This window comes from Camponotus floridanus, unplaced genomic scaffold (genome assembly GCF_003227725.1).
Source record: "Camponotus floridanus strain SB8 unplaced genomic scaffold, Cflo_v7.5 scaffold7, whole genome shotgun sequence".
Classification (NCBI taxonomy): domain Eukaryota; kingdom Metazoa; phylum Arthropoda; class Insecta; order Hymenoptera; family Formicidae; genus Camponotus; species Camponotus floridanus.
The window spans coordinates 920,167-2,073,599 of NW_020229838.1; the positions used below are offsets into that span (position 1 = coordinate 920,167).

Below are 1,153,433 nucleotides of genomic sequence, written 5' to 3' on the forward strand. Positions count from 1 at the left end.
TAACTAGTCGGGCTGTAGGAAGAGAGGCGCATTGAAACATCGCGGCTCCGCGGAGGCAGTCGATCCCCCAGGATCGAGTCAGGGTACCGCTAGATCCACGGGCCAATCCGCGTCAGCCTTTAACCGGCGTTCTCCAATCGTTCTCCAGTTATAAGCGGCAAGCAGCCGCGACCACCACTCGGCCAGCTTGGTTTATAAAGTCAGGCGGATGCGCTGCCTCGAAGACAGAGCCGTGCCGACAGTCCAGTCAACAGGAGCGTCTTTTTTTTCTTTCTTATATCAAAGGCTCGAGGGATCGGACATCGAGTGTTTAAGTCGCGTGTGATCGGCCCGGTATCTTGGCGGAGAGATCTCTTATCGACGCGTCGTCGATATCTCTGCCAACGAAAGACACTTTGCGGGTTCGACAAAGTTTGAGGAAATCAGTACCAGTGATTAGAACTATCGAGTGATTAGAGAACGAAGCGTGAACTTGGATCTGGGATCGTGGTGTCTGTGGATAGCCGGTCAAGGTACGTGAGAATTTTCGTGCTGCTAATTCTGGTGCGAAAAGTGTTACGGAAGGCACAGCCGGCGAGGTACCTCGACGTGATAAAAAGTGTCGATGACTAAATGGGTTTGTTGGATGAGAGAGGTCTGCGGATGAGGGATCGCTCAACGATCCCGAGTCGGGTCGCGAGATATGGAGAAGTGATTGCGCTTGGAGAACGTGCGAAAGTTCACGGCGAAGGTCCTCCTCGGCGGTGCCTTATGTGGGACGTTCGTCCAGTCGATTGACCTCGAATTGCTCGCTACTGAATAGCAATATATTTTGTAGCAGTGAGGATATTATATCATATATAGTGCTCCGAAAGATGGTGGAATAAGCAAAACGTATCATTTACAGAGAGTAGAGAATTACATTGTTTACACAAATATACGGATAATAAATTCACGAATAACGACACGGGAGAGAATCGCGCCTGATCGTGTAAAATATGAGTTTCACGCCGACACTTCTCGCGGCCGCCATTCCCACGGTGAGAGCACGGTTCAAAGTCAGGGCCGTAGCTGTTGAACAACCGCGGTAATAGCACGCGGATGTTACAAGAGCATACATAAGAAGCACTTCCCTCGAGAGAGAAAAATCTCTTTTAAGAATGAGATGATTAATGCCCTTGTAGTTTGCCTTGGTGCAAGGTACATGTTAATATACTCTTAAACATCGATAACTAACGCAAGCTTCCTTTCATCATATCTTTAGTTGTATACTTATATATCTTAATGAAGAAACGCATATTATTTCAATTCCTTCATTAGTATCCCGCATAAGCGTATCAAATACAGTTGTGCGCAAGCATAACACTTTGGAGGATTATTGTTGCATATCATGAGCCTACTGAGAGGTAGGATTTCTTTAAAATGCAAGACACAAGTGCGCACGTAAGCTGCACCTGAGGGCGCGAAAACGAAACTCATTTCTTCTCTTAAGGGGCATGTGACGCATACGCACTGCTTGATTCTCGATCTCGTTCACGGCGTTGATTCGCCTCGCGTTCATGGATTAACCTTGCGCTCGCGTAACGAATGAAAGAGAGAGAGAGAGAGAGAGAGAGAGAGAGAGATGGAGAAAAAGAGAGAGAGGAAGAGCGATGCCGCGAATGGAATAGCCCTTCAAGGTCGAAGAGATTATTCTTTCTATAGTTGAATGCGAGAAAATGAATGCCCGAAGACTTTAACGTCGTGATACAACTGATTTGTACGCTGAATTTTTTCCCTCCTAATGATATCCATTGACGATTGTTCTAATTTTATAATTAAAACTCTATAATTTATAAGAATATTATAAAGAAACGTCCATAGTTTTTTTTTGAATAAGAAACGTACGCGTTCAAGATAAGCAATTTCGTGTATATTCGAAGTGTACGTGTGCCGAATATTCATGCTGGTACCTCTGTTCGTTCGTTCGTATCTCGCAAGTCCATCGACCCTCAGTTTATGAGTCAAGAAACAACGTAATTGTGCACTCTTTTATGAAATAACCAATGTTAATAGAACATGAATCCAAAATTACGCTAAAGAGAAATGTATTTAATGCACAGAAAAAAAATTAATTCAAGGGCTCGATATATATTGCGATTAATAAAAATGTAATTATATAATTATATAATTTTATTCACAGATATATATATATAGATAAATTATAGTAAATTAAATCTATTTGTGAAGTTTTTATGAAATTATTTGCTGAGCAATTGTGAGAATTTCATTGTTAGTTGTACCTCGACGTCGGAGTTAGTTCACTCGATTCAGAGAGTTCAATGCCAGAGAAGCGTAACGTCTCTTTTAATATCTTCCGCACTACAAAGTTACTTTTTTGCGACATTTCCAATCATTTATTTCTGAGAAATAATACACTATTTTTAAACTAGAGAACGCCATTTATATATTTTTTAGTGAAAAATTTATTCTTATTTATTATTATTCTCTATATTTACTGAAAAAATGTGAAAACGGAGAATAAAATTTGTCACAATATACTGATTTATAACTTTTACAGAAACACTTTTAAAAGAATTATTATAAAGAAATTATTATTGATATAAAAGTTATTAAAAATGTTGATCCACAAAGAATATTGTATATTATACTCAGAGTGAGAGTTCGATTAATTATGTTACGTGTGCAAGCGACGTGACGAGAGTATGGTAAAATTTTACTGGTTTGCACCGTTTGAACACACACTTAATGCAAAGAAAGAAACCGTAAAATTGCCTGTTGTTGTGCGTAAAACTTCAGTTAATAGCAGTTAACAAGATGTTACAAGGCTTACATTCATCTTTATTTCATTACATTACTTAATTGAAGATATAATGAATAAGATATGCAAAGCAAAAAAAAACAAGTCAATTAGAATATTCTAAAATTAATTTTATCACCACAATAAATAAATGATATATAATTATAAATTTGTACTTATTATTGAGCGGCTTTATATCCAACTTTATTGCACCTACTTGTATGAAATGTGTTTTAATTATATTTACGAAATGCGTTTTAATTATCTACATGTAACATGTGCTATATATAGACTACTGCATAATTCTGATTAATCCTCGACAAGAAGATGAAAATTGCTGCTGAACACATTTTCTGACGATTTTTATAACGCACATTAATTTTGATTGTATATTACATTTGTATACTACATTTAATTGTGTATTACATTTTCCCCTCATATTTTGCTGCCACGTTATTATCAAATATTGTGTGTGAATAGATTACTGATTTGAAATTATTATTACGTTGATAATTACTGGTCTACTAATGAGTAGACCTTCTCCTACAGCACGTGCTTTTCTTATGTAATTTAGACTCTGCCAACCGTAAATTTGAGTAATGCTCAACTATACATTCAACGCAGAATCATATTTCCGAAATAAAAAACGAGCAATTCAAATTATATTCGCCAATCTAATTTTGTTTAACAATATGTCTACTAATCAATGCATCCTTCGAACGTTCATCCCTAGCTCTTCTGAAAGATAATGTCTTTATTAGCGCACATTATATATGAGTTTTTCGCATTTTTATTACCACACTTTATTCAACTGCTTCCTCTCGTGATATATCTCAGCTTCCTTCACATGATATTTATAGCGTAGCCGTCTCTTTCGCGTTTTTTACCATGTAACTTTTCTCGCTACCGTGTACGCTTATTAGTACGCTTCAATTTACTCTGGTTATTACTTTTGCCCGACAGTCTCGTATAAAACTCCATCTGCACGATCGCCGGATGGCGCTCGGTTTTATTGGCCGACTGCCCCGAATGATTCCATGCAATCCCATCGTGTTGCGCCGAGCGACCTTCGCGTAGCGTGTGCTCGAGTGATGCACCTCGGCCCGATCATTGGCACGGTATCCTGATTTCTCGGAATCGCCCTTCTACGAGGACAGAGAAAACCCGATATCAAAATCCCATTAGCGTACGCGAGATCGCGACAATAGACAATTTAAACGAGGAAAGGGAGGGCCCTCGGACGAAGTACTTCATTTCTCAGGTGCAAAGTCATTGCGGCGTGACCATCTCGCTTCTCTTCATCGTTGTTGTTGACGTCATTCCGATCTTCGCCGACTGCGAGATGGGTTTTTGCTTTATCGTATGCAAGTATTCGCGCTAGCTAAAGTAAAACTCAACAAGAAGAGAAAGAGATTTAATGAATGCGATTAATATTCCTTCGCGTTTTATTTACGAGCGCGTACATTTCGCATTTAATATAAATTATTCATTTAACAAAGCTCTTAATATTATTGTGACGTTGGAGGAGACATTATTTTTGCCAGGATTAAAATCAAAAGCAATTCTTAACTGCAATGGGGGAAATCAATATTGCGAATCCCCCAGGAATATCGCTTGCAATGTTATTCATTTTAGCTTTTAAATATAACACAGTAGTATCTGGAAAACGGAAACTAATATATTCTCAGAGTTCAAACTCTATAACAAATATATTCAAACTAATATCTCATAGTTTGGGACAAATGGGACAACAATAATTCAGAAATCTCCGCATCAGGATGCAGCTGTTCAGAGACGCGCATCATTAATGATGCATTTGCACAGCTACGTCCGAGACTTTACGCGATTAATTTCAGACATATGCGAGATTAATTCGAGGATTTGTGCGGCTGTCGCGCGATTAAACTTTGCTCACAAATCACGTTTATTCCCTCGCGAAACGTTTTCCACGGGGTCGCTAAAAAACTTTCGAGACGCGCAAGAGCGATTTTTTCGCGATCTTTGACGACGTATTTTTCATTATATTCCTTATCGTTCGTTTTCCTCTTTCCTCGACGTCGTTGCAAGCACGACCTGCCCCACTATCTCTCGTTCGACCGATGAAGAATCTCGCAGGCAGGCGCCGCCTGGCCATTGACCCCGAGCTGCCAACGGCCCTGACCAAGACTCCGTTTAACTCTCGCGCGCGCTCCTTCCATCTCCATCCACCGCTCTCGTGTAGACGCGATGCATGGGATCGCCGTATGTGAATTCGCATTATCTTTCTCCGAGCTCTCCGGGAGTAGAAGTCAAATTATGCGCCCCAACTCCGTAGCGTGATCCTAGCGATTTATTAATTTCGCTTAAAGGAACGACCGATACTATATCAACGGAAGGAAATGGCTTTTCGTTTACCTTTTACATCTTGTTAGATCTCGAAGACGATATTCAATCTTATTAAAGAAATTATAGGTGCGTCTCTCTTTTTTTTTACCTTTCGCGATGAAATTTCGCGATGCCTTTGCATTTTTGCAACGCAAAAGGAACGAGAGAAAATCGCTTTCACAGACGTCTTCCCATGTGTCATCCCAGGCGCTCTTACGCTCTTAGCGCAGATAGAGGAATAGGACCAATAACTGTGGAAGGAATCGTCCAGAAGTTACGGCGTGCTCGAACAGGTTGTATCTCGGTTGACTACTCGTTTCTATGCAGGTGCTCGTCCATCTGGCTCCGCAGGAAGTATCACATGGACGGAACGAAGCTTAAAATTAACTCTCTGCAGCGACACGCGAAACGTATTGAGAATAATAAAGTATCGAAGATTAGATCGTCGCGCGTTTCCGGATGTGTAATGTCGCAAGAAGCACAATATATGAACTGAATTTCCAATTCGCGACCAATTTATACTTTCATCGACGCACAATACGCGAGATTTTGCGGCAAGAGTGTATTTCGTAGATTATATCGGGGATTGAAACCGGTATGAAAGGTACCCGTTACAAATGATATGTGCTTCGATTTTAAAATAATCGAAATAAAAGTCAAGGCATAAATACCGGTATTATTGGCATTTATACATACATAGCTTTTTCACTGGTATTACTACTGAATAATATGTACATAATATTCTCGTCTTACGTTTACTAGATTTTATCTATTACACGACAATACGTTGTTTTAAATTTTATATTAAAAATAAATTTTATATTAAAAATACACCATTTTTATATCATACGTCGCGATTCTTGGATTTTCTCAAAATGACGATATAAATATTAATTAATATATCATAAATAAATTCGATATATTTATAAATACATGGACCTCCATCCAGTAAACAATACAACGATCCCGTGTTCGCAAACTGACACGTGAACGCTTTATTCGAGGCAAGACACTCCGATGTCGGGTCAAGGCTCTCTCGCACGCGCGTGAGGTAGTGGTGCGTAAAGGCGATGTGCGTAAAGGGTGAACGAATCTCGCGAGGGAAATAGCGACACGAAACTGTGGCCAGGCGTTTATTACTAAACGCTCGGCACGTTTTAAAGCCACTTCCTGACGGTCTCACTTCCACGCATCGCGACGCATCGTAACGCAACGCAACGCAACGCATTGCATTGCATCGTGCGCGAACGAAATACGCGTATCTCTCGTCGAGTTAAGTCGGAACGTATAATGATTTTGTTTTATCTCTCGGGGGCATTCCTCCACTACGCTTTTGCGCTTAAACGCTAATTGCTTTCGTGCGTTTAAAAATAACGCACGGCTGCCCCGCGTTTAATGTCGGTGCTTAAACGTCGGAAAACGGAAGTGGTGATATACAAGAGCGTCGGCTAATATTGGTTTTTTGCGACAATCGCCGTGTTATTATCTTGAAAACCCTTGAACAGATGCTTTATCCAATTACGTTAGAGGAAAAGTATCAAAATTGACTTTCTGAAACCGATATTTCTACTTCTATGCGATTAAGTGAATTTGCTGAATTTAATTAATTGTGCAAAAATCAAAACTGACATGAATTTGATCTATTTAATTTCAGATATTCGCTCGAAATAGATTTATATCGAATTTTTTTAAGAACATTTTTCCTGTATGAAAAACAACATATTGATCGACTTTTTCTTGTTATTTTTGAACGAATGATTTTAGTATTTTTGAACTCCTTCATGTCCATTGTCCATATCTCCGGTGTGTTACGGTGCTTCATCGCAGGCTACGAAACATTCAGTCTCACACACACACACGCACACATGTCTAAAGATGCATATGGCATCTAGCCGATGGAAACGTCGTTTGGCCGAAGGAACTAATCGCAGCTTCGCTTTGTAAGCGGATAATAAACCGTGCTAGTGGGTCATCAATATCGAAGCCCAAGCTCGCTCGGAGCCATTAGGCGGACACGTAATAATCAGTGTGGGGCCCTGTACGCCGCGCCGGGATCGGGTCGTGCAATCTTGGAAAACCGGCAACGTGCCCAGTTACACGACGTGATCGAAGCGTGCGCTTTGCAAATTGATCGATTAACGGTACGGAGGAATGAGCCGCGGCGCGAAAGGGGGTCATCGACGTCGGTGAAGATGTATGATGGAGAGACGCGAAACACGACGGTCGTGCGAAAGGAATAGGTTTCTTTTGTTCTAAGTAGATGAAACAAACGATTTCGAATGTGAAGTCAATTTTGTATCTAAAGATACAGACGTTATTCGAGAGATAAACGCTGGAAGCGTATCCCAGCATATCCAGGAATGCCATTAAATCGATCCGTAGCCGCGACAGGGGGAATAAATTATAAGCGCAAACTCGTTCATCGCGAGTCCTCGTATCTGCTGGAATGATTCGCGACGCGACTTGTGCAGGGTAATCGATTCCAGCAACCGTGGACATTTGCGAATCACATTATGTGAGCTAAATTACAGGTCGGCATGATAGGGATAACTGGAAAAGTGGAGTGCCCCGCTTGCTTGGCGGTAATATTACACACGCGGGAATCGGCATTATTTATATTACACGCCTTTGACCTGGTTATATGGACGACAATCTCTCCGAGAAGTACCGCGTTTCTCTCCAGCCGCATTCAACGACACATTCACCCGCCTGTGCTTAGCGGTCCTCGACCGCAGAATCATTTTTTCATCTCGAATCGCTCGTACGGCGGAACTAGTCGTCCCCGCGGAGGTAGTTCTTATTGATACCTCCGCCATTCTTCTTCCCGAGGCGACGATAACGAATGCGGAAGATGGTGGACAACTGAGCTCAACGTGAATAAATTATGGCCGAGTCGCTCGGTGACAAAGACAGTTCGCGATCGACCGCAAATATCGGTCCAGCCTGCCATTGATGATCGCCATCCTGGCCGTTGGTATTCGGGCAACTTTGCGGAAGCTCTTCTTAAGTTGCCCGAAGCACCTGGTGTTTCGCAAGTGGGGCACTGCGTTTATTTTGCACACGTAAATCGCGAATGCAGATGAGGTCTGCGATATTCGCGGCGAGGTGTATTTACGTTGACAGACACGGCGCGTTCAAGTATAATAAGTTGTGACATAATTGAGCTTTATGAGCGGAATTAAAATTAAAATTTATTGAAATGCATTTCGGAAAAATTCCACGCAAAAAATTACATTATTTATTACGTAAAAATTCACACAAAAGCGTGAACAGGTAAACGTGTTTTTCTCAATAATAAATCTCGTCCGACCAGGAAATCGTTTCGATCTCGTCAAACACGCACATCCCGTCACGCGTCTATCATTTCATCGGAATAGTGAGACTCATCGTCATTTCATTTTGTAACTCCGAGCTTGACAAGCGGTTTAATTTAAAGCATCGATTCGCGTCAAGCATCTGCGGCTGCGAAATGAGTACTTTGTGTTATCTAATAAATTTGCGGTTTTAATCGGTATCGGAATGATATTTATAGTCGAATAACAAAGAAAGTGGACCGTTGGGAGGAAAAATCTTAAATAATACGATTCGCGAGATTTGTGACGTCAAGAGTAACTTCGAGACAAACTTGCACGCGATCAGAATATTTTAATTTACATATTTCAATTTATTTAACGACCCTGCACAAGCAGCGTTATCGAGTAAATGTCGATGTCATGAGAGAGATAACACTCATGCATCGCATGCAGTGGCTGAGAAATATCGCTTTCCTGGCATTTGTGGCGCGACCAACGGTATCCGCCAACGTCGTGAAAGAGAGAGAGAGAGAGAGAATATCCGAATCGACTTAAAGGCGGTGTATTCGGTTTACACCTCCTATCTCGTAACCAACGAGTTACATACCGTTGGTATCGGCCGTTGAATCCAGACAAATTCGCGCGATTCGGCATACATAATGAAACACCACGGCGCGAAAGAGGATGCTGAGCCACGTAAGCGTGAACAAAACGCGTCACGTGCGTGCATGGTATCTCGCAATTTATAGCTTGTGAAACGATTACTGTATTTTCACGAATGAAACTACCTACATAGTAGATGGATATCAAAATCGACATGGATCTCGAACTTAGAAACCAATTTATTTCTTCAAAATATTACGCTTCATCAAAGCTAATTAATATAATTTTGAATTTGACGATTTATTTATCAGAAGCTCATACACGTGCATTTTAAATTTTTATTTTTATTTTCGTTTTCTTTTTTTTTAATTTTAAATGGATGTATTAATTTTGGAAACCAATTTCTCATTTTTTCTTTATTTCCAAAAAAGATCTGGTCAATTAAAAAAAAAAGTTTAAAATATCATTATCAAAAGATAGAGAGTAGTCTCTGATAAATATCTATAAAGTTTTATTTCACGCTTCAAGAAGCTAAAATTTAAAAATGATATCGATTTTGATATTTTTGTTCTGATATACAAATCGATAATTTTTTATTTTATTAATTGAATCGAAGAGGTACTTCTTTTTTTCGTACCTTTATGGTTGAGTTAACCCGTTAACCTAATTAAGACGCATACATCTCGAGTTATGCGGTCTCTTATTATAGAAATTCTGTTACGTGACCCGGCCGTGTCTTTATTATCCCGACTAATGAAGCTTTACTGTATTTCTCGTGCGATGAGCATCGCGTCGCACGAGCCATATTCAGATCGTGCATTCGTGTGCGGTCACAGGACGACCCCACCGGTTGTACATAGCCAAGGTGTACGAACAAAGGAGCGAAAATAGCGACGGGCAATGGAAAGCAAACAGCGGCACACGACTCCTCCGCCGGTCGGGGCTTGGTAAGTGCATCGCATGGTGGAGAGATATCTGTCGGGTCCCGAGTTTGTGGTCCGCGCAACGGTAACCGCTCGTCTTCGATTCTTCGGAGCCAAGCCGCGAAGCCTTCGAAGACCGTTACACTCTCCAAGTCAGTCATCGCCGTTGGAGGTCCGCCGTTTCCAACGTATCGGGCCCCGATCGGGCCCCGATCGGGCGCTTTACTTTACCGAACAAATCGCACTGCTTGGTGCAGGGAGCATTGTTGCTCCGCGTTCGGTCTCTTTGTCGGAAACGTTGCACGTTGCTGTGTCGGATTAAGACGAAGTGGTCGAGTATGGATACTCGTGTAAGGAACATCGCGATTAACGGGATGTCGCGTCTTTAACGATCGCGTCTAATGCCCCGAACAGGTTTCAGCTCCGACAGAGGCCAGCGTTTCATCGCGAAGCGATAACCGTTTGCTCTTAATCCCTTATCTGCTCTTAATGCGGTTGAAATTAAAATCGCCGGGGTATCGAGCTCTCGCGAGGAGACCGTGCACCGTTACTGCTATTGCAATATCCGCTTCTTCATCCGGGAATCAGCGTAATTCTGTATCTTGGACGCAATTATAAACGGACAGCTGACGAATGAGAGATGGTCCAAGCTGCTCGCGATAATGCCAATTGCACATGCGGCCGTCACTTTCAATTAAATCGCTGATAAAAAGAATATCCAGAATCATACGCGCGAACTCATCGAGGGTCAGCGTGCAAAAAGCATTTCGCGAAGTAATTCAATCGAATTGGCTCGTTTTTTTCAGCCGGAGACGGTTTTATGTCCGCGGGGAGTTGCTTCCTGAATCGGAATTGCCTCGCAGGCAAAAACTGTCCGCTTCAATACACTCCAATTAGCAGCAGCATCATCGATACGACGGCGGCGCCCATTTTAGACCTCGTCGAAGAAGCTGAAATCGCTAGTCACGATTTTAATAGTAATGTCCGAGTCTCGTTATTCTACCGACTAGCACACAATCGGAGAGGGGAAAGAGGAGAGGGAGCTTCTAGCAGAGACTTGCGTACGCGAACATTCTCTTATCCAGCGTGATATCATCGCAACTGGACGCCGACCTTAACGAGACACCCGAGATCGCATTGAAATGACGTCGAAACCCACGACGCGGGATGAGACGCGGATGAGTTGACACCGGTATCGATCCTGAATATCGATACACGGATTTTATCCGCTTCTAGAGCACGATCTCGGTTAAGATTGACCGCATCATCGCGCGATAATGAACGTGAGAATGGATCATTATCGCTTCCTCGAGCCGCCATTGAATCGTCGAACATGCTCAGTGATGGTTTGCGCCGATTATCGTCTGAGAGATACGTTTAGTAGCTACAACACACGGCTTCCTGCTTCGCGTGGCCAACCATCAGCCTTCGATGTAACCGTACGACCTTGTTTTTTGTACCTCTTTAGGGAGATCGTTACACGCCGTTACAACTTGCATTTTAGACCTCGCTAAAACGGAACTTTGCAAGATTTATAAGCGAATGTCGATTAGCGAAAGATATTAATACCATTTGATTTATAATTCATGAGTGAAAAAAAATAAAAACACATACGTTTCAAATCGAAAACTGTAATAACATTTTCTTTTATTAATCACATTCTTTTATTAATTGTTTAATTAATTATTTTTCAGAATACATATGTACATTTTTATATTTATTTTATATTTTGTATTATTATATTTATTTTTCATTTTTATATTTATTTTTTATTATCGTTAGGCGTTATGACATTTTTGCATAATTATATATCTTTATTATTCAGCTATCTATTATATATTATATTGCATATGATAAGAATTATTATTACAGTTTTGTAATATTATTAGTAAACTGTCCTCCTCATCAATTCGACGCGGAATCCAGATCGATTAATCACCTTTAATCTGTAAGGACTAGTTATAATCTCAGAAAAAATGATGCTATACAAGACTTCCTAGATAGCCCAGAGTTATTTGCATAATGCACGTATCAAGAGATATGATTAAGCAATTAATTTGAATGACAGATTGCTGAACGAATGGCAAGATTAAAGGATACTTGCGATCGAAATACTAGTTGAAGTACTGATAGACCAGTCGATGACATTCAACGTCGCAAGAAACATTCCGTCATTTTGCAGCATCGACTGCCCGCCCAGAGTTTATGCCTGTTTTTAATGGCGATTCTCTCGGGGCATTGCTGACTTCCTGGACGTTCCGCGTAAACTTCCTGGTCTGGATTCCAGCGCGATGGAACGTGGAAATATAAATAAAATAGGCGTGGTATCTCTCAAGCTTTTCCTTCTGATACGTGATAATCCGACGTGAAATTACCGGTGAAGAGGCAGATACGACTTAAACGTGTTCTTGCGTTACGCGTGAGCGGACTGATATCACACACTCAAGCAAGTGCAGTTGGTTTCCATGCGGCACGACCAGGCTCTTATTAAATTAATTAACCGGCACTGATGCGCGATTCTCATTATCCCTTATTTATGAGCAAACGTGCATATATTCCGACAAATGTTTCAACTAATTATATATATAAATTTTATTAAAAATTCTAGTGAATATATGGGATATTCTTTTGCTAAAATTGACGCACTATTTTCCGTTTAATCTCATTTAATATAACATCTTAAGAAATATAATTTTTTTTAAACTTTTTATAATTTTTTTTTAATTTAATAAAGTATTTGCATCGAATAAATTCACACAATATTACGTGGTTGTCAGAAAAATGTTAGAGTGCACTGTCGATGTGTAGAAATTACAGATGTCTTGGATTCAATATCACGATCATTGCCGGAAGCATTTCGTAATTTACGTTTGTGCGAGACCCGTTACCGTCATTTCCGCGGTCAAGTTTTACATCGAGATCGGCGATTTAAAACTCAGCAGGCGGGCCAAGGTGAGAATCGAGGATCTGGATTCCGCGCAACGTATTTGTAGGTAACTGTAAGTCGTAGCTGTGGAAAGCGAACAATCGGTGCTAACTTTAACGCGACTTTAACGACGACGCCCCGTTAATAAACAGCGGTTGAGGTTTCCTGCGTGAATCGCGCTCGCAGAATTCATTGTTCTCCGGCAACACTCCGTATCGGTGATGACGCATTTAATGAGAATGAGGAATTTTGTCTAATTATTCGCTCCTAATTCTCAAAAATTGTAACTGTATTCGCGTTACAACACAATAGAATATAATATTCTGAATAGAATATTAAATTTCGATATCTATTATTCGATTTTTGATAATTATATTTCTTGAAATAAATTAAATATCTGTAATGAGTTATATTCGAGTAGATAAGTATGTAAACGTTAATTTAAGGAAAAAATAAGAAAATATCATTAAACTGTTAAAATAAATATCATAAAACTGTTAAAATAAATATTTAATAAATATTTAAAATATTTAATAAATGTTTAAAATACATATTAAATATATATAAAATACATACATCATTTTTCTAACTTTTAGCATGTATAAAACGTAATATATATCACCAGTACTACGTTGTATTATATATATTGTCGTGAAAAATTCATGATCTTTATAAAATTCCTACAGATTTCTCTTCTGTATTATGTTCTGATTTATTTTATTATTGGTCGGTACATTGAGAGTCTATCTTATACCTCGCCGAGGGGCTTCTTTCGTTTAGACGTTTTTTTAATTTCCTTTTTTTTCACCTGTATGCTTGTACGGGTCCGCTCTTCGGAGCTCTTCGGAGCTCTTCAGCCTCTTTATTTTCTGCCTCATTACTTATAATTCTTATTTTCATTAGCTACGAGGAACAACGGACCCTCGACAACGAAGGGTATAATTTAAGGACGATTGAATTTGTAGAACATAGGCCGTTGCGTGTTTTAAAAATCCTCTTGTCGTGCGTTCATTATTAAATTTTAATTTTCAACTGTTGTTTATAGAAAAAAAGAGACATATGTTTTTAGCAACATAATTTATTTATAACAACATAATTAATCTTATTAACATCCGAGAATTACATCTAATTGTATATAATTATCATTGTTAAATATTGAATCTGTTAGAGTCATTTCAATATAAATGCTTAAATATTCATCAACTTGAGTACGTATTTACAATTATTTTTCTTCTTCTCATTTTAATAATTAAATCAAGTATCCACTTATTCAGACAGCTATTAATTTACGGATAAGAAAAATATGTATCCCAGATGCCAGAGTTTACAATGAAACAATTATATTACATAATTTTATCTTACGTTACAATATTTTGAATAGAATATTAAATTCTGATAACTCTTATTTGATTTTTTAATTATATATCTTGAAATAATCAAATATCTAAATAAATTATATCCAAAATAGATAAATATATAAACATTAATTGAGACAAAAACCAGAAAAAATACCATTTCGATAAAACTATTTTGGAATAAATATTAAATATATGTAAAACATGTATATTATTTTTCTTACAACTTGAAGCAAGTATAAAATGTAATATATCTCACCGGTAAATTTTTTCATCTCTAGTAATTTCAGTTCTTCGAAAGCGAATTGATTCAATCAATCAAATTGTTACATTCAACCCTTCAATTGCATTTGAAATAACGATCATTTGAATTCGGCAGGAACTTCCTCGATAGTTATATTCGTTACACATTCCACCATTGCATGTTATCGAATTCACGCATGAATTTCATAACAAGCACTGACCATAAAAGCGCCGATAGCGCGATGCACGAAACTATCGTAAATGCTGTAGGTGAACTATATGACGGCAGTCTACAAAAATCACATAATCCCGTTAAATCCGAACAGAAAGCACGTGTCCCCGATTCTCGCGTTCTCTTTCTTCAATTCTACAGAGAATGATTTTCACGTGGAAATCAAAATTTATTTCCAATATTTCCCTTACATCTAAACAATGGGTGCAACAAATGCAAAATACCCTCACCTTATTCCCATTATTACATTTTTTATTTTTTGCATCTTGAAAGAACTTAAAATGATGTGCAAAAAATTTAATTGGCCTCGTATCTACACGCGAGTGTCTCGGGAAGAATTGATCGAGGACGAGGCTCGGACCGATCTTGTTCCGTCTCCTCGTATCTGCTCTCGGCCACCGAGCACGTCTGCGATTAAATAAGCATAGCGACGTAATAGCTACCTTCGCGAGTCACGATATATACTCGCGCGTGACGGCGCGTCAGCCGCGTCGGAATTCACGTCGCAGAACGATTCATTAACCGCGGCTTCGCGTGGATTATTTCCCATTCAGGCGATATACAGCGGGATCGACGAGCGCCGTCGATCGTCTCTCGCAGATGTTACCTTTCGCAGACTCCACTTGGTATTGATCGTAAGATCGGCATTCGCGCCTACCTCCAGGAATTTTTATCACTAACTCGATGACCGAGTACGCATAGCAGGTATTTTACGGTTGAATAAAGCGAGGATGATCACCTCGTGGAATTATTCGAATTACCAGTATGAATGAAATATTAGTTATTGATACGTACTTCAGAATGAAGCAAACGCGGTCTTTGATATTTTAATCTTGTAAATGTGGGTAATTTCATGTGCCATTTTTTTAGATTGAGCTGTTTCGAGTGTCATCATATATTATTGCTAATTTTCGCAAAAACAAGCAATATTCCGCGAAGTGCAATTCAACATAATCTGACGATTCGCTACGGATAGAAAAAGAGACATCTCGCGCAGCAGGTATCTGGGTGACGGTTCCGGAATCGGATCTTTTTCCGCGTCGAAAGCCGCAGAAAGTGCGACTGCGAGAGAAGCCTCATCGCGATGGAACCATTTCCCGTAACCATCGATAAGAACGGATAAAGCGTAGGAGGAAAAGGAGGACTGAATAAGGCAAAAAGAGATCAGAGGAGAAAGAGGGACGCGAGTCTACCGTTTTTTCCTCCTCCTTTTCGTCGCCGTCCCTCTGTAACGGTACCTTCGTCGTCAAGAGGCGAGAGCACGAAATCTAACGTTCGAAAACTCGCGATTGTGCAACCGCACTTTGGTAATCGGTGATTAATTGTCTCGTGCTGCGTTATAAGGGAGCACTTAAGATCGCTGATTCAGCTCTTGGCGTACATCACCGTTATGATCTCGCGGGATTCGTCTCGATCTTCTTGTTTCGAAGCTCACGAATAAGGGACGTGCCTCCTATCTCTCATCTTCATTCAACTCTCTGAGAAAAAAACGGCAATTGTACGAATCATTTGTATGACACATATATATTGTATATCGGCTGTATACAATTGGCGATTATTCGTAGGTAATTATTTATAGAGAACGCGAGTGGCGTTAAGTCAATTAGCGAGCAGAAAAATGAGTGCTCTCGATGAAACGCGGCGCTCTTACGATGAACCGCTAACTAGGAAAGCGTTATTAGGCGTGTCGTTAGTCGTGCAAGGCTGGCAACAAGCACGCCGACATCTCGCGAATTGATTGCACGCTATTGCGAGCGTATATCTGTCTTAGGAAATTTATAGCTCTGGGTTGCTTTTAATCCGCATTTCTTTTTTCTTGCGGTCTACATCGCCTCTTGGCGATGTAATGTTTATACACGGTGTGCGAGATGTACATACCGTAAGAGCATCCGGCACGGACAGAAGATAGTATGTAACAGGCGTCGTTCTCACGAATGTACAAGGGTCTCTCTCTCTCGCTTGCCTACTTTAATCCACCGTAGGTAGTTATTAGCCCCGACAAGGCGGTCGCCCATTAAAATAATTATAATAACCTCATAATGTAATTGGATAATTGCATAATTGAAATGATACAGTAATGATAATTTGAAATTAAGAAACTGCGACATATATGGGAAGAATCGATGGAGTGTAAGGCGTGATAATTTGTTAAAATAATTATTGCGAGAAAGCTCGTTGCCCGAGGATGACAGATGTGGACGTACATTATCTTTTTTTTATCTACTTAAGACACTATAAATTCCTGTCCCGAATCGGACAATGAAATAACTGCAATAGTACCCGCCGGTTATTCTTACAAGAAGTCCAACCTTTTCCTTCCTCATTTCTTCGCGTCATTAAATCCCGTTGGCATTCCGGAAATCACGTCTTACAGAGCTCGAAATTAATCTTAAATTGTTTATTTCTTCTAATCTAAAATTGTTTAATCTAATTTTATTTCTTGTAATTTTTGTCTCGATATTTTAACAAGATTATCACACCAAAAGCAATTGCGTGTAATCTCGATAGAATAGTATTATATATTATACTATACAATGAACTATGGAATGCTTGATAATGTGATTTAAACGTAATTCACATTAACATTCGATGAATTTTAAAAATTTAATAGCAACAAATCAATAAATGACTTCCATTTCTGACATATATATTATATCATGTGTGTGTGTGTGTGTGTGTGTGTGTGTGTGTGTGTGTTTAATTACTACGAATAGGTAAAAATCTTTCTGAAATTATACGATAATAAATATATATATTAAATGAAAATAAAATAAAATAAAATATTAAATATTAAATTAATAAAATAATAATTAATGATAATAAGATATGCGTCGAATGAATGTTTTTATTGATCGAATAGATAGAGCGCATAGACACTTCTTCTCCCTCACATCCCTCCCTATCTTTATTTAGAGATTATTATTGAAAGATTATTATTCTAGGCTTCGACAAGGATGATTTATGGGAGCAAGCGAATATCCCATTTTTCGCAGCGCTGTAAATAGCTGCGAATATCCCATAAACTATCCTTACCGCTAGAATAATAATCTTTTGTGCAGAATCGCGTTCTCGAAAAATCTATTGTTAATGAGAATCGCTGCTAAATGCATTATCATACGTATAATGCATGACACAGATAACAGAATCACATAATTCTTCTCACATAATCTTTTCTTTCTATTAATAATATAATATATTTTAACTGAAATATAATACACTTTAACTATAATAGACTTTAATGTTTTATCATAATTGTTAAATATCGCGAAATAGAAATTTTTTAGATATTTAAATTAATCGTAATATATATTTATTTTAATATTTATTTTAAATATATATTTGAAAATTAAATATACTTTATGATATTAATATACATAAATGCCATTCATTAAAATCAGATTGTTTTTTTTTTCAATTATTTGTTCCGAAACGCGACTTTACAAAGTTATAATTAAATAAACAATATTAAATACACAATGTAAATGAAAGAAATGATATTTGGTTAGTTCATTAATTAAAAAGCATATACTTATCTACAATGTACCGACAATATTTGCATTATACATATATAATTGTATAATATATACGTTCGCCACTTTAAAATTCCAAATAGATAAAGCTTTAACTAATATAAAAGCTGCACTGTGATATATTAAATCTTCAATCTTTCTAGATCTGTCAACAAGGAAAGAAAATATATAAAATTTTTTCGCGATTAGAATATCTATATCTATTCCGCGAAAAGAAGCAAAATAAAACGCCGATCATATCAAAATAGATTTTTGTAGGTCGCAAAATATGATTATTAAGATATAACTCGGCGGAGAGAAGATATTTTGTTAATTTTAGCTGGTTATATCACGTCGTGAAGTGACTCGAAAATATATTTTTATTTAATGTATTTATTTATTTATTTGTAATTTATTTAATGTATATATATATATTCATTATCGTATAATTTTATAAATATTTTTATCTATTCGTAGTAATTAAACACATATACAAACGATATATGTCAGAAATGGAAGATTATTTATTAAATGAGTCATTTATTGGTTTACTGATTTGTCGATATTAAATTTTTAAAATTCATCACACACAAATGTTAATGCGAATTATGACATTTCAAGCACATTGTCGAGCATAACATTCCATGGTGCATTTGCTATACATCTAACAATAAGTCACGCCTGTGGATTGATTGCTCGACGTGCATCTCTGTAACCGGTGCTTTTAGCGCGCTAAATGCAACGGGAGGATTGAATGCAACGCAACAATTGTGTCGACTGCAAGATGAATCGCACAAAGAGAGGCGGATCATTCGTTGATGAAAGAAATTTTTTCTATACCGCTCGATGATTAAGATGATGTTTCGCGGATCGTCTATAATTTCGTTTGCTGATACAGGGTATTACGAATGCTTAGGCGAGGCGTTAATGCGTCGGCCGTAAAAATCAAGATTAGAATCATTGAAAAAAATTAACGCCATCATCCGTAGGTCGGTTAAATTGATTCGACGCTACGATGTAGTCTCCAGCGTTTCTGATTGAATGTAATACAGCTGATTCGCCGGCGAAGGATTTCCTCGATGCGTTGAACGACCGTGTAATCTCCCTAACTCCCCTGGATTCATTCTATATCATTATCTTATCTCTATACTTATGAAAAACGTCCGCGATGCTTTTTATCGCAAATTAAATTGCGTTGATTGTACATCGCGATTGTTTCGATATATCAATAGTGCAAGGAAGACGCGAAATAAAATACACCTGCTCATAATTACGACGTAATTTGATTACCGTAAGATGCAATTACATCCCGCTAAGGATGTAAGAAAGATATATCTCATTTTAATTTATATAATAATCTTTTACTTAAATCTTAATTTATAGCGGAAGAACCTGCTCAGAAAATACATTAGATTCCATGTTGCGCAGTTTTATCGCAGCCACTCGAAACAAACATAAAACGTGTTCCACGAGGATGCCTTCATCCACTGCTGGAATTAATAAGGCCGTATAAAAGGCTCGCGCATCCAATTATCCCGCGATAGAAGGAAGACCTCCCGCCGATTTCGACGGAGATCGAGTCCAAGGTCGTCGCTTCCAGTGCATTTTGTTCTTCCTTCCTCACGATACGCGCCGCACGCAAGTATTCGCTTCCACTTCGCATCTGCGTTCGCACCTCGACGACCCTGCGTTCGTTGCGTGCGTATCCACCCTACCCGGTAACCGGTCGCGCGTTCGTCAACCTGAAGAGCTGCTCATTAACTCGAGATCATTTCTCATTACGCGCCGCGGGCAGCTCGCATAATCGACTTCCCGATTACACCCGCGCAGTTTCTCCGATTTCCCCCCTGCCTCCTGCTTCTTGCGTAGGTCGAGGTGTCCCCGTCGATGCTCGAGTGTGTTGAACCCTTACGTGACAAGCATCGAACGCACCAGCGAGCGTCGATTCACATGCTGATGTACTTGCGCCATTGTTCTCGCGGCTGTCGCATTATATAAGCGGGATAATCAAGATTACCTGAAACTCTCGGGCAAGCATAGTGAAAGTGTCTCATCCGACACTGACCCGAATTTTAAACGACCGTGAGACCCTTTATTACGCGACGCGTCGGAATTATTAAATGTGACTTTTTCATTGTTGCTTTCTTGGCTGGAACCTTAATTACAAGGTACATAGAGTGGAGTAAGAAGGTGGCATCGCGATATCAGTGCGCTCGCTCGGAGCACGCGTGATTATTATTCGTTCCATTAACATGCAAATTACGTGTACGCGAGTGCAGTCGAGTCGTGGTCCGCAATCGTCCGGCACTTAAATCGCAGTCGCAATTGCACTCCTAGTAATTAGATTCATCGCGTAATCCTCGGATAATATATTACTTAGCGCACGGTCGCCGGCAGGCGCGGCGTGCCCGTGATAGAAAAGTGTCTTAACCAGACGATCGCCGGGAAGAGCGTTGGATCCCGGCCGTTTCGCCCCTCACCAGGCACGAGTCTTATTAACTCGGGGCCTGTTAGCGCTGGTGCTCCGCCGCGATGCAAATCGCGAGTTACGAAAAGTACGCGCCGCGGGTAGGGCAAGTCGAGCGCGACGTTAAATCACGCCTGGTCCGTTCTAAATAGCCATTAGCCGGCCGGGCGAATCCGTAATTACCGGGTATGAAAGACTCGCGCGCGCGGAGAATCGTAGACGCGCAATTTATCGACCGGTTCATTGAACCCCCCCTCGAGCCGAGCTGAGGCCGATCGGCGAAAGCGACCGGGGCATTCAGAAGAAGCGGAGCTCATCCCTCGCGCTGTCGAACGATACCACCGCGCTTCAGCGAATCATCGTCGTAAGTTGAAAGAGAGAAAAAGGATCCAGTTGTGCGAGCAATAATATTGAGAGAAGGAGAGAGAAAGGGAGGACTTGGAAAAATCTCTGTAGATGGTAGAGTAGATTAATGGCCGCGGTGCACGTAGCGGAGATTCCTGGCGAGGTGATTAACCCGAATTAAGCGAAACCACCGATTCTCAGATACGTATTGCGCGGATATTCATTATGGTTTCCGAGCATTTGAAAATCGCCAGCATTTCGCGGCGAGCGTACTCGAGCCGACGATACCAGATCCAGAAGGACACGGGATGGAAATTATCTTAAGTGCTCCCGTCGGCGAAGCCGCCCTCGAGAGAGAGCATTAATTTATAGCGTCCGCGCGGCGATCCCCAGAGACGATAGAGAAGAAACGAATCCTCCCTCGTCGCTCTCCTCTGCGGCCGTTCACGGCTTCGTCGTCGGGTCGCATCCTGTCCCATTGGATCGCTAGACCTCCGAGCTTCTCCGGTGGCTGCGACTAATCGGGAAAAATCCTACCAACAAGCGGTATCCGTGTAACGTGGCTGGCACATCCGTGAATATTCCCTTCCTCGGCCTCCCTAGTCGTAGACTTCTTCTTTTTCTTCCTCTTCCTCTTCTCCTGCCGCTTCTTCTATCTCTTGTCACGGAGCCTGCTTTCGAGTTGGATCGTGTCCTTGAACGGTACAGCGGGTTCCTCCTGGAGATCGTTTTGTCTCGCCATCCTGCCTCGCTGATTTCGCTCCGAGCTTCTATTCCCGGTCGTTCCATTTGCATCGACCGGCCAAAGGAGCCGGATGAGCGTGGACGATAGAAGGAGGAGGGAGAAAGATAGGACGAAGGATCCGGCTTAGAGGGTTGGTTGCAAAAAATCGCGGAACACGCCGGCCCGAACGACGAGGAGACAAAGTGTCCTCGTAGCTACGGCTTTGCATGATCACGACCGGGTGATGTCCTCGGCATCGAGCCCTCTCGATAGCGCGTGTTGTTTGCCATGCTCTCGGCAGCTTCCAAACCGGTGTTTCCAGCATAATTAAACTTATAGGATGTCGCGACACGCGCGGCACCGAGGTCTTTACGTTACGAGGTCCGTTAGAAGTTCACCGAATTTTTAAAATTCCGCGAACGGCGGTAAGAACTTGACGCAAAGTTGCTTGAAATACCTATTGAACAACGGACACGTGCATTGCACATTCTCCGAGTCGCGTTTCTCGAGAATGTTTGCTCATGCACATGATGCTGCACCCACTCTCGCCCATCAGCGAATCATCTCAAGACGGTTTCAAGATGCGACTCACGTTCGCAAGTTACGTTACATCACTGCCGCACATCGTACGCTATCGTTGATGTAACGGGTCGACGCGATACTACCTTGGTCGTCCTGTATTGTTCCCTTTCCTCCTTCCTCGAGACAGATTTCACGCAAATGGAATGAGCACATCACAGGAAAGCATCGGGCAGAAAAAATCTTAACTGTAAACCCGAGGATGCAATATTTCTAGCATTTTTTAATCCTGTCCTCCAAGTTTTGCATTTCCTTTCAATATGAAATAACGACATGGTAATCATCATTTTGATTGGTTAATTATCAATCTTGTTCCCGCGAAAATAAAATTATTAATAAAAGTTGTTAATATTCATTGCTTTCCGTAGACTTGGATAATAAATTGGTTTTTTCATACAAAGGAATGCAAAACGAAAAGTAAAATAGATAAACTATTTAACAAACATTAGATTATCAAAGATTACTCTCTCCTTCTCTTAGTATTTAAGATTCTATATTATTATTATCCTTTTGTTTATTTGCATTTATTAATTGCTGAAAAGAAATGTGTTTGTAAAGCATGCCTAAATAAAATATCAATCTGCCACTTTGTCTTATAATCTTTAAACATACATTTAATATTGATCGATGTAACCGGTTCGTTGTCAGCTCAAACCTTCACGAACATTAGGATCGTTAAGTGTTAAGTTAACGCTAAGATTGTCCATTTCTGCATCCAGGAAGCGGTAGTCTCTTCAAGGTCGTTTTTTTCAAGACTCGTAAAGCAACTTGTTACGCAATTTTTTTTTTGCCGTAGAACTGAGATACAAGTAACGGTGGTACGCATCAATGAGCGTCGTCGTTTAATTACCAGTCCGATCTCCAGTTGTGAGGATTTCCTCATCAGGGTTTCTGCTCTTCATGCGTTAGATATTCTCAAGGTCATTGCTTCTACTTGTAAAACAACTTCTCGAAGAAATTCTATCCTCGTAAAATGAAAAATGACGTAACGGAACATTCTTGGCGCAAAGCAACCGGTTAATTAACTGAATGCTTAATTATCAATGACGAAAGGAAATGAGGAAAACGAGGATGTCGATAAGACAATCGCAGGGAGTCTGAAAACTTGCAGTGTATTTCTTTCTTTTTTTTTTTTTTTACAAAATCTGGTCTTTTCAATGTGTTCGAGTTACGTTATATCGTTCCATCATTGCTGCTTCCTTTTCTCTACAGACATTAAGATTATCTCGTGCAAATGGAGCGAGGAGTAGCCGCGGGCCACTTTGTTTTATCCGAAGAAGATAAGTACAGCTTCGCTGCGGAAGAATTCCTCGTTTTCTTTTATCCTTCCCTGTCAGTTTTTTTTACATAACTTCTTCTGTTCCTTTCTACTCTATTTTACCTTTATTTCTTCTTGCAAACTTAAATACAGTTATCGAGGATGCGATAACTCATACATATTCGTCGAGCTAACATTAACTGAAATTGATATATGGGTGCTTTTTAAAAAATTCACTCGCTCGATTTTGTTTTTAATATATCGGAGATCACCTCGTGGATTTGATATTTCCTCTCGAGTTGATGAATCGAGTAATTGAAATATGTTAATTATACCTCGTATCTTATTTTAACATCTTCAATTTTGATTAATCGCCAGACCGCTTATTCTTTATTTTAATTTGTATTTTAATTTTATCTTGCAAATTCTATTCAACCGTCGGTGGCTTAACGTATAATTATCTCTCTCTTTATCCCGGCGTACATTTCCCCGATGACTTGAGCATTTAGCAGTAGCCAGTTGTCCACTGTCGGAGTGATTTACGTGCGCAATCCAATTCGTGACTGCGGAAAAGTAATTTCTCTCCATTAAGGCGCCGCAAATGTTACCCCGTATCGCTATCTCAACGCGAGTCGACGTTTACTTATTCCGGTTTACCTATCTACAAACTCCCATTATCGTCCGCGAGATATTTCCGTGTTTCATCTCTCTTTGTCCTGCAATTCACCGCGAGGATAATTTCCGTTCCAGGATAGAGAAGTCCCGATGTCGCGCCTGGTGCGAGATGATGAAGCTGCTTCTTTAACTCCGCGGAATAAAATCCCAATCGCAGATAAAACATAGATGTTCTCCCTTCAATATTTTATCTTGCCGCACGTATTCTTCGGCGATTAATTCATCTTGCATAAATATAGTACTAGCATCGCGCTACAATACTGTCCATTTGGTCGTCGGAGGACGAGTAACCTCGTTTAATATGCGAGATCGTCAATCATCTTGTCTGGGTAATATGAAATGTTGGAGGAGCAAGAAGCGTCAATTCGAAAGCTACAGGTGGCACGGCTTCAAGATCATCGTCTTTTACTTCTCCATTTCCATTCTGTAAAGAACTTTCAAGCAACGTTAACGACTGCATTCTGAGGTGAAGTCTGAGAGATGTTGAAGTTTTTTTTATTTAAAAAACGCACGATTGCTTCTTGATTACATGCCGATTACATGAAGACAGACCGCTTATTAATGCGCAAGTACACATGAGAAACGCAATTTATCTCGTTTACCAATATCTCCTAAAGACAAGTTTCCCCGATGACTCGCTTCGCGCGATAAAACTTGGAACGATCTTCGTGAAAAATGAAGACGCGAATGAAGATGAAGATGCGAGCTGAAAGATCGTTTATGAGCTTCGTATGATTACTGCTTGCCTGATATGAAACCATAAAGCGAGGCCGTAGATTTCTGTATGCGCGTTTACCTTCGGTCTTCGCTTCGAACGTTTCTTCCCATCATTGAGCGTCAAAGTTTTCCAACGATAACGTACTTCTCTACGAGAATATTCCCCGTAAAAGTTTTCCCATCTCTCCTCTCGAGTATCAGCTCGGGATGATCTCCTCTCACACCATTTCAAGAATCAACCAAGGCGCAATACTTGTGCACGATCATGCGAATACGCGCTTAGGGTTAGGTAAAAAGCAATTTTTACCAATCCTCAGCCGTGCGAGGAAGAAAAACGACTTCGGCAAAGGCCATTCGGGGCCACTGATTTATAGAACTCGTTACAACGACGATACATCATTTTAATATTCGCCGTTGTGGGACAAGTCTCGTCGCTGGAATAGTACGTTTACGGCATTTACCTGGATAATATCCTGGATGGATGGAGATGAGAGCCGAAAGGTCGTCCTTCCCCCTCGCTTGCCTGATTATTATTCTCGTGCTGTGATAGCGCGAAGAAAGCAAGGGCTCCTACGCCGCACCAGGTCGTTGCACCAGGACGAAGTCTTCCGCCATCAGCGGAAAACATACGAATGTATTCAGATTTTTTTTTATTTTACGTTCTGTTCTCGATTTGCCTGTCTTCACGTCCTCCGAATAATATATTTTGATCTAGCTGTTAATTTCTCGAAGGATTTATTGAGATCATCCGGTGCGCCTCCCGATGCACATCTCGCCAGATCGATCAATCGATCGATCTTAAACAGATCATTTCGCCTTGATCGCTGAGAGGCAACGGAACTTTTGATTTTTTCATCCCACATCTTACAAAATATCAAACTACGATTGTGAAATCCGCATTTCTTCATATTTCAGATAAACATAAGCTTCTAATAACAATAAAAAAATTTGTTTTTCTTTAGGAATTTCGAGTTCTAATGTTTGAAACATGAATTTATCATGTTTTTCTCAAGGAAGAGTTGAATAAATTCCGCGTCAATTTCACGATCCATACGACCGTAAAATATCTATCGGAAGAGAGATCAATGCGCCAACGTCCGTGAAAACCTTCTGGAGGATTTGAATAGTGAGCAGCTTTAGCGCGATTTACGTACCTTCATTATTTATGAATTCGCTGTTCCACGCCAGCTTTCGTCTCGCCTTTTCTTTTTCTTTATTCTCTGGCTCTCTTCTATTCTCGCGTTCCTGCAAACTCATTGTTTATGAATCCACGCTACTGGTCTGAGGTCGTGAGGATAGTCGTAGTTCGTCGAGTTCGTAATCCGACATTGTGCGAAAACGGTTTGAAAATTCCAAAGACACATAACGAGGAATCATTCCCAGAAAATTACTAGTTTTCGGTCGATTTATTTTCCATTCTTCTCTATTTTTTAAAATTTAAATGGTTAAATTAAAAAAAAAATTGTGCTTGATTAATGCCGTAGAAAATTAATACTGCCCAAGAACTTTTGCGATCTTTAACTTCGGAATCGAACGGATAATACATACGCGAACGGGTTATTTATTTAATTATAGGCGCCGTGTGTATCGCATATTCCGCTGGCACCTCATCGCTATTCACTGAGACGAGCATCACATTTCTCGGGTACTATGCACGCACACGAGGGTCTGCTTTTCGCTTTCATGTAAATCCCAACTGTGAGCAGTCGGATTCATCACGAAAGCGGATGCAGTATCGTGACGGGAAGCGCTTCGCCGAGAGGGTGTGAAGCGACCCCAGACGAAGAAATGATAATTTCTCTCCTCGCTGGCTCTTCCTATCGCAGCATCATTCGCGGGAGAGAAGGAGCGATGACGTGCGCTTGGCAGAAATAACAATCCTGCCTTTCCGTAAAACTTTTCCCCTTTCCCTTTCGCGGACGCTGGGGATGTGACCCAGCGAGGAACAATTTTCCTCACCGTCTAATCAGTTCCGCCTAGGTAACCATCAAAATTGACGCTCGCGAACATTGAAAATTGATGCATCCTGAGTTGATATGTTCATCGAGATATAATTGTTCGCAATGTTGTTTTACCAATTATAATTTTGATTTGTAAACGTACGAATTGGAAATTATACGCGCAGGAAGTACTAACGCCATCCAGCGAATGCTCGTCCCTATTGCCATCCTCTAGGAAAACGTGGGAAATAATAAAGAGAAACAAATCGCCGCCAAAGGAAATTCTCTCTAGAGAAGCTATTAATTCAAATGGCATTGATGTCACAAGAAGAAAATAAATCTACGTGTTTCAATAGCCGAGCTGCCGTGTTCCAACCTTCCTGATTCACACGCAACAATTCACGATTACGATCTTCTGCAGCTTATCTTGCGTTATCAATCGATTGCGATTTTTTTTTCGTAAAAGTAGCCGTTCGTAAAAGTACGTATCTATGAGAGACGCGAGTTATTTGAGAAGAATAATAAAATAACATAAGTGTACAGTTCGTCATGGTAATATATTCCTTTGCAACAGATGATGTACATGGAACGGATCTGCGAGAACCGTAAACGACCCTATAAACGCCCGATTCGTTCTCGAAAGGATCGCTTAACTCGTGACGTCGTAATTGAATCTTCATGGTCTCTCGAGAGTCTACCATAATTACGTAGCTGGGCTGTCATGAGACCTCTATGACGCTGCATTATCCGAAGATGACGATCATGAGGCGGTAATTAACCGTCCAGAGGAATTTGCTTGGATTCTAGTAAACGCTACGCGTTTAATTGTAATAATCATCGATAAAATTACTTAATAGTTAAATTGACGTTACATAAATATCGGAATGATTTTTCAACAACATCTTCTTCCCTTTCTCTTGCTTGCTTTAATCTCAAACATTCATGCCATTTCAAGGTATCATAAGCAAACGAAAGTGCCACGCGACCGTGATATCCTCATCAATACAACCCATAAGAGTATTCCCATTTCCTTTCTTCGCTGGATTACCTCAACAATCTTCCGTAATTTGCCTAATTGCACCCTGCATCGCAACGATTTCCATCGGAGTGGGATGCGTAATCAGGATCTTCGCTATCGAGGAACACATTTCTAGCAAAAAAGCGACTGAAATCCGGTAGGCGTGCGGTTCGCACAGACGCATCGCAGGATTACCGGAAGTGTCGATCTTCGCGTAGCAAACGCGCCTCGGGCATCAGCAGCGGCCTGCGAACCCGTCGGCCAGGTTTCTTTGGTGCTATAGACGAGACCGGTTGTGACGTAAAGGTCAGGGACTTTCGTTCGGGATAACTTTTCCTGGCCGGAGATGATGACGCGACGTGCACACGTGTGCGATCGTTAAGATCGTTCGGGCTACCGTATTGCATATCTCGATCACTGTCGACATCAATTGAAACACGATGAAAATATGTTCGGATCGTAGATAGTAATAAATAGAAAAATTTATTCCTATCTACGTTTGTTTTTTTCTTGTTCTAACAATCAGCGATAAAAAGAGAAAAAAAATTAATTCAAATATAATTATGCAGATCATTATCGATTATTTTGACAATTTCTTTATTTGTAGAATTTAGTTTGTAATTTTAATTCTACCGTTAATTCGCTTCTGTTTAGTATTATTAATATTCTGTCATGTGTATATATTTGTCACGTATAATATTATTTTATCGAGTATATCCAATTGCTCTTTTTAAGGTATCAATATTTGTTATTGCTTTTGATAAATATTATTTGCAAAATATGCACCATTTTATATATAATATATTTTTGTATATTTTAACATATTTATTTTCTGAAAGGAAGATATGATAATAAAATTAAAAAATAATATAATTGTGACGATAATAAAAATTTAAAAAAAATCTTGTCTTTTCTTTCGACAGTCTCAGTAGAAATTGTGCCTCTAAATTTGCAATTTTTAACAAAACACATTTAGGCGATTTCAGTCTTCTAAATCTAGAACTCGCAGGTATAAAGGTGCCGTTAAACCCCGGAAATCCGAGTTTCTCAGGTAACTCATGACCTCGAAGAAGAAATCCGCGCTTCCTCCGCGCGCGTGTTTCTTTCACCCCGGTAGGTGCATTAATCTTCGTAACAGTGCATCAACCTGCCTACCGAGCGCGCCTAAGCGCATTCCTCATTGTTAGCGCGCGACTTTGCCACGACGTGCAACTCGTGGGTGCCGGGTCGCGAGGAGAGGCCATGGGGACGCGGATGAAGAGGGGAGGATGAACCTTTGGCCTCGGTACAGGCCACGACGTGGCTCTCCTTCCCTCTGGCAATCTCCAATAGAGCGCTATTATGCTCGGTGACCTCGAACTCTATGAGTCTACGTGCCTAGTCTTCTAGTATGATAATATCTAGTATCCTTGTTATCGTAATGTGCCGATTGGCCGATCGAACGTGCACGAGAGGGCGAGGTAAGTTGGTCAACAAAGCCACCAACTCGTGAAATCCAGTGATGGCCGATTGCGCGTGGATTTACATAAGAACATAACAATGGCTTGGATTTTGGTATCCGAAAACTAAATGCGCTTCTAAAAAAGCAATCTATAATGAATTATAAAAAGATTTCCTAACATCTCTCTTACAAATCTATCTTTTTCGTTATGAAATAACAGATTTTAATAATAATTACTAAATAAGTTCTGTTTATTAACCATCTTAACATTTTTTTTTAATTTAGAAGATTTGTAATTAATGAACATTATTGTTGTTTATATTAATTTTGATGGATTATTCGAATCTTTGTGATGAATATATAATTTATATCACATTTACTTGCAGCGACATAGACGAAATAGAGTACAATAATTTTAATCATTATGATCCTAGCATTATGGATATTTTTTCGCATATAGAGAAATTAAGGATAATGAAAACAATTTCAGTAATTACCGATTCAGTAATTAGCGCGAACGTTATTATTTGCACGTGCAAGAAGAAGATCAATTGCAAAATAACGGGAAGATGCGCGATCTATTTTCGTGGCTCACGTTCTCGACGTTTGAATTAATTCTTACGCGACACCGCTGTTATTACCGCGAAAGATGATAGATAAACATATTAAGAGAGAAATATATACGAAGCGAGAAATAATCTTGCGGAACTCTCGTCCTGCTTCGGTGAGATCGAGATGCGCGAGGGACGAGGTAGAACGGGAGTCTCCGACATACCAGGTGCGGCAGAAGAAACGGGACAAAAATGACGACAGGAGGAAACTAGGAAGCGGCTTCGCGAAACACGAGCAAAACACGTGCGGGAAATTGACATCTCGCGTGTTCCCGGCCAACGCGAGCGAATCGCTGCCGGTGCTATTTCCACCGATCGAACCTGGCAAGATCGCCTTCTCGAACCCTAATAAATGTTAAATTCGTTCGGAACCTCAATTTCCCGCTCCTTCGATTATCGAGATATCGAGATTTGATCGAGAATCATGCCGGATTAACGCGTGTCGAATCGCTCGAAAGTGGAACTTCCGCGTTCAACCATATGCATATTACTCGAGTACTGACTTGCATATTGCATGTCTTCGTGGAATGATGTTTCTCTCCGAGGAACATGCTTCATTTCCCTCGCGTATGTTCAGTACTATTTAAAGTAAGTTATTTAGCGCATTTAACACGCGGAAATTATTCTCTCCCGTCACACGCGCGCGTGGGAATTGAGCTCGAGGAACAATCCTCGGTTCATTCAGCTCAGCTGATTCTAATTACGACTGTGTAACTGAGATTCCTCATTCTCATTGTAGATGGGCTCGTTCGGGATCGGAACGATAGCAGCTACAACCGCGAGCCTGATATTCACGGTACTATTGGCAACCGGCGACGCTGCGTTGGGTAAGTTTCTCTTAAGATTCATGGGAGTCCGCGACACGGGGCTCGGAAGAAGTCTCGGTGAACCTGGGGCTTGCGTCCAACGAAATCCTAGAGAATCTCTCCCGCATAAACGCAAACGTTGCTTTCACATTTCCAGCCAGGACGGCGTTCGAGAAGCTCACCGATTACGATTATCGCGGCACCACCTATTACAGCGTGAGGAATCTGTCGTTGTACGAGTGCCAGGGATGGTGCAGAGAGGAGACGGAATGTCAGGCCGCCGCGTTCTCGTTTGTCGTGAATCCGTTGGCGCCGATGCAGGATACTCTCTGCCAACTGCAGAACGAAACGGCCGCCTCGAATCCGGCCGCCCAGCCCCAAAGAGCCGTCAATATGTACTACATGACGAAACTGCAAATAAGATCCGGTGAGTTAAGACACCGGTGCTTGTTTCTACTCGCATTGTTTTTTTCTATTCTGTTCTCCTTAAATTAAAGTGCACATCAATCTTGTTAATCGCCCTGAAAGGCGTGGGAAAAAGTAGCGCATAAAAAAATGACTTGCGACGAGGAAAATCACACGGTTTTGCCACATGTACGTAAAATAATACGGAAAAGGGATCGTGAAATGCGATAACCTGAATTCTAAACTTGAAGAAGGTTTGTCGGTAAAACTTCAAGAGAAACGCTAACTCTTCAAGAGGAATGCTAACTGGCGGGATTTCATTGAACGAGGCAAAGGTGTTCGGCAAACAATACTAACTTATGCGCGGACAATGCAAGGGCTTAATAATGCGATTCGATTTGCTTAGAATACAGTAGGGTGTTTCCATTTGTACGGTTGAAGAACATATTTAGCATGCTGCAATTTTTATGAAGAATCTAAAATCGCGTTAAATAATAGCGTAATATTCTCTAAAACGTAAAAGTTACGTTACTAATAATATAAATGACTAATAATTTTGCTCTAAAAGATAGTCGTTGTAGTAATAATTATAAAATCAGGGTAAGATTATATGTTGATTTAGGTGATTTTCCTTCGTAAGAAAATATAAAGCACTTCTTGCACATGGTCAGGTAAAGATCCCCTTTGCCCGTTTCTCATTCTTTGTACGCGCAAAATAGCTTTCACTTTTCACCGGGGAAAATCTAGTGAGAACGGAACTGGACAAACACATCTGCTGATACCTGCAAGATTATACGGAATGCCTTTAAAGAGAACGACCGTCATAAACAGCTACCTGCAGGAGAGATGAGCCCGAGTGTTAAAAAGGGCTTCTGGGAATTCTAAGGATTCTTTAATATTAGTTTAACGAATCCACCAATGTTTTAGATGCTTTTAAATATCTGCAAAATTATTGCTAATCTCCTGTGCAAAACTTTATCAAATTGGAACATGAATGAAAGGAAGGCTCTTAAGAGTTCTTAAAGAAGAATGACTGTTTTCGTGAAAGGATAAACTTTATCCGGATTTTTTCGATGTTTTGTGATTTCAAGAGAGAAGAGCGAAAAGCGGAAGTGGTTTCCGTTATTTCTATTCAGTTTTTCAAAAAAAAAAATTTGTACCATAAATAGTAGCAGTAATAGTAGTAGTAGTAGTGACAGAAGTGAGTAAGGCCAGGCCAGCCTCCCCCTATTGTCACCTAGATCTAAAACTTCTTTTAAAAACCCCTGTTGTATCGTAAATATTATATATGCAAGGAAAAAATGTTAATTCTTTTGCGATAAAAGAGGGTATTTTAATATTGACAGAAAAAATTTTATATTCTGTATTTTATACCTATATTTTATACTTTATTATATTACATTTATTTTATATTTTATTATTATATTCTATATTTTATATTTTATATCCTTTTATATGTTTCTATATATTTTGCATATTGTCATTATAATTAAATGATCAAATATAAATTATATAAATCTCCGTAAAATTTTCGATATTTCAAAAATTGACAATGTCAGATTTAATATCTTTGCACATCTTTATAAATCTTTTATAGAATAGAAATTTCCGGGACTTTCATGTGTTAGGAGAAGTCACATGTTGCCTATTTAACTAGTAAGGCGATTTTCTTGTCGAGTTGTTTTGAATCGTAAAGCGCTTAACTCTCCGTCATAAATCCATTCATCTCGATAAGATATATATTCATAGAAATATTTGTTTTTATGCATTTCCAGTTAAGTATACTAATGAAAAGAAGAATTGAAATTTAAAAGGACGGACTTCCTAACATGATCGTTATGGTCCAGCTCGTTACAAAATGCGCAGAACCTCACTTTAATGGTAGCTGTAAGATTAACCAATCATGCATTTCATAAATTCATCTTAAACCTGACACACCAAAAAACTAAGCATTGCTTTAAACGCAAGATAAATCGAAATTTATATAAAAAAATTATATGATCTTATTAAAAAAATATAATGAATGATCTCTCGATATTACGCGTCTCCACAAAAATTATTTCGATTAAATCACTTGCTTCTCGAAAATAAAATACTATGAAAAGAAAATAATGTAATACTACGAAAAGATAATATAATAGTATGAAAAAATAATACTACGAAAAGAAAAAAATCAAATTATATAATAAAAAAGATCAAATTATATAATCAGACACCTTATATATTTCCATTATTCATCGTCCGTTGTGAATCGCACTGAAATACTTAATTGCGGATATGTGGTGCCAGAAAATTATATATAAAAGATCTGCTGAATTTTACATTGCTGATCGAAAAATAATTATCATTTTATTAGCGATTCTTCGTTCAGGATGAGCGAACGCCAGTAATTCGCGGTTGGCGGTGATTCATGCGTGAAGGAGTCACGCAGCGGTTCGTTGGCACCGACTTTCGTCGTCGGCTGCGACTTTAGCGCCGGTTTCGAGGGCGGAACAAAAGAAATTGGAACGCTCAACAGGCTCGGCCGAAATATATTCCGGACTCGAGTGCCAAAAAGTGCGGCTACGTGCGTCACCGTCGACATCAACGTCGATGCCAAGTCACATGCCAGCGTCTTATGATGTTTCAGCACAAAAGATCTTTCGTATGACTCGATAATTTCGTTGCGGCATAATCCGGAAGTATCGATAAGCTTGTCGAAACATCTTATTAAATTCAAAGGGAAAGATAAAAACCGGAGTTTTAAAAACTGTTTAACGACTTTACTTTCGGTTTACTTAATGGTTTAATATTTTATCCGACCTGATGCCTTCTTCAATTTCGAAAACTAACTATAAATTGATTTAAATCTTGTCACGATTTTTGTGCAGAAGTGTAAAAACTAGTTTTTCTAGCGTCGTAAGAGAAAGATTAAAGAAAAAAATTTGAAAACTAAATGTCATTAATCAGCGAGTTATGAAAATGTCAAAAATCACAGAAAATTACCTAGCGCACATTTTTAAGATCTGCAATTTCATTATCATATCATAGATATTACGAGAATGTATAATACTGGAAAATAGAGAAATTAAATCATCTAATTTTATTATATTATTTTAGAGAACGTTTGTTTGCGACCGTGGTCCTTCGAACGCATTCCAAATAAAATGATACGAGGATTGGACAACGCATTAATTTACACGTCCACGAAAGAAGCCTGTCTCGCTGCTTGCTTAAACGAGCATCGTTTTACCTGTCGTTCCACAGAATATAATTACGTGACACTTCAGTGTCATTTAAGCGACTCGGATCGTCGAACGACAGGTCAATACGTTCAATTCGTGGACGCGCAAGGAGTGGATTACTTTGAGAATTTATGTTTGAAAGGTAAATGCTGCATTATTGAGAAAAATGAAAATTAAAATATAATTTCTAGAAGAATAAATGTATCTAAAAAATAATTATGGACACTCACAGGAAAAGAGGCCTGCAAGTATCAAAGGATTTTCCAAATGCCCAGAATCGGCGTAGCGGACGATAAAGTTGCACAATACGCAGGCCTACACTATTACACCGACAAGGAGCTGCAGGTTCAGAGCGAGTCTGCTTGCAGATTAGCCTGCGAAATCGAAAACGAGTTCCTTTGTAGATCTTTTCTCTATCGTGGCGCTCCTCAAGGATCGGCTTATAATTGTCACCTCTTCCATCTGGATCATTGGACTCTTCCGGATGGACCTTCGACGTATCTTAATGCAGAGAGGCCGTTGATCGATAATGGAGAACGAGTGGGCACCTACTTTGAAAATTTCTGCGAAAGTAAGCGAACTGAAAAATCATCGATTAAAATAATTTAAATTTGTGTGTGCATATATTAATCATAAATATGTTATTGTACAAATTTTAGAGGGTACTGGACCATTAGCGGATCCACTTCCGGTAGTTTTTGAAACCACAGAAGATCCTACGATAAATAATCTCACTAGAAACGATATTAATTGTGATAAGACTGGCACTTGTTACGATGGTATAGATTTTTTTTAATATTTCAATAATACATGTGTGGTATTGTAACATTTTCTTAATGATCGATTTGTTACAGTATCGGTTGATTGTAAAGACACTCGTATCGCTGTCCAAGTTCGTACGAATAAACCCTTCAATGGACGAATTTACGCTCTTGGACGATCCGAAACTTGCAATATTGATGTTATCAATAGCGATCTCTTCAGGTTGGACCTCACAATGAGTGGACAAGATTGTAACACACAGAGCGTGGTAAGTAATATATGATAAGATGGTGATAGTGATATTGAACTTAATCATTTTCAGAGATAATTTAAAGTATGAAAAATATGGTAATTGTATTTATATGTATTTTTTAATTATAATTATAATTATAGTTTTTCAATGCTATTTATCCTTTTCGAATACTTATTATAGTACATCATATATGTCATAGTGTGTCATGTAATTTATAATATACAAAATTTTCAAAGTTTATATCCATGATTTTGCAACTCAAAGATCATCACAGATATACATTTTTCCTTTTTCTTTTCTAAAAGAATTATAATTTTGCAGTTACAATGCTTTTCATTATTCATGTTATTGAAATACGCATGCTGTTAAAAATAAATTAAGTAAATAGCACTTGTTATTAAGTTACACAAACACTTTATCGATATTGTATCGATATTATATGTGTCTAATATTATTATATTTTCATACTAATGTATCACATTTATTTGATGAGCACTGCACTTTTGTAATGTATATATATCTTTATATGTGTATAATGCATAATTTAAAAAAAAAAACAATTTTTACACATCTATCTTACACATTCTTTTATAAAAAGTCGATAAAGAGTTTATGATAAATAATGCACAACCCTCTCTCTTTGAGTACTTAATCTCTGTTCAAACTTTCTTTTCACCATGGCAGCGTGACGGTTTTCAGACTGGAATTTATTCAAACACGGTTGTACTACAACACCATTCCGTGGTAATGACAAAGGCTGACAAGATTTACAAAGTTAAGTGTACATACGATATGTCCTCGAAGAATATAACATTCGGCATGATGCCGATCAGAGATCCGGAAATGATCAGTATCACCAGCGCACCGGAAGCGCCTCCACCCAGAATTCGCATCCTCGATAGTCGATCGCGAGAGGTTGAAACTGTACGCATTGGCGACAAGTTGACGTTCAGAATCGAAATCCCGGAAGACAGTAAGTTTATGTTCTCTTTTGGAAATTTATTTTTTTTAAGAGAAGCATACTAATTATACTTGAACAATAATATAATCAATTTTTGACAATTTGATAACAATTAATATTAATATTCTATATAGCTCCTTACGGCATTTTCGCTCGCAGTTGCGTAGCTATGGCAAAGGATTCGAAAAGCACGTTCCAAATTATCGACGACGAAGGGTGAGTTGATTTTATATAATACATTCAACTGAAACAGACTAAAATTTTTATATAAAACAATCTTGATCCACGTTTCAGTTGAATATATTAATATTTTGTTTAATATTTTCCGATTATATTGAGCGTGAATGAAACATACAGAACGAATGTTTAAATTTTCAGATGCCCCGTCGATCCTTCCATTTTCCCCAGTTTCACTCCCGACGGTAATGCTCTGCAATCTATATACGAAGCTTTTAGATTCACCGAATCTTACGGTGTAATTTTCCAATGTAACGTAAAGTACTGTCTGGGACCCTGCGAACCGGTAATTGATTAATTTTATTATACCTCTTGTTAATTACAATAACGATACTACCAAAAATTTTTTTCACTTTCAGGCTGTTTGCGAGTGGGGACGCGAATCCGTAGAATCGTGGGGTAAGAGACGTAGAAGAAGTCTTGCGAACTCGACAGAGGAAAAAGGCGAAGATATGACTCTGTCCCAAGAGATTTTAGTGCTCGATTTTGGCGATGACAAAGAATCCGGTTTCTTAAAGAGCGATGCCAGCATAGACTTCAATGAAGCAGGTAAGATAAGACAGACAAAGACGCATTGAAGTGATAGCAAAAATTTGCATGATACTGATTATACGGAATATTTATTTCCAGACAAAACAGTGACCATCGTAGAGCCGTGTCCAACAAAAACTTCGGTGTTGGCGCTCGGGGTGACGTGTGCTCTTTTGGTGCTCATCTACATCTCCACGATCTTCTGTTACTACATGAAGAAGTGGCTAACACCTCGCAAAATGATGCCTTAAGAAAAAAGGTTTATTCGAGCATTCGTAAACATGTACGAAGAAAACAGAGTGCGAGAGTTCACACATACATTTCACACATAGGCATATTCATATCGTAAGTTATCAAAAAATCCATACTTAGCAATTGTCATTCGCCCTCTCATTTCTATTATATGTTCATTTTCATTATATTCACGACGGGTAAATAATGTGTAATAAAAAGTTAAAAGATTTTTATATTATTATTCACACACACACACAAAGGGGGCACAATTGTATTATTATCATGTGCATCTGAATTACGTATAATCCATTTAATATTATGTGCAACATTAACGATAATTGCAAAAAATAATTATATAAGAAATATCCAATATACTACATATATCGGATATTATATAATTAATTCCGTAATCGCATTATTAATGTTGCACATTCAATATTGATACTTATTGTATTGATGCACATAACATTTAAAAGAACAGTTACGTTCGTTAAAATAGATCGGCATTTTCGAGACAGTTACTCGACAGACATTAATACTACACGTATATCGTTTCACGCGCGAAAATAAGTTTACACACACATTGAAACTACTATGACTGACGAGTGCGACGAAGATTACGGATCTCTTGTACCATATGTTGAAAGCAAACACCTACACATATTCGAGGTCTATAACGAGGAGGATGACTCGACATCTCTTAACCGAGGTAATATTTAGCAAGGAACAGCTCATGAATATCGTAATTTTCATGAAGATTGCGTCTTTTTTTTATGATGATCGCAGATTATATAACCAATGCGTCAATTATAACAAAGCAACATTTACATTTTCATTGAATGCTAAACATATTAGGTGTCTGCAAGACTTTAATATATACAACCACTTTGTGGCTGCGTGTATTTAACAACTTCATACTCTGGCTTGTCAGATTGTACTGGGATGTCATTGAGATAGCAATCGATAGGGATCGAATTTTAGTGATACGATTTATCTCGAACGTATGAGAAAAGTGTTGCTACGTTAGCGACTGTGATTGAAATTTGAATGATAGTTTGCGCATGTTGGAGATGTTTATGCAAAGTTGGCGACCGACTCTTTTGCATACATAGATACATACACATACATACGTACGTACACATATACGAGCATTTCGCGGAGCTCACTCGCGACTAAGACCATCATGAAAATGCAATGAGTAAATCTTATTTAAGAATATTCTTAGAATCAAGCTAACTGTCTTCTAGTAGCTACTTCTGATCGGGTTGCAAGGAGAACAAGAACGAGCGAACGAATTTATTTTTCGCGTTGCTCGAAGCGAAATTCCTCTGATGCTTTTTAAATGGTTGAGAGATACGGCTCTGATTACTGTTTTCAGTCAATGGAGATCGATTTGTAACCCGTATCAAGACTAGCGATATTTAAAGGTTCACGCTTCACTAACGTCTTTAACGATACAAGTAGTATTAAGATAGTAATTAAGCATGTAAGCATAGACGAAAGGAGGGAAAAAGAGTGGACGAGGAGATACTTTTACAGATTTAGCGGGTTCTCGAAGCGATTCGTACTTTGTTCGTTACCTATTACGAATAAATTTTTCAAAAAGAAAAGAATAAACAACGCTCTTTATTTACAATACAATTTCCATTCCCAATAATCGTATTAATCTTATATGCGTAATGATTAATTAAATATAATGATTAATAATTTTCGAAATGAACTTGAGATATAATAGTAGTTTAATAAAAACATATTTTAATATTTCAAAGTATCAACCTCTTGCGAGAAACCGCTCAAGAAACTGCTTTTTTAAGACTTAGAAGCAAGAGTACCTCTATTCGTAAAACTCGTACTGGTATTGGACCTGATGAGAGAAACCCTTGAACATTCGGTCACTTAAGTGTAGATAGTCTTCTGCGCGTTTATAGCTGAAGTGTCTTCTAGGACTCTTAAAATTTTAGTTGTACGCGTTCAGAATATTAAACAAGAAATAATCAACGAGGTACAACGTGCTGTCAGCGACCTAAGTAGCCGAATATAATTTTATAAGGACAATTATATATATTTTCTCAGTTTATCAGCTCCATTCAATTAATAAACTTGCGCTACAAATATTTCCTGAATATTTTTTCTCGCTTCGAATATTAATGAAGAATTAAATTATGCAAGTATGTTTTGAAAATAAAACTTTTATGCACATTATGTAAATAAATATAGACTTCAAAAAATTTTATTAGCATTTTATTAATTTATGATTGTGAGAACTAACATTCGTGAGAACAGATGTAAAAGTATTCGGTTCGAGAAAATTTATTCTACAAGAGTAAACTTTATATAATTGCTTTGTTTTCTTCATAATTAATCAAGTAATTTATAAAATAAATATGTTGTATCTATTCGATCGGAATATTATTACAACATATTAATTTTGATATTTACTGAGACGCGCAGATATTTACTGAGACAGTGTATAATGATTCATGAACAAGAGGAATTGGGTGGAGTAAATTAAAAACTTCCGGTTAAGGTGCTTGCTAAAGAGGTCACATTCTCAATATTATTGAATATTATTTAAATCAAAATAATAATAAAGGATTAAAACTCGAACGAATATCACTAGCTTCATTAAAAAATCTGTTTTCATAAAAATTTATCTCCCTAAATTTATAATACTTTTAATGAAGCTATCAACTGATACAATACGATATTTTTGCTGCATTAAACCATTGCTAATCTATTCGAAAAATGCTTGCTGAATGTATACGATCTCTTATGAAACAATTTACAAAATGTATATATTATTAAGACAAGTTATACAATAGATATTCAGAAATGTGAACACACATACGCATTAATATGCATCAATCACGTATATTTGTACTCTATTTATATACACGAATGTTTTAGTAAACTCAGATCAGTTTTGACAGAATCTTTCTTTTTTCTTTGGAATCATTTATTGCATATAAAAGTGGTACAATGTGTACAATTAATTTACACATTATATAATGAATAAAAAAATATAATATCAAAATTGTTCTATCCATATAGAAGAATTGATACATACGTCAGTTATTTATGTAAAAATTTTAAAGCTGTGAAAAAAAAGATATCAAGCATTTCCTCTCTGTTCAATGGAAATTTTAAAGAATCGGATTGTCCATCAAATAATCATGGTATATCAATATTTACAATTCCCCTCATGCAAATAAATCGTTGGCCTGGTCAAACGCCAACCAATCATCGTCGAACTTGTGACTAATTGACTCGAAAATATCGGCACGTGTAAAAGTTTATTATGACAAGTAATTATAGATACGCTTGATACGTAAGGCGACTTCAATTTTATCATTAAAACTTAATCATTGATTATCATTCATGATTAAATCATGATTAATGATATATATCTAATGATTTAATAAAATTTTAAACCATGTGATTCTTTCTTGTTAATATATCAATAAAAAATGAATAACTCGATGTTAACGAAATATTACACGTAAAGACAATAGAAGCGCGTGAATATACATTTCAAAAGATATCAAAAATATTGGCAATAGAAGCGCGTGAATATACATTTCAAAAGATATAAAAAAATTGCTTTGCATTCTTTCCGTTCATATTGTTCGAGCAACAAGCTAATCTGCATACAAAAGTATCGATCGACCAATCCGCTTTGAAGATAACGCGTTCCACGGATAAAACAGCGCCTTTTATTGCGCGTATTGTTCTATTATAATTGCTCGGCCGATAAAGCGAATTCCAGAGGAATCTACGTCGCGGTCGAAAACGCGGGGTGCAACGTTGTGCTTCGTCCTCGTGATCCTGGTAGTATTCCCGGTAAAGAATGGCAGAGGATGAACGAGATACGGAGCGAGATACAGAGTCAGCTGACCAACACATGCATACGCCGTATTGAGCCGTCGTCGAGTCTCTCGGTGCCAAAGGCAAATGTTGCAGCAGTCAACCTCGATACGTCTTCGCCAATGATAAGATAAAGGTTAGCGCGTGTGGGTGCGTGCGTGAGACTTGCCGTAGAAACCGATCTCGTGGGCGTTGCATCGTGTCACGCTTCTCTCTTTCTTTCTCTCTTTATGCCTACGTGTTTTTTTCCGTATCCATTGATCATCCGTCTGTCCGTCCGTCCGTCCGTCCATGTCGTTCGTTCATTTGTTCCTTTCTCTCCAAGACTAATATTACATTCGTCAAACTCATACGACAAACTTTTTAAGCACATTGATTGGCTGCGTTTTTAAAGATTCAACAAATTATTGTCCCGCAGCCAATCAATGTGCTTAAAAAATTTATCGTACGACAAGTGTAATATGAGCCTAATATTCATTTCGCGCGTCTGCGATAAGCAGGGACGTAGCGAGCGTGATATTAGTATATCTCTCGTGACGCACGATCGGAGGAATCTCGCTGAAACGAAAGTTTCGAAAAGCCGCTGCAGCGGCTCCGCCTGCGAGATTAAGCCTCTTGGGGACCGCAGGTAGATAGGTAGGTATGCGCGCGAGTAGGCGCCATCGTGCGCGACCGCCTACGGAGAAGTTTTTTTTTGTTTGCATGGCCAGCAAACGCGCGAATCTGTCATACGTTTTTAGCCCACGTGCACGTGTATGTATGCGTGCACATATCGGGTGATTGAGAATTCGTGTTTCGATCTGATAACGCGCGATGAAATGACGATTATGATAACAGAATCGATCATTTCTCTCCTCCCAGCGACGAGCCAGGGAGCCCAGGGATGAGCGAGAATCAATTTCAATTATATGCTGGAACTAATAAGCCCACATTGTACATTATCCTTATCGCAGTGTAAAACAGGCTATAAAAAGTTCTGCGAGCTGTCAATCTTTTGAGTCGTTACAAATATAGCGCACAAAAGCTGATTAAGTTATCAAATAATCGACCAGCATACTCTGTTAATTTCTTTAAACACTTACTGCAAATTATAGTGAACAATGAACTCGGGGTATTTTCACCTCGAGATAACATTTGTTGAATTTAAATCTTACAGTCAGTTCATTAAATAAGCTTTCATCAAGCGACTTTTTATAAGGATTCCATAAAGAGAGAGCTACACTTTTATTACATTTAGATTATCGAAAATAGAAATTATTCAATTGATAATATTTAAAAATATATAAGCATACACTTCCAACGCACATAATCGATCCGTCCCTGTTTATATGTATGATTAGATTCGATGCTATGCACGCATACATGACACGTAAATATATGCTGTATGTATGTATGCTTACTAATGTAAATGTATTTGTATTGTGCACGTGTAGCGTTCTCCCAGTTAAAGCATGCGCATAAATAAGTTTAGATTATAAGCTGTAGACTGCGATTTCAACGAGTGGCGCTCTTTATTCCGGATAGAAGATGAATGTTCACGCATATATATATATATATATATATATATATATATATATATATATAAGGCGACTTCAATTTTATCATTAAAACTTAATCATTGATTATCATTCATGATTAAATCATGATTAATGATATATATCTAATGATTTAATAAAATTTTAAACCATGTGATTCTTTCTTGTTAATATATCAATAAAAAATGAATAACTCGATGTTAACGAAATATTACACGTAAAGACAATAGAAGCGCGTGAATATACATTTCAAAAGATATCAAAAATATTGGCAATAGAAGCGCGTGAATATACATTTCAAAAGATATAAAAAAATTGCTTTGCATTCTTTCCGTTCATATTGTTCGAGCAACAAGCTAATCTGCATACAAAAGTATCGATCGACCAATCCGTATACATATATATATATATATATGTGTGTGTGTGTAGTTATTCCCCAAGTATTATGGTTGTTTATCACGTTTCTACTCGTAACGTGTCATAGTTCACAAAATTTTTCTTCAGTCGCTATTATCGAGCGACGATACTCTTCTACGCCGAATACGTTGCAATGCTTCAATTCAAAATGCAAATATTTCAACAATAATATAAAAATACAACGCATAATATACCTGGAAAATCATATCTGACTAAAATATGATATAGTGTGCCAAAAACGCAGCTTGTCTATTTTACGACCTGTGTATATAGCTTGAACAAGTAATACAAACAGCCGAGGAAGTGAGAAATTAATAACGCAATTATAATAAGAAAATAAAATACGACTAGGAGAGCAGTAAAAACTAGACGCATGAAACAAGTTTTGGCAACAGACGTCGAAATACGAAACATGCATTGCAAAATAATGCGAATTTTTGAACGACAGCCAACTTGACCAAAACTTAACAGGATTCTAAGATCAGATTCAATCGTCACAAAGTGAACGTTTGTAGGTGACCGTTGGTCTCGCCTTTGCCAAGATATTTGAGCCTTTCTTTCACGCATCAAAAGGAGAAGATTATCTGATGAAAAGGAAAAATTATCTGATGTAATTTTTTGCGTCACGTACTGACCCTCGTGTATTTCTTTTTCTTTAACGCTGGCGATTATATTTAATAGTAGTAGAATTTCCGTATTGTGAATAAGATAGGTAAAGGTCATGAATATTGAGTTGAAAACGAGATGTCGTACGTCGAGGCATCGGTAAATAGACTCGACGTTTTCCTTTTTCTTGTCGTTGTTCTTTATCATTCCTATAGAATCTCTTTTCCGCCAGTCATGCCTGTGCATAAGTATGTACGTGGAAGAAAGCGAAGGCTACAACAGCCATGTGAGCGAACGCAAAGGACGAAGAGAGACGGAGGACGGTCGACGTACATCATTTGGGCGCCGAGAAGTCTGGCGCGACCAAAGCCAGGCCAGAGGCGCGTCTCTGGTTACGCGACTATTTGGGGCGCCAAGCTGGTGGCTTCGGCGGTGCGGCGGGTGAACGGGGGATCATGAAAGAACGGCGGGGAGGGGAGGGTGGTAGGTAGGCGTCCGAGTAACGTCCACTGCGCTCAAGAGAGGCTCGCAGGGCCGGAGAACGAGGAGAAAAGAGGGAGATGCGACCGCCGAAGGGGCCTCCGCAGGCCACATTCCAGGAGAACGCGAGTTTTCAAACATGCCTGGCCTGCGTGAATATAGGTCCATGACCGATCCTTTAATACGCACACTACGATCTCTCGGCGAGCTACGAGCTGCATTCGTCCCTCGTCACGTCTCTTCTATGCCCACCGCTCCAACGATTCCCCCTATGGCGCGTCCCTTCCCCCCTGGTGCTGTTGTATCGCACACAGACGTGCATACATATATATCAACCTTCCCTTCCCTCCTCTCCGTCGTACTCTCCCTTTCCTCGTCCCTCGTGCTAACCCGGACGACCAGGCCGACCGAGCTGGCGACACCCTGTCTGGCAAGACCGGCCGGCGGACAAAAGAGGGGGCGCCCGGGTGCTGCGTTGCCACTTACTCGGTCTTCGTGCTGCGCCTACCTTCGGCCCCAAGGACAAATCCGACGAGCCGTGCCAGCCGTGCCGCACTAGGCGACTGCCGGTCTGCTGCTGCCTCGATGTTTTCCTTACGATGCTCGCTGCCGATATTATTTTCAGCGAACACTCTCGTTTACTCTCGAGAGAACGCGCGAGATAAGAGATGGAGAGTAAATAGATGAGAAAAGGTAAAAAGAAAAATGCAAGGAGATAAAAGTCACGTAATTACTAATGACTAAACATAATCTCAAATCTGAGCCAATAAACGAATTTATAAATCGTTTAATAAAATGTTAACATTATTACGTAATGGCAATTGTCAATTGTTCACGCGGGAAATTAACAGGAAGACATTCCGTTTCAAGGACACATAGGTGGAATACCTGAACGATGAATCGCGCCTATATAACTACGCGAAGGCCGATCCTCGCAGGTGCCTTCTTGCTGCACGATGTTCAAAAGAGAGCCTCATCGTGATCAGCAAGCGCAAGAATAGCCGCCGTGATTCTTGGAAATAGAATAGGGTGCCTCTTCAGAGAACTGCGAGAGGATTCGTCGGCATCCTTGGTTTCTGCCGGTGGCGCGAATCGTGGAAATTTACGAGGCCTCGTCCGTTTCTTTTTATCAGTCTATCTTGCTCGCGCGTTCGTTCATCGAAGTATATGCGAGCGTGCGGCTTGCGTCATTGCCTCGCGGGTCTCTCCGCGCGTTCGTATGCGTTGCAGCCTACGTGTAGCTAAGAAGAGACATGGCAACGGCGCGTGAAGCTAAACATATTAACTGTCGGCTCACGCCACAAAAACAACATGATCTCATTCCATGGCGCATATGCAAGAGGTTATCGTATACCTCAAAATCTCATTCAAAACTTTAACGACATCGAACAAGAAAAAAAGGAAGCGTAGAATAATATAAGTGCGAAAGCATTGAATGTACGGCAACGGTAAATTTGTATGGATTACTAATGGATTACTAATTTCAACTAACGAAATATGATGTATAAGTCACTTTAATTATAATACAGATAATTTTAAGTTCAATAAGCCTAGCATTAGCTATAAGCTAGCATGACCATAAGCACTTTTCTTAGAAGATAAAATTGCCTCATCTACTAACCGTCTTTGCCGACTATGAAATTTTCTATACTACCGTTCAAATGAAATTATTGTATTTAATGCTCGTGCTCGTAGAGACATACATCTACGACCTAATCTAAATTATACGTCTACTTTTTCGTAGAATAAACTCTTCATGACTGATTACGATCCATTTCTCAATTCCTCGTTATTATGTTTGCTCTTTAATTTTATATAAATTTTATGTATCGTATATATGTAACATGTAACGAATTATAGAAAAACCCGGAATGCTACACATTCTACGCGTATTCGACCTCGTGTATAGAGAAGTCGAACGGAGAGGCGCGATCGGCTGGAGGAGAAAGGCGAGCAAAAATCGAGGCTCCATGCTGGCTGCTACGGCAAGCTGCTAAGCGGCGCGGCAGGCAGGCACGCAGTCAGACATTCACAGCAGACAACATGGCGCCGAGAGCGTCGTCGTCACGCCGGCGTGACGTTTCCCGCGCGCGTCATTAACGGAAGTGAGCCCACAAAATGGCGGAGTTTTACAGAGCCGAGGTGTGAAAGGGAAGAGAGAAAGGAGAGGACAGAGGAGGGTGTCTACGCCTGCGGGCAGTTAGACAGGCGAGCGAGGTAGGATGACGAGATCCGTAGAAAGAGAGGAGGTTAGGTCGGTGGCACAGAGAAAGAAGAATGACTAGTAGCCGCCTTCGGCGGTAAACTAGCGCCCGTACCGCACGAATGGGGGCAACGGGGTGTCGAGGGGACGACCATTAGATAGAAAGAGGAAAAACGGCAAAGGCGATAAGTTGAACGCAGATAGCGATAAACGCCGACCGAGTGGGGATACATGGAAGGAGAGGCCGAGAGTGCGAGAAGAGAGGCTCGAGGGAACGAGAGAGCGAGAGACGGCGTTAGAGCGGAGGGGAAAGACCAGTGGGAAGCAGCGGCAGTTCTCGCTGGTGGTGGGGATGAAAATTAGTTACGGCATCCAAGACCTAAAAGGAACTCCGGCGCCGCCAGATCGCATCGTGCAATGTTAAGCGTTAAGGTATCCTCGTGTATCGTTGACAGTGCCGGTCTTAAACTTTGTGGTAGTTGTTATCCGCATCGTCATTATACTGTCGGACTTGTTTTTACGGTCGTAGTGACGACTATTATAGGTGCGAATAAGTTACGTATGTGTGTAATATTTTAAATAAAATCCATGACCTATTTATATATATGACGTGAGTGAGGTGCTCAGTGAGAATAGCTCACAATCAGTGAAAATGATTCATTCGAAGCATCAACAATCGACGCATCAACAGCATCAGCAGCAGAACATGCGAAAATCTGTGGGCGTTATGGGTACTAGACGCATTTTCACAACAGCTTTTAAAATCAAGGTCCTGGATTCTTATAGACACGACAAGGATTGCCGTCAGAATCAACGTGCCACTGCGAGGAAATATGGTATTCATCGTCGTCAAATACAAAAATGGCTACAGTGTGAGGAACAGCTCAGGAGTAGCGTTGAAAATGGAAATGCTGGAACTGCCTCGACCATTTCTCCTGCGGGTCCTCAATCGGATGGTACTATGACGGAAGTTACAGGGAATACCGTGACTCCAGCAACGCCGGCCTTGAACCTCAACCTCGCCAGACAGCACGGCGACGAGCTGACTACACAGCAAGGGCCCCCACCTCCTCATCCTCCGCATGGCAGTGCACCCTCCTCGCCCCAATATAGTCGTCAGACTACTACCATCGGCACGACTTTGCCCCTATGCGTCGCATCCGTAGGTTATCAAGAATATTCATCGGAACAACGTCTTCATTTAGAGCTCGAGGACAAAGTTCATATGCCAGAGATTCACGGATATCCAGGCACGCAAGTAGATCAAGATCGTAATTATTACGTATTAAATGGAGATGGACAGCGAGATGTGGAAGCAGCTTCGGTATTTAGCAGTAGGAATGAGGTGAAGGTATATCAAACTTTGACAAGTTACCATTCGCCATCTCAAGAGCACAGATATGACGTGAACGATATCAACAATAGCATGCATAATCATTCGCCGAATCATCATCCGCAGCAACGGGAACAAAGTTATGGAAATGTCGATTCATTCGACGGGAGATCATACGGCTTGCTACTAGCGCCGTCGATGATAAAGACAGAGCCAGCGAGCCCAGACATAGCGGCGACGTCAGGACCGTACAAATCGACAGATTCCCCCGGTGGTTCACGGGCCCCACTCTCGCCGATATCGCATCGAGCCACCGATAGCAGCGATTCGTCCGTTCACTTTGTTGATTCCTCACGAGCCCCTGCGAGTCCGTACTTGCACGTGCACGTGCATGAACACGCACACCCATGCTCACCGCTCAATTCCGAGAAGTCGATCCCATCGCTTCTACACCAGCGGGAGAGAGAGTCAGACGAGACGCAGCATATCGACGAGAAGAAGGAGGAAGAGACGTTGGAAAAAACAGAATACTGTACGGCGATGGTCAAGGAAGAAGTACACTTGGATGAGGAAGAAATATATGATGAAGGAGAAGAGGCTATCGCATCCTCGTGCATTGATTATCGACGACCACCTACCGGTGAATCATTAGCAGGTAGTTTAGGACCGGTAAGTCCTATGTACGATCGTAACGGTTATTCTTTGCCGTCAAGCCCTCGTGATTCTGTTAGCATCGGAAGATACAGGAGTAGCTGCTCGGACAGCGAAATGGATCCTCTCATTTCGGTTGGCAGCTTGAATTCATCCAGCAATTTCACTCGCAGACGATCTTTCCCATTGCGTTTTAAACTTGACGTTCTCGATGCTTTCCATCGAGATAAGGAAGTAAAGGAGAATCAACGAGCTACTGCTAGAAAATTCGGTATAAATCGTCGGCAAGTACAGAAGTGGTTAGAACAAGAAACGGAACTCAGAGATGAAATCGCTCTTCGAGGAGATTCACGTCAACGACTGGGTCCTGTCCAGGATGTCGCTTCCGGTGATTCACCATTGGATTTGACGACGACAAATTACGTTCCGAACTGCGTTTCGCTACGTGATCGGTTTGAGATAGAACATGAACGATCGTCTTCGCATTTTTATCGCTGCGATGTTAGTTCCGCTTCTCCTCAACATTCTTATCAACACGTTACTAAGGTGGAATCAATCTCCGAAATAGAAGCTGTAGGGCCTTGCAATCTTTCTTGCTCCGTAGATAGCCATACGACGACTTCGACGACATCTTCTTATCAAGAATTGTCTTTTAGAGAATTCTGCTCTATGGAGTCTTCAGTTAAAGCACATTGTTATTCACCCAGAGCAAATTCCGAAGTTTCTAATCTTTCTGAAGGATGCGAACAAAGATTTTCGCCGCTGAAAAGACAGCATTGTCTGCTTCCTTGCTGTTATGATGCAGTGTCATCACCAAAAAGATATTGCGAAAGGTCTTTGGATATAGACGATTGTTACGATGTACCTCCTCAAGATACACCTCTTTGTCTCGTGAAACCGAGGTCGACCCGGGAATCTTCACCCTCCCGAACAGAATTGATTCTGAAATCAAGTACTGTATCAACTTCGAATAATCCGGACGCTATCACTTTCAAGCCTTACTTAGACAATCCCGTGAGCAAGCCTGCGAAAAAATGTGCCGATCAACGCGATCTATCTCCTATCAGCGGCCACAATGTTAATAACAACAACAATAATAATAATAGTTACAACAACAATTGCCAAATAATTTGTAACTTCAACGAGAATCAAAGTCGCAACTATGATTACGAGCTTAATTTGCGAGTACCGGTTTCCTGGAGACCTGATATAGGTTTGTATACAGGGTTTCCGCAAGGGAGTGCGTTTGTCAGCGTATCTTCACTCTATATGTAACTTCCTCTTTCGCACCCTTCCCCATCCTTCTATTCTAATCATACGCAGAGAACGGAAACTAGCAGATTCATATAATGATAAATAATCATGTCTATATTTTTTTTCTTTCATTTAATTTTAAACGCACTTGTTTTAAAGCTTAAAGAAGAGGGGACAACGATTGGATCATGCGTTATATTTAATTAACTTGTGGATATAAAAATCGAGCGCGCAAGTTTCTCGGGTGAAAATTTGTCAGCGAAAGATCGATCGGTACGTGATCTACCACACGTAGCAGCCTACATAAGCATTTATCGTTTTCGCGGATCGTCGGTGCCGCGTTATACATCGCGATAAAGTCTTAATCGGACGAGCCGAGGCGTGGAAGGAGATTATACATGGTCGCGTCCTCGGCTGGTGTCTTCTTCCAACATCATCAGACTTTCTCGACCCTCTCTCCCTCCATCGTCCCACCTCGCTCCACGAAAAAAAGTACATACAGATATCCTGGCGAATCTTTTTCTCACCGCTTTATCATCGAGATTAGAACCTGGTGGTTATCGCACGGCTAGGCCGTTTAGAGGTCGAATGCGTTTGCTATAATTATACAATTATGTCAGCGCAGCCATTGCATCGAAAGTTCGCGGAAAGAAATGCCGAAGCATTCTCGCGTGAAACATGATGGATCATTGTGCAGCATGATATATGTAATAACTAGAAATGAACATTATATATAACGAACTTTTATTAAGGAAATTGAAAAACTTTAATTTACATTTCTCCTTGTAAAGTAGTTTTGATAACGTTTTTTATAGCACATTTAGTTTAGCAAATTTTCAATTTTGTTCATTTTTTCTTCATATTTTTAATATTGCATATCATGCTAATATTGCATAGATAATATTGCATTACGTCAGACAAAAAACAGAGCTTTCAAATTATAAGTTTCTTACATTTTCCTTGTTCACATAGAAAACTATCTGCTGGTGGCAGGTAGATTGCACGATTTCTTGGTAGTATACATGACGTGCCATTCATGTTTTCTGCGAACTCGTGTGATTGTATTAATTACCGATAGCGAATATGCAGCCGATCTGCGAAAATCATTTAATTGCTCAAACAATTTCTTCCATATGCGTATATGCGTCACGCGCATAGCATTAGTATAATATTACAACAGTACTTGTCATTGCTCTTCTATCCCCCTTTTCTCACTGTTTGGCAATTGTTGTCTACTTCTCGTACTCACTTTTTGTTGTTTTCTGTTAAATGGTCTTATGTAAATATGTAAATATGTAAATATTGAGAGAAGACCGGGAGAAAACGTGACTATCGTATTCCGTCGCATCAGAGATTTCTGGGATGTATACTTGGTAGCGTATATCATAGTGTTATTTTAAAAAAAGTTTAAATAATCGATATCTCCATTGGGAGAAATAAGCTATTTTTATACGATCCCGTCAGAAAAAAAGAAAAAAAAAAAAAGAAAAAAAGTATCATGAAGAAAGAGACGGAAATCCGAGACAAAATAAACCACTTCCGCAGAGACCACATCTTGTGCCTTTTTTATCGATATAAGACAAGATATAAAACATTTTTGACGCATAACAAAGACGCATAGATCGATCATGCGCTAATAACAATATATATATTAATATTTTTAAGAAATAATAGATTCGATATATAAAAATGTAAATGAGTTCGTTCGTTATGCACTTCGCTTTCGATGAATTAATTTACTGAATAATGATAATTTACAAAGATGTTCCGCGAACAATTTATCTGTCGTTAGAATATTTAAAACGATAATAATGTTACAATATTAAAATGATAGAGACAAGCACGCGGGATGTTGCATAAAATATAATTCACTGACTGATGGAAAAATCGAAAGTTGGAGATGAAAAATTAAAAAGACATATAAGAACAATTTTAAAAGAGAAAAATCACACGTGCCTTATATAATATGTATTCATATTAAAGTTGTATATATCGCTCGCACGAAATTTAGTGCGAGATAAGACAAATCACAGGGACACATAAATTGTATAATATTAATTATTGTAGAGTGATAATGTATAGATTTTAATTAGTATTTATAAGATCAACTTAGAAGTGATATAATTATGCCTATATTTTCTATATACAATTCCATGTTCAAATTATGAAAATTTTCTTTGCCTTTAATATCGATCAGTGATCACAGTCGAATAATTTAAATAAGAAGGAGATTATACATTGAACTAAGTCGGTAGTTAATTATTGTAAACATAAAAAATAGTATTTGTATTTAAATAACGAATAAGAAACAAAACTTAAAAAACAATTAGTTTAAAGAATTAGAAATTATTTATTAACTTTCAAATTTTGCGAATTAAAATTGAATTTATCGCAACAAAAAAAAACTTATAAAAGAAACATCAAAGCTTAATCATAGAATTGGAAAGACTATTAGAATACCATATTTATGAACTTTGAATTTAATATATTAATAATGAATTAATAATATTAAAATATTATAATGATGTAATGTATATTATATTACATATAATTATATTATATTAATATGTAATATATAATATAATGTTATATTATATAACACATATTATATAACACATATTATATTAAATATTATTATATTAATATTATATAATAATGTTATAATATTAATATAATTATAATATTTTTTGAGTTTCATTTCCTATTTCTAAAATGATTTCTAATTTTAATCTAAAGAGAAATATCAAAAAAGTAAAAACATTTTCATTTTTAATATACAGCTATTTATATTAATAAATTCTTTTTTAAAATATGTATTCTAACTTTCTCTAACACAACATTTTTAACTTGCAAAACGCACAAATAATTTCTAATTCTGAACATTATTTCTTTATTTCCACGTAGTGAACGGGGACAATTGAAGGCATAACAATTCTATAAATAAATGTTTTTCATAATATGAATGCACTCTGTTCTCAGTGCACTAAGATTGACGCGATTCAACGAGATGAATTACGATCCTCGAAAAGATAAGCGATCTTTCGCGTTTGACTTTGCTGGCGAATTATCAGAGGAAAACTTTTTGTGAATCATTGTTAGATGATGTTAAAGGAAATAATATTAGATTGCAAGATATACGCCTGAATCAGAAAAATATTGCTACATATCAACATTTTCTCAACTTCCTCGATCAATCAGCTGATCAATTTTGAAATCATAAATATTGTAAAATGGTCATATCATAAATTTCTAAAATAAATTTTGTATTTTATGTATATAAATATAAATATCAAGCGCTGAAATGTGATTGTAGTTTTATAAAGATCTGTAAAGATTATAAATGATAATTTTATAAAGAATTAATATTTTAACTAACTTAACTTTATTTTATCGAATTTTGGAATCAAAAATTGATTTTTATAGTAGATTTCTAAACAATCAAGCGGTTGCCAAGCGATCAGCAAGAAAGGCAATTCTGTAAATCACTGCTGCAGACAGGGCAGTTACGTTAATGTTTCAATATTCACGCTTAATCGAGCCCATTCGTGATGCGACATTAGCCAACATGGTTGTCTGTGCGATCGCCTCGTACCGAGCTCTAATTTATCATCTCACAAGTAATAAAATCAAGATATGACAGATGATAATAATTATTTTATTTCACGGAGAACTCATCAGAGTATATATTTTTCCTTTCTTTATATATTTTTTTAAATAAATATTTTTGTCAGAATCTTTCAATTTTGTTTTAAAAATTAGATAAATGTGAATATTTTTAATTATTTAATTATGTACACAAAAAATACATATCTTTTTATCACAGAATGATTCGCCAATCAAGTCCGAGGATCGAGAGATCGAACAAAAAAAAATATGTTCGCGCTTTGCCCACAATTGTTAATAGTGTTCAAGGCGACAATGTACAATAAAAAACGCGCGTGCGTAATTATAAGCCATAATAAATTACATAATGCCATAATACATTTTACGTAAAGAAAGGCTGTATGACTGACGAAAAAATTCTCGAAAATCACGCGAAAAATGAATTCGCCGTTGGAGTGCCTTGTATGCGTATGTGAGTGTGTTTGTTGCGTGTCCGCCTGTATTCGTATATATGTAGTCACGTATACACCACAGCCTACAAGAGTCTGTTTAACAAGAGGCATAAGGCGTATATATAAGCAATATTTTTTAAGTGCATAAGAAGGGAGAAGGTTTGTCCCTTTTGTGGGCAAAAACCCCCCGCGTTTTATTGTCCGTACGACACACAAATATATATATAAGCATAATGTTCGTATTGTACATGTACAAAAAATTTATATAAAAAAGCGATAAAGAGCTAGAACGTGAAAATATCAAAGAAAGTACATAAAAATTTATTTATCTATATATACATATATATATATATATATATATATATATACATGTATATATATATATATATATATATATATATATATATCGAAAATTATATTTTGATATGAACAACTTACATGACGAACGCGCCTCTGAAAGAACTCGCCCGGTGCCTTCAAATAGCTCATGCCTTACAGTTTCTCGCGCGAGGAGGAATCAAGAATTGTGAATCCCTTGCTGATAATAATATTTGTCGCATTGTATTTTGACGAAATTGCGATTGCGAATAATTTAAAAACTGAAGAAATGTATAGATATACCAGTGACCTCCTCTCGCGCACAAGCATATAATATCAGTATTTCAACTATTCCTTATTTATTGTTTCGCGTGACACGTAAAGAACCTCCAAAGTCCCGCAAAGAAACTCGTCATCTCTATGCCTTCCCGATCGCATACTTCGCAGAAATGTTAAATTTTTCGTAAACACAACCTGCGTGCAGTCGTCAATTTAATTCGGCCGAAGATTATCCAGCAATTTATTGTTCATCAACATTTTATCTTGCTGTTATTGTTACATAATCGATAAACATTAAAAGAAAAAGACGCACGTGGTTTCGCTAAAGCTCAAGAACACGATATCTAATTAAAAATAATAGAATAATCAGCATTTTCATCTTGTAAACAATTGTAACATTTTTAATTTCGCATCTTTTATTGTTTATTTTTGTGCGCCTTTTTTCTCATTGCCGACTTTTGTTCGAAACAACCGCTTATGATTTATCAATTTATGAACGGAAGCGAGAAAGAAATGAAACTGTCAAAGAATAAGAGTGAAAATGTATGAGTTTAATGTTCGAAGAGTGCAAGAGAGAAAGGCATCGAGATATAAATTCTTTTTTTGTGCGTCGCAGAGACGTGAAATTATTGTATTAAATATTGTATCATATACACGCGCGTATAGATTATATGTATGAAGCGTGCCAAACAACAACAAGAACACCCATTTGTTATTTATAGCGTCTTTAAGCATGACACGCTTCATATGACATAGAATTTAACCGAATTTGAGAGAAAATATAAAAGATTATTTTAAAAGAATCCACCTGTGTTTTGCTCTTCCTGCCTCAAATTTATCTTTTAATATCGCTTATGCATCTTGTGATCGATGATGAAGCTTGTACAAGATGCTGTCTGTCGCAGATGTACTTTGAAACAATATTATTATCTTGATAATTCGATCACAATTCGAGCAGTCGAAATATCGAAATAATTTTTATGAGAGATGAGATATGTTTCTAAATTTCATCTGGAAAAGTAAACCGTAAATTGTCTTTCGAAAGATTATTTTCAAATTAGCGTGCAAGTAATAATTAATTAATAAAAAATTAATAAGAATTTGAAAAAAAATAAATTTCGATAAATTTAATTATAAATAAATTTTTGAATTTTCATGAATGTGCTTTGCTTCCCATAATTCTAACAATAATTATAGTTATTATATTTTGTACAAAATTATTGTATTATTAACTGTTCGTTATTTATTTATCATACTTATGGAAGATTTATTATATTTTCTAAGAGAAAAAAATTAAAAAATTATACGGTATAAATTTATTATCTGAAAAAGCACGATATTTGAATAGCTTGAAGAAAGCTTGTTGCATTAGCGCATTTGATGCAATAGGTCTTTCTTCTACTGATATGATTCATAAAGTCTTTCTCACGCATATCTGCAAACCGTATAAGCGCTTATCTTGTTGGCGAGTATTTCAACAGTTACTCGATAGTAGGGGAGAGAAAAAGTTTTATTCCCTGGTTACATCGATTCAAGCATTTCCGCTTGAATTATGGAACAAGCGCAGTATTTAAAGTCGGAAATTTCGTAATATTTCGAATTAAATCTTACTGTTATCGCTGATTTATTTAACCTTTTGCACTCGAAATTACTTTTATTATAATATCGATAAACATTACGTCAATTTCTATCTCGCGGTCTCAAGGTCTCGTCTGTGAATAGTTAAATCAAACTCTTAGTTAAATCAATTTTAAATGCCTCGCAGTCTATGTAATAATATTTACCTCATTTGTGTACATTTATTTCATTGTTGAAACTGTTATTCGTGATAAAGAAAAGATCATAAAAGTCTTTATCTCATTCAGTTACATTTCAATTAAAAGATATATACATATACATATATATATATATATATATATATATATATATATGTACATATTTATATGCATATCTGTAACATTTTTTATAAATCTGTATTGCATTTTTATATCGCATTTGTTGTTTCTCACGAAGACTATGGCTCTTAGAATTAATGAGGAAGTGGAGTTTTATTACAAGATCAAACGGTACTCGCTCCTTTCTCGCAATTAAAGATTTACGTAATTTCGCGCACACAAGTGACGAGTGCGGCCTCTCGAAGAGACTCCGATATCTCGCTCCGATTCGCCCCACTTCACGCGATAAAGATAAGCGCGCGAACCCAAGTCGTAGAGATTCATGCGCATCGTCTGCCTTTCGTCCCTCGACTTCCTCCCCCTTCCCTCTCCCCCTCGCCCCTTTCTCCACGCATACCGATACCGATGCACCGATGCATTGTTTCCCATATCGCGCTCGATTGGCAGCTCGCGCCTAAGGTTCCCCAGGCACGCAACACATACTCAAGTCCGCGTAACGCAGAAGCGCACGCATACAACGTAGACGACAATACATTGATGAATAAGCGGCTATGTGTGTGTGTGTAGCGTGTGTGTGTGTGTGTGCGTGTGGGTGTGAACGCGCTCTTCGTGCGATCGCTCACGTTTGCCTTGTTGTTAGTTGCTTCGAATTCTGATCTTTAGAATTGCACTACGTTCTCCTATAAATCTGTCTCCAATGGATTTCCTTTTAATTGTTCGAAAAATGTGAAAAATCTCGATCTCGTTTTTATGCAACGACACGTATATAGATTGTATAATTTTACATTACGCGCTTTCAAACCTTTCGTGAGCAATGATGTAGAATGCACGGTAAATTCCTGCTATGCAAATGCATGATTTATTGTCGATGTTTATCGTTGCACGAGTCCGGTAACGGGGAATAAAATGCTCTCGTCATTAAAAATAAAAGAGATTATAAAATGAGAATTTTTATGCCGAGACAGAAAGAGAGAAAGGAGAGAAAGAGAGATGCTTTAAAGTGATAATAAAGATTAATTAGTAAATGTCAGCGTTGGAGAAAAATGGGAAAAACGGAAATTTACATAGAAGAATAGCAATATAGCATTAATGATACACGCTATTTTTTAATTACTAACAAAGTATTGCAAAGTACTTTCATTTATCGTACACATCAAGCGTTCTTATTGATTTTAAAATATATATTTTAAAAAATATATTTCTTATAATAAATCTTAGTATTTACGAATAATAGAATTTGCACGGGAATAGTTATTATATAATAGTAGAGATATTATATTAATATTAGAAATAGTTTATATATATATATATATATATATATATATATATATATATATAATATATATACATAAAAGAACTTTTACTTTGTTACAAGTGAAATGTTTTTTTAAGTGAATTTTATTAACTCTTTATTTCTAAATTTGCGAAATATAAAACTTTTTTTATATTTTTTGTTTATTATATAATAATAAAAATTATTATTTTCTTTAAAATATAATTTCGTTTATTATATTTTGTTATATAATTAATATAACGTCTATTGTATAATATATCTTTTTTATATTTTTTGTTTATTTTTGTTTAGTAGAAAATTCGGTCTTAAACACATTCAACTTATACATACCTGTGTTAGTATTGCAACATAAGTGAAATGATTGCCAATGCACCTGAACAGATTGAGTAATCGTTATCTCATGCGGTAGTTGAGCGTACAAAAGATGAAATTCAGTTTCAATTTTCCATATTTCTTTCTTAATTATACCAAAATAAATAAATAAAATGCGCAGATCTCTATGTATGTTTAGTTTTTGCGTATATGCGTTTTGCTAGCATATTAAACACCGTCTTTTAATAGTGGAACAATTAACTTTTCGATATATCAAATCAATCTAGTTTTAACTTTTTTAACAAAAAATCAGAACTTTAACAAATAAACTTTTTTTAAAAATATCAGCGTGTATTTATTATCCAATTTAAAAATTTTTTCGTATAATAAAATAGAGAAAACATCATTTTTTTTCATGAACATGTTTATAATTACATAAAAATCGTTCTTTATTTGTAAACTAAATTAGGCGTACAGAAAATACATCGTTGTTATTTATGAATAACATACGTAAGAGTTTATTTAAAGAATGACAATGCATTCTTCGAGAAAGAATGTAAATCGTTAGGCGACATCGTGCGAAACCTCGCCTCGTTAAATCGTGATAATAACAACACTTGGCATTTTTATTAAGGTCACCGTATGCGCACTAAGCAGACCTTGAATCGGAACATGACTGTTGCAACGTGTCAATCAACGCCAATAAATGTCACCGGCTGGTGCAATGCAATTAGGAAGGGTGCAGTGGCACGGTCAAAAAAAAAAAAAGAAATTCACGCGATGACTTCGACGGAATGCAACGTATTTCGATCGTACAATATTAGAAGGGACATCAATTGCATCGATGTCACGATTTAACAGTCGCGTTCGGATCGAGTTGTGAGCGATTGATATTTAAATCGATGTACCTGACGCGGAGATGACATTACGTGTGTTTCGAGAAGCGTTAAGAATACTAATTAGACCAACACCTAGGTACTTAAAAAAAGTCTCGCCCGGAATATCTCTCTCTCTCTTTTTCTCTTTCTCTGTCTTGATCTATTCTCCGACCGGAAACGCAAAAGTGTATCGAAAAGACTAAAAGATTTTGGCGTTGCTCCAACTGTGAGCGACCGATTCTGTTTGCAGAACGTGCAAATAGTACAGTGGACATAATAGTCTGAGATTTCAGTGATTGTTCTTGCCGAGTGTGTGCCTCGTTGATTTTACTTCAACGCTGGGATTTACTTGCAACTTTTGGTCGAATTTCCTAGCTCACATCCACTCTTATCTTAAATGTTATAAAAAAACTTTTATGATATTTAATTTGTTAAATGTTACATTTTTTTGTTACAGAACATATAAATAATAATAACACTAATAACAGCAATTAATAATAACACTAATAACAGCATTAATAATAGAATACATATTAATGCAATTTAATTATTAGTACAATATTAAAATTTAAAAATATGAAAATTTTGACCAAAACTTTCACGGTGCTATTAGATGAGTATTATCTTATCACATTTGTCATACGGTCTTAAGACTGCATCCATAGAAAAGATTTCCGGATCTAATGCTCTATCATAAAATAGGATCGATAGTGATAAGTCTATTTTTTTTATTAAAAAAGAAATATTTTAATCTTAATTAAATGGAAAATTCTTAAATCTAGGATGAAATGATTCCTTTCGAAGAATTAGTATCGCGTATCCTTAATTAACATTCACTTATTGAGTATTCGCAGTTGCTACATGCGAGTGATAAGAGGGATGCGTGGGTGTAAGCTAAGAAATTCGGCCAAAAATTGCAAGTAAATCGCATTGTTTTACTCGCAAGTCGCTTCTCGAAGTGCGTAAGGAATCGGGAGAGAACACGAGGAAGTGTGTCGCGAAACGAGAAATCGGCGGATCCTCGTGGAATAACGTGCAGCCCGAGCTTGGTAAATAACGCGCTATTTGCCAAATACTATTATTACTCATGAATTTTCATCAATCGCGCGATACCCTATAATCCACCAAGTTTCCATGTCCCACATAAAGCGTGCGTTCTCCCTCCCCTCCCGCTATTATAGATTAAAGATATAAAACTTGACGGACGAGATATTATTAGAACTTTCCTTTAATCCTGCTCCGATAGATTTGCTCTCTTATCGGCGATCTATGTAAAACAGATTCCTGATAGATGTTTCGAGATATTTTAAATGCGTAAGCAATACCCTCTCTCTCTTTCTATTATTTTCCAGAAAGCAAATTCTTGTAAATTAATTATATAATATCGAAGAAACTTGCGTTGTATCTTGGCGACATAAACGTAATAAAATTTTTTTTCTCGGGGTCGGGATTGACGCCATATGTTAATCAGTCTGAACTATGACTGAACTATGATGATCGAGTATGAGGTATAATCGTAACAAATTGATACGCGCGAGAAGATGTATAAATCGAGAACGATGACATGGAGTATATATTGGAGAGACAAGAATAATTTATAACGTGACGTTAAGAGAACGGGCGTTACATTTAAATGGTAATTCGGTTCGTGAGACCCTCAGGCAAATAAGATTCGAGCAGGAGAGATGCTCATTTTCGCGACGCTTGCTAATTATAAAACGGACGTTTACACTCTGAAAGCCTGTCTCTTCGGTACACGTGTTCTCGATGTCGCAGGAAAGAAAAAAGAAAGGAAAAAAAGGAAAGAGAGAGAGTCTCGGTCGTAATTCCCGCAATGGCGAGAAAATCAACGTTTGCGAAAGGCCTATTCAGTGAATATTTTTATCTCGGCTCGAGACGTCTTCTCGTTTCTTTGCTGTCTCTTCTTTTCATTCTGTTTTCATCGCTTTTATGTTACCGCGATATCAAACATTGGAACTGTCTTTTTAACTGACTTGACACTTTCTTATCTCTCTATTAAAATTATCTAGATTTAGAAAACATATTAAATACATGAATTCGCGTGCGAGAAAATTGTCGCTAAATTAAAAATTATATTACAGATTTAAAAAAGATGGAAGAAATGTGTGGAGAAAAAATATATACTAAATGTTGATGCAAAAATATACAAAATACATAAATGTCTATGCATGAATCTCTTGAATCTTATGAATCTCCTGAAGTAATCATTGACTTGAGCAAGGAAGAGATTCACAAGAGATATCAAGATGCTGCAAAAGTTATATTCAATGTAAGAAAATATGAAAAAGAAATATAATTAATTTAATTCAAATAAATTTTTAACCCCGTGAAATCTTTAAATTACAGGAGCAACAAAATAAAAAGAAGAAAGTTGGCAGTTATCTCAGTTTTGGGAGCAGTCGCAGAACAATAGAATATAGTAATAATGGAAATCATCCTGTCATCATACGAAAACCTGAAGGTTCTATGATTAAGCAGAATACTCATTCATATTGGCCGATATCGAAAGAATATCGTAAGCCAAACGAAAAGTGCGCAATAACTTAATGAGTAGAAAATGTTATAATAATTTGTTCAATAAATTTAATTGTTTGCACTAACATTAGTATCAATTCTGAGGAAATCTTTATATACACATATATTATTATACTATTATAAGGTTTAAACATTTCTCAATACGTTCATTACCACATAAAACTATTTTTCACAATCGCTTTATAAAATATACTTTGTAACAAAAACAAGCATAATATAATACATCTCAGTTAACATCTAAGGATGTGCAAATACTCACAAAATTTAAGATGGGTCCAAGCATGTTCATAGTCTCTCTCTCTCTTTCTCTCTTAACTTGACTTAGAGAAATTCTTAGAGAAATTAAAAATGGAAAATATTTTGAGTACTTACATATATACTCCTATTGCTTATTGTAAAATAAATACAATATAAAATAATATAAGCAATGGACATAATTTTTCCCACAAAAATGATAAAAAAGTTTTTTATCATTTAATCATGAAATTATTTGTTCCTCGATATGCGTTACGATGTAATTACGATTAAATGCAAAAAATTATCTGGATAACTTAAATGCTCTGACATCCACTGAAGCGGTGTTTCTAAAGGTGGCACAATGCCATGGGTGCGCACTGTAACTGTAGAAATTTATAATTAATCTTATTTTTTTCTAAATAAATACAGATGTGTATATATATTTGTTCCTATATATATATAAAATTCGTTTCTATATAAAAAAAAACAGATTACAAACCATTTTCTTGATCTGGGAATACTTCATTTAATAAATGCTTCAAAGTCTTTCTTTGACCTTCTTCATTCATTGGTTTTACAAGTTTTTGTATATATTTGTCTTCATTCGTATAGCATCGGAAAGGTATATATTTGAATCCCTCTTCGGTACTGGTTTCCATAAGTCTACCATTCACAGACCAAAACTGATCAAATTTATCATTCATAATACCATTCCACAGCTGTGTATGGTCTTTCTTTTGCATACTAGAAACAATTTGTCCTCTATGCTTTAGAACATCAGCTTCTTTTATGCAAGAAAGAAAATGGGCTTCTACAACTTCTCTAAAAATTACATATTATATTTATATTGTCGATGTAAACCAATAAACAGTAAGTAAATAAACAGTATATACTCTGTCATAGAACAAAATACATTACATACTTGTTTTGACAATGCATTAGAACATTCTCTGGAAATTTATCAAAGTGGACAACAATATTCCAAGGTAATTGAATGTCATTGAAATAAATATCCAATAAAACACCAATTGGATAATGCCACTTTAATGGTATTCCATTAAATTCCAACCACATCTCATGCTCTTGTTTGTCACTTTGTATGTGCCGTATAAAGTGTTTGCGTACCTAAGACGGAGAGAAACAATACGCATATTTAATCAACACATTGTTCGAACACATAATGTTAATAAAATAAAATAAAATAAAATAATAAATAAAGTAGCAAATTCCAATAAGATATGTTGCAAACACACTTCTTACCTTCTCAGTACATAATGGAAAGTAACTTAACCTAGGTACCATTAGGTAAAACGGATCTGGCCCTTGTAAATCGCAGATTTCCTCGGAGTTGAGTGTAAAACAGACTGGAATTTTTCCATCCCAAATTTCCCGAAGTACCTCTCTATCGTTCGCCATTGAATCAATACGAATGTATTCACTCCCACACTTGTTGTTGTGTAAAACAATTCGATAACAAACAGTCGGGAAACAATAAGGTTATACTAGGTTACAATTAGTTGTTCTCGCGCAGAAGAATGAGAGAACGTCCTCTGTGGGCATGAACTACGAAGCCAATGTCCACGAAAGTTCTCAGAGGATAACATATAATATGCACAATTTCTGGTTTTGTTCCGTGCACGAAATGCCAGTGCTGTATAACAAGACGTTTAATAAATTTTTAATATAAATGAATTTTGTGGCCCTGCCTCCCTCCCTCCCTCCCTCCCTCTCTCTCTCTCCCCCCTCCTCCTCCCTTCCTCTCTCTCTCTATACATATATATTTAATTAATATGTTATATGTAATTAATTAAGCAGTATTTATAAAGTCTCGATTTTTAATTACAAAATTGTTAAGGATTACATAATACAAACCGCGATATGCAAAAAATCATCAATATATTTATCAATTATTTTTATTGTAAAAAAATAATTGATAAATGTATATAATTAAATATTTAAATTATATATAAGTAAATATTTAAATTATATTAATTTATTTTTTATGCGGATTTTCTAAGAAAGAAAATTCGCATAAAAAGATAAATTGAAGTGAAATTTTGATGTAAGCCAATGATAAAATAAAAAAAATAATAATTGCGATTAAATAAAATATCTTAATTCATAAATAATTTGAAGCTAATTTGAGGAGAGATCAAAATCAAATGATCGGATGGCATAAGGGTTAGCATTCGATAAATAGAAAAACGATATATTAAACGCAATACATAGAACGATCGCAACGTATTTTACTTTACATCGGATCCTATGGAATTGATTTGCGAAGGAAAATTAAACTCGTCAACTAAAATATCAAGAATCCCGCTACAGGATGAAACGAATCCTGGATTTTCCGAATTGTTCCCAATAGCAATGATTCATGTATATATACATATATATGCATATTGTATATGTATATCATTTATCTGTCCGTCATCTAAACCTTCTTTTCTTTTCTACTCTGCTATTTCTTATGGCATTTGCACTTACTCGAATTTCTTGTGGCACTTGCTTTAATTCACAAAAATATTTAATTTATAAAATTGTGATCAAAAATGCGTTTAGAAAAAAAATTCGATAATATATAAAGAGTTTCATTTATCATATCGTTATTTTACTGTTTGAATGTCGCCGTGCAAATGATAATAAAATGACACCTAAACAATATCCTGCTGTTTATATCAACAAGGGTAAACACAGTGTTGTCAATTCATTGTCTAAATATTTTAGATAGATTAATTCTTTTAGATTATAGATTAATTATTTATTAAACGATTGATATATCTCTCTCACGAAGCCTATCGTTATGTTAATTACTCTATTCTATAATTCGGTCGTTTTATTGCGCATCCTCAATCCGAAATATTGTATTTAGTTCATCAAAGAGCCAAACGACATAAAACATCGAACAAGATATATTTAATTTTAAACATCATTAAAGAAATAATTGTTTGTAAAGATTGCAGTGAAATATTATTAATTTAATAACTTATTCTTTGTGTCATTACGGTTCTTTGATTCTGTCATTTTATTATAAACATATCATAGAAAATACGCTAAAATAAACATATCATAGAAAATACGCTCTTCGAGATCTCGCGATATATTGATTATTGTTTAACGTATATAAAAGATAATTTTAGAAAAGGGATACCATGAGTTACATGTTGCAAAGATTGAATATAAAATATTACGAATATAAATTACTTACTGCGCATATCCGTTGTTTGTAGCTCGATGTTTTTTCAAATCTTCTTTTCTTTTCCTTTGTTGTTCCCTCATGGCACTTACACTCGCGAAAAAATACGTTAAATTAATATTTTAAGTACGTGGAACATTTTGCACAACACTTCCGATCACAAATAATCATACGAGATATATACGATATTTTCTTATATCTAATAGATATAATAAAATATCAAAAAACAATTCAAAAAGCAATTCAAAAAGCAATTCAAAAAACATGATTCGCTAGATGTTTACATGAGATTAAAATCATACGTCACTTGTAATAAAAATGCTATCAGTTGTTGATACATATATATCATATACGCATAATAATAGGAATTATAAACAAAAGTATAAATCAATAAAAGTGATAATGTAGTAATGTAATTATAAGTTAATTAAGTATAATAATCATAGCGAATTATGTTTCGATATTAAACGCAATCGCATTATGAAAGAAAATTCCATAATATACGGAGCGTTTCGCATCGCTACTTTATGCTCGAATGTCGCCGTACGAATGATAATAAGACCGTAGGCATGTAAACAGTAGCGCGGTATACGTACGCCGCCAAGGCTGAACATGTTATTGATGACGTCACCGCCGTTTTTTAGATACTTTGGCACACATTTTATTAATATATTACGCGGAATATTACATTACATTATAGAAGTATTAATATTACATTATAGAAGTATTTTAATATCAATTAAATATTTATTAATATGCAGTTAATCTTCATTCTCTAAAAGTTTGATTTCTTTTAAAGTTTAGATAATTATATTTTGTTGTAAACATTACATTTCAAAGTGCACGATTTTTTTACATATAACTTGAATCTTGTTCTTTAAAACAAGCTATGGTAAAATTCGACAGGATTACTTGTTTAAAAGTTATGATTTTTTTCCTAGGTGAGATATATATGTCCCGGAGGTACGAAAGAGTTAAATAATTGATATTATATCACGGAGTCTTTCATTATACTTATTCGATTTTACAATTCGATTGTTTTATTGTGCGGTTTGAATTCGAATTATATATAGTTGATAAGATATTATGAATGAAATATATTTAACTCTAAGTATCGTTAGAAATTAATTATTCGTTAGAAATTAATTAATCGTTAGAAATTAATATAATTATTGCTTAAGTCTTATTATTTATTTCCGTTTCTACATGCGAAGTTTAAAGAGAAAGTGCTCGAAACTACACCACTATAAACGAGCGTGTAAGTAACTGAAATATATGAAATAAATTTGTGTGAGTAAATTAAGACATAAATCTTGCACGCGATAAGAAAGTCGATGACAGGTGGACACGTAAATCGGTACATATTTTGGTTTAGTTTTTATCTGCGTATCAAATTACAGTAAGTGAAGCCGAGCCGATGCTCGCTCGAGCTCGTCCTTTAAAAGCAATTAGAGATAAGGCGAGAGAGAGAAGGATGCGACGAGGACGCGACAAGGATGCGAGAAGAAACGCGAATAAGACGCGAGTACTTTGCGAGTTGACGAAATCCGAGTTTTCTATTGGTTTTAAAGATCGAGGAACTATGATTATTGGCTATCGAGTCCGCGTGGAGTATTATCTTCGCAGTTCGCGCGGATTATTTAGGTCAGAAAAAATTCGGGATGCTACTGATATATCGAACATCTGACGCGAATATTAATCGTTACGCAAGATCAAATTTAGCGCAAATACATTGAGTTTTAATATATTTATAGATCTATTTTGTATAAAATACAATATCTAAATTAATTGATTGCAATATTAATAATTATTAATATATTGATTTTAATTATAATGTTTTATGTTTATAGAAGATCGCTTTTAGGAATCACCTAAAAGCAGACCATAACATCTCTCGTTCTTCTCTCTGCACCTGCTGATTTTTAAAATTACCATCTGTCAACAGTTATTTTATTATTATTATGATAGACATATTATTATAGACATATTCAATTTTCTTGCAAATCATATACAATAAAAAGGAAATGAGAAATATTTTTAAATATTGTAGATCGAAATCTTTGAAAGAAATGAAATTACAACTCTCAATATTCTTTTTTATATAAAATTTTTTTTATCCAAAATCCATTAATTAATCTATTATCAATTGAGCAAATTCCTCTATAATTTTCTAAATTTTATGAATAAAACAATATATATAAAACAATATATATCATTGTTTTATATGATAGAATTTCTCTTCTTTACAAACATATTTTATTTTAATCTTGCAATTAGCAAATTTATATAAAAAAATTTTTTCAGTCTTATAAAATAAAAAACTTTATAAATACATTTTTTCAATCTTATAAAATAAAAAATGTTATAAATAAATTTTTTCAATCTTATAAAATAAAAAAATTTTATCAATAAATTTCTTTAATCTCTTATAAAACAGAAAAATTTTATATCTTTTTATTACAATTATTACAAATATCTTTATGCAATGCAGCATGTGTGTATGTATTACAATAACAATATGTATTACAATAATTAATACATTGATGAAAACAATTATAATCAATTATGCAAACAATTAGTCACGTGGGAAGACAACGAACACACAACATATGCGAATACATAAATAATGTACTTTTTTTTTATTGAAATAATTCACATCATAAACATGTACTTGTTATAACAGGAAGGTATTCTCCTACCAGTTTCACTTCACATTTTAATTATATGTATGTGTGTATGTGTGTATGTGCGTGTGCGAGAGTGTGTGTGTGTGTGTGTGTGTGTGTGTGTGTGTGTGTGTGTGTGTGTGTGTGTGTGTGTGTGATATTCCATACACATATATATAAATTTCTATATACATATGATACACATACATTTTGTTTACATAAAATATGGAAATATAATTTGTTTTATATAGGGAGGCCTTATTATATAAAAAAGAACATAATTTTTGAACTCCAATTCTAACGAACGAATTATCGAGGCGAATGAGAGCGAATTATTTCTGTGCGCGTGTCTTTCATATATGTATTTACAGCAACGTAACAAGTTTTCAATTTATCTTTCATTATTATATCAGCTATCTATCCGATTTTAATGTACTGTCGATTCGACAAATCGGAAACGTCACTTTCAAGGTATCGATTAAAATGATTAAAATTGTTACGCGAGCGAATATCAAGATCTGATTATCTCTGATTAACATTTCGATTGATACAATCGCTTCTAGACAGTTGCTTAAAAGACTTGAGCAAATTCTTATTCGATCTTTGACTGCTTTCATCTTGTCAACTCTCGTTATAGAATACTAAATGCTAATTGTAAGTATTAAACACAAGTATTAAACACGAAGAGTATTATATATTTGGTTTCGCAGTCTGATCGAAACAATTTCCGTTTCCGAGTTAAATTAATCTCGTTTCTTTCCGATTAATTATTTATTATCGACATCCGTTTCGTGTCTGGGAAATTTACGACGTTTCAATTAATTCGTGTTCTGTCATTATAATGAAGATAATTCGTACTGACGACTATGAGCTTTTTGGTATGTTGCCAATCGATCCTTTATTACTTATTGATCGTCAAGTCTAGCGGCAAATCCTGCTCCATCTCGGTGACGTTCTCGTTCTTCACTCTGAGGTCCTGGCCACACGTGTTGGCGGTGTCCATAATGTTGCCCCACACGTTCTCCAACCCGTATCGCAGCTCCATCGAATCCAGCAGGTGTCGGAAGACCGGGTTCTGCGTCTTGAGAATAAAATCCGAGAGGATCTTCGTTTTCCGTAGCATGCTATCGTTGCTGTGTACGCAGCACTTGTGTCGACAGCAACAGTCACCGCCGACGTCCTTGAGCTCCTCCTTGAAAGGTGTCTGCTCTATCTCCATCTTCAGATCCTCCGCCCGCTTGATCACCGAGTGTCTGACTGGATCAGAGCTCATTGTATTTTCCTTTTTGCAGGGTGTGCTGTTGACGATTGACTCAATGTTCCTGTAGTCAACCGTAGAAGTCTTGGTGACGCTGCACTCCATGGGTTCCTCGGTCTTGATGGGCGTCGATTGCATCCCGATGCGTGGTATCGGGTCGGATACTCGACCGGGACTTGTGTGAGGTGACGACACCACGGAACAGTCCTTGATGATGGTGCTACCGGAAGCGTACATGGGATTCACTTGGATTCTATCCGGTATGATGTAATTGTCATCGTACATCCTTGGATAGATCTTCACGTCCTGCTCGTACGGCTTCGGCGGAGTGACCTGCTCTTGCTCTTTCCGTTGCTCCTGGAGATTGTACATGTTGTTCCACTCGACGAAACTCTTCTGTTCTTCGAAGCTGTTACTAGCCTTGGGACTGGAACCAGATATGCTGCTCTCGATGCTCGAATTCTTCTTGTCCGACTCGGAATACGTGCTGCTGCTCTGTTTATCTGGCGAATTCACGTCGAACCTGGTTTTCTCCTGAACGTTGCTGTCGTCGAAACTCTTCTCTTGAACTTTGTCGTTATTATTTACGTAATGACGATAAGTTTTGACGTGTTTTCTCAAAGACGACGGATCGGTGTACCTCTTCGAACATCCCGGTACCTTGCAGCAGTAAGGCTTGTCCACGGCATGGGTCCTGGTATGCTTGAACCTGTCCGAGGAATTCGAATAGGCCTTGTTGCAACCCTCGACGGGACAGACGTAGGGACGCTCGCCGGTATGAGAACGTGCGTGGATCTTCAGGTTCTCGGCTCTGCTGAAGCTCTTATCGCACTGGAAGCAATGGTGAGGCTTCTCGTTCGTATGCGTGCGTACGTGGACCAGCATCTTGTACCTGCGAAAGGGAGGTATGAGTGTTGGTCGAAAATGCATTTATATATATATATATATATATATAGGTGTTTTAATGCATTTGAAGGAATTTTACCTCGCGTTAAACCCACGTTCGCCTCTCGCGCATCCTTCCCAGCCACAGTAAAACAGACCCCGCGGTCCAGGCGCAGCGTGCAACCTTGCAACGTGCCCTGCAAGTTGTTCCAGGGATGTGAACCATCGGCCACAGTCATGCCATCTGTAAAAGAGAAAAATATTAATAATTTCTATCTTTTAATGTATATTTAATTTTTTTTAATTGCCAATTAATCTCTGCGAAATCGCGAATCGTGACTAATCGAAAGTGATGCAATGAGAATGCAGCCTTCCGACGTGCTGAAATATCGAAATATGATTTGCGTCACAAATGTGCTCGCTTACTCGACCAATTGATACCAATTGCGGCCATTTTGCAATTGCCGCCGTTTGACACCAGTTTATCGTAACGGAGACCACGATGTTCGGTACTATTCCAGACAACGACAACGAATTCCGCCAATTAAGTGGCACGGATATATCCACGGGAGGTCGTAGATCAAGGCAATTTCGAGAGAGATTTGATTGGCCGGAGCGGCTCTCGTCTTTTCATTTTTTTATTCACAAACAGCTATAATATATATCTTGTATAATGGATGTTATAAATTCACTTTGCGTTTTTTATTTAATATAATTTGAAAATAATGCATAGCATAGATAGGATGTTCAATCGAACTTTTCTTTAACAAATCGCATATATTAATAAGTGTTATGTGTGGAAAATATGATAAATTTAGATAAGAAAAAATGTATAATATTAATAAAATTTATAGAAATAAATTTTTGAGAGATAATTTCGAGTGAAATTTAATATAATGATGACGACTTCAAATAATGAAACTTATTTATGGTGTACTTTATGATACGTTACGATTGTCATGCATTCGTCACGTGAAAAAAATAATGTTTTCACGATAATCTTTAAGAAACCATGATAATAAAGTTGCTTTTTACTAGTGATAACATTAAGTCAATAGAGAGTTGGAACTTGATAGATCATTCATACACATTATTATCAGACGACAGAGGATGAAAAGTCGAAGTTGTAATGAAAAATATTTAAACAATATATATCATTCTGTGGCTCCCTGCAACTTCAACAAAATTTCCCGCTTTCTCTCGTTATCTGAAAGTAATTGTTATCGTTTCGCCTTATATCGAGTCAAAATTTTATTGATGATAACTTTAAATACAAACCAAGACGGTTATAAATCTGCTTATCATTAAAAATACATATTCTCCTCCCGAGAGTGTAAATTGAATTAAATCGAGCTAATTATGAGGAATCTAAATTCAAAAACACGCGAGCTTTCAATCACGCAATATACGACGTTATAAAGTAAAAGGGGTCGAGATGTATTTCAGAATTTCCTCGACGAATAGAAAAATTTCCGACTATCAGTCGAGATACAGAAAACTGGTTGCAACCGGTATGCGCGTAAAGATACTCGCGTCTACATTGACTCGAGACAGAGATTAACGTCATTTAACGAGGAGAGACAAACGTCTGCGACAACATAGTGCAAACCGAGGCATTTGATTATCTCTGAGGTGTGGGTTTAAACGATAATTTCGTGATAACAAAGACAAGAAGCACATTGTTTTTAATTTACAATATAAATTTTTTAAATTATTTATTATGGATAAAAATTTCATGTATGTAACTTCTTATAGATATAAAGAAATCTCATATTAAATATTGTACAATGTGCTTTAATACATTTTTAATAATCTTGTCTCTGTTATCACGAAATTATCAGCATAGACTAGTACTTCAAAGATAATCAAATGCGTCGTTTATATTGTATATAATGTATACTCGGTCACTTTTGACTCTCTCTCTTCTCTTTTTTCGGAAATACTTTAGATAATTCATACAATTATTATAAATCTTATCTATAAATATAATGAATGATTAAATATTATAAATCTTGTTTATAAATATAATGAATGATTAAATATTATAAATCCTGTCTATAAATATAATATATGAATGATTAAATATTATAAATTCTGTCTATAAATAATGAATGATTAAATTATATGATAAAAATTTAACCTTTCCCTCCTGTTTTTCTTTTTCTCACCTGCACTTTAATTGGGCGTTTTCGCCGGTCCTGATGGTACCTAGTTCCAAGCTCGAGCTGGACGCGTCCGAGTCGCTGTGCGCCGGACTCGGGGGTCCACCGGTGCCAAGGGTGCCCGGTGGCACCCCTGTGGCCGGCGAGGCCCCAAGTTCCTCCTCGGCCGGCATCCTTCGCGGCCAAATCGGAAGATCCAGCGGCCCTGGTTGATGCTGGACGCTGAGGCTCCCGTAATAGCTCGGGCCCGGGCTGGTGGTGTAGCCGGAAACCGAGCTGTAAAAACCCGGGGCAGTTCCTAGCAGGGTGCCCGGGTAACGAGCGGCGCCGTAGGGACCAACGTGAGTTGGCATTCTGCCCGGGACGTAAACGATCATCTTTTTAATCATTTCTTTTTTTGCTTCTTTATTCCGCAATTTTATTCCGATTCGCCAAAGACCTGCAGATTTCGCTCCGATCGCTTTAATTAGCGATTCCCTTTAATTCGCGTTTTATGTAGGCTCGATTGTATTGAGTGTGTATTTACATAAGAATGTGTATGTGTACGTGTGTGTAACTGCCGTGAAAAATTAGTGTCTATGCCTCTCGAAGGAATCTCGCTCTTCCCGCTTACTTTGATCTTTCACGAGCCGCTCTAATGATCTTTCACGAGCTGACGTATCAGCGCATCGAGCAATGTCGTTACTCTAGATAAACTCGCTCCGAGACTCCGCAATTTCCCGTATATTCAACAATGTACCGCTAATGACTATTCTCTCGATACCTGTGACTTATTATCCTGCGTGAAAATTATCTTAACAAGAAAATCATTAGTTACTACGGCTACTCTTTCATATATGTGAAGCCGGTTTGGCAAACTTGTAATCTTGATTGCCAATTTTAATAAGCTTTCTCAAGATTTTCGAAATAGATTTGCTATCAATTGGATTTTTTTTCTGCTTCTGTGCTTCCTGCGCACACGTTTATTTTTCAAATTTTAATTCCCTCTATTCCTAATTAAAATCTCCTTGGTAATGAAATCATACGTCGTTACCAATTCAATTCAATTTTTCATTCAAGCTCGTATCACCTGTTGCCCTCGAAATATTCGCTTCACTAGCGATTTTCGATGGCACCGGGTCGATTATGTCGTCGTCGACGTACTTCCTCAAGCTCGCGCCGTAAAAAACGATCCAGCCATTGGACTTATACAAGACTTTCCAGGTCTTGTTGAGACACTCCCTTGCCTTTCTGAGCACCGTAAATACGACAAGCCGCCCGCGGTACAATACACACACACCACCTTGCGCGCACCCTCTATGTAGTCCGAGTCTGTATCGTCAGATATACTTGAACCGGTTGGACTTGAGTATACGATAGCTCAGAAATTGCTTGCTGTACTTGATCGAGAACATAACTGGGCTGGACAACCGTAGTGAACGAGTCATGAAACACTGCTGTCGCACTTCTGTAGACAATCTTCGCGCGTGTTATTTTGACGGATTCGCTTAATAACGCTGACCGCAGATGAAAAGTTTTGAATCGATATGCGCGTTTATCCAATAAACGACGAACGATTCAATCGATGCTAAGAGAATCCCATTTTTCCTGCTTGCTGGCCGTTGCTTATTGGACGGTGATCTCTTACAGATGACGCGTCGTAGAAGAAGAAGAGTGAAAAAAACAGCGGTCAGAGCTCGAAGATGAAGCTCGATGAACTTCTGCCGATTGAGTTGTAGTTAGGCTTGATTGCCCTCTTTATAACACGTTAAAAGCTACCAGTATCAATATAGCTCTTTATTTATCGCACTTTTTTCCGATTAATTTTTGCTCGAACGTTCAAGATAAGAGCTTGCTTGAAGTATCGTAAAGACTCTACTAGCAAAACGAAACATGAGGAATATCCAACTGATGGCGATGACGGATGCGCAGGCTTATATATACTCGCGCTATCATCTTTATTATGCCCCTCCACGAGTATCACCAACACAGACAAATCGAGTGATAACACTTTGTCGCGCACTCGGTGGCCTTCTCGATACAGTCATCTTAGTAAACGAGAGCTAATATCAAGTCGACTCAACGATTAATAGCGACTAATTATAAAATAACTTAAAACACACATATATAGACATATATAGACTTACAAAATTCTGTTTTGAAAGTTATTTTAGTATTGTTGAAATAATTTTGATCTAATACAGCGATGACTCCGATTTAGATAATCGTTAGAAATAATTTGATAGTTCTAAGAAAAATATAATAGCAGAATAATGAGAACGAATCACGTGCGGAGATAAATTTCATCGAAATCAAGATGAAAATTATATACAAGCGGAAAATTATCATTTATTCTGTAGACATTTTGTTGACGAGACGAAGATTGACCCCTGTTGACCTATAAGAAAGAGAAGGATACATCTACTGCGAAAAGCGAGACATCAAATCGCTCGGTCACCTCCCGCGGTGCAATCGCGATACCCCCGAATTTGTTGACTTTGTCCCACACGGCTGCCGCTGATCGGCAATGTACGCGGGTGGGAACAAAGTCCGCGCGTATCTCTCTCTGTCCTTTTCCCTCTCACAACTGGCGACGCGTTATCTAGCATATTAGCACGTCGGTGTGAATTGGTGGACTGCAAGCTGAATCAACAAGACCGAGCCGACGTGGTCTGGTAATTTCTTCCTTGCGGCGAAATCACGCGCTCTCTCGCGAAAATGACGCCAGCGTCCCTGGACGATGGTCGCCGGCTACCACGGCCGTCCGTGGGAGGGGATCCTCGTCATCAGGAAGCGAGCAACCGTTTCGAAAGACGATCCGGTGAAGGTCACTGTCACGTGGTTTCAAACACGTTCCTGGCGCGATGACGCAATTGATAAGACGATGGAAGGAGGTGATTTGTGATCGCGCGCGCGAGACGCTTAAAAGGAACGACGATTAAAAAAAAAAAGGAGTCGACAACGATCGGCGAAGATATCGAGGCAGATAAAGAGCAACAATGCGTGACCGTGAAGATGCGAGTTTCATAATTGGACGAGCGCGCGCGCTTGATGATCATCGATGATCATCGCGATGATCTCGTTCGAGTGTGCGACGTGACCTCCGAGATCAGCAGAATTGTTAGGCAACCCGAGATGCCATCCGATAGATATAGCCAACCTGCGGTACTCTCGAATCTACATTCTTGATGTATAGAACGGAGTTCACGAACGTAGATTCACGATAAATGAAAAAAAAAGAGATTGATATGCTTTCATTGATCCGCGATATTTCATGATGCGAAATTAGTTCAGGCTAAACTTTCGTAAACACGATTGAATTTTTCACATCTTATCTAAATGTTTGAAACTAATAAGCTTAATCGTCGACGACTTTGGCTGACATTAAATCTTTCGAAGTCACATATCGCCATCAGTTACTAAGGCAATCGGTCAAGGCGATATTATTTTTATTCTCGGCATGTGGGATCATTATATCCACAGCGTAATAAAATACTATTAAAATCTTCGATTTGAAAAAATGTATTTATTTGCAATTCATGCTTCTTCATACAATTTATATCTTCATACAATGAAGATTCTACTTATGTTTAGAGAACGAAGAACGTTTAATTCTCGTTTGTCATTTCGTTTATTGCCGCGTTATATCACACGAGGCTGTAAACGTGTGCAACGTTATTAACGACGCCATTAATTGAGGTATTTAATTCCCCGTTGTAAATCGTAATGTCAAAAGACGATTTATAAAGACCACTTTGTTCCACCAGAGGAGTGGAAAATACGTTTCTCGTAGACACAACAGATGTCGTAAACGCACACCACGCACGAGATAATAATCCATTCTCCACGGATGAAAAGTCAGACGCGAGCCTCGTTTCATTTTCCATCCCATGGAAACATGATCACGATCGCGGCTGACGCTTCGTGAACAAAAATCGAGAAAATCCGTTCACTTTCTTCGATCGGAAAAGGAAGATGGAGTCAATGATCCGTGAGAAATCTCCCTTGTATCGAAGCTTTGTTCGGGAAATCGATATAAATCGATATAAATCATATGATTTATAATTTACGGAAGAATTATATCCTAATGATATCTTCTCACGTTTTCTTTCTTATTTATCTATTTACTTTTTTAATAGATTATTAATTGAAAAAAAATGTCCGTAACAAAGCAATCTTTTTCCTCGGTAAGTTATCTGAAAACATTGCGAATTAAATATTGTTTAAAAGCGTCGCTTCATCGTCGGGATGTTAATTGAACGGCAATCTAATCTTGTCGCGACTTGGAATCCGCACGTCTGGCGGTTTCAAGTAAACAAGTTATTCGACTTATCGGTATCAAGATCCACCTGTTGCTATCCACGCGAATGGTTCTCACCTGTTGCAGAAAAATGATCGCGTTTTAGCGTAACACGATTAAAAAAGATGCTATAATAGATATAGGGACATTCAATTATTGATGTTTTTCATTAAATTAAATGTATTATAATATGTCAGATCACAAGCGAATCGATTTTAGCGCGTCTTCCTTTTTTTTCTTCGAAAAAGAAAAAAATATGAAAAAGAATAAATTCTCAAAAGTGCCAAGATACATGAAAGGACGTCCCGTTCTGACATTATCAGTATTGACTTTGCGATAACACTATTAAGGGGGTCCTCTTACATTAATTACTTGATAACTGATTAAACACGAATTTAATGACGTCCGTTCATTACTTTAATACAGTTTAATATCGCATATTTACGCGATATCACATTATTTTTTTATTGCTGCTCCATCATATCCTGCACAAATATTCTCTTATCGCTTAACACACTGCAATATTTCACAAAAAATAATAGATTAGATGAAATAATTTAATAAAAAAAATTAATAAGAAAATATAATAATTTAATAAGAAGATAATAATTTAATAAGAAAATTATGACAATAGATATAAATGTATATAAAATAATCTTTTTTATAAACTTTTTTTTATAAATTCTTTAAAGAAATTATCGTTAATAATAAATTATCGTTAATATAAATAATTTGCATAAATAATTGAATAATTCGTGTGACAAGGTAAAGAATGAAGGTTGACGTCGTATAATCTTCTTTGACGACAGGCCAGATGTTGAACAATCGATAGCAATTAGCGAAAAATGCAAGATCGACTAAAGAACACGACCGCTATTGTCCCACGCGATCTTAACTTGGAGAATAATTTTAGCATTATGCTCGTTCTAAACGATCGTATCGTAGGCGTTTTGTAAATTTTATAATGTGTCGTTTACAGTCTCAGTCGTCGTTGAAACGAGAAAGAGATATGATGCGTATACAAAAATGTATTATTTTAAACAGTATCGCGCATGATAATTTTATGTAAAGTCATTCATACGCAACACATACTCACATGTGAAATTCATCGTTTGCTTTCATAAGACGTTCGAGAATCGGTCTCACTTCCCGAAGCACTTTCAGCTCTTTTACGTAAAGTCATTATACGGCCGGGCCCTCGATCGATCTCACAGGCGCGCTATAATTTATACCGCTACGCACCAGACGATACTCAATTCTTGATTCAACCTCCGAGAAAAGTACCCCCAGCGACCTTACCTTAAGGCTAATGAATATTGTATAGCCACCTTTCCTGCCCCATCTCGCCTTTTCTCTCCTTCCCCCCTGACCTTTCCTGCAACCGCCGGTTCCCACCCTTCATCTCGGATGACACCCCACGGACCGGGCTGCTGGCGTCGGCGTGCTTTGATCTCGGGGAACGCGGCGAACAGGTAGAAGAAATCGAGAAGAGGACCGGGAGAGCAAAAGAAAGAGAAAGAAAGAGAGCGAGTGCGTATATGTACGCGTATGAGAGAGAAAGACGGAAGAAAGGGACGAGAGGGAAAGAAGGAAGATCACGGCTCGAGACGGAGATTCCACGACGGCCAATGGAAGAGCCGGGCCCGACGCTAAACTCGAGAAAATATGTTTGGAGTCTTTAGATTGAGATCCGGGAGAGAGATAGAATCCTACTCCCCCTCTTCCCTCTTCCCTCTGCTTCCCACCACCTTCCTCTTCCCTGCTGCTTATGATGCGTCCGTGGAACGCCGAAAGAGATTTTATTTCCCTTCGCCGCGCTCCTCCCCCCCTACCCTCCCCCTATTCTTCCCCCTCCCGCAGATCTTTCATTTAGATTTGATTCCCGGTGCTTTCCCTTGGGGATACCATCGGGCCCCGGAATCTTTCGATGGGCCCCGACTCCACCAACCGTGGCGACCATTTCGGTAGCTGTTACGTCCTTTGGGCCCTGTTTACGATGATTGTGAAAAATTGAATCGCTTCTCGCGGATACAAGAGAACTACTCGGCGACGGTTTCGGGTTTAACGTCGCCGCGACTAATAATTTGCTTTCGACATTCCGAATATCTCCTTAATTAAAATTACGTTAAGTTACGTTCTTCTGCCGGCTGGGCGGTAGTAAAATTTGGCGGTACATAAGCGTAACGTTATTTAGCATCGAACTTTCTTAAGGGGATACTTCCAAGCGTTCCTCGAGTGAATTTAATTAATAAAAATTAAAAAAATATATCGTCTCCTCTCTCTCTCTCTCACTCTTTCCTTCTCTTTTTTTCTATCAAATTTAATGGAACGTTGAATAGACGGAATGATTCGCTAACGAACGCGAGTACAATTCCTCTGTCAAACATTCATTAACCTTTTCATCCCGATGGGAAGAAAGCTTCCCTACGGGAAGCCCGTTTCGAGGGAAACCTTGAGAAGAAAATTGGATCGCCCCATGCTCAGCGAGAGACCACTTTCAGCCGCGGCGAGGTGGGAAACCGAATATATAGATCGCGTGGCGCTTTGCGTGTGGTTCGCGTCACAAAAATACGTCAGAACGAATGGAGAGAGGAGGAAAAGGGGGCAACGAGGGAGGAAAGAGGGAAGGAGGTGCTCGATCTCCCCTGCGTGTTGCTCAGCCACTCCGTAGCTCACAGCGGGGGTTGAAATTCCCGCGATGCTTCTCGTCGTACTTTTTATTTCGTCGCGCTGTCGGCGGGGAGGGGTTGCGTCGAGAGAGGAGAGTTTGCCCTTTTTTTTTTATCTTCCACTCTTTCGAAGTCCTACCAGCCGATAGTGGGTCTCGAGTGCCGTGAGAGAAACATATGGAAGAGCCATAGACTCCTTTGTGGACTTCTTCAGGAATTTTGAAACGACTGAGCTTTACTTTATTCCTCTAGACGTCATCAGGTACCTCTTCATCCCCCCATAAGAATGAGATCTCGGAACGTGGAGCTTCCTTCCGGAAGCTTGAAAAAGCCCCGAAGTAATCGAAGCTACGAACAAAGATCGACGTCGGAGGCAAGGATGAATGTGTGTCCTCCGTTGATTTACCGTGCTTAAAGACGGAATATTAATATCGCAATGGCGTGCGCCGGCTCCGGTCTGGTACACGCGTGTGCTCCCCACGGATGCGAGTCGTGCCACGCACTCACACACGTAATGCGTATTACGTACGGGACAGGAGGATGGCTACCGGTCGCAGCGGGAGAGCACGACGGGGGTCCTCTACCTCCGCGCCGACTCGAAACCTTGCTACCGAGAGGAAGAAGCGAACTTTCATCCCGCTCCGACTTCGTTTCTTCTTCCTTCTTCCCCCTTCGTCTGCCGCTCTGTCTCTCTCTCTCTCTCTCTCTCTCTTTCTCTCTCTCTTTCCTGTAACGCGTATTATTCATCTCGTCTCTCCCTCGCTTCCTCCCGCGGTTTCTCTTGGTAATCTTCCGATCCCTCGTGGCGCTACCACACGTTGATTCGTCGATCTTGCTCGGTCACGTGACCGGTTTATAAGGCTGGCGGCGGCAGACGGTGCACCACTTGTTCGCCGCGCCTCGTCTTGCGAGTTGGGCCGTACTTCCGTTTTTTTTTTTTTTTTGTAGGCGTCCCAGACATACGAAATTCGGGGCACTGGCGAGGTACAATGCGGACGTAATGCGGTTACCAATTGGGCCACGATCGGTGTCCATTACGGTTAAAGAATAGAAACAATAGGCAGCATCTGGGCGGTATACAAATGATAAAAAAAGCGGAGCGAAAAGAATGCGATTCTTTTGAGAAAGATTTCAGGAAATTACTACGCTGTCTATCTAGAAGCTGTAATCATTACGAAACATTATCGAACAATACTGTGTTTCCAATCCAAAAAGAAATTCTTCAATGTGACTTCTTTCTTTACAATAAGACTCGATCTTTTTACGACGAATCGTTTGATGAACAAAAAGAACCACAAGACTTCCACACTGAGAAAAAATCTGGTTGCATTAATTAGAAATCTAATAGATTCAATTAGTATGTCTGTTGGAAAATAGACAAATCAGAATTCCTTTAGGAATTATCAGATGAGTATGATTAATTTCCTCCTGTTAAGTTTACCAAATTTTCTTGTTAATAATACTAAATTTACTCAAAAAATAACATCACTGTGTCCACGTTTAATATAACAAGAAGTTTTATAGATCCAACTAGAAACTAGCCAAATCCTTGTAGTAAAATCAATTAACCGTTCTAGTTAAAAAAAACGAGTCTTATAGTGATAACTAGAGATTCTGCTTGGTTTAACTAAAATATCTTCTATCAGATACGTCTTGTTGATACAATCAAACGATTTTTCTCGGTGCAGGAATTTGACGGTTCATACTCACAGGAATATATGAAGACATTACCGCGACGCGAACGACGGCGAAGGACGACAGAAGTCTGACCGATGTCGTGTAAACATTACGACGAAGATCCCCCGTGAGGGTCTACGAAGAGCCCCCCGGGCCCGACGGCGACGAAGCGCCGCACGGTCCGCTCGCACGGCGCCAGGGGCCTATTAAAAATGATGCTTAAAGAACGAATTATGGAAATGAGCCGTTATACCAGCTCCGGGCTCCCATATTACCGACGACTTAGCCCGTTCGCGTTGAAATTACAGGTTGCGATCACCCTGCCCTCCCCCCCCATCCTCTTACTCTACTCGTCCACTCCTAAGCCGGGTAAGAGGGATCGCCACCCTCCTTCACCCCCCTCGGGGTGGAATACATTACGTTGATTTTCGGAATTGAAGATTAAATCCTCCCGCCGTGGGGTCTATCGTTCTTCCTGTATTCTCTTCGAGGACGATATGCGTATGTGTGCGTGCGCGTGATACGCAATGTTCTTCTATCGCCGAGAGAACGAGATGCCAATTAAATAATTCTGCCATTACGCCGCTATCTTACAATCGCCGGTGTCATTATTGCAGTGATACCAGTTTTCTAACCAGTCTGCTAATATACAGTGGCATCAGATTCGTGAAGATTTTAACGTCCCGATAAGATTCCTAAGATAAAAATAATAAATTTGAGAATTCTAAAGTCTAATGTCTTGAGATGTATCAATTGTATAGTCTGTCATCAAACTAAAAACCCGTTTTCTCATTTAAAGAAATTGATCGGAAACCGATAGAAATAGATATTATGTTTATAGACTTTCACTTGTGCAATAGTATTGTAGCAATATTGTTGCAATATGTAAAATGATATTGTAATCAAACACGCATTTTTTAAGATATATATCGATTAGATCAATTTTGTGATTTCTATCGCGGAAAAATATAATTTAAATAGAATTATGACATGTAATGATATATTAATAATAAATTAAAATAATAGAGTCATCTCTTTTCTTTAAAATTAAAAGAGAAAAAAAATGTCGGCAATAAAACGAAGGTAAATTCGTACTTGCCTTTTTTGCCCTTTTAAGCGACTTTAATTGCTAAAGCAATTTTCTTTAACATTCTTAAAAGACTCGTACTTGTGTGGTTCATAAATAATCCCTTTTTGACAGAATTTTTTTTGTAAAGCATTGATTTTTACAGGAGATTGTTCAACGATTCATAGTGTAATCTATGTGCGTTCTTACCTTGTTCGAAAACTTAACCTGACAAAGTTCCACGGAGAGTTCACGAGGTCAAAAATAAATAGAATAGCGTCCAGGATTCCTGGTATACCAACAAAAACGTCCCTGCGATCCCGCCGCGTTGTATAAGTGCTCGACCATCGGGACACGCGATCGGAAATCTCACCTTTGCGCGTTTCTCAGTTTCTGAAAAGAGCGCGCGGCGTGCGGTAACATAGGAAGGAAAATATTTGCCAACTCCCTTCCCCCTTTTCCTCTGTTTGTACGACGTACAGGAATGTCTCGGCGAATGGCTACACGGGAGGTTAGAGGAATATTTTCGCAAACACGAACGCGTCAGGTCTAAAGTCGCGCATTCTTCTCCGGAGAATGCATTACCTTCAAAGAAATCGATACATAGTTAGTTATTATTTTTATACAATAAAAAATAAAACAGAAAATATTCCAATAACGTTTAATATAATATTGTGTAAATGCTTATGATAAAAAAAAGGGGACATATATTATTTGTCGTATAAATTATCAAGTTTTATACGCGACAGATGGATAGTCTATAGGTAATCATGTAGGACCAGTATCTTTCATGTAGACCTACAGAATCACGGTTCTCAACCCGCCTTCGAAAAATCGATAATTAATCACGAATTTCACACTTTCGGTAGACCGCAAGAAAGAAAGCCGTTCCACAAGGGACGCGGAAGGATCTCATTCCGCACCCTAGCCTGACTGCTGCGTAGGATCCGGAATGAAAGAAGTCGAAGGATAGGGAGTGTCTGTATAGACTATGCCAACACCCCATAGCATCGCGCTATGGAATTTTTGTGTTGGTGAGACGAATCGCTAAACTGGACCGCATTGACAAATGATTCCAACATTTTGTGCCATGGAAACCGTCGGGGAGGACCTCCCACATCGAATAAATGCCGCCGTCGCGTATGTTTTCGTAGGCTCCTTTCTTCCTTCCTTCGTTTTTTACATTTTCTGCCATTCCAAGGTTAAGGCCGTGCCCGGATGACACGATCTGCGAGATCAAAAATAGACACGGTCCTCTCTCCCGCGAATTTTACATTTCTATTATTATTTTGCAATTGATTATTAGTACTATTATATGCATGTATAACATATTTTATTTATTTTATATATTTTATTTATTTTATTATCGTTATGTAGCGTTATCAATAAAAAGTCATTGAATTTATTGCTTGAAGTTTCATGAATCGATGAATTTTTTTTTATGAAAAATGCACATAAGCAACTTTAAACTTTGATGTTGTAATAATCTGATAATGCACACTAGTATATTAATATCGTCTACAAAGAGCATTAATTTTAGTATGTTAATTGGACGGTAAAATATAAACTTGTTAAAAATAAAGTTATTCGGCTAATTATTTGAAGGCTTAGAAAAATATTTTCAAACTTTTTACCGTATCGGACTTAATTATTATGCTTGCATTTGTATATGCACATTGCATTAATTAGTAAATTAATGAATTACATTGAATTATTAATTTATATTGTTCATAAAAAACCAAACAAATTTAATAACAGACAAAAATGTATTATTGATAAAATTTTAATAAATTAATTAATCGCTCAGCTAAGTATAAATATATTTTTGAAAACAGTTATTTAAAAAAACTTTTCGCGTTTCAAAACTAAGTTTAACAATTATAATTGTGATACAAATAGGATAAAGAAAATCATTTGAGATGTGACGACATTGTATTGCATAATACCTCTTCAGTATCTCTCAACGAGTCTATTACCCTTCTAATAATAGCACAAATACAGCGCCCGCATTATGCTCGTACTTGAGCAATATATAATGGAGTTGTCACCTGTTAGAAAGCAAATGGATTCATAAAAGCAATTAAATGGACGAATTAAAAGACCAATATAAAAGCTTAAGAAAGATATGTAGATATATATGTGGTAGAGATATTTCAATGTGAAAAAAGATCTCGATATTTTCATAGGGTGACATTTTAAAAATATTATATAAATTATATAAAATTGCATATAAATATTAATTAATTAATATCTAGAATTATTTTTATATTAGCATATTGAGATTCTACATTTTATACCTGATATAAAGATTCATAAAAATGCATAGGTTTGTTTTCTAATTATCGATAAAGATACAAGAAAAACTATTTCTGGAATCTAAAAATATAGTCGTCGTTAAATTTACAAATGAAAGAGTTTGTGGAATTGAACAAGGCATTCGAAGAATCCTTAAGAAGAAATTTTTAATTTCGTAGAAAGTTCATATTATCAACGTGACTTAGTCTTCTTCCATAAATGTAAGAATGCTTTATATAAAGGGGTCCATTGTAACTTGAGACCGGTTCACATATTCACTCCTTTAGGCTACCAGTATACCGATGAAGCGTACTAAATTCCAGATGTGAACATAACGAAAGTGACAACGACGTTTAGATACCTACGAATGAGTGAAAAAGGCCGAAAACGCAATTCACGAAAGCTTTTAGAAACTCTCTAGGGGGTTTGCATAAAACGTGCGCACGAAGAGTCGCCGTTCCTCTACATGTGTTACAGAGTCCTGGAGCCTCCTCGTAGTTATGGTGGTTCGCATGGTATGTCTCGTCGCGACGTAAGACACCGTAGCATACCACACACAACGCGACACCTCGGCCATACGAGTTGACCGAGAACTCCGGCAGGACCACACACGAAGGATCTCGCCCCTCCCCTTGTCTTTTTCCTCTTTCTCCTCGCCACTTGCCTCCGCGAGTCCTTCCTTGTTCCTCAGAAAAATAAAAAGAGCGGCCTTCTTGGTGGAAGGACGCTCGCGGTCGCGGAGAAGAAAACCGAGAAGAGTCACTTAACCGTCATGCCATTAACCACGCACACGAAAAGGAGCCTTAAAAAACACGCGGCCCCCCTCTTGGTGACGCCTCGTTACGGAATCGACACGAAAAGTCACGAGTCGCATGTTATATTGAGATTGTAATTACGGCTTTAAAATTAATAAGGATAATGAGCGATTATCAGCCGTTCCAGAAAAATCAAGCAACACGAAAGGAGACTTACTTCATGGTTCCTTGGAGACAAAGTATTTCAAGTTAATTATTCACTTATTTATTCGTTTACAAGATTACTGCTGTGTAGAATATTTTCCTGAAATCTCGCTTCAATTACAATCATCGATGAGGACAAAATAGACTGCGAATCTGTCGCATAAGAGGACAAAGGCCAAGTACGATCGATTACTCGTCTAGGATTCATGCGGGCTAGAAAAATCGTCTGACGGGGGGTCTTCCCGCATTGTTACTTGCATATTTCTAAACGTTATTCTGGTGGTCTATTGTTCTCTTTAAATTCAAAACTAACCACTGACAACGATATCTTTGTCGTCAACCACCTACGAACGAAAGGTATAAACCGAAGGTTACTCACAATAGAGCTTCCTCGTCCATGACCGGAGGCTGTTTTTGCGGCTTGGGAAAAGAGAATCGACCGACGGACCAAAACATCTCATTGTTCCATTTATGGCATGTTTTGAGTATCCTTCGCGCTTACGTCGGTGTCCGTTTACGAAAAGCGGCATGTTCACCGATCGTGCGCAGCTATGACCGAAACGAGGTGCAGACAGTTCGCAAAAACTCGCTGCAATGCAGGATGCAACGGGCGCAATCGGAATTTCCTATCGAATGTATTTGGTCGAAATAGGGCGATTCCGGCGGTTGTGGGCATCATTAATGCGCCGCGACTCGGAACGTCAGAGAACGGAACAAAATTATCCGATTGTCGCGCTCGTTCCGATACGCCAAGGATAATCGAGAGAATTAAATACATGTCCGACACTATTTTCTAGCGTGCTTTTAATTTTCAATTTTTTCTTATTAAATTCTGGCAACGCGCAATCATAGATATCAATCATAGATATGTCAATTCATGACTTGGAGCTTGAGTCTCGGAAGCGAAATCTCCAATTCCAGACGACAAAAGAAACCGTTAAGAGTTCAGAGTCATTCTGCGAACGACTCGGAGCGGTTGCCCAGAAGCCCGTGGATTCCCACGTGGGCCGAGCGAAGGATGCGGGCCGAAAATATGCAAATTTATATGCGTATCCCCGATGCGCGATTCCTCATCCTGCCGGGCCGCCTGACTGCCCGGTTTACCCACTTGCACCCGAGGGCCCCAAGACCTATGGGAGCCTGTCACTCTTTCTCTCTCTCTCTCTCTCTCTGCTTCTTCTTCACGTTGGAGTCGAGTTGGAATCATTACCATACGTGACCATAAATGAAACCTGTCTCTCCGCGTAACAATAGAACAATCTCCTCGCGCGAGACACAAAGGCGTCGTACATGTCCCTACGTGAGCATACATATGCACCCTCTCTCATAGATCCTACCAACTTTTCTCGAACTCCCTCCGCGTGCCCCCGTTATCCCTCTTTCTCCCCGAGAGACCCGCGAGATGTCCCGAGCAACGGTATCCTGCGACAGGATACCGGTTCCGACGCGCATCCTGAAGCGGGACGTTTCGTCCTGCTTCCAGGCGCGCGTAGCCGCGCCATTGTCTAGCTGAGATTAGGCGAATTCGAAAAATGACTCGGTCGAAGCTGGAAACCGTGTAACGGTCGCCGGTGGGTTCATAGGTGATCGTCTTTCTGGATTCTTTTTCAACGAACCTCGGTCAACGGCCGCGCGAGGCGGAGATTTCTAGGGACTGGACCCGATCGGGGATCTTTCTACCAGCACGTCGGATGATTCGTTACGAGACTCGGAATTTTTTTTTAACGAGACTCGCTCGACCAACGACCGCCTTGCTTCCTTTAACGAGATGTGACTGTTTCGAATAATACGTTAAAGAATTGATACGGTAGGGTGGTTGAATCAGTCTCAAATTTTCATTTTATGGATGACGAATTTTCTAATATAGGATAAAATAATATATAATAATAAGAAAAATGCATAATTGCTTGAACACAATAAGCTTACTAATAAATATTATTATGAAACGGCAGTCGACAGACAATAATACATAATCAATTGGGAAACTGCTTAAAATTCCGAATGTGATTTTATATTTAAAAAAATTACAAAATCAATAATTTTTAAGAAGAAAGTTGTAAAATATACTAATAAATATCTTTAATGATTTTTTACTCTATAAAAATAATTATGTTTATATTTGCGTTCTTATTGTATTTCTGAAAGTATAAGTATAACCGGAAACAACCGTATTTTTTCTATTCAATATATGTACTATATGTAAAGATATACTTTTTTTTTAAACACACAAAAATCACATAGGGATAATATATCCTAGCTTTATTATATTTTCATCATTTTTTCTTACTTCAAACTATGAGCCAATAAACGCATAAATGTATAAACGCATAAAAGAAAAACTATAAAAGTACAATAGTAAACAATGGCAAAGGTCGAGGTATTATAAATACGTGTCAACGTTTTTTTTAGAAGATTATCTGAAACGTTTTTCACCAAAGTTCGGGGAAAAACATCCTTTACAATATTTTCAATAAGTTGATCTTATAATTTAAATATTTTAATTAATCAAAAATTAACGTAATTATTAATTGTAATATTAGTAAATCTTTATAAATTTCAATTATCAATTTCAATAAAATCTATCCACTGTGTGTTTTATATCGATTTAAGCAAAATGTGAAACGTGTTAAATCATTTTATTCTATATCAGTTCTGTTTTTATCAATAAATTTTCATAGAAGGCATTCTATTAAATTAGTTAAACAGGAAAGTAACCGAAAAGTACGTTGGCGCACCTCGCTTTTCACGTCAGGCTCTTTTTATATTTTCATACCAGTAAGAGGATTCCTCTGCGCAGACTCCCACACTTTGAATGAACCGCACAGATTTTTACGCAATCTCATTGAACCCGCTGTGGATCAACAGTGATCCACAGGGGGAGCATTGTTGTCGAGGTACGATGTGCTGGATCCCGATTCCGGAACCTCTTCTCGTACCTGACCTGAGATAATCCCATCCTGGTACCATGTGCGCTTTATCCCAGGGGATCTGGTACACCGTGCCCTCCCCTCCTTCCCCTCTCCCGCAGATTCAAAAATGCTTGTGCTACAGGGGTCCTGCTCGAGAAGGTATTCCATCCTCGCTTTACTTTTACTTTCTTCTTTTATCTATCGTTTTTTCCCCTCGGGTTGTCAAGCTATAGCGAATCGGGTGACAGCGACGACGTTTGTCACCCCCTATTTTTGTCGTCCGAAGCGGGAAAATTTCTGCGTTTTCCTTTAGATTTGAAAGAGCGTCCGATTTAAAATCGATTTTTACTCCAATTGCGTAAAAAAAATATCAGGACATTTATCTGTCGAATAAAATAATATTTTAAAGGGCAAAATGATGTGAATCTTGGGCACGTATTTTGTACACTGTTAAAATGCTTGTCGGCAATGCTTATCGCATTTAATGATATGTTATGTTTTTAACGCGGATATTGCAAAACAACCGGTAATACGAATAACATCGGAAGGTAAACGAGTATTATAATCTGCAAGTCTTTGATCAGTTTTCGCAAAATTGTAAAGGCGATTCGTCCTTCGTAACCTTTCTCACGTCCGCAAGTTTAGGAAACTGGTTTGAAAGGTCTTCCGGTGCTGTCGTTTCGTGGAATCTCGGGGAGATCGATAGTTCTCCTCGAAAATTTGATCGCGATAAATCGTGGATCGTTTTGGGTACGTCGAGCGAAAAGTAAAAAAAGAGCAAAACAATCTCTCTTATAGTTGGCGCGAGATGACAGCCTCGAAAACCTCGTTCAACCAGTCTTCTAAGAGATGTGTCTTCTTCATAATATAAATTAAATTTTCAACTTTGGCTCAGATTTCGGATGTGATTCGTAATATCAAGATTTTTGTAAACTTTATGCCACATCTTTTTATATATTTTTAGGCTTTTTATATAAATTGCTTATAGTTTTACGATTTTATGATTGATTTAAAATCCTACATTTATGATTTACTTTATGCTATATCCTTTATAATTCATTGATAAGAACCTGTTGTTTTTTAATATAATAACGTATATATAAGAATTCGGAATATAATTTGAATATTTAATTTAAGTCACTTAAATTTGGCAGATTAAATATCGATTCGTTTAAATTCTGGCTTATAATATATATTGAAAAGATATATATTATTGTTTCAATAATAATTCTCATTGTCGGAAAATTAAAAGAAACTGAAACAGTATAAGAAAGAAAATCCCTGTTTGATGAGCAATCAATACAATGGAATAAAAACAATTTCATATGATTCAGAAAAAAAACTTGCGAAAGAAATTCGAGATAAATATGTAACTTTCGTGAATCGATATGAAAAATAAAAATTGCCATCAAATATCTAAGTTTTAAATTAATTTATAATATATATAATAATAATATCCTGAACTTTCTTTCTTTCTCTTCGAAAAATATATGTAAAAAGAAATAAAAAATTTTTTTTCAATATTAAACTATTTCCTCTCAATCACATGATACGAAAATTTACATTAGATTATTATCACGAGAAAAATCGTGAGAGTTTAAGTTTCCATTAAAGTAGAAATTTGTAAATAAAACTTATATGAAGAAGTCACATTGGTTTTCGTTGGAGAAAGAACGCGCAAAATAATTGCAAAATAATTTGTAACTCACCAATAGCGAATTAGCCGGATTCTTCGGATGTTTTTTTCGATCATCGGAATCCAAGAGATCCGCGGAAAAAATCCGTCGAGACACAGTGTCCTCACCTCACAGGGAAGAGAAAAACTGACGATTTGCGCACTATTTACCAGTGTTTGATTGTAGAGAGATCGGTGAGAATCTCTTCCACGTGGTCGCGTCGCGGCTCTTCGGCGACACAAATAAGATATTTACGTCATGTGGCGTTAAACCTCCCCGTGGATGTTTCGCGGTTGCAATTTTACGCTTTTCTCCAAGACACGTGCGAGCACCGAGAAGTAGGAGAAGAAGATGAGAAAGACGAAGAATAGGTAGAAAAGAAAAAGAAGAAGAGAGAGAACCTAAAGTGTGAGTCACGATGGTAAAGCCAAAAGTCTGGAATCGAACCGCTGGTTTCCAAGGATGCTCGATTCAAACTGAGACCACGAAGAGGTCCCTCACGAGTCCCCGGCTCGGGTGTGGGTTTTCGGTTCGTTTTTCCCTTTTTTTTCCTCCCCATCACTCTGCCTTTCTCTCTCTTTCACGATCGGTTCTTTCTTTCTCCCTCCCATCCTGCACCTTGTTCTCTCTCCGTCTCGCTACCAGATTCGATCTTCTGGTCTCCGTTCACTTGCTCGCTCGTTTGCTCTCATCCTTCGTAGTTGATCGTCTCTCTCGTTCTTTCATCAGGGCCGACGTTTGTGGGCCCCCCGGGCCCCTGGGAAGCGGTCGTCCCATCGCTAAGAGAGGGGACCCTAGCCTAACTTAACCCGGCCGAAACATCTCCCACCACGTGTTACTCTCAACCCCTACCTCTATCGCGGATCTCAACGAAAGAACGAAGGTGTTTGCCGGCTCACCGGTGGTAGATACATGACAGGCCACGTGCTTTGTGTAAAGATGCAATATTTAAAATTATAGATAACGTTTAATTACAATTGACACAATCTTTGTCACATAAACGCCTATCATCTAACAACAGTTACCAGATTATTTTCTGGATCAAAATCGATAATGAAGATACGAAACGAGTACAAGGTGAACGAGTACAAGACTGGAGCATTTTAATCATAAATAGACTTCACGACTGTCAAATCCAGAATATAGCCGCTATTAATACAAGGTAGTCACTGAAAATATTCCAAGACTGTTACAAATATCTCAACAGCAAATATCAATATAAATATTTCTCGCAAAATATTTAGTTTATCTCCTCTCTCTCGTATATATATATCCACTTATATATATTTATTTATTCCATTCTTAGATCAAAAATCGTTTGTGCATGCATATATACGCAGCCGGTCTTGGCGGATGATGGGCACGGAAGGAATAAGAAAGCTGCGGAGACTCCCACAGGGCGACTCACACGCAGATACGCATTCACATACACATGTGCGCACATATACATACACGCTCTCAAAGGGACATCGGCTTCCCGCGCTCGTACACGTAAGATACAACACACACACACACACACACACACACACATATAGGCATCGAGCAAGCAAGAAGAATCATCCTAATATACCCCGAGAGGACATAAGCAGACCTGCCCCCTGCCTCGAATACGTTTCACTTGCGGTGCGTGTAATGCGCCCGCTGCTGGGCGCGTGCATTCACGATGCGTTCTTCGTGAGATCCATGAGTCGGAGCGAAGATTTAAGGTAGCCCGAAAGATTTGCCGCACGGGTTAAAATTAAATCGCCACTCATGGAGAGAAATCGTGCCCGCCCTTTGTACGCGACACAGCTTGGTGATATTTTACGGAAAATGTATGAGAATTGTTTAAACATGACATTTTTATGGGTGAAAAAATTTATTAATTTTTCTTTGCCCCCCAAAAAACACAAATTTCTAAAATTTCTAAAATTGATAACGATTCGAAACTAAATCTCGAGATCTTTCTTTCTCCCAAAACAAATAATTTTGATGAGAATTAAATGATATTTTGAGCATATCGAATATGTTTGCCAAATATCAAAGGACCCACCGCAGTAAATCTGGTTAATTACGCGGGCGGTGGCATGCTGCGATTGGTCAATGAATAGCCACGATCACGGTGGTCCCAATTAGGTCACCAGGGATGGCGAAAAAGAACTCGTATTACTGTCCTTTGGGACTTGTGATGAACCAGCTGACAATCAATGACAATCTCAGACAGTTAGATTTCTCGTCAGTTATATGTATGAACAACTTACGAGTCGATTACTTCTTGCAAGAATCTCCCCGAGATCACTTTAGAAAAAAAGATAATAAGCTCGCAATTAATTTTACGATTTGGACCGTAGAGACTAAAATATTATCGGAACCCATCATCTAAATCGTTTCTATGGAATCTTTTTCAGATAAAAATCCGTTTCGATAAATTCTGGACTTTAAAATTTTAAACGTTAAATTTTTCAAACTCTTGATAATATCATTTGACATCGACATAAAGATGCATTCAATTAGTTTTATCACCGTAAATCTTGTCATCAATGCATCTTCGTAAATCATCGAAATTCACACACAGATACAAGATGAGATGTCTATAACAGTTTAAATCAATATATACTATAATCTTGTATATATGACATTTTTTCAATAAGGTTTTTCATCATCTGAAAATTAAATATCAATATTTGAAACTATATCAAATACACATATGTCTCGACTTAAACAATGTGTCGCAATTCTAAGACTAATATATATATATATATATGTGTGTGTGTGTGTGTGTGTGTGTGTGTGTGTGTGTGTGTGTGTGTGTGTGTGTGTGTGTACAAAAATTTATAGAATTTAATTCGAGATATATGTAATCATGCATAAATTTAATTAATTACGGAATTTAATTAGTTATTGAAAGACTTTTGCACTACGGAAAGCAATATCTTTTAATCATGATTACAAAATGACTTATTAGTTAAGAGAGATTACACAATTCGGACTCTTTCTTACACTTTAATGGAAATTCACATTTCGATAATCAGTACAGCATTGATACCGTATGAGTTTAAACTTGACCTATGATGTTATTCATACGAATGGTCAAATACATATTCATACGATCGTATTTATATCTTAATACGAAAAAATATTGATTATTATTTATAATTACTAATCATTTTCTTTAATTTTAACATTGCAAAAAAGTTATGTTAACAAATTTCTCCAAATTTATGTGAAAAAAATTCAAGATATGTTGCATTTATTGAATAATATATTATTTATAATTATATATAATGTATTATTTATACAACATTATATGTACATTTTATATTAATTTTGAAAAAGCAATCCGTGGATCTTTCATTGAGTAGACTATATATTTCAATGTAGGAGAAAAAGAAACACGTGGGTTGTGAGCTCTGTTGTGGTTTTTTAATTTTATTTAAACATAGATTCGTATTATTAACGATATTAACAAAATTAAAAGAAAAAGAAATCAGAGACTTGCTCATTATATTATTAGATACTCTTGAAAATTGGTCTCTTTGTTACGACACAAAGTCTTTCTTGAAGCAATATTAATGTAAGCAATGAATAATCGTCGAGTTATTACGCGAAATTATAGTACAATTTGCGGATGTATACGATACATTTATATTTTTCATTCGTAACCGGCTCCTCGGGAGAAGAGAAAACTTTGAAAGAAAGAACTTTGACGGAGCAAACCGTGTCCTGGCGTGGGACAGGATGAGGCTACGGAGGCTGCGTTCTCTGCTGGGGGCGGCTCGGTCCCTATCCTTCTTTATCCCTCTCTCTTTCTTGGCTTCTCTCCGCATCTATATCTTCGTCAATCTTTTTTGTTCATCCCATCTCTCTTTCTCTCTCCTTTTCCTCTCTCTTCTCTCGTAGCTCTTTCTTCTCGTACGAGGTTCCTCATTCTACGTTCTTCTCTTCCCTCTTCCTTCCACTCTTTCTTCGTCATCCACTTGAGCTAGGACTCATCGTGCCTCCAGGAAACGGCTGTCCCACGTACATGCAGGCGTGTGCATCAAGCGTACGCGTGTGCGTGCGCCTTTAATGCGTGCGGTAGGAGGTAAGGAGGGGCAACAGGTGGATGCGTGCATACGCGCCTCGAATAATACGGGCCTATGAATGTGTGTACACATATATGTATATATGTGCCATCCGTCTTTTTTTTTGTGGAAGATAAATAAAGATGGGCTATTTTATCTTAATTATTATTATTCGCGCCGAGTCTTCTGATCTGCATGTCATTAATTCGTCGCTAATGATCGTGCGAGTGCATCGGAATACGCAAGTATCAATATATCGATACTTATACAGCGTGCAAATAATGCCAACGGAGAAAAAACATTCTTGGATATTATTACAAAATCTATGGGATCTTCTTCTCTCATTTTGCTGTTATATTTTTTTCTTTCTTTTCTTTTCTACGGACACTTTTCCTTCGATCTGTATGGGTGAAAAAAATGTGAATATACGCGATCGCACACAGACCAGGCACTTATCCTTTCCGAGATTCTATTCAAGGAGGCTGATCCTGAATAGGGGATCCCAAGGGCGCCTACGTAATCCCGCCTGCCATTGTGAGAGGACGCCAACCAGTTTTCTTCCCGAAGCTCTTTTTCACGCTTTTTCCACCGAGCTGGCACAAAATGTAGAAAGGAAAGAGGGGAAGAAAAGGGACAAGCCCACGTGCAACGTGCGTACGCATCGAGCACATGTGCACTCAAATATGCCAACATTGTCGCTTGTACGGATGATATTCCCCTCTCCTTTCCTTCTTTTATATCTCTTCGCGATTGTCTTCCCGATTTATACCTCTTTCATCGGCGACATTGAAAAAAAGAAAGCTGCTTTTCATAAGAATAAGTTTAATACGAGAGAAAAATTGTTCTGCTTTTTAAATAAATAAGTTAAGTAAAAATATCTTATTTTTCAGCGATTTCTTGTGGAATCTAATTTAGAGTTCGCGACCCAACTCTAATTTGCCATATCACTGTCAGCAAAAGAGCCACGATAACCTGAGATTTCGGAGTCGCCGCTTCGCGATAATTCGAACTGCTCCGATTTTTTAGTCTATTTCATTCATGATATCGTTGTGAAATATCTTGTTTTTCTTACAACATTCACTATTACTATTTTAAGGCTCTAATTATTAAATTATCAATCTTTTTACAACCATCATCCTCAGATAAAGTTTTAAATAAATCACATTGGGGATTGGATCGCACATCAGAAAGCTATCGAAAAAATTGTTTACTTTGCTGTATTTTATAATTAACGCGCGCCAGAGATATTCTTTACAAAATCGTTACTTTAAAGTGGCGTTAATAATTCCGACTTTAATCCGAAAGAGAGTAATTGAACGTCAAAACAACACCTTTCAGAATACCTTCGTATACTTTGAGACGCGGCTGGATCGCAGTCGGCAATTATCAAAGGGTAGTATCCGAAAATCCTGAGCCCTTTACGAGTCACGCTGAAAACAGGAGCCATCGTAGATCGTATCTCGTGGGTCCTTCTCTCTTTATCTTTCCCTTTCTTCCTTGTTTATTTCGGCAGCTCTTCTCCGTTCATTCTCTCTCTACATCTCTCCCCATTTCGTTTGACCGCATTTATCTCGTTCGACATCGCGGATTCGTCTCGTTCTCATGTTAGATCAAGGACTTCCATTTCGAAAGAATCCTTTCACCCATTATCGCGGAGACTCCGACGCCAGGGAGCTTACGGCCGTTTTGTCTTAAAATAGAAATAATTGAAAAAATTATCTATTTATTATTTTATTTATTCCAGATATCGTTTAAGACGATAAGTTGTAAATATTCTCTATCTGTCCAGAAAGTTTAAATAAATAAAACGCGTTACTTATCGAGTTACTTATCGCATATAAATAGATGCATTAATTTACTTATTTAATTTATCTTGTGATGACGTTTCGGAGATAAGAAATGCAGAAATTTTGTGGTCACTGAAAATGAATAACTTGTCTTGTAGATTGTATCTCTTGTACAATGATCGAGGTTTTCGTATGTAGGTATTTCGTACGTACATTTATAATTTGCGAGCACGAAATATTTAATGTTCTAATTTTTTCTCTTGTTGTAGCTCTCAGTTAATAGCATACATTTACATCCAACATATTTATTATTGTTTGTGTAATTTAATAAATTTATAGTCATATAAATGATCGATTATATGTAACTCTAATAAGTAACGTCAATAAATACTCATAACCTGTGAATAATATGAGAGCGAGGGGATATTCGCAAAATGCAACAATTTAAAGTGTACTCGAATAAGTGAATGCGCAATTCGAGTGGAAGTTGAACTGCGAACTTGAATGTTCATTATCGCATCATTGCGTTATTTATTTGCGTATAGATATCTATAGAAATTAATTGCATAATATTCAATCAGAAAATGTCTTGTATAAGTGCGCAACACCATTTCGATTTCTGTAAGATTTTTTTAATTCCACATATAAATTATGAGAAATTTTCCCTTTTTTCGTTTTTCTAAAAAAAATTATTACGATTGCTTGTAATTTTCCAGTCGATTTATTTGAGGAAGGAACGCGAAAAATGTGTTATGTTTATAAACTGATTCACAGATCATTAATGATAATACATTTTTTAAATTATGAATTATAAAATATAAATTTTAATTAATGATACGGAAAATAATTTTATATTATTAAAGATACTTTAGTTAGGTATATATAATTGTGCTAAACGTACGTTTTATATTTTAATAAACGAACGTAATAAATATTTAAATAGTCGGATAAGCTATTGCTATTCGTATATATTTATTGCGATAATATCTTCGATATTTCGTTTTTATAAGCGCAAGTAGAAAATTGTCTTTATCGTTTTAATTTAGATTCTCGTGAGCGATATTTATACAATCATTTGTCAGAAATTGTCGCCTCCGTCTGGTTGCTGTTATTAATGTTATCTTTCATATACAGGCGAATTACGAGGAGCAAAGTGCAACGTCAGATCTCTTATTATTGTCGATCGATCGGCCGAGATACGAGATAAAACAGACTCTCGATTCGCCGATACATATTGCTTATTCTGTCTTTCGAAAGAAAGACTGCATGATTCAGTGATTATCCGTTGCTGATTGGATTCTTAAGAGACATTCAAAATTTTTGCCCCCCTCGGTGGAATATTCCGTCATTAACAGCATGCAAATTGCTTATCTCTGATAAGCCTGCCATTATAAGCCTTTTACATCGTTACAGTTGTTAAATGATACTGAGCTAATCGTCAGGATAATAGCAGCAGAGAATCATATGTAATTGTTACACTACTTATCCATGATTAAAATAATAATTAAAATAATAATCGTCAATTTACAATTATCTTACGAACATTAATTTTATCCTTATAGAGGACTTACGATCAATTACCGATTAAAGTTTTGCGAATGCAAACTTGCTTTCCTTGCTTTCCCACTACATCCTTACCATTGTTGAGGTCACTGGGGAATTCGACAAATTTAACGGTTGAAAACGGGCGTGACAAGTGCGTGCACTGCGCCTGGGAAGGGCGTCTCGCGAGGTTTCGTTTCGTTCATGTACGTCGCAAGGTGTCTGGCATCGATGATGATGGTGATGGTAGTGGTGGCGGCGGCGGTTCCTTCGCGGCCATCGAATTAATAGGCCATCTGCTCTTCCCTGCCTTCTTTAAGGAAGTCAATGTTTAGGAAGTCCATGGGAAGCGGCGACAACGGAAAGACCCATAAAGCGAGAACCAGGAGAGGACATGGGAACGGACCCTCGCAAGGAAGTCGAACGGTCCTACGGTGCACGTCCCCCTTCACCTTCTGTCCGCAAAGTGAACGCGGGGGCGTGAGTGTGAGCTCGTCCTTGTACTCGGACGATTGCGCGATTGAGAATTGCATAAGAGTAATAATGAACATTACGTCTTGGAACAATGCATTTGAATTTTTTTTTGTGAAAAGTAAAATAATATTTAATTTATATATTTTTTAAATTGCTACCAGTTCGCTGATTAATTTAAGTTTACATTAAATTCTTATATTAATTTCTTTATTTATATAAAATTCTTGTCGATATCAATATATAATGCTTGGTATTTTTCTTTCTTTTATAAGTTTGTTTCCTTTTTTGTAAAATATGATCTAATTTGTAAGATTTGGCAGGAAATAAACATGGATATTTTTCATATGTGTACATAACTGCAACCAAGAGAATACATGGACTGGCGACTTTGTTTGTATTTTTTGATCTTATGACTTTTTTATCGGTATTTTTCGCAAAACATTCATCGTCGATTGGATGTATATACGCAATGATGGAACATGGACGGACAGATGGAAATGCTTCTTGTTGGGGTGAAAAATTAATCATAAATTTCTGTGACACCTATTATTGTCGGACCAGGAAAATTTTTTTTTTCGATCAAACATTGTTATATAACGTTATCGAGAAAAGATTAATCAGTCATGTCTTTGTACAACTTATTTTAATTTATTCAAGTAACATGTTGCAAGTTTATGAAATATTTGAGTTTAGCGTACCTTCTGATTTATTTTTAAATCCAAATATGATAAAAACACCTAGTATTGACTTTTATTATCGATGTGTTATTACATTGACTTGTTGTTGTTTTGCTGAATTTTTTGTGACGATATATATTGCAATTGTGAAAATATTTACCGAGAATTTGCCGTAATCACCTATCAAGATTATGGCCTATCATATTTTCAATAAATAGAAATATCAAGAAAGTCACTTGTGTTCCTCATTCCAGTTTACATTTCTCAAGATTATAAGACTTATTATAGTAAAAATCCCCTATATAAATTGACTTATCATTTCAAATAGTACGAAAACAATAAGATACCAATATAGTGGTATCAAAATATTGCTCGTCTAGTTATCGTTGAAGACTCCAAGTGTCCTCTATAGTTGATAATTTCGAGATTAAATCTACTGAAAAATTCGAACATGCGCACGAAGGAATTTATATCGCGGTGAACGGAAGGCGTCGTCTCTCTCTCTCTCTCTCTCTCTCTCGCTCTCTCTCTCTCTCTCTCTCTCTCTCTCTCTTTTTTTTTTAATCTATCAGTCGCGCAGCGACGACGAGACCATGTTGCCGGCAGAACAAGATTAATAAATCCGAAGGGCTGCCGCTCGCCTGGTAACAATAACGAAACACCTTTTATGCACGCGTGGATTCCACCTTTTCCTCCTCCACGGCCGCCACCACAACCGCCATCTCCTCCCGTCTCGCTTCATCCACGTGAGCTTCTTCACATTCACCTGCTGCTATTCGAAGATCAGCTGCCCTAACCGCCACCTTGGCAGCACCTTGCCCGCCTCACTGTCCTCGTTCAACTCCGCCGCCACAGACAGACTTTTCCCTCGAATCCTCTTATCCTTCTTCGCTGCTACGTCTTCTTGATTCTTCTTCCACCTCTTCCTTCTCTCGACGTCTCTTCGTTCTTTCGCGGGCGCGCGCGGCCGTCTTCCTTCGTCTCTTCTCGTTTGCTTCATTCTACTCCCCGTCTTCGCGGCCTTTATCTCGCCAGCACTTCGGCTTCTTCTTCGTGGCTGTCTCCTCGGGGCAACCGCATGTTCGCGCAGACACACACACACACACACACACACACACACACATGCCCAGGATTTTTTCAAAAAAATCCAGCTGCGCCGATCTTTTATGGGGGTCCATTCGCTCGCTATTCCCGGAGTGCCGAGTGCGCGCTGCCGCAGCTTGCGCACTTGTGACACGCATATTCCATTTCCGAGGCGAGACGAGTGTGGTCGGTGGCTGGCCTTGCTTATAATTAATCGCTTTACAGTATTCCCTAGGTATATAACGAGGCTTTATTATATTTACGTAGCGTAATCGGCCGCTCGATTACCGTCGATTTATCATCCGTCTCTGCAACAGGTGGTTATATTCCACTGGCATTATGCACCCACTGAATTTCCCATTCATCCGCGCTCTTTATGTTTGTTTTATGCCTCTCGCGCCGCAGTCTTTTAGTGAACAGTTATCGAGAGAAAGTAAGTGTCAATTCAGGAGCGTTGGTGCGCGAACCTTCCCTTTTTTTTTTTCTTCAATCGATATCGGGCGCGAATTGCGTAAATGATGATGTCAACGCGCCACGGGCGATAAAATGTTTTAACAAAATTTATTCGTTGTGCAGCAGGTGAGGCGAGAACCGATCGAGAGTTTCATACGAGGAAATTATTCATCTGTGGCTTCACGTGTATGCTCAAATGTGCGTGTTTCACGTAATTTTAGATAATACAAGATTGGATATGTGAGAATACGTGTTACTTTCTTCATCGCAGCTTATTTTGTAACACGCGCGATGTCTCCATCGCTGATAAGGAGAATCACCTGACACACCTCCTGTAATCGTTATTATTTTTAAAATACGTTCTTTGAAATCATTTGACAAATGCTAAGTAATAAGTATCATTTGTTACAGCAATTTTATTAAATTTGACTCGATTCTCTGATGACGTTAACTTATTAACAAAGTCATAATTTCATCACATCAAAAGTATTTTTTTGATAAAAAGTAATAATTTTTTAAATTTTTAATAAAGAAGTATTAATGTTTAATTAAAAAATAATATGCGAAAGTTTCTCTTTTTGATAAAATAAAAATATAAATAGTATTCTTTATTTGCTTCAGAAACGTAAGAGCTAAATACAATATATGCGTCACTTGATGAATAAGCCATGTGTTATAAATAATGCGATATTATGATAAAAAAAAAACGCAAATGAGAATATAAATTTTATGATGACGTAAGAGCGACAAATCAGCTGAGGCAACGCACAGAATTTCTAAAAATCTACTCGAGATGTTTAATGTGACTTTAAAATGCGCTTATCCTTATTCTCGGCATTTAAAGCCACCGTTTATGGAATGCACGCAAGAAATCCAGTTTGGCATTCCTCGGTCGCTCCGATGGACACGCCAAGTCAAGCAGAACGAATCCCGACGTGGCGTCGGGTCGCTTAATGAAATTCAAACAGGGTCCTGCGGAGCGTATCGGTTACGTTTCCACCCCCAACGTCTTGTTCGGCGTCTCGGAAAAAGGGTTGGCGCCCCATTTCTTTCCCACGCATCAACGAGGATCTCGATTACGGACGTGGACCACAACCGGCATTGGTTTAGGACCAGAAGAGTCCTCGTAGATTTATGAGACCAGAAGCCCGACAGAATAAAAATAACGCAAACACAGAAACATATCAAGCTTCATTTCATAAACAATATATATCAAATTTCATTTTATAAACAATATATATATATATATATATATATATATATATATATCAATAATATGTATCAAGCTTTCGTTTCATAAACAATATATACGTAACTTTAAAGATGTTTCGATAGTTGAATCTTTTATTCTATTCGCAATTTACGTTATCATTTTTTACAGTGAAATAGGCAGATCTCGATTTAAAATTCAATCCAAGACAAATCGATAACCATTAGAATCATTAGGCAAGCAGGCGCATTTGGTGCAACTATTACCGATCGATCTTTTCTTTTCGAACGCGGCAAAAAGCCTCACTTCTGTTCCTCTCCGCGTAAAAGAAGAAGAAGAAGAAAGAGTAGTCCACACACTGTGGGAGATCGCGTACGCAGGGTGCAGAGCCGTCCGAGGAAGAGAGGAGAGCCTGAGCGCGGCGAGCGAGAAGGACGAGGAGAATCACCTGCGGTGCACCTGCTGTGCAGGGGGCTCCTCCGGTCCCGTATTAAAAGTGTATCAGGCGCGCTCCCCTTTTCCTCCGCGTCCTCCACGTCCTCATCCTTGCTCCACCGCGTCCTCCTCCGCGCGCCTATATATATGTATATACTCCTCCACACGCCACGCGGAATACCTGATGGCCCTTTGCACGATAATTGCCCTTCAACCGTCCCTCGTCTTTCGCCTTTGGTGGAAACGATTCGGCCGCGCGTGCGCGCGCGCCTGTTCCTGCAAATTGTAAGCCATTATCGATCTCCCGAGAGAGATTTTTAAAGCATAAAATATACATAATTATATCCGTAATTATAATCCCATAGAAAAATAAAAATGTAATTACAAAAATATATGCATCGGTCAATGTTAATAGATTTCCTCAAGACAAAATGTTTGTAAACCTGTATTTTCAGATGCGAAAAAATCCTACAGCGATAAAGACTGCGAAAAATTATTGTAAAAATAATTCCCAAGCATCAAAAATTAATAAAATAATGAATATATCATATATAAGATTAAAAATAATGAATATATAATACGAATGGCTTAGTTTTAAGTGACACGTGCTTCTTCGATCACCCTTTTCTTCGTCCACTTTAATGCTGCCGCTACGAGATAGCCATTGGCCCGTTTGAAAATTGCCTTCGCAACCGACGTTGCCTGAGCGCGTGCTGGATCAGGCTGTGGAGGAGGCTAATAGCGTATGATTGCCAAGCTTTTGGCCGCTGAAAGAAACAATTTCGCCGCATCGTCTCTTTGAATGACTTTGACGGCTGAACATTCTCGTTTGTGATGGCGTTCATGCAGAATACGATTGAAGTTTGCGCACGAAAGAACGTTTTCGAGGAAGGAAGATTCTCGGGAGAGAATCTTCTTCGTGTGAAAAAAATCGTCCTTGTCTGAAAAACAATATAACACTTTAAATATAAAAATCTCTAAACACGTGTTTCGTGCGTACGTGAAAAGCTCGATGATTACTTCTTGATTCGATCTTCATCCGTAACTTTATTCGCTTAACAGCGTACTTCTTCTTCGATTCTACCTTATTACTTCCTGTTGTCATTCGTCTCCTAAGATCGCATCAATTTTGCTTTTCCTTCTAACGGTCTCGAAGACGTTCCCGCGCGCTCGCATTCGTTCGCGACGGACAGCAGGAGTAGCGACCAACGGCCAACAGGTGTATAGCAGGTGCACACCCCGAGCGCCTTGAGGAGCGCGCTGCGGATGACTAAAAAGTTTCACGTCTACCTGAAGGTCCCATGCGAGAAGCCGGCGCGACTTTCAACCGTCGTTTTCGGCGGAGCGCCACCACCCTCCGGCGTTTCCCACCCCACGAAGGTGCATTTACTAAACAACAACGGTTGCACGGGCTTTCCTCGACTCGATCTCCCGATCTTCAGCAATAAAGAAGCGCGATGTGCCGTAAACTTCGATAACCGATTATTGCAAAATCTCTCTCAATCATATATAACAGATAAGGTCATCATTTTAATCAGTAGTGACTATCAGAAGTGACTTTTAATCAGTAATGACTATATGCGATATAAAACTATCAACTTTAGAGTCAATACTTTGTCTTTCAAAATATAGAGCTTGATGATCATAATGTTACATTCAAACAAACCGTTTGCATCATGAGAGATGTGCGATGTAATGAATGTTGCATGGAATAAAAAAGAAAAAGTTAACGAGCCTACGGTGATGAACGAAGAGATGGAGACAGTAATGAAAATACAGATAGGAATCGAAAGAAAAAAAAATCGAAGGAACATAGAAAGAAGAAGAAGAAAAAGAAGAAGTTGAAAGAGATCGCGAGTAGAAGAGTGTTACAATGCAACGGAGGCGATGCAATAGAAACAAGTAAAGCGAAGTAAAAAACATCGAAGCGAATAAGAGAAGCGGAACAAGAACATAAAGAGCGGAACAAGAGAAAGGAGAAGAAAAAGACAATGAAGTAGTAGAAGAAGAAGAGAATGGAAACGGAGCGGGGTGAGAAGAACGAGCGGGAACAATACAAGTGCACGGAGGAAGCACCTGCGTCTTATTATCGATCATCTATCGATCGTTCCCTCTCTATATCCTCGGTGCCTACCCTTCGGAATCACTATTCGGCGGTATGTTCTCGACCGTTAAAAACCCACCCTGCGTCGTGGTGGAACCGTCAGGTGCTTCTTCCTGGACGGCAAGTGCAGGCGGCACAAGTGCCTTTTCGATTTAATGACACGTTGTCCCACACGAGCACGGACAGGCACGTATACACTCACATAAGCGAGCACCTTTTACCTTCCTTGAGGTCCTTCCGAGTTTCCGTTGCCCATGCCATCATGCCACACGTGGCACTTCTAAGTCCCTTGAAGAAAGAACGAGCTCTCTCGAAAGAGTCGCGACTTTCTACGTGTGAAATTATACGTCGTAATAAGTAATTTCGATCTTTCATCATGACCTGTCCTGTAAGTATCGATAAAAATTACGAGATAAAAGATTATCGGTTTCGTCCGGGCACATGTGGCCGTCGTTGTCGAGAGGAAAGAACGATAGAGACAGTTTCATTTCGAAACAAAGTTGTTTGCACATTTTTTACTTATCGAAATTCAATTGAATTAATGATCGCACCTGTACGTATCTTTCCACCACCCCCCCCTCTCTCTCTCTGTCTTTCTGTCGGAACACCGTCGACATTCTGGCAGCTGTAGCGTACATAAGGGACCAACGTGTATCATCTCTTCTAGCGCGTTGGTGCTGGTAAGTATGCGTGTACGCGTACAGGTGCGGAATGCACGATCACACGAGACACCCGCTCCATCTTCTCCTCCTCTTCTCGCGCGAGCCTCTGCCTTTGTCGCGGTTTTTTATCCGCCCCTTAGCGACACGAGCGCAGATTCTATAATTATTCCGATTGCTACCCGTATAGATTGCAAGTTGCATCATTTTGCGATCCCCTACCAAAATTATAATTCGGAGATGCTAAAGAGGCAATTTTGCTCGATCGTCGCAGCGCACATCGTTAACGAATTCATCCGCCATTATTAGACGATTATTAGAGGCAAACGCGAGGACTCTTTAAATCGCCCGGTGTCTCACAATGTAGGCTAACTTAACACTTTTAACCATCTGCTTTGTATCAGGCATATGCTACAAGGATAACATCGAAAATGATCCGAGAGAAAAGATGAGAGAGAAAGAGAGAGAGAGAGAGAGAGAGAGAGAGAGAGAGAGAGAGAAAGGAAGAAAGAGAGAAAGAGGGGAAGGAAGAGAGGGCAAAACGGGTCCTCTAAATTCCCGGCACTCGCTACCCGGCTGTTAGCAATCACCTGTTGATTTCCTTCAAAATCAAAATAATATCACAGTCTCGTGTCACATTTCCACGATGTTCCTCTGTCTCTCTCTAAATTGTTTTTCCAAGGAAACATAAATACCGCGGCAGCGGAAACCGCGATCGCAAGATAGTCTTCGTCATTATCATATTTTACGGAAAGATGTTTCCTGTTTTTTTTTTCTCGTAATTATTTTGTCTTTTATCGCGATATTTTTATAGTACAAGGAATTTATTTATCGATTAATCTTTTTGGAAATCATTATGCGGAAATCATGATAAAGTAATTTATATTAAATTTATATTTATTTTCATGCTCACAAAAATAAAAGAATTGTTCCAGAATTATTTCGCAACTGACAGCGAAAATTGATTGAATAAAATTACTTTTTTCCATAGTAATTTTATTCATAATATTTTATCTCTCATCGAAAGCACTGATTTCCGCAGCAAACTCGCTTTCGTAAACGTACTCAGGGGATTCCATTGTAAATATTAAGCGGAACCCCACTGGGGTTCGCAATATTTACAATGAAATCGTGACGGATGCAGTATGGGGGTGCGAGGGTGAGAAGGGGGAAAGCAGAGGAGGGGGAGGAAGGTGTTGCTCGGCAGGACACTCTCAGGCAGGTCCTGATTTATGAACGAAATCTCGAATAAACGCTCGTTTCCGCGCTCTGCTGGGCGTGAAATGGCTTTGGGCGAGTTCTCGCTGCAACTGAGGAAGGGAAAGGGGCATGCGCGACAGCCGAGCTGACTATGCGCGCAATTCCGGTCCCCGTGGACCGGAAATAGCGACTCATACCGATGACGTTCATAATTTCACCTGACAATCGTCTGAAAATTTTGCCGACATTTTTTGTTCTAATATGTTAAAACATTATATATAACAGCAAATTATATTATTTCTTTAGTAATACTAATAATATTTTGAAGAAGATTTTCGAGTAAGATTAAAAATTAAAAGAGAATACAAACTATCCCTCTTTATTTCTCTCTTTCTAATTAATCGCGATTATTAATATAATTAAAATGTTGCACAATTAATAAATATTAATACTTTTATAAACTTAAGAATTGCTGTGGCAAGTGTAATATAATTATTGGGAAAAATTATCCTCTAGTATATATACGATATTAAAGATAATATTGGTAAAATATTTTAATTACCGATATAATTGCAAGAAAATTAATAGCGTTCTTCATTTTAGGATCGGCATATTTACGCCTATGTTAAACAATATAATTCTTGTGACTGGTATAAAAGATTACGTATCGTTTGAATTTTGGCTTCGGCAATGAAACCGGAAGCTCGTTCCCCCGCCACAATCAACGACATTCACATTCTCTCAGGGCCATAGGCGCGGCCGATGACTCCGAAAACATCGGAATTAAAGGTTCACGCCGGCTTTCCAACTTGAAAACAAAAATCCGAAATTACGGTCGTGCGTGTTATTCCGAGAACAGGTGAACCTCTAATGATTTCCTGCCATTTTACTTTCGATTAGATAGCGCATTCTTCTTTATATGAATAGAGGAAAAATAAAATCGATGTATCATTCTGTGTGTGTGCGTGTTGTTTTTGGATTCTAGAATTTACTTTGAAATAACTTTGACTTAAAATAAATACGTCGGATATTTACTGTTCCTAATTTTGTTATATTGCTGTTTTAATAATATTATTTAAATTTTCTTTACAATTTTTTTGAAATTTAAGACAAAAGAGATCTCAAAGTGAATTTCTAAAACTAACATTCAAGAAAATTAGAAATTCACAGAATATAAAATAATATAAAATTTATAATAATTAAAAAATAATTTTAGATTTTTTTAGAGTTTAAAAATTTAAATACAAGTATATATTTAGTCTATAAATAAACAACAAATGATAAACAAATTGATAAATAATAATTCTGATAATTCTGGTAAATATCAATAAATTGATATTAATTTTTTTAAACATAGCATTAAATTGCTAAGAAATACAGGTATGTCAGCTTATTGTTAAAAAGATTATTATTAAAAGATCCATAATGCTGCCTGTCGGTTTTGTCTCAAATTTTTCTCCATACAAAATGCGCTTAAAAACTAATTTAGACACTTGTGTTACGCTTATTAGTTATTTAATAATTATTGATGAAATAATTATTGTGAGATGTGCTATTATTTTCGAAGAAAAAATGAATTTGTCATTTTATTCGCGTTCTGCCTTCCTTTTCTCCGAACGGCTGTTTTCAACATTATAGTCCATGCTTATGTAAAGATAGCAGCAAACCATTTACCAAGGCGAGAGGTCGAAGATCGCCTTATAAATTAAGCTTTTATTACAGTTGCCGCTGCAGACGGCAAAGTCTTTTATTCATTCGATAAGGATTCCCTTTCTGCATTCGATTTAACGAAAACGTTAGGAAGGAGGGGAAGAGGAAGAGAATGATGACTTACAGCAGAAAGAAGATCCAAACAGGGGTTCCAACGGAAGAAAAAAAAAGGGAAAGAAAGAGAGAGTGTGAGAAGGAAACCATTTTATCTTCTTCCCCATGATTTTTGCTAATTAACCTCGCCGCAGGCACCGCCTGATTTTTGTTGCACGAGGAAAGATTAGCTCGTTGCTCCCGAAAGATACCGGCAAGGCTCGTCGAGATAGCGCTCGTATTTTTTTGTCCTTATCTAACGGGATCGGCGTCTCATCGATTATTTATCGCGATTAATTCACTGAATCATCTCTATATATGGTTTATAAATATATATTTCATACTTCTAATTTTTTATTTTCCCTCTCTTTCTTTTAGAATTTTATTCGCTACGCCCAGACGCATCACAATGTAATTTTATAGACTAGGAATATAGAATCTTCGAATCTCATTTCGTTCAGGATTGGCGAACGAAAGTTACATCCCTGATCTACGCGTTTCCTCGTCTCGGCGAGAGTTGCACATGCCACATGTTTATAATTCGGATTTATCATTCCCCTCGATATCGGACGTAGACAGTCGTCGGGTCAGCTCCTCTTCTCTTCTCTTCCTCTGAGAGGAGGAGACGGCGTTATGTCTCGGCGACGCGAGTACGAGTACACGCAGCTGTGCGTACGCAAATTAATGGCGTATCTCTCTCGTACGGTTTATTTACAGCCCAATAATGCGGCACCGGTAATTAGTGGACGATGCGATAAGCACCGAAAAGGAAAAGAAGCAATGCGTTATAAATAACGCGCAATATAATGTATTTAAAAGAGTCTCCTAGGCAAAGATGCATACGACGGAAGTGCATTCACGTAATCTAGTTCTTTCGTTCCTTCGATGCGTTTATTTTCAGTACAATTAGTCGAATAAATTGTTTCCGAGAACGTGCGTTTTACAAACAAGTCCTCGTCGCACAGATAAAAAAGTATTATTAAAATGATTTTATAATTGTTTGTGAAAAAAATACATCGTAAATTATTATTATGACGTAATTAAATAGCAATGCTTGCTACGAATACATTAAAAAGTGACAAAAGTAAGTAAGAGCCGATGCATGATATAATAGAGGGTTAAAAAAATATATATTTTAACAAAATTGAATATTTTGGAATTACATTAATAAAATACATACATAAAAAAAGTTTTTCTCCTTGCACTCTAATCACCACGTCTTGGTTTTTATTTGACAATTTTATCACCTAATAATTGTTATTACTGTAAGGCTATTTTCATTTTTATTTTTGAATTTATTATATTTTACTATAGAAACTTGTACATGCGTGCTTGCAAGACTTACAATTAGTGCATTAATTTCTCGCGCTCCGATATAGAGATAAAGTCGATTTTATCGCTATTGTTCATTTAGATCTCATTGTCATTGTATTTTGCAGGTCGTAATCGCGTCGCTCTTGCTTCCGCGATCATCTTCTTTCGATTAGCGGCCGCATCAGGTGTGTCGGCCCGACCCGATGCGGTTTCTAGTCGCATCGGGATTTAATGACCGGTATAATTGACGTCACGGTGTACGGCACGGGTGTCTAAGTGCTCGGAACGACGATGGGGTGGGTTTTATCGCGACAGGAAAGAGGCGAGGGTGATTTTTCCCCGACAATTTCTCCCGAGGTTCAAAGGTTCGGCTCGATAATACAGCTAACATCTATATTTAAAGAGATAACAAACGCCTCATTTATTTATACGCGAAATAGCGTGTCTTGTACTCCCGCGTGTTATCGTATTTTCATTTACGAAAGGAAGAAAAGGACACTCAACGCCACTCGGTACAGACATGATCGATATGTAATCGTGTTTTATATAATATGACTACTAATAGTGTTTAAAAGAGAAATACATCACAATGTTGCGATTTATCATCCATCCTAAAGATACGAATCATATACAATAGAGAGAAAGCTTTCTGTTTTAAATAATTTATTTAATATCTGTGCGAATGTGTGGATAGCTTTAATATATATAATTTGTAATATTTTTTAATATAATATCTTTTGTGTGACTCAACTTTTATTACGTTAGATATTTTTACGCATATTTGTTAATGTATGGAAAATTTTATTTAATAATAAATAAATGTCTGGGGGAAAAGTATTTCATTATTTGTTCATTAAATATATTTTTTAATATATTTTGTTTAATCTGTATTAAATTTATGATTTAAGTTTGAGATACATACAAATATGCATGTTACTAGTCTAAAAGCCTCCTTAAACAATCTCGACAAAAATTAAAATAGAATTTTAAAAGATTTTTCTAAAAAAATATAAGCCAAGTATATATTTAAATGGTACAAATATAAATTTAAAAAATCTGTAAATACTGTTAAAAAATTAATTATATAAACGTATGGGATCAATACAATTAATAAAGTAGACATTAAAGCATATATGACGCATAAAATTATAAATGGAATTCTGTTTTAAACTTTATCGTAAATTATCATAGATTATCTAAAGAAGCCCTTTTAGAGGAATTATTTAAGCTACAATGTAACTTAAATTGGACTTTGAATTGTAACTTATCGATAACTGGTAAGTTGCTGTTAAGCTTATTAACATATCATTCAAGCGAGTGTGAGCACAGAAAGAAGACTGAGAGATGTCATGGCCCGCTTTTAGATGATCCCTGGAAGCGATACTTCCTCTGTGGACATTAAAAATGTGGACATGAATTACAAAACCAATCTCCACGAATGTTCTCAGAGGGTAACACATATGTTCCTCTGATAATATAAATAATATAAATAAAAATATAATAAATATAATAAATAATTTAATTAATAATAATTTATTATATAAAAATGTTAGTTCTCTCTTTTCACTCTATTATTTATTTATTTATTTATGTGTCTTCTTTTTCTTTTTCTCAACATCATTTATTTATTTATTTATTTATTTTTAGTTTGCTCTAAATCAATCTTTTAAAATGCAAAACTAAATATCATAAAATTTGACTTCGAAAAAGCGCGGTAACAATCGAATAAAGTCAAATCATTAGTATAACGAAAGGTTCCGTGATACATCAATCGTTTAATAATTAATTTAAAATAAAATATATATACCTCTATAATTTGAAATTCCGCGTGTATATGTAGTACGTAAAATATTTCGGCAGAGAATTATCAATAATATGATGTTTGGCCTTGGCGATATATATTTATTGAATCGTAATCATTTATTACTGCGAATAAAAATTGAAACATGGGATACATGAAAGGGGACAAAATACCCTCTGAGAGGGTAATATATTCATGAACATTGGCTTTGTAGTTCATGTCCACGTTTTCAATGTTCATAGAAAGAGTATCACTTTCACTTAAAAGCAAGCCATGACATCTCTCAGTCTTCTCTCTGGTGAGCAACTTTAATTTAATTCAATACAATTCTCATATAATAAATGAAAAAATTTTTTATCTATAAATAAAATCTGATATTGGCGAAATATATGTTTCGAAATAATAGATAAATATTTGCAGATAAATAATAGTATCTAATTTATAAATCTGATTCCCGAATTATAATTACAGAGCATCAGCATGAACGATTGTCGATGATTAAGTTTACCATGTTGTAGGAAATAGGTAATCTGAGATTTATAAGAAGGAAAACGTAAATAAAACATACATAAACCTTGTTAATATGATTGTAATGTATGTTACAAATCAACGTCTGTTTAAATATCATTCTCTTTTCTCGAATGTCAAATATGTAAATACATATTATATTGTCAAATTTTGATTTTAATAATTCGTTATATAGATGTTGTGAAAAACACTTGTCATATTGTAATTTTAATTTTACGTACATAATTAGAAACTATCTTGTTTTATTTGCTTTGTGAAAATTTATTTCTTTTTCTTAATAAATAAGTTTTTAAATAAAAGCATTGCAAAAGTTTATCTATTTTAGACATGTACAAAATTTAATTCAAACCAAGTGGAAAATAGATAATATTACTTTTTATATATCTTTATTAAATGGCAAAGACAAAAGAAAACATATGTTCATTAGACATGGAAAAAGACAATGATAATTCCATCAGTGCAGGTATATTCTTCTTTTAATTATTATATAAAGTATAATTTTAAAATAAATTTTATGTTTATCTAGAATTTATAATTATATACGATAATGTATTTATATGTATTTAATCACAAATTTATCATTAAATTTAATCAAACATTAAATTTAATTTGTAAATATGAAGATTTTTGTTGTATCATATTATAAAATTTTATATTATGACGGGATCTCTCTCTTATAACCAGCAAAAATGTTCATATATTAATACATTGAAATATACATACAGCGTTAATTATGCGAATAAAAAATTTTATTTAAAATATTTTTGATCATTTAGAGTTATCTAATCAAGAGGAAAGAGATAAACTGTTGGACGAGATCGCTATACTAAAAGCGCATGTCTCTCTGTTAGAAACCATGATTGAAACACCCAAATTCGGTCAATTGCAATTTGCAAAAATGTCATTGATGCATAGGAATGAAGTTGCAAGATTTCATGTACCGGACGTGCAAACGGAATTATGCGATGAACTTTATCGATTTGCGGGATTGCGATGTCGAGAATTCAATCGAAACTCGAGATACGTTTTTGAAATCACTGGCACCGAGCAAAACGGAAACGACACGAAGAACAATTTATATGCAATAGAAATAATGATAGACGAAAGCGGTTGCGGAAAATTAGGAAAGTGGGTGTTGCCTATGTCCGTCGATGTGCAAGAAATACTATCACAATATCCTATCGATAATTTAAATAATGTAAAACACTTTTTGAAAAGCTGCAAGCATCACGTTGATAGTTATCTTTGTCGTTTGAAGCAACTTAAAGAATTGCAGGTAATAAGAACTGTTAACATAGCAGAGATCAATTATTCTATTTATTAAATACTCATTTAATTCTTATTTGATATTTTTTAAATTTTTAAATTAATTTTTTAAAAATTTTATAACAATACCTTAAATATTATTTTTGTTATAATGACTATATCAGAATAGAAATGTTTCATGTTGTGCTTAATTATTGAGAAGTTATTTACAATTTCTTTTCTTAGGGTTTAATCTCAGATATTAAAAATATTCGCATATCTCACACTTTGGGCATTACTTTAATTGAATTGATAATATCAGGAATAAAATATGTTGATACTGATGAATTTTATAACGTTATGGTATATCTGTACTATAAATCTACTGCAGCAAGACCTTACAAATTATCCTCGGATACGGATAATGATGAAAGACAGTCGTCGATTCTAATTAAAAAATTGAACAAATATTTTAAACCTTTCTTGAAGAAAGATTTGAGCTTAGCTTTCCTGCAGATCTACGAATCGCAAACTATATTTGTATGGCAAAAAGTTATGGCAAACGATAATGAAGATATCACGGAAGTCTCCGATACATCAGATGACGGATTTTTAACGAAATTTCTATACCGAGGAGATAAGAAGAAAAGCAAAAATAAAGTACAAAATGAAGATTTTACTTTAGATGGAAATAAAACGGAAACTTCGCTTTACGTTGAAAAAGAGAAATATGAAGATATTGATGTCACAGATAATACAGCGAGAGATGATTCTTTGAGAAAAGATGGAAAAATTAAGTCACGTAAACGCAAAAGATTAGCGAAAACAGTAGCGAAGTCACGTGGCACGAAAAAATCACAGGCAGATTCAGAAAAGCTCAAAAAGAGAATATCTAGCACGAAAAAAGAAAATGATCAAAATAAAGCGGATATCGATTATCCTATTTCGAATGTTGCAAGTGGAATAAATTCTACTCTAGCGAGTACTGAAAACGTACAGATGGAAGATAATTATAATCGCAAGAATGGTTCGTTAAATAAAGCGACTAATAAAAACAAAGGAAACCGTAAAAGATCATTAAATGAATCAAATGATACAAATAATTCAGTAAACTTTCAAACAGTAAAGAAGAGGAAGCCTACTACTAATCAAGTTAAAGAGAAAAAGAAGTATATTTCAAAACTGAAGAATAATAAACGAGCCAAAGTAAAAACTAGTACTCCTTTTTCGAAAAAAGTACCCAAGTCCTATAGCTTTCACGAGATTTCTCCTATAAAGAAGGAAGACTAAAGATAACATTACTAAGAATTATTAAGAGTTACAAAAAATGATTAAAATTTTATTACATTAAAGGATATATATTTGTAGCTATAATTATGCATAAATTTGTATTAATATAATTTGGTAAGTGTGAGAAAATGTTTCATAATAAAAAATATATTTGAAAAATTATAGACTTTCTAATAAAATAAAAAATTATGTTTATAAAGAAATATTTCAATAATATTTTTAAATTTTATTGGCATTTTTTATTAATAAAATGGATTATAAAAATGGAAATAAAGTAAAGATAAAATAAAAATAAAATAAAGATTTAAAACTTAAAATATTTCAAATGTTCCTTCTTTTTTATATAAAATATAAATAATTCAAATGTTCAATAATTAGTGAATATTTTTATAGATTTTATAACAGCATTATACTTTGATATTTGATTTTGTTTTGATATTGATGCTCTATACATAATATAATGTACTAAATTATAAAGTAAAACATAATTATTAAATATTATTATTAGCAGGTTTTATGCAACTGCCAGCTGTTTTTTAATTTCTAAATTTCTAATCATTATACATTTCTAAATTTCTAATCACTCTGCATTCCTATCCGATATATTTTCTTCTTCGACCTCAGTGATTTGGCATGGAATGCTCCATATATATATATATATATATATATATATATATATATATGAGATATGTAAATAATATAAAATAAAAGGCGGAAAACTTTCACCTTAATAAGAGGTGTTTATTTATTTATTTATTTGTAAAGAAATATATATACTGTGAGATAAACACATTTTGGAGGACGTTACTGTTATATATTATTATATTAATTTAATTATTATATTATTATATTATATTAATTTATTATAATATTATATTAATTTAATATATTAATTTAAAACTATTATTACAATTATAATACTTCTAATTATGGATTAGACTATTTTCTAAACATGAACAATAGAAAGTAATATGCATTTTTTATCATGTCTATGATAAGAAATTATATAATATTCTACACGCGCTTATATTGTATTACAAGCTCAAGATATAAAAATAATACGTTCTGGTAATGTAAAGGAAAATTTTAAAACTTATCTTAAGAACATATATTTTCTTATTATAATAATGCAGATATTTTCTAATAGCTTAAGAACAACACATATGTAATCATTTATTAGCAATATTTTCATTATTGATATAATATTAGTAATCTGCAACGTTATAGAAAGTCCTCTTTTTTTAATTGACAAAATATAGTGGCCATAATTTTAGCCTGATCTATTTCAAATGACTCAAGTACAAAAAGAATGCCGCGTTCTAGTGATGTAGGAAAGAAAAAATTGTAAAACTTACGAAAGTTGATGAGAATATAATGATGATCTCATATCAGGTGTGTTCTGCGGGGGAGATTTTGCTGATATTGCTCAAACGACTATGGAATCCGTGAGCGACGGAAAGACAGACGCATTATACACAAATACATATAGCTGCGTCATCGGCTAGCGTATAATATCTCTTTTTATCAATTATTAATCTAAATTCTTCAGAAAATATCCAGGCAAAAATAAAATTTTTTTTCGTTAAGTTCTGAATAAATATAGCTTCATTATTATTATTAATATAACTATTAAAGTAATTATTATTAATATAACAATAATTAATATAACACAATAATTTATAACAATAATTAATATAACAATAATTTAAAATAATGAAAACAAATTTTTTCACAATTTTCTTATTTCCTATAATTTATAAAAAAATACACTAAATAAGATTATATTTGATTATATTTGTTTAAATTTTTATTTTTTGAAAAATCGACAGTGATTTATTTTCTTGATTACTTTTCAGTATTTCATTCAAATAATATGAAATGAAAAATAATATGAAATTAATAAATAAATTAATTAGATTCTATAATGTAACGATAAAATTTATAATTTAAAATAGATTAATTATAATAGCGTGCACTTTTTTATTATTTATTTTAAGCATATCTTACAATACTTTTATCTCGTATCTAAATCTTTTTATAGAACGCACCGCATTTTGATGAATATCAAAAATTGTGCGAACTAAAGATAGCCGAGTTGAAAATTAATTCAAATCCTTTGGATGAAGTCGTATCGATAACGAGATCAAAGACATATCGCATCGATACCTACTGTTAAGGACGTAATCAGCAAAGTATTAATACATATTAGCAGCTACAGAGAATTGAATAATAAAAAATAAGTAATTGCTTTGATCGATGATATACGTGAAATGAGAAATTATAATTATTCATCTAATGTTAAAATCTATCTCATGCACAATATATTGCTCTTCTTTTTACAATATATGCATAAATTGCGACAAATGTTACATGACTTGCTCAGATTCCGGATATCAGCCGATCGCTTTCGATGAGACGCACCAGATATACACTTTATCTGTCCATGTACACGATTATCGACTGCATCAAGTAAGTTTCAAATAATAAATAATAAAATGTTTTAATTTGTTTTTATTTTCTAAATTTTTATATATATATATATATATATATATATATATTCTTTAATTTTTTTAGTATGATTCCAAACACGATTCTACATATAATTAAAAGAAACGTACTGCGGTCGAAATTTGTTTATCACAATAACAATAGTTATAATATAACAATAGTTATAATATAACAATAGGTATAATATAACAATAGTTTACTCAATATTATTATCCAACGATTTTTATATTAACATAATTTGTTTATATAAAAGTTCTCGATTATTCAATAATTATTAACATGCTAACATCAACTTTTTAAAATTTATATCGTGTAATAATAGAATAAAATGATATGTAGTAACCATGTAATGTCATTATGCAATTATTGTTAGTAAACCATCTTGAATTAAATATATGATTAGCGTCATTAATAAAGGATTTAATCTAAACAATAGAATGTAAAAAAATGACTAATTCATTGCATTCAATAATATAATTCTGTTTTATTTAATTTACATACTTGTATGTATTACGATATACTATATATGGTGCTATATTGTTTTAGAATAAAATTTGTACAATATTGAAATGTTAACTGTGTATCAAGACTAACAAATTGCAAAAATGAGAAGATTAAAATTCTTATGTGCATGATTAAATATCCCCAAGAATCTTCCATTGATTTAATCAAATTCCAATCTTCTGTATTATAAGTAACTAAAACTTTAAACTGTCAACCCATTTGTACTTCGTGCAACAATTATTGCTATTGTTTATCCTAAAAAATTGATGTTTTGTGAAACTTAGTTTAGAATTTTTATATTATATTTTAAGATTCTAGTGCAAACATAGAAAAAAAATTAAAATAAGCTTTGTTCTAAAGATATTATTTTCATTATTATTGTTATTATTATTTATCTTTTTAATCTGTCTTACTGGCAATTTTTTGTTGGGCATGTACATTCGAAGCACTGCGGTTGCAATATATTGAAATACGTTTTTCCGATACTTTCAGAAGTTAGGGTAGAAACATTCTTCAAACAGTTGTAGAAATCATGATGGCAATGGCAAGCTGATCTGTTATAAAAAAAAATTACAAAAGTTTGACAAAAAAGAAATTAATAAGAAATTATTATTAAAGCTAACATGAACCAAACAAATCTATTATTTCGCAAAAAGGATGGTATATAAAATATATGATTTGATAACAGAACTTGTATGTGCATATGACTTGTACTTGCAATATGAATAAATATACATGTCATACATGAACTAAATTATTTAACATTTTTTTCAGATGTTAAATATGAATATTCAACACAACGAGTGTTTGTGAGAAATTATCTTGTTCATTCATTTACCTCGTAAAAATACCATTATTCTTGAGATTAGCCTTCGTTTATACTCAAGATAGTGTTATTGCAATGATCATGCATTCTGCAACAGGCATCCGTCTTGTTGAAAGAGCCAAGATCTGTATCGTTTTCGGCGATATTTCCACCACCGCACCAGAGGGTTCCTAAAACGAGCATCATCATTGCAAAATAAGAAAAGACACGCTGTATATATATATATATATATATATATATATATATATATATATATATATATATTATGGATTCGATAATCCTAAATATTTAACATATAGAGACTTAAGATATTCTATACTTTTGTATGTGTAAAGATTTAATAAAACATTCTTTATTTTTAATATTATAAAATGTGTTCTATATGGAATACGAGTTTCCATAAAGTCCTTTCCTCTAAAATGTTCGCTTTTAACATTTGCATTTTTTTCTGTAAATTGTCTTGAATTATGAAATGATTGAATTACCTGGAAAAATAACATTGATATCTAAATAATTACTAATTTTTTTGAAGACATTGCTGAAGAATCCTTCCATATCATTTTTCTCAAAGTTCTCAATGCCGTTAATAGCATCTGCCAGATTTTTTTCACCTATAGTTAAATGAGTTTCATTGAAACCAGGTGCACTTTCTGTGCAATCTATATTATTTTCTCTATTTTCACAATCACTGAATCGAACAGCAATGCCCAGAAAAAGTACGAATAGACAAACGTGACATTGTACTATAATTATAAATCTATTTATCTAAGACAAATAGTATTAGTGTCAGGATAATAAGAATGTTCTCTCAATAACGCGATGCACATAACTGATAAAATTTTTCCATATATATTTATGCAGAATTGAATATAATTATACAAAATTATACATAATTGTACAACAATTTATGTAATAATTATGTGCAATAATTTATGTATAATTATAAATACCAAAGTATAGGACATTATATATACATTTATATGAAAGTACAATAACTATTACATACAAGGTGTTTCAAAACACAAAATGAATCTTTCAAAGACAAATTCCTGGGATCATCTGAAGACGATTTTTCTTTAACGAAAATGTCGAGGCACTAATAATTTTCGAATTATAAGTGATTGGAAATAAGGAGTTTTTCGTAAACTAAGCTTTGTAGAAATAAAATATTAACAAAACCATTCTTCGATTAATTTTAAATAGAGTTTATTTTAGTTGAGTTTTAATTTAAGGCTTAATTGCAAAGATATATAATGACAAAAATCGGGAACATGCAAAAAATGATAGCCTTATCGACATTTTCGCTGAGGAAAAATCGTCTCCAAATGATCCCAGGAATCTGTCTTTGAAAGATTCATTATGAGTTTTGAGACACTCTGTATAATTATAATTCTCTGTATAATTATATTATGTAAATAGGCACTTTGCATTATTATATATAATGTTCACAATATTTTATGTATAATTATCTCCAGTTCAATGATCCGACGTACTTTTGAAACTGGCTGGACCTTTGCTGTCATAAAAATCTTCTCCTTGAATAAAGTACTTCAAATGATATATATTTTAATTTTAACTCTATTTTCTAATATTTCTTCTCAGTATCTCATCAGCAATGTGTCGCCGCGTATCACACAACGTCCCGTCATCAATAAGGACTTAAATAGAGTAGCTTCTTGAATATCGAATTGATATCCGAAAAAACTGCCGATTATTAGCGCTACAGTATTACGAAACTGGAGCAAGATTTTCCTTCAAAGATATTTATTTCTAATGTTGATAATTTATCGAGAGAATATATTTTGGTATAAAAAAAAGTATCCGAAAAAAATCCAATACAAATTTCAAACTAAATTGAAATTATAAATTTAAATATTGAGAGAACACTCTTGATAATTAAACATCATTCGCCAAAAATAAATAGCATTAAAATATAACGTTTTTGCTTTAAAGAAAGTGTTTTGTAATTAAATATTTAATAGATTTGCGGTATTATTCAGAATCAAGACGTCTGATAGACTCTGATAGATGATTATGTGATCGGCTTAAAAACTTTATTATTCTTGAAGAATTTAAAACAGATGAAGGACTGGGGTGATCAGAGATGATTACTTTAATAAATTTGAAACAGGTTTGCTCAATAATAAAATTACAAAACCACTCTACCACTCGCTCTATCGTGAATTTAAATTTTTCCTAATATAACCTTTCTCGAATGACATGTATATAAATATACGAACTGCTTTGTCACTCGCAATTTAGTTCGTCAAAATACATTGGCTGTATTATAAGTTTGTTTTTCACACATAAAAGATATCTATTATAGAGATTCATTTACATTGTGTAAATTGTGTTTAGTGAACAAAAGCACTGTAAATTCAATTTATTTTAAATGTTGGTTACATTACATTAAAAAATAACGTGGAAACTATATAGATACCACCTTCTTTACATATCTTTATTCAAAAAAGTCAAAAGGAACGAAAATCATGTCACTAAACATGGAGAAAAATAATGATAATCCTACTAAGAAAGGTATTTCTCTTTTATTTTTTTACTTAATTATATTAAATATAAACTTACGATAAAATCAATTTACGTATAATATAAAATTTAAATATAAAAAGTTAACTTATTATTTATTTTATCGTGTTAATATAAAATTAGTTGCTTAACAAAGTAGTTTGCAAAATTTTTAATTAACTATGACAACAATCAATAAATTTATGGACAAACATTTAGTTTAAATACTTTTCATAACATATAATGTGAATTGCGTCATTCTATTAAAAAATTTTATCTTTTTGTTATATATTTTTATATATTTTATTATATATTTTATTATATATTTAATATTTTTGATTATTTAGAATCTAACCGTGGGACAGATTTGTTAGACAATTTTGCATTGTTGAAAACATATGTTTCTCTATTAGAAAACATGATTCAAACTCCAAAACACAGTCAGTTACAATCTGTAGACAAGTCATTGAGCCAATTGTACAATAGCGAAATTGCAACTTTTCACGATAAATCAGATGTGGATATGGATTTCTTCCACGATTTCTACAAACTCACAGGAATACGATGTGTAAAATTGGAACGAAAATCGAGTTTTGTCTTTGAAATGTGTAGCAACAAAACCGACAAGAAGGAGAATTACATGGTTGAGATATTGATCGATGATCACGGTCGTGCACTGTTAGGAGATAGTAAATTGCCTGCACCCGTTAATGTGGAGGAAATATTATCAAAATATCCTATCGATGTGAGCAATATAACACGCTTTTTGAACTCCTGCAAGCACTACGTTGAGACTTACGTTTGCCGCAAGAAACAATTTACAGATTTGGAGGTGATAAAACTATCAATTTAAGAAAAATTTTTTTAATTTGCATTATTTTTTACAGTGTATATGTAATGCAAGTGCATATATTATATATACTTGTAAATAATAAATAATATGCAAAAATATTTACTTTTTAAAAACGCGATATTTTAAATTTATATTTCTATGATAGTTATAGTCTGCTTATTTATTAATAAATTTTATTGATCAAGTTATTAATCAAGTTATTTAAAAAAAATGTTTATTTTTCAGAATTTGCTTTTAGAGATTGCAGATGCTGAAGTGTATCACGACTATGAATTTACTTTAATTACTATAACAATACCAGGTATAATGTACATAAACACTGAACAAATTTATAAGATTGAGCTTGACTTATATTATAAACCTGATGAAATAAGACCTTACAAATTATCTTCCGCATGTAAAGAAGCATCATCACGTTTCCTTAAAAAATTGAACAAGTTCTTCAAACCTTTCCTTAGAGAAAATTTATGTTCGGCTTTGCTGCAAATCAATATATCAAATGCTGAAACAAATTTATTTTGGCAAAAGATTATGATAAATGATGATAGCGTCGAATCTTACGAAGTCGAATCGTCAATTGAACTTTTAAGAGGAATTTTCAAACCGTATCTTTATCGAAAAAATAAGGAATGAAGCAAAAGACAAGATTATAAGAGTTTTCATCCAAAAATGAGATAAAATAAAACAAAACTTTGCATCAAAGAAAAGAAGCACGATACTCATCATAGAAGATTCAAAAATTGATATATTTTAGAAGAGAATGCAAAAATAATATCATGCATGCAAATAAATAATAAAATCAATAGAAGACCAATAACACGAGTAAAAGTCACAAATTAATTTAAAAGGAGTCTGACGTGAAAAATATGTAAATAAAAGAGATAAAAATATATAGTAAAGATAAAAATATATAATATAGATAAAAAACGGATATCAAGAATAAAAATAAAGAAAAATTGCTGAATGAGTCAAATAATAAAAATGGCGAGCTTTTAGCAAAAATTCTTTTCTTAGTTAAAAGAAAAAAGAATAAATTATATAAATTGAAGAAAGAGAAACACATGCACAGAAGAAAAATTAAATTGAATAAGTTAAAATTTAAATAAAAAAAAACGCAAGTAAATAAAAAGTATATTGTATACAGAATATCTCTTATAATTCGAAAAATTTAATTTTCGTCTCCATTTGAATTAAAAAAAATATTATTTAAATTATGTTTGCAAATTGTGATATATTTTATGCAGTTCTTTTACGACTAGATTATCTAATAAGCGAGATTTTATTTGTAATAAAATAGTATAACCAAATATGTGATTATAAAAATTATAATTACGAAATTGTGTAATATTATATTTCTTGTTTAATTAATATTTTTAATTCTATTAAATCTATCTTATGCCATAAATATAAATTGTATCAGAAGAGTAATAAAGTTTTATCAATGCAATCCTATATAATTAGTTTCTCTACATATTTGGCTATTAATACTACGTATTTAAAAAAGTAACATATTTAAAAGAAAATTATATTAAATATATTAAATACATGGAAATTTGTTTGGTAACAAAAAAGTATAAGTAATTTACATTGATCGTTAAATTTTATTTTTATATGTAGTATACTTAATTTAGAAATGTAAATATTCATAGTTAATTTCTCTCACAAGGTTTCTCACTAAAGCAATGAAATGCTTCATCAACAATTGATAACAAATAAATGTATAATCTATATATATATATATACATATATATATATATATATATATATATATAGAGAGAGAGAGAGAGAGAGAGAGAGAGAGTAAATCTCATTTTATGTAAAAAGGAGATTTATCGTATTTTATTGTAAATTTGTTTAAAGTCTTACCGTAATTGTTGAATCAGACATTTAATTCCAAATGAATATTCAATAGCAATCTTACCGCTTCGAAAGACTATTATAAACTGATGGTACTGTGTGTCGGCATACCTAGTAAATATAATACAAGATACATTGTGTGTCTGTTTGTGTGTGTTATGTAAATATTTTGCACATTTCTTGATCTCATATATGTATATAAGATAGAAATAATTTATTCATCGATAAAAATCATCGTATATACTATATATATGTATAAGAAAATTATTCTGTATTTTATATTATATCTTTTTTAGAGAATTCAAGAATTTAATACAAAGATTAAGAGTAAAATAAAGAAGAATTGTCCATATCATATTATAAGAGTTGTCATTAAAATATCCGTATCATTAAAATATTTTACATTATATTTCCTATTTGGCACTAATTTGTATGCAAATTAATATATTTGATTATTTAATTGCTATAGAAGTTGAAGATCAATTTTTTTACATAAAACATTATACACACACACACACATACACACACACACACACAAACTTAATTTTTCAATTTTTTCATTTTTATCAAAATATATAACATTTATATTAACCTAAATATACAAAATTTTACTTTTCAATTTATATTTAAGGATAAATTTTATATATATCAGATAAAAATTAATTTATTTATGATAAATCATCCATTTAAAATAAGCTTGAAATGACAAAAAAATAAAAACCAAATTTCAATTGTTGTTTGAATTATTAGTATTAATGTAAGTTAATTGCAGGAATGTATTATAATACGTAAAACATCTTTATTTCTTATTTTTATTACGTCGCGTATTTTCTAATATCACCTCTTTGTGACATGTACATAAATACAAACTTCTATATACATAAATACAACTTTATCGAATCTAGAACATTTCTCATATTCGCAGTTTAATATCTGTTAAGATACGTGCAAACACACGCTGATATTAATTTATTTTTCTTACATGTATATAATAAAAAGATAATTACCACAGAGATTCATTTACATTATATAGATTGTGTTTAGTAAAAGAGCATTGTTAATTCAAGTTGTTTATTTTAGACATTCAAATTGCAAATTACTATCATTACATATGGAGAAGGACAATGATAATTCTATTAAAGGTATTACTTTTTTCCTCTCTCTTTTTTTTCTCTCTTTCTCTCTCACATTGATTATTATATATAAATTTACGATAAGTTTAATGTTTTAATAAAACTTTTATGTAATTAAAAATTAATATAATTATTATGTTTGCGTTTGTATAAAATTATTTGTTTAATATTACGAAATGTTACAAAAAATATTTAATCAATTACGACAATAATCAACAATTTATGTAATTCGACATTCGATTTAATTTATTTATTTTCTATGTAGCTAAAAACGTTTTTGTTTCATTATTATTATTAGAGAATTTTATTGCATATTAAAATAAGATTTTAAAATGTTTGGTTGTTGTACTTAATATATTATAATGTACAATTTCATCTAAACAAAAAATTTATCAATATAATATTATCAAATATTTCTGTTTATTTAGAGTTGTCTGATGGCGAAGAGAACAATCTCGTTAAAAAGATCGCAATGTTAAAAGGATCTATTTCTTTGCTAGAGAATATAATTCAAAATCCAAGTTTGGCAAAAAAATCATCGTCGCACAATTGTGAGACATTTCACAACATTCCGAATATGCAGATGGAATTGTTATGTGACTTTCATCTCACAGGAATGCGCTGCACGAAGTTTGAACGAAAATCAAGTTTCGTTTTTGATATGTGTAGCAAAGAAAACACGGAAAATGATTCGTATATGGTAGAAATATTGATAAACAATAACGGCCATGCAAACTTAAGAGAGTCAGTGTTGCCTACATCTGTCGATGTACAAGAAATATTATCACAATATCCCATCGATAATATGAATAACGTGAAACACTTTTTGAATAAATGCAAGCACCATGTAGATTGCTATAATTCCCGTGTAAAACAATTTAAAAATTTGCAGGTTATTAGAAAATAATCATCAGCATAAGAAATGAAATGTTTATAATTTTGAATATTATTTTTAAAATATAATGTAAAATATAATATAAAATATTAAAATAGTTATGAATATTTATGAATTGATACTAAATAATAAATATATAATAACAGTAATAATAAATTAATAATAATATAAAATTATTAATTTATTATATTATTATATTATATATATTTATTATTCATCATTTACAAGTATTATAAACATTATTAAAAATAATATTTAAAATAATAAATATTTCGTCTCTAAATGAATAAATAAGAAATATAATAAATAATAATAATAATAATATAACAAATTAAATACTTTTATTGTTTCAGAAGTACAATATTTTAAAAATATTATATTTATTAGAATAGTTATATATTAGAGTATAATTGCTTTACGATCCGCTTATTTATTATAAATTAATATAATCTAACTATTAATAAACTTTTTTTCAGAATTTAGTTTCAGGAAATGCGAACATTAAGCTGGACAACACCAATGATTATAATATGATTTATATAAGGATGTCATGTATAAAAAATCTGTACAATAACCAATCTAATGTAGTAATGTTATGCTTGGAATATAAATCGGATGATATAAGACCTTATAAATTATCTTCTCATACGGAAGAAGAACAAATTCCATCACCACGTCTACTTAGAAGATTGAACAAGTTTTTCGAACCCTTTTTGAAGCTAAATCTATGTTCAGCATTGCTGCATATTAATACATTTACTAGTGAATATGGTTTAGCTTGGATAAATACTATGACAAAAGAATATGATGATATAGAAACTTACGAGGAAGAGTCAAAAGAAGTAATTGACGGAGCTTTTAGGTCTTATCTTTTTCGATGTAATAAGCAGGAAATAAGCAAAAATGAAAAAGAAGTTCAGACGGATATTTTACATAAAAATGCAACACATACAGAAACTTCGGTTTGCATTCAAAAAAAGGAGTTTAATAATGTTAGTATCATGCAGGATGAGAATGAGATAATATAAAGAAAATAAGAAGAAATAGTATTTCGAAAGGAGACAAAGAAGAAATGTATTGTGAAAATGTAAAGAGTCAGCGAAATAACAATAAATTATCGCATAATGCGAAAAAATAGCAAGTTAACTTAAATAAATCTGAAAGGAAAATTATATTATCAAATATAAAAGCATATTAACAATTTTAAATGATGCAATTACGTAACAAATATTATTGTAATAAAATGTCAAAAAGATAAATTATATGAGAATATTATTAATAGAAATCAAAAATAATTAATAAATAAGAAAAAAATAATTCTCAAAAAATCTAATAAAAATGATGCGATACAAAAACAAAGTTATTTAATAAATCCAATAATAAAATGGCAAGGTTTAAATAATTTAAAAAATATATATTGTTTCTGTAAAATAATTATTAGTTTTATATTATTTTTAATGTATTATTATATTTTTAATGTATTAGTTTTATATTATTTTTAATGTATTATATGTATATAATTCATATTTTAATTCATGCTTTTTTCTTCCATAAATCTCGAGAGATCTGTTGGCGATGTTTATCGTGTTTGAGTTAAATTACCAAGCGCATTTGCTATTTTTTCCGTTGATCTATCATGTTGATCTATTATTCTCTTTCTATCTCTTCTCTTATTTATTTCTATTTGTATTTTATTTGTTTTATTTAATACCAAATGTATGTATTTACATATAATATACAAAAAACTAATAAGCTAAATCATAAAATTGTCAACAGATAAATAGTGTTTTCTATTTTATCCATTCTTTGTTATCCATTAATTATCCTCTTTTGTTTCATATAAAACTCGAAAAATAACGATTTTTATAAAGAAATTTCATTTATTTTTCTTGTTACCAAAATAAATTGCAAGATATCGGAGACATCAATGAATAAACAAATAATCAGTTTATTCTCGCGATCTAATAGAATTGTGCTACAATATTTATAATATTCGGTAATTGATTTTCATATTATGCACTTATTCACATACATTTCTTCCACATAATGCTTCAGAAAAAGATACGACAAAGTTTTAATGAATAATATATCTGAAGTATTACAATATCTTTTACGAATCATTTATATATGTATGAGTATAAATACTAAAATTTTTTTTTGTTCACGTTAAGTATTTAATTCAATAGTCCACGCAAATTGTTGAGAACTACAGAATTTGGGATATACCGTCAGACATGTGTCAAATATTATTCATTACAAATGCAAAAGCATAAACACAAGTGCAAATATAATTAAATAATATTTTTGCAGACCTATTCTGTATAAAGCAAAATATCCAAAATAATTGATTGTAAAATTAATTATTGTGCGCAATCAATTTTTTATTGGTTTTTCAAACAGTTATTTAAGATTGATAAAAATTGCATATATAATTGCCGAAATTAATTATATAAAATTTCAAAATTATTCTTTCGAATAGTGAAAAAATAAAAACATAATACGATATACTTTGAGGGTAAATATATTTTTTAATGAGATTGCAGTGAAGCAAGATGCGTTCTGTTTAATACGAACTTTTTAAAAAATAAAGACATTTTCTCACTTACCATCTTTTATGTTTCTTGATATCCTTACATCATATTTGACGATGTATTATCATCTCAGAAAATAGATAGGAAAAAAATACAAAATAAAGAAAGAAGAATAATACGTTATATATATATATATATATATATATATATATATATATATATATATATATGTTGTTATATCAAAGTAATTATAAATTTGACTCAATTCGACATATAATAGTTTATATTTATTCACTAAATTAAAAAAGAATTCAACGAAGAAATTTAAAATTTTATGTGTCTAATAATATAAATATTTATAATATATATAAAATATATATATATATTTAATTTATATTATAAAATATTTATAATATAAAATATATATATTTGTAAAAGTATGCATAACATATATATATATATATATATATATATATATATATATATATATAAAAGTATGCATAACATTCTTTGCGAGATAATTTGGCAAGGACTAAAAATATCGTAATCACGTATGAATAAATCTTTGTGTGTGTACGTGTATGTATGTATGTATGTATGCGTGCAAATCGTGAAAATCAACGATCGTACGATTAAAATCGAGCATTTCGTACAAGCGTTTTTTAAAAACGCGCACAAACAAAACATTTTCAAAACGCAGAGTGTTATAATTTTATATTAATTTCATTTTTTTTCATATATATATAATATAATATAATAAAAATAATATAATAATATTACAATAATATAATTACAAATAATTATTTGTATCCATTAAATTCTATTTTATTTCACTAGATTTTTTTTTAATAATGTCCTTCGCGTGTCCTTCAGCTTTCAATAGCAACTGTTAAAAAAAAGCACGGACAACGGTCATAATGCTCAATCTACTCGATTTTATCACAGGAGCCCGTCTCCGACTGCCATTCTCTCGCATCACTTTGACACTTTGTTGGAAATTAATATATAATATGCTACGCGAACGATACGACAAAATGGCAAATAACGAACGAACTATCAAAAAACACAATGATATAAGTCATATTTTTAGAAAAGAAAACCCAAGAATATTTGAAATGTAAAATATGATATAAAATCACAATTAGAAGATTTTCTTTTATACATATATGCAAAAAAAGAATTACGTTTTACATTGTTATATCAAAGTAATTATAAATTTGATTCAATTCGACACATAATGATTTACATTTATTCACTAAATTAAAAAAGAATTCAACGAAGAAATTTAAAATTTTATGTATCTAATAATATAAATATTTATAATATATATAAAATATTATATATATATATATATATATATATATATATATATTTAATTTATAATAATATAAAATATTTATAAACAATGATTACATTCTGTGTTATCATTCTCTGTGTGTATTGATTTGTATCATTATTTCTTTCGACAGTTCGTACAAAGTTCGACAAACGCACATTCGACAAATATCCAATATAACATAATTTTGGAAAGAAAAGTTTTTCTTTTTTTATAACTATACTTTCTATATCTTTCTACACAATTTTCTTCCTTTTTTTCTATAAAGTTCGACGCATGTACATATATTTCATTTCGAACGCATAAAGTATAAGCGTCGCATTCTTATCACACTCTTCTTATCGCCACTTTCTTTATTTACATCTTATACCGCAACGACCTTTTATTTTTCTTCCATACTATTAATTATTACGTAAATTAATATTAAATTAATATTATAGTGTTACGGCTCGGTTTCGCACATTGACATCTAAATAGATAAACGAAGCATTAGCTATTGATGAAGACGAGGGGGGCTTTAATATTCGCGATAAGGAGGAACTCCATGAACTTCGATTGAATTCGGTTCCCGATAATGATCGATTAATAATTTGACTCCAATTATTGACATCAAAATTTAGCTCACATGTATTGTGTGTTGTGTTGTGATTAATATCATATTATTTTTATATTTATATTATTTTTAAATTTATATATATTATTTAATATTATTTAATATATTATATATATATATATAAAATATATTATTTAATATTATTTTTATATTACTTTTATATTTAGCGGCATTAGCGATTTTCTCTAAATAAACACTCTTCAAGCATTTCTGTGAAAATCTAGTTGAAAATCGATAATGTCAATGGAATTGTCATGTAATGTCAAATTGTGCCGAATATAGTCGAACATTAATGGAAATAACCGAAGTTCATGCACTCCCCTCTTACTGCATTTATCAATTACCCCTCTCAAAAGGCTCCGTCTATTTAGATGTCAATGGTTTCGCAATAACTTCAGATGTATTTTCTTCGGAATCCTCTCAGGCCGTTATTTTCGTCATTTGTTATTTCCATTTGATTGCATGTTATTCCACAGTAAAAGGATCATGTTCATCGTCGACGAAATCGAGTGCCGAGAACACTGTTAATAAATCTCCTGTACAACGTGAGCCAAGTTGAATCCTCATTTGGATTTATGGAATCGCCGCAATTCTCTTATTTCTCCTTTTTTATAACTTTTAAGCTAATAAAATAATATATTAATAGATTGCATTTCGACACTAACGTAAAATGAAAGTTAAATTATCGCACTTAGCGTTAAAATTTTCTGTTTTAAATAACAAATCGCAGCTTTTTCTAAAAATCCATTCGTGACAGCAAGCCATCGCAAGAAAGGATTCTGATGTTTCAGGCTTCCTGTCACATATCCAGAATACGCGCATATTCGAGATCCTGAATGGATTGTATAACGAACACTATTAAATATTCAGTTCCGCTCGTATACATATTTCGCTCGGATCGTCTTACGTATATCGGGTGTATTTAATCAAACATCTCTGCCGCACTATTGTATACAGCGAAATCGTCGCGATTGTCAGTGCACGAGTTTACATTGCTTCTGGATTATGCTCGTCTAGAGATTATCGATGCAATGATTGATAAGCAATCGCATTCTGATCGACAATCTCATCTTTGACTTTACGATTTGGTTAGTAGTACTTGTCACGTCTCTCAAGCCTAAAACAGACAAACGGGAATAATATCACGGTATTATGAGACGAGTAAAAAGGATGAGAAAAGTGAAAAAGGTCCAAAGCTGGCAGTAATATTCTTGATAAGGTCAAGAGATAGTATATATCTAAGGACTTTTGAAAGATCTGATACAATCGGGAATTATGTCTCCGTCGTGATAATTTGTCTATTCACGAGTCTTTGTCGTGATAATTTGTCTATTTGCATTATTGATAATATATTTGTGTTTAAAACTTGCATTATTGATAATATATTTGTGTTTAAAACTTTCTTCAGTTGGCAGTAGAATTCTGATCAAAACAGTAGAGATTTAAAAAGATTCAGTCTTAGACTGAGACGTTATTCTATCGCCAATCATTATTTATTTATTCAAAAAGCTCAAATTTTGGAGCAATTCTGGCAATAAAAGTCTAATATAATGTATATCTAAAAATCGAAAAAGATGCATAATGACGGAACGCCATTTTTACAATAAACATATTATATATATAATATCTTATTATACAATAAAAAATTGTATTATACAATATCATCACTTGTATTTTACGCTTGCATAAAAGAAATTTCTTTCTAAAAAAAATCCCACAGAAATAAAAATCCTTTTGCATTGAAATATTATCATTCAAGATACAAGTTCGGAAGTACATTCCTATTTCAAGTTTCGCAACACGCTATAAAAAAACATCTATTTTCCTCAGACGAGAAAGAGATTGATGAAAAGAGATAAAATTATGAAGTGTTGTTGATTGAATCGTTCAGTTCGCGGGCCGTACAATCGTTATCGTGGTTCTAAACATTTGGACCACTATCAGTTTTATTTATCATCGTCATGATGGGATAAAAGCTGTTGTAAGAATTTAGTAAAATCCATTATCTCATTAAATGTACATACAATGTCTTTCATCCAAACAACAAGTAGCTGATCTTTTTTATTTTTGCCCGTATAAAACGAGCGAAAAGCTATGGCCACGCAAATTCGTATACTCCGTGCTAGGTCGATTGACTAACGATTTCGATACTCGCTGAATCGATACACATATTCGGTCATATTTAGCAAATATTGAAATTGATGGTCCAGAAATGGACCAAAGGATGCTCTGTTCGCAAAATATCCTCGACTTCTAAGAACAAGAAGATTCAGAGGACATCACTATGCGCGATTCAAGTCTATCGAGAGTACTTTTCCATCTCTATCAATCTCGCGATCGAGATTGCAGTTCGCAATCGGGCAATATTTACACTGGGCTAGGCTCAGAATCGTAAAGTCCACACGATCACAGAAAGTCATTGAGGCAACCGCCGAACCACATCACTACTATCGGTACCAGGTACGTCGTCAGTGCCCTGGACAACGACATCTTTTGCCTACTGGCACCGCTACTATTGTCCACAACGGTGGTCTGATTGTTATCCGCGCCCGTGCTGCTCGTACCCGTACCCTTGTGCAGCTCAATATCCACTCCCGGCGGCGTCTCGACCTCGTGAACAACCGGTGGAGACGGCTGTTTTGGAGACGGCGATTCCGGCTCCGATTCCACATGTGACGGCTCGTAACCAGAACCTTCTTTGAAACCATCTTCGTCATCGGTGAACGCACCGTCGCCAGAACCGCTGCCAGAACCGTACCACGTTTCCTCTGTCAAATCAAGTTAATAGAAATTATCATTAATATAAATAAAAAAATGAGATTAATATAAATAAAAAATATTATTTTTTAAGACACACAGATAGCTTTGCGATATCTAAGATTCGTTGATATATTATCATTGCCATATAGTCACCTGTGTCGATCCAATTGACGTCTTGCCCGTTGAACGCTGATCTCAATCTATTTGTGATAGTAGTAAGCGCGAAAATTTGATCTTTTACGATAGTCGATCTTGACGCTATAGTGCGCACTTCTGGGTTCGTCGCTTGAATTTCGCCATCCGAGGACACTGGATATTTATATCTGGAAGAATCATAATCTTGTAAAAATAGAAAATATTATGCAATCATTCAAATTATACATATATACATACATACACACACATATATAATATTTATTTATCATATATATACAGTACATATTTAAAATATATATGTAAAATGTAGAAAACTAAATCATATAAATTGTTTATAATATTACGAAATCTGCTATAATCGTGCATTGCTAAATTTATTATACATGTATAATTTTGTTCAAGCATACTTGTCTACGTGTGTGCCGTTCCAACAATTGTTTGTGTTACTAGGCGATACAATCAGACCATCGTTACACAACCGATAGGGCAAATAAACCCAAAATTGTTTGAGATCGCGCACTCGCTGGCGTATCTCCTTCACCAATTTGTCTAGGACTCCCCCAGTAGAAGGATTGTGATGTTCCGTTGTCTCCTGTTCAAAGTTCAAAGATTCCAGCTCCAGCTCGCGATTGTCTCTACGTCTACGTCTACCTAGCATCGGTCGGCCACAACCAGTGAACACACGTTGCGACACGTCGTGGCTGTTCTCTTGGAAGTTCATGATTGCCTCAGAGATCTTCAGATTGATCGGACTGACCAATACCTCGATGTTGAATGGGCCCAGCAATCGATCAGCGACCTTGTCCACAGCCTCTGGAATTTTGGAATGACAATAAACAATTAGAATTTGATATTGCTTCGTTCGCGAAGTACAAGAAAAAACGAAAAAAATAGGATCGCGCGCGTGATGCTTCTTTTGAAAAAAAGTTTCTTCTATTTCCTTAGCTTTCATAACATAGTTTAAGATGTAAAACGTGTTATTAATATTTTTATCGTGTCACCTTTACAAATAATATTTTCTAAATAAAAGTCTCAAGAGACGTGAACACGACGTACTCGTCTACAGAAAAAGAGATCTCGAGGATACGCAAACACGTTGCGCATACACACATTGCGATAATCCGTATCCTCTCGAGATATAATAGCCGATAGTTTGAGAGAAAAGAGAGGAGGAGATCGAGGCTAAATTGCTCACCGACGAAGTGATTCCATTCAGTGTCGAGTGCCGCGTGTTGCGCCAAGCAACCCTTCATCGCATTCGTGCACATGTCGCCGCATGCCAGCACGTTGTCCGATATACCGCTACAGGATGGACAGACTGTCATCCTGGTCAGGGCAGCTGCGCAATCCGGCGATGGTTTCAGCTGCAAATGAAGAATCCGTTTTAGAATTTGCAGTTGCGATTACGTGAGGTAATGACGTAAGAGCCGCAAGAAGCATTCAGAGAAATTTAAAGTAGGACAGAATAAAAAAGGACGAATAAAACAGATAAATATTTATTAAACTATTTAATTGGCTTATATAATTATATATTTTTTATTTAATTTTGATTATATAATGAATTCAAGATTTTTAATCACATGTAAAGTAAGTGAAACATTATATCAAATAAATCTACATCAATTTTCTTGAAAAGGGTCTTGGTGATTTACATTTCTTTTTATTAGATTATGGACTTAAATATCTACTAGATAATAAATATTATTTGAAAATTACTTGAATACTGCAAATTCGAATTAAATAGACTCGTCATTTTGACATTAATGTTTCGGCGAATCTCTTACCGTTTGCATATTTTTTAGCACGTTTGCAGCGACCGTTAGAGCTTGGCTGAAGGCTCTAGTGGCCACGAAGGATCGTTTGAGCTGCACGCCTAATTTCTGCGGCACATCTCCGAACGGTCGCATCTCTTTCATGTGGTCGCCTACGCACTCTAGATATTTATTGTCAAAGTTGTATTGGCTGTTGAGTACAGTGAACATTTTCTGATAGAGAGTGTTGAAGAAATTATCCATGGCATCATCGAGGTCCACCTGGAACATAAGATAATAATTTTAATCTTACATACATATACATTTTATTCTGAGAGAAATATTTAATAAGGATATTAAATCGTAATTAATCTGCTTTTAATTTAATTTAATTTTTTTAATTTAATTTAATTATAAAATTAACTCTAAGATTTAAATGCCATAAAATAAAACCATATTTTTTTCAAAAAAGAAAATACACATACAACTCTGAGAAGTACTAAATACATCAAATAAATGACGTATAAGTAGAATTGTAAATTGTTTCCCAATTTACAATTAAAATTTGATTCCGATATATGTAACTGCTATCATCAAATCACATCCCAATCGTTATTAATAATTTGATAATTCGATTATTCAGGGAGCGATTCGCGCTTTTTCCGTTTACTATTTATTCGGTCCTCGTAGCCTCAAATAAATTGGGCTGGACCCGATCATAATTCAGATTAATCGAAAGTCGACAACCGGAGACGCCAAGCCCGGTGGCTCAATGGAATATTAATGATTCCCAGCAATTATTCGCGCAATTAAAATACAAGAGTGTCTACTAAGAATTCGATTTCGCCGCCGTGATTTCGTATATCGAGAATAAGAGGAGAAAAAGAAAAAGGCAGAACAAATCGACTCAATATAATTTAATTTGCGGGTGTTCCCGTTCCAAACATACTTTTAACATTAGCATAGCACTTAATCTGATTACCTACATGTATTGCAATGAAATATAAATATTAAATTCATTCAAAATATTTAATATCGAAAGCAACCTACATAATAATTTCTTTTCTATAGAATATTATTCAACTACACAGTTTAACGAAAAAATACGAATAAGAATATTAGTCATTTCTCTTTTTTATATGTTTAAAAAAATTAATTTTATTCAATTAATTTTTTTCAATTGTAAAGTATGTGTTATGCAAAATTTTGAGAATATAAACATGCATGTGGTATGAAAAAAAATCGATTAGATAAATTATAATTAATTTTTACAGGGAAATCCGTAGAAATATTAATTTTGGAAAATCTCTTTCGACGATTTGTAAAATAAAAACAAGGCGATCCGTAACAGATTAATATTCGCGATAAATTTATTAGGGATATGCTGTGACAATAATGCAATCTATCTACGACCGACACTTGGTTCCATCGTGTTCCCAACGCGAAACAGGTATGAGTGAACGGCGCCAGTAGGTAATTTGAATGACAATCGACAAGGCAATTCGTCCTGATCGTCATCCTCCTCCAGTCTCTCTCCCTTTCAACGTCGCGCATTGATGAATAATAAATATAGACTACGTGTATCCTGTCTTAATCGACGCGTATAGTACTTATTAATTAAAAAGAAAGCAATGTTTCAAGGGTATATTTATTTCTCTTTATAACAGTCTCTCTTTATGTTTACGACTCCCTGTATTTGTATGTTTGAAAAAGAAAAAATATTCATAAAGACTCTATTTTCTCTTTCAAAGTTCCATGCGGTTTATGATGATACTTCAAATATATTTATGATGCCATGTGATGAATTGTACGTCTTTGTCACGTATAAATCATCAAATAACAATAAACTATTAATGAGAAACTTTCTTTCATTTCTTTTATGTTTTCTTTATCTCTTAAACCAGCGATACAATAGCGCGATTTTTCATGTCAAATGGAATGCGAAAATTTTTGCAAGCAACATGCTACAAATAAATGTCGATGCGTTGTACTGCTTATGTGTTAACGTATTGGTTCTCAATAAATACTTTATATTTTTATACCTTATTAATTATTTGCTATCCGGTGTTGTTATTTTCATTGCTTAACCTGGTATTCTGCTTCCTAATCAGGACTTTATATCTCGCGTTTGCTCCGGATTCTTCGTTCCTTTAATAACGCGCTTCCTGGTGCAACAACACGCAATCGTGTTTCCAAGTAAAATTATGTAAATTCCATCTCGATAGAGGAAGCATCCGCGTGTATGAGTCAAAAGAGAGCAGCGAGCTTATAAAATTCAATAAATTGTAGTGTAATTGTGGGAAATCTTCGACAAGTAGGTAGTAAATAGGTATATATATATATATATATATATATATATATATATATATATATATAACAATATCTATATCTACAAGAAGGTGTAATGGGACTCAAAGTCCAACGGTAGAATACTTTCACTTGGCTGATGGTCCCTTTAGAGACAACGGCTATGGTGGACAAAGACTTTGATTAAACCCGTCTTCGTATGCGAGTCCACCTCAATTTTCGGTAACGCAAGCCAAACGTTGTGGGACATGGAATTGCTTGTGCAGCGATTCTAATAGAAACTTTCGAGTTCGAAAAGGATGAAATAAAGGTGCATATCCAATGCAAATTGTTACAGTTATTCTCGATTGCTCGAAACGATGTTTCACGAAAAATTCAATTCTACCATAAAAATAGTCATTTCAAAAGAGAAAAGTTGGGACCTTCAAATTTTCTTCATGCTTACAGCCAGAACGAAACTAACGTCCTATGCATCTCGAAGATGACCTTCTTCTAACTAGATCTTTTTCTATTATTTAAAATAGCAGAGAGAGATTTCGAAATAAAATAAGGGGAAACTTATTTTATATATATAATTATATTATTTTAGAAGATTAACTTTTTTCTTTGCAAATTTTTTTCATATTTTAAATAATTTCGAAATTATAATTTGTTTGAAATTCTTAAATTAGAAAATAATTAAAAGATATCAAAGAATACATAACAGATTGCTTACATTAAAAATATTTTTTTGCGTAAATGCTACATAATGCTACTTTACACAGATATATATTTTATAAATATATATCTTCGAAAAATATATTGAGTTCCTATACACTTCACGTTTCCCAACATCTTATGTTTCTTACTTAATACCCCGAGAAGGTGTCGTCGAGCGTAATTGCCCGGAACGGCTTGTAATAAACTTTAGATCCCAGAACACGCCTTGGTAGCTCTAGAAATTTTCTTCATGGCCCGGCATCTTATTTATTCGCGCTTAATACACCAGACGAAGACGAAGGGTAAAGAAGGGTGGAAGATGGCGAGGAAATTAACGCGCGATTGCAATTTTCACCGGTGTTGTACGGCGGCACTATGCGACATCAAACGAGAAGTAAATGAATTGCTTAACGTTAGAAAGACGTGACTCCGCGAAACCAAATTTTCGAAAAATAAAAGGGGCTCCGTTTAGAAATGCGAAACTTGTTTTGAACAGCAAAACGCAGACGAAATATATTGCAAATACCGTTTTAATATAAATTAAATAAAATTACAATTAAAGTACAATTAAAATAAAATTTTGTATTGAATTATGTTCTTTTGTTTAACTTTGTAAAATTCAAATTTTTTTAAAAAAGAAAAAAGAAAGAGGGATGCTCACCGTTCCTCTTGCATAGTAATTTTCCAGCTCGTTGAAGAAGTCTGTGAAGACATACGCGTTCTGTTCGTAAAGGATGCCGTAGGTCTTCTTGAACATTTCATGAAAGCCTCGTTTGCTGCCTGTCACTAGATCCTTGAAAAAACCTGCAAAAAAGAACATATGTAACATAATTCTGCTTATGTATATATATTCTCGCCAAATTTTTTTGAATATTTCGATAATATTCTTCTAAAGTCACTATTAATATTATTTATAATATATATATAATTTTATATATTTATTATCTCTTAAATTAGATCATTTTTTTATTACATTTTTAATAACGTTTTATTAGTAATATAATTCGTATATTAAGAAGCAAAAGGATCTCCGTGAAAACCTTGAAATGGTTTATCACGACGGAAGTTTCCCGGCGCTTTGACGCCTTTCTCGATAGAAAATCACGACTGAGCGCGAAATGGGAAATTAGTCGAGATTTCAGGGTGCGAATGAGGGTGAGACGGAGATAAGGTGGTCGTATCGCGAATTAAAAGCTTGACGAACGGCAACTACTCGTTTTTCTCTTTCTCTCTTTCTCGACGTCGATTGCGTCTGTGCTTTTTACAACACTCTTCCGACACGATGGCGGGTACAGGCGTCGCGGGGACTCGTGACAGAGAGAGAGCCGGGGGCTCGTCGCTAAAAGGAATTTTAATCACATTCCCCGCGGCTGAAGTGACGATAAGGAGATTCGTCGGTGGGCGAAGGAGACGATGGAATGAGGTGGATATAGGGTGGAAAAACGCTGTTTATCTTGCTCTCGATGTACTTACACGCACTTTATTTCTGAAGAGTTTATGACTTTTTTCAGTCGCGAGACCGAATCGATAATGCTACCTCGTTGACGTGACATTTCGATAGCAATATGCAAATGTGACATTTAAATATCGATGGAATTTTATTATTAGATCATTGACACAGTTGTAGCTTGCAGAAATAATTTTTCAGCACAATAATATTTAGAGACAGATGAGGCAATAAATCGAAAAATATTAAATTACATCGCGACTTAAGATATGTATGTGTATTCTTATACAATTAGAAAATTAAATTAAAATAAAACCTCGATATGAATGTAAATTAAAAGTATCATTTCCAAATAAAATATAATTTAAACGAAACATGCAACAATAAATTTAAAAATGATAAGAATTTTCATCTATATGTACGATCTCTAAGAATATATGTTAATTAAATATTTAATTCAAGGATCAAGATAAATTATGCGTGAATAAGGTCGATTTATTCCGATAAATTAACATTTTCTAACGACGACTTGATTAAAATCTTTATCACATTCTTTTAAAAATCTTTCTAAATCAATTTCCGTCAACATAAAGACGGCCATATAATGCCAGCAATTATAGCGTGAAAATTAGGACACGTTCTGGCTTTCAAGCATCTCCGGGTGTCTAATGATCCCGCTTAACAAAATTACCCGAAGGCTTCTCACCGGTCTTTCATCTTTTCCATTGGACATTGCTTTCAAGGCCGGAAAGCTCTTTGAGGTGCCATTACCTAAAACCAATACCTGAGTACGTTACTCACTTTAGAGGAGATCTTTACTTTACACATTACAAGCTATGCACTGTAACAAAATGTTTCATACGTATATTTGAATCTTATGATTCGAAAATTTCATTTAATCAAAAAAATTGATGCGATTCTTAATAATAATATTAATAAATTTTTCTAGATTTTAACTATCAATAAAATCTGCTCGTATAAAGTGTATTTTATATTAATTGGTCACATATTGCATCCTTTTACTCTATATAATAATTCATTAATTTTATCGGAGAGTATTGTATTATTTTTCTATTATTTCTTCATTAATTTTATGTACCATTTATTATGTATGCATAAAAAGAAAATTTTAACACAAATTTATTTAGAGTGTTAATGCTTTTTTATAGGTAGATTTACAATTTGCGAGTCTGTATGAACCTCTGAGACACGCGAATTCTTTATTTTCACGTCCAATATTAATTTTATAAATTATCTCATCACAAATAATGATTTTGACGGACAATAGCATTCCTAAATATCTTATTGCGCGAGACATTCTGCAAGGGAGAGAATGGTATGTTGAAGACAATGCGATTTTCTCCGTTCGCCGATATTCTAGACGTTGAACCGACGATAGGGAGGATTTCGCGGAAACTCCGTTAACTTATGCACCCAAGTTTCCACACAACGTCGCGATATGCCTTTCGTGACCGAAGCTAACAGTCCCGGCAATCGTCTCCCTCGGTTCTTATTTATTGTGTAGCCGGCGCCAGATACAGTCAAGATATTTTTTTTACAGTAATCTTACTTCTAACAATTTTACCTCTCTAAAGATTTATTAAATTTTATATTTTATTATTTTCTTATATTTTATTATTTTATATTTTATTATTTTCTTATATTTTATTATTTTATTACTTTTATGCTAAGATGTAGCATCATCAAAATGACTTAAACAAGAGATTGCGTTTTTTTAATAAAATATGACGTACACAAAAATAAGAAAAATTAAAATTAAATATTAATTATTTAAACGCACGAAGAAATTGCACATTTCGTTATACGTGATTGACGTCTCCGAAGAAATTCTCTCTGTTTCTCAAAGTTGTTTTGTACGCAGCTGACGCCTACGGCAATGGATAGTATTCGAAACGGCTTCAGAAGCAGAGGGGGAGAAAAGGGAAGGCTCGAATAATTACCGTTCTCAACACACACAGGCACTCCGAGGACATTCAAGTATTGCGTGAATTGTTAAAGCTACCTGTCGCACCGATGCTAATTACAACGGAGCACTAGCGTTCAACATCTGACTATTAATTGCACCGGAGCAAACGGTGGATTAGATGCAATCGTGTTTGTTTGCGGCTCACAAAGTTACAGATACATCCCAGATACGACCGTTCTTATCGTTATCGTGACATTTGAGAGTTACACGTGTCGATGGAAGAAAACCGCGTGAAATAAATAAAACGCAATTGATTTATGTATATAATGATATCTTAAATAAAAGAGGAAGAAACGCGCTATTAAAAGCAAACCGTAAATGAAATTAAGAGAAAAAATAAATAGTGACTTAGATGATATGAAAATGCGAATATCACGTGTATTTATTATTACTGTATTATTATGTGTATTCGTCATGCAAAGTCGGGCGAATCAAATATGTGAGGCTGGTGTTTATCTAAAAAAAATGTATGCAAATGCGAATATGCAGAAATACTTTGGAGATATCGTCGGAAGCAGAGAAAAAATAACGGATATTTTGATGAATCTCTCGCATTATTTTGCGCGATGGAAGACGCGTGACAGATTCCTCCAATAAATCGCCAAGTAACAAATCAATAAAGATTTTATTTGCGCGAGCTTTTATCCTCGGCTCTGATGGATTATCGGTAAAAAATATATACGAGATATTTCTCACATTTTTCTTCCTATCCGTGTACGTGGATTTTTTTGACGGATTTGTAATCGATATACCTTCGCAAAGAAAAAGTTGTTTTCAATTTTTAATATTTGTTTTGCAATTCTCAAATTTCTCTTCAATAGATTCTTTTAAAATAAATCTCGCGCTAAATAATGCACGTGTGTGTGTCATTATTTTCTCTTTTCGTATGACACAATCGAGTCGATACGCTCGCCCAACACAATGTGCATGAAGATGCCTCCTCGAGCGCGCACACAAGACAGCATCTGCATTAAGAGTCCGAGTATGGTCCTCGTGAGCCTCTCATCGATGCGGCCTGCGGTTCCTCTTTAATTAGAAAAAAACCTTGCGAGCTCACTTGGAACTCTCGGCCTGGAGAAACCCGCAAGCTCCAGCAAGAGGTCGTCAACATCCCGAGTGTCGAGCCATGAGCTGCCGTTATCCCTGAAATCTTTTTCCATCCCTCTGTTCATTGCTTCCGGCCCAATAAGCCCACTGTGAGAGATGTAAGACGGACGAAAGTTCGATCGAGTATTGTAGATTCGAGCACGTGGATTAAAAAGACACTGAATCCCCGGATGTTCACCAAGGATGATTCTTATCCTGTCGTTTAAACTTTGTAAGGGTGGCCGACAAGGATGGAAAGACACTCTCTGCAGCAATCGTACTTATTGTCACGCTTACCAAAAAATAAGATTGTAGTTTTGATAATTTTTATATTTTTTAAATATATTTATATATTTTGCATGAGCATAATAAACAATGTTTGTACTTTTTTTCTACAAAAGAAAAATATTCCGTTTCTTTCTCGCGATTTTAACTTCTTTCTCTCCTTTTCTGTGTATTCAAAACTCCATTTCGTAATCTTACATTGTTCTCGCGAAAGAGAAGCATTGCAATCTTTCGAAAGATTTCTCCGAATATACAAAACGAAGAATTCCTTCCTTTCCTTTCGTTCTTTCAGCTGATAGAAACTCGAATCTTTTACTACGAAATATTGACTTTACTTCCGGATCCTCAATGTACGAGCACAACGCGTTACTTTCGAATAAGTGGATTAAAGGGATTTGAATAAGGCGATTAAAAAGTTTCGTCCGTGTAACGCGAATAAAACTGGCGAGATGGAAAGTGGAAGAATAGTTTATACGTTGAAGTTTTCATCGGGGACACGAAGGAAGCTTGTTATCGCGAATATTAAATGTAAAATTTAATTTTCATCTCCATTATCCTAAAGATTTCTAAAGTCAAGGCAATAAATCACATATCTCATCGAATATCAACAATAATAATATTTTCCAGAATGATAATGTTCTTTCGTTCAACTCTGACTATTTTACAGTTCTTTAAATTCCTTTGACATTAACAGAGGATAGCTTCTTCCCTCTCTCTGCCTATTGATTTAGAATAAAGAAAAGAGGAAGAGAGAGAAAAGCTGTATTAATCGCATGAATCAATGTCACTGATATTGACGTGAATTATGATATTTTTATCGGGCATGACACTGTTGCATCGTGAATATCAACAATAATAACATTTTCCAGAATGATAATATTCTTTTGTTCAGCTCTGACTATTTTACAGTTCTTTAAATTCCTTTGACATTAACAGAGGATAGCTTTTTCCCTCTCTCTGTCTATTGATTTAGATTTAAAAAGAGAGGGAGAAAGAGAAAAGCATTAATCGCATGGATCAATGTCACTGATATTGACGTGAATCATGATATTTTCATTGGGCATGGCACTGCTGCATCGCGAGTTTCCCTTATCAACGAAATCGGAAAAAGACGATGTTACTCACTATGAAACCTGGTTCCCCGTGTTGCCAGCACCTGATGCATTCTCTTGAGAGTCTCCTTGGTCGCCTTCTCGTGCTTGTCACGTGCTCGTGCTTGCAATCTCAATTCCATGTCGGCAGAGCAGCACACTTCGCCACCGCTTCTCACGCTGCCGCATACTTTTAGCTCTTTCGCTATAAGCAGAAGAGACATGGATTAATTCAAAGTATTCTGAGATAGTATATCAAATGACGACATATTTGATAATATTATATATATTTCTATCTTTTACTTTGTCCAAATTTTATCAAATTCAGAAAATGACAATTGATGTATCTGTTGTAGCGTAATAAATATAAAGGAATAAGTAAATAATAAATAAATATTGTATGAATGAAACATTATAAATGACATATTTCTTAAAGATATGTAAATCACTCAGTTTCTTGTCTATGATTTAGAATTTAAAAAATAGTATTAATCGAATATTGAAAAAAGAAATACTTTATAAATTGCACGTGAAATTTTTATTTTTGTATCCATGAAATCATTGATTTCTCAATTATTAATTGAAATATTTTGAAAATATATACAATGACATGTATTAAAAGAAAAATATTTGCAAGTTGTTGATCGAGAATTTCAGATAAAAATGATTTGGGTCAGAGTATTCATGGTATGTATAATGCAAGGTACATACAATCTGTCCATTGAAAAAGAAAATAGGAAAAAAACTCGTTTTCGCATAAAAGCGAAACGTATTTTTAAAAATTTTTTCTTTCGTATTTAATAGTCCTTTTATAAAAGGACACATATTAAAAGTAATAAAACTATATAATAAAATTAGTAATTTCTTTCAATTCACCCTCTTATTTTTAAAAAATTGCTATTACAAAGTGTGAAAGTATAACTAAAATAAGATACTATAATTTAAAATAGTCTTGATATACAAGATGAATAAAAAAATGGTATCAATTCGATTGATTTATTGACGATAAATCACAAATAAATCGGCACGTTTATTACAAAGAGAAAGCAATTACGAGAGAAGAATTAATAAAGATATTGAGACATCTAAAAATTTTATCATTATTCGAGTCTATGGATAGATGAGAATCATCCTTGCAAAAATTTTACCCTGACAAAAAATTCCACGAAATATAGAAAATATCTAACGAGTTTGTCGTCTCTTTGTTTCGCGCGATTATCTCTCTCTCTTTTCGTAATTACAGTTTTCGGAACAGTCGGCACGAATAAACGCGCGTTCTTGCCGTTAAAATGAACCGCTCGATGAAAGAGAGGGTATTCGAAAACACTCTTGGCAAGATAAATTCGAAGGTGTCGCAGAGTTGTTTATTAAAGCGTGTGAATACAGCTCACGCGCTTTGGTTCGTAATCCCTCACATCTCGTGAAATAATTACCGATTTCATCGTCGCTTTAATCCTCTTAACCAAAAGGTACTGATGGCTCAAAAATCCGAACGAGAGCAATAATTGAATAATAATGATATTAAATCGTTATTATTCAATTATTCAATTTTATTACTATCTTTATTGCTATCATTTCCAAAATAATTTTCAATATATCATATAAATAGTTACACTGAGGAAAAAATTATCTTGAAATAAAAAAATTTTAGTTAACTCAAGAAAGCTATTTATTCGGTGGGTACTAACCACGTATTTACTTGTATTCAACACGTCTGTTTGTTTAAGTTAAGTATTTATTTACATATGTTTAAAAAAATATATATGCTTCAAAAAATATAATTTTTAATTAAATATTTTTATTTTAATTTTACAAAATATTTATTAAAATGCATTTTTATTCCCAAAAATTTTAAATTTTTTAATTTTAAAAAATAATATATTTAATTTAATAAATTATAGTATATATTTTACGAAAATAGTATTTAAATATAAAAAATATATAAATGAAAATAATGTACTTAATATAACATGCATATTTAATTAAAATTAAATGATTTTGCTTAAATGAAATAAACAATTTCTTCCATTTAAAGTAAAAGTTTCAAGAAAACAAATTTATTTGATTTAAAAAAAATTTTCCTTCAGTGTACGAAAAGCAATATTGATGTAATTTTACAGAACACCTAGTTCGACCGAAATCGCGGCTTTAAACGGCAACAATCGATGACGTCAAAGACGGCTGATCGGATCACTAAGAATCGTGTTTCAAGACGCACATAATTGAGTTAAATTCTGTAGTGAGACCAAACTTGAAATCACATATACGCGATACGGATTATTCGCGTGGTGGGTGAATTTCCCACGAGTCGCGGATAAACCAGTAAGACGCAGGAATCGACAAACTCCTTATGGGACTTGACTTTCCGCGAGAATGCCTTGCCTTGATAAAGTTCAATCCGTTCTAGAATAGCATACAATAAATACTTGTGCATGCATAAATGGAAGAATATTGTATTCGTGAAAAATATAATTTCAGAAAGTATAAATTAATTTTTTAAGAAAAAATATATTTTTTAAGAAATTATTTATATATATTTAATATTAATTATTAGATATATATTTTTATGAAAAAATATATAATTAATTAATTGCGTAGGCTTATATATAGGTAAAAGATTTTTAGCAAGCAAAATATTTAAATATAATAAAAACATTTAATATAATTTATACGAGTGACAAGTGAATCACGCATAATTGATGTAATGCGGCGTCTACAATGAGATTTTAAGAAAACTTAAAGCATAAGACTTAAGTCTCCTTAAAATCTAATTGTAGACGATGTATAACACGGATTATCTTTTTACGTGATTTAATCTTTTATTCGTATTCTGTTCTCGGAATAAATACCAATTAATTAATTAAGCGCAATGTAATTCGAAGCATAATTGACTGTAACATCCTTCGAGATTTTACCTTCAACGACAGAAAAGCAATACGAGACAACCGCATGTCCCGATCGGGTTACTCCGTTGCTGGATCAAAATTGGATTACTTTTCTCGTTAACTCTTCGCATAGATGGAGAGACGGAGAGGAGAGGAGGAGAAGGGAAGGAAGAGAGAAAAGAACGACACCGGGCAATCCCGCGGAAATGAATCGGGATTACTTTTACAACGTGTCTCAAAGTTCCCAATGAGCAAGGTATGGGGGGTTTGTCGGGATCGCGGAGGGAAGATGGCGGGTATAAAATTAGCTTAGACCGCGCGGTATTGGCGGATAAGCGATGTAGCTATAAAGACTGATAAAGACGATCGAGGGTAACGGCTGGTATTGAGTTTCGACGAAATCGTCTGAATCGATAGGTACGCGGTTTGTGTTCCGAACGATACCAAAAAGACCGACGATATTGGAAGGGGAGAGGGATAAGGAAGAGGGATTTACGTTACTCAGTCTTCTTTCTTCTTTATCGCAGCGAGAAGATAGGTGCGTGATTTCATCGATATTCCTCGAATAAATATCAAATTAATTTTTAAAAAATCGCAAGATAATAATTTACAATTGTCAGTTTTATCATTAAAGTGATAACTATATTTTGATTTAAAAAAAATGTAGGGCGAATCTTGAAACGCGCCTCCATCTCGGCCGCGAATATCCCAACCCGAGGAATCTAATATCCTTAATATCTCGTAATATCCTTAATTTCAGGGATCATGGCACCGAATAAAGCTACGAGAGTCGGGGAAGCTTCGTGAGAGTTCACGCGCCGCGGCTTTTACGTGCGCGATTAAGAGGCCTTGCAATATACAGACGCGATAAATCTCTCGTCGCGTCGAGCGGGGGCGTTAAAAGGGCAGGGTTGAAGACAGGGTGACGAGGGGGGCCGCCGGTTCGAAGGCTGTTAAAAGCGATCCCGAAGAGCTCGCGTAAAAGCTCCAGGCTGAGACGTAACAGGGCGCCGTTTGTTAGCGGCGTCGCGACGCCGGGATTACTGTCGCGACGTCCTCTTCGAGACGAGTGATCGCGAATTGGCGATCGCGTTTTTTCAGTTAGAAATTATTTATTAAAATATTTCCGAATATTTTAATCTCTATTGTTCCCGCATATCCGATTATAATTGATTATATTAATATCTGATTAGATCTAATTAAATTTCACTTGCTATTTTATAAGTTTATAAATAAAAAAGTGGAGCAATATATGCAAGACAGTTTTCTGCTACGTGAGATATCTTGTTGAAAGACCAATTTGCCAGTAAATACATATTTAGATCATACGCGAAAATTTTGACGTCCTGACCCAGATTTTTAGCCCAAATTCCGTTACTTTCATGTGCTGCATTGACAGCTGTTCGTTCGTATACGCTCTCCTTTTATCTTTGGCGAGCGAGAAGGCTCGCTAAACTTAGGTCAGTTTCAGGATCGATTCGTCCTGAGAACGGGCACACGTGTCGTTGCATCGCCATCGTTTCATCGGACAGTCGGCTTAACGGCCGATTAACTACGGATTAATTCGAGCGAGCGATCTCGCTCTCTCTTGCTTTATTTATTCAGTTTTTATAAACGAAAGGTCAGCCTTTCTCTGTTCCTTTGCTTGTCTCCGTTCCCGTTATCGATTATATTTTACAATCCATGCAATAATGTTTGATAGACAAAGAGGGAAGAACATCATGTATGACGATGGAAGGTCGAGAGGGCAATAGGTATTGGGGAAAAATTTTATGAAGGAAACTGTCAAGAGAGGAAGCGCAAAGCTCTGAGAGTTTGTTAAATAGAGTCAACAAGAGAAATCTTGCTTTCAAAGACGGAGATTCAAATCAATAAAGAAAGAAAGAAGGAAAGAAAGAGAGAGAGAGAGAGAGAGAGAGAGCAGATTTAATTAATGTTACAGCTTATTAAAAAATAAAAATAAATACGATAAAAATAGTTAAAAGTAGAACTTAATAATTAATAATACATGTGTTTTATCTTTCGATCTTATGAAATTGATAGCTTCATTGCATATACAAGTATAGACTAGTACTATCATGAGAAGTATTTTTTACTTGATCTTTTACCTTTGACATAATTTCCGCAAAAATGCATCTTTTCCGAAATATTCCGTTTTTTAATACGTCAATATAGTGTCATTTCCTATAAATCTTTGCATAAAAGTTTATAATAATATTGTCACAATTTATAATATTTACATTATATATGTGCATAGGCATATTTACATTATATATACATATGCACGTTTATTTTGTTTATAGAAAGTACTTTACCGTAAAAAAATTTTATTTCATATGTTAATTGAAATAAAATGTTTCCTCAAGATTTATTTCATTATAAAAATATAAATATTAAACATAATTGGATAATTATAATAGAATTATCCAAATTTTTACATAAAGAATTAAAAATACATTGTATATTTGGCGTATCAAGAAATAAAATATCTCAGAAACAATCAACTAGAAATCTTGCTAAAAAAAAGATACTTATTTTTTGAAAAAAAATTATAACACAATATCGATTTATATTCTATCTAAAACTTTACATTAAAGAATATGAAAGGCAAATCTTAGTAATAATCTTAGTAATAATCTAAATAATCGTTTAAAATCTTAAAGCGATGACTCTCGAAAGACTTCTCACGATTGTTTAAAATAATTAATTTTTTTTCATTGAAACTTTCAATTAATAACATATACATTTTGTACGCAAGACTAAAATTTTTTTCATTAAATGCTATTATTTAACAATATTAATTATTTCTTGAATTCCTCGCTTTCTCGCTATTCTTGATAATTTCTCTTATTTTTATTTTTAACAGTAAATACATTTTTTAATCTTTGAATTTCATTTTCATGCGCCGTTTTTGTAGCGTTTGCAGAAGGAATTATCGTCGGCGCAAATTTCGCATTGCAACACGAAATCAATCCGCATATACGCATATATTCAAAACAATTACTCTCATCCCGTTTGAAGAGCGCATCGACTCTCGTGGACAAATCGTTAAATTCGTTCGTTCTCGTTAAATACCTCATTCGTTGTTTTATACTCAAGAGCCGAGATTGCGCTCATAAACACCTGCAAAAACCTACTCAAATCATTGTCGTTTTAAATATTTGTAGCGATTGCCACCTCATTAAAAATATTTACATGTTGAAACGAAAAAATTTAGAAATCTCCTGTGCAACTTATGCAACAAATATATTCAACGATTTTCGCGATTTATACTTTTATAAAGATACATTTGCAGATGTCGATGGATCAAAACGACAATGCATATATTTGTTTTACGATCAGGCAAATACGTGCCAACTCAAGGTATTCCCGCTAATGGAACCGGAATATTGGCATGCTAATAAATATTTATAGACAGAAAAGAGAGACAGAGAAAGAGAAAGGGAGAGCGGCTGCATGTTTGCCATACGATAATTGTCAATATCGAGATATCGGGCCTTGCGTGCTTTCCTGGTGCATACAAAATGTCATGTCGGGAAATGGAGAAATTTCCATTGTAAGCGGATTCGCCCAAATACGCACCCGCGAAATCCGATCTTGCGATCCATCGGTATCCATCTCGCGTATTATCGTACGGCATTCACGATCATCGTGTCACGTGAAAAGCGAAACAAAATATGTCATTGATATTCGTAAGTACTCGAGAGATATCTGATTCTAAATCTAATTTTAAAAATAAAATTAGTAAAAAGCTCTGTGTGAAATCTGATTAAAAAACAAATCTCACTAAAGAACAGAAAATAAAAATAAAACGTGCGTAGATCTCGTATAACAAATAAATATCTCTGTAAGGCTCAATTTTCCGCACATGTGTATACATTTTTTATATTATTCTTTATCTATTTATTATTATATTTATTATATTTTTATTATTCTTTATTATTATTTTTTATATCATTTTTCCCTCAAATTTGCTATTTTTATATGATTTTTTATATTATTTTTTTTATTGATTTCGTGTTATTAATAAATAAATGCAATTTAATTCAAACATCAGTTATTTTACCGAGAAAAATACATTTTGTGACTCATTTCAATTAAATTAAATTTTACAACTGTTTTAATTCATGATCAAAAAGAAACGAGAGCTTGTATTTTACAAGAAAGGAAAGGCATCAATTTATCTCGATATTGCGAAGAAAACTAAAGTGATTTCTCGCTTTTAATGTCATAATTTCAATAATAACTACAATGACTGGTTAGCGTTACCCGTGCCATTCGTTTTCCGAATATCTTCCCGAGATAAAGAGAAAGAGAAAAATGTAGACGTTAGGTGCATCGATAAGGGTGACTAATTGCGAACAAATTCCGTAGTGCGTAGGTAAATTATGCCGCGTGCATACGTGGTTCATGCACGAGAGTCTCGAGACATGTTTAATGTCCTTGCGACGCGTTATCCTCGCTTAATAAAAAAAAATAAAACTCGCGCACGGAGAAAGAGAGAGACAGAAAGAAAGGGAGAGGATCACGCAAATGCAAATTAATTGCGGCGACCGAAACAATATACGTATCCTGAGATTAATTTCGCGACGTCCGAACGGATGTGTGGAAGCTCGAGGATTAATGTCGAGTGTTCTCGCATACGTTTGGATAGGGACGCAATACGTTTGTGTGGAACGAAAAATGCCAGCGATAAGGATGACGAATCGGGTGGAGAGGCGGCGTATCGTGAATTTACACCACGCTCCGTGTATATCTAATGATGTGGGTATGTAGTGAATTTTTCCCAGTAATTTGCTTACTAATTCAATTAACTTGCGCCAGTAAATACTGAAACTATGGATAAAGTGTTTCAGAAATTTCGCGAATAAGGAAAATAAATTTTAAAGGTATTTTTATTAAAAAATGACTACGAGTGATAAAAGGAGATTCGCTTTCTCTCGAGGTTGAAAAAAAATATGTCATGAATATTCCTGCTTCAATTATTTCTCCCCACAAGTTTAATGAAATTTTCAATTTTAATCGAGAAAAGTAATAATCGCGAATAAATGGGAAAAATGTATTATATTACTTACAATGCGTTTCTCTCTCATAAATATTTCTCTCGTTGATAGCGGTCAAGAGCCGACACATGTAGTCGCGTACACGGTTATGAGTCCCTCGAATATTTTAACTAACGCGGCTAACCGTTGTGAAATATTTTTTCGCGTATTATATTCGCGACAATTGCATTTTAAATTTAAATTATGCACATGTAATATTTTCACCGATACAATGCACATACATTTTTAAAAAATATCAACTATAACGTGATAATTTTTATCGTCGCAGAGGCATAATTGGGGAGGAGTAAAAAACGATATGTCTAACAGCTCAATTTCTTTTTTTTCCCCAAAGAAACATGTGACAGCTTATTTCGAGGATGACGAGAATAAAGAATCTGTCTTGTGCTATTTTCTTGCTCATTAATTATTCGGTGAACCAAGAAGACGCTTAAGAATAACAGGCATAAAGAATTTAGAGCGATTCTCACCTCGCGCAAAGTTGCTAACTAGATCAATTTTTATGATAAAGTTACATATTTTATAAACTCGATAATTAAAAAATCGATTGCATCATTAACATAATTTATTCTTTCGACACTCTGTTTCCTCTTTCAAAGTTTAATTTATCGAGACTCTCTTGCAAGCATTCCTGAAACCATTGATGTCTCGACGTTTTTGTGCAAAGAGAAACTCACTCGAAATCGCACAAAGAATCTCGTATCGACAAAAAAGGCACCCTGTATACGAACGTCGCCGCGGAATACAAACGGCAACAACATTGAGCGAATGGAGGGCTCCCCCGAAGTTTGCAACCCCCTAAATATTTGCGGATTCCAAAGAGCGAGAGAGACGCAACGCGAGAACGACGAGATTGACGGTGGCGGCGGCCTGTTTCGCGTGGCAAAGTAAAGCGTCTTGGGTGAAATTGAAAATAGGGCGGAAATTAATGGAGGCTCGGTCTCTCTCTCTTTCGCGGAAATGCCAAATATTTGCGTGGCAACCGACACGACAGGAATTTCCATGGAGCCTGCGAGAGTCTCCTCGTCCCTTTACCCTCGTCACTCGTCTATTCTCGATTTCGAGGGGAATAAAAAAAAAGAGGGGGAGGGACTCCTAAATCACTTCCTTCGGCAAAACTGGAATTTCCGACAGGAAGTCGGAGATGCGATTGGACAGCCATCGTAGATGTTAAGCGATTACGTTTGAACGCCTGCGGGCTTTTTATTTCTTTCTTTGGGGTTCGCATGAGAGCATTTGTTTGCTGATAAAAATGAAAGAAATTGGTTGTGCGGTGCGATCGCAGTTACTGAGATAAGTATGTAATTTCGAAGGAGATGGGAAAGAGAAAGCGTACTTCAAAGAAAAAAATTGCGATCTATTATCTTAAAGTAAGAAAGAGTCACAAAATCCACTGAAAGTCCTCGTACAAAAAAACCATACAGTTTTCTCATTTTCGAATAATCGTTTTCGATTTTAGTTACAAATCACATGACGTAACGTAATATATTTTCGTCTATTACCCTGCGAGATTGACTGTCAGCGACAAACATTGTCCATCGTTTAGCTCGCCGACTAACAAGACGAAACAATGCATCCAGGGGATTCCTCCTCCGCTTATGCCATTATGAGAGCGATGACTATAATCGCATTCGGTGGGGCGTATGACGCTTCCGAGCATTATATATCTTTTTCTGTGAATTTCCGTTAAATATTTACTAGCAGCCGTCAAATCCACCCCGCTCTTCCGCTTCGCACAAAGAGGGAATAACGCCTCCCCCATCCTTTCCCTTCTTCCAACACACCCAGCGAATTTCGCACGAAGCAGTCGTTCGCGAACGATGCGTTTTGCGATTCACAAACGAAAGTATATGGCCGACAAACGCGACTAACGATCTCTCTCTTTCTCTCCCTCGCAATAATTGCGAGAGCGCGTGGGTAAACGTGGGGAGAGCCTTTTGCTCGTCTCAATCCCCTCGCAGGCACGCGCTACTCAATAGCGATACTGTGTACACGGCCGTGCGAAAGAAAGAGGCGCGTCTGCAAAGTTTCACGCGGCACCCTACACGACCGCTGAAAATCGAAACTCGTTTGCGCTCGATAATCGAGGGCGAGTCGCCGCCCGGTGCGTGCGAACCGAACAGCGTGGACAACAACGCGTGTACGCACACGCGTACAAACACACGCCCTAGAACCCTTCAGGGTCGATGCCATCAACGGGGTGGTGCTTCGTGCGTGAGGGTCACTTCGATTCGGTCGACGGGAAAATGTTCCCGAGTTGATTCTATTTCGCGGGGAATTGCTGTTTTATACTGTTATAAATCTATGCAACGAGAATTTTCAGCGAGCTTTCGCGCGGTTCAAGATGAGGCCTCGCGAAATATATATGCTAAGCAGTCCGCATAGAAGATGGCCATTTTATCGTAAAATCTGTCTATCACGAAATTTGTTTTATATTAAAATTGTTAGAAACAAGGATCACATTTTCTTTTCAATTTTATTTTGGTCCTTTGCTTTTTTAAATTTCTATCTTCTTCATTTTTATTTGTTATTAAAGAAGCCAATTGATCATAACTTATAATTAGAAACACAGAAAATATAAATACAATTTCTTTAAATTTTTTTAAATCAATTATTATTTTCAAAAAAGATAAAAGTGAATTTTTGTAAATTTTCTTTAATAATGTTCTTCAATATTCAGTATATTGTTCTTTAATATTAAATTAAAAATATTAAATATTAAATATAATATTAAATATTTAGTTTAAAATAAATATTTCATTAATTTAATTAATAAACTAAATATTTAATTTTTAATTTAAGCTATATTAATATATTATATAATTTATATATATATATATATATATATATATATATTTCACTATTACTTTATTATATTATTTTATATATAATTCTTATAAAATTTTATAAAGTTCAATAATCTATTTTCCAGAGCAACTGTATAATCCCATCTTAGAGAAGCCAGAAATCTTCATCTTTACTGCATTCATAAGCGTGACTGCACGTGAATTAAAATATTCAAACCATCCGGATAGTCATCGATCCATAGTATTCGGATAGCGGCTACCGGGTGCACCAACACAAACCGACGTCTATGTTTCCTACAAACGAATGCAAAGGGATACAAACGAACGATGAAAATTACACATATTGTGCATTTGAGATCGCGACAGGAATCGTTATACAGTTATTGCTGATAATCTAATTTGTAATCTTTGATTCGGAGAAAAGTGCATCGACAAAAAACATAAAAGTAAATGTATTACTATGATTAAATAATAACGAGATTTTCGCAATTTTCTCCCTGTAATTCAATTTTAATTGGGGATTCTCAATTCACTCATTTTACTTTAATTCACAACGTGATGAATTATAGTTGATAAAAAAATTAAAAATGATAAAAATTAAAAACGATCTCACACGCGAATGTTCACTTAAGAATTTTTTTTATCGATAATCAATCTTGAAAGTTAAGAACCACTAGACGTATCTCTAAATCATTAAAGTTGCATGTCTACGAGAAACATTATTCAAAATAGAAGTGATAATAGACTTCTCGATTATTCGCTTTCTAAAGATGATTTAAATGATATATAAATATAATATATATTACTATTATTAAGTATATATAATAAAAATTTAATTTTTTAAATTAGTTGTAATATATATCTCTCCAATCGAGATCGTAATAAAACATGTTTAAGGAACCAGCGATTCTTGTAATAATACTACTTTGCGTTGTCAGACTTTTCAATGCGCGTAAAAGTTCGGAAACTGCGAAAGTCTGACGAAATCAAATCGTCGATAAATACGCACCTGCGACAACACGACAAGCGAAACTTTCCTGTGCGTCCTATCGCGGCGTGCACAGGATTTAAGGTATTTTAGGACGAACCTCAGGGAACGCGCGGAGGGGAATAGCTGTCTCGGATATGGAACGAGGAAGAGAGAGAGAGAGAGAGAGAGAGAAAGAAAAAGAGAGGGACGTAGAAACGGGGGGTGAGAAGACACAGGGTTGCTAGGAAACACCCTCTTCCACGTGTTATATTGCATTACCCTATGCGACTTGTAGGGGGACACGTCGAATTGGTTGCACGAGCAGGAGATGGTCGCAGGAGTTGTCGTCTAGACGGAGGAAAATGACGCGGTGGTCAGGACGCGTATACAGAACGAGCTTCCTGACCTTTTCCACCTGGAAGATAAGCAGCGGGCCCGACATGTATGAGTATCGCCCGATGTCCACTCGTATGCGGACGTCGTTAATCTTCGCTGCCGGAAGACGTGACCTCTCCGAGAGAGACCTTGTGACGCATAGACCGCGACGGGTAAGAAAAGGATCTTAAAGGATCATTGTTTGTCTACCGGGTGTCTCGGAACTATTAGTCCGATGGCTCAACGTGCTCCTTTAACCGTTTAACAAGTTTAAGCTTCTTCGGGCAGTTCAAAGATTTTTTTCTCGTGAAAACTTTGCATCTCTGTAACTAAAACATTTTATGTTTTTAAAAATCTCTAGTTAATTCAGTTAATATTATATATATATAATATATTTATTATAAACGATAAATAATTATATGGAATATAATTTATTTTTAATCAAATTACTTGGAGAATAAACACAATTATGCTGAATATCTTTTTTGAAATAGAATCGAAAAATCGATTGAATAATCTATAGCGAAAAAACATTCGATGATCTTGAAATATTTTGTATTTTCGTAGGAGTTTTAAGGATCTATTACAGCGATACGTACGATTCGATATCTTTCTCAATTTCGTGTACACGCGTCTCGAAAGTTTATTTAAGCTTTCGGTTGAATGATTCTTGAAACGAGGATCGTCAAGACGAAACGGTAAAGAGCGTTCGTTCTAACAGGTGGCCCATAAAATAACTAAACCATCGAATAAGTTTCGCGTGAGTGAAACCCATTCGCGGCAACAAGGAGAAAATTTTCGGGCTGTACCAATTAATCGATCGAGTTTCTTTTCTCATTAGCGAACTCATTCTGTCAGGATACTGTTTTTCTGATAAAAAGTAATATTTATTTGCAGTTGAAATATTACGAAATATATATACATATATATAAGATTATTATAATATAAGATTATTATAATAAAAAATAACGTTAACAAATAATAAAATATATTTGATAAAATATATTTAATCCATTGCATTTTATTACATGCGATGTGTTCTCTGCTTGTTAAGCGGATTAAAAAGCGAATATTCATTATTTATGAGAGATTCATCTACCCGAAACTTAAAATAGATAAAAAAGAAATGTGTACATTGTTCATTTGTATTCGTTACACGTAAGGTTTACTAGAAACTGCCCAGAGAGTCTAGACTTCGTGTTCGAGATACAAATCGGTCTGCTTAGACAAACGAACATTATAATTTAGATACACACGAGCGTGTACATTGTCAGATTTTATATTTCTTGACGGACTATTTCTAGAAAGTCTGTTCATGAATTTATTATACACTCATGTACAACGTGAGGCAGATGTACAGGTTTATTTCATGCAGAGACGATAATTCACGTTTAGATATCTTGATTTTTCTCAAGATTAGATAATCTGAATTAAAAAAGGTAAGGCAATCTCGAGTCAACGTTAAGTCATCAGTAAATGTCATGTACAGATTTTTATTTATAATGGTTTATTAGTTTTCACGAAGCTACAAAAAAGAATATTTTTATTGAAACCATTTGTTGTGCCAATCAAAAGGAAGATCTGCGTTTCTTTTCAGAGATAATTAAATATTAAATTATTAAATTATTAAATTAATTTGATAAACTACATTTTGTGCAAAAATGAAAATTAGATTCCCGTTTAAATTCGAATAATATAAGGATTTGACAATCTAAAGAAACTCCAATTTTAGAAACGAGCTAAAAAAGTTATTTTTGATACGTGATAAGATTATTGTTATGTTAAGATTATATGTTTGTATAAGGTTATTGTGTAAGCAGCGGAAGCGCAGTTCATATAATAATTTATATATAAATTGGAATTTTGTATAAATTTGTCCCTATTTTCTGTCAGCAGATATGAAGGCGAGTGATATCGAGTGAAAAATGTTTAATTATTTATTTTCACTTTATCAGGGAAATTCCACTTTACCGCCCTTAATTCCTTCAGCCAAACCTTGTATCTTCTCACCTGCCACGTCGCATACGAATGCATGTCGTTGACTGATTTTGGAGACCGACGATGCTTGGACGAAGAAGGAAAACGGAAATAAAGAGGGATCGGATTATGTCATATCTAATATAAGTTCATGGTTAACTCGCAGTGACGTGACAGTAAGGAAAAATAAATATTCTTTATAAGAAATGTACACAAACTCAATTGTGCATAAATTTTTAATATTATATTTCTTACATGTTATTAAAAACAAGATGCATTCTTTTTCAATTTATTAAAAATAAATTTAAAAAAAATAAGAACATTTTATACAGACAGTCGCGCATATATATATAACATAAAAACAAATAAGTAGATATATTATTTCGTGAGAAAAATAAAGAAAAATTTTCAGAAAAATTCACTTAATGTCAGCAACCTTTATTTCTTTTTTTGATGATTCTCCTCAAAAAAAGGCAATTTTTTCTTACAAAAAAGGGGATTCGCGCGATCGTCGAGGAATCGAAATGCTAATGCGAGAGGTGCTACGGTTTCAAGAGTGATTCTCATGTGGCGACAATGGGACGCGTCGCGAGATGCACCTATACGTTCATTCGCATTTCGCGCACGCACCCGGCGCCGCATCGGCTTCGTTTGTCTCTCATTATCGCGGATAAACGGCGCTCTTTTGGATAATTGATTGCACGCCGGTGTAACGAGATGGACCGTGACGCCGAATTATTTTGCATCCAGCGCCAGCGGTTTCGGGAACGCGACCGATGTTTGTACATTATTCATAGATGCGCGCGGGATTTTATCATCCCGCCGATTATTATTATTATTATTATTATCGTTGTTCGGCATGATTACGCGTGAAATGAGATTTCGGTTGTCATCGCGAATCATGACAACGGTAGATGCGAAGTGACACGTGTAGGATTTCCATACGCGTGTCTACGCATCAGTATCGCGAAGGTGAATCTGGAATGGAATTTTTTTATCATATGTATAAAAGATTCGATAGGGAGGAATCAATCGCGTTAAATAAATACACAGATAAATGTGCGATAAAGGTGCGAGATTTTTCGAATATCTAGCGCTAATAATAAATATTTTCTATTTATAAACCTCGAATGAAGACGAGCGCGTTTCTTAAGATCGCTCTATAAATTAGTTTGATGAATAGTCTCAGATGCAATTTAAAGGCGGAATGCAAATGCACAGTGCGAGATCTAAAGATGTTAGAATATTTCGTGTAATTATATTAGTGGAATTTAATGAACAAATTGCGACAAATCTATGCAGACGAATGAGGTCGCTTCTGATTGAAAATACGAATTCAATGTTGTCATTCGCGGTTATTCCGGTTACACTGACGCAATTAGAGAGAACTAATCCGGCATCACCGACAAGACGGCGAGAGCGACACCGACACAACGACATGAGCTGGCGTGAACTTTGCGACCTCTCGAAACAATGGTCCAGCCTCCAGGATCGCGATCAGCATCTTCGCCCACGCTGAAATAAAGGCTCTCTCTCTTGCTCCTCCTTCTCTCTCTCTCTCTTTCTCTCTCTATTAGTCGACGGCGTGGGCTGCCGGTGAGTTTATAAAGCGGAAGGTACGCGAGATCCGTTGTTTATCGTTCCGAGTTTAGATCGGCGCCTGTTCGACGTGGGTGCACTGGCCACAAGGAACAACAACGTCCGGCACGTTTTCTAAACATAGGCGAAACACACGTGGTCGACGAGCCGTCTCGTGCCCACGGGAAACCTCGGCGAAACCGTACATCTTCGACGTGAATTTCGATATACACACGTATCTCTGTTTCTTTGTCCTGTCGAATGCGGAGATACAACAGCAGCCCCGCCCGATACCTATGATCCGCGATTATTTCAGTCAAAGCTTCTCGACTTTGTGAGTTTACAAGACCATCGAGATTCTTAAATAAAAATAACAATGTCGATAAGGCATTTGGATGTCTCATGAGAAAAGATTAATTAAATGTACTTCATAAAAATATCAATTAATAAACGAATAATCGCATACTCGAATCATTATTAAAAATTCCTCTGCTAATTCGTTCGAATTGAATATTTAGAAATATTTAGAAATAATATTTAAAAATTATATTTGTGATTGAACCTGAAATTAGACAGCCCTTCATTGTGATTTGCGAATTTAATTGATCGTCGACCACAATAGAAATGTCGGCGTTATCGGCTCCATTATGTGTTTCCATGTTTCCTATGTTCAAACAATCGTGTACATAGTATTATGCCAGTCTAATGACAATTGCCAGTAAAGGGTTGATCGTATAATCCAGAGGTCGTAACCGCGTAGTCCGTCAGTTCGTTTGCGAAGCTTTGCCATTGATAGCATCCTAATTATAGAACGCGAATCGGCTCGCTTAATTTAACGCGTTTAATTTAAATAGATCGCTTTAGCGGAAACGCTACTGGAAAATTCTCTCTGCAAACGTACACATATATATATATTTTATTTTTTTTCTTTAGAAACCACTCGACAAGATTTTATTAAACGTTGCGCGAATATCCTGAATGATGAATAATGCAATGTCCATTGAAACTGCCCGTTGAGATCCGCCAGAATCGTGATTTCCGGTCGAACGATTCCGAACGGATAAGGATGATGCGAGATCGCGACTTCTCGTTACGTCGATCTCGCCCCAAAGCCATAGAGATTCAGCGAGAGCGAGCCTTCGCGCGAACATTGTGCAAGGTTGTGGACGCAAACGCGTTAAATCGCGCGTGAAATGATGCTGGAAACGGCTCCTGCCACCCAGGAGATCGTATCTATTCCGCTCGTCGCATTCGCGAGTCATAACACACATACGGGATTTGTCCGACAGCACTTGTGAAGAGCTTATGACACGTAGGATGTCTCGCGGACATGTATCAGATCGCATAATGCGACGTTTTCTTTTGGCTTGCATGTCGATAATGATACACCGGATATCCTTTTGTGCCATAAATAGCAACAATTTTCAATGATTCGCGTTTTACTTTATGTCTTTTTCCTCATCGTGTCATTTACTGCGATTTTCCAATTTTACAATCTTTCGTTAATTCAGCCCCAAATTATAAATAACATATGTGTGTTCCTGGGATACTATTATAAAATTATAATACGGCAGGAAATCATATGAATACTCGATATTTAATATTTACACGCGTATTAATATTAATCATTATGAATAAAAGTGTGTAACACGCGTGGTAATATTAAATATTTTAACGAGATTAAATATTAGCGCGCGGAAAATGAGAGAGAAAATTATTAATTTTTAATGAAGATTTATATACCCATAAATGGCCTTTCATATGGAAACAAGGTTACATTTAAAAAGAGCTTGCTATATTAGATTGTGATTTTGAAATTATCTAACAATTTTATCTCATTATTGCATCTACAATAAACGAAATGTTCGACGCCGAAATTCGATTGCTGAAATAATGATTATTTTCATCGACATTAGAATGTTCACAGAGTCTATTTTGAAAATGGAGGCTCGTGAAATATTTACGGTAAAAAGCTCCGCTTCAAAATCAGATCTATCTCACGTCTGTATTTTCTCTCTCCTCGATATTTAACTTTTCGCGAAAAGGAATTTTCTGCCACGGTTACTTCGGCACTCTCGGAGTTTAATTAAAAGTTAATATCCTTGCCAACGGAACTAATTATTGTGCTCAGATAAGACGAAGGTTAATTACATAAAAGTGTTCACGTCGCCGGAAATGTAGCGGAAAGCAATACGCGCCAGTCGTTTTCTTTAATCAGATAATAACGTATCTTTTTGCGAATAAAAAGCACCAGAAATTCTTATATATCAATTACATATATTTTATACTTCGCGTGAAAATTTTATAAAAATATTAATCTTTGAATTAAAATTAATTTCTTAAAAAATTTCTAAAAAATCAATTTCTAAAAAGGATTTCATTATCTTCTTTGGAAACACTCGTGTCTCTGGGCAATGTTCTTTAAATACTTCCGTTCCAGAAGAGGATTTATGAAGATTAAACGCGTAAATCACTGTCTCATTTTGCGTAACACGCATGTGTCAGCGCAAAGTTCGAGAGTGAGTTTTAGCGGATCAATAGGATCGCTCGGGGTGTTAATATTTCATCCCCTATCTTGGACCCGGCAACTCGAGCCTGGAGTATACACGTGTGCGAGCAGAAGAGGTCATACTTATTTTATTCGATCAACCACGAATATGTACGTAAGTGTAAATATATAGATACGAATTTCCGAAGGACATTTAGCGTCTCTCGGTTTCGCGTTAGGCAACGTCCTCGTGTTGCCGTAGATAAGGGAAAAACGCGGCCATCAATATTAAGACTGCGTTTTTCACGTTTCGCTATTTGCCCTTATCGTTTTCGAAAAAGCGCACGAGGGTACCGCGAGAGATAGATGGAAATGTCGATTTTAAAGTTCCATTTTTAAAAATGGTCGTACAGAGTCATATTTTAAAACGTCATTTTGAAATGTCACTTTTTAAATGACACACATGCATTTTACTGCATGATAAATTTACAATTATTATACGACATTTTCGAAATTTAATCTATTCGCAATTTCAATGATTAACTAGCTTCTTTTTGTTTGAAAAATATAACAAGAAATTCTTTAAAAAATGGGATTTTTTTACTAGAGAGAAATATTCGCACTTGCTTTCATAAACAGAATGAGAGAGGGAAAGATGCTTCCGGTGAAAAAAATAAAATGAATTTCACATAAATAGACGCAAAAATAGAACGATATTATCTCGTTATTATTGGCTGACAATCAAGCGAAACGAGACGTCGTTCGTTCGATATTTTTTCGCGTTATCGGTTCGGAAACGATAATAAATTCACGAGATAAACACGAGGATGCACTTTATCATTTGGGACATATCGAGAGACGTCGAGATCGTTGGTTTAGAACGCGAGATGCTGCGACGATCAATCGATTAAGTGGAACGAGAATAAACTGCGGAAGTGCGGTGCAACGAGATTAGATTCGTTCGAATTAAAGTTCGTCCAGACGTTTCCGTCCGAGGTCATTAATCAAACGATAACTCGTAACGGACCCCTATCGTCGTCTTCTCCGGAGAAATAACACCGGGTATTTAATAAAAATGACGGTCAGGGATCATTCGCCGCCGTCAGCCGATAATTAAAACCGTTGCTGCTCGGACGGAGTAATTAAGATTGAATGGTTATCGAGCAGTAATAAATAAAAATGATATGTAATTGTGTGAGTCGTCAGCAAGAGAGCTGCGTGCACTCGCATCTGCGGGCGTACTTTAACGTTAACGCAATTGATTTCGTCTGTAATTGATGCGGGTAGCTCTTCTCATGTGTAATTTTGATTGAAAGGATTGCAGAAAAATAGAATTATCTATGATAAAAGATACTATATATAATAAAATTTATAATAGATTCTATAATAAGTATATATAATATATAAAAATTTATAATGGATTCTATAATAAATATATATAATAAATTTTCGATAAAATGAGTGCTGGAAAATTGCAATTTTTTTCGCAACAGTCTCATTAACAAGATCATTTGTATCTCAGCCCCATGTATCATACAATTATAATTTTAATTTTCTCTCTCTCTCTCTTTCTCGAATTAACTCTAATTGTAAGTTCTTTGTACTTTGCTGTTATACGAATTAACAAAGTCGTAGAATTTTTGTAGCGGAGTTTGATGCAATTACGCGGTCGGAAAGGTGGCGAAATTAATGTTGACAGGAACGTTTACGGGGGCGTCAGATGATATCGTATGCACATTTCGCGAACTCGCTGAGTAAGAAATCCCGAGTGTGCTCGACGCGAGTGACGGAGTGCGACTTGATTGCTCAAGGACTCGTATTATGCAAATGACGCGTCACTCGACCATGCTTTAATTGGCTAAATACAATTCCAGCTATTCCACAAATGCGACTTCACTTCGTCATATGTGTCTCTCCGAACGTGAACGCTATCGTGAAAGAAAAGCCCGTTTACGAGAGCCATATATTTTCCAAGTCTCTCTGCTGTAAACGTATCATATATCTTACGCTATCGCTTCGTTCTTGGAGAAAAAAATTTCCTTTAAAATATCCGATATTAAGAGAAACCTTTTACGTTTGGTCGTAATGTTTTGGCCTTCTCTTTTCATCCAGCTCAAGAGTACCATTTATTTGATATATGGCTAAATTTTTGATGTCTTTATGCTTTTGCGGAGCAGAACTTTGCCAACTGGACAAGATGAAGAGATTTTACGTCTGCGTATTATTGAATAATTCGTTTATATTCTACCAAAGAATTCATTCGCATCCATCGCATAAGATGATGGTCTTTATTTCCTTTTATTGGCCATAAATTTGTGATAAAAATGCGTGTATGTACAAATGTACGGGGGCTGCCAAAAAAATTCGGGTCTCGCCTGCGATGAATTCAAGTGGACCAAAGCTCTTTGTGCGTACTTTGCATTATTAATGTTAATGGTCGAAAAACGTAGCCGGCTGCAGGCCGGTGAGTAGTAACCCTCGAGGGTTTTACAGCGATATTATCATCAGCTTTTAAAATATGAATGCCACAATCTCGACGGGGAAAGTTACGAGGATCGAAACGGAAGTTTTTCTTTCTCAGAAAACATTTTGCGATAATCGTCGATGGCAAGCAAGAGATTGTATCCAAATAAAAATAAAAAATTTATCGAATGTTGACATGAATTTACTTGAAAATTCCCTGATTAAACTCGAAAGCGAAATAATGTCGTTTTTACTTATGACGATCGATTTCTCACTGAGAGAAGGAAACTTTGACGCAAAGATACAAAAATGATGCTCCTTTTCGTTTTTCTCTCTCTTTCTCGAAAGAGAGAGAGAAAGAGAGAGACGATAAAAGAGACGGAATCGTTAGAAAGTTGGACAAACTCTTGCCGGGGAGCTTCAAGCTCGAAATGTTTGAGCTCGCGTTCGATCGAGGGAGAAGGATATCTCATTCTCTCATTCACCGATGATTCAGTCAAGCTCGAGATAAATACAGTTATATTCGGACAAAGAAGGGGCTGGGAGAGACTCACTTTCGCCTCGTCGTGAGGGTAACCAGAGTTCAATTCCCGGGGGCGATGGTCTCTCGTATCGCCTCGATGTCTTTCTCCGCTCCTCTCCCTTTCTTTCTTTCTCGCTTTCTTTCTATCTCTTCCTCCGCACGAGTCTTGTATTTGCGGTATTTTCAAGGATGTCGCAAGAAAGCAAAGAAAGAGCGAGACGATAACGTGCAACGGAAAGCGCTTTCGCTACCGAGATCCTCGAATGGATAAAATCGTCGGGGGAAGTTTTGCGTTAATACTCTGTGCGATACAGTCGTTTCCGAGCGACAAATATTTGTCTTATCTCAAGTTTCCAACTTGTGTTGTTACAAGAGAATGAAACGAGTGAATGAAAACGATAATGATCTATTATTGGAAACGAGTTCCTCATGAATAACTTCGTTATGCAGCGTCAGCGGCTTGGATATAACGCGTGAATAATAATATACGGGGATAATATGCATATCAGTATTTTTACAACATTTTTAAGGGCCAATCAGAATTTGACCGCGTTTTAAAAATTCATGAAAAAAGATTAATTATTATGTTGAATAATTTACTAGATTCTTAGGACTTGAAAAACAGACTTTCAAAGTCCACTTCAGAAATCTCCACATATCTCGAATATCTTTTTAAAAAACGTAATATTCATATTTGCATAAATTTGCTCGTAATCAAATAAATTAATCGAGCCAGTAGCCAATCACCTCAATCTCTCAAGCAAAAGATAGAACTTGCTTGTCTATTTGCACAGAATGAGGGACTTCTGAGGGAATCAATGTCTTTTCTCAAATAAAAGCGTGATATAAAGTATCCCTGAAGGATTCGGATAAATTTCAGGAAAGCAAAGCAAAGAGGAAAGTTGCCATATCATTCATAAACAGCCATCACGCGGCGCAAAACTTGGCACAAAGCCTTGCTTATTTGTATTTTCTTTTTTGAGTATGGACAAAAATCATTCCGAAAATTTCAAATATTTCACTGGGCATTTTCAGTTCAAGGTTCTGCAGAAGAGTCGAAGAATTCGATCTGTCGGGCAGCCTTCTTGCCATATCCCTCTTCCGCCCTCGGGGCCGCAAAACGAGGGCCGAATCAAAGTGCAATTTATATTTATGAATATTTTCAGGAGCGTGTTCGCCCGGAAGCCGGAGTTTTGGTAAACTTTCCGGCGCACATATCGCGCATTGTTGATCGAGCCTTCGTCTCTTTCTGCAGTCGCAGAAGGTATGACGAAAACGGTGAGATCACTGGCGTTTACTTTCGTGAATCATCCAGATTCTCCTGCCGTGACCTTCTCTCTGCCGCGCCCTCTTATCCGTCTGCGTCTCTACAACAATCGCGAATGAAAGGAGGAACGAAGCTCTAGGGATAAGAAATCGGGGGCTTCGGACGAACATCGTTACATTAAATTATTATATTTCGATTGTATTATATTTTCAAAAATACATTTAGAAAAAGAATTTTTTTCTTTTTTTTTATATAAATAAATAAAAGATCCTTTATTATATATCCTTTTCATTCTTTTCAATATTATAAGCTCTTATGATTTTATGTTATGTTGAAATTACAAATGAAATAAATTAATAATTTGTACATAATTGAAATTTGTAAATGCAATTTTTTTATCATGTTCACGTTTTCTAATGTTTTCCATTCATATGATCAAGGAGGAAAAGAAAAGAGCCATTTAAATATTAAATTAGATTTAAAAAAATATTTCAAAAATTAATTTTTATACGACAAGTATTTTTTACTCGAATAATATTTCTCATTTTTGTTGTCAATCTTTATAAATATATTTTAAAATAAATATTTACCAATTTATTAATCTTAAATTAATCTTAAATTAATTTGAACAATATATGACAGAGAATATCATTATCCAAACGAGATTAAGAGATAAAAAATGATAACCATCACATAATTTTGATCAAACAAGATTTATTCATCCGAGAGTCGACTGTCAACGTTAAGGTCAACGATGATTTTGTCACTGCTGCGAGCAATTTTCCTTGATAAGCAAGGTACTTTAAAAGTACCGTAGTGACCCCCTTAGCAAGAAAACTCTCGTGTTAAAGTGGATCGTAAATGTAAATGCGAAAGCACCGTCGGCGCAACAATTCTTGCACAATATGCATCGCTGGCGGAAGTTCGCTTACTAGGGACGCGAACTGCATCGCCGAGATATCGGTTATTTTTGCACGGTACACTGATAATCGCATATCGTTCGGTCGCTAACGCGCTTCCTAGCAAACCAGTTTTGCGCTTGACTCGATTCTAATAGATTGCACTGTGCAAATCTCCGCTACGAACGTTTAACGTAATCAATTGCGTACATCACAGAGTATCTATTAAATTCTTGTAAAAAAATTTCCTGATTTTTAAGATTCTCTGTTCAAAATTGATAAAATTGGAATTTGCAGATGCAATTTTTTTATTGTGATCGTTTTCTAATGCTTTCATATGATCAAGGAGGAGAAGAAAAGAGCCATTTAAATATTAAATTAGATCTACAAAAATATTTAAAAAATTGACTTTTATAAGACAAGCAATAATTTTTTAATCGAGTAATATTTCTCATTTTTGTTGTCAATCTTTATAAATATATTTTAAAATAAATATTTAATACCAATTTATTAATCTTAAATTAATTTGAACAATATATGACAGAGAATATCGTTATCCAAACATTAAGAGATAAAGAAATTATAACAGTCGCGCGAGAATAGATACTTTGTCTACCTCGTATATAAAAATTTGCTTTACTATCGATTTTAACTAACACGTCGCAAGAATAACACGAAATAAAAACAACTTTTCTAACACCAATGTGCAAAATGGACACATTGTTTTTCTGATTCGTTTTCGGTACACATGATTAATAGTTAGTCGTACTTTGTAGCTTGTCGTTCCTCGATAATTCTATGTTATTTCGACACTCGGAGAATGGGAGCCGCCTTGGGGCCACGAGTCTCGCGTTTAATTTAAATGTAGCACCGTGGGCGTTCGCCACGCATGTTCGAACGCAGTGCGTGTGTATGATTGGCCTCGTCGGCTCATGGTCCGGGCTCATTGGGAAATTCCGGATATACGATTTCGTGGATTGAGTATAATAAGGCGAGATAATAAGATAGCCGGAGCAAGCACGATGAGCAGTCAAGGCAATCTTTCAATTTTGCCGAGAAACACAATTGGCAACGAGATCTCTGTATCTCCGTCTCGCTTTATCCGTCTAATGTCGCGTCATTACGATTCCGGAAAGGCGGTCGATTATTATGCGTCCTTAGCGCGAATTACGCGAGATATAAAAGCCTAGTTAACGCGTATACTTATCTTGTGCGTTCATCGTCGCAAGAATTATCGCGACATTAGCCGAGTTTGCTCATCTGCGCAGTTTATGATCGAGAGGTCGAGATAAATTTGAAGATGAATTACACAATTATTTTCAAATGTTAATCATTTCAAATTTTATTAAATAATATTTTATTAAATAATGCCGCTAATAAAGAAATAAGTATAACTATAAATAGTGCGATTAAGATAGTTGTGGTCTGATTGTGAGAGACCACAATTGATTATATTTAGATAGAAAAAATAAAAAATTATATTTAAAAAAATTGCACCTCTTGAAAAATTCCATGACAGTGGGAATGTAAAATTTATGCGTTACATTCCCTGTTCCGTTATCAACACTCGTAAAGAAGCTATACCAGAGGAAAACTGAAGAGAAACAGAGAGAGAGAGAACCTGTCGTTTCTACATAAGCGTGAATCCTGCGAGTCCTGCCGATAATTCCGAGCGTTCAATTGTCTTCCTTATATCTCGTGTCCGGTAGAAAGACATTTTACTGCTCGCGAGAGATGCATATCGATCGGTACATGTAACGGATGCGATTGCAGCCGTCGAGAAAGGTGCAAATCATAAACTATTCAACTGCATCGCCGGAATCGCGAAAAAGTTCATGATTTTTTCATTCCCTAAAATTCTACGGGAAAAACGCAGCTTTACTTTATCCAAGATTTGCTTCTTCTCGTTATTTCCGCACAAATCCCGTCTCTAGAAAAAATATACGCGAACAAAAGATCGGTTCGCTTTATCTCTTCCATTTCGAGAATATAAAATATTCGAGGTCACACACGAGATGATCCTACGTCACGATATTAAAATTACCTATTAAAAACGATTTCATTGGCAATCAAAATTAATTAGCAACGAGCCGATATACGGCATCGTAGAAAAATAATATAGCTTACGCGAGCCCCGAACGATATCGCTCCGAAACAACCCTTCGGACGTACACACGCATTATGCGATTGTATCGATTATCATATAATCCTATCGGATGGCGAGAGGGAGAGACGTCGGTTCTACGACGAGCAGAAAGAGGAGAGAACGAGTAGCATAATTCGAAGTCTCTCGGAATTTCATGTGGTCGGTGTCGAGGGTTAAATGAAAAGGGCGACGCGGGAAGAGGGAGGAGGGGGAGGGGAGAACAAAAAGGGATGGACAAGCTATCAGAGTTTGGCAGAGGATACCGCGACTCGAGGGGATGAGAGATGCACAAGTAGAGAAAACAACCGCCGTCGAGTTCCTATACTTTTTCGCGACCGCGATTATCGAACGCGCTATCTCGGAGCTGAAGATAAAAATAAAAATGCGATGCCGCGCGGCTAAAACGATAATGGCGGACGTTAATAAAGCCTGGAGATTCCCGCGTGGCCGATGGAGCGAGGAAAACGAGGGGGAGAAGAGAGCAAGGGAGAAAGAGGGAAAGGGGGAGGCAGACATGTATGCATTTATGCAACAATGGAGAAAGAGAGAAAAGTGAACTGTAAAAAAACTTCTCTTCGGTGCTTATCTCGCTAATGAGGCCTGACCATCTGACCGGTGACTTCTCTTTTTTTCCTTCCTCCTCGAGCACATGTGCAATTGCACGTATGCGCCTGCATTGAGTGTTTTCTCTCCTGCTGTGCCTGATGCGATTCTTATGCGAAAATATATAAAAGAAATAAATGGATTGTGTGTACTTGTGTGTGTATGTGTATCTGCGTGTACGATATCGATGGACATACTTTATACTTATATTTATATTTGCTTTTCCGATATTCAATTTGAGACAATAAATTACCTCTGAATTATTTCAGGATTCTATAAATTTGAATTGGAAATTATAATTAGATTTAATCAAAATAAATAACTGAATAAATGACTTTTTAATATTAATTTAATTCAATTTAAATTTAATTCCATTTAATTTGAAAAAATTATTAATTGTATTAAAAGTATTAAAACATTAGCAAAGTTTGTGATAATAATGAAAATGCTCGTCATATAAGACTCATATTGTTCGAATGCGTAGCATTGGAATTGGAAGGAAATACTAAAAAAAAGAAAGAAAATGATTATACAAAATGTGCACAATAGTTTTATCGAGGTTTAATCAACTAGAAGGAGAAGGGAGGACCTGTTGCAGAATCGAAAGTAGCAGTCAACTTCCGAATCGTTGTAATTTACACAATAAATCAAAATTTTCGCGGAAACACTAGATATTTATTGGTTTTCTGAATAAAAAAAATTAACGAAACATCGTTATATGAAATAAAATTATTAAGAATGTATCTTTTAATAAAATAACGATTCAGAATTAATTAAAGCTTCCTTCCTTAGGAAAAATGTTTAAAAGCCTTTTATACTGCTTACATAGACCTCGTTGCTAGGTGATTATTTTTTAAGAAGTTATTAAAGTCTTCTTTTGCTGTAAAATACAAGGCTTGCTCTATCATGCGATTTTATCAGATAATTTCATCTTAAACTTTTCTACGACTTCCTCTCATGGTACTTATCCACTGTATAAGAACCTAGATTGATTCCCGCAGTTACTGTGCCCCCTGTCTGCACTATTCTATGATAGCCGAGATTAATGGCGACTTAAAGGTTCTTGTACTTATCCCGTATTGCACCGTACTGCTATGTAACGATAGCTTCAAACCAGAAATTATCACGAGATTATATATATGTATATATATACATGATGTTAAGCAAACGCATTCATTAGAAACGACTCTATGTTATTTCGCTGTTTCCGGCTCGAGAAGAGATGGGCATGCCATTAAACATTCCCGGTAAAGATGAGTTTCAAGTTTATAATGGAAATTATATTTCCTTTCTTTCAAAGAAAATTTATATCAAATTATACGATATAAAGTTAAAAGAAACTCTATATATTTTTCTTTTTTACATCAAATCCAGAAATGCCTTTCGCAAATTATTTCCTTAATTATATTTTAAAATAAGGGGTTAACTTTTTTCTCAACGTATTACATATATAAAAAACACTATTGCTCCAGTTAAGACTTGTGTTTGGTCAAGCGAGCGTCTTCATCGAGACTCGCCTCTGTCAAGTAAGAGGAATGCGTTTGCCCAGCGTGGTCCATGCAGCATGTGTTTCTATCACCTGCCGGTTACGTTGCAGCTGCGCAAATGTACGAGGCACAAAGAAGCGGGAGAAATCGAGGATGAATATTTTCGTCGAAATTTACGGCAGAGAAAAAAGACGAAGCGAAAAATATATAAATACATGTAAAAGAGAAGGGATTCAGAAAGATAAGTAAAAAATTCTTGTATAATTTTTTAAACGTCTTGTTAATCTCTTTTTTTCCGAAATATTTATTTCACATTTTAATTTTAAATCTTGAAAAATTGCGAATGAGATATGTAAATGAATGAAAAAACCAGAATTGATTTATCAGTAATTAAAATCGAAATCATAAACATTCTCATTCACGATTCACGATTTTATCTTCGCTTCGCTCTGTCTGCGATCGCGTCGATTTAACGCGTCATTGTTTGAGTCTCCAACAACAAACTTTGCTTCGCGATGGATGACACTTGAACAAATACGCTTCGATTTGCCTCGAATGAAAGCGAGTTCTCGAGAACGGAGTTCCAAGTCCTCGCGAACTCTCGACTCGTCCTCGCTTTCTCGGCCATCGAGAATTCCCGACTTTCTCGCCGGAGGGAGAAAAAAAAGCGGAGAAAAGTATGCGATATTATTCGTTCGTCGGCGAACCGAATTGCGCGAGATTGCCATTCAAGCCGATGCACTTTGTTAGGTCCGAGAAGGGACGTTCGACGAGGCGAGCGAAAGCCAATTTTCGTTCGCGTTTTACGTCGTCAGCGAGGATGGACGGCGCCAGATTTCCGGAGAAAGAGATGGCTTTCTACCGACGACGGCAGCGGCGGCGGCCGCGTTGCGTCGTGGCGCCTTGAAAAATGCCGGCCCCAGGGAAGGCTACCTCCTGGTGAGGTGCGTTCTTCGTCAATGTCACTTTTTCCATTGTCTGAAGCCGGCGGCACGCAACACGCGGCCTTTCTACAAAAGTGCCGCGGCTTTGAACATTCGCAAATTGTATTGCGCCGAGCGCTTTTTCGGGTACAAAGAACACACAATAGACACATATTTTAATCATTATCACATGATCTCTGGGAAATTGGTTTAGCAATAACGCGGGCGCACATGTATTAAGATATATTTTTAAGAATTATTATTAGTCTTTGAGAGATGCTTTAGAAATTTTAATTTTTTATCAACGCTTTAATCTTGCGTGGACGGGCCAAAGTCGACGGCATCGAATGAAAATTTAATCGTGAGATAGAAGGGGAGTTCCTCTTTGCATAAAAGCAAAATGCACCCATGCGAAGGAGTACATCCGGCAAAAATGCACAGGGTGAAATTAATCCAAAACCCAGCGAGACACGAAATATTCCATGCGATTTTATTACATATGCATATCAAGACTTTATATCAGTTTATTTTATATAATAATTATAGAATTTCAAATTTCTTTTAATATAGAAGAGAAAAATTTAAGATATAGCTTCTCAAAAATCCTATCTAAGAGCTCGTATTAAATTTCGTATTAATTTTTGTTTTAATTTAATAATTAACTTAATAATTAATTTAAAAATAGTTTTACTTAATAATTAATTTAATAATAGAAATATATAATCATTCTCCCCTTTTGTCTTCTTCCGATTAAACGATTATTCTTCCTGCTTAAGTTTCCTCCCGTTCTGAGGAAACAATCCTCATACAAAAGGGTCTAAAGGATTTTCGCCGGTCTCGATCGGACGAATTTCACCACCCTGCGGAGCGTTCAAAAGGGCTCGTCCGCAAAAGAGGAAGAGGAGGAGATTCTACCACCACACACGCGCTACCGAGAAGAGAGGAGGACGCGAGGAGGTGCATTCTTTTCGGCGCAGCGTCACTTTTCCCCTCGCTGCTGGACGACGCACACGCGCGCGCCGCGTGCAGCCGCATCAAAGGCGCCGACGACGCACACAAACGAACGCGTCGCATCTCGACGAGCGCCGACACCGACACCGTTTCGTCGGACCTGTCTGCACACAGGAACGCGTGTCGTTTCGGGTATCTCGCCGGTGGCATCTACGCGCGTGTCGTGTCGTCCCAGCCGCAACCGCGAGCGTTGTTTGACTTTGAGAGAATCGCGAGTTCATGGAGAATTTACAATGCATACTAAGTTGATACAGTCGACAATACCCGGAATTGGCAGTGGCGAGGCAATTAATGCAGCTTATATCGAGCAACTGACAGTGCAAATACTCGACAGAATTTATTTCAACAAGTTGCTTGATAATGAAATTGACATTTGAATTACACCGACAATGAGAAGAAAGAGTTGTTAACTTGATCAAACCGCTCAACTAAATTATTATTTTTTTAATTGAAATACTTTAAATTAAATCATACATATTAAATTTAACATGGCATCTATTTAACCGAAATATTTAAATATTTCAATTAAAAAAATAATAATTTAGTTGAACAACTTTTTTTTCAGTGCAACAAGTGTGCAGGTGATTAAATGATAATTAATAAAATATTGCGAGCTTTGCGAGGTGAATGATCGATATTTTCAAGATACCATTTTAAAGCGTCGACGGATACGACGGAATTTTTTTAATTTTTCGGTATGGCAGATGGTTGGAATGCATGCTTTTAGTATATAAAGATCGTTTAAGTTCGGAAATAAAGGCTCGAGGCGAAGAAAACAGACGGGAAATAGGGAAGGATACGGTGCATCGTAACAGCTGGTCCAACAATTCGAAGCGATGCGCGCAAGAAACTGTCTTTTGTAACTTTAAGGCTTTCAATGCTTGTCTCAAATAGCTTCTTCGTACCAGGATAATAGACAGCAGCGGTCTCTTTAATGAAATCCTTTCTAAGGTGTATAGCCTTGCTATGACTGTTCAATAGAATCCGTTGGAGTTTCATTTGTAGCCCAAAATTATTTTCTACGCTAATAATACGCGTTAATAATTCCGTATTTCTTATACATACATATTACTAACTGTGTATACAGTTCACATAAATTTCCAATTAAAATTATGACAAGCAATAAAGAAGCTTCATCGAGCCGAGGCTACTGCTGGCGTGTCAGCCTCGTAATTGAATAAATGGGTGAGCCGTCAAAAAATCCGTCACAGGGCTTGTAATGCTGTTTAAATTCTGACAGCTCGATTAAGATTCAGATCGCTTAATCGGCATTTAATCTCTTTAGCAACGAGACATTATTCCGTCACTCGTTTGTTAAATGTACACTCCATTTATTGTATCATATCATAATTCACTGACCGAAATTGTATATTTATAAAACTGCGAATAATATCAGCCATTATGCACGATAATAATAATATTTCTCGAATGCCCTGAATTTATTATATTCTCGAAAAAACGAAAAACGAGTCAATTTTGAAGCATTAGAAGAAGTTATGATATATCGTCGCTTTTTTCTCTGATATAAGATACGGTAAATTAACGGTATATCGTAACGGGTGCGTGTGCCATCAATCATTCTCCCACGCGAGGAATATTCATGAAACGGAGTCGTCCTTGCTCGTTAGGCGTCAATCGCGGTAGACGAAGGAAGCCCGATAATTTTCGGATAATTGAGAATTTTCTCTACGCATATGGAGAGCTCTCTCTCACCCCTCGCAAGATGCAATTAGCTTTTAACCCGTCGTAATTGCCCCGGTCGTTAGCGTGTCGGATATCGGACGTACATGCGTGCACGCACGGAAATTATCTTACATCAGTATAGCACACGATTATTATAAAGCGAAAACTTTCCAGTTCCTCGGAAAGGGAAAATCAAAAACGCGTAAAATACAGAGGGAGGACAGAAAGGCGTTAATAATAATTACATTGACACAATCGCGTGTGTCTTTCCCGTAGGATAAATCTATATACTTATAAAATTATTTAAATTCAGATAATTCGAGAAAAGGAATATCAATTATGTGAGAAAAAAGAAAAGGTTTCTTGCTTCTATAATAATTTTGCAAAATTAATACGCAACATGAAGAATCTTTTGCATTATATTCTTTTCATTTTTTATAATTCTCAATCTTGAAATTCTTTTTAGATCTCTTGTATAGATTGTACAGATTACACATTATATTATTTTAAAATAATTATGAAAATATATTTCACGTATTAATTTTCGAGAGATATATTGTTAATGTTTATCGCTTTAAATTAAATATGTTATTCGAGAATCTCAATATTTATAATATTGACATTACATTTATAAAATTATATCTACTCTATTTTCAAAAATAATCAATATTTCTAAAAATATGCATTATTTTTGAAAATAAAAATGTACAAAACAGATGTAGGATAATTTCCATGAATATTATACAATCTTTCGCATGACAGTTTCAATTTACCCATATCTATTGATTTTTCCCGTTTTGACATTTCCGATATCTGACGTTACAGATGACGCGAACTCCGAGAGATTATCGCGCGATAGTAAAGATGCACCGTCGTACGTGGACGATTAGTATGCATTACGTCGATACTTTATAGCGCGAATTATAATGCCACCCGGAATGCGATAATGATCGCGTTCCACGTTCCGCCGTTTGGTTCATTAATATTGATTAGATCAATTTCCATCGATCAAACTGCCGCGTCGCGGCTACGTCTCCATCGTGTGATCAAAGAGTTCCGCGACAAGTATAACTATAATTTCTTCTTTCTCGCGAGAGAAAGACAGGGCGCGTCGTACGTTGTATGTACATCGCGTGTATAATAGATCGCTCAAGTTTTACTCTTTCGTTTTCCCTCGATTCGCTTCCCGAAATAAATACAACCGGCACCGCCCCGATGTGATTTATCCGAGAGATTTATGAAATTCGCCAGCGATTTCTCGAAAGAGAGAATTTTCTGTCTGGATCGTAAACTGAAAAATTACCGACATATATTCTTTCTTCATACAGTTGTATAATTGTAATAAATGGTTGCATTTATATTAATTAAAATTCGTACATTTTTTCCTCCTAAGATTGACAGTTGGCTGTAGAAGAGTAGCAAGATCTTTAAATTTTTAACAGCAAACCGAGTATTCAAATATTCTCGACCATAACGTGTCAAGGAAACGAAGTTGTGCGAATCGATTTACCTTCTTCCTGCAAAGTAAAATACTCCGAAAACGGAGTAGAAGGGAAAAAAACGCACGCGAGCGCGCGTTATCTACGTAGATTATGCGCTCTGTCAATGTAAATTACACGGAGGGAGATAGTCCACGTAGATTATTCGTAGACATAGACCCTTTGCTATTTGCACGTAGCGTCTCTAGGACCGCATTGTACACACCCGACGAGTTTCAGATGGGAAAGGGGGAAAAGGAGGAAGGTGTAATCGCGTGTCAGCCGCAGGCGGCGGCGGTTTAGATTTGGATCTTGCCCCTCGCGGTACTCGGTCCGCAACAATGGAAGAAATAAATTATGTATCATTTTGCACTTTCGCTCTTTTTCTCGTAGTGGATTTAATCGATTTTGCGGCTCACCCGTAATTTTGACAGCGCCTCGAGCGAACGAATTAAGAGAACGCATGAGTCAACATTTCGCGCGATATGATATGATGTTGTATAATATTTCGATTATCGAGAATCGGGAATCGTTAAAATTTTTTTATTAATCAGAATTACTTGTCGCAAAATGGCCTTTTGTGTCAACTTTATCGCACGCACGTGTCGCGTGGCGTATGCGAGATTTTTTCGCAGAGGAAAAATGAGGATTTAAATTTATAAATACCTGCGCAGAGAATAATCTTTTTCGAAAAATATAATAGAATGTATGTAGAAGAAATTAAATTTTCGATAGTAATTCTCGCTTTTCATTTTGAAATTTTTGTATGGAAAAACTTTATATATTATGCAGCTGTAATAAAATATTATATTAGAAAGTTGTATGAATTATTGATACACAGTGCTGTGCACATTGTTCCTCTATTCCATTATGCTGATCAAATATCGTCGCAGTTACGTAATTTACGTAAACATAATTTCCTCCAATTAATTGTTTGTCATACGATGGCAATAAATTATAAGCGCGATACCTCCACTTCTGCATCTGAATATTAACATGCGCATCACGTATCGCATAATAATCGGTTGCTTGCTATTGGTAATTGCCAATTAATTCATAATCCTGCCGTAATTGACGAAAGTAAACGCTATACTTGATTGAAATACACTTTACAACATCCGATTTGTAATCAAAGATTACTTTGTTGTATGCATTAGAGACGTGCTCTCAGTTACTTCCAACAAGACTGTATACTGTATATATCTTAATTTACACTACAGAAAAATAAAATTATCACATATAATTAAAAATATATTCAATAATGTCGATAACAGCCCTATCAATTTTTCATGATTCGACTCTTTTGAAAAATATATGTTATATTCTTGATATAAAAGCAATTAATCAGCAATCAAGTCAACTTCTTCGGAGATAGCTGTATACATTTTTTTCTTTCCTTCAGATTTATCTTTCAGACTTATCTTTCAGATTGCCCGTTATAGAAGTGTTTTAAAATTATACGAGCGTCGTCCGATCGTTTCTCAATCCAGACAACGGCTATAAAATTGTCAGCTGTCGACGGAGATGGAGAAGAGTTGAGAAACCCTGACGCGCACCGGCGCCAAACCTGTTTCAACTTCTGGATCTTGAATCCGCCGTATAGTGTCTTACGTATTTCGTTCTAACATCTTCACTAATGAGCAATTGAAACCTGAATCCGACCGGACCTTGCGTGTATGTGTGTGAACGCGTACGTGCGTGGGACGATGTCGATGCCGAGTGAAACGCTTATCAGCCCGAAGCTTTCGCGACGATGACATAAATTTCTTGCATAAATTTGTACGGCTACCAGATTGAGTTAATCTCTCGTTGAGAGTAGGAGAGAGAGCAAAAGATATTCTCACATACGCTGCGCGATAAATTATGATTACTCGATCGGGGCCTTGTGTTGCTTCATTAAAAGATACGTAGCTTGTTTTTAGTTGCTTTAATCAACGGAATTTGTGAGAGCAACCGTGAGATGACATAAGCAAGAAGAAAAAAAACCGATGCATACATCTTAGTATCACAAATTAAGGAATTTTAATAAACGAAGTAAAAATGACAAAATTATGCTTTTTCTAAAATAAGAAAAAAATATATGTTCTTTCAAATGTCTAAAATTGATAAATTTTTAAATATTTTTTTATAAGAGAAAGAGAGAATAATAAAATGTGATAAGATTGTACGAAGGACTTTCGTAATTTTCGCACCTCGGCTTTACAATCTTTCTATATCCGGTCACATCGTAATCACTGGTTGCGAGGGAAACTTGACTTGCAATCGCGCTTTCGCTTTTCTCTTTTTTCTTTCTTTTTAATAAAATTTCCGTTTTTTTCGCGAGATATTTTGCAAAATAAATCAGTTAAATAACATGTTTGTCGACCGGTTGGACGCTATCTACATTGATATATCGGGTGAGTTTGTTTAGTCGTTACAATTTTATTAGATACAGTGGACTTCATCGCACGTATACATCTCTCCCTGATATAATTTTGAATATTATTTACATCTCATTAATTTTTCTCTATTAATTTTTATAACAAAGAAAAGTAGATACATTTACATAATAGTATACATTTTTTCTGACATATATAAAAAATTTCTTAAATAAAGTATTCTTACTCGAAAGAAAACAACAAGAAATTATGACTAATTATACGAAAATGTTTATGAATTAGATTTAAAATTGAAATTACGTAAGCAAGTATAGTTTAACGTATCTTTTCAAAAATACGTGGAATATATTAAAATATATTTTTGAAGAAAGATTTTACTGGTGATTCTAAAAAAGTCCAATTTAATGTCGATATTCATATAAAGTATGTAATCTCATTAATATAATATTTTATACTTTTTATGCTTTCAGATAATATTTTATACTTTTTTCTCTATGTACACATATCGTGCACATTTTATCTCTTCTTCAAGAAATAATCTCCCATATTTCTCGAATATTTCACAATCTGCGAAATTTCTCGAGTTCGTGCCCGTATCAAAGAATAAAATTCAATGAGCCAAGCCGAGACAAGGCGAGAAGAAGAAAGAGAAAAGGAGAGAAAAGAGAAACCGAGAGAGAAGACACGCGAATAAGTCGAGCATGATCGACGGAAGAAAAAGATATCAGAGAAACAGAGAGGGGGGGGACAAGAGGGAGAAGAAAAAAAGAAAGAAAAAAACGCTAGCGTGTTGCAAAACGTAAGAAAAAAAGGTTGTGTTAGTTGGCGCCGTTTGGCCAGCGATTCACGCCATACATTCCTTTTTGTTCCTCTTTCTCCCTTTTCTTTATCTCTTTCTTCCTCTACTTCTTCCTCGCGAGTGCCAGCAGTGTCGGTCGACGTTTTCGTCTAAAATTCTGGCCAGTCTCGTTTTCCGCTACAATGAATTTCGCGATATTTTTCTATCTACGATTACCGAAGATTTAACAGGAATGTTACAACGGCGTAAATATCTTCCAATAAATAAAATATACAAAGAAGAAGAGATTTACTGCAATTTTATAATGGCAAAAAATTTATTAATCAATTTTAATTTTAATTAATTAATTAATTAATCAATGTTATTATTAATAATTTTCATAATCAATTCTCATGTCAACGAAACTGAAGAATTAATAAAATTCCTATTATTAATAAAATTAAATAGGACTTTAATCAATAGAACTATTATTATAGAAGTCAATTTAGAATAGAATTTATATAGACTAAATACAATGAGATTTTAATAAAAAAATAACGAGAAAGAAAAAGAGAAAGAGAAAGAGAGAGACACCGTCAGCGAATTTATTTCATTATTAGCATTCATTCGCGTTACGCATAAATCTGTTTCTGCATTCAATCGACATCCACTAGCACTAGTTTGTTCTCATTCGTTTTGAGAAGAATCGTACGTTCCACTTATTCAACCGTAATCGCTAAAACCTGATCGCGTTTGACAGTTCATTGATTAAGCCGTCACCAGTATAATATTCCCTCGAGCTAACTTGTACTACTTTCGTAATTCTATGCTTTATATCGCCGACGCGTTTCTCCTCTCGGATTATTTATGTAACTCCCTGCGTAATACAAATAAAACGCATGTACTATGTCACCGCAGGCATTGCACTTGCTCACTTTGCATCGTTTACCCTCATGATACGCTAGCACGATTCAAATGAAAATTGGTACAGGAAATTGATACTGAATTTTTCTCAGTTTATCAGAATCGAAACTTTTGAAAACGAAGACGAAGCCATAATTTACGCGTCAATCACAAACATAACGTTACGGAACGATTCATTCGTTATATAATATTTAAAAAAACACTAACTAAAATAAATATATTAATAAATAAAATATATATCGATAAGAAAATGCACTTCGCATGATCGTAACCTTGACATATGTCTTGATGTGTCAAGTGATTTTGAATATGTAATCTCGAAGAGATTTTAGCGTAAATATGAAAAAATATCGTTTAAAATTTTTTTCATAAATTTATCTCTTAACTTCAGTATCTTTGCATCCATACTTGCATAACTGTATCATTCTCTTCGTTATATGTTTTATATTAAAATTGCTCGTATTAAAATCCCGAAGAATTTGAAAGAAAAGGTGATATTTTTCTCTGAAAACATGCAAATCTTTTTAGCGAGAAATTCAAGATGATTTCTCGCGTAGATGAGTTCCTTCTTACCAGAGATAATTCGATATCCTTGAGGAGAATTGTATAATATACTTCTGAATGCTTACGCAAGACCATTTATATCATTCTGAGGTCCAATTCGGCAATTTAAGCTGTATTTTGCAGCAGACGCATAATCAGTCTGTCGATACGATGGAATTTTTTTCTAATTGGACGCCCTCAACAGCATCAGCATCGTAATGACAGATAATAGCGCGCGCAATCCGTAGCGCGTAATAATTCGCGATAACCTTCGGGGCGTCGGCGTGACGTTGTAAATTACACGACAAAAAAGAACTCCGTTTCTCCTAATTGATTCAATTTCGGCGGCGGACGGTCTTGAGACTCGCGGCGGGCCTTTACCGGCGCGGTAATTTTGCCGGGGTCGAAAGTTGCCAACGCGTGTTTCGTCCGAGAAATTTCGGCGGAAATTAGAGAACGCGAAAGGGAACGAACGAGTTCCGGCGGGAGCAAAGTACTTTTGAAATAATAAAGTCCCCAGAATTTCAAAACTTGCCTCTGTAAACGATCCCTTTTTTATTACTTCCTTAAACAAGTTAGACTTTTGCAATCTTGATTTTAAATGCTGATTCTTCGCAAGTTTCAGCGTAATATTTTATGTCTGAAAAAATAAAACTCTGTAATTATATGTCTCAATCTTCACAGATCTTTGTAAAAGTTTGATTTTATTTCGAAGGATTGTTCCTAGTGTTTACTGCAAAAAATGGAATTTAATTTATGATTTCGTAATAAAATACTCTCGGCAGAGAATGCGCGATATTTTATTTAAAACTTCTATTAAAAACTTTTATTTAAAACTTCTATTTAACTCTTCGGTCGATTTATTATGTCTATTTATGTATCATTTATATTCTACAGGTCGAGAATATTTTTTCCATAAAACGCACGTAGTGTCTCGTTACATTATACATTAATTATCATATTATCGTCGTACCGCGTATAATAGATCGACGATATACGATCGATTCGAGTGTACGATCCACCGAGTCACGACTGTCATATCCCGCCGAACCAACTTTATCCGACACATCGATCAACCCGACGATCCTCAAACTCTCTCATCAACACGACGAGCCACTCGAACGGTCTCTGTTCTCGGTCCAGCGTCGAGAAGAACGCGCGTACTATATTATTAAAAAAAAATCTAAGAAACCTCTATCGAGAGAAGCGGCGGCGCATTCCAGAATCAACATTGTCGGCGATCGACAAGCATCGCGAGGAGATCGAATTTCCCACGAGCTAATGGAGCTCTCGGGAGAACGAACTCGAGGATGGTCCGAGTCCGAGCTCTCGACTTCCGTTCACCTGTACCAGGTTGAGCACCATCCCGACAGAGCCGAACTCTCCCACGCGTCTGCTCTCTCCTTTTGTGACCTTCCATCTCTCTCTCTTTCTCCTTTCCGTCTGCATCCTTGTCCCTTCTCTCTCGGGTCCGTTCCCCTCTCCTTCTCTCTCTCTTGCCCTGTCCTCGCTCATTCTTTCCGTCGCTCTCTACGGTATGCTTTGAAATTCGCCGCCCGAGGTGCGCCTTTCCCTTTCCGCTCTCCTCCCCGCCCCCGCCCGCCGGCCCCGATGAGCTCGAACAGCTGATTCGCAAAGGGGGTCAGCCACCCTTGACTCCGTTGCGTTCGGGAATCTTCGCTGCGACTCGCCGATAAGGGAACAGCCGGAATCAAATTCGCGCGTATCTCGAAGAGAGAATCGCGCGAGGTTTTACGATGAGCGATGAGATACGCGCGGATCGGAGGGTGTAAAGTCTACGCTGATTAACGTTCGATCGCTAATGAATTCCGTCGATATAAAAACAAGAAAGCCCGCCTACCCCGTGGTGTGCAAGAATAAAAATATACTGGCTCCGTGTCATTAATCACGAAATATTCGCAAGTTTTTCCATATTCATGTTGTATCGACGCGTTACCACCGGCGTCCATACATCACGCATGATGTACGACGCATTCCCGCGTGACGTTTACGGGAGGGAAACGCTTGTGTAAACGCTCTCGGTGCCGCGGCTGGGTCAGCTGCGTATCTGACGCTATTATGCTAATCGCACGCGCGCTCACTTCACTTTCGCGCCCTCGCACACATGTATATGAATCAGAGGGACGATCTTATCTTCTTCGGAGCGCGCGGGAAGAGAACGAAGGACTTCCTGATCTCCGCTGAACAAAGGGCTGTGACGTGCCCCGGTCGTCGACGATGGAATCATGACACGTAACGCCGCCAATTAAATGAATTCAAGCCGCGGTGAAACAAAGCCGGTACTTGGCCAGGAGGATGCGTTTGTTTGAATGTCTGATGGTGCATTAAGAAGATTAGCGTGCTCTAAAGTGCCGCAAGTGTCCATTGACGTCGCTGGAATTTTCGAGTCCTTCGTGCGTGGAATTTACCCGAGCGATCTGTAAAGGATATTCTTCGGAAAATTGAATCATTTTTATATTTTTATCTCGACATTATTTTCGCGCCTAGAAAAAGATACCAGAGATTTTTGCTTTATTAAAATTTATATATAAGCGTCCTCGGTCCAAGCTTCACTTTCCATCTATTCTACTAATTGTGACAAGCGTACAATAAAATCATTATTCGATGTATTGTCGGATTATTTCGCGTAATGCCAGCTAACAAAAATGGTAATTTCGTCGACGCGGACACAAAGCGATTCTTTTTTAATTCATCTCGCGCGGACCATCCATCATAATCCATGCCATGAATCACGTCGCTTTAATAAAACATCCTTGTACGCCGCGAAGAGCGTCAACGACACGACGCAAAACAAACCTTCGTGATCGAGCCGCGATTTCCAATCGAGTAGTCATGCCAGCCGACCCATCAGCCCGGACATAGAAGGCTTCTCGTCTGGTTCCAACCCCCCCGCAAACTACTCACCCTATTCGCGAGTGCATCGATGCACCGGACACGATTTCACGAATCGACAGAGCTATCAGCGCGCTCGTCGAGCCGCGATAATCGGTCGCTTGGTCGGCGTTTTCCCCGCCTTATTTAAGGGAGATTCCCTGCGTTTTGTTTGTCGACCAGTCTCCGGTGAACGATAATTTCCTGCGCGAAAAATAAAAGAGAATGCATTCATTGTGCGCGATAGACGGAGTCGCAAATTTCGACGTAACTGTGAAATTCCGGCTCTTCCGGAAATGAGAGAAATGTAATTTTTTTATTAACAAATTGAAAAATATTAGCACGAGTTATATTTTTAATATCGAATTTCTTTATATTTATATACGCGAATTTTAATTCTCATAAAAGATTTGATGTAATTATGTCTATAAAAAAAATTATTGTTCTTAATACGTGAAGAAAATATTTTTCCGGAGACTCAAATCATTACATATTTCTGTTATATGTTGAAAAAAAATAAATATTTATTTATACTAACAATTCTCTGTTATTATACAAGAAGAAAAAAAAGACTAAATACATTAAATTAATTATTATTTATTTAATTGAGAAATGTTTAAGTATTTAAATTAAACACGACATATTAATAAATTTAACAGCTATCTATTTAAATATTTCAATTAAAAAAATAATAGTTAGTTGAACATATTTAATCAAATTTACAATTTTTTTCTCAGTGTATTACTATGTGTATAAATATACATAAAGTTTGTACTACTTGCTACATAATTTTTTCATTGATCGAGAAGCCTAAGGAAAATAAAATATCATAAAAAATTCACATTTTTTTGGACATCGGAAATATTACGTGCACAATCGAATGTAAATTTCTTGCGTTTTGACAAAATATCACATATTGTGTATTTTCTATTTGATGTAATTCCATGAATTGCTCACTTAAAACTTCGATCGCGAAGGTGTGAATCCCCGTGTGTCATGTTGCTCCAGTTCTTTTTTACGTGCGCGCGTAATCGCAACGGAAAACATTGCACACGCAGTGCATCATCGCGCATATACCACTAATTGTAAGCAGTCAGATTTACACGGGGCGATGTAAACATCAACGGGGGTAGTTTAATTTGGGGTTAAACGCGACGGGCGGTCGCACGGGACCGCTTGAAACTCGCTGGAAAACCGCAGGTTTCGTCCTGCGAACAATCGGAATCCTGCGAAATTCTGGTTTTCCATGAACGGAAACGTGGCTTTTCCGCGCATATCGTATGCGAGGATATTTACCGCACGTTTATGTAAACATAATTAATGAATTATTGCGTCAATAAATTAATAATTAATTGAATTAATTAAATAAAATTAATTTGTTACTATCCTGTGTCTGTAATTAATATACAAAATATATATATATATATATATATTGATCAATTATACAATTTGGCCAATCGGCGGATTATCAACTACTTGCAACATAAAAAAATCATGAGTCAAAAAAAATATTAGAAATTAAAAATTCCTGAGTCTTAATAAAATTTTACCAACATTCTCTGATTTTTCTATACTAAGAAAAAAATTATTAACTTGACGAAACCATTCCTATTCCATTATTCCATTATTCCATTATTCCATTTTTATTTTTTCCATTATTATTTTTTTAATTGAAATATTTAAATATTTAAGTTAAATAGATGTCATGTTAAATATGTATTATTTAATTTAAATATTTAAATATTCCAATTAAAAAAATAATTTAGTTGAACCGGTTTAGTCAAGCTAACAACTTTTTTTTCTTAGTGTAGGTAGAGCAAAATCCTTGAAAATTTCAAATTTTCTAGGTTCTTATAGAGAATGTAAACACTCCTATATTGATTTTTATTTAGATTTTTTTACTATTGGGGGGAAATATCACAAATGTATTAGCAATGTCCAAAATAAAGATTGGTTTTAATATAATATTGTCTTAAAGAATATTATATTTTATTTAATATTAAAATAATATTAAAATAATTTATTTAATATAATATTGTCTTAAAGAATTATATATTTTAATAATTATAATTAAAACATTATATTATATTAAAAAACCAGTATTATATTATATTATAAACATATTATATTATAAAATAATTATGTTATTAAAATCCTATCGTTATTTTCTTACATTTCATAATCCTTTCGCAAGGTATTGTGACCCTTTCAACTCTACGCGCTTAAGGCGATTGCATTTTTTTCTTTGAGCGTCGAAAGCGTATTCGCCTCGCGATACAAAATCACAGCGTTAAATGCAACGACGCTGGATATATGGCGGCGTAATGAAAGCGCGAGAGAGTTCGGGGTAATATGATTACGTAGGAGATTCAATTTTTACTTGCGATAAAGCCGTTCTGCAAAATGTTAAATGTACGTAGAAGCGGAGTTAAAAGGATTTTGCGATTAAAAGTGGGAAGCATAACGCGCTCGTAAAAGGGTCAGCTGAATAATCACTGCTTTGAAATCAAATATGACGATTTCATCATCCCAATGTAATTGTACTGTCGCATACAATTTTAGGCAATTAAATAAAATAAATAAAATTGTTATCCCGAATGTACAATATTTGTATCACGAGGCTATTAAAAAGCTTAAAATTAATAATTATTATATAAAAACTTTATCTTTTAACAGTCTCATGTAATCAATGCATCAATTTAATATCTACTCTTTAATTGCTTGTATTAAGAAATGTTTCAAGTTATACTCGATTTCTCTGCAAGTCAAATTGTGCAAAAAGTGAGAATATTAATTGAATTCAAGTTATATCATCGTTATTACGAGTGAGATTTATTTATCTCGGAACAAGACACTTTATAAAAGCTAATGCTTTTGTACTCGCGCGTGTGTTAATGTGATGAGCTTGTCGATAATCCTACGGCTTTAATTGGGAAGCGATACACCGTTGTCTGTGGCACGTAATGCAAATTAAATTCAAGACTCGGTATCGCGTCGCAAAGACTTAAAAGCGAGTACTTCGACCTGGACAAATGAATCTTCCTGGTTATTTATTTAGATTAGAACATTAATAAAATTCATTTCCTAATAATGATAGAACATGTGTTGAAGTGAAAATCACATGTACAGTTTTATGTTTAATATTTTTTATTATTTTTATATACTATAATGTGTTTAATAAAATTGAATTTTTTAATTATTTTTAGAAAGAATAAGAGAAAGAAAATATTTTTATATAAACTGTACGAATAAAAGTTGTGTGTGTAAGAAATAAATCTTTTTCTTACTCAATATACGCCATTATTTCATTTTACAACATTCGATAAAGTTTCGTCGAACTTTACAAAATTTAGCACTTTGCGGGACCTGAAAGGAAACGATATCGTGATAATCCAATAATCCGCTTGTATCGAACAAAGGCGGAAACGATATATTAAAAATTAATCAAGCGTCGAATATAGCTTGGAATTTTATCTTATCCATTTAGTCTCGTATATATCTATATCCGTATATATATTTCATCGTTATCCATTTGAATTTTATGAAGAGAGCTCCTCTCGCCTATTCAGAGAGTGCGGATGTAAAAAAACGGACACGTAAAAATGTGTTCACGGGAGCTAATGATATTTCGAAGACCGATCGGCTCGATTGTTTAGAGACCGGGTTGTCCAAGTCAGGCTACTTTCGTCCCGATTCCTTCCCTCTCGCTCTTTTGTGATTCGCTCGTCTCTCTTTTCTCTCTCTTTCTCTTTCCCTCTTCTTCGATTGCAACCTGCATTCGCTGCACCTTTCGTTCCTTTTGCGTTTTTCTTTCTTCTTCCTCCCAATATCCTCCTCGACTCTCCTACCTTCCCACTCAATGTCTATCTGTTTTTTTTGTCTTTCTACATTTCTTCTACGTTTATTTTTTTCGTCTGCAAGCCTGGCATACCTGACCGCCGTGAATGCAGCCGGTCCTTAGCAAGGGAGACCGAGTGCGCGAACAGAATGAGAGAGAAAGCAAGAGAGAAGAGCTTGGAGGGGAATGTATTCGAACATTGAAGGTTCATACGCATGAGAACTTCATGCAACGCGAATGCAATTGCTGCTGATTATGCTGGTCACTGGTAAATGAAAATCGATAAATTTCTCTAGAATTAAACCGAATTCAACCAATCTTTTTAAAAATTATGATGAGAGGATAAGTGTTATTTTATGTGTTGGTAGTGATTTATTGTAAATGTATATTTTCAAAAAAAATAGGCTTTTTTTTAAAATATACATTTTTTTAAAATATACATTTTTTTTAAATATACATTTTTTTTAAAAATATAGATTTACAATAAATCATTACCAACACATAAAATAACACTTATCCTCTCATCATAATTTTTAATATTTTGTTAATATTCTTTTTTTCTATAATGACATATTTTAGAAAAAGAGAAAATATATTTATATATTAATATATTAAAAACGATAATTTTCCACATATGTAATACAGAAACGTACGAACTCTTCGATACAAAATAATATCTTTTAGACAACGTCAATTGCGCATTCATTTATTTAATATATTCATTTATTTAAACATTTCTGAGCATCAGATAAATATGCATTAACCATAATATTTTATGTACTTACTATTGTAATTAAAAAACACAAGAGAGCTTCCAGAATTGGAATCTTTTCCAAATCTGAATCTTTTCGATATTATGTTATATTCATTTTATGTTATTATTCAGAATAAATAATTATGTAAAGCTTTATTATTTTTTATTTCAATATTTTAATAAAGGAAAAATAGAGAAGTATTTATTTTCTAATTAAAAAGATATAATTTAAAAAAAAAGATTTTAATTTTTTTTATACGAGAAGTATGAAATCTTTTATAATAACGAGAAAATCATCCCAAAATGTATTCCATGTTGCAATATGATATTACAAGTTGATTTAAAACAAAAGACATCAAGAGAGCAAAGGGCTCGGACATTTAACGCCTTCGCTATTTCCTAATACGTAATAATAGATAAGGATACGCTGCAAGCAATAGCGGACAGTGCTATCGTAGCAACTAATCACGATTTATAGGCTCTTGGCTGGTCTATCGGGAAAAGAAATTTCCATTGTAATGGTGAATCGAGTATACGAGGGGGAGAGATAAAGTGACGTACATATCGAGAGCGGAATGAGAAAGTTTTAATAGAATTTTATGTGTTTTTGGGGTGTGCGGCTTCCGGACGCGAAGAGGTCTCAAGAGGTTATCAAGAGAGGTTTTCGAGTATGGATCACCAGTAAAATACACGAAGAAGTTTGGACACACGTCGGGATACACATGATAGACGGTCGAAAGACCGGGACGATGAAACTCGAAGAAAGCCAGCGATCGTTCTCGGTTTGATTTACACGCCTGCAAGAGGACGATAAATCCCCGATAACTTTATACGGGGTGTTAAAATTCAATCGGGCTGCGACAACAGCGATCCTTGGTGCGCCTCGATTCTTTTTTTTCTCGACACAGGAAACGTGCTTCTGCACTAAATCAAAACGCGACAAATCACCGAATCAAATCTCCGATAAAAAGGATTTAGTAAATAACGCGTTTAAAATTTTCCTCTTGTGAATTCGAGCGAAGTAAAATTTCGTAAAATTCAAATATGAAGAATGTCGATCCAAAATTGATATCAATCAATTTCTCATTAAGATTTATATTAGAACGTAAAATACGTATCATTATTCACACGAACCACTAGAACCACTTACTGAACGTAATTACCTCGTTTTGGTAAGTATTCTCGAATTTATCATAGCACAATCTCCCAAGAGAGCGATTTGAATTTGAAGATCTTCTCAGAACTAAACTTTAATTCAAGTTCTACCATCTGCGCAGAATGCGCTGCACTGAATCATTATCTAAACTGAGATACGATCCTCAAGTATCTTGAAATTTCCCTTGTAAATTTGCGTGAATTGTAATTTCACAAAGTGCATATATTTCAAGAGATTTTTCGCATGTGTTGTGGAAAAATGTCAATCGCAAAGCGCGAATTGGATTGGAAATGCCACAGCAACGGCATAACGTAGCATCGTGCCGACCAATCTGTTTGTATCAAAGGTAAAAATAATAACCAAGCGACGAGACAAAGACATACAACGATGTGGCACCATTTCTCCCGCGAGACAATCGCGGCTGAAATAGCGGCGAGCCGCAAAAAGAATTGCCATCTCTCCTCTCTTCCTCACTTTTTCTCGCTTTGTTTTTTTCTCTGCACGCTATAACATCCGCGAAGCGAAGATATCCATCAGCCAAATCGCATTAAAAAGCAAAACTTCTAAATAAATAAAATGTTACTTTTGAAAGGATGGTATTTTCCTGAATGTAAATTTTTGCACTTTATTTTATTTTATTTTTTTTTTATGTCGAGAGTTGTTATTATCCCCTAAAAAGCATCTGTTGTGAGAGTTTTTACTTCTAATTTTCGAGAAATTTAAATAACTAGCATAAGAATTATATTCATGAAAATCATGTAAATAAATATATTAATAAAAAATTATAAATATAAATAAGAATAAAATATTGTTAAACATTAACGAGAAAAAATGTGTGTTCTTAGAAAGATTATTTGACGTGCAGCAAACGTTTCGTTATTAATTACGCGGTCGAATCAATATTTTCTTGGCTGCATTTCCGATTCTCTCGATTTTATCGACGACGATAGCTGCGTCTCGATAAAATATCTAAATTACTGATCCTCGGAGATGTCTAGCGTCACAATTAAAAGCCGGATAAAGTCATATCTCCTGTTTTATTTGTACGTTTTTGACGAGGGTACACCCGAGGTCCGAAAAAGAAAGGCCGTTATCTCGAGCGCTGACATCGTGTTACGAGGCATCGGGGAGCCATCCCAATTTCGCGGCGCAATCTGTTCATTTGCATTTTTGCACCGGAATGTCCGACATTCCGCTGTACGTCTCGCTCGTCGAACTTGTTTTCGCTTGCAACAAGTATATAGGGAGGATTCCGCGACACCATTCCATACATGTACACAAACGCTCACACTGGAGAACGAGGCGAAATCGAAACGAAGAAATTCAAATCCTCCACCCACACCCACTCACAACTAAATTACCTCTCCTCGAGTAGGTTCGAGCGAATGGGAAAACGCGTTTCAAAATTGCCAGTATGATCTTCAGTAAAAATCTCATTTAAAATTTCTGTCTCATACCTGTTCACCTGCGGTTACAATATCCATCGTTTCGAAAGCGCCTTATCGATGTACAAATAATAAAGAATGCAAATATCTCCGGGGGGGGTCAATGCACCTGGTACTTACCTGAAACAGAAATATATACATAATGAGTTAAATATCGTATAAATATCGTATAAATATTGTTTTCGAAAATGTGTATAAAATTTTACATTATATTTATATAAATTTTTTACATTATATTTATATAAAAATATGAACAGCATTTTTGAAAATAAATAGATGCATATGGCGAATATTTCACATCATACATAAAACATCAGAAATTTTATGCGCTATTTGCCATTATTAAATAATTCTAACAGAAATTTCATAACTAAATTTTCAACAAAATTAATATTTGTACTTGTCGAAATATACAAAATTTATTTAACATGTAATTTATATGAGAGAGTAATAATAGAGATGTATACGAAGCAAGCATCATTTTTCATTGGTCTTTAATTGTTTCGATTAAACGCTTCCAAAATTCCTTATCAGCTGACATTATTATCAGCATGTTTTGGCATCGGTGTCTGTCATAATTGATCGAGAAAAATAATCGTGATCGTATTTATTAAATGTTTATGGCGTTAAGATTTTTTGAACGTGTAGACTTGTAAGAATGTAAATAAATCTGTCAACGTACGTACATTTATTGTCAAAAATAAATGTCAACATATAATATGTATGTCATTAGTCAAGAGTCGTGAATCTGAACAAGCATGTTATAATGTCGGGCTCTCGGCTCTTCTATAGAAAACCGGGAGAGAAACGAGAATATTACGCATGCATACAAGAGCAGGATTATAATTCTGAATGCAATGTTTGCATATTTTATGTCTTAAGTAATATCACCGTACAAATCTCTGTCCGTTGTTTCGTTCATTTCTTCCACAGTTCTCTCTTCTCTCCTTTCTGCAAATTGATTATTCTCTCTTCATCATTTTTTCTAAGTGTCAAATTTTTAATAGTTTTCAAATTATAATATCGCGATCTTGTATTTCATTCTATTCATCCTTAATCGAGTAATTTTGTTATAAATATATTTTCATCAATATTTATTAGATAGGTATATAATTAATATGTTATTTTAAAGACATTTTTCACAAGAAATGTTTATAAAAATCTTATGTGGCCTAAACTGCATTACATAATTAGACAATTTAAAAAATAAGTCCTTTTTTAGTGAAAATAATGTATTAAAGAATTTTATTTTTATACTTCTTACTTTTTTTCAAATATATATATAAAATATGTAGCTATTATTTAAAGCGCAATATTATATATTGCATGGATATACATTTTTCAAAGACGAAAGATTCGAATGTTCATGGCTAAAAATAAATTTTATGAAATCATTACATACAGATACACGCAGGTACAAAAATCCTAAAAGAAGAATAAGAGTGAGTCGTAAAATCGGCATGCAAATGATAGGACGAATTAAGATATTCTTTTTGGGGCCGCATATCGATTCAGTGGTTTTTGCGATTAGCTTCCGAAAAAAGTTATACAAGTAGTCGAAGAATCGCGGAGAAAGAGTGACTCGAAAGTCACAAATACCGCAGAATCTTGTCTCATTCACAATATCCTATCAGTCGCACAATGAAAATAATTTACATATTATTTTAATTTATACGAAACTTTTTCATAATGTATATAATGTCTTCAGCATTAAAAGTGAAATTTCTAAAAATCTGCATACTGTTTCAATTTATACGAAATTTGCTTATAATGTGTATTTGCATAAAATTTTAATTTATATGAAATTTTCTTATAATATGCAACTTTTTATATAAAATATCTCATGACCTCAGCTATTAATAAACCGAGACTCTCAGAAATTAATTTTCTCAGTTTTTATGCTTAAACCACGTATGCAAATATGCAACTGGGCAAGTATGCAAAACATTTGCATTATGTGACTAGCAGGATATTGTGGATGTTTCTCATTGCAATCAATAGTGGTAGAAGTGAATCATTGATGTGAAAAAAATACAAATGCAAAGTATATGTTGCGTACATTAACGAAGCTCGCAATACCTGTCGTTAGACAACACATTCCTATTGATTGCAATGAGAATGCACTTGCAGAGGGAAGTTTCCGAGGTTGCTAAATGAGAAAACGAATAACAGAGACGGCTCCTGTTAATGACTCGGCACTTGGCTAGAAACGCTCCGACTGGACGACGCGCCAATAAAGCGGAAAAGCGGGTTAATGGTAAGATCGTAAAACCGGTGTCAGTTCCGCGAACAATCCGTCTTCTCGTGCGAGCTCGCGAGCTCGTAGCCGGCGTCCTCTTTTTACGCCGGTTTCTCGCCCTCACGCGCAACTAAAGAATAGCCCTCGTCCCCTATCCATCTTTCCGCTGCCCGCCGCTGGCTAAAGAGCATCTCTCTTTAACAGAAGCGCCTCAGCCGCGAAATCAGTTAAGCACAGGCCTCGGCAAACGTTCTCTCGTGCCTGCGAAAAAAGCGTACATTCTCGCCGCCGGCGACGTTTGCCCGAAAAGAATTTCGCAATGAAATTGAAAAGAAATATATCGATGTAAAATTAAAAGAATGATACTACAAAAAATTTCGAAAAGCGCCATTAAAAAGAGAAAAATTTCAGAGCGAAGGGGGACCAATTAATTAATCTTTTTGATAGAGAAATATCCAATAAAAAAAGCCAATATCCAATAAAATAAGCTCTTGAACTTAATGTCAAATGCCATTAAATTTGGAATAACCAGCGTCATTTTGTAGTTTGAAGATGAAGAAAAAAACAATGCAAATGCACTCTCTACATAACTACATAATGTAACCGCTAGCATTTTTCTCCGACATAAAAATAACGCCGCAAACCTGCATTAGCGCATGTGACTTTCACATTTTCAGCGAGCATAAATCTCTTTCCTCTTTATAAAGCCGCTTCCGACTGATGCATCTAAAATGTTGAATCGTCGTGGCGATCATCAGCGCTTTTCGGTCGAACGCCTTCTCTACATCCTCGGCTCAGGAAACTGGGTGGCGCAGATAGAATCGCGCAAAGAAGAAAATATAAACGACGGTGCAAAACCAAGAGAAGAAAATGAGGAGAAGGAAAGGAGAAGAGAAGAGGCGAGAGAAGAAGGAACAGAGAAGAAAGAGAGACGAAAAAACTGAAAGGTCGTGAAAGGGCTCTACATTGAATCGTTTGGCACTCGAGAAACCCGCCGGTACTCGTAACCACCCTCTTGACCTTATGTACTCTCCTTTACTGCATTTTTAAGGCCCGAGCCACCTGTATCCGTATACCCCGTGTGCATACGATACTTCAGGAAAATATATACGCTCTCGTGTGTACCAACACAAGACAAGAAGGTGGTGACTCTGAATCGGGACCCCGGGGGACGGCTCCCGGCAAAGAGCTCCCTTTGAAAGGAACCGTATTTGCAATCGTCGTACATGTGCACACGCGGCCGTTCTCTGTTTTATTTACTTTTCGTGAGGAACCGGTGTGTACCAAAGCTGCCCGTTCCGTTCGAAGACTATGTGAACGGAGTAACGAGAGAGCTCTTCTTCGAGGAGGGAAAGAATTCCACTTGAGATGTACACGTGAACTTATTTCTGATTTGGATATTCTGTAAGTTTCAAGATAATCCAATATCGAATATAAATTTTTCCATTATTAAAACCGAGGAGAGACATGTGGAATCATCATCGTCGCAAAGTGCTCGACCCCCGTTTTGGCTATCAAGAATTTTACTAGAGAGCATTTTTATAGCATCGAAGCTCTCGGTGTGAAAAATCCGAGCGATTGAGTAAAAGGGAAAATCCAGCTGTTGCTCGTTTTTCGTGAATGAAGCGGTCGGGTTACGTGCGCGATGTCGGCGATGCAGTAGCAGTCGCGGTGCAGCGGTGCACCGCAAGCATTCCCGGAGCGGAAGAGAGAACGAGGGAGCTCCTGATGTACCGTGGAAAAAGAAGAGAATCGACGGGTTTGTGCGACCGGACTCCCTTTCGTCCCCCCTCCCCTTCCTCTTCCCGGAGGTGGATCGGTATCCGGGGGGCCCCCGACTGCGGCGGCGACTGCGGGGGCCCCTGCCTCGAATCCTTACGTTGGCGAGATTTCGATGCAACTGCGCGCAGCTGCATCGCGCCGATGCATTATTTCTTCCTCGACTTCGATTAACCGGTCGGGATGACATTTTACGAGAGAATGTGTGCGTGTGCGTATGTGCGTGTGTGCCATTGAGCTTTAAGCGTACCGTGTAAACCGAAGGAATACGGCGAGATCATACGAAAAAATATTAATCATGGAAATGGAGTCGAATAAAGATTTAAAATCGAAAATGGAAATCATGGAAATGAAGTCGAATAAAGATTTAAAATCGAGATTTAAAGTCGGAATTAAATTGGTCTAAAGAATTAAATGTATGTATATTTAAACAAATTAATTTGCAGCATAGAAACAAATGATAAAAAACGATGCAATTAATTAACTCCCTAATCGAATGTGCTACAAGTGAATTAATTCATTTATCGCCGAATAATAGTTATACAAATCCATAAAATGTCAATACTTCAATATTGCATGTTTATTATTTAATTAGTTATTCGAGGAAATCGCGTTAATTCCTCTTCCACTCAATGAGATTTATATGGAATTGTAAAGTATATGTATCCGGCAAAACCCGCGTAACACACAGACCCACTCAATAATCGCACTAATAATGGTATTATCTTTGCAATCCATATTCTCGCAAATATTCCTTAATTAATAAATTATTAAATAATTACCAACAAAAAACGCTTACTGCATTATTTAATATAAATTTTATTTTAATAATAAATAAATAAATAATTAGTATTATAATAGAGATTTATATTTTTGTGTCATTATTTACAATCGTCTATTTATCCTGCGCATTAATAAACAAATAAATAGCGCTTAATTTTCCAATCACAAATAAAATTTACTCTAAAGGTTTGAAAATAATACACGACTCTGGCCCCTTTCAATCAATATTAAATCTCCTCTCGATGATTGTCCTTTTTAATATTCACTGAACGTCATCATCATCTTGACAATCAAGCCACAAGGAATTAATCAATCACAGAAGCTAAACAGGCAAGAACGAGAAGAATGACACGAGAGAATGTCAACTACTTCATTCATAAATTCACAGCAGTTTACACTTTTAATAAAAATTTCCAAGGCCGTTTCCATATTTTGCCGCTTCAAATGAGCGGAACGCGATGAAATCCATTTCGCCATCGTACCGAAATGGTGCGATTCTTTCGTCGCGATCTGTCAAGCATAATAATGACTTAGGTAAGGCACACGTAAAGCGATGAACGTGAATTGAAAGACGATAATCACAGAAATCAGCTACAATGCCGAGCCAATAAATCGCGTTTCGTTCTTGCGATATAATATTTAATATTTTTATTTAAATATTATTATAATATTTTATTTATAATATTTTACATTTTATTTAAATATTATTATAATATTTTTACTTAATTATTATTACAATATTTTTCATGATGAAAAAAAGAACGATACGAAAACTACAAATTTAACGTCAGCTCCAAAAAGTCTACATTCGATCCGAATATAAATATAACATTTGTACTCGAAGCGCGAATGTGATCAAGGAAAGAAAGACGCATATATTTAAATATATTTGATGACTGAATCCGAACTCGTTCTTACCGCTATATTTTCGAAGACTCGTCGGTCATATTAGAAAACTTTGTCATCGGAGCACGTGCTCGACGCAAGAGAGAGGGCATTAAATTGAACACGCTTCGAGTAAATTCACGGGTCTTTAGACATGTTCGAGAAATAACGAGCCCACACACCCACAAACCGCGCGTGTAAATCGCGGTGGAATTTCAGACGGTGAAATTACGCTCTCTCGATCGTCTCCCGTTCGATGATATTCAAAGAAAGTACGAGCACGCGCGACGGGGGGGTTTTTCTCCATCAGAGGGGAAGGGAGGTTTTATCCACATCATCGAACGCCCCGTTCCCGCAATTTCGCGGTGAGAAAATCGCGCGAGCAACGAGACATTTCGCGTCGCGCAATCTGCGCCCGCGAGTCGTATTAACCACTGGGAATAAGAGAGCAAAGAGAGAGAGAGAGAGAGAGAGATCGCGCACAGCAGTCTCAATGAAGGTCTTTCCCTCCGACAATTGGTCGTGCCCGCGGCAAAGCCGCTCGTATTTTGCAATTTGTGCTCATATACGTGCGATGCACAAAGGCAAATATCTCCGGTCGCGCGAACGAAGATCGCGGGATCGCGATAGTTCAAGAGTTGTTAACGCACACTAATTATTCCTCCCTTTGACATTCATGTGTCACTCACCCAGTTCTTGACATCGATGTAATTAAAGGAGAATCGACGTCGGAAAATACGCGCTTTTAATACCGCGATGATTGCATACGAGTGACAGTAGTCTGTTATTTCAACTCCAGTTGGATTTCGCTTTGCAAAAGTATTACCTTGTACAGTGTCATTTGAAACCGAATTCGAAAATTTGACATGGAAGCCGTATCTTATAGAAATTAAAAGTTTATGACAAGAGAAATATAATTATTTATTAATACATATATTAATAATGGAATATTAATAATATTGAGTGTTCTCGGAATAGAAATATATATTTAAATATAATATTAGCATTAAATATGCAAGCTTATTTTACAAAATTAAATGTGGATTTCAATTAATATAATTAAAAAAATATACTAGTATATGTACAAAATTATATAAAATTGTATATAAAATTGATAATTTTAAATAATGTATAGTACGATAAAAATAGTATAACAATCTGAAAATCAATTAAAAATACATATTAAATCACAAAACGTATTTTTATAATACAATCATAATTTCTTCTTTTGATATAATTATAATTAATAATAATTATATTATCGAATTACACATACATTTATTAGAATTAAATCGATTCTTCGATAATAATAACATTATTCAAATAGCAATTCGAATTTAATTAACGGTAACAGGATCTTGTCCGAGTCTAAATCTATACTTCATACAACTTCAAATATACAATCCCTCCCTTGGAAACGACGTCAAGCGACGACGTCGTGTCTCGCATCGTCGGGATTTTCCTGGAGGCAGTGACGTTCGCCGCAACACAAAAGCCTAGTCGGCATAGAGAGGAAACGCAAAACTCCTCGTGAAAAGTTGGCCGATAAGAGAGCGTCGGCGGTTGTAGCCGCGGTTGCCTCGTCGGCGGGCACCCGACATTGTTACATAAATAAACGCGGCTCGTCTAGACATCGCGGGTTTATCGGTTTTCAGTTTGCCCTAAACCGCACTCTACCGTTTCTCCATCCCCCGTCCCGCTCTCTCTTTCTTCAACCCGTTTCCCATCCCCCTCGGAGAGTTTTCGTTTCCTGCCTCCTTTCCCGTCTCCGAATCCGAAAGGCAATCCTTAATAGGCTTTCTAACTAAATTGGTTTCTTATTTCGCGGAAAAAATTGTAAAATATGCTCTTTACCATTAGTATTATTCATTTAATTTTATATTAAAAAGATTGGAAAGTTTAATTTAATCAACGTTTTCCAACTTCGTTAAGTTTTGTTGGCCCTGGCGAAGATATTTTAAAGCTCCGACAATCGCGCCGAAGCCCTTCAACCAATTCTGCGGAGCGAAGAAAAAGACGAGCGGAGAATTGGGGGAGAGATCGAGTAAGGATAACGCGGACGCGATAGAAATATAAATTCGGCGGAAGTGAACTCTTCGTCCTATCTTCCGGGCGCTCTCGGACGCCGAAGGAGGGAGAGACGGGATAATAGGATACGAGGAAGGATACTCGTGAACGCATGCAAAGCGCGAATTTAGGTGGGCGTGGAGATTGCGAAAGGATAGCGAAAGGAGATGGGGATCCTTGAATGCTGAGAGATTTGACGCGATCGTTCTTAATGATAGGATCATAAGCGGCGCGATGATCTTAATTCGAACTAGATCAAATGTTTCATCTCTGAAACGAGTCAATTATTATCTAATCATCACAGAAAATATTTCAGTTTAATTATAGAATGATTTAGAAGAAGTGAATATATTATATTTATCCCTCAATGAGATGATAAGAAATGATGATATAATAAATATTAATGAAAATTAATGAAAAAGCGGATTAAAATTTCGAATGAATAAATTTGCAGGATTACATAATACTAATTATAATACCGCAAGCGATCGATTTCTCAGATTAAAATTACGTATCGACATACATATTATACATTTATACATTTATACATTCGTTCGTAAATCAGAGTAACGAATAATTTAAAGTGACATAATTTAATTAAGTCTCGTGGATATAAATTTGGAGTTGTTGGAATAAGTCACACGAGTTGAATGACATGTTCTGTAACTGAAGATTTTACCAATTTGCTTCATGATTTATTCTGGACTATCATTTAATAAATTTCAAATTATACATAATGGAACAAAATCTATTTAAACCTATCTATTTAATTTACATGCATATTACAATATTTCAGAAATACGATAATCAGGAATTATGTAATACTGTGAAATATGTGAGATATCCATTATAAAATTTTATTATTTTTGAAAGATTGTTTTAATTGTCAGAAATCAAAGATTGACAACTTTTCAAAATATTTTTAAGATATCTTAATATTCTTTATTTTTATGACATGTAAACAAATATTATTATCAGAATATTTAATATATGAATTATTTTCTAAATTTGATATATAATTCAATAGCGCATTGAACGTTCTCGAAATGAATGACATGATCGAATTGGAATACTATTAATGCAGGTAATATTTTCGAGGTAACGCTTAATTTGAAACATACACTGAAAAAAAAAGTTGGTTGAAAAAGTCAAAATTTGTTTTGCTCAACTAAATATATTGTCCGATACGTTCAAATAAATATAACTAAAATATTCCGAAATAATTTGTTGATGTAAAAAAAGCTTATTCAAATCATCAAAACAGAGAGTTCAGTATAATGATGTACAGTTACTACAGCAGAATATTTTTTTGGCAATATTCAACAAAATTTTTTTTCAGTGTAGCTATATAAAATATTCTGACAGTGAAATATGAATACTGTATTAAATATTGCAATAGATTATTATATTACATCATATTCTGCTTATCTACTATATTTTGAATTTTATTAAAATATTTATTTTATATATATATTTATTAAAATATTTATTTTAAAATATTTATATTTATTATTTATATTTATTATTTATTTTTCATATCTTATGTATGTAGTTATTTTATCTGCTTTAAAAAGAGCAGGAAATCTAAATTTAATATTCACATATAAAAATTTTTCAATATTTTTCAATTGGTAAATTTTCTAAAGATCTAAAGAGATTGCAAAATCCCTTCCTTCTTTGAATGTGCATCTGCTTGTCTTTCGCCTCATAACATTCATGTAATATAAAAAAACATCGTTTCTATTACATCGATTCCAAGAATAAAGTAGCAATTGCTCAGATCTTCGAAACGAGCTTCTTCGCAAATCTATAAAAAAGAGAAAAGAGATATTTGCGAAGACTTTTGTCACACGTCAATTGTACATATTAATTTTTCAATTCTCTCTCAATATACTATACATTTTTCCACCACATATGTATTTAAAAATTTATACTTTACAGATATTTATAATAGATTTTTCCTAAGTAGCGACAAGCAAGATTTATCCAAATTTATCCGCATCCATCTTCCTTTTTTTCTGCATCTATTTACTGTCGTGTCAAATTTATACTTGAGATAAGTGATAAATCGAGGTAAAAACAGAAACTCATTGTGCGAAAGGGTTAAAGACCCTCGGATATTCTCGCGAAAACATTAACTTTGTGCAATCGACCGGTATTTTGTATCGTTTCCGAACGTGACTGGTACTATAAACATTTTAATATGTAATCACGCTTGCTGAAAGTATCAAAGTGCAATAAAGAGCAAACAATCAGCAAGAAATTGCGGTGCAAATATCACGGTGAGAACGGGGAGGAAATAAAATGAGCTTACGTAGTGAAAGGCCGTTCGAGCCGCACATGTATTGCACACGTGTATCAGTCATTAATTCTCATCGTCACGAGAAAAATGCGCCATTCGTGTCACCTCGAGTCCACCCTCTCGTTTAACAGCCTCTCACATCTCTGCGCTTTTTTTCTCTCTTCCCATTCTCTTCCGTTTTCATCCGCGGATAATCTCGTTAACTCCATTAATATCTCCGCTCTGGATTAAAAAATGCTACACGCTAGAGCGAGTTGATAAAAGAGCGAAATAAGATAAGTTTTAAGAATCAATATCAATCGATATCAAGTATTCTGCCTTCTTCTCAAATCTGTTTTGATTTTATCATTTTATAATTTTATCATGTATTATCTAAAATAATATACAACTTTCATCTCATTCATGTTTTATAAAAAAAAAATTCAATTCCACAAATAATTTACGAATTAAATTTATTCACCGTTTAACAACAACGCTTCGTAAATCACTCGAGCCAAATTTATCTCAACAAAACTGAAACTAGTCATTCGTAAAAAAACTGGCAAAAGATTACAGAAACAACCCGCTTAAAAAAAAATCACGATCTATCATCAACTCGTCCCATAAACTTCGCAAATTTTTCTTTCATAAAAAAATATTTTCTCTCATAAAATTTTCTCCCGATTTACATTTGCAAAGCACCGTAACATATTCTTGTTCCGAGGCAGCGAAAAGTTTTGCGAAAAATTCTCGCCCCCTAAAGTTTGATGCGCACGGAATTGATTTTGACGAGAGGGAAAGAGAGAAGAGAGGAAAGAGAAAGAGACCATTTTTCAATGCGACATTTGTTATTAGGTTATCGACGAGGCAGGGGATGTTTTATCCAGATGCGTCGAGTGCCATTCACTCTCGTCCGTTCTTTAAACGTTTTGATAGCCATGTAATGGTTATGAGTTGCCAGATGTGGCGTTCACATGGTTGAAAACGCACAATCACGTTATTCTATCGAAAATAATTGAATATCAGAGGGAGGTAACGCATTTTTTGTCTACTTCTATTTTATTCTCGCGAAATTTTTTTTTGTCTCTGACACAATCAAATACGTCGGAAAAATTTTACATCGCCTAATAAAGTAATCACGCTCGCAACACGTAGTTGTGAGAAAAAATCGCCTCGTCAACTCTATCTGCATGATCGATCGAGGTCAATAGCACTGACAAATAGACGTCTAGGGTGTCGTCGTCGGATTCCTGACGAAGGAGGAGACGGTAATAAAACGACCGCGGCGGGAAACCACGCAGAAAACCACGGGGAATCGCTTGACCGAGAGCGAAAAGGGGCAGCAGCGGGAGCCATGGTCTGGTGGCGATCAGTCAAAACAAAGGGACACATGAGTTCTCGGTTAGATGGTGACGCGGTCAACCGTCAGTCCGTGACTAAAGCCGGAATACGTGTGCGATCACGTGTGCACAGCCCCCTTTAGGAACGCTCGATGCGACCTGAAAGTGGCGTCTCTCTCCTCGCGAACGCAATAAATCGCGAGCCTCGCAAAAATACGCACGTAAATCCTCCATAATTCAAAACTGCAATCTTAAAATTCTTGCCAAACCTCGATCGTTGACTCCTAACTTTCAAAACTCTTGGCGATAATACTTGATTAATTAAAAGTAACTCCGATCTTTAAATTTTCATTTTATAATTTGTACCAGGGAAATTATAAAAGTCTAAATCAATCAAGAGTTTGTCGTCATCGTGTGTGAAATTAATGAACCTTTGAGAAGCGCTTGATTATATCGTAAGGCCATCTGAAAATTCCTAGATAGAGATTAGCATATTTAACGCGATGGCGGTTCACGAATTTTGCCAGACCACGAGAATTAATTTCCCTTTGTCCCGAATTCCTTTTGTTCGCGTTGCATCCCCGTCTTTGTCTCAAGTTTGGTCAAGCAAGGGCCGGGAGTCGAGAGAAGGATACGAATACGAGAGCCAGCCGTTAATCTCGTTGAATCATGTTTATTCTGCGCGCTTACGTTACCGCGAAGCGCCACTTCAGCGTCTGTTAAAATCGACGCTTATGCAAGCACGTATAATCATAACTGTCGCACAGCATCCATACACACGTGCACACGTACACGAGATTTAATTACGCACATCGAAACGGACCGACCACTATCCGCTGATCTCTGATCCGCGACCGACGGAGTTGACAAAGTTTAACATCCGCAACAGGAATTTCATAGCTATCATATTTGAATAAACTCGACGCGAGCAAAGCTGTTTTAGATGTAAATTTAATATTCCTCATATTTGACGCAAGCAAATAAAAAGGTCGATATAATATCGAAAATTAAAAACGCGACAGATGCCAAGAATAAATCTTGAAGATATTCATAAGATGCTTAAAGTGATATCAAAACAAATATTTTGATAAAGATTTAGAAATTTGTGATGTATATATTTTAATAAATATTTTATGATTTGAAATGTGATATTTTTTCTCCTATTTAATTCTGTAATTTTCAATTTTTCAATTGTATCGGCGATTAATCAACATCAAGGCGACACGACGCGACGCGATGATCGATACAGATGTAGTCACCCCTCGTTGGCGTACCCTGATGACTGTTAATTAGTAACCATGTACGACATGCTTCGAATCAATATACGTCAAAGCAAAGGTGTGTATGTGTATCGCACAGATCCATTACGATGAACGGTTAACGAGTATGATACTTGCTTACAATAATTAATTCCCCTGCAATTAAAAGTCCTGTTATACATATAAGGGAAAGGCTTTTCGCTCCAAGTAAAAAATGTCGATTAAAACTTTGCCAAAAGGCAAAAAGATATTTTTAAGACATTTTTAGTTTCCCTCTTTTATGCAAATTTTTATTTTATTTTTTATTTTACCTCTATCATTGTGTACGAATCTGTCATGCGTAAGGAATATTTTATTCATTTATAAGAAATATTCTATTAGTCACTTCGCGATTCCTCTAAAAAATGTAACATAAAAAGAATCCCTCATTAAAGTTATCGATCTTGATCGAGTGTAAACGTCGCTCTTTTACGCGGCGCTCGCAAATTTTTATAACGCAATCGACGCGAAATTTCCTCGAGTGAAATTTAAGCGATTATAAAATCGTGCGAATTACAAACTCGGCGTGTTCGCTCCGAGGGAACTAACTTTTGCCAAGAGTTTTTCCGAGAGTGTCGGGGTTGTAAAAAAGAAGCGAAAGCGACGTGCAACACGACGACGACGATGGCAACGAGATGAAGATAGTCGAGACCAGTTTATTACTGTTACCGCGAACACCATTTTCTCGTTTCACGACAATCGCGGAAACGATCCGGCGAGGGTAAAAGATCCTGAAAAATCCTGCGAATTAGAAGACGCATCGTAAAAGTACAGAATATTTTATTATTAACGCTATGAAATTTTTAACAATTACATAGAATAAGAATACAATAATATGGTTGAATTATTATTAATTAAATTTATTTTAGATTATTAATTAAATCATCACTAATCATTAATATTAATACTGTAAGATTTTTAATAATTACATATAAAAAAATAACATTACAATTATATAGAGGGACTATTAATAATTAAATTTATTTTAGGTTATTATTAATTAAATCATCATTAATCATTAATATCAATGCTGTGAGATTTTTAATAATTATATATAATAAAACCAGGTTATAAACAGTTGAACTAAATTAATTTTAGATTACTATTAATTAAATTATCATCAATCTGAATTTATATAAGTAGAAAATTATAGTACAAGAGTTGTACGATCTCTAGATTAAATAAATCCGATACTCGTGCGAATCCTTGCGAAAAACTTGGACAACGCCCGTATCCCTTCTGAGACGAATTGATAGAGAACCGATGCTCGGGGATTACAAGAATCTTCGGAAAGGGCGAGCGAGATAGCCCGCGGCTACCCCTCATCCCTCATCCCACGTAGCAGTTACAATCGGAAGGCCGCCGTTAATCTTGAGAGTCGCGAGAGAGGAAGAAGGTTCGAGGAGAGTAATTAAAGCGCAGACGAGTCTAATACCAGGTTCGTGTGCGAAAGGATGACGAAGGCGAGGGCGGAAGGAACAAGAAACGAGAGCGAGAAAGAGAAGAGAGGCCGATGTACAAGAGAACCGATCTCCTCTCGTCGTCTCTTTTCGTTCCCGTGGATATTTCGCCCGGCAAAGACTGACCTCTTCTCGACGAGGATCTCCCGTCGAATCCGATCTCCTGTCGTTGATCGAGAGGGTTAAGAGCGCGAATCTCTCGTATCGTGACATGCTCGAGTGGCCTCTTGTCCGCTCGAAAAAGAGCGACGCGACAAACGGCTCGAAACTTTCTTCCACCCGACGTGGAGTCGCTCTTTTGCGAGCTATCCAAGTATCTCGCACGAAACTTTCGCACACCCGATACATCGATTAATTATGATCTCACGAATAGATGAGATTTCTCGATACAGTTGTCACGCATAAATTAACCTTAATTTGTGTGGAGATTTTTTGAATTTTTTAATTAAAGATTTCAAATTAGAATAAAGAAAAAAAAGAAAAAATATACATATTATATTCTCTATCTAAAAAATCACATTAAGTTATATTTTTGTCTTGAAAAATGAAAGAATTTTCTTTTTTTAAAATCCATTTTTAAATTCGTAACGCATTTGACATACGAATATGTTAGAAGTTATTTATATTATTAATTATATTAGTTATTTGTAGTGATTATTTTAAATTCAACTGATATTTTCGAAATGTTCAGATTTGTTAAATTTTTATATATCCCTGCTAGAATAAAATTCTAAATCTAACTATATAACAACTTTATATATATAAAACCTTGTATAAAACTATTTCAATATATGTAAAATCAAATTTAGCAAATAAATTTTAACTATTAAAACAAAAATGGCATAAAAGAGTCATTTTTGTTTTAATTTAATTATTTGAGCCAAAATTTAATATTCAATTTTAGCTGTTACAATATAAAGTATCATGACCTATTTTTTTTCTTATGTGAATATTTAATAGATCTAAATTATTTATTTATTTAATAGAAGATAGAATTATTTATTTATTTACTTAATAAATTATAAATTGTGCACAGGTATAATTTGCATTTTCCGTAAGTAAAACAAGATTCGAGTATTTGTTTTACTCCTTCGTAATTTGCATGATGGAGGCCGATGCGTGAAATTGTTTTACTCTCTCATCTCGTCCTAGACTCGCTTTTCGACAGGGCCCTAAAAACGTTCTCATTACGTCCCGACGTCGGTCGGTCGCTCGTGTTTGCTCAACGTCGGCGCCAATAACGTGTACGGAGCGTGTACTGAGAGAACCGCAAGTCACAAAAGGCGCTCGCCATTAAAAAAAAACGCACGGAACATGCGTGTGCGAGAAAATTGCCGAGTAATTCGAGGCGCTCGATCTCGCCGATATAAACCGGCGCACCGTATATATTCAATTATTCGCTCTTCTCTCTCTCTCTCTCTCTCTCTCTCTCTCTCTCTCTCTCTCTCTCTCTCTCTCTCTCTCTTTCTCTTTCTCGCTCTCATCTTGTATTCATTATCGCCACGGTGAGACGCCAAAACGCATCGTGTAAACGATTCACGCACAGCAATGTTCGCTCATGCGTACACGCTACGACATTGACGTTAATTGCGTCGATGATGAATGAAAAGAATGTCGATTGTGCTCGAGTCTGGCACGTCGCTCTTTCAGAAATCGCTTTTGGAAAATTCGAATATAATAAGGATGACCTGCAATGACCGCGTTTGTACAAAAAGTTATTTAATCTTCTTTCGCTTTAATTTTTTTCTCTTTAAAAATAAATCACTTTGCAAAGAATATTATTCTAAAATTGCAAGAAAAATCTTTTAAATAAGAACGACTTTTTGAAGCATGCATTTTTCACTTGGAAAAAAATTAAAATTTAATCTTATAAGAAAATTTTACATATAATTTACATAGCGTGGACCGTTGACAATGCGATTAGATTAATCTCCTTGGAGGATAATAGATATATAACTTTATTATACATTGAGAAAAAAATTGCAAGTTTGATAAAATATTTTCAACTAATTCTTATTTTTGTAATTAAACATTTGAGTATTTAAATTAAATACAACATATTAACATCTATTTGATTTAAATAATTAAATATTTCAATTAAAAAAATAATAAAAAAATAATAATTAAACTATTTAATCAATTTCTTTTCTCAGAGTGTAATAATAAATACATATGTCTTTTCCACAAGATACGAAATTGGTGGAAATGCATGCCGCTTTGAAAGTCGAAGATCGATATTTCAGAACGTATGTTTAACGTACTGCTTCTCTTAAGTATGCCAGCGTACGCGGATATTCCGCGAGAGATGCCGGCGAGAGATTTTTTTGCGAGCGAGCCAGACTGCGAAGGCAAAGCGAAGCTAATTGATTCCTCGCATTAATGGTTGGCGAAACGCACGTGAGAATACGCGCGATTCTGTGCATACGCACACATATGCGTACACGCGCAACAACGACGTACAATGGTGTATGACGAATGCAATCGCCGTTATTGCACGCGCAGATACTTAAGCGCGTTGCATTTTGCAAATATCCTTAATTTACTTCGATATATAACGTATTATTAAAATTATTTAAAATATTCGTTCGAAACTATTTCTATCAAAATCGCAATCAAAATTTTGTGAACAATTATTCTATAAAATTCTGCAATGTCTAATCTTTTCAAAGACTTCATCTTCGAATCTCGGATTTAATACCGTGAAGAGGTAGAGGCCAATGTCTTACTCGCTCGCCAAAATGGCGGAAAGTTTTTCCATACTTTCCCCAAGTATTCAATTATTAATCATTCTTACGATTTAATTTCATTCCTTAGCTTATTTCAACGTATTTTCAATAACAGCGATAAAGGCAATCGGCAACGATAAGCCATCGAAGAATCGCGTCACAGTCCTGCGCTCATGTAGCTGGTCGCGAACAGGTATTCCGAGGTTGCCGCAGGTATGTGTGTACAATAACGCGGCGCAGGCTCTTGATGTGCGTAAGAACGAACGCGCGCACGCACCTTAACGTACGTACACATTACACGAGTTAATGCACGCACGGGGCGATTCGCAAACTATAGGCACCCTTGGACTGAAGGAATGCCCAACCAACCGGTGGTATAGTTTATGCATTGACCACATTCCTCTCCCGTGCGCCTCGAACGCTCCTCTTCCTTCATCCCTTTCATTTAACGCACACCTACGTCCGGTCCCCGCCGGCCGTGTACACACTCGGGATCCGCCTGTTCCTATAGTTTCGATTTAGGCACGGCTTTCCCCCTTTCTCTTCCCCTCTCACTCACTCTCTCTCTCTCTTTCTGTTTCTTCTTATTGCGCGGACAAAGGCGCGTATATAAGTCTCCTTGCACCACACCACGTCGGACTTAATCGCTCCCTCCTTCTCTCTCTCTTTCTCTCTTTCTCTTTCTCTTTGTGAGAACCCGAACCCGAGATGGTTAGCAAACCCAGGCAAACTCTGTTGCGCTGCTAATCGCACCGCACGGTCACGCTGCGCGTGCAGATTATGCAATTAGTAGGCTATTCAGGAGAACGATTACGCGCCTAAGCAACGTCTGTTACACGCGCGTAGCGTGGACCGTCGACGATGCGATTAGATTAATCTCCTTGGAGGACTATCTCTGGTCGTCGATCGATCGATTGATCGATCGGTAAAAACAAGTTCTCGCGATATGCATGTTTGTATTTTATTTCAGATTTTTTGCAAATATCGGATATAGCGTCACACTTTTAAGGATGTTTTGTATGTATAATCCCAGCAAAAAGTAGCAGAAAATGAATATTGACGAATATATCCACTTTTGGATTTTGAGTAAGAAATTGTGTGGAATATTACAATTTGATCTTAGCTGCAGTACAGAGATGTATTTTTTAATATTTATTACGTTTCTACTAAAATATTCCGAATTTTGTGAATCGTAATGATTAACTTTTGGCAGAGAATTTCGCCTTGTGACAGATACATGGCTAACGTCATTGAATTATATTTAATATCTTTTTAACCAGTTAGTACTTGTATAATATTATTTGACCAAATATTTCCTCTGTATCTAAACTTTTGCAAATTTTAAACAAATTCTGAATATTATTTCCATGTGTTTTTGTCATTTGAATCGACGTGGTTATACGTTTCCCATAAGAACACATGTTAATTCGATGCAAATTAAAATCCTTATAACTTGTGAACGCTTTAGTGAATCGATTTAAAAATTGTGCTGAAGATTCTAAACATATGTAAGGACATTCTGTACAATTTTCATTAAATTCTCAATATTTTGAAAATAGGTACAAAACATCCTTCATTCTCCATCTTGATAATTTTTTCATGAGAAAGGAGAATATTTTTGACAAATGGAAAAGAGACAAGAGGATCAATTAATAATGCGTATTAGTAGTAGATTAGAATCTCTATTAATTTCGCTGCATCCTAAGCGTCCCAGATTTAAATAAACTTGTTTTCGATTGAACCTGAATAAGCTTCGCACACGTGCAAACACGAATTCCTTCCTTTGGTGTATCGCACCAGCCTGTTGCTGCAACTGCACTTGTAAAATTAAGGACACTCGAGCAGACGAACCGAAAATGTTAAAGGGAAACGTCCAATCGTGAGTAAAGAGCGCGTACAGAAAACCCGTTATATACACGACTTGTTGAAGTACTTTTACTCATTCTTTTATCAGATCAAGAAATTCAACAAGTTTAACTATTCAACAAAAAATAAAATTCATATCCTATCAAAATACATATAATTCCCATTATGCAAATAAAATAAAATACAAAACTGCATTTTAAATAATAATAATAATTTCGAATAATAATCAAAATATATAATCCTTCTCTGATAAAAATCGTAAAGGATCTTTTGTTATTTGATGTGCAAAACAATTATAAAATGTATAAAAATTTATATTCCAAAAGCGCTGAGTCAATTCATAAGAATATCGAAAGATCCTTCGATGGTGACGACAAGTGCAAGAGAGACGGAAAGGCCAGAGAGACTATTCCGAGCAGAGCAAAGACGGTAGACCCATTGACTCGAAGTCATTGTCGGCAGTCCCATCGGTCGACCACACACACATACACATATCTACATATATATATACGTGCACGACATCGGATCGAGCGTATAGTTAAATGTGGGAGCGCCTTAGGTCAGACATAATAGTGTGTTGGGCTGCAGGTTAAACTGGCGGCGAGCAGGCAGGTTGGAGCGAGCAAAGGAATGCCGCGGGATTAAAAGAGAGCAAAAGAGGGCCTCGGCCGTCGTTCTCTCTCTTTCCTCCTCTTTCCTTCTCGCTCTTACCCTCGCGACCCTCTCTTCGCCTTCATCCTCGCGTGCGCGAAACACGAGGCCGACGTGCTCGTCCTCTCTCAGCTGTTCGCTCTCAGCATCCACCTCTCCCTCTCTGTCTCTCTCTCCCCCCCGCGGCAAAAGCTCCGGACTTTCGTCACACGCGTATCCTGTCCTCCTTGTTCCCAAATGCATCGCCGAGCATTCGGTCGCTACTCTTTCGCTCTCACGCTCGCGAAGATGGTGAGAAGAAGAGACGGTGAGCGAGAGGAGGATGGAAAAGAAGAGGCGCAAATATTTTCGGAATGCGACCTGCGCCGAGGATCCGTTTCTCTCATTCGTTACTTGTGTTTTATTACTTTTAATTAAACAGACATTTCGGAACATTCAAATACCCGTACTTCGGGTATTCCGCTCTTGACTTTTCGTCGTTTTGTCTCTTGAAGAAAACTTTCTAATTCTTTCAACGTTAAACGTATCGTTTCCATCAAATTCGAAATTCAGAAGTAAATATTTTTTGAAATGTATGCCGTAAATATTCTTTGAAATGTATGCCGTAGAAAATTCTTTTTTTCTATAGAATTTTCCCTTTTCACCCCTTTCAGCTTTCTCCTCCTCTCTTTCTCGCTCTTTGTCATGCATTGCGTCGGTTACTTTTTCCTTCTTTTGGCATCCCCGGCCGTTGCACTCTTACTCTCATATTTGAGACGAAGGGAGAACAGAAGGGAGAAGAGAAACACGAAAAATTTCTTGGGATATTAGTCATTCGAGCTAGCGTCTCGAATTACATTGTGTTTCAAATGCACTACGAAAAATGTACTTTTACAACTGAATATTTCGAAATATGTATCTATGAAAGCGAATAGAGAAGAATAACATTAGCACAAAAGTCGGATACTTTTATAACAATGATATTTCGAATTTGTATCGATCAACGTACAAAGGAATACCCTAAAATACAACGGAAGTCCGTCCGAGTTCTTTCGCGGAAGGACAAGAGATGCACCTCTTCCTCTTCCCTTTGATTTCTCCTGAAAATTCTAACGGTTCTTTTGTCAGTCGATGGTTCCTTGTGCGTGGAACAAGGAAGAAAGAGAAAGAATGAGAAAGAGAGAAGACGAAACGAATGCGAGGGAAGACAGAGACATTTTTCGGAGCATTAGTCATCCGAGACACACCGCATACATCTCCCTTCATTCGACTTTCTTTCTCATATTATTTACATTGGAATTCTGATTAATTCCTAGCTAGTGTATCCCTTCTCAGGAAACTGCTCCCGCCTGCGGTTCTCCATCGAGATTCTGACGAATCCTCCGATTATGTGATTCCGCGAGGATCTCGAGGGGACTCGGAGACAGATGTCCAACGACTCGTTATACATATTCATACGCATAATTGCGATATGTACGACGACAGCACGGAGTATCATGTTTTTTTTTATTTTTTTATAAGCTACTTTTATCCTAATAAATGACACGATAAATCTTAAATATTTGAAAAATTTGCGCATATTGAAATCCTTGCTCTGCAATTTAAAATTTCATTGATAAAAAACATTTTAATCCTTTCTCCTTTTAATATGCTTCCTGTCTCTAATTTATATATGCGTATTCCGTTGAAAATGCATATATTAATTCATTTAATTTATTCTCTAATTTTTTCAATTTATTTAAACAATTTAATATATATATTAAATTCAATGGAATAAATAAATAAATAAATATATATATATATATATATATATATATATATATATATGTATATACACACACACATAAATTAGAGAAATAAAAAGTATTATTGGAAAAATATATATATCTACAGAGTGGCCCCGAACATTCCAGCCAGACTTTGAGATCTTATAGGAAATTTAATTCTGAACAAAAGATTTCCTATAAACATGGGTCGAAAAATGCTTCCTTAAGAAATTATCGCTAAAAAACTTCTGATGAAGGAAGAACAAAGGGTGAAAAGAAAATGAAATAAAAAGAAAATAAAACTAAATAAATTTCTTGAAAAAACGATAAAAATAAAAAATAAAAATCTTTTTCTTTTTTATTTTTATCGTTTTTTTTCGAAATTTATTTAGTTTCATTTTCTTTTTATTTCATTTTCTTTTCACCTTTTATTCTTCCTTCATCAAAGGTTTTTGAGCGATAATTTTTTAAGGAAGCATTTTTCGATTCATATTTATAGTAAATTTTTTGTTCAGAATTAAATTTCCTATAAGCTCTCAAAGTCTGGCTGGAACGTTCAGGGCCACCTTGTATATAAAATATATACATAATAAAAAATATATTCATACACGTACAAATATCTCTCTCTTGCGTTATACAGGACTGCTTTCTGGCGCACGTCGATACATTCGCAATATGCGATACAACCAGGGGCTCGAGAGATGTGTCATACGTGACGTTATGAGGCGGCGAGATATCCTTTATGAGGGAGCCGACATATTCCGACGATACCCTGGACGTTGCAGCCTTTGCGCGATACGCTTACGCGATCCGTTATCACGTATGATGTCGGACAGCGAACCATTGATCTCGTATAATTAGTTCAAGATGCATTCACGTTCGATATCGCGAATACAAAATGATAACCATTGGGAAGCGTCGAGAGATGATTCATCGCGACGTCGAAATAATATGAACGTTATTTGCTCTTATTAAAAGAAAATGCTGTTGTTATGTCACTCTCGTTCATTATAGATTTCCAGAGCTAATAAATGAATCCTCAATAGATTACAGGTTCATGAATTATTTCACTCAATTATATATTCCTCAAACATTTATACATCTCTATATAAACCTTCGAATGTTCATTATTAAAATCCTTTCTTACATATGTAAAATCCATTATCGTAGTTATCTCAACAAGTAAAATTTCAGATTAAATTTAAAATGTATTATTCGCATCGACCTGATTCTGAATTTACCGCGAGAATGATATAATTGATTATTGAACACATGATCACTATTAAATAGTCTATGCTATTCTATGCGCAATTGTTTATAAATGCCACGGACACTAAAATAATCGATAATCTCCCACCTACCGATCTGTCAACGCCGATGTAGGCGGGGTAATTTATAATACGGACGGAGAACAAGAACTCTCTTCTTTCCTCTCGCCGCGCAAAAAGCGTATTTAACGTTGTCGGGAAGCAGAAGAGTGTCGATATATCTCGCGCAGCTTCCCGGCACGAGCGACTCGCGAAGCGAGAAGAAGACTATGGAGTGAATTAGTTGGCGAACTTGGACGCGGGACTTGTTACGCGGTTGTTAAAGCGTGCAAAACGGCGCCTCTCCAACTTCGCCGACACAATGTATATACCACACACTTAAGCCAAGTCTCTCGCTCCTTCCTGAGCTCTCGCGAACGCTGGCCCTTCGTCGCATCATCGTTCGAATGCATTGCTTTCAATTTAGCCAAACGTAATAAAGCGATAACGAGTCTAATTTAAGGCAGATTCGCCAATCAAATCGTCTCCCTGTGCATATTATTCTATAATAAATTATGTAGGAAGTTAAGTGAGTCGCGTGATAACCGAATATCGTATAAACTGAAAGTTTGTCGACATTGAAATATTTCCGCGAAATAAAAGAACGTAACTCGCGGGGTCGCGAGTTCACATCCATATTTCACTCCGACTAAAGTTGGCTTACGGCGAGAGCCATGGTAGGTAATAAACACGCGGATTTTGCCGGTCACAGTCGAGCGAGCGTTCGCAATCGTATAAAATTAAAGCCTCTCGATGAGCGAACGATAAACACTCGCAATCGCTACGAGCGATTGGCAAGAATTACGGGCGAACGCGCTTCTCTATCTCATCTCGTATCCGACATACCCGGGCTGTCAGAGCCGCTTCCGCTCTCGCGTGCCTGTAGCTAGGCTCACGTCGAGAATACCGAGGGAGTTACCATTCTAGTTGTATCGCAAACTGCATTACGGTCGTTGCGTGCGCCAGGGGAGGCCTCGAAGCCGCTTCATCGCGATACGATTCCCTATTCAGAGCGTTTACTCCGACCGACTTTCCGCGGCCGCGACTCGCAAAGTTCGCTCGTTTGCGACAATTTCATCCGCGCGAAAATTTCTATTAGCGCCAAGGCACGCTTTCATTTCCGCGAAAGCGTCGAATTAATTCGGCGACGCTAATTAGTTTTCCGCGCGCGTGTACAAAATACGCCGACATTTCCGCAGGGGTGATAATCATAAGGGTGGAATCGCGATCGAGAGGACCGGCGCGGTTTCCTCTTAATTTGACGTGCACTCGCTCGCCAAATTGCGGAAACTGATTATCGCGAAAAATAAAATTAACATACAAAATTGTATCTCTCTTTTTTCCATTCTCGGAAAATCATCGTATTTGCATTATTATTAAAAATCGCTCGACAGACTTCCGGCGACAGACACTCGGAATTTCTTATCGCGAGAGCGCGTTAAGACCCCGCAGCGTGGCCTTAATTACCTGACCACGTGGCGGTGCTTCCTCCTTCTCGGGCGCAGGTGGAACAACGGTACTTTAATACCAGTGAATTTCGGGAGGTCGGGTGTAATTAGAGCTTCCAGCGTTCCGCGGCGAGTTAAAAGCGAAGCAACCGCGGCGCGTAAATTCGCTCTCTCTCTCTCAAATATTTGAGCCCTGTCTTGTGAAAAGGCTGCAGGCGTCTTCTCTCTCTCTCTCTTCCTCCTTCTATCTCCGCTCCTATCTTTTCTCTCCGTCGTTGCGCGGCTACTTCAAGCCGCCATAAACGCACCGCGGAATGAAGTGCTCCTGGCGTTAATGAACGCGCGTAAATTACGCACCCACGCCTCGCACACCTCCTCTCCTTATTTCGCATACGTCCACCTACCACTCGTGTCATGATGTCTCTTTCTTTCCTTCTCTCTTTGTCTGAATTAAATGCTTTTCTCTCCTTCTCTCTTTGTCGGAATTAAATGCTTTAGAGTACAAGAATCTTGCTAGTGAAATGATCAAGCCAAGTCGCGATTAACATCTTAATAGCAGCCGCGCTGGTGATATGACAGACGATTAACGCAAGAGAGAGGAATTTTCCGAGCTCGAGAACTTTATTGGAAGAAAGAAGATTTCAGGAGAGATTAACTTCTTTTGAGGTCAGATGATTTTGAGACTATCCATTTGTTGCGTGCGATTCAATCTTCAAATTTTCAAGCATTGAATTTAGATAATTATATGTTTGTTACAAAGAGGGAGTTTGCGAAAGATAAGTTCGGAAAATATTGACAGAAGCTCTTATCAAGTTGTAAACTGCGTACTTTAACCTTTAATTTTCACTCGGAAGCCGACAGACACGAATCTCCGTCGAGAAGCGATTCTCCATAAAACTATTCGACAAGAGCCGCGATTATAGGTGGCCGCAGTTTTTACATGGCAAGATAAGTAGATATCTCTATGATAAGCAGGTATCTAACAATAAGATATATACGTGCGAAGAACAAACATCTTCTGTCGGCGCGACTAAAGAGGACCATAGACATTTGTAAATACAACTAGATTTATGACGATAAAAGACGGCTGTAATAAAGGTTATAATAAAGCTTTTTCGTCATTAAATGCCGAGACGGTGTCGCTATCGATCATCATAAACTTTATATAAAGGAAATAAAATTTTCTTCATTATTCAAAAAAGAATTAAGTTATTTAAATTAATTATATTTAAATAAATTAATTATATTTAAATAAATTAATTAATTTAAATATAATTTAAATATAATTGAATTATAATTAAGTATATTTAAATTAATTATAATTTTCTTAATTTGAATCAATCACAAAAACAATAATTGTAATCCAAATAAAATTTAGATTATAATTATTATTTAATTAAATTTAATTAAATATTACTATTAAATCTTATTAAATTTAATTAAATATTATTTAATTTTGTGACTGATTTAAATTAAAATAATTTCCTCATTTTTATCGCGTACATGCTTATTTTTCGTTAATAGATTCTTTACGAAAACCGAATAAAAATATTATCGCTTAAAAAAATTTCCAAGAGTTATTTATCTTTATCAAGATAAGAGTTCATTGCCTTATTCGTCACGAATGTATTTTAGGCTCTGGTTTAGTGCGCTTCTTGTTACACGAGTCGGAGCACCGAGGGCAAGGTTTTATACTGTGCTTCGTTTCAACAAGAATTTTTGCTCTCGATGCATTGTTTTTATAGCTTCCATTCAGCGGCGAGATTAGCGCCGGAATTTGCATTCCGCGTTCAAATAAATCACGGTGTTAAGCGTCGAGGCGCGAGAGAAGGGAAGAGAGAGAGGACGAACTCTCTCCTTCTCTGTCTCCCTTTCTGTCTCGACGCAATTTGCAGAAATTACATTTATATCAGATTTCTTTTTCACGCGGCGCATTCGCTATTAACGATCGTTATCGCTGTGCACGCGATACACCATACAAAATAGTCAGATTACACGTAAGAAATAATAAGCACGCGAGAACGATACTAATAGTGCATTTAATCAGCGTGAAAAATGCACAAACGATGAAAATTATAGTTCGGAGATATCAAATTAAAGTATTTTCCACGATAGGCAACTAGAAATGCACATGAATTTTCGCAAGTTGCATTCCTCCTTGCAAACTAAACAGGTTTCCATAAGATTCAATTAAAGATCGCCTCGCGGCGGTCGTGTTTTCACTGTTTGATAATATGGAAATCGATGTCGATTATCGATAGATTTTCTTGTTGATACAACAAGAAAAGAGTGTGAGAATTTTTCTAACGCCGCATGTAAATGTCGTTAGTTGATCGGTTGATTTTACTATCGCGAATGCAACGTATAATCATCTAACATGCAACTTCGAGAAAGGTTTCAATAAACGGTGCCGCAATATAAATCTATAGAATCTTGTAAAGCAATTATAAAAATTGACACAATTAACACTTGATCGAATCGCGTAAATAGATGGTGATTTTTTTTAAATCTTCCTCACTCCTTTTTATTTACGACTGATATCTTGATACTTTGCACTAAATAATCATTGTTGCAGATAAAGTTGTCTCTAATTTTTTGTTGATTTCACATATTTGAGGAATAAAAGAAACGATCGTGCGATTGCGAAAAGAAAATAAAAAAATCAACTGCTACTACCTGTTAATTAAGACCTGCCACGCGTGATACATACGATATGCTTCGAATGTAAACTGTTCTCTTGCGTGTTTATTCCGGCACATTATGCACCAGACGAAGATGGATTTACATGTAAGAGCGCAAAATGATGCAGGAAAAAATCAACATTCCACGGAACATGAGAACAAATCGAATTTATATCTCGTAGAAAAACATGCATATGTGATTAACGCAATTAATTAATACATTGCTCAATATCTCCTGCAAATTATAAAATCTTCGTGCCTACTTCATCATGATTATTTTTTTATCTCTCAGCTTCTCCATAATTATACTTTAAATTTATTGACAGTGACTTGTAAGATAAATTGCTAAAAAAAAAAGAATTTGATGATTTTTTTAGAATAAAATCAATTATCATGTAAATGTTCGCAAACTATAGGAGGATAATAAAATTGCGACGCGTTGTTCACCTCTCGCGAACAACGAAAAAGATCGCTTTCAAAATAACGTAATGCCTCTCTCGGGACGCAAACAGAGCGAGAGTTTGTCAGGTGGACGCGATACCAATCTCGTAACAAACGAATTAGCATGTGACGTACGCAATATGCAAGCGAATCTCTGTCGAGGTCTTTTTTTTCTTTTAACGAATATTACACAAACTCACTCTCTCTCTCTCTCTCTCTGCAATTTCCACGCAGATTGCGACTCGCATGACGGTTGCGTGCACGCGCGACGTACATATGAGAGGTGCACACATACGGGCTAATTGAGAACGATTCGAGCGCTAAACGAATGCGCGTCCAGCAGCCCGGGGAAAATGCGTCGTGTGCGTCGGCCGGAAGAAATTCCGAATCGGATCAGACTGTCGGATTTTCCAACTCTCTCTCTTTTTTTTTATCGTCACGAGCGAATCTTGTCGCCGATACAGTCGACGGCTTTTGGCGCGGAAAATAATGAAGCGATGCGGCGTGACGTGAATTTTCCGTCACTCCTGCCATCCGGGAATCGAGCGCCGATTTGATATCCGATATCGGAAATTATTGATTCTGATTATATATAATTATATAATTGAAGAAAATTCCGGAATAATAAGAGAGCGCAATTATGGATACAATGTTTCGATGAAAATTAAAAATTTTTAATAAAACTTCTTTTTACAGTCTGTGAATTATAGGAATATTTTTCTTCAAGTTGGCCGAGAGTCATAATTTTAAGCGGGAAAAAGGAACTGACGCGATCTGTCAAGATGCCTACAAATTTAAAAAGGAAGCAGAAAAACAGGAGGAAGGCAAGAAGATCCTTGTGAAAAGGGATGAGCTCTCGTCGTTTACCGCGACGTGAATGAATCTCAATCATAATAAGAACACGGAATGAATCATTAAGCGGAGGAAAATCTCTTTCAGAAAAAAGTTACAAACGAGAGAATAACTTTAACACTTGCAGTATTTAATACTTCTGGTATTTAAATGAGGTATCTTGCGAAGTAAATTGAATTCCGTGCGGAAACGCGCTGGTGAAACAATCTGTTACTCATCATCTTTCCAGCTAATTAATAAAGGAAAGCGACACATAAATATTGCCTCGATATAAAGGAAAAATGAAGAGAATGCGATACGATATAAAATTGATTTATATATGTATAAAGCACACATGATTTATTTTATAGGAAAAATACTTTTCACCCAATTAAATCGAAATAAGCGGTTTATTAGCCTTAAAAAAGCAGTCGCATTGGACACCTTTAATGACATGGTGTTTGTCAAAACGCGACACGCCTTACTGATCCAATTAGCGATTATTATAGCGCATACATTGGATGCGCTGTTCCCTTCCGCGTGTAAATATATCGCGGCGTGAATTAATTTCACTAGGCTGCCTCTCTCTCTTTCTCTCTCGTCTATCGCCTGGACCAATTTAAATAGCTATTCAGTACGGTAGAATTACATTAATTGCTGGCGTCGGAGGAAGTCCATTCATTAGTTTCATTGTCATTTTAGGTCGCGGGGCGTTCAATGAAAAACAAACAGCACTTCCGTCACGGGCCCGTCGAGGGAAAGAGAAATGAGTCCCTTTGAATTCCTCAATTTCACAAAAGCCTCCTCCCATGTCGCGTCACGCGATAATGTGATTGCATTCTTCAGTCACTGTATGTAATTATACGCGAGAGGTGAGAAGACCCGCATTCTCCACCTGCATTAGGACATCTATATCCGTTTAGAACTAATTGGAAGTGCGACTACATATCCGAATCTGATGTGTATTCGATTCTGAAGTGGATATTCATCTACGTACGCTGACATAGGTAAATTTTAGTCGAAGACATCGAGCACATTCAATCAAGTATGATAATCAAATTCTTTATAATTTATTAGACTTTGCCTTGTATGATCAAGTCTATAAAATTTCTCAGTTTTAATAAAAATCAACTTAAACCAACATATTTTTTTCTTTTGTGTAGCTTGTTCTCTTACTAAATTAGCTTTTAAATATCGAAATTGAACGAAATTATTTACAAATTACTTTACAATGATAAAAAGTTGTGGATGCTTTTTACACAATTAAGAATGATCGAAGATTAGGAGATCTTCCGAAAAGATAGGAATGATGCAAATGCTCATTCTCATAGGTAAAGATTATCTAAAAATGATGAAAGGACGTTGACAGTAAAATCAGAGATAGAACAGGAGGAATGCAAATGTGACAAGGAGGACGAAGAAGACGAAGAACGGAAAAGCAGCAAGAAACTTAGCGGATACAACAATGGCCGAAAATTGCTCTAAAATTATAAAATCGACGAGGGACAAGAAGGAGGACTAAGATAGCGAATTTACATAAGACTCAGCCATTGTTCCCTTCATCTTGCACGAATAGGACATTCAGAGTTGCCGTGAATCACCGAAAAAAAGCGCGTGGCACATAATCGGTCAAAAGTGCCAGCATAAAAGTGTAAATAGTCGCCATATTTAATGATAACCCCTGTTTGAGATTCGGAGAAGCTAATACATTTTTAATACCTCAATTTTCAAAATCTCTATAACGTGTTATATATCATTTGAAAAAATTACATATTAAAAAGAAAAAAGATTTAGAGTCACGTATGTATTGTAAAGATATTTTTTGCGAAGTTATGTATTGTAAAGATATTTTTTGCGAATTTTTTTTTCTTAGAATAAATTCAAATTATCATTAAAGTGAGATTAAAAAGTACCATTCATGAAATATTTTTCGCTATATCATTAAAATTCTTAACGAGATGTATAACATAGCAAATTGGAGATTCATGTTACTACAAAATTATATAAACTCGACAAAATTCTCACTTCAACCATTCGCTACCCTTTAACACCTACAACTCATTTTTCATGTGTCACTTTTTATTACTTTTCATTATTTTTCATTTTGATTTATATTTCAAGAGTATGTATGTGTATATACGTACATATATTATATTTGTGCATATTACAGTTAGGATTATATAAAATAAATGTATATTTACTACATGTCACAGAAAAAAATCAACTTTTTCATTAAAAAATCTAGGTATTTCACACACACAAATCTCCTATACAGACCTATATTTCATAAATTCTATAAATGCTTTATTAAAAAACTGAGCTATTTTATAAAAAATTTGATTTTACAAAAAAACCTGCGATGTAAATATATTTTTATATATAACATTTTTCGAAATAAATGCCTGAGCTACGATTGCACTACACATCCTGTATATATACTCTTCAAATATGTTTATAAATCAGAATGACAACCAAAGTAAAAAGTCACACATAAGAAATAAGTTGTAGATATTAAAGGAATTAAAGGAATTATGCTGAGAATTTTGTCGAGTTTATATAATTTTAGTAACATGAATCTTCAATTCCACACACACATTATAGCTTGTTAAAAATTTTAATAGCGAAAAATATTTCACAAATAACACTTTTCAGAAACAAATAGTAAAAATAACTTTAGAAACTTCGTATATCCTACGATATTTAATTTGTTTGCCTAAGTGTTGTTATTTAATTACATGTCACAGATAAAAATCAACCTTTTCACACAATCTAGATATTTCATAAATCTCATCCTATAAACGTTTTTTAAAAAAAACTGAGCTTTTTTTGTAAAAAGTCTAATTTCTAACTTTTATCAATTTTATATATAAAGAATGATATGCGCTAATGAATAATTTTCAAAGGAAAAAAGACACTTTTCGATCTACTGGTTTTGATAATTACAGTTTTGGCGATAATGATGCGAAGCGACCCTCCCCCGTCTTTATCTCGGTTCGGTGTCAGATTAAACCTTAATTATAAACGGAATTCGACGCGCTTTAATTAGGTCGTAACGCACGCATCGACCTAAGCTCCCGCGAACGCAATACGTCGTCGCCACCGCGAAACGAGACATTTTCTCACCTACGAAATAGCCGAATCGCCGCCCCCGCACTAATTATCACTCGAGTATGTATTGGCTTGTCTTTTCCGGGCTAATCAAAATGAATTGCGCAGCGTTAATGGCGATCGCGTTACTGTTAAGATAATAGCTCGTTATCGCACCGGCTCTTTAATTTATGTCCTGATGTTAATATAAAAATCTGATTTTTTATTTATATACATGGAACTGGGTCATTCTTCACATTATTGCGAGATTATTATAAGAAAAGATATGTGCGATATTATAAAAGAGATTGTAATTGGTGATATTTTGATTGTCTCAGATAGAATGATAATCTTTCAATCAAAATAACAATTGATTAAAATCTTTCTGCTTCTCTCTATTTTTTTAATTATGTATATGTCTAGAATATTGTATTAAAAATCAAATCTGTTCCATATTACGGTTGTATTTCGAGATTGCAGGTATTACACACATAGAGGTGTATCATATTTATCATATCAATTTATCTTTTTTTTAGCAGTGCAATTTTAATTAATTTAAGAGAAAAGCATTGTGATTCTTTTATAAATTTCAGACTGAATCATACAGCATATTTTTTCACTGACATATTTCAATTGCCGAGATCAGACAGGCAAATTAAATAGGACACACGAAGTTTTTAAAGTTATTTTTACAATTACATTTATTGATCTTGGAAAGTGTCATTTGCGATATTTTTCGTTATATCATTAAAATTCCTCATGAAATATATAACATGCGAAATTGGAGATTCATGTTACTGAAATTATAGAAATTCGACAAAATTCTCGCTTCAGCACAATTCGTTATCCTTTAATATTTACTCATTTCTCATGTGTCAGTTTTTATTACTTCGGTTTTCATTTTGATTTATAATATAATGTATAATGTTAATTTAATCAAATATGCTTTTTCGCGTACTATAATTATCGTGTTATTATAATTTAGAAAAAAAATCACGGAATTTTTTGAACAGCAATGATAAGGTTAACGTATGCAAATTAAAACAATATAATCTGCTCGTATCTGTTTACACAAGTTTGAATTGCAGAAAGAAAGAGCATTTAAGAGCTATGCCTAGCCTTCTATCGCATCGGATTTCTCGCAAACATTTTGACGCGATGGTGTTTCCTCGAAGGATATCCTATGACCGTCGAGAACCCCACTTCCCGAGGCTATCGGACACATCGACTCGCATAGTTTAAACAAGTCTTCGTCGGTCTCGATAAACATTGACGACGAATACGATCCTCGCGTTCCGAGGCTTCTTATCAGATTTTCTACTCGCCACATATAAAGACCGATCAATTAAAGAGAAATGATGCCTATTTGGGCAGGATTAATGATTCGATACGATATATAATGTGAAATTTGCGTTTCAATCTGCGAGATTATAATTCGAATATTTCATTTCAGATTGCATTTAAATATAAACAGACGTAATATTCAATCGAAATTATACACTTCCTTTATATAACAAAAAATGATTTAGTTTTATTTTTTTGTGCTCTGTATTTTTTTTTGATACAACTACATTCTTTGCTTTCATCAAAAATATTTTTATTTTTGAGGAAGACGTATGTTTACATAAACTAAATAATTTTAATAAATTAGCAATTATTATTTGTTCAATCTGCGAGATTATAATTCGAATATTTCATTTCAGATTGCATTTAAATATAAACAGACGTAATATTCAATCGAAATTATATACTTCCTTTATGTAACAGAAAATGATTTAGTTTTATTTTTTTGTGCTGTATTTTTTTGATACAATTGCATTCCTTGCTTTCATCAAAAATATATTTATTTTTGAGGAAGACGTATGTTTACATAAACTAAATAATTTTAATAAATTAACAATTATTACACTGTGGAATAATTTGAATGCTGTATTTCTTATGCCTCATGTCGCAAATATTATGAATAAATAATGCAAAATAGGAGGAATGAGAGAACACATGTATTAATCATTAACATAATAAAATAGGCTTGCATAGAATAGGATAATATGAAGAAAAAAATATGTCTGTAAAACTACTAAAGTATTCGTTGAAAGAGAAAGAGAAAAAAGATGCAGAATACTTTTCAAACGATTGCATTTATCGTTAATAAATTACAAAATGTGATGCAATATAAGATCCTATCATAATCCGAGGCACTCGATTCGTTTCGAAACGACCAGTAAAATATCAAAGTATGTCTTCCACTCTTATTTAGAACAGACAATCAGCTAAACGTAGCAACTATCGACATAGAATACAACGTCCATTTGCGCATTATCTCAAAGTACAACTATCGTTATTATTATCTCAACGTGCAATGAGCCGAACGTGATATATCTTTCGCGATAAGACGGCGACAATCGTTACGTAATATGTCGCTGTAAAAAAATACACAGTATATAATAAGTTCTGCTTATAACTCTCTTCTCGTTCAGATTTCAAAAATATATTATTATAGTAAATCCTCATTATTTTAAGATCATGCATCACTCACCACCATAATGTCCAATCTCCAGTCAACACAAGATACTCACCTAAAACAGAAAAAATAAAATATATTAAATAAATGTTCTCTTGAATAACGATAAATTTCATAAAAGTTCTTTCGTAAAATCTTATCTTTAGGAATTATATTTTAGGAATTATATTAATAATTTTTAATAAAATATGTTAGAGTCTGTAAAGTGATTATATTATTCTCAAGAATAAAATTAATTTTAATAGAATTAATGAAATTTAATTCTAATAGAATATAAATTAATTTCACAAATTTCATTAATGAAATTTAATTCTAATAGAATATAAATTAATTTCATAAATTTCATTCTTCACTTATTCTTGTACTTATTACAATTATGTTTTTTTACAATGTGGAAAATGATGATTGGAACACGTGTTTCAAATCGGAGCACATTCTAGATGCAATTTTGATCGATTCGATTTCCGCGGCAAGTATATTCTTGCAGAACGATTTTAAAAGTCACGTTACGTGCTCCCTTTTCTCTTCGCATTCTCTGTGCCTTATAAAATATTTAGTGGGAGGCTAATGTAACTTTGCTGTAAGGCGCGTAGATGTGTAATGAAACACGAGGATGATGGACGACGTCTTCGGCTTACACGAGTCCACCGGTAGCACATGCAAAGAAGGGGCGAGAGGGAGAGGCAAAGATACCGCGGTTCTTTTATTGAAACTTCCGGCGTAATCTTTGGATTGTCTATCGATCATTCATGTTTTACGTCTGTTACACTAAATTGCCTCTCTTATCCGCCCATCTACCTAACCGGAAGATGTAGAACATTCGTTGAACCTTCGTGTTTTTCTTCGCTCTAGGGCAGTTATTCACATTCGTTTTGCAGAAATAATGCGCAGTAAATGAAAATAATATGTGTTTGCCCTCTCCATACATTTCAGCGTAATTTTGCACGAAGAGAAATCATATTGATCAAAATATACAAGTATATATGATAAAGTATTCCGTGATAGAAACTTTTTACACATCTATTTATAAAATTATTCTAAATGACAGATGCAAGTATTTTTTTTTTAAATTGACATTGGTCGTTCGATTTATAAATGTTTCTTGAAATTCAGTAAGTTTAAGATCTATTTAAAACTAATTAAATAATATTATACCGTATATTTGCATCCTTAATTAATCCTTAAATTCGATCTTGCGACGTTCTTTATGTCTCCGCCAGAAAAATGTACAAGTTAAAGACCTGTACTTGTAAGTTCAGATAGAATCTCGAACAGCCAATTAACAGTTAATTACGTCTACAAGTAATCTTGCTTGGTCAGGGCACTTCCGGGGCTGGGAGACGTTCGACGGAGGAAACGAACGGATAGGGGGGATCGAATGCGAGGGGAGAGGAGGGGGGACGAATGCAGCTTCGACCTTAAGATTCTCGAATCAAAAGCATCGACATCGTCATCGCCATCGCCGCGAAGAGGCATTCGCCACGGCCGCCATTCTTCAATCGGGTCCTGCAGAGAGGAGAAAGATCGCGAAAGGCGAGAGCCCTTCGAGAAGAAGGTCCCTGAGACGGCTATAAATTACCGACTAATATCTCATAATTATCGGCCAAGCCAGACTTCAGGAATGCCTGAACGATTCAACATGCAGGTATGCGAACAAGTCTCTCTCTTTCTCTCTCTTTCTCTCTCGGGACTTGAGAGATCGCGCATGAGAGATCCTGGCTGCCCGGATAAAAAATCATCTCCTCTCTCAATTATAATTCTCTTCGAGGTATTTTTAGCGATAGAATTTTCACTTTGTTTTTTCTCCGCGTTCGGATATTTTTACTTCTCCTTCCGCTCGCTCCTTCGATTCTTTCATTTGCATTTAATTCGTGGGAGAAAGAGGCGGAAAAAAAAATTGTTAACATTTTCCCGACGTGGACGACTGCCTTCGAACTTTTCAGGCTCGAGATCGACATTCGTCTCGAAAGCGCAAACGAGCGTTTAATAACTTGTCGCGTAATTTGACGGCAAGAGATTGCGAGGAAACTTCGCTCGCGACGCTCATTACTATGTGTAACGAGATCTCGAGACATCAATTTGATCGTTCGAGCATACGCGGGATATACTTTACCCCGACATGGAGAGAAGATCCTCTCCTTAAAACGAACGCTCTTGACAGAAACGCTCAACTCCGGCAGACAGATATTAAGTGCGCTACCGTGCAATGTGTCGAACTAAAGTTTACCATCGTCGGGGATTATAAGCGCCAAGTATCGTCGATGCCTCGCTTGTTCGCGCGAAACGGCTCGGGAGAGAGAACCAATTCGCCCTGCGATTACCAAGCATGAAGAAATAATGGCAGATGCGATCGATCATTTTAACGTCATTGATCATTTTCGTCTGAAAAGCGCCGTTTATATCGTCATACCGGTAATGATGTTATATTCATGATAATGCTACGCTAATAATAACATATTATTAAGTACCATCAGTCATTGTACTATAGCTTTTGTAGCAGATTTATTTCGAAAATCAGCGAGAAACTTTGAATTTACTTAGCATGAAGAAAAATCCGACTTCTTATTATTTTTACACAGAGATAATAGATATACGTATATAAAAGTTTTATTTTGATAATCCTTGAAATATTATATTACCCGAAAAGAGAATAAAAGTGTCAAATAATTAAAGAGAGAATAAATACATATATTATAATAATAATAAATATATAAAATAATTATATAATATTTATTTTCTCTAATATAATAAATAATAAATATTATATAATAATATTAATTACATATTATATAAATTAATTATATAAATATGTATATAGTAAATATTATATAATGTTGTATAATAAATTATACATAATGTTAATTAATTATCAAAACATCATGTAATAAATTATATGTGTGAATTATATAAGAAATATAAATATCTAACAAATTCTTCAAAGCCGTATACAATGTACGATTGTGATTCTCTCAACGTGGATACATGTTCGTGCAACGTCGAAATTCGAATCGCGAAAGATATTCAAGGAGGCTTTTTGCAAATCCGCGCATCGACGTGTCCAGAATGCGTGTTGAGAGCGAAATCGAAGGCGAGCGTACCGATTTCACGCTCGCGAGAGTCGCTTCTCGCGAGCGTTTTGTTCCCACACGGTTTTGTTCCGTGTCGATGATCGATCTCGGGGATTTCGTTCGTCCGGCGCTCATTTCGCCGCGAAAAGGGAACAAAAAGATCGGGCAACGAAGCTCATCGAGAGAGAGAGACAGAGAGAGAGAGAGAGAGAGAGAGACAGAGAGAGAGAGAGAGAGAGAGAGAGACCGGATCCCCGGATCGCGTTTTAAAACCCATTCGTTTTTCTTTCTCCCCTTACTATCTCTCCCTCTCCCCCCCCTTCTCTCTCTCTCTCTCTCTCTCAATCGTTCTCTTTCTTCAGTACGCGTATGTTGTATGTTGATCCGTAAATGCCTCAGAACTCTCTAACACGGGGCTAAAATTCAACATCAAACACCGCGCAAAAAATCAATCCGTCGAAATATGTAAACTTTCATCGCGCTAATGCGAAACTTTTAAAGATGTGTATTTTTTAATTAATTTTTTGTTAGTTAGAAATTCTAAAACTATCTTTGACATTACATCAATTACGTATATATATTATTATTATATTTATTATTATATACATTATAATTAATACAAATAATTAATTATTATATTAATTATATACAACATATATAATAATAAATATAATAATATTTAAATAATAATTTAATCAAAAAACGCACATTTAATTTATTATTATACATTATAGTCGCGCGCTAGTCTCATGGATATTAATTAAAAAACAAAGTAATTAAAAAATACACATTTAATTTATTATTATACATTATACTCGCGCGCTCCAGTTTCGCGCTAAAATTAACTTATTAAAATCATGCCACGTCAGTTTAACTCGATTAAGTTAAGAGAGTCCTTTCATTCCGCGATATCTCCGACTCTTGCAAACTCTGCTTCTACGGGACACTCTCGCCTTCTCATTATCATAAACGCATGTCGGCTATCGCGAGACGGACACGCCACGCGTGCACACGAAGGGCAGAACACGCTACTCTTGAAATCGATGTAATTGCACGGCTCGCGAAGGAGGGACGAGGTATTGTACGCCACGTCGGTGAGTTATACGCATCCTATCCTGAGAGAAGGGCCGCGGAGCCACACGACGAGTTATCGTTCGCTTCAAGTGTAGCACGAAGATGGTAAACGCGGATGGCTCGGAACGCGAAGAAGATCGACGATAAAAGCGGCACGAGGTCAAAGCTCGGCCGCGCGAACACAGAGTCGATATTTGTCAGCGACCGGAGGTCTGTCCGTGCTCTCGTAAAATGTAAATTTTTCAATGTCTGTATTATACGTCAGATGCAAATGAATGAATGGTTGTCGTGTAAGTGACTCGGAGAACCTCTCGTTTTTTTAAGCCTTTTGCCTTCTTTTATCTCCCACAAAGCGCCTAACCACGCGTGTATACATAAGGTGTGTCGGAAAAATAACTCTTCAAGATACCAGACGATTGTTGGTCTAACCATTTTTTTTCTTTGAAGCGCAGTTTAAATTTACTCCGTGAAAAATTGCTCTACATATTTTTCATGTATACTGTATATGTATAGTTGTCATTATAATCAGTTTCATCTGTCTATGTGTGTGTGATCGAGTTTTTTTCTTAAAACTTTACCTTAGATGACCTGAATTTGCCACAGATTCTGGTCAGAAGAGTTTATTTATAATTTTATATATCAGTATAGAATATTCCATGCTCGTTACATTTTATAGAACGTACAATTATAATACAATAGAATTTCATTCTGAATTCTGTTGAATTATAAATCTAACATAAATTTTAATCAATTCATGCTGCGAAGTAGAAATTTTAAACATTATATATATCATTTATAATTCGATTTATAATTCGATAGAATTCAGGATGAAATATCATATATATATATATATATATATATATGTTTGGTATCACTCAGATTCTCTTTTTCGAATCGACGATTATGAATTTACGACTCAGTGAGTGCATGCTATAGATTACTAATGATGCTAATGATCGCGTTATAAAATGTAAATTCTCCTCTTTTACACTTATAATCTCGTGAACCTAGTGAAAGACTTCTTCGCCAAGAGTCTGTTTGAATAATTCTATGCATATTCAAGACGCGATCTATTAAGTCTTGTGCTCCATGGATTATCCCGCAACAAAGACAGATTATGAAGGGTGAGATTAATATAGGTATCCCGCAAGATAACAGCCTCATGATGACGGAAGAGATTTCGCGAAGGCGGAAAATCAGCCGCTGTATCGACGTAGTTCGCAACGCGAACGAGGAGGGGTTTCATAAATAAAGACCGTGGAACCGAAACACCCTTCTGTTTACCTAAAGCGCGGGTAAGTCATCTCGAACGATGTGCCTCAAAGTGTTTCCATTCCCCGAGATCCGCAGACTGGGAGAGAAACATGTGGACGAGAGATGAAGCGGAGCTTTTCCAAAAGTTTACTTGTGCATCGCAAAAGAGAGAAAAAGAAAGAGATAAATTCTGCAGCCGATTGTCCTGTGTATTTTGTGTCTTCAAGTACTCCGATAAATAAACAGAATATTACATAGTTTATCGGAACTGTAAAAATATTGCTTCTCTTACGTTATTTTTGAGAAAACAAGAAAGAGTTTCCAAAAATATTGTTAAAAATTAATATTGTTAAAAATACAATACTAAATATTTTATAATTCAACAGATCAAATATCTTGAAATACTCGTACAGTGTTTTTGGAAATCAATTTAATATTTCCAGCGTAAAAAGAACATTGTATATTTTTAATGTTAAATTATAAAATATAATATATTTATTTAATAATTTAAATTATAATATATAATATATTATAAATTATAATATATTTATTTAATTTATTTATTTAATAAATATTAATAATGCATACAAAATTATCACGCAATGTTTTTTTAAAACTTATCTTATTCTCGCAAAAGTAACGCGAGAGAAGTGATATTTTCAATACAGATAAATTATACAATATTCTGTTTATTTATCGGTTTTGCTGGAAATATAAAATTTTTATTTCTAGTAAAAAGCATCGAATGATATTCCAACAAACGTGTATCGCATTTACGATATTCTAGCAGCCGTCCCTATCTCTGCAGCGACGTTTTAAGGATCTTGTCAGACACCTGTGTGCTGAGCGATTTTTTTCGTTGTTGGCGCACGCCTCGAAAGACACCGGTGTCGTATCGCAAAGAGCGAAAGAGGGTGCGCGGAATCCGCGGAAAGTAAATCCCCGACGAAATGTTTATCCGCGTAAACCGACATCAAACGGAATCGCGGCTTCTCCGTCGCGGATAATGAACCGCGACGAGAACGTTTACGTGCTTTCTCCATTCGCTTTGTCGGAGCGACTATCTCGGACGGCCATTATTCTCGTATAGAAAAGACACGCGAAGGGAGCAAAGAACGTGCGACGAAGGGAACGATGGGCATCTATGCGTCGACCGGGATTAAAGTGATTTCGTAATAAGATGGAAAATTGCCATTTCGGTAACGAAAAAATTTCCAATGCTCCGGAAAAATCATTGATTTCGAATAACAATGAAAATGATCTACACAAAATACAAATATTCGTTTCATAAATATATCTATAACTAACTTGCAATTGAAAGATTGAAAATGAATAAAATATCATAATTTTTTTAAATCCTCGCGTTTCAATTTTATTTGTCAAAAACAGAATAAAATGGAAAATATAAAATATAACTGAATGGAAAATATAAAATATAACTGAATATATTATTGATGCTTACTTTAGATGCAACTTGTGACGTTTTGTGATGTTAGTGCATAAGCTTGGTTTCTTTGGTTGCCGATATTTTCGCAAAATCTAGTTTTCAACCCTCTATTGAATGCTCGCATCCACCCCTATGTCTCGTCTCTCTTCAGCGTGTGCGCAGATGTTATATTTTCGAAACGTTTGCAGATGTGTCAAAGCTTCCGTGTAATGACCTTTCGTTTGGTTTGCAAATGAGTCGAACGGCGAGGAAGCGGGGGTCCAAGGAGAGAGAGAGAGAGAGAGGAGAAGGAGGATGTTTGACGGGCGTCATATGTACATATGTCACCCTAGGCCGTGGAACATTATTCATCCCCCGACCCTTTCTTCCCGACTGTCAGCGCGGGACGTGCACCCCCCCCCCATCGACGAGCTTTCCGTCAAGTTCGTTGCACTCTCTGTCATCGATTTCTATCTAGATACGATTACGCGTTAATAGAATTTATCGTAAAATCCATGCAGCTCGCGATAGAATACATTCGATTCCCTTTTTTCCTTTTTCGTTTTTCAACCGGAATGTTGGAATCGATTCGCGAACCGAATAGCTTTTTGTCTTGCAACGACTTGGAAACGACATTTGTCACATCGGTGATGTTTTTCATTCATAGTGTCGGTCCATTGACACGTTTGACAATTCAAAAAATCCTGATCAATGTTTTTCTGCCATAAAATCTCGCATTCCTAATTTATAGCTGCTTGTAAATATTTTATTTGAACGTTGCGATTCATTCCTGAAACCAATTTGTAACGTGAAAAATGTTTGCAAATTATGTCTATTAAGGAAAAATGAATTAAAAGTCATCGGAACTAATTCTCACATTACCCGACCACATTTTAAGCTCCAACGTTTTTTTTTTATCTCGTGATGAAATCGAGTTATAAACACGTTAGATAAATATAAACCGCGTTACAAATATTCGTGCTACAAAAGAATAAATAAACACGAAGAAAACATGCTTATCGAAATAAACATGAACGGTGCTTTGTGGGAGGAAACTCCCTTTATCAAGATATACGTCCGCGAGATAAGAAACCTTAAGAAAAACACACGATACGTCATGTCTATTTAACAAGCAGCAATGCATGCCAGAACACCAGAGCCCTATGTCGAAAGACTCTTGTTATCATTATTGATGTAGCCGTTAATCCCGAGATTTTAAACGAATGCTCGAACACGAACAAGTTATGTAACTCTGTCCCTTTAAGTTAACCAATTTTTTTTACGAAAATAATGAATGAAAAATCAAAATGGACGTCATTACGATCGATGTTTCAATTGTGGTGGACATAATACAATCAAAACATTTAACCACTGTTCCGTCTGTGTGGTGGACATATAATACTATACAATCAAAACATTATTTAACCACTGTTTTCATGTATATGCTTTTTCAATGTTTCTCTGGAAGGGTTCTTTGCAGTTTCGCATCGCACGGCTATTTTTGAATAAACATAGCCTCGAAATGAAAAAAAAACGATGGGGAAAGAGCTACACGCGGACCACGTGCACTTCCTGTATACTGTATACACTATTTCCTGCATCTATATACGTTGATATCGTGAAATGAAAACGGCATCGGTAGGGCGTAAACTGGTTATGGGAACAGAAACCATGAAAGTTCCTTGTGGCTATAACGTCATGTTGCTTCGCATAGGGCTTATATTGTGCCATAGAGAGAGAATCCTTCGATACTATATATATATCGGCCTTTGATCCACCAACATCTATGAATCGCAAATGAAGCGCGTTGTCTTCGGTCGCATAAATTCTACCTGAAGGGTATTAATTATATTAATATTAAAATGCTCCTTCACATTGGTTGTAAATTCTTAATTCTAATAATTCTCACGTGAATGTGAGTAGATGTGAATGCAATAACTCTTTTAATCTGTTAATTTATATCGATATTATTTAATAATAAATTATTTTTTTTGCGATACATGATATTTTCTGATATTATAATTTGAATTATATTATATAATAATATATAACAATAATATATAATTTGAATTACATAACAAGTATCTCAAAAATAAATAAATAAATAAAAATAAATATATAAATTATTTTACTAGTAAAACAGTTTGAAAATTTCTCAAGCTTGCCCTTCGTTCCTCACGACTCATTCTGTACACCACTGCGACATAAGCGCAGAGACACGCACGAGTATGAATGCTTTTTCGCAGAATGCAGCACCACATCCCCCGTCTCGCACGAAACCGGATATTCTTGCGGCTCCGCTGTTCGTACTTTTCGAAGCGTGCATTGTCCTTGAGGAATTTCCTTCTATCGCGTGGCTCCTCTGTGACATCAATGAAAGAGCGCGCATCTACGCTGAATCGTCCGAGCAGCGAATAAGCGCGCGCGAAATCCTGAGTCACGCGTGCCTGAGGTTACGATGCGAAAGCGACAATTATTCACGGTCAAGGGAGATCGCGATCCCTCGATATAAAGAGACCAACGCGATGGAGGGATGATACCGTCGCGCTTGGCTCGCATTCTTGTCGCGCTTTTAACAATAAACGTGTGTCAGTATCATTTATAGATAAATAAAATTCATAATTTAATCGTACGATTTAAAAAATATATATATATCAAATTTATCGAATAAACTATCTCGTTAAGTTTTCAAAGCAATATTTAAACAGGAAAATCTATCAAAATAATTGATGGAACATATAAAGAACATTTTTATGATTATTTCGAATTATTTTAGTCTGGAGTTTACAATTTATAAAATTTTAAATGTCAAATATTTGATACATTTGTGACTCAAAATGATAATAAAAACGTGATTTTATGAGAGGAACTACGTGCATTTTTTCCGTCCATTCTCTCACATACAGACACGACTCTATACATTTCCACATTGCTATTGTTACGGATGCGAGTGTCGTTAGCTGGCAGATGTTCTAACAACTATGGAGACGTTCGACTCAATGTCTCCAACTAAAAAGCTTCTTTCGACACCGGTTTCTAATCCGGTAATAACTTACAAGCCATCGAACATTGAACTTCTAAACGTCCAATCTTCAAGAGAGTCTGCCAAGAGATACTGCAAAGTGATCTCGAATATCTTAATCCACAGATTTAACCGTAGGCGTGCTCTCTAATCGAGTTAAAATTGCACTACAAATAAACGCATTTAATCCTCTCAGATCCGTAAAATTATTTTTATTCCCAAAATACACATAATTTTAATTATTATTTTAATTAATAAAATTTTACATTAAAATAAGATAAATATATCATACAATTCTGTAATACAGCCTTTTCATTTGAGATACATTTCTTAATCAGTATTATAGTTGTATATTAAACGCGATATTATATTTACTGAATATTGCGAGTATTAAATTATTTTAAATTTATATTAAAATTATATTTAATTTTATTTGAAAATTATATTTAATTTTATTTGAAAATTATATTTAATGTGAAAGAAGTAAAAACATATAATCTGCTTAAAAAATATGAAAGAAACATGAAGGTTAAAGACATTGGAGCAAAGACGATACTATGAAAGTTTCTCTACAGGATAATAGACGCATCAATGTCGTCGGTGATAGTGTTCGAAGGTTGCTACGATACCAAAGGTACAAGAGTGCATCCTCTCGTGTCTGAAGACGCTTCTCACGCGCCAATATACTGCGACGTCATTTTCTAAGGAATGAATATCCTAAGAGCACTAAACATTGTAAAGGATGCCATGAAGGATGCGCATATATCCTTCATCTCGAACATAAAGGATGAAATATCGAAGTCGCATGATTCAGGTTCTATCTTCGCGTTCGTGTTTCTTCACGTCGTGATTTCATTGGATATAAGAACAGAATGGAATCTATAATGAAATTTAATCCTATATTTGTATTTTCAATCGCGAGACTGAAAGACTGATTTATCCTCGAAAAAGAGTCTCCCAAAAATAGCGAGAGATAGATTTTAAAATTGCAGACGTTAAATTTTTACACGCGATGGAAGAATAAAATTTTAACGCAAAATGCAATTACATCTTCCAATCAAGTATTTTTTTTAACGAACTTTCACAAATTCCTGCCGCTATGAATTTCTTCAGCTACCATTCTCCAATTTAATTAAAAAACTTCCAAATAATGCAATCCGCGACGAGCCATAAGATCATATTTTCTGAATTCTATTTGCCGCTAATGGCTAATTTCAACTCCTCGGGAGATTCGAATTAATCACGTTGACAGGTTAGATTATTTCTCGCTTTTTTCGCGCGCGTGAAAATCCAACAATTTTACACATTAAACTAGTCGCGTTAAACGAATGCTCATTGCAATTTACGGCGGCAATCTCGAGCGTGGCATAGTTTTCTTTTCAAGAACGGATGGAACTCTCAGCGTGCAACTCTCCTCGTGTTTTCTGTTTTATTATTAGCCAAGTGCAAAAAAGTGTCGGTATAAGATGTCCCACCGGAACCACGTAAACGAAAAGTTATGCGGTCCTAAGAACGGATCAGCGTTGCAGGGCGAGGTTTAACCGACATTCATTTTCCACGGGAAAAATTCTGCACAATATATGTCTGTAGCTTTCGATAATTATCTCGAAGAAATTCCGCAAGGATTTCCGCCAGAATGACTTTCTGCTTGACTTATTAATATTCCGTAAATCTTTTTCCTCTGAAATAATCGATGTTTTTTTAATATTTACAGAATTTAAATTTATTAAAAATGCAAGGAATTTTCATGCTTTTTGACGATAAAAATATTTTTGTCACTTTACACTCGTAAACATAAAATTTGTTAATTTGTTAAAAAATATATGAAAAAAGGATCACACAAATGCAAATAGACTAATGAAAGAGATATTTTGCAGCCTCTCGCCTCGAATAAATTCCAAAGATTAGGAAAATATGAATACGCGGTGTTCTGTTTCAGTTATAAATACGTTGATGTTGAAAATATCTTGCTCCTACGGCCATTTTATTGACTGACACGTAGCAGCTAATTAGGATATTTCTACAGCTCCATAAAAGAAAGCAAATAGAAGGCATTCCGGAATAACGTACGCTCGTTGAAGTTAAACAAACAGCGAAAACTATAAGAATATCTCAAGGTTTTCTTGTAATAGCGTATGGAAAAGGAAGAAGGCTGGAACTGTTACTTTTCTGCGTCAAAAAAGTTAATTTTACTCAGAAAGATATAATTTTAGTTCCAAAAGTATAATATTTGTATATTCGAGTGTGGCTAATATATTATCGCACAAAATAAAATTACAAACGTTTCTTATATGTCTCGTTTGCAAATTTAAGCAATAATATTATAGTAAAGCTTAAAGAATTTATATCATTTCGTTCCTTTAGATTTTAGATTTTACATCCATCAAAACGAAGATTAATTCTAAAAAAACACACATATCTAACTCTTGAGCATCTGCATAAAAAACAACTCGTTAAAGTAAGACGAATTAAACAAAGACAAACGAAATGAGGAAAAATTAAGACAAGATATTTTTTAATCTGCGTAATAAACTGATTTGTCAATAAATGTAATGAAGTTTATCTTTTCTTCCATGAAGGCAACTCTCCCTGTATTCTTGACAAATAATTACTATTATTATTTATTATTTAATTTATTATAATTTAATGAATAAAATCTCGCTATAAAATGACCGCCGGAGAATCTCGGGTAGAGCAATTTTCATTAAAAGGCGCGGGAAGACATCGTGACTTGAGCGATCCAAGTCGCGCGCGCAAAATGCGGATGGACAGACGGTCGGGTGGGCCATACTAACCTAACCCGCTTTCACGTGCACGGTATAATCGCGGAGTGCACGGGATCATGCACAGAGAGAGCGAGATAGAGAGGGAGAGAAGGATAGAAGGAGAAAGGTTTCGCTGTGAGCGTTGATTAAAAGCTTCGCGAAGCGTATGCATGCGCCCCCGGAGGGCGACTGACATTTGCCCGGTTTCCTTTGCAGCCCGAGATCCCTTGCACAGGTCGGCCGATTGTCGACCTGCTGGTCGAGAGCGGAGAGAACAGGAAAACCGCAGTAAAGGGGGAAAAAAAAAGAACCCGAGTCGACTTCGCGAATTTTCATTCCCCGCGATATGTTCGCGCAATTCCATCAATCTACTTTTTTTCTTCTTTCTATTAATATATTTCGGCTCGAAAATTCAAAGATTTCATCTTCGACAATTGATTCGCACGGATTAAAATGATTTAGATGATTAAGTCAGCGAGAAGATCATCTATCAGATCGAAAGAACTATTATTATTTTTCAGGAAACAAGAAAATAAAATTCTGCGAAAATAATAACAGATATCCCAAAGAACACATTTTTTTCTATCATTTAGCACAGCTAGACTCTCCAATATAATTATCGAATACTAATTTATAGAGATCACATTCGAAATATCGATATAAATCGCTATTCATCTAAATTGAAGGTGAATAGCTTATAAATTATACATCAATTTTATGTTTCCCTCTTTGGCGATTGCAATATCGATGATTAATAAATAAAATCTCATTAGTTGATAAGCAACAACATGACGGGGTCGAATTATTTTTTAGTGAACATAAATGCGTATACGAGACGCTTTACGTCGCCGCCGGTGATATCGCGTAGCTTTACAACCTTATTTCCTCCTCGTAAAAGCGAATGCACGTCGAGTTTAACGACCTGTTTATTCGGTGCTACAGGATTTTGGAGAAGACCGACGTCCGAAAAAGCCATCGCGACGATACGCGTTGTTAATCGAGGATACGCTCGCGAAAAATGGTAGTTTAATTATCATTTTTCCGAAATATATCGCGAAGCAACAAGGGAGAAAATGTATATTTTTTTTTCATTTTGAAGGATTAGATCGGTTTCTCTTTATATACATATTTTCATATATTTTTGTTTCATTTTGAAGGATTTAGATCGTTTTTTATATCCGTGGCTTTGGTTTTTCGGCACGAAATTGTATCATTTCGCGGTCGATATCGTACGGAATATTTATATTTTATACGCGACTTTATATGTTATTTTACTGTAGATATAGATGTATATTTATTTGTATATGTTTTATAGGTAATCATTTCCACACAAATTATTCTCTTCTTCACGAGTCAATCGTCTGTTTCTCGACATTCTTAACAAAATATATCGTTTGATGTTGGCGATTTCGAGTATTTCTGTAAATAAAGATTTCTTTGAAAAATTTGAAAACTTTCAATTTTTATACTTTAATTTAAAAAATAGAAGATTCTTTCATATCGATCCTAAAATTTATATGATAATTAAACAAAGATATTTCAAGATGTAAAATTATCGAATATTTCTGGCTGATGGGACATTGGGATAAAAATTACGATTTCTATAGGACAAAAAATATCGCACAAGATAAAAATATAATTTTCTCGCATTTTTCGCGCCTGATTAAGATTGTGGGAGAAAACGATGCGTAATATAAGATCTTCTCTTTTTATCTTTACTACCTTCGATGCTCCAGAAAACGATCTGGAAAATTCAAGTCGGAAACGGTCTGGAAACGATTTTTTCGCAAGCAGACATTTTTCCTGTTTGCTCGCATATTCGCACGAATGTAACGAGACTCTCTCGGGTCGCTATCAAATTGGTGGAGCAATTTTCCAGGGAAAGTACCCAGCCGCCCGTGATAAAACTCTCTGTTTACCAACGCCGTCGACTTGAGCCCTCCCGTGTAATCCCGAGCACGTTTTTTTTTTTTGCCCGATACCGTTTATACGTGCACCGTGTGTAAAGCAAGTTCCGCCGGGCGTCATTTCGATAGTAAGGTAGGTAGGTTCAATGATACGGCGAATGCAAACGGGCAAAAGGGACGCGAACGGTTATGTGCGAAAGGGATGAAGGTCAATAAACTTGGAGGCGCGTTTTCTCGCCCTTCCCGACGTCGTTTTGCGCGCCATAAAGCAAGTGTGTCGCGCGCTCGTCGTAAAGCTTCGGTCTAGATTAACGTCGCGAAACTTATGACATCGGGATAGAAGCGATCGTCCGATCGTAATTGCGTACAATTCCAAATATATTCGCGTGTCAATTTTTTTTATCTTCCTTCCGGCTTCGTATGAAATTTTTACCTGGGAAGGTAAAATTAGAGAGAAGGAAATATTTTTTCTCTTTTCGGTTCTAAAGTGACGAGGGAATTTAAATTAGAATATCTTATAAAATGTATAAAGTTGGGATCGTTTCGGGCTTACGATCCGCCTTTGCCTTTTTTCAAAAGTATCGATATCAACTTGGAATTTCATGCTCTCTCGGCGAGATTCTTTCGCGAATTTTTCGAGTCTCGGGGGACTACATAGACTACACAGACGACCCATCATATCGAATATTTACACGCGCCTGAGGTGTCATCTCTCTTCGTTTATGTACGCACGGCAGCCGGCATAATTTTAACTTTTACGACATTCTTCTCATATTTCTTCTCCATGAACAACTCCTTGCTTTGCGTGTAACGAGCAGAAAAAGACATTTCTTTGAGATACACATTCTCGCTGCATCACTGCGTAAGAATCTCTGTTTTCCTAAATTCTTTCTATATTTGTAGCTAATTATATCTTCTTTGTGCTATCATTTTACAAGAAATAATAAGAAATTTAATAATGTTACACAATAAAATAAAATTAATATTTAGAAAATTAAATTGTGTAAAATATTATTTAATATTTTTATTTTCTTTTATTATTTAATATTATTTAATATTTTCATTTTATTTTATTATTTAATATTATTTAATATTAATCTATGAATAATTCATACAAAATGTATAGCAAATTTTCTGCGCGATATATGCACTTCGTGTAATCATCTCACTAAATAAGACAGCTCCGGCTGTCAAGCTAGAAGAGAATAATTCGCTGGATCACGACGAGCCAGCTAATCCCCGACCCGGATCGGGCATCGCTTTCGTATTATGTGAATATACCCGCTTTGTATAAGAGAACCTGGGCATTCATGCTTGCCTGCCTTTCTACCGGAGGCTTAGAAGGCTTAGAACCGTATAGCGCTCAATTTCCACTCTAGGAGCACTCTAGGTGCTGTTTCTACTGAAGGAAACCGTGCGATGTCATCCATGCAAACTCGTTTCGGCCCGACTTAATTGAGATGTTTACTAGAATGCATATAAGATGTGAATTCAAAATCCTGGAGCATCAAGCTTTATAATTTCATAAACGTTTGTATGTCGTCAAGCAACTATATCTCACATATCTTTTGTCGAGGAATATTAAATCGCGGAGAGAGGGAGTCGGTTTCATTTCAAGAATTCATCTGGAGAAGCATTTCATCAAATTAAAATTTTAAGCAAACTAATTACTCAACATTTTAAAAATAGATAATTGGAAAAGAAAATACCCGTTCGAGGGCTTTCTTTCGCGATAACGTTATCTGCTCATTTTGTCGTCCAAACGAATGACAGTCGGCCCTGGCGCGTAACGTCGGAAAGTCGGCGAAATCTCGTTTCCAGGTATTCTCGTCGCGACAATGAGCCCTCATTTCACGGCAGCTTTTAGCAAGTTTCCGCGGCAGAAAAGAGGGCGGTGAACAGGAACGTTATCCTTACATCTCTGACGAGTACTGATTCGCATAGTGAAACATTATGAAAGAGAGAGAGAGAGAGAGAGGGAGGAAAGGCCGACGACGAAGTCGTCGACGAGTGCAGATGCCGCTGTCAGAAAGACCGCGATAACAACGTAATGTTAACGAAACGAGAGAGGGGGAGGAAGAGATCCGGGTTTCCCCTTCAGATACCCGGGCAACTCTCTTACGGTAGTGTCAGGTAACGGAAGACGGGTGGCTTTGTGTATGGCGAGGTACAAACCGTCTCAAAACCCTCGTCGTAAAGCGGCGCGGATAGTAACTTGAAGAGCGACTTCAACGCACGGACAAAATGAGATCTCGACATATAGTTACACGTGGGGAGAAAGAGTCCTTCTCTCTCTCTTTCTCATGACAAGGATTTGCAGCACCGTGAAATATGAAATGTCCGCTCACCCTGTCGCTTTCCGTCTTTTAGGTAGGCAATTGTGCGACGTTTGCGCCCCAAGAAGACTGACAGATTGTACTTTGCAACAAAATTTTGTATATAAAATTCCAACTTGTAAAAAGGAATAAAAAAATATTTATTTGAAATATTTATTTAAAAATATTTATTTTCCCAATGTGTAATAAATTTATTTATCCACGTCCTTTTATGCGTGTGTACGCTTATAAAATTATAAAAATTATATTACTAACTGATTCAGTGATTCTGTTAATTAACCGCTTCGATGAGTGAAAACTCGTCTGATTTGCAAAATTTTTACGCCACATCTCAATAATAATTCTATAATAATATATTATTGTGAAAAAGCGTATTTATAAAATACAAAACTTTGTGCGTGAAAATGTACAATTTTTCATTCGTGGAGACATTAAATATTTAGCAGACGGGAAAGAGAGAAGGAAAGCAGATACGAGACGGCTATATAAAAGAATTCAGAGTATTGAAGTAAATATGAAGCCGGAAGAGACGGAAGTGGAGTTGCATTGTGAGTGCAACAGCTTGCCGGCAGCTCTTTTTCAGCTTCCTGTTTCTATAATTTATCTCTATTCTCTGCGGACACTTACTTATATATTCTAACCGAGCGTTTCAATGTCTCTTTTTGTTAACGTTATGACAGACGAGAGATTTTCGTTATTACTTTGTATTTAACATTAAAAGCGTATAACCAGGAAAATTAGTATCAATTAATGTAAAACATTTTTCTTTGTTAATATAATATATCGAGTAAACAGAGATTATTCCTTATGTTTCTTTTTTATTTATCAATATATTATATAACGATAAAGCTTTACAAATGCAATAATATTTCGCTATTTTTAATAATATCATAAAAATGAGAAGCCTAACTTGTAGTAGCAATTTATTTCCCCAGCAAGCTTTGAAGACGCATTTAAATAATGCAGTATAATTATGCTCAATCGAAGGTGCATTAAGCGATCGATAAAAAACTTTTACCGCTAATTATTCAGACTCATTACTGTTCGAGACACAAATAATTGTCCAGCAAAAAATCTATTCCGAGATATAGCGAAGCGGTTTCGTGGATTTTACATGCTATCAATGTAAAAAAAGTATCATCGTGTGACAAATTGAATTCGCGATCGCGAGATAATTGTTTCGACATGTTTTCGTGTAAAAAAAAGCTTCGCTGCGAGAGATCAAAATTGGAACCCGCTCAAATTGGAACGTGCTCGAATTGACAAAGCGTTGGCTTGTCGACGAAAAATTCAATTAAGTCGTTGACGTTTATCAATCGTCGCAGATCACTGATGCTATTATCCACTCGAATTTCTTTTTCCGCGAATTTCGCGAGTTGTTACGTCATCGGCATATAAAACATATGCGCACGAGAGGATCCGATTAAATTTGATTTCGTGGCAGTCTCAGAGCGAATCGGTTCTGTCGGAATATCGACGGTGGTGTCTCTTGTGTATTGTCATCAAACCTCTCTCCCGTGTCATACAGACCGCAAAAACTAGAATAAACGCGTCAGGTAACGCGATTTCTCGTATCGAACTAGCATCACGAGGACGCCTCGAAGAAAAATCGATAAATTGTCACCTTCGCGTGGCCGGCTACAATAAAAATCGAGATAAATATCTCGGAAGTTTCGTCCTCTCGCATTGCTCGAATTATGGGCGCCTTGCGGCCAGCTGAACCGACATCTTCTCTTCGTTTCTTACCCCCAGTTTTTTTCTCCCTCCTTTTCACGATACGTGGCACACACACCGAGTAAAAATAGCGTGTCCCATCAATCACAGGGTCGACAAACCCTACCCGGACCCGCCATATTTATGTACGTCCGGATAAATAGATAAATAAAGACGAGTAGACTCGTATAATTCCCCCTGAAATTTTATTTATGTCCGTCCCGCGCGTAAGCACGCGATGAAAAATCCGTGTGTGTTTGTAATTCTAGCGAGTGTTATTGCAAGATTGATGTACGATCTATTTGTCTCGGAAGTGAAATGTCAAATATCCAAATCGTATCTTGAAACATGTTAATATTTTCAGTTGTTTGTCAGTTATTGATATACAAGTTACTTTTCCAAAAAAAAAACATAAGCAATATCTGTCTAAAAAATTGTGAACAAGAAATATTTATCTCTAAATTAATTAGATACTTTTTCTTTCTTCCCATAAAAAGTAATTTTTTATTCATATAATTCATTGATTCGAAGAAATCAATATCTAAATATATTACTATAAATAATAAATATATAGTTGTTAATTTTATACATGAAATTTTTAATTTATTATTATTGAACAAAGAAAGAAAATTGAAAAAAAAAGAATTATTTTTAAAGATCTATTTTCAAAAAAATAAGTGAAATGATTAAAAAATTACAAATTTATAAATAATTATGATTATATAAATAATCTTTGCAAAATTTATTATTAAACATTCTGTCAGTTATATACATAACGCATATGATGTAGATTTTAAAATATTTAAAATTAATATTTAAAATTAATATAATATTTTAAATTATTTATATTTAACTTGTAAGATTAAAATAAATATAATCACTGCAAGATTCTAATTATTCGCGGAATTTTTTTTTCAGCGAAATAATTTTGTATATTAAAATAAAATCTGTGTGAAAAATCTGTAATTAAAAATTTGGCTCTCGAATTATAAATTTTGCTTCCATGTATAAGCATCAAAGAAAATTACAAATTTCATTGTACATGACACAGTAAAAGCGATGCGATTATTCAGCGCAACGCAACCTGTCGTCAGATTGTTACCAGGCTCTAGAGATGAATCTTATTAAAAGATCTTATCTCTGTCTCTCTTTCTTTTGTAATCAGGTTTACGTGCAGTTATATCGCAAATCAAATTCCTTCGGAAAATGTAACTATAAATCAACTATATAACCATGAGATTACCATGTATATCGATGTTCAAGAAACCATTCCAATCTATATATTACACATACGAGGATTATACTAATTAAACATCTTATTATTGGGAACAGTATCGTATCTCGATCGGTATTTGTAAATTGCACCTAAAAGAAATAAAATAATATAATAAACTTCTCGAATATTATACATCTATTATAAGCGGATGACCTTGTTTTATGCATTGTTTGCATGGATCATATTCTTCTTCTTTCTCTCTCTCTCTCTCTCTCTCTCTCTCTCTCTCTCTCTCTCTTTTTCTAGATAATATATAAAATTATATTTAAATTTGTTTCTACACAATTTTCATTAATTTTCAAAGAATCTATTACTAATATTTCTGATATATAAAATAATGCTAAACTTTAAAAATCAATAACAGTTCTAATAAAAAAAAAAACAATTTCTTATTTGCTCTTTTCCCTTTTCTTAAGAAGAACTGTATTTTAAAGTACACAATTGATTTTTTTTAATACTTATAAAAGGAATTATTGTCTCTTCACAAATTTCACTTATAAAATAATGCATTGCATTATTTTATAAGTGAAATTTGTGAAGAGACAATAATTCCTTTTATAAGTATTAAAAAAAATCAATTGTGTACTTTAAAATACAGTTCTTCTTAAGAAAAGGGAAAAGAGCAAATAAGAAATTGTTTTTTTTTTTATTAGAACTGTTATTGATTTTTAAAGTTTAATTTGTGAAGAGACAATAATTCCTTTTATAAGTATTAAAAAAAATCAATTGTGTACTTTAAAATACAGTTCTTCTTAAGAAAAGGGAAAAGAGCAAATAAGAAATTGTTTTTTTTTTTATTAGAACTGTTATTGATTTTTAAAGTTTAGCATTTGTGAAGAGACAATAATTCCTTTACACATATCTGTCATTATTTAATTTAAGCTTACTGAGATTTCATAGATTTATATAATGAGGCTGTAATTTCAAGTACAGCCTAATTAATCCTTAGAAAGAGAAGCAGAGAGCCACTCTTGAATTTGCATTCGCAGCATCACGGCAAACGTCAACGTCATATAATGAAACTTCATCATCCAAGTACGATGATTAATCCGGTAGTAGGAATTACATGGTCCGAAAGGGACCAGGGCTAGCAAGCAACCAGAGACCCAAGAGCAGTAGCATGTACGTCGGTTTGCGAAATCTCACAAATGTTACACCGTCGTTACGCATCGAGATACACGGGTATCACGTGTATGTATACGTATGAGCATTCAACGTATGGGACTGCCACGGAGGCAAAACTCATCGGGTGAAGCAAGGTGAGCTGGTTTCCAGTGCCGACCAGCCAGGAGAGAGAATCCCTCCTCGTCGGTTATTAAAAAGTTATAACTTATAACAGCGACCATTAAGTCTCTCCATTGCGCCTCGACCGACTGCATTCTGTGCCTAGATTATTCTCGTGAAAAGGCCGTATTCTGCATTCCTCGCCGTATCGTTCTCGTCGTTCTGTCGGCATTTCAGAAAATACGTTTCTCCATAACTTCCCGTCCGCGACAATCGCGCGCGCTTTAATCTCCTTCCACTCGAGCTTCCTTTGCCTTCGTCCTTTCCCTTTCCGGATTCGCGCGAGAAAAGGAGCAGCGCCATTTTTTCCGACGCAAATCATAAGAAATGACAGTAATTGTGTGTAACAAAAATTTTCTTCGCGAATTTATAATTCTATTGATTCAAGAAAAAAAAAACCAGAATTTTTCGTCAAAGATATTTACGTCATTTAAAATTCCACGGTTACATGATAAATTAAATTTTTCAAAACATACGCTTTTGTATAAAATAAACCGTGCATATAATTATTGCATTCCACTATACTCATACTTTCAAATTTTACATTCTCTACAGATTCGAAAACGTCTCACTGTGAAGGCACCTATTTAATTCAAACTATCACTAAGAATACCTGAGACCTTCGTCAGATTGTCAACGCTTGACAGCAATTTGTCGCTTTTTGCCTGACGGATAGAAACGCGTGCTATGAATAGCATTATTAAGAGCACAATCTGTCAAATTTTATGTGTGCCTTCAACGATGCGCAAGCAGCGATATTAATTATGTCAATAATGGTTTGTTTGCAGGAAAACAGATTGTGTAGCGTACCGCAGAGAATGCTACATATTGCTTAGTAATATAAAAAAATAATGTGTCTGTCTTTCTTAACGCGAATTATTAATCTGATGTAACGTTTATTTTAAATTATGTAACTGAAACTATTTCACCAAAAATAAAAATATATTTAACAGAAAGAGAGAGAAAGAGCATTGCTGTTTAATCAATTCACGTTCAAGCAATTCATCGATACACATTATTTAAATCTCAAAATAAAATATTGCTATTCATAAATCAATATTCATAAATCAGAACTTTAATTAACTCTGTTAATGTATTACATTTAACTGTATTAATGTATTACGTATTTTTCTTTTGAAAGCGATAGCGTTATATCTATTCTTGATAACCGGTCTTTATTATGACTTCATTTATCATGCACTAATACGCATTATCATATGATATTATAATTATAAAAGTTTGATAATTTAATTATTTTTAATTACTTGTGTACTTTAGAATTAATTTGAAAAAAGAAAATCTAAGATCAAATGTGAATGTATAAGTTTTGATTTATCTCATATTAAAAAAATAATTATTCACTGTTAGCTGTCAATTAACTGATATTAATTGATATGTATAATTTCAGGAAGGCTTCTTCAATGTCATTCCCATAATTATTATAACAATATGTTCAATCATATCGTAGAGTATATGTGGGTCCTTCAGATCTTGCAGATAACAATGCAATTCGCACGTAAAAGGAAACGTGAAGAATGTTCGTATTTTACGTTTCCTTTGCACTACTTTGAACAAAATATTCAAGGATTATTCTGTCTAAGAAGAAAAAATTTCAAAAAATATAGAAAATCTGTTTAAAAATCTAAGATATAAACTATATGATAGCATTTTTTGTTGACAGGCAACAGAAAATGACTGCAACACCGACGCGATTTCATGAAATTCAAACAGGTCGATGAATATTTTAATCCAAGAACATCCTCAAGAAAGTTCAAAGAAATCCGGAGGATGATTAAGGGAGGAAAGATTCGAACAGCATCCTTAACGCTTCCAGATAGATAAAGAAAGAGAGACAGAGAGAAAGACGTATAACGTAAAAGCCTGTTTCATTATACTACCGTTCGTATAACACGAAAAAACTTGCAAAGGAAGAGAAAAAGTAGGAGAGAACAGATGGTCTCGAGGATGGTCGAGGGTAGAAATATCGTAGATCCTCCGACCGGAAAGGTGGTGTACCTGATCAAGACACGAAGAAAAAAAAGAATGGAAAGAAGAATGTCACAATAGCCGTGGATGATCTTATTTGCCATCTTGAAAAGCGTCTCTGCCGAGCGAAAAAGCGATACGAAAAAGACAGAAAGAAGATAGAAAATCGAGCCCGATATTCATACTTATTTTGCGGGTAAATAGCATTTCTCTCTCTCTCTTTCTCTCTCTCTTCTTCCTCTTTTCCGTCTTCTCACGCATCTACCTGTTCTCTATTGTAGGTTAATTTTTTTTTTCAATTATAGGTTAATTGTTTTTTTTTTCCCCAAAAAAACGAAAGACAGAAGAAAGACAGAATCGTTACGTTCGACATGCATGAAAAATGAATGAATGAATAATAAATAGTGAATGTTCTAAAGGCTAACAGAAGGTCCTATCCGATGGTCCTACCTTTTTAAATAATGTTCATAGACGATGGAATAAATTGAATAGCGCGTCGAATGCAAACGGAACGATCGAGCAAGAATAGCACTATCCTTTTAGAAAATTCTAAGTGCATACACATGATATATATTGTCGGAATGGAATTCTAGAAACGGAAGGAAAAATAGAAAACAAGCAAAAAATTATACAAGTATGTATAAATAATTAAAAGTACGTTTATAAAAAGTCGTAATATTTTTAATCCTTGAATGTGCAAATAATTAGATACATAAAATAATATAATTAGCTTTTGATTTTATTCATTGATTAATTATCGTGTAGAAGACATAACGAGATATAATCAATTAGGTCTTTATTTCCTTACAATGTAGTCTTTGTCGATTATTCCCAACCATTCACATCGATTATGCTAATTAAACTTGTTAAACTTTATACGCTTATTTGAGCAAAAAAAATTGAATTTTACATCCTCCCGAAAGCGGGATCTTGAGAAAGAATCTACCAGGTAAAACCGTTGTGTAAAGGCTTTCCGACACGCTCGTTCGCTTCTGTGGATCACCGGACGTTCGACGTATTAACTGCACGTCAAACATAGTTTTTACGATCGCGTTAATGCTGCTCTTCGCATTTAACACGGGGGTATGAATACTGTTGGACTAGAATTTCAAGAATAAAGAACAAGTCAAATAGAAAATATACCGGTTGATCCGGATTAATTTCAATCATTATACGAGATACACAATCAACTGTTAGAGTTTTTTTGTCAAATATTACTGAAAGCCGGAAGTTTCATTATTCTCATTGCAAAATCAAAAATATATAACACAATCAGTAAATATAAAGTTAATAACAGCAGTAAAAGCATATTAAATATATTGAATAAATAAATAAATAATTCAAGTACCGAGTATCATGTTGCATAACGCAAATTATAAAATATCAATTAGAATTTATGACCCATATAAGTCTCGGTATTATTTTTAATTAATTTCAAATAAATCAAAATATTTCAAAATATACATGCCTTTGTACCGGTGTTAAAACGATTGAGAGAAATAAAATTCGAGAAAATTATGCGATTTCGTTGAAAAAAAAACCTATTCGTTACTTTATATTCGAAATTCTTTCAACTTCTTTATGCAGAATTTCTAATAATAATTTATGTCAAACGCGACAGGAATAAACCATGAGCTTGTCGATAAAAAAAATAAAATATAACGTTAACAGAATACTAATTGCCAAGCGAGCTTGCCACTAACTAAAGTATTAATTACCAACTACTAGCGGGTAGTTTGCGAATAATAAGCTATAGAACGAGAGGAAAGGAGATAAAACGAGAGGGAAACAAGCGCATTAATTATCTTGTATCGCGTTGCTATATTTCAGTATGCCAAACCATGCGAATATGCGCACAAACAGTCGTAAGTGAATTTTTTATGACACGAACGCTACGTGCAAAATATATATGTACATATAAAATATGCTACATACATACATTTCTCATAAAATATAATATTGATTTAATTATTATTGATATTTCGTTAAAAGTATTATAAATGCAGCGATTTTATTTAAAACAATTTAAATTCATTTAAATTTCATTTAAATTAAAATTTATTCATTCAGTTCTTTCAGTTATTTTTTAATTTAATTATTTGAATTTGATAGACGTCTAAGATTTGTTGTAAAACCTGTTTTATGCTGCTCGTTGCATAACGCGAATTGCGATTATTATTATTTATTTATTTTGTTATTACATAAAAAAATACAATTTTAATTATTTTGTTTTTAATTATTATTAATAATTAAAAACAAAATAATTTCCTTGCTTGTTGGAGACAGCAGGATTACGCTCCTGAAATTAGCAGCGTGATATAAGGACGTGCGCACCCGCACGTGTGGTGCAGTTGTCGCGATAAAACGGACGCCTCGGCGCTTTTTTCCCTCGGCCAGATTGTCTCCGCGTCTCGTCGGCGCTGTTTTTTTTTTCTGCCTCGCGAATCCGCCAGGACCCACACGCGGCTCTCGCTTTCATCTCGCCGATAAATGCGCCCATATCTGTATAACGCAGTCACCGATGATAACGAAGATAAATCGCTCGGATCTCGCGCGGATCCTCACGGTAGCGAATTTGAGAAGGACGCGGACGCGGTGTGATAAATTCACCGCGTATATACTTACAAGTATATTAATAACGTAGATTAAGTGCGCGCGCCGGACATACTTAATCGTACCATAAATGATCTTAATATACGTAGATATGATAAACACATTTCGCATTTTAATGACATATCTCGTTCAGAAAATAATACACATCATGTGACTGATATTATTAAAAAATATATTTTTTAATTTATTTTTTCGAACACAATTTATGTACGTAATAATCGCCTACTTAACATTCTCAGAATATATCGGCCGTCGTATAAAATATTCTTGCCTTGCTCGGACTAATTTCGCGCTGCGCAACGATGCTGGCGAGGCGTAAAACGCCACTTATCTGCTCGCTCGAGCTACGTTTCCTCGAGCTGACAAGCGTGTTTGATTGCAGCGCAGATAGCGAGTCGCGGATTTCGCGAAATATATGCGCGCCTTCGCAAATACGGAGATTTTCCAGCGGTGCACGAGGCAGCGGACGAGCGTCGACATAAAAGCCATTAACACCTATCCGCGAGTTCCGAAGGATCCATAAATTAAAGCGTATTCGCGGTACACAAAACGTGCTAACGAAGTCGCGAGAGGGATGAATGGTGTTAACATTCTTGCTTCTATTGCCCGCCGCAGTCGATCGACACGCGTTAAACACACCGGAAAACGATCTTACGATTCACGCTCATGTTGAATGTAGGCGGAAGGAGGTTTGATTTACTATCAACGCGGTCTAACAAGATTCGTATCGAGCTTTGAAAGTGAATTCTTTGACACGTAATTCTTTGCCTACGTCGACATATTTATACGTCAACACTTTAATGAACAATACATTTATATTAGCGTTTTATTGAAAATTAATTCTCTTGTTGCGAAATATTTATGCCAACATTTTAATCGCAAAGTTTAATTTAATTTTTTTTATTAATCGAGTTACTTTGATCTTTTTATAGTAAAGTTATTTTTATCGTTAAAGAGATGAATTCCAAGTGAACTTTATATACAGTGGATTTTTATAGAACCTTAATAATTACAGATTAATAAGCAATTTACATGCCATTGTTACACGAGAGAGAAAGAGAGAAATTCCGAGATATATAAAAAAAATTATACATCACACAAGGAGAGATTTGATTTAGTATCAACGCGGTCTAACAAGATATCGAGCTTTGAAAGTGGATTCTTTGACACGTAAATTCTTTGCCTACATCGACATATTTATACACTGAGAAAAACGTTAGGTTAGGTCCGATGAAAAGGTAACAAACGGATATTATACCGATCACTTTAATCGGATATCTGATCGGAAAGTTCCGAATTTTCTGATCAGATATCCGATCGATCGATATTTTCTGATTGGATATCTTTCTTTTTTTTCCGATTAAAATGATCGGTATAATATCCGTTCGTTATCTTTTCACACGATATTTTCTCAGTGTACGTCAACATTTTAATGAACAATACATTTATATTAGCGTTTTATTGAAAGTGAATTCTCTTTTTGCGAAATATTTATGCCAACATTTTAATCGCAAAGTTTAATTTAATTTTTTTTATTAATCGAGTTACTTTGATCTTTTTATAATAAAGTTATTTTTATCGTTAAAGAGATGAATTCCAAGTAAACTTTATATACAGTGGATTTTTATAGAACCTTAATAATTACAGATTAATAAGCAATTTACATGCCATTGTTACACGAGAGAGAAAGAGAAAAATTCCGAGATATATTTAAAAAAATTATACATCACTCAAGAAGAAATATGATTTAGTAACAACGCGGTCTAACAAGATTCGTATCGAGCTTTGAAAGTGAATTCTTTGACAAGTAAATTCTTTGCCTACATTGACATATTTATACGTCAACACTTTAATGAACAATACATTTATATTAGAAACACAATTACGGTAACGTCGTCGATTTTTAGCACAAGAATGTCCTCTGGAATTTTATTCGTTTCTCCTGACCGTCTCAACTCCATTAGAGGACTTCTCCATCCCTAAACGAACAAAGCGCGTAATTCATCGGCTATAAATTTACTGGCGGTCACGTCGCGTCGCAATCCTCGCAAATCAGCTCACCCAAGTTTCGCGAAATAAATTGTGATTCCACGCGGATTTAAATTTATGATTATGACACTCTATATATAGCATTGCATCTTTTAATTTTCAACTAAAATATTACAAAGTGCACGCTTTATGTGTACCATTTAATTCCATTTATTATATAATTTAATAAAAAAAGAGAAAAAGATTTCACGCTATAAGTAATATTCTTCCTGTTTCGTGCAAAAAGATACGGGATTTCAATAATAAGAACGCCAAAAATAGCGTTCAAATTTTATAGACCGGAAAAGAAATTGCAATTTACAGGCGAATTTAGAAATGCAGGTAATCTAGAAAAGTTCAGTCTCATTACGTGGTAAAATGTAAATTGAAAGCGGTAACCTTTGAGGTGGTTATTGAAAGTAACCTCGAAAATGTAGACGAGAGTGAGGTGAGCAAAAGAGAGAGCTTCGTGTTAATGGTGCACCACTCCGGGAATCTCCCGCAGTCGCTATTCGACTTCTACTTGATTTTGCCGCAGCTTTTATGTCCGACCCAGCTTCGACCGCTACAATACATTTTCTTCCCTTTAAAGTAATTTGTTCTCCCTCCCCCCCCCCGCCTCTCTCTCTCTCTCTCTCTCTCTCGTTCTCTCTTTATTCCTCTATCTCTTTAAAAGCGGTGCATTTTAAATCGTATCGGGAATTCGTCACGATTTCCGAATATCGATGAAACGAGAGAAGAGATTAAACAAATGGAATAAAAGCCGAAAATTGAGCCGATTTCTCCGAAATGATCGTAATATTTTGCAATTAAGAAGTAAATCTTTTAAATTATGTCATAATCTTTGAAAAGTATAATAGTATTATTCTTGAATTATTTCCTAACATTTATCACATTTAATAATATTCAAGTTTAATGCTTTATTTTTTCTTTATTTTAAATAATTCGATAATTATTATTTATAATATTATGATAATTTTAGGGAAATTTGCTGGATTTCAGGCTTTTATTTGCCATTTATTTATAATAATTTAATATTTGTTTCTCGTGTCATAATATAATAATTTGATTTGATATTTGTCTAGTGATTCGGCAAACATTCGAAAAGATTTCACACAGTCGCACTGAAATGCCCCAAGCCCATTTGATACGCGACCGACTGTTCGAAAAGCTCTCACGTATTTCAATGAATAAATTCAACTTTGATGTCGCAATCAATACGCACCCGACTTCGTAATTAAAATTGAATTTTCAGGACAAATTGAGGAGAATCGATCGACCTCGTCAGTCACCGAGTGCTTCGTCAAAAATCCCGTTTGGTTATCGTCGCGCACATTGGATTCTAGAACGTTTTAAAAGTTTTAGTTGCCGATATTTTCTCCTTCGTAAATTGCATGTCTAATGGTACCTACCACTATAATTATTTTTACACAAGCGATCAAACGAATCGCAAGGACAGGGTCATATATTGCATTACGAATAGTTCTCGATTCTAAGAGATTAATATTCCTGACAAATTCCGTGTCACTGATGTGACCCACATCTTGAAGATAATTTATTATATTGATACTTATCCTAAGACTATAATGAAAAAATATATATTTCATGCGTGCGTTTTACAGAAACATCAATATAATTTTTATTAAAATTTTTTTTCTTTTAATTATCATGTTACTTAGAAAATATTTTTTAAAAGACATTTTATTTGGAATATTGATTTTAATTATACATATATATATATATATATATATATATATATATGTATGTATATAATTAAAATCAATTGTAAAATGTTATTTTGCAAATATATTTAAAAAATTTTTTGCTATAAATAAAATTCACCTAGTAAACGGCAATTCATCTAATCAAATTGCATGCAGCTGTTATATTATGTATTCTATGCTAATAAAATTAATACATTCCCGATATTCATTACCACTACATATACACAATGCAATTTACATGTAAAAAAAGCTTGCCTGAAATTTACAAAAGTAATTGCAGAAATAATTTTTTCGCGTGCATTTGACTTTTCATAGAAAGCATATATTTCTAGAGAAAAATTTATTTACTATCGCAGAAATATTCAATCTTTTCAGTGATTTAATCAATTCAATTTTTAAAATTGATTTATATTATATGTGACCTGATACGTTATAACATGATAAGATATTTTTCTATAATATTTAAACATAACAGAAAAAAATTTTCATATAAAATTTGTAAAATATAAAGAAAAAAAGAGAACACGATATATATTGCGAAAATTTTAATAGGAAAAAATTTTTTATTCGCGTTAATTGCAGTTGTTTTGTCTACATAATCATATGTATATATATATATATATATATATATATATATATATATATATATATATATATATATACGTATGTATCGTATGTAATATAGAGAATGTATCAATCTTCAATTTATTTTTAAAATTTAAATTTCAAGCAGAATTAAATCATCAAGAAAAGATAAAACATATCTCCAATAAAAAAACTATATTTTTGTAGGAAAATATTTAAAGCGCAGTCTATATTGTGTCATTGTATTTAAACAAAAATTCTATCGTTCGTATCATCGAACAATAACCTGTAATAACTTGGAAGTAACCTCTAACCTCTAACTTGGAAGTGACCTCCAACAGCCGACTAAATACATTTTTGTTTTATTATGTCTTATATGTTTGGCGCCGAATATAGCCGTATAATTCTCAGGTAACGCACATTTATGATAAAAATGGCGATTTTTACATACCTGAAAGCTTTGTCTTTTTTTATCAGAACCGCTGAACCATTTTATCTCTCTTTCTCTCTCTCTCTTTGGCGAAATGTAAACGCATATCTATCTCTAAATGTGTATATAAGATAGCTAAGTCTTAAACGAGATTCAAGTTACATTTGCATTTCGCAAAGCGCTGAATACGAATACGATCTATCTTCGCGCCAAGCATGATAAGCGTGTCAAGAGTCTAACTCACATGAAATTGCCTCCTTTGGAATGTCGCTGAGCGGAAAGCCCTGCGCCTCGAAGATCGGCTTGACGTTGTCGCATTTGAGACCGGCGGCGTTTATCGTCGTCGCGACTCCGATAATCGCCGTAACAATCCACAGTATCATGGCACTCATTTTCGCAGTCGGCTTCCTCGTGCAGGAACTCAAACAAGGGACGAAGGCGAAGGATATATGCGAGCAGCGAAGGACGAAAAAACACACGCGCGACGAGAGATCTCGACACAAATTCACCAAGTACCTTTTTCGGCAACCAAACAGACGCGATGACGTCTTTCACGACGCTCGTACATTCGCGATGACGATAATGAGTATATATTATCGGCGCAACCGACCGACCGACCGGCGTTGCCCGCGAATTATCGTTGATTAAAACGACAAAACAATCGCGGACGCGAATTTCGTCGAATGAAACTGGGAATAACGAGACCTTCTCCCTCACGACACGACACGCACTGACCGGCGCTGACTGAAGTGAGCGATGAAATGTGCGCCGCGAGCCGCCAACCGGCAACGGCGCGCCTGCGCCGGACGATAACTGGTTTGAAATCAGTGCCACCACACAGCTCCTGCGCCATTCGAGTGACGCAGAAAACCCCACGTCGAAATGCGCCAAAATCGTTTTTATATATCTATTCTTTTTCTCTACACTTTTACTACACTGTGCGTATAACAAGACAAATATGCGTAATATAAATTTATTACACAAATGAATATAATAATAGATTGTATCGCTTTTATTTAATGATTTAAAAAGATGAAGTGGAATTTGTGGATAGTTTAATGTTAACTTTTAATTTTTTTTAATTGTATCGCCATAAAAAAAATATAATAACGCTTAAACGCAAACAATTGGAGACTTCTTTATATTATGAATGATACTATGATCTTTTCAATAATTCGCCATTTAAATAATGTCTCTCTTGTAAATATATGTACATATATATATGTACGACACATTATAACTTAACATTATATAAAATATCTTTCAATTATTCCTCGCTATTTTCTGATATTATTTAAAGAAAAGTAATTATGAGGCATATTCACTTAACATCTGCTGATAATTATATGTTATTATCGATTCTTGGTAAAATCTAATTTTATATTTTATAAGATTGTATTTCAAAATTACGTTTATATGAATTGCTTATGTATTGCATCTTAAATTTATATATGGATTTTTTTTCATGTAAACGCGTGAATTTAAACCTTATAAATTAAATGTCAGAATGCAAAAAAATTATATTGCCAAATAATTATATTATTATATAAAATATAGAGTTAATATATAAAATTTTAATATATATAATATAATATTAATTTTCTTTTTTGTATAGTATAAAATCCAGTTTGTCAAGTTCTTTGTTTGAATTGTCGAGGCATCATAAAATATTAAAATTGTACCGTTATGTTTAAACCATAAACAACATAAACGAAACGTTTTCGATAAGCTGTATTTCATAAATTATTCATTGTTAATATAAATGACATATTAAACATTACAAAATACACATTTAAATTGTTTATGCGTAGATGTAAACTATATTATAATTGATGGATAAATGCCAATCCTGTTAAATATACAATAATGTTTTTGTGTTGCAATGTGTTTTCAAGAATGGAAACATAAATTGAATTTAAAATGAAAAAACATATTTACACATTCGATTAGATAAATTTATATCTTATTATTATCAAAATAGCAACGAGTTATTGTTATTAAAGATGACTAGTTATGGTTAAATATTTGTACTATCAAGTAAGTTTGATAAGTCCGAAGATAATACAAAAAAATACTTTATTATAGATATCTAACTATTTTAAATTAAAACTCGAAATATATTTTATGCATTGTACGATAATTTAGAATATAGATCACTATCGAGAAAATGAAAACAGAACTAATATGTACAATAATGTATATTTCAGGAATAATATAAATAATAAATATATACGAATATAAATTATTGCATACCATTATTTGATGCTTCCTGGACCCTTTTCTTCTTTCTTGTTTCTTCTTCCTATCTTTTTTGCTGCTTCTTGTTACTTATATTCACTCGCGAAAACGCGATAATTGAATACGTGACGAAAATAATAATTTACACGGCACTCCCAATCACAGAACAATCACACGAGATACTTTATTATATTGTCAGAAAGCAAAAAATGCGATTCACTTGATATTTACATATATGAGACCAAAAATCATGTATGATTCATTCAATGCTATTATTTATTATTGATACATGTATGGTATATATACAATACGAATCGTAAGATCAAAAGATTAAAAAGTGATAAAAAATCGTGATACAGTAATTATTTAATTAATAACTCATACAGTACTGGACAAAATAAATCATACACTTTTCAACAAATTGAATTTGTTAGTATAATTATTCTTTTAACAAGCAAATAGATACAGGAAAGTCAAAGCATTTCAAAGTATTTAAATAAAGAAAATTGTAAAATAATAAAAATTATGCTCAATTCTTTTGTAAAAAATTTATTATTCAATATTGTTACATTTTGCCCTGGACAAAATAAATCATACACTTTTAGAAGTATTTTAATAGTTAGCAAATAAATAAAGTTAATTCTAATTGTGATTAGTACTTGGTATTGCCACCATTGGCTTTCAATACCGCTTCCAGTCGACGAGGCATACTTTGGACTAATTTCTTTAAGTATTCAGGATCAATTTCCTTCCAAGCCTTCTGGAGTATTGCATAAGACGAAGTCTTGTCACACACGTTCGTTTTATTCACGTTCACGTTCAAATAAGTAGTCCACGTAGTTTCAATTGGATTAAATCTGATGATTGTGGCGGCCATTCGACCAGTTTTACCTTATTAGATTTGAAAAATACAGTGGTTTTCTTCGCCTTATTCTTCGGGTCATTATCTTACTGGAAGATAAAGTTGTTTTCCTTATTTATTTGTGAACTATTACTTCTAAAAGTGTATGATTTATTTTGTCCAGGGCAAAATGTAACAATATTGAATAATAAATTTTTTACAAAATAATTGAGCATAATTTTTATTATTTCCTATTTTCTTTATTTAAATACTTTGAAATGCTTCGACTTTCCTGTATCTAATAATCTATTTGCTTGTTAAAAGAATAGTTATACTAACAAATTCAATTTGTTGAAAGGTGTATGATTTATTTTGTCTAGTACTGTATATGTGCTCGTATTTTAGAAAAATTTAAAACATTTAACGGAATTCATTCTTAGCATTGATAAAGAAATAATTATTATTCATAAGAATCAATCGCAAAAGATTATAAAATATGTAATTTTTATCCTTCGCTTCAATTTCTATTTTTATTTAATAATGAAGGATCCCGAATTGATAAAGATTTATTGTCGCGATAGTTTTATCACTACAGTCATTTAGCAAAGATTACTTAATTGTTAAATATGATAATCGCATTATATTTCCATACTTATCACGCATTTAAGAAAGAATACAATAATACTCAAAAGGAGCTTCTATGAGAATAGATAATGAAAATAAATACAATAATATTCGAAAGAAGTTTCTCTCGTACTCTTACGTTATGAGTATTGCCGTATGAATGATAACAGACCGCGACATAAATAGCGCGCTATTGTTATGTCATTTTTTATGTCGTTAAGGCCAAACACCATGTTATTGATAATTCGCTGCCAAAATAGTTTACATATTATAATGTATGTAAGTGTATATATGTATATATGCTCAATATATTAAATTATGCAAGTATTTTAAATTATAAATTAATTATATTGTTACGCCCAGGGCGAGGACTTCGATATATATCGAAGACACGCACCTAGAAAACGGCCGTTCGTGAGACGCGTGAAATAACCACTTTTAGGGAACAAAGACACTTTAATGAAGAACACAGAACACACACAATAGCGGATAATAATAAGAAACACGGAGACGATTCATAAACGCGTCCGCTCAGCTTGACAGCTAGCCCAGACTCAGCTGACTGTCGTTGTTGATAAATAATAACGGGTGGCGAATATATCCGCAGGGACGGGACGCGGGGGCGCAACAATATATTAAACCATGTATCTTTTACAGATCCTTTCGTTATATAAGTCTATGGTTATAACTACCTGGATCTGTGATTCAATTGTTTTATATATCGCATGTTTTTCAAATTGTATTTAAATTAAAAAATGGAAAGAATCGCGATGAAATGTACCAAATAGTATAAACATCATTAAAAAAATAATTATTACTCGTAAATATCGTGACGAAATGCATAATTTTAATTTCTGCCACATTTCGATCCTTGATTCAATGTACACATCATGCAAAATATGCGAAATGTATTATTTAACGTACATACACATATATTTAATCATTTTAATTATATTAATCATACAAATTATTTCTCGATATTAATCGCAATCGCATTTTGGATTTAATAGACGACCGTTTCGTATCACTATCTTCTCGCTCGAATCGCGTCGCTTGAATGACAACAATAAGCTCCTATATCTTAAATATATACTGACAATGAGAAAAACAATAACTAAATTACATGACAATTGATTTGTTACCGCCTCGAAATATTTAAGATTTTATGTCATAAGCTGAGAAATATTTTCTATATTTTTTTGTATTTCAAATTTTAATTTCGGTATAATTGGAGCATTTCATACAAAATCTAACATTCATTTAATAATAGAATTTATCTTATTTAAGAAACTATTTGTGTAAATTAATTTAATGTTATCATCTTATGTTATCATATGTTATTTTTATATTTCAAAAAAATATTCTTTTTTAATTTGGGATTCTTTAATTGCAGTTCATTAAACAATACATGGTGTAAGTAAATAAATGGCGCGATTGTAAAGCGCGTTTTTGTATGTAATTGTATGATAATATTTTAATTTAAAAAATCCTGTAAGCGCAAATATTCTATACATAATAATCAAAATATTAAAAAAAATGTCTATAAAACAATAATTATATTTCAATCTTTAGAATATCAATGAAAAAGATAATTCTTTATTTTTTTAAATTAGAGATAATCTATAAAAAATATCTATTATATTTATGTATTTATATAAAAAAATAAATCTATATTTTTTGAGATTTGAAAACGGTGTATTAAATGTTTAACCTGATTTTTATATACATAATATTCGACATATTTATTATTTATATATTAACTTTTTTCAATAAAAATACAACTCGTAAATATGTAAGAAAGACCACACAAACGCTTCAATATATCTATATTTATTTTCGAGAGAATAGAATAAATATATTCCTACCTTAAAAATTTATTTAAAAAGAATATTTTATTTTATCTTTTCTTTATATGGTGAAATGTGTGTTTTCACCATATAAAGAATCAGCTAATTTCAGCTATTGATTAAATATACCGGAAATAAGGGATTCCAATAACATATGTTGTCAAGGTCATTGTCCTTCCGCACCATGAAGAAGAAAAGGGCCCGGAAGGAGCGATTCAGTTCGTTAGTTCGAATCGTCTCTTTCGCCCCCCTCCCCTTGGAGAGTAGATCGGGGAGAGAGCCGATGGACGGCCCATTGACTCTTTCCCCGATGAGAGGACCTTAAGTGGCCCGGGCCAGGCTCGACCCCGGGATTATGCACGAACAGGTACTCGAGGTCAATAGAGTGGTGGAGGCAGCAAAGATGGCTGCGGAACAAGGGTTTTTAGTTGGATTTTTAGTTATAAAAATCGCATTGCACTCCTTGGGAGAGGAACTAACCTTCTCTCAAGGGCCGGAGAGTCCGACACTACCCCCGATGCGCCGAATGCAGGTGTGCGTAATGCATTTTCTCCTGTTTAAAAAACAAAGGTCACTGTCCTAAGTAACGTGCAGGAGGTTTTAGCCGTCGCTCGTTGTTTATTAAAAAGTTATTAACAAAAGAAGTTTTATAAATGGATTTTATAAAACTTAATTTTCGGACATCATGTACAATAACAGACCTCTTGTCGCGTTGAAAGTTATAAACGTGAATAAACGTAAAGAAAAACGCAAAAAAAGGCAAATTAAAGATAAATAAAAAAAAGGTAAACAATTTAAGTTTACATAGAATTTAATACAATTTAATATAATTAAAAAATATCAAAAACGTATGTGTACACACACACACACACACACACACACGCGGGGGGTGCAAGGGCCTTCGGCCCCTCTCCCGCAACGATTCCGCCGGTAGACAAGGTGGACCTCCTTTACAACTTACAGCATATATTCATTGTGATTGAACTCTTCGCAATGCGTCCCCTGGGTGGTTGCGGGAGGGGGGCTGAAGGTCCCTTGCACCCCCCGCGCGCGCGTGTGTGTGTACACATACATTTGTGATATTTTTTAATTGTATTAAATGTATTTAAAATAATTATTTTTTTATATAACAGCTAAGTTATTGTACATTTCTATTATAATCAATATACTTACTAATGAACGTATATTATTGACCTATACGTTTCATCTAACAAAGTATATCATCAAAATTGTATGTTATGTTAATAAATTCATACAAATGCATTATTAAATTTTGTGTTTCGATGTTTGTCTCGAGAAGTAACTGTGAAAACTGAGTAGCTGTGCGAGACAGTAATAATACATACCTATTCCGAATCTTATGTTTATAAAATTGGAGAAAAGAAATCAAAATAGAAACATTATGTCACATATATCAATGCAAATATTTCTATGTAGAATATATATGTACAACATACGTCTTAATTTCCACTCAAGAAGTACAGATTTAACGTACATGGTGTTCGAAAATTAAGTTCCATTTATAAAACTTCTTTTGTTAATAACTTTTTAATAAACAACGAGCGACGGCTAAAACCTCCTGCACGTTACTCAGGATAGTGACCTTGACAACATATGTCAAGGTCAAGGTTATTGCCCAGGTAACGAAACAGGTACCGGCCTTCTGGTTCAACCGAATCGAGAAAAGACGCGATAGAGAGGAATTTTTAGCGGATAGGGGCCGAGTTTCGCTACCCCTTCCGCAATGCCGGGGTGGAGGGAGTGTGAGTAACAGCATTTTCTCCTTTCTCGTTAAAAAAAAAAATTGTTGGGTTATTGGAATTGAGTCCTCTATTCGGTATATTTGCCCAGGAATTTTCTCAAAAGAAAGCAAGGATTTAACTTAAGGATATGACTTCTTATAACAATAGTCAAAATTCTTAAAATAATTACGCAGCTTTCACATCGTATCCCGCTGTGCCATGTGTGTTCACTACCTGTCTATTGAATTTACAACCTTTTCCCCTTTTTCTTTATATTTATATACATACAAAAAATTTTGCAAAAGTGGGAGGAGAAAAGCTTTATTGGTAATGCCTTTCCAATCACTCTTCAACCAGGAAGTAAGGAACGGTAGTCGTTTTCGAACCTTGAGCAGTACAGTATCGTTTCTGGTTTAGTTTGTGGTCTAGTAAGAACCCATCGGAATCACACAAGTATTATAGTGTATACGAAGAAAGTATGTACAGATTTGATTTTCATATTTAGTGTTCTCACCTTCTTGCGATTTTAAAAATATATTAGAGATGAATCGGAAAATTTCAAAAAATGCATCTCGAATCTCGAATTAATATTTTCGTTTTCGTAATATTAATATAATCGTGATGTTACTTGGATGCGCAGTAGCAATGCAAAAAATAATAGTGTTTTAATAGTGATTATCCAATAGCACATTCGAAGATTGCATTTATGGTTAAAGTTTAATCAATCATGGCATTATGTTGCAATCATCGTGCTACATTATACTTTGAATGTGTTATTTGCTTATAGTTAATATTCACGTAGTTTGATTCGAGAGATTTAATTAATATTATACATATATATTATGACGTGTATATTTAATTATCATATTAATATTTAATCATTCTAATATATTTTATCATATTTTATCATTCTAATATATTTTTTATCATATTTTATTATTCTAATATATTTTTTATTATATGAATAGTACCATAAAAAAATGTGCGATTCCGATTCCGATCCAACATGGCGACCTTATTATATCGCAAAGAAAGGAGGAAAAAGAAGAAAAAAGAAAGTGAGATCTCCCATATTGAGAATTAAAAAAATTTTGAAGGAAAATGGAGAATCGACTTGGACCATTGTTCCAAGGACGAGACGTCACATGGCTTCAAGAAATTCTTTTAATTCTGAAAATGAGAAATCTCCACAATCTTCCATTTTGGAATCTTTCACGTGTCCAATCGACGCAAAGCTGCTAGCGTCGATCAGGGATCCAAATATTGATATCTCGCCATTTGAGGTAAGTGATACTTTATCACACTTAATGCATTTAATATTGGCCATATCTTGCAAATAACTTTCAAAAGGATTGTTTTATTACAAATAAAAATTCTATCAAATTTTTTAATTAGAGGAATTGCAATAAATCTATGTATTGCTGATTATTATTAGCTTTAGCATTTAAAACCGATTAATACTCATATTTTGTAAGAATGTAAATGTGAATGTCTTATAAAAATTAAATATAAATACATTATTATATTACATTTTTTTATACACGCAACATTGGCTACAATTTTATTTTAATTGACATTTTCGAAAATATATGTAAATTTCTTATCAAAATTAATATCTTTGTATAATTTGAATATTAGCATTAAATTAAAAAAATAATAATTATTTTTATTTTTTAGTCTGGTGAGTTTATCATGGAGAAACCAAATTTGGAAGAGAAGTATCCTCCTCTGATTTGGAGAATAGATGGAAAGACTGTTCTCCAAAAATTCGAGCCATTTGAATTGGACGGAAAAATATTCTACAGAAATAAAGCCACGGTAAATTTAACTATAAATATAAAATATATATTTTATTTAAGTATAAATAAATATTGCATATATACAATATATAAATACAATATTTATTTTCATTATTTTTTTTATAGTACACTGGATTTTGCACCAAAAATCGTCACTTAGCTCAACGAGCATCCGTGAAAATCTGCGAAGAGAACAATTCCGATATAATAGTGGAATTCTCTAATGAAACGAGATGATCGTTGATAAGGTAAATAGAAATATATTTAAAAATTTTTTAAATGTTGCAACTTGCTTGAATAATGAAAAATTTTTAAACGATAATTTTTTTTTCAGCTAATTAAGGATATGGATTGCAAAACTAGCGTGATGATAGGCTGTGATATTGTACTGTGATATTTTATTTACACATAGACAACACATATACACAACACACACACACACACACACACACACACACACACACACACAGCCCAGCAAACATAGACTATTGTAACAATATTGCTGCAATGTTGTAATATTGTCGCAATATTCTGTGTTTGCTGGCAGAGATGTAAATCCGACCGTGCAACCTCCACGTGGTACATCTTGGGTAATGCTAATGCCGGCGGTACTATAACTTTTAATAATTTCACAATTAACTATAATTTCATCTTTAATAAAATCTTAATAATAATAATAAAACTCATCTTTAATAATAAAACGACAACGAAAATGTTAATCGTTCACGACTTTTATTGTTCCACACATAGTATTCATGTCTCTTGAATTTTCTCGTCTTTTTCTCAAATCTTAATATTCCAACTTATTTTAATCTTAAATCTCTTTTTCTCTTTTATTCATCTCTCGAAAAAGATGGCTGCGTATTTCTTTGTGTATACAAGCGGATAAAATTAAAATTTAATTAAAATATTGAGACGCTTTTTTTAGATGGTTATCAAAATGATTTCTAGTCATACCTAGATTTGCTAAATTAATATGTGGTATTCAAATTTGTTCAAAGATTTATCTTCTAAAAAATATATATATATATATATATATATATATATATATATATATAGAAGAAATTGTACACAAAATCAAAATAAGCTCATAAATAATTATAAAATAAATATTAAAGTTAGAAAAAATATTTTATATTTTATTCTAATATAATAAATAATGAATAATATTGACCATAATAAATAATATTAAAACATTAAAGTAAAATTAAAAGACATCACATTACATAACAGGATATTCTATAAATAAACAACACATATTTATTTATTATAGAATCCGAGTGATCAAAGATTTTATCTTTCTCTGGAAGATCTCTATAGACTTGCCATCATTAGAGACTTTTGTTATATTGTAGAATTATAGACGATCAATATTAATAAATATACTTGTGTAAAAATATTAATAAATATACTTGTGTAAAAAATAAATTTTAACGTTTTTCTCTTTTTATTAAAAATTGAAGATAGGAAGGAAATGTAAGACTGAAAGATAGAATGTTTTGTGAATTACAATTTACAGAAATCATCATGTATTTTTACTTTTGATAATAACACCTGTCAATAATATTATACATCTGATGCGCAATAATTTACTAGCACTATGTAAATAATAACACAAGAATCATTCTTACGATTCTATACAATTCAATTACATAAACGTGATCAAATATCAAAGTATAAGGTTTTCACGATGTTTATTCTTGACTGCGGAATTTACGCAAAACGGAAAATACAACAGAATCACGTGCCTTTATTCATTCTTGAATCCCGATTAAGTTACTAGTAAAAATGATTGGTTTATACTTATATTTATAGATATTTTCGAAGGAAAAGGGATTCGTCATAAAAAAGAATAAAGTAAACTGCTGTAACGTCAATATAAGAGTTCCCATTTTACAATGTGCCGTTTTATGTAGCTTTCTATGCGAAATATTATTATAGATCTGTCTTTACTAACTGCATTCTTTTATATTTTTCTCGTTTATTTAAAGAATGCATTCACTTTAACTGATTTCGAATAGAAGCGAAAGAAAGAACACATCCAATTTTCATTTTCTTGACTGTTTAACTATGCATATATATATATATATATATATATATATATATATATATATGTATGTATATGTATGTATGTATGTATGTATGTATGTATGCATGTGTGTGCATTATTTATATTTATACATAATTATATATAATATAAATATATATATATATATATATATATATTATATTATATTATTCATCTATAAAGTAAATGTATTTGTATATGTATATCTTTCATAGATATATATATAAACAAAAACATTCATATAGTTTCCTTATAGGAACTGCAAAGTTATCATATTGATAGAGAAATTGTGCAACAAGAGACATCTTTGAGTATGCTCCTTTCGTTTCAATCAATAGTAATTACTTTTAAACTGAAATTACTGTTTAAAGAAGAAGAGAGGAATACTCAAAAATGATTCTATTTAACAGTTTTCTCATCAACTAATTATCTTTATTCTAGAGATCGAATGTTTGATTTAGATATATATTTATGATCTGTATATATATATATATATATATATAATATATAGTGTATATATGTGTGTATAAAATACAATTTGAAGATATGAGGTATGTGAGAAAAACATAGTGTTAGCGAACTGTCGAGCATAAGATCTAAATGTATCATTATCAGAAGCAAATACTCGATTATTTTCGTAAATTATAGTTTTGTTCCTAAAACATTGTGTATCTTTCCCACATTTTCTATCTTCAGATTTTATTGTGGTACATGTGTGTATACATACTGACAATATACTTAGAAGCGCACAATTGGCGACACATTCTCGAGCATATTCACGTAATGTTGCGTTGTTCGCTATATGATACATGTAATAAATGAGATTATTGCGGCGAGATGCCACTTATCTATTATAAGAGAAGTCTTAGAATCATCCCAAGGCTAATAGAATCGACATCGCACGGCTAACCGTGTTTAAAACTAATCTACATCCTTCTTTTCGCGCATACATAAAACTATAATCTAAAAATGGCAGCAGATCGTCCAGCACGGATTGACAATGCACGCGCGAGCTTATTAAATAAATAAACAAGAGAGAAGTCAACGACTTAATGTATCATATTACATTACAAATTAAAGCTTTAACATTTTAATCTGGTTCAATTCAAATTAAACGATTTATTTTATTTAAAGATTTAAGATTCTTCTCTAGTGCACTAAATACAATTATTAGAAGAAAGCAAGAACTATGATCCGATGTAATAAATCATGACTAAAGCTTCATTTTTTTTTCAGATATATTCTTCAATAGCAAAGTCAATTTTGCTGTGATAATCTCACATTAGCATTATTTGAAATTTGCGTGAGGTACGTTTTATCATCGATCTGTACAAAGTAATCTTTTGCAGTCTGAAACTCGATTGTTTCCCAAAGAATGACGTACTCATGAGAAGCTTGTATATCCACGACAATTCGCTCAATCTCGCCGCCGCCAAGTAAATTTTGCCCGCTGATTCGTCGCTTCTGTTACCGGAATGGAAACAACTGGATGAGAGTATGGGCACGCTGGTTTCGTGCAAAACGGATGGTACTTGCACTGTTGCGAGGGATGAGAAAACATGCAGCCCAACTTTGTGCAAGATAAACCAAACTTGCACTTAGGATGCTTGTAGGCGCACTTGTCTCCAAACTTGCATGCCGGAAAGACACTGTGGAGGAAAAATTAGTCATAAAAATTGAAATATCGCAAAGCTTCTAGGCACACATATATATTTGTAAAAATAAAATATTGCTTATATAATTTAAGATAAATGAAACTATATATTTCAATGATATTACAATCCCAAATATAGACATATATATCTAAAATTGCGCTATCAAATAATGACGTAGTCCCAAATATATATATATATATATATATATATATATATATATATATATAATGAATATATAAATAATGAAAGTTTATATCAAATATAACTAACCTGCACATAACAGGAGGATGAAAGTATGCGCATTTGTTTCCTAATGTACAATTGGGCCAGTATCTACAATTTTCTCTAGATTTATCTGATACAGTTATACCTATACTTTCCGGTCTCTTATCCGTAACTAAAAGACAAAAAGAATACACCAATATAACGATACGTATTACGCTTAAGACAAGTATAAGTAAGAAGAGAATTTAATTCATACGTTTGGGGACTAGCGTTGGCAATAATGACGCGGTAGATTTCAATCGTGTGGGACTCGGCGAATGAGATCTGTTGTATATTATAGGACTCAATTTTCTCCGTTTTCGCGGCGCTTCGTCAGTCTTATCCATGTTCTCCGTATTGCAATTTTCATTGTTCTCTTCTCCGCTCGCCTCTTTCGGACTGATGTCTTCCGTGTCGTCTTCCGTTCCATCCGTTGTTATTCTGAACGCACCTGCTTCCAAGTCAACTGGCGTCGATGATGGCGCCGATGTCGTCGTCGTTGCCGCATATGTCTCACTATGCGTTGTCAACAGCGCGAACTCGTCGTCCTCGTTCACCTGCGAGCATGAGGAGGAACATCGGGCGTCTAGAATGCGCGCGAGGATTAAAATTCCGAGGGACGGCACTTTACAGACGGAAGAAAATTACCTCCATTTCTAGTCGCTCCTCGTCATCCTCTGAGCCCACCTTCTCTTTCATGAGATTGTTGTTATATCCATTCAGAGTGACCAAGAACTTTTGATTATCGTCGCTTCTTTGAAACAATGACATCACAACTCCCATATGCTCGTCCGTTACCGCTTGAGGTACGTCTATGGAATATGTGCCACAATATATGAACGAATCCCGATAATAAAAGTAATATTGAAATTAGTCAGATGAAAGAGTTAATCTTTGTATCACGAAGAGATTCTTATTGGAAGCTTTATTTTAAGAGATTTTGACTACGTTTGTGAAATATTTATGGAAGTTATATATTAAGGATTATATTAAGGGAAGATTAATAAAAATTAAGATTCCAATGAAATTGATGGTAGTTGGACACGGAAAGGTTCCGTAACTCTTTCAAATTCTGATACAAAAACTCTCTATTTTCGCAGAAGTAAAACTTACAAGGTTCGACGTCTTCCGTATCCAGATTATCTACCGTGTTTAATTCGACTTGAATCTTTTCCATGACCAGTCTCTTATTAGAATTAAAATGTACCGACAAGTTTTGACTTACATCACGAGCTGGAGTAGGCTTAAGACGCTTTAAGACCGGCTTCTTGTCCTAAAAAAATGGAACCCTTGATAAAAGCAAAACTTTATCTTATTTTCGATATTTGAAATTTATTGAAAAACGCATCGCAGATATTAAAAACTTTGATAATGAAAATATGGCGTAGATATTAAGAAAAATATGGCGTAGAGACTTTCTTTATCACAATATATATTTATTCAATTACAAAGATATATTGTTCCAGATTTAAATAATTTACACGCATTTACAATTTATCAATAAAACTCACCAACAGGGACGGTTCTGGATTTTTTTGCGTGACGACCGATTGATTCGCTTCCGCGACTGCTCTCAACAAAAGTGACTGCGTAGCGCGTTTTTGCGTCGGTTGTAGTGGCTTCAAAGGCCTCGGTGTAACAATCACTTTACTTGGCAGCCTTGTGTCTTCGATGTTTATGTCATCTACATCACTGGACGCTTCTTTTCCAATCTTATCCGACTGTGATTTCGCGCTTCCATAACCGGAATGTTGAGTCGCATTGAACGGAGCTTGGTTTGTGGTTTTGGAGCGTTTTCTCTCGGTTTTTGCGACGACGGAGGATGCAGATCTGTTCACAGCGACTATGCGCGACTTGACGGGACCGCTCAGAGAATGATTATCATTATCTAGTTCATCATCTTCCTCCTGTTCTTGCTCTTTTTCTTTGGCACCAAGATTTACAGGCATCATGGGTCCATCGTCTTCATTATCGCGAGACTGTCTTTTCATTGGTCTGAAATTATTTCTCACCGGACCTAATCTGTCCTTGATATTCTTAGTACTGTTGCTAAGTTGATCTAAACTCCTCGAGTTGTTTCGGTAATCCATCGTCTCTTGTGATTTTATGGGCTGCTTCTGCGTTTTGTTATTGATACCCGCGATGCCTAAGCGATCTTTAACGGTACACATGGACTTTTTAGTAGATATGTCCGTTTTGGAACCGGAATTTAGGATTCTCTCCCTAGACTCTGCCGCGTTTTTATTCAGTCTCTCACTCTTATTACTCTCTATTCGACTTCTCACATCATTGAGTCTGTTTACCTGGTCATGATGACGCGAGGACTCGCCATCGCGATTACGTCTCGAATTTCGATCATCTGTATCAAAGGTTCTGCTCTTGCTACGATCGTTGTCGTAACGATGTGACTTGTCAAATCGCTTCTCCAATGGTCGAGAGCGACCGATACCTTCCTTTTCTCTGTAGACTTCAAACTTCTTCCGCGGCGATGCTATACCGAGCCGATTCTTCACCGATACGACCGATGTGATCTTTGGTTTGTTCACGCAGGACTTGAGCTTCTTCGAAACTGTGTCAGGCGATGTGGTCGCGTCCACCTTCTCCTCTTCCTCGGAAGGTTTCGATCGTTTCACTTCGTTATCTCTTTTTTCGACGCTGTCATAATGACTACTTGACGTCTCCAGTGATCTCTTCAAGCTTTTACTACTCTGCACCACTTCGTTCGATTTCTGATCACGAATCGTATCCGCAGTCTTTGCGGCAGAATTTTCCGACGTAATATTATCTCTTGTCGCGTTTTCATCACGCGTGAAATTCTGTGACGCAGATTCCTGACAGGACTCGCTACTATGTGTCGACCCCTCATCTGTTCTGCTTTTGTTACTTTGCACATTCTTTGTGTTTTTCTCCGCGCTTTTACTATAACTCTGTTCCGAGTTTTGATTAGATACACAAGGCTTTATCGTTTGTTGCTTTTGCACAGGTTGTTGTTTATCATTCTTTGTATTTTTATCCAAAGACTTGTCGACAACCGATTGTTCTGCCGTCTGATCTTCCAGAAACGAAGTTGCGGATATCTTTCGTTTCTTCCTTTCCTCCTCCTGCTTCACTACTACCGTGGGTACAAACTCGCGGGATGATTTCTTTTTTGCCACAGTGACTTTCTGCAATTTCTTCAGCACTTGATCGTGCAGCCAGTCTACAAATATAGTTGTGCAGTCTTCTAGAAACAAATTTAGATCATCATGCATTTGTTGACGGGATTTTTTATTGACAACCATCACCAATATGTAATCTGGTAGTTCCTCATCGTATCGTACACCTAATTCGTTAAGCTTCGCACGAATGGCACTCTGAAAAGACAGAATAAATTTATTTAGCAAAAATAAAAAATGATAGAATACATCTGCATATTTTTCATATAGTTGATCATTAAAATCTAATTCGATATTTCATTAAATAATACAATTTATTACAGATATCACATATTATTTAAAAAATATAATCAATTCTTTAAAAAACATTTTTTCTTTCTTTGGAAAAGATAAATTCTCAATCATTTTTATACTCTTAGATTTATATGCTATACAAATAAATAAATTTTAGAATGCTTAGATTGTAGATCTGATGAATGAAAGGCAAGAATTGTCTTGTATCACATGAAACTTTTACATCCTTCCCTAAAGAATTTAATATAATTGTACAGTCTTCTAGATAATTAGGCAATAATGAAGACATCAAATTAAATGTTATGCTTGCATTAAATGTATACAATAGAATGAGATATATCTATTCGTTTAGATCGTGCAAATTTCATACTGTGCATGCTAGTCCCCGAATACTTACTCGAAGTTGATTCGTGACCTCAATGCCACGCGTATCCATGATTATGGGATGTGATTACTCTGAATTTTCACCGGATCAAATGAGACTCAGCGTTGTCAAGTCAGCGATCAGCCGAGTCGATAAACCGATGTAATCGCGGCTCAGTGCCTATCATAGAACGAAAACATTTTCCGCCATAACTGGATGAAACGTCCTCGCCAGTCCCCACTTTCGGGGCATAAAATAAATCTAACCTAGGTGCACGAATAGGGGCGTTTCGTCAGTTCGATGGTTCGATCCAGTTCGATCTTTCAGCACGATTCTCCAACTGTACGCGGAAAATGATTCGTCGTTTCGTCCTATCCTAGATAAAATAAATAAAGCCTAAAAATAGGCTTTTCGTAGTAATCAAAATGAAAAAATTGCATAAAACAATCATATAAATAAATACAAATTTCACAAAAATTATTTATATTTAGTTTATATTTTATTCATTTATATTTATGTTTAGTTTCGAATGACAAAAAAGAAATTTTACAAAATCTCTCATTATAAAAATATATCTTGAAAATCAGAAATAAAAATTCAAACAAAATTGATCAAAAGAACTTTTTGATAGCTATCAAATCTGAATTCTGATATCGGATTTGTATTCTTAGAACTCCGGAACTATGTATTCTGATTTATATAGAAGTTGACACTATTGACATACATAGCTATCAACTGTCAAATCTGAATTCTAATATCAAATGAGTATTCAGTGATCTTAAAAAGCTTAGAGCGTATTTTTACTAAAAAAGTACATTTTTCCTAAGTTGACAATATATTAACAGCTGTCAACTGTAAAAAAAAAATCTTTATATCTTAACACATAAACAACTTGATGTTTAAAAATAGACTTCTCATCTTCTAAAGATTAATATTTGATATTATTATTAATAAAAACTTCTGTTCCAGATTTTATTAACATTATTTTCTGTTTTATTAACATAGAAATTGATATTTTCAGTAGAATTTTACTATTTAAAAATTATATACATATGTATATAATTTTTGTGTAAATATAAGATTTATAGAAAAATTAAACAATTGTCTCAATGCACTACTGCTCTTAATTGTAAGAGATCAGTATTTTGGTCAGTTTTTTGGTTCATAGCAACAAGTCAAATACACCTTTGTATCATTGACAAGATTTGTTGATTGAACAGAATTTAAAGAAAAAAAATAAAATAAGAATTACAATAAATAAAAAAAAAATATATTTATTTGCAACGTATATCATATTTATCTCTCTTTCTCTCTCTACGTAGATATAGAATAACTTATATTTTTATACATATATGACAATGCAATCTTAACAAAATTAAAATAAATTTTTTCATGTAATTCACAAAGATAAATCTGCTATTTTACTGATTTAAAATTTTGACTTAATTATACCTTATATACATTTCACCGTAGTTATAAATTTTACAAATAATCATTTAAATTTCAAAACTGTCCACAATATAAAAAATACTGCTATAGAAAAAAGAAATAAGTATAGGATATAATAATTGTGACCTGCTTTTGCTAGACGCAAAACACGTGCAACGGAACCTGATAAGGACCCACTTGTTTTTTCAAAATCATCATCCTAAAATAAACTTTATTTTTTAGATAAAATTAAAACGAAATTATATATTTGTCTTTAAAAGAACTAATCAACTAACCATGTTTCTCAAGAATTTATCTTGATATTTTACTTCTGTACCAATGTCAATAGACAAAGATTTTAAAGCATGAATTTTGTGCTTTAATTCTTCTGTCATTTTTTCATTTTCGTCTTCCATAGCATTGTGGGTAGATGTACTTGGTAATGGTTCATAGTTATTACCTCCTGAAAATATAACAATTATATGTAAATTAAGAATTTATCCACATATTTTACATTAAAAAATACATAATTAAAACCAGACAGAACCTGAGAGCGGCCACCTTGCTTTAACGGGCATATTGTCCTGATGCGCCGCCTAAGAAAGTGGATGAGAAAGTGGAAACTATGCCCGTTATGCTCGGTAACGATACATGGTTCGTGTCTGTGCTACAATTCATATGTAACAATAAACTAAAAAAAAGAATATATTATAATTATATATTTTATTTAAAATTAAAAAAATTAAACATATTTATCTTTTTCATTCTTGAGAAATTTTTACACATATTTCACTAATAAAAGAAAATTCTGAAGAAAAATAGTAAGTAAATTGTCAATACAAGATATTTGCCAAGGTTTTCATTAGATTTATAATTCAAGGATATGAATATAATTAAAGATATTGAAAGAGAGATACAAGACGCATCTTTTCCAACATCTCTAAAATCGCCAAAATTATTAAGAATAAGACTTTTACAAGTGATTTATTTTTATCTAAATTCACATTCGTATTTCTTTCAGAAAATATCGGAGGGTTTTAAAAGTTGTGTACATACATGAAATAGTATTATATAGAATATATGTATTTGCTTCTTTTTATGTAAAATAGTCTTTGATCTGCATCATTCATACTTTCGTAAAATTGTGTCTTCGAAAATGATATACAGCAATGTAGCATTGCTATTTTTGTGTTTTTATACAGTTTAATAGTATTGTTTTCATAGCCGCAATTAAAAAGTGATAAACGTATAATTGTAAGTAGTCAAACTGAATGTTAAATGCGACAATCAAATATCAATTTATTCTCATAATTATAATTAATTCAAATATTATAATTATAATTAACTCGAAATTATTATAATTAGAATATTATCTTCTCGTTTTCGACATAACTCATTCATTATTGAATATATAAAATTAAAAATACATTTTACATTTTTAATATTTATATTATTCAATCTTTATGAGAAAAATCAATTGAGATGGTCACATTTAGTCTTTTTTTTTAAAAACGATATAGTTGTAGAATTCAAAAAATGTGCGTATATGATTGGTGTGAACGCTCTCTATACTTAATTCTTCGCATGTTCTTAATATTTCGCATGTTTTATAATGATAAATGTTCGCTATAGAAAAAATTAAAAATAAATCAAAATAGATAAAAAAATTTTTCTTAATAAATGTGCTTTAAGTACAATGTATAAACATTGCACAAAAAGTGCAGTAACAATGCAAAATTTCTTTTAGCAGCTATATACAAATATATCTTTTTCTCTATTAAAGTTATATGATTCGCATTTTACATATATATGTTACACCCATTTTTAGAGCATTGATAAATTGTGTGCATTCTATTTGCAAATCATAATTTCTCATCTCTCTAAAAAATTATGATGTTTTATCAAATACCATTGCATGCCTTTTTTGATATTGCTACAAAATATACCGTTTACAGTAATTCTTCTAAATGCAACTATATTACTAAGATTTCGAAATTACTCTTAGTTAAAACAAGCATTAAATACACCTAAATTGTTATTTTTGCAGCATTACTATCTTGTCTTAATACATTTACGATTATTTCTGTAACTTCTTTTAAAGAAGAAAAAGATTCTAAAAATAAATTGCTATAAAAAGAAAGAATAAAAGAATGTTTTAGAGATTTCTATTTCTATTGGCGATGTTTTAAAAAAATCTACTGAAGAATCCCTTCTTTTTAGTGGATCTCAGAAAGATTTGGTCGATATCTTTGAAGACTCTTTCGGCAGATTGGGCAGCATTAATGTAATAATGAATTCCTTGTAGAGCGTAATAGTCGACGAGTGGTAAAGTTTGTGTGTGATATGTCGCTAATCGTTTTTTCAGAGCCTCCTCATTGTCATCAGATCTCTTAATTAAAGGTTCCCCAGTGATCTATCAAAAGAGATTAAGCATTTTAAACTTTTCATCTCAAGTTTTATTTGAACTTATGTCATTATATAACATTTTTATGTCTATATATAATTGTTTGTAAAAATAAATGTTATTATATATAATCTTCAGCGAAAACATATTACATAAGTCAAATCAGAATTAGCATGTCATTGAATTTAACTGCACTTTGCAAATACAACTAGGTGTATTGTGAACAATTCTCTAGTGTAAAATTCTCTTTTTCTCCAAATTATATGAAAAATTTGAAATTTTTTGCTATAATTATTTTATTACTTACATCATCTTTCATAGAGACTTTAGGAGGAGCAAGTGTCTCATGGTAAGATCTACCACTAGCTGGATGTATTAATCTACCTGTAATTCTACTGATCAATAATTTGTCATCGATTCCAAACTCAATCACAGCATCAAGCTTTGTTTTCCTCTTCTTGAGCATTTCATCGAGCTATATAGAAAAGAATTGTGAAATACAGAGATTCAAGTGTTTCATTATGAGATGTATAAAATTTCTTTTAAACATTTCTTACTTTTTCTGCTTGAGGTACACTTCTTGGGAATCCATCCAGTAAAAAGCCACGCTTGCATTCAGGTTTGTTTAAATTGTTCTCAATCATGTTAACTACCAAATCATCACTGACCAATTTACCTTCGTCCATTATCTTTTTGAATTGAATTCCCAGAGTAGAACCGGAATCGACTTCAGCTCTTAGCATATCACCTGTAGATAAATGACATACGCAGTACCTCTCTTTGAATAACACCGCCTGAAACAAATGCATTCAACTAATCTTTGCAGTTAGAATTAATCATTGTCATGATTAATGAAAAATCTTCAATTAAATATTTCAAGGTTTATAAAGTCAAAACATTTTAATCGCATAAAATCTAAAGATGAATCTATCTTTTACAGTTCTAATCTATTTATACAGTTTAATTACTCATTAGAAATACAGGAAAGGTCAATTTACTAATGTATGTAAAACAGGTTTATATTGTGCTACAAAATAATTTAATAATTTTATCATTTAAAACCGCCTCATTTAATCAATCAAAATTAACTTATGTATGAAAAACATGATAGGTCAAAACGAATAGCTAGCTCAGCTTTCAAGAATAACAGTCAAGTATATACGTGCGATAAGAAAATACCTGAGTGCCTTTGCCGCTACCAGGTGGACCCAATAGAACGGCATTGACTCCGCTCGACGGTGTCTCGAGCTTCGGGGCTGGGTCCGTTTGCGGCGGCATGTTTTCTTAACGAGTCGAAAAGGAAAAATTCGTCGAGCTCCGCGAAAAACGGCTTGTTTCTCAGTCACTATTATTATCAAGGTCGCGAAACACCGTGTGTCACGGATAATAAACGCGCGCGACGTGCTGTTGGAACATCCTCGCGTTGTGAGTCGCACGAATGTGTTCGTCAGCACGTCATCAGCAATCGGTGAAAATTTGATCTTTGACCGAACCGCGCTTTGCCTCATCTGTCGACCGCCTCGTGAAGCAATTCAATTCACGTCGATTTAAATTATCTCGCGGGAAATGTTATGTATACACATACATATGAGTACGAACAGATGTATCATCATGTTATAATTTTATACATACACACACTATTATAGCAAAATTTACACACACACACACACACACACACACACATGAACATTTAAAGACAACAATATGTATCAATAAAGTTGATTAGAAGAGTATTGGAATAGATAGACTTCCAAATCACAAGGTTCAGAATGAGTACATGCTACAAAAATAGAAAAAAAGATACATATGAGATATTGTCCATGTGTCACATATAAATATATAATATTAAAGCATTATTCATATTTATGTGATTAAAAATTATATACGATTATACAATCGAGATAATAATATAAAAAAATTGATTAAATAATAAAGTAATTCTTTTCAGTGGTCTACATTTCAAACTATAAACTATAATTTTAAACTATAAAGTACTAATTAAATAAATAATAATATAGGAATATGATTATGTCGAATCGATTAAAATACAATATAAAATATAGTTATAACGATACTTAGACGTTCTTTTGTATATATTGCTTTAACATACTCTGTTAAAAATTGTTCAATATTTCTTCGCAAAATTTTTCGCGAGAAAAATCAATTCTAAATTTGGAGAAAAAATCTATAGCAAGACTAATAAAATCAAATAAGAAATTTAATAATAAGGTATTAATATAATAAGGTATGTATGAACAATTATTAAAAATGCAATCATATGATTATGGGTTTGTTAATCGCGATAAGAACAAGAACTGACTTTTTGCTGCTCTGTTGTTTCTCGCGTTTAATGTTCCCGTTTAATATTGCAGATCTCTCATATACAAGATTTGACAACTGATTGTACGCAAGATTCGGACAAGTTAACAAAATTCTTGTACGCGCTTGAGTATACATTGCACATACAAATTACAGTAATCCATTCCCTTCATGAAGTCGATAAGATGATGTAACAATTAAAAATGATCATTTCTCGTTATTCAATACTCGCATCACATCTATCTTTTCGTGTAAATGTACACACACACACGAAAAGCAATCGAAACATGATCAAAACGCATTCATTCTAATGCATTTCATTTTATCTAACGTAATTAGAAAAAATTTATAATACATGTTTCAAAGATCGTTTAATAACATAATTAACTTAAGCTTGAGCAATTTTTTGCATCCTATATAAAAATATTATTTTTGAGATCCGAGTAGAGTTTTTTTCTCCTCTATGAAGATTAAAATAATTTACAATTTATAATTACAAATTATACTGAAAGAGAAGCTCAAAGAATTTCATGCTCCGAATGTAACAGAGCATATGTCAATTAAATAAAGAAAGAGCGCCAATGATTCTTATTGATGAGAAATGATCGCGCTAATACATATGCAAATAGAAGAGATTTCGGCAGCCTCTTTATCACGTTATATGCAAAAATAGACTTTACTATCTCTCTTTTGCCGACGAGGAACGACGAAAGGAACCATCCGTAAAAAGATTGCGGTCGTTGAACGTCGAATTCCTCTCTCACATGAGTGCTTGTTTTTTTTTTTTAGAGATTGCGTACGCAAAAGTGCGTTTATACACAATAAAATTCCTATTAATATTATTATAATTCCATATCTACGGGGTGAGAGAGATTCACACTCGCAGAAACCTGCTTCTATTTGCTCCGTTAATCACGGAGGGAAGTATCGCTTCGGGAATTATATATTTATCGTGAATTGTTATCTTCGAATGAACGCGTTGTCATATATCCTTCAACAGCGGGTATAATTATTGTCTATGTATATGTATATATATTTGTAATTTCTACAAAAACGCGCCCTGCATGTTTATAGGTATCACTTATACTTGGTCGCTTAATCGCGATTTTACACGGATGAGGAGTCGCTCGATCGACAATACGAACGATAAAATAATCATATAATTATTTGTGAAAATCTTCGTAAAGAGAGTATATGATGTGAGCAGCGTTATTAATATATTTTCTCTCTTTTTTTGCATAGAATTTACTATGAAATAAATCGCGGAAAGGCCAACGTTTCGCATTCACGTTTCCAACTTTTACACAACTTTAATAATATTATCGCAACATAAAGAAATGCGCCGAGAAAACGATCTTTTAAACTAATATTGCTCATGTATTTGATTGAAATCTTACGGTTAATATAAGGACGGCATATAAATGGATTAATACACGAGAATATATTACAACTCCAAGTGTGAGTCTGTGCACACTATATGAAATGCAATATTACCATCCTGTTAATTATCTTAATAATTAACAGTGACAGTTACCGGCCTCTATCTCGATTAGTTCTAATCTAAATGTGATTGCATTCTTACTTTTAACTGCATTCTCACTAAAATGTTTTCGAAATAAAATTTAAATGAATTTTATAGTAACTGCAGTCTGGACGAAAAGAAGCAAAATTGCTTAGAATGTTATAAAGAAAATAAATATTGTAATGTTTCAAAAATTTTCACATTACGTTGATGATGATAATGTTACGTATAATGTGCATAGACCTTAAAGAGGTGTAGAAAGTAAAAGTTACAACACAAAAAAAATATAAATGTATCTGTACATAATTGGAGTGTATAAAAACGCAGCATCCCGGTAAGAAACGAATTCGTGTATATTTGTTTCTAACTCGTTTATAATTATAAAATTGCCGGGATCATACAGCTCTTAATGCGTTATATTGCATTTACTGTAAATCAGTCTGGACCAGCATGGACCAATCTGATTGCTGCAACTTATATATATATATATATAATATATATGCATCGCAATATTAAATAATTCTCTATATTTTATAAATATATCTAATAAATCTATCTAATAAATATCTAATAAAAAATCATGTAAAACCGTGCTCTCTTTATAATAAATAAAATAATACTCGAATTATAAATAACAAAAGCAAGACTCATGTAGGCTATATCAAAAATTGCGACGAATGTATGTCCTTGTGTGTATAGGAGCAGACATAATTATAACGCATATACGACGTTGGCAAAAAAAAATCATAACAATCGAGATTATCCCTTAAAAATTATGTTATCCATACAAATGTTTCGGTACAAATGATGCTATCATACATTGCTATATATCATAGTAGACTTATGAAATTGGTGGGTTACGAAATCTGCTAGAGAGAACTGAGATAGCTTATTATAGTCCTAAAGTATTAGATGTATTAAGATTTATTGGTATCAGATATTGCATATTACTGTTGGTGTTAACCGTTTAGCTTCCTAGAAAATTTTACACGTTGTATATGATTCTTTAATTCCCTTTCTCCACTTATCTCCCTCCTACTCTTCTATCACCGCGTTATTCTTTCAAAACGAATGGTTCACCTCATAATCAAATTCATAATATCTCAAGCTTATTTGGTCGTAATGACTCATCAACAATATATATCTAACTTTCTAAGAATGGCGATATATTAATTAAACATTTGTTTCTTTCTGCATCTGTTTACAATTATTAATCTGCAGAAGCATCGATTTCTAACGTTTTATCACACATTTCTCATTTTTGAAGGCTCGAGGGGATCTATATATTTTCGATAGTCTTTGCAAATATTTTAAATTCAACCGGGAAAGCAAAAACACCTCAAACTTCGCAAACAGAACATCTAAAATACTCTCAAAAGCCCGCGAAACGCTAAATTGTACTATTTTCGATTGTGATGACAATGCATCTAGACTCTACCCTACTCTAAGCCAACGTATGATAATACATAAATGACGCGATCGACTTAGTCGCGACACCGCAAGGTTACACCAAGCAAGGATAAGATTATTTCTCGGATCGTCAATAAAACGTTATGGACGAAAATATGTCGCGGGTCTCTTATAATGATCTTACGATATTAAACTTTGGAATAATCGCGTACATAGCCAATATTTGATTACCCGGATCGTAAGTAAAAACTACATCTCATTCATAGATTAGGTACTTCTTCATGTTTAACGAAGTAATCGAACGATACGTTTTTTTCAACGCAGCATTCTTTTTCTTGTTGATTACAGTGTATGCACTATTGTTACAGAAATTGTGATCGATGCAAAATCACAATTATGCCTTCATGGTGCGCGCATGCACATATATATCCCGACTTAATTCAAAATGCTACGTTTTGTACAATTCAATAAATTCCATTCTATACTCGCGAACGGCTTCATCTGACGTTACAACGCGAACAAAGTTCTTGACTGTTTACAATCGTTGTGGAACGATGAAGTTTATCATTCCATTCCATCTTTTCTTCTTAATATGCATTAGTATAAAATTCTCGTAAACGTAAAAATCTTATCACCCGTTTAACTCAACGTTCTTCGTATTGCGAATACAAAGGCGTCACTCAACATCAAGCATTGCATACTTGTATTGTACAAGAAAAATGATGCAACTCATCATCATGTTTAAATGCTGTAAAAGATTTCCAAAAACCGATCTTGTCGCCATTTAGAAAATGTTTACCGTTTTCAACAGTAAATGTTTTTCAATAACTAGCGATCTCAAGCTTGAGATAAGCAAAGATCTAACACACTAGTAGGCTCTCTAGTGTGTTAATCGCCTATTTCATATAGCCTCTTGACTGTTGACCGACTGCGAACTGCGTGACGTTTTGCGACTAATTGGTTCTAAGTACGCTGCGGGCGCCCAGCCTTCCATGCCAGTGCCAATCAGTTTGACAAACCACCAGCCAGCACAACCGACTTTGAGAAGCTCCAAGGTATCACCCTCACGCATCGTGACTTCCGACTGACCTACCGCGCAATAATCTGCCAATGCTACGTATCTTCCTCCCTATAAATAAGTGTCTTTATTATTGTAAAATATACACAATTATACATATCATAATCAATTTAGAAACTAAAAATATAAGAAATGCAATAATAACCTTATTGTCAGATAGAAGGAAAATGATGGGTGTGCATCGAATTTGTAAACTTAAAATTGATTAAATGCATTAAAATCGACAAAAATAAAATTATAGATTTTTTAAATCTATCTCTTAATTATTCTCTAAAATTGCTATTTTATCTACAACTTATTCTCAATGCTTAAATTCGAGAACGTAAAAAAGAATTTACCGGTGCCGGTCCTGGATTGTCGCCAAAAGCGTCTTCCTCATCTGTATTGCTATTTTCTGAACTCCATGCTGCGTCTTCCTCCGTTGATTGTGAGACATCGGTCATATGCGAGATGACGCTGTTACCGTCGACAGATAGTGTTCGCAAAGATCCCGATATACTTTGTGCTTCCCATGAGATTGTTTGTCGCAACGGCCTTTCGGGATAAAAGAAGTAATGAAATATATCAAAAAGATTGATGAAATACGCGCATCATTCTTTAACAACGATTCTTCACGTACTTATGATTGGATTTTCCAAGAGCCGAATTTTGTTTTCCTTTGAGTTCGGCTAACTGAGACATCAAAACACCCTTGATCTGACGCACCCAAGATTGTTTAACATCGATACTGGGCGCTTGTATTGTATGCACCTCAGCTCTGCCCTGTAACCATATCTCGAACCGTTTAGCGTCACCTTTCACCGACTCCGTCAAACCAATCTGAGACATCTGCGATATATTACACAAGATCACACATGAATCATAAAACTTAAATTGGAAAAAAGACTTATTCTTACAGATATGAATATTGAAGTATACCTTCAAATATCTTTTAAAATGGTACGTGGCCTTGTTGTGAGCTTGAGGCTTGCTATGCTTACAAAATATCAAAGCCTTTTCATATAAAAAGATATGCCGTTGTGATGGTTTTAATCGTAATAATCGCTCCCGTTTACTGCTACTCCAAACACTAAACGAGCCTTGTAACAATAATTCACCCTGTGCGCTTAGATCGCCCTGTAAGTAAAGAGAGAAAGACAAAAAAATAATATAGTAAAAGATAAGATGTAATAATTTAGATAGAAAGATAGAAAGAAAATCGATGAAGATACTTACTCCAAAACCTGTTATTGCAGTTTGATGCATGCTGTCATTGACACATTTTAATACGACTAGCATGCAATCAAGCGCCTCTTGTAATTCAGTGCAGCATGAAGGTTCGTCACTATATTTTAATAAATCTTTTAATAACAACTGATATTTGGTAATCCGCTGAACGGGTTTAAGAAGGTAGGCAGCGAGCGGCAGCTTGTGACCAAGTTTTTGCTGGCAGGCTGCGAGAAATTGCGGTTCGGCCTGTATTTGTTCACGCAATTTCTCGGATCGCGGAATATTTTGACAATAATAACTATACAATCTAAAGAATATCTCGCGCTAAAAATGTACATTAAATTAGCGTTTTCAAACAAATATGTGATATGTATTCGGAAATAATATATAATAATAATATAAACGCTTACTCTTTGAACAAAGCACAAAGCTACCAGTTCAGTATTCGAAATGCAGTTCTCCAGATCTCTTAGAAATGTTTCACCATGAAAAATATAAATATCTTCTAAATTTCCAAACAATACATCCGCTTTGCCCACCAGTGCAGTTGGTATCAAATGAACCATCGCTTCGTTCGTCATTTCCATCTTGTAACCTTTAACAATCGAACCAAGTTCGGTAACGTAAATTCGCTCAGTTTCCACAAGTTCCGCCAAGACATGACCGCGTTTTAAACGTAAAGCTTCGATGTCTCGAGGTTCGCTTTCTGGTGATGAGGACTCTCCCTCTATAGGACTCATTTCCATCTTAAATTAAAAAAATTTGTCTAGAAAATTTATTCATTTATATTTTCATTAAAGTAGTTAAAGACATCATGCATCATTTTGAAATTTCTTTCAAAAATACCGCTTAATATATAGCATTACCTTTGGCATAGTGTTGGCTTTTTTGAGAACTCTGCTGGGCTTTACAGTTTGAGGCAGTGATTGCAAGGGTTTGACTGGTTCTGGAGTGACAGTTTGTACTGGTCTAGTTGGTTTGATCAATTGCTGCTTTAGTGCCATTATTCTCTTGTCGCACATCAAGGATACATCTTCTATCCTTTGCAAGACCTACAAATTTATATTTCGTTATATTTCGGATTAAAATGTTTCATGGATTAATATGTTTCAAAAATACACACTTGCGTAATAAGCGCTTTAGTCTCCGGCATTACGGAATCTTGAAAGATACATCGGGGATGATGGAATTCCTCCGCGGCTTCGATCAATTGCTGCAGCTCTTGAAGCGCTTGATCCGGCGGCGTGGTACTGTTTTGCGACGCCAACAATTCTATCCCTCGTGTGCACCAAGTATTGGCCTGATTAATTATTAATAAAATAAAAAATTAACTTTCTAATCAGTGGAAGAAGAATAGAGATAAATTTGAGAGACACAACGAGTGTACCTTATCTATACGCTCCATAAGTTCCCGGCATTTAGTCAACATATGCAATCGTCTCTCCAATCTCTGACTGAGGATGGTACAGATTCTTTGTAGCTCCACGCATTTAGGTTCCACAACGTCTGTCGGACACTGATGCCTGCCGGACAATAGTTGTTGACCAGCGGATATCACCTCTTCCGCGCGATCTATGTCTCCCTATAAACATACGCAATTATATTTATGCACAATAACGCGATCAAATAGGTATATAAATGAATGAAGATGCTACAAACAATCATGACATTTTTTGTTCTCATAGTCTTATTAAATCATCTAGAAAGAAAACCTCGTAAAGAAATACACTATTATGCGTGCAATGCAGAGAGAGAGAGCGAAAAATCATAATGATAATCATTCGCAAAAATTCACCATGCCATTATCGGATATGAATCAATCTCCAGCAATTTTCCGATGACATGTGCGTGCATTTCAATTAAAAGAAGTAAAGAAAAAAGAAAAATAGCATATTAGCTTAAATAGTATAACAATGTATAAAAGAGAATTTTAATTTAAATATAGCGCCTACAAAAACTTGTTGAAACGTAATGTTTTCTATTTGCCTCCAAGACGATAAATATAAGATTGAGATATGTACATGTAAATGCTAAAATAATATCTCAAAATTATTGTGTCTTAAAATTGTAAATTCTATCACAGAATATATATATGTATTTTGTTAAGTGGATTGCTTACCAAGACCCAAATCCACATGGTATGCAACAAATAGGACTATCGACAAAATGAGGAAAGCGGTGCAAAGTAACATTTGTGCATGATGTGCATTATATATGTTATTGCTTGTGATCACATTCAAAAACCAGATTTTATATATATATGAACATGATAGAATATTTAAGTTGCATTTATACATATTCTTAATATGATCAATAATAGTACGTTTATTTTATTGCAAAGTTTATATAGTTTCTTGAATAAAATTATACTGATTTAAATAATATATTTTGACACTTTTTTAGTGCAACCCGTACATTCTCAAACTCAAAATTAATAATGTTATCAAGTTATTTTCACTAATTGATCATATAAAAAAATGATTTTTATACAACGGGTCTATAATTTTACGTTTCAGGAATAATTCTTCTCTGTATATAATCTATCACAATTAATAATTTTCACCTGTGTAATTTTACATGTTATCTGTAAACTACTCCCGATCAACTTTGGCTAGATAATTTATCAGAAAAATAATCGAATATCTTAAGGTACGAATACATAATGTCATATTTTGTCAAATTTATTATTTAAAAGTGCCACATACTCTGCATATTCGTTGAAACGCCGATGTGTCGTGCAGCAATTGTTCCACTCGTGCTTGCGTCTCGCCAACCTCTGTCATTTCTTCCACTGTCTTTAAATGTTGATCTAATGTCGCTTGTAATTCCCGGAAATCTTGCTCGAATTGCCTCAGAGCCAAACAATGTCTCAAACGTGAGCTATGATGTGACCAAAACAAGTCAAAGGTTCGTTCGGTTTCCTCCAACTGAACAAGTAGCCTAAAATTGAATTAAAGCATTAAAAATTATATGAAGCAAATATATGACAAATTTCTTATATCTAATATCTTACATTAATGAATTGTGAATAATTTTGACCAGAGTATGATAAGATGACGTGTATAATAAGATTAATTTTATTATTATACACGTTTATATGATCAATTATAAAATTCTTGTGTTACCTTTCTACTGCTGCAACATTTCCCAATCTATCAGCTGTTCCTTTTCCAGTTAGTTGCCGTACGCTATCTAAAAGAGCTTCTCCATGTCTGGCAGCACTAAGTATCTCTTCTTTTAATTCGTTATATTCAGCTTGTTGCTGTGACAATAGTGTAGTTGTAGCAATAGTATTGTTAGGAAATTCCACTTCAGCCAAACGTCGCGTGAAAGAATCCAACGCGAGGGACACGTCCTGTGTCATTGATGAAAATTTTTCCAGACTCTGCATAGAAAGGTAAAAAACATTTATTAAAGAATAGAAAAGTTAATGTCATGTATTGACTAATATTATTAAATTATATTTTGATATATTTACAATTCTATTTTGTATCCAAGTATGATGACAATACGGTAAATTGCCGCTGAGCGGCTCAGTGAGTTGATCTTTTTCTATAAATTCGTGAAGCTCAATAATGTTAGCCAAGAATATAACCCTAAACTTGAAATCCTCTCGAAACAACTTATTCGATACTTCTGAAATGGCTTTTTGAAAAAATCCGGCGGGTCGCAACACATATACTACATGCACTAGACCAGGGAAAAATGCCTAAAATAAAAAATATAGAATTTATGGTAACAATTATTTTTTATATATTAACTAATTATTATATATATATATATATATATATATATATATACATACATACATACATACATACATATATATATATATATGTGTGTGTGTTATATATAGATTAAATTATATATATAAAAATATATATAATTAGGTATAGATTTATAAAATGATAATAGTGACTGTAATTATTACACATGTATTAAATTCACTTACAGAAATTTTCAAAAGCACTGTTTTCACCGAGTTCCACTTATCATTCCTTCGATCAATTATCAAATGAAATCCAAGATCAGCTTCTTGCAACCTAAACATCAATATAATATATAATTTAATACAAAAAAAAATATATATATATTATATTGCATAAAAAGAGATATATTAAGTGATAATTATATTGGGATTACTTATATACTTACGTTGGCACAGAAGTAAGATATAACATAAGACGTTGATAGTCCAAGTCTGTCAAATTATGAAAATTGCCATTATCTGGAAATATAATTATAGGACATCCTTCTTGCGTTTTTCCTCCTACAAAAAATGTATAAAGAAAACAATTTAAAAATTTATATTTTATTAAAAATAAATCCAAATATAATTTGCAAGATTAAATATTTACCTGCAATAATAGCATATTGTGCCTGGAGAAGATCTGCAACGTCTCGAACTGCCAGGTCTCCATTTTCTATCTCCCCTGTCATACTCTCTACATCTTCTGTAATGCAAAATATTATTTTTTATCATTATATATACATCAATATTTCTTAAAATAATTTTTGTTTACATATTGCTTAAAAAATTATAACATAACTTATTAATATTAAAATTAAATCAATAATATATATTTTAATATTAAAATAGACACTTGCACAATTAGACATTAATCAAGAATCTCTATTTATTGTTATCATTATTCTATTTAAATGTTTACACAACACAATACATACAGACATTATATGCATATATACATACAATTATAATATATTAAAAAAATTCTTTGGTATACTTTTAATTTAATTAATAGTACAATTTTATTTATCATATATTTCATTTTTGGAGATTAAAATACTACAGATTGCACTGCTTGAATTATTTAGAAAAATAATAATTAAGATATATATATCACAATATTATTTAATTTAAAAATTTTAATGATCTAACGATTTTATTTGACAACCTCTTATGCAATATTTGCTGTGAACGTACAGTTCAAGTTTCACTGGTGTACTAAATGCAAGTACCTGATCAGAGGTTGCACTCACATGACCTTGCTGATGCCACCGACTGAAACAGTTCCCTGCAGTACCCACAATATTGCTGATATAACTGTAAATCAAGAGGCTCTCAAACGGGAAAATATGATTTTAATTAATACCAAGAATCTTGTACAAGATTATTAATTACTAATGGTCGATATATTCTAAAAAGCTTCCAATCTCTTACAATACATATTTCTCTTTAACATATTTCTCTCTCATGCTTGTTACATTAGAAATAAAATTTTTTATAGATATTATTATAGAAGAAAACATAAGAGAGAGAAAGATAAATTCATCATATATTATTTTTTAGTATTAATATTTTTGAACAAATAAATGATTTATATTTAATGAAATTTTGTATAAGTTATTCCCAACATTAAATTTTAAATTTTATCTTAATTTTATAATAATTATTTTATAATAGACTTCTCCGATGTGAAATTTATTTTATTTTTTTATAAGAATAAGGATTAAACATATATATATACTCTCTCTCTTATTTACATATACATGCTACAAATAAAAGATATATAATATTTATGCATTACAATCATATAGAAAGCGTTTGTATTGAGAAGCACTGTTGCTGCTACTATAGTTACTTGTGATTTCCGTGTCTGGAATTCAAGGAAGATAAGAAATATTGAAATTCTTTGGTTTCTGACATCAAGTTATTGAATTCTGCTTAAAAAAAGTACGGGATGTAAAAAAATATGTAGTTTTTTTGTGTACATGCCTTATTATATTAAAAAAATATTTTTTTATTATATAAAACAGCTAATCAACAGCTGTAGAATTTCTACGTTCCATTTTTAAATATTTAAAATTAATTTTAGAAAAATATAACAAAATATTTTGTAATTTCAGTTGCAAAATTTTTCTTTTTATTTTATAAATATATATGTAATTTAATACATTTTCCCATTGTTACTGTGAATCTTTTACAAGTTTTAATAAAAAAAAAAGAATTAAAGAGTTAAAATGTAAAGAAATAAAATTTCCAGAGAATTTGTTATTATTTAAAATAAAATCAAAATTATTTTTTCGATAAATATAATTTGTACAATATTAATTTTCTCTCGTTACTTTTACAAGAATCTATGTCTATTTGACTAAATACTTTTTATTAATTAATATAAGAAATTTATAAATTTATTTTGCAATTATTATTATAACAAAACTTTAAAGGCATTATAACTTTACTCAATTCACTGTGTAATTGAGCAACATAAGATATACTTCAATAAGCGTATATCTACTAATCTAAGATTTTATATAATAATTTTGTTTCTTTCTGTATTTTTGGAAATTATCGTGTATATATTATTCTTATACAGATTTATAAAATATTCTTATTGAGATTTTTCCGAATAATAACAATTATCTAACGTGTGTGCAATATATTACTGTACTCTCTCTTTCGGTTAAGGCGCGAGATATTGGAAAAAATTACTAAAGAATTAGAGCCTTACAGCATAGGCGCATATGTCACATTCACACATATACATACATATATACGTACAATTTGCTATCATATAATATATATATCTATTATATTTTCTCACATGCAATCTTCTAGTTTATACCGCGTTCGTTTTCGACAATGTGATAGTGGGACTGTTAACTACCAACCCGCGCGTAGTAACTTGATAACTCACGCCGTCCTGTAATTTACTGATAGGCGTTAGCACATAGGTCTCGTTCTGCCCTAAATCATGAGTTATCACAAGCGGCAATAACGTGCCACTTTCCGTCTGTAACTCTGGTTTGGATGACTTTTGCTGACCCGTATCATCTTTCGCATCGGGTTCCGTCTGACAGTGACTTTGGGTGGTTTGATTTCTCACAATAAACTCCAACTTGGCGAACTTCACCTGCGGGAACTGCACCTTCATGAATCGCCGAAACGTCGAATAGCCCATGCTCTTAATGTCAGGTGATATTTTTTTGCAATATTGCGTGTATAGATCGTGCACTGTTTTTCGCGTGATGTCCGGTGACAGATGCAGCGGCGCGTTCTTAGCGAGTTTGGTTTTCTGCTTGGCCTCCTGCACCTCAACAAAGTTCTTCAGAAATTCCGTCGCAATCTTATATATATCCAGCGAGAATGTGTTGTGCGGGATCTTGCCGTGATTGCCATGTACGCGTGGCGTTACGCCGTGTGTCATTAGATGCTTTCGGATCCGTTTGATCTGATAATGCGTGCAATTCTCCAGGTATAAAAATGCATCTAAACACACTCTTCGACCCTGATAAACGTATTGTGCGCGTAATCTACGTCGTTCTGTATGTCGGGCAGTTTGATAAGGATCCGTCAAGCATGCCATAGTTACGCCCATTAAATACATGTCATGCTCAGCCTTGGTCAACTCTGCGATATTCAGTCTATGCCGATAAACCACCTCAGTATTTAAATCCTTGAAGCACTGATCGTCGACACACTCGCAGCCTCTCTTGAAGCGTTCCAATACCTGTGCTGGACTATCCTCTAGTTTTGTGGGATCATAACTCGACTGACCTACATTTCGAGCTTTTTTCGATTTGACTTTTGCGACAGGTCTTTTTGACTTGACATTGGACACATTCTTGCGTTCTTCATGTTTCTGTAATAAAAACAATCCAATGAATTGTTAAAATCATAGAAAATTATTTAATGTAATATAAAGTGTACATTTGCATTTTCACAAATACATAAATAAATATATAAAAGTTGTATAGATTGTTAAAGCTAATAGTTAAAAAGTTGTATAGAATTGTAAAAGATATATTATTGATATCAATAATAAATCAATAAAATATTAATATCATATATAAATATTTCATATAATTTTTATTTAAAAAAATAAATAAAATATTTGTAAAAATGTAAATACACATATATGTATACAACATATACATAATGTAAAATTTGTAAGAAATACATGACAGAATTTTACCTTTTTTTCTGCATTTGTTGCTTCTGATTCCTTTATTATTTTATTTTTATCAGCAATAACAGTTTGCGTATTAGATATTGCTAATACTTTCATTTCACATTTTTCTTCTAATATTGGCTCCATGTTGTGTCTCAATTCATACAGCACATAGCTTTTCTGTCATCCTGTTAGAACAAGATATAGTTCTTATAATATTTCAAAATATAATTATCTTACAATAATTATTCAACACACAATTACAATAGCAATAAATTTTAAAAATTAAGTAGATTCAAAAGATGCGGGTGTAAAATTTAAATGTATCTTTGCAGATGCACTTTTCTTTTTTTTTAAGTTCAGTTCTTTTTCAATTGTACCGCGTTTTACTTGCACTTTCTGCACTTTGCTTCCGTTTCTTTTCTCTCTCCAAGAAACAAGAACATACATTCGCTTCTTTTGAATAAAGAAGGCGTGTAAATAAACGTAGTTATTGGTAGCAAACATATGTTTAATCCTTTACTTTTACATCTGTTTCTTTCGTATCCAGGACGAGAAATAAGTGTAACATTCGAGAGGCAGAAGAAGAGGAGGAAAGAGAAACATCGTACAGAAAGTGCAGCCGAGAGGAATCCGAGGACCTAAGGTCGAAAATCGCTGATCGCGCCCCTCGGTCACCAACTTTCGTCTCTAAGAGCCATAGTGTTAACGATCCTACTCACTGTTGTTTGATCGACTAACGCCAGCTTCCCAGCCTGGGCTAGTCGCCTCGTGGTTCGACGGACGTCACGTCGACAAGACGACACCCTCGTAGGCCCGATCTTGTCGCTGGTCGCGATAAATCGCACTCTATTCACCAGCCAACACTCCCGATGATATGGCGAACGACTAGTTCGTGTTATTGTATGTAGAGGGGCCGCCAAACTCTTCCAGGGACGTAGCGCAAAAGGGCGCCCTGCCTTTCCGAAGAGGACACGGCTCTCTTCGGATTTGTCTCGATAAATATGTCTAGTTATGTCTATTTGCATTTAGAAATTTCGTGAATCGTATAATGAAACCCTTCGTTTTTTATCATATAAAAATGCGCCGAAGAATTTTATCCATGACAGTTAAATGACAGTTGTCAAAATGGAAAATTTAATCAATATAATCAACAATAAAATTAATTTTCAATTCTTTTATCTTATAAACAGTTTTATATTTATATAAGAAAATTTAATACAGACGAATAAAATCCATATGCATATTTTATTTACTCGATAAACGCGAGAGAATGAGAAATTACGCTTTATCATTAATTGGAAAATTTTAAATTTTAGAAGGATGTACGCGAGAAAATTAATAAAATAAAAGATGCATTAACATTGCATATAAAATACGTATGTAACATCGATATTCATTCAACGAGAATTATTAATGCAAAATACACGATTTACTCGTCGAAAAAAAAATTCGACAACTTCGGCGTATCGGGAAAAAAAGAACTTCCGGATTCTCCCTCTCCGCTCGTGTCCGATGCGGATTATTGATTGATGGGAAGGGCGCGGATACAGCCCTGGCGCTCTCCCCCCCGAGGTGAACGAGGAGCGAGCGAGGGGAGAAACCTCGTACAAGTACAAAGCACACACGTCGATGCCGCGACGACGAATACGCTCCAAATAACACAACATCGCGCACTGCACGCGAGGAGCGCCGCTGGTGAAGGCGTTTAAGTCAACCGGAGAGAGATTAAAATCTCCTGTAATTTTTTAATTAGATGATTTAGACAGAGAATCTTCTATCTAAAGTTTTGCGCGGATCAGATCGGGGATGGGGAAATTTCGCGTCGAAATAAACGTGATTAATGCTGAGGGAAGCAAACCCCAAGGCCGCTCTATAGACGGCTTTATCGTAAATCTCCTTATTCGTTAAGATCATAAAAATGTAGCGGGAACGAATCCGTGACTCCGTTATACCGTAACTTATCGCAAACGTCGTATAAAACGTGTAATGTTCCGCACTTGCGATCGTTTCTTTTACGTCACGAGACACAATTCGCCTTAAATTAAAAACGGCGAATGTGTGTGTGCGGACGTTTTTTCAAATACGTACTTGTACTTTTTAAATGAGAATAACTAAAGCTGTTTTTCTAGGACGATATTTCGACGCAGTCATTATGTTTAACATCGAAAATATTTGTGTTCCTGAATAATTATAATCAATATTACAATATAAACATAATACATACTTTTCTCTCTTCATTACCACATATTCTATTAACTATGAAAAATAATATATTGGTTAGAAAAGAAATAATAAATGATCAATGTGTTAAAAACGATATTTCGATAATTAAAAAAAATATTAAAAATTTAAAAACTATTAAACATTATTTAATAAGTTTAAAATGTAAATGATATTCAGTTGTGATAGACGCGTAGAAAAAAATAATAAAAAATGATCAATGTGCTAAAGACGATATTTCGATCATTAAAAAAAATATTAAAAATTTTTTAAATATTAAAAATTATTTAATAAGTTTAAAATGTAAACGATATTTAGTTGCGATACAGTATTATGTTAAAAAAACAACAACAATATGAAAATTGTATGTATGATGAATGCATGTCAAACCTGTGCACTTGGTGGAGCAATGTTGATGGCAGGGACAATTGCAGCTATGCAGCGACTTTCGACGGAGAATCATCTTGGTTTGCCTGCCGCCTCGGTTGGTCCGACACTTATCGTATTATCACGGAACGTTGCAACTTGTTACAATAGAACGCTGTACAATCAACACACGAATAGGCTCGTCGCTCAGGCTACAGCTCACTCCACAAGCCGACTTAAATCATTGTCCATCTCGTCCGTTTAAACTTTCCTCCTTGTGTCTTTAACGCGTTACACGCCACATTGTAACACACAAGTTAAATTGTAAGAGTATTTGCTTTATTTTCATGAAATTATTTGATGGAATATCCAATTTCTCTTCAATGTAATTAGCTAATTTAGTTTTTGCCCTGGATTTCAAATAATTTGACAAGAACTATGCATTAATAATAATTTTGCAATCCTACTTCAATTTGATTTTGATAATTATTCGATAGAAATTATATAAATTATTAAACCATTATATAAAAAAAGTTATAGAAATAATATAAAAATAAAATTTTTAAAAAATATTAAAAATGATTTAATAAAAAACATAATTACATAATTAAAATTTACACTTTATATTTCAATTTATCGTAAAATCTTTGCATTTCAAGTTTTCGAAAAGTTGTTGTTTGAACTATTCTGTACATTATTGCAACGTTATGCAATGAAAATTGGTACACGATATTGCAAGTAACTAACGATCGATACGACGAACAAATTTGCTAGTAGCAAAAGTTCGTTCGTGGAATTATTGCCGCGTCGTAATTAAACGTTGCACGATAATATCAGTTATTCCGACCGATGCAAGCTATGCAAGTGGATTGAGAACTTCTCTTAAGAGGCATTTTCAATTCTGACCGAACGCAAAAATTCTTCTTGGAAATGTAAACTCTCTCGGATTAAACGCGTTCTTTGTTTTTGAGATAAAGTCTCGAGCTTCACCTTGCATACCGGTAAGAATAATTAATTTGCTATATCATCAATTAGCATTTGCGACACACGCTTTTTATCTTCTATTTAAATGTGTCATTATGACAATTCATTGTCAGCAATGTCCTCGAAATGTATTATTCGAACATAGCGTACATGAACAAAAAAATGCGCGATTAATATTTAATGTTTTATCTTCTAAAACAATAAAAAATATTATAAGATAATATTTTTCTTCCAATAAATAATTATTTAATAGAATAATACTAAACTTAAAAATATGCAAAGAAGATTTAAATTTTATATATTCTCTTTTAATGAAATTTTAATAAGATAAAAAATATTTCTTTAAAATATTGATTTAATAGATATAGACACAATATATTATATCAATTATAATTTATATACTGAGAAAAAAATTAAATAAACTTGACTAAAAATATTTTCAACTAAATATATTATTTTTTACTTGAATTATTTAAGTATTTAAATTAACGACATATTAAATCTAACATGACATCTATTTACTTTAAATACTTAAATATCTCAATTAAAAAAATAATTAGTTGACAATATTTAGTCAAGTTTTTGCAATGTAGAATCGCTATTTCTTCAAATTTTATATATAAGTCTAATTATATACATATAACATGTTATATAATATATTATAATTGTATAATATATTATATAATTATATATCTTATCATATGTGCTATTATTTAGCGATATTAATATATCGTTGGCGTAGTATATTCGAAATTTCTGGCGCCGATGAGACAATAGGGCACTTTATCGTCGCTCTCTATTTACAGTCAATTACGTCTCTATCTCGACAACACAAGACGAACTCACGTCGCTTCACGCTCGGGGATATATCAGCCACGTTGCACACGGTTGCACGCGGTTGCTATATGCGCTGTAGGAGAGCTTTATCAAAGTTGCACGAGGGTCTTTTTGATCGATACCAATGTACTCGCGTCCAGCAACCCTTTCGCGAAGGGACGCCTACGCATCAATAACCCTTTGTTGTTTAGAGAGCAGTTATATCAAATAACTTTAGACTAATAATTAAATAATATTATTGAATTAATTAAACAAATCAATTTAATCATTGAATTAATTATTGACAAATCAATTTAATGAACATTCGTAAGAAAAAATAAAAAAATCAAAATACTTAAAAACACTCTAATTGTATTATTTTGGGGGATTTATTACAGAAGAACAATCGGTTTTTCAGATAGAGACTCGAAATATAGAATATTACAAACATACGTCGCGTTTACCGCGATATTTCCGGCCATCCCTTTGCCCTGCTCGTGATATTTCGCTCTTATCACACCCAGGAGACTTCGCCGGTTAACTTTTATCACGCTTGAGAGATTTGACGGTCGATTTACTTCACGAGAATTATTAGTCCGCTGAATAATTCGCCACGGCCTGTAATAATCACGCAAATTTAGCACAACCGTTCATTTGCACGATATACATACCACTCGCGTCACGCGGGACATTTTGCTCTCATGTTATGTGTATGTGTGTGTGTATGTATATATAGGGTTGGTCTTTGTGTTCCTGTCTCATGTTCCATATATATATATATATATATATATATATATATATATATATGCATATATATATGCATATACTTGATAAGTCGTCGTGCTATCAACCTAAACTCGTTTCTAGGTATTGACTACAAAACGATGTTTGGTAGTCAATACCTAGAAACGAGTTTACCGACAATGGTATAGTTCGTTTCACAATTGACGAATTGATAAAGTTATCACGTAGATATGCATGTTTAAAAAATTTCGATAAGAAATATAATGAATAAATATTATTTGCTTGAAATTTTATGTAGCTAATCTAAATTTTAATGTTTTAATTATAATTATTATAATTTCAATTATAATTTTTTATTTATAATTTTCCTTTAAATCTCAATATTTATTAGCTGAAAAATATACCAATTTATCCTTCTATCCTTTGATACCGGTTACATTATACGTATTACTCGACACAAAAATCGAAATCTAGTATTATACATACAATTATATTTCTATATGCATGATTTTTTAATTAATTAATTAATAACTTATTACATACATGATATAAAATTAAAATCTCAAAAATTTTTTAATAGTATTTTTTCTCTAAAACCTGTACCACAGAGTGTTAATCCGAAAACTGTTACAATTCCACATATTATCCGATGGTTTCTTTCCCCAGATGATTATTATATAAAAAAAATTCGCAAATATAATACGGCAAATATATGACGTGAGAATGATTCTTTCGCGTATGATTTCCATTGATTACGATCTTTTCTTGTACCTAATACCAATTACGCAGGTTTGCTTCCGTGACACCTTCCCACGAAATCCCGCGTGCTGTCAGATTACACCACACGCTCCCATTAAATCCGATACGGTCACACATGCCACGCACACGTCGCCTCCCGACAGAATTTTTTTTGCAAAATCCGCGCCGCGACCTTACTATAGTAAATCGCAACAATGCCCGCGATCCACTTGACTCGCACTTGACGCTACCCGCGCGTCTATTTTCGTCGACTATAACCTCGGGCTTCTAAGCCAATAACTCCATCGTCGCGCGAATATTATCATCGTATATATACGCACACGTACACATACACCGTTCGTTTGCGGGTGGAACCAGCGGAATTAAAAGAGCGGAAGCACCGCGTTCGCGCGCGCTTTTCGAGGGCGAAAATTTTCGATGGCGACACGCGGACGAAGAGGAGACGCACACACCCGTTGACGCTCCGCGTATGATCGATAGAATCGCACAACACGCCGCAGCCGCCACAGGAGTCGCCGGCAACCCCCCTCCCGCCCTCGATGCACCCACGCCGCGCGTTTCACGCGAGAAGAAACGGTGTTAATCTACGATCGGTCGTATCTTTTCCAGGCGTATTCGCTCGAGACGATTCCTGCGAGTCGGAGAAACGTACGAAACGAGAGGAACTATGCACGACGTCGTCGTCGCAACTCGCCGGCGATGCGTCGCGACGGAGCTGCTGGCGGGCGGCGTCGTTGCAGGGACGAATTGGATCCTCCTTGGATCCTGGGAATGATTGACTCACGAGGGGGATGATGAAAAAAACGGAGAAAAATTTTCATTCATTAGGGTCATCATCGATATCACGATGTCATCTCGCGTCGTTAAATTGGATTTTGATAATTTTGTATCGTTTCCTGACGTGCCGAGAGTTAAAAGTTATTCTAGTTACGATCCTGAGAGGCGGTGGAGGGTCGGGAGGCAGAGGGTAAGGGAGAGCCACCAATGGCGAGCGAGCCGAGTCGACGGGGAGGGGACGAGCGCACGTGACTAGCGGCGTGTCGCGCTGTCAAAATCGGACAGTCTTATTCCTTGCGAATTATTATTATTCCCGATGGTTTCTTTCCGTTGAAATTTGAATGTAGATAAATAAATTTTGTATAATAAATTCTTTATATTGAAATAGTGCGTAACAAGAAATTGTTACGCGATACAAACAAATTAATTCCAGCAATGTATAATAGGCAATGAATAAAGGAGAATATAGCTTCGCGTGGCAACCATAAACTCGTTCATGTCACGAAACATACATTAAATTACAAATTTAATTATATATGAGCCTATTCAAATTGATCAGTTCTACTTTTCGCAAATTTCTTGAATATCAGATTCTTTAATATCAGAACATATGATTAGTGCTTTACGTGTGTAGTATTAAAATTAAGAAATTTATGAAAAGTGAAATTGAGATTACTTTGACTTTTCAAAAGTTCATAGAATACTTTGTTAGACTTTCTCTCTCAAATTATAGTATTAATATTTATATAATATAAAAATTTATAGATTGATTTATGAATAAAAAAAATATATATGTATAAAATATAAATAATAAATAAAAAAATATATATACATATGTACTGAATAAAGCTATTTCTAAAATATATCTCTAAAATAGAAAGCAAAGAATAATCGACGCGTCCTAGAAATAAAATATGTAAGGTAAGATACATTCAAATGAGGAAAGAGCGCTCTAAATAAAATAGAGTCCACGTATATAACAATCAGTTCATTAAACGTGCACAAATTGGAAATCTAAATAAACTTGCATGAAAGAATTAAGAAACGTGCGTTGATTGACGTCATCATCAAATAAGACGCTGTTCTGCAAGTAATTACAAAGCAAATGCAGAATGTGGAAGCGTTTACGATGGAGAGTATTTTACGGGATGACGTTACTCAATTATTCACTCCATCAGGTGAGAAATTGATTTATCGTCATCGTCAAACGGCTGCTATAATTCGCACGCCAGAGAAAAAATTGACAAACGACACTTTATAATTTGATCAAGACTTGACTACTGATCACTATCATTTTTCGAGAACGCGAAGATTAGCTTCAATGAGAATTTCAATATTTTATGAAAGAAAACTTGAATGAGATGTCGATGAAACATTACGGATTAATGGATCATTAAATAGAATATATCGTTGATTTAATTGGTGATATGGGAACAAAAGAATCGTGAGTTCGATTGTTTACGAATCAATAATGACTATGCATGTGAATTCCGCCGATCCATTATATGTCAGTCGTATCTTGATTGAAGATAAAAAGCAGAAAAAATGTAGGAATCACTCGAATCAGCAGAGAGATTGACGAGTGAACGAAAATTAATTATTCACCTTAAATGAAGCGAATAACGTGCGTCATTTTCCTCTTACGTCATAATTATTTATATAAAATGTCAAAAAAATTTGTAAATAAAAGTAAATGATATATATATGTATGATATGAAAAAGAGGAAAAATTCATAGAAAAATTTTGATTTAGATATATTATTAAATATATTTATTGTGTGCGTTTATTAAATTGAAATTTTCTCAAAACAATTAATTTTAATATATGGTTTTTTATATCAAGAAGTATCAATGTTTTCGAAATTATTTTGTTTTTCCTAAAGCAACATTTTTTATCTCTTGCGTTCTGTTTCGGTCGTGAAACTCTGGAGCAATAATACGTAAAAATCGATAAACGTCACACACGATTTGGAAAATAAAATACGAAGACCTGGTCGAGCGATCATTCCAATAAATATATATCGAGTTTCTAATCAGTCGAAAACACCTCTACGTCTCGTATACACAATAAGTAAATAATAAAGCACCTCAGCTGGGCAATGTATTGCCGGTCTTAGAGCGGAATTAAATCGAAATCCACACATACACTTCTACTCACGTCAATGGAAGAGGAAAATGTATAGGAGTAACTTATACTCCGTGCAGGATACGCTTTACAGGAAATGACGTAAATTCAAACTGCGCATTTAGACTGTGCAGATCTCGAAACTCTTGGAATCTCTTTCGATGCGCCTGGCAGTGCATTACTAATCGAGTGCAACCGAGTAAAGCGCGTCTCTCTCGGAACCGGTCGCGGTAACCTCGCGCTTCCGGACTGACAAATTAATCCGGGTAAATTCTCCTCCTCCGTAGCACGGATATAAAATTCTCGAAACCCCCCCTCCCGCGCCCCGGACGATCGAATCGAACAAACTTACCCGCCTCGAGCAGCTCCAGGTCCAGGTTACCGCTACGACTGCGGCTGATGCTGCTGCTGCAGGCGTTGTAGCTGCTGGAACGGTGAGCCCCGGTCTCCTCCATCGCCCGCGAGGCGCTACGCTTGAACTGCTCCAGGAAGCTGTCGATCTGGTTCTCGATGCTGGTGGGCGAGCTGGCCATCTTTCCGGCGCGCGTTAAACAATCGGTCGCGCGACGATAACACGCGCGATCCCGACGCACGTGCGAGATCGATTTTACCGGACTAATACGCGTATGCGACACCGGCCCGGACGGCGACGTCGGCGAGAGAGAGAGAAAGAGAGGAAGAGAGAGAAAGAGAGAGAGAGGGAGAGATAAGTAGACAGATAAACGGATGGAACCGCGCGGTTAGGATGACAGGACTACATCGTAGAGCGTCCCCGGTCCGGTCCAACGCACTCGATCGGTCCCGGACACGCGTTACGTCAATTGCTCCCCGGGTTAACCGCGCGACCGCTGCCCGGCCCCTGACGCACCTCGTCTCGCAGTAAGCCGCATGTCTCTCCGTCGCCTCGCCGCAACGTTCCGCTATCGCCGCGTTTACGGGAGACGCGAGACGCGTAGCTCGGGAAACGCCAAAACTGAAATGACATACCGCGCGCGCGCTGCCGCAGCGTTTTCGCGGCAGGTGTCGCATAAGCTGCGCCGCTCGACCAGCGCGGTGTCACTTGACCCCTCCCCACCCCCTTCTTCCACCGCCGCTTCATCACTCGGTGTGAGCGAAAGGTATGAGAGCGGGAGGGAGGGGGAAAGAGTCAGACCGCAAGGGCGTTGATCAGCCCGGTAATAATACTTATCGTTATTGCCAGGGTTGAAAGATATAGGAAGATTGCAGGTTTCTGAAATAATGAGAAAAAAAGGTTGAAAATTCAATAAAAGAGCGATATATTCCGATTCTTTCGCAATTTACATTATGTGTATATTTCACGCGTGTACCTCGAACAGATTTTTGCGCCGCATTCATGAGAGAAATCGAGGAAGGAATTTTTTGAAAATAATAAGTTTCGAAAATGAATTTTGTTATATTGATACGATGCTCGACGTACGATGCTTTTTTCTTTTAAGTCACGTGACGTTTATTTGACGGAATTGTTTTCAAAATATTGACACGATATATACCACATTTTCGCGTAAAAAACGATATTTTTCTCGATATTACACACCTGCTTACGGACGATATTTTTTGCGATAATTTTATCATGTAATACACTCGATAATATTCGAAACAAAGTTTGATAAATATATTCCACACATTTAAATATTATCGACGCATATTTTTGCATATTTATGATAATATTCTGATATTTTGTTCAACATTCTGAACACTACTTATTGCAAACAATATTTACTCCCAAGTAAAACTTTAAAATCGTCTGATTTAAATAATATCGATTAAAATTACGATTAAATTTGCATACCTACTTTAACACCGTTAAATCTCTCAGATTCCAATTTCACATGATATAGTCGAGACTCCAAGATTTTAAGTGTGTTCTTTGTACATCAAATATATAGTAAAGCGACCACAATAATATTAGTGCTGCTACCTTTTGGCATTCGACCGCATCTTGATCAACCTTTCGATAATAACATTTTTCTTCTTTTACAAATATCTGGATTATTATTTAAAATCTGTATCATTATAGAAAGAATATTATTTTCTGAGTGACCTTTTTCTTTCCTTTAACTTTCACTTCAATTTCGGCAAAAGAAATTCCCATATTTGACAATATCCTAACACGAAAGGCGGACAAAGTCGGTTTAAATTCGGAGCAGCTCGTCGATAAAATGGAGTGCTGTTCGTTCCTTCAACGGTCGCGGGAGAGGAGGAAGGAGTCCGGAGAGGGGGAAGATCTCGAAGCAGCAGCCGCGGTCGAGCGGGTCGAGTCAAGTCGTGTCACTCGTGTTGTGGCGCTGGCAGAGTGAAGACGGTCGTTCCTGTTGTCCATTAGTCAGTGCCGGCAAGTAGTGGGTGTGTACATACGGATCTCGTTGGACCTCCCGACGCGCAAATAGACGCACGAGCTCTCTAATTAAGTAAACACCAGTCATGGGAGGTAAGCCTCGCTTATGTTAGACATGCCCGGTTGCGATCGCGTGATTAAGATAGCGGATATATTTTAACGCCGGCGCCGAGTTAGTCGGCCGATAACGTTGCTCGCCGGTCTTGACCCAATGACCTTCGTGTCGTTCGGATTTGCATGGTGTCGACGTGCATTAACCTCTCCTTCTGGCTCGATTAGCGATCACGCGCGATCGATTTTTCGAATAACGGACCGTAAGCTCGCGAGAACTTATCATTCGTCCGTGTAAACCGGTAACGTGTATCGCGCTTTTTTTTTACACGGCTGTTTTCATTTTTTTCGTCGACGAGATTCGCGCCCGGTTTCGAGAGTTGACGCGCCTGCGCCGAAGAATTATGGCGGCAATTTAAAAATTCATTCCGAACAAGACAGGAAGATCTAAAAACATTCGATGCATTTAAAAAGAAAATAAGTAATCTCGAATTTGGAGAAAAAGAAAGAGGAAGTTTATTTTCGAAAGAAATAAATTGTCTATTGAATTTATTTATTATTATAAATTTATTTTTAGATAAAAATGTGTCATGTTAAATTTGTTTATTATTATAAATTTATTTTTATTTAAAAATGTGTCATGTTTATTTTTACAAATAATTTTGGGGATATTAATATTTTAAAATGCATATTATCGTTTAAAGAAAAAGCCAATTCTTGTAGAATTGTCACTTTCTCATATACTATCATGCTAATTGATCATACAATCGGCATTTAAGAAAGAGGGAAGATCTCTCGAGACGTAAAAGTTCGTCGAGGCAGCGAGGAAAATTTAACTGCGCTCCGCATCCTTTTCTTTTTACCGAGAGACGTTGGATTCCTTACGCACAAAATAAGATAAGTTACCGTCGTCGGCGGTATCTCTAAAGTTTATTTCTGGCCGTTGTCGAGAGGGAGAGAAATTCGGCGGCTTCTTGCCAAACGTTCGGAGAGCGCGGCCACTTATTTTTATTCTTTGACAGCGATTCGTTTCTGCGTACTCTAGACAAAAAAAATGATTTTGTTGCTGTTGCATGTAATAATCTGTCGTCGTTGTCCGATTGTTCGCGCAGGTGGCGATTAATTTGAATATCTGCCAGAAGGAATTCATCAGAGCGACTTACGACGCTTGTCGATGTATTTGGGATGTCGTCCAAATTAAACACACATTTATTCAATTACATACACACACATGCATACATATGCGATTTTCTCACATCGTGATGACAACTTTGTTTAGAATACAGATTCATTAATATATTCTCGTGGAAGGAAAATAAAACATCGATTAAAAGTAAATTTCATATAAATATAATTGTTTGTAATTCGACTTGAATTACAAGCAACTGAAAATAAGAATTTTGATTTTTGATTTTCATATAAAAAATACTATCCGATTAATTCTTGCATTTCATGTAATTGCATTTGTCATCTTGAAATATTTGGCTGTATCGAAAATTAAATAATTTATGTGGAATATTTCATTATGTGTGAGAAATCTCGATTGTTCTCATTACAATTGTTAGCACGTTACTGGTGTCGAGTGTCTCGAGAGATGCCATTATAACATATCTAATTGAGAATTTATGATAAGAACACTACGCTTATCGATTGCCGCAAACTACCTTGATAATAAAAAAAATATTTATTTTTGCAAGAAATTAAATATCAATAATTAAGAAATTATTAATACCAAGAAAAATGCGATTTATAATTTTTTCACTTTAAGCAAATTCTTGTTAAATATTGGATTGGAACATTTTTATAGAAATATGTTTAATATAAATAATATATTTCACGATTTTGAAACAAAAAATTTCAATTTCGATACTTTTCTATTATAGAATATATTAAGATATTTATACAATTATTAACATTTTTCAAAATACATGAATAGATTTTAATTAAAAGAATTTTATAGAAAAACAATTCTAATTGATCTATTTACTTATTAAAATTTTATTTTAAGTGAATATAAAACTGATTTTAAACGAACATTTTTCTTGGAAAATTGTTACATTTAAACGTCTTCAAGTTTACGAAACGTATTACAAATAAAGTACTCGATATAATTATCATCATATATTTAAAAAATCAATGTGTAAGAAATTTGGCACAAGTAACTTAGACAGGTTCATTGGACCTTTATTGATAGCTATACTATTTTTATACGATCTCAATCTTGACCTCGTCTGCTTTGGATCAAGAATTTGGGCTTCGGTATTGCAAGTCTGGCGAGATTGGCGTTCTTGTGAGAACAATGTGTGCAAAGAGAATCGCAATCATGTCTAAATTAGTAAAAAAGAAAATGATTAGCATCTAAATTAGAAAAAATACTAGATTGCGATGCAATTATATTATGAATTTTATTATTGTTAACATTTTTCACAACTGATAATTTTATATTTGTCTTTTCTTTTACTTCTCGAATGAAGAAATTTTAACTTGGAAATTAACTTGGAAATAATAATAATAAAAGTAAAATAATATTATAATAAACTATAATAATAAAGTAATTTTATTAATTTGCAGAAATTTTCGAGTATCAATAGTTTGACTTTGTCTGCAATTAATATTTTTTCAATATATGAAAAAATCGAATATCCGCATCACTATTGCTTGAATAATGATTTCTGTACATGCACAAATTTTATAAGGAAATAGAGATGTATGTGATTCAGTTCCTCGAGACACATAAGCGCTTGACCTAAGACAAGATGTATGAATGCATTTCACCGCGAATGTGAGCGCCGTCTCGCTATTATAAGAGCTGGAAAGCGGTTTGTATAAATATAAACCTATGTCGGTATTCTGCCTCCTCGGGTTTCGGATACTCTCGCGCCATAATGTTATACGTAGAAGACTTCACCTCTGCGTTTCTCAAAGAGAAGATTAACTCTCGCCAGAGCGCGACATTAAATATAGCGGGGGTCCTAAAATCGTCTCTCATCTCCCGTAATTTATGCACGAAAGATATTTCCCACTTCCGAGTAGACGAATTATTCCTCTTCAAAATTAGATAGAAGAATTAACACAGAATTTTTTGTTTTGCCACGTAATTTTTTTACAATCTATTACGAAAATATCACATTTATTTTTAATTTTAAATATTTCACTAACTAATATATTCTTTAATTTTAAATATCTGTCTCTCTCTCTCTCTCTCTTTCTAGATTAATTAAATTATAAAAACTAATTATTTTTATATTTTTTTATTCTGATATTATTTCTATTCTATTATTTTTTTATTTTAATACATTCTTTCATGTTCCATGTTAGTTTGATTCGTACACAAACAAATTTAATTTCTGGCAAATGGGAGAGGTAGGTGGACAACCAAATATATTTTGTGCGATAAATCTGGTTAGACACGACACATACTTCTCAGAAATATGTAAAATTAAATACAAACAGTAGAAAGAACAACAAGGCTTTAAATGTTATTGAGAACACCGGTAGCCAGAAATCCGATCCTCATTCTCGAGTCCTCCGGTTCTCTTTCTCTCGTCGCTCTTTTTCCGGTGTGCTCTCTTTCTCTCTCTATCTCTCGTGACTCATTATTATTCGTCTTCAACATTTATCCGCTCTACATTCTAACATACACCCCCATACTTCGCGCGAGCATAACGTCATGACAACGTCTCGTCAAGTGATCTCATTACGAATCAAGAACCGTAACGTATTGAGGAACTAAGGAGAATTAAAGAATCATGTAATTTATCATGTACAATGTATGGTGCGATCGATAGATGTCTTCAATCACGTGTACACATGATGACATTCTTTCTCGTCCAAGGTTATCTTGTAACGCTTCGCGTTATTTGGCAAGTCCCTAATTCGCATCATACGTAACAGTTTCGAGCATAAGTAGATTTTGACGCAAAAAAAGATTCCAAAATACGCTGAAATATCGTAACAATGACAATTTTATCAAGAAATAAAGCAATTGATATGTTCTCTCTCTTTCTTTTCAACATGTTTGTCAAAAACCTCTTCCTAAGATATTGTATAAATTAATTTAAAATTAATTTAAAAATTAATTTAAAATATCCAATTAATATCCAATTTGAAATATTCAATTAATTTGAAATATCCAATATAGATTATTCACTATCTTTCAATATATTTCACATTTTATATAACAATTTCATCATCAGTTTCTTAATATTTTAATAAATATTGTCCACACTTACTGGTAAATATTGTCTAATAATCCTCTCGGATAAATGAACTTTGCACTTGCAGTAACATGCGTTATACGTTATTTGTCCATGTCGCGTCATGCAATGTTTTTTTATTTATTATTATCTATTATTGAATTATAAGAGAGAGAGAAAGAGAATTGATAATAATATGTTAAATTTAGTATGCTTGGAGAGTATAATTATGTAATATAATTATGTATATAATTACTATGTATAATCAGCAAGATATTTCATCTCTTTTCAAACATGATAAGTGAATTTAAAGATTATGCAGCAAAATTCTAAGTTGCAGCATCGGCGTATTTCATGTGATTTTGGAAACTCCTCTTTTCCCGTCTCTTTAGAAGACGATTGTGCAGCGTGCGTTCGAGTAGATCCGTCTAAGAATAGATGACGCGTGTTTTATCCAGGGGAAAAATAGACCGCAGCCAAAATTTGATACCTACGCGCGGAGCGATATCACGCGAAATAGAAATAGTATCCATTATAAATAAATATGCGATGAATTTTGCACTTGCAAGAAAGTAACGCGCAATATTCGCGATCTGCACCTCTCCAAGCTGCCAAGTTTCCATTGCGTAGGTAAAAATTTTTGCACGTGCTAGATTTTGCGCGTCTTAACACCAGTTGGTTGTCGCGTATCAAATGAGGATTTGCATAATACGTCATACTATAAAATGCGTTTGAGTTTATTTGAATTATCACTTTGTCACAGATTCGTGCCAAACAGAGATTTGAAAGATTTAGAATTTATTTTAAAATATCTCTATGAAAATTTTATGAAAATTACATACTTTTATTATTATTATTTTATTTCATATAATTTCTTACCAAAAATATATATGTATGATCTAGTAATCATTGGAAATTTTGTTTCTTTAAAGATATGCATGATCGGTCTATCTACTATGTGTTGTATAACACAGCAATGAACATATAAACGCATCGTGAAAGATAATTACGTACAATTGGAGCCTTCTACCGAGTCGAGAGGAAGTGAGGTCAATACGAGAGAGATCTAATTATACATCCGGAGTTGGCAGATTGCCAACGTCACTTTCGTTTTGCAGCTTTTCTTTTCGTTTAGTGCTCTGTTTTTATTGCTCTGCGTTTTCGTGAAAGAACACGAATCGATGCACCAAAGAGCGAATGCACGAGTAGTTTTTACAAATATTCAATCGATAACTTTAATTTATATTCTATATTCTTCGCACGAGACAAAAATCATTTTTATTTGTTCTTTGTAAAAAACTGTAGGTACATTTCTTAAATCGGCCGAATACTTACAATTTTAACGACATATCAAATTTTTTTCGAGTTGGAGATAGCGATATTCGTAGAAGTGCACATTTGCGTTCGGAATGATCGATAACATTTGAACTTCATGGAGTTCGTTGGCATAATTCAAACGCCTATCTTTATTGCGCTTACGTAAGATCACAGTTAATTTAAGAATCGTTGAAATCTGCTTAACATTGCATTAGCTGAGCTTATCAGCGCGCGAAATTATAATTGTTTTTACACATAGTCTTCCTCGTATTGTTGCGGAATTGAGTCGTGAAAAACGTCCGGTAAAAACAAAGTATTTACATACTAATTATACTATTTATGTATTTCGAAAACCTATTTTAAAATCTATTTTTTCATGACTTATTAGAATAGATATTAGCATATCTTTACACTTCCATTGAAATCAGCATCTCCGCATTTCATTAAAATTTAATTACTTCGAAACTTAATTCTGTTTTAATTATTTTCTTATATCTTACATGTTTTTCTTAGAATATGAATAAAAATGTTAAAATTGAATTTTCAAGTTAAATGTCTATATAAACTTTTGGACGTGAAATTGAAATGGTGATGAATATATTGGAATGAAATTGAAACGGTGGCGAATTTGGATGATGATATTGCCATCAATTCTATCGCATGCGTTTTATGCACGCGTTCTGGACATATCCACTGGATGCAATAATATGCGTGGATTTTGCCAGGAGTCGAAAATAGACTCGACTTGGATACCGTCTAATAAAAGCGAACATACCAAGCGTTCTATTGTACGTTTTCTTTCATTTTTTAGGGTATGCATGGGTTACACTGGCTACAAACGATGCCTATTCTTTGGGAGCATTGGTCTTGGCGCACTCCCTACGTCGAGTTGGCACCAAATATGAGCTGGCTTGTCTCGTCACTCCTGGAGTTACAGCAGCGATGAGGTATCGTTCTTATCCAAGTTCAAGTGCATTATCAGAATGTAATTTAACGACATATCAAATCATGTCGAGAAAAATGTCAACAAATTTCTCATTTCGCAGTTATTTGCAGTTGATTGCAATTGAAACGAAAGATTCTTATTCTTTTCTTAACAGAATTAATTTATTACAAATTTCTGTCTCTTAGATAATGTATTATTATTGTGAGTCACATAAAATTATAAAAATATAAAGAATAATGAATCTATCAATACATACTATATTAGTTTATGGTTGATTATATAAATTATTTCGTCTATATAATAACATTGATCAGGTTTTAATTATATAAAATGCTGTGACACAACTCAATTAACCAGCATTCTCCTTGTCTTAGAGAAAAATTGGCGGCTGTATTCTCCTTGGTGCAGGAAGTTAATGTCCTCGATTCGAAGGACGAGGCAAATTTGGCTTTACTGGCTAGACCAGAATTGGGCATCACTTTTACTAAATTACATTGTTGGAGACTAACTCAATACGAGAAATGTGTATTCGTCGATGCAGATGCGCTTGTGAGTAATGCAATTTTTTTAAATTTACTATATATTTTACATTATATTCTTATATTATATTATATTTCTTTAAAATTAAAATTAAAGCTGAACTATAAAACTAGAGAATTAAAGTTAAAAAACAATTTTATACTATTCATTTTCTGTTATATAACTTTATTTTTCTGTTATGTATGAAAAGCGAATTATATATATTAATTATTATATATATTAATTATATATATTAATTATTATATATATTAATTATTAATTTATAAAAATTAATCGTACAATTAAAAAATGAAATAGAATTAGAGTTTTGATATTTATAATGATACAGCCATTAATATATTTATTTCTAGGTGGTACGAAATTGCGATGAGCTATTCGAGCGCGAGGAATTATCAGCTGCGCCCGATGTTGGTTGGCCCGATTGCTTCAATTCCGGAGTATTTGTGTTCAGACCATCTCAACAAACATTTGCGTCAATCACCGCATTTGCTGCAGCCAAAGGATCGTTCGACGGCGGCGATCAAGGCTTATTAAACATGTACTTCAGTGATTGGGCTTCTAAGGATATCTCCAAACATCTACCATTTATTTACAACATGTGTTCCACGGCGACGTACTCGTATCTGCCCGCATTTAAGCAGTAAGCAATCGCGATTTTTTACTCACCATAATTAAATTTTTTAGTTGCTAATTTATTTATTTATATGTATATGTATATTTTTTTTAGATTCGGCGACGATGTGCGAATAATACACTTTATTGGCATAACGAAACCCTGGCTACAGTATTTCGATACCTTAACCGGTGTCGTTCAACCACCGTCAGGATCTATGCATTTGCAACCGCTGTTGCAATTGTGGTGGAACATATTTTGCGAGCAAGTGCATCCACAGTTATCGCCCTCTATGGTAAGCTCTATTAATCTATTTGAGAATAGTGTGTGTTTAATACGCTAAAATAATGAGTAATATTTCTAAGTCACGCTCCAAACATATTTTTATATTTTTATTTTTAAATTTAATTTTTAATAAAAAGATTCCTCTTGCATACATTAATGATATAAATAATATTTCTAATAATATAAATGTAATATAAATATTTTTTATTATATTATTTAATTAGAGCGTTTTTTGATTAAATTTTCGGAAAAATAAAAAATTGCAACATTTTTCTTATACTTACGCATTTATTTTACAAGCAAAACAGTGAGCAATTATATTCAATTATAAAAATGATAGGGGTAAGATTTTCTATTATGTCTCTTAATGCTCATATAGTTGTTTTGTAATAAATTAATTTCTGTGTGCGAATTTTGCTTTAGAAACTTTTACTTTAGCATTTCAAACAAATATGATTTATAATATATGATGTTTTAATGTATCGCGCGCATATTTTACAAATAAGACGTAGCATCACGATGTAATTCTGAAATTATTTTTATCGATTGATTGATTTCATTACAAAATTTTCACTTGTGTATATCAGAGTTACATCGAGTTGCATTTACGGGTTTTTTTTTTACAAATATGGCCAGGCAAATCTGAAATCTTTTCAAATTGCTTGCATTATTTAATGATTTTTTTAATGCTGTATGAAAGCTTGCATAATAAGTGGTAGCATTTGAGAATTTTAATCATAACTAGGTCTTTTTTGCTGCGTCTTTATATGATATAAAAGTGCACACATTTTTTTCTGCACTTTGAATATATTTTGAACCCTATATTCTTTAGATAGACAAAATTACTTAATTATTGTATTTAAGTCATGAGGTTCAAGGTATATTTTTAATTTGCCTTTTCTTTGTATATATTGTAAATAATGTATATTAATAGCTACATTTTTTTCAATATAATTTTATATCGGAAACATACTTTTGTAATTAAATAATATAATTTAAAAAGCTAATATTTATGTATACTATTTTATTTAATAGAAATTCCATTATTAATGCAGCTATTAATATAACGGATTTTTCTATGATTCTATCAGTGTCTATTTTTTTTCTTTGATTTTTCTCTTTGTTTTTTCTAGCTCATTCACTTGTAATTCGTATAAAAATTTAAATCGGTTATTATGTATTAATGCTTAATTACATTATTCGTAATGTTTGTAATAAATGGATCGAGCATGAATGTTATGCATATTGCATTTTGAGAAACTATTGATACAATACCAACGCATTCTTATCGTAAAAAATAACGTTTTACATAATCAAAATTGTATAATATCAAATATGTATATAAAATTGTATAATATCAAATATGTATATAATATAAAAAACATGGCCTTATATATAAGAAAAATGGACACTGCCAATACTTAGTTCATTACTAACCCATCGAGTGTGCATTTTTCTGTTTTGGCATGATGCTTGCATAGGCCACCAGCACATTGGCTCCAATTTGGCACGTATTTGCTCCCTCGTTTTACGTACCTTCCGTTTCCAATATTTCCACTTACTCCGATGCAATAGACGATGGTAACGTTTATTCTCGAGCACCAGATTTCTCGGAATTTAAAGATCCTTGGGAAGAATATTCTCCGCAGAACGATTCGTTTCCAACCGATAACAGTAGTGCACTGAATGACAAGAATGATAATTATTATGGTGGAGCAGGATATGAGAAAGAGGCTGCGGATGTTGGTCAAAATGATCACAATACATCTCAATTTGAACGCAATCAACAATTTCATTGCGAGCAATATTTTTGTGTGCCTATACAAACACAACATAATTCTTCTACAAATAATGAACATAATCAACAATTTCATTGCGAGCAATATTCTTGTGTGCCTATACAAACACAACATAATCTTTCTACAAATAATGAACATAATCAACACCGAGAACATGCAACTTTTCATTCTGAAGAAAATCATAGTCAAAGACAACCCGTACAACACACTGAGTATCATTGGCAACAATATAGTGATCAAAGACATCAATTTCAGCCGAGTGAACAGAGACACTATCCTGAGCATTGGCACGAAGAGCAAAAACAGCATAATGAACAATATCAGCAACATCATTATGAAGAAAGACATCATGTGCCACGCCATTATAACGAACAGAAACAACATAGCGAGCATCATCAGCATTCTGAACAATCTCAACAACATGATTATTATAAAATGGATCCTCATCATGTCCACCATCAATCGGTTCACGAACAACATTCTACCGAAACGTGGCACGAAAATCATACGCAACATACTAGTGATCAAACTAGCCATCGAGATTATCGAGATCATACTGTTTCTCATAATGATTCTCATCCGCAGCATCATATCCAAAATAATGCTCAAGATAATTTTACATCTCATTATCGTCAAAGTAACGAGAAAAATAGCGAACAATTCTCGGAAACTGCGAATAAGCAGATAGAAACGCGGAGAATCGATTTCCATCCTTCCTCTCCTGCACCTTATACAGATCTCCGCAATGTAGCCATGCGATCTGACCCGAATATAACGGAACATCTAGACAATGCAAATGTAAGTAATTGTTCCCGCATCTTTTTTTCTAAATTCGCGTTAAATACATTTTTGTAATTGTACACTTATGTACACATTTTAAAATATATTTGCTTTACTAAAAACGAAAGTTTACAAATATAATAGAATTGTCATCTTACTATTATAAAAGAATTTTTTGCGATTAAATGTGTGTATTGTATCATATATATTCATTATTTGTTTCGATAATGCTTGGGACATTACTTGCACTTTTATTGGGAATATTCATTTGATGTATGTAGTAATACAGAGTATGCCTGAAATCATTTTGTTTGTCATTTACTTATTATTATTATTACATACACATTTTCATCAGAAATAAGATAGATAATTACGTTATCCTTTGAAAAAAAAAAGATTTTTCAATTCGTCTTTATGTGCACTAACCCATATTATTTCCACATTGTATATTTGATACTCTCGTGCGTCGTGTGCTTTAAAGTGTAAGTAGCCAGTTTTGTATTATAAACGTGGTTTGTCCTGAGGAATACAGAAGAGATGAAAGCATTACTGTCCGTGTGTTTATCATAGTCTATACGCTGTCATTTTTGCATTAGCTGACCTTCCTTGATATCGCAAATAGTTTAAAATGAAGGAATACTTGTATTAATTATACAGACGGGCATCGCTGGTGCCTTGGCTCAGTTGACATTGGGCGAAGCGAGAAGCGTCGAGCAAATAGCCTTTGAGGAGCATATGAGGAAGCAGAGCTGGGAACAAGGCCAGATCGACTATATGGGTCGCGATAGCTTTGACAATATATGGAAGAAGATCTGTGAGACACTTTCTCTTGCGCCGCAACGTCAGTCATCTCCACCTAAAGAGGTAGTTTAATATTAAATGACATATTTATATATGCAAATTAGCAAAACTTAATTATCATAGCTGAATTGTAATAGTTGAAATCGATAAGTAATAGTCAGATTCTTCAATAGTTGTGTAAGTCAGGATAAAGATCGAGTTCTAATAATGAATAATTCATATGATGAATACTTGTAGGATGCTGCTGAGCCAAAGGAAAGCGCTGCTACTGTTGAATCCGTTGAGCTAAAGACTGTTACACCTATAGATGTCGAAGTGAAAGAACCAGTTGGTACGTTTCTCTCTTATATACATAATTGAGAAAACATATATTCTAAATAAAATCGTAACAAATATTTCAAGCGCATTCATGAAATGAACCGAACTACAGGTAATCTCATGTATTTTAAATTAAAAAAATATCTTGTGTACATACCAGAAACTGAGATAACGACACTATATCTAGCTCGACGAGCATTATTTATGAGTTAAAATAATAAGAGATCTGCGAGATATTTAAGATAATTCAATGTGCTCTCACAATGCAAAAAGCCATTAACTGTTTCCTCGAGTATGCTTTGCGTTTTTGTTTGTTTTTTTCGTTTCACTTAATACAGCATGCGGTATTCACTTCCATAGTTTCGAATTGAAGATGTATAAGTGAGGAAACGATTGAAAATCAAGATGCTTATATTGGTACGCGATGTTTGATTTGTTGCGATATTCCGAAGAATAAAAATAAAATAATATCTCTTGTTGATACAATTGATCTATTGATTTGAGTGTTTGAAACAGGAACAGAGGACAGCAACTAACAGATCCTGGCGCCATAGCATTGCTGCGTCTTGTATTGTCGTTTTGCTTTAATGGGGTAAATATTTTATGCGCTCACACAAAACATCATTTTATCAGTCCTTTATCCATCCTTTTTTTTATTATCCTTACTTCAGATGATAAAGTTATGTAAGATCGTGACACCTTTCAAAATTATATCATTTTTATCACATTGTTTATTAATCTTAGATTAGATATTTTTTTTAAATTTAGTTATTTGTATTTTTCACAAAATATATAAATGCAATCATATCTTTATTTCTATATATTGAATTTTATCTCGCTTTTTGCACAATATGAAATACTTTAGAAATATCATATCGTTAAATCAACTGTTTGCACTTGCAACGCAATTTAAATTTTTTTATAAACATGTATATAAAATTAAATGTATATATGAACAAGACGTGTGAAATACAATTTAATTCGAATATTTAGAAAATACTTTATGCTTTTACATATATAAACATAATTGAAAAATATAATAGCATGTCTTTTTTATAGATTATTTATTTCAGTTATTCACTAATTAAACAGTTTGTGGAATATTGCTTTTTTAACTTGCTGCAAAATAATCTTCATTATATGCTTTGAAGTTACCATGCATTAGTTACAAAATGTTAAGCTTCATCGATAATGCTTTATATGCTTTACTTTACATAACGAGCACATGAACATTATTTATGTTTCACATGTATATTAAAATCGTATATATTGTCAATTCATTCATTTATTCGTAGTGAATTCGTAGTATTCATGATCTCATTTGAGCACATTGCACTGTTTAAACTCGCATTTTAATGTGGGAATAGAATCACGATTATCATTGCCTATCTTGCCTAAAATTATAAAATGCAACATCTGTAAATATGTCGTTTCTCGCATTAATCGATATTTTTGTTTCTATTCAAATTAATTAAAAAAAACAATATTTATCGTGTAGACTTTGCACGATTTTTTTGCATAATGCAATTTTTTATTAGAATAGTTTTCTCTGTATAAATAATATTTGTTTGATTGTATTTATATATCTGTCATGTTGTCTTTTCCCTTCATCCAGTTGAGGCGGACAAAGATTTAACGCAATCTCTAGTATGCGAAGCTTCTGAGGAGAAGCTTTCGGCGGCACAAACTACATGTGAGATCAGTGACGAAAGCGTTACTATCGCGCCATCCTCTGAGCAGGAAGCACCTGCGTTATCTTCCGAAGACAGTATCACGGTACAATCTGCTGCAATAAAGGTATCAAGTGAGCTGTCACAACCAGACGCAATAGAAAGCGCGAAACCAACAGATACAAAATTATCCGAAACAAGTACTGAACAATCTTCTCAAGAATTGACGCCTCAAAGCAAAAGCGAAAGTCTTCCTGTTGAAGCGCAGCAAACTGATTCAGAAGCATCAACGTGTCTTTTGGCAGATGCCGTCTGTAAGAAGGAAGTAATTACGCCTGTTACGCAGATTGAGAGCGAGCCAACGCCTACTGAAACGAAATTAGAAACACCAGTTTCCGCTACTCAAGACGCAACGGAGCTTACAACCACTCTTAGCGTAGATAGTCCACAAAGCATCACTGCTCCTTCTGAAACGAGTGAAGCATCACTGAAAGAAACCGCGAAAGATGTTATCCAGTCCGATGTAATGCAGCCTCTTACGATAGATCCGAGTGAGCAGCACGCAGATGTATTGTTGGCAGCTTCTGAAATTTCTACTATAAGTCCCGTTCCTATCCAAGTAGCAGAATCGGTTCTCCAGGCGGAACCCAAAGAGTCTGTATCAGATGCGACTGCAGCCGATCAAGCAATCGCTACGACGGTCACGGCTGTACACGAATCCACGGATATCGCTTCCGCATCGATCGCAGTGGAACCGGTACAATTGAACGGATCGGTTTGTGAGAAACCCGATGACATCATCGCAACTGCAGTTGCCGAATCATCGGAAAGTTCTGACATTTCTATTCAGAAGGTAACAGAACCTGCGAGTGACTTAGTTATCACAACAGATGTTTTAGAAGCACCATCGGCTACTATAGAAAATGTAGAATCCGTAAGCAGCGAGACATCTCCAGAAACACCATCAAAGGTGGAAGAATTAACGGAATCCGCGGAACAGATTGTAAAGACGGAAACGACAGAACCTGCCGAGCAAGCTAACGAAGCCGAGATAACGGAAGTGGCAGCGAAATCGTCTAGTGAAATTTCAGAAACGTCAGAGATTGTCGAGCCAAGTTCGGCAGAAGAATCTACTGAAGCGAAAGAGCTTAATATCCCATCGACGCCGACGGTGATCGAGGCTACACCGCCAACCAGTCCGTCTGTAGAAAGCACGCAAGAAGCGGAAGAGAAGCAAGCTGGGAAGAAGAGCCTAAAGAAGTCCGATTCGGCGGACGTGGAGGGAGGAGGTGCGGATGGAGAAAGTGCGGACAAGAAAGCGAAAAAAACGGTGAAGAAAGTGACGAAGAAACCGAAGACGAAATCTGAGGAGGCAACTCCGTCGACCACAGCGGACGGCGCAACCGTCGGGGACGGTTCTCAGAGCAAGGTGAAGAAAACCGTAAAAATCACGAAGAAGACGGGCGCAAAGACTCTAGAAACCGACACGAGTGTACCGGAGACACCGCCACCGCCGTCATCTCCACCAGCTGCTGTCACCTCTGACGTACCTGTTCCTCCCAAGCGAAAGACGAAGAGTACCAATGCGAAAGGAACGACCGGCAAGAAGTCCGAAACAGAAGAGTGATCCCAATCGACAATGATGATACCTAATCATGCGGAAGTCCGAGAGACCGGAGAGAGATCCTTTAAACGTTAATGGACGAAGATATATCAAAGTCCAGAACCTTTAACCCTTTCAAGATTTCGCGTTCCTGAAAGACTAAACATTTTGCGCTTAAATTTTTTTTCTAAGTTTTTTTAAGATTTGAAATTTCGCTGAGTAACGGCTCGATTAGCAATTGAGACTCAATAATATATAAAAAAAGATAGTGATAAAAATTGTCGCAACACACAGTCGAACATCGTCTCGGAAGGGTTAAAGAACATTTGGCAATAGAAGATTATACTTGCTAGTCTGTTACAGTTTTTTGATATTTTTAATATATCTCGCGAGAGAATGTTTCTATATCACCGTTGAGCTTGATACCGCCGAAGATATCCGCCGAAAGTATCGAGCGATACCGAGAGTTTAATCGATGCTGCAATAATTCGTATTTATAGCCCCTGCGTTACTCCATATTTGTCTTTATATTTTTTCTTTTTTTTTATTAATGATACTCTCGTTTTTTCTTTATATACATTGTCCTTTATCTTTTTATATATCGCACTTGTGTAATGTAACAGTTTTTCAAGTTTGACGTTACTCAAGCGGGCATATGATATACTCCGAATATGTACGAATTACGATGCAATTGCTGTGCCTTGCCCAACGCGAGCAACGCGAGCTTGAATATCTTATCGTGAGCGAGCATTTTATATCTGCTTATTTGCTTTAGTACATCTGATAGATCGCGAAAAGAAGAGAAAACTAGCTGTGATTGATCAGTCCTGTTGAATCATGTTTCAAATTTACGCGAATCGAACAATGTCAGCCTTGTATAACATCGTGACCTAGCAATCTGTTCGCGTCACTCATCATTTGTAAAATTATCGCAAAAGAACTTACGTTTTATATTATGCAATTTATACAGGGTGTTTCGGAGCGAAAGCGATAAGTTTTGTTAACGTGCTCGGAAACACGTTAATAAAGTGTCTCGGTTTTATTCCAGTACACTTGTGCATGCACATGCATTGTAATAGCATGAGTTTTATCATCGCTTATTTATGTTAATCGAGTGAAAATTAAAGAAAAATCCTCCAATTAATGAATTATGATTTCATTGAGAAACGAGAAGAGAGGAAAAGCACGCTAACTTATGTTATACTTATGAAAATAATACAACGCGTTGCGAAAATGACAACAATGAGATATTAGGCGAGAAATCTTAACCGTTCATTTTTTTATATACTTATATATATTAAATTATATATTTCAGTGTGTATTTTTACTCTGTTTTGTTGATATTTGGAAGAAATATCCATCTATTTTCGCGATATATATATATATATATACATAGATATATATCTGTACAAATTTCTTACTTTAATTTAGATTTAAGCAAGCAAATAATTTTTTTTAAATGCGCACATCACTATTTCCTCAAGAGAATTCTCTGCAATATAGTAATACAAGATAATACTGCAAGCTTTTTAATGATAATTAAAAAAAGAGAAGACTTATATATATATATGTAATAATGTAATTTTGTTATCGATCTAAATGTTTGATAAGAAATCCAAAGAGCTATATAGTGCAAGATTTGTAACAAGACTTATCATTAATAAAATGTGTATCGTCAATGAGAAATTTATTATCATCCCAGACAACGAATCTGTTCGCGAGGGCAGATTTTGCCAGCAAAATGCTAGCAAGAGAAATTTACTATGATCCGTTAATAGAAATATGATGAGCACAGATTAGCAGCAGAGCAGTTAAAAACCACCATTGGCATTTTGCCGACACTTTTACAAGATCTGTTCTCGACAGACTTGTTTGTCTGAAATTATAGTCTCGCTTTCCCATAAAAATCCGAACATGTATATATATATATATATATATATATATCGATTAAATGTTTAATTCTCGTTTAATTAAAAGAATTTAATTTTTTAGATAAAAATTGAAGATTTTTATCGGCATGTGAAATAAAGCAAAGGCGCCCGGTCTCGCGGCACCGCTCCTGCCGTGGAACGTCTGCGCATGCGCGCAGGTGTAGACTCGCGGTGCAGCAGCAGCAGCACCGCGGGGGCAGTATGGCCGGCGGTGGCGTAGTAGTGCGCCGCAAGTGACAGATACACGATCGTCCGCTTGACCGCCGCATCCATCTCCGGGGTGTCCGCGCGCGCCGCGCGAAACTCCGAGTGGTAGAATGATCGTTTCTATCTGAGTGAACGAACGAGAGGGAGAAGAAAGAGCAAGAGAGTGCGTGAGAGAAAGTGAACGGAAGAAGGAGAGAGAGAGAGAAAGAGAGTAAGTGAGAGAGGTAAAGATAGGGAGAGAGCGAACCCGTGCAGCAACCCGCCACTATCCCCGGCACCGGTGTGATGATCAAGGATATGGCGGACGATGAGGCCATACAGGCCACCAACGACGACGCCAGCGAGTGCAAGCGTTACGCGGTGCAGCTCGGCTACTGGTGCGACCCGTTCATCAGCCTGTTCGTCAAGCAGACCGCCCGGAAGGCGCCCGAGATCAATCGCGGATATTACGCCAGAGTCAAGGGCATCGAGCTCTTCGTCGACAAATTCCTCAAGGTGAGCATCAATGCGTTTCGATATACACAGCCGTCTACACTTTTTTTCCACGTCGCTCTTTACCAGACTTGTTTATTTATCTCGTCTCGAGCGCTGAAGTGGCAGACGTAGATGGTCCATTTGAAAAGAACGGTTTCTCGAACGCGATACCGAGTTCGTTTCCTGCAATTGCACCTTCTGCACTTTTTGCGGTTCTTCCCTTCCGAGAGACTTTATCCGTTTGTTTCTGCGCCGCGTATCTCGGATATATCGTTTCGTTGTCGAAGATAAAAAGTTCATGCCAAGATAAGCGCGATCTTTTATCGCGGACGTGGATGATGTAGGACGACGGGAGTCTCGGCGAAATATAACCTAGAACCTAGAAACGTGAATAGAAAACAATCGGGATGAGCGGGGACGGGGGAGCGGAATGAAAAGGCACGAGCGGGGCGGGGCGGGACGACGGGAGGGGCGAGATACAGCTGATCCGGGCGGCAGGGACGTGCAGCGGCGGAAACCTTGACCCGCTGACGGCCGAGGCCCTGTCCCAATTCCCGTGAGGTTCCCCGCTTTTCTCGCGACCGTCAGCCGATATATAGGTCAATGAAAAACGCGCTGCAGCGCGTGCAGCAGTTCCTCGTGTCTCATTTCCGACTTGGCACCGGCGAACCGGCGGTAGACGCAAATGTATACATATATATAGCGGAATAAAAATTTTCCATCATTGTATATAAACAAATATTTGTTTTCGACTTCGAAGTTATTTTACCCCAAATATCCGTTAATCCGAAATTCAAATATACGGAGAGTATCGGATATGTACACACACACACACACTCAAGCGCGCGCGTGCGTGCACACTTATTTATAAAGAATTATGAGGATAAAAACGAAAAATCAATCGTTTTTTATAATGCGAATAAAAAGTCCTTTTAATCTGTCCTAAGGCAGTATAATGGCAGTTTAATATTAAATAAAATTAACTTTTTTATGAAATTCATAATTTATGTTAACCTTTTTAATATGAAAATGTTGCCACGAATTGGAAAATTCTGTTTTAAAGTTGATAGTCTCGTTTCATAAATACCTAAGAAAAGCAAAGAGTTTTTCGATATATTGATTATAATTAATAAAATAATTAAAAAACCAGCATTAACAAATAATTCAAAATTAAAATAATGGTTTTTATTTTTTGTTAATTAAAACAATTAATCAATAATAAGACGAATAATTTTGTAATTTCAGGAAAGATTAATTTATACAATTATTAATATAAATATTAGTGATTAATATTATTGAAATATAGATATCTTGTGCTTATTACACACATAAAGTATGTGTAATAAGAAATTGAAAGAGAAAGAAAATATATATAATAATAATATATAAGAAAATGTATACCATAATATATAATATATAATTAAACTATAATTCATATCATTAGTCTTAATGGAATGTGATTCTTTTCACGTCTGTGCAGTTGTCTGGCGGTAAGGGGCAGATCATAAACTTGGGTTGTGGTTTTGACACACTCTACTGGAGGCTCAGGGAGGCGGGGAATAGCTCTGCGAACTTTGTAGAGCTCGACTTTCCCAGCATAACTGCGAAGAAATGTTATCACATCAAGAAACACAAGCAATTAATCGATATGCTAAACACCGAAGGTATCGGAACACGCGTTATTATACTCTCTCGTTATCTAAAAGTTGCTTATACTTTCTGTATACACGTTCCACATAATTGTTTTCAGACGGAGAGATCCGATTTTCGACCACAGAGCTGCACGCCGCGAATTATCATCTAGTCGGTACAGATCTGCGACACATAGCGGAGTTGAATAATAAGTTGACCCAAGCCGAAGTCAATTTTAATTTACCCACCATGTTCCTCGCAGAATGTGTTCTAGTGTATGTAGATGCTAGCGCGACCTCATCGTTGTTGAAATGGCTAGCGGGCAAGTTTTCCAATAGCCTCTTCGTCAGCTACGAACAGGTGAACATGAAGGACAAATTTGGCCAAGTTATGCTGTCAAATCTCCGTAGTCGCGGATGCTTATTGGCAGGCGTGGAAGACTGCGAATCGTTGGAGACTCAACAAAGGCGGTAACTACATCCTTTACACTTTTTATCTCTGTTCAACGATGGTCGACGAGGCGATAATTTATTTTTCTAATTTTGTTGCAGCTTTACCATAAATAATTGGGAAGGCACGAGCGCATGGACGATGGTGGAGGTTTATGATTCACTGCCTGTAATGGATCGTAATCGAATCGAGCATATAGAGCTGTTGGACGAACGAGAACTCCTCATTCAGCTACTTCAGCATTATTGTATCGCCATCGCTTGGAACGGACAAACATTCAAAAATCTGTCTATAGCACAGGGTTAGATCATCATCTAACTCTTCCTCTCTGTGTCTATCTTGCGAGTTACTCCAGGTAATGACATCATATAATCCCTAACTCGGCAAGTTCTTATGAATTACTTGTAATACCCCAACTGACAGCAGGAGATTAATGATTTTTAAATTACGCTTATATTCTGATTATTCGATAAGATTCGAATTGAAACTTTTATCTTTTCCATCTTTCAAACAGTTTGCTATAATAATTTTTGTATATTCTTCGAGTATATTCCTTGTCCTCCACTAAAAGCGTCATGAATATAATATTTTTTAATGACTGCTGTAAAACGAGACTGCTTGTAAAGCGATTCTCGATGTTGCGTGAGATATGACTAGCTAATACGCCAACAATGACCGGATAAAGTCGTTTTGATGTCCTTTCGCAGATTTCCAGTCATCTTAATTTACATTCGACGTACCTTCGAATTTTGTGTATGATGAATAACGACCTTATCTCTGCAAAAGATCGATCATGTCTCGCTTCAGATTTTTCTGATATGTAAAGGTACGGTCGATATTATATAATTAATGTAGATTGCTGTTGTGTTATATAATTGTGTGTGTGCGGCCAAATAGCGCGTTAATACTGCGCAGAGTAATTTATTATATTATGAGATATACCATCGCGAGGAGATCAATCATTCAACGCTCATTACATTTTTCTGTCACTATTTCGCTTATTATCCGACTATAATCTCATTTTAATATGAAAGTTTTAGATTTTGTTAGTTGCAAAGGATAATATTATAGAAGCTAAATCTGTTTCTTTTATCTGCACAGTTTTACATATTTCGCATAAAAACGATAAATGTATTCTTATTGTGCAAGGAGAAAAAATGTAAAGAAAAAGGAAAATATCTAGAAAGTATAATGATTTTTTATCTAGATTCTATATTTTGAATATATCTTTCATTGCAAATATAAAACTGTATTTTTCTGAAACATTCGTACATAAAACTCCAACCCTTTGAAAGTTTTAATACACGAGAATTCAAAGGAGAAGTGATGTAACATTATTTCGTATGCGCGATACGATCTTTGAGTATATTAAGTATATTAGAGATTACGAATCACATTGAGTCGTGAGAAATAAATCGCGATTAATATTACGATATATAAACGTGTTATGAGCGATTAGTTTCGTACAGATGCGTGGCCTGTGAAACGCGCGATGTGATTGATTATTTAAGATAATAAAAACAAAAGTGTGCACAACGAAAGTAAGATTTTAAGCAATCGAGCAAGTACTTAATTACTCTTGCGAGTGGATCGCATCGCGAACATCAGCCTTAATTAAAAAATCGGCAATGTATCTTTTTAATTATTTTCATTTCTACACTCGTAGATGTCGAATTTTATTTTCTGTATTAATTACCTTTATTGCGAATATAAAAACTGCGTGCCGATGTTCTTCGATAAAAATCCGACCAATTGATTTTATGATACGGAAATCGCATATGCTGGCACAATATAGCTGCTCCGCTTCTTTTCTCAACACCAATACCAAGTATGTACGTTACATTTAAGCAAGTCATAGAACGATAGTGTGAAGGATCAAAGGTCACAAAGATTTATTTTCATATTGAGGAATATCAGGGTTACGCATGTGTATTCAATCTAAGGATAATACGAGGAGATATTATAAGCTCTTACGAGACACATTCAAATCATCTTTTTTATATAGATATCAAGTGCTCTAACAAGCAGAGCTCGAATTTTATCGTCGTTTACGCGATGAAGTGAAGCGTTATTGCCGAGATCGTTTGTCGAGCATTAATAAAGGACTTGATTGTTTTCCTGGAGTTTGACGGCCTACTGGATTGGAATAATTGCATTATAGTGATATTGTATAGCGTGTAATAGTGCGCACATGTGATTTTGGCGATCACGCCTCACAGACATAAACGACGGTGACTTTCCAGTTTTGTCCAGGGATTATAGGAATCTAGCGAATTGAGAAATAGGATATTTTTTAACATCTAAATTTTTATTTCAACAAATGTTTTCTTTTAAAAAAATATTTTTAATAATAAAATAAAAATAAAAAATTATAAAAAATATTGAACAAAATTTTTTTTCAAATTTTTCGACGAATAAATAAATTTTTTGTAAACTTAATTCCCAAGTTCAAATAAATTTAATCTCGCAAAAAAATTTTGCATAAATTAAAAAAAAATCCTCAAATCGAAAATGATAAATTTTATGAAGATAAAATATCTAAAATATCTTTTTATTTTAGATATCAATATTTAATCTTGATCAGGTGCGCACAATATTCCAGATGCTTATTCTTTTGTTTCAATTTTCTTTACATCTTTTTATTTGGATTTTTTTATTAAAACATTAAATAAATATTAAAAAAATATTTAAAAAAAATATTATTAAATAAAAATACTATTAAATAAAAATATAATTAAATAAAAATTTTATATTATGTTAAAAAATATCCTATATTTCGATTAGCTAAATTATTATAACAAATATATTTCTATAATCATCTCTTACCCTGTTTCGAGCATTTTTTTCCTATACTTTTAATGTTATGTAAACAACGGTAATTTATTAGATTTAAGATATGAACGCAAACGCGCATTCTGCCGAATAACTACGTAGATTCATAGAGACTGTATGGGTGATTTTTCATCCCTTCAACGAGTAAATTAACATACCTGGAGTAACGAACATATATGTATAAAGAGAATAATTTCTCAGATGTTCTATTTTTCTCAGAGGTTACAAAAATTGCAGCCATTGTTATGATGTCTATCAACGTTCGTAGGTAAATCCCCGGCTCCCTCACCCGACATGTTGCCTTCTTTGCATGTAAAAAAATAATCCTCACCTTTCGCATTAGTTTCATATTATGTATAAGTCAGTTTGAAGTAAAATTGACTAATTTATTCGAACACTTATCATGTGTTAAAATTGACTTTAAGTTTGAGAATCAAAAACTTTTCGAATCTAAAGCTTTTATAGCGGATGTCGTCGCGAAAATTTGAGCAAAGCACTGCCACTATGAAAATTGAGCGAGATTTCAAACCTTATTGAAACTCGACGAATTCGCAATTTTCACTTGTTGGCTCTTTAATGGAAAAAAAATTGGAAAAAAATTATTGACTCTACATTATTTTATTTTATTTTGTCTAATAATAAAGAATTTTATTTTGTTAAGTTACGGCTAAAGAAACATCACATTCAAAAAATTTGTTTTACATAATATATTTCTCATAGACTGTGAGAAATCGAAAATAACAACATTAATTTGATTCTCAAACTTTAAGTGATATGCGATCGTATTGTGCGGATTGTGCGTGCAGCTTCATGTCTTTTCGCCTCACTTTCGTTTTACGTAAAGTATTAATCTCATGTACACGGATGTTACACATCTTGAAAAAAAAAAAAGATACAAGATCTATATATATAAGTATATATATAGATACACACATATACACACACATACACAGTGTGCTTCCACTTATTACGGATAAAGTACGATGGGAAAATTGTGCATCTTAATATTCGCATAATTGTGATATTGTTAAATTATGCATTTAACGATTAAAGAAAAACGAGCGATTGATTATAATTAATAATTCTTGTAGCTTCCTGTTCGATACATTTCTTTCATATGTCTTATGCGATAAAGAATTTCTTTGAGTGGGAAAAGAGAGCAGCTACGATATAATATTAAATTATATATATTTTTAAATTTATAAAATATACATATATATAGTATACATGTATATATAATATGTATATATATACATGTATGTATATGTATATACTGTAACACGACACACTTCTCCCATTTAAAGTCTTTCATTTAATTTATTATGTAAAAGACGACTTAATACATCGTGTGATCTATATTAAATGATTATTTTTATTATTTTACAAAAGTAATGGATATATATAAATAAACAGCATCTAAAAAAGGAAACGTGAAATAGATGTTTGTATGAGTATTTATTTAAAATCATTATTTCGTGTAAAGGTATAAAGAGAATATTAAAAATACATAATTTTATATGTACATGATATACCTTATACTTTACACCTTATAAGATTACTAGTTGCATTATTCATTGCTACAAAATTATATATGCATAAACAATTTTTAAACAGAGTTTGTTAATCACAATTTTTTTATATTTTTTGACTTTTACTTAATTTTAATTCAAAAAATTTAAAAAAATATATTTATTTCCTGTCCTATTTAAAATTTACGATGCATATTAATTAAATACAAATTTTTGAGACTTATAAATTAACTTATTTTACTTAATCAACTAAATTCATGTAAAAATTGAATTATGAATTATGAAGAAACAGTATGAAATAGATATTTTTTTCTCATCACACAAAGGGCAAATCTTATTCTTTTATATGGAGCATAGAAAAATCAGATAAGTCGTTTCTTACAGAAAAAAAAATTTACAATATTAAATTTACAATAAAACCTTAAAAGCCCAGAGGATTGAATTGTACGCACCCGCCGACGTCGCATACATTTCTCGAAATTTTATTTAATTTACTAAAAATGTCCAAGTGCTTACCAGTATTGACCTGCTGCAGATTATATGCAATGCGGCTGGATGCCTACACCAAGTAATGCAATTAATGTAATATATTAAAGTGTTTGATAATTATAAAATAAATCGTTATTTGCATAACCACTAGTAGGATCAAATAACATTCAAAACATAAGATGAAAAAATATTCAATCAATTGTTACTATTCAACTGAAAAAAATATTTTTTTAACATTAGACTCTCTAAATGATCCTTATATTAATAATAAAATTTACTCACTAAATTAGAAAAAAAAATTATAATGAAATATTATAAGCAAATAGTTTAGATAACAGTTTTTGATCCTGTTACAGTAAAGAGAATAAATATATTCATACCTCCATACACCAAGTTTCCGTCATTAACAATTCATGTTCTGCACTAGGAAGATTCTTATTCAGCGACGTAGTCGCCCTGCTCAGCACAATCGCCATTGTACATGCATCAAAAGCAGCTTGTGCAATCCTGTTGAGGATAAACTGTTCCTCTACAACTCCTCGTCCATATTTAATAAGAGTATTTTCTATCACTTGACCAAAGGTTTCTACACTCTGCAATTGCAATATTCTTTTTATACAAACTTATGTTACATAAGATTTTAATTTATTGTTTATTTTTACCTTTGAACAAAGTGCAGCACTTTCAGCCAATCTCGGATGAACTGAATCCCCAAAGGTAGGCAGCGATCTTAAACCGATCGCTCTGGTCGCCCGTTTAGTAGCTTCCTCGAAGATTAGCCCTAAATTCGCCGTGGGATTTTTAAAAGCTTTCTGCAGTTCCTTCAAATGGCTACCGGCATACTGAATCCCGGTGAGCGCCACAAATAAACGCAAAATGTCGTTTGTCCCTTCAAAGATTCTGAATATGCGTAGATCGCGCATCACACGCTCCAAACCAGTTTCAGACATGAAGCCCATACCTCCTAAGATTTGAATACTTTCATCGCAAACCAACCACGCAGATTCGGATGCGAAACACTACAATATAAAGAGACTATGTAATATATAATATGAACGACGAATATAGTAAATTTGCGATTTGTTAACATTAGAATTAGATTTTCGTTTCTATGTAGATATCTATGTATATCGTTTCTACATAGTACAAGTTTTCGTATCATAAAATAAATAACTATTGTATGAGAAAAAAACTGGCTAGATAAGATAATAAAGAGACAGGTACAAACTTTTTATTCTTCTAACAAGCTTTTTCTCACTATCAAATGAAGATACTATCAAAATTACTTTATAAAACTTTATAGAATCCTGATTACTGTTAGTGTATCTTTCTCTATAAAGTTACTGTAATTTTATAAATCTTTGTGATTTTTCTTTATGATATATTGATTTGATAAATTAAATTAATCGAATGACAGGAAAATTACTTTTGAAATAGCTGCTTCTAGATGATAATCTTGGCTTCCAAGGTCCATGTTTCCAGAAAGTGCGTATGCGAGAGACTCGGTGATATAATGTAGCATAACCATGCGCGCCAACTTTTCTTGTATAGTACCATAATTGTTTAACGTACGACCAAATTGCTTGCGTTGCGTTGCATGACTTACAGCCTTGTTGATGCAATAACGCATGGTACCGGAAAGGCACGCGGACATACCAAATCTTCCATTGTTTAGGATATTCATTGCAACCTGGAATTAAAGCTAATATTGCAATCGTTGTGCAGCATTTAAATTTACAAATAAAAATAATTCACAAAGCATCAAAAACAAGCTCAAAAATAAAAGAAAATTTTAGAAATTATATTAAATATATATTTTATAATTTTATTTATATATATATTGTAAAAATATAATATAGATTACTTATATATATATATATATATATATATATATATATATATATAACACACACACACACACGTGTGTGTGTGTATAAAAATATAATATAAATATAATATAAATAAGTTGTAAATGTTTTTTAATTTTCTTTTTAACAATTTATAATGTCACGAATATGAAAAGTTCGATTTACGAATTGTTACCTTAAAACCTTCACCCTCCTTGCCGAGAACATTTTCCGCCGGAATTTTGACGTCCTCAAAGAAAACTTCTGCCGTATTGCTACATTTAATGCCCATTTTTTTCTCAGGCGGTCCGCTGGTAACACCACCGAATTCCCTCTCGACGACGAAAGCGGTGATTTTCTCTTTCGTTTCGCCCGTTTTTGGATCCTTGAAAGGCACTTGCGCGAAGACGGTCATGATACTGGCGATACCACCGTTCGATATCCAAATTTTGCTGCCATTGAGAACATAGTGCGATCCGTCCGCAGACTTGATCGCGCGTGAACGTATCGAACTGGCATCAGAACCGGCACCTGGTTCCGTCAAGCAAAAAGCGGCGTACTCACCGTTACTAACCCGAGGTAGATATTTGGCTTTTTGTTCCGGAGTGCCATATAAAAGTATGCCCTAAAATAGACGTGCGCACAAAGTTTATTAAACAGAAAGACAGAGGAAAAAGGAAACATTATACTCAGATTATTGAGAAATATGTTAGAAGTGAAATAAATATGAAGAAAAATAAAGGAAAACACCATATCAAGAAAGAAGATTTTACCTTGAAACCTATGCTTTGATGTGCACCAAGCATGATACCAAGACCCAAATCATGATAGCCACATATTTCAACAACTCGACTGTACTGAGTATTTGTCAATCCTAATCCGCCAAATTCTTGAGGCACTTGCAGAGCAAACCCTCCCAATTCCCAGAGAGCAGCTGCCGTTTTCTCGTCTACACACGCGTTTTGATCATTTTTAACTGGATCATTTATTTCCTAATAGAAGAGAAAAACAAGCATATATCTTATACATAGATAGTTTTACATTTTGCTTATTTTACTGTTTGAAAAGATAGTTACCTCATAAAACTTCTCTATAGGATCAATAAGCATTTTTAACGTATCAGTTTGATCCTCATCCATAGGTTCTGGAAATGGGAACACTTGATTCAATTGTAATTGACCACGGAAGAGATTCATGGTGAAGGATTGAGATTCTTTTGTAGCAAGCTTTTCCTGCGGTTTTTCTTCGCTGGATGGTTTTACTGCAGCTTGCGTAGCCAAACATCTAAACATATATGTGTCGCATATAATTTTAATATCATTATGCAGTTATTATTTCAATTATTATTTTTTAAAAATTATTATTTAAGCAATTATATTTGTCTTAAGTATAAAATAACTTGATAATAAGTACATATAAAGACTATTTCATTTTAGAACGTATAATAAACTTTAACCTATTCTATTTTATTCTATTTATAAAATGCAACGATCATAGATCAAATGACACAATAATTGCTGTAAACAGTTTACAAATTCCAAACTATCAATATGTGACGTATGCATGCTCGACAATCCCGCGCACATGTACGTATACGTATTGCGAGAAGTACAGTCCAAAGTTCACATATGTGACACATATACTTGCGACTAAAAATATCATCGATACAAAATTTCGGGTCGAAGTGCAAACTTATGATTTATAAATTTCGCAAATTATGCGAATTGATTCGTTAAAAATCATACAAATATTTATATTCCACGTAATAATAAACAAATATAATATACCATGTATAAATTACATTAAAATCATTTTTATGGTTCAAATTCGATGAAATACGATCATATTAATTGAAAATAGTCAAATAGCAAGTATTAATAACATAATTTTTAAAGTTTGCTCGAGATTAGCAACAGGTTGAGCCAATCGAATGAGAAATAATCGTGTCACCTTGATGCGTTCCAAAGTCCTAAGGGCGCTTCGAGAGCCTTATTAAAGTTCCTGGGAGCTGACGAGAGCGTTTTGGTGATGCGAAACATTGTCTGAATATTTTATTTATTCTGATAATAATAATAATAATATAAAATTGTTATATCGATAATAATTCTTATTTCACTCTGCAGGAGACAACTACGACACCTGCACGTCACAATGATACGAAGAATACTGTCATATCGTAAATCGTAATCAACTGGTCGACTCAGTCGTTGTGGCGTAGAATGATTCCAAAGGAAGTTTACACCATTGAGCTCTGTAACATAGAGCCTTCAATGGTGCAGGAATAATCCAATTCATAGAAAAAAATATATAGACACTAGGTAAATCGCTATTTTGATCACGGATAGGTTGATTAGTATCATAATTAAAAACATTGATCAAAAGCATCTTTATGTGTAGAGATACTTAACGAATAAAAGAAGTAAAATTTATCTTCCAATGTCACTGTTTACATTCGCAAATAAAACCGAAAAATTATCTGGAAGCTCCATATTTATTTCACTGTGTTATCTGATGACAAATGTTTTTAGTTTAAATGATATAATATAAAAAGAGACAGAGATCCAACCAAAAATATATCTGTCTCTTTCTAATCTTGGTCTTGATTTTCTTTAGGGAAAGCTCCCTCTCCAGTGCCGCGATCGAACATTGATCAGCTGTAGATGATATGTCAGACCCAACATGGCGGCACTTGACATACGCACGTCATCGATAATGATACATGCGTGATAACGAGTGCCACGGTCCTCGGCACCGTTAATACCTAAAGTTTTTTAGATGTCTTTGAAACTATGGGTTGAATGGCACGGAAGGAAACTTTAAACACGTAAGTCGAAAATTGATGTCTTGGGAATTTGTCAACACGTGATACGATTAGGTTAGGTTACATAATGTATTCGCGCGAAGACTTTTCACGCTTTCCAAATATGAAATTTACTTTTCAGTCTTACTTCAAGTTAGATTGCAAATGACTGAGTATAATTGTAAATTTATGTACGTTGAAATTACATTTCCTTGTATAAGAAAATATAATTAGATAAATGCAAAAGATTCATTTAGATATGATAATGCATAATTCATTGATACAAATTCATCCATATCAGAGATGAGAGATTTAGAAGTAAGCGGCTTGGATATTAATAATTAATTAATCTTTGTTTTTATTTTTCAGATAAAAAGATGCCTAATTCAATATGCAATTTGTCACAAATATCTTTGGAAAAAAAGTTTCTAGAGTACATTTAATATTAAGACAATCGAATATTTTTCCTTCTGAATATTTTTTGTGTTCTTAAAAATTATACTAACATGAATAACGTCACGTCGCAAAAGCTATCATTGTATTCAGTTCTCAAAATCAGAAGAGATGATTTCAATGAATTTATTTGTGGCTGGGGCGCTGCTGTTATTAACGTCACTGTCACTTTTCCAATTAATAAAATCATTTTCAGACAGGTTCGTAATATAAATAACACTAATAAATATTTTTTTGTACATCATGACAACATAGAATATTTAAGAAAAAGAGATTTTTCAGAGATTTCTTTTTTTATCAAGAAAAAAACCAAGACAAAGAATTCTGAAATTGTACTGATACTCAATTTTTTAAAAAATTCTCTCTTTGATAATTTTGCTTTTATATTACGAGCATTCAGCAACATATAATCAATCAATTGGCCAAATTATGAATTTTATACATGTTTAAAAAAAATTATATATATATATATATATTTATTTATATATTTAACATTCTAACATAACATACGGAATATATAGTGAATTCTTTTTTGTAATTTTTAGTAATAATGCTATGCAAATAAAAAAATGTTTATCTTTTGAAAGCTAGTTTTTTCCATTATATTTTTAAGTTTAACATTTAAAATTTAAGTAACTCTTTATTTTTCTTATGAAAAATACTTATATAAATAAAATACATAGTGAAAAAACTTATTTTCAAGAATTGCATATAAAAATTCTTTAATTTTATTGGAAATTTTGAATAAAAATATCTGAAAAATTGAAGAAATTCTTTTATAAAATTTAAATAGAAATACATTTGATTATGTTACGATACAGATTTTGGAGGGAGTACCAATGAGAGCTGCGATCGGGCAAATATCGCAAGAGGGAATACAATTGTTATATCGTGGAATTTTACCACCTCTGTGCCAAAAAACTCTATCCCTCAGTTTAATGTTTAGCACATACGAAGGATGTAAACAGAGATTATGCTTGCTCACCAAAAACGACGTGCTGGCTAAGGTACTGGCGGCGAATATAGCCGGCACGATAGAGGCTGTGCTCATGCCGCTCGAGAGAGTACAAACGCTACTTCAAGATTGGCGATATCATGACAAATTCAAAAACACATCCCATACATTTAGGTATCTGTTGACGAATTACGGTATTTCTGAATGTTATCGCGGTATGGTTCCTATCATATATAGAAATGGCTTGTCCAATCTGATGTTCTTCACTCTGCGAGATCAATCGAAAGTGTTGATAGGTGAACAAGATTCATTATTGACTAATTTTATCAGCGGTGCGTTCATTGGTGGCTTTACTAGTACAGTGTTTTATCCGATGAATGTAATTAAAATACATATGCAGACAAAGATCGGTGGTGACTTCGAGAAATTCCACGTTGTGATTCGCGAGCTATATGTCTCCAGAGATCGAAGTTTATCTTCTTTTTACAAAGGCGTACACCTGAATTACATGAGGTCTTTCATTAGTTGGGGTGTGATAAATGCATCATATGATTTCTTGAAGAGCATTATTTTCTAAATTATTTAATGGAGAAAAAAGTGTTTTTATTTGTATTTAAGAAATTTATTTCACCTCCTGCTGTATATATTTTAGATAATAGTAGGACATTGTGTCTTATGCAGAAAGATACAAGATGTGAATATCGCACATTCTTCCTGCTATAAATATGCAGGATTGCACATAGGAAAGAAATCTATTATATATATATGTGTAAAAACTTTATCTAGTTTAATATCTACCTTTAATAACTGTTTGGAAACATTGTCACAGATTGACTTGTTTCCTTTTTAATAAGAATAATCCAGAATGGATTTTATAAAACATATTCTTTTTGTTTACAAAAATATTGTATGATTTGTATGTACAAATCACATATAGATAGATAATTTTATAAAGAGATCTTTGATAATTTAATCTTTACTTTATAAATTTTACAAACTTTATCATGTGAATTTTTAAATGCATATAATTGAAACATACATCACTAATGATGGAAAATAATTACAATCCAATTAATAAGATAAGCAAATTGCTCCAAATCATGAGCAAAATGCTATTTCTCATCTTATGGTTGATAAAACTATAATTATAGCATCCCTGTTTGTGTTTAGTCCACAAATTATATATAATTACTATATAATTATATGTATATTGATATACTTTATACAAAAATTCTTTAATTACAATTATACAGAAATACTCTATGGAAAATCTCTGAATTTTGAAACGCTTATAATTATATCTAGAACGCAGTGACACGATTTGTAATGTGTGATATGACATTGTGTGTCAATAATCCAAAAAATAGAATAAAGAGAAATATTCGAATATTTATTATTACAGTAACACATATGTAAAATAGTATAGAGAAGGAACAAAATACAAAATGCTTATTATTTAAATACAACGTAATTCTTCATATGATATTAATTTTATATGTTATAATGTCATATGTATGTCAATATATATTTATTTTGTGATATACATGATAGAAATTTAGCGAGATATAACAATTCAATCAACGAGATGTGACATGATATAATGTTATAATTGTATGGTTAAATAATTCAAAGACACAAAGAATCGAACAATGATATACATTTAGATATCAAACAATATTTATATGACTAATTAAATATTCATGTTATGTACTCGTACCGAGATATGAAAAGTAGTTCAAAATACAATATAATTTCGATATCGATTACAGTATTTTATTTCATTACAATTATGTATAGATATATTCAATGTACATCCTTAAAATTCCCGCCAAATTAAATATAGCTGTATTCCGATGTTTCTTGCCAGTACTGAAGATCTATAGTTTACGTCACGTATACTATAGATTTTCAGCACTGGCAGTTTATATCAAAACGCTCTCCTTTTCTATAAATTTACTTCTATATTAAAAAAAAACTCGCAGTAGAATATTTTCGGACACGAGTGTATGAATAAAAACATCAGTGCAAGAGAAGTATAGATAAAATTATGTCCATAATTAAGATTCGAGTTATCGCGAGAGATGAAATTATCCCGATGTATCTTGAATTTTTGCAGCGCGAGTCGAAGGAAGGAGGTCGATAGGAGGAGGCAGATTGGCCTGGTCAATGCAAGGACAACGCTTGCTTTGATCCGCGCCTGAAGGAGCCAGAACGAGACGCCGCTTATGCGCGGCGCCCCGCATAAATCGATGCGCCGAGGCTCTCGGCCGCGCGACATATGTGTCCGCGCACGCACGCGCGCGCACATGTCGCCGCACTGACAGACACAGACGCGTGCGGCCAGTTCGCGCTCGCCGCCAGGCTCACGCTCGTCATCTGGAGGCATTTTCCGATCGCATCGACATCGTCGCCGACGACCGGTTCGACACCAATTTTCCACTCGATCACATAGGTAGGGCTGCATAATCGCTGACCCCCGGGATCGAGGACTCTCGTCGAGCCTCGACGTGACTCTTCCCCTCGATCGTTCCCTATCAGGGATTCGAATCGGAGTTGTCGATTTCGGTCGAGGGGGTAGATTTTTCGAGGAAAGACGAACTTTCTTCAGGAAACGTCCTCGCGATAATCGAATTCGTAAATTAGTTCAATTTCCGAGAGACAGTCCAACGATTCGAGGTCATGAATTTTAATTTCGGGGAGTCAAGGGATTTTTTTTTTTTTTATATACGAGAGTCGTAAGGATCATTTTCGCGCTTCTTGGGAATTGAAAACGCACCGGTATATCAATCCTCGCGCGCGCGGTAGCTTCTCTCCCCCCCCTCTCGTCCCCTCCCTCTCTGATATACATTCTCTCGCGCAGGGAGAGCCGCTACGATGAAGGGCCGTCGCGGTCGTCGCGCTGCCGTCGCGAGGAACAGCCCGTCACCGGGACAGTGAGAGTCGCGATAGTGCGGTAGCCGCCGATGTCGCCAGCGGTGACCACGACGAGTCCCGTCGCCGAGGCTGACAGCAGCAGCGGTACGAGCCTCGGACGAAACGCCAGGGTGCCGTCACCTCACTAATCACGCCCGAGAATAATGAGAATCAACGCGACGAAGATGAGCACTCCGATCGAGGAGAAGATTGACCAGAAGCTCAAGGTACGTCTCCCGAGGAAGAGGGGCCAAGGCGATCTCGCACGCTGCCCGTCGATCTTCGATGATCAATAATAAAGCGCATCCGCGGCTCCTACTCGCATACTTAGTCGCATAATCCTGGCCGCGATGCCTGGTCTCCGGGAGGCTCGTTTCGAGCAGATGTGCGCTGGATATTCCTGGATATCCGGATACAATTGCGTTCGACGTATTAAACCGAGTCACTTTCCATTAGAGACCGAATCGGGGCTTAAAGGGGATTAAAGTCCGTCTTAAAATTATCTCCAAGACTATTCCCGGAAATTAATTCGGAGATATTTAACGTATCTGGCGTTTAATTTGTCTTGATTAATGATGAGATCGATTGTAATTTCGTTGGGAAACGTATCGTTAACATAATACTTATATAACGATTGGATATTTAGATCATTGAATCCAATTATTTAATGTATTCGAGAGCTTTATTCCCTTGAAATATATGTAAAAAAAAATGCAACTCTCTCGACATAATTATCTCTCTCTGATACGCGCAAATAATACGATCTTATTTTCTGCATCCGAAGTCAGTCCGAGTCTCAATTCGAGTCAGTTCATAGTCATATATGAATGTTTCGTTAAACGTTAATCATAGATTGCAGTCACGGCAGCATTTACCGCTAGATACGGTATGTGAGCGTGGCCTCGTGTTTTTGCATACGATAAGAGCGAATGAAAGGTCAAAAGAGTCGTATATGCGACTGCGGTGCATTTTAGTCGGGTCGCGTTGCACACGTAATTCTACTCGTTACCGTCCGCTCCGAGCAGATACACGCTTACATACTGATGAAGTAATATCATCTGGATACCCCATAATTAGTAGACGCATTCACAGAGTGTATCTTCCCCGAGGTTTATCATTCGTGCAAAAAAAGCATTTAGAACGAAAACTGTGCGACTCTCTTAATCGTCTCTAAAATAGAAATATTAAATCTCTTTTAATATATATTTAATTATCTTATAATTTTTATTTAATTATCAAATCTATAATTTAATTTAATATAATTAATTATTTTATTTTTTAATTATTTTTTAATTATCTTATTAATTACTTTATTTAATTATCAGACATATAAATAATTCACTTCGTACGTGATGATTCTTGCTTCGTATAAGAAAAAATTGTCTCTCAAGGTGTACATCTAAGTATTTTTTTACGTTTTTAGAAGTCGAAGATGCGGTTACATCTGAGAGTTATGTTTTGGACTTGGAATTTTCTGGACCAGCGCTCGTACATCTTCAACTCATCTTCTCGCGTCAATTATTCTCTTTACGCGCTCAATCGACACGTTTCATCATCCCGATGAAATTCACGGTGCGACAGGTGCATAAAATGTTTCTCGATCGAAACGTCATTAATCTCCCGTAAACGAGCCCTCGACGATTCGCCCCGATTACTGCAAAATGGTGAGAAAAGTTTCGCCGGGCGCGCGAAAAGTTTGGTCGTTTTTATTAACGAAAATCTTCCCTAAACTCGATTCGTTGTTTCACCGAGATTTCCCGTTTTCTTCCAGGTCGTAATAGCTACATACTAGCTACATACTAGCTACAACATACGATAGCGATAGACTATAGGATATCGATCGATATTGGTAGAATCGATCCGTTTCCATAAACGTTAGTTAAATATGATTAAAGTTTTAACGTGATTCCATGTCCTACTTTCTAAATGCAGAAAGAAGAGTCGGGGGATGACAGTTAAATCTTAGTTAATTTTAACGAATGCTTACAGCAACAATTCTGCGATGAAATTGGCTATTTGGTGGTTTTTAGTATCGCATGAAGGATTCTAGACTTTATAGCCTAAGGAACCCCCAACACAGCGCTTAATTGATGCTTTCCGAGAAACGAGCCTTATCGTTCGCTTTGATAGATGCTCCTGCGTATGTACTCCAAATTGGCAGTTTGATGTTTGCCATTAAACACAACTCTGTGGAAGAGAAGATCGATATTCGTGCCGCGAATACCAATTAATTTAATTACTTTGTCTATGTTAATAATGTTTTATGTTAATGATACCTTGATAAAGTGTAATATCACATTTTGCTGGATTACGTAAAAATTGTTACATTCAATAATCTGGCGCACCAATAACGTATCACTCGTTTTAGAGTTCATTTTTATTTTTTCGGAGAAATCGCGACTTCTTTTTATATCACGATGTTTTTACGAGAACAACGATAGTTTGTTACGTGTTTTGCGATAAAATTCTCGTTCTGCAACCGTGTAACGAGTGTTTCACGTTGGTTTTTTTTGAATCAGAAAGGAGATAAAAAAGCTTATACGAACGACATCGATCATTTTCGCGTTGCCCTCTTCTCGGATATTGAGGATTATTACGAATAAGGTCGCGGCAATGAGAAAACCGCGAAACTCTGTTAAATATTTCACACGTTGAATTTATAGAGAAAGGTATACAATAATAAATGCGCGAAACAGCATGATATATTTGGAAATTATGGAGTCGGTCTTTTCTATTTTTATTGTGTTTTATCGTTAATATATATTAATATATATATATAATAATATATTAATATATATATATATATATATATATATATATAATACTTTAAAAATATATGAGTAATATACATAATTATAATTTATATCGAGAAACATCATTTTATTGTTAATATATAATACTTTATAAAAATATATGAAACGCATAATCGTAATGTTGTATCAGGAAACATCATGAAAATAGAATTCATTAGGTGAATTTCACGCAAACTGATATCGTTATCGAGAATTCGTTCTGCACGTTTCAATGGATCATATTTCGAGGATAGTTTAGCGTTCCTGGTAATAATTAATGTCGAATTAATTGGAACGGACGAATTGTTAACGGGGACAAATAACGAACGCTCTGTATTCGTTTACTAAAAATATATATATATATATGTGTAAGGAGGGCATTCAGACGGGGAAAAGTGTTAAAATATAAAATGTCGTCCCGTTTTATCTGATTTTAATGACCCCGAAGAATTTCATTTATCAGCCGCGTTTTCGATTGTCACATTTAATACATATATATAAAGAATGGATCAATTTAGAAACTCTTCGGAACTTTCGCGACCAATTGAGTATGATTTTCTTTGACGAGATCGATTCGTTCGCTACGTAAAAAAAATATGGATTTTTTTTTTATAAATTCATATTGATAAACCATTCTGACATTTCAATCTTTGTATTTTATTCTTCGTTTAATTCGCTTTTTTTACATTTAATAAAATGTACTTTTTTTAAGTGCATTTTGTATAGAAGTTTAATGTGTAGAATATCACTAACTTTTATCGCAAACGATTGATTCCTATCGATCATATCTTGAGACAAATTGATTCAAAATTCAAGAACAGTCAAGAACCTCATAAATGAAAGATAGCTCGCGCTGAGTTACATCCCACTCTATATACGTTATGACGTCTATAAATGTTAACTGATTCTCTAAATCATTTAACTGTTTTTCTCTTCCTCATCATCGAGGAAAAAAAAGAGAGTCAACATCGAATCGTGATTGATTGATTAATTCAGGGAGTGTTTGTTCATAAAAAAAACGAAAGGAGAGGGAGCTTGATTAATAAAACGAAGCTGTTATTATATTGGAAAAAAAATAATGGACATTTGTAGATCGTACGAACTACGATGCGGTTAATTTCCTGCGAACCGCACGCGGCAAATTAACAAATATGAATTAATTTAAGCCGATTGCGGTCTCACGCGGGTCAAATGTAACGGCCGGATCACACGGTTCGTTCCACCGGCCAACGAACGGGAAATAACGTAATAACGATAATTCCGTCCGGAATAATTGAAAACGATCGCTGTAACCCAATAAAACAGTGACATCCAATTAAGAATTTATCGGAACCTTTCTCAAGTTCTCATGCATAAATGCATGTTTGGCCGCGTGCAGTGACTTTGTTAATCAATCAATATGCATAGAAATCCATTAATATCGGTATCGCACATCACGACGTGCCTCTTCTTTTTTAATCTTGGAACTATGTCCGTATGTACCCTGCACCCCTTTCTCTCTCCCGAGAGCATCTCTAAAATAGCTTCTATTTTCTCTCTTTAATTCAGCGAGTCTTTATCTTGCTTTTCCTATTTCGACTCAGCGTTGTTGAATGCAAATTACTTCGTTCTGAATAAAAGCAGAGAAAATAATAGAACGCTGTATATTGTTATTTTTAAATCTGAAGCCGCAACTCATAAAAATGGAGTATTTTCAACAAACTGTGAAGAGATAAATTCGATTTTATACTTAGTTTAAGAACAATCAATTTATATGATTTTTCAGGTCACTAAATCTGCTCCGTATTTTCTCGAAGTTCCATTTAGATACGAGCGCGTATTTTCTCATATTTTTCGAGCGAATAAAATGACAGTCCTCGATGACAGGGAATGGTTTTTGACCATTTGAATTTATTATCGATAGGTACGAACGGGAATGGTGACGGTTAGCGATGGAAAGAGTAAACCTATCCCGATGCGTTTGCACCTGTCGATGGAGGTATTGAAGCTTCAACGAGAGGATTTGGAGGTAAAGTGCCTTTCGATAGTGTGTATTAACTATTTAGAAGAACGAATAACCATCGCGTCGATATAAATGTGATATTTTATCGATCACGGATCACTGTATTATATGTGCCAAAGACGAGACTAAATTTTAGCAGGCAGCGAATCACAATAAGCCACCTCTGGACGCCAAGGAGCGCATGGTGCAAATTACCAGGCAGAAGGTCGGTGGTCTGGGACTGAGCATAAAGGGTGGAGCGGAACATAAACTTCCAGTGCTGATATCGAGGATTTATAAAGGTCAGGCCGCCGATCAGTGCGGTCAACTCTTTGTAGGAGATGCAATTATTAAAGGTATCGATAAAATTGTACGCACGTGTTCGCTTATGTAATATTACATAATGTATGTTCCGTTATCAGTACGAGACACGTTTCATAAATTATACATGTTACATTTATCTGATACATGCGCATAAAATATCTATCCTTCTCTAATTTAGATTGACGTTAAATGTTTAAGATAAGTCGAAAATTCGATATTGGCATTATATTATCCTCGTTTATCTCTCCTTGCTTCCCGCGCTAATTTAATTCTATTTAGATTATTCCAGTCTATATGAAAGCTATGATATCTTCTATTAATATTTGCTCCGTATTATTTGCCCCGACGCTGTGATACGACATTGACAGTTTGACGATAGTTGAATAGCACCCTGTACAGTTAATGAGTATCGATTTCAATTTTCCTACTTGTGTCAATGTGCTCGCTCCTATTGAAAGAAAAGTTGACATCGATGCTATTTTGTATTATATTCGAAACAATCAGGATCTCTCTCTCTCTCCCTCCCTCTCTCTCTCTCTCTCTCTCCCTCCCTCCCTCCCTCTCTCTCCCCCCTCCCCCTCTCCCCTCTCTCCCTCCCTCTCTCTCTCTCTATTTATTACGTGCTACTCTTTGTTTATGACAATATTGAGAATTTATTAAATTATATAATCCATGCTCTATGATTCTACAGTGAATGGAGAGTATATTACGGCGTGTAATCACGACGATGCTGTCAATATTTTAAGGAATGCCGGTGATATAGTAGTTTTAACGGTCAAACATTATCGAGCGGCCAAGCCATTTCTACAAAAGAATGGTACTATAATATTATAAATTATTACAAAAATAATTGACTGATAAATTGTGATGTATTTATCTGTTGATATCTTAATGCTTATTAACAGAGAAGGAAGAAAAGTTGGATAATGTTGCCAATGGTACGGCGGAAGACGGATGGATATCGCCCAACAGGCAAGGAGGCAGTCCCAGATGCAGTCACAGTCGACAAAGTTCGAACGCATCTTCGAGCTCGATGCAATATAAAAGATGGGTGGATGTCATTACGGGTAATTATATTTTCATTCTAAAATAAATAGATAAATTTAAGATTCGAGTCGCATTTATTCCTTTATATTTGACGCTAATTGTAATACTTTTTGAACTTTATATATATTATAAAAGCGATTGTATGTATTGCTAAAAATGTTATTTTAAAACACTTTATATATGTATGATATGTATTTTCGGGTTAAAAATATCGAGCAGCAATTTAAATATATAGTACGCATATTTACAGTACGTAAATGATTAATGGTGGCATTTTCAGTTCCATTAATGATGGCGTATGTCACAAGATATATATTTGGAACCGACAAATTAAGAAGAAACGCATTCGAAGTGAGAGGTCTTAACGGAGCGCGTACAGGAGTAATACACTGCGATGATAGCGCTATTCTGAGCCAATGGTTAAAATATATAACTGATAACATTACAGGATTAACGCACTTGCAGGTGATATAAATAATGCGATTGAACGCATCATATTTTCCATATAATAGTCCAAATAATTAATGACTAATACTTCGCTATCTGTATCATTTCGAGTGGATTGAGCTTAAATTTCATTTTAGATGAAACTGTACAATCGCAATTTTGGAGTCGGTGAACGCATAGAATACATGGGCTGGGTGAATGAGGCAGTTAGCAATAGTAATCAACCGTGGCAGAGTTACAGACCGCGGTTTCTGGCTCTAAAGGGACCGGATTTATTGCTGTTTGAAACACCTCCTGTATGTATTATATATAATTTGCATATTTTTTATTTCGTTTATTTTGGATTAATTAAAAAAAATTATTAGGCGCAAAAAGCGAGGTCAACGATATTATTTTTAAATCTAAATCTATGTTAATCTATAATTAAAACAATACAAAATCATGAGAATTAGTATGCATATCATAAAATTATGTGTGTTAAATCGAAGAAATATTCTCATATTATTGTCGTTTTTCAGTGCAATATCGGCGATTGGTCACGCTGCGCGTTAACTTTCAAGGTGTATCAGACAATGTTTCGCGTGATGCGCGAATCGGAGAATGTGGACGAGCGGCAGCATTGCTTCTTGGCGCAAAGTCCAGGAAAACCGCCACGTTACTTGAGCGTCGAGACTAGACAAGAACTCCTGCGAGTCGAGGCAGCGTGGCACACCGCCATATGTTCAGCTGTTACATATTTAAAGGTGCGTCGTGATCCGCATCTAGAACAATTTCAACATCGTCATCCTTTTCTCATGTATTTTCTCTCTTTTTCCTTTCAGAGCAAAACTTTCCCAGTGACTTTTAATAGCAGAAGCGCAGGTTTAACGTTGGAATGGACTCAAGGATTCACGTTGTCGTACGAAGGGATCGGCGAAATTGCGTGGCGTTACAAATTCTCTCAATTGAGAGGGTCCAGCGACGACGGTAAAAGCAGGCTCAAATTACACTTCCAAGAACCAGATAGTATTGCTATCGAAACGAAGGTAAAACTGAATTTTGTGGCAAATTAAAAGGTTCAATATAGAGAAATGTATATTTACGTCTTGCATACATTTCAACAGGAATTGGAGTGTTCCCAGTTGCAAAACTTGTTATTCTGTATGCATGCGTTTCTTACCGCAAAGGTAGCCGCGGTAGATCCTACATTTTTAACGTCGACCACTCCGTAAAGAGCTGTAATATAGATGTAATATGATATAAACATTATTGCCGACGAATCACCAAGTGGATCACTTTTGTGTTCTGTTGACGTTATATGGATTAGATAGAGAGCTTGAAGTGCGCTAAAAGTTCGCTGAAGGGAGAAGCAGCAGAAGAGGAGTGACAGAAACTAGTCAATATATCCAAAAAGTATTTTTATCGTTTACATAAATATACAGATCACAAAGCGGTACTACTCTATTCATCCTACCAAGCCAATTTCACTAGTATACATATGAACCTAACGGCTATTATAGTATTATACGCATCTAAGTATAAGAATTCTTTAGTTTCTAGGAGCGGCAGTGCGCATTTATGTATAATTGTCCTATGACGCGATTATGTTTTATATATTATCTGCTTTTGTTGTGTATATTCTTTTTTGAATTTTTGACATAATATCATGTTTTGTGTGTATACGTGATTATATTTAATATATATTATATGCTTATATATTTTAATTATATATTAATAAATTTTTTTGTTTTCTGTTTTGGATATTTGATTATAATTTCGTTAATATGGAATATTTAAAAAATTATTATTTAATATTATAAAATAATAATATTGAATTAGAATTTACAAAAATCAATACAGATACGGTCGGGATAGGGGTCCGATCTTTAAGTTACAATAATGGCGCGAATAATATTTTTAGTTATAAAACATTTTATTTGTATATAAATATATATTGCATTGCGTACCATACATATATCAGGTGCCTTAAAAAAACCATGAACAAGAAGTAGCTAAATTAAAGGAGGCATCAAATTTCTGTTTCTCATCAATAAAGAAAATCATTACATACATTCATATATTTAAAATATTGATAAAAAAAATTGAACAACTTGCATTTTAGTAGAGAAATTCTAATTTGCAATCTTAAAGGGATACTTTACAGAGTGTAATTACATTGAAAATAAAACAATATTGATTCGTCCATACGATAAAACGTCAAAATAACAATTACACTCCTATAGCAATAAATTATAATCTACAATTAGAGATGGTTCACATTCATAATGGATGGAATAGTTTTTTTTTATGCAATATTATCGATGGGGGCAAAGTTCTGTAAATTAAACGTGAATTATTAATATCGAGCTACAGTCATTGAAACACTTGTAATTGTTAACTTCCCTATACTAGGCTATAATAGCTATGTTCTATGGATGGTTTGGAACTTGCGCGATTCGCGGAAATTCATCTGTATTAATAATTCTAATGTGCGAAAATGTCATATATATTGAAAGCTTATTTGATACATAATGAATATACGAATGTCATGTTTCGATAGCTCGATAAAAAATATCTTTAAATATATAAATTATCTCTTTCCAATCACTATCTAGCGATATAGAGTTAATATTGTATATTATGTGAGTATCTTATCAGTTTGCAATTATATTTAAAGCAATAAATCTATAATGAACGAACAACTAGAAGAAATGATAAGCAACTAAGATATAAACATATAAAATACAATATACAATATGAAAAAACTGCATACATTAATAATTATATGACTGGAAAAGAAATAGTATCATTATCAATAGGATCCGCGGGAATGTTGCACGTTTTCCAATGTACGCCTAATCGTTCTTAATTTTCTTATACGTAGGACAAATAATCATCATGTCATATAGAGATGTACAATTAATTTTAATGTTGAAGATACCGTCACGGGTTTTGTTTTCTATCGTATTTTGAGAGTCTCCGGTTACTCGTAGAAAGTGCCTACAAAGTAACATAGAGAAAAATGTTCACTTTTCTGTTGCATCATAATGTATCAATTGTACTTTTCTAGTCTGTAAAATATCGGAATAATTTATGCGATATCTATGATCAAAATATTTAATATCATTCTTTATTTTTTCTTGGTTGATAATCTGAAAGAATTCGGAAAAAGAACGCTGTTTTTTTTGTAAATTCACTGCACAGATGTTTATCATATAAGAAAAAAAGTATTCTCCTGCCCATTTTTCCGAATATTATTCGTATAATAGATATATCGTAGTACTGTAAGAATAAATTGATATTCTTGAATTTAAGCACAGCTATGTGACGACGATTTATAATATAACGTTATTTTAAGTGAAAAAAAATTTGTCTATTTGTTATAAATCTTTTTCGATATAAGTATTTTTACATATCTCATTTATATAAGTTAACTTAAATTTCGATTAAGATTTAAAGAATAATTAGGGCTAATATAAAAGTGATTAGGCATAATGGTACTAGTTTCGACTTTTATCTAGATTTTTCTTAACTATAATAAACATTTTTTGTTTGCGATTTATTGATACGAGATTACACATACTACTGAAGTGGAGATTATACTACTCATTATATGAAAAAAATCTAAAGTTTCATTCAATCACTACCGATTTTTAGTTTAAGAGGACTGGAGTAAGAATTTTACAAATTAAAAATTGATCGGAGTAAAAGTTGAAACTAGTATTACAATCTACATTTAGATAATATTGCAAAAATGATTTCTATATGTATTTTATTGTATAGCAAATATCTAAGACTAACGGCTCTAATGTCATCATTTAAATTTTGTTTGAATTAACAAGAATTTCTTAGAACATTTCTTAGAATTTTAATTTTTTATTCTATTAAGATAATGTTTAATTAATTAGAATTTAATTTACGTATAATCTCAATGTTTAATTTGATAAAATTTGAGATATTAAATATTAATTTTTTTATTTAACGATACATTATGTTCATCATGTATTTTCTGCGCTTAAAATCGAGAGAGTTATCGAGAACTGCACAATTATAGTACATAAGTTAGATAAGAAAGAATGGAATGAAGCTGGAAAGAAAATCTTAAGCTATTAGACCTAAATTATTTATAGTTACTTATTGAAAAACTACAGGTTGTTCTACATAGCGGATTGTTGACAAATTTCTAACATATTGTATACTCTGTTATACTCTTTATGAGTTTACTAAATTTCTTATATATTTGTTAGACTAAAAATTATATTTAAAATTAAATCAAGAATTTTTCAATTTGAATCAGAGTGTTTAAGTATAATCCTAGTGAATTAATTTATTTTATATCCATACGAGATGGACAGTATAATTTTTCATTTCGAATTTACTCATATGTGTATATGATTTTTTTTCAAAATTCAGCTCATTCCATAAGTTATACAATAGTATAACTTATATGTATATATAAAGCGTACTTAGATTCCCTAAATATTCAACTGATTAGCGAGCATTCGAGCTAGAATCCAGATCTTATTATTTTGTTCGTTAGATTTATCCTCCCTTTTCCTTTACCTTTCTTCTCATACATATTTTACCAGATAAGGAACGAAATGGAACAGTGAACTCGCCGGCTTTACACTAATCTTACATTTCGAAATATAGTTTATCTATCATAATGTTTATCCCCCCATTGACAATATGTTTCAAAATATATCATTGTTAGAAGTTACAGATTAGATGCATTCTTAATTGCCTATCGATTTTCTATCGTTTTCTCTCTCTTTTTATTGCATTTCGTAAATTATTAACGTAGTAAGATGTATATTTGTATAATTTAAGAAATGAAAACATGACTCTCTCTTTCTCCTTTTATTAAATTCATATTTATATTTATATTATAATTATTATTTTTATTATTATTTTACTCATTGTTTTTATTGAGAGATTGTAGACAAAGCTTAAGAGATTGTGTGTAGATGTAGAAAAAATCGATATGCGTTGAGAATTCTTTCTAATTCATTTTTTATGCGAATTACAGTAAAATAAAATTTACATGATTTTTTTATTTGAATTGCAGTAAAATTTTTCTAATTTGAAATTATTGAATTTTTTAACTGTTTGGAAAGTTTGCAAAGTTTCTTTGAGATTTAAGAAATTCAATTATGTTTTCAAAAAATCGTCAAAGTTATCAAGAAAATGACGAAAAATAAATCGATTTAATATCAATATAAATTGTATACTTTTTAAAAAAGTATAATGAAAAAGATAAATCAAACTATAATAAATTGGAAATTTTACTTTTGGAAATTTTGGCGTGGCACAATTTCTAGTTTTGTGCTATGCATAGACATATAGAATAGACCAGCCCCTACCGTAGGAGGCAGTCTGAAAGATCTAAAGGATACAGATGATTCCGGGTATCTCTGTCCTTCTCTTTTGTCTCGTGGTGGGGACACTGATGGGATGAGTGAAAATGAAACGAGTATGCACACTGCTTTCCCCTCAACTCCTACAGTGTCCCCACCATGAGACAAAAGAGAAGGACAGAGATACCCGGAATCCTTTAGATCTCTCTATCCTTTAGATCTTTCAAGACTGCCTCCTACGGTAGAGGTCGGTCAATTCTATATGTCTATGATGCTATGTCACCGACGAGATACTATTAAAGACCGATGATCTTATGGGATTTAGCGTGATCAGAAAAAAACGTGCAAAGTGCTGCTGTAGGTAACAAAATCTTTACATTGTCGATAATAAAATAATGATTTTTGATACATAATTTATCATTTTTGAAAAAGGTACATAAAAGATTTATACATTTTCGATAATAAAACAATAGCTGAATGACCTAAAATACTAGTATGATTGAAATAACTCTTGTAATTGTCTTCAATATAATCAAAACGGTCGGTAATATCATCAATCTTCTATTATCTCCGAGCTCACCGGGCCGACTTGGTGAGTTCATGAAAATTTATCCAGGGGTCGGTCTTTAACAATACAGTTCCTTGCACAATACTAGTCAATAGACAATGGAAATAAGAAATAAAAACTATTCACCAATAAATACGCGGAACAGAAAATATTCGCCAATAGGAGCAGAGAATAGATACTATTTCTGTTCTTATTGCCTAGCATTGTGCAAGAGGCTTAGGCCGGATCTACAATAGGCAATTTAAGCTTTAAGCCTTAGGAGATTGACCAATCACAGTCAAGTATGAAGAGAATACTCGACTGTAATTGGTCAATTTCTTAAGGCTTAGAGCTTAAATTACCTATTGTAGATCGGGACTTATCTCGTCGGTTCTTAAGGCCCAGTTACATCAATTATTTTACCTTTAAGCGAGACTTAAATATATGTCTATCTTTATCTTTCTTTCTAAATAAATAAAAACAGAAATATATTTAAGTTTCTTTTAAAACTAAAATAATGTTAGTGCAACTGGGCCTAAAAGATGATCTTAAATATAAGAACGGACTATGAATACCGGCCTTAATCTCAAGTATTTAGTTCGTGAAAGAGACGCGAGCCGCCATGATAATCATTAATCGTGGCGTTCCGGCCATTTTGATTCATTCTCCACCGTGCTTCGGACATGACATTTCGAGTGTAACGTCTCGCGTCGTTGAACGCGGGGAAAGCGACGATAGAAAGCCCGAAGGCAAGGATAGGAGTGACGAATTTTATCCAAAGTGCATATTATTGTCTCGTTTCCTTTTTTTCTTTTTTTTTCCTTTTTAAATACATCACGACGGCTCCACTCGCGGTAATCCGACAGCGTGAAATCGCGATAGCGACGCGCAAGTAGGGGGGGACGGCCGTCTCTAAGCGATTCTGATATTTTTTCTTCCACGATATGTCAGAGAGCGAGGCGTTGTCGCAGAAGAAGCAAGCGCAGCAGCAGCCGTTTCATCCGCAGCAACAGCATCACATCGGAGCAGGCCCGATGGCGAACATGGCGTGGCAGTATCCGCCTAATAATATGCACAACATGTTTCCTCCGTATCCGGGGTAAGTCGTTAAAACGGCAGCGATTAAAGAGCGTCGACGATTTCGCCATCGTGTCGGCCATTACGCCACTCGAATATTGCATTCGTCGCACACTCATTTGTGCACCGAATCTTTCAACAAGCGTAATGAACGAAATTTTATCACCTTTTAAAATACAGATGTTTCCGAGAATATTCATATTCGCGAGACGAATGTAATATGTGTGAGAAGCCTCGGATATGCGTACATATAAGGATGCCTCACGTCGAGCGTGAAGGTCATGTATGTCATGTGTTGTAATGCGAAATTTAGTTTTGTGCTTTTGACTTTGAAATAAGATTTAAAAAAAACAAGCGTTTATGATATACATAATTTTCCAATATGAAATATGCCATAAATTGATAGAAAGGAGATATATGATTACAGCTTGAGATGAATCATACATACTCCAATTGCTCCAAAGATTTTTGTAGTGACCTTCTCGAACCAAGTTTTGTTTTAATCGTGTATTATTGTATCGACGATATTATTTATAATGATTCTGAATTGCAAATGTTGCGGAATTGTTATAAATCTCAGAGTTATATATTTGCAAATATTTAATTTTGCAAAATGTAATTTCTTTGCAGGCAAATATACAGTTCAGGGTATCAAGGCGTGCAGCACCAAGGGCAGGTGTTCAATTATTATCATACAATGATGCCAGGATATGGTCAAACTTTTAATCCACAGCAGCTACAGCAGCAGCAACACCACCAGCAGCAGCAGCAGCAGCAACAACACCAACAGCAGCAGCAGCAGCAGCAACAACAGCAGCAGCAGCAACAGCAGCAGCAAGGAAATAATCAAACAAAACAGCAGTTACATCAACAACCTCCCATACCTGGTACTCCCATGGCTTTAGATGATGATTCTGATCTTCCTCCATTGCCTCCTGGTCCACCACCAGCGGTACAATCAACTCAACAGCATAACAATCATATGCAACAACAATCGATGACTTATCCATCAGGATTGATGTATTCATTTCCTTATGGTAACTGGAATGGAATACACAATGATACTCCTCGTTAGTACCATTCATAACTTTTTTCATAATAAACAGAGATTGGCAAGCAAGTTCAAATTTATTAGCTCTAGTTTAACATACTTATAATATAAATAACTTAGATTATACATAGAATTTTCAAAAAAAAAAAAAAAACTTGAAGAATATCGGTATATGTATATAAACAAAACGCGGAGGAATCAATGAATGACTTTCACTTTGTTTATATGATCTATCATACATAAGTCATGATATGACTCATCGACGTTTGTTGTTGTCGTTGGGAAACATTTCCAAATGTGTTTATTTTGCCAATCTCTATATTTGTCTATTTCTGTGGCATATTTCTTTAAATATGTGTTACATATTAATATGCTACAGAATACTCGAGCGGGCAAATTCGTTTTAATTTGCCAAACAAGAAAACTGGTCTCGGATACACGCCATCCGGCAATAGTGGCGCTGCGAAGAAAAAACGTAAGCGGAACAAAAATTTAGCAGCTCAATTCAACAATAGCTTTCAGGGAAATGCTTCGACGAACAGCCCTAATTTCATACCTAACGGACCTAACGCAAAGCCGACGGAACTGCCGCCGCTGCCTCCCACGCAGTGCGAAGTGGCGGCTCCTCCGCCGCCTAGCGAAGAGCCACCTGGTCCTGTTGCATCCGTTACCACGACAGCTAGTAACGCGGTTTCCAGCGCCGGCGCTGCTACTTCCATCGGGGTCATCCCCAGTCCGGTTGGGGATTGGCCCGATAGTCTGAAAAATTACGTGAACCGATGCTACGAAAAATGTAAGACGGCAGTCGACAAGGATCAGGTTGAAATTATATTGAAAGGAAAAATCACACGCGCTGCAAATGACGGTTCGCTCTGGGTAAAGGACTGGGATAAAGAGCCTCTGCCCAGCATCCACAGCGAACGCATGACTATGACGATCAAGCCTCAGAAACCGGCGTTAAAGCTGGCGAATCCTCTGGCGAGCCCACTGGTCAATGGTCAACAGGGAGGCTTGCGCAAGCCTGGTCTCTCCAGCTCACTCGGGGCTCGGCTTGGCGCGCGTCTCTCTGTGACACACAGCAGGCGGTCGAGGACTAGGTCCAAGTCGAGATCTAGATCGAGGTCAAGATCAAGATCTAAGTCAAGGTCGCGGTCCCATTCGCGATCGCGCTCGAGATCGAGGTCAAGGTCAACGCGTTCGCGCACACGTAGCCCACCGTCACGCAGATACAACAGACGTAGCACATCCTCGTCGTCGAATATTAGCGATCGAGAGCACGATTACAAGGCGCTCAAAATAAAAAAGTCCGCGCGCAGCAACAATAAGGCAAATCACAGCAATAAGAAGAGCAAGAAGACTAAGCAGGCTAAGTCACATTTCTATTCCGAATTTGGTTTAGCTACAGGCAATACAGACGAGCTAGGCACCAAGGAGAAACTACAACAGCGTGCTGCCAGATTCAACGATGGCATTTCCAGGACAGTGGTCAGCAGCAATATTATTAGAGACGACCCAAATACGGACTTTGATTTTACTGGGCTCCATATCGTTGGCACATGCAAGGATCTAGAAAAGCCCTATTTACGTCTCACATCGGTATGTCAATATTTATTTATATTATTTTCATGATTAATGGAACATAAATGGAACATATTGTTTTGAATATTTAGATAAAATTAGTTATGCTATATTTATACTATACATTAAATTTTAATGGAATTTATTATTACATATTTTTATGACAAAATTATAATATTGTTACAGGCTCCTGCCCCTTCTGCAGTTCGACCGGTAAGTGTACTTCAAAATTCTTTGGCCCATGTCAAGAAACGTTGGCTAGCCGAGCAGGACTATAGATATGCTTGCGATCAACTGAAATCCATCCGACAAGATCTTACCGTACAAGGTATCAGGGACTCGTTTACAGTTCATGTATACGAAACTCACGCCCGTGTAGCTTTAGAACGTGGCGATCACGAAGAATTTAATCAGTGTCAGACACAGCTGAAAATGCTGTATCAGGATCTCGGTGGCGAAAACCGATGTGAATTTATTGCTTATCGGATATTATATTACATCTTTACGAAGAATACTCAAGGTTGGTAATGAGACTAATAATCTCAATAATTTTTAAAATTAAATCGCACGCTACATTAAAGTATTTCTTATAATAATATTACGCGTTAACATTTTTGTGATTTCAGATTTAACAACAATTTTAGCATCTCTTTCGGAAGAAGATAAAAACGATGAATGTATAAAACATGCTTTGAAAATACGCTCAGCATGGTGGTTGGGTAATTTTCATGCTTTCTTCAAGCTGTATAGAACGGCACCGCGAATGTCTGCCTTTTTGATGGATTGGTTTGTCGCAAGAGAACGAAAGAAAGCATTGAAATTTATGATAAAGTCGTACGTATTCCACATATTTATTATTACAATTTTCTGAATGTTTCTGCAACTATTATTTTTATGAAATTGTCGTTTTTAAGGAAGTATAAAATTTATTATTTTATTTGTTTAAAATTTATCGAGATAGTATTATTTTAATTATTGAGTTTAATTTTGCTATCAAATTTTGTTTCAATTTTCAATTTTATTTTTTCGCAAATTTCGAAGTTTTAAAAATTAAAATTTCTTCAATTAAAAACTAATACGCGGAATAATAAGATGGTATTTCCAATTATGCAACAAAAATTTAGAAGAATAAGATTATAATATATGATTTTATCATTTTATAAAATAATTTCGTTAAAAAATGTACATTCGATTTTCAGGATAAAAGCTTGGTTGTTTTCACATATATTTTTGAAAAATATAGTTTATTTTTTTCAGCAAATGAAGATATATTATTTTTTTTATATTTGCATTTGCTTTTGAAAAAAAATTCTTTTTCGCATTTTATTATAATTTATCGAAACATACATAGTTGAAAAAGTATAACGAAATTTAATCGATATACTTTTTATGATTTTAAATTAAGGTTGACTTTTTTTTTTAAACATTTCATTAAATGCAATTCTAGTGCCACGCTTTAACCAATGATACCTACCTAGAATTGTGGATCATGAATTATAATTGCAGATTTCTGTTACAGGACGTCGTAGCCCAAAGTTAAAAATTGCATATTTAATTGTCTTTTTATGTATTCACTGCAACACTACCATCTATGGCTATTGTCTAACGTTTGCATTTCTTCTGCTGTTTAGCTACCGGCAAAATTTGGCGGTTCGTTTCGTCGTAGCGGAATTGGCCTTTGAGTCTTTGGACAAGTTTTATGAATTTGTCAGTGAGTTCGGCTTGGTTTACGCCGATCTCGTTCGACAACAAATCGACTGCAAGGCAAGCAGTGGTAGTCTAGGTAGTTGGTAGAAGCCGAAATCTACTCTCCTACCTTTATCTCTCATGGCGGAAGATAATTAAAACGCGAAAGAAAAGGGCCACACATACATACACACACCACACACACATACACACCACACACGTGCATCTATAATAAATCTCACGTGTGTGTTGCATTATGTGTATATGCATATGTTTCGGACATGCGTACATTTGTGTGACGCATATGCATATATATATACATACATATTTACATAAGTATCTTCCATTTCGCTGGTACGCGTATCTCAATTTGTAAATTTTCCTCGCTCTTGGAAGCCCTACATGTGTTGGCTCTGTCTTTCGCAAACGTATCTTCAAATCGTCGTCCCACATCAATTTCATCACCGTCGGGCACAAAATCGAAAGCTTGGAACTTCGACTACAGCTCCGACTGTGAATTTGTACATATGTATACGCTCCTTCGTTCGCGGTTTCCCCTTCTCCACGTGCACGTGTACATAATTACAAGAGGACATATATGTGGATCGCTTTGCCGGGGGCCCGTGGAAATTGTACAAAATCCGGATGGATCGCGTGTTTCCATTAATCCGGCGCTACCTCACTAAAAAAAAGATTAAATGAAAAAAATCTCTTTATATAATACATGTCGAGAATCATATTTACAACGTAATAGGATTTACGGTCTTCGCAAAAGAAAAAAAGCCCATTTTTTCTCGTTTGTTCTTGGCTTGGAACGATTCGTTGATGAGAAACACGAATCGCTCTCTCCTTTCCAATCGTTTATTAACGTGATACGCACGCACACACGCTTCACTGCCACAGTGCTCGATCGATTTTCCAAGTATTCTTTTAAGTATTACTGCACGAACAAAAGCTGTAGCTGCCCCGAGCAGCCGAGCAACACAAGCATTTTTTCCCTTGAAGAGAAGAGAGCTTTGAAGAGAATGTGGATGAGGATTCCATTTCACAAATCCGGAGACTCGAATCGCGTCTGAGGAGAAGACTCCACGGTGACTATGTTCGTGCCACTTGTGTTCGTGAAAAACATTCGTTTCGGTCAATGAAACAACGTTCCCAATCTCGCTAAGTGCTACTTTTCAAACAAGATCGAAGAAGAGGTCGTCGATAGTCAGAGAGGAGAAGGAGAAGGAGAAAAAGGGCAGGATCGTTTGTCAATACATTTTTCAACATCGTCTTTGTTTCGTCAATTCTCCCGAACATGATTATTTGTGGATGAACAATATGTCGATTCGAGAAGACGACATCCGAGTGAAGAATGAAAATGGAAGACCAAGAAGAGCATCGTCCCTATTGCATGCAAGCGGGATTATTGATTCTCCAATCGAGTGTAGGTAGTTTTGTAATTAATTTCATTTGCATAATTAATTTTAATTAGTGCGCGTTCCCGTGTCGTGCGCGAAACGACGATGGACTCGTTTTTACGTTAGAGTCATCTCTTTTTTTTTTGCTGGACTCAAGTGATCGAGATGCTTCTTATCGTTTTTGCGCGCGTATAGAAGATGCATCAGCTGCATTATAATTACGGATTCGGAAAGGGGATGATTCATTGTACAATATTTTACTTTGGATATACTATGTTGTGCATAATAAATTATTTAATTTTATGACTTTATACCCTCCTCACTTTTGTCGCATGATACTGTAGACCTAGCGCACTTTTAGAGAAGATATAAATTGCGACTCGGTTTTTTCACATCGTCTTTGTTTCGTCTTTCAATAATAAAATTTCAATAATAAATATCTTGTTCCTTCATATTGCGTCAAAGCAACTGCATGTCGCGACCGACATTCACATTCGTTGCTAATTATAATCTCTAAAATCGGTCAACAAAATAATTTAAATGTTAAATAATGTAACAATTCACACGAAAAGAGAGAGAGAACATAGAACATTTAAAGTATATAAATATAAAACGAGAAAACATCATTTTTTTTTTCAATATCTATCTTCTAATCATTACAATATTTAAGGCTCCCCGCTGCAGCTATATCATTACAATACTAGAAGCGAACGTATGATTCATAGATATGATGCGTCGCAATATATTATTCTCGATATTTGTATTCAATAGAATGGACATGTAAAATCTATCTAAACTTTTTAGACCATAAAATTAAAAACTGAATTTAAATCAATTGCCATAAATTCGTTCTCGCTTAAGATTCTAAATTTACAGAAAGAAACTACTTATAAGTATAGAATTTTAGAAGGAAAGAAACTGATATATTTTTACTAGTTCATTCTATTGATTACATGCAAATGGGGCCAATTTGTACAATTGTTCGCTTCTGACGTAATAGAAATCGTAAATATCTTTTAAATAATTTAACTTTGATACATGATTTTATTCTATTCGTGTAATGACGTGAATGTAAACCACGTCTGCATCTTTGACGCAAATTGTTGTAGCCTCGTATTGGGAGTTACGGTTATAAACCACGTCTCTACATTTTATCAACTTTGTTCAAAGATCTCTACAATACATTCAAAACGCATACACAACGTGCCATTAACCGTAGATTAATCTGTTAACGCTCGGTACCCTCTGATAAGAAGAGACATTCTGACAAATTTGAGTATATTTTTTCAATTCAAACAATCTAATTACGAAGCATACCATTATTATCGGATAAGATATTGATAATGTAAAGCTTATTTTATCAAGATTCAGTATTGTGAATTTTCTTTCGAAAATCAAATTTCCTAAACCACATAAAAAAAATCCCGGACGTTAACGGATTAATAATTTTTCGTGCACGTAACAATTAGGAACAGATCGCGCGGAAGAGATCAACGCCAATATAAATTCACGTGCGCGTCGGCGTCGAGTCGCGAGTTACACGGTGCGTAAATAGCCTTACGGTGTAAATATATTAATAGTATCTCTCTCTAACGATACCGTCTTTGTATACACATCTGATTGATAGCTGATCGTAATAACACATTAATTCACTTAAATATTAATCAAATAAAAAAAAGTGTTAACTATACGGTACGGCGAAATAATGCAGCCCTTGGTAGAGATGAAAGGTTGGTGATTATCGGTAGCGCGAACCGATCGACTGCGATGATGGGATCGGACGGGGAAGAGGAGGGAAAGAATGCGAGGGAGAGACGGAGGATCCGTTTACACGGAAAGAGACACGAAGCTGTTATACTGGGTGATGTTGCGTTTCAGAATGTCGGCGCACGGGCCTAAGACCCGCTCGAACCGTGCCCGATCCAGTTTCACGCATTTCAACGGACCCCTGGCCACTACGGTCGCCGCTCGTGGCCTGTCCAGCAGCAGCGCTATTTCCCCTGTGTCAAGAAGAAAAGCTTCCGTCATTGAACGAATCGAGTTTCGCTTTTTTGTGTAAAATTGATTAGACATAGATGCATAGATTATTAACATTCTGTTTATATATTTTGACAATTGATCTAAAAGAGATATTTAAGTACTAAGATATTTCTGTGAGAAATATCGCAATATATATGCAAGATTTTTTATTCTGTAACCAATTCTCGATGTTATCTCAGATGTTTGCTCCGATTCTTATCTCACCGAAATAGTCGGATGGTCCTAAACGGCCGACCTCCGCGGGTTCATCTCCTTCCGAGCGTTGCTGAAGAACCACCGCAGTTCCCTCGACGATTATATAAAAGTCTTCTCCCGGCTCACCCTGTCGGACTATCGTTTCGCCGTCATCGAATGCTACCGGCTCCAAAGCGTCTGCTACCGTGAGCCTTTCCCATTTATCCAAGGACTCTGTGCGACGAGAAATACATCGTAAATATCAATAATAGTTCTTTCTTTCACAAGAAAATTTTGTATTTCCATTTCATATAATTTCATATCCCTTACAAATAGAATAAAAATAATCTTTGCTATTTTAACGAAATGGAGAATCCTGTAAAATCAAGAAATTTAATCATCTTTAGAATTCTGATAGAAATACATTCTAATCATATCAAATTTTGACATGTAATAAGGAATAATAATTTGAAGGCCAACATGTTGAGAGAAATAATTTGGAGTCAAAATGCTGAGAGAATAAACTCACCTAAAATTGAGACTCTGGAGAGAAACTCCTCGTACATTTTCCGTTTTCTTATAGTGGAACCCATGAGAATTCTGCGGTAAGAGTCTCTGTCGATGCCCCAAAGTTTCACATCGGTCTTCGCTCTGACGGTGGCGGCGCGGGGAGTTCCATAGATTAACGCGAGCTCGCCAAAGCTACCACCCTCGCCGATCGTCGTCGCCAGCTCGCCATTAACGAATATCTCGACCTCCCCTTGATCGATCACGTAGAAGTTGTCACCTTCGTCGCCTTGAAAGACACACACCGCTCATTCATTCTATAAGTCAACGATAAGCCGACACAAGATAGAAGTGCACGCAAGCAGGATGCTCGATCAGCACATACCTTGACGAATGATCGCCTCCCCGGGCAGGAAGGTTACGGGGAACATCGCGTCGAATATATCGGAGCGTTCGTTTTCGTCCAGGTGCGCGAACAGCACGTTCTTGGCGATGGCCTTACTTAAAGCAGCCATGGTTTTATAGTCCTTAGGTACGACCTTCTTGACGTAACTGGTAGCGTCCTCCTCGGAGACCGGCTCCGCCGAGATTCCGCCCCTTCGTCGCGGCACCTGCGGGCCCTGTTGACCCGCGGGCATGTCCTCTGTATCCTCCGGACTCGTCGCGATCTGTTGCTTTGCATCGTGAGCTTGTTCCTGCGCACAAACGAGATAAAACCTCAGATAAGAGGTATCTAACAAGATAAATAAAGAGTGAAAATCGTTATTATTTTATGAAATATAGGTACGGTTCATTCAGTAAACTTATTTATATGATTTTTATGCGCATTATGACAACTTTCGTTAACGCGTTAGCATGTTCAAATCAATTATAACCTACGTCAATATGTATGCGTGTATATTATTATTACTTAATCTAAATTTAGTATTATTACGCTGCATGGAAATCATCACGAGTACTAATTTATAATAGATATTGTATAAAAGATTACGGTCGTTTGGCATATTAATTTAATTAATTCAATTCATTCTAATCTAATTAGCTTAAGGTTCTTCGGTTTCTTGAAACATTAATTATGCATGAAAGCAGAGAAATTTCTCAATCCTAATTAAAATAGAGCTAATTAATTCACAAAAGCAATACATGTAAACTCCCACGAGAATTGGTTATCGATCGGCGTGATAAATAATATAAAAATTCATCTTGGCTGCATCGAGTGCGCAATAAAATCACAGCTTCGGTACCATTGCAGACTCTTAAAATCTACGCAGCATTTCAAGCATCTCCGTATTTTTTTCTACAATATATGTATGTACTATACAATTAGATTACAAAAAAATTAATTGCAGAAGATTGCCGATTCGTCGCAATAACCGGAGCAACGCGTGAAAACAGCCTCCTCGTGTTAAGGTCACTGCAGATAAACGCACACTCGAGTTTCGTCGGTGTATCGATGTGGGGTGTTAAAAAAAAAAAGCGGAGCGCAAATTAATAATTCATTAACCACGACCGCGCGGCTCCAGCCATTCCCGACATTCGAGAGGCCTCGTGTTTACGTGTGTTTACCCCGCACAAAATTACCGTAAAATTATAAATTATATAGGTCTTTAGATATTGTACCGTTGCGTTGATACGAGCACCATCGAGGGGTGAGAGAGAGGAATAATGCCATAGGTCAATTGGCGTTTTCACGCACCAACGCGTCGTCTCTGTTGATGGTTCTCTCGACGCTGAGCGTCGTGCGTCGTTTGAACGGGAATATTCAAATCAGCGAGATTCGTATTTCTCCCTTCGATTATCGTAATAATGCACAGCGCATGCTAACGTATACGAGACGACCCGCGTCTCGGAAGTTCCCGCGAACGTGATTATTATTACTCCTTCTCTCAATTCTGCAATTTTTTAGACGTCAAATTATTAATATAATTGTGTTAAGAAGAAGTATTACGTTACGTCGATTCAACTTGCAATTATGTATATAAAAAATTATTAATTATGCAAATTATATACAAATTAAATCGAGTTCTTTCCCTGTTTTTCCCTTATTTTTAAGACATCAATCATCGGAATTTTTTATTGTTACAGATTACGTGCATGTAATAGCTATGTGCATATAATAGTTAACTATATTTGTTATATTTTGCATATATAATAATGATATTTAATTGCAACTATATATATATATATATATATATATATATATATATATATATATAGCTGGATTAAAAGAAAAGATCGACAAGACTTTATTTTTTAAACCTGAGCTAGTAATATATCTCTCGGATATTATTCGTTTAATATTAATCGAATGCTTAAATTAAATGCACACGAAATTTTCCATTTTTTTGAAACATATTTGTTATCTAAGCTTATGAAAAATGAAGAATAACATTGAATCTTGAAATTAGATAACACTGCTTGATGATAAACATGTTTTTGGTAAAATAATCAAAGGAATGAGTGTAGTACGTAAAATTGAGCAAACAAGCACAGATCCAAGACATATTGAATCTTGAAATCAGAAGAAAATACAGAATGATTGTAAAAGACTCGATCATAAAATTTCCTTCCATGTCTTTTAATCCATCTATTCTTTGTAAAAAAAGGAGTTTCATTAAAGTATTATTATTTAAATGTCAGTAATGGAATTATATTTTTCTTCTTTAAAAGGAAAGAAATTCGATCGACCTTTGATAAATAAGTTATCATCACCAATATCGTTCAATTATTGATACGAGAAACGCGATTCGCTAATAATTGTTCAACGTAATGTGAACGTCGTTTTTAATGAGACCATAAAACTTAACGATCCGATAAATCTTCATCGCTCGTTTCCGCCTCCAAAGACGTGTGCAAGTGACATGCGTCTGTTACGTAATTCAAAATAGAAGGCCGAAATTTCTGAAATGATCCAACAGATACATCAAACAAATTGTCATATCTTTTGAAATCGTTATCGATCATTTATGTTATCATGTATTACATGTAATGAAATTTTAGAAAACCTATATAAATCGATAGAATCCTAGAACCTCTTGCTCTCGTTCTCTCTCTCTCTCTCTCTCTGTAATTTTTTATGCATCAAATTATTAATATAATTGCATTAAGAAAAAATATTGCGTTACTCGATTCAACTTGTAATTATGCATAAAAAATTATTAACTATGCAAATTATACACAAAATTAAATTGATTTTTTTCTTGTTTTTAAAACATCAATCTTTAAATCGAAACGTTAAATCATCGTGGCTTTTTATTATTACACATTACATGCATAATTACAATTTAATAAAGGCGTGTTATATCATCGCTATCGCAAACAGCGTATATACAACTGAAATTTTAAACCGTGGATCGCGATCTTATTAAATCTGTCAGTTTACTACGCATACCTGGAGCGCGTTCGGTTCGTACGAAAATAGAACACGGTCTAATTTTACAGACGTAATTCTGCAAATGTATTTCGTGCATTACACGAGATATCAAATAATACATTAGAATCTTGCGCCGGAGCTATCATGAATTATCGGTTGTCGAAAATGGACTTTAGAATTCAAGGCAATTGAATATAATCGGAGCAAGAGAGAGAGAGAGAGAGAGAGAGAAATGCATCCAAGTGTACATAACTGTAAATAACTATGTAAGCTCTATGTGCGATTCAATCATATATATATAACACGTCGTATATTAGATTCTACTGAAACTTGACGGAATCAACAAAGACGTATGCTCTTATACAATCTCTCCGGTCTATGATGATCTATAGCCATCGGTTGCACTCCCAAGTGTTACACGCACACATATACGCACGCATACATGTACACATGCATCCTTGAACACACTCGTGACACGAAAGAATCTTGTTCTTCTCATCTTCGCGCAAGTGTTTTTCAGACTCGGATCTTTTCCGTACATGGAATACGATATACATAAGTTGGTATATCAAATGTAGTACATCAAGAATACGTAGAATGCGTATAAATGCATTCTAAATACTTAAGAGATAAATGTAAATAAATATAAGTAAAAAGAGATATATAAATAAATATAAATGTAAGTAAAAATATTCTGGAAAATTTCTAATTCGAAATATAAGATATGTGATACAAAGATTTATGTATTAATTTCCGAGATAAATATATATCTGTATCGATAATAATTCTTAAATAACACGCGTGACCAGTAGACGAGAGAGTTTCTCATATCGATTTTCTTCTCTCTTAAAAGTACTCTGCAATTTATTTCTTTCTTTTTCCGGTCTCCATTTGAAAACGACTGTAAAAAGACTGTAAAAAATATCACGCTTTTATTTTTCGTTGCAAAAGACTAGCTGCTGCAAACAGCACGGTAAAAGACTTTAGATGACGTTTACAAAGTTCAACGATTGTTAGAAGAGTTTATCAAAAAAGTGTAAGTCGCATAAAACTTGTTGGCACGAAACGACGAGATATTTCTGTGAAATTCACGTCAAGAATTGAAACGTACGTAAGAAAGTTCACCCAACAATTGTACGATCGACTTCTCGAAGCTGAGATCGGAGGATCAATCACGTAATCCTCACAAACTAGACAAAATGACAAATTTTTCTTTACGAAAGTTTACGACTTTACGAAAATGACACGTTTAGCGAGAAATTTCATAGATTTTCACTTGCGTGAAAATTTGTTTTCTTTCACATACACACTTTAAAACCGCGATTTTTTACGGGGAAGATGATCGCAAGATAATCTTTTCTGAGACGGAACGGAATAAATCTCATTGTTGTTTGTTAAGGGAACTTGAAAAACAAGACTTCACCGACGATCGACGTGATCTATCATACGCGAGATCAATCATACGCGCGTAACTCGAGCGATTATGGCGGTCTCTCGCATACCTCGTTGTTCATCGTTGCTCTCGATCCACGTCCTCGTTTACCTTCCCTCGTCGATCTCGTTCGCGTCTTCTGCCGCTCGCAAAATCGCGGTAACACTTATCACGAAGACGTGCCGTCTTTCGCGGCAGCGCGCGTCGCAGTCGACGCTCCCGCGGGTCCTGGAGAGTAAAAGGGGATCGAACCGTCGTCGCCGCCGCGATCTCGCGTCTTCCTCGTCCTCGTCCTCCACCTCCGCGATTTTATAAGGCCTCGGACGGAATCCAATTAGAGGTCGGAGGCGATCTAGCACGCGCGCGCGCGCGAAGCTCCGTCCGTCCGTCCGTCCGCGCGACAGCGTCGGTTACTGCTGGCGACCGCGGCCGTTGGCTGCCTCGGCGCCAGGACAGGACGGATGGTGCCGCCGAGATGCCGTCTTGTGCCTGATGGTCGGTAAGTAAGGTCCTCTCCTACGCGTTAGCGAATCGATCTGCGCCGGCGGCATTTTTCCAAGACCGCGGCTCCCAAAATCGCTTGTATCTAATACTTGAAGCATGTTTCGCAATCACATCAATTTTGTATCAATACTTGTCTGAGTTTTCCGATAGTTGGAATATCGCTTCAGATAAGAAGATATTTAATATTATATTTAATATTATATTTAATATTATATATAATATTATATTTAATATTATATTATTATTATATGAACTTATTATATTTATAATTAAATATAAATAAATTTTTTTCCCTGAATATTTCTTTAATATTTTATCTTTTTTTTTTTTTACGTCATATTGTATTACTCATATTGTTGGATGTTGTTAAGGCCGTCTTTGTTTCTTTTATTTGCTATAGAGCTTTATTCTTATCAACGTGTGGAATGTCAATTTCTTATTCCTAGTCGTCACGTGAATGAACAGAACGCGCCTAGTAATGTTATCATAATTTCAGAGGCGCCGAGACGTCACCGCCGAGACGTTCCTGGCGACGATATCGGGGAGAAAACAGACGTCGAGACGCGCAAAAGAGGAAGAACAATAGCAGAGACTAGATCGACCAGATCGCCGTCTTCCACATTTTTGTGAATTCCTGCGCATCATTTTTTTCTCCATTTCTCTTTCTCTCTCACTCTCTCGGCTATAAGGTTGCGTCTTGTTATATTTCGAGCGTGTTCTATGTTTAGATCAGATGCCCCTTACATTGCAATCTCTCTCTCTGTCTCTCTCCCTCTCTCCTTTTGCATACATCTCTCATCTCTCTTTGACATTTTTCTCTTTTTTTTCTCTTATAGTAGACTTACATTCACTCTTTCTAAGACTGAAAGTAAAGAATTGCTTTTCTAATATGCAGATCTCGGCAAAAAATGTATAATTGTTTAAGGTAAATGACATTAACATAGCTAGAAAAATGCATCGTATTTATAATTTTATACAATGATAAGATTTAAAAAATTTGTATAAAATTAAAATCTCTTTTTTTACCGAGAAATAATTTTTAATTATATAAGCGATTGAAAAAGAATGACTTTTACGAGTGGATAGCAAAATTCGAATTTTTCTCCAATTTTATTTCATTCTATTTTATACCGGAGCATTATTTTTACGATATCTGAAGAAGCTCCTATCCTAATATTTGCGCGCATCTGTTTATTTCTCCATTTTACGTCTCTCATCTTTTACATTTCGCTCTTATACGTCAATTTATGTGTTTCTCAATTCCTTTTCCCGTCGAACTCTCGCGATTATTATTCTTGCCCATATTTTCCGTTTGTATTCCGACGAGATTTCTATTCCGGAATAGATTTCATTCTTTCATCCTCTCCATCCAGTGCCTTTTATCTCTGTCTTTCTTTTCCACCTACGCGCAGTTTTTATCGCGTATACCGCATAAGCACGGAAGGCAAACACGCGACGACGATGATCCCCGCGTCTTCGCCTTTCGCTTGACAGCATCGACGCTGCACCACGTTGCACCACCAGTAGCTGTCACAATGACACTGATTGATATGCGATAACGGAGACACTAGATCGAAGATAGACCCTTGCGTGATCCATATTATACGAACAGAAAATTTAGAACAACTTTTGAAAGATAAAATGTTATTTTCTTTCAGGGAAAGGATACATTTATATATTCCTTTTTTCAAAAGCGGATCGATAAATTTGTAATTTCTTATCACGAAGGAGAGGTAAATGAAGATTTATGTCGCCTCCGCAAAAGATTTAATATTGAAACATAAATTAAACACATAAATAAAAACACAAACACACATAAATTTTCTCACAGAACGACATATATTTAGTATCGATAAAGGTAATATTTTAAAGGAGATTTAAAAAATATGATAGCTCGTAGCGAAACTGCTCATTCTCTTATTGATTCTTTTCGCAACAGCAATATTTCACGTGCTATTTTTCTTCCTGCCTCCGAAATGGCCTTCACAGCCTACGCATAATCATACAGCTTGATAAACATAACTTTGCAAAGAGCAAATTATACTGTATTATATTTGATGAATTGTTGAAAGAAAAAAATAAAGTAATAATAGTAATGAGAGAGAGAAATAATAATAATTCATAGTAAAACTATAAAAACTCAGCGGCTAACAAATGTAAACGCGAGAGAATAATATCGTTAATTTTGGGATTTATAATTTTCACAAATTTCGATATCCATTTTTTTGCGACAAGAACTTTTTCTTCTCGCAAGTAGAGAAATCTTAGGTAATTTTAGTGCGGATTCAATCTACAAACACGCGGTAGGATTTGCGCGTTTTTACGAAATATCGACGATAGTTTCTACGTCAGTGGCTATCGCTTATTTTTGGCGGCCGTTTCTTTCTTGCGTCGGTTTTGGACGAGCCTTCAATTTTCGCGAGCACATGCGTCGCATCCGTCACGCGTGGGTGGCCGCGGTACAAACACCGAGGGTAATTGCTATCGCCATATAACGTTAAATGGGAAAGGTAACTAAAGGGGGTAGTGAAAGGTCTCGAGAAACCTTAATCAAGGATCAAGGCACTATTCACACTGGAATCAGGTACAATTCGGGGAGATTATGCTACCCGGAAGGCAGCTTGATTGATGTAAGATATAATGTTCGTCCCTCGACAATTTCCTCAAAGTTTTAATTGCTTCTATCTGATCACGAATCGCCTGATCGTGAGCTCGAAGAGTTTCGCGAAGGATAGTCACGTGCATTTATCATGAATAAAAAAGGTTAAATTTATATAAAATAGATTATATTAAAAAATTATTTTAAATTATATATATAAAATTTTATATAAATTATAAGTTAGTATATATAATTTTATATATAATTTTTTTAAATATAATATACATCTATAATTTTATATAAAATTAGAGATAATAATAGAGAATAATAAATTATATATAAAATTACATACATACTAATTTTTAATTTATATTAAATTTATAAATATAATTTTTGAAACCTCTAGAATTTCCTCTGTTTACTTTGTTTCTCCAAGAGTGCCGAGATAAACAGATATGTTATTTTATTTATTGTCTAAGAATGTTTTTACAGAAGAATGTTTGAAGAAATTTTCAAGTGTCAATATTTCGTTTACTCTGAGTTGTTTTTGTGTTGAAAGTTGCATTTAGAAAAATGCTTTGGAAAATCAAGAGAGAGAGAATATAAATCGAAAGTGCAGTGACACAACTCAACACCCAATACATTCATATCCATGTAAACATGATTACATAATTAATAGTGAATCAAAAAAGGCACTTGTTCCTTAATAATTACCGTATATCGATATAATAGGCAATCTGCTCTTTCATAATAATTGAACAAAATAATTATATGCAATTGGCAGAGATGGCAGCACTTGCTACATGCACTTTCGCAGGCCATAACATTATCGATAATCGATAAACCAACATTGTTTAATGTGTCAATGTTGCTCAGAGCGATAAGAGAAATTGTTTAGAGAACACATATAAATGACTCGCTAAAATCTTTTTAAAGAACCCAAAATCCGATTGCGCAAATGATTGTTATGGTACGACATTCAGATAACGTAATAATGGTCTACACAAACAGACAAATCCCGCGGATTACAATGTGTTTACACATGTGAGAAAGATACAGTTTCGATAAAAATTACGAGATATATTTATCGTTTATATTACGCTAAATAAATTTTTACGATGCAATTATTCGCAGAATTGAATAACGAGCAAGAGACAAATTATAGTATCTTCTGTTTGTACATCTCTATTGTACAAACACAGCTTGTTATTTCTACAAATGTCATTTTATCCTCGGGAAAATACTACTCGGCCGATCCTACTTCAAAGATCACGAATTGATAACAATGTAAACGTCAAATTCACACACTTTAGAGAACATTGTCAGAAGAGACGTGTCCTCGAGGAACACACCAGGTCCGAGATCACCCTGATCCCAATCGCGCGTGTCACGTCACTGTCACGTCATATTGACACGAACGTTCGTCTCGCTGTCATTGACAGCGTTAACCCTCTCGATGTTCCCTCGGGATCGCGACGTTTCCCAGGCGAGGGGGACAGGCGAGAAGCATTCCCAGGAGGGAAGACGTATCTCTCTGTCTCTCGAGACGGGGTCGAGGTTAATCCGCGACGCACGTCGACGAGATCGGTCGCGGGTCGCCGAGGAAATAGTGTCATGTACGTACCCTTTCCAGCTTTTGGAAGTACTCCCGCAGGAAGGAGATCGGGTTCTCGGGCCGGCCGACGCACAGTTGCACTATACAGTCTTTCAGGACTTGTTGGATATTGTGTCGCTGAACGTATTCCTCGCACTCGCGTAAACTCTGCTCCTCCTCGAGATTCGCCGCCATATTGATGATGCACGCCGCGCCGCTTTATCGGCGATACCTACCTACCTACGTGCGAGTCGTCGTCGTCTTCTCTCGGACGACGATGAGGACGCGCGGAGGATGAGATAACGCGATGAGACAGGGAGTGACAGACACCGGCGAGAATTATGTTTTGACATTTACTCGCGCCGATGGATTTACGCGAATCGCAAGGAGAGAGAGACCATCGCGAGATTGCTCTTGACGTTCGAGAGAAAAGGAACTGTCAACGAGATTCTGCTCCGATGTAATTCTGAGTAACTCGAATTCCGATGTTATTTATATATCCGGTGGCCTCTATGCCTTTATTTGCGACGAGCGTGTAATGACCGCGAATTTTCACCGAAAAATGATATTACAAATCATTTATCGTAGAATATTTGATTAATTAAAATTAGCCCCAAGTGACATGAATTAAGCGCAGCCGACTTCAAAATTCATACATTCATAATTCAGATTGGACTCTTAAAATTTACAAACAAAAAATCGAAAAAAAAAACATATACATAAGCATAAAACACAAAAATCTTCACTTATAAATAAATTTATAAATAACGAAAAGTAAAATCGATGGAGGAGATTAATCAGGCTTTAAGGGAGCCACGAATATTCGCTGAGAAATCAAAAGCCCCGCCCCGCGCGGTCACGAACGCGGCGTTCGAAAAGCGCGCGCAGCGTCGACGCGCATGCGCGCGGCTCGACTCCCTAGTTCGATGTATCGCGCGCTCTCGTTGGCCCGGCCTATCGTCGCGCGCGTCTCGATTAGTCGTCTCGCGGCCTCTCGACCCTCTCGTTCTCGCACGTCTCTCGCGATGGACGGCAAAGTGCTGCGTGCGGCGTACTGCTGCCTGCGAACGGACGTATCTCCGCGCTGAGAGGGAGAGGTTGTTGCGTGGTGTTTCGCGGCGAAGCTCGTGTGGATCTGTCGGCGTTCCTCGCCTCGCCTCTCCTCGCCTCACGAGGGACTTTGACGGCGGAAGCGGAGTGAAGTCGGGCGCGATCGCTCCGCGACGGACGGTTCGGAGGTCGAGTGAAAGAGAGAGAGAGAGAGGGAGAGAGAGAGGACGGTAGAGCGTGCCGAATAATCGGGCGATCCTGGCTCGCGTGTGCTCTCGTAGCGCTGGGTGAGACCCTCGGCGGGTACCTCGTGTGTCTAGTGTTCGCGTCTAGTGCCGGGACCTGAAGGCGGACTTGTCAACGGACGCGACGCACGACCGGATACACTCGAGGAGCTTCGCTTGTCGCGAGACCTCGGAGGTCTCTCGAGCTAGAGAGAGAGAGAGAGAAAGAGAGAGAGACGGAGGACGGAGTCAATCTCGAGAGTGGATCTGCGGAGAAGCAAGAGGTACGCCTCCTCGACGACGGGATTAGGGATCGTTTTCACGTACACGCGTTCTCGGATTCCTCCACTTTAGTCCTCCTTATTCGCGCACACGCGCATACGTATATAGATGTAAAATCCTCGTCGCGCGCACATGTAGAGAGATCCCTGTTCTCTGTAGCAATCGTGCGAATCAGCTAACGACGACGACGGTCATCGGCAACTTCGCTTCCTGCCGCTCCCGTCGTGTGTCCGGGTGTTCCTCGAGGATCGATACTCGTCGTGGCTCTTTCGAGAAAGGGAGAGAGAGAGAGAGAGAGAAAGAGAGAAGAAAGAAAGAGAGAACAAGAGAGAACAAGCTTGCCGACCAAAATAGCGAGAACAAGTTCCCTCTCTCTCTCTCTCTCTTTCTCTCTCTCTCTTTCTCGCGGCGGTGTCCTTTGGCCGCGTTTCGCCCGGTATTATTTCGCGCTGACAAGTCGCGGGACGGAATAGCAGGGGGAGGGGGGGGGGGCATGTTCGATCGAGGACGTTTCGCGTCGCCGGTAGCATCGACGGCTTTCCTGGAACGTATTCTCGTCGTTCGCGACGATCGCGAGATCGGACGAGTGCGTTCACGTCGAGTGGGCTTGCGATACGTACACCGAGAAATTTGACACATTCTACTTGGTTAGGCTCGGCATATCTCGAGATCTCCCGTGCGTTTTCTTCGGTGCTTTGAGGTTATCTAATTTAAGTACGTTATTTTTTGAGGTTATTTGACTGCTAAAAGTTAGAAATTTCTATAGCTGGAAGGCAAACTTTCGTGTATGAGGAGAATTAATTATTGTAAACTGTAACATTATTTGAAACGTCGCTTTATAATTATTTTAAGTACATTCTAAATTGCATATTCAAAATATCGCAAATTTAGATTTTATTTTATTTATAGTTTTATTTTCTAGTTAAAATACATATTCATAATATATTTGCGTAAATTATTAATTGAGAGAGGGAAAATTATAATTAACAGTAGCTGGCACTGTTAACGTATAATCAATTCCTTATATTCATATAAGAGCTTTCTAGGAAATAGATATGTATATTTATTGATAGTGATCACTTTGATGCCTCGACGTATAACCGTATTGGAAAAATATTTTTCTTTGAGTTAGATATCGTTAGAATTAAGCTAAGAATTTATATACAAAGAAAATATTTTCCCAAAAGTTTAACAGCAATATTAATAAATGACACATGACACATATCTATCTGTCAATGTAAAAACCAAATATAATTATCAATACAAATTTGTTAATGAGTCATCAGTATTCTGAAATCTAATAATATTTACATTTGCTATACATCTTGAGACGAATATTTTAGATGAATATTAGCTCTCGTTCTCTTCCAAGCTATTAAAATAAATCTGACTTTACCGCGAGAATCTCGTCCTGCCTCGCAACCATATCGGTATTTCGTGCGTCATACTTGTCGAAAAATAACAAGGTTACTCGTGTGTTTTCGTCTTTTAAACTTATAATCAATAGCGTATTAATTATATAAAGATTAAAGGGACATTTATCGATTAATGATGTCTGATTTTAAGGGCTAAGATCGTCGGAAATCGTCGACAGAGACACCAGTGCACGTGGGAAACGAAAGACCGCTCGCGATTGCGAATACAAGCTCCTCGGTGTATCCTCCTCTCCATCGTGTCTCGTTACAGAAGGCAACAGCAAGGATTACGTGTCGGTACCACGTGTATGTGCGTGTGTGCGCGAGGATAAACCGACGAGGGAGAGAGAGAGAGAGAGAGAGACAGAGAGAGAAAAAGAGGTGAAACATTCTGCAAGAGATAAAATAAGAAACAGCGAGTGTGAAACGAGTGTCGAAAAAAAGTGCGGAGGAGAAAGAAGATCCTCGAAGAGAAGAATCCTCCCAAGAAAGGCAACGAACAAGAGGATTCTCTCGCGAGGTCGTCTCGGCTATGACGAGGACAGGGAGTCGCTTCGATCGGTCGTCGTTGATTAAAGCCGCGGATGCCAGTGTCATCGCCGCCATCCCGTTGAATGTGGAACACGATCTCACGGTTCTTCGCTAAGGGCAGCAAGACCGCGGTGGTGCAGGAGGTGACCTCGCCGCCGCTGTCACCATTATCAACGACGACGACAACGACAACGGGGACGAGAGACGACGACGAGCGGCAACAAGACAGGCCCGCGTGCAACGGCGTCGCCGACGACGACGCCTCCGTCGACGGTACGAGCGTCCATGTGTTCTACGGCGCGACGATGGATCGCGGCGCGAGTGCAGACGATCGACGCAGGCCTCCTGCTGCAGCCTCCGCCGCTGCAACCGGTGCCGCGACGGCGGCGGCACCAACGGCCGACCAGCAGTCCAGCGGGGGCGACTCCGACTCCTACGACTCCCGTCAGGTGAGTCTTTGTCTTTGCCCTTCCTCGAAATCGAAACAACTCCGAGCGATCGAGGATTGAAATGAAATAGCGACCTGGACAAATCTGTCGTACCCCGAGGTCGAGAAGACCTCATTTGTAGCTTATGAATAGAAAGAAGTATAAAATTTAATGAGTATACAAAGCGTTTTATATATATTTGGATGTTAATGGTATTATTGTATTTTATCCTTGTTAAGAGCATTTTTTTCTTCTGGCAAAATTTTCGGCGATGGCTTTTGAGATTGTTTAACACGCTAATACACAGTGTATTTACTGTTTTTTAATTTTCCATGTAAAAGTTTTGGTAATTTTGTTATATTTAATACACTTGGAATTTTATTTGCATTGATATGAAAACATTCTTTTATGGCAAAGTATGCTGTTTAGCCTTAAAGTACAGAGACAAATGTTAATATTTATTTTTTTTTAAATAATTTCTTTTCTTTGACAAAATTTCTAATTCGGAAATATATCGAGATATGTCGCATTTCTTAAATATATCAATATAGTGCATTCACTGTCTTTTGATTTTTTTGTATAAAAATTTTGTTATAATTAAGTTTAACATATTTATTTTGTTTAATTTAGAGCTTTGAACATACTTTGTTGTCATAAAGAAATACTTTATATCAATGCAAATAAAATTTCAAATCTTTTATTAAAAATATATCAATAAAATTATCAAAATTATTACATGAAAAATCAAAAATAAATATTAATCTACATCCTACTTATATATATAAAACTGTACACTGGGAGATTAGGATTAAATGTCACATAAGAAGGGAATTTAAGATCTGTAGTAAAAAAGAATTCTATAGAGAAAGTGAGACTTTTAGGATTAAGTATCGTATAAGAATTAAGGAATCGTATTAGGATTAAGTATAAGAAGGGAAAGGGGGAGGGAATTTAAGCTCTATAATAGGAAACGATTCTTAGAGAGAGAAAGCGAGACATTTTTATTCACGTCGGTCGTAACGAACGTCAAAGGAATTCTCGTTGCGTGTATTTGCGAGACGTATTGTAGAGGGCTTGTGTGCCTGTCCGGCAGTAAAACTATTCCCGAGCTGCGAGACGCTGCGACGAATATGGCGTTCGTTTCCTGTGCACGGGCTTTATTTATTGCACGATGAAACGCACGGTTACGGATGCGGACCATCGAACGCGCGGATGGCGAGTGACTTCTCCTCCTCCTTCCCTCCTCCTCTCCTTCTTCTCTTTCTCTATCCGATGACCTGCCCCGAGGAATCGCACCTTAAACTTCCCTTTAATCGCTCCGCTAATCTCGAGCGAAGCCGGTCGACTCGAGAGTTACTCTCGTGAAGCAGAGATTTTACAAGCGATCGTATCAGCTTTCAGAGAATTCTATCGATCCTCTATTAACATGGCTTCGTTTATTAACCCGCGCGTCATACGAGGCAGGTTTCTTGTGTTTCGCGATCCATAATTTTCTTTCACTCGGTGATTTTTAAACCGTCGAATGTGTATTAGTCATCTTCTCGTCTCTTTATGCTTTTCTCTGAAGAAAAAAATTCCGCTTTTATATTATCTTATCGTTCTTTAAAAATACTTTATTTTTATCGAATATTATTAGGAGAAATTATATTTTTCTCGCTCTTTCTGTCGCGGATTTAATTCTATCGTTCATTAAACATTTTTCAATCAATATTATATAAGGTATTGGCAAATTTAATCGACTTTTTTTATTCGAATATTCTTGCGAATGTATTTATATGTGGGTGTTTACGACAATTAATCGGACTTTGATCGGACTGAACAGTGGTATTCAGCGATAGACTTTCTAAATTTCCCTAGACTAATCCGGATCAATGATGTGTCTCTGAAGTAATCGAATTAGATTAACAACTTATTCGTATTTTATAGAAAACATCTTATTCCAGTAAAATACGTTCGTTTATTAATATATATTTGATAAATAAAGATATATTAATTAAAAGAATAATAAAGTATCTTCTATAATTTCTTATCGTTTTTCACAATTTTTTCGATCAGCTCGGCCGCAATTTCTTTCGATGACTGTTAATCTAATTCGATTACTTCAGAGACACATCATTGATCCGGATTAGTCTAGGGAAATTGGAAGTCTATCGCTGAGTACCACTGCTCAGTCCGATCAGAGATCCGATTAATTGTCGTAAACACCCTGTATTAATATTTGCAAATGTTTGATTTTTACATGATTTGTAAAACGTAATTCTCCTTTGTACCGTTAATCTTGAAAGTGTCTACGGAAATCCGTGCTAATGAACAACTGATATGTGACTATGCTACTGACCTTCTTACCAACGATCACGTTTGGCACTTGTCCAAAAAGAGTCTCGTTAGTTCGGCCCAGCTTGTTAAAGAAAAGTGTTTCTGCGATAGAGACTCGCAAAAAGATTGCCGAAGAAAAGCTGCACATTTATTAGACGAACGTATCAAATTGGCATGAAAAGAACTTCTGTCAATTAGATTTCATAAAGATAAAAATATATCAACCCGTAAAATTTGGGGGAAAACACATTTATAATGCAAATTTATATCGCTGCGGAATTTAAATTTCCGGAAGCAGGTGTCTTTACGGGTATTCATTACGTATTTATTTTCAATGTCACAGCCTAAAGATCCCGTAGAATGATTCGCGAACGATCATTCCGAAAGTAAATGCACCGATGGTGTTTATTAGCGTTGCCGGATAAGAAAAGCGATCTTATCTCGCGCGCGCGCGATCTCGTCTCGATCGTTTCCGTCGATTAATGTACTGGAAACTAAGCGCCTAATTTAAGGCGTGTCGTTGCAACTCCTCCTTTTCTAACGTCCAGGAGCGGACGAGCGCGTGCAACATGTAACGAGCGCTGTAAATGTGCATTAAGATCCTATGCAACGCGCGTGCAAGCTGTGCAATTAGCCGCCGTGAATCTCTCGCGCATTACACGTCCCGATTTCTACGTCTTCGTATCTCTGAAGTGTTCACGAAAATGTAGATCGTTCAATTTCTTGCATAAATATCGCGATTCCTTTCGTCCTAAAGCCTCTGCAAAGCATGTAATGTTTCTGTATATTATAAATTTTTGAGACGAATATTTTAATATTTGTATTAAATAGAATTATTTAGAGTGCATAGTTCTAGAGAAAACTTGGAAGATCTGGAATTCTTAGAGATTTTTGTTTTACTCTGAAAAATCACGGAATTCTCATTTTTATGGAATTTTATGATTTTATATTTGAGACTCGGAAAATTTTTTTAAAATTGCTCCTTTGATAATTTTTTTTATATTATAAATGATCAGCAATCTATTAGTATTATTATTAAAACTCTCACCAGTATCAGGATATTATTCAATATATAAATATTTATTTTAAAAGATGTATTTAATAAAAAATTTGAAATTCTGAGTTTAAAATTTATTAAAATATTTCATATTTATATTAGAGTGCATAAAGTTTACGTATAATAAATAAACTTATTTTAAAATTATATTTATATACAAATACTTTAATAATTTTATCTGGAATTATGAACATAAATACCTGGAAAATCATGGAGTGTTCTCAGGAAATACATTTATAATATTTAAGTATATACTCTGTTATTGATTTATATGCAGAGTTACGATAAAGAAACAGTTTTAATAAAGTAAAAAATAATTTCTACTTTTAAAGAATTTAAAATAAAAATATTAATTTATTAAAAACTATTTAATAAACTAATAATTTAAAGAATATAAAACGCGAAATAGATTAACAAATAATATTTAACGATATGAAAATAAATTATGTTATTTTAACTTAAAATGATTATCAATAAACTTGTGATATCCTATGATCTTGAGATCGACCGATTCAGATGTTTAGTCACGACGATTTGCTCGAGGATTTTCCGGGATATTTTCATTATAATATTGAATGAGACGAAGAAAGAGACATCTTGAAACGAGAACTCGGTTCTCCCTACGCGCCTTAACGGACTCCTTTTAGAGTAATTACGACGACCGTGACACATACTCAGAAAACGATTAATGTTGCGAATAAGGTGAGTAGAGTCTCACTTGTAGTGACTTTTGCGTGCGTAAAAAAAATAAGTAGGATGCTTTTACTATGCACATATATTATCGTTGTTATTAGATAATATGTCGTTCTGTGCGTTCTATTTTATTAACTCGAAAACACTGTTGAGTCTTCCTCAAAAGGAAAAGTGCCACGATGGCATTTTACGTAATCATAACATATGCGATGTTCCGTACTCTGTGGGACTCGTATTTTTAAAAAATATTAATCGGTGAAAGCGACGCGCGTATCTGACTTGGCGAGGCAGATAATCGAAACCGTTTTAAGTTTCGAAACCGCAAACTGCAAATAGGGAAATGTGCCCACGTGGGCGTCGAGACGAAAGCGAAACACGAAGCCTCGTGCGAACGGAAACATTTTTAGACGTATTTATGTTACTTAATTATTACAACACGTATATTTAAATATTCTTCAACTTATCAATTTTGCCGTGTGAAATATTTATTAAAATTTTTTCCCCTAATATTTTCAGATATTTCAGTTTTCTAAATATTGTCGAAAGTCCTAGATACATTGTACTTTGGTAAAGTACTTAAAGAATGCCTTTATAAGGCATTTGTCGTCCGTAAAAGACGGAGGCGTCTCCGGAGCATGAGATAGGTTGCGTTATATGCGTCTCTGCCTTTATACAACACTTACAACTCGTGTCCTTCGTTAGAGAACGAGTAACCCAATGCCTCGTGAGAAAATGAATCCGCGTTATGCGACAGTCGTGTATTGTTTCGTACTCATTGTCAGATGCTTTTCACGAAAGAAAACGCTCTCGAGCGCTTTCCATGATCAAAACTCCTCATTCTTAGCCGCTGTAGCTCTTACCGTATCGTTTTTAGGAAAGTTTCTGGAAAGCATGGAAAGTTTCCCGACTCATACAAACGTTTACTCGTTTATGAAATTTTCCATAAATTTTCGTCAAAAGGTATTATTTTGGCGTATCTCGTTGGGAGAATTATTTCGTTAAACTTTACGTTTATTTCTTTAAAGAGACCAAGATATTTTATGTTTTGCGCGTATTTATTCTCTCTGTATTTATAATATGTTTAAGCTGTTGAAGCTATGAATGTTCCTAATTACCGCAGTTATTATCTTGCCGAGGTCATAATTCTCAGGGCAAAGAGAAAATTATTCACCGTAACGTCACGCATCTGTCGCTACTTTCGTTAATAAAAATGTTTTAATGATATTAAAATTGATTTTCAAGCTTCATCAGAATTAATAGATAATAATATCAGAAATCAATAAAAACGACACAAATAATTTTTACTTTAACGGTATATTCGATTTATTATTCAAAGAGCCGAATATAAAATTAATATATTATATATACGTGAAATTAGAAAAGATTACAATTTATCGTATTTCTAAATTTTTTTAAAAATATCAAAAAATAATTATTGAGAAAAGAGAGAAAGTATATGTATTTTAATTCCTTCCCACGCGCGGGTTACAAGTAACGTGACATTTGAGGGTGAGAATTAATTATCACGTTTAGACTTAGGGGTTTCGCTGTCTCTTGATTCGCCACTGCGTGCGTGTGTGCGTGCGTGCGTGTTTATTTGTGCGTGTGTTTGTGTGTGCGTCCATGGATATGAAACGCAGCAGCTGACTCAGTCGTGCGATTACAGAGTGCCGTCTACGTCCGCGCTCGGCGGAATCAAAAGCCGCGCACGATTCGCTCGCTAGTGCGGTTTTGTGCTCGGAACCGACCGAGTGTTGGTCCCTGCGATTGTGTGCTCTCCCCGGAGAGCGGACATCGTCAATCGATTACCGCAATTACACTTGACGCGCCGCGACCTGCACTTCGCTCGTACCCCAGTGAATTTCGAGCGCGTAGCAGGATGATTGACGAGGATGTCACTAAAGGGAAAGCTTGGACACGAGTTCGGGGTGAAGTTTGAAAAAGGAAAACAATTTTGTTGAAGCAGTAAGACGCTGAAGGATGACACGGAAAATAGATCGAATGGAGATATAATGGATTATATAGTGGAAGGAATTGTCTTTATTTTTCTCGAGGATTTTCTTACGGAAAGTAAACACGAAAATAAATTAACCGGTGAATTTTGCACGCATCGTAAAATGATTTGTTCGACAATTTTACAAACTATCTAGCGAGTAAATTTTTCTCCAGTAGAGCAATTGCGTGGGTCTCGCGCAGAGTGATTCATCATCCTGGGAGTGCGTATTGATCGCGATTCTCGCGTTGCCTCTATTTTAGGGATCTATAGTCGCGGTATAATGCAAGTCATAGAATGTCTCATGATTCCGCCATTATCTGTCCGTGACGTAAAAAAAAATCTCACTGGATCGCGCGAAGACAAAAGGACCTCTCGTCAGCTTCCCACGAAAGCGTCAGAATTCCATCGCCGACGATCGAAGACAGATGTTGGCCCCGTGCCACGCGAGGGAATCGTCCGGATTCGTTCTTATCAGAAAGAAGAAGAAGGGAAACGATGCAGCTGCATCTGAGTATTCGCCGATCGTTACTTCTCCCGCGTTCTAGATTATCAACGAGGAGAATATCGAGGAGCGGAGCGTAAAACGTAACGAAATCCGACGAAACGAGGAGAGTATCGTGTAAGCGCTCTCCGCAAAGTCGGTCGCCGAAATTAAACTCATTCGCCGCGCTCTTCTCTCTCGGACGCCTCTCTCCCGGAAGCGGATGCCGCGCATATCGAAGTTTCACGAAAAGGGACCGAGAGCACCGAGCACTGTTACAAAGCTGTGACAATTAAGCGAGCGAAATGGTGTCGAGAAACGTGCCGACACAAAGCGTCGTGATCGACGTATCACTTGTCCGCGACATAATTTCATTGACGCGGGATCAGATTTGACGTTTGTCGGCGAATCTGAATAAATCGGAAAAAAATCTTTTTCCGCTAAAAAATTGTAATTGGAATCTTCGACGTTAATTTGAAACGCGAGGAATTTTTCTCGCGAGGACCTTGTTGCCTGAGGAAAGGCGAGGATGGCAAGCGAGGTGATGCTGGCACCCACGCTGACATCCATATGGGAGATGGACGACGTCAGGGATATGGTTAGAAGCGCGACCGTCACCACGATTTACGTAAGTCGTGTTCTCTCCATGCAATCGTACTCGTATACTGCGTCGTACAGGATGTGGGACTGCGTTCTTTGATTTGTCTCAATTTATGTTACGTAAAAAGTTCTCAATCCGACTAATAGAACGAATGTGCGTATTATATCTGCGGATACGAAACTGTCGTACATTTTGATTTAATATTATCGTAGCATAATTGTATCGTATATTTATTTCCGAAGATGATTCAAACCGCGGTTCAAGAATCCTTAAACACGTGCCGCCTTATCTGCGGTTTTGGAGAGATCCACGTGCATGAAATGTCAAAGCTCGCGCTTCGAATCGATCGGCGATAATTCTCGATTCGATAACGCGCGTTTATTATACTTGCTCTCGGCGTAACAGAGGACAATAGTGTCAAGGACAAGATTTCACTCTCGGACCATCAAATGGTCGTCACGGTCGATGAACAGCGACAGAGAGAAAAGTTCCTCGGAAAGGAGTCCCAAGTTTGCGATCCTAAGAACGAGACACGATCTTGGTCTTTCTCTTTCTTGCATGTCAATTAAATTCTTATCGCAGGAAAACAACGCGGAATGAGGCATCGCGAATAGAATAGAAGCCGCTTCTTTATTAATTACATGCCGATATCTTTTCGATCGAATCACGGAAGAACGAGAACATTATAATGCGGCTTCCGCGGATTGCAATTTTGCGACACGCTCTGGCGGCTTCCCGCCACGCTGGAAATGTTGTCGACTCGTTGCACAACTAATTAATAGGTCGATCGCGTATGCGAAGCCATTCGCTCGCGCGTGATTTTATAGTTGCGCGTGAATCAATCGCTAACAATAATTTATGCCAAGTATTTTAAAGTTAGGCATCCATTAAAGCTACTTAATAATTTGCATTATAATATTATCATAATACTTGGGGAAATTTGAAATAATTCGTCATCATTTGCGTATAATGTGAATGAACAATTTTTTTTCCTTTTTTAAATTCAATTTTCTTTTTAAGTTTTTAAATTTAAATTTAATTTCAATTTTTCTGTATCGATTAGAAATTTCTAAAGCAAGTTGGCACATAGCTTTGTCCTTCTTTTCCGTTCGCGCTTTCGAGTTCAGTCGATTAATGTCGGGCGTGGATTGTCAAAGTCGCGTAGGTTGCCACGGAATGACACCCGACTGCCCACTTGACGTATAATTCACTTTTGCAATCGCAATGTTTCGATAAATTGGTCTCTGGACGTGAAATTGTAGTAAATTCTTCGTTCGCGTAAATTAAATAACATGCGTTATATATGGATATTTCAGTACTTTTTTGCTTGACGAATTTTCCTATTTACCTAGAATAAAGATACGTTTTGTTTCTCTTTATATTTAAAAAATTTTGAATCTTATTTCATAGACTTGTAATTCCGCATTTATTAGAATTCGTTTATAATGTGAATGTAATAAAATGTGGTGATGTCATATATAATCTAAGTGGGGCAATTTTTTAAAGTGCGTTTGCCAATTACCTTGTCTCGCACGAAATTAGGTCGTTGAAATAAATATCAAAGATATAGTTCATCAAGTTCAAAGTATGTCCAAGTAAGTTCTAGCGGCGAAGTCATTTTCCGTGTTTTACGCCATGCTAAGATGAACTATTAATTCCATTTCCAAGTTTTGACATTTTATCGCAGTTTAAGATTTCCACTTATTGTTGGAAGAAACTTGATGCAAAAATTATAATTAAAAAATTATTCAAATTTGTTGGACAAATTGCAATATACGTAGTCATGTTTTTAATGTATTTTATTCGATAATAAGAAAACTGAAAATACTAATAATTATATACACTAAGAAAAAAAATTGTAAACTTGACTAAATATTTTCAACGAATTATTATCTTTTAATTGAAATATTTAAATATTTAAATTAAAAAGATATGTTAGATTTAATTAAAATACATATTTAATTACATATTTTAGATTTAATTTAAACACATATTAAATACATATTCAATATTTAATTTAGATACTTAAATATTTCAATCAACAAAATAATTAGTTGAAAACCTATTTAGTTAAGTTTACAATTTTTTTTCTCAGTGTAATAATAAAATAATAAAAAAAAGAATTAGAAAATAAAAATCTTTACAATAGTTTATCGCGTCAAATGTGGGATTAAAGACATGTAAAAAAAAATGGACCGTGTAAGAGGTGTCTTTCTTTCCTCCTCTTATTCTCTCCGCCGGCTTTATGACGTTCGTGGGCGGACTGAAACGTGAAAAGCAAACGATTCCGTATTTGGTGGTGTTGTCGTTGTGCGTGATTCTGAGAGCCGCAAAAAAAAAACAGAACAATGACGTGAACAATAATTCATAGCGTTTCGATCAACGGATCAAAAAAGAGCGTGCTATTGAAAATCGCGGCAAAAGAATGAAAAAAATAATGAATCAAGCGCGATTTTTCGACGGTCTTTTTCCGACCGACTCTTTCGAGTTTTCTCTCGAGTCACATATATTCTTCCATTCCCCTTCGAATCATGGAATCTTTGCGGAATCTTGACGACGGCGAACGAGAGGCAGTAGGTGATTCACTCGAAAAGTAATTAGTAATTCAGCAGCGCGTTAAATCATTTCCCGGGTACACGTTGGGACCGTTAAAGTCTGCAACTCGAGCGCACGAAAACTGTTAAGATACCGCAGATGGTGCAGTGTGATGTATTGTCAGCATTATTACTTACTGAAAAAGACCTCGACAGTCTTTTAATCTCTATCGTTTGGTACTATTACGTTTGACGCAGTGGACCATGTGCTTGTTACCCTGTATTGTACTAAATTGCTGCAAAATTGTGCTACATTATAACGAACGAAGGAGTAAATATTTTTTTTATTGTCCTCTCGTTAGCTTTTTATTCGAAACAGCGAGGAATAACTATAATTGATACCATTATCGAGTTGCTCGTATCATCGGTTACACCCCACTTTATCGCTCCAACCAATCGATGGAACGCATTTCCCCTCTGATATCCAACCAGAAAATAACGCCATCAGGAATAAACATGCTGATTCTTCGCCGGTTGATAAATTGCAGGAAAATTTCTATCATGATACGGCAAATTGCATAATTCCGAATAAAACCTAGTTCACTGTAGATACACATTTTCTCTCTACGTAGAGAGATGTAAAGCGTGCTGCAATTTAATTTAGACATATTAAATTACCCTCTGAACTTTGCTCCGAAATCCTGTCTCCTGTCGCGCATTACGTAAATTTGAGATGAGCTTATAAAACGACGCCTGTTTTCTCTGCGGTTTTATCGGATGACTGCAACTGGCTGGATTTTAAATTCTTGCCTTCGGCTTTTACCTGTACGCTGTGCATATTTGCGTGGGTGCGAGTGGGTGTGCAACACCGGTTCCCGATCGACTCGACGCGTTTTTTCTTCATGCTCGCGAGAGCGATAAATTTTCTGAGGGGGCGGATTGATTCCGAGGCGCTCTACTCTTTCGAATAATATTATTGCGATATTATTTAACTTTAATCGCTGAATTTAAATGGAACAAGAAATCAGAGAGACCTTTTTACGGAAAAATCTTGTCGCAGGGCTTTGAATTATTTCAGGTGATTTTGGGGAAGGATCATCATTTAAATGTCTTGATACATGATGAACAAAGTGTCGCACGAAGCGCGTAGTTTCAGAAGTTACCTCGACCGTATGCGAGATAATCTTATCTAGAGCCCTTGTCTTATCTGGAAAGACCATAATCGGCTCAGGATCCATCGCTTATGTATCTACCCCACTGTTTGCGCGGGTTTATCGCTGTCATCCGTAGCGAATATCCAAAGCGAACCGCATGTCACGCCATATTTGCATATCCATTCAAGGGGCGGCGTGATTATAGCACCGACCGCGCTATTGTTTGACCACGAAATGCATCCGCAACATTTTTTTTTTTTTATCGCGTGCTTTACCTTTGTTCGACGATGGCTGTCTCAAATGTAGGTAACCTTCGAGATAACTTTGTTCCGTTTTTTACAGACGCAGCAAAATGTACCCGTGCAATTATATAAATTCGCAATTTTTATATATTTACTATTGTACTTATACTTTAGTATAAACAGTCGAACAAAAACGCAAGTAATGCAGCTGCGCTGCAGCAGGAAGACTCTGCGGAAAACGTGATGCAAATGTAAATAGGCGCACCGCGATGACGACGGAAATACAGGGTGTGCCGTGACTGACGTTGCTCGTTGAAACGCTACCATTCGGTAAATTTTCAAGACGTCTTTGGACACGCCTGCTTTTACCTATATTTAAGTAATGCTTAAGTATACGTGTACATTATAAGGATATTTAAAAAGGAAGAGTAAAGTAAAGTATGTAATTTTTTTTTAAATAATCGCAATATGTATTTTAGAAGCATGCTTATTATTATTTCATGTGATAAATTTATTCATTCGGTGTCTTTGATTTTCTTTAGAAACATTTTATCTACAGGAGCATAATTATATAATTATATAATTACGTTAATCTAATTTGCTTGTTGGCTTGTATATTGCATTTTACATTCGCAAATATTTTACGTCGCATTGTACATTTTTGTATGAGAGTTAATTAAACTCGGTCGCAAGATTGATTAAAATTGAATTTTTAGATTAATCGCCGGTTAGGGAGATGACTCGACAAATTTCGGTTACTACGCCATAATTAATTTGCGAGGATTACCTATGAATGTTGCGAGCGCGAAAGTGGCAGAGATCTCACATAAATCATGAAGAGCTCGGGATTATAATTTGCAAAGTCGTAAGTGTATCTAATTCGTTTGTGAAATTCGCCAATTATAATAGCGATACTTGGCGTGCAAATGTACGAGGAACAATCGATTCATTTTTTTTTCGCGATTTCTCCTTTCTTATCCTTATCAAGAGGGGCAATTATTTTAATTAAAAGACCATTTTTAATATCATTTGTTTAATAACACATACGCAATTATTTGTTTTAAATATACGTTAGAGAATTACTCTTGGAAATGACTGGATTAAAATTTCAAAGAGGAATACTCTTTTTAATTTAACAAAATCTGGCTTCATTAATTATATTAATTATATTAATATTAATTATATTATCATCTCGAGTCATCAATCGTGTGTATAACTTGAAATGTAAAGTAAATGAATATGATTTTAATTAATAATTGATTTTTTTTTAAATGTATATGATGTAAACTAATTAAAATATCATTCTTGCCTTCTGAGACACCGTGTATATGCGGTGTTCGGAGGGTTAACTAGGTAATCGCCGTATTTTCCAGTATCTTTATGGCAGTCCCGGGATAGCAAGGAAGCAGCCTAAACAAACCTTCGAATATATACTCGCGAAGTCTACTTTACACGAAGCGAATAAGTTCTCTCTTCGAGGTAGGACCCACCGGCTCTTTGAAGCGTAAATATAGCGCACAAAACTGCGCGCCCCGAGACTTTACCGTGAAGTGAATGGCGAATGTTCTTCTGTCTTCCGGCTTCCCGATCGTCGATTCATATGATTTTTATTATAGCACACGCGCCATTTTTTTTACTTTCCCCGCAATCTATTTTCATACAGATCGAGTTCAAAAGTACAATTAAAATTCTCCACTATTACGCTTAAGTTTTTCAAGTGGGACAATTTTAGAGAGATGATAGCTTAATATGAAGTCTTTAGAAAAATGCAATTTATTCGGAGGATACACGTATGGTTGAGGAAGTTAGTTCGCTTATTAGCAAATTGGGGTACCACAATATACGTAGCTATATAACATTATGCCACTGGGTGCTCAAGCGGGATAAACAGAAAATTAACTCGAGAGAGGAATTAAAATAAAATTCAAATAAAATATCGTGTGACTGAAAAACACTGAATCGAGGGCACGTCTGAATTTATGATGAGAATACCGTTTACCGTATACCCTGCGACAAAATCATTTTTAGCGTTCCAACATTATCATTGTCGAGCGAACGAGCGGCGCTAATTATGGTCCTGCGAGGAAAGGAAGTCGTGCGCTGGGCGTAACAAATCTTTATAGCGCACAATAGAAGTAGCAGAAACATACGTGCGGTATGTGTATAATGATATGCGCGAGGCGTATATGCCGTTTATCGTAAGCGCGCACGCACGTACGCATGCACGCATGCACGGGAAGAACTGCAAGTTTCATTTCGCCAGGCGGTAATTCAGGTCATTGACTCATCGACGAGAATATTTGTTTGGACGTCGTTGAGAGGAGGGAGATGGAGGGGAAAAAAATAGACTTTTATGTTGCGTTGTTTTTTGGAAAGATGGGTCGACTCAAGGATGTATCATTTAATCTACCGGGTGTCCAAGAATAACCCGATATTCGGAGAAATAAATTGGCTACATTTCAAGAAGATGCGACAAACAATGCTGCATGTTTGTTGTGCATGCACATCTGTATACGTAGTGATAATAAAGCGATATTCTCTTGAAGTGGAGAAACTATTTGGCCGTGTTTCAGAAAGGTAAATGATAGCACGAGTATCTCAGAACCTACATGGTAGATGGATAATTAAAGACAAAGGTTAATTACAAAGTTATATTTAATACTGAGAATTAGGAAGATAAATGAATAATTAAAGAACTCTACAATTTATTTTTTTCAATTATTTAAATTGCAGTTTTTAATTTATTCAATTGATTAATCAATAAATTTGACGATAATGAAACTTAATGATTTATTGATAACGATTAGTCATCGTTTGTGTTGACGAGAAACATGAAAGAAAGCGGCACAATTTACGAGAAATCGCGGAAGGAGAAAAAAATTGCAAAAGGCGACACTCTGCATTCGAGATTTTTATCGGAATCGCGCACAGTCTTCGGGTCGTTAACCCCCCTCCGCAATTAACGAAGAAGTGGACATGCTCAGACGGTCCTGGCTTTAAACGATCATTGCGTTCAACGAAGAAGAAGAGAAACGAGAATATCGTAGATAAGATCGACTGGAATTTCCGGTCGCGCGATCGCCTACCGTTCTTTCTTTCCTTCTGGTATTCTTTCCGGAATTATCGAATCGTCGAGTAACACCTTGAATTCTCTCCTCCTGCGACGATTGGATCTTTTTGAAAGTGATCTCTTTTAATTTTTCGATATCGTGTTTGCTTTCTCATGTGGATATAAAAAAATGTAATCAAAACGTTCTATCTCTCGCGTGGAATCTTGAAAATTATTATATTATATTAAATTATTATATTATTATATTAATTAATATATTATTATATTTATGAATTTTTTACAACATTTTTATGTTTATCATTTCGACGTACAAGCTGTACTTTGACAGCGCAATTTTTGACAGGCGTCCTCTCGTGTATCTTTGCATATCATAGTTACACAATAGACGTCATTTTACTGCCTTTATTGCGATTTATATGCGTCTTCATAATCGGCATCGAGATTGAGAGGATTAATCGAGGGCATCGACTAATCACTTTTGCGCGGCTTAACGAGCCGTCTCGTTCCTCCTTGGCTTGGTTTCGTATCATATCGTATCGTTGCATCGAAAGTCGCTACGACGTATATGCACCGTGGAATCTGGGATACATGCCGGTTCGACAATCCTGCCGGCGGAGAAAAGTAGAAAGTCGCACATGTTTACGGGTTTTACACGTTAATCGGACGTGAAACGCATGGCCACACACGCGGCTCGCACGCGAGAAGCCGATCATTCCAAAAGAGGGCCTCGTTAACGCGGGCCACCCATTAACGTTTTTTTATTTCGCAGAAAAATTAGTATGCATGGAATGCTATAGGTTCTCAAAATCTGAAAAGTCTGATATTAATTTATTCTGAATTTTTCAAATTTGTAATACTCGTAATCTGACAACTGTCATAAATTTCTTCTTATTTTATCTTATAATAAATTGCATGATTAAATAAAAATTAATTAATTTTATCTTGTAATAAATCGCATAATTAGATTTAAAATTTGAAAAAAATCATAAGTAAATGTTAAATAAAAATTAGTGAATTTTAATCTTGTAATAAATCGTACACTCAGGAAAAAATTTGGTTACATTAATAAGAAATTTGGTAGATTCAATCAATATATCTGTTGAAAAATGGACAAATTAGAATTCCTTTAGAAATTATCAGATGAGTATGATTATATTCCTTCCTGTTAAATTTACCAAATTTTCTTGTTAATAATACTAAATTTACTTAAAAAATGACATCACTGTGTGTCCATGTTTAGTTAATATAACAAAGAAGTTTTATAGATCCAACTAGAAAATACTAATTAAATTCTTGCACTAAAATCAATTAAACGTTCTAGTTATAAAAAATCGAGTCTTATTGTGATAACTAGAAATTCTGCTTGGTTTAATCAAAATACCTTCTATCAGATATGTCTTGTTGATACAATGAAATGATTTTTCTCAGTGCATAATTAGATTAAAAATTTAAAAAATCATAAGTAAATAAAAATTAATTAATTTTATTTTGTAATAAATCACATAAGTAGATTAAAAATTTTAAAAATCATAGATAAATATTAAATAAAAATTAATTAATTTTATCTTGTATTAAATCGCATAATTAGATTAAAAATTTGAAAAATCATAAGTAAATATTAAATAAAAATTAATTAATCTCGAATAAAATTTTCTCTTACATCGTAAAAGACGCATACATAATTTTCTTTATATAATTATATATCGTAATATTATACGCAATTAAAGATGGGAGGACGGGGGTGGAGAAATTGATAACTTTGCCAAACAAAATGAAAGGGAGAAGAGAATGCAACTATCAACCAGCAGCGTTGCTTTCTGGTTGAAATTTCATCATCTCTAATTTGCTGATGCGCGGAACGCAAATTTCGATTGGAATTTCTATTAATACATTTTACGCGCGCTTATCAGAGAAGATTATACACCTAGAGATTGCAGTAAACTTATCACGGTAGCTTTGTAATCGCGGTCACACCGTGGTCGTATTTCTTCTCGGTTTCGAGTGTCAAGGAATTCGCCTCAGACAATTGTAAGGGTCTTTTATCGATCGCGATTAGATAGCGTTTTACACGATCTCGTCGCGGGATTTAAAAAGTTACTCTAGTGATTGTTGACACGTATCTTTACGACCGGGATTTTTCAGGTCGTGACAATTTATGGATGTACAAGTGCAATGCGATTGGGTCAAATAGGTCAACTTGGTCTTTGAATTTGCTCGCGAAAAGATATTAAATTCTATTCGCGCTTTATTTAAATTCTATTTAATATATATAAATTTGGAATATATTAGAATAATTATTCAGAAAACAATATATGTTCCAACAATGTCGAAACTAATGTTCAGTTATTAAAAAATGTCGATTATTCATTTAACGGTGATCATGAAAATACAGGAAAATAGCTATTAAATTTTATCGCAAGAAAATACAATCCCTTTATTGCATTCTGCTACCAATGTAAATGCCAGTGCAAATTACGTTCGTTAATAAATTGTCGAGCTTTGTTACTCGACTGTTATTGGTTAAATCGTAGTTTTAGTGATGCTGTATTCTAGTGATTTAATTACCAAGTTAGAGCACATATTTTCTGTTTTCATTACGAATGAGAGTTTTCGAATAATTTTCATGTCCATTGCTTTTACACAGAACAGCTTTCGTTAAACTTTACTTATTCGGATTAATAAATTCGCTTATTTAGATTAATTTAATTACACAAATAATAAAATAAATAAAACTATAATAAAATAAAATTATTGATTAAGAGGCTGCTCGCACGAAATCAGTAATTTTTTGCGAAGTAAAATATAATTTTTCTGCTTATTTTGTCGCAATTTGATTGTGAGTTAATCAAGATGTATCGTTAAATTACGACTTGCTCATGTTAAATTAAAACATTTTACGACTAATTCCAGCTTTCTTGTTAAGCGGTTATGAGAAAAGTTATGATAGATCATAACGTGTTACATTCAGTAGATAAAACTTTTTTACTTATGTACAAAAATAGAAGTCGCGTGTCTTTCGTACAAGTGGGCGTGCCTTTGTAAAACTCCGTCACGGATCTATTTTGCACGAACATTTGTAATTGATCTCGATGGTCGCGTCTTCATCCATCTAATGAATACGATGGAAAAATGAGGCGAGAATCGATCCTGCATCGTCGACGGACGTGAATAATCACTTTCACATTTAACGGAAGGGAAAGGGATCTCTTGCCTCGATCGCGAAAGGACTTTAACGAGTTCCGTGGGATGAGACGGGTCGGGATTTTTATTATACGAATTTACCGTGTCGAGATGATATTCACGACAACGCGGAATGACTTTTGCTTATTGCGCGTAGGCGTTCTCAGGAGAATTACCGCTTGTAATTAGCCGCATGAATCAAACAGGCTACTCTTACGAGGAAAGGTGACTTCCTTGCTGTCGCTGTTCATTAATCGATTCCTAATTACCATGCGTAAGGTGAAATTTATGCATGGAACTAATATTAATCTCATATATGATATTAATCTCATATAGACGATATTTAATCCTCCGTATCAAGCGTGATACACATTATTTTATTTTAAATTATTTCTTTTAATTAAATCAAGGATTAAAGTGAATGTAAATAAAACTAATATTAAGTCGAATATCATTCATTTTTACTGAAATTTATATTTTTATATTAATAATGTATATAATTTCACTGATAAGACTTCCAAGATTTCTTATTCAGGTTGCGTCAAGTAATTTTTCTTGAAAAATTGGATCTATAAAATTAACATAATTTATCATATCTTACAATATCTTTCGCAATTCAAAGGAACATGAAACAACACTGTTTTTTAAGCAAAATTTTTGCCTGATGAGAAAAGTTTTTCCGGAGTAGTTGGTTATGTAATGCCGTTAATTACTTATTGCTCGTTAATTATTTCCACGCATGGAATCGACGAGTGCACGAGCCAAGGTAAAAACTTGCAATACCGTAGTCTTGATAGGATGATCATGACCGTGGCGACTCGTAGCTCGTCTTTTTTATGCCGAAGAATGATCGATCGACGGTAGCTTCCCCGTTGCTCAACCTTCTTCGTTCAAATCGGCCATCGCGAGGATTCAGGTCCCAATCCATCAGCATCCTCGATTTACGATGCGCGACTCGTACAGTAGTCGATCGTCGATTTTTCATCGTCATCTTCTTCCGCGAGCGAGACTAAAATAAAGAAAAACGGACTGTCGATGCGCGGAAATCATCAGCTGGAAATTTTTAATACAAACGCGCCCGCGCGCGTTTAACGAAGTCCATCATAATTTGCTGCGTTAATTACGGACGAAAATGATGATTACGTAAGTACGTCGCGGTACAGTTAATCTAAGCGGAATAGCAACTGGTATACACACGCAGCCGGAATATCACGATGCGGTAATATATAGTTGAATTAAAACAAATGACTCATTCATCTCGGTAACTTTTTAATATTGATATCCCCCCTCTTTTCTCGATGCACATCGAGGTCGAGATTTTATTAAATAGTGTAATAATAATTTCTCTCTCTCAGCAGTTTGCAAACTTTTTTCTTCTATACTTTTTCTATATTTTTTATTCTCATGCAAAATTATAATTATTTTAATATTTATTAATATAATTTAAATTTAATTAAATAATTATTATTTTTAAATAATTATATTATATATTTTTTAAATAATTATAATAATATGTATATATAATTTTTATATAATTTTTTCTACATGTATATTGCATGTATATTGCATGTGACACACATTATCTGCTGATAAAAAATTTTTTTTTTTATTTTGTCCGACTTTTCTTATATCAGTGAATGGCTAGAATACCGTAATCCATCCTCTTGGCGCCGTCACTGGCCTCTCGCGTCGTGTAAAAAGCGCATTCCACATCGAAGTATCGACATCCTAGTGCAAATCGCGATTGGTGTTTGCCATCTTCGGGTGCGTTTCCTTTGACGCATATGTGCAATCGTCGGCGATTGCGTTGGTCGGGTTCGAAACGGTTAACGTGGCCATCGACGCGTGGATCGCGGCGATCCACATATGAAACAGTGTGCGAAGTTCTTTCCTTCGGTTTCCTTAGAACGTTGGACGAAGTCGGCGAGCAGTCCTCCCGGAGGTCTCTCCTCGCGACGTTCGCGCGCGTTTCTCTCCAAACCGATAACGAGAAGCGAAAAAGGTACCGATCGCGCGGAGCTAATGAGCGCGGAAGTAAGGCTTTTTTGTGCGCGAGAAGATCCTCGATCTGAATGATCTGGATACCGCGGCTGTTTGCGGTAAGTTAATTTTGGGATTGATAAGCCCCAAATTGAGATATATTGAAGTGGTATATTTTTGTAGTTTATTTTATTTATGAGCAAAATTACAGAAACCATTAATTATTATTTCTTGCATCAGCAATTTTTGCTGATTTTTATTAATGGAACGATACGAATATATATTCAACATTAATAAAGTCAGCCAAAATTCCTAAGAAAATAATAATAATGGTTTCTATAATTTTGCTCGTGAAATCTGAAAAATTGATGAGTTCCGTAAATCTAGTGTTAAATATGATTATGAAAAAATCTCAATGAATTATCATCTGATAATTGTTATTAATTTTAATTTTATTTTCTCTTTCTTTGAATATATATTAAATATATAACTAAATATATATTTATAATATATCTATAAATAATTGATTTAAAGTTTGTTAAACTTGAAATGATTCTAAATAAGAATAAAATTGCTCTTAAGCATATTTACAGTTTATTCTCTAACATATTGATTATAAAAAGATTCATTTTTTAATCATCCTCAAAATTGTTATCTTTTCTCATAACGATTTTTCTTTTGGACCTATATGAAGGAGCTTTACAAAATTTTTGACATTGCTCATCATTGCTGAATCATATACATCAAAAAAACAATAAGCGTTAAATCGTATTACGCGATACAATTGGTCACGACGATTGTCGACCATGTTTCAGTTTGCCTTGCTACTGTCGACGATTAGGTATCTGATACAATGCTTCCCTCGAGAATAATTAATATTCAACAATCGTGTTGTTCTCGCCCATACCGTTATTTTCTCTCTCTCTCTCTCTTTCTTTTTCTCTCTCTCTCCCCCACCCCTCTCTCTCTGTCTGCCTTTCTCTCTTTTCAATGACGTGTTGTCCATGTTACGTTAAAAGTAGCAATAACGTGACTCGTGGAACAATTTTTCGGCAGAGCTATCGATCTCGGTAGTAATATCTGGTCAATATGTAAATTGCAATCGCGCTATATTTCACTCATGTCGATATTAAATCGAAATGCAGCTCATTCGATAATAAAAAATGTTCAATTTCCGTCGATTCACCTGTCTTTGTATGTTTCCCGATTAAAGTTCGGCTCACGCGTTTCCTTGTCACGGACAATCTTATCGCCGTTGCTATAAAACTGAGCTGATAAACTGATGTCTTCTCCTGTCGTAAAAAACGAGGAAATCGGGGATATAATTGTGTAAATTTAGAGCTATAAATATATGCTTATAATTTTTAAACATATATGAAATTGAATTGAAATATCTGATACATGATATTATCTGTGAATATTTATCTGTGAAAGATTCATGTAATTATATAATTAATTTCGAACACTTATTTAAACATTCATTTACGAAAGATATCGCAGTAATATATTTAATCGTAAGTGCAAGATCTTATCGAGAACACGAATAAAAGCTATTTCATGTAATAACGTGTAAATGTAATAAGATCGAGAATGGAAATTAATCTTAACTCTCCAAATTATGCAATGAGAGCAGGAATGTCATCGGGATGGATCGATACATGGTTGCGAGGACAGGTTTGCGTTACACGATGCTGCGTCGCATCAGCTGACATATATTTGGAGAGCAGATGCGACTAATCTATCTAAATATCATAAGGTTATGCATCAGCAACAATATATACTCACGATTTTCTTATTCCAAGAGAATTACGATCATTTGTCCGGATCGATTGACAAATGATCGATTTCTAAATTCGTAACATTTATCTTCAATCATTTATTGCGAAGTGAATTTTTTTCCTTTAGTGTTGCGATTGTTTGAGATATACTTGGTATACATTTAAGGCATATTTCAACACACATTTATACACCATTTCTGGCAGATTGCCTTAAGAGGATTTTAAGAAAGATTTTCACCGACGTTTTTGACCTATCCCATATCTAGATAATTTACATAAAGCGATTTGTACCGCGTTTAAGGCGCACTTTCATGATGTCAGTTGAAGAATGGAGAGAAAAAAGATGCTCTTTTACGATGCTCAATTTTTTAAAATATTTTCTCGATATTTTCAAATTCTTTTTAATCTATATTATTCGCCAAAATTCGATTAACAGGAGTGTACATAATAGATAAAATTAATATCTGCCACTAAATTGAAATTTTAGATTGGCTATTGGTGATAATTCTCTCCGCTTATTCGGATCATGGAACATTTTCTTGAATCTGCAGTTTGGAAATCAATGCTGCAGTTGACCTCTCTCGCCAACTGTTTTATATTTGGTCTATATATATACATTCTGCCTTCTGCTCCCGACATCGATCTGTCTAGAGTTGCTACTGCTGCTATAAGTTCGAATGCGATCTCTTGTTCCGATCGTTTGCCGCGTTTATTTCTTATTTGTCGGAAATCTAAAATGTATTTTCTCGACAAATATTTACAAGTTTCTTCTCGATATTTGCGAAACGATAAGAGTGAAAGCGAGGACATTATATTTTATATCCGTATTTTTATTAATTTTTTGTAATTGAAGTCACATTTTTAATCCTGCCATAAAGATTTTAAATATCATTATGTTTGTAAACTTAATTTATCGGAATATTATTTCTACAAATTACTAAATTGTAAAATTAAATTATTCCACTATTTGTAAAGTCGAATTTACAAAATAGATCTGTTTTTTATTGCGAGATATAAATAAACATTACATTTTAAATATGTTATTTAAATATTATTTGATCGCGAAAAAATAGATCGAGATCACTGGATTTGATTGAACCGCAGAAATGGTTCGGACAGCATAGGCCGGTGGGAATTTATTGGCATGATTATTGAAGCTTGGCATGAAATCACGTTTTCATAATAATAGAGAGACGCAGGTGGAAATGGGTCACACCACAAGATTAAGTTTATCACCTAATCTACACGGGCAATTATACCGTGTCATTGAATAGTCGATGGCTTGTTGAATGGCGGTACGGGAAGTGAAAGCGCATTCTCTCAAATTGATTAATTTGCCGGTTAATTATCGCAATAATATCGATTATAGTGAAGGACATAAACTGTAAGACATTTAAAAAAAATGCAAAACAGCTGTTTTCATTTTCCAAAATTGAATTATAAAATAAATTATAAAATTGAATTATAAAATAAATATAAAATTGCATTATAAAATAAACATAAAATTGAATTATAAAATAAATATAATTGCGAGGTTTTTTTTCTTAATTTTATATCGTTCTTGTATATCTTACTATTAGTATCTTCTCTCTTGGAAACTCTCAGAGTTTTCCCCCTGTCGCTCAAACTTTGTTCCGTTGAGTTAACGTTATCAGCTTTCGCAGGATTGTTTGCCGTGTTCGATTTCTCACCGAGAACCCTCACCGTTTCGATGCGCCGATAAACTCATCCCAGCATACGAGAAGAGCTGAAAAATCGCATCGTTGGAAACAAAGAGCCACTGTTTTTTTCCATCAATAGAAACAGCGCGAATTTTCAATATTCAGATACTAGCTAGCAGAATAGCTTCACATCTGTTTTTCTTCAAACGTAATTTTATTAAACATTTATGACTTGATAGCTTTTATTATCTCTTTAAATTATGAAAGATAAAAATGGTTTTTACAAACATAATCGTATAATTCTATAATTAATATTATTTTAATTGGAAATAATGCGAGATAATATTTAAAATATGACATACTTTTTAATTAGTGTGATAAAAATAATTTTATATAATTAAAATTTAATATAAAAATAATTTGATGTAACTATAATTTAACTTTAATTATATAACTATAATTTTGTTTCTTTTTATGATTATATAGAGCTATGGTACTCTTTCTACATTTAATGATACACTGCGTCACAATGACGTGTTCACCTCGAGTAGCATCTGCTCCATTCTTGGCGGTAAGAAGCAAATACGAGCGAATTCTCGACGATGTTATTGAAAAATCGATAACGCTTCTCCGATTCAATATCGTATAGAACCTGGTCAAACTGACACAATTTCATAAAACTTTATTGTGTCAAGATGTGGCGGATGAAACTGTCATTGGGACACGGAATATGTATATAATGGTTTTAAACCATTCAGCGAGAAAATAAACGCACGTTTTACGCGTGAATTATTGTTATCGTCGAGCCATTTCGTGCGGGATGATACGAGCGAGAAACAAGTTCGTCTTAAAAGTCAACGAATGGACTATGTTATTTTACTAAGGAATTATATTGAAGCATAATTGTTGGCTATGACCTAATAAAATATTGTTACTGCATTTTTTTTATAAATACAGTGCAGTTGTTTATTAAAATAACAGAACAGTTTTAATATAAAATTAAGACAATGTTAGATATATAAAAAAATATATCAATTTATATCATATATAAAAATATTTTATTATCTATTAAAGCTCGACACAAAATCACATTTCATAAACTTTTAATTCTGGATATTAAATAATATATTGGATATTAAATAGTAATATATTGAATAATATTTTTTGTAAACAAGCAACGATTTCACTTTTTGTTTCGAGAAAAGATAACTTCAACAATGATGAGACATTTGTTCATTTTTTGCATATTTTTGCGAACGATCCAAAGCCAATGCAGGATTTATTCTGGTTCAAAGTTTCACGCGGAAAAAGTGCAGACGTCGTCCAAGACAGGAAGCCGGAAACGGTTTGTTTGATTGCACGGCGAGCACTTCGCGTAGAGTATCCGATTCAATTCTCGCATCTTTCTTTCCTTTCTTTCTGACGCTTGTGTCGACAAATTCGAGACTGTGAAAGTCTAAAACGCGTCTACAAACAATTCGCAAATCTCTTTTTGTCGCGACGTCAGGCGACGCCAATTTTTACAAACGTCTTTTTCACTGTATACTTGATTCAATAAACGTATTTAAAATTATTATAAATTCACGATATCAATTTATGAAACATTTTGATATTTTTTGTTATTTTTTTCACAGTTTTTAGGTAATATTATTTTTTAATAATTTTGTTTTTTATTGTGGAATTTCACAAAATAATCTAATTTCTATATCTAAATATATTATTTTTTTAAATATATTAATTTTAATCTATCTGTATAATATCTGTATAATATATTAACAAGATTATTTATTTATTAACGATAATTAATGATATTTTTATAACTATCATTTATTAAAGAAATTAAAGGATTTTTTAAATATGTAGATTCATTACAAATGAAAATAAAGTTAAAATTTTTTATTTTTATAATAAAATTTTCTTTTGTTCGATTGATGGCTAACACAATAAAATTTCATTTTACAGAATCTCATGGAAGCATATTTTGCAATATTCAATTTTACGCGAATCGCAATTTATTTAATGCTTTGTTCGACAGACATTTCCTGAAAGAGTTGCGCGTCAGCAAAAAAATATCTTGCCTCTCGAGTGCACTGTATATATTCCCGATAGGATTTCAAAGAATGCCGGAAATAAGTTACGGGTTGGATAAAGAGAAAAGAGGAATCAAGCAGAAGTAGAATTGGTCTCAATCTTCTGCTAATTTGTTATTATCCTTTTATTCGCAATTGAATATTTGAAGAAACAAAATTATCATCATCGTTGAAAAACATTCGGTGAATTTTTCAATTGTAATTTGAATCTTCTTTTACTGCTCCTTATATTTTTATGATAAATATTTCAATTTCTTGAATTCGCTTATTTTTAAAGAACTGCAAATATCGAATCAATCTTTTCTTCGTGAAAAAGAAAACAGACGAGAAGTCATAACAGATGAAATAACTAATTTAAATCATCAGTTTGCTGCGTAAAATATTTATTTTTCCTGGATGCTGCGAGGAATTCGAAGTGCATCTTCGGGGAATTGCCAATAAAATTGAAGAAATCATATTCGTCTCGAACAGACAGTTCTCTAAACATGGAGTCTGAGAGAGATCCATAGATTCTCGTAATAGCTCTCACAAGTGTTCATCTGGTTGCGTAAATACTACCTTATTCTATTATTGACGAACCTATCGATCTACTCACAACTGTAGACTAGATAAAATTCATTTTTCAAGTTAGAGAAAGCATGTGACATTCTTCATGCAAACAAAAATTCTTCTATTATAAATATATTTAAATTACGATATATTTTTATATCATAATACAATTAATTTTTTTCCAGAATTGGATTAAATTTTTTATTTCTGGATTTTCGATAAATTCGAAAACAAGATTTTTAAAATATAATATATAAAAGATACTTTTATAAAAAGAACATTATACATATGTCAGCTAAATATGTGTAAGATAATTTGACAACAATTGAAGAACATTAAATATTATTGTTTTTCTAATGATTTAATAACGAACGTTAAATTATTAGATACCGTTCCTTTACGATTTTACGGCAATTGACGAGAAAAATGCTTGGCGATGCAGTTGGCAAACGAATGTTGTTTTAGACGGAGGAGAGCTCGTTCTACGGGAACTTATTTCATCGCCATGGCAGCTCGTTTCTCGAAACGACCCGGTATTACTAGTACACGACACATTCCGTTTGTACGCAATTACGATGTATATTTATCGCATGTTTTCATTCACACCTTTGCAAAGTGTCACATATCCGCGAGAACTTTCTTCATGGTGAAACTAGGTAGGACGCATGCTAATTAAATAAACCAATGGCCTCGCCAATTGATAATAATTTAATCGTAATAGAGTGCGGGATAGAGAATTTTGGCATTTTAATTATTATATAATTATTATAGTAATCATTGACGCCAGAAAAAAATTTGATAACTGAAGATCTTTATTCCTTCACGGTAAAAAACATTTTGTATTTCTGTTAAAATTTTCTCGTGTAAAAATTTTCGTGTTAAATTTTTAACATTCTCTTATGTTAATGTAACATATTATCGTTGCGTTATTTTGACATTTCTGCATTGAGTTAGTATTCACCGTTTCTAAGAGTTCAAACAACACAATTAATATGTAAATGCACGAATTTTTGATGAAATATGTTATATGTTAAAATTAACAGATAAATTGTGTTATTTTTCTCTCTATAACAATTTCCATATGTTAAATCGACAACATCTCTTCTGTTATTTATCATAAAAATGTAAAAATAACATTTTCTTTTAATTAAATTTAACATTATAAATATGTTAATTAAACATAAATTTTATTTCCAGATAAAGTTTAAATGTTACACTTTTGTGTTAATTTTTAAACATATTACTTGTATTATTTATTTACATACTTGCCTTTTGTTAAAATATCATTAAAATTAGAGTGGATAAATTGGGACATGTGAAATATGTTAAATTTAACACAAAATTTTTTACTGTGTTTATGTGTAAACTGCATTTTTCTTGTAACACAATTTTCGCTTTATCTACAAACTTGTCATATATTATCAATGTATTACTCGTCATATATTGATAATCTAATTATTCTAATTATTATAATAATCATTGACGCCAGAAAATTTGAAAACTGAAGATCTTTACCTTTATATGTCAACTGCATTTTTCTTGTAACACACAATTTTTCGTTTTATCTACAAAACTTTTCATACATTACCGTATATTTCTAACGTCATATACTGTATTATTATTAAGAAAATTATCATTTATTTTATACTGTTTGAGAAAATTTTTTTATTGAACTGTATAATAATACATTGTCACTTTACACCTGTAAATTTTTCTTTGGATGTTCATATGTCTATAATATTAATATTATATGTCTATAATATTAATATAGTATAATATAGTATAATATATCTATAATATTATATCTATTTTCTTTGGCGTGAATGTGTTGACTACGCCATTGGTTCTAATCGCGAAATGGGAAACGTCGCGGATAATCCGGGCTGCATCGTCTTTCACCACGTTCGCTTTGCGGATGGGATTATATCTGCCGCGGCCTTATATTACCCGACCTAAACCGCGCCTATAAACGTACGTTCACGTGCCACGCAAGTAGCCCGATAAATTCCACGGGATACACGCAGCCGAGAAAACACACCGAATGAAAGGCCGCGAATGCAGGTGTTTGCAGCGGCCAATGCACGAGATGACTGAGCGTACTCGATCAGGAATTTTATGTACGTCTTAATGTACTTTTCTCTCCAAAAATAACGAGAACGAGAAAGTTTCTGTCAGTTTTTCAATACTTTTTGCGCGGATCTTTCGGAATGCTTGAAAAAAAAAAAATAAAAATTAATTATTAAAATCGATAGGCGTTTTAATGTTTAAAAAAATGAATTAAAAATATAAAGGAGAAAGCGCACGTTACGACGTTTTCATAGTTATTAGCTTGACATTCTGAATAAATTTAAATTCTGCTTTTGGGAAGTATTTTTGCTGAAAAATCAGGAATTATGGATATTATTAAGAAGCATATGTTATACATATATTACACAATTTATTAAGCAAGTAGGACCTACTGTTATACGTGCTACATTTTGCGATTATATTATATTTATATCATTTCCTATTTTATACTCAGGTACTTATCATACACTACTGTATTTCTTACATTTCTCGATCGTGGCGAAATAACGTATTTTTCTTCAGACATTTTTCTTACATCGCGTGGGCAATGCCCATGGCCGGAATCCATATTAAAGAACTTCCAGCCACGGAATTTCAGATTATGTTTCTCTGGCATTAATTCAAATAACAGATTTATCTGGTAGAGATTTTGTATTCGGTGCATATACACTGCATACTAATTTAATTTATTCACTGTATTTATATTCTCGGTATTCGAGATTGGTCAATATTATATTTTAGACATATTATAATTAATATGTAAATATAATTAAACTTTGCAATGCTTAAAAACGAGGAAAACCATATTATTCCATGACCTGAAGCAGGAAAAAATATTATTTCTACGCAAGTATGAATAATTTGTTTAAATTTAAAATAATATTAATTGTTGAGGCAAAATATATTTATACAGATTGTAGAAATAATTCTCTTTTTATAAAATATATGTAGGTGGTCTATAAATTGCATTAACATTTAATTTGCGTGTCACGTTCAAGCAATTAATTCCAAAAAGGAAGATGGCTAAAGCGGTAAAATGATTTAAGAGTAATTCGAGTCGTTAACGAGAGGATACATATGACTGAAATACTTGGCTAACAAAGCTTAAACTTCCTGCTGTCTGATTATTAGACTGTATTATCTCTGTATGACACGATTATTATCTTCTCGATCAACGTTATCGCGTCTCTATTTCTATAATTTTTGCTCGTTTACGATAAATAAAATTCTGCTCTGCATTTTTTATTTATTTCTTTATATATTATTTGAGATATAAAAGCACATTATATTCTGACAAATGAAAAATAATTACTATTAATAATTTTATTTACGTCAGAAATGAAATCTCGCAATTGAAAAATAATATCCTCATTTTTGCCAAGATAATAGAATTATATATGGTGAAAATTTAATATCAGAGCTTAAATATGTCACACAAAGCTTTATAATACATTATTTTGGGATTCATTTACATAAATGAAAGCTAAAATCTTTGCAAAATTGTGTCGCTTCTGTGTTTTCATTGCGAAACATAGATCTGAATCTTAATGCCGACGATGGCAGATTTCGAGCTAATAAAACTCGATGACGTGACTGACGGTCGTGGATCATCGAGCTGAGACCGTCTCCTCACGATTGATCGGATCAATCGAATCTAAATCGCCTTCCGTAGCACAGCATTCCGTGTTGTATCATCACAGTTAGTTGTTAACGTGATGACACGGCTTCTTTTTATAGACGAACGTAAACGTCTTACGTGCACATGTGTGCGTGCATATGTGCGTATGCGCATTGCTTCGATGAGTCGGCTCCTGCCAGACATGTGTGCCAGTTTACATATGCAAAGCGTATACAAGGTAGCTCGAAGAGATGGCACTTCAGCTTCGGAATTTTTCGATCAATCTGAAATTGAGTTTTTGTAAGCTGCATCCGAGATATTAGATTAAGTTTTCTAGTTGTGAGGAATTTGTAAGTAAATTTTTTCCGCAAATTAAGTCTCGAAATTATAAACACGGATACATGGATAAGAAAATTTTAATCTTTATTTAAAAAAAAATTTTAGTAAATTTCAACAGAATATTTTAGTTTATTACAAAAATATAGCACAAACAACAAAAACATGGACATATCAACATTTTTGTCAAATAAATAGAAAAATTTATAACCGATAGAAAGAATGGTAGCTTTCGGGCACTCTGTATACTTGCATTACAAGCAACATTTTCAATTACGTTGCACATGTAACACTGTTGTCAGAAAAATACAACGCAAATAAACGCGATAGAAATGTCAAAGTGTTTCTAGTTTGCTGGATTATAGGTCAATTTCGAGATCGATTTCGAGTTGATTTCTCTGTTTCTTCACAATTTCTGCTAATGATGCTATATAAAAACCGGAGGCATGTTAATAGCATAATTATGCTTCAATCGATCGAATGATCATAGATCGATAGAGAACGGAATAATCTATTCGCGACGTTGATCCAGAAATGATTACGCGAATCGTTCTTCCAATCGACAATCAACTCAACTACTCGACAAAATTATGTAATGAAAAATACTATGTTTAAGTAACATTTTATATTACTATTCGGAAATATTACAAATGAAAAAATTTTACTTACAAAGATCCATATTATATTTATTTTTTATTTGTACTAATAAAAACAAAGCTTATTTTTTATTCCATTATTCTTGTGCAAACGAGCAGCCATCTATTTAAAATTTAAATACATTTTTTGGAAAGTACATTTTTTACATGAATTTTTTAATCCATGATGGGTTAGATCACATTCATATATTTTGTAAATATTCATATATAATAAATATTTTATATTTTATATCTTCCTAGCATTTTTTATTTGTAAGCGGCATTTTTTTCACTTATTATATTTTATTATGCACTAAAATTAATTCTAAATTTTATGTATTTTGACATGCAAAAATCATATTATCGTAATTAATTAAACGGTAAACAAAATTGTGGAAAAAAGCTCTTTATGACGATAAAACTCAAATAAAATCCTCATCGATTGCCGTCATCAATATTATCAATCTGGTCTAGGTGAATCATTTAACCGAACTGTACCGAAATGTTTTTACAGGAGCATCGGAAACTTCTTCGAGCCACTTTAATCTTCATAGCGCACTGCGGGGTGATCTCATACGACAGCCACTCCCATCCTCCCTAGCCCCTCCGGGACTACCCTTGACGCTCTTCTCCTTCCTCTTCCTCGTTCTCGTTCTCGTTCGGAATCACTCGACAAATTGATTAGACGTGCAATTTTTCGTACCATCTTGAAAAATTTTCGGCGAAAACCTTAGGAGCTCGTACAGAACGAAACTCATGACCCATGACCCGTAACACGAGCGTAACAATTTTACCCCACATTTGCGATACTTGAATTTATGTAGAAAATATTATGTAGAAAATATATTTCTTTTCACGGAAAATTTCACGACAAGATAGAAATCGCCGATTAGATAACGTATGATAGCAAAAACATTACATTTAAAAACATTACATTATACGTACTTCTTTTCAATTTAATATAAATTATGATTAATAAATGTGTTGAGGATAAAAATATAAATATATTCTTTAATATGCTTTTAGTAAATGATGTGATAATATATGAAAAAAGTATAATAATTAAAATACTACTAACTTAGTAACTTTCATGATGACTAAAAATAATTTCATTAATGATATAATAAGATTAATTTCATAATTTTCACTTAAGTTTAATTCTTGCTAAATATTTGATGAAAAATAAATATTAATAGATTTGTTATTTGAATTGAGTTTTAAAATTAACTCTGTATTAGTATATTTTAATTTATGGATATATATAATATGTAATATTAAAATAAATAAATATATTTTCCTGTTCTGACAAACATAAATTAAAAAAAATTAAACTTGCGAAACAAAATCAATATTTTAATCAATTTTCCTGAATATTATTAAGTGTTTTAATATTTTTATTCTTTTTGTGTTTCAGGCCAAACAACGTGCCTCCGTAAAATGGCTTTTGTCAAAGGCATACAACAATCGAGTACCAGAAAAGCTTCGCGAGCCGTATTATCGTGATCATGAAGTAAGTTATTAAAGTTGGCTCAATGATCCTTGAACGACTTTAAATCTCACGTTTAATATTTTCAGAAATTTTATAAAAATCTTATTATACTAATTTCAAAATTTCGCTGCATAAAATTCTGCTGTATCGCCAATTAAAAATAATGTTTGAATCAATAAATTCGTGCGCGACTGAATTAATTATATTTTATAATTTTTATGTATAATCTTTTTCAGAATTTTCTTTAGTACCTCTTTGATTTTTCAATAATATTGTCTGTGAAAAGATATGAATATTTTTCAAAGAATATTTATTATAATCCTTTGTATATGTTTACTGATTTTTTGACATTATTGGGACCATGTGACTTATAACTATTCTTTATTTTATGATAAATTTGGAGGCGGATGAATTTTTCTTCACGAAAAATCGTCAGTTTCTCAGGTTTTGTAGCTGTCTTGAAAATCTCTCTTTTATGGCGCACGTTATTATTACAAAGGAAATGGGTTCCTCGTAAAAGACGGCGCTGCAAAGTTACCGAAATATCTATGCCAGAGATGCCAGTAATACTTTGCATACAATATTGAACTGAACTCTGATGAAAAGGAACGAATGTCACGATACAAATTATGTTATTTATAAACTTTACATTAAGAGTTTACTTCGAAAACTGACGAGCAAATAATGAGACTTTGACAAAATCCCGAGAAACTTTGCGGCAACTGAACTTCGTATTTTTCTCAACAAAGAAAATAATAGTAAAATCTTTTTACGAGAACATGCAGGCAATTTACTCAAAAGAGTTTTACCTATAACATGTAAATTTTCTTTGTCGCATAATTTATTATAAAGTTTATAAGCTATTTTTATTTAAATCATACGTTGCTCATAAATGATAAACTAATATATAACACATTCTTTATTATATGCATCTAGATTATCTAGAGAGCTTGTGTAATTAAAGTTGAATAAATTTATTTTCGTATTCTTTACCTTATCGTCATCTCGTCATCGCCATCGATTCAATTAAAATAATCATATTACTTTTGGATATGAATTTCTCTTCCGAGTTATTAGTAAATCGCGAAATCGAACGTTTGTTTTATTTTTTTCTTAACAGATCGATTCGAGATTCTGGATAAGATTTTAGAAAATATAGATCAATATGTATAAAAAAATATGGATCATAAATCATAAAAAATATTATTTTTTTAAATGAAATACACAGAATGAGAATTACATCAGAATACTTTCTACTAATAATATATTCTTTTGATAGATGCGAAAGTTGGATTATTCTAGCTCTGGAAATTCTTTGTTTTTCATTAATGTATTAATATTATTATTATATAAGAGTTATATTTTTATTTCAAGCTATATTTTATACTCTTTCTCTTTTGTATTCTAACTAAAGTACTTTCGCCACGTGAGAAAACTTAAATATTCTTATAACATGATGATTTAATATCCGAGGAAGTTTTCTTTCTTGAAAAATCAGAGCTCCAAAAATATTTTCACTTCAAAGATGTGGTATCTACATATAACGATATATATAAATGAATTTTATTAATAATAATTGACGACTTCTTTCTGCGAAAATATAAATGTTCTTAAAATGATAAAATTTACATTCTCTCTCGTGAGAAATAAAGGCACTTATATTCTTGCATTATACAGGTCATAAATATTAAGCTAAAAAAAGTAATGAAATTAAAAAATTATACGGATAATGCGTTTATTCTCGAGATGTATTTTATTTTACATGGAGATGATTAACGATCATCACTGAATATTTTTTCCTTTGCATTGTTTCTCTTTTTCACGCATAAATTCGCACATGATTGTATTTATATTAGATTATTATTCTGTAATCAGACATTTACTATTTCTCAATTATCTCTGGTTCTGCTTTCTATCATTTGCTCAGGAAAACTTGCTACAAAAACTTTTAAAGATCCTACTTTCGATAATTCGTCCATATTATAGCGTGAAACTGCAAAGAGAATATTCTTTGCTTTAAAATTACTGAATGGTTCGTCTATTATGCAAACGATAGTCACTGCTGACTAGTATTTTACGTAATAATTAGACGATTTAAATAAAAATTTAATTTTGTGTGATTAAAAAATTCATTTCAATAAAAAAAATTTAGAAGAGAAAGTAAATTACAGAATCTTATTTTTTTTTCTTTTCAATATATATAAAATAGAAAAGAAACTCACATTTAAGTATGCATTATTTACGAATTATTTTACATGGTATATCGGCTTATTTTAGACCTAGGCTTAGTTGTAGATCCATCGATACGTTAGTGAAGTTTATCCTTTTGTCGATCCATTCTTCTCGAGAAGCTTTACAGGAAGTGTTACGCATAATATGCACGGTAGAGCAGTTCGTAAATGGTTTCCGTGGTGATTCGAGCTGTTCGACTTTGTCGGCAACTATTAGATACTAGATATTAATTGAGATAAAATTCATCTTCGATGCGATTAATCGTAAGGTGATCGCGAAAAAGTGAATAAAAAACGTCGTTGTGAAGGCAAGATCATTCCTTCGTGTTCTCCGAACTCGATCATCTATTGCACTTTCCCTGCTCGGTTTTTTTAGAGAGAAGCATTTTTACGTCATTCATAATTATTGGAAGCACTAATTGCTAAAAGCAAGACAATTATTAGGGCGTAAAGATGAAAAACTTGAATAAAGATTCTTCCCCTTTTGCATGTTAAAAATATTGAAACATTTTGCACAAAAAAAATAAAGGATATCCTCCAAAGTACGTACATATTGAGGTAGGATTATCCCAATTAATTAATAGGATCTGTAGTAATTAAATATATAATTGTTCAGCCGCAAAATATAATGATTATAATGAATCGCTCGCCGCCTTTATTTCAGAGAGGAACTTTTTATCGTTTGCAGGAGCAGGAACATCTGAAACCACAGATCGTTCACGCGCTTTCCAATGCGGAGCTCTACTGTCTCGCACTGGCCAACATATACTCGGATCCCAACTATCACAATCAGAATCACTACGGGATCCTGCAGGCCTTGGCCAGGAAAGGCGTCTACGTCACGGAACAAAACAATACTCAGCTCACCGAAACGATTCTCATTCAAAATTCACCACTCAAGATGGTAAGCTCTCTCACTTGCCAGGCAATGTAATAATAATGCTTACTGAATATCCTCAAATGTACCGAGTATTGCTAATATGATGATTCATCCTATGATATCTTTGGATTTATAGACTCACTTTAACCAATTAAAATAAAATAAATCTTGTCTTTGCTTAATTGCAGTCTGCGCATATGGCTGTGATAGAAGGCCTGATGGTCTTATACGCGAAGGAGGTGGTAACGGGAGACCGAGTCGTCTCGGCGATACGACGATTTGATCCCCAGGCTGAGGTGGACGTACCATCGGATCATGAAAAGGGTCTCCTGCTCTGGATCAACCACGCATCGCACGCGTTAATTGCTAAGATCCAGAGCGAGGATGGTGCCGGCGACAAGACGCGGCTACCCGAGTTGCCCGCCGCCAAGGACTTCCAATCTTTATGCGATGGCGTCGGCTTGGCAGCTGTCGTCGCGTTCTATTGTCCTGGTGAACTCAACTGGATGGAGATTAGAGTGTCGAAGAGACCTTCGGTGGCGGACGCGTTACACAATCTTTCCCTGGTGCACGCGTTCTGCGTCAAATGCCTGCCCTACTCGATTTTCCACATGCAACCCGAGGACGTTACATACATGAGAGGGTGCGTTAATTATTAATTAAAATTGAAAATCTCGTTGCATTGCTCAAAAGAATACGTTTTAAAAATTTTCTATATTACTTTTTTTAAAAAATGAAATAATCCCTTTTCCTTTTCTTATTATTTTAATATTCAGGTCAATGAAGCAGAATCTGGTGGTTTTTCTGGCCGACATGTACAATGTTCTGGAGATTCATCCGGCAAAATGTGTTCGTTATCCTGGAGAAGAACGCGCGATGCAATACTTAGATGGTACGTAGATGTTTTTCGACCGAGACTGAGACTATTGATTAAAAGCAGATCTGCGCGACGAGATGTCGACTCGAGTTATATTTCGATGAGAAAGAGAGGAAGAGGGGAAGAAAGAGGATTCGTGACAATTGGTGGTGGATAAATGTGATTGGTGAAGGCTGCCGTATTACACTGTATTGGACCTATATATATACATATCTATATATATATATATAACCGTTCTATTATTTATTTTATTATATTCCATGAAAAATTCCATTACTATTGCAAGCAATGAAGACATTGAGCCACTTATCTCTTTAATTGTATCAGTTAAATTAATTAAATTAATTAATTATAAAAATACATCGTAATATAATTAATTAAATAAATTAACAAACCAGTTGGCTGCAATCGTAATGGTATCACGCTTTTTATCAGTGTCAATACACACATACTCGATATCCCAGCCTGTCGATCCGGGTCCTCTTCCCTGAGAGAGCAGCGATTAATTTCCATTTGATACGAATTGGTCTTTCTGCGAATCGAACGAAATCGCTGCTGCTAAAAGATATACCACCAGCCAAACTACGAACTTACTACCTCCACACGCAGCACTTAATCTATTACAACTGTAATATTTCCATATATTTCTATGGCGTAACCTCTTCTTGATGCTTGACACGACAACGCTATCCTCCGCCTTCTTCTTTCGCCAACTTCCGGTCGAACTACATGATACGGCGACGGCGGGTGCAGCCTGCCCGCGCAATAGTCATGGCGTAGCTCATAAGAGAAGCCTGCCACAGTCTATAGCTCCGATACCCGATCTGAGAAGCAACCTCTCCATATCCGCGCCAGGCTTCACAGGTATCCATACGTTACCGCACAACGAATCAATCTCATGAACTCTACTAGGTGGTCATCTATCTTCCCTTGCGAGTCGCGTTTCTCGCAGACTGACATTTTCGGTGTTTTGAAGGGATCAGGGAGTTCCCGATCGCCTTATCGCGTTATCCTCTTGTGTCTGTAGATGCGCTAAATCACCCACGTTCAAATTCGACGCATACTCGTCGCAATTATAGTCGATGTAATCGAATAAAATGCAATATCATAGCTTTTCACTGTTGCTTATATACAGCTTAATTAAATTCTGAGTCTAGTATTTAGCATAAGCGTAGTATTTTATCAATTATCCGATGTTCCAGATCTAAATTGATTAATATTACTTTATCAGTTAAATATAAAGATATATAATAGAGAGAAAAATACATTTGTCATATTATTTTGTGAAAAAAAACATTATTATTGAAATTGAGACATTAAGCTAATGTATGATTAAAGTATTTTAATGTTATAAAATTCTTTTTGAAACAAAAGAGAAAGATGACGTGTTTTATCGACGTGTTTAATTTGCGTTTTGAATTACCAAAAGAGAAATGCTTATCCTGCTGGATTAATCTTTTAGTGAAGTTCGTGAATGAAGGAGCACTGCTTGTTACTAATCACGTAATTGCTTGCATTTCATCCGATTATTATCGTGGGAGCACAGAATTACATATATATATCCGAGACCTGCATGCGAGTGTCACATATTTGCGACACTCGGTCATTGGCTGCTTGCCGCTTGCATATTGGACATTGGCTTCGTTGCATCATGTTTCTTTTTTGCATGAGATTTTAGTGCGCTGCTATCAGTCACGAAGAAAGATGAGAATTTCGTCGAGGTTCATTAAGGTCCACTCCATATTTAGTTGGTACGATTACGTTGCATTCGCATCGTTTATGGTGTCGTTTCGGTTTATGGTTTATCATACATTGAGCTTTATTCGTTTCATGTTACGTTCATTTTCAAAATTTTTGTCCGACGTCCCACGATGAAAATTAGAAGTGCTAGACATTTTGTAGCGACTCGATGTGTATTTTTATATGATATTTTCTCTGAAAATATATCACATAGGCTTTTAATATTTCGATTTTTGAAATTTGCACGAGTTGAAATTTCCGTGCGTTATTGAGAGTTATCAACTTTAATTATTGAATATTTTCATACACTTCGCCGATGTATTGCACGAAGTGATGCACAGGAATTTCACACCGTGCCCTTAAATGATCTGTTGTAAGCTTTATTTAATGTAACAAAAGGTGTAAATTTATTATCTGTTAAATATCTTCCTGTTTCTTCTTGAATATAGTTTGAGTGACAAATGAACTTTCTCATCTAATTAAATATAAATATACGTATGATTGATTCATCGTTGATTGATTTTTTCCAGTTGCAAAATCGGCTTCGAGCACTACTGTGAAAAAGTCGCAATCTTTGCAACAAACTGCCGAAAATCATCCGTATGATGACAGGTATGTTATCATATTTAACGATTCACGAACTATGCGATTATTTTATTGTCAATAAAACTTGAAAATTAAATCAAATAAATAAAAAATAAATTACTATAAAAAAGTATTACTATTATAGAAATTAATAGCATTATAGAAATTCAATTGAATATATAATTTAAAATAATGTTTAATAAAGTCTCTCTCGCTCATGTCTTACATGGAATATTATTGTACATTCGATTATGATTATGTACATTCGATTTATTTTATCTTTCGCAGACGCGCAGGTAGTGAGGAAAGTTTCGTGGTGCATCGTGGCAAAGGCATTCCCACATTGAGCTCCGTGGCGGACGACAAGTCCGTAGCCAGAACTGAAGCCGCGGGTCGGCCGAGCAACTGGGAAGACCAACGACGGAGCTCTTATGCCGGCCGTCGATCCAGACGAAACAGCATCACGGATGATTCTCAGCTGACCATCGAGAACTTTGGCGGATCTCAGGTACGTAGGCAAAAAGGAGCGGCTTATCTCGTCGCGTGAGGAAAAGAGGAGAGGTGTGAGAGAGGATGTCTCAAGGGGACAAACGGTATGATCATTGTGATTTCTTTTATCCAGGATAATTTACACAATTTTGGTAGAAATCCGGATAAAGAGGTAGGCGTGCACATTGGCAAGCGCAGCACGACCGAACCGACGTTGCCCGCGCGATCCAGCGTCCAGGATGTGTACGGCAGCGGCGTGCAACATATAATCGCGGACAACGGTTACAACGGCAGTAACGGCGGCGAAGAGCCTCCGCGACTGCGACGACAGGCGTCCAACAGCAGTCTGGATAACGTCGCTCTCCGACAAATCTTACATTCCAGCGCAGAAAATGACGGCGGTGGCACGGACAACGGCGATGGCGGCGACGCCGTCACGAAACTTGCCAGTTTCGCGAATCTGAACAGGCAGAGCTCTGAGAAAGGGATCAATTTCACGTACATGGAACAGGAGCGGCAAGACGACGTTAAGCAATTGAACAAGAGGCATGGTCAGAGCAACGGCAACGGCGAGAAAAAAACTACTTTCGCCACTCTGCCAAACACAACTACGTGGCAACAACAGAGCAATCAGCAGTCGCAACAAATGGAGCAACATTCTGTCGGTAAGTTTCAAATACACAAAATAGAAATTTCATTTAGACTTTGTGTACTTTGAAAATGGATATACTTTCTTTGAGGTCAAGTATAAATATATTTAATTTCTCAAACACTTATCAGATTATGATATAGCGTAATTCATATATATATAATTAATTTAAAACTAAATAAAAAGTTTGCAATATTTAAAAATATTGCTAATAATTATATTCATATCATTTGTTATATCATTTGTTATATCTTTGAAATCATTGAAAATATTCCATGATAGATGAGAACGGCGGTAACACCATAATGGCCTCGCAGTTGAATAACATACGGCTGAAGCTTGAAGAAAAGCGACGACATATAGAGAATGAGAAGCGAAAGATGGAAGTTGTTATGTCGAAGCAACGGCAGAAAGTGGGCAAGGCGGCGTTCTTGCAAGCGGTTACTAAGGTAAAACATGCGATTACTTTAGACGTAATTTAGGAAGACTGTGTAATACACATTAATCTACTTCAACTTCATCAGTATCACAATCAATTCTATTGTATCAGTTCTTCATGAATCATTCTTATAGATAGTGGTTCGATGTTTTTCTTTTCTTTATTTTTTATTTTCTTGATGAAAAGAAAGATGCAAGCTAATAATGAATGAAATCGAAAATAAATCGAGATACGGTAATTATGGAATGCTGAGTGTTTCATCGAAACACCAGATCTGCCATGTTGCCAGAAAGCTACTTTTCGAATCTAGGAACGGGTGTTTAGTATAAAAAGCAATGTGAATACGAAAAGTATAAAGTTTTCTTTTCTTCCGCTTTTTGTTCTCCGTGTCATATATTTTCAATTTTGCGAAATTGCAAGCCAGATTATATAGTATTGCTTGTACAAATGTATAAAAGTATTATTTGAAATTGTTGTAATGTCATTCGTAAAGTAGATGTAAAATATATTGTTTAATTTCAGTTAATGACCGAATTTTATTCATAACTTATTTGTTTATCTGATTATATTTAAATAGAGATTCTTCATCTAGATTGGTAATTGTCATGTAATTGCTTTTGTTGTAGAAGGACATAATCTCTTTTTTGTTTGCTCCATAAATAATCTCGGTTGTTAGCCTAACACAAGATGTTGTCCTAACACAATTCTCTTTCTGATATTTCAGCTGTACTTAATGGTAAGCGCATGCTAATGCACTGAATCTGTGTCTTATAACAAGATTGAATTTCTATTCAAATCACATTTCTGTTTAGGCAGAAATTGTGTACCAGTTTGTCAAATTTAGTGTTTTTCTAGCACTTGACAGATTTTTCTTTGTAAATATAGCATCAATATCTTGGAACTAGAGCAATCAATGTGTTGTTTACTATTTCGTTTGCAACAAAACATACATACATATTCTTATGTCTTTTTCATCTTTTCTTCATGTAATCTTGCAATTTTATTTTTTATATCTTATCTTATCTCAATGTTCGTTCCAAAGTATTGATAGAATCGTGAATGCGTTGAATGTTAAAGAGTAATAAAGAAAAGTAGATAGGTTCATCTTGTTTAAAGCACTGCATGCTGTTTTACAAAGAAATAATTTGTACATATATATATAATTTCTTAAAGTTTATTCATATAAAATACGAGAAAAAATTTTAAATTGAAAAAAATCTGAATATAATAATTAACATAATTAATTAAAGTACTCTAGTCGCATATAATTATAACATTATCTTTTATAATATTAGTTGGAGAAACGTGAAATATATGTATATATATATAATTTAATTTTATTTCTACGAGATAAATTTTCTTATAAAATTCTGAATTAGAAATAACGTAAATATTGCGTATTATCGTAGTCCAAGTCAATTGTTGTTGAATTAAGCGATATGATTTGCGTGCCATTTTCTGGATGAGCTTTGGCACTCGATGCGCTTGAGCGTAATTTGAACTTTGGCCATGGGGGAAACGCACTCGACACCATGGTGTTTGGTGGTGATGATTTGGTGGCGGACTCTGAGTACTCTTAACAAGGCACGCTGGTTGGGCTGGTTGCAGGGTAAGGTTAAATCTCCCTCTTCGTCAACGTCCGGGGGGGACAGTCCGGCCGAGACAGTCGGTCCCCCCACTCCTGTAACCTCCGGATCTTCCGGGGCGACCCCGACGAGCGTTTCCGAGGCGTCCTCTGTACCTCAACAACTCCCTCAAGAAAAACCACAGAGACCTTTCTCGCTCAAGGTACGATATTATCGGCAAGTGCAAGTTAGTTCCACGTAGACGAGAAGCAGTTCATTACCTTTAATACTCCTAATAGACGGTTATTATACGCGCTTATGCGAATGGCTTTTAAATGCCAATTAAATTTTTTTCTTTTTTTTTCATCTTTAATATAATGACAGTAAAAAAGTGTTTTTCGGTCATTTTCCCCTCTTGATGTTTAGATGATTCCAAAATAGATGTAATAATGCTACAAAGTGTACTTTTTGCCGCTTCGTATATTTATATACCCTGTTGGTAGAAATTATTGTAAAATATTTTTTACAATGGACGATTATTATGCTTCTCGACGCTTTTTTATATTATATACGAAAACGAAACCTCCACCGAGATGATTCGCTAATTTTTCTAATTTGCTAATATGATGCCCATGCATGATAAAATACTAAACACTCCCTGGAAAAGAGTAGCGATGTAATTGCTTGCATTTACATCAATGTCGGGTGACGGTTATTCAAATAATACAATGTACAGAATGTATCGGAAATCATGATACAAGCGGAATAAAGATGAGCACTTCAATTTTGTTGTTATCATGATTTCCAATACCATGTATGTGTGTGATAACTTCTCTTTTCTATCAATAAAACTTTTCTACTAATAAAAGTTTTACATTTTGATACATGTATATATGCATTTCTTTCTAATGAGTATCTAATTAGCTTTATTCTCTTCAAACATTTAAATTTCCATTTCTGATTACATTGTGGCTTCGACAGTGAATCATTTAAATTCAACAGGCGTAATTAATGTTTACCTCGAATTAAAACTTACACCGAAAACTCGAAGAAATTCGAGAGGTCTTGACATTATGCGGAGTTATATAAGATATTGATCAAACAGACGGATAATGTCGCGTCTACGAATTGTGTCACCAAGTTTCCAGACTGTAACTAGATCAATCTATTGTTGTCTGTGGACTGTCAATTACTTTGGACGTGCGAGGAATTAGGCGAACTTGAATCATGTTTTACTCGTGTTTATCTCGGGTAAATATTCGTGTAGCTTTAGGAATAACGAAATGCCACATAAAAACACACAAGTGCAAATCAGTGACAAATAATTTAAATATATACATATTTTTTTAAGCATTTAATTTTATCCATTACCTTGCAATAATTTTTAATTCGTGTTAGATATATCACGAATCAACAAGTGTTGTATATTTTTAAAAAAATATGCAATTATATATATAAATCCTAAACTTTTAATTATTTTATTATAAATATTATTTGTTATGTGAACATTCCTAGGTTTTTATTTAAAGACACAACATTCTTATATCGCAATATTACATGTACATTTGTAGCATCGTGTAATATATTTCTGAAACATTTCATTTCTCTGATAACGAATGTAGGAAATTAGTGAGGATGTACGAGACGTCGAACACAAGTGGTTGGAACACGACGGTAACGCGCCATTCATCGAAACCAGACGCACTCCGGATATCGAGAACATGGATCCCGAACAATATCGTCAATCTATAACACAGTTAGTATCTGCTCTTTCATATTTAGATAAATATAAAGAAGATAAGATACGATAAATTATTACTTTACGTATTTCACGATGCATTAGTATTGAAATCTAAATTATAGAGCATACATAAAAAAATGTTTATCGCAGAATGAATACCAGCCTGAGCGAAATTCAAGCGGACATACAACGTTTAGCGAGCCAGCAGAATCAAATACAGCAGCAACATCTGATGACGCAACATCAGAAGCAGATGCAACAACAGCTTCAACAACTGCAGAGTCTTAGTCAACAACATATGCAAGTGAGTGCTTTTCGTCGAAAGTACATCTCACTTCGCGTTCACATCATCAACCGTTTCTCAAAACTTTTGTTTCTTTCACAGACTTATGGAATGCCGCCGATGAATCCGTTAACGTCCAGACTGCAGGATCCGCAGCAATCGCAGTTCTATTTGCACGATCAACCGCAAGTGCAGAGAAGAATGTGGGGTCAGCCGGCACCCGCCCAGAGCCTGGCCAATGAAATGGCTGCAGTGGGCTATCAACAGTCTATAGATTCTCGATTTAGCCCTCAACCTGCCGGTACATCATCTTTATTTTTAATAGGCCAAACAATTTATACGAATAAATTCGTCAATTAATAAAATAGCTATTAAATTATTATAATTTATTTTAATTATTAAATTATAATTATAATATATTAATTCTATTAATGATAATTTCTGATAAATGTATAAATTAATGATATTTTATATAAGATATTTTATATAACTGTGGAAATGACATAAAATTTTTTTGGATACGCATATATGTTAAAATAACTTTCTTGTCGTTTAAAGAGTTTACAAAAATAATTTTTAGATGTAACGATTGTACTTTCCTTTTTAAATTTTAGTGTATATGACTTTAGTAAATTTTTGAATGTTTTTCTTCAGCTTATCAACAGGATATGCGCATATACGCGGATCCCACGAGGACTTGGGCCGCGCCGCACCCGGCGCAAAAGGGATTCGTTCTGCACGATACTCAAGAACCAAGGTACCTCAACGGCGGGGATCATAGTCTGTGTAATAATCAAATGAGCCATCCCGGTCCCGCCGGGTATCCGGCGTCTTCATCGCTTTTCAACCAAACACAAGCCACATCTGCTAGTCCGCAACATCGTAACGCTGTGAGTATTCCCAGAAGTAATTATCTTTCCTTCGTGTTCTTTTTTTTTCCGCGCTTCCACAAGTGCAACACGTAAAAACTCGGCATAAAAATTCCATTATATCTTTATAGCGCTATATTATATCTTTATATCATCTCTCTCGTCACACATATACACACATTTCTATTTATACTTGTACCAAGAGCTTCTCTGCATACATACACACATACACGCATCATTTTATTATAAAAGATAAAAAGACGAAGCAAGACTGATCGCTGCACCTAGCAGCGATTACGCAGCGTGAATGAAAAGTTATTGCCCAGCGTTCACGATGTATATGCTGATTATCAACTCGATTTAGTCACCTCAATACGAAGACTCGGTCCGAGTCGCGTATATGCGTATGCGAACCAGTCGGTGATGTAATGTACATTTATAGACACTTGTTCTTGATACCCAACATGGCAGACACTACCCACACCGGCAGGTATATGCGGTCACGCTGCGGCTCGGATTTACAGCCTTCTCTCTCGAAGTGATTTGTAAATTTAAATAACATGTATTTCTTTTGCTCGTCGTCGAGCGTTGCAACTTCACGCGAATGCTTTCATGAGGTTCGTCTCGACTTGTTTCTGCCTCCAGTTTGACAGATACTTATAAACAAAAGGAAACGATTATTGTGTTATACAAGAAAATAGTGTTGCGATGATATATTGCTGTGTTAGTGTTTTCAGTGTGCATCTATATTTTTTGTTATTTTAGATTCATCGAATAAGTCAGTTAATTAGTGAAAGTCCCGAGCCTAAGAGATCAACTGTACACCACATCCCGATCTCATGCGAAAGTCCGACGGAAAAGAGGCAGGTTACCGCTTTGCATACTCCAGTACCAGCTCCACCTGCCGATGATATGAAGCCACAAAATATATCTTTCATTGGTAATTAAATTTTATATTAATTTAATATTCTGCGTAATGTTCACCCACATTTTGCAACTGTATTTTTCTTTATCCTCTCTTGCTTTATATTTATTCAGAAGAAGAGATGCATAAAGATCTCTCATTTTAAATCTTCTTTTTTGCTTTGAAGGCAATGATGACGACATTGCGCAAGGTATTCGAGGCTTGAACATCACGTCAGGTAGTCGTACGTATAGAATACCGTCACCAACCAGACCCACGATATCGCAGAATTCCTTCCAACCTCATCCATCATTAAGAGAAACGTCACGTTCGGCCACTCCGGACGTTACGCCTCTTGATTCCACGGACGCGGGTGAGAAAGGATTCTATATTTCTTTCGACAATGATGCTCCCAAGAAACCGAAGCCGACTCTCAGGGTGAAAAGAATGTCCCCGAAGAAGGTGAGAGCGCACTTTTACTAATGAGCGCTAATTAATTATTTTTTGTTACAATCAAACCTCCATATTCTTAGCTTTTCTTTTATTTATCTTCTACCTTTTACCTTATTCTTTTATTTTATACTCTACTTGATCGTTTGCATCTTTGAAAAATCGCCGAATTTATTAGAAGAATGTATTTAAAGCAAGAAATATATTGCTAAATAACGATTCCAATTTCGTGCTTTCCAAGGAGATATAATATATATTTCAGAAATAATAAATTGCAAATTCAAATTTTGCAGCTAGATTCTCGATTAATAGAACATAATTTAATAGAACATAATTTAATAGAACATAATTTAATAGAAATAATGTGAATTATTGCATTATGTATATAATATGTAATAAATAGTTCTAGAAAATAATTATTTCTTTAGGAACGAAGTGTATCGTCTTACATCGAGCATGAAGACTTTATGCGTTCTGAATCGCCTCCTGTTAGCGCAGTTGAAAGGCACAAGCAAGCGGAAGCTCAGCGAGAATTAGAACGAGAAAGATTGCGGCAAGCTGAAGAAAGGGAACAGCAGAGGCAAGAAATGAGGGACAGAGAGCTTAAGAGAGAAATTGAAAGAGAACGGCAAAGAGAGAAACAGCGCGACAGCAACACGGATGGTCGACACGCTTCCGGAGTTGGTCTGGTGATTGGGAATCAACTTACGAATCCCGATCCAGTATGTGAATTGCAATAATATTGATTATACTCAAACAATAATAATAAATCTTCACGTAATAAAGATCACAAATATCACAAGATATAACTATGCTTATAAAATTTTCTTAATTACGCTTGTAAAATTTTCGGATATAAGATACTTTTTGAATGAAATTTTTTTATAGAATTCTATGGACGAAATGGAGAAGAAGAAAGAGAGGATAATGTTAATGTCGCTACAGAGAAGGCAAAGACAGGAAGAAATGAAGGAAAGAAAGGAAGTCGAGGCCCAAGCGCGTCGGGAACAAGACAAACTAAAGGCAGAAGAGAGAGCTCGTAAAAAGGAGGAAGAACGACAGAGACGAGCTGCTATTTTGGAGCATCATAAAGTGAAAAAGGCGATAGAAGAAGCGGAGAGAGAAGTGAGTGTGTGCGAATTATGTAAGCAATTGACAAATACATGAAGAGATTTGACATTGAAAGCTTTTATCAGGAAATTATATATCATTTTATCATCTTTAATATTATATTAAACTTAATATATATTGTTTTGTATGATTATTTTGATCGTTTCCTTTAGGGTAAAGTAATTGATAAGGAACTCCTCAATGCAATAAATCCAGCAAAATTACGTAACAAAACTACACCTGCTCGACCACGACCCAAAACGATTCACGGAGATGCTGGTGCAGTGTTGGACTCTGGGGCTCTTACGCCTAGTCGCGGAAAGAAGGGTTCCTCTTCTAACTTGAGCACAGGTGAGATTGCTCTTACAAATTATATTCGCAGAACAATCTGTTGAATAATCTATTGCAACGATCAATACTTCTTGGGGATTAGATATGTAAGCGAAAAAGAAATTTAGATTTATTGTATTAATAGAATTGTCGAAAAGTAGAAAAAGTAAAATAGAAAGGAAACATATTTCTTATAAATACTATCAATTGTGAAAAATTGAAATTTCTATCTCTGCATTAATCACCAAGAAGATAGATCTCTTTTCAAGTTGGTTGTGTCACAAATGCATTCCCTTGTTATAATATTCTAATAGCAACAGTCTCCTCGATGTTGTACTGTAATTTGCATTTATTCGTTGCATGGCGAAGATTTGTACAATCAGAGCCGTTTTCTTCTTCCGTAATCTTAGTGATGTCACTCTTGCTATATTAATTGTTTTTTTTCTGTTGCAATTGGTTTTTTTTTCTTTTACGAATTTCCACCCAATCACATATTCACAAGCTCCGAATTTTCTCGTCTATGCTAGTTCATTGCCGCATCAACGGTTAATAGATTGCTAGCATCGTTCAATGAGCTAACTCGAGAACATGTGCCGATTGTGCGGTCATGATCTAAGTGCCAAACTAGAATAGTACAGAAAATACCGAGCCGATTTTTGTTTTGCACTAACACACTTACTATAGCGTCGCTGACCTCCCCGACGATGAGGCGAGACTACTACCGGGGTTCGCAGGATAGTCTCACTGCTGCTCATCTCGATGACCGACGTTGTTCCGGCCCTCTTTATCGGGGCGGCAGTCTCAGGGGTATGCACTACACACACTCTCTCTTTCTCTCTGTTTGTCACAACATTTATATCTGATACAGAACACAACCCGTAAATTTTTCTATTGTTTTCCTTTTTTTTTCCAAAAATTTTAGATGCGAAAATATCTGCGAAATAAATTAAAATCTAATTAACTGCTTTATATATATATATATGGAATTAATATAAATACATAGAATAAAATATATCATATTAATTATTATAATATTATTTGTAGTATGTGCAAAGAAAGATGTTTAAATTTAAATTTAATGATGAAAGTGTAGCGATTTTTATTTTTTACAAATAATTTTTGTTTTACTGAAAAGCAATCAATTTTAAGCAGTAAATTATATAATTTCACAGTGTTTTCTCATAAGACATTTATTTTAATACACTTGATTTTTAATTTAGCATGTCACGTATTTTGTTTTTCGATATCTGTAATTTGATGTATACACAATGTATAGTAAATGTATATGAATTATTCGATATAGTACATCTATAGATTTATAAGTAGCATAAAAAACCCCGCAATGAGTTGAAATCAATTGTAATAGAAATATCCCGTTTTTTTAGTATCTTCCGTAGATTCACCCGATGATGGTAGAGGCTCCTCGCCTTGTCGCAGCGTGAATCAGCTCGGTCGACGTGGCTCCTACAAGACCTCCAGAGGTGGGTTCGATGTTGCTTACATGATTTAATCGCGGGAATGCCGCAGGCTCTTTGTACGATTGTTCTCGTTTTTTAAACGTTGTTTGGCTTGACGAAAGTAGACTCATTACAGGATGTATCACACACATTGGTATGGGCAGAGCTATCAGAATCTTACGATGAATGCGTGTTCGAACATTTGATTAGCCTTTGATTATACTTCTACGAGCGATCGAGTAAGATCGCGACACTTTACGGGTATGACTGTGTTTCTCTTTCCGGTTTTTTTTCATTGTTTTTTTTTATTTTTATTTTTAATTTAACAAGTAGCGCGCCTTCGTAGTGAACATCTCTTTCAGTTGGAACGCAACCAGTTGTTCTGCACCAAAAACTGCACCGGCCACCTCAGTTCTCTCGATGTATCCCCGCGGAAATAGTTCGTAGTTAGACTCGGCTCCCTTCTTTTCCCTTTCTCCCCCGCTCGCTTGCCTTTTCCCCTTCCCCCCGATGCGTACGATTGAAGCATCACTCTTTCCCAATTTATTTAATCTCTCTCTTTCTGATCGTACATGGCGTTTTGAGTGTAACAAGGCAAACATTGCGTTATTGCAGATGCGCAGGAGTCTCAACAACAGATTAGAGGCAGGCCTAAATACCAGACTTACCAAAACTTTAAGGGGAGAAAGTCTAATTCCCTGATGAATTTGTGCGGTAAGAAGCACCACAGTGACTTGGAAATACGTTCGATCTCTCCCTTCTATATCGTGCAACAGTCTCAATGTGTCCCATGTATATATTATAATATGTATATTATCACCGTCCCTCCGTTTCTCGTAGGCAAAATAGCACACGCGCACTCACACGCACACACGTATACGTAGTGGCATGTTGGCGACAGGTTGGAGAGCACAGGTGACAGCGCCTAAGTGATTCATACACGCACGTCGATCATACGCATTTTTCTTTTTTTTTTCCTTTTTAGTGTACAAAGTTAACGCAAAGTTCCCCCGACCTGGCTTTACGACGAACGGAATTTTGTTTCTTTTTTTTTTCATTCAAGAGCGATATACGATTTATTATTATTGATTTGCGCAAAACGCTTCTCCATTTCTTGGCAGCTTCGTCGAGGAGGAACTTTGTCATTTTTTTAGGACGACTCATTTTCGCTGCTGTTGCTGCTGTTATCGCGTAGAGAAGGTTCGATTGAAAGCTTGTTTTGGGCTTGTTGTACAGTTGGTTGTGGGTATATCTTGTCAATCGGTGTTTCTTTCAGATTTATTCTGTCAATGGTTATGGTATCCATCTATACAATAACCTTCCCGATTCATCTAAGTGTCCTGGTTTATCCCATCATCTCTTGGATACTCCACTTTGTATCCCTTCGCTGTTTTTATTTCCAGGTATCATAGTGACGAGGTATAGCAAATTCATTGCAAACACAATGCTTAATCTGTGTGATTGAGATTCACCTTGGGTCAGAATGCGGATGAATTTGCTGTATGTCCATTATTCAAAGTTAATAATCGATCGAACGTTTTTTCGCATAGCTCACGGATTAAATTTAGAATGAATAGCACTTGGCTAAATCATCACATTAGCATCAATCAAAAGATTCATAGTTTCTCTATAATTAGTACACGTTAAAAATGTAATTCTCATATACATTAGAATCATTCTAGTATAATTAACGAGCTAATAGATAACATAATGTTTTCAATCCTCTCATCAAACTATAAAATATATTTAAATATGTTGGAAATAATTTTTTTCATAACGAAATAAAGTTGCGAAAAAATAGACATTCTTCAGGTAAGGTGCTCCTACGCCTGTAACAAATGACTAATATGTTCTTTGGGGCGGTGGCTAGCTATTGTTATTAATAAATTGAAAGTCTTTCTTCTGATTGCTTGTGGCTGACAAAAGGAAAAAAATATGCAATCGCAGAAAGATTGTAATTAATATCGTCTTCTATTCGTCTTCGTGAAAAATATTATATGTTCGCCTCGCCTCGTTGAGATCTCTATTCTTATATAAGGAGCATGCGTTTGCAGGCGTGAATAATAATCAAGATGCTATGATGTGTCGACATATAGATTCGGACAGCGGCTTGGGCAGATCGACGCCACCGAGACGCGCCGCAAGTCCAGGTATAGGCAGCATGAGGCATTTGACATCACCATCAGGCCCTGGTTCGCTACCACCCGCCCTGATGACATCGAAGAAAAGGATCTATGACGATGGCAGTAGCGATATCAGCAGTACACCCAGTTCTATGATGGACTACAATGGTAAATCAATAAGTATATTATTATAAAATGTCGTTTAACACACTCGCATTATTTTGATATTTTATAATTAAGTCGCCAAATTATATAATATATGTATAAGAGCTAAAGAATTAACTGGTAAATATCTGCCACAATAGGCCCGAGACTGTACAAACTGCCGATAGCCAAGTCAAATCGCAACATAATGCTGAACGCCGTGGAATATTGTGTCTTCCCCGGTACAGTGAACAGAGAAGCCAAATCGAGAGTTTTGGAAGAGATCAGTCGGTCCGAGAGCAAACACTTCCTCATCCTGTTTCGGGACGCCGGCTGCCAATTCCGCGCTCTCTACTCGTATTGTCCCGAACGGGAAGAAGTAGCCAAGCTGTACGGTACTGGGCCCAAACAAGTCATCGATAATATGTTCGACAAGTTTTTCAAGTAAGCTTGACACAACGATTTTTGATTCTTCGAATTTCTGTTGGTTAATTTTTTCTCAATTCTATGTTTTAACTCTACACATTCTACAAATTTCCTTTAATATCATCTCAATGTTAATTCTCTATTCTTTTTTTTTTTTTTAGATATAATTCCAGCGGAAAATGTTTTTCGCAAGTTCACACGAAGCATCTGACAGTGACCATAGATGCCTTTACGATACACAACAGTCTTTGGCAAGGAAAAAAGGTGAACTTACCGAACAAGAAGGACATACCGCTCGTCATATAGTTTTACATACACAAGTGTCACACACTTAACATTACGCTACCGTGCCCTCTGTTGTTCATATAGTTACTATTTTAATACAGCCCATATTAAATTAATGCGAATACATTGCGTTTCTTAGTCAATTTTATAAAGACAATTGATTGGTGCTGACCCCGATAAAGAAATTATCACATCGGCGCGCAATCCGTCCTCTCGTGACGATTGCACGCTTCCGAAAAAGGGAAGGAAGGGAAAGAGCGTTGTTATTAAGAAAACTGTTTCGTTTTTTTTCCTGCGTTTTCTATCTTACATGTTTCTAAAGCGTCAGCATCAATCACTGTGTCATAAAGATTTATCAGTATCTACTTATATAAGAATGATTTGTGTTGTATACAATATACCCCTTTAAATATCCCTTCTTCCGATTTTGCGAACTAACTTGACATGTATAACCGTCTTGTAATCGTGTAAATCGCCGTGTTGCGACTGCGTGGACGTGCGACTGTACTGAATATTTGTGTAGAAGTTTTTTTTTTTAAGCGATTTCTCCTAAATTTATTCTGTGAAGTAAAGCGAGAGAGAGGATGGCATCTATTCTTGCGTGCATGTGTGTATGTGTGTAATGTATGTATGTGCATAATGTGATTGATCCGTACAGGTTTTTTTTTCATTATTCATCTAAACTAGGAATCTAAATTATTGAACGATTATTCTCTAAAGCGTTTGAAACTTTTTAAAGAGTATAAGGTAAAATTGAAACGTAATATGAGGAATCATTAATTTTACGCAAATATTATCATTAAATTGTTGACTTCGTTTTTACTTTTTCACGCTCTCTACAACAGTCCATCGCGATGTATTTCTACCTGAAAAATTTCATTTCTTTTTTTTATATTTATATATGTGTAATATCTTTTTTTAATCGGGAAATATTGTTTTTTTGATATTCGTTTGTTATATTTTACTAATTAAGATACACATCGACATTTCAGACGAATGGAAGATGATTGAATTAATGATTTCTCATGTTGTGTATTTCTCTATGCGATTTTCTCGCGACTGTTGACAATTGTAATACGTAGCGCGATTCTTATGGCATCTCTTCTCTTGCCTTTTTTTTGCGAGAAAGGATACTTTGCGATGAAACAAACGATAGCTCGTGTAAGTTTGTTGCTTAATTAGCGAGAAGCAAAATATAAAACCAGCTTTCAACAATCAACCGCGAACGCATGTTGCACATGAATCTGTTTCTTTGTAAAGATCTTTGCGACATTATCGTTTCTGCGAGACACAAACGTTATGCAAGGCATGTATTAATTTACGCCAAAGCGAATGATGCGTTTCGTCGGAAGATTAGGTAGTTATCATTGTGTATAAAAGATGGATGTTTTTGCATAAATATATCGTTGCCTCGCGAAAGGGCTGCGGGGGGAAGAAACGTTTGTTTTCCCAAGTTGCGCTTCGATCGTGTTCTTTATCGTCTTGTAAGAGGAAGGTGGAAGATGTGGCTCGTCGTGTTAAGACTACGAATTTTATCGATAGAACTGTACTTTTTCGAACGGAGCCTCACGATCCCCGCGAAAGTTTATTATCTAATGAGTCAATATTCTGCTTTCCTCTAAAGTAAAAAAAAAAAAAAACATTATGAAGCCTTATGTTATGAACATTGTAACATTGGACTAAGTGCGTAAAGACATTTAACGAATTGACAGCCTCAAACTTGTATTGAATTTTCTCATGGGTATCCCGCCATTTCTCAGCGAAACTTTAGTCAGTCCGAGCGAACAGAATTGCGTGTATGTGGAGAATGTTAATTTATCGGAAGAACTCTACTATATTTATTGTGCCATATAAATTCGACGTTCGCCTTTCGCATAGGACTGGCATCGGCTTCCTATTCTCGCTGAATGGAATTTTTCGAATCGGATATCTGTTTCTTTTATTGTCACGTTGTTGTAGAAACATGAGAGGAGAGGGAATTAGGAATAGGTAGACTTAAAGTAGACATTTTATACGACAATATTGGGGGTCTATCTCGTTTTTGTACGATTATTTTCCCTCCGGTTCTCCGTCCATCTTGGACGGGGTCTATCCAAATATTGTTCTCTGATCATTTTGTACGATAAGTCTTCGACTTGGCCGAACAGGTCCGAGTATAGGTAGACCCTCCATATTCTGCGATGGCGTAACACAAAACGTATACAGGATTATTAAGGACACAAATACGCGACATATCGAATTCCGATGTTGAAAAATATGTATTTTCAATTCGTATGGGATGTCAGTCAATCTGGCTTTACTCGTCCCGCCTTTTAACGTGTATAACGAGGGATTTATGAGATTAAAACTCCGTCGAGATTACAGTAATCCGAAAGAGAAGTTCACTGCTCTTATATTCCTGTCTATTGTAAATCTACCCGAATATTATGAAGAGAGAAAGAGAAAGTTATCAGATAGAGAATCTTAGATTCAGAAACAGTCCGACCTGACAATATCGAACGTGAGGTACGCGCCATAAAAGAAGAAAAAGAATGAGATCTTTTTGAGATGGAGTGTAAATTGCGGTAAGTCTATAATAATGATGCGTTTGAGGAGGGAAAATAGAAAAGAAGGGATAGAGGAACAGATTGCGATAAATATATATATAAATAGTCATTAATCTTTAAGAGCCAACGAGAATAATGGTTTATGGAGATGGGATTGATTACAAAGTTATACGACGTTATACGAGGAATTTCTCGATGATGGTCGCTTATGCTTGATATTTATATTTTTCGAAAAATAGATGTTATTAGTGAGCTGATGGGGGAAAAAACGTGGCGGTAGAGACAGATGTGATAACTAAAAGATTAAAAGGAAATGAACGATAGATGAAAGAAAGACGGAAAGGAAGGCACAGACAATTGCGAAAATTGCGGCACGAAAATTGTGCGCCGCGGTTTAATTCGCGCTTACTAATAATAATAACAATTATCGTTACGTAATATACATATATATATATATATATATATATATATATATATATATATATATATATATATATATATAATTGCCGATTTTTATTGTCGCAAAAATTTCAACACGTCAAGGCGAATTAGTTCTCTATATCCGCGTCACACACGCGCGTGTCTGTAAATATATTATGTTTTTATATACATATAAAAAAAACGAACGTATACCTACCTACTCGACGATATGTATATTTATTCAGTATATCATGTAAGATTTGGGTCATAATTTACTGTTAGTATCTCTTCGCAGCGAATGTCATCAATAAAATTTAATAACCCATTTGTGTGTATGTGCGTGTGTCGTGTAAAAGACTTTTTACTCTTCCGCGAAGGCAAAGCTGATCTTAATTATAATTTAAACATAAACAGCATGTTTTGAGAAATTTCGATTTTCTTTTACATTAAATATCTGTAAATACAAATTCAGTATAACAAAAAGTACTCGTCAACGACTATAAAACATAACGTTTTATCATCTTTCTCTCTATCTTTTTAAGCTCAATTCTTTTAGTACTTAATTTTGAATTTAATCTTTGTTTTGAAAGAAAGATGAAATTGTTCTAAGATTTTCTATAAGGCTGCGTCATGATTTCCCGAAAAGTCTATAGAGATTTTTTTAGAATAAAAGTGCGGATAAATCAAAATGACACAGCCGTAGTTCTCTTGTGTATATATATTTTATACATAACAGCAGATGCGCCATTTGTTAATTTTATTTTTTGCATATGTATAATATATTACAGTTTAATGAGAGAATCTGTGGGTGTATCGAGAGAGAATGTCATTAAATATTAAAAATATCCTTCGAAGATTATCTCTCGCTCTGTGTGCGTGTGATTAAAGGACACTTATCTTTTTACAGGGCACTTGTACGTTTTCCTTTCTCTTCGAAATCTTTAGATCTAAAATCGATCTCCCACAATGTACATGCATATCGAGCTCCATAGTCTATTATTCGCTATAAAAGTATAAAACGTGTATAACTCGCGTTTTGCTTTATCGTTGACGCTACGATCACGAGATCACGAGATTGGATCTACGTTAATAATAATAAATAATAGCATTTAAATACTGATGTACACAAGTTGTTTGCGACGAGTAATTAAACTATATGGCAGTGGTTTTTCTTGCTATTTGCGCGTAAATGTCCATGCGTTTCGCACGCGCACGTATTTGCGACGAAATTGCTCATTCGTGCCATCATTTATATTTATCGCGAGACCGATCCGTACGGTCTCTTTATTTTCCTTTCTAGCCTTTAAGTTACGATCTTTAGCCTAACGAAACGATTAGCATCTTTTGGCTTTGTTAAAGTCTAAGGTCTTACAGAAATCGTCGTCTGCGAATATATGGCACGTTAATTCCGGTGCGACCGCGAATTCCTCGAACAGTCTTTGGAATTGTAAAAAAAAATGCTGATCGTCGAAGCAATTGTCTCTCTCTTCGCGTTTCGCTATCATTGAACTGGGCACGAGCTCAGATGAATGTTGTGCAGCTCGGCCATGTCCGTCCAGTCTCGTCTCTCCCCTCCTATCATCACATTCCTGATGCACCCGTTGAAGTGGTCCCGCGTTATCAACGAGCCTTTCTCAGCTGATGCTGGAAGCAACGAATCCATATTCGTTTATCATACAGGTCTATTGGATAGGTATGTATTAAATGTGTGATTGAGTGCTATACGCGGTCGATAATTATTTACCTGGTATACCGCCTATATATAATGGACCGGAGGCGGTGGAACCCATGAAATGATAATTGACGTTCGTAGGCAGACCATATTTCTGATCCAACTCATCCACCTTGAGCGCCAACTCTTCATCGTTGTACACGGCTTGGATTCTGTGCCATCGATTGTCGCAGATCGCGTATGGGCTGGCGAATCGTTGTTCTACGTACAACGGATTGTGGTCACCCAGATCACCCGACATGATCACTCGGCCATTGTTAAGTTCCAAGGACAGAGAGGGCGAGCCACCGGGCGCGCTAATGGACAGCAACACCCCGGACAGTTCCGACGTTCTGAATTCCAGTTGAAGTTCGAGTACGGCGCCCAGCTCGAAGTTGTTCTCTAAAAGAATATGCAATCAGTTTTACAAAGACTCAAGAAGAGGATTCGTATTTTTCAACATTTCTCGATATAGGAGAATACAATTTCAATTTATATATTCATGTGAGCTATTAATTCACATGTTATATTCAATTTTTTGTGTAGCAATTAAGATGTCACATTCTAAAAATCAAATTTAACATAATAGCAAAATGATATGTCCGGATTTAGACTGTCTTTTTCCTTCCACAGCCAAGATATGTATATTCGTTCTTTAATAATTTTCATCGTTACATTCTATTATATTTATCAATGATTTTACGACTCACGATAAACGGCGTACGCCTCGTCCTGGAAATATGCCCCGCTTTCAACGCTCGGGAAGCACTGGCCGACATTGAAGGCTCTACTGTTGGAGCCTACCATGTCGTAGACGGTTCCGTTGATTTTCAAGCCTCTGATACAACCCTTTAGAGTTTCCAGTTTGACGACTACTTGCTCTGGAATGGGCGTTCCGCTTTCCGGAAGACCACCGATATACATCATGGGTGTTAAAGCTATCTTCTTCGGTATTTTGAGGACACGCGGTGTTTGGGTGTCCACCAGCAGAGTGAGTCTTCTCTCATCGTGATTGATAACGACGTGATGCCAATTGCCATCATTAAATGGCGTCTTGAGCAACATCTCCTTTCTTTGTTTGGTCTTTAGCAACAAAAGAAGCTGCCCGTCTCGGATGACCATCATTAAATAATGTCTTAACTTCACACCCTATAAGATGTATATTATAATGACTATAAAGAATAAGTTAACAAAAAATAGTCTCTAAAAAGAAGTACTCTCATAAATTGTGTACTTTGATCAAATTTATTAAATATAAATTCAGTTTTAAATAAAATTAATTAATGATTACATATAATTTGACTTTCTTACCGGAGTGATAAAGAGCAACCCGTTGGGGTAGTATGTCCTGAAGTCAAATTCTAGCCTGTATTTTGTCTGCCAAAATTGTTTGAAGGTGAGATAAAGCTGCGTGTGACTGTGCGACTTGTCGCCAAATTTCAGAGCGCCTGGTTCAAGCGAGTAATAAGGCACCTTCTGACATCCTTCCGGTTGCGTGGACATTCCTCGGGACAACGATGCCGAGGGCGCGTAACTCGGCGTATCTTTTCCTATGTTCGGTCCCGAACGACCGATTAAGGCGTGATCGAAATTAATGGCATCATCGAATCGAATGATTCTAAATCAAACAATTAAAAATCAATCAATTATAATACATATTATTTTTAAAACACTACAATAAAGTAAAGTAATAATTTTATGATCAAACGTAATAGTCAAGAAAAATCTTGTTTATCATAATCGCATCGAGATTTCAACGATTTTTTGATTAGCTTCCAAATAATTGCACAAATTTAATTGAATTTAATTTTCTGACTTACTCGTCGTTAAAAATCGCATCTCTGATAGCACCGTACAGAGGTGTATTTGTAGCGACCATTTTAGTGTTATTAATGAGAGCTGGTAGTCCACCAAAGAAAAGTCCTCCGTTTGAATCGGGAGATTTGATTGCGATGCTGCTAGGTAATTTTCCTGCAGTCTGATACGCATCATCGATTCTCAATTCTATCTCTTTTCTCTTCTTTATGATGGTGATTGAATGATACTTTCCATCGTTGAAAGTGTTGTTCGATTGGAGAACCATCTCACCTTTGCCGGCATTCAAGCGAACTTGTACTTGTCCATTGAGTATGCAAACAGAGTAATAACTATCTCTCTGAAAAAAATCAGAAACGTTTCCTTGTATGTAAATTCTGTAATGTACGAAATTTTGTTGCAAATAGAATTTTACTCTAAATTTTAATTTACTATTCGAAATTTAATTTTCATTATAATAAAAAACCAAATGGTATTACATAATAAAGCCTTACTTTTGCTTCTTCATTGAGATTGTCGCTCAATTTGTCTTCGCGACCTTCAAACGTGGAGAGAAGCAACATAGCTGCTTCCTGCATGGTCCTGAAGGAGAAGCTCAGTACGGAGTGAATTTTTCGAAAAGTGAATGAGTCATGCTCGAGGTATCCATCTCCGTAAAATCCAACGATCCTTAATGGCTGCGTTAGAGAAATATATAGAAATATAAATTCGTTAACAAAATAAAATCAGTTTACATTTAATTATATAATGAAAATATCTTTTAAAGAAGTACAAATAAAAATTAATTCATTTTATGTATCTTGGACGAAAATTTGGCTTGATTATCACGCAGGATGAAAGATAACTCACCTTATTACTACAACTAGGCTCTACTCCATAATACTGCTCGGCCATCGGGTCGTAGCCCTCTTGAACTATGATATTAGACATGCATCCGAGGAATGATACCTGCGAAGGCAACATCAGCTTCTCGGCGCGGAAGCTCGGCGGTAGCCCGCCAATATAATATTTGGCTTGTGCCAAGTCCGGAATGTCTTCCTTCTTGGGTTGCGGTGTGGGTGCACCAATTCGCTTGTCGTTATCGCCACCGATACTCAAACTGCACTTTTCAATGTTCTTGCGAACCTGATATTGTCGGAAAGCATCCACTTTTGTCCAATTACCGGTGTTATACTTGTACGTCGAGGACATTTCCATACTGACGTTTCCACCATAGCCGACATGGAGGATCACTCTACCTTCTCGCAGGAAGATCATGATGTGCTGATTCTGCTTATAATAAATATAAATAAAACATTGGATTATATATTGCGTTATGTATATATAAATTGACAAATTTAAATACATTCATACATTATCTTTGTTGATGGCTAGAAATAGCAATGCATTTTCATCGTATGTCCGAAAATTGATTGAGACCCCAAACATATATTTATTATACGGACCAGATGAGACTCTGTTTCTCACGGCGTATCCTTCGCCGTTGAAACTGTAAGCCACATCATCTCTGGCATCTTCCACTCTATAAAACAGACAATACATATTTTACATATATAAGTAAATTACTGCTATAATAACTAAATTATAAATAATTTATCTTTGCGTGTGTAAAAGAAAATATCGATAATATAAAATTTATTAAATTAGATATATACGAAAATATCAAAGAGGAAATTAAATCAATAGCTTTCATAGCGAATTACCCTTCCACGCAAGCTTTGCAAGCCTTATCTGGCGCGGTTGTAATGAAATTCCAGAGACCGATATGTCTTCCGTCGAGGATCACCTGATGAATGCAGCCCGGAAGTCCGTTGCTAGCCATCAATTCTATGGGTCTTCTCTGCGATTTAGGAATACCTCCTATCCACACTCGATCTGTAGGTAGAACGTCGAAACGACCGTACTCGGAGTTGGTCGAATTAATGACGGGGAGATACTTTCCGGATGTCGACGTTTGTTTATGTACGCTCAGCTTGCCTGTGTGTCGAGTTCTGAGATTGTCAAACATTTGATTATTCGAATTTGATTATTTTATTATTTATTATACTTTATATACTTTATATTTTATATACTTTGATTATTTGATTATTCGAAATTAATATTGTAAGGTACCACGATCCGTAAATTTAATCCTTACAATGCCAAATAATTGTAACTTGCCTTTCAGCCTCGATCCGATACCAAAATTTGTCATTCTGCAAATCGCCGCTTTCGAGAATTTCAGGATGCGTCAGGATACCAGTACCGCCACCGACATTCCACAGGAATCGCACTCTTCTGTCAACTATTTCTAGAGCGATGAAATCGTCCTGTAGAAAATAAAAATAAAATCTTCGAAATTTTACATTATATTATACATTATATTATAATATTCATTTGTATTTCATCTTATTTGAATTAACAGATCAATTGTGTTACTATGACACGTACATTAATTCCACTGGGCAAGTAAAACAGAGAACCTTCCTTACGCGCGGTTGGAAGCGCAAACGTCATCACGATCGATGTCGTTGCCGAAGGTTGCAGTATCGCCGGTCTGTACGAACGAATGCATTCCTTACCCTCCACCGACCTCAGAGAAACGCGAATCTAAAAGCGAACCATTATTCTAATATTTTTTTTTTATTAATTAAAAATTAGCAAAATCTAATTCGTGCAAGCATCTGGCAATCAATATTAATATATAAATATAATTTACATATAATTTATAAATATAATTTACAAAATCGATCTTATTTTAATTTGTATCAAGATATTCAAACAAGTGAATTATGATTACCCCATCGGCGGTGTTTCGGGCCTCTGCGATTTTATCTTTAAGATTCTGCAGTTTTGTGGCTAAGGTGTCGTTCCACTTATCGAAAACGGCTTTTCGCTTCATCGCAGCGTTGGACAGACTTATCAGTTTTGCGTCAGTTGTCTTAATACTGCCCATCGCTTCTGACACTAAAATTCATATATTTCCATGATTCGATCTTTATCAAATCTTTATACAAGTATCCGGAATTATTTAATTAGCCAAGTATTAAATAAGTCGAACAAAACATTACATTTTTCACTGGCGAAGCTAATCTTTGAATCGCCTTCGCGTTTTAAATCCTGCAACTTCGGCTTTAGTCTATCGGCAATGCCTTGTGTGTAATCATCGATCAGTCGTTGCGTATCACTTACAGACTTCGTTACTTTATTATTCTCTTCCAAGATATCCAATAGATTCTCATGCACTAATAAAACAATATTTATTAATACAATATTATTATCTAAAATTTTCTTTATTCGATAAATAGCTTGTAATTTTTAATATTATTAAACAGATTGCAAAATGCAGACTTACATTTCTTGCTATTGCTTTGCAGCTCTCGCAATTTCACATTTATTTCATTATCGTTTATGCCAGTGTTGTTCAATGTATCCTTCAGTATCAGCACAGCTTGCTTGTGAGTCTCCAAGTCAACGTTTGCGTTCTTGATGAGTTTACTATGCTCTTTTGCTGTTTTCCACTGCTGCGAAGATTTAGCTAATACTTCCTTGGCATCGTTCAGTAACGATTTCTGTCCCAAAGGGGGAAAAGCCTTGAGAAAACATCTATATTACATTTATAGCCAACCCTCAAGATTTTATTATCATGTGATCAGAAATAGAAAATTAAAATTTAAAAGAAGAAAAATATAACATTAATAAAATTATCATTCTTTAGCACAATTTAAGTTCTTCTAAAATAAAAATTTTTATTCTACGGTATCTAAAATTTAATTAGTTATAAGTTTAATTTTATTTGTTTTTTAATAAAACCTAATGTTTCCATTATTGCAAATCTAGCAATTGTATTTCCTCGAATTTTGTTTCACGATAAGAAGTGATGCGATAATTAATTAATAAAATACTAAACATCATTCCAATCATCAAAATATAATATAAATTTAATTTTATTATATAATTCTATAAAAAAAAAATAAAAAGAGATTTCTTAATATTGCATATTAGCTTAAATCGAGAAAATATGACTTGATCGATAAAAATGAAAGAAATACCTGATAAAACCTTAGATTTAAAAAATCAGACTATCATTTTTTACCTCGTTATACACTTCCTCGATGATTTCCTTGGCTGTCATCGCGGTAATTTTTGCCGTTTGCAGACCGTCAACGATGTTCTTGTAAGCCTGACTGGCTTTTAGAGGGCTCGCCGCGATGTTTCGTGTCTCGGCAAAGAGGCTGCTCGACAGAAAGTTGGACTTAATCGAATCGTTGATGCGTTGCTTTATTCGCTATCGCCGCAATAATGATATTTTGAGTTTAATGCGACGCAATTATCGATCAAATAATGATACTACACGATCTTACCTGACATACTGGTCGACGTAATTTGACAGATTCTTTGCATGCTGCACCGCCGGCGCTACATATTTATTAGCATACTCGTAATTCAGTTGATACTGATGTTCCTCTTTCATAGTGAGTTCCTCCGTCGAGTTCGCCAATTTGTCTCGCCAATCCGATTGATCCTAGAAATCGCATAACAAAACATATCGATGGATTAAAAATACAAATGCTTATTATCATATACGCTTCTTTCGGTGCATTAATTTTTCCCTTTTATAATTATATCGTTTTGTTATTAATTATTTTTAAAATCATGAAAATATCTACGTACTTGAATGTTGTTCCCCGCGTCGACGAGTAAACCGATGGCTTCGCCAATGAGTTTCTTCCCATCAGATATCGATTCGTTCGTTCCGTCGTGCAATGTCTCGATACGAGCGCATTGATTTTTAGTCTCGACGAATGTCTTATTGATATGGTTATACAAGCCGTCGTAGCTAAACAGCGTTTCCATAGTACTTTCTACAACTGTTCTCATGTCATTCAACTTTATCTCGTAATCTTTAGCGTCGTCCTGAGCGACTGACAAAGGTTCAGTCGTGTCGTAAAGAGAGTTCAACCATGCCACGTACTTGGTGACATCACTAATTAAAATATAAAAAGATTTAAATCAATATCAACTTATGAGAAAATTGATTATAAAAAAGTTTTTTCTCTCTTTATTAATAATTTCCGTTTCATATTTATTAAAATTTTCTATTTAATTAAAAAAGATAATACACTCACTCGAGAAAATTTTCCACCTCCATGGTTCTCTGGGCTATATTGACAGATTTCAGATAATTTAAGATCATCTTCCCTGCTTTTAAAGCTTTCTTGATTTCTATTCTCCTATTATCATTACTGTATTGGTTGAGTTCCGAAATCGTATCTGAAAAATCGAAAGGAATGTCATTAAAAGTAGTATTTATGTTACGACGCAATTTTTCAGTAATTAAAACAAATTGTAATACCTTCTAGGTCTTTTTTTAAATTATTAAGCATAATTTTTCCGGTGAAAATATTATTTTTCAAGTCTCCACTCTTAAGCTTCAAGGTATCGGCATATTTCGCACACTTGCTCATCTGCAAAATGAAAGCAAAAAGATATGTAACAATTTATAAGAAAAAATCACATAATTCGTTCTTCTTGAATCACATCATTACAATATTACACATTTAATAATATTATAATTACATACGTTTCTTAATATAATTTCAACATCTTCAGCAAGTTTCTTATATCCATGCCAAGGTACAGTCTTCATTCTTTGCTGTAGACGAGTTCGTAGTTCCAATTCTTTGAAATGTCCGGTAACAATGGAATCGATATATGTCAATTCTTTCCACGGAGGTGGGATATATCCGTCTGCTATGTGACTCGTTCCCGTAGCCAATACATTGGATAGCGTTGCGACGGTATCCAGCAAAATTCCCGTGCAATTGTCATCGCATGCTAAAAGCGATACACACACACATTCAATATAGCATAATATAATAAAACGATAAACATAATTTACAGCATTTACATCACAATCAAAAATTAATAAAATAAACAACACGTCAACAAAAATTTTATATAACTTTCACATTTCGCTTCTAGATTTATAAAGCTTATTTATTTAACGTGGTAAGATCTTCTATCAGAATAGACTTACAAGTGCAAACGTCATTTATATAAACGTGACGATACGCCGTGCACTGGGAACAATCTCTGCCCGTAGAGCCGGGCTTGCATTTGCACTGCCCTGTCTCGCTGTCGCAGGTGTCGCTCAAACTTCCTGCTAAGTTGCAATCACACGGAACGCACTTGCCTTCCGGAAGATCAGGAGAGCCATAATAGCCATAGGCGCAACGTTCGCATTTTCTACCGATGTAACCTGCGGCGAATAATGTATAGAAAAAATAGAAAAATAGTAAACTCGCAAGAAACTAAGATCGAAAATCTTAAAATTGAAAGTATATCTATCAAACATTTTCGATAGATTTGCCCTTTTAAAATTTAAGATAAATTAATATTTTTCTTTCTATTATTTTTTATTTATTATTTTTATTCTTGCTCACATACCTGGCTTGCAGTGACAAATGGGTTCATTGTTCCCACGAATTACGCAGGTACTCGAAAATCTTTTGTCAATCTGTGGGCACGGACATGGTTTGCAGCCTCCGAATTCCGGATGACCATAGAAACTATCAGCGCAAACGTTGCAATATGCGCCAACCGTATTTTCCTGGCAATTCTACAATGCAATAAAGTTTTGAATATTAATATTAATATATTTCATGATTTTTTTTTATTATATAAAAAATTATTCAAAGCTTATCTATGTAGAATTTATAATATTCATATTAGTTTATATTTATTTTAGTCATATATTTTCACATATATTAACTACGAAAAAATCATTTACAGTATTAAATAATATCGATTTCTTTTAAATTTTATTATAAAAATAGAGAAGAGATCTAGCTATATAAAAACATGTAAAATGTGAACTAAAAGTAATTTAATTATATTAATTACACGTAAATAACGTTTACGCAATTATTCTGAAAAGAGTATAAGCCTACAGATGATGCAGATTCAAAGACACCTCAGTAAGAAATTTATCTTGTACGTGCAACTCATATCCTTGTACACTTGTCTCTTAGCACACTTCCTGTCGCGCTATCATCTCCATGAATAACGTACACTTGTTGGAAAATATTAAAGTAATGCTTACCAAGCAATATCCCGTCTCCCTGTCGCACACGTTGGATCTTCCGTTGCACTGGCAGCGCCTGGCTTGTCCGACAAGATCAATCACGATGGTGGACGTGGCAGTGGTGTTCTTGTACCATCTGTAAAAGCCGATGCTGGGATCCTGGCAGGATGTGCCGTTGTATTCCGTCGGGCACTGGCAAATCTCTACGCCAATCGCCAACGGTGGCGAGTGTGTGGGCGTCAAAACGGCGGCGTCGAGAGATGCTTCCAAGAGTCTGCACAACACAGAAGTAAAGTGAATGAAACGTTATCGCAAAAATCTTTATATTTTCATTGTATACTAGTATATGTATACTAGAACTTTTATTTTCATATTTCTATTAGCGAAATTTATTAAATGATATTGGAAAAAAAACATATTGTAATTTATTTTATTTCTGATATATTTATTTCTTTAATTACATACGTGGTTTTTGTAAATTCGCCGTTGTCCGAAGCTTTTACAAGGATGTACTGAAGATTTTGTAATGCAACCATTAGTAACTCCCTGGAAACTTTGTAATCCGGCCTGTTTTGTAATTGCCACAATGACTCGTGGAATCTAAAATAATATTAGGTATAAATGTGCTCATTATATTTTGCAACAAAAGAAATTAAGAATCGAAAGATTCATAGAATTTAAGAGTTAGTTAGAAATCTTGTAAAAGAAGTTAATTTGCATTCGATAATGTATATTTCTGTTTTCAGAATTAATTATATTATATAATAATTTCACAAATGCTAAATACCTGACTGCATAACGATTATCGTTTACTGGTAGATGTAGATAATATTCCAAGATAATCTTGTTATTGCCTTGCAACTGCACAATAGGATATCGAAGATTCGATCTCAGAGGTATTCCACCTTCCGTTGAGGTCTTAAAGCGTAGGAATCCTCCATAAGAGACAACCTTGAAGCATGCGAATACATCGTCTAACGTTTTAAATAGTTCAGTAAAACAAGAACTCACATACTTTTTCATAATATTTATAAAAAGTCTGATTTAAAAAAAAACCAGCAAAAAAATGTGAAGCGTATTTCGTAAATTTCTTTACGAAGACACAATGTTTAGAAGAGAAAAAAAAATTACCTTATCGCCTAGGAAAGAATCCGGCAATCTCCAATATAAGGGATAATTATAATAAAGATGTGGAGGCAATATAACGTCACCATCGGATCCAGGAATTACAGAGAGACCGTTTGTCACGTTCAAGCCTCCGTTCACCGATGGCAGTACGGTTGTGGAGCCAAAGCCCATTATCTATTTATTAATCACACGATAAATGAATATACATTAAATATTATTTAATAATGTTTAACAATTTTTATACTTTTAATATTTAAATATTTTTATATTTTATAATTTTTAAACTTTTAACAATTAAAACCTACTGTTACATCGCTGGCTGTCTCATTGATGTAAAGAACGCGAGGATGTGTCAATCTGCGTTGACCCCAACTGAGTCCAGCTTGCTGACACAGTGTGCTTCTTCCGAAGCAAAAGCACTCGGTACATCCTCTGGCATTGTCCATCGCAAGACCGAACGTGCCTTCTTTGCATTGATTGCACTGTCTTCCAACGACCAGTTCCTTGAAAATTATATATTTCGGCTAATGAATATTTCTTTTCTAATCCCTAGTCTAAATAATTAATTTTTATTAAAGCAAAAATATCAGGAATGATATGTCAATTTCAAACATATTTCATATTCTGGGGGCAATTATTCAAAATTTTCTTATTCTATCACTCTTTTTAAAATTTGCTTTCTCTCTTAATTTCACGAGTTTTTATAATATACTTCTCGATAAAATTAACGCATCATTTTTTTTTCACTTTTTCTTTAAAATTTTTCATTAAAACTTAAATATCTTTTTAATAAATTTAAATAGTTTTTAAAGAAAAAGTGAAAAAAATTATAAATTATAAATTTTGTCCAGGAGTATAATGTACTGATGAAATCTCTCTCGGTCTCACCTTGCAAGGACACTGTCCCTTGTCGTCGCACTCGCAGATACCATCCTGACACTGCGTCGTGCCGGCGATGTTGCAGCCGCAAGGACGACACCTCGGGTAACCGTAGTAACCTCTGGCACATCTCTCGCACCTGAGGCCGTCGTAACCGATTCTGCAGGGACACTGACCCTGATGATCGCATTGGGATCGCGTGGCGCCCAATGTGCACGCGCAGGGTCTGCAGCCGACCTGTGGCACTAGGTCCCAAGCGCCGGGTCTACACCGGTCGCAGTGTTCGCCATAGGTCAGACGGGGACACACGCAGCGACCGGTGTCGGGGTCGCACACATGACCGGGTCGCACGCACGAGTCGCACACTGTAAAGGAATCGAGACTCTTTCGTTTGATCCTCTCGTAATACGTCGAGATTTTACGGAAGAAGGAAAACAGCCTTAGGTCTCAGAATCAGGAAAGTGTGAGATGTTTTATTTGTCAAATTTCTAGTTGATCTAATTTGTGCTGATATATTTTATATTAAATATAAAAAAATAAAAGAAAGATTATATCCTTGTCAATTCTGCGAATTGTATCTCAGGAACACGTGAAAATAATCAACTTATTTACTGTAAAATTTAAGATTTAAAAAAATATATTATTTACATGTTAAATTTGTGTGTAATTTAAAGGAGAAACTGAATAAAAGATTTTTATATAGTAATTAAATGAATATTACTTTGAGAAAATGATGCGACTTACATTGACAGCCGTTCGATGAAAATCCATAATATCCAGGAAGACAATTGTCACAGCGCGAACCACTTACACCCGGCTTACAATAACATTGTCCTGTATTGCTGTGACAGGAGGCGTTGTAGGATCCCATGGAATCGCAGTCGCAAGCCGTGCAACCCACCCCCGTTGCCAAACCCCAATAACCAATCTAAATGAATCATTATTCGGTATATTGATTAAGAATAGATCCTTCCGAGTCGCAAGGATCGTCACAAATAATTAATTTATTATAAAAGCTGCGTTTTTTTATTTATAAAATGTAATCAACTTAAAGAAAATGTAATCAACTTAAAGAAGAGAATTATTTTTGATTATAATTATAAGTTAAAATCTAATCAATGTCATATATTGTCGCATAATTGTTGCAAAGGATCTATCGATTTGACTTGTTCACTGATTCCGATAATGATACGAATAATACCATCTACATATCATGTACGATTGTATCTGGCGATACTCCATCATAGATCAATGAATTTTTTCCGATACTCGATACCCACAGTTGCATTATGAAAAGCGATGCATTTGTCTTCGCTACTAGTCTAGATACCTGTCTAGATAATGTAAGCTATGTTACAGATCACCGAGTTTATCTTAATCGGCCTCCAATATTATTAATTTAATTTTCTCTCTCTTCTTTCTTTGACCTAAATCTTATAACATTACACATAGTTTATTTAAACGCGCAAAGCGATCCGCAAATCGAAAATTACCTTGCATTCGTCGCACTGCCTGCCAATAACTTGCGGTTTGCACTGACATTGCCCGGACACGATGTCGCAGGCTGAACTTGCGGAGCCCAAGTTATTGCAGCCACATCCTGCAATCATAAAAAAAATATTACCTGTTAAAAATAATAATCAATCCTCTCTGTTTCTTCTTCTTTAGAAAACAATCCATTCATTTCATAAATACATGTTTCTAATTAATAACTATTTAAAAAATCTGATTATAGTATATCAAAATCCAGAATCTTCATCCATGTGAAGAATGATTCCTCTCCGGAAACTAATAATATCATCTTCAAAATACTTAATATAATTATTTAATTTTGCAATTATTCAATATAATTACTTCCATTCAAATGTTGACGAATTATTTAATTTTGCAATTATTCAATATAATTATTTCCATTCAAATGTTGACGAATTATTTAATTTTGCAATTATGCAATATAATTATTTACATTCAAATGTTGACGATTATTGCGAATAATTTGTATAATTTGTATCCATTCCAACAAATTTTAATATTCAACGAAAAGGAAATGTTAAATAAAAAAGAAGCAATTTCCGAAACGACCAGAGCCGTAATTAAAGACATCGTCGAGACAGGCGCCGACAAGCGCCGACAGCGGTCTCATTAATAATTCACACAAGCACCCCATTCCTCGCTTTCGCGTTAATTGCGCTTTTACGAACGTCTGTGTCTATCGTCCCTAATCGATTCGCGCGGCGCAAAATTCTTTCGGGGCATTGCTTTGCGTCGCGATGGGTTCGCGGTCGCACGTGGACGCCGACTCTCTGTCATCAGGCTCACGTGCGAGCGGCGACATTTGCCGCGGCATCGAGCGGATTTTGCAATTAGCGATGCTGAGCGTCGTCGGCTGCGAGCGCCGGCATTGTATTCAAATGCCGCAGACGACGACAGTCGGAAATTATAAATTATGCATGATCTCGCATCGAGAGAGTATCACGGTCGTCGTCGCGCAGTCGATTCCCCGATTAACGACAGCCCTTACAAAGGGATTACGCGAGAATTGATTCGGTGACGCAATCGCGTGTTTACACGCGATTCGACTGAATGAGTGACATTTGTGCGCGATTATCGTTATATTAATGCAAAATCGAGATAGCCGATGCGAGGAGTACAATTATCGGAGTTATTTGTACGTATTTTTATTTTAAAATTCATTTTTCACTTGCATTCTCGTCCAGATGTCCTTAAAAAAACAATTACTTTGAGAAATGTCCTTAAAAAAACAAGTGCTATTAATCTTCATACGTTTGATTAAGGATTATGTCAATCTTATTGCGCAAGTCAATTGCACAACGTATGACATATAACGTAAACATCCGAGGCAAATGAATAATATTGTCCCGCGATGTGTGTGTTCCTCTAGTGCACGTCAATTCGATTCATTTCGATCAATCATGTCACGCGGGATATTATGAGAGATTATGTATATAATAGCTCTTACATCATCGAAACAATTGCATTATGCAAAGAATATATAATGCGATATAGCTTTACGAATTAATAGTACGTCAATCATCAGATCCGATTCAATCAAAAGTTTCAATTGTTAAGTGTTAAATTAAATTTTAAACGAAAGAAGAATTCATTGTGCAAGTGTATGAAAGATAAAATTACATATGAGCTCTTCAATTCTTTTATAGAGTAGTTTATACAAGTTATTCTTTATATTTTTGAAAGTCGTAAAATGATTAGTGGATCATTATGATTAATGATAGAAATGTGAGATACAAAAATTTGTCAAAATGGATGTATCAAGAATTGTTAATTGCTGTCGGCATCATAAGGAACTTATAAGTGTAAACGCCTCATGTTGCAATAATTTTCATAGCGTATGATACTTCATTGATTCACGTTTCCTCGTAAGAAATAATTAGCCAAGAATTTCAACAATTTTAAGGATCAATTAACAAACCGATAATTAGGAAATATACACAGCGATCCAGCATATTATGCTGCATAACGTAAGTTGCGAATTACGACCGTCTTATCAATTAATCTTTACGACAAAAGAGGCACCAAGCACTCTGTCGACGACGTCTAGAATGCATTTCGAGATGCAAACAGGAATAATATAATAACACACGATGTTATCCATAAAGAGCTTAAAAATCGAACGGTATCTGATTAAATTTTAGTGTTGCCTCTGTTAATACTTGTATAATTATTTGCGTGTAATACACATACGAAAGAGGTATTTCGTATTTCTTCGCATAAGTCGCATATATGTATAATATAAAAATTTAAATCAGCTACATTATATGACATCGGTCGCTCGGTTATCTGATATGAAAATTTCAGCATTCCTGGATGCGAAAACGAGGCGCGACAGTGCCAATCTAATTATAATGCATCTCTTCGCATCGTGGGCTCGCTTTAACATGTTAGTTTAATGAGCACCGACGTTATTATCCGCGCAAAATTATCTCCGCCAACGTACCGATTCTCACTTCGAGAATAGCGACCAGGATGCCACTTGAATAATTATCATGCGCCGGAGATTTATGTCATTTAATGATGTGTTAAGTATTTTCCGCGAACGTGCAATCGGAGCTGTCACATACATGGCACGTATTAATTTTGCACGAGTTATATTACACATGTGTCATCCAAGAGACTCTCGTAAATTTGGAAAAAAAAAAGAATGGTAACTAACGAGCCGCTTTAATCAAGCACATCGACTATACAAATTATTCTTTGCGTTTATCTCGTTTGCTTAATTATCTTGATTTACCTTTTAATTTAATTATCTTATAATTTAATAGCCCTCCAAAAAAATTTCGCGAGTGACGTTTCTCATAGATATTTCTTATATCATGACAATAACATTCTGTCATCATATATTAAATATTGTACGACGTATGAAAAATTATTTTCTCGCTACTTTATCAATTTCCTATCTTGTCTCCCGTTAAAAAAATCTAAAAAAAAATCTTTTAGCGACGAACCGGGACGCGAAGATGTGATCTCCGCGTGATATGGGACGGAAGTGAGATTTCCGCGTATAATGGAAACAGAATCGCACTCATGTCGAGAGGGGGGAGAGGATTAAAGGCTCGTTAGGGCAAATATAGCGGCGGCGCGACATATGATTAATTCAGGCAACGTGGTTATCGCGCGCATAAATAATGATCCCGCGACTCTAATCCAGCCAGGCATTCTGAGAATCGCATATGAATTCGCGGATGAATAAGCGTTCGCGTTCTCGTTGCACAAAAGCGGCGTTGCATAAAATCGTACCTGCGTGCGATCGCTAATCGTGACAAATACGCGTCGTTCTTTAAGTCGTGCGCACCGAGGTTTATTAATTATAACGAACCGATCCGAGAGTCTTAACGTCGGCTCGATCCTGCTCGCGATTCAAGAATGAAATCACGGGAAGGAGATCGGAGAGTAAATTTATTCGGGTCTTAAGGTTCACAATTGGAGAATTATATTTAGTACACGTGTCTGGCGATGCAAACATATTAGCGTTGTTAATTCGATGCATTGACGATGTGACAGCAGTAATCAAATTATATATGCAAATTTATCAGAAATTATATATGCCAATTTTTATACAAATCAAATTATATAATTTATGCTTAATATATTTATGCTTAATATATTTAAATTATTTGAATCGTTATCGAATAAATTTTTTCTTTTCCTTATTAAAAAGAGATATCACAATTTTAACACAAAGAATTTCTACAGCGTGTCTAATTTTGTAAAATCGAATATAAACAAAAATCTGAAAGATAGAATGCAAAGTTTTCTTTTCTTTTATAAAAAAAAAAACTAATCTTTATGTAAAACTTTTATAGCTCTTTAAAGGAAACAATTCGCATACTTTCTGTATCTCGTAAAGTGCGCAACGAGAGGCAGAAGGCACGAGTATGATTGCACAGAAATTAATAATGAGCGATGCGATCGGGTCTCTAATCTCGTCATTTGTAAACAAATCGTTCGAGCGCTCTTTCTTTGAGCTACGACCGCTTCTCGTCAGGCAATTTTAAAGGTAGCAATAAACGGTACTTGATCGGAGTTGCCGATTTATTGGCCGATAAATTGCACGCCATCATCGTCCGCTTGTCGGAGACGCGTTTGTTAAAGGTCGCTTTGCCGATTCGCGAACGCGAGAAACGTGTTTTTAAATTATCGCGAAATCCCACGCGAATGGAAAAATCTCACGCATAGAATACGAATAATTGATTGATTGAAATCCTGAGATTGATGGGCAAAGCTGAAATCATAAATTCTAAATAAAGTTCAAGAAATTTAAAGCCAATATCTCATCGGACGAGAAGATTGTGGAAAAATCGAGTCCACTTCAATTTGAAGCAATAAAAAGCAATAATTTATTTTTTAATTAAAATAAGAATTTATATAAACATATAATTTATTTTTTAATCAAAATTTAATTTATATAATTTTTAAACACACTATCAACTTATATATTACGTGAAATGAGTTTTAAAAGCACACAGGAGAAAACAAAATATAATATTTATTATTTCCAAAGCTCCAATTTTATAACGGAGTATTCAATCGTGCGTGATTAAAAATAAATTCTTATGGCTTAATTAAATAGAAGCGGAATCGATTTTTCCATAATTTTCTCGCTCGATGATATTGACCACAATCAATAGGAGCATCCTCCTTTAATTGCAGTTATATCTTAATTATTAAATACGCTCTGTTTTTTTCAATAAGGATATAAATGTCCTCGTTTGACGCGAAACAAAATCTTAGCGATTCTTATTTTATACGTTCAAGACGCAGCTTGCTGTAATTTTGCCGCGAACAAATACGATAATGTCATAGCGAACAAGTCTCGCTTGTCAACTTGCCGCGTTTGGTTCGCGTGTCGATGTTGCTCTTATTGGGATACTTGTCATGCAAATCGGAGAAGTTTATGCGGTGATCCATAATAAACGCCATTTTAGTACCTGTTTGTATTTATCTCGCGAGATTTTTTTTTCGTGATCGATATCCAATTAAGTTGATTGTCGCGAGTTTGAATAGCAAGATTTTAAAAAGACGAGAGGGTTGCAATCTCGAAGAAACGTTACTATTTTATTTTATAATGGACCAACTTTTTATCCAGGTTGCGAATCTGTATCAAAACTATCTAAGAGAAAATTATGTAATAGAAATATTACAATGACGGCTTTTTTATATAGTAATAAATATAATATTAATTTATTCGAAAGTTGTACGAATTTATTAAATTAAGAGAGTGCAATGCCAAATTATTCTATGCAGTCTCTGCATCTGTAAATTTATGCAGTGATGTTTAAAGGTTGCCAAAAGTTTCTTCTCTCTTCGAAATAAAACATAACTTACATGAATATACATGAAATATCACGTATTATTAAATGTTTACACGTCAAGAGTCAAAATTTACATTCATCTTTAGAAATATTTAACGTAATTACAGTCTAGAGTGCTACGTAAGTGAAATGCAATTTTATAGTGAAGACGATAAGAATCGCAATAATATTGCGCGTCTAAAAGCATACGTGCATCAAGAATCATGTTTTATACTTGTATATTGTGGACAGGCGCAATTACGTTCGGCCAGAAATGCCAGGCAACAGAGCGCGCCCGTTTTAAACATCACTTCTTATGCAAATCGGGGCAATCTTTACGGTGATCGACGGTAAATCTGCTTTAGAATTTAAGTAGCTGTTTGTACATTGCTCACGGCGATTTTACTGCATTTGCTGAAAGCGTGTCTTGACGTCGACGATGTTGTAAAAGGCGTTTTTTACTGCAGAATTGGCCGCCTTTTTTAACCGATTCGCGTAAGAAAATACGCTAAGTACATAAATAAAATAATATATGAAGCCAAAAACGAAAAATCTCGAACTTTGACCGATTTTCTCAAATCGTACAGAGGGATCTTTACCTGCAGCAAAGTAAAATACGTTTCGCGCCAGCATCAGCATACAGAAAAAAATAAGTGTCAAATCAAAACTTATATTTAAACTAACGCATTCATTGTTTCATGTATACACAATAATTTATAAATTATTTATTATAAATTATTTATTATATAAATTTATAAATATTTCTTCTTGGAAGTGGAATAATTTTAAATTTTAAATAACAATATTATAGTCTTATTTTAATATTGTAATTGTCACCTCAAGAATATATAATTATTTAATTCTACTTTAAGAAAATTATAGTCTTTGATTTAAAAATGTTATTTTCTATTTAACATTGTTTCTTTTCCACTCAAGAAAATTAAATCTTAAATCATAAGAATATATTTCTCTTGATTGAACTATGTAAAATGGCTTCATTCAAGTAAGCAATTATTCAAGCAATTATATTTTTCTTTAATAACGCAATATAATCTCATTTCAAGATTTCCATGTTGAAACTAAATATATTTTCAAAACAAGAATGTCCTTTTTTTCTGTGCAGTCTGTGACAAATCTGGCATTCACTTTTTGTACAGAATTTTCTTCATAGCACCTTATCGCCATTCTTAGACTCTTAGAAATTAATCACAATTTTAACATCATCATATTTAATAAGGATACAACGCGATAGAAATATTTTCTAGATTTAAATTAAAGTCACTGTGGCGTGGAAATGTCATGGATTCGGTGAAAAATGCTGTTTATCGTTCTCGATGATCGTTGTAGGATGTAATTACACAATTATCATCGCGATTGCGACACGTTGCCAAGATGTATTCATAAAATTCCTTCCATCGCAGTCATTATTGATATTAATCATTAACTGCATCTAACATTATGAGCTTCGTTATGTCTTCGTTGTGACGATAATAAGCAAGTTTGCGTAAAAATATTCTGTTGCAAGAGAATTTCCGCAGATGAATATTAATCCATCGTAAAGCGGCGCTTAAACTTTGACGTTTTCTCTAAAGTCCAGCCGGCTTTATTTGGTAAGCTTATCCGGAATCTATTTCATGCTCGCTATGCAAATTTTATTCATGAATTTATGTGGCGCAATCTTCTAACTCATGCAATATATTGTTCGATATGATAAATCAAGAGAAATCTTCTCAATATTTTAAAATGCTCCCTTTATATTTTATCGTATTCAAAACTCTTAAGTTATTATAAAAATAAGTACAATACTTCGCTTTTATAATAATTTAAAGAGATCTCTCACAAATTTTATATTCATCCCGGAAAGAGAAACAAAAAAATATTGCATTTTATTTTTTTCGCGAATACTTTTGGCAAGCATTTATAATTCGTACGATTGTATAACACAATCGAATTGATTATGTTGCAAAATATGACCGATGTGTGAGGCAAATGAAACGTCATCGTGCGAAAAAGGCGAAGCGACCTTTAAGCATTGCACTTTATGAATGCGTTCATTGTCGAAAGCGCGAAAAAGGGAAGAGGGAAAAAAACGCAGAACGTTGTCATTTGAATATTTCCGTCAGCGTCGAGAGAGAGAGAGAGAGAATGAAACGTCTCGTTTCGAGCATCTTCGCGAGAGTCGCTTGCCGAGAAACGAGCGCAAGGGTTCGATCACGCAGGGACCTCTTTTCTGACTGTCGTTACGTTGCCTCGCGACTCGTAAAGATATCTCACTGCGCGAAATTACCGTCCCGATTGGGCAAAATTACGCGCGTTCGACTCCGTAAACGCGCGGTGCGCGTTTAAAATGCCTGAAAACGCGCACCGCAGGGCGACGTTTAAGACGCGTATAATACCGACTGCCGTATATATGGCGAGATCTTGGAACGCCAGAGATCTCGAGGCTCTTCGTGGGGTTCGTACGTTGCACGATTCTTGCGGAAATCGATAGGAACCACGGGCTCTACACGAAGGAATTCGCGAGAATGATGTAATCATAGCCGAGAGAAAAAATTGTACCAACGCGCTTATGAAAGCAACATGATTGAAAGACTCGGTTAAATCGTCCGTAATAAATGTATACAGAGAAAAAATAATGATGGCACGCTTTAGATGCCGAGGGACATGATGAAGACACGGCGGAATAATCAGTCTGATAGCGTAGCAATGTGGCTGAATGATTTATGAGGCATCGTATACTGATGATTGGCACGGTTTTTCGTGTCACATCAGCATGGTTGTATATTTATGCGCTTTACAGATTGATCGATTACAACGCGAGGAGATCGTATAATTAATGATGTATCTTGGATTACGTCAGCTGATCATCGGCAATTATTTCATTCAATATCTCACCTCATCTCGTCGATTAGATAGTCTACGACACATAACAGTATATTCCAGTTCCGTCATATTTTAGCCCCAAAATATTACGTATTGTATACATTCCCACGTCTAAAATTAAAATATAATGCGCGATTATTATGCGGATTTAGATATAATAATCAAGTGTCAGGATATATATATTCGCGAGATTATATTCATCTTGAAATATCACAAGCGTATTCTTTGTGTGCCGCACCAATGTTTATTCCTCGATGGAGAAGATATCTTCTCGACCTAAATCCATCCACTTGAACTCCTTTGGCGCCGCCGATCGTTTTGGAGTGTCATTTATTTACCCAAGCGATCCTCCTCGTGATTTACCACCTTTCAAGGTTCTTCCTCGTGAAAACTCCGGTACTTGTTTAGTCAAATTGTTTACTTCTGCATCCCTCCAAGAGCTTTATTCATAGTTTTTATAAATGTTAGAAATTTTTATTTTTTTTTTCAAGATAGATATAGAATATTTTATTTGGTGTTCCTTACATCAAGGATGCTTCTTGAGTAAATTGAAGTAAGAATTATCGATCATACAGCTTGCGATCAAAATTCTATCCTTTTGCCATCATCCTCGAATCGTCGACTCGCGCGATCGACGTTAAGAAAATGTATCGCATTCCTGGAATGGGCTCGCAATTTGCTAGTTACGTAAAGGAAACGTCGACATGGATCTCGCGTGCATTACATGCTGAAACCCGAGAGGCTCGAGAAGCGTGTATCGGCCTCTCATCGAGAGGATATCGGCTCGTAAAACGAGCCCGCGGTTAACTGGCAGATAATTTCATGGCAATTTCAACGCTTATGCTCCCCTGTCTTTATTCTCCTTCTTCTCGAGCCAGCCAGCCACCCACTAATCGATCTCCTCACGGCAGGACTCCTCTCTTCTTTTGCCAATTCGCGCTACCGGTGTACATCGCCGCTAAAAGCGTTAATTATTGACAAGCAATCCGTCGCGAACCGACTCTATCTCGATGTCAAAAGCACTTCTCGGATACGCTAATAAAAGCGAAACATCGATTGCTGGGCGCGATTCTTTCTTGCTGCTGGATATCTTGGAGTTTCTCGAATCAGTGCCTCACGTGTCGCAATCTTTCATCTGCATAGCATGATCGGCGATCTGGAAGATTTGCGGAAGCTGTCACAAAGGTAAAAGCAACAAGCATGTCGGATATATGTCTTCGTTAGAGTAAGCAAATACGATTCTTTCGCAAAAACACGTTCACAGGATGCACGGTCGGTGAAATTATATACATTCGACATGAGGAATACAGTGATTACAACCAATGATATGACGGACAAAGTGTGCAATTCTTGGATTGCACGTGAATGTGGCAATAGAAATAAAGAGAAGCCTTTCAATAATTTTATTACCCACGTTTAAATTATACGTCTAAATTTTATTACACCTATAAATTTTATAAATATTTGTCGCTCAATTAAAATTATAATTTTTAATAACAGAACGTAATAAACAATGCCTGGAATGTGTTGATGCAATGAATGTAAAGAAAATGTTCTAAATTTAATGGTCAAAATATTTAATTAAACATGATTTGAAAAAAATCTCGAGAGAAACAAATGTAAATAATATCTAATCATATATATGGAAATAAAAAATAAGTGAAAGTGTTATAATTTATTTGTGTTGTTATATAAAACACATTTTTAGCGTTTAATAACCGACTGATCATTCGAGAGCTATATTTCAAAAATCGCTACAAACGTTGAGTGATTTTTTATCGCGTCGATGAATTAATTTATATACGATTTATATACGCCTTCTATCTGCGAGAGTTCCATCGCCACTTCACCTCGAGTGAATACTGGCAGATGTTTACGCGTGTTCGATGATCAAACAGAGAATTCTTCTATTTTGGTTCAGCTCGGCGGGCGAGGGTGCCGAAAATTTGTTTTTGATAGCGCGTCTTTCGACGCGAGAGACGTTTGTGACGCAAACACGAGTTCCGAGTGGAAGAGAAAAAAAAAATCAACTCACTCGATGGGCCATCTCGAATCGGTGATCTCGATGGTCCAGACTCGCTCTCTCGAGTCTCTTCAGAGCGCGCGCCTTGAAAAAATATACTACGAATAACTTTCAAATAGTCGGTTTACATAATGCGATTGCGCAAATGTTTGTGTGTAATGTTACGCGATGGAAGCCGGGAACGGCCCAGTATCATTTGACCACGGTATATTGACGATATACCGGGAGTTGATAGCTAATAAAATAGATAAGCGAGCGATTTTGTAGCGAGACGGAGATGATTAAAAATAAAAAAAAAAATATTGCCCTGTGGAAGTAAAAAAAAATCACATAAATGTGTAGAAACATTTCCCCTCATCGGAATAAATTTGACATTAAAATTTCAAACGAGACATTCGAGGCAAATACATGGAAACGTTGTCAGAAATCTCGGGACGCTATTATTATTTTCGACGACACGACTAGGAAGCCATGTTTCCGATTCGTCTACCACTCTCGCGGAGATTTCTTATCGATCCGATCGCCGCGTGGGTGGATCGCCGTGATTTACGAGCCATCGTAGCGACAGCATTAAGGTGATGTATGGATCCTCGGTGATTCCGACCCGGGCCGAAGTAACGTACGCTGCATAAGTTATTGCGCGCGATCTACGCGTGCAACATGCGAGATATCGCGTGGTAAATTCGATCCATCGATCCTACCAGCACGTACGAGGCTAATTCTCTCGGTATGATGATAAACTGCTGGATAATGTAAAAAATACACGAAACCATTTGTGCAAAGATATATACGCATCTCTCAGATATGTACACATTTTCGATTGAAAACTTGGCACGAATAATGCTGTAAACAACGCATATAGACTCAAAGAATTATTTTAAATCATCAAAATTGATTTTTCATACTACCAATATTGGAAGTCACCTTATAAAAGTAATTTTACTATTTCTTATCGATTTAAAAAAATAACCGTAATAAAAAAATTATCATTAGTCTTTTTAACGTTATTACAAGTTATATAAAACACACATTTTGAAAAATGTATCGAATATTATTTTGTCTGTTAAAAATATTAAAAATATTAAGATACATTTCGAAATCATTATTATAAATATTACTGCGTAAATATTATACATACATTTTACATTTAATCCCGGTAATAAACGCGAAATATAAGCGATACATTGCAAGAAACGCTATGGCCATTTTTTTAGTATTATGTAATGAAATAAGCAATGTTAATTATCACGCGAAAAAAAAAAACACCAAAAAATATGACAATATTCTTCCAGGTACCTCGCGCCAATCTTAATGGAGCAAGCTGAAGATCTCGGTGAAGAAAGACTCCTTTTCTCGCACGCCCATGTGTGACGCCTACGCACGCGTGTGGTATCGCGAAGGTGTCGTTAAAATCGCGCAAAATCGTTCGTTTTGCCCTGAGAAGCTTTGTTGCGTTACTTTCGATCGAGCAATCCATTGTGTTAAATATGGTTTCAATTCAGAAGCGTCTCTGTTAAATTTCAGTTCGAATTAGTTAGCATTCTCAAAAAGAATAGCGCATTTATCTTGAAAAATATATATTTTCGATTATTAATTTGTTATTAATTCATTATTAAAATTAATATTAATGTTATTCAATAATATTAAATAAAAATTAATGTTACTCAATAATATTACAATATTATATTTTTATATGTACATAAAATATTCTATTAAATAAATCATATTAAATATATTATGATATGATATAAGAAATATATATTATTAAATATGGCTATTAAAATTAAAAATTTAGTAAATATTAATTATTTAGATTTTTTTAAATAATAAAATTAAATATTAATAATAATTCTTTAGAATACATATTAAATATACTGCAATATTTTTTTATTAATAACCTAGCTATAGTTCACACGTAGACTACTATATTATTTCTTAGCTAAAAAGCATGGTGCGCAGTCAGGGTATCTTGAGGAACATACTTCTTATCTTAGACTGAGAAGAGTTCTCGCGGAGGAAGACTTCCGGTACGCCCACGCGCTCGAAGCAGAAAATACCGCGAAGTACCGCGCCGTTAAAGCCTGTGGTCGAACTTTGAGCTCTCTAACCATCACGTCGTCGCGGCCATTCTCTATTTGCTCGCATCGGGGCGTCGGGGAGGCTGGGTGCCCCCCGTGGAAATACGACCATCGGTGGGAACATAAATCTCTCCCTTCCCTCCTTTCTATTCTATCGACGATAGCGATTCGAAGCGCCTGTTGATTCATTCGTTTCAACGATTGAGGCACGTGTTTCCTTCAGTAAATAATTTTTTTTTCACGGATTTATCCTCACACACGTTGAAAATAATGTGCGCATCAAAATATTCCTTCCAGCAAATGGATTAATTAATGATATTAAATAATTGTTCTCTCATTTATCCTTCCTGCTATAGATTTTTCTGTTTTTTTTATTTTCGATTATTTGGATATGTGTTCCTTTTTTTGCTATTTAAAATTTGTTGAACAAAAAACTGCAGTTTACAGCTGCTCTTCCTCTGTTGAGATTGAAGATTGTAAACAAAATAAACGGGATAATAAATACAAAAGGAGGGACACTTTCAACACCTTCTGATTCATTCGCATTAATATTCAGATGGCAAATGAGGGGGATGTCGGTGGATTTACTGCATCCGGCAAAACACGCGTTAATTGCGAACGTGCGTTTATGACTAAATTAGCGATGTCTCTCTCTCTCTCTCTATTTTGTATCTTAACGCGCGCGCAAAATTAGCAGTCATACCCGAATGTATTTACGAGCGGGCGTTAACTAATATGACTTTTTCGCGCTCCTTTTGTTTTCGCGGACCCCCGAGCGGAAGTGTCGAATCTCCCCTCGGGGTAGATCGTTAGTCTTCATCCGAATGTTTCGTAATTATAACGTCGTTACAAGAGCGTCCCGCCGATCCCTTCGCACGTGGCTCACCTAATTTATTAGACCGCTTTGTCCGATCACGCTTCGATTGCGTCATCGCGTGTCTGCGAAGTGTCGAGAACCACACTGTGACGTGATAATAAATTCCGAGGTCGATTTGGGCCGGCCATGGCGAAAGAGATTGAATAACAATCCACGAATGCCAGAATTTCCAATCTGCTTCTCCCTCATTAAACGCGTGGGTGACGAGAATAAATTTAAGAGAAAGAGAGAGATAGAAACAGGCGCGTATTCATTAAATATCATTAAATGGTAAACGTTACGAAATAATGAATGGATACGTGCATTTTCATACAAAAGTCATGCAAAAATTAAAGGAACGATTTTATAGCGCTCCGATTATAATTAGACGAGATGATTATTCTCGGAACGTCTGTGCGAACAGCAAAGAAACGCTATATCGCAGAAGGCAATTACGCAATAAACGAAGTACCGCGATGTTTTCCAGGAAGAGATCGCGGTTAATAAGGGCGTGTCATAATCGACAGGATCGCCGGCCTCGCTCGGCTCGTACGTGATTATCCTCATCATCATTATCGGTGGGATCCGTTGTCGTTGCATCGCGCGATTACCGTGCCTGCCAAATTGTATTAGGTCCCCGCGAGAGATGAAGTTCTTTAATCGACAATCAAGAATGTACAAAACTGCAAGATCCGATGCATCCATCGGAACGTTACGTCGAAGAAAAATCAGACCTGTCAGAACCCGAAATCCGATAATAGCGAATATGAATGAAATGTATTTCTAAAATGAAGAGAAATCGGCACGATTTCGAAACAATTTCCTCGTGTTTACAGGACCGATTTGTCTGAATTTCCAGCAGGCACGTTCGTGCATTACAAATAGAGACGTGCGTGCTTAAGGCGTGTCCTACACGACGCAACAAAGTGAACACTTGTGCCTTCTGCGAATTTATCTCTGCTGACAGCTCATTATACGATAACGATAGGCATGTCTCAGACTAGCAGTTATTACGATCGACTTATCGAAAGACCAATTCGTTTCGCGCTGCACGACTCATTTTCATTTTCCTCTTCTCGAAACGAGCGCTCTTCTAGCTCCCGCTTTAAACGCAAATTAAACTAAGAATTATATCGCAAAAAAATATCAATCCTTTATTATCACAAAAATAGGAAATTATTAAATAGTTCGAGAAAAAGCGTGCGGATAATAATTAAGGATTTAAAAGCTTTAATTATGTAAACGACACATTTTCTTATAATTTAGAAATAAAGAATAAATTACGTAAAATATTTTGCGATTGCGAAATATATAAATTTCAAATAAAGCAAGATGCGTGGCGAGAGCGATAATCTCGAGGGAGGGGGAGGGTTGAAATTATGCGAGGGAAGATGTGCATAAAGATCTGGATCGATTAAGATGATATCATCGTTGATGATCGATCCTTATCTGAGGAGAAGCGCATCTAGGTGGCCCGGCTATGTTCCGATTAAGTCACGATCGATCCATCGATCTTCCGTCGACTCTTCGACCAAGATCGCTTCTCTCTCTCTCTCTCTCTTTCTCTCGCCCGTAATTACGCTTTAATTAATTTTTCCCGGCCAATATATTAATGATGTAATTGTCGTACGCTAAAAACGCGCCATCCGGCCCGGAAAATTTAACGGCGATTTGTTATCCCTGCGGATAAAAATCCCCTTCAAGTTTTTCAGGTCCGAAGATTTATCGTTTAAGCGCAATAATTACGCTCGTTTATACATGCACGGCGATTAATTTGCGCGCGTTACATAAAGTCGTAAATTAATATCAACTGATTTATATCCGTACCGTGGATATAATTAAGAATATTATCCGCTCTCGATCGTGAACATTATTATGTTTTTCCACATCTTGCACAATCGCACGTATAAATTTACAAAGAGACAAGGAGAAAAATATTTTTAAAAAAACTTTTGACGTTTATAAAATCGCGAGAGACTCGAGCTGAAAATTTCGGGGTCTTCGTCTCCCAACATCTCGACCGACTATCGAAGTTGCAACAACGTGCGGCGACTACCGTAGCAATTTTTTCGAGCCCCTCGTTTTCGGTGCGTATCTCTTTTTTTCTCTCTTTCGTACGTCCGCGCCTCTCCGCCTGTTCTGCGGGCAAAATAATATTCTCGCGAGGTACACGACGAGCGGAAGAGGCGACGCCGAGGAATTATACGCTCGTAATTCGAGTTTGGCGATGCCAGGAGAAGGCAAGGGTCTCGAAGAGACTCTAAGTAAGCCTCGCAACCGTCTTGCTTTAGGCGCGACTCTCTGTCGATGATAATGAATGTCCTACCTGGCGGAACACAACGACACGAGTCCAATAAACCGGCTGTCGCTATTATTCCAATCTTATTAGTCAGTAATAATTGCATAGAACCGGCGGGCGAATGAGATTGGACGGTGGACATTGCATTAACGTTAACGATTTACGTTTCGGAGTAAGGTATAGGTGACAGAATGTTTTCCACGAGGAGAGGAAAAGCGAAGCGATTTTTAAAATCCGATTCAAAGCCGGCAATTTTATTCACCCGATATTGTAAGAATTTATACACTTTTGTGACTTTATTTTGTTTCTCGAAAGAGAAATTCTCTGTCCTTTAGTATATTTTTAGTTAACTTATGTAATCAAAGTGTATATTTCTTGATGGATCAATTCCTTTAAACATTTCTTTGATAATACCGTAGATAATAGAAATCCATTCCCGAGAAAGTATTACTGTTGCTGCCAACAACAAGTGCTGATATGCATTAACCACTTGTCACTTTGACATATCAATTAAAATTTCTCTCGGCGATAAGAAATCTTAGTAATATTATCATACCAGTATGTGAGATGCCGTTCGATTATCATGTACGCGTCTCATCTCGTTATCTAAATCACGTTGAATACATTCCCGTGGATAATCGCGAATTCCTGACATCCGAAAGAGATCTAAGGTATACGAGATATACCGCCATCAGATCAATACTTGAGATTGTAGCGTAAAAAAAAACATTCTTCAAAGATTGTCAAAGAATTAATCGACAATTAAAAGTGAAAAAATCATTCAAATTTGAGATAAAATTTCGTCAAAGCCATCAGGTAAGATTTCTTCCCGAGATATGGGGCACCCCGTAGATTCGCAGGGGGATGCGATCGCGAAAGATCTGAAGATCTGCATTTCACATGCAGATTTAAACGCTCATTCGTTCGTCGGGAGTCGCGTCCGTCTGCGGTTGACGGTAAATTGACGGGCGCGATTAATCACGGATCACCGCGTGCCTCGCAAGCGAGCGTTGATCCCTCAACCTTAATGAGTCCGTTCTATGCACTCGCGGATATCTCCGCGGACTGATCTATTTACTGCAGTGCACTTCGGTTTGCGCCTCTCTCGCTATTTTTTTCATCTCCGCGCGCTCATATATCGCGGGTATACGCTCCGATAACTGCACGATGATCGTAAGGCGATAGCAATGCAGTTTTGTTATGAAATACGTCGGCAGATAAAGCTGCAGGGAGCGTAGTGAATTTGTTTATCTCGCTAAGAGCGAGCGTTTCTCATCTTTTAAGAGGGATGAGAAATGCTTCCTATATTTAATCTGTCATCGTATTACATAAAATTATTTATGTAGGTATTTTGCAATTATTAATTAGTAATTTCCTTATCTATCCTAAGATTAAAAAATTTTTAGAAAATTTTCTAATTATACTTCCTGTGTCGAATAAACGACAAACAATAGATTTAAATATCAATTATGAGAATATAATGAATGTTTTAATTGATAATAATGAAAACATTCGAATCGTCAGAAACATGTATTTATCGATGCAAGAGGATATTTCCAATCGATATTTTACAGAATTAAATTCTAACTGATAGATTCCAATATGTACTTAATGAATCGAATTTTCGCCTCGTCATTCTCGACATGTTAATTAAAACGGATATCAGTTAATAACTGAAATCCCTTCGCAAGTGTGTTTGTCATGTTTTGCGGATGTTTAATAACAATTTATCATGTAAATGAAAATGGCCTACGCACAATTCCAAGAACAGAATATATCGTAACATGGATAATTCACTTTAAAAATAAATTCCTCGATTTATTCTTGCAAAAAATATCGGAAAACCGATTTCGCAATTACAAATAAGTTATTGAACAAGTGAATTTAAATTTGAATTATAAAATAATTAACTTTTCGCAAATTAAATATCAGCGATATAAATAGATATCAAAATAGTATTTTTGGTTTTTTAAAGTTTATTTTAACTCGAAATAAAATTTTAATGGAATCGTGGTTGCTCTTGTTAGAGATATGAATTATAAAAATAATTTTAATAAATAAAACTTGAGAAATATATGTCCAAAACAAAATTAATATTCAATGAAATTTTTATCAACGAAAAAATCAATTCTTCCAAAAAATCCATATTCTTATAATAACAAATTTTATATTGTACTTCAAAATATATATACATGTATATATAATATACACATATATACGTTTTTGCGTGTTGCGGTATCGGAGCCCTTTTTTCCCATCAATTCCCAGGTAACTTAACACCCGATGCGATTTCACTAGTGGATTGCATATCGCACTTTCAAACTCGTATTTACGCCTCGTGCCGACCATTAAATCTCGACCTTTTGTTCAGACACTCACGGTTTATGTGTATTTTGGTTCAGTAACAATCAAGCCGGAGAACACGCGGTCGCGTTCAGCTGACGATTGAGAAAGGCGAATGATCGAATACTGTTGATTTTGTTTCTAGATTATTCGCTAAACCGAAAGAGGTAATTAATTTTCACGAGATATTTATACGAATTGATTAAAATTAATTAATCTGGTTTTCATTTATACATCTATATATAATATTATATCATTTATTTATTTTTATACTTATGTATATATTTATTTTTAAAATAAATAATCATTTATTTTAAAAATATATATATTAAGTGCGATATTAATATGTGATATATTTAATTAACGAACTATCTCTTTATATCTATTTTACATTCATAATTTCTCATTTTTTCATTCTTTACCGAGATTTCTACAATTTTATTTCATAGATTGAATCGGTATGGAAAGAATATCTTCTATGAAGATAGAAAACACAATTTATTCTGAAAATAAACAATCGTGTTATTGCAATTTTGTTGCTGAAACATATATGATTTTCAGTCCAATCTTCAAACAATAAAAATATAATACATTTTGATTATTTCGCAATAATTATTTTAAAAAGAAAGAATGATATAAGAATAATTCCAATTGGCTTTTATGAGACAAATTAATAATGATCGAATGGGAATCTCAGATAATTACAGCGTTATTAAAGGCATACAAGAACAAGAAAGAACTGTATAATGTACTAGTTCTGATCGCGGTTATACGAGAATCATCATCCATGCGCGATTTAAAGCTCATTCATCCGTCGTCGGATACGATAGTACCTCGTGCACATTTTATAGGCTCGTAACGTAGAAAATGCCGTAAACAAGCAATATGGTATAGATCGTTGCCGATGAGCTTCTTCGAATCTGTGCGCGACCAAGTATTTACGACAAGTGCAACTTGCCCGGTTACGAGCTGCAACGCTCGATTGTCAGCAGCTGACATTTCGCAGCGCGAAGCAAGGTGCAGCGAACTCTGTGGGTGCCTGAGATCCCTGGTAATTTAATACCTGGAAACGATTTCACCCCTCGCGATATGTGATATCGATCGCTTTCCTTTCATTCGTCACCTACGCAAGAATCGATTAAGTAACAGTATTATGTAATTCTTAGGATTTTAATTTGCAACGGCAACTGATTAAGATTATAGTTCATGGTTTATAAATATTAAATAATTTATAAATATAATGTTAGATAATTTACGCGTTTTCCTGTGTCTTAATGATAATTTAACACAATTTATTTTTTTTTATTTATTTGATAGAAAAATAAGATTCTATCGATTTTAGAATCATTGGATGCACCATAAAAGAGATTAAATTCGAACGCAGCTGGTGAGATCCATGGCATTCTAGGCTATTCGATAAGGCAAGAGCTCGATTGTAACCATTAATCGAGAACGATTGACTTAATCCATGTCATTCGTGCTCGTGAATGTCAAATCGACTAAGCTCAAAATCTCGGAATTGATGACAATTATTCCTATCGATTGTCATCGAGAGACATGCGTCATGTGATTGACCGTTATCGTTCCCGTTCGATCTGGTGACATTCTTTGACTCGCATATTACAACCCGAATCGAGATTCGAGTACCTCGGAGTAGGGGTTTTTCAAACGTAATGTAAATTCGATGCAAGTATGTCGATTCGATGGTATTCGGATGCAGATTGGAGTCTCCGGAATGAGACTAAAGTGGAAAATGCAAATATACGGAAAGCATAAATCGGGAGTAATCTCAAAATAAGAGAGACACTAATCTCTCCATAATTTATTTAAAATATTTTTTAAATATGTAAATAATATTTTATACACGCTCGCATCTCCTTCTCTTCTCTTCTTTCTCTTGTAAAGTATTTGATATCTCATATAAGTAGCATTATTTAGCTTTCAATTATTTTCTTCTTTATCTTATTTTTTATTTTTATTACATTTATGATAATTGTTTATTTTAAGGAGTTCCTTATAGCGGTGTATGAATTATATATCTATTTTTATTAATTATTTGTCAATAATGTATTAAGAACAAAATTTTGCTCCCATCTTCGATTTCAATTTTCAATCTAATATTTATTTTAATAGTTTAAAGAATCACTCTCTGTTAAATTTATTTAATTCATAGCTTTGTTGGAAGCTCCTCCCTTAAATCTCTAACTAGAAAACTATTTACTATTTAAAATATAAAGTAAAAGAGAGCTCAATTTTCACACATATACCTCTCGAAATCCATAAGCCTGAGAAAATTAAGACTCAAAGTAGGAGCAAAATTTCAACTTGGGTACGCAATTCCAAAACTATGCGACCCAGAATATCTGAAATGCTATTACTCGAAACGTTGTGCGGCCTTGAAGAAATAGCTTCACGTAGAGGTTGCTTCGTGGGCGCGTTAAATATACGAGGCGTCTATGAAAGAGAGCGCGCTCAATATGATTGAATTAAAACGAATCGCTGTAATTATCGGAGCGTGCCGCGATACGTCATTCCTAATTGGCCAATTCCCGCGTATTCGTCCTGCGGGAATTTCACCCTGCGGTCGGAATCGTATCGTTACATCATCCTCATGCGATACGGTCTTGATGGCGGCAATAGAAACTCTCGGCGCGCGCGCGCCGCACTTTTATCCCTTCCACTAATCTTAATTAATTTCAGCCGTTTATTAGCCGCAGGCCGTGACCTCGCTCCGCGGAGTCTTACGTCAGGATAATCGCCGCGCCAAGGATGGCCGGCCGTGAATCAGCCATTCAGCCGGAGTGCGATTAAAAAAGATAGCGGTCGCTATTTTGCGTTCGCGCAAAAGGACGCCGCGTGCTTCTAATTAAAGCACACTTGAAATATCGCTGATTTCTCGAGCACTAGCGCATCTTCCATCGCACTTGACGCAAAAATATAAAAGCAAGAAAATTATATTTGTTTATTTTCATCTCTTTTTTCCATCTTTTATACGTCTACGGATTAATTCGAGGGCCTTCTTCAAGTTGAAGTATCCATCGATAAATTCAAAGAAAGTTTCATTCAATGACCGACAGAATAATCCGCGTCGTTTATGAAAGAGACGATTAAGCGAGAAAGTTTGAACGTCCCGATGGCGTAATCCTCGGGTCTAGAATAACTAGTCGAAGATTAAGTTTACCGTTTATTTGCTATCTCCTGTTTTATGAGTAAATATTTTTTTGGTTTCGAAGGGAAGATATTTATTTCTTTTAATAAATATCCGTCTTATATTACATGTAAAAATAAAATCGAAATGATTTATTTCACATATATCTCAGATTTTTATTCGAGAATTTAGAAAACTTATTAATTGATTCGTCTCGCACATCGATAAATTACTCGCCTCATTCGGGATAAAAGTATTTTCATAATCCAAAGCGTTTATACGTCGAGACGCAATTTGCTACCAGCCATGTTTCATCTTATTAGTCAACTGTCGGCGTCGATACTCGTTAGAAAACGCGGCGCTTACGACGCGCCATGAATAATTGCATCTTGAATAGACAGAGAGAAGGGGAGGTGGAGAAGGAGGGAAAAAGAGAGATATATCTTTTGCGGGCATCTGGTGACCTAATTGCGGGAAATCGGATCTCCTCGCGTCGTTTGAGCTCCTCTCATGACTCATAAGTTGATTTGATGCGTCGCGATCGCGGGACGTGTGCCGACCCCTCCTAATTAATTTAAAGCGCGACGGTCTCGAGCCGCGGGTCGCTCGCAAGAGTCGGCTGCATTTCGCGAAAAAGTCACGTAACCGCCGATAAGCCTCGCCGGCGCGTCAGCGTAAATTTGCACGCGTAATTTTATAGCGCGCGCTCTGGAATGAGAGCCGGATATTCCTGTCGCAGACTCGGCTCTCGGAATCTGAATTAGCAGTTTACCTCTTCGTTTCACCTCCTTTTCAAATGTACTCTGCGACAAGAAAATTAATCCATTCTATTGTATTAAGTTCGAGACGTAAAAATTTGAAAATTTAATTATTTTATAACGGAATCAACGGGTCGAATTGTTCGAAGGATCTAAAGCAATTCGATCGATTTTCTTTGCATAATTCGGAATAATTTCGATTCGCATCCGGAAAGACGCGCGATGATTATTCGCGGTTCAAATTCGTAAATCGAGGGAACCGTCCGCCCTGCAAATCCCGGAAATCCCCGAAATTCATGCAACGAAAGAGAGAGATTTAATGAGAGGTACTGCTCTCCCCCCCCGATCTCCTTCCTCCCTCTCGTCCGATCGGCAGCGATTATGCATGCGCATGCTGCATGTAGGTATTTTAACCGCAACGAGGTTGCCTGTAATTTCGGATTACGGCAATCGACGTAAGGTGTACATCGCAAAGATCGCGGATAAGAGTCCCGGAAAAAAGAAAAAAAAAAAACACGGATGGTACGTAAACGTTGCACACGCGTTACGAATATTCGTAATGTGCGAAAACAAGAGATAATCGCGTTGCCGTAATCTCCCAAGTGTTAAAACATTCTCACGGATTATATCGCGTTAAGGAAACGTGGAGATAATTTTACCCTTGTGTATAAATTGTACGTGTTAACAATAAATCGACAAATATTTCTCGAAATATGCATTCTATATAGTGTGTCTAAAAAAGAAATAAACTGTGAAAATCATTATGATTGATAAAAGAAAAATCCATCGGTTGCTGCAAAGAATTAAAAATGCGAATAAAAATAATCGAGGCTGAATAATCGAATATCGATAATGAATTTTCGCGCATTGTCATGCATAATCAAAGCAAATTATGTCCGATAATCGTATTTATGCCTAGAATTAGCATGCAAATATATTTGTGTTTACATGGTGCATATAATTAAGGAGACTTTAATGCACGACTCTAATATTTCTTCTAAGGAGTTATGCTCCTTAAGAATATTCCATGCGATTTAATCATTAATCGTCAAATATGATAAACAGCATCACCTTTAAAAGCATTTTAGATTATGCATACTCTTGAGTAAACCAATTAAAGTAGCACAAGATACTGAATTAAGGTATTAAATTATACATTATACAAGAAAACGATACTAAAATTTCTTGAAAATTATAGACCTGCAGGTCATTCCCACGTCAGTTTGTTCAAAATTCCACCGATGGATGCGCGTGAACGGTAATTTCATAGAGAGAATTACACATTCGCCCAAATTAAACACAAACTTAGTTAAGGGAAAGAAACATTACAGAGATGTCGATTATAGAGAACCTGCTTATTACAGTCAATTAGAGAGGCAGAGATGTCCGCGCGTTTATCGCGATAGTATTCCCTCGAATAATTACAAGAGCGATACGTGTCCCGTCACCGGGGTGATCACAAATGTAATCTCTCGTAATCCCATAACGTGCCGGCACCTGTTTCAGCGCCGTGTTATTATTACCGGAGTCACCGTTTCGCATTATCTCTCCCTCGGGAGACGTGGGCGTTTTCGCGAGGGAAAGCACCGCTGTCTAAATTGCGATTTACCGGAAAACTACTTCGACCGCCGCCGCCGTCTCGGTAGTCTAATGAACCCCACAGAGACCGTTTGCCGTTCCCATCACGAAGCCGGCCTTTTCTCTCCGCGCTCTCCCCGCAGCAGAGGCACTTCTCTCCTCCGGCTCTCCGCATTGTGAAGGGTCAAGGTTCGTTGAATCGCTCGGGAGACTCGGCCGATTAAATACCGCAAGGCAATCGCGCAATTCGTTTGTCCGCGCCGCGGTTGCACGAGCGAATGTACAGGACGAGCGAACGAGATTTCAAGCTTTCTAAGGAGGTTTAAATAATCGCGTACAAAGTCGCTGATATAAAGTAAGTCTGTAAAATAATGAGAAACTATAATTCTTGAATTAATATTACAATAGAAATCATTTCCATTTTTCACAGCGTGCTGGCATCTTCCTGTCTCTCTGTCTTGTATAATAAATTTGAAAGAAAACAAAGATAAATAAATAAAATAAAATAAAATAAAAATAAAAAAAGATAAATAATAAATTCAACAATAAATAATAATAAAGAGAAATAATAAATTCAATAAAGAAAGATAAATAATAAATTAAAAAGAAAGATTACCAAAAAAAATAATCATTAATTTTTTAATGCTAAATATGATTTCCACAAATTGTCCCATTATATTACGATTTTAAAAAACGCTACGAAAACTTGATGATTCCCTTGTTTCCATTTAAAAAAATTATTAATTAATGAATCGTATAATATCAGATTAAAATCAACATTGATGATTGGCGATAGGATGAGCTTCCGTTATGATGATCGTACTTGCGATTTAACTGCGCTACAAAGTTCGCTTAATTAAATATATGCTGGGATGCATTTTACTTTTCTCGGCGGTTGAGCCGAGAAAAATCACGGCGGACGAGCAAACGAATGGAGCCGGTGCGATTTTCTCGTAAATGAGACCCGCCATTTTTACGCAGCAACAGTTGTCGCGATCAGATATCGTCGAGCGAATCGACTCGATTTTCCATCAACGTGCGAATCTCTGATAAGGTAATTAATTGGCGAGCGACTGTTCGCTGCCCATTTACGTCAAATCGAAATTACCTTAACGCACTCACGCTGTGTGCTCGCGTACGCAATGGTATATTTAATTGCCTATGCTTAATTACACTTATAAACGCCGCGGTTTGGTCGTAGACGCGGTAGGAAACATACGGAAATTACGATCTTACATCTGTAAGATAGTCCGCGGGCATTATTAATGTACGTGAAATGGCGCTTTTTAAAGTATATAATTAAATCGTCCGGCTTAGCTACAATTTACTCGGACAAAATTGGAGAAATTTAATTATAAATAAGAAAATTTATCAAAAAAATAAATAATTGTAATTAAGTAGCTAAAAGAAAAATAACGCCAATTTAAAATTTAATAAAATACATAATTATGTGCGATTTATTTTATGTCAGAATTAATTTTTATAAGTTATCGAAAACGAGTCAACACTTTTTTCTTACTTTCGATCTCATTTTTTCATTTAACATTTACTTACTTGATTATTTTAATCCGATCAGATTATCTTTTTTTGAAACCGTTTAACTTATATTTTCGAAAATACCTCTTTTAAATTTTTAAATAAAAAATCGTTCGTTTATTTAAAGAACAAAAAGTAGAGAAGAGCCTAATTCTTACACAAACTGGACTTGTCGATACCTTTCAGAAGTCATAAATAAGCGTGAGAAAATTGAAGTTGAAAATAAGAGAAACAACCTCGGTATTTATCATTGCGCGTAATTATTCTTCGACAAGGCATGTTCGGCATCGCCTTATCACAAGCACGATGATGTAGGAAGAGTTCGCGCGCGTCTCATACCGTACTTTTGTTATCGCACCCTGTACGATCGCGATCGCTCGCCCACGCACGGCATGTGCCTCTCCCAAGAGCGAGTACCACTCGATACTCCACACTGCATAACGAGACGTAGTTATGTACTCACGTATGCCTCACCCGGTGTAATACCTGGCCGCGGTATCCTGCTGTTGGCATCTATCTACCCGTTTTGTTTGCTTCGCACGCAAACGGATTAGAGGTCCCGTGATGCTGGGTTCTCGCTCTCATGCTCTCTCTTTCTCCCTCTCTCTCTCTTTCTCTACACCTGTTATTGAATAATAACCACCATATATAGCCGATTCTCCAGTCGAGGCTCGACTGACCAGGCACGAACCTACCCCGATCGCTCGTTATGTGTACATTACATCCCGACAGATCATCGTGGAAAATCGCCGAGTTCGCGAGCGGAATCCACGAAGCGAAAAAGCTCCTCGCTATCCTCGTCGAGGTAAAATTGCTGCGAGCCTCCGACTTTGATAAGATTAGAATGAAAAATGCACATGCGATATTAATAATTCCGGAAATGCGGCAATAAATCGAAATGCAGCACCTAATTTGGCGCGGACGTTAAACACGCGTTATCGCCGCAGGACACGCTACTGTCGGCAATTTTACGCTCGTCTCCACGTTAAACAGTTGCATTCCGCGACGATCGGAAAAATGCGCGACAGCGTATATTTATTAGATCCCGCCTCATCAATTATTACAAGCACCAAGTTGAGCCGTAATTTACTTGTCAACCGCAGCATCATCGAGCATAATAAGATGCGACAAGAATAAATACCGTTACTGATACCCGCGAGACTCGCCGCAGAAATACATAGATTAGACATAATTTACGAGATAATGTAATTTTCTTTCATAAATTATCAGAAATATAAAAATTTATACTTTATTTTAAAAAAAAATGCTTCTATTCGTGCAGATAATTTTACTCCCACTTCGATTATAAATTTTTAATATTCTCTTTTTGTGTAATTTTATTAATTTATATATTTAGAATTTCATATTATATTAATAATTTAAGATTTTTACGAATATTCAATAATAGTTACGTCCGTTATATTAAATTCTTAATTTTATAAATTTTCATCTCTTTTCGGAAATATACGTATAATTACAAAATGAATGTTTTACACATCTAATTTATGGCATATGCACGCGAGAGATTTTATTTCGTACGTAGATTAGATTTATATGAAGATATAAACTCTCCGCGTGAAATGAGAAACGGAGAATATTATTCACATGCACTCCAATAAATTGCAAAATACTCTCCTTTACTTCCATGGCGCATATCGCATTATTTCTCGATCTCGCGCAATCATAATGGCCTAAATCTTGCCGCGATATCGATTAAAAATCTCTTTCACCTACGCTAATAAAGTATGCTTAGAGCAACGATAACTAACGGAAACCGTTATTTACGATTACGGTCGCGACGTCGCGATCTGATAAGCACTTGGGGAGAGGGGCATACGATGCAAATCGCGCAGACCTACGATTCCCGATATATGAGATCGTTGGAAAAAAATCACGTAACGTAAACGAGCACGACCGCGCTGCTTGTCAGAATTAAATGCGTCTGGACCGGCAGGAAGGAAGTTCGCCTTCTCTCGTCCGGACACGAGAACCGCCGGGGCGAGATATCGCGAGATATATATGCCTACACGCTCCCCCGATCGGCGGGGTGCAGCCCCGCTCAAAGCCGCCGCTCGTGCATCGCATCGCCCCGGGCACGTTGCATCTCGCGATGCACTGTATCTCGCGTTCCTTCGCCGGCGAAGAGGGAGAGAGATAAATATATGCATTCAGGCTGTATCTCGTCTTCTCCCTCCCTCATTTCGTTGCACGCGATTCTCCTTCCTCGCCACGAATCTATCGAATATTGGCTAATTAATGTCGTATTATACAGTTTAGGATCTTCTTTATTTTAGAAGCATAAAAATTTTCACTTTTTTTAATTTTTAATTTTTGTTGTATATTTCGTTTATTTCTTTTCTTTCTTATATTTTTATTTTTGTTCTACCGTAATGTTATTATTAGATAATTCCAGAGGGAATTTCTTTCATGAATAAATTATCCTTGTAAAAATAAATTTATCTCTCTTCATCTTTAAAAAAATAATAAATTCTCGGCCTCCCTCCTTCGAAATCTCATTAATGTTAATCTCGATAGAACGATTTTTTTACGCAGCATCACTCATGTAATATAAGTGTAATTTGAAGCGTGGAGCGGTTGTTAATTAGATTCGATCAAATATCGTAATCGACATCGTAATCGCGATTATCAACATGTTACGCCTGCTCGCCTTAAAGTAATTTAATGACGCTGATCTTAATTCGCTTTATGCCTACCTCATGCTCGGCACGAAGGACCAGAGGATGCTATAACGAGTTAGAAACGAATCGAGAACTTACGAGCAGCGATGGGCATATCTTGATACGATAATAAACGATTAACCCGAGGTAGATGCGGTTTATCGCGTTACTACCGAGTTTAGAATTTCCAAATATAAATCGTGACATCTTTTTATAAAGTTTGCATCTTATTTTTAAAATTTTCATGGAGACTTTTCGCTTTTTCCCAAAGAAATTTGTAGTTCTTAACATCCTTTAAGAGAAGAATTCTATCGATTAACTCGACATTGTTGAATCCAATTTATATGAAACGTCCGTCAAGAGTGAATCATCGTCACATCTATAACATGCAAATTTGATGCATCACCAATTTATTATATAATTATATGGATATGTGAATTTCTCGCGGATACTTCATAAACTACCCGTTTAGTCATGCCATTGCAATCGCGGTATTTCAGATTCATAAATATTTTACCCATTTATCAATTTGCAGAATTTCAATTATTCAGAATGTCGGACGCCGATTTATATCTTACTTTCATGGATCTGTCGTTTCATAGATCTTTTTATCGATTCACCATTCCATAGATTTCAGACTGTAAATCTTCCATTTTATCGATTAACAAATCGGACCACCCGTTCGAACATACCGTTGAATTTTTTCCAATAATTCCGGTTCGCATAAGAGCACCTAATCGCAAATTCTTCGCTAATCCTTGCGTGAAATTCCACGGGATCGATGAACAGTTGATGATCATTTCGTTAAAAATATTAAAGTATTTATCAAATAATAATTTAAAAAAGTATTATAAATAAAGTTATAGTAATCTGTATCTACTATTTAATAATTTTATATAAAATGTGATTTTTTCTTCTCAATAAAATTTATTTCTATTTTTAATTTTTTCATTTTATGAATTTTAGAGAATTTCAATATAAGTTTACTTTATAAGAATTAAGAGAGTTCCTATTTCGTACCAAAAATAGGCAGTGAACGATTTATAAAAATTTCAAAAAAAGCAAAAATATATAAATAAAAAAATCATAAATAAAAAATTAATAAAAAAAAATCAAATAAAAAAATTAAAAAGTTATAAATAATTTTAAAAGACATTGCTCTGACTTGAAGTATCGAAATATATGTTACATTAAAAATTGAAAGCGAAGGAAAATAAAAATTTTGTGATTCACAATCAGGTGACTAAAATCATTCATAAAACTACTTCGACGATTACCGAATACCTTCCCCAACACAATGTCGTTGTTACATGCTATTTTCCCGAGTGTATATCACCCGAAGCGCACTATGTTCGAAAAATGTTATCTCGATTGGGAAGAAGACTCGCTGGTATCGTGTGCGCGAGTCGTTTCGCTCAAAAGGGCACAAAGGCAATCCTCGCTTAGGCGAGGAATCGCATCGCGAGGGATCATCGCGGACTAAGACGCGTCTCTTCAGACCTTTGATCCGCGTGCGTGCTCGCGAGCAACGAAAATAAGAGCAAATATAACGGGGCGAGCGATAACTACTCGACGAGGAGTCAAAGGGGGTTGCTGCGCGTTATATCCCCGCTGTAAATTACTCTTATCGCCCGCGTCTCTCGCGTGTTTGATGTCCTGACGGCTGGCCAAGGAGACGAGATGATAGGAAGGCGGTGTCGCCGGATTGAAACGTGACTTTACGATAAAGAAAGTTTAAAAAATACCTTACGATACTTTAAGTATTTTAACACATGCATATATACATACATTATTTTTTACGTTAAACTCGCATGTATGATAATTGCCTAGTTTTGCATTCGGAAAGATGCAGTGTAACCACCGTTAATTAAATATAATCCCCGTAACGAAGGAGATTAAAATCGAGAAAACGCCTTCGCGATTGTCGTATTTAAAATCGTCTTATTTTTCTTCTCGAAGGCGAACGAGAGTCGTTGGCACATTGCGAGTGACAGTAATCTGCTTGAGCGACGCTGATATGTTACTAGCTAAGCTTAATATTCCTTCGATGTTACGTAATCATTCTTACGGATTCTTATACCATGAGAAAACGTTCTCTCTGTCTCTATCGAACGGATTAAGACATATATGAAATATTTTCGAGTATTATATAAAATGAGAAAATCACGCTATATAATTTTATAACATATTTAAGAAATAAAGTATAATGTACTAGAAAAATTGAGGTGCAAAATAATCTGGAATTCTTATCGATAATATATGATATTATATTAATACAGAAATACTCGATATACAGACGAAAAGTATAATTAAACTCTTTCATTCCAGGGAAAAAATTTCAATTCCGAATGTCGACAAAGTGCACGTAAAGATAGCGTGCATTTATAATACCTCTCAAAGGCCGACTGCGCTTTCGCGCCCACCTTGACGCACTTTTCCACGCACGATTACCGATCTTCACGCACACACACCCTACATTCGCGCAGACGTACTGCGAGCAAAATCGCTAATCTAAGGTGGACGACAGAGCGAAATTGAAATTTCATGCCGCGATGAGAATTTCGCAATTATCTTTGAACGCATAACTGTACAACAAAGTCTTCTTTTATCTCAGAGTCGGCTTACGATGCAGCGATTAATGCGAAGTAAAACGGTCTTAATGAATTCATCATTAATCTTTCAATAAGCGTGAGCTAATTCTTATAACCTTCCTATTTTTTATCAATCGAAACATTATTCACTGTTTCTAATTTTAATCCTTGAAGTTGGAGGAGGTTCTAATTTTCGCGGAATGAAGTGCCGTGTTTTTAAATTCTCCAGAAATTTGTATTAAAAAAAAGGAAAATACTAAATCATATCAGGCCTGTTAAAAATGTATAAATATGTAGATTTAATGACTCTGATATGTTAAAATCGCGAGAAAAATCGTGAAACATTCGCGCAGGAGCGATCGTCCGCGGAATCCGACCGGGAAATTTAATGGATATTGAACGACGCCGGGAGGATGACGGTGATTAAAACGCGTGATCCGGCGCGCGTCAACGGGCCGAGATCTACGCCCAGGCCACCCTGCGAGCGTTTCCACGAGCGATTACGGAGGATCACGCGGCGCAAGAGCACCGGGGGCCGGTTTAAGCACCGTCGTTTTTGCGGCGTCCCTCGTCGTCGGGATGCTCCCGACCTCCGAGTGGCTCGTAACTTTGTAAACGATCGGCCGGCGTTGGTGAATCGCGGATTCATGCCTCCCGTATTAAAATTGATTGATCTCACGCGCTCGTATAATCGAGCTTGATTATCGAACGTCTCCCGCGAATGTTTATTCATGCGACTGTACAAAGTAATTTATCGTGTCAGTTTGGAGTCAACTAGTTTGTATGTTTTAGGGAAAAATGCGTGAATGAGTTAATTAAAAATATCTTGAAACGATCGGGAAATTTTTTGCGTGCGTGAGAAGATGTCTAAGTGACTGGTTGAAGTTTGACAGCAGCGCGCATGAATTAGTATTTTTAAATAAAAATTGCCTGAATTCTTTAAGTGAAGAAATATTATGTAGAAAGAAAATAAAGAGACGATATAAAATTTGTTCAAATGTAAATCTGATTTGCAAACGATTCAATTTTTCACTTTTTTCTTTAGGGAAAAATGCGTGTATGCGTTAATTAAAAATATCTTGAAGCAATCGGGAAATTTTTCTCATGCGTGAGAAGATGTCTAAGTGACTGATTGAAGTTTGACAGCAGCGCGCATGAATTAGTATTTTTATATAAAAATTGCTTGAATTCTTTAAGTAAAGAAATATTTTATACAAAGAAAATAAAGAGACGATATAAAATTCGTCCAAATGTAAATTTGATTTGCAAACGTTTCAGTTTTTCGTATTTTTCTTTAAGGAAAAATGCGTGAATGCGTTAATTAAAAATATCTTGAAACGATCAGGAAATTTTTTGCGTGCATGAGAAGAGATGTCTAAGTGACTGGTTAAAGTTTGACAGCAGCGCGCATGAATTAGTATTCTTAAATAAAAATTTTTTAAGTGAAGAAATATTATGTACAAAGAAAATAAAGAGACGATATAAAATTTGTTTAAATATAAATTTAATTTACAAACGTTTCAATTCTTCGCATTTTTCTCTTAAAAGGGAAAATATTACGAATCGCAGTTTTGAATTTCTCGTAAAATTGTTTAAACGTAAAATATGCACATGTAAGACGCACAATGTCAGCAGATATGCTCTCAACAGGTATGGAAGTGTCTCTCTACGTGATTAAATATTTGCGGTATTTATCAGGGTAAATGTTGACACGAAACGTTAGCGTAGACTCTAAAATGCCTTTCTTATGAGATACCTCTCTCGATTAGGTAAGTTTCTAAACATGCAAGATCCTCTCTCGCGCTCAAGAATTTTCGTATCGCCTTTCGTTGCACATTTCTCTACGTGTAGGCGAATCTTAATATACTTGAAATGCACATATGCAGATTCCAGGTTCCGGGAATATTTTTTTTTCAAATTTTATATTCATCGAAGTGTGAATTTTGGTTTCATTTGCGATCATGAATAGAGAACAGGACGTTTCCGCAAGACAAGTATCACTGTATCTTGCTCGGTCTATCCTTCCTCTAACATTGATTACGATTTATCGCGTCGCTGTTTATATCGCGCGAAACTTGGAGCGATGCGCGGTTAATGAGCCACATCCGTGCTCTTCGAGTTCCTCTCCTCGTCGAAGGTCGAGGGTCGGGCCTCTGATCGACGCGAGGTGGCAACAGCCAAGGATGAAACCGCGCTCGGCGACTCGGAAATTGTAACCGCTAACTAATGTGGTTGCCAACAGGCTCGCGCTGCGAATCACACGACTGAATAATTCAAAAGAATTGTAATGTTGTAATGTTTCTTTTATGTATCCTCTGCGTTTCGATCGATCGATCGATCGATCTCAGTTCGAGCCTGTTAACTTTGGCGATCTCGTCGCGAGATAGTCCGTGCTGGATGACGAATCAGGGGCGTGGAAACGCTTAACGATATTGCATTACGACGATGCAAATGATTAATGCATTCCATCAGGAAATTAGTCAGAGGATCTCTATATGCGGCGCGTTCTCGGTTATTTACGATCGACTATTACGAAAGAGATTTTTCTCCCGAAAAAAAGCCAGCTAATTCGCTTCCTTCAAAATATCGATTAAATCGCGACAGAAAGATCGATACTTTTTTATAAGATAATTGATATATTTAATTATAAAAATTCTATTAATATATATAAATGAATAAATCAGGACATATTGCATTTTATGCCGATCGAGATGCCTTTAGCAGGAGCATTAATCAATCGAAGCAATCGCGACTCTTTAACGAGGCATCTACTCACCATACTTGAGTCCTCGCCATTTGCTGGCCGGCTCGTGATACCTGTAACTAGGAAGCACGATCCTGGGCGGCGGTCGCGGTTTTGGAGGACACGGCTTGTAGACAACCATGCACCGTACGCACTTCCGGCTCGTGGGCGGCGCCGCCGGATACGCCGGTTGAATGTGCACGTAGGCCATCGGAGTAGCCGATTGAGCGGAATAATAATTCGCGCGTCGCTTTCGTCGATCGCCCATCGCCGTCTCGTGTCCATCAGCTTTCTGAATCGCGCTCGATTCCGCGTTATCGCTGCTTTCTGCGAACGTCCAGGCGTTTCTTCGTCGATCGATCGACCGTATCATTTTTTTAATGAAATTGTTGCGCGTCATTTTGCGCTTGTTCCTCGCAAAAATCGGTCGATATTCCGAAACGAGCGCTCCGGGGTTAATTTTAGGATCTCGAGTCGTCAACACGAAATTATTCGCGACCATCAGCTCCTTTGAGTCCTCGCCGCGTGTCACTTTGCCTCTTTTATTATCCGTTGGAATGGAATCCAGAATTTGAAAGGCACTTGTATTGCTCGAAGATTCCTCGTCGTCACTTTCATCTCGAGATTCACTATCGACACTGCTATTTAAATCCTCGAAGGAAGCATCCTGCGACCTGTCTTCTTTATTAATCGAAAGATCAGATTCACGAACATCGTTCTCGTCATTATTTTCGAATTCTTCAAATTCTCGGATGAGATTTCCTTCGCTCGTTTCGTCCTTTCTCTCCCGTTCATACGATAGATCTTTGTGATCTTGGATCGTGAGCCTCATCACGGAAGATTCAGCTCGTTGGCGATTCTCGTGAAAAAGAAGCAGCTCCTCCAGCATTTCTGCAGCAGATCGCTGTATATTTCTTTCATTTCTTTCCAAGGATTTTGGAATCGACGCTCGTCCTCCAGGTGAATTTTCTTCGATTTTATCGCGTTGCCTTTTCACGCTTTTATCCGCGATAATCGGGCGGGAAAGTGCAAAAATTCCTTCTTCATTTCCCGCGCCTGCGTTTTGCAGAATATGCGGATCTCGATCCAAGGATTCATGTCGATCGCTCGATCGCGCACTCTTTTCAATCGAGCCCTGAATAGGACTCAGCGTCGATGAGCGAAGATCATTATCTGCATTAATACTCGTCTCTCGCAATCTGAAAACATCGAGCCTTGATCTGGGATCGTCTGCCTTTGATCTTGATCTCGATTCTGTCTCTTCCACTTCGGATCTATCGTTACGTAACGTCGCAATGTCTATCGCTTGATCATCGTTTTTTTCGTTACGCGATCCTTCTTGCTCGATGAGTCTTCTCTTCGCTTTAGCCTCGCTCGATATCCGAGCTACGCTGTTAATATCGATCGATCGCATATCGTCGGTTTGCATAATTACATGGCGCCGATCCCGTTTCGAGGATTCACCTAACGTCCTGTCGGCTTCGTCCGCGCGGAAATTCCGTCGTAGTAGCAATCCATCACCATCGATTTCCCAGTCGTTGATATCAATCGATGGCGACGCGCGTCGCTTCTCATGAATCGCGTCCGTTTCCGAGTCCTGGAATATCGATCCTTCCTCCTTTCGTCGATCGGATCGCGCGCTCCGCTTCCATCGCCTGTCATCTTCGATCTGCCACGACCCGGGCAAGATGTTGTCGACATCCCTCGCACTTTCCTTCGATTGCTCGAAGATGGACGGATTGTCGTTTTCTGACCCGTCGACTCGAATTGATCTCGCATCGTCACTGCCTTTCGTCCGAACCGTTGCCTCGCTCCACCGTTGCAGGCCTGATAGCAAAAGGATCCCTGCTCCGAGGGCCAGCACGCCCCGGGTCCAGATTGATTTTCTGGGGTACATTTCTACCCCATAGTCAGAAAGAAGATCGTCTCGTCCCGCAGGACACCTGTCATGTTGATCGCATGTCCTCTTGAGTGACTCGTTGAAAAAATGCCTTCGTCCTTCGATCGATGGTAAATTTGTTTTCAAAGGATTTCCACTGAATCTTCAAATATATGATTCGAATAAAGTCGACGATTAGCAAATTTTAATATTATTTATAACGTTTATGAAACGTGACAGTCTAATTTTTATATCGTTTTGTAAGTTGACCGTTATGTAATTTTGCAGCTTCAATTTTGAAAGCCAAAGGTACAGCGAGGAAGAACTGGAACATTGGAACCGCCCAGGATGATTCTTGAATATCCTTCGGGCCGATAATAAGAATGTAACTTTTTAACGCGATGACTTGCGCGGATTCTTTCCGTTTTTTTTTAAATTTTAAATTAAGTTTTAAAACACATAAAATATTATAATTTTATGCTATCATTGTTTCCTTGGACATGTTATTGTTATCTCGGACAGAAAATAAATTTACGATAAGCTCTAATTGCATCCGCAATGTTGTTGCTTTACATTTTGCGGTCAGAACAATAGTAGATAGTAAATTATTTTCACGTTACAACAATCACTCTTCAGCAAACTGTCCGAGTTTGCTGTTCGACTTTAGAGAAAGCGGCGACAAGCTCGCGAAACATTCGATGAATCACTCACACTATCGACAGGCACTCGTTCTTGTCGACATAATTCTTCGGTGTCTCCAAAAAAAAAAATTCTCTCAGATTCCTCAAAAATCTCTCAATACCTTCATCGTATTCTCTTCTCGTATCGAGCTAACGAAGCGAATGTTCATTCAAATGTTTCATCTTGCAAAATTTGCAAACAATTTTCAAATCTAAAAAAAATCCACACTATAATCCACTAAGTAATTTATTTAGCAATAACCAGAGAGAGAGAGAGAGAGAAAATGGCGAAAAATCGGAGCACGAAGGAATCATTTGAAATTTTTCGCAATCATGGAAGATTTTCTGGTAGAGGATCTCTCAGAAGCTGCCTAGTTTTGTGATTTTCGATATCAAAAAAAAAAAAAAAAAGAGTGAAGAATGTGCACGTGGACCGCAATGAGGTGAACGTGGACCGGCCTCGAGCGCGGCTCGCGAGACACTGACTTGATACCATTGCCATTAGCTGGCTGCGGTTCTCTCTCTCTCTCTCTCTCTCTCTTCTCCGCGTTCCTCTCCGCTGCCTCTTCTTCTTCTTCTTCTTCCACGCCGGCATTCATGTCCACCTCCTCTTCGGGAGGAAGCCGAATCTCTCTGTTTACTATGCCGCGCACGTGGGTGTTTCGATTCGAAGCGTCGATACCGGATGAGCAATTCTCATCGCATTCTTGACTCTTTAGATACGGACGTGTATCGGTGACGTTGCGATTTCGCGTCGTTCGACGCCTCCTCGATGACGTAAAATTCTATGGCGCGTAGAGCGTCAGGGAGAATCGCTCTCGGGCTCTTCGACATGTTTCTGAATGAAACATAAATAATTTTCCACGAATCTAGCGTACTTTATTCGATACTGAGCATTATTCGAAAAGTTTCGCACAAAACTGCCGAGTGTAGACTAGCGATAACAATTTTTTTTTCAAGACACATCAGTGTCGTATACGTTATCTAGACCCACATCGATAAGAGTATCTCGCTATAGTTATCTCCCGCTTTCTTTGCCGTTCGAATTTTTCTCTCGATTATTACTCGTATAATTTTGTGACGGTGGCATGTGACAGAAAACGTTCGATTAATTTTGTGAGAGAAAAAAAAATGAACACGTAATTAAAAGCCAGCAATTTTTGGAATGTCCATATGCACGTGCGGAATGATTTAAATGAGAGAAGTCGCATTCATTGCTACAAGAAAGCTGACAATGTATGCATTGTCACCTGAACAGACAATACCATAATGTAACGAAAGAAAAAATAAAATGTAAAATTCCCGACGTGGTTGATGCGAATGCCGGAAACTTACAAAGCATTCGACATGCATACTCCCGCAGGGTTTAAAAGACAACTCTAAAGATCAAGCTTTTCTTTATATTAATAAAAAAAAGGTCGTTAACAAGTGTCGGAGAGAGAAACAAAAACTTTTACGAACGCACGCTCTCGCGCTCGATGACCCATAAAGATCGCATATGTTTCAATCGTACGTCATTTTCCGCGTTATGCAATTTCGCTACGCTCGTAAGCTTGAGAAACATGACGTCTATTAGCCTTATCCTTTTAGCAACCAGCAGCAGACGGTTTACGTGCAGACAGTAATCGAAGACATCGCCCTGAGGAGCGTTGTCTTCTAAATCTTTCATTTCTTTTACGAAACCAAGTAAGTCTTGGGATATATTTGCACTTTACTTGCTTTAAGCAGAGGGGAAAAAATAAGTTAAGTCGATAAAAATTAGGCTCGAATCATCTTTGTACAAATTCCAACGATTAATAAAAGTAAAAGGTAAAAGATTCATGATTTTTTGTATTGGCTGCGATTAATTCTAGCGAGATATTTAACTTGATTGCAACACAGAAGAACAGTTTATGCAGAGGCACTGTACGTGATACACGGGACCTTTCCCGATCGCACGTGCCACGCACCTGTCATTTTCCTGCGCACCGTGGATGATACAAAGCGACCGCTCTCCCTGTTAATTAAATATGGAAAGCCACGTGAGGCGCATGCAACAAATACCCACCAGTGGGTGTTTAATCGCGGACTTAATAAACTTATCATGCGATAAGTTTATAGCCCTTCAGCTGCGCATTTCCGCCGCAAATTCACTTACAGATACTTATACGAGCCAAGCGCGTGCCTTAAAAAGTGAGCTTGATTGATTAAAGCCACGTTAAACATATATTGCAAATAAAAATGTAAACAAATCTTAAGATCTTAAAATTGAATAATCTGAATATAGGTCGGACATATTCAAGAATTTATGATATAGTATTATTAATCATTAGTTAGATAATTTGAAAGATGGAATAATTAAGAAAATGTATGTAATTTAAATCTGTATAGTGTGTGTAAATATAATTGGTACATTTCCACGTGTGGATTGTTGCTCGCATAAATGAAAGTTTGCGTTTTATCTTAAAATCTACACTTAATTTAAAGTTAAGAAAGTAAATGTGAAAATTCCCGTCTAATATCTCTTTACGTATCTAACATCTCTCTTCCAAATTATATCTAGCATTTCTTGCACAACTATTAATAACTAACGCGCTACCGCACCCAATGTTTCTCTCTCTTCTTTTTTTCATTGCTCGAACAAACACAAACCGTTCAGACCACCTACGGTTCGCCGAACGTACGCATTCTCTCGCGTAGCTTCGTTTTATGCTCGCTATCACATGTTCGACGTTACGTAATAATGTCGCGTTGTTATGAGAAAGCTATTTTTAAGGTAGATTAGAGAGAGAGAAAGGTATGCGATCGCACAAGGAGCCTGCACACGAGATCGTGAGTCGTGAATTCACGGCGTCTTACGAGAGACGGACTCTTTTCAGAGTCTCCTACAACGTGTCGTGAGCCCTTCGGAGTACAATGTCATCGATCTCGGTTTGCTCACGACAAACTCTCCTCGTGTTAACCAGCCTCGTGTTTCGACACGTGTAAACAATGGGCGAGCGATTCGCCAAATCATTCACCGGGATCAAACACGATGCGCTTCTTTCGATGAGAAGAGAATTCGTCGATCCTAAAATAAGTAGGCGACGCCTCAGAAAAATTCCAACACGAGACAAATTGTATCTTTGTTACATCAAGATACTAAATTCGTACAATCATTGCTCGTCAAACGTCAGTGGACATTGTAAAGCGAGTACTAGGAGAAAAATATGTTCGGCATGATTGTGTAATTATACATTATAGATTCGACTTTGAAAGCGGCATTTATCTATGAAATATCGCTGTGTCACATGTTCTTTCGTAATAATTTCCGACGGGAAAAGTTCTCGACTCATCTCGCCGCGCGCCGTCGTCATGATTAATAATCTTCGCCATCAACGGGACGGGAGCGTTCCTCCTCATAATCATAAGTATAATGACAAGTTCAGCGATCGCGTCGACTGTTCGAAAAAGATAACTCACTTGATATCTCGCTTCTTCATTTGCACTCGCGGGTTAAGATTAATCTCACGCGATCCGGAGATCAGCGATCCGAAGCACGGTACGGTGACTTCATTTAAGCGACGTGTAACGATTAATAATAAAATAATAATCGTCCACTGATGGCGCTCATTCTCGTGTAAAACATCGTGTTTTTCATGCACTCACGCGATGCTCGCAATCAGTCCTGGACATTCATATGTACGTGTGTGAGCCCAAGGGATGTTTCTCTTAAACTATAATCTTTCTATAGATATTTAGACAAGAATTGCCGTGGACATCTTCTTCGTTTTTAAAATGAGGAAATTTAATTTAATTTCTAACTACTGATTTTTCACACAGCAAATAACATATTGACATGTGTAAAATTATTTATTTATTTTAAAATATGTAATATTATTTATTACATATTTTAAAGTATGTATATATGTGTCTATTATATATTTTTTATATATGATATTTTTATAATACTTAAAATATGTTAGTATTATTTAAATTTATTTTAAAATATTTACTTTCAAATTGGATATTATAAATTAATTTAATTTATAATCGACAATTTTATCTTCTCTCATTTTATTCGGGATATTTATTTTGTCATTAATTCAACACGTGTTTTCTCGCGTATAAAATGATAAATTACGGAAACAAAAAATAATTTATCTCGTTTCAATTCAGCGGTTTGCGTAATTTTTGTACGAGACTATCGGGGACGCGTCGCGTTCGACAGCCGTGGCATACAAAGTCTATCAGGTGACGATTCGCGAATCCTCCATGATAAATGGCATCCGTGACATATGCATGCATCGTGTCGCTTCACCGACGATGCCAGGTGCGGCCTGTTCGTGTATCGGACGCGCCCACCGAAAGCATCGCTGATATAAATATAAAAATCCGGCTCGTAAAATGTACAATGAGAGGCGATGATTGAGAATCGGGTGCAACGGAGGCCCTCCAACGAGTTCTGCACCGACGAGGGCGATACCCGACGCGACTTCCGGAATGCTCTTTCGACAAAAGAGACGCGTAGCGCATTCGAATGCACTATTCGAGCGGCTCCTCCTCGAGCGACACACCGATTATAGTAATACGAGGTTGCGCAACATTTCTGCTTAGTCTTCTTGTATCCGGTTTCTGAGATATTTTACCTGGGAACGGCGGAAGTCCGTTTAGATACCACAAGTCGCGGTTGACGCGACAATTTTGCCTCGCCTCTCTTTTCAAACTTTTATTTTACACAATATTCCTTTAATAAATATATCTTTATTTTTTTTATTTATATTACAAACTTTTCTTTTGTTTGTGTGCAATAATTTAAAAAAAATAATAATTTATATCAGATAATTTTTAATAATTTATAATTTATGATAATTTATAATTTATATTTCGTATAATTTATAATTCAGATTTTTTTTAAATGCAATATACATTAACTCGTGTAAAAGCAAAAGTGGTTAAAGTCAAAGTATGAATGTTCATTCACGAATTGATGTCGCGATTACGCGACAATCTTGTAAACGCAAGATACCTTGTAAGACGACAATCAAGAAACGATCAATTTTACCTCGTGATTACCGAGAAGCAGACATTCGCGAGGATCGCCGATTGATTCAGCGATGGGATTATCGGAATGGCACAAACAGCGGGGATACATCGCGCGTAACTTTCGCTTTCGCGTCCGCGAATTTACTTCGCGGCTGCTCTTCAGAGATCGATAATGAGGATCCGGGGGAGAAGATTTACGATCGAATTTCATTGGCATCGACCTCTCTAACGGGTCTCTCTCTTAGAGTCGTAACGGTCTTGGCTTCTTCTTTCCTACTGCAAGTCCGAGACTCGTATTGTGGAGTACGATGTATATACATATATACATACGTTGTCATGACTAATATCCTTATCTTTCTAGTCGATGTCACGAAAGATGTATCGCCAACGTGTGACTTTTCAGAACGAGCGAGTGGCAAAAATTATGCAGAAAATTATTTTGCCTCGAGGGAAGCCGACAAATTCGCACTATTAATTTTATGAATGATCTGAAGAGAATGCTATACAAATATTTCATCTGAGGATTAAAACATCACCGAAATTTATTATTAAAATTAAGATGATTTATAATAAATAATTATCAAAATTAGAGAATACAAAATTTCTTTCAGAAATAATCCGAGATAAAATTTTGCTTTTCAGGGAGGAATTTCAGGAAATCAGGACAATGGGGTCGAGATCTCAAAGAGCGGCGTTTTCAAGAGAAGAGACCGTCCGATTGTATAGAGTATTCACGGTGGCACAGGTGGAATATGTAGGTACGTGACGACGATGCGTAGATACCATAGAACCGAGCACTACTAGATCGACGGAACCGGGCATGCCGCGTGGGCACGGCTGCTTTTATAAGGCCCACTCGTCCTGCATACGAGACGTATACCTTACTTCCGCGATCGCGTCGCTCGCCCTTTTTTCCGCGAGCTTTCCCGAGCGCGCGATCTTCCTCGTCCTCGAATCGCGAATCAGCGACGTTCATTCGATCGTAACGTTTCTCTCAGATGCCCACGAGCATCGAAGATCGAGGCCACAAATGTAGAAAGTTGGCCGCGAGTCTGTTCATTGTGCCCCTCCGGCTTCCTCCCTCCTCCTCTCTCTTCTTCCGCGTCTCCATGCATGGGATTCACACGCCTGGGAGGACAAGCTATGGAAGCCCCACGGCGTTCTGAGAGGGCATTCATGAGCGCTAGACGATTCATGTACTCGGACTCACATTCATACATTCACACATATGCATATGAATGAAGGTACGCACACCGAGAGATTAGCCACATGACGAAGAGAGACCTAATCGCGCAGGTAGCAGAGGGCATAAGATGTTGCAAAGCGTCATGATGTTTCCGTGAATATTGCAACTTCTCATACTTTTCCACTGGATTCTCACGTAGATGCTTAACTTCCTGCTGGCTTGACTATAAGTACGAAACTAAGCCGCGTGTTTGTTGTGGGTTTATTTCGAGATGTCAGAATTTTTTTGAGCAAAATTACACAATCGTAAAATTAATGTAATTTAGTTATATATTCTCTAATTTTGATAAATTATAAATAATTTTAATTTTAGAATCTAATTTTACTTTGTAGCTTGTAAAGGCCTAATCGAGAGAATAAAAATATATCAACTCTTATCAGATACATTTGATCAACATTTACCTTTAAGAATGAAATTTTCTCATTTTCTTGCGAAATTTTTACGCAATGATTTATTTACTTAAACTACTAGAAATGAAATCTTGGACCAATCTTTATATATATTTATGGTACAAGAATATTCCCTATATTATGATAATCTCCATAATATCCTCATATTACTCATCGTAAAGGAGAGTATCAGTTTAACAATAAACAAGAAACGCTACTTGCGATTCGCTAACAAAAGAAACCGTTATATGTTTTGCAATAAAAACTCTAATTTAATAATATACACGACTCGCAGTCGATTTTATAAAATTGGATCGAATGATAAATTCGTGCTCTCGACTATTAATAAAAAATCATTAATAAAAACTTATTGATAAATACGTCATCAGTCTTGTTCTTTTTCCCTCCTATCCCTTCGTTCAATTCCAATCCATCTCGTTTTCTCGCTTCGTTTATACACCTACGTGCATTTATATTTCTGCCGCGTATAATCAAGCGAGCAAGTATTAATTATCCCCGACCATATGTCACCACTATTAACGACGTTTGCATAATCGATTATCATTCTCAACTGCGTCTTTTTTATCTCTAAGAGTCGAGATATTTTCGGTCGCAATTATTATGTTTTTTATAGACAATAAAAATGTATCTTTGCAACACGCTAAATTTTTTTATTTCCGCTGCCAACAATTATTTTCTAAATGCGCTGATAAAAATTTAAAGATAATTTATCAAGTGATAAGTTTAATAGAATAACAAGAATTTTGGGTTTTCACGTCTCTAGACTATTTATTTAGGCATTTTGTCGCATCTATTTTAGAATTGATATATTCCGAGAGGCTCTGGATGCGTTTATCAAGAGATCAAGCGCGATTGAATGCTTCGGGACGCGTTATTTCTCGAAAATTGATCGTCTCTCCCGCGGGACGATCTTGAAGTAATGGCGATTCTAAGATACTACTTTTCGGGGCTACCTCCTTTTTCTGGCCGTCACGCCGCGTTACGTTTCCCTCTCCTTAACAAGCCGTCGATGATCCCGAACACTAGAGTCGGTATTAAATCAGTTCCGCTTTTTCATCAGGTAGGCTCTAAAAGCACGCATTTGACTCCATTACGTGGACGCCTGACACCCCTATGCCCCGCGGTAGTTCGCTAAATCATAACTCGGCGTAGTCCGGCACCGGTCTAATATCTCGTAAACACTGTCCATCCGATATCGAAAAACACCACTCGCTCGGATTTATCCGCGCCGAGCGTGCTCGAGATAAAATACAGCCTGTTAGCGAATACATAAGCTGACGCACGTGTATATGACTCTATTAGAGCTCATGCTTCTGCACTTTTCGCGCGAAGAAACGGCAAGTCTCCGCATCTAAAAATATTTTCCTGCAAAGAATCATTTTTTCGCTATGAAAAAAAAGCGTATAAAAAATCCTAAAGAATAAAATTGCTCGAAATAATCTCGCATTTTTGCGTGAAAATCGAGTATCGAATACATTTCAGGGTTAATATACAATTATAAAAAAAATCGGAGTGATTGATATAATTAATAAAACTTCAAGCATCAGTAAAGATGACATGAAGATAAGGTGATTAAAATTTTAATCAATTCCCGTCTTGCTAATAAGATGAGAACCGACCTGGACACCTGCCGGTCAAATTGCTCGTTTTGCTGCCTCCAGTTCGCAGTAACTATCTCTCGCTATCTCGCCGCTCTCTTTTCAACAGCCGCGATCTTGCGATGCTATCTCTCGCATTATTATCCAGTTATCAGAAAGACATGCGGTTATCTTCATGCCGCTAACTCGACGACCGGCTCTCCTCGTCACCTGCCACAGCCGGCAGGTCGTTCGTGTTTGCTCACGCCTGCCTTCACGAACGAGCGGAAGTAGAATCCACGAATATGTCGACACGTACCTAGTGTCCACCGATGACAGGACACCGTTGATAGGACGGGCTCCACCCTCGGGGACTCATTGACGCAGCCGAAGGTTAACGCGAGGGTGGGCTGGAGGGGAATGACTCGAGCGCGCGGGGAAATGACTTAATATGAAGTTACAAGGATGCTGCACGGACGATAGCCCGTAGCGATCGCGGGACCACCCAGGAGGTGATTGCCATGGAGTGGATCTATCTGAAGGCCACGCCGTGCGCCTCTTTTCCTCGTGCTACGGGCTTAATAGTGCCGGCCGGCTTCGCATTCCTAGATCGTCCTGCGCCAGCAGGAAACTCTCGCTGGATCTCGCCCCGGGCGTCACGGAGTTGTCTTTCAGACACTGACGGGAAGAAGGGGAAGAAAGGAGGGAAACCGGTGTCGTCTTGTAGCCTCATCGAAAATAAACGGGATTTCTCATTTAACGAACTAATGCGGAATCATTAACCGGGTTTATGACGGGTTTCCCTTAACGGAGTTCGTTCCTATGTTTTCGCATTGTTGATAAACATGTACGACTCACTCTTTGTAAAGAGAACAGAATTAATGGAATTATTTCTTATTGATAAGAAGAGAAAAAAATATTGAATCTCACCAAAATCTTAAAACGTTATAATTAAAAAATTAGAAATCAATTATTAATATCAATATTAATTAAAAATGTACAAGACAGGATCTTTATGCAAATCTAATAAAGAATTTCCTGATTTTTCAGATATTATTATTCAAAATTTCAAATAAAATTAAAGAATTTTAGATGCAATTTTCTGAAATAAACTTCTTCGTGCTTTCTTTAAGATAATATAAATATCCTTCAATCTTGAAAAAAAGCCACGTTAAATTCGTGCAATTTAGACACTATCTGGAAATTAATTACACAAAAAATTATAATTTTGCAATATTTTTTTCTTGTATTTCTCATGGAAACGCGACGTCGATACGTTTATTCTGGATTCGCTACTTCGTTTATTTCGCTAGCACGTCAAACTCCTTATATACACATACGTATGTATTAAATCCCGTTCCATAAATTTATGAAGGGGGTGTGCGTTCATTAGCTCCCCCTCGACGACAAGCTGCGCGCACCTCGGTCGATCGTCGCGTTGCGGACGCCGCGAAATACCGCCAACTCAGTCTCGCCGATAAGTCAAAGAGGGGCAGGGCAACATAATGCCGCTCTTCATGTTTTATGTATGAGAACGAGATTACTTCGGTACCACCCACTTGCCGAGTGCTACCACGAGCCCGAAAGCCGAGCTCGATAAAACCACCGACAAGAGGGACAATGGCGATTGATTTGCGAATCGATCGAACACGATCAAACTCCGATATACTCGGGAGAAGCACGATCAGGAATCTACGGCTTTTAAATAGCGTTTCACGTATTGCATTTATAATAAAACGACTATTTTGTTTTATCAGATCACGATTAACATTTAATATATTATTACTAATAATAATCATTAATAAAATCGATAGCATAAAATATATCTAATCTGACAAGATTTAATTTAATTTATCCATTCGCATAATTATTATTGATATTTTAAATATAATAAAACTGTGAGGACCATCTGTAAATGAGTACATTATTTCTCCTGCGTTTTTCATCTTATTTTATTAATAATACATATTTTTAATATTATGTTATTTATTCGAATTTGTTAATTTCTTTTTGAGTTACCTCGAAAAAATATGTTCTATATCTTTAAAGAATTTAAAAATTGCTGCAAAATTAAAGCACTTACAGCATTAATTAATATTCCTATCCATTGAGCTGTCATAATTTCATCTACTTTGCATTTATACTTATTTCAGCTGATGAATAATGACTGAATAACGCTATGGTGTTATAATTCGTTGTCGATAAATTACGCGCGCCGCGTTATAAGGCCTCATCAACAATAGACCGAGGGCGCGGATGGTTACGCATACGGTGGCAATGATTACGAGACGACGCGCGGATTTGCATATTATCGCCATATTTCTGGCGTTACTCTAAATCTCGCGTCGTATCCCATTAAGGTGTCGACAGTGCAATGGGAGCAAAAAAAAGGAAAGAGAGAGAGAGAGAGAGAGAAAAAGGGGAAGCGAAAAACGCGAAAGGCGATCGAAGTCAAAGGGTTCGACCGGCCGGAAGAGAAAAATGAAAAAATCAGCCGGGCCTCAACCGAGGTGTTTTATCAACATTCCCACGTGAGGGTCCCGTGCGTGTGATTAATGAGAATCACCGTCGAGAAAATCGGCATTCCTCGGTTTTGCACCGCAAAAGCTGCTGCCGCGAGATGTGCGTGCATCGCGCTGACTCGACTTGAATGCTTAAGCCGCATCCATATTTGACCATAAGATTATCAAAATTGAGGAATTAATTAGGATTCGGTTGAAAGGAGTATCAGCATTTATTTTCTCTTCATTCTTATTTTTTAATCTCCGCGCTAATAATTGTGGATTGGAATGCGACTTTATATATTAATATAAGATGTGAAAAAATGTGTTTTAAAATCGTATTAATTTACCCTACAACTATCACCGGATTATGCTCGTACATCTCTGGTGCCTTCAATTTATGAACAAGCATCTCGCGTAAAAGCGGTAATAAATTTCAGATTCGGTGTGAAGCTCGATTAAGCCGGATACGACGGAGGTAACCGATTCCTACCGCACGAATATAATTTGCATATCAAATTATCGATCGGAGTAAATCATTGTCAGCTCGACTGACCGGACGTTCCGGAAGCGCAAAGTCGGTAACCCTCGATAATGTTAATTTCCGATTGTGTCTCGCGGAAATTTAATTTTCAACACTAAAATTACACCGATCCTTGACTTCGTGCTTTCACCAGCAGTCGCGCTACCGGTAGATAAAAGAAAGAGAAATCGGCGACATTTCACGGCTATTTGATATACACCTTTTCGCCCGAAGCCGGAGTTTCACATTACGCGGTCGTCGCGATGCGGGATTATTTTCTAGGAGATAATAGAGAGAGAGAATGCACGTTACCACCCTGTAAATTAGCTATCACTCGTCCCGGACCGCGTGGGTGCAACGTGACCGCTCGCGTTATTATATTCCGCGGCTGCAAATCAACGTACCGTTAACGTTGTTTGGAATCTGCATTACTCTCGGTCGGAGTCAGTTCCGGTCGACCTGCGTCGCTCGTCATATTCCAATCCCGAGGGAATTCCGGGAGAGAGCTCGTTGGCAATTATAGTCGAACAAAATACGATTATCTTCAGGCTTTTTTAAACACAGCATCTTTTAAAATAAACAACTACATGAGATTGTGATTTATATGAATGAATAAAATCACATGGCTTTTATTCGCAAATTAAAATGTTAAGTATATACTTAACTGTCTATACTTAACTGTATATACTTAACTAAAGTATATACTTTCTGCAGTTGTGATATACATACATAATAGGAAGATTATAAAATTACAGTTAAAAGAAATTTCAATTATTATTACAATTTTAAGAGATTTACGTCATTTGTCATTCTTGAATTTTTGTAAAAAATGAGTTAATAATATTTCTTTTTGAGGTAGAGATATGAAATTATCACAATGCGACTGTGCGAATATGTATTCTTAATAAAATAGAAATAAAAATTCGACGAGTAATGTACTCATTATTTCTAGATTTTTATAAATCATATGATTACATGTATAGGCCTACAGATTCTCTCTCACGCCGCTGTTTTATAATGATACTTGTTATTATCTTGATTGAGCGCTCCAACAGATTGCCGACACTTGCGGCGTATAAACCAATTATATTTAATTAGGTAAGGTCCACTTAAAACACTCGCAGGCCGCGTTGACTGAAATTAAGTAAATTGCTTTTAATTCAAATACACAGATCAATTTAATGAATCTCATCTTTTTACTTCAAAAAAGCATCACGCTTTTCATCTAATCGCATTTCGAGAAAATAAAAAAAGTTGCGTCAAAATGTTCTTTTACGTATTAATTTAAAATAATTTATTAAATTAAAAAATTGCTAAAATTATTCATTTGAAATAAATGTAAATCAAAAACAATTTTGAATAATCCCTGCTAAAAAAATGTATTACGAATGACCAGACCGGAAATTGAATTTTTCTATATGGATGATTATTCTATATGATATATTTCTTAGTCTTATTTCTCTTAGATTTACAAAATTGTGATTTATAATTAAGATATGTTTTATTAGCTAGATTGACTTTTGCGAACAACATACATTAAAGTAGTTATATATCAAATATCCGGCGCGCGTAAAATATACAACATATGATAATGACATGCGGATCTATATGATATTTATGAATCGAATGACATTAAATCAGGCGAATTGGCGTTCCGGTACATTCATCGTTGTTCGATTTACGGTACTGGTTTCGATCGACGCGTTCTATTTCCGTAGGTTTTATTTTCCGCTCTGGCGTACGTGTACCTTTTGATTTATCACTTTTATCGTATTATTGATCGATTTAATTATCGAACGAGCAGCACGAAATTTTATAATTTGCATTTTTAGACCATAAATCTGGTTAGAGTACTACATTTTGCGGTAGTAAAACAGCCAAAACGATGAGCCTAAAAGATGATACTGAGAAACGATATATTATAAAAACGTTTCGCATCTAAAAATTAAAAGTAAATTAAATTAAAACTGTGTGAAAATAATAAAAAAGGGTACTGTCATATATTTACTCTATTAAATATTTAATCAAATTAACACTTTAGAATATAAATTCAAGAATTTCTGCCGATATAAAATACACACAAAAATTACACATGTAATGTAAGAAATGGAAAATCCGAGAGCTCTTTAACAATTTAAATTATATAAATATATGTAACAAATTAAACATTTTTTTAAATTAATTTATTTTTCACATTCACGAATTTTCTCAAGTTTAATTTAATAACTGTATTTTTTGTCTAGCAAAAATTTTGCTAAGTTGCATTAAGTTTACTAAGTTTTCTAATTCTTGAAGTTCAATATGTCATTTTTTATTATTTATATGTGAAATAAGTACTCTTATATATAATATTATATCTATTGTATTTTATATGTGTATACATTTATTTTAAATGATAGTTATTCATAGATGAATAGCTTCGCTTTTCCACCTGATACGATACGGAGAAGTATTTTTCCCTTCAAACTCACATAATCAGTTTCAACCGAAATGATCCCAATTACTATACTCGCGTGATTTTCTTGTTAAGAAATCATTGCAAGCTATGTATTCATGAAGATAGTAAAATTACCGTAATGAGAATAACAAGCGCGCCGATGGAATTACATTAACGCCGTCGAGCCTATCACGAGACGGATTGAAATCACCTTAACGCGAAAGCAATAGTCGCTCAATAAAGCTATTTTAATATTACGTGTAATACTACCTATTGGAAAAATGAAATTACTTTAGCTTATGATTTTGACTTAAACGATTTTGATTTAAACTTGTCTTGAATATTCCATAAAGTAATGAAATTTGAGTATCGAAATATAACAATTGTGTAAATTAATATTGTTATAAAAAAAAGAAAATTAAAAACAAAAACTGTAAAGAAATTTAAAAACATTTACATTGACATTTTTCCAATGTAAATATTTCATTATCGAAAAAATTTGATCGAAAGATGCTTATTTATATATTTTATTGACAAGTCAATATTAATTTATATTCATACTCGAGTGTATTATTCCGTTTATTGTAAAGTCAAACCATAGTGAGTGCATAGACGGCACTTGCGCTAATCTTTGAAAAGAAATTGGTCGATCTTGCTAGGATTATCGAAACGCAACTCGTCGTCGATCGATAATGTTGGATAATATTACCGCGAAAAGCGATCGACGTGCTCGTTGAATTATTAACCTCGCTACTCCTCTATTACTCACGCTATCAAACTTATCTCTCATTAGCCACACCACAGTGTGCCTCTTATACGATAAACCGGCCCAATCAAAGTAACAGATCGCGTGGTATCTTTCGCGAGGATGGTATCGATTTAGAAGCCAATACACCATCTCCTCGTATCGTATCGATGCACAGTGAGTCGTCGTTCGTTTCATCGATGAATCGGCTATTTTTCCATTAACAGACACGAGAAGGCGATCTCATGCTTGACATGTACAATAAATTGGATATCTTGTGTCGATTTATAATCGATCGTTTGCTGGCAGTGGGAAGCTTCTATCCTGACATGGATAAAATTCGCGAGGCGATTCCATTCTACCTACGATTCTCAGAATAGGTAATAAAAGTTTGTCACGAGGGCGAAATTATCTCCCTTTGCAAATAATCTTGAAATATTTCTCTTTGCATATTTCATCGCAAGATAATTATTGTATTAATTGCTTCAAGTTTCCAACATGCATTTCTTCTCCTTTTGCACGCATCAAGTGTGTCGAGTAAGATTTCGCTTCACCGTTCAAAGACTCTATCGCGCGATTACGATCATTCAATTCTGCAGAGTATATAAACAAATCTGCTGGAACGTAAGATCGGCTTTATACAAGTGTCAAGTGGATAATCGGCATGCGAAGGAGATTATCGGGCTAAGCTGTAGGTAGGTGGATAGCTAGGTAAACCGATACTCTCTCTCACGGCAGGTAGATACTATTTTATTCGGATAATCCTCGGAGCTGATAGAAACCGCCGTTGGGGGTTTAAATCCTTCTACGCGATTATAAATGCGATGTGGCGCGTAACCGAGTACTCGATGCAGTACATAATTCGCGAAATACGCAGCGGAGATTTCACTTCGCCGATTCGCGACTTTACGCCCGTCTCTCCTCTCGCTGTCAGAGTCGAGACGGAAAAAGGCTCTCGTATTTATTTATTGCACGCTTGCGATATTTGCTCGTTTACGACCCCACTCGGGGCGTAGAATATAAATTTTCTCGATTGATATACTCTGTTTGCAAAAAAAACCCGTATTTACGATCTGGCATATGATAAAACTGCGGGTGTAATGCTGGAAATATGCACGTACGTATTAATCATAACTCTGCGTCAATATATTTAACAAACAATTAATATTTAATATAAGAATTATATATTTTTATTTATTTACATATTTGTTTATTTATATATTTTTTTATTTATACATTTATTTATTTATTTATATTTATATATATATATATATATATATATATATATATATATATATACATATTTATCTTTTTATATATTTATATATTTACAAACTTTAATTAATAGCGATTTAAATATATCCAGATATAGATTCTGAAACAACAGTCATTCTACATTCATTATGAATACTCTATTCTACTTTCAATAAATAACAGAATTATTATTCTCAATATTTTTCGCAATTGATTGGAGTTTTGCCAAGAAGCGTAAGATTTAAATCTGTTTCTTTCTACATCATTAAACATACATTTCTAGCAAAGCAGTTAAGACAGTCTGTTAAATCGCCTTCGGCGGAGATATGAAAATTAATCCGATGCACGGAAATTAATTGCCTACAAGTTCGCAGCACACGTGGAGGACCTCCCGCAGAAATCGTCAGAGCGTAGCTTCGATGCACGACGAAGGACGTCCGTTCGACCTCGCGAATTATTTCTCGGGGGATGATTTATCCCCGGGGAGGAGGCTATTTTAATTACGCGCGTCGGCCGAGTAATTGCGATATTAGAGCGAGTTACACGTCGGTAGCGGAGGCAGCTGAGAAATTGCGTGCGATGGTGGTCCAGCGCGTGTTTCGCGGTGACACATGTTTCGAGTTTCGAGTCGTCCACTGCAAGCTATATAATCTGTCCATAATTTAATTCGGAGAGCTGCGGAGAGACGCGAAATAATGAACCTGTTAAGTTTCCGTCAGGGAATAAACTAATTGAAAAATCTCCAACGTTTAACGAGATTAAAATAGAAGATTATTACTAGCGAACTGAGAGGTATTTCTCATAATTTCAACAATTTAATCACTTAGCTACGAGAGAGAGAGAGAAAGAGTACAGATCGATGCATATATCGTAAAGTACATATTTTCCGATTTCATATTATGCAAATGATTTAGGGCCGTCTGCGAGGGATTGAACATGTGTGCGGAAACTTGCCCGCGAGCAACAGCGTAAATGGAGATACGACTAATGTAAGAGTAAATAGATATATTACACTGTTATCGGTATAATCTCCGTATGCGACGGAATACACGAGCTTTGCGTAATTTTGCGCCGTTAAGCCATATTTAAATTACAAGCCTTCTCCCGTAAGTTCGAGATTTTCATAATTCGTTTAATGTTATCAGTACAAAAATGTATCATTATAATTACAACTATTTTTTTTATAATTGCTAAATAATACGTCATTGAGTGCGTGCGCTCATAATAGCGGATTAATCGAAAAAGCGAAGACGTAGCTGCAAAGGGTTGAACTCAATTGAACCTCAATTGAACGCACGCACGCACGCATGGGTGGCGAGCCACCGGGACGATCCCGGACAGATAACACGCTAATGGAGTTTTAATCCGCAGGTAAGTAATTGCTAATGGGACGGCGTTTTCATAGAGGAACAAATTATGTCGGAGATGCATCGCCGACCTCGCGACGATATCTTCCAGGAAAACGATGGAAAAGCGTCCGTCCTTGAACGTAATCGTCCTTGAATATAATTGGGAAGCTAATGGATGCATTGGAGGATTTGAAGATTCTACCCTGATTTCCCTCTCTCTCCCTTTCTCTGTCTCTCTCTCTCTCTCTCAAGAATCATACAACTTTTTGAAACTTCGTTGCTTTTGAAATTTAAATAGAATTTTAAGAGGAGTATAATTTATTACATTATTTTTTATGTTAATTTTAAGAATTCTTTTCTTTATAATTTTTCACTCTCCAATCAATATTATATTCGATTCTTATTTATATTTCTTATTTTATTTATTTATTTATTTCTTGTTTTATTTCTTATTTTATTTATTTCTTCTATTTATTCTTATTTATATTCGAAAGAGACATACTTTTCACTTTCGTGGTTCCTTATGAGCGGCAATAAAATCAATTTATCGAGAGAAAGAAGGTGGAGAGGAGGGAAATAAATCAATAAACCACGCGCGAAAGCCGGAGATGAACGAGCGAGGGAGTTAATTATCGCAATTCGTCGTGATTTATTTTCATCCCGCGCCGGGATACGAAATTGATTATATTCCGCAGCTCGTCGAGATATCTCAACCACTCCCCCCGAGGTCTCGAAGGGTTAACTGCAGGATGTACGATGCATACGGCGTTTTCAATGTACACCTGCGCGATGCATCTCGGAATGCTCTGTAATAACATTACGTTTATTTGATCGCATTAAGTTCCATAGTTTTGTATAATATCTCGGAAAGAGATTTAACGGGTGTCTCTTCAAAATTGTACAAGAAACTATCATTCTCTTACATTCTTGGAAAATTAATAAAATATTAAATTATTTTCTAGAGATATCGTAAAAGATAATTATTGAATATATCTCGCGATCATGTTTTTATTATTTTTATTTTATTCTTATTTATATTTAAATGTCGATGTGTGTCTGGGAGTAATAAAAATATTATCAATTGTACTAGTATTTTAATTAATACGTATTGAAACGTAAATTTGAGTCGAGAAAAATAAACATACATAATTTGCACGATTATCGCAATGATACGCATGGAAAGATGAATGACGGAGCGAATATGTTTGGTAAACGGTTCACTTATCGATACGCAAACAAAATCACATAGCAAACGCGGTGTGTTTGCGGATGTCGAGAAACGACATAGCGTTCCACGACGAAGGCCTCAATTGAAGTTTCACGGATGAAAAGCATCTCGGTTGCCCCGGCTAGAACCCTAGACGAGGGGCTGCAGAGTATACGTTGTCCCGATCGAGATAGAAGAGATATATGGAGTTGCCGGGCAAAGCTCTCTCGTGATCTTAGCCCTTGGCGCAATCGCAATTGCCCGGCTATCGTCGAGTGCAATCGAGACCGGTATTCCTCGATTCCTCGCAATGCATTCCCTTCTTGCCCTCCGCGAAATTCGAAAAAACGATTAACGATTTTTTCTGCCAATTAAATGGTGAAATTGGACACATCAATTAATGAATTGACAATATTTATGACCGCACGATAATTATTTTTGTATAATTTTAAAAAGTACTTGTTTTAAAGAAAGTGCATTAAAATAATTTCGTTATTTATCGTAATATATAAAAAAAATAGAAAATATTGCTTCAAGATTTGATTCAATTTTTTCAAAAATATGTTAAACTTACAATAACGAAATTATTCAAAATATTAGAGGATGGTAAAATTTTAATTTTAATTACGTAAAAACGAAAGAAATGACTGAAGATATAAATTTAAATTATAATGTTTGTTAGCACGACGCGTATAAATATTTATATGCGTGTTATTTATAGGTAGTAAAAATCGGTGTAAAAAAAGATAAATTATTCAGTGTTCAACTTGATTCTTAATTGCTCCTTATTATTCATAATATTAAGAAATCACTCGTCGAGAAACGAAAATTCGCAGAGGTTTCCTGCTTCTGATATTTCATCGGCGAAACAAACGAACGTTCCAGCGACATGCGGGAGCCTCGAAGGTTTCATGAATGAAATCTCGAGATCGTCCGATGTGAGGCGATACACTAACGTTACCGACCAGAGTCGAGTTCTTTACCAGGAATCCTGAACATGTTGCAGCCAGGTGTTGAGACACTGCTCCTCTAACGGGTGAATAAAATACACATTGAACTCTTTCGTCGTCCAACATTGCTTCAACATTGCTCTTTCACATTATTAAGATATACTTCCATATAAAATATCATGTTGTTAAATAATTCAATACATTGCTTGCATTTTTATATATAAAAAAAATTACTTAGAGTACTTATTTAGAGTACAATGTTTAATTATTGTACTCTAAATAATTATAATTTAATAAATTCTTTATGATACATTGCGCTCATAACGTGCATTGTACTCCAAATAATTATAATTTAACAAATTCTTTTAAAAAAAATTGTGTTAAAAAAATTATGAAGAAATATATTCTTACTTATAGTTATATTTATACAGTCAGAACATTCGCCAATATTTATCACGATTACGAATAGCATCATGAATGCAGCGATATTCGCGCTGTTTAGCGCGCGACGAGGAAATTCCGAGCTTTAAATGGTCAATCGTATCGCTAATTAGAGACACTTTGATCCAGCGATACGGCAAATGCAGGCGCACTTCAGCCCATGATAATTAAAATCGACGAGGGGTATCCGAGAGGAGAAGCAAATGATCACCCGTTATAGAAGCGGCCCACGCGCTCCTGAACGAGACGTGCAGACTCGTTGTACGGTCAGGTGGGTATATAAGGAGGTAAGGACCAATCGCGGGAGAGAGAAAGAGAGAGAGACGGAATAAGGAGCTGAAGAGGAAAAGGAAGAGACAGAAGCCAGACCGGCAGGAGTATCTGATAGGCCGATTGCATCATTAGCTCGCTAGCGAATCCGCCGGGGAGAAGAGCTAGTTGGCAGCCGATCGGCGAGCCCCAATTAAATCTGATAGCGACGACTTTTCGACATTCGACGGAAATGATGTAGAACTTCGATTCCGTGGGAGGAAATGTGGCAAGGATCCGCGGGGTGTCGACTGCGCGCCTCGATAATGAGCCACGTAGGCGGATACGCAAGTGTCGATAGGTAACACTTGGCGGTTTCCATAACGCGAATATGTATTTATTATGTATTTATGCTGAGAACAGTAAAGATTAGTTCTGCTAATCTTGTCTTCTCTTCTTCTGCTCGCTTCTTGAAATTTTTTGGATGCCGAGGCGGATGTCGAGTACGATCCTCTACGATTTTTATTGAAACGACTGCGAGCCTTTTACGGGGTCCTGAGACAATTATAACGCCGATGGAAAATGATAGGGTTTCGTTCGAAAACTAACTCGCTATCGAAAATCCGCGTTGCCCGCGATGGGCATCATGGGACGACATTCCGCGGTTTCTTGCGAGCTCGACGAGAGAAACCGCGGGGAAAGAAACTGCGCGAGGCAGAGGAAGACAGGAGACTGGAAAGAACCCGCGAAATGTTTCAGCTCGTGTCACACGGTGGCGAGCCTACGTACGATTATCAGGCCTACGGATCGCCCGCACTTCGTATCCGAAGCGGCGATTTAAAAAGGAAACCATGTTTTATCGCGCCGCATAATCGATAAGACATTATTCCGGAGCGGAGGCTCCGCTCTTCATGGTTTGCCGCATAAGAAATGGAGTTTAACAAGATATTAAGCGTCACTCATACCTGAATAGTTCAGGTATAAACAAGTAGCCCAAGTATGTGTCGTGTACAATTTAATAACGTATACATCGCGATCTGTAGCGATGGCGCCTGATAAACGATGCCGTTGCATCGAGCGGATTTAGAAGACGGAGTTTCAATCATTTTGTTTATATAGTTCGTGATGGATCGCTCGGTTAATATGAAAGACTCGAGTGATTTTAATTGAGCATTATCCACGATCGAAAATCGGATAAGCAAAGAAGCCGAAGCTTTAAAAATATTTTTATGCATCTCTGATTTTTTTCAATTCGCCGAGAAATCGATCACTGAGATGGACACTCGCAATATATCGATAAAATATAAAATGAAATATAACGTTAAATAAAATATACATCAGTAAAATATAAAAATTGTAAAACTTTTTGCGCTATAAAAAATAATTTTTATATATCTTTGATTTATCATTCGCCCAAAATCGATCATTGAATACATATCGATAAAATACAAAACTGTGGAATGCAATAAAATAAGATTTACACTTTCTCAAAAGCAGTATCGCGAAATTCTAGGTTCGTAAAACTTGTATCGTCGAGCAACGCTCGAATTTATGGGCTTGCGAGATAAAATATAAATTTTTGCGACACATACCACGAGATCGTTCACGTGAAGATAGGCTTTGTCTTATCGATTTGAATCATGTTTGTCTCGAATCGACATGTCGCTCGATCGCTCGATGGTCTCTCAAATCTGTATTTTTGTCAAAGATAAAGAGCAATTTCTATTCGCCAAAGAATCCATAAAAATATTTTATTATAAGAAAATAATAAAATAATTTTTATTATACGTGTAAATTATTTCTTTGCATTTATTTGGATCTATTTTATTTTATCAGAAATTTCCAATAGGTATAAAAATCAAACTTACACATGCAATAAAAATATATTTTCTCATAAATTATTGTCTCTTTGAAGAGCTTTGACGAATAGCGCAGTTTATTTAAAATAATCAATTAAATCCTACGCAGGATTGGGACAGCTTCCGAGAAATCGATACGAGACGCGAAAGGATTCTAACGAGCCCTCGATTCCTCAAGTTCGCTCCGGCTTCGGCTGTAAAATTGCACTCTTTACTTTCCAGCGCTGTATTCGCGCCAATGTGCATCTACATCTGCTTATGCAGATCCGCGGCCACGATATCGCGTACACGTGGGCGGACTTGCGAGTCTCTCGCCCTGGGAGATCGACTTATCCGGACGGAAACTCGAGAACCGCGAGCAACGCATATATCGTCGAGGATCGCTTCTGATAGTCGAGGAAAAATGCCGAATTAGAGCGGCAAAATAATCATTATCATTAGATGAGGTTGAATCTGTTGCTCGAAAAATAAAATCTGAAGAATCTTTATCGTTTATAATTCCATCTTAAATAAAACACAAAAATGTAAAAAAAAAAAATGAAAAAAAAAGTAAAATATAACAATTTATTTATATTTACATTATTATAATAAAATATTTAATAGAATATTTTATTTTAATAAATATTTAATAAAATATTTAATAAATATATTTTAAATTAAATACTTAATAAAATATTTAATATTGTTTAAAATTAAATATTTAATAAAAGAAGAAGTATTCGATTTCCTTAAAATACAAGAAAGATTTGACCCTTCCTCTACTAACTCTCACCATTATATCAATTTCACTGATATCTGATTGCAAATTTCTAAATCAAAGATAATCAAAGAGGCAATCGAGGGGAGAATTACATCATTCGAAAGATCGATCAGCTGGGAAAATAACGTCCGCCTCAACAACGCGTCTCTTTCTTCTAAACTAGGCCGTTCCTTTAAACGAACGATCGCGAGTTAAAATATCGGCGACCTGAAAAGGAAGTTGACAATAGCAGGACTGGCGCAATTCATCTATCTATGCAAAGCGTGTAGATTGCGCACGCTGAAACTCGTTTTCCATTTGTAAAAGCGCACATGCCCTCGGGGGGGGGGGGGGGGTAATAGCGCTTTGTGAAAACGGCCGTCCGATATCTCATAGGTGCATACGCACGCATCGCGTATATCGCGGCGGCGCCATTTCCCGATGCGATCTGCGAATAATTCCGGTGCGAGGCCAAGACGACGTCGATCCCGCTCATTCGCGCGAATACTAATGCGTGAGCTAAGAACCCGAGAGTTTCTTCTCCGCGGTTACGTGCCTTACAATGTTATGCCGCGTTACGTCGCCGTAATATTCGCGAGCGACGCATTGTGCGCTTATCGTTACCACCTTAAACGGGCAAACCGTTTTACGTGAAACGCGAGAACACGTGCGCGATAAAGCTCCGCGATTTAGCCTCCTCTTCGGGTTTCTACGAGAATAAAGAGTTGGCGTAAAAAAATTTGCAGTAAATTGAATAAATCTGAAATGAAAAATTTATGATAAACCGAATAAATTGAAAGCGCAAAGATAATTTGACTGATTAAACTTGATGTGCTTCTAATGAATGGAAATTTACACTGGCTTTTATATAAAATATGAAGACTTGATGTAAAATCTGTACAATATTTAATTATTATTAATAAATTTAATAAATTTAAATAAATAAATTTGATTTAATAAATTTATTTATTTAAATATCAAGTTTATTTATTTAAGTATCAAGTTTAATCAACCAAATTATCTTCGGTTATCTCGAGAAAAATGGAAAGTATAGGGATAAAAATTGCAAAATTGTAGAATCAAATGTTGAAAAATGAAAAATTTGAACACGCGATCAATTAATTAAAATTAAAGTAATTAAAACCGTATATATTTAAATCGTAATACAATTAAATATTTGCATAGATTTTACATTGAATAAAGAGATTCTAATAAAGTAAATTTTCACATTAGAAGTATCAAGTTTAATTAAAATCCTAATAAATTTTCTCGAGAGAATGAAATAAAAAAATAGGGACAATGTCGTGAAAATTTGAGGATCCCCGAATCTTTTTCACAATTATGCGGACGCAGGCACAAGTTATCGTTGTACTACACCCGCCGACTTCCGTCGACGATCATTATTCACGCCTAATGCGTGTACATTATCTGGCCTGCGTATGCGTGTTACGTCGCCATTGTTGCGCATTGTGAGCAGGTGGAGGCGCAACCTCTTTCTCTCTCCCTTAGAGAGTCCACCGATAGCGAGAGAGGCATTTGACGTTTTACGAGGCGAAGCCTTCGATAATGACCGAAACGCACGGATCCTATTGTCGAACGCGTGCGCAACAATGAACGACGAAAATGTCCGTTTGTTATTACAAACAGCCGGATGTTCTACGATGCGCGAGTAAAACTTCCTCAAAATAGTCTATAATTCGTCGAGTAACGAAAAGATGATCGCTGCGAGAGTGCGCGTTACATTTTCATTATCAATCATCATTATCAATTACTTAAGAGATATTAGATAGACTCGCATTTTTGCAAGAAACTCGAATATTTACAGCATTTCTTATGTATGTGAAATGTATGTAAAAAAATTTTCTCAAAATATTCTGCATCCGCGAAAATTCATAAGCTTAAATTTTACACCCAAATATTTATTATCCTCCTCGAGTGTCTTCACGAAAATTTTTTATTTAAAAATTTTATTCATAATATAAATTAATATTGAAAATAAAATTAAAAAATTTAAAAAAAAGATGCTGGGGTATATTTTTGCACATCGAAGACTAACATAAAATAAATCTCGTTTTGAAAAGCGATCTCGAGCTTTCAACGCAAACGATGACTCGCCCAAACGGTATCCTCGATCTTTCCTTTTCGCCGATCTTCTCGTTTGCTCAAATAAAGATGGGAACTCGTTTTGGCATGTGTCCCGATTAAGATTGTGCTAATTGCGTCCCGGCCGCATCAGCAGCCTGCGTGGCAGCGGTTATTCTGGTACGTCCGGATAATGTACAGTAGGACTCTATTTATCTAAATTTCATGTTACAATCCTATCGAAGTAGAGTGTCGATATAAAATAAACTTGAAATAAAATTATAATATTGAGCCTCTCTCTCGATACGCCCATTTTTCCCAACATCCATAAATTTTCCATAAATTCTCGCTCTCCAGTTATTATAGATAAATATTTTAGTGTCATATAAATCCTTTACGGATTCCGTGAAATATACAATTTCTGATCCTTAATTCTGCGAATTTTCGATGAGATTGACCCTTTCGATGAGATTGTACCTTGCTTGCGTTTTGAATCCGAAACCACAGAATTTTTTTTCACTCGAATCTATAATTATTTGCGATCTTGTATGTAGTTTCACAAACCCGTCTATTCCATAGAATCCCACAGAATTCTAGACATTGAGAGTATTCATATAAGATATGATTTCAAAGATTCGTAGAATTGCGTATATTTTTTATTAAAGAATCTTACGATAAACATTTTTTGCCCCATAATCTCGTGGTGCTTTTCCATACAAATTCTTCCAGTTTATAAACAGTCTTATCTTTTGGCGCTTATCCCGATAAGAGCGAGATTTCGCTGCATCGCGAGATAAGAACGAGGAGATTCCGAGAGGCACGTTATTAGCCGCAATTCCGGTCTTTGGCGACGGATAAATACGACCTTATTAAGGTGCTCCATCGTGGAGTATCGCGCGCCGCGCTTTACGAACGTCGACTAGGTTAATTATGCCGCTTAAGTTAGGATAAGGCTGGCATCCGATCGAACGAATTCGCTAAGCAAAAGCAAGCATATTCTCTTTCTCTACCGGTTGCTTAATTTACTTAACTGCGCCGCTTAATATTCGCATTCTCCGTTGAATTTGATTATATAAGCTGTATTAATGTACATGGCTGACACTAACAAGTTAGATTCGAAGAAGTCTTCAGAGAATCGCATATATTGCTATATTAGGAAAATCGAAAATCTAGAAATGCACTTATAAACAAGAGATATAGTCATTACCGTCAAGGTAACAGTGACTTAATTTTTTATATGTATTATGTAAAAATATTTTCTCAAATTATTCTACATCCACGATAAAATTCATAAGCTTAACTTTTACATCCAAATATTTATTATCTTCTTCGAATCTTTACTCGAAAATATTTTTTTATCCGATAATACTGATAATACAAATTACTATCAATTAAATTTTAAATTTATCTAATTTTATTATTAAGAAAAAGAATTAAAATTTTGTGACTCCAATTTCAGAGAATTTTTAAATTAGTGATGTGAGTGTGAACGATTTAAATTATCTTCAAAATATATAATTTTTGTAGTTAATAATTATTTGTGTAAATTATTAATGGCACAATGACAATATCCTTCTCTATATATTTTTCTCAATTTTCTAAGCGTCTAAAATCACAGATAGAACTTCTTCGACACTATCGTAATTTATTCCGGGTCGCTGCAAGTTGACATTCGCCCGCTTCTCTCGCTCAACAATACAATCGAGATGATTTTGCAAGTATCGCAGAATCGTAGAGATATTACCCGGAGAACCTTTGAGACGTACAAGCGATGCCGGTGCGATTTAAAATTTAGAATTCTCGATCGCGGCCCGCCTACGTTATTCACGCATGAGTAGTCCCTTTCGCATAACTAAGGATAGGAGAGCAAACGAAAAAAAAATTACGGCGGTGGAAGATATATTTAACTTGCAGAACAAGATTCCGAGGTTATTAACAGCGAGTTCCGATTGGTAACTATAATCAATATCATTACAAATCGGAAAAGGGAGTGTACACTCGGCTCTATAGAAAAGAATATTTAATTAAAGCAACCAGAGATTTGTGAAACAATGATTGATTAATGCTTCCTTGTGCGAGCTGTCATCTCGTGATTAGCATTCAATGCGACGCATATCTCGTACTTGACAGTCTCTCTGACAGTCTCGCGTCGATTTGCATGTTTCTAAACTTTCGCCGGTCAATCACGAGCGAGCATCCGCGACGTGACTTTTACGGTCCATTATCGATAGTCTCGTGCACATCGAATTAATTTCTCGAGGAAAAACACATTCCGTTTACTTCGCAATATCTCGATATCAAAATCGCGAATACGTAATGCTGTCTCTCGCCGTTAATGTTATTCACTAAGATGTGCGCGAGGTAATTTTCTTCGATGCAAATGTCTCGGAAATGATTTGCAATTAATAAAAAAATGAAGGAAAAAGTTCAGGAATTAATATGTCATTAATCTCATTAATAATTTATCATAAATAACTGTGCGACTAAAATACAAAACAAAATGGAAAATCTCGTACTTTTCACACAAATTAAATTTCAAAAGGCGATTATAAATGTAAATGAAACTGTCTCCAAAAATTAAAATTCTTTACGTTTTATTTAAAAGGATACGCATGATTGAATTCGTGCGTAAGTGCGGCATGCGCGTTGGAAATGGCTGTGTTTCCGCGATTGATAGTAATAATCTGACTGATGCATCAACTGTCGTTTACGCCACCAGTGCACGTTAAACGGAGCGTATCACTCGCGAACGAGAGAAAGAAGTAGGTGGCATCCCATCGCAGGAAGTTAATTAGCATCACGGACAGCTCTGTCGAGAGAGAGAAGAGCCTCGGGATAAAGAAACGAGCTAGATCTAAGTAAACCAGAAACTCACGTGAACGTCATATCTCTCGCAAAGTATCTACCTGCACTTATCTCAAGGCACTTATGACGTATGCTCGAACGAACCTTTATTGCTTATAAATAATCGATTTTCCAATCAATCCTCATTACCGATGAAATTCATCATCCCTCTCCGCGATTTTTTCTTTTGCAGAAAAAAAGAGATAAAATAACGTTCGATTTTTAAAATTTTTCTCGCGTCACAAGAATAACCCCACGCAAAATTACATTGTAAAAAAAATAATCAGAATTTATTTTTGATATACTAATATATATAGTATTTTTTAGTTTACGAAATTACTTATTCAAATTATGAATTTTCTTCTTTGCTTGTTTGTGGAAATCCAAATGTAAATATTATAATGAAAACGATGATTCTAATTATATCGAAATATGTCATATAATTTTCGCTAATTTTCTATCGAGCAAACTATAAAAAAATAATCAGAAAGTTAAAAGAATAATAATAATTAAATTTAAAAAATAATAAATACAAATTCAAAAATACAAATTAAAAAAATAATAGTCAGAAAACTACAAAAATAATAATTCAATTACAAAAATTAAAAAAATAAAAAAATAATAAATACAAATTAAAAAATGCAAATTGAAAAATAATAAAGTAATATATAAAAATTAGGCTCTGTAATGTATTAAACAACAATTCGAGAAAAGAGCAATTAAGAGCCACCGCGGATGGTAGTGCGTAAAATTTTTTAAAGATGAGTGATTCGCGAAAATTAAAACGAGTGAAAAACTTATGCCTATATTTTTACTTGGTGCATTAACCAAGATATAAATTCTCAATACCGAGAATACTATAAGACCCCTCTTTACCCCCCTGAAGAGACGTAGGCGAGAAAAATATCGGGGAGAAGTCGCTGAATCGGGAATTGTTTAATACATTACAGAGCCTAATTTATATATATTACTTTGTTAAATTTACGCGGAGCTAATCGCGTTCTCATTATCTCAACAATTGGGCAAGATAGGTATCGGTGTGGGGCTGAATAGCTCAGTGGTAAGAGCAGTCGTCCGGCAAGCGAAAGACTTGGGTTCGTTTCCCGATTCAGCGACTTAATTGCTCTTAATTGCTCTTTTCTCGAATTGTTGTTTAATACATTACAGAGCCTAATTTATATATATTACAAAATACAAAATTAAAAATTATTAAAAAAATTAAAAATTAAAAATTAGAAATTAATAAAAAAAATACTTTAACCAACCTCATACTTTAACTGACCTTCGATATGATGAACTCAACTTCAATATGTGACATTTGTGAAAAAGAAGAGAATTAAAATAAACCCTGCGGATAGAAATAATATAAAAACGCATTTATTTACTATACGAATGTATATAATTTGTGAATGAAAATTATATACGTTGGAACTCGCACTTTGAAAGGCACTTTGCGATGCTCAACTGAACAATATCGTTATTACATGCAAATTATGATCAAGCTGCTGACCCATATAGTATAACAAAAGGCCTATGCATATATTTTACTTGGTGCATTTACCAAGATATAGATTCTCATTTTTGAGAATTCTATAAAACCCTGAAGAGACGTAGACGAGAATCGGGGCGAAGTCGCTGAATCGGGAATCGAATCCGAGTCTTTCGCTTGCCGGGCAACTGCTCTTATCACTGAGCTATTCAGCCCCACACCGACATCACATATAATATCTTAATTTTAAACTATAAAATATCTAGTAAAATATTTATTTTTCGATTATTTTACCTTAATACTTTTATGTACAAAATAATGAGAGGAATCATTTGGTGTAAAAAAACACATAATTGTTCCGAAGAAAAAATATGTAATTTGCAATTAACAATTACATATTTTTTCTTAAAAATAACTGTGTGTTGTCTTTACACCAATTGATTCCTCTCATTATTTTGTACATAAAAGTATTAAGGTGATAATAAAAAAATGAATATTTTACTAGATATTAAGAACTCGATCCGTTCAGCGATTATTTCAATATGAAAATAATTGCTCTTTTCTCGAATTGTTGTTGAAAAATAATAATCAGAAAATTAAATAAAATAAATAATAAGAAAATTAGCTAATAAAATAAAAATAATAATAATCGCGGAGAAACGCGTCGTACTTTTAGCACTTTAAGGAGAGACGATATCACGCTCCATTGAGTTCGTACGATTCTTTCACTATAACGGGCGGTCGTACATTATGTGAGCGATAGGAACCCTGGTTATCAGCACAGTGACGAGAAAGAGAGAAAGACGATGCGCTGAATGATTGCGATTTATGGGATTGTTCGTGGTAGCCTGGTGGCGATCTCGAGCGGAATTTGTTGCCCGGATTGTAAAAGCGCCGCCACGACGAGGCGTATTCGGATTTTACAAGATCGTTCGTCTCGCTCGTCGAGGACGTTAAATTCTGATGTCCGTCCGATATCCGAGTTTTCTCGGCACCTCGTACCGCGCTTGTAAATGTCTTCATAACGTTTTATGTAAATGCGACCGGACTATTACGCCGCGACACGCTCGAGTTATCCAGCGCGGTGAGCTTTTGCTTTTGGTGCTTTTCGCGACGTCTCTCTGTCTGTTGATTCTAATTTACACGGTAGCGTTCAGCTTTTTGCATCGCCTTTGAGGTCGACACGGAGTTGAAGTTGTCCGACACTTCGTTTAATCGTCTTCATCCATCTACGTGTACTCAATTTCGTCGTTGATTTAAATCGTTTACGTGTAGTTCAAGATGTTCAAGATAAATTTCTGGAGAGTCAACGTCAATGACATCAATTATTAAGAGTTTTTAAGTCTCTTATGAAACTTTTTCTTGTATATTCTTTTCAGAAAAAATATATAAAATTAATAAAATTTAATAAAAAAATAAATAAAATTATACATATATGATTGACATATATGATATAAATAAATATATTTAGAAAAATAACAAAATTTCAATTCTTTCCTAAAATTTTGATTTTTTTCCGAAATCTTAAATCTTTATTTGTTTCTGGATGATTTAAGATGAGGGGGGACATATGCAAAGGTCGATAAAACGTTTAACGATCCAAAAAACGTACAATAGATATGACCGTAAATTAAATTCCGCGAGCGGTAGAAAGAATATTTCAGCTCCGTAAATCTCAGGCAACGTTCTGAAATCATGGCTGCTGTCAGGTCGGATAAGTGCAGCGTACTTAGAGCACGGCCGGGATAAATATCTCGGGTTTTGCGTTAGAGTAAGATGAAGGGCCGCGCATTACTCTTCATGTTCGCGTCTCGACTAAGGCTGGCAGGTACAGGGCTGCCTTCATACTGGCACATTTCTTGGTCTAGGGCCCTCTTTCTTGGTGAGACCATCAATATCGTAATCAATCTTTGTAGACACGTATAACAAATATATGCATATAAGTTGTCAATTCTTACTATCATTTTAAATTATTTATGAAAAATCAATTATATTAATTACAGTTCCCCCATAATCTGATAAAATGCAGTTAAATCTTCGTTCGTTTTATATTTTTTAAATATATTATATTAAAGTACACTCTCTTAAATTGGCGATTTCATTATTTTATGAGACAAGAGAAAGTGGGATTATTTAATTTATGCGCAGTATATTGTGGTCTCACACTAAATACAGCCCTGAGAACGAGATACTTCGAGTAACTTACGAAAAACTTTGCAGCTATCAAAACTAGCGAGCGCATAAGCCGCGTAACGATGCGATTTTCTCTTGAAAGTAATTAGACTTGTTAATGATCGTTACACGCGGCTCGGCTTGTCGGCCATTATTTATCGAAAAATATGCGGAAGCTTACAGGTTCCTTCATCAAGCTTTCGCGTGATTTTTTAGATTCATCTTAATAAAGGTCTATACTAAAATTAAACGTACAAATGAAAAAAATATTAGTTCTTTAATTTTTCCAAGATGATGCTACTAAATTTGTTTCTTAATTTTACTAAATAAAATTATGTCCGGAAATATTTGACGTTTTTTCGCTTCCAAATTTTTTTCGAGGAGATTTAAAAAATTACAATAAATTCCTAAATAAATTCCTCGGAACTAGACGTCTTTCTACGCGATGGCTTATTGCATTCCAGCAAAAGAGAAGCTAAGGTAAAAAGAGCATGCAATGGGCAGCACTTACCCTTGCAACCTTCCGCCGATAGGCCATAGTGGTCCACGTCGCAACGATCGCACCGGAAGCCGATGACTCCTGGCGCGCACCTGCACACACCGCTTACGGGATCGCAGAGTCCGTCGTTCATGGCACCCACGTCGCAGTCGCATTCCCGGCAACCTGCAGTCACGTTCCCATAGCCTTCGATGCAGGAGGAACAGTCACGACCGATGAACAAAAGTCCACAGAGACACTGACCAGTCTTCTGGTCGCATTGGACGGAATTGCTACCGAAGGGAGAGCAGTTGCACGCTAAAGTGCAAACAAATTATACGTATAATTATACGTTTCATTAACGTATTTTAATTTATTTTGTACTGGCTAATATCTAACTATCAATTGCAGCAGAAATTTCCGATTATGTATAAATTTTCATATAATTTTCATACGATTTTCATTGTACAATATTTAAGTCGCATTGCTGCAAGATACAATATAAAAGGTGTGAAACTGATTATACTCACGCATGCAATTCTGTTCCGAAGGATTCCCGAAATGTGCCTCCTTGCATCTGTCGCATTTCCAGCCTTCGGTATTGCCGCGACACTCTAAACAGCGACCTGTTTCCTGATCGCAGGCACCACCGTTGCAAGGACACCGTTGACAAGTGCCACCGGGAGTCACAGGATTACCGTAAAATCCTACATCACAACTTTTAACCAAGATCGAAATTAAAGCTTCTTAATAATAGCATTTTAATCATAAAATGATTGTTTGCAAAATTGATTGTTGCTTCAAAATTGATTGTTGCAAAAAAAATGATTGAATAATTATTATTTACAATCATTATAAAAAGTCATGGTAAAATAAGATACTTATTTCTTACGTTATAGTACTCATTTTCTGATATAAATTATAAATTTGTAATAGATCTATAGATATAACTTCTTAAATATAAAAAAATTTCATAAAAAATCATAATAAATGAATAATTTGCTTTGAGTGATTTGATAAAGTTAAATTAACTATTAAATTAACTATTAATTATATTTTGAAAAATCAGTTATATTTTAAGAAAAATCTTTCGGCGTATATAAATAATTTAGGTTAGATTCTTTACCTTTCGCAATGATCTCCGGTGTAGCCTTCGGGGCATTGCGTGCACACATATCCACTGTTAATATCAGTCGGTTCATCTAGCTGACAACTCGGGCTGAAATTGTTGGATTCGATGGAAAGTGGGCAAGCGCATTTCTTACAATCTTCACTGGTGCCTCTCGTTGCGATACCGTAATATCCTATAGCGCAACGATCGCATTTTGGACCCACAGTATGGTGTTCGCATATCTTCATGAAATTATGCAGAAAATATAAATTAACAGTGATTGATACGAGTTTAAATTAATTTATGTTCAAAAGATTTGATTTCTTTAAGAAATCCCCAAATGTTAAAAGAAATCTATTGAATCTATTGAAAGCAATTTGAATAGAAAAATTCTAATAAATATAATTTAATTATTTATATTTAAATAAGTAAGAGAAAAAATGAAAAAGCCTAACTTTAATTTTTTATTATTAAATCTTTAATTTTTAAGAAATAGAAAATCTTTCTAGGAGATAAGTAACATTACTTGTGTATTGTTACCTGTGTAATGCGAATATTTTTTACAGTAAATTAAAAATTGAAATCGATAAATTAGTTCGCGCGATCGATCGATCTTGTGATCTATAGACGCAGTTCGCAAGATCAATGCAAGAAATATCTAAAGTAATCTACTATACCGATTGAAGAATATAACCGCAACGTTCAAATCTTTCAGGGTTCATGTCTACGTTAAGTCAGTTGCACACTGGAGAACTTTTCTCATATTATCATGTGTGCAGTTATCATCTATTTTCAAGAAGAAGAAAGCGTTTAATCACTTGATTTAATATAAATTGACGTTCAATATTTTACAATTAGTTACCCAGACAGCACAAAAAGGCCAAAAGATGTCTTAAAGATATCTAGAGGACTTTAAGACGTCTTTAAGATGTCTTTTGGACATGTGTGCCGTCTGGGTAAATATTAACGCTAGGAAATAATTTATATTTATTGCATTGATTTCGTCATTTATTTTAATTATGGACAATAAAATAATATTCTTTATATATTTATTTCTCTCCACGATATACTTTTTACTTGTGTTTTTCAATTTTATATATATATTAAAGTAAACTCATCAAAACTTACCCCACATTCACCCATCACGAGATCGCAGGAGCCCGAGTGATTATTGCAGTCGCACTTCACGCATATATGATGATCCTGATGATTGGAACTATTGATCGGCACGCTGACATATCCCCAAGCGCATCTCTCACAGGATATTCCCGCATATCCTTCGGGACACTCGCACATTTCGACTAAACTGTCGGTTTCGCCATCTGACGATAATTCGCCCACCGCCAATATGGCAGATTGGAGACTGGACAAAAAAATAATAACAGTAATATTTAGTATAAGTTTATTAAGAAAAAATCGTTAACTAAATGCTTAGTTAGTTATCACTTTTTTGGCTGGAGTATTTAAATCAAATAAATATTTATATATTTCAATTAAAGAAATGATAACTAACTTTAAAATTTAGTTTAATTAAATACGTTTAGTTAAATTAACGACTTTTTTCTCAGTGTACACAATAGAATTGAAACAAAACATTGTCGATTCACACCTTCCTTCGATTTGCTCCGAATGATAACGCGCTCTTATCATCAGATACTTTAGATCAGCGAGAACGTGCATCATCTGCGTCCTCGTAACAGGATCGCCGCGAAACTCGGTCCTCCTCAACCTCGGTTTCGTCGAAATGTCCTGAACTTCGCTTCGCACGTGATACCAGCCCTGTTCTCGCAAAGGCACAGTGATTTCAGCCTCTTGACCATTGTACTGTTCCTCGCCGTACGCTATGCGCATCCCATTGTTACCCTGAAGAGAAAGAAATTGCGCGTCATTATATATTTATTTTCCCCTGGAACTTTGAATTACATCACGTGGGATACGCGATAACCGGATATTTACCACTAGGATGACGCTGGGCTCCGTAGTGGGTTTGCCGCTGGTGTCGCCTCGCATGACGACCCACGTAACCGAGTACGTGAGATTGCTGCCATAGGAGGATACGCGATTTCCCGTGTAGATCTGTGGCGCCAGCCAGAAGGGGCTGTCGTATTCGACCTCGAACGCTGCTATGGTCAGCCATCCGTTGTCCGCGTCCAAGGTGGGAACGACTGGCCGAGATGCGTTCATGTCGGTCACCAACCAGTTTTCTAACGTAGAAACCTAAGAAAAGTGTAAATTAGTTTTTCACGTTTATTACATCGTAGTAATCCATGTGGATTGAGACGTCAACTATAATTAAAGATTAATTATATGGAATTAAAAATAAAAATCTAATCCGTCTTTCAAAGCTACAGTTAATAAGAGGAAGAAAAATAATAATCGAATAAATATAAAGTTATTTAATTATATTTTTAATTAATTTATACATGTCACGATTAATATCATATTCAGATTCTCAGTAAAAGATTTTTGAAAATAAATTTTGCTTCGATCAATTATATGCGTCGAGAAGTTTTATGCCTATTGCTTGTTACAGTATAGTTTGCGTTTTTTGTTCGCTCCAATCCGATGCTATTATATCGTCAACGTAATTGCGGGTCTGCAATTTATCGGCGGGACCGATAACTGTCCCTTTATCCAATTTATCGCGCGAGATGAGAACGTCGCCAAACATAAACGTCTTAAAATAAGCAACATGCCCGAAGGAGAATGTCAACTAATCGTTCTGGATTTTACACCTGTCAACCTCGACACTCGACAAACGAGATTTTCCTTGATAAATATGAATAAATCTTTATTTAATATATATATATATATATATAAGATATAAGATACATATAAAATTATTCAAGAATAACGATTTTCGCTAACAGGATGTCTTAATAAACACGAATCATCAAATATATCTCAACTTTATCTGAAAAAATAATTTTATTGCATTTTCTCTCTCTCTTCTTCGCGATTGTCATTCAATTATCATTTTAAATAATTAATTAATTCATTTTTTAATTTAAATATGTGACAAAAAATGCAAAAAAATAACAAAAAGTACAAATAAATAACACATAAAATTAATATAGGAAAAAATTAATAGGGAAAAGAAAACCCAGAGAACAACATCATTTCAAATTTTCCAAATCTGTTGATTTGGAAAATTTGAAATGATAAGAATATCAGAATTTTTATCACTCTTTTTCTCGATTCGAGAAGAATATCTTTAAAAAAAAAAGAAGACTCACCATGCTGTACGATAATCTGGCAGTGGTGCAGCGATTTGTCGCGTCGAAGCAGTAACAGGGCAAGCAGCCGTCGAGATTGTCCTTCGTGAGTGCAAAGTATCCCGGTTTGCATCGATCGCAAAAGTTTCCGGCGACGTTGGCCTTGCACAAGCAATCGCCCTCGCAATCGTGAGACGGCAGAATCCCGCGGGAGTCGCAGGGACACGGCATGCAATCGGGAAACTGTCGATAGCCGGCCGCACACTGATCGCACTTGTACCCCGAATATCCTGGCTTGCACTCGCAGGCGCCCGCTACCTGTTTAGATCACGAAAGCTGATACATTCTCTCTTTGCATCGATTAGGATCGATCGTGAAAGCAGAAATTATCTCGGGATAAATGATCGATGATGATATTTTTTCCGCGAAAATAGTTATAATAATTTATACCATGTGTGACGAAAGAAAGATGCGTGAATAAATCCTTTATTCCAAAAAAGTTTTTTTTTTATTTGTTAAAAGGATGTCAGAGTTCACACGCAAAGAAGAAATTATAAATTGAAATAGATTTTTGAAATTTTTAATGATATTAATAAGTTTATTTAAATTTATTTTAAATACTTTTCTTTCTTTTTTATGGGAGATTGATAGAGAAATTACCTTTCCCATACGCGTATAGGAATCATCGGGAGTGCAGTAGCCTGTACTACCATGTATATTGCAGTCGCAGGGCAGGCATGGTTCTGGTGCATCAGGCGTAATACCATTCGGTCTGTAATAGCCGATCTCGCAGTTTTCGCAATTGATGCCAGTCGTGTAATCCTAATTCAAATTTTACAAATAATTATTATCGATGCGAATAATATATTACGAAAGATATATTTTTATTCTTAAAAAATCCCTCGTCATTTTTTTTTAATTTAACACTTTCATTATTGAACATTGAATTGTAGAAATACTTGACATATTGCAGAAATATTGTAATATTTATAATATTTAGTTAGAAATACAATTTTTTTAAAAAATGCAAAAATTTAGTATTTTGTGTTAGTGTAATTTTTTATATAAATATTTTACACAAGTATTTATACAAGTATTTATACAAGTATTTCTCCAACATATTTTGTAGAGCAGATCTTCTTTCAAGAAAATATCAAAACATTTAAAAAATGTGCAAGAATAAGCAAGTTATCTCTCTCTGTCTCTATAATTAATTATTCTCGTAAATAGAAAACCATTCGTCTTCGGGATATACGTGCGATAAATCGCGAGAGTTCTGCGTTATTTTTTATCGTCTCACCGTGCAATTGACGCACACGCCACCGCCTCGGTATTTCCCACGGATATCCATGGACATTCTCTTGTCGGCCACTTCCTGGTCGTATACGCAGGACGTTGCGTGGCCGTTGCAGTTGCACATCTCGCAGTGAAAGCCCTTGCCAGCTGTGCCCGGCCTCCAAGGAATCTGATTGTACATGGGGCAGCATTTTTCGCACCTTTCGCCGCACGTGTGGCGCTCGCATTGGCATTCTTGATGCTGAAAGATAACGCGAAACGCGCTTATCAGATGCCGCGAAACGTTCACGTTCTTAGATTATGTGTATCTCCGAGTCGTACCGCGAATGCGGGCGATCTATTGCTCTTGATAGAGCAATGTAAGGAGGCATTTACCGGTCGTGTTATACACGATTTTTTCCTAATTTTCTCTAAAAAATGTCTGAATCACGTCGCGATAAACAGAGATATTTATGGACGTCCTTGTTTATCGCGGAGTGACTCAGGATTTATCTCATCCGTTTTATTTCTCCGATTTGTCACATTTTAATCATTAAATATTTTTTTAATTATTAATAAATTTTTATTTATATATAAATTAATATATAATTTTTTATTATTAACGTAAGATTGTGAATAAAAAATTAAATTATTTTATACATTTGATTTTTTTGCCATTTCATATATTTTATGATATGTAATAAAATATAATAGCATCGAGACGTAAGATTGGGAGTGATTGAATTATCGATTATGTAATCACGTGAATTGATGCATTGAATAATAATATTACAACAAGCTGTCCGGATGCTTACACCACGATTATTATTACAAAGTCATAAAGATGGGACTTCATAGTCGCGGTTACACTTATCCGAGTGTGAGTCAACGATATGCGTATAATCGTGGATAACTATATCACCGCACATAAAGCGAAGTTTTCATTGCTCTGGACTTTATACTCGGTTTACGTGTTTGTCTCTCTTTGTTTTCGACTCAAGGATCCAACAATCGTCATAACGTTGCAAAAATAGCGTTTGCGACCAGAAAATCGTTCACATAACCATAACAGTGGTGAAAACAAGTTTTATTTAATTACGAATATTACAAACAATTGAAATATTTGAATAAATTTTGTAAATTTTATTCTTCGATTTTCCTTCGATAAATGAAAAATAACTTCTTTTATCCAATTAAAAATATAAATCACGCATATATCGGGATACTTGAATTATAATGTATAATAGATTAAAAATTTTCTAATTAATTGTAATACCAAGCTTTCCAACGATAAAATTAATAATTATCGCAAAATCATAAATGTCGACTGTTAATATCGTCAAATAAATATTTCCCTTTCTGTCAGAATTACTTCGATTGACTCTGCAATTATCGTGACGTACGTTGAATTGGGCCGAAAAAATCGCACGAAAAATTAGCGCCGAAAATAAATTGCGAGATTAGCGAGCCCCGATTTTACCGTATTTCATGTCACGTGAACGAAAAGGTTAACACGTGTGTGGTCTTATCATTGATGTGAAAAGCGAACAAACTACTTTGGTCAATCGAGATATTTTCCCCTTCCCTCTTTCCCCACCGTTAACACGTGCTCGATATTATTTATTGCCGGCGATAATGGCCACCCAGTTCGCGATCGGCGATCGCAAGTCTCGGTTTCTGCAATTACTCCTTGCCCCGATTTAACGAACCCGAATTATATTTCATCGGGAATTATAATGTTTCGGAACCGTTATTTTCGAATTAAGATGAAAAATTAAAAGATAGAATTCTGTCAGGTGAGTCCTATCGAATGAGCTGGCCTTAATTTTCATGACATAATATTTTGACCAATCTTCCCCTCATTAAAAGAAGAAGATCGATAATATTCGAATTGTGAAGCGATTAAAGAGAAATCACGCTCATAGAAAAATCGATTGTTTAAATATTAATAAATTATAAAATATGTTTACATATTTCTGGTTATAAGTCTTAAATTATATACTGCTCGAAAATTGCACAAACATGCCCGATTAAATCTCATCTCGTGGAAATTGCTCCTCTAATTCATATGCAGCGGGATACGTTTAAGAAAATAGAAATCATTAGTCGAAGAGAGATATATATTGATGTTGTAGTAAAATAAATGACTGCATAAATGCAGGGCTGGGATAATGTGTTTTTTGTGGGAAGGCCAATGTTTCCAGACAAAAGCTTTAATGAAGCTAGAGAAGATTTATGTCGCATAAATGAACCGCAAGATAACGTAAAGCGTTTAAATCTTTTGCAAAAAAAGCATTAAAATCTTCTAATAAGAAGAAACATTTTTTCATATTTCTTTAACAAAGAAATAAAACTGAGAGTCTAATTCCTCTCTATCTTTTTCTCTAGTTTCTGAACATAATTTAATTTAAGGAATTTTTTAAATAAAGTTGATGTGAAAGGTTCTTGAAATTTTAACAAGATTAACAAAAAAAAATGAATTAAATATAATTGTCCGGAACGTATTCGAGATGATAAGACATTAACGCTAAAATGACTTTAATAATTATGTACAGAATTGATAACGACACAATGCTCTGCAATGTTCCCAGTTATTGATAGACAAAAAATCGTGAATATCCGTAGACTCTCGATCGTTGCACGCGTTTTTTTTCTTGCATCTAGCTGTATCTGCCATTGCACTTTCACGATGCAATAATTCGATTCAACAACCAGCTGAATGAACTTGTACTCGTGACTCATATCGGATGAGGGAATATCGTGAAAATTCCGCGAGCAAAATACTACATGGAGTTCAATGGCCATTCTGTAGTTGCAGTGATACGATATGTGACGGAAACGTAGCGTTGCATGAATGACATGATAGCTGTTCTATCGTATATTGTATTTGCACGTCCACAGTTTCGCGAAAAGCTTGTTCGATTTTCGGAATATCAAAGTATATTGGCAAACGACACAAAAGGCAGGATATATGCAACATATTCTGTTATCATTTTACAAAAGTGAATAAAATTTCTTATGAATAAAAAAATCTTGTCAATCGAAATTTTAATGTATTTTTTAAAATTTTGTTTTTAATTAACAATATTAAATAAAATTCTACAATTATAAAAAAATTTAATTTATTAAAATTTAATATTACCATACATTTTCTTAAATTATATATTATAATAATTTTATTAATAAATAAATATTTTTTAATTAGATTAAATCTTAAATTTTTTTTATATTAGATTTTAATATTAAATTTATAAATGTTTTTAATTTTTTAATATTTTTTAATATTATCCGAAATTTCAATAAATACAGGTAATATTTTATAATAAATTTTATATTGTATTAATTTTTAATTTTTTTAATGACAATAATAATGACAATTTAATGGAATGTAAGAGATAAACGTCGCTTCAAGAATTTTGTGCGGAGGCTATTTTTTTTATTTTGCACTTTGAAGAATAAAACAATCGCATTGAAGAGGAGTTTCGCAATTCCAAGACAACGTCGGTAATTGTTAGAGGACACGATGAACTATTATTGTGTGTTAAAGCCGACTGTAAAGAGCACACGACTCGGCGAATGTCCATTCTCGGATTGTAACGAGCGAGGAGATTCGTGTTCCTGCAGCTGCGAGAAGGAAATAGAGAGGAAGAGGGAGGCTAGCTTCGTGAAGAAATATGCCGCTGACGAGAGTAATTAATCACTCGCGTTGACTATTGTCTTCCCGCTCTCGTATGTATCGTGCCGCGCACTATCTGAGAAGCTGCAGCACCCGTGTCCGTAATTAAACGTGAATCACCTCTTGGGATAAAACATAGCGTTTGCATTTTCATTCCGTCTCGTGACTGCCGTAAATTTAGTCCGCGCTGCTTGCACGTTATTGACCCGCATTCGCGTCGCAGCTTTAGTGCTAAATGTACACGATATTCACAGTTCAACTGTTGTATTATTTACAATTTAATAGAAATTAGATTTCTATATAAATATCATTAATACAATATAAATAGATAGAAATATTAAGAAAAATTTCTATATTTTATTATATTTTTATATTTATATTATATTAAATTATTATATTTATATTATACTAAATTACTATATTTATATTATATTAAATTATTATATTTTTAAATTATTAATTTATTTTAATTTTATTTTTATATTTATATTAAATTATATTATATTTCTCTATATAAATTTTTTTATTATATAAAATAGGTTTCTTTATAAAATATCATTAATATAAATAGATAAATATTAAAAAAGAACTTTTTTAAACGATTTTCAAATAAGATTGTCATTACATATCTGAATAAATTTTTACGTAATATTTAAAAATATTGTTTAAAAAAAGAGACATTTTTGATAGATAGTTTTTGATTGGAAGCAACTTTGAAAAATGTATTGTTACGAATATAATAAAGTTGTTTTTCATAACAATAGGCGGCATGAATAGACATAAATAATAGCTGTAACGGCGTCCGTAACAATCAGGTGACGAGCGCACAATCCGGGTCATCCTTTGTTACGTGAATGAACAATTCTCACGGTTCTAATCGTGATTCATCGCTCTACCCTCAATCCCCGAGATTCCCGCAAGGCACTTAAAACGCGTATCCTAGAAACCGCAACATTGATAGTGACGAAAAAAGAGCTAATGGCGCTTCTGAAAGCACTCATTCCGCGCGATCGCGAAGGGACCTCAATTCCTGGCGGCGTGTCTACGTCTTTGCAACGGGTAACGATTCGAGAAGAAGGGATCCCGCCATTAGAGCGGTGTCGGCGGACAAAGGCCTGACAAGTTTATGGCACTTTCGACGGATTTATCTGTCGGGCAGCCGAATCTCTCCCTAGGTGTTCGCTTCCGAGAGCGCGACCCACCTCGGAGAGGCAAAAGTTCTAAATCTCCCTCCCATCTTTCGAGAAATGAGAAGCAAAAATTTGTTCAAATCACGTTGACCAATTTATATTGTTTCATTTTGCAAATTAACGACATATATATATATATATATATATATATATATATATATATTATACGTTGAAGAAATATTTGTTGGCACTTACCCCGTGATGAACGCTGTACAGACAACGAGACGCGTGTCCTGAGCATAGACACTGTCCCCCGATGTTAATTTCCTTTATCGAGTAGAAGGCACGTCTTTTGTCGGCGAAAGCCTCGCCGCTACGTCGAAGACCCTGAAGACGCAGTCGCACGTATCTGGCCTGGGTGAATTCCTGTAGAGTCGCAGTGTGGTTCACGGCTCCGGGTCGACCGCTCACCAGGTACGTATGGATCTTTCAAACAAACAATTAAAATTCCTGTTAGAATCACAACACGATCTCCCACCGGCTTATTTATTATAATAGACGTATCCACTTCACCAAATGTCTATTTACAAAGAATTAGAATTCGGAGGACGTCAATTTTTTTTTATTCTGTCAATTTGCATCTGTGAAAAATATAATTCTTTTTAAAAATATCTTTTAGAATTTAAAAATATTGTAATTTTATTATAAATATTATTATAATAATTATAATAAATATTAAATACAAGAGAAATAGAGAGAATAGTTTTAAAAAGAAATTTCATAAAAATGTTAATCGGATAAAATTAGATGTGATATCCATAACTTTGTGGTTGTTGAACAATCAGCGACGGTCAATTAGCGTTGGCGGGCAAAGCTATTAAATTCCGGAGACGTGGGCAAAGAAGTAAATCATCCGTGAATGGCGCCGCGCGCTGAGAAGGGAACGGCAGGTTCCGTAAATGGAGGACACGCGGTACCTAATAAGGAACAATCGCTTGTGTATTTAGGATACTCCGATCTCTCGCTGATTGCCAAATTTCGCTTTTCATTATTTATCTGTGCTTTCAACGATTCAGCAAAGTTACTTGCGACGTAACCATCCCTTTCCTTGATCTAATCTTTCGTGTTTTTCTTCATCTTCCCATCTTTTCATTTTTACGTAAGACAACAAATATTTCTCAAAAAATGCGCAATTCGCGAAAAAATAATATTTGAGAAAGACTGTCAGGTCGAAGGGAGACGCAGGTATTCGATTCATATAAACTTGCCCCACATTGTCCGTAGCTCGGCTGATAATTAAAGCTCGTGCCTCGAGATCACGCGCGATCGGTTTCGTGCGAGCGGCGAATTGCGACGAGGGGGAAAAAGAGACGAGGAGGAAGAGGAAAAAAAGCGGAGAGAGAGAGGAGAGAATCGATGATACAAAAACGGCGATCCCTACATTCCGGCCATGTACGGAGCTACCTGGCCGTATAAGGGAGTATCGCGTACGCACCTACCATAGGAGGGAGGAATCTTGGCAGTTTTGCACGCGAGCTGGACACGCGAGGAGGAGGAAGGGATCGACGGATTGGAATGTATCTCTCGATATGCAGCAGACTCTAGTTGCATCCGCAAGAAGGGATGTCGCCGCGAGAGAAGGTTCCCCTCCTCCCCGAGGATCGATCCTCGCGATAATCACCTCTTACTCCCTGCTTTGGTATCGTGCAAGTAGTCTTTTAAGGATTCGCGCGGATGGTTCGAATAACGAGGAGATCATATCGGAAATTTCTGCGTCTCTCTTAAAGTACGAATGCTCTTTCGTAAAATAATGCCGATGCTATTGGCAGTAAAGTTACGTGTTTATGGATGTCGAGGATACTAAAGATGACAAGTTTCCGCTAAATAGGAGAAAATGCTCAGTTTATTACGAGAGAAAAAAAATTATTCAGGAAAAATACACTCTTTCGTGAATAATTTACAGAATCGGGTAAAATGTGTGTTAATAAGTACTTATATCATTAAATTTTTATAAAGGGGCTTTAATTTCCGATAATTAAAAAAAAAACAAGTTTACTTCGAATCGACTTTAGCAACGAATAGATTATTTATCAGAGTCCATCCATTTAATAACTCACGTCATGTACAGCGCTAAGTATAAAATATAGCGTTAATGGGATTACATATCATTATGTCTCGCGCAGATATAATTATCTCCCGCTTCCTGGATAACTTTATGACGGAAGATTAAAAATGCAGCTCGATGAATGAAACAAATCGAAAGATGATGAAGGAAGTGACTTACAAATTTCCAACGTGAAGAAACGCATTACTCGCGGGCAAGCTTTGTACGAGAACGTTGCCCGACGATAACGAGGCGAATGCTAAATTATAGTCGCGCCAATTATACGTGACGCAAATCCAAAGTTATCGCCGCAAAACAGTGCCAATCGCGCATTAATGTTCCGAGATACACCGCTATAACAGCATAAGCGATAGCAAAAAACTTTTGTCTCGCTCTTAATGCATTGCTTCCGATATCGTTACGTGTCGCGATTTACTGTAACGGTTCACCAAAAGAAATTAATTGAGAAATAACGGTCGAGAAGTTACGTATACATCTGAGTCCCGGCAATTATATAGGATGTCTCGGAGCTTTTATCTCAGATTACTTTCGATTTTTCATAAATAATGTACCCGAGAATGAAGATTAAGAAATTAGATTTAAAGTATATTATAACGCGCGAAAAAGTTCTGGATAATTTCGTTTCGAAATAAATTTTGAAGGAATTTTAATTTCAAAGAAAGAAGAGAGAAAGAGAAGAATAGTTTTGTGATGAAAAGTTGACGAGACATCAAAGTTGGAATGTGAAAATAATTTTGGGACACCCATTATATAGTTTTGCATCGAGGAAGCGGTGCGCCTGGTCTCCGTCCGTTTATTAATGATCCGAAGGCGCCTCCGCATCGCGAGAAAAAAGAGCGAGGACGTGGGAGCGAGCGAGAGGAGGACAGAAAAACGGGATCTACCGGAAGCGAGCGGGTCGGCAGGCAACCCCGTTGCCTGCAAAATCCGCGCCCGCTAATCATCCGATCGCGGCGTAATTATTACACACGCGCGGCCGCATAAAACCGACGATAATTAACGACGCCAAGGATTTTCGCAAGGATTATTGATAATGACACGGTTAGACGGCGTTCGTAAGCGGAACGGGAGCCGCGAAAAATCACGTCGGCGAGCATAAACGCAGCTCCTCATTGCATCACACGACTCGTTAGCATAACGTCCATGTGTTTAATCGGTAGTTTAAGCAGATTGAATTTTTCTTGAAAAACGCAAAATAAAAACGGAAACGAAAAATGTTTCGATATCTCTTATCTTGTATAAAACAATTGTTCCACTTAATTTTACCGAAAAAAACACGCAATAATAATAATATAAGTCATAAAAATTAATAAATAAAAAAATAAATAAAAATTATTTTATTAAAGATAATATAGCACGGCGTGTGTTAAAAATAATATTGTGGTCAATATCTGTTCCATTTAAATATTGAATCATCGAATGAGCGAAAATGAAGATTTTTTTTGACCAATTAAAGCAACGAGATGTGTCGATCGGTAGCCCGACATTTGTACGCAAGGGATTATTGGAGATAGGTCGTTATGTCGGTTTATGGTCGGCAGTTAAAAGGCTCGCGTGAAAAATGCGCTTCGAAGGCGTTTTTGTTACGGGTTAATTATCAGCGTTTGCAACACTCGACGTTGCGATGAATGCGTTGCGCTATTTGTAGCTAGCAACATAATTGGATCGTATAATGGCAGTCTTTTACGTATCGATTGCACAATATCTTTCTCGCATTTCCCGATTTCGTGACGTTAACAGACTTTATGCGAAAAGTAAAAACGAGCTAGCAAGCATGATGTAAGCGCGGTCTGACAGCTTTATTTGTACGTGAAAGCCTATTCGATTGGTTTTTTAATTGCATGCCTTATTATTAGAATACACAATAAAGTATCTAAAATTAAAATAAAAATATTATTAATATCAGGGAATTATATTACTAAGAGATGTTAAATATGCACGAGATATTAAGATTAGTCTTGATATTCAAGACAAGATTAGAAGTAATTTAATTAATCAATAATTTAATTAATTATTAAGAAATCAATAATTATAAAGAAATAATAAATAATTAAGAAATTGTCAAGATATTGTGATCTTGTCAAAGTTATTGATGCAAAAAAAAGTGTAAAATATGAATATTTGTAAATTAGATGAAAAAAGATCACATTAAAAACACATTTATAATAAATTTATTATAAATTTGTTTTTAAATTTATTAATAAATTTAGAAACAATTATTACAATAAATAAAATAGACAATATAAAATTTTATGTAGTTATTAACTACACAAAATTTTGTGTACATACTCGTATATATGTACATTTGAGAAGTAAACGAATGATATTGTATAAATAATAACTTTATCTTAAATTATAAATGTAAAAATTATATTAAATATATTATTTTAAATTATTTAACATTATAAATAAAATTGTAAATAAAATCAAAACAAAACGAGATTTTTGCTAGAAAGATTCACTCAAGATCAAGGTAACATTTAAGTTTTCGAAAAATTTTCAATACCAATATAATACTTTTATAAATATTGTCTTGAATCTCATGTAACTCTATCAAAATCGTGCGTCATAAAAGAAAGAGTATATCAATCAATCATATTTTTCAAGCTTTACGAGACATTCTCACCTCGCCGTTCTCCATGGGGGTTGCTCTGGAGTACTGACTGGCGCATATGACCTCGTCGTCGTAAACGGGTTTGCCCGCGACAGGCGGTGCCGAATATCTCGTCCAACATTCTTCGTCGCTCGGCGCGTAATATTGCCACGGTTGGAAGCTCTCGCCGTCCAAGGATCTCTCCAGAATCCAGGCCGCGGGTCTCGGCGAATTCGCGGCCTTCACGATCACGTACTCGACTTGATAGATCTAAAAATTGAATCAATAAAATCATCGAGATTAAGTAATCATTCAACTTCGTATGTGCGAGTATTAAGATCGTGTCAACAACAAATGTCATTACAAGTGTCAACACGATACACTAAGATTTCTCATTAAAAAAAAAATTGCAATAATTGATAATTCGTGATTAAGATTTTTCCAAGTTCAGAGAGAAAGTGAGTGAAATTCGCAGTTTTTTGCGATAGGCCGAGGTAAAAATCGTGAGGTCAATGGCGGGGTCCGGATTTGCGGGTCTCCCGCGGCCTCTCGTCGGGAACCCCGCCGAGGTCCGTCCAATCTCGCGACGGATAATTAATTTCGAGCAGCCGCAGATTGCGCACAGGACTACCTGGTGTCAGTATCCTCGCGCCCCGTCGCGCCGACGAGACAACTAAGAGGATACAATATCGCCATAATACGCCACTGTCTCTCTGTCTCTCTCTTTTCTTTCTTCTCGATCAATCGTCCCATAAGAGAGATAAGATCGCGCTCCGTTCGGAGGCGGATGTTGAAACCTCTGTTAAATGTCTAAGCGTAGAGAACTCGTGAACTGCGATTCCATACTCGGTTCTGAGTAGATGAGCGATGAAAATCAGCTGTTGCTTCCTGCTTTCTTTTATCTGTCTTTCCGAGTCAAAATTTTGCTCCTATTTTCCATTATTTGTTTACATTTATGAATTCTGCAGGATTTTGATAGATTTCATTTATATAGGAATTGTGTATTATATTAAGACTCTACTTTTTATATTTACACAATAAATAAACAATTTTCCATTTATTAGAGATTTGAAAAAGAAGCTTTTGCGATATTATAGATTAAATAATTTTAAAATAAAATAATCTGATTGTACTTAAAATATCAAAGTAGATGTTCGATTGTAGGAGGAAAATTTCGCCTCGAATTATTATCTCATTGTTCATTGTTAAAATTGCGTATCGATAATAATATATCAAATATCTCAATGATGAAAATCTCCCGACAAGCCGCAAATGACGTAAAAATATCAATTTCAAAGTGCATTCCGGCGTAGCCAATCGTAATGCATTGGCGAATTATATTTCATTCTCATAGGTGAACATGACATTACAGAAGGCTTCATCGAATGCCAGATACATGAGTGATACAGCATGTATCTCCTATATTATTATCTTTAACATGATATTACATGGTACTTTAGATAAGCACTTTCACAGATAAATGCTTTGCATAACTTTAGATAACGTCTTCGTATAATGTGCAATAATCATATCTTAATTAAAATACCGAAATACTCTAAATCAGACATTTATTCAAATCAATCGTTGATTTAAATTAGATTAAATTGATTTAAGATGATTAGATTTAAGTTGATTAAATTTTATCGGTCTTCCTTTCTCTCATTTTTCGTTAAATATGTATTCTTTCGTTCGTTAATCAAGATTTCAGGCTCTCGGAAGGTTTCCCAAGTCGCAGACGACGGGGGATGCTCAGTCGCATGCATCTCCGGACGCAGTCGCGATTTAACAAGACAGGAGTCCTTCATCCTGCGCCGCCGGTCCGTGTCTTTGTCGCTGTCGTTGTGTTCGTTGTGTCGTTACGCCCGCATTGTGAGACCGAGACCGACGCCCACTTTCGGACCATAAAGACAGATCGCACGTCCACGATACCGGCTCCGTTTCCTTCTAAGGACTTCGTCCGGAACGGCCGATTCGAGCCGACTTCAATTATCCAGCCCTTTTACCTCGTAGACGAGGACATGTGCGCGAATGCGAGAGTCCCAATCTGCCCTCTTGGCATCGGAGAGAATCGACGATGACGTACCGATAAGTAATCTTCGATTCACCGGTGCCTCTTTATAAATCATATGACACATCGTGACGTGACGAGGCAGCGTTAACGAGGGTAACTCGAGGATCTCGATCGACTGGCTTAGCAAGCGTACACAAGCGGCGGCAGCGTATACATTCCACAGGCTGCCGAGGGATATATATTTGCGCGTCAACGTTGCTATGACAGGAGAGCAAAAGAAAAGGGAAAGCGCCGCGTTACGAGGCTGTCTCTTTTCTCGCCCGAGGCTGCTCGCCTTTTACCAGCTAAATATTTACGTTGGCCGCACATGCTCCTCCGGCCTTTCAGTCACTCTATCGCGTGCCTCGTCGTATGGGGTAGGTCGTAAGCAAACCGCAAACGCATTATTGGCTCAAGGTTGTCCCTTCCCCCTTCTCCTACTCGAGAGTGTTGGATATCCATGGTGGATACGGTATATATGCGAGAGAAATTCAGAGTTTATCGCTGGCGTGCACGACAGAATTATCGACAAAGGATGAGGCGTGTTTAAACGGACTGCGTGTACGTCTGACTTGTACGGAACAAACATCGTCGGGCTACCATTAAAGGGAAGTAAATGGGAACCAGAAGTTAGATCTTGATAGTAGTCATACTACTCTGGATGAGTTCATGTTCTCGCTTTTGTTTTCTCTTGATTCTTTTCGCATTTCTCATAAAATATGACAATCGATACTGGTGAAAAATTATTGAAAAGAGCGATCTATTTTTAAAAGTATAAAATTTATATAAAAATTGTAATAAAAATTTTAATAAAAATTGAATTTTAATTTTAATAAAAATTCAATTATTTCTTCCCCCCTTACATTCGAGAATGATCGAGAAAAATAAAAAAATTATTTTTTAAAATTAGCTTTAATATTCTTCCTAAAAATTAAAAATTTTTTATTAAAAAAGATAGTAATTTTTTTCATCACTTTAATATTTTTTTCCTTATTTCTATTTCTGGAACGATAATATTGCATGTCGTGGGATAGCTCACGTTATCGCCAATGGATGATGTTAAGAATTTAAAGAATGTGTTTCAGAGAGGATCACTTAGTTCTTGGAATTACATTGTTGTAAAAATATTTTCAATTATATATCTCACACTTGATATCTATATCTAATTAACACGGGAGAAAGTTACGTCAAAATTAATTGCAACGTGATGATCACAATTTCTTATCGCGCACACCGTGTGTTTTATTCAATATTAAGTCGAATCACGTGGCATCGTTTATTCCTCTCCTTTCATGTCCTTTCTCTTCATAGAGACTGATAGTGTCTAGCTTGCCATTTTAGGTACAGCGGCATCATTTCTTCCGCGAAAATGAAAAGCAGTTTCGCTGAATCTCGCGCTCGATATCCGAGAAACACGATTATGTTTTGCCTCGGTAACCTCCTCGCGGGAATTCTCGAAGCACCGGCCACGTGACACGAGGACGCGGACGGCTCCCACGATCACGAACGACGACGGGTTCTGGCCGCCTTCTTCCGAGGTTAAACGCGTCCGCAGCCTTGTAAGGATACGTCTGGTATTAGCATCGGACAAAAATGGTTTTATAGCTGACGCGTAGATGAAGAAAGTCGATAATGGATCCTTAAAGGATCCTTTTTTTCCCCTCAACGACGCGATCCAGCGAAGATCAAGGCCGATCAAAGATGGTCAAACTAGATATCAGCTTTATCACATATGTATCAGATAATATTTGTAAATTATTCTATAGTGGAATTTTTTAAATTTAATTTTAATTTAATTTAATTTAATTTTAATTTTTTAAAAATTACTCAAGTGGATAAATGTCAACGCGTTTTGTCATGAACTTTATTTTTAAAGTATTTGCATCTTTTATTATATAACTCTTGCTTTAATTGTCAAAAAATACACATCAATAATAGTACCTTTAATTTTAACTAGTCAAGGAAAGTCTACTGAAATTACTAACCGATCCAGTTAATCCAAACGAGGCGGAGCAGATACCATCGAACGAGAGGCAACTCATCGAGATCTGGAAACAGTAGGAGGAAGGCGGCAAAGAGGAACGGAGGTCGGTATCGAACGATCCGGACGGATAGAGGGAAGACATTCGAGATGCTACGTCCGGCCGTTGCAGTTTCACGCCATAACGACGGCCAACGGATGAATGCGAGGTGCGGATCGTCGAAGACGATCGGTATCGCATTCGATCCGACGTGTTAATCCGCGACGGGATCGATCGCAGGAACGACACCTTCGCCAGTAATGCTCACGGTTCCGGCGCGTTTTGCAGTTTCACGCTCATCGGCAACAATAAGCGACGCGCGCCAAACGTCGATCCGCAATAATGAACGGAGTGTGCGAAGATCGTCGGAAGAACGACTCGAGATATCGCATTCGATCGAGTGTTAATGGAACAGGGCGAGCGACAATGAGATGTGAAAGTCTGCGATCCCGACTTTGCCGCTGATTTATCGATGGTTTTATCTAAACCGCCAATCGATGTTCCGCCTCGTTATCGTCCAAGAAATCGTAAGTCGGACATGTATACGACTCTTGTGCGATGCCGGCAGATAAAATAGTCGGACTTGAACTTTATTATTAGCGCGGTTAAAAATAATGATATCGAATGACATATAACGGTAAGTTAGAATATATGTTGCATCAAGAAGATTAATTAAGAGCCAACGAAATCTTCAACAGGTTGTAAATTTAGCGTAGACGAACAAAGAGCTGCCATATAATGTAAAAGTCGCCATCGTCGCCAAGATTCTCACGAAGTGAGAAGAGTCCCGGCCACCCCTTTATGGACGCAACGCTGGACCCCCTTCTTCTCGACCGAGGCTAAGGGGCACCGCTAATAAATTGGCATCGCACGCTATCTCGTCGGGTCCGTAAATGGGGTGCACTAGCAAGAAAGTTTACCGGACGGCCGGTTCCCGAAGCCGTTATGGCTCGAAGTAAATATCTCGAGTCGTCTCCTTCTTCAGAGCCGGCAAAAGCAGCGTCGAAGAAGTGCTCGTTGTTGTTAGAAATAATCCCTCGACTCCGTTTCTCTTACCCTTGATCCTTCAAGCATCACGCGCCACAGTAATAATGATTTACGCACGCGATTGTCATCCGCACCTCGCCTCGTTCAACGAGTTAAGTGAGATGATGGAGGAACGAAAGTGCTTGTCGCGCGCGTTTAGCGCAAGTATAATGGATGGCGTGTTAAACATGATGCTTGCAAAGTAACATGCGATGCATCCTGGCGAGAATGGTAAAATTTCGCGACAGAAATTTACAAAATATAAATTTTACATAATTATTTTTGTAATTTTTATGCATAATTATTTTTAAAATTTTTACATATCGCGACTATAGAGATGAAATTAAATTCTAGCGATTGTATTTCTATCAAGTCAAGACATTACGTCATCGCGCGGTGAATCCGCAAAAATTTCTTTTCTCTAGATATAGAGAGACTGGCTGCGGAAGCTATATTATTAGGCGATTTTTCGCGTCGACGCGCCACGTATCTCTTCATTGTCGACCCACGGGAGAAGCCCACATCGATCGAAGGGTGAAATAGCGGGGTAAAATATGGATGTGAAACAAAAGCGATTCTCTCGTAAGACTGACGCCTTTCCACTCCCACATGAGTAGACTTGAAAATCCGCGCCTATCGCGAATTATCGCGATTGATTCAACAGCGTTTTTATTAGATATCCGTTATTGGTATTCGAATTTATAATTAATTTTGGGGGCCCATATAATTTCAGCAAGTTATTCGAAAAATATTTTTTATATACGAAAGATAAAAAGCATCAAATTAAAATTGTTATATAATTTAGATAATGAAATATATAATAATAAAATACATAAAATAAAGTATATAATATATATAATATTAAAATATAGAAAAAATATATAATAATAAAATATATAAAATATTATAAATTATTAATTTTATATTGTAATTATAAAAATGTTATGATATCATCAATATTATTTATAAGTTTTGTTTCATATCTATGATCATAATTAAAAAATATAAACTAAATTAAATTAAAATGTTTGAATGATTTATCAGATATACGATATAAGTGTATGCTGCTCTCATTTCTCTTACAACAGTCTTATATGTTTATAGATGAATATTTTTTTATTTTGCGCATTTATAAACATGATGCATGATTAATTATTCTAACCTGTCGCATTGAAACTGCACATTCTAATCGTAAAACATGAGATCCTAGAAAACCGATGCGCGTGACGTGTAATTAAGTGACTAGCGCCTGGTATTATTCATTCAAGGATTAGAATAATTGGATAAACGAGTCAATTAAATGTCGCCATGGATAAGTCGACGTAACGTGTTATCATCGATTGCACAGGAAAACATGCGTGGCGAATACGCGTGCGAAATATATCATTAAATCAACCACTTATTGCTACCTTTCTTAGGAGCGCGGTCGTAAAAATGTACGGGGAATGTCCGACAAATAAGATTCTTTCACCATTTAAATATATTCGCGAGTATGACGTTCAACACGCTTTCCTGAAATCGAACGGAAAGTCGTGCGAATGTAGGCAAATTTTTCTAAAAACATTAATTAGTTGTTCTCGCGATTGACTTAATAGGAAATCGCTGACATGAATAGAGCTAATGAATTCTAGCTTCAGGATATTTTCGCGCTCTAGAGTACAGTATTATTACACATTATCTCCGACATAGTTTTACAATGATTAATGAAACGTTTGAGAAGTCAACTTGTCAAACTTCTCCTTGAAAGATAACATGCAAATTTCATAATTTTATAATAGTATAATTTCATGGTTAAAAATATAATTATATGATAAAATCTTGAAAAAAAGTGCTACAGAAAATGAGATTAAAAATATTTATTAAAAGCGTAACTATTTTTCATTCTAGAATTTCCTGTTAATATCCTCCATGCGACCGCATGTGACAATTTATTTAAGCCAATTATGTACGTGTGCAAAATTCTTAAAGTTAAACACACATGTTTTCGCTCGTTTTCGCAACAAGTAGTGTACAATTTATTTTTCGTCATTTCTCTCCTTTTCTCTCAGCAGCTTATTCAACTTATTTTGATGACACGTCATGTCCCTGCTACCTCGGTCTGATGCACCGGCAATATATGCATGAAACGGTCGAATTTATCAGGAAAGTATCGCGTTACCATCAATAGAATGTGGACGTATTAATTGCGGATGGATTTAAGGTAACGCGAGACGATATAATCCGATTACCGGGACTCGTGTCAATGAGAAGCGAGATTCGTCGGCGATCTGAAATTTCTCTGCTGAATATAAGATTAAAAGCTTTTAAGGCCGCGACGGATTTCGCGTCTCTTTTCTTTTGCGATTGCGTACATGTAAACTGATATTTTTCAGCCGAGAAGGTTCATCGCGAATGGATTATCGTTTGCGCAACCATATGATCCGCATAAAATTATTAATTAAAGGCAAATAAATGAAGAATAATTTATATAATGATTTGTAAATTTATAAATAATAAATAATAAATAAAAATTTATATAAATTTATATGTTTGCATGCATTTTGTTGACAATATTGGTCTTGTTTCACCAATAAAATATTTATTTATGAAATTATTTATGAAATTTTTACATTTATTTTCCAAGAAAGAAATCTATGGAGCTTACCCTCGTACTTCTTCATTTATTTCTGATTGCTAATAATCAAGACAAATTAAGATTGATATGGCAAGGGAGGATACGATTTTCGCAGACGACTATGTCTGGAAATGGAATTCTTACGTCGGTCGATGCGAGTGGAATCGAATTATGGGAAACGTCGCCGAGGGAAATGATTATTTGATAAAGAGCGAAATTCGATTGCATTCGTATGTCGGAGCTTGTGTAAGGAGGGAAGAAGCTCGGCAAAATTGGATTTAGACACGCATGTAAGTGTAAGTTGGCGCAACGATCCCGCGCGACATTACGATGGAGCAATTTATATCGTTACCAAAGCAGCAATTTAACGATGTATTTTGCCTCATCGTGTATTACCTCGAAAAAAAATTGCGTTAAGTGAAAATAAAAATTTATAAAAATACTTTAACCAAAAAAAGTTATACAAAATAGTTGTTTTAATTTTCTACATTATATCCTAGAAAAATAATGATATTCAAAAATTACGCTAATTGAAAATAAAAACTTACAATATTTTAACTAAAAAAAATTGTACAAAATAATTGTTTTAATTTCCTACAAATAATATTAAAAAGTTGCGTCAACTGAATAAAAATTTTCACTATAAAATATACATATTTCTTTTTTATTTTCAATATTAAAACAAAATGAATTGTAATATATCTATTATAAAAAATCGTTGAAAATATGAACAATCATATACATTGCAATAATCATATGCATATATCCTGAAAAGTTTAATTAAAAAAAAAAAAAAAGAAAATGATAATACAAAATACAAACAACAATTCGAGAAAAGAGCAATTAAGAGCCACCGCGGATGGTAGTGCGTAAAATTTTTTAAAGATGAGTGATTCGCGAAAATTAAAACGAGTGAAAAACTTATGCCTATATTTACTTGGTGCATTAACCAAGATATAAATTCTCAATACCGAGAATACTATAAGACCCTCTTTACCCCCTGAAGAGACGTAGGCGAGAAAAATATCGGGGCGAAGTCGCTGAATCGGAATTGTTTAATACATTACAGAGCCTAATTTATATATATTACTTTGTTAAATTTACGCGGAGCTAATCGCGTTCTCATTATCTCAACAATTGGGCAAGATAGGTATCGGTGTGAGGCTGAATAGCTCAGTGGTAAGAGCAGTCGCCCGGCAAGCGAAAGACTTGGGTTCGTTTCCCGATTCAGCGACTTAATTACTCTTAATTGCTCTTTTCTCGAATTGTTGTTTAATACATTACAAAGCCTAATTTATATATATTACAAAATACAAAATTAAAAATTATTAAAAAAATTAAAAATTAGAAATTAATAAAAAAAATACTTTAACCAACCTCATACTTTAACTCACCTTCGATATGAAAACGCATTTATTCGTACTTCAGTATGTAACATTTGTGAAAAAAAGAAGAGAATTAAAATAAACCCTGCGGATAGAAATAATATAAAAACGCATTTATTTACTATACGAATGTATATAATTTGTGAATGAAAATTATATACGTTGGAACTCGCACTTTGAAAGGCACTTTGCGATGCTCAACTGAACATACATACTGAACAACAATATCGTTATTACATGCAAATTATGATCAAGCTGCTGACCCATATAGTATAACAAAAGGCCTATGCATATATTTTACTTGGTGCATTTACCAAGATATAGATTCTCATTTTTGAGAATTCTATAAAACCCTGAAGAGACGTAGACGAGAATCGGGGCGAAGTCGCTGAATCGGGAATCGAACCCGAGTCTTTCGCTTGCCGGGCGACTGCTCTTATCACTGAGCTATTCAGCCCCACACCGACATCACATAATATTAATTTATAACACATAATATTTATCACATAATATTTATCACATAATATTAATTTATAATAATATTAATTTTAACTATAAAATATCTAGTACAAATTATGTACAAAATAATGAGAGGAATCATTTGGTGTAAAAAAACACATAATTGTTCCGAAGAAAAAATATGTAATTTGCAAGAAAAAATTTGCAATTAACAATTACATATTTTTTCTTAAAAATAACTGTGTGTTTTCTTTACACCAATTGATTCCTCTCATTATTTTGTACATAAAAGTATTAAGGTAATAATAAAAAAATGAATATTTTACTAGATATTAAGAACTCGATCCGTTCAGCGATTATTTCAATATGATAATCTCGAATATCTCAAACTATCCGACTCGCGTAAAGATACACGGAGCGTCTTGTTGCTTACGCGGGACTTAGCACAAGACACTACCGTGTCTCTTGATACTAGGTAACAATCAGAAAAATATAACTGCAATTTCATTCGCCATCTAAAATAAAATACAATTATATTACCAATACAATTATATGGATTTTTAATTATCGAAGAGTAATCTAGAGGAAACTGATGGAAACTGACATACATGAGATAAAAATTATATCATGGATATTGTCTAAGTGAACAAATTATTGTCACGTTCTATAAAAGTCCTAAAGTAAAGATCTTGTATTAATTTCCGAGATGAAAATTCATATACGATATTTTTAATGCAACAATATATCCTTGCCTCGTTAATTTTAATTGGATATTTCACTCGGTCCGAGAGAGATATACATAACATAATATCCAGCATATTTACCTCTCTCAAAGCAACGGAGAGCGCACTCGCCGCATTATTTATGCGACGAATTATTTGCGGGTTACGACCATCTCTCGACGCTCTTCCTCGTCGCGGTTCTCGAGGTGAGGATCTGAGAATTCTCGCGGAAGCATCATCTTCGGACTTGACCGACGCGCCGGACACCGCGCGGTCTGCCGCGAAGGATCCCACGTCCTGGTCTCTTGCCAATCCGATCTTTCAGGCTTGGCCCGCGTCCCGCCAACAGTTGCCAAAAGTCACTCGACCGTGTTGCATCGGGAGAACCGCTTTCATCGCGCATTATTTAAAAATCGTGATCGGTGAAGTTAATCCGAAAAAAACGCAAGAACCAGAAAACGAAATGAAGCGATCTGTCATAGCAAAATTTCGCAAAGGAAATTCATCAATTTTGCATTCGTCACAATTACATAATATTTTAAAGATTTTATTTCATATAAATTTATATTAGTTTATATTAAATTAAATTAATTAATAAATTAAAATTAATTATATTAATTATTAAATTTATATTAAAATGAAAAAAAATTATTTAATATAGATTTATATTAATTAGAAGCGAAATATGTATAAATAAATTTTTCTCCCTCCTAAAATATATAATATAAATTTTAATATATAATTTTTAATATATAATTTTAATATATAATTTTTATGCGATATTTATTTTATTTCATATAAATTTATATTAGTTTATATTATTAATTATTTAAATTAATTAAATTAATATTAATTAAATAAATAAAATAAAAAAATTATTTAATATAGATCTATATTAATTAGAAACTAAAAGTGTATAAATAAATTCTTCTCTCTCCCAAAATATAATTTTTATGCGATATTTATATGCAAGCATATCAAATTTAATCTGTCCGTCACGAGAATTAACGAGGATGCGGGTATAAAAGATGCGGCCAAAAAATGAGATGCGTCATACTCGGCGGTTGAATTGCAAAGTGGGCCGTCGTTAAAGGGAAAAGCGTGATTGTAAGAGTGACGTGAGAGGGGTCCGGCGTCCTTTAACTTCAACACGATGCGCGATGCGCGGACGTAACGCGCGTCTTTCGAGGCGGTTTGTTACGAGCAGAATCGCCTTCATTACTCGAGAAAGTTCGGGGAAACGTATTATCGCGAGCCTTGGGTGGTCCAAGGCCGTCGATTTTACGACTCGATTCGGTTTCTCAAAGGGAATTGCTCAGGCTCCTTTAAAAGAGGGTCAAAGAGTCGTGAGATGAGAGAAAGACCCTTCACGTTACATAAATTCTTTATCGAATATACTTCGTGTTGCTGGAGATGTATTTCTTTAAACAATCTTCATTTTCTAGATTTAATAGATCCAGATTCATTTGCAACAGAATCCACTTCCAAAAGAATCCGCAACAAGCGCAATTGATTAAAGCCGAGATAAAATTTTGAGTCTTTTGTCCCAAGATAAAGATCATTCAAGTTCACTTCTGTCTGAGAACTATGCAAAATCTTATTCTAATATCTTTTTAATGTATTAATAATTTTTGTAAAGCTAATTTTAAATCCAAAAAACCGCTAAAAAAATTTTAGAATTATGTAACAAATGTTATTTAAATTTTGACAAGAGAGAATACTTAATAAAAAATATTCAAAACGAGTAAGGAACAAAGAGGTGAACTGATCGATAAGTATTGCGCCAGAGAATCGTGTCGCCCTCCCTCTCCTCTTTACAAACACCGTCGGTTAATCGGATCGAATAATTCGATTTCGGATACGAGGCGAAAGCCCATCGAGTCGCGACCCTTCTCGGGATCTCCTTCCTTTCTTTTTTCCTCTTCTTTTACCGTGCTCTTCCCTCGGTTAAGGAACCGCATTTAGGACGCGAATACGTTCGCATCGATGCCGGTAGAGCTGAAGGTATGGAGGCACCGTGTATAAGTTTCGCGAGGTAAATACCTGCTCCCATAAACCTGCATCGGACGTAAGGTCGATCCGAATTTATATCCGCTCGGCCGTGAGAGACTCCTCTCGAAGGGAACGAAAGGAAGAGACCAACGAAAAATCTCCCCCGAGCTTCCGATCGTTAACCCTTCACTACATTATGGATTCAAGCGCATCCGTCTATATCCGTTTTCCCTCTTTCTCCTTCGCGGAGTCCGCGTCCGGGCTTAAAAATAACCCGAAAGCGCGCATCGTGTGGTACAAGCTTAATTGCCGTAAAGTTGTCAGACTGTAACGACGTGGCGGATCGTTCTAAATACAGGATGGATCTCCGTCGTTATTTCTAAATGTGAAATTATTACTGATGATGCGTGAGAGATGATTTGTTTATTTCGAATCGGCGTCATCCAGACACACTCAACATCTCAGCGTTTCTCAATAATTGCTTGCAGGTGTGAATTATTTCGATAAGTTTATTCGATTGTCGAGATGAAATTCTGCGATCGCAATTTAAGAGAATGAATGAGACTAAAGCGCGAATGCAAATGATGATATATATTTCGCTCGGATGTGTGTTGCGTTTCAATATAATTCAGAATAATTAAATTTCACCAGGTAATTGACACGCTTTCGATACGAGGTGCAGAAGTAAGAAATACATTCGGATTTATCATCGTTATTCTCGTTCTCCATTTGCAAAGTGCTCTGAATGGCAAATTATGACTCTCGATAATCTTTATAACGCGATTTACTACATTTTTTTTCCAAATATGATGCTGCATCACGCGAGGGTCAAATAATTTAAATGTAATAATAATCAATTTAATAAAGGAATATCTTGCTTTAAAGAATATGATTGTAGTGTAATTTTTATTTGTTGTGTTAAAATTCCGAACATGATATAATTTCTCCTCAAATAAAAATTTAATATTTTTTTTTAAATCATGCTTTTTCTTTTATGACGATTTTGTAACCTTTCGTCCAACTTTCAAGGAATGAGAATTCGATTTATTGTCGATTTTTTCACATTTTGGCATAATTGGCCGACAAGCCATCATCGCCTTTGAATATTTACTCAGTCACGAGTCTTAAAATATTTCACACATTTGTAAGGATGTAATAAGTGAATTTTCCCCTTTGACTCGACCATCTTTGACAGAGCAATCGTCAATCTTCTGTATGTGTCTAAACTAAGATTAAACTTTATAAACGTTACGTGATAAAAATTCATATATTACCGATAGCATCTCAAAGAAACCACAAACGCATAAGTAATTTACTTTCAATGATAAACAAATCGAGATTTAATTAAGTTATGTTCTCGATTAGCTCGCCTGCGAAAGGCGCGCACGTCTCTTCGCAGCCGCTCGGCCGCAAATCTTTCGGAGCAACCTAACGCGATAACATCGCGCAAAGTAAAATTCTCGGCGCGATAAATAAAATGTCGCTTTAAATTTCGTTCCGCTTCTTAACTTAACGAAAGCCAATCTCCGATACGAGCGAATATCTCGCGCTTGCGTGTCTCTTCGTCTCGTGATTTTCTTATTGCGTGCGAGGAGCCGCCGAGATAACGTCCCGTGAAACTTTCGTCTCGTCATAAATAAAACGACGTTTTAATTATCGGCCGGTTCCACGAATCAAAGAAAACCAATTTACGCGCGTGAAGCGCCGCAAACGACGTCGTGTGCCGCGTTCCTGTTGCCAGGGAAGCTTCAATGAGGCCGGTGCAAGCAATATCGGGCCCTGAAATATCTTAATAATCGAGTCCCTGTCGGTTCTCGAACGAGAACCTAGATAATAATTCACGCCATTCACTCGGCAGGAAAAAGTGGACGCGAGGAAAGAAGCAAGGGAACGATCTCGTACACGGTTGATCGATCGTACAATACATGAACCTTTATGTTATCGAATTACTGATATATAGAGGAAATTTAAATGAAAATAAATAAAAATAAAAACATGAAAAAAATCTTGAATGATTTTCAATTCTACCCGAGTCGACATTTTTTCTACTTTAATATCTTCATTTTTAATTAATTTAATTTAACATTACGTTATATATATTTTAAATATACATAATCAAATCATTTCCTCTCTTTTAAAACTATTTAGTTTTGCTAAAAACACTCAACTTTTTAAACTCTTGTAAATAGAAAATTTGTTGCCTATTTAAGATCGAAAGTAGAAGTTCAACTATAAAATAAACCTATGAAAAATCTCTTGGAATTTATGAACGTGAGAAAATTGATATTGAAAACAGAAGCAAAATTTCAACTAGAAAAACATTCAATCAAAATGATATATATTTAATTAGTCGATAATTATCTTGATAGTATAAATATTTTCCTCAATATGTAATTTTACCTGAATTGTGTAACATGCTTAATAACAATTTCGATTACGATCTGCTTATAACTTTGATTCATCTCTTTTAATCGACGACCGTAAATTCATGACGCGATTATCGCTTAGAGTTCCATCACACCGGAGAATCTCGTTTAATCGCCTCGCCCTGCATCCTGCAGCGACGATCAACGGTAAGCATAAGGCAAAAAGATGGCCGGTCGCGGCTCGGTTGTACTTGTAAGGGCCGCGTGCCGTAGTCTGTAATTATCGCCACTGGCCGTGGGAATTGAATTACGAGGTAAATTCGTGACGTGCCGCAACGGTGGCCGTCCCGATAAAAGCAACGAAGCCGCCCAGCAATCACCTTAAGCAGGTTCAACGGTCTCGATCGAGACACTATCATGATTTATGATGATTTTTATGCATCTTTATTATAGGCATAATATTACATAAAAAATAAACTAATTATTCGTCTCGCTTTCCTTCTCACAGATTTTAGTCGAAAGAAAGAGACAATTCTGTCAGGATCTCCATCGGAAATTATGTATCCGACAGAGATTATTATTAATTAATTCATAATCATTTTTAGATTGATTAAAAATTTATTTTTGTTGCTCCAAATTTTTATGAAAGAATTTCATATGATACAAAGAGAGAGAGAGAGAGAGATCATATCATGTTCGATTTAATTCATAAACGCCTCACGATGCATAACAATCCAATAACGTCCAACATTAGACGGCCATAAAATTCGGATGAAAAGTCACGATTACGTCGTCGTGTAACATATGTATACATCATCCGCACAAGAGGCTCACGGCCCATGAATAGGAAAAAAAAACAAATCCCCTCGTCGGACGTGAAACGATCTTCCACCCCACGAGGTATTATTTTCGTGACTTCGTCCGCCTCGTCCCACCTCTCCCACCCCTCCCGGTTCCAGTCCAGCCCGCCCAGAGAAGATGATTCATTCACCCGGTCGACGAAGAAGACGGTGCGCGCGCCCAGGTTCGAGGACCTCGAACAGGCAGGCTTTCGAGGGACGACGGCAACTCGACTCGCTAATCCGTGAACAATGAAGGATTCGGCTGCCTTCAATCGTTGCTCTCGAGTACCATTCCTTGCTCCTTTTCGCTCTCGTTCCATTTCTCGCCGCGGGGTTAGATGTGCCGTCGATCCACAAGAGCCAATAACTCGCCCGTTCCGTTTCAACGCTATTCGAGGGAGGCGGTTTGACGTGCGCTTCGATCCTTCGACAGGATCGTTTCTCTTTTTGGCGATCCACGCGAGTGATACCACGCGCGGTATCATGGTGTCGGTTGATACTCTTGATATTTATATTTTTACGAGTACGATATAATATTTCGAGAAGATTTAAAAAATATTTTAATGTATAATGAATTTTTGTATTATTAATAATTTGTAATTATTTAAATTGATGTAAAAGAAGCTTAATTAATGATCACAGCTTTTTCTCCATTATTTCTTTGTAAAATATATATCAATTGAATTTCTTCTTTAACAATGTGCTGAGAATATTAATGAATTTCCTAACGATAATCTAAGATTAATCATTGCAACTCCTCTTCTTCTATTCAATTTTTAAAAATTATTTTATATTCGTGTTCAAGAGATAGATACTTTGTTAACAATATATAATAAATTCTTTATTTTCGCTTGCAAAATATATTAAATGCACTTTCCAAGCTTTATTAGAAGTACTAATAAATTTTCTGCAATAAAAAAAATGATCACTCCTCTTTCATTAAATCGAGAAGCGGTAAGTCGAGAGTTACGGTGGCGATAGCTCCTTTCTTAATGTTTGCCGATCATTTGTAGCCGTCTGTTAATTATTGCGCAACGTGGTCTCGGCCTCCTCGCCATATATATCGAGATAAAGGCTGTCCATCAAGCGGTCTCTTTTCGGCACGAACAAATTAATTTATTTCACTGGACGCCTTCGCGTGGGAGGCGGGACCGATCTTGCCGCTTGGTCATGTCAATCAGTAGCGCAAACAGAAGTTATACACGAAACGAGATAACGGCACCGATCAACGCGTGGGAATTTTTTTCTCGAAAATCAGGAAATAAATTTCAACTCTATTCCACATATCGATATGTAATCAATATTATTTTTATTATCATTATGTTCATCTTTTTGTATAAAAAAAAGACAACTAGTAAATGCTGATTTTACAGCTTTGTTATTGTAACAAAATTAATAATAATAAAAAATGTTAAATCTTCCGAAATTATTTTTAGGAATTTAAAAAATTATTTATATTTCTTCGCTCAATTTGAGGAGAAATTATTCGAGTATTGTTACAAATTAACACTAATATTAATCTTAGATAACCATTTATAACTATAAAAGCAACATAACGACAATAACAATAACTAATATTGATGCATCATATTAATTTAACGCTGATTTGTGGGATTAAAAAAACAATAACGAGTAACTGGACGGCTGTAAAATTAATAAGCGCAATGAACGTTAACGAGGATCATAAATATGCCCTCCCGCGTATCGCTTATTCGCCGATTAGCATAATCATTCCCGATATCCACAAGTCGTAATTTAAAAATGTCGCGATAAATCATCGCCAATCTTTTCTTTATAAAGCGCAACGAGAAATTCACAGCATCATTATTTGAAAAGAAATACTTTCTTATGAGCTATAGATTTTAAGTTTCTTACGTTTAAAAAAAACATTATATATACTATTTTTTTCTCTTTCAAGATAGCTTATAATAATATCTTCCTTCATATACCATATCGTGATTAATTTTATTATTACATATTACAAAGTTATAAAATTGATAACATGATAAAATAAAAAACCAATTTCATTATTTTCAACATTAACCTTATGATTTTCTCGTTGGCCATGTCTCTCTACTTAATTAAATACTGAAAGCACACTGTCAACATTAAACTATGTATTTAATAATATAGTTTATGGTGATCGTGTGATACTAACTCTCGTAGAAAATGCCTATAGTATAATTACATACTCGTAAAGTGAAATTATAATTATGAGACCATCGTGAATGATCATTAAAAAAATCGATCATCGTTTTCGTTACGCCAGAAGTATAAGTTCATTTTTTTAAGACTCGAAAATTTTCTATTGCGCACGTAGTATTAATTCGTTCAATCAGGTCTCCTAATTATGGATCGTTAGAGGAGAATCGGCTTTCGTAAAACGACACACCCACGACACGATCACACGCGGAAGATAGTCTGAACGGGGGGAACGGATTAGGTTCGTAATCAGAATCCAATTAAGGGCCAATGAGGTTGCGGTCCTCCAACTTCTAATTACACAACGAGACTTCGCCTATCTTAACGTGTTCATTATTGTGATACGGTGCGGGTTTTACGAGCACATTAACGTATCAATTATACTCAGGACTTCTTCCCCCGGCTATCATATTGCATGGGAGGATCAATTAGCAAATTGCGCGTGCGCGCTCGTCGAACGATCAGCGTTTAATTAGCATCCGGTGTATTTCTAAGATTCAAACTGCAACGTACAACTTTTGAATAATTTAAATATGTGAATGTAATATTAATGTTATATTAATTTTCATATATTGTATATAATTCATCATAAAGATAAAAACGAAATTCTAACAGATATTAATTTTTCATTCTAATTGAACAAGGCCATACAAAATTATTTTTTCTTTTATAATATATTTTTAAACAAAAAATATTTCTATTTTTCTATTATAACTTTTATTTTTATTTTTTTACAAAATTTCGCATAATATTTAAACGTTTAATTTTGATTCAAAAAAATCACATATAAAATTTCAGAATAAAATTAACGATTTATTTCGAGGCTCTTTAAAGACCTTCCCACGCTTTGGAATGAAATACCCTCTCGTTAAAATTTAGCTCACCCTTGCCTGTCATATCGACACTTCTACACCTCCCGCAGATTCATTTCGCGATACTCTCGAAGTTCTCATTATTGACGGTCTTAAAAAAGAGGGCCGCCTATGCTTGTTAAAATGTCGTTTTCTTCTTTATATTCCGCCATTCGCAATTTGTTAAAGGACAAAGGGCCACATGCACATGGGACATACCTGCGAGCCGCCACGTAAATTTCCGGAAAGGAATCCTCTAAAGAGATTCAGCTTCCCTATCCCTCTTGTTTCTCTCCCTGTCCCCCCTGCTATCGGCATCTTTCTCTTTTTCATCTTACGCGAGTTTGTCGATTTTCTTATTCTATTCTCTCTCTCGTTTCTCGTATCTATCCCTTTCTCAGTTTGGTTCGGCTCTGTCGGCATCAAGTGGATGACATAAATTGGAACCAAAAGATATAATGCAAGAACCGAGTCAAACGAGAGAAAAAAGATTCCACGATTTTTCGGGGACAAGAGCCTTTTAATACGAACCCGAAGGAATTTTGAGAATAGGTCTATTCGGAAAAAAGTAAAATGTAGATACAAAAATAAAATGTAGATATAAATGTAGATATTATGAATGTTCTCTTAAAGAACTCTTAAAAAAAACGTATCTCCATTTCTCTTTTGAATACTAAAAATCGTAAAATCTCACACATCTCATGTTTATTAAATAAAATTTCTATAAACAATTTGCTGAAAAATTTCTAGCATTTGTTGAAAAATGATTACAAACATTTACCTGTTTCAAATCCAGAAGAATCGTCACGTATTCGTACTGATCGCCTTTGGCCAACGTGGGACTCTGCCACCATTTGCTAGGATTCGGATCGAGCACGTTGCTGATGTTGTGCCTCTTGCCAGGATCGGGACTCCTAGAATCGCAAACGGCGCATCTCGACAACTCCGAAGGCTTGCAAAAAGTTTCCGGACCCTCTTTGCCGCATGTCGCGTTTACGAATATGTCAGCTTTCGCAGCGACGTTGAACGTGGACGGAAAGAGACCGCCATTTTTCAAATTCTTATTAAGAGCTGAACGATGACTGTACGATCCTCTCGAAGCTAAAATTAAAAGGAAAAATTTTCATCAAAGATTCATCGAGATTGATAATAAAAGAAAAAAAATCTCATAATTATACATGACAGCTTGTTTGAAAAATTTTTATATTTTAAATATCATAATTATTATCATGATATTATCATAATTATATGATGACAGCTTGTTTGAAAAATTTCTATATTTTAAATATCATAATTATTATCACGATATTATCATAATTATATTGAGTTATAAAATTTTATTATTAGTGTTATGGCTTGATATAATTGACTGCGATATAAAATTGGGGCAATGTGCATTTTTAAAGGCTTTATGTTACCATCGAAACTTTCGTCAGATTCCGAAATAGAATCGCGCGTCGTCAAAACTTTGTTTTTAAATCTCTTTTTATTTTCATTTCACGAGGTTTTACTGGTGCCTTTTATTGACGAATCGGTGTATTGGTACGTGGCGCCGATAAATCATCGCGAGTGTCAGTCCCCAGCCGTTTCGTATGTTTACTCGGCAAACATCTGCTGTGAGGTCGAAGATGTATATTAGTGTCTCATAAATTCATTTGATGTAGAAAATTCATGTAGGAAAAGCTAATTTTACATCAGTCTTTCAAGATGTTGCTCCTCCTGACATTTTTATTAGACAGGTTTATAAACTTATAACTGATAAAAACTAATCGCTTTTCATTTCTAAATAAAACAAATTAAACAATTCATGATATAAATGAATAATAATGAATAATGAATAATTTTCTCTTTAAATCGTAAACGAAAAAGAAAGAGAGAGCGAATGATAGATCTGTATCTCTTTCTTAATAAATTATAACTTTACGCGTAACAAACTTCTGACAACTGACAGCTTTACAAGAAATATATATGATATATTTGTTGTGCGTGGCATTCGAGGTTTCGGAACGTAAACTTCAATCGATCAGAGCCGTCAATTATACAAATGTGCGCGTGTAATTATTCCGGCCAATCGTCAGTTATAATTACTATACATCAAAAAGTCGCAATTTTTCGCGTCGGACCGGGCATAACATCTCCGAGACGAGGGAAACTGACAAACAAAACAAATGAAAAAAAGGGACTGTGTAATCGAAGCGACGCGGCTGATCCCGTCATTTTCTGCTGGACGACGCATCCATCAACAGGTTTTGACAGAGCGCAACGCAAAACCAGTCGTGCGCGCGCGAACAGGCCGCAGATGCAGCAACGAGATGCAGCGAACAGGTTCCGCCAGCTTCTCCAACGGCTTACACGAGTGCACAGCGATGTAAGAAACGTGACGAATTATCCGCGAGAGATAAGACACTTTGCGACACGCCGCGCCGGTGATATAATGAATTGATCATCGCGGAAATTGCAGCGGAAAGAAGCGATCGATCGAGACTTCCCTGGACTCGTTTGTGTTGATTGACAAAAACTTTAATAAAACATTGTATCCCTTGTTTAAATTACACATAAGTCATTTTTAAACTTTAATAAAACATTGTATCCCTTGTCTAAATTACACATAAGTCATTTTTAATCTTCAAGTTATTATTATTTAAAAAATATTATATCTTCGTGGTTTCATTCATGTATCATTTTATTGAATTTTTAAATAAAAAGCAAATATCGAGATTTTTCTTGTATTGTAATACATATTGATCTTGAATTTAGATTCAAGATATACGTTATGGGATGTATAAGATGTATTTACTAGAGGGATCTTGAGGGATGTGGTCACTTATGACGTGCTCACCGCTTCTTACGGAAAACCAATGTTCATACACGCGAATATCTCTATCGGCACTTGTTTGGAATGTAAATATAAAAGTTTATTCATAAATTAGAGTAAAAAATTCAGATTTAAATTTGTTTTTTCATTATAATAAATTATGAGAGCACGAGAAAATACATTGATTACATTCGTTATCGTTTCAGATGCCTTAGATTCTTTAATTGAGCTGTTGAAGGAAAGGGCTGTAATATTTCACCAAAAAAATTTTAAATAGTAGTTTTAGATGTGACTCAAGGTATGAGGTCTGGATAGCTCAGTGGTTTGAAGCAGTTGCCCGGAAAGCGAAAGATTCGGGTTTGATTCTCCATCCAGCCACTTGTATCTCACATATTTCTCGTGAATAAAATTTTATATAATATTCGCGTTTTATTTTTTTTTGTAAAAAATGTTTTTTCTACTATTTGACTTTCATATAATTGCATTTTGAATGCATTGTGAGCATTAATAATTTTGATAGGATATATTGTGACGAATAATTTTGTTAATTGTTTATCTTCATTGTTGACTCTATTCAATAATTAATCTATTTTTATATATATATATATATATATATATATATATATATATATATATACGATTTTAATAAATTTATTTATTCTGAACCTGTTGTCAAATTCGCTATTTTGTCAGTATTATCTGCGAAGATGACTCGTGATCCATCACTCTTTTGATTAATGCTCGCGCCTCGCGCGGATTTATACAACATCACGCGAGCGGAAAATAATGATCCTTTGGTATCGCTCGCTTAAATAATATTTAATAACAGCCCTGTTAACGCTCGTGTACAGGTGCTATCGTAAAAAAGATCGTTAACCGAGCGTTATGCAAAACGCGCTAATCAGACTACACTAATCGCTTCGCAATATTTCACATCGTTAACGAACCTTCTGTCATTTTTTCGTTTAGCCTGTTTTCTTCAACTGTCAATTTTAATAAATCTATATTAATCAGAATTATTTTGTAGCCAAATTGACGCTGACATAAACAAAACTGTCAAAATATCATTTAGTAATAATTATTCAATAGTTTTTAATTTTGAAATTTTGTTTAATCAATGTTCTAAAAAAAGAAGATCTATGATGTTCATTTATTACTTGTAAAGTAGAAAAAAATTGAAAATTTGCACAACCTATCGAGAAATTTTAATCGAATATACACAGAAAAAAAATAAGTGTCAAATCAAAACTTGTACAAGTTCTTAAGTCATAAGAATATATTTCTCTCGATTGAACTGTATAAAATGACTTCATTCAAGTAAGCAATTATTCAAGCGAGTATATTTTTTCTTTAATTAACGCAATATAACCTCATTTCAAGATTTCCATGTTAAAACTAAATATATTTCGAAACAAGAATGTCCTTTTTTCTGTGTATCTACGTTAATTTATCAGGTTAAAGCAATTTTTTTCCTGCTTTATATGTCGCGTTTTAACTTATTATCAAGATTAATCATCCTTTCCGTGCATAAAAGCGACGTACGTACGCGAATAATGCGCGGAAGCAACCCACGCCCCTCACAACCCTAGAAGATCCCTAACAAAACAAACGTCGGCTACGTAAAAGGCGAAGGCTTCGCTCGCTTTGCTCATACGTTCTGAGTCCGATGACGAATCTGTACGAGTCCTGGTAAGCCCCGATGCATAAGCGCACATAAGTAGCTCCCTATTTCAAGAACAACGTGGCAGAAATCTCCCGGACGTGCTGCTTGCGCCAAACTGCGCGCATTATGCGCGCGTAAGAAAGAAAGCAACTGGGCGCGCGTTCGTCGAAAAACGAGCAGACACGCATTGTGCGCGTGTCTACCGAACCGCTCCTATTCCTCTCGCGATTAGGATGTTGTTTCAATGGCAAGCAAAAACACAATGGCATCTCGTTCTAAAAGCGTCTAATAATGTCCAAATATTTCTCCTATTGCCATGAAAAAAGAATCAATTCCATGATATAAGTAAATGAAAATATTTCCAAAGATTCTTGCATATTATATTATTTATTATTTATTATATATATAATATATAATAAATATAAATATATATATATATATATATATTTGTATATATTATTTATTTTATTATAAACTGCATATATTATGTATGTAAAATAGATGGTGCGCAGAAAGGGCTAACATGTGGGCTAATAAAAGTGTTTACATTTTGAAAAAATATTATTATTGTTTTATAACCTGACGATTTTAGTGTAATTTTTTTTGTCGTCTCGAAAAACATTTATCACCGTTGCATTCCTTACGCCAAGAATAGCTTTCATCGCGACGCATCCCACACATTTTACCTTCGCTTTTCGTTTCTCCTGGAAATTCAACGAACGATTTAAATTCTAACGATCGAGTTCGAGGTAACGCGTCCTATTTCTCCTGTCTTCGAAACAACCGTTGATTATCGTTAATCATGATCGTTTCTCCCGATGCACCTTGCAACGATCGCTTCGCGAATTTCAAGAAGGCGCGTCCAATGTGCTCTAATGTCGGATACATGTCCGATGAATAGCATAGCAAACATGTAAAGTGCTGAACACAGGCGTGGTCCGTTTCTGTTGACATGGCAGAGGAGAGACATGAGTGATCAGGAAATTGGCCGAGGCTTGGTTCGAGAACCTTTACTACCGAGTCATTTGTTATGTGTGATGTATTCTTCCGTTCTCGATTTGACCTGCCAAGACGCACTCGGGTTTCATGAATGGATTGCACAACTCGAGCGAAACGTTACTATGAATACAATCTTTTTTTTTTCATAGAGATAATCGCAATTGTTAAAGGAAATTGTGAAATCAGAACGAAAATTACGAAAAAATATTATGAAAAAACATTCTAATAAATGTATCCACTGTATCAGTTTGAAAATTGCTAACTGAAAACTTATACAACTTATAAATTATATTTTATTTTTAGAATTTACTCGAAATTAATTACACAATTTAAGTAGTTCTATAATTAGTCATCCACCTAAGTGTTTGCTGAGAAAACACTCTCAAATTTAAAAGAGTTCTCCTTTTGCCACTACCGCCTCCCAAGCTTGACGAACAACTCTGCGTTTAGTACACGACTTTCCCTCCCTTGCATCTCTCTCGTTCCCATATACTTCGACTCTCTCTTAAATATACGTACATACAGTCTTCCTATAATAGTCGCAACACGGCGAGAGGGAGGATCGCGGCGATTCCAGAAAAGGAGCAGAGACCGCGGCATTGTATCATGTCCACGCAAACGAAATCGGAGTCTCCTTTCCCGCTCTCCGCGCCTTTCGCTTCCTCTTCGCCTCTAGCGCTCGCCGCTGCGAGGACTTTAAGTCCGCTAAGAGTGACTGATGACGACGGAAATAACTCCTGTCTCGTCTTCCCGCACGTGTCCACGTGCGTCTGCGAGCCTACGCAACGCGTACGAGAGGTAAGACCGCGCAACCGACACATACCGCGTGATTTGCATGAGACAGAATGCGCCGAGGAACGGAGGACGACGCGACCCCGCCATCGGTTTACGCTCGATGAAGTTTACGCCGTCGCGGTAGTAAAAGCTTCTGAAGTAATTATCACCCAGGAGGATGCCGTTATTAGAATTACGTCGCCATATCTAATCCTAACTATTCGACGCCGTTTTGCAATTTGTCGCCGTCCAAATCGATTATTTCCACATTAACATTACGAGAGAAATGTTAGAAAGCGTAATCAGGATGTATACTCGAATCTTGTAAATAAATTGCGTGAGAATTTTATGATTTTCTAGGTATTTTTCTTCAAAATTAAAGAATTTTTTTGTATAAATACAATTTTAAAATTTATTTATTCTAAACTTTATAATATAACATAAATAATTTGTTTATATAATAATATAATATAAGTAAATAAATGACTCGATAAATTATAAAATTTTGAATAAAAATAAAATTGTCAACACTTATAGTATATTGTTTTTTAATTGAATGTGATCTAATAAATGTAATTTTAATATAATTTAAACCTAAAAAATTTCATATCTTTTATTAAATATAATTTTTTAAATAAATATTTATGTATAGGATAAATTAATATATGCTGATGAGGATGTAAAAAAATGATTAAAGAAGTAATTTTAAAAATTCCATGAAAATTCCCTGATTTTTCAAAAAAAAAATTTCCGAGAATTTCAAGTTTTTTCGGAAATATATATATATATATATATATATATATATATATATACTCTGATAATAAAAATTACAAACAAAGAAAGTTGAAAAAAAAGATTGTCATATTTGAATTTATTTTTATGCTACATCTCAATATTATCTCTCACTCGATTATAAAATATAAAATCTGTGATGTCATATTTTTCGGTGATCATTATACAATTAATATATTTTTCTAAGCAGAATTGTCAATATTTCGTGAGTAATATGCGTGTATTTATCCAAGCTTATCGAAAGCTAATTATATGAAAATATAGGGCAAGTTTATTATCATATCAAAAAACAATGACGACCTACCATCATTTGTTCGTTTCGGTTCGTTACACGCGTAACAAGCTTATTGTCCGGCAAAGAGTTCTTTCCTCTCGAGAATCGAACGAGACTCTCACTTGAGCCATTCCCTCTCTGAAGCAACGTTCTGTTCCGCTAATAGATACAGCGTATCCTCTCGGAGGATTCGACGAGCTACACTTAAGAGTCCCATTTCTCCTCGTGTTCACGATAACGTGTTTACAAAATATCCCAGTGTGGTTTGGCCTACATGCACCTGGACCGCGCTTGGTGGTCCTTATGACTAATAGTTCAACCAGCCATGGCTTGTTTCATCCGTGTTTCGAGGATCGTATCCTCCGGTGAGCACAAAAAAAATATGTATGTATACAACAAAGCAAACCACTGACCGGATTTAAGCCTCGCTCTCGCTTAACGATGTAAAATATGGTAACCCCTGAGTTCTCAAAGTGACTTTTAAAAAATTTTTTTGACGATTCTGATAATTAATTGTGGATTGTTCCATGTAATTTTTAAGGACCGGATTAAAAAATAATTTATTTTTGATAAATTATTAGATTTTGAATAAAAATAAAATAGTCACCAGTTGTAGTATATTGATGTTTAACTAAATAACTAATAAATGTAATCATTTTTATTTATGTATCTTTAAATTAAATCTTTCTTATATTCTTTAATTAAATATTTTAATTAAATATTTTATTTTTTATACATTGATACTTTATAAAAAACATACATGTATATTAACAATATTATGTTTTCACAATCATTAAATAAATCGCGACAAAATAGTGTGCGAGGTAGCAAATATTTTGTCGGTAGGCTACAAATCAAAGACGAGATACCGGTATCGGAACGAGTATAATAATAAAATATTGGTTCGGGAATGGACTCTCAGTGAGTTCACATTTTATTGTACGTGTGTATGTGTGTGTGTGTGTTGCGTCATTTGTCGTGAAACCTACTCGCTTTTGAGAATCGGCGTCAAGTCTATTCATGCGTGTGCGTAAGATATGAATAGAAATCGCGGAGGTCCCGTTGGCGATACATGCAATAAATTAGCACTTGACGTGGCAGAGACCCGATACCCGACAATAATTATAATAAATTATCGAGCATGATATCTCGTCCAAGATCGCTTTACATCTCCATTAACATATTGGCGAATAAAACGAGGACTCGTTTCCGGCGAAAAGTGAAAAAAAATATTTGTCGAGAAGTGTCGGAATGCTAGTTTACCTGTTCCTCTTTAGATCTAAAGTGACATTTGTATTCAGGTGTGTCGACAAAGGAAAAAGGATGTCTTCCCAAGAAATCGAAATCGATGTAAAATACAAAACCTGCGGCTATAATAAAAATTTTTTTAACGGACCTTTCTCTTTATTTAGTCGAGAACTACGATCTCGAATATAGTACGTGCCACATTGTGCGAATTTCAGGATTCTTAGCACTTCATTGCCGGATCTACGACCTTTGACTACCCGCAGAGAGGAAGCATCGTGCTTTCCAGACGGTTGGTGATATTTTTACCCTATTGAGACAGCGAAAAGAAATGTTCTGACCGCCACTTCAAACTGTCAAAGTTAATTTTCTTCATTTGGAGTACCAATCTCGGGGCTGGATACCGTCATTGGATTGAAGTGCGTTTACACACATGTTAGTACGTTCACTTTGACATTGCACTTCCGACATAGCTCTCTCTTCATGCCGATTACGACGAGCTCTTGCATTTATAAGTTACTTCGCACATTCAATTATTTGTATTCATGTATTTGTGAAATAATCTTCACAAATTTTATTAACTGTTTCAATTTAAAATTAACTATCTCAATCTAAAATTTCTAACTGTGAAAATTTATGTGTTTCTATAATTATTATTATAATTAATTTTAAATCTCGCAAGAGAGCTAATAAATATAAAAATATATAAAAAAATATAAAAATAAATATAAAGATATATAAATAAATATAAATATAAATAAAAATATAAAGAAACTAAATATAAAATAATACAATTCGTCTGTTTTTAAAATTTAATCTGCTATTAATAAAATTATGGAAAGAATCTCATACATAAATCACGTTATTTACATCATGTATCGACACGACGTTTTGTTCACCTGATTTACACGGATGCTCAGGATTACAGGTGCGTTTGCACGCTGCGAGAAATCGATTATCGATCCGGCAAGTTTCGTACACAAGTCCGGAGGCGAATATCGGGTCGAAAACGAAAACCCGTCCGATGCGATAATTGATGTCAGCTGATCGCCGGTGCGGCTCGATCGATTAATCAGACTCGCTCTCCGTGGGATTAACGAGCCGTAATATTAATGGTCACGCGCCGCATTCGAACGTGCCAGTCAAAGAATTCGACGCGATACGTCATCGAGATAAGAGCGGGATTAATAGAAATGCCGATTGGCACTCGTTCGCGCCCAAGTCACTGCAATTAAGCGCGATCTAATCTGCCTCGACGCGTATCGAGTTCATTGTAATTGCTGCATCACGTTTCGCGATTGTGCAGAATATATATATTTTAATCCTTATTTCATTAAAAAAATAAAAGGCCTCCTCCCACATACATCCCTATTTTTCACCGGCCTCTAAAACTTCGAGATTCGCAATTTCAAAATCTTCAGCTATCGAGTATAAATATTTGTAATTAAATATTATTTGTAATTAAATTAAACTGTTAAAAATATACAATATCAGATTAAGAAAAATTATACGATCGTGTGACGGAAATGTCAAGTTCATACGAATATTTTTTCATGAACTCTCTCACGCGAGGCGAGTGTTCAGCATCAAGAGTGTTCCATCGCGAGGAACAAGTACGAATGCAGGAGGGAATGCAAATAGTACAATGAAAGGATACAAGTAGCGACTACTGTAATACGCGCGCGCACATACACATGCAATAACCATTCTTTGTTTACACGTCCGGCGCACCTGGCGCGGTAAACGTCAAAGCGATCGCGGGTGCGGTAAACGCGAGCCGCTCTCTTGCGCGGCGCTTGCAATTTAAATCGTCTGACGTGAGTGACGTGCTACCACGTGGTTGCACCACGCCCGACGTGATAAATTTGAATAGTGACTGTCACGCGTTTAGTATTCCCACAATAGGTCGTCGATAACAACAATAGTGATTGTGAGTCGTTTTCTATACGATAATCGCGCTTCCTGCCGCTGCCGCCTATCCTTCTCCATTTGGCGCAAATGGGCACGATATCCTCCAATTGATAACAATAGAGAAAACAATAGCGTAGAGATGATGCGCAATTGTTTGCGAAACTAGAATTTTTCACACTATTTACAATGAAAATTAGGCGACGCGTCATTAACTTTGTGACATGAGATCGAGATATAATTGACAGTTTTTAATCGCCGCATAAAATTATAAAGCATGGTTTCGAATAAATCGTACATTTATTTACTTATTAATAGCGTCTATTGAATTAATATATTTTATTAATTCAATATATAATATATATTATTGAATTATTATATAATTATTTAGCGTCGAAATTATACGAGTGTTTGAAAAATTGCGCAATAATTGTGATGCTAATGTGCTAAGCGCATCGCGGCGAAAAAAATGAGGAGAAATAGACAGAGTGCGATGCGATGCGAGAAAAGGAGCGCGACAAAAGGGTAATTCACGGTAATTGCATTCCTGAGATAATCGAGTACGTGCATTGTACGACAATCACGATGTATATATATTTTATGTATGCGTGCACGTTTGAGGGTAAGAGCTTACGAGAGAGAGATTTGTGGTCTTGGAAAGAACTTATGGGTTTCGCTCTCTTACTATAACAAGTGCTTTCTCGATAAGGTGCCCGAGAACCTATGACCCATGAAAGAGTTTTCCATGCAAGAGTTAGGAAGGCGATAATTTGTGACGCGTGAGTCTCTCCATCTACATCGAAACATTACACGCTACTTAAGGAGAGGTATATTCCCGACACATTATTGGAGCAGTTTTCCTAGTGCTCGTAAGTTACGGTTTTTTAGATTTGATTTTTTAGGTTTTTTAGGTATTGTTTTTTATCCAATGATTGTGTACAAAGTATGAGATAAAAAAGATAGCGTAATCTCAGAACTCTAAAAAAAAAAGGTAAATGGTAAAGGTTTATGGGATTTATTGACTTATATCAAGTAGTAAAAAAAAGTTAACAAGTCAGATAACGCGATGTTAAAAATACATGATAAACCCCTTAAAATATAACTATAACATTTATTTATAACTCTTATTATGGTTATTTATAGAGCTTGATAAATATGAATAACTAATTTCGATGCTATACGGGGTGATTCGAGAAAACAATAACAACGTACGATCACAATCTATTAATTAATCACGGAGGATTAACTAGCGTGAGCAAAAAGCGTATTAAATCCGATCTCTATTAGATCGTTAGATTCAGCTCTGAGATTCAATCTCTCACTCGTAAAACGTATATAGCAACGGATTAATGAACATAATGCCTACGATGGCCGACTTACAGTGGCCCATTTGTATGCTCGCATTCTCCTTCGAAGGATCGAATCGTGACAGCTGCGCCCACACGATATTCGTACACATTTCGATTATTAATCATCCTGTCATTCGATCCAGGCCTTTTAATTCAGTCATGACACGCTAATAGATTATTGATAACCACCGCGACGTATCGAAAGCGTAGCCTAAACGAGATACAACGCACACGCAGTAGGATTAACGCGATTTATGACAACCTACGTGAGTTAAGTGCTTCTTAACTTTTACTATTCATCCTCGACACTTGTGAATAATCATATATGCGGTAGTCGTTAGAATTTAACGCTTACCGCTTTTTTATTCGTGCGTGCTCGACGCTAAAACTTTCAGAAAAATTGGGCAATATTATGTAATAAACGCGTGGATTATTTTTATATATTTTTAAAAATAATTTTTTCATCTTAAATAGATACAGAATATTTTTTAACAAATACTTGTAATTTTAATTTATGATCGATTAAAATAAAAAAAATAGTATTTTACCAAAAATTCTTTTCGTACGTAGATCTCGCAAACTCGCTAGCTCCGGAAGTTTTCGCGATTACTCGAATGAATTTATTATTATGCTGAATCATTTCGCTCGGGATTTTACATCGACAATAACCGTACTCGGACCTCCCAGACCGCAATTTAGAATGATAGCTATGCAAATTGAACACAGCCAAGCTTCGGCCAATCAACCCCTTTCTTGGAAGTGTCGACTTCTTACGAAGCGTCTCGCGGCTCTCGCGACATCGCCGCCCCGTGACAGGAAACGTCCTCTCCTCCTGCGAGTCCTTATCTTAATTGCACGGCCGACAAAGGATCTGATCTGGGAGCGTGACTGGCTCGTCCCTTTCAAGTGTCTGGCGCGCTGTCAGCTCGCTGACATCTTTACAACAAAGTATATAAAGCGCGCCCATGGAAGACACGTTGCAAATCGTTGAATTAAACTCCCCGTCGACCGCGTATTTTCCTGTCCGGCTACTTCCGCGTCGATGGCTTTCGTCACGGCATAACGTTTCAGAGCTAACTGTATTAATAAATAAAATTTGCTGTCTGCAAATTAATATCCAACAGTGTCTAAGTATGCAAGGACGATAATTGGATAATGCCCCAGTTATTACAAAATATGATATATTTTTGAAATATTTGATAAATGTAATAAACATTGGTAAATTCACTTTTATAATTAACAATATAAAGTTAGACCCGAGTTATTTGACCCGAGTTATTATTAGCAAGAAAAAATAATTGCTAAAAAGTATTTATTTATTTATGTCTGGATATTGTCATAAAAGATTATAAAAAATCAATTTAATGTTGATTAACATTAAATTATCAATCATATTACAAATGTTTTTTCCGTGTGTAAAAAAATTATGCAATACGAATATGATTTTACATAAAAACGAAGTTTATTTAAGCCACTGTCCGAGTCAAGTGATTACTATCACTTTCTAAAGATATTCATAAGGATATTCATAATTTACATCGGTAAAAAAAACCGATTCTCTACCAAAAGTGCACCGCTGACTTTCTAAGCGACATAAATCTTATCCCGCGATAATTTATTGCGATTTCGTACAATGCAATCATTGCGATTAGGTGATTTAAAGGGTCAAGAGAATCAATATCTGCTTCATTCTATCCCATTAATATCAATTAATATCGATTGGTTTGGTTATTGCAGTTATCCTTTCTAAATAATTTTTATTCATTATAATAAAACTTTTACGAAATTATATAATTATAGAAATCAATATTATACTAACGTTTATGATCAAGATAAATAAAGGTTAACGAGAAAATGCCAAATAATATATTTGACATTTTTATATGACATTTCTTAATGTATTCTTATATTTTATTGTATTCTTATCTCAGAAACCTGATCATATCAGAGCTGAAGAAAATGTTATGTTCGAATAGTTAAGAAATTTATTTTTGAAATATTATTTATCGCACAAAGATGATATATATATTTTGTATCCAATATAGTGGTTAATGGAACAAACAGATTTATGAGTTAAAAAATCGGATAAATTTTATCCGAAATATCACCTATTATGAAGGAAATACGACCTGTAACTCCATTTATCAATGAGATATTATGAGTTACGAATCATTAAACAAGCTTTACAAAATATGTATTGAATAAGTAGAATATTAACTAATTCAAAATGCATCTTATATACATATGACGAACATTTTCTTGTCACAATCGTTTAAAATATTCTATCCTGCATTTCGATCGTTTTATTTATACGCAAATATATTAAATGATATAAATTACTGCTTGTTTAACATGTCGAATTAGCAAGAATTCAGCACTACATAATAATTGGCCATCATCGATAATCTTATTAAAAGATAAAAATAAGCGAATTAAAAAGACAAATTTATTTTATGGTGTTCTAGATTTTTGTCCAATTTTTTTGTATATATTCTTCCTATATTCTTATTCTCGCACTTTTATAAAAATAAATATTCAATGTATTTTAATTTTTCAATGCTTTACAAAAGAGGAATGTTTTTTCGATCCGCGAAGCCAAAAAAAGAAATTAAAATAGAAGATAAGCCTCTGATTGTACAGTCATCAACACAAGGGACGAATACAAAAAAAGGAAAAAAAATGTGGACTTTATCTGTGTCCAGAGATTTTGCCTTAAACCTTGGCCTTAGCCTTAGAACAGCTACTATCACACTTAACGCAGACTTTCACGTAAGTACATCTGGCGAATCGGCAAAAAGCGACTTCCAAGCAACGAAGCGGGATGAAACGAGTGCACGTGGTGGCGCTAATAAGAGAGTACCGGATTAATCGCAGTACGCAAGAATGCATTCGCGCGAAATCCTCCCGAGATTCCTCTGAGACAGTGAAAAACGATGCCGACATCGTTTCAGTTAAACCAATTTGTATGTTTCGGAAATTAAATTAATTACACGTGGATTCAAGATTTCTAGTAAGAGTCTAAATTAATCAAGCATTTTGTATCTCAGTAGCATCTTTATATCACGCAATAGACGAAAAAAAAATTTACCTAAAAAGAATTTATTTTGAAAATCTGTCTGATTATTTGAAGTGTGTTTTACAATTTTTTTCCTAAAAAAATTTTAGATTTTTAAATCCTTTTGCTCCACATTCATGAACGAGGTTTCGTGGAGAATAAAATTATGGCCAAACATCAGGTCACGCACGATACTTTAGATCCACCGCAATGTTCTCCCAGATATTGTGCAAGCAAGCTCTTATTATAGCTATCTTTCGACGGCGTGTTTCCGGTTCTTAGTGGCGCCCCGAGGCAGCGAAAAAAAACAGGGTGATAAAGGCGAGCGCGAGCGAGCGAGTAGGCGCCTCCTCGATTTGAAAGGTGCAATTTTCGGACGAGTGGGCGGTCGTGAAGCCGCGACGAGGCGAAACCGAGGAGCAGGTTGAACGACCGAGAGACGAGAGATCGAAACGCGCACCGAATGGACATTTTTATTCCTCTGCCGTCGACTCCTCATTCGAGGATCGTGCGAACGAACAAACGAGCGAGCGAGTCACGCGAAAAGGTGCTTCGCGACAATACTTTGTTGACCACATTTGACTTTACGATCGCTGATAGGTCGCGTTTCTTTGTGAACTCTTTCCGGTCGCGAAAATAGCAAAATGTCAATTGTTTTATGCAGAAAACGTTATATTCATTTCTTGAAATATCAAAAAAATCTTTTAGATTTTTATATTATTAAAATCATTTTTTAAGTCGAAATTATAAATGTATTTTTTACGTTAAAAAACTAGTTAAGATAAATATATTTTTGAGAATATATATAATTTCTCTGAAATTTAAATGTTATTAATTAATTAGAATCATTTTTAATTAATATTTGCAAATTTATTATTCAATAATAATATAAGAAATTATTTATTGAGCATATATTTTTAATTTTTCAGTCAATTGATTGTTTTAAATTCTTGAAGAATTTAAAATAATCGAGAAGTTGGAATAAATAAAAATGTGAGAAAATATTTATAATTTTATTAAGAGAAAAAAATATATATAAATTAGAGGAATTAATTTCAATATCAAAGATTTAAAAAAGCTATCAATAATATCAGTAAGAAAAACAAGAAAATTATCCTAGTTTTTCATATTACATCTTCAATTTCTCAACTCCAATAATAGGGAAAAAAATGAAGAAGCGAATATTTTTTTCTCTCTCCTAATAATTACAGGCAATTCATTCGCGTTACATCACGACATCGCTCGAAACATAATTCCAGCTTAGAAGCTTAGAAGTACGTGATCGCTCGGTAAATGTTTTAACATCTACTTAAGTATTCAATATGAGTATAAAATACACGGAGCAAAAGTCGTACATCTCCGCGTAAAGAACGACGTGCAATTATGTTCTTTGCCGGGCGCGCTTTGTGATCATCACGCGTCGAGAATTCGGGAGAAACGATTACACGCCGCACGCGGAAGTTAACATTTATACGCACGGAACGCTCAAGGCGTGTGAAATACCGAATACCTCAACGCACACGTACATACACAAGGGTGGACTCGAGCGCGTTGCAGACGCAAGGAAGCTTTCGTAGCGAAAGCTACGGGAGGAACGGGACGCCGATCGCCAGTCGTTTTCCTGTAATTCGACGATCATTATCGTCCTAACGTCCAATTTGGCATCTCGGATTATCGATTTTACGCATCCTCGCACGTGAACCCCGGCGGAATTTCGCGTGTTCGTTCTCGATTCAATGCTCGTTTTGATACCGAAAACGGATCATCGAGAAATTCATCGATGCGTGAAAAAGGATAAAGACCGTCGACGAATAATCGGGAATAATTTTCATAAAAAAAATTTTAAATAACGAACACTATAATTCTTATAATAAATGAAGATAAATGAAAATAAATAAAAATTTTCCAAGCAACATTCCTTAAAAACAAATTTCGAGTCGTGTGAAAAATTGGTACTCCATTTCTTTGCCGGGAACAAGAAATGAGATATCTTTTTTCCTCTTAAATTAATATTCTTATTAAAAAAAAGACCGACTATTATCGTTAATGCTAAATTTATATTCCGAGCGATTCGCGTGGTATCCTTTTACGGCGATTCTCGAACGATTACTCGCCCAGTTATCTGCATCTTGTCGATCGCTATCGACGCCTCGTCGATGCGTTCACCGCGTTTCCTCGGGACGATTTGTAATCGGTTAAAGCTCGGCTGCCGTTTTACGAGGGATACGAGCGAATAACCCATTTCACATCATCATTCGGCTATCGTTGTTCGGCAAAATTGCGTGAGTCGTCTGCTCTGAAATTCCGCGATTTAAAAAAATAACGAGCGACAAATTATGAAGTCCTTTCGACCGAATATGCCTCGATTAATTTGAAAATCGTTGGTTGTGTTGTGGAATAATTTGAGCGTCAAGGAGTTCCGGATGCTCGAGGAAGTTCGCAGCATCCGCGGCATCTGGCAAGACTTCCTGCCGACTATTTACGAGAAACGAATCCAACACGCAGGTTTTACACGCAAGAATCCCGCCATCCCTTTTCTCGCGCTACCTTTCACTTCCCGTTTGGAATGAATAAAAGGATCTCGAATAATCATTGCAACATATCTTTCTATGACTGACACGCCAAGAGCTTCAGAAACAGATATTGGTGTGCAAAATTTACAGATGTTATCATGTAAAATCTTTGATACAAGATATTTCTTTTACGTCCTTTTTTATATCGAAATAAATTATTGAGATTTTTATCATGACGCGTTCAAAGTATCAAGTATTTTCATACGTTTTGTGGCAAAATAATATAGCATATGAATTGAATTAATTTTTTAGACATTAAATATTAAATAATAAATATATGATATATTTTTGAGGAGAGAGATTGTCGCTTTGATCTTTTTTAGAGATCTTCAAAGATGCTACCGGAGTTAGATAAGATAGCGTTTGGAAGTAAATAAGAATACGGTACTGTGTCGTGAATCGCGGTATAAATAGCCTCTCTTTACCGGACCCGGATTTTGCCAGTTTAATGCGACATTGCAATCGGAGGCACCGGACGAAGCTGTCAAGTCCCACCGCCATGAATCATGCCTATTACTATTCCGGCTTTAAGATACTTCTAGTTATGAATTTCTGAATATCTCAAGTCCGCAAATTTAACTCAAGAGTCTCTTTAAAACCGTCTCTTTAAATTTAACATATCTCACTCAAATATCTTTTCTGAAATATTTTCATTATTGTTTATATTAATTTAATAAATACGATAAATATATAATTATTAATAAATATTAATAATTAATATATAATTAATTAATTAATATTAATAAATATTGTAATTATTTTTCTCTTCTATCTTTTGCGAATCAAAGTTGACAAAACTAAAAATTAAAAAATTCATTGCTTAAATCAGGTAAATTTCTTGTACGGGGTAATCTTGGGTAGTAAAAACTCTCAAGTTATATCCTGAGTGGAGTATAAAAATTCTGATTAAAAATTCATGTGGTAGAAACGATGGAGATGAAGATATTATGGTTATTCACATAAACAAAGATCACGCTCTTCCCGTTAAACGATACGGGGCATAATATAAATGTCAACAAAATCGAGATCAATCCTCGAGCTTCCAAATCGATTCGTTCTCGAGATGAAATCCATTAAGCGACTGGTTGTGGATCAGGAAAAAAAATAAGATAGTACCCTGGCCGCCATAAAAAGGGATTACACGATTCATAAACTCGCCTGGAGGTGGAAAACGCCATGTATTATCCGAACTGTGAGGATACGAGCATGCAAACATCGACTGGACTCGATATGTACAATTTTACATCTTTTTGCTTCGTGTTGTATCAGTAAGAGGTTCTTATTTACATCTTTCTTGTAAGTGTGTTCACCGATTAAATCAACTATTTTTATCTTCCATCTGCATGTGTATTCTATATGTATGTTGGTGATTTAAAATGATGGTGAAGAGTTTTGAAATTTTGTTGAAATAAACAAATCTTATTGAAATTTTATCAATCGAGAAATCTAGCAATTTAACATTCTATATATAAAATATAAAATATGTATTAAAATATATATACAGGATGTCCCAGACCACCCGTACACCCCTTTTAAAATGAAAATAAATGGCTTTTATCAAAAATCGCGAACAATTTTTAAGTAAATCCGGTACGCTCTATCAAATGTAAGGTGATATTTTCTTGATATTTTCTTAACTTTGATTCCGACCAAAAATACGCCATCCGGATCGGAAGTTGAATTTTTTTAGAAGAACATGTACTTTTTATTACAGATTCCAATTGTACGTGAAAAAATAAGAAACTTTTGTAACTTTTCAAACGTTTGTTCTGAAAGTGTCAATTTTAAAATTAATCTTGAAGTAACCGCGATGAAATAATGAATTTCAAATGTTAAGATCGACAGAGACACTTTCAGAAAAAACGTTTGATACAAAAGTTCCGGATGGCATATTTTTGGTCGGAATCAAAAGTTGAAAATATCACCATTTGATAGAGCGTACCTGATTTACTTAAAAATTGTTTGCGATTTTTGATAAAAGCCATTTATTTTCATTTTAAAAGGGGTGTACGAGTGGTCTGGGACACCCTATATACAATAGTTCCATTAAATTTTCATAAAACTGATATATATATATATATATATATATATATATATAATTCATGTATATCGAATGATTTATAAACAAAGATTAGAGCGATAAACAATTTTTATTTTGCACAAAATATTCCACAACGCTTTTAACGCGGAAATTAAACGAGAGCCGAATCATATGAAAGGCAAAACAAACAGCTGTTTGAGTTACATTATATGTCTATGAATGGAAAAGCGTATCACGAATGATGACAGCTTCATCTTCCCTTTGTTTCCAAAGGACGAGAAAGAAAAAGGGAGAGAAGAATGCATCGTAAGCTCTTCGTACCAAGGAAACTTTTATATTCATTCACGTCGACGTGAACATTAATGTTCATTCATATATATAAGCGCTTTGTCTTATGACGTATTGTGTTACTTAATCATTCATTCAGTGACGCGAACACAAACTACCCTAGTGTTTCCTCTCTTTCTTTCTAGTTCGCCGCTTTTAATGTTTTTCATTAATCACGTTTATTCATGACTACGTCGCCTCCGCAATTTGATTAAGCGACGTAATGCACGTCGTAAAACTTGATTGAAATACAACCGTGGATACATGAACGCAATTGACGTAGGTGGAAATGTCGATATTCTCGAGACCTGTTGAGTACACGATGCCTATATCTATCATTCATTCTCCGATTAAATATTTCGAAATTAAAGATAATATGTATCATTAAATATTACATTAAACTAAAGTTAATATTACGTGTTAAATTATCTCTCATGCTACAATTTATTAATATAATTAAAATAATATTCACAGAATTATTGATAAAAAATTTTATATATTGCTATCAAATTTTAAAAGTTATTAAAATAAATTAATGTCATAATGTAAAAATAATCTTTTTTTTTTACTGCATATATGCATTAAGCATTTATTTTTTGTATAAATATTATGACTAAATAATCGACTCGTTGAATGCAAAGTTAGAAATAGAACGGCGTCTTTCATGAGTTAGCGGCTTCCTTAGATACATTACTGTACATTACTGTGTATTTCAAGTCATACTATATCAACGCGGACGTCCATTCATTTTACGATCACGTTGTACTAGTAATAATCGCACGATTTCCGCTCTATAATTTTGACCGCAAAAATATACCGGCTATTCATGATTTATTTATTAAGCTGACAACTTAATTCAATAGTGATGATGGGCTTTTAATTGCAAATTTGCTGTTATTATACAAACATCATTGCTACCTATTTTGCTTCAGTTTTTAAACAAATTTTTACAAGCTTTGATTTATTACAAACTGAGATTAAATCACAAATTTCATTTAATCAAATAAATAATTGAAAGTTCTTTTTATGTCTTTTAGATTATTGATACGACGCTGCATCAAATTGAAATATTAAACTCTATGTTTTAGAATGTTTTTATAGAATTATTATATTAATATATATGTATGAAGCTTCCAATAAAGACTTGGTTTACTCAATTCTGAAAATCGATGATCGTGCCATTAACAGTATCTTTTTATTAATTCGCGATATAATTTTGTTGTGAAGGTATTAAAACACCAATACATAAAGAAATAATAATGAATGAACCTCGTTGTCTTGAAACAAAAATGATCGCCGTTCGATCGATCGAGCGATCCGATCGAAAGAGGATTGTCAACGGACACGTTTGTATTAATTTTGTTTGCACCAATTAAAAATTGTGTCGATAATTGATATCTTTCTCGAACAAACATGTCCAACGCGAAGCCGGAAGTGTCTTAATATTCCAGGTAATATATGATTCATATCCAAAACAAGATTCTTGTAAAAGAAGATGACATTATTTAGATCAAATTGGTTTCAATCGGTCATTTAATTAATCATTAATATATTAATTTCTTTAATCTATATAGAATAATTTTTTCTTTGTGTATATTTTCATTTTTTACTTTCAAATTTTGTGTATTTTCCTTTGTAAACAAGAAAATAACCGTACTTCAAACTTAATCCAAATATGAATTCAAAATAGATTGAAACGCGTCTGATCTCGAGAACTTTTAAAATAGAGAAATTCTTCTTTATCGAGAAAAATAGCAATTAATATCTAGCAATTAATAGCGATGGATGTTGATAGTCTCACGAATTATAGTTCAAGGGAATCGCTCTTGTCACGTTGAGAAACCTGCATTCTTCGGGCTTCTAAAACCCAATCTGCGCGCGTCCACGTGGTTTCACAGAAGCCCAATACTCTGAGCACGTATACGTCGGCAATGTTACTTTGCATGCCCCGTCCAATCTGGCATTTAAACAGGAACAAAAGGAGAACCGCGCGCGGAACGAGAATGAGATTATTTCGAGAGCGGCACGCTGCGTGATTTCAGACCTCGCGTCGGCTCCGAAAAGCGCCAGGTGCGCTACGTAACGTCGACCGCGAATTGTTTATGTTGTTACCGCCGTATTTCGATATCAAAGTGATTGACATTTGCTGTTGCGAACCGATTTTCGAAATCGATACAAAACGAAACAAAAATCAATATTTTTGGTCAAAGTATTAATAGATTCTATTAAATGAAAAAAATATATATATATTGTATATTAATCGGTAACTTGTAATATTTTAATTAATAAATTTATATAATTATATTAATTATTTGATTATTATAATAATTAATTATACATTTAATTAATATATTACATATTTAATCACTTATAGTTAAGGTGTTATTTGATTAATGTTTTGATTAATTGTTTAAGAAATTAAGACATTTATTTAATTAATTAATGTGTTTCATATATTTCGACACGAAAAATTAATTATATTTGAATTGAATAAAGAAAATTGTTTTCCGTATAAAAAAAATATACCGACACTCTCGGAGAGATGAATCAAGAGACAGGATGCTGTCGCATCATCAGTTGCCCTTTAAATTTCTCCGTCAAATGCTCTTTGAGATAAACGTCGATCGTAGCGGCTGTTAAAGCAGAAACACCCGCCTCTTCGGGTCTCGCGAACAACGAGCATTCACGTCGATCCATCGGAGCGAACGATTAAACCCGCCCTTTCTCCGAAACTAATTAAATTAATGATCCTCCCTCGAGCGAATCTTCGCCGTTTAGATAAAGTCCGTTTACCGCCTCCCATCGCCTCGGCAGCAACTCGAGTACCGCAATCGGTGATCTTTATCCCTTTATCTTCATTCGATTCAGCTAGTCGCTTCATTATCGTCCCTCTCGCATGACATTAACCCGAAAATCGCTCGTAAAATAACTGCATCATTTTTGGATCATCGTCTATTTTGACATCGCCAAACAAGGTCATTAATCAGAGAATAATTTTATAAAATAACGTAAAAAATTGATAAGTTGCACAAAAAATACCATTTCCGATGTTTGTAAGCATAAAAAAGATTTAAAATTTTGTGTAAAATGTATAAAAATTTTGTCCCAGAGATATTTCAAAAAAGTTGTAAAACTATGAAAGTTTGTAGGATATAAACGCTTTATGTGTTTAAAATAAAGCTATAACGTTTTATAGAATATTCTGAATGACCCAAACACGCGAGCAAAGTTTGATATTAATGCGATGCATAGAACTGCATTTCGTAACGATTGCGTATGCAATATTGCTTTAGGTCGTTTAATCGTTACGCACAAACAGGAAACGAGATCCATGACATGATATAGCGAGCATTAATTTTCACGGTAAAAATTACGTCTTTATGACAGGTATTACCTATTGTTAGTTATATAAATATATGTAACTAGAATTCTGCACAACCATTCATTGTGATGAAATGAGTTTACGCGGGTCTTTAGCTTAACAATTTACTAAATTGCACGTTGTGTTATACATAATTTAACCTTATCGATACTAGAATTTCCGATTTTATTACAGCTTCTGTAAGATGATAAGAAATAGAATATTAAAAGTTACAGCGATCTCTCTCTTATAACTTATAATCTTCCGTAACGTAGGAAAATTCTCTCTGTATTTTTTCTGCCAGATATCTTTCGTACGCCTCAAATTTCATTTTCTACCTACAGAAACGAATATTTGAATAAGACAGAAATGGCCACTTTCATAAAACAACCGCAACCCCGAGAGACGAGTGTAAATATGCAACGAGCGTGAGATGCAACGCGATAGCCTAAGCATTATGCAATACATTGTACGCTACATATATGGTAGGGCAGAGGAATAGCATTTCGTAATATTCCGGAATGGAATTTCGCTTTTGCCGCTCGGCGTACGAGTCGATCGACCGGATTGCAGAAACAGGAAGCGGGCTGGTGCGAACGCGCCGCTCGATCTCAATATCTCGAAGATCCGATCGGAGGCGGCTCGCCCGCTCGACTACATAACTCGATCGATCGATCCATCTTATATCGGAGAGGCAGCCAACGGCAAACGCTAATTATCGCCCGTTATTTTTATTTATCGGCAGCAAAGCGATCGCTTTAAAAATCGTCATTAAAAATGCGTTTTTCGCGCAATTTTGCCCTTTGAAAAGAGAAAATTGAAAAGAGAAGAAAAGAAAAAAATTCGAGAGAGAGAGAGAGAAAGAGAGAGAGAGAAAGTGTAAACGATATAAAGGATGCGAGCATCCAGTAAAGTTTATTATTCTCGGTGGCCGACCTATGACAGTTAACTGGCTGTTAATTACCTCGTAAATGAACCATTGGACATATTTCGAGGGAATATCATTAGAACTCAACTCGAATTTAGAACAACATGATACATTGTTAGTGTCTAGGATCCTCAGATATATCCCTTTTAAATCTTCGGGTTAATGATACGATCAAAATGACAGCGAGAAGTTAAATATAATTCATGTTCCTGGAAACACGTGAAAGCTTTTCCTGTTTATTTTAAGAGACATGTCAAAATCTTAATAGCAAATTGTAAAATGATATTATGGAAGGTCACATTAATCGCATAATTTTTCGATCTTAAGGAAAATTTTGATCGTTGTATCATTTTTCATCTAATTTATATTTAAATTATAATTTATATTATAATCGTAAAATACCTTATTCATTAATGCGAGAGTTTTGAAACAATTCCAAATTCTTGTAAAAATTAGAAAAAATTATTGTTATATTAAATTAATTAATATTAAAAGTAAGTAAAAATTATACTTAAAAAAATCGTCGTTACGGCTTTAAAAATCTTCAATTAATTGACGCTATTAAAAACTTAAATAAATTCCTTCAGTGATATATATTTTATCACATTTTTATTTATATACGTCTACAAATAAATTCTCCACGTGCGAGAAAGTGCGCTAATAAATTACATTAAATTATACCAACCGGAAACGTTCAAAATATACTCTTCGCATTTTCCCTCCTCCCCCTTCTCTCTCACTATTTCTCCGCACATTTCTCCTGTCCCTCAATATTTCTGTTGCTCATCGTTTGTGAACATGCGTTCCACGCGATATCGTCGTATGAAAGAATCGATATCCCCGGGAGAATGCCTTTGATCGCTCTCGAGAGTAACGAGTAAAAGGGTTGCGTTTACACTCGCGACGCGTCCTATGTGCGTCGGATTCAACGCGGCCGCCGCTAAATATAAAGCAAAGAGTCACCCCATCTTTCGAGGAGGGGAGAAGGAAGCTGCGGAATGTCCTGACATTTAATATTCTCGCAGCAGACGCGCGTTTTACGAGGTCACGCGGGATCTGTCGGAATTTTCGGCAATATTTTAAAAGACCACACACGCGCTTTTTCATTTTCGCGTCGCGTCGGAAATCAGCTGAGATTTACGGAAACGAGACTCGGCCGTAAAATCGCGAAAAACACATCGCGTCGCGCGAGAATTAATCTCGTCGAAAAATATCATCGAAGTGTAAGCATCACGTAAAAATCGTAAAGGGTATTATATATAAGTGTATATATCAAGAATGCGAGATAATGTCGCATTAATATCGATAATTAAATTCTCTGTCATTCTCGCAAAAAAATGTTCCGTGGACATTAATTTGTTTCGGTTATAACAAAGTATAATTATAATTATTTAAACCTCGTCGACATTGGAAAGATAATTACTTGTATATTTAAATTATCACAAATTATGTTGGAGATGCTCTGATGCTTTTTTTCATGGCTGAAAGTTTCGAATCTCGAATGATATCTTTACAAAGATATTTCTTTACAAAGATATTTCTTTACAAAGAATTTCGAGTGACGTAAAACGATATGTATCGATGACACATGGCACTATGTAAAGTAGGATCAAGCCCTTGATAATTATATCTCCAGTAAAAAATTTAAATTGTAAGAGTTTAGAAAACTTTCTTTCGATTCATTTACATAATATTCAACACGGATAAAAAGTGATAATTTACGCGTGTAAGGTTTCTATGTTACACAAATTCAAGCATCGTAACATCAATGTCGACGAAGATATCATATAATCTGAATAAGAAAAAAGATCTCTCGCAAAGTGTGTCAAATTCAAAACACTTGACACATAGAAGTACATTGAGATATTGTCTTGTGATTTGCAATATATAGCATATTCCACTTGATTTTTTACATAGATAAAAAATTAAGTGGAATATACTATATTGCAAATCACAAGGCAATATATCAATGTACTTCTATTGTGTCAAGTCTCTTAAAATTTAATCATATTTATATAATATCATAATATATTATATTTTAATACTTCGTATATATGTATGTATATATATATATATATATATATATATATATATATATACACGATAATATATTACGATATTATACAAATATGATTAAATTTTAAGAGACATTATCATGTTTAGAACAAGTATTGAAATATAATATATTCCTATTTTAATAAAAATATAAATGTAATTTTAATTATGGAGCTGGGATATACAATAATTTTAAAATGATATCAAACATTATAAAAGTATATAATAAATAAATAATAAATAAATAAACAAAATAAATAATAATTTAATTATAATATATTTTATAAAATATTGTAGCTCCAGAATTTAAATTTCGAATTTTTACATTGGATCAAGAGTCTTTAAATTATTTCCGAAAAAAAAATCTTTTTTTGAAACATGGTAAAAATAAATCATACAATGTAATTTATAAAATAATAATAAAGTTATATATTTATATAAACTATAGAGAGACATAATTTTCAAATAAAATTTAAATTCGTAAATAAATTAATTAGAAAAATTGGATTCTACAAAAATTTATAAGAATCTGTAATCGATATGCAAACTTTTAGATCCTTATTCAATGGAATCCCTGAACAATAGGGATTGATTTAAAGACTCCGAATCGCACATAATAGAAAGCAGGTAGAGACTTACCTTGTTTGAAGTTGTGCCGAAATCCGTGCGCTGCTTGAACGACGTTCACATTGCACAGGACCATCGAAAAAGCGACAGCGAGAAGGCGCCATAACGTCACGTTACGCACGAGGCCCTTCTTCATGGCAGTGGTCATGGTCCACGAGAATTCCCGCAGTTCCTCGATACGATCCGAATAAAGGCGATCATTAACAAGAACACTCACATAGTCCCGCGAATTCCTCAATGAGCGAAGGGCAGCAAAATCACTCCGAACTTCACTTCGCGCGCGCGCTATCGCCTCTCTTCTCTCCGTCATTCACGGAAACGCGTCGCGTCGAGCGTCATGTCGATCGTTTTGCGATATATATAAAACGCGTAACACGAAAATTGAACATGCACTCAACACGATAATCTCGAGCAGGACGATTCGTGTCTCTCACGTGGCGAATCGACACGTCGCGCTTCTCCTCTCTTGCGTCAAAATTCTCGAAACGACCGTCGCACTCATCCCGCCGCCATTAATATCATATATCATATATCTTCGGGGAGCGATGTCACGTATCTCACAGCACTTTCACCGAGCAACGCGCGAGCCCTTTGTACGATTCCGACGAGCGGCAACGATTATCAACGCGCACTTATTTCTCCGCGAAATGTACCGGCGAAGATCTCGCGACGTGAAGCGTCGTCTCGTTTTCCCCAATCGCGTGAACTTGGCGCCGAACTTGTAGTGCGTTCCAAATCAGATCGTCTGACCTTCCGCGAATTCGCGCGAGATTCAAGTGGCGCGAATTTTCCACGTGTTCACTTGTTGCTCTTTTCACGAGACGAGGGATTTTTTTCATCGACGCACGTGCGTTTATCACTTGCTTTTTCCGCGTATACGACGAGAAACACTGCACTTCGCGGTTTGGCACTCTGAAGTTTCGCGCTTATAATAAAGTGAAATTGTCGATATAAGGCGTCGAATTCGCACGCAAGAGGGAGAGAATCACACCGAGCAACGCTGCGACACGAACGGCACGAGCGTCGCGAGCGAACTGAACTGAGCGAAAGAAGCGCCAAAGTCACCACCGAAGCATTTCCCCCACCCCTTTCTTTGCCTAGCGCGCGATGTTGTGTAGGTACGTAGGTAGATAAAAACACTATACTACGCGCGACAAAACTTTCTCGGCGCTGCTTTTCCAAGAATAAGCCTAAAACAATTTCTGCGCGCACCGGGATCTTCTTTTCAGAGAAAGCTTTTCGTACAGATTAGATTCAGATGGTAAATTATATCATTATCATTCTTTTTTTTCTCAAAGATTTCGAGCGTTCCATGTGTTTGTTATTTTACTGTTGACTTTCTAGGATTATGAAATTACCCTTTTTAAAACTGTTAATCTTTTATAGTATCTTAAAGAATATTCTTTATATTTTGTTTAATCTAATCTGTTGTATTTATAAGATTTAATAATTTATTTAATCTTGTATTCCTCGTTTATTTTCTACATTCTATTTTGAAAATTTGTTTATGATATATAATATATATATGGATTTTCTTAAATATTATTATCACTTAATGGTCATTAAATATGGTAATTAAATATGGTTATCATAAACTTCAAATATTTACGTAATATTTAATTATAATTATAATACAATTTAATTATAATTATAATACATTATATTATGTTTATATTATATGTCAAATCATGATATAAATACAAACTTTTGAAACTGAGTTTTGAGTTGATTAAACAATATATTTACTATGATTTATGATATTTTTCTATTCAATTTTAATTTAACGAAATATGTAATTTATAGAAATCTTTCAACACACGATGTTGCCATACATTAAAAAGAAACATATTAAAGGTCACGTTATATTTAGATATCCCTATATTTATAACTATCTAGAATCATATATATTATAGAGTTTATCAAAATTGTACCTGTTATAATTTAGCACTTGTAAATATTTTACAAGTGCTAAATTATAACAGGTACAATTTTGATAAACTCTATAATATATATGATTCTAGATGCGCACGAATTAATTACGATATTAATAGTATCATTTTGTCTTTTTCTCTGCTCATAATCACGTAATCTTCGGCCATAGACATAGAATATATAGACTGCTTCTATTATCTTCACTGATTACATCATCCTTAAGTATCATTCTTAATTGGGTTTAATAAAATCCGAAATATTAAGATTGACCAATCACAGTTAATCCATTCTTCAGAAGAATAACTGTAATTTATGCGTCTAGTTTTTTAAATGTTATTAAATCCAATGAAAGATGACATATAAATGTAGTCGTCGTGGAAAATATCTGCATGAAAAGAATAGTATTATTTAAGATGTTATCTTTTTCTCATGAACGTACGTATATACACATATGTACAAATATGTACATGTTCCTGTTTGGAAAGAGAAATATTAATAATAATAGTAATTGTTATATTTCGTTATCTTTATAAGTAATTTATATATTCTATGTTACGTGTTTTCACTCGCCTCATTTCTCTTCGATTCTCACTCCTGGTTTACCTTATTTATTTTTACGAAGAGTCCGTCAAAGTTTTCCGTGCTTTTTACTTTTTATAATCGAATCATAAATACAAATACGATCATTGAAGCGTCGAATATGAAATCAACCGATCATAACAATGTATTAACATAGTATGACATGTAAAAATAACCGCGTTCGTGTCGTATACTTGTTATATGATGAAAAAAAATGTGCGTGTGCATGCTACAAATATTAGTCGCACGATAAAATATTGGGAATAAAGTATTGGCCAATTATTATAAGGAATTAAGTGATTTTCGGAAAGAGTATAAAGTTTCAACGCGAACAATATCGACTTTGTTTTCATCTCTTGTATTCCCAAATCATAACATCATAAAATCCAAGCGTTCTCTCCCTGCTACGTCACTCACGTAGCGCCGCTTGCTCGGCTCGCCTCGTAACTTTTCGGCTCTCTTCGGGTCGCCATATTTATTTTCGTGCCGAGTCCGACCGTGAAGTTTTCCGTATTTCTCGCATTTTTCGTAGTCGAATCGTACAGAAATACGATCACAGGAGTGTTGAACGTGAAATCAAACGGTCGTAATAATGTGTTAATTGCAATACGATACGTAAAAATAATCGCATACGTGTATTTGTTGAGTATTCGCGAAGAATTAAACGCGTGAAGGATACAAATATTTCATCGTGCGATAAAATCTCGAGAATAAAATAGTAGGCAGTAATCGTACGATATCAATTGATTTTCGAAGAAAACAAAATTTCGAGGTAAACGATATCGATTTTCTTATTTCTTTCTGCGTTTTTATTTCTCGCGAAACGTTATATGTTATAACTTATAATATTCAAGCGTCCTCTCCCTGCTACGTCACTCACGTAGCGCCGCTTGCTCGGCTCGCCTCGTAACTTTTCGGCTCTCTTCGGGTCGCCATATTTATTTTCGTGCCGAGTCCGACCGTCAAGTTTTCCGTATTTCTCGCATTTTTCGTAGTCGAATCGTACAGAAATACGATCACAGGAGTGTTGAACGTGAAATCAAACGGTCGTAATAATGTGTTAATTGCAATACGATACGTAAAAATAATCGCGTACGTGTATTTGTTGAGTATTCGCGAAGAATTAAACGCGTGAAGGATACAAATATTTCATCGTGCGATAAAATCTCGAGAATAAAATAGTAGGCAGTAATCGTACGATATCAATTGATTTTCGAAGAAAACAAAATTTCGAGGTAAACGATATCGATTTTCTTATTTCTTTCTGCGTTTTTATTTCTCGCGAAACGTCATATGTTATAACTTATAATATTCAAGCGTCCTCTCCCTGCTACGTCACTCACGTAGCGCCGCTTGCTCGGCTCGCCTCGTAACTTTTCGGCTCTCTTCGGGTCGCCATATTTATTTTCGTGCCGAGTCCGACCGTCAAGTTTTCCGTATTTCTCGCATTTTTCGTAGTCGAATCGTACAGAAATACGATCACAGGAGTGTTGAACGTGAAATCAAACGGTCGTAATAATGTGTTAATTGCAATACGATACGTAAAAATAATCGCGTACATGTATTTGTTGAGTATTCGCGAAGAATTAAACGCGTGAAGGATACAAATATTTCATCGTGCGATAAAATCTCGAGAATAAAATAGTAGGCAGTAATCGTACGATATCAATTGATTTTCGGAGAAAACAAAATTTCGAGGTAAACGATATCGATTTTCTTATTTCTTTCTGCGTTTTTATTTCTCGCGAAACGTCATAACATTCAAGCGTCCTCTCTCTGCTACGTCATTCACGTAGCGCCGCTTGCTCAGCTCGTCTCGTAACTTTTCGGCTCTCTTCGGGCCACCATATTTATTTTCGTGCCGTGTCCGACCGTCAAGTTTTCCGTATTTCTCGCATTTTTCGTAGTCGAATCGTACACAAATACGATCACAGGAGTGTTGAACGTAAAATCAAACGGTTGTAATAATGTGTTAATTGCAATACGATACGTAAAAATAATCGCGTACGTGTATTTGTTGAGTATTCGCGAAGAATTAAACGCGTGAAGGATACAAATATTTCATCGTGTGATAAAATCTCGAGAATAAAATAGCAGGCAGTAATCGTACGATATCAGTTGATTTTCGGAGAAAACAAAATTTCGAGGTAAACGATTTTCTTATTTCTTTCTGCGTTTTTATTTCTCGCGTCATAACATTCAAGCGTCCTCTCCCTGCTACGTCACTCACGTAGCGCCGCTTGCTCGGCTCGCCTCGTAACTTTTCGGCTCTCTTCGGGCCGCCATATTTATTTTCGCGTCGAGTACGACGTACTTCGCGCTTTTCGTCATTTGTGAAATCGGTCGTGCGGTAAAGTGTCCAGCAATCGTCCTACGATATTAATTGGCTCTCGACGAAGGTACGAAACTCCGACGTGATTTTCATTCACGACATTCCTCGCGTTTGCGTCGTCAATTCATACATCCTTTATCACAACCTTCGTAGTCACTCGGCTATTCATATTCGCATCGCGTCTATTTTAAACATCTCCGAGACGTGCTTCTCGCATTCTTTCCGATGGAATCTTCGATTTCGAAAGTGTCGAAAGTGTCGAATGTGACATGATGGTGTTAATTACGGTGTGATGTGTGAAAACGATCGCGTTCCTTCGTAAAGTGCGATACCGCGTACCTGTTGCGTCGCGACAGATTAAAATGTCGGGAATGTCGATTTAAATTTTCGTTATTCATCGTTATCAAGTGTGTGTTATTATCCTTGAGGATGAATCGGCAGCAGAAACAGCTCGGTGAGTATATCAATCCATTACATGAATTAATTATATGAATTTGACATAATTACGCCTTTAAACATGCTTAAAAACGTGTATAAATATCTTTTTTCGTTTACACGATTTATAAATAAAAAAAATTAGTGCGTTCACGCACGAGTACGTACACAACGAACTGATATCCGTTCATTATATTCGAGATGTACGCCGTCATCTTAATCGGAGCAGGGATTCGATTACTTCTAAGAATTGTCCCATAAATCTTGCTGATGCTAGTTTGACCGGGAGCGAGCGAGATTTTCTATGAAGTCAATTATCTTGATTTTCGACACGGATAAAGTTTTGAGATTTGTTCGTTCGAAAAATCAATTTTATAATCGAGATAAAAATCGATCTTATAATCCCGAGGATATTTTGACATCTATTTGACAAGATTTATGAAACAATATTTAATATCAATAAAAAATATTTTTTATATGATAAATAAAATATATATCATATATAAATATATATCATATATTATATATTTTTGTTTTTGTTTTGTTTTTAATTTTCTTTCACTAAATATTTTCTTTTATTTGAATTTTTTTTATACGTTTTAAGTAAAAAAATAGGAATGAGATTAATTGGAAGATTAAAAATAAATTATTTAATTAATTTTATATATTTATATATATATATATATATATATATATATATAAATTATTTTATTAATTTTATACATGAAAATGTTGTTCAAATAATGAATAATTGTTATTTATTATATTTCTAGAATCAGTTGGTGATACCACAGCACTGCAGTAAATATAGTGATTCAGGACAATAATAAAGCAGATACAACAAGCAGATCCAGAACAGCAGCGATTGAGCATCATTTGGTGAGTGAAAAAACATGTGCACTTGCACGATTAATTATTTATCTGGTAATGGCGTCGTTGCATCATATTCGTCAAATTAAATAGTTGTGAAAAATAGTCTGAAACTTTTCTTCTTTTGTAACAATATATTTTAATTTTATGAATCAAATTATATAATTTTTCAAAGTAAGGAACTCAAATATATATTAGATATATTGTAAGAGTTGGATTTAATATATTTAAATAATTAACATATTTAAATAAGAGGAACAACATGATGCAAAATTTAATAATAAATATGATATGAAATTTATATAACAATAATTAAATAATAAAATGTGATGCAACTTGTGCCATTCATTTTTATCTTATAAAGTCGCAAGAAGGAATGAGGAACATTAAATATAGAGGAAAGTCACAAACATACACGAGAGTGTAAATTTTTAAATTTTTTTTACTAAAGAAACATATTTCAATAACGAACACACACGGACAAATCAGTGGTCGAACTAAATCATACAAGATTAGGTACTTCTCTATTTCTTCCTTGCCTCTAGAAGGTTACAATGCTTTGGTTATCTTTTTTTTTTGTTTTGAATATATTATAGGATATTTTTACGGAGATATAATTAGTGTTCCTCTCTTTCGGCTTTTTAAGCGCTGAATTATTTTATACCAAGCAGCTCGAGGTTGTTTTCTCTCATTGTCATTTCACTCAACCGCTCGATCGCGCGATCGATCGAAGGTGCATGATCGAGGCCGCTCGTGCTATCGCTAATCGTTATACAATAGTTCGCTATCGCTATCGGAGTCCACCTGCCAGGATACGTCTCGATCGCGATCGCGCGATTCTCGAGCGGTCTATCTATTGCTTCATCGCTCAAGTTAACATATGTATTAATGTGCTCGCGCGAATTTCCACGTTTCACGCGTTCCCCATGTGATAGCATGTTTTTTTAAGAAATCCTCGCTAGTAAGTTTCTAAAAAACATCAGATATATTTTAATGTTCGTATTATTTATGAGATTGTAAATTTACCGAATGATAAAAGAGAGTTCTCTGCATACATCATGAAATGTTGCATAAATTCTTTTTGTGCTTAGAAATATACACCATGTATATATTTCGATAGAAAATAAATTTAAAAAATAATCAAGAATACCGGGTAAATGAAATATCCCGAGACTTGAAGTCGAAGCGTAGGGAGAAGCAGAAAGATGGAAAATCGCGAATAAGCACTCGAGTACTCGGACGAAGTCGTTGAAAAATTGTTGGCAATGTCGACCCGTCCAGCTGGGGGACGGACAGTCGAGTTTGCGGATGAGTACTACTCGTTCGTTTTACGCAATTGCAAAATCGTTCGATAATACGTAATCTGGCGGACGTTAAAAACCGTACGAAAGTGGTACTGTGTATATACGATGTACGTGGGTTTTTGCGAGACTAGTCCTTCGACAGTTCTCTTCCCTCTTTTTCCCCATTTCTCGTCACACACGTCACGTGATATGCGCGATCAGGTATCGATACGGCGAATAAATAACGTTAACGGTAACGCATACTTATTATTAGACGTCGCTCAGTCAACTCTAACTTCTCTTCCGGCACTTTTCATCGGTTTCTCGTTCCATTAACGGCGATCTGTGTAAGAGCGCTTGTACTTTATATGTGATTTCACTCCGTGCAACGACAAATGAAAGGTTCGTTAGACAATCTTTGCGATATCGCATATCTGCTACGATCCTGCGCGCAATAAGCTCTCATGAATTCATCTGTCACCCAGATTTACAAAAGAAATATAAATAGAAAATAAATATAAGGAAAATAATTTTTTCGCACATTTGTATTGCATGATAGATACATATAAATTAATCGCGATTCACGAAAGAGATTGAGATCAATGAATGCGCGGAGAAGGTAAAAATTACCATAAAATGAAAATTAAAAATGAATTTAAAATAAGTATTAATCAAATAAAAATTCTTTTGCGCGGCACACAAATAAGAAACGACATATTATTAATGTTAAATAATAAAATGAAAATTCGACGTTTGTCTACAGATTTGTACTTTATCAAGTTTTGCTTCGTGATCAATCTCATGTGTAATATTGAGAACGCGCAGTGATCGCAGCGCGACTATTCGTCTTCCTTCATTGTCCTTTATTCAATCGTACGCTCTTTTCTGCATCGAAATCTAGCTTACGAATGGTTCACATTGAAAGCATGTAAGCCATACAGAGTGGCGAACCTTAGCCATGAAGACGGTATTCTTCTTGTTCGCATCTGTAGCTCGGGATCTCGCGAGACTCTCGTAAAATCCGCAAAGCTTATCGCCGTTTCTCTTCATAGTATCAGGAAATAATATTTCTCTCTCGTATTATACTCGATTGCGAATCGCTTTTGAGATAAACACACAAGCGAGTCCTCGTTCTCTCCCTTTCTCCCTCCCTCTCTCTCTCTCTCTCTCTTTCTCTCTCTCTCTCTCTCTCTCTCTCTCATTCTCTTGAATTGCATACGTAGATGCACACGTAACATACGCACAACAGACACGCGGGCTTACTTATTTCGTGCTAATATTATAATCGAGAATCCTCGGCAACTGCTAGAGATACAAACTATAGAGCGTAGTATATACGCGTGTAGAGTACAGATTGCCGCAAAAACTGGAGCCCAACAGGACTCACATGTGAACAATTAATTTTATTTAAGTAAAAATGTTTAATAGTCAATGTGCAAGTCATATCTTTTCTTCGGACATTGCTGAGAATTTTCAAATAAATCGACGTTATGGGAAAACTTTTTTCGATTCTTCGATTTTTGATGAATATTTGAATTCTCTTGATTTTTTGCAATTCCAAGATGCGAATCTTTTTTCACCTTGAATAGCCGGATTCTATATATCTCGGGGGTTTGAATATATACGCATCTTTAGATTCTCGTTTCTATGATTTATTAAATTGCTTAGTGAATCCGTGATTGCGCGAAATAAATTTCTAAGAATTTGCATATTTGTGGAATAAATTTTATCGTTGATATAAAATTTACTGTGAATCCTGTGGAATTGATTTGCAATTTTTGCGACATTGTTAATACGTGTCGGAGAATGCATCGTTTGATACGTGTCGCGGTTAAATATACAGTATACGGTAAGAATAAGATTATACAGATACGTAATCATAGTAGTAAAAAGTAAAAATTGTATGAAAAATTATTGTATTGTTTCCCATTACTTATTGTTACGTCGTGCTCCATACTTTCGAAGTCGCGGACGCAAGTTTTGATCCCATATCTTTTTTTTTCCTTGCATCTCTAATAAAATAATCGTACTTTGAAGCATTTTTTACGAAAATATATTACTGCAAAATATATATTATATATTAATATATATTACTGCAAAATGGTAAAGTTTAAGCAGCAACATCTAACATGTAACACTTTACAGCTAAATGCAAAATATCATAAATCTTCTAAAAGCCACATTATTCAATATGTAATATATATGCAATTTTATTAATTTTTATCCGAGTAAATTACATACTATTAAGAATTATTCCGATGATTATTTAACGGTAAGAGCTTTTATTAATAAATAAGGAATACTATTTCCCGATCAATCTAGCGTTCGATCAACTTCGAAAGTGGAACGTCCAGTTATAAATACGAACACTATGATATCGTATTACATGTACGATGATCTCGATGGTCGATGTTCTCGGTGATGAAGATACGATGACGTGCACGACTATTATAATGAATAGCGAACGATATGCTATGTCCAAAAACAACCTCTCTCAAATGGAGCTGAGATTTTTTCCATTTGCATTTGTTCCATTTGTTTATTATTGTTTAAGTTTAATTTACATCAGGTATATAAAGCGAATAAAATATTTAGCAATAACGTTAGCAATTTAAATTATCCTTATATAGCCAGATTTATTTATCAAGTCTTTAAAGAATTTCTTCATACTTTCTTCATGTCAATCATTTCGCGATCTCAAGAAATATATTACTTACAGTGCGTTTTTATATTCCTGTCACGCCCTCAATTTTTTTTGTAATTTATAGTCAATTATATTTAGTATAAAATAATGAAAAGTTAATCTACGAATCTTATTATTATTTAACTTAAAGTTTGTGAGTATCGAGAGATTTAAACAAGAGAGAGTCGAAATTTTATTTAAGACTGATAAGCCCTTAATGCGGCAAAGAATATAGGAGTGCTATGCTGAAGATTCTTTTGATGGGAGCATTTCCATGTTTTTAATGGCGATCGTAATGACCGTAATGATGCTGAGATGAATTCTGTTCGATGGTTCTATTTTTGCAAGCGTTCGCCTGTCATTGACATAAATCGTGTCTAAAGTGGTTTATTATTGTCGGCTTACATTTTTCTTGCCTTAGGACATAAACATTTTACCGCGCTCGTGAAAATACTCCCTTCGTACTAACTACTCATTACTAGCTTGGATCATTTTTTTATCACGCATGATTTCATCGCGCCAGCTCGATCGTCTCGATCGTTCTATGTCAAATACAACATTCGAAAGATTTTATTGAAGAGTGAAATCGAGTCATCTATTTCTCGAAAGGATCTGGCGATGCATAAATTGAATTTTTCACGAAATATTAGGCTGTAAAGTTATATTTATTAATTAATAAATATAATTTATAATATTAATAAATATAATTTAATAAATATAATAATAAATATAAATTTAATTTTGATATTATTATAGCAGCCTTAACAGTCCAAAATAACTCATATTTTTATATTAAATGTCATCTATTAACAACGATACTTTTTTTTTAATTTTTCATGTAATCGAAATAAAGATACATCGTGTAAAACTGGCTTTCACGCGTGTGGAACAGATTACTTGTTTACCAGATTGCGATTAACAGAAACCTTCTTTATCGTCATTTTACACGCGTGTGTTCCGTATCGTTGGATAATTGTATTTTGCAAAGTTACTCCAAAGTAGTTTCTCTTTGATCGATAACAGAATTAAAAGAAAAACTATATTATTTAGAATATTTAAAAAAATTGCAAAACACAAGTAAAATAAATTTAACTGAATATTATATAAATTTATAATATTTAGTTAAATTTATTTTAATTGTTTTTTTTTTAATATTCTAAATAATATAATTTTTTTTGAAATAGTTGAAATAATTAATAACCGTGAAAACTTGTAGAAATAAAAATGCATTGCCTGATCCTACCTGAGAGATTTTCATCTTGTTTCTCGTTATTCCCTACCCCACTATCGCTATTATTATCGCTAATTCCTAAGGGCACAATCACACCAAACTCTCGTTCGTAAATTCCTCTGTCTTTTCAACATCTGCCTATATTGTATAGATCTATCTAAGTTTTCTAAACTTTCAAGAAATACAAGCGCACTGCGACATATTCTATATTCTCATTTTATGAATTTTTAATTAATAAATTTTTGCGCTAAAACGAGCTTGGAGATCTAATAAACGAAGAACTCGTTTAGTACATGCGATAAATTTTTTTTTAGTATGAACAAGTCCTAATGCAGGGTGCTCTCAAGTCTCTTCAAAGTCATAATTAGAAACAAGAGAAAGGTTACAAATGATTTTTTACTATCTATAATATGGCATGTATATAAAAATTTGGAAATTAATTAAAAAAATCATGTCTCTATCTGCATTATATATTATACATAGTATATATGTTTTCTCTGACACACCCTGCATTAATAGAAATATATATATTTATTAAAGAAGATTCTATTCCATTTCGTAGAATGTTTCATGAAATATCGCACGACGAATGTAACAAGTTACATATAATATAGTCACTTTATCCTATACATATTTTTTACGCGAAATTTCACTACTAGATTTCCCTCATATTTTCTAAATTGTTAGAAGATGAGTATTATGCGTGTGGACACTCCCAAAATTGCTCCGCTTTTAGCTTAACTCTTTAATTGCCTCTATCAGGTATACGTACATTGAGTTTGAAAGTACACACGGTATAAACGCGTCCCAACGAATCGACGCAGCTTGACTAAGCCGTTGAGTTATAAGTCGTTTAAAAGGTTTTGACATATGATATATAATGAATAAATTAAAATTGACAATCCAAACACAATTTATACATTTCTTAGATATGCAGCTTACGATATGGTATTAATTTGATATGCATACAAGTATTAAATTATTGTTTTCTGAAGTCGACATTTGCCGTTGCATTGATAATTTGAAATTAGATACATCTAAAATTTTTCATGATAATCCCAGGATCATTATATCCTGATGTGATATAAAGATATGTTTCACAAAAACATTTTACATAAGAAATAAAAAGATATGTTTGTTGGACAGAGAATTTCAGATATTTTGATTGTTTGATCATAGTCCGACCATTAATTCATTTCTTAGGCATCTCGTTTCATATCTCGCGATCGGAGAATGCTGTGCAGTATGTTATCAGAGATGTATTAAAGTGTAATCATTTATACTAATCGCATATGTATGAACGTTACGTATGAGACGCAAGATGAGACATTTCGATGCGATAATACGCCGATTTTTTTTGCTTTGTTGCAAATACGATGACTTGATACATTTATAATTTCTTGAAGAAATATTTTGGTCAAAGAAACATCTTCACAAAGTTGTCAAATTTCGCTAAATACATGTGTTAAGAATTTCTGCTGCTTTTGTTCATTGAAAAGTACATTTCCATTGATGTCGCGTGCAGCGTAATTAAATAAAAGATTAGTAGAAGATTTAAAAAAATGTTATTGACTTTAATTGATATATTGAAAACACACAAAAAAGAAAAAAGTGAATCCAAAGATCTGAAAATCTTGAATTATTCTAGAGACTTTAATCGTCGTTAATAAATGTTGACGAATATCTAACAACTCTCAGGGTGAGCTGTTAAATTAAGACTATAGCACGTGCTCTCCTCCAGACTTAAATTCCGCTAACATCTCATACATTTCCTCTTTCACTGTCCTGATCATGGCAGTTTAGCTAGCTTCCGTGTGTCCGAATCCGACAATCGGAATTTTTTACCTACTCGTTTATCCTAATTATGGCGCTTGAACCACAAAGGATCGCGAAATTCGTCTATTCGCGTTCGCAGAGTTTCACACGATCTCGGAAAAATCAATCTTTTCATCAATCGACATTTTGTTTTGCTGTTTATATTTCAAATATAGATAGAGAAACAGCTATCTATATGAAAGTATCATTAAGAAAAAACCGCGAAGAAAATAGTATACTCAGGGTAAGAGTATTTACTCAGAGTAAGAGTATATTCACAGTAGTACTAATCGTGTGAATCCCTTTCCGTTCTTCGCATTCTCTCTCTTTTTTTCTTTCTCTCTGATTTTTCACTCGCACGTGTACTATCATTCGTTCGTTCTCTATTTTAGATCACACTTAAATCAACTCCACATGATCTAACATACACACAGGCACACTCTTCTACTCTTTAGCCTCAAACAAGCTACATTTTCCTCAACCCATTTCAGCTCAATCGTTACAAGATACGTTTTATACTATTGTGGTTTATTAAAAAATTTGCATATATATCAATCATTTATCATTATTATTTAATAACTTGAAACTAATAACTTGACTGCGCTAACGTCATTATTGATATTATTGATTGCATTCACTCTATTATTTGACGAATATTAATAATTTTAAAATTGTTTAATAATGCCATCCGATCAACGATAGCACCCGGTTTGAGCTGAAAAGGGCGAATATGTGGAAAATATGTCGCGATCTACGGAATGATGTTGGTAACGAGGAACGTTGACCAATCGCACTCTTCTGATTTACAATCCATCGATTCGATCCGTGAAAGTCTCAATCGAATAGCGCGTGCCGATCGAGTATATTATATTGCGCGCGATTCACAGAAGCTATACAAAGGCTACTTGGCGATTCAGTGAAAATGAAGATATCTTCGATGTCTCATCATAGTGTGAAATCGGTGACACGTGTTTTGGATATGTCTGTCGAAGTATGAAACGGTACTGGCGGTACTATCTAATTTCTCTCTTGCACGCAGATATTGGTCGTGATCAAGCTCGAATAAATATTGCCAAGTGACTTGGAAATGATAAATTTGCGCTTTAACTTCGAGGAGCGTAATTTTTCGAGACATTCTGCAGACGCCTTTTAATTGCTATCCTGAGAATGTCTCCAGATCACAACCAAAACTATCCTGCTTTAACGCGAAGGTTCGAGGTCATTATTTGACAATCGCAATTGTTGCTCGAACGAAGCTTATCATCTTATTTTTATGCTCGAGCGTGGTAAATCGACTGGTTATCCTGTCGTTTCACTGTCACTTTTACGCTGGAGTCGCGAGAAACTAAAACTTTTTAATATATATAATATATTAATGATAAATTATCTCTCTCTCTCTCTCTTCCTCCTTCACTTCGCTTTCACCATTATAACTTCTACATATGTATATGCTCTTCCTTTTTCGCATTCGTAATCTATGGAGACGGCACAAAGCTGAACGGCTAATGGTAGATACAAGTATATTACAGATACACGCCCGCGAAGTATCCTTTCGCTCGCGCTTTGCCGACGCGGAAGCGAGGAGAATAATTGTCCTCGTAAAAAAAACCACACGAGGCACCGGTATAGTCGCCGTAAGAAGATAGGATCTCTCTTGGTTTATGATATCTATAAAGATATTCACGGCGCGAATGCAACATCAGAGTGCTCTCAAACATACGGCGCCTCGTAAAACCCTCTATTGAATTAAGCAGGACACTGACCCCCCAGAAAATAACAGTTTAAAGTGCTTTTTGTCAAGAGCAATTTTGTTAAAATTGTTTTATTTGATTAATAATTTTTTGTTGCTTTAAATATTTAAAGAATCTTAAAAAGATGTATTCAGTAGTCGTGTCTATTGAACATTTAAATTTGGCTGTTTTGTTAATTTTGAAAAGAAGAGCGAAAAGAAGTTCTCCTTTTTTTCTTCTCGCAAACAGTTTCAAGACGAATTGCAATTTCTTGTTACAGTTCTGTCGGTCAATGCACACGCACTAACGCATCTCAAGTATGCTTTTGCCTCAGATACTCGCGCGCATGTACATAATGATCTCACGGTAACGATTTTCCATGCATCATTTCAGTAGTAACCCTTCATGTATTTTTAATCACGCAATATTCAATATTTTAAAATGAAAATCGCTAGATCACTTTACATATTGCATTACCGGTCTAAAATATTGTGCGTATATAATTTAATATATAATTTTCCTTGAAAAATCCATATTTTTCCCAACATAATTCGGTCAAGTTAAATATTATATTATTTTATTTTTATTTTATTTATATTATTTTCTTGCGATAAAACTTACACAAACATAAGTGTCGAGCTACTAACAATAAGATTCGCTTCACGTCAATTTATCTGCGTATTTGATGAATCGATCGAACGGCGATACGTTATCAGTTGCAATAGAAGTCGAGTCGGTAGGAGATATAAAGACGCCCCCGCGCGAAAATCGTTACCGTGAACAACGGATATGCTTTTCGTACGACTAAAACGGCGTTCTTCTCTCTCTACTGCTTCACAGAGTACACACCGAGAAACACCTAGCTTACGTGACTAGGCTACGTAACGAAAACTCATTGCGCACACGTGCACCACGAGATCGAATCCCGTCTCTCTCTCTTTCTCTCTCTCACGTTTTTGCTCCATACATGTATTTGTTGACTCCGGTTCTGTCGCATTCGCACACTCACGCACACTCACGCTGCTTGCAATTAATTTTTGTCCAATGATCTCGGATCCCGTGTTCGGATCTCGCATTACGTCGACGCCACCCCCCCCCTGCCGTCCCGCTCTTCCCCTCGTAAACATTTGCATGTATCGTCCCGAGCGAATTTCGGAAATAGCGCTCGTTGGAACGTCGTTTCGTTAATAGCTCGATTAGCGATGCAAACAAATCTCGCGAATCTCGACTTGCAATTCTGCTTTCGCTTCAGCCATTTCCGTTTATTTCTGTAATCGCACGTCTATCGCGTTTAAGAATTCGCGTTTTGCATTTTTGTTACGGAATTATTTCTTTCGGGAAAAAATATAAAATTTCGTGAAGATTCAGACGGTTGTCGCCCGTGGTAAAATTCATATTTATCCGCATCTTCCGCTGCTCTTGTCTTTTACTTCCGATGCGAGTCTACGACGATTTAAGGGAAGACGGAAGGTGGTTGGGAATTGCGTTGTTTGCGGGTCGATGTACGCCGATAACACACGACCGATATCTCAGAAAGGGACGATTCGACGTCTGGCGTCGCCCCGTCCAAGGGCGGTGAGGGCACCACCGCTCCGATCCACCCTGCGGGCTCTGGTCCAGGCCTGCCTCTATCAACACACAAAAGCGAATTCAATTATGCGAATTGCTCGACTATTGTGATTTTGTCGACGTCTCGGTAAAAATTTAAAAATAATTAATTTATCCGAAATTTTTCTTTATTTTTCTCCATCTAAATTTTTCATAAATAAAAGAATTGAAAAATTTAAAAAAAATTACGAGAGTAAAGTTGATGAAACTGATTTTAATATATCGCATTGTTCTCGTTGATCCATTTGAAAATTTTAACGAAATAATATTATATATTTACTTTGAGAGTTTGCATAGAAACTTAAAATTAAATTTAGCGGTAAACGCGTGATACCAGAGTGTATTTTATAAGCGCTTCTGACGTTACCCACTTTCAAAAGGAAATATTGAAACGGATAATATTTAAACGCGTGTAATATTTGAACGTGCATGCTATTGGACTTGTTTGCAACGATTGATAAAAATTAAGCGACTGCAAAATGAACGTTATTTTCTTACGCAAATATAAAGCATTTCATTTTGCAATATTCCAGCTCTACGAATATTATTACATTTTTTGTATATTAGAATTTACGTTCATAATTGTTACGTTTGCATAAAAGCAGGATAGTAACTTTTATGCTTTTATGTATAATAATTATAATACGCACAATATTTAACGTTGCTGGAATATTTCAAAACAATCTTTGGAAATCTGTAACTTGAATCTCGCGATTATTTTGTGCGTTTGTACGTATGATGGAATTTACTTTATTAAAGAGTAAGCTTTAGAAGCTGATAAACTTTAGTTCTCCCCCAAGTATCGCGCATCCGTGACGAGATGTTTTCATTTCCCTATTATGCAAAGTTTAGCTTTTCATAATCGCTTTCATAAACAGCGAAGCACAATCGCCATGCTGTAATAATAATGTGGAATGAAATTATTCAGAGTAGCCGCGTAGCGGCATAATGTGGCATGATAAATGTGGTAAAATAAAGGCTAAATAAACAGTCAATATATCGATATCGTTCGCAAACATCATTTTTTGAATGTTGACATTCACAAAATTTTCAAGCTTGATTGCCTCGTAATTGTAATTGTGCTTTGAAAAGCGAAGCATCTTTGATATTCGAATAAAATAAAAATGTTCTCAGCCCGAGGCGGACGACCTTGTCGGAACAATGGTTGGTAATGTCCACGCTCTTTATAATTGAAATTTTCAAAGTTTCAAGCACCGAGCACAAGTTACGTTTACGTTTCAAAGAGAAAGCAATGACAGAATCGCGATGTGATCGTCGGATGCAATTTTTAACTCACCTACACAAACCACTCGTCTTTCTGGCTGGAGGAGATGTCACTGAAAGATAAAAGAAAGATGCGTTTCAATTAACAGCGTATTCAAATCGCAGATGACGATTAAATAATGTGCGCCTCTGCGTAACTTTTTATCCAAAAATATATGTATCGCAGTGCAAACATAATATTGATAAATTTCATAAAAATTAAAGTAAAATTTTTCTCTCGGTCTTAAATCAAATAATTGCATGTTGCTTAATTTTTTTATTCGAAAGAAGCAAAAGAACATTTTATGAGCGTCTCGTATTCAACATCTGACAGATTTTTTTTACATCAAATAATTCTCGCGAGGGTCTTTCTTGATAATAAAAGAACATATTAAATTTATAATAGATTCGTCTGCGTGATTAACATTTATAACTAAAAATTCTGTATATCTCTTGAGTTTTGCGCGATGATCTTTTCATAATTTAAATTTATGACGAAAGAGTAACAGCTCTCCTGGGTCTAATAATAATATATAAAGCGAAAATGAATAGATTCTTTTTTTCGAGGTTAACTTATCGTTTTTTGCAGGAAAAGCGTATGCATTCTTCGACATCTCTCGATCCTAAACGTTATAAAAACAGTCTATGATTATGATCGAACATCTCGTGGCATTCGACATTTTTTATCTACATCTATATATATAATATAGAACAGATAAAATCGAAAGTCTTTTTACTGCTCTATAAAAGAAATTACGACCTGCTCTTTTCTACACGATATAATAAGTAGATACGCAGAGTCATTTTATTACGATTACAAATTGTCGTCGACATATATTGTTAATATTTTAAGAGACTACATATGTATATACTTTAAGAACCTTTATATTTAAAAGAAACTGTCAGGATTTCTTTTTTAAAGATATATAAAATATTAGAAGTTTAATAATATATTTAAAATATATTTTTTGAGTATTATATTTAATAAAATATTTTAAATTGTATTTTCTTGACATCTTTTTATAATTATATTATCATCCTTTACTTTAAAATTTCGTACGTCAAACAAGATATTATTTTTTGCTCTAAATATTCCAGAGAATATGCGGATGCAATTTAAAAAATTACAACAGTTAATTACATTTTTTTTGAAAAAAAAAAGAACAGTTAACTACATTTACAGTATAACAGTTAATTACATTTTTTTTAAAGAAAAAAAAAACAAAAAATAAGAAAGGTATCTTCGAAAAAAATGACACGGAAAATGTCTTACCTGTCAGAACCATGGCTCCTCACTTTGCCTGGCAGTAGAGGCGGACCCGGGCCGCGCTGTGCCCGAGCCTGAGGCCCGCAGGGCGCAGCCAGTTTCCCGGCCGTGGCAGGGTCGTGGCCCCCATTACTCCGGGCGCAATCCCCGAGCCGTAATTCCCCAGGGGTCCCAGAGTGCCGGTTGTGCCCTTCAGCGTGGTCATGCCCATTGGTAGACCGGCGCTTGCTCCGTTCGATCCGTACATCTGTTGCACTAAAATGCCGTAAGACACATCAGTCCAGCAACACCACCTGCATCCCTCTCGACGATAAGGTCGACTGTCTTATTAGATACTTCGCGCAGTTAATTTAGAGAGAGAGAGAGAGAGAGATTCGAACATAATTTATCCTCTTCTTACACAATATTTTCTCAAAAACAGAATTGCAAAAATGAGAAAAAAGAGGGAATAGAAGGGGGAAAGAATTTTGAGATTCCGGAATCGCTTATGCAATCATACTTGTAGCAGTTGTGCTGTTTTAAAATGTCATTGAGAATAGCTGTATTTGGATATTTATTATATTATTATTATCATTTAGCGTTGTAAACGGAGATTTTGATTCAGTGTTCATTACTCTTGAAAATTATTCCGAGCGTGTAAACAGGATTCTTAAAATGATTACGTTTCATATCACAAGTCGAGATTTTAAATGGATCCTGCAAGCTTAAGAGGACGACGTAGCTGTGAGAACGAGATTAAAAATTCTCGAGCGCAACATTTTTGACATTCGCATTCGTGCAATCTATTTTCCCGTCGACGTGACAGGGACACGCATTGCGCTTTTCCGTGATTACGCGGTGAATTTTCCGGCGCTCTTTCAGCCGTCACTTATCCGCGAACGGACGAACGGGATAAACTTTGCTTTATGCGCGGATCCGGAATCCGGGTCAGGCGGATTTTGCGAGCTACGAGCCGAGGAAACGAGCGGTTAACGCTCCCGGCGATTTTTCGGCGCGTGATGTCGCGAGAGCGTGAAATCTACGCGCGGAACGTGACGGGGATAAGAGGCGTCCGGGCGATCTTTGGGAGGCGCTCGGCGAAGTTGCTCGTATTTACGGTTAACTATGCAAAAGTTTGGACGATTCCGAGCGGCCGTACGTCACAGCGCGGCTCTGACGAATTACGTCGGAGCGAAAACCGAGAATGTGAATGGCGTAAAGTCCGTCTTCCTCGTCATGGAAATGCAATTCCCAGTAAGTCTCGAGCAAATTCCAGGCAAACGCCAACTCGTTACGCATGTGATTTTTTACGCTGTATTCCTGATGAACAATTTTTTTCCTCTCATTAGCGTTATACATAAATATATTTCGCAAATGACAAGTGATAAATCTTATGCAATGATTGGCTTATTCGTAAATAAGCATCGCAGCGTTAAATATATGCTTGGAATGTGAGAGATAAAATGATGCGCGACTTTAAAAATTAGGTATAGGAGATATGGATATAGATATTCGAGGTTTTAATCGAATACTATTATTCACTGTAAAATAATCGCGTAATAATTTATCGTTTTAACAAATGCAAAAATAACATACCTTTGCTAATAGGAGCGATTTAAATCAATAATTTCCTTGCCTAGTTGGAAAACAATCTGTTGCATAATCCAACGATTAATTGCTCTCTATCGTATTACAAATTCGATGGTGCAGTTTGGCTCATGTGACAGAACACGGTAATAGTGTTACGTTACATTATGCCGGAGGATATAGCATGCGTTTCTCATATTTTTGTGAAAACGTTGCGCCGCTTATGATATATTACTCTATTATACGTTTTCGCTGCATAGCTTGAATTTTAAACGGCTGTAATGACGATCAATACGGTGCGATATAAAGAGGGGGATTTATTACACCGTATCGCGTTTAAAGCGAATGAATTTTTGTGATTCTCGTAACTTTGCGTTCATGTAACGTTAATGTCATAAATAAAAGAAACGAGTTCGTGTCGCGAGCGATATTCTTATATCGGTGACGGTAACCTCGATTATTTTACGCAAAAAGTACAAATTTATGGTGATAATCATGGTCTGATATTCTCTACCCGGCGAATAATTGCGCGAATAATTCGCGCTATCTCTCTTAATTCAAAATGTCACTCACAGGGAAGAGTGTGTGCATTCCGCGACGAAATTCCCATCTCACCCATAAAGGAAGCGACCCATTTTTTGGCCTCTTCGACGACGTCGGCGTTTTCCGTAAATTCGCTGTTCGCGGTCGACATTTTTCAAGATATCGAAAAAAACGGTCGGCGCAGCTCTAAAGAATGCCATTTGGTCAAAAATTTATGATCGCCGCCGAAACTGTGGAAGAGACGCGAAAATGGCTTCGAGAAATTGGAGGAAGGAAGGGATTATTTTACGAATCGATGAATTTGTGTTCTCGTCGTTGAAATATTATTTGGCGAATTTAAACAAATATATATACATACGATACGATAATCTAAAGCGAATGTGCCGTGATAAGTTTTATCATGACAACGATTAAAACTATTTAATTAAGTTATCGTTCGTATTAAATTCCGTGTTTAACTTTTGCGATAAGTCGTTACGTAACAAAGCCACATATAGACTTATGTGAATTCAAATTTCAATTTAACAGTCTAAAATGGGAGGGAAGTCAAATTTAAATTTTAAAGTTTAGGAAAGGAGTGTATTTAAAAACATTAAAATTACATATTTCTCTCAATGCAATATGTTGGGAAATAATTAATTGTCATGTGTCGCATAAGAGATCTCATAATATTTACATTAATTTCTCTATGCATAGTTGCACTAGTATCAAAATTTATCGTTTACTGGCGGTACTTTAGATTTCCGAATGGCGTTCTATTCTCTTAAGCAGCCATCCGAGACTGCATATCCAGAGCGCAATCACGTGATGCAAGTTACGTGGCAGTCGGAATACAACAGTGCCAAAAGTGAGCTCTCCAAGCTGACGGACGAGTGCAGTTTGCAATATGCATGAGACTGTAGTCGGTGGATGATCACGTTTTCCGGGATCTGATCTTCTTGCAATCTCCATATGCGCTATAAAGGGCTTTTAGCGAAATCGCCAACAAAACCGACGGCGTCTAGTAATAATAACGGTGTACTCGTACAGCGGATCATTGCGAAAATGGCGAGAGAATGTTACGTTTATTCCGGGGGAATAACTGGCGTATTGATTTCTTGGCAATTGGGGTCACGTAATAGCCATAATTCTCAGATTTTGTCGCATAGACGTCACTTTGATAAAAATAATTCTCGTGGCATGGCTCGAAAGAGAAACAAAAAAGGGTAGTTATTTTAACCCTGAAACTATGACATAAATTCTTTTTATATATTTTATGCAGATGTGTAAGTGGAAATATCACGTTTCGAGATAAAATCGAATCGATGTGTAATAACGAGCTATTTTGAGCTACATCAAATGTAAATATGAAAAGATTTTTTTTTATATTAATTCAGTATATTTCAAATTAAAATAATAATAAATGGACAATTTTTGTTAGTTGTAATTTTATAAATGAATAAATATATGAATTTTATGAATGTAAACTATTTATAATTTTAAATATTTAATACATTAAAAAATTGGAAAGATTGTTTCCAATTATTTTAGTTTGAGAATTAATTAAAAAAAAGATAGAGAAAGAGAAAGTTCATTTTTAAGTTGCGCTTATATTATCAGTAATCGGATAGCGATTACTGATGAAAGAACAGAATATGTGATAGGCACACAGATAATGATTTTCATCGATAATAAGCTTATGCCGCGATATGATTATTACGTCGCATAATTATTATTCATTGAACGTGCATATGTAGGCACAATATTCGCAATAATGATAATTGATCACCCAAAGGCGATTACTTGGCACAACATTTACTTGTGCTTTGGTTAATTTACGTGTTGTCATCTTAATATGTGCAATTATTATTGCATCATTATCATTATTTAGTGCGGCAATATATGCACGGTTTGTAAAAATTGTTATCAAAATGCTCCGAGTGACGTATAATCGATATAAATTATTGAGATGATTTCAAACAATTTTGAAATTTTATATGGGTATTATATTAAATTGTTCCTTTGTGTAGAATGTCATCGATACATATTCATTTTCATTGTACTAAAATTAATAGAGAACCGTATTTCATATGACACATATGGGGAGATGAAAGCTTCATGCGTTTGAATGGCAGCAATAAATTTTTTAATGGCAATGTAATTGGCAAATATTTCAAGTATTTTTGTCAATAATTGTTACTTGATTGTTGGAAATATAAGAAATATGGAAAAAACATTTAACAATTTTCTAACATAACAATTAATATCTTTTGCGATGTAGAGATTTATATGAATTTGCGCGTGTTGGTCTGTCAATTCTAGAGATACATACATTCTGCATCTTATAATTAGCAGTTGTTTACGCAGAGCATCGTGCAGACATAGTCGATAAGGTCGAGAGGAAATTATTCTGAAGTTGCTGAAATACTGTCAGACGCGTAACATCGTGACTCTCGCAAATCTTACGAAAGAAATTTGCCCGCTCATGAAAATAACCCCGGGGTAAAGTAAACAACCGAGGCGGAGAGCCAAGGTAATGCGTGGCTAATGCGAATTCCGCGGTAAAGTTTTATTAAATTATATTCCACTCGGCGAATTCAAATTATCTCGAATACGCTGCGCCTGCGAAGGTATATTCGACCAGAAGAGAAACATATTTGTCTGTACGTGTACGTGCGCGCGTGTGCGTGGGCAGGATACCAGAGTAAATCATGGAAAGTGGACTACATAGGATTTTTCTCCTACATTTTTATTTTTTTTTTTTTGCGCTCAACGTCGAGTATATCGCTGGACACAGTATCGTGTGATATACCTCCGCTTAAAATGTGGATCGAAAAAAAAAGAAAAATTGTTTCGAATAAAGCTGTTAGCTTTGTAAAATTTTTAAAAACAAATTTCTTTTTCCAAAAAATAATTTAAGAAAGATATTCTTGTTATCTCTCATTCCTTCTTATTCATGTCAAGGGGATTTGAAGATTTTAAAAAAATTATTTTCTTCTATATTTTCTACAAATTAAAAAAATCTCTGTAAAGCTCTCCAGGGAATAAGTTTTTCTCATCTAATCTCCATTTTACGCTGCGCCGAGATAACAAAATAGCATCCGCTCATTGTGATTCAGCTTCTGCGAGTATTGCACGTGCATTCGGCGCATTTTCGACAAGTTTTCCCCTCCCTTTTCTCTCTCACCACCATTTCTTCCCGCTTCTCGTTCTTCCCTACATTTTTCCCCGAAGACTTCTCGCGTTCTATCGCCGAGATTGGCATTCTTGCGCATTTCACGGACACCAGCGTGAACCAGCAGCACCCTTTCCATCAACCCTTTCTTCGACGATCCGATGCGATGGTGAGAATGCGGGATTGCGGCCGGTAAAGATGCGCATTTCTCCGCCTAAGTTTAAATTGTGTACTCGAGGAAACGGTTCGCCCAACTATTCAAGCAACTTTTAATACAACCGCCGTTGCCTTCTCGCAAAGTATGATAATCAGCCAGCTCTTCCGTTCGCGAATGGCAAGAAAGCGACGAGACAGACAATTTCGTTCAATCTCAATTTTTTTTAGGATTGACGTGCGCCTCTTATGCATCCGATGAGGATAAAATTCAATTCGTCGATGAAAATGTCCTAATATTTTGGAAGGCATTTAAATGCGTAAAATTCAGATGAAGAAAATTCTATGCGTAGTCCTTGTATGTGTCATAAAAAAATGCATTTTTAACATTTTTTATTAATCATTTTAAGAAATACTGTTAGTAATGTTACAATCTTGTATTCCGAAAATTGTGTGATGATTTATGACAGATTTGTCATCTGGTCACGTCAATCTCGCATTCGGAAGAAATTCGTCCAAAGTCAATTTAAGAGTCTTAATTGGGCGGACGCGCGGGGAGACAATCTCGCGGCTTAATCGCAAATTAGTGTCGGGCGCAACCTGTTGCTGGGACGTGGGATTTGTCGTTCAGTTTTAAGCTATGACGATTGAGCTTTCTCGGAAAAGGGAGAAGAAGAGAGGGAGAGACAGAAAATGAGAGAGAGAGAGAGAGAGGGGAATTATTCGCTGTCTCGTGCTTTTTACTCCAATCATTCTTGCCGTCACGTAGTCAGTAACGAGGGTCTCGTTAGTTGCTAACGAATTGTTTGGATACAATCGCGCGAATTCCCCTTTCCCTTCACCTAGGACGTGTTCCTCGCATTCATTAACATTCGAATCAGACCGGCTTGGATTTCGCAATGCTTTGATACTGTGGATTAAGTTGATTGGATCACATTATATGAGGGATTCTACGGAAACGAGGTTAACTAATGGCCGCACGGATACACAAACAGAAAGAGAAAGAAAGAGGAAAAGATCACAGTGATATCATTCCGTAATTTATAACGAGTAGCTTTTCCTGGAAATTAAAAGCACTTTAGGATCGTTCAAACTGTTGTAATTAAAATGATAAAAAATTAATTCGCTGAGAATTTAAAAAAAAATAGTTTATCTTCAAATGCAGAAGAATTATTATATATCGAGAGAATAAAGATATAATGATATTTAATCCTATTTAAAATATTATAATTATAAATATTATAACTATAATTATAAAAAAATATATTTTAAATAATCATTATATTGTGAGAAACAAAACTAATATAAACTTGATAAATGCATGCACAAAAATTTAATGAGATTTTTTAAATGAGATTTAAATTCAAATAGGTCAATGACCAAAGCAAATAACGTTTGAGAAAATACGTTAAATTCAAATCTGACGAGATTTTATTTATTTTTTATTATTTATAACATTTGTTTATAATTGAATATGTATATACATGTATGTATATACATATAATGCTTATAATTAGATTTATATGCTTATTATTAAAAGCGTACAATTAATATATAATGGATATCTTATAATGGATTTACATATTGTGATGCTTTAACTTAAAGATTTGTACTTACAAAGGATATTTGTTTATAGAACATAAACAAAATATAAAACGTCAAAATCAGAGAACGTTTAATTCAATTTTTTTTTCATTTAATATACATATAGTATTTAACTTTACAAGATATATTTAAAATATAATAAAATATCTGAAAGTAAAATTATTTGAATCATCTTCAAAAATAATGCAATAATTAAACTAGTGAGATTATAATTTATAGAATTTTCTTCATCTGAATTATTTTCGTCAAAATATGAATGATATTAATTATGGCATAATTATCGTCGTAGAAGTATTCTAAATAAAGTAGATATCTTATAAATAATGCATCAACTGGCCAAAAATAATAAAATATTGATTTATATATTAATATTATAGAAAATTTAATTATAAAATTATGACAAAACTAACTCTGAAAAATTAAATTAAGATAAAAATAATCGAGAAGCTATTTGTATAATGTCTTCAACTCAGGAATTGTCTTTCATAGCGTACACAGAATAAGTCTCATTCTCCTGAGATCGATCCTCGAGAATTAGTTTATAAGGTTTCCGTCTTTCCTTATTAGCACTATTTCCTGATATCGGATACATTCTCAAGGAGTACAAGTAAAAAGATAAAATCACGAAAGGTTTGGACAAAATATCCTACGCAACATACCGCATTATTATCCATCGATCCACATTTAATTTCAAAATATGTATTTTTTATATAATAATATCAGATGTGATACATATGTATCTTATGATGTAAAAGGTAAGCATCTTCCTATCATCTCCAATAATTATGGAATAAATATAATTATGGAATAAATATAAGAAGAGGCAAGATTGATTAGGAAAGCCTGCATTTGGCAATATTGAAGCTCGGCAATATCGTGAAAATATTATGTATCAGAAAAGAGAAACGGTTTAACTAGATGGATAAATGGATAGATAGACGGATATATAGATAGATAGACTGACAGATAAATTGATACAGATACGATTATAAATACTTTTCATTCGGACGTCGCACATTGGATCGATAAGAAATTCTCTAGTTAGCGAGTATGTCGCAATTGTATCCGCCCCACTTCTCCGGTTTGGCGAGATATCGATTAGCAGGTCCCAGCAGTTGTCTAACCTTGACATGTTAGACCTTCTCGCGTAGCATCAGATTCGCGAGACCACGTAACATATTCCTAGATTGACAAATCTCGTAAGACTTTGCACAATACCGATCGTCCATTTCATTCACCTAATCTATAGGGATAATACCATAATAAAGCAGCAAAAAAATCCGTAAGCGTCTTCAGCGTCACATTCCTTTCGGATATATTATAGTTGCTTTTTTATTTTTGATATAGAAAGAAAATTTTGATATAGAAAGGAAATATAGCAATCTATTGTAAAATACGATATATAAATATACTTTCTATTTCCGTTTTGGTAACGAACAAAATAATTAGGCAGAATATCAAAGTCTATTTATAAAAGTAAAATAATCGAAAAAAAAAATTACGTGTATCTCTTGAAACTCTCTTTAGACATATATATAATATATAAATTAATTCAAACGTTTTTTCCAAATAAATTCGGACATATTCTATTCAGAGTTCGTTTCTCAAAATTGTGTTGAATGACTTACAATATTCATTCGACAAAGCTTGGCATCACCGAGATATCTCAATCTTCCTGAAACGCGACGTCGTCTTCGTTAATACGAAGAGTCTTACATTTTCGCATCCCTTTCCTCGCGTTTCGTCCACAGGATCTCTCGCGATCTCGTCATAACATTTTCTCCGGGAAGAACCATCGACATTGCTCGCATGCAATCACTGATAAAGATCCTGCTGGTAAAGATCCTCTACCGTGAACATCCCCTCCGCGAACGGACTCTGCGCCTTCGTCTTCACCAGATGAAAGCCCCGATATCTCTTGTTGACATCCTCGCCCATCAGCACCGCGGGATGTCTGGGCGGGCATAGACCCAGCAGATAAGCCACGAATCCGTAACAGGGCCAGCCCCAGAAACCGATCTTCGAATTGATCGACTCGGCAAAGTATTCCGCTGCCCTGTGATGATTACATCCGAATGGATTTCCATGCTCCCAGCATCCGGGCTGGTTGACCCCGCCGTTCATGTAAAAGTCGATATGGCCGCTCGGTTCGATCTTGCCCTGAATAAAGGCGTTCGTGTGCAACACGTCGACAAATTCGGCATCACTCTCATCGAGCTTCTCGTCCTTATTAACAGTGATGAAGAGCGGCATCGCCGGGTCGAGACCGGTAATTCTCGATAGCTGATATGGACGCAGCACATTGGCGGCAAACGCCGGCACGTGTGCACCCAAACTGAAACCGATTACGTGAATATCCGCGGCACCGTAGTCTCTGAGACGATCGATCAGCTGCGCCAGACAATCGCCCACGTGAGGCACGTTGTGGACGGCCATGGGATAACATGGCGCCGTCGCCAGACGATGCCAATCGACCGCTATGAGATTATATTTGCCTCTCTTCAAATACTCGTTTCTGATATCCACCAAATATCCCAGTTGCATGTCCGAATTGTAACCGTGCACGATAATCTTCGTAGGTATCGCCGCCACGAAGTTGGTGTCGGCAAGATTCGAACTCGTATCGTTGACTAGAAGTTGTTGCCCTTCTTCCGGATTGTATTGCGTGTAGAGGAAGAACGTCACTTCTTCGTCGGGACAGGTTTGATTAGTGTTCACTAGACACGGTCCCACGAAGTAGTCCTTACCGAGCTCATCGTCTAGCGTATTGCTTACGACAAAGGTCTGCGTATTCGTAGCTACGGTGAATTCGCAGACCACGAGGAGAATCATAAGAATTCTCCAAATTGGCAGATAACCACTCCGGTTGGCGATCGTCATCTCGTATCCGTTAGGAGCGTCACCTTGACCACGGTAGCGCGCGAAGAAACGTCTGCGTATGATTCCAGGCGACTGTCTGGTGGGAACTGGTCGCTGCAACGATTGGTTGATCGTTGCAGGCGAAATGCCGCAACGATTCAGCGACGTCACGTACTCGACGAACCTCGACAAGCTCGGAATCCCTAAAGAGCATCGGCACATGCGATTTTTTTTCTTCCTTTTTTTTTGTTTATCAAGAGTGTTTGATCTAATGCGGTGGATGCGGGAGGGAATTGTGGAAAGAGAACATCGTGATATTTAGCGACAAGGTTCAAAAAATGAAAGTTTGAAAGAATCAGCACATCGAAAAGTCAAACTTTAAGCAGTGTAAACATTGCCGATTACAAGTCTCTCGAATTTTTATCGCGGTGAAAATATGATCCTTATCGATCCGATATTGTTCATAAATACTTTACACACATTTATTATTTTTTATTTCGACGATAAGACACATATGTGATAATTTGACACGAAATAGTTCATTTTAAGATATACCGATTTTATGCAATATAACAATAGTATAACAAGAATAGAAATATCAAAAGATAATTGGAAAGATAACTTATATGACATTTTTTTAAATGAACACACTTACATTGTCAATCCAAGAAATTGCGTTTTATTTATTATTCTCGGATAATCACGACATTCTTTTCACCACTCACTATTCTATGCGGAAAACGCAATTCCATGTTAGGTCGAGCCGATGACGAAGTAGAGCGCACTGCAAGAATAGAGGTTTTTCTGTGCACTTGCGTCCATTAATCATGACACACTTCTCGGAATACATGATCGATTAAAAATATCATTGATATCGCTAGGTATGATAGTATAACAGCAGATAAAATAGTAGCGGTCTAATCAATAGCGATTGTGCGCTGAGCGAAGGCGACAAACTATCGACTCGAGGAGTGATTATGACAATAGTGATGGCGATCGATGAAAGCTTGCATGCACGATTGGCGAATTAAAATTAATCACATGGACGAATATAGGAGATGATGGTACGTGAACTGTAATAGCACTCGTGTTTTGCACGACAAATTGGATATTTCCGAGATACGAGTATTTCCTTAACCATCGCTTGTCGGAATTTTACACGATATATCGACAGCAAAATTTATGAGAAGGAAGCTTTTCAATATTGTTACGTTCCTGATGTCCGTGTTCATCGGGATGGCGCCGATTAATATCTATCGAAGTCCTCGCCGAGGGTGTAACAATAAATGTATCCTTTCGAATCCTATCTATTAATAGAACTCATGATTGAAAATATGATAGAATAATTAAATCGACATCTTCAGCTTTCGTATATTAAATTTGTACTTTAATTTATATAAATCGGTCTCTAAGATCTCTTTGGTAATCGACTAAAGAATGTGTCAACACATTTGTGCATTTATTTTCAAGCGTGAAAAATGAATTTGAAGGATTCTATCGTCACGATAGCATTTTTAACAATGAAAGAAAGCCGGGAGCTTTCATTGCGGGATTCTAGCAATTAGAAGTTGATATCGTTGATTTACGTTGCGGACGCGCTCCGATAACACGTGCTATGCATCGCGTGACTAACTCCAATGGCATCGAAGGCTGCTTTGAATAATGCGGCAACTTCCTGTTATAGCTCGAGTCTCGTTCGCAATAATTGCCGCGATTGTACTACCAAATATCGCAAAGCTCGAAATAAATGCCATTTTCTTACCCCGAATAAAGTATAATATTATCGGTCGTTTCGGTACGAAATGTGGGATTCGTTCGCGTTTCAGAATAAGAGCTCGTGAAAGTATTTGTTTGTTACTTCCGTTCTCCGACGATGCGCGCGAGAAGGTGAAATTTCGTTCGAGTTGGCATGCAGCCTACAAACATATCAATAAACTTTCGCGAGCGGTGCGGATATGAATGCTAATTGTGGTCAAAAACATTTTTACATTCGTTGTCACGATCTCGACTGCGAGCTGTCCCAATTATATGCATGATCACGTAATTATCAGTATTATCGATCATCAGCTAAGTAAACCGCTCCGTGTTTAAACAGTTCTCAAGTATATTTGTCGTAGTAAATATCAAGCTGCAAATTAAAGGATATATTATTAAATTTTAAACGGTATAAAAAGTTAAGAGCAAAAAAGAGCAGATCCAAAAAAATCCAAAAAAGACAATCGTATATAAGTAATTCTATCTTTTATTACAACATGTACATCAATAGTAAAATTGTTTCAAAAAATAAAAACTAAAAATAAAAACTAAAAAAATAAAACATTTTTAAAACATATAAATAAATAAAAGATAGAATCATAATATTAAAAAATATTTTTAAAATATATATAAGTTAAAAATATATATGTGTACAATTTTCTCAAAATTGAAATTTAAACGTCTAAATAATAAATAAAAGCGACTAATCTCATTTCGTTGGCTTATCATACATTATAATTTAAGATTTTCATGAATGATTTAGATATCCCCCTTAAACGTAAAGTCCTACTTTTCGTCGACAGTTTCTTTCGAGCCAAGCCCGAAACGAGCTTATTTGCATAAGCTGTAAGAGACTAAGAGAGGAGGAAGAGAGACGAGTATGCTCTCTCATTCGTGTTCCTCCTACATAATCCGCATATACTCGACCACTCGTAAAAATTCTCCAAATGTAGATCGGCAGTCTTGTTTCGTACTGAAAAATATGCATCTGTATGGAGGCAACAGTATGCATTTCAATATGTCTCGAAGATACGAATATCTTGCGGAAAGGAAGGATACTATATTCGACTTATCAACTTATCCGCTTATAACACAATTGGGGAAAAATTATTAATAATTTTAAGTTTATAACAATTTGCGCATATTATGTAATTTACGTATTTATAACAGAATTTTAATAATATCAGAATTATTAGAATTTTGATTTTTTTATTTATTTGTACGTTATTATTATATCTTGCATGTAAAATAATTAATAATTTAGATACAAACAGATTTATTGTTTTTTTCTCGCTCTCTTTCTCTCTTTCCATATTTCCATATCATAAAATATAAAAAGATTTATAAATACATAATAATAATGAATAATTCCGTGCAATAAAAATTCAATAAAACATTCATTTAGTTGAAATAATAATTTCAATATTATCAAAAATATTTATTTTTGCATGGCAATTTAATTTTCATCATGCACGTGGACCGCTTAATAACGGTTAAAATTATTATTACCGAGTGTCTCCCGTTAATCATATTATATTTCAAAGCAAATCGATATCGAGCACAAGCTTGCTTCAATTTGTGGTGCTTGCGGCTTATCAGCCAATCATATCATAATCTCTATTTTAAAACTAATCCGTGTTACGTGGACTAATGATGAAATCGACGGCATAAGCGAAAATACCTGAATTAATTTATGTATCAGTGATCGAATTTGACTCGTCCTAAAGTGTATACCTCGAAATAGACGTAGTTATGCGTATGATTGCATTAATTGCCGCAAGCGCTGTGCTTCATTACTGAAGGAATTAATTTGATTAACTCCAAGAGAGAGAATGCCACGAATGCTAATGTCATTGTATCGTTTCGAATTATTTCGGGGCGTGCACAATCGCTCTTTGACTATAAATTGATAATTCTTCATAGTATTTCGATTGTTTATCTTTTCTTGTTTTTCATTTCAATTTAAAATTCTGTTTACAAATTGCTGCGGAATATCGCCTAGTTCTATTCTCGTTGGCCTCGTTTCATGTGTATATTCAATTGCGGGAACTCTGCTGAAACTATTTATTATTAAAACATACACATAAGCGAAAACATGATGAGCGAGGAGAGCGCATTTTTCTATTTTCTCGACCGCTTGGATCAACGAAGTCTTCTCTTTTTTAGGTCGAAGCCAAAGCATGATGTACCTTTTGCCTCCATTTATTCTGCATTCCCTTCTATATTCCCAGGATAGTGGAATATTGTAACAAAAGTGCATATGCAAAACTTTTAGTTAAGATAAACTATAGATATTTATTTTGCAAAACCACATACGGTGTGTTGGTAAACTTTATATAAGCTTCTGTTTCACTATTACTTCGATATTTTCTCCAATTTCCGGAGTACGATGTAATTTCTTCTTCGAAATGTATTTTATAGTTGATATCCTTGGTTTTCTTGATACAAATATGAAGAAAATTTTGAATAATTTTTTATTTAGTTTTATTAAAAATTATTCTAAATATATAGCGAGAATCATTCTCAGCTTCGAGTTTTTCCGCAGAAAATATTTGCCATCGCAAATAGCCAAAAATAAATGAAATCATGTAGATCGTTTAATATATGCCAATTATATTCTTATTTTATCTGAACGTACGTAATTTTTTTATACACATGTGAAACGCGTATACGTAAAAGTTTTACGATAAATATTTGACGAAACCCGGCCCGTTTTACTGCAGTGCAGTTTGACATTTGCTTCGACCCATGATACAAAGCTCGCTGCATTGCTACAATTTATTGCTATTCCGCCAAACTCGGACATGTCGCACTCGGATATATCTGCAATCTAGCATTGCGTCTGGACCGACACCACCATAGAATCGTATTACACATTCTGAATATCTCCGCTCTTGGAGATATATGGGATGCATTACCAGGGCATGCACAGAGTTTTAATCGGATCGCTTTATATGAACTTAGATCTTTAATCGAATTTGTATTTATATTTATTTTTCAATCCGCCGTAGTTTGTAAAGTCGCTTGATTTTTATTTCCGAGCACTTTTGGTACAGGCTCGAATAAATATCGTTCGAATGAAACTCGACAAAAGAGCGACAGACAGGTGAGACTGTCTACCGCATTGATGCACAAATTTCTGCGGTGGTGCAAACCCGTGCAAACTGTACGAACCAACGCGGCCATGTAAACACGTTTTTCGGAAACAAGAGGTGAATACGTTCGTCGAAAATGTGTCATAAAAAAAGCATCTTGTAGCGTTCCCATGATTTAATATTCGATTACGTAATAATCTCGCTATATGTACACTCGTTACAACATTATATCAAGGCAGTATAATAAATTAATAAAAGATAAAAGAGATATACCTCAATTCTTCTCCAGTAGTACAATTAAAATGAAAATCATGAAAATTAAATAAGTAGATTAAAAAAAGCAATTAAATATCCTGCCATTTTACGTATTTATAACTTTGATCTTAAATAAGAAGCTTAATATATATGTATAAGCTGAGATATATAAGAGAAAACCCCGAGCGACGTTATATCTCAAAGAAATTGAAAAATGTAGCACAGAGAGAAAAAGAAGTTGGTCGTAGATTAAAAGACACAATGTCTTAGTTTTTATCTCGCAAATAATTCAGACGTAGCTGAAAGAAAGTGTTAGCGTACGAATTAGGAAATTCTTATGCAACACAATATTATTATCTTCTCTAACATAATAAATACTTTAAGATACAAAGCCATGAAGTGCAATAGTAATTTTCATGTTAGAGTTATCGCGACACTAGCGTTTACCTTATTAGAAATACGCTTTTGCGAAAAGTCCCTGTTACTTGTGTCGTTAATAAATCTTGCAACGTGATGCGAGAAACGGCCGTTATCAAGTCAACGCGCTCCATTAAATCGGATGGTAACAGCAGTTCTTTATTCCCAGCCTCATCTGTAATCTCCGATTTTCGGCGAAGTCGCCAAGCCGTTTTTATGTGATTTGATAAGATTTTGAGAGTCCTTTTCAAAGAGTTTTAAAATTCTTCTTCAAAATAATCGAAAAAAATCTAATGATTAAATGTAAAAAATAAGAATTTGAGGATATGGAATATCAATATCGTTTTCATTATACGAAAATTAATAATTCTTTTCATTTCAATCAAAATTGATTTGAATTATATGTTATTATATGTCTTTGACTGGAGAAGAATTGAACATTTTATTTTTTCTTTAATTTTCAAAAAAATAGTTGAGTCATAAGAAAAAAAATTCTTACTGAGGATTAAAATATTAGTAAAACAGCTTTTCAATTTCTATATTTGTCGACATTTTTTCCGGATTATCGATTCGCGAGAAAGCGGATGACGTTATTGATAATGCAGTAAAATTTGATGAACTGTCCAAAATTAAAGCAAAAGATTGTATTTATAAAAGAAACTAACGATGTGTAAATTTGTGTTCGACTTCCTGGGATATAAACTTGTTAACTAATTTTAACCAATTGCTTCCAATCAGATCTTAAATAGTTCCCTTGACATCTCATATTTTAGATTAATGTTAATTGCTCATGTTATGATATAATATTGATATATATTCGTAATATACAGAACAATAATAATTCTTTAATAAATAATTTTTGTGTGCAATAAATAGAAATTACACGTTTTACCGTCCGAATAATTAAAATCGCATTGAGTTTTATTTATTATCTATCTAAAGAATATATATTATTTTTAAAACTCAGTTGACGTTAAGTTATATGATATTTTATGAAATGTGATGGGGAAGCAATTTTAATGGAGTGAATTTAATCAGCAATAAAATTCTAGATTGATAGAATCTTAAAATATGAATTTCACATTTCTTTCTCAAAATATTTATAAAGCCTCGTGGAGATTAAGTTTTAGTAGACAATGAAACGTTTTGATTTAAATCGTAAAAATATGGCACCAGTTTTTCCAGCGCTAATCTTTGCATTACACAGCCTGGATATGTCATCGTCATAAATTATCATTCGCATTAATACGAGCCGCAGGCGATATAAATCTCGATATATCACTTAATGCACCTACGCAAGTTCGGCTACGCTTATTTAGACACAGACGCTGTTCAATTTCATTAATCAACCGAAAACGCGCGTTTCTCCGCCGAATTAATTATCCGCCATGCCGTTTATTTCGAATAATCGAATTTTCAGCGCGCGACGTCGCAGAGAGACAGAGAAGATTTCGACTCTTGTATATTAAACTAATTTCAACTCTCTCCCTCTACCCTTCTCACCCCCTTTTACCGCAGTTAGTAATAGCAATAAATAAACGGGACGAGAAACAAGCCGCGGGGCACGCGCTATTTGTTATCGATTACTGCCGGGTTAAAAAAAAACAACAACGATACATCGGCAGAATTGTGGGAAACATCGTGATACCGTTTGCCGATTGAAATCGCGAAAAGCCAAACGACATTATAAAACGAGCGCGCCGGCGATCGACCGTTTAATGAAAACACCGACGCGCGTTTTGTTCAGGTTTTTCTCGTATCATTTTTTCTTTTTTTTTTTTCCATCCGTTATATCTCCGCTCTCTAATTTCGCTTGTGTTGCTGCCGCAACCGCCTGCGGTAACAGTTACGCGTAAATAAATAACGGATACCATTGTAAGAGAGCAACGGGATATTGCGCGGTCTATCGATCTATCATCTCGTTGCTTAATTATAGCGGGGCGAGCGGGATTCGATTCAACCGATGGTTACTGATTAATTCAGCACTAACCGCAGATATTTAGGTCGGCTCCGTTGAAAGGTCGCGAGTTCGCCATAACGACCTCACCAATTCGCGTCGCGAGACATTTGTCCTAGTTACGAGGTGCTACAGAGATATTTTATTTATGCATTCGATAGCGAGCGGGATTGCGAAGATGAAGGAAGGGATATCCCTTGTCCCGAGGAAAAGGCATTATGAACAAGATCTTAAAGACATTATCGAGCACGGCGAAATGTCGATGACATAAAAATGAGACGAAAATAAATTTAATCTCGTATAAAAAGATCATTGTATATAGATCACAAAGAAATGCATCTGATTAAATTTTACATAAAAATATTCTTCTCTATATTTTTTTTCGTACGAGATTCAACAATTATTCTCAGAAGAAAAATTCAAACATTGTAATATAAAGAGAAAAAGTTTAAAGATAAGTTTCAAATAACTTAAAATATTCAGAAATCGATTTTTCACATTTAGTTTGTATATAATAGTTTTATACAAATATGGCTGTACAGTAAGCTGTGGTAACTTTTAATCGGCTTGTATGCTTTATTAAAAAGAGATATTTTATTCAAAGAGTTTGCAATAGGAACGACATAAATGATAAAGTCGGAAAGCAATTGAAATAACCGCAAATGTTCTCCCACGCGACAAATAAATTGTAATGGCTAACCACGAATATACGCGGGATGATTGACGGACGCGGATCGCCGAATGCCTCTGTCAAATCTGCAGGTTAAATTAATTAATTAGAATCGTTGTCATGGTACGAAATGACGTGCAGAAGTGCGAGGTAAACCGCTATGCAATCAGATGAAAAGCAAACATAGGGTATATACGGGGTGTTCGAATGAGATCAGCATAATCGAGTAACAGCACGCGACGCGAAATGGCAGCGCCTGGTAATGTAACATTTTGTAAATGTAATCCTAATGTAATAATTCTAAATCCGGGACAATCCTTGATTATTGTACCTAATCTGCATTCATCTATAACTCCATGTGCCGATAATCACGTATCCTATATTAATTGGCGCATAATGAATTAAGTGTTACACTCTTTACATTTGAAATCATATGAACTCGTGAAACTAATGTATTTTTAAATTCGATGTGAATATATATTTGAAATTTAAAAATATTTCACAAATTTATTGGAAAAATATTTAATTATTTAAGCCAAGTTTCAAATTACTAAATAGAAAAATATCATACATCTATATTCAAGATAAAACATACTTCAAAAAAGTCTGTAGATAAATAATTTATCGAAAGAAGAAATTATTTTAGGAATATGTCAACTCTAGAACTCTGAATTATATACGTGCTAAATGCAATACTCTATTTTTTTATAATATTCGATTATTGATCAACTACGCGCTGTTTTATATATATATATATAACTCATTTTCTCATGAAATATAATATCGATTTTCAATTCGGTACGCAAAGTGATTTTTTAAAATGTTTGTTCGGAAGGCGAATGTACAACAGATATATGCGCTTCATATTGAAAATCAGAAAGAATTTCATTATTTTACCGATATGACTTGTATTCTACATAAAGATGCATACATGAAATATAATAATAGTATGCACACGTATGATAAAAGCATAAATAAATGAATATTTTATGTCGTAATCGCGAGCGCGTGCGTCCTTTGATCATTAGCTCGACCCGTGCAGAACTCAAATCGACTAAATGCATTTATTACCATATTCACGATGAAATTAATTTTCATAATTATTAATACACAGTTTGCTTTATGGGAGCAAATTATCTTTAAATGTATATCGGATACAAAAGGAAAATATATAATGGAAAGTCAAAATATGTTTTTTAAATTTACTACGTACACGATGTTTCAAGAAATTAAATTTTGAAGCTCTCTTTTAATTATGTTTTTATTAAAAATATTTATCAAGTTTGTTTCACATTAAAGAAAATGATATTTATTTTTTTTAAATATACATCATAACATATTTTTCATTTACGCGATTATAATATTTTTGGAAAATATTTCAGTCGACTCAGTCAACTATATTCGTCAAAATATTTATTCCTTGTAGTTATCCGATTATACATCTAGTTTTTATTTATAAGTACTAAAATTGTGTAAGATTAAATTTGTACAACTTATAACTCAATCTTTTCAATTTTCGAGAAATTGTCGAGATCAGGCGTGCAAACTTTTAAAGTGTTTTGCAAAAGAAAAAAAATTGTTATCGTAGTCTTTGTTTTAACAAGTTTAGCCAACATTGATAATTCAATTTACGAAAATTTATTTTTATTCTTTCTCGCGCATGCATATCGCGCGGAAATGTAATCGTTTGGAGCAACGGCATTACGCGAACTCATAGTGAGAGCGAAAAAGTTTTACTCGGTGTTTTGAGTTGACAGTACGCGAAGTAAAACCACAAAGAACGAACTGGCTGACAGCAACGCGGTTGCACCGACTACGGGCGTCGGTTGCAACGACACCGACGCGAATCGATCGTGTACATGTAAGGGAGGTTTTTTGTGACTCACATGGGAAGCTGACTGGGGGATGAGACTGAGCGTTGTGCGCGTTATGGGGGTGCCTCGGGGTAGGAACGCGCTGCTTGCAAAAGCAGAGAACCGCCGCCGTTACCAGACCGCCCATGCTGAGTATCAGAAAAACAAGAGCGATGGCGAACCAAGTAGTCTGCATGCCTAGGATCGTCGATGCCTCGGAGTCTGAAATTACAAGGAAAGATTGTTAATCAGATCGGCAAAGTCCGTTCTTTCTTTAAAACGAGACATGCTTTAACTCAAGTATGCAATACACAGTATTTATAAGCATGATAACATTATGATAAAATCTGCACAAGAGAGTGCAATTATTTTATAATTAATTTCGTGAAATAATGAGATATCTGTAGAATTTCGATCATTCTTGAAAATTTTACTTTTGCCAAAAATTTCTTTCAAGAAGAATATTTACATGTTCAAATAATGGATATTGCGGAAAAATAATTGAAGAGTAATTTTTCACTGAGGAAGAGAATATTAGGCGTTATAAGAAATAACATTATTTATAGTACGTTTCATAGAAGACTGTTCACGACACGCGTATATTTTCGACGAATCGAGAAATCGATATAGCGACATATACCTCATGTTTTACCGTTATAGGACACGATACTCGTAAGTAACGCGAGTAATAAAGAAAACCTTTTATGAAAGACATTAAATTTTTAATAAATCGATCGTACACTATGGTGGTTGCGTGCAACGTGTGCGAAAACAATAGCGGGCACGATACACGTGAACTATTGCCGTTTCCGCATTTTGGACAATAAATTCTGCGTAAGTTATTACAATTATTGTCGCAGGATTACATAAAATGAAAAGTCATGTAGCGCAAAAAATCGAAATATTTGTCTATTGATTAAATATGTATTGTTTGCTTTATTATCATGAAATAGCGCGATTAATCGTTTCAAAGTCGAAAGGAGCACGGTATTAATAAAATATTAGTAGGAATTGTTAAATTTCTGCAGCAGCGAGTATTATGCGAGTTTGTAATTTACTCTACCACTATTGCCCATGGATACATAATGAATACACGGCAATTAACCTCAGATATGTCGACGTTCGCGTACTTTTGGCCATTAACATAAATGTTATGTAAATTCGGTTCGCGTTTACAAGCGAAATTGTAATAGTTCCACGCAAACATAAAAATCGAGAAAACCATTACGCTTTGTCATTACGAACAGACGATAAATCGTTGTGGTATATAACTATGATTATCCATCGGGCAGAAAATGAAAAGTCAGAGTCTATTTAAATCCCTGAGAGAAATGAAATTTGCATTTTTTTCAAAATGAATTATGTGAGAATTAATTTTTATGTGAGAATTAATTTTTACATAAATGTGTAATTTGCGACTTGTAAAAATTGAATTCCTTTTAACCGCTTCATTGCGAATTAAATTTGTTTGCATAGCGTGATAGCAGTTTTTGATATGGTATAGAGAATTATTTTTTGAGAAAAAAAAATTCGCGTTCTCTGTTTATTATCTCTTTGATACTTGAAACTAACAGCATGTTTAACTGCACTAAATCATGCAAGATTATATCTCCGCGATCTAAATCGCTTTGCTCATTAAATATAGCGTGTCTCAAAAGATATGTGCACAAAGTTGCTTGATATACGATACAACTTGATGGCGAATATATTGATTTCATGTTAACTAGCACATTATTACCGTCTATATTACTAATTATCAGTATTCATAAAATCATTCTAGCAAGATATGGAGATTGTTAAGTATTTTTTTACGTAATTTTTACGTAATTTATCTAGAGTATTTTAATTCTAGCATCTAATATTACATAACTTTCAAGTCGTCGCTATCGTTTCTCAAACATTTAAAATTTTTAATGAATAGAAGAAAGTTAAATTTTTCAAAAGAGTCGACAGTCAATAATGAAGCAGTAATTAGTAGAACGTACTGGCACAGAGGGTAGAGGTGGCCTCGTCAGATCCGTCACCACAGTGATTCACGCCGTCACAAAGCAGATCCGTCTCGATGCAAAATTCATTCTGAGTGCATCGGAAATCCTTGCAGGTGTGCTCTGCGAAAATGATAGAATCTTTCTTTAATGCATTCCTCTATGATTTATGACATTTTTAATATAAACATATTTCGTTTCTATTTTATTTTATTAAAATGCGCTAATCATATTTCCTGTTTGCATCTTTTTTATCTACATCTTTATTTAATAAAAATGCGGAGTTTAATTAATACGAAACTCATTAAAGGCCGCAGCAAAAAAATTATACATTTTCTTCAACCTGCCCTCTGTGTATCGCACGAATGACCTCATCGAAGGGTTGTACCCCTCGTGCCATATTCTCCGATAGGCGAAACTTCAATGATGGGCTATTTTAAGAACACTCGAGAAGCTTTTCGCGTACAGTCTTTCACGAAGTAGAAATATTCGTAACGTTTTATACATATGAGTATTTTTGAAAAATAACATTTTCGTTATATACAATGAAAAGTTTAAAAAGAAGAAAATAATTTCGTTAATTGAGAGGAAATAAAATATCATAGCAGAATAATGTAATTACTTTTAAAGGAAATCAATTTCTCTCTCTAATAAATTAATTAAATCGACAATTAATCAGGAAATAACGTATACAAGTTATACGAAACATATTGAGAGAATATATTTTGAAAAACTAAAAATAACAGAAACAATATTTTATTCAATGAAAATGTTATTTTCTCTTATTGATTTTAATGTATAGAAATATTTTTAGAAGAAAAAACCGATTACAACATTTACAGTTTTAAAATGAAATCTAAGCAAAAATATATTTTTGCTTAGATATCACTCGTAAAAAATACACATGTTTTATTTCTATTGAATTTCATTCGAATGTCTTTTGCGAACGATATATAAGTTACGCTTAATACATACAATTTAAATATAACGTAACAAATTTAGATCGTACTACGACTCGCTGATATGTTATTGATGGCTTAATGAACAAATGTCGGTGTACTCTCATAAAGAACAAATTTAATGAGATGTCTGATGAGATTGTAGGGTGATACGATTAATTACCTGGTGTGCAATTTGAATATCGGCCCATCTGCCGGGTTACAGTTCATCGTGCTATTTAATATGAAATTACTCGCGATCGAGAGCAGTAGATAAATTCGTCCATTTCGTTTCGCGGGGAAATTAGTTACATCCAGCGAGTATAAAAGCAACTGTCTGAATTAATTACAACGATGAGCCCAGGCAAACGGAGACGTACTCGATATAAAGGCATTCGCGCGCGCGATTTAATTACAACGATCGCGCTTGAAACTCGAGTTCGGCATTAAGCTAATGGCTTCGATAAGTTTACCCTTTTACTAATGAAATCTTGAGTTCCCGTAAATGCTTTGCATACCGCATACGACAAATTAAATTGTTCTTTATTAACATTTAATTTGCAGAAGAGAGAGATAGATAAAGAGCAATGTTTAATATTTGTTTTCTCAAGTGCTTGTGAAAATATTTATTATTTCTCGCAAATTGATTTGCACCGAAAATTTCTCTCGTTAATTATTATTATTAATTTAACGGAATTTGTATTTCTGCTTTGTTGTAATATTATGACAACAAAGTCGATGATCAAATGTGAATCTGTATCATGTTTTATGATAAAATACCTCAAATTTTCGATATTTATGTCTTCTTTTTTTTTTAAACAACTTTCAATCGCGCGAAAAGCGTATTTCTGTCGCATTCTTGGGCATCGAACCGTCGTAATTCTTGAGACATCTGGTCTAATTACGGTCCAACTCGTGGAATGCGAGTAATAACGAACGATAACTTTCACCGCTCCGTGAAAAAGCGCACATTGGACGGCGAAGACAGCGATTCTCCGTGTTCTCTCGCTGGCAATTATAACTCTTCGGGGTCTTCTGGAATCGTAGGGTGGGTGATAAAAGGATCGACGACGATTTTCGAAAAGATAGAGTGCGATAGCGCGAAAAAACCCGCAGACGGTCGTAATTTTATGTAATTTAATAGTTGAGATTCTCCTCTTTTTCCTTCCATATTCCGAACTTTCATGATTCGTCGTGATTTCGTAGTTTTTGCGGAAGTTCAGACAAAAAAGAACCGGAGAATAATGTTTAATAGCGATTAGACGATGGAGAGAATTTTATTCCGATAGCAGGATATGTCAAATGCAGATTCTCTTTCGCGTGAGATTAATAAGATTAATTAATTAATCTTTTTCAGAGATTATAAATAATCTAGCTCTTATCTCAATATTGAAAAAAAAATCGCGCATGATTGTAAATCGCTTAACGTTAATGAGAAGAGAGTGAGAAAGACGGGAAAATGGCGGCATCACAAGCATATATGTACATCTACATCCGCGATAGAGTCAATGTTTAACCCTCTCGGATTGGCCAATCATTTAACATCGGACGGTAGACGCCGTATACACGCTCAAATATGCTCGATACACCGATGAAATTAACAGTCGTGGCTGAGCAAACAGATGCGCAGTCACGCCGTGTCGCTGATGTGCTGTAATACCAAGTGTTATGCGCGCCCTGACACGCGCGTGTACACGCATTTGCACAGGCTTATAGGCTTGGCGGATTCGCACGTGCACATACTGAAAACTAAGGGAATGCTTAAGTGCGGAAGTTGGGAAATTTGCTCGTACTATGCAGGAGCAGACGGAATTTTCGGTGGCGGCATATGAACCGTCTTATCGGGACATCTTGATAATTTTCAGCCCCTTCGACGTGTTGCGCTTAATTATTGACGCGCACTCTGCTTGAATTTGCATTTAACGTCAAATTATAAAATATTAATAATTACCGAACATTTAATATAACATTAAAATTCATGCAAATCCACGATGTGTTTTTGTATTTTTATAGTAGTACATAAATATTCGATGAGCGATGGTAAGAGAAAGATAATGTGCAAGAATAAAAGAAATCGAATTAATTATGTTATTAAACAAAGAGATAAAGCTTGAAAGGTAGTTTCCAAAATTCACTTCTCGCTTTCGAAAAGGATTTCATTAAATTCTGTCCCGAGATGTACTTACACGAGAACATGTAATAATAGCATGCCAACGTTGCATAAATAATGTTTTTGTAATCTATTGAGGAACATGCAATTTTACAACTTGTGGCATATGCTTACGATTTTGTTACACGTAGATTATTAAAAAAAAATGCATTGAACATGATTTTTATCTGAGTACGAATGTTTTTTTAGGAATTTTATTGTAATGTTTTAAGTAGATTAAGGGAGAATTTCTTTTTTAATCTGAAAAATCTAATGTCTTAGGAGTTTAAAAACACACATTTAGAAAATAAAAATTGTAGCTGTACAGGATGTTTCTAAATAAATGTTAAAAGTTTTAGAAAATTTTAGGATTATAACTCTTTGTCGAAAATTTAGGAGTTCTTTTATATAAACCCTTCTATCTCTCTCTGAGAAATGACTTCTTCAAAGGGAGAAATGAAAATTAAGTTTTCTTAATTTTGGTTTTTATTTCATTTTTTAAATATTTATAATTTTGTTTTATTCGCTTTTATTTTATTCTAGAATTCAACTTCTCGTAACTCGAAACTTATGTCATTTAGCACAGTGTTGCATAATCATATATAATATATTTTATTCTTGAAAACCATTGATTTTACAAAAAAAATAAAAGAGATAAAAAAGCTTTTAAAAGAATTAACCTTTCTAACATATATTTTTAAATGATCACATTCCGGTCTATTAAAAAGTTCCAACAGAAAATTGAATAGGAGTTGTTAGTTTCATCCTCTTATAACGTACAAGAAAATAAAAATAATCATAAATCCTATTACGAGTGGAAAATATCTACCAAATTTTATTTTTTTAACTTGTTCAAAATTTGAGAAGAAGAAAAAACTAAAAATTTAATTTTCACTTCCCTCTTTGGAAGAGTATATATTCTCCTTAGGGAGAAATATAAGACTATATGAAAAACTTTCCTTCATTTGCGACAAAGAATTATCTTCTAAAATTTTTCGCACTTATTTAGAAACATCCTGTACATTTTGTAATAGAAGGAATGTCTCCCACGTGTTTCGAATGCAAGCGATTCAAGCGAGCGATACTGTACTGTCCAGTTTTCAATTCTAATTCCTTTTCTTTTCCCATCTTTTTCTCGATGATTACGTTCTACTCGCTGTTAAGCTTTTTATAGAGAAATGCATTACGAGCATGTTCGCGTTCTATCAATACTATTAGTAAGAATGACGCGCTCTGCGCGTGGTCCGATATTGCAACACGCAAGCCGATTCTTTTTGCCCTTTACGCACGCAAACCGCGTATATATCTGTCGTTGGCAGGATGTTGCTCGACGATGCTAAAAGTGCGAAACTAATGGACTCATGCATTTCCATTAGCCATCAGAGATTCATTATACATTGATCGCGTTCGATATCGGCCATTAAATCGCGACCACTTGTAGAAGATTCAATTTTCGAAAACAATCTATATGACATTTTATTCATAAGTTAAGTGATTTATTTCCTTTGCATCTATTCTCTAATATTATTCATTAACATCTCTATCCTCTAATATTTATATATATTTTTTATCGAAGAAAAATTGTTACTTTTTTTTTATCATGGATTGCGAAGAGAAATATTATTGCATATAAATCCATCTGGAAACGAATAGAGTTTTATCTTCCCAAAGGCCCGCTCAATCACGTATCTTTATCACTGACAAACTGTTCTTATATCGTAGAAAGCGCACTTGCTCAGAGCGTCAAAATTTGATAAATTATTTTATTGCACGAGAATTGAAACGGGAGGAAACGTCATCTTCGTTTTTACTTACGCTTTCATATTTAGTCTTATCCGCGTGACAATCCGCTCGTAAGAGCGAAGTCGGTGATCGCGTGAGGAGGTTGCATGTTGCTGTTAAACCACAATTGGCGCACGTTTACGATAATGACGCCGATGACGACGGTAATGACGATAATCCCGCGATTCTGTTGCGTCCTATCGTACGAATGACGACCCGATTTTATTGCGACCGATGAATACACGATGAATGCATATTGCTAATTCAATTTTGAAATGATTCGCGAAATGTTGACGAGGATATAAGAGGCAATTTCTTTGACCTTAAAATTTCTAACACGTTGATTGCGGATATTGTATAAATAATTGATTACATAATTGAACAAAAATAATTTTTTAACAAAAAGAATTATTATTTCCCGTAGTTTTTTTTATGAATACGATTCCGGCTTCCAAATTGCTGCATTGCGTCATAATTTTGAGAAATTTCTAGTTGAATTTGCAAAACAATGGGCTATTACGTTTTATTATGTAGGCTATGGCTATAACATGATCAAGTATAAAAAAGCCGAAATTATATTTAACATCGAAAAATAACGAGAAATTTATTCTCTTATTTTAATTCTTTATTTGTTGAATAGTTGCATTCAGGATTATTGAAACTGATAAAAAAAGAATGTTATATTATGCAATGTATGGTAAAAGTATACCTAAAAGTACTTATATCACTGTATGATGATTTATTATCTTTCAATCATTTTATTATATATATTAATGATTAATGCATGATGCTTTTAAAGCTCTATAGTGGTTTCTAAGCCCGATGACTTTGCGACATCACTTTTCCACCTGCATACATAATATATTAGCTTCTTAACATAGAAATTATTTAAAAGCAAAAAGTCTTCAATAAATCACTTTCCACTCATCAGCAAGAAAATAAATGGCCAGAAACTTATTCACACAAACACACACACAAATAGCAAACGAACGCGTCGAAAACGAATTAAATGTCACGAATGTCGTGCACCCGATATAATAACAGTATTCTCGATAATATATCAAATATAGCAGAAGGAATCTTCCATCGTTTAATTAACTTTTTAATGACATTTCCTTGATATATCTTTGGAGAGTTTCATTATATATATATATATATATATATATATATATATATATATTTAATTTCTTCTATCCATTTGTATTAAAAATAGTTATTCAGCTTTCATTTCTTTCCTAGTTAGAAATTTTTCCTTATATGTGCTCACGAGACGCAAAGCTGGAAAAAAAATTATCAGGGGCAATGGGAGGGTGCGGCGCGTTCGCTTTTGAATGCACGCCTATTAATTTCGCAACGACGTTCGCAATCGCGCGTTCCACGGACGTAAAATCTATTCGGAGGGCACGGAGGGAGGGAAAGGGATCGGCGGTTTCGGGTTACAAATACGCCTCGTCTCGTGCCTCGCTCTGGTGGAGGAGAAAGCGAGAGGGTTCGCGTTACGGAAACGTCATGCAAATGCATAAACACATTATTTGCTTATACGACTGGGTGAAATTCTGGCTTGCGGAGGTACGTGGGGACGGTAAACGACGAGGAACAATAAACGCGAGAGCAGAAAGGACACGGTAGTGACGTAGTTCCAGCAGGGAACGGCTTAGGTAATTAGAGTGCTTAAACTTCATCCTCTCGTTTAGAGATGACGTCAAACAAAGGGAAACTTTTGGGAATGTTTCTTCCTCATTTAAATGTCACAATAAACCATCTCTATTCAAATCAAATTAAGATACCACAAATTTTGAGAAAAAAAAGTGTTTTATTATTACGACGAATTTTTTATTAAAATTATGATTTTTTATGAAAATTATTATGAGAAATTATCTAATTTAATGAAGGAAACGTAAGCGTGGGGAGTCCCCTCGAAATAAAGCTGCTAAAATTAGCGTCTGAAATTAAGCTGCGTCCCTGGGCGGAAGGAACCGCGAGACAAAGAAGGGCGCAAAGGGTGTGTTCGTGAGTGCGCAAGAACCATCCATATGGAAATCAGTCCCCTCTCGCCCCCTCACATCTTAATTCGCCGCTCTATCTCGAATGCACGATCACCTCGAGCAACACGCTCACGCGAGCGTGAACCGTTGAACAGGGGGATGAGCGCCTTTGGTACACGCGTGGTTGCATCGCGTACGCGCCCCGCGGTGTTTATTTCGCCATCGTTCCTCCTCGCTTCGCATCCCTAATTTCTCTCGCGCTTCACCCTATTACCGGCATAAGGAGCGCGCGTAAACTTGGCGTTGTCAAAACGCGCTCTCCCTTTCACGAGCGTTAATACGCGTCGCGAATCCTCGATCGGGAACATCCCGCAGGGCTCGTATAATAGCATTACGCGAACTTGAACGGCAAGGTCGAGGCGAGATCGGGGCTCTTTAAGGCTCTTGAGAAGCCTCGCGCGAGCTCGAGGAAAGCTCGGCTTTGAAGGCACGAGCGTGCGAGCGAGCTAATGAATTTCCTTTCCGCGCCGATTGCTTCGAAATTGCTCGTTGCGTCGCCTATTACCGGGCGCTTCGTTAGAGCCCGCTAACCAATCTCAAGACTACGGTAACTGAGTTTCGCCGTGACAGAACTGATTTTCGCACGGTAACTTTGTCGAAAATTTCCCCCCGCGGTTTTACAATTTTATCTTTACACCGGATAAAAATTAAACAGTGCATTAGAGAGAATCCTGCGCTATTTGTCAGATTTTTTTCTAATGTTTCTCACATGATATCTAATTATTAATTGATATCTAAATATTATGATTGTCTAATTAAATTAAAAAGATTAAAAATTATATGAAAAATATTCAGAAAATATATTAAATTATGTTAAAAAGGGAAAATATATTTAAAAAATTAAAAAATGAAATTATACAAAAAAAAAATAAAATAAAAAAGCTACAAGCGCCAATAATAATATTCTAATAAACTAATTATATTATATTCTAATAAACTAATTGCTTGATTAATTTTACGCATTTTTACGTAGCGAGAAACTATGTGAAAAATAGAATCGCACTCTATTTTTACCATTTACTGTGACGATTCAACTTGACACGATTCTCAATTTACGCACTTTGCGCGTAAACTCTCGTTCGTCAGATAGTACCTGTGTCAGGTATGTCGTTGTACCCGTACAGTAAATCGCGCCATAAAACTCTCAAGTTTAAAAGCCACCTCTCGCAATGTAAAATGTTTCTCCGAGTCCATTCATTTTCTCGGCTGTTGCTTCGAGAATGACGCTTAAAAGTGTTACGCGCGAAGCGAAGGTGTCGTTGCGGAGAAACGTAAATATTACAAGAATCGCACTAGCAGAAACACCCGAGAAAACAATGCGGAGTGACTCTCATAAGGGCCAGGCGAAAGTCAATAGTCGTAGCCCGGTAGTGCGGTCGTAAAAGCGGAAAAGAACCGTCTTTTCGAGTGAATCGCGATCGTACTTTTCTTCGCGAAGGCCATCCGATCAGAGAATCCTGTACGAGTCCTTCATTCATAAAATGCATCGCGTGTCTGTAACGTTACATGTGATAGGGGTATCATGTTATCGAGGTGCAACAACCGTGAACCGGCAGTCCGGGGGTTAATGTCCGCGGCTGATCGAACGTGTCTGACATCTTGCGCTTCCACGCTTGCGTCTGAAATAAAGGGAGTGTCAAACGGGTCTTATCGCTACTGTTTAAGATCGTTTATAGGCATTTAAAGATGAAAATATTAGTTCGCGATAAAGTGATCGTTAATGCGTGAATTTAAATTTATTTAGTCGTTTAAAAAAAATTAAATTCTTTCTTTTGAAAAATGATACAAATGTCAAACAAATATTATTAATACTTTATCCTTTTGATTATAATTTATGTTTTTGTGTAAAGTATAAATATCATCTTTGAATAAAGTAGCTGATTTTATGTGAATTTCAAGTGCTTCCTCGAAAATTTATGGTCGACATGGAACATTGAAATTGATAGAATCACTCGTGCTAATTTGATAATGTAGAATAGCTTCAAACAGATGGATTAAGCTACGAGACAATCAGCTAGCACTATAATGATTGTCTCCGTATTGTCAATCCGTTCTATCCGTAATGGAAATGTCTTACAAGTCGCAACTTCGTGTACATTTTATGTCAGTGTCGCGGAAGACGGAACCGGATTGACTTTAATGTGCGGATTAAAGGGGGCGAATCGAAACCCCGTGGATAATCCTGCCGGGACATAGTCAATTAAATCGAAGTGAAGACCAGAAGAGCTAAAGATCCCCATCGGAATCCTTGGAATCGCTCTTCAGGATTCAATGTTATCCCTGACCGACCGAATTTCGTTTCATTTTATCGCTCTCTCTCTCTCTTTTGTTCGTGCATTCCGACAATATTTATTGTTAAAACAAAAAGAAATTACCTTTTTCCATTGGATTGATTCGTTTTGTACGAATCCTTGAGCGCACGGTTCTTTTTAAAGTCATCGAATCGAAAGCTTTTGCTTTACCCATGAAAATAAACACAAGCGGTTTTTCGTTGAGATTACGCCGACTTTAAAGGTATTAACGGTTTTAGGCGCAATTCATACAGACTGCGGGTCCAATTTAGTCGATACATTTTTGCGAAATGAAACGTAAGCAGGAAAGTATATATTTTTGTTCTATATTTTATTGATTCGGATCGCGCGCCAAAGATACAGGTTGAAATAATTAATTTAAATTCTTTTATACAAAAACATACGAGAACATTTTTTTTTTGTAAAATTACAAATACGAAATATCAGAATCGATACTACGGTATCAATTTTATACATTTCGTACTAAAATAATAGAAAAATATTTCTGTACAAAAACTAACGATGTACAGGTATTGATTTGCAGATTTGCGCAGATTCTTTTAAATGAAATATAAAAAAATGTCCAGAATATAAAATGTTCTTTAATTTTTAAATATTCTTTGCTTTAAACTCTAACAGTCTGTATTTATTTTATATTGGTTTTATATTTTTTCTGCAGAATTTTATCCGTTTTACTTCAATTTAATCTATGCATTTCATTACTAAAAATACAATTTATTTTATTCGAAGTAAATTTTACTAAAGTCAACAACAGAGAAATGCCGAGATAATGAAATAACCGCTAATTAATCATATTTAACGAAATAATCATATTTTTTATAATTAAATAATAATTCAACTTTGGTAAAATCGTTTAATTAAAAATGTAATTAAATAACATGTTATATATGAGATTATCAGGACTAAGCATAAATTGAATTATTTATTTATTCATGTTACGATAGGTGCTGTAATTTATAAACATAAATGCTAAGATGTCACTTCAGTACGTTTGTAAATTGCGAACGCGAAATGTAGTAGAGTGTGTCGCTGATTAAATGTCATCGGTGCACCACCTTGCATCGTCCATTTCGGCAAAGTTACATCGAAACTTTTCGTGCACATGTACTCGACATATTACTGTACATTTATTCCACGTCGAAAATTAAGCTTCCGTTATTACGTTTATCCCGCTGATTACTGTGCGATTTACTAGAATATATCCGGAAAAGTTAAATAAATATATATCCCGATGTGTCCTTCCTGATTGAGATTAGAAGACGGATAATTGCTTTTTTTAAGAGCAAAAGATTTATTTTATTTTGTCTCAAAGATGCAAATTGTATAATAATATTGTACAATTCAAGAATGCAAAGTGTACAATAATATTTATAAGTTTTAAAGGACGAAACATGCATTTTTATGATGAACAATATGGAAAGAATTCCAAACGGAAGACTTTTGTTTGATAACGACTAACTTTTAAAAATGATTTTCTTTTACTTTGAAGCAACTTTGTAGTGACTTTGCGCACGTTCCTTTTACGACTCTCGAGGAAAATCGAACGTTATGCCGAAGCTGTGCGTGCTTACGAAAGCTCTTTCGAAATTAGTATTTCTTCGAGTTGGTCACGCTCGCGCCAGCTACTAACAAAAATTCCATAAATCGAAGGAGAAACACGAAAGTCTCAAATTTTTAAAGAAACGCCGGCATCGTGAGGAAAAATTAAGTTAATATTATAAAAATAATATACGTTATATATAAACAACATGCTTTTAACAGGCCATGTTTTTTCTTTTTTTTCATTTTTATGCATATAGTGATTACTTTTTGTGAAAATTACACGAAAGAATATTAGGATAATTAAGAAATAAGTAAAGGTACAGATTTGATATTGAAGTTTTAGTTTAATTATAATTCAATTGTACGGTTATGTCTCTCCAAATAATCGTTGAATTCTACTATAATTCTGTACCGAAGACAACACATGGAAGTCGATGATATCGACACGTCCATTCCGTGAAAGGGGAAGATTGCCGGGTAAAGTGAAACTACCGGTGATTGTATGGAATTATCGTACGAGCGTGCGTGAATAAAACTGCGGAAAATAAGGCACCCTCGGCACAAAAGGGTTACATAAATAGTAATGTCTTTATTCTAATATATCTTTTAATATTATCATTCATTGATGTTAAAAGAACATTTTAAACGAAAAAAGTATGTTGCTCCTCTATTTTTAAAATACAAAAACTATATGCAAAAATATATCCTTTAATTTTACAAATTTTAAGATTAATAATCGCTAGTTTTGGGTCTCGACAAAATTTTAGGAGGGATACGTATTAAATGAGAAAAAAGTCTAAAATAATTATAAGATTATTCTCGGAAAATTTTATCATCGCTCGACGAGCTGATATATTTATAGCATCGTGAATGAAATATTCATTATTTCGTCACACATAATGTCGCGGGAGAGGCTAAAAGAGAAACGGTGGAATTATCGATTTTAGACCTCGTCGTTAGCCTCGCCGCTGTCTCCGTGTTCCGACGATAATTCTCGACTTCCGGCCGCAGCACGTACGGTCGAGCGGAAGAGATTGATACGACGACGCTTCTCCATCCGCGGTTCGAATGACACGTAGGGACATATCCGGCGGGCGCGCGAGCGCGTGATATTGAAAGGCGGTAAACGAATGCTTTTGGGAGTGGCGCGCATCGAAATCGATATGCGAGCGCTACGTCCTAGACGTCCTAGACAGGACGGAGGGGGAAGATTGAGAGTGCGTCCCTCGCTACGACGGCAAGAATTGAATTCGTCGGGCAAAAAAAAGCTGGCGATGCGACGCGTAAGATGGGGATGAGAGGGCGACGAGAAAGAGAGAGAGAGAGGGAGGAACGGATGAGATGGAAGGAAATGGAGGCACTCGGAGGAAGTCGAGCGTGATAGCGCATGAATCATCCTTCCGATCGAGATCACGAAGAGAAAGAAATAACTCTCATCGGACGACAGGAACTGTAACGTCGCGAGATGAAGATATTAATTTTCCTTGTTGCACTCTTTCTCTCTCGTTCCGCTCGCATTATTCGCGTGTCGCTGGATGCACGGCAAGGATGCGTGCGAAATAAAAAATCTCGAATTTATTCTCTGTTGCTAAATATTGCGAGATTTTAAAAACAATAATAGAAAAATTATATATTTAAAAAATAAAATACATATTTATTAAAATACACATTTTATATAAAAAATTAAATACACAAAAAATAAAATAAAATACACATTTATTAAAATACACATTTTATATATTAAAGAAAAATTATACATTTAAAAATATACATTTTATATATTAAAGAAAAATTATAAAAAATACACATAATTTGTATATTAAAATTACATATTTATTTACTTTTTGTATGAAACTTGTCTTCCTCCGTACTTGCACAGTTAACATCGCATGTCTTATTTATTGAGGAGGGCGACATAGCGTCGACAGACACGTGTAGTTGCCGCTCTTCGAATCCCCTGTGATGAAAGTTAAGGGTGGGAACGCTAAGGACGCACGGCTAACTATTCGAGCGAGATTGAGAGACTTGGCGGCACTTAAGTGTCTCGCTGGGTTACACGCTCGGTGCTGACAGTAATGCCTCGCGCGCTCCAGGACACGTTCCGAAGTGTTTGAGAGCGAGGCGTCGTCGCGCACGATTCCGCACGGTTTGGAGTTTCTCGCGTTGCACGTAGGACGCGTCGTGTTATCCCAGTGTCGCGTTCAGATATTTATACGCGACCGCGACGCGATGCCGAATGCATGTCGTACAGGCGTGCCTTCTTGGAGAGGCTTACCATCGTTGCCTCGTCTTCGAGGTATTCCGTCTTCTCGATCTTTGATACCTTGATATTTGATGGGAGAATCTTCGTTATGGAAAAAAAATTAATTCCTCTTTGATAATATCGATAATTTATCATTTTTGTAGAAATTTGGCTCAAATAATCAAAAAATTAAAAATTTGGCTCTTGTGCCATTTTCTTTTTAATTTTTGTAGAAGCATTTATACATGAATATTAAAATTTTAGTCCAATATTTCCTTTGCATATGTACAGACACGATTTACATTCACCCCATTAATCGTTGGGAATAATTAATCTTGAAAAATACCGACATTTTTTCTATTTCAGATATCGCGTGAAAATACGCGTGAAATCTCAATTAATCTAAAACTCCGCCGCCGCTAAATAAACGCGAATCGCCAGCTTTTTTTTTCCGAATGACTATAATTCACCGGACTAAACAGAAGGCGGAATGGCCGATCGTGAGAGAACAGGACGGGCATGAAAATCTGTCGCCCAGACAATGCCCGTGGGGATTTCCTCGGTTGCGGTTGGCACTTTTCGACCGCAACGAACGGAATCCATACACGTGATCGTTCGCGTTCCAATTTATCAGGGCGCGTGATGGCCCTCGGCAGGGATTCCGCCGCTCGATCGGAAGAAATTCTCGGACCGGCGCGTGAGCCGCCAATTAATTACTCGGCGATCATGAAATTCCGGCTATTGTGAGATTCGAGTCATCGGACGGCTGTGTAATTGACATGTCAGGTATTCGGCTACACGGCCCTTTATCCGCTTATCGGAACGTGCCACTTGACCCGTATCCTTTGCGCGATTATCATCTTAAAGAGAAATATCCTCTGAAATTTGCATGCGTAAATTTTTATCGAGTTTTTAAATATTTTTCTCGAACACAGAGGGAAATATTGTCACAAACGTTGTCTATTCAAATAACTGTACTTGCAAAAAATGTTACATTCGCACCTAGTCGCGTGAAAATATAATTAACCTAATTAGGAATTTTGACGCGGATTTTTGGTATTTTGCGTGCAATACTTGTGGAAAAGAGGCGGCACATTGGAAATTCTACGCCACCGCGTCGATGATAGAATATGTCGGGACGCGAGAGAAGTAATTCTGCGAAAAAATTGAGATAAACGGGGACGCATCGCGCGTCTGAACGAGACATAAATCCGCGGGAATAAAAGCGCCGTGTAACGTCACGTCGAAATGTCGCGTTTTTTATATCGCGAAGCCGAGGAAAGCGCGCCTATAAAATGTATTTTTCTGTCAGTTCGCATCCGAAGGCCCTCTCTTTCCTCTCGACGAGCGACGAAGGAGAAGGCAACACCCCTCCCCCCGCGCGCCCCTTTGAGCCAGCATCAGCCCCCGTCGCCTATCAATTAATCACGCGAGGTAATTAGCGTCGCGCAAAAAGGCAAGAGCACATCGCGACCGTGCAATAATTACCGTTGTCGGCTGCGAACGTCCTCGCGCGTCGGCGGATCGCTTCTGTGGCGGGGTGGAGGGGGAGGAGGGGGATGCGTCGGTGCGTTAAAAGGGACGAGGCGCGTAAGGACGAGGGAGAAAGGACGCGATAGCGCGGTTCGCATTCTGCATAATTACCGTAAATTGGTGTAACCGTTAGCTACCGAGCGCGTGATGTCGCCGAACCGAATTTGCGCTCGATAATGAGCACCTGTTTAGCTATGCGAGATTCCTGCGACAACGGCTGTCGAGATCGATTGATTTGACGTTGATGCCAATTGCGACAGCTATTTCGATTCGATCCGATGATTCTCGATGGGATTTTCTCCAGAGAATTTCTCGTCGAAAACGCGTTTATTCACGATCTCGTTATTTAGGGGACGGTCCATAAATTCCGCGATGCGATCGTTTATTTGTTAAAAATTCCGACGATGCGATCGAGATGATGTCCCCGGGTCATTCGGTGCATTCGCAAAGATGAAAAGTACGGGACAACAAGAGTCGTTTGCATTTTGTACAAGGTGACTGTTCTCGCTTCTCATGGGAGGAAGACACCTGGCTGCTTTCGCGAAAGCATTTACCGCTATAACTCGTCGAGGGAAAAAAATTGCAAGACAGTGCGCGTTACGGAAATTGCGAAAGTTGCTTCGGCAAACACAGTAAAGACAGTTGGCAAACAATCCTTTCGGGGATGGATACATCGTCCCGCGCGATGCCGATAGAATAACCGTCGAGGAACAACAATGATCGAGCACGCGACTGAGATTTCGTCCTGCGCATTCAGTTCCCGAACTAACTTATATTAACTCTCTCGGATTATCCTTCAAGTGCTCCTTATAACCGGCGGAAGATTACAACTTGAGGAAATTGTTTGGCAGAGGAGAGCTAAAGTTCGACACCTGTCGAGTCCCGGGACTGGATAGCTACTTTGCCGAGACTCTCAAGTCGTCTTGAATGTGGATCTCGAATGTGAGTCGGCAAAGTCATAGTACTTAAGATTAATGCTCGCTCTGTTATTCGCTATTACATTATCGCACGCGCGTTGTTTCATGATATTTGCGCGAAAATATTATATTGTAAAAAATATCATCCTTTATTATCTCACTTAATCGAACTTAATTAGTCGACAAAAATAGCTCTTATTTAATAATTATTAAATTAAATAATCATAACATTATGAAGCAAAATTCAACGAATATACTGCCATCAGCAGTGTACGCCAAATATGAAAGAATAAATTTTTTAACAAAAATCTACAGGGAGCACAAAAATGTGCCCATATTCATAATATCTTGTTTGCATTTATACGTAATACATGTAGCAACCAAGAATGTAACGATAACGATAAAATGAATGTCGTAACATGCAAGTAGCGCATACGTATGATGCGATACAATATCTGTGTATTAAAGTCGTATTTCAGCGCGAAATATTTTTTTTCTGTAATTAGGAAAGCGTAAGATAGCACTTTGACATTTATGCGTATTCTCAAAATATTCCGGTGTGATATAAAAAAAGATATAAAAATATGTATATAACGGTTGCATTTGTCGCCGACGCTCATTTCTCAGGCACCTTATTACGTGGAAATATTACGCTCGCGGACGGGGTAGGGGCGGGGGCAAGAGCGGAGCAGGAGGGGAGATAAAGATTCGCGATGGAGAGCGATGCGGTGCGCTTTTTCCTCCGGTATTAGATGTCGGAGCACCTCATTTCAATGTTCCCCGTATTATTAACGGTCTTTTGTCGGCTTCGAGAAGGTCCTCCGTTTGACAAAATCGTCGACGAGAACGGCGCATTTATCGCCGAGTTGCGAGCCGACGCGATTTTCGCGCCTTGTGTCTCTCTCTTCGTAAAATGAAAAATTGTTGGACGTGCAAACGACCGAGAGACCGCGCTTTATTAACACGCCGGATGCCATGGATGCTTGAATCGTGATCGGCATCTATGATTCTCGCGTGTCGCACCGATGTAAATATGAAATCTAATATAAAAGCAGCAGTATTTATACAGGCAGTGCTGCACATGTTGTTGATATAGTAAATCGATTAAACGCAATAATACGAATATATGTCGTTGTATTATTAAACGGAATGTCTATTTCATGAAAAATATGGATAATCTGGATTTTTCAGGAATTTCCTTTGTACCTGGAGAGATCAAGGAATTTTATTAGAATTCTCGTGGAATTTTATTAGAATTCGAAGAATTTTTTTTGTAATTTTCCCTGTAATAATTTTGCTCTCATGTTGCAAACAGTTGGCAAAGCAAAATAAATTATGTGTTTAAAATATGTTATAAATATATATTTATCTCTGTGTTTATATATTTAATATCTTAAAAAAAATATCGATATTATACATGCAATATTTTTTTATTGTAATTTTTTAGTGATAAAAAAATTAAAATGTAAAAAATATTTATCATTATGAAAGCTATTCAGTTTTTTCATATATATTTATAAATCTAGTTTGAAGCTTGAATGGTTTTGTATGCTTTGTATGAATGAAAAATATTAGATTGCATATAACGAGAAAATTTATTTTAGAAAGTTGCATTACACATAAAAATGTTTTTAAATATTTTAAAATATTTTAAAATATTAAATTAAAAATCTTGAAATATTCTCTTATCTGGAATTTTTTGAACAAAAATACCTGCAAAATCAGGAAATTTTCAGAGAATTTTTTTCGGAGATTTTTTTACATGATATATGAATAGACATTTTGTTAAAATATCCTCATTTCTCGCTCTCTCTTTCTCTTTTTCTCCTTCTCTTTTTTTCAGCGATATCTTGGATATATATTGTCCTTAGCTTATCTTTCAGAACTAATCGAGATTCTTTTTTAAAGCGCTGTTTTCATTGTTGTCGCAGAAAATCTCGCCAACAATGATCGGTGAATCGACCCGCGAGCGTTCGCTCGCTAAATTAAAAATTCGAATCAACGTCGACACGTCAATAACGACGTCACTTACCGCATCGCCACCTATTTCAATTACAAATTTTGTTCAATATTTACCCGTCAACTTTTTACTCGTGTCCCGAAGCCACGTTGCAAAATGTAAAACGGTCTCGGAACGCGCGTGTTTCGCCGAGTTCGCATAAAACCTAAAAATAGCTCGTTAAACTAGCCAATTAACGCACGTTGTTTGTCTTGCGCGGATTTTACAAAGCTGACTCTGTGACAAAGCCACAGAGATTATTTTTTTTCGCGATTTTTTGTACGTATAATAAACTTTCAATCGAATTGGCTTGCAAAATCGCATTAGTGACAGATGGTCAGATTTGAGAGAAACAGAAAAGGATTTTTTCTCTCTTCTTTTTTTTTTAAGTAAAAAATATGTTATTGTTTTTGTTACTGGAAAAAGTGAGCAAATATATCTTTATTATAACATAATTTTCTTGTTATTCTCGAGCATATGATTGAAAAATAACTATCCAAACAATTTTAATATTCGATAATTACAATTTGCAAAATGCTTATATTTTGGAAAATTAATACATCAAAGAGAAAACAAAGCTATATATTATAGCTTGTGAATGTTTGAGATAAATGCTCTCGGTATTTTGGTAAAATACGTGCGTAGTCGTAATGTTTTACAGATGACTAATTCAATTGTAATTTCGGATTCGGTGGTACGAATAACATCGCGCGAATAGAATATTACAATGTTAACTGGGGTTCATCGTGCGGTTAAGCGACTGCACTTTTGAAATCGTGCAATAAACGTCACCGGAGAGAATACGATTGCGAACACGAGGAGGAATTGACATGGCGCTTTAAAGAAGCTGGATTTGAAAGGCAAATTTAATAGCTTGAGGGCTAATGAATAAAAGCGATTGAACGATAAACTTAGATCTCGAGTCGATCGTGACAACCGTGATACAATTTGAAAGGCGGATTTTAAAGAATCGCTGAAACAAAAGCGACCGCGAGGAAAAATAATGGGAGTAGCGAAAAGACCTCGACGTTTCTATTTTCGAGGACGAATACGATTTCTACCACGGAAATATGTTTTTCAAATATCAAGAACGTATTCCTCCTGTGGATAAATCTCACAGTGATTAGTTTCAACTGCGTTGAAAATGAAAAAGAAAGAATTACTTTATCAGATTGAACATTGGAACTTTTATATTTCCCTTTATTCCCTTATATATTTCGCCATGAAAAATGTAATCGCAATTTTTTGGAGTTGATATATCGATTTTCATACAGATTAATAATTTCGAGTGGGTTAATGTTTGATATTACAGTGTCAGAGAATGCACATTATTAAAACAGTATAAAGCAGAAATCCAATAGAATTTCTCGTATTCTCAGAATCATGAAAAATTGCTTGATGCGTCGCATATTAATCTGCATGTCTAGGTGTCAGCAGGTCAATTGATTTAGAAATAAGTTAACGGCTCACATCGACAAATACTCACTCGGATCCTTGACGGCCGTGATGACGAGGCGGAAGCCATTCGCGTTGGTGCCCCAGGCGTCGGTGACGTATTTCAACGTCACGAAGTTGGTGCGCGTGTAAATCGCGCCCACGGTCTGCTTCGTGTTTCTGCAGGATAAGTCTGCCTGGAAACAAAAGAAAATTGCGTTCGTCGAGTACGTGCCACTTGAGGGGAGGAATTCTTTTTTTTCCTTTTTTATTCTCTTTTTCTTTTTTTTTTTTTGCCCGCTCGTGCTAACGATGCAAATGTCGCGAGCGTGATATCGAGCGAACTCGTGGGAGGGTTGGACGACGCGCGCTTGATTTACGGAGATAGTTTTATATTGCGACGGACTAAAAGGCCCAATCGATGCTGTTCGAGAAACGTCATGGGGAATGTGATTTATACTGTTGCACATCTGCGGTAGGAAAGTACATTTAATGTGAAAATGCATTTTTCCTATTATCTCGCGTACTTGCCAGTACGTATCTTGATTCTCAATTTATCGGGAGCGCTATCTGCATCCACTGCCATATTTCTCTTGCCTGTTTTTTTCTCCTTTTTTTATTAAACTTTGTAATACCGTATAATATAACGTTAATGTAACTTTCGCAAAATTTTAAATTTTACTCCGAACGTTACTGAAAAGAGAAAATCTATCCTTAGATTCCTTGTGACGCACCTTTAAAGGTGCGAGAAAAATGAAGAGTCTGGAATCACATTATCCGTAATATTACACATGTTACCAAGAATGAAAATGTTCTCTTTTAAATGTCATTAACTCCGTTCTCTCGCAATTTATGAATCGGGGTAGCAATGATAAAGGGACCGTAATTTAACCGCGGCGAAAGTCAAATGGCAGCTTATAAAAGCTCGGGTAAATGTCAAATAACGTCGTTTCCCGAGATGGCGGGTACTTTTAATAAAGCGGTTATCCACGCGGTGTACGTGTATGTGTGTGTGTGTTTGTGCGCGAGCGTTTCTCTTTTCCTTTTTTTTTTTAAATTTTATGTCGAATCATTTGTAAACCGGCTTAAGCGTAGCTTGACGCAAAACAAAAATGACGCAGCCAAGTGGTTAATCCTGAAATACACACCGTAGATATCAATTCGAGCAGCAGCAACGCGGTCGGCAGGAAATTTATTCGTAGATTTGCGACGCGGTATCTCGCTCGTTTGCCTCGAGACACGAGCAACGTAACACTTGTTGCACCCCCGCGATCAACGCGAAAGAAACCCAAAACAAACAGTCGCATTCTGGTGCGCCGAGATAATAAAAAAGACGGGAATGGAGCGTATCGATTGTTTCATCCGGCGTTAACTTTTTTAGAAAAGTTGTAGAAAAAGTAGAAGAGTCGTATATAGTTGACCCGAAAATTTTCGCCGAAATTTTAGATTGAAATTGACTATCACATGATATTTCGTTTGCCACTATTTATTCGACGAACAGACTTAATATAAATTAATTTTTTCGATTGTTACATAGCGATTAATAGTCTTTTTATTTTATTTATATTTGCGAGATAAAATATCATGTATGAAAAATTGGCGCTGATTAACAAAATTGGATAAATGAATGCAAGACGTTATTGTATTGTTGAAAGAGCAATTTGTTATACAAACCTATAGCGTTTTCCAATATCCGCGTTTTATTTGGAAACTAAATAAATACGAATGTTTTATTTGTGTGTTAACAAGCATAGCGTGAAACATGCAGCTTGCATCGGTTTATATGCTTACCTAGTAGCGAAAATCGTAATTTTGTATACCGTGGAAAATTTAGAATGGAAGAGTGAGAGAAAAAAAGTTTTACCGTTAAATTACATTCCGCGTATAAACAACTTTTATTGAGATTTGTATTGTGTGATGGGTTGAACGTTACGTGATACTCTTATATTTTTGATTCGCAGATCCAGTATTTTCTTCTTCTTTTTTTCACTTTAAAATTTGTAACGAATTGTCAAATTTATCGTAGATCATTTAATAATTGTATTTTTCTATATTTTTCTATATTTTTCTATATTTTTCTATATTTTTCTCTATTTTTCCTATTAATTACTGCAAGTAATATGATCCACATTTAATTATCTTTTCTCGTTAACTTTTCTATCATTTTTTTCCTCGTTTTTTATATATATAAAAGGATATATATTCATTTATATATGAATATAGAGTATATCCAATAAATATAAGACAAAAATAATACAATTTCTGCGAATCAAATAGACGGAAATAATTAGAACTCTCTATATACGTGTGTTGCGTCTGATTATGAATGTTCGAGTTTTGGAAATATGAGCTTTCTCCTCATATTCTCATTTCACTTGCAATTATGTTAATATTAGAATATTAGATAATATTAGAATATATAATATTCTCTACATTTATGAAATCTATAAGAGATCTAAGATGAAATCTAAGAGATATAATAAGAGAGATATTTATAAGAGATATCTATAAAAGATATAAAATCTATAAGAGATATTAATGACTGATGATATTTTTTACATTATGTATATTTATAAATTTTTATAAAAAGTTAATTTATAATAACGATTTTGAAAAATAATCTTAAAATAATCGCTAGCAATTTTCAAAAATAATCTTATGTAACAGACAGTAGAATAATTGCAATTATTGTCGCTTTCGTCTACAATCTACATTGACAACATTGTCAACCGATGCAGTGAATAAATAGGAATATGTGAATTATGGATGAATTATTGCATAGCATAAAGATATCAGAAATCGGTATGAAAATTATGAAATTATTAAAATTGTAATTATAAATTTTTAAATTGTCCTCTTGTGCTTTGTATTATAAATTTTAAAGATAGATTCTGAAGATAAATAATATTCTTTTACAAATTGAATGGATTAAATGGAAAATGAATTTTTCTAAATTGTGGAACAAATGTGGATTTCTTAAAACTGTAGTTTAATTTTGCTAATTTTGCGGTTTGATATAATCAATGATATTGATTATTTAGTAATACATTATTTAATGATATTTTTATTAAATAATGTGTATGATTATATAGCAACATGACACATACACATTCGCACATAAATAAATAAAATATGAATTATTATATAATTTGAAATTTTTGCGCAAATATTACAGATTTTAAATCTTTTATTTATTTACAATATGAATCGCAAATTGTAACAAAGCAATTTCCGCGCAATAATTAAAATAATTTATGATAAGGTAACCATTGGATTTGTTAGTAGTTATTAAATTACAAGATTTAAGTGTTGCATAGATAACGTAGAAAAAATAATGTTTGCAGATAATTTAGAATAGAGTAATTTTATGAAAAACTAAATTGCCGAAAATAAATTACAGAATAAAGTCAACAATTAAAGATGTGAATTTTTCTGAAGTGTCTATTCTGCTGATAAATTCAAATTAAATTAATAAAATCACCAGAATCTAACAATATAATATCGTACTCATTGTAAACACGCTCATTTATGAATGTCTCGTAATTATCACTAGTCATATGAATTATTATCCCTCGCATTCTGCATTTAAAAGCTTGTACGTTTCATGTCGAAGAGAATATCCTGTACAAGAAACTATGGGTATATTTGACATGCGAACACAAATAATGTTTGCAATATACGCCAATTTATTTCACACTCGCCATTCACTGTTATTATCACTAACCGAGTGCAATTATTTATAATTATTACATGCCGACAATCAAACTGCTAGTTTTTTAATTGATATATCTCTTTTTCGAATTTAAATGATATCGTCGTTACTTAATGTTTGTATCAGTCATATAATCGAATTTTCGATGCTAAATTATGAAATAAAAATTTGGTTCTCTCAATTTGACAATGCTAATCCGCATTGTTACTATGGGTCGCAATAAATTGTAGTAATTCGAGGATGTTTGAAATTCGACTTTGCAACACAACCTCGGTGTGTTATTCCACGCTCTACATTTATCGGGGAAATATTTTTGCGCGACACAAATAGCAGATAAATGTACGTTTATTACCGATTACATTAATGAACGTGCCACGAATCGGATATAATTGCCGGATCCAGAGCCGCTGAATGAAAGTCAGCTTAATTTGCGATCGCATTATTATCGGCAATATAGTCGGTGATTCACTAGACTGATCTATAGGGTCTATTTGCGCGCGGCAAATTGTGTACTCTGCCGGTATTAGGATTGCGTCCGTGGTTTAATAACGTGCTCGCCGATCGGCCGTGTGTCAACCGGACGAGCACTTGTCAATTCCGATGGCGAGAGTCATCGATCACGCGCGAAACATAGGGTTAAGTAATCTGCAGCGAGGGGAATGGGAGGGAGGGGAGGACACACAGCGGGAGTTGTAGACTTAAGCCGGTAGAAAGGGTTACTCTTGCGATGAGGATTGTACAGAGCGCTTGTAAAATTACCCTTTCGCATGCCATTGGCATACGCTCGGGGTGAAACGAACCGGTACAGTCGCACATAGATTTCAGTCGCATCGATTATCTAATCTCATATTTTCTTTAATTATTGAGTCTACGCTCGTTTTACGTCTGAATAAAACATGGAAAGTTTTAGACAGTGATCTACAAAAATAGATCTATTATTTTCTTACGCCATCTTCTCGGTCAATTAATGTTAAATTACTGCCATTTGAAGTGAAATATCAGAAACAGAAAAAGAGGAATCTCTCGAAGAAGGTTTCCTTTGTACGGCTTGCGATCATTATAAAGGTCGGAAAACCGAAATAGGGTGGATGGAGAAGAAGAGCGGAGGAAAAGTTCAGAGATTAAATACATCTTGGGGGAAGCCTCGACTGAATGGGCAATAGAGCGTGACGAAAAGGGAGGGGAGGGGGGAGAGGGAACTGCGCCCATGAGGAGACCACCTAATTTACATTTACATAGCTTTCAACGCATCTCGCGAGAATGGAAAGTCTGGCGGAGCCTCGAAGGTACAATCTCTCTTTCGGTTTTCTCGTCGAAAGAAGAAGGCCTCGAGCGAGCTTACGGCAAACTCGCCGCTCCAAGTCGGTGCCGAGGATCCAAAAGGGGGGGCGTCGAGTGGCGACCGAGAGGCAGGCCATTGTCGTGCGTGCAAACAACGGAATCCTCCCTTCGGGGATATGCAGCTCGGCCTCTGAAATCTCGACCGGAAAAACAGCCTCGAGCTGCGCTTTCCGAAACCTCACCGTCGCCATCGTCGATCATAATAAAGACACGCCCGTATATCGAGACATGTCGCAAAATATTTGGGAAGGTGCATCGATGCAAACAAAAATTTCTAGCGGTGAATCTAAAGTTATTGCACATGTGTCCATTGCACTTTCTTCCCTCTGCAAACACAATGAATATTAAAGAGGGAAATAGTTTTCTGACACACACACAAAACACGTCTCACAAATTATATATTATTTTTGATAATATTATTGATATTATTATAGGTAATATTATAAGGAATTATAAGGAAAAGTACGAACGACGAGGTCTGTATGAGCTATATAATATTATATGGTTTTTAGAAACATATGTGAAAGCTCGAATGTTCACGAGGTAATAAACATTGCATCGACGGTTGGGAAGAAAACTCATATTTCTATATTATATTTTCCATATAAAATTTGCCAAGTGTATATATATATATATATATATATATATATACATACATACATATACACACACACACACACACACTTCCGACGTAGAATTGCACTCGCGTCGTTATAAATTGCATAAGGCCTTTATGCTTCGGATGTGGTAACCGAACGCACGCGTTTTATGACATACGAAAAGTCGTTTCTGACAGAAATGTTGTCGTATTATTTATCTCATTCGCTGCGAAAGACGCAACAGCTATATCACATTTAAAAAGAAAATAACAAAGTGAAATAAAAATATTTTATGCTTTATGAAACAATATTACGACACCAAGTACATAAAAAGGCATTACGATTATGTTCACGACATATTGTCGAGACGCTGTTAATATATATATATATTTTTACATTTATAACTTATAATCAACATATTTATATCAATTTTATTTATAATTGGAATGATATATTCTATAATTCTCTCTAAAGAATTAATCAGAAAAATCTCATTTATTATTGTACACATTGAATATTATATTCATAATATGTATAATAATATGTACAATAATAGGAATATTTAATTCATATGTACATAATTTTTTTAAACATTTATTTTGCACACCGCTATAATTTAAATATTATATTTATATATATTTACATATCAGCATATCTTGTTGCTAACCCCACTATTACGTATCGATTGATGAGTGAAAAACTTTTATTTTAAAAAAGTGCCAATATAATAATGCATATATAATAGTAACATATATATGCTTCAATTTTTTGTTTATTTAAATATTTATTTGCTGCATACATTTTTTAAATACTTGATTTGTATTTTTGAAAAAATATAATTATTTATAATTAAAAATATAATTTATTCACGAGATTCTATTCTAACGAAAAATATTTATATGCCTTGAATCGAATCGTCTCGCTAAAAGCTCCATAAAAGCTGGCAAAGATGCATTCCGTCGATCCGAGAAGCGGAACAAAAATAGCACCGTGCTTTTCGATTGAGATTTTTAGAGACGCGAAATAACGATAAACAAGAAAACAATTTGTTTTTCGTAATACATATTTTCAAGGAATTTTTTATAAATACCCAAAAATCTTTTAAGTTCTATTTCTAAATTTATCATAACAGTTTGATGAGAAATTCTCAAGAAATAATAATTCTAGAGAATATGTATCATGAAACATTATTTTCTCACTCGTGTCGTTTAAATCAAAAGCATCTGAGATAATTTATAGAATATGAGAAATATCAACTCGTGTGCACCGAGTTATTAAATTGAATTGCCGAAGGCGGGCGTATCTGTGCGAACGTTTCGCGCCGGTAAAAGCTTGCGAAAGCCATTACTGACGGCGAGACAGACGCTTTTCTTCGTGCGATCACAAATTCCGCCCCCCGCCGACCGCTTTGGCGAACTTTGAAAGCGATGAGATCCAGATGGCTGCTAGTTTCGCAAACTTTGCTGACCAATCTCTCGCGTGCGAAAGCGCAGAAGCAGGTACGGGACATTACGCGATGCTATGTGGTGGTGACGCCCATAATTAATGATCCCATAAACCGGCATTATCGTAACGACGCACCGCGTTGTGATATCGATCTCCGCCTAGATTCTAGAGAACCGTGAAACACTTCCCGATGACTCTCGTCCCTTTCCCGCAAGTCATAATTAATAGATAGTAATCAAATATTATAGTCCATCGCGCGCGGGACCCTCGACGATAAATTATTATAACGATCGACGCGTTATGATTTACAGTTGTATGAGCGCACCTTATAGATAGCTCGATTACGACACAATCTTGTGCAAAAACGCTCGTCATTTAATATTCCTTGCGATATATCCTTCGCATTTGCATTACAACTTTGGCCAATTTTGCACGCGCGATCGAATTTAATTCCTATTTATAATCTATTCATGAGGGAGAATTCATTTAAGATTTTAATTAATATATATATATATATATATATATATATATATATGTTGTTTATTTCAATTGAGAATTTTATTTCGGTGCTGCATTATTAAAAATATTGCGCGACGAATTTTCGCGGATAAGCGCGGCAATTCATGAATAACGCATACGTTGAAAAATCTTTTATATGCAAATATTGCATCGCATATTATTCGCTAATCGAATATTAATTCGCACGCTCTATTATCAGTCAATTTCTCGACCAAATAAAATTTTCAAACACATTTCCATAACGAATAAATAGAGACCTCATAATTTCACATAGAGAATTTTCGACATAACTTTACTCATTAGAATCGTCGATGTAACTTGAAAGGTCACTAATTAAAATAATAATTGAACTGTGCAAAAGATGAATTTTGTATATATATAAATATATACAAAGATATATATAAAGATTAAAATGTTGCAAAATAATTTTACATTTGTTCGAAGAGCATTCATTCTAGAAGATATTCGTACATGGTAACAAGTGCTACAAATCTCGGCGAACTCTACTGACAATGAGAAAAAACTGCTCGACGCCCCTTCCGGAATGTATTTTTGCGTCGCTTTTCCGTACACAGGGAAGAACGGACGAGGTCAGGGCGAAAACGTAAAAGTAATTTGTCGGATGAAAGCGCCAAAGTACCAGGTAGGGAGCTAGAACTTTTATTTCAACTTTTAATCCGTCAAAGCGTTCATCAGGGAAAATTTGCGCACGAAGAAGAATTAATCTGATAAAATAGCTCGCGAGTGGACGATAGGCAGCTCTTAATAACGGAATGAAATACTGCCATTTTAAAAGGCCGTTGGGCGAAAATAAATACGGAGACGTATGGGTAATGCGTTTATTATTCCGAATGATGTTTCGTCAAGTTTCCATTACAACGTAGAACGTTATGGCGAGACGGGAAGCGATGTCGTAATGCAGTTATGATATCCTCTTTCTCTCTTTCCCTCGATGCTTTTATCGCGATGCTTTTATAATTTTCTAACGCACAGATAAGAAGTGACGTTTTTTCCTGGCGTTGATAATTAACCGAGGAAAGCTTGTAAATTCGAGCAAAACGGATATTCGAAAAAAACACAGGCAAAAGAGGACCACCGCCCTGTTATTATATCGCGACGCAAATCGTCCGTCGTTTGCGAAATTTATCAGACCGACGCGGGCGAGAAAAATATTTGCAATCACAATATTATCGTAAACTCTCTCGGTTCTTAACCGTATACATTGGGCTGTTCGAAAAAGTTTCTCGGTACAGCGGCAAGCAAAACAGTTATTAAAGTTATGTTATAATCACTTCGCTAAGCTCTTCGTTCATTAATTTTGCAAATTTTATGAACGCTCTTGTCCATGGCATGTCATTGATTTCAAGGTGAAAATTACGGTCTCGCAATTTATAAGCCCCAGCTTTTTCCCAGGTTTAATTTATGCAGGGGAGTTTTTTTGACGGCGGTTATATTTGAATATTATCTTTTATTATTTACTGTTTTATAGATTAAAATTCTCGATTATCAAGACGAAAAACATTTACATTCAGTGAAAAAAAAATGAGAAAAGAAAAAAATTGCATGGTGTCTGCATCTTAAAAAAATTATAATATATATTTCATGTAATTAAAAATTATAATATATATTTCATGTAATTAAAACTATATATGAATAATAAATACGACTAATCCGAGAGTTGGCGCTTTGATAGGAAGATTTCAATTACAATTGAGGGTGAGCGTAAGCCCTCAGCATTTACCCGGCTGAGATTATTCGTATCAATTCATTAACCACGAGACATCGCTCTCCAACCTATCGACATTAACGATCGACCATAAATATGAGCGTCGCGACCCAAACAGCGCTTCGAGATCTTAATCAAACGAATCGGGAATTACGGCGGAGTAAATTAATAACACAGGCAACGCCAACATCGTCTCTCGCCATGCCCGATTGGCCCAACAAGCTTAACAGCCCGCCATTCGTCTCGCGGGATCGATCGCAACCCCTTGCACGAATCCGCTCCCGAGCTCTCGAAGCTTATCGGAGGGCAGCGGAATCACGGAGCACCTACCGTATACATATACACAGAACACAGGAAACCGGAAGCGGGATAGATGAACGCGAGTCGGTCGGGTTGTACGCGCTCCTGGTTTATTCTCGCCGAATTTGCAGACCGTGCCCTGAAAAGCTCTCGGAAGAGGGGCTTCCCCGGTTTATCATAATTGCATCTCGCGGCATCCAAGCTCGCTCTTTCTCCCTCTATCTCTCTGTTTTAACGAGCGCGCAGCGCGACGCGAGCAACGTAGCAGCTCGGGAAAATTAGTATCCGGGTTAGTTTATGCTAGAGACCGCCGTTGCTACATGAATTATGGATGCATCGGCTACCCCGCAGCTCTGGTGGATGCGCGAGTTTTTCCGCGCTTTCCAGATTTCCAGACTCAACGGACTTGTTTTTACACGTGGCTCGAAAAAGAGCTGTTTCAAGCGCGAAAAACGTTAGATAATATTCGCGATTTTTGGCAATGATTGCGGAATAGATTGAATAAATAGACTGAATAGACCTTTTTATGAGGAAAAGAAAATTGACTTTATAGGACTTCTTTTGCTATAGAGCTTTTAATTAACAAATGTTATATTTATGATTAATACGGGAAAAAAGATTCCACCGAATTGCATCATGTTGCACTAGTGGGATTTTTAATTTTAATGACAGGTTTCTTCCCGAAGTATTAATTCGACGCATGAATCAGGCCGCGCTTCTTCTAACTTACACGTGTTTTTTTTCCCGCATAGTCGATATTTTTCTACCGTGCGCTGCAATATTTTTTCGTTACGCCAGAAAAACACCTGTCTTTCTTTACTTTCGGTATTAAAAACTTGCAGTCGCGATACGGGAGAGAAACTCTTTTCTTATGGGATTAATTGAATTTCGATGTGCGGTCACCAGGCTGATCTCTGATCGTATGCTTCCTTAAATTCTCCTTCCCTCGATGTCTCTTCCGCGCGATTAATTCCACTTCGAGAGACCTGCCAGGGATGATTAGAATAGATAAGCTTAACTACATCGTGCTAATACATTGAAAATTTCGAACTGAAATTTTTTTCCTGCTCACGCCATCCTGTTGAATTATTCCAAGATACTTTGGCCGCGTCTTCGTTAAACAGAAAAAACTGAATAGTGTACGATGTAAAATACGCTAAAGACCCTAAAATATGCTAAAGACCAAACTGAGATATTCTCGTAGATACGCGTTTGATCGTATGTAGGATCTTTTAATAACGATTATGATTCTTAAAGGAGAAATTAAACATCAATATTATGTTATCTAAGATACACGATACGGTTCATATACATACATGACAATCAGCCAAGTATAGCGAACTACGTCAAACTGCATCTCGTACAGAAATTTAGCACGACAATGGCGGGATTAGTTCCAGCACATTGTAGGACTTCCATTGTCCGGATTCAGTCGAACCTGTCTCTCTACGTCGGTACATTCCCGATTGTCCTGATAGGGTCGGACGATCCATCAGCTAATCAGTTCGCTCGACATGTTTCTTCAAAGTGTACCGTTTTACATGCGGGCCACGTTCATACGGGCACGAAGGTTGCCTTCAAATGATACTAGTTTGTTTAACTACTTTAGACATTTACACTTCTCAGAAAGTTATCCATTGATAGAATCAACGTTTGGACAATTAATTTTTTGACCATTTTGTGTTGATATTGCTCAAAAGTTATTAAGTTGAAATTGATCTTTACAAAGTAATGACTGTTGCTTCAGCAGTAAAATATATTCAATGCAGAACTTTTCTGTGATTTCTAATAATAAATATCTTGATAATTACATTTTAAATTAAGTTTCTCTTAGGATAAAGTTTCTTGCAATTTAATTAAAAAGTTTTTTTTATTTATTTATACTTTTATAGACTTAGATTTCTATCAATTTCCAATTTCAAATTTTATTAATGCCAGTATTAAGTAATTCACGCTAATGAGATCGATTAAACTTTTATTAGAAAAGAATCGATTGTAGGTTTTACGCGTATAATAAAAATTTATCGTACGTCTCTTCTTTTTTTCAAGAAGTTCTCCTAAATGAAATATTCTTACTAATCCACTTGATATTAGCAAAATGATGCAAAGCTTGATTAGGCGATGTTTTAGAGATCAGAAAAATACGTATCGTCCTAACATTTCTAGTCATTTTTTAACGTAAGCTCGTAATTTTTACGTTCGAATCTTAAAATCGAAAGGCAAAATTTGCACGTCGAGAATTTGTATGTCGCAAAAATCGATGTCAATCAGGCATTTCTATATTTCAGTCTAATGTAAAAAAGTATTTTTTTATATAAGCATTTTTTCATTTATATAAATAATAAGAAAAATTTATTATATTTCGCATAGAAAAGAGAACTGTCAAAAATATGAAATTTTTGAGCGAATTATTTTTGAACATATTATATATTATTCCATTTTTTAACATTATTATTTGAAAATGAAATATTCATACAATAATATGAAATATAATAAGAAATATACGAAAACGCTGAAAATCCGATGCATTCATATTTTAAGCGAAAAATAATTAATAGATTTACAACTTATTGTTGGAGAACTTTATTTCTCTCTTTCTTTCCACCCACTCAACTTTCACCTTTCTTTCTTCAAGAAAGCTTTAAATTTTATATCTTTTAATTGCTCAGCTTGTAAATTCTTTATTAATTATATCGCAGAATTGTCACGACGCACTTGTTAGTACATCGAAGTTCACAGAGACAGTTGTCTCGTGATTTTCCAACAGATCTATTGAGCAACCTGACGGTACACAACTTCCGGAAACCCCGACGCTTCTTTCATACTACCCTTCATATTTCACCGATGCCCTCAAGATCGTCGCCGCCTACTTCCGGTAAACTCCGACGATCGTGCCGGGCTGTACCTTAAGCGGAACTTAATATAGCCGATTTATTGTCATCCCGAGAGGTCGTTTACAGCAAGTTTGCAGCGCGTGCTTGGCGTGCGATTCACGTTTTGTCTTTTGACCAATGGGAATCACGTCTATCGAGTTGCGAAGATATTTCTCCTATTGTTTGGATCGTTGTTGGAATCAAAATTTTCAGTCTACTAGATTGGTTTTGATACGTATAGGTTTCAAAGTTATTTGGAAAATACAATATTAATCACACTCGCACATATTAATAATAATTAAAAATTCTTATATCTATTTCAAGTATTTATTTTATAATATAATATTAAATTGTATAAAAAATTTATTAATCAAAAACTTCGTAATAATACAATCGTTAAATAGACACTCTGAATAAAAAAATAAGTGACAACGTGATATTATCGAAAATTGCAAAAACTTCGTAATAATATAAACGCTAAATAGACACTCTGAATAAAAGAATAAATGCCAACGCGATATAATCGAAAATCGTAAAAATTAGTCTTCTTCATTTGCGATATTTATATTATCAAAAACGATAACGAAAAAAATAATTTGAAAATGAAGAAGAGAAAATAAAGGAGATATTTGTGTATGTGTTATGTAGAGAAAAGGAAAAAGGAAAAGAGTTTATAAAATGCTAAAATATATGACTAAAAAAATAATAAGTAGCGAGAAAGAAATATAGTTCGTGTAAGAAAAAAAACAGCAGAAGTCTTCTTTCCATTAAAATTGAAGAATACAGAGGAATAAAACAGAAAAAGACAGAAAGAAAGAGATAGGAAAAAGAAATACATATAGAAGAAATTTTTTAAGCGTAAGATGTTTGTAATGAGAAAATTAATTTATTTCATCAATTATATTTTTGTATTCGTGCAACAAAAAGATACCAACATAAAAGAGAAACAAAGTAAACAAAAGTAAATAAGGGAAAAAGAAATTAATAATACTTAATCATATAGAAAACCTAAAATTATTATTATATCGACTTATTTGATAAATTAGATGACAATTAATCATAATCAAAGCACTTTTATTATGTATTTAAAGATATAATCATTAATCGATATTCTTTAATATCTAAAAACTAATCAAATATGAAAATAATAAGGCCAAAGGCTTTTTATTATTTTTATATTTGATTTTTATCGTTGAGCCTAAAAACTAATATTAAGAAATATAAAAAAGAGAAAAGAATTATCTGAATAATTTTTCATAATTATTTGTAGTAAATGTCTTTCATATTGTGGAGTCAAAGTAATAATTATGAATAGAATAGACGTAATATTTTTCAATCTAACAGTTAATGGTCTTTTACTATACAATCATTAGAAGGAAAGACCAGCTGTTTAATAATCATAATGAAAAACCTTGAGATAATGATTGATCTTGTCATTGGAAGTATTAGATAATTTCAATTTTTAATCGACCATCATGATTTTGAATCTTTTCATATGTATTATTTTCATACGTGGACTTTTAATTTTTTCCTGCCATTGTTGCTGTCAATTTACAAACTAACAAGTCTATAATCGGTAAATTATAAAGTTCGTCGTTTGATTTCCACTGATTCATGTGCCTGTGAAGTTGGCACAACAATTTACGAATTTCAAAGAAGTACTAAGAGTTCTGATAGCACTTCTCATAGTTTTGCAGTTCTTGATAAAAATTAAAAAGACTTCCGCATTTCTTATATTAAAAAATCGAAATCGAAAAAATGTCGTGCTAACTTTGCGAATCTAGCATGACAATCTTCCCTTTAAAGTATCAAAATTGAATATCATTATTTTCAGCAAGAATTCTCGAGTTCTGTTCAAATTCAGCCTATATATGCAATTTCATATTGATATTCCAACACTTAATAATTTTTAATTAATTTTTAATGTTCTCGACCCGCACGACTTACAATTAGTGAAAATGTGCCGTGTGGATAATTTTTGTTCTAACGGTAATTGTCGACAGTTCTGTAAAAATTCTAGCCTTTGTTAGAAACATTTTTACGCAAAATTCCGTTTATTATCTTTTAAACAACTTTTTCATAATTAGCCAGCACGACACTCTACCTCTAAAGTACGAAAACGCGTTGAAAATTATTATTTTTGATAATATTTCTTGATAGTTCAGTTCAAGTTCAGCATATGCAATTTGAAGTCGATATTTTAAAAATTGTTTAAAAATTTTTGAACTTGAACATAATTATTGAGAATTGTTATCAAAAATAATAAATTTCAATACGATTTAGTACTTTAGAGGCAGAATGTCGTGCTGTGTAATTATAAAAAATTGTTTAAAAGATAATAAATGATCCGAATTCTGCGTAAAAATATTTCTAAACATTAGAACTTTTATTAGAGGGAGAGTGTTTTAAGTAATTATAAAATTTCTTTAGAAAATAGTAAACGGTCGGAATTTTCCGTAAAAATGTACTTAAATGATAGAACTTTTATAGAAGTCGACATTAGAACTGTGAAAAATCATCCGCATGTCACATTTTCAAGTGTCGAGACATTAAAAATTGACTAAAAATTTTGAATTTTTGAAATATCGATCTGAAATTGCATATGTAGGTTTAACTTGAGCAGAACTCGGGAATTCTTGCTAAAAATAATGATATTCAATTTTGGTACTTTAGAGGGAAGATTGTCGTGTTAGATTCGCAAAGTTAGCACGACATTTGTTCGATTTCCATTTTTTAATATAAGAAATGCAGAACACTTTTTAATTTGCATCAGGACCTGCAAAACTATGAGAAGTGCTATCAGAACTCTTGATATTTTTTTGAAATTCGTAGATTATTGTGTCAGCTTCACAGAAATCTGATTCGTGTTAAAAACCTATTTGAGCGAATTGAACCGCATTCATTCTCTCGACGAGGCGCGGGGACACTTGGACCACATTGCGATAAATCGCGAATCGCGCAAAGTAAACCCATAATGTCGATGTGAGAGAGCTTGCGAAGTGTCGACGGTAAAACCACTTAGGAGTTCAAATGAGAAATTGCTGAACGTTCGGCGGAGTGTGTAAACGACTTTGTCGCTAGTTTATTCTCGCGCCCAGATGCGTGCTACCAGGGACGATATCTAAAATGAGAATTGGTTCTTCGAGCGCGCAAAACCATTATTACACCGAAAGCATTCACATTTGTGATAATCGCGAAATTACGATCGTGAAAATTATCGGTTGAATAATTCTGATGAACGCAATAATATTGCATTGGTAAAAAAAGATAGCGTAATATCATACTATAATAACGCTTCTTCAACAATATTTTTATTTTTATAAACAAGAGTTTATCTAATAAATATATTAATCATAGGATTACGTCAACGAAAGCATTGACATCATTAAGTGCTAATGTATGCTTAATTAGATGTGATTTAATAATATTTTATTTTATGAATAATGAGATTGATAGTTGTAAGTAATTAGTATAATATAATAAAGTAGATGAAAGATTAGAGACTTTATTGTAATTTATTAATTCGTTTTAAAAAATACAGTTTACTAATAATATAATAAATAAGAGGTATATATTTTGAAAAATTCAGAAATATTTTTGATTTTGTTCATTTTAAATTGATCCTTGGTATTGCTTATAATTATGAAAAAAAGTGGAGAAAAATTTGATTTACATTTTCAAAAATATACAGTAAATAAAAATATACTTATATATATATTTTTATTTAGTTCGTATTCTAAAAAAAATATAAATTAAGCCTTTTTTTCTTTTTATATATATATATATATATGTATAAAAGCAAAATGTATTAATTAAATTTTTGATATAAGAAAGATTTATTATATCTTTTATGCATTAATTTAGTAGGCAAGTCTAAGTTTAATTACGCAAGTAATCTTATTATCACAGATTTTGAAAGGATTAAAAACTATGGAATGGCGGATGCTTTGTGACATCGCATTCATTATCCGGCAAACGCTGACAGGTGGGTACAGGCGGTACTTCGCAAACGCACTTAACACATACGGAGCTATAATCTGTAGCTTGATTCAGCTCATCACCGAGATGCATAGTCATGTTACCGAAATCGCAAACGTGGTCATCTGAAAGAAACAGAACCTGAGTTATTTAATTATATAATTATATAATTATATATTATATATTATTATATATAATTGTGCCCTATATATGAGAAAACACATTCTAAGAAAGTACAATTTTTTTCGAGCTTTGTCATATTATAAAGTTACAGCTGGCTCATCCAAATTGGGCAGTATTTAAAAAAAATGCATGTGAATAAATAAAATAAATTTATGAATTTGCTACAAAGTCAAAAGCGTTACGAAAGTACTAATACATGTGCAACATAATTCCCTACGCTTTGTAAACTCATAATGATTAAATTAATGATCATTTTATGGCAACGGAAATTGATTCGCGCTTCTCACTGCTCACATGCAACATTCTCGCAATTAACTCTCATTTCATGCCATTTAAAGCACAGTCGTAATTAGCGTCGCTTGAGTGTTCAAATGCGTATCAATGCATCATTTATATTTTATACAATGTGTTCACTTGTATGCAAATTAAAGTTATGCCAATTCAATAAATGAATTAACACATATGAGATATAAATCTCTACACTTTTGTCGAGTCGATGTATAATAAATAATGAAATGAACGAAAAGAATTAACGAGAGAAGATTGAACGATTTGAATCATTCAAGAATCATTTTATATCTCTTTTATAATAAATGAAGATAAACATACCATTAGAAGTTTTGTTAGCAGATTTTCCATTATCCTCGTTGTGAATGATAGTATCATTAGCATTTTCTAAAAAATAAAAGATAAATTCGAAAAATATCATGTTGCGTAGAAAGCAAAATTGCGTATTGCGAACTTACGACATCTCGAAAATACGCTACAACTGGTCTGTGGTGGTTGACTGGAATAATAAACTGGAGCGCATTTATTAAAAATGTTGCTTGCATCACGAAAATCAGGACTGCAATATGGACGTTTATGTTTCGCGCAGAAAGGTTCGACATTTTCCCCTAAAAAATTTTGGTTCATAATATTTAGATTTTATTACGATTTTAAATTTCAATTAGAAATACATTTGAAGATTATGAATAATTATTGCGATCTATTATGGATATATGAGAATTTAATCATAACTATGACAAGTATGCACGTTTTGTAAATATTTAATTATTATTAAATATTAATAATATAAATATTAAGGTAGTATTTATTATATATATATAAAATCAATATCATATTATATTATATTAATAAATATTTGATTATTACATTATTTTGTAATTAACAAAGTATACGACACAAGTCCTTATAAGTATCATAATATCGATTATATCACGATATCAATTTTATTGAAAATTAGTTATCTGTGCATATTCGTTATAAAGCTTTTTTTATTTACTTTGTATATGAAGTTAATTTATATCGACAATAAAAAAAATAAGAGAATCACTTCTATATATTATAATAAGTGAGCATGATTATGCTCATTGTATGCCTGTGTTAATATGTGTGTGCGCGAATATATTTTATATATAAAATAATTAAAATAGTTAATATATTGAAAAATTTTAACTGAAAATAGTATTTGAAATCATCTTTACCCTTATATCCTTCTTGACATATGCAATTTAAATCTGGATCACTTTCTACATTGAAGTATTCTCCGTCTTTGTATATCTTTCCGTTTACGTTACAGGTAGGCCTTTCTTCAGGACTCTCTGTTATGACGTAAATATTATTTAAATATGTGTTAAGTAAATTTTACGATAGAAGTACTCGCGACAAATGCATTAGTATATGTATTTGTAAATCTAAAACTTAATTATACTGACAAACAATTTTATTTTATAATTTTTAAATAATAAAATTTAAACATATTTAAATAATATAATATTTATACATATATATTAAAATTATATTCGTGATTATAAATGCTAATGAAAAAGTTTATTTTTAATGTTAAAATCGTCAAAAATTTTATAAACAAAAGCAATAGTAAAAAATATTTTACACTTTAAGATACACTAGAAAACATATATATATCTATATTAATCTAATAAAGTGAATCTATATTAGTTATTATTACAATCGCATAAGAGCACAGTTGAGGAAGAATAATTGGTTCGGTGAAATTCAATTCGTGATCTTTTAATATTAATATTTTAATATGCATAATAATTTTAATGTCTTTTAATATTTTAATATATTTCAAGTAGTAATTACGTAAATAGTTAATACAATCGCGGATATATAGAAAATGTATAGCTTTTAAAAAATCACACTTACGACAAATTTGCTCCAGGGGACAACAACTTAACGGAGAACGTTTTCTATAGCAACCAGGGTGTACGAGTCCAAACCAACAATCGACTACGGCGCAATTAAATGCGGCACTGTTAAAAAAATAGCGTAGTTTAAATAAGTAAAAATTTAAAATGTTCTCTCTAAGCGAAACAACTAAGAAAAATATTAAGTCATACTTACATTCCGTCATATCCGCTTGTGCAAGTGCAGGCGATGTCACAAGGATTTGCATCCTCCTCTTTGAGAGATTCTCCGATTTCGTATTCTTTACCGTTGACGTAACACTTGGTCTTGGATCTCTCTTTCAGATGATTACAATTGTATTTCGTCGCGCAACAATCATTCTCTTTTTCGTACACGGGTTTGCAACCGAGAGCTTCGTAATACGCCAATGGGCCCGGACATTTCGTTTTATCGCATTCGTCTTTTCGAAAAAAAGGATCGAAAGAGTTTGATACCAAAAAATGATCATCCCAGATGAAAACAAACTTGCTCTGCGTGCTTCAAATTGCATCACAAAACAATTTCGTGTAGGAATAGGTTGATTTTAAGTGAGGCAGAATTATAGAATAGATTGAATTATTCATGAAATCAAAATGTTAAAGTTAGCATAATTGTAAGATTAGATTGACATTTCGGAAGTACGCTTCGAAAGAAGCATCTCTTCAAATTTCACAAAAAAATTGATAAAAATAAGTTCTTTATTGACAGATTACGGTAAAACCTGAGCATATCAGATATATTTTAATGTATGACTCATTGTATTGTGAAATAAGAATGTTTTGATGATGTAATAAAATGAGTCTTACAAATATAACATATATCTATAGATTTAGTAATTTTGTACATGTTTTTATAATTATGAAGAAACTCACTATTTATTTTATATTTACATTATATTATTCTAATTCGATTTTATTATAAATTCGCAATTTTCAGCTGTATCCTAGGGTCACATTGAAATAGCAAATCGAAAAAAATGATTTCTTAATTGTTACTTCTCACGATTACGCGGTGAATACAATAGTAAAAAAAAAACACTCTCATAATAATCAATCGCATGAGCATCGTCTTCTCCGGTTTATGACTCACCTTGGCCGATTGTGACCGTGACGACGAACGCGAGATAGGCGCATATCTGAATGAAAGAACCACGACGTGTCATGATCGAGAGCGTAAAAACTTTGGTGATATATGTTCGCGCTGCGTCATTTATACTTGGAGTGACCAGTCCATCTGGAAGGGATTGAAAGTGGCCCCGAGAGAGCTGATATATGTAAAACTGACAAAGATGCGATGATGTATTGTGGAAGGAGGAGAAATAATACGCGTATACGTATCGTATGTACGCTGAAGCGAAATGAAACACATGTATGAGAGTCGGGAAATGTCTAAGAGGAGGAAGTGAAGCGAATATGCGCACTAGAGGAGAATGAAAATGAATGCGAAAGAGAATCTGCACAGAGAGAGAAAGAGATGGAAAAAATTTGATGAACAATAAGAAGGAAATGCAGGAAGTACAAAAGATAGAATACTATAAATGAACAAAGGAAAAAAAAAGAAGAATAATTTGTTTTATCAGCCATCACATTGTATATCTATTTAAATTATGTAACTACCATGATGATCAAACAAATTAGCTCTCTTACCTTGAATCTTGTTTTGTGTGTGAATTTCTATTATATAAAATATTTCGTATTTTAATCAATTACAATATTTCCCACTTTGTTAAATCATTCCAAAATTCTCATTTTATCGATAATTCGAATTTTGAAAATTATCAATATAATTATTTATTAATATAGCAGAGCAAATTGCTGCAACTGAAACATTTTCAGTGAATTGAAAATATAGAACTAATGAAAAATTTTTAACGTTATTTAGATGCTATATACGGTACTACAGTTTCTTTTTTAGAAAGTTTTTTTGCCATATATGACATTAAGCAATTCGATATAATTAGTTAATAATTATATGTTTTGTTTTTTTTTCTTAAAAATATTAATTTTTATTACAACTTTAATAATTCTTAGAGATATTAAATAGTTTTATAATATAATTTTGAATCGTCTAAAAAAATAGTATTTTTATTTATGTCAATTAAGAAAATAAAATATGTTTCGTGACATCACATTGGTTATCCAATAGACAATAGCACGTTGCTACAGATCATGAATTAACACAAACTAGCTATATAATTCGTTCACTTTCCGCCAATCTTCATTTTCAAATTATCAAATAAACATACGTCAAATAAACATACGTTCTTTTTTATAAAAAGAAAATGCAATAAATTTTCATATTTTATTGATATATCGGATATTGACATTAAAGATATTAATAAAACATCAATTAATTTATTTAAACAAAATTATCTGTATTTTCTATTTATTAAATTTAGAGTAATAATAAAATTAATAATTATAAAATTAATAATTAATAATTAATCATAAATATTTTTAAATTTGTTATCTTATTTTATGGGATTATAATATATTATTAACGTGCCACAGAAATTAATTTAGCGCGTTGTTCGTTATCCACGTGCAATATTTGTCGCAATTACTTCCTATTTACCGCGATTCATAGCACAGTCGTAATTAGTATCGCTTGAGCGTTCAAACGCATGTGAATACCTCATTTATCTCATACTATATTCGTAATTGCCGAATTGATTCGTATATCGCGTAAATCTCTATTTTAAATATCATTATTTCCTGTTCATAAAATTAGAGAAGAAAAAAAATAAAATCGGATTTTTAAATGCAAATTTGTCTTTCAATTTATGCTAAAATACACAGATATAAATTGTATTTTTCACACATGTATATGAGAAATATTTCAACTACGAACATTTATTTGTGTGATTTAAGATTTAAACACTAACACTCGCTTGCTTAATAAATGATTTAGTATTCGGAAACAGAATAATAGAGATCAATTAATAAAGGAATTAACGTATTACTTTTTGGAAGAATCGTCGTTGAATACGCAGCGAATTAAATCCTATCAATATATTAAACATGCGCTGCAGATATTTTTTAACGGATTGTGATAATACTTTTTTTTTGTTAAGTCGGTATACAATTATGTCACGGATATTACGATATACAATTTTCTCATGGCATTATGCATTTATCGCAAAATAAATAACTTATATGTATAAATAAATTTATAAAATGTAACCATCCTAACCATCCGAATCTTTATATTTCAAATACTTTACTTTTATTTCAAATAGGATTATGAATAATGATAGTGTTCCCTAAAAAATTCGAAACTCGGTATAGTGGGAATAACGCGGCGATGATATGTTTACAACGTTCAAAATTGCTGTCACAAGCATATGGCATCTTGTATTCATGTGATAATGAATAAAATAGTTGCATGTTATACTGGAGCACAGTATTATACCGCACGAAAATAATATTATCTCTCGTTTCTGCTTCACATATTCCTATTAGCAGATGCAATTCGAATATCATGCATTGTACAAAAAATATTCACTATTTTTAATTATATCTATTAATTATAATATCTACTTACATAAATAAATTTGTGTGTCGATTTATCAGGTAGAGCAGAATATTATTTAAATTTATATTATGCGATTTATATATCAATATTAAGTTTATATACTAACAATAAGCAATTGTGTATTTTATTAGTAAATATTTACATTGAATTTTATTCAGAAAAATTTTATCCATTATTCAGCTTTTTACTAAACAATATTAATGTAATAATTGCTTCTATCATCATGAATAATTTATGGCAATCGATTGAGAATGTATATATTAATGACAAACTTCTTGTTTGGGATTTCGTTGAATTTCTCGATCTGTAGCATTTAGATTTTGCTGGAAGTTGTCATTGAACCAATCAATACATTCGCATAAACTACTCCGCATTATTCAACAAGATATTACAGAGTTTAAGTAAAAAGAACCTAATAATTTTGTACTTATGTTCTCTGTAATTATCTATATAATTGATGGGATAAATTTATTATATATTCATTTTTATTTAACTTCATTTTTATTTAACTTTAAATAATATTTAATAAAATGGATTTTCCATTAATTTTGCGTTCAAAATTACGATTATTTATGAGAAACCTCTATGAAGTAAATAAATTTTCCGGTAAATGACGCGCGTGTAAAATAATTTGACAAATAAAATATATTAAAGCAAACGTTAAGCAGCTTTCAAGAAACGACAATAAATCGCACTAAGCGATATTTTATGCTAATATATATATATAAATTCCATGCAAAAGATGAATTATACCTGCATATCTGACACGTGCTATTATGACAGAATAATCCCGAACTGTCGACATGTACGAGAAAATGTGATGTAATTTGAATAATGTGATGCCGTATATGAATCTTTTACTATATCGTACATCATAATATTGAAAGAAAATATACTGCACGACGATTGTCGTATTAAATATTCACAATTGTCACGGCATTTGCAGAAAAATATTGAAGAATCTTGGAGTAAAATGTGAAACGATATGTGAAATTAATAACGCATTTTTGCGCCATGTCTAAAATTGTGCAACAAATAAAATGCTAAACTAAAATAATTTGTTAAAAATAATATGTTCAATTGATAATAAAGATTTCAGAGAATGAATATTATATATTATATGATGAACATTTTAATAGAGGATTTATATATTAAAATAATTTAATTTACTCACGTTTTAAAGTCGTACTTATATTCCGTCGTTAATTCATCCGCGTTTGCAACTAATGTTATGAGGATTCGCGTCTTCAGCCACAAGATTTTTGTCGATATTCATTACCGTTGATGTAACACTTGCTCACTTTCAAATGATCACAGATGTAACTTGTCACGCAAGAGAGTCACCTTGGTTTTCGTATATAAACTTACTACCCAAAAGTCTCATAATATATCGATAGATTCAACATTTCATATTGCATTCCTTTTCACGAAAAAGAAAGAATTGTAAAATCGTGAATTAGAACGATTTTAAGTCCGTCGATATAACAAAACATTAAATTTAGATTAGCTTTAGAATAGCTTAAAAATTTTAAACTTATTTTTCTTCTCACAAGAAAATGAGATATTTTTCTTACAGCTTATTTTGGACAGCCATGATAACGACAATGAAAGCCACGTAGGCATATATCTGACTAACATAAGAGAAAAACACAACGCGACATGATTGAGCACCACGCAAAAGTTTTATCGACTCTAGTGTCCACACTGCATTATTTATACTTCTATTCGCGCCTGCCAGTTGGAAGAGAGATCGGAAATGATTCTAAAAGAAATGATCAACGCACCAATAGGAAAAAGAGAGTGATATGTACAAACATGAGAGATAAAAAAGAAATATCCATGTGAACGAAAAGAAGCATGAATAAAAAAAGAATGAGGAAAAAGTAAAAATAATGCAACAATAATACAATGTAAAATTGATAATGACTATATGAACAACAAGAAAATATAATCATTAAAAATTTCAAATAAAACATGATTAATTTACATTAACGGCTACATTCCCAATTATTATATAAAGTAAAGGATTAATATCTGTTGAGATGTCTTAATTCGAGATCTCTCATATTATTTTTGTATATTTTTTAAAATATTTATGTAAATGTTAAAAATATGTGAATAAAAAGAAAAAAATTATATATGAATTTACAATTTTTCACGTGAAACAAAATTTATTTCATATCAGCTGATACTTTTGTTATGAAACGCTCTAATTCCTCCTCTGCTTTATAACGAATTTTAAAAAATTAAACAAAGTTTGTCCAATTATGCAAGTCATATAATTAAGTAAATCACTCTAACTAAAGCTTTATTAGATAATATTTCGTGTAAATTTCGTATATTTCGGATAAAGTGGATTATCTAGATGGAATATATCATGATATCCAAAATACTACATTACCATCCTGCAAGCAAGCATCAACTAAGCCAAATATTAATACTGTAAACATGATCTCTCTCCTATGTCAAGATTATAATTAATTCTAATAAAGAAATGTGCGAAATTAAATAAACGTGTTAAATGGATAAAAAAGATAAAATAATTTTCTAATAAAATTAATTTATATTTTTATATTTTTCTTACAATTGGTAAAATATCTCTCAAATCGACTATCGTTCAACTATATTCATTGTATCGCTCAAATAGCTATTTGAATACAAATTGATAAGAATAATAGAAGTTTTCTGCACAACTGTTTTTTAAGAATATTTTATCGTATATGGCAATAATTAATTATATCCTATAAGTAATTAATAAGTTTTTTGTATGTTCATAAGATGTTCGTTTTTATTATTATTAAAAGCTGACACAGTGTTTTACAAAGATCTTAAATCGCAAAAAACAAAAATGATTAGAATATTTTAGACATAACGATTAAAAAGCTGGATAATACTTTGTGACATCGCATTCATTATTCGGCAAATGTTGACAAGTTGGTACAGGCGGCACTTCGCAAATACATTTAACACAAATAGAAGTATAATCCGTATCCCTATTTAGCTCGTCGCCAATATGCATTTTCATGTTACCGAACAGACATACATTCTCATCTAAAAAAAGAAATATTGATAATCAATATAGATAATCATATTTTGTAAATTAAAAATATATGAAAATATTTAGATTTTTTATAAATATTTAATTTTAAGTTGAATATCTAATGTTAGAGATTCTTCTAATAGCGTGTCAATTAAACTGATCTAACAAAATTTTCTTACATTTACTAAATTGAAAGTACAGTGATAAAGTTAATTATATTTTAAAATTGCCTCATTTTAGAAGAATTGTAATATTAACATGCTATGGAAATTGATTTAGCGCGTTGTTCGTTACCCGCATGCAATGTTTGTCACAATTACTTCCTATTTGCCATGATTCATAGTGTAGGTGTAATCAGTATCGCTTGAATGTTCAAACGCGTATCAATATCTCATATTTGTCCCACTTTGTCTATATTCGCAATTACCGAATTAATTTGCCGCAAAATAAAAATATCGCGATTAAAGTGAAAAAGACAAAACCAGATTTTTAGTACGAAACAGTGCAAAAGATTAGCCACTCCAGTTAAACTAAAATATACTTTGAATTTGAATTTTATATAAAATATTCCAATTGGATAAAGAATTATTTATTTGAAAATTGTAGCTTTACGAATAAGTTTCAAAAAACAAAGTAATCGAAATTAATTGATAAAAAAATTAATTTACACGTTCTGAAAAAATAATTATAAATTATATTATTATTTGCGTTCCTTGAAAAATATGACAAAGATGCAAATAACACAGCGTAATAAAGTGCTTATTAGCATTTAAAATTGTTCTCGGAAGCATTTTGTGTTGAAATAATAGTTAGCCTGAAGTCATTAAAATCGAACAAATTAAACGCATCGAGGATTAAATCATATTTTGCAACAAATTGCACAAAAAATTTTGTTGTCAAACTGATGTATAGTGCAATATTTCCCGGATATATTTACGTCACAAGATATATTGATAATTAATAACATAATGATAAGTATGAAACGTACCGTCCAAATCTTCGCCAGATTTCAAATCATCATGATTATGAATTACAGTGTCATTAGAATTCTCTGAAAAATACGACAAAATAGATAAGATATGAATAACACGGAAGTAAATACACGAATAAATTGTATGCACTTCTTAAAAATGCGGAAACTTACGGCATCTTGAGCTTAAATGACAATCGATCTGAGGCAATTGATCGTTATAAAACACTGGAGCGCAATTTTGATAAACGTCGTTTGGATTACGGAATTCAGGACTGCAAAATGGACGTTTGGATTTGACACAGAAAGGCTCAATGTTTTTACCTGAAAGTATTAAAGTCCAAATTAAAATCGATACAGATGTATGCAATTTAAAAAAATTTTGATTGACAATTATCTGTGAATTGTAAAAATGTATAAGTTATTAATTAAGTTTATTTAAAAATAATTAAAATATTATATTATACATTTTTACCTTCGTATCCCGGTTGACAGATACAATTCAACTCTGGTTCATTCTTCACTTCGAAATACTCGCCATCTTGATATGTCTTTCCGTCTACAACGCAAGTGGCTCTGTCTTCCGGTTTCTCAGCTGAAATATATAAAGAGTTTTATTTATATATTCATATTATGCGAATATACATATTATTATGAATTATTATTTGCTTAATTCGTATTAAAAAATAATGCATGACTTGTGGAATAAATAATTTACATTCGAGTTTTAATAATAATAAATAAGAAAAAAAAAAATATATATATATATATATATATATATATATATATATATAATATATATATATATAATAATAATAATAAAATATATTAGAATAAGTTTTCTAATTTTGATACAGATAATTTCCATACAATTCATAAATTTCGATTCATAAAATTCAATATATAAATAGACATAAATAATTTATGACATTTAATGAAGAGAATATACTTACGACAAATTTCCTTTCCCTCGTCGCAACATCTTGACAGGTTTGCTCGTTTATAACAACCAGGTTTTATTGGTCCGAAGGCACAATCAACGCCAGCACATATAAATGCAGGACTACTTAAAAAGATTGTGCAATTTGAATAAACAAAATCTTATAATTTTATATTGCCTATAATCTGATTATAATTGATGCGACTTGATATCTTTGCGTTTAAATAAATTTTGTCGAAATAATTTCCATAAATTTCATTAAAGGTACAACCATTTTTAAATATAAACCAAAAATCTAGAAGTATGTAAAAAATCTAGAGTAATGAATGACATGTGAAATTATTTGCAAAAATGCATTAAATGGTTATAAAAAACGAGCGGAAACTAAACGCGATCTTATTAATGTAAAGAAATCCTGTACAAGATGTGAATTATGTCCATATATCTGACACGTGTTGCTATGGTAGAATAATTTTGAACTGTTGAGATGAATGTGATTTAAATAATGTGACATGAATCTTTTATAATATCGAATAAAGATGCGCTGGCTCATTGATATTCGTATTAAATACTTGTTCGTATTAAATGATTGTCACGCGGAATTTATAGAAAGATGGGAAAAGGACTTTTCAGTTAAAATATGAAATGGCTGGAGACAGTGCATTTTTATGATTATTTAATACGTTGTACATTGCATTGTATGACAAATGTTTGTTACATGCATATATATATATATATGCAAGAGCAAAAGAGTAGTTAGAGAATAATTTATAATAGTAATTATATTAATATAACTATTTGTAAATATCGTGTGAAAGTATTATTCTCACTTTTTTCTTACTTTGGTGACCGAATTATATTTCATTGATTTTCGCTGATAAACAATATATATATGTTCCGTTCATGTGTAAGTTATTTACGAGTGCAATGCGTTAAAATGATAATTATGTTAAAAAATCATACTTACACTCCATCATCCCATCCACGTCTACAAGTACACTCGATGTCGCATGGATTCGCATCTTCAGCCTTCAGATCTTCATCGATCTCGTACTCTTTCCCATTAACGTAACACTTGTTCTTAGATCTCTCCTTTAGATGGTCACAATTATATCTTTTCGCGCAACAATCACCTTCTTTTTCGTACACAGGTTTGCAGCGGAGAGACTCGTAATACCTCAATGGTCCCGGACATTTCGTTTTATCGCATTTCTCTTTATAAAAAAAAAAAGAATGGAAAAGATTTGATAAAAAATAATATTGAAAAATAATATTAAAATAATAATTTGATAAAAAATAATGCTGTAGATGGATGATTTACATCACAAATAAATAATTTACTATGTAGAGAATTTTTATTATTAATAGTTCCATCTCAGCGATTTTAAATCTACCGATATAACGACAGATTATTTTGAGATGAAATGAGATAATTATTCCGAAAATAATTAAAAGATTAAATTAAAAGTGGCAGGACAATAAAGTATCGCTTTTTTCTTAGGACTCACCCTGGTCAGCCGTAGCGACGGCGACGAAGAATATCACGCAGACACATATCTGAACAAGAAAAACATAACGCGACATTATCGAGCACGGCGTAAGAACTTCATTGCTCTTTGCCATCCGTGTTGCAGTATTTATTACTTCTGTTCGTTCGCGCTTGCTATTCGGAGAGGGATCGAGATGCGAGAAATGATGATCAATGCACGAATGAAAGACGGAGAGCGGGAAAATAAATACATGTATATGTATGAGAAATAGGAAATATATAAATGAAAAAATAATAAGGAAAGAATAAGGAAAAATAATAAGGAAAGAATAAGAGAAATAGGTAAAATTTAGAAAATAATAAAAAAGCTACAAGTCTATATAAATAAAAAACCAAGTATATAAGTCTATATAAGTGATTTCATTTATATTCGCTTATATAAGTCTATATAAGTGAAAAACCAATATACGCGAAAGTGATAATGCTTTTATTAATGCAGTACATCTACACTCATGTAGAGATTTTACGACGTGCAAAATTTATAAATACTTTCCATATTTTTGCACCAAATATAGCAATTTAACTATATTATTAATTGTTTAAATGATATGTTTCTTAAATATTATTACAGAGAAATTTAATCATGAAATGTAAAGTACCTCGGAAGACATTAAAGCTTCCGATTATGCAATCCACACATTATAAGTATATGAAGGTCCTCATAAAAATTTGCAAAAATTTTTTTAAGGATGCTGAGAAAGATGAATAATTTTTATACGAAATGTTGTTAAGAAAGAAAAATACTCTAAAATATAGATATTTCAATGCATTTATTATTAGATGCTTTAATTAATATACGTTAATATATGTGTGAAAAGAAGTGCCAACATACTGTCATTATCTAAATTTGTTGATAATAGAAAGTAGTTTTCACAGCATACAGCTCGATCAAAATTTTCTTTGTGTTTAAATGTAATACAGAGACTTCAAGAAATTTCTCGTTCTATTAAATATGCAATCAAATTAGGTCTGGTTAATATATTTTTACTTAATATTCTCATAATTGACTATTCAAAACACTTATTCCTCGAATTATTGCACGTTAAAAATCACTACTCAATGCAACAGTATTTTTTCTATTTTTTATTTAATAACTTTTTATTTTTTTAATTATATCTAATTTTTCTAATTTTTTTATTTATATCTTCGAATTATCTAAAGCAAAATTCCATTCAATTTATCGCAGATTTGTACGAATTGTTTAAATTTAATTCTCCAAGAATAAATATTTCTGTTTATAATTTTGTACGCTTTGTACTTGGATAAATGTGGCTATTTCTGTAAGAAAAAAATGGAAAAATTATCTTAATTAAAGGCGATGGAAAACTTTACTTCAAGATTACTCAAAGACAATGTTCCGTAGTGTTAGACGGTGTTCCGCGTAATCAATTTGCGAATAATGATATTAATCAAGCATATAATTCGAGAGAATGAATAATTTATTCTTCATCGTGGAGTCGAGCAAAGTTTGTATATCCGGTTACATAAGTTACATAATTAAGAAGATTGAAATTAATGCTCTCCGTCGAGGAATGTACACTTTAGATGAATTATGGAATTATCTGGATCGAATATCGCGATGTGTCCGAAACATGCATCATCATTTTGCAAACAAACAGCGACTACAAAACAAGTATTAATACCGCGAACGTGATCTCCCATGCGGCAGAATAATAATTATTCGGACGAAGAAACGTGCGAAATCGAGTGAACGTGTCAAATAAACTTAAAGATGGCATGATATTGTAATAACATATTGTCAATTTATATAGGATGTCAGGACAATCTCTTCCCCAAAAAAGCTCTTGTAGCTTACCTCGAGAGCTTTTCAAAACACAATAATAAAGCATTTTTTCACCGAGTACTTTTTGAGTTCTGAGGCTTGAAATAATCTCTTAAATTTACATAAACCATAAAATATCTAGTAAAATATTCATTTTATCTTACCTTAATATTTTTATGTACAAAATAATGAGAGGAATCAATTGGTATAAAGAAAACACATAATTGTTTCGAAAAAAAATGTAATTGTTAATTGCAAATTACATATTTTTTCTTCGAAACAATTATGTGTTTTCTTTACACCGATCGATTCCTCTCATTATTTTGTACATAAAAGTATTAAGGTAAGATAATCGAATAATGAATATTTTACTAGATATATATTTTATGGTTTATGTAAAAATTAAGAAATTATTTCAAGCCTCATAACTCGAAAAGTACTCGATGAAAAAACACTTTATTATAGTATATCGTTTCAATAAAGTGTGTCGAGCTGCAATGACAAATCAACAATTGACACGTGATGCTCTCTCGGATGATGAGAGATGAATTCTTCATTCGGACGTTCAAGATGCAACACCATTAAACGCGTTACTGCGTAAATCACCCGGGCGGTACTAGGGCACAGAATTGGCTCATAACTACGAATTTACTACATTTTGGCCGACAGTACGTTACACGTACCCGGGTCCCGAATGTTCGCCATTACACTCGGTTATAGCGGCTCGACCGATGTAAGCCGAATAAGTTCGTCCGCTCGGGAAACTGATTTATCGCGTTCGAGGGATTGGATCGTTAGTCTTATCCCTGTAAAACTAATGACTCAATCTCGATCGTTCCCCTGCCGACTGCCGGATTTATCGACCTGCGGATCGCGTACGATCGTGCGGAATATTTCCGCGGCTGGGGCGAATGCAAATTCGCCTCGAAAATCGCGAGATTTCTCGAATCAGCGAGAATCTTATCGCGAACGCGCAGCACTCTTGCTCGGTGATCCGAAAGAAAATGGTCTGCATAAATATCGGATTAATAACGTCGCTCTTTTTTACACGAGGACGATTGACACAGAAATTTCGGGTTTCAGCTAAAAAACAATTAACAATAATGAAGTGATGTCGTCGATTAATAAAACATGAGCTGAACATTTAAGTAACTTTGTCAAATTTATACATATGTACTTTATATTTTTTATTATTAATTCTTCATCCTTGATTAATTATTATAATTAAACATTCTTAATTCTAGTAAATTTTAAAAAATATATATAATACAATTTTTTTTAATTTACTAGAATTAAGAATATTTAATTATAATAATTAATCAACGATGAAAAATTATATAAAGCAACGATATAAACTTAATATAAAATCATATTTACTCAATTAATCTTTGGTATAAACTAAAAATTTATCTTTCTCTAAGCATAACATTTATTCAAAAAATGATGAGCATATCACTCTGAGATAACAAGAACCTTGAACTAAGGTCAATTATATGTCGCCTTCATTATCTATTGCGATATTTTTCACAGTTTCAAGTGTAAGACGCTAAAACATAAATTTCGAATGAAGTTTATCGTTGCTCAATGCATATGCGTTATTTATAATACACATGTATTATTTGTACTGAGAAAATAAAGCGAAGTGCATTCTAATGTTCTTCATTACTTTAATATATTTTACAAACATGAAGTAGCCGGAGTTTAATCTTTAATTTAATCTTTATTAACACGAGACGGGAGTCATGAATTTACACTTTTTTAATAATTCAATACATCTTGTTTTCGGCGTAGAATTAATTAATTATTAATCAAAGAACATATTTTATAATTAATAACGTAATATCTCAAGAGACAAACAAATGTTGGGGATATATTAATTAAAAGTTGCGAAAAATATTTGAAAAATTTTATTATTCACAATTCAAACATAATTATTTCACAATCAACAAAGAAAGAAAATTCATAATAAATAACTAAAGAACAAAATAGCTAATATAACATATATGATAAATCCAAATTGTTGAATGAATAATAATAATATCTTTATAGAACAAATTAAATATTAAGAATATGAGAGACATGTCTATAAAAGAAGCTTATAAAGGATAACAAATCAAATATATTATAGATTTCTAGAGATAGAAAGATTTACGGATAGTCAATGTGATGAGAGAAGAAGTTGCGAGTAATATTAGATTCAACATCGATATAAAAGAGGCAAAATACACTGGCAAAAGCTATACTTCTCCCATAAAAATAAGGTAAATCGAAAACAGCTCAAATATGCACAAGGTGATGAAACTTGAAAACGGCTGTCAGCAACTTGAAGTTCTCGATGCAAAGAGTTTTTGCAAACGGCGTACGATCTCATTTCCGAGTGAACGCTTTCGAATCATCGTCAAGTATCACAGTTTTCTTTAGTTGTAAACGATTTATTGCGCGCATACAACAAAATATCTAAAGAGTAAAAAGCACGAGTCCGAGTTGAAACTACCAGCTTCTCGCTGTAAATATTCGTGAATATACGCAAAAAATATGTTAAATGCTGCATTAAAAAAAATTTAGTTATGACCGTAAAAACGTACCGTAATTATAACCGTATTACGGCATATTTTGTAACCATAATTAAAGCTCGTGGATAAAAACTGTGATAAATAAGTGAGAAGACTGTTGCATACAGATTTATATTTATATTGAAGTTCTCTCAACTCCAAATGTATGCATTATTGATAGAGATGGAATTCGATAATTTGAGAAATAGCGTGAGTGAAAAAGAAATATAAATATGACTTAAATTTTCAAATTACTCGGAATTTACCGAAGTGTACGACACACAGCCAACGTCATGTCTCGATAAAAGTTAACTATAAATACGAGTCTCTCGCTCATAAATATAAGAGCTCGCATACTCTTATGTTTATCGATATTGCGAGCGCTTGCATTTAAATATTTAAAAAATAAGGAGACGAGAAAAAAGTTTGCGTAGAATATTACAAGAAAGCCGTGACGTCTTACGTGACGAAAATTGTGCGAGAGAATTTAAAGCCTCGCTCCTCGTTACCACGCGCTCTTCAAGATATCATGTCGTCATATTTTAGAATATTGTATAATGCAACCGGTTGAGAGGCTGAAGAACGCGACGGCCAAAACGACGACGACTAACATAAATTCGGTCAACTTAACGTTGCAACACTTTACTCTCTTAGTACCATCTCTCTCTCTCTCCTCCCTTCTCCCTTTTCCTCGGTCGTTCTTCCCTCCAGCACCTCGACGAGACCCGCTTCCTAGGAACTTGCGAAATTCCACGGTAAGCGCTGCACAAATTCTCGGGGGCGATATCGCGTCGTAAGAAAGTTCAAGTCGACGTTATCATTACTCGCACAATCGCGGACGTGAGAAAGTTGGCAGAAAGGAACGACGCAGGAACAATCCTTCAGCCGCCATTCGCTTCGAGCCTCGTCCTTGCTCCGACGAACCCTTATTAACGAGCACGTTCGTTTTATTTCACACTTATGCCCTTATGCGGAACAATTACTCTTCGTATGTAATGCAATCGAAAGTTTGCACTCGGAATAATAATCGCACGTCGTTATTTCCAAGTTAAATAAAATAAACGATGAACGATATTATATATTTATAATTATAAATTAAAATAGAAAAAAATACGATTAATTGATAATGGATGGAATTGCAAATGTATAGATTTTGACTTCTCAAATAACTTGAATTAATAAAATTTTCTCTATACATTTCAGTTTTTAAAACCTCTCGGAATAATATTAATCGTTAATTATATTTTTGTTTAATTGTATCAATAAAACTTTTTTTAAAAAGCACTGAAATATGAATTTAATTCTCGCACAAGCGGCAGTTTGCGAATTTTTGTGCGATGTAAGGATACGCAGATTTCCCGAGCTACTGTGTTTGCGTCTGACAACTAAATGGAAAATCGCATGTATGTTGAAGACACTCTCTAAAAGTTAGTGTGGAGTCGACGTAACTACAAGCTTAAAGCTTTGTCTGGACCAGCAGCCGTCAGGTTAGAGCGAGAAGAAAAACGTGGCTTATCCGTGAAAGCAAATGCGAAAACTAAAAGCCTCGCAAAGCCACGAGGGCACGAAGTAGAACAAATTTGTCTTCGGCGAGACGCTATCTTTTTTTTCCGTCCGTTAGATACGCGTATGTGTTTGTGTAACGTTGATTCCATAATACGTAGTGCGATTACGTTAAAAAATAGCGATATATTTTCCAGTCTCTAAGAATCAGCGGGAAAATTTGCATCTATGCTTGTCGGACAAGACAATCAGCTTTAAAGAATAACGCGAAAACAAAATACTTTTTTACATTTACTACATAACAAATAAAACGCAGCTTCATGCGATACAATCGGCCTAGATTCTAATATTTTTAAACGAGCAATTAGTTTAATGAAAATTGTATCGCATTTATTACATAACAAATAAGACATAGCTGAATGTGATATAATAGACTGATTTCCTTAGATTCTTATATTTTTAAAGCAAATTTGATAAAAATTATATCAACGTATCAAAATTGCATCAACAAATTTTGATCGAGATAGCAAGATTTTTATTCTTGTCTACCCATCTCATTAAATAAACGGAGAAAGTAGATACTACGATTGTTTTCACGGAAAATCTTGTGATTCAGTTATCCCATTATTCCATTATCCAACTATTCTGATAGCGATTGACTTGTAAGAGAGCGATTCCTTTACAAGAATCGTGAAAAGAAACTCTGAAAATATGTTTCAATTCTCTGTCGCTATTTTATTAATCTAATATTTTATTATAAACTGTGCCGCAAAAATATTATTATTTATCTCGACATTATTTTTTTAAACGAAAAACTCTTCTGCGCTTTTTCGCGATCTCGCACATCCGTTGGAATAATTTATTTGCCGCTTTTTCTCGCTTCATTGGAATCAAACGAAATTGATTCGCATCAATAACGGGGGATTTCTATTTTGCCGGATTAGAGACTCGAGCCTTGAATATACCCAACATAGATCGACATGAATCTATACGAGGGAAGGAGAGGGGCATTCCGTAATATCCACCAGGAGGTATTTAGCGGTGCGTCAATGCTGAAATGTGGAAGATGCCGCGGATCATCTCCCACTTCCATTATCAATATCTCGAGATATTCGCGGGAGTTGTGTGCAAGGGAGGTAGAGGCGGCGGCGGTAGAGGCTTTGGCGGATTTACGGGGCCGCGCTTCCAAAGTTCATCCGTTAATGACCGAGCCTTAGGCGGCCTAGGGTTGTAACTTTAGTCGCGAATATCCCACTATTCGAGCTGGCGTTTAACTAATGACACGTTGAGACGATATTGTCGTAACTTTCGATGTCACGAGAGCTCTGTCGCGATCTTCCAGCCACTGATGTACCTTAGCAAGTTCGACGAAAGGTGAGGCGATGATAACGGATGCTGCCTGCTCTGGAGAAGCTGCTGGGTAACTCATTCGATAAGCAAGAATTCAAAGTTACTTTTGTTGTCATAAAACTCTTTTGCTTCTTAATTATATATATGAATGCACTTTTATAAGAATATAATCTTTTAACCATGTATTTTTTCTTACACCCAAAATTTATCAAATTCATTTTCTAGGAATTTTTTTGATACCTGAATCTCAATCTGAATCAAAATTTTCAATATTAAAAAATTCAAGATGACGATCCAATATGATATAAAATTATAAATTTTTTCCTCAGATTCGGATTCTGTGAACCAAAAAATTCTCAAGAGGTTTTAAAAAAACGCAATTATTAGTTTAGACTTAGTACAGAACATAGTGTATTTTTATATAGAATTAATAAAAAAAACATGATGGAAAATTCTGAAAAATACTTTAAAGTGTACTAAGTTCATTAAGAAAAATGCCTTTTTGATTTTTATAATAGATTAGTAAAAAATGCATTTTTCCATGACAAAATACTAATTTTGAATATTTATTTTTATATGTGATATTTTTGCAATTAACAATTAATAATCTTATATTTTTTATACTTATTGATGTTTTAGGGATCTTGTAGAAACAAACTCCCTAATATTTGTTGTTAAAAAAGTAATTGAAAAAAATGTAAAAAAGTGAATTGTTGAGCGACTCATCATGACGCAAAGAGTTACAAAAATATAACTTTCGGTATATCATCGTGAATATAACTTACAAAGCACGATTCGAATTGCAAAGTGAATTACAAAACAGCTCGCTTATTATAGCTTTGCGAGTGTATTTTCCGAGATCTTTCTAAGAATTCTCTAAAATACTTGATTTACCTTGAATTATGTAAACTCCTTCGCGCTGCTCTTGTCAAAGACAAAGAGGAAAATCCGGAATCTAACAATAAGTGCACTCCTCGCGTCTCGATAAGGAGTTAATTACGTTATTTGACTTAGCAATTAAAGAACAGATTTTTCCGCCAACTCCGCAGCTCTACCGCCACTTCCTTTTTTTTACGAACAAAGTTAGTTTCGCGCGGGCCAAGTTAATTACAAGTTACGAAATTAGAACTTTACCGCCTGTTCCCGGACTTCAGAACGCAAATTAATCCAGCTGGACGAGAATACCAGCAGAAAAAAATATATAAGCGGATTCCGTTAAAAATGTCGTCCTCTTAACATCATGGCTGTTGCATCGAGACAACGAAATTTAAAAATTAAAATTGCAAGCATGTCTCACGCGACAAGAATTTTTCTTCCTTCTATGCATGTGTATTCACTGATATATGCAAAATATATATATTTTATTCATAGCTGAAATAAGGTAAAAATTGAATATTCAAGGCATTAAGATTAATTGGCAGATCTTTCCAATTGAAATACTTTTGTAATATCTTCTTTTTGCGCGAGAAGCTTCCCTCGCTTCCCCGCTGTGTGCCAGGGGATTAAAAGAAGAATTACCATATATCCACATAAGAGTGCAGAGAATTCTGAAATTAAAACCAACTTTTTCAACAATGTGACGGAGAAAATAATAAAGTTAGCTCGGTGCTTTTCAAGTCAACTCTTCATTCACACTTACTGAACTTACTACACATTTATGACTTCCGCTAAAAGTTGCTGCATAAAGGATGAATAATGCATTTCGTATTTTGCGAACGGCAATATATACTATATTTGATTTTTCGAGCCACAGTACTTTACTAGAAATAGCGCATCGAGAACGCTCAGGATGGAAAATGGCGTTTCGCAAAAAAAAGAACCTAAGTACTAGAAGAAGAGACTCGGAAAGATAGACTTTTGCAGATGGCATATTTGGAATATAAAGAGAAAGCAACGTAATAAAAAGACACGTCTAACGGTCCATGACGAAAGTCGTAAAAAAGATAAAAGTTAAAGTTCGATATTATGCAAAATCGCGATTACTCCATGGCTTTCTGTTATTCGTTGCACGTGTGTATCGATGCGGTCGCACAGACACGCATCGGTAATTTCGCGTTTGCGTATCGTGAATAATATGCGGCGAAAAGTACCCGAGGTAATTTAAATTAGGAAGACATTTCGCTGACTATAACACGGTTGCTATGTCGTTTATTTTTCGTAAATTATGCCGAGATCGTACCTCTCTGCGCTTCGAGAGCCATATATATTGCGGCGCACATACATAGGGTGACCAAAATGTATCGTAATCGATATTTAGATAGTAAAATCTCTGTAATAATTTCCAGCGAATAATTTATCATTGCTTATCAGTATAACTTATTAAAATACAAGCAGCAAGTTTTTAAATTATATTATAAAAATGATGCGATTCGGAGGAAAGGGCACATCAAAGTTTTTTTATTATTGATGATATTTAATAATTAATATTGGAGTCATTGCATAGATCAATTTAGACAAAAGTCCATAGTGATTATAATAAATCAATTATTCCTTAATCAATCGATTAAAAAAAGAGTTTAAGATCTTTTGAAGTTAAAAGATCTTCTTTTCAAATTGAGCGGAAAAATATTACATTTTCAAAAAGTAATATTTTTTATCGCCAGTAATCATATAAGTGTCATATATGTTAGCCACATATGTTATTTCTGTCAATTTCACGCAGATCCAAGGTCGCATAATTTTCGCCACCCTGTATTGCAACCGAGCTGCGAACGAGGGCGTTGTTTACGACCGGTGTGGAAGCGTAATTGAGTGCGCTTAATAAATAAACATGCTCGCGCTCGAATACGCATCCACGAGATGCATATGGGGATGAACTGTAAAAAATGAATTCATTTTTCAGAGAATGTTGGTCGACTCAGAAAATATGCGTTGCGACATTCCATTCAAATTACACAGGTTCGTGTGAAACATTAAAGAGTCATTTTAATCGTCGATTTTGCGATTAGATTTTTTCCGATCGATGAGAGGGAGAGAAAAATTAATATTCGCCAGCAGGCACACACATGCATTAGTAGAGATAAAAAAATGTATTATATTTTAAAAATAATATGAAAAGTAAGGATATTAATATTATAAAGATATTAAAATATATATTAAGGTATTAAAATATAATTTGCTATGTAATTTAAAAAGTGTAGTAGAAAATTTTTAATGAAGAGATGCTTCCGGAAGCGTATCTCGGTTCGATTGCGAAAAATCGAAGAAGGAAACTTGGGACAAGAGAAGAACTGAATCCGCTCGCATCCCTCTTTCAAGAAACGAATCTTGATTAATGGCGCAAGTTTGCGTTACCCTGTCCCGCACCGGCCATGCTCGGAATGCATAATGGGCGGAATATAATTAAAATTGAACCTGGCAGACGAAGCGGAAAGAAAGAGAGCCATCTTTCTTTCTTTCCCTCTCTCTCTCTCTTTCTCTCTTTCTTTCTCCCTTTTTCTTCTCTGCAATGGCGTTAGTAACCACGGAAAAATAACGTCGTTGGCCTCGCAATTAGCGGCGCCGTCTTTGAACAATGACGGCAATTAGATCGGTCCACGTCGAATGCACGCGAAAAGTGCATCGGCCGCGCGCACCAATCGTTAGAGAAACCTAAGAAAAATCGTCCTACTGTAAACGTTGCGCGAGAGAACAACGCCAGTGTTTCGTTAATGGCCAATTCGCTGAATGAAGTCGTTCGCTGTTCAGACCTTTCTTCAGCCGTGATGTCATCGTCTCGTGAGACGGGTTTAATCCAAGAGAGGTCTGGGATGGAAGTCCCTAAATTTCCCATTTTTCACACCTTTCTAGTGAAAAAGATGATAAAATTTCTCTTAAATGAAGTTATAAATTATATTAAGATGTATTTGGTATGAATAATAAAATATATCGGTATAAAATGTAAATGATAATCATTTACTAAGGCACAATTTAAAGAGTATTAATAATAATAATTCAATTTTCTTTCACCAAGCTTCCAATAGGGGCACGCAATTTTACGAAAATGAATTTTAACAAGGTCGATGCTCTCAATAGCTTGGAATAGCCTTTAAATGACCCCGTTCTTTTCGAGACAATAAAATTCGGTCGCGCATTTGGCCGACTAAGTTCACACAAAGGTAGGAATTTTTACGGACGCGAATAAAAGCCAGATTCGCTCCTAGCATCCATTCCTCAGATTCTTTTCTGTGTTACAGCGTGAATAAGTGTAATACGTAAAACGCAAGTTTCCGATAAACACTTAAAAATAATGGCCAAAAAAAGCGATACGATGCGATCTTTTTTAACACGCCTGACAGACCCAGTAACGGAGATGGTGATTAATAAATATTATGGTGATTAATTAATATTATCTCTGGACGAGATATCGCATTTTCGTTTACGAGTCTTCTTAATGACGAGACCCCGTTCATATCAGCACCGTGTATCAGCATGTTTAACACCGTAGTTTCTAGTTGAAACACGAACCACGCGGCAATTTCAGCGGAAATTGCCGTGTTTTAATGGCTCCCAACTGATCCTTTAAACTTCCATGCTGCATTACGCTAAGTAGCTTAATAATTAACTCCCACATGGAACTCGCGTCGCAATAAAATTTATCGCAAATTAATTGAAAAATAATATTCCCGCACGCCTCTGCCATTTATACGCGTCGCTCAATCCGCGCATTTAATTTTCGCATTGTTAAGCAATTCACTAATTAATATGTTCACACATCGGATCCTCGTTAGGCGAAACTTGAACGCAAGTTAATTTAACGGAGTTAACTTTCTCTGTCGTCATCATTTGACAGGCATTTTGCAATACGTATGTCTATTTAAATTTCCTAGAACCGCGGGCTAAACAGAAGGATAAATAGGTTCTCCAAACAGTTTGATATTAAACATATATTGATGATGTATATCAATTTCGCGTTGAAAAATTTCAAGGTAGCGCCTAATCTGGAAGCCAAATCGACAGGGCGACCATGCCTTTAATGAATTTCTCTGTTTTACATAAGAATACACTTTATATATGCAGATATCTGAATGTCATCTGAATCTCACCTTGACCCGATTACTTCATCAGATGGATCTGAATACGAGACTTTTGCAATTTTTGTCGCTTATAATAAATCATATAGATTGACTGTTTATTGTTTAATCTGTCAGATTAATCGTTGCGCGATCAGAGATATATTTGTTCGCGCATTAATGGATAATATTTTGTTATTGAAAATATTTCCAGCTTTATAAAATTGCTTACCTAGAGATCATTAATTAGAGATAGGATTCATTTCTTTTATACAAATAATACCGGCAAGTTTCGTAAATTGACGCGTTTCGCCTCCTTTGAACGATTGGCGACGTTTGATCGGATAACAATGGTAATAATGCAAATCAAATTTAATTCAATGTTTACCATTACATTGAACATACAGTGGCAGTTTTCGCGTGCATGTAAAACATCGAAATCCGTCCGGGCGAAATTATGCCGATTCCAATCGTCGAGTTTAACTTCTCTTTTCTCCATTAATTTTTTTTCTGAATATTTCTCTTGTACCGTGCCGGTTATCTCCTCGATCGAAATCCATTAAGGAAACGTGAGATGTCTTATCGAGGCTGCCTCTAGCGAGGCGATCATTTGCCGCGACGAAGGCCGTCGTTCTCGATAATATCGTTTAGCACACACGTGTAGATTTCACGGACGACTTACCTTGTAACTGCCGACCGCGTGTGCGCCATCGTAGATGTAGAGATGGTCGTTGCAGTCTAGCTGCAGCTGATCGAATCGGAGCATGAAACGTTGGAGGATGCTGTGAGTCTGGAAAGTAATGGCGCAATCGAGCTCCCTCTCATTTTGCGACGTAAGAACGGCGCCGTCTATCTTCCTGTAAAGGTCCCGCAGGAAGTACTTCTTGCAGATGTCGCTCATCTGGTCTGCAATGAGAACGGAAATGGACGAACGTGAAAGTTAATCGATTCGACTCGCTTGGGTCTCGATATAAACGTATCGCGTGAAAATAGGATTTATTGAAAGCTTTATTTTAAAGATACTTCGGGAATGTGTAATATTTACGAATCAGAAACTGAGGTGTTCCTGCCAAATTTAAACGCATCCATTTTCTGTTTACGTACAGTACGAGTTAACGATCCTGTCCTAGGGAGGGGCAAGTAGCTGATTGACCAGTTCTACGCTTCCCTTGCCCCGTCTAGAATAGAATTCATTGACGCGTACTGAACATTCGAAAATAAGATAGGAAAAGCGTCGGGAAATTGGCGCAATTTGATATTTTCCAAAATAACTTTTACGATATATTTGTTTCGATTGGCTGCGATATTTCAGATTTTGCATTCTCGTGGAACATGACACCGAACACGTGACACACAATCGCACTTTTCCTCCATTATGGGCGCGTTTTCAATCACACTTTTCCTCCATTATGGTCGCGTTTTCAAAAGCCGCCGAACAAAGAGGGTGAAATTCACATTTTCAGGGCGAAAAAAAATTTCCACTTTTGCGCGCGGATGACACGGCCGTGTTGTCCGTACATCGTACAAATAACCACAATGCTAGAATGCGCGATTGCAGCCGGCGGATTTGCATTTAAAACGAATGATAACGAATGCGCGACGACAGTCGGCAGTCAACGCGTCGAGGAAATAAGTTACAGACGCACTTCGGCCCGGGGCGTTATTGCGATATCGTTGCAGCTTCCTCCTCCTCTCCCCCTGCCCCCCCGACATTATGCCATAACGTATTTTGGAGCGGGCAACAGAGGTTGCAGTTCTAGAACTTTGTGCACGTCTTCGTTTCTCTCTCTCTCTCTCTCGCAGAAAGAGCATCCTTCCTGTCTCACCCTCTATCCCATCTGTTTCTCTTCCCCATTATCATCCCTTTGCAGCTCTTCGCTCCAGCTGTAACGTCGAGAAATTACTTACTCCCAAGACTGGGGGTTTGTGACGTACGCGTTTGTGCCAGCTAAAGTGTAATTGCGTCGAGTTTTCGATCGTCTGGAGCGAGTTACGTATATGATATTTAAATGAAAGACATCTGAGAGAGATTTGTGCCTAGAATATGTTTCCTTGAACTTAAAAAATTCACTCTAGGCGCAGGAGATTTGGATGAAATACACCGATCGTCGACGGAACTCTCGGTGCGAATTTGATTAAAACGACGCAAAATTGCGTGTTTCGACACGCGCGAATAAATTCGTTATATCCAACTGCGAAGTTGGCCGAGTCGAGAAGAACTTTTACTGCCATCGGTAAGAAATTTTACGAGTCTTCTTTGCACCTCGACGCCGCCACCCGCTTGTCGAACACGTACGGTGCGTTGCACATCTGGATGTGACAGGTGAGCAGGAAAAACGTGACTCGTCGTTAAGTAATGTATTATGGCACGCGCAGGTGGCATTCCCCGGATCGACATAGAGGTCGATATAGAGGTCATCCCGAGTCCGATGCCTCCTTCTCCCTCCCCCCTCCTTCAATCAGATATGAATAGAAAAGAATCGATATGCGCTATTTTTTTATCTAGAGACAGACATTGCTATTCTTGTACGATAAATTGAGGATATATTTATGACGCATTAATCCTATAATATTTGGCTAACCCGAATATGTCGTCGGAAAGAACACGAATGCGCCATTACCCGCTGAAATTAGAGCAAATTGAAGTTTTCATTGCCTCAGATATTCCGAATAAATAGCGCGGAGAAAATTTTGACGTATTTCAAACTACGAAGATCCACAGACGTCTTTGTGCAGGGGCGCTAAACTAAATACGAAGTCTTAAGGAGACTAAATTCAGAATCCGGAAACTTAGAGACTGGAAGAAAAAAGAAGAATCAAAGGCAGAAATCTTCGTCGAGTTTTGGAGAATACAATTTCGCAGGAGCAGAGATCGGGGATATTCCGAGAGAGAAAACTATTTTCTCAGACAACTATAAGTTGGCGAATTTAACGAATAAGTAACTCCATTATACCGGGAAGTTTCGATTTGCAAATTTCTCATACACGAAATGATTTACTAAAGAGATATAACGTATAAATCTCTCCCTTATCTCCCATTTTCACGATAAAATATTTCGATTATGATATACTCGAAATGTATAGGATTTTCCCAAATTTACCAAGAGATATGGATATAGTCTTTTAAAGTAAACGCGCGCATTTAATAATATAAAATAAAATATTAATTTTTAACATTTTATATTAAAAACTAATGTCTTTTTAATATGAAATTAATATTTTATATTAGAAATTAATATCTTTTTAATATTAAATTAATATTTAATTAAATTTATATTAGTATAAATTATTTTATTATTAATCATTTACATTAATAGAGATGACTTGTTTTAATTTTTATATTGACGTTTAATATTTAATTAAAATCAGAGATTCTAAACGAATATTAATTTTTAATATTTTTTATATTAAAAGTTAATATTCCTTTATTAATGTCCAAATCTCCGATTTACATGATACATCGCGTGTATAAATTTTAATCGCGTTTCTATCGAGGTATTCTATATTCCCGGTGGACCCATTGAGAGCGTTTACATGAACGCTTGACCAACGTTTCCCTCGACTCAAAAACGATTACGTTTCTCAATGGGAAGCGCGCTTATTCAAATGGACATCGATCGAGGACGCCGCACTTAATCATTTACAGTTCCTCGGCGAAGAACCAAACCGCCGATTCGTACGTTTAAACGCGCCGGTCCACGATGCTTAATATCCATTCGGATCGGTCAAACGGATCAGAATCGAATTATCGGTTCGACCGATCGGCGAGCGATTGATTCGCGTGCACCGTCGAGATAAAACGGAGTCGACTCAATACAAGCCGCGATTTATTAACTTCGCTCTGTTGCACGCGACGTGATAAGGAGAGAAGGCACGTTAAATTCATCGGATTATAATCCTGAGAGAAGGAATTTCACGCTCCCATCCTCTCCGCGCGATTCGCGATGTAAATAATAAATTTTTCTGATATGTCGCGATATATCAGCGCTAATGGATTCATCTGCCGCTTCGACCGTCGACTGCTTTAGATAGGGAAGTCTCGATTCTCTCGGGACCGTAGTGTCAGGATTGCTTCGGCGATAATTCTACTTCGTTTTCTACCTTTGCGATATATATATATTTAATTTTTATCCGCTCTGTAACTCTGTTTACAGAGAGCTCGCGAAGTAATATCATTTTCGCTTTGTTTTATTTATCGCTTATCAAGCGGAAGAGGATATGAATCGCTGTAATATAATGCTGCATTGTTAATTCTTGCAATTGCATTACCTTTGTAATGTATCTAATTGGTACTACGGTAGCTACATTTCGCAAGAAAGCTTGTTTGGGGAGTGTAATCAATTAATCGTAATTATATAATATTATATTTCAAGTCTGGAACAACATCACTTTGATTATTTTCAGCAAATTTATTTTCAGTTGTATAATTCAATAAAACGTCATGATATTCAATGTCATAATCTTCGTCTTTTATCTCGTCCGAATAAAATTTTACATCATCATAGAAATCTTCCAAATAAACGTGTGATATAAATCAATCTGATTATGACACCATTCTGTCAAAATTAATTTTTCGAGTAAGCATAATTTCCATCTTTTTAAAAAAAATGCTCTTTTTAGTTTTTATTTATATTTCCATCAAAATATACATGTGCCATATCAATTTCTTTATCATTGCCGTGTAAGATGCATAAAAAATGGTGATTAAAACGATAACATTAAAAAAACGACATTAAAAAATTAACTGTATCTCAATAAAATTTCAATTCTTCCAAAAACTAATAAAAGTATAAGGATTGAGATTTGTGCTCCTCTTCTTATGGCTGAGATTTAAGATTCTCTTAAGATTGCTAAGGCAGAAATGGCGGTCGGAAAAGCGCGAAGAGATCAAACCACTCGAGCTTCCCCCCGCGACAATCTCGGGATCGAGATTTCTTCGACGTTGCCGATTCGTTCTGGGTGAAGGAGTTACGAGAATGAAAGGACAAAAAATAAAAAGCCCGTAACGAGGCCGCTGCGCGAGGCAGGGAGAGGGGGGAGGGGGAGAGAGAGAGAGAGAGAGAGAGACGGGACTACCGCCCCGAACAAGAAACTCGATTGAAAAGTTTCCGCTCGCGGCTAGGGATAGTTTTCCGCATGGTGCAGCTGCCGATGGACCAGTTCGAGGGCGAGAACATTCTCTCGAGGAGGCGAGAGGAGATTCCCGTAAAGATAAGAGCGCGCTATTTCCGCCGGCGGTCACGACTCCGGCGTAAATAAGGTACACGTACGCGAGGCGACGATCGGCGCCGTCAAAGTGCCACGTGCGCCATGTCGCCCATCGCAATCGTCGCACTGACTTCCTTCCGGTGGTTACACCCGGCTGCGGATGCCCGTCATTCGTGAAGATGAACCACCGATGCCGTATTACTTGGTCTTCGCGAACCGAAACCTTGTCGTATAAAACGAAATAAAGCTGGTCGTCTTCCTAAGTCTTAGACTTAATAAATAAAAGATCGAAATGAGAGATGAGAAATTAATTTTTTTTATTTGTTCTTTGACGTTTTGGAAAATGTATAGGATAGATTATTTATTCCTTACGTTTAAGAGCTCATAATAAATGTAATTACTCTGTCCGTTGAAGATAAGTAAAGAGCAGATGCAAAAATTTAATTTCGACTTGAAATTGACAGAAGAAGGAGAGAGAGATTATGTACATTCTTAAAACTTAATTCATTGAAATCTTAAGCTTCTTCTCTTTAAGCTTTAACGTTAAATATTTTCAGATTTATATATAATATTTACATTTCCCTTCAAATATTTGCGAGCAAGATCCGCGCGATTCGAAATTCGTCGAAAAATCTTATAGATGATAAAATATGCGATTACGTGATCGTAGAGGTAAATTTGCGCGAGATTAAAAACTGTTTCAAAAATATCGCGCGCAAAAAAAATTAATCAACAAGTAGCAAGAGTTTCCTGAAACTGGCGAAACTAAAACCAACGATTAACTTTCTCGGATATTAAACGATACCGTAATTTTTATCCATTTTACAGCAAAGTTATCCCGTAATCTAACTCTATCCAATATAACGGTTGATGCACTGTAAGAAACTTTAATACACAGTATTTCGTTCCTAATAATTTCACTTGTAATCGTCTATTACTGAATTTATACATCGGTAAACTCGTTAAATTTGTCGCGCACGCGAGACTAATCATTATCCACGTTTTGCGTGAACTGTAGAGATCTCTTTCTTTTTAACATTACTGCACACCCTCGTGTATATCGTATCATGAGCTACTATTTGATCGTGGCGCATCGATCCTTGCTCTTCGATCCCTCGTTTGTCGTAGATCCGTGTCGTGTAATGTCACCGCAAAGTTTCGAATTTCACGTAAAGTCGCGTGCTAGACGAGCCGAACAGCGGGCGAGGAAAATAAAAGGCGGGAAAGGAAGAGGAAGGGAGCACTAGAAAGAGAGAGAGAATGAGAGAGAGAGAGAGAGAGAGAGAGAGAGAATGAGAGGGAAAGACGAGGGAGAGAGAGAAAGAGAGAGAAAGACGAGGGAGAGAGAAAGAGAGAGAAACGATGAGAGGGAAAGAGACCCTTTGGTTACGATGGTGCGCGTCGGCCCTACGTCGACCCTCCGGCAACCACCCCCTTCTCGTACGCCATCATCCAATGCGACCCTCCCTCTTGTACCCGGCCTCGCCCTCCACCACCTCGTCCTTGATCCTCTCTCTCTCTCTCTCTCTCTCTCTCTCTCTCTCTCTCTCTCTCTTACTCCCTCTCCCTCTCCCCCTCCCCGTGTCTCTTTCGGTCTCTCTCCCTCTCACCTCTGGCACGATGTAAGCCCGTTCCGTCGATCAATATTACTCTCTTCGAGCGCACCACGGCTCGTCTGAACGCCAACCGAGCGCTATCATATTAAGTTCCGAGCACTTTGCTCCGAACACTTGAAGAAGCTCCGGCACATCGCGAAAGTTTTCTCGCGCGAATACTCGGCGTGGGTGGGCGATATTATCTGTATCTCTCCCCCACGACGGAGATCGCGTCGCGAGCGTTTTTACGCTCATACGTGGCTTTTATCCATTTTCTTCCGGAGCCGAGGTGAATGTAAATTTTTATTCGACGCATTCTCGCTCTCGTCGCCGGGGAAATCTTGCCTCCCCTGAAAATCGGCGGAAGAGAATTTTTGTCTCGCACAAGTTCACGAATTAGATCAATTAAAATAAATTCTGAAAGAAGCGTGTCATCGAATATACTCGTTTGAAACAAGAAAGATGTAAGAAAAATAGAGAATCAATTTTAAACGATTCTTGTAATTAACGAGTCCAAAAATTGCGCTCGAATCCGTGCTGAGTAAAATTACTAACATACATCATGTTTCTGACAGTTAAGTTTCCACCGAACAGCAGCGTACAAGGTCTGCGTTCCAGGCCCGCAAAGTTATTTTCTCTGCTCTAATAAATCTAAACCCATCTTGCACGACAAGGGAGTACATTTTTCTTCGACTCTTGTCCGCGTTGGCGCCAAAGAAAAGCGTGTCGCGCGCGCGCTTTGTCGGGAGCACTCCTCGAAAGTTTTCCTCGACGATATGATTTTATCCAGCGGGAAATAAAGAGTCGACCCCAGGAACAATATTATCGGCGCACATAACGCAGATACTCTCGAAAGTTTACCTGACGGGCGCACGTTCCATATGGCTTCCGTCGCGCCTTCGAGTCATCGATCTAATCCGCCATACATGAAAGAAAGTTTAGTGATACGGGTGAAATAGTACGCGGACGTTCGTGGACAAGTTTCCTCTTCCCTCTCCTGTGTCTTTAATACCACTTTCCGAATAACTTTGTCACGCGCGTTCAGATAACGATACAATTTATCATTCTTCAAAAAGATACTTCAACTTTTTTGCGGATTAAATCTTCCATTACTGACAATAATAATAGTCTCCTGAAAAAAAATTGCTAGCTAAAATTGATCGAAACGACGCATAGAGACTTTTGTGCAGTTTTAGAGAAAGGAGACATTCATCCGCGGATTCATCCGCGTTAAAATAATCGTGCTTCACAAATATTTCGGCGATATTCGCGAGGCCCATTCAATCGCGTCCGTAAATCCGTCGCGAATTGGTCCCCGCACAGTTGGATCGAACTATCGTTTTTTTATCGACTATAAAATGCTAAAATCTCGACGATCCCGCGATGCGACGCCGGAATTCGCGTTTAATGAAATGGTGGGAAGATCACAGGAGAGAGGACCGCGATCATAAAAATTCCTCATCGCCGTGGGCGGCTACCGGACGGAATTATGCCCGGCAAAATGGCGTCCGTTAAAAAAGGGGAACCGATACCGCCCGTGTTTTGAATACCCGAGGCCGAGGAACTCGTAAAAATCCACGACACACACAGCAACCCGCTGTAGAAATGACACTTAATCCATGCTCGGAGTATCGACGTTTCCGAAAGTGTTCTCGACCCCAGTCGTCAAGTATAAACTTACGAAAGGCGAACGCGACGCATTTTAATTCAACGGCGCTTCAATTTTCAATTTATATCGCTCAAGTAGTAGGAATTAAGGCCAATTAAAATAACGTTAAATCATATGTTACACGTTTCACATGCATATGTCTTAAGAAAGAGAATTTAATTCTTCATAAGTTGATTCATTTTAAAAGACAATATTTGATAGAGTATTAATTTTACTTATTTTATTTTAATAGTATGTCTTGATATATAGACTTAATAATTATTAATATTATTAACTTCGCATATTTTGCAAATATTAAATTAACAATTACAAAAAGGAAAAAGTATTCCATGTGAGATAAATAATTACATAACATTCAGATATTCTCGCACGCGATTGTTGATAAAAATAGACACGTTTAACACAGATTCATCCAAATTTATTCGTATCTCGGACAAACGTTCGGGTGTTTCGCGTATATTCTGTATAAAAGGTGACACGAGGAGAACTATTTATGCATGTGTACAACGGACGTTCGTGCTGGCTGGTGTACCGTTGCGATAGGATCGATTCTCGCCACGGTATCATAAACCCTCACCTTACCTATCCCAAGTAAGATCCTAGGTGCGCCTCACGCACACCTAACGCAAGACACATGCATCCCTAATGCATTAAGACAACTTTTCTTCTCCCCGAGGCGGCGAATGTGGGCGCAACCCACTTTTTACCGTGCATAAAGTCGCGAATGGAGTTTCATGCGTGGAGACGAAGCGCCGGGAGCCCTTACACGCAAGCCGTAAAGAATAAGTTTACGGTCGACTCCTGTCAGATCCCTTATTCCTGTCGGAAATGAACATAAATATCTATTCGCGCGGTTATCGATTATCGAGAGAAAAATAAATTTGTCAAAAGTGGATTTAACAAAGTGAGCTTTATAATGATCCATCACGAACTATTCGATTCTCTGAGGTTGGCCGAAGAACTATTGCGGTATAACTCAATCCTCGTCCCTTGCAAATTGAATTCTCTCTCGCCTATAAACGGCGGTGAAATTCGAGGGTAATAATTCGGGCAATTTGACGCGGTGTCGCGTACAATTGTGTTTTTAGCATATGTCGATGATGAGAAGCATCCAGCACGAGGCGGGGATATCTCTATAACCATCGTTGCGAAACGACGATAATCCGTGATGCGAATTCTCGTTCGATTTTATGGCACGAGACGATTTTATTGCGAGCCATGCGGTTATCGAGAGCAACGGTGAATTTTCAGGTACCTCCGCGAATTCTTGCCTCGATATCGCGACGTCGATGGACGGGTGGGTACCCCGCGGGGGATACTCCGCTTTTGTGTCGCTTTCGAAGAGGCTGATGAGATACTCTGAGAACGGGGCTTATGGTCTATAATTTACAGATCGACTTACATTCGAGTCGAAATATAACTTTATCGAACGAGAAATGAAGATAAAGGTTCAAATCGAATGAATGTTCTTAAATGTAAGAGCATTTTGAGATAATACGATATATTGCGTTGCACAACTACTGAATAGGCAAGTTTAGCATATTTATAGTATAGATAAGTGACTTTTTTATATCATTATATTTTTATAATTATTCAACTACAGTAGTGTTACATTTACATGATATTTTTATTTTTAATATTATAAGAAATATTACAAGAAAATGAAATAATTTATTAAATATAAAAACTCAGGTAGGAAAAGTTACTAATAAGAGTCAAAAGTATTAAATAGACGTAAATAGATTAAATGGAAATCTTTTTAAAGAGAAGATTCTTATTCGCGCTTGGCTCTAATTAGCCCACTTATTACTATTTTAATATTACAGCATCACATAGTATCTATAATTGCATCAATTCATTTTAAATGGCATTTAATTAAAATTATTATACATATGATTCGTATTTATTTCATTATATTGGTTTTCGTTCATAAATGCATTGCAGAATCAATTGTATCGTAAGGATGATTGTTTCGATATCAATATTTGATACTTGCCACATATGATTGACAAGGAACATCTAAATGACTCCAAATTGTCTGGACATTATGTTTTCGTCAGATATACACCGAGAAAAAAATAATTGTAAACTTACTAAATATTTTCAACTAATTATTATTTTTAAATTGAAATATTTAAGAATCTAAGTTTTAAATAAATGTCATGTTAGACATTAATATGTTGTATAATTGAATTTAACTACTTAAATATTTCAATTAAAAGAATAATAATTAAGTTGAAAATATTTAATCAAGTCTTTTTGTCAGCGTATAAAGTTTCAACAAGCTTTCCAATTAACAAAAGATCCAAATCGATCGTAAGATATCCCATGAAGAGTTTTAATAAAATATGCGAAAGAGACATCAGATAAACATCCTCAATGACTAGGAAAAAAGGGACACCCTTTGCGTCGAAAATCTCGTCTAAGCAACCGAGCCAGCCCCGTCCAGGATTACGATCTCCCCCGATACATTACACCAATACACCAACGCGCGAGATGTGTACTTACAGTTATCATTCTTGCCATCGACGCGGCCGGCACTTTGGCACAGCACGAGCGCCAGGAGCAGGAGGGCCCGGGTGCCCCCCGCTAGGCACATCCCTGCGGCCTTATCGTTATCGGCACGCGCGCATCGTCCACATCATCCCCGCGCAAAAGGCACCGAGAGAAAGACGTCGTCTATCTCTCCCCTCGTTCTCTCTATTTTCCTCTCTTTCTCTTCCCCTCTACACGCACGCACGCACGCACGCACGCACCATCGCGACTGACGGACACCACGACGGACCAACCGCACCCCGCGACGTGTCCCGCGCGACTGAGCGCTGCTCGCCACGATTTTACGCGCGAACCGCCCCCGCACGCATCGTTCCCCCATCGTTGTAGTAGTAGTAGTAGTCGTCGTAGTCGTCGTCGTCGTCGTCGTCGTCGTCGTCGTCGTCGTCGTCGTCGTCGTCGTCGTCGTCGTCATCGTCGTCGTCATCGTTATCGTTGAAGAGAGAAAGAGAGAGAGGAAGAGGGGGAGAGAGAGAGACTCGCGCGTGCGCCCTGAGACTATCAGTCTCTCGAGAAGGGTGTGGATGCGAACGGGGTTGAAAGGACTCCGCGACGTACTATGCCGACACCCACGCTCATTGTTGAAGCGAGTTAATGAGGACGAGCCGTAACCGGCTTTCCGGCCGGATTACGTGTCGCGGCGCAGACACGCGAAAATGCGCGAACCACAGAAATTGCGGGGAACATCGTTCGAGAAATGCGATGAAGAAGCGAAGATAATCTTGTATGACCTGAGAATACAAGGAAGAATTCTAAATGAGATCGCTTGACTCGACTTTGGCAGCGTATCTTGGAGGAAATGCCTTGGAGAAGGTTGCACTTGCGATTACAAATTAAGTCTGCGTATGTTGTTTTTTTATGAACGACGAATATAAATCACTTTAAGGAGCAGTAAAATATATAGGTAAAATCAGACTTTTAAAAACTTATAAAAAAATAAGAAAGGTTTAAAATAAAAAAAACTTCATTGACAAATTAGGAAGATAAGGAAAGTTTAAAATAAAAACATCTGAAAATGGAAAATTGAAAAATCATCTCGATTATATTTGAAAAAATTCGGCGCTAAAAGATTATATATAATTACGACTCCATTTTCTGCATCTTCATATGTAGGATTAGGCGAATAATTGTTACAGTTGTGAAAAGAATAAAAGAATAAAATTACACGAGACACAATCGCGTATTTTGAGATTTAAGCGAATTCATTTCACGAAGAATAAATATCAACAATCTCGTATCAAACTTTGAGTTTAAGGTTTAACCTATGTGTGTTCTGACATTCTAAATATCCTCGCGCAACCATAACTGAGAACACAGTATGTTCTCCAACACGGAGCAGATGGTGCCGGAAGTTACAGCCGCGCCTGGTTACAATGTTCCCAGTCGCGGAAGCTCCGAATCGCGGGGAACTTTCTCGTTGCATTCAATTTCGCGAAAATTTAGTATTCCTCATGGACCGCGGGACATCTCGCATCGGTAGGATGGATCGGTGAAAAAGTGCAGGAATTGCACATCTTGACCGCTTGACTCGCGAAATCGACACCCGAGGAAGTTTCGCGCGGACCCGAACGAGGATTCATATCGGTGGATACGAAGTTATAATATTTGAGCCCCGAAGTCGAAGCGCGCGCTGCGCTTTATGCTGCCTGAAAAGGGATGTCGAAGTGCCAGATGCACTTTGACAGCGTTCTCCAGCTGACGAGAGAAGTTTCGAATTGCGAATATGAGAAAATTGAATATTTATATGTGTCTGTGTGTGTATTACAACGTTGCTGGTCTCCTTACATACACTGTAAAAATATGTAAAAGGTAAGTAAAATCGAGTTCTTGAAGAAAGGGGAGAGAAATGTGAATTTCTTCCAAATCTGTGATATCGTGAAAATACTTTTATGAAGATGTCAGTCACGGAGACTAAATTTTTGACAAATTAACTTTGATATGAAAAATAACTTTAACTTTATTATTTTTGCATTTATTTACAAATTATGTATAATAGTTGTTAAAAACATAATTTTTCATATAGGGATAAAATAATACTTTGGACAAGAAAGATGGCAAAATATTTTATTTATCATGCATAATAATTAATTAAGATAAGTTAGTAATTAGGTTACGTAATTAAGACGAAACGCGTACATTAACAAATTATGACCAATAAGAAGAAAAGACTATTTAAACACCTTTTGGTTAAAGGGATGTCAGAGACAAGCGGATTCAGGCGAGGAGCGATTAAAACCCTTTCCTTTTAGGCGGAAAATTAGATTGCCGTCAGTGGTCGAAGTAACGGCCGAGGTGAAGAGATTAAGAAGTCGTCTGCGGGAAACTAAGGAGGTGCGAAAAGTCATCGTGGTAAATTTCATTTTATAAGAGATGCGAATGAGTTATTGTCCAGCGAACCTCTTCCATTTGAAAAGTATTCTCGTCGAGAAAAAAAAATATTCCTCGAGAAAATGATATTCCCTGATGATCATCGGAGATCCATCGCGTAAATCTTAGATTATAAGAGAGATAGAATTTCCCAGATTATAAGAGAGATAGAATTTCTTTCACACAAATTTTCCAATTCGTAATTAGGTAGCGACGAGAATTAATCGGATGACAGCTTGATGCGAGATTTAATGTCAAAAGTATAAAATTTCATTGATAATTACGTGATCGATCTGCTCTTTTCTGATAACATAATAATATAAAAATCATTAGACGTGATGAAAATGTTAATATTTCATATTATGATTGACAACTGAGGAAGAAAGTGATGCACATTTTAATACCGCTGATGTATGCATCATTGTGATATAATTGATATAAAATTGAAAAATTTTACAGTGTGCATCTTTCTTATTCTTTTATAATATACTGATAAAAAATCAATAACAGTATGTTTTTATTATTAAAAGATGACTGAAGAATTTTTTCATTTATTTAAAAGACTAATGAATTTTTAAATTATTAATACAATTTACGTAATTTATAACAAATTCACAAAGTATGCAAAAAAGTTATCATGTACATTTATTTTAATAAATTTTGAGAATCCTGTATTACGACTTATATTAAGAGCTAAATTAATTTATAAAAAATGAATTTTCCGAAAAGAAAAAAGTTCAACTCTATTAATTTTTTTATTTATAAACACAAATTTTAATAATTACACAATTGTTCGGCAATGTGGAAAAGAATTATCGCTATATAAATATAATGATTAATCAAATAATGGCGTTATCGTGACGTTGCGATCCCTTAAATCGACGCAAGGCATACATTTAGTCCATAAAAAAATCTCACCAACTATTACAACGCCACAATTTCCAACTTCGCCGGTCATCATATCGCGGCGTCATACAAGCGAGAAAAATCGATAACGTACGACGTGTCTGTCATATCCATCGCAATGTCGTGAAGCGATGACACGATGGTGTATCGTAGCTCGTAGCCAGCCAAAGGGTTAAATCGATACTACGATTTCAAGCTATATCGGGAAATATTCGAGTGGCCAAAGTGATAAGATACATATATAAAACGTTGCATTCATAAAATTTTTCATATTTTATAAAGTCTGTTATATTAAGAGAACCCGCGAGAGAGAAAGAGAGAACATTTTTGCTCTCTTATGTTTGAACAAATAAAAAAATTTAATTATTATAAAATAATTTATTATGAAATTTGAATTGCGCATTTTAGCCAACAAAATATTATTTACTCATTTCGTATGATTTAATACGCTGGTTTTGTTAACAATATTTGCTATTGTTCACATTGATAGCGCAAAGTGAAATATAAAAAAATTTATGAGAAGCATTTTTTAATAATCGTTATTAAGACTTTATAAACATTGCTTAAACAATTCTACAAATTTGTATATTCTTTACTTATCTTTGTTGCGTCGTTTCGCTTCTCTCTTTCGCTCTTTGCTTTTGTCTCGTACCGCTTTACGTATCAACGACCGTAAAAATCTCTTTTACATAATCCACACACAAACGTTTTATTACGCTTTTGAAGCGCCACTTATTAACAGGCTCTTTCGCTCTTTTATCTTTCCTCAATCTAGTTTTCATCGCGACGGCTTTTCGCATACGCTGAAAGAAAGCGTACAATGTTGCTTATTTTAATAGCAGTGATTTAAATTAATATCTCAGTATTAAAGCGAATTCTCTCCATCACCTCGGGCAGTGTCGCAATGAGGCATTAAATCGGACGTTGCAACGCGAAATCCCATTTTGCAGAATTAAACAAGGATGCGAAAGAATGCGGCAGCCGGCCGCGAACTGTCACACATTCCGCGCGGAGATTCCGCGCGTTTACCTATTAATTAATCTTAATCTCGATTAAACCCGAACACAAAAGCAACAGCGAACCTTCGTGCTTCGCTAAGCAGCTTTCGAGGTAAATTACGGCTTGGCGACACGGCAAAGCGTCGAGGCTAGGATCGTAGCCAGAGAAATGTCCCAAGATGCACTTTTAGGGTAGATTTATCTCGAGAATATATTTGGATTCCACGACGAAAAAAAAACTCCGCCTCAAACACGAAGCAATTCTTGAAAATTTTTATTCCTATTCCAATAAGAACTGATAGAATTTTCGTGTAATTTCTATTTTTAACAATTAAAATTGACTTAGTAATTAAATATATTGCTATTTATTATTATTATTATTATTATTATTATTATTATTATTATTATTGTTATTATGATGTATAATAATTCGTTGGACGAATCGGATTATTTTTATATTTGCGAGTATTGAAAAGTTTGGCTCAATTAAAGATAGAGTCGATTATCGGTTCTGAAGGAGACATACGACCAGGAGAAAATTAATTAAAATGGAAATCGTGGGAAGAAAGCCGCGATGATGTGGATAACATCTCCGACATGTATGATCCTGGAATCTTGCACTCTCCTCTCTCTCTCTCTCTCTTTCTTCTGTAAAGAATACACGTCCTTAATGGTACGCTATTTAAATAATTGCGCGTTTACGAAATAGCCGGACATTTTCCTCGTGCTTCCTTACGCTTTTTCCTTCGCTCTCTTTCTCTCTCTTTTCTTCGAGTTTTCTTTGTCCTTCTCCGGGACTATCACGAACGATTAAGCTCGCGTGGGAAAAATCGCGACATAAGTACCGAGCATAAGAATCGCATCATTTCGCGAAATGCGGAGAATTCTTTCATTCCAATGCTCTGTAAAAATCTTTAGGACGGTATTGAAATTTTATATAAAGAAAAATAACGAAAACTCGATTCCTTTAAATTAAAATATATGCATAATATTTGCCTTACATGATATATATTTTTCATAATCATATGAATATATCTGATGTATATTTCTTCATAATCATATTACAAATATAAAACGCGCATGAATCATAGTGAAAATTATTTTTATAATTATAATTATAATTTACGAACGCGAATCTTTAGCGCCGAAAGATAAAAGCGTTATTTAAATCGCGCAATCATGAACTATCTGTGTTTCAAGTCTGTATTAATTGCGCCAACGAACGATGCATCGTCGTCGAATCGGCGACCCTCGATACCACCGAAGCAACTCGATAAGATATTCCATATCTTTGAATAAATTTCTGCGAATGTAATCCCCTCTTCCTCTCCGTAGAAGCGATCGGCTTTTAAGTGCTCCGCACGGACTCGTCGTCCGCGAAATCGTTACCGCCCAGTATTGTTAACGCAGTAGATTCACACGTAGATCGCGAAATGAATTTGCACTCCGACTACGAGGATTTGTCTCGACGGAATCGTTATCGACGCAGCTGCATCGCCGAAGCGGATCGCCAGATTGTCTTCCAAAATCGATTACAGGTCCATTTCTATAGCGCTTCGAGGAACAAAATCAACGGCTTAATATTGCGATAATCTAAAAAATACTATAAAAGGCAGTAAGTAATATTAAATGATGTTATAAAATATTTTTTCGTAATATTAAATGATGTTATAAAATATTGTTAAAATATTAAATAATGTTATAAAATATTTTTTCGTAATATTAAATGATGTTTTAAAATATTATTAAAATATTAAATGATGTTATAAAATATTTTTTCGTAACAATAATTTAGATTTCATAAAGTATTTCACTATTAAGATTGCGTACTTTCAGCGATTCGAAAAAATGCGTATTCGCGATACATAAGTTAATTTCACAGGGAATGTTGGTAATTTTATTTCGATGTACTCTAGGTGTATAGTCTTCGCGCCATTTGCTAATTCGCGGTGGAAAATAATAACGCGACTGACGGCATCGCGCGATGTTTTTTACTCGTCCTCTTCAACATGCGCAGGGGTTACCGCAGAATTGGATCACGCGTGCGTTTTTTTTTTTTACTTTTTATTTCTGTATCCGTGGGACGCGCGCTCTCTCGTAAATGCCGAGCACGTGTCGCCGCTGAAAATCTCGTTTCGGAATCGATTAGAGCCCCGTCGCGGAGGGTGACTCTCGCCCGGGGGTTTTTTCTGCGCTGCCGCTAAAAATGTCGGCGAGAATTAATCGTACGCGACAAAGCCGAGGCAATAATCGTAAGCGCCGTTGTTATTTTTCCGTAACGTCGACCGTTATTGGCCTTCGTCGTCGTCCCGATTTTCCATAGGGAAAGAGAGAAGTCGATGAAACGTTAGAAGGTAACTTATGGCGTTAATCAAGCCTCTAAAATTGTTTAGTGTGTCGAAGTAGGGCGCAGCTGATAATGGAAGCGATAAACCCGAACTAATCGCGATTACGCGATCGTGGAAAATTTTACGATTCGCTGAGATGTAGATGAATTTTTTAAAAAATTATCGCGAATCTTTCAAGGTGTAACATTGTAACAAATCTTGATAGATTTCGAGCGTACCTCAGAATTAATTTTTACTCGACTGTTATTTCTGGGTATGATGCACGTTTAAAAGTTTGAACTGACTTATACCTTTAATATATATGAGATCTCGCTCAAGTTTACACTAAAATAATACGGCACTTTAATGTTTCCGTTGTTAAAGCTCCTCCAAGTTGAAACAGAAAATTGCACGAAATTTATATAAAACGAAAAACTGTGTCGGTACAAACCATTCGAATTAAAGTCGAAATGTCCTGGTTTCTTCAAGGTCAATGACGCGTTTTAACATAGGACGTGGCTTCGCCACGACGAGGATTTTTCCAACCGGGAGGAATTTCATTTAATTAAAGGGCTCCTCCGTAATTCGGATAATACCGGCAAACATTCTGCCGATGGACGAGAGTAATTGAGGCTTGTCCTAATGCGAGCCTTAATCCCGGGATAATCTCACGGACGGACTATACGTACTATCTTCGAGGATAACTGTCGCGTAATTCCGTCAGAGATCTAGACAGAAAGATTAAAAACTTTCTGCTCGCCTGATTCGCGGAATTCGTCAGACATGATTAACCCGAGAGGAAGTGGATCGTCGAAAACGAGAAAAGACGATCCGTCGAGCCGCAAATTGATCCAATAGCGAGCAAAGTCGCGCGGTCTATTGAAAGTAGCGAGAAAAAGTCGTCAAGCTGGCCTCCACGAAGGAAGAAAAATTATTCGCTTCGCGTTTACTGAAACGGCAATATTACGGCAAATTTATGGGTCATTTTGTACCGCACGAGGCAGTAAGATACCAATTGTATCTTGGAACAAATTCTAATTTAAACTTCTACGGAAATAAATCCATAGCGAACGTTGCACAAAAACTTTCGTTATCTGATAAAACAATGCGAGTGTATCTACCCCGAGACTGTTTCTGGATTAAAAAGATTTTTTAATTACATTGGCATTTGTCTCAAAGATTTATTACAAGCGTTGAAGATTTATTTAAAAAGATTGTATCATTATAGATATTATACGTCAAATTTGTATTTTAATATAATACCATAATACACTCTATACACTTATACTACAAACTTTAGTAATTTGTAACATTTCAAAGCTGTCTTTAATAATAAATTAAAAATATTTTTTAATTACATTAGTATTTATACTAATATTTAATATCAATAATTGAAATTGTTTTTAAAAATTTAGTTTTAATGGAAAAACATTGATTTGGTCAAATTAAATTGTTATCACAAACGCTGAAAATTTATTTAAAAAGATTATATTATTTTATAGTTTTTAATCCAATTTTTGTATCTTGATATGATACTGCACTCTATCATATTACGCGAACTTTAGTACTTTATAACATTTGAAAGATATCTTTAATAATTTCGCTACTCTCGTTTTAATCCTCATTCCGCATCGATTCGCCGAAGTCACCCCAGAAAAGAATTTGCCCTGGAATTTATTAAAAAAAAAAGAAAGAAAAAAGTAACTGCATCTCGCACGAAGTCCAACATTTTGCTCGTAAAAACACATGAAAATCTGGGGCACGCTTTTATATACGAAATATCGATTCGGCGAGAGCGCGGACGTAGACCGGATGTAACTATTCGTGTTGCAATCTGGAGCGCGAACCGCGGCTCGGCCTCCGAGAACGGAAGTCGTTCATTTCGTTTTTATTACGTCGATATCGGGAGCGGAAAAAGGGGATAAACGAGCTCAGAACGAGAGAGTGTCTTATGGACGAGGGCTGTTTATCCTCTCTCGGACGGGATGAATTAATTTAACTTTATTCCGCGTCCGCGTGTCTGCCCTTGGAATGCGTAGAGTGTCTTGCCCACCCCCTTCTCTCCTTCGCCCCCCCCCCCCCGCCAAAGTGCAACGAAAGAATGCCTCGGAATCAGAGCGCAAACAACAAATTAACCGGCTGACTCAAAGTTGTAACGAGTTTCAAGAACGTCCCCGCCATTTGTCCCGTCCAGTGACTATTCTCAACTCAACCCCCCATTCCCCTTTTCTCCTCCACCGTCTACTGCCTTTCTTGCTGCGGAGTAATGTCGAGAATAATTAAACGACCTGCAGACAGGTGCATTAACCGGCGACCGAATGCTCTGTCAGGGAAAAAAATAGTTCGTTCTCCCCGAACAAAAAATCTGAGTGCGCCGAGTGATTTAAAAATTGTTTTACGTAATTTATTTCTACATAAAAAAAACATTAAATTAAATAAGAGAAGGAAAAAGCTGTCGGTTAATTATCAAATTGCTCCAAATATTGCACGGTATAATTACGTTTCTTCGTAAAAGTGAAATACAATAAATGAAATACAATGAAATACAATACAGGAGGCTCGAAGCGCGATTTAAACAGGATTTGCTTAACGAACATCGCCACGTGTGTCAAGCGAATGTCATAAATTGTGGACACGCTCGACTTGCGCTGCGAGAAACCCTCAATTAATATTCGGGTTTGGCATAACCGCGATCGTTAACGGCAATTTCATTCGCGTAACGACGGCAATTTTACGGCGAAATTTCTGTACGCGAGGGAAGGAGAGGGAGGGGAATAGCAAAAGTGGCCTCCCTATTTTCTTCGCATGGTCAAAGTTGAGAAATAACTCGGGCCATCAAACGAAACAGCCATAAATCTTGCGAAATTGACCGCATACCACGATAATGCAAACACGATCGATCACGAGTACGACACGAAAAGTCGCGTAACCGTCTCTCCTCGACGAAATGCTTCTCCTTTTTTTTCTTCTCTTTGTTTCGTCGTCGAATCGACGGCTTTCAGAAGTCCTGAATTTTATATGGACCCCTCGGCGAAGGAGCGACGCGATCGAGTTTCATCTTGCCAGTGGCGTAGCAAAGCGTGGCGATATTAGACGATCGTGAACAGACCTAATGAGAGTTTGCGAGTTTTATAAATATGAAATATCGTCCGAAATAGAGAGTAGATTCGTGTCTCTCCATTTTTCTGATCTCCAACATCCCTGCACGAGAAAAAAATTCGCTGTCATTTCGATTCTGCAATCAGCTGTATCACGCTCCTGTCCCTCGGCGAATTTATTTCGGCGAGAAAATATTCGACAATGACATATCGCGTTAAAGCAGACTCTGCGGAAAGCGACGTGTAACGACGGGGCGAGAAGGGGGCGAAGCTAACCGACGAAATTCGTATTAGTACCTGTCAAAGGCAGGCAGCGAGGTAGAAGCGCGAGAGATCGGGAAACATTTCTCCGGTTATGTCGAGCGGACGAGTCGCATTTTCTTGGCGTTTTTCTTCGCAGCTTTTCTCAGAGCATCCCTCACCTCCGCCGTGAGTTCCCCTTGCCCACTCTCCTCCGCCCTGATTCTCACCACCCCCGCGATCCACCTGTGCATAAAGAGATGAAAGAGGTGTATAAGCTAAGAGAAACGTTTCTGCGCAGATGCACCGACCGCTTTTTCCATGTAACTACCGTTACATCGGTCGTTCTCGTCCTCGTGTTCCTCCTCGTGAAGTTGAAGTCGAGCAAGAGGCGTCTTTTTGCGCCTTTTAGCTTCTCCGTGTGCATCACTCGATGCACCAGAGATAGACGAGAGGTAAACGGAGAAAATGAGGGTGTTGACCGTCGCAAGTGTCTCCTTTTACTTATCATGTCAGAGCAGTTGTATGAGTTTGCAAAATAAGATTTATATAGTACACATATATTTCTTTTTCTTTTCAGCAAAATCATAAATCAATACGCATACATTTTAAATGATCAAACTTTGCTACTATATTCTACGAGTAGAAACAAGATCGGAATGTTACTCAACAAGGTTTTATTGTTACATTAAAATTATACTTAAAACAGAAAAAAAAGAAAAACTATATATACGTTTAATTTCAATTTTAAAATACTATCCCTCGAGTGCAGTACAAATTTGACATCGTTGATAGATTTAATTTAATTCACTTTCGAATTTCGTGTTTATCTTGTTTTAGTTCACGAGTGCTAGCGAGTGTCAAACTAATTTTCTCAATGAGCTCTTGTCGCAAATTAACTTTTATATGACATATATTTTTTTTCTACAATAAAATTACGATAAAAAAATTACAATAAAAAACATGAACTAAACTTGATTAGATAAATATCGCCGACTTACTCTTGTTAGCTACATCAGTAGCAACTGTTGTCATATTTAATATTTTTATTATAACTTTTTAATAACTTTTTAAATAATTTTTCGGTAATATTTTTTTCTTGTTTCTATTCACAGAACATGACTGAAGTTTGATTTAATTTTGAATTCCCCTGTATGTACGTATAAATTTAAATTATGTATGTGTAACTTTAAATTACAATCTCTTTATGATACGAGATTAGTTATGTTTCCGGAAACCCTCGCTATAGATGATGGTCATAACTCGTGCGGTTCGCCGCTTCCTTCTCGATAACTAACACGACCGATACATCATACCCGCCAGCTCTCGATGCGAATTAACCAACTTCAGCGCTAGTTACAGCGATGTTATCGTTGGTCAAGGTAACGCTGGCTTTTCACCGCGAGACTCTTCGAGGCACCGAGAAACCTTGCTTAAGGGTTGAGAAACTTTATCGGCGCGGAAGGATTGATTTAGAATTAATGGCAGATGACTGGCAGGATGGAAAGCGAGACGTCGGAGGAAGAAGAAAGGTGAGAGCCTTCGTCGGCTCTTTCCCGAAACTCCATCAGCTTCCTGTTCCGGAATGTATCTTACGGCGGAATCCAATTACCCACTTTCGGGCGACATTATCGAGCGGAGGAGTGGTCGCGCGAGAGAATTTACTCTTTCGGTAAAAGTGCCATGAAACTACAAGACTGGATTCTGTCTGGATCTTGTCCGGATCCTGCCCGGATGGTTTACAGAAGGAGAGTAAACTAGTAGTTTTCCTGCTTCCTCGCAGATTTCCTCGCCCGATCTAATTGCTTTCACCGCCCTCCATCGTAATGTCAAATGTCGTGAGCGTTGCAATTATCGGATGCACTTCAATTGCATTACTTGATATTTTTGTATATTTTAGTATCTTCAATCTGCAAAGAACAATAGTCCAACTTTGACAATAGTCAACTTCATTATTCACGTTTATTCGTAATTATTTACTACGTAATTGTGTCAGTTGTTGAATTTTTCTAAAAAATCTTTGATAAAATTTATAAAATTCATATTAATTTCTAAATCCGGGAATTAACTTTAAACTGTAAAAAAATTCACTAACATTCGTTTTTCCAAAAAACGCTAAATCAAACAGACAACCTAAAGATCTTGCAATATTCATATTCACTTATTCGAAGAAGAAATAACGGAGGGAGATAGAATTTTGTGTTAATTTTAAAATTTGATCATTTCGTCGCTTCGAAAATTTTATTCTCGATTAATCGCGCTACGAAAGATCATGCGAGCGTAAAATGGCCGAATCTACAACAGCGGGAGAAGGATGCAGATCGCTTATATATTGAGGACAAAATACCTTTGGGACAGTTACGTATGCGAGGAGAGACCGCAATGCCGGTCGACCACCTGCTCCAATTACGCTCTTGTTAAGTGTAGGTGATCCTTTGCGAGTGTGACTTACCCCTTGCTTCGTTGCTCTTGCGAGTCGTGCATATTACAAATTACAGAGAGAGAGAGAGAGAGTTCCTTAAAATTTAATATCATTAAATCTTGAAACTGGTTATGCTTGCTTTATCAAGTAATATAGGAAGGGGGGGGGCGACATATTTCTTCTTTTTTTCCTTTTAACAATATTTTATTATATTTGGAAGCGGCATTAATTAACATTAATTAATATTGTTAAAATATCCATATCCTGTTATTCGTGCATCTCATTACGATGATGTAATAATTGCTTGCTTAATAATTGTTTCTACGCACAGGGTATTCCTCTTATTATTTTAATATTATTAAAATAAACTGGCGGCGGCCACACACAGAGATATTTAATTATAAATTTTAGGTAAATGTGTATATAATTGCGGTATGCAAAGCATCGCGACTCGCGTGAGCGCGCAATGATGAAAGCAAATGCTTTATTAGATAATAAAATGGAATGCCGGAGAATACACACGATGTGAATACAGATAACAGAGGGATGCCGCTTATGCGAGGAACATAGTGTTACGCTTTATTATTGTTCGATTTATATGGAGTTTCGTTGACTACTAATAGATAGAGAGAGTCCCCGTATACACTTACACGAGGTATCTGAAAGCGTGTAGCCATTTATGTATGACTATCGAGTGGTTGCTAAGGCGACGCCTTTTCCGGCAAAACTTTGGGCAACTCTCCGCCGAGCGATTCAAGTCAACTCACGTTCTTCAATAGCTTCAACAGCAATAACTTTTTCGTGGATACCGCAAAACGACGAAGCGAACATCCTGCAGATCAATGACTCCTCCAAGATCGTCTCGGAATTTCTCCCTCGCGCTCTTCGATTGCAATTAAATTTTAATTATTCATCACTCGATCGCGTCATGCGTTTCGTAAACGCAGAATTCGATATCTATAATCCATTTCGCGATGCGAAAAATAAAGTTATTTCATATTCGCGATTTTACAATAATGATAGAATAAAGAGGCGAGATTCGCGCAAATTTTATTATCATAAAAATGTTTTTAACGAAATTCAAAATAAATTTTGAAATTATATCAAAATCTATATATTTCTAATACATATCAATTTTATTATTTCTTATTCATTATCAGTTCGCTATATATTCGACATTATTTATTATTTTGTCATTTTTCTTCATTATTATAATCCATCCTAAAAGGTTCTCATATTTAACAAGATAATTTTTCTAAGTAATGTGAGAAATATGAGTATCTCCTTCTCGTGCAAAATATACTTACAACGTGCTCTTTTCTCGGAAGAGATATTTTTGGCGTAAAATATCACGACTTGAATTACTCGAGCTACAAAATTATTTGCAGTCTGCGCAAACAGTATTATCGATATTATGGCATTTTATTTTGGGTTAATGGACCGTCGAGTAATGGGCTGGTCGTTCGAGAGGCTGGCCCGTAACATCCACGTCGAGATTCTGAGGCTTCCCTTAATCTCCTGCCTTCAATCCCGATTAACGGCAACGCAATCTTTTACCGGACAAATCCAGGGATACGATGAAAAGGTCCCCGAGATATCTATTACATAATTCTTATCTTCTATTGACTTTTAATAATTACGCCGAGACTGCAACTCGCCAGATAAGGCAAAATTGTCGAGCTTTTCAATTATTAGTGATGAATATTATCACTGTATTTTAAATTACGTCGCATTTTAATTTTTTCCCTCTAATTTTATATTTTAATACAAAATATATAAAATACTTTCAACGAATATATTTAAATATTTCGCCACGTACGAAGTTATCAGTCGTTTTATTTCTCATATAAAACATAAATATCATTAAATTATATAATAAAAATAATATATACTAAATTATATATTATATTAATAATAAAACATTTTTAAATCACTCGTTTATTGTTTAGTTTTATATATTTCCTCATTATCTCTCCTCGTGACTAATTATTTACGATTAATAATTTACGATTATTAATATCGCGATAATTAATTTAATTAATTAGCTATGTTACTCCTTTAAACGCGTTCTCTCTTTTTGTTATATTTTCAAAATTATCCCGGCTCTCACGGCCGAGTTACGCGAGCAAACAGAGCGAAATCCGCATCAGATTTTTCAATCCGATTCGCACGAACAGGTAAAACGGCGCCCGTTTCCCTACCGCCATATTTTTCCAATTACAGCCGGTTGCATAAAGCGCATATTGTTTGCCGTGCGCTCACGTCGAACGACGTATGTACATACAATACATACGTATGCACATCGCGATAACCACGTCGCGATGCGATTGCAACTGCCGATAACTCAGACTCTGTATATGTAATCGCGCCAATTTCGATCGGCACACATACGATATTCTGCCGTTATCCTCGCCGGTTTAATCCTAAACTTGCCAATGTACGTCTCTATCTTTTGTTATCTGGATATGAAATTTCGTAATTGCTTGTCATATTTCCCATAATGGATAGTTATCGTCATTCGTACATATTATCGCGATTAGCTTTTCTTTTATAATCTACGTTAGAAGAAGAATTCAAAAGAAAATGAAGTTGTACTTTTTAAAATATTTATAAAAATAGCACATGTGTATATGTTAAATCATTTTAAATATTTTTTCCTCGGTTAGAGATTTCAGATCTTGAGGGAGATTTATTTCCACTTCGAGCTTTACTTCGTTCTGCACGCGATCTTTTAACGCTAGACATTAAAAGTCGCACAGTCACTGAGTACTTTCGCCGAGGGTTGATTTACAGCTCGCACTTTCCATTCGCAATTGAAAAAAATGACAGAAGCTATCGGAGATTAAATTCACGAAGCGTTTCAAGGCGGAAGAGATGCGCGCGTGTTTAATCGGAATTGTCGAAGGGAATAATAATTTTTCCTTGACAGAAGATATATCGTCAAGAACGATTCCATTGAAATTGATGAAGACTGAAAATAATATGTATGAGCGAATGGAACTCTTTTTATTTATCACACTTAATAGAAGTCGACGAGATCTGGTTAGGTAACAATGAGTAAACGCAGTAAGAGATGTTCGCAACTACACGTGTGAATGTTACACATGTGAATGTTAATGCAGTTGTCGGGCCAAGATGTTATTCACGCGTTAATTTTAGTTTCTATAGTTCCATGTGTTCTATCACCCTTATTCATAGCACTCGGTACAATCTGCAACCTTCTCCTTTCTCATCTCCTTCCTTTTCACGCTATCTTTCTTTATCTATTATAAATGTTATCGCATTAATTAATGAAATATCCTTTTACCAGAATATTTCGCGATTATCTTTAATATTAATCGAGATAACGCGAATATATAATTAACTATATAAGATTAATGATCGATAAATGACTTGCAATTCTCAACTTTTTGTGCAACTCTGTTTTATACATTTTTATATTATTATAAAAAATCTACTAATTTTTATTATTTTATATTGTTATAAAAAATTTACTAATCTCATGATGTAGGAAAAAATATAATGCAATTTTTATTATTTTTAAAATTTTTATTATATAGTCTTATTGATTAAAAAATTTCATAAAATGCTATTTATTTGCGCAACTAGTCAATCATAAGATATAAATTACACGCCAAGTTTTCATCCTGGCATATAAATTGGTTGTCGAATACGCAACTTCATTCTATCTATCTCGGGATTTAAAGTACTCTTCGACTTTAAAATCAACGAGTGTAAGAGGCCAATTTGTTAGGACGGCGGCCTCTGCGCGTCATCGATAATTCAATCAAGTATCATATAAATCTGTCGGATCGTGCGAGATATATTGCTGCATAGAATTTGTGGATGTGCAGTCATATTCGCGTTTCTCTAAACGTATTCGATAATATAATTAAAAGAGGCTTCAGCATTGGAGGTTTTTGAGATGCGAAATAAAAAGTTAGTCAGTATTAACCATGTGATATTTATTAATCTGTAAAAAAAAATTTTATTCATCTGCACTTTTTCGTACTTTTTATTTTTCTATTTATTGAACTTTTTATTTTTCTATTTATTGAACTTTTTATTTTTCTATTTATTGAAGTGGAGTAAAACAAATTTTCCCGCGATGATAAATAAACATTTCGAGAGATTGGAGGTGTTTCATATCGGAGGGGGTGCGTTGAAAGCCCAGGGTGCACGCTCAGCTGATTACATCGTTGCAGATGCATCGGGGCTCGCTTGTAAATCGACCTCCATCATGAATCTCATCTACCTGTTCTGCCCTACCCTCGTGGATCTCTCTTTCTCTTTCCTTGCTCTTCCCCTCTGTTTGTCTCTCTCAAGGTAGATATTTGCAATTTAACTCTCCCTGTTGTAGCCCTCGGCACATCCGGTGGTGCGCGTAGCCCTCAGCCATTCAACTCGCGGAGATTTCCGGCAAAACGGTTCGCCTTACCTGGCGAAATCAATTACCTCGTAACTCGACTAAATTGTATCTGCGATGTATAAAGGGGGATACGACGGTAATCGATGTTATTCTTCGTGATGTAAAAAAAATAAGCTGTATTTAAATTGTGAAATTGTGCTTCTCTTTGAGGACTACAAAAGAGACGAGAGCGATTCACTTTAATATCTCTCGTGTATCTAAAAAAAATATCATTTCAGGAGAATTTTATCTCGTGCGACAGTAAGCACACATTTCGACGATTTTTATGCGTTTTCCATATCAAGCTGGCGTTTGCAATGAACAAAAAAAAAAAGAACTCGGACACGCAAACAACATATCATCGCACTGATTTTGGATTTGAAAATAAATACACGTGCGATGTTTGTTCGAAAATAATTCAATTAATCGCTTATCGGTACCGTGTCGTTTCGCATGAAATGTATCTTTATATCGCGCGATAAATTTTATTTGACATTTTTTTCCATATCTCTGCACGAGCTGCAATACGATTTTTAAACGGTATACACAATTGTCGTCGATGGACGGCGTTTAATTCGCGAAATAACAGTCGTGAATGGATTCGTAATTATTCCGAAGGAAATGTAATCTCCAGCAGAAGCTCTTCCTCGCGCGATATCTTCCACCATTCGGCAAGCGTGACGTTTTAATTAAAATCGTGACACGTATTACCCTGTGGGACGTTTAATTGCCTCCCCTGATTAAATCTGAACGCCAAAACACTTTCCATGAGAATGATAATTTTTAATTACAGTCGTTCCGACGTGGCGGCCGCAAATAAAATGCCCTAAACGTGCTAAAGTGGAACATCGAGACATTATTACAGCATTACAAATCATTGAATGAGGAAAAGCGGCACGAAAAATGCCGGAACGTCACGGAATCGCATAATTTGAACGATTGATAGATTTTCCAATTGGATGACATCTGAAAAAAATAACGCTGGCATTGAACACTTGCGTTGAAAAAGAGGAACGGATCATTAATGATCGCACATCTCCGAAAGTCAACGTTCGCGTTAATAAAGGCCAAAAAAAAAAAGGAATCGGAAGATATTCGAGCAGTAGAATTTAATCCATGCATTAATCCTACGTTGTGTATAGATTCGAACGAACACGGTCGCTTCTCGTATTTTCCGGTTCTATCTCCATATTTCAGCGAAGTGCACTTAACGTCAAGTGTATTCGCGGATTCGGCGGGACAAAAGTGATGCATCGGCCGATGACATATTTTCGATTGCGAATATATCGCGCCTTTATCGTGCACGCTTGGGTATCATGTATATTTAAGCGTCCATCAATTAAACTCGACACACCGAGGTTTTGAGGTAGTCTCGTAATTGCAAATCGATTGCGAATTACATTTATTACGAATAGTATCAGTAAATGAAAAACAAGAAAAGGAAAAAAAGAAGATCGATTTATCTATCAAGATAATGCTTGGCATAGTTAATTTCAGTTTTCATTTAAATTTAAAATAATATTTCTAGTGTTTTATGTAAGAGAACTACGCGAAATCTGTCCAACTAGGCAATATATTGATTTGCGTCTTTTTAACGAAGCTTTACGTAACAAACTATTATTCTCACTAATATTGTAAAGTATTAATATATTAAATGCAAGCAGCATCGTTGTCTATGGGGATCACATTGTAGCATTAGATTCAATGATACGCATCATTCTTTCGACCTTATAAATCATATCATCGTAAGTTACACGGTGATTTAGATAATCACCAATATATTCTCGTTACTTGCCTCGAGAAAGCAGGACACGGTATATCTTTCTACTGATTGTAAGAGACAAGAGATAACCCAGATAGGACGAGGCGATGAAATATCGTTACTTACGAAACTGTACGGAGAGAATCAGAAACGCTTCCTCCGGCGAGAAACCAATAAGACAAAAAGCTTCCCAGACATCTTCATCGGTTTCGATGGCGAGTCCTATCGGTCCTCGGAGAGGCGCCGAAAATGCAGCAAGAGGAAATTTCCTCGACGTCTCTTTGGAACGACGCATTAACCCTCCCTCGCGAATTCGAATGCACCGTCATTAATGAAACACGAATCTCATCTCTTTCTTGAATTTAGCAAATTAAAAAAAGCCCCGTCCTCCGAGTACGAGATTTTCCATATTAATCAATTCTTCTGCACGATTTCTCCAGAGGTAACTTAGATGAGAGATAAAAGAATAAACGAATTATTATGCAATATCGTATCTTACAAAAGTAGGAATATTATAAATTATTATAATTATTATAATCTATTAAATATACATAATTTCAATGTTGATTCTAAAATTTATACGTTAAATTTATATGACAATAAAATTTATTATTTGATTGAGATACTGTGTATTTAGAAAAATTATATTTATTTCAATTCGTGATTTTATTACTCTATTAATTACTTTATTCGTATTTTTAAAACCTATTCGATTATTCGTCGTTCCATTATTGCAATTGTAAAGTTATGTAATATATATTGCGCGCAATTTACCGAAGCACGAGAGACTTTTAATTTAATCCTTCCGCGACTAAGAAATTAAAAACGCGTATAATACGCGTAACGCGCGTATATACGAGGACCGTAATATTCTTTATTAATTTCCACGCCCGACACCTTACGACGCGATTATCGTCAAAATTCCAACTTGGGGGAGAAAGCGAGTGAGAATCGTCGAATTTTTTTCTTTTTTAAGCGCCGTTTACATCGGAGCCGCGGATATACAAGCGGAGATATGCGCGCGACACATGTTGAATGGCGAGGAAAATTAAAAGTCGGGCGAATTGTCGCGCATATTCGCGCTCGTCGGCGGTCTTGGAAGACGCGCGTGCAATTTTCGACGGTTAAATCCACGTGACGCCGGCGTCGCGGCCCGACCGGAAGTCGACGTCGGCCACTTTGGCGAAAATTCAGCATATTTTTGCATAAAATGCACCGGCCCCGTTTCCCTCCCCTTCCCTTCCCCCCCTCCTCCTTTACCCCGTCGCGCGGCTTTATTATACGATAAAGCCGCGTCAGTTGCGCGGCTGCTGCGGGATTCAACGCGAAAACGATGCGCGATTTCGCCCTTCATCCCTTCACCCCCTCCCCCTCCCCCTCCCCCTCCCCCCAATCGACCGACCGACCGACCGACCGCGCTTCGTCGTTGCTGTTGCTTTTTGCGGTAATTAAAAGCAGACACGAGCCCTCCCCTTCCCGCTCTCCCTTTCCGAAACATTGCGAGGGAGAAAGAAGGATAAAAAGCCATCGTTAGTCGTAATCTCCGGTCGAGAGACAGATATCAACGCGAAAAGAGGAGTCGAATCGTGATTTATCATTGTCGAATGCATAATTTTTATCAGTCGAAATAATTGAAAAAAACACGTCGCCTAAGGATTTTCCCTCGAAGAACAGCGAGGGGATCGTGGTTCGGATTATTAAGACGAGGATGAGGGAAGGAACGACGAGGGGTAAGTTTCGTACGGTCGTAGGGACTTATTACACCCGGATTTCTGGCTGGTACATACATAGCTCCGCTGGAAATGTCGATTTCGAGAGTCCGGGCTCTCCGCGGAGCCCCGATTAGGGCGCCGTTTACATCGGGTTTCGTACAAAGCACTGCGATTCAAACCCGATTCGGCGATCCCGGACGCTAAGCGGTGGTATAGGACCGAGAGGGATTTAACTGCGGATTTGCTCGGAATTTCTACAAGACCTGGCGTCCATGGATATAACTAGCAGATGTATGTACATACCCATATGTGTGTATGTGTGTGTGTGTACAGGGTATTTGATAAAAATTTGTCAGTCCTTTTTAATTAATATTTTAATAATTGTTGTAAAAATTGTAAAATAGTGAAGAATTTTTCTGTTCAATTTATCGTGCTCTATCCTCTCACAAGCGTTGGTTAAATCTTTATCAAACACTCTGTATATACAGGGTGTCAGGGCAATCTCTTTCCAAAAAAAACTCTCGTAGTTACGAGGCTTGAAATAATTTCTTAATTTTTACATAAACCATAAAATATCTAATAAAATATTCATTTTTTGATCTAAAATGTTGATTTTTCGATTATCTTACCTTAATACTTTATGTACAAAATAATGAGAGGAATAAATTGGTGTAAAGAAAACACATAATTGTTTCGAAAAAAAAATGTAATTGTTAAATTAAAAGATTGTAAAATTAAGAGATTATTTCAAGTCTCATAATTCGAAAAGTACTCGTTAAAAGAAATACTTTATTATAGTGTTTTGAAAAGCTCTCGAGATAAGCTACAAGAGCTCTTTTTTTGGGAAGAGATTGCCCTGACACTCACATACGAATAGGCTGATGTTGATCAAGGCTAAAATTTTTGGAGTTTCATGATCGCGTCATGTCCATATATGAAGAAAAATCATCGATTTCGTGCTTGTTGACATGGAAACTGGAGCTGTGTGTTTGTCGCGAAAATAGCACTTCTTAAAGATGAAAATTCTCGATCTAATATTCAGATATTCCGTTTGATGTCGTATTTATCTTTGAGTAGTAATATCTGTATCTCTCGAGTTTCGCATTCGTTCCAAGACCCAGATATTTTCATTTCCCATACATATTCATCGCAAAAATTAAAATTAGATCTTCAAACACAGTGCGCTTCAATAGCTCGAATCGCTTTGATATTTTAACGGGAAATTCATATTAAATAAATATTATCAAACGATGCAGCAAGAAACTCGAAACTATTAAATGCAGTATTATTTTTGTCAATCCTCGCCGAATAAAATCACGACGTTAAATGAATGAAGATAAAGTAAAGCGTTTCGCTTTACGGAAACGTGAAAAGCGCCGAAAGAATCTGAAGGCGAAGGAATCTGCGTCGAGAGAGTCTGACAGAGAAAAGCTCCGGAATTAAACTATGTAATCCGTTCACAATTATCTTGCTGTTGCAGCACTTTTGGCGAGCGTCTCGCGCGTCTGACGCTCGTCAAATTCGCGTCTCGCGAAATCCTCGTTAACGCGACTGCGAACATAATCTGCGGAACGCACGTGATCGGGGACCGATCGAGAAGAATCCCGAGAAAGGATAAATCAGATGAGTAACTTGCGGCCGCGAAATTTGCATTGATATGCAACAGAGGACGAGGGAGCTTTGCAACTCGAGTGGCGGAAAATACCCTCGGTGCAACGACGTTGTTAAGAAATCTTTATATACACTGTGTACTCGCGTAAAAGAGACAGTCTAATTTCGAACTAATCGAGAATTCGCCGATAGTAAATTAAATAAAATTTTTATATATTAATAATTATAAAATTTTCTTATATATTAATATTTCTAAAATTTTTATATATTAATAATTAAAATAAAATTTATTAGCGACAGTGATGGTTTGTTTTGCGATATTCGTAAGAAAAAGAAAAGAATAAGACACTCTTAATTTCTCGCGGAAAATGAAGTCTGCGTGTCTGCCTACACCGTGCGTTATTCTTTAAGACACTCTGTGTTTATGACTGTGAATATAAGTGTAACGGAGGAATAACTCGCTGTCGCGTCGCCTCGGGGTGTCATACTTCCATTTTCGCGACTACATCGAATTAGTTCGCTCCAGTAACGCGACGTAAGGAGAAGGCCGATGTGTGTAGGTATATGTATATATGTATATATGTACGCAACCTCGGCGTCTCTCTCGTGACTTATCGTGGCACGTCACGTGTTATCCGATATCAGGGGAGTTACGAGGATTATCAGCGCTAGTTTCCATCGCGCGCCGGTACTTTGCGGTAACGCGAACATTTCGCTTTTGATCTCGACGTTCCTAAGACTTAATCCCTTCAATGGGAGTTTAACGCTATTTTATCGCCGGATATGGAAGATTTGTAGAAACGCCGGGAGAGAGAGAGAATCGCGCGCCAAAAATACATTCGAAGCTTCAAATTTATGGGGGAGACTGTAATTTTATGCAAGACTGTCAAATTTTCGCGAGCTTTTTTTTACGAATACAAATCCCCAAGTTTAAACGCGACCAAGATGCAAGTTTCTCCCGAAATTAAAAGATCCTAAATTAGAAGCTAAAGCTTTTAAGAAGTTTCGCGGTTTTAGACGCGGAAATTATGCGGGATAGCGAGATTTCTAAACTTCGTAGATGGCACGATCCCGAAGTTCGCGGGTTAAAAATCGAAGAAACTTTCTTAAATTCTCATCTTAGGCGCTCATCTCCGGCAGCTGGCGCGTCTAAAAAGAGAACGCGAGAGAGAGAGAGAGAGATTTCCCGAAAATCTAGACCGAAGCTACCGACAGCACCAACGATGTTCCAAATCGGTGCTCATGTAACATCAATACAAGCCGGAAACCCACGTCGACACGAGAATCTTGACGCTTCGGAATCTTGAGGGAGCAATCTTCAATGTTTAACGGGGAGGAACAGCCGCCCGAGATTACGAGAAAAAGGAAATATTTGACGCGCCCGATAATACATATACCGCGCGTGTTATTTTCGCGCGAAGAGAGACGGAGAAAATCACGCCCTCATGTATTTTCAATACCTCGCACGACGATATCTCGGCTTCCGCCGATTTTATATGCGAAAAATATACGGAAAATATACGCGGGGAACGAACTTGACCACTCGCGAGTCCAATATGTTTGAAGGCAGCTGCGAGAGAAGCCGACGTATATGGGTCGCCAATGACATTTCTTTTCGTAAGCCCGGGAGCCAGCTTCGGCGAAACAGACGAGATTTGTTTCGCGTTATATTTTTTTTTTATGCGGAGAGAAACTTTAGAAAAATATCCAATTATTGGAGTCTCTCCCGAGAATTTCGGGACGAATTTAATTCTTCATTTTTAATAATACAATTGGATTTTAATTTAATTTACATCGAGTTGTCACATTTATAGAAGTTGTCAAATTGCAAATGAACTTTTTTTTACCTTTTATCGAGTTCAAATTGCAATTCCCAGCGGCATTATCTCGGATATTAGATTTCCCGATGGAATCTTGTATCGAATTGCGAGTGTACCAGGGAATATGCGTAATAAATCTCGCGCGTATCGGAGGCGAACGGCCATTGCAGCGTTCCTAGGACGGGAACGAAACAAAGGGGGCATTGTCGGGGATCCGTCGCGTCGCCGGACGCGGTACCGATTTAGTGCCGCGTTTCAGTTTAGCTTCTGAATCGGGCTGACAAATGGAAAAGTGCGCGCGCGCAACGACTCTTAAATCGTTGCGCTCTGGCAGCGAGCGATCGATTAATCGATCGATCGCGTTGCGCGCGTAAACCTCGTAAATATCCTTAACCATTGAGAGGAAAACAGCACCGTAAATCTGGCTCTTAAGATTCCTAACCAGCCGATAATCGCGTTGCCATCGGTCAGTCTTTATTAATCTCGTTAACGGAAAATGTACTTTCCCATGAAATGAAATCTCTTATGTATCTCTGATGTATCCTCGATGATCCGTGTGTTAAAAGTAATTTCATTTTTCTCTTCATGTATATTTTTATTATTTGTGTCATATTACGATGACGCATGGAATAAATATTTGTCGAAAATGTCAGATGTTGAAGGGGAATAATGAAACACAATGCCGCTTATATTTCGCAATTACAGTTGTGCAATTCGTAGCTTGATTATTTAACGGTAACGAAATTTAAATTGGCAAATTTCGTAATATTAAACTCCCCGATCAATAATTCTCGAATCGTTGATTGTGTAAACGGACGTACTAAAATTTAAAATTTAATATCCACGCGGGCAAAATTTTTTGCACGAGAAAAATCAGTTGATGAAATTTTTACAGAAAAAGACTTTAGTTTTCTCGCGCATCTAGTTGCAATCCGAAATAATCCCGAGTTCCTCTAAAGACGATCGCATTTAAAGATTGAGAGAATCTTCTCGTCCTCCATTTCCGGGCTTTGTCGTAAGAAATTTTTTCCGAACCATTCGACTGGCGGACCGGAAACGAGGAAAATCGCTTTCGATCCCGCGATAAACAACGGTCGATCAAGCTTAATAGAAGAAAGAGAGAACTGTTCATTTCCCTCGCTTCTACGAATCTCGAAGAGATATCCCTTCCGGTAATTGCGTGATAAATAAATTAGAGGGGACGTTATCAAATTTTATTATGTCCCGTTCTCCCGAATACAAGTCGTCCCGCCGTTTGCGTTCGCCATCAGAAAGTCTTAATAGCCACTGTGACAATCCAAATCGCGTGGCAAGCGTAACGATCCAGGACGATTACCTTAAAAGATCCAATTAAAAATCTCGACTCGAAATCGCAAAATTTTATATCGATAAAGGAAACTAAAAATAATTGTCAAAAAATTGATTTATTAAATTATTACAAAATTATTTAGAAATGATAAAAGAAAAGTCATGTGTCGTACGTGCTAAAATATTTTCTGCTAAACACTGTAAAATTATAAAGAAAACAAGAGAGAGAGATTATTTTATCGAATTATCACAGAAAAAACATTAACTTTAGATTAAAAAAGAAATGTATAGTGATTAAAAAATGTATAGTGATTACGAGCAAAATACAACCAATAGAGTAAGCATTACAGAATACGTATACAACGATATTTCGCGCATAAATTCAGGACAAAACGTCGCTTTTATTTTTTTGGTCTCTCGAATTGTTCGCATTCTCGAAAATAATGTTTCGTGCGCACGTCGAAAAAGAAGCAGGTAGAGAAAAACGACGCACACAAACTGGAGGGATGGGGGAACTGTCGGCAGGTGTGTATGTGTTGGGTGTCGGCGTATTTACCTGTCTGTATGTTACACACACGCACACGTGCGAAAGCGACGCGAACGGAGTTCCGGAGGAGAGCCGAGATTTTTCCAAAGAGATTTTCCCCGGATCGCATTTTCCAGGCGGACTAGTTCGCCCGGATAGCGCAGCCTCTCGTGTTTCGCCGGGTTTTATCGCCTGCGAGATCCGCCTTCGAGAGGGACAGACGGCGGCGCAACTGGAAGCTGTCGTCTACGAACGCGCGTGCAAGGTATATGGGGATAAATACGCGCATACACGGGCGTTTCACGTGTACGAAACATCTCGCTATCTTTCCTTTTTTTTCGCGCAAAGGGGCATGCATCGAAGCGTAAAGCGTCGTCTCGCTTGTGACGATCCGAAACGACTATCCGTATGATCGAAATCTGCAATAACATCGCGTTTTTGCGAAGTCGTGCTGAAAGAACGTGAGAAAGGAGACTGAAGATCTTTTTCCAATTTTCGCGATCGATTATATAAAGATTATATAAAGATAAAGAACGAAATTGCGAAAGAATCGAGGAAAAATTTGAATATTGAATAAATTCGAATGTAATATGTGTCATTTTTTAAGTACGTATTCTTATATTCGTAATGATATTAACTTCATAACTCATTCGCTCCTAATTCTTATTTTTTTTTTATATACTATTATTAAATTATATAATATTATTATTTTTATTATTATATTTCTTTATTATATTTTTATTACTATTTTATTATGTTATTTATTATTATTATTTTTTTTTATTATATAAAGCGAGGTTTATGTAACAATAGAACTAGTATCCGAAATCGCGCGGGCCACTTTTGCTTCAGGCAAATTTTTTGCGCTTGGTAATTAGAATGAAAGAGATTGTAGAATTGTAGCGAGCGTTTCACCCTCGCGCGACCATTTCCGGTAATCACGTTGGCGCTGAAAAAGCTTTTTAAAGTATATAAGCGAAAAACTTGGCAGTTACGATTAAGACAATTATCGTAAATGTTAGGTCGGAAACACCGTTACCATCGAAAAAGCACTTGGTGAATTTGCAAACATTTCCTCAGGAATATTACCATTGCGAATTTTTGGGTGAAATTTTATTAAATTGCCTATCCACCAACACTTTGTCATTTCGTAACGTTATAAATTAATTCATATTTGTTAAATTATTTGCTTTTTCATTATTTATTTTATTGTTAATATTGTAGTTTCAATTACATAATGCTTGTTAAAAAAAAACTATTTAAATGTTATTTTCGCTATAATATATAATATTGAGTTGAACTTTCTCTTCAAATATTTATTTATTTATTAATCTCAATTATATAATGCTTAATTAAAAAAATACTTTATTTTTAATATTATTCTTACTATTATATTATATAATATTGAATTAACCTCCACAATTTTCTCAAATATTTCCCACATGTTATATGGTACACACATTTTAACACGTTCACGGATATCTACCTTCACATTTTATGTGCCTTGTGTAAATCAGAGAATAAAATTTCGCGGGGAATATGCGCTTCCGTACGAATCTATCAATGCGAAATGATACGCGGTATTATCGTCTGTCCAACTTTATAAACAGCAGAAGCGGTAAAGCTCACAGAAAATTATGAATATTCATAAAAAACATCGTGTTGGCCGGGACGGAAGAACGATAACGTCGGGAATGTAAAGGCGGGATGTTTCCGTAATATCGTGGAACATCGCGAAAAGTACGTTCGTGTTATCGTAAAAACTCCGCGTTTAAATATAACGAGGGGGAAAAAAGTATCGAGTCAACCTATATCCGTGCTTTCGTCCAACGAAACGAAAAATTAAAAATTCTCAGTCAGTCGTAACTTAAGATTTTGCGGGAAGTAACGGAGAATCGTGTAAAATAATTTAAGATAGAAATCGAAATTTTCTTTTTAATTATAATTATAATTTTTATAAATAACCTTTTATTATAAATAAATAAATATCATTTTGAGGAGAAGCTTTTTTTGAGATTTCTATTCTCTGCAGCAGTTTCACTTACATGAGATTTTCAATTCCATCAGTGCTATCGCATGATAGACGTGCAAAAAATTTGATCGGCAAGCTTTATGCGGCAACTTTAATCTCGCGTTGAATGGGGGAGAGAATCCGCGAATGTATAGCGTCGCGTGATATTTTTGACGAAAATTTACGTGCCAACAATCGCACGTAACGCAATTCGGAAGCTTCCTACGGAGCATTCATTAGCATCCTGGTATAGTTGCCGTCCTGTGCATGATGACAGCGATAATGACATTCGATCGGACCGCGGCCGGAATATTTCAGCCACCCTCTCTCCTCCGTACTCGGGACTACGTCGACATTTCCGCCTTCTCGTCTGCTCTCGAGATGCGACGCGATGCGCAATCGTGCCTTCGCATAATTTGGAGATTTCGCACTGCGCGTGATTTATCGCCGCGCGATGAATTGACACGAATCGCGAACGAATTATAGCCGACCGTTAATCAGTTTCGAAAGTTAATTCTTTCTATAGAAATTAAGAAGGTTTAAATAATTGCATATTAGAAGAAATCCTAAGACTTATTATAATAAAAAGAGAAAAGAAAAGAATAGCCATTTCTCGTAGTCTTTTGGACTGAATATAATTTCAAATTTCAAGAACTTTGCAATTAAAATTGCAAAAGAAGAGTATTTTATCCTGTTATAATTACTATTGATTGGCACGTGATGTTGGAAATTTGTTATAAAAGAAAAATTTTTATTTTACTAAATTGAACAAATGAAAAAACTCTTTTCTGTTTTTTCCGAATAGATGGCTGAAACAATATTGATTTCTCTGTAATTTATCATAACTTCAAAGTGTATTTGTGTTTGAAATGGTCATTTATATTGTCTTTGTGGTGTCTCTCTTTTATTGCGATTTTATGTCAATTGAAAAGTGTTCAGCTGTCCAATTGTATCAAAGAAGAAATACGAGCGTTTCCTTCATTCAAAGTGGGTGAAAGAGAGGTAACCTACAAAGATTATTCGCAAACTGTAGTAATAGTACAATGAAAGTTGTCTAAATAAGTACAGCAAGATCTATGAATGGATAGATTGTTTAAAAAATGTTTGCATTTCTGTTTTGACATTCTTCGCATATGAAAATTTAATCATTTTTAAAACGATCTATCCACTCGTACATGCTTACTGCGATTTAGACAATTTTCATACTGCTGCTTCATTCTGTTAATAATTTTTGCAGGTTTCACTTTTTGAGCGAAGAAAACGTATTACTGCTCGTATTTCTTCTTCGCTGCGATTGGACGCATTCTTTTTAAGTTGATATAAAATTACAATGAAAGAAAACTACATAATAAACCACTACTTTGAACACACAAATACTCTTTAATAAATTATAATATAATATAATAATAAATTAAAGTATCTGCCATTTATTGGAGAAACGAAAAAAACCTTTTAATTTTTAACTTGCCTTATTAGTACAATATAATAAAAATTATACAACTATTATATACTATTTGAAAAGAAAATTTAGTATCTTGAATAAAATTACATCATGCAGTAACTTAATTTTGCTTTAAAATTGCAATTTACAACAAATAAATACAGAATTTAATCGTGAAAATAATTTAAATTTAAAAAAAGATGCAAGATTTTATCTTGGAAATAATTTAGATTTCAAAAAGTAATTTATCATGATTGTGAATAATTCCTCACGTAATCATTGAATGTTTTTAAAGCGGATAATTATAAGTTATTCAATAACTATTGAAAAATTTAGTATCTTGAATGAAATTACATCATGCATTAATTTAATTTTACTTTAAAATTGAATATTTCAAAGAGGGTAATTATTTGTCGTTACAAAGTTATTCAATGACTATCAAATTTATTACACGTTATTATATTATGATTGGATAGAAAACATACGATTGTTACCAGACTTTCTTTGAGATTGAATCGAATAGAAAGAAACTGTACAAAGACCTTCCTCTATGTAAGCTATAAGTGACGCGAAGAAGACGAGTGAGTGGAGCGCAAGTTTTCGAGAGTACAAGCGTTCACGAGCGCACCCCAGTTTCCGAGTATCGGGGTCGGAGCTAAAGAAACTATGTCTCGTACTCTGGGATTTCAAAGCCGGAGATTGTTGGAAATGACGCAAGGTCATGGACGGGGAAGAGATGAACGGCATATCAAGGAAAACTTACGCCCTGCCTGCATTCTCTCACTAACAAGTCGAAATCCGTGAGATTATTTTATCGCCATTAACTCTGAGTCGCACTCTGTACGTGCATCATTAATAATTATTTTCGTTGCGTCATAAATTTTATGATTATATTACGAAAAAGCTGTTGCGCGCGTGCAAGGATCGTTTTATCATATAATTTATAGCATGAAGCGCCTTGTACCTCGAATAAGTAATTCATCTCGGGATGAAAATTAATTCCATGAAAATAGAAAATTCGCAAATTTCTCCTTAGCGCGTTCTTTTCCGGTGTAGTCAGATATTCTTACACGATATTGGCATAATACAGATCTAAATTATAAGCATAATTCCAAGCTAATCCAAAGATGAAAAGCATATTATGCGCATCTTTCTCGTATTCTTTTCACAAGTCCACTTTGCAACGATGCAAAGTCGGTCATTAAACTTCCACACAGCAGTCTCATTAATTAGCTGACTAGCACAGCAACGTTTACTGAAGCTGAATTGCGGTCATGTTTCTACGATATAACTCTATGCAATTCAATGAATGCGTTTCATTCCGCGTCGTTGATGGGAAAAGTAAAATTAGTCAAACGCGAGATGTACCATCGTCAGATAGCCATCTTCCACGGCGGGAGCAGGATACAAGGGCGATGGCTGTTGTTAGAGACCTTAATTAAGGAGCTTCAACCGATATTCCTCTGCTTTCCTTCCTTTCCTCTTGCCATCCTGTACTAAAGCCGTCTGATCCTGGGAAGACGAGATTGTCGAGCCTGCCACAGGTCAAGAGTGGCTCTCTCGACACGGGACGAGCGCGGAAACGAGACGCATACAATGTACATCGTTACACAATGTATACACCCTATAGTACCGCGATATTGGAAACGTCGTTTCGGACAAAAAGCGCCTTTCATGAGAGCTTCCTGTCACGTCGTTGACTGCATATTTGGAAAGACGAGCGTTGAATCACCGTGATAGCATCGTGACTATCTTGTTTAAATCGCATCTATTAATCCGTTTACTCGCGCGAAGTCGAGCAAAATTTGTCTCGTTTATCAAAGACAGCATTTTTTATTTAATACATTTAATATATTTTTATTTAATATATTTAATATATTTAATATATTTTGTCAAAATTACAAGTAAAATGACGTAGAATGTATATCAAGTAAGAGTAATAAAATCTCTCGAAATTTATATTTAACAATTGTGAAAAATTATTCTTGAATTTAATTAATAGGCCAATGAGAAAATTAAATACGAAGTATAAAATGAAATCTGAAATTAGAAACCCATTAAACTTGTATAATAGTTTGTGTATAATAGATAATTATTTAAAAAAACTACATTATTTTCAAATTCATTCATTCATTTCTTTCAAATTCCTATTATGCAAGAATCAGCTGACTGCTGACACGCGACACTGACAGCAAGTGCCCTAAATAATATCACGAATTAGGTCGCGTTGCGGGCTTTGAAACGCACTGAAATTTCCGCAGAATGTCAAGGTCGAGCGTTGTCCACGCGAAAAGAATTCCTGAGCACGATGTCGAATACGGAGATATTCTAACTATGCAATGGGAATAGATTGTAGCATCCCGAGAAGTCGAGGTATTCAAGAAGTCGTTGCGCCGAGTGGTCCACGTAAAGTTTCGCTCTTTCGTTTACCGAAAGCTTCCCTTCGAATTTACATTTTTGACCATCAAAATCATGGCAACGGCGAGAAACACCTGACTTGACGCTTTATCTCCTCGTATCTTGAGCAGGATATTCTGCCCTCGCAAGATAAATACAAGCGAAAAACTAAGTTCACTTTCGCATGAAACGCCATTTTATAACGAAATAATCTATCTTTTTTCGACGGAGATATTTATCGGTTTTCGGACAATGTGAGATCGAAAAATTTTTCTAAATAAAGTTCAGAAAGAATGCGAATTAATGGAGAATGGGAATTAATTTCTGTTTCGTTGAATTTCGCAGAATTTTTTCATTTGAGACTTAATTATTGAAATATATATTTGATTGAGAAAATATGACGATTTTCATCCATCTATCGTTGCGATGGAGAGAAAATATCTTGTAACAACATGCAATGTAATATAAGAAAAAAATAATATAGTAATATTATCCATAATTTAATAATATTCATACGTATGAAACTTGAGGAAGACAATATCGGACGTAAGCATATAAATTAAACAATCTCTGCACTCAGGTAGATGACGAAGTCACAAATTAGCTTATATATATATTGACATATATCATAATGCAAATTTGATAATGTCAATTTTATATCCCAGATATGTCCCAGATATATTCAAAAAGACGAATCCGTCTATTGGAATGACAACATTTCCTGCAAATCAACTCTTAGACGAGACATATTTCTGATATGCATTAAGGTTTTCAAGAAAATAAGTCAAAACAGCGTCTGATCAAATTATCGGAAAAATATTTGATTTTAAAATGTATGCAGTAATATTATCAGTTGTATTATCAGTGAGAAAATGCTTTGTTCACAAAACAGTTAATATCTTTTAAAATCAATCGTTTAACGGCAAAAAAATGTGGCTGCGATACACGTTAAAATTTTGAAAGGGCTTTGTTTCAACATTAAAGAATATAAGAAAGACAATGAAATGAGAATAAAAGCAGCAGAAAATGCGAACGAATAAGACGCTAAGCGTGGAACAATGAGCCACTGATATCGTCGCGGCCTCCATTACAATCAGCCGCGTTATTGTTCCAGTTGGGTTGCGAACCGAATCTGGAAAAGGCGGCGGAGAGATTAAGGAACAGACGAGTGAGTGAGAGAGAGAGATCGCGCCGAGAAATTAGCAAACACGCGAATCACCCCCTCGACGACGTCATCATCCTTCTTGCGCGAACGCGCGAACAAAACGTCGAAAGTCTTTGTCCGAATTCTGACTTAGTCTTGAAACTTCGTGGAAAGCGCAGTCGGTGAATCAAGACGGACTCTCGAATTGACCGAGGCGCTGTTTGTTTCCGAGACAAAGATTCTCAAAGTCTGCCAGGAAGGAGAAGATTCTACAAAGGGCCCTTGACTCCCAGTACTGAATCGTTGGATCGTTTAAGGAACAACTGACTATTAGCAACTGTAGTGCAACTGCCATCAGCAACTTGGTGCCGGGAGCGTTTCGCAATTATTAATTGTCAAACTAAGTTTCAAGATACTCTCTGTAAATGAAACCGAGACCAAAGATTTAAATGGAAAACTCACAAACATTATTTTACTCTGTTTTTTGCTGTAAATATATACGGATTCCACACGATGTGTATCATATTTGATTTAATCGTTTAATTTTTTCGACGCTTTTTATAGCGTTTCTCGATTGTTTAATCGAGGCGCATTAGACAGTTCTGATTTTCTTCAACGTACATGTTATTCTTTCAAAGTTTCTCTTTTTTTTTGACTAGACTAGATATGTGTTTGGCCAAAAAGAGCCAAATCTCGTCCAGGGCGATCCAAGACTCTTCTGTGACACCCAAGGCACGGTCATTTCCACCGGAGGACATTTCGCGCCAATACAAGTGCCGTGTAAAGCCGGGCGCAGCTCCTGCCTCTGCTAAGTGCACCTTCGCAGCAATTACCATCCATTAAGCAGATAATTCGATCCCGTAAGGCCGGAGAGCAGAGAGAGGACGTTCTCAAGGATCGCGACCCGACCCAATCATATCAACTGAGTAATTATACTAGCAAGTCGGAAAGAGCGAAAAATCGTGTCTTCGCGGTGTTAAGAAAATGTCGAAGACCTTGCGAAAACTCACGTTCATCTGAAAACTCGGAGCAAAATTATTTAAGAAAATAATCAGACAAGCGACGAAACGGGTCAAGATAATAATGGAACGTCTCTGATGAAAGTCAGATAGCTAGAATGAGAGTTGGAATAATGATAACTGGAGTGAATAATAAACGGTAATGCCGTTGAATGATTAATCTAATTTAAAAAAATAAACAACGAGGAAAATTCTCAATGAAATTTATGGAAAAGTAACAAGAAATTGTATTCGACTTCTGAGAAAAATTAAAGTATTAAAGAATAATTAATTGTTGCATTAAGTGAAAATTTCTGGAGTAATAAATATCACGCGTATATTTAATAAACTCTTACATCCATCACACTATGAAAATATATAATATAATAAAAAAACATGGTATATAAAAAGTAATACATATCAATTTGCGTGAAATTAATGAAATTAATAATAACGCTACATGCTCGCTCTAGGTCGTCTCGCGATTGAAATTCTCGTATCGATTCGTTTAATCAGCTTTTATGCACTCGCCAACGCATCGTCAGGGGAAATATCATTTTGTCTTAAGCCGATTCACGAGCAATGAAACAAACCTTACTACAGCGAGAAATCCAATATAACGCGAGAGGAGGAAGACAGAACTAGTGCAGGGATGCGTTGTATATACGCGAATAAATATGCGCGTGGGTGTAAACTTTTCCTTTAGGGGTGCGGAGATAGTTGTATCGGTTGCCGGAATAATTCCCATCTCCCGCTAACTGTGAGATGTGCGCGCAATTCCTCGTGATAAGCAAAACCTCATCACGGAATTTTCATTGCTATTCGCGTCCCGATATTCCTCGCTCGCATCGATCGGCATATTTCGGATGCGCCGCGATAAATGGCTTTAAGATCTCAGCAATGCAAATTTAATAAGTAACGAAAATAACCATTGATTAGTCGGGGTAAGACTATACATGCTAAATTGAACAATTACTAATGACGTGAATTCGCGAAAGTGCGAAAGACACTAATTTAATCCCAAGATAATCGAAGAATATCTCATTTCGCAGACATTCGCTAATTGAAAATTTCACTGTGTAATGATTATAATATATTTTACGTAATTTTTCTACTTAAATTTTATCAGAGTTGTCAACTTTGAGAGATGTAAGATACGAATTCGGAATATTATTATTAGCATGTTCTTTACCAAATTAGAATCGATTTTTTTCAGCGAAAATATCGAAAGAAGGTCATCATTCTTTCTTGCAAATTTTCAATTTTTTTCATATCTAACTAAATTGGAAATTAAAATTTTATTATACTCCACCTTGAATTAATTGAAGTGTGTAATTTTATTAAGAGCTTTTAACTCTACAAAATTTAATTCGCAAAAAGCTCTTCTTTTTGGCGTTCCTCGGAATCCCCTTTATAATTACCTAAAAAATTACTTAACATTTGAAATCATTAACGCATCGACATTTTCGCCATCAAAAAAAATGATCTTCAAATTGATTAGAAAGAATCTACTATTAAAAAACATTGGGTGATTTTGAGACACTCTATATATGCTCTTTTATGGAATATATCACGGTATTAAATTATCCCTTAAAATTTGAAATCATTGATGCATTCGACGCTTTCGCTGTGAAAAAACCTAAATTGATTAGAAAGAATCTATTATTAAAAACATTGGGTGATTTTGAGACACTCTATGCTCTTTTATGGAATATATCACGGTATTAAATTATCTTTTAAAATTTGAAATCAATTTGAAAATTTGAAATATTGCGGTATTATCTCTAAAAGGTTTTTCGGTGGATATAGCTTGCACTGGACGTTTGTCGAATGATTGCAAACGACCATGCGAATCGCTCATGCGAGCAGAGACGCTTTTAACGGCGGTTTTCGACGGCGGATGCGAGAGTGTCGGTTGTAAAATATAGTTTTAATTCGCGCCACGGCCAGCGCTTTAATATGCACCGGTACGCGTCGCATACCGGTAGCTCCCCGCGTTTCTCCAGGATGCGGTGGCGATGGTGGCGGAGAGATCGCGGCGAGTTAGTTAAATTACAGAAATAAATCACACGAGAGAGCACATTGTCGTTCCCGGCACCGTTTTACGATTTGACGGAGAATACTGTCGCGCGCATGGCTGCATCAGATGCGTTTAGTGCGCGGTGCAAGGGGATGCAATTAACGTGGCGAAGATTACGTTTATGGCGTTGCACAATGGTCGATGGACCATACACATGTCGCACGCGGGACCTGATTGTCGGAGAGAGAGACGCGATTATTAGCACAATTATATATGCGAAGGATGCGTTATATATTTATGCGATCAGATAGAGGCTGTACAAACAGAAGTGCAACCTTTAAATTATTATAAAAAAATTGGAAACTGGAATATAGAGGTTTTCGATGACTTGGATTTTTAATTTAATTAACGAAAAAATTCGAAAATTTTCGATAAATATATTCTAATATCTCTTTAATCGCGCGTTTGTTATATCCATAATTTAATATTAGAACGTTGAAGGTATTATATATCTAGTTTTGCCACACTGTTAATTTGATGGGAATTTGCAAAAAATATTTTACTAATTATTATTTTTAATTTCTTTTAATAATTTTTAGTTACAAAGATTTTTAATTTTTCAAATTTATTTTTTCCTTGTTAAGAAAACTATTCAAATACTCTTATATATTATATATTATAATAATATATTATATTATTATATTATATTATTTGTAGTAAAATTTAGTGTTTCTCGAAACCCATTTAGCTCGAAAAGACAACTCGTTCGCGCGCAACTTAATCACGCTTAAAGGCACCGACTTAAACAAGTCTTGAGCAATTTATGCGCGGACAGAGCGCTTCGCATTGATTTAGAATGTACACAGATCGACGCTAATCTCGCTATTTGCCAATGGTTTTCCGATGCACGTGTTCGCGTTTTCGGCGCTTAAACGCTGGGGATGCGTAATGTACCGGGTGGCCGATCGCCGCCGCGTTTGCCGACGACGATCCGTGCATGCCAGCTGCACACGTGTAAATGTGTAACACGCTCGATTAATCCACTCCGTGCCGGGTTCACTGTTAACAACGTTGCTACTGCGGTTTCGGTTCGATTCGGCGATTGAGTGGCTCGAGCATAGTTTTCAGTTAAATGTCGAAAAAACACATAATCCGAAATGTAACATATTTTTCGAATCTGATCTATTTGACAACTTATTATATCCTCCTCGAACGCTTTGTTCTATTTAATGCTAAATTCTATTTGATTTTTTTATTGCAACTTATTCATTTTCACGTGGGAAACAACTCTTTCGCTTTGAAGGATATTAAAAAAATATATTCATATCATATTAAAAATATATTATATATTTTTTATATTATTATATATTATTCTGTATATTGTATTATATTAATAATATATTTATATTATATTATATTTATATTAATAATAATATATTTATATTATAATATATTTATATTTATAATATAATTAATTATATATACATATATGAAATTCTTCGATTCGCGAGTTAGGATCGCGTGTTGGGAAAAAGCAACTTATTCGAAAGATGGATTTGCTGACGCGACGAGACTCTCCCCTCTGTCCTCGCTGTATCGCGGCGATTCAATTTTAGATTGTGTTCTTACGATGGGGATAAAACTGACCGGAAGTCACTATTCGTGTGCGCCAAAACATGTAGATCGCCCTTGCGCGAGAAAATAATGAAGACAAATGCTTCGCGAGAGTGCTAAAAGATAGATACGCATTACGGTAATAAAGTCGTCCACGCTCGTCCGCTGTCAACATCGTTATTTCCCCGATTGATGCATACACGCAATTACGCGAACGATACAGTTGACTCACGTTAATTCGAGCTCAGATAATTAGCTGTTACCAATTACCAAATTTTTGATGAATCAAAAAAAAATTCTGCTGAGTAAATTGATAATGATAAATGAAAATTTCTTCATTATTTTTGAAAATCTTTGGCTGCGAGTTTTTTTTATGCAAGTCGAATAAATTTGAAATGAAAAAATTTTTACAGCGTGGATTAATAAAATAACGTTGTTGTTTGGCACGCAAGTGAGAGTATATGGTATACAAATCACGCGATCAGTACAAAGTTACGGATAATGTAAATGCGAGTATGGAACTAACTTTCGCGCGAGATTGGAGGAAGGAAAATAAAAATAGTAGCCGTGCGTATCGTTAACAATATGAGTATCCCATTCTGGTCAGCAAACACACATTAAACAGAATATTTCTTTCAATCTGGTCTTCCTAAAAAATACATTCACAGATCTTTCTTTCTCTTCATTTTAATAATTCCATCTTTCATTAAAAAAATAATGTAATGTTTAATTTATACATAATATATGTCTTTCTATTAAAAGCATATATTTCGGCTAAATTAAGAATTACTCATTCGAGAAAAAATGGATTATTATTTCTGCATCAATTTTTCGCTGAAATGAACATAATTGATTATATTAATAAATAATAATTTAAAAAATTAATTATATTAATAAAATATGATTAATAAACAATTGATTACAAAAAGAAAGTGGTTCAAAGTAATTATTTTAGTATCATATTGCGAAAAAGAATAAATTAAAGAAGAATATGAGCTAATTTTCAAACCATGTTATTGTTACTCAAAATAGAATGATTAAATAAAATGTTTTCCTTCATATTTCTGCGCGAAAAAAAACACATTATTCTGTTGCATTACGCGTCGCCAAGAATTTACAAAACAACGCATTGCGAATAAAGAGAAATTAATTCAAGCTGCTTGCTGTTTTCAGAATTTTTGCCTGTATTCATATTTATGCGCATATTTAGAATGCCGGCCCTCCTCGCGTGCGACTCTCATATGAAGAAACGTTGTGCGTTCCATTTTTAAAAAGCGACTGGTGGCAGCAAAACGTGTCAATGTGTCGCCTCGTTGTAAAAAACGCTCGTGTCCTAAATTTTCGGGAGACTCGCTGAACCGCGAAGGGACACGCTATCGCGCAACATTCGGTTACATTTTATATCAATCCGCAAACAATTGCGAATCACCATTCTTTTTATCTTAGTCGACGAAAACAGCTGTAGCTAAAATCGCGTCGCGCGATTGCCTTTCGATATCCGATTTTCAAGTTTGTGATTGCAAATGTGTAATCGAGTGAAAATATCAGTGAACAATACTGAAAAATATATCGAAGAATGCCGTACAGATGCGATTATGGCATAAAAGAGTTGCTGATAGAAAAATTTAGATTGAAAAATGTGATTTGTTGCAACTAAAAATATGCAGGAAAATAATTATATATTTATTCATTTATCTTTTTAATGATAATTTATTCATAATTTCGACAAATCTTCTTAAACTTGAACATTATGCAGGTATATCTGTCAATATTGTGAGTAAAATCAAGAATTAAAATTATCCGGAAAATATTTAACTTGCTAACAGTAGGGAATTTTTCCTATAAAAAACTTTTACTGATTATTATTCGAAGTTTTCACTTCACTAGAATTGAATTGAATCATGATAGGAGATTTAAAAACAGGAAGAAGGAAAACCTGGGGAATCCGGTTTGATAAAAACGAGATGCTTTATTGATAAAATTCCACCAATGTCAGCAAATAACACCAGCTTTTGATTCGGTAACGATGGAAGAAAAGTGAAAGATGTCAAGAACAGAGATCACCATTTTCAAGTTTGAAGCAGTTTCTTTAGATCACTTACGAATTTTTCTTCCAGTAGTTTTGGGACAATTTAAGTACCGTCCATCCAAGAGTTCTTTGACTGTCGAATCTGAGTGCAAATAGACATTTCGGAAAGTCTCGTCTGTGAATATTGACTCTCGGTTTAAGCGATCTCGAGAGGCAAAATTTCGAAAAATAAGTTTACTTTATGTGTGTATCGCCATATTTAATAAATTTCATTGCGAGTAATTTAGATTAATATCTGATATGAAAAATTAATAATAATATTTTTCACGAATAGACTAAAGCAAAACTTCTGTTGAAAAATTCGTATATTTTTTAGAAACATTCGGAATCTATAATACTCGGAAATCAACAATCAATTTATCGTAGATGATATAATTATTTAAATAAAATTTCGTACGAAATGTCAGAAAAATTGCCCAGAGAGAAATAAACATCTTCACGAACAGTTATCGATAATCGCACTTCATCTTCACTTTGCTACGAATCGATATTTAAGCAAATTAGCGGAATAATTATGCGATAGAAAGGGCCAGGTCAATCCTCAAATGCGAATTAATATTTCGTTCCCGGCTTCGATACTTGGTTTCCATCGATCTGTCAGGGATCTGGGATTAAGTGGACCCGAGCCACGTGTTTCGAATCACAATGCGTTTTTGCGGAGACACGAGACACGGTTTGCATCCGAAATAGCATCTCTTTCTCGTCGAGCAACATGATTTTCGAGTCATCGTTACTCGATTTGCTTGCGAACGATATTGAATGCCAGGCTTATGATATCCGGGATGAGTAAATAATGGCATCCTGAGAAATTGTCAACACAATCAAATACATCGTGAGTCTGCTATATAATCATCATTCGTTTCTTAGATTTTCAAATAAATAAATTGACTCTTTATAAATTGATCTGAATCTTTATATCTTAATATATTTGAGAAAGAGAGAGGGAGATGATTTTTTAAAACATTTTTTTTATTTATTTTTTTATTTATATTTATTTAAAATTATAAAATTAAATAGAGTATTTAATTACAATCGATTTTAAAGAATTTTGCTAATAGCATATTTGCAATTTAATCGAATTCCCGTAAATCCCGATAATGGCTGAAGCGGATCTCTTCGATGTAGCCGTCAAAGAGAGAGAGAGAATCTGGGAACATATCGATCGTTACCTCTTTTTTTAATGCTTACACAAAAGGGGCTGGCAATGCTGACCGCCTCTTCGTGATGCGAGTCTTTTTCTTCGAATCCTTTAAATCCGTCTTGTCGAATGATTCCATTTGCGCGGCTATAGCTTCGGACGTAACCGTGAATTCCAAACGAGGGGTTCTCGTTCGTCTGGACTCGTTTGCATAATTATGGCTTTAGTGCACTCCGTCGACTCGAGGCTTTGCGATATTAACGCAATTGCGTGATGGGGATTGTTTTGCTAATTAATCTACACAAGTACTCTTCTAGTACTTAAAAGTCTCTTTCGAAAAATAATAAAGTCTCCTTCGAAAAATAATAAAGCTGATTTTTTTCTTTTTATTGCACTCTTTCTCTCTCTCTCTCTCCCCCTGATTTTTCTAAATTAAAGAAATTATAAATTAATAAAAAAATTATGAATTAATAAAAAATTACGAATAGAAATTGTGATATGGATAAGAATAAAAGGAATATAAAATGTCGAAAAATCGAGGAGAAATTATCGGATTAATAAGAATGAGACTTTAATTATATCAAGATTCTATGAATTATCGAATTTCGATAAACGTGATTAACATGACATTTTCAAATAATTTCTGTGAGCTAATTAGTGTCAATTAAAAAATGATCATACATATTCTTCTCCATTTTTCATTGATCAAAGTGATATCCGACGCGATACATAATTCTCTCCCGGAAAATATAAATTTTCACCTGAACAATCTCTTTGCAGTTTATAAAAATATCGGATAAGACGTCGGGCGGGGAGGGTGTTTTCCATGGAAAAGAATTACACCTCCGTGTATATCGCTCTCGCAACAGCCAATATCCCCGATGATCTCGTCGCGACTCACCCCCGCGACGGATCGCCGGCAAATCTTGTTTGTCGGGAGGAGGGGAATGAGTAAGTAGTAGTATAATATAAGCGCGGCGGCGCATACCGCGATGCGTACGATCGATGCCACCCTGTAGACGACAGTGAAACATCGAGGGAAGGAGCTTCTAACGACCGAGTTCCGCTGTTTTGCTAATTATCCAAGGCTCGCCCGGTCTCGTTGCTCGAATACAGATCCCCTTATCTACCTCCACCTCCGTCTATCCATCTCCTCCTTTCTCTCTTACCCTCCCCCCTAGGACGGCAGGACCTGTCGCTTCCACGTTATCCTGCTCGAACTCCTGCTCGCCGGCGTCTCCTCGTCCACCTCTTTCGCGCGCATCGCTGTATCGCGCCTCGTCACGAGAAACGATCATTAGTCAAGGACCTCTCGCGAACAGTCACCCCGCTCTCAGGATACTATCGATCAGCGCGCTGAAACAGGTGTGACTCGTGTATCTCTCGATCGCGTCGCTCCCGCTTCTCCGATTCGCCTCTTCCGGCAAAAAATGAGAAATGGTGATTAACGGGCTCGCGAGCCGGAACGACGACCGGCTCTTTAAAGTACTTGCTCCGCCGTTTTTCCTTTTTTTTTTGCTGTCCCCCGAGAGGATTTAATTGCGTCGAGCGGGAAGTTATAAGGATAATTCTGTTTCGGTAAGTTTCCGAGATGAGAGAGAGAGAGAGAGAGAGAGAGAGGGAGAGAGAGAGAATCCGCGACAGCGTCAACTTTATCTCGACTTCCACTCGACCGTTTAAATAAAACATCTCGCAAGAGGGAAAGAGCGATCGGGGGAGAAAAAAATGATGGAAAAACCGGAAAAACCCCGGACATGCACCTTCCACGTAAACCGTATACATGTCGTACAACAGAGTTCAATTGAACATCTCTCGTCGTCTTCGACGCCAGAGAAGGGGGCGGTTCCAGCCGGATCGTCGATGCGAAACCAACGGAAATTATTCACAAGCCCGATTCGCGCCGGAAATTCGACGGAGGTCGAGGCGAGGGTCGGATGGAATTTTCGGGGTAGCGCGTGTTCTCCGCCTTTCCTCCCGCGTCAGCTATCCCTACCTGGAGGGGGGAGGGGGCGCGAGGGAGGGAGGCAGGGGACGAGGGACGAGGGGAGGAGGCGTCCTTTTTGTCTCCCCCGTCGTCGCCGTCGCGAGTTTCGCCGGCGGCGGGTCGCAAACTTTATCGGGGTCCAATGATGCATCGCCCGGAAATGGCGAGGGTAGTTCCCGGCCGGAAGTGCGGCACATACGTGCGCGCGCATACGTGCATACACGGGTGAATCGCCGCGTGTAAGTGTGACCGACGTGGGCTCTCGCGTATCTCTGAGCGCTAGGACGCCCGGCCACCCTCTCCCCCTCCCCCCCGCTCCCCTCCCGCCGTCGCGCATAAATAGTCCGGCTACGACATTAGCGAAATCTCGCCCTCCCGGTAACTATTTTATATCGCGCGTTATCTCGGCGAGGCTCGAGGCTCGCTTTTATTTCGAATTTTGGCAGAATGATGCATTATCTGGGCATCACGTTAAGCGATATCGTGTTAAATCATTCGCTTCGAAGAGACGACGGATTGAGCCGAAAAATATATGGTAAATGTTCGCATTAACGCGACACGGGTCATCTGCCTTTTGATGTATATTACATTCCTGAGTAATACACGCTTCGAATTTTATGGCGGTCTCTTGTGGTTTCTGAGATATGCAGTTTGGAAGTATCGTAATTTTCGTACCTACTTGTATCGTCTCTCTTTCCAACTAAAAAAATATAAAGTTTGGAACTTCTCGCGTAAAAGAAAATTTGAAATAAAAATGAAATCGATATACTTGCATATTTATATCTCTAAGGGAATATTTAATAATAATACTCATGAATAATGATGAAGTGAAAGTTATAGAGGACCGTAATCTTTGAAAAAAACTTAAAATGTTATTTTTGCAATATTTCAAAATTGTATATCTCACGAACAAAAGAAGGCGCCATGAAAAGTATATATTACTTTTAGAATCCTCTCAATATCAAAATAATATATCAAAAAAATTAATGCATGGCATTACGTGATATTAATATCTATTTTACGCATTAAATAAAACTAACATTCCAAATTTTTTACTTTATAAACAAGGAAATTTTGATAAATGAAATTTTTTTTCTTATAAAATTAGATGTATATTATTTTTAATTTTAATTAACGAATATCTCTGTATATTATTTTATCAGTTTACATAGAGTTCTATCCCTTCAGAATCAAATTCCGCATTTGCATCTTGTTTCTGCTCAATAATAGACGCGTTGAAATCACCCTCGAATTCTACCGAATTCATTGAATGAAATGGCAGCTTGCCGATCGGTGCAGTATCCATATATGATAAGTAAACATGGCACAAATAACGCTCGCCTGCGTAAACAGTGCGGAGTTGAACTAGCTGGTTCAGCAGGCGGTTCTCGATTCAATTACCCGAGATCAGTTAAAACCGAATAGAAATAGAATCATTTTATTGGCAATCTCATACGGGACACCGTAGCGTGTATGATATCGGGTGACTGATTTTAACAATGAAATAAAATAATCAAATTCCATCAATTTTGCTTTTCTGAATAAAATTACTACTGTCGAACAATTTGAAGATAAATATTTTCTTAACAAATATCGATACATACATAGTCGGAAAATTGGAGAAAGTAATAAATGAATTTTCCCTGAGCATTTCTCGCGATGGAAAAATCGGCTCGAAATTCATCGAGAAATTTCCGATTAAAATTAAAGGTGCAGAGATATCTTGTGGATCTCGATTTGTCAAATTCTCCTATAATTGCACGCGAGTAAATTAAGATCCCCGTTCCTCCCAGTCTAATCTTTCCGCTGTCTTTACGATAAATCGCGAGCAATTTGATACATTGATATTCTTTAACGACGGAGCGCATCATTGATTTTCCCGATGCTGTAAATGATCTCTCGTCTCAAAGGGTATCCGGGATATGGGGTGAGAAGAAAAAGAAGGCTGTTAAAAGGGAGGATGCGGGGGAGGCAGACGCATCGCGTGATCCGCGTAAAACGTACGAGCAAAATCGCTCGGCGCGGGATTTAATGGTGCGGCCACGTAAACGCGTTCCGGAAACGTAGCTACTGACTCGTGGAAACGAGCCCGGGTTAGCAGGAAAAGCGAGGCACCGTCTGCCCCTACCTGACTTCTCCTAATCGATCGTACCTTCGACGATCTCTCGAGCTAATTGAAAACCGGGAGTGCACGGAAGCCAAGATTGTTGCAACCAAGCGGCTCGTTCAATTTACTCGATTTCTTGCTGGTTGTGCATTTTTCTCAAGCCACCTCGTAAACTTAGAGTGCGTTCCATATTTCAGAAATTACATACTTTCGAGATACTTGTACATATGAAAAATTGAAGGTGGATTAATACGAAGAACTTTGTTTTCATTTTCATATCCATGAAACAGGATATTTAATTATTTTATTTTTATTATTATCACACATTTATTATTTCTTATTTATATATATATATTATTTATTATTTTTTTATTCATATTATTATTTATTATTTTTATGATTATTGCTGAGAGAAAACCAACCCCCAAACTTTTCATTCGAGTACGAAGGATGCAGCTATCGTCGAGAAGCAACCGGTCCTGGAAAATCGAGTGATTCTGGCTTTCCTCGCGCGATTAATTAACCAGACTACGTAATTCCAAGAGCGTAATTCCAAGTCGACGTTTGCGAGTGATGTTATTTACTGCGTAGCAACCACGGGCGACCTCAGTCGCGATACCGCGGCTTCGCCGCAATTTATGATCGCGACAGAGCGAATGCGCGAGTTCACGACGCTTGGTGCGATGACGGTGTCGCCGGGTATATCTGCCAGACTGCGATAGCAGACATCCTTCCCCCTTTCCCCTATTCCCCCCAGGGCGATACCTCATCGTCTGGAACACATGCTTCTCAATGACGTAATCGCCCCGTCCACGTGCGGCGATTATGCACTTTACGATACGTGTCTATCTCGATCGTTGTCATTCGAGAGAGAAAGAGAGAGAGAGGGGGGGGGAGATGATGCAGCGAAATGATTGTTATTTAATAATTAATTTATAATTTAATAATTTATATAATTAATAATTTATTAAAGATGGACTGTCAGAAATCTTCCGTATCTCGTAAATAATTTTCGCATGCAACGTAATTCACGTGGTCGCTTCAGCCTGCATGAATCCAGTATTCAAGGGGTCTCTTATATGAGGAATTATTGATATTACATTATTACACGCGACGCGTTCACAACCATAGACAGTGTTCACGATACGCGCCATCAATCGAGAGACGACGGCCGGCTCGGCACGGAAATTGCCGGGAATCGCATCGATATCTAAACCGAAGGAATCACCGACGAACTTTCTAATCACTTTTCTTCGTCCGCCTTCCGGTTCATCTCCGCGGCAATATTATCTGAAATTGCTTCGAGAGACGGTGAGTTTCTCTCGGGGCGATTTTATTGTTGCCGAGACTAGACTGCGCGCGCGTGGATGATTGAATCGCTGGGAATTTCATGTCTTATCGCGACAGAAATGGTAATCGCCGTGGCATCCTGCCCGATTGAGATTCCTCGACCTTTGAAATACGGCAAAGGATCCGTTCGTATTACAAAATCGCAAGCATAAGCAGGATTTTTTTTATATCAAAGATGCTCTATAGAAAAGAAAGAACCGTTAAGCTGGAGAAATTTCATGAATCGTAATATGAAATTTAAAATATACGAGTTGCTTCAGGGAGAAATTAGAAATTGTTTTGTGAAAAATGAAGTTTTACACAGAAAAAAAAGAATATTCTTGTTTTGAAAATATCTTTAATTTCAACCTGGAAATCTTGAAATGATGAAAGATTTTATTGCGTTAATTAAAAAAAAACTTACTTGAATGAAGCCATTTTATATAGTTGAATCAAGAAAAATATATTTTTATGATTTAAGATTTCATTTTCTTGAATGAAAAGGAAACAATGTTAGATAGAAAATATTTTTAAATCAAAAATTATAATTTTCTTAAAGTAAAATTAAATGATTATATATTCTTGAGGTGATAATTACAATAAGATTATAATATTAAAATAAGACAACAATATTGTTGAAATTTAAGATTATTAAATTCTTTTAAGATTTATTATATTCTTAAGATTTATTATATTCTTAAGATTCTTATTATATTCTTAAGATTCTTATTATATTCTTAAGATTCTTATTATATTCTTAAGATTATTATATTCTTTTAAGATTACAGATTGTTGCGTATATACGAAACAATAAATGTGTTAATTCAAGTATGTAAGTTTTGATTTAATTTAACACTTATATTTTTTGTGTATGAATCATACATCGCGGGAAAAAAGTTTATATCTAATTATATATAATTGTATAGATATAATTTTAGATCTAATTAGATATAATATCTAATTACGTACAATAAAATTTATTTATTATTATTTATATATAATTATATTATATTATTTATATTATTTATATTATTTATATTATATTTATTTATATTATATTTATTTATAATTATTATATTTATTATTATTATTATTATTTATATATAATTATATCAAAATATTCCCAACTCCATATCGAATTATACAAAAATATTGAATATAATATTCGAAAAAGAAAATTTAATATATAATAATTCTGTATAATTCGATATAAAATTATAAATATGTTGATAGAACATACAAATAAGAACATACAAATGAAAATATAAATAGACTTTATTAAACATAATATAAATACGTAAACTTTTCCTCCAGCAGAAATTGAGCTTTTTCCGGAATCGCGCTTGTTCGTAAAAGGTGTAGCTTCATTAATAAGCTAAAGCATCGCAAAAGCCTCGAATGCGGTTTGCTAATTACGCGTTTTCTTAAAACGTGCGCATCTGCTATTCGCGCGGTCAACTATATCCTCATAGAAGTGCACGCGGCTTCTGCGGAATTCCGTCTGACCTTTGTAGTGGCACATGATGGCGCACAACGTTATTATTACTAAGCTCCCTACAACGGGGGAGGTTGAACGAGAATACCGACTGTACTAACGTCGGTCTCATTTGCTTTGTGGTTCTTGTTAACCGTAGCTTGCACTCGACGGCACGAAAGCCCCACCACGAGTCGTTTCGGATATTTCTCTTGATAGAAAAGCCCTTCGGGTAATCAGGAAGTCGGGATACGCGGCCCCCGAGTCTCAAAGAAGCTAAATATTTCGAGCTATCCGCTTTGAGCTTTGACTTCCCTCGCAGATGATTTCCCCGCGAAATATGGTATAGGAAATATTAATATCGACGTCGCAGCGATTCGCGCCGAGTTACTCAATCATCGCGAGAGCACGCGAGGGAAGTTCCCCGGGACTCTCCTCGCATCAATAACTCGTCAATAAGTCACGACGTATATCACCGAATTATTTCACCATCGATAACTGGGAATTTCCGAATATGTCCGAGTGGAAATCGATAATCTACGAATAAAGCAAACTAATCACAGGAGCAGAAGAAGCTGGAGGTCTCTCGTACGCAATAATATTCGCGTGGGATATAGGATATAGGATATGCACATTCGGGAGATTCATTTTGAAGAATCTCTCACAAAGTTGAATAACGTCGCATCCCTCTCGCATGCGTGTGGCATAACATCCTTTAGAAATCCAATATACATACGCACCTCAAAGAATATCTCTTCTCGAAATTGTAAACATCCCCGATCAGATTCCATGTGTGTAATCCGCCTACGAAATATTTAGGATTCCCGAGGACGCGTCAAAGCCTTCGAAAGGAAGGGAGTAAATCGGAAACGCGAGTCGAGTTATCCCATTATATATGTACCGAGGCGCGGCGGCGATCAAAGGAGGAGCGAAAATCGAGAACGGGCGGAGAAGATCTCGACGTTAGTCTCCTACGTTTCTCCCCGTGTCAGAAATCCTGAATGCGCAGGGTAACGTCCCTCCACCGTCGCGAAAAATATCATAACACGTACGCGGGGCATGCATTATGCACACGTTGCACCGGGATTCGCGCGGCGAATCGGAAGACTCCCGCGAGAGAGAAGAGATCCTGTCGCGCTGATCTACAGTCGGTCCAACATGCATCCGTTTCCGCGCGTGATCCTCCCGAACGGGACGTACGTACGCAAATCAAGGAGCGGATTTGGGATTTATATAATAAATGCGGATCGTGATAAGCCGTTTATTCACGTAAAATTTTCATAAAAATGAATCCTTAATGGAGGATAATTATTAACAATTCTAAGGACACGACGTGAAAATTAAAAATATTCATGTTTACGTATATTTATAATTTTCATTTTCTAGGCTTCTATTTTATTTCGTACACTTTCCATTTTTAAACGCTGATGCGACATCCGCGAGTTTAATGTCGGACAGATTTGTGAAGCGAGAATCAACTTTATAATTCGTCGACGGACAACGTTAATCTCTAGATGCGGCTTACGGTCGGATATGTGACCTTAAAATCGAAATTTTTCCTGGCAACGAAAATGTGCATGTCGCGCTGAAATATCTCCCCCGTTGAAATATAACCCGAGGAAAACGCTTTCCGCAGGAATCGTGAGATTCGTGAAGGATTATGCTGCAGTTGCAGCGGAGGGTACTTCGCGACGTAATCTTCAAAGATGCAGCAGAATTAAAGGACGGATAGGATAAAGAAAATAAGAGAGAGTTATAAAATACTCGAAATATGCAAATATCTCGTAAAGTCGTCTCAATAGCTTTCAACATAAAAACCATCGAATATCTAAGAATTGAAAGAAATTGATTTTATTCTTAATAATCCCGTAAGATAGAAATAATAACAATCATCGTAGATAACTTTCTGGCAAATTTCAAGCCAACAATCGCCCTCGACGAGTTTCACTGTTGAACGCAATTATTGTTACGCTTCCTCAAAGTTGGTCAAGCGACCAACATTTTATACTCGCTGCTCGTATGATTAATACATGAAGCTACCTGTCCGAAACACACCACGGTGAGTGGAAACAGGTCCGTGTGTTTCTGCGACACGCTCGCCAAAGAGGCGGGATCGAGGCCGGAATGGACCGGCTTGCGCGAGGGTGTAAAGCTCGGGCGGGGGTGGGAACCTCGCGCATAATCGCGCGTAGATATGACAGGTCGCAACGACGTATAGCGTAATCCCGTCTCGGGAGATTCGGAGATCAGAGACGTTATCCTCATGTCAGTTGCACACGGCGCGGTTAACGAAGGAACTCTGATTAATCATGTCGACCGGTTGACGCGATGAAAACGAATTCCCCCTTGGTTTTCCGGTATCGTAAAACGGGAGAGAGAGAGAGAGAGAGAGAGAGAGAGAGAGAGAAAGTTCCCTGGTCGCGACAAGAGTGAGAAAATAATTTACAGTTTCGAAACATTAAATGAACGGCTTTCGCGTATAAAATCAAATGTTGCTTTCAACCGCTCTGGATTTACAACCTTCCTGTCTGTTTGCAAATTACATAGTTGGACGGCTCGTTTCATCGAGCACATTATGGCTCACACGTTAATGTATCGTAAATAATTATTGTCGTGGCACGAGACAAGCATGTTTTCTGCTTGAAGGTAAACTTTTGGATGTTTGTTAGTAACAAGTTTTTCTTTTTACAGGTAATCCTGGTCAACAGTAGCCAGGCTCGAGTACTCGGTGAATACGCACAATGCATTCCAATTACGACTATTATGTCGTGATAATTATTGCGGCATCTTCAAAGTTTCAAGTAAGTACGATTCTCGTTGGTTGAACAAGTAACATTACTTGCTTATATTTAAGAAAGATAGACGAGTTTAAAGCAACCGAGCTACTGGGAAAAAGAGTCTCGTGGAATGTTTACGAACGCAAATAGTGCGGATTACGAAGCTAGGGGTGACTCGCACGTTGTGTACTCAGTACTATATATATACTATATATATATATATATATATATATATATATACACTCAGTACTATAGATAATATTTTTGAAGCTGAATGAAAAAACCGGGAGAAAGATATTTCTGAAGGGTTGAGAAAAATCTCGGGAGGCTCTTGGTAGGGCATTTTGCGATCTGATAACGAATTGACGAAAATAATAGTTTTCGGATAAGAGATTATAGCAGATTTATGTAGGATTTATTACGATTCATTTTCTCGAAATGGAAGTGAGTTAAGTTAAGTTAAAAGTGAATTAGAATTTTTCAGATTATAGAATTTTTTTAATATATTATAAAATATATATTACAAAAATATAAAAGAGGATTAATTCGAAAAGAATTAATGCTCGAAATTCGAGGATATGATAGTAAACTAAAGAATATTTCAAAAATTGTTTAAATACTAATAAATTAATTATAAATATTAATAAATTAATTTTAAATATTAACGAAATAAGAATTTATAAAATGATTGATTTTTTTACGATACAAATTATTAATAAAAGAGATGACATTCTCTAATTTATTCCAATTATTAAAATGATTTTTTTACAGAAAATGAAATATATTTTCTATAAAAAATAATTTTAATAATTATCTTAATATACTTGTTATTAATATTTATTATTATTTATTATTTTAATAATTATCTTGATATATTATTATTATTTTATCTTGATATATTTATTCAGACTTTTCTCTAATTTGTTTTTATTTAGTCACTGGAAAAAAATAATAAAATGCATGATAATCATATTTATATTATTCATACATGTATAGCAAAAGTTATCAAGTTAATGTATTAGGCTAGGTAAATACAGGCTGTTCAGTTACATTAGTTCTTAAGAAAATAATTTGTCGGCAATATCGAGAGCGAGATTACAGCGAGTAAAGTACGATGGATATCGACGAAAAAATACCGCGTATTCTCCATTTATTGAGGTTTACGTTCGTTCTTGCTTCTAACGGCAGTGCCCTACTTTGATAACAATAGTAACACGCTCGTATTGATAATCCTGCAACCGCTAAATCGTGTTCGTGAACTGTGTTATGCGCTAAAAAACTCATTCATTATAGACGAAATTAAGGACAAAATTAACATCGTTGTGCATCGTGTTATTTTTATCTGCTCGACGTGCTCATTTATTAATACCGAGAAGACATTTTGAGCAAAGTTATCGATTCATACAGCTGATCATTACGTTGATCGTATTATTTATGCCATTGCGAAAAGAGAATTCACAATTTGTCGGGATATTATTCTTGTTCTCTTGATAAAAGGGAGAAAAAGAAGCGAAAAAAATATCTTTCCGCGTTAACTAAATGCAAATAAAATTTGTATTTATTTTCTACAATTTACAATTCCCTTTAGAAGGGAATAAAGCTACTCCATTTCCTTTTCGAGACTACCCTGGAGTCTACAAAAATCGAACTCAGACACGTATTCTGCATTAGAGCTTTAAAAAGCGGTCGACAACGGGAATTTTATCAGAAACTTCGCTCCAAAGTACGGTTGAAAAAAAGCACACGATGCACGACAAGCTCCCTATTATGACAACCATCGCGAGGGAACAAAGTGGCGACTTTTTTATGACGGGGGAAAGAGGAAGAGGAACGGATCAACGACGAAATAGAGTGCGACCTGACTCTGCTACAGGGTGATATTAAATCCTCGATGAAAAGAAACTCGCGGACCAGTCCTCGCGCGAGTCCTCAAACGTCCTCTTCACCGACCGGTTATATGAGAGGCGGTGGCCTCCGTGATTGCCTGCCGCTGAAAGGGATCATGACGATTTTTTGTTTAATTTTCCGCTGAAGATCGAGAGAGAAAGAGGGAGACGAAGTCAAATGTCTATCTCCCTCCTACACCGGCGAGGAAAAAAAAAAGGAAAAGGAGCGAAGAGCTCAAGGATTGATACGCGACGCGCGTGACCAGGTTGCAAGATACACTGGCGGAAACGACGAGTGGCGTTCACCGATTCTGAGGATATCCGGGAGATTCTTGTTTCTCGAGACATCGAGAGAGAATGGCTCGATGCTGCAATTAGGACAGCCGGCGTCTCTCATCGCGAGCTAACCTATGTAAACAAGTACGAGTAAGTTAGCTGGTTGTAACGTTGTCGACTGCTGTAAATTGCTGCTTTAATTGTCAAGCAGAACACTGCAAATTACGCTCTTGTATAATCGCAAGACGAGAAACAGATCGAAAACATGGTCGTAGGACACTTGCAACGATATGCAAAACTACCCCCTTCCCCCTGTTCAAGTTCTCGAGTAAAAGAAAAAAAGAGAAGGAGGAACGAGACAAGTCTCGAGTCGCAGCGAACGTGCAATGGATGCTAAAAACTTGACAGAGGGTGTCAGGATGGAGGATGAAGAGCCACATCGGCGAAAGACGAGGAAGGGAAAAGAGTGGCCGAGAAAGTTGCGAGTATCCAATCATAGGAGGATATTGTGGGATCATAACTCCGCTTGCCGCCGGTCTGTCGAAGTCCTGAAGGACTCTCTCCGCTTCGTTTCTAGCTTCTTCCCGCAGACGTAGTCTGCTGCCAACGCTGACTCGACTCGACAGCGAGCAGCGATAGCGATTCGCGGCCTCTCAACAGCTTCGTATCGCGAGAGGGACTACCCTCTTTAACTCAACGCAAGCTTCTCTCTTTTTAGTTCTGCGGTTCTGCACTCTTTTCGGTTACAGTCTCATGCTTTTTTCCCCACTCTGGAGTTTTCTAACCAGAAGGTTGAAATTTCTGCCTTTCGTCTACGGATTTTTCGATTAATTTATAGTTTAGCGCGATCAAATAATTAATTAATTAGCTTCGCGAGGGATAATTTTAAGAGCGCAAAATGGTAATATTATTTTTGTGGAAAAATAGTATCGCGCTTGTGCATAATGTCTAAATGAAAATGTTACTCTTAACATTTGTAGAAGACTTTAACGCAAGTCGTGGCGTATTTTAACAAACTGAAACAGACCAGTCGACAAATTATGTTGCGTTAAAATGCGAAAACGTAAAATATTATAACATAAGGAGCGGCATTTTAATACTCGACTCGTCCCCGTGATAGCGGACCGAGATGAATTACAAATTATAATATCGCGGGCGCGGCCACAAAGATAAAGCCGACTGTCGGCCGGCAAACAACGAGAAAAATGTAGGCGAATTAACACGATAATGCAGCCGCGTGTCCGCGCCGTTTGCGCTGCCGTGTACCGCGGTCGCATAAAATGAATTAACGGATCAACGAGACGAAAGGGAAGAGAGAGAGAGAGAGACGCGCGTTGTGAAAATACGGCCGTTCGTCGACGCGGCTCGGCTGGGCGACGAAACGCGGCTCTCTCGCGTATAATAAAGGATGAAATATGCACCTCGAGTTACCCTCCGAGATGATACAATGCCCCGGACGAGGAGGAGCCCTTCGTGCAGCTCTTCGCCGGAAGGGGAACCCCTTTCTTCGCGATCTTCGCCGCATCCAATTAATCATAACTCCTTCTCACGACGAAGAAAAATTTCAAGAGATTGTAAAAGTCGTCCACGTTATTGATTTTAAACATTCGTGATGCGTGAATTCTTCGAAACAATTTTTGCAAATTAATTTTTGCAAGATAAATCGGACATCAAAGAAGGATGAAAACGTTTAAATTATATCGTGTAATTAACAGAAGATGCTTCGTTCAGCGTTTTATTTCAATGCTAAGAGTGAATTTCGCTGAATTCTCTTAATGGAAAAACATGAAACTCGTATTTTGAAAATAGCAGCGTATAAGTAACTCATTTTTCAAACGTTAGCTCCTGAAAATCGCGACGTCGACATGGAAACATGTTTCGCTGCCTGGAGCAAGAGGCGAGTAAGCGGCCGTAATTAAAATTCGTCTGAGAGAGATCGTCTCGGCTCTCTCGGAGGCCGCGAGTGGAGAGAAAACACGGATCGGGGAGGGGTAGACGAGAGAAACACCTGAGGATGGCAGCGACTTCCACAGGATTTCCTACGGCGACGCCCGGTTCTCGTCTGGTATCAACAATCATCCCGCTTATCATCTTAATGCAGCATCGTGCTCACGAGTTGCGCCTTGATCTCGTTAAACTGTCGCAACTTTTTGAAGTTAACTAAACTGCCGAGAAACGGCGGAAGAAATTCGCGACGCGAAATTTTCGCGAGGGCGATTTATCTGCGCGCGAATCGACAAGGGATCGCTGATAAGTAACGAAGACAGATTCCTGAGAAAGTTTCTATTGAGATCGAAGAGGAATCAAATGATTCCTTCAGCTCGTACGTCGCGATAGCCAAAGTAGAAAGGTTTTTTATTTTCTTGAGATAATTTTAATATGAAGCTTCAAAGTATTCAGAAGATCGAGGATTGAAGAATCTTCCAAGAACCATATCTCTTTTTTTTATATAATCTAAATTATAAATTAATCGAAACGATTTTATAAAAGATGAGCAAAATTTCGAGGAAATTCCCACAAAAAAAATTCCCACAAAAATTAAAATATATTTATATTCTAATTCGAGTTGGAGAAGATATGTCTGTTTTTTTTTCTCAATAAACCGCTTTGACAATCGCTTCCTTACGCGAGATTTTCTCGTTTCGCCATCCGTATCAGAGAAGCAGAGAGAGACTTTATTTCCTGGCGAAGCGTATGAGATACGTATCCGCAGGGATCGCGCCAAGTTACCGCCCATAAATCTCTCGTCTCGGGATATTACTTAATGCACCGACGTTTCGACGTGCAATAAATCCCACCGTCAAAAATCGACGATGCGCTCTCTCCGCATCCGCGAGACGAGTGTGTCGATGCGAATCGTACGTCGTATCGATCATTCCGAGAGCGAAACGAAAGACCGTCCGTTGTTCTTCGCGTCTCGTCGGGGATTTTTCCCCGGGCGGATGCCGAGAGTGCTTCTCCTTCGATCGACCCCCCCAAACACGTAAACTGACAGATGTTGAAACAAACCATGCGCGCTCGGGAAGTCAAAGTCTACGAGCAGGAAATTGTCTTTAAATTTATTTTACTATCTAAAAAATACTGGCGGCGTAAGAAGATGAAAGACACAGAGATCTCACTCATATTACGTTATATTTATAAATTCATCCCCTACGCTACTTTAAGATACATTCTTCTCGCGTATCTCTCGCGTAAATCCCATTATGGAGTATGCTCTTCGCGCTGTAACGAGAAAGTAAAGCTACCGCTCATCTTCCTCTCGAGGTCTTATCGTAAATGCGCGCGAAAATCCTCAGGCTTGCAATTTAACGCGACGAGTCAAGAGAATACGAATTCCGAAGAAATATTACCTTTCAGAAATATTATCTTCGGGACGACGTGTGCGTTATATGCAGGTTGAGATGGAGGTGTGCGAGGGAGAGCCCAAAGTGTGCGGCACCATTGCGTCTGCGGACGGGACACATACGTCGACTGACCCCGATTCTCCCACAGGTGCAATATACCGATCGCCACTGCACCCTTCCACCCTCCGCCGATATATTCCCACAATAATCGACCGTAAGCCACCCCAAAATCCCGCAGCCCGCGGCGCGCTCCAAATAAAGAGGAACAAACCGCGCCAACCTACCCTAATTCCGTCGGATGCCGCTGCGGAAAGTCGGTCATCGGACGGGGAAGGCGAGAGGGAAGGAGGGAGCGGAATTTTCGCCCGCTGGAACGCTCTGTATTTCGGTCCAACGGCGAATTATCCACCGGACACGCGAGAGAACTTCAAAGCGAGGACCTGGCAGCGGATTATATAATCTGGACGATGCCCGATCGTAGGGCAAGCGGATCGATTGGCTGTGAAATGAAAATGCGAGATAAATAAAATCGCGAAATCGAGATCGCGTAAATTAAAAATACGGGTAGAGTGAGAAAAAGACGATAAACAAGTAAATGAAATTTTTCATTAAAAGAGATAATGTGAAAGAACAGAATAATGTATATATGTGAATTGAAAAATAATTTCTTAATTAAACGCAAAATATGTCGAAATGTCACGATGCGAAGAGATTAAAGTGTAATTATGCCAGAGGTGAGGATCGTTATTTTTTTTCATCCCATCTCGTTGATAGCGATCATTAGCCGATGGGATCTAATTTCCATTCGTGCCGAAAATTCCGACCTCGAGCGGGAACTTTTATTTCGTCGGATCGGAGCAATGGAAATTGAATCCGCCCGAACGCTGCTGACGAGCACGGGATCTTCTGTTAATTTCGCTCGCACGACGGATAATCGAAGTTCAAGAAGGCTCGTGAGATGTGATGTCAATGGGACGGAAAAATACGAAGGGTTCGTGATAGCGGTGGGTGTTATGATTGGCTTTCTACGAGATACGTGGCTTTCACCTAGATTAGGAGACGACGTGTTCCTTCAAAAATTTCTAGAATACTTTGTGCCACGATCGACAAACTTTTGGTTCGCCTTTCATGTTTCTGAAAAAAATCTGATCGAAGGCGTAACATTAATAATGTAGAAATAATAACATTAATAGCATAAATAATGTAGATTAATATATTCTGAAAATATCTTTCAAAGATAATAAATTATTTCCGACGACATAAATCGAACATTATAAATCGATCACCGTAATCGATCATGGAATTCCCTCCATGGATCTTAATTATCATGATTAAACTTTCGAATTAGCTTTCTCGTGGCAAATACGCACTTGGGATGAAACATGGTAAATTATTCGATAAAAGTGTCGTTCAAACTCTGCCAACAACCAACAAGACAATATTTGAGTAGCGAATTCATCGCTCACTTGATTGATGCATCTGACAATTTACGAATCGTATAGAAATTTGTTCACCTTCCTCCCCCCCTCTGTTTTTATTCGGGATTAATGTACCGATTCAAAATGATCCACTGATATCTTTTCATACAGGAGTGTATTATTAGAGTCATTAAGTTTTCATGCGATTACCATTATTTCATGTGTTGCATTTATAAATTTTTAATAAATTTTTAATTTTTAATTTTTATAAATTTTTCTGATCCCTTATTGTCATTAGCGAAAAATTATAAAAGTTTTTTCTCTATCAGATTCATCGAAATAAATAAATTTTTTTGGATGTGACCATTCGTATTCGATAATATGGATTATTAAAATATACCGAAAACTCTTTTTTTCATTAATTAATAAATAGCTGTAAATCTTAGTCAATTATTGTAAAATCCAATTTCACTGAAAATGCAAAACAAATGCAAATGAGTCGGAATCATTTATTAGTGACAAATAACGAGGAGATTTATTAATTCATATGTATAAGGAATTTACTAATTCATATGTATTATCGGACATGAGTAATCGTATTTAGAAAAACTTATCTATTTTAATATATTTATAAAAGAAAAAATATTATTAAAAATATTTATATAAGGAAAGTATATTTATAAAAGAAATTAATATTCTCGTTTCTGATGTCACAATTCGATATGATTACAACAATAAGTTTTGAAATCGTAATGAAAAGTAACTCCGATTATTTAATCTCGTATTCGATTGAGAAATTATTCTTGGCAAATTATGAAAAATTGTGTAATCTCCGCGATAAAAATTGTGTAAATTGTGAGATTATTATCGAAGCAATCAAACTAAAAAAAAGAGAAGGAAAAATTAAGCAGGCTGACAGATATACGATAGACACATTTATATATTCTCAAAGGGGAGAAATATCGATCTTTAATCTTCAACTTTTCAATAAGCTTACTCATCCTTTTATTCGAAGGAATTCATCTTAAGCGATAGTAAAATGCGGCAATTTGCCGAGCGACAAATTACTCGGGTTTACGCGATGCCCTGCCGTCATGTCATCGGGATGCTCGTGTCTCGACCTCACTTACTTTCATTATTTCGCTAAAAGCATGATGAAAGTAAGATGTGTTCATCCATCTTAATTTATGTACCCCAACATTTCTCCGTTACATCGTGCAATATCCGCCGGTCTCTCGATATTTATACGCATCATCAGCTTTCGGTCTTTTACGTAATTGGAATCGAGTTTCGCACTTTTGCGTCGTTTGATTGGGAAGGAAAAGAGAAACGTTAATTCGACGACATCTCGCGTAAAAGCTATCCAATCTCGACGAAATTTCAACTAATACCCCGTATTATTCACGCCTTATTCCTTATTAATGTACGCGCACATGTCGCGAAGCGATCGGAGAACATACGCGCGAGCGCGATAAAAGTTCCATTTCCCGCGCATTAATTCCGGTAAGAGGAGGCCCTTTATGACGGCACACAGCCGGAGTTCAGAATTCAATGGAACTTTTCAGACAATGGCAGCCGCCGACTTGTTCGAGGGGTGGTTCGGTGATGCGGAAGCAAAGCGGATGAAAAAGAGGAGGATCGGAGAAGAGGCGAGAAAACGACGACGGTGTCGCCGAATCTAAGACAGTGGTTCTTAAACCCAGTCATCTCTCTCGGATTCTCAAATTATCTGCTCGCATATATTTGTACGTAAAAATATAATACGAAAGCTATTTTCATGGAAATGTACACTTTTTACTTGATCGATCGATGATGAAAGGTCACGTGTGCGCTTTCAAAAATTCAACGCATTCCTGACTGATGCGTGACAACCTGTATCAAGAACCACTGACTGAAGGAGCAGGGAGAAAAACGGAAGGAAGCTGAATGAGTGCGGTTAAAGTCTTTGTGTCTCCTCGTTCTTGACATTTCAAAGATTATTCCTTCAGTCTCTTATATAATTCATTTATCTCCCGATACTCTGTATCCCTCTTACGCTTTGAACACTTCGCGCAACGGCAATTCCATAACAAACTAAAACGAACGATAATAAATTAAACAAGAGTCCCGAATTATTATTCCAACGGGACGAGTTATTTCGCGAACCGAGAAGAGGCGCGAATAATTATTCCGGTCCGCTCTCGATAGAGTTGACACCGTATTGTAAGATACAGTTCGATCATTTTTAGATACTTGATTCTCTTTAGAGATTAAATTCGTTTGCAGTTAAAGAAGTAAAATTTTGTGTTCATATATCTTCACTATTATAATGTCGATTTCTCACTTTTGTTTTAATAAAAAAAAAATTTTTTTTGTATGCTCCAATTACTACGCCTTGGCTCTTGCTTGCCAATTCTGTCAATTGATAATTATTATTAATTTTTAATTATTAATCATTATTATTTCTTATTAATTAGAATTAATTTTGTAACTTTTATTTTTCTATTTGCATTTAAATTTTAAAATTTTTTTTTTTCGTTACAAATTAAAAAAATTATATTTAACAATTTAAGTATATGTGACTGAAATGTGCTACATTTAAACTAAAAATATTCTGCATCTATAAGTGAGGCACATACAGTTTTTGTTCTTTTTATAATTAATATATTTTTTAATAAATTATAAAAAGATAAAATTATATCCTATGTTAAATCGATCGATATTATACAAAAGTTTAACTCCAAATTTACTTAAAACGCTCCGCATTATGATGCCCTTACTCATTGCTATCTTTATCGCATTCTAGTAAACTTTTATGTCTTTGAACATTACAATTTCCGGAATATTCTCTCTGATAAAATATTACGTCGAATAAGCTATTAAAACCGAGCGATTTTTAAAAAGATTTAGGTTGCTGCGAAATCTATCGGACTTGCCTAAAATACACGCGCGTCTCGGAAGGATTGAAAGTTCCAGGGCAAGAGGTTGTAGGCCTAGCGGATAGAGAAAAGCAGGATAAAAAGCTTCGGACGAAACCACCCCCGAGCATCCAATATGTCTGTCCTCGGCTTCGATTTTCCTCCCACTATCTGGGCCACAAGGTTATTACACCGTGTTCTTGTATTATCGATCTGTGTTCTCCTGAGAGAACGTCATTATTACTGTCGGCCATTTTTTCGGCACTTCGATCAGACCGTCAATCGTTCTGCTTAGATTGGATGATAGAGTTTTTATCGCACAATTTTGAAAAAAAACTGTCGCCCTTCACGAAAATATTTGATGAAAACTGATTTTCAACTCTGTTTTTTTTCAATCATTTTTATCTTATAAAATCTCCTCGTGACAATCAATATTGTTGATCAACTCTACGCATAAAAACTGTATAATATCGTTTCGATTATTTTCTCGCGCGAATTTCGATTTTGCCCAGAGAAATATCCTTACGTGCACACGTAAACATTCGTTACAATTACAACCACCGTTATTAATTAGGGAATACTGCGATTGAGATGGGAAACGAAGTTGACTCCGCGGGATCGCGAGATCGCGAGCGAGGCGGAAAATAAACGCAAGTAACAACGCGCAACGAAAGCGTCGATTGGGAGGCAAAAGGAGAGAGAGAGAGGGATTGGAGGGATAAAAAAGGGAATATATTGCGTTCTCCCGTATAGTTCGGCTCGGATTTGTGTATCGATTGCGAAGCGTTCCGATAGCCTACCCTCGCCCGCATCCTACCCTCGACCACATGTATGTACAACCCGCTCCGATACTCCGCTCGTCCGGATACACGTGTATTGCGGAAAAGTAGCAGCGTCGTTTTGTTCCATCGTGTGCGCGATTAGCCGATGCCCGGAGCGCCATAGTCTACAAACTGCATTTATTGGGTTTATCGGATCGGTAAGCTCGCTTGTTTGCTCGTCGTAGGCGAGCCCAAGAAAAATGTTACCGATACGACCGACCGGTTTTCATTACGTTACGTTACGTTATGTTGCATGCGGTCGTTTCTTTTCTCCTCGTCGAGTTTTTAGTTGTTTCCCTTTCATTGCTTCCCTCCAGAGCACTTTATTGAGTATCCATTTGCGAACGCTATTCTCCTCTCAACGTCTTCTCCTATATACATCTCGAGGATTTTTCAATTACTGTAGAATTAATAAATATTTAAAAATTAATTATTCAAGAATTAATTAATAAATTTAAAAATGTTATTTTTCGCAAGAGTTCCAGATATTTTTGACGCAATTATACCGCAGCGATCGAAAATCCTTATGTAGCGTTCGCGCACTTCCGCGCAAAATTCGAGGTGGTGCGATCGTTCGAGTATCTTAATTATGCAGATTTTCGAGGTTCGCGAAACAGAATAACGAGAGGAGAGAAAGGCGGAAGAGAGTGTTAGTTCGTATCAGCGGGTCGCTTGTAATTGCGAGGTAATCCTATTTCATTCCGAGTCACTTCAGCCGGTTCGAGCATGAAACGCCAATATTTCCCCGCAACTGCCGGAACGAAGAAGGGAAACGCTATGGCCTCGAAAATTGCGACGGCGGCCGCGAGATTACCGGGTAGCTGCAACCAGTGGCGGATCTGACGAGGGCAAGTGCATATAACGAAAATATTATTTTTAACTAGCGAAATCATAATATAGGTATCGCCGACTTTTAAAAACGCGCGACACGTCTTTATAACGTATTATGGAATATTAAAATACATCTTTTCTTCTTCCGATTCTTTATATTTAATAAAATTTATAATTTTTTGTATTTAATTTATATTTAATATCGGTATTTTACATTATATTTAATTTATATTATATTTAAAATGTATATATTATATATATATATATATATATATATATATATGTATATATTTTATATATATAATCTAATTTATATCTAATTTATATCCAATTTATATTTAACAGTATTTTGAGCATGGCATAAATTATAAAAAAATTATAATGAAATAATATAAATATAAAATATTATAAATATTATAAATATTATAAAAAAAATTTGGAAAATTTTTTTTGTTGCTGGTACTTGTAATCTAAAACAATGGCATATATTCTAGATTATAGCGCCCAGACGTTTATCTCCACAGTTAGGAAACGCCTATGTACACCATTGAGAAGTGAACAAGGAGCTGGACTGTGGTAAAGTCTTTTTCATTCTAACTTATTGCTCACTATTCGTGTCTCGTATGAAAGTCGGTGGGGTCTCGAACCACGGACGTGCGTTTCTTTCTCTTCGAGAGCCATTCATAAGGTTTGAACACTAAACATGCGCGACCAACACGAGCGTCTCAATAGCTTATATTTCTTTACTTTATAGAATCGATTTTTTTTTAAAGAAAATTTGATGGAATTATTAGTCAAATTGTGTTTTCTCATACTTTTTAATTTTAAATTTATCAAATATTTCTTTTCTTTCTTCCTTCGAATTAAAATTTAATCAAAATAAAATTTATTATTTAATTGAGGATATAATTAATTTGCAAAAAAACTATTATAGAAATGTCTGACAAAATTTCAGAATTATTAATAATTATAAAAGAAAAAGATGCATTTATTTATTTATAAATAACAAAATAGATTTATTCTAAAAACACGTGAACAAAACATATCCAAGATTTTCTTATTCTTTTTCTGTTATGGGAAATGTCAAAATGACAGCTCGGCATCTTTTTTTCATCCCGTATTCGTTTGTGTGTATTATGATAAATTGTGATAAAATCGAACGTATCGTATATGATAATCACCTACTGAATAAAGATACGTCTCACACATACTATGATTATTATATATCTCCCTATATGTTTGAATAGACAGCATCGATACAATTGCATACAGATGCACAACCGTTGATGTACGATATCGGGAATGCATCTTGCGGATATGTCATTAGTAGCGTATCCTTCGCAAAACCCTTCGAAGGCAACTCTCGCGAGGGAGCGGGGGGGAAGAGGATCGTGGAAAGATATATCGAATTTATTATTCAGGCAAGACGCAAGGGAGGAAAGAACTGTTGTATGGCGCAGCTACCATTTCGCGAGAGTGAATTTTTCCTACGTCTGCCTCTTTGTCCTTCCCTTCTTCTTTCCCTCCCCCTCCTCGCCTTCTCTGTCGCCGGAAAATGGCATTACCGTTATTCGATTTGTTTCTTCGCACATACACATACACACATCTTGATCACTCTCCGGACCGGAAACGCGGCGAGATATTTCGTAGCGCGAACGCTATGAATACAGACAAGAATCGATCGAAATGCGTCTCTCGAATCGGCCGATGTCTCGTTTATTATTCCTTCGCCGTTAAAATTACGCCGGAGACATAGACGTGATAGTCATTGCTCATTTATGATTGAGGTGATTCGAGATTTGGATTTATCAAAAATCGAATCCTTTGAAGATCCTTATTCCTGTTTGTATATATATACAAGATTATTTTAAATCTTTCCAAATTATTCATACACTACGAATCTTTAAATCTTTATGGTTAAACTTGTTGTAAACATCTAATTTTTTAAATAATTATTAAGAAAAAAAATCTATAAAATTATTTTAAATTATCAATAGCATTATTAATAGTAAACAGTAAATCTTGAAAGCTTTTATGCAATAATCCGTTATTCGTCATATCGAACAATTAGATTTGTTTACAATATCATCTTTAAATAAAAGAAAAAATGGTTAAAAATCGAATAGTTACTAGACTTAAGACTCAATATAAAATTGAGTTTGTTCTTGATTAATAGCCAGTCACTAATAATGGACCAACGACGCCAAGTGCTGCAACGGGATCACTTTAGAGGTACAATGTTATTAATAACGCTATCCTCATTATGGTTGGCCGCAACTGTAAATTCGAGTCCGTCTCCTTATCCATTAATTAAGTACAAAGAAACTTGCGAGAGAATAAGAGAAATGGGAAAACAAATGAGAAAGGTTAGTCGATAAGCGATGGCCTTAGACCGGCCCTGGGCATTTCGAGCCCTCAGAAACTGCGAATCGAATGGAATGCCGTGATAAATCTCGCGGCGATCGGTGCGAAAGCGAACCGCAAGCGTTACAGCTTTAAGCTCGCCTTGATCGCCGAGCTTTCGACCCTTGTCGGGGTGAGAAACATTGGGCCGAACCTATGGAAGACTTCGTAGGGCTTGACAAACGATCGAAAACAGCTGATTTCTATGAAGAAGGGTTCCTACCTCCTAAGGATGTAAATCTTCACTAAGGGTTGTAGGCATAAGTATATTTTTCAAGCTAAAGTACATGATTCAGAATAAAAAATTGCAAGTTTGCTCCATTTATTTTAAATAATTATTTTATTTTATTGCACTATTTTTTTATTTTTTTATTTAGTTATATTATATTATTTATTTATATTATTTATTTATATTATTTAATTAAATTATTTATTTATATTATTTAATTATATTATTTTAGAGTTGTATCTTTTTAATTCGAGAGTTAGTTTCCATGAGCAAAGTGCAATTTATTATAAAAGAATTCTCAGTCATTAACTTTTTATAATTTTTTCTTAATGGAATTACATCTTTATTATTTGCCTCTAAAAATAATTGTTGATACCTACGTTGAAAATAAGAATGATAAATTTTGAGAAACATATAATCCTGTATGAAGTGAAGTAAATTGAGCTTTCTATAAATGGCACGCTTTCTCACCAAGCCAGATCTAATTCGCGAAGGTTTAATCTAACCGTCGTAGACACGAAAGACCATAGTCGCATTGTCTCTTCGCGTGTGTGCCAGTCCATTATTTATCAAGAAACGTATTCTCGCGAGAACGAAGCCGAGGCGAATAGGTAGGTAGGTAGGTAAATCTCCCGCGACGAAGCGCATCAGCGAGAGCGCCATTCTCTTCTCGGTGAAATGAATGTTTCAGGAATGTAGAGTCGGAGGCACGGGGGTTTAAGTAAACTGTGGCGTTTACTCCCGTCAGAAATGGATGACCGCGTCTGCGTAATCGAGGCCGTTAGACGAAAAAGCAATCGCCGTCCGGATTGTCTCGTCAGAAAAACGCGAAATGGACTCGCGTCCACTGGACATTGAAAAGCCATTTCTGCCTTCCATCAGGCCGTCATTTGTTGGCGTTCGTCCCTCCTCCTCCTTCTCTTCTTGTCCCTCCGAGATCCGGGGATGCTTAACCCTTGCGACTCGTTCGTCCATGAAGGAAACGCTTGAGAAATATATGAGCCGCTGGATAGACAGACTATATACAGAGTCTCAGATGCGATTCTAGCAATCCTCCCCCTAGTATTGGGAAGATAAGATCGAATCTCTTATACGAAATAGCTCAAGTGGCCGTTCTTCAGGCCTCGTTTGTTCTCGACAAAAGTCTGTTTCTTCCATGACTATCTAGCTTTATTTAATCAGCTGATTTCATCATCCGCTGATAATCTACATCTATTTTATATCAATATTTGATAAAGTATAATATATGAAGAAATTGAAAATAAGCAGTATTATATTCGTAACAAGATAAAAACGACTTTGTGAGATTTTTTTATTCAGAATTTGTAGAAGCGCAAATTTCTGTTAAGTTCCTTAAAGGATATTCGATTTCGTGAAATAGAGCGTATTTGATAGATTTTTCATCATAATTATGATCGCGTTATCGCGTTGATCTGATTCATCGACTGCTAAAGCGATCTGAATTCAACTATTTTCGGTTAGTAATTTCCTATATTCCTTTCCAAATTACAGACCTATTTGTGGCATAGACGAGTAGACAAAGATTTAGTCAATTTCAGTCACTACTAACGAACGTTAGTGCAATCAACTCCTAGAAAGCATCCTTAATTAACTAGGACTGACACTCCAAATGCTTAACTGTCTCAAGTTCGCAGGACTCACAATTGGATATAGCGGTACATGAAATCCTTATAAAGCTACATTTATATTTATTCCAGTCACTGATAAAATATTAAAATCATACAAAAGTTAGTTATGAATAAAATCTATGTACCACATTATTATATATTTATATTAACTTTAATAAGATATGTTTTAACAAAATATACATAAATATATATTAATAATTAAATATTTTTTTAAATTTTACATAAATACCGAGAGAAAACGCGTTCGACTTTCGTGTAGGAAGTCACGAAGAAGACATTTCGATAAAGTCGTTTGTATCTTGACAGAATGAAACGCAATATGCCGAAGACGTGATTCTCTCGATGGACACAAGTAAGTGTCACGCGCGTGCGGAAGAAATCCGTCCCGGTCGCGAATAGAGGCGTTTCTAGAGAGTAGAAAAGACTTCTTTGAAGTCGATCGATCCCCCGCTCGCTCTCGAGGAACGTGCGTATCGAGGGAGCTGTTCGGGCGGAACATCAAAGGCCAAAGGGGAATGTAAAAAAGTCTTTAATCAACGACTCGTTTTTTCGTCGCTCGTTGATTCGTTGGAACTTCGCAGCCATTTCATCTCGAGTCCCGGCCTCGATTCTGCGAATTTTTGAATTTTAGATTTCCTCGTGGAAGAGAGATAGAGGGAAAGAGAGATACGCGCCTCGAGAACGATATTAAATGGCTTTTTCGAAAATAAAATCGCTTAAAGCACGCGCACTTTTATCGAAAACTTTTCCCGTTGTCTGGAATATTTAAGCTATTTCAAATTAATACTTTCCACTTTTCTCTTACGTTTTAAGCTTTAATATCTGATGAAATGTTATTCTGTAAGCGATGTACAACAAACATTTTCGTAGAAATGCATGATCAAGCATATGTTGCAGGAATAAGAACAAAATTTGTCTGCAAAACTGCCCTTAGGTGACATTTTTGGAAAGTCTTTGCGGCTTGGCAGCGTGCCAATGAAAAAGAAAAAAAATAAAACAATGAAATATTGAAAATTTCGAAGAAAACACTCTACGCGAAGTCAACAACAGGTCCGAATGTAAAAAGCAGAAGAAAGAAATGGAACAAGAAGTGCAGAAATATGCCCAGCAACAATACCGACTAATAGCAAATTCGATTGGATGCACTAGTGCGCACTGGTGCACATTAAAGGCTGTCGTATACAAATTTACAATGGCATAAGTAATTAAAACAGTAAGATAATTAATGCTACGAGTTATTATTATCAAGTTATTATTATTATTCAATGCGAATAATGATAATAATAACTCGTAGAATTATCTTACTGCTTTCATTATTTACGCTACTGTAGATTTTGTATAACAGTTTTTAACAGTCTTTTCTTTATAAAAAACTGGAAATATAAAAGAAATATATATATATATATATATATATATCTTTATATTTATATATATTATATTTATATTTATATATATTATATTTTATATATATATATATATATATATATATATTTCTTTTATATTTCTATTATATATATATATATATATATATATATATATATATATACGTATATTGGGTAATATACAGGGTATCCCATTTTAAAGTTCCAAGAGAATATTTCTTTAGGAAAGCATTTAAGAAAAAAATGTTTCAGGCAAAAGTTGAAGGATTGGGGAAACACTCGATGATACCCTTGACCCTGATTTGAGAATCATTCGAAGATCATTTAAAGATCAACTCAAAAATTTTTAATGGAAATTCCCCTATTAATACATTACGTGAAAGAATATAAAAAAAAGAAAATTTTTGGCGCAACGATAGACACGTTTATCCGTTTGAAAATTATTTGGGATCAAAGTTGGAAAAAGGACAATTTTCGAAAAATCGTTTCTCCTATTTGAAAAATCCTGAAAAAATGTTCAAAGTATGAAAAATTTCGTCTTTATATTCTTTTCATAGAAGAATTCAGATTTGACCTTGGCATTTTCTTTAAAATCGAACAGAGCACTCAGAAACCTGTTAAATTGAAAATGGCATCATATTTGATGGAGAACAAATTTTGGAAAATTGTGAAACTAGTTTTTTATTATGGCCATGTTGTCCTCTTTGCAATCTTACAATTCGTTAGTTTAGTCGCATACAGTGGAAACTTTAAAACGGGACACTCTGTATATAAAATATATAATAGAGAGAGGAAGAAGGACGAGTATTTTACGAATAGCCGGATGATCTTTTCGCTCTCGCACTTTCGAGCATGTGCGACGAGATCGAGATAAATCAAGATTAATCTCGCCATTAATATGTCACTCGCGAAATAACACATTGCCGTAGATGTATATATATGTACATATATGTACGATGCTGGCCGAGCTTTAATATCGGGAAAAGTCGCGAGGGGAAAGTCTCTTTGCCGTTTCCTAGACAGGTGTGTTCTCGTGCTCTAGTGAGACTACTCGCTTTCACAGGCGCGGTGTCGAGGAAACGTTAAATATGACCGGAAGAGGATCTGTTGACACTGTCCTCCGTGCTCTCAGCGAGGCAGGTTAGACAACATTTACCTTAGTCGGCGAAACGGACCCGTCATCTCGGCTACACAGGATCGTGAAGCGAACCCCCTCCCCCTCTACCTCCTGGTTTCTTTTAAGACGGCGGCTGCAGGATGATGGATGCACAGTCTCAATTTCCCACTCCACCGAGAAAAGAATACGTTCGGATCACGACGCGAATCTCGATGATATCGATTAATGGCCGGCAAAAAGAAGCCGACGAATTTCAGCCGACACGTCGGCGAAAATCGTCGCTAGGATTCTCCGTATTTTTTCGCGCGAGAGATCGTACCATCGGGCAACACCATCGTCGGTCAAGAACGTCGAATGGATCGCGCGAATGGCGGTGATACGTCAAACTCCTTGACTCCGGAACGGGAGGATCTCGGCTCGGGACTCGTATTTCTCGCAATTTTCTTGCCGAAGTGCTATAGATCAATCTCGGGAGTTATAAAAATAGAGGGGAAAGAAAGCTATTGACCACACATTTCGTTAAATATCGATCTTACGTTTTTTATTCTCAAATATGTGTGTTATTTTAATGCGCATTCCAATAATTCCAAGCGGAATTTTAAAAAATTGAAAATCTATGCACATCGAAAAGCAAAATATTTTCGCTTTGATTGACAATGATTAAATCGATGTTTAAGTAAGAAACAGATTAAATTTCTGCTTTCCTCTCGATCGCTTTGTTCTATCAGATAAAAGAGAAGGATAAATTTCATGAGATCTCTGTACCTTTCGCGCTCTCGTTACACAGCGGCTACACTTCTGCCTGGAGCTAATTAATTAACTGCGAAAGCTGCGGGCTATATACGCGCTCTTTAACAAAAACCTACACTTTCCGCGCGCGAAGAGGACAAAGGCTGCGTGGCGGTTTGACCGAGAAACCGCCGGCCGCAAAATTTATTCGCTGCCGGCAAAGTGCATAGAAAGCGCATTCCTGGCGAAACCCACCAAGTGTACGTAACGTAACGTTGCACAATTAGCATCAAAGTCTCTCTCTCTCTCCCTCCTCTCTCTCTCTCTGTCTCTGTCTGACGTACGTTCCGATCGGCAACGAGACGAAAATTTGCGCTCTTCAAAGGACTGTCTTTACGATGCGAAAACACTTTAATGGCGAAATTTGCATACATAGGAGTCACACGAGGGAAACGCATTGATTGTCGTCGGCGATAATTAAAAGGTAATTGAAATATTCAGAGCCAAAAATTAGCGTGATTTCGGCAGGTATACTAGACAATCTCTCAAAGTCAATTTTATTTTATATTGCCTTTTTCTCTCCTAATAAAAATTAACCTAAGATTTAAGAAGAGGAGTATTTAACAATGTGAAGATATTTTCATTGATTCGGTTAAAGTTCGCTTTTCCTCTCTTTTCTGAACGTAATATTTAATTAATACAAAATTAATTAATACTTAAATTAATTAATAATTCTTATTTTAATAAAAATTTAAAATTCAAGATTCAGCTAAAAAGAAACTTTTGCAAAATATTAACTCGGAATATCGGGAAATTTTCGTTTTACTATTATTAAATATTTTAAATTAGATTTTAGCCATATTCGCGGAGTTCAACGAGCGTCGGCTCGTATACTTGGATTATTCAAGATCGCGGTGAAATGTACATTTTGACGGCGCGAACGTACGGATTTTGCGCAAAGAGGCACTGCTTGATGCAAATTTTGGCGTGCAAAACATGACGTTGGAGGCGGAGCCGACAGGCGCATTTAAAAGATGCGCCGACATCGAGATGCACGATCGTCGTTGCTCGTGTCTGACACGTGTACAGTGCATTTCGCGTCGTCGCGTAGACAAACGATGGCAGGTGAATTCCACGGGCACCTTGCACGTCAGAAAAATTCCAAAGCGCGCGAGGAAGATAAATCATGGCAGCGGGAACAACATAATGAAAGTGCACGCGCGTGACAAATTTTAATGTTCCCTCGCAGGGGTTGGGTTTTATCGTGGATGTCATTGGCTTCGTAAATTCACCGTTTGACGCATACACGCTCGGTAAGGCTGAAAAATGTCAGGTAACATTTATTTATTCACTTCTAGGGGTGGCTATTCATTCGAATTCGCAACGACAATTTGGAAACGTAAATGCGCGCTGCAAAGTGCAATTTCATATTTATTATATTATTATATACGTTCGGCGAACGTGTTAAAATTCAACAAGTGTCTTCGACGGTCGTTTAAAGTTCCCGGTTACCATCGCGTTACCATAAAACGAGACTCGCAGAACAGCAATTTTCCATTTTAACGTCAAGCGACTAAAAGAGAGTTACATCCCTCTTCCGATATCGCGCGGTGGGATTAAAATCGCGTCAAAAATTCATGAGATTCGATCACGGGGAACGGCCTCAGCCCCCCCAAGTCCCACAACCGCATTCCGACGTTACGGCTTTCTCGGGCGGAAGAACACGCGACTGACTTTTCATGCTTCGGTTTCTCGCTCTTGCCTAGGTTCTCGATCTGATCTTAGCACGAAACCGAGGATAGAGAGAGGTGGGAAGAAGGGATCCTCGCGAATGTTCAGAAAATCGTGGAGAAAGAGTGAGACATGGAAACGGGGGAGGAGGGAAACATCCTTATACATTAAACCGTGCTCGATTCTTGCCTCCTCGCCTTTTCTCCTACTCCTTTATATGCAACTCTCGTAGCTGCGCATTGTGAGCTTCGGCTCGGTTATTCCTCCCCAGGGAGCAATATACCTCGAAGGAAAATATACTTAGACGCTTTATGTAATATTTCTCTCGTCCCGTCGCATCCGAAGATCGCGCGTGTATCTCTCTCGACATGCCGTCTTTCGATTCGCGTATTATATCGCGCGTGAAACGGCACGTCGAGCATTTCACGCGACCAATGTCAGTGGATTAAAAGCGATGAATTGACGAGAAAATATTGCAAGGAAAAGAAATTCGGTCTTCGCGAACTTCATCTGTACAGATTTCTTCTTGTACATCTGTCCCTGAAGAAATTACGTGTAAAAAGAAGGGGGAGAGACAGATGAATCTCAAGATCTATTTAAATTTCACATATTTACTTTCAATTTTAACGGACAATTTTCATATAATAAAGTGTGGTCTACATTAAAACAATAGATGCATTATTTTAATCTTCTTCCAGATGAATTATTATTAAAAGATTAGCTCTGCTCGAATGCTCGTCCATTCACGTAATCAATTTTCAGGGATTGTCAGTCGATGGAATTCTTACCGAAAGTTTATCAAAAAAAACTTTGTATAATAAAATATTCGAAATATATATTTTTATTTTTTCACTCGTATAAAAAGCTACGAAAAACATATGTGTTATATAAACAAAAAAATCATTTATTATAACAAGCGAAGTGCTAGAAAAAAGCCTCTCTCTTACTTTCGTGAGTCTCGCGCGTCGTTTCACCCTCAATTCTGTCCTTGTTTACGAGGCTATAGAATCCTGAATCGGGTCTCTTCTTATTCTATCGAGGACGCGTCAACGAGGAATACCTTTCTTCTCTTTTCTTTTACGAATTTCTTTCTTCGGCGCGTGATTCAATATGGAAAGAGCTTGTCCGTTCTCCATGTGAGCGTTTCGGTTCGTCGACGTTCAGCTCTATAGTAATGCACGTTTTATCATCCTCGTCCATTCTTGCCAAACCAGAATGCACAACAAAACAACGTCCGTCTTTCTCCATCTCTCTTTTTTGCATACCCGATACATTTTTTTTAATCCTCTTCCAGGTGAATTATTATTAAAGGATTAGTTCTGCTCGATTGCTCGTCTATACACATCTCAATTATTATTGTGATATTTTGTCGGTCGTTTTATACATTTTTTTATACATCATTATATAATACCCTTTTGTTGTGTTTTATTGTTTTTTGTATCTTGTTGAATTTTACTACATTTAAAAGTATCGTTATTCAATATTACCGAATTAATAATTAATCACGATAGTAAACCGCGTGGAGAGATTGGGAAATTATTATATCAGCGCATTACAACTCTATTAAATTGCTCATTCATTCATACATTCATACAATAATAACTATTACAACTATTACAACTATTACAATCTACAATTTGATAATAATTAATCAAAATAAATAAGAGAAAGTGCAATTAAAAAATAAAATAAAAAGGTTTTATATTTATATCAAAATAAAGAGTAAAATTAAATTATAATGCAAAATTTGTGTTTGTGTTTTATCGTAAAGGATTTATTGATAAAAAATAAATATATTATACAGCGTAAAGATCATGTACGCGAGTCTCTTCAATTATTGTATGCATAAGTGACATTTATTCGATATTCTAATATCATTTTCGTATTCTCGAGAATTAGAATTCGAAGTTTGACAAATTTCGATAATAGGAATGAACGTCGACGAAGGTGGAGCGATTTGTCAGGAAATTCCAATTTAAAGTAACTTTACTCTTTACGCGAAATCGATGTTTATCCCTTATCGACACTTTGAAAGGTCCCGGATAGACTGCAAACACCCTAAGTCAGCAGAGTGCGCGAGAAAAGTGGGGGGGGGAGGGAGGAAATAGGGATGGCGTGAACAAAAGCTGGAGGAGCGAGATCGAGGACGAAGCGGAAGATCCCGCGAAGGAGGATAATGGACGAACTGGCGAACTGCAACAAAATTCCAATTTGAAGAAAGTTTACTCTCCGCGCGCGGGGGAGGGGACCGCTTCGCGGTCGTTGCACTATTGTAAAATGGCGGGGTTGCGATGCGCTCGGTCCGCGCTATAAAAGGACTGGTTATGGCCGGATACAAGAGACTCTGACGTTGCAATTTGAAAACAACAATGAGAAACGTGTGGGCGCGAGAAAGAGAACAGGGGAAAAAAAACGAGAAGAGGAGGAAGATGTATCGTCGCGATGTGATAAAAGCGGAACATGTGACATTTTCTGCTTCTCGAGACAAATCGTATGGATAAGTAAATACCTTAAGAACTGTTCTTTATGCTCGAAACGGGAGGATTTATTTAAAAAGTGTTACGAAGGTGTTTCACTTTTTCACGAATTTCCGAGTAATTTCGAATAAAAGTAATTATACTCGCGCCTCATTTGTTTAATAATTTAAAAACCAGTACATTATCATATTTTTAAATAACATTTTTAAATGTTATTTTGCATTAAAAATTATGGAAATTAGTCTTTCATTCAAAATTTGATTTTTAAAATAAAAAAAAATAAAATTTATAGAGAGAGAGAAAGAGAAAGAGAGTGGTGTGTATGTGAGTGTTCTGGGACATTAATTTTCAATGTCGCGATCTCGCTATCGAGTGTTCAACCGGTTCAAACATCATGACGCGAAAATGGGGCCCCTCATAACGCCATCGGGCGAGAAATTCCAATAGGGCGCAACTTTGGCAACTCCAACTTGGGCGACGTGACGGGTGGATCGATGCCCCGATGGTTCGTTATCGACATTTTAAAACGCCCGGCGAGAGATACAGCCCGGGTGCCGATCAATCTACGACGCCGGAAGGAGAAAAAGAGGGGGAGGTGGGAGGTGAAACATGTACGCGGGAGATTGGGGTTGCGGGGGAGGAAGCGGGATGGCGCCGGGAGAATGAACTTCGCGGGGAACGAGGATAATGGACGGGCGGTCAACTGCGACGAAATTCCCAGGCAGGTTCGAGGCGGCCTGAGGAAACCGGCGAGTTCGAAAACCCGAGATGATACTCGAGGCCGATCGAGGGGTGCCCGGAAGTACGATTGATTCGTCGACGCCGATTGGCCGTCTCGGGGTTACCGATACCGAGGATCCGTAATTGAGCACCCCACCGTCCCCGCAAAGAGGCGCCAAAGGGAGAGGGAGAAACGACAGGTGAGAGAGATTGTATGCCATCGGCAATCGCCGCTTCCCGCATCCACGAAACTCGGATAATTCTCGCACGACGTTCCGACACGACGCTCCAAAGCCGCCAGCACAAAGTTACGAGCTTGCGGCTTCTCTCGTTCTCTCTCTCGTTCTCTTTCTCTCTCTCCCTCTCTCTCTCTCTCTCTCTTCCCTCTCTCTGTCTGTCTCGGTTTTCCTCTGACTTGCCGAACTGAGAAAACCCGCTTCTCTCGATAGTTGTCTCTCAACCCGTCGATACGAAAGTAAGTCCCATGGGAAGTTGGCCCGTGTACCGCCTTGTTACTAATTTTGTTCCGACGACGCCGATCGGCGCTTGTCAATCGTGAAAGAAGGATTCAAGAAGCAAATGCTATACTTCTTAGTGTCATCGCAAACGCGAATTCTTTATTCTCTCCAGTATCTTAGCCAATCGGGTATCTATTGCAGATAATCTTATGGAATTTAATCTTATTGCATTTTTATATAAAAGTAATGATACATGCAAACATAATGAAATAAGAAAGTTAGACTATTATTTATATACAATTTTACACGATTAATGTTTATAAATTTTTAAGTGTTTTTTTTTTAAATTAAAATTTTCACAATTAAAAATAAAAAATTTATCCTTTGTAAAATATTCTCTTTTCTTCTAACTAACCGTATGTTAGTTACTCTGTCCAATTACTAGACGCGATTCGTCTCTCATGAAGAATTCCGCTATGCATTTCGTGGGAATTAAGTGGGAATTCTGCTCGCCAAAGAGGGAGATCTCTTCGTAGCGGATAGTCTCGCGGGATAAGTGAATGGGGAAAGAGCGAGTCTCCATCCCGACAGTGAAGTTTCTTGCCGAAGGAGTTCAGCAAGAAATCAAGCCGCCAGACAGTGACAAGGGAAAGGGTTGCTGGTTCTTGGAGCGGCAAGAAGGGGAAAAGGTAGACATGGAGCAAAAATGAGGATGGAACGAAAAAAAAAAACGGAGATCTTACGTGATCAGTAATCGTTGATTAAATTAGTAAGCTTCTGTATTATAATTATTTTCAAACATATATATAATCGATAATATTTTCACATGATATTTTTACATCAATAGATTTTTACTGGATTATAATTATTTTTGAAACATTATATTTTTATTTTTATTTAATTAACGAATACGAGAGTGCTTTCAGTATATGTATTATATTATAATCTATCAATCTCTTATATTAACAATTTATTCTATGCTATAATTATTTATAAAAAAAAATTCAGAAAGATTTATATTATAATTTTATTGTGTTATTTTTTTTGTTTTTGTAATATACTAGATAGATTTGTTGTTGTTTTATAATATAGGAATACTAGAATTAAAGATTGATAGCTACGATTGTACAAAATACATAGCCTTTTACGATCGATCGATCAAGCGCTTGGTGAAAACCGATTGATTTATTACTTAAATAGTAACACGTGCAAGCATATTGACAGTTCAGCATGCTGTCAATAGCGACTGCTTTCACAATTAATTGAGCAATGCCAATGTTAATCGAGTGAAATATGTGCGGTTCAATGATTAAGCTAGTCCGTAAATTGAGTATCCGTGACTATAAGCATCATAATTGTGCACTGATTTGACACACACTGTTATAAATTGCTTTAAAAATTAAATATGATCAAAATTGTTCTTTTTCTCTCTTCTTAATTTATATAATAGATGTAACATAAACGCACACGCTTTGTGTAATGAAAGAAATGAAGAAAAAGGTTGCGAAAAAAATTGCGAAATTAAAAAAATAAGTGAAAAATCCAAGAGATAACATACATAAATAATTCTCACATCAGTTATTAATAATAAATCATAGCATTTGTTTCTAAACTTTTTTGAAAAAATTTTTTTTTCAAAGAAGAAAAAGAGAGAAAGAAAGAAGAGAGGAAAAAAGCAAAAAATGATTGTTGCCAACATCTTAAATACCTTGGGCGAATGGAAAATGAATTCAACGACATTCCACGGACGAGAACGTATGGGCCCTGCTGTCATAAATCCAGTACTTCCGGTCCGTAACGGAGAGTAATATCGAAGTTTGTGTCGCGCTATCTTTGCGCGCGAAAACTAGCAGCGCGAGCTTCGTTTTCTCTCCTTTTCCCGTAAATTCCTTCGAGCCAACCCTCCTACCGCCCGTCTCGTCGCCGTCACTCTTTTTCACGTATGATACGCGATATATCGGCGCAAAAATGGCGTCCAAAGCACCGCAAATTTATTTATGCGGGCGCATCCGACGCGTCTCGGATGCAGGCGCATCGCATTTCACGTCGAGATATATAAGCGATGCGAGGACACATATTTGTGCGAGTCATCAAATTCATTGAAAAATCTGCTGAATGGATTGCAGGGTAATGAAAAAATGTAAAGAACACGATGCGAGGAAATTTAATACACAGTGATGCGATAAAATTAATATGACAAGAAACTCAAAAAATTCCCTTAAATATAATTTTTCCGAAAAATATTTGTTACAAAACTGGAGATAATTATGCTAATAAAGAAAAAAATGTAAATAAATTTATTGCGGATTTATATAAAATTATTATTAATAACATTTTTTACAAATTACGTATTTATGATATAATGAGAAATAATAAAAAATATTTTATATCAAGATATAGGATAATTTATATGACACGATTAAATGGGGAAATATTTTTAAGGTACTTTTTAACCTTGTTATCATTTTTGAAAATAAATATCAAAGACCTGGATAGAAGAGCTTTGATCGACACGACAAAATCTATCAAAATCCGATCAGAACTATTTATCCAAAGCTTGACCACGACAGCTTAAAGTGTAAGTCCGGCTTAATCGCTGAAGAGCAGCTTTCTAATCGCATTTCAATCTCCAGGATTTAACCCCCGAGTTTGACTCGGAAACACAAGATCCAACGATGATTTCCCTTAAGCCGCTTTTTGCAGGCGAGAACCGCGAATGCAAATATATCGGGTGTTAATTAAAAGCACGTGGCAGATATATGTATGCGCGCGATATCGTTTAAGATATAAAATTATCATCCTGTGGTAAACGCGACACTCAGTCCTGAAGTAATAAATGTACCTACACTAAGCTCACCAAGTAATTACAGTGTACTTCCTGCTCCGTAATATACCTATGCTAATACAGTGCTGTGGCAATTAAACAACCATCTCAGCAAGAGCATCCATTAAAATTGAACGAGATACTTGGCTCCCAAATAAATTATATGAAGCATCTCGGACGACACTTGCCATTTAAAGCTTAATATGATTAAAATATTAATAATTAAGTTTTTTTTTAATTCAATAATCAATTTATTAAATTTAGAGACGGAAAGGAAAAGACTCCTATTGTGTATTTTATATTATTTTTAGGAAATAAATAATATGTCACACTTTTTTAGCTATCAAACTTTAAAATAGTTCTTTATAGATCGATATTTTTATTCTTATACGGCATGTTTTTATTCTTTATATTTAAAAAAAATTAAATTTTCGATAAAAATATATTACTAATAATTATTTTTATATTGCTAATAATTATTATTAATATAAATATATTACTTAATTATAAATATATTACTTATGTTAATTATATTAATAATTATATATATATTATTTATATTAATAATTATTATTAATATAAAACTCTTCTTTCAAGTTGCGATATATGTATGGGGGGGCTTCGACTTTTGAAAACCATTTTTTTTAGAATGTCGTTTGTGTCGCATCGATAGCAATTCATCCAATTTCATCCAGTTTGCTAGATTTGTTTCCACATGTAAGAAGCGAATGATAAAAAGTCGTTGCACGTTTCTATCACATTCGAGGAGACATGGATTTAGAGATAGCAGGACCGATGCAAGAGCAACTCGGACCCTTGAAAGCTCGTTGCAGATATATAAAGCAAGTGTACTCGGTCGGGGAACGTTAAAGCACGACTCTATCTAACAGAGATACAGGAGACGAAATCAATCTCGTACGAAAAGTATTAGGTTAAATTCAGGCAGCAGCTAAGAACGGAAAGGATATGTATATCCTAGATGCAATTTCATGAATTATTTACTTTAGAAAATTAAGCACTTAATCGCCAAAAATATAAGCAATTTTAAGGATCGATTCTATTATTAATTGAATGCATTATTAATTGAAAAAATATGAATTCAAAAAATGATGTCATTTATTTCATTTATTTTTTTTTAATATTTTAATTATCTTTCTAATCGAATAAAAAATATTCACGAAAAAGTGACGATATAGAAAAAGAACATTAATTTACTGTTTTAAAAATATTGCGTCCGAAATCGTAAAATTTATTATTTCAAATAAATGTCCACATATACATGTATATTTTAAATGCAAATATAATACAGTTGAATAAAAAAATCTGGCAGATAAATATATATATATAATACTCTAAATATCCGCCAAATATCACAAAACAATGGAGAAGAAGAAGCTATTCCCTTGAAATTGCCCATGATGAAAAATAAAATCGATATGGCAACACACAGTGGCAATGGATGGAGAATTTGCCTACGGAGGGCAACATTCGCGTCGAAATATCGTTATATATTTCACAATATATTCGGGAGTATATATGGATTTTTAGATGCAGAGAGCAATATTCCCGAAAAAATAAAAAAAATAAAAAAAATTACGCGTACAAAGCTCCGTGAATATGAAGTTTTCACATCTGCATCGCATATTGTGTCAAACAGCAAAACAGAATCACCATCATAAAAGAAAATAACGTTAGTTGCTCTCGTTTTGCGAAATACGATCCGATGATGCCCTCCGTGATTTATTAATTCAATCTTGTTACAACGAATTGTGGCTTTCTATTTTTTTCTAAACTCGCGCGTCAAAAGAACCGTCACCGAACGACGGTTGTGCTAAAAAAAAAAAAAGAATAAGGTATGAGAAGAAAAGAAAGAGAGAGAGAGAGAGAGAGAAAAACGTACATTTTGATCGCGTCCACGGCATTCATCCGGCTTATGGATGACTTTTATAAGCGAGGCAATCAGGCGCAAATGATCGCGCGAAGGACGGTGGAACGTGACGCGCTCGAATCAGTCGTCCACCCGCGAACCGACCGATCGATCGATCGATCGATCGGCCGATCGATCATGCGCGTCGCCCGAGCTAATTCGACTGTCGTAATTAGCTTCGTTTATCGAACGCCGCCGCGTTCGGTTCCCGGGCGATGTCACGATGAAGCGCGGGCGTAATCCCGCCGCCGGTGCAAACAATTAACGTTGCTCTCGTTGTAACTTGGCCGGTGATTACCGCAATTTTCGCGTGCCGATACTTCGTCAAGCTGCCTCGCGGCGTCACTACGGTAATCTTGTCGCGCGAACGCGCGCCAAAGGCGCCGATTTATTTCGCGCGATAACAAGGACAATCGATACGCTTGAACGTCGCGTGTCACCGCGTTCCACAAAAGATCCGTCGAGTGTCGATTTGTCAAAGCCAAACGTGCCGCTAATGTACGCGAGGCGTCGTAAGGGTGAGCGGAATTGGAGCTTCGAGGTAGAATTTCGAGGGGACGACAAAAATTTACGAGGATGAAAAAAATTCATCAAGATCACGGAGCGAGTAGTAAAAGACAGAGAGAGGGAGAAAGAGAGAGGCGCCGATATTTTGGGACGCGGTACCGAAATCTAACGTCCGGGATATAATGGAAAGAACCTTTTACTACTTTCGTTTATTACTTCATCCGCGCAGACGGACGTGAATGGTAATTTTCGCGAGAAATTTTGTGTAACGAAGAGGAGCATTGTGCGAATCGCGAAGTGAAACGCGTATAAAAGCGAAGCGGATGGTGGAAAAAAGAGAAAGTTTATTGTGTCTCGGGAAAAAGGGAGTCAGACATTCCCCCTGAAGCGGAGATTAACAAAAACAATCCTCCCGAGAAAAATGGGATGCTAAGGGGCGACAGGAACATCCGACGGTCGATTGGGGTTCATTAAGAAAAACGTACAAGTTACTCGGGAATATATGCGTTATATGAAACGCGATATGGATAATGCATATAAATTGCTGCGAGAGAGAGAATTCGCAATTGCAATTGTTAATGATTTATTTCGCAATCGTAATAATTTTTAAAAATGATTAAAAATATTAGGCTTCCGATTTCAATAAAGCACACTGCGAAAAAAAATCAGTATCATAAAATTACATTCATTGTTCGTGTAATCCTGTAATAATTTCTTACAGTGTAATTCCGAAGTAAATATCGAAATCCCATGAATCACGCACAATGAAATTCAAAGTGTGCTAATTTAACTTATGCATGGAAACTTCACCGCAGCCTTAATATTCCCTAAACTTCATCGCAATATTATTCCAGGTCTTGGAAAATAGACGCGCGTAATAAAATTTTTAGTACACGTGATCTGGCTTCGGTTGGTGCATTTTACATATAAGTAATTGCGGATATGAATATGAATATACGAGAGGACGGAGATGAAATTTTTTAAATTTCCACGAGTTGAAAGTTTCTTCTCCTTTTTTCCCCTTTTTCGAAATTCCCCGCTATTTCTTGCGAAAATATTTTACGTCGGGCAGATGAGGCTCGATGGTGGTTAATGGCAAAAATGCGATTCGTGAGTTATGTTAACGAGCGTGTCTAGCGGAGGTTAACGACGTACTGTTCTCTTTAACCGTATCCGCAGAGGCCCAGCCCTTCCACTCACGAACTTCGGATAACGAGGCAATTTCATCAAAAAGATAGGATTTTACGTGCGCCGTCGATTATACCGCTTCGATTAAAGTTGGGGTTAATTTAACTTTTTTCCTGGGACCTTTCCGGATCGAGTATTCCTAAGTTTTTCGCTCAGGCTTCGGCAGACGATAAACGTACGTTTAATCACCATGTTTTATTTCTCGAGCACTTAACAGGTGATCTCTGATGAATTTCAAAGGAGAGAAGCTACGTTACGTAAGCTGCTTATGAAGCAAAACCGATTATTATTGGATTATTGAAAGAATCGTATTTCAATTTATCAGATTTGAAAGAATAATTAATGCCTTTTCTTGAACAGGAACAACGTGAGAAAATGTAGAAAGAAAATTAGGTTTAAATGATAATATTGCTTTTCCTTTCTCCAAGGAGTACAAATTCCATTTTATATATTTTTGAAATTTTTCATATATTTATAACACTCGTGGATCGTAATAAATTCTTGTAAGATTGTAAAATCAAAATGCGCAACAAAAATGAGCTGCTTACATCCTTGGCAAACATAATAAATCATCATTTCTTCACAAGTGAAAAATGTTCCCTCTTCAATTTGTCTCAATTTTTTAGTCTACAAGAGATAACGTAACTTTTGATTACAGACATTTTCAGCTCGAGGGAAGCATGATTTTTCGAAAATATTCGAAATATAAATTAAAAAATTAAAAAGAAAATGGCATAAGAGCCAATGCGCGGTAGTTGGAGCGCAGAGAACCAACAACACTTCTTTCTTTTTTCAATATTAGTTTATTAAAAAACACATTATAATAACAAAAAGCGAATTGCATCCCGCGGAGGTCTAGTAAGCGCTCTGCTTCCAACAGTTAATTAAACATGTACTATAGTTATGCTGCATCATAGATCTAACAAATCGAATAAAATTTTACTATAGTATAGTAGTATAGATACTATAGTATTTAATTGAGACTGTTGGAAGCAGAGCGCTTGCTAAACCTCCGCGGGATGCAATTTAGCGTCGCCTACGCGTCGAGAATAAATTCGTTTAATGTAACGCGTCACTATCTGTAATATATATTGTTAACATCGCGCTGAAAAAGAATCAAAAGATCCGAAACGTTCGCTTTTTATTATTATAATGTGTTTTTTAATAAACTAATATTGAAAAAAGAAAGAAGTGTTGTTGCTTCTCTGCGCTCCAACTACCGCGCGTTGGCATTTTCTTTTTAATTTTTTGACTATCTTTCACACATAGATGTCGAAGATCATATTGATCGGCGATGAGATTGTCGCGTTCATTCTTTTTTAGTCGAGCGCACGCGTTGCGCAAGAAGAGCGAGGAGGGGGCGGGAGGCAGGAGGGAGTACGCACAGCGTAGTAAACATACTACTACGCGCGTACTACGCTCAGTCGTATTATGAATGAGGCGCGCGTCACAAAACCCGGAAAGATCGATATACGAGTGTGAAATAAAAATTATTCTCGACTCGCCGAAAGATCGATTTACGGGTGTGAAATAAAAATCATTCTCTCATGAGCGTCTCTAGTCCATCTATTCTGGTACTGTGTTCTTAGACAATTCTACCATTCTACAATGAATCGTAAGTCATAAGTCGTAGGCAAATTGACCAATCATGGTTGATTATTTTTAAAATAATCAACCATTTTATTTTTAAAATAATCAACCATTTTATTTTATTTTTTAAATAATCAACCATGATTATTTTTGAAATAATCAACCACGATTGATCAATTTGCCTACGATTTACGACTTACGACTCATTGTAGAACGGGCCTTACAAAGTACATATATAACGCATTGCATAATATTGTCGTGTATCAAGTAAAAGAAGTAAAAGATATTAGAAAGAAACAAGTATCTTTAAATTCGAAGATTCTTTGTATGTACAAGGTAACTTATCACCAGATTCCGTTTACACAACATTGTAATTCCGAGATTTTTAATATTACACTTTTCGAGTTTAATATTTTTGTCCATGTTAATAACAAATATAAAATACACGTTTTATTTTTATACCGCGAATATTATAAATCAAAATACTATTTCTGGAGCAAACAATAATTGAAATTATGCAGAATTCGAATCAAGTAAATATATTTAATTATTATAAATATATATATATATATAAAATATTGAGAATAATAAACTACAATAATAAAATATTTAGAATCCTTAAAATCGTCGCACGTGACATACGCTGAATCCCGAGTGTACCCGAGTGTAAATCGTCAAACGGGGCGCAAGATCGATGACATTTAAAGACACCTGATCGCCACGTGACAGAGAGTAGCTGTCAAAAATTCAGGACGCGCGGACACTTTTCCATCGCGAAAAAGCGCCCCGATGACTCTCTAGGAGAGAAGAAGAAGAAAAGAAGAAGAAAGAGCAGGAAAGAAGAAGCAAATTACTCACACTTCTTGCTCCTCTCGGCGACGACGGGGTCCGACAGCAGGCCCAGGACGACCAGCGGCAGCAGCAACAAGAGCAGCGGCAGGGGAGCGCGCGTTTTTCTACGCCACGGGCCGGCCGCGGCCGTGCCCCACGACATCGCCGACATGTCCGCGCGCCTCAGCGCGTCGCCTCGTCGTCACTCGCGGCTCCGCGGACCGCGGACCCCGGCTTCCTCCGCGTACTCGGCGCCGCAGGGGACGCGCCGCCGCGACACATAACCTCCGCGCGGACGCGCGCGGCTCGCGCGTCCGCTCGCGTCGGCACCTTACGTTTCCTGGCCCGCTCCTTGGCGCACCTGGGGACCGGCGTACGATATTGCTATCGTAGAACCTACGCTACTACTCGATACGTGTATATATATGTGTATATACGGTATTCTGTGATAATCGCGCACACGGAGACTACCGCGAACGACGCTCGACTACCGGCGAACGCGCTCGCGTAATCGGCATCCGGTCGACTGGATGGAGGATTCTGGACTGGGGGCTCCGGTTGACGCTCGACTCCGACACTTGGACGACGACGACGACGACGACGACGACGATGACGGCGTCGACGACGACGAGCGTCGCTCACGATGTTCGCGCACTATCCGCCGCGCCGCTATCGATTTTACCGCCGCCGACGAACACCCATCGCCACCCCCGCGTCCGAGAACTCGCCGACCCGCGACGCGCGCCAGCGCCATCTCGCTGCGCATGCGCCGCTCGCGTTCGAATTTTGACATTTCGAACGCGAGAGCGTCGGGCGCGAACTTTTGGGGCGCGAGGGAGGAAAGTGGGTGGATCGGGGGACGCTCGCGATAGAGGGAAAATTAGAAACACGCACGTACATATGTACACGTCGATTGACGAGGAATCCGAGGGGATTCTTTTCGAGATTTGAACACATGACGCGGGGAATCTGATGTATTCCGGCTTCCGTGTTCCTTGCTCGCTCGATGAGAACGGGACTTTCGTAGATTTACTTGGAAATAAGCTCGGTTTTCGAATTTACACCCTCGAGTCTTTGTCTTGGAATTATTACGTAACCTCGAGTACCGATGGGAACATGTGCATCCTCTTTCACTTCGTTAATTGCTGCTTAAAGTAAGTCGACAGTCGAATATATTTGCTTTTTCGCACGTTTAATGTACTTAATGTCATTTCCATGAGTGCGCCGAGCGAATTCACCATGGAAATTTTATCTCCGCGAAAATCTATTTATCGCGCGCGCCGAAAGGATTCGATGCATCGGACGTATAAAGTCGAAATGTCACGCAGGACGCGGAATCTGGCACAATAGAAAAATGTGAATCTGTCTAATAGAATGGCACGAGGAATTTCTCGTTTCCGGCGATGCAATTGCTATTGAAATCGGGGTCTCGCACAAGAGCGACAGACAATACGAATCCTTTCAGAGAGAGAATGAAAGATAATTTGCATATTATTCAATATAAAAAAAGAGAATGCGCGATCGAACGATAACACGAATGTATCTCATCAGCACAATTTTAGCTCAAATAAGTTTTTTACACTTCTTATACCAGGGAGAAAATATAGTAAAAATTATAACAATTTTTGCAATCATACTAACATATAAGAGAAATCAGATTGAGATATTTTTATTCAATAATATTATATATTCAATTCATATTATATATTCATAATAATATTATATATTCAATATATATTTATATATCATATATTATCTACTTATATATTTAATATTTATATATTATATTTAATAATATATTATTATATTCAATAGTATTATATTTTATAAAAAATATTATAATTATTTAAATTTATATCTTTTTGATGCTTAAAAAAATGTATAATCGTTAAGCAATAAAACAAATGCATAATTTTTATAATATAATATAAATATTCTAATGTCTTTGTTCCAGTTTTTATTGTAAAAGAGAATACATTTTTTAAAATCAATTGTGACAATTAAATTAATTTTTATTTTAATTATTAATTTTTAATTTAATTTCATATCATTTATATTGCATAAAACTTTTTCCATCTACGTTTTTTTTATTTTTTTTTATTTTTATATATTTATTTTAATGTCAAAAATGGTGTTCGTAATAGCATGCTGATTCTATCTAAACTACGTTTGATAAATAAACGTAACCAGTTTTATTTATATCAAATATCCATTGCGTGATCGTATCGGAACGACTATATGTAATAAGTTATCGAGTGACTGATTAATCAAGAAAAGTAATTCGTGATCTCAAACATTGTATCGAGAGGTGGTCGATGATATTATCTAACAACATCGATGTAATTTCAGAATTCTTTGCCGTGTAATTTAATAATACTCGATTTTTTTCTTTCTCATTTCCGTTTTAATCGCGTTTAAATGCGCATTCGCGATTTTTGCTCCCGCAAAGATGCACGAATCGTATCCGATTCATCTTATCGCTGCAAGAAAAATCGAGCTTTCTTTGATAAGACAATGTTAGCCGATCAGGATTACAAGGTGACTGTGATTAGAAACTGTATACCGGGTGACGTTGCACATCAATTCGAATCATCGTAATAGATTCAGATGTGTTTCATGTGATTAATTTAGGATATACTACTGCAACAAGCTTGAGTTGGATAGAGTATATTTGTCTCTCTCTTGTCAGTAAAGAACGTAATTAAATAGTAAATTAAAAGTTCAACGTCCGAAAATAGTCGCAAATTCAAGCATTTTTTCTCGTTATTATTTTAGAATCATAAAATTTAAATTCTCACTTTTATTTTAAATTCATCATAATTTTAAAAATTGATATAAATATTTCTCTCAATAATCTCTAATTCTCTAATTTAACTTTTCATGCTTTTATAATGTACAAATAAATTTGTTGTTTAAATATTTAAATCATTTTTACATAATTTAATATTGTTGTCGTTATTAAATTTTTAATGACGTTTTACACACAAGATGTCTGAAAAATTTGCAGACCATCAGAATGAGATTTTGCAGACTTTTCTTGGTAATGACACTCGATCTCAGCTGCTCAAGCCACGCGAAGATGCATCGTTACACCTGATAGCGAGTGCAGCGACGTTCGCCAACATCGATAACGTTATCGCCGATGCGCGATCATTTTTTTTCCCTCGATCAAGGCCTGTCGACGTCACTCTGATTAATATTCGTCCCGAAACATGGCCGAAAATCCGCCTCTTTTGCCGGTCGCTCGCTGTCGCGTCGGTTGAACTTTGACCGTAAAAATCTCCCGGAAAAAAATGAAAATCAGCATGTAGTCTCGAATACCCACGCGTACACATCTGTAGATTAGTACCCTTTTAATCGTACCCCTAGACTACAAGCTGATTGATCGGAAGACAGTTTATTCTGCAAGGCAATCTGCTTCGCGATGGTAAAGCCGTATCAGCGCGTTTCTCGTTCAAACACGAGCGGTATACTTTTTTGACATACGACCTGTCAGCTTATCTAAATTTGATTTCTTCAGCACGGTAAATAAACGATAAACGAATTAAATTTAATTTTGCAGAAATTTACATATTAATGTGAATTAAAAATTCAAATGGGTGCTTTGGAGCAGCTATTTATTCGAATTAAGAATTTTCAGATAAAGCAATAAATCATACGTCAAATTTTATAATGTCAAAAAATTTATTGAACATCTATTTGAATTTTTAATTCACATTAATATATAATTTATTTCTACAAAATTAAATTTAATTTGTTTATACAAGTCGATGCATCCATATTGTAACCTCATCTACTTTTCAGAATTAATTGTTTTAATGTAACAATTATTTGAAACGATTTTATGTATTGATTTACATCTTACTACAAACTCGAATTACCGATTTTTTTCGAGGATGAATTGTCAACGATTAACAACCTCGTTGCGTTTCCCATAAACACGATCGTAATATCTTACGATGAAAAAAAATAGAGATAGCGAAATAGAGATGTTGAGAAATTTTGTCGATCGATCAATTGAAATCAATGAAGGAGAAAATGATGATGAAATCGCTTATTGTCTCGTTTCAAATAGGAGAAATGATAAGATAATCAGATAGTGCATTAATAGTGATTGAACGGTCGCGACTTTTCTCGTGTCGATGGAATTAATACTCGGTGAATTAGAATAATCGAATATTTACATTGCACGCTGTCCACGTCATTAATCAATGCAACCAAACCGTGATGTAACGGTATGTATGTACCTCGTATTTAATCGCGAGTCCCTTGCAAGCCTCGTGTTTGGCGCGAATGACATGTGCGTTTGTGTGATGGCAATCTAAACTAATTGAGTTTAATCTCTCAAAGATCTTCTAAATTTTTGCACGTTATTCGAATAGATATCAAGGGAACTTGAGGCATGTTGTATTTAGAATATTATTGGGAGAGATAAATCTCTTTGCGCTTTTAGGGAAAGTTATCGTGATGAGTAATTATATTTCTGCTTTCTTAATAATTGCACCTTTGAGTAACAAATTATAAGTAATTTTATAAGTATGTTTTTTTAAATTATAAGTAATTTTAACAAATTATAAGTAATTTATCTTTTGCACATAAATCACCGAAGTTTCATTCTCGTCTTGATGGAAATAAATTTAAGCAGAAGCAACTATTTTTTACCATTTTTGAAAAAAGGGACATGCTCTTTTATATTATTACAAATTAAATTAAGTCATTAAATGATTCTGAGTTCGCAAAAGCTCATGCATATTCTCCCCCAAAAAAAAGGAAAATATAACAATTGCGAATTTTTAAAAATGTTTCTGTTATAAATATTCTGTCTACAATATAATTTCTGCGAGAATTAATTCGTGCGTTTTGATAGCAGCACTTATCTGTATATATACGAGTCTCTCACCGCTTCTATCTGTTTAGCAACATCGTGGCAATGTACGATTATACGTCGAACAGTCGATACTCGACACGGTTGAAATTATCATGGTACACACACGGGTCAACGAGTTATCGTGAGTACAGAGCCTGTAGACACGTCATTTTGTGTCAGTCGGCGAGAATCGTCGGGATCGCATACACACTCGTCGCGTATTTGCCAAATGGCACTCGATCCCAATAAATAACAACGTGTAAGATCGATAAAAGCGCGATATTCCGAGATAAGTGTAGAGGCGAAAGCACCTAGTTAAACTTAAATCAACATAAAAAAAATTCCTCAAAGAGCGACCCTGGTTTTGATTAAGGTTTGCTGCAGTGCATGTGCCAGCTCAATAATATTGTGTTTTCCGCAAAATAATGCTTGTTTTTAAAGTGAGTAAGAAATTGATAGAAACTATATAAACTGAGTTAGTTATATAACAAATTTTATTTTATTAAAATTTTATCAAGAGAATTTTAAATTAATTAAAATTAAACTTGTTGCTTCTATATCGTGCACATAGTTCAAAAGAGAAAGTCGAATCCCTAAGTTTATCCTCATTTAATCCCGACTGTTTATGCAACCAGATCATTTTACACACTCGAAATGCAAATGCCTTTCGCACAATTTGTTGAAAATACGTTATCCATTCTTTTTCATCGCGTTCGCGTGAGTTTTAGCCGAGTTTGACGAGAATTACTTCAGCGAGCATCAAGCGCTGATTTTCAAAATGTATACACAACATTTTTTTCTACGAGCGCGATAAAAAGGGACAGGGAGGAGGAAGAGGGATTTTTTTTCACGAGGATTTGTATCGAATCGCAGTTGTGCGCGATCAGATTTTGCGATTGACGTGCAATTTCGTCCCGAATAAAATCGAAAATGGAGAAACGAAGAGATTCACGAACCTCGATCTTTGAAATACGACGGGAAAAAAAGTGAAGGAGAGGGAAAAAGGGCCCGCAGAAATCGCAATCCGCAACGAATCGCAACACATATCGACGTGGTATAAGTGCGACACGGAGCGGCAAATGACGGATTATTAAATTAGTCACCATGACAACCCGGTGGTCAAGGAAATGGATGACCATATGGGTCGCCGGACAGCCCAACTAGTCGAAGTCCAGCTTACTGAGCGGTGCATTGAGCGGTCAATTGGCACGGGCCGATTCCGATTGCGACGATCGTTGCAGCAGAATGTGACACGCAACGATTCTCGAGTGCGGTTCGAAAATCACGCTCTTATTTCTGTCGAGAGATGTCAATCGGATTGCATGTACATCCACGTGCGATTTGATAACAATTTGGTGATTTTAATCAGGTTTAATCTCAAAAATCGCAGCTCAATTTGTCAATCGACCAGCCAGTCGCGAGTTTAGTGATTTGACAAACACCGATCATTATGTCGGATATTATGCTCGTCGAATAATTTGGTCAGATTTTATGAGTAATTATCATGATGGATGAAACTAATAAAGAGAGCGATATCGATAATATTTCTCTCATAATGATTATTTCGTATATTTTTATGCATTTTTTGTTAGACTAGAATAATGAAAAAATATGTGTGTGTGTGTGTGAAAAAAGTGCAAGAAACTAAGTAGCTTTAATAAGCTTTGGCAAAACAAAAGGATTTTGTAGTCGATAAAAATATAAAATATAGTTAGATAGATATATGTTGTAGATAATGAAAAGAAAGTAAAAACATTTATTCATAGCATACATTCATGCGACAAATATTTTTCAAATAAAAATTTATCTTATCAGATTCTCTGACAAGAAATAATGTTTTTAATGTGTATTTTTGGATATATATGTATTTAGATAAAAATTATAATATATAAAAATTAATGAAAAGGACTGAACAATTTTCAAATAATAACTCTTGCTTTTCATTATTCTTGTAAAGGTATAATAATTATTAATTAATAATTAGACTATTATTAAATATATTATTATTAATTAATAATTGCACTATAACATTATAATTATACTAATATAATTAATAATTATGCTATTAATTAAACATAATTATACTATTAATTAAACACATAAATTAGCATTATTGAATGTTAGAATGTTAGAATTTTGTAAAATTGCATTACGCGAAACTTGAGAGGGACCGAAATTTGTTTGTTCAGCGGAACATATTCAACATTAAGCGCATATTTAACGTAGTTGAAGGATAAGCAAAGATAGTTGAAGCGCTTGTATGACTTTAGAACTGTAAAGAGACGTACTTTTCGCTGGTTTCCACGATATAATTTAATATTTAATGTATTATGATAATATACTTTACTGACTTTGTACAGACACATTCATGCCACGTTTTGTATTTTGACTCGCCGGCTTTATAAATACAGTTTGTCAAATCAAAACGATCACAAATAGGTAGGTCAAGAAAATAAAATCGTAAAATTAATTATAAAGCTCGTAAAATTAATCATAAAGCAAGAAAATAAGTACACTTATTCATGGCTACGTATTTCATGAGAGACAAACATTTTTCAAATAAAAATTTACCACATCAGATTCTGACAAGAAATAATATTTTCTAAATGTATATTTTTTTATTATGAATTGCATTATTTACTCGTAATTATTTATTTACTTGTTTCTTCGTGCAACGAAATAAGGTACTTCGATACCCGAAAACTTGTCAGGAGGCGCATTTATCATCGAAGAATCGCGAGAAGAAGAGAAAGAGAGAGATTTGTTATTGACAAATCGAGGCGTGTAAAATTTATTCCGACAAATCTCTGTGAAATTTCGTATAGAATTCATCGAAATTCGCGCAAATCGAAATACGGGCGTGCGTCAGGTGTTTGCGGGAATTACGCGAAACTCGATTTCATCCGCACGTCAATCGGTCGTTCCTCTTGCAGACGTGATAAAATCTGCACGCGCCCTCCACGTCGATTGGAAAACGTCGCGACGAGGATTGCCGAGTGATGTTTCATCTGGATGGAAGAAGAAACACCACCGCCGCCGCAAAGTACGACTCGTCCTCGTCCGAGGAGGAGGAGAGTTTCGGCTGGTGGCTGAATCCTGAAATCGCGGTACTGCAATACGGCAAGGATCATCGATCATCCGGACCGATGTCTTGCTACGTCGATTCGGACGATTCGGCGGACAACCGTAGCTTCGTACAGGATGTGGCGAGACAGGAGCAGGAGAGCGGAAGCTCCTCGGAGAAAATCGAGCTCGGCTCGTTCACGCGGGACGATCTCGATCCCGATCTCGAGAAAGACGTCGAGGAAATGGTAAGAGTCATATTTGTTCAAAAAATTTAACGATATGATGTAAATAATTTAAACAAAAATGATAAAACACAATATTATATAAAAAAAATATGGCATTTATTAAAATATAATATCTATTGGAATATTTTAAATTTTGTACGTGATGCACACATTCGCGGAGGCATAATTACTGCTATTCTCGTACCTGCAATTGTACTATTAATATTGTTAAATGTCAGATGTGTCTGTGTATGTGAAATACCAGTGTGTATTAATGTGTCGCACTTGTCGAGTTTCTTGTCCATGTGTCCTCTCCCTGTGATGAGGATTAGTTTATTTGCAGTACACACAATCTCTGCTGCACACGTGGTTGCACTTCTACGATTTTCTTCATCTAGCAAATGTGATTTTTAATGATTTTTACATCTTTTTGCATCTTCTATTTTGCCCGTCAACATATTAGGCTTATTATGCGAGATTACATCCAATCCAATTATTGGACCGCAAGATTATTCATTTAATTAGAACTAAACATGTAGTGATCGATATTACTTGCAAGGAATGATATATTATGATATTATTTAATTACAAGCTAATTGTTTTATTACATATAAATTAGTTTATATATGATTTTTTATATATATAAAAAACTAAGCATTACAGTAAGTATTATATAAAATTTTGTCATTTGTTTATATCTGTACCAATCATGTTTAATACAATAAAAAAAGTAGAGGTGTGTAAATCTGCTCTCACTCCCGCTCGTTCCCGACAGCGAGACTGGATTCTCGAGATTCAGATTATCGGGAGCGCTGTTATCGAGAATAGAGGCTCGGGAACGAGCGAGTCCCGAGTCCCGAGTCCCGTATCTCGATGCTCTATTCTCGATAACAGCGCCGATACTCCCGATAATCTGAGTCTCGAGAATCCAGTCTCGCTGTCGGGAACGAGCGGGAGTGAGAGCAGATTTGCACACCTCTAAAAAAAAGGTACAAAGAGCCTCAACGACACGCTAGCAAAACCCGAATGACAGAAAAATTAACAGAATAATTTTTGACGACGCAGAATAGTTGGTCCATGATTGAAGACGACAATCAGGACAACCTAAGGGAAGAATTCAAAGCCATTTGTTACACACCGGAAAGACTGATCCGATCTCAAGAATACCGGATACTCGTGCCGTCTCCTCGACCCTTTATCTTCTCCCAAGCGAGAATCAGGTCGGAAAACGAGAGCAGAGAACGGAAGTTTCACCGTTGCCAAAAACAGTCAGACCGTTACATCGATTCCGGGCAAATTGGTACGTGTCTAAAATCTAACAATTCTCTTTGTATTTCTCTCATTCTCTTTTTGTCGCGAACTGTCTGAAGGAAGTGCCGGTAGAAATACGCTTGCTTGTCCCTTGAACCGGTGTCCCAAGCGAAGCCGGCACCTGACCTGACCTAATAAAGTTTCGCGGTTTACCAATGCGCGGAATCGAGTTGCTTGGCGTATCAGATTTACTTTGTTTCCAACGTCCCCGTGGTAGCTTTGTACGCCTATGAAAGATGCCGAGTAGCGTGAGACTGCAAAACTCCGTTGCCTGGCATTGTTGCGGTCGAGCTTCGATCCTAGGTGAGACTCAATTGAGTTTATCAAGGCAGTAACTGAAGAACATTAATGGAAGTGGCTCTCCAAGATTTGAACAATCGTGTGAATTCAAGCTCGATCGATGTTCTTCCTGTCAAATGTGAACACAAAATTATTAGGATATAATATTTATTTTATTAAATTATTATTAAAATAAATTATTTAATATTTCAAATAATATTATGTGTAATAAAATATTAAGACTAATAAAGCCTCTACGAAAATAAGATAAAAAAACTTGGATACATTCATAAAAATATTAAAATATAAATAAAGAGCATTAATTGAAATCAGTTCATTTTGCTAAATTTCTTTATTGTATAACTAGACTTCTAGGCTCTTGTAAAGAAATCAATACTTTATTTATCAATACTTTATCAATACTTTTTCTGATATTGTCTCAATTTTTTTTATTTAATCTTCTTTATTAGAATTTAGTAAATGCAATCAGAGAGAAATAGACGTGCGTAAAATACACTCAAAATTACAAACGCAGGTACAATGCTCCTGAGTTTACCGATCACGGATGTAAGGACGCACGCAATTTCCTCATCCACTTTTGAAAATGGGCGATGGGTTAACAAGGATTTTAACGCATCGGTGAGATCGGACGATAATCATTCAGCCGATCGAGATCGCAGTGCACGAAGTACTGGAACGATCAGCAGCAGCAGGTCGAGCTACGACAGATTGAATTCTATCGGGGACAACTACAAGGACCTGATCAGCCGGCCACTCTCCCTCGAGGACACTTCCGGTATACAGAGCAACGATTGGAGCTTGGAGACGCAGAGCGACGCAAGAAGCACGCCGATGTGTCTCTGCGACGAGTTGGCGATCGCGTCGAGAAATTCTATCGTCAGTTTTGGAAACGTACGTTCTTTATATTAAACTCGGAATTGTACTAAAATTGAAAATCGTTAACTCTTCAATGGGCAAAAGATGTCATCAATTTCTGAAGATAATTGATGAATTACTGAAATAATGTAAAAGAGGAATTTCGAAGACTATTTCTTTGAATCTTCCAATTAGAATAAGTTGATTTGCTAGATTAAAACAAAACAAATTATCATAGGATCGAGATGTCACCATCAATGAAATAACAGCTATCCTCGAGAACCTTCAAAGCGATCCCGAAAAGGCAAGGCTCCTCCTGGAGGAAGAGGATTCCTTCTGCGACGACACGTCCTCTCACGACCGGTTAACCAGATTGGCTCTGACTATAGAAACGGACACTGAAGTACCGTCGACAGTTTCCGATTCGAATAATTGGATACACCATCTTCGCGATAAAATAGAACGGCTACAGCTCGGCAATAAAGAGATACACCGAGACATGTACGGTTTACGTACAAACTTTGAAGTAAGTATCTCGTATCATCTCTTTCTTATTTCTCTTTCGCATGAAATTATTCATTAGAATTGAATAATCTTAGACTTTTAATGAATATGAATTTTTAATCATCAAACATTTTTGAAGACATTATTCAATATTAAATTACAATTTTTCGAGAGTACATATGTATTTCTATAATTAATGAATTAAAATTCTACACACACACAAGACTAGGCACTCGAATTTAAATAGAAAAAAATAATGTATCTCATCTCTCGCTTTTGCATTTCGAGATTTCTTTATTTCTATGACTGATTAAAGCCTAATGGCTTATATATAATTATAGCCTCTACATCTCTGTGAATTTTATATTAACAGTGCGATGAGAAGAAGGCGGTTGATTTGTCGAATGATGCAACGAAGCTAATAGAAGACATTTATGAGTTGCGATATTTCGATGATTTATTGAAGCTCCTAGAGGGAGAACTCGAAAGGATCTCTCAGAGAAATTGGCCATTTGTTTTAGGGCACAATCGGCCTCGCGAAGAAATGAATTTAATTATCTAATTATGATTTCAAAAACCACTGTGGATCTGAGGATCTGGAGGATCCTTAATATATTACAAATTCAAAGATCATTGTGAGTGCTTGAGATAAAAGGATTTTCTTTGGAAAGAAAATGCAAATGATAGATTCTTACTTTCACTTTTTTTCCTTGATTTTCCTGAAATTAAGATTCATAAATGAAAAACCACTCTTTTTTGGCTCAGTAACTCAAGTATCTGATAGAAAAATCTAATGATCCAAAATAATTGAAATATATGAGTAATTTTTTAAAATAAAGTATGCCTGAGCACAAAAAGTCGAATTGTAAGAATCTTGAATTCTGTTCTAAAGCGAACAAGCTGGTCTTTTTTCCTTGGCAGAAGCCAATTTCGTGAGATTTTATCGAGGACGAAATGAATCTCGTAAATAATTATCAAGTTCTCAAGCAATAAATATTGTAATTTGATATGTTAAATGAATCTCTTTTTACATATTTAAAATTCGTCTTCATAAAATTTCAATAAAATGTCCAAATCTTAAATCAAGTCTTTATATTCATATATCTCTGTTCTAAAAAAAGAGAATACATTTCATTACTAAACGATTTATTATATTTATAGATTGTGTATATATTTGAATTCACATACACATAGCACCGAGTAAAAAATTTCTAATGTAACACATTGTTACTACATTCATCGTTACACATTCATCACATTAATTTTATCACTATATCACCGCAACCAGCGGCATTTTCAATATACACACATTCACGACTGCTATTATCGCCCTTAAATATTCATGTCTTTATAAGCTAATTCGTAAGTACTCTATTTACTTCGTACATACTACTTAGTACTCTGTTCTAATGCTGTCTTCGATTCGTCTATAACACAAAGCTACACGCTCGTGCTTCTTCTGTGACGCGATTGTGACACCGGGAACCATCAAGTTAGGTGACATCGGTGCGCTGCATGTGCCTGGCGTGTTGTCGAGAAGAATCGTGGTAAGCGATTCCCGCACGTAGCATCTCGCCGTGTCGAAATACATCGTGAGACGCGGAGAAGGGCGGCAAGGTAGGCAACGATGGTAGCAGACAACTCAACATGCTGGCACCGCTGTCCGAGGAATAGATCCCGTTGGTCGGTGGTACCATGGACGCGTTGCACGTGACAGGAGTGGATCCTGGCAGCGGATGTCCATTTTGATCGTTGGAACCTAACAGGCTTGAATTCGGGCCTATCAAGTTTCCTATGGACATTGAAAAGATCTAGATTTGCTGATGCTGTACAAGGTAACAGTAAGTTTTGATATCATGGTGTATTAATAATAGACACATATGTGTATATGAAGCAATTTACATTATAAAAATTATAAATTATATTTTTGATAATGAAAAAATGTAATTTATAAGAAATATTAATCTGAATATTTATTAGTTATGTCATTATTAATTTCAAGAGATAATTTAAATTACTTAAAAATACTTATCATAATGTTAGTTAACAAAAGTGATATAATATTAGTGATTAATTAATGATGTATTACTCTTTATATTTTAGGATCAAAACTAACAATACAATTATACAAATGTACGATAAAATAACGATAAAAAATACTATTAAATCAGGATTTTATGAAAATAAATGCAAATAATATCATAGAATAGATGTTTGCAATTTGTTTTTAAATAAACATGAAACTTACTAATGCAAGGATTTAATCCATGATAATATAATAAATGACTAAATCCCAAACGAATATATCTCGATTGCAATCGCGTTCTCGCAAAATACTGATAATTATCAGCATTTGTAATCGCACAAATACAAAGTTTATATGTAAAGACGAGACTTGTAAATTCACGCGAATGTAAATTCGCGCGTAATCGCTTTAGCGAAAACGATAACGCATCCGCTAATCCTTTAATACAATATCGCGTGCATTGCGTATAAAGCATGACAGTAAAATTTTAAAATCCCTTATTGTATCATATTTTTCCGTCAAATCAATGATTTACAACAATTCATTAGCAATAATTATTTCATTAACGTCCATATAATAATGGATAATCTCTTTTACTCTACATTTCTTGTACAATATATTCTGTATTCTCTTTTTTTCCCCAAAAAATTTATTCGTTCCTGTATGATTCCTTTCTATATCTTAAGTGGCTTGAGATGCGATTCACCTGAAAGACTGACGCTCGACGCGGAACTGACGGACGAGGCGATCGATAAAGGCGTCATCATGGAAAAGTCTGAGGCCTCGGAGGACCTCACGGCGAGGTGGGAGTCTATCCTGGCAGTGGGACGAACGCACGCTAGCGAAGACAGACCGAAATCGTTGGTTCTGTCCGTTCGCCGATGCCTCGCGTGTATGCCGGACTTGCTGCTATTACCCAGACCAAAGTGCAGAAGCTCCAAATGTCTTCTGAGATTTCTCGATTGGCGTAGAATCGCGCCGCATAACGGACACGACGCCGGCTGATCGGACAGACTGCGCGCCTTCGACAATCCGTCTCCTGAAACGTCAAATTCCTCGTCAAAGCTAGATTGACCTCAACATATATAAAGAAGACATCATGAACATCTCACCTCGATTCTTGTCACCAGATATCGTGTCTCTGGTATGATAAAATAGATGGGATAGCAATGCATATATAGCATACGCCAAAGTTGTTTCGCTTTCGCGAAAAATAACGCAACGTAAAGTATCACATACTTTATTTGCAAAAGAAAAGAAACTGGTTAATACATTATTATACCCGTTATTTTATACTTCTTCTTTCAATCGAAATGCTAATTGTTTCGTATATGCACATACTATTGTCAACGGTCCACGCGTACACAGCAAAGTCCGTCATTACAAAATAGGAATGTGCACCGATTTCATCTTGTGGCTGTTGTGGAAGATCTTCGGTTTCGTTAAAAAATGATACTCATAAATTACAGTTAGCTAATATATATTTAAATTTATATTGCTATTAGACCATTCCGTGGCGAGGGAATTAAAGAGGCAGTAAAATGAATTGTAAACTCGAATTGCACGATTATAGGAAATTTCGATTACCGTATAAGTCATATAGTAAAAGAATAAGAATCTTTTATGTCACAATAGAACTTTTCCCGCTTAAAACTGCATCGATTAATCCTATGGTATCCTTACACACTAACGCGTGGAAGATTCGTGTATAAACTTAATCGCATAAATATATTCTGAATTGATCTAGTTAAATAATGAGTAATTACAAATAAATGTTCTCATAAATGGATACTAATATACTATACAAATAACGCAAGGTTTTCATTTTTTCATCCTCACGTAACATCATAGCACTCTCGAATTCAATCACCATAACACAATCGAACAAAATCTGTAAGACTACGAAACGAATAATCAATAACGATCCTCGTGCTTGTCTCGACGAGTCTCCTTCATTTATCTAGCGATCGTCGGCGACGGGATACTGCTTGGTGGCGAAACCGCGTTTTCAGGCCCATGCAACGTCGGCGAAGGTAGGCTGGGCTTACAAACTATCTGTTCGCAACTATTACTGCCGCTGTCGGTCCCATAAGTTACCGACGACTGATCGTTATAACTGGACAATTCAACTTCAGGCTTGATCTCCATCATCGTTGTATCAGAATTCTGCGTTGTCGTAGTCATCGTCGAGTTGTTACTGAACCGATACTTGCACGAGGACAACAGGTGCCTGCGCAGATTCCTCGCCTGGCGCAACGTTGCGCCGCAAAGCGGACAGACACCTGGACAATCGGAAGCACCGCGCGTCTTCGACTGATTCGCGCTTCCTGCTTGAGTGGCCGCTAAACTAGACAACGACAAAGCGGATGGAAAACCCAGAGAGCTGTGGAACTGTGGTATGTGCAGCGGCGAGAATTGCATTGGCATCAATGACTGCAGATGCGATTCGCCATCCGAGATGTGATCCTGATACGCCGTCTGATGATTATCCGCGATGGATGATTCTTGAAGTCGCGGTGAATGACTGCCGCCCTGATGGTTGTTCGCGTAGTTTCCAACCAGGCAGTTGGTGCCCGCTGTTAACAGACACAAACACAATGTTACCATACGGGGCTGAACTGACGTTGTTTTGGCTTGCTTGCTTTAAATTTGTTTCTCTCGCTCTCGCTTTCTCTCCCTTTCTCTCTCTCTCTCTCTTTCTTTCTCCCCCTCCCTCCCTCTCTCACTCTCTCTCTCTCTCTCTTTCGGTCGAACGAATTGAAGGACGACCAATCAGAATTGCAGTTCAACCCGATCGATGGTTGTGCTTGTGTCCGTTTTAATTAAAGCGAAAAATAAGGCCTACATATAATACAGAGCCTCTCATAAGCGATATTTGGTATGGTTTTATGATGATCATTACTAAATATAATGCATCGGACACAAAACACAAGTGAAATTGTTATTACACTTTTGCTATCTTACATTCTGCTTAATTATAATCTTAATTATAATTATTGAAATTAATTCAAAGATTGCAATGACGTATGAATGTCTAATAATGAAGTAAAGAAAATTTGTCTAAGATAAATCATACAATATTTAAAATATAAAACAAGTATTTTTATTGTATATTTTATTATACAAAAACTATTTCAAAAAACTAAGAAAATTTACAAAATCTGTCGCGTAGCTTATATCTTATACTTTGTTTCTCGCTTAAGATATAAAATTAATTTATCAAAATAAAATATTTATAAATTGCTTACCTGCATCATCAGTCTGATCTGTAGCATCATCATCCTTGTTTTCGTAAGGCATTGTTCTGTTGTTATCATCCACTCTGTTTTCGCTAGTCTCAGTAGTGTTACTGGTGCAGGGCCATTTTCCAGAAGATGTGGACGATTTCCTCCTCTTTTTTCTCCGCTTCAGTGGATTATATGAGTTGAGTGTCGCCTTCGACAAAGCATCATTTGGTGTTGGTATCGCTGATGCAGGAACTTCTTCTCCACTCTAGATATAGATATGTACAATACATTAATCATATATTACATCAAAAACATATAGCTTATTTCTTATTTAAAGCTAATGAGCTTAAATTATATTAGAAATATACCTCTGTTACTACAGTTGGTGGAGTTAATCCATGGATGCACAAGCAATGGGCGGCCTGAAGTAAGGAAGGCAACTGCGATGGCTCGACGCTTACCTCTCCCCGATATACAAATTCTAATAAAGACTCCAAATCATCTGCTCCAATTCCTGCCAGCATAACTACTGGATGTTGGCACGGTGTGCTCTGGACAAAGCATTTTATTGTATTCAAATTTTACATTTTCAAATTTCACATTCTTATTAGTCTCATTGGAATAATGACACAACCTTGAGCAGATCCAACAGAAACGGACTGGCTGCGCAGAGAACAATTTTATGCGCAGGAAAGCTACGTCCACCAGCAGCCAAGGTAACATCCACCAAATCGCCATGTCCTCTCAATAGCTGTACCGCAGAGACCAGAGAGGAACTGAATTCTCCCCAGGAGAGACTGTAAAGCTGGCTGCTGCTACCCATTTTGTATCGAAAAGCTCAACTGCAAGAGGATACATCGATATAATTATTTATTTAATTTTTCAGAAACAACTTCTCACACTTGAAGCTAAAATATATCATGTGTAAAGTGTTTAGATTCCACAGAGCAAACATCATGAATTGTTTACACAATTTTTGCATATTCTATCTAAAATCCTAGAAACAGCTGATAAGGTACAATGCATGAGATAAACACGGTTGAAAAGTTAATCCAATCGGGTAATACCTCAGATAAAAAGAACGAACATTTAGATTTAAGATCCCAAAGGGACGCTGATACGAAGCAACACATGCACCGATAATCCGCTAGCTAACGGTAACAATGCGTGTGTGCTCGCCGTCTCCCCCATCCAACGTTCCTTAATTAGTGCCCCCACCCGATTAAGCGTCGCGGCGTCGTGCCGCGAGTTAACCTAACAAACGCAACGGTTACCTGCGTAGGCCTCCTGTGATTCCTGGCAATGACGACGACGACGACGATGATCGCGATCCTGTCCAGTTGACGGTTGCGCGAAACGAAACGAGGTTGGAGAAAGTCGTACTCACGCACGGGGGTCACATAAGTCGACAGCCCGAACGGCTGCGAGATTCAAACCGCACGCGGAGTGTCAGGCGACGCGACGTCCCCGGATCGGGAGCATCGCACGGGCGGGAATGCGACGTCGCGACAGTAGTCGAGGAATTGATCTCGCGAGCTGCGGCGCGGCTTTCGAGGCGAGAGATTCAAACTGATTCAAACCCTGTCCCCTGTCAGAAGCGGACAGATCGCGGACGCGTGTCACACGCACACGTACAGAGGCGTCATTACTGCCTGAAGTTAGCCTCTTCCGAGTCGAACGATAGCTAGACGTGTCGCGTCTAGTTATTTGTGCATCGTGACTGTTGACTCGAGAAAAATATCTCTTATTTTTATAATTAATATATGCATTGATATATTCATAATTAATATATTTATTTTATTAATTAATATATTCATGTATGTATTACATATATATAATATAAATCCATATACCTATAAAAATACATACTGCTGATACTGCCTAAAAAGTGATGCAAACATTAAGGCGCGTTTACATTTTGGCAGTAAAGCAGAAAGTAGAAAGCCAATCAGAACTCACGCTGATAATAAAGAGTATTTTCGACATTTTATTAATTCACATTATTGGATATAATAGTCAAAAAAATTATTCAATTATTTGATATATTTTGCAGGAAAATTTCTTATGTGATTTTTCGTTTTTGGCATAATTCAACATGGTTGCAGAGGACACATACACAAGAGCCTTAAGTTTTAATAAATTTAATTTTTATAGTTATATAATATATATATATATATATATATATATATATATATATAAAATTATTATATATTAGATATTTATAAAAAATAGCGCAATTTTTAATAATAATTTTTAATAACAATTTTTAATAATAATATTTAATAACGATTTTTAATTTTTAATAATAGATAAATACATTAGATATTTATTTTGAAAGAAAATTAAATCGTAGTCATTGAAAACATAATTGAATAAAATTACAATATGTTAATGTAATGCATAGATTAAAATCCAAATATATAGATAGATGAATTCAAGCTGCGAAAAAAGTGAAGAACAAAATTCTTACTTGATATTCTATTAGTATTTAATCTCAGAACACATCTTGGAAAGGGAAATGTGCTTTATCTGGTTCGATAAGATCAGCAAGAAAACAGGCAGTGCCGGCAATACCTTCGTAAAGGGAATACGGTGAATCAGGTACACGTGCATCTGACTGAAACTGTGACGAGTTCATAAAGTCCGCAAATTTGGCGGCTCGATAGAGGTAAATTTCATTGCCAGTAAGTCTGTATAGAAGAAGAAAGACGTAACCGTTGCCGGCTACACCGTGACAAATCCCAGGTCCTTTACGCAGGAGTCCTTTGCGCCAGACAAGATCACCAGCGAGTACGCATGAGTTCAGATAACGCTGATCCTTCCAGCGCAGGTATGCCGCCGCCATCATGTAAATGACGCCAGGAGCACCGTGACACCAATGCACTAACTCATCGTCACTATTTCTGCGACTTCGTCCAGAACGATCTATTTCATCCATCGCGCATGGAAAATTACCAGTAGGTGTTTGTAAACTCAAGAAATAATCTACACAAGTTCGTGTAGTGCTATCAATGTCGGCATTGTTATCTAAGAATGATGGCACCTGGACAAAGAGAATAAAATTAAGTAATGCGTATAATTAATGATAATGATCATGCTTTAATTAAAAAATTATATTTGAAGCAAGTATAGATAAATAGATAATATTAATAATATTAAATTTAATAATGTTAATAAATATGTATAATAAAATATGTTTAAATGATTCTTATTATTAAATTGGAATTTTAAACAACATTATTTTAAACATATTATTAACACAAAATATATTATTTTAAAATTTATATATATATATATATATATATATATATATATATATATGTGTGTGTAAATTTTAAAACAATATCCTTTTTAAAATGTCTCTAATTATAAATAATTATTTAATTTTTTTTTAGAAAATATTAATCATTAACTATATCAATGATAATTAATTTCCCTTTCACATATTTTTATGTGTTCTTTTGATAATTATTCTCATCGTGAATACTTATTACCTGTATAAGAACTTGTAAAATTGCACAGAGTCCATGTGCTGCACCTAGATATTCCGTGCCATAATATGCATACATTAATGGACATGGACTGTTATGCACTCGCGCATACATCTTCCCTGAGACGACGATCGTTCGCGCAATTTCATGCATTGCGTCGAATGGCACGACAACTTTTTGCATCGTGCGGTTCAGCCATAATGCTCCATACAAAAAGCCAGCGCGACCAACAAAGAACTCATCCGATCCGCATTTCAGAAAGTTTACTTCCTTACAGCGTTCTGCCGATTCTGCGTAGCGTGTCACAAATTCATTAGCAGTCTTTTCATCTCCTCGAACAGTTGCAAGGACTGCACCTACTGCTAGGATGCCCCAATCTCCTGTAATAATCGAATACAATTAGTTTAATTAAGATTGTTATATATTTTCAAATTTTATTCTATCTTAGCTGTATATAAAGAAATATTTACAAATATTTAATATTAATACAAATATTTAATAATAAGAAAAAATTATGTTATCATTTTATTATATTAAATTAATATTTTAAGCCACAAAAGCTTTACTTTTTTATCACATAAATAAAAAAATATGAAAAAATAAAATTATATTAAAATAATTAAGAGAAACAAATATATTTTTTGAAATATTTTCTTCTATTTAGAAAAACAGTTTTTTACAAATCTTTTGCAAATCACACGCACATTTTTTTAAAAATATTTAAGTAGTCAATTTGAATACACATAAAATTGACCTTCTTATATAATTGATGTTATTCTTATTTTATTATGAATATTTTATATTAATTAAATTTTATAATAAATTTCATATTATTAAATTATTATCTCATCTCGTATTGAATAATTATGTCATTGTTTTCGTGATAAGGATAAATGATAAAAAAATTCAAAGGTAGCGGTCTAATCATTAATTTCAATTTATCTATTTTTAATATTAATTTCTCTCTCCATTATTATTTCACTCCATTTGTTCCCTAAATATACATACATACAAACCCAAAAGAAAGCCAGGGCTGGAGCGTCCCCCACGACGTTGCACCATCGCCAGAGACGAACGCAGATAACGCTCGGCCGATGACAGATACTTGTCAGCCTCGGCTTCCAATAGAGCATGTTTAGCAAGTCGCAGAAACGCGTAAGAGATGCCGGATGCGCCAACGTACAGACCACCATCCGTTTCCGCACGTTCGGGCGGCTCCTTGTCAACGATACGCTGCAGAATCTTATGTAGATTTTTCTTAGCGGCATTCTGACTGTGATTGATTTCACGCCGCATTGATGTCGCGCAGTTGGCGATCTCCTCCTCACGCGCACAATACTCATTCACAAAGTACCTGGATCGCTGCGACATCGTGTCAGGAAAATTCTCAAGGTTTACTCACCAAAGTAGTATCAATTATTATATTGATAAGCGCAGCATACTGCGTTTAATGGTTTAATCAGAGAGAAGCTTGAAAGCGATCATCTCGAGCCTCGAGCTCCTTCATAGAATCAGAGAGAAGACTGAGGACCAAACTCCAATTAAGGCCGGGTCTACAATAGGTAATTTAAGCCTTAAGAGATTGACCAATCATAATCAAGTATGAAGAGAATACTCGGCTGTGATTGGTCAATTTCTTAAGGCTTAGGGCTTAAATTACCTATTGTAGATCGGGAGACTTTGCGCACATAGCACGAACAGAGAGAAAACAGAGAGAAAACTGAGATGTGGGCCATGACACCTCTCAGTCTTCTCTCTGGCACGGAACAGAATCACAATTTATGGCTATAGGAGGTGATAAACATTATAAAGTGACATCTAGGAAACTTGCCAGGAAATTTAACTTATTTATAAATCACGAACATTTTCTGTCACGTTTTTCGAAGTATCAAGACATCCTGAATCCTTCAAAAGGACGCTTATTGCACGTTTTGCTGTATCAATTGGTGAGAATCAATGGTTATAAATCGATGGAATATGTTGTCCACGATATAACAATATAATTTAGTATAATGATTCAAGTTTTCAGTCAACTATTAAGGAACACGTGTTCCGATAAATTTTCTAATCTTCATTGGAGGAGAACGTGTGCATTCGAGCTCAGGAGGATGTTGGAAAAATCAGCTGTAAAAATCGGCACGCACGACGGCACTTTTCATTGCGACGAAGTGCTCGCCTGTGCGCTCTTAAAGCTGTTACCGCAGTACAAGGATGCTTCTATTGTGAGGTAATTATTTAAAACTCCTGGAAATGAAAATTGTGTTTACAAAATTAAAAGAGAAAATTTTACAATTAAAATATGATGGAAACAAAATTTAGTAAAACTACATTAGATTATAGATTCCAAGTATATATCATATTGTATTTTTAGATCTCGAACTCAGAGTGTCTTAGAAACCTGTGATATTGTAGTGGACGTTGGTGGAGAATATGATCCTTCCAATCATCGATACGATCATCATATGAGGTATAATAATACATTATGCATTAGGAAATGCTGTTCTATTCCGATACACTAATATCTTCTATTTTTTTATATCAGGGAATTTCAGGAAACAGTAAGTAGTGTTATGAAGAAATCAGAGTACAAATGGACAGTAAAATTAAGCAGTGCAGGGTTGATCTATTGTCATTTTGGTCATGAAATATTGAGGAGTGTACTTCCGGAAGTTACAGAGGATAGAGTCATTGAAGAGATCTTCAAAAAAATTTATGATACTCTAATCAAAGAGATTGATGCTATAGATAACGGTATACCGATGTATGATGCAGAACCATTGTAAGCGTTTGTAACACTAACCATGTTATATATTGTTTTTTTCGATGTATTGCACTTTGCTTGCTGTTTCAGATATCGAATAGTTACTGATTTAAGCGCGCGAGTGGGCAGACTTAATCCTCAATGGAATAGCAAAGATGTGAATATTGAGGAACGATTCGAAAAAGCCATGGCTTTGGTTTTGGAAGAATTTTTGGAATTTGTACATTATACAAAAAACGTTTGGCTACCGGCGAGGGATATCGTGCGACATGCTGTAGAAGATCGATTTAAGGTGAATGAACTTTTTTAAATATATATCTCATAAATTTCTCTAGCTATAATATGTTTAAATGTAATGTAAAATATTTTTAAAAGGTCGATTCGAGCGGCGAGATAATAATGTTGTCGCAAACTGTACCATGGAAGGAGCATTTGTTTCAATTGGAAAAAGAAATGAATGTTTCGCCGTCAATAAAATATGCCGTTTTCGAAGCTGAGGACGGCTATCGGGTTCAGTGCATGCCGGTTTCGCAGGGCAGTTTCATATGCAGAATGTTTTTACCGGAAGCGTGGGGCGGTTTACGTAACGATGCGCTTGTGGAAGCCTGCGAGATCGAAGATGCCATGTTTGTACATTCCGTACGATTTATTGGTGGCCATAAAACCAAAGACGGTGCATTAGCTATGGCGCGAAAGGCACTCGAAATTGGACACGCCGCGCGATGTATAAATTGACAATATTTAGGTCGATAATATTTGTTTTATTTAGAATTTTTGTCCGATTATTATGTGATTTTTTAAAATGTGTAGTTTAAATTAAACATGTAAATATCATATATTTATATACATTTCGGCTATTTAAATACTCTGACCATGTTTTATAATCTGAAATTTTGTGCGCAATAGGGAATCAAATTTTATCTTAAATTGTCATAGGACAAATGTGACTGAATAAGGAATATAAATCGCATAATATGACTTAAAGATTATTTGTTTATTGTCAAAGATTTAGATCCAAGGAAAACATGATATACGAATATCTTTGATTAGATCAAGAGTCACAATTTGATCAATATGCATGGTGTATCGCAGTTTTCATATAATTACACTTATTAAACGGCGTTTCGGGCAGCCTCATGTGCAGCAAAATGTACGGCCTTAGCTTGCGCCACTTCGGGGGTATCTATTACTCTGCCATCGGGTCCAAGTGGAGCGTAACCGTAGAATGCAGGCGAAGCGTATGTTAGAGCCCCATATGGAGCAAATCCGACTGTTTTGGCTGCCTCCTGTATGAATAAAAATGAAAAAAGTGAAGAATCAACGACATAAATATCTAATCTAGGCGTTTCACAATTGTTATCTAAACACACAATATTTCTACAAGTCTGTTTCTGCGCAATTCGCTAATATAATACAATTCAAATTATTTGCGCAACCATCTTTAAACGCGAATGTCTCATACTTGGGCGTGAGCGGCGAGATGGGCAGCCTTGGCCTGAGCGACCTCAGGTGTGTCTATCACCCGACCGTCCGCGCCGATGGGCGCGCCGTACGTAATTGCAGGTGCATAAATGGCCAGGGCGGGCGCATAGCCGAGCGTATTTCTAGCGGCCTCGTAAGCCTGAGTAGCGAGATGCGCCGCCTTTGCTTGCGCCACCTCCGGAGTGTCCAGGATCTTACCATCGGGTCCGAGTGGTATGCCGGTGTAAGCTAGATAAGTCGGCTTTGCGGTCGCGATAGCGCAGAGCGCGGAGAGAACAATCTATGAATCAGAGATAATTTCCATGAGTAATTATATATCTTTTTTTTTTAATTTGCCGAAATACAATTCGAAAAATGTGAAAAAAGTCGAAGAATACTGATTAATTAAGTTAGTAAACAAACATTATTATTATTGTTGTGATTAAATTAATCCAATTAAATTTTTATTTGTAAGATACTAGTTGTAAGGGACACTTTGCCGAATCTGTCGCCAGCAGATGTAGTATACTTACGAGGACCTTCATGCCTTATCAGTGCGCTGCTGGATTACCAGTACTCGCCCTAAGGTATGCGATTGCTATGTATCGTAGCATGTCGAGATCTCCTTTTATATATGTGAATCCTGGTAGGGAGTCGTCGACCCGTAGGAGGGGACCACGCCCTACAGCAAATATTACATCTCAAAGTGTTGACATTGACATTACGTTAATGAGACGCTACTACATCGTAGCCGTCTGGACAGAGGAGAGGGATGCTCTCCTCGCACCTGCGAATGCATCGTCGAGGTCAGTTTCGCACTGTCGACTGCTTCTTTAACTGAGACACGCTCACGTTCATCATCGTCAAGAGCGACCACTAACGCCAAGGGCTCGACCCAGGAAATTCAACGTGGTTCGCAACGAAGAATCGATCAGTTTTTAATGATGGGATTGCGTGTGAAAGGTAATTCGGCTCGTAAATTCTTTATTATGGCGAAAATGATAGTTAATAACTGTTTTCGCGAAGAATTTGTAATTATAATAAATATAAGAGTAACTTTTTTTCGTACAGATATACATGCATATTTATGTGTACTAAAGAGTTTGAGGACGTTATTTTCGTGTAATTATTGGCAATAATTTTGTATAATGATAATTGAATGGCGTGAAAGTATATAAGTTTTTCTTGTTTTGTATTCTTGTCGCGTATTTTAATTAATGTTTAATTAATATTATTTAATCTTGTTGTATCAATGAAAGATCTCAGAAAGATCTCTTTTTCGCCACAGGTAGGATAAAAAAATTCATTTAGATTGCACTGAATTTTTTACTACAAAGTTTACGCATTTATTTATGCTCTACATAATATAATTATAATAATACTAGTATCAAATAATTCTTCCTGGATAGATTCCTATCTTAACATGCAAAGATTTAAATAGTTTCATAAAAAAATGGCAAGGTTGTATCACATATTTGACAGAGGAGGGTGTCTCTCATTCTTGTTACCATAAATTACCGATATACTGAGAAATCGAATAACATCCGTCCTTGCCAATATTAAAGCGAAACTGCCGAAAGATGAAAGAGAAAGGGAGAAAAGAGGCATGCATGATTAAAATATGAAGTGCGACGTAGAAAAGGAGAGCGCCTGTCCGGTAAGAATGAAGGTCGGCCACGCGTCCTCGAGGTCGAAAGATTTTTCCTGGATGATCGGAACAGACAGAACGGATTGCTCTTTGACGTATGTAGCCGATATGTATCAGGTGTGCGATCTTTTTACTCGCTGTCGGAAATTCCTTACGGATCACTTCCAAGGTCCCATTTCCTGACGAAACTCTCTTTGTGCAAATCTCACGCATATTATTTGAATCGCTTAATAACATATGTATAAACAAAAAAATTCGAAAACGATTGAAGAAATATTACTTTACTAAAAATGAAGTTTTTCTTATAAAAATAAAAAAATACATATAAATTTTTTACATACATTAATTTTTTTGAAAATTTTATTTAAAAAGAGCTTTTTTAGTAGGAAAAACTTAAAGCTTATAGAGTTATGTTTCGTTAATGTTATGTTGTGTTAATTAAGCGATTAATTTTTATTTTATTATTCATTAAAGACAAGTTAAATTATAACTCCCTTTTAATTTATTAAATTATAACAGTTTTGCAAATATTATATTAGTATATTCTATACCAATCGTCGTCTATCGTTGAGCAATGCTTGAGTTAAGATGCATTTGCACTTAATGCATCATTATAATTCATTATGATTTACGTACATATAAATGGAGCGAGCGTTCATAATTAGTTGAAAATTGAAATCTTGAACACATTTAAATAATTGATAAAAAATTATAAAAGTTATAAAAAGAAGAATTAAAAAAGTTGGACAAGATATCAATCAAAAAATGAATTATTCTGAAAAATCAATAATTTATTGATACATAGAGTGTCTGTATTACTGAGAAATATTCAAAAAAATGTTGATATTAATATATAGATAGAAGATATATTTAATAAATATATATACGTATCTATTAAATATGTACACATTATACATGTAATTTTGCTAAAAGTCATGTGACATTATTACTTAAAATATTTTAACAATCTTTATATGTGAAAAAAATACGAATAATTTTCATTCATCTTCAGCATTTCAAATTTAAATGCAGAATTTTTCTTGTGTTTGTATGGGCGTTTTAATAACGCATAGATTATGCAACGATTGAGGGGAACAAAAGCCCTTTTCCTTGGAATTCGAGATAATCTCGGCACGCCCGATGACCCTATTGTCTATTAGTAATATAAGTGCACGCGCACAATCGAGGTCGGTACTTTATAAATGCCCATTAAACGATATTTACAATTAGCTGGTTAACTTGGCAATTCTTTCGAGCAGACATAACCCGTGGGCCGAGAAGCATCGATCTCATAATGATCCATACATGCCGATTAGAAAGATCGAATAATTATATATCGTTAGGCGAATTCTTCGCATTAAGCAAGATAATTACAAAATTATTAGATAAGATGCTGCAAGATTCACTTAGATGGAAAATTGCTTCATTGTAAGAAAATCCATTCAAAATTGATGAACAAATAAAAGAAAAAAATGTGATACCATATTTAATTAAATATGAATAGATTGATTAAAATAAAATGATAAATGTAAAATTAACTATTTATTTTTAAAGTGTAAAAATTAACTATTTATTATTACTGTGTACAATTGATTGCAGTATAATCATTTATCATTCATAAATTGCAAAATATTTGCAATTTATTTTTTGCAAAATATTTGCAATTTATTTTTTGTTGTAGATTGAAAAAACTTATTATAATTGTAAGTAACGTTTTAAAATATAGAATTCAATCTCGGAATTATCTGTTTGAAAGAAACATGAAATGTTGCGAACCTTGAATTAAATTTGGATGTGACATATTCAGAATGGTAGTTCGGAATGTAGTTGTAAGTCATGTAAATGATGACTCTCCGGACTCGTTAGATAGAATATGGGGAATTCATAGGAAGGAAGAGCCGAAAGGAAGAAGGGCGCCAAATAGGCGCGTCCCAGTTTGCCCTCCTGGAAATATGTGAAAACGGTTCTGGGGGGTTGACGTAAGAAAGGGTAAGAATGAGTACACAAGGGGTTTTCTTAGCAGATAGACCTCGATGTACGCAGCATGGCGATCAAGAGAATTCCACACTACCCCGTCAACTAATGGCGGAATGTGTACAAAGCATTTTTCTCCTTAAAAAAAAAGTCATATAATTGATAAGATCAATCATCAATCATTTCTCATTCATTTGCGACTACAAAAAGACGATGACGATTTATTATGCGAAATCGCAGGCGTATGTCGACAACTATACCAGTTGCATACATTAATTCTTGACAATCGCATGGTTATTTATAACATACCGAGCTGACAGATATCTCTTAAATCACACCTCTCCTTCTATTTGCAAACTATACATACAAGTGATATTTTATTATTTTTAAAAATTTACATTCTATATTCTATTTAAATTTTTACGATGTAAATTATAATGTAAATCATATTTTACAATTAAAAATAATATTTGTAAGCAAGCAAATAATATTACCATAATATCAATTAAGATTCAATTGTGTGACATATACACAAAATAAGAATGCATCAAAGTAAAATACTTTTAAAATATATATGCGATGTATTTTTTTATATAATTCAGCTTGACTTTTTTTTTCTTTTAAAGGATATATTTTTAGAAGTTTTCAGAAATATTTCTAATATGTTAGTAATGTTATATAATGAAATAAGAGAAGTCAAATAAGAACAAAAAGATGCTTTATATTTCTTATAATCTAAAACACATCTAAAATAATAATAATTATGAGTCTTGTAGTTCAGTCTAAAAGTAATGATTGAAGTAAAATACGAAATAATTTATGATGTATCGCAAAACTCACAGAGATTACACCATAAAATGAACTACATAATAACACTAAGAAACGAAAATTCTTTACAAAACATCAATTTTATAATTAAATTTTATCAGAGCGTGTCATATATATATCATCGATTAAATGCAAGATAATTAGCGGTTACAGTATTGGCTAATGTGTTTCCTTGATTAACAAAATCAGTAAACGTCGTCGTAATTATGAAGAGCATTAGCATAGGCGGTAGGATGAGTGTATCTGGTGTGATCTCCTTCGGGACTATTGATTCTGTTGTCATGATACAAAGGGATGTGCGAAGTGCCATAATAATGATGATCATAAATCTGGGAATGATCCACGCCGACAGGTGCCGAGGAAGCTATGTGATTGTAAGCCGCCAAGTGCGCGGCTTTCGCACGGGCCACTTCCGGCGTATCTACTACGCGACCCTGAAGAATGAAAAGAATATTAGAAAAACGGCAGTGACACATAGAGTTTTATCTATTAACGTATTGCCAAATTAATTACTATAAATTCCGTTATTCAAGAAATGCAAATTAATGTAAATTTAATAAAGATAAAAATCTTTATCTATAATTAATAATATTTATAATTAATAATAATGATGCAAGACTTTTATAATTTAATTTTCGAAGACTCGTGAAAATTGATCTAAACTTAATGCAAGGTTTCTTTGAGATTATTTTTCGTTGCTTCTTAGAAAATTTTAATAAAATATAAAAAATAATATTGAAAAGATACATTTTCGACTAGACATCATAACATAAACGTTTATTTCAATATTCTTTTTTATATCAATTTTATGTCAACTTTAACTTTGAATTTATTATTGCAACTTTTCCATTATAAAGGAATATCATTAATTGAGTTTATATGACAGAACATTACTTCGTGATTTAACGGAGCGAGTGGTCCATGATATCCATGTCCGCTGTGATACATCTGGTGACTGACCGATGCCGGTTTTGAATATCCGTGATAGTCTGGATTTCCTGCGTAGGAAGCCAAACCGTAAGGAACTTTCGCGGCAGCTTCCGCCACGGCGGCAAGATGCGCCGCTTTAGCATGGGCTACTTCCGGTGTATCTATGACTCTGCCATCGTGACCTATGGGTGCGGGTGGTCCATGATATTGGTAATGCGTCGGTGTACCCGAAGTTATGGCAATGACGGCCATCAAGATAATCTACGAATGTAAAGACAATAAAGAGAGAAAGAGAGAGAGAAAGGAGTTTAAAAACAAATAAAGATAAGATCTTATAAATCTTAACATAATGTACAATTGATGATTTTGACATATTGTTTTAATTTAAAAAATTGTAGTACAAGAAGGTTACTTACCAGGGATTCCATTTCTAGTTCTGTTCAATCTTAAATGGAATGCCTCTGTTTTGTAAGTATCGAGCGCGAAATGTTCGGTTTATATACAATCGACGATTTAATCTTACCTAATAGCATCACTCCCTCTTAGTGCAAATACCGTTCAACCAACATTCGTACAAGGTGATAGTTTGGTTTTTGCAAGATGCACATTTCTCGATATTTCTGCATTGCATCAGCGACGCGAAACTGTCTCACAGCGATGAAATTTCTCAATCTAATATAACAATTAACTATTTACATAGATTACACACCTGTCTAATCGTTGATCATTTATTAGATCTTGCAACAATAGAGAATCAGGCTAAATATATTTAATTACTCTTTATTGTGTTGTTTTCAAAGTAAATCGCGCAATAGCTCATTAAACAATTAGACGCAGTATCTACGTGATGGAATTTTCGATAGCCTTCAATTCAATATAATAACCGCAGAGATCATTGTTATGGTCATTAGTGCAAAGAAACTTATGATTTTTGTCATACAATTATTTGATTATGGTAAAAAAATATTTAATTTTAATTCTGAGGAAATATATTCAGATATTTTTGTCTCAAAAACATTTTTAAATTTTTAAAAAATAGATACTAAAAATAGTATAAAAATATACTACTAGTAGTAAACAATTAGTAGTCTAGTAGTAAACAATTCTATTAGAAAAAGTATTCAAATTTATCTATTTATTAAATATTATAATTAAACATTTGTCTCACACAATATTCCTTATGTTTTATCGATTTTAATTTTGAATCTTTCTTCAAAGCATTTTCCATATCACGATAATCACGAATTAAAAAATCGACAGATATTCGATCGATCTCGATCGAATGTTTCTACCTCTGATACTTTTTGCCGAATCAATTGTACAACATCGTTCGTTGCTCGCGTTTTCGTTGACGCAATCGTAATTTCGCTCTTACTGGCATTCCAGCCTCCCTCTCTTTCTCTCTTTTTCACACTCTTTCTTCTTCTCTTTCTTTCTTTCTAGCTCTCTTTCTCACTATAATATTTTAGTTTCTTTTCTAATCCAGCCAAGATAGCCTCTTCGATCTCCATCTCGCTTCTTAGAATCGAAACCAACCCCTCTCCCTCGCGTTCCTATTATGTGAAAATCAAGCAAGGCCTGCGTTTCGTTTACGCTATTTAATACCAACGTACAGAGATAGCGATAGCTTGTAGTATTCGTCGACTATATAAGGTCTACATGATCCAATAGAATGGACAGAGAGTCGCTTCATCTCGGATAGATGCGCGCAAACATGAAGTCCTTCGTGAGTACATAGATACTCTTTCTTCTCTCGCACATTACAAGTCTCACTAGTAATTTTTTATTTCACCTACAAAAGGAGACCGCTTTTTCGGAAAGCAATAAAATTTAAATCAAAAATTTTATCTGAAATTCTCCTATCATTAAATATAATTTCTCGCATAAAATTTACACGTGTGAATTACAAGTGCAAGTGATTCTTCAACAGTATCTTCTTGCACTTATTGAATATTAATAAAATTTCTATTTTCTTCTGCTTTAAAATAAAACTCGTGCCACAATTTCAATCTTTCGTCAGTATTTTCTATCATTTCACTTGCCGTCCGTTTATTATCATTATCTATACCGCCATCTCTATGCTCTCTCATTGATATATCAACGGACTTGCAACTATAAACCAACTATAATTAAATCTCTCTATAATCTCTGCCGTCCTTTCACAGATCATCTTATCGTGCCTTTCATTGTCGGCGCTGGCCTTGCCCGCGTATGCGCCTTATCAGACATACGGGGCACAAGCCGGACATTATCACGGTCCTCCGGCTCCACTGGCCCACGACGGTCGAGTGATCGACACACCGGAAGTGGCGCACGCCAAGCAAGCGCATCTGGCGGCATACGCCGCTGAAGCCGCCAGAGCGGCGCATCACGGCGGATATCCCGCGGACGGAAGTTACGTTGACAATTACGTCGGATATCACGGCGCCGGATATCACGGACCGCCGGCCCCGCTTGCCCATGACGGACGAGTCGTGGATACACCGGAAGTCGCCCACGCCAAGGCCGCGCATTTGGCCGCCCATGCCGCGGAGGTATCCAAGATCGCTCATCTGTCATATCTCAATCCTTATACGCGCGCCTGATGAATTCTCCGTTAATGAGATGCGGAGTAGAGATACAAATGGAATCAGTGTATTGTCTCTCTTAAATGGAATCAGTGTATCGTCACTTAATAGGTAACTTTAATTTGGCAAACGATAAAATCTCACTGAGCAAAATCAGTTGATAATAACAGATGATTTTTCAATGAAATCTTACTGTTATATTCAATGAAACATAAAGGAGAGAAGGAAAGTGCGAATGTTTTCACTGAAGATCAATGAAATACTCGTAATCTTCGGTGAAAATCTTTTAATCAGTGACATTTGCATTGATTTAATTTAAGAGAGTAAAGCTTATTTGCATTCGTAGTATGAAGGAGAGTAGTGACTTCGAGCGTATCTCCACGATGAATGTAAAAAATGTCACGTGTGCTTATACACACCATAAATGTAATAATATTACAATTGCAAATAAAATATAATATGTGAGAAGAAAATATAATGCGCAAGCATTTCTCCTTTACATTATATAGATAAAAAGAATATCATAAATTATATTTTATTAATGTAACAGAATATGTAGAAAGAATCTCTTCTTTTTTTGCCGTTTTTATTCTTTGAATAATTTTTACAGAAAGAACGCGAGTAATTATTTATTATTATATATTTATTATTATATATTTATTTTAGCAAATAACGTAAAGAGTTTCAGTTTCGCGATCAAGAATGCTAACGATGTGCTAAGATCTCAATTGCAATAGAGGTACACGAGTTCAGTTGTCGACCACGAGTGATCGACACGTGACTAGCCACTTTGTTAGACCCGACTAAACGCCTAAACACTCGCGTCTTGTGGAGATTGCGTTGGTGACAAATGCGCAATTCCTTTCAAATCAGCCATAGGAATAGGGCTCGATCGATGAACGAGGTGGTCAATTGCGACACCGTGTGCGTTCTATCTCAACAACTATTGTTATTGCCACCCCGTGACACACTATTGTGATTGATTCGATACGTGTGGATAAATAATAATTCCGTAATGAATAATAATAATTCCATAAATTACGTTGGACATAACTCGTGATAGTACCTCGAAAATAATGTAATATCGTAATCATAAATTATTATAGACTCGTAAAAGATACTATTTTATGTAAAATAGATCAATATATTTCTTTACTTAATATGTTAAAATAGATTATTTATTATTTTTTGAATAATAAAATGATATAAATATTATATAAATATTAATAAAAAAGTAATAAATGATTTATTTTAAGATTAAGAGAATCCATCGAGCTATTTTATATTAACCAATCTTTTTTTAAATTATAAATTATATATAAAACATATCTTTAAAATTATAAATTAAATACACGATTACTACGAGATTTGTTATGTTAGTTATATTAAATATTTCTGATGATAAAAATATCTTTGAATTCTCAGAGAGAGAGAGAGACAAAACATTTAAGCAAGACACTATTAAATTTTTAAACGATAAGAATTAAATGTTTATGTAACAATAATGTAATGATAAGAATATTTATGTCATTATTGTACATAATTATGTAATGTGTAAATTATTTTTGTTATATATATAAAATTTCTTTATGTAAATTACATTATAAAAGCCACATATATAATTGTTTCGTCGCGCGGATGCATCAAATTTTCCGGTATATACAAAAAATTTCTAATTTTCTCTCTAGCATCTGTGAAGAAACAATGCACTCTTGCACTATGTTAAAAAGATTCTTATTATGCCTTGTTACTCCTTGGCCCCGAAATCATTTTGGCGAGAGCCAGCGTCGCCGGTGATTGCAATTTGCATTCGCGGACAACTTACCACGTATAGAACTCGCATAGCTCGCATAGTATTTTTATGCGCGACTCGAGGTTACAGGACAACATACATCGAACGTCATTGTTAACTCGCGTAAATGTTACAGGGCAGGGCACGTGTCATACTTAAGGAGAGCATTTCTCTGGGTGTGGTTGTACCCCGCGTCGAGGCCAGGTGGGGCGCAGCGTATGCGATCGTACCCCCTATAAATTGCACATGCACGTTGATGGCAGCATAATGCGGATCTAAACGCACATGTCGATAGTCGAGTAGTGTCGAGGATCTAGGCAATATCTTTTCGGTGCAGCAGGACTCGCCACGATGATCGGATATCTTGTAAGTACCTTTAAAGCTCGAAGGAGATATAGTGAAGTAGTATATATTTAGAGATTTCTTTATGTCAAATTTATTTTATATTTTTTACTTATTTTATTTCTCAATATTTCGAATTTCTCAGCATTAATTTTTCTAATATCTTATTTTCACTTGTCATCCTGGTATTGATATTAATATTAAATTGTCGCAAAATTAATTTTACCATCAATTTTATCAATGTTCATATTTAATAAATATGTTCACCAATCGCTTCTTTTTTTCTAATATTTTATTAATATTATATAATATATATAATATTTTATTTTATTAATAATTTTATAGTTTATTAATTGATTAATTGATATTAATTATTATACTTATTAATGTTATTTTTAATTCCTATATTTGGAAATGTATTATATATAATTAAAAATAGATATGAATATGTAAAATAATGAGATTTAAAAAATATAATAATTATAATTGTAGATTCTCTTCTTCGCAACGTTGAGCGTTATTCTAGCGGCTCCGCAATGGTACGGGCCTCATGCTTCTCCAGCTCCATTAGGTCCAGATGGTCGCGTGGTGGACACGCCGGAAGTTGCGCAACTGAAAGTTGCTCATTTAAATGCCCTAGCGGAAGCTAATGCACGTGCACCGAAGGGACTGGGACCGAGTGGTTATGCTGGACCTAGCGGGCCCTATGCTTCCGGAAATTATATTCCGCATTACAGGTTCGTTTCCGACAGATATTTCAATATCTGACAGTGAATTGAGTTTTTTAAAACGTGGATTTTTATATTTAAACGCAATCAAATTACACAGAACTTTATCTTCTGACTCAGTGTTAGTTATCCTTCAACATTCTACTCTTTTCTTATCATTTACTTCATGTAACAGGGAATTAATTCAGCTATGTTTGTTTATGAATTATCTGAATGTCGTTTCGTGTAACAATTTCCTTCTGTCGCGCAGCGGACCACCGGCCCCATTGGGCCCAGACGGTCGCGTAATCGACACACCCGAGGTCCAACAAGCCAAGGCCGTACATTTCTCTCTTTACAATGCGGAAGCGCAACGCGTGCCGGCCGGTCCAGCTGATCCAGTCGCCGCCGGCGCCTACGATCCGTCCTGGAACAATGGCGGCTATAATCCCGCTTGGGACGGTCCGGCTCACAACTACTATTAATTCGCAAACAAAAATCGGATCAAGACGACCCGAAACACGCACTCCCGCTTGTTTGACGGACATCGATATGGCCAGCGTAATCGATCGATCGGTCGCCCTGGACCGCTCGAGGTCCTCGCTCTCCTTTTTAGCTACCTCAGAGAATTGGAAACAAGACTAAGATATCATTATCTACCTCCCATGCGACGCTGATGCATCTCCTTGCTTTTTCACGTCGTTTTTCATGCATTTCCCATTTATTATGCGCGAGTATTTGTATTTGGTACGTATATATACGATGGAAAAAATACACGATATATATGAGATCGAGCGGCGTAGAAATGATTGCTCTTCCTACTTTTATCCATCCTTTAATCCGTTTGACTTTAATGAGAATGATATTATATTTAATTTTTAACTTTTATATAAATTTAAAAGCTCGAAAATAAAATATCCAGAAATTCTGTCGCATAAATTTATGTAAAAATGTTTACGTCGAGAATGTTTCTCATTATAAGTTCTATTATTTTCGTTTATAATTACTTAATTTAATATTATAATTTACTTAATTTAATATTATCATATGTACCATTATTTAGATCTGCTTCCGCGAGAACATGCGACATGAGAGATCGTTATTTACTGAAGTTCGTTGTTGCATATTGACTTCGTCAGGCACGATTAATCGCGTCCTTGCTAGTGGCACGAGTTATGCTAGGATAACTGCATTAAAAAACACAGGACAACTGCCTCGCATTATTTTGTATTGTCAGATAAATGAAACCGGTTTTTCCTCTCGTTATTTTCGTTGATCATTCAAAAATTCTATAATATTATTATTAATTCTTTATAAAATTTGTCATTAAGCGTTCACTTTTACTTTCTTATTACTAATCAGAATCAGTTAAGTAAAATTTATTTCTATTCTTTTTAGTTTTCTTTAGTTTTCTTTAAAGTTTTCGCCTCTTATTATCTTTTATATTAATTATTAAATTAATCATTACATATTAATTAGTTGCAGAAAAAATATTGATAAATTTAATGAAAGATTTAATTAATAATAGCGCGCTATCATCACTTCTGACGATTTAGTCGACATGTTTAGGTTTTAGCGATAGTCTCCGATAAGCGATCGACAACAAGAAGCTGGTTACTATAGATGTTAAATTCGTGCGCTGTAAGATGCTTGACCTTGCCTATGGCAATCTTAGAAATTGATTAATTCAGTATACAACTAGTCTCTTTCTCTTTCAGAGGCTACTAATTCAGATCTTTGCACTGGTCCCGTTTTGATTCCACTAAGCGTATAACATTTTCTTTTCTTTCTATTGAAAATTCAATATATTAATTCGAAAAATGAAAAACTTTTAATTTTTTCTGTTGAAAATTCAATATATTAATTTAAAAAATGAAAAACTTTTAATTTTGATATTTTTTTTAACTTAGAATTTCTTTGATCGACTTGGCAATGTCGAAGGATTATAATATTTAATTTAACATATTTGATTAATTTTTTTAAGATTGAGATTTTCTGATGTTAAATACATAATCTCATTTCAAAGCGTATCAACGATGTGTTCATCCTGTCCAAGTGCCATCGACCTTTGATTTGCATTACAAATGTACTTGTCATTGTTTTCGATAGAATTTCCGTCGATCTGATCCCGTTATAAATGACAGTTCAATTTGAGTCTTCGTGAGTCTGCCCATGACAGCATATGCAGATGCAAATGTACAGTCCTGCGACCGTATTTACCATCGCTGCAAAGTGTCTATAATCCACAATATTCATCAATAATCAGTGACGTCACAATTTGTGTGAGCGTTAGTTGTAGTCAAAATTATTTGAAAGAGAATATTAAAAAAATATTGTGGAATGTCTACATCTTAATTATAATTTGTATATTTTATTCGCTTATGTTAAAAAATGCCACAAAGGTTTAATCTCTCAATTCTAAAATAGATTATAAATTATACATTATATTAAAAAAAATTAATAAATAAATCCTTCCATGGACAACATTTTGACATTGGTGAAAGGGCTTAGTATCCGGAAGGTTTATCTTGAAGGGGAAACTAAATACTTTTGCAATATCGTCACGAATCGCAAATAGCTTATAGCAAAATATTTAAGCGTATATTAATCGATTTTTGATATATTGCAAATAATTAGTCACGTTGTTTAGTTTCATCTAATTTATATGATAAATTTCTCTTTTTCAAAAATAAAAATATATTCAATAATTATTTATAACTCTTTAACTCTTACTAGTAAAATTTTTTTCTACGTTTCTTTAAAATGGTAGAATATTTTGTTACTGTAAACATTTACATACACGCGTCTATTGCATTTAATAATTTGCTTATTTTGTTATTTAATTATTATTAGTCTTGCGTATTCAATTGAGATGCATTGGTGTCTTATTGATTCGTCTCGGTGTTTTTTGCAATCACCTTTCTCACCGCAACGCACCAATGCGACGTGCATTGGACCGAATTTTTCTGCGGTTGCAAAACGCTCGCCGATTCATGGACGACCGGCCAGAATCATAGATTAACCGACGAGCCCTTACTATCCTTACTTATGAGTGTAAGTAAGGATAGCAAGCTGCTATCCGATCGTTCGAAGAGTGAATCTTGGCTAGAAAAATAATTCAATTTGGAAATATTTACTATTTTTTTAAATTATAATTTATAACTTAAATCGTACATATTGTATTCAATCTCCAAGAATATTGCAAATTATTTTATGCTACAAATTTTTCCTGGCGATAAAACGACATCAAATTAGATTAGTGTCATTTGCAGGTCGATTGAGCAGGTCAGTACGAGAGGATTATATGATCTTGCCCTCATTATAATGCGAATCGACGCTGATCCGCGCTCGTAAGATGAGATTAGAGGAGCTCAGTCGATTGTTCACGCCGACCGATTGTTGCGCAAATCCTCGCACAAAACGGGGGTCTCGTAATACATAATCCCCCGGTAACACGTAACAAGTTAAACCACGGCTCCGACACGGCTATTCTGCGCCGATCCTAGCTTAGCGGAATTTTTAGTTCTTCTCAAGTAGGCGTATTATATCGTTCAATTCTAGTCTTTATATCGAGGCCAATTTATAGCGTATAATCGTTCGCCCAAATGTGGGCGAGGTTGCATTCGTGAATAAAAGGAAATTCATCTCGATGGGAGATAATTTTTCGCGCGTACAAGATAACTTAGAGATATATGTGTATAGTTCAGTGTGTGATTTCGCGATTAATCCCGTTTTAAATCTCTAATTCTCTAGAACTCGCGTCAATCTAACGCTCCTTCACGAGCATTTCATCTCTCTTGCATTTATGAATATTCCGCATCATAGACGAGTTACGATTCCTGACCTTTTCATCGCACAGTATGCCGAATCACGATGCTCGAGTCCGCACTCGAGGAACGCCAAGCTATTATTCCGCTCTCTCATTCGTTTCTTCTCACGTCTTTCGTACACTGGTGACCTATGTGGCAACATCCACAACTGTAACGTTAGATGACGATGTTTCTATACGATTTACATGATATTTCTCGGTTCCCAGATTTAAATAATGATTAGAATGCAGTGTTGTAAATATTACGTGTTTCCTGGAAAGTACAAAAACGCATCTCACAATGCATTCTTTCACAAATATAAATATATATATTTGTAGTTGCAAATTTCAATATAAAAAATATATATATTTGTTGTGAAAAAATATTCTCTTATAATCTCGTTATTTTTATCAAGATTATGAAAGATATCCACATATAAATTGCGTAAATTTGGAAATAACGATAAATCGATTAGCCATATATTACATTGAACATTGAACTATTTTTTATTCGATGATCGATTTTTCGCTTACGTAAAATTGCGTGCACGCAGTCGTACGGGACGGAATTGTTACGATATTGTCCCGCAGCGGCGCAAAACATAAAGCTTTCCTAATCGGTATCCCACGATGATCCGGTCGCTCCCTTCTTCCGATTTCTATCTTAGATTAAGACATAAGAATTGCATCACGAGAGCCGCCGCGATTTCTTTTGCGAAAGATCTCGCAAGTTCTTTTCTCCGCGCGTGTCGATGAGAAAAGAATCTCAAGTTGATTTAATTTATTTACATCTTAATCTGTCGGTACTAATCTCTTTCTCCATCTCTATCAATGTCACAATTAATTACAAACGAAACTAATAAAACTACTTTTTAAATTTTAGAAATTAGCTCATTAAATATTTGTATGCACTCGACGCATTTTCACAGTTCTGGATTAATATTCCAATTGAATATGATGAGAAATTTTAGTCTTACATTTAAATTATATAGACGCAATGTGTAGAAAATTGAGAAACTAGCGCGTGAATAAAACTTTACTTTCTGCTTAGTAGATTATTTGAATAAGAAACATTAGTTATTGTATTACCGTATAATTATTGTAAATTGTGAAATATTTTGTGTTAATTCATGATAAAAATAATTACGATTTATGCCGCTTATTAATTTATAAAAAACAGATATAAAACTTAATATAATTTAATTATATTTCAAATCTCTTCAAATAAAAATAATTTTATACTAAAAAGAAAGATAAGGGAAGACGAGGAGTTCAAAAGTTCATCCTTCAAATCTTTATTCAGCAGTCTTTATGTATCACAATTAATCGGGTGTTTAAAGAAAACGCATAATACAAGTGTTTGCGATGAATATATGATAAAAAGAACGTGATTAAAAAGGTGAATCTAAAATAAAAGTCTTTAGAAAAGAGGAAACAATTTATTAATTTAGAATTATGTACAGTGTCCGGAGTGTTGTCAATTGACCGATTCGCCAGGATCAATAGGTTCCTGTCAAATGCTGGGACTGATAATGATGAGGCTGATAACCCGATGGATTGTACGCTTGTTGGGTGGCATAAGACTGAGTTCCAGGGTACGAGGATCCTGGAAATGCTCGCGAAGCACCGTAATGTCCTAAATTAGGATTGTAGTTGACGGGAGCGGGGCCGGTCGGTGATCCGGAATAAGCTGAAATTACACATAATGAAATCGTATAGAAAATACGACTTAGAGGATCAAGACAAAACGCATGGGTATGTAACAACATTAATTATATTTTTATAGAATAGCATTAATTTTTGAAGGGTTTTATAAGGGTCTATTACTTTATTTCGACTGATTTATTATATTTTCACATTAAGGCAATGGTCTGAAATTTTTCGATCTGATCCACTTTTGCCGAGAGATTCTCTGCCAAGCTTGAACTTCGCGAGATCTCACCGCTGCGAAAGAGGATTTTATCCCTACGTTCAGTTTTACACCCACGCAGCAAGTCATCGGTTCTTCCTCGGCTCACCTTGACCCTGCTCTTCATTCGGATGAGCGCTCGCGTGTTTGTAAGCCCGAGCCTCGGCCTCGGCTAGCTCGGCCAGTCTGGCAGCCTTCAGGGCCGCCACTTCCGGCGTGTCTAAGACGGTTCCGTCCTCGGCCAATGGCGCCGGTACAAAGGTAGCGGTCTTGGCGGGTAGCGCGTAATCCTTCTGGTTCACGAAGTTTGCCCGAGCTGGATATTGCTGGAGTTGCTGATAACCGAGCGGTGCGTAGTTGCTGATAACGGGCGGCGCCGGCACGTGATTCGCCGTCTGATAGATCGGAGTAGGCCGCTGATAATCGCCAGCCTGTCTTTGATAGGGCACCGCGGTAGGTTGGACGGCCGTCGGGTAGCTGTAAATCGGCGACGAGATGTGCGGGTTGTAACCGGACGGCTGTTGCTGATCCTTCTCCTGGGCTGCGCGAGCGGCGGCTCTCGCGAATTCGGCAAAGTGCGCGGCCTTCGCCTGCGCCACTTCCGGTGTGTCGATGACGTTGCCGTCATCGCCGACCGGAGCCGGTGGCGCGTAGCTCGGAGCGATTTGTTGGGGTTGGGGGTGGACCAGGGAACTTCCGTACGGGGATGAACCGACGTACGCGGCTTTGCAGGTCCACACCGTGGCGAGTAGGAAAATCTAGAAGAGGGAAGATTGAGAAAAGTGCGGTACTTGCTTCATGTAAAAAAATTGTATACTTTTACTTTTTGTATTTTATGTATAGTTATCTTTCTAGTTGTATTTTTTAATCTAAAATTTTCTTTAATCTTTTATTTTCAAGCAGTAATTTTCAAGGCAGAGATTGACATTTCTCGATTATTTTCGATCAACCTTTCACTTTTCTTTATCCCGGAATCACTTACCAGGCGTTTCATGATGATTCGAGGGCGTGTCTTTCGCTGGGCTCCTACACCTTCTTCCTGATAAAAAAGAGCGCTGCTGTATTATCAGTATTCGCTCCCAGGATTGAGGGACCCGGGTCGGACGTTGGTTCGGCGTTTTATGTTTCTGGAGAACAGCCAGCCGGTACCATTTATAGTCGCGTTCGTCCGTCCCCTCCTACGTGGACCGATTACCGGCGACCTGGAGGGAGCCAAAGAGGTGATCGGGCTAACCCGGGATGTTTGCTTGCGGATCGGAAAAGGGAAGGCTATCTCCTTCTCTTATTTCTTTCTCTTTCTCTCTCTTTCTTTCACCATCGGTAACCTTGACATTTGAACGTGGTTCCTGCACTTGTGATCGGAAATGTATCGTGGCAGCTAATAATGCACTCGATTGCATCTTGATTGACAGTCTTAAATTACAACCACTCTCTCCCTCTCTCTCTCTCGACAAACCGTTTCATTCACCAAATTAAGGTCGAAAAATACCTCGATTACACGAGTTTCCTTTTACGATGTTTCTTCTTTTTTCGTAGATTAAATTTCTGCGAAGGAATTTAATAATGCATATTAATTCAACGTTTCATTGTCTTTATCGCGATATTGAACTAAGGAACGTCTATTTTTTCACTCCGCTTCGAAAAAAGCCTGATTAAATCGCGCCCACTGATAGAATGGATCTCGATGTTGAGAAACAACAAAGGCGTGAACGCTAAACGACTTACCAGCCCTGAACAAACTCGAAGGACTGAAAGTCGAAGGACAAAGTGAATTGAGAATGCATTTCAATGATACAAAACGCATTGCTATAGTACATTTATAGCATATACGGATCTTACGGCAATTTATAAATTTATACATATGTCTTCAAACATATTCGTCATATAAATATTTCGCATATAAATGATTCGCTATTTTTATTAATTACAATCTTTCAAGTTGAAGTGTTTTAATTTCATTTTTGTTTTCATTTCAGTTTAAATACTTCAATAGATTTTCAAAGGTGTATCCAGAGATAATTTTAATATTTTTTATAATGCCATATGCGTATATCGATGCTTCGATATATATCGAATATGTATTGAATAGATCAGAGCACGACGTATGCAAGAGGTGTGTCGTGTAAACACCTTTGACATCGCCCCACATAATAACTTGCGTTACAAAGTGCACCAAGTAAATGCGAGCAAGTAAGGTGACATGTTACTGTCATCGTACGAGAAAGGCCGCGCCTTTCCTCGTCGTTTCGCTCATTAACACCCGCCGTTACTTCACTATCACTCGGCTTATCAATCTGCATCATCGCGCTCGATCGGATCGACCAGTGATCTGTTGCGACCACCCCTGACGAGGGAGAAATATCAATGTTACGAAAGTGACAGTGCGACTATTACGCGGGATAGTCACCGATATCAGCGCAAATCTTGTCGCAAAGCGAATAGGATATTTTTGCTGTCTTCGATTGGGCAAATTTCGCATTGTACGATTCACAATCAGTGAAACGCGAGTGTCGCGTAATCGTTAAGTAAGAAAAGGAAAAGGAAGCCATGTGTAATAACGTACGTGTAATAACATATATAATACCGAGAAAATCGAGCGGCGGTACTTTTTTCGATAATTCCCGCGAAAAATTCATTGATTGCACACGAAAAGGATACCAGCCAATGTTATATGTAGCATTTGTATAAGGACCTAAGAAATCAATCATTAGAAAAATGGCCGAAAAATGCTCAATAAGTCTATTATCGTTGTCATCATCGTTTCTCTGATATGTCATTATTGTTAACGAGATTACATGTACTTGATAACATAATGACAACATAAGTGATTACAAGAACCGCTGTAATATTAATTCGATGGTTAATGTGATAGATACAGATATGAAAGATCGATGAGACTAAATAAAAAGCTTGTAAAAATGAGGAGCGCATTAATAATAATTTTTCACGCACAACGACTTCTCTTGTTAAGTCTGTAAAAGACACATTTCGAAATGATTGCATTTCGTGAATGGATTATTACGACGCTTTATGGTGCAAACAATCGATCTTTTCTGAGATTAAGAAGTCATTTCTTTAATGGCGTTACTTTATCATTTTGACAGCTTTGCATAAGTTATTCGCAAACGATTACAAGATCCGTGGGGTATAAAAAAATTCTGCACTTTATTTGTAATAAATATTTAAATGTCTAATCAGGTATGCATTCCTCGTGTGTGGGCACCAAATTATTATATACAGTTTCATTATATAATTCGATAAAGAGAAAATGAATGTTTGTTTGCGAAATAAATGCGTAGAAAGTTTTAAATTTTAGAAACATATATTTATCATAATAATTTTGCAATTTATACATATAATTATATGTTCAATAAAAAAGAATAAGGATTATTTTTAATAATATTTCTTTAAAAATTAAATTATAATAATTTTCTTCAAACATTCTGAAGTATAATTGTAATAAAATGTTCTTTAATAATCTTTCATCATTCTCTGTATAAGATACTGCATATGTTACAATACAGATTCGCACTTCTCTATATAACTACATCGCATCTTTGCAAATTTCGATGTAAACATTGAAAGCGAAATATATTTGCTTTATAATTAGCGATATTATAAGAAATAAATTAGAATATTTTGTAGCAAAGTATATATTAGTTCCGATATGTTCTTCCTGAATGTTAAAGCAAATTCCAAGGACGTCTTTAAAAAATCTAATTTTTCAACGTATAAAAGGATTGAAAATAAGAACTTTTATTTTAACCACTAACACATAAAAGGATAACGATAATTGAAATAAAAAGATCAATTATGCCATGCCAAGATTGCCCAACTTTATTTGCATTCCAAGGTTATTGTGCATTATTATAAGGAGATTAATTTAATTAATATAGAGATGAGCGAGCGGCGCACTGTGCAGGATTACGAGTGGTTGTTCGTGAGCGACCGATCTCGCGGTCTCGTGGCCGAGTTTCGCGTTGATGTGCGCCGCTGCGTGTTCCGCCTTGGCGAGGGCCACTTCCGGCGTGTCCACGACACGCCCGTCGAGTCCGATCGGCGCCCCGGCCACCGGTTTCGTCGCCACCGCGACCGGTTCCACCACCTGGGCTCTGCCGATCACGGCCACGTTCGCCGGCGCGACGTAAGCGAGCACGTCGGCCGATTTGGCGGCTTCCTGAGCCAGATTGATTCTCTCGTTGATGTGAGCGGCTGCGTGCTCGGCCTTGGCCAACGATACTTCCGCGGTGTCCACTACCCGGCCATCTAGGCCGATCGGTGCCCCGGGTATCAGCTTGGCGTAAATCAGTGACGAACTAGCGAGGGCGCAAGCCAAAACGGCGGAAAGAACGATCTGAAAAATGTGTGTGAGAGATAGAGAGATTTTTTTAAATATTAATGTACAATTTTAATATGTAATTAATATACAATTTTTTATAGTAAGCTTTTCTTTTTAGATCTTTTGTATTTATTTAGTAAAGTTCTGAGAAAGAATTATTTAATCACTGTTTAACACAAATATACTGTACATATTAAAAAATTAATTAATAAATAAATTTAATTTAATTTATAGTTGATTAATGTGTGTTTGATTTATCGCAAGAAGAATACAATCTAGTCACGTAATAATTAATTATTTTAGATAAAAGAAAATAGAAGAAAAGAGAGAGAGAGAGAGAAAGACATTAAAAAAATATTAATCTTCTATCAATCGTCTCTTTATTTTTATCATATATATAAGCACGACGATATACAATTTTAAGAAAATATATCACAATGTTTTCAAAATTTGAATCTTCGATTAATACTTACGAGAACCTTCATCTTGAACGAAATCGCTTAGCTCCTTTTTAACGCTACCGATGATCAGTACTCGCCAAGGTGCTCGGATAATATGCCCTGCACCCTGTCCAATGCCGCTTTATATACCTCGTCGGAAAAAGAGACTTTGTGCCGAACGCGTGTAACCAGGATACGTCCATCGGCAATACATATGCCAATCGGTGTAATACACATCTGACATTGACGTCGATGTCTCGCTCTGGTTCGTGTAATCGCGATTAGCGTCCACCTTTGTCGGCACTCGCGACCCTCAAGACGTTCACCTAAATTGGTCCCCCTCCTTTCAACTAGATCGATCGAATCTGCGTAGAAACGATCGATTTGGCATGCTCGCTTTTTTTGACGTCGCTTATTTGTCAATTCCTTTATACGTTTCGAATTTAATCATTGACGTAAATATATAATTCTTTTATTTTTGAGGTCTACTACGTAACCATTTACTGAAGAGAGAATTTCTTATTTAAGAGATTTATATCGTGAAATAAAATATCAGTGATAAACAATTAAAAGTTCCATGACAATTCAATTTGGAACCGAAACTTGGAAAAATGTTCAATTATCATATAATCATTTTCAGCACTAAAGATATTATTATAAAATATGTTATACGCATATAAGTATCAATTATTTTAAAAATTTGTTTTTTTCAAAAGAAAGAAATTATTTAAATATTAATTATCAATAAATTATGAAATGACTTAATTTTTCACATATAAAAGATAAATTTTAACTTTATAAAAAATACTCTAAATTATTATTATTTGAACGCTTCACAATTTTACTTTTTATATTTATCCAAAAAAATGTGAATTTTATAAATATAGATTAATTCTAGATAAATATAGATTAATACTAGATTAATTAACAAGTTTTCATAAAATACAAAAAATGTAAAAAGATTGACGAATTTGTCTTCATATCGAGCTAATTAAGAATTGAATAATACGGTAAACAGATAAGTAGACAGGTAGAAAGGCATCCTTACCTAATCGAGCAAAAACAACACTAAACCTGCTTCTAACATTGATTACGCGATCGATTTTACGTAGCAAACACGACCTTGTCGATCGTGGCCGATCTGGCGGAGAAATGAAAACGGGATCGTGTGTCTTCCCGACCTCGTAAGAAAGAAAATCCCTCTCTGTTTCATCCCGTCGTCGTCTCCCGCCATCCCGCTGTTGTAAAGCTCTCGCTTTACAAACAGGCTTACCTTGCTCCAGCGAAACGGAAGTGGCTGATACCACATATAACCTTCCGTTTCTCCGGCGATTCTAGGTCTTCTCCCTTCGCGCCGATCCGCAATCGTTCCTATTACATGATCTAAGAGGGCTATAAAAGCAATCGCAGCAACATGCATCGAGTGCATCTTGCGTCACATTGCACTGTCTTCATCATCAATTGCGTTAAATAAGATCGTCACAATTCCAGTGTTTTGGATACCGCGAGAGATGAGATGCTTCGCGATCGCGATGCTGGGCCTGATCAGCCTGGTCTCGGCCAAGCCCGCGCTTCTACCCGTACCGCTGACATACGCAACACCTTTGACACCTGGTATCAGTCCTGGACAGGTGTTGGACAGGCTGAAGGATTCGGCTGCCGCGCATTTCGACGAGAGAAGGACAAATTTGGCAAACGAGGCTGAGGAATCGATTGGACCGCGTGAACGAGAATCGTCCCAAGTCGTCAACGCGCCACTCGGCGTCGACGGCAGGGTCGTGGACACGCCGGAAGTCGCGGTAGCCAAAGCAGCCCACGCGGCTGCGCACGCCAACGAGAAGATCAACCTGGCGAACGAAGCTGCGAGATCCGGTAGCGCGTTAGATTCGTCGGAAACCAGGGATAAGATCCTTACCGAAGAGGCGATCAGTCCCGACAGCAAAGTTCTAAGTACATCGAAAGTTGCGCGCGTCAACCAGAAGATCAACCTGGAAGCTGGCGACGTTCTCGCGCGACTTGTGGAAGGTTCCGCGGTACCATTAGTGCTCAGCAACGGCGTCGTCGCCGCTCTAGTACCCGTTGGTCTCGATGGCAAGCCTCTGGATGTATCAAAAACGGTGGTGACTCACAACGATCAGAGTCCGGTGAACGACGTGAGGTCTCTGGATGCTCTGGCGATCGCAGGCCCAGGTCTCGCTTATGGCAGATTGATTTATTAAGAGGAGGGATTTATCCGAAGCCTTTTGGAGAAGATATATCTTATAGCTTATTATATGTCGAATAATAGCATGTCAAATAGTAGTGGATTATGCAGTTACTCTCTTCTATCTCTTTCTTGTTGCATTATTTTTTATGAAACGATCTATCGTAGCATCTTATTTGATATATGTATGTTTATTAATAAGAAAAAAGTTTATTAAAAAATTTACTTTTTTGTTAAAAAGAAAAAGAGATATGATTACAGCAAGATTTTGTCTTCATAATTTAATTTAAAAATGAATTAATATTATTATGCACATAATTAAAGATGAATTAATATATCAATATAAATTCTGCTGAGTTATTTTAGCATAGAAGTTTTATATAATAATAACAAATTACATAATAAAATTTAAAATGTAAAAAAATGCTTCTATTCGACAAAAAGAATGAGAGATGCGATAGAGAGAATAAGAATAGACTATTTATCTATCCCTTATTCATAGAACAATTATTTTCTAGTTAAGTTAGATTTACAAAAACAGAAAGTATATTTACACAAAACTATTATATCGCGTAAAAAATTGTAAAAGAATTGTTACTTATAATGAATATAAAATAAATTTTATCTCCTGCATGTATTTTACAGCTGAACTATTCGACTCGTCTCGACAAAACTCAAATAGCAATACGATAATAAAATATTCCGCATCTCATTTCGCAGTCTCTGTAAGATCTCCGCAGACTTAACCGATTCTCGCGAACCAGTCGAGAGACTCTGCACCCCTAAGCGACCGATCGAGAGGACGTAAACGGGCGATAAATTAGCATCCCTAATAATCCTCCTTTTCACGATTCAACTCAATATCTGCCCTTTCCCGGCGATAACGATCGCAAGATTACGCGCGACCTTGACGGTAGCGAGACGTAGAGCGAGGCGGATCCTGGCTCGGAAAAAAGGCGTCTGATGGACACCAGGCATCTCTCTGTCGCGAAGCCGGATTCCGGCGATCGCGACCTCGAAGACACTCGCGCGACCAGTTTTCGCCACGTTCGTGGTCTTCGTCGGCTTCACAAATTTTTCTTCGCGAGGGAAGGAAGAGGATTATGCGTCGCCTCAGGGCGTGGTTGGTCGCACGCTATCGCGTATATAAAGGTGTCCTGGCTGCATGTCGGAATCGAGGATACACAATCGACGTGTCGTCCGTGAAACCGCCATGAAGACCGCGTCCGTAAGTGCTCGTCTCCTGCCGATTTTGTGTGTGGGAAGACCGATCGTTTTTGAGATCCGCATTGCGTTGGTGGTCTTACGTGGGTTGTACGATTGCAGGATTATCTCTAACACAAAAATCGTTCGTGGTATAAATTACTTGGCGGAGGAGATTCGCTTTTCTTCTCTTGTGTCGTGCAAGTTTCATCTCAATAGAAAAGCCTGTTTAACAAGAGCATGTTTAATACGGAGCTTTTTATATCGGGATATTTTATATTTTATTTATATTACTAGATTGTTATATAATTAATACAGTGATGATCTAATACGTACGAGAGGAATTAAAATTGCACAAAAACATTTTTATTTTAAAGACCTAAGCATAAATGTTGGAATTTGACATAACAAATTTATGTCAGACAAGGATTCGATTTATGCCATTGTTGAAGTAAATCGCTGATATTCATCGATAATGTTAATCTATAATTCTACACAATCTCCCACAAGTCAGCGATAAAGAAGGGAACCTACAAACTACAATAGGATTAGTCATGCAAATCTCTATAAATTATAATCATAAACTAATCTGACGTACGTTTTCAGCTTTTTCTTGTCCACTGCTTAATCGCCGCCGGCTTTGCCAAGCCGACGGTGTTCCTTGGCTATCAGGACAGCCTGGGCCAGTACAGTTTCGGCTATAGCGCACCAGGATCGGCCAGGTCGGAGGTCAGGACATCCAACGGCGCGACCAGAGGCACTTACAGCTACGTCGACGAAACCGGTGTGATCCAGACCGCGCAATATGTCGCCGACAGCGAGAACGGGTTCCGGGTGTTCGCCACGAATCTTCCGCAGGCACCGCTTCCGGTTCAGGACACGCCGGAAGTGATGGCCGCACGCACGGCGCACCTTCAAGCCCTGGAACTGGCGACGCGAAGGAATGAACAGGCTCAGAGTCAGGAGAATGCGCAGGAAAGAAAGTCCGAGGGCAATCAAGGTGACGCGAGTGTCAGCAAAACGCAAGAACAATTGGAAGCCAAGAAAGTTCAAGACAACGCGAAGAAGATCGAGGAAAAGAATAACGAGGAGAGTTTGCAAGCGGTTGCTTCCAGAAGCGGAATCGATAAAGCGAGCGACAAGAACTCGCAGGAGATCCGTGAGGTATATTAATGATAAAAAAATAATTCTTACTAATTTCTAAAAAATTGTTTTTGTAAAAGCGATAATATTGTTACGCGAATTACATCCTAATATTAATTATTTATTCGAATTTCTAAAATCTCTCATAATTCTTCTTTTAAAATACTTATTTAACTATATTTGAACATTGAATTAGAAAAAAGTTCAAATCCTTATTTTTCTATAAATTTTTGGATAATATTTAATAGAAAAAAATCAGTTTATTTATATAAAATTTGTAAATTCTTGAACGAGATAACTAATGGAATAACTCTGTCAGCGTTTCGAAATTTCACGAAATATTTCCGTCTCGAAATTCCTCATCGGGTTTTTTTTTAAATGGTCAACAGGAATCCTCCGGAAGAGTGACGGAGGAAATTGTCAATGGTGCAAACATCCCAGCGATTCCATTAATTTCCTCTCGCGTGTTACCTCAAATATCGGGCGGAAATGCAGTGCCGATATTCCGCATCTCTCATGGAAGCCATGAGATCGAGCCTTCCTCCATACCAGAGACACCGATTCAAGGTCTAGGATTATAATTTACTTATTTAATTTTCCCTTTGCTGCTTGTACTAGATGTTAGATTATCGTGAATTATATTTTTTGATAAACATTCAGATTCTCACGTAATCGTTTGACTCGATTTGCTGTATAACTATTTTGATTATCCCGTGATCAGAATAATTAGGATTAGATTAATTTGAAGATTGAACACGACGAGACTTTCTATATATATATATATATATATATATATATATATATATATATATATATATATATATACATATGTAGAGAATATCTTTAATTAAGATTCTTTCCTTTTTATCAAAAGATTTTTTCTTTCGAAGGTCGTCGTATTTCCGGAATAGAGAATTCGATCTGAGGTCGTCCTTACCGGATCGCAACCGGTTCGCAAACTCGCTCGTTGATAATCTTATAAATTGATCTTGCCAATCAACAAGATCGAGCTGGCAAATTGTAGTAAATTATAAGCGTGATGCTAGATTGTTATTGAATTATCGTGAATCGAAAATAATTGTCGGCTTTTCCCCGCAGGCACTTCCGGCGCGATCACGCCAGCGGCGACGATTTTGAAGAGCACGGCAATTTCTGGCAATCAAGTAGCAGTAACGCCAGAGAAGGAACAACAGAAGCAACGAGCGAATGAACCAGTTGTCAATGCGATTGCGCCATCGAGTGTAATTCCGCTGAGTTCGTCGCATTCGAGTTTCATCAGATACGAATCACCGTTCCTTCATTATGTCGTTTACAACATTCTGTGAATACGATAGAATACATACCTTGGGAGAGATGCGGCGATTTTCATGGAATGAAAAATCTGGAATAAAATCTCAGACGAAATAAACAGATTAAATCGTTTTCTTTTTCTTACATTTTTTTATGTGTCAAGATATTTTTATTCTTCTTTACAAAATAATGCGGGATGTTGTCGGACAATACACAACGGAGTATGATATACGCGTATATAATAATCGATACTAAAGATAAAGATAATTAAAATCAGCATCATCGTCGCCGTCGCCGCCATCGTCACCTGTCACACTAGTGGAAATACTTATAATACTTAAACTGGCGCGTAAAGTAATACTAAGTTATATATGTAAATGAGATAAAAAAATACTAAACAGTAAAATCCTTAAAAAAATCGCAGCTTCTTACAGTCGCGAATGATGAAAACCTATCAGGGAGAATTGACAGTTAATATAAGATTCGATGATAAAATCATCAAATACGTAACTCTAGATTGTGCATACACGATATGTGTCAGTCAGAACAAATCATACTCCCAACATCTCAATTACATTCAGAAAATTTCACAGACAAGACAATATCGAAAAATAAAATTTCACTTCAAAGTTTACCTCGAATTCTGAATCACTTTGACTGAAATTAATCTGAGTAAAGCAGATGCTCGAAGGATATTTATTTGAAAACGCAATGCACCGGCAACTGGCTTGCTAGATGTCAGATGACTAATGCGTTAATCAGAAGATTTTATTTTTTTGACTGATCCGATTTATTCGATAATTGTATCGAGAAGAACTGTTGTAGTCATACAATTATGCAGCCACGCGACTGCCATTGTATGGACGATTTAAGCTCGAAGTGGATGTAATAATTCATCATCACGACAGGACAAATCTCAAGGAATTCTGCGCACACTCGAAATTAATTACAGCTGATCGATATTGCAACTATATCCGCGTTTCGCGCATGTTAACCACTTGTCACGCTTGTCGTGATGGTGGCGTAATCGCAATGTTCATCCGGACAACGAAAGTGACAGGCAGCTATAAGATTGTCGATTCTACTTGATCTCGCTCGAGAGAATAATAAAGTTATAATGACAGTAATAATATAACGATAATAATACAATAAAAGTATATTAATAGCAACGTTCGTGTCAAGAAAGAGTTGTAATAATATAATCGATATCTCTCTCTCCCTCTTTCTGTGCCTTTACAGGCCTCGTCCTGTTGCCGTTTCTCTCTATACATAACATTCTCTTTTACATATATATATTTATATATATATAAATCTAAATTTTAATATATATATTTATAATGTTCATATTTATATATAACACACTTGTTCTAGACGTCAAACGCATTGACTTTGAGAAGTGCGGATGATCAATACCATCCGATCCTCGTCGCGCGCATACTTTTCTTTTTTTTTTTTACTTACTACCTGTTCACAATCTCCTCGGTTTCTATCTATTTTCCTTGCCCCCTTTTCTCTCTTCCGATATGCTACATCAGTGAATGTAATGTTCAATACATATTTAAATTAGAAGTGTATGTCAAAGTATATTTAGTTCATTATTTTTGACGGATACATATTTGTACCTGTGGACGCTGCTTATGCTGTATTTCCGTCGATATTCGTAAACTTTGAAAGTTGCACAGGTCAATAAAATTTGCAATCTAGCTAATTTTATTAATCAGTGCAGCTTTCAAAGTGATTCTTTTATACTTCTTGATTTATATGTCAATTGGAGCAAAAATTGTACCGAAAACGAAATAGACATAAATTACTATTGAATATTTTATCGTGATTCATTTCACACATTTTTTTCATCACTGTACATAGCAATAATCGGAATATTTTTCTTTTTGTTTGCAATAGATAAAATATTTACTTAAAGTTATGCGTGAGCAGTATTGAAACAATTACAATTTCTCTAATTGAGATTTGAAACAATCACCTGTGCCATTTCCCTTAATCATTTTAATATATTGATCCTCAACTTCTTGATGACTCCCAACAGTGGAAGTATCCTTAGAAAGTCATTTCGTTCACTTGTTCCATTTAGAATCTCGTGAACGAACAAATTCGAGGAGAAAAAAATTTCTTCTTTAATTTATAGTTATCCATTCCACTACAATTTAAATTTGTATTAAATTCTCTCGACATCCATTGCGAGGTGTCACATATTTCTTATTTTATTTGTATACGGAACTGTTGTATGTTAAAGAAAGAAAATGTCCGCGACATAGTCTCTCATTAATGATCGGATGAACCACGCTCGTCTGCATTGTTCGCTTTCTCTCGATTTAACGGCGTGTCTTGGAAAATTCACGTATGTGGGCGGTATACTCTTAAGTATCAACGAAAAATCAAATGCACGGACCGCGACGTGCGCGTCGAATCCGGATTATGAGAATTAAATCCGTCATCATAATAAGATCGCAATCGGTTTTCGCAAAAATCGACTGCATGAATTGAATCCTACATGTATTTTCTCATTTTATAAAAAATGCAGCAATTTGATTTGTGATACTTTCCGTTTCTCGAGAATTCTCAGTTAACGATCTCTCGAGGCTGGTCCTGCGGAATTTTCCGGATGGAAGAAAGCGACGCGCAATGCACGGCCCGTCGAGGATATATATCCACATAAGTCTCTCTTTTTTTTCTTAATTATTATACTTTTCTTGCTATACATCTCGCGAAACTACCGACTTACCTGGGCGACGATAAAATTTATTATTCTTAATGTTTTCTCTATATAATTTCTGCTATTTATTATAATCTCCCTCTCTTCGCATATATGTGTATTACGAGTATGACCTGTACGTGTGTGTGTATATATATGTATATATGTTTATACATATACATATATATATACATATACATATATATACATATACATATATATACATATATATATATATATATATATATATATATTTATTTATTTATTTAAGTGTCCACATCGCTGCTTACGCGTGTGAATGAAATTAGCTCGAGTGATTTTCTCGCCCTGACTTAATTACAACGTATCGACGATTTCGATTGACTATGGTCGAAAGGCGCGATCGTTTTTTTTTTTTGTTGCACGTTAATCATATGAACAATTGACTTCGTACTCGTTTCTAAAAAACTTTTAATCATCCTACAGGCGATTCGAAAAAAACTCTCTCTCTCTTTCTCTCTCTCACACACACACACTCCCTCAAATAATGTTGTCGTAAATCTTCGCGCCCGTATTTTAATTCTTCATCGTCAATTACACAGTACGATCACGCCGGAAAAAGGTGAATCGTTATCACTGCGTGTGATTCACTCGCCAAGCGACGAGCTTGATAAATAAAAAAAAAGAAAACAAGAATTTTCAAGAGAAAAATTTCTTGTCGCACGAAGAAACATTGAATCCAATTTAGAAAGATAAATATGAATCACAATAAATAATGACGATAATTAAGAGCTACGACCGCGTTATTGTTGTCGGCGATATTCCATGAAAATAGCTGTTGTATTTCACTTTGGAAAAATATTATTGTTGCATATTGCGAATATTTTTTTTAATATCGTTCCATATCTGCAGGAATGTCTGCATGAAGTTTCTAAAATACTAATAATTGAGAGAGAAAATATCAAGTTTGATTTGTCATTTTATCGTCGTTAATAAACGGTTCTTATAATACTTCTAGAGCCTACAGAAAATCGAAGAAAGTCGATGCTTTTCGAATCTTCTTTGCGACTTTTCTCATCGTGCAGAATTATTTGCGGCGTATCGCTAAATCCTTAATCGATACTCAAAAAATAAAATTTATAATTATCTTTTGCATTTGATTTTTATCACAGTCGAAGTTTAAATATTAAGTACAAAAGCGTGCGATTATTATTTATTTTCGTAAAACATTAATTATTATTAATTATTTTTCTTCTATTAATATCGAGAAATATAAATAAGGAATGTATGCTTATTATTCTTGTCTCTCTCTCTTTGTTATTTTTTTTCTTGAAGTATTTAGTTTTTACAACTTATAACACTATTCTCTTTATTTAGGCGTAACTGTATGATATAATAAAATGGAATGTTGTAAAATATTCTTAAACTGTCACATATCTTAACAGTCAGTTTCTTCTTCTTGAATGAATTAGAAATGAATTTATCGATACGCCACAAGAGACTCGATTCGAGATACACTGTTCCTCACGAAAGAATGAGATCTTCGACTTTCCCCATCAAACGTGAAACAAAGAACAGATTAGTTTTCTTATATTTATATATTTTAGAAACTACGTTAATTTGACCTAATCATTAATGTCCATCATTGCTCTCTTTCTCTACTAATTTCGGAACACTGAAATATAGGGGACTTTATACACACATTATATATGTATATGTATATATATATATATATATCTCGCGATAAATCGCGCACTATCGTGCTCTATATAATTTATCTTCTATTAACGTACTGTATGACCAATGCTTCCCCGGTGCGAATTTTAAACGTCGACTAATGACATTGCCGAAAAACGCTCGGATATCTCGCGAATTTCCCCGAGCTTGTTTTCCGTTTGTCACGTTCGTTTCCCGTCGTGGATAAAGCGCATAATCTGAAAATCCGTTCGCCTACGCTTAACTCTACACGAAGCCTTCGCATACGTATACGATGATTTTGAGGAGGCAATCGATTGATCAACTATAGACCGTCATATTTATACTTTCGTCTCAATAAAATCGAAGATGCTGCGGACGTTGAGCTTATACGTTTCGGAAATGCATTCCAAATGTACTACTTGTGTGAATGTCTGTGTATCTTGTGTAGCACAATGATGTACAGAGAACAGCATCATGCAGAAGAAAGATTTCGTCCAGCAGTTGAAAACTACAGCGGCACTCTTTACATGTCGTTCTTGATTCGACGTACATGATGTTGATTTATTTTCCATTTTAAACCGTTCGATAAAAATATATTTATACAATATAAAAAGACTTGGAGAAAATATATCATAAATAAAAAAAATATATAATACAGATTAAGTTTATATAATAAAAGATCAAATTATCACAGAGAAAATTATAAATTGCATTTTTTCTGTTTTTTTACATAAACAACGCAAGGTAGCTTGATCACAATTGATGTGAAAAGTTTATTGCATAATGATATTGCCATCGAGCCAATAGCGACATAGTGCCTCAATGAGTGTTTATGTGCTGAAAAGTTTCCAGTGACAGTAATAGTGATAATAGAATTACAATAACAGTAGTAATAATAATAGTAATAGTAGTAGTAGTAGTTGTATAGTAGCAGGCCGTTCGAAGTAGATGGCGAAGGGGGGGACACGACGACAGGCAGTAGCATAGCGATAGTTCGATGATCAGTTTTTGAGCTGGAAGAAAAGTCATCGGGAAGAAAAGAAATTAAAGTAAAAAGAAATGAATATGTATATATAAAATTCGATAAAAAAAAATGAAACTTCGATCTCTCTCGAGGAAATCTTTCCAAAAAAATGCTCCAAAAAATTAAATCTATTTTGCTAAACTTTTGTTTTCTACATTTATTTGAGAGAATTCTTATGTAATTACGATAGTAAAAAAAATAAATAAAATTCCATTCGATATTAAAACAAAGAGAAAATTATCGAATGGAATTTCACAGAAAGACTGAAGCCGTAATACTAACGCTAAACGTTATTGTTACAATTCTGAATGCAAAGATCGCGATTGCAAATATCACAGTAACCTGAGGTATTTCTTTTCTAATGAATCGATATGTGAAAAAAAGCGCGTAATTAGATCGAGAGTCTCAGAGAGATGGTAGAAAGAAGGATATAGGGTACAGTACATATATATACATTGAGAGATAAGAGTGTATATATATAGCATGTATATAGTATACAGACAGATGTAGAGCTACATAGATATACAGAACGCTAGAGGTACAAGTAGAACATGATAATATGGAATATGAAATTATAGAGTGCCACTAGACTTAGTTATGCAACTTGTCGACAATACAAAACGTTAGTACGGTAATGGTCAAGCTCGTCAGAGATAAACGCGACGTCCATCCGGTGGAGAGAAAGAGAAAGGGAGAGCGTTTAATTTCTCAATTTGCGCAAAATATAATTCCTTCAACGAGATATGCATCCTTTATTCGATAAATATATCTTATTTATATATATATTTTGCAACAACGTGTTGAACAATCTTTTGTCAAACAGGAATCTTAATATATTTGCTCGATCTTCCTTAAAATCGTTAATCACTATAACTAATCGCTTTAATACTTTTCCCTTTAATTTAAATATTAAGAATAAATAACGATTTAATGTTCGATATATATGTTTACTAAAATCCACTGCAAAAATAAACATGGATGGACATCGAGAGTGATCTCTAGCGTATCGGAAGTGTATGTGTGTATATATGTTTTTATATATATATATATATACCTGTGGGCAAAATTTTGTGCAACCTGAGCAAAACAATTGCATCAATTGCACAATTCCGATCGCGCTCGCAATCTCGACTTGATCGATCGACATCGCGGCGGAGACACCACCAACGCACATATAAATTACTTTGTAGATCGACACGCGATCCGCTTTCTCTTTCTCTAATACCATATTAAACGCCACTTGCTTCCTTTTATTTTTTTTACTTTCTCTCTCTCTCTCTCTCTTTCTTTCTCATCACTCTTCGCACATTCTTGGTTTCTTTAAAAAGGTAATGACGTTGATCCCATAGAATACAGTGTTTTAAACATCTAGGCACAATTCCTAATGATTGTTTTTGGCGAGCTCTTGTGCGCAAGAAAATTCTCCTCCCTTCCAAACGGATTTCCGCTTCTTGATCTTCAAACGCGCCGAGGGTATCTTGTATGTTCAAGATACAATATCGTAGGAGTTTTTTTAAAAGAAGCGCATAATTAAGAAAAGAGGATAAATCCTTAATCGAGATCTTTTTTATATTTTTCTGATTATGTGAGAGATATGTGAGAATTTGATTAAATTGTTCAAATTGTATAAAAGATATCAACAAAATTAATTAATAATTCAAATCTCTCGTTAAAAATAATTTAGACAAAACAATCATTTATATATTTTTTAAAATATATTTTAACTTTCAAAATCTCGATACTGCAAAGAAAAATCGGACAATTAATTATGCGCATCTTTTATATTTTTCTGATAGCAAAGATATTTCGGACGCGTCGAAAAGTACAAAATATTAAGTTCAATCACCTTTTTTTCCTGCGTAAATCGTAAGGGTCGCCGCGTGTACATGGATCATCGCTCTAGATTCGCTGTTTTTTTCGATCCACATCAACGCGGTGTTTTCTCGAGCGAAAAAGTACTATAGTAAAAAAAGAAAGAGAACAAATAAAATAGAACGGGGATCATGGAGCGGGGAGTATGAGGAAGTGCGTAAGGGGGCGACATAAAGCGTTTCCCCTTAATGTGTATATAATATATATATATATATATATATATATATATATATATAAATGATAATAATAATATAGGGATATATCACTCCTTCGAGGATGAAAAATAAATCGCATTCTGAATAAATCAGCTTGAAGCTCGTTAAGTCGCCCCCTCCCATCCCCAGAATCGCGCGACGCGAAAAACAGTTCAGGGAGAAGAAGGGAAGAAGGTGTAAGTGGCCGGAGATACACAGAAAGAACACAAAAAACGGATAGGTTTATTTTTTTTCTTTCAATCGTTTTTCTTGACAAATCGGATTAATTATATGTAGGTATATGTACTTTCGTTCCGCTCGCTCGCGAAGTCTTTTTATTCTCGCTTCGACACTCGGTGATATCGGGGATAAGATAGCCGGGGGAAGGGGGGAGGAATGCAAAAAGAAATAAACATGTGGGAGATAATGTGATAGAGGAAACGATAGAAATTCGCAACACTATGTAAATGGATGCAGGAGGCAGAGGGAGGAGGGGGAATAAAGGGATAGATGATAATTTCGGTTTAAAGTCGTCGCTTCGTTAAAACGAGATAAGTAAAGAACAGGCAAGGACATACGACAGTTACTTATGAGCCGCAAAACGCATTTAGTTATAACAAGAGCAAACATTGGTCGCGGAGCGGCAACAGCAGCACTCATAATAGTAGAGTAATACAATAGAATAATATAGTAATGATAAGAATAGGAGTATAGTATTATATAAAACTTATCGATGTGTGTATATATATATAATAATAATAATATATGCATAGAGAGAGAGAGAGAGAGAGAGTATGTGAGAAAGATTAAGAGAAATAGAGAGAAATATATGTAGATGAAAAGAGAGAGAGAGAGACAGACAGAGAAAGAGGGAGAGATAGATAGATAGACAGATAGAAAAGATACAACATAGTTATGAGATAGAGATTAAACGCAGATTTATATGCGATCCCCATTGCTATTAATGTCGAATACGTAAAAATATTAAATATGTCCTATTTATGTTTCTTTAATTTTATTAATCTTGTAATTTAGTCTTATGTCAATTGAATAAAATTAATAGGCGAGCAATGCGGACCGTTTTCTAATTTTCTAATAGAGGCACAAAAGATGCGAAGCGGAAAGAGTAAGAGTTACAGTGGAAAGTGATGAATAGAGCGAATATAATGAGAGTAGTAATGGTGATGAGTAGTAGAGTGAGAGTAATGATAGAGAGAAAAATAGCGATATATTGCTGAAAGAGTGACAATCTGAAGAAATTAAAATTGGGAAGATTACATAGAATTGTACGACCTAAAAAGTATTTCTAGCGAAGAACAGTCTCCCTCTCGGCACATAATCAAATGCTTCGTTAATTCTAAGATAAAAAAAAGAAGAAAGAGGAAATTCATTAAACGTAAGAATAAGATAATTATATTAAGAGTAGATTAATTAATAGTAATTAGCGCTAAAATAACAGTAACAATCGCAGTGGCGATGATAATAGCAACCGGCGACAATTAAAAGGTATAAAAGTAAGATTAAAAGAGTAAAAGATAAGAAGCGCAGAGTAACGCAAAAAAAAATAAAATCGATAATTTCACAGTGGGAAGAAGTAGTGAACGATGATAATACCGATAATGTCAAAGTCGGGGAACGGGATACTCATAAGACGTTAATGCAGACAGACCTGGAAGATGTATAATCGAACCGCTGGCATGATATGTATGATAGATTCCTAAGATTTTAAATATTTCGTGATATATATATATATATATATATATATATATATATATATAATATATATATATTTTTTTTATATTAAGAACGTGTGCATATAATGTAGAACATAAAAGTACTATTAATGCGATGAGATTCGAAGAATAGTATATATCACTAATTTATATAAAAATACGACAGCATCTAACACACGTTTCCGATTAAAATTAAAAATAAATACGCAAAAAAAAAGGATAGAATGTTATCCTGTCCTTAGCGGAAAATAAGAAAAAGAAAAGGATTCCTTAAGAAAAAGATTCAAGGAAGCCTGCATCCGATCGACGCATCGATGATCGTTGTAAAGATCGAAAAGCGCCTCCAGATCTGTCAATGGAAATTCGAGAAAAAAAATAAACGGGGAGCAGGGTCCAAGAGTCGAGCTATAAAAAGGTCGTGGGCGATAATGTTAATAATATCGCGTCGGCGTATATTGTACGTGTGTGTGATTTCCTTTTTTACGTGTGTAAAGCGTGTCGCGCCAAAGAAGGCACGTGGAAGATCGTCAATCGTACGTGATCACACGTGTCACAAATCCTCGTGTATATGTCTGCGTATGTCTGTGTATTTTGTATAAATATATATTGTGCACGTGTACGTGATAAATGCGAACGTGTGGATGTGCGCGCGTCTCTCGCGTAAATGCTGATCGATAATAGAAAGATCGTCTCGCCATTTTTTTTTTCTTTTTTCCCGACGATCTGAGAATCTCTTCTCCCTTTTACTCCTCCTCTTTTCTCCAATGCTTGTCCCTGATTGTTCCTCTTAATTACGTCTTTTTCCCCTCCTACTTATTAACGCGCTTCTCCGCACCTCGCTATTCGCATCGCGGATGTGCAAGCGCAACGAACGAAAAGAATCACTCGCGATCTCCGTCTCCCTATCGATAGACTAATCCCTAATTGAACTTACTAAGAAAGAGCTTAACCGTAAAACGCCCGCTCTGACAATGGTTCTCGTCGAAAGAAAATTGTTTGCTTTGCCGGAGACGAGCTGATTGTGACTTGCAACGCAATTCCTGGCCCATGATTGGTTTTCTCTCTCACATATATCTTTCGAAGATTTATCAGTTTTTAAAGCGTGCCTCGCCGATCGATCGATATCCCGATGACGCGATCCGCGTAGTTTCGATTTATCGGATCTATTGTTTTTTTTTGTTTTTTTTTTTCAAAAGTGGAAGATGCCTGCGAGTTTGATATAACGCGCGGATTTGTCATGTCATCAGCTGTCGATCGGATCGAAGAACGACTGTGAGACAAGGGAAAGAAGGAAGGTACATGCAGAAAACCAAGGATCTTCCTGGGCACGGAATTTGGAAAGTTCGAGAGTTGAAAGGCAGAGCTGACACTTGATCGACTTGGAAGTTTTTGCGAACAGGCGAAAAAATAGCTGGCAAGATTTTTGCCGATGAGGCGTTAGAAGCGATATCGAAGAAATAACATATGTACAAACCTGAGATTTTTTATGAAATTTGAACGCCAAAAATGGTGAGAAAAATATTACAAATGCTACTCTATATAAGCTTCGTGATTTTGTGAAACAAGAAACATATATTTATATTTGGAATACTTTTTTATTCGCGCTAGCAATTTTTATAAAATAAGTTTCATTATATTATTAAGAGGCAATTGATAAAATATGAATTTGGGCACATCTCGAAGACATAAAACTGTCCATTCAATAATTAATGTATAACCGACTTGCAAGAGAAACATCAATCTATTTATCGATCTAGACACTTTCGGATAAACAAGTCGCGATAACGACGCGAATCGGAGACGAATGACGTATATTTTAGGTCCATCTTCTTATTTACATTTATTGGCTGCAAAGCTCGCGAATTGGAACGCTACACGTTCGCCAGTTCAGTGAAAGTCTCTCGAAGAAAGTCCACGATTGAAAGTCTCGATTGCGAAAAGGTTAAAAGGGATGGGCCGAATCGGGAGGAAAAGAAGGAAACATGAAAAGGGGTAGTTCGGTGCGTAGGCAGCTTATCACGGCTCGGAGATTCCCTTCGTCAATTGTCGATATAGAGAGTCGAGTGATTGTCATTTAACTATACACATTACTTAGTCTGGAGGCTTAATTAGAAAGGAGCTACTACACGATTCTAAGACACTACTTAACTGGTTTTTTTCTTTTTTTCACACCATTAAACGCACCTCTTGTTACAGAAGAGATCGCGTGCCTCTCTTTCCTCCCCTTTCTTCTCATTCGAACAACATTTCCCATCGAGCTTAACGACTACTGCTTAGTAATTAATTTCTACAATTCTCACCAACTTACAATATACGATTAGCGTATAAGAAACAGTTAAATCATGAGAGATGCATGTAGCGTATCACTTATGATTTAATTGTCTCTCGTACGCTAATCGAAAAAAAAAAAAACAAACGTATCCTACATTCTCGATCACGAGGGTATCGTCTCATCTCAAGAAGGGGGAGGGGGCCTCTCTCCTTTTCGCTGTTTTTTTTTACCTCGTAAATTAGGCTCTATTGAATTGTACGTTTATCTACAAGTTTGTTCTCGCGATACTTGGCCATATCAGTGTGACGATAGCGATATAGGCTCGATTCTATTCCCACCGATGGCTCCATATCAAGATCTCTGCCTTCACTAATTTCTTTTAACCATTTGAGTGCCACGGATTATCGTAGCAATATGCTTGAAAAGTGCCAAGTGCGATCGTTCTATTTTCTTACGACAATCGTCGCAGTTCTTCCGATTACCTAACATTTAATATTCTAAGTCAATCGATTTGAAAATCAATTGAGACGACGGGCTGGCACTTTTCGACATGAAAAGGAAAAGCATTCAAACGATTGAAGTAAAAATTCACCAATAATTCAGGGCTAAAGGACTGATCCCTCTTCTCCCTCTTTCACGGAAAATCACAAAGTCGACGACGGTCGATCATCGGAAGAGTGCTCAGCCATGTGAATCTTATCGTGTCCATCGTGAATTTTATTCTGACAATTTAAATTATCGTGATTTTTATAGAAATAAGAGTAGATAAGAAAATCATCGAGTCGCTCAATCAATAATAATAATCCATTTACATTTCTTGATATGTAGAAGAAAACTTACACTTTGATTTCCTTCGTAACTAAGGAGATCAAGATAATAAAAATCGATCATGAAATAACAAAAAAAAAATGTTATAATTATTCTTTCTTAAGTACCGTTCTTTGATGAGTGCAATTTAAAATATTCAAATTTAAGAATTAATAGCTTTACTAAATTTCTTCAAGAAAAATATTAATGATTCTATTAATGTTTTTTTTTAATTCATTCAAGGATTTTTTAAATTGTTATCTAATAATATATAATTATTTTACATTTAATGTGAACGATCTTTCTTGAAACTATTTTGAGATTTTTCAATCTTTTCTATAGAATATCCATCGATTACAACCGACTCTCTTATGGCTGATGCTCTATTCCGAAGATCTCTGTCACTTTCGCACTTTTATGTCTTTTTAATGCTTCTCTCCTCTCGCAATAAACTAAAGTATACTTATTTTATTTTCGAGCTGCGTCCCTCCCTATATTTACGCGCATGTGTATAAATGTTGAAATGTGTATGTGTGTGTTTTTTTTATTGCCAGTCATCTAAATGTAATATCTCAATCATTTTCTCGATATCAAAGAAAGGAATTGTTCGTGACAATGGTAACTTCTGTCATAGCTGATTTGCGTCTCCCTCTCTCGGCGTCTTAATATGGAAAAAATTTGTAATAAAAAAAGAACAACGGAAGAGACTGCGTCGATTCGCGAGCCGACAACGATGCATATCTCGCGATGTTCTTAAATTTGTTCTTTCTCTCTCGGTGTGTGAACGACGCCTAAGGCCCCGATTAGGCAAGCAGACCACATTTCCTGAATTTCAACGATATATTTACGATATATTTACGATATAGCACAGATATAGTCATTTAAAACTCGTCATATATCTTATACACCTCGCGCGCCTCCGTTCGATCGCGTTACGTGTGTGTGTGTGTGTGTGTGTGTGTGTGTGTATTACATGCTCCCAATTCGCCCTATGTGTGGTCTCTTTTGAATTTTTCCCTCCGCTGCACACATTATACAATATATTTATATAGATTAATCTCATTTCATTTCATTTCTAATTTATGTGATAATTTGTGTAACACGTTAGTAACTCTATAATATAATAATATAGACTTATCCCTTATTAATAAAATATAGATTATCGGGATGCAGCCGTTGCATTTTGGACACACCTGTTACAATGCGATATATCAAATATATAGTAGATATAAGTCGTGTGAATACGATGTGTATGCGCCTGTGTAAATTATGTGTGTATGTGTGTATGTGCGACTCGCGGAGTGTGTCTATATGCTTATGTATGCTCGCGTATATATATATACATATATAGAGTTTATGTATACCCTCTGCTAAGCTTCGTCTACTACGCGTGGCTCTCTACCAGACCCCGAATTTCCTTGGTCAGAGTGCGATATCTCACCCGCGTCACCTTTGTGATCCTTTCCGTCCACCAGAGTCGATGAATCGAGCGATAGACGATACGCAAGATTCGATAAGAGGGAGAGACCACTGCTCGTTAACATAGCTAAGTCGCACCACTCTAGTCGAACGTACATCTTCGCTCAATGAGATGGTTATCTGTTCATCAATCAATTTTTTCGTAACGAAAATTTTTCATGGCACTCCCGTCGATTCGCGCGGGGCATCATACTCGATCGGAAAATCACTCACGATCCCTCGGATTCCGAATCACTCTCCTCGCGCGACAAAGTCTGCGGAAACTTCGGAGTCTGAATAATCTACGACACCATGTAGCGAGTGCTGGCTACTCCAACCCTCACCTCGGCCCCCCTCAACCTAGCTAGTGATATAGTCGATCTATCTACAGGGTGCCGCCTCTTTTTCTTTTCCCTTGCTTTTGCGCCTATCACGCGAGGACCGTTTGAGCCGAAAGGAGGAAGGCCGCGTATCGTACGCGTTCGGTGGACGAATCAACCGAACAGTTGTGCGATTTCTAACGTCGGGCACCCTGTAGAGATATACAGCTCCGTATATAGCTGCCCCGTTTCCGGTAATTCTACTAATAATAGTCCCTTACGAAGGAACGAAGTTCGCGAAAACTTTGGCAATAACGGGAAGAATCTCGCGACGCGATTCCTCCCTCTTGCGAGCAAAAGAGCTGATTGTCACCATTAGCGTGGTGGATTGGCGTTTTTTCGCAACAAAAAGAAACATTTGGATTTTACATCGGCTAAAAGGAAAAAAAGGGAAACACTGGATGCATACACATAGATATTGTGTGCGTGTGTGTATCATGTGATTCCGTGTGGGTGGACGCACGTCATGCGCGTCCACAGGAATGTGCTAAGAAACGAATGATCGGCATATGTGTAGTGTTCGGCAACTTGGCGCGAGTATTGGGTGCTCGACGTTGCAACTCGCGGAAAGGAATACAAGAACTCGAGGTCGAAAGTAAACGCCCTGTACGAGCGTTGTTCAGGTACAGTTTAGACAATATCGTGCCGAAAGTATGATTTTTTTTTCACAAAAATTCCTGCACGGTTTCTTCTTTTCTCTTCTTTCCTCTTTTCCTTCTGTTCCATCGAAAAGACATAAACGTTAGCGCTACAAATATCGCTTTAAAAAAACTGCATGCAAAAATGATTTGAATAAAATAAATGAAACAAAGTCAAATTACTGTAAAACCAAATACAATTCTGAAATGTCTCTAGGTCGATGTACAATAAAATATAAACGAGGTATTTAAAACGTAAAAATAAGGTATAGCCCATCCGGCGAAGTATAAACTATATCCGCTGGAATCTGTGTGTGCGTCTGTATAAATGATCGTGTAGATTGAGTTATTATTTGAGGTATACGTGTGTAGGTTCTCGCGTGAATGCCCCTCGTGCGATAAGTGTACTCGGAACATGCGTCCGGTTAAGAATGTATAAATGCAGTCCAAGTAAATAGCGTAGTATCAGAGGTCCGAAAAAGATACAGATCATAGATGCAAAGACTGGCCCCTTCGCTCATGCCGGCTACTCGCTACGTCTCTAAACAACTAGCTCTGATTGGTCGGTACTTCTCGATCGGTGAGACGCCGATCCCAGGGAAACGTTATACACGCGTATATTAGGGGGGAAAGCCCTGGGAATCGGTGCTCGCGACGATCGAACAAGGATATCCCGTTCGCACAACTCACTAAGAGATCCCCGTTCTAGAGATTAAAACGGCTAAGCCTACTTTGGCACACAAACAGCACACTATGCCCGGGCCGGCATTCGCTTTGTTTTCACAGTTACGTCACTTCCCTGCCATGTACGGGTTTGTTTGCGCGTTTAGGCTTGAAAACCCTTCCCGTTCCTCCATATAATTTTAGCCGTCTCAAAGTCGTACGATACTACACTTTTCGTGAATACGCCCCTTTCTCACCTTTACCCTTTCTTTCTTTCTTTCTCACTCACTCACTCACTCACTCACTTTCCCTCTGTCTCTTTCACATGCTCTCTTTTATTCTCGTCCTTTCTCTCTCACTCAGTTATTCCTCCGCACAATCCTCTTCCAACACGCTCTCTTTCGCTTTCTCTCTCTCTACTTCTCTCTACGTTCAGTTATTAGTTATATCAGTAAAATTTAATTGACTTCAACAAAACGTCGATTAGACAAAAATCCACGAGCTTCACCGGGATGCGCGCGCGGTATGTTCCTTTTGGTGCGATTCTCGATCTTTGATAGAAAGGGAGATCGAGGATCTTTAGCGAAACTCCATCTCGCACGACTTCTCGGCAAGAACACTTTTTAAGCTCCTCGAGGAGTTGACCGATCGGTTTCTACGGCTTTGCACGCCTCTACGAAATCCCTGTAAATACAATTCTACAATTCTAACTTGTTACCTTTTGTTTTCCTCTTGTATCTATGTGTGTATGTGTGCATCTCTGTTGTCCAAGAAACCAACGACGCAAACATATTCGCGTAATCGGAAAATGATTTGCCTCCTCGAGTATTTACCCCTCGCGTAAATTCCACACATACTTTGATACTTCTTGAAGATATTCGCTTACTTTCACGGCGCACATCCTCTCACAACCGTCAATTTACTCAAGGAATGCTTCGATATCAGGAACTCTCAATGGGATATGAATCGAGATTCGCCGCGCAATAGACCTATCCTTCGCATAAAGAGAGGCCCCACTTGCTCTCCCTTCGCGTGGATATTGTCTATAGTCGCGAATCATCCTCGAGGCGTCCCGAGCCGTACCCGCCGATCTGCTACAAATAGTACCAATTCCCCGCGCGCGCTCCGCAAATCTTTTAATTAGCGATATGTTCAACGGTTCACTCCTTCCTCTCCTAGTCAATTACTTATCTAGTCGCTTACTATACGATTAAGATCCTAACACATGCCTAAGCATCTACCGTAACTAAGAAATTTGCGCATATGTACTATTTATACGCTGTGTTTGTGTTGCATACATAAATTAGAGGGCGGTCGATAACATTTATCTCGCGCGCGGCGCGTACATGATTGTGTATATGTGTATGTTGTATGTCTAATTGCATAATTGTACGGTCTCATAAAGAGATAGATCATGTATGTGTGTTTGTATGTCTGTATGTAAGTGTGTGCGCGCGTGCGATAATACTTATTTCAAACTGAAACGTAGAAATTATAAAAATGCCACTTGCGACGACTATGCGACGACGTACGCGGTCGCGCCGCGTGGATTCCAGAGCAGGGGGGACTCATCGAGCGATCGGGCTCCGCTCGATCTCTTCTAAGAAGCGTTCGACTCCGCCGGATAGTCGAGAATACTGGAGATACCCTCGAGAGCGAGAGACTCGCCCTCGAAGAAGCATAAAACGTAGGCAGGTCGAGGGAGCCGATAATGCGTTCGGAGTCCTCCGAATGAAGAATAGCTCTCAGCACGTAGTGACTTTAAACAATTGCTTTGTATTCACGAACGGATTGATCAATTGTGTCGATAAACATCATCATTGTTGGAGCAAATCCGCAAGAATTTTGAAGAGAGACCAATTTGGCGCTTCCAGCTATCCTCTCTCTCCGTCTCCTCTCCACATTGCTATTTAATAATCTCGTGACGCAAAGTCAACGAGGACGATCGGTTTATTGGCGGAGTAATAGAGTACCTCGTGAAAGCATGTAAAGGGTCCCAACGTAACATTGGCCATTTTCTTTACTTAGACGCTCGATCGAAATACGCAGTTTCCGTCATACTCGATACTGTTCGTAGCGTCATCGATCATATTGTCTTGCTCTCGAACGGAACGGAAGCCACGAGGAAGTACGGTCGCGCGATTTGTTTGGTCGTCCGAAGAATGAAGATTGTCTCGCGGGGAAACGCTACTTGGTTTGCTGGCCGCCGCGTCACGCGCGTGATCGCACGACTAGATCGCGCGACATGATAGTCGGATATACCTATTATTTTTCTTTTCCTACTCTCTCCTCTATTCTTTCTCGTGTCCGCTCATCGAACCAACATATCGACGATTGGAGACTTACTTTCCGAAGACCCTGCGATATATACGGAAGCCGTCGCGCGAACGCGCGCGTGTCCGCTTGTCGCGAGACGGTCGCCCTTTGTGTCCACGCAATTTTGAAAAATCCTTAATGATAATTAGAGTAGCGGTCCGAGCCGCGCAATTGTGAATTTCACATACAATAATATATATCTTATCTTCCCTAACGTAAACTCTGTATAAGAGTCGAGGAATTCTGTTCGTCAAACTATTTCACTTCCTCACTCCTGTTTAATCCTCATTTTTCTTCCCTCTCTTATGCGTGATTTCTTTTGAAGAGAAAGCACAAGAGAGGAAAGAGAAATTAGAATTAAATAGGAGCGCGCGGCTGCCAGACTCTTCATTTTAGTTGCCTCTCTCTCTCTTTTTTGTGTTTTCCTCTTCGCATAACGGTCCTGGCTTTCACAAGAGAGACTGATTGCTCGATCGATCGCGAATGGCTTTCTTTCTCTTTATCTTCACCATTTCTTATCATTAAAAATCATCTCATCTGTTTCTAAAATTATGAAATCGTCGCGTTAACGCGCTCGAAAGCCAGCACCGGAAACTACCTTCGAGAAGGCCGTCGCAATTTCGTCTCTTCGTTATTTAGCTTCAGCGCTTGCAGCCCTGGTACATTTCGAAACACCCTAGCAACCTTCGTATCGACAGAATTGACCGGATGCGGAAACACGTTTGTGCCATAAAGATGTCCCAACAACAGAGAGCAAGGTCTCGAGAGCACCCTAAGCTCACTCGGACAAGGCAACACCTGTCCGATTATGCTGCTCCGGAGTTCAAATGCGCAATGCAGTCCCGTGTGGGTTTCGCGTGCAATACAGCCGGCCGATAACAGCGTTGCAGGAACGGACGAGCACTATGCGGATCCAACTGCGAGACCATCAGTCGTAGACCGAGGCGGGTGACCAAAGGGGAACTAGGGCGTAGGGCTGGTACCACTGCTGCTCGTGCGGTGGCGATTCTTGTTAGATGTTGCTCTTGGAGAATGACACCCTGAGGTGATTAGACTCGCTGAGCTGGTAGTTGTGCATTTTCTGCGAAAGAGAAACAAAGAATTGATTTTAAATCAGCTAGGACTTACTTTCTACATTTTTACTGAAATTATCACTTCACACAAAATGTTAAATTTTTTTATACTCTTTCGAAAGTATCTACGATAAGCGCACACTATAAACAGAAGCAATGTACGTCTTCTCTTTTATAACGTGGTCACGAAGAATTTTATTTCTCATCGAAGAGAATTAGGCTCATCGTTTCTTACGGGACTAATGAGCTAATTGCGAAAGCTACTTACGATCAACGCAGCCACGGCGTCGTCCATGTTAGGCATCTGTATGAGAGCCATCTTCCTATCCTTTGGGAAGAACTTGAAGGCTTTCACGGTGAAACCATTCTTGGTAAAAGCGTCCTTGATCTCTTCTTCAGCTACCGTAGCCCTGAATAAAGTAAATCAAATGCCGTTAAAAGTAAAAAAAATGTAGCGTCCGTTGAATACGGATCTTACTTTATCGTCGCCGGATTACTTACGGAATGTTTGATAAATGCAGGGTTGCGCTCGGCGGGTAGATGTTCTGATAATTTTTCGAGCCGGGTTTCTTGAATCGATGAAGAGTACTATTGGTATAATCCTTCGTGAGGCCCGCGTCCGGCTGACCTTCTTTTGGCAATTGGACCGTTTGATGCTTACTAAGCATTACTTTGATTTGCTTCCCAAACACTCTTAACTTGTCCATATGAGTCAGCGCTGTCGTAAATTAAACAAACAATATTAATTAATCACTAATTATAATATATACATAATATACATAATATTATGCGTATTATAATATAATTATAATGTTATAAATGATATAAAACTTTTCATCTTTTAATTTTCAACAACGAAAAAATATCTTTTATATTTTGAGCTTTATAAAATGATTCATCTCTCGGGGAGGATTTAATGTATGAATTGTTTACGGTGATGTGAAATGTGATTTCAAATCGTCGCAGGTGTCGCGTTTCGCGAGACGTGCACTCACCTAAAAGCGCCTGATGAGGTTCGGCCATCTGTATTAGTGCCGAGTCCTTCTTGTTGTAGAGAATCTTCACACGCTGTACATCCCCGTAAACGCCTATATGCACAATATATGCAAAATTTTTTCTTTAGTAAACTCGAGTGGTTACGGTATATTGTGTATTCTTTTATACAGGCTGCGCGTCTAAGGGTTATCGAAGATGAACGGGGCAATATTCGGTCGATCGAAATCGGGATACGATCGGATCTAAGATTCGGGACATGCAAGAGGCGAGCGATTCGGCTCTTATTTCTAATATAAAAAGTTTCTTAGCACACAAAACAATTTTATTATGACATTTCCATCTTTACATTTTAAAGTAAAACATGCATCGAGTTAATCTTTCTTTTCACATTTTTTAAAAAAATAGTGATTTCATCAAGAAAAAAAAGAGAAATTGGATGAAAAAATAGAAAGATTATTACTCTGTAAATAACTAAATTTCCAATTTTTAATATTTTGACAAATAAATAAATTTGTGTTAAAATAAAATGCATTACAAAAATTAACGACAGAACAACACAGTTTTTTTACACAGAGAGTTTAATTCATTTAAATTTTACATTTCTCGCTATTACGTAACTGCGTAGTTAAGCTGATGAAATTTTCGCTAGCGCGAAAAACCGCAAAAAAGAATGTGTACGAAAAAGAGAGAGAAAGATGGATAGAAATTTTCATAATTTTTAAAACGCGTTTTTCAACATAGTACGTGACTTTTGTACGTTTGTCTGTAATTATCCGGGAAAATCTGCATAACAATCGCAGCTTACAGAAAAAACACGACGGCCGAGTCGCACGCCTCGTTAATAGTGAGTTCCTATGGAATTACGTAAAATAAGCGAAAGCTTACGTAATATTAAGGTTGTGTGGAACTAATATTAATAAAAATATTAATGAAATAATTTAGAAGAGAGATGCTTGGAAGTAGAGAATGTGGGAGAACGTGTGTTCGTTCGTGGTGGCCGACAGTATATGGCGCTGTTATTATATGACGATGGCGATGACATATGTATATGACGGTGATCATGAGTTGCGAATGGAATATAGCTTGTAGTAATAAAATAAGTTGAAATCACGAAAATATCGGAAGAATACGGATTAAACGTTAAATCATAGAATATATGTTATGGTGAATGTTTCACGAGAGTAAACATGATTTTAGAGGAAGAATGACAATGCTTTCGAGTTTTAGTAAGTTGCTAAAAAAAAAAAAAGAAAAAAAAAGAAAAGAAAAGAGAAAAAGAGAGAGAAACAAATATAGAATCAAATTAAATTTAAAAAAAACCCGGAAAAGAAGGAAGAAATCTTTTCTCTTCGGTATGACGTAACTTCGAATGTGACAATCGTGTGTGAGAAAGATTTTACGTTCGTGTATGTCCGTGTGAGCGGTGTTATTGCTCAGATTGCGAACAATATTCACCGGATTGACCGGAAAAACTCCAATACATTGTCTTTTTGCCTATACATATCCTGTGTTTCTTTTCTCCTTTTTTTATCTTAATCGCGCGTGTATCCGAATGTGCGTGTTCACGTGTTACGCGTCTGTGTTTTCGGATCGTGTGGCTATGTGTGTGTGTGTGTGTGTGTGAGAAGAACGCGAGAGGGTGTAAATATAATAATTAATAATGTAATATAATTAATAATATAAATGTGGAGACGTACCAAACAGGGTAAAGAGAGCGTCAGGCGTGACCATCTACACAGAGAACAGACAGAGTCCAGTCAGTAGTCAGCGAGTATAATAGGATTCAATGTATAGTGTTGGCGAAGCGCACAAGATTCGCGGTTTCATCGTGAAAAATTTGTAATATCGAATAGAGGGGGAGAATACGATCGACTCTTCATGCGAAGAAAAAATCCGATTACTTTTATTTTTACATCGTATATTACATTCATTCGATTTGTCGCAGAGAATCAGAGAAAATATCTCCTTGCTTCGCGAAACTCGAAAACGAGATTCGCGAGGATGATCGGATCGGATTGTACGAAGCTTGTGCGCGACGCAACGATAGTAGTACACATAGTTATAGTACAGTAGTGACAAGTTGCAGCTGCGAAGTGTGACGCCGACACACAGTTTCTTGCCGAGACGACATTCATCATCCTGCTGGTTGTTTCTTACTCGATAATGTTCATATTTTTGCCTTTAAACGTTTATGTTTGTATGCAAGAATCGATCGCAAGAGCATCGGTATAAACGTTTCTATGACGAAAAGACACAAGGTATGACTTAAACGCGAATACAAATAGATGATAAGAACACATGATCCTTAATGTGCATCTATAAGTTGTATCACGGATTGAAATGTTTGAGATAATAAACGTCGTCTCGCAGGAAGTAACGTCGTAGTCGACGACGCTACGAATTAATTAGGGCGCAGGATGGTGACGTGGGAGTGATTTGTATGTGTGTTTCGAAAATGAGCGGGGCAAAGTAGGACAGAATCGAAGATTTCGTGACGAAACAGGGCACATACGTATCGCGGCTCGATCTTTCCACCCTCCACCCTCTAAGAAAAAACGATCCCGAAAAATTCTAATCAAAAATCTCGATCAGATAAATTCTGCATCAAATCAAAATATATGTCATGCATTCTTTTCTTTTATAATTTTCAAACGATCAATGTGTAATAGTCCAATGTCGCGAATAAAATAAATTTCGCAACTATTCTCTTGTGATGAATTTACTTCTCGTTAACGAATATAAATTGAACTGCAATCTCATAGATCTTTAAGTTTTCGAGAGAGGAGATCTTTAAGTCTTCAGTCGTGATTTCGATGGAAAGATCGAGCCAAAGGAACGAGAGACTGCGGGGTTCGCCTACGTAGCACTACATTGTAACTCGCTCGTTAGGCTGTGTAATTATACCTGTTTATGCACGTGCGTATATATACCTGGTAGGCGGGGGGTGGTTCGGTTGGTTGGTCGATCGCGCGTCGCAGCGACACTGAGAGAAATAGCACTGCGGTCTTCTTACGAGGGTTGGGCGAGGTACGAGACAAGAGAGTAGACAGGGAGAAGTGAGAATAGAGGTACAAAGAGATGTAAAGAAGAGGCGGTCGCGCGTACATGTGTGTCGTATGTGCGTTTTGCGGCGGGCAAGGCCTGGTTATGTTTTTCGCGATAGAGACACACCGGAATCAGAGCGACTTTCGCAAAGGCACACATTGCACGACACAAATGCCGTACTACAGGATGTATTATTATTCGCATACGACATATTTATTCGTACGTGGCGGCGGTCTATTTCTCTCAGTGCTGCTCTCAGCCTACTCGACATTCTCCCCGCATATCGTCATGTGCGTGCGTACGTTTAACATTTCGTCTTGCTAAATGCTCACATCGTGCTTAGTGGAATCCGTACACACGTCTCTATATTCGCTATCTGACATTTAGTCTAATTTAGACTAGCTTCTAATTAAGAACGATCAACCAAACGAGAAATCAGACTCGATTTGAGAGACTTAATAATATTATACATTCCAAGATATTTTACATAATACATGATATATAAACTTTTTTTATGCGAATCAAAACACATTTTATTGATGTGCATTAATTAGAATCGGAAAGTTTTCAAATTGAAAATTTTTTCGACAAAAACGAACGGTTAAACGAGCACGACGTTTAGTGGAAGGGAAACTTCCTGATCACTTTACACGATTCCGAGATTGGTGGAAAAATACACGAAGAAAATTTCCGGGGTGCTTCTCGCTAAAGACTACCCACTAAAAGTTCTCGATGAGAATATCGCGAGCAATGATTGAAAGTTTCGAAAATTACGTCGAAAGGTCTCCGTCCATCTTTTCTTCGTGTATGCCTCGTTGAGGGTCTTCGTGGGGCCTCTCTCGTCCTTAGCGTCGAGGGAGCAACGCGTCGGGGAAACGGGAAGGGAGAAGACAGTCCGAATTTTCCGGTTACTTACCTCCTCGTTGAGATTGCTGACGAGTAACACGGCCGACGCCTGGGCGCTTCCCTGCACCCGCACCCCCAAACCAGCCGCGCCGAGAGGAAATCCGCCGAGGCCGGCGAGCCCCCCGGCGGGGGGTACGCCGTTGTACGGGCCGGCCAAGGGCGACGGGAGGCCGTGCATGGCCGCGAAGGGCGTGGGCAGCACACCCGGTGCCCCTGCAATGGACTCTACTTCAGGAAGTTCAGATGACGTTATTATCACTGTTAAACATTGCGACAGGGAAAATAAGCTATAATATAATAACGATTTTAAATGATACAGCGATAATGAGATCGAGAATCGTGGAGAGACTCGCGCCTTTCCCGCCAATTTTCCGGGATACCCGAGAATTCCGCGCTTCTCTCTAACAACGTCGTTTCGTTCGTGTGCCTCTGGTCGAATCTCTTCCGCGGCGGTCGATTTTCTTAATGCGGCCGGATTAATTTTGCGGCTGACCGTCGCGGGTCTCTCCTAATCCTCGGCCATCAACGAACTGTTTGCGCAACGAGATAGGACGCGTAAAGTGGATTACAGTACGTTACAGATTAAACACCAACAACGACGCCGTGAAATTAATTTAACCCAAACAAGCGTGTCCGAACCGAGCGTGTGAGTTTAAATTAGCGTTGTCGCGACGGTAACAAACGCAAAAATCCCGACGATTCGGCGCGCGCGGCCAAGCCGGATCGCTCTCGTCCGGTACTTTGTAATTAATTAATTCACCCGAGGAAATAATTACGACTGACCGACCGCCGCCGGTGAAGTTTTAAACGCCAACAAATTATTTCCACCACTGCGAGATGATGATGATGATAATAATGGTAATAATAATAACAATAATAATTATTATTATTATTATTATTATCATTACTATTATTATTCTGATAATGATAATAATTTAGCGCGTTGTCAAAATAACGGAAAATCGGTATTCCTATTAACATAATTAATTTCAATAGAATATAACATTGTGCGAGATCGCGCCACTAATTGTTTATCAATCTTTTAATTGCGCTTTTCACAAAACTTTAGAAGCTCTCGCGCGTGAAAAGCATAAAAGGAAAAGAAAAACTCCAAATTCATACACAATTGTAGATTTAACGGGGCAATGAATTTTGAAAACGCCTATCGCAAACCATCCATATATTCAACTATTACCGTACTATTGTATAGAGTCGTGCACATTCATTGTTTATGTGTCACATACGGTCTATTCAGAATCGCTTTGGTTGAATTTCGCCCGAATCTGACTAGCGTTTAATGACGATGAATTTTGCACGAGCGTCTATTGCGAATTCTACCCTGCTCGACTAATACACGCCGTGTATTATTATAAAGGATCGCGCAAAATTTTCGCGTTCATTGTTCGCGTTTGATTTTCGCATTTCGCATCCTAATATATACGTTTATAATAAATATACACGTTTTTAAATAATAATAATTCTAAATAAATTGGAATTTATTTGGAGTCGAATGCGGTCCCCTAAATCGGGGGAAGAAGGGCACGTATCTCATAAGAGGATTTTATACGAAAATACTCACCGGGTATTCTGGCACGCGGCTGGGAACCGGCACCCATCAGCAACTGGGGCAGCAATTCGCCGCCAAGGGCGAGCGACGCAGCGTCCAGATTGGCGTCGCCGGTCGGTAGGTTCGGGTTGGTGTAATCCCGGGACTTGTCATTGTTGTACTTGACGTTGAGATTCTGCATCTTGCTGTAATCGATGCGCAGCGTGCAGCAGGAATTGTAGACGTTTTGCCCATCGAGCGACTGCGCAAGAAATCGTGCGTTCTTCATTATTTGCGATTCCAAGTAACGATTAACGCTTTTGTGCTCAAGCTTGGAACACATCATATAGTGACTCACACATTGTTTTATATCAATTCATCTTCCTTGTCTAATTTCTCGAAAAGAAATTTCCCTGTCGTTTTATTACCATTTAATTTTAATTACCATTTTATTACCATTTATTAATTAAAATTTCAATAAAACTGGGAGAGCCAGAGGCCAGAATCTTTATTTACTATTTTGTTTCGAAAACACAGAATAAATGAAATTAATTTCGCGAAATTTAAGAGAAAAATATAATAAAATCTTTTGAAAGAAAAAAACTGTGCAATTATTCAATCGATTTAATAAAAAAGATCAGACACTATCAAGATTGTGACTCAAAGATCGGTCACAAGAAAGTTGGAATGGAAGCTGTAGATCGAAAAGTTTTGAAAAGCCTTCGATCAAGAAGCTTACAAACTTGAAGAAACCCAAGAAAATCGGTTTCGAGTTGTGGAATTTTCAGAGAGATCCGCGACTTCTCGAACCAGATCAAAAATCTACAATCTTAGTCTACTTCTTCTGACTGATTTTGCCACTTTTGGGACTCTATAATGAAATTTATTCTTAATATCACGTCGATATCGCGGGGTGGTTAACGGGGACGCGGGTTTGAGTCGCCTGTTTGAATAGTGCGTGGCCGCTGCATTGTGCACAATGACGCGTGTACATATATATATATGTGTGTATGTATATATATGTGTGTGTATATATGCGTGCATATGTGCGTCCGGCCACGGTCTCGCTTTATATTTACACGAGCTAATGAATTTCGTACATAATTACCGCGTCGGCCCGCGCCGCGAGCCTCCGGCGTGCGCGCATGGCAGCCTCTCTTTGTCTCTCTCGCTCTTTTGTTCTGCTCCTCGGGCGGTTTATTCGCGGTCGAGAGAGTTATATAATCGACGAGCGAGACGAATCGATTTCGCCAGCGAATTTTCAAGCGACACTCCTTTCGCAAGATGCGCGATATTAGACGATATCGATCTGATATTCGCGAATTTTTGATTCGATATTCAACGGTAACAATTTGGAAGACGACAATTTATCCAAAAGAAGCTATCACGGAAATCTTTCGAGTCAAACGAATCGCGATCGTTTATTCGTTTGCGTTGGAAGAAACGAAAAAACAGACTAGGATAAGCGAAGAAAAGAGAGATGGGGGAGGGAGGAGGGAGAATCGGAGAAGAGCGATATCCGCAACAAAGCTAAATTAATTTTCTGTCTTGCACAACCACTGCGGGTGGTGGTTCGCGGCGAAACCGGTGTATTTCAAGCGAATTAATTTTCCCTTTGATCAGCGCGCGGTTTACTAGTTTGCGGCGTCGAGTTTACCGGAGCGAGAGTAAATGGGAAGGGGAAAGAAGAGATTTCGAACACACGGGGGATGAATTCGAACGGGCACGAGAAGTGGCGGAAGTTTCTGGCGAGCTTCCGCCGTTCGCGACTGAAGATGTGTCGCCGACTATGCAAAACGGCGTATTTTACACGCGAGTAACTAGTAACGCAGTTAATTCCGGGTGTAACGGGACGAGAGTGTCCCATTAACCCTTTCGAATACGCGTTTTGTGTGTCAGTCGTTACAAACGAGTTTTTTGATCTCCAGCTTCCACAGTTCTTCAACAAAATTTCGAAATAGCAAAGAGCGAGAAAGAAAGATGTCGTTGCATCTTTTCTTTAAAACTAGGTTCGCTGTGTATATAATTCTGAAACGATTCACTTTAAGTGACAGCGATGAAGTAACATAGAATTAGTACACACATTCGATATATACACGGCAGCGAAATAGCTGCATCACACTCATTTGCACAAAAGATTATCGAGTCACCTCAAACACACGTGACACAACGGAATTTGCTAAAAAAAAAAAAAAAAAAAAAAAAAAATCGCGCGAATATAAGTCACGATAAATATGTACAATCGGGAGAAACGTGTTTAAATAAACAGGAAGAGTTAATATATTTAATTATAGTCAACAGTTTGAAAAAAAGAGAGTTAAGTAGAAATTATATTTTTAGAAAGTTTATAGGGAACATCCTTTATATGGTCTCTATTAAAAAAAAGAGTTGATTAGCATTCGAGCGTACTAGTTTATGATACAACGTGCGTTTAGGGAGTAAACAGACTTTATAGAAATTAGTTGCGCCATCCATGATAGAGAAAAGTTTAAAAAAACAAAAACTACACGCGCGCATCTTCAATTTTTTTTAAGCAATGCCAGCTTTAATGCTGCTAAAAATCTCTCAGCTTTCTTAAAGAGAGAAGGGCCGGGATAGTTTTTTGTCAGGACACGTGATACTTTTAGCACTTTTAATTATAGGGATAAAACGATATTACAGGGATACGCAGGTAAAACAAAAGTTTACGCCAGAGACATAACTCGTGATACCTTAAGCAGCGGCAAGTTTAATGCTACGGCTTTCTCAACCTCCTTAAAAAAAAGAAAAATAGAAATGGTTATCGTCAGGATGTGGCGCTCTTTAAATCACGGGTTAAATAAATGATTACAGGAATGATAGGTAAAGCGGCAAATCAAGTAATATTAATGATAGAGAGAACAAGAGAGAAAAAGAGAGAGAAAGAAAGATACGACATGTAATGCCGCGAATAAAGTCTAGTATCGGTATTGATGAATCGCGTAAAACGCGAGGAATGGATCGATCGCCCATCTGCGGTTCGCGCTTCAAGAATTAATTTGGCTTGCAAAGCAGCCGATATTTTCCATAAATCCGGGGAAAATATCGCATATCGGGAAAACCACGATCTTGCCTCGACGCCGGAATTTTTTCTTCCGTCATCAATCTTTCGATTACGCATTCATCGAGCTCACTTCCTGTAATTAAGCGCCGCATCGCGGCTTTCTTCGCCGAAGGGGATGCGGGTCGGAAAATATTTTCTCGGCGCGAGATATTCTACGAGAAAATTTCGATCTGTCCCGCGGGGATAAGTGAACGCGGCGGATAAGCGTCACGGAAAAGAAGGTAACTTAAAAAAAGGAGGGAGGAAAAAAAAATAAAAGAAAAGGAGGAAGAAAACAAGGGCGTACTGGAGGAAGAAATAAAGTGGAGACCAACGGGAGAAAGCAAAGTCAAGCGGATACTTACGAATTTAGCAGTTTGTGCCGACAGCATATCCGCGTATTGTATTAGTGCCTGGAACGAGCCTGAAACACAGGTAAAAATCGTGAAACTATGTCGTTTGTATCGTGAACTTTACATTGCGTTCTGCAAGCGTAACCATAGCTAATAAATTTGTCGAATACCAACGTAACGTTCGACAGAGTCATTGTATATGTGCGGCAAAATGAATTATTAATAACAGTTAATATATTTTAGAGGAGATATAATACTACATTTTCGTTCTCTAATGGCATATTGTACGATTTTGTAATTTGCGTTGTATAAATAATGGATATGTTTGCTCATTTAATAATGTATTTGTTTGAAACAATGGAGTCGATTATTTTCGCAAAACCATTGCATCGTTGTAGCCAGTTAAAAGAGAAGCAAAAATGGCTTTAAATATACATATATATTTATAGAAACAAATATTACAAAATACCTTCTGTAAAATATTAGAAACATACGTAAGAGCAGTTTATAATCGACGATGTGGCCCTAGATGCAAAAAGTATAAAAGGCCCCGGAAAATCTGATATTCGAGATGGAAAATGGTTTTTTGTGCTAAATCATACGTGTATTTGAAATATCCGAGCAGAGGGCTCGGGTAAAAATGGGTGATTCGTTAATTTAGTGCGTTGCGAGCGTTGCGAGAAACTAACTAACTCTGCCACGATAATACGTTTTTCCCGCGCACAGCCGGAATTGTTTCGTTAGTGGCGTCGGCCAAAGTTCCAGCCGGCGGCTACGCTATTTCATTTTCGAATTTGCTCCACCGTGATAATGGAACTCTTTACTGTAATACGCTAAAGCCCGGGACACGTGCGCGCGGCCGTACACGATGACCGCAATCCCGCTGACAGAGGAGCGCCTTTTTGTTTTTCCCGAACTACTCCGTACGGGATTAATCCCGCTTTTGTGCGAATTAAGAGAAATATTCGATTAAATATACGCTGCGTAAAAACGTGGCGTAATAATAAATTATACGATGAAATCTTTCAAAATATTCCCCAGCACTTTATCGCATCTTTACGCCACTTTAAAGCGCAGATTCGCAGAAAACGGAGCGAAATGACGAATTAATCAACATAAAAATCGCAACTTCTTTTATCAGCGATTAATCGCCCACTCACGGACGTTAATCTAGTATTTATCGCCGAATGAACGAGGGTGTAAATTCTTGAATGGACGTATTACGGGAGGGAGCTTACGAGCTTGCTCGACTTCTTCCGGTCTCGCGAAGGATAAACAATTACGACAGGAGACAAACGCGGAATAGCCACGAGCGGTCGTTTCGCCAAGTTAATATTTCAGGGAATTCTCTCCAGCGTTGCTCGCTTTCCGCGTCCGGCCGGTCGGGATGGTTTATAATTGCCATTAAATCTCGATTAAACGAAACGTCGCGAGGGAGAAGGTAGACCCGGCCGCAATTTCGCGAGTTTTAATCTCGCATACGTACGTCGAATTCGCGTAACTCGCCGTGCCACGTATATTTCATTACGCGGCGCGCGTACGATGCGAAACAAAGGATCGGGCCTGCGGCGATGTTATTTAATTTTCGAATCTGAAATACGCGGAAGCGAGAGGAGGAGAAAGTTCTCTCTCTCTCTCGTTTGCTCTCTCGCATGACAAAGCCCGTGTTTCGAACGAGGAAAAAAAGGAACAACTGCTTTTCACTCCGCAAAATTATAAAATACGCGCGCTTTATCCCCTCGTACCTTCATCCCCCCCCGGTCTGCCATAATCGCGATGTTAACGTTTACCTTGCTCGTAATTTTAAATTTTGTCGCGATTGAATGTAAAAATTTTCACGTTCGATAGTTTTTAGTTCCACATACATTTCTTGCTCGAGATACACATAATATTATGATAAAAGCAGCATAATTTACTTTTCGCATTAATAATTCATCTTGCGCCATTTGAAAAATGATCAAGATATTTAAATAATTCCCATTTCGCGAATTATGCATTCTTATGTTAAGGAAAATAATCGACGTTTTATAAAATCGTAATTATTTTTCTCCCAGCGAAACGCACTTCTGTCAAGATTCCTCGAATGCGTTCGCGTCTCTCATTTTAATAGACGTGATTCCTCTCACGACCGAAATTTGCCGGTGCAATTTCGCGATTACAGAACCTCCGGGAGGAGACCCGAGCACGTGCGTACGTTCAGCCACGCGGAGACTCGACGTTACGACTCGGGCGTTGCATTTGTCACGTTATGTACGTACACCGATGCGCAATCGCACACAGATAGGCACGCGAGCACAGGGAATGATGATGCTCTCGCGTTCGTTCGCTATAGGCATGAATTCGTAACGCGCTCGTCGGCCGCACGCCGAGGCCTCTCTTTGTATACGTTGTATAACGGGTGTAACGAGAAATTGCGTGCGTTATTCGATCGGCCGCGCTAACGATTTTGATTAAGAGAACACGCCAACGAAAATCGAAACAGCAATGTTAAAATTGTTGGCTCGTTCGGATCTAAACCAATCATCTTCGATTTACTACACCGCGCTTCCTAGAAGAGTTTATTAATCGATGATGTTTTTAATTTAAAATGATGAAAAATATAAATAAAATTAAAACAAAAAATTGGCTCAAATAATAACAATTAAAAAATTAAATAAAAATAATAGATTATTAGATTAACCGACTAAGGTATCTTAATGTTTTACGCAGAGGTCCTCGTAATCATATATCGTTAAATTATCGGTAAATTATAAAAGAATCGAGATGTGCCACGTATCGAAATGTCCCTAAACTGCCTTAACAACCCCCTTTGCGAGTATTTCGAGAACACCCTTTGGGGAACGATTCCGAAAGTACTAACGGCGCCAAGTGCGCGCAACGAGACGAAGGGAGGCTAGGATGCACTTGAAGCACGCTGAAGTACTAAAGTGCCGTGGCGTGTCTGCATCGCAAGAGCCGAGATCTATAACCCGCGAAAGTGCCACGGCTTTCCCGCCCCCCTTTACTCGTTCTCCCTTTGGCAAGTCCTAGGACAACGACGCTGTACATATATATCAAATATCATACTTACTGTTCTTTGTGAAAGTGACGATCTTCAGAACTTTGCCAAAGCGCGTGAAAATCTGAAACATACAAAATAAGTCTTGAGTGAGAAATCAAGTCAGTTTTGAGCTATAAGAAATTTTATTAATTTATTTATTAAATGTGATTTATCGAATAATTTATTTTTTGTCGTATCATTATGTCAAAAGAAATGTGTAGCGAACGAAATTAAATCCATCTCGATGATAACGATGTCGTTTATGATACTGAAATATGCCGATTGTACGATGTCGATATATACGGATGCTTCGACAGGCCCACGTAATAAACGTCTAACTAAAGCTACAATTGTCATAATCGTATATCGCTACGCGAGCTGGTTTAGAACGAGAGCGATCAAAATTGCAGAATTCGACGAACCCACGCTATTTAGCGCAGTGGGAAAATTACAAAATAATTGGTGCGGATATTACGATAAAGCGATTTATTTCGGCTGCGCATGGATTATAATATGGCAATTATATTATACAGTTGAATAAAACAGCACGTAACGATAGCCGAAACGTGTTCTAAAAAAAATGTATTCGCATAAATATTATACCGGCGATATTCCAAGGACTCGTGCGTGTAAACGCTCACGGATCGCATGAATTTTCAAAAGCCTCTTTTGAAGGCGAAACGAGCGGCCGGTATCACGCAATATTTACAGGCGTATCCGGAGTATGGGCGAGCCGCGGGCTAATAATCGCGCACGTCAAACTAGCCGTCATTGTCATATATGTTTGGCCGACAATGCCGATGATCACATTAATGCCGCGTATGCAAATATTTGACCCGGTTGCCGCCGTTCGCGGCGGTCAATCGAGCTAAACTCTCCGTTCAATAATACTTTTTTCATCCGTTCTATTTTCGGCCGCGCCACGTACTTGTTTCTTATTTAAACGTTGATACGTTACGTTACGTTTAATCGTCGCCTCGGTTTTGCCGACTTCAATTAACGGCTCATCGTGCTAACCGACAATGACATTGATTTTTCAAGCGCTCGGGAGATATTTTTACGCGCGAGCCCAAAAGAGCGTTACATCCGTTTTCGACGAATAAATATGTAAAAGCTCGTAAAAGCGCGACCGCGAGGAGAAATGGAACATTTCCGATGCGAAACAGGAAAAACGCGCTAATGCGAACCGCTGTCACGCGTTTTAGCTCCTCTCCTCCGAATATTCAATGATGCACGCGGCCTGCGGGCGCTGGGCGTATCGAATGAGTTTATATTTCGTCGCTAACGCGACGATGAAAATCCGTAAAATTAAAAACGAAAAAATATGCTAGACACATTGTAGAGAAAAGGGGGAAAACGTGATATCTCAGAATAGGAATATAAAATGCGTAGCGACGCGTCCCTTCGAGCTGCGCTTTCATTTTATCTTTGTTTCAAAGTCTGTCACTTCCTCTGACTTGATGGAATCCCGAGTTCCTTTCCTGATATAAATCTACATTGATGATTTTCGATTTTTGTGAAAATTCTTATACTCGAAAATACTGCGAAACTCGCTACGTTTTTGCACGCAAGATCAATCTAGTGACGCTTTCATCTCAATTTCGACGTCGCGTTTGAAAAAAAAAATGCGTTCTTACATTTTAATTCGTTTCAAGAAAGAAATAATCATAGAGAATATAAGAAAGAAACAATATGTGCGAGCGCAACCTGATTTTTAAAACTCACTAATAAGTGCGCGCAAAAGTTGGAAGAGAAAGCGTAATAAGCATTCTTTGAATATGCTCGCGTAACGCGTTCTTTTGCAAATTAATTCACGATTTTCATACACATTTCTGACGAACGTGGCGAAAATAGGAAAAATGCTGTAATAAGAAATAGGAATCTACGCTTAAAAAGTGCACTCGGCAACGTGAGAATGGCTCAGAAGAATGAGAAACACGCGCCGTAGGGCTTTACGCAACGGTTTCGTAATTAGCAACCTCCAGAGAGAAAGAGAAAAGACGTATCCGCATGATGCACGTCAAATGGGACAAAAGAGAATCTTTTGCCATTTTACCGACATGACGGGCCTTCAACAGGAGCTATGGTTCTTTTTTCAATAATAATACTCATCCAGCGGATGTAAAACATAATTTTTTAACTAATAATTGAATTGAGATCGATGAGACATATTTTTATTCTCCTTAAATATACAGACTGTAATCTTCTTATACAAATTCTTTATTGAATTTGAGAGACAATATTTTTTTACACTGATTTTATGAAATATTATCAGATAATTTCTGGAGTTAAAAAATGATTATAAAAAATTTTCTGACTGTAGTATCACATTATTATCAAATCAAAATTTAGGATTCGATAAAAATTCGGTTTCTTCGTAAAAAATATCCCCCTTCGAATGCGGATTCGACCCTATCTCTAAATCTCGAAATCGGCGGGTTTCTATAATATTTTCTCTCATTCGTTCGAGCTAATAATAATCTCTTTCCAATAAAAAAAGCAAGCAAATTTTCCAACGAAATCTTCAAAAATCGTTTCGAATGCGCAAAGTCGTACTAGCGGAGAGAAATGTAATTCCCTCGAAAACGAACGATTATAATCAATAGAGAGTACAATAAAACGGCAATAACGATAAAAATCTCTACAAATAGATCCTCATTGTCGTTTATATTTATGTACGTCGTTACGAGCAACGAGGATCATTTTTACGGTAATTGCGTTTGGATTGCGTACTCGCAATTACAGAGATATATCGATGAATCTGTAAGTTTCCTTCCATTTGTAAATAATTTTTGCGTAAAATACGCGACCTTTTATATCTTATATTATCCGAAGGCAACATATATTCTCATAAACAATATTCTCCGTGTAATATAAGGATATTTTCGAAAAAATGAGATATTTAATTTCTATATTACGCATGTATTATGAATGTTTTAAGAGTCAAGTCAGTATCATACCGAGTCACATTACATTAAACAGAGATATCTCGAATTATCATCGAAACGTTAAGCTCGGGAAGATGGTAAATTAAAGATCGAGTAAATTAAAAGCAGAGATGGATCATTCGCGAGAGTGGATTCACTGTAAACGGCAGAGGATCGCGAAGGTGGAAAGGTGATAACGATGGTAATGTTTAGAATATATGGATTACGGTTCCATCCATTACATCTGTACGTCCGCAGCGTCCATTACAAGCCCGCAAGACCACTCGTAATAGTTCGCTCGACTATATGCATTACCTCATCTCTTCCTCTCTCTCTCTCGCTTACTCTCAATGTAACTGCAATTGCGTGCGTTTCTCTGCAAGCGGTAACTGTGCACCCTATTTATACAATGCGTATATAATACGAAAAGCAGCAGTACCATGACTACCACCATCGTCATCACTATTGGGCTGTATGTTTTTATCCGTTTTCCGATAGAACGAGAAATATTTCAATTTTGATATTCGAATTTTTGCCAGTCGCGCTTCCGGCCCGGGAATGCATGCGTCCGATCGAAAACAGTTCGATCGCGAACGGTTATCAAGTCGCGATGCGCGAGTATTTACTCGGAGATTGCGCCAATAAGCGAACGGATGGATGAATAAATCGCGAAAAGGCACGAGTGAAAGAGACAAGAAACATGAAATAATGCTCGCGCGGTTTTGCGTTCCATTTGTTTGACGAACAAATTTTTGTAGAGAATCACCAAAAGACAATACGCTCTCGCAGATACAGGTAAACAAACTTTTGATACGAGGTATCAAAATTTGTCTCCCTTTTGTCCCTTTACCGAGATACAAAATTTTGGATTTTTATAAACTTATATATGCAAAATATATTCGGTTAGTTAAAGTTTTAATTTACTCAATTATGACTTTTTCACGATAATTTATTTTAATGCGCCAGTAACAGATTGATGTCGTATAAACGCAATGGGAATCTGTGTCTTCCATGGCATTTATATATACACGCGTCCATTACAAACATACTGTACAATAAATTTAATTAAACCGGTATTTAATTAATTACTCGAAATCTGACAAATTTTCCACTTGCTACACATCGCGTTGCAAATTGTCTCTGTGAATTTAGGGAGAAATTCGAGAATTACCCCGTAGGCGGTAACGTTTATTATCGATGCAATTGATGCATTCCATGATTGCCGTCGAATACACGCAAACTTCTGTTCATTGTTGCATCAGTGTTCCCCTATTCCTTTATTAGCATTCGCCCCTTCTATATACTGTTATTAGAGATTAGGAAGATAAATATACTCGGCAGCCATAATCACTTTACGATATATATCATACGACTAAAGCTGCATCGGTTATTTCTTATCTAAATAAATATCATTAAATAATATAATGTTTATGTACTGTTTATTTTAGCCAACAAGTATTTTGATGCGACTGAAATTTATAAAATATTGGAAGCGTGTGAAAAAATGATTTGTTATTTTCAATCTACAAACTTTATTTGAATTTATTCAATTTTATTTTGAAAAAGAAATATATTTTTTCCCCGATATAAAAGTATATATTGACGTCGATATATATTGACGTCGAAGAAATAATCGATAATATTGGATGTTCCAATACCTTGCAACTTTGTAACGAATAGATTAAAGCAATCCGCTTTCACGCCCCGGTGGATAAACAGAGACGAAATACACGTTCCTCACCGAAATGTAAATAAATCGAGAAAAATCGGGAAATTCGAAAATAAGTCGGCACCTCGGTGAAAGAAAATCGCGATTCAAGTTGCACGTTGAATTGAAACTGGGACAAATCGGCTTGTTTGCGCGCGCATCATTTGCAACGAAAGTTTTAATGAGGGTCGAATGAAAAGCACGCTGGTGTAACAGTTTCTTTGCCGCTGGAATTTTTAAGAGTAAGAAAATCGGACCGTTAAATGCTAGAAATAATAAAGAATATCGAGCTCGTAGAAAATAAAATCAAACAAAAAAGCATACTTTATTTTAAACGCGACAGAAGGTCAACTGTATCGCGATCAGTTAATCCTAGAATAACTCTGGAATCTATTAATAATTTCTTCGTTGTAAAACACGAGTTTAGTTTCGATTTTCGCTCATGCGTTAACTCTGAACAACATTTTGAAAATTATACTCTGTAAAATCGTTCCATATATGCATGTCAAAATTAGTAATATGTGGGATAAAAAAAGGAAATTTCCGAATTCGATTTTCCAAAATCAATTCCCACAATCAAAACTGCATTTCTATGCGAAGCGTAACGTTCTCCTTCATTTTTGCTGTTACATTTTTAAGGCCTCGACCAAACACGATCATTTCAGGTTCGTATGTGTATGTGTGTGCGCGCGCGCGCGTGTTGGTCTCCCACGGGAAATTATTCCGCACGTGCATCTCGCATCTGTAGCCGATACACCGTGTATGTGCGCGGGACGCGTTTGTCGTCAACGAACGCTCGAAAGACATAGCGTTGTTATAACTTTTGCAATCAGACCGCGCGCGAGTTATTGGAGGCTCCTGTTTGATCTAAACATTTTTTTCCGCGCGAAACTCACCGAGGACAGTGCGCGTTAATCAGAGCTACTTTCAACTGTAAGTCACCCCCGATCAGATGCGATTAGCAAAAACACGTTACTATTTTCGAATTGTAAGAAATTAAATAAAGAGCTGGTAAAAAATATAATTACGCGATAAAATAATTGGATTATGCATTAAATTAAAAACGATGCTATTGATTGTTTTGATTTCATAGGAAAAAAATCGCAAATTTCCCATTAAAAAGAATTAATAAATTAAGAATAATTTACCGGTATATGTGTGTGTATGTGTGTGTATTATTATCATTATCCGACACAAGTTTTGATTTCATTTGACTCATTAAAGTTCATGTAATTGAAACTTGAAATTGAACGAGCCTATCTCCTCTCCTTCATATTAGCGAGCGATTGTGACGCGATGAAATTAATGTGCCTCGAAATATATGTTATTCAATATGCGATTACGCGAATCAAATATATAATTAGTCAATAATGGCTAAATTATTAACGAAGAATATCGAATAAAATTGGAATTTTTCCTATTTCAAAAGTACTGTATAAAATCAATTTGAAAGTACCTACTGTCCTCTTTACGATCGCGTATGAACATTTTTTTCCGTTTGTTAATTTTTTAATTATTCCCTTTACGTATTGATATGACTAAAATTCGTCCGACCAGTAGTTGTAGTTTGATTAAAAAACCTTTGTTTATTGTAGACAAAAAGCATTTTGCACACCGCGATAACTTCATATGTCATCATGCATGTGATGTACCCGAAATCTCTATCATCTGCCCGTGCTACGTACGCGTGCAAAAACTAAATATTTTAATTTCATATTTTATTTATCCTCCTCTTTCTTCGTTCCATATTGTGCTTACGATTGGTTTGCCACATTCTTATCGTCGAAACGGAGTTACGTTCTGAAAAAGGCGGAAAAATATGCGCACGACGGTTTAAGAATTTTTCGTTTCGGCTAGAAATAGTCATCGTCGAGATTTCCGATTCTCGCACAGTGAGAAAATTTTTGATATATGCATATAAAAAGATTGATTTTAAACTTGTCAGAGACTGCTTTACGCGAGCGAGAAGAATTATTTGCGAGTAAAAAAACTTATAGTTAGAAAATTAATATAGCGGCAGAAAAATAAAAAAAGCTGAGTTACAGCCTTTGACAATAAATTTGAAATAAACGCAGCTCAGTGAATATTTCTCTAATGACGTAAGATATGCACCGGATTGAGCGATCATCTAGTATACTTGGCGCTAGATATCCAACGCGCGTTATTTCAAGGGTGCTTGCGTTAATTCACCTACGCGATCCCCCTTTAACCCCATTTCACCGAGGCACGTCGACTATGCGAATCAATTCGCGTCACTATTTGATAGAATCCCGCGCAGCGTTCGTCGTTTACGACTCTGACATTCCACACTTGTTCCGGAAACGTGAACTGACGCAACAGGAGAAATGCATGAAATTTTAATAAAAACGCACGCATACCAAAGAAAATAATAACGAAAGTCTCTCTATTATTAAAAGCTTTATGGAGATCTTAATGAAATACGTTTCGAAATCCTCAAGCTATACGTTTCATTTTTAATTATATATTTTCTAAAAATAAACACGCAAACTTGGATTTGTAAGCGATATTAAAAACTGGATAGCTGGCCTGCTGCAATATTACAAAGATTAATATCGATGAAGATTAAGTTTGAATACAGCCACTGAGAAATGAACGGAAATGCATTGCTCACACAATAGTTTCATTCGATATTTTGTCAGCAAATAGTTGTTCCTTTCTTTTCCGCAAACATTTTCCATATTGTATTTCGAGCGTAGCAAATTTCTCTCCACAACTCAGAAAATTTATATACTATTTGCGCATATACAGGATATTTGCAGGACGTTTGCATTATTTAATTTTTTCTTAATCAATATTTTTAATCAATATTTAATGACAGTGAACTAGAGATGTATTTTACTTCATCATACATGTATATTTTATATGTATCAATATATACGTATTTAAGTATTATATATATATAAAATAGTAGCTAGATAGTTTAAACATGAAAGAGCTCAAGAATCTTAATCTCTGTTAAAGAAAAAATCCTCCGCATAAATTCATCAGAAAATAAATCCCGCTATTTGCGACACGCGGTGTATATAGAACGGCACAATATATAAGCTGGTATATTATTTTCTTTAATCTCTCCCTTCGGGAACAGGAGGGGACAGGAAAAGGATCGCCCGGGAAGGAGGGAGAGAAAGAGATACCGGGAACGGCTCGTTATTAAATCGAACGCGACCCTTTGGCCGGCGGCCATCGCTCATAGATCCCGCGGGGATTCCCTCATGCCGTGGGATTACAGGTGACCAAACTCCACCCTTTCCATCCATTCCATTCCATTCCGTTCCGTTCCATTCCATTCCATTCCGCGAAAGCTGCCCATTACCACCGGCGTATTGATTGATGTAACAGTTATTAATTCGCGTGCCCGATTATCGAGCCCGCCCAGTCGCGGGTGTCTCCGCGGTTTCTGTAACGCAATAACGCGCAATAGCAGTAACGCAATTCCCACGTCGCGGCGATCCGTCGTTATTCATTTAGATATGACGGCTCGGGAGGGTGAGAAGAGGGAAAGGGGTTCGGTGTCTGACGGCGAGTCGGGAGTTTACAGGAGAGGGATGCGAAAAGGCACGAACTTATCTCCCTGGTCGTCGCGCGGCCAACGAGTCCGACCACGGGAAATGGATAGGGATTTCTGCGAAACTTCTTCCCCGGCGAGTTCCGCGGATTTTTCTCCTTTCGGGAACCGTGTTTCCTATCGCGCTAACTGCAACGATTGCAGTTCGGGAGCAATTATAGTCACGAGATCAATTTTTCTCGGCCCACTTCTCCTCGCGAGCGTCAAGATGTTTATTGGAGGGTGCAAATTTCTTCCCATATTATAAAATATGGATTAAGGAATTGAAAATATTAATAATGCGTGCATGTTAAAGAAAACATATTACATTTGACATTAATTTGATATGGACACAAAAAAAATTTTTTTACACAACATTCGTATAATGTAGCAAGGAATCTTATTTTTTGTATCGAAAAACGCGATTAATAATTACATTTATATTGAATTATATGTAATCTGTATGCGAGAAACATTTCACGAGAATCCTATAAAAAGGTTTTAGAGTGCATATTACTTGCGTGTGGTTGGCGCGATATATAAGCTGGACTGTTAATACCGGCTGCATTATTAATCGCTACAAATGCATCCTGACATGACTATACAGCTACGAGCGGGCTTTTAAAGCTGTATCATAGGCGTGTCCCACCATTAGTAGGATAACTTTTAATATCCTTGTATCGTCAAGAAAACAACTCGCTATCGAAGAACAATCGTCGTGATAATCCCTTCTATACTCTTTATCGCAAAAATCTACAATGCTTCTGCAATGCCTGTTAATATGAATAACGGAATCAAGAAAATTCGAGATAAATATCACGCAAAACTTTGTCGATTACTTCGAAGTATCGTCATAAAAAAGCGCTCTACATAAGAATTTATAATCCCTAGCGTATAATAATTTTGATATTTATATTATTCTGCTCAAGTTATAAGCTTTTATTCCAGAATAAAAGCTAATAACTTAATTTTTGTAATCACCTTTTGAGATTGATTTTCAAACGATAAAGAACGCGAGCTTTTCTTTCACGAACTGCAACACTAATATTAGCTAAAATTAAAAAAATATGTACTTTTTCGCTCGAAAAGTCAGAACAACGCTCCAATCTATGCAATGTTAACGCTTTTAATTGCACAATTCAAGGAGCACACGCGTAATACGCGCGCCAAGCTGTTCGCTTGTTCGTACTCGAACGAACAACTGGAACGATCGAACCGAGACATTAGACGGTTGCCAACGGCCATTAATCATACAGTACGAGGAGGCAGGTGATTAATGTTTTCCTCTGTACGCGCTAACTTCCAGCCCCCTTCTTCCCTTGCCTCTTTCACCCATTTTCACGCTCTCTCCCCGGTTTTCTTCGAGTCACCGTTCTTCGGGTTCCTTCGTCGCCTCCCATCGAGATCATACCGCCAAACTGCCGGCTATCATCGTCGAGTGATTAATTTACGATCCCCATCTCCGTTCCTTTCGTCATTTTTGCCATTTCGATTCTCGACACTCTCACGAAACATTTAATATATTCCGGTAATTCTTTAATAGCGTCGGTGTGTATTTCAAAAATATTACACGTTACATATGTAACGCAAAATTGTAGAGAAAATATTTCACTAAATATGAAATGTAGATGAGAGACGATCCATTTATAAAGTTTGTCCTTTCGTGTTTATAATTCGCGATTTGGAGTAATTTTTATTACGTATACTCATGGCAATTTATATAATCTCTGTCGATTTTATAATAATAGGAAAAAGTGATTTCGAAGTATCAAATTTATCTTTTCGTATTGATGTAAAATGAAAAAATTCTCGCCACAAAATACATATGTATAATACCATTAAAGTGTATTGATTTTATGTGTAACTGTCTTGTGCATATATATTTTTATATATTTTATTAATCTCAAACTTATTTTAAATTTATGGGTTAAAAAAGATTCTTTCTATTTATATGTTAGAGAGATTAATATTAAAAAACGGAATCTTACACATTAGCAGATTTTTAAATTATCTTTATTAAACTCTATATTGGCGTGGTTTCAAGATAAAAAATAAAATTAATGAAAAGCTACACTTTGCAAAATCACCTTTCATTCGATAATCTCTCAGACTTCAGGGTCTTAATAAAGCAAAACTTAATTCTCAGATGGCAGATTGGGCCCCAGTAACAACAATTTATGTCGTCGAATGCCTCGACGAAGTTCCCGAGTTATTTTATCGAGACATAAATGTTAAATGCTCGCTGTTAAGTCTCTTTATTTATGTCCCTGAGTTCGCGGAACATTATGACCGATTTTTTATATTCGTAAGTTTTTTTTATATTCGTAAGTTTCGTTCCCGAGGGTTTCGCAAATAGAAATCAGAAAAGGAACGCGCGATGCGTTCGAAGAGCGCATTTTTTGAAACACAATAAAAAAAGAAAGCAGAAATTTTGGAAGCAATGACTCGACTCGCTATTGCTTGGGTCCATCGGTCATGTAATCTAATTTATGTTTTACGAGAGTCGCCTATATAATTTTTTTCTTGAAAATTTTTTTGCGAAAATGAATAAAATATAGATTCTTCACATCGGTGATTGAGACTAACAGAAATGTATTTTGTACCAATACACATTAAATACGTCACAAGAGATAACACATTACGCTGGGTAAATGAATTGATTCTATTTTCTGGAGCACGTCATTAAAAATTGCTGTGTTTTAATTCAACTTGAAGTTTAGTCCTCGCGGATTAGGAAAAACTTCACAAGGAAAGCTTTAATTTTTTTAGGCGATACAATCTTTCTCCTCGCCAAGCTCATGGATCATTAAGAATTTTCCGGCGCAGAGACGCCGACTAATAGCATCGGCTGGATTACAAAGTTTTCAGAGCGCCGGTTTCCGCGCCGAGAGAGCGCACCTGAACACCTGCACCCCTTTCTTGCACAACCCTCTCGGGACGCAACCTTTCCATCCCTCACGGGGATGGCGCGAGAAGTTTCTACCCCGCGAAGACGGACTTTTCGCGGCATTTAACCGCCTCGGCTCGGGAGACCGTAAAGTTAAATATCGGAGGAGGATTTCTAAGAAGCGGGGAGAAGACGGCAAGAGGGTGGAAAAAATACCGCCGCCACGTAAATTGGCTTCGCCGCCGGAGGCTGTCGGTTAATCGCGCGAAGAGGTCGCGGCCGAGCAACAGACAAACCGGGAACAAATAAAGAACAAAGTTAAAATTCAATTCAACCGGAAGAAACAATCGAAGTTCCGGCCGCGAGAACTGGGGGACCGCGTTTACGATTGTTTCAGCAAAGTCGAGAAATCCAAGGAGAGGCAATTTTTCATCAAAAGAGCGTGCTTGAAAAAGAAGCGTATAATAAAGTTGTAACGCGTCTCAATGTACGTGTTCTTTAAATATCTATTCGAAGCCGATTACATTCTTTCGAAATAAAAAAAGAAACGCATTTATGTGTAATTTATATTTATAAAAGAACATCGCAATATCTATTTAGTATCGTATTTTGTAAAAGTCGCTTTAAGTAACGAAGAGCGAACACAGGATCGGGATTTCAAGGCAATGTGCTTAATCCCTCTTGAGAAAGAAGCATTTGTACGCTCTCTCCTTGAGAGAGCACTGTATCGGATTACACGTGCAGTAGAACAGGTCAACCTTTCGTCAGACGTCGGTAAAGCGCGCGTGGCTTATACGCGAATCAATTTCCAATCAATTTGTCCGCGTCGTTAAAATTTTAAAAGACGCTGTGACATTTCGTTAGAAGACAGAAACAAGAAACTAAGCTATTCATCGTTAAATAATTCAGATCACAAGATTTACGTTAGACAATCTATAAAATTGATTTTGTAAAGAATTTTTTATAACGATGTCGCCTGACATCTCTGGATCTCAGATATCGATAGCAATCGAGAATGCGGTTGAAGGAATGTCTCTATCTTTTCACATTGAGACGAATTTCTTACAAAAACTATTCTCGTCATCCGATTATCTGGATATAAATATCAGTCTGAATTTTTTTTTTGTCAGTCATCATCCAACAGAATTTTTTTTATGGTACAAAAATCATGCGACATGTCCCCGGAATGTATTAAAGAATCTGTCCGACCAATGACAAGCCCTATGCGGGCTGGCTTCGACGCGAGTTAATCTTTCGAGCTGATTACAAATCGCGGACACAAATCCAGTCCCACCGCTGCCGGGACCATCGTGTAAGCCTGCTTACGCAACCGAACACATATAACCGGCCAATCGTCGATTCGTAATCCGGGAATGTTTTCCACCCGGTCCATTATCGGCTTAGCAACGTCGTCGTCGTTGCTCTCTTCGCTCCGACCTGATTCTACATGTTCGAGGGGAAAAAAAAAACAAAAACGCTATCCTCTATATACGCGCACTCGGGTAAATCGATAGTGTTAAGGATAGTTTCCTCACACGCTACTCACATTTGCAATTCCTCCGAGACATTTGGAGAAAAGCAAAAAGCTTTTGTATCGAGATGGACTCGACGCAAATCCTATATGTTTACATGAATAACTTTAGTTTGCAAGTTGTTTTTTGCAATAATTCTTGGAAATAACGGGAAACGAGAGAAATTTATCATTCTGTTGCGCTGCGATTTAGCATTCAATCAATTTGAATCTCTCACTATGTATTATCGATATTACATAATAATTAATGTGTAAGATAACGTAAACAAAAATTGATTAAATTCTTTCGATGTGGGGACAACTTTTATAAGTACTTGTGTCAGGTTGATGTTATTACTTTTTCCCAGGGGCACAACAATAAGGCGCATCTTACTTTCACGTACTTGCGAAAGACATCTTTGTACACCATATCGTTGGGAGATATTATTTGCGACGCTATTGAGCACGTTTAAAAATGCATAGGCCACTCAACTCGAACCGGAAGCACTCCGGTTATCCTATTATCCGGAATCCTCAGGGGTAAGACTCACCCTTCTTTAATGATATTTGCCTCTTATTATGAAAACAAGTTCTATTTTTATAAGCATGAAAAAATATATATATTTTTATAAATATACAAAATATATTTTATATATATTTTTGTATATATATTTATAAATATATATATATATTTTTTTTTATAAATATACAAAAATATATATTGACAAAATCGTGAATTATGATATAAATAGGTTTTGTTTTCATTTTAATTTAAGATTAAAAAGTATTTTTGTGAAATGTAAAAAATTAAAAATTTCACGTAAAAATAAAAATCTACATTAATTTTATTGTCAATCTGTAATATCGGAAACTCAATTATTTTTTTCATGTGCGCGCGAGTACATTTACTGGTTTTCAGAAAAAATTTACTTTCATATAAAAATTTCCATAAAATTTATTGCTTTAGCATAACATTTAAAATCGCTGCAATTTATTTTATCAACTTCGAAGCGTTTCGATAACGAAGCGAAATGTCAATTTCGTTGCAAGTGCAATTAGTGTCTTAAGATTGTCGTATAAAATGTATCGCGCCAAACAACTCTGGCAATTCCGATGGTCGCGCGGGCGCGGCAAGGAGATTATTCTATAACTTTAACAATCAATTATTTAGAATTCAGTTATCTCGGCGGAACGACCGGCGGTATATTTAATTTTAAAACTGCAAACAGTCGCCCGCAGTAGCGCTCGCAGACGACAAGCACTCAATATGTAAAACGCGATGTAACTTCCGCCGCGGCCGCAACTCTGGCTCCGCGCGGATTAATCAAGCGGAATTCACGCCCGACTTGTAAACGTTGATCAAATATCCGCGAGCGAGTTAACGACCGCGGGATTGTCTGCGAAATTCGACTAATTCAAACTCTGTCGCGCGACATTTTTCGGCATCCGTCGAAGTTAAATTACATTAGCCCTTTCGGCGTCCCCGGGAAATTAGGGGCGTTCTCCTCGTTTATAACCCGCAAGCACGCGGTTTGTATGTGGAGAAATCTTTTACACGGGTTCTCTTTTTTTTTCTTTTTTACGACAAGAGTCCCAGTTTTCAAATCTGATCCAGTAAAAAATTCTTCAAAAAATTCCTGAAGTACTTCACCCATGTAGAGAGCAATGAAAAATTTCCGTTTCTTTCTTCGACACTCTTTCCGCACATGTATATATTTGAATATGTATATAATTCATCGTGTCGCATTACACGCGATACTGCATTCAGCGCGACCGCTTTCAATATAAAACGTAGAAATAATAAATGGGTCGGCCAGGTGGTCCGGCTTTGCGTGCTTACCTGATAAAGTATGTCGAGGGTGATCGGATAAAGCATGTGCTCCACAATGACTCGGAGAACCGTGTTGGGTCCGCCCTGGGTCTCGCCGGCACTGGTTACCTGATTTTGTCCGGCAATTGCAACCTGGTTATTCGAGTTCTGCAACAGAGAATGAGAACAAAAACGAAATTAAGCGCTTTGAGCGAATCAATTGCTATCGATGCATTTACGTGTCGTCCGGAAGGTACACTAAAAATACAAGTTAGCCAAATTCCGCAAGACGTAAATTTCATTTTAATTTCATTGATGTAACTTTCGAAAGTAAAAACTTGGTTCTCTTGTATTTTCAGGATTTCCTACTTAAGCAGATTAAAGGTTCGTTTATAAATATAAATATATATAATTATAAATTATTATTAATATAATTAGATGTATAAACCAACAATGTGAAATAGTAATATTAATCAATGTAATTATAAATATTTACTCGATAAAAACATTCTGACAATAATAGATTGTATTACTGTACGAGTGTATTGATAATAAAATAAACACATCATAAGTATGTATTGTATATATGTATATATGTATTATTTGTCAAAATCATTTGCAGTGTTTGTAATCATTCATATTTTACGGATAACAAATAATTTATTAAATAAGATAATAGTAATTATATATAATTTTGTATTTTAAATTATAATACACAAACGTAACTCTTTTATATTTATTTGTACAGAAAGTTCTTGTGTGCTTTTCAATGATGAAATGATTTGAAATTGAAGTGATTTAAAGAGAATACATTATGGAAAATCTTACGACTTCGATACGATGTATGATCCTTCTTCTTCGCACGATAAGAAACAGATCATGAAAATTCTGTCTCGGCTTGTCTGCTGAGCGTGATGAAGCGGAATGGAAAATGATTTCTTTGAAGTGAGAAGCAGAAAGCGAGCGTCGGAAAAAAAACGAAGAAAAATGCGGGAGGGCAAACGAAAATAGATGCAAGAGTATTAAAATCGGACGCATACTGAGCGTAAAAACGAGGAGACATTATACTTTGTAAGTGAGAGCCGTATAATGGACGATGGCGCTGCTGGATTATTAAAAGAAGCCGTGTCTTTCCGAGTCTCACCGAATGAAACATCCGGTACGTTCGGTCCTAATAATTGAATTGGCAGATTGCGGAAATTAAGTTGCAGCAAGAATCGCGCAATTTTTCTTTAACAATCAATTGATAATTATATATTAAAATAGAGTATATATATGTTTTATTTAAATTCCCTAATTGTTCATTATATTTTTTAATTTTATTTAAGGTTTAACATTTTATGATTTTACTTCAATATTTCACTACTTATTATGTTCTCTTCTTAAAAAGGATTTGAATAAGTATTTACTCACAGAATGCGAAACTTTTATAAGAAATAGAATCGTTAAAATATAATTTTCGGCGAATATCTTTTTCACAAAATTTCTCAATTACTTTAAGAGCGAAATCATGTTAAAAACATGACAAAGCATTGTCCGTTCTTCCTATCCTTGGCACGTGCGAAATGCGTTTGACGTACCGTCGCCGTTTTCATCAGCTGCCGCTGCCGGTAAAGCTGTCAAAGTGAACTTTAAGGGGTACGACGCGGCAGGGGCATTAGCATAAAATGCTAAAGAAACGCGCCACATTAGAATTTCGATGTAGATTAAAGCGCGACACCCGGCAAGGCTCCTAAATCTGACTTCGTAAAAATAACTTCTTTCCGAGCCTCGAGTATCCTAACGAAATTTCCAACGCGACAGGAAATCATCTTCGCTTCCTGATTCGCGCAGAATTGCTGAATAATTCGAGCAGCTCAGATATATAAGTAGTTTAAGCGTTAATTATTCAATTATTGCGAATAAAAATTCGTAATGTAAACACATGAACAATAGAAAATAAATATGAAGATAATCTTATGCCAATAAATCGTCCAGTTTTATTATTAATAAATCATATATTTAATAAATGATTATAAACGCAAGAACCTCAACTTTGATTCTGATGAATAAAATACGAATCGAAGACATAGAATTGCATCTCGATTATTGCAGCAAGCGCAACGATTGTTATTAGTTTTCATCGGAAGCCATTTCAAACAAATTTCAAACACAAGGTTGCTATGAACACACTTGGCTTCGATGTGGCATTTTTCACGAAGCGATATACAATATCTTTAATAAAGACGTTCAATGGAAGCAATTCAGAATAACCGATAAACAAGCAGAAGACAAATAGACTTGCGAGGAACCGAACAGACTTTATGTCGAAACGCAATCGCGGATATGCTACACTTAGAAGATGTTGCATTTAACCGCGCAAATATCTTGACCTAAAAAATACAGCACACTAAGAAGGAATATAAAAGCGAGAGATAAAACCAGGCTACAAAAAGCGTATAGTTCTTCAGCGGCGAATGATGATCGCAACAATTCGAAAGAAGTAACTCGAGTGCATGACGTAAAGTTCCACTTCGCGGGACGCTTCATAAACGCGAGAGCTTTTGATTCTGCGGCTTTTGATGTTTTTACATATGTTCGAACGGATCGAGATATTCAAAATGCGAGAAAAAACATTGATAACTAATGTTTTGCAATTTTAGACATTTTACAATTATTTAGAAAAAAAAAAATTTGCAATAATATTATAAGGCAGATAATCATAAATAAAAATTTAAATCATAAATAAAAATCTTGTACAATTTTGATATTTTTTACTCTTAAATTCTTCGCAGAAAAAAGGTGTGAATCATTTTAAAAATTGTTGGAATAAACAATTTCTCACATACTTAACGTCCGGATTAAATAAATAATTAATGACTAGTCTTTTTCTCGTTTCACCTTTCATGAAATTTACAAGTGTGTTTTTTACCTCGTTCCTTAATTATTCTTAACTTCATTTTGTTTTTAATTTTGATAAAAAGCGAGCTTTTACACATAATTCAGCATTTCGTTTCATCGTACATTCGTTTAATTGCAATGTAAAATAGATCGGGACGTCGTCGCGAACGGAAACTACGTCGACCGTATCTACTAATAATTTTACGAGCGATTTTATCGAAGTTCGCATCGCGCGCTCGCGGTTTAGTCGAGTTTCCGCACGGATTCGAAGCGGTTTCCGGAGTTGACGAGGTCTAAACCTGAAATGTTTCAGTTTCTAACTGTAAATGTACTGCAAATAATTCACAGAAAAACTCGAGATGCATCGACTAATTGCAATAAAAACAGATCAATTGAGATATAAACCAAAAGCATATTAAGAACAATTTAAATAATCGCGATTGAAAACGATTAAAATGTAGAGTTGCTCGAATATATCGTGCTTATATAAATATTCGCAGTAAATATGAGTCAACAGTTGGAATTATTTTAACATAAAACTAGAAGCACTTACGAAGTCGCAATCCATTTACCTGTATCGTCATGACGATACAGAACGGAATATTCGAGGACGTCGAGCTTTTTTAAAAAGGAAAGGATTAATAAAAGGAAAGGATTAATTTTAACATCCTGACATCGGGCGAAGAGAAGGGAAGGAGGCGAAAGTTTGCCAGCTGTTAATTAATTAGCCTGACAAACGTTAACCGACGGCTGCCCGTCCCATCGAATCTGCCGTAAGGGTGGCGTGCGGCCGGCCATTTTATCCGAGAATTAATCCTAAAAGTTGCGCACATCCCCTCGTCTCCTCCTCCCGCACTGCGTTTCTTCCCCCTTCGTCCCCTTCGTCTCCCCACCTCTCCCCCTTCCTTCGCGATGCCGGTTCCCCTCAATTAGCGGCCCATAAATTCTCATGCGTGCGAAACATAAATTCACGCGGACACTCTTCGCTCTCTTATTTCGCCTCCCTCCTCCTACATCTCCTACCTCTTTCCGAAGTAATTCTCGAGATCGCCTTTCCCGATGCAATCCTTTTTATCGGGACCATGCGTCTTCCGCGAGAGACACGCGATATATCGGGAGATTCCTGGGAATCCTATCAAAGCCGCCGCAAAAGAAATTTTCCGCCTACTCGAGCACGCTCTCACGAAATCTAATTTTTATTCGCCGCTTATCGGAGAATTAAACGTCATGTCGAAAATAACGGACGAGTAAAAGTCAGGGAGATCTATTCGGTGCTTTTATCGTTAGCGTGAGCACCGATGAATTTCGCATGCGGTGTCAACTAATTACGCCACGAAATAATATTCCGTCTCTCTTTCGTAATAAACTCCCTCGAATTGAGAATAAATCTCGAAACTTCTCAAAGATTTCACGTTATTTTCCACATTTTATTTTGTTACGCTCATCGACGTCGCTCCCGAAAATGTTACGTAAATTAACGAAATTATAGTCGTTATATCATCTTATTTTAGCAATGAGTCTAGACGACCAAGCTCCATGAATTTATATCAAAATGAGCAACATATGTTTACGTCCCTAAATATTTACTGATGTATATGATGTGTATATTAACCAGCTCTCTTAATTAAAATTACAATATTATGCTCATAATATTAGAATTATGGTATACTGAACCGTGTGCAAATTTTAAATTTCCATTATTCTTGCGTAAAATTAATTATATTTCGCAGAATTCGCGCTGTGTAAATAAGACTTATATAAATTATAAAATTATACATTAAATTGTGCGCAATAGTTACGAATGCAAATGAATGTATATTAAATGAATAAAATAATATTTTATTTCACATTTCGCTGACGTAAATGTAACGTAAGTGCATTGTAAATTACTTTCTCTGTATTTTTCGCTAAAACTGCGTCTTTTATCCAATAAAACGTCATCGTAACGAAGAAGGATAGACATTTCCGTTCCAGCAGATTTCGATGGAAAGACGAAAGGATCTACTCCTTCCCCACCGTTTAGAGAATACTTAACTACCGACTTAATTATACTGAATGTCGATAATAAAGTCACCATCTGTGAGCGGCCTGGGAGAGGCTTGATTAAAGCCGTCCTTTAAGCTCCCAAAGAAAGATCTTCAGAGGGGAGAGGGAAAGTTTTCCACCCGAAAACTACCATTCTCGTTCGAAACTCCCACCGTGAAATAATAATCCCAATTATTGTTATCGTAACTCGCACAATAGAAACCCGGAGAGAAGTAGCGGGCGGCTGCTGCTGCTGCTGCCTTTACGATACTTAGCAAAAGCTCAATAATATACAGAGCGTCTCAATCATAACACATTTTCTCTTAATTCTTATATAATTCGTGAACCATAAATGATTAAGAAAATTTCACCTTCGTTCTGTATTTTTTATATTTATTAGGCATATTTAAATGGCAAAAAAATTTCAAAAACATCGCGTATAAATTTAATTTAATCGTCATGTGATGATTCCGTTTATTTTTATTTTTTTTCTTCGATGTGTTTGTTTAAAACTGGCCACTGGGCATTTAAAAAATGGACTATTGAAATTAAATTATTTAAATTGTTTTGTTTAAATATTATTAATATATATAAAATATTATTTCCTTTAATTTGTTTTCAGTAAGAATAATAGATAGAAATACGTAAGAAATATTTAGGTTAAATATGATGATTTATAAAAATAACTATTAATATATTGTAATGAAACATGAAAAAAAGAAAATCAATTGCAGAAATGTAAATAATAAGAGAAAAATAGAATTTAAATTCATGAAAATATATGGTACTCGAATATGCTGCCCATATTAAAAACAAATAATGTTAAATCTATTTTTTAAAATCTCCATAACGAGAAATGTGCATATCTGAAAAACATTAATTTTTTCTGATTTATAAAATCTACTAAATATTTCAAATGAGATTTAATTAATATATATAAATAAATTATTATACTATATTAATCATTTATAATTCAATACGCAAGCACGAGAGAGAGAAAGAGAAAGAGAGAGAAATAAATATTTTTAGATCTTTTATTCTGCATATACTATATTCTTTTTTTTCTTCGATTTTATCAATAATTGAACGAGAACGAAACAACTCGCTTTTTCGCGCGAATGGGCTTTGCTCATATCGGGTTCTCACGTAAAGCAGAACAAAAAGAATTCCGACAAATGATAAAAAGCGTCTAGTGTTAGAATGTTTTGATCCGCAACATTGCGTGCGGTGGACATTCCGCTGCTGCAGGATTGTCACGGTAATCCAGATCGTTACCGTCACTATGCACTTGTCCCGAAGCCGCTTTCAAGGGGTAAAATAACTACTCCTAGGGGTAGTTTCTATCCCGCTTTGATAGCACGGCCTCGGAACTAACGATGAGTGCCGAGACTGAGAATATTACTATAACCTTCCATACTCGTTATCGCTGATCTTCCACCCACACTTCTCTCTCTCTCTCTCTCTCTTGCTTTCGCTCAACATCTTTCTCCCTAGCCAATCGCGGTAGGCTATCTCTCTGCATCTTTCTATAGGCCTTCGATAAAATCCGACGAGGCTGTTTTTTTTCGAGGCCGCCATCGCGGCCTCGCACCGGAAGTTGCGGCCGGAGAATCGTGTCGCAAAGCTTCACCGAGAGCACCATCGCGCGAAAAACCGCGAAAGCGTTAAAGTTTCGCACACGCTATCTCTCGCGAAGATCTGAAGCTTCGCGGATGTTCCTCAGGATCTCATCTCCTTCTCTCGCGGTCTATCGGGAAATTTACGAGCCGTTCTCCGTGCGGTATAATAAGCCAATCTGTTCGCACAAACGTGTCACGATCTGTATAAATCTTTTTGCCGAGCGAATCCTTCTTGTCTCTCCCTCGAGATTGAGATTTTTCGGTTTCGCGATTTCACAAGTTTGTCCGCGATTCGTTTTTGGATTTTTTGGATCCGACGTGCTGTCAGGTTTCCATTTCGTTGTCGCGTAAAAGTCGTTGCGACAAAAGTTTTAGCTGCTCTTCAGACTAAAATTTTTTTTTTTTTTTTAAACTTTAGTACTCGATCGAGAAACGTCACTTTCTCAGGCCGTGACAGGAGATATCAGCTATAAACAATACCATTCGGCAATTCTCATGATAAAATGATTGGTAGGTCAGTGTTAAAAAAAATGGTATTTCCAACTCTGAAAAGATGACGATTAACGACTGCGAAACGCTACTGTCTTTTTTTATGTCATCTCCTTCTTTTGAAAAGACTCGTATTGTCGAAACGATTTATTTGATCGGCGATACACTGTTCGTTTAATCGCATTGAATTTGAGTAACGACGCTCTTGGCTGAAGTTATTGAAAAAGAGACGGCAGTCTCAGGGATGATTAATACCGTTTTATTCCGGCTATTGTTACTTTTTTCTCGCATCCCCACTATTTAATTGCGTTCGACCCGCGACTCTGAATAAATTATATTCGCCCGAGAATTATTTGTTTCAAATGAGAATCACGACGAGAGAGAATTTCGAGAATACCGTCTGCTGTCTTTCTCATTGTCGAATTGCTCGAGAAAATAATAGTCTGAGAAAATATAAGAGGCTTCCGCGGACCGCAATATCACCGGGAGTTTTATAAAATCCATCTGAATTCTGTGACGCGGAGTTATACGCCATTCTATTAGATGGTAGAATTATTACGTGAACATTTTGACAATTTATTAATAATTGTTGGCGATGCCAAAAAATTCGATACTTGATTATTCTCTATTTTAAACAAGTTTTTCGTATATCAATAGCAAAGAGAGAGATTCCCTTAGCCCTCGCACGATTTCATTCTTCGAAAGACAAATAGCTAGGATTAAACATAAATATCTTTCTTCTATAATCTCTAATTAATATCGCCGACCGGATTACTCCGCGATACACTGTTTAACTTCATTCCGAGGGAATGCGAAATGATCCTTTTCGCGGTATAACGTGCACTTGAAGGCGAAACGAAGGAATTAAGAATTAATGCACGCTCGGGAGCGAGAAGCCGCCGGTGGATTGCCGGATAGAAGCCGCACGAATTGCCGAGAAACGTCTTGCGATTTCTTGACGAAACGAGCGAGGATAACACGCCGGAATACGGCTATCCGCAGGATATTCCGCGAACGTAACAGAGGAGGAAAGAGAGAAAAAGAAGGAAAGAGAAAGAGAGAGACATGGTTAAAAAACGAGAAGCGGCGCGATAAGAAAACTGCGCGGAAAGTGCTGCACGCTCGTTACACGAGCAACGCAAAAATTTTTCCTGAATAATTCATCGGCCAACGGTGATGGAATTTCTGCCGTATACGTGTGCAGAGATGCGGCGCGGAACCAATGTGTATATCACCGCTAATGGACAGTGAAAGACGCGAACTAAAAAGTAAGCGGATCTTATCAGCGATGATCGTTGACGCGATTAAAATTGACTGGCCGAAAATAAAGGGAGAACGATTAACTGCAGTATTTTATAATTTTTCCGAAAGATTCGAGATATTATTTTGGCTCTCTTGCATTAATCTTTCTCTCGTTATTTTTTTGTAAGATTTATAAATTATTATATATATTTAAAAAATATAAATTTCTACTTAAATTTCTATTCGAAAAATATATCATATAAAATCAAAAAATTAGATAATGTATATAAAATGCATTAATAGGCTTTTTTTACGATCGTTTCGATGTTCACTATAGCTTTGACGGCTTCCAAACGTCCATTTGGTGGATTCAATTCGCTTAAATTTTCACGATCCGATTGTCACGAGCAACGAATGAAGAAGCGCATCAAGCGGAAAAATTCGACAGTGCCCATGTGCGGTTCCGTCAAGCTAAATTCCTCCCGAACTTCATGTTCACGGCTCGATATATCCTCTTTCGCGCAGGCGGTGGCGGCTCCGTTAACGTCGCGCGTTGTTACGCGCGTAATTTTCGGTCGCGGTAGAATATTTGCCGGCCCCGTCGATGATACGGCCATCGATTTCAATCATACGCAAACCTGACACCATTTTCCTCACCCCCTTTCGAGCCAACATATTCCATTATACGTGCTCCGAGTTTTTCGACTCCGGCAGCAGCCTCACGCGTCTCGCTTTTTCGGGGTTTTCGTTTTTCTTCCTTTCTTTCCGCTTCTCTCTGTCCCGTCTTCTCTTCTCTCTCTTTCCTTCGTTTTTTTTTAATACTCGTACATACACCTCGCGAGCGAGGGATAAAGGCCGCGCATTCATTGGACGACATTATGAGCGGGATTCGCTGCTGTCAAAATGATTGAGTGGCCCACCCAGCCAGACGGACTCTTCTGCAGTCAGAATAATCAGTCTTCCCGGCTTGTAGCATCACCCCTTTTTCACTCTGTCGCACCCTCTCTCGTCGTTCTCCCAGAGTCTCCCTTGTGTCGTACTGGGAGTCAAGAATTGTCAAAGCTATTTTGCTCGTAATGTCGAACCAAATCAAAATCGAGCATCGCGTTCGCGTAGCACTTGGCGAGACTTTTCCTACAGAAAAAAGTATTCGCGATAAATTCCTGAAAAATCGTTTTCAGAGGGATATCTTTTCTTTAATTTCCTTCCCTCGATACGTCGCACAGTGTGTTTTCCTTATATATTTTCGTCCCCTCAAACTTTTATCTCGCTGCTGTTACATTTACATTCGATATATCCATTATACACAAGTTCCTCTGAAATTGCTTGCGATATTACTCAGAGATATTGTCGTACTCTTATATGTGGCACTCTTTTCTAAAACCATTCTATAAAACAGCAAGATAATTTATACCTGAAATATTCATACTAATGTCAAATTTTCGTTGAAAAGTCAAGGACGTGTCCCTCGTATTCCCAAGATATCTCTACTTTTTCATGTATGTCCCTATGTATGTCCACAGAGTGCGGGGGATTCTGTCAGGGGAAAAAGAAACGAATCGTCTATCTATCTTTGCGCACCCTCTTGCGCTCTCTTCGCTCTTGTATCAGTAAAAGCGCCAATAGACTCGCGTGTGCAGCTTTACGATATGCGTACAAAGTCGTCGATACCGTTATCGAAGAAGGTATACAAAGATTCCAAGAGGACACGGAGGAATGGTCTTGAGAGAAGACAGGGTGCGGCGACCTTTCAGATTTGTTGCGGAAAAGTATTCGATTTTTCTCGCCGTCTCTCGGCAAAGGGAGCTCTTTCGCGGCAACGGCGAGATGGTGAAATATGACGGGTGAGGACGAGAAAACGCGTCGAATGTGAAAAATGATGGATTAGACTGGCGTTGCTTATGCTTTAACACGCGACGAAAGAGGAATGAGGATTTTCTCTCGCCAACTCGCGTACGCGATTTGTCGTGCGATCTACATCGGTCGCTCTAATAAAAATTTCCCTCGTTTCTGAAAAAAAAATTCTGGGTAAACCTGTGAGATGCATTTTTTGAAATATTTAGCTTTTATCATCAAGTTTAATAATAGTAACAAAATATTTAGTAATAATTAGAAACATTTTCAAAAAATAGTTATAAATATTTTGCATTTAGTTAAATCTCAAGATTAAACTAAATTATTTCATCTTAATCACCTATACGTTTATAGTTAAAACTATTTCACCACAGCAGTTGATAACATTTATCAAGTTTGGATTATTATAATTAATTATAGTCACTTTTTTTCAGTGATATCATCTCTAAATTTCAACAATCGATTATAGAACACAAGCGACATTTCATCGGATATGGTCTAAATGGTGCAATGCCTATCGTGTACCTAATTATCGTGTCCACATGCTAATGCCGATAATTATCTCTGCGCGACGATTGCAATAACGTCCTAAATCAACAATTGTGATTATCTTGTTCCATCTATATTATTGCCGGGATGATTAATATTCTATCTTCAAATCAAATGCATTATGTATACGCCGCAGTTGTATTACAACGTCTGTGACGTCAGAGGCGAGAGGTAGGTAGGTCACTTTTTCTTGCGTTACATACGTTGAAATAAACGAGTTTGCCCGCATGCGCCATCGGTCGCGATAAAGTGTACTCGTAAAATGTGTCCCGCGAACTCCCCGGCTCCGGATCGTGAATTAATAAATAGACGCGAAAGTTAATCAACCGTCCCGCGCGCTGGCAAAGTTTACTTTTATCGAAAAATGTTACGGATTAAATTACACGGCTGTTTAGATTAAATTACAAAGTCCACTCTATTGAATTGCGGCATGTCGGAAAGTTTTTCCGCATACAGGTGAAAAGCTCATTTATTTCGACCGCTATATACCGTGAAAAAAAATTACACGCAATTTCTCGTCTCTGACGTGATAATGCAATACAGTCGCAGTGACTTGATCTAGGAGATAAAACACAGCAATATCGCCGAATCTAATTTGGTCGGGCGATTTTTATATATATATATATATATATATATATATATATATATAAAAAATGATAAGATTACCCGTTCATAATCTCATGCTGCCAAATTAATTTTATTTTTGACTTTGATAGATAAATTTTATTTTTTATATATCAATTAATATGATACGGAGTTTACGATACACCGATATCACCTCAAACAGCTCTCGCGTTGTACACACGGAGATAAAGATGCCGGTAATGTTGCGAGATATCTGCAGAAATTCCGTTCGTCCCAGCGAGATAGACATTCTCGGTCGGGCCGAAATTTCGCCCGAGGAGAAGAGGGGTCGACATTTTCTCTCGACGATAAAGCTCGCCCGTGCAGGTCGGGCAAGAGAAGAAGGGAGGATTCGGTAGCTCAAGGGTGCGTGGAGAGGACCTCGGCCTCTGTAACGCGACGGTCTTCATGGCTTGCATATTTCAGAGCTCGATGCAGTGAATGTAGGTCTAACAATGGCACATTGTTATTCGGACCTGTCGCGGCTGCCAGCCAAAGTGGAGCAGGGTGGCTATGGATGAGGGGGAGAAGGAGCAGGGTTAAAAGGGATGGGTTGAGTTACCGGCCACGGGAATATAGGGGGAAGGCAGATAGAGAGAGAGAGAGAGAGAGAGAGAGAGAGAGAAGGGGAGAGAGAGAGAGAGAGAAGGGGAGAGAGAGAGAGAAAGAGAGAAGGGGAGAGAGAGAGAGAGAGAACTCGAAGGATGGCTACGCGGGCAAGATGGCGTAATATTTTTAATGGAGGGTGTCTCGGGTGATCTACGGCGCGCCGCATTGTTTCTGTGAGACGCCCCGTGTACATTGTATCTCCCTCGTTTTTCCCAACCCTCTTTTCTCACCTGCCTCCTTCCGTCCGCCTTACCCTTTCTTTTCATTCTTGTCACTCGTGGTATCCCGAAAAATCCGACAAAAATACATCTACGATGATCGAGTTATTAAAATATACGAAATACATGTCGAAATATACACATACATAATGCAGATGCTATCGAAATAATGAAGAACAAATCGCAACTTTCAATGACTTCTTTTAACAAACAGCGAATTCTCTTCGCAAAATTTGTAACCGCAATAAGTCGAGCGCAAAGTAAAATGATTCCTATAAAAACAGAATCAGTGATATAAAGAAACGCAGATCTACAATGCGAAGCCAACAATCGCAATGACGGGTTTGTGTATCGCACAATTGCAAATTATGCTACTCTACCCCCGTATATACTAGCGGAGAAAAAAAAGAACGGGAGGAAATCCATTGCCAGAGTTTCCCTCCAGCAAGATTATATATATATACGCGCGATCACTTTTCCGGCTTTAACGCCCGCTTTTATGTTGCTCACAATTACCCCGCTGGAAGGCATTAGCTCGTAAACAATGGCCGCGCGGCGAACAGATTAATAATCCTTGTCAAGATTAAGCTGCTACGTATTATTTAAGTCTTTAATTGAACGTGTTAGGCGCCATTTTAACGGCGCCTAATCGTCAAGAGTATTGTCAAAAAATTATAAATTCTCCGTCCAATATTAAAATTGCCGTCTAGGAAATTATTCCCGTTGTACCATCTTCCTCATCAATTCTTCATTTTACTCGTACTACACGCAGTAACTTTTTCATGCACCCTATATGTCCTTCATACATACGTGTGCATACGCGCGTTCGCGGTTCCCTTGCATTTTTATCGCCCCCGCAGCTCGCTGAAAATCGAATATTCAGTTTTACTTTTTCCACCCTTGGAGCTCTGTTTTTCCAGTTTGTCACTGCATTACTTTGCATCCTGACTACATATTGCTTTTTCTGTTCAGAAATCGCCATCTCCTTTCCTCCCTCACCGGTTCGATAACATCCACTACGTGCGCGGAAGTGTACCGACGATAACCCTGTGCCCGACGAATAAAAAGCAACGATATTGGGACTTCGGCCAAACGCGTCGCTTAACGGACACGTTTACTCCGCGGTAACGCTGATTTATTCATGATCACCACGTTTATCGCCGGTAAACGTCGGCGAAAAATGTTAATGTTGACACGGGATTAATCGCGGAAAATTCACGTAGGCGACCTGCTCTTTTTTTTCTCATTTATACACACGTACTCTCCAGGACAAAAATCCGAAATCATTCATCGTATGAAAATTCATATTTATTTTATCGAACGAATATTCATGCCCTTTCGAAACAGATACAGAAATGATATTACGTAAAAAAGTCCCCTCGAAAAACTCGCATCGTATACATCGTGTAACGTGCATATATGTACAATTAAGACTACGTATATGCACCTAAGATTTACTTAAGGCCTAGATCTACAGCCCTGATCTCCCGCGATGCCGTTCCTTCTTTCTTTTTGCCGGCGGAAAGTTTTCGCCGAGAGAACGGAAAAAAAAGTCGCACCCCTCGCAACCCGCTCGCCGGTGGTGTAAAGCAGAATTATGTCGTGCCGTTATAGCGCGGGACACGAGGCTGCCTTTTACGGGGGCTTCCTGCCGAGAGGCGAGTTTTAGTTGGAAAGCAAGCGAGCGAGCGATTACTAAAGGCTACCGAAAGTTTTTCTCGTCGGAAAAACCATTAACCGCCTTCCCTTTCTCGCATAGGCAAGGGCGACACACTTCTGTTGTCGGCTTTGTTACGGCCACTCCGAGCGGAATCTGTTTTAAGGTATTAGGGTAGCGAGAGTATCCTCCCGTCTCTCCTTTTCTTCCATGCTTTCTAGCCGCAGGGGTGATAAAAATTTTTCGCGCGCGTGGCCTATCGCGACGAACTTTTCCGGCGGATTTTCACGCCACGGTTTTTTCCATGGTTGATGAAGACGGAAAAGCTCGGGAAACAACATTTTCGAGCTTGGCTATTCGTTATTATTGCACGCGTGTCAAAAACAAAAGATACACACACGAGTTATTTTGATACTATGAAAAATCAATTCTAAATATTTTAAAAATACTCGGAATAAGTGATGTGTATTAATTTTTCAACTGCGAAATATTTTGTTGATTTTTCGAAAGTAGTAAAGCAAATCTCGAAATAAAGATTGACACTTTTCGCGATTTTATTTCAAAAATTTAATTAAATCTAAATTATAATAAAGTAAAGATTAATTTTTAATTCCATATTTCATAGAGATTTTTTTAACTCGAAAATTTCAGAAATTAACTTGCATCCGAAAGCTTTGTAATATGACTGGTACATTTGATGCAAAATAACATGTAAAGATGCAGAATAAATACCAATTAGCGTAGAGATAAAGTTACAATGTAAAATATAGGTTTATATGTTGTGTGCTTGTTCCAATTAAAAACTCCCGAATGCTTTTTATATTTTTGGAGAACTAACATCGTATATATCGTATAAATAATATCTAATTAAATGTATCGTAAATAAATGTAATAAACTGCAGGTTAAAAACGTCACGATTTGATCCGACAAAAATATGTCTCAATTTCCTCAAAAATAGAAATGAACTTGTTTTTTTTTTAATTTGTAAGATTCTTCACGACTACTTTTCCTCCTTTCTTTTACTTATAAATATAATATATATAGATGTATTAATATAAAATGCTCCGTTAGCTGCCAAGGTATTTGTGCGTGCGTCCAAATTAAATCCCGTCTCGAGTACAAAAGTGAAATCATTTAAACGAGAATAACGGCAATAAAAGCAACCATGTGAAAGCGTACAGTCGGAAATATCTAAATTAATCCAAATTAACTAAATAAAAGAGAAGGAGAGGAGGACGTTACGCTGCAGCGAGAAGCCACGTAAAAATATATCTTAATTCCGGGCACGGGTTTCCGGATTGCAACAGAAAACTCTTCGAACTCGAGGAAACTAGAAAAAAGTACGGGAGAGTTGAACCCGACGATGCCGTTAAAATTTTTCCGTCAAAAAGATCTATTTGGATATATATAAGTGTAAAATAAATTATCTAAATAAAAAATTATATAAATAAAAAATATAAAAAATATAAAAAATAAATAAAAAATACAAATATATTAAAATAAATTATATATGTAATAACAATGCTTACATATATACTTTGCATTAACAGTTGCCATTTTTTTTTGTCTGAAAAATTAATTTTTTTTATGTAAAAATGTACCACAAGCGATGTAGAATTTAATCTTTACATATGTGTATATTATTATTAAAACGTATCTTCAATTTCGTCATATAATTTCAGTAATTTCTAGGAATTAAAATGTATATATCGATATTATTTCAATCATGTTATTATATATATTTTAAGCGCGCGTAATTAAAAACGTCTGATTACTCCCAGCGTCTATTTTAATGATTTAGTCTAATTTTAATTAGATCCATCTTGATAATAATTCATTTTTGGGTCCCACTTATACATTGTAACGTCTCCCCTCGTTTATAACTCATTATCCGAAAAATATCTATCTTTATCTCGTCCATTCTCCTGCTGTAAACACCGTGGCTACGTGTTCCGGAGTCGGTTAAGCTGAGCTCTAAATTAATTACTAAACAATGCCAGGCTGCCGTGGCGCGCGGTTTCTTTATTAAATGAGTTCGCTGGTCGAGCGTTTACTTAACTGACACATTACTCCCAGGGGAAAGGCGAGGAGACGATTGCATTAACTTCGTGTGCCATAAATATATTCGCTTTTTCGGGCTCTTTCACCAAGAATTCGAATTTTCCTCATTTTCGCGGCCTCACCGATTTATTTTCCGCCCGATCCAAATATAATTCTATTATTATATCTTGAGTAATCGATATCACGCGAGAAGCTTTTTGGGGACGCTTATGTAATCAACAAGAAAAAGCAAGATTCAAATTTTCATATACAAAGAAAAACAGAAATTAAAATAAAGAGGAAACACAAACGGAAAGCAAGTTGAAAATGTTAGACTATTGAGAACTTTATCAGATTTAAATTGCATAAATCTCGTTAACTTACATAAAGACGCTGCTCCGGCACGACTCGCATAAATCAGACATCCTTCATCGGAGAGATGCGCGACGATATTTTAATCGCGAGTAAAAGGTGCGGCTGACATCGTCGCGGATTTGTGTATGTTTCCTCGTTCATGTAAAATTGATTTCTTTTCTCCGAGGAGCGAGTCCTCGGGAGGAGAGCACATCGCTTAGATGCGCGACATTCGTCTTGCGTTCGGCCCGCAAAATTTCCGGCATCATCGTCGCCCACGTCGCGAACTGTACGAGCGATGCATCGCCGAGGCTTTCACGGCGATTGCTTTTTCGGCATCGTTTGTCAGCCCGGACGCACGGTGAGAAATCATTCGAGCATAGAGGGAACGAACTCGCCGAGAAACTGAAAATCTTCCTCCGTCAGCCATCTTTGAGTCTACCTCATAGAAATGCCATTGCACTCACGAGGAAAAGGATAATTTGCAAGGATAATTTTAATGTCGCTTTCGCACGAGTGATTCAATTTAATTAATACAAGCTTCTGTAGTTAGCAATTATTAACGAATAAAATATTTCAAGTTAAAAGTGATATTAAAATTGCACAAAAATAGATTATGGGTAAAATTATAGTTTGATAAAATATCTTCAGGTATGTATTTTTTATGAATTGTAACTTTCCGCTTAACCAAGAAACGAAAAACAGATATTAAATTTATGTGCAAGATTAAAATTCAAGAGTTTGAGAGCTTCTATTCTTGAATAAATTACCAATATAGAAATAATATTTTTTCCACACGTTGAAATATCTATCCGATTTTATCTCGAGAAAAATTTACTATCATAATTAAAAAGTTTCACGTTATTTCGATAGTCTTATCTTTTAATATTATTTCGACAACACTTAAAGGAATATGTACAAATATAAGAATATCTAGAGATATACACAAATTGTGAGAGAAATTAATTTCCAACGTAACTCGTGCAATTGATTTTCTTTTATTAAATATTTAAATTGAAGCTAAATCGACGAATCATTTAATATTGAGAGAATGAGCAAGCAACGGCAAATTAAATTTAGCAAATATACTTAAATGCTTCAACGCGTTTAAAGTGAATATTATCTCGGGTAAAATTTATTTTCAGATGTATTTAATGTGGAGAGATCTTGAAAATAAACGATACAAATTAAATTTCTTTCACCAAGAAAGTTGGAAACAATTTCAAACTCTCGCCGGAAATAAAATCTTGCCCGCGCATGAAACAAGTATATATCGTAAAAACTATACGTGGAAAAAAACTATTTTAAATTCTTTCTATTCCGCTTGTTTTACGATAGCATCCGCTCTTAACGAAACGACGTCGCGACACGCATGTGCAGGGGATAACGTGAGACTTGCGTGCGGGAATTTTCTACGGGGAGTTGCGAATTTTCTCGACGAAATCGTGGCGCGTCATGCGGTTCCATAAACCCTGTAGATTGTGAAGTTTCCACGGTCACGTGTGCGAAAACTTTCCGCGTGTCAAGAAAGAACATCGACGACGACGCACGTCGCCGTGTGCCATTTACTCCCTTATTTATTATTTTTCGTGCAGATCCCCGCCGATACACACGCGAAACTTTCCCGGTGGATTCCCCGTGGAATCGGTGTCCGTTTCCACTGCGAAGTTACGTCCCCCGAGAACCGACAGTTTGGTAAGTCGGGGGACAGGGGAGATGAATCGACACGCGGTGGCATCGAAAAACTTACGAAATTACGACGTCGGCGGGGATGGTTAATGATAATATCGCTCGATTCTCTCGCGAGGAGACAATGACGCGTGTGCTGGATATAGGAATGGAAACGCTTCAGACATACAAAGCGATGTTGAACGAAATTACTTGATGAAAGCCGTTTAAGAGGGAGGGAAAGATATCGCGATGATGCGAGGGCAATAACGCTTTTTCACTCAACGCCCCGCGCGTTGCTCCGATCGAATTCCGTTAATTGATTCGCCGGCGAATTAGCATGCTAATTAATTCGTCGACAAATTTCATTGGAATCGACCGCACGGCTACGAATTGCGTAGCGAATTAACTAGTTCCAATGATGACCGACGGCGCACGATGACACGCGCAAGTTTCGAGTGGTATGCGTGACAGACGGTGAACGTCAAGTGAGGACAAGGAGGAAGAAGGGGTGGAGTGGCTGGAGGGGTACGTAGCCGGGATGCACTGCCGGCGCTCACGCCCAAGGGATCGTTCATAAATTATGGACACATTAATTATAACGGAGTTTGCGGACGCGAATGTGTGTTTAGATTGACTTGACGGCGAAATGGCCGTCGCATTTCTCCCCCCCCCCCCCCCGGTTATGTCTCTCTTTCCCTCACATTGTCGCGTCGTGCGTCGAATGTTGCCTCGATAGTTGGGCAAGGATATGTGTAAGGGACCTGCGGCTTAATTAACTAGCCTGCATAAATAACACGTTACCGAAGCGCGGTTAGATTCGCCGATCTACGCCCGACCGACGCAGTTAACATCCATTGTACCGGGACCGACACGAATCCCTGTCTCACGCTTGCCACTTTCGGTCAACGCCTCGAGGCATCGAAATCACTATCGTTGACGTAACATACGTGGCGATATAGTATATACTCTCGCATAGTGTCTCTCCTCTTGAGAACGTAAAGATGTTTGTATCGTTATTAAAACATCAATATTATTTAGACGAAATCATTTCAAAGATAATTTTGACGTAACTGTTTAGCAATTTTTCAGATTTCGAAATATTTTTATACATATATGCCGTACGCGAGAAAAAGAGGAAGAAAGCGAGCGTGCGTTAGAGAAAGGTTGAAAGTTAGTCGAGCGAGCGTAGTTTTCATGCAGCTGCACCCAACCCTCTCCCCCCGAGGTTAGTGAAGCGAGAAAGAAGTGAAGCAAGAAGTATGACACAGACCTCAGAAGTGTTGGCGACATCATTTGTTGGGCTACTGACCGCGTTGTTAGAGTGCGTTTGATCCGTCTTGAGTTCACGGTGATTGCTGAACTGCACGTAGACCGCTCTGCCTCTGAGCTGGGCTATACCGGAAGCGTAATAGGTCACCATGGTCGCTGCAGCATTCTCGTCCGCCATTTCCAGAAATGCCTGCGGCAAACGAAAAAAATCATGTCAGTCATGGCGATATGTAAATGTTCAACAAATTAGATCGTATGCTCGAATATTGAGGTGCATATTTCTTTTCCAATGTACACATGTCTTGTAATAAATTTATTAATTCCGATTGCTTTTCCCTCGCTGATTTTGTTTTCGACAGCAAAAAATATCTAATATAGTAATCATATTTAATTCGAGATATATTCATAATTATGTTTGTGATTTAAAATCAACCATCAGCATTCGTAGAGTGAAAGATACATGAATATTTATTTCGGTCTCATCAAAATATTCTTTAATATTTATCGCTTTTATTATTTAATCCCGTTGAACAAAATCTCATGCACGATTCCAGATAAAATGAAACATGTTCAAATTTGTATACTTGAACCTAATTTGGTAGAGTTATACATATGTGTCGAGATTCTTTTCTGTGATTTATGCACGCAAGAGTAAAATACATACACGAAGAAGGGAGCGGAAAGCATTTTTATATTTACCTCGAAATACAAGTCGTAATGGAATATCTGAAACTCTCGTGTACGAATAGTAAACACATTCGGCGAAATTCAAGGGAGAGACAAATACTTATACGCGCAAGAATTTCGTTTTAATTACATTGCGTCGCGCTGATGTAGAAATTGCAATCGGCTTTAGGAAAAAAATTGTATACATTTTTATTTAAATATTATCTGAAATATATGCATTCGCTTCCTTTAAAATATATTTTTAAAGAGCAATTTTTTTACATCGTCTAGCTATATTACGTATCGCATTAATTTATATTGTAACTTCATCAGAAGTAAAAGTAAACCGTAGTTAGAAAAAGAAAAACGTTCTTCTCTATGTCTCTTTTAAAACCTCGAGTAGATTTCGTTTAAATTTCCTTTTTCCTTTGAGTTTTCATAAAATTAATAATCCCGTATCTCTCTAAACGTTCTCGCGAGCAGCTCGCCGTAAAGGAAAATTCCCCGAAGACTCGAGTCGCCAAGTCGTATCCGCGACAGTCAAGTGGTACGTTTATCGAGGAAACTTAATAAAAAGCATTACACCGTCCCCCGAGCGGGTGCGCGTTCTATTATCGCGGTCGACGAAAAGAGAGTAAGTTAAATGCACCAAAAGAATGAGGAAAAAGCATTTCGTTGAGGCAGAAATCGAACCGGATGTAGAGAAAATTGATTTGGCCGGAAAGGGGGAAGAGAGAGGAAGCACCGAAGAAAAAAAAAATTAATAAAACGTCGCGCGTAATCGTCTCGAAGAGGTTTCGCGATAACGGCATTTTCAAGCTCTCGTAATCTATAAATGACGGATAAGCAAAGGGGAAGAAAAAAGCAGAGGACAGGCGAGAGAGAGAGAGAGAGAGAGAGAGAGAGAGAGAGAGAGAGAGAGAACGTGAAGAATGTTTATGTACGGATCGCGAATTGTATATTTTCGCCGCATCGTCGAGCGATGAGACTTCCGTCTCTCTCATCTTTCCTCATTGCTCCTTCCTTCTCCTTCCTTCCGACTTCCTTTTCCTCGAGATCCATTTTCAATTCAATATCAATGCATTCGCTCGTTTCTGTCACGCTTTCGTGCGTTTTTCTCCTTCTTCCGTACTCGCCTTTTCATGTCGATATCGATATTACTTAAAGCCTCATCGTGTCCCCACCGTCTTGGAGATGAGAGACGCGGTTGGTATTGAAAATGCGAATGATAGTTTCTTATATACAAAAGCGTCAGTCTCTTTCATTATTCGATTGTGAACAACTTGGCGAGTCAGCTGGATTTGTCGTTATTGTACTATACGCAAGTCGAGCACTGCGAAAATGACGTAAGGCGCATTTTATTTTAAGGCGCTTCTATTTGTCTCACATGACAACTTTCTTAAAATTTTAGAATATCGAGGAATTGCAATTTTATGCAAATAAGGTATCTCCGTATTATCTTCATTCGCAGACTTGTAACGAATTTTCCGCGTTGAATAATATTATCGTGAGCGCTTTATATATTATTGATTGGATAGTATGTGATATTTAATTCACTTGCATTTATTATATTGCATTTCCTTGCAATATTTAATTCACTTATATTCTACATTGGCTGCGTTTAAGTTGCTTTTACATATATTCTAGTTAATAAACGAAGATTAGTAAAGGAGTGAGAACAAAGAGACGTAACAATTTGTGCCGCATCTAAGGAAAATTACGAGATTTAAAATGCCGTAAAATAACGTGAATATTGCGTTATGCAAACATGAGCAAATATGATACCAGTGATAATTTCGAATTTCACGTAAAGAGAGAAATTAGATTAAACTTAAAATGAAAATTAGTATAAAATACTCAGGAAAAGTTCATGATACACATTATATCGCATTGTGAGAGAGTCCTGTAATGTGTACAAGTTTCAAACATTCACCAGAGTCAGTCTTCGTCGCGAAATGAACCGAAACGACGAGAATTATTGTGACGTCACGCTAGTTGCATTATTTCGAATTTACTTCGTCGGCGCATTTTGGATTTGGACACGGGCACTTACGCTAATTACAGCACATGCAGCGGACAAATTAATTAATTGTAAACGCACAACTGAAACACCAAGCAAACAACGGCATTACTTTATGCGGTATTTGTATTTACTTCAACGAACTATCCTTTTTATCCTCGGACTATGATCCGCGGCTGATATAATCTTTCAATTAGTGAGAAAGCAATTTGTTAATGTGGCAGAGGCATGACTGTAATTCGCGATGCGTAAACAATATATATATACATATATATATATATATATATATATATATATATATCCGCAAACAAATTATCTTGACATATTTAACTCATTCGTTGTAGCACGTTTGAGAGTTAAAGGGGCTTTCTATGCATATGACAGCCACATCTTATGTGCACAAAGTGTAGAAATAAATGCAGTTTGCACATTGAATAATAGCATGTTTATATATAGTTTTATACGAGGTTGTATATATATACGAGTGTATATATATATATATATATATATATATATATAATGAACGATATATATATATATATATATTTAAGCGAAAAAATAATTAACTGAATCAGTACAATAATAAAACAAACATTTTAAAAATGCGAATAATATAAATATAAAATTGTTTTTTTTATAGAATGCAAAGTGTAATTTATTTAATGGCGCTCACCGTATTATTTATTTGTTTATATTATCCAGGAAAGTTATTTAAATGCGTGTAAATGCGATGTAGAGTGCAATCCCAAAACATTCAAATACTCTTTTTATAGCAGTTCATTTTGTATCACGAACCAACGATCCAATTTTTATTCATGTATTAGATATCGAAAATATTTGTGAAGCCATAAATGTTTGGAAAATATTGACAAAGCAACGAGATTCGGTATTGAAAACTCCATTGAGAAAAAAATAAAAATTCTCGCTAGTAAATTCAAGAGAGAAATAAGGCAAGTTCATCTCGTTCTCTCTCTCTCTCTCTCTCTCTCTCTCCCTTTCACATGACGTATAAAATTCGAACCTGATTATCGAAATTTTTCCAAATCGTTGTTGCAAAAATACGATGTCATTTTTTCATATTCGTCATGAATTGAATTCGTTGACGAGAATAAAAATAGAAATTTTAGGTATCAAATTCTAGATACATATATACGTGTGTATTGCGAAAATCCATGATATTGCATAACAAAAATGATTTCGTGTCGCTGAATTTGCCACGCGATAAAAATTCACGATTCACGATAATTTTCCGATGATTGTTAAATCAGTATTCGGAATGGAAACATTGCGGAAAAGGCCTCGAGAGAAGAGGCAAATGGTGATCGGAATGAGAGACGGCCAATGCAGGCGAAAAAAAATGTACGCAGTTCGTCAACGGAAATCGAGTTAGTAGGCGAACGATCATTTATTCGCATTTCGCACGTGAGATCGTCATTTCGCGCAGCGGCGACGCGGTTTGCGGGACTCATAGGACCGTAAATACGTATGTACGGTACGAACGAATGAACGAATGAACGGTTGGTGCAAGTGCGAATAATATCGCGGCTGGACCGAACCCGGATTTAACGGCGTTAACTCCGTTTCCCAGCGCTAATGACGCATAGAGTCGTGCAATTGGGTTTCCGTACGAATGGGACGAAAATCCTCCGCGCAGGATCCACTGAATCCAGGATCCACCCTTATGTCGCACGCGCGCGGTTAGTCGCTTTGACGATTAAACGCCTGCGATTTTCGGCACAATGATTCATTCAGACGTCTAACGACGAATGCTCATTCGTCGCGCTCACGCAGCTGGATGGAGAACGAAAGAGAAACGATGTAACCGAGCGATAAGCCAGCCAGTCAAAGTGATTGATCGAGATAAAGAAGTGACATATTGGGATAAAAATATTGAACAAATTAATTTGAATTTTAATTAGTAAAATTTTTTCGCAGTTTTACACCAGCGCTTCAAAAATTTGAATTTAATGGCACAAATTCGTGTAAATAATTGTTGCCAGTTGTGTATAACGTTAAACGAGCGAGGGTGTCCTATTGCATGTGTAATGTATATGCATACAATATTTGTCCTATGATTCGTGAACGATTCCCAAACCCGTGTTTCTCGTTTTGCTCGACAGCACAACGGACACAGGGTCGGATAAAAGACCCTGTTGCAAAACTATAGGCAAATTCAGCGCGTCGATAATTATCGAGCAAGCGGTTACACCGTTACGGTCGTTCGCTGTATTTTACAAAGCACCGAAGCATGTACCGACAATTTTCTACACGTGGCTATACCTCTTTTATTTTTTCCCCGTTCAGTTCTCGCGCGCCGCACAAAACCTAAATGAGCGCATTCTTCGTTGACGGCCTCGCGTATACGTTTTCGGTGCCGGACGTTCCGCGTTGTTTGCCATTTTATCGTGACATTTCGAAAGCGTTTCGGATTTCATAGACTATTCGGGAAACGTTTTCCCCCCACGGGCCATTCGTAATTATTCACCTCGCGCCTCGCGTCACGCGCTGCACTTGATTATGATCGAGGGTGTTACACTTTTTCGCGAGTGACGGATTTCGAGTCTATTAAATAAATACAATTCGTTACGCGCCAACATTGGCGTTATTTCCGCTCTTTCATCTACGTCAATCCATCTTGATTCAAGACCAGCCATCGTGCTTTACTTACTAGTTTACTTAATATTTATTTCAATATTTTAGGCATGTATTTATATATATATCTGTATTTTAATTTTAGGATCAAGAGAGAATATCTAGAATTTTGTTGTTCCTTCTTATTCATAAAGATGCTAATGTTATCAAATTTTTTCACCGATAAAGAACGCGTTTTCAGTATTATCCTTTGACAATCTTGTTATAATTGTAATCTTCAAATGTAATCTTGATATAATTAATTAAAGATTACATTTGAATTATTTTATTTAATCTTTAAACGTACGATATGGATAACTCTTTTTTTCACTCCCGTTTCACTCTTCATCAAGATCGAATTAGATCGACAATCCCAGGACAAACACGTTTCGTCGCGCGGTGACATATGGTATCTAGGCTCCCCTTTTCGTGTCCTCCGCTTCGAGCCAGCTTTCCCCCGATCCTCGTCTTTTGTGATCCCGGATTATCCGCGACAGTCCTCCTCTGGCCACGAGCTTCTTAACATTTCGCCGTCGAGGAATCGCGGTGCTCGTCTCGATGTCAGCCATAAAAGACATTATTGAATCGAATACTCGTAGTCCGCTATAAATATGTCACCTCCCAGTATATTTCACGAACGCGTATGCGTTCTGCATGTGTGTGTGTGTGTGTAAAAAAATATAGATAGATACATTTGCGTGTTGTAGGAAGATCCCGATATGGCATCCGAAGTTTCGATGTCAATCGAAAAAAAAAGGGTCGTTTACACCCTCGTTTAAAAATCGACCCTAAGAAAAAGTCACCCTTGTGCGTTCTCTTTTCGTCTTTCAGCTCTTTTCGTCATTCACAACTTCGCCTGTCAAGCTCCGCCGAAATTTATTCGCATCCAATAAATAAGTTCGTTCAAGTTCGCGAATTCCCGCGAGTCCTACTTTTTTAGCGGCACGTCTCATATTTCGGAGACTTTCGGAGAAGGAATATATAGTTTCTTGAAAAATCCGATAATCATACTTTTCGGCAACCACAGAGATTACTGTCATTCAGTTTCTCCCTATCATATTTTCATAGAAAATATATACGTAGAAGATGGAGAGAGAGAGAGAGAAAAATATGAAATTGACAAATAGATACCCGAGATAATTGCATTTAATTTCATCATTTATTGACCATTTATCTAGTTTGTGATGTATGTGAGTTGATACTCATAATATTTAAAATAAAAACATGGCAAAGAAAATACCTAATCGAATTTTCACTCGAAAAAGATCTATTATTCAAATTTGTGGCCGAAAAAGATGAGTTATATTACGATAGAAACAGAAACTGTCATTGGATTGTTATTATAACGGATAGAAATGGAAACTTTGTTACCACTGAGAGAGGAGAGAGGGAGAGAGTTAAGCGTTATAAGTCATCCGCTAAGTTTCGAGTAGCGAGTCTCGAGGTAAAGAGCGGCAGGGAAAAGGGTATATGCGATACGAAGATTGAGCGGGAGGAGAAGAGCGAGAAATAGAGGCTGCAGGATATACTCGAGCGGGGTGGGGAAAACCGAGTATAAGGAGTTATTTCTGATTTAAATAAACTCCGCTTCCTCCCTTCTCCTCTTCTCTCCTCTCGTCCCTCCAATCTCGTCTCCGTCAACGTTCCGACGGATTCGAACATTCCAGGGACTCGCACGATGCCCGGAGGTGGTTGGCTCCGAGCGTGGGGGGGGGGAGAGAGAGGTACTCGAGGGATGGAGAACATGAATGTAATTTATCTGCGCTCTAAGGTACGCGAAACGGATCTTCCTTCGGCTGAAACTACGTTTCAACTCATCCACCGTCTCCCTTTATCCCTTCCCCCTCTTGTTTAAGAAAGAAGGGAGAGAAAGAGAGGGAAAGAAACGGATCAACTCGGAGCCTACGAGGAAGGGCGAAAGGAGAGTGATTGTTAAAGTACGCCGCTTCGGTGAATCAAAGAAATATTATATCATTAATACAGACCCCAGGGTGCAATGGGGCCATTGGGGATCTACGTGGAGCGCGCCCTTCCTCATCCCTTTTGTCGATTTTCCAACCATCCGGAGAAACGAACCTACCCTCTTTGTCCTTTACGCGAAAGCTTCCCGTTCCTTTCCTCGTCTAACTCCCTCCTCGTTCCATTCCCTCGCACCTGTCTCCCTCCCTCCTCCGAGCCTTTCAGCCAGGGGTACCTTAGGAATATATATCTTGATAATTTGACGCGCCTTATATACCGGGCGTAACTATTGTTTACGGCTTATAGGTTTGTTGGGATCGCGAGCGCGAACGGCTAAGTAAAGAATGCACGGTCGCGAGAGCGCGTGCGTGAAATTTTTACGATTCTTTCGACACGGCCGCCGCCACCTCCGCCGTGTATCCGACCGATTTTTATGGCACCCCCTCCCTCCCTTCCCATAAAAATATGCGTCCGGCGTATATCAATATTTCCCTGGACTGGAAATTTAGCCTTCTTGTGACTCTCTTTCTCTATATACGTCTACAACGCGGTGATATGTTACGTTCGCGTCTTTGACATAAATCAAGCGCTTCGTGATTAAATTAGATTTCACTAGATATTTGTTACATCTCTCGCATTTTGTACTTTTATGTTAGAGCAACGATTCAAGTTTTTCCCAAAATACTTTCCTCGATCGATTGAAAGTTTATTAATTAGAAAAATTATGCACATTGGGGAATTAATTATACTCTTTTAAGATGCTCGTCTTTTCAAGTGAAATTATTCATATCGCAAAGTTGATTCAAGAAATCTCTGCGGAAAATCATGCTAACATTACAAAGAGAGAGATCCGCTTTCAAAAACGTTAAGAATTATTTTATAAATTAATGTCCTCTTTAATTAAAATCAATTATGCGTCCATTATGCTCAAAAGATGAATATTAAGAAAAGAAATATTAATAATCTTCTTATAATTATACGGTATTAAAATTAATCTTTTTCCGTTATAATAAGCAGAATACATCAAGGTTTCTTTCAAACATGACTTTGACGTTTCTAATGATCTTATAATCGATTATACGGGATCGCTTCAATTTTTCTGATTTTATAAAAAAGAATGTACGGGGTATTGATAGATGCGCGAATCAGAGTTAAAAGCATCGGAGTTCATTTTAACGATGACATTGCGACTTTGATTCTATCATTTATCGCGCCTGTCGAAATATATGTTCCTCCCATGACGATGCTATATTTTCCAGTCCGGGTCGTCGATACACGACATGTCTCTGAAGTGGCGCACTTTCTTCATAGATATTGAAAGCCAAACACGAGGGAAGGAATGGCGGCAGGATATCTCCGATACGTCCTTACATAGAATCGATGTAAGGGATCCGTCTCATCTTATTCAACGACGCGTTTTTATCCCGCGAAATTGAAATCGGCGCATTGAAGGTGGCCCGAATCATGACTGGCCGTCGTTATACGTGACAAAGCTTGAAAGCTCCGACGGATATTTTCGTCGTAAAAAGGTAATCGTGATGATCGAACCTTCGACGGAACAAACGAACGCCAAAGTAGAATGCGACGGGTGTATATGTGTGTCTATGTGTATGAAAAGAGCTCTGAAAAATTAATCTTCAATCATTAGTCATGCAACTATAAAGGTCCAGTATTTCGGTCTGTATAATAAATACGGCGGTATTTTATGTTACGATTTATAAATAATTATATATTTTATATTAATGCAAAGCTTGAAAGAGGCGTATCCTAGTTTTGTTTCTATTTCTTCAAAAATTGACGTAAAAATAATCTCTATGAAAGCAGCAACAACAAACAATGGAGAATGCCATGTTGAAAAAAGAAAGCGAGTCTCTCAGTCTCGCGATCGCGAGAGCAACGTCCCAGTGTCGTTTATTTTCCTTTATAAAACACGACATTTTTCCGACGAGATCGAGTGGAGCAATACCTTTTCTCTCGATTAGCTTTTCCCTTTTCCTCGAGCCCGTAGCGCGAACAAAAGCGACGCAAAAAGCGCCGATCGCGGAATAAACGTCACTCGACGGTACATAAAATTCCGTGTACAACAACCGATTTTCGAGAATCGGCAAAAAAAAGAAGAAAAAAAGAGGGAAAAAATAAAGCGGAGAGGTGTTCCTCCGCGTTTCCCAAATCACCACGTATGGACGTCCATCATCATGCCGATCTATTCCTGCGTCGGATACTGCGTTTATTCCTCCTCTTATCTCTCTTTTTTCCCCAATTTTTTTCGATCGACGCGTTACGTTACTCGCAGATCCGATTTCGCCTAAAAATTAATAAGCGCCCTCTGAATAAGCGGATTATGTATCGGTTCGGAATTAAAGCTCGCGTTGCCGACGAGCTTGGTGCACGCACGACGCGACAATATCGCGGGATATCACGAAATTCCGGCCCGAGGATGAAAAATAAGCGACGACGACGACGACGGCCAGCTCTGTACAACATAATGCAAGTCTGTGTTATTGCGAGTGAAATTTACTTTGGCATTTAATTCAATTACCGTCGTATAATCTCTTCGTGGACCGCGAGATCACCGACGCCGTCTAGATAAAGCGTAGAAATCGTCGAACAGCCCCGAAATTTCCCACGCGAAAAGAAACCGTCGCTCCTCTTCGGAGAAAATTCGTTGGCGCGCGAGCTTCTTTGAGGTGTCTCACCGAACCGGAAATCAGCTTCACAATTTCTCGCCGGTGCTTTGAGGATTCGTTGACAATTACGATAAATCAGGCAAGTTTTACGGTGACCGAAATCTGCCGAGGGTAATTCAATCCATCGAATAGAGTAATTCCTGCGAGAGGGGGAAGATAAAGAGAGGGAAGAAATGATAAAGTTAGCGAGATGAATGAAATGAAATTGGAAATTGTGTTTCTTTCATAGAATCGTTGAGATTGAAATGGTATAAGAATTTTTCACAAGGGAAAAAATTAATAAAAAAGAAACCAACAAATATAATCTACACATTATTTATAGTTGATAATTTATTATTTAAATAAGCATCTATATTTTATACTGTTGTCTGAAAATTTCTTTACTCAAATATCTTGCCGTTGGAAATGTCAATCTCGTTAGAGACCGTAACTTTGTTAATAATTGTTAGGGAGAGACTTGTATTAGATTCTACATACACATATTTACCCCATCGCTACTCCTACGTTCCCGGTTTTCGAATTTTCGCAGAACTTTAGCGGGTACCATTAGCTAATAACAACAGCAAAATAGGAGAGTTAGTTTCGCCCTAGGAATAACAATGTCGACGACGGTAGTAAGACTATTTGCTTATTTGTCACCGTATAAAAAAAGACGATGCGAAAACTTCTCCATCCGTCGAGAAGAAGGGAAAAAATCTTAATGGGAAGCGGTCGGTTCGTTATTTATTTGCCGGCGACAAGAAAAGAAAAGGACAAGACAAAAGAAGAGTCGAAAAGAAAACAGCGAGCAGTGCGATGTCGGAGAAATTAAATTATGCATTCGAAAATACTATCATACACAGCAGTTCTCAGAACAGAAAAAAAACGTAGACACATCTCACCTTCAAAAACTGATAATGCCTGTTAATTAATTAATCGAATCATTGAATCTCTGCATGTCTCTGAGAGAAAGTCTATGTCGAAGCTAATTCTGTACAGCTTGATTGGCGGAAAAATTAGCTTCGGAAAAAAGGTTTGGAAACAAATTATTGCATTTCAGATTCGAAAGGAAAGATAGAACAATTGACGTATTCTATTATATGGAATGTTGTTGTGAAAATAAAAATAACAAATAAATACGATATGAAAATCGTAAATCTAATTAAAAATACCGTCAGTCGTGTTTCGAATTACAAATGCGTAATTCATGGCAGTCTAAACGATTTACCATGATGACAGAAGAAACGCGGTCGCCTAAAAATCGAGTTGCACAAGAGTGAAAATTCTTTTTTTTTTATTTCCCCCATTCGTGCCAAGCTTCGGTCGCGTCGGCGGACAAGAGAATAAAAATGACAGAACTCGAGAATATTAGAGAGCGAATTCGGGCGAAGCGAAGGGAGAAGAGCGAGAGGAAGGAACTTACATGATACAGCGCAGTACGATCGGCTTTGCTCGACTTCTATGACTCCGTCGATGGCAAAGAGGAATGTTACGAGAGCCGGGAACGAGGAGAGGAGGGAAGTGAAGTGAGGGTGGAAAGTACGACGAGAAAAGCGAACTGTAGGGTCACCATCCGGGGTTCCCACCAAAGGCTTTTCTGCGGCTTCGATCCCCATTGCTTCGCCACCGGGTATTTTCCTCTCGTTCCTCTTCGTTTCGGAGGGGTAATTCACCACTCTCGTCGTTCTACCTGTCGTCGCGTCCCAGCCTCTTGTCGCGCGTCCAGAATTCCACTCTCGGCTCCCTATCTCTTTCTCTCTCTCTCTCTCTTTTCTCTCCCTCGCTTGCGCCCCTCCGATTCGCGGAGGTCGACAAAGTTTTCCATCCGGTCTCTTGCTTCGTTTCCTTTCGAAAGTTTCCTCACAGGTATTACTTGTAGACGATACTGCATTTCGGTTTTGTCTCTCTTTCTCTTATTTTCTAATAGAGAATGAGGAAGAATTTAGAAAACTTTTACATCACAAAAATTATCTACTATGCTTCTCGGCAATTAATTTTATACGCATTTTTTTCGTACTAAATTCACCGTGTTTCTTTCCTTTAAATTAATATTTACGATTTTCTGTGATATACATTTTTTTATTGTTTAGAATTTTTCGCGAATATTTCATGATATGAAAGATGATATGATATGCTTTTAAATTTTAAAGAGCTGTCAGAATCATATTTATGCATATATTGCCACAGTTATTTTTCGTTTATCGGAATATAGCATTAATTAAAATTTTAATATAATGACGATAATTAATATTTCCGATACGCAAACGCGCAATACTAATCCCGTAATTCGTTGTCTTTTTGTTTATAATGCAGAAATTTATTTCTTCGTTTTTGTGATTAAAAATGTATTTATTAAAATCCTCTTCTGCAACATTTCTCCATTAATTATTAAAATTGCAATTATCATGCATCATGTATATTCATTATGTGTATTATATATATTTCTCTTCAATTTTTTCTAGTTTCTATATATTTCAGGAATATATTTCTCGCTTCTTATTATGTCATTATATTTTTGATAAGGTAAAAATATAAAATGCACGAAAAAATATTTCAACAGTAGCAAAAATAAGTTGTGAATAATAAGTTTAAAGAAAAAACAGATACACCGATATATTACAAAAAATATGGAAAATATTTAAATATGATCATTGATAATCTCAAAAAACGTAAAATAAAAACCATCCGTAAAAGAGATATGAAAAAAACGAAATGAGCCCTAATATTTCTCTCTATCGTAGCAAGTTTGAGAGAAACGATAGTTAAGTGCGACCGCAGGCGAATCTAAAGACCGATTAAAAACTTGGCCCGTAAAGACGGTCTATCTCGACTGACCCGAAGGCCCGTCACATTTGTAAAGCGGCCGCTCGAGATTTTGAGGACGTCGTCATTAGCAAACGAGAAGGATCCCCAAAGAAGTACGGAACTGTACACGGGAGTCGGTCGAAAAAGCGGTTGATTCCTGCAAACGGACGCGACACAAACCACTCGAGTCGACTCTCAAACGAAAGAGACTGAAATGCCATCTTAGGTTCAAGTCAGTCAAACGAACCACGAGATATCCTCGAAAATTAGGAGGAATAATTCTCTCTAATGGGAACTTTTGAGAGGTTGTCCTCTCTCTTGGCATTGAGAATTTTTTTTCAAAATACAATAGATAAATTCGCGCATGCAAAGTTTATCATGCGAAAATTAAAGAATAGAAAAAAGATATTGAAAATTAAAGAAATTTTGCCAAAGAAAGAAAGGCGAACGAATTAATGCGCGAATTTTGTAAAATCCTGAAATATTTCGCTAGTGATCTGTAGAAAAAAAATCATGATATGTCGTAAAATAGGTAAAGATAAAGATTTGGTTTTTAAAATAATTTTATCGGATAGCGCTTTCAGTGGAAAATATTTTCCCCATCTTTTTCCCTTTCTTATGGTGATATAAAAAAATTACATACATATACATATTGTATTCCCTATAATTATTTAATAATTGCCACATATTTCGACAAGTTTCGTGGCGCTTATTCTTGAATTCACAGCGTATTTAATGCGGGTGGCTTAACGCGCTACAAACCAACGCAAGCCGCGAAAAGCGGGGCTGGTTATTTCCCCTCGATCAGCTGCAGCTTTCCCACCATCTCACAAAGCAATATACATAGAAACTGTGAGAGTTCGTTAATGAATTGAAAATTTCGATGCAACTCGCCTGCGCACAATTATCCGACCGGTGTACCCGTAATCGGCTATTTAAATGTTTCATTATTATCGCCGATAAAAAAGATAAGAGGATCCATATGTATGCGTAATATTTCAAGTAATTCTAACGTTCCGAAAAATACGATACCCAGAAAAAAATATATGAAGAACACACGTGGCTATTGTTATTATATGCGCATTGTAATTATATATAATAAATTTAATAATATAATATAAATTTAATAATAATAATATAGTAATAATATAATAATAATTTTAATTATTGATAATATTAATAAAATATTAATAAAATTAAATTGATAATTTTAACTGATTATTCAGTAAATTGTATAAATAATATAAAAATAAACTACAAAATAAAGCTGCATACAGTGAAAAAATAGTAGAAAATGTTTTCAAGTTTAACTTACTGCTAAAGAAAAACAGATATCAGATAGGGATTTAAAATATTTCGTGTTTTTATTACTTAAATGTTTTTTTAATAATTTACTGAATAATCCATCGCAATACACTTCAATCACTTTATTCCGATCAGTGTCGGATCGATGCATAAAATGCAATTTTGCTTTACTCTTCTAAATTGCTCTTCCGATATCTTTACAATTCTAAAAGAAAAATAAATAAAAGAAAAGAAATGTCGATTAAAAATTCAAATATAAAAATTACATAGAACTTGTCAGGTAAATGAAGATACGAAGAGCAAAGTATGTGCATTTATTATTTACGAGTGAAGTGAGCCACGTCGAAGACGTGTATTTTATGCGAGAAGAAATCGCCAAATCGTATAATGTCTCTGTAAAATAGCTTCTCGGATCGCGAAAACTTTCTGAATTAGATTACTCGAGTCAATTCTCGGGAGATCTTTTCGTCGAAAAAGACGAGACTAACGAAGTGCGACATCCGAGAGCAAATTCTCGTTGATGCGATCCTATAATAATAAGCAAGTCACTCGAGCGCATTATTATGCATGTATACATGCGCGTGCGATTTTGAACTCGATTTTGAAATTGTGAAAAAATCGACTTTTGCCATTTATTCCGCTGTATTTTCCCTCGATATTTTTCTTCATACTCGTCTTTCTGTATCACGCGTCGCAAAAATATTTCATTATTATCATTGTATCATTTTTTTTCGAGCGTTCTCTACGTCATGTCGCTAGCTAACGTGCCTCTCATGTTTCGTCCAATGTTGTTTCGCATGCTCGTAAAAGGTAAAAAATTTCGCGTCTCTCTTCTTTCGCGAGTTTCGTTTGGTCAGAACGGTAGGATAACAGAGAACAGACACGAACAATAGGAGGTCGTTATTGATGGAACGAAGCAACCTACGTAGCGTTTGATCCCGAATGCAGGTTGCGCTAATGGTGCTAATGTTCACCGAATCCGTCATGTCGATACAATAAAGCAGCTCGGTTTCGACTCGATTTTTTTTCTCCCTTTTGTTGCAGTGCGGAAAATGTGGCGATCACTACGAAAAGCAACGAATGATGCGTGGGATATCGCGATGAACAAAACGCGTAAAATCGCATTACACTGTGGGAAGCTTTGAGCGATGCAACGTATCAAATACTACGATTTATGCAGATCGCAACTATTATTGAATTACAGTATTTCACGTGTATGTGAAATATGCGTCACAGTATTGTATTTAATCACATTTTTTATTTAATTTTTTACTTAATAGAGGAAAAACTCCCGACCTTTTAAATTAGCATAGATTATTCCACGTATTTAATTTAATTTCTCATTGTTTACAGTCATTCCGAAATTCCCGAAATATCGGGAAACAATCATATATATTATTGCACTTGCCGAATAATATTAAAGTCTCATTGTTAAAATCCGAAAGAGAAATAGAGCGGCGTGAGAACTCGAGGCACAGCTCGATGCATCAGGATCGCTGGAAATAGCCGGCTAACATGGGTTAATCGGATCCCATCCTGTTTGCGATTGGATTAAAGTAACTCGCTTAAGACCGGGACCGAGTATAACCCCGGCATTGATCCTGTCGCTTAACCGTGTTACCTTCCACGATGTCGAGACGACGAATTTGTCGTTCGACCTACCGTGCGATGCCGGCGATTCGCGCTCGCGGAAAAGAAAGAAGATAAAATAAAAAAAAAACGAAGGGAAAAACAACGATCTCGATATTCGACCCGCAAAATTTTATATCTCTTTACGTAAATCGATAACGGTATATTAACGCGATTTGCAACGCGCAACTCTTCCTCGAGAAAGTTAATATTCTTTCCGGAAACTTACATATCCTAGGTAAACGGTGAACGATGCGAAGGCTAAGGCTGCGAAAAGTTGGCAAACTTCAGTTTCGCAAACAAGTTTCGCAAACTTCGTTCGCGACACTACGTGACACCATCGAATTCGGATAACCGCATTATTACGACTAACGCGAAAAAGCCGATTTCAGAGCGCGCCTCTCCCTCCGGTTTAACTGCCGCGGAAACATCCACGAACGGGTCCGCGTCGGGATCGGGAGTAGTCAATCTCGACGGGACTAACTTTTCAATTTTCCCTCCCAACTTTGCGAGGATGTAGACACGCGTACATGTGAATGTACGTGCCCGATTGCGCGAGAGAAAGAGAGAGTGTGAGTGAGAGGGGAGGGAGAGGGGAAGAACGAGAGGGAGGGCGTCGCTCAATTTCCTCGCTGACGAGCCAGGCGACTACCTGTAGACGGCTCGATTTATCACGGTCTATAATTGAACGGAAGCAATTTATTAATCGTCCTTGCGCGTCCAGGCGAATCGATGGTATCGCGCCGGACACAGCGAGAATGCCTCTTCCCATTTTAGGCTAGTTTTAGGCATTTTGTGTATCTCGAAAAGTTTCTCTTTGGGATAATTATATATTTGAACTTTTAGGCGTGTATAAAACAACTAATATCTTTAAAAAATTAAATATATAGAGGAGAAAACAAAGTTTTTAATCCGAATAAATTTCGATTATCGAATCTATTTTGAGTAATTAATTTCGTTTTCATCTTGGAAGAATTAGCTTCCCTAAGAAGTCGTCCCCGAGGTGTGCTTCCTCATGCAGCACGTAGCCAACACAAATTTCCAGTTTGAAAATTTCAAGTTCCAGTATCCCACTGGATGTATCGCGTCATATTTCCACGCCGTTTTTCTTATTTCGCTCCACTATTTACCACGACAACATAGTTACGACGAGTATTTTTCAACGTCCGTTGGTGATATTTTTGCCATGCTCCGTATGTAAGCGAAACCGGCGATGCAACCGCACAATAGCGGCTGTTTTCTGCGGTAATTGCTTCAATATGTATCACTGCACGCAATTTACATTAAGAAAGCAATTACTGACAAATTATCAGTTGCTCTAATTACTGCACAGATTGTACGATTACTCGTAAAATATACGCCACATCTTCGCCTCTTATCGTATGAGAGATGAGAACAAAAGAAAAATTCGATTTGATATTCAATTCTTATCGTAATTATTCGTAAAGTATTGTGTGTAAATGCATCTCATTATTATGTGAAACATACTGCGTACAATCACTACGAGCTGTTATTGTTCTTCATTCATGATACCACGAATAATCGTCAAACGCCTCCGCACGACTCGACGCGCGGAAATTCCCGTAAAATAAAGGTGTACGCGATTTCGTCAAGTGTCGCGTCTGCGCCTCCTTCTCTTTACGTCGTTCGCGAACGTAAAAAGAGGCATTCTCGTCCGCAAGAAGAAATTCCGTCACGAAGAAACGAGGCCGTCTCACGAGGCGTCTGGAGCGAGTCGGGACTCCAACCCTTCTTTTCGCGAAACGAAGCGAAACGAAACGAAACGCGGCAATGAAACGTGTTTCCAGAAGGCCGGTCGTAAAAGTCTTTAACCCGTTTCGAGAGACGTGACCACTCTTTCTCTCTCTTCCTCCTAAACGTATACACCGTTGTTATATAATACGTTCACGGCCAGAAGTTTCCCGAACGTCCGGCTTTCACGACTCGGCGGAATCGCTTTCCCAAATTCGCGAATAGACGCGGTCTGAACGAGGAATTTCCCCTTGAAAAATTCGCGAAAGAGCGTTCCCGGCCAACGCCGAAAAAGGTTTTCACCGGTAACTCACATCACGAGGATAGTAGACGATCATTGAAAGAGGAAATCGCTAAAAATAGACGTTGCAAAAAAAAAGATACTGTTAATATCCGCGCCATGAATAGGATTTCACCATCGAAACCGCATCGTCATTAAGCTCGGAGAGAACATTAAATGCATTCGACGGGATAATTTCAAGAAGGATACCGAGCGACGTAATCAAATATCGTGACTAACGATGTTCTTTATCGCCTCGTCAATGGATGGCACGTGGTTTTTACCAATAATTAAAATTCGTCAATTCGTATTATCAGGCGCGGCAACGTTATTGTCATTATCTTCTCGCGATGTATAATTAAGGCGAGACATCTGCAATTTGCGAGACCGCGGAGTCGGGTCAAATTGCAGTTTGCAGTAACACAGCGCGTTAAAAAAAGAGAAAAAATGTGTCGCGGAGCGATTATCTCATCGCGTTATTGCAGTCGCACGTCTGTCGACAACGTCTGTCGACTTTTGCGACTGGGTCCGAGCTTTTATTTTACTCGGCGAGGGTTCAACGTGACGTCAGCCGGTCCGTCGTAAACTTTAGGGGATGCTGCACACGTACGCGGGATGAATTTCTATCTCTCATTCTTGCAACGCGCGGGGACGAGAGCGAGGAGATCGGTGAGACGTATTAACGAGGAAACGAGATTAACGTTTCGCGCAAATTGGATGTTCAGGAAAAATGGCAATCGCGCGCGGGCACACGAATTAAAATGCGCGATCGCTAACGAAATCGCGAGATTAAACGGGAGTTCGATCGCGGCCGTGGAAGATATTCGGCCAATTATTTCGACGCATAAATCCATCCAAGATACGACGGTTAACGGCGCATAATCCACGTAAATACGTGATAAAGGTTTCAGATGAATAAGTAGATTATAACTGTAATTTTTATTATAACTGCACACATATAGATATATATGTATGTATAAAATATTCCGAACTATCAAATCTCTCTTTAATAGCAGATTCTCTAGAGTCTCCAATTTGGAATCGATTATTCTTTAGCGAACATATTAAAAAAAATCATTTTTCTTTTACAAATTTCCAAATTTTTATCTCGTATATTTTTATGCATAACTAAATTAAACATTAAAATGTTATTAAATTGAATTAAAATTGACTGAAAAATGCAGTTTTGTTAACAGCTTAACTCCACAAAATTTAATTTACAAAAAAACATTCGATTTAAGAGACTCATCTTTCTCTCCAACGCTTGTAACTCGAAAATTATTAATGCCTCGATAATTTTGTTAAAGAAAAATCGTCTCTAAATTGACTTTATATACATTTTTGAAATTTCATCGAGAAATCGGAACACGGATACATACATAAACAAGAATGCCGAAGGAATGGTTGCGAAAGAGATGCAAATAATTTTCTACGATACAGAAAAAGGCGGGAGAGTGGATGGAAATCGTTGTCGCTACCGCGTTTTCTCTTGCTCGACGAGTTGAATCTTCTTCCCTTCCGCCCTCTTACACCCGAGTCTTATGATATCCGTGCCGTTGCTTCAGCCTTTCCTCTTAGCCCGTAAAATTCCATGAGGTGTACGCATGCTTGCGAAATAGGTACAAGCCGCGCCCTCGAGTCTTCCGACGAGATATTTCTCTCATGCAGCTCGTTTTCGAAGAGACAGGAGATGTATTCGACGCAAATTATACATATATACACATGAGCGCGTATACGTTATATAATTCAAGTGTATGCCCACTACCTGACAGAGATATCTCAGATATGTCGCGTCTCGTTTCCACGGAATTTACAATGTATAATGCTATTGATGCAAATTATAAATTCTTAATTCGCAGTCCTTCTTTTTGCGCGCAAACTTATCGGCTGTACATCTCGTCTCCGATCTACATTTCACGTTGAAAATCAGGAACAATTGAATTACTGGAATTTAAAAAGATACGCTTTCTTCTTCCGTCGTGTTCCCGGATCTTTCCGGAACTTATTCTTAAGTAGCAGAAGACATTCCACCAAAGAGAGAAAAAAACGAGAAGGAAAATTATATTATTAGCGAAACGAGGAAAAGAGAGACGATTCGTTACGCATAAAAAAACGGGAATATTAAAATGTCATTGAATGAGAACGCAAAAAAGTGGGTCGAGTTTCGAGGAGCCGACAAACTGTATTTAGATAAACGAATGCGTTGCACGCGACGTCGCCGAGGCGAATCGATAACTCGACCACGCACTCCATGCATCTGCGTGTATTTGCATAATGGAAATTTCATTTCGATCTAAATATTACCGCAAAGCGACCGGCGTCGACGATTCGAATACGTTCTTGTTTTCAATGCGGTCGACAAACGCGAATAGCAACCTTCGGATAGTCCGGAATACTCGAAAATCCGCCGAAAGGAAAGCATTATCATTTACTACAGGTACGATAAAGTCGTCTCCACAAGTTAATTACACACAAGGGTTGGTCTAGAAAAATATTACTCCAAAATAATATTTAACGAAATAGAGTCAATCATCGCGCTTTTTCGCAAAGACAAAAAAATCATCGCCGACTAACCGATAAGCGAATCGTTAATTGGACTCGCATGAAGAAAAAAACAGAGAAATTGTCATCGCGGGAACGAAAAAGCTCGGTGAAACGAATACGGTGCAATAATTAGGGGCAAGTGCGCCGCACAGGCACAAAGCAAAAACCGAAGCGGCGACCGACCTCTTTTTTTTTTCCGTCCCTCCTTCCTTCCTTCCTCTTTCGTCCTTCCTTCCGTCATATGATCACCGCTTCCGCAATGGCAATGGGCAACGACTGCTACTAGTATACCGCGGGATCTAACTTTAATTGAATTTAAATTGAATTTAAAATATTAATATCGTCGCCAGTTATTACGTTTGCCCGCTCGCAGCGTTATCGTGCTCGCGGCATTCCGCCCTTTACAGCTATTTCCACCCCCGTCATCACCCCCAGCCTCTCTGACTCTTCCCCTGTATGCGCTCTCTTTTTGCAACCGCTTTCGCGTCATTCAGTCGGCGAATTAATTAGCCAAAAATTGAAAAGTTACGTTAATCGTGTAAGAGCCCCGCTTTCCGTTCGTTTATTCTCGTTTCCTCTCTCTCTCTCTCTTCCCCCTCCTCTTCTTAATTAAATTACATACGCGAGATTGCGACCCATGTATCTCTGAAAGCGGTACCGCGGTACCTCGCGGATATTTTTCTCGCGCAAGAAACGAGATTCGAGATGAAAGACAAACAGGGACAGAGTTACTCGGATACGGGGCGAAAACCGAAAACGTTGAATACATTTTCCGCTTTATCATTTATTTATGTTAATTAAATATGAACCTCGTATCGTATTTTATAAATATTACAGGGATCTGCAAGCATGATTACAAATGACATTTAATAGCTCTATACTAGATTAGTAGACGTTAGGTGATTATTTTTTCCTTTCAAATACGGTCGAATTTAACGCGAATTCGACGGACAAAGATAACAACAGAGTTCGAGAAATTCAGGCCGAGTGATGAGTTGGCAGTGTTTCGAGGACCACGGTCCGGACCGAGGATTAAAAGGAGATCCGGCTGGGAGCGTGCGTCACTGAAATCCTAGGAGGTTCCGGTATAACAAACGCCGACACTCTCGTATTTGGATATCCTGTAGCTAGGCTACGTTGCTTTTGTAGATCGAACACCGGCGCGAAAGTCGGAGAGACCGTTCTAAAGGCGAAAACCGACCAAGCACAGCGACGACGACGAATGGAGAGCTTTCGAGGATTAAACAAAACGCGGCAGAAATACATTTCTAATGCCGGAGGAATAGTTGATCGATAGCTGTTTTTCCTTCTCCCGCATCCCTTTCCTTTCAATTTGAAGGCCGCGCCCTACTCCGGATATCCGACTCGGAGAGGCGCGGCCCCCACGGATGCTCGCCCCTGTTAATTAAAACGGAGAGGAAAACAGAGAAATCAAACTTGTCGAACGTGTCTGACTGACTAATATTTACGCGAGATTGAAGCCCATTGGATTTTCGGCGAGAAAGCGTCCTAATAATGGATCGTGGAAAAAATGTCTGGCGAGATAGAAAGAAATCCACGTGACTCGATAATGACCGATAGACAAACTACATTGTCTTTTCAACATCTAGTAAGGCATATCGTGCAATATATATTATATAATTAAAAATACACAAATGCCTTCTTTATTATTCTTGGACATGAAAATATTAAATTGAGAAAAAATTATTCTAAAACAATTATTAATAAATTATTAAATAAATTACTTTAAAATATATCATAATTTTTATAGCAAATTCTTAAGATACAAAACAGGTTTTTTTCCGGATCTGAAACGTTTCTTTTGTCAGATTCAAAGCCCGAGGAAAATTTCATCGCGGAATTGAACGGAAAATCCACGGAGCAAGAGGGGCGGCGGAGCGAGAGTTTGCGAGATCGGACAAAGAGCCCGTTCCGGTAACCAACTTAACCGGAAACTTGGAATCAAAGCAAACACGGAGAAAGTGCCCGCGGGGGTCAGCCCGGGTCAGGATCAGGCCGGTTCATCGTGAAACTCGATTTACTATCGCCGTGTAATCGCACGCGCGCTTCTCTCGTCCTTGTTCCCCACCTCGTCGTCTGTTTGCGTGTAATTGGGAAGCTTAAACCCGAATGCAACGATAATAACGCAAGTTTCCTCACATGATCGAGTTACTTCGGGATTGTCTTGAACGCCGCGAGCGGACGCGGGTCGTCGAAAATGGACGAAGGGGAGGCGAGTCGTGATTCCTCCTGTACACGAGTTTAAGTGCCATGGAGCTAGGAAATTGCGTTCGCCAAGTGCAGAACGTTTCTACGATTTGCTGTAATTTGCCGCAAAACCTCCTCTCGACTGTGACTAATGCTCGCAAACTGCTGTCCGTAATTTACTGTTTATTATGATTGTAATATTCTCGCTTATTATGGCAGCAAATCGCATCATTATCGCGTTTTATCGTTCGCCGGTGAAATTGGTTGTCTCTTCTCGAAAATGCGATTCAGATAAAATAAAATCAGGTAAAATAACATTTCTGTATATTTTCCTTTCTTGTGAAGATAATTCAACATTTCAAACATGCTCGATATAAACGAGCAGGATATCAAATACAGATTTTATTGCGTGTGCAAACGATATTATTGTCGTTGCGATAGAAAATCGCTCGCTCCTCGATAAAACCGTGTATTCTTTCGTAAGAATTTGAAGAAAATTACCGGATGGGCTGGCTTCCAGCGAATCGCCGAGGCTTTGCTGACGCGACTCCGAACAGGATTATGCGAATGCGTTTAATGCTCGCGTATCCCTCTCGCTCTCACCCTATACTGACTAATATGGTGGCGCACGCATAACAGGTATGATAATGGGAGCCGAGCCATGCGCGTTTATGTATCCGGACGGGGATTAAAGTAATGCATCGATGCATATCGGTTTGCATTGAGCCAAATGAGAAGATTTAAACCTTCTCGTGCAAATTACAAACGCATTAGTGACATTAGCTCGCGGGATCCCCGCGCAGATATGGGATTCTACGCGTGTCTTCGAATCATCATTCGTCGCGAGTGCAAAATTATTTCCTATTAATTGTTCGACGCGAATATTTCTCGCGGTAAAACATGCAAAAAGCATAAAAATTGGCATCGTCGTTTTTGCAAGAATGGCAACGTTAACGTTGTTCAACTCAATACAGACAAACAGACGAGTAATTTTTTACATCCCGTAAATATGTCCGATATTGCGGCACGGTAATTAAATTTTTGTCGAGGTCGTCCACGAAATAGAGATATTCTCAGAGAATTAAGGCGCGTAATATAATGAGCAAATATTCCTTTGAAGGAGTTTCGTGTCCGCTCATAGCACAGTCATTTAATAGATTCCAAATAGGACGCTTCGCCTATTGCGTATCTTGGGCAGAGCGCATGTTGCAATTAACCACGCTGATTAGGCAATGCGCTTTGAAGCGACATGCCCACGATGAAAGGTTCATATACCCTTCTCCATAATATCGCTGATTTTATACCAAAGGAAATTTCAAATTTCTCGAAATGCAATGGAAATAGCGGGAATTGCTAACACTATCATGTAATCCGATTAAGATTACGAAATAAGATTTCACTTATTAAAACTTATAACTTGCATGATTGTATTATATTATTATCATTTTTCCTTTCTTACATGTATGTCTATATATATTTATTTATATTTTGTCATATTTTTTCTATATACATTTAGAGAAAAATTTTATTTGTCTTGAAAATATAATAAAGATTCAATTGAAATAGTCTAATTAAAAAGAAAATTCAAAATATCTTTTTAACGCGCCTGAAAAATATATATAATATTTTCTATGTATTTTAAGAAGTCTAAAGAGTGTAGAAATATTTCGAAACGAAGTTTCGAGCACTAGCCATTTCATTAATAAATGGTCCAACAATTATTTTAAAGCAAGATTAGAAACAGCGATCATTCAACAAAGCTAACTTTTGACTAAAACGGTGCAGCAACTTGCTTCCGAGAGGATCGGGCGAAGAATATGATCGAGTCAGGAATAGAGGAGGATGGTCAAAGGGGGTGGCATGGACTAAAACCGTGGGAGAATTCGAAACCGAAGCGCGGTCATCAAATATGCATTTGGGAGATTTACAAGTTATTCAAATATTCCTCGCTCATGGTAAGCTACGATGAATACTCGGTGTTCCAATTTAATCCCTTTCGAAACCCGTCCGTCCTCAAATCACATTCTCGCCGTTCGTGTGACTGACCCTTCCCCTTTTCTCATTTTCCCCTCTCCGTTCCAGACGATTCGCCCATTAATTCACTCAGTTACATCGAAAAAATTGTCAAGCTCGGAGAACTGTCTACGAAAAATAGTCCGAAATAACTTGCGGCAAAGTGGATTTCTCGATATACCGACAATAAATTCGGGCGAAATATATTGGCCGATCTGACTCCAAAAAAAGATATATACATGTATGTAAAAGCGAGATTAAAAAATATAATTAAATCCCACATCATATTTAAACGTAATTATTCAACAGTAAAATCAATGAAATATCCTGTAAATTTTGCTTGATATTTGCTAGACGTACACGTGTGTTTAAATTAAACAGATCCTCTTCTATGTACAAATGTCTTGCTTTATGATATTTTTTCATTTGCATGACGATAAAATATTAAAACATTGCGCGTATTTGGCTGTATTTAAATATACGTTATTTTAAAATATAGTTATTAATTCCTGACATATTAAAAATACGCAAATCTGAGTTTTTAGCGGATTTTAAAAGCGCGACACAAATATGCGAAGCTTTGTTACCACCGCAGGCTATCCACATTATTCGAAATATGGAACAACGTATGCACAGCTGGCCTATTTTTGCAATCTGTGCATACACTGCTGAGAATAATCATTGCTACAGAAAGTCGCGGGATTTCGTACAAGTATTGTAGCGATGTATTGAATGTGCGTTAGTTCGTCGTTTTTGTATGAAATCCTATATTTAAAGGACGGAAATAGCATGGAACGGAAAACGACGCAGAGAAAAATGATTTATTTGGCAGAGGAAACGACATTTAATCAAAATTTTTTCAAGATAAAAAAAATCATCTTTATATAATCGTCTTTTCTTTAGAAAATTCGCCCTTATAAATAAATAAATAAATAAATAAATAAATAATTTATTTTATATATAGATATATACATATATAAAGTAAAACGTCGTCTACGATGAGCCATTTATCGGTAAGATAAAAAATATTTTTATTTCCATTCGTGTTCGCCAATCCTCGCGTCGATAATGCCGCGATATCCATGATATAATATTTTGTATAAAAATCAATGTGAAAGCACAGATAACAGGATATCTGGATTATCCGAATGTATTTGGAAGACCACTTACTACGTTTATCGCGGTTGTATCGCATACGGGCGCAAAGTCATGATACGAATGTTGTTATTTGAATACGCGATCGTTACCGACGATGCGTACATCGCAAAACCACGCAGGCTTCATGAAGCAACGTTAAACCTCCTGGCGAGCATTGTCGCACGTGCGAGCACGGAATTAATGTCGTCAAAGCGAATTGATATTTTGATCACGCAGGCCGGAACGGCATCCGGATAAATGTAATTTCGTTTGCGCGTAATTGAGCGTATATCGATGAAGAGATCGCGGATGGATCACTACGTATCGCGTTCGTAAAACTAACTCGATCGTATGGTTTGCCAGGCAGTTATGTCAGCAAATTGCGCCGAATTTGCTGCTATCCGATATAACACGCAAGAAACATTCAAACAAAACAAGTCGCAATTAAAATATAGAAGTTACGCGAGGATGTAATTTATCTGTCCTCTGTGGGAGATGGAAGCTCTCTTTCCATATGCGAAGAAATATTTTTAAAAAGATATTTATATTAAAAAATATTTTTTTTAAATGCACGAAAATACAACAAAAGAAAAAGATTTCGTTTTCCAAGCCCTTACGTAATCCAAGTGAGCGAGAGTCCATAAATGCGTTTGAGCGGCGCATTTATGGCGGATTACACGAGAATGGGACGATATCGTTGCTCGATAAACCGAGATTAGAATTCGATAGACCAGTCTCTCTCGTCATACGAAATAATAGCTTCGTGATGCATGTAACGTCACGAACGAGCGTTGAAAGATCGAGCTACCGGAATAGGTGAATCGAATCAAGGGAGGCAGATTGGTCAGATTTGACGAGGACGACGATATCGAGGATTCGCGTTTTCGCATCAGGGTGTCTTTTGTCGCAAACGACGAGGTAGGTAATAACGGATAATGATGCATAAACGGACGACCGTCGACTCGATTCGATCGCGACTCGATTGTCTCCGCTATTGTGATGACCGCAAAGTGCGTCATGCATGCGACATAAACGCACTCTCGAGTGCGCTCTCTCATCTCTGGCCTGCGTAACATTTGCAAGTAACGAGAACATGGCACGTAAACCATGTCGTTCGCATCCTGATAGATTTCGCGATCGAATTACAAGAGCCAATAATTCGCCAATGGAACATTTTTTTATACAACTATACGCGTTCGCTGTCAATCGTTTGTTCTTTCATCTTGTCACAAATCTGTATAATAATAGTAAACATTTACTCTGCGTAATTCGGCGTAAAAATTTTCGCCAATCATCCTCTCACAAATTTGTATAATAATAGTAAACGTTTACCTTGCGTAATTAATTTAGACTTACTTGATTTTTGCCCTTGAGAACGAGGACATTGGTGACGCGGCCGAAGGGCAGGCCCAGATGGATGATTTCTGCCTCTGACACCTCGTTAGGTATGTTCCTGATATGAATGACTCTGGAAGGTTTGCCGCTGTGACTCTTGTCGAGCTTAACCTGGAACAAAAAGAATGAATCCCTCGTGAGTCGTTGGATAAAGCGAGCTGAGAACTTAATGTCTCGTCATAAATATGTAGCCCGTAGAAAAAAAGAAGGAAAAAGATACAAATAGTCTAAAAAATACGAAAAATGTTACGATCATGTAATATATTTAAAAAATTTAATCTTATTTTTGTCAATTTCCGAATTTAATTCGATACATAACAAAGTAGAAACCTGAAATATGACTGAGTTCAATTTTTTCCATTTATATGTTTATTATACTATTAGTAATTACTATTAGTGATTATTATTCCCATCGTATTCTCTTCGTAAATCTTTCAAAAAAATGTTTCGAATATTTAAAGTGTCATTTACGTCAATTGTTGGGTAAAAATATTATATACCAGATATAAATCAGCTATTTCACCCCTCAAATCTATAGGGATATAGATTCTTAGCAAAAGTTCAATACGTCTTATTTCCAAAACGATTGCTTAATAACTAATGTCGGAAGTACACTCAGATAAAAGCATAGAATAAAAGCAAGAAAAAATTCGATCAAAGTCGTCATCATTAACAAAACAGACTAAAATGTAAACATTGCGTATAAACTAAATGATTACATGCCTACTTGAGAGCTTATATTCGATACATAATTAAGCAGAGAATATCAAACGATAAAAGCTTATATTATATGCATATTATATTATATTATATGCATATTCTTTCAAAGTGTGGAGAATTCACAAATGATAAGCATATGCAAATATAAATAATCATACACACACTTAAAGTTTTATTTAAATAACAAAAAGTAATAATTTTTTTTTATTTAAATAAAATATTATTTGAAAAGTTTATGTTCTTTCTGTGAAAATATAAATAAATAGGAAATATTTATTTAAAATGTAATAATTAAAATGAATGATTGAAATATTCTTTAAAAATGATATTAAAAATTTTTATTTCAAGTAATATTTCGAAGTCTTCAAATTTGCATTGACCATTTCAAAAATTATTTTCCCTTGTATTATTTCAAATGTTACATAGAAGAGAAAATAACTAGAGAAAAAACTCAATTTCCCATTTATTCTAAAAATGAACAATGTTTATTTAATGTTTATGCTAATTTACGAAAACAACTAAAATAATAATTTTATAAAATATGAACGGATTTTTAAGAGACATAAGCCATAATAATATGGAACTATAATACAAATAGAAATAGAACAAGAAAAAAAGAAAGAGAGAGAGAAAGAGTAATTTCAGTATAATATTCTTTTAGATATTTTATACTCGTATAATGACAAAAATAATTATTTCAATTGACCCATAAAACCTTTTTAATGAGAACTGGGTATTTAAAATATTTACTTCTAATTTTTGTAAAATCAACTATCGTAAATATTTCAAATATAGAATTATAATTAACAGAATGATACAATTTATACAGATAAAAATTATTATAACTGTACATTAATCTTAATAATATCATTATGTTAATCATTTATGACGAGTAAAAAAAATAAATTACTTTTACATAAATATTTTTTTTTCCTATTTCAAATATGATTTTATGTTTACTTGTAGAATTTATTCACAAGGAATAAATTCCAATAGAAAAAGACAACTGGCAAAATTTTCGATCGATCGTTTTCGCGAAAAAGAGAGAAGGATTTTATTGAATTCTCGACCGTTTACATTATTCCATATGCGGTGGGATAAAGAAACGCCGACCCAAGATATATATATACATATATATATATATATATATATATATATATATATATATAATCTTCAATTCTTGTATATGCGCGTGTATACTTAAGTCGAAGCTCTCGTACCGCTGGGGGCAGAGTTTTCAATCACATCTCTATCTAGTCAAACTCAGTCGAAAGCCCGCTTCCTCCTCTTCCTCGCTTCCGAAAGAACCCCCGTAACCCATCTCTATGTTGGCTTCGTCGTTGAGGTTTTCCTCGTTTTTTTTCCCTCGCCGTTCTGTGGCTCTCTTAGGAACGTCGCTGAGATTTAGTCGGGCTTAACTGATCGGAAAACGCGCTTCTTACCGGGTTAAGGAAGATGGATATTTCAGAGGCGCCCCATCCTTAATCCCTCCGCCTCTTTCACGTCCCACGGAACCGAGTTCGAAAGAACGACAGATATTTTTATTTGAGTGTGTCAATCTCTCTCTCTCTCTCTCTCTCTCTCTCTCTCTCTCTCTCTCTCTCTCTCTCTCTCTCTCTCTCTCTCTCTCTCTCTCTCTCTCTCTCTCTCTCAATACGGAGTGGCGGAAGGAAGGAATACAAGAGAGATGGATAATTAAAAACGCTGCGTGAATTATGAATTATTAGCAGGTAATTGATTTAATTAATCGGTTAATTAATTAATCGGATAATTAATTAATCGCGCAAATGAGTTTATGGCACGGTGGAAAATATAAATATACAATGACGAAATGTATGTATGATAAATGAGAATCAAATCAATTTTCAAAATACATGTGCGGAATAATGTTATATAATAAATGTAGTAAAAATATAAAGGAGAAATGGTAAATGTTATTTTTCTGAAATATATCTATTAATAGAAAGTCACACACTTGTAAATTCTCGACGTATATAGAAGATTTTTCTAAAGTTACTAAATATCTTTTTAAGCAGATTCTCTGACTGTTTTTACGGACATACTTATTCTTTAGTGAAAAGTAAATTTTGTTAATTTTTTAAATTTTAATTTGCAAAAAACTCTTTTTTCAGTCGCTTATAATTCGAAAATTATTGATGATTTTCACTAAAGAAAAATCATTTCCAAAGAATCTACTTTCAAATGTATATCCAATGTGTCTGAGGTGTACCTAAAACACACTTGTTTCAACATATAACGAAAGTATCAAGAGTTAAACGGTTTATTTTCTCTTTCATAAATACCGGGAGATGGCCGGCATTCATTAACTTAAAGTATAAAAGGAAGACCGGTGATCCTCGACTGCCCGCGAATGAATTAAAAGTCAAGTCTCGCCGACTCTCCTTTTATGTCCACCTCAATTTTCCCGGCGTGATGTGATGCGGCCACACCGTTGCTTTAATCTCGCTTGTACGAACTGTCGCAACGACGACGACGACGACGATTACAATGAAATCGGATTATAAACGAGTTGGCGTGCCGTATGCCACAATAAGACGGATTCCATGACGAGGTGATAAAGCAATTCTAGCTCAACAGGTCAAAGTCGCGATGAAATAACAAGTTTCCTTTTTAAACGGATGTAAAGAAAGGAATTATATGAAATTCTCGTCCTAATTTTTTATATTTTATTGTATATAAATTATCATTGATTGTAGTATTTTTTATAAATCTTATACATAACAAGTAAAAAAATTAATCAGACAATGTAATTGTCGGTTAAAAAAAAATCGTATCTTCGCGCATAACAAAATTCTCCCTTGTAATAATTTTCCAATTTTCTTGATTCATTTTTCTTTGAAATTTTTACCGAATAAAAAAATGAAAAAATAAGGGAGTTCGAATAATAGCGAAATTCTATAAATATTCCTTAATCTCCTACGTTCATATACTCATGATTATAACGTGAAAGTTACGAGGGATGTAATAAAAGGGGCGACGGGCCAAAGCGAGACCGCTAATCGCAATGTCCGAAGAATCGATCCTAAACGAAGCAGGGCACTTCACCGACGTCGCGCAGAATTCCATGGAAGGGTCCGCAGAGGGTGTGACACGAGTGCAAGTCGATCCCGGAAGAAGGATCTTAATTGCTCGGTGTTTCTTCGCCGCGCGCGAAGGAACGCGCCGCGCTAACAAGATTCGCTTCGAGTGGCGTTCATTCACCGTCGAGAACCACCACCGTTTCACCTCGCTTCTAATCCAGACAGCGTGTTTCCGGATTCTCTCCACTTTGAATGTATATAGAATGGATATAGAATGGAACTCCGGTACAGGCTCTTGACTCTTCAATTTCTTCTTACTCGCTCTTACTTGCGGTTACGAGAACATCGGTATCGAGAATATCACTTTCGAGCGAACTCGACTCATCAGTTGCTAAGTTTGCGTTCGTATCGAAGCGACAATATAAAAAAACAAAGATTTTTTTACTCTATGTATTGACTGATAAATCCAGAATTGCTCTTTGTCTCTCTCCTTCTCGTCCGAGGCATCCTCGGTCTCGTCGATCGACCTTCTTTACCATAGCTGATAATTTAATATAATGGAGGTAATTTGCGGAAAATCGCTCTTAGGAAACAGGCCACGCGAACCTCGTGCGTCACAACGACGCCAAAAATCGAACATGATCTCGTGATCTGATTTATTGGCAAATGCGTCGCTGCACGGTCGCGATAACGTGATTTCTTGTCATCTGACACGAGATCATTTATTTTCTATATTATACGTATTATGTGGACCTAAGAAAAATTAATATATAAAAAATTAATATATAAAATTAATATATAAAAATTAATATATAAGAACAATTAATATATAAAAATAAAATAATATATATAAAATATATATTAAAATATATATTAATATATATATAAATTAATATATAAAAATAAAATTTTTCAACATTTTTTTGACATTTTTATCAGCGAAAAAAATAGAGAAAACAATATTAATTAATTTAAATGTCTTTCGTATATAAAATAATTTAGAAGTACCCAGTTTTTAATAATATTGTATTTCTGTAGCATTAATAGTATTACTTTATCTTATTATTTAAATGATAAATTCATTTTTAGTAGAATATAAAAATCAGATAAAAATATGTCGTTCAAATAAATTATCGTGACACCATGATTCCATAATTATCTCAATATGTTGTACGCGATTCCTAATAAAGTTTTATACGAGGCATACACATATACAAGATGTCGTAAACTAGAAAGCCGCAGGTGTAATTGTAGATTCACCGTGGCGTATCACACGCAGTTACATCTGTAACGTCGTATTATTCCGCGTAAAACGCCAGTGGGAGGTCTTACGCGGGCGATAAACACGTGATCGTAACTCTCGTCTCTGCATGTTCTATAAACGTCGAAAGGTAAGCGTGTAAAAGTGAAGTTAACAGGCCGATAACCTTTATGGCGTCGCCGCCATTAAGCGATGCCCTAAAAATATCTGTAAATGAGAGCAACTTGCTTGTAACGGATGCTGCTTATTACATAGTCATGACGATCGTTAAGCACGATCGTTTACGTAAAATGTCGAATATTACATATTTCAATGTCTTGCGAGAATCATTAATTCGTATCTTTTGACACTTGTTATCTCTTGACACTGTACAACTTTTTCATGATATCAAATGATTCATCGGATCCACAAATAATGTAATTACGGAACGCGAGAATATTTTAATATTGAAAAAAAATTTGCATTTTTTGAGAAATAAATTAAATTATTTCATTAAAATGCGTAACAAATATTAGTAACTTTTTTGTTAAAAAAAATAATATTCACGAAAAAAATATTACACGAGAACTAATGTACAGAGCAAGGTAAAGAGAATAAAATGAATGGATAATATCGCGATATTATTACATTGTGAGCGTGTATAATGAAATCTCATGTTACCAAATGGATTCTCGTAATATGAGTGTTTTCGACAATATAAAATAATTATTATATATTTTTCCATAATCATGATTTTTTATAAAAAATTTAAATATTTTATTATGTTTAATTTAAAATGTTTTATAAAAGCGACTAAAAAATGAATATAAATACATCCTCGTAACGGTGATCAAATGATATATATATATTTATTTATTATATACAACATATTATATTAAATAAAAAACGAATAATAAATATATTCGAAATGTGGTAAAAAATATCGCGACATTAATTCATCATTATATGCTTATATTGTAAGAAAGGCATATAATCTCGAGAACTTTATTGAACTTTGTCTTCAATAAGTGTAATGCAACCTATGTAAGTAATACAGTCACATATAATATGAGATCAATCACTCGCATAAGTTTACTAAGCTTTCGCGCACCTTGATCTCAAGGTTGTAACAGTCTACTTATGTGTTTACTGTGTTTATGTGGCGCCATATGTTATTGTATTAATAATTCGCGCACGCTCTACCTCGGGCACATAAGATAAACGACGCATTAAGTCTCAATTATTTGCGCATACTCGAGACTACAATATAAATCTTTTCTGATAAAGTGATCTAGAGATGCTAAAAATACGAATATCGAGCATTTGCTCGAAGGTGAAACGGAAAAATAGAGATACACGATAATATCTTTACTTCGTGAACAAGTCATGGTAAGTTCCATAATTCTCAAAGAAATATACGTAAAGAATCTGATCGAAATTTTATATCGCCCCAAAAAGGAAAATTGACATTTCAACGATAGGAAAATTGACATTTCAACGCGACATTAATCATCAAGGACCACATTGCAGATACTCGATATAAGAAAGCGGTCAAATGGCGCAGGGTAAAAGGGCAGGAAGGGAAAAAACGTGATTTAGATCCCGTAACAGGCGGTCGGATGCATTCGCCTCATTTGCTCGCCCTCGAGGCATTTCCCAAAATGAGAGAAAATCGAGGAAAAAGCACGAAAACCACACGCGTTCTTCTTGCTTTTGCAGCAAGATAAATGTTACGCAGTAGTCGCGTACCTTCTAAAGCCTCGACCTCGATCGATCGTAATTTATAAGAGGGGGAGGGACCCAGAGCAAGATCGACGACGACCTTCAATTCGAAGTGACCTTCTCAGATCGAACACAATCAAACGTGTTTCTATTCTCTTCTTTTTTTAAATTTATTTTCTTCCAACGCGTACTATGATTTCATTATAAAAATGTTAAATACACATATTTTGTGATGTATTTCACGAGCAAACTATCGCGGAATATTTCTCCATCGTATGCGAATCTTGTGTTATTTTGAGCGAAAAACAACGTTATTGCGTGTCGACTATTCCCTTGTTTAAATAAATATACCCTTGCGTCAGAATATTCAACATGAAATGCAAAAACCGCCATTGAAAAATATGATCCGTATGACGTATGAAGCGAACGCGAGCGAAAGAGAGGTGCAACTTCAAGTCTAATCGTTTTCGACGTTCAAAAAAATTTCGATAAATATTAAACGAACATTTATAAAGAGGAGAACGCAAAAATAACGTCAATATCTACGCAAACATCTCGAAATCAAGAAGCGAATAGATCGTTCGTCAAAATCATCTCGACGTGACGCACGTATCAAACATCAATCCCACGTGTCCGTCATATCTCGCATAGTTGACATAACCCGACCCCGAATGTCATTTCGCGCGCTTCGCGCGAAGGAATGCGGCGTATGGCCGAGGACGGAATAAAAGTCCCTTGAAATGCAATGAAGAGGAAAAAGCAATTTGCCCGTAAAATATAAAAGAGAGAGAAAAAGAGAAAAAGAGAGACAACAGACTTACGCCGAACAAGTCCACGCACATCCGCAGGTGAGAGCCTCTTCTGCCCCACGTTTCGTATTTGAGGCTGTTGCGCATGCCTATGGATCCCCCGAGCGCCAGCAGGTGGTGAGACTCGCGATAAACGTCGAACGGTGAACGCGGCACCGGCTGCTCGACGACGCCGACCCCGATGTCGCGACCCACCTCCGCCATTTCCACACTCCCGACCACGAGATTCTTGTTAATAAATCGAAACATAACCGAACGTCGCTGTCGCGACCGTCGACGCGACGCGCCGCGTCCGCCGCGCGCGAACTTGTCTATAGAACAACGTGTTGCGAGCCGGTCGATGCCACATTGACGCTCGGCTGCTTCCGCCGCGACTCGGCTAACTTCGACTCGTGGCGACGCGCGCCGGCGCCGCCGCCGCCGCGAGGCCCGCGCGCGTCAGTAAACAAGACGTGAATCGGTCATTAATGAATCGTCAGATATAATTGTGTTGGATTTAGTGCATTTTCCACTGCGTACAAGTGCTACATCGGTGATGGAAAGAAAATATTGAAGAGGAAGATCGTAAGTTTAATGCAATTAGTTTAATGCGATATTTTATAAAGATTCGATATATTTGCGTTCTATCAGTTTAGATTATCTACCTCTAATTTTATTCGTAATTCTCTTGAATAGCGAATCATTTGTTGATTGTGTAAGTATGAATTAGTATTTTAATTGTTTTATCAAGTATTATAAGAGAAAAGAATGATTAATACGTTGATTAGAGTTGCTCAATATGTTGATTTCGTTATTCAAAAGCGTTATTTAAAAGTACATTTAGATTCAGTGTGCTACATTTTTATCATTCAATTGGTTAGGTTAAATTATGTAGAGGAAGCTATAGTATGGCGGTAAATTTAAAAATTAAATTACATTTTTTAAAAATTGCTCGAGAATTGTAAAACTCGTTTTCATTGTTTGAAATAAAATTGTTACATTTTAACATGAATTAATTAATTACATTTTGCATATAAAATAAAATAGTAAAATAAAAGATTTTTTATTCAAATAAAAATATAAAAGCTAAAGTAAATAATGAATTAATTAGAAATCTTTAATTAAAATTAGACTGATTGGTAGAATTTGTAGCTTGCTTTGAATTGGAGTTGCCTTTATTCGATTTGAAACGAAAGTGAACTTCAAAGCCGATAGTTTAAAAATTCTATTTCATGTAAATGAGGATAGGCGAGATGCACGTGTTAACTTTCGCAAATTGTGGTGGAAGCTTCGTAAAATGTATTCAGGTTGTGTAAAACGCAGATAAGAGAGAAATAAAATTTGTTTTTACTTTGTTAGAATTCTCTCAATCTCTCGAGATAATAAACAATATTGAAACGTATCATTAAATTATTATAATGAAACTGACTGAATATATATTCGGACACATGCATATTTTTCGACAACTATATTTTGTATCTGATATTTTATTTATCGATAACTATATTTTTTATCTAATATTTTATTGAATCATATTTATGTGTTCTAAGAAAACTAGCGTAATTAACGTAATTATTAGCAATTGCCAGTACTAACGTGAAAATATCTTTAGAAGGAAGAATCCAACAAAAGAATTTTTCACAATTTATACAAATTACATAAATGACATCATTATATAATATTTAATCATATTTATACGAAAATATGTTCTAAGAAAACTAACATAATTATTTGCATGTGTCAATTTTGAAAGTACTTTTAAAAGGAAGAATCCGACGAAGGAATTTTCCACGGCTTACAAATTACAAATTACATCATTACGATGTTGTATAATATTCCCCAGCGAGTTATAATACATCGAGCATCGTCGTCTAATGGTGCAAGAGCATTTAGATTCGGTGGCACGTGCCACGACGACGCAACAGGCGGTAGTCGCATCTCCATTAGAAATCCAAGTAGCCCCCCATCCTTCTCTCTCCCTCTTCACAACCCTCCTCTCCTCGACGTCCTACCCCGACCGCTATTTCGCTCCGCCGCCCCGGTTTCAATCCCATGCCCTCCGACCCTCACCTCGGGAGGAAAACCCGGACTGCTTTCTTCGCGAAAGCCATCCGAGAGCTCCGGGAGTCTCACGGAGCTCCGAGATAAGCGCTCGAGCCCACGACAGATGCACCCGAATGCATTCGAGGATGATGCAGAGAGGAAGAGAATCCGTCCTCTTGCCTCTCACCACCATCGTCGCCGACCTCCGTCCCCTTTAGCTCCACAATAGGATGCATTCGCGTACCGGGCTTGTAGAGTCTTTGTGCATCCCTACGTAGATTCTGGCGACGAATTCTTTATAACGTCGGCCTGTTTCCACCATTTTGGATGCTCCTCCGTCAAACTTTAATCGCGGATTCTTTGACGAACTCGCGTAATCGAATCATTCCTTGTAAAAAGTTTAAAAGTCTCTTTCACAGACTGTCTTTTGTTATTCGCAAAGAGTAAACTATCAATTACTACTCATACGTATCTCTGAAGTTGCTTTCAGCTACATTGCGCTTTACTATAGATTATTTATAGAATTTATACATTATACATATACATACATATAATGGCAATATTTTATGGAATGCAATATGATACACAATATAGAGAAATGAATCGACAAGAACGCGGAATCACATTTAACTTCGAATACGCAGCGAATATAAAATATGAAAAGTACAAGGATTTTTATTTTTATTTCTCCGATTTAATATGCGGCGATTGAAAATTCATGAAAGCGAATAGTCAAAAATTTATTTCAATGTGCATAATTTAAATCGTCGGAATCAGCGATCGATTCGCTTTTTCTCGTCATCGTATATATTAATTAACGCTCGAATTGAGCTTCAGGCATGAGAACTAAAGTCATTTTCCCTGCGATCCAGAAAAACGCGTCGTTGCAAGTATGAGGCAGAATCGTATAAATGACAAAGAAACATCATTCGTTTGTATCATTATTATCATCCTCGATATTATTAACGCAAATTTTTATACAAGATTGACAGAAGGATATCGAGTAAAAAAATCTGACTTATCCAATTGATCGTCGAAAAAAAAATAAGAAAGACGACAGGGTTAACTGGCTGTGAGCCAGCAATCAGCTCAAAACCTAATCACGTAATATAAAAAAAGGAGAGAGAAATCAATCTCGAAAAAACGCGATAAAAGAACGAAAAATTACACTCGAAAAAATGTAGCGAGATGAAAAGGAGAAGAAAAAAATGTATCGAAAGAAGTTGAAGCGAAAGGGTGAAAAGCTAGGAGAATGAAAGCAACACTGCGAACATGTAGCTCTCGATATTAATTAACGCCAATAATCAGTTATTTTCCGTTTGATTTGGCGCGGACTCGCCGCGTGTAATCACCACTTGATTCCGTGTATAGTTATACAAGCGGTCGTATCCACTCATCCTTCGCACATTTATTTCTCACAAAAGCCCCTTCTCCCTCAGCAACATACAGCAGCAGCCGATTGCACCTCGCAAACCTCCGGTCGCCAATCATCGAGTTTGACATGCGGGTTCGACTGCGATGAATACCAGCCACGATATCGATTTCGATGAGACACTTGTTCCTCTTTTTTTTCTACTCGCACCCTTCCGCACCCTCCCGGTTTCCTGCAACCGCCATCGATCTCTCTTTCTCTATCTCTCTTTTTCCGTGTGTAACGAACTCGCGGAATTAACCGGCTGCGAGCCCGTCGTGAAAAAGCGCACGCAAATATATAGCATGACAGCCGCCGCAACCATATCGCAGATTAATTAATTCGATCGAATTTCATATGCCGAGGGCTGCACGGATGAAGGGGTTGTTTTGACGAAACGATCGAGGAGTCGACCGGATAAATACGGTCCGATGATTTTCAGAAACACGGAACCGAACACGAACGTTCCGCGTTTAGTAAAAATGATCAATGTTATTTTTAATTTCTTTTTCTGTCACAGAGAAAGAGAGAAAGAGAGAGAGACAGTCACGTGTTAAATCCACTTTTCCCAACATATCGCCCAAATATCCTTTCGTTTATTCAATCCGTTTTATCGATACATTTTATACGATTGCCGCATTAATTTTTAATAATAGCCTATTCAAAATCAATTTTGAAAGCAATATTATTTTGTATTATTTGATGGCCGAAGATATTTGTGGAAGGTTCAAACGAATTAAATCTCAAATAATTTATATACAAAATTATAATGTACCTCAGCATAATAAAATTATAATGTATAGTAATTACCTAATATTGTATATATTTTAATCTGAGAATTAATTCAGACGAAAACGTGTAGTATTTTTAACGAAAACGCGATCGATAATATTGGACGTTTTCAATCTGAAATAGACGTGATAATCCGTTTTCAGCTTGATTACGCGATACGAAGTTGCATTCGGGAAATAATTTGCACACCGGACAGGAGCGCAAAAACCGCTCTTGTGTTTTCGACAATTGCGACGAGCGAGCGGTAATTCGATCGGTTGGGTTAAAGCAAAAAAAATAATGCCGCTCGAGCGAAAGCGTTAGAAATTTTCTACGGTCGCGTCGAACGTCAAAGTGGTTAGAGAAAAAAATTTGTCAGCCCGGTGTATCGCGGATGAAATCGTGCTCGCGCACCGATACGTGAAAACAAGCAAGCATGATCAACGCTATCGGTCGCGATCCATCGGTGTTTATGAATACGTGCGTCGGATATATTTTGTTAAATATTAGCGTGTGTTAAATAAACACACGTGTCTACAAAAATAGGAGGAATTTGTGCTACGTCGCGCGTAGACGCACGATCGCACATGCATGTAGAGTATTATTCGCGCGTAATAAAAATTCTCAAAGTTGCAATCGGCTTTCGAAGCAATTTATATCGTTAATATTGCCAAATGATTTACGAAAATACAAATTTTGTAACGAATTGTTAACATTTTTTTTAGAAAATTTAAATGTTTGAGAAATTTCAGAAAAATTTTAAACATAACAAGAAAAGGAAAAAAGACAGAGAAGAGAACAAGACAGGTAGATATATAAAAACAAATTTTTACTTGTTTATTCTGTCAGAAGAATAATATATATTTCTAACATAACGAGCTCTTTTAAATCATTTCTTGAAATTTTCTAAATCATTTTCTTGAAACAAAAATCCGTTTCATCACTCTGTTTAAAATGACAAACGAAATGTAAGAATCGCGAAGAGAGAGAATTCGTTCAATCTTTTGGCAAAGTCTTCACTCGAGACGCAAAGTGTTCGTTTTATCCGGAACATCTCGTTCCCCCTATTTTTCCACCCTTATCCCGCGTCCCATCCGCAGATCTCGCGTATAAAACGGTCTCTTGTGCAAGTCGGGGGTTTTCTCGCTCGACGCCCAGCGCCGCGACGCCGCGGGAATTATCGGCAAAACGTCAATATGCATTACGTCTCTTCGTCCACCCACGAAGTCCGAGTCCGATCACAAGCCCTGGTTCTCCTAGGGAGATCCAACCTTCTTCTATCGACAACCTGCAATCTCGCCACTCGTTTCTCCCTTCCGATTACCGTAGCCATCCTTTCTCTCCTTTACTTTCGGCAAAGGGTTTGCTCGTTATTTCCTTTCTTTCATCGATTCCACACGCTCGATCGCCGATAGAAACCTATTACTATCAGCAGACTTTCGGTGACGGTTCAGCAAATTTTTAGCCTATCAATATGTAACATTTCGTGAAAGATATTTCGCGCTTCTCTCTTCGCAAGACGTCTAAATAATTGTTGCAAATTTTTTAGTACGTTATACACGATTTTTCAGTGTTATATTCGACTTCTTTGTTATCGCAACCTTTAACCTTATAACGTATAGCGAATAATTAACGATGGAAAAACAGTGTTCCTGACATCGGATTTTCGGGTTTTTTGTAGCTAGTCTGCCAGCGATGGATGTATATTTAACGTTGCCGACAAATATATCGGACAAATTTCTTGCAACTAGGACGAGTGCGTGATAACGATAGATATTAAATATCCAATCAGTGGCGAGAGTCGGGTATTATTAAATTTTCGTTTTATAGAAGAGAGAGAGAGAGAAAGAGAGAAAGAAATAAATAATAATAAAATAATGTTAAAGAGAAATTAAATTTATGAAAGATGATTAATGCGTCATCATTGATTAAACATATGGCATCATAGTTGCGTATGCAAACGCAAAATTTTGCGTTTCAAATCACATCAAAATTATAATCGAATCGTGGAAAGATTAATTTTACACGACACGCGAATACGTATTATGACACACTCTCTCTCTCTCTCTCTCTTTCTTCTGCATTTCTTCGGTACTCGGAGAAGTGATAAATGATGCACGAATCGAGCGGGACGAATTTAAACACGGGTTGTATTATCGAATCTGCGATTGCAATCGTCAACGCGATCAGATTAAAGTTTAACGAGAAATCAATTTCGCGGTCCTCGTAGATCGATCGATCAACGAGTACGAAACGTAAATGCGCTAATCGTCGGAGCGTCGTCTTAAACCGAATTAAAGTTCTGCGAATAATTGATCGGAGCTCGAATGCATTTTCCCCGCACGCCGCAATCTCGAATGAATAATACGTAGATTCGAGCAAATCTACATATCATATGGGAGCCAATTTTGATTGCAGAGCGGATGATCGTACATTCAGCATAATTAAATTGACAGATTTAAAAATCGCTAACGAGAGAAGATCAAGTTTTGAAATTGAACGGAAACGAATAATTGAATTCATCGAATCGCCCCAAACTTGCACAATTGGTAAGAAAGCCTTAACTTGCAGCTAACACGCGATAGACTATTTGTCGTAAAAGATACATCAAGAGGAATTTAATCCGTAAGATCGACAGATTGCAAGCCAAGCTTCGCATTTAAATCGACACGAGGGGACCGACAGGAAAAGTTGACTGTTAATACATTGATGGAATATCACCATGGGGAGGATTTTCATTGCTTTTAAGGAGAAAGGAGTTTGAGATTCGAGGGTAAACGGGATGGAACAAAAGTGCTGGTTATTGATGAACCGTTCATGCTTTTATATCCATCGAATAAATGGTTTTTCGACTAACTTGTACACGTGTTTAATCGCGTCAAATCAGAGCGTTTTGGTCGATTCGATTTCCATCGAATCGATTATACGTGTCCATTTACGATGACAAAGATTCAATCCTAACAAGAGACACTCGAATGATTAGTGAAACTGAGGTACACTAACTTGATCCGACAATGAAAGTAAATGGATTGTTGGTAATATGGAGTCCTATAAATCGTGGTCAACGTTAGTTCGAAACTGTGACAATGACGTCAATCAATAAAACGCTCCGGCTGCGTATAAACTAATTCAATCAATTTTCAGCGTGTTTGGTATTGTTGATGAAATATATTGCAGATACCAATCAAGCAATTATGATTTTGGGAGAATGCAGAGTTAATGTGTAGATAAAACTGTAACATTTGTGTAATCAACAAACTATATAATAAATTATAGTAAACTGCAATATGAAAGAAGTTAATATCGTAAATTGAAATTATGTTGATATAAATATCGTATACAAGCGCGTTAATTGCATTTTCGGTTTCACTTTACTTAATTATTGCCCGACTTTGCGACACGATCGCTCAGGTTATTAAATGCGAGTTACGAGCTCCGTATACATAAACCTAATGACGTGATATGCGTAACTACATCGACTCAGGTGGAGCTTGTCGATGTGCTTCGAGGATGAACTTGATTATTACCGTTGTTGCATCGCTATATCAGTCGATTAAATGCAAATGAAAAGAGTTCTATCATTCGGTAAAATTATTATTCAATATCTTATCAACGTTTTCTAATTTCACACGCCACTTGCACTTATGTGGTATACAAATGAAATGCGTATATTTATTTCAAAAAATGTGCGATTGATTATTATATTAATTTTCGTAACATTTTATTCGCTATAATTATACGACGTAAAAAAAGGTTTTATCACTGTCAATCTTAATCGTCTTGAGATATGTTTGCGAAATGATGCGGAATCATTCGTTGCGATTAATACCGTAGTGAAACTCTATATTTGCTCTAGAATCCCCAATAGAAGGAGTGTTCAAACATAAGAGTAAGTTCTGACAGCTTAGAGGAGAGAAGGACGGGGAAACTTATCGGGATATCAACGTTTGAACGTGCTGCAAATTCGAGAATTCGATCCAGGGCACGCGTTGCCGGAGGTAAGCTCCAAATAGAATGCAGTATATTGGAGAAAAATATTTGTCGAAATATTATTAACTGTAGGTTGTGTGATTCACGATACGATGATTCAAAACGCGATCGCGGAAAATTTCCGGAAAAATCGCAACGATCAGAATTGATGTATGTCAGAAAGCTGCTTTTATCGAAAATTTTAATATAATAATGTTATGTCATATTGTCATAATTAAACAGAATTGTGACGAAATCAAATTTTTTTTCTGTTATTAATGTTATCAAGGAAACATTTTGAATTTTCAGTAGAACAATATGCCGTGAAATCTTATCGAATTTTCATGCTTTAAGCATAATTATTTTCTCTTTTCATTGTATATTGTAATGAAAACTTGTGTATATACAATATATTATTCGAGTTTTTTCAATACATTTTCATTGAAATTTAATAATTTATCAATATTATAATTAATATCTCTTCCTCATAGTAAGTTAAATTATTATTAATAACGAATATTAATAACTTCGATTGCGAGCTTCGATGTAACCATAATCACTGATACATAATCAGAGATTCTTGCGTCATATATATAGTATAGCTCAGTTAATAATGATTTCATTAGTATCCAATTGGCAAGCCCTGCGATTAATATTGAATTAATGATAATTAATTTTGGAATCTGTATTTTAAATATAAATCTCGACGCAACCCAAAACATGCTCTTACAAGTATTAATAAGAATTTTATATGTATATATATATATATATATATATATATATATATTTCATATAAATTTTTTTTAATCATATATAATCTATTTTACGATGACGTCAACCATCTACCATATTTTAAGAGTTAATTATTAAATAAGAATTAATTATTTTCTACTGGAAAGAAGATTAAAATTGTAGAACGTTGCAAAAGAAGAAAAAAATAAATAAAGTTGAACGGTAAATTTTTTTGTATTTGATTGTAAAAAAAGCATTGAGGATTCAAGAATTGCGGGGCTTTGTTTCTGGCATTCCAATTCCAATTGCATGTCTGAAAGCGATGTTTCGAATGGTACGTTAATTACGCGTGTACCGAGTTCCATGCATAATTATGGTAATTTTTTTATCTACGAGAAAAAGTAATTGAATAATAGCTACGACTAAAGCAATATATGTACGTATGCGAGGTTGTTCTTGTAAAAAAGAGAACTGTGCTTCAAAGCGAGTCCAACATTTCAATGACCCATATACATTGCGGAAAAACTGGGAAAATTTCTTTTTCTTTTTTTTTCTCAGAAAAAGCAGACTATTTTGAACGAATTCGCAATTCAGAATATTTTAAGCGCAGTAGTTACGATTATACTTTGAAGAAATTGTTTTATTTTACTATGCTTCTGAAATAAATAATGTTAAAATTTAAAACAGAAAACAAAATTTATTAAAAGATGATAGAAAATGGTATAATTGGGGAAAAATATTTGATATTCCAAATAAATCAATCTATGTGATCAGTATGGATCAATTTTATTCAATATTAAATTAGCTGATTAGATATTTATATATATATATATATATATATATATATATATATATATATGTGAGTAATAAGTTTTACTTTTACGGATAAATATTATTACAAAGCATAATTTTCTGCAAAAAAATAAACTAGACAGATAATTTTATTTATATTTACATAACTTATTGCAACAATTAATATCAATATCGAAAAGAAATAATTTCACAGTGAATTAAAATAAAGGGTAAGAGGTTTAGGTTTACTCGCCTGATCCGTAATATTGGATGAATGAGATCGCGATTTATCTAAATTATTCGCGAAATGAACTTATATATGCACACACATCTTTATTCGTGTTTTAGGAAAGCGCGATTTGGCACGACTCCAGCAGTTTTGAATCTTAATAGGAATCTCGTTACTCATTTCCCACTACTTTGTAACTCTGATTTTCCATCCGATTGTCCATGCGATAAATCGCATATCCGTTATGCTTTGCTTCTCTAGCGATACGTCCGAAATATATCTCGAATCGAATCAAATTTATAACATAACAATTTATAAGTTAGCGCAGAAATTTTACAAAATTCAAGTTAAAAAGTGATCATCAAATTTCTACAATATTGATAAACATTACGTTGATTCTATGATAAGTTCGAGACTAATGAGTGACAAGATCGGAAATATTCTTCTCCGCGTAATTCTGCGGTATGAAAATATTCAGGTGCGCTTCCTTTCTCGTTTCATGGAAGCTGCTTTAAAGCTTCGTCGCGTCGACAAACGTCGATAAATTCATCGTTGAGCCTTCATATTTTCAAGGCAACTATGTCGCGCATCGCGGAAAAGCGAACGACAGACTTCCTCTCGTTTGCGCGCGCGCTAGAAGCTTTCCTCCGGTTCCATCCGATAAGTAGCACGCCTCTGATGCGAAAGAACGTTTCCGTAGTTGCCGCTTATCCGGCAAATAAAGGCCGTCGTAAAGATAGGACGGAGTTGTCGTTCGTGCCGTTAACGTTACTTTTGCCGTTATCGAGTTCGTTAGCAAACGTGTCAGTGCATTAAATCCATGTAATAAGAGCGTAAAAAAATTTCCCCTCCCTCATCCGGGAAGAGAAAATAGCGACCGCAGTAACGACTGCGGTTCGCTAACAAGATAAAGATGTTCGTGCGTCGATTGCGCTTTATTGTAGAGGTTGATTTTTATCATTTATCGGCACAATTGTGGATGTAAGTTGTGTAACTGCATATATTTTTAGACATGTTCTCTCGTTATATGATTTACAAATATTCATTATTTAGCGTACATAATAATTTTCTATAGGATATATAATATGAATATATAATATGTTCTTGTATATTCTATAGGATATATAATATGAATATATAATATGTTCTTGTATATTATTATAAACGGAGTAATATCATTTTTTTAAATTATCATATAAATAGAAATGCGTTAAAAAAACGAAACGTGTTACCCACGTTTTGCGTATCGTACGATAATCACATTTTTCACGGGGAAACCGAAATGTCAGTCAGTCGCGCGATTCATCTGGCGATGTTCGACGGGGGACAGCTGCGGGTGGAAGCAATTTATCTAAACGACGGCTTTGTCAGGTCACTCGGACTAAAAGCACATATATCCCACTCGTAATATTACTACACCATCGGAGTAGCCGTTACGTTCGCGCTTTAATTCCTTTGTACCTTTCAGATCGGCGTTATTGACCCCCTCTTACCCTGTTATTGTCGGTTCTTTTACCTCTTCTGAGCTCTTTATATATTGATATCGAGAGTACCTCGAATCCATATTGTTAGTGACACTTGCAAATTAGTAAAATCAAACGGTTCCGCAAAGAATGCTTTTGTTCTATTTACACGCTTTTTGACTTTGATTCGTCGGTTTAGATATCTTATTCGATGTCAATCTATCGTCGTTTGTGAGACAGAATCGCGTCGGTAATTGATTTAATTAAATGATTATAAATTTGTCATTATATCACACGATATATGAAAAAAGGAAAGAGAGATATTTATATATAAAAATTTAGCAAACTGAATTGAAGATTAATTCTATTTATAGACGGAAACAAGGAAAGGAATGTAATATAAATATATATATAAATATCAATTAAAGCGTTAAAGTAAGATTCATACTTTCCTTGAAAATAGTACGTTTTCTAATTTTTCTTAGACATATCGCGCTTATTATAGATTTGACGATATATTTTTAAATGGATCGTTATCGGTATACATCGATGGATGAGAACACTGCCGGGTCGTCTATTTCTCGACCAGCATCCGTGGCTCAAATCAGTCGTAACCTAATTCGACGATCCTCTTCACCGTCTATTTTGATTCGATGTCGCTTGGATTTGACACAAGTACTATTAATTGATGTTGCTAAATGCGAGGCGGTGTCTCATCGGACTTTGAACAGATTGGCATGGGATGCAGAATTCTACGTGAAACGTGATTGAAATTCTGCCCGACTTCGCGCTACTCGAAACACACGACAAATATTAATTATTTTATGAAACAATTTTATACAAACGCAACAATTTTATGTACGCGTAAGATTGTAAAAAATTCTGAAATTTGCCCGTACGTACTATCCGAATTGTAAACCATTAATTTATCCCATTGTAACGCGTCTCTGCATAATTAAAATAAATAAAATCGATCACTAAAATGTTCGAGGTCTTTCCGCTTGAAAGATCGCATTTCATTCCTAGAAAATGAATAAAAATGTCAGAAATTCGCCGAAAGAGACGTATTCAGCTGCGCGCAACTCGAATTAATCGCCGTGAGAAGAAATATTTGCCGGTCGAGTGGACGTGCCAGTGATACTTTGCCCGGCGCGGCGCGATACGATACTGCTCTTGAATCGAGAAATCGAGATTATCCACACGAGGGACGGCTGGCATTCGAAAATCGTGCCCGACGTTCCGGTGCATTCGGAGAGAAACATTCCGGCATGAAATATGTCAGATACGCCAGCGAGAAGTTCCAGTCCGGTTTCAGACGTCCCGCGCCGGCGATTGGCCCTCCCCTTCCAAATCCTTCTCCATCCCCCTAAGGGTATATATACGTTTTTAATATAAAATTCCGGGATTCGCGGAGGAGAATGGAACGGAGAGGCAACTTGGCGTACTGCATGCCGCCAACAATCTCGAATACTTCGCCGCTCCCGACATGGCTACGTCAACTTATTGGTAGCTGCAAGTAAGCGCGTGAGCACATGGACACATTCTTCCAACGGAGAATACGGAAACGAAGAACGTACAACTGATAAATTCCGCGCAGATGCGTAGAAATTTTTCCAAAATATACATAAAAATGTTCGGACATTAACACATATTTGAATAAATCATAGTATAATAACAATATCACCTATCATTTGCACGGGGAACAAAGTTATTTTTTTTTCTCAAATAAGGTTACTGTACATAGATAACGAAAATATATTAATATCCGATAAATTTTATCGCGTTATAAAAATATTTGAACATGTAACGTCTAGAATACTTTCTGAATTGTTGGAATTATAAAAGAGAGAGATTCACGTTGCTTTTGAGAAATCTGAAATGAATTATATTTTCAAGTCAAATTTACAAAAATTATGATATTTCTATTTCTCGCATAACGTAAACTCTTAAAAAATCGAAATTTCCGCTCTTTTTTATTGTATATATATAAAACACTTTACGTTATAATCAAACTAAAATCATTTTAAAAAAACAACAGCGGAGGGACTCGAATGTAAACTTCCTTGGGCGCTTTTAAAATTATGTTACTGTTCCGGAAATGGAAACAACGATTTATCCGGCAAAAACAACGTTCATAAAGTTCGTCGCTCGTGTTGACCTTCCGTCGTTCTTAATCGGGAAAATGGGAACATCGCGACATCGTCAAAAAAGAGAAATAAGTATTCAATCTTTTCGTACATCGCAAAATTGACGTGGTCAGCTAATTATGCCTGTGTAGATTGACGTAAATCGTTTTTACGAATATGAGGACTGTAAATTACTGTCTACTTACATATTGAAATTCCCGTTATATCAAAAATAAATGATTAACGAGCTATGGCAAATAAATGGATTATTTTCTCGAAAATAAAACACGCTGAAAAATTGGACAGGCTTTTAAACACGCATTTACATGATTTATTTACGAATAGAGAATTAAGAGAAATATTCATTGTGAGACGGGGCGTGCAAATCGTGATAATCATAAGTCAAAGATGATCGAAACAGAAAAGTAAAGGTCCGCGAAGAAGCGATAATCGACTAACATTGTAACACCTTTAACGAAGCCTTGATGTTCTCTCCAGATCTTCTCTCTCATTTTTATCCTCTAGTGTCTGGACACACGCGGACGCGTGAATAAGTGGTGACATGGCTACCATTCGTGGATAATGGAACGGAACGAAGTAGAAAATGGCACATCAAAAAGAAATGGGGACAAAAGAGATCCGTTGCCGTCCTAATAAAGCGAACACGCTGAGATGGTTTTTATCGGTCAGTTCGTTCCAAGTTTTTGTCCTTTATTCTACGAAATTTAAGAATATTCGAATAGCTGTCACAGAGGAATTTAAGAGCTTAAACGAAAAAGGCTGAACAAAAGTGTAAGTAAATTTGTAACAAAGCCTACATTCTTACGACATATCTAAATTTATATCTTTTTATTATATTTTTTTCATTTTTCTATTTTTCAAATAAATTCTTTGATGATGATTTATTTTAATCGTTCTTGATAATGGTATAGATGAAACATTTGGAATACGTTAAATTAAAGTAGGTTAAAAAAATATTATTGAGCATCGATTGTTTGCTGGGATTATTTTTCTCATGTTTGATAGAAAACAACCGGTTTACGGAAAGTTAATTCACGATTCATTGAACGCATACAAAGCAATGGAAGATTAAATGCTGAATTTTCGAAAGAATCGCAATAGTCTTCATCATGCGGCTGTAACTGATGGAAATACAAATTGCGATATTAATTTTATACGGGGTATTATTTACGAAACGGAAATGGAACGCTGATAGAGACGTATTTACGTTTCAGCGGGTCCAGTTTCGCGATTATTAAAATTAGCAATTCACAACGGCCGGAATGTAAATTACACGGTCCTCATTAAGCAGAGCGTGCAACTAATCAATTTATATACCTGCGTTTAATCCGCGTTTCCACCTCTTCTTGTACGCCTCAACATGATTATTCACGCTAGATGGGATCTTACAGAGCAAATTAAAAATCCGTATTAAAGCGGATTCGCATCCACTTAGCAACATTGTAGAGTTAATGCCGCATTATACGATTTTCCGGAGAATATAAGCGTCCGTTCGAGGAAGGACACAAACTCGCATTACATTGACCTATCGGAAAAGAATTATCGTCTCGCCAGTGTTGCATTACATTACACTGTATGTTGCATTTAAATTTTTGCAAGGAAATTTTTTCAGATAATATTATCACACTTAAAGAAAGCGACGATTTTTAGAAAACAAATCACAGGACATATGCCACTTACGTGCACTCTGCTGTTAGTCGGAGAGTTAGATAAAGGATCCCAAGCGACGATCGAGAAACCTGTTCAGAGACTCGGCTGCTTCTCGATTGATATGATATCCTAACCGGATGGGAGACAGTCGTTTCGCAGAGATTTGTCGAAGAGGAGGACAAATCTACAGGCGAATCCGGAGCGATTGATATCAAGAGAAAAGCCCCGAAGGCAAGGTGGTAGAAATATGACGGCGAAAGGTTGTACCTGCTCCTCGTTCTCTCTCTCTCGAAGCTTTATTCAGCCTGGAAGGCGCAATGAATGGGAGCTTCTACGAGCTTCACGAGCGTACCTCTTCAGATCGTCTACGAACATCGGTAGGATTCTCTTTTCCTTTTTCTACTCCTCCGTCCGTCGCGCTTTCAAGAGAAAAAGAAATTCTCGCCTTTCCTCGTCACCTTCCTTTTTTCTCGCTCTTCGACTCTTCGCACCCGCGGATTTTGCACTCCGCAAGCATCATGAAATAGTGATTCTTCAGCGCGTCGCTTTCTTTGCAGTGAGATTCATTTGCGTGATTTTTGCGAGCGTATGTTATAAAGAAGTTAAATAATCGATTTAAGAAAAGAGTATAATTGTTCCATCTTCCCTCTTCTCCTCATATTAACTCATTAAGACATAAAAATATGTCATATAATTAAAAAGAAATGATGTAAATGGGGATTTTAAAAATATTTCTGGTTGTAAGCTAATAAAACGTTAAAGCGGAGAGTTTTTGCGCGGCGCGGAAACGGACTCTGAAAAATACACGAGGAGGATTATTCTATAAAAAAAATAAAAAATTGCTAAAAGCGAAAGAGCCAAAAAGAGACGTTGAAACAAAGAGAGAGAGGAGAGAGAAAGGAAGGATTGGGAAAGCACCTGCTGTATCGCACGCTCGCAATGATAGCGAGCAGATGATGTACGTCGGTCAGCGACGTGGGGAGAGAAAGGAAGATGAAAACACACTCCCGGATTGTAAAAAGACGCTTCCCTATACGTTTTCTTAACCGCGCCCCCGCTTCCCTGTCCGCAAGAGGGATCGACTTTTTTCTTGCTCTTAACAGATTTCCCGCCAATGGCGGACGCAGCGCGGGTTCGATTTCTTCTCTGATAAATTGCACCCTCCAGACCCTTTTCCCAAACGCCAATTTATATTAAGTAAGAGGCATATGTGTTATGGCAAGTTTCGTTCCGAAATATATACCGTGGATCGAGACGAAATTGCTTCGACTAGAGGCAATCCCGTAACCGAAAGAAAAAGGTCCCAAAGCTATTCCTCGCCTATGTTTAGGAAAGAAATCAACAAATTGTGGTTCTGATCATCTTGCATCGACACGAAATATAATATCGAATATTTTTTTGAAATATTTCTAGAGAAGAAACTGATTCTTTTTTTTTACGAGATAGAAGCAAGTTATATAAACTGTAATAATTTTTATTTCGTTATACGTTACAGTTATCATTACATAAATCGATTTATAAACCGACTTATATTTATATGATGTCGTAGTAAACAAATTTTAGTTTTAAAAAATGTCTGTTAACATTATTCTCGTTGTTTTAAGTATGATAATGTAGCGAGGATTACCAGCCATTCCGTGATATTTTTCGCGGTATTTTTTGCGCGCCACATAAATGTTGCGTCTTTAGCTGGCGCGTAAAGCAAACGTGTTCATAGTCGACAATGGCTAGTAAAATTTCCTGAAGTTTCCCTTGTCGCGAGAGACTTCGTCGGAAAGTAGAGCGCGTACATTTTCAAAGTGAAAGGCGACAAACCGAAAAGACTTCGGTTTTGTCATCAAATCCGTCCTCGCGATAAAAAGCAATATTCTCGTAAAAAACACGTTTCATTAACGATCGACGATAAGTTTTACATACGTATCGCCATTATAATATATTTTTGTACCTTCTCGTGGAAATATTTATACGTTAGAAACATGCCAGGCAACGCAGCATAATTATTTTCATTTCCGCGAATGTTCTGTAAACAGCAGTGTTCGTTGTTGTTTGTAATTTTATGGCAAAAAAGAGAAAGAGCGTATAAGTTCTCGGCTAAATATAATTATAATATGTATAAAATTAATTAACATATATGTATAATTTCTACAAGAAAATATTATATTTCCTATATAAATAATAAGATATCAAAGAGTACAGTAAAATGTTGTTTTGTAGTTTTATAATAATTAACATTTATATCTTTTCGTGTAATTTATACATTTATTTCGAACAAGGAAAACGATATATTTTAGAGGATATTTAGCTGCTAAAAAATAGGACTAGTTGACTTTCCGCTCCGCCAGTTGTTTTAACGAAGGCTATTAAGATTGCCTTGACATTTTTAAATGGCATTGTTTGTCACAATCAAAAATAACGATAAAGTTCAAGGAAAAATAACGCATACGTAAACCGCATATTTCCTCGATTTGTACCGCATTGTTAAAGGACCGCGCGCTTTGCAGAGAATTCCGTTATTCATTCCTAACGTTAAAATATGAGCGATCTAATGCGAGAACGCCTACATTTCGCTATCAAACTATTAATCAAATCGTATCGACATTTTTCGATGATGCAAAAACTCGCCGATTCAGTTAAACAGGGATTTCGGTAAATTCCACGGAAAATGAAAGCGGAGCGCTTTACATATCTCGCTCACAGAGCTTTGCCTCTGTTTGAGGCTACATATATGTATACGAAAATGATTAACGACGCCCGGGGAGGAACGAGGTCGAACTTTTAGACTACATCCGGTGGTGCACGTGCGACCGAGTGATCCGAGACATGGCCGTGTCTCCCGATGCGGTTTCCAAACACGCCGTCGACGTCGTCGACGTCGTTTGCGTTCCAGAAATTTCACCATTTTTTCGTGTCTTCGTTGAAACGACGTGTGACGATGTCGAGTATACGTGACGAGAGCAGGTGCGCGAGAAAAGTGCCGTTCCATCCTCTTTCCCGTGACGAAGCTTACACCGTAAACGGCTGTCGCCACGATGGCGCGCGCAAAATATTAATTAAGGTACGTTACCTCGCTAAAAGACCGTATTTTACGTCGCATTTTTCTTCCCCCTTGCGAAAATGTTACTCTTTTTTAAATTCCTGATGGATTGCGCGAATGTATGTTTTCGAGAAATCGAAATAAATATAACCGTCCGAAAACATATCGATACGAAAAATTTATCGACCTTTTATATTCGATGAGATATAAAGTTGGTCTCTGAACCGACTATTAATTTTTTCAGCGGGACATAAATACGGTGTGCTCTTAATGGCATTCACAAAATAATCTATACTTTCGCGTAAGTAGATCGATTAATAATCGTCAGACTATCGGACGGTTATTTTTTCTCTTTACTTTTTTCATGCGAGATGCAAGGATTGCGTCGAAAATTAATTTTGCCCGGGGAGATACACATCGATAATTTCTCTTCGTCTATCGGTAGTCGATTATCTCGCGATACACACACACATACATACGAGATTAATTAATATTTATCATATCTCTGTTGACGCGCAAGAATAATAATCGGCCGCCGTGAAAAATTAAGTTCCCTCCACATCGCGAGTTCGTTCACCGACAGTTTTTGTCGCGTCGTTTCGTCAAAAAATTTCTACAAACAGCGAATCAGCGTTAGTCGACTTTGTTCGAGGAAAAAAAAAATAAAAAAGGAAAACGATTTCCCGGTCTCTTTGATGGACAGCCATACGTTCGTTGCGATGGGAAAGCCGGAAGGAACGCGAGAACTCTTCGGGGAACGCGAAAGCGACCGATCAGATTTCAATGGACGCATTTCAATCGGGGTCACTGCATACGAATTTCTCTTTGGTATGCGATGATTTATGGTTCGTTGCGCGTTCTGGTTGCGGTCGGTTCGCCGTGAGGCAATTCGGGGGAGAGAGAAAGAAGAGAGAGAGAGAGAGAAAAGAGGGAGAAAAGCTCTCCCAAAAAGCTCCACACGACTGCTTTCCGCCATCGGTGAAATGGACGGACCAAGAAGGAAGTTATCGGCGTTCCTTGTATTTTATTCCGCCATACTACGTGTATTATTATCGTAGCCGAAATCGAAAAGAGGGATTTTCTTTTGAGAAGAGACGCGATATATAAAATATGAATTTGCGACTGTGTATTCCGAGAGCATTTCGAGAAATATTGTAAGTGTGTGTGTGTGTGTGTACGAAATTAGAAATAATGATAAATAATAATTATATATAATATTCTCCAATAGTAGATTTTCTCTCAAATATCTAAGTCAGAATTCTTGAATACTTTTGGGGAAAGCCCGTGAAATTTATCATCGTGCGCGGAGACTACTCGTTGATTTAATTAAAAAACACTCACCTTCTTGGCGTCATTGTTGTTGTCGGCCGCGTGATGAGGTTGCGGACTCATTGAAGCACCATTGCTGACTGCCCCACTTTGCGACAGAAGCTCGTCGCTACCCCTCTGTAACAATAAAATACATTCGTGTGATATAAATAGCTTCTTCAGAGGCCATGAGTTCTCGATAAATTCTACTTTGCACGCGACGTATATTTCGCGTCTGTACGCATCATGTAATTCAGGATTACGCTATAAGAACCGCCGTTCGCATAAATCTACATTACGACGATCTCTTCGACGTAGCATAAAATATCTTTGAATGGCGCGGATTGTAAAATGTTATCGTAATATGGAAAAGAAAGATAGAAAAAAAGAGAGAGAGAGAGCGCAAGAAAATTATAAAATATTTGTAAGATAACATCAGTTAGTTTCGTTTCGCGAATATTAATCGCGCCGTCTCGAAGCTTTTGAGCGGAATTGAAATAAATTATCGCGTCGAGCATCTCTCGATTACTTAAGAAGTGGAAAGAAGCAAATCCCCCCCTTCTGTCGTTCCGTCCTTAGAGCGTTGATAAATCTCGAATTTGTCGTCAAAAGAAATCAGGATCAGGAAACGTACTACAGCAAAGTGTGACACGCTTTTAAACATAAGTCTGAATCTAAATGCTTAACAGAGTCTTCTCGGAAACGGAAGTACGTTGCGGTCAGTCGAGTGAGGAGAAAACTCTCTTTCTCTCTATCTCGAGATATTAATAATTAATCCTTATGCTTCTCTTTGCGAATCAACATTTATGAAGAACATCCTCTTTCGACTCATCTCTTAGAATCGTTAATCGTCCTTCTGTATACAATTACTATAAAAAACGATTTGCAGAGGCAAAAGCAATGGAAAAACGGGCAAAAGTAATTGAAATATCATATTTATGATATTTCAAAGTATTGTAATTAACTATAAATTCAATCGGATTATAACACTTCAATAAAATACACGTTGCACATAAAGATAATCTATATAAAATAGATAATGATATATTTATAATATAAATATATCATTATTAAATATATCATTTATATTATAAATATATCATTATCTATTTTACATATATTATCTTTATTTACATATATTATCTTTATTAAATAAGCACATCATTATCATCGTTATCTTATACGATAATTAATTTCACAAATGTAAAATGCGCACTTCTCGCTTATTTATGGTTATACGAATTCTTACGACTTCTTCATTCATTATATAGTCGCGGTTTTTCGTCGTCGACATTCGCCGTCAAACGGGAACGTAACGTGTATCGTAAAAGAGCTTAACGAAATATTTATCGGACCAACGCTGCATTTATTCACGAATTATGGGTTACATTATGCAGTCGCGGTCGGAGACGCACTTCCTTAAATCTGCAGGTAAGCTTTGACAGCGAGAGCCTTCACTGTTACCTGTTTGCATGGCCAAACATGTGTGGAGGATAACTCATAACTCGTAAAGAAAACCGTCACTGGGGATTTTCGAAACGGAATGCGAAATCAAAAAGATAAAGACAACCGGACGAGGCGAAAGGAAGCGCTGCATCTTGCGTGGATTCGATCACGATCATTTCTCGGGTCGTAGAACAAAAAAGCATAATTTCATTATATTCTTTGACTAAAAAGATAAGTGATCAATCCAAATCATTTGTATCCAATCATTTTTTTTTTACCTACTGAATATTTTTCCTTATGAATATTTTTCTCTCGAGTTGCGCACGAGTTGCAAATTGCATCTTTCGCGTATGAAAATAGCAAATATGAAGCCCTCAATCTTCACTTTATGAAGAGGCATTACTTATTACTTTTCTGTAAATTCAACGAAAATATTACTTCTTTAACGGTTAATGATGCTTTTCATGCAGCTTCCTGCAAAATATGGTAAAATAGAGACGCGAAATACATATATAACGTTTAAATATACATTATGTATATCCACTCGTGCACATATGTATACGACACATGCAGAAAAAATTGCAAATGTTTATCCTTAAACTCGACAAATCAATGAAGGAAAAAAAATCATGCAATTAAAAGAACGCGATGACGCACATTTCGTACGCAGTTCAGTTTATCTTTCGAAAGTACATCGCAAACGTTCTCGATATCGAATGCGCGCTATTAGGCAGAATATCGTTCAAAGAGCGATAAGAAGTTCTTATATAGAATAGGATCTCTCGTCCATGTCTTTCTCTACGATCATAAGGAAAGAGAGAGAAGAGAGAGGGGAGAGGGAGAGAAGTCCGTGGGTGGAGACGAGTCGTGAAAAGGGACTCGGATCTCGTATATTTTCCTCGAATATAGGAAGTAGAAGTTCATCCTCTGACCAATGCACGACGGAACCGACCGCCCGATCCGGTGCTCGTGTATTATTTATTTCCCGCGAATGTATGGATTATGGCCCGACCACTCTCCACCCCTCCTTTTCGCTTGGAAGCACCGTAACTCTTAGGATTCACGAATAACCGCGTTCTCTCCCTGTCTCTCGCTCCATCCCCTGTTTTCATCTTTCGATTCTCCAGCTCCCCCCTCAAGAACCATCCCGCCTGTTCTTTCAACTTCGCGGATCGCAGAGTTGTTTTCTCTCGATTCTCGAGAACCGTCGACGAGATCTTAAATCCAAGAAGCGAGCTTCTGTCTCGTTCCCTGTTTTCCTTTTCGTTTTCTTTTCTTCCGTCCTTCCCACTTCCGCCGAAGGACCAATCTTCCGTGCGATACGCGCGTGCCCGACGATCCGCACGGAAATGTCTCAAGATAGTCCATGAGAGACAGAGTATGCTAGAAACGATGGAGCTTCGCTCGGATGACAAACCAATCTCACGCGCCGGCTGCGGAACCCGATGAAGCTCTCGGTCGCGGATGCCGTCCAGGAAGAAAACTTCACGATACGATCCATCGAGTTCGCCTCTGGATCGGACGAATATACCGATCAACGTCATAGATGCCTTAAATCATGATCAATCACCGAAAAGTGTAGCGAGGAAAAATATATTTGTTCCCTTGGCGGCACTTAATTTTATCAACTGAATGATAACAAACGTAATCGCAATCATATTTTTAATTTTGCAATATTGCGAATCTAAAACCGCATCTTTCTTTTCAAGGCGATAAAAAAAAATATTTATTAAAGATAAAGTTTACGGCACAATTTACGATCGAAATCTGGATTTTAAAATCGCTGCCGGAAGCAATTTTAGATCCGATCCGGTTATCTCCTAACATGGTCACTTGCCGTTTACGAACCGGCGATTGCCTATCCTTGGATAGGTAGGTCAATTTTCTCGCACGACACACACAACGACGACGAAAGGATGCGAAACACGCGATGTAACGCCACTAAAATAATATTGGCCGTGGTGATAGGCTGCCAAGGAAACCGAGGACACGGGAGACTATTATTGCTTTTCAAGATGGATGGCTTCTGGATACGCTCTCGTCCCGACCGGCCGAAACTTTAGTCGAGAGATTACGAAGATTTCAGAGGCTCGTGGAGAAACTGGATCGTTTCGTTTTACGGGCCAGAGGATTATATGTACGAATCCTATTCCAGTTTATTACCCCGCTATCCAATCCTCGCTTCTGCATGCGCGTCATATTCCCGCAGTGATGAACCAAGTTTTGTCTCTCCCGCGAAATTGACAGCCACGCGAGAGAAGTCGTTATTAATATCGCCTGACGCAAATTTATCGGCGATTGATCGGCATCGCGCACCTGCGACCGCGGGTCATCGTTATGCAATAAAGGCCGAATACTGTCAATAAATGGTACCTATGAGGGATAAACGTCAATTCGTTGACGCCTCGGTAGGAAACTCGTCGCGAAAAAATGTCCGGTTGCTAAAGCAACTCTTGTAGAAGACAAGCCGATACAACCGAGCGGTGACATTAATACTCGAGAAATTTGATAAATTATAGAAAATAATATTATTCAATTACAAAAGTTTATAGAGTTTCTCAATCTTTCATAATTCTTAGTTCCTTTATATCGACAGAAATTTAATCGAAAAATAAATTACGGAAACTAAACAATAATATACAGAATCACTGATATAATGATTAATAAGAGAAGTCTATATACGGCGTGTACGACCTGTCTACAAGCCGGATAATTCGATGAGAGAGGAAGTTTTGGGTCTAGTCGTGTTTCTCGTCGGAACTCTCCTCCGCGGCAAATGACGTGGAAAGAGGGCAGAAATTAAAGCCGCTCGTTAGGGTAGAACGCTTCCACTGCGATTGTCGTGCTTCGACATCATTCAACCATGAATCGAGAGGATGGAGCGATCCGATATTCGAAACGCACAAAGAGGATCGCGTCGCGAAAGTGGATCGCGTCTTCTTTTTCGTTGGAATTTCGCGAACTCGTCGAATCAGATGGCAGACAGAAAATCGGATTACCGGATAATCACCCGACTTACGGTTTAAATACGCAAAATGATAAATTCGCCCCCCCGCCAAAAAAAAATATATATGCACAGATTAAATCTCTTTTAATTGAATATTCTAAAATTATTTAAAATTAATTAACAATGCGATATCTTCATCTTTCCAACTTCGCGCAGAAAATCTTCGGTTTAATAGCTTATGATACAGAAGATTTTGCGTGATGTTGAGAAGAAAAATCAGTACGAAATAAAATCGAATCGAATGCGAAAAGTTCGGATAAAAGGGATGTCGGTGCATCATATTATACACCCTCGCGAATAAAAATTCGCTCGATTCAACGAATGAAACGATTGATCTCGAATGCTCGTGAAGAAGAGTGATCGTATTAAAAAAATCCAACATAATATAGCGCTGGTGGTAGTTATCAATACGACGCTCGCGACTATCATCATTAGTGTTTCCCTCCTAGCGCACGATTCGCTAATGAAGTTGATGCGAGGATTTCACTTTAATTAGCGCGTTAACAGTCAAGAGATTTCATTTACATCTTGCAGTCGGGAGAAGCTTGTCTAGTGCGTTCCCATCGACCTAATATGAAATTGATAGATCGTGCTAACGCGAGAAACACGGCAAACTTGCATAAAAAGGCATTTTCCTTTTCTTTTTATTAATAACAAAGCATCATGCGCTAATTGGTCATTAATTTTGATGGATATATCATAAATTACGAAACAACTACTGCGACTAGAATAATACGAAGCAAATAGGGGTATCATACGCTGATAATCTACGACTAGTTTGCTTTGTTCTCGGCTTGATATGAATTGTCCGCAAGGGAGCCTCTCCCAAAGTACAAAGGCTGAGATATCCCGTCTTAAAATGACGGACATCGGATAGTCCGGATAGTTTTCCGGCGCTTCTTTCTATTAAATGCATTAAGGAAGAATAAGTTATTCTCTATAAAGAATAAATCGCTGTACGTAAATATACGTGGGAGTTGATCTTTTATAATAATAAAATACGTAAGAGCGAGTAATCTCTGGCGGAAAAAAAACGCCAGCGGCAACTTCCGTTCGATAAAACAAGATAGAAAGAGAAAAAAATCAATTTTTCCCGATTATATTTAATTCCGAGTGGATATTCAAATATCGACGGTGCACTTTCTGGCGCATGCAAAATAGCGAGCGTGTTTCCCGACGAAGCGAGTCGCGTCTCCTTTTTTTCCTTCTCGGTCGTCGTTTCGTGCACACCGGCAAAAGTTACTTCAACCGGGCCACTTCGTCATCCCTTCGCAGCGTCCCAAACTTCAACCTTACGCGGTTACGCCATTCGACCTCATGAATTTCAAAATAATGCCCGCTGCCTACGAAATACGCGCGAGCATCTTCGCGAAGGAGCAAAACCGACGAATCTTGGGTGTATCTGTGTACATGTGTATACGTCTGCCGTGATGTAGGAGTGCGACTTTTCCGAAAACCAAACACAAGATGGGAGACGCACGCGGAAAATTTGTCGACTAGTCATACTGTGAAGTAAATTAAGTTTCGAGCGCAACTTGAGGTAAAAAAAAGAAAATTCAAGAGTTATAATTCAGTGCAATGTAATCGTGATTTTATCTCGATAAATCTATCGTTTGATCTATTCGTTTGATATTGTGTTGTATTTATTATTCGTGGAATTTCAGTTTTCAGAGATAAGATTTCGAAACTATTTATACGATCGTGCGCTTTCAAACACAGGTTTATTATAGGACGCTTATAATTTTTGAATCTTCAATTTCAAAGTATAATCTCGGAACAGCTTTCGATCTCGCGTACTTAAACACGGAAATTCTTCGTAGGGAGCCTTTCCTCACGCTTTACTTTTTTATCACGATCGCGTCATTTGGCTTCATGAATTTCAGAAAACGCGTTCTTAAAAAATACGCAGGAAACTCACGGCGAAAGTACAGTGGCAACCGTAGCGATCATGAATATCATCATCCCTGCCTTCCAGCTACACGCGGCGGAAAAATATAGGGTGAGATAAGAAGGGAGGTTACGTAAAAAGTTCACCATTTAAATCCTACGTATTGTAATTTATGTTGTGCGAATTTCCGTCGTGTGGGCAATGTGCGTGAAATCTTGTAAAATTTCGACATTCTTGGCGTAAGAAATATATGGAACATAATATACGAGATTCAAATAACACGACAATAGGGGCAACAACATGGTTAATATTAGAAAGCGTAAATAAGGAATACTTTCTATCAGACTAAATGTAAAGTCGAATTTTTATTCTTGTCATTTTCTATGAAAGACAAGTAATCGATAAAATTGTTACTTTTAAAATATATATGACAATTTCTTTTAATTGAGCGCGATTGTCTTGGGAGAAATAAATAGAACGGCAGTTATATACCTCGTTCATAAAGAATTATGCCAAGTCGGACGATTTTCTCGAAATCTTTAGGGAACAAAAGGGGAAACTCGCCTAATAAAGGCACGAAGACTTAATAAGCCATAATCGTGGAAGAAAATAGACTTACCGACAGTTTTTCAAGAGGTACTTAAGAGTTCTTCGTGCGGGCTAAAAAGCTTAAACGAATGACTACGATGAACGTCAGGAAACAATGGGAGAACGTAGCGGCGTAAAAATAATCCGTTGCGCCGAAAGTGTGACTTCAAATCAAAGAGAAAAGTATGAGGTACATTTCACGAAGGAATTCGCATTCCGCGAGTTTCAAAAGTATCGCGATCGGGAAGAAAAAAGCGTCTGAAAAGCCGAACGAGAAACTAGCTCTAAAAATTTCTTTCCGTTATAAAACTGAGAGAATTATAGACCAAGAATAGTATGACTTTTAAAAGTAGATCTATCGAATCACAACCTGTCAACAAATCTCTAAAGAAAAATTTCCTTGGACAGTACGTGGCAATCCTTCCCTTTCTGCGCATATTTTTATGTGTTACAAATTGACAGCCGAAGGCGAATGATTTTTCCGTAAACTTGAATTTTTATTTTCTTTTTAGAGCTACATCGGCACATTTACAGAACACTTGTACAATACCTTCGTTATCTTGAATTTCCTCTTATACTTTGGTTTGAGCACTTTCATAATTTTCTTAAATAACGCCAACATAGATTATAAATTATCGGTTAAAATCAAGTCACAGAAAATGTTATGTAAACACAGCGCTACAGAGAAACGCGTCCGACACGACATTCGCCTCAATACTGACTCGGTTCGATACGGAAAAGTATTATTTACATAGCTCTTCTATGTGTGTATTATGATCGCTGTAACTCCGATCGTTCGTTAATTCTGTCTTTATTTATGAGATTAAACTCTATTTCTGTTTAGTTGATAATGTAAATAAAACAGCAAGCATTTAATACAGAAACCATATTTCGTGTGGATTTCTTTAAAACTCTCTATATACTATATATTTTATATACTTTAAAGCCTACAAATTGAATTTATTCGAAAAAATAATCGCTATTGTCTTATTTTTTATATAATTATATTTAAACGCAATGATTATACGTACGTAGTATTGCTAAATTTTAAGGCAAAGAATTTATATCTTGGAAACGAAATGATGAATTTTTGTTTTAAAAAGTTCTCATATTAAATATTTATCCGTTTAACGATTGTTTGGAGTTATAATCCTACAAAGTTATGCTATTAATTTATCCTATTAAGTTACATAAAAGTTACAATTTTAGTTTAGTTACGATTACATGTAAAATTGCAATTTTATCGAGAATTAAAATCGTTCGGAGGTGTATATAGTTTCAGTAGTGCAGAGAAAAGTAATCGTATTATACATAAATACCGCGGTATATCGTTTTAAATAATACCAATATATATTAGTTTCGTTGAGCAAACTCTGCGCGATCGTAGCTCCAAATATTGATAAACGAATAAATATTTGAGAGACACTTTTTTTAAACAAAGCGTTTTTCACATCTTCGATAAAACACGATAAAATAAAAAATAAAATGATAAAACTAAGCGATATATAAAATCAAAAATAAAATGATAAAACTAAGCGATGCAGAAGAACATTAAATTCTTAAAAATGTATGTTTCATTCGCATGCGTTGAAACGACTGCGTCTCAAGAAGTCGAAAAATCGAATATTGCGTCAGGTGTGCCAGTTATGGTTATATTATGCCATTTCGAAGTCATGGACGCGATACAATTTAAATTTTTCGCGAGAAAGCCCGCGATCGCCTTTATAATTTCGTTGCAAAGAAGTCCGCGAGAAACGGTCCCGCGAGAAAAAGCTGAATGGGAAATTTAGTCGGCCGAATGCGATTAAGGTCGGACGTAGCGCAGATGAAATTTAAAGCATTGCTCCTCTCGCCGATCCTTTGAGATATCCTTCGCCATTCATGCGCGCGATATCTCGATCCTGCTACAAAAGTACGTCGCTATCGGTACCGATATTTCACTCTTTCATGTTGAAAATACGAATCTTCCCCGACACAAGCTGATTTCAACGGCTTCGAACTCTGCAATAGATAAATCTTATATAAGAAGATCTGCGAGATATTTGACTAAAATAATCATCTTCTCTATGAGGAACTTGCAATTGATTTAATTAAATATACATATACTTCTATTTTTATATCTTTCAGAAATAAAAGACGCGCGTAGGAATCTATTGATAATCTTTTAATATCAATATCAATCGCTTGACCCTCGATAAAATTTCTGCTTCAATCAATTTAATATAATAATATAATATAATATAATAATATAATAATAATATAATAATAATATAATATAATAATATAATATAATATAATATGTTAATTATTTCCTCTTTGAATTTTAATTAAGCTGCACTGTGTACTTAAAAAGAAACATGGATTACGGAAAAATTATATTTTGCGCTATTACTTTTTCTAATATTCAATCTAACTCGGTGTAGGGATTATTGATTAAAAATCATTGGCAAATAAAAGGAAGAAAGTCTGAAAATGAAAGTAGACTAATCTCGGAGAAGAGCATGATTCAAACGATATAACGAGAGGGTAAAACGAAGGAATAATTATACCCATCGATTAACGAAAGGTCTCTAATTGTGAAAAGAGATAGAAACGCTCGACTGATCTCGCGATAACACTCTATTTTCCATCTTAACGTACTTAATCTTCGTTCATATTATCCTTTCATTTCTAAAAACTTCTCGTGTATTTTATACTATCAAGCTTCTTTTAGAACGACAAAAACAATATCTTCAAACAGACAATACTTTCAAGAAAAGAATTGAAGAGGAGGAGTTGAAACAATGAAGCTGCTGAAAAATTGGTTGTGCGTGTCATGGTATACAGTGAAACAGAAACTTGTGTAAAGTAATGTCATCGCTGTCCAACGTCGCCGGCTTGATCGTAAAAGTTGGTTTTATAGTCCCGTCTTCGACGGACCTTATCCAAACACTAGCCTAGAAAGAACAGATGCGAAAAAGAAGCTCGTTTCGAGAAGAGTTGTTCGTTTAATTCTAAATAATACGCGATCTCTCAAATTCTCTTAAATTCCAAACCGCTTTAAAAAATCGAATATAGCATTCCGTCTTACGTCGAAATAAAAATATCTTTGTAATTTACTTAGATTGTAAAAAAAAAATTAAAAGAATCGTAAAAAGGAAAAAAATATATTTGGAAAGAAGAATATTTATCGCAAATTAAAAATTTGCGAAATTAATTTATAAACGAAAATAACAGGTAAATCCTATTAATCGCGCTCTTTTCATCAAGGCAATAATAAAAATGATGTCGATCAAGAAAAGGCCGTTTTTGGAACATTTTCCTCGAAATATATGTGACGGCAATTATATCGGCAGAAATGACAGATGAATTCCGGAAACGGAAAGGACGTCGCCGACGACTGGTTGTCCGGAAAGTGGCGAAGATTGCCATCGCCAGCACGTTTCATGAAGCTGATTTTCGTCTTTTCTTGGCCATTCAACTCTCTTGTCTAGAACCCACTTCGTTTTATAATGTCATCTCCAATTCGATGCTCTTCGAAGAAATTTCTTTCAAAGATTTCTCTATCGACAAGCTGATAGAAATCGGCAAACGTATGAAAATTAGCAAATTAATTAACCTGAATAAAAGAAAATTATTACTTTCTATTATTATTTTAATTATTTGACAAAATATTATTATTCTACATTAAAATTTGTTCGAACAATGAATTAGTTAAACTATAAAGATATTAAATACAATAAAATTTCCAAAACAATATTTAACTTTCTAAAAATAAGTATTTAAAAAAATTGTTTTTAGTGTTAATTTTCAGTTTTATTAAAGTCAGTTTGTCGCATATATTTCAATCTGACAGTTTGAAGCCCAATTCATTTCTAATAGATTATTCTATCTATGTACATTCACTTTTGTACAAACAACCCTTTGGCAGGATACATCGTTTAAAAAATCTTCCGATAGTTAAAATTTACGTTTTAATTTCGAGATCTTCGAGGACCATCTGTCGAAGTCCGTCGAGAGCTCAGCCATCATATGAGAACGTACACGAATTCATTTCCCCTCCCATGCACGAATCCATCCCCTTCGTGGAGTTCGTTGAGAACCGGCAGCTTCAGTCGACCGCCGTGAACGGCGAAATTGGATTGTTATTCTATTTTCGAAAGCAATTTGCAAGTGTTATCAAAAGTTTTCGGGCCACGCCTGCTATTCTCGGTTCGCGACCCGACTCCGGCAAACGCGAGGCAAACCCCCGCTGTTTTCTCCGTCGGTCGGTTTTCCTTTTTTCGCACCGAAAACGCTCGCATCCACGACAATGATGCTACATCTGAATTTCGGATTTTTCAACGCATCTCGCGTAGAGACGAGCGCGACGAGAGAATCCGTCACGGTAAGCTCCTTTCCGAAATTCCGACGACGACGCCATTTCAGCCGCGCGTTTATTGGCCCTTAGACTTGTTAGATGCACGAGCGTTGTTATTTTTGCATAATTTTACGCGAACGAATAAATCTAAGATTAAAAAAAAAATACAGAGTGTTTGCCGTAAAACCTATTTCTTTTTGAAGAATTTTCAAGAATTTTTGTCGAGAAAAAAATAGAAAATTATATTTTATAAATTAAAGACAAAAATATACACGAAAAATTTACAATTTCAATTACATATACACGTAGATTGATTATGATAATTATTTTATCGATATTATAATAAGAGTTCAATCAGTTTAATGGAAAAAACTATAGATAAAAATAATGAATCATGTAATTATCATTTTTTGCCGTTATACATATATGCTCGCGTATAAGAGTTCAAAGTTCATTTATTATATATTATCTCAAGGGACAACAGACATTTCCATTTAATCCCAGGACACGTTTCCCACTTTATCTCGCGACTCGACGTGAACCATTTTATCTTCAGCTGACGATTGCGGAGATCAACAGATGGTCGTGCGAACTTCGATACTTTTCCAACTTCGTCGAGAAAGGGAGGAACGTATCGGGGACGAGAGTATCGTCGCGTGAAACTTTTTCCGACGGAAAAACAGGGAACGGTACGGGAGACCTGTAATTAAAAACAATCCTTTATCCATCGATCCTCGTGATGCAATGTACACATTTGCGCGGGAGCGAATCTATTTTTCGTTCTATACGTTGCATATAGTTACACTGGTTATTTCCTGAAGTTTGCAAAGTAATCTCGGGTAGATCGTCCTGAAAAGAGTTTGAACCGTCGGCGAGGCACGGTAAAATTTTATCGTCTTGAGAAACTCGCCGTCACCTCTCCCAAGTGACGTATTCGAGACATCGCGCTATTATTCAGGCGGACAAAAAATCTGCGAATCAACTGTTTAAATCGTATTTACCTCTGCAATTTCTAACTTATTCAAAAATAATTTTTTCGAGAACAAAATTATTGAGAAAAATCAAAGATAAGCCTTGATGCTGCTTTTTAATCTCTAACACTTTTAATGCAAAATGTACAATGTTCTTTATTTGTTACAGTTAAATCAGATCGATAATAATAAATTTAGTTATTTACAATAACTGAGATTCAGAAGTATCGAATTTTTGTCTGACAACGAGAGAACTGGCATCAGCGAGAAATTTGTCGAGGGTGGCGCTTCGCCGATCGACAAAGTCCTTTTCAAGATCGAGCAAAATCGGATTTTCAGACTTAACGATCAACAAACGTTATAACTGCGACCATAGCAGTCTCCCTACCCGGTAGAAACTGTCTGTCTCGTGTTCCCTTGCTTCGCAGTGGACTACTTCCCACCCTCATTCTTCGTATCCCTCGGGCGATGGATGGATGAGTTAAGTAATTCCATTGGACGAATTCGGGAAGGGTCCGACCAGTTTTCTCGCAGTCGAGTTCCTAACTATGTCAGAGCGTTTCCCCGACTTCCGAGTCGCGGAATTCGATTTTAATCATTCATCGCGTTGAATCTAAAACCCGATTCCCTTTCCCGACTCGCTCGATTTCATCTCGCGGTGAACGATACCCTGGCCACTCGTTCCTTCGCTCGTCGTCGCCGACAATAATAAAGCACGCTCTTTCGCGTCCTCCTTTCGCGTCGCGCGGAGCGGAAAGATAATTTACGCCTCAGTTACGTCCACCGCAGATTGCGACCGCACGGCAAGACAATTAAAGTGCGATTTCAAGAAAAAAAAACTGGACTTTAAATGTAATAAAACACGGCATGAAATGACAGCCGTTGGATCAAATTACGTTGAATTATAGGGGAACGATTCAGCATCCGCTCCTTACTATTTTTTAAATATATGTACAATAAACTCTATTCCTTCTTTTTTCATCTCTGGATGCGTTTAAGAAAATAATGTCCTTAATTGTCTGTTTTTTATTGTTGCACAAATACATTTTGCTCCATTTCGATTTAATAATTTATTCATTTGTAAAGAGTTATAAAAAAGTGAACGATAACCTTAACTAACGAATCAAAGTTGTCAAGTAACGAAGAATGTAAAACAAGGATCAATAGTCTGGTTATTCATTGTCAGTAGCATTTAGTAAGTGCCTCTCTCTCTCTCTCTCTTTGAATTTCGCGAGAATAAATTTCAGTTCGATAATTGGAAGACGCGCGACAAGTTTCGCCGAGAGCAGAAATTTTTCCAACGTAACGATACGTCCGCGAAAATGTTTTAGAAAGTAGAGCGCATTCCGAAAAAAGTACGAGTTAACAATCTGAATAAATTGCACATTGAAAGCGACGAATCTCGGAAAGTGAATTTTGCGGGGATTCTGCGGGACAAAATGTAGGATAATGTCGCAATCGCAAGAGTTCTCCGTTTGCGCAATTTTATTTTCAAATTCATGGACGCGCGAGTACCGGGTGTTCTTCTCATTTCGCTGAATGTTCCTCTCATTTGACTACGAATTCCAATGTCCAGAGAGATGTCTTCGTAAATATTTTAAAGGCCAAAAATCAACGGGATAAATCACCGAGTAAACGACGAGGCGCGCGAGATTTCCCGATGGTATTCCCGAAATATTCCAGCGTGTATCGTTTTCGTCCGTGCATATTATTTTTCGAAAAATGCCATAGGCTCGCGAGGGAACGGGATTCAACGTGAACGTACGAGCATCGAGCGAGGCGTAAATCAAATTCGAGTGTCCCGCGTGCGTTCGCGTGTGTCGCGACGAAACATGCACGCACGCGGGGGATGAAACATGTAAATACGCGAGGCGAGGTGAAATACCGCAAAAGAACGGGGCGACAGCCTGCGCGACGGAAAATCCTCCCGGGTACCGTTTTTTTTCAACGGACCTGCCGAGGGTCCGTTTCTCTCTTCCTCTTTTTCCCATCCACCCTGCCCAGACTCTCCCCAGCCGTCCTTTTCGCCCCCAAATCGAATCAATGCCATCGCGCGAGCTACGAGAAGCTGCAACCCGAAGACAATTGGATTTTAATTCGATTCCCTCCCCCCCCACCCCTTTCATCGTTGTTGCGTTGTGCTTTCTTCCGGTTACATTTCTCTTTTCTCCGTCCAACTACTCCGCTTTCCCGATAATTCGTGACGAGCACACGAATAGTTCCCGAGTTACAGTACTTCCTACGACCTCGAGTTTCTGGCGACAAGATTGGATTACGGATCCTCCTCGCAAAGAACGGGGCTTTATTATTTAATCGATCGCGGAATTAAAACGGGATTCAATTATGATGTCGGACGAAACGGCCGATTCCGTTTGTCCATTTGCGATAATTCTGGTTTTTGCGGGAAAATCCGTTATCATGTGTGACGTCAAGTGGCGAATAAAGCGAATTTAATTATTCGATTTAATAATATTAGTCGAACAATTTTTTCTCCGCGATTAAATGTGACAATTTAGTCTCTTCAGGATGCTGAATTCAATATAAAGCCAAAGAATATATACATGAGCCATTTAAAATATTAATAAAATATGAGAAAAATTATTTACCTCTTTTATGAAATTTTGAGACGAGAATAATATCTTTCGCGAATAATATGTGCACTTTTTTCTTTGATCTCGTACTTTTATCTTTTCGCACGTGTTTTTGCTTCAAACATTCGATTATTCTGCGAAGGAGAAAGCTTTAATCCGCGTTAAATGCGCCGCTGTTTTCAAAGCATATCCACGCGTATGATGGTCATTTGGAACGGCAGTGAAGGCATCGCGATTTTATCCGCGGGGCGCCAGAGAAGCCGAAGCCGCAGCTACCGCCGCGCTTGAACTAATATTTAAGCAGCGGCTTAAATCGGCAAATGTAGTCCCGGCGGTTAAACCGACGTTGTTTCGAGCTCGAGCCGGTCACGGATTAACCCAATACCATCCACTTTCGAAATTAACTGCGACCGTGTACCCCAACATCGTACGCTGCGTCTCGACGCGAAACTGCGAGGTCGTTCGCGACGATGGGAAAAGCGCGAAAATTTCAGTATTCGGTGATAAAATATACCTCGTCACCTTCGGACTTTTCGTCAGAATTTTTGAATAATCGATATCTCGATACACGTGTGCGTATATGTCACGTTATTCAACAGTTTTTAAAATGATAAATTTCGTATCGCGGAAGATGGGATTAAGGAATATCAAAAAGAGATTAAGTTTAGCACGCGTTAGCATATATATGAGATTGTAATATTAAATTTATATAAGAAAATAGCTTATTAATTTTGATATTTAAACAGATTTCTGTCATTGATCTATTCTTTCTTCAATAATAGAAAACATGTTTCAAACGTACAAGGTTATCAAGAAAAAAATCATCAAGCATTTTTTTTAAATAAAATGACATTTTAAAATTTATTTTTTGTGAAAACAATAATTTTAAAAATGCTTAAAAATATAATAAAATGTTTAAAGGAATATTTATTCAATTTCATTTCACGTTATTTTATATTATATAATTGTTTTATTGAATAACGAATTCTTTTATATTATTTTAATAAATTATTTTATTCTACAAATTATTTGTTTTATTCTACATTTATGATTTATAAAAAGCTACGGTAGAGAAAAAGCAGTTTATATAAAAATTTCTATTTTCTATTTTAGAACTACGCATCAGTTTTTTGTTCACCTCTGTTAACGATTTCACAGTTTTTCCATGAGTATTCCATGGGCAAGAGAGAATAACGCGACGCAGACACGCGACAAACATTCTTTATTAATTAATTAGATCGTGCAAAAAAAAGGAAAGGCACACACGTACAGTATAAACTGACGGTTAATTGACCGCCAAATCGTCGGTGCTGCACCTTCGTGCAAAAAGCGAGAACATACATAGACATAAAAAAAAAAAAGAAAAAAGAACTATGCGGTAGAAAATTGAGAAATAACGTTGCCCTCTATCTCCCTGAAAAACTCGACGACACTACGCCAACTAACTTGATTTACGAAATTTCCATATTTATGCGGACGACCCCAGCCGAACACCCACTCGCCATCTATCCATTCGTGTCGTATATACCGGCGATCCCCTGACCTGCCTCGCGTTCCCTTCCCCAGCCTCTCTTCCTACCCTCTCGCGTCCGTTTCCCTCGCCAGAATCGCCCGGGGGGGTTCGATAGGGAGACGGGAGAGAGATATATTCTCCCGTCCATGATTAATTTAAACGTGCGAGCGCGAAAAAGCGCCTCTGATCCTCAATCGCTTTTCGGCGTTGTACGAAATATCGGGAAAACAGGGGATCACCGCTACTCTCGCCGCTCCCCTCCCCCATACCCTCCTCCCGAAATTGCGTCGACACCCAGGAAAAAGATCCCAACGTTGCCGGGATCCGTTTGCATATTCGGGAAATTGATGAAAGCGCTGCATAATTCATGTCGACACGGTGTTTCGCCGGATATGAGGACGCTATCCGAAATCGGCGATAACGACGTAACGGGAGTTGCTGAAACAGTAATCTCATATTGGGACAATGTTATTTTGATGCTCAGATAAGAGTCTGTCGCGTTAATTCGCAATTTTGTTCACAGATATGATTAAATTCCGTGAGTAAATTAACCGGATCCGGATCCTTTTTCATTAATTCTTTTACATATTATAACGGAACGAAGAAACATTTCAAGTGCACCGATAATTTTAACGAAGCCTTTGGCACGTCGCGATTTTATAATTATTCCATTTCAATGCAATTTTTCCCGATATACCGCGAGATCGATAGGTAGAAAGTAGAAAGAAAACACGGATCGTTCTCCCTTCTCGTTACCGATAAATCTTGGCGTCTCTCTCGTCGCGGTGGTTCAGCCGACGAGAAAATCACCGTCTCCGCGTCCTCTTAATCTCTCAATCATGTGGAAGATTATAGGTCGTTCGTGTGAAATGGAGTGCGACATTAGCATGAAGCCGAGCTGAGTAAACAAACTTCATCGTCGTGAGACTTTTCGTGCTTCCTCCTCTCGCTCGGTTTCATTTAATCTCTTTATTATTTTCAGACATTTTCCTTCTCTTTCTTCTCAAATATATTTTCTCCTTCGCGTTACATCTCAAACTGTACTCTAATTTAAGCAAACAGGATTCGAATTCGTTTATCGTACACCGAATAGTACACAATCGCGCGCGATATTACGTACGCCGTATTTTCCCTTCCGTTCTCGCGTTTCTCAAACATAAAATCGCAAACACACTTTCCGGCGCGAGGGTAACCCCATCCGTGTGTCGTCTCCCGTCGAAATATCGCGTCGCGTCTATCCGCGAAAAAATATCCGACGGAGGTGCGCTGGTTTCGATGCAAGACACATCGAGATGCACAATACGTATATACGTGCATTTGTAATGCGCGTGCGCGCGTCCGTCGTCGTGCGGGCTCGTCCAATATTTACCTGACCAGACCATTGAATATTCTCTCCTAGCAATACATTCGCAGCACGACGTAATGCCCATCGTCGTGGCGTCACCCGCAGAGTGTCCCGTGTATATAGGGTGTCGCCGGTTTCTCTCTCAATAAGCGTCATAATTATATGCAAGATAATTCAGGAGCATCTTGAGGTAATTTATTATTTACATTTTTATTATTATTATTTATTATTTATTATATTTTATTATATTTTATATATTTTATTATTATTTATTTATTATTTATTATATATTTTATTATATTTTATTATTATTTATTTATTATTCATTATTTACATGTCTTAAACAGAGAAGGATGCTCCAATCTTTCCTCATTTGAATACAAAAGAGAAAAGTTAAATGAAACATCAAATTTAGCTAACAAGTTCGCTTGGTACGTCAAATAATAAATAGCTCTCTTACATATTTGAAGGAAGGAGGTTCTTTGACGATATCATATATATGCGACACGAAAACCACGTGAGATACCGACCAGAGGACGGTGAGCGGGATCGCTTCTAGGCGATATCGAATTTTCACCTCATCTGAGAACACCCGAATTAATATTGCACGCGATTGCAACCGACCGCGCCCGTGCGGCGGACACGGAAGGTCGCGGGTCATTCGCGCGGAACGAAAGTCGATCTCGTGAGAGATCTGCTTTTAACCGCATCAAACATGTATCGTCTTCCCGCCCTCGTTCCACCTCCGATGACAAAATGTCCGGATGCCGCGAGCGCAGCATCCGGACAACGTTCGTTGCACCCCGAACGCATCTGGCTGGTTCTTACTACGCGAATAGAATTTGAAATTTTCATCATTTTTCCAAATTTATTATACTTGACACGTCGTACCATGTATTATATTAATATTTCTCTCTACAACATTTTCTTATCTACCCATGTAAAAGTCGACGTAAATAATTATAGGGGAATTTCTTCGAATTATCTTTTATGTCCCTTTACTTTTACAAACCCTTACAAACCACTATGATATATTGTAAAAATGACGAAGAATAGAGAAAGCCGAGTTATGCGAGGGATCCAGATAGCGAAGTCACTCGCGAGGAGCGTACGACGCTTAATTAGAACGCGACAGTAATATCGCGACGGAAATAACATAGTAAGAAATCGTCGAACGGAACCGCATGATCTTTATTCGCACCGCAGTTAACCCAGTTTCCGAAATCAATATGGTCTCGTTACTCCTCTAGGTTAGTATAATATATCTTTCATTGTGATTTCAAGTATCCCTTAAATGTGTTTTATGCTCGCCATATTATTATTTTACAACCCTTACAATTCACAGCACCTTTGTTGAAAACAATCGCTTTTTGATTGATGGATGTGAAAAGAAGAAAAAAAACGTAAAACTCCCGCATATGTGATATTTTTTTGACAACTGTGTTTGAGATATTATTTTTAAAACGGAGTCATGTCGATTACTCATATAAAACAAGTTACTATAAATAAAAGTGCCTGGTAATAATGTGACGCGTCAAGATTCGCGTAATCGAATAAGTGTCTCGAAGGCAAATAAAGCATCGAAATATATCCAAATGTATTGGCAAGTTTAACAAACTGTGCAGCGAGAATGCATTATTTTTCAAAACAAACTAGCGAGATATTCTATCGGAGAAAATACCTAAGGGAGAAAGATCTCACGTGCGGAGCAGAGTTAACGCAATTTCTTCAGGCGAGCGCGGCGGATTAAAAAGAGTATGCGCGATCTTCCCCTCTGGGAAGGAGCTGAATTCGCCCACGCTAACCGATGCCGCGAGTTTAATCCGGAATTTTGCTCGACCTGGATTTAATCAAGATGCCTGCCGTGTATCGATCCGATCGTAGGACCAAGTCGAGAAGTCCTGTCTCGTTCGTGCCTGATTCGAGTTAACTCGAAGTCGAGGACAGCATTGACCTTTGGACAAGTCGGCTCGCAAGAGATGAGGGAAATTTTTCAGATGACGAAAGCCGTTAAAAATTGAGGAAACTTGTGACATTTTTAAATATTAAATATACTAGGTAAATATGCCCATCTGCGGATACCTCTGGGATTTTACATGAACCAATATACGATATGTGTAATATACGTTGCAACGCGTATTGTTTTTATCAGTTTTGCATGTCATTATATTATATATAAATATAATTAATATCTTTCGATAGAGTAACGATACAATCCACTTGGCGTGATAATTAGCGGCTTCGTTCGTTCTATCGGAATTATTAACGTGAAAACTATGGAGCGGCAATTTGCGGCGCATAAAAGTGGCGCTCGAAAATGTATTTCGATCAAAGAACGTGGGCGTACGAGAACATTACGGACCGATGAGCCGGCTGATAATTTTCACAATAATTGATTAATTAATTCGATTCACTGGAGTTGGAATATGCTTGAATAAAGCCGCTAATAGATGTATCAATTAATAAAGCCATCTGGGCGTCGATAACTCCCTACGAAGTTGTACTAGGATTCGTTTGGACTTGGCTTTGCTCGACATCGTTTCTACGATAACGAGAGAACGAGATATCCTCGATAACAAGATCCAAGAAAGGTCCAGAGCGGTGGGCAATGAAAAGAGGATCTTAGCTTATATTCCCGGTCCCTCGGTATCTTTCATCCCAACATCATGCGTTATGAAAGCAGTTATTTCGATGGCGGTAGCGATAAGCGACTCGTTTCCAGCGTTTAATCGAGAAGTACTATCGATTCCCCGGCTGATCATTAAATATTGACGACGCAATTTGGCACCGGCAGAATGACGTTGTTCGAGAACATGGTGAATTTCTACATCGAATCAAAGCCGATTAAAAACCTACATAATCAATTATTATAGGTGCACGTATGCATGCGCGTTAATTTTTCCATTTTGAAAAATTGCTCGCATCGTTGTATAAAAATTTTGCAGTTTAATCGCCATAAAATTTGTCACCAAGATTTATGTCGCATATTTTTAAATTATTAAAATACAGTAAAGCGCTTAAGATATAGTAGGTCGTTAAAAGAAGAAGGATCTGTTAAAAAATAATGCATTTTCGCACACCGATTTCTTCCTTATATTTCTCATCTTCTCTCTGAGCCTTTTTCATCTCTCTCTCCGACGGTTGCACATATACGCAACAATGGGATTTATTTGCCGAGTTTTTCGAGAGCGTGGCACCTGTGCGCGTCGACTCGTGAAACTTGCACGACGTTGTTTTTCACTCCGAAACATTCTGAGCTTTTTTTTTTACGACCTTCCTATCCGCGTCCGTGTATCTTTTCGTCGGTCACGCTAATTCCATCGTTAATTGAATCGTTTCTTGCACGTCCAATTTATCGTTGATACGATTCGGTAAGAGGGGAAAAAAACGCTCAAGTTTTTGATACATATATATAAACGATAATTCGAATACAGCTGGAACAGATTCTATAAAAAAGATGAGATTGAATCTGCTCCGTTTCGCCAACAACGCGATGTGATCTCTCGTGACATTACAATTCTCCGAGTTAATATCGGGAAGAGCGCGCGGTCTTTATCATTCATATGATAAAAGCGAAGCACGTTTTAGAGTTTCGCCGCGACAACTTGAAAAAGCAGTTTCCGCTTCATTGAAACAACGTCAGGTTTGATATGCAATATCCAGTATCGCGGAAACGACATCCGACACGACATTTCGTTTTACTGAACATTCTACCCGGTACACAGAAATGCTCTCATGAGATTCTCCAATCCTATCGGATGTTATATTTTGCAATCATATCAAATTGTAGTCGAGTACAAACGATTCATTAAAGCATTCATTACACAAGAAAACGATTGTAAATTATAATAATTTATTATCATATCACAACATGCGCTCGCATTCGTCGTATTTATTGTAAAATTTTAATAATTATTATTCTAGCCATTTATACCCAAAAATAAATTTGCATCTCACAAATTTCCTTTGTTAGTTATCCGAACAATATTTAAAACATCATAATATTCACGTGTTTCATGTTTGACAATTTTATTATGAAAAATTAAATTCAGATGTGATGTATACGTAAATGCAAATTTATTATCAATTGCTGACTTCTGGTTATTGTTATATGTTATATGTGTAATCATTCGTGTTGATGAATATAGAAGAACTTAATATATTTGAAAGTTATTCGTGCAATATATCTTTTTTTTGATTAATTTTGCATCATATCAACTTTCTGTTAATTTATAGGAGCATAAATTTTGGATTGCAACAAATTTAATTAGATGTATAATCATATGACATTAAAATAAATAAAGATAAAAAATTAACAATAATATTTAACTCTCTTATTATATTATATTCAATCGAATTTTATTCTTGCCAGGAAGCACTAGATCATCAAAGATGTCCAATCTCAAGAATGCAAGATACAATAGATACTCTCTCCTCGGTAACTTTACAACATCCTAGACACGCACGCGTGCGACCTTTTATGTCCCTCAATTTTTACGGCGAGATAATTTTCTCTCTCGACACGTTTTTCTTACTTTTCCGACAAGAGCCGTGTGGTTGCAAGTAGTGCAGATAAATTTCGGGCAGCAAGATGGATGAAAGACAGGCGGAAAGAAACCAGCGGCCGGCAATTTAAGGCGGTAGTCAGACGGACAATTTAAATTTCTCGCCGGCCACGCTTCCGCGCCTCTCCGGGGTGCAATTATTCTCGAGGTCAAGAGGGTTGGTAGAAAATCTTCGAAAGTGGCGAGAAGGAGATATACGGAACTACGCGTAATCGTGACTAGTAAATACTCGCTGCATTAAATGAGATCTTTGCGCGATACATGTCATCAAGTGAATTTTTCGCGACTTGTATAGTCATTTATTTCATCTCGATAATGCACGAAATAAAAAGAACAAAAATATTAGAAAAAATATATAATTGTGGCAAAGTTTATTCAACATAAATTATTTTTCGGGAAACAAATTCTCGAAATTCGGAAATTATAATTATATTAATAAATAAATTATATTAATTATCAATCGGCAATTTTACTAGTCACAAAGTAACTAAAACATTCAGGTATTAATCGAAGGACCATAATATTAATGTTAACCTCAGCGTTTGACCGCGGTTGTTTTGATCAGCATTTAACGCGTTTTGGCCAGTTTGGTGAAACGTTCGTCGCTGATACAATGACACGTCAGTGCTATTGACGAAATAGTTTGTCAGTGGCGAGGTAACACGTCGCTGCTGCTGCCTATCAATATCCCGTTCCAACCATGAGACGTGTTTCTGTTTACCGCATTAAATCCTGTCGACATCATATTGCAGCTCAAAGAAAAATTTTTGGAAAATCTCACAAATTGTGACTTTTTATTTTTGTAATATTTTAAGTATGATGTTGTAAAAATATATTTTTTCCTTTCCATTTTCCCATAAAATGTTTTAATTTCAAAGACTTACAATTACGTGGCATAAAATTATTCTTTCATATTCGAGATTTTTTTTCATTACAATTTTTTTCATTACAATCTGCGATTAGAATATTTTTTGTCCTTACTGCAAAATAATACCGCATAATAGGAAATTAAAATATCCATTGTTGCATGCATCGGGAGAGAAAAAAATGGCATCGAGAAACAAAATTTCCCTCTTTCTGCGAAAAAAAAAAAGAAGAAAGAAAATGGGAATCGCGCGGGACAGAGAGAAAGAGAAGCAAGTTTCCCCTACCTCGGTAATTTAAGTCGACCTTATCAAAGTTTATCACGGCGATTCTGATAGGTTTGCCCCATAATCTACTGATTCGTTTCAAGCTGGGGAAACCCATTAAGGTAGCAGTTGCAAGACGGCGAGCGTGAGAACAAAACGAGAGGGCGAGAGCGAGAGAGGATTCCTCTCGCCCTTGGTCGTTCTCTCTCTCTCTCTCTCTCTCTCGCTCTTTCTTACCAGAGTGATTAATGTGAATGGATGAAGAAATGAAAAAAAAGAAAAGAAAAACAGTAAGCGAGGCGGAGAACGATGGAAAAAAGAAACAACAAATCTGGGGCGCAAAGTGCACCTTTAGATGTTGCTTTCTCTCTTTTTCTCTCTCTTTAGACAGGGCATCATACAGACTGACGAAAATCCGCATTTCGTTAAAATTGTCGAGATCGTTAGGCGCTCGCTTAATTGCAAACCGAGTTAAATACGACGGTCCTTTTGCGAATCGCGAAGAAACTATGGCAAGATTTCACGCATTCCATTGAGATAACGAAATGTCGAGAGTTGATTTATATTACAAATTTTATAATATATATCTCTCTTTATCTCGACACAATAAAGACTGAAAAATTCAAGTATTTGTCAATCATTGGGACAATATCGCGTAATGAGAACTGTCATATCGATTTAAATATCTTCAAAACAACGAAGGCACTTTAAACGCTTCCATACGCGAGAAAAATGAGCAAAACCACCGATACAATATCCAACTCATCGAGGCCGGAAATAGCCGATTACCGTTTATGATAATAACGGCCTGCCGGCCGTTTTGTCCGATTTCGCGAGTGAGCAGCCCGTTACATAATTAACGACGAATTTTCATGCCATGAATATGAAGCACGGCTAATGAGAGCATTAATATTTTCCCCTTCCCCTCCGTCGCTCTTCCCTTCCGCATTGCGGTCTACATCGGAATCAAGCGAACCGTTGCGTAAATCACGGTTTTGCGCATGCTAATAACGGAAGGGTAGATCTTTGTCTAGGATGAAAAACTTGCGAGATAATCGATGGATTCTCGCGCGCGCTTGCGTTTATCTCGCGGATCATCGTCATTCCCGGACGAGTTTCCTTAACGCGATAAATTCCGCGTCGGCGATCGAAACTTTATTCCGCGAACAGAGCGTAATTACGCGGCAGCAACAATGGCGGACAATTTATCGCGCCGCTAAATTTTATTATACCTATCCGAATGTATGGATGAACACCAATTAATCGCGGGGATTTAATTAATCCAACGTAACGCGGCGCGGAAATAACCGGAATTATATTGCGCGCAGAAACGTTTCCCTCGCGTTAATCTTCCGATTATTATTATTCTTTAATGATAATAGTTATAATAATAATATTTCCTCTTATATTTTTCTCCAGCAATACTCTACTCCGACGAAATTTCTCGAATGCATTATCCGTAAAATATAATCCATTAATCGAACATGTATAATTTACTCATTGCATTCTTTAAATAGGAAAGAATTATTATGATATAATAATTCATATAAATTTGTTATATTAATTTTATTTGATTGATAATCCGTGTCACTTGAAAAATTGAAGATTGTTCATAAACAATACGATGAATGAAAATCAGGAATATTTAAACATTATAGCATAGATTGTAAAAATGAACGTTTACCCGTAAGTGAAATGTTTATTCATATATAATAATTAGGGATTTTTAAATATGCCATCGTGATGACATTGAGATCGCGCAATCTTGATAAATTTGTGCCTTCACTCTTTATATAAAGATCTATTAAATTATGGCATATGGTTCCCCGCGCAGACTGGCGAAGCATTTAAACGGGAGGGTAAATTTTTTTTTAATTAAGGGGGGCAAACGATACATTTACATTTTCAGTGAAGCCTAAAATGAAGTTGCCAGCTATAAAAAAAAAATTATCTCTCGCGAACCCGGTTTAAACATTATTTTAGAAGCGATGCTCCCCGAAGCTTGGCGTAAGATTCCCACACGCAGATAGCGTATCACAAATTATACAAATATAATAATAATAATAGCGTTTTTATCGCGTGAGATAAAAGTCGCATTATTTTCGCAATGACGTCCATTATGTATACGGCAACAAGTGTGCCATATAAAGGCTCGGGACACTACTGTTGGAAAGAGATTTACGAGCGATTTGTAAAATACTGCATAGGAGCGCAGGACTTATATATGTCACACGGAGATTGAAGAGAAACGAGAATGACTAACTGGCAGCTGTAATGGGATCGGGAAGACGAATGAACCCGAACCGACGTATCCTTCAAATCAGATCGCGGATAAATAGGAGTGGCAATCCGTTGAGGAAAAATCGATCGCTACACATTGCACATAAATCGGTCGAAACTGATGATAATGCGACGCTGATAAAACAGAGACGAGATTTAATTAAAAAATACACACGAGAGAAATATTGTCGAAATATTTAACTCGAAGAATCCAAGTATTTAAATCGAAGAAATGAATATTACTAGATATGATGAAACTTCTTGTTAAATATATTTAAGATAAAATATCAGGTATATGTGTGTATGTGTGTCTATTAAACTGGCATCTCAATGCAATCAAATTAAACACATATCGAGTGAAAAATAAATCTGAAAGTTTGTTACGTCATCCTTTCAACGATCTAAATTCGCGCGCCGTGAAAGTTCAGATCACAATATCATTCACAATTATTCCTCGATGAAGAATCGTGAATATACGAATTAAATCGCAAGGATATAACGAGTAAAACTAGTGTGCAACGACGTCGCAACAACAATCTTGTGTGCATTCGCCATTTTACAGTCGGTTCTGACGCAATTAACAGCTAGCGGAGCAATGTGCCCGCTTCCATTGACGTTTAAAAGCGGCTGTTTTAACGTTTCACAAACGATGCTACCGAGGTAAAAGCACAAGCAACCAGTTGACCTTTTTCGAAACGCGTAAAACACGACAGTAGCAGCTTTCTTTTCTTCGTTTTCCTTTAACTCCTTTCATCATTTTCGCTCCCTCTTGTAGTCTTTACCGTGAACAATATTATGCCGATCTATCTTATTATATTATAATTATGCAGTTCACGAATAATAATTTATATATCAACAGAATACTTTTCGAGCTTTTATTTTTTGTCAGTTTGATAAAAATTCTAACTAACAAATTCTAACAAGTTATATCTATCTTCTTTTAATAATATATATGTAATTTTATAATATATATTTTTTTATAAAAATGTTTACATGTACTTGTCTCTCTCTCTCCCTCTCTCTCATTATCATTGTCTTCTTATCAGGTAGAGTTATAATGCTGAGGTAGCTCTGTTTGCACATGACTATAGTTAACCAGAAACTGAATGTATGCGGTTATCTTTTTGGGACACACTTCGCGCCTGGCGAGAGTGAATGCCAGAGGAATCGAGGTAGAACGGGAGGAAACCAGATTGGGATGCTTGTCTGTGCCAAGTATCCTTCACGACGACCGACTGAATCAAAACGATTGAAATTCTCAAGTATGTTATTCTCAATAAAGAATTTTTTGTTTTTTCTCTTTAATCGATTTCTTCATAACTTATTGAATAATTAAGCTTAAAAATTAAAAACGATGGACCGGAAGCTTTGGAGGAATTTTTACTAAGATTTACTAATTTTTACTAAGATTCGTGGAATTTTTTCACAAAAATTTCGTTTACATATAAACTTTTTATTTTTTTTCAAACCAGCTTCCAAATATGAATGTTATATCTCATCGCACTTTCGTCAAGTAAAAAATCCCTCTTGGCTTGGAAGGATAGGAAGTTGATTTTACGGCTATAAAGATCGCTATGCTTGCTTTCGAACTCGGAACCAAAGTATTTGAAGAGCGGACAATGCAACATAGTGTAAAAAGGATGCAAAGTAACTTTTATCTTCGTCGGATGATAAATACCTTTCGCACCACCGAAAGGGAAGACTTGCGATGTACAGTAAAGCAAAAGTCTTAAGGGGCATCCGGTGATCTCCCTTTTGTCAGTTCGAACCCCTAAATAGAGAACTCGACCCCGAAGCTGATCCATGATCCTCTCGAATCTGCCGCGCGGATAGCGATGATCCTTGTAAGTTTAGTAGGTAATTGAAGAGATGATCGAAAAATAAACGATTTCTCGCCAGAAAGTGATTTTGACGAGAAAAACTTGCCCCCTCGAAAATAAATCTATTTTTGATAGCGATATGTAACGTATCCATCTGTTGCTAAAAATAATAAGTATACATTAATAATCGTGTATTGTACTTTTTTCCCCAATCTTTTCAATCAAATATTTATTTCATTCATTTCTATTTCGTACCTTACACGCGCGCGTCTTCCTATCCTATCCTCCATATTCCATAATATCCTACCAGAAGCAAGTTTAAACTTAAATAATTGATGCTGTTTTCCGCTTCTCCACGAATGTGTGTGTATATATATATATATATATATATATATATATATATATATATATAAGGATTCCAAATACCGCAGTGTGATAAAAGATTTATCGCTATAAACGGAGAGCGCACACGGAACTAAAGCTTTAACGAAAGCTACTTTACCAATCGGCCGCAAAAATGAATATTGTACGAGACACTTGGAAGTTTCTATTAACAAGCTATGGCCGGACGGATGCGCTTGTGCCAAGAGAGACACTTTAAAGACTTTCGCATTTAATGAGGAAACGACTTTTCCAAGATGGGAGATCTATTTATCTCTAAAGATCTATTCATGTATACACATCTCGTTAATTGAATACATCTGATTTTCCGAACGCGACTCGTTCCTCGATTAATATCGCAAACACGTTACTTGCCAAATATTGCGGGAAGATCAAGAGCAACTTACATATCTAAGTAGACGATAACTAAGTGGGCGAGTTCTAACATGAGATACAGCGTAATATCGGAAAATTACGAAGCACGAACGCAGGATATGAATATAACGAGTGAACCTTAAGATGGTTAATAAACTTGAGAGCATCAGCTTTCTCCTTCTGCCCGTTTTCGTCCATTTTCCCCTCCCTCTTTCTTTCGATTCCCTCGACGAAGACAGCGACATACGTCTCCTCAGGGACGAGCTCTGTAAGTCTTATTTCATTGGACTTGGCCGGGAGTTCCCGAGTTTCCGATGACTCGCGAAACTCCTCCAGACGCCTATAAACGGATATATTTATTGCTCGGCTCTTCTGAAACTCGTTCCTTTGGCTGGTCAGTCGATTTATTAAATGAGGCCGGAAGTGGATTACCTGCGTCGTGACATCATTTAGTCGTACTTTTGATCTTCTTTGAAGCGAAAGCTCAAAGAATCATCTACTTTTTGCCCATCTCTTCCTACGGGGAGATTAACTCGTGCTTTTTCAGTGCAACAAATGTTGCCAAATAGTTTGCGAAAATAAATTTGGAACATGTTCGCTAAAATGTCTGTGATTACAATTCGTGCTTCTCAATTTGTTACAGAAATGAAAAATATTCTGAATTATTTTTGAATTATGTTTTAATCAATCTTGTTCATGCTTTGAAATATGAAATACATAAAAAGAGTAGAAAACATTAGCGATAATGTATTAATGTTGTAAATAAAACTGATAAAACTGGTGATAATTTGAAAAAGAGATAAACGAGAATGTATTAATTAAATCAAATATAATGTATCAAAAAATGTTGCTAAATTAAAATTAAAAATACAAATATATGATTGAAAAAAATATGAAATCGTATTATTCAATAAATATACTATTTTGGGATTTTTTTTTCATTTTCTCACGTTTCTTTGTAATGACATAAATTCTATTACAAGAAACCGAGATGACACGTCGTCTTTACTCAGTGTAGATAAACTTTGGAGAAAGAGAGAGAGAGAGAACAGAAAACAGAATGAGATTCGATGCGGCGTGGCTCGAAAAAGAGCAGGGCGGTGTGTTTAAAAAAGCAGATCGGAAAATCGACATTGCGGGGTCAGAACGAGGGCATACCGGGTGGCGGGGCTTATCCTTTTCCAGGCGATTTACGTGCGAAGTTCGCGTGGAAGGAAGCGAATCGTTTATCACGCGGAGAGCTAATAGATAACACGGCGGTTACGTGTTCGAGTCTCGATCGGCGCCCAGCCGCCCAACCCTTATCCCGCTCTGCCGCTCCCCTCTCACCCTCTCTTTCGCTTCTCCGCTACCCTCCGTGCGCTTCGCCGTGGCCTCTCCAACTTTGGAGAAATTCACTTTATCTGTCTCGATCGGCGCGCGATACCACGCAGTCTCTCGATCCCGCAATCCTGGATTTACCCTCCGAATTTCGAGATTCGACATATCGGATATGCGTAACCTCCCCTCCATCGTCTGAGCCTTTTGCAAGTATGCCGAGTATCAAGCATCCTCTCAGATCAAGAACAAAGATCCGAGTCTTACTAGTAAATCAAAGAGTAAGTCGAAAATTTTATCATCATCCGTATAAGTGTGAGAAAAAATGATAAATAGAATTAAATTTAAAAAAAAAAACAGTACACTTAAGGAACAATTACCACAGCAATCCCTAAAGAAGTATAATGATCGTGTGTAAAAGTAATTTAAGTTGAAACGAGAGAAAAATCAAGGGTTTTTCAATTTAATTCTCTCTCATAAAAAAAACATACGGAATTTACCACAAACGGTTGAAACTCACAAAATACAACGGATGGAAATAGATTTGAAAATAGCTAGACCTGATTTGCAGAATAAAAAAATATGATAGTCTTTTTAGCAAGCAATCATAACCACTATTTTTCCAATATATCACAATTAATATTTAGCTTTTTTTTATTCGTCGAATGAAATTATCAAAGTTTCATGAAACTGTCTCGCGCACAAAAGAGAATAAAAACGAGCTTTCGATAAAATTAATTTCGCTAATATCGATCCGCGCTTTATAAAAATAACGTAATATTTGTGACAGTTTAGCCATAATAATAATTGCAGATTGAAACGTACTAATATTGTCATTAATGCAATGCGGGTAATAATTAATAACGTTGTTAATTTACGTTACAAAGGGGAAAATAGTGAAGCCGTATTACGCAAATACGGCTACGTCAAATTATCTGTAGAAGCGATGGACGTTAACGATAAATCACGACTTGTTGGCTCGCATTACAATGGAGAAAACATTAATTTAGCGCTAACGTTTACGCGCGCGTGTGTCGAGCTCCGTATAAAAGTACCAAACGATAACCATAAATCACACCGATTGTTAATTTGCGTTACAAAGGAAGAGAGCCGGATCAGCCGTCGGGCGTGGAAAGCAACGGGGGAAGCTTTGATTCCTTGATAGTGAAAAATGCGAATCAACGAAGCACTCTGAGCGAATGCAACGAGCGTAATAGGGCGTACTCGTGGCTTCGCGTGGATTGGAAAAGCGAGCAGGTGGAAAGGACGGAAGAGGCGAGGTATTTTCACGCGTCACAGAGATGGTAATTGAGTCGTGTCGCCCGAAAGATCGAGTCACACCCCTCGATTCACTGAGATACGAAGGAGATTCGGAGCGATACGTACGCATATACGCGAGATACCCGTAGAAACGTCAATGCGAAAACCAGGTTCGCAGTTAAATTTCTCGTTAAATATTTCGAGACATTTTCTCCGGCAAATGTTACCTTTCCGATTGTTTACGTTACAAACGTTCCGTAATCTCGAAATCTTACCTATCATCTCAATTACACTTACTCTAGAATTAATTTTTAGCGTCTTTCAAAAAAATAATGCAAGTTTTTTAAATATGCGAGGTTCTTTTTTTAATCTTTTAAATTGCAACTACGAGTAATCTAATATTGATTTCCAGGCTTACTGTCGGCGAGTATTCTACATCGATCTTTACATCGACAGTTCCAAGACGACGGTTCCTGATCTCCCGCTTTCGCCCTACCCTCCCACTTCCGGTGCTCCCAATGCGCTTCCGATGCTGACATACGAATGGTATTTCCGTGCGGTGAATCGCACGGAATCTATTTTCGCAACGATGTGACATATTCGTGGCTGAGCCGCTCAATGGCGGCGGCAACCGGTGTGCGAGTGGGAGTAATCCATCATGCGCGTTTTGCATCCGCGATATTTCGCGACAAACGGAGATGACAAACTAAGGGGATGCGCGATCTCGCCACGAATAAATGCGAAAATTAAAATAAAATAAAATATACAATTTCAACACATTTCATTTGAATATTTTTAAAAAGGCGAACTTTGGAATTATTATTATATATATTTATTATATATATAATTATTATGATATATAATTATTATTATATATAATTATTATTATATTTATATTATATATATTTCAAAAATAATTTAAAAGCGGAAAATATAAATGAGAATTTTTCAATGAATCCTTCCCACGCCTCAAGATTAAGAATGATTTAAATCGCTCGCAATCGTATCACAAGCAGAATTGCGAAGCAGTGAATGAGAACATTTCAGATACTATCGATTATGCATAACACTAATATCTGATTTGCTTCCGAGTTTAGATAAATACTGCTAATTTCTATTTCTTCTGCTAATGGACATAACTTATAAAACAAAGTTATTTTACGGAAGCTGTTTTAATCGCATTAAAGTAACGAGTCGGTTAAAGGGCTCCGAGTGTCAAAGATTCGCCCGAAGGAACGGTCTTCGGCACGTCACATCCTTGGAAATTCGTCGGCCAGGAAATCGCGAGGGCGAGAAACCGCTCCGCTTTGATGTCCCGACGAACAACGTAAGCTCGCGACACAAAGACGAAAGTCCCGGGAGAAGGAGGGCTCGGCTTCACAAAGGAAACACTTTGCGAAGCCTTCTCGTGCAAGAAATGGCCCGAAGATGAGCGTACTCTTCTCGCAATCAGATATGAATTTCGGGGACGGGAGTTATCGCGTGAATATTCTATCAGGATTGTGCGAACGTGTCGCTGTCAACTGGAAATATTAATTCAGATTATCCAATGGCCTGATTCGGATTTTAACCAATATTATTAATGATTCATATCGGTGAATAATTACTATTGCCGTAAACTGCATTTGAAATGTTAAACACTTCATTTGTAATACGCACTAAAATTTGTAATCATTGTTGAGTTGGCAGGAATTCTGAATCTCTCTTATTTCCTTTTAATACAAGATTAAGTAGGAAAATTAAGATTTTCCTCTCGATATGGTGAGTAGAGATTCAAGAAATTAACGACAAATAATATCGACGAGATAAAATAAAAAAAAAAGACGAACGAAAACATGTCACAGCAAGGAAACGCCCGAAGTTATTTGCGAAACACGAAGGAACTTCCGGTAATGAGATGGGGAGAAAGAGCGCTGAATCCCGTAATGAGGGAACAAATGCTAATGGTCAGCTTTGTTCGTCAGTTCGCCGGGAGCATGTTGCGCTCTAACGATACCCGGAGGCACGCATGGCTGTGATAAGACCTGCGCTTACCCCGGCAAAGGGGGGGAGAGGGTTTTACGCGCGGAATAAAGATAAGCCGACGACGTGTCACGACGTCGTGAGTCGCGGAGCTGTATTTTTTTTTTTTTTTTTTTAAACAATCGCGATCGTTAAGCCTATTGCGTAATGTATCGTATACGCAATGATACGGTGAAAAACATGAAACCGTCTGGAAACGATATGAATTTTAAAGTTTCTACTAAAAACTTTGAAATATTGGAAACTAAAAAGCGTAGAATTGATCTAATGTATTTTAATTTTTTCTTCCTTTTTTCTGCTTTATTCTTTTCGAACTTGATTAATCACAGTTTTTTTTTAAATCAGCATCCGTGACACGCGAAAAAGAGAGAGAGAGATTGATTCGCTCGAATAAAACATGCCAATGGTGTAAAAAATCGAGCGATAAAATCTTTTATGGTCGCACGCGCGTCGAAATACGCTAAATAATCGATATGTCATTAATAATTACATTTTCCCACAATAAAAATAAAAGCGATATATCTTATTTCTTTTACAATTTGTTTGCTCTGTATAAATATGCAGAAGCATTTCACGAGGGCTTATGGCAATGTTTAAACGCGATAAAGTATTTTAAATACAAAAATATTAAAAGGAGGAAGAAGAGATCGGCCTATAACTGAAAGCAACTTTTAAAGTGTCTCGCAAATATAATATAAGGGTAGAGAAAATAAAAAATTAAATCCACGTGTCCCCGAAAAACCTAATTCTCTCCCTCTCGATATTAACGTAAATTCCCTTGTTTGACGTGTATGTCATAACCAGCGCGCTCCAAGCATCGTTTCAACCCCCTCGCGACACTTTACGCGTTCTCGTGTGACACCCCGACGACCAGGCTGACGGTATACAAATACATTCGTCACTGTCGCCTGGTGGGACGTCTCTTATTTCACCGGAACTCGACGGTAAAGACCGCGGACGGAGACCACGATCGAACAGGGGCTCGATCTCTCTTCCTGAGAACGATTGTAATCGTCGATATTACGGCGTGTGCGAATTTCGTTTCACCGTTTCGGAATTTGCATATCGTTCGCAGCTCGCGCGACATTTCGACAATTTTCTGCAAAATTCAAGCTTCATCTTTTCGTCGCGAGATATTTCGCGGAATATTAAAAAAGTATGCTAAGAGAGGATCTTATACCGACTCGTTCAGAAAATCCACTCGCAATAACCGAAATTGCACTCTTGAAAATGCATAGAAAGAGACGCTAACGCGGAGAACGGTCTTTCATTTTATTTTTCATTCAACGACCACCTTTGGACGATGCGAAACGGAAACAGATACGCCAGTCGTCTTGCGGCGCGGCTATTTCCGTAAAAGTTTAATTAATTAAGCCGCTTTGTTTGATTAATGCCGCGGGATCTTGCGCGTTTCACGAAAATTACGGGGCGCGCGAGTGACAAATTTGTCATGTTAGCGTGTTGGGGAGGTGTACTTAATAAAAGCATCGTGACATCAGCGAATAAATGCATTGGAGCCGCAGTCACATTACAATAACGCATTAGATCAGCTTAATGTACAGGCTATATGAGCGATGGAAAATATTGGCATTGGCCAACTGTTGTTTTCAATACGTAAAACATCGACGCCAATATTTATTATCATGCTGAAATGATTGATTCGCGTGTGATTATATGTCCCGGTGGAATTGCCATTTATATTTAATGCGCCATAGAGCTGAACGACCGAATCCACATCACATTTGCTAAATTACGTAGCGTATATTGTGCACAAGCGGAGCGCGCGAATCGCAGATCCTATAAAGTATGAATTCAACAATATTTCGCGAATAATTAATGCGACAAATTGTAAGATGAATGCAAGTTTAAAATTCTAAGAATAATCGAAGCACAAATATGACAGAAATATTTTACATATATGTATAATTAATAGTTATCTTAAGAATAAGCGTTGCATACTCTCGTTTATATTCGTAATTTTTCACAGTTTCCGAATAATATTTCCATCGTAAAAACAATAATTAACGCAAACGGAAATGAGCTGAATTCTCCGCGGTAATTTTTGTCCTACGACGAGATTATCAAAGGTAAAGCCGGCTACATATTAAACCGAATACTGCAAGTGGCGGCACAGGAGGAAGTCGAGATGTATCGCGACGTTAATTAAGACGGATGTGTGCCTGCGAGATATTAGGACCTCTTCCCATATCTTCGCGAGCTACATCGTCCTGGGAAAGAGCCTTTTGGATGATAATGTGCGGATAAAACGACGGTATACATTGCTTTAGGGCTTACCATCGTAAGGGACGCGCCCGTCCCGCGTGCGTACTGGAATTCCTGGACACTCACCTGGAAGCAAAAGAAAAGCGAAGGGGGTTAGTACTTTTGCGAAAATCAAAGCGACTGATTCAAGCTCTAAGTAATAAAAATGTGCCATCAAATATAATTTTAAATATTAAAAAATATAAATAATAAAAAATATTATATATATTTTTTTTTGAAAAATTTATTATTATGAAATTTACTACCATATATTAAATTTATATTCAGATGTATATAAGAATCGTAAAAAATAAAAAAGCATTGCGTAAACGTCTAAATCGTATAGATTATAATATAATTAAAACGCAAGCGAAACAATTGATAAACTTTGTTTCTAAGTTAGCGAACGATTTAACTGGCGCATTAAAGTAGCGTTCGATATTATTACATACACAACTTGGCGACTTTACGAGCTTCGGTTCATTCGCGCTGCGTGAACAAAGTCGACGGTTTCGGACTGATTGTATACAGTCGAGTTATAACGATATTTATCGAGTGCATTCTAGAGCAGGAGTTCCATTTACCAATCTTCCTTTATTTACGACGTTAATTCTATCCTTCTGGCTTTATCGGGCCACAATTTCGCTCTCTCGAAATTATGCGGCGCGTCGAACGGCACGCGCGATTTTGCGGACAAATTCGCGATTGCTCATCGACAGCGACAATAACATCCCGCTCGACTTGATTAATGACAGTTATCGAGTTATATACAGTTTCTGATCACTTCATAGCGATATTTAGTAGTTTCATTCTGTGCGCGAAACAAAGCGGCATCGCGACGGTAAATCCAATTACGTTTGACGCAGAATTATTGAGCGTAAATCAATGGAATTTTTATTCTCCCGTAGACTTCTTGTCGACTTTTACCTCGCAAGTATCTCTGCTGCAGGCCCGTTGGAATATTTACACGCAAGTAAATCGTTTCGCCCTAGTCGCAAATTAATTCGCGAGGTAAAAGCACAGACTCGGAGCAAATATCGACGATGCGATGCATCCGGTGAGCTATCTCGATCGTGCCATCTGGCACATACGTTCCGAGTTCGCGAGATATCTCGGTCGCGCTGCCTAATAGCCAGATTAACACGTCGACAAGCGAATCTACCTATCGACCGAATCACACGTATGGCGTATCTACGGTTCCCTCGAATCGCACCGTAATGGACAGTCTAATTTCCCGTTTTCCGTTGACGAAAATTTGTCCCGCGCGCGTCTCGTTCGACGCTTATTTCTACGTCGCGTCACCAGAGAGAATTCTTTCTGCATCGCGCAAAAATATTACGGCGCGCGAGATTTATCTCATTTTCGCGAGAGAAGAAAAACAAAATGTCGTAAATGTCATCTATCTCTTTTAATAATATTCCTGTAATTATAAAAGTTTCTTTTTTCTCGCCTGGCATCGCGTGGCGCAACAGTAAGTGTGTATTAAACAAGTTTACGAGCTCGCGTATATAAAGATAAAACTGCACGGGAATTTCAAAAACTAATAAAAGTGCGAAACCTCGAGGATATCGTAAAGAATGATAAATGCGGTAACGAAAGGAGGGAAAAAAAATCGACGAGAACGCGCGCCGATGAAGGGGGTACGCGTCGCATGGAAAGAAATCCCGCCGGACTCGGGCATGTTTACATAAATACCGTGGACGGATCGATAGCGTTTTACAGCTCTCGACACGCAAGTTTGACGATTGGCCGCTTTTTCTCTTTTTTTTTCTTCCTCCACGAAGCCTCTCCGCACGAAGCTGCTCCTGCAGGCGCAATCGATAAGAAGCGGAACTACCGCGTTGCGATCGTAAGCGAAACGCAGCAAAACGTGCAAAACGGGACGGGAATTTTTAATTATGCGCGTCGCGTGCCGATAGCGAGGAAATATCGACCGATATCGCCGATCGATATCATCTTGCCTCGCTCGCTCGCTAACAACGTTCGTTAACGTTAATCTCGATCGACTCGGGATTCTTTTTCTACGTTTACAGCGCATCGAATTAGAATTAATTGATGCGAGGTAATTTTTTTTTAAGGGAGAGAAACTTGCGTTTCTCGCCTTCTCGCGAAGCTGATTCCATCTCGGACGAAAGAGAATTCCATCTGCCGTTCATTAAAGGGAAAATACAACGTCCTATTAGGTTCTAATCAACGACACTTTTTTATCAGAATATTCTTCTTTTATAAATGAAATTTATGTAGGAGTAAATGACTTGTTATTTAACGATCTAGACAGTACAAAAAGCGTGGAATGACTGACACACAGTGCGTGGAAATTTATCAGTACATATATTCTTAACGTCGGTTTATTTATCCTACAAATACTTGGTCCTCCCGAGGACTTCCGCAACGAGCGTTTTAGGGTAAAGACCTGTCAGGTCAGGTGACAGGGGAACAGCAATTTATCTTGTTGTATTATCAAATGGATGATAACGCTCCCCAAGAAGGGGATGTCAATGGAATCAACGAAAACGCCGGTGTTTACGCGTATTTACGCAACGCGTGTAAGCAATCCACACATACGCAATCAAACGCGCAGGTGTGCGTGTTTGCGTGAAAGCCTTTGTAGGATCCAACCCATCCGCTTGTGCCAATGTACAGGTAAGTATACGCGATAGATCTTACGTCGATGCGCACACGTGATACGTGTGAGTGGGTGCGGTGTATATTGAGCGCGCCAAAGACGGTTTTGTGTGCGTTACGCGTGAAAATGTCTCGTGTTGCCAATAATAGTTTCGAGGTACTATATCGCTGCGTAAATCGAAGAGAAAATAAAGGATGTTTCGGTTAATTGAGCCGAGCAAACAGATAACAGAATCTATACTTCTCATTCTTCCGTTGAAACTATCTTTCATCAGAACTTGCAATTGGTTTAATTCCAAGCAGACTTTAACGGAGTATTTTAATTTCCGACATACTTGAAGAGTTATTTAATGCTGAAAATTGGAAAGTTGCCGCCGATCTACGGTCGACCGACCTATCTTCTCGCGCGGAAATTGCGAGAAATCCACGGCGTCCGGCTCGAGACACTTGGTATATTTACGCGCGAAGGGGGTTAATGCGCGTTTCCGTCGAGTGTGACCTATTCGCAGGAGGATGTGTACATAGGTCGCCTTGTGATACTAATTGATGTCGGTCGAGGGACGGACGGGGCGGATCAGCCGTGGAAGAGCGAACTGACGCGACTCTTCCGCTTCGCAAAAGCTCTTTCGACACTCTCCTCCCTTCCGCCCACGAAGGAAACTCGCCCCGACTATGCTCGACAATGGACACTGGGAAGAATGTCGGCGCATGCCATGGCAACAATGCGCGAACAATGCCGCGTAACGACTCGGCGCTTTCGCGAGGGCGCAAATTGACGTCACGCGAAAGACGTCGACTCGATGCAAACTTGTTTCGCGTTAGGTACGACTCGTCGTCGGCTTGATAAGCGATTCACGCCGAGCTTTTCTCTCGAAATGCGAATAAAATGTGTGACGGCTTTATTTGGTCGGGATTTTTATTATAATAATAATATAAAATGGAATTTTGTTTACGACGTTTCAATATGTGAAAGAAATCTCGACACTTTTATAATTTAACAATAATGTGAAAGACGCGATCTCAAAAATGCTGATAATTTGAATTATTGCGAGACGTTTCATTATAACGAATAAAATTGAATATAATTTTCTGAGGAATAGCAAAAGTAATTTTCTACGATGTTTATGTGATCATTTTCGTGTATGCGGAAGAACTGGAACTCATGCGCGTATTATCTCTTTATACTTATTCATAAAATAGTATTTTCATTTCATTTCAAGAGTTATACATTTTCAAAAAATATATTATTTCAGCATAATTTTCAAAATATCCGAGTTTTCCTCACGACTGTTCGGATCTCTCTTAACATAATAAATGAAGAAAGCAGTTATTTTTAAGAGAACTAGACAAATATACCGCTAATTGTATATTTTATTCATCTCTTTTTTATATAAAATAAAAAGAATATTAGAATATTCATATTTAAAATTAATATTTTATAAGAATGTTTAAATACTAATTAAATCCAGAATTATTATTTTTACATAATTTAAGTATACAAATTAAATATTTCGTACTCTATTAAATAAGTAAAAAAAAGTCCAAAATAAATGATCGAAATGTCGACTGGCACGATTCAATAATTTCAAATGCCAAGCAATTTCTTAAATCCTCAACTATCAAGATATTATTTGCGGGTATAATTTTGATTACGCAATCTATTCTTCGCTCTTTAATCTTTTACAGACTCTTACGAAGCCGATTGGCGGAACGAGCAGGAATTAAGTATCGAGTCTCGATTGGACCGACCTTTGCGGCTTCGAATTTCCCATTTCCGACTTCGCCTCTCACGCGAAACCAATGTAGCGCGCGGAAAAAAAGGCAACGATGGAATCATTCAGCGGACCGCACGGAGACAGGTGTAGGGAATACAATGGACAGGTAATAGCCGGGAATGAGGGATCGATAGGAGTTTACTTATAGGCGGTCATAAGGCGATTGCGGCGAGGAAATATAATTTTCCGATCTATCGTTGATCGGAAGTTAGACGCAGGGAGATCCTGCGATCACGCGAATTACGAATCGTACAAGACGGCATGAAAGAAGTAATTCCACTTATACGATTACGTCATATAGGAAGTCTTTTACAAGTTATCTGCGAGGCATTAAGGCGCACGCTCGCGCCTGGAACGGATGACGAAAGAGATGAAGGGAAAAAGAGGAAAAGGATCGGAGAGAGGAGCGAAAGGACGGAAGTCGCTCCAGCAGCTAGATGGGCTTCCAGGATCGACCTTCCACTCCAGTAATGAGAAAATCACAAAAGACACGTCACTTCAATGGGTCTCTGGTATCCGTCATCTCTCTCTCTCTCTCTCTCTCTCTCTCTCTCTCTCTTTCTCTAGAATCTTTTCGCTTCGGCTACCAACGACAACCGACTAAGGCCAATGGTTTACATTGGTAAATCCTGTCCGGAAGCTTATTATCGAATTTATTCTCGATAGAGAGAGAAAAAGAGAGAACATCTCTAACGCATAATACGCATTGTCGCGAGTACCCGGTTGATTAATCAGATGGATTTTCCGTCATATCAGAAGCTTACTATAGAAGATTTTCATTAAATTAATAGCTGCAAGAATATTAGCTCTGGGCGGTACAATTCCTATGACAATGAAATAAGTCGAGCTGAATTTGCAATATAATGTACGCTTTAAAATAAGTTTTCCAGATTTATTACAGACTGTTCTTTCCTTGTTGCAACAGAATTTTCTAAGAGACGAGTTATCTCGCTCGCTCTTATGTGCAATGTTGAAATCCGACAAAATTCCTACTCTCGAAAGAACTTCAGGATGTAATCCGCGTTCTCTCGGCGGTTAATAATAGCGGCCTAAAAACTGTTTAGTGGACCGATTTATTCAGGAACACGTAGCGACCATTAATGCGAGATAGCGCCGGCTGATCGTAGACGACGATACGAAGAGATTTAAGTATCGGCTGACTAGGCGGTTTCCAAGGGGCTTCCTCTCTCTATACAGATGATGGTAACCATCTTTCCAAATGGTTATTTACTCGTTTCCGACTTCTGTTTACTCACGTATGAAAATGACTCTTTGAATTTAAGAAAATTAGTTCGCCATTGTTGGTGATGTCCGGCGCGAAATTAAGATCCTTTTTTCATTTTCGCGATTAGGAAAATTGTACAATCATACATTACATGTCCAAGAATGTACGTAAGAAAAAATTATATTATAAATTATATAAAATTAAATTATATTAAAATTATATAATTATAAAACCTTCTTAATAAGTCGATTACGAAAAAAAATTGGAGAAAATTTTCCCTCAAATACTAAACCGAGATCTCATCATCGGAGCAGAGAAAATCTCAAAGGCAAAGGTTTTAAATTATAGTTTTCTAAAAAAAATGATATTTAATTTACTTTAAAAAATCTCGCCAGTTATACGCATTTCTGGAGCATTTCATGCGTACATACGTATGTCAGATATAAAATTGCTGGTGTGATATTTTTTATTTCCACGACGAAACATGGTTAAACGGTGCGGGAAGAGAAAAAAAGGGAAAGGAAAAGAGGAGAAACACGTCAAAAGAAGACCGTTTCGTGTACGAGGGGGGAAAGAGCGGATGGATTTCACACAAAGAACCCGTTATTCTATAATGCACGCGGATACTAAACGGACATGCAATGGACGTTATAACGCACACAGGCAAGAGGGCGATGTAAAAATACAATCGTGGAAAAACAATACGCGTCTTTCCACTCCGACCGCCACCATCGCATGAAACAAACACGCTTTGAGATTCGCGCGATACAAACAATAAATAAATAAAAAGATAAAAACATAAAAATAAAAAAAATGATGCAAAAAATGCAAAATTCACGAGGGTTTTCGTCGCACGAAGGTGTGCGTCTTCGCGCTTTTATCTCGACCTCTTCTCTGACACGAGTAATCTTTCTCGTTGAAATGGGAAATGGAATATTTCTCAAATATTGCGAGCCATTTTCGATTCTGTTTCGCAGAGAATGCTCGGATGTTCATTATATTCAGAAATAGCAAACCGTTGGATTAGATATGGACTTGCTCGTGGATAAAAGTAAACCCGAATTGATCCTCTCTTTGATGAAAGAGATATTATTTATTCGAAAAAGTATTTGTTTTACAAGATAAAATTTGACTTGAAAGCACGATCGTAAACACAATCTTAGAAAAGTAAAAATGAAAAATACTATTAGCATCTTCTATATTACAACGTAAAGAAAATCCGAGCGCAATTACTTTGAAAAATAAAAACAAGTAAAGCGTCAAAGGAAATGATATCGCAGAATGCGTAAATAAATTACACAACCGCCAGTGAGGGTTGTCATCGCGGATGTAATCATCTCGGCGTACGTCTTAAGTAAATGAAGAGAAGATAAAATACCGCGAGTCTTACTCTCTCTCTCTCTTTCTGTCTTTCTTTCTCTTCTTCAACTTTTTCTCCGTTTTTCATCGAGCGATGTTGTAAGAGTTATTGCCAATCTCGTTCAGTACGCAAAACGAATCTCCTTTGATGTCTTTCAGAAACCGTGAGATTGCCTGGCAGGCACTCTGGTCGAACACGTTTTCAAAACTGTCTCGACCTTTGAACAACTTCACATTACTCATTAAAAGTCTGATACCTCATTAACTATCGCTAAAATTAAAGTCACTTTTCGTAGCTGCTACTTTACATTTGACTGTCAAATGAGGAATTCAAAAGCACCCCGGATCTGAAACTATCCTTTACAAATTCACGTGTCTCTCTTGCCTTGTTAAGATCTCGAGATAATTTGATGCATTTATAAAGTTAAATTTGTGCACGAAAATTCGGTCTCTATATTTTTCAACAATGTCTCGAGATATAGATGAGAGCGATCTCGTTTGACCAGCGTTACATCTGCGATGCAGGTTCGTCTTCGAGATGTTATTTATATACCCATATATATAAATCCGGAAAAAACGCGAAATTTCTGTCGGCCAACCGGTAGCGATTTATCCAACGCCACTTCCGACGTTAATACCGCGAAACTTACGAACCAAATCAATTCTTTTTCTTGCCGAATGTCCCGCGATTGGGATCTCGACGGGGCTTTATTACTCAACCGGAAATCGCTTCATCGATTCCGTCCCCAACTACGGTACTTTACGATATAACTTTGTCGAGCGGCTATTTCAGCGAATATATCACGTCGTAAAAGGGACAAGCCGATTCTACCCGACGAGAGAGGACCGGTGCCATCGGTTTATATCGCGACAGTATCGAGGAAAAGGAGGGGATGGCCGCCTCTTCAAGTCACCCCCGGCTCCCTTCCACCGCGGAATGTAATTCCTATCGCGACGACGATAACGTTCAATCGCGTCGAGCATACGATCGTCGTGATCGAACTAATCTACAAACTTCCCCCCACGTACGATCGTAAGCGCGAGGGAAGGAGAGGAAGAGGGAGAGCATCGCTTCTAAAAATGGGATCACAGGAAACGTAACGCCGGCTGATAAACGCGGCCGATAACGCCGATGGCGCTGGTAATCGCGGTGTTAATCGTCGAAGGGTTTGTCGAGGGATTCGGCGGAAATCGAACTTTTAAAGGTATGACATTTAGGGCTCCTCCTCGCTCCATTGATTTTGTATATCACGCGTTGCAAACATCCACGTGTAAAAAGAAATTGTACTTAATAAGAAAGGGAAAGAAACAAATTACACTTGTCAAGCAGTAATAACACAAATAATTATTTAAATAATTAGTAAATAATTCAAATTCGCAAGCGCTACGTTTGATCTTGTATCAATGTCGGATGCTAAGCGACAAAGAAAAATTACACGAGTGAGAGATCTACTCGAGCGATGCCCTATTAATGAGATAATTAATAATAATGGGGCACGAATCCCCGCAGCCACGCCCAATTACCGCCTTATTCTACACGAACCGGTGTATTATCCGTTTTAATTAGTACGATGCGCTTTGTGCGATGCTCGCTAATAGCGATAATCGGCGGGCGATTATTAACGGACTCATCAATATTCCGTTTTGCCGGCGTCGCGTTTCCGCCGACTTGGAGGTTTGCGAACGAGCAAAGTAAATCTCAAGTGGAAATCCCCGCGTTTGGTCAGTCTCGCTCAAAGAGAATCGGATCGACATATGATCGACTTTGCGCAGCCGCTGATAATCGGTAATCTCGAGATCGCGGATGCATTTGACATTCGCTTCGCTTAGAATTAATAGCGTAGTCTAGTGTAAAACGAAAATTCGCTCAATTTCGCGATTCAAATGTCTGTTTTCACAAAAATATCATGTAACAATTGCGAGGTATATCGGATAGATTATATTGTGTCAAAATCTCTTTCTCTTTCTATGCTGATTCATAAATTATTCAATACATATGTGTAAAATTATAAATCAATGCATGTCTGAGTTCATAAAAATTCACAAAAGACGCTTTTACATAAATGCGAATATACGCAATAATAAATTTGTAAACACAATATCATCTGATATGGTTTTCGAATGCACATGTATATTCATGAGAAAATGAAAGCAAAAGAGTGCATGCACGCTACTCAAACATAGCGATAATATAGATTCATCGCGAGGTTGCAATCGGCGACGTCGATAAATGGAAGCTGATATCAAATCAATCGCAAATTCTCATCGATACGCGACGCCGTATGTTTCTCGGGGAAGGGGGGGGTCTATTATTTACATATCGGCAGCGCGAAATCGAATGATCGACGGCGGGATGGCGAAACGGCGGAATTTCGTTTCGGCGAGCTTCGAGAATGATGAGGAATGGCTTCCGCAGGTGAAAGCTGGAAACGAATTTCCCGAAATATGAGGCGAAACTTTCCCATCGCCGTCGTCGTCGTCGTCGTCGTCGTTAGCGAAGGTAACAATACCGATGATTGCGGCGGTATAGTTATCGCTTAGAAAGGACCGGTCTCTTTCGCCTCGATATTAGTATTATAGCTTCCGATCGAAACTGGGTAAAAGCTCGTTATTAGAATTGCGATCGATTTGGAACAAAGTATGAGATAGTATGAAGATAGTAAACATAAATTTTGTAATTACTAAGATTATTTTATATTTTGTGACGCAAAGAATGATTGAAATACAACGTATTCTTAGATTTATAGAATTTACTGTATTTTTAAATTTTCCACTCACGAATCAAAAATTTCTTCTTTTTCTTGGTTAAATAAATTTGTATACTATCGACGCCTCAATTAGTATTTTCATTTGTTTTCCGTGTACTTTGTTCTCTTACATTTTGTTTTATCCTTTGCCTCTCGAGCAAGATAATAAATTAAACATGTGTCGATACTGGAGCAAGATAGAAAACAAAATTAATGAGAAATTATCCAGCAACGTTTAGAAACGTAAAGATGTTGACGCGAGGTAACGAATGCAATTTTGCGAGGCATATTGCGTTTTATTTTTCGAGAGATTGTAATAAATATTGCGAGAATGAGCGCCACTGCACGGGTCAACAAACTACAAAGCAGGCGCGGTAAACGAGAAATTTTGCATTATAAATTGCACGCAGCGGGCATTATTATATGGTAAGGGCATTACTACGTAATGTCATAATAGTAATGTTGCTATTTAATTCAGTGTTTACGAAACGCAATTTCATAACGGCGCGAATGAAATTTAATCAAAATGACGTATTAGATGTTCAATTATTCATGACAGCGATTGTTATTATCAACATGCAGTTTTGTTCGTCACGTGAAAGACAGTTCACTCCGCTTACATTATATATGTACACGCAAGTTCTCATTGGAAAAAAAAGGATGTGCGTGCGTGTGTGTATCTTGCGTCACAGCATGTAACCTGAATTTTACTATGCAGTTAATCTACGACTCGATTTATTCTCTCACGTGTCTTGAAAAAAAAAAATCGATACGCGGCGCTAAGTGTGTCTTGAAAAGGTGACGATCGATTTAATTCTGCCAGGTTCTCACACTCTCGTGAAATCTCTTATCAATCGAAATCTCAATCGAATATTTAACCGTGCCGTAACGAATACGGGCCGCAATCATCCCCTTACAACTTGAATCGAGCTTTAAACGCGGGGTTGGAGTCCTCCCTCACAATGGCGGCATCTCGTATCTGGCCTCGTATCGCTAACGAGAGAAAGAGATACGAGAGCGAGTTGAAGCGAGGAGAGAGAGAGAGAGAGAGAGAGAGAGAGAGAGAGAGAGAGAGAGAGAGATGTCGCTTCCCTACGCGGCCTCGCCAGATAAAGGAAAGAATGAGCGTTGTGCGAAAAGGAGAGAGAGAGGCCGAGGAAGGAGGTGGATGAAGGGAGAAACTCCAGCGCCAGGAAATCGACTTCCCCGGGCTGGTTGGCAACGGCGATACACGATCGCCAATTGTCTCCACCGCCGCGCTAGCGTTACACTAACAATGCGCTTTCGCATCCGCGTGCCGTGCAAAATGTAGGTAACGGAGAGTTTAATTAAACTCGCGGCGAAAGTCGGCCGCGACCGCGACTATCCCCTCGGAATCGGGGACGCGCCTTGCGGCAGTTTAATAGAATTTTGTTTTCATGTTTCGTGAGAAGGCGGCTGTTTTTATATCTCGTCCGAGTCATCATGGATCGCTTTTCATTTTCCGACCATCGTGTTCGCGAACGGTTTTGGAGCTTCGATCTTCCTCCTCCCGAGAGATTTTACCGGTCCGTATATCGCACAGCGTGGTTCGATTCGGCCGGCATAAAATTAAACGCTAAATAATACAGAACGACGAGGAAAAGGGGGCGTAAAGGGGACGGCGAGCGCGCGGTGAGTCATGAATAATTTCGCACCATCGACCAGACCACCGAGCACCCGGATCGGGATCGATCACGCTGGCCAGTGTCTTGTCTTGTCTCATTTTGTCTCGCCTCGTCCGGCGCGTACCATACATGCATATTTCGTTTTACCGCTCTTCCTCCCTTTCCCTGTTCGCTCTTTCTCGTCCGCGCGCGTCTTACGTTACGCCACTCACGTCGCGCTCTGGCCATTCCTCCTGGAAATCCTTCCGTTCGTCCAGCTGGGAGCGTCCGATCCAGGACACAGTATTCCATTCTTTATCTCTTCGTTTCTCCGTCTTATTTCGCCGCGGTTACGCTCGCCGCTGCACAAAGCCGACTCCAATTACACCCGGGATACCGGAATCCCACCTCGTGTTCGCTCGGCCGGGCAATTGAAAAATAATAGAAGCTCCTGGCCTCGTCCCTATAGCCTCTATCTTGCTCTCTTTTCCTTTTTTCCGCGCTCCTGATGGTATTCCCCGCGGGAACGTGCGAGGAGAGATGATACAAGTCCGGGGCTGGAATCGAAAGAATCGGGAAAGGTGAAACGAGATACCCCGTGGTATCCCGGCGGAGAGCGGTTAAACGGTTAATCGACGTCGACGCGAGCGTCGATTAATCAAAAGCGAACCAGCGTCGTCTCGATTTACAAATGGTCCTCTCTCCTCCTATTTCGACGATAAGCGGATCCTTATTGGATGGTTGGGTCGTCCCCTGGGACCCGCCAGAGTCGATTACCCGATGCCGGTCTCGAGACGCTTGCGGAGTAGGCGGGAGAATTTCGCGGCCGGGAAAAAGGTAGCGGCGGGAATATCTAATCCTCCGCGGGCTTTTTTCGATATCTCGCGTGCGGGATTTGTCCCGGAAATAGGCTCGCGAAATTAATGAAATTTATAAAGAATACGATCGGTAGAAATAAGCAACAAAGAATTTTGCAATTTTTAAGTCACAAATATTTATGATTCGAAAAAACGTACTTTTCTGTCATATTTTATATGAATGGCATAAAAGTGACGTATAATACTACACTTACGTTATATAAATTTCGCCATTGAAAAAAAGTCCCGCCTTCAAAAGCGCCGGAGCGACGTCTCACGGTTATAAGTCGATTACATAAGGACGACAAGAACGCCCGATGGATTCGATAAACGCGAACAAACAGCGGGGATCCCTGATCGTGTCGCGGCGAAGCGCCTCGAATACGTCACACACGGCATACATCTCCGGATCTCCGGATTTGCGGGGATCTCCGCGAGATTCGTGCGTACACAGAAGAGAAACGAAGGAGGAGGGATGAAAGAAAGGGAGGGAGAAAAATGATAGGCGGAGGAGGTGGCGAAAGGACGAAGCTTTCGCGGAGGAAACTCGTTATCCCTGTCGACGAGGCGAACGGACAGCGAAAGCGGCAGATGTCTCCTCGCGCTCACCGGGCCGCGAGATATATTTTCTATCTCGTAACGGAAACGTGCGCTGCATTTTTCGAAAGCGACGAAAGGAAGGCTCTTCCCTTCCGCGTGACGATGTACATTTGTTACAATTGCGTCGGATCGGAGGATTTCTCACATCGAGGCGAGCGAGACGAGGCGCGAGGGCGAAGCCGCGACGAGAAAAAGAATCTCTTAAGATTTTCCGCGGAAAATTCCGCGACCAACGAGTCGCTGCCGCTATTGGCGTGCCAGCATTTGGTTTATCAGTCGGACAAATCGTTAAGCGCGAACTGTTGTTTGGGTCGGCTAATCCGTCATGCGAAAAGACGGGGGTCGGACTTGAGTTTGAAGGGATCGTTCCCGCTCGTGAATCGCCCGGCGGTCGACGAGGGACGGCGACTATTAAACGTTAATTATACTACGAAATTTACTTAGAAATATGACGAAAGGGAAGGACGGCAAAAGCCGATAGAACTGGAGGGTCGAACGAAAGTAGGCGAAGGGCGAGAGAGGAGAAAGAGAGGGAGAAGACCCTCGGATAGAACAGGCCAGGGAAAGAGGTAGCGAGGCGGAGAACTAAACGCAGAATGCTGGAAACTACCCCGGAAACTAACTCGACAGCTTAAGAAGAGCGGAGTCTAGGCTGCCGGAGATGGCCGAAGTTTGCCCCTTGATTAGACATTTATGGCAGGAGTTGTAAACGAGCGTTACAGACATTAATTAGCATTTATTATTCATTATGGCGCCTGCCACATTCAATCGGCGTAAATCGAGCGTGAAACCGTTCGAAACGCGATTCCATTGATGGGGACTCATCATTTCGCGATTATCGCGTCATTTACATTAAACCGTCTCGATCGACCTTTTCTTTTCACTCGCGTTATACCCAAAATTACCGCGTAAATTGCTCGAGCGAGCCAGTTGACCGAGATTGTCGGTCGGTCGAGCGACGCTCACCGCACGACCTTCGATTTCGCTCCGAAATCCATTCGGCACGAAGTACCGATAATTCCATGGAACGCGCTCTGCGGTCCTCGGAATCACCGACGCGTCCATCCGTCCGTGTCCCGCGACACAATGCACTTTGACGAACTTTGCGGCCGGCTTTGCGGACCGCGGAAGAGCGCGTCGGCGTCGCGTCGTCCTACGCGCGCCCATAAAACTGATCCATTGCAGACGCAGTTCTATGGTCGCGCGGCCATAACCGCCGCAACAAAGCCCCTCGTTTTCCCCCTTCTCCGCACCTTTCCCCCCTGTCCTAAAAGCAGCCTTTATAATGAGACAGGCTTAATTGATTCGACAATCGCTACGGGCACTTTCATGTGCGTTAATCCTTTCCGTTCTCCTGCCTTGCCATCTCATTGCCATTCTTTGCTCTCTCCGGTTTGTTTTCCTGGGTCGTTCAGAATTTATTTCATTGCGAAAAGATTCATATTATATAATATCGTTTTTTTTTAAGATTTATCTTGTCGGAAAATGTATTACTTCGACATTATATGTATTAATATTTAAATGTCGAATTTTTCTTTTTAACAAACATTTCAAATCTTCGTTAATTTAATGAAGAAAATAATTTATTTTTATGACCATCGAGTTTATTCTTACGCGTTTATATTTTATCATCATCCAATTATTTTCGTGTGTGTGTGTGTGTATAAATAATAAAATATCTTTATGCATTTCAATCTTATTTTAATATTAAAAAGTACATCAATTATTTCAGAATTAGTACGTTAGCCCCCTTTTTGCTTTATTTTTTTTTGCTTTATTTTAGAGCGATTAGAAGGCAAATAATTCAGTAATATCTCCCTCTCCCGAGATATTTCTGAATTATTTGCCTTCTAATCGCTCTAAAATAAAGCAAAATGAACGAGAATCCATGTGAAACATCAAACACTTGTATCCTTCGCTAACCCTGGCGTGTCCATCATGAACGCAGTATTATAACGGCCGAGATCGGCTTGTGATCCAGGTCCATGACACATAGTCACGGCCGTTGATGTATGGCGCGACATAGATTATGTGCGCACACACATACGTAACACAAACACGTACGTAAAATTGCACCGTCCCTTGTCCATCAGCCGAGCGGCGCTCCTTTATCATTCTCTCGGTTAGGAATCGCGTGCGAGCCTACGCGCGCGTGTATATGTGCGCCGACACGGTGTGGTATTTCTAGGAGAACATTAATTAATAATTTAATCGAAGGGAGCCTGCTTCGGTCCTCGAATACAGGGTGCAGGCTCTCTAATTAAAACCGACCTGCGCTCGCTCACGTGCGCGCGTACGTGTGTGTGTGTGTGTGTCGCGCGCGCACGCAAGTACACCCACACAGCACACTCTCGCGCTCTCGTGGTTTCGGTCCCGAGGAAAATAAAGAGAATCACGATGTCCACTTTGTCCGGTAAAAAGACCATCGCGACAATCGCTCGCCGTCTGTTTCGCTTTTATTTTAATTCTCGTTACACGACGTTACACTCTCCGCGGAGACTATTTATCTTTGGTTTCGTTTTCAGTGGCTTCGTCGTCGGAATGCACGCAGTGCATTCGAATCGTCGCGCGTCGAGAAATCTCGTCAGAGAGAGAGACTCGACAAACTGATCGATGGATGCGAGAGCCGCGGCATCGTCTTGCTTTGCGTTATAATGTAATTCAATACGAAAAGCGTGCATTTTCGCATACATTTACCACGGCGCTACATCAAAGCGACGATAATGAATCTGCATGATAAATATAACGTAAACTGTATTACGAATGAATAATGAGCGTAATAATAATAAGTGTTGAAAATTTAATGGCCAGCGTTGCGGGATGTCTCCGTAATGAATATTATATATATTATATATTATATATTATACATTATATATTATATAAAATATTATAATTTGCGCGCAATGTACATTATCCAATTTATGTAAGTTATATAATATGTACATAACAGTTTAGTGACGCGTGATACATTTTGTTAATCGCTCCCGTTATTGTCTCGACGATGGGGAACGAGCGTGTAAGAACAATCTTGTCGCTCGAGTATAAATGCCTAGTAGCTGGCATGTAATTTCCACGTTATTGGCAAGTATCTCGGACAATCTCAAACTGCTGTAAGTACGCACGATACCTCCGATATAACGCGCGGATATTCCGCGATCCAGGGTCGTCATAAAGGACGGCCATTGTCCCGGCGTGATCTCCGGTTTATCACCGTGTAACTTGGCCAGAAGGGGAGAAGAGACAAATACCTATTGGTCAAGATGAACGTTTATACGATACTCTGGCCGCGATGTCGAGCCCCGGTTATACGACCAAGCATTTACTTCCCGAAAGTAATCGTAGTTTCGCGAAGTAAATTGTAGTAAGCTCCAAAATTTCTCCGACGCGTTTAATAGTCCGTGATATCAAATCACCACCATTGGCGCAATTTCGGAATTTCACCGAAGCGCGAGGAAATCGTTTTTTTTTTTAACATTGTATTTTTCAACATTGTTTCTTCAACATCGCGTTTCATACAGTTATGTGGTGCGCAATCGAAAAAAATATCGTACGCTTTATAAATAGATTATTTCGGCAAAAAATTACAAATTTTGAGCCAACTACGTCTTTGTGTCTCTATTAAATTGTTATCGCGTCAACTGGTATCAAACCGTAATGTTTGAGCGACAAGCCAAAGTAGTTGCGGATCGGACATGAACAGACGCGGCCGTATCGTTGAAACGGAGCACCGCCGTTAGGCGAACGATATAGCGTTGCCAAGTATTCAACGAGATTTCATGCGAGCATTTCATGCATCTCTCTTGCCAAAGGGGCAAGCGCGCGGACAAGAACCAAGGGAGGATAGACGCCGCGAGTGTCAGGTCTCGCGTTTTGTAGTCGGAAGAGAAGAGGGAGATAGGGGAAGGAAAGGTGGAGAGAGAGAGAGAGAATGCGGCGAGTTGTGCGGAACTTCGTTTGGGAAGGTTAATGACCAAGCGCACAGGCTCGAAACATTGTATTCCGCATTTCCGCAGGCTATTTTGTGAGTCCCGAAACATCCGACACGGCACGAGAAGATTTCAGCAACGAGGAATGCAATCGCCGTTCGACTGATCTCTGATACCGCGCAATGTTAATCGTAATTACAAAGGATTGCGACAAACGCACATTATATGCAAACGTGCAATGATAACTTGAACGAAGAACTTTTGCAAACGTTTTGATAAATAATGCTAAATGAGATGAGATATTTTCATAATTTACTCGTGTGCGTTGCAATTTAAGTCGAATTAGTTGTAATTTTCTGGAAAGAAAGATATACTATAATTTTCTCATATAAACTTGGCCTGAAATATAACCGAAACTTTCCTCTTGGCATTGCAAGATAAATAGTGTACATGTTAAGTTGATTCAAAATAAATTGTGCATAGAAATGGCGACACTTGAAAGTGTTGCGCGATTGCCGTAAGGGTCGGCAATTACGAAATTAAAAGATCAATTTGCTAAGTAAGACTGGCGCAGGGGGGAATTTCTGAAACAAGATTCTAAAGTAAATATCGCACTTACCAACGCGGTACCTTCGGGCACTCTTGGGACTTCCTTAGGAAAGGTCGAGATGGAGACGGAAGAGCAATATTAATATGAGCTTTCTACGTGACACATGCTCCAATTCTCTAAAAGTCCATTAGAGGAATCACGAAATGGTCCAGGAACGCCGGGGAAAATCGAATCAAATCGATCGAACCAAAATATACATTATCCAAAAGTACAGCGACCGCGGAAGCGTAGATTTTAGAAAATTCGACCAACTCCCACAGCTAACACAAATTAGTCGCTCGAGTAAAACATAAACAAAGAAAAACTTTTGTCGTTATTTTACGATAATATATAACGAAGGAAGCAAAAATAAAATACGAGATAAATTTGCAGAAAATTAATTAATAGCAGACTCCCTCTCGAGAGAGACATCTCTGAAAATAAAATTCTTCATTCTTGCAATTTTTATCTTAGAAAGGCCGAATTAATTCCGAGATGTAAATATGATCAAATTATTATCCTCCAATGTCGAGAGCATCCCGATCAACTGCGAATCATAATCTTTAATTAACGCGTCGGGACAATCCGCGCGTTATTTCCTAGAAAAGGGAATTTTCTCGACAACGATTAAGGATCTTGATCCTATTTTTGTGCCGCCCCGGGAAGGAGCATTCGTTGCCGAACCACTTCGGACTTCCGTGCACGTTTCACGATGATTCTTGAAATTCCACAGTAGCCGAGTCAAGGGAAAACAAGAGGACGGGGGAGGAAGAGAAAAGCGCGAGGGTAAGAGAGAAGAGAGAAGAGTGGATGGTACGGCATGACCACGTCATTGGAGGGTTTATCCCCGAGAGACGTGGCATTTCATGTTGCCCCATTCGGACCGGAATCACTTCCAGCCGGATAGGCCTGGAGAATGGACAGTGGGACCTAGGAAGCCTAATCGCGTTTGCACGATCAATCCCCGACCCTTAAACCACGCGATGGAGCTTCGCGTCTATTTCTCTCTCTCTCTCTCCCCCTCTCTTTTTCTCCAGATCTCGGTGTTCGTCCGGCAAACGTGCGCAATCCCACGTCATCCGTTTAATTTTTAACAACGCGTTCCATTCTCGAAATTACGTCGGATATGTCTCGCGGGGAGAGGAGAGGGGTTTGAGTGGGATGATTCTACGTGATACTCCGAAAGGGAGAAACGAATCGAGAATGAGACGGGCGAAAGTGCCACTCGATCAAACGTAATTGAAGCAAATTTTAACTCAATCTCGAAATTTTCTCTTTTTTATATATATTTAAGATAACTTTAGGAACACATTTTGATGTACGAGAAATCTTTTATAATTTAAGTGACATTGTGGAATCTCACACTGATAACACTATTGCGGGATATGTTTTTATTACAATGTAAATGGAAAGTCAGCTATATTTTTGACGATTTAAAAATATCAAAAATTATACGAGAATATTCATGAATGAACTTTTTAATGAGAGTAAGTTTTCGTAACTTTGTGTGCGTACAATTGTGTCTAAATAGCTTTATTTCTTCAGTATATATTTTTTTTACTTCATTTTCAAAGAATATTATATTTCCAAAAAATCTATCAATATATTTTTATTTCGGCATTAAAATGCTTTAATTTTTTCTATGTTTTATTAATGTCTATTAAGACCTTAGATAATAATAATGTTTTAATTTATGAAAGATCAATGAATAATTAGAAAAAAACAACTTTATTTAAATTATTATTCATTTGTCATTTGTGTGCAGAAGATCGATTTCTTCTTCTTTATCAGCTGATTATGGGAATTTTTTAGCACGCCCCATATGAACAAAAATTCATGAAAAATTTAATTAAAAACAAGAATCTTTTTTCCTTTTTAACAAGAAAATTATAAAGCAGTGAGATATAACGCGATATAAAGAAAAGACTCGATATTTCATAAATAAGATTATAAAAGTATAGACGAAAAAGTTCGACGTGGGGAGATGCCACGTAAAAAGGAGGACGTTATCAAGGCGACAGATAGATCTCTGGAAAGAAGATTCGCTTTCCGTTCGACCGGAATAACGGAGGTCGAGATATCTAATCGAGATATCTCGATCCGCCCCGTACGCTCGAGCGACCTTCGACTTCCGTAGGACCGAAGGGCAAACGAGGAGCGAAATCCGTGGCGCGTAAATTTCCAACCCCCGATCTACTCCGGGCTCGCTCGGGGAGGTGGAGGGCGCGAGAAACGAAAGGCGGAGACGTTCTCCGGGAAACTCTGTTCGAGGATGCACCTTCGAGCGTGAATTTCCTCGACTTTCGCGACATGCAAGGTATCGAGAGAGAGGAGAGAAGGAAGGAGAGAAAGAGAGAAAATAAAAGCTTTGGCATCTCTTGGAACGCGCGAATAAAAGCACCGAAGAGAGGCAACTCCTCCCTTCTCTCCCTTCGTTGAATCGACTACGAGAGATTGCGCTTGTCTTCCGGTGGACGAAACGAAAGGTATGACGCGTTGAATATGCGCCGAATAGCTTCGGCTGAATAGGAACACGGTTTACCATATCTCATGCATGTGATGAATGATAAAAATTGACTGTCGGAAAAGTCAGGGATTTTTCCTCGATAGTCCGCGCGTCACGAAAATGTCGACGAAAAATTTATCAAAAAATTTATCAAAACGCAAGCTTCGCGGTACGCGTTTTAAGACGATTGCCTTAACCGTCGAAAAAACGTTTGGTCTCGTCGATTTTGAAACAGTTGTAAATAGTTGGCGACCGAGACTTTCGGCGGAGCTAATCCAGTATCAAACGTTCATCCGTCGCACGGAATTCTCGGGATTCAGACGCGGAGACCGCCAGAATTCGTCTAATGCATAGTCGATCTCGCGGCGGGTTACCGAGCGGATGCTGAAAAGCAGGATGCACGTGGCGGTTTGGTCTCTCCGGAGACCACCCGCCGCGCGCCGTCGGTTATGCGGGCGTGAGAGCCCCTCGAGGGGCGGCGAATCTTCGGGGGCGGAAGAGCGGAAAGTCAAATTTGCTCATGATAATGCCGCGAATTTCTCACGGAGAAGCGGAAACTGTTTGCGTCCCGTCGGCGACGTTCGCGCTCGAAATCTCACGAGAAAGGAGCAGAAACTATAAGAGCCGCCGAGAGAGGACCGAGAGATTTATCTGTCGACGTTATGTCACGATAATAGACGGATATCCAGCACAAGTCGACGAACGTTTATAGCTAATATTTATGCATTTCGTAAATATTAGATAAATCATTATTGTTGTGTCTCAACAATTTATATCGCACGTCAAAATTTCGCTTGAAATTGTTAGACAAAGTAAGAAGATTGTCGATGAGGAAGAAAAATCGATGGCGGCGAGATATTGTTGCCCCGGTCTGTATATCAAGTTCGCAATCAGGTAGTATTGTCGATATTGATAGATTGAAATAACCGTGCCTGATGAAAGTGATGCTTGGAATTTTGACGAGTAAGCCGAAGAGTTGCGAGTCAAGTTGAATGAGACTCGGAAACTTCGCTTCTCCATCGCCGTCAGATTAGTGCCGCTCTAACAGACTTCGCTTTAGTCTACTAAGAAAAGATCGCTACGGACTTTCGAAGCATGGGTAAACACGAAGCTTCGACGGCACTCCGAAGACGATTATCGAATGCAGAACAATGACCCGTCTTCGAGTTGCTCCTTTCCCGACGAAGCTGAAACTAGCGGAGAGCGAGCGCTTTATTCTACTAAAGCGGCGCCCGGATCTGGCAGTTGCTGCTCTTAATAGTTCTCCGATTTCAAATTTAACGTCGTTAAAGTGATTAGAAGTTGGCAAGTATGAAATTCCGACACGCAGCAACCGTAGTTTTCGCGACAAGGAAATGTTTACGATGATACGATTGCTCTGAAACGTTTACGATAAGAATTAAGAAGAATTAAGCGAGCAAACTGATTGATTTAAATTAATAATCAATGCCATCGCTTTTCGAATTTACGCTAGTTTAGAACGTCTCTAAAATAATCAAGTTGGAAGAGAATAGCCTATCTTTTCGAACGGTTAATCCGACTTGCAGGAAACATAGATCGTGCCAGACGTACTTGAGACACGTTTAACGATTAACTATTGAAATCTCACTTAGGGGAAGGAAGATCGAGTCATTCAAGTTCTCGTGATCGTTATCTTCTTAGCTTTGCGCGATATCGCTCTTTTGGGAAGACTTGGAATCGGTAAAACACTTCTCGCGTGCCGTCCAAATGCAGTTTAACTTCGTGCGGGTCGGACTGCCTACAATATAAATATCGAAAATGGTGGAGCATCCGAAGACTCGTGATAAACGGCCCGAAAATTTTCCGACTCCCTCTCTTTCCCCCTTAGCGAGGCCTCCTTCGATCTACCAAAGCGTGAAGCTACACGATCGACCGTGACAGAAAAGTTCGTGTGAGCGTCTACTGCAGTAGCAGCTCGCACACAAGCAAGTGGTTACGAAAATTCGATGCCTAAGGGAACGGCTAAGTTAAAGGTACCGAGAGTACCATAAATCCGTTTAAATTGCAACGACGACCCTCGCGCGATCCGGAGATCGTGAGCAATTATCCGTCAGCTCGCTGCCTCTCTCGTGGCTCGCCAATTCTTCGCATAACTCGCCGTGCATCTTGGCATCTTTCCACAAGCCATACAAAATCGAGCAGAAAAATATCGAAGGCATTAAACATCGAGGGAAGAATCTCGAGCGCTGATCTCGAAAAATTTCCGACGCCCAATTGTCTATATATCGCGATTGTTATAAATACGATATTCATTATTAAAATTATTATACAAATTTATAGTTTTTTTTAGTTTGGTATTTATTATAAAATTATTATAAAAATTTATAATTATTAAAAATTTGTGTTTTTACGTCAAGTACGTTAAATTAAAGTCGACAACGTAGTGCATAAGCAGGTAGGCAGACGCGCCTCGATAACGATATTATCTGTCAATAAATACTGTAAATAGAAATAAAAGGTTTGGTAGAGAGAGGGGGGCGAGATTACAGTTATCGCCGTTGTCGATGGCCTTCGCTCAACCTATTCCCCCGTACCTTTACGATCGCGGAAGCACTACTTATTCGGCCACGGTGTTACGAGCGCACGCTCGAGAGCCGGCGCGCATGTGAAAGAACAATAAAATAAATGTCGTAACGCAGCAATAAGATGGTCACGTAGTCGAACGGAAGCACGTAACGGCGCGACATTTGTTTCGCCTTCGCCGTACGAGAAATGGAAGCGCGCGATAAAATTTGCATAGCTCGATAACGCTCTCGATTCGACTTAAGGACTTTCCGGCCGCGGCTCGTAATTGGCCGGATCAATTCAAATTTTAAGGAACTTTCTCCAAACCATAATTCGCAATTGTGTATGTGATAAGCAGAGTAATTCAAAACATCTAAACGTGAGTGCGTGATTCTTATATAATATATGTGCGATTTTACTTATATAATATCTTAATATATTTTTCAAGATTGCATGAGCGTGTATATGATGTGAGTCAAACTTACCACCGGAAACGGTGCTGTAGGGAACGGACGAAAATTCGAAAGGTCTGGAATTCTTACCTGCAAAGAGAAAGATAAGGAGTTACTGCTATATAATAACATCTTAGTACTTGATTACACTTTAGTGTAAAAATATATTTCGATATCGGTTTGATTCGTCCCTGAAATTGTTTTAAAATCGAGCCCAATAAAAATCGTCTCAATAATCGCACAAAAGATACTCTCTGAGAGAGCTAAGTGAATAAAGTCGTGATAAAAATAAAAGGAGAGAATTAAAGGGATCAAGAACCGCGCGGCGGACTTAAGCTCTGACCATCACGGTCCGTTGCAAGTCGGCAGGAAATGCAACCCGATTCTTCATTCTTCTCTACTTTTATTCCTTTTCCGGCCGATTCCGTGACCGTGAATTGTTCGCAAGAAACTTACCCAGAGCCGCGATAATAATCACGAGTCTAATTCTTCACGAGGAGAAATCGTAAAACATTGTCGGACGTCGTAAATTTACAACAGACATTATTCGGCGCGTTTTACAATCTCGCTTTCGCAAACAAATGCGTGCGACGAGTGATAAGCGATTGCATAGGCGTAATTAGCATGCGTATTGCCTACGACATGAGAGAAACTGCAGAAGAATAGGTTTATCGCGTTTAGTTAATTGAAAATGAGAAAAAGTAACGAAGGAAGGAATGGAGGCAAGCAGGAAGGAAGGAAGGAAGGAATGAAGCGAGCAAAAGAAGAACGAGGAGGAGGCGGCTTCTCCAGTCACCAGCTGCAACCTGTTGAATTCGGAGATACGGAGAGACAGGGAATCACAGGCATCGTCCATTCGGCAACTTTGGATTACTATGAAATTGTTTTATTACTCCGCACGCGCTGTTTCGGTACCTGTTTGCTGATGACATCCGAGTCCTCGTCCGAGATATAATTATCAGAGATTCATGGACCGGAAAATATTATTAAAATGTATGAAACGTGATGATAATGTTATGATATAATTTTTGATTTTTAGGATACACATGTTACTGGTAGAAGAGATAAAAGCGGAATAAATGTATAAAAATTTTGAAATAAATTCCATTCAGTATTTTCTATATCGTTTATTCTGTATCGTTTATTGATACGTGTGGAGAGCAAGAAATGAATATAGCAATAAATGAATTGATTATTTATTCAAAACATTTATTCAATGCAGAAACATTTCTACATATTTTCTATTCGAACAAATTTTTCCAAATGTTTTGCAAATGTGTAGAAAAATGACCCAGATCCTCGTACATATACGATCGGAATTTTTATAATGAATGCACATACATAGCGATTCATAGGATTTATCGCAACATGTCAAAGTTTCAGTTCACTGAAACTCCAAAAGTGAGGTTGCACGATGTATTCCTGTCACATAAATCAATCGTTTGATCGCGCCGATAATTCATCGCAATTTTTATTCCACATTTCCAAAAGCATCACATATTTTTCGTATGTTTTCGAATCGCGTAATTTTCTTTCTCACTCGTAGAGAAAGTACGGAGTAAATCGCTGAAGCGTCACAGAAGAGTCGCTCGCCGAGAGAATGTCTGAATGCCAAGCGTGGTTAAGCAAGGACAAGGGCAGCCGGTTTCTTTTACTACTTATACTCCTTCCCCATACTTCTTACGTCGAGAGAAGAAACGAATAGCCGACTAGTCTATGTGTCCCGAGAGAGAGAGGAGGGGGGAGGGACGCATTCTTCTCTCACCGAGACGAAGAAAACGCCGTCTCGATTAAATGCGCTACCTCGAGCTATCTCATATTGCCAAGGAGATCTCTCCATCCGGGGCATTAATCGCGCGTGCTGCTCAAATAATATCCTCCAACTTTCATTTCACATCGCGCGATACATTCTTGTAGCTAAAAAAGATTTCTAATTAAAATCCTTTATGCACTCGAGAAATCGCTCGAATAAATATGATGCTCGTGTACCGAATCAAATCTTCGTTTCGGCCAATTAATCTGAAAGCTTTTCACAAGGGACTACATCCGTCGATCGAGGAGATAGGAAGAAGCTCTACAAGAATCTACGAGAGTATCGGATTGAGCGTGCGACGAAGATACAAGACTCTCGAAGCGACAGAGAAGACGAAAGAAAGAAGAGGAGAGTGCAACGACCAACTTGCACGTGGTCGCGCAGCGTATAAAGCGGGAACGTCACATTGCGAGGCGAGCCACTCTTGTGCATTCCGCGGCTTCAAGGCTGAGGTCAAGGTACACCTAAGTGTCCATCGTCTGAAGTTCTGAATTCTACCAAAGCACGAAAACTTGGGCACGTTTACCGCGCATTCTCCGATTAAAATGCGAAAATATATTCGCGATAAAATTGAAACTTTCGAAAGAAGTAGAAGCAAATCCGAGAAAAGCTAAACAATTTTTTATCTTAAATCTTAAAAAGAGAGAAAATTAATAACAAAGTTATAAACATTACTTAAATACAGATTATTTTCGCGTGGAGAATTTTTTAATCGTGGCATATTTATTCGACGATTAAAACTTTAATTGGTATTTCGTTCATTTAGAATCGCGACCGAACTGATAAGGCGTATCTAAACGACAAGATTGACATAACGTGTTACGTACGATACAACTCGCTCGAATATCGTCATCGGTCGACGCTCTTGTTTCGGCCTCGACGTCCGCTTCCGACCGGATGCGATAGAGATCTATTGTACGGCCGTTTCACGGTGGTTGCTTTCGATGCGAATCTTTTTTTTACGACACGAAGGATATATCCGCGTGGCGGTCACGCATGTAAAGCACGTAAAGCACGAGGAAAGCGGATTGGGAAGTCGGTTGGACCAGTCTCACACCGCGTAAGAATTGCGGACTGCGCAATTGTAATTCCTCGAAGACTGTAAGATTGCGGTTGCACGTGCAATGAGTTGCAGGAATCGATAGCTCGGAGAAGTAGAAATTACCGCAATTCATGCAGCCCTCTTGCACGTGCGTTATCCGTAAATTTTTCCGATGATTCTCGCTTCGCGTCGAGATGTTATCCAGAAAATGACATCCTTGATACACATTATCGGATTGTCCTCGATGCAAATGCAATAACGTGATTGAATATTTTTTATAAACATAATAGTAAATTAGTACTAGATATTGCATAATAGTAAATTAGTACTAGATATTGCATTACATTGAAGCGTGTATACTTCGCGCAATTGGTGGAAGAAAAAGAAATCTCGAAAGCAAGAATACAGTAAGATACAAGAGGTATAGAAAATAATAAAGTTTGTATGAAAAAAGAAACACTAAGATAATCATGCATTCATGTCTTTAAGCCCTTCCACTTTCTTGAAGATTTTTCGCAAACACCGAAAACAATTTCATAGAATAAGTAAAAGAAGATCTACAGAATCTTCTTCTTTTTCCGGATTTAAACTGTTCGAATTATTGTCCAAGTTCTCAATAAAAAAAAAATACAAGGGAGATTTAAAGAAGATATCGGACAATCGATTTCATCTCTCGTTGAAAAAAGATATCAGAGAGAATAAAAGTTTTGGGAAAAGACGAGGGAAATATATGCATATACAACGTGCATATATGGAAATATGGATTTTAAACGAAAAAGTTCGAATATTAAGCTTAAAAAAATATATTTAACTTAAAGTCCCGAGTTTCGAGATTTCCGTCCAATCGGATTTCTTCTCTTAAATTTATCGCATACAAAATCCCTCTTACGATAAGATATATTTTCTAAAAAAATATAGTTATTAGCGTGCAATAAATTTAGATTAAAATGGAAGTTGGTCCTGTTAAGGAAGAATTTTTCTAATTCTTTCAAGCACGCTAAGAAACTCAACAGCGGTTGGAAAGTAGCCATAAAATCATCAACTAATTTTCATCAACGAAACTACCATTCGCTCTTTTTTTCTTTCTAAAAAGTTCTCTATAGTATAGTAAAAAGTAAGAAGAAAGTATCGTCGTAACGTTTCGGGAAAATTTATGAAAAAAATCAATAATACTCTTAAAGATTTAAAATGAAAATTTTTCATTATTATACATATTTAATTTCTGTAAATTGCAATATCATTTTGTTAAAACCTATCACTTTATTAAAAGCATCGCGAGGCAAAGAACACTTATCCTTACAAAGTCAAAAGAGAATCGTCGACTTATCCTTCCTCGCCTGCATCCTTTTTTAAGAATATCGTAATGCTTGAAGTTGCAATATTTCTAATTTGCACGAGACTTGATATAATCATACTTTTTCTCAAATCTTTATATATCTCAAAATATCTTAATATTTATAGCTTGATATTTTAATATTTTACGATATATAAAGCTGAGAAATATGAAAAGGTATATGAACAGATTCTCATTTATGACCTTCCTCATGTGCATTACGCATCGAGTATTCCGGGATGCAGTAAAAGGTTATAGGTGAAGAAATCTTCCGTAAGATAATAAAAAGTATACGAGCGGAGCAATGGAAAGAAATAATTCTAAATCAAAAGGGTCGCTCACGTGTCAAAGTAGCAATCCGATCTCCCATGTTCCTTATATATAGAGCATACATCCTCTTAGTCTTTCGGAATTGTGACTCCCGGGTACTCTCCTGCTGAGAGTGCACTCCAAGCTAAGGATAGCATAAGTAATCTTTTTCTGATTTTCCGAGGAAACGACGTCGGTTGTGGAGATCGAGAGAGGACGGGCGGCAGGGTGGAAACTCTCCTTGACTCGCGCAATATATGCCATAAAAGACTTACGGCTCCCATCTGCCGAATTTTACTTTCAAAGCGACGCGTTTGCTATAAACTGCAGTCGAAACAGCTCGCGCGAATTCCGAAGTATTTTTGAAATACGAGCGAGCGAAGGGACGATTGATAACTTTTCATCCGTAGAGCACGCGCTCGATGGAAAATCATTGTCAAAAATTTACAACTATATATTTTCTATAGAGAAATTCGGATGACATAATATAAAGTATTTTTAAAACTCTTGGCTTAGAAATATTTTGAAAATAAATATTTATTTGACAAAAATAAATGAATAAAAAAACAAACGAAATGTCCATCTTTCTATCGATCGATTTCTTTCATGTCCATTTCTACTTTATGCATCTGGTTCCGTTCCATTAATGGATATAAAACGTTTCCACGCGCCAACAATAACGGGATTCGCAAAGTGCCCATGACGAAAAGGATTAAACGGAGCGACGTCCGGTATAACGGTAGCCGCGTCCTAACACGGTAACCAATATCCGAACTTCGTAAGCCTACATGAAGGTCAGGACGCGTTATTACATTATTGCATTATTGCATCGGTGCATGCTACCCGGCTTGCATGTTCATCGAGCTTTCGAAGTATCGCGGTATACAATGGCGGTTGACCACTATGGAGTAACCGAGTCCGTAATCACAGCATGCCCATGACGTCCCTTGAAAATAAACAAGTTCCCGGCACAGATAGACCAATCAGATAGAAACATCATCCGCGAAAATATATCTTTAATCTAAAAAAAAAAATATATATATTCTTTAATCTAAAACGATTCATCTCTAGATAATATCGACAAAATCCGACGATTTAAAGGCCATATCTCGCTTCGTGATTAAAATAAATATTTTCGGGACAAAATTTTCCTTCGGGCGGAAATCGATCTTCTTGAGCGACGTCGAGGCTCTCGGATCGAGATATATTCGCTTCGCCGTTCCTGGCACGGCGCGATATTCGTCATTAGACGAAGCGTATCTGTTTCATTCGACGATAACGATCGTGGGATAAAGCGGGAACTCGGACGTGGAGGATGAACGGCCGGAACGCCCGAGGGCGGAGGATATCCTGACATCTGTAGCAACAACGCGTGGACTGTCACGATAATGTGACAGCCGAGAAACACGCGAAAGCCCTTAGCGGCGTCGCGACGCCCTCGTTTTCGCGTCGTCGGCGTCAGCCGGCGAGAAAGGTACGACAGTTTGTGCTTTATTTGGTCGCCCGATTTCATGACGAGTAAAACCAGGGAGGGAGAACGGCGGGGCGTATCGGCGGACGTGGGGTGGCGAACGAAACAACCCGGCGAAATCGTGTCTGCGGGGATCGAGAGAAACTTTTCCGCGTTTCCCGTTATACACTTCGAAGCTTCGCGGAGAAGAAATAAAGGCATTTCCTCGTCGAGTAACGATCCTCGCGTCTCGACGCTGTTGGAACCTTAGAAAATAATAAGAGATAAGCTTTTCACGGCGTCAACGTGTCGGAAGATTTATCCGCCTGTAAACCGAGGAAGCAATATTTTCTCCTTCGACGGAAACTGTAGATTATTTGGCGGCGGTGATCGTTTGAAATTCGAATTCGCGCGATTTTCCAACTGCGCTGTATACTTCATTTACAGTCAAAATATGTCCGACGAAAAGTATTAAAAAATATTGAATCGTTATAAATCCGTGTCTCTTGTTACTTGTAAGCGAGTCTTGATTTGTTATTCAGATCGATCGCGTTATAAATATTTTAGTCCGTACAATCTCTTTATATCCCCTTTATTCTTTTATATATCATTTTCTCTATATCAAAGGGATATTCGTTCTCGTTAAGTAAATAAATAAAAACGATCACGCCTGTTATGGTAATTTGTAAAATTGTCGGTAAAAAGATATCTATTTCAGGATTGTTGGGAAACATGCGAAAATTCCCAAATATTCTATAGACGAGGGCGCACGTTCGTCGTGTGCACCGTCGCATGTGCATCGCGCAAATATACTTATCCACGAGGCGGATGACGACGATCGGGACGATGAGGTAAGGACGGGGATACAACAGGAGCAGCATGAATATCTCAGTCGGCTTATTTACATATTCCTTCTGCAGATATTCACGGATAGAAGATGACGCGCGATAGGATCGAAGTGGAGGAGCACTATGGAAACCTCGTCGGAAAGGAAAGGAAGAGGAGCATCGGGCGACGCTGGACGCTTCTTCGTCGCCTTGGAGATGTGCACGCGCGCGCAGGATAGGAGTCGAAGAGAAAATATGTATCTCGTCGTTGAGAGAAGAGGAATTTCAGACGACGCGTAAAATATGCTCTCTTTAGAGAGAGGGAGTCTAGTGGAAGCGATGCGTTAACTCTCGATGAATCACTCGAATGCACTCTTATAGCCTTGTCTCCATAATTCTGCGATTTCTCGACATTCTCTATTCATCGCAATTGTAATACAGGTGGAGAAAGAAAATGAATCGTCAATAACGTCAGATATAGATTACAGTTAAATGTATGACGAGCTCAGAGGAAAGTGAAAAAAAAAAATACATAATAAGAACGATAAATTGAAAAAAACGACGAAGCGAAACTTCAAATCGACGCATTGCCGTAATTATTATCGAAATAGCGCGATACCTCGGTAATAATTTTCGCAAATTTCCCCGTGCATAATCAATTCGAAAAACCCTCGCAGAGAGAAGCATCGCGGCGTGAAATAATTAAACAATTTACCGGCAACTCGAGCATTAAGTAGACTTAGGAGTCTACTTCGGCTCGTTCTCGCCTCCCGGCACCGCAATAATCCTCCCAAGAATATCCAGAAATAGCTCTCGTCGCGACGCGACGAGAACAGACAGAGAAGCTCGCCGATATTCGCGCGAGCTGCGAAAATGTACAAGCGTGTGTAAACCAAAAGTTTGTTCTCGCAACAGGAGAACGAGAAGATGAACGGTCCGGGTTCTCCTGACACGCTTTACACCCTTTAATCCACGAGAAGACGTCCATTTGCATGGATAAATCCTGATGATCCGCGTCGACGAGAGCGCGATTCATGTATGTCCTATGACAAAGGACAATGCGCGAAACCGGTTTATCATAATAATAGAATATGCGACTCTTTTTGTGATAAAGAAAGTGAGTCGTGGATCATAAGTCTTCCTCCGTGTCTCGGCGACTTTACGTTATCCCGTGCCACAGGACGCTTGTTAACATTGCATCGGGGAGGAGAGAGTGTTGCGCGCTACGTTCTTATTTTAAATAAGAAAATTTAATCTCGCATATCTCGTTTGTACGTAAAAGATTTCACGGGTCGTAATTTTATATGGCTTTTAAAAACCGCTCGTCTCCCTTTTCTTCCGTGCAACACCTCTCTTGCGAAAAATGGCGAAACCCTTTCATAAAGCCACGCGAATTCCTTTACCTCCCGCCTCAATTTATTCGTCCTCGAACACACTTCTCGTACAGCTCGCACGATTGGCAGACACTCTCGAGAGATGGTGCAATCATGCCAAAATAAAGAAAATACATCCTCTCGCCTGGAATAGGAAGAGGAACGATAGGAAACGATATCGCGCGAGTTTCATCCACGTCGCACCGCGCAGAAAGTGCTTTCGTTGTTATTCGTAGGGCAACGGAGAAATAATATTTACCTCGCTGCACATATAACGTCAGATGTAAGCGTAGATTTAAGCTTTATCGCGTTATACGAACGCTATACGCGCGGCTCTTGTAACTATAGCCCGTGCTTTATAGTCACCTGCATGGAAATTATCGCGCTCGCATTATCTCGAGGTAGCGTTTACACCTCGATGAACTAACACGACGAATACGCCATCGATAGGCTGCCACGATGGCCTACTATTATTATGCAAAAACTGCAATATGCAATGCTCGGAATAGACACGTCGCTCTATCTCTCCTCTCTTTCGCTCGAACCAGAATCCTCTTTGTGTATGTTTTCAAAAAATTAATCTCGCTAGAAAAAAAAGGAAAAGAAAATAACTCGCGTCAAAGATCGAGGGTATGAATGTTTAGAGAGACTTACTACTTGATCGAGAAGGAAATAAACGTTCGGGGAAACGTCTTATTGAAGTGGCTCGTGCAAAGTCAGAGTGCAAGAATCGTAACGTCACGCGGGAAATGGAGGAATGCGCGATCGGCTATACAAAGGAGCGACCGATTTTCGCAATAAAGTGGCACCGCTATCCTGCCGGCAGACAGGCGCTTCCGGCATGACGGGGTCGAAATGCGCACAATAGTAATTCGTCACACAAACGGGCGAATAGCCGAAACGGTTGCATCGCGCGGGTCACTGAAATTCCAGCGGAAATCATTCCGCGAACGTCCGTCCGACCCGCTGCCGTCAAGCCCCGACAAATGTAATCCTCTTACAGACCGTTCCTGAGTAGTTACATGAAAGATGCGGTGTAATTACGCTCAACCGTGCGTCGGACATTAAACCAGCGACTTCTTGAGGCTAGCGAGGACAATTTAACGACAAATTAAATTAACCTACAATTTTATATATTGACAATTATATACAATGAAAATTTGTGAAAAATTAATTGCAAGTTTGACGAATTTTCTTATAACGCGATTTGAGCCATATTATAATCTCTTCGCTCTCCGCAACGTTTGGGCGCGTTCGCAAAACAGGAAGAGAAGACGAAGACGAAAGCGAAGACGGATGCGAAAATGTCGCGGATAAAAAAAAAGAAAAGAGGGAGGAAATGGAAAACTGGCATAAAGACAAAGAGCGGAGGAGATGGAGTTTGTGACGCAACCACCTTCTTTCGCGGCACGCTGCCACGTACAGACGCACGCAGACTGACTTAAAAGAGATTTACGTGCGCCGAACTTCTTTGTCGTGTAGCAAGCCGCGAAATGGTGTATCCAAGATGACAGATTTTTTTGTCGCTCCCATGTTGTGCCCGCGTTAAGATGCCGCTCGTTCGGAACTCTAGGCGGCTCTGGATAAGAAAACCGAGAGGGTCTTGTCTACGATGCGACCGTTGCTTACAAAGCGACACAGTAATGCATCAAGGAAGAATAAGAAGACGAGTAAATTCACAATGACACTGCGAAACAAGCAATTAATTTTGAATTGGTGAAGAATAAAACCGAAACGTTCAAGTATCTTACTCGAGTTAAACGCACGATTTATTTGCTTTATAGATTTCATAAAAATAAAATTTATTTTCTAAAATCTTCCGATCGGAGAGAAATAAAAAAATTTGAAAATATATTTAAAAGAAAATACACATTATAGATTATTTGATAAAATCACATTATAATCAAATGACCATAATATCGTGTAAACATTTCTGTCAACTTTCGCTTATAATAAACATAAATGTCGTAGAAATGTCAAACTCTGCATTTTTCATCGAGGACTCGGAATTCGGTACTTTGGCTAGTTTCTCTAGCACTCTACGTGCTAATCCGAAGATTCCAACGATTAGCAGCGAGAGATCGGGAAAGCGATGGTGAGAGAGAGGAGAGGAAGGAGAGGAGGGGACAGCGGAAACGTGATTACAAATTCAGAGGCCGTCGTCACGTCGACAAGGTGACAAGTTCCAGTTATCGAGGTTTCAAACGGGCCACCTGTTTTCCCACTCCTCGCAATCATACTCAACCTGACATTCCATTACAGTAGATGAAACGCCGGGACGATGGATACGCAAGTAAGCTCATCTCTGGTGCAATCGCGATACGTAAATATCTACGTATGTTTCAAACGCCAAGTGGTTTCACTTTATTAATATTTACTTAAAAAGCGTTTTAAAGTAAATGTTGAAGCAACACTAATTGCTTTTACAACTATCGTTACTTTATAATTGCTCGCGATTTCTTCTAATAGTGCTCTTGAAAAGGTCGAAAATAACTCCCGATACGCGTCATCGACTCCTATCCACGTCCCATTTTTCAACGTGCGCTTTTGATTTAAGGTCGACACGACAGCTCGCTCGTACAATGGACAACATCAACGAAAGCATTCCTATCTCGATTATTTCATTGTATTTTTTTTTTTCGATGAAGCCGACTTTACAACGGATACATCAACCGGCGCATATTCGGCGGTGTGCGAGCGATGTTTTCCAGCTGGTTCGCTTAACAAATAGATATATAACGACATATAAATGAATGAAATTTTCGCGCGAAATTCGCGTTAGATTGGAAGCAATAATTTCCCCGAATTCTGCCAGACAGTTATTTTATCTGCATTCTTTCTCAATTTATCGCCAATAATTTCTTTCCATTCAAATACGTTTCCGGATAACGTTCGAAGCCCCATTTATAAGCAATTTACAATATCAAAGTTGCAAAAACAATTATCCATGCATTCCTGCGCAAGAGAGAGAGAGAATCCTTACAAACAAATTTCTCTTCCTTTTTTATCTATATAAAATTTTATATCGTATCGTATATCTTTTGAGAAAAATTATCGATATGCGGAAACGTAACGTAATAGAAAAGACCTGCCACATCGCGCGAACGCAACTTATGTCATCGCTCGTCCCACCGCGAAAACGAACGTCGCGTGTCAGCATGCGAGACTACGCACGTCAGAGTCGCCGAGTAACTACGTTAAGCATACGCGGTGCACGAAAGCGCGTATTTCGGGAATATTCGAGAGAGAGAGAGAGAGAGAGAGAGAGAGAAATATCAGGGGGAAGTTGCTGGCGCCCGATGCGGCGCGTTAATGACAGGAAACCGGCAATATGAACTTGACGGCTCGGTACCGCATCCCGCACCGCAGTAACGTACCGACAAACCGCAGGGCCTCACCGTCGCGGCCCCCTCGCCATCGGTTTCTGTCACTGTCTCCCGTTGCTGCGCCAACCCCCGTTGACTCGGTTACCTCACCCTCGTCATTAACCGTCGCTCTTGTCGAGACGAACCGCGCTTCAAGATATATCGCGAGCATGGGCGACCCAAAGTAAATAAACGCCCGTATCGATTTACGGCACGACAATGCTACCCGTCATCTCGGAATATGACGGATTAAAGGAGATTAATCGATTCTAAAATTAAAGAGTCGAATGAATAAATCGCGATATACAATACTTGGAAATATCATAAATCAATGTATATAATGTAATACAATTTTCTAGCTCGAAAAGAGAGTTAAGTTCCACAATGCAGGTGTCATGCGTCATCATGCTGGCATTATAAACGAGGGGCAAAAACGCGGATCGCGATCGATACAGAGCGCGATCGTCCGAAAGAAACAGCGGCTTAAAACGCATTTATTCAGTATAACTAGTCGTTAGCGCGAAATTGCAGTCCCTTGCGCCTTGCAATTACCTTCAATATCGCGATTTTCAGCTTCCTCCCCTCCTCCGCCGCTTTTCCCATCGCCATCGTTTACAACGCTGGCGTTAAATTGGAACGCGGTTAATTATCATCTGTGAGAGAGCGATGGGAATTAGACATTTCGCTTTCTATCGCGCCGGCTCCATTCAGCAGAAGAGCTGCGGTCAAGCACGGAAAATCATCTCGTAGAATGGAGCGTATAGATGTGTAAGTAAGTTTGCTAAATGGGTTACACGATAAACAAGTTCAAGGATGAAGATAAAACAGAGACATAATCGTTATTGACAAACGCGTAAAACAAAAGGTTCTATTTTTTCATATATACATACAGATACGTATATTATTAAACTTATATATATAATTACATATAAATTTTTTACGTATATATAAAGATTTCATGCATATCTGTATATGTATGTATATATCAAAAATTTTCCGCAAAATCAGGCTTTTTATAAAACATGGATCCCTCGAGATCAATATTTTATAAAAACAGGCTTTTCGTAAAAAACTTGAATTTAAACGATAAAGCAGAGTGTATTATCTCTATAATTGTAAAAGTCCCACCTAAAAATATCTGCGATATGAATCTGACCTCAATACGTCACTCGGAATTAAATATCGTTTACTTTTTGATAAATTAAATGAAAATAATAAGTGACTCTATTTTCTTCATCGTTCAATATCGCTGGGTGAATTTATATACGAATAAGAATGCAGAGGATGCGAGAAATGTATGAATGAGTGTGTGGGTGTATGTGTGAGATAACAAGGGAGATGAGAAAGAGAATGAGACGAAACTGCCCGTGGCGAGGATGAAGGTAAATCCTTAGCCATCCGACTCTAACTAACGTCATTAGATAATTAGTTATGTAGACCACACGATTCTTGAAATTGCGTGTATGAGTATTAAGCGTTACGTTTCGTGTAGTTGCATGTAAGAGAACGAGGATGGAAAAGGAAACTTTGTTCACGATGGACAATCGTCGATGCGCGCTGAGTAATTAATGAGACGTTGGATATAACGCTGCGAGTATTTTCGAAACGAACATGTATGCAGACTATCGTGTCATGTCACTGACTTTGGCGAATTATTTATTAATAAATTAATGTAAATTAATTAACATTGATGTTAAATTTATTTCTGTCTCAAAGGTGACAGTGGATCTTGGAAATACAATATTACGCAATATCTCGCAAAAGCTTCAAAACGACAGTTTTTAATATCGTGAAGAAAAACCTATATATACCTAAATTGCCAGAATTAATATGACAATTTATTGATCAAAAATATATACCAGGCATATAACATACAAATTTTTTACGAAAAAAAAATGTATAGAATTAAAATGTATAGAATAAATTTAAAAATATGCGATACAAGACTCCTAATATGTATGTGATGATTAAAAAATGCAATAGCCATATTGTTTACAAAGAAAAGATTGCGGAATAACAACTTCATGATGTGATAGATTCGGAAAATATAGAATAGAAATAATGTGGAAGAAAAATGGCCAGTCAATCGACATTTTTCGCTTTATCGATCGCCAGTAGAAAATTGCTACGTCCTTCGGTTATATTCAAAGCAATTGCACAATATTTCCCTACGGCCGTAATAACGCGTCATTTTTTTGCTCAAAAGAAGATAACCCTCTTTCCGGTATCACCTTCAAGCAAGCTATCGATCGAAATGCAATAACATGCATGATTACTCGTACCGTTTTAAAGTGATGCGATAATAGCGATCAGAATAAGCAAGAAATATTTTAAGAAAGATTAATATTATCATTATTGTCATCATATTCGCGAAAAAAAAGGGTTTCTACTCTTCTTGCAGAGCTTGAAAAACGTAAATAATGTAAAAGCAACCATGAAATCCGTATTATGGACTTCCTCTTCCCTTTATCCCTCGTTGTATATCGTTATAAATAAATTATATTGTAATAAATCAAATACAGCGTATTGCAATAAATAAGCGTAGATCAGTATCAGCCTTCTAAAGTCGCATCTAAAGGCGAAAGTGCAAGCCGCATGCAAACTGATATCGTCCACGAAAATATGCCAGGGAGAGTGACCGAAATGCTCGGAGCGAATCGAAAATACGGGGTAACGTTACTGTATCCTCCCCCGCGTGAAAACCTAGAATGAATTGCGGTGAGCGTGTGTTGTAAGTGGCACCGTACGTACGTAAAGACTCGACGATTCGCGGTAAGGTGGCTAACGATAATTTCTAGTCGGCGTCACGTGCCAGCGATATAAATCACATCCCTCTTCCCCGCCTACGCTACCCCCGCAACCGTCGATTCCTCCTCCGGCGGAGAACTTGCCCCTGCAATTACCTAATACGTCCGCCGCGTTATCCCTAGACACCATCGGCGCGAGCCAACCCTCCCCCTCTCCCCGCGAACTACCCATCGACTATATCCGACTCCTACCCTCCGGCCAACCCCGCAGGCCGCTAACTTACGTCCCGGCGTCCAATAATAGATCTAGACAACCGCAGCTTGTGATGGATTCCCCTAAATCACCGCGCCGCTCGTCGACGAGGGGGAATTGCGCGTCGCAACCCCTTTATTGGTAGAAGAGAGAGAGAGAAACGGACGACTCTGGAGAATTGTCACTAGATCGATTCTCTCTTTCGTGAAATATCGTCACGTCGATTGCGGAATTTCTTATAAATTTTATATAAGTTCAAATACTTTGGAAATCACATCTTTAATTAAGACAATTTAATTGTATTAATATATATTTGATAAAAGAGAGAAAGATCCAAGAAATCACTTGAAAATAACTTTGATATATATATATATATATATATATATATATATATATATATATATATATAAAAATGTGAAAATAAAATATATAAACTATTTTCTTTTTCTCTCATTTTATATTATATTAAAAAAGATGGAGATACTCTTCTTTCGGAAACAAATTTTAACATTTTGTATAATATTGGAATTTTTTTTTATATAAATATCCCTCTTAAAATAAAATAAAAATAAAGAAATCTCATATGAATAAAGCTATCTAAGAACAATTTTGGCACAATTCTTTGCATCTGTATTTTTCACGTTACAAGTACTTTCTCTATAACATTGCATTCAATATTGCATATTCGTATTATTAAAATAATAAACGTCCCCAAACAGCCATCAGCATTTTAAAAAAAAATCACAATATTCACGAAATTGCTAAATTTTAAAAAATATCGAGATCTCCCACATGTCGAAATGTCCGTAAAACTACGTCGTAGAAAATATCTCGAAAATATTGCTAGGATCAACGTTTATCTATCCTACAATGTTCACGATATATCGTCACCTCGCATCGTTCATTCGAGAGGCGATTCGATGGCAAACGGAACGATATATCGAAATTAGAATTCGCTCCTCGTATTTTCGCGGACGCTTTTTCGAGAGAAAGAGACACGTCTCGACGCGACATCGTTGCGGTAAACCGATAAGCCCGTGTCTCCAAGATATCGCGGGGTTACTTTCGTCGCTGTCGGACATTGGTAAGCTAATGCCGGGACACGATCGATCCTTAAATAGAACGCAGGCGAGACGAGGGCGGCGTAATCCCACGGAAACTCTTTCTCACGTGTTTCTAGCCCGCGGTCATGCGAGACTATTCTTGATACTAAGTATATGTCAGAAGTATCTTTCTCTCTCGCTCTCTCTCTCTCTCTCTATCTATCGATCTCTTCTTCTCTTTCATACCATTTGCGATAGGTACTTCCGTTACTTCGCCCGCAGGATACATAACCGGGATATTCGGAGTGCATTTCCCGGCCTCGAGGAAACGTAGGATATGGCTACGAAGCTCGCCAGAATCTCGCGGAAACTCGCAATTTTCACCTTTAAGAGGGAATATCACGGGAAATGATCTCGAAATAAAACCTCAAATGATTTCAATTTTTGCATGATATTGGGATGTTACAGATTTCTCCTATAACATCTACATGATCTGTTTTTCATCAAAAAATCTCGCGTCTATTTCATTTATCTTTTGAAAATACAAGGTACTATATTCATTTGCAGAGAAGAAATAACTATTAAAAAAAAACCTGGGAACGATTTTTTAATAAACTCAATTTGAAATAGAAATAGAGAATTGCAAATAAATGTAGGAGGTGTATCGATTTAAATGGCACAGTATGCAGTCGATACTATAAGTGAGTTATTGCTGTGTTATCCCAACAATCCACAAAAAAATACCAAAAAGTAGATAGAAACATACACGCGCTTTTGGACAAGGCATTTCTGACGATGAATTATGATATTAATTGATTTTCGTTTTCTCGTTATCCCAATTAAAAGCGGATCGTTTCGTTTGGCCGATCGAATAATTAAAGAAACGCGCACGAAGAAACATCAAGATTTAGACGCGATCTCTTATTCCGCTCCAGATCATCGAAATCATCCGGATTCTGGACTCATTTAAAAGGAACGCGCGCGTTTCTTTCGTAGAGAATGCAGATTCGAAATTCATCGACACACTGACTAAAATCCACTGACTCGTCGTAATTTTAACCCGTTCAAAGTCGGATTACCAATTTCCGCTCGACCGAGCCCGGAAACCACGCTATTCGTGCGAGCGATTTTTCACGTCAAGCAAGCCGCAAAAATTCGCTCGTACCTGTCGCATCGCCTTTCTTCCCGTGCACTCTAGCGAGAAGCGTCTCTCGAACTTGAGGGATATCTTGAGGGGATACGCGAGGAAAAATATTGCACCATTTACGTTAATTTTGAATTCACGTATACATATATAATTTATATATATTTTTCGATTTTTCGAGATTCTTGATATTGATTATAAATTCTCATGCATCAGGATACGCGGATAAGAGAGTTTGAAAAAGAGCCTGTCTTAGGGCACACAATTGCACATCGGAGGCATCGCTTGTCTCGCGAGCCTCGGGCCACGTCTTCAATACTGCATTACGATATCATCCCTCTCCCCCTTTTCCTCTTGCACTCTTCGTCCTCGATCCTCTTCCCATCGTTTCGTATATGATGGAATTGCACTCGAAGGCTAAAGTACGCGAGACGCATGATGGAAGACGATCCTCGAGAACGAGATCGAAAGTAGGCTCGCGATATGCATGAAAGGGAGCGAAACGAGATTCGCGTTCTCTCTTTGAGGAGGGAAGAGAGAGAGAAAGAGAGAGACACGAAGATAGAGGCAGAGAGAACATAGGTGTTCCTTTTCGAGCGCTCTTATCCTCCGTCGTGGAAACTCTATTACGCGGATTTGGGTCGCGCGTCGCATTATGCAGATCGCTCGAGTCGATCCGCGTGTAAGCTCTCGTTACTTACGGATTTTAATTACGTCGCGCCTCGTGAGCTTATCGAAAAGCTGCCGCTCGGTGAGGTACTATTATGTTTTATCGGTTCGTCCATAACGCGACGAAGACGCGGCGGAAGCTAATGGTGTCATAAACGCGCCACTCGCGAAAAATAAATACAACGGAATTGAACGTATAAATAGTTTAAAAGCATCTCGACACGTGGGATATCTTGATGTAATAATTTAATAACTTTTGTAAAAGCTGAAATTATTATGACGATACGAATGAATATAATAGGATGCGATATCGTGGAAAATTGGAAAAGTGAATATTCTCGCAAATTGTGCGAGAAAAACAAAATTTTATAAAACGTCAAAATCAACATTCATGCTTATATAGCTTCATTTTGAAAGAAAAATATCATATTTTTCAATATTATATAAAATATTCAAATTTTTCTGAAAAGAAAGCAGCTTGTGTTTTCACATCTATTAAATTTATTTTTAATTATTTATATTTTATTTCCAGCATGTAATCCACGAAATAAAAATTAAAAATCCGTTTCAGTTTGTAAAATATTAAAATACTAAACACGTCCATATAAAATTATTATTTTTGCATTGAAACATATCGGGATATCCCCGTGAATGATCTCATTCGTCGTGCACGATTTACAAGCCAAATTGTGCGTCTCGTCGTAAAATTTTATGATACTCGGTCAACGCCAGACGTCCAACGAACGGAAAACTTTTACGCGTAAAGTTTCGGACAAATTATCAAATGAGTCACCGACGTGTCGGATATAATTTACCCCGCCCGAGTCGTCGTCCTTTTCGCCCGCGATTTGCCCCGTCGCGAACTTTTTTTTTTATTCCACTTCCAAAGAGACACGACCTGGCACGTAGAACGTCGCCGATAAAATCGTGTCGCGCGAGGCGAACGAACGTGCGCCGCCGCAAGAACCTCGTTGCTTTGTCGGCTCGTAAAGAAGAGGATCGGTGTGTCGATGGCGAAATCCAGCGCGCATCCAACTGCGCCTCGAGATCGGGCGCGACCGTCGCTCGTAAAATTCGAATTCGACGGATGCGAGCAGCAGATCCGGACACGTACGATCCGGATATTACGATGTGAATACTCTCGTGCCCTGTTACACAATCTTAGCGCATCGCGAGGCATTTATGCGATTGGGCGCGAAATTATCGTGTCCATTGCTGAATGAGAGAGAGAGAGAGAAATTCGGACTCGTTTCATCCGTATGTGGCGCGGATAAAATTGAATACATTATAAACATTTATCGAATTAAAATTGTATATCGTAATTATTATATGCATTATGATAAAAAAAAATATATAGATATACAGGATGTTTCTTAATAAGTGCGACAAATTTTAAGAGATGATTCTTTGTCAAAAATTAAGGGGATTTTTCATATAAACATATACTCTTACATCTCTGTGAAGTTACACTCCTCCTCAAAAAACAAAAAGGTTTTTATTTCTTTCTCAAATTTGGAACAAGTTAAAGAAATGAAATTAGGTGGATATTTTCTACTATTTTTTCAATCTGCCGTATTGTTATAAGGGGATGAAATTGGCAATCCCTATTCAATTTTTTTATTAGAACTTTTTAATGTTTATGTGACTCCCTTTAATTTTCGACAATGAATCTCCTAAAATTTTTCGCACTTAAGAAATACCCTGTACATATATTTAAAAAGAGACAAAAATAAAATCCTACTTAAATTTGCATAATTTAATCTAATTCTCTCCTTATTAATTACTTTTACTCCTCGAAATAATTTAGATTGTCGCTATTATATATAGAATATATTTAATAATTTTGTAAATTATTAATTATGCAAATCCCTTATACATATCAGTCTTTTTCTACATGCAAAATGTTTATAGCGGGAAGGGATCGGGCCGGGATCTAATCGAAAGCGTCACGGAGCGAATAGTCTAGTGAAACATGGTCCTGCAGGAACTCTCGAATTTCCGAAGAAACATGAGTAACGTGCAGGAGGCGAGGGTTATATGACGGTCGGTCAATGCGGTCTCGCAACACAAGCGGCGGTTCTTCGCTACAATTTAACTTGGCACGCGGAGAAACTGTTGGACGCGGAGTTTCGCTGATGAATATACCACGGCGGAGTTTACCGAGCTTATGTGCTCATGTGCGGCTACAACGTTAGCGCGCCGCACATTATGTCACGTATGACGTCAGTCTAATTATGTATACTCAAAACGCGAGAGACAAAATTATCCGCTTTCTGTCATTACGACGCCCGCGCATACACGCGATATTTTCGCGCTTTAATACGTCAACGGAATAAAGGTGAAAATTTCAGCGCGCCCTCTTAAAACGAAAATAATACCAGGTGCTCGCGTTTCAAATCACGCGAGAATGCACGCGCTCCAAAAATATAAGCTACCTTAACGCTCGTCGTAAAGAAAGGGATTTTCGATTTCTTTTTTATTTTCCGAATTCAATCGCTTGCTTTTTTTCTCTTAGCTAGGATAACGAGCGCAAATGGGGGAATTGAGGATAAAATCCCAGATGTCTGGAGGAAAAATTTCAATTTTTCTCCAACGAGAAAAGAGATGGAAGAGGAGGTGCTCGCGCCGGCTTTCAGTCGCGAATACGATGTATCGGATTTGGCGATGGCGGGTTGATGCACACGTCACACTTGGTGAACGCGCGTAGGAAGACAGACAGGAGGAGACGTCGAGGAGTATGAGGGATGAGAGGTGGAAAGCGCGAGGGGAACGGGGGACGCGCGGAGTCACGTGGAAACGATTCTCGTCCGAGAGTTTACGTCCATTTTCATTTCGACGCGTCACCAGCTTTTCACCCGGCCAGAGTCGCTCGCTATTCGGCGAATTCGCCGACCGAATGCCAGGCAGCGGGTGATTAAACAGGACGATCGTGATACACGGTACGGAAGGGGATACGGGTAGGGGCGGGAAAAAGGACAGGGAAAGGATTACGTACGTGTGGGAAAAGGCCGGTGGTTTCGGGGTCGCTCAAAAGCGACTACGACGTCCGATAATTATCTCCCGCGGCGACGTTCCGTTTTGATTAACAGCGGCGTTTCGTTTAACGCGATGTTACCTTATTTAATTTGCGACTATGGCCTCTCAAGTGTCTATACGATTACGTTAAATCCGAGAACAATGAGGGAAAAAATGAGGACGTACAAACATTTGCGTCGCGAGGCGTCAATTTTCCGGATGATAAATTGCTCGCGTAGCTACGGTCTTTATCCAATCAAATCTAGCGTCTAAATAAAATCATAGCGAAAGCGAAATAAATCAGTCGCGTTACAAAACATTCTATTATTTCTCTAGTGTCTTCGATCAAATTAAATAACGATGAAATGTATATTAACAATTTACTTTAAAGTTATTTTGTAAAATTCGATATTCCAGTCCACGATCGTCGGAATCGACGGATTAAAATGATTTCAAGTCTCTTGGACGAATAATCAAACCGAATATACGGGGATATTTACAAAGATAAATTCGAAAAACGATATCTCGCACTTCACCTCCGGGTCTTACTTTGCGAACAAGACTGAATCGAATCTCCCTGATACGATTATACGTTCCGTTCGTATCTACGCGTAGCATTTCTCACGTAATACGCGCGTTACATTAATCGTAGAGTGCGAGAAATATTGCGATAACGAGCAAAAAAGCAATGTCAAAGTGAGATTTCCATCGAGTGCACTTTTTCCCTCACCTTCCTCCGCCTATCTACCGTTGCCGCGTCTTATCCATCCTTTTCGTCGCCCTGTTGACGTTTCTCCGAGTCGAGGAAAGCAGGAAGGAGCCGTAGAAATGCTCTATTGTGGACAGGATGACCCATTTTATCGGAAACGTAAATACGAAAGAGACGGTGGAACGAAACGAGGAGAAGAAAACGGAGACTTCGCATATCGTTACGAAATGAGTCGCGGTTCTTCAAAACGCTCGAACGAGGCACTCAACGTAATTGCTTTACTTGACGAGATGCAAAGGCAATTGTCATTGATAAATCAGTGGCTACTTGAAAGATCGTAATGTCAATATAATTTTTTTAACGCTGCTAATTATTCCGATGGAGAAACTTTCCAAGAGATACAAGTACTCCAAATTAATTTTATGTACCACTGACTTGTCAAATGGTTTCATCTCCAAAAAATCATACCGTTCCTTTAAAATGTATGTCAAAATTTATGTTAAAAGAAAATCATACGATTATTATTGCATAAACATATCACGAATATAAACGTATATAAATATTCGTCTTTATTAGGAGAAGGATATTCGATAAGATTTTTTCGATAAAGTTTAAATTTCGAGCTCGCGATAAATTATAGATCGATTGATTTATCAAGAAGAACGCAATTTTCTCACTGCAGTGTCGATTCTTTTTTCGCGAAATATGTAAGAGAAGAGATATGAGCGACGTCTCGCCGATTTAAACGTCGTAAAATCGCGACTCTCGCGCAAATCCGGGGTGCGCGTAAATCTTTCCGGTGCATTCGAACGACCCGTCAAGAAGGCGTAACGACCGTTCTTGGCAACTTCTCGAGCGCGACGTAAGCTCCATTCATAGGAAGCGCGAACTGTGGATAACCGCGGAATATTTAGCGAAACTCGGAGCGCGAGAACGGTGGTTGATTTTTAATCCGACTGATTTTTTTACCTCGCGGTGACATCCAACAAGAAATTTGTCGCCCGCGCACGAAATTGCGATACTCTCGCAAATCAAACGCTTATCAAATGTCTTTTCGACCTCAAACTGCATCGGTGGAATCTCTTGCGCACGTATATAGATGGGTAGATAGGTAGGTAGATCGTGGTACAGCAAACTTTGCGATCCCTTCTGATATGCCTCATCTTGACTTCCGCACCACGCACGGCAAGTTTCATGCTCCAACAACTGCGGCTCGAGATTACACGTGCGCCAATTAAACGCGAACAACGCGCGTGCAGGAGAAAGAGAGAGAGACTGCAGATATCGATAACATTTTGCCGGCAGCGATAATGTGATTCTTTCGCTACGTGCTCGACGAGGCGCGGCAACTCGGAGGAACGAGGATAGAGATGAGACGACGGAGAGATGGAAGAAACGCGAAGAAGAGCTCGAAACGCGAAACGAAAATTAGGTTCGACGACGACGACGACGACGCCGATTATTCGATCAGGTGGAAAGGATGGGTAGATTTGTTCGGGATTCTCGCGATCGCGAGATGTCACGTCGCGATGCGGGACGTCTACTCCTCCGATTCGCTTCTCTCGCTCGACACCTGTCGATCGAAGGATTAAAGAGGATGCCCCCGTAGACGCAGTCCGGGATTTAAAGCGCCGTCCGTCTCCCCTTTCCGCGTTCCCTCCGTCCCGTGAAACGTTTACCGAGCGGCGAAGAGAAAGGAGCGAGAACATGAACGAAGAGGCGTTTTCGGTAAGGATACTCTCCTTCTCCTGTTTACACGGCAAACGTAGGAAGTAATTCATCGCGTGGCTCGTCGCGACTAAATCCATTCCTGATTCGCCGCCTTCTCTACCCTCCGAGAGAGTATTACTCGTGCCCTCGTAGTAAGTACCCTCGTTACCCGGTTGCCGGAGGGTTCGTTACCTCGAGGAACCCCCGTGAGAGCTTTGTCTTCGGTGATATGCCAGAGTACGCGGATACTCGGGATTCTTGTCGGGTGTAGCGCCATTGTCAAGATTGCGAATATAGCGCTCGAGATGCGAAACTGGCGACCGCGTCTCGCGCGAAATCGTAATCGCGCGAAGAGAAAATCGCAAGTTGCGAGCGATCGATGTAATAATGATAGATTTTACGGGCAATTTTCAGAAATTAAAACATAATAAGCAATGCCATTTACATGCTTGTTTAAAATGAGAAAAAAAAGTAAGATGAAAATAAGATATATTCTTCGCAGCGTCTTGCGCAAATAATTGCTACGAACGAGATAAGGAGCCAAAAGATTGGCCAAAATGTTCAAATTGATCGTCGAATAATCATAGTCATAAAAAAATAGACCAACCTTGAGCGGAGCGTGTTCCTCGTGGCAACGATTAAACGAAGAAAGGTAGACTCACCATAGTGTCTTTGATATGATCAACCGGTTGCAGCAGGACCGCCGTAGTGCCGAGTGTCCTGTGATGCTGCTGCTGTTGTTGCTGCTGATGCTGCTGCTGCTGATGGTGGTGCTGATGATGATGGGGGTTGCAGTTAGCAACGATGTTGCAAGAACAGGTGCAGGCAAGATTGCAGGCCTGCTGAGCACCAAAGAGGTGTCCTACCAGCCCCGGGGTGATCGTTGCTGCCGCCGGGTTGTTGATGCCGTTTAGCAGGGGCGGGGGCAGGGGCACCGCACCACCCGGGACGAACGGGTACGAATGATAATACGTGGTGATGGGGGAAATACGTGCCTCGTCAGCGCCGACGATTGTCTCGGCGAGCCAGGACTTGCCCGCGGATGCAGGATGCAAGAAGAGATTGCGATTTGCCGCGGCCGCGAACGACTGTTGCAGGCCCCAGAGGGTCCGCGCGCGTTCCTGTGAGTTCCAGCAGGCACGTTCCAGCGACGCGGCCTGGCAGCGAGCAGTTTCCGTTTTGCACGAGCGACTCCACTCGAACGAGGGCCACCACAGCTTGAACGAGTAATATCCTCCCTTGTCCTCTCCCCTTGACCGGTCCCCCCCGTTCAGGGACGCTCGTCTTCCTCGTGTCTCTCTTATTTTCGTTGCTTCCACGTCGTCGTCGTCCCCCCTTCTTGGGACAGGACGCGAGACCGGCCCGTTGCTTTCCCTTCCTCTCGACGAGTGCTTTACGACGAGCGCTACGCCGACAGAACAACGAGGAGAGAGCGATCGAGATCGATCGGCGACGTGTCGTTCGGACGCGCGTTCGATAAAGCCTCCTTGACTAGCCAAAGTTCGCGACAGGACTTTGGTATCGTACGTACGCGAGAGTATATCGAACAGATTCGACTCTACTCTTACGAGCTATGCACACATACACACGTAACACATACACACGCGCTATTCTTATGAATATCGGATACAACAACGTGATTTAAGCGCTATCTACACGTGCGAGATCGAGATAGGGGAGATCCTTAAATGACGTATATGCGAGACTTTTATTTTCTAAAATTAGCGACGAACGCGAACGCGACGTCGACGGTAGCTCGGAATGATTGTCGTGTGTGTGCTATGCGCGGGTGTGGGTGTATGTATGAGCGAGTGGAGGGGTGAAAAACAGTTACAACCACGCGTTAGGGGTTGTCCGCGTGGGGAAGGGGGCGAGTAGCGACGGACAGAAAGAGAGGGGAATTTAACGCGTGCGGATTAAATATGTACTTAGAGTGCGGAAGAGGCGCGAGGGAGAGAAAGAGAGACGGAGAAACAAGCTCGTCTCCCGCTTCGCGCGATTCTCTTGCTCGTACGTGTAATTGAAACGACGTAGGTATGCGAAATTTTTTTTTCTTCTTTTAAATCCTCTCCTCTTTTTTCTTCTTCTTCTTCTTCTTTCCTTTACGTTAGTTCCTTCTACTAATTCGAATGTTATCCTATCGAGAAAAAGGTGATACACCTTGAGATTACGCACTAAGAGAACTAGCTGAAAATGATTGTCACGAAGATTGACAGAGAGCAGTCCTATTGCCAGACCAGGGAAAGAGATCCTCGAGTTTCTCCTTTACCTTCCAATTGGCCTCAAAATCTCCTACCGCTTATCTTTTCCTTATCCCGATGGAAATCACGCGTAAACGACTCTCGCGGCGCGTTGATTGGATATGTACGAGAATTGTATACGTACAAATGTATGTATATAAGTGTAAATAATATATATATATATTTATGTATGTATATATATATATATATATCGATTGTGTGTGTGTATATATATATAATATATAGATATTGATATAGAGCGTGTACACACGTAGAATTGGTACAGAGGCTGGAGATCACATAAAGACACGAAAATCGATCGCTCGCGACCTCTTATTTCGCAATAGACACGTACATTACTCCGCTCTGACCGAGAAAAAGTCGCAGATACTTCCCCTCTCTTTCCCTCGATATGTCCCAGTCCACTACAGTTACAATTGATTGTCTTGACGCGATTCTCTTTGTTCCTCGACGGTCATCTACGACACGGCAGATGACGCGATTGTTTATTAATCTCTTTTTTTTTCCTACCTTACTCTTATCTTTAGAGCTAATAACTTATCAAGACGCGTTTTACACACATACGTACCTAGGAAAAAAAAATAGCCGAAACTCTCCTTTCTATTACTCGATCTTTCTCGCGCGAGGTTACTCTCTATAATTTAACGTCCGAACGATTATCATTTAGAAATAACTTAATTAACGATATTCTTAATCGCTTGGGCGATAAACACCTCTCTTTTCGCCGTTTTCTTTTATCCTTCTTTCTCGATCGCTCCTACTCGAGACTGTCGGCGGGAGAACCGCTAAGTCGCGTGAGAACAGTCGCGTGGTCGGTCTCGCGTTTTTTTCTTTTCTTTCAAAGATATGTATTTATCTAATAACTCGACTTCTCGATTATCGGGGGGGGTGGGGGGGACTTCTCTCGTGGAATGTCAATTTCTCGAGATTTTTCGCAGCGGTCTTTCATTCATGTCGCTTGACGTATTCTCTCCAGCAGCAATCGGACGATGACGGAAAGAAACCCAAGGGAGCCGATCAACAGTTGCTCGTAGAATCAGCCCGGTTTAATTTTTTCCCCAATCGATGTGTGTGTGTCACGGAAACGAGTCAATGACGACGACGACGATGACGACGAGGACGACGGTGATGAAAACGACGTTGACCTTGAACTGTTCGCAATCCAGTCTGGCAAAGCTATCGTTCCAACGATAACCAGTGGCTCGCGCTTGGCACACACAGACACACACACACACGGACTCAAAGAGAAGAGACAATAGAGCGCGCAGTCAGGGAGCTGCTTTTATGCATGCGTACTCGGCATACAAAGAGAGAGAAAGAGGCAGAGAGAAAGAGATAGAGAAACGAGAGCGAGAAAACGAGGTAGCGTTAAGCGTGTACTGGAAACGTTGATCACGTGGTCTTGCTGGCGCGTTACTTCTTCGCCTTCTCTCTTCTTCGCGTTGCGTTTCTCAGGCCGTCGCGAGTGGACAGAGACGGCGAACGGTGACGGCGACGTGGATGAGGATGGCGTCTGATCGGGAGCCGTACGCGCGCGTGTTCCGCCGGTCGAGACGGGGAGAAGGAAAATTTCAACCAAAGTCAAGGAACTCGGATATTCGCGCGAAGGGAAAAAAGCGGGCAAGGACCGACGTATGGATAGCGCGTGTGTGTCTGTCTGTGTGTGCGTATATCGTACGAGTGCTTATGTTGCGGGTCTCGCGTTTTGTGTGTGCGTGGCGTTATATAGCGATACGTGTGTCGGTATATTGTGAAGGAGTAGCGTGGAGAGGACAGACGTGGCAGAGGCGAAGGAAGAGAAGAAGGAAGGAAAAAAAGGAAGGAAAGAGTGTGTGTGAGTGTGTATGTGTGTGTGTGTGTTCGTGAAAGAGAGAGAGTGTAACTCGGAGGCGGAACGATTAAAGTGCGTCCTACTCGATCGCCTAGCTTGACACAACTGAGGAGCGTCTCTCTCGCGCGGCGCCGCGTAAGCTTCCGCGCCGCCGACGCCGCCGCCGCCGCCGCCACCGCCGCCGCCGCCGCCGCTACCGCCGCCGCCGCTACCGCCGCCGCCGCCGCCGCCGCCACCCGCTGCCGCCGCCGTCATCGTCATCGCCACCACCGCCGCCGCCGCCGCCGCCGCCGCCGTCGCTGCTGTTGCTGCTGCTGTTGCTGCGGCTGCAGAGTTGGATTACAGCGTATACGCGCCTTTCTCGATCCCCACCGTGCAAACGGCGACGCGGAACCAATGGGGGTGCAGGAGCGCACCGAGAGGACGCGAATTCGCACGAGATCCGTCGAGTCTGCGCGGCAAAGGTAGCGGTAGCGGTCGTGGCGGCGGTAGAGTTCTAGCGAGTCTTCTCTGCCTCTCCTCTTCCTCCCTCTCTCTCTCTCCCGTTCCTCCCTTGTCGCTTTCTCCACGCCTTCGCCGGAGAACTACCACCTTCCTCTCGCGCGAGCCTTTCCAACATCCCCCGACACGCTGCCCCCGGCAGCCGATTCCGCCACGCGCGGACGCGTCCATCTGAGAGGCGCCACCGCGATCCCGAAACCGCTCTCTTAAGCTTTCCACCCCGCCGCCGCGAAACAGACCCCTGCGTACCCGGGAGGATGCGAGGGGAGGAAGGAGCTTGTATTTATTATGCGCCAGAACGGATCCTAGGTCTTCCGTGCGAGCGAGCCAAGATTCTACTCGGTTTCTCTTCGTGAGAGACCACCTGCTATACGTTAGGAAGATTTAAGAAGATGCACTACCCGAGCGATTTCAGATACGTTGCATTAATACACACCTCGGTGAATTTCAAATTTTCATCGTTAGCAATTTTTAAAACGAGATCTGAATTTGGTGTAATAATGCAAGGCGAGATATTAATCAAAATCTGTAAAATCTCGCGTCAAAAAATTCTCCTTTACCAATATGTTATATACTATAAGTTGTCAAAGATTTGATACAATTTTAATTATCATATTAATCAATAGTCTCGCGGATAATGTATATATTACGATTAAATATGCTTAATATACTCGTCTAAAACGAAACGTCAAGATATCACAATGAAAAACGGTCAAACATTTTATCTAATCGCTAATTTTCATTCTACTGAATGATATCGACACGCTAATTGCTCCAAATGCGCAGATATTCCGAAATTGATGTAGCAATGGAAACGTTCTCGGCAATACTCGAGCGGGTCCTACTCGCCGAAGATAATTAACATAATAGTCGGAGTTTAAGGTTGAAACATCAGCGAACCCATTTCTTTTAACGTGCGCCGTCATAGCTATAACTATGGTGCGCGCCGCTTAACGATAGCGCTCCACGGGAAAAGTACACTGAAGAAGTTCAATGGATGGCGATAAAGCACCGACGTCACAAATGGTTGCCTCCACTCAGTCTGGCCCGTTATAGCAATAGGCCCGAGCTCGCTAAAACAACCGAAACTTTGGCGTAGCGAGCATCCGCGAGTCGAGCAGATGAAAAAGTTTCAGAGACAAATAACGAAGGGGAACGCGTAAACAGAAGCCTCGTGAGTGCATCTGCGAGAATGGGCCGGAAAGCGAGCTGGAAAGGGGATCGAGAGCGAGGAGGGAAAAGGGTGAATCGCTGATTCTCAAGTCTGCGAAGAAAGAGAAAGATATAAGTGTGAAGAGGGGGAGAGTCGCGCATTGCCATTCGTTCGACGAGCGCTCTTCTTCGAGAGTTCGAAGTGTTTGTTCGACGCGGAGATTACTGTTTTCGCGAGGAGAGAGATGGACAAAGTGAAAAGAGAAGAGGGACGGAGAGAGAGAGAATCGGAGAAAGGCGAAAGGAAGGGGAGAAAGACAGAGAAACGAGGGAAAAAGGGATTCGAGCATAATCATCTCCTTCCATCTCGACGTCCTTGACGTCGGAATGATAGAAGAACCACCTACCATGAAGAGTTTCGATGGATTCTTTAGGCCGACGAATTCACAGCCACAGAAATCAGACCTCGATTACATGCACACGTCGGATCGATGATGCGCGTGAATAATTTCGACGGATCGATTAATTATCGGTTATAGTTTACGAAGGATATTTCACTAACCTGCTTGGAAAGTGATAATATGATGGAAAGTGAGAAAGATTGTAACTATCGAGACACAAGAGACTGCGTCAAAGAGAAAATCGAAGGCACGAATAGATCAAAGAGAGAGGCGTGTCAACGTTTATATCAAATTTACATCAATCGCTTTCAATTATGATGAAATTAAAAAAGGATCGAAAAGTGAATCGGCTTACTCTTATTTTTATACAATGATGTAACTAAAGAAATACGCTCTTGGTTTTTTAGCACTTCGTATCTTTTGGTTACATCAACGTCTAACAATGTTTCATTTTAATAAACTGGCACGAAGAATTCTGCCCCGAACAAACTTCCCCGGTTATATCAGATATGCTGCCGTTTAAAAAAACAGTTGGTGACGTCAGCGAAATGCTATTATAAAGACTAAAGTGTCCGTCATTGTAAATGCTTACAATTTTCAGAAAGGACGCTTTGTCTGCTCTTCACGTGGGAATATCAAGCTTATCGTGTAACATTATGTAAAAACGCACTGTTATGTAAAAACGTATAGCAAATTGGCAAATATTTGCAGATTTCAAATTAGAAGTCGTACCTCTCTCGAGCACGCTCGTCGCAGGGGAGAAGGTTTATTTCAGCGATTTTTAATAAACTCCACACAGCGTGCGCACTGCAGTAACTGTTTTCTATCTACACGTTATATTTTTAAATGTCATTCCGTTTAAACTCTTTCGTATTTAAAATATCTATCGTCAAATACAAAAACTGAAACGTTATAAAATACAAAACGGTGAACAATGGAACAAAAATAAAGCATTTTGGATAGAATTCCAACTATTTGCCATAGTTTTGTAAAAAAAAAAAAAACCCCAATACGCCATAGGCCTATGATAAACGGCGAAAAATGTAATAATCCTTGTTTAATTTGGCGCAAAACAAAATGCGGTCAATGTGTGAGAGAGCAAGTAATTTCCATTTTGTCGGGAAATTTTCAACATTTGCGATGCATGAAATCTTTCAAAAACCCGGGCACAATCGTCAAGCGACGCGACAAAATGTCGCGCGCAATTTTCGGCAAGTTTACCCGGATTAATTTCGCTTTGATCCTTGCTCGACTAAAACCACGTATCACACAATCGCTTTAACGTTCATTATCGGTTGTCCCCGTCGCGTTTTATACATATTTTTAATTATGTCAACGAAATTAAAGCCGCGCGGCTGAAAGGCCGCCGCACCTCTTCTCCTTGTGGAAAGTTTAATTAACTTACTAAAAGCTTTGTGTGCCGGAGAAAACGATGTCAAAGGGTCCGCGGCAGCGCTTACCTGTAACAAAAATTAATACGGGAATTATATACATGGAATATACACAGACGATGCTGTATTAATGCAATAATACGTATTGTTGATTCAAATAAACGTCAAAAGATTTCTATCCAGTAGAGAATATAATACGAAATAATATAGAGATAAAATTAATTAATAGGGTCATCTGCTAAATTAAAGCGTTATCTGCCGTTTATCGGTAGATACTTTCTCGTACAATTAGCTTATTCATATTATTATATTATATAATAATAAATAATACAGATATAGAGATAATAATATCGATATAAAAATATATAGAATAATACACACAGATGATAATATGGAATAGAGAAACAAAACATATATATATATATATATATATATATATATATATATATATAAGCCATGTTTATTAATTAATATAAAAATTTAATAATTATCAAAAACTTTACTTATATGTGTTGTAGCAATTAGTGCTCCTTGTCAAATGCTCTCAAATCAAATATGAAATATATACTCTCGGAGAAGTATCATATTTAATCATATTAATTAATATTAATTAATTAGTTACCATCTTTATACTTTTCATCATGTTAACGAAAATTGTGTGTACATTAGAACTATCTTAATTATCAAAATTATGTGAAAAAGCGAAACGCAAACTCTCCCGCTCTGTACTCTAACATAGTTTTTGATAAGAGTACTTTATATGAAATGTATATATGATATATATTTATAAGCTACATATATTATATTATGATATTATTCCGCAAACAACTGTGTTATAAAGCTTATGACAGCATGTAATTGAAATGCATTTAAATAAATAAATTATACGTTGCGAAAATATTCGTACATCTTATTCCAATTGTAAAGTTTCTCAGCTTTTAATTGTGCCAAGTTTGGCGTTAAATTTCCGGTGCTCGCGAAGCTAACGCAGAAACCTAATCATTCCCGGGACGGAGGCGCGTGTCGCGGCAGCCGATAGGAACTGGGAATTGCTACAAACCTGCCCTAATATAGCGCTAATAACGTCCTAATAACGCACACAGTCGCGCATCACGGGGGTAAGTGTGAAAACGAAATCACGAGGAGCTTTAGAACGATCGTTAATCCCGCCGTGCCGACGACTTAATACGCCAGGCAAACCGTTTCGCGCCCTCCCGACGGGGCTCCGCGCCCTTCCCTAAGCCCCGGCGAAATTACTCGAGGAGTAAGCAGTATGCAGATCGCGAAATCGCGACGTACGTTAAGGATTAACTTGGGCGCCGCCGGTCCGGAGAGGGAACGCAAAGAGGATCCGCCTGCGCGAAATCGGGAAGTCGAAAATCTCGAAATGCCGCGCGACAGCTGCGGCACCCGCCGTTTAATCTATTTGATGTCCCCTCATCCCTCTCCGCGCACCCTTCAACTATTTCTGGAAACCGTGCGTCGAGCGTGCCGTTCTTTGAGTTTAGTGACAAAAAATATTGTAATACGATGGTATTATCGCTTCTATTTAAAAGAATGTTTTGTTCCTATTTTCAAAATATTGAGAATTTTAATGAAAATTATACAAAATGTCCTTATGTTTAGAATCTTCAGCACAATTTTTAAATCGATTCACTAAAGCGTTCACAAGTTATAAGGATTTTAATTTGCACCGTATTAACATGTGTTCTTATGGGAAACGTATGACCGCGTCGATTCAAATGACAAAAACACATGGAAATAATATTCAGAATTTGTTGAAAATTTGCAAAAGTTTAGATACAGAGGAAATATTTGGTCAAATAATATGCATCTGTCACAAGGCGAAATTCTCTGCCAAAAGTTAATCATTTCGATTAACAAAATTCGGAATATTTCAGTAAAAACGCAATAAATATTAAAAAATACATCTCTGCACTGTAGCTAAGATCAAATTATAATATTCCACACAATTTCATACTCAAAAGTGGATATTCGTCGATATTGATTTTCAGCTACTTTTTGCTGGGATTTTACATCCTTAATTTTCGCGAATAAGAAAGGAAAGAGTGCATCGTGTGTCCTTGCTAAGGAACAACAAGGTTTCTTCAGTAACAAAGTTCAATCTATCGGTGCAAATGGAAACGTGTTATTTTTTTGTATATTGGATAAAGAGATAGATGAATCGATAATTGTGAGTGCCGAGATGATATCAGAACGGTCGTTATACGTACATACATTTCTGCCAAGAACGATGATCCCGGAATAATTTAGCATTGAAAAATCGTCTCGTCAGCCGTGCGTTCTCCGAGACTCGATTACGAGTCGCGCGTTTGATTTTCATGAACGCTCCTCCGATAAATCGCTCCCGATAATAATCCACTACGATTTCTTGCGCTCACTCCGGGCAATCTTTCCATCAATCGTCCGCACACTCGGCATCAATCATTCGCCGTAAATTAACGTGGGCGGGACAGCTGCCATGCGAACGAATTTGGCGCACCGTTCGCGGATGACCGCAGTAATGATTCCGTCCAAACGAAATTATGCACCATGTAGATTCCGATCGACAACTATCGTCGTCGTTCGCGCGATTCATGCGTCGAAAATATTGAACGCGATAAAAAATCCGCACACGCATTTATGCCCCTTTCGGAAAACTTATGTCCCCCTCCGGGGAATTCGCTCATTTCACTTTTTCCTCGTCATTCACATTTTCCTACGCTACAATTGACGAATATGTACGAGCGAAAAATTAGAGAAAAGAGTTCGCGGGATCGATTACGCAATCAAAATGTAATGTTAAAATGAAAGAAAGCAAAATGAATTTTCCCAAGTGTGTGATATCCCTTCGCTGACTTTATTAATGCAATCATCTCCGTTTGACTGAATATATTGAATGAAATCGCAGCAATTTATATATATATATATATATATATATATATATATATATATATATAAAACAAAATCTTTCTTGCAATTTCACTTGAATTTAATATTATAATTTTTTTGCTCGAAAGTGTCGAATAAATCGGTATCAGATAAATGAACAAATTAACGCTCGTTAACGATTCTCTGATATTAATCGGCACTATGCGCCAGCTCTAGATCTACCGAATACGTATTTCCAAATAGAGATTCGATATTCGCGCTAACGAGCGTTCGTCAGATAAACATTTCAATGCGACGATGGAAAAGCGATACGATGAGCAATAACGCGGCGGGCTCATTAACCAAAACACACGCAATCGTATGCTTTCCCAAAACGAACGATTCATAAACTGTCACATCAAGAGGAAGATCTCGGGTTTCGCGCATGATGCAAAGACTGAGAGAGAGAGAGAGAGAGAGAGAGAGAGAGAGAGAGAGAGAGAAAGAGAGAGAGAGAGAGAACGACGACCTAAAATATGTTGTTCGATAATAAATAGCGATCGTATCGTTTTACGCTTTGTCGAGAAAATGTGGGGGCGGGAACGTGCGACCGCGAGATATTTTACACGCGACAGCGGCTAGTTAGCCTTCTAATCATCCCCCGACGATCAAAAACCGAAGGTTTTCCGGCGGATTTCTCGACGGAACCGATTTTATCCGCCGGAAGTCACGCGATTCTTACGGCAGCGAATCGCTCTTTATCTCGTCGTTCTAGCCATCCTCTCCCTTCCCCTACGGTCAGTCGTCACGGTTTCGCAATCGTGACAGGCAAGTTTTCACGAGGAAAGATAAAATAGAGCGACGATGACGGATGGATCGTAATGACGTAAATACAGAGATTTACTGATTCGCAATCCTTTGAAAGATGAAGATGTTAATGAAGGGAGATGAAAAATATTAAAGTTTTCTATAATTTGTGTACAAGATAGTGTGGGTATATTTCAACGCGAGAAGATCTAGATATTTTTTATAATTTAGCAGCTTATAAAAATTGCAATCTCAAAAATGCTAATAATTAATGTAGGGCGTTTTTATTATCATGGATGAAATTAATTTCAATATTGCGGGGGATGTCAAGTTTCTCTGCAAAAATTGTGCAACATATTTTATGTATGCGAAAGATTTAAACTTTACGCAAAAATTGTGTGTTTAGATAGCTTTGTCTATTGATACGTAAGAGCATTTTTTTATTTAGTTTCAAAAATTATATTTTCAAATATTATCACAGGTATTATGTATCGTATACATTATACTTCAGCGCTTTATTTAAATGATGCTATATGAAAATTTCCTTCGGAAAGATTAATGTGCAGATTAATGTAAATAAAAAGAGAACAGTTTATTATAACGAGTGTCAAATAAATTTATTTGAAAGTGTTTGTTTTATATATATAATAAGAATTAAGAGCTTTATCTTCTTTATTAATTTGTGAAACATTAAGATACTAACCGATTAATTCAAAATTATAACTTTTATGTTAAATTATGTAGCGAAATGTGTCACTAAATTATCTTATTAAAAAATCAAACTTTAAATCTTTAATAGAGTTCCAATCTCTTAGCGCTCGGATAAACACGAGTTAATCTTTTTCTTGTATCCGTAGCTGCGGATTCGCGAAATCTGCCTAATCCCGACGTCGGGGAAGAGGCAAATGCGGGGGAGGGAATTTCCTGTAGATTTCAGTTACAGCCAGCGGGAAGCCAATAGTTAGGCTGTCGCGGGTAATAGGGGTTGATGCATGGCTCCCATGGCGCGGCTCGGTCCCTCTCGATCTGCCATTCTTCCGACCCTCCTCCGCCTCTCCTGCTTCCCCCCTCGCGTGTGTCCGACCATCGTCCCCTCTTCTCCCTCCTGTCGCTATCCTTCTCGAATCCGCCGAATCCACCATTCGCTCGTCTCGCGAGTCACTCTTTATTTATTTAGAGCCCCGAGCGACCGGCCGTCCGCGGTCTGCACGGAGAGTACTTGGAGTTTCCGATGGGATTTAACCGCGCGGGGAAGGAGGGAACGGGGTTCGACGGGCACATATATGTCGGATACGTGTATGTCGAGAGAAAGAGAGAGAAAGTGAGAGACCTCTCTCTTTCTTGTTCGCGGTGGATCTCCACCGGTCGATTCTCCATTTCCGCCGGTTTCGTCTACGCGAGAGTTACCGTCGTTACGTCGTCGCGATTTCCATCGGCCTCTTCTGGTTCCCAGCAGGCCGATTACGTTCCTGGACATTCTCATCGACCTTTCCCATCTTTCCTCTCCGCTTAACCGATCGACTTATTGTTTCAAGAAACTCGAGCGAATCTCCACGTTCAGAAACACTTTAGTGGCTTTGACATTTCGAGAAACGGATGGTAATCGCGCAAAAATTTTGATCAAGTTTTTAGTCGAGTATTCGGCTAATAATGGACCGATTCTAAAAGAGTAAAAGGTAATAATCGGAAAAATCGTCGGAAAATCAATGTGACGATGTTTCTATCCCAAAAATTTATCGCCAGGTTTACTTATCCGAGAGCAAACGCAAGAACATGTAGGAAACAGGAAGAAAAGAAAGATACCTTGGTGGGAGATCCACAACGAGAAGCGAAAGCTCATGGCAGTCCGGTCCGGGGACGAAAATCCCTTTCGTCGATACCTTGCCCCTGGAACCGAAGGATTAGCAAGGATCGAAAACTCGGGTGATTTGTAGCCGACGGGCAAATAGAATCCTGACACGGCCAACAAGGTCCGGAGAAGGGAAAGAGGTTGTTTGCACGACTAAAGCAACGAAAAACATTTCTCGTGTATCGTTTGTTGACCAAACAGCCAGATGCGAAAGACACGTGTCTCGTTGACAGCCAGATGCGCTACGCGTCGTCTACAATTAATTATCCATCGTCCATTATATCATCCATTTCATTTATACATCATACATGCAATTACATCTATAATTCACACAATTCTTGTTGTTATTTCCATCCTATCTAGATCAGATCCGGCAGAATAAACGAGGCGATTTAATTGAGAAAATTCGCACGAATCGGTTCGCGACTCGCCATCTTTTACCGGTCGGGAGCAAACACGAGGGCAAGGAGCGCTTTCGAATTAACAAGTTTCCATCAGTTCATTACCCTACCCACCCAAGGTAAATAAATCATTGCGTCGGCACTCTTTCATCCCCTCCATTTTCCGCGATCTTCGTCGTCTAGTTTCGACATCTTCGAGTTTACCTCCGGCACAACAAACCATGACTCTCGATTAAGATTTCGTTCGAGAGACCGAAATATATACACCCGCGCGCGCGCGTGCGTGTGCACCTCGGCGCTTGTGTACTCAACCGAGTGTACATAGCTGACAATTGCGTCAGAATGCGAACGAGAATCGTCATTACGTAACAGATGCGAGACGGCGTCAAGCCGCTCTTAAATTACCGGTAGATCGTCATCTAATTTCTCGGGACTTCGACAAATTTGGACGAGTTTCTCGTTTGCCTTAATTTCACGACGGATCAAAAAACGTCGTCGAATTTCAATTTCTTAGATATAATTCATAAGTCCTCTTCTTATTTCAATTTCGTCTTTGTCGATGATCTCTTATTTATATGACGTAAAAAATTTAATTATTTCTTTCCGCACTCACTGTTAAATTCCCAAAAAATTGGCGAAACATACAACTTTCAATCGCACAAGTTGTACAATAACGCGTGACATAATTTTATTCTGTTCCCCGCGAATCGCGAATGGTCACAAGGTTACGAGATAAGAATATCGCAGACACGCGTAGGCGGTGTGTCACCTACTTTTTTTTACGCAAGTGATAATTTCCAAAGACACGCGCGATAAAAAATAACGTGCATCGAAAGCACCATTCTAAAAAAAGAACGCAATTCTCACGCAGCAGATACGCAAACAATTTGACATAATTTGCGACATAGTTGCGACCTTTAAGAAGCAAACTTATCAAATTCCACATTCATTGTGAATCGCGCAACAATAGCCCGATAAAACGCAGTCTCGATGTTTACTCCTGCGGGAAACTATCATCGTGGAAAGAATGTGCAGAATTTGCGATCGGATGAGCCGCAAAGTGTAAACTGTCGAGAATTCGTGCGTATGTTTCAGGAAGGAGAAAGAGAGAACAGATTTCTAATCGATTTTCAGCTTCATCTTAGACTCGAACATTATTCCGGTAAAAGACGGTACTCGTTTCTCGGTCTATTCGAGCTCTATTCAGGTCCTTTTACTACATTCCATAAAAATTCTTGGTCTAATACCTCGAGAGGCTGAAGTAAAGCCAAGTAAGACCGAAGGAAAGAGCTGACGAAATACAAGTGAAATAAAAAATCGGGCGGTAGCGCGAACAGACCCTCGTATAACCTCCGGATCCAATAAGCCTTAAGCCTATTAAATTCATGAAATGAAAAAGAAGATATAATATAGGACATGAAAGCCGGGCAGAGTAATCTTGTGTTGATCTTGCGTGAATCAGAATCCCTTCCCCTTAGTCTCCCTTAAAATGCAAAGAAATATGCGCTGTTTATATTATAGATCGCTTTCTCCGTCTCATACACGTACATGTAGCAAATATATTAATCCGTATCCGAATAAAATTAATACGATCGAAAATAAATAGATAAAATTCGTTTACGCGATTGACGTTTAAAGGTCACCTTCCCAACTTCGATTAATTCTCAATCATCATGATTAAATGCGGAGTAAAACTTGCTAAACTCCGCCGACACCAATCATCCGAACGTTAAACGGAAGTTTGATAACTCTCAGTTTTAATCGTACTTTAATCTTTTCATTATCCAAACTTTAGAATAACAATCTATTTAGGAATCTATTTAGGAATCTGCGAACACGAACAGAATATTATTTCGCGGCATTTAGTGGAGGCAGCACGTGTCTCTAGATGTATTTTGTTTTCAAGAGACGTTCCGCAGAGTTGCAATTCCTTGGTTCGAAGGGCACATTTTCGGGAACCAACTCTCAGATAGTAACGCGTTTACTCGCGTGAACGCGCACGAGTCGACAGATGCTCTCAGCTGTTCGTACGTACTTTGCAGAGTTCGAAGGCCTTCGCGCAAGGGAAACACGTGATGCGAATTATTTACAAGGATAAAATAATATTAGATGCACACGAGAAATCCGTTAAATTCTACATCCTTCGAGTGATTTTCAATGAGAGAATTCTTACGAATCATTTGTAAAAAAAGTCTCGTAAATTGCAAATTATCAAATTATATTATATCATTGACAGAAAAAAATTAATCATCATTACTTACTTGTAATTAAAAGCAATATATTGTACATAATTTTTCATTAAAATAAAGATTATATAACGATCTCTTCTTTTATCGACAAGTTAAATGTCACGAGATGTCGTTTGAAAAAAAGGAAGAAGGGTCCACTCTGCTTGCGAACCGCTTTGAGATAGATAAGTCACATTAGGCGAAACGTTTAAGTGCGGATCGATGCGAAATAGCGAACGTAATCTGTAAATGAACGAAGCAGAGACTTCCGGAGCTCCAAGCAGCCGGGGCTGACTTTGATTAATCGCGCGAAAAGTCCGGCTCCAAAGGTTCCGCGAATTACGTATCCAGCTCCAAATTGGCGTAATTCCTTCGAGCTTCGTTCGACTTTCCCATTGGGGGATTTCTTAGTTTTGTCGCATCCCCATTTATCCCCGATGCACACGGAAGTATCAAGTTCTCTCCCCTTTAATCTTTCGTGGACGCTCCTGTGCCAAGCGAAGCGTAGAATGAAACACGGGGATTCACCGTTTTGTGCTATCATAAAAATGATAACGATAACGAACTCAAAAGATGCGCGTCCCTCATCGTGATATTTTTATACGCGATATTTAATGTATTCCGCTTTCTTTCTCTTGCGTCTACTCGAGTTATGACATTTCTTACATCATTGCAATTGTAATTTCACGCATGCACTGTAATCTCACTCGTGAATATGGATGGTAAGCAATCGAAAATGCAACTCGATCGCAGATAAAAGATGCAATACTGTAATGTAAATTGATCATATGAAGATCACATGCACGGTAGATGATTATTATACGTCAATCCGCGATCGGATTACTCTATTTTCATGAGATTTATCCAAGATGTATGAACGCGTAATTTTAATAGAATAAGGATAACGTAAATTAAATTTGATTCGTATTCATAATTGAAGGAAAAAATTGGTAATTCTATAAAAAAAAAATTGAAAAGAAATCATATAAAGGTGCGATTTTAAATAAGAGCGTGGAGGCTAACAGAAAGAGTGGCGCCGTTGAAGCGAATGCTATTTATAGATAATCCCTCGCTAATGTTATTTATAGATAATCTCTCGCGCGACCATATTTATACGATACGATCAAATGACATTGATATTGCATACAAGCAGAGTAAATTGATATTTAGTCAATGTTATTAATTGAAGATTATATGGCGATTCGCATTACAATGCTGACAATCAGACTTGCGTAAAAAAATCGCCCGACGCAAATACGAAACGTAAATCTGCAAAAACATACGTCATACATAAAGATTATAGCTGTGAATTCAGAATGTTTCCTTCGGTCGCTGTTATGTATTCAACAGTACCAAGTGTATATCATGCATAGGTAGTGCTTGACGTCATCCCACGTGTACAATAATTGAAAATGACTTGCGATGACTTTGTATTCACAGTATCTCTATCTTATCTGAAAGAATCCCGCATAAGAATAGAGTGATAACCCTTCAAACGTTGACACCGCGTAATTCAATAAGCTACAACAAAACTCCTCGAAGCCATCGTCTATCATAAAGTGTGACAGAAGAAACCTGATAGCGCATTCGGGAAACAATAGGATTTTAAGAAGGGACTGATGTTCGATGGCGAAACGGAAGTTTAGCAGCCACGTTACGCATTGTTTGCGACACGCGCAAAATGTTTGTGAAAATGTTGTGGAAAAAAAAGAGAAAAAAAGGCGAAAAAGAGAGAGAACATTCAACGAGCCTCGAGCATGCACACTTGTATATTTTTATTTTTTCTTTCTGGTCGAAACCCCGATGCTCGGCGATCATCCACGTGGACAAACGCCAGCAACACTCGACCACCATGAGCGCGCGCGCACAAACCCATACAGAGGAAAAGAGGTATGTACACACGGAAGCGTGGAGACAGGTCCACGTACAGTTCAATCGCACCCTAAATTAGCACACTCAATTAAACACACGAGCGCGCGCAGTTCGGACCCGCACCGGTAGAGACTGCATCGCGCGCGAGTTTTTGCGTTTAAACTGCGTTAGAGGATCGAATTACGGACAATTATACGTTGGCTGAGGGAACTGTTTGTTTCGCGCAAACCGGATTAAAGAGAGGGCGAGAAGCGGGCGTGGGGAGGTACGGGACGAGGAGAGAAGCAACACGTAAGAGAAGATAATTTGTGCGGCTTCTCTTTACAAGTATATACTCGCAGCTGTCGACTTCTCCTCGGGTGTTATATCTTTATGCATAACACATCTTTAACTTTTCAAACGATGTCAGAAATAAAATGCAGAGATATCTTTGATAATATAATTTAAAGACATCTCGAGATGTTAACGACATTAATATTTCCGAATTAAACGTATCTTTTTAGATCAAAGCTAAAATATTAGATACTTTCATCTTTATTTTATATAAATAAAAGAAAATGTGAAGATCATAAAATATATAAACATTCGAAAGTACATTTGCTTGATGCTAAATTGCCTGAAACTAAATTGCCCTCTTTTCTCATTACAATAAAGATACAAATGTTCGATTCAGTATATTCTGTATATAATATTAAAATAATATAACATTTTTTAAAAATAACTTTTAAGATTAAAAAAAAATGTTGTGTCATAGAAATAAAACTATTTAAAGATAAGTTTCGCATAAAGTCTTGTTCTTTTGCATTTTACATAATAATTTTCTCTGCCATAGAGAGAAATGTTTTTCATAATAATTACCAATAAATTTTATTGTAAAATCTCCAAATTTTCCAATATTATTAAATTATAAGAATATGAAGATCTTTTCCATATATCAAATAATTTAAAACTACTTTTTATTAATATTAGATAAAATGAAATCCAACAGCAATTAAAAATTATTATTACAAAATATTTTTTAAATATTAAAAAATCAAAAAACTCGAAAAATCGAAAAAAATTAACAAATAAAAATGATAAAATAAAATCCTTAAATCTTATAATTTATTAGAATTTTCATCAAGTATATTTTATCTTCATTTTATCTAACAAGAAAGAAAAAGGGGAAAAAGTGTAGCGTTTTAAAAATAAAGTAAAATAAAAAAAAATATTGATTCTCGCAATGCGCTTTTATTTCTGTGTGACGCATATTGGTTAAACATTGCGACGATAACACTGCACAAAAAACACACATCGCATCGTGTATGTCTCGCGTTTTTACGCAGCTGGCTAGTCTCCTTTATAGTTTTATATAGTTATGGACTTTATCGCCTCTCTCTCTTTCTGTCTCTTTTTTTTCTTTTGTTCTTTCCCTCTCTTTAGAAACATAAGTTCGAAGAAGCATTATATGGTATAACGCAAGATAGTAGCACGTCTCGGGGCAATATGCATTTTCAGATCCAACACGGGACCGCACTAAAATCGTACGAGACTTCAATTTTCCATTTGTTACCGATGTGTGTGTGGATACTATTCCGATTTTCCAGGATTGTAGCAGGAAGCATTTATCGAAAAGCTGCACCGAGTTTACTTTCGCCTTTATTGCACTTTAATAAATAGGATGAATTCCTTTCTCATTAACGAGGAATAAAGCCCTTCCAAGCTAAATCGAGAAAAAAAGAATTTCTTTTTCCACGATATCTTCAGAGTATGTGAAAATACCTCCATTTCTGACTAAAGATTAAACATGCATCCATTTTGCATCGAGAAAAATTCTCATCATCAGGCTCACGCGGCAAACGGGTACGACCGAATTAAGCTTTTTATAAAGTTCGCATCAAACACAGAGACGATCGGAGCACATTATAAGCGATACATCGTATCTCCGCTCTTGCCCATTTTTCGGCGAGAAAAGAGAGAAAGGATGGATTGTGAGACAAGCCCATTGTCTATGATGAAAGTCCCCTGTTTATCACCACTTGCCTCGAGTGCACCGAAGACAATGGATGGATGGACGAAAAAGTCCGATACTCAGGCCGAGATTCGCGAGATGTATCGGAATCACTATTATATATGTGTATAATACGTGTGTAAAAAAAAAGATAGATAGTCTCGTTTAAGATGTGCCGCTTCTCGGGACTAGAAACTTACTCGAGGAAGCACACTCTCGAGGCTTGCATCGAAAGGGCTGCGAATGATATTGTGGGCGTGAGAGAGGGACTTTAATTATTTCTCGCGTACAAAACTTTTCGCCGACCGAGCAAGGAGCCGAGATTAATTGGATGCATCGCGGCGTTAATGTAATTAAAATTTGATTTACTCTTCAGTTTCTTGCTCCGCTCTTTGTGTAAATGGTGAGCAATAACGTACGTTTCGTGCCGACAAAGATTAAAGTAATTATAATAATATAGAGAGTAACGCAAAATACACACTATTCTGTTTGTAATATGTCATGTAAAGTAATAAGAGACTTTAATCTCATTTATATAAAATTAAATAAATTTAATTATGTCATTAAAAATTACATATCAATTTTATTCAATATCCCAACTTCAAAATTAATCAATGTTTATTGGCCAAAAAATGTTGTAGGTTTTATTAATTATATTTTCCATTATTCATTTTGCGTCACATATTTGTCGCTGGTATATCGCGTAATATGACATTTTAATATAAGTATTAATGCATACAAATATATCATTTATATATTATGCAATAATATGACAAGAGAATTGTAAATTTAACAGGATTATATCCCACAAATACAGTCTGTTTAATTATTTTTTTAAATCCGTCGTATTTAGCAGAAATATATGTACAAAATGTTCTAAATTATTAATTTTAAGCGATATTCTCTTATAAATAATCCAATAAAAGAATCTTCAATAAGCAATAGTTCGACGGCTTAAAATTATATATTTTACTGAATATTAAAATATCCGCGCGACTGTATATTGTATAGATAAATCAGAACATAATTAAAGCATGGATTATAAAGCCATAATTAAAGTTAAGAACTAACGCGCACCGCGCGACCGGTAAATCCTCTTCAACGAATAAATTATCGATTTCTATCGGAATAAATTATCAGACTCTTAGAGACTCTTCTTAAAAGCTCGCGCGCGGAAACTTCCTTCTGTAAATATCGGATATTTTGCGAGACGAGTTTTATTTCATCTCTTCCTCTATTTTATTCTTGAAAACAAATTTTCAACTGTGCTTATGCATCAACCTCCTGTTTCTATCGACAATCTAAAAATCCCGTTTTACATCACTGATTATATCGTTCGCTCTTTATTTCTCGTGCGCAAACTTTTGTGATTCGAATGCTAAAGAGTTGTCAAACGAAACGTACGAGTGACGTGTTAAATAACATAAAAGATTGTTATTTGTGAAAACTGTTCCGAGAGAGAATTCCAACAGGAAATATTATTAGATACATTTTAGCGAAATGTCTTATCTTACTGACGAGTTTAAAATAGTTTGTATGTACAAAATAGCCAAAAAACGAAAGCACGAATCGTAACTTATTGGCAAATTGGATACGTCCATTATAAATGTTTTTGTAAATAAAGTTTATATAATTGATTAGTAACTAAAACTTGAGTAACTAAAAAACAAAATAAAAGATTACAATATCTTTTAATCAACATTTTTTAAATTTTCTTCGTAATTCCTCATAATTATAATTTGCTAATTATCTGGATTAAAATTAAAATTCCGTTAGAATATGATTTATATGAAGAGAACAATTTATCGTTCTATATATTATTTCTCTAATAGATGTGTGCATCTAATATATATAATTCGTCAAAATCGTTCAATGTCCAAACGTTCATCGCGCAAATATTATTGTTGACTGAGTGATACATACAAACGTCATTTTTCCTGATTCAGTCTGTAATAACAAATGGTTTGGTGGACATTCGCGACAGTTAGTGTAATAGATATGCTACGTATTAAATTACTGGGTCACCAGTTATACGACAGGTTTGTAAAAGCAATTTATAGTAGAAATATTTTTTCTACCTGTACATTATGTTAAATAAATATCCGCAATTTATCGTATGCATATCTAAAAAAAGCTACCAGCTATCAATTGTGCCCGATCATATTCATCGAGCCACACGAAAGTGTGCAAAAAATATTTTATCGCATAAAAAAATAACTTCAAAATTTTTCACGAATCACGAGCGATTTAATATCACGCGATCTCATGCAACGCTGATCTTTGTCATTGTGGGAGCGAAAGTCATGAGAAAAAACTCATCTCTTGTCCTGATTGAATGTTCTTTTATCAACATTTCCACGTGCAAGCGCAAAAATGCATCGTTTCCCAAAATTTTGAACGTAGTAGATCATAATCTCATTGAAATTGGCTCTTCTTTCGGAGCAAAAACCCTTTCGAGTGACATTTATTCATGATAATTCGATCCGATCGATAATAACTTAAAGGTGACATCAAAAAGACGAAGCTCGTAGATCGAGATAAAATAAAACAACTACGACAAGAATGATATCAAGAGAATATCGCGCGATAAAGGTAACAAAAATCAAAATAAGATTTCTGCGCGTTTTGAGAAGGTTCGCACGAAAGGATAAATATCGATAATGAGGCGAGGCCGGAACGACTGTCGATTTTAACATGAAAAAAACCGCGGGAACGAGTGCAAAACAAATGCGACGTTTATGCGACGTCATGGCTGTTCATCAGAGCAATTAATTGACTCTCGAGTTTTCAGTATCGAGATGCGTGTTTACCCTGGCGTTCTATTTTGACGAACGTCATTAATTTTTAACAGCCACGTGCCCGTGTCGCGTTACATCTTTTCGACACTTTGTTAACGATAATTAAAATTAATTGAGAGCCGGTATTGACTCAATGGCGATCAACGGACAGAGCGCACGCGATTTTTATATCGCGCGCGGTTCCACTCTTTCTCTCTCCTTCTCTGTCTCTTCCTCTCTCTGTTCTCGCGGCGTTAATTAAAAACAATAAAATATTTTCACAAAGGGACGGTAACGATCCGCTCTCCGGCTTTTGATAAAAATAATGAACAATGACGCGCGCAATTATCTCCAGTTCATTTATGTAACGCCCTGCCCCCTCTCAACCCCCAATTACTCGGCGCGTTCGCAAACTTTCGCAAATTATTTCGCATATAATGAAATAACATCGTAATTATGCGTAATGCGATAGCTGTTTTCATTACGTGTAATGCGATACATGCGACGGCTATCTCACTTCCGTTATTATCAGACCGGGCTTCGTTCGCGCTCTCCTAAAAGCGCCCAGCATTTGCAAACCAAATTCACCGCAACGTGCATTAGGTAGAGTCAATTTAATCTAAAAATATTTTTTCCCCAATTTTGATTTCTCGCAACACGTGAAGAAACGTTGGATATTAACAATTTTTGCAGATTCGAAAGAGATTTATGACGGGAAAAAATATCTCTTTAAAATAATCTCAAATATGCATACAGCTTTTTGCGATTAATTATATTTAATCTATTGTCTTTTATGTTTTTCCCGAGATAAATATCAAATGCGTCAACTGAATGTAATTGTTATATAATCGCTCCATACGAATTCGAAGTCGTAGAGTTTTGTGGTTTTCGCTTGTCGTCTCCGAATCTTGAATGGATTGCGTTTCGGTGTTTGAGGCTCGCTCTGGTACACATATAGGGTGGAATCGCATAAAAGCATCGAGTCTCTCGGATTTCCATTAGTTTAATTACGAGAGGATGGGGTAGAAGGGGATAGTCGATGCCGATAGGGAGCCGTGTTTTCGGAAACTGCAGCTACTACGAGGCAATTCCATGCGGATGGGAACTCGCGTCATCATTATCGAAGGACGAGATACGTACTCGAGTATAATCTCGTGTGTGTGCCTGTGTGCGGAATATGCGTAATATGAGTGCATCGTCGTATGTGACAATACAAGAAATTGCCATCGCATTAAAGGATGCCTGATCTTGAACCCTTTTCCAAACTTTTCGCGATCGATTTTTCTTCGATTCCAATCTGCTTCAACAATATCAGCTTTAAATATCAGCTCTAATAACGACAAATTCTTTTTAATGTAAAAAGAAGTCGAAGATGTATTAATAAAATTACATATTTATAATCTATCAATTTTGGCAAGAAAAAACTTTGCGGCTTGATATTGTAAGCGGAAAAATTCGCGAAACAGATAACGTATCGGAAAAGTTGTCCAAGAAAAATTCTCGTCAACAAGTTTTTCGTTCATGGAATTATCACTAAATAAACTGATACGTCTCAAGTAATATTAATATCTTCCTAAAAAACATTTCAGCAATTTATCCATTTTACTATTATGAAAGATTAACTTGATTAACTTGACATAACTTCAATTGTACACATTTTTATCGAAATTTAAATGATTAATTTAGTGAAAAATTCAAATAGCATCAAACTTTGGCGCATATGTCCCCCGAAAATGTCCTTATTAAATCGTCATCTCCGAAACACGTCGAAATACATGCGAAAAAATATCGAAAGAATACGCGATATCGCAGAAATGCTGGGCGGGAGATCCCTTCCCTCAGGTTAGAAGGGAATTCCATTTCCATGGAAATCGTAAATCGGCCTTCCGGGCAGATATGTAATTAAAAAGCTGCATGCATCCGAAATGACTCCTAGTATTGTAAACTCCAGCGCGGCAAGAAAGAGAGCGGCATCGAGAGACGGCCAAGGGAGGAAGGTATGACGAACATTAACGACGATGGTTACGACCGCTGGAAATAGGCGGCGAAGGCGGGAGGGAGAGGGGGGGGGGAAACGCAAAAACCATCCGAAAGTTACTCTCCTTCATCGCGATCACCGACGCTCGTCGTTCGAGCGAACAAAGCGCGAAGCTGCGGAACGCGCGGTCTATAAACGCGCTGAAAGTGCCGCAAAAAAGACAGAGAGAGAGAGAGAGAGAGAGAGAAAGAGAGCGAGTGAATAAGAGAAAAAGAGAGTGAGTTTAACAATGGTTATTGTTTCAGGAACCACACTGTGTGTAACCGGGCTAATAAAATAGGAAAGAGGAGAGCTCGCGAACGGAAACGCGCGGAGCGAGTCGGGGGAAAAAAATCGGCAGACGATGGAAAACAATCCCAACGATGCGGCCAACTTTGAATTGGGAATATTCGACTCCACCCCCTCGTTGTCGTTTCGATACGGCAAATGGTCGCGCCGTGCCTACCGTATCGCGTAAGCCTTTTTTATCGTTCACGATTGTACACGATGTTTATCGAGGAGCTTACATACGGCGATTGGTTAAGCGTTTTTAAACCTATGGCTCGGCAAAAATGCTTTTATGCTTTTACGCGACAACGAATTCTAATATAATATTATTTCAATGTCGCGTGGGAAATATAAGTAATATTATTATCTAAGACAATGTGGAAATTACTTGGAAATTTCTTACTAAAATTATATTAAATATTTCTATTATATGAGCATATATATTTTGTTACAAGAATATATTAGATTATTATATATTAATGTTAGAGATTACATTGATGAAATCCGTTCGCGCGTCTCTATCTAGGAAACTCGTCTGTTTAGGAGAAGATAGGCGGTTCTCTCCGAAATAAGAAAGTTGTATCTTCACGCGCGGAATTCGCGGGAGGAAAAGGAAAAAGATGGATAGGGGCCGAGATACGTCGTTAGTCGCTTGAGCATTAAATTATAGAGACGCGAACAATGCTTGATCGATTGTGATGGATCCATCGTTTTACTGATGCTCGGCGCAAGCATATCATTATGTGTACTTGGTTCAACTCATATTAACACGCAATTAAGAAGCTTGATCGATTTTCAATAATTTATCGTATTATATAAAGATTCGATAATAGAGATAGACTCACAAGCGAACAAAAGAGAAAAATAAAAAGTGCCGGCGTCAAATATTCAGTTGATATTTATAAGTCGCGAGATAAATCAGGGATAAATCCCTCGTCTAAGAATGCTAATGAGAAAGAAAGAGGTGGATGAATCAGCCACGTCGGGAACGTAATAAGGGATCCATTCGAGATTTATAAACTGAATATTATTGAGATACTAGATGCCGGTAGAGCGCGAAACGCCGTGACAGTGAGCGATGAGGTGCCTTGCAGTTCTCCGATTTTCTATTAAACGTCGATTTATTTATGGAATATTGGATGCAACGATGGCGGAGGTGCCGCGATGCTAAACCGACGTGGAAAATTCAAATCAACTCCCCTCGCAACTCTGAGGAATTTTTCGCGAGCAACCCCTAATTCGTGAATCATTCGCGGGTTCCTCCCGAATCACGAGAAAAATATCTCTTCTCGCTACTCGAATAATATACAACAGGACAAAATAAAGAACGCGGTTTTTCAATTATACTTTCATCGCGAATCATCATGAATTCACTTTTTAAGATATTAATCGATCTTTGCAAAGCTAAACTGAAACGAGCACAGGTAAAAAAAAAACATGTATTCGTTTTAAAAAACTGAGGAATAATTGATTATATATAAGTCGAAAACTTTATCGGAGTAACCGGGAGAAATCGACACGAGAAAGCTGGCAAACTTTGGCATTTATTCATTCTTGTCGACACAAAGACCCGTCGAATTTCGAGCAATATTGTCGATTGTTCCGATGTGTTTCGACGACAATAACCTACTCGAGACGACAATAACGCGCTCCCATGGGGCAAAGAACCCTCCCCCTCCCTCCCTCTCCCCCCGATCGAATATGCAGCGCAACGTGTCCGGTCCTAATTCCTCTGTTTGCGTATGCAAACGAAGAGACGAGGTCACCGACGGGACATTCACGGGCCATTCCCATCCTCTTGGTTTTGTCACACGTACAATAAGCGCGTGTACGTACGTGCGAACGATCAAGCGAGCAATCGCGAGTCGATAAGGTCATCTCTTGGCCATAAAAAGAATGTCACGATATAATTTCGAATTGAATCAACGTACACGTGAAATACATCAGAAATATTGCCGGGAGGGAAAATTCATTCGGTTCGTTTGCACGCGACATTTGAATTTTTATATACCGAAGCGAGTAACCGATAAATTATATTTGGAGACTGGAGGAGGGGAAGAGGAGAGAGTAAAAATACAGTAGTAAATAAATAAAATTAAAGAGAACGTTGAAAATTTATTATGACGTCCCGTCGTATACGCTTGTTAATCAGTTGATCGATATTCCCTCTCGGCGAGAAATAAATATCAAGAGCCCGTAACACATTTATTTAACGAACACAGCGAATGCTTCGGTAGACGTGGACAGAACAAAACTCGACCGAGAGTCGCGAGAAATGGAAATTAATTTGTCGCTCTCTCCGCAACAATCAAAATCGTTTCGAATTTGATACACGCACGCTAGCTGGTATTACACCAGCGAGTAAATGCGTGCGCCTGACAGGTGGCCGATGCGGTGCGCGGATGAAAATAATACGAATGACGTCACGACGCCTCGGGAGTTGGAATACGGGAATTTTCTGGAAGCGACCCGGACACGGATTAATCAAAGAAAATATACAAGAGAACGCGCATCGCCATCGTGGCACGGGTTCAGTTCAGCTCTGCTCGATACGACTTGGCAGTTTCGCTGAAAGAGCGCTTTGTAATGCGCCCGAAGGGCGCGAGCGCGCCCCGCTGGTCTATGGAAAGTCCTCCCGGTCGAACAGCCGCGGAATTGATCAAAGTGACGCGCGGTAAAACCGATCCGTAATGTAATCTTCGCTGCGCGAAACATCAAGGGGGGACCCCGCGGGCATTCGTCCGCGAGTGCAATTTCAAACGGTGAAAACAATAGCGGTAGAATCGTGTAGCTACTAAACTCGAGAGGGTACATATTGTACATAAGTCTAAACTATACTTGTAACAAGAAGCTGAGTAACCCCGATATCAGTTAACGCTCTTACGAGAACAATCACAGAACACGAATTTTTATTATAATTTTCTAACAGATATATCTATTGAAATGCATATTCCAAAATTTCAGGCAAATATATTTATATATGTGTATATTAATAATTATATATATTTTTTATTTATTGTTGTCTTTCCAATTTGTCCTTACTGCATGCCAGTAACATATCCTACGATAAATATTGTTACATTATTCTCTATTAGCGAGAAATGGGAAGAGTAAAGTTAATATAATATAAATATTAATCAGACGAAAAAAGATTAGAACATGGAGGGTTAAAGGAAGTAAGAGAATATTCGTCGAAGGTTGAACAATCTGGGAGAGCGCGTCAGCTCGAGGGCATTGTGTATTAAAATTAAGAGAATACATTAAGCGAGTTAATGTTATTCAGCTTTTTGTTCGCGGCGCGCGCATTTCTATAGAAACAGCTTCAACGCCCTTTCGCCGGCGGCCCGAAAACACCCTTTTCTTCTCCCCTATTCTTGACAAGAATCCGCGTTACGTACTTTTCGCGATCAAACTTGCATCGAACATTTTGAATATCTTGTACAACGAGTCGCAAAACTATCTCTACAACTATTAAAAGAGTGGCAATTATTTTGATATTAAAATTTAGGATATCTCGCGATCGAATTTCGAAGATTGACTTTTTTTTTAAAAAGAGACGATCGAAACGACGCGAGATAAAATATAAAAAAGTGCGATGAACAAAATGTTAACTTTTTCAAGCGCACTTGTTTTTTGCAATAATGGAAATTAATATTTCCGGACTTATGAGCGAAGTAACTTCGCAGTCTACCGGCGCGGTTATCCTCCATCTAGAAATAGTTTAATTAAAGTGAGAATAGTTACGGAAATTCGATATCGCGGAAAACACAATGGCTCGGCCGACGAAAGAAAGAACCGAAGAATAACGCGAAGAGTGTATCCCGGATTCTCTCAATCGTTAACTACCAGTCGTTGAAAGCACGCCTCGTCTACCCGCTTGAAAAGTACCTTCTTACTTACTTGTAAGGGAAACACACAGAATATACCCTTTTACAATGACAAAGATAAGTTACGTAAGAGTAACTCGACGTAACGAGATCTCACCTTTCGCGATTCTATCCGTGACGACTGCATTCGAGAGACAAACTCTTATTTCATCTTATTTTATACGAGGATTCGCCGCGATCTTACCTTTCGGATTCCTCTACTTGTCTTTTTTAATTGGACGGATTCCAAAAAAAATAAACGAGACAATATTGAAAAATACGGAATAATTGCAAAATAATGAGTAATGTTTACGAATCAGAGAGTTGACATGTAGCAACGCAAATTAGTTAAACAATGCAACAAAGCAACACACAAAAGTGAATAGAGATTCTTGAAAATTTTCAGTCGCACGCGCTAACGGTAGAATTCACCGGCAGTTCATTATCTTTTTTATCGTTTCTCGTAAATCAAAAAGATCAAAGGGAATAGGTTAATTCTTTCCTATATCTCAAAATTCATAAAGAACTGTCTTTAAGATTGATGCAGTCTGATTTTTATAATTTTATATTTTAAAAAACATAACAATGGAGCTATTTCACGTTTAAAGAAAAAATAAAAACTCCCATTTCGTTCTTTAAAATAACATAAATATTAATATTGTTATTTGTATGCGATATTATACGAATTGATTTTATATACTTCTTTTTTCCTCGCGAAAAGAATAATTATGGAAATCTTATAACATTTTTATAATCATATTCTTCGCTCGTACGATTATAGATACGCGATTAACAGATTTCACGCGAAACCGGAAGTAACGTGACGGAATGTTGATGGTCGCTGCAGGTTTGTGTATTTCAGAACGTGGAAAATCGCCGAGTAAATTAGACGCGCCGGGGCACAAACTCGCCGGTTAGCCAATACACCGCGCCCACCCCTCGTCCTTCGCTGGAAGTATTTCGGGCGGAATTTTAATTAATATCTCGCGGCTTTTAGGGCGATCTCTCGCGCACGAGCGTAGCGTGAGGCTTGCAAAAGCCCAGAGAGATGAAAGGCGATACCCCAAGGACCTGCTTGCGAGAGGGGATTTTATATCGGCTAAAACATCCCGAATTGCTTCGAGGGGGGAAAAACCGAAGGGAAGCGCCGAGGCGAGAGCACGCGATAGTCTCTTTCCATCGAAATGTTTGCAATCATCGTTGAAATCGCCAGCGGCGATTTCGTGGTCGGCTTGTCAAAAAACTATTTGTCAAAAATATCGATTCGAAACAGATCGACGCTTTTATATGACTAAAATTGAGACTGTTTTATATATTTAAGATTTGTACATATTAATTTTTATACGCGTTAAAATGCGCTCTCGTTTACTTAAATTAGCAATAATGAGAGCGAAATTGATTCCTAGATTCGATTGGATTATTTTTTTGTATCACGAGACTCGTTTCTTCGCGCTTACCGAAGGGATAAATCGACTCACCTTTATTCCGAGAGTAGGCGTCAGCATTCCGTAGTCCGTAATAGGTGGCAGCATAACAGGGGGTAGGTTTGTCATCATCATACTGTCTAAATTCTTCACACGTCGATGTATCGAACACAGATCAATTTTATTTCCTATTAGACCTACCTGAAACATAAAAAAAAGGCCAAATATTTAAAACAAATATTTCAAAATAATTCTCTTCATCCAATAATTAAAAAACTAGCTATTTAGAGAAAAAAGTCATCAGATTATAGAGATAAAAAATAGAAATAGATTGACTATTCCAACAAGTATTGATAATTTAAAATTTATGGAATTGGTAAAGAAAATTTAATATCCTCTAAATTTGATATTCCGATTGTTTAGCGATATCGTGGAATTCGTTGGAAACAATAGTTTCGCAAAAGTTTTACACGCAGACAATATTAGTTGCGACCGCCACTGACTGATAGATTGTCACTTTGTTGGTAAATCGCTGAAACGCCAATCGATTGTTCTACTACAAAGAGCCGACAAAGGATCGGAATAGTTTGCTATCCCAAACTTTTCCATAAACCAGTATAAACACGCTATTGACATTTCCGAACATGGTCCGAAATTCATTCGGCAGAGGCAGAATGAGAGAGGAGGAGAAAGGGAGAGGAAGAGAGAGAGCTCGCGGTTAAAATTTCATCCTAAGTCCTAACTGCATCTCGTCTCCGATCATAGCTGTGTATATAGTTACGCTTTAATTATACGAATCAACCAATCACAAAATTAATCCATTAAGCCCAGGGATCAGGATGTTAGGCTCGCATAGCACTTGACTAAGTTTCGACGTACAGATCGGATCGCACGAAAGTCAACGAGCCGCAAAGATCATGCGATTACGATTGCATTAGTTAATAAAGCCGCAACTGAACGTACAGAATCCGGGATACTTCGATGTCGAAGGACCGATCGATTGAATTGCTCGAAATAAATATAGAATAATAGTATAATACATGATAATATACGTTACAAACACAAGTGTGCGAAATTTATTTTTCAATTTTTTATTAGATAACATGGAAACAAAGAATATCAATGACTATGATTCTTAAACCAATATATCTGACGCTTAATAATCTTACACTTTTAATCTTTTATTTAAAAACCAACTAAAAAACCTAAAGCTTTTTAAAAATGAAATATTTCTGGATAAAATGATTCTTAAATATGGAAAAAATGAATTTTTTCAATAAATTTATTTTCGGAGAAGGGGAAGCGTACAATTTTCTTTTACTTTTGTCTTTCAAAATTTTGTCAAGATGCATTATAGCGTGATGAGAAAATATAAAAATACGTTCACAACATAAAAGTTGATGTCGTAAAAAATCATACATCCCTCTTGCATCTTGTTCGATGTGAGGTGGCTGTACCATTTTGTCACGTTCGCGCGTCGTACGACACGATAACCCTCGGTATTGAGGATTCGCGACGGAATCGTTTCGGCGGGATTTTCGATCCGGAGCAAGGCAGTCACGTATCGCGTCGCCGTGAGCCGGTCTAAGTGCTCTTCAATTACGCGGCAACGCAGGCAATTATGAGCGTAATCCTTTAAGATTTACATGGAAGACATGCAGGCAGACCCTGGTTTTAGAATCGACTGAGAAGATGGGCAGAGAGCGAGAGACGAGGAACGAAGAGTGGAAGCACTTCCGGCGGCTACGGGAAACGCCATGGAAACATGGCGTTCGCGGAAATAGAGATTTCGCGAGAGGTCTTACCTTGGATTTCCCGGTTAAGCCGCCTCGGATCGTGCTGTTATAGCGTTCCCATCTCTGTCTCTCTTTCTATCTCTCTTCGACATTCCATTCTCCGCCGACTTTGTCTCTTACTCTCAGATCGCCGAGAACCATGTGACACCAATCTAAGTTTCGAAGTGTCTCTCTCTTTCTCCTCCAACCCCTCTCCCTCCTTCCCTTCTCTACCTATCTCACTCTCTATTTCGTAATGCTCTACCTTTGCACTCCATGGCTTTTACATTGTCTCATTTCCTCGCTCTGCTACGTCACAAGTGACATTATTCATTTGCAAAAGTTCGCCGAGCTGCTAAATGCCGGTGCCGAGTGACCGTAAACAATAGAGACGTAACATTGTTGGCATAATCGTTGAAATGACCAATTGCCAGGTGTGTAAATTTCGTATTAATTACGAGGATAAAGCATACGGTACGTTATAATTAGATGACATTTCATTTATAGCGCGTATCTCGCGCATTTTAAACCCGCTTTGTTCCGCTAATTTGAAATAATTATGGCAAAATAATAATATAGATCGATAAAATAATCTCGTAAAATGAAAAGTACGAGAAACGATATGCATGCGTTTATTAGTATTATTGCTTTCCAATTTTGATTTATTCGAAAATTCTTTGAATGTTTGCGAATTATATTTCGCGAAGGATTCAGATTTTTCTCCCGGACGTAAATAAATAAAGACTCGATGTAAGACAATTTTAGAATATCTCGACATTGCGTTAGCATAAAAATAATTCCTACGGGGAAAATTGGGAAATTTTGAATAAAATGCTGAAATAATACGATTTTTTGAAAATTAATATTTTTAATAAAAATATTATCATAAGCAATGTTCACGAATAAAATTAATTTTCTTGCTCAAAAATGTTCTATCGTAAAATTACTCTTTTGTTCAATATTGCTCTGCAAACTCTATCCATTCGCATCATTATAATAAAAGCGTTACACAATAGAACGTTTTCGAGATTCCATCTTTTCGCTTTGTTGCTAAATTATTAAGATATCGAAATCTCCCACATTGAAATGTCTCTAAATTACCATGCTAGGTGACAGTAATGCCGAGGCCGCGTTCGAATGAACATTGGAAATAACGAAATGGCGATCGATCGACGTAATAAATTACCGGAGCGATCGGAGGGGAATATGAGGCGCGCTTTAATGCACCCGCGAGATCTCTCGTGTATATCTATTGTAGTGCAACAGCCGGTATAGGGAAATCGAAATGCGTCTGGCCGTTCGTCGCCCCATCCCGCGCCATCCCCGTTCCACTTTTTTTTTCTCAACGGCCTCGAGATATTTTATTCAGTGGCACTTCACGCGCGCGCTTCTCGCGCCGTTTGATATTGCAGTCTCATTGCATAAAATCCAAGGCCTGCATAAAACAACTCTTCGTGCGCCCTCCTCTCCCTCCCCAGCTCCTACACGACTGAGTCCCGGACATTCCTGAACACGGCCGAGAAACCTATGTTACGGCCGTAGAATGAGTTCCTCGAGGGTTCTTCGCCTCACGATCGAATCCTTGAAAGGAATTTCCAAATGCAATTTCCGACCAAAAGCGTTAGTTCATTAACGCCCCGAGTACATTATTCTTTAGAAGTGCTACTCTAAAAAGAATCTAACTCTCTCATTTTATTTGCAATCTCTTCTCCGATGCTATATATTGTTTATCAATCATTACAAATGCTTTAATTTCGTAAATTCTCCCTTTACGTATTGTTCCTCTATAATCGTTAAAATTCTCAACTTTTATAATTGATAAAGTACAATTTAATATCACTACTCCCTGTCATGTAATATGAAAGCAACGCAGCAGATCGTTGAGCTCAGTTAAGAGTTAACGCGTATCGCTGCTGTATCGGAGTACCTCTCATTGAATTTTTTCCCGGCATGAATACCGATGGAAATATGTGAAGTATGCGTGCCGCATCCCACCGGAGATAAAGCGAATTTTGAAAAATAGTTCACGCGCACACACACATACACACACACACATTTGCGCCGTATATATACAATCGTACAAACGCGAAATACGGGGCACATTGCATATCTGAACGCTTGCAACAAATGTGTATCTCGTTTTACAATATTAGATCTCAAACATTTTTCTAAATAAACACGAGGAAGGTATTCACGCAGATTTGTCGATACTACAATAACAAAAAACTAAACTTTGTAGATCGAGATTAATTAAAAGATTACGTTCGATTTTACATGCTTCATGAATCAAAGAGCGGTATGCTTCGTGAATAAAAAAATAAACGAGAATGTATACGAATATCAATTCGTAATAATATTGCTAAATTATAATAACGAAAAGCATAATAATTAATAATAATACATTTTGACATCAGATCCAATTAGATATCCCTTTATCTAACTAATTAATTATACACGATTACGCGGGGATATATAATTTTCTATTTGTTACATGTAATTAAAAATCGTTTGTATAACGGTGGAACAAAAATAGCGATCTATCCTTCAGCGAAATCTTCCAATATTTCTTCTTCTCAAGCGGCTCATCGCGTGAGAGTGCAGTGATGAAACAACGTTATCGTTTATAATAGCAAGATGTACGATGTACTCCCCATAGGAAAGTACGGCGTATGAATTTTATGTTTTACGCGTTTGTTTTAACACGCGAAAGATTGATAAGAAGCAATCGCCAGCAGCGGTTTCAACACCTGATACTTAGCAACGATATTGTAATTTCGATATTGCAAGCGTCCAGGTATATGTTCCCGGCAATATGTTTTTTTTTTGTTTCATTTCGTTGCAGTGAAAAAAGACGTGCGATTTAAACAAAGCGGAATAACGCGACATTTTCAAAAGCCAGTCAGGTGAAAAAATATCACACAGAATCGCCGTCAATACAAATCGAGATCGCCAATTAAGCGAATGATCATTTGGTCTTGACGCCGACCATAATCGCAACACTCATCATCCGGGATCACGGCCTTTAATCCGAATCATTCCTACATCAATAGTTCGATATACGCGGCTATTCTCACGTATTTGATCCGTGGATTAAATCATCTCCGGATTCGATCTCTTTCATTGAATCCGCAACGCGACTTTAATAAATAAAATCCGACAATTAGTAATCTAAAAACCAATCAAAATAAAGTGCTTTATTTTTTATAAATCTCGGTCAACTCTTTTAACATTTTTTGAAAAAAATTTATTCTACTTTTTAATTCGCTATCATTGAAACCGCCATTCGGTGAATATCAAAGAGATCCAGGATTATTTTTAACGAGAAACCGCGGATTTGAATCTATAACGACGTCAAGAAATTTGTCAAAAAAATCTAGGTGTTCGAAATCGACTTTTCAATCGTGAAAAAACAATGGCAGCGCTTTCCCGAGTGTATATAATATTCTTGCACGCGAGCAGAGAGATTCAAAGCGACAATTGTGCATGTTATTCCAGCATTAAATACGGATAAAGCGGCTACGAGACATGTCCATCGGGTTTTCCTGGCGATTCCTACCCTTATCCTTTTCTCTATTTTCCATCTCCTCCTCGTATTCTCTGTATTTTTCTCCTGCTTCCATCCTTTATGGAGTACGTTTGTCGCTGGCCACGCTCAATCTCCTTTCTCTTTATCCATTTTTCTCTCTCTTCTCATTCAATTTGGTTTCCGTCGTGTGATCCAACACTTTTCCTGTCGCTACGATTTTACGTTTGATTAATTCTGCATTCACCTGCAGCCAATTCGGCGCAGATTAACTTCACTCTTGTCAAGAAACACGCGTTCGTGGGAAAAAGAGCAAAAAAGACAATGTCACAAGGACAAGCAATATAGATCTGTTTTTTTTATTTTGCGCTCTGCTAGTAATCTGGATCTTTATAAAAATCTTGCACGGTTGTCATATCCAATTATTACATTCTTCAAAAGTAGAATGAGAGGAAAAAAACTGAAAAAAAATCTCTCGATAGTTTCATAAGCGAAGAGAAAAGTGTGTTTAATAGTAGCGCATGTCTGGAAATAAATGTGTCAGATTCGCGTTAAATCGACGGTTCACAACAACCGGTGTTAACGAGCAAGCGTTATTTCACGAGATACGAATCGCGTAAATAACAACTTGTACGTGTGGCAGCTTTTAGAGAAAATTTTGGAAAAATTGTTTTTTTTTTTTTTCAGCTGTTACGCGACACGGCGATGCATTATCGGCACGAGCCGCGATGCAAAAATAAATTCCCTTCTTTTAAAACGCGAACGATTTTCGAGTGCACGCTGGCCCGTTTATCATTTCCGCCATAATATTTGCCATAATATCCGAAAATATAAAAATCTTAGATAAAAATAAGTAATAAGAAATACGCTTTTTTAATCGATGTACATAAACATAGAAAGATTGAACTTCGCAAAAAATTTTGCTTATTAATTGATATAGGCATAATTAAAATGTTAGGTTTAATTAATATTAAATATCAAATTAAATTTCTCATATAAAAGAATATTCTGTGCGAAAGGCCTAACGAGATACACAAATATATATTATTGAATTCAGTGACTTGATCCGAAATATAATTAAATATCGCTTTTAAAGAGGACTGATTATATAACTTAATAATTTCTCGAAAATAGAATATTTATAAATCATATATATATATATATATATATATATAAGAACAGAAAATACAATTCATTAAACATTTTATATCCTAAATATTCTAATTCATATCTATATGGCAGAGTATAATGCTTACAATACATTCTCTCATCTTTTCAAAAGCCTTTTTATTGTAAGATGCAATATTTATTAAAATCACGTGAAAAGGAAGCAACGCCGATATAATAGAGGACTTTCGATCAGCTTAGCCGGAAATGACACGTGTTTTTAATTATTTTGCAACGCGACGTGATCGGGAAGGATGTGACTGAGAGAACAGTCAGACTGTCGAGACAATTACATTTTTAGTCATTGTTCTTGTGTCGTTGGCTTAGTAACGCATCCTCATTCATTCCTCATTTCCCTTCTGTCTCCATAAATAGCAATTTCACCAAGTTTCGTTAAAATTAACACATCTGTTGTGAATTCAACAATAGATATAGTATTGATTAAACAAGAATCAACGTTAAATTTCGAGCGTATTGTTCAATTTATTATAATTCTGTTCTTTACGTAGGTCAACTCGACACAAACATGAATTAACTACGTACAAAATATCGAGCTTCTCCTTCGTCTTGTGAACAAGCAAGCGAGGAAGCCATATATTCTACGGGAGAATCTTGGGGAAACCTCTTGCTTCCTTCCAGTTATTCCCGAAGGAGAACGCGGTACCTAAGTTAGTCACGGATCATTAATGCCGCTATGAATATGCCGGGTTACGGTACAGTTGCAATCTTACTTTGCCTAATATTCTCCAGCTATCTTCGAGCTATGTTTCGACTATGAATTTATCGTAATTACCTAAGAACATTATGGTCCCTTCCTCGTGTGTATAAAACCGTGCGAATAAATTTATTTTTGCCACGTTTTCTTGCAAGCTCATCGAAATTTCTATGCACAAGTGTCATTAAAGATGCATTCTTTCGTTGCACAACGATATTGGAAGATCATAGTAATCTCATCGTTCGGAAGATCATAGTAATCTCATCGCACAGACTGACGGAGGATTTACGCTATTAACATTCATCGGGGTATCTTAATACTAGGAAATTCTCGATTGCTCGTGTCAGGTAATCGCCTCGTAGCATTCCATTATCGCTGAGCGGCATTATAACGATTGTTGCTCAACGATAACGTCGACAAAGCAGCGACGGCGCGTCAGTTGGATCTCTCTGCGAGCGACGCAACACGAAGGGCGCGCACAAATGGAGAAATATATCCCAACATTAACGGATGTTAATGCACTTACGATCGACGTAATCGAGGTCGATGGACAGCCGCCGGTGTGTTTCGCGATTAGACGAAATCATGACGAACCAAAACGAAGGCGCGGCCGGATCCCGGGCAACAGGTCCCGCGCGCGCTTCTCGACATCAGCGGTGGCCGAGAACGACCGCGGCACCGGAATTCAATTTCAACCGGATTGTAAATGCGATTGCAGCGGCGGCACGCGCCGCGTTACGACATTAAAGCGAGCACGCCGCCGCGGCATCATCGCGGATAATCGATCGCCATTGTTTCGCGCGCGGAGCCGGAGAATCGTAGAATCCGGCCGCGCGATTACGTCACGGCGCTTTTCACGCTGGTTTTCACTTGGTGCCTGCAATTTCTACGACATGTAAAAGCCAGCGCAGATAATAATCCAAGTCAGTAATAGAGATTTCGCACATGTAAGAGAGATATAACGTTTGAATATTTTTCCACGAAAATATTAAGATTTTATATATCTTATAAAAGTACAAAAAGGATTTTTTTTAGAATCTCTTTTACATTTTTCATCCTTATAACCGTGGAAAGATTAAAGTACCTCGAGTTCATAGATTCGAAGCAAAATGGTTAAGTCGTAAAGAAACATATACTTTTTACACCATTTTTTTTACAAACTTCATGCGTAATTATTTAGACTTAGATTATTTTGCTTTCTTTATAGGGAATCATAAAAAATATTAGGAAGAAAAAAGTTGAATTTAACACACCCCGAGGTACTTTAAATATAATTCTTCAACATCAGCGTTTTTTAAATAAAAATAAGTTGAATGAAAAACTAACAAAGATAAATCTATGAAGAAGGAAAATAATTAATGAATCTTCTCATGACTATCGAGAATCAGAAACAAGAGTCGTGAAATTAGACGAAATATCCGAGGAGTCGTTTTTTTAAACACCAAGTTCTTCGAGTACCTCGTGCGAAGCGGCGCCGAAGAAAACGTGTCTCGAGCAGAGAAGGCGTCATTCTGCGAAAGCGTGCTCAGGTTTATAACGTAATAAATTGCGGTTCGTTAAACAGTTAATGGAGTTCGTCTAGCGGCACCCCCGTCGATGGAATTACGAGGAGGCCAACGACGGTAGCGGCTTTCTCTTACGGCATGCTTTGCGAATTATTATCGACAGGTTAATCCTTTGGTTACAAACAGCTGCGAAGAATGCTGCTCTACGACTATTGAACTAGGAACACACGGGAGTGAAAAAACTGACGCTTATACTTGAACGGTAAAAACGAACAAGCATTGCAATTAATAACAGTATTAAGAACTTTAATGTAACATTCGAATATTTTGGCATAAAAATGAGAGAGAGAGAGAGAGAGAGAGAAATATAAAAATTTTAAAAAATTAAAATTAAAAAAGAAAAAATATTTTTCTCACATTTTTCATCATTATATCATGTACATGACTCTAAAAAGAAGTATTATAATAATGTAGCTTGATCCTTCATATCTGAAACAAACAACCCGGCTTTTAGTAATAAACTGTAAAAAGTCGTGTTCGTATCTCGCGGAAAGAAGGAGCAAGGACGCGAGATATTTTTCCATTGTGCATTTTTTCAACAGGGTGCGAGAACAGGATTTTTTTAATAATTCGCCGCGTGGAAACGCGTGGCAGCGCAGCGATTTAATATCGGCTCGCAAAGACAACGTCGTCGGAACATCTTTATGAGGCGCAAGCTTAATTACCTTCGGCATCTCGCGCACATCTTTGCTCGCCTCCTCCCCTCCCGTCACCGAGCACAACAACCCTCCCCTCCTGCCTGCTTCAGAAATTCACTATCTTTTGGGTGCACAGAGCTCCTCTCGGCTCCTTTCTGCCCTTCGTCTTTACGTATACACGTACATCCTCCTCTATATGTCTTAGTTTTGCCATCACCCTTTCCCCCACCCTCTGCCACAGCCTCAAAACATAATTAAAATTTTCTAATTAAGAATTTCGATAAGGAAGCAAGCGCTCGCTTCTATATTCCGCAAAAGCGAAGGCTTTGCCTTGTCAGGACTTCGTCCCTCCATCGTGCCCTCTCACCGGCAAGAATCCTTCGCGACCCTCGTTTGCCTTTGCCTTTGGCTCGTTTAATATCGAGGCCGCCCTGATGCACTTTCTGCGCTTACCGAATTAACGGATTCAGAACCGTCGCCGAAAAGTGCTCTTGCATCTACTTTCATTCTTCTCGAGCCTATCCTGGATGCTAACCGGGAATCGATATTTTAATTAATTAATTAATTTTTGTTATTTAATCTCGCAGCGTTATATCGTCATATTATTCATTGTTATCTTGTTACTTCTTTCGTAAGACACAATTTACCTCGTTTACGAAATTAATTTTGTTTTTTTGCACGCTGCTTTCATTTACAGATTATCAAAGACGCTTTTCTAATTTAGATTAATAAGCTATTTCTATGCTCGATAAAGAGCATCGAGACAGCATCGAGAAATTACAGAGCCTAACGATCAACGTTTCGTATGCGTAGCAACGTATACGAGGAGAACATGCCGAAATCATGCACCACCGAACGTCGATAGAGGAAGGGGAAGGAAGAGAGGAGGATAATCGAAGACCGGGTACTCTGATCGCGAGAGATCAATCGTGCGAATTACGAAGAGACGCGAAATACCGGGCGGCGTTACGTTTCCAACTGTATCCTAGCCGCCGCAACTCCTGGGACGAAGACTTAATCAGAATAACCGAGATTCCAGACTCTCCGTGACTCTCCGGGCCTGCAAAGCACCCAATTCCGGGTTAACCTCGTTCGTCCTTGTAACTAAGTGCCGCGATCCCGTCGTGGATTCTCGTTTCGGTGCTTAATCGACTCGACGGCTGCTCGTCGTATACGTCGCTGATCGAAAACTAGAATTCTCAATCGATCGATCAGCACGGATCAGTCGATAGATTGAGGCTTGAATTTGAGGCTAATTCGATAATTAGATTCTCGATGAGAGAACAAAATGTCCTAAATTTGCGAATCTGCGGATCTGTGAATGCAGAAAATAAAAAAAAAGTCAAAGGGAAAGTATCCTCTCGAAATTTGTCGAATTACAATAATATCATCTTTTCGCGATATGAATAAAATATATTTCATTTAATACGTTAATATCATATTCCCTCGACACATCAGTCGATAATTAGTCGTGATTAAACTCTGACGATTAATTATCCGACAATTATGCGAAAGCGTCATAAGTTTAAAATAGAAACTGTGCCGAGCAACGAAATAAAATTGCAATTGATGAATTTTACCGAGAAATGTGTTCACCAATACTGTATGAACATTTGGAAAGATCCAATTAATGTGTATTGGCGACTCGCGCAAATTAGCGCATCTATCGATAAAAAAATCAAATCGTATCGTTACTTCTTGATAATTACGTTACCTATTGGTAGTGATTTTGAATTTGTATAAAGTCAATCCAATTATTCAAACTTAAACTTTAAATAATTAATTCGTTTCATAATTTAATCGTAAAAATTTAAAAAAAGACTACAGAATCTTATTACAAAAATCTAAGAAAGCGAAAGATCGCACTGCAAAATAATCTAAATCGATGAAAAAATCCGTAATGGAGAGAAAATACGCGTCGCCACATTCCGCATATTTGTAATATAATATCCTTAATAGATACTTCGTGAAAAATGTCTTTTCAAAATTCCCCTAACACGTGGGAATTTCGCCAACACACTTACAGGTTAAGAATGTCAAGCACCACGCGGAAGGATTTTATCTTTATGACGACGTAACGAATCTAGAGCAGCTCGCTCAAATAATCACATCACATATTCATTTTTCCACAAATTGCATATACAGTATACATAAGAGTTCTTTTTTATCTTCCTGCATATCTGAGAGTTTCACTTTGCGAGAATAAGTATCGAATGTAGCAAGACGCGGAAGAAATGTTAATTTTCAATATACACAACAAAATGAAATAACGTTAGCAACATTCCGGGCAAACAAGCACAATTTACCGCGCAAATGATTAGTACCGGTGTAAATGCCTGTTTTTTACCCTCTCCTCCTCCTACCCGCAACCCTGACGGAAAATTGGAGCTCGACTAATTGAAAGTCGATTGAATGCGATGAATGCACGGGTCGATTTGGTCGAGTCCCCTTCGTCCGGAAATCGTGGCATTCTCATTTCTTCCTCCATTTCTCTCTTTCTCTCTCTCTCTCTCTCATTTTCTATCTTTTTCTCTCTATCTAGCAGTCTTTGTCTTTGTTGTTGCGAGAAAATACACGGAAAAGCTTTTGATTCATCCGGAGATCTCTTTGTACTGAGCGCGATGCGGCGTGGATATTTAACCCTTAACCGCGGGGCGGTTGCACTTTGGTTGGAATGCAATCCGCGAATTACAGATGCCAGACGAGTTTATTTTACATGGTGCGTTTAAAGCGAATTAATTTGCGAGGCGGTGTTTTTTATTTAGTCTTTATCCTAGGGGCTTAGACTACAAAAAATACTCCATTCAATAAAATAATTTAAAAATATAAGCAATAAATAGATAAAATCTTTGATATTTATAATTTAACAACATTGTAAAATCTGAAATGTTAAAAATGTGGCAAATTTCTTTCTATTATGATAATTTGAACAAACAAAATATCATGAAGAATTTCAAGTAATTTTAAGTATAAATTATACAAAAAAAATTCATTTTTTTATATAAAAAGTATGATTGGATAATTTTATTAATTCATATAAAATATTTCTCCCTCCCTCTCTATTTCATTTCAAGATTATATGTTCAAAGAATATCAAATTATTTCAATATTATACAAAATTTAAATTTTTTAATATTCAAATTTTTCTTAATGAAAAATACATTACAAAGAGAGGGAATTTAATGTCACGAGTATCGAAAATTTATTTTTGAGAGTTGATATTTTGTTGATTTCTATTATAATAAATGTGAAACTTAAAGTAATGATCTCTCAGTAAATGAAAACATGAAAATACTTTTTATGTCATCATATGTCAAATATCCTTCAATATTTTCTTATACATATATGTATACATATCCTTGAAGAAAAAGTTTTACAGATTTATTTTTAAAATATAAATTTTTTACTATAAAATTTATTTGCATTGTCAATATTCTCACATCAACTTGTGCAATATATCACAAGATCCGCGAGATGTTTCTCGCGAGAAGCTTATTAAAAATAATCGTGTCGCAATATTGACGTGCTTCATTACGTATTTTGACAGGCGATTTCTGCCAACGGCGCTGATATAGTCCCGAGCAAGTTCCCGGAGCCCTCCCACGTCCGCATGCCCTCGGATGTCTAATTAGTTATTACTAATCGCCGTGAGTAGTTCGGTAGTAGTTCGATTTGCGGGCGCGTCGCGTCGATGCATTGGCGAGGAAAAGGAGAGGGGGAGAGGGTGGATTTCAGAAACTCGCGTCGGAAGGGTGAAGGTTGCTCTCCCACTCGAGTAGACTTATATAAGCTCGTATCTCCCGTTTAGCGATGACGTGCGACCATCTTGCATCTTGAGCGACGTAAGGAGATTCGAAGCACAAATCCAATTTATGTATCGATACTCGATTAATCTTTCATTTAATAGCTTAAACGCGTTATATCTTTATTGTTTACAAAACAAATCGCCATTTTGATGTGACGAAAAAATCGCAGGGTTTGAATGACAAAAGCAGAAGCCACATCGAGAAAAACGGGATCGTCTTCGCTGCTTCATTTGACGTAAAACAAACTTTTATCGAGACAAGTTGCTTTCAACACGCGAGAACAAAGAGTAATGGCGGTTTTACTCTGGGAAATACGCTAATGATTCGATACGTCTTCGCGATAATAACAAATCTTGTCATTATATAGAACAGACTGTTATTTATTACTGTCAGCTGCATTTGCATATTTCGGATAAAATCTTGTTTGTTTATATAATGTGACATTTCACAAATTTTGTACGTCTAAAATATTTCAAAAAAATAAATATGCATATCCCGCGCGTATAAACAGTTAAAACAACATTTCTAAATTAATTAGTTACAGCGAAGATGTACAACATATACGTATAAACGATGTAATCATAGATATTGTATCATGTGTCGTTACATAGACATTTAATTTCAGCAATTTATTCTTCGCGAGATGCGCCAGTAAATTTGAAAAAGTGATGCGCGCGACTCTAATTTGATAAAATCCACTTCCGTGTTATTTCGAAAGCAGATGGAAATCAAATACGAGCCTTAATTTAATTTAAAAAAGTACACGCAAATAGATCGCGCGGGTAAATATTGAGGCGCGTTTTTCGAACAACACGCGCATTTACCGCGATAACGGCCGTCTGATTTTCACTGTCGATCACGGAAGCGTATTCAAATCCGCATTCAAATTATACAATAAACGCATCGACGCTGTTATCGTTACCGCCGATCTTTGCCGATTGCGCGACAAATCAAATATTCTCTCTGGTCGACGTACCGATAAACTCGACACATGTTTGTGATCGAATTCATTTCAGAGATTAATTTCGGTGCGGACAAAAACGAGGCGCGCGAATCATATCACGCGCGATGACATCCCAATTAAGACTTGCGCGGTCAATAAAAGGTTAATCAAAACCGGATACGTGTATTAACAGCATTCGACAAAACAGCCATTCGGAGTGCTACGCGAAATTTATCATCGATACATGAGAAGAATCTTTTATTTTTGTCAGTTTACCGTATATGTTTTAAATGTCAAGGAAAAATCCTGTTGCTTAACAAACAAAGCATAACGTCATGTCAAATTTTATCCAATGGCTAATACACGGCAAATTGACGTAATTGTGAGACGCAGCAGTAAGATCTGTACAACAAGTACAATAAAGAGCGCGAACCGATCTGATGTAAGTCAAATCATGTGACTATCGAGGACTCTCGCTTGACAACCACTCGACTGTCCGTTGAACTCGTGTCTCCGCGACTCGCTCGCCTCGCTACATCATTTATCGCGACTGAATGACGAACGAGCATCTTGCCCGTCCAAGATCAAGGGACATCGAAGATTGAACGACGAGGAGAATCGCGGGAAGGGAGAAGAGAAGGAGGGATACGCGAGAGAATCGGTGGAGATTGAGCCAAGCGCGCGAAAGGAGGAACGACGACGTTGTCGGGACTTAGGATTGTCCTCAATATTTAATTAATTCCGTCGCTGTGCTAAGGGATTTATTCCGGAGGAAATTGAGTCGGGTTAGGCTGGGCCGAGTTTCGCATTCCTAACGAGACTTGCGACTCCCGCACGCGCGACGGAAAGGCCGGAGGGGCCTGTCGAACCGACTTCTGACGGGTGTTTGATCGCGTGTAATTAGTGGGCTACGTGACGACGAACTGTTACGTTAATATGATCGAATTCTGAACGAATACAAATATAATTATCATGAAAGCATGTTAGACCATAAAGTGCAAATTAATTAAAAAATATATAACTAATTATATACAATTAAGTCTGCTTTAGACGTCTTATTAATTCGGTGAAATTCGTATCGTATGTGACACGGGAAATATTTGAAGAAAAAAAAAATGTATAAAATATATATGTGCAGAATGCACATATATTTTAAAATATGCAACATCTAAAGAACTGACATATGCAAATCATCTAAATAACTGATATAACGATGATGAAACTCTCTTTTTTTGTAAAAATCTTTTTTTTTTTTTGTAAACAATGCACAAGAGATCTCTTCTCTGATAACATGTTAGAATTAATATTGCACATGTTATAACCTTTAATTTAACATTAGGTGTCGGATTTTTTATGCAGCAACAAGCGTAATATTTGAAGCTAGATAATTTGCACGCGAATCGCACTAATCTTTTTTTATTCTACGAGTAAAAATTCACGAAAATTAGATGCCACGTCCCGGAGCGGAGATACATCGCGGCCATTCAGTTCTTTTTAATTTCGCCCTCGTCTATTATTCTATCACCGCTTGGGGATCGTGGCGAGAGCCAAATGGAGGCGCGCTACGCTACTCCGGATGGGAGTCCCGCGTGGATGTGCCGATAATTCCATGAATCCGGAAACAGCGAGAGCAGTTCTACCTGGAGCTTCTGGAGAGCCATTACCCGGATTACTTTCCCGGCGGTTTTCTATCGGCGGTACACTTTCGACTTTTACGCATTTCGCGCCGTTTGAATGCCGCCTGATTGATATAAAGTATCGATTGTTTATATCGATAACTAGTTTTCAACGCAATTTTCACGGTATACTTGATTTTTCCCTTAAAGAAATATGAACGTGACGCATTTATCGAAATAACGAACGCTCAGACAGATACATGCAACGGTCAATTTGAAAGATCTGCGTCCATTTATCTCTCGCACCGTAAATGCAATGCCGCGTAAAACAAGAGCGCATCTCCCAATTTAATTGCGAGTTATATAAAAATTTTTAAATTGCTAATAAGAGTTAGTCGAAAATATGTCAAGATAATTTTTGATATATCGAGTAAATTTGTATCTTTTGCATTATATTTATTTCCAAATCGCAAACCGAAATACTACGGTAATTAAATAATTAAGAGCAAAACATTAATTTTTTTAAAGAAGGTAAAATTCCAAGGAAAATGAAAAATATTAAATTTAGCGATTAAGATTGAGAAACAACGTGACAAAATCAATGGGGGGATCTTTGATGACAGAGAGGCACGAAGAGTCGAGGTCGAAACATCCACGGGGAATAAAATTTAGACATTGACATCTTCCTTTCGTCTCTATGCATGTAACATCCCGTGGGATCAAAAAAGAGACGGAAAGAAGGCGAACGAAACAGGCAGGCATAACGAAAAGCCAAGTTTGCGCAAAGACGTTTTGGTATCGATGTCTGAAACGAGAACGACCATCGCTATTAAAGTATCACCGTTTCTCAAAGTTGCGAAATACTTCGGGGGGGTCGCTGCGCCGTAATATAATTTATCAGGGAGTTAAACTGTTAAAACTTAGAAAAGTTATATCTGTCGGAGCAGACTTTAATGCCCCTTCGCGGGGAGAGAAATGAAGTAACACATAAACTTATAGATCTATGTACGCATATAATCGAGTTACAAGAGTATTCGCCGACAACAAAACTCTCATATTTCTTTGCATTTATTATCTCCAATATCATCAATATTGCAGGATATTACGAAAGAAGTTTGCAGTTCACTTCGGCATCGTAAATAAGATGCCGTTTCCGCCAACAAAAATTCCATTGTTCGCGATTTTCAAATTTTCAGAGTATATCTTCACGTATATTTTTAACAAGCTCGGCGTTATAAAATTGTTTCTCAATATTATATAAAATTGTTTAAAGATTATTGTTCCAAGGAATCCAAAATAATGCATCAAAATTATTAAGAGCGATCATAATAACGTGAAATTTTTAAAGACGACTTCGTGTCGCAGGTGCTAGGAAACACGATGAGACGCATTTTCCGACACAATTTCACAAGGAGGGTCGAACTGGTGAACCTAAGACTGGCTCTCGGGACGATCAATGCGCGGAGAAATATGTTTGGTACATTAGTCACGAAGATATTTCGGGAGGTCGTGAGCACGGCGGATATGTACCAGAGTCTTTTCATGCACGTGGCGCCCATCGGAAAAGCCATCAGTGCGCAATAAAGAGCGCCTGCGTCGTCTTTCGCATAGTTTTGACGTTACATCTCTTTTAGTTGTACTACGCTTCCACGAAAAGGCTGTCACAGGGCAGAGTACATCTTTATCCTGAGAGATCTCCTGTCCTCTTCATCTCTCCGGAGGTTTCTCCAATAGGCATACAAACTTATTTTCTACATATGTCATAATTATAGAACTGACGTTTTACTTAAAATCTCCGAACGAAATTGTTTAAGAAACAAAAATTTCTTATTTCGAAACATTTTTCGCGAGACGAATTTGTCTTGTCGCAAACTCCTTCTTGCGAGACCAGATTTTTCACAGATGCGCGACGTTTCACGCGACAGAAGATACTGGTCGATATACGAAACGACCTGTAACGGCTCCTGCGAGATCCGTCTGAGGATTAACGATGCGTGAAAAATCGTTAAAAATCTTCAGCAACGAGTGAACCCGAAACTTTGCCGAACTTTTCCAACACCTGCGACGTAGTAATTTCTATTGGGAGAGAGAAAGAGAATTAACCGGTTATTAGTTATAAAATTACATATGCATAGCTGCATAAATTGGCGCCCGACATTCATTTCAATCGACGTTTCAAAAAGTTGATCCAAATTGTCAGAGTTCGGGGCAAATAATTGCTTTTTATTAAAAAGATTTTTTTCTACGACACTTTTACGCGAAACACGAATTGATTCTCGCTGATTCTGACATTTCCGACTTTTTGATTCAGCTAAAAGAAAAATATTTCGTCTCGATCGCACACACGCGGCCAGTACTCTTTATTCATAACTGATAATCGACACGTCATAAGAATAATGCTTAAAGACAGAAATAATAGCTTTTTAGCGTAAAATACTATGGAGAGCAAATTAAATTATTATTTAGACATACGATTTTTTTCTCTCGATATTATATAAAAGTTTCAATCAATATGTAACTTTTCGTCGCACTAAATTTAATGTAAAGACGATAGGAATTTGAGAAACGCGATTAATATACTATTATAACAATAACATTGAACATTACATTAGACAATGTGACTGAATTAAGTTCAGTTAAAATAAAGAGACGCTTAAAAAGGAAGTTACATTACAAACAATGTACATGCGCGCCGATTCTCCCAGGATGAGTAACTCTCTTGCTGGTCCACGTGCGATCCCCGGGAAACTAACGACCCCACGTCTAAGTGCCACCAACGCTCGATCTGAAATTAGAACGACGCGATTCCCGACGCCTCCCGACGCTTTTCTTCGAGGGTCCTCGACGACCACTCGTCAATGCTCGATAAATTTTTCAAATCGACGTCCACACTCTAGAAACGTTGTTGCGAACTCGAGAGAAAATCTCGCGCTGTCGCAAGATCATTAGGAGACATCGAGTACTTTTCTTGCCTTGCGATGTTTTACGACAAACATATAAAACTAACAGACGTCCCCTACATTTTTATCATAAATGATACAAGCACGCGTGAAAAAGGACGAAGGGACTCTACAAGTTACATATTAAATTGTTTTAAAGGGGGAACAAAAGAAAAATACGCGACGTCGAATGATCAAAGATAATTTATGCGTTTGTGCCGCAGTAAAATATTGCACGTTAAATCCCATGAAATATGCAGGGTACATATTGTGCCCAGGTAAATATGCATTAAAAACACGGGACGACAATCACGCGGAAATTATGAAGCTAGATGCCCGACATAAAATAATGCGCGAATAAAGTCTAAAAAAAAGAAAGGAAACAAAATCTCAATCAACATAGACGTGACATTGTAATTGTAATTCAGGCTCGACAAACACCGATTAATAAAACCGGCGCTAGTGAAAATTATAATTGTCCCTTCACGGTAACTATTTTTCGCGTATATCGTCCCGCGGGAACGTGGCTTTTTCCACCCTCGTCGCTGCCCTCCTGCGAATTTCCGCATACATTTCCCGCTCGCTAATTGAACCGCAATTTCGGCGGCAGTTTAGCATTCGACTGAAACAAACCGATTCCCAATTCACGCGACTGTACCTCTCTCTTTCCGCGCGATGGTCTCTTTAATTTTGCACTTATTCACACATTTCATTTTGCCTCTAAAATAGAAAAGACAAATATTTGCCTTTCTCGTGTATTGAGAGGAAAAAAGAGAAGAGATAGTAACATTGATAAGCGTAAAGAACGACTAGATAGAACGGACCCAATAAGCTTTTCGTCATACCATTTTTCATATCACTTGTGCCGTTCTTTTTCGGTTATCGGCAGACACGAATGAGAACGGGGGAAAAAAAAGCTTGCTCGCGGCATGACGAATGTTCGTTCGAAACCGCGGTTGATTTACGAACGGTCATTCCACAGAGACGTTTTAACGATCGGCCAGAAGCCGCGAGGTGTCACATCGGCACGGATGGACTTTGTCTCGCGCGGCTCGATTTTAGTATCCGATTTTAATGTCTCATTTAATGCACGCGGCCTGCGGAAAATGATAGCTCGCATTATCGGTATCGCCGGTAATAAAAACGCGCCACGCGAGCCGAGTCGCGATTAATAATCATTACGCATCGACCGTTTCGCCGAATTTTTTAATGCGCGCCCACGATTAATGGCTAACTTTCGGATCCTCTTTCGTTTCTGTGTCTCGTATATAATTTATAAATGTTCGATAAGTAATTTCGCGTTAATAACGAAAATGAATAAAATGGCGATCAATCAAGCTGACTGACGTACTTGTCTTTCTGAATTAAAAGCATTGAGTAAAAAGGGATAGAATAAATTAAAACTTTACAAAAAGATATTGAAAATAATTTAAATATGAACAACGTATCGTTTCTATAAAAAAGACATAAAGATAAAAAATTTATAAATTTACAATAATAAAAGAAGATATGCAGCACGTACTAGGAAACCAGAATACAAATGAGAGAGAAAGAGAAAGAGGGAGAGAAGAAGAAGAAGAAAGTGAACGGAGGAGGCAGTTGTGCTTCTGGTTTGCAATCACTTAATCGCAGAAGCGGGAAACATCGGAAAGACCGACGACGAAGAAAGGCGAGCGAAGTAAGCGAGAGTCGAACCGGAGTAATTACGGGCAGTGAACTCGCGCGAGAAGTAGCATCTCGCGAAATAAACGCGAGTCACTCCGGTGGCGATGCAACGATAAGAAAGAGAGAGAGAGAGAGAGAGAGAGAGAGATAGAGAGAGAAAGCACACGAAGCATCTCTCCACCCGCCGGGTACACCATGAGATTCTCTGCAAAGTGGAAGTCAATCAGGGAAAACGCGCGCGTGCAATCGCTTTAAAGAGCCTGCTCGCGCAGGTAGAGAAATTAAAGAAGTACCTTACCAGTTTTTTTTTCCTTTCTCTCTCCCTCTCTTGCTCCCTCTCTCTCTCTCTCTCTTCTTTCTCGACGCAGACGCGCGACGTTTAAACTTTAATCTTTCGTACGCGCGAGAAGCGGGCGAAGGGCTGTTACGAGTTGAGAAACAAAAAAAGAAAGCCCTTCGAGGGAATTTGTTAGACGGCGGAATGTTTCTCCGTGGTGTTCCGCCGCTACAGAGAGAGAAAGAAAAGTGTTTCTCCCAATTCTAATATTTAACTCTCGCACGGCGGTCGTTATTTCAAAGGCAACAACATCCGTCGCGCTGTTGGCGTGAAGAGAAAAATACGCCATTTCTATATAAAATAATGCAAAATCTTGAAAATATACAAGAAACAGACACGAATCCCTTATTCGAACATGCGTACATCTTTTTTAGAAATTTTCAATTCATTTGTACATCAATCAGCTGTTTCCGTCCTAACGGATATACACATCTACTTCTCTTATTTTCGCGCGTGCGCGAATATGATGCAACGAATAGGATGCGTAAATTAATTATCTTTGCGTAAGTACCAGATATAATTTAACGGATATTAACTAACCGCTGGAGAGAGAGAGAGAGAGAGAGAGAGAGAAAGAGAGAGGGAAGGAGGCAGGGAAGGAGGGAGAACGGTGCCGTTAAAGCTGTTCCGCTCCCGCAAATGTTTCATGAAGATTATTAATTAATTTGTATTTGTCGCGGGCCGTGATCGTTACGACCGATCGTCGTTAATAGTCGGCCAATCAGAATCAGCGACAACCCTCGGACAAGTCTCTAGTTAATTTAATTTTAGAATGTTAATTCCAAATGAATAATGAGCCCCCGAATGACACGTTGGAATGCAATAGAGGCTGCTACAAAACTCATTATTTTACAATATCCTTCGTGTAATATTAAATCGCATTAATCCTCGATAATGATTCGCTCATCAGCACAAGAGTACTTGCTTTATTTCATCATAAAATTGTTATAGAGACGCGTACAGACAGAAATCCCTCCAATTTTAATATCTATATTTCGAGGCACGATGAGGGGAAAGTATGTAATTATCGACGATTAGTCATCCTGTATTGCGAAAAGAAGAAAAACAATAATAGCATACGCAACACACACCGTTTGCATTAATAATTAACGTTCGCATCGTATACGCATAATGAGCACGCATTAATAAGCTATTAAAACGGAGCACAATCAACCGTGTTACATAATTAACATTTGCGCCACTGCCCCGTCATAAAATATTAATACAATAATTAATCCGTCCGTAATTGCGCGGGATTTCTACTCCCGTGTCGTCGCGACGGAAAACTCGCAATTTTCCGCCGGGATTCAAAAGTGCGTGCGAAATCGAAGAGCATTAATCGCGGGGATGTTTTCCAAGACTTTCTCGTCGCAAAGCAAAGAGATGGTGAGAAAATTATGCCGCGGATAAAACAGTAAAGTTCGCAGTGCGTACAATTAAGCTGTCGAAAACGGCGGGGCGCGCGCAGGTGCGTGGGCGAGTTTTAAAATTTATGATCGCCTACAAATTTCCACGGTAGGTGGGTAGGTAGGTAAGTAGGTAGATACAGCGCCCGGATTAATACGAGGGCGCCAATAACGACGGCACAATGGCAGTCCCCCGGCTTTAATATTAAGAGGCACTCAAGACGGCCCTTGAAACGAAGAAGTGTCGTCGCCGGCAACTGGAACGACGCACGAGTAAAGATATAATTTCGCGAGCGCGTTGCTTTTAATTTGTTAGGGGAACGCGTCGATTAGTAACTCGAACGAACGCGTTCAACAAAAATTAATTCAAAGAAAGAAAAATTCATTCAAGGAAAGAAAAATTAATTCAAAAATTATATATTCGTAATCGTTTAATCCAATTCCGCCAACGCGCGATGCGACAAAGAGATAGATAATCCGACGACCCCATGCCTACTTAAAGCGCGCGTTTAATGACTCTATCGAGGCATTAAGTCGCCGGACGTCTTTGAATTAGACGAGACAGTGATCGCGTTCCGTGAAAAAGAAAGAAAATCCCTAAAACTATTGTGTTTACGAGGACCGTTACTAACTCTTTCCGCTGACCCATCGTCGGCGAGACTCTGGTTTATAACCGCAATATTACTCTCTCTTCCGGTGGAAATAATATAACGAACTTAACGATTGTCTCTGAACAAACTACCGGCATATAAGAGACATAAGCTGGACAGATGTATCCGTCGGAACAGAAATCTAATCTTTATATTATTATTTAAAATATATTACGCCGTCTTAAGGCGCAGATGTATCATAAATTCACCATGTTAACTGTAAAGCAATTCAAATTGTTATTAGTTTATTCAAATTTAGTTTATTGTAGCGGCATGATTGGAGAAAGAAAGGAAATATGCAATATACAGAAGCACAATAACATGACGTTTAAAATTTTCAGGAGCCGTTTAAAGAGCATCAAGCGACAATTCCCAGCCTTCACGAGTCAACATCACGGTGATCCGGCGACGGTGAAGAACCGAACGCGACGATATAAAACACAATGGGATCGGGAGGGAGAGAAGATGATGGTGTATATACGCGAGCACGACCATAGCGAGGGTTCTTTATGGGCCAATAACGGAGACGTGCGTCCTTGTCGCTATAAATTATTAGGCCAGTCTCTCCCGCCGCGCCTTCAACGAGCGATAAAATGCGACCAGGTGATATCTGTAGCCAACCAGACTGCGGATAGGTACATACACCCGGAGAGACGTGCCGCGTCGCGCATCCATCCGGCTCTCTCTCCTCGGTCGCTGGTCCTCCCGTGGGAAGATAACGATTAACTCCGACGGTGTCGTCTCGAACGACACCGTGTATACGTCGTAAATCCTTGCGCGCACGCGCTCGCAGTTTTGTCGCGAGAGAAAAATTCTATTAGATGCGTCTCGTAGCACGTTCATCGTTTACGTCACCGGGCAAGATGTATACACGGTGCGATTTATCTCTCGAAGGGGAGACCCCGTTGCGTCTCTCGCCCGTTCCCGAGTAGCGCGATGTTTATTAGCGACTGAGATTATTTATCGTTAACGCGAGTGGCATTTACACATCCGCGGCGTGTTACTCGGAAATTTTACTCCAAGGCACAAGAGAGGCTTTCTTTGCAAAAGGTGTTAACGCAAAATTAACGTTGACTTTGCATCTTCGTTATTTGGAAGAAACGTCGGATATTACGAGTCGCGATTAATGTCGCGTGAATTTGTACTCGCGTTGCCAAACAATGTGAGGAAGAATTAAAAGAGTTACTAACGTCGCAAGACGTTGGGGGGGAACGCTAGTGCTGATTAAAAAATATAAATCGTATCTCGCCGCGAGGCGAGACGTGAGGCAACTCATCGCAGACGACCCCCGACCGGCTTCCGGGGTATATTGCACTCCCTACGGTGCGGTCGCGCCGACGTCGGCGACGACGGCTCTTATATTGCGACTCTGATCTTCGAGGCGGCGACAAGAGACGTCTCTAATTAAAATCTCTACATTTTTAAGTCAGAGCGCTTCCGCTTCTCGACGAGCGTCTTCCAGCGATAGCGAGCATATCGGATGTTTGAAAGAAAATCATCGCAAAATATTTCGTCGAATCGTCGCTCTCAAAGGGCAGACGAAAACACCGAATAATTATCCACTACATTCTTAATTAAAATGTTATCTCCTGCCTATTTTTATGTAAAATATTATATTTTCATCGTGCTTATAATAACATGAAGTTCAAATTTAATATCCATGATTGTATGAAATATTTTCTATAGATGATATCAAAAGATATCAAAGAATAAGAGAAAATGCATTATTTTGAAAAAAATTTGATTTTACATAATTAATAAAATGTATTTGGACGCACAAACGATATCTTTTGTATCGAGATAATTAAATAAATAAGAGGTTTTTTTTTCCTGAATTAGAGCCTCGCTGCAAATATACAGGCGAACGAGCAAAAGTCCAAACGAGAGTTCAGCGTTAATCAACGTTAATGGAAGCGGTATCGGGTGTCCCTTTTTGCGGCAAGTCGAAAGCCGTTTTCTCTTCATTCTCTCGTCCGGAAAACGTATTTCTCATCGAGCGAATTGTCGGACGAGTGCGCGCGCGTGCGTTGTTACCTACCTACGGTGCGCGGTATTTATTCGGCGGAAACCATGGCCGTAATTTCGTTTCCATGGGAATTGTTTGGCAACAGGTGGGGAAAATTTCCACGCACCGGGCTACCCACCACCGCTCGTGCTCCATTTCCCCCCCTTCCCCCCCTCTCCTCCACCGCGACACATCGTGCTGCACGGTAACACAATTTCGTTCTCGCCGGCCATCTTCCGACCTTGCTTCCCGATGCCGAGGATGCTGGCGTCGAACCAATTCGCGATTCCCCGCGAGAACCGCATCGCGCGGGAAATCGATGATTGCTCGCAAAACGATGCAGGCATCGATCGGTGACGCGCTATCGACAATCGAATGATATAATTCGATGATATAAGAGAAGGCGAAAATGGAACTTTTCGATTGTAACAAATTCTCTCTCTTTTTGTTTGATTTTTATAATTCACTTTCTACAATCTAATATTTATTTGTTTTTTTAGTTGATTTTTAAATTTAATTTATGAATATAAATTTCTACCGTAGCTCTACGCAAAGAATTTACGTTAAAGAATTTTTGTGCATAATAAGTGTGTTTTTTTCTCAACGAATCTTGCTGCGCGGAAAATAAGTCATTTCATAAAACAGAGACTAAATGATTCATGCCATAAATTACGGTTATTAGTCGCGTAAATCCCCGACACGTGCTCGACACGTCGCGGGTCGAGTCAGGCGTTACAATTAATTTCCACGGTCTCGTTACCGAGATAATATGTTTGCGAGGGGACTGTCGTGTATTTTGAGCTCTTCGTAATTTTCGAAAATCAACTGTTCGCGAGGAACACTCTTTCGTTTGACCGCAACGACAAACGTTACGGATTGTCTCTAATGTGCCTTATCGTCATGTTTCTTTCGTAAAAGAATCGTAAAAGAAAAACGTGCTTCGGTAAAAAAAAGCTTGGGTATAAAAGGCCCATAATTTTTGCAAACCGAGAGAAAAGTGTGTGCTTTGGTAAATTTCCCGAATTTAATATATCAAATAAATGGCAACTCTCCGACCTCCAGTATTCCAGCACTGAAAAAAAAGGCGAGGCGCGTACACGGATCGAATAGGGTTCTCTAATATTTATTTCAATCTCGAAATGAGGGAACATTTCGCATTCGCGGAAAGTACCGGTGCGGAGGAGAACGAGTTATCGCGACTGAGATTTTTAGGCGGGGCATCGTATCGCATATCGCGAGGAGCCAGGCGAGGAGCTATGCCGAGTCGGCAATAAGGGAACGAGCCTCATGAAGAAACCAACTGGGGCTCCCGGAGCCCTCAGATTGAGGAACGCAATTCCGTTTTGTAAATGCGTAATGACGCCGCGGCCGTTTCCTCTTGAAGGCAACGATTCTCCGCCGCGAGAACCACGCGTCGTCTCGACCGTTTCGGGATAACCGGGCTGCCGTACCCCGGGGGTGCAATCGGTTATTTAGAATTTCGCCATCGCTCCCGACATGGCCTCATCGATTTCCCAATCGTCCGCGCTCTCGTTTCGTTTTCCCCTTGCGAGTGGACTTTTTACTTACTTCGGCGAACACATTCGGCAAAAGCGTTCCTACAGAGACTAACGAGCTTTGTCTATCCGGACAACTTTTCCCCGCTTGCTTAATAAACATTCCAATCGAGAGACTGACCGACGAGTTGTATAAAATATATATTTAAATATAAATTTATATAAATTATGAAAATTATATATGTGTACGTAAGAATCCTAAAATAAAAATATATATTCTAATTTGAAATTGTATAAATTGTAATTTGATTTTATACGTAAGGAATACATTTTATTTTCTATCCGTATTAAATTGGCAATTTTGAAAAATTTTGAAACAACGCAACTGATCTTGCTGGATCCTTGCAATGAATAATTAAGTTTTAAATACTCGATATATTCTCACTTTCGATATAGATAGCATCTCGATGCTGTATCTAATTTTAAACAAGATCTCTAGCGGAAATCTCTCGGCAGCAAACCGCTACGTCCAGCGAGGGAAAAGATCTTTAAGAGACTTTTGACCTTAACTCACCAACTCGCCGTGTTGAAGTCTCCCTTGTCTCTCAAGAAACGAAAAGAAACTCACCTGAAACAAACAGAAGAAAAAAAGGTCAAGATCGATCGCAGCAAAGTAGTGTCAAAAATAAAAACAATGTTTTGGCAATATTATTATTGTTACCATGAAATATATGTCACACGCTGCATCGCATTCAGTGAAACAAAACACATATTTGTACTATTCGTTAGAGATAAAACTCGACATGTTGATTAATATATTGCGATATAACAATATTAATAAAATATTCATTCGATAAATAGAAAAAAAGGAGAAAATTATAAATATTCATAATATTTAAAAATACAAAGTAAGCGTGTTTTATCGACAAATTCTGTTAATGAAAAGTCGTCGTAATTCCGTTAAAAAAATTTCGCCCCGAGTTCCATGGCGATTGCTCTCCTTACAAGATTTACACGCTCCAGGAGCGACGAAAAATTCCCCGAGTTTGAAACGAGAAATTGGCGGAAGTTTGCCAAAGTCCGGAAGAAGCACTGGATGTAACCGGATCTACACTAAATGCGAAACTTTCGTAACTGTCGCATAAAACGAACGTAACGTCACGACTACGTAATCACGACACGGTAAATTTACACGCCAATATTTCACGGCAAAATAGATTTGCGGTTTGAATATTGTATTATAATTTGCAATTAAATCTCAAATTAAAATGTCAAAAAATTGCAAGAAGAGAATTAATACTTTTAAATTAGAAAATTTCTAATCTTTCTAAAAAGATTTAGAAGATCACATTATTATACAATCAAATATAATATCTGAAATTTCGATGAAAAATATGAGTTCTCGAGTAACGAATTTCGCATAGAGAATTGCAATTAACAAAAATATAAATTATATATAAAATAAAAAATGCATCTAAGCAGAATAAAATACGTCATATAAATTCGTGAAAATTTCGGGAATTTTAAAACGCTTAAATTTATTATTTAAAAATGATAAGGTCGAATATTTGAAAGTAGCCGCTTTTGTTTCTCGCTTAATTTATGCGAATCGAGAATGACTCGAATGAGATTAAGAGAAAAAAGACGCGAAAACGATTGCGTAAAACGATTCCTCAATCTTGTCGGTTATCGGCATGCGATGACAGCCCAATAATTCACTGACACTTCGCGCCCAGTCATCGTGGCTAAGGGCTTTATCGGCGGCGTGCGCGCAACGAACCGTTACAAGATTTGTCACGGTCGTGTAACAGGTGCCTCGGAGGCTGCGTTTTCCCGGAGTGCACGTTTTCGTCGCGTCGCGCGCGCCGGTGGCACACGCGTGGCACCGCGCGCCGCGCCGGCTGTCGCGCGTACGTGTCTCTCGCGGCGAATCGCTCGTGAGTAGTACCGCCGACGCTTCGTCGCATCGCGGCCGACACGTGACAGCGGTTTTGCACCGTCACCGAACAAATTAACCCGCGAACGTTCGCGTCACGAAACGACCGCTGCCCGAGATTAAAATATGCTGCGAGAGAGAACAGTTTTTGTACGCATCTGGATCTCGCACGCGGTTGATTACAAAATACCACGTTATACAGTTGTTTTATTAGTTTATCGTTATTTTTTTATTTTTCCGCGATTTTAACACGTCGTCGGAGTATCTCGGTTTATTTTTTATTATCGGTATTTATTCCAAGCGATGTAAAATTTCCTGTATGCATGATGATTTTAAAATATATGCGATAAATTAAACCTCAACATTTATTTTCAGGGGTTGTTTCAACCGTATCTCGAAATTGTATGAGATTTGCTCGTCCGCTTTCATTATCAAGTACGAGATAAAGTAAAAAATGGTTTCGATATTTATAAATATAAACATTCTTCTTATAAATATCGCTTATATATTCTCATCGAAACAGTCACAATATTTAAATATTTTTACCCATACTTTGACTAATTATATGAAAAAGAGAAAGAATGAGAAAAAGTGAAGTGAGAGTCTATATTGAATTGAGAGTCCATGTACATCCTCAACGCCAACAACAAACGTCCAACATTTCCGTAGCCCTTCATCCTCGCACAATTCCGACGTTGCAGAACGAAACACAACGACGAGGAAGAATTCAAAACGGTCTCGTTTCCATAGGAAGACGAAGGCTATTGCGTGCGGCGAGGACGTTCCAGGGATAACTTTGCCGATCCAACTTGTCTCGGCCAAAGCTGTAACTTCCATAGTCAAAGTTTCCGCGACGTGGCTGGTAGCTGCCGAGAGACAGCCGGAAGGATGCCGGAATTGTCTATTCGGCTCTCACATACGACACGCGATGCTACATTTAAATTTAACGCGTTCCGCGAACTACATCTACGAACTGTCACCGATCAAGCAAATTACTTTACGAGTAGAAGGAAATAAATAAAATTGCAAATTTTTTTCGCTCGAAAAAAGAAACTACCGATAATATATAAGATGTACGATAAAAATAAATTTCTTTTCGTTTGTTTAAGAGAATGAAAAAAATACGCGCTCATTTCTCGCTATTATTTGTCGTCGGCCCTAACATCGCGAGGCGATAAGCAAACGCGAAAATCAAGAGAATGGCAAATTCTACAACGACCGCCCCATCGCCATCGGGAAGAGAGCGTAAGTTTCCCCCGTATTTAACGTAATTCGCGGTGGCACCGAGAAAGCCGCGCGCGGCTTTTTAATTAAAAGTACCGCGCCGCCATTATCTCACAAATTTATAATCGCACCTATCCTTCCTCTTCCCCACCATCCCTTTCTGTCCCTTCAACACACCGCGGAAGTCGGCCTTTATTCTCACGGCACGAGACCTTAATGAGCAATAATTCAAATTTCTATGCTTTCCACCCTCGCGGTGCAATAAAGGTGGAGGAAGAAGCTGCGAGCGTAAGCAAGAAACAGGAATGTCTCCATCACGAAGTAACATATTTTCTTCTTAACAAGATTTCTCGCGGTTATGATAACCAATTGGGCTGCGTTTTACGTTATTACACCGTGCTGTGGAGACATCCCCAGCATTTTAACAAACGAATTCTCAGAATGATAACTCTGGTACGACCATTTGCGATTATTTTCTATTATTATTATTATTATCGTACCTTTATATTTTGACAGATAAAATATAGGATATTTTTTTCTCCAAAATAATATATGTTTTATTTACATTTACAAGCAGGGAGAGTTAATTTTCTTCAAGATTGAACGACGCGAGAGATATTTTATCGGTGCGGCAGCATTATTTTATAACGGGACGGCTTAAAAAATATAATCGACGCGAAGTGGCAGCCTCTAGTAATACGTATCGTGACGAGAAGCCTCGAGAATCACTGTTGCAAAGCGTGAACGTGCGTTATCAAGTAACGTAATCCCCGGTCGAGATAACCGGTGGCGGTCGCAGTTACTCGAGCTGCTGACACGGGGTTCGACGAAAACGGCTCGTTGGAAGATTCAGGTTGGCAGGGAGAAAGAAACAAAAAGTCGAGGTGAGTGCGAAAGAAGAACGAATTTACCGAACGGGGGAAGAACGAGAGAGCATCCGACACACCCCATCCTCGCAAAATTTGCATGCTAATGAGACAACACGGTCAAGCCTTTCTCCGGTGCGACACCCACCCCGGTGAAGTTTCAATTTATTCATGACGGCCTTCCCTTTTCTCGGGATACATTATTTACACAGCGCGGAATACAAAGGGGTTCGGTCAGGGGTAAAAAATGAGAAGACTGATGCGAGGAAGCTCGCTGGGCATTCGTTGAAAAATTAGAGCATATACCAAGCTAATTGTACTATTTAAACTGCCCTTCGCCTACAGAAAATTAACTTTTCCATTATATAAAAGAACCCTGTCCCTCAGTTTAAAGTCTTTAAGGTCTATTTCTATTGACTTAAAATTACTAAATATTATATGAATTCATAGACAAATTCAGTATTCATCAGAGATGCCGGAAGTAGGATGTTCGCGTCGAGCTACCAACAGTTATAACAAGATCTTTAATTAATGAGAAGACGCATTTGAGACGATTCTCTATTTTTGTCGCGAGATTATCGAACATTCCATCGCGCGAATCACACAAGAACGAACAAAATGCGAGAAGGAAGTAGTACGCAAGAGACTTCGACGAGAGGAGAGAAGGAAAATCGTTCTAGATTCATGTAGCAGGTGATCATGAACGAGATTCCTTTTAATTAAACCGTCGCGACTTTCGAGATCGTATCTGTCAATCGGCCGATCGGCCTTGACGTCTATCAATCGGCAGGTTTTTTCTTAAACAGCTGACTGGACTGGCTCTCTTAGCCACTGGAGGATAAGGTAGAATCCGGGCTCGTTCGCCGACGGTAAGGAAGCGCACCAGGAAAACAAAATGGTGCATCGTACCGACCAGAAATAAGCCTCCAGAGGCTGTTTTCGCCGAAATTATCTCCTCCCCGAGAGAGATTATCCAAACCTCCCTTGAATATTAATAGACATATTTTATTTCTTTAATCATTTTTAACGCCTCGAGAATACGGGATATCAATTAAACGTGACTCAAATATTTAAGAAAATCTTTCACGTTTTTTTCTGATGTGTCGTTTCTTTTACAAATGTTCTCCATTATTTAAATCCTACGTTAAAAATAGTGATTTCAAGGTGACATCAATTCGCGCGATCTGCGTCTTTATGTTCGCATCGAGGTAGTCTCGTTTGAAAGCACGCGTGACGTGCTTCATCGGCAACTTTTGCCAGTGATTGTACGCGGCCACATACCGAGTCACGATTTGAATTACAATCGACGCATCCCGCCGAAGGTCCGTCGGTCCGTCCAAACGACTCCTCTCGTTAACCACCCGCCATTTCTCGCGTAATTTTATGCTAAATTTCCGCCATCGTTTTTTTCCGCACCGCGTCGCGTCGCGCTAGTTTTATTTTCCCTCTCCACTTTCTTTATTCCCATTATTTTCTTCTTAGCAAAGCAACAAAATAGCCGCCATGTTTTCGCCTCTTCCTTCTGCCTACCTGCTCTCCGTGGCTCTCCCCCTTTTCCCCGCCTGTCCTTTTCCTCCTCGTTCTCGTCGTTCCTTTTTAATTCTTCCTCTCCCCGTCCCTCCTTCCTACTTCTTCACGCGCCCTTGCCAGATTGCCCCGCACGATAATCAACGGATATTCGCCGTGTTCCTCGGAACAATGGCGAGAAGAGAAAGCCAGGTGGAACGAGAATTTCTTGACACGGCACTGGCTGGCCTTGGCCTTGGTAATTTCGCATCGTTGCCCGTCGTCCTGTGGCAGCGAACGCGCGTCTGGCGCGTTTTACATGTGCATGTGGGTAAGATAAATCGCCCAAAGTGCACGCCGCCATCGGTGCGACTAGCACCGATAAAAGTGGAGCGAAGAGAACGCAATTTACATAAAATAAAAATACATTTACGACGATTGATATTAAAAGAGATCATCGACGTCCTCGTCAAGAGCTTCTTAATTTCTTAATTTATGATTTATAAACAGTGTTTGCTTTGCACAACGTATTCGCAAACGATAGAGATAAGGAGAAAAAAAATCTGTCAGTTTATAAAAAATTGCGGAAGCTTTATCCAATTTTACACAGCATCGATTGCTTACTTTTAACCGGCGGTCTTATCGAGAGAGAGGTAACGACCCTACGTTTTAATTTTATCACGTCGCTTTTCATAAAATTGCCATAAATCTTGAATCTCGGAGCAAATGCGGTCTATTCGGAAAGGATAACGATGATGAAACGAGCAAGTTCGTAGAGTTTCATAAAAAAAATGAGCTGCCGCGAATTCTCGCAATTACCTATTCTTTACTCGCGCACTCATCAGAAAACCAATTAACAAAACACCGCCCCCCTTTAACTTCGTTACGTTGACAACGCATCGCGCATCTCGGCGAAAGGTTACAGATGGCGAGCGGGACCTAAACGAAGATAAATATTAGGACGAGAAAGGATGAGGATGAAGCAGCTTTTTGCCGGTTTATGAAAAAAGAACTACGGCATCGCCGTAGAATTTCCCAGGATCGATAAAACGTTCTCCATTCTGGATTAATTTTTCTAAATTCATAAAAATCCTAAACAAGATCTCGAGCGTACGTGGCATGTAAAAATCTGGAATATTGGAATATAATTGACGTTATATGCTCCGTAGTCCATTTGGACGATAGTAAATTTTTTGAATAGAAAATCGATGATGGAATGAAATATACGACATCCCTTTACAGGCCATCTCTGAACAATGGATGTCACGTCCATTGCGTGTACAACCGATATCTGCACATGCATACGCGCACACGTACGACTCGTTTTTACCGCCACTTGTTGGAGCACTGCCATATGTCGTCGAGACGAACATGCGTGCGCCTCGGGGATACACGTGTGCGTGTACAGTCTCGCGTAAAAATCAGCTATCAAACCAGTCGCAGCTGACGGTCAGCAGAGAAATGTCTGTTGCTTCTATCCGTTTTTCTTGATGTATTATTGTATCGTCGTGTTATTCAATGATGTAAATATGATTACACTCGAGCAGATTTATAACAGTATTGCATATACAACATGTTAGTCTTTTCGTAAAAAATTCAAGCTGTTCCGTCCGCCAAGATGATGATATTTATGCGCGTCTCGCCAAGAACGGTGGTCCAGGAAAACGTCAGCGACGCGTGTGGCCAACGCGAGTAATTTCACGGTAGGACATGACCGGACTCCTGAATCGGCTGGAAACGCGAGTCCAATTGACCTAACAGGTCAGGTTGACTAATTGGCAATTGTCGGCCGACGTTGCTGCGCTCATTCGTCTATCGCTTACGTCGAGCGTACTCGAGTCACACCTCACGCCCACTTTGCACTTTTCGCGATTACTTTGTCATCATATTTCTTTTCACTTTGAGACCCGAGGCTCGATAAACAAAAATTGCCGCAATTTTTATCGCCAAGAATAATTGATAATTTTCATAAATATACTCAAAATTAGATCATATCGTAGTATTGCTAATTAATCATATTCATTTCCAAATACTTTCTAATATGATTACATTGTTCTTTCTTTAATTATTTCTTTCATTATACAAACAGTAAAATATTTGAAATTCTTCACATAATATTATTTTCATAATGCTATTTCTCTCCTATTAAATTATAAATTGTTAATTGGCGCCAAATTAATGATAATTACTGAAATAAATAGTATCACTTTTCTCATTATTTCCTTAAATTCAATTATTGGATTTTAAATAAATATTTCTCATACATATGAATTTGTCATTTGAAAAATAAATTTCCCACGGGTAATATTTAATTTAAACGAAACGATTTAAATAATTATTTACACTTTAAATATGTCCACTATTAAGCTCTAAAAATCATCGAATGAGGATGAGTCGCGGTAGGCTTTATTGAGAAGCACTGCGTCGTACGAGACGGACAAAAACTATCGGAGAACCTGTCCCGGGACGGGCAGATTCACCGTCGTCGAAGCGCTGGAACGATCGAGGGACCGAGGCAAGAACCGTGAAGGTGAACCGGGCGAGCTTCACGGAACGAGACGATATTTCGGTCGAACACCCTGCGCGCGCGAGCAGGGACAGTAGATAAATAAATTTCAGACCGGCCTATTCCTGGCAAGAAGTAAATAATTCGCCGTGCGACGCTGTCGCGGTAAAAATCTATTCCCAGTGACCTAGAGAAATCTCTGGAAACGGATCTGCGGATATCAAATTTCCGGCAAATCTCGCAAAGTCGCATAAATTGTTCGCGTTCGTGTCATTGCCGTTTAAAGGGTCAATCAGAGCGATTGACGTTTAGTTGGAAGCGAGACTGCATTATTGTCCAATAATGTAATCGACGATCATCAATTATGGCCGGATAGGTTGCCGACGATCGCGTCAAATAATCATTTCCAACTATTTTTGTGATCGGAGCCGCGAAATGGACAAACCGGCTATTCAAGGATATTCTCATATCGATAGAGTCGTTTCGAAGGTCGAAGTCGAACTGCGTCGACTCGGCTTCAATAATTCAGAAGCCTGACTGGCCATGCCGCCGATACGTCTGCGGTCTCGCTGCCAATGGCCTGCGAATGGTCTCGTGCGACTTTTGCCACACGTGTAACGACTGCGCCGAACGTACACGTGTGTCTCGGATGCGAGGATTCCCTATTTATTCCTTATTTGCGAAAACAATATAGTCTACTTAAACGTAGCCCTCGACGCGTTGATGCCGTAGGGATTTGTCATCCGATGATGCTGACGGAAATCGCGCAGCTTAAATGTGCGCGCCTCCTCATCTCATCTTTACCCCCAGGAATAAAACCCTTAACTTTGTCATTCATTACGCGGAGAATGCAATTTCTACAAACATGCGCGCGTACCGCGCAAAATTATTTAATTTGTACGCGAAAGTTGCACACAATTATGGCTATTTTGTGTGTCGCGGTTGATTTCGAAAAATTAGATTTATTCTAAAAGGGTTGAAGTTTGGTTGTGCCGCGCGCTGAGTTACATCATTTGCCCTCGCCGCTAAAAGCGGGAGTTGCTAACTCGATTAAAAAATTGCACTAGCAGCTACAATCAGCGAGCTCGAGGTTGGCCGTTCGTTTCCTCGGTAATTCCATCGGGGCACTTTGCGTGGGTATATAGCAATTTCGTTCTTATCCGTGTCACCGTGCGGGACCGTTGGTTAACTGATGTTTGCGACCGCTAATGAGAATAAAGTACTTTTACCGGAAGGAAAAGCGCGCGTTTTTCGCTTTGTTTCTCTCGCATCCGCACATTCGTGCGGCTCAAACTGAAATATGTCTGGCAATTTTGTTGACCAAACGTCGGCGCGACAGGAACAACAACGTATAATGTATACTTTCGCCGAAAACATTGTATCTTTCGAATGTTTCTTTTTCGCGCGCGCGGTGCGGTTCTGTCCGCCAAATAAAGCCCGCCAAAAAATCGTTTCGACGAGATGTAAAAAAAATGCCACAGCTGTGTACGTTCGTCTATCTGACAAAAAGAACTCGAAATGCCAACGTGGGGTCGATTGGCCCTCGGCCAGCAAACCGACGTCGTGTAATTCGATCATCGTGTAAACTTTGCGGTTCCGGGCATTTATGTAATTCTCGCCATTTCCTCCGCTACACGGTTTTCCTTTTAGCCGAAGAGTCGATCGGCCGATAACGTCCCTCGCCAATTTCGCATTCATCCGAATACCTGATGACATTCCACGAATCGCCAACGCTTTTGACCGAACTCGTAACTTTGTTTCGTCGACGCGGTAAAGTACAAAAATACGCGGAAATGTTCGTTGACCAAATAACAATAATTATCCCAATATTGTAACGATAATAATAATAATATTTACGAGATATGTTTATGAAGCTGCTTACTGCAATTTTATTTCCGGCACATCAAAATTAATACATTCCATATTAATAAGATCCATTTAATGCTGCATGAAGATCGCTGCTTTTATGCCGGTCTTCGTTGATACGATTAATTGGATTTAATAAACCATTCGACTGGGACCAGATAAATAATCCATTTTCGTATATGCGCGACATGCATGGCATCAATCGATAGCACATCCGCGCATTCGTAAATTTAATAATATTCATTAGCGAAACGTAACACATTGGCGAATCGATCAATTTATGCAAAACGTAGCCCGAATATAATTACAATACGCATGATCGGGAAATAAAGGCGATTTAAACGAGATGGATTCTACCACCTAATCGCATTGGCATTAAATATGCCACAAATTCGCTCGTACAGCTGGAAGAAACTCGAGAGGAAATAATTAATGTTTTAACGTGGAAATAAATTATTCAAATGCCGACGATAAATTATTTTTTCTACGAATAATTCCTTCATCGGCTACAACGCAAACTCCACAAGCGGCGCAAACGGCGCGCCGCTTTGTCGCTTTGAAATTTGTTCGATTTCGCATGCGACCACCAATTTGGTTAAGCAAATATGCTATCGATGGGGCCGATACGTATATATTTACCGGCGGTCGAATAACTGGCGCGTTTTACGCGTACGAGAGCAAAGAGATTGATAGCCGTTCGTGTTTTTTCGAAAGTCGATTAACATTTGAAGAGAGCGACAAAAGAGTGCTTGCTCCAAGTAAAAACACACGCTCGCAATTTATCGCGGTTAACGTACGTTTTCCGAAAAATAACTGGCACGAATATGTCACACGCGCGTGTATTTATTTAGAATAAATAACGCTCCCTTCTTATATATTTTCAGCTGGTCGCGTGTTTAGAAGAAAATTTATAATTCGAGCTTCGAAAGAGAGAGAGAGAGAAAGAGAGGGGGGGTGGGGAAGGAGGGAGCGAGGGAGTAATCTAATTAAGTCTTGTCATCAGTAATTAAAAGATAAATATAAGTAAATAAGATTAAAGCGACGTGTTCAAACCGCATACCTGTCGTTAGAACGTAATGAAACCTGTTGAACCGACCGACGTGGAAAAAAACCATCGTGTCGCAATTAGAGAAACGGACTCTCGAGATTCTCGCCGATGATTACATCCGTAAGATTAGCGTAAAATTTGAGATTGGCGAATTTTAAGGGAGATGTCACATGGTGCGCACGAGGACTGACTCATCGACCGAAAGATATTGATTTCTGCGGCTCCTTCCCTACGCGGGCTAACTGATTAGATCGTGTGTAAACGGCCCGTATAAACTCTATGCGGAACCTGATGATTCGATCGATCCACCGCGTAACTACAACACGCCATGCTACAACGTCAAGATAGAATCACGACGTACTTTTTTTTCTACGCACGCAAATACTGTTGTAGCTTCATCTGCGATAATATTTGAAAGTCGTATTTAAAAGTCACGTAGAAAAAAATGGAGAGAAAAATTTATATCTATTATAAAATTTATATCTATTATTGATATAATAATAAAGTTATATATATTATGTGTGGAGAAAAACCTGGTTCCAAAAACAAGATAATATCATTCATAATAAATATGCATAAAACGCATAATAAAAAAATATATATGTATATCTCGACACCGGGGATCACAGGTAATAAATCGTACTTTTTTTGTTTAAAATTACATAAGAGAAAAAGCTTTCTAAGAATATAAGCTTTTGAGTGATTTAATTCATCATTAAAGTCGAGCTTTGAAATTGAAAGGAAAAAAATTTTGAAAAAAAATTGAAACTGTTAGAGTTTAATCCCGCATTATTAAAATCACTTTTTAAGAGCTCGCTTGCGATAGTCATTAAATTTTGAGCACGAGCATCAAACGCTGAACTTTCCATTGTTTGTGGGCCGACACAATCATACGCATGACGTCAAAAAGTCAGACAAGGTTACACACAAATAAGCCACGTGGAACGGAGCGAAATGTTGATGAGGTTTTCCGTCTTGATTGCCAACGTCTCGAGCATTCAAATCTTTGCGTATAAATAAAGGGCGAATGTCGTTGAATTTGCTTCGCAAAATAATTCGCACAGCGTCAAGTCTATCGCGAACTTTCTAATTTCGATTTTCACAATGAGATCCTACAGGTGACAAACTCGAGTTTACGTAAGACTTTGTACGTATACACACACACGCGATATTAATAGAGAAATTTCATTAACTTCACCGAAAACAAGTATCGAGACAAGGTTAAGACTGAGGTAAACGAAGGTCGCGCAACAGGCGGAGAGTCGCGTAGAAAGAGAGAGATAAATAAAAAAATCGTTCCGGACGATGAGTCGGAGATATCTTCGATGAGACGTGTAATCTGTAAACAATTCCGATTGCGTAAACCATGATTATTACTTTGAAATCAAGAACTAAATAAACGCGATAACGCACACATTTTTTATACAAACAAGACTTCCGATGTCGCGTTCAAAAACTGTTTTACGAAAGATATTCAATTTTCTTTATATTAATATAAGCTAGAAAAAAATTAACGTCAAATATTAATTAATTTAGAAATAAACATCACACACAAAAATTCTCGATTTTACGAACTCGCCGCTTTTAAAGTCACATCCGGTAACGACGTGAATTTTAAAAAGATCTCCATCGCACGCGGTTGACGAATTTTAATCGATCGAAAGAAAGTATTCTTTTTTTTAAGCTCGCACATACGAAGCGCATTCAGACGCTGACGCATCGCGCATTCGTTATTTATTTATTTTTTTCTTTCTTTATCAATGGTTCTCAATCACGAATCTTCAAGGTTATCCCAACGTTAAACGTAAAACGTTGCGAACGATGTCGATCTATTGTTGTGCTATCTCGCACCATATGGATTTATAAAAAATCGGAAGCTTTATCGTTTAAACAATTCGAAAGTTTTGTTTTTTTACTCTGAAAATTCGAGGGTTATTGTTGCCTCGATATTTTTGAACGAGAGCAAACATCGAGATCGTTATCGACAATTTCCATTAGCGTTCCAGCATTAAGTATCCAGATATGTACTTTCCACGTGCATCTTGTCGTCTGTCTGAATAATTAGCGATGCCCGACGATCGTACCCACTGTATCTACACGCTTTAATCTCATATCTCGCGCAAAACATCGGCGTTTGCAGCTGCAGGCGGTCCTCGAGTCTGCAGTATAACGAACAAATACTCGAGCAAATAGCCCGTATGCATATTTATATGCAATAGCAACTCGTTGTTTTCGCCGCACGCTCGCCCGGATAATAACGGTCCGTTAATATTTGCGCGTTAACCGTGTGTACGCGATGCAAAAGTGAATAATATGCCGGTCGCGGTAGGCTTATCGGCGACCAGGGTCGCTTATAATTATCGCTTTCCCGTCGGCATTTTCAAAGCAGATCGTGTTACATAATTATTACTCGCGGCCGGGATAAAGGCTATTTGACTCGTGTACCTTTCGTTAATTCGACAACGCGATTAATCGGTAGTAAAACTAATCGTTTGTCGAACGATTCGCGCGCAAGAGATACATTTCATGTAAATATTTCTACGTCAAGTACTATCAGGAGTGTATATATATTATATCTTGTGTGACGATCTTAAACGGTAGAAGAATGAAAAGAGGCAAATGACGACTAACAAAATTTTTGTTACATAAAAGAAAAAATTCTGCTTCAACAACTAAAATTAAAATATGATAATATATTGTCTAAAATCTCTGTACGAGAGAAGAATTTTTTATCAAAGCCTCTATAAACTAGGTAGAAAGAGGAGAAAGAAGAGAAAGAGAGAGAGAGAGAGAAGTTAACCGGTTTAAAGAATGTTGGACCGGACGATCTTGAAAAATACCAGGGGCACCTTCAGGCAATTCTTCCCATATTCCTCGTAATCCTTAAAATTCGAGAAACGCTGCGTCGTCGTCGCAGCAGCAGTGGATCATTGTGCGTCTGCATTTAAAGGTGAACAAAGGCAAAAAAAAAAGAAGAGAAGCGTGGAACATAAAACTTGCGAGAAAGAACAAACAAAGGGAGAGAAGCAGGAGAGGAAAAAACAAACCTCCTCGAGAAACTGATTCCGAGAAATCATTACGAATCCATCTCAACCTCCAGCGGTATCCCAATTTTCTTCAGAGACTTCGATTTCACGACCTTGAGCATTTCGGAAAATTATCCAAAGAGCGATTACGAAGAGAAGTTTCGGAAACGTGGCCTGCATTCTGAAACGAGAACACGTGGTCGAGAGACGGGAAACGCGATCGATACTTTGAAAGTATCGCTAGTTTAGACAGCGGAAACTATCGCGCGGAAAGTTTCGCGACACCGAGTATCGGCACGAAAATATCGATAATGCAAAATATCGATGTACAAACAGATAATTTGTACCGTACGCGAAAATTAGTACAATAATTTTTTTCTCGGCGAACAACATGAAAAATGTATCGTTTTATTATACGAGATGAAAATTCACATAATTAAATTTTAAAAAGGAAATGGCAAATACAATAACGAAAGAAGAAACGGAGAGATCGAGTGCGCGTTCAACTGTCAAAAGAATAAGGCGAATCGCATTATGTAAGAATTCTTAGGCATACACTTGACCTACCGACATACTTTCACTTTTTACCATTCGGAGAACGAAAAAAACGAGTCTGTCTGCCCGTCCCTTTCGGAACGCGCCAAGATAGTCGATCGAAATCACAAAGGTCCGACTCAACGGTCGAAGCAAACACGTGCAGGCATTGAGGGTGAAAGTTCTGCGATGAAAGTTACCTCGAAAGAACTCTCCGAAAACTCTAACAAGCTCATCAGCCCCAACTTTTTACCTCTCACACACCCGTTTTCGTGAACTCTGCCAACAATGGTTAAGTAAATCCGAAAGTGATATATATATGTGAATAATTTGAAATTATCGTCAGCGAAAGCTGCATAATTAATGTTTAAATATCTTTACATAGTTAAAATACATATTTTGCGTACCAATTAAAACTGAAATTAAATACAATTTTATAAACATATCACAAAGAAAATTTAAAAAATATCACATGTATATATGAGAAATGTAATATATTTCAAAATTACTGAATGTTCTTTTAATAGCAAATATTTTAGTACAGTCAAGGTTTTCTTAACGAAAATGAAGGATATTATTAATTTTTGCATGTTTCGAATTTTTTCTATTATAAATATTAACAAAGTCTCAAACTAAAATTCTATCAAAATAAAATTTCATCTAAAATTAATTAAAGTTAATTATTAAAAAATGTTTATCTTTTAATTTCACAAAGTTTAGTTTCTGAAGAAGAGTCTTCTTTTCAATAGCTTACAACCAAGAAATTATTGACACTTTGACAATTTCGTCAAAAAATATCCTGCAAATTAATTGAAGAATCTGCTAGTATAAAAGAAACATTCCATAATTGTATAATATTTTTTTCTATTTATACATATATATGTACCGGACCGGTTTCAATTTTCGGAACACCATTATCCGCGAGTATTGTATCTGCCATGAGAATTGCTGAGTATTCACAAATATTGTGAATGGTTCTTGACCTCAATGAGTGCAGTTCTATCGCATTCGCTGCGCTTCGTTGACGTGTTACCAGTGTTCGCGTTGCATTACCGATTGCATCATTAAAATAAGCATAATTATGGCCATTTATCATTTACTAACGCGGACATTGAGCATCATGCAAATTGAGCATTACCGTCGAATTATTTTTCAAAGGGAACTTGTAAAATGTATACGAGAGGACTTTCTCTTCCTTTGTTCTTTCCGCCCCTTTGCGACCATGGATCTTGTTACATCCCGTTATACCGTTGTTACAAATTAATTGCCCATTGTTAGTCAGGTTTACCGGCTTGAAAACATATTTACAAAATTGCAGATACTTCAGTCCAATTATTTCCAATATTAATTGACTCTATCTAAAAGAGTATTATTGCGCAAAAATATTTTAAAAAAGGAGATGGAATATCCAGGATATATTATATACGATCTCTCGAAATAATATCTCTCCTAAATGAGAATGTTTTTCTATATGCCACCTACTACCTGTAATATTTTTCCAGCTGACAATACCATTTCGCTTTATACACGAAATACTGTATATCATCGGATACAAATGACGTCAAACGTATCAGATAACAAACATGCAATATTCCACATGTTTCGATTATTACATTTTCCACGCATGTTGCAAATTTTATCTCTCTGTAATCCGATTTATAGCACGCATAAAAGTGTCCCGTGTACAACACAATATTCTAGGATTAATCATTTCATCAGATCTTGAAACTTATTTGAAATATCTTGCATTAAATATTTTGCATTATTTTAGCGAGTGGTAAAGCCCTATCAAATTTAAATAATATGGGATTATCATGTAGCCGCGTTTTGAAAAATTTATATTCGTCAAATATTGTATTGAAAATATATAAAATAATAATCTACAAGCGTAGGATTTTCTCCTAAGAATCGCGTAAACTTATAATTCGGGGCCCCTGCCTTTATGAAAATATCACGTTTCCAGAGTTTCCGCAAGTGAAAGCCGTCCCGGCTTTACGGAGGGTTAATTTCTTGCATTCGACGTTGCTCCGGGTCTCCTTTGTTCGTCCCATAGCTATTATGTCGGCCTCCGCACTTCTCTTTCCATAGCGTTCCTTTCTTCACCGACCTCATCCACCATCAGGCGGAGCACGTCTCGACAAAGAGTGACGGGAGGGGAAGAGAGGGAGGAGGAAGGAGAAGGCGGCGGCTTAATAATTCAAATGTTTACCGTCGCTTTCAAAGATAAGCTGATAAAAGCGTGCACTCGCACTCGAGCTAATATACGCGACGGACTTGAAATCATGCGTGTGCACACGCAGCATGCACGCGCGCATGTATTGTATAATATGCGGGCGTAATTCTCGGTAATGACTCGCGCATTCCATACGCATATCCATGGTGTCCATCCACATACGCGGCGCGCAACGGATTAATCTCCGATCGGCGTGTCCTGTTGCCAAGACGTCATTTTCATTGAATCACCGTCACGCACACGATAACCTCATTTCCGCACCGAATGTATGATCGAAGAGCCATCCCCATCCCTCGCGAGCCAGCGACACGGCAGCTTCGCGTGTAAATATAAATTGATTTATGAAATATTATTTTATGAAATTATAATTCTTTTAAAATGCAATTTTTTTACCTACCCTACCGAGAAAGTAAGATAAAATTTAAAAGTAAAGTGCTCGAAATTTTATAAAGACACGCTTTAATATACATTGGAAGAATGATAACTGAAAAAATGCAATCAGGTTTCAGTTTATGTAAAAAAAATACATACTTGTATAAATCTTTTAATAAAAAAATTGCAAATAAAGTGATCTCTTATGAAGAGCATTAAATATTAAAGATTCCATTGCTGCATAAAATATCTCGAATTTATCGTCACGATGGTTGAATCGGTTGAATAGTTTGACCAGTTTGGACTTGAATACGAGAGAGATTTAGGCACAACTGAACACGTCGAGCACGCAATTACGCATGCAAAATGAAATTATGCCGCTTGCCAATAATACGAAACGCGTCCATCCAAGCGCGACATTGTTTCGAAGAGTGCGATCGGCAACAATGCTTCGTTTCGCAATAATTTCATAGCGCTACCAAGAGTAATGTAGCCTTTGCCAGAACGGCGATACAGTTCGCGAATGGACCGCGCGTGACATATCCAACGTGCAAATTACGCCAGATTATTTCACGCGACGATTGTGCCAACCGGTCGTCGTGTCACTAACGTCACGCGTTTTTATCGCGCCTACTGTCACCTCAAAATACATGAGAGACATTTCACGAGAGAAATATTATTTTACGCGTATTTCTCTGCACCAAGAACGATATATTATTTTGTAATAGCTTGCACATTTTATTTTTTTAAACATTAATAAAAATAAAGATTAAAGTTTATACTATATTTTTTACGTTGAGTTTTTTTTAGCGTCCTTGGTTTTCTCTCACTGTTTATTTATCAAACTAGTTATGTCGTGCATTTAAACAATGCAAAATCTATCATTTTATTTTTATCGCGAGATATTTTTATTGCAAGCCGCTAATCGTCAGTTGACGAAAGAATGACAGGAGCAGGCAGGTGCAGCTGTCCAAAATTATAACGGTGAAGCGTCAGTGACAATGCAAATACCCGGTATCTCGAGCATGTGCAACGCTTAGTACAAGGGCAAACAGCTGCGAGCAGCTGCGCCCAACTCGTCCGAGGGTTTTCTAAGGTGAAACGAACGATTTAGGGCGTAAACGGAAGGGAGAGAGGGAGAGAGATAGAGAGAAGCGCCGATTCTCTCGAATAACCTTTTCGCCAATATGGCGAAAGGTCGTATTCGTGAAGCCCTGGATGAGTGAAATTTCGGCTCGACGAAAATACTGGGTTATGATCGGAGAGATATCTGACGTAAGGCAGCTGCCGATGCCTCTTGGTTACTCGACCGGAACTAATAAACGATCGCGAACACCAGCCAACGCATAGATTCAGGAAATATTTTGCGATATTACGTGGCCGCGCGCAAAATGTCGGATATTTAAATTTAAAATTCCGCGAAATCCGTTATTTCGGAAAAGAGCTATCTTGTGCTATAATGCATGCCATCTTAATTAATATAGGGATAGAGTTTCTATTATAATTTAGACTGAATCAAGAATAGGGCAGAAATTTAAATAATTAATCTACCGAATATTATGAAAGATTTATAAATTTAAAACAATTCAAATTAAATTGTGTTAATAATTAAAACTAGGCAATTTTTTTTTTTTTAATTTATAATTCAACATACACTATAAATAGGAAAAAGAGACTCAACTGTCCGGCGTTAACCTACATCAGAATTGATGAAAACCAGTCTCAATAGAAATGAGTCAAATAAACGGCGCTTCATAGGGCATAATAATCCTACTGCTTTTGGTATGTGACTGTAAAGCCGACTCGTTTGTTTGCAGTGGAACGTCTGTTCAGAGTCACACTAATGAGTCTCGGAATCTAACAGTCGAGAGGTAACGACCCGTTGGCCCTGACACACATACGCCTTGATTGAATTTTCGAGAAGCTACCCGATAAAATCATTTTCTTCAAGAAAGCTGAATGTTGACAATACGACTTTTTCATTAACTATTAATTAACATGTGATATTTCTCTCCTTTCGACTTACACGATGCGATTTATCATATTTCACTGATTATTTGTAAAAAAAAAAAAAAAAAAAAAAAAAACAATAGAGATAAAATTATTTTACTAAATATAAAAATAGGATAAAAAACATGTACGTTGGTAAATATTTATAGAGTACAATTATTTATAATCTGTAGGAAATATACCGGCCGCAATCATTTTCAAGAGTTTTACTTCTATATTGCAAAAAAAAAAAAGGGAAAAAAGAAAAGAGGATTTGACCACAAATCGCAGATTGCAACCGCGCTTCGTCCGGATCTATTATAAAAGTCATTCTCCGTTATTTTTGCCCGATGAAACCCACGCGACCTGTCATTACGTCGCGGCATTTTTATCGCGCAAGAATATCGGCGGCGTTCATCGCACGATGATGAAATTAATTAAAGTATCTCTCTCCGCTCGGTGGATGGACGGTGGTGGATGTCGAAATTACTCGCTTCCTGGTTGAAGAGCCTCGGACTGTTGGTTCGACGCGAGAAGCGGCGCGCGTTAAGCTTCGCTTACAACACGGGTCATTTTCTACTACACTAATTAATATTATCGTGCACGCGCGCAGCAAAAAAACACGATTGCAATAGCGGAAAGCGCGTGTCCTTTCTCTGTCGCATTCCTGAAGCATCTTCGGGAAAAGCGGCACTCGCGACATTCCTCCCCAGGGCTTCGCGAAGGTCTCTATTATTTTAATATTCACCAAACACGGGGGCACGGCGCAAAAACTTGCACGTGACAAGAATTTTCCATCTATTCCTGCACGTAAAGCGACTAACCAATTTCACCGTGTATATCAAAAACCATTTCCCAGGGAGGGATATAGCCAAAATACGCATGATAACGAGAACGCTTCGGCGGCTTACGCGTAACAAGAAATTGATTTTTGGCAGCGGGAAAAAATACAGAGAGGAGGAGAGCGAGATCGAATCGTTTACGCGAGCAAAAATCGTGCGCGCAATCTCTCGGTAATCCGATCTAATTAACGAGGAGACGTGATCGGATTATCGAAAGTTTGCATTATTGCCTGACGATCGGTGGTTTTGTACGAAATTGTTTTCGAAACCGGCCGGATACGCAAAACGTTGCCGACGAAGAATGTCGTGGTTCATCGCGTTATTTTCAATGGCTCGCCGCGACGCTATCCCGTCCATTTATTTATGGAACGAAGCCTTTATTTCGACTACGTTCCAAAATCGGCAGTGAGATATTTCATCGCTGTCGTTTTTTTGCATCGAGCGCGCCGCGACGATCCAAGACACGATACATTCCTGACTCGTGACTGAATATTTTTGCAATTATATAATATAAATGAATTTTTGCGGGACGTTAAGGTCAAGGTGAAAATCAGACACGCGAAAATTTCGAGAGACGAAATTCGCAAGCAAATAGAAACAATGCAAATTTCCATTTACCGATAATCTCGAAAAGTCGCTTTACGAAGAAGATTCGTTTCGTTTTAAATGACAGAACGAGCATCATTAGCAACAGCCGGAATCATGGCCGCGTATTCACGATTATTAGCCCGTCTGCTAATTTGTCGTCCCTGTCGAAAGGCCGCCTCCACGAAAGATAGACGGGCCTGCGCCGTGAATATTACGGCGGCAGTTAATTTTCAGTATCGATCTCATCCCGCGCGCAACGAGGGCGATTTAATTAATTAATTTCCCGCGACATGGGTTATATACGAGTACGTCCTGTTGGACGTTCGAGAAAATGGAGCCGGCCCTTTCCCGAGATGCGCCTAAACACACTCGCACAATCGGAGCCTCTCGTCTCTCTCGTGGACGAGAAAAACGAAGAGACGGAAGAAAAATCGACCGTAACTGTATTGGAAAAATTCATATTCAGAAATATGCACCGTACATCTGTTTTGGCGGATAGTATTGTACTTCATTTGTGTTATTTATTCCGCGAACGAATAAATAAATAAAGTTATTTGTAAGACAGTAAGCTTTCCCTGTTCGATCATCCTGTGAGAATTTATGCGAATGCAGTGCTCGCATAAAAAAGGCTCTCGTATCATGGCGGCTCTTAAATTACGCGCGTTTCATGCCGAATGAAATCCCGTTCCGCTTCTCGCGAAACATCACGTCAATGCCATACAACCCGTACGTTGCTTATTTTTCCACGAGATAGTTTCCGGTGGGTGTTTACCCGAGCGGAAGATTCCGACAGAGGCAAAGAAAAAAGGTGGGGGAGAAAGAGAGAAAAAAAAGAGTTCTCTTTACTCTTCTCACGATGCTACTTTCTGCCGCGGAAAACCAGCCGGCGGTTTGGAAACCGCAAATCGCGAAACAATCGGGAAATCGTGCGGAGAGAAACAAAGAGAGCAAGAGGGGAAGAGAGAGAGAGAAAGAGAAAGCACGGGGATATCATCGAGTAATCGATTACCGGAGAGGAATCGCCCTCTTATTACTCTAGACAACCGCTTTGCGAAACATCGCGAAACGAATGCCACATCAGTTGACGGTTGATGCGATCACGAACAAACAAATGTCGGAAAGAATCCGGATCGACAGCCATAAATATGCGGATACTCGGGAAATTTGAGCCACGAGATTCGTTCGCGGGATCTAAAAATCGCGCGAGAAAAAAAAATTTAATAAAAAAAAAAGAAAAACACATAAATAGAAACTTTCCCTACCGCTGGATGTTACGCATATCAAATTCTTTATTATTAGGATTTTTCCATTGTCCTTTGCCCCAGGGAAGCATTTTCCCAGGTATATAATCCGTCCTTACAAATCTCGGATCGCGGAAGAAGGATCGACGGGGCGCGCGACACATCGACCATAAATGTCGGAATGGAAAAATATGATACGCCTCGCAAACCCAAAATACGAGAGGTCCGACCTCCGACGGAAAGAAAATACGAGAGGAGTACAAGTTGGAAAGGAAATATTCCGCTCGCACGTGGCAAGGAAGAAGGAGAATTGATGGATTGCTTTGCGGGAGTCGGACGGCCTTGATGATCGAAAGAATTCGCATACCACATGGTTGCCCGTTCGCTTAAACGACCGTGAATTTTGTGAATCCAATATTCTCGCGCGACGCTTATTTCGTAATAAAACTTTATAACGACATATTTAAATAAACTTTTCCAAAAATAAAAGAGAAGAAAGAGAGAGAGAGAGAGAAATGGGAATGCGATGAGAGAAGAAAAGAAAAGAAATAAAATGAAAAGCTGCAAGCAATTGAACAAAGTATAAGATGTTATTATAATATAAAGATATTATTATCAGAAGAAAGTAATGACAAATATTTGACGTTACCGTAACATCCTCCTGCGTGTATAGAGAGATTTTACATTATATCGTATATTTAACGGCGTGCAAAAAATCTATTACGCCAATATATCAGTAATGTATAAAACCATATAGACAACGAGACGACGCAAAACTGAATTTACATTACGATCGTCGAAATCGATAATTATTACAATTTTAATTAAAGCAATAATTATCAGATCATGAGAATATCCCTCGCAGAAAAGAAAAAGATTATTAACTTGTAAGAGCAAAAAGAACAAATTAACCTTCCGCGCTTAATAAATCCTTTAATATCTCGGTTATGGGAAGTATTTAGTCGCCTCGCAGGTCCCTAAGATCGTTCCAGCGCATGCTCGGCATTCTCGGAGCATAGGGTTCCCATAAATTGCAAGTATGATACGTCCTGAAAACGTCGGCTCGAGTGCTTTAACACTAAACGACGTAGAGAGGAGCGAAAAGAAAGAAAAGATTAAAAGGGATGACACGTCGGGTCGATATCAGGTAAACCGAGACACCTAACGTGCGCGAAACTCGCGTTGCACACAGTCGCATAAAATAAAATATCAGCGAAAAGTCTTTCCCGCTCTATCAGCGTTCCTTTGAAACTCGATAATAATTATGCGGCTAACCGATAAAATTCATCGCCGCGATTATCCGACAGCGCGATATAAAATCATATTACCCCTCTGGCATTAATATTTATATATTAAATGTATAACCGTTAATTCTGCGGTCAGAAAATGCGATACGTAGAAAATACGGGCTCCCACATTTACTCGCTCTCTTTTATATAAAACGGAATAACTGTATTATTGCGTTATACACATTTGCGAATGGATTATTCGATAATAATAATAATAATAATAATCGGGGAGAAATTTTAACGATCAACATTAGACGAAATACCAAGGCGAAATAGCAGAGTCTAATGCCGGTTCGTCGAAAGCATTCGAGGCTAAACGAAGGGAGCTCGTATTCTCTCCAATTGCGAAACGCGTTTCGCATAATGACGAGCCGCGGCGACGATAAAGCCGCCGACGCGGCCAGAAAGAGGCTCCTCGATGATAAAAGCCGTGCACCGAAAGGGGAGGGAGGAGGGGAGGAGAGGGAGAGAGGAACCGGCTCCCGCGATTCGGACGGCAAAAATGGTTTAATCGCAACCCAGGTACAATATCGCGGGGCACAGGTGCGTGATCGGCGCGGTGCATCATCGGAGAAAATAGCTCTCGATTTCGCGAGCGCGCGCCGATTACCATTCACGGCGCAAAAATACCCGTCTACCTGCAACCGGGACAGTCTTAGTCATCGATATTCGAATCACGGACACAATTACGGCCGATATCACCGGCGGTGGAATTTCAGAGCGAGGTATACAGCGCGAATCGCTAACTAACCGACACGTACGAGCCCTTTGGAAAAGAAGGAAAAAAAAACATATCGACGAGAGAATATTCTTCCTTATCTCTCAACGAATACGCTGGATTCGTCGGCTCGAAAATTGAACGATTACGTAAGTAATCGCGATAAAAGAACGCCAATTGATAAACGGAGCGGCGAGAACCTTCACCGCGCGTATTCTTTCTTCCCGGAGAGGCTGCGTTTTACCGCAACTAATCGCGATTACAGTGGATTTCCTATTACGTCCGCCAGCGACATTCGCGTACCAACGTAAAAGGTGTGGTTTCCAAGTCCCGAGGAGGAGCAATTACACGCGTTAAGTTTCTTCGCTCGGAAGGAGGTACGCTCCGATTGCTGCTTTTACAACCTAGTTTCTCTATCGACAATGGCGTCGTTGACGATGACGATAATTTTGCTCAACGAGGCGCGGATCTACGGGACATACAAATTTCAGTCTCGCGTCGTAAATGCAAGAACGTCGGGATTTTATGGCCAAGTATTTAACATGGCGCTGCGTTTTGCTACATCTTGCGCGCCTCGGAGTAGAGCGGTACATTGCGGACGGAAAACCTCCCGAAGCAAATTAGCACCATTCCGAAGCAAATTGGAATCTCGAAACTACTTAATACATTGCTGCAAATTTTTTTATAAAAAGGAGCTGCTCACAAACTACCGTTCTCAAATATTTTCCTTCCTTCGTCTGACGTTTCAGATGAACGCGCATTATTTTCGACAATTTATTCGATTGCGAGATTAAAGTGGGACACGTTAACGCGAAATCATCTTTCGGAGCTGCTTCACTCAATTATATCGTATTCATTTTGTCGTTTGTCTTTTAATATTTGCGCATTTTTTGCAAATTTATTTTTACTCAGGCAGATTTAAAGACACTGCCGATACATATTTACATTTTATTACTGATATAATTATTTCCAAGTATATTACGCACGTTTTGCCGCAGTTTCGCAATAAAGTTATTATTATCGCACAAAGCGCATCTGACTCTCGCGTTCCACGTCGCTCGCAAGGGGACTAAACGCGCAACGATTCTCTCACGATCGCAAGGAGAACCTGACGTACCGAAGCGACGTATCACGCCAGGGTACCGTAGTCCGGGCGAATACACGTACGGGGCAACGCACACGTACGGGAGAGAGAGTTCGAGGAACGCGGCGTTGGGCAATGCGGCGCGGGCGGAGGTGCGGGGCGGGCGCGGATGCCGCGATAAGCCGCGTAACCGTGCGCCACCGGTAGCCGAGCCGGGCTTCTGTTTATGGCAGCAATTTTTACGCCCATCGGCAAAAACTGACAGTTCTCGTTACCGCCGACCACGCGCCGTATTTCTCATCGATACCGACATCGAGCTTGTCCGCGTCGCTATTACCGTTTTCCTCTTTCGATCATTTTAATTTAATTATCATCGTAGATATTCTTCCCGGGCGAGAAAAATTAATTCTTCCGCACAAGACATTTTTGTATATAATTCCGGTTTCTTTAATCGAGACAAGGTCACATTTTGTCTCTATATATTATAATGCGCAACAATATTATTCGATGGCAAAATGTTGTAAAAGTAAACAAAGAAAGGAACGACATACGGATGACGGCAGTTCTCTTCCTCTCCGTTCGAAGTAAAATTATTAATAAATATTCGTTCCTGAATACGGTTGGAATATTTATGCGCGTTGCACGCCGATCGTTTTATCGCGAGCATGGGAATTTTTATTAAAAATTCTAATTTTGTTAAACTGCTGAATAAATCAGTGCGCACAATCTCTTTCTCGGATTTCAATTTGCATTTATAAATTTTTTATCCTACCTCGTTGCTCGGTAGGGCGACGGAAATCAACTTTATAATTTTGAAAGAGAGCCACGTGCTTTTCGCTCGACAGGAAGCGGATTCCCTCCTCTCCTCTTGCGCGAACCGCATTGCGCTCCGAGGAGCCGCAGGAAGTCACGGCAATGGCAGAATAAGCGGACGGCGTCCATTGAAAACGCGTTAAAATAAACGTGGAGAGAGAGAGAGAGAGAGAGAGAGAGAGGGGAGGGAGGGAGAAGGAAAAAGTGGCGAAAACGCGACGAATGTCACACGCGTGCGGGGATCAAACGTCGGCGGCAGCTGGTTTTCAAGGGGCGCGGACATGCGCCTTTCGCATCCCGGCGCGTCCACGAGAGCGACAGGGGGAGAGATCCGCGCGATCTTGGAGCGCGCGCACCGCATGCCGAAATTACGATTTGTAGCCGACAACGTGGAGGTTCGCCGGTCGAGAAACTATTGCGCTAATTGTACTAACCGTGTCCACGGTAGGCTCCCAGGCAGCGGCGACGGCGACAGGAATGTCCGGGAAAATCTCCTTGGAATATCCCTCGTTGACGCTTCTTCCTCGTCTCACTCACAAATCGCGACACACTTGACCTCGAACATGAAAAAACTCTCTTTCGTTCTCTCTCTCTTTCACCAGGCTCCTCGGATTCTCGCTCTCTTTCTCGTCGCGTCCAAGAGCAACGAGCGAAAAGGACTCGGCACACGCGAGAAACCGTTGCGCGAAACGCGATGACACGACGACGTCGACGGCAGCGACGATGACTGAGGATCACGTTCGGTATAAATCGAAGACAACGTCACGGGTAAGACGGGCACGGATACGCGCGCGCGTCGAGATGACAGCGTCGGTTATTATACGCGTAGGTTGTCGCGAGGAGCCGTTTTGGAGGTTAGGAAGCGCACGACACGACGACGCACCACCGGCTAGCTACTGCTCTCCTTCCTCTCACCGCCTTTCCCTACGAGCTACGCGCGGCCGCCGTCTTTCTCTATCCGTCTGCCCCTCTCACTTGGATTCTCTCTCTCCCACACGAGGAGTTTATACCGTCAGGCCGTGTAAGAGTACGATCGCGTCACGTTGTACGCCGTTCATGCACTAACCGATCGTCCATTCTGCCGGGGGTAAACACCGGATGAGGAGCGAGAAAGAGAGAGACAACGCCGGCGGAGAAAGCAAGAGGGCGTGAGAATGAGACGCACGAAGAAGAAAAATCAAACGGGAGAGGCGCGCACACACGCAAACATACGTACCGGCACGTAGGTAGATAAGTGCGAAGCGCAGAAACAAAGGCGGACCGTGTAGTTCGCGGAAGGGCAAACAAAAAAAACAGAGTGGGGGAAGAGAAACACTGCGCGCCGGTTCGCGATACGCAGAAACGCCGAAACTCGAAAATGCGGTAGATCGGCTTAAAAATCGTAGGCACGAGCAAAGACGGAGAGAGGCGACGCTAAAACTTTACTCCGCGAATCGAGATATGTCAGGGGAACGAGCGAGAGGAGAGGCGAGGGGACGACGCGTTCGAGACGAACGGCGCGGCTCGGAAGGGGGGGGAGGGGAGAGAAGGCTGGGAACGACACGCGAGGGAAGGGAGCGGGGGAACAAGAGAGAGAGAAAGAGAGAAGAGAGCTTACCGAGCGCACGGAAGGTTAGGTGCGGCGTGGGGCGACGAGCGGGAAACGACACAACGCTCCGACTTGGCAGAGGGACGCGGGGCGACTGACGCTCCGAGCGGTAGAGGGGGAACGTAGGCTTCGGCGGGACACTGGGAGGAGGAGAGGGGGGACCGCACAGCCGGCAACAGCCGACTCGACTCGATTTGTCGCGATCTCTCTCGCGCGCTCGGCGTGACGTCGTCTTTGTCGCTCCTTTGAGATTCGATGTATCGCCGCCACTGCCGCCGCCGCCGTCGTCATCACCGATGTGTTGGAGCAGCACGACGCAGGAGGCGCGCCAGGGTGTATACGGGGTGTCCATGATATTCGGCGATTACGTGCTATTCGTCCTCGCGATCCTCCCTCGTGGAATGATTTATTCGCAATGTGCAAAAGTACGTAACGCGGACGTCGTTAACGCTTGTAAACGACTTAATTCGCCCTAACGTTTGGTAAATAATCTCGCAATGTTGCGTTGTATTATAAAGTGTAAATTCGTATAGAGAATACTCCCGTAGGAAAGTGGAAATAAATGTTCTGCCGAGAACATTTACATAATACGAGTTTGCATAGTACACATCTTGACTGTATTTGCATAATGCGGATCCTGTTTGTATTTGCATAATCCAAATTTCGATTTTATTTCAGAACGAATAATATTCTCTATCGTTCGAAAATAGTCGGCATGCCCAACGGAAATTATGATTGTTCGATGCGTTATTCATGACAACTGGGTTACCGGGAGTAACCCAGAAAGAATCATTTCGTGTCATTTTTATTATTTAAAGGCGTGAAACGCGCAAAATGAAAATTGCTTTTGACGAATCTCGTACAAAGGCAGATATTAATATAAAGAGTATTAATATATACATGCTATTAATAAAATCTAATTTACATCGCATATAAATTATATTCAACGATATTACAATACTAATTTGAACGATGCTTTTATATTCAATTATTCAATTTTGTATTCGTAACATTTATATGCGGAAAAAAATGTTTAAAAATGATAGACTCATAATTTCCCATCAAAATATTCCTTCTAAAATTATTTTATCCCCATTGATTATATATACATATTATCTATATTGATTGAACGGATCTCGTTTCTCGCTGTTTTTGGTCTCTGGTATTCGAATACGACGTACCACGTGAACAAAGAGCACGCGGAGAATCCGCCTAGTACTCTATAGTTCACCCGGTATATGCACACGCAGAACGATCACACGAACGAAAAGAATACAGCACGAGCAAGGTGATAGAAGGAGCAGGAGAAAGAGAGAAGAATATGGGCCCCGAGGAAGAAACGAGCCGGCGGGACGAGGACGCCTTGAAAAAGCAACGAGAGGGATGAAGGTAGAGGGTAGCAGGAGAGAGGGGAGCGGGATAGAGGGATCGAAGTCCGGGGAAACGAACGGGAGACCTTGCGCATCGTGGCCACGATAGAGAGAACGACGCTTTGTGTCGAATAGTAGTTGTGTGAAGGAGAGAGAACCGGGCCTCTTTGCAGAAGGGGAAAACACAGAAGAGGGCCCTCGACCGTCTGCGATCCATGCGTAAAGGCCTTCTCAGACGGCAAAGGTTCTTTCGCCGTTTGCCAAGAAGGGGAAAGAGAGGAAGAAGGAGAGAGACACGGTGTGCACGGAAACCGGATTGCATTTTACATTTTGAATATACCGGGGGTATTTTATCTTTTTCATGACGCGAGATGTGTGTTACTCGATACAGGACAAATGCTCCGTTCCACGTACACTTTTGCCCGAGAGAAGGGGGGTATTTTTAGTCAACTGTGTATTTTTGACAACTCGAGTTTCGAGAGAGAGATAAAAATTGGTTTGGACATCGAGGTCTTGTTAGATCCTCAGAATCCGCTTGGAAATAAAAATTAGATTTGTAAACGATTGAGAAGATTCAACCTTCTCGGCACTTGATATACGTTGTGTACGTGTACGCGTGCGCAGATGTATATGTGTACCAGGGAGAATGTTCAATATTTTAACAAAATAAATTTTACATCTCGTATTACACCGCAGGGAAACATGAGCAAGAAAAATGCTGTATATATTATAGAATATAAGATATTGATCTGTTTTTGTCTGAAAGTTATAACATAACTCTTCTGCAAAATTTCAATGCAATAAAAATTATTTTTTTATTTTCGTTTAATAGAGGAATATCTATTCGCTTTTATTTCAATTTATTTTTGTTATAATGATCATAAGTGAAAACATATATTATTACGAATTGGATCCATTAAAGTCTACTTATCGAATAATAAGATTAATATGTTACAGATATTCTTTTATAAAGTATTATTAATTTTTTAATATAATTTTAGAGAAATATAATATATTTTTTAAACATAATACTTGTACAATATTTAATTATTATGGTCTTTATTTATTATTTTTTATTAAGATTTTTTAGTGAAACTCAGTGAATCATAAGACAGTAATAATCTTATTGAAAATAAAACTGAATTAATTTCAGAATATTGAGTATCTTGGAAGAGAAAAAAATATATGCTTTAATTTTTATAGCTGAATGAGATTATTATTTTTTATTAAGATTATTAATATTAATATTTACAGATGTCATATTTTTTATTTATCTACATATTTTTATAGCTTATTAATAATTTTTTTACACAAAGTATTAATTGTACAAATATATACAAGATATTATTTTTCCAGAATCGAGCATTTGATTGATTTTATTGCGTCGATAGATATTGATCAGAATTAACTCCTGAAATGTGAAAGCCGTTAATGTATTAGTATATTACAAGTGCATTGTAATTTTCAAAGAATTAGCACGCACGACGCACACGTGCGAGATGGAAAGCAAATCGTTGGGTGCGCGTTGAATGAGACTCGACGACGAAATCGTCCTTGTTAGCTTGCGAAAAGCAACCGGTGTTCACGTATCAAGCGACTGATCAGTGAAATTCGTTCATTACGCGAGAAATCCTATGACGTCGTCGTTATGCAATGCGCGACGATTCGAAATACTCCGGATGTTTAAAGCGTATTAAGTACACCTTTGTAGGGATTACGTAAATTTGATTACCTCGGATAACGTTCTCCTAGTTCGACTAGTTATAAAATTTCTTATAGCGTTATGCGTTTATTTTATAAATAGTCTTTGTTACTCAATTCTAGCCATGGCATTGTAAATCACGTTTATATACGTAAGATTATTCGTTTTCGTTTAGACATTCAATTCGAGAGCGAAAGAATTGTGAGAAGTAAATAAAAATCAGTACGTTTTCTATCGACAAATCTAGACGAGTATACTCGAGCATGTTCATATAGTACGAGACTTTTGAAACAGAGTTGCTTGTACGATTCAGTACTTGAAATACGCCGTGTCATCTTAAAATTCGCTATCGATCGTGAAACTAATTTCAATCTTTACTTAAATCCTCCCTAGCTAAAGATCGATCACAGACTGGATAAAGCTGCCTCTTTATACAATGTCGAGTGCAAATTAAGACATCAGTTGCATCGAGAAGTAAATGAACTTCGAGATAAGTTAACAAAGTTTTCTCTCTGACGTCAATATCATTCCGGAGCAATGCGATATAAACGTAACAATATATGCATGACGGAAAGGCTGGACAAAAATGCCATCGGGATAGTCGATGCGTCCCTGCATATTTGCATGGGAACGTACCTACAAGATCCGCTCGTACAAAGAACGCGAGAACCTTTTGCGCGCGAGCGTACGTTTATATGGACTGTTTTGTGTACGTGTTTCTCGTGCGTGGCACGTACGAATGTGGCAGGGAAGAGAGGAGGAACAGATCTCTTAGGGCCATGCTTAAAAAATATAGGTTCGAGGATACCGCAGCAGGAGGGTTTGCCTTTTCCTCGTGGGACAGGAGCAGATCGTTATTTTCTATTTCGTGAGAGATACGCGGGAAACTCTTTCCTTCCTGCCCGAAGACCGAACAGGGCGCGGCTCATTCCTTGTTTGGGCCTGTTCGGAGTAGATTCCCCATCATCGAGAATGCAGGATAACGGATCAAGAAACAAAGACTTGGGATGTTTTATGGACCGCGGGCTTCTCCTGGTAAAGTCAGTTGTAAACTTGTATTCGGAGAAGAAATTTCCTCGAATTATATACAAGGTTGTACAAGAATCCTAAACTAGTCCATGTTTGATTGGACGAATATCGGACAATGCATTTTAATTTAAGGTAAAAAAATAGATCAAGAAGTTTATATCCTTGGAAGATTTTCATGATATTGTATAAAGTATATATAAAGTTTTATATCTTCAAAGTGTAAGATTTATTTCTCGCAATTAATCTTATTTTTAATTTATTTTTATTTTTACTCTCGTTGCTGCCAATCCTAAGCTGTCAATTTATTAATTACTATTATATAATTATATATTTTGTCATATCTAAATCTGAAGATGTTGCCTATCAATTCTTAGTGTATAGTTATTAATATTTTGCCTACCTAAGCATGTATCACCTTTATCGAAGGTGATCATGCTTTTTTATATTTATTATGTAGCCGATTGTAATATACTCGTTTTCTATTATAATCGATAATACCTTGACGATTATTGCGTCTTCAAGGCTAAACATGATTCCATCGAATGACAAGTAAATGAGATGTTTGTTTTAGAACTGTCGTGATCGTTTGGAAAGAAAGCGACTATAATTTAATCTTTTTAATGGCGTAGTACGATTATTTCAAATTGCCCTCTATATTATCGAACCGTCCATGATTGTGTACTCAAGGTCGAAATTGTCCGCTTTCATTCCCAGAACGAAAATAAAACGGCTTACAGATCTCGAAATAAACATTTAACGCAAATATTTCTCGACATATTATTTGCAGTGAATATTTACAGAGATGCATTTCAGTGAAATGAAGTGTATGACTTATACGAGATGTATTTTAAGATTGAATCTCTTCCGCGCGCGTGTAGTCATAACACGAAGTTCTAGTTCGAGATTTACTTGTCAAAACAGTTAATATGAAAGATCCAAAACTTGTCAAAAATTGATGTTTAATGTTTAGATATATTGCCCCGGATTAATCGCATAATGCGTCAATGACATTTAAGGCAAATCCGAGTCCCCACGTATATTATAATAGAGTGGTGACTCATATCGTTATCAGCTGATCCAAGGCTGAGAATCTATTCGACCCTATCAAGCAAGTCGGCGGAGGAAATAAAACGTTTCCATCGGTGTCGTTCCGCAATAAAGTACGCAAATGAGGTTACATGCGTGAGAAAGGAAAAGAGAGAGAGAGAGAGAGATGAATTTCCCTCTCTTTCTCTCTCTTTCCTGCGAATTTTCTTCCGGGTGTATTTTGCAGTTTCAGATCTCGGAACAACATCCGTAGAGCAAAAGAGAGAGACAGCGTGCGGGCCATATCTCACCCTGGCGTAAAACGCTAAACGCCGCGTTTCAACGTGCGAATTAAGATTTATCGCGGCCGCCGTTTGACCAAGAAGCCTTTTCGCGCCGCCGTAAAGTCACGACGAAGACTTATGGTTCGCCGCAAGTTGGCCCATGTTCCCGGTGACCTCTCCAAATAGGACTTGCTGCATTTAAGTTTCGTTAAAAAGAACTCGGCAATCCCGAACTTACAGTAGTATAGTATATAGTATCGACTAGTATTGTAACGTCGTAAAGTCTATAAGCGTTATAGATAACGGAAACTTTGTGAAAACTACGAGGATTCTCTTATATAAACAGAATCTTCGTTTAAAGTTCCCCTTGAAGATCGCTAAGATGGAATCTCGAAACTCGACGAGAACGAAAACCTACGATCGCGCGAATAACTTAATGTAGGCGACACTTGGCACAAGTAGCGTCGTTCGTCATTCGAATGAACAGCTAGGAACATTTGCACGAATCGACGATTAAACTTGATTCCGGTTTCGGAAAAATCTCAAGTCATTATAAATCAATCAACTGTTTGACGAGATTACGAGGAATCACATAAAGCCTCTACCTATTTCTACGAATTGCACATTTAGAATAAATATTTCATTATAAATAATAATAAATAAATAATAAATAAATAAATATTTTATTGTAACATTATGTATTATTTACGCAATAAATATATGTCAATTTATAGAGATACATATATGAAAGAAATTTTAACTTTTTAATTCAATATATATATAAATATTTTACATAGTAAAATACCTTTTACTACATATATTTAATAAAGGTACTTATTAAATGTAGCAAGAATGCTTTTATAGAAATATGCGGTAACTTTTCGTAAAAAAAATTTGTAGATGCAGAATTAATTTATTCGCGAGGAAAAAGGGAACGTTTACCTCAAACGAGAGTAAATCTGAAATGCAATGAGAAATCGATCTACTCGCTTCGACGAAGGTAATCGAAGCGAAACGCAAACGATTAAGGCGACTTGGACGCGGTGCTATCGATTATCGCGATCAGGTAACCGTGAACCTGAATCCGAGACTTGTCCCAACCGGTATGTCGTGCAGTAAAATGAGATATCGCGTATAACCCTTGCCCGTTTCATCGCTATCCGTCTCTCTTGCCCTCGTTTAAGAGAGAGAATGAGACAGGTTCACTTGCACTAAACTCTTGGAACGGATTGTATTTTGCCGCAATGTCTGTCACGAGTAAATCGTCCCGGAATCATGCAATAACGACAAAGTTACGACAGATATAATTACAGCGTTATGCGAGCCGAAATTTAGAGCCCGCGTTCTTTACGTTAGAAAAATTTGATTCGATCCACACGTGTCTCTTTCGGCAGGAACATTGCACGATTTTTCAGAAAAAAATACATTCGTTTTCTACTGCTTTTGCCGCGTTAAGCGTCATCACTGCGGACAGCAATGTCCGCGGCGATATTTATAGCCGATGAAATATTGATGCTTATACGGCATATATGAAAATGAATGTGCGTGCATGCTAAATTTCAAGGCTTTTAAACCGATACTTATCAACGACATTACATCCTATATATTTGCCTCAAACGATGTCACTAGAAAAATCTTCGCGTGACATTCGATGACGTATCATGACACTCGTTACGAATCGCTCGATAAAACATCGCAATATTCTCTGCGTATCGCAGACTGCTTTGAAAATTTTTCAAGAAACATTCGCCCGAGTTGCGCGAGCAACGAACCAGAAGCAAGAGAACTGAAATTAATCCAAATTAAGTAATGACGCTCCCCCGCTCGTAAAGAACGCGGACGTCGGCGCTAGACGTTCGAATCGCCGCAGCGCAGTGCCGTATTTTAATAGGATGGAAGCAGAAAAATATTGTTAATTTCTGAAAATCTTATTACATTGTGAATAATATGAAAATATTTTATTTTTGTATTATATACGATATTAATCTTTCTCGCATTTAAAAATGTATTTAAAAAAACAAAAAACGTTAATATTTGTCTCTGCATTTTTAAAACTTAAATAATTTAATATTTGAATAAATAAAAAATCATATAATAAGCACATAAAGTAATATAATAATTAATGTTTATTATTTTTTATTAATGTAATATATTTAAAATATTTTCCCAGAGCCTCAAAATGATAAAAACGACGTTGCCGTAGTGACCGTCACTTTCGTTCGTTCGCTTTCTTTCTCAGTCTTTCTCGCGTTTCTACATCACGTACCATCTGCTGTCCGTCTCCCGATTAATTAATCGACCGGCTTGTCTGACCTCTCGTTTACACTCTGCTCTCTTTATATGTTGTTTCTTCTATCGTTTATACAGACAATATCACGCTAGACCTACAAATAACATTTGTAGGTAATAAATATCGTCAGAATAAAACATAATGAAAAAGCATATAAAAATTCGACAAATTGTATAGTGTGTAATCTGCTTTTTGTTAATTTCATTCCATATTTATGTCAGTATGGATTTGATTGGTCATTAATACACGTGAAATCCAATACTTTAACACGCCCTTCTCTCGATATTATTAACTGCTATTCTTGAAACTGACCGGTGTTTTGTCTGCGATGTCATTTGCAATCTTGACGGATGCATTACCGTCCTAATAAAACAGTAATTCACGATGAAAGATAATGACAATCTGACACTGTCGGTGACGGCGTTCAAGGAAAAAGATGGGTTGGCACCACTTCAGTCACTTCTAATTCTGTCGACCAGACATCAGTCCCAATTTATATCAATCGACTAGTATTTCTTCAGTTCTCTCGCCAGCGACAAGTTTCAAATCTGCTTGAAATAATTTCAAAATTCCATGTTCGCTAACATTTTAGTACGGCGATGACTCGAGATGATCTACCGAGTGGTCGCACGGCACAGTTGGAGCAGCAAACGAGTTGCCGTAAATCGCGCGTTTGTGAGAAGCTATTTTTGCAGAAATAAATAACAGAAGTGTTAATTGCCGCAGACAAGTCAATTTGCGCGCAACCTGTCGCGATGTAGCGAGTTAATTAACCGCCACGTCAGAGTCTCTTAGCGAGAGCGTGATTCTAGAATTCGGCTTCGAATCCCTCACCCCGTCTCGCTTTTCGCGTTTCTTTCTCTCTTCCTCGCACGATACGTACTCACCCAACTTAGTCTAAGCCTTCCGTCTTCGTTCGGCTGTATATCTCTATCTCTATTAGCGAAAATGTAAGGCCGGGCCCGTCGCCAACTCTGCCCAAACTATGACGACGATAGCTTCGTACTCGGTCGCTGTTTGACTTATCGACATAACGATTTCGCCAAAACTTCGCGCCGTTCAAATAACGCCTATGAGAAACGTTCCGTGTATTTTGACACTTTGACCCAGACGCATAAACAACCAGTCAAGTTGTAGCAGGCAAGCGGTTCAGAACTCGCCGGAAATTAAAATTCACTGCGTCTTGAAAATTTTCGCAGCAAGGAAAACGCCGAAATGTCAATCGATAAAAGGGAGATGATATATCCAAATAATTACTGTCACCGTTCATCTTTTTCGCGATCAAATGTCGCGAATATATGTACACGGCGAAATAACACGATAGCTCGCAAAGTGTTAAGCTCGCCTAAGTAACTTTCGAAAGCCGTGACTAACACAAAGCCCAGAAAAGAAAGAAAAACGGAGAGAGTATACGCTGGATTATATTTATAAAAAGCGCGACACGTATCATTTATGGCGCGAATTAATCACAGACTCGTAGGGAATGATAACAAGCTTTTTGCATACTTTCTCCTTTTTCCTTCGTAAATAATCACAGTGTTCCCACCGATGGGCACAGAGAGAACGCAATTTTTCGCGTGCAATATGTTCGTTTTAATCCGTATGTACGTTACGATTTAAATTGGATATCGGATATTAAATTGAATCATCGGCGCTCCCTTAGTCGCGGATATTCCGCGAAATAAATCTAGTTGCGCGCGAAAGCTGAAACTTTTCACGACAATTCGATTATGTAGCTGTCCTCTGACGTTTCAGGCGCAACTTTTAATTTTTGTCCCGCACAGATGGCGGAATTAGGTACCCTTCATTAAAACTTGGACGATATATCACGCTCTATTGGTTGAAGAAAACTCGCTTCTCGGATATCTTGAATCTACAGACGTACCTATAAACGTCTTTGGGCATTTTTCAACAAGCGACACAGAGGACAATGTACACAGTATCGGTGTGTCTTCATTCTTGTTGATTGCCGAATGTAAACAAGGATAAAATGAATTTTCTGTGTCCTGTGTCGTTTGCTGAAAAACACCCTTTAATAACAAAGTCATTAAACCGAATATAACGAAACAAAATAAGAATAAAAGAAGAACGATGCGGAATACATTTCTTTTAATTTCGATTAATATTCTCCTCGAGTCAAAGTCGATATCTTTCTTAGGAAAAATTTAAAAATAACTCCAAGTACGATAGAAAAACGAAACGCTTCACGTGAAGAAACGAAAGCCGTCATACGTGAAATTTTCATTGCGCGGAATATAAAGTGCACTTACTAAGTTGTCAAGCCTGCCGCGAATGATAACATTACGGATAATGACGATGCAATTTGTGTCGATAAAGCGTAAAATGGCCAATGTGTTGTTGTCATATCGACCCTCAAGTCGACCGCACCACCCTGTCCGATGCACGGGACACATACACATATGATAATGTCGCGTGACCTTAAAGTCGCCGCACGCTTCGTTTTTTTTTCTCTCCTCCCGACGCGACGACGCGTTAAAAGAAAAATAAACGGATGTAAGTGGCGAACAACACGATCTAAAAATATGGGGTAGCGCATAAATACGGGGTACGAGGCGCGCCGAGTCCCCCGTGCTTTTAAGCGAATCAATAAACCGCGAGGAATTCCTGCTCGTTATTTTTATCGACCTCATCATTCGTGTTTCCCAAAAAGAACATCGTGATCTACGTTATTCTCACCTTTTTTTTTCCCGCATCTTTTCGCAGATAAATCTCCCGTGGCGGAAAAAAGCGCGGAGATTTGCGGCTTCGCGCGTGCTTTTAAACGTGCGTGCGGTTGCGTTACGGCAATTAATTCGTCGGTGTTAATTAATGGTACGGAGAGGACGGACGATGTGGCGAAAGCGGACGAAGAACAATCGTTCTGCCCTTCGCCCGCAGACGCGAATTTAAGGAGCGATTCCTCACGTGCGGCGGTTACTCCCCGGTATTTCGCGAAGGCGCGCAAATCCAGATTAAGATTAGAGGATTCGATCGACGCGGTTTATTTCTCAGATGTAATGATGTTTAGATCTTCATCGTGCACAAGATGAATATTACGTACGTTTATAGAAAAACGGGTGACAAATTGTGTGACTTCTGTGCAAAATGCGATGAGCATTTTTGCAAATAAATCTCTTCCCGTTACATTTGCGAAATTATTACACAGCTAAAGTTGCAACGTTGCGTGGAAAAAGGAAACGGCGGGTTTACGGTACCGGAATGATGCGGCAAGACTCTTTCGATGAGGATTCAAATGTACATGTATAAAGAAACTTATTGCGGGAAGCTTTACGATAACGTTCCGTCGTAATAGAATGAAAACTAATCCCCTTCATTTCCAAGAAAACGCTCTCGGATAGAATTAATTCAGGCAGCTTAATCAACGATGATGTATATTTTAAAATGGTTACTTGCAGGACGGATTTATTCGTTATCAAAACAATTCGTAATTCCAAATCTACGCGACACGGTAATCCGATCGGAAGGTATAATGTTTCGAATATTGGAAATTTGATCAACGTGGGGTCTGCCTGGCTTTACGATGGAGGCCCGTAATTACATTAATGGCGAATCGTGGTAGATGGTAATATCGATTACGAGAACGTACTGCATGCTCTTTTAGAACGCGTGCTCTTGTAAAAGAGCATCATTTGCGAATCTTATCGGATTTGTATATCGGGACCTCGCAATTGCTCCGACACTTCCCTGAACAATTTCGTTTTCCCCTTTCTTTCTCCCTTTCCCTCTCCCACAATTTCTTAATAGAAAAAAACACGCAAAAATACAAGAATAACTTTTCCACGAGACAATTCGTCCGGACCGCAGAAATTATACAAACGAGGACGCAACACAAACGATTGTTTTTTTTTTACCTCGCGGCGATCGCGAAGGCAAATTAAATTCTCCCGTCTCGAGTGCAGAAATTTTATCTTTCGTGTTTCGCTCGCTATTCGCGTTTGAACAAATTTTATAACGCGATAAGGGAAACGAAAAATAACGAGAGCGAATGCGCGCGCAAAGGGATAAAAAGCGCGGAGAAAAAGAAGGAAAGGAACAAAAGGGGAGAGAAAAATACAAATGTAATTTCCAATAGATTTGTGAATAGTGACATAGCAGCGGCCGCGAGCAAAAAACTTATGCGCCGCTGCAACATTCGAAAACATTGCGCCGTGAATACGAGGGAAACCGACGAAAGCGAGTAACGTCGATATTGTACGCAGTTCAGACCATGGAATACCCATTGTTGTTCGGCATTGTTGGCACGTATTCCCTCCTTCAACGATGATTGATAACCGACTTCGCGTCGGTGTAAGTTCGCGTACACGCGAGCCGCATACATTAACGATAATAGTGCGTATCGCGGCGAATCGCCCTGGCACGCACTTCCACATCCGCGCTCGCGGAAGCGGCGCACACGGACGCTCGCAGGGATGGTCATTTAGCATGTAGCTTCGATTTAATAATAGCTTGCGTTTAGTAATATATCTTTGCTCGCTACAGAGATAAGCGAGTCAGTTTTCTCAATTTTCCACCTGTGTCACCTTTCAAAATTTCATTATTACATGCAATCGCGTACTAATGGAGTTATGTTTAATTTTCTCGCGACACTCTTTAACGAGGTTGTCGTGACGATATGGACAAATTGATAATTGGCTGGAAATTCGATTTACCTTCTCCAATTTTATTTCACTCGCCGTTAAGACTACAATTCGCTCTTTTCGCAGGTTGAGAACCCCGACTTCGGTATCGCGGAACGAACATTCCGTCGCTTCTACGAACGAATAGAGGAAGCTGCTTCGCACACACATACGCATACTACATGTGGACTACTACAGTCACGCGCGACAGCATCTATGTGCCCCCGTAGAAACAGGGGACCGTATTGTGCGGCTTGGTGTGTCTACAAGTTTACCCGAGATAAGCGCTGAATGGATTCGTTTATTGAATTTCACACGGTCCTGCGGACCTTCGTCGACGCCACCAATTTTTCGATCTCATCATCTTCTTGTTTGCACCTATCACGCGGTGCTACGATACGTATTCATACAGAGTTCTTGGTTCAGACAAAGTTATTTAAATAATTATTTTCAATAGTCTGCATTTTTGAAAATGTACCTATCGTTAATTATAATCATAATTTTTTTTATATCAAATATGTTTCGCACAATTATCACCGACTTAAAATTGTCACGTGGAAATATCTGTGGGTGTCTGCATCTCGAAAATTACCAAAGATATTTATATAAATGTTCCACCAGCATCACTATTCACTTGATTTTAAAGCGCAACAGGGTGCAAATATTTTTGCGATTACCAATTTATTTACTAGAACATAGGAATGCGGAATATTCGCGCTCTATCGTAATCCAGGATAAATTCATCTGGTCTTTGTTGGTCTGTCGGTTAAAATAATCGACATTCGAAACAGTCGCGTACCGGAACGACGACGCAGTTTCATAAAACGTCTAATCTACACATGTCGGAGCAGACCACTATAATACCAATGTATACGGCTTCATAAATGTCGCATACGCCATTACGAGCCAATGCTTGCAGAATCTGTTGGCGAAACGCCTAGGAAGCTTCGTTTGGCTCTCTATCAATAGAGTTCCGTTTCGAGTTTTCTCCGATTGGCGCCCGAAAGACGCTCCTCGGTTTCCTTTTCACGTAATAAATGCCAACTCCTAAATGGCGAACAAGAACATGTATTAGCAAAGTCCACAAACTGTGAAATAATGAGAACATTTATTTGACGATTAATTTCTTCGAAATGTATAAATATCTCAACATAGATTAAAGTCAACAAAAAATGCGACAATCTTAAAGATCAATTTTAAGATCAATTAATTTCTCGTGATACATTAATTTCTACACGATAGATATTCATGCGTTATAATTTGTATGTAAAAGAATAAAAAGATATATATATATATATATATATATATATATATATGTGCAGTTAATAAGAAGGAATTAAGGTAATTGTGCGACGTCTCTGGGAGCCGTCAGTGTGGCGACGACGATTGCAAAAAGAAACAAGGCGCCAGACAATGGCTCGTGTTTGTGACCTCCGCGAAAGCGAAAACTAGCCCGAGGAATCCGGAGGAAAAGAGGAGCTCCGGCGAATGACCTCCGGAACAAATGTCGTCATTTGCATGTGCGTGCGCGCAGCTTCAAGTACGACCGGCGACCGCCATGTTTATTCAACACACGACCGTTCATTACCCACATGACAATATTGGTCGATGGACGACGAATCGCTCGTATCCCGATACGTACGCGCGATTTGATATGCGAACACTCGTGAGTGCACGTGTGCAAGAAAAGCGGAGCAAGATGTGGTCACGTGGCAGTAACCATCGATGATGTTTTCGAGGATGTTGAATGCGAGAAGGTGGATAAAATCATGAACTTTATCGCAAAAAATGGAGGCATTCTTTCCCATAACATTATTCATAGTTTACATCTGTCTCTGTTTAATTAATGTGTTCAATTTCTGAAAATTATTATTATATTAATATATAAACTATTTATTAGTAGGCGTGCAAGAAAAAATGGTGTTTGAGAAGATATTCTCTTAGCAGCTCATGTTAAAATAATTTTATTCATTTCAATGCCTATGATGATAACAATCAATCATTATCAGCAACTTGACAAAATCCCAAATAATATCACAATAATGAATTTTTTTAATATTAATCATTAAATTGTAATTAATTTAATGTATTTCCCCGATAGCGTCAATTTATTATTCGTGCATCGTAATAATGTGTACCAATGACACAAAACAGCACGCATATGGCACTCCGCCGGAAACATGACTGCGGATAATCGCGTATTCGGCATGATCAAGATTTTATTGATAGCTCCTAATAATCCACGATACGCGGGACCAGGCGTTGCCATGGTAGCCTATATTAACTTTGATCTCAGGTGGGACGCCCACCGGAAATGTGTTCCACTATTCGTCAATGCTCGGTGTAATCAAGATCGAGAACACTTCAATAATGCACGACCGGTTAATCAGTTTCCAATACGGCATCGGGCATGACACGCGGCGATGTGCGAGGCCAGAGGTCCCATCGCCACTTCCGACGGGGTTTGATTACGCGGTTTCACTTTTGGAACATCCGCTGCAATTACAATTAAATTTTTTCGGCAACCAACGAACGAAAAACAGTCGTTTGAAACTCGTAAATTTCGCATTAATATAATGCGCAAAAAAGAGACCATCGTCTGATCATCGCAATAAAGTAACATTAAGCATCTTTTTAGAGACAAAAAATTTTAAAAATCTCATGCATGCCCAGCTGTTTGGGATGAATTTGTCGGATTCAAGAAACAAAATGCTGACGAGGAATTAAATCTTTTCTTAAGAGCACTTAAGCTTTGAAAATCAAAAAAACGAAGCAAAAATTCTCTCTTTTTCTCTTGATAATTTTCAATCATGATACTCGAAACTTTGACATCCGGTGCTTTTGTCTCTGCGGAAACATGCTTCTCGACGGCATAATCGTACGGAAGAATCGATCGTGCCTGCGGCAGCAACAGCAGCAATAGTAGCATCCACGGTATATATGGCGGATGGTCGTCGTCGGTACAACATGAAGGGGGCCAGGTTTGCATACAGGGTGGCCGCGGCTGACCGGGTTTTGCATCGGGAAATTTGCATTGAACGACGCACGCGGATGCACGCGCGGGTCACAACGCGCGTTTTCAACACGCGAATACATGCGTGCGCAGTCTCTCTCTTTCTCCTCTCTTCTCTTCGCTCTTCTCTCTCGAGCACGTTCGTGCGTGTAAACGCTCGTCCGAATCGGATGGCGGAAAATTATGCATGAGGATTTCGCGCGACTCAACCGTCGCCGAGTATTCACGTGTCGTCCCGGTAATTTATTCGTCCCTCGCGAGCGCTCACCCCCCGCCCCGCGGCAACGATCCGGAGGATCAATCGGTCGGGATGACGTCCGAAAGAAAAGGATCGCCGGAGATAAATTCGAATCATGTCCGATTCACCTCGGAGCTAATTTCCTATTAGTTATATACATATGTATATTAAGTATGAAAAATATAAATAATAATAATTTATTCATATGCGGCATATACAGAAACTGGAAAAGAAAAACTGCGCATATCAATAGGCGAAGCGGTAGCAATAATAAGCTGTTTTTAATTTTGATGAATAACAAAATTTGTGCAAAGATAGAACAAAAAAAATAACAATATATAAGTAAATGGATGTAGAGACAATAGAATTGACTAATTAATTAGAACTTGCGCAATAAAAAATTGTTACTAAATATTATTGTAAAGAAAGATTTAATTAATATGAAATTAAAATTCTTCTTGTTTGATAGGAATTTGATTTGACTGTGCGATTGCGTAATTTTTTGTAAGACACTTTGTTGCAATACAATACATACTTTTCACTCTTTGTTGTTTTATTTTTGGCCGCGTAAGAGTCATCTCCGTTTGGGCTTAGCGTTTCGCAGAAATGCAGTAAAGAAAGCGACATTTTTTTTTACTCGGAGCAGTATAGAGTCTTTGTAAAGGACGCGCATATAGAATACGTTGACGAGTTCCGTTTTTGAAAAAGTGAAAAAAAGAAGTAGTAATCGGAGTTATTCGTGCAAAGTGAATCACCCCGGGGATTTGGACGCGCGAGAAGGAGCGGGATCGAGACGAGAGGCGGGAAAGAGAGATGGCGAACGTGACCCCCACGGAAGATAACGCGGTAAGCGCTTGTATATACGCGATTGCATGCATGCAGGCGTGCATATTTGATCGCGCCGTCGTGCAACAATGGCGTTACACAAAAGCAACGCGTGACTCACATCGCTATTTACACGGGCGCGGAATGTAAAATTCAGTCAACGTCCATTTTTCGAATTGTTCTAATTATGTATGCGTCTGTGACTTACTCGAAAGCGCATCCGCATCATTTGCATAGAATTAAAACTACATTACCGTGACGGAGAATCTAAAGTGCAAGTTGACACGATAATCGATAAAAAAACGTAAACATTGCGTACCATTAAGTATCACGCAACGAAATTACGATATACATGATTAGTGATATAATTATATTTCATAAGCAGATTATGAAGAAATTATAAATAGCATTTCATTTAAATAATATATTATTTATTACTTTTGATTTTCCACGAGAATGTATAATATATTCTCGTAAATATAGTAGATATTTATTTAAAATGCGACTATTAAATTTATAAAAATAAATACATATGCATATATAAATTTATATAAAAAATAATATATAGTATATTTTTTGAAATATTTTACATTATTTATATCTCATATGAGAGAGAGAAATATAAAGCGAATGATTGCTTGAATCTTCAAAGAGGAAAATATATATTTCTTTCTGATTCGTAGATTCAATTAAATAATTTAAATCGGATTTTAATTAATACACAAATGTAATTATCATTCATCAACATTAATCAACATTTACCATCGTAAGATAAAAAATATTATATTTACGCATAAATATTCTTATTTTCCATTTCAAATATTGTTTTATTCATCTTTAGATATGATTTTAAATGTAAGAAAAAAATGAAAAAAAGCATTTGCGAGTATCTCTCTATAAAACCATATTAAACAAATAACTATAATAAGATAAATTTTATCGATATACTTTCTATTTATTTGCGTATAAAATGCTCATTTATTTCTCCCCTGAACCTATCGATAGCGGCGAATGTTGTTCGAATGATATGTGATAAAAAATATTATCGACGAGATCCCACGATTTTTTATCTTGCGCCACGTTATCGAGATTTTGGGGTTTCGAGAGTTTCGGCATTAACGATAGTTTTCGTTCGTGGCTCGAGTCACGATTGCACGCGTAGCTCGTTATATCGTAAACGATCGCTATTTTTTTCTATCTCCGATATAGCTATCGTGCTGCCACGTCCAACATATTCGATTTATGACAGTCTCTTTCGGGATCGAGATAATAATGCCACATAACATGCACAAGTAAATAGAGAACCGTCTGAGACGCGGTTTCGAAATAGTATCATTAATTACAGAATTATAAGCACGTTTACATCTCTCTCCAAGATTTTTATCGGATATAATATATACATATAAACTAATAACATATAAAGCAGAATGATTACTTTCTCATCGCGTGTCTAAGAAGAATTATACAACTCTCCCAGTTTGCTCTACGTGTCGCTGTTTCTACGATATTTGAATTTTCAAAAAAACATGAAAAAAATTGTCGCCGCGATTTTATTTATAGTTTACAAAAAACGCAGCATTGAAAAGTACGTTATGGCCCAAGGCGTGCTCGTGCATGTTTTGCTTTCGCGCCACCGGATACCAGCGCGCTTTTATGCGCGATATCGTCGAATTGACGCGGATGCATCCGTCGCGCGCGCGTCAGTCGACGAAAATGGAATAAAGCCTCGCTGGTTCGAATCCGTCCATTTCTGATGGACCATCGCTAAACGCCGGATCTCACAGCGTGCAAAAAATTGAGCTTCGCGATTGACGCGCCGCGAGACATGCATGCATGCGTCGATATATCGACGGCTCGTAGCATAAGAGTTATAACTCAAAATATACGTATATTCGTATATCAAAGAGATAAGATGATTTTTCTCAATAAATTTCAACATATACTGTTTGATTTTGTTCGATTTTGTTTTAGCGATAAAATGGAGCACTCGTCGTTGACATCAATTGGCATCATTTGATGCATTATAAATATTGATATTTCTGCAAATAAATTATTATCCTATACATTAACAATGCATAATCCAGCAGAGGGGAGAAACAACGATAACAGTTTTATTTTCCATTTAAAATATTTTGTTCATTTTTGTTTGCGACAACATGTAAAGATTATTTACAATATTTATAGATACTAACAATATTTGTAGATGAAACAACAAGCTAAAAAAATAAAATAAAAATAAAGATAGAGAGTAAAAGCACATCCGACTTTCTCAAATTTTGCATTTAAGTATCTCTAAAGTCAATCAGAAAATTAAAAAAATCTATTCGGGATTTTTTTCAGGTTTTTTTTTAACACGACTAGCGCGTGTACAATTGCAAACTCGCGGCGTCATAACTTGCTTCGAAGAGTGACCAATCTCGCGCTCAATGCGCGAGGTTCCCAGTTGATCTTAGCGTGGCGTATCGACGTAACTGTCGATACTCTGCCTAATAATATGCGAGATCGGCATTCGAATGGGCCATATCGCCGCAAAGCGGAGTTCTCGCCGTTGCTGAATTTCGCGGACGCTCCGATAATGCACGCCCGGCAGATTGCGTAGATTAAACTTGCCCAGCTTCCGCCTGTGCCAATATTCGGTGCTTTATCCATTGACGGTGCGTCAATGCCCGATGGAAACTGATGAAAAGTGCGCTGTAGCGAAAATACGAGTCTCTTTTTTTTCGTCTATTCGCGTCGACGTCTGAGAAATGAGTCGAGAATCGGCCTTCGTGTGCCAAAAGCGTTCTCGTACGGGGATCTCGCGATAAATAGTCAGTCGCGCATACCAAGAGATTCATGTGTGTATACATACATATATATATATATATATATATATATATATATATATATATATACACATTTTAGGAAAAATATTTATTTCCATAGCGAGAATACGCAGCTGCATTCGATATCAAATATTTATTCGCCGCGCCGTGAGTGACGCAATATCGCTGCGTTTGCTGCTCGAAGAGAAGACACGGGATCGTCTGTATAACTTTGAAATTCCTACCGGTAGTTAAGGAATTCTGAGTAGTTTTAAGCAGACAGTCCGGCGCAAAGTAACTTCGAAGCAACTAACGCAAAATTTCATTAGCTCGCCTGCGGTATGTCCTTTATGTATTCAGCGAACGATTTGGAATGTTGGAAAGAAATTGTAATGATAATTTGTATATCTTGTGTCGGTAATGAGAGAATAATAAAATGTGTACATGCGTGAAAAACAAGAAATGTGTATAATAAAAATAACTACCGTAACACTCTCTAAGTTTTAAAACTATAATTATATATTTCGTTCGATTATGCGGAACATCATATTTAAATGAGCAAAGATGGTCGAAATAATATTTAAAATAAAAATATATGAGAGTTAATTTTCCTCTACTAGATTATATGATTGTTGTAAAATAATAATCCATTTGTATTAAATTGTGTTAATTAAAATTTAATTTAAAATGTTTCGTTGATTTTATGACTCGGAAGCAAATATTTTTAATGTATATTTGTTGCGCTAGAAATTTCAAACAATTAATGGAGACAATTATTTCTTTCATTAAATGGACAATAAAATATTTTTGTGTTTTTTCATGAATTTATATTCATTTTACATATAAATATATCTTTTAAAATTTACATATTTGTTAGGTTTGTTGTTCATATTGCATTACTTGTTTTTCTTAAATTGTGTTTATTAAATACATCCTAATTACTCTTTTGAAATAAATGAGTATCTGTTTTGTTACAATTTTAATTATTTACATTTAATATGATATTTTAAATGATACTGGAAATAATAGTTTGAAATAATTAATATAAATTTAAAAGCTTTAAATAATATTTTAAATAATAATTTCTCTTTTTCTCTTTGATATAATTCTTTTAAAATTATTTTAATTAATAATTTTGACTTTAATAACTAAATATTTCAAATAAATATTTTCTATATATTTATATCTCTATCATCCTTTCCTTTCGCGGAAAATAAATCTATAAATAATATCTTATTTCAATAAAAATATACAATTACTTTCAATACCTGCATTCGACATGTACTATCGCATTTAAGATTCCAAGCTAAGCATATAATACTCGAGAAGCTTCATTTAAATTTCAGATCAACTCAAGGTGCTTGCTAGTAATTCGCATAATCCATAATACGGTGAGTCGAAAGTCCATATCGCTTCTCGCCCGTGAGGAGCGATTCACCTTCAAGAGCGGGCGAGAACGAGGGGAGATAGCGATAAAGGCTGCGAGAAGCGGATTCTCGCGGTACGTAGTAATAGAATGGTAAATACTTCATTAACGTGTTACTACACCCCGGTGGCCGAGAGAAATCGCGGAGCAAATGAAGCAACCCCCGCGTGGCACGCGCACTGTAGCGCTTCTTTCTCTCTCGCTTCTTCATCGTGCGCGGGAGATCTCTGCGAGAGTATATTAAGTGTCATTAAGGCACCCGAGTAATCGCATCGACTCTCTCTCTCTCTTTCTCTCTCTTGCACACATTTACGTCAGCTGTATTTTTCGTGCCAGCGGGTTGCAATCAACAACGTTATTATGTACGGCACGTTACAAGATAAAGATGTGTTGCGAGCGTTTTCGGGAGCGTTGAACTATTAAAGGAAGATCGCACCGAAAAATGATAATATCTCTTTAACAAAGCGTTAAAAGTGGTGAGCAAATTTGCGTCGAGCTTGTATTAACTCTTCTCGCGGTGTCTCATCAATTTATATCTCATCGTCTTTAGATTCATACGATCTTGGATGCGATATTTATATATGCGACGTTAGAAGGAAGATAATTAGATTAAATAATTAGATTATATATGCGACGTTAGAAGAAAGATAATTAGATTAAATAATTAGATTAAAATAAACTTATATGTTTTTGAAACAAAAAACCTCTATTGTTATACGTCGAAGGAAATACTACAAGTACAGATATTAGAAGAGGATCGTTTATCTGAAATGGTAACGCGGCATTTGACCGGAACGCGGCAAGTTAAATAAATCATGCTCTTTCTATACTCGACGCTCATTGCGCGAATAGACTGACGTGCACTTTTGACCTTTGAAATTAATTCTCCACGAGCTCGCGCGCTACATGCAATAAGAGAAAATCTTGAGAAGAGCATTACGTGTCAGCTAGTATATTACAATACCAAGAGATTGTGCGCTCCGTTTTTCCTTCCGAATTATTTTTCCTCGCGAAACACTTTCGAGAGAGCTCCTCAAAAGTCGAGACGAGACTTCCGTTTTGACCGAATGTCAAAACAATAAAAAGAATTCACTCTCCCGAGACTCATGGGAGACGGTATTCTGGAATATTTCAAGAAAAGATATCGTCGCGAGATAATCTCGATATCTCGAATTAGACATTTCTAATATGTTCTCCCCGAACGATCGAGTTCGCTTTCGCGGTGCACACGCTCGAGGAATCACGAGACTTTCGCGGACAAGTTAATGGCGATATCATTATTGCAGCCGGTCGTTATTCACCCTAACAAACTGTGCGGTGAGATGCATTAATCTCCCGAGGCAATGCATCACCGGGCCGCAGTGCTTTCTCGCGTACGCAATGTCTATGCATTCGGCTTGCGACATACAAGCCGAAAGCTGGTGGCTCGCGTATAGCTACGTCTAACGTGCATATTTCACTTTCGCGCGACCAAGTGCCGTCTCTCGGCTTTCTCGAGCAGACTCGCCGAATTAGAGGGAATTTCGAGAGCGTGACGGGAAAAACGACGGCGCAAAGGGTCTTGCCTTTCTCACTCGATACTTATTCACGTTCTTAAGAAATATCGCGATTACCATTTCTAGGCATCACTTTGGTCGACACAAACATCAACACAGCACATCAGCGATAATAACGGTGACCTTTTATATTTCAAACATTTGTCTTAAATATCTCCAGTATCGTGACATATACTAGAATATGTATACCGTTTCAAGAATAACATAAAATCTTTTTACATTTTTTTACATTTTTTACATTGCGACAAAGCTCCGGTTTTCTTTTTACATCTTGCGGGGGAACCGATTTTTAACCATCACCCGAGAAATTGCAAATTTCTTCGAGTATCGTACTTTGAAAGTAGAAAATAAAAAATAAAAACGACGTGTCTTCCCCGTCAGATATATTTGGCATACTTTCGAACTTTATACTTTACTGTATCGCGAATAGAGAAGAGGGTATGGAAGTTATCCTTCTTCGACGAAGTCCCCATGTATTATTCACCCTTGCGCCTCTGATATTTTGCCCTTGAACGCTCTAATGCGTCCGAAAGGCATGAGGGAGAACAAGCATGGGAGGAAGCGGTTATGGCGTTTGACAAAAGTAACCTCATGAGAATAAAACACTCTGGTCCTTGAAACATCTTACACACGCGACCGCTTTTTCAAAAGTATCAAAACTTGTTTCGTAGCGACAAAGAAGATTATTATATTAAAAAATATAGAAAGATCTCTCTAATGTATATTTCATAACAAGCTTACCGCTGTGAAGAATAATAACTTAAATTATACGAGAAAAAGAGATACCAAGAAAATTCAATAAAGGAATAATGTTTACTATTTAACTAGATAAAAAATTATATATATATATATATATATATATATATATATATACATATTAAAAACTTCAAGTTGCATCAGACAATACGGTCACAAAGTTAAAAACACAAGAAACTCTAAATTACAAAACATTCTTGACCCTTTTAACTGGCAAAGTCGCCAAAATGTCGAGATAAAAATTACTGTATTTATCATAGTCTCGTATTTATCTCCGGACATTTGTACGCCGGCACCGAACCGAATTTCCTTTTAGAATGGAATAAAAGGAAGAAAAACAAGACGTACGGCTCTCATTTGACCGAGCGCTCTCATTTTCCCTTTGTTCGTAATTCCTTTACAGAAACGTGCATTTTTCAACGACGGCATTAAACAAGGATGTATAAAACCGGTATATAAAACGGCGACAGTAAAAGAAATAACAAGATACATACATATCCAGTCGGAGTGCATAATAATGCACCGTCGTCGTGCAAACACAGACGGCCAAAGCGAAAATCTAGCGTGCGTGACGCTATAAATAACATCGCAATTAATAATTTCACGGTGGCGAACTATTCGCGTCGGTTAATTCATTAATTGTTTCGCGACATTTAGCGCACATCCTGCGCTTATCCCTGCGATAACATCACGATGTAATTTCCTATCGCCGGTATTATTTTCTCGCGTGATCGCGCCAGGGCGTGTGCGCGTATGTGTGTGTATGTATATCTATGCAAATACAATAACGTTTACATTAAATACGACATTACCGATGTAATTGTTACGCGATATGTCGCGTAAAACGAGCGAACGTCGATCGAACGCTCGACAAAATCCGTGTGAAAAAAAATTGCGGCCAACTCGTGCTCGGAAATCTCTCGTTACGCAAATGCGTCATCACGAGATTCCCCAGAGATTTATCGCGCGCGGTTTGCAAAAACCGCGCTCTTTCCGTTGTCGCTTTCGAGAGCGATACGCGAAAAAAATATATACTCGGTTCACATCTCATTATTGTTATGCATTTACGATCAAAGCTATGCATATATCTCTATTTAATAACGTGACACTGGTAAAAAACTTCCGGCGCTCATGTAGGTCCGTTTGAGCAGAAATAAATAATGGAAATGACAATAAAATGAAAATATTTAGCTTTTTAATCGTATGACGTTAAATGAGATTATGACTTTAACGGAGAATTATATCGTATAATTATGACACAAAAAGGGAATTATATCGACATCTCTATATTCGGCGATATTAATAACAAGCATAAATTCAATATGGAACGTGTACAATTACGGCGCCAACCTGAAAAAACTGATGTTGCAACGAACCTTGGCGACATCATCAAGTATAACACGGCTACAGCTCCTGCAGACCGCGCTATTTCCGGACAGTTCTTGCTCCGATGTGATGCATGGCTGCATCGGGTACTGCAATTAGTCCATGACGCGACAAATAGACGAATGCATAATCCCGACACAGCGTTCGCCTTTAATCAAACCCGACGCGCTTCCACGTGCGTATGTAGGCGCGGAGACGGTTGATATTAAATCATATTGACATTCTACTCGATTCGGCCCTTCGCGCTATTCGAAACTCGTCATTAACGCGAAAAACGAAACTTTAATTGCTGTAATAATTATCGAATTAATCTCTATTTTATTTGTCATTTTTCCGATAATTTCGGTTCGCTCAAAATCGATATGTGTTCTATTTTTTGCGCTGTTTTTGTCCGCAGATATGAAAATATATGAATGAATAATTCGCGATTCATGTAATCGACATTCCGGCGTGAAATTACTATCGCGATATTAGATGCAAAGTCGGACAAGAAGAAAAAAATAAAACTTGAGAAGGGAGCGCGAAGGACTGCGACCAAGTAACGCGGTATAACTAATGACGAGGAGATAAACGGCTCGGCAAACGACGCGTAACGAGTCAAGGTGGCCGTAGAGATTCCGCGCGGAAACGGACCGAAACCTCCCGGGGGAAACCCCTTGTCAGGAAATTGTTAGGACTTCCACCGCGCGCACTAGTGGAAGCGGATCCTCCACCGCGACGGCGGCAGCAGCGACCGTCGACGTAGAACACCAGAACGAGAAGTAAACCCACGGGATGCGATGAGATCCAAATTTAGACAGTCGCCCGACTCGAGATAAATAAAGAACGATCGCCCTCAAAGTACTAAGCGCGGCGCTTCGGGATTTTGAGAAAAAAAACTGGCGAGGCAATTTAAGATAGAAGCGTAAAAAAATATCTATGCTTATTAATTCTACAATTCAGCAGTTTTGGAGAACAATATAATGACCTTGTTTATACTTTCTTAAAAATTTTTGAGAAATAAATTTAATTTATCTATCTTTTTTAATTAATTTTCTGGTCGAATAGAAAAGTGTCCGAGAGAAACTGATCAAGATAAGATTTTTAAAGATTTAAAATTGTTTAAGACGTAAAATTTTAACAGACTTTTATCATTTATCATACTTGACGCTAAAGTCAGACAATAATAATTTCTATTCATATTCATATAGATTACCTCTTATCTATTATAATTTATTGCTGTAAAAACAGTTAACAATCTTCTGACTACTATTTTTAAATACAAATGATTAAAAATTAACTAAAATAAACAAAATTAGTAACCATTCAAATTCAAATTCTTTTAATATAATAATATTAACAGAATAATATAGTAATATAATATAGTAATATAATAATATTAAAAGAATGTATTTAAATAGTTATTAATTTGACTTAATTAATTTAATTAAGCTAACTTTATTATTAATTTTAGTTATTATTAAGTTATTATTAAATTCTCTTCTAATATAATAGTATTAAATTAATTTAATAATAATTTAATAATAACTTTGTATATATTTAACTCTCTTTTTATTTTTTATCTTTATATTTAATTTTCACTTAATTATAATAATGAGAAGCTACCATAACTGTAAATATGTATATATTAAGATAAAAAAGAAAAAGATAAATAAAATTATTAAAGCTGTTATTAAAAAATTGTCAAATTTATAGTAATTTGTTCTTAGTATTAATTATGCTTAGTTTTTAATTATATTGTCTTATTACACATTTATATTTATAAGAAATAAGATAGTAGTCAAGATATTGTTAATTTTGTATGGATATAGATTAACTATTGTGTATTAATAAATTTATTTCATTCTTAATTAGTTATAGACTAGGAGATAATAACTAAGGAATATCTGAGATTAACAGTCATAAATTAATTGTCATTTACTGATCCATTTTGTCTAATTAGTTTCTGGCTATTTTTTGTCCAATGTTTTTTAATGGTTTTTTAAAACGTTATTCATCTATTAAAAAATAAAATTAATTTCTGATTTAATAGTTGACTTCACGTAAATAGGATTAAAAATTTTTTTTTACTAAGTCGTTATATAAAGTCATTTATTTCACAATCAGTAAATTTAAAATAGTAAAAACTGGCAAGTTTCTGACTTGTAAGCTAATTTTTCTTGATTTTATTAGAAAAACTTAAGAAAATTAATTTAAAAAAAAAGATTATAAAAGTTTATATATTATATTTCTTTAAAAAGTTGGATCGTTATTGTATTAAAAACTCTTCAATTGTGGATACTTGGATTTTACAATGTTTTATACATATAATTTATATGCGTTAAGATTTTTTTTAAATTACTTCATTTTGCGATTGCGACAATTAGTGCACTCTGTATATGTGTACATAACTATAAAACGTGTACATAATTATTACAAAATATATACGTAATTATTATTTCAAGTTCCTTCCAAGTAAGCCTACGCGATTGTTGACGTTGCGAAGTAGCGCCGCTGCAGAGAGAGCTAAAATGCAACCCGTTGAATAATGGAATGGTTACGAGTAACCTGGGTTAAGTTGCTCATCTATAATAATGCACAGTATGTAGCTAAGCTCCGCCAAAAGCCGCATTACCCCCGCGCTTAATAATACGTCACGGTTGATAGAGATCCTCCTAGTGAATAAATGATATAAAGACAGCGGTGCGTGAGCGCAGTATATTCAATCACTTCCTACAAGAGAAGGACAGATGCATGTTCTAGCTCTCGAAGAAATAAACTCGGGAAAGAATAGCTGGATTTACGTGTCATGTATTTTTCAGTTGCTTTTTATACATTTCAATCACGGTGAAGATGCGTAGTCTCTTTGCGAGGGCGGAAATCATGTCGACAGTTGTTGGGTTTCTATTATATATTTTATTTCGCACAAGGTCACACCTACAACTCTTTTATAATTAATACTTATCTTTGTAGTTAAAAATACTTATTTTTAACCTTCTTCTTCGAGCACTAACGCAACCCTTATTTTCATAACCCTGCGCACACGAGTTCGATAACGGTGAATTAAGTCAACGGATTAGCAACTTGAGCCAGCTGAATAGCTGGTGCAACGGTTTAACTTCGCGATTAAATTTGTCTCCGACATGGCAAATTGCTAAATTGTGAATTAGCAAATCATTAAGCAAATTTATCGCGCGATTAAACATATACATCTATAAATCACGTATATGTCTTTTTTCCGGACAATATAAATTATTTAAAAAATTATTCAGCAATTTATTTCGTATTGCAAATATCTTTCAAAAGTATGTAAATGGGTCAAGAATACATAGGAACTGTTTTTATGAAATTGTAAATTATAAATAGATTCTATCTATAAATAATCAAATATTTTAATAAAAGAGTAAATATAATTTTACAAGACACGTATCCTATTTTATATCAAAATAAACTATAAAATATCTCGTCAATTATGGATCTCTTGATAATTTTATCTTAATTTATCGTAATTTTTATATACAGATAAAAATTATAATAGTTTTTAAAAAGGAAGCGATTATATCTTACGAATAGTAGGACTAAGATTTCGTGCATTCACGGTGAAATGACAAGTGAAAAAAGTGCTGCTATGAATGGGCCACCCTTTTTATGATTATCATATAAATTTACAATAAAATTGTCATTATACTTTCTCGCTTCTCTTTCAGCTTCTCATTTAATTATTTTTTTGCGACTAATGAACGCAAGAATTAAAAGCATCTCAAAAATGATTCAAGTAAAATTTTTGTGATTATATTTTAACTTCAGTTGTTAATGGTCGATCAATATAACATTAGAACATGAAAACTATGCTACATTGTGCAAGACGAATAAATTATAATATTAAATTATAATATTAAATTTAATGTTTATTTATTTTACATTTTAGAATATTTTAGAAATATCCTATACTTGGAAATATTTTACATTTTAGAATGTTCGCAATAAAATACAAATTGCCATCGTTCAGTAAAAAATAACTAAATCAATATAGTAAACACCTTAATATTATATTGATCAACTATTTTGATAGCTGAAATTAAAACATGTCGCAAATTTTTACTTGAATCATTTGTGAGATGCCTTTAACATTCTTGCATCCATTATTCACAAAACATGTATTAATGCAATGTGTAGAAAAACGAGAAAACATAATGACAATACTATTTTAAATTTATAGAATAATCATATCATAAAAAGGACGCTCCATTCCATAAGAGCACTTCCTTCATTTGTAATTTCGCCATGCTTGAACGCGCAAAATTTCAGCCTTGTTATTCGTAAAATATAATCGCTTCCCGTTTAAAAACTATTATAGCTCAATATTTTTATCGAGATTTTTTAAAATGTCTTGAAACGTCTTAAGAAATCTGCCCTTAAGAGGAAGTCCAGCAGTTTTAGGATACCCTGCGTATAAAAAGATTTATATGTAATTCCGTTTACACAGGAAAAACTTTCGCTTTTCGGGTTGTTCTAAACCTCTTCATATTTTCTATTACAATTTACTCATAAAAAATCTATCATCATAGTATGTAATTTTTCTATACGACATAATTTTTGTTTGAAAAATTTCCATACTTTAAACTACACTTGGTTCAACGCATCTACATATACTCCCTGTTAATTTATAGATACTTCACTGATGTTTACTCATGGAGTCATTAATGATAACATCAGAATGTTTAGTTATTTAAATGAGTAAGTCGGTTATTTAAGTATTTAAGTCATCAGTCTATTTAAATGATCCATGCTCGATAACGCGTGCAGTCGCGTAGTATCCTTCGCATTGAATATGGGGCAATATAAGTACATCGCATCGACAATATGCCATCGTCTGGACAAAAGGATTTGGAGATACATATGCATCCTCGTATTGTACTTCATTCTCGCAGACGGCTTGCTCGATGGGCCCGAGCCCATAGTCGAGACGAAATGGGGCATCCTTCAAGGTAAATGGAGCAGAAGCATACGCGATCAACGGATCGCGAATTTTCTCGGTATACCGTACGCGTTACCACCAGTGGGCGATTTGAGATTCAGGGTGCGTAATTTGAGACTTATATTAATTTGCAATCTATTTGTGCACTCTCTTTCCTTTACACACGCACGCTATAAAGCTATTGAATAATAAAATATATAAGATAATTTTTGTACATATAAATATATTATTCGATAGATCCAGCGACACATAGATCCAGGGATACATCTCACACAATGTAGAAAAAAATTAAAAATAACCATTTCTCTCAATATTTTATTTAAATAAAATATTATTTAACTATATTTATTTTTCGTAATGGTGATAAGCACAAAAATATAGAGAAAAAATATTTAAAATACAATAAATAAAATTAATTATTAAAATAATTTTAACTATTATAAAAAAATATTTAAAATACAATAAATAAAATTAATTATTAAAATAATTTTAACTATTATAAAAAAATATTAAAACTCCTTATTTGAAATAATATTTAAAATTTGAATTGTATTTCGAAAGTAATCATTATTTTTATTTCTAGTATTGCTTTAGAAAAATTTTATAATCTAATTTAAAAAAAGAATATTAAACGAAAAATAAATTTAAAAAAATAAATAACTACATAAAGTCATAAAAATAAAATTTAAGTATGTTATTATTATTTATAAATAATTTGTTCTTTATTATATTTAATGAAAAAAAATTATTTTAAGTGATTATTTGTGTGTGAAATCCCTAACAAGAACGAGATATATTTGACATACTTATTTATAAAATTAACTAAATATTTTAATTATCATATAAATAAATTTCATATTAATTTCATATTAATTTTATTTGTAATTCAATAGAGAGAGAAATAACTTAGATTTTTTCTTTTTTATGGCAAATCCTATTTTCACTTATCTCTGAATAGATTTAATTCTCTGTAGATGTATATGTAAAAATTCTCTCTGATAATTTCTTTTTTCAAATTGTAACAAATAAAGAAATGCAGATTGACGATGATCTTTCAATTAATTATGATAATAATTAAAATAATTAAATTATATAATTTTCCATTTATGTAGAGCCCACAACGATGGAATTACACATGGACGACAATTCGTAATGCTACAGTTGATGGAAACATGTGTAGTCAAATAAGCGGTTCCAAAATTTCTGGTAGCGAGGACTGTCTTTATCTAAATATCTTCATTCCTTATGTAAGTTATGCATCATACAGAGATTTTCTTCATGAATGCTTTTAGAAATATTTTAATTATAATAATCGAAATATATTAAAATAATAACTAAAAGTATTATTCTTATATAATAACATGAATAATAATAAAAACTATAACAGCAAATGGATATACTCTCGTACGATTTAGTAAATAATTTATATCGTGTGCAATTTCTGTGGTTTCCTTGAAAGCTTCAAAACGAGTGAAAAATTGCAATGCTGCAAATTTTACAAACAAACACGAGTTCCATTAGATCGCGAGACCAACTTGATTTTGATTTTGATTAAACTTTTGATTAAAGTTACATTATTATGGCAGTATTGAATGAACTCTTAATGTCTGTCAAATATTTTTGTTTGTTCATAGTAGTTTTATTATTCCGAATGAATTTTCTTAGAAATCTTTATAGATTCCAGGCATTCAACGAATGAAATTGCCCGTTTTAGTCTTTGTGCATTCAGGTGCATATTATGAGGGCAGCAGCAACAGTAAAGAACTTTCACCGGATTATTTAATGGATCAGGATATAATTCTTGTAACGGTAAATTATCGACTTAATATTTTTGGTGAGCAAAAATTTATTAAATATATAACTGTTTCTCTTGAGCGCATATCTTTTTCTTTTTAAATGATCGTTAAATAATTCGATTATATAGGCTTTTTTAGTACAATGAACCAAGTTTCACCGGGCAATTATGGTCTCAAGGATATGAAGATGGCCCTCGAATGGATACAGGAAAATATTCACAGTTTCAACGGAAATCCCGAATCAGTAACTCTTATGGGAGCTAGTGCCGGTGCTGCGTTGACTCATCTACTCGCTCTCTCGAACAAGACGGAAGGACTCTTTCATAGATACATTTTATTGAGTGGTTCCGCTTTGAGTCCATGGGCTTATAATTACAAAAAGTATCGACAAATATGTTTGAAATTAGTAAAGCTGGTTGGCTGCCAATCGAAAAAAGATGACAGTATAATTGCAATAAACGAGTCAGACATCGATAATTCCGATGTGGAAAATGAGAAAAAAAGAAGTAATAATATCAGTGTTTCGTACAAAGATTATAATGAAGGATACATAAAGGACGACGAAGAGATAGTCAAATGCATGAGAACAGTCGATGCGAGGCAATTGCTGAAAATGTTAAAGCATTTTGTAAGCGTTGTCAATAATTTTGTAGAAATATCATTGTATTATATAAGACTGATGATTTGTACTATTTTGTGTTAGTATGGTGGGAGAGCAAATCGAAAATGTGTCTTTTCTCCTACGTTGGAAGATAATTCAGAGGACGCCATTCTGACGATGCATCCGTGGAAAATAATAAAGGACGGTTTGTTCCGCGATATACCGGCAATAATGCAAGTCGTGAAAGGCGAAGGGTTGACGAAGACGTTCGGTAATTTCCGTTATTACTTTTGTCGTAATAATAATATTTAATTAATTAAAGTTGTCGCGCAAGTTAAATTAATTAACGGCGTCGGATAATTTGCGCCCGAGTGAAAGAAATACGCGCAGCTATACGCGATTCATATTATTACATTAATTAACTTTATATCTCTATAGAGTTGAAACTCCCGTCTTATGTTTAAAGTGCTAGCTGTATGACACTCGAGCTCTTTTCATAATAATGAAATTATCTTTAATAAATTAATAATGATGATTGTATAAAGTTCGAAGTGAAACAAAAAACAAAGGATACTCATGTCCATGTATCCGTTTTAGAATTCTTCACAGATCCGACCTTGGAAAAAGAAATGATAGAGAATTTCGAAGGATACATATTTGATTTTTTAGAAACTTTCAAATGGAATTTCAACGCTGACGCTTTTATCCCCGGGATACAGGATTTTTATTTCAATGGAAATATATCGTTGGGTCTTAAAGGCAACATAACAGAGGTGAGTCTCACAGGGCGAATCAAATTGTAATGTTAACAGCAAGATATTTCTCTAGATGCTGAGTGACGGCACAGTAATATGGCCGATATTAAAAGCTGCGCGATATCAATCAGAAATAGGAAACTCCAGTGTTTATTTCTCTTTTTTCGCGTACGAAGGCACATTCTCGCATACTTTCATTTACGCAGGCTCCCTGGCTTATTATGGTACGTACGTTATCAAATGTAACGATTTTTCCGAATAACAGAGAATCAAGCTAAGAGGATTAAATCTTAATCTCTCATTTTTACACAAAATGAATATGTAATTAAATGACAACATAATAATCTTTTTCATATAATTTTTCCTTTTTTATATAATCTTTAGATAATTAAAAAAATAATTGAGATTATTATGTAAAAAAAAAATCTAAAAAAAGAAATGATTCTTTATTATCTTTAATTAATATCTTTAATGTTTGTGGGTGTGTGTGTCGACTTTCTTCTCAGTTAAAAATTAAACAATTTTAAAATGTATATGTAGATTTAAATAGATAATCTATTTCTATAGGTGTCTGTCATAACGATGACATGAACTACTTATTCCCTGTATTGAATAATATGTGTCGAAATCTGATGTTAAATAATACGGAGAGCGATTTTATGATTATCAAAATCATGACAGAGATGTGGGCGAATTTCATGAAAGACGGGTAAATATAATTAAGAATATCGTACGATATCTGTTAATACTCACAAATCTACGTAACATCAGAAGTGCGAATAAACTCAGAAAATCAATTATCAATTATAATTTATCGAAAATTAATATAATAATTCCTGAAACATATTACGTCTTGTTTTCGTTTTGCAATGCGTAATCGTCCGTTTCAAAGCCGATTGGAATCGCTAACATTCCGATCTTCGCTCATGATAACCGGATGGCCTTGCCAATCGTAATGTTTATTACACATTTACAGGGTACCGAAAGCGTGGATGATCCCTGCGTGGCCCAATTACCGCGACTATCATCAGTTTATGAGATTCGGGAATGGTAAGTCGACGGATATTGTGGTACAAACCGATTTCCTGTGCGACAGAATGGAGTTCTGGGAGAAGTTACAGATCAACGGATGGATGAAATACACGAATGGATGGATGAATGACACTATCATCGACGATTCTCCGGATGATACGTCTCCCGTTAACGATGACCCCATCGAGTACAAGTTAACAATTTATCTTGTGTTATTAATTATTACTTTACTTTGCGTATTAAAATATTATTAAATATTATTACAATTATTTCATTTGCGATCGAAGATGAACTGCGTGATAAAAACGCGACAAAATTACTAACAATCGTTTATACATATCTCGTCACGATTCATAGACGATATTTTTTCGCATATAAAAACAGAGAGAAAAATGCGCGAATAAATTAATAAGGAATATAATATGTTAAGCATAAATTTTATTGTACATAAAATATTTTTGCTTCATATAAAAAATGTATTTTTTATCAAATATTATAGAATATTATACTATTTATGTATGTAAAATTATAAAATATGTTATTTAAGTGCAATAAAAATATTTATAAAGATAAAGTAAATATACATGTGTATGTACGTATATCGCAGAAGGATATACTAGTTTGTTCGCCTCTTGTGGCTCAAGGCATATTTGCAGTTTGGTGTACTTTCCGCGGAAGCTAGTTTACTTGCACCAATAAAAAGTAACGATGATAATAAATACGAAGCGAAGCTGTTTCATTTACTATCTAACGCCTATCTTATTCGTGGCATGAGAGCGAGAGCGTTACAGCTGTTAACATCGCCGATAAAGTTTCCAAAACTAGAGGAAGGAAAAGGGAGTTCTGAATTTAACTCCGTAAATGAACATTCGAGTTGGAACAAACTTATGTTTACCGATCTAAATCGTAAAGTTTTCAAAATTTTTCTTTTCACTCCGTTCCAGGTTTCACTTTTCCAACAGCGTTTTCATATACAAAAACAAAAGTAAAATATTTAAACACAACGTTATATATTTAAATATATACTCTCAGATATATGTACGTATATGAAATTCTTTTTAAATATATATCGAAATGTATCATTTTCATCGGAAATTTAATTTCTACCGTGTGTATTTTCATGCTAGGCATATGAGAACGTAGGCGGAATCACGATCCAAGCAGGCCGTCCTTGAGAGAGCAATTTGCGCTTCTGTCCGCAATTATAGCCGAAATTAACGTTATGAAAAATCCCCGGCGCCGCAACCGCCGCATTAAAGGGAGCCTAATAAACGAAAGGCATAATGAAATTCGCTTGGAAATTAAGTTCGCCACGCGACGAGTTAACGCGTATATAAAATATGCAGCTCCCGGTTTTTCCCGGTGGAAGCGCTATGGGCGCGCGAAGAGTACGCGCTCGGGGAAATTAATCATCCGCCCTAGGCAACCGCTGTTTGTCTTCTTTCCGTTTTCCATCCGTTTCCGGATATATCGCGAAGGAGAGAGAAAGAGAAAGGGAGAGGGAAGGAAGAAAGACAAATCCGCTCTCTGGCAGAAAGAGCGAGCGAGATCTCGTCTCCGCGAGCAATGATTATGCAACGACGATGAAACGAAGACAAACACCGTATCTTCCGAGTGTATCACGAGACCATATCGTCGTGTCTCTCCTAAGGATGAAAAGTGCTAACAGCCATGTTAAATCCGCGAGATCTGAGACTTCGCGCGGATTATTGTAGAGCTTTTTTGTCGAATCTCGCCATGATGGAATAAAATAAGTGCAGAGTATAAAAGAGTGGCATTCGCAATTGCATAACTTGCAAATCTACCTTTTTAATAATAAATTTTAAAAATTATTTATATACACGTACAGAGAAAATTAATTAATAAATGCAATGAATGATGTATAAATTTTCAAAAAGTGAATCATCTTGTATATAATAATAATATTAATATTGCATAAATTTAATAATTTAATGAGGATAGAGGATTTCTCCTTGTAAGAATTATTATAACGCAGAATCCATCTGCATCATATTTTTGGACTCGACAAAACTTGAAGAAACCAAGCGTGAGATTGCGCGAAGAAAAAATATTCTTCGTAATCAAATATATCCGCAAAGAACAGGCGACCGGGAATGTTATATTAAATTTCTACCGGACAACATTGTTCTCAGCGATATTATTTCATTATTGCAGGAACGATATTTCATGTTTTCTCCTTCTCGCCAACCGCCTTACTCAAATGCCACATATTTCATCAATGTTTGCGCAAATATTTACATCTCTTATATATCTCCGGCGCTTCAGAAGCACAAATCTACGTCCTCGACTGTCGATACAAAAATATAAAAATAATTTAAAAAATTAAAATAATTAGAAAAAGTGGAAATCATGCAAGCAGTCAATTAATTATATTTCGTTAATTTCGTATATCAATATTACGATTTGATTTAACGTAATATAAATTATTATTATATAAGACATGTAGTAAAATATATTAAGAAACCATTAACAAGCAAACGCGTATTGACAATTTTATATTAATTATTATATCTCTAAATTTGATTACTGAACTCATTTTTTACTTTTCTCATTACCTGACTTCGAATCAGTTAATTTGATTGAATCGGTAAGATATTTTAATTCGACGCCCGGAGCGCAAAACTAATTAATAGCATGACAAGGCAAAGGAGAATTGCTGAGCGATAAACTCTTGAATCGTTTTAAATTATATATGTGAATATGCTAAATGAAACGACAAAGATAATATTGTTACATCCTCGGGATATATAGAAAGGGAATAAAAGCTATCAAAATCAAATATGTAGCTATCAAAATTACATATGTAACGCAGTGAAAGATTCAACTTTTACCACCATCGACAAGCGCTAACTTTACAAAGAGAAATCTTGAGAAATTAAAATATATAGATCGAGAAAAATTTACTTGAGAAAAATTTGCTCTTTTGCAACTTTACGAATTAAATAGCTCTCTTTCGCTTCTTTCCGATGGCGGACAAATGTAAGAATGAGAGAATGACGTGTAACTCGCTATGAAATAACTTGCGTCGTTGGCAAACAATGGCGCTCTGTGTATCCGAAATAGGATTCCGTTGCGCTTAATACACCGAGATAGTGTCCTTTATAAGTTCGAAACAGAGTCGATGCTTAATCCACTTTCCTCTCATTGCTAATGAATAGAGTTCCGCCGGCGGCGTTCGCGACTACGAAGCCATGCCGTTTCGTGGCTTTGGAATTAGATTCGCGAGATGCCTGGCGCTAATGCGATATTCAAAATTCGCGGATCCATCGCGCAAAATGGGAATCTCGTGCAAATATCGCATTCATCGAAACACATTTGATGATACATTTCAAAGTACCAATACATTAATAAAGAGATGTAATAACGTGTTATGTGTATCATCTTTTTTCGTTTCATATTTCATATGTATTTTCAACATTCCATTTATACGCACTTTTACACGGATTTTCAATAACGATATTATTATTATTATTATTATTTCCTCGCATAAATAAAAATTATTTTATAAAATAGAAATATATAAAGGAGAGCATACTATGATCTCCCCTTTTATGGAAAAATTGGTTCAAATCTGCTGGGCTTAATCTGCTTGTCCATGCTAGAAAACGCTATTCGGAAGAAGAATAGAATGAAAACGCTATTATCTCAAGCTCGAATTATCTCCCGGGACACACTTTTCCAGCGCGTTCCAGCGTCGAGCTTAAATTGTAATTTCAGCCTTTGTCGCGGTCTCTGGCGACAATACTTGGAAAACGCGCGGGCGTTTTCAGTCTGTTTTTGCGCTCCTAGTCACGTGCGTATGAAAAACGCGCTTTGACGTGAAAAATGCACTACCGTTTGAGTTAAAGGGCGTTGCGCGCAACGAACGCGACAGGATCCCAGAAACGCGTGGGAGGAAAAAAGTGGACACGTGGAATGTATGTTTTTTCAAGCTCGTTGGAAGAATCGTGAGAAAGGTACCGCGCGTAAACGATGAACGTGAAACTGAAAGAGGGGAGCAGAGACACGCAGAGAGAATCGAATTTATTCAATACGAAGGATCATTTACGTCAATGATGGTGTTTAGATGTGTTCGCATTTTTCTCCTTTTTTTTTGTCGTAAGCGAACTATAAGTAGATTCGTCTTGAAACAAGTGTCGATAGGAAATGGAACAAAACGCTATTGATTGGCGATTTGCATAGGCAAATAAACTCCAAAGAGACCGACCAAAACGGCGTTGCTATTTGCGCAGTGAGCGAATGATTGTTTTCGAAACGGTTCCAGAAAGAGAGAGAGAGATAGGGGGGAAGGGAAGGTGAAGGTGTACAGGAAGCGCGTGGACACCTTTGAATTCAAACCAATCAGCCAAAGTGTCAATTTCCCGTAAAAATGGATGTTTGCCAATGTTAGAGAACTTTACGAATTTACGACTCATCCATGGAATATCCATTTTTTTTACATCAATATGAAAGCGCACGAATTAAATATTGCACGAAACAATGAGAGAAAAATTCAAAAATATCTTGATATATAATTATAAACTTTATAATTAATATTTTTTTTATTTAGAGCTTTGATTATTACAATAATCTCCAAACTTTGTAATTCTATCTAGAATCCGAAAAAACCTATATCATAGAGTTACGTGAGAAAAAAATTGTCCAGCGTGATTTTAATTCTTTCCTGTACCGCTTAACTTTTAGATCGCGAACAGCGATGACATAAAAATGTTCCAGATTGCGCGGCTCGAATACGTCGAAATTCACCTTTTCACGAGATGCAAATCACGCATCGTGAATTGCGATACCGGCGTGTCGCGTGACGGCGTCGGTTAGTCGATGTCGTGCACAATACGTTAATGCGACATATTGTTCGCTGCACAAAAATTGCCCCTCGTTATATGCTCGACAATGCGAAGCACACCCTCCTTCATGATACACCTGTAACGACTGTCGACACATGAAGTCAATCGAGAAAAGCCAGAAGGAAATCAGAATCCTAACGAATACATTCTAGGTAGAATTACAATTCAAAAAAATCTGCAAAAAAAGAATTTGATAAAATTAATAAATGTATAAAGTATTTTAAAAACATTTTGATATATGAGATAATAATATCTTGTGAATTTTATAATTTATATAGTAACATCGTAAAAACTCGAATCTCAAAACGTAATTATTGCATTTTTATATTATGTATGAGATGATGTGAATAAACAAAATTGGCTGTAATGTTATGGAAAATGTCAAAAGTAGATCTACGAAAATTGTACGATAACTTTGTACATGCTTATGTACGAAAATTATTGCTCAGTTAACATGTAACGTTTATTTTATTTCAAGAGTTTTATTTTCAAAAAAATATATTATTTCAGTATATAAAATGTCGGAATTTTCCCCGGACATCCCTTGATGTAATAAGAAAAGAGTAATTTATTTTAATAACAAGTAAATTTATTTTTAAAGATTTATGTTTTATGTAATCCCTCTTTCTCTCTATTTTCTTTTATACATATAAATGTGATATAAATAAAAATTCAGGTATCGCTCTCTGTCAACTTTTAAAACATTACGATATTATCCAGTTAATTCAGAACTGTTATTTTTATATTAGATTTTTCGAAGATATCTCTAAGTTAGCTTATTCACCCCCAACAAACATTGTTACTCGTTACACGCTCGTGCTTCGTGATTGTCCTTCATAATATCATCCTGGAGGACGGAGTCTCGCGGGGTCATCTCTACAATTCTTAGAATACGGTCGGGCCTCGGGGAGATATAAGCGTTATGGTATTACCGCGTAATTCGTTGCATCCCTCCCGACGAGAACAGCGGCTGAGCCGCCGAATCGAGGGAGGGAGCAGATGCACTCGTGGGCCGGTATGAGAAAATGAATATTTGAAAATCCAAGGGTAGAGATGGGTAGATATGTATGACGACCGGTGAGCCGGTTCGTAGTCTGCGAATATCCAAGCTACCTTCTAATCTCGCTACCTCTAATTCTAACAAAGATTTCTCTCTCTCTCCCTCTCTCTTTTCCTTTTTATCTCTTTATCTACCACTCGCAAACCTAGACCTAAGAATTGCTCGTGGAGAACTGCTTCCTGTATAAATATAAAGAGAATTTCGACGCGAGCAATAAAAGTTCGGTGGCGTGGGAAAAATTTTCGGATGCGCGGCTCGTTGGATTGTTTCGCGGAATTCCGTTAAATTATTTTCTTAATCCGTATCGCACTGATAATTAATAAATGAGATTTCATAAATTTAATTAATTTTGTCATCGAGCCACGTTGTTCGAGCTTTTTTTCAAATTTAAACATCGCACATCCATATTTCCCATTAGAGATTGGAATTGCTAATTCCTTTTTTATTCCAATATGATGTGAGGAAAGAGCAAATCGATGTACAAAACGGACTGTCTAGTAATGCGACTTGCGGCAGGGTTTTCCATCGCATTTCGCGAATACAATGCGGACATGCGGACTTTTAAACTATTAGAGGCCAAAACACATAGCTGCAAACGAACACGCACAAAAGATTGTACAGCGATCACTGTTTAAGCTTTGTTTCGCCATGAGACAAGAGTCACGTAGAGCATTCACGAGTATTGGGTGGCCCTTCGTGGACGTACAACAACGAAGAGAGGAGAAAGGGGAGGAAAAGAGGTATAAAACGCGGCGAAAAGGTTCGGTGAAAGGAAGCGAGCATGCAGAATGAAAAAGGTGAGCTTGGCCGCGGCACAAATTTACATGTCATGTATCGAGAGGCGAGCGAAGCTGCGGAAGCCTCCGGCGACGATACAATCCAACTCGTACTCCCCGCGCGAGTCACTCTTTTCCTCTCCTATCTCCCATTCCCGTTGTATTTTTTTTCTTCCTCTCTGTCGTTCCCTGCTCTTTCTCTCTCCGTTCCTCTGACTCACGTACGTGTATTTCGTGCTAGACTGCGTTTTCGGTCGCTCGATGCGGAAGGGAGGTTAATTGTCACGCCTTTTTTGTCCGCAGCTTTTACCGCAGCGGGTAACCCGTCTCGTTGGAAAAACGAAGATCGATCGGAGAGAAGAGGGACAATCGATTTTTCGGCAGTATACGTCACGACCGATCAACCTCTCTCGTCGCACATGGTATTTCGCAAGCTCTCGATATCCGTTGCGCGTATTTTCTTATCCGGCGCGAGGAAAAGCGCCGCGATACAAGAGAACAATAAACTTTTAAAGCATGCTAAAAGAACGCATCCGACATGCGAGATCGTCGAAAGAGCGTAGAAACGAAAAGTGATATTTTCTGCATTAAAAAATAACTGGAAAAACATTACTAAAATATTTTTTGGTAAAACGGATGCAGAAAAATGACGATATTTTAGCAAGTATAATTTATATATATAAAAAAATCCTCTCTCTCTCAAATATATATTGTATAAATATTGAAAAGAGCAATTTCCTCGAACACAAATTTTCAAATATTTTAAACCTCGTAGTATGACATTCTCTCGCGGAACAAAATTATTATTGTATCCATGGAAGGTGCCCTTAGCGTCAAAAAGCCGCTTTAGAAAACTCATGCTTAGACAACGTAATACCGCATAACATCCGTAAAATTTTCTGTCAGCTTGAATTTGCACAACTTCATATCCAGCCCCGAAAATTGTCGGAAAGTCATACTCGCGTCGCGCTCGAGTATCTACGACGTAAACCACCTCGATATGCATCGGGTTCAAGCACTGAATAATTGAAACGATCTTTCGTCTCCGCCACCAGTAGAAATACGCGCGAGCAGCAACCATGTAACAGGAGCGACATTAACCTTTTGTAGTTTCCGTAGCGAACGAATGCATCGCGAGAGAGTAGCGGCAATACGACGGTTGCTTGCAATTCTACGATAAAGACAAATTCAAGCATACGTATGCAAAACAGAAAGACACATGAAGATGGAATAACATTGCGCAGTGCGAATCGTTTGTTTCTTGTTACTGTAGAAAATGTAAAATAACAATTCGTTTTCTCTCTTTCTGCCTCTTTTAAATTTTCAAACTCTAATTACATCTCGAAAGAATTGTCGGAATTAACCGAATGAACGAATTAATTGAGCCTTCGCATCGTTATTTTTTAAGCATCTATTCAATTAAAATATCAAAAAATGTATAGTTATTAAATATTTGAGGATTTTTTATAATTACACAAATCATACCTATAATATCAAAGAGATAGATATAATATTAGTAAATAATATTTAAAAGTATATATATATATATATATATATATATATATATATATATATATATTATATAGGAATTTTTTAAAATAATTACTGTGAAATATAATGTGTTCATACGATATATAAAATCTTATTTAAAATATTTTGATTGATTTTAATCAGAAAAAATAGATATAAAAATTTTAAATATATATATAGTTTTTCTTTGAACTTCATAATTACAAATAAAATAATTATTTCTTTCATTATATGAGTAGTAAACTATCTGATTATAAATTTATATTTTCGTCCAATTAATTTCCTTTTTGCATTTTGGATCTATCGCAGTTCATATTTCTCATTACATTACGTTTAATTATTAAATAGATAACACGTTAAATAAAAGATTGATTAAACGCGTATTTATTTTTTGTTTTACGTAACATTTAGAATAATATATTTAAGATGAAATAAGATATAATATTTGAAATAATTCCAATACTATTTAGAAAATCTTAAGTGATATTAATTCAATGATGAATCTCTCTTTGATATTTTCTTCTGAAAACTGTCTAGATTAAATGACTCGCATTTCAAATAAATATTCCCGAATAATATTTTATTTAAACAAGCTGTATATTGAAATTATTATTTCCAATAGTCTGCATTTGAAACATGTCCAGCATCGCTTGACATGTCGCGATAAGAAATCGTAACGATTGAACGATACGAAAGAGCGCCCGCAGACAGATTCGCCGACGTTAACTCGCCTTCTCGGCCTCGAGAGCCCGGCTTGTTAACACTCCGCAACTTGTAAGCCGCGACTAACAATAAGGAGCAGAGGCAAAGTGGATCTTTCGGATTTCTCTGAAAGGACAAAAGCCTCGGCGAGCTATGAAAGGCAGCGCCGAAGGATTACGGGCGATAACGACGACGGCAACGACAGCGACGAAGAAACCGCTTGATATAACGACGCAACTACAGGTGCGCGTGTATACGCGACTGGAATAACTGCAAAGAGAAGCGGCGCGGTAGGAACTTTGTTCATTATTCCAACAATTAGCGAGGCCCCTATTTCTTGTCCCGTTCGAGCAAGAAACGTCCTTTTCCACCCCTTCTCACTCTGTCGCACCCGATCGTTTCCTCCCTTACTTCGCTTTTCTTTCTCATTATCGTTTATCTTTTTCAAAGACGACCGACGAAAGTTGACTTTGCCTCGCCTGAATTGAAGGATATCCTCGTAGTTGGACATTTTTAAAATTCCGAATATAAGTCTCGATTGAAATAAAAATCAAGTTCTTACGAAAGAATAGGGAGAAATTTTACGTAATTTATTTAAACTCTTCTCTTGATTTTCTATACCCTCTCAGAGGGCTAAAATATGATTTATCTACCATGCACTTACCGTGCACTTAAATTAAACTGACCACGGACTTAATAATATTTCGTAAGCTCTTAGTCGAAAAGATACATTATCAATTTTACGTATTGTGAGTTTTCTCATATCGTAAAAAAACCTTACATCGCAATGATCTCTCTTCCCGCAATCGGAGAGTTTTATTTCGCTCGTGCAACTTTTTATCAATGCCCGATTCCCTATCGCCTATCTCGTTTTCAAAGAAAGCTACGAAGGCTCAACGTCGCCAACTAAGCACCGCCAGGCGAACGGAACGGCTAAAAGATGACGCGGTCACCGGGTAGCTTTTCGCCGAACGAAATCGACAGGTGCGACCGCGAAGGGAGGCTAAAGGGGAGGTTTGCGAACTGCAGAGGAAACCGCAGCCGTCCAAAACCGCCGAGGACGCTACTATTATTCCTCGTCCTTGCGTGCCTCTTTCTCTCGCGCAAACCTCTCTTTGCCGCCGTCGTCGTCATCCACGGGCCGGTAACCACGAGCGGCTTTTCCCGACAAAGCGTCGCGTTAATATTCTCCGTCGTAAGGCCGGCAAAAAGTCCCGTGTTCGGCGATCTCGTCGCGCTTGCCCGTTCTCCGCAAAAACTATCAACTTCCTCCCACTGTCAAAGGACCGAGCGATATTTTTGCCGGCACCCCGTAACGCGAGATATGTACCTTTCCGAACTACGATAAGGTTTCCCCGAGGTACCACGACCTACGATGGCAAGTCGGTTTCTGTAGGACTAACGTAAAGTTGGAGTAAAAAAGGTATTAACGTTCGCTTATATTCTCGTTCGAAAACAGGACAGTGCACCATTGAAAAGGACGACGAAACTTCTATATTCTTTAGATTAAATTTAAATTTAAAAGATTTTAAATTATAAATTAAAATTTTAAAAATAAAGTATCATTTAATGATTGATTAATTAATTATTATTTAATATTATCGATTGAGAGATCACAGAGGGAGGAAATAAATTCAAGTTTTAATCAGAATCGAGGAAACGCTATCAAGGAATCGCCACATTGATTTTTCTTATTGTTGAATTGAAAAACTTTTCAAGCGCACATTTCCTTAATAAGCGCGAAACGTTCGCCAAAAAAAGGGAGCCGATCGATTGTCGGGACCATCGTGGCGGGAGAATGGCGGACAAAGTGGCGAACGAGAGAGCGCGTACGTTGCGTAGCTCTCTCCAAGTCCGTAATTAAACGGGCGCGTGGGCGTACGACAAAGGCGGCGCCGATCCGGAGGCAGCGAAATGAAACAACGGAACGGGAGACGGGCCGTCAAAGCTCTTCGAGGCGGTCGGTGCATAAACGAGCGCATAAGAGCGTGTCTATCGCGAGAGCGATTTAGCGAGATCCGAAATATGCATCGGGTCAATTAACCGCGATTGCAATTATCGGATAAACTGTCGGCAACCGCGTCGCGGCCGAATTTTCGAACATTAAACTTATCAAGAGCGCAATTCTTGCATCTACGCGCATTTCCTCGTATTTCGCGACTCGACAACGCGCTTACGTTTCCCGAAAATAATAAAGTGCCTCGAGAGCGGGACGCTGGAAAAATTGAGAAATGAAAACTTGAGGCGAGCTTACACCTGCGTCCTTCATCTGCTCTCTTGTTCCTCTCGTTATAAAGAAAGAGGATAAGAAGCTAAATAGCCGACAAGCAACGCGAACGTAAATAATCCACCAAGTCGTGAAAAAGAAACAACGGTAACGCAAACGGTAGCCGCAATCACGGGAAGTGGCCGAGTTTCAGCAAGTTTTCCATAATCCTCCCTGCAGCTTTACCGCGTGTCTTTTACGGTCATGACAGAAAGATGAAGATCATGGAGCCAGAATAAGCCATCGCGCGGAAAAGTCAGGCTTTCGCTTGCACGAGAGATATAAAGCCTAATCGCCGGATGTGTGTCCCGATCTCTCGAGAGCGCTCTTTTCGGCTTTCGGATTTCGGATGAATTTTTCCCATAAGAGATCTCCAACTCCGCGATTGCGCGTGCAACGGTGTCCCAACGAAAACTACTCGCAAGAGCGACGCGTATCATCAGCCCCGGAATGGCAAACGAGGTCAGAGGTCACGCATCAAACATTTAGCGCATACTCCGCGCGATAACTTTGACTACGTCCGCATCAACGAGGCTGTTAGTTATCCCGGACAAAGAGAGCAATACAATCCCCGGGTAGAACGTGGATTTAACCTAGTACAGCCTGCCCGGTGAATATCGCGCAATGGCCAAAATTTACGCGAAACCGAATTTCTACCGTTCCAAGCCGTGCAATGCACCTAATTACGCAATACATTAACAATACACGTACTTCAAACGCGCTCCGTCCGACTTCTCTTTCTACCGCGTTGGAATTATTATTAGTCCGCAACACACAATACCGGTTGTAATGTCCATCAAAATCTCCTTCTCGGTCGACGGCTGATATTTAATCTGTAATTAAATCCGCGCTGAATAGCGCATTGTGAGAAGCCGCATCAAGATAATACCTTGAAAAATCGCGCGAAATCATTTTTAACGAATATCGCAAAAATTTGTTTTTTGTTATGACTGAATTTCGTTGTGGCAAGACGAAGATAAACGAGAAGAAGAAGAAATATTTTATACACTTTGTCGAATCTATTTCTAAAACTAATTCTCGTAAATCATCGTGTATATAAATAAATAAATGTATATATTGTTACGGCCCTGATGTCCGTGTTCATCGGGACGGCGCCGATTAACGAAAAGAAGCGCGTTGTCAAGAGGTTGATGACAGGCGCTCCTGTCATCTGAGTTCGGTTCCAGCTGTCAAGCTGCGCGGACGCGTTTGTGTATCGTGCCGAACCGAATTACTAATATTGTGTTAAAGCGTTCTGTGATTACGTTGTAGTGTTCTGTGTTGTTCTGTGTTGTGCATTAAAGAGTTCCGAGTTCCTTGTAAAAGTGTCTATTCATTTCACGCGACTCGCGAGCGGCCGATCTCTCCGCGCGCGTCTTCGATAATAATCGAAGTCCTCGCCGCGGGCGTAACAATATATATATATCACTCTAAGTCATAAAATAAAAAATTATTTAATAAACTCAACAGTACGATTCGCGCAGCAGCAGAATTATACCATATAAGGTTGTAATCTGCGTGTGTGTGGAAAGCACCAATATATTTAAATTATATATATAAAACTATATACATAAAAAAATATAACTATATTATTTCAGAGAAAGATTATTGTACACAATTAAATTTTTCATTCATACTTTATACAGAGATATTTACGTAAATAAAAATTTAATTTTTACATACACAGATAAATATTCCCAGATAAATATTCCTTGAATATTTCCGATTTAAGATGAATCATTTTCTGCTTAAAAACATTCACATACGAATAATAGAACCGAATAATAGAACCTAAAATTAGAATACCTTAAAAATTAGAAACAACGCGTACAGAATATTTCGTATGTAATAAACTTAATGTTAAATATTATGTCGATATAATACATTGTTATGTTTCACGGCGTATAGCCCGCTGTTATTTACACGACGCCACGTCGCAACCTTGCCGTCATTCATACGGCGTGACCTCGTCATTCGTACGACGACACTCGAGCGAGACGGCTGCGGCGTGAGCCGCTCCGCGTACACACATATTTTCGTAAATACTCGATCGAATACGCGATCATTCTCCGCGATTGTAACAATTAACGATAATCGGTAATCGTAATATTCATCATCTGTAATTAAAGGATACATATGATTGTATCGATGGCCATTAGATTCGAGTAATAAAACGGCGCGATAAATGGAATGTTTATTAATATTATTAATAGTAACATGAATTTTTCGCGGAATTAATAATCCACCATGCTTGTAAAATTAACTTTCGATTATGTAATTTCTGATTTCATTAACTCGATAATATTAGCATGAAGCCAATATCATTTTCCGTGTTCAACAAAACGTCATAAATACAGTACAGATCGAATCGAATGACGTCGCGACGCATTTAATTAGTAAATACATCTGGTTATTAACTCTATACTTGAATATTTATCAATCGCGTATCTCGCATATATGAACATTTCTATATCAGTATCAAACGCGTATTTTGCCAGAGTCGTTCGATGGAATACTGTCAGCAAATGTAACTATCTTTTTAATTAACATAGTTTCTGGATATTTATCTTCAATTTATATATTTATATTTATATATTTATTTATGTACATATAACACGAAATATATAACATAAAATTAAAATAATAAATAATATAAAATTATTTTGAGATGAGAGCGTTCATTCAACATATAATTCGTGTCATTTCGTTGCTTAAATTAAATAGCCGTTATCACGATATTTCAACGATATTTCAACGTGTCGTTTATCGTGGAAGTTAATCAATTACGCAAGCTAATTATCGTTAATTGTGACATTGTTACGTAATTTTCGAGTGTCGATTGTAGTTTTCGCATTCGTTCTTCCGTCGCGATATAAATAAAATATATTATTATTATTACACGCGTTGCGTGCAATTAATATCGGGAGTGCTGTACAAAGTGCCGTGCGTTTTTTTTTTTAAATTAATTTAAGTGATTAATCGTAATTAACCGCGAGTGATGCCATGAAGGAGCAACAAGAGAAGAAGAGAAGATCTTGGATCTTACGATGGTGGAACAATCAGAGGTAAGGAATTTATAATTTACTTAATTTACTTAATGTAATATTTTGAATTGTGAATTAATTATTTGTCTTCTGATAACCTATTTTATATTATTATAAAATATAATGTGTGTAGAATAATCTAAACTTTCAAACATATTCCAAAAATACAATGTTAGTAATAAAATATTTATAAAAATTAATAAAAAAATAATCTAATTTTCGAAAAATGTAAAGTTTCATAAAATATGAGAAATAAAAATCTAATTCTTAAAAACATATATGTTATATAAATTGTTTATTTGTATATATGTGCGTAAGAAAATTAGATTTTTATATTTATCTTTTACTTTTTATAAAAGTTTATACTTAAAAAATTGTAATTAAAATGAAAATTTAATTAAATTTAATTTTAACTGAAAATTAGATAATTTTTTTATTAAAAACTTGTACACATGGAAAGAATAAATAAAAAATTAAATTGCATGGAATAATTATTTTTTAAAATATTATTTACTTTTTCGACAGTGCTTTATAATTTAAATTTAAATAATTTAATTTAAATTATTTGTGTTTTACAGATGACACAAGATTATATACTACAAACTCTGCTATTGCGCATCGTGCTGGTGAGTTAAATTACTTTTTTTTTTATTTTATAATCTCTCAAAGTAACATATTCGTAATCTCTCAAAATAATATATTCACGAGAATTATATCAGATATAAACAGAATTATATCAGATATATCAGATATAAACATGTACATATATACATAACGTTATCAAATATAATATATACGTAAACGTACAAATATAATACGTTACAACGCGTAGTTATAATAAACTTGAAACGCATTATCGTTGAAATTAATTATTGGAATCGAAAACATATTATTAGATTCCACGTGTAATTATATATTAGATCCCACGTGTAATTATATACGCAATATTGTAGATTATGATAAATCATTGCTTTAATTTATAGTTAGTGTGTATCACATCGCATTACATTTACATTTTCCGAACTTTACTAAACAGATTGCAATAACAATCTAATAACATGCGTCGCCAAATCAGGACGCAATAGCAATGTACTTTGCAATTCCCTTTGTATCGAAATGACGGATATCTCACGATGCTGATTGGCTACACGCTATATGGAGAGAATATTATAGACATTGCTCAGTGTCGGCTTCGGCACGATTCCGGTTGACAGTTTGATTGCGAGCGCAGTCTGTAATCCGGCTAACTTACAACGTTATCCAGAACTTTGTTCAGCGCCGATGAAATGAAATAAGCTCAACTGGCAACTCTCCCTATGCCTCTACGTTGAAAAGCAAACGGCATATTCTAACGCTCCTATTGGACGTGACATTCAAACTTGAAGTAAAGTTATCCATAGCGTAGCACGGAGAGAAAGCTGAGCTTATTTAAACATCTCCGCGATCCTGTAAGTACATGTTGAACGAACTTATCCCGGGATCATCGCATTATTTTAGAAACTTCCATTAATATCCAATTATTGTGTCATTCTAATTTGTCAGGATATTATTTATAATAATATTCTCTCGTGTACATGTGTAATAATTTTGTCAGAAACTCGGTAAATATTCAAGGAAAAATATTTGAGTTTCTTTTCACAATCTATGTTCGTAAAACGTGTACCGGTCATAATATCAAAGCATTGTAGAGATATAATGGAAGTAATAGTTTCCGGAAATTAAATTTCTATCTCACCGGATCTCTCATGGATGGATCATGCTAATAACTACATTGTACGTATAAAAGGCAAGATAAAACCGTTTCAAAAGGCCCATGTCCGGTTCAAGGAAAGTTAGTTCATTCAAAACGCACAATCGCTATTCTAACATGACGTCATATAGTATGTATCGATTGATGGCCTGTTCCTTGGTCTAGGAGAGGTATAACAGTCGATATCGTTAATCGTGGATGGCAATTCCTTACAAAAGATGAATACATTGAAGGATGCGCGTATTCAATGGACAGATAAGTAAATGGCTTCGCGCTTATGTAACTCTTGCTCGTGATTATGTATAGAATTTAATGGTCTCGTAATATTTAATATTACTCGAGCGCAAAGATTAATGAGCAACGCGACAAAAAAAATATAAATACTGAAATATATTTGTAAGGTGCGTAAACAAATAATTTTTACGTGTTTTGAAGAATTAGAGATGAGCGTAGATAAAGTTATTCGTCCGTCTGGCCGCGCTGATCGTGAGGGAAAAATGACTTTCGGCGCGAACGACTCGCGGAAACGACGGTGCCGACGTTCGTTGCTTAAAGCCGGGTCAGATAAATAGCGAACCTTCGCGCGCGTGTCTTTCGTCCGCTAAGAAACAATTTCATCAGCATACGCTTCGCGGCGTTCTCGGGAAACAGATCGTTCTAAATTAAGAAGCCGACATGCGGAAATAAACTTGCCTCCGTTATGGGCAAAAGCGGGCGCTCCATCAGCCCCGGGGGTTGATACGGTTTCTGGTTTCTATTGGCAACGCGATATGGAGTTCACGTCGAATCCGCAGTATCCATAACGGAAGCATGATCCTTTCGAGACTGGTAAATTGAAGCCGAGATACGCAAGACCGGATCGCTTTTCCAAATTGAATTTTCCGCGGTGCTTAAACGTTCCTCCTCGTTCCGCGTTTCCCTACAGCGACAGACTAAAATCACTGAAACGTCCGTCTGTACGACGGTATGTTTTCATCTCCGGGAATAACATCGTCGACTTCGTCCGGGAGGAAGGAGGTCGACGGTACGAGCCATTTACGTAGAAAGCGATGCAAATGTAAACTTCAAAAGCGATAAATAGTAATATGACGTAAATACAAATTAATTCAGAGCATTATACAAGATTCGATAATAATAATTTTAAAACATAAAATTATGATAATACATTTTACCCTGATATTCACGCGATGATTGGGATATGTTCGATATCGAAATTTGCACGATTCTGTCGTATAACATGTCGATTTCATTCGTCGCGAAAGGGAAATATCGTTACGATGCTCTTACAAAACGAAATCAGGGTCGACGAACGCGTCTGATAAGTTTAATTTAATTCCGGTCGTTCCGGAGAGAGTGCATTTTCTACTTGACAGAGATAAGACGTTGTCTTGTCATCGAGAGAAGGGAGAAGAATTGGAAATGTTGGAAAATGTTCAAATATATCCTCGTCCATCGTTACGTCATATAGATCTCATAAATATCAAATGAAATTAATAATAGCACAGTCGCATTAATGATTTAGAGATCCACTTGTCAGTAGTAAGCACAAATAATTGGTCAGACTTGTCGGCATTGCAACGCTCTTGCATCAAAGAATCTTTATTTCACAAATTTCACGAATATATATTTGATTAGATTCAAAATCAAGATTTATACATAATAATATCGTAATTAATGCATAATAAAAATCTTACACGTACATGTGTATGCGTGTGTGCATCAAATTCTAATTTTTGTTTAATTCGGAATTTAAGATGTAAATATTTTTCAACTATCCACATATATCATAGATTACCCTAGGAAACTCGCAATATCAGTTCAATATGCTTTTGTGCTTACGATTGTCTTATATGTACATATGTATATATACTCGACCGGCGCGGAAACCCATAGAGCAATAATTCTACGGACTTACGTCCTCTGTTTCGAGCGTATGTAAGGTTTCTCTGAGCTTCTCTTCTGATAACCAGCACGCTCGTATATTACTCTATATATGAGTAATGCATTTTGCTCGGTTAGGCTTCCACGCGCGTAACTCGCACACATACGCGCGATATATGGTGTTCGTAGCATCGCCATGTGGACTGAGGATTCACGCGTCTCATGCGCCGAGAGGTCCGCATAATCCGAGGTCTGGTCCAGATCAAAGCCAAGTCTCGCGTAATATATTCTCTATGAATAACTCAGTCGAGAAGGAGAGAGAGAGAGAGAGAGAGAGAGAGATTCTGCGGAGAGATAGCGGTTTTGCGCGCGGTGACCTTTTCCCGCCTCTTTTCTTCGTCTCCTTTCGACTCGTATTGCGAATTGTAAGCGAAACCAACAACGTGATATGGGAAAATTAAATAAATGGCGGAAGCCATCGCTCCACGGGGACTACTATTGCCGCATTTCTGCAGCCTTCGATCGGAGAATGTAAAGTAAGCTAGTGACCGGAGGGATGAATGTGGATTGGCGATATTTTGATATTACCTCTGGTTTGCGTTATTAAGTTGATACACAGATATAATCATATCATGTATCGATCGGTAGCGCATACATTCCAAAAATATAAATGTCGAAAATAATAATGTCGAAAATAAATATTTTAAAATTAATTTTATTTAAATATTATTAAAAAATTTAATTTTTTTCACGAGAATGAAAAAACAGAAAATATTAAATATAAAAATTAAATATTAAATATAAAAATGTATTTTAAATATGTTTATAAATGTATTTTAAGTGTATTTTAAATATAAAAATTAAATATTAAATATAAAAATGTTTTAATTTTAAATTAATAATAAGAATAATAATTTTAAAATTTTTATTTCAAATAATATTTAAAGTTGTCAAACTTGTTATTGTTCTTTTAATATCATTTTTTACATTATTTCAAATATTATAGTAAAAATTATAAAAATATTATAATAGTAAAAAAAATAAAAAAAATAACTAAACAAATATGCATTTAAATATATCAAAATCACGATCATTCTTTATTTTTTAACAATGATTTAAAAAGATCACAAGTATGATTTAATAAAATATAACGAAAACAAACCGAAGAAATATAAACCATAGGAGAAAAAGAAGTAAAATGAATATAAATTCGTAAAAATAGTTTTCATATATTATATATATTTTAATTTAATGTTTCAATTTTAAGAAATGCATATCTAAAACTTTCTCCGATTCGTGAAATCTATTCTAAACTTTTCAAATAGAGAATTTCTTAATTAAAATATAAATAAATTATTTTTATATTAAATTTTATTTTATCATTCAATAAAAGAAATATAATTTATATACAGATATAGAAAAAAAATAACTTATATAGACATTTTTATTTTTCAAATGCCATTTTGCGTTTCTTATTAATACAGGTAATTATCTGCAATATAACACGATGGCATATTTATAAATACATTTTATATTTTCTAAATCATACTAAAATATTTTGCTTTCCGATGACAATCTCCGTTAAATTGCCACGGTAAAATATATACAAGAACTCGGAATTCGCGAAAGTGAATTGTTCTTGCAATGGAATTTTTCAGTTTCCGACGATTTTGTGAAGAAAAAACAAGAGGAAAGAAAAGAGAAAAGGGGAGAGACTGAAGTTGGAACCGACTTTATTAAGATGCCGGTTAACGAAAGAAATGTGGAAGGTTTATTTGGTGCCGTTCCTGACAGCACCAAATAAACCCGAACGCTTTTCCAGAACGCTCGGACAATATGGAGGGTGGCGGTTACACGAGACCATAGTTACACATAGACTGGCCGACTTAATTAGATAGCGACGCATAATGCGTACATTTGTATCTATTAGTCGACAGCGGCAACAATGACGTCTCCTCCCGCTCCCTAAGACCATAGCATTAATCATTGTAACGCGCCGTCACGTGAAAACGCGACCGATGGGAATCTCGAAATAATCTCGAGTAATTTGATAGTTTACGATTGTAGAAAAAATCGAATTCGTTGTCATGTAAGTAATGCGTATCGATTCGATAGTCGCGATTTATTTTTATATGATGTAACGTAATTCGCATTCGAATTTTCTTTTTCAAGATTTCAAACACATATTCATATAATTTTTCATATTTTCAATCATATAATGAAAATCCAAATAGCTTGGAATACTATTCGAAAACAAAATTTTTTATAAATCTTGAAAAATTCTTGAAAATTTTAAATGTCCTACAAATTTTGAACGCCTCTTCTTGGGGAGAGATAGAAAATATCCATTAAATATTGACATTTTTCTCGATTTAGATTTGAATTTTCATATTTATATTATAAAAAAAATGTCAATCTCTAAAATTTACAAGTTAATCAAGACTTTCAAAAATTTCATTATTTCGAGTAATGTTTAAAACAATTCGAGATTTTCATTATTATAGTGATGCATTCGAAGTGATTCGAGTTCATCACTAGATACAATACTTTTATCAATGATTAGGAAAAAAATGTCATGCATCGTATTTCAATGATGAAGCGAACGCTTATCATTGAAATACGATGCATGACATTTTTTTCCTAATCAGCAAACATAAATCCTCATATCGTAATTTATACAAATTAATCTCGAGCGTCTAATATGCTTGTTTTATTGTCGTACTAAAAGATTACGTCGGAGTCGATATAGTCACCATCTATCACATTCAGTGCGTTTATCAGGCATCGTAAATCTACGCGAACGCGATCGTTCACGCTAGTTGAGATAATTTTATGGTATTTCACGACGATTTTACGGCACGGCCGACTCGTCGTCCGATTAATTTGATTGAAATGGCGACGACGACCGCGCGCGATCGGACCAAATTTCTTATCCTTCGGTTACAATTGCGATAAGTTTATTATAATCGGCGTCGATTTTCGCGATGAGATTTCTCCTCCCTCGCTAATCCTTCCTTCCACTTCTCCCGACGTTCACCGTATCTTAAGATATTCGTCCGGAGAAATACGTCTCGCGTATAATCCGGGTAGAATCACTGCGTTAAGTGACGCGGAATTCAACGTTAGAACGAAAGCTCTGGTAGCAAAGTCTTTATAGCCGTCCCGTCGGCAGGAGCGTTAATTAATGCGTTAACGAAGAGGGTAGCTTCTCCGGACTAGTAAAATCGGTATACACATTTACGGCTCCCGGAAAGGATATCCGATTATGACGACAAACTTGAAGAGCGTACGAGACAATAGGAACAGTTGACAGACAAAGTAACGTAAAATTATCCAATTATAATGTAAACGATATATTGATTACGAAAGGCGGAATTTTTCTCGGCTAATTAAAAATAATGTTTCTCTCAAGCAACACATTTTAATATAATATTTCTACCGCCATCATTCTTCACTTCAAAATTGGCCTCTGTAAATTTTAATATATAACTTTTACAATAGAAATTTTGCGTTCCTTTTTTGCCTTTTTCGCTCTCCAATGTAAATTTTGTTTCCATGCTTCATATACGCTATTTTAAATGTATTTACGCATAAGTAACATATTCTGCGAGACTAAAGGAATTATACGGTTCCGCGACATTGAGCGACGTATATATGTAGCGCGCACAACGTCGAACGAAATTAAGCCTCGCAGCTTATTAAGCTCGTCGGGCGTCGTCGTCGTCACAGGGGGCCACATCCCCTGTCCCTCTCGCCCTCTAAACTTGCGAATCTTGCGAGCCTACGCGACAGCAGAAGCCGCGCAAGCTCCTTTCCCAGCCGATTTTCATTTTGCGCGCGAGTAACTTTACCCCCTCGATCTACCCCGAAGCAGTCAGCTCGTACAAGACGGGGGTAATTTTGCGCCAAGATTGTTTGTACATCGTGAAAAGTGATGTTGGAAAACGATGAAACGGGGGAAGAGGAGAAAAGATGAGTCTAATGAAAAGTCTTAGTCTAGGCTAGTCTCGACTTTCTTGATCTACACATATGCATGCGAGAGATTTTTAATATAGAAACATTGCAGAAAGAGATCACATCCTCTTCATGTTACAAAAACACGCTGGAGAAACAAGTCCTCTTGTTTTTCAACGAAATTCTTTCCGCGAATTTTTCCGCAAATTTTTGAATGATGAAAAATAACGGACGGTTGGATTTTAATAAATGTTTTACAAAACAACTACAATAAAACATGATATGACAGAATCCAGATTGCGTATCAAACAAGGATAGTTATTAAATTTAATAGTGCAGCTGTTATATGTATACTACCACGTGTTGTTCGGGCATTGCCAATTACTGTGAAGAGGAAAATAGAGAAATATTCGCATAGTGGATTTTTACAGTTGAATAGCGCACAACCAAAGTTAAATCGTTAACGAATGTTTCCGCCACTCGACCGTTGATTTTTTTCATGCTCGTAAAAATTATTAAGTCAAATCGCGACGTGTGTGGCCCAATTACGCAATATTTTGAATCGAACAGAAAAGTTTTCAGCTAAGAAACGAGGTGGAACGGAGTTCGAGTTGATTGCCAAAGTATCGCAACAGTTCAAATCTCGTTGTCGGATATTATTCGTCTCGAATGCGCGCTCGTTAACCAGACAATGCACGACAAAAAGACTTTACAAGTAACGCCGACAACAGCGGCTTAATAATAGCGCGCGGTATTATAATATTGCACATAAAAGTATCAACTAATGATTACTTCACATAAAAATGTCCGCAAATTCGCTTTTACCTTTGTTGCTTTATTACGCAAATGTTGATGTCGACATAAAGTACTTGAAAAACATTTAAATGGCATAATCGATAAAATCTGAATTAAACTTTGCCGGAAAAAAAACATCGTACAGCAGAATCACTTATATAAAAAAGTTAAATCTTTGAATTCCGCAAATAATTAAATATTTAGCTTCTCCGTCATGCTTTATCGACAATAAAAATAATCTCTTATCGTACACAGGCTATGCTTTGATTAGATGATTTGCGAAAACGTTAAGATAGCGAAACGAAGTGGATGTATCAGAGGGCGAGCGTCGGAGAGTACATCAAGATCGGGGAAAGCGGACCCTGAATCTTTCATGAAGAGGTCTCGTACCTTTTAATGTGTATGTTAGTCGACGGCCGCTCTGATGCGATCTATGTACCCGTATACATAATGTGCATGTATGAATATAGCGGTTAAGTTATACACGTATATATAAGGGGTACGGTCCCTTCCGGCATCGCATCCTTATACATGAGATACAAATCCTTAGCGCTCTGATTATGGATCCCGAGATGACCCTTGAGCCGCGCGCGCGATTAATACATATATTTTTCACTCAGCGAGAAGTCGTGAATCCCGAATCTCGAAATTTGCATATTGAACTCTACGAAACATTCCGAAATCCTTTGTACGAAAATCTCCATTGCGTGTTCGAATCGAGTTAGTCTAGAATAGCTTCGAGATTAAAAAAATCAAGATTCGCGCGACGAATTCGTATACGAGGTAAAATGTATACTATTGGTCGCTTTAGCTTTTGTTCCGTATCGATCTTAGGCACTTATGAGATGAGCTAATCCAAGTTCCACGAGGTACTTGACGCTCCTCATATCGAGACAAATTCCCGATATATCGGCTTCCGCAAGGATCTTCGATGATTTAGGAGAGCATATATAGTCGCGAATCTCGGCTTTGTAAACGGATCATCAATGCCCATTATGTCGTCATCACTGTCACTATCATCGCCGACACTAGCTACCGTCTTCTTCAACGCTGTCATGGACGTCAATGTCCTCGCTCGTTCTCCTCGACGTATCTAATCCGTTAATGACTATTGTTGTGTATCCAGGAGAGGAATCATCCCTTGGTGCCGACGTGACCCCAACAACCTAACTCAGATCGACCTAAATTATCCGACTATGTACGCATTTACACGGCCGATCCAAGGCGTATGTCCGTTAAGCTTCTCGCATCCCCTTCTACAAGTCTCTGCACTAATCTCGAGAGAAGATCGACTCAATCGATCAACGAGCTTACTCTATCGGCTTCTATTATCTTGAAAATGTGTATCCTCATTTCGAAAAGCCATCAAACGATAACCGATCGTGATATAAATTGTGTGATTTAAGAGAATATTGTCTTTCTCCCGTCCTTTCATATAATAATTCTAGATTATTGGATTATAGTATTTTAATGTTTCGAAATAATAGATTATAAAATAAATACTTTGATCTTTATAAAAAACGATTATAAAATAAATACTTTGATTTTTATAAAAAACGGAGATTATAAAGCAAAAACATTTGAAAGTGAATGAAAATAAACTAATCTTTTATTATATTAAGAGATTTAGATACTCGCTGGGAAAATTCGAACATTTCGTATAATGCTGAAATAATACATAGTTTTTTGAAAATATTACTTTTAAAATTAAATAAAAATATTATATAATAAAATAAATATATAAAAATATTATAAATAAACAAAGTTATCTAGACGCAAATTTCGCATATAAAGTCCAGTTTTTCCACACAAAAAACATCACGCAATTTTCGTGGAGAACCATTTTTGATATTTTTCGCAACATTGCGGCCAATTTCATCCATTCATAACAAAAATAGTTTACAATAGCAGCATTTTCGAGATGTTGTAAATACAAAAATCGAAATTGTTCGCATGTTCCGAAGTATTTCTGAGCTATCTTGCTAATTATTTTATCATTCTTCAATCTTAACTTTATTATATTTTGACATAAATTTTCAGACACATTCTCTTTTTGCAAATGCAATTAAATAAAAGTAGCTATTTTGTCCGATAAACATTATAATTATAACAATTAAACTATCCATTTATCGTTGATACAAATACACAGAGAGGGAGGCGTATTGGTTGCTTGAGCAATAACTATTCGCCATGGATGAATCGGCACTATTCAGGCCAGCAAAGCGAACGAAATTCAATCGCTCTGTCGAATCCACATGACCCGTAAACCTCATTCCCGTTATCGTCCAATCGGAAACAAGTCCACGCGACGTCGTTTATGTTCGTACCCCATCGAGGATTATCAAACTGCTAAACGATGTTTCGTTGTCACGA

General features: G+C 36.5%; 39 protein-coding genes, 1 long non-coding RNA gene, 1 other non-coding gene and 1 pseudogene across 85 annotated transcripts in view; 20 read left to right on the top strand and 22 right to left on the bottom strand.

The window, feature by feature from the left end:
• Positions 1-212: 212 nt before the first annotated feature.
• LOC105251573 lies at positions 213-37,731 on the top strand. Of its 2 annotated transcripts, none has more exons than XM_011258488.3 (12): positions 213-512; positions 30,742-30,829; positions 30,966-31,235; positions 34,313-34,579; positions 34,670-35,008; positions 35,097-35,216; positions 35,292-35,467; positions 36,137-36,425; positions 36,548-36,629; positions 36,792-36,936; positions 37,010-37,199; positions 37,281-37,731. In XM_011258488.3, the coding sequence occupies exons 2-12, from the start codon at positions 30,742-30,744 to the stop codon at positions 37,430-37,432; spliced, it is 2,118 nt and encodes a 705-aa protein (XP_011256790.1). In that variant the 5' UTR covers positions 213-512; the 3' UTR covers positions 37,433-37,731. The 2 variants fall into 2 exon arrangements, with proteins under 2 accessions (XP_011256790.1, XP_019883183.1); XM_020027624.2 differs by having other exon boundaries at positions 36,152-36,425.
• Positions 37,732-41,175: 3,444 nt separating this feature from the next.
• On the top strand, positions 41,176-61,515 carry LOC109610003. The gene is made up of 3 exons (XM_025413613.1): positions 41,176-41,415; positions 60,892-61,079; positions 61,157-61,515. Exons 2-3 carry the CDS (start codon positions 60,969-60,971, stop codon positions 61,355-61,357), a joined length of 312 nt encoding a protein of 103 aa, XP_025269398.1. The 5' UTR covers positions 41,176-41,415; positions 60,892-60,968; the 3' UTR covers positions 61,358-61,515.
• Positions 47,119-51,243, top strand: LOC112639498 (the record flags this gene model as incomplete). Its single annotated transcript, XM_025413680.1, has 1 exon — positions 47,119-51,243. A coding segment is annotated over one exon (2,661 nt), but the record flags the coding sequence as incomplete, so codon positions are not given.
• Positions 61,516-61,693: 178 nt separating the features above from the next.
• Positions 61,694-63,104, bottom strand: LOC105251575 (autophagy protein 5). Its single transcript, XM_011258490.3, has 4 exons — positions 62,843-63,104; positions 62,505-62,707; positions 62,082-62,404; positions 61,694-61,965 (listed from the first exon to the last, which is right to left on the bottom strand). Exons 1-4 carry the CDS (start codon positions 62,996-62,998, stop codon positions 61,853-61,855), a joined length of 795 nt encoding a protein of 264 aa, XP_011256792.1. The 5' UTR covers positions 62,999-63,104; the 3' UTR covers positions 61,694-61,852.
• A 4,884-nt stretch (positions 63,105-67,988) lies between these two features.
• On the bottom strand, positions 67,989-89,736 carry LOC105251576 (zinc finger protein 271). Of its 2 annotated transcripts, XM_011258493.3 has the most exons (4): positions 89,313-89,736; positions 71,756-72,103; positions 69,688-69,831; positions 67,989-69,594 (listed from the first exon to the last, which is right to left on the bottom strand). In XM_011258493.3, exons 2-4 carry the CDS (start codon positions 72,100-72,102, stop codon positions 68,346-68,348), a joined length of 1,740 nt encoding a protein of 579 aa, XP_011256795.1. In that variant the 5' UTR covers position 72,103; positions 89,313-89,736; the 3' UTR covers positions 67,989-68,345. The 2 variants fall into 2 exon arrangements, with proteins under 2 accessions (XP_011256795.1, XP_011256794.1); XM_011258492.2 differs by lacking the exon at positions 89,313-89,736 and having other exon boundaries at positions 71,756-73,632.
• Positions 89,737-110,760: 21,024 nt separating this feature from the next.
• Positions 110,761-112,927, top strand: LOC112639499. The gene is made up of 3 exons (XM_025413681.1): positions 110,761-110,855; positions 111,169-111,668; positions 111,884-112,927. The coding sequence occupies exons 1-3, from the start codon at positions 110,786-110,788 to the stop codon at positions 112,925-112,927; spliced, it is 1,614 nt and encodes a 537-aa protein (XP_025269466.1). The 5' UTR covers positions 110,761-110,785.
• A 3,041-nt stretch (positions 112,928-115,968) lies between these two features.
• LOC105251596 lies at positions 115,969-116,951 on the bottom strand (annotated as a pseudogene).
• Positions 116,952-119,109: 2,158 nt separating this feature from the next.
• Positions 119,110-120,995, top strand: LOC109610002. The gene is made up of 3 exons (XM_020027617.2): positions 119,110-119,300; positions 119,636-120,120; positions 120,367-120,995. Exons 1-3 carry the CDS (start codon positions 119,255-119,257, stop codon positions 120,772-120,774), a joined length of 939 nt encoding a protein of 312 aa, XP_019883176.1. The 5' UTR covers positions 119,110-119,254; the 3' UTR covers positions 120,775-120,995.
• Positions 120,996-123,035: 2,040 nt separating this feature from the next.
• On the top strand, positions 123,036-125,161 carry LOC105251597. Its single transcript, XM_020027616.2, has 3 exons — positions 123,036-123,140; positions 123,560-124,023; positions 124,503-125,161. Exons 1-3 carry the CDS (start codon positions 123,110-123,112, stop codon positions 125,052-125,054), a joined length of 1,047 nt encoding a protein of 348 aa, XP_019883175.1. The 5' UTR covers positions 123,036-123,109; the 3' UTR covers positions 125,055-125,161.
• A 5,003-nt stretch (positions 125,162-130,164) lies between these two features.
• LOC105251577 (glypican-6) lies at positions 130,165-255,750 on the bottom strand. 2 transcript variants are annotated; one of them, XM_011258495.3, is made up of 8 exons: positions 255,590-255,750; positions 142,110-142,280; positions 136,841-136,983; positions 133,207-133,455; positions 132,618-132,786; positions 131,830-132,235; positions 131,420-131,589; positions 130,165-131,274 (listed from the first exon to the last, which is right to left on the bottom strand). In XM_011258495.3, exons 2-8 carry the CDS (start codon positions 142,216-142,218, stop codon positions 130,913-130,915), a joined length of 1,608 nt encoding a protein of 535 aa, XP_011256797.1. In that variant the 5' UTR covers positions 142,219-142,280; positions 255,590-255,750; the 3' UTR covers positions 130,165-130,912. The 2 variants fall into 2 exon arrangements, with proteins under 2 accessions (XP_011256797.1, XP_011256796.1); XM_011258494.3 differs by lacking the exon at positions 255,590-255,750 and adding an exon at positions 253,581-254,086.
• Positions 255,751-265,011: 9,261 nt separating this feature from the next.
• LOC105251579 (zinc finger CCCH domain-containing protein 14) lies at positions 265,012-270,658 on the bottom strand. 2 transcript variants are annotated; one of them, XM_011258497.3, is made up of 8 exons: positions 270,494-270,658; positions 270,261-270,407; positions 267,926-269,767; positions 267,528-267,687; positions 267,063-267,226; positions 266,632-266,971; positions 266,421-266,547; positions 265,012-266,144 (listed from the first exon to the last, which is right to left on the bottom strand). In XM_011258497.3, the coding sequence occupies exons 2-8, from the start codon at positions 270,297-270,299 to the stop codon at positions 265,913-265,915; spliced, it is 2,904 nt and encodes a 967-aa protein (XP_011256799.1). In that variant the 5' UTR covers positions 270,300-270,407; positions 270,494-270,658; the 3' UTR covers positions 265,012-265,912. The 2 variants fall into 2 exon arrangements, with proteins under 2 accessions (XP_011256799.1, XP_011256798.1); XM_011258496.3 differs by lacking the exon at positions 270,494-270,658 and having other exon boundaries at positions 270,261-270,461.
• Positions 270,659-271,604: 946 nt separating this feature from the next.
• Positions 271,605-272,349, bottom strand: LOC105251580 (BET1 homolog). The gene is made up of 3 exons (XM_011258499.3): positions 272,203-272,349; positions 271,952-272,118; positions 271,605-271,875 (listed from the first exon to the last, which is right to left on the bottom strand). The coding sequence occupies exons 1-3, from the start codon at positions 272,231-272,233 to the stop codon at positions 271,720-271,722; spliced, it is 354 nt and encodes a 117-aa protein (XP_011256801.1). The 5' UTR covers positions 272,234-272,349; the 3' UTR covers positions 271,605-271,719.
• Positions 272,350-273,140: 791 nt separating this feature from the next.
• Positions 273,141-275,539, bottom strand: LOC105251581 (adenylate kinase). Its single transcript, XM_011258500.3, has 4 exons — positions 275,239-275,539; positions 274,617-274,853; positions 274,367-274,534; positions 273,141-274,068 (listed from the first exon to the last, which is right to left on the bottom strand). Exons 1-4 carry the CDS (start codon positions 275,335-275,337, stop codon positions 273,841-273,843), a joined length of 732 nt encoding a protein of 243 aa, XP_011256802.1. The 5' UTR covers positions 275,338-275,539; the 3' UTR covers positions 273,141-273,840.
• A 3,119-nt stretch (positions 275,540-278,658) lies between these two features.
• On the bottom strand, positions 278,659-299,276 carry LOC105251583 (guanine nucleotide exchange factor DBS-like). 9 transcript variants are annotated; one of them, XM_025413815.1, is made up of 17 exons: positions 298,657-298,844; positions 292,124-292,380; positions 285,956-286,051; positions 285,753-285,867; positions 285,550-285,640; positions 285,076-285,306; positions 284,723-284,982; positions 284,303-284,537; positions 282,985-283,179; positions 282,721-282,897; positions 282,464-282,649; positions 282,008-282,343; positions 281,604-281,921; positions 281,307-281,504; positions 281,008-281,216; positions 280,727-280,922; positions 278,659-280,439 (listed from the first exon to the last, which is right to left on the bottom strand). In XM_025413815.1, exons 2-17 carry the CDS (start codon positions 292,194-292,196, stop codon positions 280,212-280,214), a joined length of 3,144 nt encoding a protein of 1,047 aa, XP_025269600.1. In that variant the 5' UTR covers positions 292,197-292,380; positions 298,657-298,844; the 3' UTR covers positions 278,659-280,211. The 9 variants fall into 9 exon arrangements, with proteins under 9 accessions (XP_025269600.1, XP_025269599.1, XP_025269598.1 ...); XM_025413814.1 differs by lacking the exon at positions 298,657-298,844 and adding an exon at positions 295,415-296,017; XM_025413813.1 differs by lacking the exon at positions 298,657-298,844 and adding an exon at positions 295,415-296,017 and having other exon boundaries at positions 292,124-292,477.
• Positions 287,922-290,643, bottom strand: LOC105251582. Its single transcript, XM_011258501.3, has 3 exons — positions 290,233-290,643; positions 289,535-289,698; positions 287,922-289,201 (listed from the first exon to the last, which is right to left on the bottom strand). Exons 2-3 carry the CDS (start codon positions 289,655-289,657, stop codon positions 288,179-288,181), a joined length of 1,146 nt encoding a protein of 381 aa, XP_011256803.1. The 5' UTR covers positions 289,658-289,698; positions 290,233-290,643; the 3' UTR covers positions 287,922-288,178.
• A 1,293-nt stretch (positions 299,277-300,569) lies between the features above and the next one.
• On the top strand, positions 300,570-316,980 carry LOC105251584 (neurofilament heavy polypeptide). 3 transcript variants are annotated; one of them, XR_003123538.1, is made up of 10 exons: positions 300,570-300,753; positions 307,036-307,171; positions 307,545-307,719; positions 308,061-308,350; positions 308,438-308,618; positions 310,090-311,205; positions 311,845-312,051; positions 312,226-312,319; positions 312,823-312,898; positions 313,922-313,988. XR_003123538.1 is itself a non-coding variant. In XM_025413618.1 (9 exons), the coding sequence occupies exons 1-9, from the start codon at positions 300,747-300,749 to the stop codon at positions 315,601-315,603; spliced, it is 3,888 nt and encodes a 1,295-aa protein (XP_025269403.1). In that variant the 5' UTR covers positions 300,570-300,746; the 3' UTR covers positions 315,604-316,980. The 3 variants fall into 3 exon arrangements, 2 of the variants coding, with proteins under 2 accessions (XP_025269403.1, XP_011256805.1); XM_025413618.1 differs by lacking the exon at positions 312,823-312,898 and having other exon boundaries at positions 313,922-316,980; XM_011258503.3 differs by lacking the exons at positions 310,090-311,205; positions 312,823-312,898 and having other exon boundaries at positions 313,922-316,974.
• Positions 316,981-317,690: 710 nt separating this feature from the next.
• LOC105251585 (leucine carboxyl methyltransferase 1) lies at positions 317,691-322,261 on the top strand. The gene is made up of 4 exons (XM_011258504.3): positions 317,691-318,212; positions 319,672-319,855; positions 319,942-320,293; positions 320,375-322,261. The coding sequence occupies exons 1-4, from the start codon at positions 318,003-318,005 to the stop codon at positions 320,577-320,579; spliced, it is 951 nt and encodes a 316-aa protein (XP_011256806.1). The 5' UTR covers positions 317,691-318,002; the 3' UTR covers positions 320,580-322,261.
• A 2,678-nt stretch (positions 322,262-324,939) lies between these two features.
• On the bottom strand, positions 324,940-329,194 carry LOC105251587 (very long-chain specific acyl-CoA dehydrogenase, mitochondrial). Its single transcript, XM_011258507.3, has 8 exons — positions 328,921-329,194; positions 328,047-328,254; positions 327,744-327,962; positions 327,167-327,595; positions 326,550-326,813; positions 325,786-326,142; positions 325,504-325,716; positions 324,940-325,193 (listed from the first exon to the last, which is right to left on the bottom strand). The coding sequence occupies exons 1-8, from the start codon at positions 329,007-329,009 to the stop codon at positions 325,056-325,058; spliced, it is 1,917 nt and encodes a 638-aa protein (XP_011256809.1). The 5' UTR covers positions 329,010-329,194; the 3' UTR covers positions 324,940-325,055.
• Positions 329,109-332,042, top strand: LOC105251586 (solute carrier family 25 member 51). Its single transcript, XM_011258505.3, has 4 exons — positions 329,109-329,288; positions 329,584-329,794; positions 330,140-330,423; positions 331,045-332,042. The coding sequence occupies exons 3-4, from the start codon at positions 330,277-330,279 to the stop codon at positions 331,753-331,755; spliced, it is 858 nt and encodes a 285-aa protein (XP_011256807.1). The 5' UTR covers positions 329,109-329,288; positions 329,584-329,794; positions 330,140-330,276; the 3' UTR covers positions 331,756-332,042.
• A 1,296-nt stretch (positions 332,043-333,338) lies between these two features.
• On the top strand, positions 333,339-342,350 carry LOC105251588 (gamma-1-syntrophin). Of its 5 annotated transcripts, XM_011258510.3 has the most exons (12): positions 333,339-333,630; positions 334,039-334,318; positions 335,515-335,672; positions 338,787-338,891; positions 339,022-339,220; positions 339,880-340,005; positions 340,094-340,255; positions 340,516-340,700; positions 340,820-340,978; positions 341,201-341,425; positions 341,504-341,707; positions 341,786-342,350. In XM_011258510.3, the coding sequence occupies exons 3-12, from the start codon at positions 335,652-335,654 to the stop codon at positions 341,891-341,893; spliced, it is 1,494 nt and encodes a 497-aa protein (XP_011256812.1). In that variant the 5' UTR covers positions 333,339-333,630; positions 334,039-334,318; positions 335,515-335,651; the 3' UTR covers positions 341,894-342,350. The 5 variants fall into 5 exon arrangements, with proteins under 5 accessions (XP_011256812.1, XP_011256810.1, XP_011256811.1 ...); XM_011258508.3 differs by lacking the exon at positions 335,515-335,672 and having other exon boundaries at positions 333,372-333,630; XM_011258509.3 differs by lacking the exon at positions 335,515-335,672 and having other exon boundaries at positions 333,375-333,630; positions 339,025-339,220.
• A 4,834-nt stretch (positions 342,351-347,184) lies between these two features.
• Positions 347,185-352,790, top strand: LOC105251589 (leukocyte receptor cluster member 8 homolog). Of its 2 annotated transcripts, none has more exons than XM_011258513.3 (7): positions 347,185-347,314; positions 347,517-347,664; positions 348,273-348,712; positions 349,073-350,289; positions 350,458-350,791; positions 350,898-351,105; positions 351,903-352,790. In XM_011258513.3, exons 1-7 carry the CDS (start codon positions 347,188-347,190, stop codon positions 352,063-352,065), a joined length of 2,637 nt encoding a protein of 878 aa, XP_011256815.2. In that variant the 5' UTR covers positions 347,185-347,187; the 3' UTR covers positions 352,066-352,790. The 2 variants fall into 2 exon arrangements, with proteins under 2 accessions (XP_011256815.2, XP_025269558.1); XM_025413773.1 differs by having other exon boundaries at positions 347,230-347,345.
• A 705-nt stretch (positions 352,791-353,495) lies between these two features.
• On the bottom strand, positions 353,496-365,834 carry LOC105251590 (cAMP-dependent protein kinase type I regulatory subunit). Of its 2 annotated transcripts, none has more exons than XM_011258514.3 (5): positions 365,614-365,834; positions 356,467-356,776; positions 356,104-356,370; positions 355,605-355,808; positions 353,496-355,360 (listed from the first exon to the last, which is right to left on the bottom strand). In XM_011258514.3, exons 1-5 carry the CDS (start codon positions 365,776-365,778, stop codon positions 355,188-355,190), a joined length of 1,119 nt encoding a protein of 372 aa, XP_011256816.1. In that variant the 5' UTR covers positions 365,779-365,834; the 3' UTR covers positions 353,496-355,187. The 2 variants fall into 2 exon arrangements, with proteins under 2 accessions (XP_011256816.1, XP_011256818.1); XM_011258516.3 differs by lacking the exon at positions 365,614-365,834 and adding an exon at positions 360,957-361,194.
• Positions 365,835-366,546: 712 nt separating this feature from the next.
• Positions 366,547-423,496, top strand: LOC105251591 (patronin). Of its 10 annotated transcripts, none has more exons than XM_011258517.3 (27): positions 366,547-367,141; positions 368,706-369,534; positions 400,966-401,061; positions 403,960-404,175; positions 404,340-404,794; positions 404,928-405,043; positions 405,782-405,892; positions 407,299-407,380; positions 407,642-407,861; positions 407,976-408,507; positions 408,774-408,940; positions 410,539-410,718; positions 412,118-412,251; positions 412,387-412,540; positions 412,622-412,820; positions 413,174-413,409; positions 414,154-414,328; positions 414,480-414,754; positions 415,171-415,464; positions 415,631-415,867; positions 416,026-416,203; positions 416,867-416,989; positions 417,568-417,663; positions 418,255-418,353; positions 419,736-419,930; positions 420,068-420,350; positions 420,494-423,496. In XM_011258517.3, the coding sequence occupies exons 2-27, from the start codon at positions 369,169-369,171 to the stop codon at positions 420,636-420,638; spliced, it is 5,364 nt and encodes a 1,787-aa protein (XP_011256819.1). In that variant the 5' UTR covers positions 366,547-367,141; positions 368,706-369,168; the 3' UTR covers positions 420,639-423,496. The 10 variants fall into 10 exon arrangements, with proteins under 10 accessions (XP_011256819.1, XP_011256820.1, XP_011256821.1 ...); XM_011258518.3 differs by having other exon boundaries at positions 368,826-369,534; XM_025413768.1 differs by lacking the exon at positions 366,547-367,141 and adding an exon at positions 367,288-367,853.
• A 145-nt stretch (positions 423,497-423,641) lies between these two features.
• LOC105251592 (laminin subunit alpha-1) lies at positions 423,642-566,101 on the bottom strand. Of its 2 annotated transcripts, XM_025413615.1 has the most exons (43): positions 565,095-566,101; positions 539,078-539,397; positions 519,800-520,036; positions 515,304-515,534; positions 510,268-510,504; positions 509,628-509,789; positions 508,989-509,285; positions 507,709-507,969; positions 507,362-507,615; positions 506,881-507,115; positions 505,768-505,994; positions 505,172-505,359; positions 504,675-504,959; positions 437,676-437,782; positions 436,927-437,110; positions 436,192-436,547; positions 435,609-435,806; positions 435,307-435,477; positions 434,963-435,126; positions 434,641-434,775; positions 434,194-434,449; positions 433,539-433,710; positions 433,129-433,350; positions 432,673-432,926; positions 432,445-432,556; positions 432,218-432,362; positions 431,763-432,075; positions 431,453-431,613; positions 431,185-431,323; positions 430,444-430,681; positions 430,160-430,333; positions 429,889-430,055; positions 429,540-429,698; positions 429,270-429,418; positions 428,813-429,100; positions 428,463-428,631; positions 427,959-428,378; positions 427,604-427,786; positions 427,115-427,449; positions 426,606-426,912; positions 426,005-426,443; positions 425,328-425,696; positions 423,642-425,227 (listed from the first exon to the last, which is right to left on the bottom strand). In XM_025413615.1, the coding sequence occupies exons 1-43, from the start codon at positions 565,390-565,392 to the stop codon at positions 425,085-425,087; spliced, it is 9,861 nt and encodes a 3,286-aa protein (XP_025269400.1). In that variant the 5' UTR covers positions 565,393-566,101; the 3' UTR covers positions 423,642-425,084. The 2 variants fall into 2 exon arrangements, with proteins under 2 accessions (XP_025269400.1, XP_011256828.1); XM_011258526.3 differs by lacking the exons at positions 504,675-504,959; positions 505,172-505,359; positions 505,768-505,994; ... (8 more) ...; positions 539,078-539,397; positions 565,095-566,101 and adding an exon at positions 470,560-472,583.
• Positions 566,102-569,824: 3,723 nt separating this feature from the next.
• On the top strand, positions 569,825-736,007 carry LOC112639522. Its single transcript, XR_003123549.1, has 4 exons — positions 569,825-570,379; positions 571,134-571,239; positions 726,920-727,029; positions 735,495-736,007. It is a non-coding gene; the product is annotated as an uncharacterized LOC112639522 (long non-coding RNA).
• On the bottom strand, positions 591,411-760,938 carry LOC105255861. 4 transcript variants are annotated; one of them, XM_025413753.1, is made up of 6 exons: positions 760,268-760,938; positions 666,635-666,858; positions 624,923-625,067; positions 605,978-606,100; positions 604,026-604,214; positions 591,411-594,193 (listed from the first exon to the last, which is right to left on the bottom strand). In XM_025413753.1, the coding sequence occupies exons 1-6, from the start codon at positions 760,410-760,412 to the stop codon at positions 592,947-592,949; spliced, it is 2,073 nt and encodes a 690-aa protein (XP_025269538.1). In that variant the 5' UTR covers positions 760,413-760,938; the 3' UTR covers positions 591,411-592,946. The 4 variants fall into 4 exon arrangements, with proteins under 4 accessions (XP_025269538.1, XP_025269541.1, XP_025269539.1 ...); XM_025413756.1 differs by lacking the exon at positions 760,268-760,938 and adding an exon at positions 753,082-753,287; XM_025413754.1 differs by lacking the exon at positions 760,268-760,938 and adding an exon at positions 676,933-677,250.
• LOC105255862 (kielin/chordin-like protein) lies at positions 641,218-644,963 on the bottom strand. Its single transcript, XM_025413759.1, has 7 exons — positions 644,830-644,963; positions 643,918-644,161; positions 643,720-643,826; positions 643,035-643,151; positions 642,294-642,443; positions 642,157-642,222; positions 641,218-641,489 (listed from the first exon to the last, which is right to left on the bottom strand). The coding sequence occupies exons 1-7, from the start codon at positions 644,900-644,902 to the stop codon at positions 641,308-641,310; spliced, it is 939 nt and encodes a 312-aa protein (XP_025269544.1). The 5' UTR covers positions 644,903-644,963; the 3' UTR covers positions 641,218-641,307.
• LOC105255860 (protein kinase C-binding protein NELL2) lies at positions 650,041-653,918 on the bottom strand. Of its 2 annotated transcripts, none has more exons than XM_011265382.3 (7): positions 653,733-653,918; positions 653,192-653,438; positions 652,238-652,347; positions 651,760-651,879; positions 651,459-651,608; positions 651,303-651,365; positions 650,041-650,325 (listed from the first exon to the last, which is right to left on the bottom strand). In XM_011265382.3, exons 1-7 carry the CDS (start codon positions 653,845-653,847, stop codon positions 650,150-650,152), a joined length of 981 nt encoding a protein of 326 aa, XP_011263684.1. In that variant the 5' UTR covers positions 653,848-653,918; the 3' UTR covers positions 650,041-650,149. The 2 variants fall into 2 exon arrangements, with proteins under 2 accessions (XP_011263684.1, XP_011263683.1); XM_011265381.3 differs by having other exon boundaries at positions 652,238-652,350.
• Positions 760,939-761,058: 120 nt separating the features above from the next.
• Positions 761,059-772,472, top strand: LOC105256792. Its single transcript, XR_003123547.1, has 6 exons — positions 761,059-761,394; positions 768,041-768,418; positions 769,463-769,697; positions 770,523-770,899; positions 771,102-771,389; positions 771,741-772,472. It is a non-coding gene; the product is annotated as an uncharacterized LOC105256792 (transcript).
• On the bottom strand, positions 769,691-778,275 carry LOC105256770 (transcription factor GAGA). 3 transcript variants are annotated; one of them, XR_003123548.1, is made up of 7 exons: positions 777,895-778,275; positions 777,255-777,462; positions 776,989-777,171; positions 776,642-776,885; positions 774,100-774,432; positions 772,758-773,159; positions 769,691-770,117 (listed from the first exon to the last, which is right to left on the bottom strand). XR_003123548.1 is itself a non-coding variant. In XM_011266986.3 (6 exons), the coding sequence occupies exons 2-6, from the start codon at positions 777,441-777,443 to the stop codon at positions 772,861-772,863; spliced, it is 1,248 nt and encodes a 415-aa protein (XP_011265288.1). In that variant the 5' UTR covers positions 777,444-777,462; positions 777,895-778,275; the 3' UTR covers positions 772,508-772,860. The 3 variants fall into 3 exon arrangements, 2 of the variants coding, with proteins under 2 accessions (XP_011265288.1, XP_011265298.1); XM_011266986.3 differs by lacking the exon at positions 769,691-770,117 and having other exon boundaries at positions 772,508-773,159; XM_011266996.3 differs by lacking the exons at positions 769,691-770,117; positions 772,758-773,159; positions 774,100-774,432 and adding an exon at positions 774,653-775,969 and having other exon boundaries at positions 777,895-778,274.
• Positions 778,276-778,973: 698 nt separating this feature from the next.
• LOC105256760 (lanC-like protein 3 homolog) lies at positions 778,974-781,652 on the bottom strand. Its single transcript, XM_011266975.2, has 3 exons — positions 781,128-781,652; positions 780,115-780,491; positions 778,974-779,663 (listed from the first exon to the last, which is right to left on the bottom strand). Exons 1-3 carry the CDS (start codon positions 781,480-781,482, stop codon positions 779,115-779,117), a joined length of 1,281 nt encoding a protein of 426 aa, XP_011265277.1. The 5' UTR covers positions 781,483-781,652; the 3' UTR covers positions 778,974-779,114.
• A 139-nt stretch (positions 781,653-781,791) lies between these two features.
• LOC105256738 (UPF0160 protein MYG1, mitochondrial) lies at positions 781,792-783,650 on the top strand. Of its 3 annotated transcripts, none has more exons than XM_011266951.3 (6): positions 781,792-782,057; positions 782,120-782,338; positions 782,483-782,578; positions 782,654-782,890; positions 782,963-783,164; positions 783,248-783,650. In XM_011266951.3, exons 2-6 carry the CDS (start codon positions 782,124-782,126, stop codon positions 783,605-783,607), a joined length of 1,110 nt encoding a protein of 369 aa, XP_011265253.1. In that variant the 5' UTR covers positions 781,792-782,057; positions 782,120-782,123; the 3' UTR covers positions 783,608-783,650. The 3 variants fall into 3 exon arrangements, with proteins under 3 accessions (XP_011265253.1, XP_011265269.1, XP_011265261.1); XM_011266967.3 differs by having other exon boundaries at positions 781,794-782,057; positions 782,141-782,338; XM_011266959.3 differs by having other exon boundaries at positions 781,795-782,057; positions 782,134-782,338.
• Positions 783,651-783,939: 289 nt separating this feature from the next.
• Positions 783,940-785,041, bottom strand: LOC105256876 (cuticle protein 2). The gene is made up of 3 exons (XM_020029169.2): positions 784,867-785,041; positions 784,335-784,634; positions 783,940-784,158 (listed from the first exon to the last, which is right to left on the bottom strand). The coding sequence occupies exons 1-3, from the start codon at positions 784,876-784,878 to the stop codon at positions 783,985-783,987; spliced, it is 486 nt and encodes a 161-aa protein (XP_019884728.1). The 5' UTR covers positions 784,879-785,041; the 3' UTR covers positions 783,940-783,984.
• A 3,850-nt stretch (positions 785,042-788,891) lies between these two features.
• Positions 788,892-790,141, bottom strand: LOC109610353 (cuticle protein 5-like). Its single transcript, XM_020029000.2, is given in 3 exon segments — positions 788,892-789,217; positions 789,678-789,983; positions 790,130-790,141. Coding segments are annotated over 3 exon segments (567 nt in total). The 3' UTR covers positions 788,892-788,968.
• Positions 790,142-791,360: 1,219 nt separating this feature from the next.
• LOC112639521 (cuticle protein 2-like) lies at positions 791,361-792,695 on the top strand. The gene is made up of 2 exons (XM_025413761.1): positions 791,361-791,439; positions 791,879-792,695. Exons 1-2 carry the CDS (start codon positions 791,416-791,418, stop codon positions 792,296-792,298), a joined length of 444 nt encoding a protein of 147 aa, XP_025269546.1. The 5' UTR covers positions 791,361-791,415; the 3' UTR covers positions 792,299-792,695.
• A 1,573-nt stretch (positions 792,696-794,268) lies between these two features.
• Positions 794,269-795,915, top strand: LOC105256869 (pupal cuticle protein). Its single transcript, XM_025413760.1, has 3 exons — positions 794,269-794,438; positions 794,907-795,151; positions 795,393-795,915. Exons 1-3 carry the CDS (start codon positions 794,424-794,426, stop codon positions 795,604-795,606), a joined length of 474 nt encoding a protein of 157 aa, XP_025269545.1. The 5' UTR covers positions 794,269-794,423; the 3' UTR covers positions 795,607-795,915.
• A 4,438-nt stretch (positions 795,916-800,353) lies between these two features.
• LOC105256737 (pupal cuticle protein) lies at positions 800,354-801,973 on the bottom strand. Its single transcript, XM_011266938.3, has 3 exons — positions 801,821-801,973; positions 800,948-801,596; positions 800,354-800,619 (listed from the first exon to the last, which is right to left on the bottom strand). The coding sequence occupies exons 1-3, from the start codon at positions 801,830-801,832 to the stop codon at positions 800,429-800,431; spliced, it is 852 nt and encodes a 283-aa protein (XP_011265240.1). The 5' UTR covers positions 801,833-801,973; the 3' UTR covers positions 800,354-800,428.
• A 2,657-nt stretch (positions 801,974-804,630) lies between these two features.
• On the bottom strand, positions 804,631-805,834 carry LOC105256734 (cuticle protein 18.7). The gene is made up of 2 exons (XM_011266923.3): positions 805,651-805,834; positions 804,631-805,192 (listed from the first exon to the last, which is right to left on the bottom strand). Exons 1-2 carry the CDS (start codon positions 805,660-805,662, stop codon positions 804,722-804,724), a joined length of 483 nt encoding a protein of 160 aa, XP_011265225.1. The 5' UTR covers positions 805,663-805,834; the 3' UTR covers positions 804,631-804,721.
• A 1,148-nt stretch (positions 805,835-806,982) lies between these two features.
• LOC105256723 (hypothetical protein) lies at positions 806,983-807,970 on the top strand. The gene has a single exon (XM_011266913.2). It carries the CDS (start codon positions 807,129-807,131, stop codon positions 807,834-807,836), a length of 708 nt encoding a protein of 235 aa, XP_011265215.1. The 5' UTR covers positions 806,983-807,128; the 3' UTR covers positions 807,837-807,970.
• A 1,011-nt stretch (positions 807,971-808,981) lies between these two features.
• On the top strand, positions 808,982-811,602 carry LOC105256716. Its single transcript, XM_011266900.3, has 4 exons — positions 808,982-809,048; positions 809,630-810,187; positions 810,556-810,733; positions 811,265-811,602. The coding sequence occupies exons 1-4, from the start codon at positions 808,986-808,988 to the stop codon at positions 811,489-811,491; spliced, it is 1,026 nt and encodes a 341-aa protein (XP_011265202.2). The 5' UTR covers positions 808,982-808,985; the 3' UTR covers positions 811,492-811,602.
• A 10,230-nt stretch (positions 811,603-821,832) lies between these two features.
• The window catches only part of LOC105256683 (polypyrimidine tract-binding protein 1), a 360,732-nt gene continuing 29,131 nt past the window's right edge, over positions 821,833-1,153,433 (bottom strand). The window contains exons 1-18 of one of the 7 annotated variants that reach the window (XM_025413633.1): positions 1,094,964-1,095,111; positions 1,093,801-1,093,922; positions 1,041,494-1,041,640; positions 988,744-988,800; positions 965,932-965,985; positions 930,832-930,936; positions 903,700-903,849; positions 876,730-876,918; positions 857,658-857,795; positions 843,251-843,302; positions 840,193-840,251; positions 836,800-837,028; positions 835,231-835,478; positions 832,967-833,000; positions 831,269-831,361; positions 830,775-830,991; positions 830,542-830,683; positions 821,833-830,281 (exon numbers count right to left, since the gene is read on the bottom strand). In XM_025413633.1, coding sequence (XP_025269418.1) covers positions 830,213-830,281; positions 830,542-830,683; positions 830,775-830,991; positions 831,269-831,361; positions 832,967-833,000; positions 835,231-835,478; positions 836,800-837,028; positions 840,193-840,251; positions 843,251-843,302; positions 857,658-857,795; positions 876,730-876,918; positions 903,700-903,849; positions 930,832-930,936; positions 965,932-965,985; positions 988,744-988,800; positions 1,041,494-1,041,574 — 1,917 coding nt within the window. In that variant the 5' untranslated portion in view covers positions 1,041,575-1,041,640; positions 1,093,801-1,093,922; positions 1,094,964-1,095,111 and the 3' untranslated portion in view covers positions 821,833-830,212. The other 6 variants (XM_025413634.1, XM_011266821.3, XM_025413635.1 and 3 more) reach the window with 6 other exon arrangements.
• On the top strand, positions 1,124,059-1,128,838 carry LOC105256713 (esterase FE4). Its single transcript, XM_011266886.2, has 9 exons — positions 1,124,059-1,124,355; positions 1,125,366-1,125,500; positions 1,125,931-1,126,087; positions 1,126,178-1,126,677; positions 1,126,753-1,126,921; positions 1,127,248-1,127,423; positions 1,127,479-1,127,629; positions 1,127,973-1,128,114; positions 1,128,382-1,128,838. Exons 1-9 carry the CDS (start codon positions 1,124,062-1,124,064, stop codon positions 1,128,689-1,128,691), a joined length of 2,034 nt encoding a protein of 677 aa, XP_011265188.1. The 5' UTR covers positions 1,124,059-1,124,061; the 3' UTR covers positions 1,128,692-1,128,838.

Coding starts and splice junctions, on each gene's coding strand:
- LOC105251573 (XM_011258488.3), top strand. CDS start 30,742: ATGGGCTCGTTCGGGATCGGAACGATAGCAGCTACAACCGCGAGCCTG. Junction 36,630..36,791: donor CAAATTATCGACGACGAAGG/GTGAGTTGATTT, acceptor TTAAATTTTCAG/ATGCCCCGTCGATCCTTCCA. Junction 37,200..37,280: donor CATAGACTTCAATGAAGCAG/GTAAGATAAGAC, acceptor ATTTATTTCCAG/ACAAAACAGTGACCATCGTA.
- LOC109610003 (XM_025413613.1), top strand. CDS start 60,969: ATGTCTATGCATGAATCTCTTGAATCTTATGAATCTCCTGAAGTAATC. Junction 61,080..61,156: donor CTGCAAAAGTTATATTCAAT/GTAAGAAAATAT, acceptor TTTAAATTACAG/GAGCAACAAAATAAAAAGAA.
- LOC105251575 (XM_011258490.3), bottom strand. CDS start 62,998: ATGGCGAACGATAGAGAGGTACTTCGGGAAATTTGGGATGGAAAAATT. Junction 62,708..62,842: donor TTCCATTATGTACTGAGAAG/GTAAGAAGTGTG, acceptor TCTCCGTCTTAG/GTACGCAAACACTTTATACG. Junction 62,405..62,504: donor CTAATGCATTGTCAAAACAA/GTATGTAATGTA, acceptor TGTAATTTTTAG/AGAAGTTGTAGAAGCCCATT.
- LOC105251576 (XM_011258492.2), bottom strand. CDS start 72,138: ATGATTAAAAAGATGATCGTTTACGTCCCGGGCAGAATGCCAACTCAC. Junction 69,832..71,755: donor AACGCCCAATTAAAGTGCAG/GTGAGAAAAAGA, acceptor TCTCTTTTACAG/ATGGCATGACTGTGGCCGAT. Junction 69,595..69,687: donor GAACGTGGGTTTAACGCGAG/GTAAAATTCCTT, acceptor TCCCTTTCGCAG/GTACAAGATGCTGGTCCACG.
- LOC112639499 (XM_025413681.1), top strand. CDS start 110,786: ATGGCAAAGACAAAAGAAAACATATGTTCATTAGACATGGAAAAAGAC. Junction 110,856..111,168: donor TGATAATTCCATCAGTGCAG/GTATATTCTTCT, acceptor TTGATCATTTAG/AGTTATCTAATCAAGAGGAA. Junction 111,669..111,883: donor AGCAACTTAAAGAATTGCAG/GTAATAAGAACT, acceptor TTCTTTTCTTAG/GGTTTAATCTCAGATATTAA.
- LOC109610002 (XM_020027617.2), top strand. CDS start 119,255: ATGTCACTAAACATGGAGAAAAATAATGATAATCCTACTAAGAAAG. Junction 119,301..119,635: donor TGATAATCCTACTAAGAAAG/GTATTTCTCTTT, acceptor TTGATTATTTAG/AATCTAACCGTGGGACAGAT. Junction 120,121..120,366: donor AACAATTTACAGATTTGGAG/GTGATAAAACTA, acceptor TTTATTTTTCAG/AATTTGCTTTTAGAGATTGC.
- LOC105251597 (XM_020027616.2), top strand. CDS start 123,110: ATGGAGAAGGACAATGATAATTCTATTAAAG. Junction 123,141..123,559: donor CAATGATAATTCTATTAAAG/GTATTACTTTTT, acceptor CTGTTTATTTAG/AGTTGTCTGATGGCGAAGAG. Junction 124,024..124,502: donor AACAATTTAAAAATTTGCAG/GTTATTAGAAAA, acceptor ACTTTTTTTCAG/AATTTAGTTTCAGGAAATGC.
- LOC105251577 (XM_011258494.3), bottom strand. CDS start 253,728: ATGAGTGCCATGATACTGTGGATTGTTACGGCGATTATCGGAGTCGCG. Junction 136,984..142,109: donor ACGGGGAACCAGGTTTCATA/GTGAGTAACATC, acceptor TCTTTTTTGCAG/GTTTTTTCAAGGATCTAGTG. Junction 133,456..136,840: donor ATTACTATGCAAGAGGAACG/GTGAGCATCCCT, acceptor CTTATGTTCCAG/GTGGACCTCGATGATGCCAT.
- LOC105251579 (XM_011258497.3), bottom strand. CDS start 270,299: ATGGATACGCGTGGCATTGAGGTCACGAATCAACTTCGA. Junction 269,768..270,260: donor AGGTCACGAATCAACTTCGA/GTAAGTATTCGG, acceptor CTGTCTTTTCAG/AGTGCCATTCGTGCGAAGCT. Junction 266,548..266,631: donor GCCAACGCTAGTCCCCAAAC/GTATGAATTAAA, acceptor TTTGTCTTTTAG/TTACGGATAAGAGACCGGAA.
- LOC105251580 (XM_011258499.3), bottom strand. CDS start 272,233: ATGCCCGTTAAAGCAAGGTGGCCGCTCTCAG. Junction 272,119..272,202: donor AGCAAGGTGGCCGCTCTCAG/GTTCTGTCTGGT, acceptor TTATATTTTCAG/GAGGTAATAACTATGAACCA. Junction 271,876..271,951: donor ATAAATTCTTGAGAAACATG/GTTAGTTGATTA, acceptor AGTTTATTTTAG/GATGATGATTTTGAAAAAAC.
- LOC105251581 (XM_011258500.3), bottom strand. CDS start 275,337: ATGCCGCCGCAAACGGACCCAGCCCCGAAGCTCGAGACACCGTCGAGC. Junction 274,535..274,616: donor GTGTACCTCAAGCAGAAAAA/GTAAGAAATGTT, acceptor TTTTCTATATAG/CTCGATGAAATGCTCAAGAA. Junction 274,069..274,366: donor AAGTCTCTATGAAAGATGAT/GTAAGTAATAAA, acceptor CTCTTTTGATAG/ATCACTGGGGAACCTTTAAT.
- LOC105251582 (XM_011258501.3), bottom strand. CDS start 289,657: ATGGAGCCAATATTAGAAGAAAAATGTGAAATGAAAGTATTAGCAATA. Junction 289,202..289,534: donor CAACAAATGCAGAAAAAAAG/GTAAAATTCTGT, acceptor TTTTTATTACAG/AAACATGAAGAACGCAAGAA.
- LOC105251583 (XM_025413809.1), bottom strand. CDS start 298,837: ATGGCCAGCTCGCCCACCAGCATCGAGAACCAGATCGACAGCTTCCTG. Junction 284,983..285,075: donor CTTGGATACAAAATAGAATT/GTAAATATATCA, acceptor CTTTCTATGCAG/AGTCTGGAAAAATTTTCATC. Junction 281,217..281,306: donor ATTTTAAAAGATATTTGAAG/GTATACTTCAAT, acceptor AATATATCGCAG/ATGTCTCAGATTGGTTTGAC.
- LOC105251584 (XM_025413618.1), top strand. Junction 307,720..308,060: donor TCGTCGATGCAGATGCGCTT/GTGAGTAATGCA, acceptor ATTTATTTCTAG/GTGGTACGAAATTGCGATGA. Junction 312,320..313,921: donor CGAAGTGAAAGAACCAGTTG/GTACGTTTCTCT, acceptor CCCTTCATCCAG/TTGAGGCGGACAAAGATTTA.
- LOC105251585 (XM_011258504.3), top strand. CDS start 318,003: ATGATCAAGGATATGGCGGACGATGAGGCCATACAGGCCACCAACGAC. Junction 318,213..319,671: donor TCGTCGACAAATTCCTCAAG/GTGAGCATCAAT, acceptor ACGTCTGTGCAG/TTGTCTGGCGGTAAGGGGCA. Junction 319,856..319,941: donor CGATATGCTAAACACCGAAG/GTATCGGAACAC, acceptor AATTGTTTTCAG/ACGGAGAGATCCGATTTTCG.
- LOC105251587 (XM_011258507.3), bottom strand. CDS start 329,009: ATGTTTCGCATCACCAAAACGCTCTCGTCAGCTCCCAGGAACTTTAAT. Junction 328,255..328,920: donor GGACTTTGGAACGCATCAAG/GTGACACGATTA, acceptor ATATATGTTTAG/ATGTTTGGCTACGCAAGCTG. Junction 326,143..326,549: donor TAGAAGCAGCTATTTCAAAA/GTAATTTTCCTG, acceptor TTTATATTGTAG/TGTTTCGCATCCGAATCTGC.
- LOC105251586 (XM_011258505.3), top strand. CDS start 330,277: ATGAATAACGTCACGTCGCAAAAGCTATCATTGTATTCAGTTCTCAAA. Junction 330,424..331,044: donor ATAAAATCATTTTCAGACAG/GTTCGTAATATA, acceptor GTTACGATACAG/ATTTTGGAGGGAGTACCAAT.
- LOC105251588 (XM_011258508.3), top strand. CDS start 334,256: ATGAGAATCAACGCGACGAAGATGAGCACTCCGATCGAGGAGAAGATT. Junction 334,319..338,786: donor AGATTGACCAGAAGCTCAAG/GTACGTCTCCCG, acceptor TATTATCGATAG/GTACGAACGGGAATGGTGAC. Junction 340,256..340,515: donor ATGGGTGGATGTCATTACGG/GTAATTATATTT, acceptor TGGCATTTTCAG/TTCCATTAATGATGGCGTAT.
- LOC105251589 (XM_011258513.3), top strand. CDS start 347,188: ATGATAATCATTAATCGTGGCGTTCCGGCCATTTTGATTCATTCTCCA. Junction 347,665..348,272: donor ATGTTTCCTCCGTATCCGGG/GTAAGTCGTTAA, acceptor ATTTCTTTGCAG/GCAAATATACAGTTCAGGGT. Junction 350,792..350,897: donor CTTTACGAAGAATACTCAAG/GTTGGTAATGAG, acceptor TTGTGATTTCAG/ATTTAACAACAATTTTAGCA.
- LOC105251590 (XM_011258514.3), bottom strand. CDS start 365,778: ATGGCGGCGAATCTCGAGGAGGAGCAGAGTTTACGCGAGTGCGAGGAA. Junction 356,371..356,466: donor GGAGGCGATCATTCGTCAAG/GTATGTGCTGAT, acceptor GTGTCTTTCAAG/GCGACGAAGGTGACAACTTC. Junction 355,361..355,604: donor AGGACCATCCGACTATTTCG/GTGAGATAAGAA, acceptor TTCTTGACACAG/GGGAAATAGCGCTGCTGCTG.
- LOC105251591 (XM_011258517.3), top strand. CDS start 369,169: ATGTGGAACACGATCTCACGGTTCTTCGCTAAGGGCAGCAAGACCGCG. Junction 405,893..407,298: donor ATCCGCGCCAGGCTTCACAG/GTATCCATACGT, acceptor GATTTTTTCCAG/TTGCAAAATCGGCTTCGAGC. Junction 407,381..407,641: donor AATCATCCGTATGATGACAG/GTATGTTATCAT, acceptor TATCTTTCGCAG/ACGCGCAGGTAGTGAGGAAA.
- LOC105251592 (XM_025413615.1), bottom strand. CDS start 565,392: ATGACGGAGAGAAGAGAGGCGATAGCGCGCGCGCGAAGTGAAGTTCGG. Junction 515,535..519,799: donor CCCCCATGGAGAACGGCGAG/GTGAGAATGTCT, acceptor TTTGTTTGAAAG/ATCCATACGTACCTGGTGAG. Junction 435,478..435,608: donor AGACAGCCAGCGATGTAACA/GTAGGTTTTAAT, acceptor ATTAATAAATAG/ATAATGGGCTTTGGCTCCAC.
- LOC105255862 (XM_025413759.1), bottom strand. CDS start 644,902: ATGACACGTCGTGGTTCTTTCATTCAGATATGCGCCTATCTCGCGTTC. Junction 644,162..644,829: donor CACGGTCACAATCGGCCAAG/GTGAGTCATAAA, acceptor TTTTTCGAAAAG/ACGAATGCGATAAAACGAAA. Junction 642,223..642,293: donor TAGCGTATTTTCGAGATGTC/GTAAGTTCGCAA, acceptor TTTATTTTTTAG/AAAATGCTAATGATACTATC.
- LOC105255860 (XM_011265381.3), bottom strand. CDS start 653,847: ATGGCAAAGAGCAATGAAGTTCTTACGCCGTGCTCGATAATGTCGCGT. Junction 653,439..653,732: donor CGTCGCTACGGCTGACCAGG/GTGAGTCCTAAG, acceptor TTTTTTATAAAG/AGAAATGCGATAAAACGAAA. Junction 650,326..651,302: donor ATCTGGCGAAGATTTGGACG/GTACGTTTCATA, acceptor TTCTTTTTTTAG/ATGAGAATGTATGTCTGTTC.
- LOC105255861 (XM_025413753.1), bottom strand. CDS start 760,412: ATGTCGGCGATGTCGTGGGGCACGGCCGCGGCCGGCCCGTGGCGTAGA. Junction 604,215..605,977: donor CACCTCTACCCTCTGTGCCA/GTACGTTCTACT, acceptor TTGTAATTTCAG/ACTCCGAGGCATCGACGATC. Junction 594,194..604,025: donor TCCCCCAGTCAGCTTCCCAT/GTGAGTCACAAA, acceptor GATGCTCTTTAG/GGATTCCGAGCTTGTCGAGG.
- LOC105256770 (XM_011266986.3), bottom strand. CDS start 777,443: ATGGGTAGCAGCAGCCAGCTTTACAGTCTCTCCTGGGGAGAATTCAGT. Junction 776,886..776,988: donor CACCAACTGTAGTAACAGAG/GTATATTTCTAA, acceptor ATCTATATCTAG/AGTGGAGAAGAAGTTCCTGC. Junction 774,433..776,641: donor AGATCAGACTGATGATGCAG/GTAAGCAATTTA, acceptor TTGACGTTTCAG/GAGACGGATTGTCGAAGGCG.
- LOC105256760 (XM_011266975.2), bottom strand. CDS start 781,482: ATGTCGCAGCGATCCAGGTACTTTGTGAATGAGTATTGTGCGCGTGAG. Junction 780,492..781,127: donor CAGCCCTGGCTTTCTTTTGG/GTTTGTATGTAT, acceptor CGATTATTACAG/GAGATTGGGGCATCCTAGCA. Junction 779,664..780,114: donor TTTTACAAGTTCTTATACAG/GTAATAAGTATT, acceptor CTCTTTGTCCAG/GTGCCATCATTCTTAGATAA.
- LOC105256738 (XM_011266951.3), top strand. CDS start 782,124: ATGATTCAAGTTTTCAGTCAACTATTAAGGAACACGTGTTCCGATAAA. Junction 782,339..782,482: donor AAGGATGCTTCTATTGTGAG/GTAATTATTTAA, acceptor TTGTATTTTTAG/ATCTCGAACTCAGAGTGTCT. Junction 783,165..783,247: donor CTGTAGAAGATCGATTTAAG/GTGAATGAACTT, acceptor TATTTTTAAAAG/GTCGATTCGAGCGGCGAGAT.
- LOC105256876 (XM_020029169.2), bottom strand. Junction 784,159..784,334: donor ATCTCGCCGCTCACGCCCAA/GTATGAGACATT, acceptor TTATTCATACAG/GAGGCAGCCAAAACAGTCGG.
- LOC112639521 (XM_025413761.1), top strand. CDS start 791,416: ATGCGCGCAAACATGAAGTCCTTC. Junction 791,440..791,878: donor GCGCAAACATGAAGTCCTTC/GTGAGTACATAG, acceptor GTCCTTTCACAG/ATCATCTTATCGTGCCTTTC.
- LOC105256869 (XM_025413760.1), top strand. Junction 795,152..795,392: donor AATTATATTCCGCATTACAG/GTTCGTTTCCGA, acceptor TCTGTCGCGCAG/CGGACCACCGGCCCCATTGG.
- LOC105256737 (XM_011266938.3), bottom strand. Junction 800,620..800,947: donor GAATGAAGAGCAGGGTCAAG/GTGAGCCGAGGA, acceptor GTGTAATTTCAG/CTTATTCCGGATCACCGACC.
- LOC105256723 (XM_011266913.2), top strand. CDS start 807,129: ATGAGATGCTTCGCGATCGCGATGCTGGGCCTGATCAGCCTGGTCTCG.
- LOC105256716 (XM_011266900.3), top strand. CDS start 808,986: ATGTCGGAATCGAGGATACACAATCGACGTGTCGTCCGTGAAACCGCC. Junction 810,188..810,555: donor ACTCGCAGGAGATCCGTGAG/GTATATTAATGA, acceptor AATGGTCAACAG/GAATCCTCCGGAAGAGTGAC. Junction 810,734..811,264: donor ACCAGAGACACCGATTCAAG/GTCTAGGATTAT, acceptor TTTTCCCCGCAG/GCACTTCCGGCGCGATCACG.
- LOC105256713 (XM_011266886.2), top strand. CDS start 1,124,062: ATGCTCGATAACGCGTGCAGTCGCGTAGTATCCTTCGCATTGAATATG. Junction 1,125,501..1,125,930: donor TAAATATCTTCATTCCTTAT/GTAAGTTATGCA, acceptor AAATCTTTATAG/ATTCCAGGCATTCAACGAAT. Junction 1,126,678..1,126,752: donor TGAAAATGTTAAAGCATTTT/GTAAGCGTTGTC, acceptor ATTTTGTGTTAG/TATGGTGGGAGAGCAAATCG.